General features: G+C 43.7%; 11 protein-coding genes and 1 long non-coding RNA gene across 17 annotated transcripts; 7 read left to right on the forward strand and 5 right to left on the reverse strand.

Annotated features, from left to right (window-relative positions):
* The first annotated feature begins 152,727 nt into the window (after positions 1-152,727).
* TMEFF1 (transmembrane protein with EGF like and two follistatin like domains 1) lies at positions 152,728-360,136 on the forward strand. The gene is made up of 10 exons (XM_054018571.1): positions 152,728-153,254; positions 278,178-278,287; positions 282,973-283,102; positions 298,657-298,683; positions 317,500-317,596; positions 342,702-342,850; positions 343,794-343,859; positions 347,160-347,283; positions 356,518-356,676; positions 358,948-360,136. Exons 1-10 carry the CDS (start codon positions 153,077-153,079, stop codon positions 359,030-359,032), a joined length of 1,125 nt encoding a protein of 374 aa, XP_053874546.1. The 5' UTR covers positions 152,728-153,076; the 3' UTR covers positions 359,033-360,136.
* Positions 360,137-360,541: 405 nt separating this feature from the next.
* Positions 360,542-383,117, forward strand: CAVIN4 (caveolae associated protein 4). Its single transcript, XM_054018568.1, has 2 exons — positions 360,542-361,072; positions 380,480-383,117. Exons 1-2 carry the CDS (start codon positions 360,665-360,667, stop codon positions 381,134-381,136), a joined length of 1,065 nt encoding a protein of 354 aa, XP_053874543.1. The 5' UTR covers positions 360,542-360,664; the 3' UTR covers positions 381,137-383,117.
* A 1,439-nt stretch (positions 383,118-384,556) lies between these two features.
* LOC128831797 (dynein axonemal heavy chain 5-like) lies at positions 384,557-664,170 on the reverse strand. The gene is made up of 77 exons (XM_054018564.1): positions 663,883-664,170; positions 663,307-663,494; positions 655,902-655,999; positions 653,318-653,506; positions 653,142-653,216; positions 652,239-652,328; positions 648,716-648,787; positions 640,072-640,173; positions 636,137-636,323; positions 634,819-634,984; positions 634,622-634,715; positions 630,756-630,854; positions 629,944-630,125; positions 626,759-626,878; positions 625,695-625,896; positions 624,244-624,339; positions 618,318-618,491; positions 618,135-618,224; positions 617,359-617,514; positions 611,102-611,241; positions 604,361-604,512; positions 596,957-597,164; positions 596,026-596,113; positions 595,783-595,906; positions 595,490-595,653; positions 594,154-594,246; positions 584,920-585,123; positions 582,678-582,758; positions 582,194-582,598; positions 581,914-582,032; positions 580,694-580,830; positions 573,043-573,205; positions 567,820-567,931; positions 567,366-567,494; positions 565,625-565,824; positions 565,376-565,529; positions 562,932-563,198; positions 562,581-562,709; positions 561,956-562,171; positions 559,399-559,545; positions 557,814-557,986; positions 557,376-557,554; positions 541,009-541,196; positions 539,941-540,135; positions 526,147-526,281; positions 524,912-525,101; positions 521,629-521,846; positions 518,190-518,501; positions 514,625-514,714; positions 514,291-514,527; positions 513,597-513,764; positions 510,463-510,669; positions 508,347-508,676; positions 505,566-505,772; positions 505,236-505,478; positions 504,018-504,172; positions 501,638-502,302; positions 496,607-496,887; positions 494,152-494,367; positions 487,829-487,996; positions 480,363-480,581; positions 478,410-478,586; positions 471,868-472,062; positions 450,899-451,054; positions 450,458-450,640; positions 445,725-445,895; positions 444,525-444,903; positions 443,514-443,785; positions 438,583-438,747; positions 432,277-432,544; positions 428,613-428,734; positions 427,643-427,990; positions 423,472-423,660; positions 410,021-410,153; positions 400,177-400,385; positions 387,820-388,041; positions 384,557-386,059 (listed from the first exon to the last, which is right to left on the reverse strand). Exons 2-77 carry the CDS (start codon positions 663,470-663,472, stop codon positions 385,841-385,843), a joined length of 13,974 nt encoding a protein of 4,657 aa, XP_053874539.1. The 5' UTR covers positions 663,473-663,494; positions 663,883-664,170; the 3' UTR covers positions 384,557-385,840.
* Positions 664,171-671,657: 7,487 nt separating this feature from the next.
* Positions 671,658-709,326, forward strand: EXOC3 (exocyst complex component 3). 2 transcript variants are annotated; one of them, XM_054018565.1, is made up of 13 exons: positions 671,658-671,739; positions 678,939-679,129; positions 684,172-684,391; positions 685,243-685,924; positions 692,586-692,703; positions 696,787-696,912; positions 699,449-699,549; positions 700,086-700,196; positions 701,848-701,998; positions 703,448-703,570; positions 705,308-705,469; positions 707,975-708,102; positions 708,607-709,326. In XM_054018565.1, the coding sequence occupies exons 2-13, from the start codon at positions 678,986-678,988 to the stop codon at positions 708,776-708,778; spliced, it is 2,238 nt and encodes a 745-aa protein (XP_053874540.1). In that variant the 5' UTR covers positions 671,658-671,739; positions 678,939-678,985; the 3' UTR covers positions 708,779-709,326. The 2 variants fall into 2 exon arrangements, with proteins under 2 accessions (XP_053874540.1, XP_053874541.1); XM_054018566.1 differs by lacking the exon at positions 671,658-671,739 and adding an exon at positions 674,418-674,511.
* Positions 709,327-721,111: 11,785 nt separating this feature from the next.
* On the forward strand, positions 721,112-740,335 carry PDCD6 (programmed cell death 6). 2 transcript variants are annotated; one of them, XM_054018569.1, is made up of 6 exons: positions 721,112-721,283; positions 727,143-727,204; positions 733,192-733,236; positions 735,342-735,500; positions 737,926-738,035; positions 739,788-740,335. In XM_054018569.1, exons 1-6 carry the CDS (start codon positions 721,195-721,197, stop codon positions 739,884-739,886), a joined length of 564 nt encoding a protein of 187 aa, XP_053874544.1. In that variant the 5' UTR covers positions 721,112-721,194; the 3' UTR covers positions 739,887-740,335. The 2 variants fall into 2 exon arrangements, with proteins under 2 accessions (XP_053874544.1, XP_053874545.1); XM_054018570.1 differs by having other exon boundaries at positions 735,342-735,494.
* Positions 740,336-751,455: 11,120 nt separating this feature from the next.
* On the reverse strand, positions 751,456-805,437 carry LOC128831799 (uncharacterized). The gene is made up of 17 exons (XM_054018567.1): positions 805,346-805,437; positions 804,977-805,054; positions 803,426-803,525; positions 801,589-801,657; positions 789,992-790,016; positions 783,216-783,254; positions 780,047-780,124; positions 777,877-778,013; positions 775,529-775,648; positions 774,861-774,891; positions 772,280-772,304; positions 770,314-770,338; positions 766,592-766,630; positions 765,552-765,653; positions 762,551-762,665; positions 755,912-756,751; positions 751,456-755,005 (listed from the first exon to the last, which is right to left on the reverse strand). The coding sequence occupies exons 3-17, from the start codon at positions 803,501-803,503 to the stop codon at positions 754,950-754,952; spliced, it is 1,779 nt and encodes a 592-aa protein (XP_053874542.1). The 5' UTR covers positions 803,504-803,525; positions 804,977-805,054; positions 805,346-805,437; the 3' UTR covers positions 751,456-754,949.
* A 14,379-nt stretch (positions 805,438-819,816) lies between these two features.
* On the reverse strand, positions 819,817-961,877 carry AHRR (aryl hydrocarbon receptor repressor). 3 transcript variants are annotated; one of them, XM_054018575.1, is made up of 11 exons: positions 961,783-961,877; positions 940,279-940,350; positions 927,794-927,975; positions 876,172-876,269; positions 843,560-843,649; positions 842,734-842,863; positions 839,982-840,115; positions 835,051-835,250; positions 831,765-831,874; positions 830,130-830,268; positions 819,817-822,803 (listed from the first exon to the last, which is right to left on the reverse strand). In XM_054018575.1, the coding sequence occupies exons 2-11, from the start codon at positions 940,338-940,340 to the stop codon at positions 821,684-821,686; spliced, it is 2,265 nt and encodes a 754-aa protein (XP_053874550.1). In that variant the 5' UTR covers positions 940,341-940,350; positions 961,783-961,877; the 3' UTR covers positions 819,817-821,683. The 3 variants fall into 3 exon arrangements, with proteins under 3 accessions (XP_053874550.1, XP_053874549.1, XP_053874548.1); XM_054018574.1 differs by having other exon boundaries at positions 927,794-927,972; positions 961,783-961,839; XM_054018573.1 differs by lacking the exon at positions 961,783-961,877 and having other exon boundaries at positions 940,279-940,423.
* Positions 903,273-924,365, forward strand: LOC128831810 (uncharacterized). Its single transcript, XR_008443854.1, has 3 exons — positions 903,273-903,739; positions 920,485-920,651; positions 922,860-924,365. It is a non-coding gene; the product is annotated as an uncharacterized LOC128831810 (long non-coding RNA).
* A 40,626-nt stretch (positions 961,878-1,002,503) lies between the features above and the next one.
* MSANTD3 (Myb/SANT DNA binding domain containing 3) lies at positions 1,002,504-1,035,171 on the reverse strand. Its single transcript, XM_054018577.1, has 3 exons — positions 1,035,073-1,035,171; positions 1,025,528-1,025,980; positions 1,002,504-1,014,036 (listed from the first exon to the last, which is right to left on the reverse strand). Exons 2-3 carry the CDS (start codon positions 1,025,943-1,025,945, stop codon positions 1,013,627-1,013,629), a joined length of 828 nt encoding a protein of 275 aa, XP_053874552.1. The 5' UTR covers positions 1,025,946-1,025,980; positions 1,035,073-1,035,171; the 3' UTR covers positions 1,002,504-1,013,626.
* An 11,818-nt stretch (positions 1,035,172-1,046,989) lies between these two features.
* Positions 1,046,990-1,049,477, reverse strand: LOC128831807 (uncharacterized). Of its 2 annotated transcripts, none has more exons than XR_008443853.1 (3): positions 1,049,416-1,049,477; positions 1,047,725-1,047,869; positions 1,046,990-1,047,450 (listed from the first exon to the last, which is right to left on the reverse strand). XR_008443853.1 is itself a non-coding variant. In XM_054018578.1 (3 exons), exons 1-3 carry the CDS (start codon positions 1,048,569-1,048,571, stop codon positions 1,047,071-1,047,073), a joined length of 813 nt encoding a protein of 270 aa, XP_053874553.1. In that variant the 5' UTR covers positions 1,048,572-1,049,404; the 3' UTR covers positions 1,046,990-1,047,070. The 2 variants fall into 2 exon arrangements, 1 of the variants encoding a protein (XP_053874553.1); XM_054018578.1 differs by lacking the exon at positions 1,049,416-1,049,477 and adding an exon at positions 1,048,284-1,049,404.
* Positions 1,049,478-1,050,140: 663 nt separating this feature from the next.
* On the forward strand, positions 1,050,141-1,118,229 carry LOC128831805 (uncharacterized). Its single transcript, XM_054018576.1, has 17 exons — positions 1,050,141-1,050,206; positions 1,056,373-1,056,472; positions 1,063,384-1,063,452; positions 1,065,757-1,065,787; positions 1,067,261-1,067,320; positions 1,067,751-1,067,831; positions 1,069,710-1,069,846; positions 1,083,365-1,083,487; positions 1,094,333-1,094,375; positions 1,095,690-1,095,815; positions 1,102,599-1,102,728; positions 1,107,064-1,107,109; positions 1,107,802-1,107,873; positions 1,114,034-1,114,141; positions 1,115,357-1,115,453; positions 1,116,629-1,117,066; positions 1,117,940-1,118,229. Exons 2-17 carry the CDS (start codon positions 1,056,410-1,056,412, stop codon positions 1,118,017-1,118,019), a joined length of 1,704 nt encoding a protein of 567 aa, XP_053874551.1. The 5' UTR covers positions 1,050,141-1,050,206; positions 1,056,373-1,056,409; the 3' UTR covers positions 1,118,020-1,118,229.
* Positions 1,069,860-1,073,391, forward strand: LOC128831808 (myb/SANT-like DNA-binding domain-containing protein 2). Its single transcript, XM_054018579.1, has 2 exons — positions 1,069,860-1,071,843; positions 1,072,776-1,073,391. Exons 1-2 carry the CDS (start codon positions 1,071,294-1,071,296, stop codon positions 1,072,952-1,072,954), a joined length of 729 nt encoding a protein of 242 aa, XP_053874554.1. The 5' UTR covers positions 1,069,860-1,071,293; the 3' UTR covers positions 1,072,955-1,073,391.
* Positions 1,118,230-1,153,433: the final 35,204 nt, after the last annotated feature.

Consider the following 1,153,433-nt stretch of genomic DNA (forward strand, 5'->3'; position numbering starts at 1 on the left):
AGGCAGTAGCGGGAACTTCTGCTGCTCCGGCTTTAGAGGATAATAGACTCCTCCAACAGCTCCTTACTCGAGCGGCCCAGAGCCTCTCGATACAGACGGAACAGATCGAGGTGGACACCGATCCTGTAATTGATACCCTGGCCCCGTCGGGCCCATCTAGGGTGGCCGTACCACTCATAAAAACCATTGCGGACACAACCCGCACTTTGTGGCAAACTCCAGCCTCATTGGCCCCTACAGCCAAAAAGACTGAGAGGCGGTATTTTGTCCCAACCAAGGGCTATGAACATCTTTACACGCACCCCCCACCGGACTCCCTGGTGGTGGATGCGGCCAACCAGAGGGAGCGACAAGGTTTTCAGGGATCCACTCCTAAAAACAGGGAGGCTAAAAAGTTGGACCTCTTCGGACATAAGGTCTATTCAACGGGGTGCCTACAGTTGTGTATTGCCAATCAGCAGGCCATAGTGAGCCGGTATGGACACAACACGTGCTTGGCTTTGTCTAGGTTTACGGACCTCCTCCCACAGGATTCACGAACCGAGTTCTCGGCCCTTGGCGAGGAGGGCAGATTAATTACTCAAGCTTCCCTTCAGGCAGCCTTGGACACAGCCGATTCTGCCTCGCGCACATTGGCTACTGGTCTCGTCATGAGGCACGGAGCCTGGCTTCAAGTTTCTGGCCTTCCTCATGAAGTCCAACAGACTATACAGGACTTACCTTTCGAAGGGCCCACGCTTTTCTCAGAAAAGATGGACAAACGGCTCCATAGCCTAAAGGACTCGCGGACCACCCTCCATTCTTTAGGCCTACACACCCCTGTTACTCAGTGTAGGCAGTTTAGGCCGCCACAGGCCCCGCGTCCATATCAAACTCAAAATCAAGGTGATGCCGTGCGCAGGAGACCACGGACTGGCAGGAGGGGGCAACAACAGCAGCCCTTCGGACAGTCTTCTGCCCAACCAAGGCCTCCGCAGGGGCCTAGGCCACCATTTTGAGGGTTCGGTTGAGGACGGCCTACCGGACAGATCTCTGGATCCTCCCAACCTTACCTTTTCATCACGTCTGTCCCCCTTCTATCGTGCGTGGGCCCGGATCATGTCAGACGCTTGGGTGCTTCACACGGTAGAGGAGGGATATTCTATCCAGTTTTCCCCCCTCCCCGTCCCTCTTCAGGGACCCCTCTCACGAGCAACTTTTCCTTCAAGAAGTTCAGTCCCTCCTTACAGCAGGGGCAGTGGAGGAGGTGCCTCCAGAACTACGGGGCAAAGGCTTCTATTCTCGATATTTCCTAATACCGAAAGCGAAAGGGAGCCTCAGACCTATTCTGGACTTGCGGCGTCTCAACAAGTTTGTCAAGAAGCTCAAGTTCCGCATGGTCTCCCTGTCCTCCATCATTCCTTCCCTGGATCCAGGAGACTGGTATGCCGCCCTTGACTTAAAGGATGCATACTTCCATATCGCGATAATCCCTCGCCACAGGCGTTACCTCAGGTTTCTCGTCGGCGACGTTCATCTACAGTTCACAGTCCTACCCTTCGGTCTATCAGCAGCCCCAAGGGTCTTCACGAAGTGCATGGCAGTCGTGGCAGCCTTCCTCCTCAGGCAAGGGATCCAGGTATTCCCTTACCTGGACGATTGGCTCATCAAGGACAGGACCAAGGCACTCGTGGAGGCTCAGGTGGTCTTCATCAGGCACACCTTCCGCTCCCTCAGCCTCTTACTCAACGAGGCCAAGTCCACTCTTTCTCCAACAGAAAGAATCGAATTCATAGGAGCACTTATGGACTCGACACAAGCCAAAGCATATCTCCCAGAGGCCAGATTCCGAACTTTGTCCAACATCATTCTCGGCCTCCAAAGTTACCCTACCACCACAGTAAGAAGCTGCCTCAAATTACTAGGGCGCATGGCAGCATGTACCTGTGTCATCAGACACGCAAGGCTCAGACTGCACCCTCTCCAATCTTGGTTGGCAGGGGTTTATCGGCCAGTCAGGGACTCCCTAGACTCAGTGGTGACGTTACCTCGTCCGGTGTTGGACTCCCTCCAATGGTGGCTCGACCCACGGGTGGTCTGCGCGGGGGTCCCTTTCCTCGAACCAGAGCCCTCCCTGACCCTGGTAACGGACGCGTCGGATCAGGGATAGGGTGCACATCTGGGCCACCTCTGGACCCAAGGTCTTTGGTCAAGGGAGGATCTTTCATCGCACATCAATGTCAGGGAATTGCGAGTGGTACGCCTCGCATGCATGGCATTCAAGTCCCAGCTCGCGGGCAAGTGTATTTCTGTCCTCACAGACAATACTCCAACGATGTTTTATATCAACAAACAGGGTGGTGCTCGCTCCTCTCCCCTTTGCCAGAAGGCCCAAGCATTATGGGACTTTTGCGTACAGAACATAATTCACCTGATAGCATCCTACCTCCCCAGCACGCACAACGCGCTTGCGGACACTCTCAGATGCTCGTTCCAGGGTCACGAATGGTCTATCCGCTGGGATATAGTTCTCTCAATTTTCCAACTCTGGGGTCATCCCTGGGTGGACTTGTTTGCTTCCAATGAGAACAGGAAGTGTCGTCAATTCTGCTCCCTCATGGGACACAGTCAGGGATCCCTATCAGACGCATTCCTCCTCTCTTGGGCAGACGGGCTTCTTTACGCCTTCCCCCCGATTCCCTTGATTCACAGGGTGATCCTCAAGGCCCGCAGAGATCACGCTTGACTCATCCTCATAGCTCCTGCGTGGCCACGCCAGCATTGGTACGCGTCTCTCTTACACATGTCTACGAGGGTTCCGCTCAGGTTGCCCCTACTACTGGACTTGATCACGCAGGATCGCGGTCGCCTCCTTCACCCGAACCTGGAGTCGCTCCACCTCACAGCTTGGATGCTCCATGGCTAAACCCACTGGAGTTACAATGCTCCCATCAGGTCAGACAGGTCCTGTTGGGCAGCAGGAAGCCGTTGACAAGGTCTACGTATTTGGCCAAGTGGAAGCGCTTCTCCCTCTGGGTTACACAGCACGGTCAGGGCCCCTTGCTCGCCCCGATCCCTCTCATCTTGGACTATTTGCTACATCTGAGACACCTGGGACTAACTCTCTTATCGATTCGAGTCCACCTTGCTGCAATCTCCGCATTCCACCCTGGAGAGGGGGGGACCTCAGTGTTTGCAAACCCACTTGTTGGACTGTTCCTTAAGGGTCTTGACAGATTGTTCCCACATATCCGTCAACGTGTCCCTGCTTGGGACCTCAATTTGGTCCTGTCTGTCCTCATGGGGGCCCCGTTCGAGCCGCTGGCTTCATGCTCGCTGTTATACCTCTCATATAAAGGTCGCGTTCTTGGTGGCTATCACATCAGCACGGAGGGTATCGGAACTCAGAGCTCTGACATCTGAGCCTCCATACACCGTCTTCCACAAGGACAAGGTCCAACTCAGGCTGCATCCTGCATTCCTACCTAAGGTGGTTTCCCCGTTTCACATGGGTCAAGACATTTTTCTCCCTGTGTTTTATCCAAAACCGCACTCCTCGGCTAAGGAGCGCAGGCTGCATTCTCTGGATGTTCGCAGGGCTCTCGCGTTTTATATAGAAAGGACGAGACCCTTCAGGAAGTCGACCCAACTTTTCGTAGCTGTGGCTGACAGTAGGAAGGGGCTCCCGGTCATGTCACAGAGGATCTCGGCTTGGATCAGAACCTGCATTCAGGTGTGCTACAGTCGGGCCAATGTACCAGTCCCGCCTATCACAGCCCACTCCACAAGAGCGCAGGCCTCTTCGGCTGCGTTCCCGGCCCACATCCCAACACAGGAAATTTGTAGAGCGGCCACCTGGTCCTCGATCCACACCTTTACGGCTCATTACGCCATTACGCACCACGCTAGGGAGGATGCTGCATTTGGCTGAGCAGTCCTCCAGTCTGCAGTGACCTCCGACCCCACCACCTAGACTTGGGCTTGTGAGTCACCTGCTTGGAATGCACATGAACAATCACTCGAAGAAGAAACGGTTACTCACCTTCTCGTAACTGTTGTTCTTCGAGATGTGTTGTTCATGTCCATTCCAATACCCACCCTCCTACCCCTCTGTCGGAGTATCGGCAAGAAGGAACTGAGGCGGTGGGGGGTCGGCTGGCCCCTATATACAGCGCCATAAAGGCGCCACTCCAGGGGGTGCCAGAGCCAACCCTACGGACGCTGCTATGGGAAAATCTTCCAGCTGGCGTGCACGCGGTGCACACACACCTGCTTGGAATGGACATGAACAACACATCTTGAAGAACAACAGTTACGAGAAGGTGAGTAACCGTTTCTTTCTCATTTTTACCATATCAATATAAAATCAACTGGAATGTAAATATTATACTTACATTTCAGTATATAGCAGGGGTAGGCAACCTATGGCACGTGTGCCGAAGGTGGCATGCGAGCTGATTTTCAGTGGCACTCACATTGCCCGGGTTCTGGCAGCGGTCCGGGGGGCTCTGCATTTTAATTTAACTTTAAATGAAGCTTCTTAAACATTTTTAAAACCTTATTTACTTTACATACAACAATAGTTTCATTATATATTACAGATTTATTGAAAGAGACCCTCTAAAAACATTAAACTGTATTACTGGCATGCAAAACCTTAAATCAGAGTGAATAAATGAAGACTCAGCACACCACTTCTGAAAGGTTGCCGACCCCTGGTATATAGTATATAGAACAGTATGAACAAGTCATTGTATGAAATTTTAGTTTGTACTGACTTTGCTAGTGTTTTTTATATAACCTGTTGTGAAACGAGGCATGTATCTAGATGAGTTGATGTACCCCCTGAAAGAACTCTGTGTACCCTGCTTGAGAACCACTGGTCTAGGTGGTAGTACTGTTGAAAAGGATCTAGGGGTTATAATGGACCACAAAGTGAATATGAGTCGCCAATGTGATGCAGCTGAAAAAAAAGGCTCATACAATTCTGGGTGTATTAACAGGAGTATTGTATGTAAGACACAAGAGATAATTGTCCTGCTCTACTCGGCACTGGTGAGGCCCCAGCTGGAGTACTTGTGTCCAATTCCTGGGCACCACAATTTAGACAAGTTGTGGACAAACGAAAGAGTCCAGAGGAGAGCGGCAAAAATGATAAAAGGTTTAGAAAAACCTGACCTCTGAGGAAAGGTTGAAAAAATTGGGCATGTTTAGTCTTGAGAAAAGAAAACTGAGGGGCAACCTGATAACAGTCTTCCAATATGTTAAGAGCTGTTATAAAGAGGATGGTGATCAATTGTTTTCCATAAAAAGAACAGGAGTACTTGTGGCACCTTAGAGACTAACAAATTTATTAGAGCATAAGCTTTTGTGGACTACAGCCCACTTCTTCGGATGCATATTATAACAATAGCAAGCCTTGTCATCTTCCTTGGGTGTTAACACAGGCTGATGGGGCAAACGGGGAGGGTTCCTGACTGCCTGGAGCATTTGCTAGAGCTGCTGCTTGCTAATTTGCATCCGAAGAAGTGGGCTGTAGTCCACGAAAGCTTATGCTCTAATAAATTTGTTAGTCTCTAAGGTGCCACAAGGACTCCTGTTCTTTTTGCGGATACAGACTAACACGGCTGCTACTCTGAAATTGTTTTCCATGTGCACTGAAGGTAGGACAAGAAGTAATGGGCTTAATCTGTAACAAGGGAGATTTACATCAGATCTTAGTAAAAACTTTCTAACTATAAGGGTAGTTAAGCTATGGAGTAAGGCTTCCAAGGGTGGTTGTGGATTCCTCGTCATTGGAAACTTCTAAAAATAAGCTGAACACCTGTAAAGGATGGTCTAGGTTTACTTTGTCCTGCCACAGCACAGGGGGCTGGATTTGACGACATCTCAAGGTCCCTTCTAGACCTACATTTCTGTGATTCTTTGATTCCAAGATCTCTTTCTTGAATGGTATCAGCTAATTTAGAACCCATCATTTTATATGTGTAGTTGGGATTATTTTGTGTTGCATTTATCAGTGTTGAATTTCATCTGCCATTTTGTTGCCCAAACACCCTGTTTTGTGAGATACCTCTGTAAGTCACAGTCAGCTTTGCAATTAACTATCTTGAATAATTTTGTATCATCTGCAAATTTTACCACTTCATTGTTTACTCTCTTTTCCAGATCATCAATGAATATGTTGTACAGTACAGGTAAAAGTACAGATCTTTGGGAGACCCCACTGTTTACCTTTCTCCATTATGAAAACTAACCACTTATTCCTACCCTATCTTTGTTAACCTGTTACTGGTCCATGAGAAGACCTTTCCTCTTATCCCATGACCACTTAGTTTCCTTAAGAGCCTTTGGTAAGGGATGTTGTCAAAGGTTTACACTATATCCTTATCCCTGTGGTTGTTAACATGATCAAAGAATTCTCATAGACTGGTGAGGCATGACTTCCCTTTACAAAAGCCATGTTGATTCTTTCCCAACAAAGCATAATAATCTATGTGTCTGATAATTCTGCTCTATACTATTGTTTCTATCAGTTTTCCTGGTACTGACAGCAGGCTTACCATGCCCATAATTGCAGGATCGCCTTTGGAGCTCTTTTTTAAAAATTGGCATTATATTAGCTACCTCCCAGTCATCTGGTACAGATGCTTGTTTCAGCGATAGGTTACATACATACTACAGTTAGTAGTTCTTCAATTTCATATTTGAATTCCTTCAGAACTCTTGGGTGAATACCATGTGGTTCTGGGGAGTTTGTTCCATTCTACGGACACATCAGTGTGGGACAGTACTGTTAGCCTTGAGGATAGACAGAAAGCAAAGTGGGGGGTTCTTTCTCTCCACCCACCCATGGTAATACAATTAATATAGCCTCTGTTTCATTCCCTTGGAAGACACTTCCACAGCTGCTGGGCCAAGTCTGCTGCCTGGGACTGCAGGGGCAACAAGTGGCCAGCAGTGGGCCAGAAGGAGGAGGACCATGCAGGAGCTTTAGGAGATAGGGGCAAGGCGGAGCAAAAAGCACCTTGCTTTCAAAATTGCCAAGGAGAGGGACACAGTCCATGAGGAGAGACTGATGAAGAGAGGAGGAGCAGGACCGATTGCTCAGGGAAAGAATGCTGGGTATATTGGCCAGCAGGGTGGTTCATGCAGCTCACGTCACAGCAGCATGACCAGTGCATGTGCCAGCTGCAATGTCTGCAGGTGTGCAGGTACATGATAGTGGAATGGTGTTTCCTGGTCCTGGTTCACAACGGTTGAAGGATGGAATTTGTGGCAGGGCCAGTGAGTAAAATTACAGATGGGGTTTCTGTTCCAAACTATTGACAGTTGTGTGTCTGAGAGAATGATCCTATAACCCCTGTCCAAGAGACGTAGCCCTGTCTCCATGAGCAGTGAGGTGGCAGAGCACATACTGGTTTATGTCAGATACTGCACCTTTTCTGGTCAGCCCTGAACTCTCCAATTCCCTGATGAATGTTCTTTTGACACTTCATAGCTTTTACATTTTCACTGTAGCGATTATTCAGATGCTCAGCCAGATCGGCCAGGTCCTGCTCCCACATAGTTCTTCACTTTCCCCCTCTCTGACGTGAGGAGAATCCTGACGCATATTCAGAAAGTGTTTAATCCTCTGTTCTTGCTTTCCAAGTCCCTGCCCTCCTTGCCCAACCCCAGCCTCTGCCCTATTCCCCAAACATCCACACCCATGTTAGTGCCTGTTTCACCCCCCAACCTGCAAGGGCTCATACACAGTCTCCTGCCAGCAAATGGAAGCTGCCCCTGAATCTGCAATCATATATCCTGAGCACTGTCTTGCACCATGTTCACCATGTGCAAGTAGATCATCAACTTCCATCTCTGTCCCAGATGCAGGACGGCCTCTGGTCCCTGCTCCCTCAGGCAGCTGGAGCTGCTGAAATGGGGGTGGGGTTGGCAGAGCATGAGAATAGCCCATGAGGTTAAGAAATGGCAGGGAGAGCCTTTTCCCTCCAGGGGAGATTATGTTGTCCCTCCGTGCGCAGTCCTTTCTTTTCTCCTGCTGTGCTTTGATTCCTGGACTCCGCCTAGAAGCCCAGCTCCCATCCCTTGCAGCTTGGCTGTTCCATACCCTGCTGTGTACCTAAACTGCCCTGTCTTTCTCTCCTAGGGCCTTGTCCTAAGTGCTCAGCCTGACCCCTTCCTGGTTTGTTCCTGACTTTTAAGGACTATCCAAGCCCCACCCAGGCCTGCTCCCCTTGGGGTCTCTCTCCTGGCTCAGCACAGGCTGCCCTTATATCTCCCAGCAGGCCTGGTTCCTAGTCACATGCTGCTCCTTGTCATGTGACCCCTACACTTATTTCCTTCACCTGGCGACTTGCAAAACCTGGGCTAGGTGCAATTGAGCTCCGATCCCTTTCCTGGCCATCTCACCCTGGGACAGGCTGAAACTGGAAACCTGTGGGCTAACAGTGACTGTTTTCTATGAAAGGTGCTGAAAATACAATGGAAGAGGAAATCCTTTGGACTGGATTTAAATTATTCCAATGGAAAGTGAATGAGGGAAAATAGGCCCAGAGTTATTTTCCTAGCAGCAGAAAAGGACCATTCTGTCCATCTAGTCAGCCCTTCTGTATAACACAGACCCTAGAATGTCACCAAGTGGTTCCTCCAGCAAACCCATGACATGTGACAGAGGCAGAGCACGTCTTTTGAAAAGACATCCACATGCATTAGAGCCAACTGGTTGACAGAAAATCTTCTGCAGTGACGTGAAGTTAAAGGACATGGAGAAGAAAAAAACCTCTACTCGGGCTGTGACTGAAGTTGGAGCAAAGAGACCAGGATAACCAGGGCTAGGGCCCAGGATTGGCTATCAGCAGACCTACCGTTTTCTATTCCTGGCTTTTTGACCATAAGTGAATCTCTTTGCCTCTGCGTGCCTCAGTTTCCCCAACCATAAAATAGAGCTAATCAAGGTTTCGTTTAATATACCCATTTTACAGGGCGGGAGACTGAGACACAGTTGGGGCCTGTCTACACTCTATAGGTCTGTAGCCCATTTGTAAGCTGCTGACTCCCACATGTTGTTCAGAGCCTATGGACAAAACAATTCCTAAGCATGTGTTTTTTCTGTGCTTAGCCCTTATGGAACAGCTAGCCTGGACGGCCTTTTCCTGCTGTGCTGTGGGGAGCAGGTACTGGACACTAGGGATCTGAAGAGGCTCTCAAGGACTAATTCTTGAAAATAATTATCAATGAACTGGAAGCCAATATAAAATCATTGCTGATAACATTGGTGGGTGACAAAATACTGGCAGATTGGTAATTAATGATGAGGACAAGGCAGTGATACAGGCGATCCAGACCCATTCAAACAAAACAGGTTTGAACCGAGCCAAATGCAAGGTCCTATACCTAGCAGCAAGGCACACCTACAGAATGGGGAAGTGTATCCAGGAACGCAGTGACTCTGAAGGGGATTTTGGGGCCATTTTGGGCAAGCCATTCAACAGGAGCTCCCAATGTGATGCTGTGGTGAACAGGGCTAAAGCCATCATTAGACGTATGAGCAGAGCCGTGAGTAGGATAGGGAGGTGACACAGTATCAGTGAGACTGATATTGGAATACTGCATCCAGTTTGAAAAAGATTTTGAGAAATTGAAAACAGGGCAGCAAAGAACCACAAAATGCTGGAGGGCTGGAGAAAAATGCTTTCCAGTGAGCTATGGAAAGAGCTCAACTTGTTTAGCTTAGAAAAGATCAAGAGGTGACTTCACTGAAGTGTTGAAGTGCCTTAATGGAGAGAAAATACCGAGTATTAAAGGGCTCATTAATCTATCAAGGAAAGGCACAACAAGACCCAGTGGCTGGAAACTGAAAAAAGACCAATTCATATTAGAAATAAGGCACAAATATTCAACAGCCAGCATGATTCACCACAGGAACAAACTACCAAGGGAAATGGTGGATTCTCCATCTCTTGAGGTCTTTTAATGAGGACTAGATGCCTTTTTGGAATATGTTTGGTCAAAAACTAGCTATTGTGGTATATAGGAGGCCTGTGATATGTAGGGGGTCAGATTAGATGCTCTAATGGTCTCTTCTGGCCATAAAGTCTACTAACTGATGAAAAATTGAGTGTAGCATATGGAGCAGCCTCTGATGTTTTACTGTCTAGCCAGCTTGCTTCCTACAAGGAACACTCATTGAGTGGGGTGATCCACAGGGAGCAGCTCAAACATCCAAAGGGGCTGGCTAGGGGCAGGACATTACCCCTGCAGGGGAGGGGTGGGTGTGGCAGTGACATCACAAGAGCCTTTGGCAGGACTCAGCCTATTGGTCAAAGGTGGTGGGGAGGTGGTGACCTCACAGAGAGATGCTGACATCAGCAAGGCAGAACAGGGGTGCAGGGCTGGGACAACCATGGAGACCCCTGTGGCTTTGCTGCAGCAAGTCACCTTCTCAAGGTCTCTCCTTGAGGACTGAGAGAGAATTCTGGTTCACATACGTGAGCGTGAGGAAGAACCTCTTCAGAGTTTTCTCCATTCCTTTTACTAATTTTACTAGAAAACAGATGCCCCTGTTTAGAAGGTAAGAGTCTCCAAGAGGTTTGGAACCTGTTCAGTCTGATCCACCTGGTGCCGGCTGAATTCTAAGCAGAAAGAACACTAGGTTAAGGTGGCAGAATTTTATTCCCCACCTAGGACTTTGTCCCTTAGAATCACTGAGGGCATTAGGGTTTCTCCTTTTTGGTTTCTCTTTTCCTTTGTCTCTCCCGCCTTTCTCTTCTTTTCTTGCTTCTTTTGTCCTTTTCCCTGCACCTGTCCCACCACCAGGAGCTGGGGGCTTGGGGAATTTCACTACAGCTCTCATTCTGGGAGGCCCAGCCAAAAAGGTGAGTCTGGAATATTTACATCTCCAGTGAACCCCTTCAGTGGAGACCTGGGCCATCCTTTGGGCTCTTTGGTGAGAACGCTCAGCTTCCCACTCCTCAGTCTCTACCCTGATTGGAGGAGCAGGGGGCTAATGACAGGGAGGAGACTCAGGTCCTTGTTGTTCTCTTTTAAGACCAAACAAATAAGTCAGAACCAATGATAAATTGGTTTGACTAAATTTGCTGCTTCTCTGCATTAATTGTCTCTGAGAAGTTCATGATTCTCTCTAACATTCCAGTTCTTCTAAAATATTTGCTGAATAATTACTGTGAACTATTGTTGGTATATAGCTCATTTGAGAACACTTTATTCAGGTCATTCAGTGTACGAAATTCAAGATGTGATGGTTAGTTTGAAAGTCAGGACTCCTGTGTCCTATTCCCAACTCTGCCACTGACTGGCTGTGTGACCTAATGTAAGGGGACTGTTGTCCCCTTACTAAGACTCTGTGGGGATGTTTTGGTTGGGTCGCTCCCAGTACCAAAAGAAAGGGGAAGAGTCGATGGGAAATCAGGACCCTGAGACTGACAGTCCCCAGGAACAATAGGGAGAGGCAAGTGCTGCAGGTCAGCCTGGCTGACATGGCGAGCAGGCTAATCAGGGAGTCAGGAGGCCGGGGTGGGTCCCATCCTCCGTGTGAGCTGGAATTGCCTGGGTCAGACAGAGTGGGGCTGAGCTAAGGAGAAAGCAGGGGCTCAAGCTGAGCTAGGGAGCAGAGCTGCAGCCACAGAGACACAGCCCAGAGAGAGCAGACAGACCTGTGCTGGGAGCAGAGCTGCAGCCATAGAGCCAGAGAAGCAGCCCAGGGGGCTGGAGGCAGAGCAGCAGCATCAGTGCTGAGGCAGAGTGGAGCTGGGGCTGGAGCTGGAGCCAGGTGTGGTGAGCAACTGGGGCCAGACAAGGGGGGCCCTGGGCAAAAGGCCCAGCGCAGAAAGACACCCCCAGCCAAGGGTCCTTGCAGGCCAGGCTGGGAGGGGGATCTTAACCTGATGGGGGGCTGGCGCAGGGCTGCCCGGGGGCGGGGGGGCAAGTGGGGCAATTTGCCCCAGGACCCACAGGGGCCCCCACAAGAATATAGTATTCTATATTATTGCAACTTTTTTTAATGGAAGGGGCCACTGAAATTGCTTTGCCCCAGGCCCCTTGAATCCTCTGGGTGGCCCTGGGCTGGCGCTGGGAAGAAGGGTCCTACCACCCAAAGCCCGGAGGTGTGTGGCCACCACCAGATCAAGTGTCCAACCCGCAGCATCCCTGCAGCACAGCCAGGGCCTGAGAAGGAGGCCTGGGACCCACAAGGAACAGACTGTGAATTGCCCTGACATTCCAGAGACACTGTTTGTGATGTTCCCTGCCACAGAGCGGGGTGATGTGTTTTCCTTTAACCTTTCTCATTTTTCCTTATTCTTTTTTTAATTAATTGTTGATTAAATAACTTGCATTTGCTTTAAATTGTAGGTAATGATCAATGGGTCAGGGAAGTGCCCAGTGCAGAGAGAGTACCCCGGAGTGGGGACACCCTAGCCCCTGTCCTACGTGACCGCAGCAGGGTTGGGGGTCGAGCCCCCCAGGAATCTGGGGCCCAGCCTTGTTGGGGTTACGAGGACTCTGCCAGACAGGAGAGTGCAAGGGGAGTCCTCAAGGGCAGGGAGGCCTCTGGGTAAAGGAAGTGGAAGCGAGGACTCAGATCCTTTCACTAGCCCACCTCACCGGGGTAGTGCAGAAGCCAGGAAAGTTCCCCACAATAGCGGGACCATTCCCCTGCTTACAATCTGCTCCTACCTACCTCATGGTGGGTGGAGAATGGGGATCCATTGGAGAGTGTCACTAGGAGCAGTGCAGAATATAAGGTGTCATATCCAGGGCCAGCGCTTCCACTAGGCGACCCTAGGCGGTCACCTAGGGCGGCAGGATTTGGGGGGCGGCATTTTGCCATCCTCAGTGGCAATTCGGCAGCGGGGGTCCTTCCGCTCCGCGTCTTTGGGGTGCTTCGGCGGCGGGCCCTTCACTTGCTCTGGGACCTGCCGCCGAAGCGCCCCGAAGACGCGGAGCAGAAGGACCCCCGCTGCCGAATGCTCTGAGGAGTAACTCTGCCGCCTAGGGCGGCAAAAACCCTTGTGCCGCTCCTGGTCATATCACGTTGAGTTGTATCAGATTATGACATAATATTGCTGAAAGATTCTATTTTATTATTTTGAAATTGTTAAGAGCAGCAACTACTTAGCTCAGACTGAAGCATCTCATCTAATTGTCTAGATCACAGTGTCTCCTCTTTGTGTGCGACGAGACAATTTAACACACTGTGACGAACAGGAGATGCTTTTGTTTTGCAAACAAATATTTTTGCGAAGAATTTTCATCCAACTTGTTATGATTTCAAGAAACAAACTGGTTTAGTCTGAATGGGATTTTCTGACAGAAAATGGTTTCCATGAAAATTTTCCCACCATCTGGATTCCTGGGCTCTATCCCTGCCTCTGGGGGGTTTCTTGTCTGTTAGTTAGAACAGGAGTCAGGACTGGTGGCTTCTCTTTCTGGCTCTGCCAGAGCCTTGGGTAGGTCGCTTCCCTTCTCTGTACCTCAGGATGCCCATCTGTTCCATGGCAATAGGGACCATTCTCTAACTCCGGGCAGCAGTGAGCCTGGGTGAGATAAGGGGCGTTAAAGCCCTCTGCGAGGGAGAAAGGGGTGTTTCCAGGTGTTGAGCACCAAGGAATTTCTAAACTGCTAAAATGTCTAGTCTGTGGAAAGAAGAAATGGTCAGGGACAAATTTTAACCATTGTCTTTTTTTAAAGCCCATTCAGGGATGTGAGTCCCACTATTTTAGTCACCTGGGACTCTTTGCCAGGAGGCGAGAAGAGGTTCTTGCCTCAATTTTTGTGGTCTTAATAAACCAGGTGCCGTGCACCAGTTCTCTTCTGAGATCCCAGAAAAAGAACATCTTCCCATCCATTAACAAGACAGGACCTATCTTTAAAAGGGGAACAAACAGAACCCCGGGACTTACAGAGTAGCCAGCCTCACTTCTATGCCTGGAAGGATCATGGAACAAATGATTAAACAATCAGTTTGTAAGCACCTACAGGATAATTGGGTGATCCGGAATAGTGAGCATGGATTTATCAAGAACAAATTGTTCCAAACCAATCCTATTTCCTTCTTGGACAGGATTATGGGCCTAGTGGAGGTGGGTAAACAATGGCCATGATCCATCTTGGTGTTAATAAGGCTTTAGACACAGTCCCATAGGATATTCTCACAAGCAAACTAGGGAAATGTGGTCTAGATGCAGTTAGTATAATGTGAGTGCACAACGGGTTGGAAGCCCATACTCCAAGAGTCCTTCTCCATGTCTGGCTGTCCAACTGAGACCTAGTGGGTCCGGAAGGGATCAATCTGGGGTCCGGTATTGTTCAATATTCTCATTAATGATTTAAAAAATGGAGTGGAGCGTATGCTTATAAAATTTGCAGATGACACCAAGCACTTTGGAGTACAGGATTGGAATTCAAAACACCCTTAACAAATTGGAGAATTGGTCTCCTTGAGCCAAACTCCAGGCTGGGCCCGTCTCTATAGACTGGGCTGAAGTGAAACACTCCTACTCCTGGGCAATATGCTCTGACCTTTAATGGTCAGATGCTGCTTAGCACTGACAGAGCAGCTTTTCCTGGGGGATTCTCCCAGCACTTTACACTAGTGGGAAAGTATTAAATCCCCTTTTGACTGCTGGGGACAGAGCCATAGAGAGGGGGAGCAACTTGCTCAAAGTCTCACAGGTCAATAGGAAAACCAGCAATGGAACCCAGGAGTCCTGCCTCCTAATGCCCTGGTCCAGTCACTACAGCAGAGCACACTCCCTCTCAAAGGCAGCGGGACCGGACATGAGGGCCTGGTTGTAATGGCCAGCTGTGGGAGGGAGTGTGCAGCAGTGGTTAGTGAAGGGGCCTGGAAATAAGGACTGCTGGGTCCCATCCATGGCTCTGACACATGGGGTGACCCTGAGCCAGTAGCTTCCTCTCCCCAGGCCTGTTTCTCATCAGTAGGGTTGGGGGTCCAGTCCCTACAGCCCAGGGGGGTTGGGAGGCTCCAGGAAGGTGTGTGAAGTGCCGGGATGTCAGGAGCTGGAAGGCGCTGTCACCCCCACACTAGGGCAGTGTTCTGCACCCCCTGCTGCTGGTCGAGTTTCTCTGTCCCTTGGCAATAAGACAGACTCTTGTTTTCACAGCCAGTCGATCACCCAGTGTCATCACCCTGCCTGCTGGCTGGGCAGGGTAACTCCTCAGGTCACCACCCTCTCCAGCCTGCCTTATGCTTGGGAAGTGAGGAGGAGGGGGAGGGACGGCTGGTGACCCTGAACATCCTCCATCCATCGCTCCATCACCTAGAGCAAGTGAGTGGCATTAGGGTTCCTCTGTGGCGTCCCCTGTCTGTCTGGAGAGAGGCAGAAAGAGGGGGAGAGAATCTCTCCCAAAGGAGATTTAATTTGCAAACTGCCCCCAGGAACCCCTCGCTCTCAGACCAGGGAAGGGCTTCTCCAGAGCCATCTCCAGTGTGTTTGGAAACGTCCCAGCAATGGGACTCCCAGCCCTTCCTTTGTGGGAGACTGTTCCCCAGGCTGAGAGTCTCTGAGCTGGGCCAGACCGTGTGAACTGCTGAGCATGGAAGACAATGGGAAATGAGGGGGCCCTGGGCTTCCTGTGCCAAGGGACTTTGTGACTTTGATGTGGCGAATGGTTTCCCGGCAGAAGTCCGGACTCCTGGGTTCTGTTCCTTCTCTAGCCTGGGTGGGAGTGTGGCCTGGGATGGCATGAGGGAGCTCCTTGTCCAAAGTAGCCAATGGTCTTTGAGATTGACCACACTGCTCTAAAAGGAGGAGACTCCCCGGGTATTGCAGCACATGAGGAGCAGATCATGCAGTGAACTCCTGCCAGTGTGTGTAGCTTGCACTCCCTGCATCCCTGTAGGGGGAGGAGGAGCTGCTCTGGCTGGGGCAGGGATGGGGAGAGACCAAAAAGGCCCATTAGTGAGAGGCTGCCTTGACCCCAGACTCACGCCTGCTCCCCGCTTGGTTCCAGGATGGCCAGGCTCCTGAGGATGTTCAGGAAGAAGGCTCTGCAGGTGGCCCCAGAGCCTGAGGGAAGCACCTGCCATCTTCCCAAGGAGCAGAGCAGCCCCTCCGTCCCCGCTGGCGGGGAAGCAGCTCTTGGCCAGGCCAGGAGGTGGAAGTGCCCAGCCTTCTGTCGGAGGAAACCCACTCCCGGGGCAGGCACTGAGGCGGGAGAGGCAACGGCCAGGCCCCAATAGAGCTGGCCCAGGATGCAGCTGGGCAGGCAGGACCCAGCCCAGGAGGGGAGCTGGGCAGGGTGGCTCTGGGGCTTGTTGTGTGGGCAGCACCAGCCCCAGGAGCCCAGCCGCGATTCCCAGCAGGAGGCATCACCCTGCCCGGTCACTGAGGACCTTCCAGCCTCCCCAGGGCAGGAGGTGGAGGATCCCTGTCCCAGCATCAGCAGCTCAGCCCGCTCCCCATGAGACAGCAGCAGCCCCTGGGACTTTGGCAGCAGCGAGGCCGACGGGCGCCGCTGCTTTGTTCCAGGTGAGGAGCTAGGCTGGGCTCAGGGAGGGGTGAGGACGGGGCTGTGAAAACCCTGGGCCCAGGCGCTGTATCAGTGCTATGGGGGGGAGTCCCCAGCTCAGGTGTCTGGCCTGAGCCACGCGAACCCCAGTGATACCAGCAGCAGTCACACAGCTGTCCCTGCAGCAAGAGGAATTGGGGGGGTGGGGGCAGGGGAGCTGCTGCCACTTTGGTTCCTGATGCTCTGGGGGGCAGGTACCTCCCAGGGAATCCAGGACAGTGTTGGGGGGGGGGCTGTCTGCTAGGGGCTCCTGAAGCTGTTGGGGGCTGAAGGCGCAGCCATGAGAGGGGGAAGTGTGGGGCCCGATCTGCCCTGGGCACCTGAGGTGGGAAGGGGGGAATATTAACCTTGCTGTCCCCACTATGTCCCTTTCCTTCCCCCAAGTGGCAGTAGGAGTCACCCTGTCCCCTTCTATCCCCAGGGACTCGGAGGACGAGGAGGAGGAAGAATGGATGGACTTGGCCACAGAGGCGGCTGCTCTCAAAAACATCTGAGAGCAGCTCCCAGGCAGAGAATAGGTACAAACGTTTCCCAGCTGGGCTGGAACCGATTTTGTCCTGTCCCTTCCCACATCCTTACCCCCTGCAGAGAGTCTTGTCTCTGATGATCCACCACCCTTAATGGGAACCTTTCTCCTCCATGATCTGGGACCCCCAAGATGAGGGTGTTTGTCACACACCAGCTGGGGTCTCCTCCCCCCACAGGCACTGTCCCAGTTCCTGACCCTGCTTGTGTAGGAATTGTGGGTGATTTGGACAATGGTTGGGTTCCCACTATCCCCCATTCAGGCCCGAGTCCTGCAGCTGGTGTGGGTGGGGCAGGGAGGTTCCTGGCTAACTGGCTTTCTTTCTCCTAACCCCACTCCTGGTGGGTGCAGGATGAGGCCCAGCAGCTCATCTTCCTGAATGCTATCCATCCTGTAAAAAGAACAGGAGTACTTGTGGCACCTTAGAGACTAACAAATTTATTAAAGCATAAGCTTTCGTGGGCTACAGCCCACTTCTTCGGATGCATACAGAGTGGAATAAATATTGAGGAGATATATATACACACATACAGAGAGCATAAACAGGTGGGAGTTGTCTTACCAACTCTGAGAGGCCAATTAAGTAAGAGAAAAAAAACTTTTGAAGTGATAATCAAGATAGCCCAGTACAGACAGTTTGATAAGAAGTGTGAGAATACTTACAAAGGGAGATAGATTCAATGTTTGTAATGGCTCAGCCATTCCCAGTCCTTATTCAATCCTGAGTTGATTGTGTCTAGTTTGCATATCAATTCCAGCTCAGCAGTCTCTCGTTGGAGTCTGTTTTTGAAGTTTTTCTGTTGTAATTCATTAATTCTTTTGTGGAGAGACTGTCCGGTTTGGCCAATGTACATGGCAGAGGGGCATTGCTGGCACATGATGGCATATATCACATTGGTAGATGTGCAGGTGAACGAGCCCCTGATGGTATGGCTGATGTGATTAGGTCCTATGATGATGTCACTTGAATAGATATGTGGACAGAGTTGGCATCGGGGTTTGTTACAAGGATAGGTTCCTGGGTCAGTGGTTTTGTTCAGTGATGTGTGGTTGCTGGTGAGTATTTGCTTTAGGTTGGGGGGTTGTCTGCCACTGGCCAAACCGGACAGTCTCTCCGCAAAAGAATTAATGGACACAAATCTGACATCAGGAATCATAATACTCAAAAACCAGTGGGAGAACACTTTAACCTGTCTGGTCATTCTACGACAGACCTGCGGATGGAAGTACAGAAAAACTTCAAAAACAGACTCCAACGAGAGACTGCTGAGCTGGAATTGATATGCAAACTAGACACAATCAACTCCGGTTTGAATAAGGACTGGGAATGGCTGAGCCATTACAAACATTGAATCTATCTCCCCTTGTAAGTATTCTCACACTTCTTATCAAACTGTCTGTACTGGGCTAGCTTGATTATCACTTCAAAAGTTTTTTTTCTCTTACTTAATTGGCCTCTCAGACTTGGTAAGACAACTCCCACCTGTTTATGCTCTCTGTATGTGTGTATATATATCTCCTCAATATTTATTCCACTCTGTATGCATCCGAAGAAGTGGACTGTAGCCCACGAAAGCTTATGCTCTAATAAATTTGTTAGTCTCTAAGGTGCCACAAGTACTCCTGTTCTTTTTGCGGATACAGACTAACACGGCTGCTTCTCTGAAACCTATCCATCCTGTGTGTCCCACTGCACAGCAGAGAGGGCAGGATACATTGGAGCCACCCTGCTGCAAGGCGGCTGTGGTGCAGAGGATTGTGGTGAGTGAGACACAGCGCCGGGCAGCTGGAGGGAGGAGAAAGACATGGGATGAGCAGGGATCTCCCCGGGCCAAATGGATGGGGGATGGCTGGTGCTGGAGGGGGCAGCAGAGGGCAGGGATTGCTGGGGCTGAGGACTGAGAAGAAGAGATAGGAGAAATTCTGAGATTGGTCACTAGTGGGCAGTGCGGGAATTGTGGGCCTGGAGGGGCAGCTGAGGCTGGGGGACAAGGGATCAGATGGTTCCAACTTGGTAGTCTTGATGGTGTTGGATGGGGGCAGTTTTGACAGGCAGGAGGGAAGAGGGGGAATGAGACCAAGCTGGGCAGGAATCCTGCGAGGGGGCCAAGTTTGATGGGCAGGAAGGAATCGGAGGAACGGGAGGCAGGTGTGGGGGATCCTGCTGGCTTTGTGGGGCGCTGGCTGTGTAATCTCCTCACGGGGAAGTGTCAATGGGGCCCGAATCTCACATGCTCCTTTGTCTCCTTTGGGTCTCACAGGAGCTTATTGAGGAGCTTCCTGATGACTCGCCACCCGGCGCTGTCCTGGCCAACTCCTTGATTGCTGTGGGCAACCTCAGGTACCAAGACCCCCCCGCCCGGCTCCCCTATCCCCGGTGCTGCTCAGGCCCAGGACTGGGAGTCACTGCCCCTCCCACTCCCAGGTCACCTCCCAAGGGTGGCTCCTCTGGCAGAGGTGATGGGAAGGTTCCCTCTCTCCTGGCTGGGCTGTTCTTTTCACTCTAGTAACATTGCAATGGCTCTGGGGAGAGGCTCACTCCCAGGATCAGATACAGAAGGGGCAGCAGGGTCCAGGGAACAGGCGCTATTCCTGCCGTGCCACTGTCTGTCTGTGAGGCCTTGGCCTTTTCATTCCCTGGCTCGGTGCCTCAGTTTCCATTCTCGCCAACCTCTGCCTATTTCTCTGCAGTTTCACATCTGTGTTGGTGCCAATCCCACTCCCCGCACTGCACAGTCTAATAGCGGTTCATCTCTCTTGCCAGCACCATGAAATCTGCCCTGGAGCCAGAGCTGGCTGCCTGCGAGCTGCCCTGCACGCCATCTTCACCCTGGGCACGGAGAAGGACACCATCCAAGTCCAGGTACATCGTCCTACTCCTCCCTGGCAAGAGCAGCCTCTGGTCCTGCTCCCTTGATTCGCTGGCGCTCCAGAGATAGGGGTGGGGTGAGCAGAGATGGAACAAGCTGCAGGGTTGGATCCTTCCTTCCAGGGGGGATGACATTACACCTCCCTGAGGGATTCCTTCCTTCCACATGCCGTGTTTTGCCCAGAAGCCCAGCTTCCATCCATAGCAGCTTAGCTGTCCCATACTCTGCTGCCTCCGCAGAGACCTGCTAAGGTCGTGGATTGAAGAGCCTGTTGTCACCCTGCCATGAATCCTGGCTAATTGCCTGCAGTAGGATGTGAATGAGAGAGGCTACAATATGTGCTTGGGGGGTCTCACTGGTGCTTCCCAGAGACCCCTCTTCTCATCCTGTGGCAGGTGTAGCCCCAGTTTCCCTATCTCTGACTCATGGCTCTCCCTTGCTTTGCAGGCTCTGCACAAGGTGTTGCCAGAGCTCCTGGATGCCATGCTGGGGAACCTGCTGGCAGAGTCCCCAGCCACAGCCAGGCTCCACTACATCTTGCAGGTGAGCCCCATCAGGAGGGGCAGGGGGCAATTTTATCTTAACTCTTAGGAGGACTGATAAGGAGAGACTGGAAGATCCATTTTCAAGTCTGTCCTCCTAGCTGAGCCCCCACTGGGCCATCCTTGATCAGGGCAGTCAGTGCAATGCAGTGTCAGGCCCTTCCTCCTTGAAGGACAGAGGAAGGAGCTGGGACTTCAAGCCAGAGCTCTGCCTGGTTCTGTTGAGCACTAACCACAGGGCCCCTTGCTTGTGTGGGGAGTGAGAGTCTGAACCACACCCCTGCCCCATGAGCTCCAGGAGATGGTCCTCAGAGAAGAGGCACAGGCTCCTTCCTAGAGAAACAGGACAGCCCAGGGAATCAGCCCTACTCTCTGACGGGCCCTGAGATTCCTGAGGGGATTGTGTTCACACTCAGTCCCTTCACCCAACCAAGGACTTGAGAGCCAGGGAAGGGGGAGGGGCCTGTCTCCTTCCTGGTGAGCTGTTCAGGAATCAGGAGTTCAGGGAGGGTGGGACCCCGACACCAAACATTGTCCCAATCTAGAGAGACAGTGACAAGTTGTGACCTGCAGGATACAAGCATCATCCTGGGGGTAACAATCCCCTTCTAAAGCTCTGTGATCAATGACTCAGATATTCTACCCCGCACACAATGTCTCAGCCCCCTGGGGGTGGGGAGGGGCTCATTTGCACAGCACGTGCACCTGCCCATTGATCCTGACCTGCCTCCTTCCCCTACAGCATGTCAACTTCTGGATTGTGTCCAGGGTGTCCCAGGAGAGAGCCAGGGCCATTAGGAGCAGCACGGCCCTGCTCAGGTTCACCATGACCCTCCCTGAGTTTGACGTGAGTGATCTCTGACCCCAGCTTCCTGACTCCAGGTGTAGGTGGGCTGGCTTCGATGGACCAGGGCCTATGGGTTAGGAATGTTCCCCTTGGGGAAGCCGTGTCAGAGCAGGGAATGAGCTTGGCTTGAGTCAAGTTCTTCTTTTCCTGGTTACATGGTGACCCTGGGCCTTTGAGGGGCCCATGCTCCAGCCCCTGCTCCAGCCAGGTTTGTACCTGACCTTGGAACCCTTTTTGGCATCCTGAAGCAGCTCTAGTCTCCCTTGGGGGCAGAGAAAATGAAGAGTCTAGTTCTAGCTTCTCTCCCCCAGCATCTCCTGCAGAGGGACTGAGGAAAAGGAGACTCCTGGCCCAGGGGGGACTGGGAGCTGACAGGAAAATGCTGATGGAGTCCCCTCTCCTCTCCCTTCCATTAGATCTCAGCAGAGTTCACTGACATGGGTGACCATGTGGCAGAGCTGGCTCTGTTCATCAGTGACCCAGCCAAGGACATCAGCCGTCAGACCAGGGAGGGTATTTACCAGCTCTACTAGCTGCTGCTGCACCAGAGGGGTAAGGAACCCAGCTGGGAAATGGGACCCAATAGGAGACTGAGACTAACCACGGCTGGGTAATGGGACCCCAACTGGAGGATGAGTCTCTCTCTGTCTCTTTCTCTGTTCTTCTCCACCCCCTGCAATTCTGTTGGACCAGGGATGCAGCGAAGACTCTGCCCACTGCGCAGCCACCAATGGAATTGGAAGGACACAGAAACTGCAACCAGAATGACAAATGTGTGTTTGTATCTCTCTTTCCCAGAGCTGACCATCCATGATGTGGAAGATCTGTGGTGCTGGGACTGGCACCAGGACAGCAGGCTCCTGGGCTACAGGAACACAGCCAGGGTGGGGGAGGTAAAGACACTCTGCCAGGATATGACACAGCCCTTCAGTGGCTGCCTCCTGGAGACAGGACAAGAGCCCACTCCTTATTTCCAGCTCAAAGTTCCCTAAGCAGCCCAAGTGGGAGAGGCTGGCACTAAAAGACCCATGTTGGAATCTCGCTAGTTGCTGTGGTTTGTGTGTCTGACATGGATCCATCGCTACATGGCATAAGGAGAATCCCTGGGTGGGGGAGTTAATGTAAGATTTAGGCTCTGGGTGTCTCTCCGCTCCTCGTCTTCCTGGCTGTTACCCGAGGGCCTGAGAGGAGAGCACTGGCTCAGTGAGTCACTATTGCCTGTCCAGACCCTTGCTAGATTCCCTGCTCCCTGTAGAAGCAGAAAAAGGAGGTGGGGTTTGCCCAATGCCATCGCCAGTCAGGAAGCAGATCGCCCCAAACTGGAACTGGGTAGGGGACGCACTGAGCTCCAAAACCACTATGGAGCACATGCGCCCACCTCACGTCTCCGGACCCGGCCAGGGAACAGCAGTGTCTGGACCTCAGCCACTGTTCCAAAGAAGCACATTGTTGCTGACCCAAGTTGCGGCTACTTGCTGCACAAGTAGAAAATCAAAGACTCCCCTTCGCACAACTATGGTGAGAACATCCAAACCCTCGAACACCCATACCACAGTGCCCCGGAACTGGAGTCCAGGGTGAAATGGGTGATCTCCACAACCTCACAGAGGAGGCCTTGGACTGGCTCCTGGATCTACAAGTGCATCTACAGAATGCTGCTCTGTAGATGCCACGTGAGAGAGACTGTGAGCTCGTCCCCTCTCCCACAAGCTGAATTGCTGCACCAGAACAAAAGGTTCATGGGAGTGTCTGTGTGGTGGGGACTGGACCTGAGTCTTCTTGTCCTTGTCATGTTGCAGTTTGGATTCCCCTTGGAAGAAACCCAGGAGCTGCAGACCCCAGACCCAGTTGCTAGAGAAATCACTAAGTTGGGGGAATAGACCTTTGGTCTGTCAGCTCCAACCCCTCCTCCTCCCCCACGCCTCTAGCCACTGAGTGCAGGAGAGCTCTCTTCTGGAAGCAATACAGGGTCCTCTGTCATCACTGTGAACTGCACACCCGAGTGCGCCTGCTCCCACGCGCAGAGATCCATTTCCAGACCAGCCTGGCCCCTGCGATAAATTGCCCTCCAGAAAGAGCCACTACAGGCTTTGGATCCCCAAGTGCCTGCCACCTTTTAATAAAGGAGCTTCCCTGAGCCAGGGAACCCTCAAATCCTCCAGGGGAATGAGCTGCCTTGGCTACAGCAGCTCTTATCCTGCCCCTGGGCCACTAGAGGGTGATGCCGTTCTAGCCCCAGGACTTGGAGCCTGGCTCTGGGCAATCTGCTGCAGCCTCGTGTCCTGTTGGTTTTAGGTCTTCGGAAAGTTCTTCTCAGAGCAGTGCTGGCCACCCACGACGTCCTGCTGCGTTTCAGCCAGGCTGGGCTGGTCCTGGCCTATTCCCTCCTGGGGGAAGCCCAGCAGCTGATGGGGGACAAGGTAAGCAGCAGGATTAGATTCAGGAGATTGGGGAGGGGCCCGGGGCCTCATTCCCATCCTATTCTCATAGACTCATAGACTCATAGACATTAAGGTCAGAAGGGACCATTATGATCATCTGGTCTGACCCCCTGCATGCTGCAGGCCGCAAGACCCTTCCCTGGACTCTACCGTTGAAGTCCCCAATCCTGTGTTTTAGTGACTTCAATCGGCTGAGACCCTCCTGCTAGTGATCCCTGCCCCATGCTGCGGAGGAAGGCGAAAAACCTCCAGAGGCTCAGCCAATCTACCCTGGAGGAAAATTCCTTCCCGACCCCAAATATGGCGATCAGTAATACCCCGAGCATATAGGCAAGAGTCTCTAGCCTGACCCTTGTTGGCCATTATGCTGTTCATGTACCATTGCTTGGTTTTCCTTGGCTACTATGTTTTATCATTAAACCATTCCCTCCATAAACTTATCCAACTTAATCTTAAAACCAGACAGGTCCGTCGCCCCCACCGTTTCCCTCGGAAGGCCGTTCCAATATTTCACCCCTCTGATGGTCAGAAACCTTCGTCTAATTTCAAGCCTAAACTTCCCCCCGGCCAGTTTGTATCCATTCGTTCTCGTGTCCACATTAGTACTAAACTGGAATAATTCCTCTCCCTCCCTTGTATTAACCCCTCTGATATATTTAAAGATAGCAATCATATCCCCCCTCAGCCTTCGCTTTGTCAGACTAAACAACCCAAGCTCCTCTAATCTCTTTTCATACGACAGGTTTTCCATTCCTCTGATCATCTTAGTCGCCCTTCTCTGCACCCGTTCCAGTTTGAGTTCATCTTTTTTAAACATTGGAGACCAGAACTGCACACAGTACTCCAAATGAGGTCTCACCAGCGCCTTATACAACGGAAGCAGCACCTCCTTATCCCTACTAGATATACCTCGCCTAATACATCCCAAGACCGCATTGGCTTTTTTCACCGCCACTATTGTGATTTGCTGGCCTGGCAGCAAGGAGCCTGATGGGGAATGAGAGTGAGAGCAGGAGCTACTGGGAAGGGAGATGAATTCACCTCCATGAGCAGGAAGGAGACAGCTTGTCCCCTGAGCAGCTGCAACCCAGCTCTTTAGCAAGGCTAATTAATGACAAGCATTACCTCACCATGGACTTGCGTTCTTAGGACACTGTGCTATTGTGCCAGGAGAGCAGGACAGTCCCCTAAGTGCCGTCTGCGAGCCCTTACTGCTTCCCCACAGGGTCATACCCAGTTCCCAGTGGCCTAGTGGCCATGTTACCCAAGCCACCATCCAGAGTTGCTCCAATCACTGGCAGCCTGGGAGGCCAAGGATTGACTGGTGATGGCAACTGACCAGGCAGGGCTGAGGTCATGGGCGGGAAAAGCTTGTCCTCCTGCTGGCAGGGCTGGGCCTGCTCTAGAGACAACAGGAGGATTCAGTCAGCGGGCGCTGCCAACCTGCTCCATTCACCAGGGCTGCCATCCTGTGGCTTCAGCATTAGTCACTGGGGTGACTTGGGGAAAAGTCTCAACCTTCCCCCACCCCACTTCACTGCTGCCATAATCCCTCCTGCCTCCCCTCCCTGCTAGAGCCCCCTCCCTGCCCTGCCTGGGTTGGGGTGGAGGAGAGGGTTCTGACAACTTGAGCTGTGTCCTGAGGTGGGTTGGAGGTGGAACAGCTGTCAGGGGCACTGAGGGGGAGGTGGCAAGAGCTCACTCTACAAGTAGTGGGGTTTGCACTGGAGGTCACTAGAGAAGGTAACAAGACTCCATCCTGGGGGTCAGGAGCGTGAATCCATCCCTCAAAGGTGGGCAGGTGCTGGGTGGAAATGCTGCTGGTTCTAGGTGCCATTTATCCCCCCTGATTCCTGGGGGGCATCTGAGTCTCTGACAGGTTCTCGTTCCCTTGCAGCAGGAGGATGTCACGGCCAATGTGATGTGCCAGGTCCGCATCATCTGGCACTTGCGCCAGGTGCCCGAGGCGCTGCAGGGGCTGTGCCTCTGAGGATGCCAGCAACTCCCACTCCCTGTGGTAGGTACTGCTCTGGCTCACTGTAAATGGGGAGCTAGTGGAAGGGGAAACGGAGCCCCCTGGCACTCACAGAAACTCTCTCCCATCTGTGGAGCAGGGTCCCTCCCTCTGGGGCATGAGCTCGTCCCCTCACTCCCATTCCTCTCCCACTTTCCTTGGCATCCCATCCCATTCCCCTTGTGCCCAGGCAGAGCTCTCTCTCCCTCTTATGGTGCAGAAGGGCCTTTATGTCAGGGCTATAGCCCTTCTGCCCAACTGAAGCTCAGAAAGTCCCACTTTTGAGGAGGTGAGGATGGGACAGAGATTCGGGGCTAGCTTCACCTCCTGCCCTTTATTCTCCCTTTGGCCCTTTTACGGGGTCTCTGAGTGTGAAATGGATAGAAGCCGCCTCCCCAGCTGTCTTCCAAGCCCTGGGATGTGTTACAGCCTCCCCGACAGGCACAGCCTGCAGCTGAGCCACCTGAGCGAGCAGTGGGGACAGGTCACCTCCCATCAAACCAAGCAGTGCTGGGCCTCAAAGAGGCTGAGAGGGAAGAGCCCGCTCCCTCGTGGAAGTAAGAGCCATTTACTCCTCAGGGCGTGGGGGTCTCTTGGGGAAGAAATGGGATCCCTGATGCATTGCCTGATTGGGAGCTTCCCCCGTCCCTGGATCCCAGCCCTGGCTCAGAAACGTCTCCATCAATGTCCCTCCCTTGTTTTGTTCCTAGGAATGGGGCTCCCCAGAGACGTCCTCGAACCTGGACTCCTGAGAGCGTTTCTGGCAGGAGGCTCCAGCCCCTCACGCATGAAGAGAGCATCATGCAGTCCCGTTCACATGGCATGTCTGCTCCCCAGCTCCACTTCCCGCAGCAGAAGAAGCGAACCCTTCAGCTGCTAGAGTCCCGACTCTTTGAGCTCCTTCCGATCAGCAGTGGGGTTTCTCCAGCCCCCTCACCACATCTGTCAGCCTCTGAATGAGGAAAGGCCTGAATGTCAGAGTCACCAGAACAAGCAAACTCCAGTTCCAGCCAGTGGAGTCTGTGTGTACTCAGCCCCTCTGGAAACCAGCTCTGAAATGGGGAGCAAGGACCCCAGCCCATTAACAGCAGGACTGGATAGAGCAGGTCTGTAACAGGGTGCTTTCCCCTGGGCTGCACAGCCTGAGATTTACCCAAGCTGATTACAGAATGAACCCTAACTGAGAGGGACCATGTACCTCCCCCTAAAGAGCCAGACTTCAGTGGTGCGCAAACCCAGCTGGGCTCTGAACTGGACTAGAAAAGCCTAGAGAGGAACTTGAGAAGAGAGGGAGGAAGTGCCCAGGGAAAACTACAGCAAAGAGAAAGGAGCAAACCTAGCTGTTGGGTACAGGGCCCTGGGCTGCTACCAGTGTCAGGGTGGGGCTGGGTTCCCCTACTGGCCCCAAAGAAGGGGGCGTACACAAACCTGGAGAGGGTTCCAAGCACAGCAAGGGGGCTGTAGACTGAGCAGGAGCCCCAGCGATGGCAGAAAGACTTCTTTCTGTGGGAAGACATCTTGGACTTTTAGTGAGACAAGCTGGGCTGTGGAAGGGTGGACTAAAGGTGGTGACCGGGCCGGAGGCTGAGTTACCAGGCAGCAAAACTGCCATGGTGCTGGAGTGACCATCGATGGGGGATGATAGCCCAGCGAGAGAGCTGTGATTCCAAGCCTGGCCACCAGGGAGCATGTAACAATGAGTAGATTTGTTTATGACTGGCATAGTCCGGAGGATTGAATTCCCCTGTCATCTGTGAGGGCTGATGGAAGTCTTGGTTGCTGAAGGAAGGTCTGTCCCCCCAAGCGGGTGTATTGAGGGACCAAAGCTGGTCACTGGATTTCCCACTTCAGTTCCAGGGACTGGTTTAGCAGCCAAAGCAGGTCTAGGGATTTCTCCAGCAGCTCCTAGAAAACCAACAGAAGTAGTAGGAAGTGCAGGCAGAGTTACAGACGCAGCTGGCAAACTTCATGGAGCAGCAGCAATACCCCTGTCAGAGATCCTGCAAAGAGAAATCAACCCAGGGTCTGCTGTGCCCATGAACAAAAAGAGCAGACACAGAGAGCATGCCTGGGCTGTGCTGAGAAGGTTAGCCCAGGAGAGCAGGGCATTAGACAGTATACAAGCGTGGCCTAATGCCAAGATAGGGACAAGAGTGCTTTGTTTTGGGTGCAGAGAAGCAGGCCATATCAAAAGACATGGCCTGATTAGGAAATTGCTGAGTGGCAAAAGGAGGGGCTAGAACCCCAAGAAGGTAGAAAGAAAGGAGAAGGTGTCCTCTGGCACAAACCCACATGAGGCAGGCAAAGTGGAGGTGGCAGGGATGGCTGTGGACCTTGCAGACCCTCCACCAACACACCCTGTCGGGTGCTGCAGGGAGGTGAAGGCCCAGCTTGTGGGTGGGAACCTGCTGGCTGTGTCTAGAGCAATGTGTAGATGCTTCTGTGGGAAGTGCCCATGGGTCAGTGGGGCCTGAATCTCATGTTCCTTTGTTTCCTTTGGGTATCACAGGAGTTGTCTGAGGAGCTGCCTCTGGACTCTGTGCCCAGCGCTAGCCTCTATAACTCATGGTGGCCACATGCACCCTCAGGTTCCAGGACCCTCCCCCATGGATCCCCTAACCCCAGTGCTGCTCAGGCCAGAGGCAGGAGTCACTGTCCCTCCCACTCCCAGGTCACCTCCCACCAGTGGCTGTTCCCCTCCTTTGGCAGAGTGGGTGGGAAAAGTCCCTCTCTCCTGGCTGGGGGGTTGATTTGACTCCAGCAGTGTCAGGATGGCTATGGGAGGGGATGGCAGGAGGGGTCATACAGCAGGGTCCAGTGATGAGAGCAGAGAACGAGCCCTGCCACTGAGTGGTAGCATGACCGTGGCCAGGTCACTCTCCCACCTGGTGCCTCAATTTCTCCATCTTTGAAATGGGGATAATCCTGACCCACATTTAGAAAGTGTTCGATCCTCTGCTCTTGCTTCCCAAATTCCTGTCCTCTTTTTCCCATACAGGCCTCTGCTCTATTCCTCAAACTTCCATGCCCATGTTAGTGCCTGTGTCGCTCTCCAGCTACAAGGTCTCATGTACAGTCTCCTGCCAGCAAACTGAAGCCGCCCCTAGATCCGGAACAGGAATCGCAGTTCCTGTGCGTTGCCCTGAATGGAGTATAGACCATGGACATGGGGAAGGCCAACACCCACATCCAGATAGATCATCAACCTACTCCTCTGTCCCAGGAGCAGGAAGGCCTCTGGTCCTTGCTCTCTTCCGTAGCTGGAGCTGCTGAGGTGGGGATGGGGTGGGCAGAGATGGGAACAGGCCACAGGATTAATAAGTGTCAGGGGGAGACTCCCCCTCTGGGGAAGATTGTTACCCCTTTGTGAGGAATCCGTTCCTTGCAGATCCTGTGCTTTAGTTTCTGGACCAGGGGTTGGCAACCTCTGGCATGCGGCTCGCCAGGGTAAGCCACCTGGCGGGCTGAGCCAGTTTGTTTACCTGCTGCGTCGGCAGGTTAGGCCGATCGCGGCTCCCACTGGCCGTGGTTCGCCGTCCCAGGCCAATGGGGGCGGCGGGAAGCGGCGCGGGCGAGGGATGTGCTGGCTGCGGCTTCCCGCTGCCCCCATTGGCCTGGAGCAGCGAACCGCGGCCAGTGGGAGCCGCGATCGGCCGAACTTGCCAACGCGGCAGGTAAACAAACTGGCTCGGCCCGCCAGGGTGCTTACCCTGGCGAGCCGTGTGCCAGAGGTTGCCGACCCCTGTTCTGGACTGTGCCTGGAAGCCCAGCTCCCATCCCTAGCAGCTTGGCTGTTCCATACCCTGCGGTGCAGCAGACCCTCTGCAGAGCTGGAGAGCAGGAAAGGGCATTGGAGAAATTGTACAAAAGTTAGTGTCACGGCCAGGTCAGAGGCAGCTAGACCTAGTGGTCAGAGCGAGAGTTCACACTCACAAGACAGGAGTCGAGAGTCAGCTGGGTCAGGATACTGGAAGGTCCAAAGTAAAAGATAAAATTGCAATCAGAACCACAAATCGGATGCCAGGAGTCACACTGAGTCTGGATGCCAAGAAATCAAGCCGGGGGAGCGGGAGCAGGAACAGGTAGCACACGGTCCAGAAGAGGGAGGAGCTCGGGTGTTCAGACAGCTTCCTGTTCCTGCTGCTGGCTTAAGGAGGGCCTAGGGACCAATTAGCTGCTCTGGGACTCCACCAATAGGCCTCAGGGGTGAAGCCTCAAAGTGGGGCTGGATTTCATGGGCCCTAGGTAAGCAGTAGTCAGCAGGCTTCCAGGTCGAGGGCTGGATTGTGGCTACTCCCATGAACCCTGCAGACCCGGGTTGAAGACCCCTGGGTCATGACAGTGAGTGATCTCTCCCTGCTCAAACCACCTGCAGGAAACACTCTCCAGGATCCTAGACACATCCTCTGAGAATAAAAGAAGGATGTCATGATGAGAACTAGGTCTCTGTACCGGGGCTAGGATCCATGGAAAGGGAAACTCCCTCCCTCTTTGTAGCAAAAGCCCCAAGTGCCCAGAAGAGTGAACGGTTCTTACCTCCAGGAGATGCATGGGAACTTCCATCTAAGCCTCAATGAGAAACACATTGCTTGGTTTGACCGGGTGAAATCATTGTCCCCACTGCTCCCTGAGTGGGCTAATTGCAGGATACATCTGTGTGAGAGGCTGGGACAGAGGCTGGAAGACAGACGTGACAATCAGGGTCCAGGCACCCCAGGGGGAGAACAGAGGGTCTGAAACCAAAAGACTAAGCAATTAAATCAACTCATTCAATAGAGAATTATTGTACCATCCAGGGACATCAAGTAAGGTCTGTTAGGAACGCTGAGAACACGCTGGTCAAGACTATCCTTGTGTGATGTAGGTCCGGGTGGGGTATAATGAGTTGTGTATGTGTGCTGGAAACCGCTTCTTAAAGTATGATTTGGGATCAGACTTGATAAACAAGTTTGGCTTAGAGACAGGAATGTGGATTCATCTGTCTGGGTCAAGCTTTGTAAGCCATAAGCAATGAAAGTACATCGATATCAAAGGTAAACAAAACAACCAAGCTAACAAGTGACAGCTTGGGGAGCTGCAGTCCTTGCCCAGAGCAGTTCTCTGCAGAGGGTCTGCTGCACCGCAGGGTATGGAACAGCCAAGCTGCTAGGGATGGGAGCTGGGCTTCCAGGCACAGTCCAGAACAGGGGTCGGCAACCTCTGGCACGCGGCTCACCAGGGTAAGCAACCTGGTGAGCTGAGCCAGTTTGTTTACATGCTGCGTTGGCAACTGCAGAGCCAGCTGTTGCCTTGGTAGCTCCAGGTTCCATAACCCTGACCCATGGTCTCCCTCCGCTGGCAGGCTCTGAACAAGGCCTGCGCATAGAACATGGATGCCAGGCTGAAGAGCTCACTGACAGCAACCCCCAGCACAAATTCCAGCACATCTTGGAGATGAGCATAATGGGGAGGGGCAGCAAGAATTTTACCTTAGCCCTGGGGAGGCCTGGAAATGAGAGACTGGATGATCCACGTTTCCATTGTGTCCTGCTACCTGAGAGCCCATTGGGGCACCCATGGTCAGGGCAGTCAGTGCAGTGTTGGGGCCCTTCCTTCTTCGGGGACACAGGGAAGGTGCTGATGCTTTAAGACAGGCTCTGCCTGGTTCTGTTGAGCACTAACTTTAAGGTCCCAGGCCAGCTTGGAGAGTGACAGGTTTCAGAATAGCAGCCGTGTTAATCTGTATCTGCAAAAAGAACAGGAGTAGTTGTGGCACCTTAGAGACTAACAAATTTATTTCAGCATAAACTTTCGTGGGCTACAGCCCACTTCATCGGATGCATAGAATGGAACATATAGTCTTTTGCTCCCCTTCTATTACCCAAAGTCCATTGTTGGTGCTTCCAGAGCCAGAAAAGTTGTCTGGGGTGCAGACTCGGTCGCCTGGTGTGCTCCCCAAGCTGTCACTTGTTAGCTTGGTTGTTTTGTTTACCTTTGATATCGATGTACTTTCATTGCTTATGGCTTACAAGGCTTGACCCAGACAGATAAAGCCACATTCCTGTCTCTAAGCCAAACTTGTTTATCAAGTCTGATCCCAAATCATATTTTAAGAAGCGGTTTCCAGCACACACACACACAACTCATTATACCCCACCCAGACCTACATCACACAAGGATAGTCTTGACCAGCGTGTTCTCAGCATTCCTAACAGACCTTACTTGATGTCCCTGGATGGTACAATAATTCTCTATTGAATGAGTTGATTTAATTGCTTAGTCTTTTGGTTTCAGACCCTCTGTTCTCCCTTGGGGTGCCTGGACCCTGATTGTCACGTCTGTCTTCCAGCCTCTGTCCCAGCCTCTCACACAGATGTATCCTGCAACTAGCCCACTCAGGGAGCAGTGGGGACAATGATTTCATCCGGTCAAACCAAGCAATGCGTTTCTCATTGAGGCTTAGATGGAAGTTCCCATGCATCTCCTGGAGGTATGCATCACCCTTCTGGGCACTTGGGGCTTTTGCGACAAAGAGGGAGGGAGCTTTCCCTATCCCTGGATCCTAGCCCTGGTACAGAGACGTAGTTCTCATCATGACATCCTTATTTTATTCTCAGAGGATGTGTCTGGGATCCTGGAGAGTGTTTTCTGCAGGTGGTTTAAGCAGGGAGAGATCACTCACTGTCATGACCCATGGGTCTTCAACCCGGGTCTGCAGGGTTCATGGGAGTAGCCACAATCCAGCCCTCCACCTGGAAACCTGCTGACAACTGCTTACCTAGGGCCCATGAAATCCAGCCCCACTTTGAGGCTTCACCCCTGAGGCTTATTGGTGGAGTCCCAGAGCAGCTAATTGGTCCCTAGGCCCTCCTTAAGCCAGCAGCAGGAACAGGAAGCTGTCTGAACACCCGAGCTCCTCCCTCTTCTGGACCGTGTGCTACCTGTTCCTGCTCCCGCTCCCCCGGCTTGATTTCTTGGCATCCAGACTCAGTGTGACTCCTGGCATCCGATTTGTGGTTCTGATTGCAATTTTATCTTTTACTTTGGACCTTCCAGTATCCTGACCCAGCTGACTCTCGACTCCTGTCTTGTGAGTGTGAACTCTCACTCTGACCGCTAGGTCTGGCTGCCTCTGACCTGGCCGTGACACTAACTTTTGTACAATTTCTCCAATGCCCTTTTCTGCTCTCCAGCTCTGCAGAGGGTCTGCTGCACCGCAGAGTATGGAACAGCCAAGCTGCTAGGGATGGGAGCTGGGCTTCCAGGCACAGTCCAGAACAGGGGTCGGCAACCTCTGGCACGCGGCTCGCCAGGGTAAGCACCCTGGCAGGCCGAGCCAGTTTGTTTATCTGCCGCATTGGCAGGTTCAGCCGATCGCAGCTCCCACTGGCCACGGTTCGCTGCTCCAGGCCAATGGGGGCAGCGGGAAGCCGCAGCCAGCACATCCCTCGCCCGCGCCGCTTCCCGCCGCCCCCATTGGCCTGGGACGGCGAACCACGGCCAGTGGGAGCCGCGATCGGCCTAACCTGCCGACGCAGCAGGTAAACAAACTGGCCCGGCCCGCCAGGTGGCTTACCCTGGCGAGCCGCGTGCCACAGGTTTCCAACCCCTGGTCCAGAAACTAAAGCACAGGATCTGCAAGGAACGGATTCCTCACAGAGGGGTAACAATCTTCCCCAGAGGGGGAGTCTCCCCCTGACACTTATTAATCCTGTGGCCTGTTCCCATCTCTGCCCACCCCATCCCCACCTCAGCAGCTCCAGCTACGGAAGAGAGCAAGGACCAGAGGCCTTCCTGCTCCTGGGACAGAGGAGTAGGTTGATGATTTATCTGGATGTGGGTGTTGGCCTTCCCCATGTCCATGGTCTATACTCCATTCAGGGCAACGCACAGGAACTGCGATTCCTGTTCCGGATCTAGGGGCGGCTTCAGTTTGCTGGCAGGAGACTGTACATGAGACCTTGCAGTTGGGGGGCGACACAGGCACTAACATGTGCATGGAAGTTTGAGGAATGGGGCAGAAGAGAAGCCTGTATGGGAAAAAGAGGGCAGGAATTTGGGAAGCAAGAGCAGAGGATCGAACACTTTCTAAATGTGGGTCAGGATTATCCCCATTTCAAAGATGGAGAAATTGAGGCACCAGGTGGGAGAGTGACCTGGCCACGGTCATGCTACCACTCAGTGGCAGGGCTCGTTCTCTGCTCTCATCACTGGACCCTGCTGTATGACCCCTTCTGCCATCCCCTCCCATAGCCATCCTGACACTGCTGGAGTCAAATCAACCCCCCAGCCAGGAGAGAGGGACTTTTCCCACCCGCTTTGCCAAAGGAGGGGAACAGCCACTGGTGGGAGGTGACCTGGGAGTGGGAGGGACAGTGACTCCTGCCTCTGGCCTGAGCAGCACTGGGGTTAGGGGATCCATGCGGGAGGGTCCCGGAACCTGAGGGTGCATGTGGCCACCCATAAGTTATAGAGGCTGGCGCTGGGCACAGAGTCCAGAGGCAGCTCCTCAGACAACTCCTGTGATACCCAAAGGAAACAAAGGAGCATGAGATTCGGGCCCCACTGACCCATGTGCACTTCCCACAGAAGCATCTACACATTGCTCTAGACACAGCCAGCAGGTTCCCACCCACAAGCTGGGCCTTCACCTCCCTGCAGCACCCGACAGGGTGTGTTGGTGGAGGGTCTGCAAGGTCCACAGCCATCCCTGCCACCTCCGCTTTGCCTGCCTCATGTGGGTTTGTGCCAGAGGACACCTTCTCCTTTCTTTCTACCTTCTTGGGGTTCTGACCCCTCCTTTTGCCACTCAGCAATTTCCTAAGCAGGCCGTGTCTTTTGATATGGCCTGCTTCTCTGCACCCAAAACAAAGCACTCTTGTCCCTGTCTTGGCATTAGGCCACGCTTGTATACTGTCTAATGCCCTGCTCTCCTGGGCTAACCTTCTCAGCACAGCCCAGGCATGCTCTCTGTGTCTGCTCTTTTTGTTCATGGGCACAGCAGACCCTGGGTTGATTTCTCTTTGCAGGATCTCTGACAGGGGTATTGCTGCTGCTCCATGAAGTTTGCCAGCTGCGTCTGTAACTCTGCCTGCACTTCCTACTGCTTCTGTTGGTTTTCTAGGAGTTGCTGGAGAAATCCCTAGACCTGCTTTGGCTGCTAAACCAGTCCCTGGAACTGAAGTGGGAAATCCAGTGACCAGCTTGGTCCCTCAATACACCCGCTTGGGGGGACAGACCTTCCTTCAGCAACCAAGACTTCCATCAGCCCTCACAGATGACAGGGGGAATTCAATCCTCCGGACTATGCCAGTCATAAACAAATCTACTCATCGTTACATTCTCCCTGGTGGCCAGGCATGGAATCACAGCTCTCTCGCTGGGCTATCATCCCCCATCGATGGTCACTCCAGCACCATGGCAGTTTTGCTGCCTGGTAACTCAGCCTCCGGCCCGGTCACCACCTTTAGTCCACCTTTCCACAGCCCAGCTTGTCTCACTAAAAGTCCAAGATGTCTTCCCACAGAAAGAAGTCTTTCTGCCATCGCTGGGGCTCCTGCTCAGTCTACAGCCCCCTTGCTGAGCTTGGAACCCTCTCCAGGTGTGTGTACGTCCCCTTCTTTGGGGCCAGTAGGGGAACCCAGCCCCACCCTGACACTGGTAGCAGCCCAGGGCCCTGTACCCAACAGCTAGGTTTGCTCCTTTCTCTTTGCTGTAGTTTTCCCTGGGCACTTCCTACCTCCCTTCTCAAGTTCCTCTCTAGGCTTTTCTAGTCCAGTTCAGAACGCAGCTGGGTTTTAGCACCACTGAAGTCTGGCTCTTTAGGGGGAGGTACATGGTCCCTCTCAGTTAGGGTTCATTCTGTAATCAGCTTGGGTAAATTTCAGGCTGTGCAGCCCAGGGGAAAGCACCCTGTTACAGACCTGCTCTATCCAGTCCTGCTGTTAATGGGCTGGGGTCCTTGCTCCCCATTTCAGAGCTGGTTTCCAGAGGGGCTGAGTACACACAGACTCCACTGGCTGGAACTGGAGTTTGCTTCTTCTGGTGACTCTGACATTCAGGCCTTTCCTCATTCAGAGGCTGACAGGTGTGGTGAGGGGGCTGGAGAAACCCCACTGCTGATCGGAAGGAGCTCAAAGAGTCGGGACTCTAGCAGCTGAAGGGTTCACTTCTTCTGCTGCGGGAAGTGGCGCTGGGGAGCGGACATGCCATGTGAACGGGACTGCATGATGCTCTCTTCATGCGTGAGGGGCTGGAGCCTCCTGCCAGAAACGCTCTCAGGAGTCCAGGTTCGAGGACGTCTCTGGGGAGCCCCATTCCTAGGAACAAAACAAGGGAGGGACATTGATGTAGACGTTTCTGAGCCAGGGCTGGGATCCAGGGACGGGGGAAGCTCCCAACCAGGCTATGCATCAGGGATCCCATTTCTTCCCCAAGAGACCCCCACGCCCTGAGGAGTAAATGGCTCTTACTTCCACGAGGTAGCGGGGTCTTACATCTCAGCCTCTTTGAGACCCAGCACTGCTTGGTTTGATGGGAGGTGACCTGTCCCCACTGCTCGCTCAGGTGGCTCAGCTGCAGGCTGTGCCTGTCGGGGAGGCTGTAACACATCCCAGGGCTTGGAAGACAGCTGGGGAGGCGGCTTCTATCCATTTCACACTCAGAGACCCCGTAAAAGGACCAAAGGGAGAATAAAGGGGAGGAGGTGAAGCTAGCCCCAAATCTCTGTCCCATCCTCACCTCCTCAAAAGTGGGACTTTCTGAGCTTCAGTTGGGCAGAAGGGCTATAGCCCTGACATAAAGGCCCTTCTGCACCATAAGAGGGAGAGAGAGCTTTGCCTGGGCACAGGGGGAATGGGATGGGATGCCAAGGAAAGTGGGAGAGGCATGGGAGTGAGGGGACGAGCTCATGCCCCAGAGGGAAGGACCCTGCTCCACAGAGGGGAGAGAGTTTCTGTGAGTGCCAGGGGGCTCCATTTCCCCTTCCACTAGCTCCCCATTTACAGTGAGCCAGAGCAGTACCTACCACAGGGAGTGGGAGTTGCTGGCATCCTCAGAGGCACAGCCCCTGCAGCGCCTCGGGCACCTGGCGCAAGTGCCAGATGATGCGGACCTGGCACATCACATTGGCCGTGACATCCTCCTGCTGCAAGGGAACGAGAACCTGTCAGAGACTCAGATGCCCCCCCAGGAATCAGGGGGGATAAATGGCACCTAGAACCAGCAGCATTTCCACCCAGCACCTGCCCACCTTTGAGGGATGGATTCACCCTCCTGACCCCCAGGATGGAGTCTTGTTACACTCTCTAGTGACCTCCAGTGCAAACCCCACTACTTGTAGGGTGAGCTCAATGTGACTCAGTGTCCCTGGGCCCTCCTTAAGCCAGCAGCAGGAACAGGAAGCTGTCTGAACACCCGAGCTCCTCCCTCTTCTGGACCGTGTGCTACCTGTTCCTGCTCCCGCTCCCCCGGCTTGATTTCTTGGCATCCAGACTCAGTGTGACTCCTGGCATCCGATTTGTGGTTCTGATTGCAATTTTATCTTTTACTTTGGACCTTCCAGTATCCTGACCCAGCTGACTCTCGACTCCTGTCTTGTGAGTGTGAACTCTCGCTCTGACCACTAGGTCTAGCTGCCTCTGACCTGGCTGTGACACTGACTTTTGTACAATTTCTCCAATGCCCTTTTCTTTACCTGGGATCAGGGACCACTTTTGAAGCCCTTGGCATGTGGGTGGAGGTGGGGGCAGAGGCTGAAGCTCCAGCACTTCTCACCAGAGGACACCATCCTGTCTTTCTATGGTCTGACTAGGGCTCACCATCCATCCTGGAGCTGAACACCAGATGGGAGCTGATAGATTGTCCTTAGTGGGCCATGACCTTGTGTGTGGTGGAGCTGTGTGCCAGAGAGGGCCAGGAGCAGATGCACCACGAATCGCCAGGAATGGGTTAAACAGCCTGTAATGCTAGGTGAGTACAACCATGGTCACATACAGAGACCCTGGGCATCTATGGGGACTGAATCTGGCCCTTCGCTACCAAGAGCACAACTCACTCCAACTTGAGCCATGACAGTGGTGACCCCTGCCAGCCCCTCTGAGGTGGGTCAGTATTATCCCTGTTTGCTGAGGCACAGGGATGGAAAGCGACTGGCTGCAAGGTCACCCACGACGTCACTGACAAAGGCAGGACTGAAGCACGTTCCTGATACCAGTCCAGCTCCAACCACTAGACCACACCCACTTCCAAAGCCAGAGAACCCGGGAGCCCTGACTCTGACAGCCAGTCCTTAAATGACAAGACCAAACTCCCTCCCATTCAGGAAGCCATAGAAGGGACTGTGTGCTGAGCCCCCCTCTGCAATGCCACTGTCAGAGACCATTGCTAGTGGGTGCCAAGTGACTGAGCAGAGAGCTCCTGGAGAGACTCCTAGGGGCTGCCCAGTCGTGTTTCCCTGTGACCCTCTGGGAGCCATGTAAAGAGTGCAGCATTGAAGAGACTTTCCTGCTCTAACAAAGGGTTTCTGTTCTCCTAGACCAGACATGGGCAAACTACGGCCCACGGGCCACATCCGGCTCGCGGAACCGTCCTGCCTGGCCCCTGAGCTCCTGGCCCAGGAGGCTAGCCCCTGGCCCCTTCCCTGCTGTTCCCCCTCCCCTGCAGCCTCAGCTCACTTGCTCGCTCCGCCGCTGGCACAATGCTCTGGGCGGCGGGGCTGTGAGCTCCTGAGGCAGTGCAGCTGCAGAGCTGGCCTGACCCGGTCTCTGTGCTGCATGGTGGTGGCAGCGGCAGCATGGCCCGGCTCCAGCCGGGCGGTGCGGCTGTAGCGTTGCCAGCCACCGGTGCTCCAGGTAGCGCGGTAAGGGGGCAGGGAGCAGGAGGGGTTGGATAGAGGGCAGGGGAGTTCAGGGTGGTGGTCAGGGGCGGGGGTGTGGATGGTGGTCAGGAGGGAAATGGGGTTGAATGGGGGCAGGAGTCCTGGGGGGCAGTCAGGAAGGAGGGGGGGTTGAATGGGGTGGCAGAGGGCAGTCAGGGGCAGGGGTCCGGGGGCAGTCAGGGGACAGGGAGCGGGGGTGTGTGGATGCAGCAGGGGTCCCAGAGGGACTGTCAGGGAACAGGGGGTTGGATGGGGCAGGAGTCCCGGGGGTGGGGGCAGATAGGAGGTGGGAGCCTGGCCACGACCCCCTCCCCTAACTGACTCTCCATACAATTTACGAAACCCGATGCAGCCCTCAGGCCAAACAGTTTGCCCGCCCCTGTCCTAGCTAGTCAGCCAGTGAGGCCAGTTTACAGAATGTGGAAGAGGCGTTTGGCGATGGGTTGGAGGATTCACCATGTAGGTGGCAGCAGCTGCAGTGCCTGGAGTCCTCATGGGCCAAGCCTCCACTCCTGACAGTCCTGGCTAACCTCCCACTGCTCACAGTGGGGTTTTGGCTTTAGCTGCTGGGCCTGTGTGACTAGACAGAGGACTCGGGTATTTCCATCAGGCTGCTGAATGGCAAATGAATCCATCCAAAGAAGTGAAGAACAGAAGTGAAAAAGCAAAGCTGGACCATCCGCTGAGTTGCTGCAATCAAGTGAGCACAGCCGGGGAGAGAAGAGGGAGAACTTGAAGGTGGCTGGCGGCTGTAGGGAGGAAAAGCAGTTTGGGAGCCACGAGAGTAGAAATAAATAGTTAATGATGAATACTGCTGGCTTTGTCTTGTGTGGTGAAGGGTTTACAATGGGTCTCTTTACAGTGACTTAACTCTGTAGGGTTGGCCTTGTACTGGGCCTTAGTGGATGGACTGGGCAATCCCACTGGCCACATATGGAACACCTCTTCTCCCCACCTGTCCCAGGGTTTCTCAGTGGTGGGTTCCCTCACTTCTGGATATGGGTTTCGGCTTGGTCCTGATCCCTGTCCTCTGATCCCACTTCATCCCTATTAGATTTTCTGTCAAACCCAGGGCAACACCCACAGACTGATCTGCCTATTTCCCAGTTACAGTTACATCTCTAAGATTTCTATCAACCATGATTTCAGATGGGGTGGCAGAGTTTATAGAATAGTTTTATACCCATTAATTCGTAGGCCTCATCGACCGTGGTAACCCCCCAAACAGTTCCCCATTTCCTTACATAACCCCTAATTTGAGCTAAAACCTCAGCATAGGTCATGACCCCTTTTTCTGCAATCCCCAAAAGCACCTCCTATCAGGGACCAGTATAAACTTGTTTACATCTCTCTTTCTGTCCATAAGGGTGAAAATGTCCAAAACCTTTGTCCCTGACAGTAGTGGAATCAAGTACCATACCATGTTTTCCTTCCCTACCCTATTTCAAAAGCATTTAGAAACACATCCATGTTAACCCCCCCTCAAAGGGAGGAAATAATTTGGAATCTATGCCACCCACTCGGATGGGTACCATTGGGTCTGGCTTCACCTACCGGACTATGGTTCTGCTGGCACAGTTTCTCCAACTTGAGCTGATGGCGATACTCCTCTTCTCTCTTGTGCTGGTGCACCTTCTTCTCTTTCTCATGCTGGCAAGCTGCTGGATTTCCAGATGCAGTTGGTTCCCGCTCCAGCTGTATCCTCTGTTGGTTCACCTGTGGAGCTTTCCTAGCTTCAGTGATGCATTTGGCTGGATTGTTGCTACTTCTGTCAGCCTCTTGCCTGCTTCTCTCCAGGGAGTTGGATCAAAACTTTTCCCCACCTGCTGGACATTCTGCCAATGGGCTGGATGTTCCCTGTGAATCTGGACCATCATTCCTTTTCATGTCCCCTGAGTATATAGCAAGTCTACTAGCTGTGTCTTTGTCAGTGTTGAGGTGCCTTCTCTGCATAGTTCAACTAGCAGACCTTTCTTCAGTTATTCATAATTCAGTTTTCCTGTCTCTCTTTTTGCTGTTCTGTTCCCAAAAGGACTATTGAGAGTTTTGTCTGTGCTTTTCCTTTCTAAGGTACTTCCTTTCGCTGCTGTTGGCACTTATGCAACGGACACTGTTATAGCTCCACAGATGCTACCTCCTTCTGTGTCACAGTTCAGGGCAATTGGATCTGTATTCCCCCTCTGTGGTCCAGCAAGGACACCCACTCTAGGCTCCCAGCTCTTCAGCCATCAAATCTGGTGGTTGGAGATGCATGTCCCTCTCCTTCCTGACTGGGGTATTTCCAGGCTGCACAGCTCTCTGCCTGCACTGTGAATTCCCCAACAAGTCAGACTGCTATAAGCTTTGGTTTTCTTCTCAGATGCTATAAACAGCATGATTGCCCATAGTCATAAGTTACCACACAGCCTTTTCTATGCAAGCACATTTATTCTGAAGGTGCAAGCATTATTGAGAAAATAATCAAAATAATAAAAGAATCTACAGCCTAATATGGAGGATTTTTGGCTGCTCTATTTTGTTTCCTAAGCATAGCACTAAAAAACACAGCCTTGCCACCATTAACTGTACCTAAGGAAAAAATTAAAATAAAGTTGGTTAAATTGGTAAGAAATAGGGGTGGCTCCAGTAGATCATAACATTAAGGTGTTTAAGTTAATAAACAAATATATATTAGAGAAATAAGATTGTGGTTTTTAGTTTAGAAAGTTTTAAGGTATAAGAATTAAAAGTACAATCAAATTGGCACACGGCTAACAATAATGGAAAAAAGGGTCACGGGGCAGTTTTGAGCCAGGTGATCAATAACAATGTGGTGTTAGGCAAAGCCTGAACTGAGGTTAGGTAAAGGTCACGTTAGGCAAGAGGAGGGGTACTCTTAGCCCAGAAAGGGAGAGTTAGACAGATGGACTTAGCTCAAATCCATGTGAGGTTTAGCAGTTATGATTGGGTCATACTTGTAGACCAATCAGAAAGATCAAATAGGATCCTGTAGATGATTGGAAGATAAAGTAGGATTGAAAAAATAGACCAATCAGAGCAGGCCAAAAACTGTATATAAGGCAGAGAGCTGGCAGGCAAAGATCAGGCAGGTCAGGAGCAGAAGGAGAAGATCAGAAAAACCTAAAAGAGCAACAAGGAAGAACACCTGAAGGAAGTAGCAGGAGTGGGCTGTTGGGATACAGGAGAGGGAAGGTAGATTCTGTAGAGTAAGTATGTCAGCTATAGTATAGGATATAGAACAGAAGTAGGGTTAATGAATGTGTATGCTTGGGATAATAAAGTTGGATGTCTGTATGTGAATGTTTGTTACTATAAAGTTTAGTTTATTAAGATTGCTCTCCGTGTCCTGCATGTGACTGATCACTATATGCAGAACATAATCACTTAAGCCATTCCAACTGTATGGTATTGCAGTTTTGGGTACTCTAGCTTGTATACCTGTGCTAAAGAATTCATATTTATGCTTTCAACTTAAGTTTAGATTAACTATATTAGGGAAAGATTAGTTAAATAAACAAAACACTTTGGTTTTGAAAGAATACTACCTGAGTGTCAATACTTTTGAGAGGAGGGCTGTATCCGTGTCCTCCCAAGGGGGAACAAACCTAGTTTGTTCTAAAGGGTATAGGGGAATCCCCGGTAACCCTGGGTGGGCCACCTCTGGTTACCTCATTAGACTTTAGTAAATGGGTCAAACTAAAGGGGACCTCTAGTAAGACTGAGGAGGGTCAATAGGTAAGCTATTAGGGGTAGTAGGAACAGGTAATTAGAATGATCCTTTCCTTAGGGCATAGCTTCAGAAGTCTGGGTTTTTAACCTAACTGGCAGACGGCATTTGCATTAACCTTCCATGACTGAATGTACCCCGGTGTCCACACCCTATGCACTATTGTAATAATTATTGTATAAAGTATGTCTTGTGAGATATCATTAAAAAGTCATTATTTGCTGATCAATAATATAATGGCAAAATGCATGTAGCAGTGTTATATGTGAGGTTATAAACATAAGCTGAGATCATGACTAAACCTATGTTTTCCAGAGAAGTCTGATGAGTGGCCAGACCAGTTTCTCAGAGACAAAGGGCAAGCTGATACCTCAGTCAGGTATAAACAAGGCTGATGGGCCATTACTTTCTAAGTGGCCATCCTTTGGCAGAAAAGGAGGCCGGGGCAAAAAATCTACAGTGTAGCAAACAGCATGGAGTTCCATTCCAAAGAGATTGCGTCGCCTTGCTCCTAGCTGGAAATGCTTCTCAAAGAAGTATAAAAAGAAGAGGCAGATGCTCCAAGGTGTGTGTATGTGTCTGTCTCTCTCTCTCTCTGCCCATTGATGCACTGAATCATTCAGAAGTGACAAAGGAAGCAGCCATTAAACAGAAGACAGGGTCCTGGCCTAAGAAGTTTGGCCAGTAAGACTTTGGGAGCAAGTGGTGAGAAAAACTTTGCTTTGAATTTAACGCAGCTTGTTAAGTTAGACACCAGTTACCAGTTGCATTTTATCTTTATTTTTCTTGTAACCACTTCTGACTTTTATGCATCATCACTTATATTCGCTTAAAATCCATCACCTTGTAGTTAATAGACGTGTTTTATCTAATCCAGTGTGTTTGAATTGAAGTGTTTGGGAAACTCCATTTGGGGTAACAAGATTTGTGCATATCATTTCTATTAATAAAGTGACAGACTTTCATAGAATATCAGGGTTGGAAGGGACTTCAGAAGGTCATCTAGTCCAAGGGTCTCAAATTCAGATGACCCCAAGGGCCGCATGAGGACTAGTGCATTGGCCCGAGGGCTGCATCACTGACAGCCCCGCCCCCACTCCATCCCCTCCAATTAGGCCCTGCCCCTGCCCCATTCCAAACCCTTCCCTGAAGTCCCCACCCCAATGCTGCTCCCAGGGGGTGCAGAAAGGGTGGAGGGTGCAGCGGAGGCTGAGGGCTGGGAGTTGGGATGTGGCAGGGGGCTCAGGGCAGGGAGTTGGGGGTGAAGGAGGGGTTCAGGGTGTGAGCTCCAGCCTGGTGCCGCTTACCTAGACTGGCTCCGGGGTGGCCGCGGCGCTCACTGGGGCCAGGGCAGGCTCCCTGCCTGCCTTGGCCCCCGGCTCCGTGCTGCTCCGTTCTAGGAAGCAGCTGGAACCGTGTCCCTGCAGCCCCTATGGGAGGGGCTCAGGGTTCCCTGCTTGTGCTGCTCTTGCTGCTCCTCCAGGTACCTCCCATGAAGCTCCCATTGGCCATGGTTCCCTGTTCTCAGCCAATGGGAGCTGCGGGGGGGCGGTGCCTGGAAGAAGGCAATACCGGAGCCCTCTGCCTCCTTCCCCCCCCCCCGCGCCCCCGCCTGAAGGGTCGTGCTGCTAGCTGCTTCAGAGAGCAGCGTGAGGAGGCAATCCCACGGGTAGGCAGAGGGGCGGGGCGCGGGGAGCTTGGTGAGCCACACACAAGAGCCCCATGGGCCGCATGCGGCCCGCGTGTTTGAGACCCCTGATCTAGTCCAACCCTCTGCTCAAAGCAGGACCAACAGATTTTTGCCCCAGATCCCTAAATGGCCCCCTTAAGGATTGAACTCACAACCCTGGGTTTAGCAGGCCAATGCTGAAACCACTGAGCTATCCAGGAGAGAGCTAGGCACTATAGGGCATATATATCACTGTGAAAATCTAGGATGGGGGGTATGTTATGGTCACCCTGCAATATAATCAAGGCTGGTGAGAACCAGAATGTAATCCAAGTGTGATTGGCAGGCTGCAGTTGCACACAGACACTCACGCTGTGGCTTGCGTGCTGGAAGGGTGTATGTGAGTGGCGCAGGTGGGAACTCCTTCAGCAAGGCATTGTAAGGCATCCATGGTTACAGGGCAGGAGTGACACAGCTACTCATCCGTCTGGATTGTACCCTAGGTATGTCACACCTCCCCCTATATATTTCCTAGGAACTCCGCACGCATGGTCCAAAAGGCCATTTTTGTCTGCCACATTGTTCAATATCGTCCCTTGATCATCCAGACCCACAATAATACACCATATTTGCATTTAATACAATGGTGTCCAAAAATATTTAAATGTGAAAAACATTATTGAATTAAGAATACAGGAAATTGTCATATCTGTCACAAATATAAAGAGACCTTCTGATTAGGGCAGAGTAAGAGACAGGGAAATGTGGCAGGACAGAAATCTGGGAAGGGAGTGGAGTAGGGGCAGAGGACTTTAACAGTCATAAACTAGGCCGTACATGGAGGGGTGGCATGAAGTTGTTCTTTGTGGTCTCAGAATAGGACGGTTTTGTGGGAGGGAAGAGGAATTGGGTTGGACACTCATGAAGTATGGAGGTAGGGTCAAAAGGATGTGGCATAGGACCCCAGGAGCACAGAGGAGGGAGGTATATAAGGATATCTGGGGAGGCATAGAGGGGAACAAAGAAAGGCAGAGTGGTTGGTATAAATCAGCTGGAACAATCATGAGTGAAGGATATGTCAATGGGGAACAGGATGGCTCCCTCAACTGTCATTTGTAGACCCTAATATTTAGGGGGGTTAAAAGGCATAGAATTTTTGCACAGAGTATTTGTGGTTTGAGTGTTAGAATATTGTGGGGAAAAAGTAAGTGTGGTACTGCAGCTCCTTTTTTTTTTTTAATACAGGCAATCTGTAGATTTACTAATGCTTGGTAAAATCATGGAACAAATATTAAGGGAAAACATTTTGCAGACAGCTAGAAGATAGCATAACTAGTAACAACCAACATAATGAGTTTAAAAGTAAACCATTTTTTTCCCAAAATATCACTTTTTATCAAATTATATTTGTGGGAAAAGAAAATGCCCTTAATGTAACAGCATATCTAGATTTTAGTACATTTTTTGAAGCAGCATCTCATACAAGCTTACTTGAAAAATGTATTCAAATTGGTCTGGATATGAGCACTGTCATATGGATTAGAAACTGGGTGAATGACTGTAAACAAAGGGCCGTGGTAAATGGAAAACAATTTAGTTTTTGGAAGGCATCCACCATGGTGCTACAATGATCACTGTTAGGCCTGGATTTATCATCATAATTAATGATCTGGCAGAAGTAGAAAACCACACATTAACTGACTTCACAGATGACTGAAAACAAAAACAATACCAAAGGACCTAGAGAGTTTAGACAGAGGACTTAAATCAGGCTGGTATGCCATACAAGCACTTTCCTCCAATAAGATGTACTGACTCTACTCAAGTGCTGCTCCCTGTCATCTTAGGAGCCCCACAGTGTCCACTAGCAAAGGGCTCATGATCATGTAACAGCAACTCCTGTGAGGCCTGACAAATTCACTACATATAACACATTGCTGTCATGGTATTTACCCATAAGAAATGTGGTGTAAGGTATCACATGAATATATAATAATGGTCACTGTAATCACTGTGTAGTGTATTTATGGGTAACAATTAAAAAGTTGTATGAATATATTAAGAGTATGCTCAAACCATGAAACCAGGCAGGGTTGTCCCAGACAAAGGAATTTTGAGTGGCTTGTCTGCCTGGGTCTGGAATGTAAATGGAGCAGAGTGAACCACAGACAGTGAGAATTATATTTACATATTTAGGTAACAAGAAAAGCAAATTAACAGAAGAATGAGAGGAGCACAGCATAGACAGCATGACATCTGCACCCCAAAGAACAAATCGGGGGTGGGGGAGGACAGGAATTTTGCCTGGGGTGAGAATACACTTCTAAGAGTACATTTCAAAGGTTTTACTGGACTATAAGAAGAGGGGGGGGGGGAGACATTGAGGTTATCCATCACTGATTCATCAAAAAGAAGAACAGGAGTACTTGTGGCACCTCAGAGACTAACAAATTTATTAGAGCATAAGCTTTCGTGGACTACAGCCCACTTCTTCGGATGCATATAGAATGGAACATATAAGAGATCTTTGCATTCCTGAGCACTGGGTCCTGGCCCAGCAGGGCTTCTGATGCTGAGTGGAGGCTTTGGGTGAGAAAATTGCTTTATACAAGGAGTGTAGTATGTTACAGTTTAGTTACTAGAAAGTATATAATACTTCTATTTGTAACAAGTTTCTGTTTCTATTATCTTTGTTTAGTATCACCTGACTCTGGTCTTTATTAATGAACTTATTCTTGGTTTTGCTGTCTCAGTTCAATATATTACAGTAAAGTGTGCATCTTCAGCTGAGCTAATAAGCTGGTGTGTATACTGTCTCTTTGGAGATAGTAGAGTTTGTAATTTCTGTGAGTGCCCAGTGATAGGGGCTGGGTACTGCAAAGGAATGCTTTTCCAGGGAGTTCAGGAACTGAAGTGCAACAAGTGTTACCTGCAAAGCAAAGTGGGGACTGGCAGAGTTCTAAAGATTGCAGGGACCTGTCACGCAGTTTAGCAACAGCTAGGGTGACCAGATGTCCCGATTTTATAGGGATAGTCCCAATTTTTGGAGCTTTTTCTTACATAGGCACCTATTACCCCCAACCCCCGTTCTGATTTTTCACACTTGCTATCTGGTCACCCTAGCACCAGCAAAAGTCTCTCTTGCTGAGGCAGAGGGGTAACAAGGTGACTTACAGTTCTGGCCACCCACCATCAGACTCCCCTATACCACCTTCCTCCCAGTTGGTGACCTGGACCCCCACTGCCTATAAGCTTTGCAAGTGCATGTCCTGAGTTCTGTTACTGTATTTCCTGCTCCCTCCTTCCAGAACTCCTCTCTCTGGCCCCCCATGACAATTAGCATTGCTTAGAGATTGGCTTCAATGCAGCTTGCACATCCCAGCAGCCTGGGGTGGGGGTGAGGGTGGGGCCTCCTCTAGTGTGATTGATTGGCAAGCTTATAAAGCTTGCTGAAGCATGAAAACAGCATTGTAGCCAGCCCTAGAATATCTGGTGTCTCCTGAATGTCTTGCCAGCAATCTAAATTTAACATGGCCAAATTGAATTCCCAATCTATTCCAAATCCTCCTTCTCCCGCCACTGTCTGTCACTATTGACAACACCATTGTAGCCTTTGTGTCATCTTAAAGTCCTTTCTTGCTCATGTCCCACACATCCAGTCTGTACCCAACTCTTGCTTCTTTCTTCAGAACTGGAGCTAGTTGGAGAATGGAAAATTCTGAAAACAAAGACAAATATGGGAGGGTCTATGGATTTTTCCATGTTTCAACAAAAATGCTAAATGAAGTTTCACTAGTTTTTGAAATGTTTTGGGGAAAAAAATACAAAGGGAAAAAATCATGCTTATACTTTTTCAATCCCTCACCCAGTCTGTACCCATTTTTTCCACTGGAAAAAAATAAAACGTTAATTTCTTTTAATTGAAAAAACTAAAAACATTCAACCAAAATTAAATTTTCACAAATTGTTGTTTTGGTTAAAAATATATATATATAAGAAGTTGACCAGCTGTATTCATAACATTTCCAAAAATCCAACACTTTCTCTCTGTCTGGACTGCTAAAATTCTAGCTCAGACCCTTTTGACTACTGCACCTGCCTTTTCTTTGGTCTCTGACACACACAACTCCCCTTAGCATATTCACAATGTAACTTTTAGGATCAGCCTCTTGGTCCATCATTCTAGCCTATCAGATCCCTCTATTGGCTTCCCTTGTTTCAATGCACCAAGTCTGAGCTCCTTCCTCACTTTCAGTAGTTGTATCTATGGATTTAGTTGCTGGGCTTTGCATAATTAGTCTCCCACTATCAGCCACCACTAGCAACCTTTTCTGCCTGTTTGTCATCTTCTCCCACAATCATCTCCATGATACTTTCCACCCTGCCCTATATGCAAGGTGGTTTAGATTTTCAAAAATAGAAGCCTAAAGATAGGCTCCTAATTCTGTCAGGTGCCTAAATAAGTGGTCTCTTGCTGTGGCTCTGATGTAAATTAAGAGGCTCAGGAGTGAGGTAGTTTGAGTGGCTGGATTAGATGTGAGAAGATGGGGGGGACAACTGATTTCCTGTCTTGATTAGTGTAACCTCTTTTTCCTACCCCCTCTCTTGCTTCTCTCTTCTCTGTACAAAATACAGCCACTCTCTATGATCATCTTCTTTGTCCATTACTTGAACTATACCTCTTACCCCTTTGAATCTCTCTGACTACTGAATGATGTTCTAGCTTCTTGTTACTGCCTTCAGAGCCCTGCATAATAGGTATACTTAATGATGCCTCACTGCAATGGGGTGGGGTGGGGGGATGGGAAGAGGGGAAATGGACTAGATAACTCTTGAGGTGATCTTCCAGCACTACATTTCTAGGCTTCTGTAATCTGACATTCACTGTTTATCTGCCCTTGTCTCATTTTATTTTGTGGTCATCCATTTTGGTCTGCTAATGATGCCAGCTTTGTGTGCCCATTTGTCAGTTTCTCTCACAAATGTCTTGATGTCTTTTCCCATCCATCTATCGAATGGGAAGCCCATCTTGAGCTCATCTGCAAGGTACTACCCTCTCCATGTTCAAGTTCCTCATAAACACCCACTTCTGTAATAATACCTACAGGAGACTGGCTTAATAAAGGCAAGTTGAGGAGTAATTGGGAATAGTAAATGGGACATGTCTCCATGCCTCCTTCCTTCTGTTGAGGTAATTATGATAGGGTTCTTTTGTAAAGGCCTGAGCTATCACATGTAATCTTGGGTAACATGTTCATAATGGGGAGTACTGGCTCTTTAACACTAGTATGGGAAGTTACTCTGGGGCTGGCACTGCTGCATTCACCAGAAATACACCAGTGGCATGGTAACTGCAATTGCCTGAGGAGCTGGGGTAGGGTTATAAAGCTAGGAAGTGAGAGCAGGAAAGGGCTGGCTGACAGTGGCTGGGCAGCTGCTGGCCAGGCTGCAGGCTGGCTGTGTAGGCTGGGAGAGGCTGAAAGGTGGAGCTTACAACTCAGGGGTGGCTTGGACTGGCGGTTGGCTGGCTGAACAGAGCTGGAAATACAGGCTGAAAGGAAAAGGCTGGAAGTTATGTTGAAAATGAGGGGGAAGAAGCAAGGGATGAGAATTGGCTTCAGATTAGGAAGAAGGAAAAAAGAATAGAAGTATCAGTATCTGAAGAAGAGGGTGCAGGCCGGGATGGAAAAAGGAGTAAGGAAAAGGATCGGCATCTCATAATTATTACCTCACTAGCTGAAGATGAAAAGAGAGGAGGAGATGTTAATCCCCTGAAAACAGCCGTATGGATTCGGCAAAATATTGGAGTTATATTAAGGGCTAAAAGAACGCAGGGTGCATCTGTATTAGAAAGTACACCTAAGGAACAGGCTGAGAAAGTTCTTAAAATTTTAAGGGAAAATAAAAATAATTTGCCAGCTACCTGAATTGATGACAAAAGCAAGAGGGGTAATGTAAGGGGTTCCACTAGGCATGACTGAGGATGAAATTAAAAGGGGTATAGGTGAGGACCAAGTGCTATTTGTTAAGTGACTGACTAGCAGCAGAGGCGGAGAATGCAAAGCATCCACCCTCCAAGTTACATTTAAAAGTGCAACTCTACCCAATAGGGTTAATATAAGGTATCAATTCTTCTGGGTTAAACCATATATTTTGGCCTGTCATGGCATGCACCTTGTTCTTTGAAGCCTTCTGCTGGAGGCCCCATGGTCCTACTACACCCCACCCCAGGAAAGGAGCAGTGAAGATAGAGCCTCCAGACCTGCCAAAAGAGGCTACATAGAAGCAGCCCATCAGAGGCCAGCAAGCTCAAAAGGAGCTTCAGGGCCTGAGCAGTCATTTCCTTGCTAGGACCAGAGAAGCAAGGAAGGGTGGTTGTTGCTGTTCACAGGAGCCCAAGGGAGAACCAGGAGATGGGTTCTGGTGGTACTTGCATTCAATGAGGAGGAAGAGGATCTGAGAACTTCAGCCCTGAGGGAAGGGTTAAGAGAAAGGGGTTACATGGGTAAAGGCCCAGGGAACCGCAGCAGTGAATTAGAAGCAGCAGCATGTAGCTGCTCTTTATAGGGTCCCTGGTTTGGGACTTGGAGCAGTGGGTGGGCCTGGCTTCCCCCACCAGCCTCTAGCAAAATAGCTTAAGCCCTGAGAGGGGGATACATTTTCATTAGAAGCTCAAGCAGAGGGCTGAATTTAAAGGAGCCCAGGAGAGGCTGAAGAGAGAAGGTCCCTCAGGAAGGATGGGCAGAGTCCAGCTTGAACCAGGGATTGGAAGGTTTTGTTTGTTTGTTTTTGGCCTTGAATACTCTGGAAGGGCTTCATCCATTTAGGGTGACCAGATAGCAAGTGTGAAAAATCGGGACAGGAAGTTGGGGGTAATAGGCACCTATATAAGAAAAAGCCCCAAATATCAGGACTGTCCCTATAAAATCGGGACATCTGGTCACACTACATCCATTTGACTGTGTGACTTGGCTGCAGGGTTGAGCCACTGAAAATCTGCCTAGCAAGGTCAGCAACCTACAGAGGGCACCAGGAGCAGGGGGAAAAAAGACTGTAGCATCACACCCAGCTACTCAGAAGCACTCAGGCTGTGTGAGATGCTATAAATGTCAAAGGTTTGGACATGTGACAGCTGTCTGTAAGGGGAAACCGAAGTGTGGTAAATATGGAGGAGAACACTTGTATGTGGACTGTCTGAAAGGAACAGAACTAAAAAGCAGGGCCACCCAGAGGATTCAGGGGCCTGGGGCAAAGCGGAGGAGCTGTGGCGCTTGTAGTCACCCGGCGGCGGTCTGGGTCTTCAGCGGCATTTCGGCGGCTGGGGGGCCTTCAATTGCTCCGCGTCTTCGGCAGCACTGAAGGGCTCCCCGCCGCCGAAGTGCTGCCGAAGACTCGGAACAACTGAAGGGCCCCCTGCCGCCGAAATGCCGCTGAAGACCCGGACCACCCCCCCCGCCGGGCCAGGGCTCGTGGGGCATTTCAGCAGCGGGAGGCCCTTCAGTCACTCCGGGTCTTTGGCGGCATTTCGGCGGCAGGGGGGCCTTCAGTGCTGCCGAAGATGTGGAGCGACTGAAGGCCCCCCAGCCGCCAAAATGCCGCCGAAGACCTGGACTGCCGCTGGGCCAGGGCTCGCGTGGCCCCTGCGGGGCCCGGGGCCTAGGGCAAATTGCCCCACTTGCCCTCCCCCCCCCCCCCCCCCCGGGCAGCCCTGCTAAAAAGCAGCAATTGTGGGGATAAGCCCAGTGCAACATACAAAGGGGGTGTGGCAACTGAATGCACTAGAGAGATACAGAAAATTAAAACTATCCCTAAAATATTATATGTAGAAGCTACCAAAAGATATTCACAGAGGAATATGCAGAAGGAAGAAAATGCCAGTGAGGGAAAAGAACTACTGGTACAACAACACACAGTTAGGGTAGGAAAGAGAACATAAAGGGAAAAGATGATGTACTACTTGTAGGTGAAGATAATTTTATAGCATTTAAGATATAAGTGATTAATTGCACTTTACAGAGAGGGGCAAAGACTGAAAGAATAAAAATTATAACAAAAGCAGCAGAAAAGTATTTGCATATAGGCAAACTCTCTACAGACCCCATTCATGCAATTTTAAATAAAGGTAATAATGTAGTTTTAACAACATGGTCCTAATGTGGTGGGGTTTTTTGTTTTGTTTTGTTTTGTCTTGTCTTGTTTTTTCCTGGAACACCCATAGTCTAATAACACTTGCTCACAAATTAAAAATTTGTTTTTAAAATGGAAAACAAATCTGATGTTATCTGTGTACAAGAAACATAGTGAGTGAGAAAATGTATGTTTAGACTTCCAGGATATAATGTAATCAGACATGACAGAGAAATAACAAGTGGAGGAGGAGTCTGTATATTTACAAAGGAAGGTCTTAGTTACATTGACATAGATGTTCAGAATTTAAGTTTTGAGCATAATGCTGTTTATATTCCTCTGCAGAATAATAGTACCTTTATATGAATCTATCATGTTTACAACCCATATAAAAAAACTTAGACAATCAAGAATTGGAAGAGTTACTTAAGGGTGTCAAAGGCCTGTATATTATTTGTGGAGACCTTAATAGCCATAATAAGTTATAGTGAAGCAGGAAAACTGATTATAATGGCAAATGCCAGGAACAATTCATTGACATGCACAACTTGGTATTGTTCAGTACTGGAATGCCTACTAGGTTTAATTTAGTAGATGGAACCTTTTCATGTTTAGATCTGGAAATTGCAACAAGCAATACTTCAAGTAAATGCAATTGGGAAATCTATAAAGAAGATGGAATGCGAAGTAATCACTTCCCTATGCTAACTACATATCGAGGCCAAGGTAATGTTGAAAACACTGAAGGAATTCCTACCCAGAGCCTTAGCAAAGCAAATTGGAAACTCTTTAAGAGTAAGCATGCTTAGTATCTAAGTGTCAATTCTATAAGTGATAAACTAGAGGAATTTCATGATAATATAATAAAGGGAGTTGTAGCAGCAATTCAAGACACTGAATTGCCACAAACTCAGAAATCCCATTCCTTGGTGGAATGAAAATTGTAAAGCAGCAGTTAGAGAAAGGCAATAAGGCATACAAACAAGCAAAAAGTATAATGAATAGCAAGGACTTAATGACCTATAAAAGATATAAAGCAGTGGCACAAAGAATTATTAAAAAGACAGAGACAGTATTATGGGAAAAGGAATAAAGATTACAAGGATTCAGATATATAAACAAGTTAAGAGAATGAATGGGATACAGAGTAAAAATAAATTTGTACCTGGCCTTATATTAAATGATTAAGTTGAAAGTTCTAACGTAGGAAAAGTGAACATTTTAGCAAAAGAGTTCCAAAAAGCTAGTAGTGATATAATTCAAAGTAAAGAGTTTTACGAACAAACAAATATTTGCTGAAGACAATGTTGAGCTCTTGCATGTCTGGGTAGAATATAAAGATGATGTACTGGATGAAAACTTCAGCATACATGAACTCAAAGCTAAAGACAAAAATAAAAATACTGCCTGAGGTAAAGATAGTATATGTAATCCAATGCTTAAGTGCCTACTGGAAGGGAGTGTGAGTTTTATTGGAATAATATATGGGGAAAAGTAATACTACTGGCAAAATGGAAGCAAGCAGTGGTTATATCTGTAGGAGAAGCTGGCACATTATGCACAAGACCTGATGCATATAGACTTATTGTCCTCACATTGTGCATGGGCAAAATTCTGGAAAGAATGACAAATGAGATTGTGAGGCTGGCTGACCAGGTCATGCAAGAGTGTATTCAATTCAATTCGCTTGTGTATTAGATCAAAGCGATTGTAAATGTATAAGTGTTTTGGGTGTTTAAACTTCATAAAACTAATCAGATGTTACGTGTGTTTTCACTTATCTGTTCCTGTCATAATGTAATAGCAAACATTTACATGGTAAATACCCTTGTAACCAAATAACTCATCAGACATCAAAGAAATCTTGTGAAATGCTAATGAAGGATGTAGGATTTTCTGTTAAAGCCCTTAATTTCAAAGCAATTGGCCATTAGGTGATGGTTGGAGGTTAAAAGGCTAAGTGCATTTCTCATGCATGGTCTTCAAAGGAAAAGCCCATGTGGGTAGAGACATGTCAAGTTGCTTTCTGTGTGAAGATACTATAAATATGGATTCAAAGAAAGATCCTGTACCTCTGGGCTGTTTGGATTCTAGCAGGGCAGAACAACTGAACAAGAAGATGGAAATCCCCAGAGTTATTCTGGGTAGATCTGAAAGAATTTTGGGAAACTGGCAGTTTATTATCTCACTGCCACCATTTGGAATTATAAAATGTGATTCACCTGTTATTATATTTCACCTGCTTTAACCTCTCAATAACTCTCATTCCTTTTTCTTAGCTAATAAACCTTTAGTTAGTTTACTACAGAACTGGCTGCCAGTGTTATATTTGGTGTAAGATCCAGAGTACCAATTGATCTGGGGTAAGGGACTTGTCCTTCGGGACTGGGAGAAATCTGATGTTGTGTGATTTTAAGTTTAAATAACTCTTTATCACAAAGTTCAGTTTGTCTGGGGGGTAAGATAGAGTGGAGAGGCTAAGGGGACCGTCTCTGACTCCAGGGTAAGACTGGTATAGTGATCTAGGAGTTCACATTTGTTACAGGCCTGGTGAAATATAATTATAGAACAAGGCACTAGTTTGGGGTGTCTGCCCTTGTTTTCTGACAGTTTTCCCTGAGGTAGGCACTCACAGTTGTGAGCTACTCCAGATAGCGTGACAGAGATTAATAGCATACTTGGAAAAAATAAAATTATAAACTGTACACAGTGATTTCAGGAAAGGAAGATGCACAGTTGATCATATTGTAAGATTAGAAACAAATACAAAAAACCATGAGGAACAGAGTTTGATAGCTGTCTTTTGGACATTTAAAAAAGCATATGCCATGCTATGGAGGGAAGGCTTGCTGTATAAACTAGCCACAATTGGAATAAGTGGATGTGACATCCCCCAGGGTACAATCTGGACAGTTGAACAGCTGTGGCCCCTCAATTCTCAAACTGGGGTGCCTTTTACACTGTTTTGCTGTGAGAGTAGCCACTCCTGACCTGTTCACACACAGCCTCTAGCATGCAAAATCACTCCCAGTTGAATGATATGAATGCTTATAGCCAGCCACTCCTAAATTTTATTACAGTGATACCAGCAAATTCCTAGTCCCAGACTTGTCCCTATAAATGTGCATCTTGTACTGCCCAGCCCTTTCCTTCTGTGCAGTACAAGCTCATAGAAATTCCATTGTTTCATTAATAAAAAATTATATGCACAAACCTTGTTATCTCAAATGGAGGTTCCAGACACTTCAATTCAAACGCACACTGGTTTAGATAAAACAAATTTATTAAATACAGAAAGGTAGATTTTTTTAAAGTGATTACAAGCAATGGGGCATAAAAGTCAGAATTCGTTACAAAGAAATACAAGGTAAAATGCAAATTAAGACCTAACTTAACAAGCTAAATGAATCCAAAACAAAAGTTTTTCTCACCATATGCTTCTACTGGCTGAACTCCTTCAATCAGGACCACTCCCCAAGTTCACTGATGCTTCCTTTGTCTTTCAAATGTTGTTGATGTCATGACTAGAGATGCGGGGAGAGGTGATTTGTGTCCTCTGTTCCTCATTTTTTGTATCTGTTCCTTTTCTTTGAGAATTATCTCCAGCTGGGATTCAGGCAACAGTCAGTCTCCTTACACAGAACCCCTCCCCTCAGCTGTTCCATTGCCAAAATGTAAATTTCTCCCCCTCAATCTTCTTCCTGCTAAAGAATGGCTGCTCAACCCGGTAATAGTCCACTTGATTATGTTGACACCTGGCTGAGGTGCTGGCTAATCTTTGGCTCTGAGGAGCTGGTCTGGGCTGCTTTTCTAAACTTGGAGCATGTCTAAGAAATATCATACAGTAAAATCTTATAATTTTACAAACAATGTTCCTACACACATTTTACCAGGACAATAATGTTCATTAGATTATATGTTTTCAAGTGATACCCCACCTGGCATACTTTGTACAAAGTTTATCAGAGTCTTGTAAAAGTGATGAACATAAGGGCACAAGTCTGTCACAGTGGATGACTGTGCTATATGGGCCAAACGTAGACGTTATTCTCCCCTGGGAGAATAACATGAGGGGGAAAGGAGTCCAGGAGAGCTGGCTGTATTTTAAAAAATCCTTATTGAGGTTGCAGGAACAAACCATCCCGATGTGTAGAAAGAATAGTAAATACGGCAGGCAACCAGCTTGGCTTAACAGTGAAATCCTTGCTGATCTTAAACACAAAAAAGAAACTTACAAGAAGTGGAAGATTGGACAAATGACCAGGAAGGAGTATAAAAATATTGCTCAGGCATGCAGGAGTGAAATCAGGAAGGCCAAATCACACTTAGAGTTGCAGCTAGCAAGAGATGTTAAGAGTAACAAGAAGGGTTTCTTCGAGTATGTTAGCAACAAGAAGAAAGTCAAGGAAAGTGTGGGCCCCTTACTGAATGAGGGAGGCAACTTATTGACAGAGGATGTTGAAAAAGCTAATGTACTCAATCCTTTTTTTGCCTCTGTCTTCATGAACAAGGTCAGCTCCCAGACTACTGCACTGGGCAGCACAGCATGGGGAGGAGGTGACCAGCCCTCTGTGGAGAAAGAAGTGGTTCAGGACTATTTAGAAAAGTTGGACGAACACAAGTCCATGAGGCTGGATGTGCTGCATCCGAGGGTGTCATAACTATAAAGGGAAGGGTAACAGCTGTCCTGTGTACAGTACTATAAAATCCCTCCTGGCCAGAGACTCCAAAATCCTTTTCCCTGTAAAGGGTTAAGAAGCTCAGGTAACCTGGCTGGCATCTGACCTAAAGGACCAATAAGGGGACAAGATACTTTCGAATCTTGGGGGGGGGGAGGCTTTTGTGTGTGTTCTTTGTTTGGGAGTGTGTTCGTTCTCGGGACTGAGAGGGACCAGACATCAATCCAGGTTCTCCACATCTTTCTAAACAAGTCTCTCCTATTTCAAACTTGTAAGTAAATAGCCAGGCAAGGCGTGTTAGTTTTCCTTTGTTTTTCTCAACTTGTAAATGTACCTTTTACTAGAGTGTTTATCTTTGTTTGCTGTACTTTGAACCTGAGACTAGAGGGGAGTCCTCTGAGCTCTTTAAGTTTGATTACCCTGTAAGGTTAATTTCCATACTGATTTTACAGAGATGATTTTTACTTTTTTTCTTTAATTAAAAGCCTTCTTTTTAAGAACCTGATTGATTTTTCCTTGTTTTTAAGATCCAAGGGGTTTGGATCTTGATTCACCAGGAGTTGGTGGGAGGAAGGAGGGGGGATGGTTAATTTCTCCTTGTTTTAAGATCCAACGGGTTTGTATCTGTACTCACCAAGGAGTTGGTGAAAGGTTTCTCAGGCTTCCCAGGGAGGGAAATGGTGGCAGCGGAACCAGAGCTACGCTGGTAGTTAAGCTTAGAAGTTTTCATGCAGGCCCCTACATTTGTACCCTAAAGTTCAAAGTGGGGATCCAGCCTTGACAGAGGGTGCTAAAGGAGTTGGCAGATGTGATTGCAGAGCCATTGACCATTATCTTTGAAAACTCATGGCGATTGGTGGAGGTCCTGGATTACTGGAAAAAGGCTAATGTAGTGCCCAGCTTCAAAAAAGGGAAGAAGGAGGATCCGGGGAATTACAGGCCAGTCAGCCTCACCTCAGTCCCTGGAAAAATCATGGAGCAGGTCCTCAAGGAAGCAATTCTGAAGCACTTAGAGGAGAGGAAAGTGATCAGGAACATCATGGATTCACCAAGGGCAAGTCATGCCTGACTAACCTAACTGCCTTCTATGACGAGATAACTGGCTCTGTGGATGAGGAGAAAGCAGTGGACGTGTTATTCCTTGACTTTAGCAAAGCTTTTGATACGGTCTCCCACAGTATTCTTGCCGGCAAGTTAAAGAAGTATGGGCTGGATGAATGGACTATAAGATGGATAGAAACCTGACTAGATTGTCGGGCTCACCGGGTAGTGATCAATGGCTCCATGTCTAGTTGGCAGCCGGTATCAATTGGAGTACCCCAAGGTTCGGTCTTGGGGCCGATTTTGTTCAATATCTTCATCAATGATCTGGAGGATGGCATGGACTGCACCCTCAGCAAGTTTGCAGATGACTAAAAGCTGGGAGGAGTGGTAAATATGCTGGAGGGTAGGGATAGGATACAGAGAGACCTAGACAAATTAGAGGATTGGGCCAAAAGAAATCTGATGAGGTTCAACAAGGACAAATGCAGAGTCCTGCACTTAGGACGGAAGAATCCCATGCATTGCCACAGACTAGGGACCGAATGGCTAGGCAGCAGTTCTGTGGAAAAGGACCTAGGGGTTACAGTGGATGAGAAGCTGGATATGAGTCAACAGTGTGCCCTTGTTGCGAAGAAGGCTAATGGCATTTTGGGCTGTATAAGTAGAGGCATTGCCAGCAGATCGAGGGACGTGATCATTCCCCTCTATTTGGCATTGGTGAGGCCTCATCTGGAGTACTGTGTTCAGTTTTGGGCCCCACACTACGAGAAGGATGTGGAAAAAGTGGAAAGAATCCAGTGGGGGGCAACAAAAATGATTAGGGGGCTGGAGCACATGAGTTATAAGGAGAGGCTGAGGGAACTGGGATTGTTTAGTCTGCAGAAGAGAAGAATGAGGGGGGATTTGATAGCTGCTTTCAACTACCTGAAAGGGGGTTCCAAAGAAGATGGATGTAGACTGTTCTCAGTGGTAGCAGATGACAGAACAAGGAGTAATCGTCTCAAGTTGCAGTTGGGGAGGTTTAGGTTGGATTGGGAACAACTTTTTCACTAGGAGGGTGGTGAAGCACTGGAATGGGTTACCTAGGGAGGTGGTGGAATCTCCTTCCTTAGAGGTTTTTAAGGTCAGGCTTGACAAAGCCCTGGCTGGGATGATTTAGTTGGGGATTGGTCCTGCTTTGAGCAGGGGGTTGGACTAGATGACCTCCTGAGGTCCCTTCCAACCCTGATATTCTATGATTCTATGAAGACTTAAGATAGCTGTGTAGAGAACCAATGAGACACTCAGGGAGATTTCAGAATGGGTAGATACTTGGGGATTTAAGGTTTTTCTTGTAAAACAAAGGGAATGAACTTTACAAAAAGGAAGGTTGGTGAAAATGGAACCCATATTTCTATACAGAAAAAATACAGGTAGTTCAAAATTTTACATCCTTTGTTCAATAACTAACTTGGAAGGGTCATATAGATAATATCAAAACTAAATGGAAAGATAGGATGAATCTGCTTAAACATATTGCTGGGAATAATTGGGGTGCAAATAAGAGCATATTGATGCTATATAGGGCATTAATAGGATGAGTTATAGATCGTGGATCCTAAGCCTTTTATTCAGCTTCTAAATCATCACTAAAAAAAGTAGAGCCAATCCAAGTCCAAGCTCTGTGAATCGCACATGGTGCAAGTATTATGACTTCATTGTGTATGCTGCAGGTAGCAATTAGAGAAATGTCTATAAATTTAAGGATGAAATTATTAGATTTAACCTTTTGGGCAACAGTTAATGGAAATAGTAAAGATAAGCGTAAGAAATGAATATATGAGGGCAGTTGGGAATTAAATAGACAAGAAGTAATAGCATCACAGACTCCCACATGCTAACGGGATCAAAAGTTGTGTAAAAGTCTTGGGTGAAAAGGAAGGTCCGGAAGAAATTAAAATCTGTAGTCATGGGAAATCAGACAATAGCTGGTCCTAGATTGCTTGTTGCTCTGCCCCACCCAGGGGAGTCAGAGCCCTGAAAGTGCTAATTCCTCCTTATTTTTGTTGGGCAGCCACACAGTAATGAGGGGACATAGCCCCCCACAGAGAGTGACAGGGGGGGACAACCATGGACCCTTACACCATAATAACAGCCACATGGGTAGGTATCCTGTTGGCACTGACCGGATAAGGGATTGTAGAGAGGCGGTCTGGCTCCCCACCGCCCTGGAGGGGGACGAAGCCTCCCTGGACACCAAAGTGGGCAGAGCCAACAAACCCTGCACCCGCCCCTCAGAGGTCAAGGCACAGGACAGGAAGTATAAAAGTCCAGAGCTCACTTGGAACTCAGCCACCGGAGAGACCAGACGCCTGTGGTATAGCTCCCAGTAGGGAGACAACAGCGATCAGCAGCCGAACCGAGGGCTGGCCAGACCAGCCAATGCCTGATGCTAGCCTGAGCCCAGAGACCCTACCAAGCCTACCGCTCGCCCAGTACCCTGAGGAACTGTCAGGCCTACCATTTGCCAGTTACCCCGAGGAGCTGCCAAACCTACCGCTCGCCAGCTACCCCGAGGAGCCCATGGTGTGTGACCCCGTGGAGGATGCCGTCTGGACCCAGGTACCTCTAGAGGGGGAGGTAGGAAGTAGCCCAGGGGCAGCCGACCCGAGTCTGGCTGCAACGCTGTCAGAGCCAATGTCAGTGTGTTGCAGTCAGGATCCCCACTGACACCACAGCGGGTCTTCTGCCACTGCTAGAGCACCGGGCTGGGACGCAGTGGAGTGAGTGAGCCTGCGTCCCCCCTACCACCCACCTCACGGGTGGCAGTCTCCCTCTCTCCCCGGCTGCTCAGAGCCAGGAGCCTGGGGTTTACTGTTCTACCGTTTACTCAGCCCCTGCCTGAGGGCCTGAGCTACTAACTGTTTGTTGCCCTGGCCTGTTCTAGGGCCGGGGCTTGTTACTATTGAACTGTTTGCTCAGTCCCTGCTAGAGGGCCGGAGCTGCTGACTGTTTGCCGCACAGTCAAGCTAATTCCCCGACACAGCTGACCCAAGTAGTGAGGTGGTCTGGCTCCCCGCCACCCTGGAGGGGGACAAGCTCGACCGAATCTCCCTACAGGGATGTATGCCCAACTATGACTATTATCCTTTCTGACTGTTTATCACATATAATGGCAATTAGAAAGGGAGCCTCAGAAAGCAGGAATTACTTATTCAATAAAATACTGTTATTAACTACAGATATAGTACAAGAGGGAATGCATATAGTCATAGTGTAAATTCCGGTGCATGTCAGGATACTGGGCAATGAAATTGCAGATAAAGCAGTGAAAAATGCCTTGAAATGAGGAGGTTGATATAATGGATTTCTAAAGTTTGGTTAAGAGAGAACTTATGAAGGAATGGCAAGAAATATGGACCAAAGAGCAAAAAAGACAAAGGTTCTATGACAGGGGTGGGCAAACTTTTTGGGCTGAGGGCCACATCTGGGTGGGGAAATTGTATGCAGGGCTGGGGCAGGAGGTTGGGGTGCGGGGGGTGTGTGGTGTGCAGGAAGAGGCTCAGGGCAAGGGATTGGGGCAGAGGAGGGGTGTGGGGTGTATGAGGTGGCTCAGGGCAGGGGGTTGGAGTGCACAGGGGTGCAGGGTATGGCAAAGAGCTCAGGGCAGGGGATTGGGGTGCAGGAGGGGTGCAGTGTGTACGAGGGGGCTCAGGGCTGGGGGTTGGGGTGCAGGAGGGGTGCAAGATGCAGGCAGTGGGCTTAGGGCAGGGAGTTGGGGGGCAGGGTACAGGAGGGGTTTGGGCTCCTGCCTGGCACCGCTTACCTCAAGCGGCTCTAGGGTGGCAGCGGCGTGCACCAGGGCCAGGGCAAGCTCCCTGCATGCCTGCCCTGTCCTCGGCCCCGCTCCACTCCCAGAAGTGCTGCGGCCCCTGTGGGAGGGGGTGGAGGGCTCTGCGTGCTCTGCCCTTGCCGCGCCTCCAGGTACTTCCTCCGAAGCTCCCATTGGCCGCGGTTCCCCATTCCTGGCCAATGGCAGCTGCGGGGGGCAATGCCTGGAGGCAAGGGCAACACATGGAATCCTCTGCCCCCCCACCTGAGGGCCGCAGGGACGTGGTGCCAGCGGCACCGCAGGCCGGATCCAAAGCCCTGAGGGGCCGGATCCGGCCAGTGGGCCGTAGTTTGCCCACCCCTGTTCTATGAACTATGTTCTGTACTTGAGGATAACTGTATACTTAATAGCTAAGATAGAAGAAGTGACGTAACTGTATTTAGAGTGCTAATGGTACACTGTGACCTGAATGGTAACTTATGTTTACCAAACAAGCACAAAGATGGGTTGTGTGACACATGCAAAGTCCAAGAAACAGTTGAGCATCTGTCCCTGCATTGCCACAGCAATTACACAGAAAGAGTCTTTCTGAAGAACTGAGATGCCTCTAGGTGAAAGGATATAGCCTGAAAGGATTGGCAAGAATACTGGGAAAGACTAAAAAAAGCTTAAGGATACAGGACTGGGTGAGAGGATATAGGTGTGGGGGGTTTATTTATTTTATTTATTTATTTGCTTATGTGATAACTGCAGTAGGTGGAGGCCATAGCCTCACATTGCCTTGAGGATGCTGTGCCATAAAATGACAGAGTGAAAACTGCAGTTGCTGAAGATGAGGAATTGATCTTGGGAGGGCAGCCAGGAGCTTACAAAGAAACCCCAGATACTGTTTCTGTTCACAGCCCAAGACTGTAGCTCCAAGTTGGGGAAGGGTATAGACTACAACTACTCTCTCCTCAGGGCTGAGGCCCTACTAGGATTTTTACTTTTCAAGGCTGCTGGGAACTGTAGGTTACAGACTGAAAAAGATGCTGGGGATAGGGCACTTAATGAGTTCCCTTGTTCAGAATGGCGAGAAACTTGCAGGGGGATGGAAGGGGTGTGAACTTCTCTCTCTGAAGAGAGGGGCAAATCATGTATATGTAAGCGGGGGAATGGTCCCGCTATTGTGGGGAACTTTCCTGGCTTCTGCACTACCCCGGTGAAGAGGGCTAGCGAAAGGATCCGAGTCCTCGCTCCCACTTCCTTTACCCAGAGGCCTCCCTGCCCTTGAGGACTCCCCTTGCACTCTCCTGTCTGGCAGAGTCCTCATAAACCCCAACAAGGCTGGGCCCAGGATTCCTGGGGGTCTCAACCCCCAACCCTGCGGTGGTCACTCAGGACAGGGGCTAGGGTGTCCCCACTCCGGGGTACTCTCTCTGCACTGGGCACCTCCCTGACCCACTGATCATTTCATACAATTTAAAGCAAATACAAGTTGTTTAATTAACAATTAATTTTAAAAAAGGATAAGGAAAAATGGGAAAGGTTAAAGGAAAACACATCACCCTGCTCTGTGGCAGGGAACATCACAACCAGTGTCTCTGGAACGTCAGGGCAGTTCAGTCTGTTCCTTGTAGGTCCCAGGCCTGCTTCTCAGGCCCTGGCCGTGCTGCAGAGACGCTGTGGATTGGACACTTGCTCTGGCGGTGGCCACACGCTCTCAGGCTCTAGGTGGCAGGACCCTTTTTCCCAGCGTCGCCCCCGCCCAGTCGGGGTTATGATCCCCCTGCAAGTCTGGCCTGCAGAGCCTCTTGGCTGAGGCGTCTCCCTGTGCTGGGCCCACTGCCCAGGGTCCCCCTCACTCTCTCCAGCTGCTCACCGCACTCGGACTGCACACGGCTCCGGACTGCCCCAGCCCCAGCTCCGGACTGCTCCAGCCTCAGCTCCAGCTCTGGACTGCTCCAGCCCCAGCTCCACTCTGCCTCAGCACGGCTGCTGCTGCTGCTCTGCCTTCAGCTACCTGGGCTGCTTCTCTGGCCTCTCTGGCTCTGGTTGCTGCAGCTCTGCCCCCAGCACAGCTCTGCTCTGCAGGCTGCTTCTGTGACTGCTCCCAGCTCTGACCTGCTCCCTGGCTGCTTGTCTGGCCCCTCTGGCTCTGGTTGCTACAGCTCTGTTCCCAGGGCAGGTCTGCTCTCTCTGGGCTGTGCTCTGGCTTTGGGGCTGCAGCTCTGCTTCCAGCAGCTTAGCTCGGGCCCCTGCTCTCTCCTTAGCTCGGCCCCACTCTGTCTGACTCAGGCCATTCCAGTTCACAGGGAGGACGGGACCCACCCTGGCCTCCTGACTCTCTGATTAGCCTGCCCGCCCTGTCAATCAGGCTGATCTGGAGCATTGGCCTCTCCCCATTGCCCCTGGGGACTGTCAGTCTCAGGCTCCTGATTTGCCATCGACCCTTCCCCTTTTAGTGCTGGGAGCTAGCAACCAAACACCCCCACTGAATGTTAGTAAGGGGGCAACAGTCCCCTTACATATAGTTCAAATGTATTGATTTATATTGTGGGATTTTGAACTGGAAAAAGTCCAAAACAGATCCTTTGGGGAGGGGGTGTGAAAAGTGAAAACCCTCTGGGCAATAGTGTGACCTGGTGTCCAGTTTTTGACCGGAACAGCTGGTCGAAAAGGGTTCCTGGCAACTCCTGTCAGCACCGCTGACCAGGCCATTGACTGTCCGGTTGGGAACCAATAGGAGCTGTGGGGGGTGGCGCTTGCGGACAGGGCAGAGCGCAGAGCCACCTGGCTGCGCCTCTGCGTAGGAGCCGGAAGGGGCACATGCCACTGCTTCTGGGACCCGCTTGAGGTAAGCACCACATGGAGCCTCACCCCTGACCCCCTCCTGGGCCACAACCCCCTGCCCCAGCCCTGATCCCCTCCCGCCCTCTGAACCCCTCAGTCCCAGCCCGGAGCACCCTCCTACAACCCAGCCTCACCCCAGAATCTGCACCCCCAGGCCAGAGTCCTCATGCTCCCACACCCCTATCCCCTGTTCCAGCCTGGAGCCCCCTCCCACACCCTGAAGCCTCATTTCTGGCCCCACCCAGGAACCCGAACTCCAAGCCCAGAGCCCATACTCCCTGCCTCAGCCTGGAGCCCCCTCCATACTCCAAACCGCTCAGCTCCACACCCCAAGCCCCTCATCCCTGCCCCACCCCAGATCCTGTACCCCCAACCAGAGCCCTTACCCCCTCTCACATCTCAACCTACTACCTCAGCCTGGAGCCCCCTCTCACACTCTGAACTCCTAATTTCTGGACCCACCCTGGAGCCTGCACCCCCAGCCGGAGCCCTCACCCTCTCCTGCACCCCAGCCCCCTGAGCCAGCCCGGTGAAAATGAATGAATGAGTGAGTGAGGGTAGGGAGAGCGAGTGACAGAGGAAGGGGGGATGGAGTGAGCGGGGATGGGCCTCTGAGAAGGGGTGGGGCATGGGCAGTGCCTTGGAGGAGGGGCAGGGCAGGGGTGGGGCAAGGGTGTTCGATTTTGTGCAAGTAGAAAGTTGGCAACCCTACTGGACAAGGGAAGTTAAGGATTATTTTCAAAGAACTTGGCAGGTGTAGGTTCCAGGAAGTGGGTTCTAGTTCCTGGATCACTAAGCAGCCTGTACTTAGGTGCCTATCTCTGAAAGAGGGATCGGTTTTAGCATACACCCCTCTCATTGGCTACATAGGCTACTTCCTGCCTCGCATGGTGGCTTTTGTGGATTGCATCCTAAAGCACCTCTCTCTCTCCATTCATTTTATAGGGAGCCTAGGTGCCTAACTCTGTTTTGTGGACTGCAGTGTTCCTGTGATATTTTTTTTCTAAGCACCTAAAAGTTAGGTACAACATTACAACACCTAATTTTCTTCATGGATCCCACTCATAATCCCCACCCTTTATAGCTCTGTTAAGAGCTCTCCTAATACATTGAATTCAGTTTTGGGCAAGTCAGCTCAGTACCAGAAAGATGCCAAAAATTGGAGAGGATTTAGAGAATGTTATTGGCAGGAGGATTGACTTGCTGAATTAATAGCTCTTATTTTCCATCTCCAATGTTTATGACATAAAAACCACCCCCTCCCGTTCCCCCTCCCAGGAAGCTATATGCTATGCACTATTCATTAAGTGATACATTTGCACAAAAGAGAATATTTAATCAACAATAAAGTAGGCTAAAGCTGTAATGTGTGTGGGATAATGATATGCTCATCTAAAAGAGAGAGTAGAGCCTGTAGGGAAAAATGTATAGAATCAGTGGAAAACTTCATATTTTTATGAATTCCACTTTCATTTAAAGGTGATACTCCCGCTATCTCTACCCCCATAAGCTTCTTGACGCTTTTAAATAGCTACTGTGAATGCTACTAGCGGCAGGTATGACAAGACCCTCAAATTACATATCTCAAAACACAAAAAAAGTGCCATGAAATCTGGAGCTATGTCCTTGTCAATAGTTCAAAATTTCCAAGACCGAAATCATCCAGTCTCATCACTGCAATTTATTGGAATTGATTGGGTACAAAGACATCATGGTTGGAACAATGGACTCAACATTTCCAAGAACTTTCCTGGATATTAATGCTGAACATATTGGGCAAAATTCTGCTCTAATTTTCACTGGTATAAACCTGAACTAACTCCATTGATTGCAATAAAATTACAATGTCTTTATCTGTATAGCTGATGAAGGCTATGGTTGGTAACTCAGAAAAACGTGAGCAATTGGATAGGCTATGGAAGGGTCCAGTCTTGTGAACCCTCTAGATCTGGAACAGTTGTCCCTAAGAGAAAGCTCTGTACATAAAGGGTTTTGTAGGTCTGGGTCCAAGTCTTATTCACACTGAAAAAGATGTAATTGATGTGTATAAGTATTTGATGTTAGTCACATCTTAAACTCCAAGGGTGGGGTTCAGAAAAAATTACCAATGGCTTTGCTCTGAGTTACCAGAATTTCTGCACCTGAACACCTCCATTACTGGCAGTACCCATAGGTTTTCAAAATAGTTCGTCTCATATCCAGAAAATAATTATCAGTAATATTGTTGTCCCATTTGGTGAGCAGTAGCAGATTTCTGGGACCTTGTAGGTCAAATTCCTGTTTGCAGCAGAAATAGGTGGCTGTGATGGGGAATACAAACCCCACATTGGCCAGGAAAACTGCTGTCGGCTCACCCCAATACGCCTGCAAGAGTTGTCAGACTTGGAGGGGGTATTAAAAAGGAGAGAGCCAGCTCAGACAAGGGGAGGCTCTGAGGAGAACAAATTTCTCATGTTAGTTTCCTGAAACAAGGCCTGGCTGGGGATAGTCACCCAACCCAACAGTCATCCCATCCACAGTTTCTGACCTTGGTCAGTGCAGCCCCAGAGTTCAGAAGTTTCTCTGTAGAGTTTATCTCCCAGCCTGGGTGGAAGTGGGGGAGAGGTATGGAGGGGGCATCTCACATGCTCTGCTGCTTGGGTTGATGGCCGATTGCCACGCCTCTCCGTGGGGTTCTGACGTAGTCTTCACCACCAGCTGCATCTCTCTGCTAGCCACCCTGCTATCTGCTCCGCACGCCACACCACTCTGTTCACCACGCCTCTCCGCTAGCCACTCACCAACTTGTCTTCAGTCTTTCCCTTCCTAAACACAGCTCTCAGCGATCTCAGCTCTTTAGTGACTTCAGCTCTCCATGATTTTAGCTGGTAGTAGGGGAGCCTGAGTGCCAGCGCACCACCAGTCCAAAGTAGGGCTGATGCTTAGACCCAGGTATCAGTGATTTCAGCTCTATAGTACATACCAAGACTCCTAATGGAGTCAAAATTAGCTCTGTTATTACACACTGGAGAGAGGAGTAAAAGTGGTATTTCAGGCTCCCAGAAGGGGCCCACACTACCAAGCACAAATACCTGCCCCCAGCCTCTCTCAAGTCACTGGGGGTTTGGAACCCATGTCCCTTGTCTAGTGAGTGCTACTTAGGTGAGAGCAAGTCCCTCTGTCATAAAATGCCAAGTACAGTTCTACTGTCCTTGATTCACCTAACCAGAATAACAACACTTTATTACTCCTGCCCCAATAACAAAGAGACTGGGGAATCCCACAGCAGCCAAAGTGACCATTTGGGCAAGCAGTTCATCATGCTAGGCAGGGTGGGTGTGCCCATGCAAACGAAATCAGCCCCTGAAGTCCTTTTCCACAGCTCACCACCAGATGTCAGGGGAGAGCTCATTCTGACTCTGCTTATACCCTTAACAGCCCTCTGGATTCAGCCACTGTAGAAGCATCTTAACTCTTTGTTCCCAATGTACCTAGAACAACTGGTCCCGCATCCTGATTGGGCCATCTGGGTATGATTGCAAAAAAACCTGTTAAACTTTTTAATGTAATAACTGAGAAAATCCAAATACCAAAGCATTTGTTGTATAGCTACAGTCAGAGAGGAGGGGGGAAAAGGAGTGAGACAGAGGGAAATAACTGTAAATAAAAACAGTAAAAGTTTGTCTGGCTGTCCTCTTGTATACAACCTACCCCAAAGCCTGTATATTATTTATTTATATTGTAGTGGTGTTTAGAAGCCCCAACGCTGGAGGGGTTTGCCATATGGTTTTGAGAAAGAAAACGAGAGCAAAATCCAGAAACACTGATGATGAACAATATTAAAGAGCAATACAAGGAAACAGAAGATACAGAAATGAACATGTGAAAGAGAGAGACTTCCACACAGGATGTTAGTAGTGGCTAGAATAGAGAGGCTGGAGCAATGCCCTAGGAATGTTTGTTTGTTATTGCTCGATTTTGGATGTGAGCGACTAGTTGAATTTTTGGGCCCTGAGGAAGTTCCAGCTGGAAGTAGAAATGGATGGAGTCGGATGTTTTCTTTGATGCAAACGTACAAAATCCTGCCTCTCCAAATGCAGGAGGAAGTAAGAACAAATGGAGCAGTTAGCCTACAGCCTCAAGTCTTTTTAGCCATAGAATCAAAAGCATCCTGCCTAGTTTTTCCCAGGGTCATACACTGCTCACAAACTACTGCTTGGATTTTTTTGCTTTTTTGCTTCTCCTTTCTGTTCTTGTCTGTTCCCAGTTTGTGTGTCTTCTCTCACACCCACACCACCCAATGGAACCTCCTGCACACATGGTGCTAGTTTCTGGGCAGACTCTAATAGGTCTTGTTTTAGGTGTAGGCGTAGGCCCCCCAACTTTGGCAACTATCTTAAATGAAGTTTGAACAAGGTTTTAACTCAACCATAACAAAGTTTCACCCAGCTCACTTCCCACCTCAGCTTTGCTTATTGTCCAGATGAGGCCTAAAATGGTGATACCAACTAATCCATCCCAAACAGAAAGAAAAATAATGTAACAAATTACTAATGATACACACTTACATAAGAATGGGCAGACTGGGTCAGACAAATGTGCCATCGAGCCAAGTATCCTGTCTTCTGACAGTAGGCAGATGCTTCAGTGAGAATGAACAGAACATGACAATTTCAAGTGACCCATCCAGTCCCAGCTTCTTGCAGTTCAAGGTTTAAACTATAGGGACACCTGGAGCATGGAATTGCATCCCTGATCATCTTAGGTCAATCAACAGTGGTTACCCATCCTCCATGAACTTCTCTAGTTCTTTTTTGAACCCAGTTATAGTCTTGACCTTCAAAACATCCCCTGGCAATGAGCTCCACAGGTTGGCTGTGCCTTGTTGGAAGAAGTACTTCCTTTTGTTTGTTTTAAACCTCCTGTCTATTAATTTCATGGGTGACCCCTAGTTCTTGTATTAGGAAAAGGAGTAAATAACACTTCCTTATTCACTTTCTCCACACCATTCGTGATTTTTATAGACTTCTATCATATCCCCCCTTAGTCATCTCTTTTCTAGGCTGAACAATCCCAGTCTTCTTACTCTCTCCTTATATGGAAGTTGTTCCATACTCCTTATCACTTTTGTTTCCCTTCTCTGTATCTCTTCCAATTCTAATATATTTTCTGAGATGGCAGGGGACCAGTATTGCACATAGTATTCCAAGTGTGGGTGTACCATGGATTTGTAGAATAGCAATATATTTTCTGTCTTATTTATCCATCCCTTTCCTAATGATTCCTAATACTGTTAGCTTTTTTGACTGCTGCTGCAGATTGAGCAGATGGTTTCAGAGAACTATCCACAATGACACCAAGATCATTCTTGAGTGGAAACAGCTAAGTTAGAATTCTTCATTTTGTACATATAGTTGGGATTATTTTTTTCAATGTGCATTACTTTGCATTAATCAACACTGAATTTCATTTACCATTTTGTCATCTAGTGACCCAGTTTAGTGAGATCCCTTTGTAACTTTTCACAGTCAGCTTTGGACTTAACTATCTTGAGTAGTTTTATATCATTGGCAAACTTTGCCATATCAGCGTTCATCACCTTATAGCTCCCAGTACAGCCTTGGAGAGACCCTGCTATTTAACTCTTTCCACTGTGAAAACTTAACATTTATTCCTACCCTTTGTTTCCCATTTTTTAACTACTTACTGATCCACAAGAGGATCTTCTCTCTTATTCCATGATTGCTTTAGTTTGCTTAAGAGCTTTTGGTGAGAGCCTTTGAGAGGATCCTTCTGAAAGTCCAAGTATACTATATTGACTGGATCATCCTTGTCCACATGCTCGTTGAGCGCCTCAAAGAATTCTAATAGATTGGTGAGGCAGGGTTTCCCTTTACAAAAGCCATCTTGACTCTTCCCCCAACATCTCATGTCAGTTTCTATATTTATAGCAAGGAATAGAATTACTAGTTTCAACCAATTTGCCTGGGTACTGCAGTTAGGCTAACCACACGTACATCCAGTCTTTGTCAGGATAGTTTCACATCACCAACATAAACTAATTTTATTCCCACCTAAATCTCTTTTGGGCTTTTCTTACCATGGATTTCATTTCAATCACCAGAGAAGAATCCATTGCAATCAGCCTCTGGGAACATCGATTGTTTCCGTAAAATTTGCTGGTTGAGGCAGACTGTACCCATTCTGTTTGAATGGGGGATTCACCTTTGTAATGACTTTCCCCATCTCAACTTCCACAGCTACATTCTCAGATGTGGGGGTTGGGGTGAGACAGCCAAGCTGAAATTCTGTCTCCCCCACAACTGTAAGCACTAGCATCTGTGTCCAACATGAAAGGGGTTTTGAAACACAGATAGTCCAAGACAGCAGTCCCACAAGCCTTTTTTCAACTCTGAAAATTCTAAATCACACCCTGCTCACCACTGAAATGGTTTGTTTGCAGTGTTGGTCTCAGAATATTAACAAGACATAGTGGGTGAGGTAATATCTTTTATTGGACCAAATTCTCTTGGTGAAAGGGACAAGCTTTGAAGTTACACAGAGATCTTCTTCAGGTCTGGAGAAGGTATTCTGATTGTCACAGCTAAATACAAGTTGGAACAGATTGTTTAGCATACGTAGTTAACACATGTTGTAAAAGACCATTCAAAGTGGCCTGCTAACACCTCTGCAATCATAGGACAAAAAACGGGTGTTAGAGGGTTACAGATTGCTGGATTGCAATAAATTCAGTGTCTCTATCAAGACCATGATTTTTAGTGTCTAGTAAAGTTATGAATTTAAGCCTCTGGGCTCGTCTTTTGAAGATGTTGCATAGAATTCCTTTGAGAATGAGGACTGAGGGTATGTCTACACTGTAATGTAAGCCCAGGGTTTGAACTCAGCCTAACTCCCCCTTCCAACTTCACACATTGCAGTAACCCAGGGTTTGGACCCAGAGTCCCAGGATTCCATGGGGGTGAGGGGTCTGAGCCTGAATCAAGCTGGGACTCAGGGTTTAAGCCCTATTTCTGTGCAGTGTAGTTGCAACCCCACCGGACTTGTGCTTTGGGAGTTCACCAAAAGAATCCTACAGGCTGACTTTCCTTGTCTTCTGGACAATCAAGTTTGGTGGACAGACAAGTATTCCCAAACTGCATCATGACCAAAGTGCTACAGTGGCTACATTTTGGAAGGGTGCTAGGAAGTGTGATTGGACTGGTAGATATGCTGGAGGGTAGGGATAAGATACAGAGGGACCTAGACAAATTAGAGGATTGGGCCAAAAGAAATCTGATGAGGTTCAACAAGGACAAGTGCAGAATCCTGCACTTAGGAAGGAAGAATCCCATGCACTGCTGCTGACTAGGGACCGAGTGGCTAGGCAGCAGTTCTGCAGAAAAGGACCTAGGAGTTACGGTGGACGAGAAGCTGGATAGGAGTCAAAAGTGTACCCTTGTTGCCAAGAAGGCTAATGGCATTTTGGACTGTATAAGTAGGAACATTGCCAGCAGATCGAGGGACGTGATCATTCCCCTCTATTCAGCATTGGGGAGGCCTCATCTGGAGTACTGTGTCCAGTTTTGGGCCCCACACTACAAGAAGAATGTGGAAAAATTGGAGGAAGTCTAGTGGAGGGCAACAAAAATGATTAGGGGGCTGGAGCACATGACTTATGAGGAGAGGCTGAGGGAACTGGGATTATTTAGTCTGCAGAAGAGAAGAATGAGGGGGGGATTTGATAGCTGCTTTCAACTACCTGAAAGAGGGTTCCAAAGAGGATGAATCTACTTCTCAGTAGTACCAGATGATAGAACAAGGAGTAACGGTCTCAAGTTGCAGTGGGGAAGGTTTAGGTTGGATATTAGGAACAACTTTTTCACTAGGAGGGTGGTGAAGCACTGGAATGGGTTACCTAGGGAGGTGCTGGAATCTCCTTCTTTAGAGGTTTTTAAGGTCAGGCTTGATAAAGCCCTGGCTGGGATGATTTAGTTGGGGATAAGGTCCTGCTTTGAGCAGGGGGTTGGACTAGATGACCTCCTGAGGTCCCTTCCAACCCTGATATTCTATGATTCTATGACTTGGGCCCACATAATACAGTGTAGCCACCACAGCCCCAGCATTGGGCCCAACAATTTCTAATCAGTACAAAGGAGTGTAGACACTCAAATCCAGAATCTGCTAACTCAAGTTCTGCTAACCCTGGGCTTACAGTGTAGACATACCCTGAGGGGTCAATATGGAGTGATTGCCTCTGAGCGAGATGGTGTTTTATTATTTTTTCTGTGTGAGTTCATTCGGGAGCATAGTGATTGTTTGGTTTCATCCACATAGTTGTTGGTGGGATATCTAGTGCACTGAATGAGATGTACCACATGTTGTGAAAGGCATGTATAGGATCCAGGGATCTTGAAAGGTGTGTTTTGGGGAGGTATTGATCATCATAGCAGGGGAACTATGTCTGCAGATTTTGCATCTGTTATTCTGGGTCTGGTGCTGCTTTCAAGGCTCCTGGTCTGTGAGGAACTTGCTTCTGATGATGACGTTGGGGTAGGATTGTTTGAAGGCCAGGAGGGAGAATTTGGGAAAGATTTCTTTCAGGGTGTGGTCTCCATCAAGTATGGGTTGCAATTGTTTGAAACCTTGTATGGGTTCCAGTGTGACACCTAAGGTTACGTGGCCAGAGGGAAGGAAGGTTTCTGTACTTAAGCAGGTTCTGTTGGGATATTTGGGTGACTGGTTCCACGATGTGATCTACTTCCCTGGTGGAGTGTCCTTGTTTGGTGAAGGCAGTTTTAAGTGTGTACCCAGACTTTTTCTTCACAGCATATTCTTTGGTATCTGTAGATAACAGATTTCTTGGTGTGGTTGGGTGTTTACTGGATCTGTGAAGTAAGTGTGGTGATCTATGGGTTTTTTGTACATAGTTGGCTGTAGGGTTCCATTGCTGAAGTTGATCATGATGAAGTTGAGGCTGGTGTGGGAGTGTTCTAGAGAGAGTTTGATGGATGAGTGGTGGTTGTTGAAGTTGTGGGGGAAATCCTATGAGGGAGTTTAAATCGTCTGTCCAGAGAATGAAAATATCATCTATGTATCTCAGATACATCATTGGTTTCATGGTGCTTTTGTCCAGACATTGTTCCTTAAGGTGGCCCTTGAAGAGGTTGGCATATTAGGGAGCTATCTTAGTACCCATGGCTATTCCCATCGTTTGGAGAAAGTGTTGTTGAATGTATAACTATTACAGGTGAGGATGAAATGGATGAGTTTGATGATGTGTTTAGGGTGAATATCTGAGAGTTATCCATTGTCTGGCAGATATTTGAGGTAGGGAGTGATGCTGTCATTGTGAGGGATGTTGGTGTATAGGGAGGTGACATCCAGGGTGGCAAGGATGGTGTTCTGAGGGAGGTTGGTAATGTTGCAGAGTTTCTGGAGGAAGTACGTTGTGTCCTGGAGGAAACAGGCCCTTTGTGTGCTGAGTGGTTTTGAGCATGGATTCTATGAGTTCTGATATTCCTTCAGTAAGAGTGCCATGGCCAGGCATGATGAGTCTGCCTCATTTGTGTATCTTGGTAAGCACACAGAAGATCATTGAGGGGTTTTTGAGGGATGAGTTTGTAGAGTTTCTCCTGGAGTTGTCTGAGGAAGGATTTTATCATATCCTTAAACTCTGTCTTGAATTTAGGTGTGAGGTCTTCTTTGAGTTCTTTAGAATAGATGGTGTCAGAGTTGTTGGTTGGCCTCATTAATGTAGTCATCACAGTCAAGGGCTATGATGGCATCTCCTTTGTCTGCTTGTTTGATCTCTATCTGGTGGTTGGATTTCAGGGACTATGTAACTGTTCTCTCAGCAGTGGATTGATTGTGGTGGATGTGATGTTTGTTGAGGGTTTCAGTCCATTTTTTCCCTTAAGCAATCAATGTAAACCACATACTTGATCATTACTTGCAGGGCCGGCACCAGGCACCAGCTTACCAAGCAGGTGCTTGGGGCGGCCACTTTGGAGAGGGGCGGCACATCCAGCTGTTCGGCGGCAATTCGGCGGACAGTCCCTCACCCCTGCTCGGAGCGAAGGACCTCCCGCCGAATTGCCTCTGCAGATTGCGATCGCAGCTTTTTTGTTTGTTTGTTTGTTTTTGTTTGGCTGCTTGGCATGGCCAAAACCCTGGAGCCGGCCCTGATTACCTGATATACCACTACACTGCAGTTGCAGGCTGCCTGCCAAATAAGGAAAACAAGGTTACATCGGGTCACGTTCAGAAGATTCTCCAACCATAAGAGCTAAAAACAGTGGTCAAAACTTTACAGATACAAGTGCCTTTGAAATCAATGGGGCCAGTGGATGCCCAGCACTTCTGAAAGTCAGGCCTAAATATGGGTCTGGGTTCCTATCAATTGGGGCCCCTGTTTAAAAACATTATTCTTAATATATTAAAATGAAAGCTTATATTCTGCAGAATCTTCGTTTGTCATAGAGGTTAGGTTTACACATGAAGCAAACTGGATCTGGCCGGTGGGCCAGATGTTTGATCTGTGTAATCACTGGATCTTTTAAAAGATAAATAAAGGGGGATTATGATGACTGAACGAGTCATTCCTACAGTTACAAAGGAGTGTAGGCAATGTGTCAGCCTCCAGACTGACAGCAGTTCAACATACTTTAAGTCATCGTGCTTGTTAAAGTTGGAGCTGTTTTCATACCAGTAATGCAACAATAATGATATGACACTTCACAGGTGCCACAATAATATGTAACGTTACGGTCATTGTAGTCTCCCACTCTTACCCTACATTAAATTTGGATGGTATAATATCTCTTGTGAAATAGAACACCACTGGATTGCTTGAAAATTGGGTGCTGCAATTTTTTCCTCTATCAGGCTAATTTCTTTTAAATCTGTTTGCACTTGAAGCAGCATCTATCAGATGCTGTCAGCAGAACAATAAGGTACCCACTGTAGATACTCTGTGGAATACCAATGAGCGCCTCATTTTACCACACTGTATAGTCACAAAACCTATTGTTTTCAGATGATGGCAGAAGGTCATTAAAACAAATGATCCTATTTCAAAACAATGACAACAAAAACACAGCTCAATACAAAGTGGTGTATCTGTTATTGAGTAAAAACAGCATGCTAAATATTGTGCTGTACTAACTTCATCTGGTTCTTTACAGGTGGACTGATAGCAGCGTTGAAGTACTAAAGCTAAACATGCTGTTCTGATTTCTAAGGTTAAGTTGCAACCATGTTTGTCAGACACAAGAAACACAGGAACTTCTAATATCAAACATGTCAAGTGCTGTAGCTCTTGCTTAGCTTGCCGACATTGCGGGTTAGTCCCTAGCTAGCACTTCTTAACTTCATCCAAATAAACAGCTAATTGATCCACAGAAAATTCTAACTATTGGCCCTTAGTCCTGTGAGAGTCAATCTCTGTAAATGAGGAGATTTTACATTATGTTCATAATAGTAAATCAGATCTGCCAAGCCTGTGGCTTTTCCCTTTAGGCTTTTGCTTTTTGGCTTGGTCCACTGGGAAACCTGACCAGTCTATTGCTTTTCCTGGTTCTGGTCACGAGGATGTCATATGAACTCAGAATAATGTGTATCAGGAAATGGCCCTATTTCATGCTGCTCCGCTGCATCCATCCCTTATTTCTAAGGCCCTACTTGAAATGTGGGATGATTGTCAAAAAATTGCAGCTGAGTTGTGGACAAGCCATGGAAAATTGCGGAAAAGTAACAACGGACCTTATTATTTTGAGGTAATAAAGTCCATTATTACTTTTCCATGATTTTTCACTGTCGGCTGCCCGGGGCTGAGAGCGGGGGCTCCCACTGTCAGCCTTGTGCACGGCAAGGCTCCCACTATTAAAATTGCAGTAGAAGCCTAATATTGTGGAATCTGCAATTTCCACAATATCACAAGTTAATTAGGGCCTTACTTATTTCAGAATTTAGATGATATATCCAGGTTCCTCAGTCTCTCACATAACATAATTATAAGCAAATATTTTTTCTTTATTTTCTATATAATTTCTAATGTCAACACCTATCAGATTCCCCATTTCATCCCATTCAAGACTGAAATTTCTTCTTGCAGGTTATAATTACTGAGATTCCTCCCTTGGGTCAGAGAGCAAACTGCTTGGCACAAACACATGGGAATGCAATTTTCTGTGCACAACCTGAAAAAGTCATCACCAAGCTCTAAGCTAACCTGTACAAAATTGTTAGCAATACCTTGATATGTCTACATCTTAAAAAACTGTCTTTAATTAATACAATTATAGATAATGCTAACAGGCACTAATTCCCATGCCTCTCCCCCACCCCACTCCCCCGCCCCCGAGGACTGGTGCACATGAAAAAGAGAATAGGATCAATATTGGAAATTTGGCATGGAAATAACTGTATGGTGTTGACATAGTATCTCCCCACATTGTGGTTTTGTTACAACAGTTTGTCCTTTTTGTGCTATCTTGCTTTTGCTGTTCTGTGTTGAAATCAGTGGAACCAGAGGATTGCTCCAAAACATGGGTGGGAATTTGGAGTAAGAAGGTGCATTTACACAGCAAAAAAATCCTGTGGCAGTGAGTCTCAGAACCTGGGTCTAGTGTCTTGGCTATAAGAACATAAGAACGGCCATACTAGGTCAGACCAAAGGTTCATCCAGCCCAGTATCTTGTCTACTGACAGTGGCCAATGCCAGGTGCCCCAGAGGGAGTGAACCTAACAGGTAATGATCAAGTGATCTCTCTCCTGCCATCCTTCTCCGTCTGACAAACAGAGGCTAGGGACACCATTCCTTACCCATCCTGGCTAATAGCCATTAATGGACTTAACCTCCATGAATTTATCAAGTTCTCTTTTAAACCCTGTTATAGTCCTAGCCTTCACAACCTCCTCAAGCAACATAGCCTCTCTAATTTCCCTTAGCATTTCATCATCACTATCACTGTCCTGGTCAGATGGTTGATAATAGATCCCTATTTATTCTTATCCCTACCCTATTCTTATTAGAGCATGGAATTACTATCCATAGAGATTCTATGGAACATGTAGATTCTTTTAAGATTTTTAGTTCATTTGATTCTACATTTTCTTTCACAGATAGTGCCACTCCCCCCCGGCATGACCTGTTCTGTCCTTCCGATATATTTTGTACCCCGGAATGATTGTGTTCCATTGATTGTCCCCCTCCACCAGGTTTCTGTGATGCCTATTATAGCAATATCCTCCTTTAACATGAGGCTCTCTAGTTCACCCATCTTATTATTTAGACTTCTAGCATTTGTGTACAAGCACTTTAAAAACTTGTCACTGTTTATTTGTCTGCCCTTTTCTGATGTGTCAGATTCTTTTTTATGTGAATGTTTCTCGTCTGATCTGGCCCATACTTTATCCTCTTCCATCCTCTCCTCCTGACTAAAACCTAGAGAATCTCTATCAATAGACTCTCCTCCAAGAGAAGTCTCTGTCCAATCCACGTGCTCCGCTGCAGCAATTGGTTTTCCCCCATCTCTTAACATTAAAAAGGTTGCAGAGCAATTTTTAAACTAAGTGCCAGCAGTCTGGATCCACTTTGGTTTAGGTGGAGCCCATCCTTCCTGTATAGGCTCCTCCCATCCCAAAAGTTTCCCCAGTTCCTAATAAATCTAAACCCCTCCTCTCTACACCATCATCTCATCCACGCATTGAGACTCTGAAGCTCTGCCTGCCTACCTGGCCCTGTGCATGGAACTGGAAGCATTTCTGAGGATGCTACCATAGAGGTCCTGGATTTCAGTCTCTTTCCTAGCAGCCTAAATTTGGCCTCCAGGACGTCGCCCTACCCTTCCCTGTCATTGGTACCTACATGTACCACAACCACCGGCTCCACCCCAGCACTACACATAAGTCTATCTAGATGCCTTGAGAAATCCACAACCTTTGCACCAGGCAGGCAAGTCACCATACGGTTCTCCCGGTCATCACAAACCCAACTATCTATGTTTCTAATGATCAAATCTCCCATTACTAACATCTGCCTTTTCCTAATAACTAGAGTTCCCTCCCCAGAGAGGTAACCTCAGTGCGAGAGGATACCCCAACATCATCTGGAAAGAGGGTCCCAACTATGGGAAGGTTTCCCTCTGCTCCCGTTGACTGCTCTCCTTCCCTGAACCTTTCATCCTCCTTAACGGCTGTCTGACCGGAGGTGGGACAAATCTACAGTGTCCAGAAAGCCTCTTCAACATATCTCTCTGCCTCCCTTAGCTCCTCCAGTTCCACCACCCTGACCTCCAAAGCCCGTACTTGGTCTCTGAGGGCCAGGAGCTCCTTGCACCGAATGCACGCATACGCCACCCGCCCACAGGGCAGGTAATCATACATCTTGCACTCGGCGCAATAAACTGGATAGCCCCCAATCTGCTGCTGGGCTTCTGTCTGCATTCTCTCCTACAGCTACCTAGGTTAATGATAGGGTTTTGTTTAAATCAAGAAGATCTGATTATAATTTAGTGTAAAGGTTTTAAAGAATGGCAAATGTTCCCCCCCCCCCCATCCCACTCCCCTCCCAAACTCCCTCTCGAAACTCCCTGTTAGCGGCCCCTGTTCGCAGGAGCTTGGGCTCTGAAGCCTGGGGACTGGGATGGGCTTCCAAGTCTGAGCTCCAGCCCAAGTCACAATGTCGACATTGCTCTTTTTGGCACTACAGCGCAAGCCTGAAGACCCAGACTCTGAAACTCACTACCATGTGGATTTTAATTTAATTTATTTATTTGTGCTGTGTAGACATACTCAGAGAGACTGTACTCCCAGCAATCAGAAAGGCTGTCTTTTCACACACACACACACACACACACACACACACTTAAAAGAACATTAAGGTTGCAAAGTCAAGCACTCCAAATTAGGAAACTAGTCCCCTCTAACCTATCCCAATCTTATCTCTTCCCCACCTGAGGCTCCTCATCCCATTCTTCTTGCTTACCCAGTCCCAGTGTCCACTCCTCATCCCAGTCTCAGTTTCCTTGCCCAGCCAGTCATGATCTCTGCTTCCTAGCTCCCTGTTTGATTCCTAGTCTCCTCCTCTCAGTCTTCTTGCCCAGCCAGTCCCAATACCTCATGCCTTGCTCCTCATCCAATCTGTCTCTCCACCCCTTTCCCACACTACACTGGTTCCTACTACTACTCTCCCTAACTTACCTCCCCATCCCAACACCACCCCTGGGTCCAGCTTTTGTTCTCTCTTCATTCAAGTTAGGCAACTATTTCCTCCATGCTGCCTGGGCATCAGTTGGGAATCATTGAGAGCACAGGAAAGACAGGCTCCTTGTGCTCAGTTCTGGCACCAGCCCAGAGCAGATGGAAGACACAGTTACAGGGAAAGTCCTGCTGAGCATCCATAGCCTTGAGATGGAGCATGCTTAGTCACTCTAGGAGGTCGCACATGCACCGTGTGGTCAACACTAGGAGATGTGAAGGGCTCACGCATGCTCAGTGAGGGTAGAATTGTCAGATTTTAGCTGCTAAATTCTAAAATTTCTAATGAGCATGTACAAACTGAGATTTTTCAAGGACTTTTAACTTGGCCAAGTTTGGCCAGATTTTCACAGGAACAACAAAGGCACATCCCTGCCCCAACTGCCACTCCCTGAAAATTTTCATGCCCCTGCTTCAGAGCATAGGGTCAATATAACTTCCAAAAAAGGTTGCCAGATTGCCAGAATTTTTTAACATGGGCATCCCCCTTGTTTTCCCCTATGCTTGTTCTCTGAAATAGCTAAATCATTTTGGTTGAAACTTTCACAAGCCATTTAGCCTGAGGCAGACATCTGGCGTGTAAAATTTCAGTCTGAACAGTTGAAGTTCGGCAAAGTTCTGGCATGTAAAATTTCAGTCTGAACAGTTGAAGTCTGGCAAAGTTATAAGCAACTGAAAACAAGACTTTTATAAGAGAAAGTGTCAGGCAATCTTAGCAATAGACACTACCTTTTCCACCTACAAGAAGTTCCTGAAAAGTGGTTAAAGCACAGAAATAGGGTTAATATATCTACTTTCAGGGTCTGAAGATGGGGTGGAGATTAAAGATTATCTAGGCATGGCCCAACACCTAAACAAATACTTTGCTTCAATTTTTAATGAGGCTAATGAAGAATTTAGGGATAGTGGCAGGGTGGCTAATGGCAACAAGGATATGGAGGTAGAAATTACCCATCTGAGGTGCAAGTCAAACTGAAACAGCTTAATGGGACTAAATCAGGGGGCCCAGATAATCTCCAATCAAGGATATTAAAGGAGCTGGTGCATGAAATTGCAAGATCAATAGCAAGGATTTTTAATTAATCTGTATACTCAGAGGAGGTACCCAATGACTGGAGAATTGCTAATATAGTTCCTATTTTTAAGAAAGGGGGAGGGGGGAAGTGGCCCAAGCCTCTTAGTTTTACCTCAGTTGTATGCAAGATCTTGGAACAAATTTGAAAGAGAAAGTAAAGGACATAGAGGTGACTGGTAACGTAATGGGGCACAGACTCACCACATCAGCACTTCCTACTGGTTGGTTAGGGAATTCGCTCTTTCAGTGGTGCACCTTCACTAGTGGTGTCTCACCCACTGTTACTTTCTCAGTCTCCACCTTCCTCACAGTCAGACCCACGTCACCCTCAGATCATGGCATCTGCTTCTGAACACTGCCCCACTTCCAGGGGACCAGTAGCTTCTGGTTCTATCACTTACCTCAGTGGCTCACTGCAGTCCTCAGTCTAGTCCCTTCCTCCAAGGGCAAACTGCAGTCTGGCTTAGCCACTCTCATCACTGGCAAGTGAGGGCATAGGCCACACAGACACAGAGGCCCTCTAGGAGCAGCCACTTACTGCCCTCTTCCAACTCTCCTCTACTGCCTGCTTCCCTGGTCCACTTCCCCATAGCCCCAACACCTTCTTTGCCCCTTTGCGTCAGGGCCCCAATCTGGCAGTCATCAGCCTAGAGCACTCCCAGCCTCTGCTGACCCTGACCAGCGCTGCTCTGTCTTAAGTGCTTCTCTAGGAGCCAGTTCTTCTCCCTTTGCCCTCCAGGGAAAGATTGAGCTCCTCTCTGCCCTGCAGCCTTCTTATAGGGCCCAGCCTGGCCCTGATTGCCTGTTTTCAAGCCTCCACTTGATTGGCTCCCAATAAGCCCTTCCAGGATTGGCTGGGACTCTGCGCAGCCTCTCTGATTTGCTCCAACTCCTTCCACACCAGGGTGGGGCAGCTGCCCCACTACAGGTAATCAGGATAAAATACAACATGGTTTTATAAAAGGTAGATGATGCCAAATCAACCTGATCTTCTTTGAGAAGATAACTGATCTTTTTTAGACAAAGTAAATGCAGTAGAGCTAATCTATCTAGATTTCAGTAAGGCATTTGATACAGTTCCACATGGGAAATTATTAGTTGAACTGGAGAAGATGGGGATTAATATGAGAATTGAAAGGTGGATAAGGAACTGGTTAAAGGGGAGATTACAACATGTCAGATTGAAAGGTGAACTGTCAGGGTGGAGGTAGGTTACTAGTGGAGTTCCTCAGGAATCGGTCAAGTCCTAGTCCTGCTCCCTTCAGACGAGGTCATCCACTGGATAGGCCCCATCAATTATGGGGTTCGCCAGCCAGACTGAAAAAGAAAATACCAGATTTATAACCTGAATCTGATAAAACCCTGGCATGAGCAGGACGAATTATTTGTCACTCCCTACCCCACCCCCCGAACCAGAACTGGGGCCGCAAGCGCCCATTGGAACTGAGCCTGAACCCCCCCTGCTGGGCGATACCATCTCGGCCAAACAGTTGAAGCAAGTAAGATGCCTACTTTAGGCCTTCCCTCAAACATTCACCACCATGCCTAGGTAGACCACCCAAGTCTACCACTCCATCACCATCCATCCCGGAAAGGTTGTATAAGGCACCATCCAACCACTCCCCCACCACATGTGAGAGGCCATGGAACAGGAGGTCCAGTCAATGCTAGAACTTGGGGTAACTGAGAAATCCTTGAGTGAGTGTCGGAGCCCGATTGTCCTTGTCTCCAAGCCAGACGGGACTCGGTGCTTTTGCATTAACTTTAGGAGGGTCAATGCAATATCTCACTTCGACGCCTACTCAGTGCCCCGGGTGGACAAACTATTCAAACAGTTTGGGGAGGCCCAGTATATCACTACCCTGGATTTAACCAAGGAGTATTGGCAGATCCCATTGGCGCTGGAATCCAAAGAGAAAACTGTCTTTGCCACCCCCAGCTGACTCTATCAATTTACCAGAATGCCCTTCGGCCTCCATGGCGCCCCAGCGACATTCTAGAGGTTAATGGACTGGCTCCTCCTTCCTCACCTTGAATACGCTGCTGCTTACCTAGATGATGTAGTAATTTACAGCCGTCACTGGGGCAACCACCTAAACCAGGTGGCGGCAATTTTGAGAACCCTTCAGGAGGCTGGTCTCAACACGAACCCAAAAAAAGGCCTTGGAAGCCCTATGGTACTACCTCCTCTCAAGCCCCTTTGTGGTGGTGACAGATCATGCCCCCCCTGAAATGGTTGCAGCAGATGAACATGTGCTGGTACTTGGCTCTCCAATCCTTCACCTTCATGGTTCAACACTGCACAAGTAAGGAGCATGCCAATGAGTACACCATGTCACGGTTGTGGGAAGGGGACCAACCCAGCCCCGGAGATCGGGAGCTGGACTTAAGGGGCGGGGAGTGTAGCGAGGAGGTGTGGCCCCTCTCAGATGCAGACATGGAGGGAATACCGCAAGCCGCCTGGTGGGAGGAGCGAGGAGGGCCATGCCCCACATGCTGGAAGCAGAGGGGTAGGACAAGAAGGGGAAATATAAAAGGCCAGTACAGCTGCTCATTTGGGAAGAAGCTGCTGGAGGAGATAGATGCTTCCTCCCTGCTGCTTGAGGTGAGCATCAAGGAGAACTGCTGTTGCCCCAGGCACCAGCGTGAGCTTCCAGGCAGCCCCGATGCTCTTGACACAGAGGAGCTGCTACCGCTCCCCTTGGTAGTGTACCCAGAGGAGATTGAGGATGACCCCTGGATCCAGGTACGCTCGAGGGGGAGAGAAGGAAGCAACCCAGGGGAACCAGGAAGTAGTCTGGTGTAGAGCAAGCCTGAAACCCGGTCAGCATGTTGTGGGCAGATCCCTGCTGACCTAGTGGTGGAGTGCTCCACCACTAATAGGGCCTTGGGTTGGGACACAGTGGAGTTGGGCAGGCCTGTGTCTACCCTGCTACCCAACCCCTGGGGTGGCAGTACACCCCCTCTGTAGGCCAGGAGGCTTGTGCTCCTCAGCTAACCCCTGTACCTGAGCCCCAGAGACTGTGTGTGGCGCTCACCCCCGTACCTGAGCTCCTACACTGGGCTGGTCCGACAGCTCTGCCTGTTCGCAGGCCAGAGCCTTAACTGTTAGCTGCCCTGTGCTGCCCTGTTTAAAGGCCGGGGGAATAGATTACTGCAGCCCGCCCTGGTCACCAGCCAGAGCCCAGACTGTGTACAGCCCGCCCCACTTGAAGGACGGGCCCCCTTGGGAATCGCTAATCCCCCCACTCTTGTTCTGCTTAGAGAAGGCTTTTAGCAGACCCAAATTGTGAGGAGGCGTGTCCCCCCTCAGATGCAGATGTGGAGGGACGGCCCCTCCAGCCTACGCCCCACCTTCACTCTGCCTCTTCCCATCCCCGTGCAGCCTCTTCCCCTGAGGCCCTGCCTGCCTCTCACTCCTTTCTGCCCCCTCCCTCCCGTCAGTTGCCCATAAGGCAGGAAAATGCAGGAAGGTGTAACCCTCCCACTTTAAAAAGTGATGGCCTCATGGGAAGAGGTGGAGCGGGGGTGGGAAGAGGCAAAGCAAGGGCGGGGCCTCGGGGGAGAAGGCAGAGCGCAGGTGGGGTCTCGGGGCAGAGCAGGGGCAGGGCCATGGGGGGAGGGGCAGAGCACAGGCGGGGCCTTAGGGGAAAGGGGCAGAGCGGGGAAGCGGGGCCATGGTCTGGGTGCTGGTGGTCCCCCCCACTTCTAGGGAGTTTCCAGTGCTTCTGTTCCCAGGGTGAAAAGGCGGTGGGCCAGTACGCCTCCAAAGGGAGGTGACCCGCATCCAGCTTTTGCTCCCTGCATGTCCGGCTTTTTTTATTTTGGGGAGGCTTAGCCTCCACAAGCCTCTTATATGTACCGCCCATGAACAAATGCTCAGGGAAAAGTTGGTTTCATTCTCATTAAATTCTGCATTACAAGTTTCTTTAGAAGTTATTCTAAAAACCTATGAAATTTCATAGAGAATGTCGTTTCCTTTTTCTGTTTTTTTTTAAATTAATAGAAAATTGAATTCATTTAATATATTTGTATGATCCCACCAATAGAAAGGATTTCTTATTAAGCTCTATATTTTTTTATATCCAGAAATTATTTGTTATGAATGAGTAAAGTAGTTTCAGAGGCTTGGTCAACACTTAAAACTTAGGTCGACATAACTACATTGCTCAAGATAAAAAAGAGTGAAAAATTCACACCCTGAGCACAGCACCTATGCAGACCTAACCCCCAGTTACAGTTGGATGCTTCCATCAACCTAGCTACCACTGCTCAGGGAGGTTGAGTTCCTACAGCTATGGAAAACCCCCTTCTGTTGCTGTAGTCTGCATCTACCATGCATGCAGGGTTACAGCAGTAATGCTATGGTGCCATAGCTATGCTGCTATAGCACTGGTAGTATAAACGTGGCCAGAGTTTCTAATCCCTTCCCCCCACCCACCCCGGCACTAATTCAGAGGCAGAGTTAAAGTTCTATCACTATCCTTGTTTTCAAATGTCTGTGGGACTTTTTTATGAATATTATGGTTAACCTATGTGATGTTTTGTTTTAAAAACAACAAAACTCCTGGAGAGTGCCTGTGATTTTAACTCTGGATTCCTTAGTTTTTACTTTTTATTTTTTCTCCTCAGCATTATCGGCATAGCCTTAATTCTCAAGCCACTAATATGTATTTTCAACTATAACTCTGGTGTGAAGTTATTTGTCAAGGAATATATTCTATTCTGTATATTCTAAATTCGGGGTTGGGTCTGACAGCAGGGAGCCCTGACCGCGCCCAGGGCTGACAGGATTTCTAAGTAAAAATAAGCCTCACTTTAGAACTCCCAAATGTCAGCATTTTTTTTTTTCAGCTGAGTCTGAAAAAAAAAGTTCTGACATTTGAGAGTTCTATGGTGAGATCATGAGTGAGGCTTAATTTTACTCAGAAGTAGCATCTCTCATGATCAGTTTGTGAGAGTTGGCATGTCTGTAATTGCCAGCCTAAAGCTGGCAGATGCAGTGTAGCTGCTGCCTATGCCATCTACTTCTCTCCACCCCTTCCTGGCCTAAAAAGGGCAAGAGAGCATGTTGGGGCAGGCAGGGAGCCTGGGGATGTGTGGTGGAGCCAGGCTATGCTTGAACCTCACTGGCATGAACTCACTGTACTTTAAGCTCTTATTTTTGAAAATCTTGGGCCAAGGACATAGCACTGGTACTGTGGCTGTCTACTAGGGTTACCATATGTCCGGATTTTCCCGGACATGTCCAGCTTTTTGGTCCTCAAATGCCCATCTGGGGGGAATTGCCAATAAGCCGGACATGTCCGGGAAAATAGGGAGGGGTCGTGGGGCTTGGGTCTGGGCTGGAGCTGCTGGGGCTGGAGCTGGAGCCGCTGGGGCCGGTGGTGCTCAGCCACCAGCCAGAGCTGCTTGGCCGGGGCCAGTGCCCCAGTGCCCGAGCCGAGCTGGAGTCGCTAGGGCCGGGGGTGCTCAGCCGGGGCTGGTGGGCTCGGCCGGAACAAGGGCCAGCGCCCCAGGGCCCGAGCCGGGCTGGGCCGGAGACACCGGGGCCAGAGCCTCTTGGCCGGGCCGGCCGGCCACCAGAGAGAGCCGCTCAGCCAGGGGGGCCGGACTGGGCCATGCCTCCTCGCGCCCCCCTCTGCCACCACCCCAGCCCCAGCCCCAGCTTACCTGCTACCTCCCTGTTTCAGGCTTCCTGCGAACATTTGATTCACGGGAAGCTGGGGAGGGGGAGGAGCAGGGGGCGGAGCGTTCAGGGGAGGGGGCGGAGTTGGGGCGGGGACTTTGGGGAAGGGGCGGATTTGGGGCGGAGCCAGGGCCCTGTGGAGTGTCCTCCTTTTTTTTTTATTAAAATATGGTAACCCTACTGTCTACCCTTTCTGCTATGTCCCCGCACTGTCTTAGAAACAAAACATATGTGCAGTCACCAAAGGACTATTCTCAAGGGATAACTTCTAGATAGAAATCAAAATAAAATAACCCCAAAAAAAAAAAAAGTGGCGGGGGAGGGGAGAAATTCCTCCTCAGCCTGGGGTTCACCCCAGTCCTTTAACCCTAGGTGTGGGGCCACATAAGCATTCTCCTATTTCAATCTCCCAAGCAGTTACAGCTCAATTTGTCATTGTGCCAGCTAGGCTGGTGCATATATATGGCTACAGGACAAATGTAAGGGCTCCTAAGAGAATACTACTGGCACAAGGGCACCTACACTAGATGTAGTGCTAGCACTTATATGCTCAGGTGTTATCAACTCTCACCAGTGTATCATGAGTTTCAAGGTGTTCTTGAAGCCTCAGCTCCTGGAATCCTGGACTGTGAAAATTTCAGCTTTCATTTCTTAAAAAAAATAAAAGGAAAAGAAAAAGTGTGTAGCCTAAGGTTGCAGAGAAAAGCTTGAAAGTGTGATCCAAATGAACCCTGAAGGCAAAGAAAAAGGCCCGGTATTGCCAATCCCAAGTATTCAAAAGGCATAAGTCAGGTGCCAAAATGATAAATGTTGAGTCCTCTTGATTTGCCTTCTGGCATTGAGCATTTAAAATTCACATTTTCAAGCTTTTCCCTGCAAGCATGGGGGCAAGAACTTACTTATTTTGTGAGACTGAAAGCCCAGTCATTTCCCCAACAATTAGTTCTGCCCCTGTGGCCTTCCATAAACTCTGTCTCCCCCCTGTTCTTCCCTCATCTCCCCACAGCTTCATCTCAGTGCCTCATGTAGCTCCTGGGGTTCTTCAGGGCAGGTGTTGCAGGGAGAGCGGGAGGAGCAGGAGAGGAGGAGGGGCAGAGTCAGCTTGAGCTGCTGGGCTCTTTCTGCTCACTCCTCTCCTCCTGTGAGAATGGTGTCAGCTCCTGAGGCGATGGTGCTGAGCTTTGCCTGCTTTCTGCCGCAGCCCTGACTGACTGATCTTCCCAAGGAGGCAGGCAAGTGGGGAAAGCAGCTAATCGAAGGGGTTTTCCCCCAGGCAGGGTTAAAATATTGCACCTGTCACCGACTTGATTCACTTCTTAGAAATTTCATTTCCCAGGTCTGTAACCTCTGGTCAGGGCCGGCTCCAGGGTTTTAGCCGCCCCAAGCAGCGGGGAAAAAAAAAAAAAGCCACGATCGCGATCGGCGGCACTTCGGCGGCAGCTCCACCTCGCTGCTTTCTTCTCCAGTGGCAATTCGGTGGCAGGTCCTTCCCTCCGAGAGGGACTGAGGGACCCGCCGCCGAATTGCCGCCGAAGAGCCGAACGTGCCGCCCCTTCCCCTTGGCCTCCCGAAGCACCTGCTTGCTGAGCTGGTGCCTGGAGCTGGCCCTGATTATGGGGGACTGACAGACATGTGGGTCTCACAGCTGGAGGCCCCCGGCCCTAAGCTGACAGCTGGAGATGAAATGTGAAATAATAGCTCAGGCTGTCAGCCCTGGGGCAAGGAAAGGATGGAGGGGGAGGGGTCCAGCTGTGAGCCCCATGTGGAGCTGACAGCCAACAGGAGATGTAAGTAATGCAATGACTACACAGACACTGTGTCACCTTAACCAGGGCTGGCTCCAGGTTTTTTGCAGCCCCAAGCAAAAAAAAATGAATGCTGGTGCCTAGAGCCAGCCCTGCTTCTGCTGCACACTAAGGCTCCACTCACTCCTCTTGCAGAATCTGAACAGGGGAGGCCCAGACTGTGTCCACTTGATCCCCGTGTAAGCTGCAGGCGTTATATCGGGTCAGAGTATTTATTTCTACTGAAAGAAACTGAGAACAGTGGTGAGCAGAAGGAAGGGACGTTCCTGAATTAGCTGTGTTTCGGCTCACACAAAAGAAGCAGAGCTGGGGACTCAGCTGGAAATGCCCAGAAGCATCCAGAACAAGAGTGTGGTAGTTACTGATTGTGCCCAGTAGATTGCTTGAAGCCATATGGAAATCCTCCATTGTGGACAAGCTGTCCTCACATCCATCCTCCCCCTGTGAGCTGAACTAATCAGAGCTTGAGGGGAGGGGAGAATGTTAAGAATATACGAGCCACTGGGAGCCCTAGAGGGCTGAAGAAGATAACACAAGGTCAGGAGGCATGCTGTCTGTCAGGGCTGGGTTTTAACACCTGTGTCACCTTGGCTACAGGCAGGATCATCCTATATGACACCCAAGCTGGGGAGTGTCAGCCATCTATTGAGGACTAAGAGCAGATAGGTAAGAGGGGGGTAAATATTTGTTTACTAAGTACTCTCTGAAGGTGAACAGTTGTTCATACCTAAGTTAAAGTGTGTTAATACAATAAGCCCTGGGGCTTGAATTGTGTGCAGTGCTTTCTGGAAAGAATGGACTCTAGCCTGTGTTTTAGCAAAGCGCTGAGCTGAGGGAATGTAAAAAAAGGGAATGTAATAATAGCTGTACATAACTTGCTCACATCTCATTTAGCACTTGCAGTGGCACAGAGGCCAATGGGGATGAGTCTCCTTAGCAAGGAGAAGTAGGAGGCAGAACTGAGAGTAACTTTTTGTGTTCACTAAAACTACCTCAATTGTGGCTATGATATTTATTCAATTATCTGAATTCCTTTTTGATTCTCATTCCTGAATTCCTTTTTGACACCCAACACACACAACAGCAGGATGTAGCCATGCAGCCCTGCATTCAAAAATAAGCTTAAAGCAATGTACAACAGTATCTTGGAGGAGGTGGGGAGACCCACTGATGTTAATAGAATCATGAATGGAAGAGCCAATGTTAATTTTTGCCAGAAGACATTCTTCTGACAGCAAATCTGCATGTTAAGGTGTGTTGCTACTTTCAAATTAAGGTTAGTTTCTAATGTTTATAGTAGATTATCATAGAATCGCAGGACTGGAAGGGACCTTGAGAGGTCATCTAGTCCAGTCCCCTGCACTCAAGGCAGGTGGATTAACTATAAGAAATGGATTTCTCAGAAGCTAGCAAGTTAATTTTGACTTCTATATTGTACATTGACATTTTTGTTGGAAGATTCTTATTCTGCAGCTAAAATTGAAATGGGATGTTACTCATTTTGAAAAGAGGCACAAACTAGGGACAACTTCTCAAGTTATTCTTTATATACCATACTATTCATTCTAATACCTAGCAGCTGAGAATGCAGCTGCAATATTGTTATAAAGCATATTGTTATTATTTAATACAGACAAGGCCTCTTGAATCTTTAGAATATTATAATTTAAATTGTCCCCATATCTACAAATGTTTCTAAACACCATTAGAGACTGTGGACATGGTATTTATATCTTTTTTTCTTGGTTGGGCGGAACCTCACTAGTAGGCAAGAGCTGAAAATTAGTAAACTAAAAGTGAAGTTTAATCAAATCTCCCATCTTTTTTTTGGGAGGGGGGCGGGTTGGGGGGGGAAGAAGCAGCAAATATATGTGGTAAATTTTAAGAAGTGAGAGGGTAGAGCATCAATGAATTCCCGAGCCCTTACATTTTTGTTTAATTTGGGGGGGGGGGCATTTTTTAAAGAAAATGATGTGTACTACACATAGTACTACCTAGGCAAACAGGAATGAAGAAAGCAAAATGCTGCTTTACTTATTTTTTCTGATATTGTGTTCTTGTAGAATTTTTACTAGCCCTCTGTTGTAAATTTGTGCATTATTGTTATTCATTGCTTCTTACAAATGTGTGAAAAACAATTTACCTGCAGTTTCTTTAAACACATTTACAACCATCATTTCAGCTGAATGTTTTTCTCCACAGTTACAGAAATAAGATCTGAAATAATTCTCTCTCCTAAAGACATTTCCTTTGCTACTCCTACAAGTGGATAATTTAAAATATTACTGTCATAGGAGGTCTGATATGGTTTTTTTAATGCTGTGAACTTCATACACTATTTGAGACAAATGAGTGTTCTTTTGCTTTCAACTTACAATATACTCTCTGAAGAAATAATTTGCCATGGTGTGTTGTCCTTTAGCCCACATCTACATTCTCAGTTCTGCTGTTATTTCACCATAATTGATATGTTTTTATTCAAGGCTACAACAGAATTTAGAGTCTTATAAATGTCACTATTTACTCTTCTGTTCCAATTATAGCCTATCTTTCTCAAGCTCTTCTTTTAAAACTAACATCCAGTGATTTAAATAAGCTAGGATGAGAAAGGTATACAGGAGTGTGTGTGTGTCACTTCTCCCCGTGTGTGTGTGGGGGGGGGGAGAGGGTAGGGGGAGTAGGGGTGTGTGTGTCACCCCTTTCTGTGTGAACCCTAAAGCCTTAAAGATAAGAAGGCAAATAAAGACTCCAACTATGCAGTATTTCTTTTTAACAGGGCTCAGTCAACTTGATGTTAATTTGAACATTTGTACTGCATAGTTCTGATTGCCGTTTAACTCGCTTGAATACGAGTAATTTCCCCGGGTATCCCGTATTCAGCATAGGGAAATATGGTCACCCTAAAATAAGCAATCCCTCATGATGACCATGGTCCTCAGAAATATTACATGAAGAAAAATTTGCTTAGAGGCAGCACTGAAACAGATGTCTTGATAGTAGGAACAGTCCCACATTGTAAAATTCAGAGCTGGACCCAGGGACTTCTTCTGACACATTAGAGATGGAAGTTTCAGTTAAGCCAGTATCAAGATCTAGATCCAAAGTTTGGGAGTCTTCGGTGTCTTACCAAACTAAGTATAAACACTTAATTTCAAATATTTAATGGCAGTATCCAGTCTTCAATGTGGGCTGAATTTTTAGGATAAAATATGCTAAAATTGCACATTTCCATTTAGAAACAGTTACTGACTATAATTACTTCATGGCTATCTGTCATGGTGAAAGCAACAGCAATATTAAGGTTGCCTAATACCTTCCATAATAAAAATTGGTATGACTGTTTGATTTGCATCAGGGTTTGGAAGGGGCATAATCCTTGAAGCCAGTAAAATGTAGCCCACAAAAATCTATTCAGACTTGGCTGAGTTATAAACTGTCCAGAATAACTATTTCTTCTCTCTGCTTTATTTAGTACATTTTGGTTTTTGGCTTGCTGTCAAAACCCTCAGCATTCTATAGCAACAGCATGTGCACCAGCAAGGTGTCTCACTTCAGCATTTCATACAAAACTCAAACTCCAGATGGGTCACAGACAAAATGGATCCTCCTTCTTCTAAAATACACTTTTGACCTAAAGGAATGGGAATCAGGAAATGAATTCTAGATTCACTTCTAATCTTCTCTAACAATCCTGCACCTGTCACAACCCTTCTTATTAAGCAAGTTCTCATACCCCACTGAGGTTATGTCTACACCAGAAGCTAGGGGTGTGATTTCCCCCCTGCTCCTACATACATACTTGCACTAGCTTTTATTGGGATAGGGTGAGTATAAAGAGCAATGTTGCCACGGTTGTGGCAGTGGAGGCACAGCTAAGCTGTGCTGAGTACAAACCTGCCTGAAACCAGTGGGTTTTCACTTGGCACAGCTCAGCTGAGCCTCCATCACCACAACCAGTGCTACCATGGCTACACTGCTATTTATACTCACCCTAATTAAAAAAAAACTACTGCAGGTATGTTCTGTATATAGAAGCAAGGGGGAAAATCACACCCTGAGCTTGTAGAGTAGGCAAAGCCTGAGAAGATACATAAACTGGGAATAGAACCCAAATCGGGGGCTGACACAAATCCCATCTACTTAGCCACACGGACTCGTAGAAAGCACTTGCCATATTTTACTCATTGTCTATGCTATCTGTAAAATTGGACTGATCATGCACAGGTGAGCCATACATAAATCAAAATGAGATTAATAGGGAATGAGGGGTAGACAGCCTCTATGGTTCTTGTAATACTATAATACAGTTACTGCCTTTGTGAATTAAATATCTAATTATTATAAAGTTCTAGCAGAATTGATATAATATTAATTGCTAGCTTTAAAAAATGTGAACTTTGTGAATCAGACTCCTGCAAATTTCCTAACATTTATTCACTATTATGAAGATGATGAATTTACTGATAAGATACTTTATTAAATAGGTAATAGAGACAGTGGCTACCTATTATGAATCAGACACTTAGACAAATCTGTTCATAGTGTGTCCATCACTAGGAAAACTTTTCAAATTATCTATTGATGCCATAAAACTATTGTGGAAAAAAGTGAATAACAATGTTTTAAATAAACTGAAACATGTAAGAGTGAGATGCATTCATCACAAGTGTCTTGAAATTGCCAAGAGAAAGTGAGGTCACTCCTTTGGCCTCTACCAAGCAGTGGGATTACAACTGGATGCAAGGTGACATATAATATAATACATACACCAGTGATTCATACAGAATCTTGTTCCCAATGAATGAAACTGACCATGGCTGGGAAATCCCCCAAAACACCATAACTAAGGTGGAATAAAGCAGTCTCCTGGCTGATCTAAGTTATGACAGCCTTGCATGGCTGCCTGTGGGATTCTTCACAGCCTGAATGAATAGCCAAATCATGCTTCCTTTCCCATCTCCAGTAGTCCTGCAGCCATGCCCCTGCAGTAAGGGCTGTGCAGGATGGTGGTACAGCATTGCCCAAAGAAACCCTCCTGCACTTGGGGAATTCCCGAGGGCCCACTATGTCCTTTTATGCCACAGCACAAAACAGAATTGGAGCCGTTGTTTTGCTGAGGTATTTTTGGTCTTGTGCTATCTTGTTTATATTTAGTTTTTAAAATTTTGCTGTATATAAAAACCAACAGTGCTTATGAAGAATCTTATAATATCTGGAGAAAAGTGCAGTATCAAGGCATTCAGCTGTCCAGCTACTGGCTACCATTCCAGTGGTTTTTAATCATAACAGTATAGAAACCAAGAAAATAATTTGAGTCTTCCAGTTCTGGGAGGTGGCAGCACTGATAAAATGTATAACATATCTTGAAACATAAGATTTCAATTCTCAGTTGTAGCAAGTACTGTAGGATTCTTAGGAGAAAGACATAAAATGAATAAAAACTGCTTCAAATTTCACACCACCAAATAATTTCACACCCCTGTGTGAGACTTAAGTGTTACTGAAATAAGTGGTAGTGTAGACATGGCCTAAGTAAAACTGCAGAATACCTTTTATAGCTAACAAACAAATGAAAAGTATGTCTACACTGCAAATAACCTGCAGCCTGTCCATGCCAACCTGCCTTGGGCACCTGGAGCTTGGGCTGTCTAATTGCAATGTAGATATTCAGCCTGGAACTCAAGCTCTGGGATCTTGGGGAGTAACAAAAGCTTAAGCTAATGTTAAAAAAAAGTCTCTCAACCACTCTGGCCTTCTTCTTAGCTACATCAGAGTCTTCCAACTCCAACCATGAGCATTAGCCCCTGGCATCTCTCGGAGGTGTCTGTTCTGCTACAGACTTTGGCTTGGTTCCCTTCACAAGATCCTTATACTCCTCGGCTTCCTCCCCTCCCACTGAACTCTCCTTTCCTTTTATGAGGCCAAGTTGTCCTATTACATTATCACCTGATGCCTCTTTGGCCCACCTCTCTAGGTGAGAAGCAATTTTAATTAATTACTGCACAGGTGCAACAGATGTAATTAAGCGGCTCTTCACCCCTTTCCATCCCCTGGTTGGTTTCACCCCATCATCGGCACTTTCAATTTGAACTTTTTTTTTAAAAATGGCTTTTACAAAATATTTTTCTAATTTTATAACATTCTTAAAGTAGGGAATATAGGTCATAGAGAAGAATGAGGAAATGGTATAAATCATAGAAAATGAATCTTGGCATCCTGTCAGCGAAGGCATTGTTCTCTACAGTCTATCTTTCAGTGCTTATCTAGTCCAGTTTTAAATGACAGAACCAATGAGACTTTATCCTTGCCCATGAGAAAGTACACTATGCTTTAGGACATGTTTCCTGATATTCAACATTCAGCTTCATTTGCTTAACTTTCTCACTCCTCAAATTCAAAACTCAATTAATTTTATCCCTTATGTGTTAGTTGAATTCAGATTCCAAAACTTGCAGGATCCTTTCAGTTTTACTCCTTTATTGGAAAAGCTTAACAAAGCTTTGATTAACCCTCTGACTGGGGAAAAAAAAAAATTGAAGCCCAGGGGATCCGAGTTTTGGAGTCTGAACTTTGCAGCTAGTGGGCGAAAATTGAAGATGTGGCATTTCTCTTTGAAGTGTAAGCATTAGTTGTTACTTCTACAAGCAGCTTTCAAGTGTTAGTTTCTGATATATCACACAGAGCATTAAACTGCTCCCAATTTCGACATTGTCAAAAAACTAAACCCTGAAAGGTGTCCAGCTGCCTCTGTGTTGCTGGTAAACAGAGATACTGTGCGGAAAATACTGAAATAAAAATACTGTTTGGCTTTGTTGGATGATGTGGGGGGCAGGGGTCTCCTCAAGTCCCCTCCAGATTCCACTTCAGATCCTTGTATAATCTTTCTCTCCCCCACCCCTGAGGAGACACCCAAGAGGTTCTTGGAGTAAACAAACAAAAAAGAAAAGTCCTCTCCCCTCTCCCATAAGTGAGGAAAGTCTGTAGGAAACTGAAAAGAAGCAACTCAGGCAGTCTTCCTGAGTCAGCCTTTTGGGCTTACTTCACCCAGGGTCCATTTCCAGCCCTGCTTCATGGGGTATGCTACTCTGAGGCTGAGTCATGCAGCTTCAGGAGTGGTGTCTGTCTCCCTCTCGATGAGCCTGTCTCAACTGTCTGAGGCAGGGCAGTCTTCCCTCTGTTTACTGTCCCTTCCTGGGGCAGGTTTTCCCTTTTTAAGCTCCCCACCACCACCACCAAGAAGAACAAGCCTTGCAGGCATAGGCACTGACTGTTCTTTTTCCTGCCCAAAGGCCACGCCCCCACTCTGCCCCTTCCCCCAAGGCCCCACCTTTGCTCTGCCTCTGCCTTCCCACACTCCACCTCCTCCTCTGAGGCCCTGCCCGCCCACCCACCCGCCTCTGGCTTCTCTCCACCCTCTCCTGAGCACCTTCTGCCAGCTGCCGAACAGCTGATTGGCAGCCAGCCCCAGGACCCTGCCGAACAGGTATGGCTGGTGGGTACTGAGCACCCCCTTTTTTTTTATATAGGTGCTTGAGCTCCGGAGCACTCATGGAGTCGGCACCTATGGTTGCAGGTGTGCATCACTGCTGCTGAACAGGCCCAGAGGAACACATTTAGTCACCTCTCTGTCGGATTCACAGATGCACTTATGCAAACCCCTGTAGTCAGGACAGCTTTTAAGTTTTGCTGGGCAACTTGAAAAGTAACAAGAAAATCCAGTGTATATAAAAGTTATTGTATAGAAATTTCCCCTATTAGGATACCTAAATGTGGCCCAGCTACAGTTAGACAGAAGTGGAAAGGGGAGTTAAAAGAGATTAAGGTAGCAACTAGCCGTTTATATGGCAGCGGGGGCAAAGCAATGCCAACAAAAATGCCATAAGAAAAAAGTTTGAGTAACTTATCCCTGTGATGATAGGGGCTGGGAGGCAGAGTTGTTAGGTGAGTGCAAACAGAACAGGACCCTGTGAGACTGCACAGATCACATAAGCCGAAGGCTCTCATTGCCTATGATATTTACAGTATTCAAATTAGAACAATGGAATAATTATTCTCCCCCACTATTTCTCCCCACTTATTTAATTAACAAAGGATTCATGGGTTCCTATTACGTAAATGAGGTCATCTAGTGATGAGACCTGTTTTTCTCAAGAAATTTAAGCACTGAAGTGACATTCCCAACTAACAAATTGGACTCTAGATTAGAGTAAACAGGGTTAAATTTTAAAAAAGGAGAGACTAATATATGAAAATCAGGTGCTAGGTGTGCAACTGCAATGGAAACACTGAGAAGGTGGTGTTCTGAGCAGTCCAATTGCAATTAATGTGGATTCCGTTGTCCTTTTCTTTCTTACAGGTTTTGAATGTGATCTAGTCACTTTCCAGATTGCTCATCTGGTATCACTATTGCCATTGATAAATTGTCTGATTAGCAATTTACTTCATCTACTATTTTTGCTGTATTTTGTTCTGCAAAGATGTTTACAACAGTTGGAGAGATCAGCCTACCACATGTGCTGTTCACAAAGGAATAGATGTCACTGATTTTGCTACCACTGTTTAATTAAAAATGAAACCCTACTGATTTTTTCTCTTCTAATTTTTGTCTTGTTTTTAGGCATACAGTAGTTTAAATTTTCAGGTTTTCACACCTTTGTTCTCGCCTAATGCCTTTGATACTCTGGAATTTCAAACATAAAAACAAAAGTCTTAAATCAGATTCATAGTGTTGAGCATCATTAGTTCCATTTTGTGCCAGTCTTTACCACTACCATCATATAACTGGTTTACGTATTCACAGTTTGGTGTAGAAAAGAGTCTCATAATTATTGAAGTGCCCCTTGACTGTTTGGTTGGCTCCATCTTCGTCATTTATTCACAGATGTGTGCAGATCAGCAGTGTTAAGTATCAGAATTTTTATCTTTCTCATGACTGACAATAATTTAATTCCTCCAGTGAACCATCTCATTGGTATCCATAGTGTATAGTTCCTAATGTAATCAAACTACAGATCAGCTGCTTTAGATTCTATTTTTGTTGGACCACTGGAACTTTAACTATCCACCCTAATTATTTAGGGACCCACTATGGATAAGTGTGACCTTGTATATTAGAGACACAACCAGAATAATAAGTATAGAACAATGATTTACAAAATGTAAATCAGAAACAAAGCAAAAACATATCAATCAAAATTTCAGAGATGGAAAAAACCTTGTCCATGCTCCTGCAGGACTGATCCGTACAACATATACTACCCTGTGTTTTGTCCAATTTAGTTTTAAATGTGCCAAGCAAAGGTGCTTTCACCATTTCTTTAGGGAGACCATTTCATGGCCTAACAGATTTCACTACATTCAGCCTAAATTTGCCATTCCATAATTTAACCCCATTACACCTAGGATAGTGTAGCCAAGTACTTCACTTTGTCATTTATTTATTGTGTGTTGTGTGATGTTAGGATAAGATTGATCAGTAGTTAGAAGTGATAATTATGTATTAGGTATTTATGTAAGGAGGGCCAAAATGTAAGGCCTATAGGCTAAGGCCTGTAAAATGTCAGCTTAGCCATACTAGGCCATAGGCTTAAGAAATGCTTGACATAAGTAAGTGACCAAAGAATGACCTGGTGCTACAAGTTTATGAGAAAAGATGTGCCAATTGGTGGTATTGCAAAAACTAATAGAGTCATTTTTGTTTACAAGATACCCAGTAGTCACATTTTTCTAACACATGCCCTAACCGCCGGGTGCACTTTGTGTGTAAATGTTAATGAGGTGTAGTCAGAATCACATTATAAAAAGAGGGTGCCCAGATTGGGAAAAATGAGTTCTTCTTCGAGTGCTTGTTCATGTCAATTCCAATCAGGTGTGTGCGCACATGCGTGCACCCCAGCCGGAAGATTTTCCCCCTAGCAGTATCAGTTGGGTCGGTCTGGGTGCCCTCTGGAGTGGCACCTTCATGGTGCTCAATATAGGGCCCAACCTGCCACCCCCTCAGTTCCTTCTTGCCGGCTACTCCGACAGAGGGGTAGGAGGGTGGGTATTGGAATGGATATGAACAACACATCTTGAAGAACAACAGTTACGAGAAGGCGAGTAACCACTTTTTCTTCTTCAAGTGCTTGTTCATGTCAATTCCAATCAGGTGACTCCCAAGCCTAAGTTTTGGAAGTGGGGTCAGAGTTCAGATGTCCACTGACTGGAGTGGTTCTCTACCAAGGGCCGCATCATCTCTGGACTGCTGGGTGATAGCATAATGCACTGTGAAAGTATGTATTGAGGACCATGTCACCGCTCTGCATATTTTCTGGGTGGGAACATGCACCAGGAAGGCTGTTGAAGAAGCCTGCACCCTGGTGGAGTGTGCTGTGAGTGGTGGAGCCGCAGTTGTCGACACCGCAGTCGGTGCTGGAATTGTCGATGTTGGTATCAAGGTCGGCTGGGCAACCATTGACATCCCTGGTGCCGAAGGTGTGTGCAGTGGCCCAAAGGATGCTGAGACCACCGATGCCTGTCTAGACCCATGGCTCTGCCCCTGGGTTTGATGATAGGCCCAGGGTGTCCAGAAGAGCCATTGAGGGGCTTGCCACTGACCCAGCCATGGTGCCGGCAGGGAGGGTGGTCACAGTGAGAGCGGGACCTCCTGCTTCTACCAGAGCGTGATGACTCTGCTTCCGACTCCAAGGTGTCCTACTGGGACAACCACAGAAGAGCAGAGCCCCTCGGTGCTGATGATGAACCCAGTTATAGTTTTGGCCTTCACAACATCCCCTGGCAGTGAGTTCCACAGGTTGACTATGGGTTGTGTAAAGAACTACTTCCTTTTGTTTGTTCTTAAACCTGCTGTTTATTAATTTAATTTGGTGACTCCTGGTTCCTGTGTTACATGAGGGAGTAAATAACACTTCTTTATACACTTTCTCCATTTTTTAGACCTCTATCATATCCCCTCTTAGTCATCTCTTTTCCAATCTCTCTTCATGTTCCATACCCCTAATCAGTTTTATGGCCCCTCTCTGTACCTTTTCAAATTCTATATTTTTTAAGATGGGGTGACCAGAAGTTCACACAGTATTAAAGGTGTGGGCACACCGTGGATTTATATAGAGGCAATATGATAGTTTCTGTCTTATTATCTATCCGCTTCCTAATGGTTCCTAATCCTGTTAGCTTTTTTGACTGATGTTGCACATTGAGTGGACATTTTCAGAGAACTATCCAGTATGACTCCAAGATCTCTTTCTTGAGTGGTAACAGCTAATTTAGATCCCATCATTTTGTATGTAGAGTTGGGATTAAGTTTTCCATTGTGCATTACTTTGCATTTATCAACATTGAATTTCATCTGCCATTTTGTTGCCCAGTCACCCAGTTTTGTAAGAACCCTTTGTAACTCTTTGCAATCTGCTTTGGACTTAACTATCTTGAGTAATTGTGTATCCTCTACAAATTTCGCCACCTCACTGTTTACCCCTATTTCCAGATCATTTATGAACATGTTGAACAGAACCGCTCCCAGTACAACCCCTGGGAGACACCACTATATACCTCTCTCCTTTCTGAAAACTGACCATTTATTCTTAGCCTTTATTTCCTCTCTTTTAACCAACTACCGATCCATGAGAGGACCTTCCCTCTTATCCCATGACAGCTTACTTTGTTTAAGAGCCTTTGATGAGGGACCTTGTCAGAGGCTTTCTGAAAATCTAAGTACACTATATCCACTCTATCACCTTTCTCCACGATTGTTGACCCCTTCAAAGAATTCTAATAGATTGGCAAGGCATGATTTCCCTTTACAAAAGCCATGTTGACTCTTCCCCAACAAATCATGTTCATCTATGTGTCTGATAATTCTGTTCTTTACTAGAGTTTCAACCAATTTGCCTGGTACTGAAGTTAGGCTTACTGGCCTGTAATTGCCAAGATCGCATCTGGAGCCTTCTTTGAAAATTAGTGTCACATTATCCTTTGGTCATCTGGTACAGAAGCTGATTTAAATGATAGGTTACATACCACAGTTAGCAGTTCTGCAATTTCATATTTGAACTCCTTCAGAACTCTTGGGAAACACCATATGGAGACTTATTACGGTTTAATTTACCAGTTTGTCCCAAAACCTCCTCTATTGACACCTCAAGCTGGGACAGTTCCTCAGATTTGTCATCTAAAAAGAATGGCTCAGGTGTGGGAATCTCACTCAAATCCTCTGCAGTGAAGACTGATGCAAAGAATTTATTTAGCTTCTCTGCAATGGCCTTATCTTCCTTGAGTGCTCCTTTAGCACTTCAGTCATTCAGTGGTCCCACTGATTGTTTGGCAGGCTTCCTACTTCTGATGTACTTTTTCTTTTTTTTTTTTGGCCTGCCTAATTATACTTGACCTGCCATAGTTTATGCTCCTCTCCATTTTCCTCAATAGGATTTAACTTCCAATATTTAAAGAATACCCTTTTGCCTCTAACCACTTCTTTTACTTTTGTTTAGCCATGGTGGACTAAGCCACAAAGAAGAAAGTGCTGCAGCTCCAGCAACATGAGAGAGGCCACAGAGTGAGTGAGTGAGACAATGGGCTGAGCAACTGCAGGAAGGGGTGTCAATGTGGTGTACGTATCCCCAGATGGGCCACTAGGCGGTACCAGAGCAGTAAGAGAGCATGCCCTATCCTATATGGTTATAGAGAAATAACCATGCAGTGATTAAGCAAATGGTTGCAACCTGATGAATAATGGCTCTCAGCCAGTCAGTCAGAGTACAGGGATTTGGATACTTGATGGTTCTTTAGGAACTGTATGACCATTATGCAGATCAGACACTCACAACCAGAGATCAGGGAATTGCACAGATAAGACAAAAAATACACTTTTTATGTATCAAGCTGAACAGCACCCCTTTATTCTGATGATTCCATTTCAGTGTAGTACATTATTTATTCATATATTTTCCCTCATTGTTATATAGCTCACTACATTTTAAGTAATTATCTTTATTATCCAAATATATTCTATATGTAGCTAAATATTTTAGCTTGTTAAAGAAACAAAACCATGTACAGTTTTAACCCTCAGAGAGCTGGTCCTATACCAGTGGTAGACAAAGAGATGGTTTCAGTCTTCAGATTTGTAAATCTTGTACCTTTTACTGTGACTTAAATTCATTTTTTGAAGAGCATCCTGTCAGGGAATGGAAAGGGAAGAAGTATGATACAATGATAGAGCACAGGACTGAGTGGGGAACTAACATATTATGTGGCTCCGCTACTGACTTCCCATATGACCGTGGGCCTGTCACTTAACTTTCTGTTTGTTTTCACATCTGTAAAATACTGGAAAGGATACTTATCTACTGCACTAGGACTAGTGGTTCTCCAGTGCAAACCTAAATTATATATTCTTTAAGAGCCTGATCTCAAAGGCCAGTGATTTCAAAGAAAAGACTGAAATTAGACATAACTAATTCAACGTGTTCAAAGTCTTGACAGAAATGTGTACAATGAGCTAGTCTTAACTAATGACCAAGGCAGTATTAAAACAATTCAAAATAGTACTTTTTGGGTAGAGGGATTCAGAGGGCATTAAATTTTATTATATTTAGAAAGAAAAAGCTAACGGCAACAATAATAATAATTTTATACTTTTAGTTTAACCAGCTATGACATAACTGGAGAACACAAGAAGTAGGCTAGACTAAAGTATTAACATGAGTTATTGTAAGAGAATGGACAGCAATAATGACAATGAGAGCTCATCCTTGTTTGCTTATTCGAGACTAATGATTAGCAATGTTTGTATTTGCTATATATGGAGAGCAAACCCAAAATAAAAATTCTCTGAGAAATCCTAAAACAGTTACAAATTATAGGCCACTATATCCAAATGAACAAGCCCCATGTGTCCACACTACAAGCTACTGCTGTGGCTTACAAGCAACCATCTAGCCCTTCAGGTTTTTTTTGTGACGTGCTAAGTAATGCCATAGCTAAGAACCTACAATACAGTAACTCCTCACTTAACCTTGTAGTTATGTTCCTGAAAAATGCGACTCCCCCCTCCCTCCTGCCCGGGGCAATCAGCTGGCTTGCCGCGTTTGGGAGGCAGGGGAGGGAGGGGGAGCCTGCGCACTGAGTCCTCGCTCCTCCCTCCTGCCTCCAAAACACTGCAAGCCAGCTGATTGCTGCCGGCAGGAGGCAGGGGAAGGAGCTAATCCGTGGGGTCTGCCGGTGGGCGGGAGGCACCGGGGGGGTGGGGGCGTAGGGAGGCTGCCAGCTGAGGAGAAAGCAGGCAGCCAAACAACATAAGAGTGGAGCATTGCACAACTTTAAATGAGTATGTTCCCTAATTGATCAGCAACTTAACAACAAAACAAAATTAAGTGGGACGACTTTAAGTGAGGAGTTACTGTACCATGCTGACCTTAATTTTAATTACTGTCTAGCAACTGCTATCGCCAGCCTATTAATTATTCCTGTATAAATGCATCTCTGTCTCTGTTCCCTGTAAGCTGCGCGGTTGGGTGGCTGCACAGGAGAGATACAACTGCCGTGCAGCTGATTAGCAGAGCGCTCACATCTGGCAGCGTGTGTTCAGGTGCCTCTCCCCACACTGCTTTGCAGCCACGTTGCTCCTGCATCTGCTTCCAGGACCCTCCTGCTGGCTGTGGAGAGCGTGGGGGTGGGTGCTGATGTCAGGGTTTCACCTCCCCCTACCCCTGTACCCCATCTCCATAGAGCAGGGCAGAGGGGACAGCCTGGCTCAGTACTCAGAGCTGCTTAGTCTGAGGTCTGTGAGTGAATGCCTTTGTTAAAGAGACAGTGCACTGTCTCTGAGACTTCCCCAGCAGCCAGCTCACACAGTCTCTTTCTCTCTTTCTCACACACACACACACACACTCTGTGACACACACACACACACACACTCTGTGACACACACACACACACACACAGTCTCTGTGACACACACACAGACAGTCTGTCTCTTTCACACTCACATCCCAACACATATTTGTATTATTGTTGTTGTTACTTCTTGGTACTTCCTACAATGTACATATATTGTCTGTAATTTTATTCTCTCAAAGTGTGTTATTTTAGTGTTTTGACTGGTCTATGCATTTCACAATTTTTATTTCTCTTACCCTTCAATTTAATTCTTTGAGCAGTGAGTTCTAAGATGCCTAACCTGTCCTGGCTGGAGTAATTATCCCTATGGTAACTTTAAAAAAATATATATTATGTCTAGGTTTCGTGTTTCTACTGGTGGCGTACATCCACATATACCTTAGTGCACATACAATTTTTTCTGCACATGGGTGGAAAAAATTAGAGGGAACATGGACCTCTCTCTCATCGATTGACTGCTGCCATGTATAGATGCCCACTTCGTTTACACTAATATTATCTATTGGTTATGTTACTCCTGACTACTGTAAATTGACTTGTAACTCTTTTTCATTTAGTTTATTCTCTCAAGAAATCCATTGTCTTTATTTCGAAACAGGAAAGTGATGCACTGATGAGGAATAGCTGATTTCACCTCAGCCTGCTGTAATGGATTATCCTAGATATAGAATGTCAGATTGAGGGAAGGTAACAAAACCCACAGATATTACCTTTTTCTGATCACTCCCTGAAAACTGCTTTATAATTCAAATAGCTGAACAGAAATTGAGCAGCTTTAATGTCTACTCATGCAGAAAAGGAAATTTATTTTTAGAAGTGTATCCATGCAGACTCCCATAGGCAGCTTTGTGAAAACCAACCAGAGGTTAAATGAAGTGACTATTATTATCTTAAGCCAAAATAGTTTGAAAGAGAATGTTTGCTATTATATTTTTAATAATGGAAATATATTCAATGGAATATGGAGAGTACAACCTATATCCCCCCAAACATGCCAAAATAATAGGGGAACTGTAAAGGAAAACCTCTAAATAAAGACAGTTTGAGGATCTGTTTGAATTATAGTTCCTATCTCTGTTCTATAAAAGCTAAAGATCAGAAAGGAAGTTTAGAATATGGCAGGATAAAGAGATCAAGAGGTTGGTAAAGTCACTGAGGCTTAACATTTTTAGCATGGAAGAGAGATAAAACATGCCTACTGATTTTGACCATGTACTGGGTCAGAGAGAACTTCCTAAATAATAGCAAGATTAATGAAGCAGACTTTTTAAGTAAGGGAGGAGGAATATATCAACAAAACCAGACATGATTTATCACAGATTGTTAAAGTTAACTAGGGGCAGATATTTGTTCTACTTGCAAACATGTAGGGGTACTTCCTTGCTGCGTAATATGGGATGTGTGGGTGTATGTAGGTAGGGAATGAGTGGGGGATTTGAGAGTGAATTTTGACTGGATGCAAACAAATGTCCTACCGCTAGTCAAGAACTGAGATTACACTAAGTCACAAAATGTGTACATGTCCATCTAGATAAACAAATATATTAGCTGACCCAAATCTTCATTAATACAGTGTTAATACTGTCCAGTGATTCCTTGTGCCCTTCCAGAACATCAAATTCAGCAAACCTCTTGAAAACCAGGAAACAGAGTTAAGGTACATGCCACCTCCACATTAGAATCTTAACTCTGCTCCCTTGGGGTTGGCTCTAGTGAATGGGAATGATTCAGTAAGGGTGGTACCATAATAACTAAACACAAGGAAGGACTATGAGAAGGTGCCATTGTTTGTGTTGCACAGATTTGAATTTCAGCATTTATCTGCATGCACTCCAGCTGTTGTTCACTGTGTTCGGTGTAGCAGAATTGAATGGTGGAGAGATTATTTGGAGCAGGTTGAAAGAGTTATCACTGTGATGGGAAAAGAGGAGCATGTGCACTTTAAGGGATCAAATATTACTCATTTCAGCACTGTGTTCTGTAGATAAGTCAGTAATTGGTGCTCAGGGTTTTTCTCGCCATAGGGATTGTCAGCATTCTGGTGGCAGACATGACAGTGGTCTCCAGGGTTTAGTGAGAGTGTGACAGCGACACTGGCAGACCAGGTGTCAGCTCATGCTAAGGCCCCTAGGCCTCAACTGAACACTGACAAATGCATAGCTGGAAACCAGTCTGTGTTGGTATTGGTAAAATAGTTATTAGATTTATAAAAATCTGTTTAGTGTTTAGATTTTACGAAATGCTTGTAAGTTGCTGCATGCATTAATCTCATGTATAATATCTGTAACCCATGTTATAAGGTAATATTTAAGTGTTTGCTCTGAAACTCTAAACTCCCACAGTCGGGAGAGAAGTATAACTAGGTGTGAAATACTAGCTTACTGCAAGAAGTGTTATCTCCTACTGAGCAAAAGAAGCCCCATAGACACCAGGCAAACAGTGTGGAACATCAGAGGGCAAAAGACTTTGCTGCTTATCCCCCAACACCCATCAAGATGAGACTTGTAGGAGAACTGGTTCCATCAGTCTGAATTCTGGGGGAAGGGAATAAAAACTGCTGACAGGAAGAAATTGGATATCTTTGCTGCCTGAAATTTGGGAGGGCAAGATTTCTATGCATAAGCATGGGATCCCAAACTGCTTAGCCTAGGTTAGCCTTAGAGGACATATAGAGCTTGCATATTACAGCAGCTTCTATCACGTTTTGGAACCTAAGATTGTATCTCTCTCTCTCTCTCTCTCTCTCTCTCTCTCTCTGTGCATGTGTATGTTTACCTGCTTTAACCTTGTAAATAACTCTCATTTATTTTCTTAGTTAATAAAGCTTTAGATAATTTATTATAGGATTGTCTACAAGCATTGTCTTTGGTGTGTGATCTAAGGTGCAGTTGACCAGTCCTTTTGGGACTGGGAATAACCTGAATATTGATAGGAGTACTCGTGGCACCTTAGAGACTAACAAATTTATTAGAGCATAAGCTTTCGTGGACTACAGCCCACTTCTTCGGATGCATATAGAATGGAACATATATTGAGGAGAGATATATACACACATACAGAGAGCATAAACAGGTGGGAGTTGTCTTACCAACTCTGAGAGGTCAATTAATTAAGAGAAAAAAACTTTTGAAGTGATAATCAAGCTAGCCCAGTACAGACAGTTAAGGAGTGTGAGAATACTTACAAGGAGAGATAGATTCAATGTTTGTAATGGCTCAGCCATTCCCAGTCCTTATTCAAACCGGAGTTGATTGTGTCTAGTTTGCATATCAATTCTAGCTCAGCAGTCTCTCGTTGGAATCTGTTTTTGAAGTTTTTCTGTTGTAATATAGCCACCCGCAGGTCTGTCACTGAATGACCAGACAGGTTAAAGTGTTCTCCCACTGGTTTTTGAGTATTACGATTCCTGATGTCAGATTTGTGTCCATTAATTCTTTTGCGTAGAGACTGTCCGGTTTGGCCAATGTACATGGCAGAGGGGCATTGCTGGCACATGATGGCATATATCACATTGGTAGATGTGCAGGTGAACGAGCCCCTGATGGTATGGCTGATGTGATTAGGTCCTATGATGATGTCACTTGAATAGATATGTGGACAGAGTTGGCATCGGGGTTTGTTACAAGGATAGGTTCCTGGGTTAGTGGTTTTGTTCAGTGATGTGTGGTTGCTGGTGAGTATTTGCTTTAGGTTGGGGGGTTGTCTGTAAGCGAGGACAGGTCTGATGATCCTTTACTCTCACAGATCTTGGGAGACAGACCTGTCCTCGCTTACAGACAATCCCCCAACCTAAAGCAAATACTCACCAGCAACCACACATCACTGAACAAAACCACTAACCCAGGAACCTATCCTTGTAACAAACCCCGATGCCAACTCTGTCCACATATCTATTCACAACCAATTTGTGGTTTGTGCCCTGCTTAATAGTTTGCCCTGAGGCTGGTACTCACTCTCCAGAGCCACTCCGGACAACTTGACTAGGGGTAAGTGAAGACAATGTCTCTAAAGGAATTCTCAGGGCAAGGGTGAAGGGGTGGTAACATTGACCAAGCCTGGGGTAGTTTGTGTGGAGCAGCCTCAGGGTTTGTGTAAGCCAGGTGTAGGTAGATCCTGTTTGCTACACCTGACTTAAACCCAAGTTTTGCCTAAGGAAAGAGGATATTAGACTGTGTCTATAGTCCCTGAGATTCTGTAGACTCTATAAGGCATGTGTGTATGTTAGAATGCTGGTATGCATCTTATTGGTGTGTTGGGGTATTGCTCAAAAAGGGCACAATTAAAGTTGCAATATGGAGACGGTGTACACCTAAACTCCCTATTTTGTTTGTTCTTTGATTCCTAGGTTTTAGATATTTGAATATAGCTGAACTTGAGTTCTGGAAGGGCACAAGGTACCGCTGAACCATCTTAACTCGGTGTTAATGAACTTTTGGGGCAGTCAATGTCCTTGTTTTTTTTTTTAAATCATTTTTCAGCACCCCCACATTCTACATCCCAGGTCTCTCCTTCCACTGCCTCTGGCTCATTGGCAATAATTACCCCAGTCACAGAAGGCACTGGGTCCAAATTTATCTCTTCATTGCCTTTGCCATCTACTTGTCTTCCATCTCTCTGCCTGTCCAGCACAGCCTGGTCCCCCCCTACCTAGTACTCCTCCCTGCAGATTGTACAATTGTATTAATTGTACAATCAGTCTCTGCTGGAAATACCTCACCTGATACATCCTAGGATCACATTTGCCTTTTTTCATGGCTGCCTCATCTTAGCGGCTCATAGTCATCCCGTGATCAACTAATATGCCAGGTCTTTCTAAGCCCCCAGTTTTTACAGAAAGTTTTATTAGTTCCTAAGTGCATGACCTTGCACTTTGTACTATTAAATTTCATCCTATTTCTATTACTCCTGTCCTCAAGGTCATCCAGTTCTTCCCTTATAATATTCCTATGCTCCTCTGTATTGATAATACCTCCCTACATTGTCATCAACAAATTTCATTGGCACACTCCTACTTTTTGTGCCAAGGTCATTCATGAAGATATTAAATAATATCAGTTCCAAGACTGATCCTTAAGGAACTACACTGTTAACCTACCTCCATCCCGGTAGTTGTCCTTTCAACGCAATCCACTATCACCTCCCCTTTAGCTATTCCTTACCCACCTTACAGTTCTTGTACTAATCCCCATATTCTCCATCTTAGCTAGTAATTTCACAGTGTATGGTATCAAATGCTTTATAGAAGGGCTGATAAACGAGCTCTCCTACATTTCCCTTGCCTAGATAAGTCAGTTGTCTTATCAAAGAAAGGTATCAGGTTAGTCTGGCAGAGAACAATTAATATGCACAACACAGATTCTTTAAAAGCTGCCAAGGGTAGGGCTCAGACTCTGGTTATTGAACCATTTTACTGAGTGTATCTCTTGAGATACCAAGCTACTGCTAAACTGGCTTTTCTTTGTGAATTATTTTTTAAATACCAATTCAGATAATACCAAAAACAAACACCTCCTCCCCAAACAAATCCAAGTTTCCTCATAGCAGTTCAGACTCATTCAAAAAGATATGGCAAAGATGTTGCCGAATGATATTTGAATGATACCATAATCATTAATGGAAATTGGCTTTTCCTTTCAATGGTCACAATAAGTACAATAGACTAGTTGGAAAAATAATTGAGAATATATTTGCCTTGTGCTGAAGAAGATGTCTGATCTTTTTTCCTAATATGTTGAAGACATTATTCTTAAAGCTGCATGCTGCTGTTGTCAGTGTAACATGGGCCAAAGTCTTCCATCCTTCCAGCAAAACTTCCAGCGTTTGCAGTTTGAAGTTTCCTGGCCTGCTTTAATTTATCCACCTAGTTTTTCTGAAGTTTCAAAATTGATGGAGAAAATACATATCCTGTTCTTGTTTGCCCACACTGACTTTATTCTATTGTTGTTCCATGCCCACAGATCCTAATGAAGTTAATGAATAATGTAAAAATAGTGGGAATAGGTGACTCAGCAATATTTTTAGAATTTTTTCACAACTACGTGGACGTACCCCTTCCCATCACCTCTATGAAAGAAATACCATTATTATGTGATGCAATGATATGCAATATTTAGCACTTTGTAGATTATAATATGGAAAATCCTCAAGCTGTAAATGAAAGGAGAATAAGGTCAGAAGAGTATTATGTTCAGTTTTGGCCATCCTTTTAATGACAAGAGAATGCTCAAGGAAGTACTGTAGAGAAGTGTAATTAAGGAAGCGTTAGGAGTATGGGGAAGAATATTCTACTTTATCTTAACTGACATCTTAAATGAAAGGTTCTCATTTTACTATACCAAGTTACAAACACATTTAATGTCAGATCTGAGGTTTCATCAAATCAGGCAGTGGAGTTAAATGAAAGTTAAGGCAAAGAAAATAAATAAGGAGGATGTTACCTTTACTCAGAAAGCAATGAATCTTTGGAATTGCCTACCCGATAAAGTTAAAGGAGTGAAGCCACTAAAGGAGCAACTAGGACTTGTTCTTGGAGAATATGCTTTAACAAGGATAAACTTCATTGAGCTGAATGGCCTATTCCTTTTCTGAATCGTTCACTTTAGAGGAAAGCAAATATTATTTATTTTTCTAGCAATTTGCTAATGTCAGTAGAGATTAGCAAAGCTCTAATTTGCATATGCCATAAAACCATGCTGTGAGTTTTAATAAAGTCATTATAAGTGATTACTCAATGCTCCCAAATGTATCATTTAATTGGTTTTCATTCACAAAGATAATTGTGGCTGTTTAATAGGAGCAGTTCTCTCTTTAAAATGTAATACAACTTGTCCAGAAAACTATAATATTTTTGTTTCAACCATTTTTCATGTAATACCATTTATAGAATTTTAGGAGAGAGAAATTACAATTTTTATATTTTTTTCATGATATCCGTACTCTATTTCCCATTTTAATAGATAGTTTTCCTTAAATAAGAACTTCTTACCTCCAATTTAATACATCATTTTCCCTTTTTAATAATTTCTTGGTATAATTTCTCTGATATTATGAAAGCCACTGAAAATAGAGAAACTAAGCACCTCCCACAAAAACTGTGAATATACAACTACCCACAGCTTTGTGGAAAAATATGTCTTAAGTATTTCATGTTATCCAGCATCCATTCAAAATGGGATAAGGGGTATGCTTTGGATTTTGGAACAACCTTAGTTGCTACTTTTTGCATTAGCAAGTAAAAGGCAAAATCTGAGAGTTTAGCGTTTTGGAGATTGGATTCATAGCCTATAGAATGTAGTGAAAGCCACAAAATCTTCCTGTTATAAAGAAAGATTCTGAACTTCCAGGAAGAAGTAGGTTCAAGAACGTGTTTCAAGGAAGAACATAGGATGAGAAATTAGTAGAAACTAGAGCAGGGATAGGCAACCTATGGCACGTATGCCAAAAGCGGCACGCGAGCTGATTTTCAGTAGCACTCACACTGCCCGGGTCCTGGCCACCAGTCCGGGGGGGAGGGGGGGTCTGTATTTTAATTTTATTTTAAATGAAGCTTCTTAAACATTTTTAAAACCTTCTTTACTTTACATACAACAATAGTTTAGTTATATATTATAAACTTATAGAAAGAGACCTTCTAAAAACGTTAAAATGTATTACTGGCATGCGAAACCTTAAAGTAGAATGAATAAATGAAGACTCGGCACACCACTTCTGAAAGGTTGCCGACCCCTGAACTAGAGGGAGAAGAAGGATTTGACAGATATTGCAACCACATGCAGTATCTTTGGGGACAATTGTATTAACTTTATTAATGTTATATGTACATATTATATGTATTGTTGTGGGCTAGGGATAGCATTCTACTCCATGGGGAGGGTTATTGCAGCTTCTGTAGGAACTAAAAATCTTGGTCAAAATTTTACTGCCTGGCCATTGTTGTTCAACATGCTATATACACACCCTCCACTAAAGAACAGACCGCATTTTTGGGCAGTTATATATTGTTATTTATTTATTTATTTATTTATTTTATCCTAATTGTATTCTCGTAGTCCCTAAGAGCCCCAGTAATAGTCCACGACTCCATTGTGCTGAGTGCTTTACAAACACAGAACAAAAAGACAATCTCTGCCCCAAACTGCTTCCAATCTAGTTTATAAAACACTGGGATCCTTTGGAACATAAGATAAATAAATAAATAAAAGTAATTATATATATGGACTATCTCTGGAGGTAATTTCCTCTGCACTTTCAATAGTTACCTAGTTTTATATTAAACAGATGCTCAATGATGCACAGTACTTTCAACTGATTTAAGGTAGTATAATAAGATAAATTTGTTCAGGTTACCTTACACTTAAGTATAATTATATTCTTATTTTTGCATTATCAATTAATTCAAATAAGTCTGCCTTTACAATGACTCAAATCCAGAGGGTTCTCAGAATTCAAAGAGAAAATTCAAAACGATATGTTATTCACAGGGGAAGAAAATATATCTTGCTCCTGCACAGAACATGCAGAAATCGCAGTGACATTTAGCATCATAGAGAACAAAGCCTCAAGTTGAATATGGCTAATAGCTTAACCCCACTGACAAGAATAATATATGCATGGCCTAACACAGAACCACCACCCGGGCAGGCCACCAGCTGGCCTGAGCAATGTACCCAGTGAACCATAATTTGAGTTTTAACAACATGGACTATGGCAGTAACATTTCACCCCCTTAATTTTCAGATTTCCCAAATGCTAACAAAAATTACTTGTCACCAAACAGATACAAAAGCTTTTGTGAAAGTTGTCTTACAATGAAAGCCCCAGTTCAAACTACTAACCAAGTTAAACCAACCACTGCTATTGTATTCTGACACTGTTCCAACAAGGGGAATGTAACATTGTCTCAGAAAGTTCTACAGGACTTACTTGCTCAACATAGCCATGTAAATAAGCTCCTGGACCACTGTTGAAGAGGTATATGAAATAGTCATTAGTATTCTGTTATTGTTGGATATAACTCTAATTTAGCATCCATTAATATTAGAAACCTTTTTGCATCCTCTGCTGACCGTGGGTTAGATTCTGACACCCATAGGTGCCGACTCCATGGGTGCTCCAGAGCTAGAGCAGGTGCTTAGCACTCAGCAGCAGTCAGCTCCCCGCCACCCTCCTGCCCACCAGCAGCCCTGCCAATCAACTTCCCCCTCCCTCCCAGCGCCTGCCACAATCAACTATTTGGCGGCACACAGAAGGAGCCGGGGGGGAGGGGGAGAAAGGGGGAGGAATGGGGATGGGGTGCACTCAGGGGAGGGGGCCGGACTGAGTGGGAAGAGGCAGGGCGGAGGCGGAGCAGGGGTGGGAAGAGGCAGGGCCGGGGGGGACTTGGGGGAAGGGGTGGAGTGGGGGTGGGGGCATCAAAATCTCTCCCAGTTAGGGTGACCAGACGTCCCGATTTTATCGGGACCGTCCCGATATTTCCTTGTTTGTCCCGCGTCCCGACCGACGTGCGGTCGGGACACTGGACAAACAAGGAAATGCCCCGGAGCCTAGAGCCCGGAAGTGCCCGCACCCCCCCCCGCCCCGACTCCGCCCCCTTCTCCCCCGATTGGCTCCCTCCCCGAATCCCCGCCTCTTCCCCGGGCTCACCATTCCTCCCCCCTCCGCAAGCACTGGAGGGAGGCCCGGAGATGCAGGGGAAGCGCGGGGCCGGGGTGAGTAACAGTCCGGCCTGGTCCCGAGCAGGCAGGACTCAGTCGGGCGGTAGGGAGAGGAGCGGGGCGGCCCGCGGGGCCAGGCGGCGGCTGTTGTTGTCCCCCCCCGGGCAGCGGGACTCGGGAGCAGCCGCTGCTGCAGCTCCCACTGCCGCGGGGGAGGAAGCGGCCATGGCGCTCCGCGGCTGCGGCGCCTCCGAACCCCCCGAGCCCGGGCCTGCTGCGGGGACCCAGCAGCGCGTACGCTGGGCCCAGCCCCTGGCCGGTCGCGTCTGGGCTGCTGCCCAGCTGGTGCTATCCCGCGGCGGCCCCGGGGCGGAGGCATCGGCCGCCCAGCCCCGTTCGTTCCCCTGCGGGACCTGAGCGGGACGGGGGGGGCTGGGGCCTGCTGCCCCCACTCCGGGGCTGCCGCGGGATTGCACCAGCTGGGCAGCAGCCCAGACGCGACTGGCCAGGGGCTGGGCGCAGCGTGCGCGCTGCTGGGTCCCCGCAGCAGGCCCCGGCTCGAGGGGTTCGGGGGCGCCAGAGCCGCAGCCGCGGAGCGCCATGGCTGCTTCCTGCCCCCACGGCAGTGGGAGCTGCAGCAGCGGCTGCTCCCGAGTCCCGCTGGCCGGGGGTGAGAACAGCCGCCGCCTGGCCCCGCGGGCCGCCCCCCTCCTCTCCCTACCGCCCGACTGAGTCCTGCCTGCTCGGGGCCACGCCGGACTCTTACTCACCCCGGCCCCGCGCTTCCCCTGAGTCTCCCGGGCCTCCCTCCAGCGCTTGCGGAGGAAGGGTTTTTTTTTTTTTTGGCCCCGCCCCCCGCCACGCCCCCCCTCCCCCCCCACGTCCCGATATTTGTCTTGGGTGATCTGGTCACCCTACTCCCAGTATAAGTGTAGATTATGGAATACATGACTGTTATGTCTTTCAGTTCACAAAGAGCAGTCATATATTTTCTGAATGAAGGACTTATTTTAGATTAAGTAGAATGGCAAAAAAGAAAAGAGAGTAAAAAGACTCCATGAGAGAGCATAATGTGTGTGTGTGTGCTGTGTCGGTCAATATTGAACTGATTATGACTGCTTATCTATACAGAAAGCAATGATGGTAGAGATTCAAAGGTGCTATATGCAGAAAACCAAAAGGCATAGCAACTATGTAGCCAAAATACACACTGCTATCTGCTTCTGAAACCCTCAGATGGAAATAGCTAAAGGAAATTGCAGCTCATCTTATCCGCAACACTCTATGACCTTGATAGATTATATGTAGACACTGGTTATTCAAGTTTATCTCTCCTGGTTATTCAAATTTATTATAATTTTTCAAGTCCTATAAAACTGCAGGCACAAATCCAGATTTTTTTTTTTTTTTTGCTTTATTTGATCTGGAATGACAAAAACCAGTGAGGAGTTATTTTCCGACAGTGCACTTCTCAAAATTCAGCGGTTAGGTTTCAAGATTGTCCAGCCATTATAAAATCTAAATTTTCAGCATTATGCGTGTACATTTGCATGCATAATTACCATAGTTGTAAGTGAAAATTAGGCATCCAAATAAACATTTTGCACCTGCAGTAATAAAAATCTGGGCCTGTATCTTCAACGCACTAAAAGAATGGAAATGGCCAGTCTAGATTTCCTTGTCTTCCAGTTGATTAATTCCACAGAAATATTTTTAACCTTTTCCCCCCTAGGTTTAGGATTTTCGAGAGTGCATATGTGTGCTTTGTTATTAAAAGCAAATGCTCATAGCAAGTGCTACACCTTAAACTTTAAATGAAAAAGTAGAAAATATAGATGTTTTGCCTTGGAATATACCAAGTCTTGTGCAGCTGGCAAACTCCTCTTGGTTAACATACAGTATCCATATTTCCAGCTGGAGATTCAAGACAGGAAAAGCTCTTAGTTTCTAGAAGCCAAACCTGGGCACAAGACAGCCCATGAGTTAATTCCCAGCTTCTTAAAAGTTTCCTCAGTACCTCTTATAGTCTCAGTCTGTAACCAGACTTTTTTATTCCCCGAATCCTGCTGCTCCTCTCACTGTTAAATCCTGGACACTTTACACCCACTGGGTGCAAATAAAGGGACACTTAGAGTCCTTTCAAAACTTCTTTCATGTTGTATTTTTAATTTTCAAACTACAGATTGAATGTTCTCTAGCTTTACCTGGAGAGCAGAGCAGTTTATCTGCAATTTGAGGATGAAAAAACTATACAAAGTTGATAATTAAAATTTAAGCTACTTAGGGTTAGCCATATAAAGCTGTTATATCACCGTAGTAAAATTTTGAGGTGCACAGTAAAGCATCAAGAGTTTTCACAGAAACAGAATAGGAAAGTGTTAATTTCTGTCATAATCGGAACCACCTTTGAAAAGACATTGAGCACACTGGAAGAAAACAGTATCATATTGTATGTGCAACAGAGCTTTGCTAACATACAGAAGTTTCAGTATAAACTTAGTAAAGACTGAAGACAGATTTTATGGCTGCAGGTCAATGGACCAACCAGGGCTGGATTAAGGCATAAGGTAACTAAGCTACAGTTTAGGGCCTCGCAATATGAGGAGCCTCTAAAAAAGAAAAAATTGAATCCATTTCAAATTTTATCAAAATAGGTTGACAAATAAAGGAAATATGAGAAAAAGAAGATTCTCTCTAAATACAGACATTTTTGTTCAAATATGACAAAAATATACACATCTGGCTATACAAATAGCCTTACCCTACCCTTATCCTTCACTAATTGTTCATTATTGACAGGTGGGAGGCCAGGGCTGAGAAAAAAATGATAATTGCACTTGTAAAATTAGTATTTCTATAAGTACGTCTGCTATTAGTCTCCTAAGGCAGTGTTTTGTTGGCAGCTGCTACTGGTAAAATTCTGACCATGCCTCATAACTTAATTAAATAAACAAATAATCTCACTGTCAATAAAATCGGGGAAAATGTGAGGTCGGAGACGGCAGTGTCGTGAAGCAATCCTGCCAAGCTCATACTCGTATGGGACTTGTCCTGCAGTGACATCATGAATAGCATCCCTCTTGGCTGATAATAGTCGGATGTCCTCCATCTTTTGTTTATGGTCTAGCACGCTCAGTCGTATAGTGCCTTTGCTCCTGTTTTTCTTCATTTTCTTAAGTGGTAGTGTGTTCTTTCTTCTTTTGATCTGTACATAAGTACAACTGTGTATTAGTATGCCTGCCGCTTTCTGCTTCATGAGCTGTCCATGCTTCACATGATTGAGTTTGCAGGTGATCGTCTTATGGACTTGGGTCAAATGGATCTTGAGGAGTAAAGGAAAATATACATATATATCAAAATATTCTGAGTACTTGGTGAGCAAATTATTTCAAACTATGTGCATATATGATTTATAGGCTATTAAAGCCTATAATATTCATTATATTTCCTTGAATATAGGCTAGTTTTTCTCACTTTCTCAATGTCTGTCTAGAGATTACCATTTTTTTTTCTGGTAAATTCTTTCTTTCTCTTTCACGCATATAGCTTGTTGTCATTCCGTGTGTCTGAGGTGCTTATTCAAGATTAATTAATGGTCCTGGGGGTGACAGAGGATAGAGAAGCAAATGAAGAGAGAGATGTCTGCCTAGAAAATGCTGCAAGAAAAGATATCTGCCCTAAGCAGTCTCTGCATCGAAAGTGACAAACTCTGTAGCTTATCATTTGAGGACATCATCAATAACTTTGTTCTCCAAAAATCACAAAAGAAAATGTGAAAAGAAAGAAATCACAAAAGAAATTTCAGTGTTAAAATTAATATGATATGCAAACAGACATACTGCAGGTTGTACTGCTTCCATTAAGTAAGCTGGTCTGTGTAACTGTAACTGCTTTTGCATTGCTGTATATATAAAATTTTCATATCTACTAATTAAAAAAATCATAGACGAAAATATGTTAATTTGAAACTATTTTATAATGCAAACAGGCATATTGCAAGACGTGTTTTAGTTAGATTATTATTCTATTTTTACAACGTCGCCTTTGTATATATGCAAATATAAAGCTTTTTGTTTATATATTCAATGTCCTTTCTGTGAGAATAATTTTTTTTATGGTATGGGGCCTATTACACTTGACATAGCTTAGAGCCTCAGAATGTCATATTCTGGCCCTGGAAGCAACTGCAGAATGTAGCAGATAACCAAAGAACAAGACTGAGTCAGGTATGGTATTGCTCTAACGAAAGCTGATTTGTGGACATAAACTCTGAGAGCTGCTGGGAATGTTATGTGAAAACCCTGAAGGATAGAACAGCTACCAAGTGCATGAAAAAGAGAACCAGAAGAGCTTCTGGAGCCTGAGCCAACCACAGGGTCATTGGTTTTTGAAAGTGCTGCTTGAAATTTTCAATGTTCTCATTCGAGAGCTTAGCTATAAGTGTGTGCCTCCACCCCCACTTGCATGTGCTTTGTAAGAGAGTGAAGAGAAAATCATTTCTGGATCTGAGCCAACCTACCACTTAAGCTCTGTAACTGAACAAAGAAAACTGAGAAAGTTAAAAGGCAGAGAAAATAAAAGTTTAAGAAAAAATTCTCTCGGCAAGCCGAAAGAAATGAATAGTGTAGCGGATGATAGCCCAGACAGATGGGAAAGTAAATGTAGCTGTGGAATACGTTGCTGCCATTTTTGTGTCATGCATGAGTGGCAGAGCTTAGGTTGTGAGTAAATCTTTGGAGAATATACCTATGCAGTGTTGTACCTGTGGTAGTCCCAGGATATTAGAGAGAAAAGGTGGGTGAGGTAATATCTTTTACTCTCTTGGTGAGAGAGACAAGCTTTTGAGCCTTGTAAGCTTGTCTCCTCAACAGAAGTTGTTTTAATAAATGAGAATATATCTACTTTTTTTTTCCAATCTGACCTCTTGTGGACACAAAATAAAACCCTGCACAGCCTCTTCCACGTTTAGCAGCTCACTACACAGTCAAGGAGACCACAAGAACAGTTGTGCTGAACTGCACAACTTTGTACTGCAGACAAATGGGAACTGCCATTTCAAACATATTTCTGGGCACGCTTCATAAATGCTAGAGCATCAAAAATAGTGTCTGTTTCAGTAAAGGATCAGAGCTATATTATTTGTGTCCCACAGTCCAGGTTTAAGGTCTCTCAGTTTAGTTCTGATGCAAAGAATGGCATTGCTAAAACTGCCACACCGCTCACATTTACATCAATATGAGTTTTGCATTAATTTTAATTAGGTCTTGCAAGATATTTACGTGCCAGATGTGCTAAAGATTCATATATATCCCTTCATGCTTCAACCACCATTCCAGAGGACATGCATCCATACTGATGATGGGTTCTGCTCAATAACGATCCAAAGCAGAGCAGACCTATGCATGTTCATTTTCATCATCTAAGTCAGATGCCACCAGCAGAAGGTTGATTTTCTCTTTTGGTGGTTCGGGTTCTGTAGTTTCTGAATCGGAGTGTTGCTCTTTTAAGACATCTGAAAGCATTCTCCACACCTCGTCCCTCTCAGATTTTGGAAGGAACTTCAGATTCTTAAACCTTGGGTCGAGGGCTGTATCTATCCTGAGAAATCTCACATTGGTACCTTCTTTGCATTTTGTCAAATCTACAGTGAAAGTGTTCTTAAAACGAACATGTGCTGGGTCATCATCTGAGACTGCTATAACATGAAATACATGGCAGATTAATGTGGGTAAAACAGAACAGGAGGCATACAATTCTCCCCCAAGGAATTCAGTCAGAAATGTAATTAACACATTATTTTTTTAACAAGCATCATCAGCATGGAAGCATGTCCTTTGAAATGGTGGCCGAAGCATGAAGGGGCATATGAATGTTTAGCATATCTGGCACGTAAATACCTTGCAATGTCAGCTACGAAAGTGCCATGCAAATGCCTGTTCTCACTTTCAAGTGACGTTGTAAATAAGAAGCAGTCAGTATCTCCCGTAAATGTAAAGAAACTTGTTTGTCTCAGCAATTGGCTGAACAAGAAGTAGGACTAAGTGGACTTGTAGGCTCTAAAGTTTTACATTGTTTTGTTTTTGAGTGCAGTTATGTAACAAAAAAAAATCTACATTTGTAAGTTACACTTTCATGACAAAGAGATTGCACTACAATACTTGTATGAGGTGAATTGAAAAATAGTATTTCTTTTGTTTATCATTTTTACAGTGCAAATATTTGTAATAAAAAATAAATATAGAGTGAGCACTGTACACTTTGTATTCTATGTTGTAATAGAAATCAATATATTTGAAAATGTAGAAAAACATCCAAAATATTTAATAAATTTCAATTGGTATCTATTGTTTAACAGTGCGATTAATCACGATTAATTTTTTGAGTTAATTACATGAGTTAACTGCGATTAATCAACAGCCCTAATTTTAATTGAACTAGGAGGATCAGGCTCTACATAGCAACTCTTTAAAAGATAAATCAATAGAGCGGCACTAGAAGGTGGTGCTTTGTAAAGTAATCCGTAAAGCTGCAGACCTTAGTGGTGCTGTGTAAGATGATAGCACAACACACAGCATACTGGACATTTTGTATTAAATTCTTCCTTAAAAGCAGAATGCAAAGTTTAGAAGACACTTTATGTCATTTGTGCTATTAGTAGATTCATACATTAGATCATATGTGTTAAACAGGCATTAGTAAGTAAAGCAAGTATTACTCTTACTTCAAAATGTAATGTTGGCTTGCAAGTATTGGCCAGCTAGTCTTTCCTCCCCCTCGCTCCCTCCCCCACGCTGTCCCTTTCCATCTCACCTCCCATCAGCACTGGTATCCAGCAGAGGAATAGCAGCAGTACACCAAGCCCACAATACTCTTCCCACAGCAGCAGGATTTTCATCATGTTCCGTTTGGTGGCAGCCAATAAAGCACATAGGGCCCTGGAGAGGAGAGGACTCTATTCAGAAACAGAAGTATGGCATCGTACCTTCCCTGTGCCTGCAGTGACCTGCCTTCATCAGAGCAAATATTCCTAGAACTTTTATTTCTCTGTTATCTGATATGGATTTAGGAGTAGGTGGGGGGAGGAGGAGGCCAAAGAATTTGGACAAATCTCTTATCTATGTTCTAGGGCAGGGGAGGGCGCACTGCGGCCCATGGGCTGGATCTGGCCCGTCAGGGCTTTCGATCCGATCCCAGAATTGCCAGTCCCATGGCGCAGCGAAGCTAAGGCAGGCTCCCTGCCTGCCCTGGCCTCACGCCGCTCCCGGAAGCGGCCGGCACCACGTCCCTGCGGCCCCTGGGGAGAGAGGGTGCAGAGGGCTCCATGCACTGCCCTCGCCTGCAGGCACCACCCCCTGCAGCTCCCATTGGCTGGGAATGGGGAACTGCGTCCAATGGGAGCTTCAGGGGTGGTACCCGCAGGCGAGGGCAGTGCACGGCGGAGCTGCCTGCCCCACCCAACACCCAGGAGCCACTGCCGGACATGCTGGCCACTTCTGGGAGTGGCATGCGGCCAGGGCAGGCAGGGAACCTGCCTGAGCCCTGCTGCGCACAGTTGCCACCCCGGAGCCACTCAAGGTAAGTGGCACTGGGCTGGAGCCCGCATCCCAAACCCTTCCTACACCCTGCACCCCAAACCCCTGCCCTGAGCCCCCTGCCACACCCCTCCTGCACCGCAACCCCCTGCCCTGAGCCCCCTCCTGCACCCCACACCCCCTCCCACACCCCGCACTCCCTCCCGCATGAATAGACAAGGCTGGAAGAAAACAAACAGAAAAAGCCCTTCATTCTTGTCTCCCCAAAGAAAAGAAAATAGGAATGGAAGAAAAAAATCTAGTGTTGCACCTCTTTCCTCTTCTCCTTTTTGTTTGTATTTTGTCTACTTAAACTGCAAATTCTTTGATACAGGGACCTATCTTTCATATATGTTTGTTAAATACCTAGCCTACTCTTGGTCATTATACAAATAATTATATATATAATATAATAACATATATAAAGTATGTTAAGATTACAAAGTCAAGCACTAAAACGTCAGTAAATGCCAGAGTTAAGGTTGTCCATGCAACCTTAATTCAGCCTCCTTGTGCATGTGCATTATGAAACAGCCTTTAGTTGCATGATGACCACAGACTATTTTCCCACATTTTTCCTTCTTCATCTCCCCCTTTCCCACTCCAAGATGGGATTCCCCTGATTAGGGTCCCCTCCACCTTGGGAAGTGGAGAGGATGACCAGGTCTTTTACTGAATAGAAACCAAAAACATAAATTGAATTACAGGTCTCAGAGGAGTGGTTCTCTGTCCTTCTCCTCGCTCTTTGCACTACCATGGCAGTAGAAAGAGAGTATAGGATGGCCTTTAGTCCCCTGGCATATGAGCAGCCACAGAGCTGTCAGAGCCAGTCTCTGTGCCTCCCTCTCTGCAGCACTCAGTGCTAGGGGTGGGGTGTAGTCAGCCTGGGCAGGAATGGCAATCCCCAGCTGGCAAAAAAATCCTTCATATTTGTGGCTGAGCAGAGGATGAGGGAACCATAATCGGTTCCTTGATAGTCCCCCTGACTCTCCTGAGCATCTGGGCACAGCAGAATTTGGGCCATAACTGGTGTCTAGCCAATGTATTTAGCATCCTACAAATCTACAAGGAAGTGAATTTGTCACACCCATAATTTATTTCAATTTGAGGTTGAAAAGCGTGATGCTGAACTTTAAAGAACATTGTAGTCATAGTGATGATGAACAATGCAGATGCCCATGAACATTTTTTAAATTAGAAAACTAGAATTATATATTTGTTATTTACTGACTGATTTCTACAGGCAACAAATACTCTGATGGTAAAGCAATCACCACTAGTCTTATTTACAGTATTGTAAATAAAAATCCTTTCATTTTCAGAGTTTGTATTCTTTATGATCTGTGACATGCATTAACTGTCTGTATACCCAACTCTTATGCTGGTTGATATTCAGTACAGAAAAGAGTTTTTCAGAAAGATGATACCACTACCCACTCAAAAAATCCCCAATTCCCTCAGTGTTTAGATACAAAATTGAAAGGCATCTTACAAATAGCTATGATAGATGAATTCTTCTAGTTGTTCTAGCTAATTGCACCAAACACACTAAGGCTTTTAAGAAGGAAACTATAGTGTTGATCTTATTCCATTTTTATGTAGAACTATTGTGAGAGAAATAATAAAAAAAACCTGTTAATTTATGAGGTCTGGAGAGAATGTTATGAGAGCTGTCATGATGAAAAAGCATAAGAACTGAGATAAATAATTAAATAAAATGGGATGACTTTTTTGGTTCAAAAAGTTCTTATTTTTATGATAAGACAAATGTAACTAAATTATTAATATAGAAGAGGCATATTTCCACAATGAGAGAAAATAAAAAAATAAATACAATAATACAATGGCATAACACAACTATTTCAATGCCCTAATTAAGAGTGTGAGTTATATGACCAGAGAGATATTAAGAATGACATCAGGGGATACATAATCATTTTTACATTGTGGAAATGTAACAGGAAAATTAAATTTGATGTAAGTAAAATACAATATGAGACTATACAAATATGTAAATGTCATTTACATGCTCCAGGAAATATTTATTGATTTGTCAAATTGTGAGATATGAATGGCCATTCTTCCTCAAAGAAAGAAATCTGCTCCATTTGTTATCAGCTGTTTTTTCCCAATACATGACAATAACAGCCACAATGACTAATAACTATTACATCTTTCCAATTAGTAATAATCACTTTTAATGCCAGAAAACTATAATAGGTTATCTTTCTAAAAGCATGACTCATTTCTGCAGAAAGAACTAACTTTTCAGGACTATTTGCAGATCTCAAACTGATTATCAGATTGCAACTTCTTTATTGAAATTCCAAATTGGTAACCCGAATCTGAAACTCAAATGTCAATGAAAAGTGCTAGTTATTTACATTGACAGGAGACTCTCGTCTCTCTTTGTCTTTTTCTATACATTGATAGCACCAGGGATTTCTGAAGCATGAAGACTATATAAGTGGAGGATATAATTTTTGATTTTGAGGCTCTTGTAAAATGTTACTAAACATAATTCTGGTCTGAGAACTTAAGATACACAAAGCTCTTTGCCAAATTTTCTGTCATGGCCTGCTATGAGCTGTTGGTCCAAGGCTGAGGCCAGGGTGCCAGTGGGTCTGCTTGATGAGCAGTGGTCAGGGAGCAGTGGTATCACCAAGAGATTGGTGAAACCCACTGTTGTTCGAAGAGTGAACTAGGTTACACAGTCCAAAGTGCAGACAGGTTCAGCATCTGGGTGTCATTCCGGGTGGCGGGGGAAGGCAATGGATGAGCAAGCAAGGGGACAGGCTTGGCAGGATGGGGTTCAGATAGGTCAGAAGATTGGCTTGGAGGAGCAGTGGCACCCCCACAAGCTTGTGTTTGAGATTTGCTGTACCTGAGCCAAGCTTCAAAAGTGCTCAGCATACTCAACCGGGGTCAGATTACCTTTAGGACTCTTTGGAAAATCTGGCCAGTTATTTTGATGTCTAAATGGGAGCTGTTGGATGCTGAGCTGTTTCAAAAATCTGGTGGTATCTGCTTCATCCATCAACCATTTATTGTAACAGTCATGACAATTACTGTTATAGCTGATGGCAAAATGCAGCTTCTGTCATAGCACCTTCTCACCTAATTTCAGTTGTTCATAACTTTGGCAAATTAATTTCTTCTTGGCTGTAATGTTCCAAGCATACTCACAGCCCAGTAGCATTTTGTTTTGGAATGATTCAGCAAATTCTTTTATACTATTTTGAGCTCTGCATTGTAGAAGAAGCAGCAGTGAACCCTATATTTAGGTTGCTTAACACTTTCCATTATACAAATTCTTGCAACATTTTTAAAGAACTTCAATTCCTCCAGGGTTTGCTACAGGACCTTGACATTTGGCATGGGGCTGTCCTAAGATCAGGGAGGTGCCTTATGTTGGCCTCATGAAAATTCATTCAGATGTTGGTGTGATGGGTTGGGTCACAGAAACCCCCTTTGGGACTGCCACCTGATGTGTTGAGACTACCTCTGAACCTGTTTTCCCTGCCAGCTTGGGACTTCAGTATCCTGCCTGGTTTGAACCAGACACGCTAGCCTGCTACAAAGACAGACCCAGGTCCGAACTACGTCCCCCAAAAGCTGCAGGCTTAACTGAAAACAGCTTAAGAAGTGCTCCTGTCTCCATCATTCAGTTACTGAACTCCCAATGGAGTCCAAACTCCAAATAAATCCGTTTTACCCCGTATAAAGCTTATACAGGGTAAACTCTATAACATTGATAGAGAGATATGCACAGCTGTTTCCCCTCCCCCCCAGGTATTAATACATACTCTGGGTTAATTAATAAGTAAGAAGCGATTTTATTAAATACAAAAAGTAGGATTTAAGTGGTTCCAAGTAATAACAGACAGAACAAAGTGAATTACCAAGCAAAATAAAATAAAACATGTAAGTCTATGTCTAATACAGTAAGAGAGTGATTACAGATGAAATCTCACCCTCAGAGATGTTTCAATAAGCTTCTCTCACAAACTGGACGCCTTCCTAGTCTGGGCACAATCCTTTCCTCTGGTACAGTTCTTGTTCCAGCTCAGGTGGTAGCCAGGGGATTTCTCATGACTGCAGTCCCTTTTGTTCTGTTCCAACCCCTTAAATATCTTTCGCACAAGGCGGGAATTCTTTGTCCCTCTCTGGATTCCCACCCCTCCTTCTAAATGGAGAAGCACCAGGTTAAAGATGGATTCCAGTTCAGGTGAGATGATCAATGTCACCGTAAACCTTCATTACCCACTTGTCAGCACACGTATACAGGAAGACTTACAAGTAAATAGAGCCATCTACAGTCAATTGTCTTAGTTGATGGGAGCCATCAACATTCCAAACCACCATTGATGGCCCACAATTTGCATAATTACAATAGGACCTCAGAGTTATATTTCTTATTTCTAGTTTCAGATACAAGAGTGATACATTTATACAAATAGGATGACCACATTCAGTAGATTATAAGCTTTGTACTGATACCTTACAAGAGACCTTTTGCATGAAGCATATTCCAGTTACATTATATTCACACTCATTAGTATATTTTCATAAAATCATATAGAGTGCAACATCACAGTTGGCAAGTTATCAGCTTTCAGAAACTGCCATTTCCTATTTATGGTTTATGTGGTACAGATTGGTTTTGCCAGCATGTTAGAGACCCTTAACATTCCATAGCACTACACATGCAAAGCTCCAACATTTCACAATGAGTTCAAACTCCAGATGGGACACAGACAAAATGGACTATTGTCTTCCTCCTTCTCCTGCTTTCTGGGATGAAAATGCATGTTGGCCTATCAGGAATGTGCACTGCCTTGGAAACCAGGAGATGAGATTTAGACTCACTTCTTCTACTGACTGGTACTAATAATTCTGTACCTCTCACAACCCTTATTATTAAACAAGTCTCATGCCCCACAGAGAAGTTACACAAGAAGGGAAGAGAACCCACCTATGACAGACCCAAAGTTCATCTACTTAGCCATGTTGCCTCTCAGAAAGAAGCTGCCATGTATTCATCTATACCAGGGGTCAGCAACCTTTCAGAAGTGGTGTGCCAAGTCTTCACTTACTCACTTTAACTTAAGGTTTCGCGTGCCGGTAATACATTTTAACGTTTTTTAGAAGGTCTCTCTATAAGTCTATATTATATAAACTATTGTTGTATGTGAAGTAAACAAGGTTTTCAAAATGTTTAAGCAGCTTAATTTAAAATTAAATAAAAATGCTGATCTTATGCCGCCAGCCCACTCAGCCCGCTGCCGGCCTGGGGTTCCATTCACCTAGTTTGGCAGCGGGATCCCAGCTGGCAAGGGGCCAGCAGCCGGGACCCCAGACTGGGGGTGCGGGTGGGAATGTGGGGTGTGTGTGCAGGAGCTCCTGTTTGGTGCTCAGGGTGGGAGTGGGGATGTGGGAGGGCACAAGAGTCAGGGCATGAGGTGTGGGGGGGCTGGGTATGTGTGGGGGGTGCAGGAGTCAGAACGGGGGTTGGAGGTGTGTGAGGGGGTGCAGGAGTCAGGGTATGGGATGGCTGGGTATGTGTGGGCGGTGCAGAAGTCAGGGCTGGGGTTGTGGGAGGTGCAGGGGTCAGAGCAGAGGGCTGGGTGTGTGTGAGGGGGTTCAGGGGTCAGGGCAGAGGGCTGGGGTGCTCAGCTCGTGGGAATGCTCCCAGCCCCCTGCCATGAGCGGCTCACAGCAGGGGGCTGGAGGGGATATGCCCCGATTCCCCCCTTTTCCCCAGGGCCCCATCCATCCCTATCTCTTCTCTGCCTCCTCCCCGGCTCTGCTCCCCCTTCCCCTCGCAAGGGCCATTAGCTGATCGGCGCAGGGAAGGAGAAGTGGATGGACAGGAAGGCACCACGCTGGGGGAAGAGCGGGGAAGCTTGGCTGCCAGCAGGCAGGACCAAGTTTCTGCCTCCTGCCCCCGCAGGAGAGAGCGATGGACGGGGGGGCTGAGTGGGGCCAGGGCCCCAGCAGGCAGCAGTGTGCTATAAAAAATCGGCTTGCATGCTGTCTTTGGCATGGTTACCAACCCCGATCTATACTCTCTGTAAGATGAGGCTATTCATGCAGAGAAAGCCCTAGTTTCACTGTATTATGTGTCTTTCCCTATTGGCTGGTTCACATAGGATAACAACCTTATCTTGCTGCTAGCTAAGGTTCTTCATCCTTTAGTTTAAGTAGCAGAAGTCCATACGGCAGTGCTGAAATACTGTGAGGTCTAGAGGGTTTATAACCCAGGCCTACAGAGCTGCTAAGCAGCAGACAGCTCCATACTGTCACCCAGCAGCAGCTATAAGTAGTTTGTGCCCCACTACCCAGAAACTCCTGTGGACACAGACCATGGGCCATCCCACCACAAGGGGTCTGACAGGAAGCAGCCTCATGGCTCCTGATTGGCTCCCTGCCCTATGTAAACCCAAAGGGTGGTCCAGGAAGTGTCCAGACAACAGTGTGGGTCTCTTGTAGCTGCCATGACCATTCCTGCTCTTGAATGCCTTGTTTTGAACTCAGCTTGATTTGGATTTTGCCTCCTGACTTGGACTCTGATGCTTGGTATCAAACCTGGCCTGGAACCTGACTACAAACTCATCTGCTACTCCCAGCCTCAAGTTTGACCCTGCTCTGACCCTTGGTTCAGATTGCCTCTTGTCAGGATCTGGATAAATATAGGGTGATTGGGGTGATGGCATACATTGAAGTTTGGGTATTCCTTTAAATATAAAACTTAGGCAGGTGCCTGCAAAAAAAACACATTATAGAGTATTGAGAGCATTAAGGTAGCAAAATCGAGCATTTGGAAGTTAGGAAATGCCAGCTTTAAGGTTGCCCAGGCAACATTCTAGCCCTTTGTTTGTAAGCAGTATGATACAGTCTCTAATTTCAACACACTATTTTGAATGCAGGACTCCAGCTACATTCAAAGCACATACTGGGTTGTGTTTAGCAAAGGAAACAAGATTCTTCAGTGAATGAAGTGGGTGTCTGTAGGACCCCTGCCACATTCATTCTAGAAGTTGAAAACATGTACAGAATGAGGACAGAAACTGCCAGAAGAGTAAGGATGGCCCTATGGTTAAGACAGTTGAATGCTACCTAAAATAACTGAGTTTTATTCCTACTTCTGTCCCACTCAGAGTTCCTGTGTGACACTGGGCAAACCATTTAGCCCCAAATTTCCATAGGTGTGTACTACGGGTTTGTCTAGATTAGGTAAAAAAGTCAAAGATAGGTTGGGGTTAGTGAGAATGTGTTAGCTGACCTCAAACTTATCCGTAAAACGGATATAAGTTAATACATTTTATCTCAATTTATCTGGTTATGTTTGACTGTGGCTCCCCACAGTGTCCTAATAATGGTTTAATCCTGAGGGAATTCTGTGCCAAAAAAATAAAAATTCTGCATACAATATTTTAAAATTCTGCAAATTTTATTTGTCAAATAAATGTGGAGGCTCTAGCATGGCATTGGGGAGCTCAGGCCATTGACTACACAGAGATGGGAGATCACTGTGCAGCTCTGCCCCCCACCCCCAGGACACAGACTCAGCGGTGAGGCTGCACCCAACCCTGACATAGTGCAAGGACCGGGCCTGCCCCAGAAACACACTAGGGCCCTGCCCCTCCATGCTAGGTGCACCAGGTGTGGGCAGGCAGGCTCAGCAAGGGAAGATCCATGTGTGAAGGGTCTTAGTGTGGGGGGGATCCAGGTGTGGGTTGAGAGGGTTCTGTGTGAAGCAGTCTGGGTGCGAGCGGCTCAGTGGAGGATCCGGATGTGGGGGTGATCTGGATACACAGAGGCTTGTTGAGGGATTCTGGGTACAATGGTAATGGGACTCTGCGGGGGGGGAGCAGATGAAGGTGGTTGGGGCTCAGTGTGGGCGGGGGTCTGGATGTGGCAGGATCAATGGACTGGGGTCCAGATGCTGGGATAGTGGGCTCAGTGGGGTGGGGATCCACCCATGTGAAGCTGGTTGGGGCCCGGTAGGATGGGGATCTGGGTGCGGGTAGCTCGTCAGGGTGGTCCTGGTGCAGGGGGAGTGAGGCTCATCAGGGAGGGTTCTGGATGCAGGGGGGTGAAACTCAGTGGAAGGGTCTGGATCTGAGGGGGCCTGGATGCACAGGGGTTGGGTGGATGGGGGAGCAGCTCTCTGTACTGTGACCCCTCCCCCTGCAGCTGAGCGGTGATGGGTGCAGGAAGTGCAGGGGGTGAGGGAGTTTACCGAGCTTCCTACAGCTGGGGGAGAAATCTGGGGGTGGGTCTGACACGGCCCCGGATGCCATGGGGGAAGAGGAAGTCCTGTCCTCCCCAGCCCAGCCAAGACTAGCAGCTGAGCCCAGCGCAGGGTAGGAGCCACCATCTGGGTCTTCCCCAGTCCCTTCCCCAGCCCCACAGTGATTTATCTTTCTGCCAGCTGCCCTGGGCACCCAAAACATACTGCTCGGGAGGATTGCATGACCACTCTTGTGGCTTCTCTTTGTTTCCCCGTTAGAAAGTAATTTTTCTTCAGGGAAACAAATAATCTGTGGGGGACATAAATTCTGCATATGCACAGTGGCGCAGAATTCGCCTAGGAGTAATGGTTAGGCTGGTGCTGGTGCAGGATGCAGAAGCTCTTTATAACCTTCTCAGCAGTTCATGTGAATTGATTCCTTTAAAAATTGGAACTTAAATCCTATTGAGGAAAACAGAAAGCAGCATAAACTCTGGCAACTCAAGTATAATTAGGCAGGCCAAAAAATTTGAATAGCAACTAGCAAAAGACTCAGAAACTAACAGCAAAATTTATTTTAAGTACATCAGAAGCAGGAATCCTGCTAAACAATCAGTGGGGCCACTGACCAGTCAAGATGCTAATGGAGCACTCAAGCAAGGTAAGACCATTGCAGAAAAACTAAATGAATTCTTTTGCATCAGCCTTCACTGCAGAGGATGTGAGGGAGATTCCCACACCTGAGCCATTCTTTTTAGCTGACAAATCTGAGGAACTCTCCCAGATTGAGGTACAGTGACTCCTCATTTAATGTTGTAGTTATGTTCCTGAAAAATGTGACTTTAAGCGAAACAGTGTTAACCGGGATGACTTTAAGTGAGGAGTTACTGTATAAATAGAGGAGGTCATGGAACAAATTGATAAATTAAACAGTACTAAGTCACCTGGACCAGATGGTCTTCACCCAAGAGTTATGAAGGTATTCAAATGTGAAATTGCAGAACTGGTAACTGTGGTATGTAACCTATCATTTAAATCAGCTTCTGTACCAGATGATCAAAAGATAGCTAATGCAACGCCAATTTTTAAAAAAAGACTCCAGAGGCGATCCTGGCAATTACAGGCCAGTAAGCCTGACTTCAGTACCAGGCAAATTGGTTGAAACTATAGTAAAGAACAGAATTATCAGACACATAAATGAACATGATTTGTTGATGAAGAGTCAACATGGCTTTTGTAAAGGAAAATCATGCCTCCCCAATCTATTAGAATTCTTTGACGGGGTCAACAAACATGTGGACAAGGGTGATCCAGTGGATCTAGTATACCTGGACTTACTGAAAGCCTTTAACAAGGTCCCTCACCAAAGGCTCGTAAGCAATGTAAGCAGCAGTGGGATAAGATGGAAGGTCCTCTCATGCATCAGTAACTGGTTAAAAGACCTGAAAAAAGGGTAATAATAAATGGTCAGTTTTCAGAAAGGAGAGAGGTAAATAGTGGTATCCCCCAGGGTTCTGTATTGGGACTGGTGCTGTTCAACATGTTCATTAGTGATCTGGAAAAAGGGGTAAACAGTGAGGTGGCAAAATTTGCAGATGATACAAAATTACTCAAGATAGTTAAATCCCAGGCAGACTGCGAATGGTTACAAAGGGATCTCACTAAATTAGGTGACTGAGCAACAAAATGGCGAATGAAATTCAATGTTGATAAATGCAAAGTAATGCACACTGGAAAGCATAATCCCAACTATACATACAAAATGAGGGGTCTAAATTAGCTGTTACCACTCAAGAAAGAGATCTTGGAGTCATTGTGGATAGTTCTCTGAAAATGTCCGCTCAATGTGCAGCAGCAGTCAAAAAAGCTAACACTGCATGCAGATCTGGTTGCCACATCTCAAAAAAGATATATTAGAACTGGAAAAGGTACAGAAAAGGCCAAAAATAAAAATGATTAGGGGTATGGAACAGCTTCTGTATCAGGAGAGATTAATAAGATTGGGGGCTTGTCAATTAAGTTGACTGAAGTTAGGTCAACCTATGGGCACCCCAGCAATTAAATCGGCTGTTAGTGTCCACACTACCCTCCTTCTGCCAGTGGTGCGAATCCTCATGAGGACTGCTTACACAAACTGAAATGCAATATTGTGGGCAGGGCCGGCTCCAGGATTTTAGCCGCCCCAAGCAGCGGGGGAAAAAAATAAAAGCCACAATCGCGATCGGCGGCACTTCGGCAGCAGCTCCACCTCGCTGCTTTCTTCTCCGGTGGCAATTTGGTGGCAGGTCCTTCCCTCCGAGATGGACCGAGGGACCCGCCGCCGAATTGCTGCCGAAGAGCCGAACGTGCCGCCCCTTCTCCTTGGCCGCCCGAAGCACCTGCTTGCTGAGCTGCTGCCTGGAGCTGGCCCTGATTATGGGGGACTGACAGCCATGTGGGTCTCACAGCTGGAGGTTTTTTGCCGCCCCAAGCAAAAAAAAAAAAAAAAAAAAAAAAGCCAGAGTGCTGCCCCTTGAAAAGAGCTCCCCCAAGCACATGCTTGGAATGCTGGTGCCTAGAGCCGGCCCTGGCCCTAATTTCATTGACCTAAGCACTACGCCTCTTACAGATGTGGACTTATGAAGTCGATGTGGGCAACTTACATCGGCAGGTGCACCATTTTAGTGTGGACACTTACAGAGTTAGGTCTATATCCTTACATCGACTTAACTCTGTAGTATAGACCAGGCTTGGGACTTTTCAGCTTGGAAAAGAGATGACTAAGAGGAGATATGATAGAGGTCTATAAAATCTTGACTGGTGTGGAGAAAGTGCATAAGGAAGTTTTATTTACTCCTTCACATAACACAAAAACTAGGGGTCATCCAAAGAAATTAATAGGCAGCAGGTTTAAAACAAACAAAAGGAAGTACTTCTTCAGACAATGCAGTCAACCTGTGGAACTCTTTGCCAGGGGATGTCATGAAGGCCAAAACAATAACAGTTTTAAAAAAAGAACTAGATAAGTTCATGGAGGATAGATCCATCTATGACTATTAGCCAGTATGGTCAGGGATGCAACACCATGCTCTGATTGTCCCTAGCCTCTATTTGCTAGAAGCTGGGAGTGGACAACAGTGGATGGATCACTCAATGATTGTCTAGTCTGTTCATTCCCTCTGAAGCACCTGGCATTGGCCGCTGTTGGAAGATAGTATCAGAGGGGTAGCCGTGTTAGTCTGGATCTGTAAAAAGCAACAGAGAGTCCTGTGGCACCTTTAAGACTAACAGATGTATTGTTGCTTAAGCTTTCGTGGGTGAATGCCCACTTTGTTGGATGCATTGAAGTGGGCATTCACCCACGAAAGCTTATGCTCCAATACATCTGTTAGTCTTAAAGGTGCCACAGGACTCTTTGTTGCTTGTTGGAAGATAGGTTACTGGGCTAGATGGACCATTGGACTGACCCGGTATGGCTGTTCTTATGTTCTTATCATTTGGGCATAGTGCTCTGGATAAGGGGTAGTGGGTGGTGAAAATGATGGTGTTCAAGGGGAAGCAAAGATTTAAAAAGTTGCAGTAGATTATCAACTTATGACATCATGCTCCTCAGCTGGTGCTGGCTGGCTGATCTTCTAGGGATACGGAGTCTTCAGTATATACTATATCAAAAGTATACACTGCAGCATACTAAATGTATTTCAAATGTCCTGTACAAAAGTACTGTAGATGTTACCTTTAAAACACTTTAAGCAGCAAAGATAAAAATAGAATTTAAAAGCCTCTGTATTGCACCGACTTGCTACATTTAATTCAGTTTATTGAATAAACATTGAATGTGAGATATTTCAATGTATGGTGCTATAAAACAGATTGCATCTTATCATCAGTACAAATTCATTTTAAAACATATTTTTTAGAAAGAGAAAATAATATTGTACCTGAAGTATTACAGATTTTGAACTTCACATGTGTTAGCATAAAATCAGTGGTAACTGTACCGGTATGGTACTACCACAGAAACACTGAGGAATATTATAAAATGCTTCATATGATGCTAGAGCTGTGCAAAGCTGAAAAGGAACTTTATGCCTGCCTAGCAATAGCAGTTTCACTTTCCTGTGTCCCTCTATATCCTCCCCAGAAACTTCATTGTTTGCAGATTGAAATGCAGATCACAGTTCAGAATCAGTTCTCTCTCCTTTAGTAGCAATCCTATTGTTAGTCTCCACATAGTAGTCAAAATCCTGTCATGCCATTCCAGGAGGAACATGAACGTCTAAATCAGTGTCAACAACAGTCCACTGCATATTGTACAACCAAGCAGAGAAAGTGCTTTGGTAAAACCTGCCCTTTTATAGCAATTTGTAATGGTTGTGGCTGTGATGCAGTTCAAATTCTTTTGTAAATGGCAGGAGTCTAGCAAGTAGCAGCTCTTTCATCATTGCATGCACCAATAGTGTGCATTACCTGATAAAGAACAAGTGATCTGATAAAGAACAATATGATTCTTGAAGTTAGCTATGTCCACTGTCAGTATCAGGTCTGGTGGAGGTGGGGGAATTGGTAAATTTAAAATCTGCATCTGTAGGCGCTATGCAATAGTCATACAATACAAGCATTTTTCTCTATATAAGGTATGCCTAAGCTTGACAGAATTCAATTTTATATATATAATTTTGATGGATTATATTGATGTTTACTTTTAAGCATTTTTTTTATTTTTAATCTATTTAAATTTTCACTATTGTTCAAAATTATGGGAAAGTTTCCAACAGCAATTATTTAATGCCAGCAGACTTTGAGATACAAAAAATTAAAGCTATAGAACCATTATATATAAACTCTCTCTCTCTCTCTCTTAAAGTTATATAACCAAGTTGTCAACATCACATCAAAATATTCAAAGTGAATATCCTTAAATTAACGCTAAGTTCTCAAGCAGCATTTTTTTACTTTGCCTATCTGTAAAGTTTGATTATCAATAGAAATTTTTGTTATCTGTTTTTTGTTTGGTGAAATTGATGTTTACTGACATTTGCCTATAAAAATATTACCGTTCCAAGCCTGGGTATACTGTATCTTAGCTAACTGTTTTAGCTAGTTCTTCTATATCTTCCTAGTCATCTATGCATTTTTGTCAGTATCATATGGCCCAGACAATGGTTCTACAGTTTTAAATTATATTTAATTTATATTATACCCCAAGAAAACAGATGCTCCATTTTGTCACTGCAATCCATATTTTCTACCAACAGCAACATTACTCTGTTTTTGTTCCAGAAACATCTTGACACTCAAGAGTGACTATCCCTTCCAGAACTGTATGAGACAGTACTGAAGATGACTTTTGGTCCATGGTCTCCCTTAAGATCAGAGAAATCTTCCATTATTACCCACTATTCAACCACTAATTCATCTGTGACTTGTTTTTCATCATGTTGTCACTTGAATTGTGTTGCATATTGATTGTTCCATCATTCTAGTCATCTATTTGATGCATTAAAATATAAAAGTCCGCATTCACATTCCAGTTTGTTTTCTCTCTTGATCAACTGAGATCCTGCTGGAAGGCATTCATAGATTCTAAGGTCAGAAGGGATTACTGTGATCATCTCCAGGGGTCGGCAACCTTTCAGAAGTGGTGTGCCGAATCTTAATTTATTCACGCTAATTTAAGGTTTTTAAAAATACATTTTAACGTTTTTAGAAAGTCTCTTTCTATAAGTCTATAATATATAACTAAACTATTGTTGTATGTAAAGTAAATAAGTTTTTAAAAATGTTTAAGAAGCTTCATTTAAAGTTAAATTAAAATGCAGAGCCCCCCGGACTGGTGGCCAGGACCCGGGCAGTGTGAGTGCCACTGAAATTCAGCTCGTGTGCCGCCTTCGGCACACGTGCCATAGGTTGCCTACCCCTAGCCTGATCTCCTGTAGAACACCAGCCATAGAACATCCCCAAAGTAATTCCTAGAATATATTGTATAGAAAAACATTCAATCTTGATTTAAAAATTGTCAGTGACAGAGAATCACAATGCTAGGTAAATTGCTCCAATGGTTAATTATTCTCATTGTTAAAAATTTATGCCTTATATCCAATCTGAATTTGTCTAGCTTCAGTATCCAGCCATTGGATCATGTTATACCTTTCTCGGCTAGATTGAGGAACCTATTATTAAATATTTGTTCCCCATATAGGTACTTATACATGATGATCAAATCACCCCTTAATCTTCTCTTTGTTGAACTTCTTGAGTGTAACACTATGAGGCATGTTTTCTAATCCTTTAATCATTCTCATGGCTCTTCTCTGAACCCTCTCCAATTTATAAATATCCTTGAATTATGGATACCAGAACTGGACATAGTATTCCAGCAGCAGTCACAGAGTGCCAAATAAAAAGGTAAAATAACCTCTCTAATCCTATTCCAGATTCCCCAGTTTATGCAGCCAAGGACTGCATTAGTTCTTTTGGCTACAAAGTTCATGTTCAGCTGATTACCTACCATGACATTCAAATCCTTTTCAGAGTCACTGCTTCCCAGGATAGTCCTCCGTCCTACAAGTATGGTCTACATTCTTTATTCCTAGATGTATACATTTACGGTATTCACCCACAAAAGCTTATGCTCCAATACATCTGTTAGGTGCCACAGGACTGTCTGTTGCCTTTTACATTTACATTGGCCATATTAAAATGCATATTGTTTTCTTGTGCCCAGCTTACCAAGCAACCTAAATCATTCTGAATCAGTGTCCTGTCCTCTTTGCTCTTTAATACTTTCGCAATTTTTGTGTCATCTGCAAACTTTATCCATGATGACTTTATGTTTTCTTCCAGGTCATTAATAAAAATTTTAAATGCACACCTTATTTCCAATAACCTTACAGAAGTCTCATCAACCAAACTTGTAATCTCATAAAAAAAAGATATCAAGTTAGTTTGACAGGATCTATTTTTCATAAACGAATGTTGATGGGCATTAATTATTTTATTAATTAACTATGACAGGTTTCAGAGTAGCAGCCGTGTTAGTCTGTATCTGCAAAAAGAACAGGAGTACTTGTGGCACCTTAGAGACTAACAAATTTATTAGAGCATAAGCTTTCGTGGACTACAGCCCACTTCTTCGGATGCATCCACGAAAGCTTATGCTCTAATAAATTTGTTAGTCTCTAAGGTGCCACAAGTACTCCTGTTCTTTTAATTAACTATATTACCTTCCTAAAATTTCTAGACACTATTAATGACTGCTTATTCAAACCCAAAAGGGAAGAGCCAATTCTTGATTTAGTCCTAAGTGGCACACAGGATCTGGTCCAAGAGGTGAATATTGCTGAACCCCTCCATAATAGTGACCATAATGTAATTAAATTTAACATCTTTGGTAGGGGGAAATACCAAAGAAACCCATCACACTAGCATTTAACCTCAAAAAGGTGAACTACACAAAAATTAGAAAGTTCGTCAACTGGAAATTGAAAGGAAGGTTGAAATGCCTACAAGCTGCACAGAAACTTTTTAAAAACACTATAATAGAGGCTCAGACTAAATATCTACTCCAAATAAGGGAAAGAAAAAAAAAAGCAGTAAGAGGACCCAAAATTGCCACTATGGCTAAACAATCCAGTAAAAGAGGCAGTTAGAGATAAAAAGGCATCCTTTAAAATTTGAAGGTCAAATCCTACCGAGGAAAATAGAAAGGAGCATAAACTCTGACAAGTCAAGTATAATTAGGCAGGCCAAAAAAGAATTTGAAGAGCAGCTAGCAAAAGAGTCAAACTAATAACAAAAAATTTGCTAAGTACATCAGGAGCAGGAAACCTGCCAAACAATCAGTGGGGCCACTGGATGATTGAGGTCCTAAACAAGCACTTAAGGAAGAGATTGTAGTAATGCTAAGTGAATTTTTGCACTGGTCTTCACTGCAGAGGTTTTGAGGGAGTTTTCCACACCTGAGCCATTCTTTTTAGGTGACAAATCCGAGGAGCTATTCCAGATAGAGGTGTCAGTAGAGGAGGTTTTGGAAGAAATTGATAAATTAAACAGTAATATATCATCACGTTGAAATAATCTGCTCAATGTGCAACAGCAGTCAAAAAAGCTAACAGAATGTTAGGAATCATTAGGAAAGGGGTAGATAATATGTCAGAAAATATCATCATGCCACTGTTTAAATCCATGGTGTGCCCACACCTTGATTACTGTGTGCAAATCTGATCCTCCCAGATCAAAATAGATATATTAGAATTAGGGCTGTCAAGCTATTTAAAAAAATTAATTGCTTGATTAATTGCACTGTTAAACGGCAATAGAATACCATTTATTTAAATATTTATGGGTGTTTTCTACATTTTCAAATATATTGATTTCAATTACAACACAGAATACAAAGTGTACAGTGCTCACTTTATATTTATTTTTGATTACAAGTATTTGCATTGTAAAAAAACACACAACAGAAATAGTATTTTCCAATTCACCTAGTACAAGTACTGTAGTGCAATATTTTTATCAAGAAAGTTGAACTTACAAATGTAGAATTATGTACAAAAAAACTGCATTCAAAAATAAAACAATGTTAAATTTTAGAGCCTGCAAGTCCATTCAGTCCTACTTCTTGTTAAGCCAATTGCTCAAACAAGTTTGTTCACATTTGTAGGAGATAATGCTGCCCGCTTCTTATTTACAGTGTCACCTGAAAGTGAGAACAGGCATTTGCATGGCACACTTGTAGCCGGAATCGCAAGATATCTACGTGCCAGATGCACTAAAGTTTCATAGGTCCCTTCATGCTTCAACCACCATTCCAGGGGATTGCATCCATGTTGATGATGGGTTCTGCTTGATAAGAATCCAAAGCAATGAGGACCGACACGTGTTCATTTTCATTATCTGTGTCAGATGCCATCAGCACAAGGTTGATATTCTTTTTTGGTGGTTCGGGTTCTGTAGTTTCCACATTGGAGTGTTGCTTTTTTAAGACATCTGAAAGCATGCTCTACACCTCGTCCCTCTCAGATTTTGGAAGGCACTTCAGATTCTTAAACTTTGGATTAAGTGCTGTAGCTATCTTTAGAAATCTCACATTGGTACCTTCTTTGCGTTTTGTGAAATCTGCAATGAAAGTGTTCTTAAAATGAACATGTGCTGGGTCATCATCTGAAACTGCTATAGCATGAAATATATGGCAGAATGTGGGCAAAACAGAGCAGGGGACATACAATTCTCCCCTAAGGAGTTCAGTCACAAATTTAATTAACGCGTTATTTTTTTAACGAGTGTCTTCAGCATGGAAGCATGTCCTCTGGAATGGTGGCCGAAGCATGAAGGGGCATACGAATGTTTAGTATATCTGACATGTAAATACCTTGCAATACTGGCTACAAAAGTGCCATGCAAATGCCTGTTCTCAATTTCTGGTGACATTGTAAATAAGAAGAGGGCAGATTATCTCCTGTAAATGTAAACAAACTTGTTTGTTTTAGCGATTGGCTGAACAAGAAGTAGAACTGAGTGGACTTGTAGGCTCTGAAGTTTTACATTGTTTTGTTTTTGAGTGCAGTTATGTAACAAAAAAAAAATCTACATTTGTAAATTGCACTTTCACGACAAAGATTGCACTATAGTACTTGTATGAGGTGAATTGAAGAATACTATTTCTTTTGTTTATCATTTTTACAGTGCAAATATTTGTAATAAAAAAATTATACACTTTGATTTCACTTACAACACAGAATACAATATATATGAAAATGTGGAAAAACATTCAAAATATTTAATAAATTTCAATTGATATTCTATTGTTTAACAGTGCAATTAAAACTGCGATTAATTGCAATTAATTTTTTTAATCGTGATTACTTTTTTTGAGTTAATCATGTGAGTTAACTGCAATTAATCGACAGCCCTAATTAGAATTGGAAAAGGTACAGAGAAGGGCAAGAAAAATGATTAGGGGTATGGAACAGCTTCTGTCTGAGGAGAGAGTAAAAACACTGGGACTATTCAGCTTGGAAAATAAATGAGTAAGGGGGCATATGATAGAGGACTATAAAATCATGAATAATGTGGATAAAGTGAATACAGAAGTGTTATCTACCCCTTCACATAACACAAGAACCAGGAGTCACCCAATGAAATTAATAGATAGCAATTTTAAGACAAACATAAGGAAGTACTTCTCCACGCAAAGCATGGTCAACCAGTGGAACACATTGCCAGGGGATGTTGTGAAAGCCAAAAGTATAAGTGGGTTCAAAGAAGTATTAGATAAGTTCATGGAGAATAGGTCCATCAGCAGTTATTAGCCAAGTTGGTCAGGTATATAATTGCATGCTCTGGGTGTTACTAAGCCTCTGATTACCAGAAGCTGGGATTGGGCAACAAGGGATGGATCACACAGTATGAGCTCTCAAAACTGGAGACTCTCATACAAAACCAACCTTCCACACAAACTTCCACATGGCTGGACTTTACAAAAATGAGACAAGCCATTTACAATGCACACTTCACTTCTCTACAGAGGAAAAAGGACAGTAAACTATCTAAACTCCTACATGCCACACACTTAGCCCAGCAGAAGAGTCTGTCCTATCTTGGGGACTCTCTTTCTGCCCCACCATCCCCACGAACATGATACAGTTCTGTGGTGATCTGGAAGCCTACTTTCGTCGTCTCTGACTCAAGGAATATTTTCAACACACCTCTCAACAGTGCACTGACCCACAGGAACCCTCCTACCAACACTACAAGAAGAAGAATGCTGCGTGGACTTCTCCTGACAGTCAAAATGACAGACTGGACCTCTACATAGAGTGCTTCTGCAGACGTGCACAGGCTGAAATTGTGAACAAACAGCATCACTTGTCCCATAACCTCAGCCATACAGAACACAATGCCATCCACAGCCTCAGAAACAACTCTGACATTATAATAAAAGGGGCTGACAAAGAAGGTGCTGTAGTCATAATGAATAGGTTGGATTATGAACAGGAGGCTGCCAGGCAACTCTCCAACACCACATTCTACAGGCCACTATCCTCTGATCCCACTGAGGAATACCAAAAGAAACTACACCATCTGCTCAAGAAACTCCCAGCTACAGCATGGGAACAAATCTACATGGACACACCCCCAGAGCCCCGACCAGGGGTATTTTATCTGCTACCCAAGATCCATAAACCTGGAAACCCTGGACGCCCCATCATCTCAGGCATCGGCACACTTACAGCAGGATAATCTGGCTATTTGGACTCTCTCCTCAGACCCTACACTACCAGCACGCCCAGCTATCTTCGAGACACCACTAACTTCCTGAGGAAACTACAATGCATTGATGTTCTTCCTGAAAACACCATTGTGGCCACCATGGATGTAGAAGCGCTTTACACCAATATTCCACATGAGGATGGATTACAAGCTGTCAGGAACAGTATCCTTGATGAGGCCACAGCAAGCCAGGTGGCGGAGCTTTGTGACTTTGTCCTCAACCACAACCATTTCAGATTTGGGGACAACTTATACCTTCAAGTAAGTGGCAGTGCTATGGGTACCCGCATGGCCCCACAGTATGCCAACGTTTTTATGGCTGACTTAGAACAACGCTTCCTCAGCTCTCGTCCCCTAGCGCCCCTCCTCTACTTGCACTACATTGATGACATCTTCATCATATGGATCCACGGAAAGGAGGCCCTTGAAGAATTCCACCTGGATTTCAACAATTTCCACCCCACCATCAACCTCAGCCTGGACCAGTCCACACAAGAGATCCACTTCCTGGACACTACAGTGCAAATAAGTAATGGTCACATAAACACCACCCTATACCAGAAACCTACTGACTGCTATACTTACCTACATGCCTCCAGCTTCCATCCAGGACACATCATACGATCCATTGTCTACAGCCAAGCCCTAAGATACAAACGAATTTGCTCCAATCCCTCAGACAGAGACAAACACCTACAAGATCTTTATCAAGCATTCTTAAAACTACAGTACCCACCTGAGGAAGTGAGGAAACAGATTGGGAACAGATTGACAGAGCAAGACAGGTACCCAGAAGTCACCTACTACAGGACAGCCCAACAAGAAAAATAACAGAACACCACTGGCCATCACGTACACCCCCCAGCTAAAACCTCTCCAACGCATTATCAACAATCTACAACCTATCCTGGAAAATGATCCCTCACTCTCACAGACCTTGGGAGACAGGCCAGTCCTCGCTTACAGACAACCCCCCAACCTGAAGCAAATACTCACCAGCAACCACACACCACACCACAGAAACACTAACCCAGGAACCAATTCCTGTAGCAAACCTCATTGCCTACTCTGTCCCCATATCTACTCTAGTGACACCATCAGAGGACCCAACCACATCAGCCACACCATCAAGGGCTCATTCACCTGCATGTCTACTAATGTGATATATGCCATCATGTGCCAGCAATGCCCCTCTGCCATGTACATTGGCCAAACCGGACAGTCCCTATGTAAAAGAATAAATGGACATAAATCAGACATCAGGAATGGTAACATACAAAAGCCAGTAGGTGAACACTTCAATCTCCCTGGACATTCTATAACAGATTTAAAAGTAATTATTCTTGAACAAAAAAACTTCAGAAACAGACTTCAAAGATAAACAGCAGAACTAAAATTCATTTGCAAATTTAACACCATTAATTTGGGCTTGAATAGGGACTGGGAGTGGCTGGCTCATTACAAAAGCAGCTTTTCCTCTCCTGGAATTGACACCTCCTTATCTATTATTGGGAATAGACTACATCCACCCTTATCGAATTGGCCCTGTCAGCACAGTTTCTCCACTTGTGAGGTAACTCCCTTCTCTTCATGTCAGTATATAATGCCTGCATCTGTAATTTTCACTCCATGCATCTGAAGAAGTGAGGTTTTTTACCCACGAAAGCCCAAATAAATCTGTTAGTCTTTAAGGTGCCACCGGACTTCTTTTTGTTTTTACAGTAATTACCCTCTTCTGGTCATTCCCTGTGAAACATCTGGCACCAGCCACTGTGGGGGCTTGGTGGACCATTGGTCTGACACACCATCGCCATTCTTATGTTCTTAATTAATTGAGCCCTGTATCAGTTGCTCCATTATCTTGCCCAGAATCAATGTCTGTAAAGATCCATGGGACTAGAGCCCAGGGCTACAGTGCCTGGGTTAGCTGATAGTTCCACATGCAAAATTGGGAGGGCATACAGCACCCTCTCCAGGTGGAGCACTGTGGAGATTAGGTCTTGCAGGAAGCACCACACAAAGGATTCAGAGAGACAGAGAGACAGTAGTCTGTGGCATTCTGATGGCCAAGTGCATTATTTAACCCTGGGTGGTGGCTGAGGAAGTTATCTGGGCAGCCATACACACTTCTGGTCTGTTGTGACTCCAGACCAGGAGAGAGATCACTTGATCATTGCCTGTTAGGTTCACTCCCTCTGGGGCACCTGGCATTGGCCACTGTCGATAGACAGGATACTGGGCTAGATGGACCTTTGGTCTGACCCAGTAGGGCCATTCTTATGTTCTTATGTTCAGAACAAATGTTGCTTTCTGATCTTCAGTCTTGAGCCGGAGCCTGGCCTCCTGATTCCAGTCTGGTACTACCTCTGATCTCTGGTCTCTGACCCCAGCTAGATTCTGAACCTGACTCTTGCTTATTGATTCTGGCTCTAGCGAGTCCTCTGATCTCTACTCACTGACTACTATCTTGCGGCCATCCTTGATCTGTGGACACCAGCTCAACTGTGACCACTAGGCCAGACTGCCTAGACCATAGTCTCTTACAATGTCAGACTGACAGGCCTGTAATTGCCTAGGTCATCCTATTTACCATTTTAAAATATTGGTACAACATTGAAAATCAACATTAATGGTCCAATGAGCTCCTAAACTAGCTCTTTTAAAACACCAGGATGCAAGTTATCCAGACCTACTGATTTTAAAATGTCTGACTTTAGTAGCAGCTGTTTAATATCATCCTGAGATATGAATGGAATGGAAAGAGTATCATGTAATATGATTACATATCTGTTTTTTCCATAATAGAGAACAGAAGTATTTATAGAACACTTCTGCATTATTATTGATAATTCTACTATTTCCATCTAGTAATGGACCAGTACCATTGTTAGAATTCTCTTTGTTCTTAATGTATTTAAAAATTTCCTTCTTATTGTCCTTATTTCTGTGGACCATAGAGTGTTCCTTGTACCCCTTTGCTTCCCTTATCAATTTTCTATGATTTCTAGTTTTTGTTTTACAATAGAACCTCAGAGTTAAATATACCTCGGGAATGGAGGTTGTTTGTAACTCTGAAATCTTTTTAACTCTGAACAAAATGTTATGATTGTTCTTTCAAAAGTTTACAACTTAATACAGCTTTGAAACTTTACTAGGCAGAAGAAAAATGCTGCTTTTGACCATCTTAATTTAAATGAAACAAGCAGAGAAAAGTTTCTTCACCTTGTCAAATCTTTTTTAAAACTTTCCCTTTATTTTTTTAGTAGTTTATGTTTAAGACAATATTGTACTGTATTTTTTTAAATCTCTGTTGCAGCCTGATTGCGTACTTCTAGTTCCTAATGAGGTGTGAGGTTGACTGCTCAATTCATAACTCTGGTGTTTGTAATGCTGAGGTTCTACTGTATGTTAATTACTATTGACTCCCCTTTCTTCCATTGTATCCCTTCACTTCCCCTCCAACTCTTTTTTTTTTAAACCAAGACAGCCTTCTTCCTCACTTGTGGTGTTGTGGATTTTGGGGCATTTAGTAAAGTATTCTTAAATAATTTCCAATGATAATTTGCATTTTTCTGATTACATTCTTCCTCCCAGCTGATCAGACTCATAATTGTTTTCACCTTTGTGAAATTAGCCCCTTTTAAAGCACAAGCATATAGATTATTAGTTTGGACTTTCTGTTTGCACATTGTAAGTCTTGATAACTTGTACCTAAGTTACCACTAATTTTTAGTTTTGTGATCAGTTCCTCTTTATCTGTCAAGATGTGGTCTACTATAGAATTCCCCTGTGTTGGATGCCACACTTTCTGAGTTAGGAAATTGTCATCTAGAATATTTAGAAATTTCAAGGCTGTTTTTGTAATGGCAGCATGAGACATTCAGCATATGTCACTCAAATGGAAGTCTCCCCATAATCATGCAGCTTTTTCCCCTACACCTTATAAATATGTGCATAAAGAGCCAGTCATCCTGTACCTTACTGTGATTTGGTGGTCTGTAGCAGATACCAAGTAATAGCCCATCCTGTGCTTTATCTGTTCGGACACTGATCCATAAGCATTCCTGATTGTTGTCTTTCAAATTTTCAGTGACTCAGAAAGAGGTAATGCCATTTTTGACAATAGAGTGCCACTTCCCCTCCCCACCCAATCCTTCCTAAATTGGTTATTTTGGGGGGTCTTTTCCTTCACCCCCTCCACTTGTTCTTGTCATGCAGACAGAAAGCAGGAGACCAGAAATCTGAAGTGCAGGCAATGTGATGTTTATTGGGGTTAGTTCCAAGCAAACATATCCATAGCTCTACACACCAGCAGAGTCTGTTCCCCAGTGTTCCGTTCCAGCTCTGATGCCACAGAACGTTTACCCCGTGTCCCGCTTCCCAGCTCTGATGCTGTAGAACCTTGCCTGTGTCCCCATTCCCTATTCCCACCTCTTCCTTCTTAGCAGGCCCAAACATACCTGTGGTGCACACTTCTAGTCCCACCCCTTACAACTTATGGTCATGTTCCTTTTTGGAGGGTCGTGAGTCTGGGGTCTTCATCCCACCTCCTTTGTATCCCATGGGAGGGGTAAGGAGTCAGGTTGTCTTCTGCCCAAGGCTAGGATTTTCTTTGGTTTTTAGTGTTTCTTATGCCTCCCTTCATCTCCCTTGCCCCTCCTGGTTGCTTGACTTTGACGTGAGAGAAGAGCCAGGCAGCCTTCCAGTGTATGCTAATATATTACACTCCCACCATACCCTGTAACACTTTAGTTCCATCTCTTATCTCTTTTCACCCCATCTGCTTGTGGACAGATGTAACACACAGTGTCTTGGCTCACACATAGTAGTAAGGATATAAGAGTATCAAAAAGTCAAACCCAAAATTCTATCCCAGGCTAACAAACAGGCCTTTATACTAACAGTTATAATAATTGATTTTAACATTGCAGCCATAGGAATCATCCCAGCAGGTTTCAGTAATACCAACTAGATCGAATTTATGCTCATAAATGAGCAACCCCAATTCCTCTTGTTACCCAGTCTCCTAGCATTGGTGTATAGACAATTACAGAATTTCTTCCCTTCATGTATTTTGGTTTCTTGATTAATTTTGTTCTGAACAGCTCAATTTTGTGCTGAGTGCTCATAGCTTCCCTTTATTTACCCTCTCCAGCATTTGCTGGCTTTGGGCACACAAGTTGTGGAGCAAGGCTTCTTCTAGATTTTCGGTATTGCTGAAATAGCACATTTTTATGACAATGACTGTGGTTATTCTGCTGCTCTGTGAAAATCTTTATTTTTTTAAATTCTTGAGATGTGACTTTAGTTTCTGTGAACAACCTCAGTAATTGTACCAGAGTTTCTTTATTGTGCAATGTTATAGCATATCCATTTTATTCATCTGAGCATTTGCAAGTCCTTTTTTCTCATTGTGCTGATATTTTCTTTTCACATTCTGATGATATTCGGAGTCTTTGTGTCTTACCTATGTATATACCTGTGCATACTTCTAAACCTTATTTACACTAGGATTTTTTCCTAAAATGTCTCCTTGTTGAAACTCCTGCTGCAGCTCCAGCAGACATTGGCACTTTAAGCACAGTGTCATGTGGACCTGTTCTGACACAGTGAGATGGTGCTTAAAATGTTGGTGGCCACCAAGGGAGCCCTGACTTCACTGGGACTCCCACTGTTACTACCACTGGTGGAGCTGCAGCAGTGTTGAGCAACAATGGAAATTTTTAAAGAAAAAGTCCATCTGGATATGGCCTCTAATGAAGTCATTAACATGCAAAAAATAGGTGTTTTAAACTTATAAAGTCCCATGGGGAAAAATTTGGACAAGCTGATTCTGACTTTCATAAATGGATTATGTAATTACAGTAAATCAGATGGCCTGCGTTACCGTTGGAAAATTATTTATCTCCTGTTTTTTCCAGCTAGAAAAAACATATCCATCATAAATCAATTCTTATTAAATCACTTAACTGAAAGAATGAAAGATTGATTTAGACCAGGGGTTGTCAATTATTTTTTGTTAAGGACCAAATTTCTTGGTCAAGGTATAGTCCAGGTCCAGACTACACAGAAAATAATTTAAAAATAATAACAATAATGATAAGTTAATAAAAAGATTTTGGTGTCTGTTTAAAAGCATCTGGCAGTCCAGATTTGGCCTGCGGTCCACTTATTGCCCATCCCTGATTTAGATCGTCAATATAATGATAATTAATGTTTTGTCCATCCAGCAACATTTCTAAATGAGCAAGTCATTGTAAATGTCTTATAAATGGCTACACCATTCCTATCAGACACTGGCCAAAAATACCATATTTAATGGTGAGACCTCACCGACATGCACCAGATGTTAAATACAGATAACACACTGATTCACAAGATGTGTCTTGTCATTTTGAGAACCTTTGGAAGGCAGTAGAAAACATTAAGCCAGGTGGCTGATACACCAATCAGTTTATTTCCCTAATATTTTTATACACATGGACATAAGTGAACTCACACCAGACAAGTGCTTATGGAAATTCATCAATTTACCTTTATTATCCACCAAAAGAGACATCACAAGATTTGGAAATCTAATAAACATCCTGCTTATAAATCCTGGCTTCCAAATATTTACAAGCTTGCTCCACTGGAAAAAGTGCATTACTATGTTAATGGACAGGCATATGGTTTCCACAAGATTGGGGATTTCTTTCTGGATCTTTGTGAAGGAACACGATAAGAATAAATTATCATTTTGAAATGTTGTTATTCGCAGCTCCTAATCTCTCATTAACCTGAACATGCATTAAGTTCTGAGGTTGGTGTTTAGCCTTATATTTCTGCTTTATATGCTACAAACCTTGTACATAGCCTAAATATTATGCAACCCAATAATATTAGTCCTCTCTTTTATTGAGTGTTTTATTGTTTTTTTCTAAGTAGATAATTATGAATTAACATGATATTTTAGTTGCTTTTGTACTTATAAGCATTATACATGCACATCAAACATAATGTGATTTGCCATTTTTAATGTCAAATTTCATTTGTTTCAAAATATTTATTTCTAAATTCTTCAAACTTCACTTTCATAATGAAGATCCTGTAAATACAGCTTTTGATAAAAAGAAGCACGCAGGAATACTTGGAAAAGTTGAACATATATTGATGGCCATCATCTGAGAATGTTAATGGAATTGATTAATAAACTTTGAAAAGTTATGGAAAGCTAGAGAGGTAAAGTAGCAGGAGGCTGGAGAAAATTAGATATGGAGTTGCATTAGCTTTTTTTCAACTTACATATTGCATTGCAATTTTGGATTATAGTCACAGAGCAGGGAAGTAATAGTCCTTTTCTATATGTTTATATGGTCTGATAACCAGAATGCTACATTCACTTGTATGCATCTTAAAAATAAGGTAGAGAGCCCCTTGACAAAAATGTCTCAGAATATTCTACAAACGACTAAAACTGGTTATGAGGGGCAATTAAATTCATATTAAAACATATCATTCTTTAATCTGTTGTTACATTTTGATTAAGAATTGCAGATAAAAACATAAAAGATCTTTTCAAAGAGAGGGGCATAACTGGAAAAATCCTTAGTTCCCTTATCTCAAGATTATTCTCATAACAAGCTAAATAACCATCTGGTTCAGAATGCAGAAAACTGTTGGAGCAAGACAGCTCAAGTTTAACCAAATACACTTGAGTTATATCTTTGAGGACCTTAAAAGTTAAAAAGTAGAGTTATAAAATCCATACAATATTTAACAAGGGAGCCAGTGTAAGAAATGTAAATTCAGAATAATATATTGTCTCTTATGTCTCTATTAGAATACATGCAACTTAGTTGTAACTTGTGAATGGGTTGCACTCTAGACATAATATGGGATGAGGCAAAGAATTGGAAACAATGAATTGCAATAGTCACATTTATGCAGACAAAAACATTTGTCAACAATTGGAAATCATTTTCACTGACCACTGGGCACACCTGGCGATACTTCATAGAATCATATAGTAACTCCTCACTTAACGTTGTAGTTACCTTCCTTCATCCAGCCCATACTTCTTTAACTTGCTGGCAAGAATAATGTAGGAGACAGTATCCAAAGCTCTGCTAAAGTCAAGGTATATCACGTCCACTGCTTTCCCCATATCACAGTTCTCATCATAGAAGGCAATCAGGTTGGTCAGGCATGACTTGCCCGTGGTGAATCTATGTTGACTGTTCCCGATCACCTTCCTCTCCTCCAAGTGCTTCAAAATGGATTCCTTGAGGACCTGCTCCATAATTTTTCTGGGGATAGAGGTGAGGCTGACTGGTCTGTAGTCCCCCAGATTCTCTTTCTTCCCTTTTTAAAAGATGGGCACTATATTTGCCTTTTTCCAATCGTCCGGGACCTCCCCCGATCGACATGAGTTTTCAAAGATAATGACCAATGGCTCTGCAATCACATCAGCCAATTCCCTCAGCACTCTTGGATGCATTAGATCTGGCCCCATGGACTTGTGCATGTCCAGCTTTTCTAAATAGTCCTTAACCTGTTCTTTCACCACTGAGGACTGCTCACCTTCTCCCCATACTGTGTTGCCCAGGACAAGCTGACCTTGTCTGTGAAGACCGAGGGAAAAAAAGCATTGAGTGCTTCAGCTTTTTCTACATCATCTATCACTAGGTTGCCTCCCCCATTCATTAAGGGTCCCACACTTTCCCTGACCTTTTTCTTGTTGCTAACATACCTGTAGAAACCCTTCTTGTTACCCTTCACATCCCTTGCTAGCTGCAACTCCAGTTGTGTTTTGGCCTTCCTGATTACACCCCTGCATTCTCGAGCAATATTTTTATACTCCTCCTTAGTCATTTGGCCAAGTTTCCACTTCTTGAAAGCTTCCTTTTTCTGTTTAAACTCACCGAAGATTTCACTGTTAAGCCAAGCTGGTCGCCTGTCATATTTGCTATTCTTTCTGCACATTGGGATGGTTTGTTCCTGCGCCCTCAATAAGGCTTCTTTAAAATACAGCCAGTTTTCCTGGACTCCTTTCCCCCGCATATTAGCCTCCCAGGGGATCCTGCTCATCAGTTCCCTTAGGGGTCAAAGTCTGCTTTTCTGAAGTCTAGGGTCCGTATTCTGCTGCTTTCCTTTCTTCGTTTTGTCAGGATCCTGAACTCGACATCTCATGGTCACTGCTGCCCAGGTTGCCACCCTTTTCTACTTCCCCTACCAATTCTTCCCTGTTTGTGACCAGCACGTCAAGGGGAGCATGGCCCCTAGTTGGTTCCTCTGGAACTTGCACCAGGAAGTTGTCCCCAACACTCTCCAAAAACTTCCTTGTCTGTGCACTGCTGTATTGTTCTCACAGCAGATGTCAGGGTGTTTGAAGACCCCATGAGAACCAGGGCCTGTGATTTGGAAACTTCTGTTAGTTGTCTGAATAAAGCCTCGTCAACCTCATCCTCCTGGTCTGGTGGTCTATAGCAGATGCCCACCACAACACCACCCTTGTTGCTCTTGCCTCTAAACTTAACCCAAAGACTCTCAAAAGGCTTTTCTCCAGTTTCATACTGGAGCTCTGAGCAATCATACTGCTCTTTTACATACAGTGCAACTCCTCCACCTTTTCTCCCGTGCCTGTCCTTCCTGAACAGTTTATACCCATCCATGACAGTGCTCTAGTCATGTGTTACCCCACCAAGTTTCTGTTATTCCAGTCACATCATAGTTCCTTGACTGTGCAAGGACTTCCAATTTTTCCTGCTTGTTTCCCAGGCTTCTTGCTTTAGAAACAGAAAGATGCTGATAATTTAGAGGAAATTCAGAGAAAAGCAACAAAAATGATTAATGGTCTGGAGGGACTGATTTATGAGGAAAGATCAAAAGAGCTAAATTATAGCAAGTTTTACTAAATGACTCTTAAGAGTTTTTTATGTAAACTAAGAAAAGAGAATTGTATAGAGTGGCCCAGAAGGGACCTAGGATATAGAAAGGATGGTCATGTAATTGAAGCACCAGATGGGGATTCAGAAGATAGGGATTCTGTACTCATCTTTGCTACTTCCTAGATTGACCTTTGGCAAATCATTTAATCTTTATTGCCTCAGTTTCCCCACATATAAAATGGCAATAATCTTACTTCCCTACTTCACAAGGGTGTTGTGAACATAAACTTGTTAATAGTTGTGAGGTATTCAATGTGGTAATGAGTGCCACAGAAAGGTCTGATAGTGATAGGATGAAATTTAGAAAAAAATCAGTAAACGAATTGTAATGTGAACTCTATTAGACTAAGAAATAATCCTCCTGGAAAATGATAAAAGCACATTACTTAAGACATTTTAAAATGGACTAACAAAAAAACATGTTGCAAAGAACTTGAGAGCAATTCTGCACTGATGGGGGACAAAGGGGAGGGGTGAGGTGACAAAGGGGAGGGGCGAGGTGAGGCACTATATCGTGTGCTGTGATGTGTTGAAATGTTGGGAGAAAATTGACAAATTGAAGACACAGTAAGAAAGGGGCATAGGATCTGATCAATAGGAATCATTCCATTGACATGAATGGGCTTTGGATCTAGTCCATAAAGAGGAGCAGATATTATGGTAAAGGACAGACAAGCTAGTAGAAAGGGAAGATGTACAAATGAGAAGCCTTCTTAGGGAAGGACAACAGTTGAGAAAAGGAAAAAAAACAGGTAAGCAGAGAAACAATAGAAAAAAAATAGGGTGGTGGGGGGGAACAGGGGAAAGAAAAATAGGAGAGGAGTCAAAGCTGAAATACCAGGTAGAGAGACATAGGAAAATAGGGAAGAGACACTTTAGCCTGACAGAAACAGGTCCTCTTGCCAGAGTTGCTGCTAGTGTAAGCTGGGGGAATGGTCCTGCTATTGTCCAACATTTTAGCTGGTCCCTCTGTACTACTCTCTCAGAACCTCCTCTTTCAGGCTGGATAGCGTAAACTGGCAGTTCAGGATTGTTGTGGGTGACCACAGTGTGGGGATTTGACTCCCATTTGTCCTGTATTTTATTACACCTCCAGCATCTATTGTGACGAACTGGTGCACAGTCACTAGGTCGGATGAGAGCCCCACTTGCGATCATAAGTCCTTTTCCTACTTTGGGCTGTGTCTTTAGTTGTACTGAAAGCAACTTCGCTGGCTGTCTTTGGCCTGTCACGGACACCTTTGACCCAGTGATTGAAATTGGTCACCTCATCCTTAGAAAAGACTTCTTGATGCTTCTCTGGCAATGCCCTTAAGTTAGCCACCTGCACAGGAATCAGCCCTTTGAGAGCCGTTTGAACTGGAACTGGCAATCTCCCACCACATCTTTCTCGAGAAAAGGTAACTGTTTTGCTCCTTTCAGGATATCACTGGCAGGGATGCTGTAGAGATGGGGTAGGAGCCAAGGAGGATTTATGTGCATTTCAAGATGGAAATAAGACTCATGGTTTTTATTTTGGTTTGCTCCTGAAAGGAGCAAAAAAGTTATGAATACCATGTTCCATTTGCCAATAGGAAATTGCTGTTTCTGTCTTGGTGGCATTGATCCTATCTTTTCAGCAGCAGCCGGCCCTTCTTTAAGTTTTATGGGTTTTATGTTTTTTTTTTTTTTTTTTTTTTTTTAGGCTAGAGCTGTAATCCTGGAGGCTAAACCCACGTTAAGGCCCCAATCCTGCCATGGGACCTCTGCATGGCAGACCTCTGTGCTCACACAGAGCTTGTTGCAGGGGTAGGGCCTTAGTCCTGCCTGAAGGTATTTAATCTGTTGTTTCACCGGGGGGAGCACCCTAAGCATACTGGAGCAGGTAGAAGAATCTGCTTGCCCTGCAACATGAATAGTGCATGTGGAAGGTTAGAGATAGGCTGCTTTTTCTAAGGACTAGCATATGTCATGGTTTAGACTTGAATGTGGGTTTCCCTTTTTGTGTTATTCCTACATGCATCCTGTTGCAAATGTACATTGTCCTTCAGGGCCATCTAGTAAGAACTGTACAGTGTATCCTGTCATAAACTGCTTGCAATCTATAACCCTACATCCTGCAAACACGTGCTCAGCTTTGCGTAGGTGAGTAGTCCCTTTCATTTCAAGGAACAGTTTTGTCCCACCCACTCCAAGTGCCTCCAGGAGAAGCTGCTTTTGAGAGAAGTGACCAGAAGCGCCTTGCAAGTAGTAACCTCATTTTCCCCAACTGTACTGATTGGGATTTGGAAATTGCTCCTGTCTCACGAGCCGGGGTGAGGTGCGGTAACAATTACAAACAAAGCGTCCAGTTAATCAGCAACAATCCCAATGGGCTGTGGGCTTCCTTCCAGTCTTGCAGAGGGTACCAAAGCGTCCGGGGGGGGGGGGGACGGGGGGGACAGTGGGATTCGCCCTGGGGATTGAGCACAGAGAGCGCTGCGCACAGTTCACCCCACACCATTGTCACTTTGCGCGCTGCGAGGGCCCCTCTCCTCCGCCCCGGTGTGTACGCGCTGCCCAGCGCCCTGCGGGGGAGGGGGGTGCTGTTCCCCGTCAGCTTGTGGCCTCACTGCTGAAGGGTGCTGCTGCAGCCGCCCCTCACCGTGGCTTCACTGGGGGAGGGGGAGGAGGCTGCTGCTCATCACCCTAGCGGGGCGGCTGCTGCCCTTTGCCCAGCGTGGGGCGGGAGCGGTGACTGTGGGCGGGGGTAGGCGAGGTGCCACCGCGCCCACTAGGGTTCCTGGGGCAAGCCCCAGCTCCTCAGGACGAAGCCCCCTCGCCTCCCCTGTGGGTGGGGGGGGGCTGCCATCACGTGTGCGTCCCTCCTCTCCTCCCTCCGCAGCAGCAGCCGCCTCAGCCCCGCTCCCTTTGTTGTAGCCGGAGCGGTGGCAGCGGCGCTGGTGGGCGCCGCGCACAAAGGAGCGAGCGGCCGGCGAGGGAGCGCAGCCGCTGCCCAGGGCGCAGGGACGCTCCGGGGGAGCCGGAGGCGCGCGGGGGCGGCGAGGGCCGGCGGCGCCGGGTCTCTCTGGCGGTCCCGGCGGGGATGCTGAGGGTTGGCTCCGGCCCGGCGGAGAAGGGACGGTCCCTGCAGGGCAGCGCTGCCGCCGGCTCCGATTGATGCTCTGGGCCTGCCGCTCCCAGCCGCCGCCGCCACCATCCAGCTGCCGCTCCGCGTCCGCCCCCCAGCCATGGTGGCGGAGAGCCCGGCCGCCGCCCGGCCGCTGCCGGGACCCCCCCGGGCTTGGTGCTACACCTCGGTGATCCTGGCGTTCGCCCTCGCCGCCCTGCCCGCCGCCCGCGCGTCCAACCTGCTGCCCGGCGGCGAGTGCCAGGGCGGCGGCAAGGGGAAAGGCATCAACTGCTCAGGTAATGCCCAGGCAGCGGCCGGCTCCCCCGTGGCGCGGCGCGGCCCCTGGGCACACGCACGTGCGGGGCTGGGGGCTGGGAGCCTGTGCCCAATGCGGGCCTCCCTGTGCCCATCGTGTTTACACGACAGCGTGGAACCGGGGTGGTAACGGGGCTGCACGCTGCCACTTCCTCGCTCCTGCCCTACGTGCTGCTGGAAACAAAGAGCCCGGGCTCCGGTTCAGGCTGTCCGGGGCTTGGTTCCAGATGCGATTTGCTGATAACCTGAAAAGGAGGAGAAATGTTCTCCTCTATCGGACAAAATAGGCTTCCTTAGAGAAAGAAAGGAGTTTGCTGATGTGTGGACCTTTTGATTTCTTTCTCTCTCTTGGTTGTGGGTATCGGCAGGTGCATGTCAATCGCACTGGATAATTAAACCGCACCCCATCCCCATCTTAACCTCTAATCTTTTATTCCACTTCCTCGGTCCTGTTTAAGAAAGGGGGAGGAAGGGGATAAAGCCCAGAGGCGCCCACGTGACTGTAACCTATTAAAACAGTCACACCGAATATTCTTATATCTGCTTCTCTGTATTTATAAATACAGTCCAAATACAGAGCCCCTATCCCCTTCAGCTGGTTGCTATGTACATTCATTGTTGCTCCGATGATTGTTGTGGATGCTCCACTGTATCTACAGAAAGCATTTCCAGGTTGTTCTTTATTTGAGCCATGGTAGATGAATACTTTTTGACATCTGCCCATGCTAAGCATATATGTGCACTATCATTTTAAAGTATAACATAAATCGTTTTTTTAATTTAGGTGGATTTATGAGTATAATGGATTGCTATTTTCATAATTCTTTAGGGACATTGAACAATGGAACATTCTTTAAAGTAGAAGAAAGTAGCAATATCAGTGTTATAATTGGTTATGAATACTTTAAAATGTTTGTCTTCCTCAATAATATTTTGATAAAATAATTTTAGTTTTTCCTTATTAAAATTAGCTGTGTGTATTGAACTTCTTTTAAAATCTCAGATTAATTACACTAGAATGATCACTAGTAGAAGTGTTGCAAAGTGGTTGTCCAAGGTGATGAACATTTCCTGTGAGATGCTAAGTGCCCTCTATTCCCTAGCAAACCATGTCAAAATATTTGTGCAATATATTAAATCTCATCACTGCTTGTTGGTTCTTAATTTTAGCTTGTCTTGACATCTAATATGTTGTTGTGTTGTACCAGAGTACTACTTTTCTATTCCTGCTTGACTTTTTAAATTCTATTTGCATGAATGTGATGGTTATTTTTAAAGAAAGGTTAATAGGTTACTGTGTCACTGGCATTAGTGGCTTACCCAACAGAGACATGTGGGTCATTAGACCACATCATATGCATAAATCAACGAGATTAACTATGAATGCTCAGTGAAGTATTTGAGGAAGTTGCTAAGGCAAAGTGGGAAACATGTATATTATTATTCTATATAAACGATCCTCCAAGTAGCATTTTTAAAATCAGAAACTGACAGAAAACTATGTGCTGTCTCAAAGCTATTCAGAATGATACAATTCTAGTTAAAACAGGCAGAGTTAGTTCTAATACTATATAAGTATACATGGCATGCATTGATTTTTAGCATAACTTTAAAAGATGAAAGAATTGTTTTTGTTTAAAAAATCTGTTAATTCAGTTTTGCTGTGTTAACCATACTGTGAGGGACTGTGGGAGAATATTAACAGAAACTCACTGGGACAAATTTTCCTCTTATGTAAATCTTCATAACTCTCTTAACTTTTAGTGGATAAGCTTCTCCTAGCATAAAATAAGCTTACTGAAAATTTACATATAATGGTCCAGATCCCCAGCTGGCATAAATTGATATAGCTCCATTCATAGTGGAGGTTCATTATATTTACTATCTGGTACCACTTTATTAACCAAAAATTAAGGTAAAACATTGAGAACTCTTCTTCAAATCTATAGAACTTTATAGATTGCTTTTGTATCTATCTATATTTGGAAGAAACAGAATGGATGACTCTTGTATTATTATTTCTCTCAGCCTCATGCTGACATCAGACCATATCCGCAGCTCTGGAGCAGTTTCTTAAACTTTTTGACCAGATGCTGCTATTCAGCATCTTATCACCTGCAGATAAAGCATCTTCCTGTGAAATCTTTGCTAGTCCTACTGTATATCTGGAATTAACTATTGTGAAGTGCTTTTTTTTGAACTCCCCTTCCTCACCCCTTGAGTATTCTGTTCATGAAATTGTCCATAATACACACATACCATGCAAAAGCTCATTAAAAGAATGCAGGGTTGCAAAGTGAAGCACACAAAAGTTAGGAAATGTCAAAATTAAGGTAGTTTGTGAAATCTTCTTTCCTCTTAATTCTAAATTCTTAATTCTTTCCTTTCTTCATATGCATTATAGCAGTGGTTCTCATCCAAGGGTATGCAGAAGTCTTCCAGGGGGTACATCAACTCATCTAGATATTTGTCTAGTTTTACAACAGGCTACATAAAAAAGCACTATCAAAGTCAGTACAAACTAAAATTTCATACACACAAAATGAGAAAGTAAGCAATTTTTCTGTAATAGTGTCAAGTATCAGAGGGGTAGCTATGTTAGTCTGGATCTGTAAAAAGCAACAGAGTCCTGTGGCACCTTATAGACTATACGTCTGTTAGTCTATAAGGTGCCACAGGACTCTTTGTTGCTTTTTTCAGTAATAGTGTACTGTGACACTTTTATATTTTTATGTCTGATTTTGTAAGCAAGTAGTTTTTAAGTGAGGTGAAACTTGGGATACACAGGACAAATCAGGGTCCTGAAAGGGGTACAGTAGTCTGGAAAGATTGAGAACCACTGCATTACAATAAGGTCTTTAGTTATGTGATAACATAGTCACATCATCACTGGCTCTGAGAGGGATATATAGTCCCTGAGAATAATATTTTTTTGTTTTTAAATGATGACTTGCTTTTACAGAGTTTTCAATCATCTGTGAATCTCAGTGCTTTGTTAAGATAGGAATGCAAAAGTAGCCTCATTTTGCAGCCGGCATAGCCATACACAGACATTTGGCATATTCTTTTGGAGAGTCAGTGTGGGTAAGAGAATGGTATTTGGGACTGCTATATTAGAGACTTGATTTTATTCCTGACTCTGCCTGTAGTGACCTTGTGCAACATCTTTGGTCTCCTATCTGTAAAATGGGGAAAATGATACTTGCCTCTTTCCTCAGTTTGTTATACAGTCTGAGATCTTATCTATAGTAGTGGTTGGAAAGTACAGAGAGTTATTAAGCCCAGTCAGTGGAAGAAATATGTCTAGAATCAAGAGCTTACTGGCTCCCAGTTTATTAGTGCTTCCTGTAGGTCAAAGGCTGTTTTGATGTCCAAAGCAGCATCAGTATTATAATCAAAATGATTCAAGAGGCTCACTGGCACCTAGGAGTATCTGCAGCAGGGAAGTTCACATTCGGAAGTGGAATGATTAACTGTTGTACAAACTGCCACACATGTGCAAAGGGTGATTTTCCATGGTTTGTGACTCAGTCAAATCTTTGGTAAATTTTCAAATGGACAGTGAGAGACCTCTCTCTGCCTACCCTGCCAACGTTCAACTTCCTAACCTAATTTCCAGGGGCACTAGTGCTGCTTCTAAAAAAAAGTTGCAAAACTTTTGACAAAATAACCTTTTACTGATTAATTAAAGTATTGGGAACAACTTTTTTAGATAAAAATCAACCTAAGGCAGGCATGGACAATTTTAGCCCAAAGGTTACAGTTTGACAAAATGATAAGTAACTGAGAGCAGATAAGTTTAATGCAAAGTGTTAGACAAGCTTAACAATAGATATTGCTACATGCACTGCCTACAATAGCTAGCTCCCATTAAGCCAGCAAATGGGAATTTAATCAAAAGTGACATGTTTCTGCAAGTAAGTAGTTCACTTTGTTGCTCTTTTACAGTAATATTTACTGGACTTATATATATGAGGTCTTATTCTGGCTTTATGCAACCATGCATACCGGTTTTTGATTATACCAAATATCTCCTATGTGGCTCAGAGGGCACATACTCTGCCCAGGGTTTTGACTTTCTGATATTTAAAATATGAGTGGTATTATACCTTCATGTAGGTTGTTGATGACTGACTGAGGCCAAGGTAAAAATAAGGACAGTTTCCCTTTTACAGGATTCCCTTTCTGTTAAATGTAGGAGAGCATGAATATTTACATAATAATAACTTCACTGGATCGAAGGGTTCTAGAAGTGTAAAGTAACTATGAACCACGGATGGTGGTAGGGGATCAATTAAGTGATGATGAAAAGTTTGAACCTTATCTGGAAAGAGATATGGAGCCAGTGAGGAGACTTGAGTGTGGATGACATGGTCAGAGCGGTAAGAGCAGAGAATTACTTTAGTTTTTGAATACTGGATAAATGGAGTGAAGTGAGAGTAAAAGTGGTTGCTGTCACTAATACTTGTGTTCTGTGCTGGTATCGGTGATGAAGGACAGTCTTCATGAGACACACTATTAAGATGTCAAGTATCAGGGGGTAGCCGTGTTAGTCTGTATCTACAAAAACAACAAAGAGTCTGGTGGCACCTTAAAGACTAACAGATTTATTTGGGCATAAGCTTTCGTGAGTAAAAACCTCACTTCTTCGGATGCATAGAGTGCTCTATGCATCCGAAGAAGTGAGGTTTTTACTCACGAAAGCTTATGCCCAAATAAATCTGTTAGTCTTTAAGGTGCCACCAGACTCTTTACTATTAAGATGAAATCCACTCCACACTATGAAGAGTTGACTCAAATTTTTTCATAATGTGGATCCCATCTTAACAGAGTGAGTATCCCATGAACCCTTCACCTCTTACTCAAGATCACACAACATCCATTTGTTAGTATATTCAGTACATATAACATGTCTGATTATATTTACACATTAAATAGCTTTATATAATGTATATGAATGTGGTCTTTAGTTTGACATTAACCTTCTTTCCCACCCGTTGTATGTTGACTATCTTCGGGATATGTGAAAAAATCCTGGACCATTGTGATTGAATGCTGTATCCACCTCCCTTACCTGTCACCTTTCATCTTCTTGGACTGTAAGCTCCTTGAGACATGGACTATCTTTTACTATGAGTTTGCACTGCACCTAGCACCATGGCCCCAGACCTTGGTTGGAGCCTTTGGGCACTATTATTATAAATAATAAATAATATTAATCACTATAGCAATTGCTTACTGGAAAATAGTAGGAAAGTGCTTTTGATGTATTTTTAACTTATGTTTTGTCTTTTTGAAAAAGCTAAGCACACTTTCTGCTTTTGCTCTTTCCCCTTCCATCTGTTTTGTCTTTCTCTCGCCCCTTCTTCTCTGCCACCAGGACCTTCTCTCTTGTGCTCCTCTGCACATTCTTTGCCTGATTCTCTTCTTCACTGATTTTCTCTTTCCAGGGATGGCTCTAGTCTTATTTGCAGCTTATGGTTCCTTTTCCCTTTAGCAGCTCCTGCTAGTTGACCCGTCCCCCACCCCATTTCCTATACTCCTCTTCTTATGTAGCAGCAGCCCATAGTGGAGGCAACCAGGCTGGCTCCTCATTGCCACACCCAGGCTCTTCTCCATCCACTATAGCTATAACCAAGACTATGGCTTGCCAGGTCTCTGTGGACCATCAGCAAATGGCTCATGGTTTGAGAACGTGTGATGCAGGGAATTTCAGGAATGAGGCTGAATCAAAATTGGCAGCAGGATTCTTTAAATCCACAGCCTTGATGAGAGCTTAAACTTCGGGGCATAACTCAACCTCAAACTCTTGGGGATGAGGAAAAAACTTTCCTAGGGGGTGGTTTATCCCATAACTGCCACTTGCAGGATTTCTTACTCTGCGCTTCTGGGGGTATATCTGCATTAGGCATAAAGGTGTGCTTTATGAAATATGATTGTAGTTTTAGGATTCAACTGAACCAAAAGGTACAAAATGCCTTGTCCACACTAAGATCTTAATCATGTTACCGATCACACATTAGCTATCAGTTTAAAAACACCCTTTGCCCAGCGTGGCAGAACCTAGTACTCATCTCTTTGTGTCTGTTGATATGGTCAAAAAGATGGTGTATTTTTAAAACCGAGTTTAAGTTGATTGAGTTAACTCTCTTGAAGAACACTTTTTTGCCTATGTAGACAAACTTTCTCAGAGACGGTAGACTGGACTAGGTGTACCAGTGGTCTGATCCAGGAGAGCATTACCTATGTTCCTGGGAATCAACATTTAACACACAATCTCTCTAATAAATGGGATTAAAGGGAAGGAGTAGACTAACTTCTAAAATAAATGCTGTATCCTCAGTCATTTAGGTTATTTGGCTATTATAGTGATGAATGCTATACAATAAAACAAATACAGATAAAAGGTAAATAAGATTACGGAAATGACATAAAAAAATCACAGTAACAGATATAAATATTGTTTTTGTTTAATATGATTTTTAGCACCAAAGTGTCCCCTTAAGACAAATTTTTGTGTCCTTTAAAAATAATTAGGGGATGATTAAAGTGGAGTGGAAGATGTTTCAGAACAGCTAAATAAAGATTTTGAATCAGGTCTGTAGTAGGTCCTAGCCGGGGCTCGACCCTTCCGGGCAGGAGGGGAGCCACACCGACTCACTACTGAGGGAACAAGCAGTCAGTTAGTCCCGAAACTCCGGCTCTTTGGTGCAGAGTCGGAGCAACCACAGTTAAAGCTCAGGCCCTTGACTGCAGGGGCTGAGCGAGCAAGCAGTTCAGAACCCAGGCCCTGGATCAGGGCGGGGCAACCACAGTTAGCTCAGGCCCTTGGTTGCAGGGGCTGAGCAAGCAGACAGTTCAGAGCCCAGGCCCTGGATCAGGGCGGGGCAACCACAGTTAGCTCAGGCCCTTGGTTGCAGGGGCTGAGCAAGCAGACAGTTCAGAGCCCAGGCCCTGGGTCAGGGCGGGGCAAACACAGTTAGCTCAGGCCCTTGGTTGCAGGGGCTGAGCAAGCAGACAGTTCAGAGCCCAGGCCCTGGGTCAGGGCGGGGCAAACACAGTTAGCTCAGGCCCTTGGTTGCAGGGGCTGAGCAAGCAGACAGTTCAGAGCCCAGGCCCTGGATCAGGGCGGGGCAAACACAGTTAGCTCAGGCCCTTGTTTGCAGGGAGCTGAGTCAGCAAGCAAATAGTTCAAAGCCCAGGCCCTGGATCAGGGCGGGGCAAACACAGTTAGGCTCAGGCCCTTGTTTGCAGGGAGCTGAGCAAGCAAATAGTTCAAAGCCCAGGCAAGGCACGCCTAGGCTTTCTGTAGCCGAGTGTTGGGTGAGGGGGATGCCTGCCACCCGTGAGTGGGGGTGGCAGGGGGGAACGCAGGCCCACCCACTCCACTGCGTTCCAGCCCGGGGCCCTAACAGCGGTTGCTGCCGCTGCTGGTCAGTGGGGTATCCAGACCGCAACACACTGACATAGGCTCACACTCAGTTGCAGCCGGACCGGGGTCGGCTACCCCCGGGCTGCTTCCATGATCCCCCTCAAAGCCTACCTCGTTCGATGCGCCGGGATCGGGCCAGTCCATCTGCATGGGCTCCTCTCTGCCCGGGCTTGGCGGCAAGTCCGGTAGCTCTGCCGGGAAGTCCGGCCAATGGTCCTCAGGCGGCTCCTCTGGATAGCAGCAGGGGCGAAGGGGTTCGGGTCCAGTCTCACCCTCAGGGTTAGTGGGGTCCGGTTCCCAGGGATTCTCCCAATGGCGGACGTGGACGGGCTCCGGCGGCTCCTCCTCGTAGCGGGCCCGGGGTAGCTCAGGCCAGCTAGGGTCCAGGCCTCGGTCTTCGACGGTCTCCTGGCCGGGAGCTCCCGGCCGCACGTCTGGTCCCTGTGGTGGCTGGCCACCGACTGGGCTCTGGCGGCCGGCCTTTATACTTCCTGTCCCGCCCCTTGACTTCCGGGGGGCGGGGACAGGCGGTGGTGGTCCCACCCACTCTGGTGCCTGCATGTGGGCTCCCTCTTCTGGGCAGGAGGGGAGCCATACCGACTCACTACACACACCCCCCCCTTAAGACTGGCTCCCGCATGTCGGGGCCAGGTCCTTCCATCTCCCCCATGCGGGATAGGAAGTCCGCATTCGTATGGTCCTTACCAGCTCGATGCTGGACCGTAAATGCATAGGGTTGTAAGGCGAGGTACCACCGCATAATGCGGGCATTATTATCTTTCATCCGCATTAGCCACCGGAGGGGGGCGTGGTCTGTGACGAGGGTGAACGGGGCCCCGAGGAGGTAGAAGCGCAGGGCATCGCAGGCCCACTTCACCGCGAGGGCCTCTTTTTCCACCACTGCGTAATTCCTCTCACGGGGGAACAGCTTCCGGCTGAGATATAATACGGGGTGGTCCTTTCCCTCCACTTCTTGGGACAAGACTGCCCCTAACCCTACGCCGGAGGCGTCGGTCTGCAGGATGAATGGGCGTTTAAAGTCCGGGCTATAGAGAACCGGCTCCTGGCAGAGGCACTTCTGCAGTGTCCGGAAGGCCGCCTCACATTCGGGGGACCATCGTACCTGCCGGGGGCTGTCCTTCGTCAGAAGCCCAGTTAAGGGTGCTGCGATGGTCGCGAACTGGGGGATGAACCGTCTGTAATACCCAACGAGGCCCAGGAACTGCCGAACGTGCCGTTTGGTCGACGGGGTGGGACAGTCCAGGAGGGCCTGGACTTTCCCGACGAGGGCCTTGACCCGCCCACCCCCGACGGTATAGCCGAGGTAGTTGGTCTCTTGCCAGGCAATACGGCACTTTTTGGGGTTGGCGGTCAGGCCCGCCTGTCGTAGGGACCTTAGGACCGCCGCAACCCGGGGCAGATGGTCCTCCCAGCCGCGGCTATAGATGACCACGTCGTCTAGGTACGCTGCCGCATAGTCCTGATGGGGCTGTAGAAGTTGGTCCATCAGCCGCTGGAAGGTGGCTGGGGCTCCATGGAGACCGAATGGCATCCGCGTGAATTGGTACAGCCCCGTTGGAGTGGCAAAGGCGGTTTTCTCTTTTGAGGTCTCCTCGAGGGGGATCTGCCAGTAGCCTTTGCTGAGATCCAAGGTGGTGATATACTGGGCCTCCCCCAGGCGGCCCAGTAACTCGTCCACACGGGGCATCGGGTAGGCATCGAAGTGCGAGATAGCGTTTACCCTCCGAAAGTCGATGCAGAAGCGGCGGGTACCGTCCGGCTTGGGCACTAGGACCACCGGACTACGCCACTCGCTCTGGGACGGCTCAATGACGCCCAGAGCCAGCATGGCTCTTACTTCCTCCTGGACCGCATCCCGCATCCGATAGGGCAGGGGCCGGGTCGTCTCTTGAACCACTTTCCCCGGCTCGGTCTGGATGGAGTGTTTGACCAGGGACGTGTAGCCCGGTACGGCCGTGAAGGTTCGTTTGAAGGCCTGCAGCAGGCAGTTAGTCTGTTTACATTGCTCTTCCGTGAGCGATTGTCCTAATTGGGGTGCCGGGGGGTCATCCGTCGAGGGTACGTGGGGTCCCAATTCCAGCTCGGGCGGGCATGGGTTAATTAAGAGGCCCTCCTGGTCCTGCCACCGTTTCAGCAGGTTTACGTGATACCGCTGGGTTCCCTTCCGCTTGTCCGGTTGCCGCACCTCGTAGGTGACGGGACCGACCTTACGCACGACGTCGTAAGGTCCCTGCCACCGGGCTAACAATTTTGACTCACTGGACGGGAGGAGGAGTAGGACACGGTCTCCTGGTTGGAACTCCCGGACTTGGGCTCCCTGATCGTAGGTTCGTTTCTGCCGCTCCTGCGCCGTCTTCAAATTTTCGCGGGCCAGGGCTCCGGCCTGGGCAAGGTACTCCTGTAACTGGATGACATATTTCAGGAGGCCCTGGGCTGGGGACGCTGACTGTTCCCAGGTCTCTCTCATCAGGTCTAAGAGGCCCCGTGGTCTGCGTCCATACAGCAGCTCGAAAGGGGAAAATTTCGTTGAGGTCTGCGGGACTTCTCGGATGGCTAGCAGCAAGGGTGGAAGGAATTGGTCCCAGTGGCGGAGGTCCTCTGCGGGGAATTTCCGCAACATGCTTTTCAAAGTGCGGTTAAACCGCTCCACCAACCCGTCCGTCTGCGGGTGGTACACAGACGTCCGGAGTTGTTTGATGCCTAAGAGGGCACAGACCTGTCGCAACAATTGGGACGTGAAGTTCGTTCCCTGGTCGGTCAGGATCTCTCTAGGCAGTCCTACTCGGGCGAAGATTTTCAGCAATTCCCCCGTGATAGTTAGTCCCGAAACTCCGGCTCTTTGGTGCAGAGTCAGAGCAACCACAGTTAAAGCTCAGGCCCTTGACTGCAGGGGCTGAGCAAGCAGGCAGTTCAGAACCCAGGCCCTGGATCAGGGCGGGGCAACCACAGTTAGCTCAGGCCCTTGGTTGCAGGGGCTGAGCAAGCAGACAGTTCAGAGCCCAGGCCCTGGGTCAGGGCGGGGCAAACACAGTTAGCTCAGGCCCTTGGTTGCAGGGGCTGAGCAAGCAGACAGTTCAGAGCCCAGGCCCTGGATCAGGGCGGGGCAAACACAGTTAGCTCAGGCCCTTGTTTGCAGGGGCTGAGCGGGCAGATAGTTCAGAGCCCAGGCCCTGGATCAGGGCGGGGCAAACACAGTTAGCTCAGGCCCTTGTTTGCAGGGAGCTGAGTCAGCAAGCAAATAGTTCAAAGCCCAGGCCCTGGATCAGGGCGGGGCAAACACAGTTAGGCTCAGGCCCTTGTTTGCAGGGAGCTGAGCAAGCAAATAGTTCAAAGCCCAGGCAAGGCACGCCTAGGCTTTCTGTAGCCGAGTGTTGGGTGAGGGGGATGCCTGCCACCCGTGAGTGGGGGTGGCAGGGGGGAACGCAGGCCCACCCACTCCACTGCGTTCCAGCCCGGGGCCCTAACAGCGGTTGCTGCCGCTGCTGGTCAGTGGGGTATCCAGACCGCAACACACTGACATAGGCTCACACTCAGTTGCAGCCGGACCGGGGTCGGCTACCCCCGGGCTGCTTCCATGATCCCCCTCAAAGCCTACCTCGTTCGATGCGCCGGGATCGGGCCAGTCCATCTGCATGGGCTCCTCTCTGCCCGGGCTCGGCGGCAAGTCCGGTAGCTCTGCCGGGAAGTCCGGCCAATGGTCCTCAGGCGGCTCCTCTGGATAGCAGCAGGGGCGAAGGGGTTCGGGTCCAGTCTCACCCTCAGGGTTAGTGGGGTCCGGTTCCCAGGGATTCTCCCAATGGCGGATGTGGACGGGCTCCGGCGGCTCCTCCTCGTAGCGGGCCCGGGGTAGCTCAGGCCAGCTAGGGTCCAGGCCTCGGTCTTCGACGGTCTCCTGGCCGGGAGCTCCCGGCCGCACGTCTGGTCCCTGTGGTGGCTGGCCACCGACTGGGCTCTGGCGGCCGGCCTTTATACTTCCTGTCCCGCCCCTTGACTTCTGGGGGGCGGGGACAGGCGGTGGTGGTCCCACCCACTCTGGTGCCTGCACGTGGGCTCCCTCTTCTGGGCAGGAGGGGAGCCACACCGACTCACTACAAGGTCTCAGTACTGAGAATGATGGGGAAATTCCTATTATGAGACCATTTATCAAAGGCTATCAAAATGTAGCACTGACAGAGAGAGTTTTAAAGGAATAGATGATGGAAAAAACTGAGAAACTCGAGTGTAATATGTTTCTAGCATCAGATAACATTCATCTGAGTTCAGAGGGAGCTAAAAATATATAGTTGTGCTACTAACAAAGATATTTCCTTAAAAACAGCAACTAGTTTTAGGGATTGGATGGAGGCCAGGTTGGTTACCATCTTGAGAATAAAAAGGAGCAAAATTTTTTCATGGAAATTATAGCCAAGGGAATATTACTTCTGTATCAGAGAATACTATAGTTATAATTCCCATTAAGGAGAGAATAATAAATGTCTTTATTATTGAACAATGTAACATTTTTATTGTTGTTGATGTAAGGGTAAATAAATTGTGCCTGTAATCTGTTAGCTTTCTTTCAGAGTTGACAGAATAGTGGATAAAGGGAAGAGTGAATATAGTTTATTTGGACTTTTAAAAAGCTTTTTACAAGTCCCTCAGATAATAATATTGATGATTATTCAAATTTTTAATACAAAATAAATATAATTAAATAAGCAGGAATCACACAGTACTGATAGGAAGGTAGATTTGCCTTTTCTCCAGAAGCAGATTATCTAGCTCCATCACTGATCAGTCAGCAAGTAGTGTTGCTGATATTGCCACCCCTATGATGAGATCCTGGAGAAGTTCCATAGGTCAGAGCAGTGGTGCCCATGGTACCAATGATTGCAAAATGGTTACTGTATCAATCTCCTGTTCTCAGTTTGGAGTAACTTTCTGTAACTTTTATCTTCTGAGCTGACATTTTCTAGGCATGCCTCTGTCTTTGCGGAAAGTTTGTACAAACACAGTCAAACTGTTTTTGAAACAAGGAAAGTTGAAAAGAATTATTTCCCCTATTACAAGGCTTATTATGATTGTGCTGAAGCCATTTGGCCAGTCCCTGCAGCTCTCGTGAGGTGAGAAAGGGTTGGGGAGGACTGTTCTGCACTTTGCAGGTGTGACTACTCCTTTATGGAAAAATTCACTAAGGTTCTCTATAAATTACTCTAAATAAATGCATTAAATGATGTAAATAGTGCTATATAAGGTAAAAAAAATTATGGCTGCTACTGAAAACAATCAATAATCCTGTACAATTAAATATTCCTACTATAAAAATCTGTACATTGGTTTAAAAATTCTAATAGGGAATAAATTATAAATGTGTAACTTCTATTAACTCTATTGAACATTTCTGTAAGGGCTGCTCTGATGCCCCAAAGTGTTCTGCAACACGAATCTTGAGAGAGAGCCTCTGTCTTGGGGAACTTCTTCAAGTATGTGAGACAGGACATTTTGGTGGTGTTTGTAAATTTGTTCAGACCATGGCATTTATATATGCTGTTTTTTGCAAGTCAATAGAGTTTGGAATTTGTGAATAACACAGCTCTTTTATAAAAGTATTTTCTTCCTTTGCCACCTTGTTTCTTTCAGAAAAATATAAGAAATTCCACACAAAAAAACAGGCTAAGAGAATTTTTCTGCTGAAATGGGGAATAGCATATCAGGGACATCCTTTGAGCAGCTGGTCTAGTAACAGGACGTTCTTGCAGTCTGAGCTATATCCCAGACTGAGCTATATCCCATCCTAGCACCAGCAGTAGTACTGGAGGTTGCTGAAATGTTTGCCCAGGTATTGTTGTGGTGGTTTTTACTCCCTTTAAGATACCAAATTAATGGGGCATTGATAGCACCACTCTGTTCTGTAAAGTTTCTGTGAAGATGTGTCATGTTCTAATGTGATGTTGTGAGGAGTCAGTGTTCTGCTAATGTTTACAGGGTTTATTGTAAAATAATTTAAATATGTTTTTTATTTTTTGAGTTAACTGATAAGTACAGAAAAGTCATGCTCTTCTATTAGTAACCTCTGTAGCCTGTTAGTTTGAACAACAGTCCTATAGTTCTTAAAGTTGCTAGTTTAATGCAATAGGAAACTGGTTTACGCACAGAGTATCAGGGCTGGCTTTAAGCCGATTCACCCGATTCCCCAGAATTGGGCCCCGCGCCTAAGAGGGCCCCGCGCCCGTGCTTAAGAGGGCCCCGCTCCGGGGATCTTCGGAGGCATTTCGGCAGCGGGGGGTCAGCTCCGGGGGTCTTTGGCAACATTTCGGTGGCGGGGGGTCCTTCGGTGCTGCGGAAGACCCGGAGTGGGGCCCCTGCCGCGAAGTGCCGCTGAAGCCCCGGACTGCCACCGGGTATTGGAATCGGGCCCCATGGGTCATAAAGCCGGCCCTGCAGAGTATGTGTACACTGTAATGTAAGCCCAGGGTTAGTGGTACTTGAGTCAGCTAACCCATGTTAGGGAACCCAGGACTTGTGCGTCTACATTGTTTTTTAACTCTACCTAAAGACTTTTCTAACCTGTGCTTGAACCTGGGGCTCTGGTGTCCATACTGCAGTGGGCAGACGCAAGTCAAACTAACCATATCCCAGAGTCCCTAGAGCCAACCCAAAATGTGGCCACACTAGCCCTAGGACCATGATGCACTGTGGGAAAACTTTACTGCCTGCCCTGCACATTACAGGAAGTTTGAACAGCCCGCCAACACAGCCTGAAGCTAGAGATGAGCCATTTCCCCCTGAATGGACCTATGACAGCGAGGGGATGCTGGATCAGTACCCTCAGCCAGAAAGTGCAGCTACCGCTGCAGGAGCTGGTTGCACCTGGGTAGCAAAAGTCAGGGATGCTTTGTGTTCTCACATTATGGACTTGCATGGCCCAATGGAAGAGGAGGACTAGTACCTGTTTAAATGTGCTTGTGGGGGAAAATGGCTCATTCATTTTTTTGGTGGGGAGGGCACTGCTTGGGAGGGGTGTGGGCTTGATTGCAGTGTAAGTGTGAATGACATAATGGATGTGAATGGGAGGGGGCAGCCTGGATTTACAGATGGAATTTATTGAAATGTGAATTGCTATACCTAGCTAAATAGAGGAATACTGTTTGCTTACTAATATTTAATTGCTCCTGACCATGCTTTTAATTTTATTATCTCAAATCATGATTGTCTGATGTGATGCAGTGATAGCAATAAACTTTCTTGTAAATGTAACACATTTTATTTGCAAGCATGTCTTAAAATAGTACAGCACTCACAGTGTTGGGCGGGCTAGCTCCCATTTCAAAACCACCCAAAGAAAAAAAGAGTGGGAAATAGTGAATACCTGATAAAATCCCCTTGCTGCTCCATGTCCCAACATTCGCCTTTCCCTGCTTTCCACATTTCACCGTCACTTGGGGGCAGGGGAGAGGGATGGAGGTTTCCAGTGGAGAGGGTTTGAAGAGGGAAGGGTGCATGGGGTTTTGTTGCCATGCCCAGCTGCTCATGAGTTCTGAATGCATGTGTCAGTTGTCCAAGCTACTGTTGGAGTGAAGGTATGTTGCATGGTGATCATGCCATGGTATGGGGGATGCAGCAGGAGACGGTGCAGCCATTATGGACAGGCATCACTGAAGCAGGTCTCTCTGTTGACCTCTATCCGCCTTCCTTAGCCACAGTTCCTTTTCCAGGAACTGCTTTGCAAGTGCCTGCTCCCTCGCTGAAACCCTGTCCTCCACCTGGCGGCAAGCCTCAGCCTTTCCTCCCACCTGTCAGCATGCCATTGTTCCAGTCTTTTGTCCCTTTGCTTCTGGAACTGGGCCTGCTGGTCTGCCCTCTCAGGAACATTGACCATAACTTCATCACAGAAATGCTTCTTTTTGGAACCATCCATGATGGTTCATTGGGCCAGGGTTTGAGTTCCTGCAGAACAGCAGGCAGTATCAATTGGAGATCCTGAGATCGGATGAGAAACAGAGGGTTATTCTCTAAAGCTGTTCAGTGGGGGAGCACAGAATTAATTATTGTGGAATCTCAAGGACAAAAAATGTAACATTTCCAAAGTGAATCAACACATATTGTAAGGACAGTGCTTAATTTGTGCCAGGGCTGAGCCCCAGCACCTCTAGGCTTGGCAGTTCATAGCCCCAGCACCTCTGAGCTTGGCATGTCAGTTATGAAAGTGAAAAAATGGCTTGACACAGCCTTGTTAATTGCAGTTACAGAAGTGCAGAGGCAATGGTAAGTTTAAAATAACTTTTTTTCTGTTCCATAAAAATTTCATAACTAATTGCTATATGGGGAGGGGGGGAGGAGGGCGGGAAGGTGCATATAGTTCCCTTGCTGCAAAAGGCTTTTTCTGTCATTTCAGACCTTTCACATTTTGGAAGACATAACTATTCTCGTGGTTCTCTATTGGCAGGGGGAGATGTTATTCCAAGTTGCGGGTGGGAAACCTGCAGTGTATGCACAGTTCACATCATGCAGCACCCAAACCTTTTCCTGATGAAGTTCATACAGCTTTCTACTATGCAGTATTGAAGAAGAGAACAGAGGTATCATGGCTAAGGCTACATTTTAGTCATGGGTATTTTTAGTAAAAGTCATGGACAGGTCACGGGCAGTAAACAAAAATTCATGGCCTGTGACCTGTCCATGACTTTTACTATACACCCCAACCAAAACTTGGGCTGGGGACCCACGGGTGCTGGGGTGTGTGTGGCCCACCCCTGCTGGCGCTGGTGGGGGTGAGTGTGCGGGCGGTAGCGCATGGCCCGGGACCCCTGCTGGTGCTGGGGTGGGGAAGGGTTGGTGGGGCTGGCAGGCTCTCTACCTGGCTCCGACCAGCTTGTTCCTGCAGCTCCTAGGGGAGGGGTGGCCCGGGGGCTCTGTGCGCTACTCCCGCCACAAGTGTCAGCTCTGCAGCTCCCATTGGCTGGGAACCGCAGCCAATGGGAGCTGCGGGGGCAGTGCCTGCTGGCACAGACAGCGTGCAGAGCCCCCTGGCCCCTCTTCTAGGAGCTGCAGGGACATGCTGGTGGGAGCTGGGAACCCCCCGGTAAGCGTCACCCCGCACCCAAACCCCTTGCCCCAGGCCTGAGCCTCCTTCTACACACCCAAACTGCTGCTGCTGGCCCAGGGGCTGCCCGGCTCGGAGGTCATGGAAAATCACAGATTCCCCACCACAAAATGTGTGTTTCTGCAGTGTGCAGTGATAAGGTCCCAAGTAGAGGAGTTTGTTTGGCATTAATGTAGCTTCCTCTGCACTGCTGCTCCAGATGCTTAGAGAGTGTCACCAATGTCATGAGTGATTCCCTGTGTGAGTGGAAAATTAGAGATAGGTCAGTTGCAGGAGGTACTGAACTGATTGTTATTTAAAAAACAATACATAGCACTCAGCGCACACAACATAAAGTAGAGATTTAGGCTAACTGGAGTTGTGAGCACTTAGCAAGTCAGATCCAACATGACTCAAGTTGAGTCCCAAAAACTGGGACATCCAAAATTAGGGGAGGCTCTTGAAAATTTGGGCCTGATGGAATGTTTAGGATTATGCTAATTATCCAATCAGGACCTAGGCTATCTCCTTCCCCAATCCCATGGGAGAGGCAGGGATGGTTGTGCTACATAGATTACTATTTCTAGGACATGGGTTAGCAACAGTGAATCCTTAGAAAGGTTAACACTAAGAGAGGACTCCATGTGTAGATGCACTGACAGAGAAGCATAGTGCCTCCATAGAGAGGGGTCAGTCCTCCTGCAGATGCTCTGTTGCAAAGTATTCTGAAAACTCTGCAAGGCAAATCTTATGGAGTTTCCACTTTCTTATTGAACATTTTCCAAGCAGGAGCCTTTTGGGGGTTATAGTTTAAGGAGTAAAATCAAAATAGCAGGTTAAGTTTATGGAAGACTTTTTCCTACTGTTTGCACATGAAACACCAATCTTCTTGTGAAAATAGTTTCTTTAATTGCGTTAATTCTGTGTTTGAAATGCAGTTCTGTCCTGGGTATGTTAATCCATTTAAAAATGATTTCTGAGCTGAAATGATGACACTTTTTCACCTCAGAAATTAATTGTTATGGTACTTATGGAGCAGGAAGGATGAAAGGTTCTGACTAGAAAACTGTTTTCAAAGCAAGACAAAGTGTAGCTGTAGTACATCTTTTGTCAAAGTAAGAAGAGTGTAATAGGGCATCACTGGGCCCCCTCAGTTCTGCTGCTGCAGTGCCCACAAACCAGCAAGAGACCTCTACGCTCATGCAATCACCTGTGCTCTTTATTTACAATATCCTTTCCCACCACCTTCTAGCTACAAACAACTTCAGTATTACAGCCTTAGGGACTGCTAGCTCCTTCAGCCAGCAGAGAAGAGGTCGCTCTGCTCTGCTCTGCTCTGCTCTGCTCCTGCTTCTTTCCTGCCAGGCTTTATGTAGCCCCTGGCTAACAAGGCTGGCAGCTGTTCCCTGTTTGCCAATCAGGCATGGGCTTACTCAGCCAATTTCAATTCCCTTTTCTTGATTGGTGCTAGCATGACAGAGGCCTGGCTCAGATTTCCTTAGCCAGCACCCTGTCACAAAGAGATTCTGAATGTAGTACCTCAAGGTTCAGTGTTAAGACCTCTGTTCATAATATAGAAAAGTGATTTAGATGAGAACATTGAAAACACAACCTCCAAAGTTTGCAGGTGATATTGATAATGCAGGCTGAGCAAATAAAGAGGAACACTGCACCCAGATCCAGAGTTTGTGTTTTAGTGGATTTATCTAGCAGTTGGCAAATGCAGTTGAAAAAATCAGTGTGGGAGCAAGGACTCAATCCTCTAGTACACTGATCAAGAAAGGGATTTGAGTGTTACCGTAGAAAAATTAATGAAGTTGGCAATCCACTGCATGGTGGCATTAAAAAACAAAACAGGATACTATGTTATAGTAGAAGAGTCCTTAAACACAAAATAAAAGAGGTAATATTGTTGCTATGTTAGCTACTTTTTAAACCCCATCTGGAACAGTGCATTACATGCAAAAAACTAGAGTTAATTCAACATGAAGGTAAAGAGTTGAGGCATCCAGGAGTCTGGAAATGAAGATTTAATGTTAAAAGCTGAAACTTAACTCCGCTCTCCTGTTTTTCTGCCTGAATACAGGGTCTCTGTATCATCATAAATTGTCAGTTAATAAAATATATAATATAAACTGAAATTTCCTATAAAGTTACGGTACATAAATACAAGCTTCTTTTTTGGCATGGTTTTCAAGGCCCCAGTCCTTCAAGGAATTCTGTGTGGGCTCAGAGGTTTGCCTGTGCAGAGCTCATTGCATGATTGGGGGCCCAAGTTTCAAGATCTTCAATGCAAGACAGTTTTGAAGAAAATCAGCTCAGCAGTTTTAAAGTCATGAATGTTTCAAGTGAAACTTTTTCATAAGTTTGTTTAGATGAACTGAACTCTAGAGCTGTTTAAAATATGATGGTGCTTTGAATTGGACACTTTTGAAAATGTAGGCCTGAATCACTTTCGCAAAGCTACTTAGCAAGTCAGTGAGGGTTAGAATCTAGGGGGACTTGGTATCCAGATTTCTGACTTAAGCCACACTATTTATCTAACCATTTCTAAAATTTTGTGTCAGTGGTACTCACTTGTGGATTTCAAGATGGGATTGAGCCAGAGAGTTGCTTTCACAGGATCTAGGGTAATTTTATTTGAAAAATCTTTGCTGCTTTTGTCAAAACATTTTGACTGTAGGTGTTTAACAGGTTTTTTTCACATTTGTTTTGCAGAATAGATATCATAGCTCCAGTGAAGAGAGGTGATGAGAGATGGATCTTAGCTCAGTGCAATAGTTATTTCTTTCCATAGATTGTCATTGAAAATTAGACTGTCTGGAAGGGACCTGGGACAAACAATACCTCCCCTACCAAAGAGCCACAGTTGTTGTACTTAAAGTACTGCACAGGATCTTTTCAGGGGGAATAAGGCAAAACACCACATTTATTAGTAATACATGTATTCATTAACCCTGTATCATATGCATATAATATATTACACTTACACTCACACACACACACACACACACAAACACACTCCGTCTTGTTGTTACCAATTAGTTGCTCCCCTTAACTTCACTGGCCAGGTGAGTTAGATGGGGGAGGGGGTGGAGCCGGGCTTCTGCCGATCCGGATCGATGCTCCCATGTTGACAAGACGAGACCCGGGGTCCTCTGCAAGACACCTCACTTTTATAGCAGCTTTCCTCTCATGCAAATCTATACCAGATTCAAACTCTGTGTCTGTGTTCATTGGTCCTTTGTGCTGCTTTCTTTTGAGTGTTGTCCCAATGCTGCAAAGAGGGTGTTTCCAAAAGAAGGTGCTTGCTTCTAACCCCCGAGGCCGTTGGTATGTCTGCTTGTTTTTAATGAGCCCACTTGACACGTTTTATTGTCCTTGGGTCTGGCTCCCAGCCCCTCTCCAACAGTTGAAGCTGTCTGGAGGTGCTGCCTTTCATGCCTTGCTCATCCACACCTCATTCATTCAACAGGGCAATTGATTAAGAGTGGGGTGGGGGGAGAGCTCTTGTTCTACTGCTAGCAAAAAAGAAATTTTTCTTCTATTTTATTCTATCCTTAGGGGCTATAATATTATACCAAGGGCAATGCAAAGTTTCTAAATGAGGCTTTGATACAAAGTCCCATGAAAACAGAGGTCACACGTGGGTAGACCCACCACAAGGTTATATGAAGAGGCACAATGTAAAGTCATATGAAAATTATCAGAGATTTATCTACACAGTCACCTGAGAGTTGGGAGGTAATTAGGGTTGCCAGCCCTCCAGGATTGTCCTGGAATCTCCAGGAATTAAAGCTCGATCTTTAATTAAAGATTATGTCATATGATGAAACCTCCAGAAATACGTCCCACTGAAATTGGCAACTCTAGAGGGGAGCAATGACTGGTTTCACCTCTCCTACCTGTATCTGTAGCCCTTTGATTTCTTGCTGAGTGAGGAATAGGAAAAGGGGACTTTTGTGGTGAGTTCCTTCTGCCTGTATGGGAGTAGCCTAATCCCTCACTCTAAGGCATAAGTGGGAGGGGGTGAGGGATAATGACATGCTAGATCCAAGGGCTCTCTGGCAGTGAAGGAGGAGACTGGCAGTGGTCCTCCCTGCAGCTAAGTGATCAAAGGCTAATTCCACAGCTGGTGAAACCAGACTTGGCTCTTACTTCTCCTTCCCAAACCCTCAGGCAGCTGTTCCTCTTTGGAGATTTTAAGAGATGTCCAGGATAGCCAGATGAGAAAACATCAAGGGATTAGCCCTATCTCAGAGATCTATCTGTTTCTGGAGGGGGCACTAGAGGTAACTGCAAGGAATAAATTGGAGAACATCTTTTTTCTAACACCAGGGAGCTTCAGGAGCTCCCTGTCAGATGTCATCAGCAGAAGATCTTATTCTTGAAAGCAGGCAGGGAGGTGAGAACCTTAAGGCCTCTTCACTGCCATCTGGTTAAAAAAAAAAGTCTGATTGTTGACTCTTTCCTTCACTCTTTTTTTTTAACTAACTGAGGGTTACTCAGGGATACAATAGGACTTTAAAGGGACACTGTCAACTTGAGTCCCCTTAAAAATGAATTAAAAGTAGTTTAAGGAACCACACTTACCCCAAGTTCCTCAGCCAATTTTTGTGGGTTTTAGAGTCACATTTTCCTATTTTTTAAAAAAATGACTGCTCTCTTCTGTTGCGGAGTGATTCACAAACACAAGGGAAACTGACTGACTACATGAACAGAAGACTGAAACTGACTCTGCAAGAAAGGGGCCTGATTTTCAGCAAAACCTCAGTTTGATACCAGTGGGAGCTGTAGGTACACACTGCCTCTGAAAATCTGGCCCAAAATGCTGTCAAACGTGCACAGTAGACAAAATGGAAAAAAATAATTGTAGGCATTCCTTGTAACAACAGTATCTACCTGTCCAGGTATGTATGGCCTGCCTCATTGTAGTATCTGAGCACCTCACAATGCTCCCCTGAACTAGGGAAGGATCCATATTTTACAGATAGGGAATCTGAGGTATGGAGAGATTTAGTGGCTTGCCCACAGTTATATGGGGGGCAGGGATAGCTCAGTGGTTTGAGCCTTGGCCTGCTAAACCTAGGGTTGTGAGTTCAATCTTTGAGGGGGCCTATTTGGGGATTGGTCCTGCCTTCAGCAGGGGGTTGGGCTAGATGACTTCCTAAGGTCACTTCCAACCCTGATATTCTATGATTCTATTAAGGCCTTTAGTAGAGGGGGCTATCAAAGCCAGGTTTCCTGAGTGCTAGTAGTGTCCTAGCCACAACACCTCTCTTGCCCTTAGGTTTGCTATCAGAAGTATGATTCTAATGCCTAAATTCTGCCTTGAATTATACATGTGTGTGTTATACCCATTGTACCAAATCCAAGTAGTGTAAATTGGTGAAACTCCTCTGCAGTCAATGGATGAATGCAGATTTGTTTATATCAGGACTGAATTTCACCTATTTCTTTGGAATTGCAAAGGCATAACCAAGGGCAAAATTTGGCCATATATATATTGCAGTATTACTTTCAACTTTTCAGTGTTTGATACTGAAAACGCACAATTCTGTTAAAAGATGTCCAGTCTAATCTGTGCCTAATCTAATTTGTGGCTTTAAATTTTGGTCCTCTCGGGCAACTGTGTTTAAGTAGAAAATGTTTACTTAATTGTGAATTGCAAATGTATTCCCTGAGCTATGCTGTGTGATTTTTTTAAATCTGAAGTTGTTCTATCAGCCCTGTCACAACTGCCTCCCACTGCTTCCCCTGCAACCGCAGGAGTCACGATATTAGCCAGATGTTCTCTGAACAGCTGCTGTCCCTTCTAGTTGTTTTTGCTGATACAGACTAACAGGGCTACCACTCTGAAACCTGTCCCTTTTCTGCTGCATCTGCTCAACAGCTCCCACAGTGGCCACTTTCTACATCGCATAGGACGAAGGAGAGCTCTGCTTTTCTCCTTTTTACTTGCTTACTTGTCTGGCTGTTAGGTAGCACGTTGGGGGCGCCTTTCTCCAAAGCAGCCCCCAAGGGTTGCCCAGGAAATGATAAAATGAGGAAAAGATGAGAACTAACAACTAGTCACAAGTTTCCTGATTCTTTGCCCCCAGCCTGGTCACAGCAGCTTACTTATGCCAGCTGGCAAACGTCCCTCTAAGGCAGCTTGGGATTGCTGGAGTGTAATATGCGCCAACCACTTCTTCATCCCTTGCTGCCCTCTGCAGCAGGAGTGCAGGAAGGGATGCACAGGAGATGTCTGCATTGGCCCTACCCTTGCTAGGGACTCTCCCATGCTGAGGAAATCCCCAGCAGGGGTATGGTGGGTGATTTCTGCTCCCTTTGTGCTGCCTGAGTGGCACAAAGGGAACAAACCAGTGCAGCAAATGTACCTGAAATAATTGCATCCACTTGACCTTTTTGAAATAATGCTGGTCCCTCAGGCTGAGAAGCTGGAGCACTGGTGTAGTCTGTCTGTCTATTTTAGCTAGTCAGTGAGTGAATTACAAAAAAATTACAGAGATGCCATTAGCTCTGAGTAAATTGGAGTCAGTCAGTTCTCCCTATTTGCAACACTGGCAGCCTGCCCACCAACTGTGAGAATTAGAAATTAGCTAATTGTATTTGTGCTATATTACCTGTGACTGTAATAGGCAGTGAGGCAGGTGCACATTTCTTATTATGTGCTGGAGCACAACTGTAAATTCATAACTCCTAAAAATCTTTTTGAGAATTTCAGTAGAGATTAATCGAAGCTTTGAAAACAAATATTTCTCCTTATATTTTAGCGAGGATAAGCATTCTGTCTGAATGCGATTATTAGCGCTAGAGTCTAGATTATTAGTTAACAAGATTCTGCATGGGATGGAGATATATTTCAATGGACTAGATTTATCAGTAATGTTGGTTTTGTGTTTGAAAAGGGTAATATCTTAAACTTTTCTAGAAATACCTTCGTCATGCATCTGACAAAGTGGGTATTCACCCACGAAAGCTTAAGCAACAATACATCTGTTAGTCTTAAAGGTGCCACAGGACTCTCTGGCTAGGTCTACACTACGGGGTGGGGGTGGGGAGTCGACCTAAGATACGCAACTTCAGCTACACAAATAGCGTAGCTGAAGTTGCGTATCTTAGGTCGATTTACCTGGCCGTGAGGACGGCAGCGAGTCGACCGCTGCCGCTCCCCTGTCGACTCCGCTTCCGCCTCTCGCTGTGGTGGAGTTCCGGAGTTGACGGCAGAGCGATCAGGGATCGATTTTATCGCGTCTACACTAGATGCGATAAATCGATCCCTGATAGAACACTACCTGCTGGTCCGGTGGGTAGTGAAGACATGCCCTCTGTTGCTTTTTACAGATTCAGACTAACACTGCTACCCCTCTGATACTAGAAATACCTTGTAAGTCTCTTCTTTCTGTTCTGTAATTTATTGGAGTCATTAGAATTCATTAAATAACTTGGGCTGTCTCTTATTTTTCTCTTGTTTTTCCCACCTCTGACATTTATGTCACTGCTTATTTTGTTACTTTTCCAGTCTCTATTGACTATTTAATTATGGTTTTCAAAAACTGCCCTTAAGAGTTGACCAGGCTTAAAGTGTATTAATATATGTAGGAGAGACTTTGCACAAATCTAATCCATCTCCACCACTTTCTTTACTGTCCATGTTTCAATAATATTAGCTCTAACATTATTTATTTCCTTCTTCTGTATTTGGAAAAGGATTTCAGTCATAAAGCATTTTCATGCAGGCATATTTGTATATGTATTATAAGAATAAACAATGATACATTGCTAAATTATAGGTCAGTTGAGGGATTCTAATGACATTGTAAACGGTATGAGTGACATCTGAGTTGTTTGTAATAATAACAACGCCTCCAGATTTAACTCTTGCAAGTTGCTATCATTAACACCATGAACTATTTTTCTTACTAAGAATTAGTTTAAGTATGATTTTTGGAAAAAATTGAAGAGAGTTTCATCCTTTATGTGAAATAAGTAAGTATTTAAGATATTTTATATGATAAATCCTTTATTTTGAAGTAGGCTAGCTAGGTTCTTGGGAACCTAGAGATTTGGTTCCCTCGAGTGAAGGCATCAAGTGTGTGCTTAGTGTTTGTTTCTCTAACCAGGATTGTAATCTTTAAATGTTCAAAACTGTAATTAAAATGTGGATGAGTACTGACAATATTTGTAAAATCTGTAAAGTAAGTGATATGTTGTTGTTTATGTCTAACGTACTGGTGTGTCTCAAGTGAGGTATAGTTGGTACCTTCGGTGCCCTTTATATAAAAAGGTAAATAAAATATTAAAGAGAAAAGAGCTTCAGATATACTATTTTCTTATCAGTTTGTTGCCATCCATTTTTTTTTTAATTTTAAAGAGGTCTGATATTTTTGAAATGCTTGGTGTGAGAGACTATAGCAACAACAACATTAAGGCCTGTGTTATGGGGAACAACGTCTACTGAAATATTATGGAGCAACAGCTTATTTTTCTGCAGTTAAGGTTGCTGAATCATTAAGCCTCCTTATAATCCAGATTGGTTTGAAAATTGCTTTATCATTTCAAGATCTTGGGTATAGTTTTTGAGTGCACATTTAGGGGTCTTTTTTGTCAAGGTGTTCCAGAGATACAGATCTCCCTCCTTCCGCTCCATGATTATTTTCAAAAAGTTAGAACACCAGAAAATGTATAGTTAGTGTTTCTCAAAGAATCCCGAAAAGAATGTTAGTGTTACAAGAATAAATAAATCTACAAAATTTACAAAAAACAAGAAATCCAGTTAAGGTACTTGTTCACACACAATACAATCCTACAAATTTGACTCTTACCCTATAATGATTCAGTACCTTGTTGTATTGTTCTAGAAACAGGAAATATTTGCCTAATCTTGTGCATTGCTAGCCTCTTTAATTGTGGAACTGGAATCAAGGAGAGGTAGCTTAGAGTGTCCAAAGTGACCTCAATCAGCAGTTACTCCTCATATCAACGTAGCTATATCAGTGATGTTACCCTAGTTGGAGAGACAAGATTCATAGATTATCAGGGTTGGAAGGGACCTCAGGAGGTCATCTAGTCCAAACCCCTGCTTAAAGCAGGACCAATACCCAGACAGATTTCTGCCCCAGATTCCTAAATGGCCACCACAAGGATTGAACTCACAACCCTGGATTTAGCAGGCCAATGCTCAAACCATATCCCTCCCTACAAGGAGGGTGAGGGATAATATTTTTTACTGGACCACTTCTGTTGGTGATTGAGACAAGCTTTCGAGCTTATGCAGAGTTTTTCTTCAGGTCAGCTCTGTGTAAGCTCAAGAGCTTGTCTCTCTCACCAACAGAAGTTGGTCCAGTAAAAGATATTACCTCACCCACTTTGTCTATCTAATATTCTGGGACCAACATGGCTACATAAACACTGCATACACTAGTAGAGTCCTGATTGGGAATTATGGTGGGTGCAACTGAATGGCATTTTTGTTAGTATCTTCCCTTTCCCCTAATCAGAAAAAAAAAAGCCATTTGTTCTGGCAATTCTTGTTACCATACAGCCTTAATTAATTTCTCTTGTGCATACACATTAGGATACAAATTAAAACCCAGTCCAAAGCATGTTTCAAGTTATGCATGATCCTATATAAAAATGTGTTGCAATTCTAATCAGAGACAGCTGGAATGTTATAAATTTAAACTTTAGTTAAAAAGCTGAATGGAAAGCTGTTTCAAGGCTCTAAATTCTTTTTCTTTAATGAGAACAAAGGTTTAAAAAAGCTAAGCTTAATGCTGGGGTATGACTCAGTTGCACACCACAGAGTATGTTTTTCCCTTTTCCCTTAAAGAAACTAACTAGCAAACACCAGCCCTTGATCACTACAAGGGAAAAAAAACTATGTTAAAATAAAATTATTTATGTTGCAAAGTTAAATACTTGAAAGTTAGGATATGCCAAATGTATGTTTGCTTGTGCAACCTTAATCCTGGAGCCTTGTGCATATGTCTTATGATAATAGTCTTTAATTACATAATCACATGCTATTTTTTCCACAGGATGGATTGTGCTCACTGAGTGGATAGCTGTTGAATATTTATTGAATATTTAGGCCTTATTTACTGCACATAGTTCAAACCATGTATTGAATATAGAATTATTAATCATTTCCCACATAGACTTTTCTGTGATGCTCATCAACAGAGTATCTTAGTGGGTCACAGACATTAATGAATTTATTTTTACAACACTACTGTCAGGTAAGGTTGTCTTATTATCACCATTTTACAGCTAGGGAATTAAAGCACAGAGATCAAGGTCAAAATTGTCAAGAGTGTCCACTAATTTTGGGTGCCCAATTTGAGATGCCCTGTGGCCTGATTTCAGTGCAGTTTGCATTTTTATAACATTTCATATGTTCAAAACACAGCTCCCATTGTCTTCAACTGCAGTTGTGTGCGCTAAGCACTTCTGCATCAGACCCTAGTTATTGTTTTTTTACAAAAAAGATGTTCAGAAAATGAGGAACACACCATTAGTGGCCATGTGTGGAAAGTTTGGTTTAAGTGGCTTGTCTAACATCACATAGGACCTCTGTAGCAAAGACAGAGATAGACTCTAATTACTTGGTGTGATACCTGATTGCTTTAACCATACTCCCCTGCCTCATTTCACTGCACACCTTCCAGCCAGGCAGCGATCCTACAGGCAACAGCTTTATTCGCTACATATCCCCAATTCATTCCCTGAACACTATCTGTCCTGTGAACCAAATGAGGCAGGGGCCCTGTGAAAATAATAGTATACAATGCTGTCGTTCAAAACTGTATCTTACGGCATATGCATAAGGGGGTTAGATTTAAATTCATATGGGCAACCTTAATTCTGGCATTTCATAACCTTTGGGTGCTTGATTTTGCACTGTTAATGTTCTTTTAATATAGTTTTGTTTTAATGTAATTTTATACATTAAAAATAAAATTGGAAAACTGAAAATCCATCATGTGTACCATATTGACCCCCCTATGGATCATCACCAAGTTTGAAACTTTTAGAGCCATAGCACAAATCTCTCACATGGACTAATGGATTTACTGTAGGAGCTGAAAATAGTTATCATCCGGGGATCAGCCACTAGAGAAGAAAGAAACACCCAGTTTCTTGGTTGGTTTCATAGCTGTTTACTCTGGAATCAGAGGAATATTGGCCAAATTTGGTGGATTTTCACAGGTACCTGACCCCCATGCACCCACCCTCCCAAATTTCAGGCCAAATGCCTTGAGACATTAGAACTTCTTAATTTAACAGTTGCATGAATATTTTTTAACATTGGCAAAACAACATATTTTCTCCCTAAACTCATGCTTCGCAATAGCTAAACTTTTTGCTGAAACGTTCTTAAAAACCATCAGCCTGAGATAGACACCTGCCAGGAAAAATATCAGCTCAAGCAGTTCAAGTTCAGCTAACTTATAAGCAACTGAAAACAAATCTTATGATAGGATGTGTTAGGCAACTTTAACTGTAAGCACTGTTGCCAGCTCTGGCCATAATTCCATTGAATAAAAAACCTATTATAAAGAAACTTTAAAGTAACTCAATTAAACAGTCAAAAGTAAGAAAATGTCAACATTTTGCTTGTCTCCAAAAAATCACTGTTAATTCAAGTAGATGGTGGAGAAGCTATTTTTAATATTTAATACAAATTCAGCCTTGTTCAGGTGAGGTGAGGGATACTACACTTGCCATAAGATGAAACACCTGGTCCAATGAATTAGCAGTATCCACTCTCATTTCCCTGGAAAGGATCCTGAAAGGTCTCCTTACAGATAATCCTCCAAAAAACAAGTAATAATAACACACAACTTTTTCCCTTTCTATGTTAGGCTCAGTAAGGCTGGGTATTTTCTCTCATTGCTGCTGATGGTAAGGAGATAAACAAAAATACCAAGCTCACTTGCTATCCAGTAGAAAAATTAGTCAAAAATGTTACATAATACCATATATTAAATCACTTTTTATAAAGTGACTTTTTACTGACAAACAGTAGGCAGGACTTACACTTATAAGTGATTCTGTAGTGACAGCCAATATCAATTTTCTATCCTACTGTCCTAATTAAGCCCAGGAGATTTACTAGATAAAAAAAATCAAGCTCTCTATGAGAAAAATTATTACCTCTTTGCTTGCCAAGAAAGGGCATCTATTTATTCCATAAGTGCAGCAGTTTTTAAATGGTTTCTGTGAACCATTTCCATGAACAAATGTCAAAGATTCCGACTCATGTCTTCCTTAATTCTAGGACCACTTGAAATCAGTACAGTGGTAAATCAGAGCTATCTCTGGATTTCAGCCCTCTTCACTGAAAATATCAGTTTCAGAACCTTTTCTGTAAAATGGACAGAAATCTTGAAGACTGTCATGATTTTTCTCACCAAATTATCCAGCAATGCATCCGTGTCTTTTCAGTGAACTAGCCAAAGTAATCTCCCTGCAAATTTTATACCTTTTCTGCAGAAAATGGGATTAAATTTCCAGCTAATGCAGTAAAGTTTCCTACAGATTTCCAATATTCCTACTGACTACCTGCCTATCAGGTAGAGATGTCCAATCATCGTTTTCAGATTGTTCATGTCTATCATTAGAGGAATCCTGCCTGGTCTCTCACTGCTTCAGTCTCTGTGTGTAGGAGCAGGCAGATACCAAAGCTTTGTTGTGGAGATATTTTGCCACATGGAAAGCTACATGTACAAATAAGGTAAATCATTTATTTCTTCAGTAAAAAGTAACACTCAGAAAAAGGCTAACAAAAGAAGGAAATGCGCCATATACCGTGTCTCTGTACTGGCTGGAGTGGGGATGCAAGTACTAGCTTTCCTTAAATGTAAAAGCAGTTGTGTTTTATGGTATGGAGGAGTTAGAACCTGTAAAATAACATGGTAATATAATGAGCAGCAGTTCCTAATGAGGTTTCTTGGGCAGTTATTACTAGCAAAAAGTAGTCGGGTCTATGACAAACAGAAAGTACTGCAAGTACTGTGTAGTGAAATATTGGTGGTATTGCAGTTACTTATAGCATTATACACTGACTTGGTGGAGCTGTTCTATTTAGCATGTATTTTATGAAGAGCAAAAGAACAAAAGGAAATAATTCTCTGCAAAAAGTACGGGGGTTAAACCAAGGAAGTGTGAGCTCACAAAAGAGAATGATCAGATTCTCAGTCAGTCAGAGAGTCTAAAAATAAAAATCTTCTATCTCAGAGGAATTTTCTTCCTCAGAATAAGACTCAGAATTTCTGTAAACATGCTTGATGGAAGATTTTAATCACCTCATCAAACAAGTAATAGAAACATTAACAATTTCTAACCTGTTCAAACTGCAGCATCGCTTGGGGGACAATTCAGCATCTGAACAGGTAAGATCTACATCTGTCAGCTTGGCTCATGAGCACAAAACAAAAGAAAAATTAGTTCTGTCTGAGAAAGTCATCCCAACCATTCTCCACTTAAGAAAGAAGGTGACTTTAAAGATGCATTATAAAGTATGGAAGGTATTCTTATCAAAGTTTATAGAAAAAGGAATTAATCTAGGGAAAAAATTATTCTGTTGCTGACACTTCAGTATTTTTCATAAGAATGGGTGGACAGAGAGCTAGCTGTAAGTGTTTTTCATTATTGTTCAGAGAGCCCATGTCCCTGCCCTGAGGAGGAGCTTACATTCTAATTCAGAAAAATGAAATATATGAGACAACGGTGCAAATACAAGGAGGTGTAGAGACGTGGTCTGGGAGAAAATCAGCATTGAGAAGCTTCACAAAAGAAATGGATTTTAAAGAGGGATTTGTGTGAAGAGAGGGAGGGCACTTGGCACAGAGGAAGAAAAAAGCTGCTTCAATCTGAGGGGAGGCATGGAAGAAATACAAAGTTTGATTATGTTTAGGAGGATACAAAGAGGGGAGAGAATACAAATATGGATAGGGGTTTAGGATGAAATGAGAGCAAATATGGTGGGGTGGAACTGAGCAGAACCTTGAAGGCAAGGAGCTTGAATTTGACATCAAAGGGTAGAGGAAGCCAATGAAAGGATTCAAGGAGGTGAGTAAAATGGGAGGATTGGCAAAAGACAAAGAATATCTTAGCTGTGTATTGGTCAGGGTGGAAAGAGGGAAAGGAGATGTTAGAATGCTGGAGAATGGGAGGTTACAGCACCAGGGATATGGCCCAGGAATTTGGTAATAGGCATGAAAAACCAAAGATGTATTTTAGAGAGAATAAGGGGGAAAATGACTGGATTTAGCAAGAACTTGGATGTGGGGCAAGAAGGAGAAGAGTCAAACATGATAACAGGAGTGGGTGACAGAGCATGGTGCTCCTGCTGTACACAGTAATAAAGAAGAGGAAAAAAGAAATGAGGTGGGAGGGAAAAATAAGATATTTTTATACATGTTGAGATATGTGTGAGGGTGAGACATTCAAGAGGGTTTATCTCTGGGTCAGGTGCAGATTTGTGATTGGAAAGGTGGTGAAAGTGAGGCATGGAGAAGTAGATTTGGGATCCAGCAGCATAGAGGTAGTAGCTAAACCTTCAGGATCAAATGAAATTGCCCAGAGAGAGAGTGAAGAGGGAGAAGAGGATGGATCCAAAACAGAATGTGTGTGTGTGTGTGTCTGTCTGTGTGTCTGTCGAGATAGGTCAGGGACTTTAAAAGTGAGGAATGGAGAAGTCCTGATTTTTTTTTAAAAAGGTAAAAATGAAGGATTAGTCAGAATGTAAGAGGAGAATTGGGAGAGGGCAGAGCCATGTAAAGCAAGGTTCAAATATTGTGGAGAAGGAGTGACTGACTTTATTGAATGAAACAGTTTAAGGAGAATGAAGCCAGTGAGAGAAGAGGCTGTTGCATTATTATTTGCCCAGGAAGCGGACATTAACTTTCAAAACTGGTTCAATGGAATGAAGATGGAGAATAGAGAAGGGACAAGAAGACAGAAAGTTCAGGGTATGGTGCAAATCCACCTGTATAAGGAACTGAGCAGGAAAAGGTAGGATCGAGACAGGGTGGTAGATGTAGTTGGGGGTCAAGAGAGGACTTTTTGGGGATAGAAGAAAGAAGGTCATGTTGAAAACAGAAGGAAAGGGGCTGTGGAAAGAAAAGTTAAAGATATGGGAAAGAGAAAGAACCAAAGGGCAAATCATGTAGGAGGAGGAGAGGAGAAAAATTACCTTAGCACTGCCATTAGGAGTAAGAGAGGAGAAAAGGCAGTGGAGGGGATAGAGTTTCTTTTGGATATTGCTGATTCAGTCTGATGAAACCAGCAGTATCTTTGGTGGAGATGGTAGGAGTGTAGGAGAGAGACAAGGCAGAAGGCTTGAGTTGCCAGTGGGTAGCAGTGCAGGAGATGAGGAGGAGTAGAAACAGAATTGTTCAGATAGAGCTGAGGGAAGAAAGTACACATCTGTCGTGGTGAGAGTCAGTGGGATTTTTCTGAGGACTTTTATGAGATGCTCCATGGGTTAAATATAGAGGTGGAGGTAGCAGATATGGGAGACAGCCATGGTTGGGAGTTAGAGATGGACAGGGTAGCAGGAAAGAAGAACAAAGGTTAGGGTTTTTTTCAGGAGAGAGGAGCGTTTTACAGATGCTATGGAATCCACTGTGGATAGGTGCAGCAGAGAAGTCAGAAAGGCTAACTTGCAGTATGCCAAAAAAGGTGTGACAAAATAGGAGAGTGAGCAATGTTCAATAAGAAATGCCAGTGATTAGAGCAAAGAAATATGGAGATTAAAAAGTTAGAAAGAGCAGTTTATTAATAAGACCAGGTCGGGTGAGTGACACTGTCAGGCCAAAACAGATGAGAAGGGAGAAGAGTTGAGAGGTTCAGCAGTAGGTAAAAATAATTACAGTAAAGGTTGAAATTACTTAAGAACAGGGTAGGGAACTGAGGAGACAGGAAGAGGGCAAATCAGCCATCAGAATGGGAGACAAAGGAAGAAAGAACAATAGACTGAGCAATAGATGACAGCAATTTGATAGGAGGAATCAATGAACAGTTCTAATGGACTTAGAGGAGGAAGGAACAGAATGTTTGAAGTGATGACAAAATAAGAGGACTGGCCCCTCACAGCTTTCCAAGAGGGTAACATTTGAAATTCTCCAAAAGAGAAGGTGGCCTCAGACAGAGGGAGATGAACTGCAGTGAGAAGCACACAAGAGAAGAGAGCCTGGCAGGAAGCTATCAGAGACAACAATGCCATTGCTGAAAAGGGAGCAGGAGAAATGGCAATGTCAAGTTGGAGGGAATAGTGATAAATTGCAAAAACGTTAGTAGCATTAGAGTTGGATAGGATAGACAGGGTAAAGACATTGAGAGAAGAGGAGAATGGGCTAAATGTTCCAGAGTGCAACTATCCGCACTATAAGACCTGAGTGGAAAAATTAATTAAAGGGACTCTGTCAACTGAAAATCTAGTCTAGTTGAAAATAGATTTAGCTACTGTACCTACTCCCAAGTCCCCTTGCTAATGTTGTGGTTTTACAGTGACTGTTTCTAATTAAAAAAAAAAATATTTTTCTCTCCCTTCTTGTTTTGAAAGAGCTTCACAAATAGGGGAAACTGATTGACTAGGGCTCTAATCCTGCAAACACATATGTGCTTAATGTTAAGCAATTGAATAGTCTTATTAAAATCAGGCACTTGCATGTGTAACTCACACACCTCCTGAGTGTGTTCTGTTCCCACTAGTAACCCCAAGACCACTTAGAGATTAATGAGTCTGCTACAGCCTTATCTAAGAACTATGTGACTTTTAGCTCATGCAGTAGATGCTCATGCATTTAGCTCCAGAGTTCCCTAGTTTGATCCCACCTGTCGACAACTGGGGTCTGTTGACATTACAAGTGGGGGCTTGCCCCAGATATCAATAGGGTTGCCAACTTTCTAATTACACAAAACTTTACCAGCCCCCTGCCCCCAATCCAGCCCCCCTCCCTCAGTCTCTCACTCTCACTCACTTTCACTGGGCTGGGGCAGGGAGTTTGAGTGAGGGCTCCGGGGGGGGGGGGGCAGAAATGAGGGGTTCAGGATGTGGGAGGGGGCTCTGGGTTGGGGCAGCGGGTTGGAGTGAAGGAGGGGGTGAGGACTCCATCTGGGGGTGTTGGCTCTGGAATGGGGTGTGGATTGAGGGGTTTGGGGTACAGGAGGGGGCTGCTGGGGCTGAGGGGTTTGGAGTGTGGGAGGAGGGCTGGGGCAGGGGGTTGGGGAGTATGAGGAGGTTTGGGGTGCGGGCTCCAGAGGAAGTTTGGGTGCCGGAGGGAGTGTGGGTTTGGGGTGGGGGTTCAGGGTATTGGAGGGAGTTAGGGTGCAGGAGGGGGTTCTGACCTGGGGCCTGGGTTTGGGGTACAGGAGGGGCTTTGGGATGCGGGCTCCAGCTGGGCAGCGCTTACCTCAGATGGCTCCCCGTTGGCGGCACAGCAGGTTTAAGGCAGGCTCCCTGCCTGCCCTGGCTCCGCGCTGCTCCCAGAAGTGACCAACAAGTCTGTCCCCTAGGTGGTGTGGCCGGGAATCTCTGTGTGCTGCCTGCCCCTGCAGAAGCCGCCTGCACAGCTCCCATTGGCCACGGTTCCTGGCCAATGGGAGCTGCGGAGCAGGTGCTGGGGTGGGGGCAGTGCATGGAACTTTCGAGATCGCCCCTGCACCTAGGGGCCACAGGGACATGCCAGCCACTTCTGGGTGTTGTGTGGAGCCAGAACTTTTAGCGGCCCAGTCAACGGTGCTGACCGGAGCTGCCAGGGTCCCTTTTTGACCAGGATAACCCTAGATATCAACTGGGAAATCTCTGAAGCTTGGCACATGCTTCCTCAGCTAGGGGAAGTACATAATCCACACACCTCCCACGTGTGGTGTTCTGTCCCCTCTAGTGGCACCAAGACCACTTAGAGATTATTGAGTCTGCTACAGCCTTAGCTAACAGCCATGTGACTTTTAGCTCATGCAGTAGAGGCTCATGCACAAAGCTCCAGCAGTCCCAGGTTTGATCCTGCCAACCGAGGTCTGTCAGTGTTACACATGCTTACCTACATTGCTGGGTCATAGCCAGAGTGCTCAGCACCTTGTAAGATTGAGTCCAAAGTGCTGCCAAATGCACTAAGTAATCTTTCAGTTAGAGGAACCTTAGGTGTTATATCAGTAGTATGTTAAATAAAATTTCACATGTGTGATTTCTAAGTTGACGGCATCCCTCTAAAATAGGAATATAGTAAATTCTATTGGTAAGTCATTAGGGGAAAGAATTTCAAAAGTACAAAGAACACTTAGGCACTCAATTACCATTTGTCCCTTTGAAAATCTCCCCCATAGTTTTTTAGGGCGACAAATGAGATCAAATTAAACCAAGAACTACATGGTGCTAGATATAATCAACACTGAATAGACTGGTGGTCATTTAAGATAAAAAATGAATTTTAAAATGCCTGCTAACTATTTCTCTGTCATGGAGTCATCACCAATTTGCAATACACATAGTTTGGATTTTATCTTTGTCATCAGTGGGTAATTCATTTGAAGCATGGATTAATAACTGTTTAATCTTATGGTCAGGTTGCGTTGTTGGGGTTTTTTTGCATGGACTTTTAATTATGTTGCCTTTAAAGAAAGAAGAAATAATAAAGAAGAAAGTCAAAAAGGATGAAAACATACTATCAGGGTTTTATGAGCATACTTTGATTTTATTCTTGAACTGCAATTCCATGTTAAAATATATGAAGTGGATAATACAGATATTTGTAAGTTCATTTAGGAAGCATTGAATTAAAAAAACTTTAATTTTTGCATTCTTATAAAATTAAACTGGTGACAATAAAATGACTAATGTAAAAAAAAAGTTGATAAATGTATGCATATGTGTAATTACGCATACAACATTTTTTGTCGTGTGGTGTGGATGGGGGAGAGATGGATCAGTGCTGTTATCATTTTATTTCTGTGACTTAGAAAAAGAAATGTTAACAGTGTCTCTTATTATGTGGTTATTACTCAGAATAAATGTTCTGTATTACACTGTGCAAAAATACTAATCTTCAGTGACTTATATCTTGGCAACCACAAGAATTTTGGGGCTAAAATTTAGTATGCTAATCTAGGTTCTCAATTCCCAGTAAAAATTAGATTTAGCCATTTTGTTTGCATTTTGAGGATCATAATATAGAGTTCAATTCTGTGGCATTTACCCATTGAAAGAGGTAGGATAATTGTTTTTGAAAGGCCTTGGCTACACTCGGGACTTCACAGCGCTGCTGCAGCAGCACTGTGAAGCGCGAGTGTAGTCGCGCTGCCAGCGCTGCAAGAGAGCTCTCGCAGTGCTGTATGTACGCCACCTCTCCGAGGGGAATAGCGCGCAGCGCTGCAGGCTCTGATTACACTGGTGCTGTACAGCGCTGCACTCGCTGCGCTCGGGGGGGTGTTTTTTCACACAAGTTGCAGCGCTGTACACCGCCAGTGTAGCCAAGGCCACAGATACAAAAAAATTCACAAAGAATTACAGTTTTAAACGTATTCTAGGAGTTCTCAGAAAATCAAAGTCATTTCCTATAAATGTTTAAAATATATGGTTTAAAGTGAAACACAGTAACTGTCAGACTGAAGAGTGCATGTTACTGAAAAAAATTGCAAAAATGAATGTTTATATGTGTAACAATGGCGTTTTTGGGAAGACCCTGTATGTTTACATTTAAAAGTTCTTTCAAATGTGAGTTTGCCATGAATCCGCAGTGAAGGACATGTTGTTGTGCTGTCCTAGGAGTAGCTCAGAAGAGAGATTGTTACTTATGGAGTCACAGTCTCTTCCCAGTTTCCCCACTGCTCCAGGAAGGGAGTAAATTGCACCGGATCTATACTCATCGCTGCATAAGTTCTGCCTATTCCCATCTCCACATGACCACCTGCATGAAGACAGGGCCTGTAGCAGCTCTGAGGCTCCTGCTTCCCCATCCCATGCTGCTCCCTCTGATGCAAATTGGAAGCACAATATTATAGAGGCGTGTCTTGCTCCCATTCACACTGCTGTGCCAGCTTGGCCACAATTTGGCCCTGTAATATTTGCTCAATAACGTGATCTAAGACAAAACAAATGTTCCTGTTGGCAGTTATGTTGTATTAACAATTTCCATAGAACAACATGAATACAATGTTCTGAGATCTGAGAAGTGTGTTGTATTGAATGAATTGACTAGTTGATGAAGATAGAGGTCATTAAACACTGAAAAAAGTGATTTCTTGGTAAAATAATACTCAGTAATTCAGAGAAGAGAAAGTGATTGGACTGTTTCCTCTACAGCTACCCTAACAAAATATTTGGTGATCGCTTTTTAGCATGTAACAGTGTATTAGCTATATTATTACATCAATTTATGTGCTGTACTTACTAATGCAAAATGAGGTGAGTCAGTTAGACATGTTGGAAAACATTTTAGGGCCAAATTATAGAAACCTTCATTTACTTGTGCTGGAGAGTACTTACTCATGTGAGAAATCCCGTGGAACTATTTAATTAAGTAGGAGCTCACCAGAGAGAGGAAGGGTTCTAGAATGGAGCCTGTAATAATATATTGCACATGTAAATTTTCATAGTATGTTCATGTAATTGTGAAAATAAACTAAGTGAATGTTAAAGAAGGACTTTTGTAGATATGTAACCACTTACGGTCTCAATTGCCCAATTTTGGAGCAAGGTGATCGCAGAGTGCTGCTCCTGCAGTAATATTGTGTGCTCTTGAGCAAGAGCATGTCTGACAATCCTTCAGAGAGTGAGTCCCCTCCTCTGCAGTCTTTTGGAAATAGTTCAGTGCTGAATCCAGCTGGTGTCCCCTAACAGCCCACCCACTGGAAGTCTGCTAGAATTTCCTGCCTCTCACAGTAGTAACAGCTCAGAGTTTGGAGAATTTCCACTGAGCTCTTCAGTCTTGCGTCTGATGAAGTGGGCATTCACCCACGAAAGCTTATGCTCCAATACTTTTGTTAGTCTTAAAGGTGCCACAAGATCCTCTGTTGCTTTGCACTGAGCTCTGTCATTTTCTAAAGCTCATGGCTTGTGTTCAGTTAAAATCTGTTTTATTCTTCTTTCTTGTCTTGCCTTCTCCCTCTTCCCAGTCAGTCCATTGTAGGGTTACCATCTCTCAGGTTCCCAAAAAGAGGATGCTGCAGACAGAGCCGACGAGAGGGGGGGAAGCCGGTACAAATTACCGGGGCCCGGCGGTCTGGAAGGGGTCTGGGGCCCGACTTCCCCGGCTTCCCCCCCTCTCATTGCCTTACCGGGGCCTGGCGGTCTGGAAGGGAGCCCGGGGCCCGGCTTCCCCGGCTTCCCCCTCCTCTCGTCGGCCCTGTTTAGCCGGTCCGCCCTTGCTGGGGGGCCCGAAAAATTGTTTTCACCAGGGCCCGAACCCGCTCTCGGCAGCCCTGGCTGCAGAGGGGGTGGGTGGTAGAACTGGAGGGAGTATATGGGGGTGCTAGAGGGGTATATAGGGGTGCTAGTGTGTGTACTGTGAAGGGTATTTTGGAGGTGTTGGAGGGGGTATTTGAGGGCTGCTGGAGCAGTGTGTGTACTGGGGGGGTATTTGGGGTGCTGGGGGGCTATTTGGGGAGTGATAAAGATGTGTGTGCTGGGAGGAGTACCTGGGGGTGTTGGAGGGAGTACCTGCAGCCTCACTCCTGAGGTGGGGGGCAGTGTCTCTCCCCGTTATGGTGGCAGGGCAGCTGGCGCAGGCCCGGGATGAAGCACCAGCCATCTGTCAGTGCCTCCCTGCCTCTCCTCCTCTCCAGGGCTGGGAGATGGGGGCTTTGAGAGCGGGATCCGGCAACTGCCGCTGCAGCAGAGGGACCCCACTTTTTCCAACAATTGTTCTACTTTTTGTTCTCCCCTATTGTTCCATGCTTTGTTTTTTGTTGATTGTAAACTCCTTGTGGCAGGGAATATGTCTTCAGTGTTCATGATGTATGATATGAAAAAATGTGCTATAGAAGTTATTTTTATCAGTAACTATAATGGGCCCAATGGTCTAGTGGCAGAGCATCAGAATTTGGAAAAGACTGTTTTTCACTAGGTTTGGAGCACTCAAGAGGCAACACACTCATTCCCTAGGTAATGGTAAAACTTTTGTCATTCTTTAGTAACTGCTCCACCTCCGGCTGATTGAAACAACAAACTTTTCATTCGTTCTACACTAGTAGTTGCATCCATTGTTGCCTATCAATGAGAATGGTTGCCTAGGTGTATACTTTGAAGCTAGGGAAAGTGAACAAGAAAATACGGGAAAATCAGAACACTTTCAGGAGAAAAAAAGGAGGTGGGGTATATTGAACAAGGGTATTAGTGAGATATGTGGAGACAAGAAGAAATAGGATGTATATCTGAAAAGAAAAATGCATTATATCTGGCGGGGGAGGGAGGGAGACAGAAAGGGAAGAGAAACTGGCATGTTACCCTTAAAGATCTGAAAGATGTAAAAGAAACACATGGATTCCTGTTACGTATCGCTGTACATAGATATTGGAAAGTCTTTCATATGTAGGTTATTAAAGGTTATTGGCAAGGCTCCATGTAGTCTGCAGAAAGATGGACCTAAATTATGCAGCAAGGCCATTGGTTTTTACAGCACTCTTGTGTGGCAGACTGGAAATTCTTTAGCAGCTTTATTTACATTAAAAATAAGTTTTGTTGTTCAATAAATATGAAAATGAATAATACAATCAGTACAGTAGCTCATGTGCTATTTATTGTGATATTAACTTCAGTTTGTAGATCACCACTTTAGTATCTCTCCACTCTGCTTGCTGCATATTTTTGTAATGACAACCCATCACCGAATGATTGGCAGTTGTAAAGGGGCAGTTGGGGCTTCTGGCACTCAGGGAGGTGTGTGAGGCCATTTGGGATTGTGGGGTAAGCACATTGGCTGGATACTTTGTGGTAAAACGATAAGCAGTTAACAAAGATGACATTCAAATTGTCATCATTGGGTTTCATGGTTAAGTTATTTATATGAATTAGGGCAGTTCAAACCATTCAGAGCTACTGTGAATGACGCAGACAGATGACACTGCATTGGTTTACACTCTTTAAATGGTTGGAAGATCTTCCTTGTGAGTAAAATGACTAGAAACTTAATTTTAAAAAAACACAATGAAAGCTTAGATTCTGGAGGAGAACTTGACTATCATACAAGAACATCTGGACAACCTTGTAAACTGAAGTAATAGAAATGGGATGAAATTTAATCGTGCAAAGTCCAAGGTCATACTTTTAGGGACTAACAATGAGAATTTTTGCTATAAGCTAGGGAGGTATCAGTTGGAAGTGACAGAGGAGGAGAAAGACCTAGATGTATTGGTTGATCACAGGATGACTATGAGCCGTCAATGTGACGTGGCCGTGAAAAAGGCTAATGCAACCCTAGGATGCATTAGGCGAGGTATTTCCAGTAGAGACAGGTAAGTGTTAGTATCATTATACAAGGCACTGGTGAGACCTCATCTGGAATACTGTGTGCAGTTCTGGTCTCCCATGTTTAAGAAAGATGAACTCAAATAGGAACAGATGCAGAGAAGGGCTAGAAGGATGATTCAAGGAACGGAAAACCTACCTTATGTGAGGAGACTCAAAGAGCTTGGCTTATTTAGCCTAACCAAATGAAGGCTGATGAGAGATATGATTGCTCTCTCTAAATACATCAGAGGGATAAATACCAGGGAGGGAGAGGAGTTTTTAAGTTAAGTGCCAATGTGGACACAAGAACAAATGACTGGCAACAGGTTTAGACTTGAAATTAGATGAAAGTTTCTCACCATCGGAGTAAAGTTCTGGAACAGCCTTCCAAGGGGAGCAGTGGGGGCGGGGAACCTAACTGGCTTCAAGACTGAGCTTGATACATTTATGGAGGGGATGGTATAATGAGACTGCCTACAATGGCATTTAGCTAATCAGTGACTCCTAGCTGCAAATATCCCCAGTGGCTGGCAATGGGACACTAGGTGGCGAGGGCTCTGAGTTACTACAGAGAATTCTTTCTCACGTATCTGCCTGGTGGGTCTTGCCCACATGCAGTGTGTTTCCTGCTCCACCACTGAATTTATGCCACCAACCAGGCCTGGGTGGGACTATGATAAGCTTGAGAGCCGGAGAAGCAGGACAGCCCAGGAATGCCTTCCTGCGAACATTTTCTGCAATTTTTGATTAACCTTATTGTGCTTGCACGGTGAAAGCCGCACTATGAAGGCTCAAGCAAGGGGGTGAGCCAACTGCCTTGTACACTGCCCAATTCCAGAGACTCACAGCTGAGGTTGAGTGGAACGATGCAACCAAACTGTATCAATTTTGGTGTGTACTTAGTGAGGAAGTAAAGGAAGAGCTAGCCTGTGTTGAGACCCTGACCAGCTTGGATGCTTTTGTTGATCTCTCTCTCCTCATCAACAGCCAGCTGCATGAGTGAAATGAGAAGAGGGGAACTGTCCTGCCACCTCACCCACACACCATGCTGAAAAATCCAGGGTCCAACCCTGAACCAGTCTAGGTTGATTAGGCCTGCCAATGCTTGACCCCAGAAGAGAAGGGGCAATAACTTATGCTTTTATTGTGGTGCACCAGGACATGGGGTCGAGGTTCATGATGGGCAAGAGGTGAGGGCGAAGAATTAGAAAACAAGCAAACCCAGACTGTGGGGAGGGGGACAGCCTAGGCACCACCAGACACTATGTTCTGGAATTACATCCTAACCCTAGAGGGAAACTGTTAGTATATATATATTCTTACTAGGACTGTCGATTAATCGCAGTTAACTCCCGCGATTAACTCAAAAAAATTAATTGTGATTAATCACAGTTTTAATCGTACTGTTAAACAATAGAATACCAATTGACATTTATTAAATATTTTGGATGTTTTTCTACATTTTCATAAATATTGATTTCAATTACAACACAGAATACAAAGTGTATTTATTTTTTATTACAAATATTTGCACTGTAAAAATGATAAACAAAGGAAAAGATTTTTTAAATTCACCTCAAACAGATACTATAGTACAATCTCCTTGTTGTGAAAGTGCAACTTACAAATGTAGATTTTTTTTGTTACATAACTGCATTCAGAAACAAAACAATGTAAAACTTTTGAGCCTACAAGTCCACTCAGTCCTATTTCTTGTTCAGCCAATTGCTAAGACAAACAAGTTTGTTTACATTTACGGAAGATAATGCTGCCCTCTTCTTATTTACAATGTCACCAGAAAGTGAGAACAGGCATTTGCATGGCACTTTTGTAGCCAGAATTGCAAGGTATTTATGTGCCAGATATGCTAAACATTAGTATGCCCCTTCATGCTTCGGCCACCATTCCAGAGACATGCTTCCACGCTGATGACACTTGTTAAAAAAATAATGCGTTAATTAAATTTGTGACTGAACTCCTTGGGGGAGAATTGTATGTCCCCTGCTCTGTTTTACCTGGCTTCTGCCATATATTTAATGTTATAGCAGTTTTGAATGATTACCCAGCACATGTTGTTCATTTTAAGAACACTTTCACAGCAGATTTGACAAAACACAAAGGTACCAATGTGAGATTTCTAAAGATAGCTACAGCACTCGACCCAAGGTTTAAGAATCTGAAGTGCCTTCCAAAATCTGAGAGGGATGAGGTGTGGCGCATGCTTTGAAAAGTCTTAAAAGAGCAACACTTCAATGCGGAGACTCAGATGATGAAAATGAACATGCGTTGGTCTGCACTGCTTCGGATCATTATCGAGCAGAACCCATCATCAGCATGGACGCATGTCCCCTGGAATGGTGGTTGAAGCATTAAGGGACATATAAATCTTTACTGCATTTGGCACGTAAATGTCTTGCGACGCCGAGTACAACAGTGCCATGAGAACACCTGTTCTCACTTTAAGGTGACACTGTAAACAGAAGCGGGCACCATTATCTCCTACAAATGTAAATAAACTTGTTTGTCTGAGCGATTGGCTGAACAAGAAGTAGGACTGAGTGGACTTGCAGACTCTAAAATTTTACATTGTTTTATTTTTGAATGCAGTTTTTTGTACATAATTCTACATTTGTAAGAGTTCATGATAAAGAGATTGCACTACAGTACTTGTATTAGGTGAATTGAAAAATACAATTTCTTTTGTTTTTTTACAGTGCAAATATTTGTAATAAAAAATAAATATGAAGTGAGCACTGTACACTTTGTATTCTGTGTTATAATTTTCTGGCACTCAGGGAGGTGTGTGAGGCCATTTGGGATTGTGGGATAAGCACATTGGCTGAAATCAATATAATTGAAATCAATATATTTGAAAATGTAGAAAACATCCAAAATATTTAAATAAATGGTATTCTATTATTGCTTAACAGTGCAATTAATTGCACGATTAATCATGATTAATTTTTTTATTTGCTTGACACACTAATCCTTACTAATATGTGTGAAGAACAATGAACAAAGACACTGTTTGTCCCACTCTGGCACTTCGAGTGCAGAAGGTGGGGGCCCACAAGGATTCTAAAAATTAATACTGGCCACTCCAGGCTGGTATTAAACTCCCAAGGTCACAGTTTCTCTCTGACCTTGGAGGGGTAGATGCTGCCACACCCCAAGTGCAAAAAGCCCCCTTGGGACTCAGGAAGGCTCATTTGGGAACTCCTTCCTGTGGGGTTCCCTCAAGCCCTTTCACCCCCTCCCCCTGTCACGGGAACAGTTCAGAAAGAAAACACAGGAAATTAGCTGTTGCCCCCAGCTAATTAAACAGCATATGCACAAACCTCTTAGGACACCAAAAATCCAATCCTGTTCTTAAAAAATGGTAAATTTTATTAAGAACAAGAAGAAAGAAAATACATCTGGAACTTAGGCTTTTGCTAGATTTAAAAAGCCCACTTACAAAATTTAAGCATCAAGATAGCTCTCTTGAGGTTCAGCTTAAAGATTACAAGCAAACAAAAGCATCTAGGGTTAGCACAGAAGAGTCCACAAGCCAATAAGAAATAAAAGACATAACCCTAATCGCGTCTTCCTAGACATTCCCTGATTACTTACATATTTGGGGTTTCAGATAAGTAGGGTTGAGGTATGATTTGATGCTTTTTCATACCTGGTTTTCCAGCTTTTTACAGCCTTGCTCCAGCCCTGTCCTGCTCTTTCCCTGAGAACCACAACACACAGACAAAGGGAAGTTTTTTCCCAATTTTAAAAAGTTCTAGCCCTCCCATTGGCTTTTTTGGTCAGGTGCCTACTCCTTTCCTTTTACCTGTGGGCTTGTTAACCCTTTACTGGTAAAGCAAGTAGCGAACAGCTCCTAACAGGGGTTTTACAGCTAACTGGCTGGCTGGGGGTCCATAAAAGGGAGCTACTCCACCCCCCTTCATTTATCACAGTGTTGCATTTCCCACAACCAGATAGGGCTTTTAGTACAATGAGAAAAGATAAGGGATAGAGCTAAAAGTGTTACAGGATATGGTGGGGTGTAATACATGAGCATACACTGGAAGGCTGCCTGGCTCCTCTCTCAAGCCCAGGTCAAGCAACCAGTTAGGAGGGGCAAGGGGGAATAGGGACACAGGCAAGGTTCTGCGGTGTCAGAGCAGGGAAGGGAGGCAACGGGTAAACACTCTGCAGCGTCAGAGCTGGGAACGGAACACTGGGGAACAGACTCTGCCAACGTGTAGAGCTATGGATATGTTTGCTTGGAACTAACCCCAATACACATCGCATTGCCTGCACTTTGGACTTCTGGTCTCCTGCTTTCTGGGTGTGTGACAGGAACCAGGGGAGAGGGTGAAGGGAAAGCCCCCTAACAGAAATCCCATCTAGGACATGCGGGTCCTGTTCACACTTCCATGTGCGGATACAGTTATGTACTACGGATGGGGCCAAGCTGATTCCCACTCAGTGGGCCCTAATTGATTCTGGGGCTGCTGATAATTTTATAGATGCTGAAGCCACCCAAGCCCTACAATTCTGCCTCCAGTTAAAGCCGACGTCAGTTCTTGTAGAGGCAATAGATGGGTCACTCCTGCCCACAGGGCCAGTGATACAGGAAACTGTCCCCTACAGGCCATACTCCAGGGACATTGGGAGGTGCTACAATTGAGTGTGACTCATTCTCCACATTCTCAGCCTTTGAAAAAAGGCTTGACGGGGACCAACATCTGGTGCAAGTATGTTCTGAACATAAGAATTTCGAATATCTGTGTAAGGCTCGAGCCTTGAATCAAAGACAGCTCAGGTGGATATTACTTTTCTCTCGGTTTGATTTTGTCATCACCTATCGATAAGGAACCAGGAATGAGAAAGCCAATGCCTTATTCTGAAAAGGGGAAGGGCGAGGAACCTCACCAAGCATCACCCTGTCACCTAAAGCGTTGCAACTTCCTTGTCTTGCAGTACACCAAGACCTGCTTGATCAAATCTGATCTGCTTTGCCGGGTTGACCCGTTAGCCCAGGAGGTGACGGAACAGCCTGAGCAAATGAAAGCCAAAAACAAAATACGGTATTCTACACGGGATGGGGTCACATTACTCATTGGGTACATAAACATTCAACTGGGGTGCCTCCGGTTAGAACTGCTTCACCTCTGCCATGAAACTCTGTTGGTGGGCCATTTTGGCCACTTTAAGACATTCTGCACAGCTTTCCATTTCTTCTGGTGGTTCTGTATGTGAGCTGAAGTCCAGGACTATGTTGACTCTTGTGACCTGTGTGCACGCACCAAGATGCCTGTGCTTCTGATTGGCCCATGCTCACTGTTTAACGTCAAGGCTGGATCCCCACTTTGAACTTTAGGGTACAAATGTAGGGGCCTGCATGAAAACTTCTAAGCTTAACTACCAGCTTAGCTCTGGTTCCGCTGCCACCATTTCAATTTTTCCCTCCCTGGGAAGCCTTGAAAAATCTTCACCTGGTGAATACAGATCCAAACCCCTTGGACCTTAAAACAAGGAGAAATTAACCATTCCCCTCCTTCCTCCCACCAACTCCTGGTGAATACAGTTCCAACCTCCCTGGGATCTAAAACAAGGAGAAATTAACCATCCCCCCTCCTTCCTCCCACCAACTCCTGGTGAATACAGATCCAACCCCCTTGGATCTAAAACAAGGAGAAATTAACCATTCCCCTCCTTCCTCTCACCAACTCCTGGTGAATCAAGATCCAAACCCCTTGGATCTTAAAACAGGGAAAAATCAATCAGGTTCTTAAAAAGAAGGCTTTTAATTAAAGAAAAAAAGTAAAAATCATCTCTGTAAAATCAGTATGGAAATTAACCTTACAGGGTAATCAAACTTAAAGAGCTCAGAGGACTCCCCTCTAGTCTCAGGTTCAAAGTACAGCAAACAAAGATAAACACTCTAGTAAAAGGTACATTTACAAGTTGAGAAAACAAAGGAAAACTAACACGCCTTGCCTGGCTATTTACTTACAAGTTTGAAATAGGAGAGACTTGTTTAGAAAGATGTGGAGAACCTGGATTGATGTCTGGTCCCTCTCAGTCCCGAGAACGAACACACTCCCAAACAAAGAACACAAACAAAAGCCTTCCCCCCCCAAGATTTGAAAGTATCTTGTCCCCTTATTGGTCCTTTAGGTCAGATGCCAGCCAGGTTACCTGAGCTTCTTAACCCTTTACAGGGAAAAGGATTTTGGAGTCTCTGGCCAGGAGGGATTTTATAGTACTGTACACAGGACAGCTGTTACCCTTCCCTTTATAGTTATGACAGCCTGTGCTTCTGATTGGCCCATGCTCACTGTTTAACTCTGGCGGGTGCCCCAGGAAGTTGTCTGGGTAACCACCTAAACTACTGGTCTGCTGTGACTCCAGATGGCATCTTGTTGTCTAATCTCCAGTTTCTGACTTAAGATGGACTCTGTCCCTGGCTCTTGCTTATTGATCCTGGCTGTAGTGATTACTCTGATCCCTTCTCACTGACTACCACCCTGTGACCATCCTTGATTTGGTAACATCAGCCCAGCTGTGACTGCTAGACCAGACCACCTATGCCTTGGTCCTTTATACATGGAATCACAGATTACTCTTGGCCCAGACTATTGGATATTGCTCTGTTGTCTTAAAAATACTTTAATATTAAATAATATTAATATTTAATATTAAAGTATTATGCATGCAAAATGATATGTAATCCTCTAGTCAGTGTGTGTGTTACTTGTTCCCCTATGTGCCTGTTCCACTGAAGCTGTGAGTCTGTTACAGCTCCCACGTGGAGGACGTGGTCCTATAGCTCAAGCTATATAGAATCAGGCTTTAAGCAAAGGTTCCACTGTTGGCCAAGTTGGTAGTTGTTACTAATACACATAACAGCAGGGAAAGGCCCATATCAACAGGAGAACATACTTAATTTTCTTCAAATAAAGGAATGTATTAATTTAGCAGCTTTATTCTATTTGTTTCCATTTATAACCAAAGAACATCCTTACACAGGCTCTGAGCACTCTGCCAATTGTTTAAAAGTGCAAAATCAAAATACACATCCGTCAGCATCTCTCCTTAGACTATGCCACAAATCGTAATCCGAACACCCCCTAATATTGCAATAGTTGTAGTGGCTTCTCCATCACTGGCAATTTTTAAACTGAGATTTGATATTTTTCTAAAAGCTATGCTCTAGGAATTATTTGGGGGAAGTTTTATGGTCTGCGCTATACAGAAGGTCAGACTAGATGATCACAATGGAACTTTCTGGCCTTGGAATCTGTGAATCTATAAAACAGTATCTCAGTCTTCTCTAACCATCCTGAAAGGCCTGGCAAAACATATTGGCCGTATAGCATGCTCTGACACTTGATACGTTTGGCTCTTTTGTACCCAGGCAATAGCCTTTATGGATATTACAGCTGTCCTCTCTCAACTCTTTACAAATTAAAATCCAGTCAGGGCTTGCTGAAATGGCCATATTTTGTTCTACACAGGGCAGGGTACCAAAAATTAAATAAATAAATGAATAAAGGCGGGGAGGAGGAAAAAGGGGGAAGGGAATAGTTTGGGGTACAATAATACACTTTCATCTTCATGATCAAAGTTTTATATGCATAATTCCCTTAGGTGTTAGTGAGAGTGCCATACTTGCTTCCTCAAATACACATACTTACATACAGATGAATATGTGTATGAAGACATTCTGTAGTTTATGGACTAAATTCTATTGTGGCAAATATCCACAGAGAATGCATGATACAAATGCTATTGGCTGTGTGACAAACTGCTATGATACTCATAAAATTTACTTACAAAAGATGTTTTTCTATATTTTTAAAAAACAAAATAACTGGTTATCCTGAAGAAATAGTTTGCAAACTATCTCTTTTCTATACCGCCTATACAGTATGCTCCTAAATGGTCCACATGCCCATTAGTGACTAATTTTGGTCAATAGTGGTTTTTCTGATGGCTACATTGCAGAGTTGTTCTGTGGGCTTTTAACTATTGGATAATTAACATACGAGCCAACCATATATAGGGCACTATATATGATGTATAATTATTAGGCTCACTTGCCAACCAAATATATTGACAGGTACTACTTAGTGTATAGCAGTTTACATTTCACATTTCCTTTACAAAATAAAAGGAAAATAATGTGAAAATACTTTATAGCACTGCAGTGTTGACTAAAGACTTCCTCATCAAATGACCCAGTAAACAAATGGCTAGGAGGAAAAAAAAAGAAATGTCGTCTTTGTTTTTTAAAAGACATCTTTAAAATCAGTGGCTATTGTAATACTTCTATTTTCTATCTATTTTAAAAAGACACATTCAGAGAGCAAGGGGGATTTGAAAGGTTTTATGTATTTCTTCATCCTTGGCCTCATATCTAGCACAATATTTTAAAGGATTTTTAAAAATAGTCTTGTAAAAATTGCCACTGAAAAACTATGCAGAGCATAACACAGCATTCCTCCAGAGTAGCAATATTTTGCTCTGACAATAGCATTTCAAGATTTGAATATTAAACAGCTTCCCGTGTAGTATAATTTCAGATTAATGCTGGATAATAAATCATAACCTGCAGCCAAATGCATTTGCATCATATATATTATATTAGTTTTCTTCTAACCAGAGGGGAATTATTTTTAAGACCGCAAAAAGCACTTTTAAAATAGAAAAAATTCACATGAAACTGAATTTAGAAATTGCACAGATTTTAAGGCCAGAATGGACCATTATGTCTGTGTAGTCTGACCTCCTGCATAACATAGGCCATAGACCTTCACCCAGTAATTCTCTCATTAAGCCCATAATTTCAGGTTGAGCTAGAGCATATGTTTTAAACAAAAAATCCAATCTTGGTTTAAAGATTTCTGCTGACAGAGAAGCCACATCCTCATGTAAGTCATTCCAATGGTTAATATCCTTCACTTTAAAATATGCACTTTATTTCTAGTCTGAATTTGTCTAGCTTCAGTTTCTAGCCATTGAATCTTGATAAGCCTTTGTCTTCTAGATTAAAGAGTCCTCTACTATCAGAAATCTTTTCCCCATGTAGGTACTTACAGACCATGATCAAGTTCCTTTTTAACCTTCTCTTTGATAAACTGACTAGATTGACCTTCCTAAGCCTAGAAAGCAGGTTTTCCATACTTGGAATCATTCTTGTAGCCCTTTCCAAATTTTTAACATCCTTTTTGAAGCGTGGACACCAGAAATGAACACAATATCCCGGTAATGGTCTTACCAATGCTCTATATACAGAGGTCATATGACCTCCTTACTCCTACTCGATATTCCCCTGTTTAAATACTGAAGAATCACATTAGCCTTCTTAGCTATAGCAATGCAGTAGGAGCTAAATTTCAGCTGATTATGCACAATGACCTCTAAGCCCTTTTCTGAGTCACTGCTTTCCATGATACAGTCCCTTATCCTGTAAGTATGACATACAATCTTTATTCCTAGATGTATGACCTTGCATATGGCTGTATTAAAAGCTCAGTTTACCATCCATCCAGATTGCTCTGTCTAACTGATCTATGCTTATCATTATTTACCATTCCATCAAATTTTGTGTAATCTGCAAATTTTGTCAGCAATAAATCTTTTCTCTCAGATCATTGACAAAGATATTGAATAATATTGGGCCAAGAACACATCACTGGGATACCTCACTGGAAACACCTGTACATGGTGACAGTTCCCCATTTACCATCACCTCTTGAGATTTATGTGTTAACCAGTTTTTAATCTATTTAAAATGAGCTATATTAATTTTGTATAGTGATGATTTTTAAAATTAGAATATCATATGGTACTAAGTCAAATGTGCTGTAGAATTCTAAGTATATTATATCAACAAAGTTACCTTTTCAACCAAACTGGTAATCTTATTAAAAAGCAATATGAAGTTTGTTTGATCAGCCCTATTTTCCATAAAAATATGTTGATTGCCATTAATTATGCTGCCATCCTTTAATTTTTGTACTGATTGAAGTCCATATCAGCTTTTCCATGACTTTTCCCATGATCAGTGTCAAGCTGACTGTCATCAAAACCACTGATGCCTAGCTTTGCATGCTGAGTTTAGAAACCCATCCAAATCTTGCAGTCACATTTCTTGTCTTTTCCCCAGGAAGACAGAACACTATCCTGCTGTCCATTTGTAAACTGCAGTACGTTGTGTGAACTCTTCCTAATATTAAATACTTGATGAGGATGGTCTGTCTCCTTAATACAATTGGAGATTTTCTCTTGGGCATCCTCGCTTATCCTTGAGTATTAAGCAGAGCAGCCATCCTAAGAAATGTCTTATGCAGTTCTCCCTTGAGTCTGTCCAGTTGAATCTTCAGAGGCCTTCTCTATATTTGCCATGCTGTGTCCCTGATAGAAATTGGATACTTTTAGTTGCATAGAATTCCTCCTGGTTCTTGTTCCTCTGATGGTCACAAACTGCATATCCTCTTCTACTGATAGCTGTGTAGGACACCTCCGAGTTCTCTTTCCTTATGGTGCTGTCAGGGCCAGCTCTAACTTGTTTGCTGCCCCAGGCAAAAAAGAAGAGCGCCGCGCCGCCAAAACAACCCCCGCGCTGCCCGGCCGAAACAAAAAAAATCCCTCGAGTGCCACCCTGCCAAACAAAACAAAAACAAAAACACCGTGAGCGCCCCCCGCCACCCCAACATTGGCCGCCCCTTCTAAGGTGCCGCCCCAAGCACGTGCTTGGTCGGCTGGTGCCTGGAGCCGGCCCTGGTGGCTGTGAACGGCCAATCCTCTTTTTTAGTGCCTACTTTTTCCTGTTACATCATTGCCAGTTCTTTCTCTTGTTGTCTCTGTCATGGTGCTGCCCAAATCTGGTTATCCAAGAATTCTTTAGCCTCTCTGATGCTATACAGGATCGATAACTCTTCTTCAGGATCACAAATCTTTTCTTCCAGTATGGCCATAAACTTGTAATTCATACAAAGGAAGTTTGTTCTGTCTTCAGGCAGGAAACAGAATGTTGCACATGCCTGGCAGGTCACAATGGCCTCCCCCTTGTAGACAGGAAAGGCTCAAATTCTGAGGCTTCAAAAACCTGACCTGATCAAAGCGTGGGGAGGAGCTTATCTGCATATGTCATTTAATCCTGGATTTCCAATTCCTGCCAATATCTGGATCAAGTATAGGTGGAGGTCTGAGAATTGCATCCCATGATTCTAGGTAACTAGAATTTTGCTTTCTAAGCCACCATAGGGATTTTGTATTTGTAGCAGTTTTCCTACAGTCTTGATGGTAAATAAACGAGCTCCTTGGCTGCTTCTTAAAGCAATCCTAAAATTTTGGTAGCAGAAGGTATCTCAGAAGTGAATAAGACTGTGAAATAAGTATTCTCTATTGTATGTCTGCTTCCACTTAACTGGTAATTATGATTCTTTAAAAAAAATTACCACTGAAATGATGAACCAGATAACTCTTCTCTGTTCCAAACAGTACAGTGTGATTGCTAGGCTTGTTTAAACCCTCTTCCCCAAACCTTCTGCATCAATTTACATCAGTATAATGTACAATACAGAGAAATTAGTCTTAAGTGAATATTTAGATAGTATAGATGAATAAACCTGCCAGGAGAGTAAGTTAATTATACATGCCTTCCTTGTATACAAAAGTTATAATTTAGGTTTTTTTGTATAATTGGAATAACATTAAAAAGAAGCATATTGTGTTTGAATTAGCATTTTAATATCCTCTTTAAAGATTGAACACTATTGTTCAAAAGGTATTGTTCTCTTTCCTTCCCTCTAACTATTCATTCTGACTTTAAAACAACTTAAAAGAAAAGAACCTTCTGTCTTACGTAACTAAACTAACAGCTACTTTTATGGGACTTGTGGTAAAGAGGACTAAAACTATTAATTGTATAGGCAGACTGCTCTGGTGAATTCTGGTAGAGAAGAAGAATAAACAGCTAGCATGGCATCTTAGAGTATACAGAGTGGTCAGGGCCTCAAGACTCTTGTGTTCTATTCTTGGTTTTGCCACTAATAACTTGTATGATCTTGTGCAAATGATTTAGTCTTTCTGGTCTTGTCTAAACTGGAGTTTTCAGTCAAGTTATAACATAAGTTAGTTCTTTTTCAATTAATAGATGTCAATTAACACAAATCAGTTAATGTAGACAATTTACAAATGTTTGTTCCATGTTGCAGATATTTGTTCTTGGTCATGGTTAACCTTAGGCAATGAATTAACATGTGTAACAACATGACTGAAACGTCTAGTCTAGACAAGGTCTCCATGACTCATTTAAGCCATGTTTAAATAGGTCTAATAATAAAATCTACCTGTGAGGGGAGTTGTATGTTTGTAAAGGGTTTTGAGACTTTCAGATAAAAGATGACGCTATCTCCAAGAACAGGAGTGTTAGGAAAGGATTGGCAATTTCAATGGCCATTTTAATCAGGACACAGTTGCTGCTTTTCTGGTTTGGCCAGTTGACAATATCCAGGAAGAAAGAAGAACCTGTAAAATTCAGGCTCCTGTGGAAAATTGAAGGGACTGCTGACCTCAGTTAGGCTGTACCCTCAATTCCTCTGACATCGCCATTGTGTTGGGCTTTCCCTTGTGACTCCAGCATTTTCAAACCTGAAACTTTGTTGTTATATTTCTGTCTGATGGTGGCTGGATGAATTAGACTTTATTTTTTTCTTTCTTTTTCCCCCCTGACTAGTAGCTTGGAAATGTAGAAGAGGGCAAGATATTGATATATGAAGTGACAAATCAACCTCTCCCTCCCCTGTCCAGAGGAACATATTCAGATGAAAAGTTAAGTCTGATTTCAATTCAGTTTAGTTATTATCTGCAGTTTGGTTAATTACATGTCTATATGGCAGAGCTTGAAAACATAACAGAGATGGCTCAGACAAAACTGAGTAACTATGAGAAAATGGCAACAGTATTCGCCAGTCAGTCAGGATGTAGTTAAGCAGTTAACAGTATGTTGACCAAGGAGAATGAAGTCTTACATAGGAAAAAAGAACATATTAGTAAAACCCTCTTGCAAAATCATAATTTAAGGCTCCTGTCTCTCCTGGTGTTAAAAGCAAAACTTCAAAAATTAAATCTGAAATTAAAAAAATGTGAAACTGAACAGAGAGACAGATACTGAATGTACTGTTAATTCTGCGCTCAGAAAAATTGAGCAAAAGATAAGAGGATTTATTTCTGGAACAAATGGAATAATTCCCTCCTCCTTCCCCTCCCCCACTCCCACACACACACTTAGCTTGTCCTTAATAAAATTAAAAATAAAAACTGGCAAGAGATCTGAATTTTGCCGGTTAAACATTGCAGCCTCTGTTTATTCATTAAACTGGGGTGATTTATCAAGGGATAAATTTCTGCTTCTAAGCTGTGGTTTTGAAAAGCACCATGAAGGTGCTTCTTCTTGGAGGCTAGTATCTTGGAATCCACATAAATTTATGAGAATAGGTTAAGGGGAAAATACAGATTTTGATCATGTTAATGTTTTTCCAACTATTTCATTGAAAAGTACAAGAGCCTTCATGGCTTGGGGCAGGAACTTGAAATTTGACAGGAATGTGGTCCTGGGATTGGGGGGATGTCTTTTTCTGTCTCCACAGAAATCAATCCAGATTTGGCCAAATAAGTCTCTAAAATTTGTAATTTCCATTTACTCAGCTTGTTAATGGCTTGCTGCTAACATACATGCCCTCTGCACTGAGCAGGCCCTCTCCCCACAAGGTTCCTAGCTGCCAACTGCACTGATCATTCTGCCAGGCTTCTTACATTGTCAGCACTGAGCTAGAACTCCAGATAAGGCAGCAGCCACCACATCCCTTTCTTTTGCCTAGCGAAGGGGCACTTGGTTGGGAGCCAGGATGAAGCTATCAGTTCTAGTCTCAGTGACTGGTATCCACTGGTATTTCACTGACTGGTATCAATTCTGTGCACTTCAGAGCTCTTATTACTGAGTAATGCCTCATATCTGTACCTTGGGAGATAAGTAAGCATCATTCACTCATTTTACAAATAAGGTAACTGAGAGTTTGTACAAGATCACAGCTGAGACTAGAATCCAGGTCTCTAATATGACAGATGCAAGCCTCATGAGCCAAACTGCTTTTCAGGACAAATGTACCATATCTGTGTGCTTGTCTGTGCTTTCTGTAACCAACCGACAATACTCCATTCCAAAGCCAGGAATAGAACTCAGGATTTATAATTCGCTATATTTCCCTAGTGTCTAGAAAATAGGCAATGTGAGGGTTGTGTTCACCTTTAGTAGCTGGTATACACCGAAGATAATGGTGTACTTAGATTGTAAGCTTCTTTGGGGCATGGGCCATATTTTTGTTCTGTATTTGTATAGCAGCTAAGACAATAGGGTCCTGGTCCATAACCCAGGCTCCTAGATATTAAGGTAATACAAATAAATAACAATAATACTACTGCTATCGGTTATTCTTTTAGGTAGAGGTCTGTGCTTTGGATCTAAAGGTCCTGGGTTTCAACCTGCCTATGACACATGCAAAGGATCAGTACGATACCACATAATGGAATTTCTGTTTTTTGTTTTGTATTTGTATAGCAGCTAAGACAATAGGGTCCTGGTCCATAACCCAGGCTCCTAGATATTAAGGTAATACAAATAAATAACAATAATACTACTGCTATCGGTTATTCTTTTAGGTAGAGGTCTGTGCTTTGGATCTAAAGGTCCTGGGTTTCAACCTGCCTATGACACATGCAAAGGATCAGTACGATACCACATAATGGAATTTCTGTTTTTTGTTTGCTTCTGTGATGGGGTGTACAAATCCCACACTGGAGAACAAGGAGTTAAGGAGCAGCTCTGGGCCCAGGTGGCCCCACCCAGCGACACCTGCAAAGACTGCACAAACTGGAGGTGGAGCTTAAAAGAGGAAGCAGAGCAGCTGAGAAGGAGGCAAGCAGTGGGAGGGAACAGATCTCTGCTCTGAGGTCTGGGAAAATAACAGCCCAGGAGTTCTTGTTGCCTGAGATCTGACCACGCCTGCAAAGGAATGATTGATGACTCTCTGGAAAGGTCAGAAACTTTATCTTCAGTTTGATTCTTTTATTTACCCTCAGGGGAAAAAAAGGGCAACTCAGGTAGGAATTGATCCAAGGAGGCATCTATTTAGCACTCCCAGGTGCAGAACTTCCCATCATTGGGCCCTGGATCAGAGCCCAGTGGAGAGGGTTGGCCCAGGCTCCCTACCCAACCCCTGAAAGTGGGGCAACAATTTGAGGAAGTGGTGAGGCAAGGAATTCAGTTGAGGAAGACCCAGAGTACACAAGGGTCCAGACCCCAAGTCCTGGAGATAAGGAGAAAGCCCTGAAGCCCTTGTGGGCACTAAAAGACTTCTCCATTATTGGACTTTTCTTTCTGTATACCCTGAAAGAGGTGGACTAGAACATGTGAGCCAGTAGGAGGGCTGAGTGTCTAAAGATGGGATTGACCCCACAGGATAGAGTTGCAGAAGAAACGGGAAGTGTCTGGGAAGAGGCCACTGGCCACATCACTGCCTGACCACTAGGCAGCACTTCCGGTGAGGATCATCTTTCACAATTTCTTTAAAAAAAACACAAACTTCAGAAAGTTACATACAAAACTGCATTGAAAGGACATTACGTTGAAAAATTAAGCATTTAAAAGAGGGAATGTATGTGGTTAAGAATAATTTGGTTCAGAATACAGCTGCGGAAACTTCACTTAATCCTGATGTCATCCTTCCTCTATTTTTTCTTCCTTAACCTCATTTAGAGGGGAGGGGTCAGAGGCAGAGACCATGGTTAGCCGTAATTATGTCTTGCTTAACATTAGTAAGACTTTTGACACAATCCTACATGACATTCTCATGAGCAAACTAGGGAAATGCAGTCTAGGTCAGGGGTGGGCAAACTACGGCCTGTGGGATTGCCACCCCCGTGGCGCCACGGGGCTAAGGCAGGCTCTGGCTTGGCGCCACTTGCCTTGAGCATCTCTGGGGTGGCAGCGGTGCGTAGCGGGGCTAAGGTAGGCTCCCTGCCTGTCCTGTCCCCGTGCTGCTCCTGGAAGTGGCCGGCACCATGTCCCTGCGGCCCCTGGGTGAGGTGGGGGGCAGAGGGTTCCATGCACGGCCCTCGCCTGCAGGCACCGCCCCCCACAGCTCCCATTGGCCAGGAATGGGGAACAGCGGTCAATGGGAGCTTTGGGGGAGGTACCCGCAGGCAAGGGCAGCGCGCGGAGTACTCTGCTCCCCCCTCCCCCAGGGGCCACAGGGACGTGGTACCAGCCACTTCTGGGAGTGGCGTGGGGCCAGGGCAGGCAAGGAACCTGCCTTAGCCCCGCTACACACCGCTGGCACCCCAGAGCAGCTCAAGATAAGTGGCGCCAGGCCAGAGCCCGCACCCCAACCCCCTACCCTGAGCCCCCTGCTGCACGCCGCACTTGCTCCCGCACCCTAACCCCCTGCCCAACAATCATGGCCCTGCATGCAATTTTGCCACCCAGATGTGGTCCTCTGGCCAAAAAGTTTGCCCACCCCTGGTCTAGGTGAAATTAATATAAGGAAGGTGCACAACTGGTTGAAAGACCATACTCAAAGAGTAGTACGAATGGGGAGGGCATATTTAATGGGGTCCAACAAGGGGTCAGTCCTGGGTACATCATTAGTCAGTGTTTTCATTAATGACTTGGATAATGGAGTGGAGGGCATGCTTATAAAGTTCGTGAATAACACCAAGCTGGAAGCAATTGCAAGAACTTCGGAAGGCTGAATTAGAATTCAAAATGACCTTGACAGATTGGAGAATTGGTCTGAAATCAAGATGAAATTCAATAAAGACAAGTGCAAAATAGTTCACTTAGGAAAGAAAAAAAATCAAATGTACAACTACAAAATGAGGAATAACTGGCTAGGTGGTAGCAGTGCTGAAAATGATCTGTGGATTACTGTGCCTCACAAATCAAATGAATCAACAATGTGATGCAGTTTCACAAAAAGTTAATATAATTCTAGGGTGTATGAACAGAAGTGCTGTATGTAAGACTTGGGAGGTAACTGTCTCGCTCTACTCGGCACTGGAGAGGCCTCATCTGGAGTACTGTGTCCAATTCTGGGTGCTTGCTTTAAGAAAGATGTGGAAAAATTGGAGAGAGTCCAGAAGAGAGCAAAAAATATGATAAAAGGTATAGAAAGCCTGAGCTATGAGGAAAAGTTAAAAATAAACTGAACATCATTAGCCTTGAGAAAAGAAGACTAAGGAGGGACCTGATAAGTCTTCAGATATGTTAAGGGAGGTTACAAAGCGGACTGTGATCAGTTCTCCAGGTCCACTAAAAGGTAGGACAAGAAGTAATGGGCTTAATCTGCAGCAAGAGAAATATAGGTTAAATATTAAAATCAACTTTCTAACTGTAAGGGTAGTTAAACTCTGGAATAGGTTTGCAAGGGAGGTTGTGGAATCCCCATCACTAAAGGTTTCTAAGAACAGGTTGGACAAACACCTGTCAAGGATGATCTAGGTTTACTTGGTTCTGTCTTACTGCAGGGGGCTGGACTTCATGACCTTATGAGGTCCTTTCCAGCTCCATATTTCTATGATTCTATTTTTTTATTGTTCAAATGGCTAATCAATTTCAAACACAGCTATTTTTTAGATATCCCTTTTTATATTGATTTGTTCTATTTTATAAAACGTTTATAAAATTGGTATCTTGCTACAGATATGTTTATAATTGATTTTATTAGGTTTATAAAAGTGGTAAGAATAAAGTTAATCTACAATATCAGTGATCTAAAAAGATTAACATATTGTGACAAAGTTCCTCCTCTATCTTGGTGGGTCCTGTGCTTATTGGCGGATTTTCTTGCCTCAGAGATTCACCATGTGGGTTGGGGAACAGCCCAGAGACCTTCCCCTCTGGAAGAACCCACAGTCCAGGTCAATTGGGAGGTTTGGGAGGAACTCGGGCCCACCCCCTACTCCGGGTTCCAGCCCAGGGCCCTGTGGACTGCAGCTGTCTATAGTGCCTCCTGTAACAGCTGCATGACAGCTACAACTCCCTGGGCTACTTCCCCATGGCCTCCTCCAAACACCTTCCTTATTCTCACCACAGGACCTTCCTCCTGGTGTCTGATAACGCTTGTGCTCCTCAGTCCTCCAGCAGCACACCCACACCCTCACCCTCTGAGCTCCTTGCGCCTCTTGCTCCCAGCTCCTCACACTCACACCACAAATTGAAGTGAGCTCCTTTTTAAAACCCAGGTGCCCTGATTAGCCTGCCTTAATTGATTCTAGCAGCTTCTTCTTAATTGGCTCCAGGTGTCCTAATTAGCCTGCCTGCCTTAACTGGTTCTAGCAGGTTCCTGATTACTCTAGTGCAGCCCCTGCTCTGGTCACTCAGGGACCAGAAAACTACTCATCCAGTGACGAGTATATTTGCCCTCTACCAGACTTCTGTACCCCACTGGTCTGGGTCTGTTACATATCCCTCCCCCCTGCTCAACACCAAGGGGTTGGGCAGCTTGGTCCGCCAGACAGTGCACACGTGACAAGCTATCGGCATTGCCATGATGGCTCCCTGCTCTGTGTTGTACACAGAACTGGAAAGGTTGGAGGGATAAGAACCATCTGGTCACCCTTGTGTTCTTCTCCTTGTTCTGCTGCATCCATTGAAGAGGGGCATGGTCGGTCACAAGGACAAATCTGTGCCCGAGCAGGTAGTAGCGCAATGTTTCCATGGCCCATTTTACAGCGAGGCATTCTCTCTCCACCACTGCATATTTTTGTTCCCTTGGAAGGAGTTTCCGACTGAGGTATAGAATTGGGTGTTCCTCCTCCCTGACCATCTGTGATAGAACGGCCCCCAACCCTACTTCCAATGCATCCGTCTGCAGGATAAAATCCTTGGTGAAATCAGAGGCTATCAGTATGGGGTTACTGCAGAGGGCAGTCCGTAGGTCTGTGAATGCTTCCTCTGCTGCATCAGACCATCTCACCAGATCAGGTCCACAGGCTTTCACTAGGTCTGTCAGGGGGTTTGCCCTTGTGACAAAGTGGGGGATAAATCCTCGGTAATACCCCACCACACCTAGGAACGCCCGGACTTGTTTCTTGCGACTTGGTGAGGGCCAATTTTGGATGGCCTCTAACTTGTTCACTTGGGGTTTTACCAGACCTTTTTCCACAATGTAGCCAAGATATTTGGCCTCTGTAAACCCTACAGCGCACTTGGCAGGGTTTGCTGTAATGCCAGCTCGCCTGAAGGTATTGAGGACTGTCTCCACCTTCTCCAGGTGGGTTTCCCTGTCTGGGGTATGAATGACCACATCGTCCAAGTAGGCAGCAGCATAACTGTTATGCGGCTGTAATAGCTTGTCCATGAGGCGCTGGAAGGTAGCTGGGGCCCCATGTATCCAAAAGGGAGGACAGTATATTGAATAAGACCCTCTGGTGTAGAGAACGCAGTCTTTTCCTTTTCATCTTCCGCAAGGGGAATCTGCCAGTACCCCTTTGTCAAGTCTAGGGTATTCAAGTACTGGGCATTACCCAGACAGTCCATTAGCTAATCTATGCGAGGTATGGGGTACGCGTCGAACTGGGATACTTCGTTTAGTCGCCGGAAGTAGTTGCAAAATCTTGTGGTGCCATCAGGTTTGAGCACCAGTACGATTGGGCTGGACCACTGACTGTGGGATTCTTCTATGATCCCCAACTCCAGCATTTTTTTTACTTCTGCTTTTATTTCCTCCCTTTTTGCCGCTGGCACTCGATAGGGCCTCATTGTTACTTTGGCCCCAGGGTTCGTGACGATGTGGTGATATGTCTCGGTTGTTCGACCCGGTTTTGTCGAGAACACATCTTGGTTCTGGAAGATCATCTCAGACACCTCATTCTTCTGGTCTGGTGTTAAATCGGGAGACACTCTTACCTATTTGGAAGGCTTGTTTTCCTGGGTTAGGTCTTTTTGGACCGTTGTGCATGCCTCTTGTGCATGCCAGGATTTCAGAAGGTTAACGTGATAAATCTGTTCTTGTTTTCTGTGTCCTGGCTGCCGCACCTTGTAGATTACTTCCCCCACGGGTTCAACCACCTCATAGGGCCCCTGCCATTGGGCCAGAAGCTTGCCTTCTGCCGTGGGTACCAACACCATAACCCGATCCCCTGGTTGGAACTGTTGCACTTTTGCCTGGCGATTGTAATAGGTTCGCTGGGCCTCCTGGGCCTTCTCCAAATGTTCCCATACAATAGGGGTAACCCGGGCTATCCGGTCTCGCATCTGCATTACATGCTCTATTATATTTGTCCCCTCATTGTGTTCCTCTTCCCAGATCTCTTTGACGATATCTAGTATGCCACGGGGGTGAAGCCCATATAATAACTCGAAGGGGGAAAACCCAGTTGAGGCCTGTGGTACCTCCTGGATAACGAACATAAGGTAGGGTAGTAGGGTGTCCCAATCCTTCCCGTCCCGACTTACCACCTTCCTTATCATAGCCTTGAGGGTTCGGTTAAACCTTTCTACCAACCCATCAGTCTGCGGATGGTAGACCGAAGTTCTCAGGGTATGTATATGGAACAGCGTACAGAGGTCCTTCATTAGCTTCGACATAAATGGGGTTCCTTGGTCGGTTAATATCTCCTTCGGTAACCCCATTCGGGCAAAGATCCCCACCAGCTCTTTGGCTATAGTTTTAGAGGCCGTGTTCCGCAGGGGGACGGCTTCTGGGTAGCGAGTAGCATAGTCCAAAACAACAAGTATATATTGGTGGCCCCGAGCCGTCTTCTCCAGGGGTCCCACTAGGTCCATGGCTATTCGCTCAAAGGGGACCTCTATGATGGGAAGGGGTACTAAAGGTGCCCTCAAGTGGGGATGGGGACTATGCAGCTGACACTCCGGGCAGGAGGCACAGTATCTCCGCACTTCTTCATGTACTCCGGGCCAGAAGAACCGTCGTAGGACTCATGCCAGGGTCTTCTCTACCCCCAAATGCCCCCCAAAAAGATGACTATGAGCAAGACTTAATACAGCGTTCTGGTGTTTTTGAGGTACTAGGATCTGCTGTACCTTCTGCCCCTGTACTGGTGCAACCTGGTATTAAGAGATCCTTCTTCATTATGAAGTAGGATCCTGGTCCCTGGGTTTTCCCTTCCACGGGGACCCCATCTATTTCAGTCACCTCCTTCCTAATGTTGTTATACCTTTGGGTCTTCTGCCTGGTCCCGTCCAAAATTTCCTCTCCCGGGGCTAATCTTCCCAAGATCTAGGGGCCCTGTCTCAGTTGCCTCTACTGGTTCAGAAGCATTAGGGTGGGGGTCAGACTCAGGTGCTTCTCCCTCCTGCGTGGCCTCCTTTTCAGCTGCGTGGGTCCGCCTACCTATAAGAGCGACCCTCCGGCTTTGGGTCAGTATTCGGGTTCCCAAGGCCTTAGCTGCCCTTCTTTCCCTTTTTGTCTTTCTGCCCTGTCTGGGAGTGGAGAACAAATCTGGGGATATTTCAGAGAAGATTGGAGGTTGACAGTCTGCTATGGATACTTCACCAATTTTAGGGTCCCCATCATTCTCCAATCCCCCTACTGGGAGTAAGTTTCCAAATCCTGGGAAGTCCCTCCCTTTGACCACCGGGTATGGGAGTTTAGGGACTACACCTGCTGCTACCTCAGTAGTGTTCCCATGGAACTCGATTTTTACTGGGATGGTGGGGTAGTAACTAACTGTCCCATGGACACATGTTATCTCCATACATTTAGCCTGCAGCAGCTGACTACACTTCACGAGCTTCCCTGAGATAAGCGTGATAGCACTCCCCGAATCAACCAGTGCCGTGGTCCCTACCCCATTTAGTTTCACTGGTCTGGTATACATATGTGGGGTTAGTGAGACCCCCACAAGGTGGATTAGGGAGCATGGATCTGCCCAGTTCCCCAGGTTACACTGCATAGGCTCCTCAGCATTGGGACACTGTGCAGCTATGTGTCCCCACTCCCCGCAGGCATAACATCTGTATGGAATCCTAGGCGTTCCCCGGTCTCTTGGTTTGGGTAGTCTAACATCACGATCCTCTTCTCCCTCAGTGCTCTGACTCTTTGTGGCCTCTGATGGGCCTTCAGCCCCTCTCTTTTTCCACCTGGGCCCTCCTGGTGGCCCAGTCACCCGAACTTTAGGGCTTGGTGCTGCTAGTTTAACCTGGGTGCCTCTTCCTTAACTGGTCGGGTCAGCTCCCTTGCTGTCCTTCGCCTCTCTACCAGGGCAACAACCTCGTCATAGGTGGAGGGTTCGTTCTGGCTTACCCAGGCACGAAGGTCTGGTGGTAATCCCCCTCATGTATCGGTCGATGACCAGAACCGCTAGTATCTCTTGCAGACTCCGGGACTCTGTTGGCAACCATTTTCGTGCGAGATGGATGAGGTCATACAAATGGGACCGTGGGGTTTTGTCTTCCTGGTACCTCCAACCGTGATACTGCTGGGCCCTCACTGCTGTCATTACCCCAGATCTGGCCAGGATCTCTGCTTTCAGCTGGGGGTAGTCTGCCGCAGCCTCTTTAGGCAGATCATGGTAGGTCTTCTGGGCCTCCCCACATAGGAATGGGGCAAGGATGCCAGACCACTGATCTCGAGGCCAGGCCTCCCGTAGGGCTGTCTTCTCAAAGGCCAGAAGGTATGCCTCTACATCATCCTCCCGTGTCATTTTCTGCAGCCAATGGCTGGCCCGTATGAGCCGCGTCCCATGATGGCCACGATTCAGCTCTGTAAGGGACTTTACCTGGTTTACCAGTTCCCGCAACATAGTTCGGTCTTGAGCAGCCTGGTCCATCAGCAGGCGATTAGTCTCTTGCTGCAGCCGCTCTGCCTCCTGTTGGGCGGCTGCCTGGACATGGGTAGCCTCCTGCTGGGCCACCGTAGCTTGTATCAGTGCCCGCACTACATCATCCATTGTGGTGAAAAAGAATAAACCCTCTCTTTTTTGGTGTTGTTGTTGTTTTTAAATCCCCCTCCTTCTTCCGCCGCGATGTGCACCCCAAGATCCCACCCCTGATACCAGTGTGACAAAGTTCCTCCTCTATCTTGGTGGGTCCTGCACTTATTGGCGGATTTTCTTGCCTCAGAGATTCACCATGTGGGTTGGGGAACAGCCCAGAGACCTTCCCCTCTGGAAGAACCCACGGTCCAGGTCAATTGGGAGGTTTGGGGGGAACCCAGGCCCACCCTCTACTCCGGGTTCCAGCCCAGGGCCCTGTGGACTGCAGCTGTCTATAGTGCCTCCTGTAACAGCTGCATGACAGCTTCAACTCCCTGGGCTACTTCCCCATGGCCTCCTCCAAACACCTTCCTTATTCTCACCACAGGACCTTCCTCCTGGTGTCTGATAATGCTTGTGCCCCTCAGTCCTCCAGCAGCACACCCTCTCACTCTCAGCTCTTTGGGCCTCTTGCTCCCAGCTCCTCACACTCGCACCACAAACTGAATTGAGCTCCTTTTTAAAACCCAGGTGCTCTGATTAGCCTGCCTTAATTGATTCTAGCAGCTTCTTCTTATTTGGCTCCAGGTGTCCTAATTAGCCTGCCTGCCTTAACTGGTTCTAGCAGGTTCCTGATTACTCTAGTGCAGCCCCTGCTCTGGTCATTCAGGGAACACAAAACTACTCATCCAGTGACCAGTTTATTTGCCCTCTACCAGACTCCTGTACCCCACTGGTCTGGGTCTGCCACAATATCTATCAATTTCAACACAAAATTATGCATAGAAATATGATGCAAAAATGTATCCACTAAGCCACACAGCCATTGGTTGCCATTCATCTGAATGCACAGCTACCAAACTGCGGGGAAGGTCAGATGTTGTTGTTTAAATGAAATAGAAATATGGTAAGAATTTAAAGGTGCAGTAATAATAAACATTAGATACAAAGGCTTGGTAGTTCAAAATTGCATTTCCTGGTTCATATCAAAATTTGCAAACATTCAAAATGTTATGCCAATGTTACCTAAGTTTTATGCTGAATCATAAAATGATTAATTTTTTTGTTTTAATTTTTTCATTATAAAGAAAATAAATTAAGCATTGCAAATAGAGAGATCCATTGGAGACAGAGAAAATACAGATGGAAGAATTTCTCATAAAACTACAACCCTCACAGCATTTTAGTTGCTTCTGCTATTAAGTATACTATCCATTGACACCAGGTCATGAAATACCGAACAACTGACAAGTTTATATCTATCCATTCTACCCCCACAGAATGGAAGACTGTCTTCCTCTGACCTTTCAATAACTGAATTCCCTCTCTCAGACCACTACCTTATTTCTTTCAACACTGCTCATTCTCTCCCTGCCCCCACTCCTCCACCTGGCCCTTCTGTGACCTCCAATCCATCAACATCCCTGACACCTAAGCACCTCCCAACACCATCTTCCCCTCTCTCTTCTCTCAGCTCCATCAATTCACTTCTTGTCTCTTCCTTCCATTCTCTCTTTGACCCTTGACTATTTTCCCCCTATCTCTTACTGCACTATCCGTCCCAAACACCCAACCCCGGTTCACACCCAGTACTTGTTTTTACTGAGTGCCTCTGGAGAAAATACTGAGACCATACAGAATTCCACCACTGAAAATGTTTCCTCTCCTTGCCCATCTTCCTTGCCTAACAACTCTTCTTCTCCACTCTCATCAAGTCTCATGCTTACAACCCCTATCACCTATTCAGCACTGCAACCAGGGCCGGCTCCAGGGTTTTGGCCGCCCCAAGCAGCCAAAACAACAACAACAAAAAGCTGCGATCGTGATCTAAAAAAAGCCGCGATCGCGATCTGCGGCGGCAATTCAGCGGGAGGTCCTTCACTCCCAGGTGGAGTGAGGGATCGTCCACCGAATTGCCGCCGAATACCTGGACCTGCCGCCCCTCTCTGGAGCGGCCGCCCCAAGCACCTGCTTGAGAAGCTGGTGCCTGGAGCCGACCCTGACTGCAACTCCCTCCCAAAACCTGCCTGCTCCCCTTTTTTGCAGGATTGTGTTTACTTCTTCAAAGAGATTTAAAAAAACCCCATCTCTGTTTTTCTCCCTCAGCCTCCCCTCTCTTTCCCTACTCCTCATAAGCTTGCTCCCTTTCCCCCTATCTCTGGACTGATGTCTATCACTAGCTATACCTTTAATACTTCTGGATCCCTATATCCCCTTCACTGCTGACCTCTTTTTCGCATTCTTACACCATCCTTCTCCTTTTCCTCTCACGCTCCTCTGGCTCCTTTCTCACAAAATACTAGCACACTGTCTGGCTGCTTCTTTCATTCTCAAAAACACAGGACACCTCCCACCCCCGAAAGAACCCACCCTTGACCCCTGATGCTGATGCCTTTACAGCCACTTCTCCATCTGCCTTCTTTCCTTCACCTTTAAACTCATCTGGCTTTTGTCCTCTCCCCATCACTGTAGTGCTGTCACCAAGCGGTCTAATGACCACTTAGCTGACCATATCTCTTGGCCTGTACTCCATCTTCATCTTACTGGATTTCCCCATTGCTTTTGGCACAAATGCTCATACCTTTCTTCTCAGTCTCTCATCCTTCTTGGTGTGCTGATTTTCACAGTACTGTCCTCTCCTGTTTGTCATTCCACCTCTTTGCCTTTTTCTTCTGCATTTTTTGGTGGGTCCCCCTACCTAACTCTCCATCTTAATTTAGCTGTACTGCAGGTCTACACCTTGCTTTACTCAACCTCAGATCGTCAATCACACATCATGCTTCCCTTCTCTGACTTTCTTTTTCTTTCTTATTAGGGTTGCCAACTTTGGTTGGATGAATTCCTGGAGATTTCATCACATGTGGTAATCTTTAATTAAAACTTAATCTTTAATTCCTGGAGACTCCATGACAATCCTGAAGGGTTGCCAACCCTATTTCTCATACAGAGTTCTACATCTGCTTCTTTCTGACTCTAACTTCTTTTTCTTTCCTGAAATTACCAAATCTCTTTCTTTTTGAACAAGAATAGACAACACATACAAATATAGGAATATGCAGCATTGTCCATAAGGCCCTCTCTGTGTATTCTCGGGAAGCATTAGTGAATGGTCTTGTTGTATCTAGGAGTATTCAGCTCAGTTGACTCCTTGTAGGAATAGTCTGCCCTTATCCTCTACTAAAGTCTTGGAAGAAACTAATTTCAGCAAACACAACCACACTCCCTTTTACTTCTCCAGTACTAAGGATATGATTCCACATTGTCACTCAGGTCTATAACATAAGCACCATCTTTAACTCTTGTCTAGCCAGGCTGTGTTAAAGTCCTGCTGTTTCTTCCTACAAAACATTTCTAAACTCTGACCTTTTCTTTCTGTTCAGACAGAAAACACTTTGATCCATGCCCTTGCTTCTCGTCTTACTTATTGCAGCCTCCTCTGACTCCTACACCACACACTCCAAGCCATATAAAAGGGAGAGGCCAAAATCATCTGTCTTGCCTGTCATTCTGACCATGCTGTCCCCTCTCTCTGAATCCCGCCACTGGCTCCCCCTTCTCCACTGCATCTAGTTTAAACTTCTTGTCCTTGTCTTCAAGGCCCTACACATAACTCTCTCTCTCTCTCTCTCTCTCTCTCTCTGCATTTATGTCCAACTTAGTCTTTTATTGGTCTGGAAGCCTCATTTATCTGCTTCTCCCACAATCATCTTTGTGCATTTATTGGTGCCAACCCCCACCTATGGAATTCACTCCTTATTCTGGGAGACCAGGCCAGTTACCCTTTGTCACTTAAATTCTTCCTTAAAGCCCACTTCTTCCATGACAACCACAGGAAGTGAGCCATTATTTATTTTTGTATGGACTGATTTTTTTAAAAAAATTCCATCCATGATGTGCACCTACCCTAACTAATAACTCTGTGCTGTTATTGCTGTCACCCCTGTCCTTCTTTCATCTACCATCTCCTTCTGGTTGGTTGTACTGTTCATTGTGCTCTATCTGAAATTGGATTTTAAGTTTTTTGGGGCGGGAAGCCTACATCACTAGGTGATGTAAAATAAATTATAATTCAACAATTTAAGAGTGTATATATGAGGAGGTAATTATGCCTTGAGGATCTTCCCCCATTTCCAGAGCTGAGGTTAGCTCTCCACCATCTGAGTTTCACCGTTGTAGTCTGTTTATGTATGTTTTAGTTCATAATAACCAAATGGCTCACTGTTGTCTTTAAAATTAAAAAGAGTTGATTTAATCACATTGTACATTTTATAAATAAAAGTATTTTTAAATAAGAGTTTAGTCAGTAATGAATAATATACCTAGTTGAAACAATTTTTCCTTTGGACATTCTTCTGTTTCATATATTGTTTTCTGGCTGTCTTGCCTTCTTCTGCACCTACAGAATTTGATTAGCCATTTTAAATATTATCTCTTATTAGTGGTCTATGAATCATAATCCTCTCTCTTTTAAAAAAAAGAAAAAAGAAGGGGGAAATATCAGAGCCTGCTCCCTGAGCTTCTGATTTTATTTAAAAATTTTCTATTATTCCACCCCCCTAAAAGTCTATAGCTGTTACCTCTAATTTACATATGTTGACTTTAATTATCCAGGAAGTGTTTTGTGATCTCTCTGTTTAGATACATCGTATAAGAATATATTGCAATGTATTTTATGGTTCCTATTTGTAAATTTTACATAGTGTGACTTCTACCTGAGCAAGCTTAGCAAAGCTACAATTAGGTCAACATGGGGAGGCTGCCTTTTAGCACGTCTGATGGAGCTGCTGTCTATAATCCCAACAGGAGTGTTTACTGCAGTTACAAATAGCATGTCTAGCCACTGGATGGGGGAATCCACTAATTGTTTATCTGCTCTGGTGTCTGGCTACCAGGTGGCAGACACAATACCTGCTCAAATCTTAGATTTTAGATTTGACTATGTTTTAAATAAGAGGGGGAGACTTTGTCTCAGTTAGTTAGGATAACCACAGTACCAAAGAAATTGCACATGGGAAAACACCTAATATTAAATCGTCTTGTCCATTCTCCAGTCAGTTCAGGGTAATTCGCATAGTACAATACATATTTGCCCAATCCAGTTTTTAAGAACTTAAATTATAGGGTTCCTTGGGGAGACCATTTCAATGTCCAATAGAACTCACTTGCTATTTAGCCTAAATTTTCACTTTCCCAATTTCATTGCATTGCTCATAGTTGTATTCTTCTGAGTCACCACAAATAATTAGTCCTTCAACTTTAGTCCCATGAGATTCTGCAGATGATTATTCTATCCTTCCTGAATTGACAGTTAGCTAGGATAGTTTAATCTTTCCTCCTAGAAAGGCATGGAAAAAATCTCATAAAATGAAAGATTAAAAAAATTAGGATTATTAGTTAGGAAAGGAAAAAAATTAGATATAGACATGATAGAATTGTGGTATATTAACTATAGGTGATAAGTATAAAGTAGTCAATGGTCAATAGAAAAAATCAGTTGAGCACTTCTAATTACCCATCTCATAATCAAAGAAAGTTGGTACACAATAAAATTAAGACATTAAGCTAAAAAAGAGTGAGTAGCATTCTTGCAAAACACATAGTTAACATGTGGAACTCACTGCCACACGATATTCAAGCAAAGAGTTTAGTAGAATTAATAAGACTATCATGCACAGTCACACTACTTGGGATAAAAAATTAAAAGAGATATCAAGCCTCTTGATGTAGGACATAAGACCATTTCTAGGTGCCTGGTATTGGCCATTGTTAACAACAAAATACTAAACTAGATGGTCCTAGGAAATGCAATGCCAGTTTCAGACCAATATTCCTGTGATTACCCTTTTTTGTGATCCTACAGGCAGTTGAAAGCATAAGCAACAATAATTATAATTTACAAGTAAAATTGTGTGAGGCAGTGTATCGTGTGCGATAGTTCAGGCTGGTGGCAGCTGGTGGTTCAGCCTAGTAGTGATAGTTCAATTGGAGGCAGCTCCTCCTAGTGACAGTAGTTCAGTATGGCGGCAATCCTGCATAGTGGCAATAGCAATAGCTCAGTTGGCAGTAATCCCGCTGAATAGTGATGGTTTCTGTGGCAGTAATCCCACCTAGTGGTCACCACTTGAGCAGGAGTAGGAGAACCCGGGCCCACCCTACTCCACTGAGTTCTGATGCAGGGCCCTGGTGGGCTGACTTGGCTGCTCACCTGGCTCCACAGGGAGTTCAGTTTCCCATCAATTTCCCTGGGCCACTTCCTACTCCAGTCTGTGTCCCATCTAACTGCCGCCCAGCTCTGGGGAACATCGCCTTCCGGGCTCCCCGCCATCATCCTTGCCGTCAGGTGCTGAGTCTCTCTGCTCTCCAGCCCAAGGCAGGCTCTGCTCCACTCCTCCCTGGGAGCTCCCAGGGTACATCCTCCTCCCTGGCTGGTCAGGCCCAGACTGAGCTGCCTTGCTGGCTTTTAAACCACACCTCCAGTCCAAGCATGCTTGGCAAGAGCCAAGGGACAGAGTCTCCTTAGCCCATAGCTGGGTCTCTCTTGGCCAGTGAAGGGTCCGTACATCCCGTCACACTACTTCATTCTTCTACTCACAAAATGTTATAATGGGACAAATTTTTCTTTGCGAGTCCATACTACCTATGGTGGTTGATCTCCTTCTCCTCTAGGCTTAGATTTTTTTCATATTAGTTTAATTATTTAAGAAAGAATTCAAACTAAACCTAGCTTTTATAATCATTACTTGATTACTTTTTCCAGAGCTTTAACACCTTTTTAATTCTCTATACTTGAAGAAAAATAATTATCACTCTTTTTCAATCCGTGAAACCAGGTGGATGAAGTAATATCTTTTATTGGACCAGCTTCTGTGGTCAAAAGAGACAATCTTCTTCTTTAGGTAGTGTCCGCATGAGTACTCCACTTTAGGTGCGCATGCACCTCTCAAGCCTTCATAGGAGATTTTCTGTTAGTAGTGTCCATTTGGCACATGCATACGCTTTATACAACCTTGTGCCACATACTGAGGATATATCGGAATGTATGGGTGAACCACCATCAATTTCTTCTCCACTATCTTGGCTTGAGATAGAGCTTTAGCATGTCTACCTTTTGTGTGCCTCAATGCGTTTTGCAGTTGTTCTGTAGTTAATTTAGTATTTTCTCATTTCAAAGAAGGAAGGAGGGTGCAGACTGATTTAGATTTTAGATGACTGAACAAATTTGTGAAGTCTCAAAAGTTCAGGATAGTGACTCTGGCAGCTGTAATCCCTTCTCTAGAGGCCCTTGACCTACAGGATGCCTCTTTCCATATAATGATACATCCTGCACACAGAAAATATCTGTTTCATCATGGGCCAGGATCACTTTCAATACTGAATACTTCTCTTTGGCTGCTCTTCAGCCCCAAAGGTGTTCTTAAATGTTCTAGCAGTAATAGCTGCTTGTTTTCCATGAGAAGCAATGTTAGTCTTCCCGTATGTTGACAACTGGCTACTCAAGAGACAGTACTAACTACCAGCCAGACAGCTCTCTCCCTCTCTTCCAGGAATTGGATCTCCAGCTAAACATAAAAAATCCACAGTAGCCTCTGTACAGAGAATACAATTCATAGGGGCACATTTGGATTCATTGGCAGCCAGGACCTTCCTTCCCACCGACAGATTCATAACTTTGGTGGATCCGCTTGGGATAATTCAAGGAAGCCCCCGTACTACAGTTCGGAACTGTTTACAGCTCTGGGTCATGTAGCAGCTTGAACCTTCGTGACCCTGCAAAACTACATGCTTTCTGGGCATGTTCAGAAAGATCTATTCCTCAACCAGTCACAGCTTGGACAAACAGGTTCCTCTCCAGGTGAAGAACTCCCTAGACTGGTGGAAAAAATCAACTCAGTATCTGTATGGGTTTCCCTTTCAGCTGCCCAGCTCTAACAATATCTGTGACAATGGATACATCGCTGTTAGGGTGGGGGAGCACACTTCAGTAACCTCACAATGCAGGACAGATGGTCACCTCATGAAGCCAGTGTCCATATCAACCTTTTGGAACTCAAGGGAATCAGGAACACCTGCCTTTAGTTTCTACCCCTTATTGGAGCAAATCAGTCAGGTTCATAATGGACAATGTGGCTTGCATGTTTTATATCCGCAAACAGGGAGGAGCAAGTTTCCCCTTCCTATGCGCCAATGTTATGAAGTTGTGGAACTGGTATAAAGCCCATCAGATTCAGATCTCGGCCATGAAACTTCTGATAGTCCAGAATGTCACAGCTGATGTGCTCAGCAGGTGCTTCTCCCAAGACTACAAACAGGAGTCTGACTCTCATATTCTTCATGAGATATTCCAAAGATGGGGACTTCCAGAGGTGGAACTACTTGCCACATTGAACAACAAGAAGTGCCCTTCATTCTGCTCAAGAGGAGGCATAGGTCACCATTCTTTGGGAGACACCTTTCTCCTTCCCTGGATGAAGGGCCTGTTCTACACTTTCTCTCCAACACCACTAATGCTAAGAGTGATGAGCAAGATCAGACAGGACGAGGCCAGAGTTATAGTACCAACCTGACTGAGGCAAGCTTGGTATCCTTATCTGCCTCATCTGGGTCCAACTGGCCTTCAAGCTTCCAACCATCCCTCATCTTCTCTCTCAGGATATAGGGCATGAGCTTTACCCCAACCTAGGGTTCCTCCACTCCAGAACATGGCTCCTAGATGTTTTACAGGTTTAGAATTCACCTGCTTGACAGGAGTACAACAGGTATTACTAAACAGTATAATAGATTCAACTTGAAAAACTCACCATCAGAAATGGAAATGTTCAACCACTGGTGTCACCATCACCACCTTGTGCTTGAATCTTCTATGCTATCAGCCATCTTGGATTTCCTGCTGGACTTGAAAAAATTAAGGTTATCAAGCAGCTCTATTAAGGTTCATTGGCCACAATAACAGCTTTTCATTTCCCACTACCATGGGTGTTCTATGTTTGCTCACCCTATGCCCTCTAGATTTACGAAGGGTTTGGGGAGCTTTACCCGCAAGTTAAGGATTGTACTCTGACTTGAGATTTCAACCTGGTACTTAGATACCTCATGGGACCTCCGTTTGAAGCTATGGCAACCTGCTCCTTGCTTCACTTATCTATGAAGATGGCCTTTTAGTAGCTATCACATCAGCCCACAGGGTTGGGGAGATTGAGGCCTTGATGACAAATTCCTCCCCACCCCTCCCCTCCCAATTTACAGTATTTTTCAAAGACATGGTCTCTTTACGACCACATCCAAAATTCTTATATAAGGTGCTGTTGGATTTTCATCATAACCAATCTATTCATCTACTGGTATTTTTCCCTAAACCACGTAAATCTCAATGTGAGACTTCCTTTCATATGTTAGATGTGAGACAGGCATTGGTCTTTTATCTGGATAGGATTAAGCAAGGAAATCACCAAGACTGTCTTCATTGCAGAAAGATCTAAGGAATCCTCATATACTTTTGAGGTGGATCTCTGGGTGTATTATTGTTTGTTATGATATGGCTGGTACTTTACCTCCCTAAAGGATAATAGCATACTCTACCCTCTCACAGGCAACTTCCACAGCTTTACTCAAAAACATTCAAGGGTCCGAGGTACACGGCGCTCCGACATGGACCTCTTCTAAACACTATGCTTTGGTCCACACTGTCAGATCTAATGTGGCACTTGTTTCTGCAGTACTGTCTTCAGTCTTGGATTTGATTCCAAAGATCCCTCCTTCCAGTGGAGATACTGCTCAGGAGTCACCTGAAGTGGAGCACCCACAGAGACACTATTTGAAGAAGAAGAGGTTACTCACCTTGTGCAGAAATTGTGGCTCTTTGAGATGTGTCCCCCTGTGGGTGCTCCACTACTTGGTGAGTAATCTCTTCTTCCTTTATCAATGAGTTTATTAGCCAATTCATAGTAAATCTTTATCCTAAATATTCTACAAACCAGATGATTAGTACAAACTATGTTTTTTTCAAATGTTTTCTATATTATATTCTCAGCTATATTTACAAAAACTTCATTACTTCCTAACTGTTCATACCTCTTTCCTTTATTTTTCCTATTGTCTGATTTTTAAAAAAAGCATTGTGTGCTCAGTGATTTTAGAATCATCTCATACTTTTATCCTTCCATATTTATTATTGGTCATAGTTTCTCTAACTTCTCTCCGCCTCTCTCCTCCCCCGGTATATTTATAAGAGCCCTTTTGTTCTCTTTAATCACTTTAGCTAGCTTTAAATCATTCTCCTTTTCTGCTGCCCTTATCTTTTTTCTGCCAGGCTTAACTGCCTGTATAGTCTTCTTTCACTTCCACCTCCTTTGTCCTTTGCTCTCAGATCTTTGAGCATTTCCTCCTAAAGCCACATTAGTTACTTCCTGTTCCTTTTCCTATGGATTTGTAGTCTCTGGCTCCTTTAGTTATGGTTTCCCTTTAAAATGTTCAGCCTTCTTCCATGCTCATGGATTTTAATACCTTTTGCATCATACTGACTAATAATAATATCTATTACTTGACTATTGCTTTTCTTTGCTTGCTTGAAATCTAATCTGTGAGCCTGTTCTTTGCTATTAAGAATTCAAGTAGTCCATGAAAACTAGCACCAGTCCTTCCTTTTACTGTATTTTTACTGTTGATAAGTAAGAGACCCAGTATACAACTAAAACTTCTTACACGTGGGTGGACTGCTACATACAAGATTGTTCAGCCTTATTTTGGAGAGTGTCTGTCTTACGAAATGTGTCTCAAAATGGCTTATGGAGCTAGAAATAACAACAAATTACAAAACGATAGCAGAGGAAGAGTGAAATTAAGTAATAAAAATATATAGAAATAGATGTATGCTGTTCATGCACTTCTACAGTGGATATGGTGAGTTTGAAGTAAATATCTTTTTGAATTATCTCTGTTAAAATGTCTCTAAGAAATTAAAGAAAATGATTTTGAGGGCATTAGTGAAATGTGCACATGTAAATCCTGATGAGTATGAAAGCCTTGCATTGGGAGAGGTTGAGCTAATAATGTTCATAACTGCATATTTCCTTTGATTAGTTAATATAGATCTGAACAGCTAAGAACACCAATAAAATGACAGAATTTTCTGAACAAATTAATACTTCGTCTGTTTTGCGCTTCATGATTTGCCCTACACAGAGAGTAAACAGCAGGAGGATTTTCTCTTGTATCTCCTTCCAGAATTCTCTTTAACATAGACATTTTGAAGAGAAAACCCTAAAATAACATTAATCTAACTGAGAACTAAATCAGAGCAGCAGAATTAAAAAATACTGTGCTCCTCAGGTGGCAAGGCAGTGCAGCCCACTGATTGATAGTGTGTCTCTGTGTCCTCCTTGCTCACCAAAGGTTCACAAACGTACTTAGGAATAGAATTTGACCCACAGAATTGCTGTTATTAGTTTGGCTTCCAGAACAGAGTAAGTTTACAGGTAGAGGCTGGAAAATAGAGTTTCCATCTCATGGGAAGCTTCAAAATGTTTGTTTTTTGTCCTGAATCTGGACAAAAATATCCAACTCAAAATTTTTCATGGAACAAAATATTCTGAACTTATTTTGATTCACAAGTATCAAAAGACCTTATTGAAATGAGACCCTTTTGAAAACGTTCATTCTGGAATAGTGAACATTTTGAATTCAATTTGCCGTGCATTAGTGACACTCAGGGTGAGAGGAAGTCACTGACACACACATACAATATAAATAAATAAAATGAAGGATGGGAGGTCAGGTAAAAAGGTCGGAGTGAGTGGCGGTGGGGTTTGGAAGAGGGAGTAGGTACCCCCTCACCAGGCTACAAGAAGGAGGCACACCAATATTTGGGACCATTTTGCAGTGGTGGCAGGGCAGCCACACTGTGAGGGTGGGGGGCTCCCAGGTACCCAGGAGAAGGGGGTCTGGGACCGGGACCAGTACCAGGCGGTGCTACATCTGCAGGAAGCACCCACAGTGCTGGGGGATGCAACGAGAGTCCCATCCCAGAGCCAGTAGCCAAGTACTGCCCACCACCCACTGTAACACTGGGCTGGCTTACCAGGCCCTGCTTCTCCCAGATGCAGCCCCGCAGCACCTCACCCAGATCCTCTCCTGGTGGAGTGGTACCAGCCGTGGCTGAGTCTGTAACCTGGTAGGAAGCAGGCTACAGAGCTGGTATCATCTGTGGGGATGGAGGGAGAGGAGATGTAGGCATTTATATATTGGGGGAAGAGGAATGTTTGGTGCCTTTGGAGCTCTGTAACATCTACCCTGCTATATCATGTAATCCTGTCAGCATTTTGCAGTTACTATGTTGAAAGTTGCTGAGAGGCATAGTGGTGTGAGCATGGAAATACTGCCTGTATTCATAACCTTATGGCTATCTTTTAATGCTACCAGGGCTGTCTCCATGCTATGTGCTGGTTGGAAGCTCCGTAGCAAGACATCCAGGATATTGGCTGTAGTCGCATTTTGGTTGAAGCTTGGTTGTCACTACTTTCTCAATTATTTTGCCCTGAAATTTGAAATTGGGGATGGAGATGGAGAAGTCTTCGGCACACTGTGGGCTTTTTGAAGATTGGGTGATCTTTTGTATCTTTTAAGTAGAATAGCAGGTACACTTGTCAGAACTAGGCATTTCCATTAATAATGGGCATAGCTGTTCTTCACTGGCTTTCACTCGCCATGTGGTGGCTATAATATTTTAAGGGCTTCTTGAGTTTCAGCAGATGTGCTAGGGCCAAACTCTGTTAATATGGTGGTGGGATGGGTAATGCAGTTTGGTCTGTATTAGTTTTCTTCCTTGGTTAGTACCATTTAATCTTTTCAGTAAAAGTATAAGAAGAACTCCTTGCTGCTGCCATTTTAAATATGGAGATATACCTATTTCATGAAACTGGAAGGGACCCTAGAGGGTCACTGAGTCTAGCCCCCTGCTTTCACTAACAGGACCAAGTACTGATTTTGCCCCAGGTCCTTAAGTGGACCCCTCAAGGATTGAACTCACAACTCTGGGTTTAGGAGGCCAATGCTCAAACCACTTAGCTATCCCTCCTCCCAGAAAGTAGTTTTTTACCCCAGATGGGACTTGAACCCACAATCTCTGACTTAAAAAGCCATTGCCTTATCCATTAGGCCACTAAATGGAATACTGGGTGTGGTCTTTAAAGTTTGGTAGAGATGGGGTGCTGCCTTAGATTTGCATCAGAAAATTCTGCAGTTTCCTTAGTATGCATGCTTTTTTTTATGTGATATAGATTGAAATTGCATGTGATGGTCAGACACATAACACTTGCAATTAAATAATGCATGTATTAGGGTTAATTTTGATTTTTACAAAGCAAGATCAAAAGTCTTTATTTACCAAAAAAGAAAATGATTGCTCTTGGCAGCTTTATTTATTTATTTATTTGTTTATTTTCTTTTTAAGAATAAAGGAATATATTCACAGCTATGTCTGTGTTTCGCTGACCCAAAGAATGTGTAAGAACACACACATAATCAGAGCCCCTGGATCTCCACAATTGCACAGCCACAAATATAGTCCTACTTCATGATAGCAAATTGCTCACTTGATGTAGAAAATACACACTAAGCACTAGTAAAAACTTCCTAAATGCTATCTACTGCCAGGAGTTGGTTCTCTTCTCTCCATGTTTCTCCCTATATATCTTTGTGATAGCCAGTTCTGTCATCTACCTAGTGTTGTCGTTTTTACTGTAGCTTCCAGAATGAAATATAAGCCAGCCAGTGCGAATATACTGCTTAGTTAATGCTCCTGCTGCTTTACATGTGGGAGGCAGAACAAAACAACTAATAAGGCACAGTTTCAGAGTATGAGAAGGACGAGAAATAATAAGAGTAAAGTAAAGTAGAAGTGTGATCATAGGAAAGTCACAAAGTGGTATGAAAGACAAAGAGGAGGGAAGAAGCAGACAATGAAGAAAGGCAAGGCAAGGATTTTGGAAGGAAAAACATGTAGATCCTTTATAATATTGAATATACCGATTTAGGTTTTCTGAACAGTGGTTAAGTGCCTTTTCATTTGTAAGTGAATTCAGTGCCGGTACAAAGTGCTAGTTTTACATTGCTAGAGACTAACTGTTCACAGACCCAGGATAACATAAGCAAGTGGCAGTGAAGGTTTCGTCTCACTTGGTCTTTCCAATATACCTCAATTGTAACTTACTATTTAATTTCAAAGCTTACTTGTGTTTTATTTCAAAGATCAGCTGTGGACTTCAAAATAAAATATTCCAAACAAACTTAAAGGAAACACTAAGTGAATGCTATCGTCACACACATTCACCTGAATTTCCTTTAGTGAGTGATGATGGGTCACTAAAAACATTCTTCATGGCGAGGATGATACATCTCTGAAAGAAAATGTGAAATCATCGTCCACCGTACTGATAAAACTAAACACCACCTGTCTTTTCACTACCCATGTAAAATATACAATAGAACTGTGATTAGGAATAAAAAAAATAAACTAATTGAAATATTTTAAAGCCCCCACCTGCAAAAAACCCTCCTTAATAATTTCCTTTTTTTAAAAAATAATTTTAAATGTAATCCCCTGACCTTACGAATTTAAATGATGTCTTCACTAATTTCAGTGGTGAAGAGCTCAGTTCTGCAAAATGTTGAGCACTCTGGTCCCAATCCTGCAAAGTAGTTAAGCATGTGTAAGTCAGGCTTTTGATACTGCCTCACATGACCTTCTCGTAAACAAACTAGAGAAATATACCCTACATGAACCTACTATAAAGTGGTTGCACAACTGACTGGAAAATCATACTCAGAGAGTAGTTATCAATGGTTCACAATTGAGTTGGAAGGACATATCAAGTGGAGTCCCGCAGAGATCTGTCCTGGGTCTGGTTTTATTCACTATCTTCATAAATGATTTAAATAATGGCATAGAGAGTACAATTATAAAGTTTGCAGATGACACCAAGCTGTGAGGGGTTGCAAGAGCTTTGGAGGACAGGATTAGAATTCAAAATGATCTTGACAAACTGGAGAAATGGTCAGAATTAAATGAAAGGAAATTCAATAAGGACAAAAGTACAAAGTATTACACATAGGAAAGAATAATCAATTGCACATATACAAACTGGGAAATGACTGCCTAGGAAGGAGTACTGCAGAAAAGGATCTGGGGGGCGATAGTAGATCACAAACTAAATGAGTCAACAATGTAATACTGTTGCAAAAAACCCAAACATCATTCTGGGGAATGTATTAGCAGGACTGGAGAAGAGAAGACTGAGCAGGGACTTGATAACAGTCTTCATAAAGAGGAGGGATGATAAATTGTTCTCCTTAACTATTGAGGACAGGACAAGAAGTAATGGGCTTAAATTGCAGCAAGGAAGATTTAGGTTAGACATTAGGAAAAGCTTCCTAATTGTAAAGGTACTTAAGCACTGGAACAAATTACCTAGGGAGGTTGTGGAAACTCGGTCATTGGAGGTTTTAAAGATCAGGTTAGACAAACACTTGTCAGGGATGGTCTAGATCAGTGTTTCCCAAACTTGGGACGCCACTTGTGTAGGGAAAGCCCCTGCCGGGCTGCGCCGGTTTGTTTACCTGCCTCATCTGCAGGTCCGGCCGATCGCAGCTCCCACTGCCCACAGATCACCGCTCCAGGCCAAAGGGGGCTGCTGGAAGCGGCAACCAGTACATTCCTTGGCCTGTGCTGCTTCCAGCAGCCCCCATTGGCTTGGAGCAGCGAACAGCGGCCAGTGGGAGCCGCGATCGGCCGAACCTGCAAATGGGGCAGGTAAACAAACCGGCCCGGCCCGCCAGGGGCTTTCCCTACACAAGAGGCGTCCCAAGTTTGGGGAACACTGGTCTAGATAATATTCAGTCCTGCCACAGTGCAGGGGACTGGACTAGATTACCTATTGAGGTCCCTTCCACTCCTACATTTCTATGATTCTGTGTGCTTAATGTTAAGAATGTGAGTATTTGCATTGAAGTCAATAGACTTACCTGCTTAAAGTTAAGCATCTGCTGAAGTCATTTGCTGGATTGGGGGACAGAATGCTTATCTTGCAGGATTGAGCCCCAAATGACTCAAAAATTAATGGTATCTTAGGTACAAGTGATCATGACTTGATCATGTTTATAATATGCAAACAGAATAAAATCCAAACCAGGAATATATAGACTTGATGTTTTAAAAGAGCCAATTTAGCAAAACCGAAAACAACTATGAGGCAAGTCATCTGGGAAGAAGAATTTAATCAGAATAATGTGATTGATCATTGAGAATTTAAGAACACTTTACTAGATGCCCCAAAAGTCACATTCAAAGAAGATCATTATACTGGTTAGAAAACCAACTAGTGTAGAGGGGAAGTGAAGGCAGCTATAAAAATTCTATAAAACATATGGAAGCTAGGGGAGTCAATAGTAATAATATAAACAAAAATTAGGAATTGTAGAAAATTGATAAGGGAAGGAAATGGGCGCAAGGAGAAATCTACGACCAGCAGAGTTAAGAACAGTAAGAGTTTTAAAAGTATATTAGGAACAAAAAGAATTCTTATGATTATATTGATCCATTACTAGATGGCAATGGTGGAATGATCAATAATGCAGAAAATGTAGAAGTATTCAATAAATATTTTTGTTCTGTATTTTGGAAAAAAACAGATGATGTAGTTATATTGTAAGTATACTTTCCATTCCACTAGTGTCTCAGGAGCATGTTAAACAGCAGCTATTAACTTGAGACATTTTTAAATCAGCAGGTCCAGATAATTTGTATCCAAGAGTTTTAAAAGAGCTGGCTGAGAAGCTTTATGGACCATTAATGTTGGTTGGTTTATTTTTTCAATATATCTTGGAACACCGGAGAACTTCCAGAAGACTGGAAGAAATTTAATGTTGTGCCAGTATTTAAAAGGGTAAATGGGATGACCTGGGTAATTACAGGCCTGTCAGTCAGACACCTATCCCAGACAAGATAATGGAGCAGCTGATAAAGGATTGATAAATAAAGGAGGGTAATATAATTATTCCCAAATCAACATGTGTTTATGGAAAATAGATCCTATTAAACTAACTTGATACTTTTTTGATGAGATTACCATTTTGGTTGATGAAGGCCATAGTGTTGATGTAATATACTTAGACTTATGTAAGGCATTTGACTTGGTACTGCATGATATTTTTATTAAAAAACTAGAAAGATATAAAATCAACATTAAGTAGATTAAAAGCTGGTTAACTGATAAGTCATAAAATGTAATTGTAAGCAGGGAACCGTCATTGAGCAGGTCTGTTTCTAGTGCGATCCTGCAGGGATCGGTTCTTGGCCCTACCCTATATAGCATTTTTATTAATGACCTGGAAGAAAACATAAAATAATTACTGATAAAGTTTGCTGATTATATAAAAATTGGGGGAGTGATAAATAATGAAGAGGACAGGTTACTGATACAGAGCAATCTGGATCGCTTGGTAAGCTAGGCACAAGCAAACAATATATGTATTACTATGGCTACATGTAAATGTATACACGTACAGGCCACACTTACACAATGGGGGAGTCTATCGTGGAAAATAGTTACTTTGAAAGATTTGGGGGTCATGGTAGTTAGTCAGCTGAATGGGAGCTCCCAGTCAACTCTTTGGTCAAAAGGGTTAATGTGATTCTTGCATCCATAAACAGGGTAATCTTGAGTAGGAGTAGAGGGGTTATTTTACCACTGGATCTGGCAGTGATATGACCACTAGTGAAATACTATGTGCAGTTTTGGTGACTACAGTTCAAGAAAGATGTTGATAAATTGGAGAGGGTTCAGAGAAGAGGATATGAGAGACATGATCAGATAATATCTTTTATGAACCAGCTTCAGGTCTGGAGAAGGTAGCCAGAGTGTCTAAGCTAAATACAAGATGGGACAGATTGTTAAGTATAAGGGGTTTGCACATGCTGTAGAAAACTACTTAAAATAAAGTGGGCAATTAAGGGTTAGTAGACAGTAGGGTGGATTATAAATTGTGGTAATGTTCCTTGTCTGTGATTGTTAGTGTTCAGCAGAGTTATGGATTTAAGTTCCAAGGCTCCTCTTTTGAAAGTGATTTTCTCTGTTATTATTTTTCTGTATAAGTTCATTGAAGAGCACAGTGATTTTCTGATTTCACCTACAGTTTTGTTGGGACATTTGATGAACTGGAAGAGGTATGCCACATGTTACTATAATAGGCATCATGTAGGACCCATGGATCTTGAAAGGTGTGTTGTGGGGGGTATTATCATCACAGCAGTGAAGATATGTCTGCAGGTTTTGCATCTATTCTGGCAGGGTCTGGTGTCTCCTGGCCTCTGAGGAGCTTGCTTCTGATGTGGAGGTTATAGAAATATGTACTGCTAGTAGTCAAAACATTTTTTCAGCCTGGCAGTACTATTCCAGAAACTGATATCTTCTATATTACTTTACTAAGATTAGTCTTATAAGCAAATTGAGATTTGTGAATGAAACTTCAAATTAGCAGAAAAGATGGATATTGGAAAATATATCACTTTTCTAGCATGGGTATAGCAATTTAACAATGATCAGAGGAAAGCATTTATTTTACTATTCTACAATTTCAGTAGGGAATTTTTACAGGATAAAGACTGAGTTTTCTATCCTATGATTGCAGCAAAAGCATTGTGTGGGGTTTTTTTTAATAAAATGATGAGGGCTAATAAGAAAGTAAGAATGAAATTTTATCTGATTAAGAGAACCAAAACCACACAGTATGATACTCCAAGACAAGTTATACTTTTGTATAAGAAAATATTACTGACTTTGAGTCATATTCTATCCTCACATAGATGCACACATTTCTGATAGACTTCAGTGGGTGTTCTATGCACATAATTGAGAGTACAGTTTGACTTTTTATATTGCATTTTTCAAAGGAACAGCAAACCAAAATCAAGCCAGCATATTAGCTTTCTATAATAGTGAAGGAACAGAAATTGTTATTCACAGACAAAGCTAGCAGATGAGCCAGTTTAATGTGAATGAAAAGCCCCAATTTAAAAGCACATTGTGAATTACACTTTCCGATACAGGGAAGAGCCAGTGCTTTTGACAAGGCAATTTTTATGAAGATAGATTTTCCATGGTTTCAGTTACTGTGTCACAAAAGCAACAAAGAGGCAGTGGGTGTTTTCTTTGTCAGTTCAGTAGTTTCCAGTATCTCTGTGTGGCACAGTGCTATGAACAGCACTCAAATATTTCATAAACTAGGCACTGTGGGGTGAAGCTCACATGAAGAGTCCCCTTTCCAAATGCAATGAAATCACACAATCATCTGAATAAGAAGTGCTTTATTGGTAAAAGTATTTTTAAAAAATTAAGATTGATTGAAAGGGTAGTCCTCAGTAAAAGCTGTGTGTTCCTGTGAAAATTTTTAAATTGTCATCTATAAAGTTTGGTGTTGTATAATATAGTACACATTTTGCTTTCTATTTCTAGCTTACAAATATTACCCTGTGCAGTGTTGTTGTAGCCGTATTGGTCCCAGGTTATTAGAGAGACAAGATGGGTGAGGTAATATTTTTCCAATAAAAGATACAATCTCAAACATTACCCTGAAATTTCCCAGTGTTTTACAAAACAGCCTTTTATATGTAATGTGTATGTATATATACTAGGCAGTTACAAGAAGGAAGAGACTGTTCCCTTTCTTCTTAGCCCTTCTCTTTGTGTAGCCCAAGTAATTTCAACTGTTTTCTTTCACAATGCTCCTTGCACCCCCCAAAAGTGTATCTTTCAACCTTAATGATGGATTTAGTTCTAATACCTTTGAGAGTTCTGGGCCTGATCTTATTCCCATTGGGCAAAATTCCCACTGATATGAATGTGGGGCAGGATCAGATCCCATGTGTATAATTGCATCAGTTGACAAATGGGTCTCTTTGTTTAATTTACACAAAAAGGAATCTTCTATTCTCTCTTTTTTCATTATCACAGTAAATTTTGCACAATTAGGCAAAAATAAGAAAAATATTTTATTAGCATGACATCACAGTGAATAAAACCAAGCCTTGTCCTTCAAATTATAGGGATTTTTTTTCCTTCATATTTTATTTACAATATTTTTGGCTGGCCTACATTTTATACTCATTGGAAAATTCCCCAGTCCATGCGTTATAATCCTCTGCTGATACACGAACTGGCAATTTTCCTCACTACAAAATGTAACCAACAAACTGGTGGTATTCCAAAACTAAGTTTCTCTTATAAAGAAACAATGAGAATAAGATACTATGTTTTTTCTGACAACTCCTTAATTAGAGGAAGGTAATACAGGTATTACCTGTGCTGTCTTACAACTTTGAGAGGGAGCCTGAAAATAGCCTATAAGGCATTAATTTGATCAGTTTTTCTCTTTTCCTCCTCACACTGCAAACATGCCATAACTTTTGGCTGCCTGATATTTTTGTGTAAATACTCAACCAATAACATTGCTGTTGGTGTCTTGTTCAGTGGGGCTCCCTTTCCCTCTTTGGATGACCTTAAGGGCTCAGTCCTTGGCACCCTTCTTTTCTCTCTACCTCCTAACTCTGGGTAATCTCATCTGCAAATGTGGCAGGCAAACAGGGGTTTCAGAGAGACTCTACCGGTAGTTCCTTCTGTTTAGGTATAGCTGTGCATAAGGTAGCACATACGGATGATGAGAAAACGATGGCTGTGACTGTCCTTTGATGGGCTATGTTTTCCTTCTGACTGAAAAAGAACTGGTGCATGAAATGCAAGCTATTGGCCAGACTAGAGGACAGGATAGATGAATCTATAAATAGCCTTGACTACCTTTGCCATGCTGATAATTCACAAATCTATCCCTTCCTCTTGACCTGTCTCCGTCTATTCAAACTAAATTCTCACCTTATATTTCCATCATCTCCTTATGAAGGCTTAGCCAAACAAACTTAACATGGCCAAAACCGATCTCTTGATGTGCCCCACCAATTCCTCTCCTCTCCCTCTTTCCTGTACCATGGGAGACAACTTCACCATCCATCCTGTTGCTTAAGCCAATAATCTTGGCTTTATCATTGACTTGGCCCTTTCCTTTGAGCCATTCATCCAGGTCATGACTGAGTCTTACTTCTTTTTCTTGCACAACATCTCCAAGATCCAACTTCCCCACTCTATTCACACTGCCATACTCCTGTCCAGGACCATATTGTTTTGTTCCTTGACTTCTACATTCTCTTCAACTCTGGTCATAATGCTTGCAAGTTTGTTCCCTTCAAATCCATTCCAAATAGGGCTGCTAGATCATCTTCTTGGTTGTTCTAACTACTAGGTCCCCCTCTCTTTCAGTCCCTACATTGGCGTCTCATCCAACACATCAAACACAAGCTACTTCTCCTTATTCACAAGCCTTCCACAGTTTAGCTTGATCCTATTATCTTATGGCAAGGTTGACTCCCACTTTTGCTCTGCTATTGATGTCAATTTCCATTGACCCCTCGCTGCTTCTCTGAGAAGCCCTTCCATGCTTCTCCAATGCCACCCCTCACAAATGGGAAAAACTGTCCAAATCCATAAATCTACAACTTTATCCTCTTTCTAGTCCCTCCTCAGAACTCACTTTAGCTGTAATGAATGCATACAGGATACTGCAGCCTTATCATAGCTAGGTCGATGGAAGGCTGTGATCACTGCTACTGAATGGCTCAGAATTGCACACACCCTATTATTTTTGGTTAACCTGTCTCCCCCTCATCCTCTACCTTTGCCCACTGAGATCAGAATATGTCCTTTCATCTTTGGAAAAGTGATTGGTCAGCGTTTTAAGATCTCGGGGATTAGCCTCCCATCCTGACACAGTTTCAAGGGTTACATGAATATTTTATGGAAAGTCAGATGTGTTGAGAGATCTTATGGCTGTACTTTGCTTGAAAGTGCCATTCTGACTCTTTGATGTGGTATGAGAAAATGGTATAGAATGGGAGTGGGTGGAGATATGAACCCTCAATAGGCACAGTCAATCTATAAACATTTCAGAAAGTCCTTGAAAGGAGGAAGAGGGTTAGATATAGCACTGAGGTCAAAAACTAAAAGGAGCCATTATTTTGACGTATTTAGGTAGATTTGTTTCCTGAATCAAAAGTTAACCACCTTCTCACTCAGGGAGGCAAGGCCCAGTGTTGAAAAAGAGTGATCAATATTGCTGCAATTTTTTTGACAAAATGTCATGGAATTTTATTATAATATCTCTCTAGCAATGCAATAATTATGGTTGAGGAGACATTTTCATTATATATCCTTTGTTTTTCAAGTGCTCAAAAATATTAACCTTTGGGCTGAAATGTGTCTATAGCAGGGGTCTCAACTGTCTTAGTTTAGTACCACATTTTGAGACATTCTCATGGACCACCTTTCCTCCCATTCATGATTCTGTGACCAACCTGTCCTTCAGTTTGAAATCATACAGCATCTACAGCACATGGGAGAAGAACGTTAGGAAATTAGCTTCTGTCTTATTGTTTATTCTCAATCAAAAGGCTAAGGATTATTTTTATTATATTTAAAGTTTTTGATAAAGATTTTAAGTGGCAGTATTTGCACCCACGTAATGTTAAAGTCACCTTTTTAAAAAATAGCTTTCAATTCCACATGTATTTAATCCTCACTCAAGACAAGTGTTTTTGTGTTTTGAAAAAGTTTGATTTAGAACTTTGCATTGATAAGCATTAGAAAGTCTCAATGCACATGTGAAGTCATATAATTTTCTACCTTTTGAATAATTCACCATGTGATGCTGCTGCTATGCTCCAGTTATGCACATATGTGCATTTGGAGCATTACTCACTAAAATACAGTCCAGGCCATCCATGATCTTGAGCCATTGTGGACTAGAGATGGTACTGAACAATAACTTCAGATTTGAATGCCTATGAACTTCAGGACAGCTTGAATCCATATCCAAACTTCTACAGCTTAGTCCTACCTTCCCTTTAGACCCTCTCTGCACCACATCCAGCCAATTGTCCCCCCTGTGATGTATGTATGTTTGTTTTTCTACAGTCATTAGATAGCACATTCAGTGCAGAATGGAACATACAGCCTTGCAGCTTGCATAATGCATGTTGTGTCCCACCACTTGCTTGACATTTAAAATGGCAAACATTGAGGGAACTTGGATTCAGCTGGACTTTCCTCATGCCACTCTTTCTGCGTCCATCTTGAAAGTGGAGGAGGAGAGAGAAATTAGTCTTAACTGCAACTGCCTTCATTGTGATGTTGGAAGGATTCCAGCACTTCTGGTGGTTTCCTGCTAGGACCAACACACTATCAGGTTCATATTTCACACACATGGGAGCATGAGAAGTTTTGTGAATGCACATTTAAATATTTAAATATTTATTTGAATGTGAATGTTATTTTCTCTCATTTACTATAGTGACACTGGTTGTGGCTTCTACTTCATTCTGCCTCCCCGCCATTCAAACTTTCAGTTTCCACAACTGCACCTTCCCTGCCCATAATGCTTCTTGTCATCCTCCTCTTTCCATCAACCTTCTACCTTCCTCCTCTTGAGTTTCCCTTTACTCACTTCCCTCATTTGCTGCAACAGTTGCTCTTGTTTTCCTTGCTCAGTCCCGAGTGCTGCCCCAAAAAATAGTCTCCTCCAAAACTAAGTTTGTGATATAAATAAAATAAATATGTTGGGCATGGAGCTGGACAGGGCCAGCTCTAGGTTTTTTGCCGCCCTAAGCAAAAAAATTTTTGGCTGCCCCCCTCCCCCCCCCGGGCTCTCACCTCCACCTCATCCACACCCCCTGCCGCCCCAGCGCTGGGCTCACCCCACCAGTGCTGACTCTGCCCGCTCCCCCCTCACCTCCAGCCAGTCTGGCACTAGCAGGGTGGGGGGTAAGCAGCGGGGCTTCCGGGCTATGCCTTAGCCCAGGGTCCCTCCAGCCAGGGCTCCCGCCTCCAGGACTGGCCGGGACCCAGGAGGGCAGAGCTGGGGGACCGCCCTGGCAGGGGGCTGAGGAGCCGGTGCAGGGTAGCCCCAGAGAGTGGGACACGGGCCCCGCACGGCAGCGCCCCTCCCTCTATGGCCCCACTGCTGCTTCTGGCCGCCCTGCCACAGTCCCTGACCGGCTCGGGCCACTTCGCCCAGCCCCAGCTGCAGCGCTGGGGGGGGCGGCCGCCCTGCGGCATCTGCAGGCGACTCCGTGTGCCCCGAGGGGCAGCCCCCAGCCCGAGTGTCCCCCGTTAGGCGCTTGCCCCGCCCAGCCACAAGGTGCAGGCGCTGCTCCCCAACGCGAACCGCAGCGGCCTCAGGATGACAGGCTGCTGCTGCCAGGGCCAGCTCTAGGCTTTTGCCACCCGAAGAGGGGAAAAAAAAAAAAAAAGACAGAATGCTGCCCTTGAAAACGTGCTGCCCTAAGCACATGCTTGGTTTGCTGGTGCCTAGAGCCGGCCCTGGAGCTGGAGAGCAGGAGCCAACCTTACTTCTACAGAGGAGATCTCTGTGCCTGCCCCAAATTAGGCTGGCATAGAGATAGCAAGGGCCACAGGCTCTGCATTTACATGGAGCAATGATGAGGGGTTGCAACTACTACTCCAACTACGTGGCTAAAGTAGCAGCTGTACTAGTGATCCGTGCTATATGGTAGTCCTGCTCCTTAGCGCCATTTGAGTGGGATTAAATTCTTCTCCCTGACCAGACTACCGAGTTTCAATATTTGGTCCTTTTGCAGGTGAAGTAGATTTCATCCTAAAACATTGCCTCACTTGAGGTCAGAGGTATAAAGTTAACTCAACAGTTTTAATTTTTATGCTTCTCAAAAGAGTAGTCTTGAAATTTTCCTTGATTCTTGTCTGCATGCTTGTCTTTATTTTAAACAGTGGCGCTTACTTTCAAATAACTCTACTGACAAGGGATTTGTCAATTCTGCCCTTGTAGATCTAATTAAAGAGATTAGTAATGGCTCTTCCAATTCTACTCATAGACTTTACTTATAAAAAAAACCTATTTTATAGGGCTAGTTGAAAATTTTCACAGAAGAGTATTCTTTCTTTGATTTTTTTTTATTAGAAAACCAACATCAACAATTTTTCCAAATGAAAACTTGGGGCAGGGGTTGGCTAAAATCTCTCATTTTCAGCAGTTTTCAGCTAACTTTTCATGTGTCACGTTTTCAGTTTGTCAAAAATGTCCAATGTTAAAACAAAACAAAACCCATTTTCTGACCAGTTTTACTATCTTGCTGAAGGATGCAGAATTTGCAAAACTGAAGTTAGGCCCAGATCAATTCAACTATTTTTAGTCAGATATCAAATAAAAATAGGATGGCTCACAGGTAGCTCTATGATGTGTACAATAATGTGTCTGCCTACGCATGGTTTAGAGTAGACCATACACTGTTACCATCTGACACCATTCAGTAGCATATGGTGGCTTTTGCTGTACAGAGCCACTAGGGGTGGGAGGGAAGGGAACCTGCCTGCTCCCACAATCAAAATTGGCACTCAATTCAGTCTCATGTCTCTGCTAAAACTATCTTCTTATACCCAAAGTTTAGCATTCCAGGTTTGAGGCATGTTGCTGGAACAAGGTAAAGGAGTTTTCACTGTCCCTTACCTACACTGTGCCTGATCTGTGAATAAATAGAAAACTTCAGTTTTCATTGCTGCCAGACACCATGGTACAAACAGTAAATACACAGAAAACTCTCTTCTTCCTCCTCCCCAGCCAACTGCACTAGCTTTTCAGTGTCATCATGCACATAGACATACAACCTCACACACTCATTGGCATCCATTTTAAAGAGTGACCCTTTAAAGCAGACTAAAATAAAGATTAAATGTAACTATTTTGAAAGACGATCAAAGATTTTACATAGGCCTCATAAATTTATTCATTTTGTCATTTAATAGAAAAAATAGGATAATACAACTTACAAAAACCACGAGCAGTTTTTTTCAGTTTAGTTGCAAAGTATATTAACAGCATTTCAGTTCCATTATTAAAATCAATTGTATGTTGTCCAAAAGAAGAAAGAATTAGTTACCACGGGAAGACAGAAGTAGAAAAAGGAGATTGTGGGGTGCAGAGGGGAGAGGGCAGAAAACTTTGAGAAGAGTTTTTTTGGTTTGTAACTTTTTTCTACATTAGAGAATCATCTGTAAGCTAACTGACTTATATTTATACAATTGTTTGTTTTTCAATTATTTCACAAAGTGTATCTAGAGTTCAGAACACCCTTAGGTCTTACTCATGTACTTTTAGTAACTTGTTACATATCCACTATGAAACAAGCTTGTTGCACTCATTCAGCAAATGTGTGTGTTTGTGGGAGAAGGAGAGTGACTTTCTTTCAAATTTATATGGATTAAAAGTATGCCATGAAGACTAAAAGACAGCTAGAACTTGGCTCCCCCTGCTGATTTTTGAAGTCCTGCAGATCTAAAATACACATTTTTCATGTAGCAGGGATTTGAAGTTTGGTTATTTTTTCCTATAAAACACATGATTAAGATAAGAAATGGGTTATCTTTGGACATTTCTGTGAAGTTTGCCTTTTTGTCAACAGTTCTTCTAGTAGTACAAATCTGCACTTTCCCAAGATAGACTTTCTTTTTTAAAATAAATTTAACAGGAGGATAGAAAGCCTCTGTGCTGTGTGATTGTCTGAGCCTCTGTGGAAGAAAAAAGAGAGACTGCATTACTGCTGGTTGAGAAGAGGACAGAGTGATCTGGATTGTTTGGTAAATGGGAAACAAGCAAACAATATGCATTTTAATATAGTCAGATGTATGACATTACATCTAGATCATACTTTCAGGACGAGGGACTCTATCTTGGGGTAGTAGTGACTCTAAAAGGACTTAGGGATTCAGAATCATGGTGGATAATTAAGAGAATGAGTGCCCCGTGCAACACTGTGGCCAAAAAGGCTAATACAATTCATGGATGTATGAACAGGGGACTATTAAGTAGGAACAGAGAAGTTGTATTACCTCTGTATTTGGCGCCGGTGCAATCACTACTGGAATACCATGTGTAGTTATGGCGTCCATATTGCAAGAAGGATATTGAGAAATGAGGGGGTTCAGAGAAGAGCCATGAGAATGATTAAATGATTGAGCTTCTTCAGTTTTCCAGTCTGTTTAGATTAACAAAAAAAGGTTAGGGGGTGACTTGATCACAGTCTGTGAGTACCTACATGGGGAACAGACATTTGGCAATAGAGGGCTCTTCAATCTAGTAGATAAAGGTATATATCCAGTGGCTAGAAGCTGAGGCTAGACAAACTCAGACTAGAAATAAGGCACAGGTGTAGGTAATTAACCATTGGAACAATTTACCAAGTGATGTGGTGGATTCTTCACTGCTGGAAAAATTTTAATCAGGTTAGATCTTTTTCTAAAAGATATGCCCTAATTCAAACAGGAATTAATTCAGGGATGCCCAATGGCCTGTGTAATACAGGAGGTGAGTTTAGATAATGACATGGCTTTATTATCTATGAATAAAATAGGGTCCCAGGCAAACATGTATTTACGAATATCCCCAGAGTGTCCTTCCACAAGAACATTGTATAAGTCTTCCCTCAGGCACACAGGAATGTAAAAATCAAGCTTGTTGTATCTTTTGTGCATCCAACTAAATTGTTGTTGTGTGTAGGAGCTGATCTTAATAGCCACAATCTGTTGGATGTCTACCTACCTATCAAACTCAAAGTAAGCCAAAAATTGTCATGCAGGCACAGACAAGATCTGGAATTTGGTAACAGGAAATGGAGAACTATGAAAAAAATTGTGGCATAGTGTAAAGAAGCTGACAAGAACCAGGTCCAGTTCTCCCCCCTCAAATTTTTGAGATAGCAGATGGCCATACTTATGTTGAGGTGAGAGGAACAAATGGTTAGGCATATGCTTTTCAGTAGATATGGCATTTGCTTTGGGAAATGTTACCTCTCTCCCCCTTTCTGAGTCATTCCCTTTCTTGTGCTAAACTTCAGTCTGGGAAGTGGGGCATGGTGTCTGCTCTCTGATAGATTGAGGAACATGGGCTAGCCTCAGTCACCTCAGTAAGAGAAGTTCAGTTTGGTCCTTAGGGTGGTGCAGAGAGCCAACTGCTGCTAAGTACACCTCTACCCCGATATAACGCTGTCCTTGGGAGCCAAAAAATCTTACCGCATTATAGGTGAAACTGCGTTATATCGAACTTGCTTTGATCTGCTGGAGTGCGCAGCCCCTCCCCCCCAGCACTGCTTTACCACGTTATATCCGAATTAGTGTTATACCGGGTCGCGTTATATCGGGGTAGAGGTGTACTTTACATTTGTCTTTTATTGCTTTGGCAGTCATAGAATTTGAGGCCAGAAGGTACCACTAGATCATCTAGTCCAACCTTGTGTATATCAGAGGCCACCAAAACCACTCAGCACCCGCATACTAAACCCAACAATGGAAATGAGACCAAAGTAAATGAGACCCACAGGAGACTAGACTGTTATGAGCCACAGGCAGAGAATAGGAAGGGCTGAGGTGCACCAGTGCTCAAGGGCTCAAGGCCCCTGCAGTAGCAGGGAAGTGATTAAATGAGAAATGCTCGTATAATCCTGGCAAATGAGCCATACCTACATGCTTCAGAGAAAGACAAAAATAAAACAACCCCAAAGTCACTGCCTATCTAACCTGGGGGAAAGTTTCTTCCCAACACCAGATGGTGATCAGTTAATCCCTAAGTAAGTGAGCAAGAACCAGCCAGCCAAGCAGCTAAGAGAGAATACTTGGAGACACCTGAGAGCACTGACCCACCTTATCCAGTGTCCCATCTCCAGCTGTGCCCATTCCTCATGCTTCAGAGGAAGGAGATAAAGTGTGTGTGGGGGGAGAAGGGAATGATTTCCTGACCCCAGCTGCTGTCTAACGGAGACCCTGAAACATCAGCTTTAGGAACCTAAGGCAGAAACCAGAGTGAGCTCCATGGTTATTGGGTCCCTGGGCTGGAATCCAGTGTAAAGGGAGGGCCTGAGTTCCCCCTAGCCACAGGGAAGGTGGTATAACATCCCCTGACGTAAAGGGATAGGATAATTCAAGGCTTGGAGTGATCCGATGGCTACTGGCCTGAGAGTCAGGGGCAGGAGACCTTACAGAAGATCTAGGAATTATTTATTGGACTTTTGTTTGTTGAACTGTGTTACCCCAAAAAGGGAGGACATAAATATCATGACCTGGACAGAGGGCCAAATATGGGACGAGAGCCCACTGCAGCAACAGAGTGTCTGTCTGTAGGGGATGCCAGCTTAAAAGACAGCAGCTGCACCTAGCCAGACAAGGCCCCTTAGTGGTAAGTGAACCCCCTTCACAATTGTCCTTAGCTTAAACAGCTCGTCACCCTCCCCGATATTTACCCGCCGCCCAATGTATTTCTAGAGAGCAATCATGTTCACTCTCAACTTTCTTTTTGAGAGACTAAACAAGCCAAGCTCTTTCAGACGTCATCCTGACTTAGAGGAGGCCAGTAGAGTTAGAAAGCTATCAACAGTTCTGTCAGGGCCTGAAGGGTAGGGGAAGGTATCTAATTTATACCATAATGGTGGAGGAGGGGTCATTTGGTATTAAGGAATGCTCTAGGGAAAGGAGAACCTTTATTTTGGGGATTGACTTCCCTTAATGATAAGGGAACCAGATTGGTAGAATGAGAAAATAATAGGCTTTGTGTGGATTATTTAACTAGGATGGAGGGAAAAGCCAGCAGGTGCTGAAATGCAGTTTGGTCAGACCACAAACACTTCTTTAGGTGGCTGAGAATGCACTGAGAATCCAAAAGAAAATCATTAAACAGTGTTGAATTTCCTGTGACAAGGACAATTGTGAATGAGTAGGGCAAGAATCAGTCCAAGCCAAAGCCTAGCTGAATGACGCTAATAGTAACAGCTGGTCAAAATAACATCATAAAGAGAGGTTTTTATTCTAACGCTAGAAATTCAAATACTGAACCCATTTTTAAAATATTTTTTAACCCAGAGCCATTGTTCTAAAGTGTTGTGATCGCAGGGACCCTCCTCCCCCTCTCTTTTAAAAAGCATTCACTGCCCTATCTACATCTGGCTAAACAGGAGGCAGCATTATCCAGTGGACATGGGACTGGGAGTCAGGAGACCTGGGCTTTATTCTGAGCTCAACCAATGGCCTTGCTGTGTGGTCTTGGGAGAGTCATTTAGTCCAAAATTTCTAAAGTCCATAGTTTTGGGTGCCCAAATTGAGACACCTACAGGTTGATTCTCAAATGCCTTCCCCCAAGCTCCTGAACATAATAGCAGAGAAAAAAGAACAACAAGAGGGAACATAGAGGGGGATACATATTAGTATCTTAGATGTCTGTATGCTAATGCAAGACGTATGGGCAATAAAAGGAAGAACTAGAAATCCTAGTGAATAAACACAATTATGACATAGTTGGCATCATAGAGATTTGGTGAAATAATACACATGACTGGAATCTTGATATGGAAGGGTATAGGTTGCTCAGGAAGGACAGGCAGGGGGAAGAGGGAGGAGTTGTTGCTTTGTATTTCAAAGATGTATACGCTTGCACTAAGGTTGAGATGGAAGTAGGAGACACACTTGTAAGTCTCTGTATCAAGATAAAATGGGTAAAAAAACCAGGGGGGTGGCATGGTAGGGGTTTTCTACAGACCACCTAATCAGGAAGAAGAGGTGGATGAGGCTTTTTTTTTTTTTTAAACTAACAAAATCATCAAAAGCACAGAATTTATTGGTGATGGGGAACTTCAACTACCCAGACAGCTGTTAGGAAAATAATACAGCAGGGCACAGTATAGGCATTGAAAACAATTTTTTATTTCTGAAGGTGGAGAAAGCAACTAGGGGAGAAGCTGTTCTAGATCCGATTATTGAGAAAAATGGAGGAACTGGTTGAAATTTGAAAGTGGAAAGCAGCTTGGGTGAAAGTGATCATGAAATGATAGAGATTGTGATTCTAAGGAATGGTATGTGGGAAAACAGCACAATAAAGATAATGGATTTTAAGAAGGCAAACTTCAGCAAACTCAGGGAGTTGGTAGGTAAGATCCCATAGGAAGCAAGTATAAGGGGAAAAATGATTCAAGAGAGTTGGCAATTTTTCCAAGAGACATTATTTAAGGCAGAAAAGTAAACCCTCTCTTTCTTACACAGTGAGATAAAGTATGGCAAGAGACCATACTACTAAGATCTCTCTTAACCAGGAGATCTTCAATTATCTGAAACTCAGAGTCCTATAGAAAGTGGAAACTAGTTCAGATTACAATGGATGAATATTAAAAACAACAAGCATGTAGGGACAAAATTAGGCCAAGGCACAAAATGAGATTAAACTAGCTAGAGACATAAAGGGTAACAAGAAAACATTCTACAAATACATTAGAAGCAAGAGGAAAACCAAGAACAGGGTAGGTCCATTACTCAATGGTGGTGGTGAGGGAGACAATAACAGAAAATGTGGAAATGGCAGAAGTGCTAAATGCCTCTCTTGTTTCAGTAATCATCAGAAAGGTTAGTAGTGATCAGATATCTAACATAGTGAACCATAGAATCATAGAATCATAAAATATCAGAGTTGGAAGGGACCTCAAGAGGTCATCTAGTCCAACCCCCTGCTCAAAGCAGGACCAATTCCCAGCTAAATCATCCCAGCCAGGGCTTTGTCAAGCTGGGCCTTAAAAACCTCCAAGGAAGGAGACTCCACCACCTCCCTAGGTAACGCATTCCAGTGTTTCACCACCCTCCTAGTGAAATAGTTTTTCCTGATATCCAACCTGGACCTCCCCCACTGCAACTTGAGACCATTGCTCCTTGTTCTGTCATCTGCCACCACTGAGAGCAGCTGAGCTCCATCCTCTTTGGAACCCCCCTTCAGGTAGTTGAAGACTGCTATCAAATCCCCCCTCATTCTTCTCTTCTGCAGACTAAACAATCCCAGTTCCCTCAGCCTCTCCTCATAAGTCATGTGCTCCAGACCCCTAATCATTTTTGTTGCCCTCCGCTGGACTCTTTCCAATTTTTCCACATCCTTCTTGTAGTGTGGGGACCAAAACTGGACACAGTATTCCAGATGAGGCCTCACCAATGTCGAATAAAGGGGAACGATCACGTTCCTCGATCTGCTGGCAATACCCCTACTTATACAGCCCAAAATGCCGTTAGCCTTCTTGGCAACAAGAGCACACTGTTGACTCATATCCAGCTTCTCGTCCACTGTGACCCCTAGGTCCTTTTCTGCAGAACTGCTACCTAGCCATTCGGTCCCTAGTCTGTAGCAGTGCATGGGATTCTTCCGTCCTAAGTGCAGGACTCTGCACTTGTCCTTGTTGAACCTCATCAGGTTTTTTTCGGCCCAATCCTCTAATTTGTCTAGGTCTCTCTGTATCCGATCCCTACCCTCTAGTGTATCTACCACGCCTCCTAGTTTAGTGTCATCTGCAAACTTGCTGAGAGTGCAGTCCACACCATCCTCCAGATCATTAATAAAGATATTAAACAAAACCGGCCCCAGGACTGGTTCACCATAGTGAACACGAGTGAAAATGAGGTAGGATCTGAGGTTAAAATGGAGAAAGTACATGTTAAAACTTACTTAGACAACTTAGATGTCTTCAAGTTGTCAGGGCCTGATGAAATATGTCCTAGAACACTCAAGTAGCTGACTGAGAAAATATGAGCCATTAGCGATTATCTTCGGAAACTCATGGAAGATGGGAGAGATTCCAGAGGACTGGAAGAGGACAAATATAGTACCCATCTATAAAAAGGGAAATAAGGACAACCCAGGGAATTACAGACCAGTCATCTTAACCTCCGTGCCAGGAAAGATAATGGAGCAAATAATTAAGCAATCATTTTGCAAACACCTAGAAGATAAAAGGGTGATAAGTAACAGTCAAAATGGATTTGTCAAGAACAAATCATGTCAAACCAACCTAATAGTGTTGTTTGTCAGAGTAATAAACCTAGTGGAATGGGGGGAAGCAGTTGATGTGGTATATCTTGACTTTAGTAAGGCTTTTGATACTGTCTTGCATGACCTTCTCATAAATAGTCTAGCGAAATACAGCCTAAATAGAGTTAATTTAAGGTGGGTGCATAATTGGTTGGAAAACTGTTACCAGAGAGTAGTTATCAGTGCTTTGCAGGCAAGCTGGAAGGGCATACCAAGTGGGGTTCTGCAGGGATTGACCCTGGGTCCAGTTCTGTTCAATATCTTTGTCAATGGTTTAGATAATGTCAGAGAGAGTACACTTATAAAGTTTGTGGACAATATCAAGCTGGGAGGGGTTGCAGGTGCTTTGGAGGATGGATTAAAAATCAAAATGATCTAGACAAACTGGAGAAATGATCTGAAGTAAATAGAATTAAATTCAATAAGGACAAATGCCAAGTACTGCACTTAGGAAGGAACGATCAATTGCACACATACAAAATGGGAAATGACTGCCTAGGAAGGGATCTGGAGGTTATAGTGGATTGCAAGCTAAATATGAGTCAACAGTATAACACTATTGCAAAAAAAAAAAAAAAAAAAAAGCGAACATCATTCTGGGGTGTATTAGCAGGAGTGTTGTAAGCAAGACAGAAGAAGTAATTCTTCCACTGTACTCCACGCTGATAAGGCCTCAGCTGGAGTATTGTGTCCAGTTCTGGGTGCCACATTTCAGGAAACATGTAGACAAATTGGAGAAAGTCCAGAGGGGAGCAATAGAAATCATTAAAGGTCTAGAAAACATGACCTATGATGGAAGATTGAAAATCTGGGTTTGTTTAATGTAGAAAAGAAAAGACTGAGGGGGACATAAGTTTTAAAGTACATAAAAGGTTGTTACAAGGAGGAAGGAGAAAAAATGTTCTCCTTAACCTCTGAGGATAGGACAAGAAGCAATGGGCTTAAATTGCAGCAAGGGCAGGTTAGGTTGGACATTAGGAAAACGTTCCTAACTGTCAGGATGGTTAATCACTGGAACAAATTGCCTAAGGAGGGTGTGGAATCTCCATCATTGGAGGTTTTTAAGAACAAGTTAGACAAAGACCTGTCAGAAATGGTCTAGTTGTTACTTAGTCTTCTCTTGAGTGCAGGGAACTGAATTAGATGACCTATTGAGGTTCCTTCCTCTTGTATACTTCTGTGATTCATTGTACAGTTCCCACTGATTTTAAGTGGAACTATGAATATTCAGCACCTCTGGAAGTCAGGACCAAGGTGGCTCAAATTGTATGTCCACAAATTTAGTGTGTGTGTGTGCGTCTATCAGCAGTACACTGTGTATATTATATACATACTAATGTATTTTAGATGCAAGTCTTTGTGCCAGAGGCTGTCATCTGTTATGTTTATACTGTGCCTAGTATAATGGGGGTAAACCTGGTTGAGGCCTTTAGGCATTACCTTTGTATAAATGTTAAATCATGATAGTCTTATTGCCCAATGCCCCAGTCAGATCGAGGGCCTACTGTGCTCGGTGCTGCACAACCCACAGTAAGTGTTCCTGTCCCAAAGGGTTTATAATCTAGATTAACACAAGACATAACAAATGAATGAAGTAGGGAGAATGTGGGTTGTGCTGATAACCCATGGCTATATAGACTAGCAGTATGCCCAGTTTGTGCGTTTCAAGTTTTTTCTTTAAAAAATACAAATAAACAATTGATTTTTTTTTTACTTTTTTCCTTCAGTCCCTCTAAGTTATTTCCTCCTTTTGCATATCTTATGTTACATATCTTATTTCTTACTCACTCTTAAAATCACTTCCTTTTCTTTCTTTACCTGTATATCCCTCTGCTGCCTCCCACTCTATTCCTCCCATGTACTTTTAATCTACCATCACCTCATTCCCCAAACCGCTGCATATTGGCAGTGGGTAAAATGATTCCTCTGTGTGTGTGTACAATTAGCAAAGTGTTTTGGGATTTGGTGGGATTGTTATTTATATAAATGTAAAGTACTATGATATTAGAAAAATTCATTGTTTCATCATTGCCATAAAAATATAACATTAGATTCGAGGTGCAAAAGACTTGAAAACTTCTTGTCGAAGGAATACTGGAAAGTAAACTCAGAGAGTAAGTTTTACTTAAATAATAAAGTAGTGTTCTAGTGCTACACAGATCATTCAAACAGTGGAAATTCTGTTCAAAAGCCATTAAAAGATGGGAACACAATTTATACCTGGTATTTTAAAGAAAATTTGAAATGTCAAACACACAGGAAGCATATATTGTAATGGTGGATAAAATCACATCATTTCTGTAATTCCTAACATCAAAAATCCAAAACAGTTGGAATAATATTAGAGAATACTTATCTGACTATTGAAGTTGAGTGCCCTTATTTTTGAGTATTATAAAGGTTTCTATTTTTAAAGCCCAGTAAAGAATTAGATCAGGGGTAGGCAACCTATGGCATGCGTGCCAAAGGAGGCACGCAAGCTGATTTTCAGTGGCACTCACACTGCCTGGATCCTGGGCACCAGGGGGTCTCTGCATTTTAATTTAATTTTAAATGAAGCTTCTTAAACATTTTAAAAACCTTAGTTACTTTACATACAACAATAGTTTAGTTATATATTATAGACTTATCGAAAGAGACCTTCTAAAAACGTTAAAATGTATTACTGGCACGCGAAACCTTAAATCAGAGTGAATAAATGAAGACTCAGCACACCACTTCTGAAAGGTTGCCGACCCCTGAATTAGATACTACAATATGGGTGGTAGTTGGGGGATTTGTATTTAAATTCTTAGTAATTTATCTAAATTTAAATCACATATAACAGAGCACGTGAAGGACAAAGTGATGAATGAGAATTAATTTATGCCTGTAACTTTCAATACAGTAATTGGGACTATATGCACAGGCAACTCCTGATAATGCCAGCGTAAGTTATATTCGTGCGTGGAGAAGAATATACAACACCCTATTTATAGTTAGTATCTTCAAATATACTTTAACTCACATGTCACTGTTGGTAAACTTAAGGATCATTATAACTATTAAGCAGACTGGTATTAGCATAGTTATATGATATTTGTTTGTTTTTAGTCTTTATTAATATAATTCTTATTTCCTTTGCCACCCTCCTTATTCTCCATCTCCTGTTAGCTGTTTAGAACAAGATTTGGGCTCAGAGTTGATTTAAAACTGTGCTGCAGCTGTGATAAGGGTAATCTGCAGCCAAAGTGCAATACAGTTGCTTCAGACCGAATTTACAGCTTCAGGTAGAATTGACAGCATCAGTAAACCTGAGTTTCAATATTAAGGTTTTTTATTCATTTTTTATAACATCATCATTATTATCTTTAAAATACTGTAGATATAGTTGTTGCTTCACAATACAGAAAGTCTCTATTCCAAAGAGCTTGCATTCTCAGTAGAACTAAACACATGCTTTAAAGTTAGATATGTGCTTGTGTGTGTTGCAAAACAGGGAGCTATGTTAATATAAGAACAAGAAGAGGAAAGGACAAACAGAGGAAGAATAGCAGACAGGGCCGGCTCCAGGCACCAGCCCACCAAGCATGTGCTTGGGGCGGCACCTGGAGGGCGGCGGCGCGGTGCTCCGGCCCGAAAGCGGGGCTGCGACTGGGCTCGCCACCCTCCCTGCGGCACTCCGGCCGCCGGGGAGAGCAGAGAGCCGCCGGGGGCTCTCCGCCCTGCTCCTGGCGCTCTGGCCGCTGGGGGCTCGCCGCCGGGGAGAGCAGAAAGCCCCGGCCGGGCTCTCCGCCCTGCTCCCGGCGCTCTGGTCGCCGGGGAGAGTGGAGAGCCCCGGTCGGGCTCTCCGCCCTCCTCCTGGCGCTCTGGCCGTCGGGGAGAGTGGAGCCGCGGCGGGCTCGCCACCCTCCCCCGGCGCTCCGGCTGGTCGGGGATTGCGGGCCTGCGGCCGGGCTCGGTGCCCTCCCCTGCCGGCCTGGGGGCGGGGGCGGCGGGTGGCTTTTTTGCCTAGGGTGGTAGCAGAGGGGAATAAGGTGGTAGAGAAAGAATGGGTTAAAATGGGATTGACGTCTTTCCATTGACTTCAGTGGAATGCAAATTTGGTCTTCTTGTCTTCATTTGATTTTTTTTTTATTCTCACAGATAAACTAAGCAAATGACATAATTCTAGAGAGAATGACACTTTAAATTTGCAAATTTCTGAACTATATATTTCACATATTTCAGTTGTGAATACTTTTGTCCATTTCTGCAATGTATCTTGATTTTTCTTGAAATTTCAGTGTTAGTTATGCATCTTTCCAATTGTTTTAGTTGCACTAAATCGGCCTTTTGTTGTCCATGAAATTGAGAATTTATCAAGGACACTTCCATTTATGCAAGAAGGGAACAGTGCACACATATCCTTACAAAGGGTTAGGAAACTCACAGATAAGGATGAGTGAACTCTGAACCAAGCCGCCAAGTCTTTCAGCTGCATTCTTAAAAGAACACTTTCCTTCTCTAGAAGAAAGCTGTCCAGCTGAGTAATGTACAGAGACAGAGGCGAAAACTCTATGGTGAGAGAGAAGAATTTGATTCCTTATTCTATTGAATCCCATTTCTTTTGATCTTTTCTGTGCTTCTTGCTTTTCAAGCCAGTTAAAAGTGGCAAAGTTTAGTTCAGTATTCACTTGTCCCTACACACAGAAAGAATGACCACAGTGCAGCTTTAGTTCACGTGATCAGCCTATGATCCACTCATTGTCCTCATTACAAAACCATAACTTAGGCATGTACAGTTAGACCATCTTTTTAGACAAATAGGGTGTTTCCATAAACATATCAATAAGCAGCATAAAATTATGATGGCATTATATAAAATGCATTCCTTTTTCATATTAAACAGTGTACTAACAGCCACTTAAAAATCTGTACATAAGATGGGAAGAAGGGCATGAAGTTACAAACAAACTGTGGCTTACTTGAAATATAAAATGTAAAAGTATGATGGACCAACTAAAGATTGTTTTTACAGGATGAATATTTTATACTATGTATATTTCCACCCGCTAGTTGAAATCCCTCAGAAAGCATACCTTTGTTAGACCTTTTGTTGATAATCCAAATACTGGATTTAAAATAAATAAAAGTACTAAGTTTATATTTATAGTATTTTAAAAAATTGATCCATTCAAATAATCTGCTCTCTGCTGGAATAACTAACCTCTGAAAAAAGTTCTCTTTATTGTATATACTGTTGTCTTTTCCTATTTTCCCTACCCACCAATGTATGTTTTTCTTGTATTTCTGATCTAAATTAGATTTATTCTACACCTGACTCTTGGAGATTCTCTTTATTTACACATAAAGTGTCATGGACACCTTTGTTACAATGTATACATTTATAATTTACTTTTTTAAAATCTTATCAATTCACTATCCCTTGTACAGATTTAACTAATGACTATTCAAAATGTCACTTGAGAAAATTCTCTCTTAACAGCCAATAAACTGGTAATTTTTACCAAAATTCTGCCCCACATCAGTTTTTGTGGGTAAAATGAGGAACACTTAGCGGGAGGTTCATAATATAAGCAAAAGTCACATAATTCAGATATTATTCTAATTGCATGTCACATAAGAGTGATTTATAAAAACACCCCTACTAAAAAAAAACCCCAACATTGGCCAGTTTTTCTTGATATTTCTTAATCTTAAAAGATAAGTATCATGGAAATTTGATGTTCCATATTTAAACAATATGCCACTAACAATTTTAATAAGACTTTAAATATGCTAATAGCACATCAACTAAAAACAATCAGTAAGTGGCAATTCGTATCATAAAATTGAACAATAAGCCTGGAACACTGCAATTTGTTCATGCTGGATAAAAGTCAGCCAGGCCGGGTGCTGAACCATTGCATGGCTTTCCACAGGAAATAAGACTTTCTTTGTAGCCCCTGCACCCTGGAATCTTTCAGTGGGCCATTTGGTGGACAGTGGAATTACTTATTTGATCTGTACTTATGTGGACCCAGTGACCCAAAACCTCTGTAGTGGGAAGGATATGAAATATCACATAGGTAGAAATAGTGACTTTGGAGCAGATGGCTTCCCTAGGGGCTGTGGTAAATCCTTGCACAAAGCCTTGTATGTACACAATTCACTCCCTATAAAGGGACCATGTAACAGTGAAATGGTTAACAGTAGCTCATGAAAAAAAATATGGACAAGTGAAACTGACTTCAGGGCCAAGCAGTACCTTCTTCTCCCTTGCATCTAATATGTATCTGTAAACAAAGGGATCATTTGAATGATGCACATGAAGTTGTGCCTGCACTACATGTGATTAAAATTGAGTGGTAACCCTTACCCCCAAAACTAAAACCCTCCTCTTCTATGCCATTGGTCAAATGGGTTACTGGACTATGTGTCTTACCACAGGGGTTAGCAATCTTCCTTACAATTCCAAGGCATTGAATTGTATAGAGAGATGGACACACATGTCCACTCTAATTTTTTTTTGCCATTATAATAGGTGGCCACTTAGCCGGAATGGTGTTATTTTACTATCACAGTTTTGGGAGAACTGCACCTTTTGACCCACTCTGTGGTCTGGTCAAGGAATGTAGTCTCAGACCTCTACTTGTCACCTCTCTCTGGCACAGGACCCATGCTCATCTTCCAGACCAGGGGTTTAGGTTGCAGCTGCCTGCAGTTGCAGTGTGATTCTCCCAATGCATCTGACTCACTCAGCACCTGCAGTTTCACCTCCCCCGCCCCCATCCCAGGGACAATGAGTGGTTTACCAATTATTACAAGTGACCATCCACCTATTGCAAAGCAGAGTACATTTATTAAGGACAAAAGCATATTGAGCAGGGGCGCTGGAACAATTATGTATAGTGGGGGTGCTGAGAGCCATTGAACCAAACTGTAAACTCTGTATATGACCCAAACCGCTTCAAGCCAGGGGGTGCAGCACCACCCCCAACACCCCTAGTTCCAGCACTTATGATACAGAAAAAACATACAAAACAATAAAAAGCTCTAAATATAGCAGAATTCATATGGGGACTCTGGCAGGTTCAAGTTCTTGTAACTTTTCAGCAGGGATGGGTACCCCCTTGGACCAAAGGTCAGATCCATTTGTGGGGGAAAGTGCCGTGTGTCAGAATAAACTCAGCCTTTTATCTCTAAACTCTTGCTTTGTCTTGCAGCCTCCTAGAAACAGGCAAAACCAGTCACTGCTACTCTCCCTAGGTGGTTGAGCCTCAAGCATGGGTATCTGCATAGCCAGCCTTGGGATTTTGTATTAATCACCCCCTAGTGAATCTAGATTCCACAGGAAATCCACACAGTGAGCCAGGAATAATACAAATACATCTATGATACAAAGGACTTTGCATATTCTGTTGGCTCTTATTGTCAGGCCCATCTCAATATAATGGCCTTTGAAGTTGTCAACCTGTCAAGGCTGGCTCAAACATTCAGTTAACAATCATAATATTAAATGCAATTGTCTTGTGGTTCGCCTGTGTTCAGCAGATTTGTCACACAGAACTTTCATGCAAGAACTATGAATGTACTTTCATTGATGTACTTTCTGTAAGTCTATGTCTACACTGTGAGCTAGTGGTGTGATTCCCAGCTCATGTGGATATACTCCTGCCAGTTCTCATCTGAGTTAGCATGTTAAAAGTAGTAGCGTAGCCATGGTAGCACAGACAGCAGTGGCAGTGTGCTAGCTACCCCAAGCACAAACCTTCCTGTCCCCAAAGTTTTGGCATACTGCCATCTGGCTGTGCATCCACACCTTCCTGAAAGCTCATTCTCTGAAGATTCTTTGCCCAATATCTATTTCCAAACTATTCAAAAAATTTTGGAATAACATTTAAAAAAAACATTGAAGTAAATTTAGTGCTCGAAGTGCTGAATTTACAGCTGTTGCCATTGGAACACAGAATAGTTAAGAGACGGGCAGCAGCAAATGCAGCTTTCCACGTGCTGTCCTGTCACTTTGTGCCTTAAGAGATTCCTAGAGATTCTATAAGGTGACAGAGGGAGTTTTCTTTCCATGTTTTTGAATTCTTTGGCAGTCCTGGTGAAACGGTCTACAAAGTACCACTTCTTGCCAATTATGGTGGCCATTTATGGGAAGTGGACTGAGATCACCAACTAATTTCACACTCATTAAATTTTCCCTCTAGTTCAGTGCCATCAATGTTATCAGCATGGGGAGTCCCAGTGTAGACAGGTCATTGGCACATTGCTGATCTTTGACATGTTGTTAGGCCACCAACTGCCATCAGTGTTTTATCTTCAGTAGAGCTGTTAACAATGGTGGATTTAAACAGGTGTTTGCAACCCTCAGAAATTTTTATTAAGTTTCCCTGGTATAGACAACTCAGCCTTCAGGTGGTAAAGAGTTTCAGTCACTACTGACATGGGTTAGATCTGAAATGCTGACCTGGAGATGGAAAAACTCCATTTCCTATTCCCAATCCCTGAAACACCAAGTCTTGTTTGTTTTCTGAATGTTCCAGAAATAGCTTTGAAACTTTACATTGCGTCCTGATATTTAGTGTTTGTAAGATGTTTGATTGGTTCAGAATAACTTGCTCAGCACAAAGGGAAAAGGTCAACTCCAGATCTAGCAACTCTCCCCCCCACAACCACTCACCGCCCTGGACTTAAGTGATGGTTGAAGGCTTCTGGTGATGGGATGTCTCCTGTGACTTATTCTTGGGCTGGATCACTGCTGCCCAGAATGCTCAAATGATTAAAGATACAGAGAAAGATGAGAGAGACTGCTCTGCAAATATGAAATCCTCCCATTGAACTCCAAACGCAACAACTGACCAGCAATGCAAATACTCACAGAAAAATATTTTTTTCCCTTATCCCCCACCACTCCCTAGACAATGACAGTTTCCTCAGTGAAAAATGGCCTCTGCTTTGGCTGAACCCAGTTTGTGCCTCATCTTATTCATAGATTCATAGATTCTAGGACTGGAAGGGACCTCGAGAGGTCATCAAGTCCAGTCCCCTGCCCTCATGACAGGACCAAATACTGTCTAGACCATCCCTGATAGACATTTATCTAACCTACTCTTAAATATCTCCAGAGATGGAGATTCCACAACCTCCCTAGGCAGTTTATTCCAGTGTTTAACCACCCTGACAGGAACTTTTTCCTAATGTCCAACCTAAACCTCCCTTGCTGCAGTTTAAGCCCATTGCTTCTTGTTCTATCCTTAGAGGCTAAGGTGAACAAGTTTTCTCCCTCCTCCTTATGACACCCTTTTAGATACCTGAAAACTGCTATCATGTCCCCTCTCAGTCTTCTCTTTTCCAAACTAAACAAACCCAATTCTTTTAGCCTTCCTTCATAGGTCATGTTCTCAAGACCTTTAATCATTCTTGTTGCTCTTCTCTGGACCCTCTCCAATTTCTCCACATCTTTCTTGAAATGCGGTGCCCAGAACTGGACCCAATACTTTTCTTGTTTCTTTTCTTCCCTTTCCCTGCAAAGTAATGATTGAAAGTTAAATTAAAGTTCCATCTTCTGGTGAGTAAAGCTTAACAATTGCGTCTCAAGGTCCATTTTTTTACAATATATATTTCTGAATAAACAAGAGGTTATTCCTAATAGAACTATTAAATGCTCCTTTGTGTTTGTATTGTATTATCTTCATTAAGCCCTATCACAGCTGCACAGTTTGAATTCTGAACAGTGATTATCAGCTATTTGAATATGGAATATAAATTGAAAAGGCTGCATTAACACATCAGCATACCTCTTTAGTAGGGTGTTATTAGCATTAGCAAGTTAACATAAATTCTTATCTCTATCTCTCTCAAGTGACAACAGCATATACTGGGAGTCTTTTTTTTTTTCATGCTCCATTTTTTGAATTTTTGCATGGGCATTTTAGACATTTTTTCTATGAAAAAATGTGGGGAAGTAGAGAAAAGATGGCCTTGTGTTTAAGGGACTAGGTTTGAGTCTGGGCTCTGTCTTTCTTTGTGACTTTTGATAAGTCCTTTCATTTCCCTGTGCCTCAATTCCCCATCAATAAGATGGGTATGATAATACTTTGTTTCTCTCACCATTTGTCTGTCTTGTCTATTTATACTGTCTCCACCAATATGTGTATGTATAGTGCCTAGCAGAATTGGGACCCTGACTTCAGCTGGGGCCTCTAGATACCACAGCAATACTTGTTGTTGTTATATCTTTATTAATACAGATGCAAATTGTATGCACTTCTTTTTAAATAAGCCACTTAGAGGCCACACTTCAGATTTCTGCTTTCAATCCCTGTTGTAGTTTCCAACATTTTCCCCTTTGAAATTGAATAATTAAGTCCAGATTTATATTTTGTTTGACAAGTTTGATATGTTTTCTGCTGCACTTAATGGAAGCTTTCAAATATGAAGTTGAAATGGCCTCTCAGAATCTTAAGAAAAAATGTGTAAATGCTATAAACTTCTTTCCAAGAGAGTGAGGCACTAGTCACACTGGTTATTATTTATGCAAAAAGTGGGTCATTAAACAATTTGATTATGGCCCTGATCCTGCAGTGCAAATACAAACACACTTAACCTTAAATCCCATTAAGCTCATTAGCTCTACACATGTGCGTAAGGTTAAGCATGTAAGTGTTTGCAGAATTGGGCCCTAAAATTGTATCCTCTCTCGTGGCTGCATTTCATTTATAATCCAGTTGGTTGATATTCATTCAGGCCCTGTATTTGTTGCTTCTTGTGTCATGTTCAGAAAATGGCAAATTCTGCTCTTTCTGCCATAGGGTAGGAGGGTCTTGCATGGGGAAGCATACCATAAACCTGTACAGGAGGTCTGTATCTCCTTTGCACCAAGAAACTGTTTCCCTCCAGGGACTCTTTTTCTGCCAGGGCAGAAGAAAATTGGGCGAGAGGCAGACAGAAGAAGGAGCAGGGCCCATGGATCTCTGCTTACACAGATCCATTATCCATTCCTTCCCCACCTGCAGAGGGAGATCATACTTGTTATGGAGGTTAGCTCAGCCATAAGGCCACAGACTGCCTTTACTCCGGCTCCAGGAGATGGTCAGGAGGATTGTCCCCCATGTTAAAACCACAAATAATGAGTTGGCACTGGAAGCAGAATTTGTACTAAGCTATTTTGCAACTGAGACTCAACCTGAGCTACTCAGATAACCTGCAGCTTTGGGGGAAAGTGCCCTGTAATGTATGATGAGACTGCTTAGTTTTGTCTCACTGCTGGTTTTGTGTTACAAATTAGCTACTTTGTTTGGGGTTGTTTGCTTTTAGGGGAGGTGCTACTGCAGCATTAATTGGTTATAAGTGTAAACCAGAGATCTGGACTCAGAATTTGTTCAAAAATTTTGTAATTCTGGTATTGGGTGTCTGGAGGCAGCCATCAGATTTACTTTATAAACAGGTTTAAAGAGTTTGTCCTAACTTTTACTTACCTGTAGAAAGATATCTTTGGGGAAAAGATACAGGTGCTTTGTCTTTAGCAGTAGAGGCAATGACTTCCCCAAGGGCAGTATGGCTGCCCACTCTATCTATATATAGGAATTGATTAAAAGAGCTAGAGGGAAGGTTCCAATTTTGTATTACAGCCAGAGTTTACCCCTAATAGGCAGAGCTAGGAAAGGGTCATGGAAGATTTGGAAAGGGTTATGGGTCGTCAAGCACAATTACAGTGAGACTGGAAGACAACAGGAATGCATTATGAAAAGGGAAAAAAGTCAGATTCCCTGCAGTAGAAAGACACTAACTCCATCTCTGGGAATATATCGCGGTTGTTGTTGTTAGTAGTATTACAGTAGTTTCTAGTACAGAGGTGGGCAAACTATGGCTCGCGGGCCACATCTGACCCATGAGACCATCCTGCCCGGCCCCCAAGCTCCTGGCCTGGGACACTCGCCCCTGGCCCCTCCCCTGCTGTCCTCCCTCCCCCGCAGGTTTTTACCCACGAAAGCTTATGTTCAAATAAATCTGTTAGTCTTTAAGGTGCCACCAGACTCCTTGTTATTTTTATTTAGCTTTATGGAATTAGTCGTTTCTTTGAGTCAAAGGGTTTACAGCCTTTGAACACAGGAATCTAAAATATTAAACATAAGCTGCAAAAATCAGTTTGATAAGGAAATGAACAGAGTCAGGACATGGAATCTTGGGTTTGAAATAAATCCCCCCTCTGTGGAGATTGGACACTGCTGTATAGCTTGGAAAGTCTGGTTTTGTTTATTTTTTGAAATGGTGGAAGAACACAAGCAGAAAAAGTACTACCATGGGCCATTCAGCTTCCATTAAAGTTAATGATATAACTCCCATTGACTTCAGAGGAAGGAAGATTAGATTGGACCCTATTGGCCCGATTCCACCAGCACTTATACATGTGAGAAGTCTCATTCAATACTTTCATAAAGTTACTCAATGTGTGTTTGCAGGTTTGAGGCCTAAATATGCAAGTTACAATATGTAAGCAACATGACTGAAAGAAGAAAAATCTCCATCCTGCTATTGCCCATCAGAGCCCAGAGGGCTGTAGAAGTAGCATATAAATATGTTTTTCTTTACTGACTTCTCAGTGTAATTTTAAATTTAAAATATTAAAAATATACTATCTAATTTAATTTAAACATGACATTCACACCAACTTATTTATAACAACCTCCTCCCACAGCAGGAGCAGGAAAACTTTTTGGCCTGAGGGCCACATCCGGTTTCCAAAATTGTATGGCGGGCCGGTTAGGGCAGCCTCCCCAAACAGCGAGGCGTGGCCCAGCCTCCGCCCCCTGACAGCCCCCCCCCCCGGACTCCTACCCCATCCATCCCCACACACTCCCAGTCCCCCCCACTCCCCTGACGGTCCCCCTGGGACTCCTGTGCCATCCAACCCTCCCCCCTTCCCTGTCCCCTGACAGCCCCCGGACCCCCTTGCAACCGCATCCAATCCCCCCTCTCCTTCCTGACTGTCCCCCCGGGACACCGTCCCATCCAACCACCCCTTCTCCCTATCCCCTGACCGCCCCTGGAACCCCTGCCCCTGACTGCCCCCTGCCGCCCCATCCAACCCCCTCTCTCCTTCCTGACTGCCCCCCCTGAACCTCTGCCACCATTCAACTGCCCTGTTCCCTGCCCTCTGACCATCTTGACCCCATCCACACCCCCGGCCCCTGACCACCCCCCAAACTCCCTTGCCCTCTATCCAACCCCCCGCCCCTGCTCCCTGCCCCCTTACCACGCTGCCTGGAGCACTGGGTGGCCGGTGGCGCTACAGCCACGCTGCCCAGAGCAGCAGGACAGGCAGCCGCGCTGCCCGGCTGGAGCAGCCACGGCACTGTGCAGCACAGAGCGCTGTGTCAGGCCGTGGCTCTGCAGCTGCACTGCCCCAGGAGCCCGCAGCCCCACCGCCCAGAGCATTGCGCCAGCGGTGGGGCAAGCTGAGGCTGCGTGGGAGGGGGAACAGCAGGAGAGGGGCCGGGAGTGAGCCTCCCGGGGCAGGAGCTCAGGGGCCGGGCAGCAGAGTCCCACGGGCCGGATGTGGCCCGCAGGCCGTAGTTTGCCCACCTCTGTCCCACAGACTACTTGGTTAATCATTTTTTTCCTACCTAAAGACAAATAGGTGCTGTTTTGTACGCAAGTGTTGAAGACAGTATTTTGTTTAATTCCCAGTAGAAAAGCATGTAAGATGTGGGTTTTGACTACTTGATTACTGTCAATACAGTATGGATTCAAAGAAAAAATGTGTGTGAGAGAAATCACTTTGAAGGTTTCACTGTGCATTTTTAATAGCTCCAACTATTACACAACCATTAGCTACAGTAACTCCTTGCTTATCGTTGTAGTTATGTTAATGAAAAATGTGACTTTAAGCCAAACGATGTTAAGCGAATCCAATTTCCCCATAAAAATTAATGTAAATTGGGGGGGAGGGTTTAGGTTCCAGGGAAATTTTTTTCACCAGACAAAAGACTATATGACTATATTATACACAGTATAAGTTAAAAAAAAAATTTAATACTGTACACAGCAATGATGAATGTGAACCTTGGTTGAGATGGTGAAGTCAGAGGGTGGAAGAGGTTGGGATATTTCCCAGGGAATGCCTTACTGCGAAATGATGAACTAGAACAGCTGAGCCCTCAAGGGTTAACACGTTGTTAATGTAGCCTCACACTCTACAAGGCAGCATAAATGGAGGGAGGGGAGACAGCATGGCAGACAGAGACACACCCTGTGTTTGTGAGAGAGGGAGAGATGTCCATTGCCTCTTTAAGTACGCTGACCGCACTCTAAGTACATTGCCTTTTTAAGTAGATCAGCAAGTTGAGACAGCAGCTGCTACCAGCAAGCTCCCTCAGTCCTGAGCCCTGTTGTGTCCATCCCCCGCCCACCCCCATTATATGGAGATGGGGTAAGCGGGGGGGCAGGAGCAGGGGGGAGGGGCACACCCTGACATTAGTCCCCCTCTCCTACCCCCCCCCCCCCGCACAGCAAGCAGGAGGCTCCCAGGAGCAGCTCCAAGGCACAGGGCAGGAGCAGCACATGTTAGTGGGGGGAGGGACAGCTGAACTGCCGGCAATTGATAGCCTGCTGGGCGGCTGCTGCACAGGGAACTTAGAGGAGCCGGGAGCTGATGGGAGGCTGCCGGTCCACCCTGGTTCCAAGCCCCCACCAGCTAGCTGCAATGGGCTGCTCTTTCTGCAAAAAAGCAGGTGGCTGCCAAACAACATTATAAGGGAGCATTGCACAACTTTCAATGAGCATGTTCTCTAATTGATCAGCAACGTAACAACGAAACAATGTTAACCGGGACGACTTTAAGTGAGGAGTTACTGTACTCCTTCAACTATAGATCTACATTATCTGCTTAAATATTTCTAAAGCTATTAGCGTAAAAAAAGTGCCTGAACCTCTAGAAATTGTATGAGAGAAATGGAAGTGTGCTATGGGTTGAATATGGGCAATATTTTCACAGGCGCTGACTTTGTCCTTTCCCAGGGAATGCTCGACCCCTGCTCTGCCCCAGGCCCCGACCGCACTCTACCCCTTCCCCCGACCCCCTGTCCCGCCCTCCCTCCTCCCAGCACCTCCCGCATACCACTAAACAGCTGATTTGTGAGGAGCTGGGAGGGAGGGGAAGGTGCTGAACAGCAGGGCCATTGGTGGGTGGGAGACACTGGGAGGAGGGGGAGGAGCTGATAGGGGAACTGCCGATGAGAGCTGAACACCCACCATTTTTTTCCTGTGGGTGCTCCAGCCCTGGAGCATCCACAGAGTCAACACCTATGAGTATTTTGACAGAACAGTTGTCCATACACCCATCACAATGACAGGTTCTGTACTTGTTCCTGTAGAGTACTGCACACCTGTGGTGGTAATGTGCGTAATTGCAGTGTGGGAGACTCTCAGATTCCAAAGCAGTCTTGTTACCCCGGCCCCCTTCACTCCCCCGCACTTCTGTGGGCTTTAGACATTAAAAAGTCCCTATGCTTTTCCATTGTATGCAGAAATTAAAATTATTTTAGCAGTGTGTGTGTACATCCTGTTTTACTTTATTTAAATAAACTTTAAATAGGTCTGTTAAAATTTCTTCTAGAAAACAACATTAACATACAATTGTGTAAATGCACTCCAACTTACCCAGCTAATTGTAGTTTTACATTTAAAAAAGAATATGTGAGGAGAATTCACCCAGTTAGCATTTTCAAGAGCCAAGCTACAGCATTTGGATTTGTCTGCTTGATTGAGCTTTAAATATTGCCTCAAGCCACAAGACAAGTTTTATTGGTCCTCTAATACATGGCAAGGATATTTTGGAAGCAAACAAGTGCCTTCAACTGTCCAAAAAGTAGATTAATTTACCCATAAAATATACTCTGGAGTGTCTTAATTCTATCAGACTATAGCTCTCTACCTTTAAGTGAAATTTATTTTAAACAAATGTTTTGGTTTTATTATTTCTTATAACATATCCATCCCCTATGAACTATTTTCGTGTAGTGGAAGCGTGAGAAGAAATAATTGGAAAATGACAGTCACTTTAAATCAGTTTGCAGTTGACTTCTGGGCCATCTTCTCATTTTTCCCCTTCTTTTTCTCTCTTGTTGCCCATCTCTTCTTTGCCACCTGTTTCCCCATCTGTTCTTCTCTCTCTCCTTTCCCTTCTGTCTTTTTTTCATTTCCCATACAGCACACACTAGAAGTGATGTTTCACAGTTAAATTGGGCTTCTTAAGAAGTGCAGGCATTAGTGAATGGACAGCTGCAAAGAGGTCTCCCGTTCAGTTGCAGCTCTTTGCAGGAAGCTGAGCTGCATCACAGTTTAACTTCCGCAAAGCTATCAGTTCAACTACTTAGTTACAGTTAAATTTAAAAGCAGCCCATTTGCCTCAGAAGCACTGCAGTTGAACAAGAGAAAGATCTAAGTGATTGTGGGCAAAATATGGGGGAGAGGGCCAAGGCTGGATTAACCCATAGGCTAATAAGGCTATAGCCTTAGGCCCTCCTATTTTTAGGCCCTAATTTCTAGGCCCTCTTATTTTAGGCCCTACTGTAGGCCCTCCATTCCATATTGAAGTAATAGCTGAGTGACGGTAGCGGCGCCATCAGAATTTTTTTTGTCTCATTAGATATTGCTTTGTACAAATTAATCCATCAAAATTGTGAATTCAATCCAGACTAAAGCAGATGGAGGGAAGAAACAGGCAGTTACACAGAATTTAAATACCATTTACCTATATAGTTTTATCTGTACATACTTCCATAATTACCTATATACTTAATTGCAGCCTTGGTGTGTACTTCCTTGTAAATGACACATTGAAATAGAAATAAACATCCATAGAACAAAAATTAAGAATGGAACATATTAAATTTTTTCCTATTGTCTCTTGTACTTCCCAGATGAACTGTTTCTCCATAGAAGGATGTCAGAACAAGGAAAATCATTTTTTCAATATTTTTTCTTATGAAATAACATTTTATATATTTTACATATTAGAATGACATTAAGATACATAATGGTGCTCTATTGGTCCATTGATGCTGTCATGAATGGTTGCAGGTTCATTCAAGGGTGACATAATTTCACATCCACACACATTACACCGGGGTAGTCAATTAATTTTTTGTCACGGTCCAAATGTCTTGATTAAGGTTATAGTCAAGGTCCAGACTCCAGAGATAATAATACAAAAATAATATCAATAATATTGATAAATAAAAAGATTTTGCTGTCAGTTCAAAAGTGTCTGACAGTCCTGATTTGGCCAGCAGTCCACCTGCCGACTACCATTGCATTACACCATAGCTCTTTCTCTCTCACTTCATCGTGTGGTTGGAACTGGTACTAGGGGACCAGCTAAAAGCAGATGTCAGAGTAGCTCTTCAATATAATTCCCACTAGCATCTCTAGAGGAATGCTGCTTGCCTGAAGACCACAGATGCAGAATGCTTGTGCCACTGTCATTGGCACCTCAATGATCTTTACCATGGCTGTAGCTTATATAGTCACAATAGAGCCTTTACTGATTTTGCACTTGTATGCTATTTTTCAGTTAATTGATTCTAAAAACAAAATCTGAAAAAAGTTAAATGAGGTAAACAAATTGTTTCTCAGCTGAGACCTTGAATACCAAGCAGGTTTGCATAGCTAAGTTATAAACCCTTGACCAACAGGGCTTCTATTGGAAGTTCTAACAGAAGCATAAGTAATTATTCAGATGTGAAGTGACAAAAAAAAGTAACTGGGGGACTTTAGACTTGGCCACTCTGTGTCATGAGACCGACATGTTTATGGTTTTCTTGAAGACAGACGTTTTTGGATAGTAATGCAAAGTATTGCTTATAACTTCAGATAAGTGTTTCATTCATCAATAATTTTGGTGGTTATGATAGATCAGGAAGTTTCTTCACTTTGGTAATATTTATATAACCCAGATTTTCTGATGGTCACATCAGCCCAGCCTGTAGATGTTGTTTGAATGTATCTGGGATTGGAGACTAGTAGGGATTGGAGACTACTTGTGTGACCTGCCTCTTTTGTTAGAGGGGTCTTGATGGGGAAGGCATGAGGCAAGTCACTGACATCCATTTTTGGAGTCTCTCCTGGACTGGAAGGCACTGAGATAGTCTGCGAGAGGAATCTGTATAGAAGAACCAAGCTGTGCCTGTACAATATATGGGCCTCACCCACCCCTCCTTGACTGTTGCTGCCAGGGCCGGCTCCAGGCACCAGCCCACCAAGCACATGCTTGGGGCGGCACCTTGGGGCAGGGCAGCGCTCGGGTTTTCATTTATTTATTTATTTATTTATTGGTTCGTAGGGGCAGCACTGGTGGGTTTTTTTGTTTCTGCGGCGCTGGGGGGGGGGCTTCGGGCAGCAGGGGCTGGCGCGGTGCTCGGATGGGGGGCGGGGGTTGGCGCGGTGCTCGGATGGTGGGGCGGGGGTTGGCGCAGCATGGTGCTTGGAGGGGGGCGGGGGCTTGGCTTGGCGTGGCGTGGCACGGCGCTTGGAGGGGTTGGGGGCTGGCGCGGCACGGTGCTCGGAGGGAGGAGCGGGGGCTGGCGCGGCGCTCGGAGGGGGGGCAGGGGCTTTGGGCAGCGCAGCGCTTGGTGGGGGCGGGGCTTTGGGCGGCACGGCACTGGGGGAGCAGGGGCTTGCGCGGCGCTCGGGGACGGGGCTTCAGGCGCGTGGTGCTGGGGGGCTGGGGATTTCGGCTGTGCGGCGCTGGGGGGGGGGTTCGGCTGTGCGGCGCTCGTTGGGGAGTGGGGTACAGTGGGGCAGCGCTTTTTTGCTGCCCCAGGCAAAAAAGAAAAGTTAGAGCTGGCCCTGGTTGCTGCCACCACACTGCGGCACTTAGGGGGCACTTAGGATCCTGCCTGGGCTCATGTTAAGAGTTTTGAAAGGTTGGTTATTATATTATATATGGTTCAATGTTTTAATCCTAATGGAAAGAATTTTTATCCTCCCCACCATTCCATAATACAGTATTACCAACCTCAAAAGTTCAAAAATCATGGGTCCGACAACCCAAAATCAGGGGATTGGCCCAAAAATCACAAACATTGTACTGTGTGTGGTTGGTCTGTCTGAACTCATGTTGTCCACCTCAAGATGAGCATGTGTGACAGACTACAGTTAGTGCTGCCCACTCTCCAAAATGTGCGGGGGTCAGGTGATTCTGGCCCTGCTGCAGGGTCCTCTCACTGCTGCCTGATGGCGCGGAGCGTCCAGTGGCTCCCCAAACCCCAGCATTCTAATTCATTAATGTCCCCCCAGCCCAGCAACTCATTGTGCTCCCTCACACCGCCACACCTGACCTCTGCTCCAGAGGTACCGCTCCAGGGGTTCTTCACCCCCTCTCTTAGGCCTGGGGGACAGGTGTAGTGGGGTCTTCTCTCTCCTCCCAGAGGTATCTGGGGGCAATTCCAAGGGTATTAACTCCTCCCTTCCCTGGCCTGGTGTTCAGGGATGGCAAGGGGAGAGGGGAGCAGACTGACTCGTTGTTGTTAGGAGGGGAGGCAAGAATCGGGAGCAGAGTCACGCTGAGCTTCTGGGCTCTTTCTGCTCCCCCGAAGCCACCTTCACCCCCCCACCCCCACCCCTTGAGAATGGTGTCGGCTTTTCTTGTCTCATGGGAGGAAGAGCTCTGCCTGCTTCCTGCAACAGCTCTTACTGGCTGCTCTCCCCCATGAGGTGGGGTAGTGGGGAAGGCAGCCAATCGTAAGGGTGGGGGTTGTCCAAGGAGGGCTGAAATTTGAGTCTGGACTGGAGCATCTTGGTACATTGTGAGACTGGCCACAATAGGGGCCAAAATAATGTCACTGGTAATGAGAGTTGACAACACTGCTAATAAATGTGCCATCTCACATGAGAATCTGTCTGCCTTCAGAGTTGCTGGTTCTGCATTTGCCCTAGCTTGTTTAAAATCAAACCCAGGTTTCAGTTACACCAAGCCCACCGTTTTTAATATGTATAATGTAATCCCTTGGGTGTAAGGATTGCTGCCTCTCAGATCGATACATATTGATGGTCTGCAGGACAAATATCAGTATCTGATTATTGTATCTGATTATTTCTTGAGTAAAAGAGGTGCCAGATAAAGACAAGTGCTTTAGTAAATTAAACTTATACACTACTAGTTGTAGCAGAATATGATGTTCTAGGATGTCTGGCTGATTTAGCGGAGCTGCATGGGCAGATCCAAAATATTGAAGTTTTTACTCCATTTTTAGACATTTCTTATTCATACAAACTCTCACTATGTGCATTTTCCTGAGAGGAAAGGGGCGGGGTGGGGGGAAGACAGGACCTTGGATTGGGGCTTTACAGCCAGATTTCTGGAAGTTGATCTCTGCGCCTGTGCAGAACCCCATTTGCTAAAAGGGACAGATACTAACAAATCATTTCTAATACCTCCTTTCAGGTCCTGGGTCACAAATGTTACCATAAATTTGGGAGCTTTATTTAATTGTACTAATTATGTTTTTCTCCTGGAACTTGATGAATTATTATTTACTTTTTCTGAGTAATCAGTTATGTTGATATGTACTGTTATTTACAGCGACTAAAAGCCTTGAAAATGAGTTGTGGTTGTCATTAAATAAACATACAAGAAATCATCCTAAATTGCATGCTACATGTTCTTACTCTTATCCATTCTGGTATATGATGGTAAATGATTCTTTCTTCTGGAAATAATTGCAGAAAATCTTTTTTATCTTTCTTTATCTGCAGGGATTTTGTTCAAGGCTGAGCATATCTTAGACGTGCCAGACATCTTTTCTCCTAGCCTTTAAATTACACCATTAACACAGATTTTCATTTTTGAATAAAATACTGTAGGTGTGAAAATCATTATGGCTAACACACATTCTTATAGTACTTGCGATTCCATCAAGTGTAATTGTATACATGTCAAGGCTCTGATTTTTACTTTTGCTTGACTGCATTTTCAAATGGATGCAGAGATTCGATGACATCTCATCAGAAATGTTAATCTAACTGAAAAATGCCCATCACCATAGTACCTAGGTGCATAATAAAGCATTGGAAAAGGACCATTTGTTCCATTTCCATGAATAGGCAGTATCTGTTAATTTCTTTCTTGATGATAGTCCATCCCACTTATACATTTTATAACCATTGCTTAGAATTGAAACCAAAAGAAACAAATACAATCTGCCCCCTAAAATTAAGCAGTATGCTTCTAATTTTTCATTCTGTCTTCCCCTGGTCTTCAGGGGATACTTTTTTGGGGTGTTGAGAGTGGGTCCTCCAGTTTTACCTTTGTTGTTTTAATTTGGTTCTTATCTCTTTCCCTTCTCCTGGGGCATTCATGCAGAGCTACATTAGTGGCTCTGCAGTAAATCTGGTTGGTAAAAGTGGGTTCAGGCTAAAGCTACTCTTCTCCCCCAGAACCCAGTAAGTTACTGGGGCTAGTTTTGTCCTTTCCTTTGCTCATCCCCTCCTCTCCATCCCACATCTGCATAAAGATCCCTCCCCTCCCCCATGGACAGTGAGATCCTCTGCCTCCAGAGAAATGAGATTCGTCTCTGGAATCCTGCAGCGGGATATCTGTCAGATAAGGATCCACATGGGGAGAAACTACGGGCACCCTCTTGTTTGGGTGTTGGCAGAGTGGGTGTATTCCTCCCTCTGGCTCTGCAGAACATACCCACAAAAGATTGTATCATCTTTTCCACAGAGCTCTCTCCATAGTGAGTCCCCGGCAGCCACTACAATTTCCATACCCAGAGCTTTTCTTCAGATCAGTGTAAGGTAGTCTAAATTACTGCAGGGACGTGTAAGTTACACAATCTGAGACATCCCATCTGAAGGATTCCTTCTAAAGGCTTCTAAATCTCTTTTGAAAATGGGAATTAGGCTGCTACGTCACAGACAGACAGGTGAATCCTGAATCAATCTGGTGAAACTGGTTGGGATTTGTTTGTTTTAAATTTGAATTTTGAGTTATTTTTAGTTTTCATTTACCCAGGAATGGTCAGTGATCACATGGGTGCCAAAGGCTTCAGTGGTGCAGTAAGATTGCCAGAGATGGACATACACAGAACATCCAACCAGACCGTCTGAAGGATGTTGCCAGAGATCAATACTTGATCTGAAAGGAGGCTACATCCCTTTGATGATGATAATAATAAGAACATAAGAACAGCCACAGTGGGTCAGACCAATGGTTCATTTAGCTATTGTCAGAAAAATGGATATTGGGCTAGATGAATCTTTGGCTGATCCATGGGCTCTATTGCTTTCTCTCATAATATAATGCATGAGATAGGGCTCATTGTGAGGAAAACTAAGCCAGATGAGTAGGAAGGAACAAGGTGTGCCCAGAGAGCAAGGACCCAGCCTTGCAGACGGGTGGAATTCTCAGCTTCAGGAGACGTGAAAGTGTGTGGCTTACAGGATTCTTAGACTCATGAAATTGAGGGTTGGGATGCGGGAGGGGGTGAGGGCTTCAACTGGGGGTGCGGGCTTTGGGGTGGTGCTAGAAATGAGTTCAGGGTGCAGGAAGGGGCTCTGGGCTGGGGCACAGGTTTGGGGGGCAGGAGTGAGGGCTCTGGCTAGGGGTGCGGGATCTGGGGTGGAGGTGGGGATGAGGGGTTTGGGCTGCAGGAGCTCCCTTATTCTGGGCTAATTGTTTATTATTAGTGTTACCGTAGCACCTCGGACTTCTAATCGTGGACCAGGATCCCACTGTGCTAAGCACTGTACAAACAAAACAAAGAGCTAGTCCCTTCCCTGAACAGCTTACAATCTAGGTAAAAGACAACAGATGGATACAGACAGGTTGGGGGAGCCAAAAAAAGGATGCAAAGAGAGGGGTGACACGGTCAAAGTGATGGACTAGGAGAATGAACTTTGCACCAGCATTTTGAATTAATCTAAGTGGAGCAAAATGTATTTGTCGGGCCAGAGAAAAGGATGTTGTAGTAATCAAGATGCAAGATGATGAAAACTTGGATGAGAGTTCTGTGTGGGTGGATGGGCAAGGCCATATCTCAGAGATGTGATGCAGAAAGAATCTGCAAGAGTTAGACAGAGCCCGGATGTGAGGATCTAGAGAGAGGTCTGAGTTGAAGATGACACTCAGGTTACGGGCAGGGTGGCATCATTGTCCACAGTGTTGGAGAAAGAAGATAGCAGGAAGGGCTTGGAGTGGAGGAGTATTAAGAGCTTGGTTTTAGCCATATTTAGCTTGCACTGACAGCTAAACAGCCACAAGGAGACATCAGAGAGACAGGTCAAGATGTTAGTTTGGACAGAAGGAAACAAAACTGGGATCTTCTTCTTAGTGTATGTGCAACATGCCTCAGGTGACACATGACCAGGTTTCATCACTGAATTTGGTCCCCTGATTGGATCATTAGCTTCCCCGTCCCAGCTGGCTACTGATGGGGGGGTGGGGCATGAACACTGATCCATGTCCCACAGGTCTGGGATAGAATGATAGATCTGTGAGTTGTCAGCATAAAGATGGTAGTTGAATTTTGTTAAAGGCTTGGAAACTGCCTCTGGGGAATACTCCTCCATTAAGGGGGTTTCCACGTGAGGACTGAGCATCATAGGGGGGCACAGAAAGTAAACATGAGTTAGAGCATCATTGGGACTTCTCTGGCTGATGCCATAGGCCAAGTAGGCCCCTAAATGATCCCAGATTACAGGGAGCCCAACGCAGGAATGGAGGAACTCAGATTTGGGGCCCATATATATTTAGTTTCTCTAACTCCTAAAAATAAGTTGTTATCACTGTAATTTATCCATGTGAGCATTCATTTTGCAAATCATATTATCTGAAATGTATTATCATTAAAAGGTGCAATCTTCTGTTGGGCATGACATCACCATTTCCTCTTAATTAATTTTAATCATTTGTTCATTTTCATGGGATAGATCTTTATGGGGAGAAAGAAATGACCATTTCCTTCAGAAGCAAATTGCAAGCATACTAAACTGAAAAGCTGCAATGTTCTCTCACATTAACTCAGATCCTACAGTGAAGCAATCACATCTGATTAATGTTATTGTGACCAGGTGCTGGGATGGACCATACTGAGAATGCCTCACTCAGGGCAGTCTGTGAGAAATAGGGCAAACAATCCCCAAAACTGGTGGTTTATTCTATAATTAGATTCATCAAACCAGTAACAAAAGAGCTTCTGTAGTACTACACTGGTAAACCAGAAGCCACATATAGACCCCTGTAGGGATTCTAGCCTTTGACTCCCATCCAGACAAACAGGTCTAATATAGTGAGAGGTTACTGAAAACCCAAGTCACCATATGTGAGGTTCTGCTAATCCCAAAGGATCAGATACTTACTCCAGGTCAATATGTCAACCAATCCTTAGTAACTAATTAAAGATATATTAATAAAAGAAAAGAGAGTTATAAATGGTTAATAGATCATATACATACATATGATTGCAAAGTCCTTATATCAGGTTTGTAGCAGTGATGGAATAGGCTGCTGGCTTGTAAAGTGTCTCTGGTAATTTCCAGGAGATTGGAAGTTGCTCAGTCCGTAGTTCAAGATGCTCCTTTTAGTTGTAAATCCACAGTCCAGAGAATTGGAGCAGGAAAGAGGCAAAATTGAGGTGTTTCAGGAGTGTTTTATATCCTTGGCCATGTGCATGAAAATTTACTGTCCTAAACAAAGCCCTCAGTCCATTTGTATGAAAAGTTACTGGCCAAAGATGGAGTCCAGGGTCACATGAGCATATCACATGTTCTTACATGGTTTGCTGAATCACAGGGAGTGGCCACTGGCTTCTCGCTGCCTGAGGCATCCATAGGAAGACCTACCGGGTGGGATGAGTTTCTTCAATGAGCCATTGTGAGACTGGAGTGTCCTTAACGGGCCATCAACACATAGCTGGCTAGCCCTGGTGTAAATCTATGTGTCACCCAGGAACAAAACATATTTAAGATTCAAGTACATAGCGAATATTCATAACTTCCAATATAAAGATAATACATGCATATGAACAAGATAATCATACTTAGCAAACCATAACTTTTCCATTGACATCTTACATGATACACTTTGTAAAAGATTTATGGAAATTGTGTAACAGTGGTAACAACAGTGATATAAATGGTCACCTTTCTTATACACAGCATCACAGTTATCATTTGAGAACACATATGGTGACCTGGCTAGGCTAGGCTATGCTAACTATGAGGCGAGGTAGAGACAAACCAAAACAAAGGTGATAATTTTAAAATTTTAAAACTTTATAAGGGAAAACACCAAAATTGTGTCTGGAGCATAAATAATATAAAATATTACCAAAGACTTACTATTTATAGTAATAAACTATACATTACCATCTCATTAACCTTTGTGAGCTTGTACATGCTGTGTGGTTAGTACCACATACATTGTTATTAACAAGAATAAAAGAGATTACTTTACAATACAGTGTCACTTCAGAAAAGAATCTACTTTTCCTCTCCGTGGCTGTAAGTACAGCTGCACTCTTGCTGTCCTCTTCTTTGCTTTCTCCAGCTTGAAGTGCTTCTTCGATTCAGCATTCCTGTGGCTGTCCCTCTTTTCAACGAGTTTATCCACAAGTGGGGTTTATTCACCTAGTGGCCCTCACTTGTCCATTAGGCGCCTATGAACTGTGTTCAGTCAATACATGTTCACACAATCACTCTCTCTCTCTGTTCATGTCTTTTAGGTCCTTTGTGGGTGGGCTTCTTGTTGATTGCTTCCAGGATCTGTTTACATCTAACACAGCTTTTTCATCAATTCCTTTTTTCACCAATTATATTTCCTTTCAGTTTTTTCCCTGGATACTCTCTCTCTGGTAAGTCTGTAGATTTGATTTCCCTCTTCTTCCCTTCTCTAAGAGCATCTGCTCATGTACGCAGGTCTGTTTTTTTCCTGCTTCTCCTGATCTGAAACCTTTCCTATTTTCCTCCTTCTCACTTCCTAGTCCTCTGCTTTTATTCTCCTGTTCTTCTCTTATTTTATCCCCTCCCCGTACCCAGGCTCCAGTTCATCTGTTAGCTCCACATTTCCATCCTCCTCCTTCTCTCTAACAGCTTTTTCTGACTGCCCCTTCGGGTGGATTCCAAGTCCCCTCCCCAGTTTGAGCTGCGCTCTCCTTGTATGTCTCTCTCCCCAGGACAGCATTCTGTGCTGCTGCATCACAACTGAAGCAGGTGCTAGTGTCAGGGTGCAGGTTACTACACATGCACATCGTTGGTGTGGCAACCAGGATAGTTAACTAGCACATTAAAATCTTCATTTATATCTTCAAGAATGATAGATTATAATCCATATTTATTTTTTCAGTCACTTTTCATGTTTATCTAATTTGGGGGTGCCAATGGTGCTTCATCATTCAGCTAATAATATCAAGGTCTGACACAGCTCTTTTGTCTGTAGATCTCAAAGCACTTTACAGAAGATGATATGTATAATTATCTCCATATTACAGATGGGGAAGCTAGAGGAAAGAGAGGTAGAATGACTTGCCCCAGGTCACCCCGCAGGTCAGTGCTAGTGCAAGGTGTAGAGTATAGATCTCCTTGCTCCAAGCCCAGGGCCCAACCTATTGGCTCATGCTGCCCCCTAGAGTAACATCACTGTAGCGTGCACTAGGTATGTGCACAGTTCCACACCACCTACCTTAGAAAGTCTGGCAATATGTTTTTCATTCTTAAACTGGTATCAAAGGATGATGGAAGCATGTTCTATATATGTTTTCTATTGGATTTCCACTACCAATGTCATCAGTGACGACATCGCCTGTTGTTTTATATATTGTCTGTCTCTGTGGTGCCTGAGTACTGACATTTTAGCAGGAAGATTGCCTGTAAATGATGATCATAACTATTTTGTTTTTAACTTTCATCTACATTTCACAGCTCCTGAATAGTGAGAAGTTCTTCTTTCCTTTAACTTCTGCTTTTATTCAGCCCATCCCCCTGAATAGTTTTCTTCTAATTATCAAAAGTGGTAAAGCAAGTTCTGAAAAACATAGGTGTAAACGGATCTGAGTTTGTGGTTTGTACTATTGTAGAGCTCTGTAGGTCTCTAACACAAACCTAGCCCAAAGCATGAAAGTTCCTTTTCCTTTTAAAGGAATGTTTTCAAGTTAAACTAGTGGTGGGCAACCTGCGACCCATCAGGGTAATCTGATTGTGGGCGTGAGACATTTTGCTGATATTGACTGTCCGCAGGCACAGCCGCCCGCAGCTCCCAGTGGCCGCGGTTCGCCGTTCCTGGCCAATGGGAGCTGTGGGAAGCAGCACGGGCCACAGGGACGTGCTGGCCGCCGTTTCGCGCAGCTCCCATTGTCTGGGAACGGTGAACCGCGGCCACTGGGAGCTGCAGGCGGCCATACTTGCAGACGGTCAATGTCAGCAAACTGTCTCGTGGCCACAATCAGATTATCCTGATGGTCTGCATGCGGCTCACGGGCCACAGGTTGCCCACCACTGCGTTAAACTGTTAGAGTGGGATTTTTAAAAGCACACAGTGCTGGTATCACTCTGCTTCCACTGAAGTCAATGGTATAACTCCCATTGTCTTCAGTGAGAGTTAAGCACTGAGCTCTTTAAGTAATCCCACCCTTACTTTTCATTGTTCTCTCTTCTGCATGCTCATGTTTATGTGTGGGGTTAATAATATTCAAATCCCCTCTTAAAGCTCTTCTTTGATGTGATGCCTACAAAAAACTTGACAACAGTTAGGCAGCTGGTGCGCTGAGACCACTGCCTATGAGGCTGATCAGTATTGTTTCTTTGTGCTCCCCAATTCTGTCTGTCTGTCGCTCAGTCTGTTGTCTCTTGTCTTAGGCTTTGTCTCCACTACCTTGCTTTTAGCGACACAGCTGTGCTGCCACATCCCCCACAAGTGGCAGTGGCTTTGTCGGCAGGAGAGCACTCCTGCCAATAAAGCGCTCTTCACACTGGCGCTTTTTGTCGGTAAAACTTTTGTCATTTGGGGGTGTGGTTTTTTAACACCCCTGAATGACAAAAGTTTTGCCGAGGAAGTTCCAGTGTAGACAAAGGTCTTAGGGTATGCCTACTTTGCAACGTGAAGGTGTGATTGTAGCAGGGGTAGGCCTACCTGTCTTAGCTTTGATCTAGCTAGCATGGGTACTAATAGCAGTGTAGAATGGATGGCCTGGGCTAGCAAGCTGAGTAGGGCTTGAACTCTGATTGCTAGCCCATGCTGAACCCCATGCCACTATGTCTACACTGTGACTCTTGCCCACGCCAGCTAGACTAAAGCTAACATGGCTACTCTTATCCCTGCTACAATCATGCCTTCACTTTGCAGGGTAAACACTTTGTTCTGTTATTGTACAGCACCTAGCACAGCAGGGTCCTGGTCCATGAGGCTCCTAGGTGCTACCATAATACTAATCAATCAATAATAATAATATTGTACATATTTATAATGTTTTCAATCTGAAGGATCACAGTGTGGCTTGCCTCCTGGGCTGGAAGGCAGGAAAGATGTTTTCTGAACAGATTCTAGCCCCCACTAAAATCCACAGCATGGCTCCTCCTTCAGGCTTTGTGACAAGAAAAGCAGAAGGGGCAGAGGGGACATGGTCTATCTATTTGTGTGTGTATATTGACTCCTGATATTATCTGCTGGGGAACGGGCCGTTTGTGTATTGGGGAGAGCACTGCTAGTGAGAATATGGAAGACAATAACTGTTTTGGCAGTGTACGTGTGCCCCTGTTCTGGAGCTGTTTGTGTGGTGAGGCAGAATATAGCTGTACATACAGTGCCAATGGAACAGCCCTACCTCTGGTTGCCAGTTGGCACACAGCATATGGAACAAGAGTATCGACTTTTAAAAAAATATCTGCGTGGGAAAATTACTGGTTTAAAGATGAAGCTGACATTATTATACCAAAAAATAAATCACTACATTATCCATCTTTTTTCCCTTTTACAGAATTAAATGTAAGGGAGTCTGATGTAAGAGTGTGTGATGAATCATCATGTAAATATGGGGGAGTGTGTAAAGAAGATGGAGATGGCTTGAAATGTGCATGTCAGTTTCAGGTAAGGACTTTGCACTTTTGTATCTACTGTGATTTGAAATATTGGGCTATTTATAGGAACACTGAGAAGTGTGTTAATTTTAAAGTTTCAGCTACCTAAACATTTATGTAATCTGATGAGACATGTTCTCTAGATTCTAAATATATGTAATGGGACAGGTTGTGAATCACCCTGACAGAGAGTTAGAGGGACTATGCTTCCAGCCAACTCCCCTGCACAGCTTCATTAGGACATTCTGTAGCGTGGGGCTAAGGGTGGGTAGGAGAGCAGGCGTCGTACATCTGATGTTCACGAGGGAGGGAGAGAATATGTGTATCCTCCCCAAACTTATAGCACTGACTCTGAGGATAGAATGAATTTTGAGATCATACAAATAAATCCATTAGTTATCTTAGGAATTAAATGAATTAAAAAATAGTTCCTTTAAGACATTCATCACCCTGCATCAGACCCTTTTTTGGCCCTAATGATCCTAACAGAATAACACAGACTTGTCAAACTTACCATATAGTTAAAACACATCAAAACCTTCAGCACAGGCTACATCTGAACAATTTTTAAAGCATTATTGTTCATTTTTCCCTGTTATTCTCCATAACTAAAAGTTACTCCCTTAGCAAAGGATAATGTTCGATTCAGAGAATTCTACCAAGAACTGCCCTCTTTCAAAAAGGATACCATCTCCTACTGTTCTGAATGAGGGTAAAGCTACAGGTCGCCCTTATCAAATATGCCCATCAAAACTACCTTTCTTCAAATCAGGTTTCTTAGTAAACTTGTGCCTTGTCTCTATGGCCAGCTTTGTAGCACCGGAATCTAAAATGATTGCAAGATACTCAGGTTTCTTTAGCTTTCTAAATTCTTGGATACAGAGTGCTAAATTATTTTCAAACTGCTAAATCAGGAGCCATCCTATGACTAGTTGGCATTGCTGCCAAATTTCACAATTTTATTGTAAGGCTCATATTTTGGTGTTTTTCTAAAAAAAAAACAGCTCCTGGAGTCATGAGAATCTCAGCTTTCATTTTTTTTAAGTATGCTTCTAGGCATAATAGTCATTGGGGAAAAAACTTTAAAATGTAACCGGAGTATCCTTTGAAGGTTTGAAAACCAGAAAGCAAATGACAAGAACACAACATTTATTACTTTTAAAAATATGATGATTTTAAAGACAATCTCACGATATTTGGGGGTGCCTGATTCATGATTTTTGAATCAATAAATCACCCAGTCACTGGTTATTCTGTCTTATCTTATTTCTGTTTACAATGTTCAGAGTGTTAGAACATTTTGTATTTTTGTTGTTGCACATTTCTACCTCCTCAGCTTAACTTAAAAGTTGCTATTAGCACACAGGAATTTACAAGCAGTAAAATCGGTTTCCACCAGAAGAAGGAAACAGAATGAGGGAATCAACAGAAAATCCCCCTTGCTAAAATATGTGTATTTTTCATATGTAACAAAGAGGTTGAATACTTGTTTTAAGTGCAAAACTCAACTCAACCTTAATTAAGGAGCTTCAACTGAAACTTCCAAAATATCCCAAATTAAAGACTTATTAAAATAACAACCACACAGAACCCGCTTGACGGTGTCCCTTCAGCTGTTCTGCATATAAATTGAAAAGTCGTGCCTGGCAAGAGAAACAGATAATAAAAATTTCAGTGAATATTCCAGGGATGCTGCAGTTTTTCAAAGATCTGTTCTATCTTGGCAGTTTCATAACTAAAGAAACTAGGGTCTGGCTTAGCTAGCTGAAAATGTCCCTATTAGAGAACAGTTCTCAGCTGGTGTAAAGCTGATGGAGGTGGATCCACTTTGTTCACCCCTTGTCCACCCCCTCCGCTCCCCGCATCAGAGATGTTCTGGATGACGAATGGGATACTGTTAAACAGAGCAGCTACAAAGCTGCTTTAAATAATGGCAGTCACAGATCTTCCCTCATGTTCAAGGAGCTGTAACCAAGTCCCAGACACCCCCCCCCCGCTCTCCTTGCTGAGTTGAGCTCCTCCACATGAGAGATTCTTTCCCTGAATGTATAGGAATAACCAGTGACCAACATCCCAGTCTTGTTTCTTCTTAGGTTTTTAAACCTTAAGGAGTTTAAGTACTAATGGATCATCATAACATTTCCTCTTAGAAGCGCTTTTGGAAATGACTTGCTGTCAAATATAAGGATGTCATTGAAATAAACGTAACATCATTGAAGGAAGAGCGCCAGGGGATTTAGTCCATCTATGAACAAATCTTTCTTTCTTTCTTTCTTTCTTTCTTTCTTTCTTTCTTTCTTTCTTTCTTTCTTTCTTTCTGCCACCACATCTATTGAGTTTAGGTGATATTTTGACGTTTAAAACTCCAGAATTACATTTGCAAATGAGGTTGCGTGCAAGTAGCTAGGGGATTCTCCAGTGCTCTCCCTGCAGTGACCTTGCACATTTTAATGATGTCCTGACATTCAGCAGCTGTAAACATTAAAAGGATAGTTTTGGTTTTGTGCTCACTAGGGGAGAATGTGTTCGCTACACTTTTGATAAAGATGTTTCAGTGTTTGATCCTTGCAGAGCAATTTACAGGCTATTTTGCAGGATTTCAATAAAATAAAAATGATTGACATTTATGTCATCCAATGTTCCCAAAGCATTAAAAACACAAACAAACTATAAAGCAGGCATCACTTCACATATCACTGAAATGCAGCGGAAACTGGTAGCTTTTAAATAGCACACAGCAACATCTAGATTGAACGTGGGGAATACATAGTTCTCCAAAAACTTCTCCCATTCCAGCAATGACTCGCCCTGGCCCTGCTTAGCATGAGATCTGACAGGTTCACAGGCCAAGGCTGCTCAATAAATTAAAAGAACCACAGAGATGCTATGAGCACTTTTCAGAGCAGTAATGTGAGTTGCTTCTGTGTGTGGAGTTTATTACATTCTTGGTTACTTTTGATTGGGTGACAGGGAAGGAAGAATAATTTCCTTTAAAATTAACTTTAAAAATGAAATATTTTGATTGCTTGTATGCCAAAAGTGATTTTGATAAACAAGTTATACACATTTGAAAAATAAACAAACAACTGCTGTGTCAAAGAAGTTGATCCAGACATCAGAGCATTTTGGGGGCTTGTCTAAACATAAAATTTATACCAGTACAACCTTGTGTGCAGACACTCTAGCATCAGTTTAGCTAAATCAGTTTAGCATCACACCTGCAGTTAAACAGATGCAATGTCTGTGAGTAGACCAGGCCTTAATCCCTCTTTTTCCTTGTGGTACTATGGATCAGAAAGTGGTGTACTATGAGAGTTGGATCAAACCCTAAATAGTTATTGGGAGTTTTTTCATTGATTTTGGGAGTGGACTGGTATTTCTTTCCCTGGGTATTTGGAAGGTGGAGTGGTTACAGTATGTTTTCTACGTTATTTTTATGTACACTGGGTACAGGAGACATTTACTCCGTCTTTGTTAGGATGGGACAGCTATTACTAAAATACTATGCCAAAGCCTTTCATGGTGGGCATTGATTTATTTAATGCAGTGTTTCCCAATTTTGGGACGCCGCTTGTGTAGGGAAAGCCCTTGGCGGGCTGGGCCGGTTTGTTTACCTGCCGCGTCCACAGGTCCAGCCGATCGCGGCTCCCACTGGAGGGACATACTGGCCGCCACTTCCAGCAACTCCCATTGGCCTGGAGCGGTGAACACCGGCCAGTGAGAGCCGCGATCAGCCGGAACCTGTGGACGCGGCAGGTAACCAAACCTGCCCGGCCCTCCAGGGGCTTTCCCTACACAAGCGGCGTCCCAAGTTTGGGAAACACTGATTTAATGTATTGTCCTTTCTTTTTTTTAAATGGACCTATCACAATATCGTTTGATATTTAACAGGGATCGGCAACCTTTGGCACACTGCCGCAGTTTACCGTTCCAGGCCAATGGAGGCTGCAGGAAGCGGCGTGGGCTGAGGGATGTGCTGGCTGCCGCTTCCCACAGCCCCTATTGGCCTGGAACGGTGAACCATGGCCAGTGGGAGCTGCTATTGGCCGAACCTGTGGACGCTGCAGGTAAACAACTATCCTGGCCCACCAGCGGATTTCCCTGATGGGCCATGTGCCAAAGGTTGCTGATCCCTGATATATAACAACAATATAAAAGTATTATGACAGATGTTGACTAAACTAAAAAATCACATACTAAATAGGAGTATGAATATTCAGGGGATGGGATTTTTGCCATCTTCCTTGAAAGACAATTCCATAGTCTAAATCTTGCAGTCAGGAAATCTTCCCTGATGTTCACCTTAATTTTTTCTTTGCTCAATTTCATTTCATTACTCTTAATTATACATTCTTGTTTTACCTTAAAGGACTTTTCTCCCATCTTGGTGTTTTTACCCTTCAAATACTTGTAGATGATTATTGTATTCCCCTTAGTCATTATACAGCCTCGCTAGACATATTTAATTATTTTAATCTTTCCTGCTAAATTAATCCCTGCAGCCTATACAGAGAGACTATCATTCCCATGGCCCATGAAGTCATTCTTAACCAAACAGAATGATGATTTACTGTTAACAAGCAGTCTGACAGTTTACCTTTCTGCATGACTATTTTCCTATACATTCATGTGTATTGTATTAAAGATTATTCATGTGATTGCATGACTGAATTTATTTGATACTTCCTTTTTTAGTGTCATACAAATTACATTCCTGTTTGTGGATCAAATGGAGACACTTACCAAAATGAATGCTTCCTCAGGAGAGCTGCTTGCAAACATCAGAAAGAGATAACAGTGGTAGCAAGAGGACCTTGTTATTCTGGTATGTAAGATATGATTGTGCAACATTAATAAATAAGGTTGTGTCTTTTTTATTAAAGTGCTTTTCATTTTTTTCATGCTCTTTGTAGAATTAATTTTCAAAAAATGCAGAAATCTCAGATGACCTTTAATTATGAAACATTGTCACCAGCAGATACAGGGTTTCTTCTGTATGTTAGCCAATCCAAACATTTTTTCTTTTTAAATATTTTTAACCTAGGAAACAATTGGTGAATGCTTTTGATGCAAAAGAAAAATCTTGATTATCACCTAATGTTAGTCATTTCTTCATGACTCATGTCTTGGGTGTACAGAGTTAAAACTATGTTCAGCAAAGGGATCCACCCAGCACATCCTACAGCTGCAGAGAGCCACACTGAATGTAATAGAGCTCTTTGGCATGTTCCTAGGCAGGTCCATTTGCAGGATCTTGCCACATATTTACAAACAACCACATGTATTGTGGCAAGGCAGTGGCTAATACAACCTTCTAGCAAATGGAAAGAAACTAAAAGCTTTGTTGTAATCTATTCAGGGGAGAGACCCAACTGTATAGATTTACTATCTAGAGTAAAAGGTGACTCTTCTCTAACCCTTTAGCAGTGCAGAATATGAGAGTATCTTCTTGTTTCCTCTTTCCCTTTACTCCTTTCTGGAACAAAATTTGGATTGGTTCAGTAGTTTTGGACTCTCCCTTTAGAAGCAGAAACCTCTCTGGGAGCAAACAGCTTCTGAGTTCAGGTTCCAGTTCGGTGTCTCCATGAACAGGAGGTGATGGTGGTTTTGGATTAGGCTATATTAGGGAGAAGGTAAATCTATTTATTGTAGATTCATGGGCACCTCTTTTTCCTTTTCCCAAACCTACCCACCCTCTATTTTCATGGCTTTTCTACATCAAACTGATAGCTTTATTTTCTAGCACTATAATATTGTAGTGATTTAAAATCAAAGAAAACCATATGGAAGAATTCTAGCCAAAGGCTTGAACACAAGAAAACTTCATTGTTAGAGCTTTCTTGAACCTATGTGCAGATTTCAGTCTCTAAGGCCAGTTCACTGGGATATAGACAAGTGGCTGGCTTCCTCAAAACTGGCCATCTCAGAAGATTTCAGTGAATGATTAATGCACCAAAATCTAATTTTGGGGGACTCATCTGGCCTATATCTGGTCCACGGGAGGTTTTCACAGACATTCACGTCTAAAGAAATAATTGGACTTCATTATCACTGGCTTGCACATGGCCAAACTGTAAAAGTCCAAGAGCTTTCCAATCTAACACCTCATTAGTCTCTTCAGTTCTGCTATGGATACACCAGTAACCAGAGAAAGCAGGTTTCTTTGGAGGAAACTTATTTGTGGTGTGATCCAGTGCCTTTTTCATATCATTAGGGGAGTAAACCATGCATAAATGTTCAAGTTCTCCAAGTGTGAAGACTTGATATAGAATTGTTATAAAGCTTTGTCTTGACTAGAATATATTGAAATGGAGGAAACCCCACCTTTGGATGGAGCTAAGGAAGTGAAATCTTAAATGGCAGCCAAAGACCAGGCAGAGATACTGGACCCTGAAGCCAAACTACAATGAAACAAGAGAAGATGCTTTTATGGTCCAGTCACTTTCTCTTCCCAACCTCTAGTGTTCCTTATAGGTAACCATCAATGCTGCCTTTATTTCACTCAAGGAAAACTACCTGATTCTCTGAAACAAAAGTAAAATTCTCCCCCACAACCCCATACCGTACTTAGAATCTGCAGCCTTTAAATAGAGAGGTGGAGGAAGAGGACTTAGAACACTGAAGCAAATCCAGTGAAGTGTTTAGGCCCTAAGAGGATCAAGTCATATGGGGTTTGTCCCAGGGCTGTGCCAAGCTAAGAGTACTCTCATCTTCAGATCTCTGGTTGCTAATCACCACTTCACTTAGATATATGTCTCAATGCTCTGGGGAGATTCCTTCTTTCCATTTCCTTTTTCTCAAAGATCTACACAAAAAGAAGGGAATTCAGGACATGAAGCATCACTTTATAACAATCATCATAGTAGCTGAAGACATGTTTTGAGACACAATGGACCAAAATATACAGAATATACACTTGACCCTAAGGGCTTGATTCTGGCTTCACACCAGTTTTACACTAGTATAATTCCATTGACTTCAGTGGAGTTACTCCTGATTTACACCAGTATAACTGAGATCATAGCCAGGCCCTAAGTGTCTGCTTTTTTCCATTAAATCCTGGATCATAACACCATAAATTCCTTCCTCTGGGGCTCATCCTGTTCACCTGGAGTACTTACCCTGTGATCTTAAGTAATTGTATGTGAACGTTTTTGTGCTCTTGATCTGCATGATGCATACAGTCAGAAACAGACTCTTCAAATTACATCAAAATAAATACAACATATGCACATTAATTTTCAACTAGCCCACCAGAATTTGCTGTGATAATTCTTTTTGTTCTGAGATGCCATTAGGAGTTCAGAGCTCTGCCTGGCTGCAGCCAATCAAATGTTCACCAACTTCATGGTGGTCCTAGCTTCAGTCCTTTGAAGGAAAGGCCCATTCATCCACGCACACTTCGACAACTGTTAAAACTACTGTAGGATTGCATTAGATAGGATCCATTAAACTGGGGCCATTGATTCCTGGAAGCACAAATTGTGGGGGGAGGCGGGGGAGAAAGGGAGGTGATGAAGGGAGGTAAACCAACCTTGCTCTAGCTTCTTTTCAGGAGCTGGTTTATTTGGGGACCTATTCAATACTCAGCATCCTGGAGCAGAGGGCGCAGGTGTCTGTTCTGATGCAGGTTTTTATGGCCTGGACGGGTCTCAACGTGTTGGGATCTGTGACAGCTTACATCAATGTGGTTCTCTAGCTGCAGGTTCACATGAATCCTATGGTGTTCCAGCTGCTCAGCCTCAGGTCATCACATTTGTGGCTGTACACATCTGGGGCAATAATATATTTGAGATTCACCTTTCACAAACCCCAGGCCTTATGCTAGCTCTCAGTTAGCGATTACAGTAGGGTTACCATATTTAGTGCCTCCGAAAGGAGGACACTTTAAAGGGGCCCCAGCCCCGCCCCCAGCCCCGCCCCCGCGTCCGCCCCAACCCCGCCCCCTCCCCAAAGTCTCCGCCCCCTCCCCTGCTTCCCGCGAACATTTGAGTCGCGGGAAGCCTGAAGCAGGTAATGGGGGGGTGTGGGGGGGGGGGAGGAGGCGCGGCCCACCCCCAGCACCGCAGGTCCCCAGCCCGTCCCCCGAGCCCCCGGCCCGGCCCGGCACCGCCGGCCGAGCCCCCGACCCGGCACCCGAGTCCCCGGCCGGGCCCGGCACCGGGCCCCCCCGAGCACCGCCGGCCGAGCCCCCGGCCCAGCACCCGGCCCGGCACCCGGCCCCCCCGAGCACCGCCGGCCGAGCCCCCGGCCGAGCCCCCGGCCTGGCACCCGGCCCCCCCGAGCACCGCCGGCCGAGCCCCCGGCCCAGCACCCGGCACCCGAGCCGCCGGCCGAGCCCCCCGGCCCGGCCCCGGGCCCCCCCGAGCACCGCCGGCCGAGCCCCCGGCCCGGCACTGCCGGCCAGGCCCCCCGAGCCCCCAGCCCGGCACCGGGCCCCCCCGAGCACCGCCGGCCGAGCCCCCGTCCCGTCCCGGCACCCGAGCCCCCGGCCCGGCACCCGGCCCCCCCGAGCACCGCCGGCCGAGCCCCCGGCCCAGCACCCGGCCCGGCACCCGGCACCCGAGCCGCCGGCCGAGCCCCCCGGCCCGGCCCCGGGCCCCCCCGAGCACCGCCGGCCGAGCCCCCGGCCCGGCACCCAAGCCCCCGGCCCGGCACCCGGCCCCCCCGAGCACCGCCGGCTGAGCCCCCGAGCCCCCGGCCCGGCACCCGAGCCGCAGACCGCATGTCCGATTTTCCCGGACATGTCCGGCTTTTTGGGATTTCCCCCCGGACGGGGATTTGGAGCCCAAAAAGCCGGACATGTCCGGGAAAATCCGGACGTATGGTAACCCTAGATTACAGGGTGGCAAGATACACTGGTTACTAGGCTGGAATTCTTTCAGTACAGTAACTCCTCACTTAAAGTCGTCCCAGTTAACGTTGTTTTGTTGTTATGTTGCTGATTAATTAGGGAACGTGCTCGTTTAAAGTTGTGCAATGCTCCCTTCTAACATCGATTGGCAGCAGCCTGCTTTGTCCATTGCTTGCAGGAAGAGCAGCCTGTTGCAGCTAGCTGGTGGGGGCTTAGAACCAGGGTGGACCGGCAGCCCCCTATCAGCTCCCCTCTCCCCTAAGTTCCCTGTGCAGCACCTGCCCAGCAGGCTAGCAATTGCCGGCAGTTCAGCTGTCCCTCCTCCCACTGCCATGTGCTGCTCCTGCCCTCTGCCTTGGAGCTGCTCCCCGAGCCTCCTGCTTGCTTTGCGGGGGGAAGGAAAAGGGGTGCTAATGACAGGTGGCCCCCTCCCCTCTGTTCCTACACCTCGCTTACCCCTTCTTCTCCATATAAAGCAGAGTGGGACACGGAAGGAGAAAGACAGAGAAAGCCTGGGGCAGCAGCTGCTGTCTCAACTTCCTGATCCACTTAAAAAGACAATGCATTTAAGAGTGGGTCAGCTTACTTAAAATGGCAGTGTGCATCTCTCTCTCTCTCTCCCACACACAAGGTGTGTGTCTGTCTCTGTCTGCTATGCTATCTCCCCTCCCCTCCATTCCTGCTGCCTTATAGAGGCTGCATTAACAACATTAACACCAACGTGTTAACCCTTGAGGGCTCAGCCGAGTGCTAGTTCATCATTTAGCACAGGGGTTCTTAAACTGGGGGTTGGGACCCCTCAGGGGGTCACGAGATTATTACCTGGGGGGGTCATGAGCTGGCAGCCTCTACCCCAAACCCTGCTTTGCCTCCAGCATTTATAATGGTGTTAAATATATTTAAAAGTATTTTTAATTTATATGGCGGGGGGGTCGCACTCAGAGGCTTTCTGTGTGAAAGGGTTCACCAGTACAAAAGTTTGAGAACCACTGATTTAGCAGCAAGGCATTCCCTGGGAAATATCCCACCCTCTTCCACCCTCTAACTTCACCACCTCAACCAAGCTTCACAATCATCATAGCTGTGAACAGTGTTAAATTGTTTGTTTAAAACGTATACTGTGTGTATATATATAATATATAGTTTTTTGTCTGGTGAAAAAAATTTCCCTGGAACCTAACCCCCCCATTTACATTAATTCTTATGGGGAAATTGGATTCGTTTAACATTGTTTCGCTTAAAGTCGCATTTTTTCAGGAACATAACTACAATGTTAAGTGAGGAGTTACTGTAATTGCGGCCTAGGGACTATTTTATTATTATAGTATGAGATTTTTAAGTCTTTTAATACTCTAAGAACAGGGCAATTCTCATTTGTAGGGGACTATTTCCATCTAAAACTATATCACAGAATTGGAAAAGACTGCATAGCATGTTTGGTCGGGCTATTAATATTTATTTCTTGTTTGGTAACGTTTTAATTAATAGCTCAAGCCAGGTTTGCAAGGTCATCAGTAACTTAGCCATAAATGTATTAGTAATAGACTGGCTTGCTTTGCACAGGATGCATGGTAAATAAACCCTGTAATACATGGTAGGCTTTTTGAATTCAGAGATTCCCAAATACACAGAATTAGAAAATAATAAGTCTGGGGTGGCATTGGTATAACCAAAATGTAGGACTTCAGACTAAAAATTATGTTTTAGGGAATGATAATATTATGTGTAACTGAGGGCTTTGAGTGATTGCAAGTGGAGCAGCATTCCTCAACTCTACTAGCAAATTTTAATATAAAAGGCCAAAAATTTCCAAACATGCAGCTCTACAGAGCTATTTAGCACCCATCGCTCCCACTGTAGTTAATGGGAATTGTGGATGTTCAGCATCTATGAAAAATCAGACCACTTTGTTCAGGTGTCTAAATAGAGGTTTAGGTACCTAAATATAGGCACCCATGTTTGAAAATTTGGGGTAAACTAAAGAAACGAGTTAAGCCCAGGTTAGCACACACTTTACATAATACCTCAGTCTGAAATTTAAATGCTGATTTAACAAATCTGTTTTTATAAACTCTCCTGCTGCTGTGAAATTCCACGGTTGGATTACCACTCCCCAAAATCCATATCTGTTCATGAAGGTGAAATTCACCCAGGTGCACTGACACAAGTCCCTCTATGCCATTTAAACCTACTCCATGCCATTTGGGGATTTCCCTGGGCCAGGAGGATTCCTGATCTGCCTAGTTAAGCCAACTGTGATGCTGGTACCAAGCAGATGGAACGGGGACAGGAATTGCCCTAGGTGCTTACAATGTTGAGAAATAGTCACAAAGCTTTTAGTTTGCTTCCTGTCTCTCTGGTAGGAGGACATAACTCACTTTCTGATTTGCATTTTATGGGTCATGAAGAAATCAAACCAGTAAATAAGAAATGAATGTTCATGATTTATTTTAATTTGTGTGTTCCTATTAATCAGCACTGCATGTGTAGATTGTTGCCAAGATTTTGACGTCTGTCAGATTTGTATTATATGCCCATCAACATTAATCAAGCACAGTGACCTATAACTGATATTTTTATATAATGTACTCTTCAATTCACAGCTCTCAGAGGATAATATTTATTGGAAAAAACAGTCTACTTCTTTTACTGGGACTTCTAAACTGAAAAAATAGCATGCTATTTGCATAATTAAAAGCAAATAATATAGCTCTATTAAATATATATCATATTTTTTCAGTTTGTTTTATCTCTTTATGACACACTGCGCTGCAGTGAAGAATGACTCTCCTAAGACATCTTTTAATTTAAACTGGTGTTCTTCAGTTTGAAGTAATCAAACTCTTATTATGAATCCTGACTTCACCAGTTTTTACAGTTTGTGGGGGTTTTTTCTGTAGGTGATTCACAATGAGTGTAATTAGAAGTACATATATGAAAAGAACTCCTTATGCACCTCTACCCAGATATAACGCGACCCGATACAACACGAATTCGGATATAACGTGGTAAAGCAGTTCTCCGGGGGGCTGGGGCTGCGCGCTCAGGCGGATCAAAGCAAGTTCGATATAATGCGGTTTCACCTATAAGGCGGTAAGATTTTTTGGCTCCCGAGGACAGCGTTATATCGGGGTAGAGGTGTATCTGGTTTTCTCCTTACCAAACCAAAAAAACAGCCTGGAAAATTCAGCCTGCTAGTTAAATTCTTATAAGCATCAAATACTGGAAATAAAATTAAAAAATCCCTTGTAAGAAGGCCAAATTGTTCCATCCAGCCTGTGAGGAAGATTTGCTCCAATGCAATGTCCCATTTTTATCATTAAGAAATAAATGGTTTGAGGGTAAACAATGGATGCTAGCATTTCATCTTCTGACCATCTCTACTACTTTTCACAATCTATAATTAAGCGAAAAAAGCTGCTACAAGACACAAATTTGGATCAAATGATTGCAAAACTTTTCTAGGAATGTGTGCCACAGTGGACATTCATGAGATGTAGACTTGCAAGCCAAAGGTTAAAACCCTATTTTAGGCAGCTGGAGTCCCCACAGCTGCTGGCAATTAGGCTTGTAAGCATTCCTCTCAGAAATCTCCTGCTGGCATATCAAAATTAAGGGTAATTGCCAGCAGGCAGCACTGCTCCTGGAGGGTGGGGACACAGCAGGAAGGGGATTGAGTGTTATTGCTGGGAGTTTGAGAAGACTAAATTGGCATACTTCTTAACAAACTTATTTCGTGTCCTGTTAACTGTGCAAACCTCACTCTGCTGACAGAGTAGCAGGAAGTTGAAGCTTTTTTGTTATTTGTACTAGAGCTGTGAGAATGACCAACCTTTCTGTTCAGTCGCCAAACAAAAAATGTAAAAATTATTTTTGGATCAACCTGAAATTAATTTTTTGGAAATTTTTTGCAAACCAAAAAAATTGTAGGGGAAAAAATCATTTCAGCTCATTTTGTTTGACCCAAAATAAAACATTTCATTTTCTGTTCAAGGTTTTTTTATTTTTTACAAAAATTAATAAAATGGAAGTAAAATTCAAAATTAAAAGTTGTTCTGGATCAAAAAGAGGACACTTTGCATTTTGAAAACATTAAAACAAAACATTTAGACTATTTTTGGGGAAAAAAAATTGGGTGGGGGGAGGTTGAATTAGACACAAATTCACAAAATGTTTCCATCAATCTGAAACTGCATTTTTCAGGAAAAAAAAACAAGTTTTGTCCTAAAAAGTATTGCCCAGCTGTTGTTTGCACTGCGCAAGCCTTCATTTGTGTGGCGGAATGAATTGAATTGTGTAGTTTTCTTTTCCTTTCTAAAACACCAGTCCCTATGCTGATGACTGCTCTGACACTCAAGTATTAGGGAGTAGCCATGTTAGTCTGTATCCACAAAAACAACAAGGAGTCCAGTGGCACCTTAAAGACTAACAAATTTATTTGGGCATAAGCTTTCATGGGTAAAAAACCTCACTTCTTCAGATGCATCTTCAGGTGCTCTGACACTCTTTGTATTATGTGGAACTGTGATGCTTCCAAAGGGTAAAAGGTGGAATTGCAGAGTTGTGACACAGCTAAAGAAAAAGTTAAAGGCCCTTGTTGAGTGCTGTGACAGATGGGCAATTCTAGTTGCTGGTGAGTAAACAGGAGCTCCAGGGATAGAGGATCCTGATGTTTGATGTCAAACTCTCCATAACTGGACCCAAATTCAACCTGGAGACATTTCTCCTGGCCTGGAGTGAGTTGCAGAAGGCGTGCATTGCTCAATGTACACTGGGCTATTCAGTTAGTTCCATGTTGTCTGGAAAAGCCCAGGTGAAATATAGGCAGCCACTGGGAATTGTGGGTGACTTGCAGAAAGCATCCAGTCTTGATCTCTTTCACCTTTGGCCTTATTGAGGGGATCTATCAAAAACATTTCCAGGAACTTAACTGCCATTGAACATAAAACCTGGATGATGCTGACCATTTTATGGCAGGCTACATAGGAAAGGCTGAGTACTGGCCAGCACATGAAGGTAGCAAGCACAAGCTAGTGGAAAAGATTTTAGTTTTGCCTCCAAACAGTTTATGGGAGAAACCAGTGATCTCTACAACTGGGACATACTTTTACTGTCCCTACTCTTTTTGATCATTTGAGAGGTTCCCCTTTTGTCTATGTGGTTCCTCTTATTACAGCTGTTCTGTGGAGACCATGCTGATAAATCCTGACTTGGTTGAAGACATGTGGAAAGAACAGGGCTCCACTGATACTAATCAGGTGCCAACAGCCCCTTCCCCCACATCCCTCTCTGATGGACACAGGTGCTGGTAGATGCACTAAGCTTGCACCTATTCCTCTGTGACTTGGGCATTTGCCACCTTTGCTTATGTGGGTCCAGAAATTCCTGACACAAAACCATTACACGCATGGAGCTGTTCAAATCATTCACATGGCAGATTGTTGGGCAGGGGCTGGGACAGACCAATGGGCCCCAGGGGACTGGGAAACTTAAGGGAATTCAACAATGGTGAAAAACTGGCACAGTCCCCGCCCCCTCCCACAGCGCGAGGCTGCTAACCCCATTAGTGGTGCACATAGAACTGAGATGCGCTAGCCTGCTGAGTTAGCTGCTCCCCTGGTGGCTGCTCAGTGTGGGCCTCCATCCCAGTGGGGTTGTGGTTCCGCAGCCCCTCAGCCTTCACCTGCCCTCAGGACACACACGAGCCTGAGGCCAAAGTGCTCACAACAGGACCAGTCTAGCTGTGTCTGTCACATGCCTTTCCCTCAGGCTCAAGCACACCCACACCCACACCTAGAGCAGCACAGTCCTTCCTCCCTCCACAGAGCCCCTCCTCCACCAACATCTAAAATGGGGCTGCTCCCACTCACTCCATCCACCCCTCCCTCTGTCACTTGCTCCCCCCACCCTCACTCATTTTCACTAGGCTGGGGCAGTAGATTGGAGTGCGGGGGTGGGGGGAGGGCTCCGGCTGGGGGTGCGGGCTCTGATATGGGGCCAGGGATGAAGGATATGGGGTGCAGGAGGGGGCTCCAGGCTGGGGCTGAGAAGTTCGGACTGCGGGAGGGGACTCTGGACTGGGGCAGAAGGTTGGGGTGCAGGGGGGTGAGGGCTCTGGCTGGGGTTGCGGGCTCTGGGATGGTACTGGGGATGAGGGGGTTGGGGTGCAGGAGGGTGCTCCAGGCTGGGATCGCTGGGTTCGGCGGGTGGGAGGGGATCAGGGCTGGGGCAGAGGGTTGGGGCACAGAAGGGGGTCAGGGTGCAGGCTCCGTGCGGCACTTACCTCAGGCAGCTCCCAGAAGCAGTGGCATGTCCCCCAACCAGCTCCTACGCGGAAGCGTAGCCTGCTGGCTCTGCGTGCTACCCCGTCCGCAGGCACTGCCCCCACAGCTTCCATTGGCTGCGGTTCCCAGCCAATGGGAGCTACAGAGCCGGCACTTGGGGTAGGGGCAGCATGCTGAGCCCCCTGGCTGCCCCTATGCCTAGGAGCTGCTGGAGGGGGGACATGCCACTGCTTCTGGGAGCCACGCGGAGCCATGGCAGGCAAGGAGCCTGCCTTAGCCCCGCTGTGCTGCCAACTGGATTTTTAACGGCCCGGACAGCAGCCGCCAGGGTCCCTTTTCGACTGGGCGTTCCAGTCAAAAATGGACACCTGGCAACCCTATCCTGGGTTCCTCACAGCTGTCATGAAAGCGTCTGGCTTCTTGGCCCTCTAGGCCATTGATCCTCCAGGACTTGGCTACTTGCATGTAGGTGCCATCTGCCAGCTAATTACAATATGTTGAGTTTGCAGTAAAGATTGTTCCTTTGCTTAGGAAAACTTGGCCCAGGCTCAGAAACAAGAACACTATCCCTCCATGCTTCAGCATGGTTGTCCTGAGGACAAGTGCTCTAATACAGCTCCCAGATATTTCAGATATTTAAATCTGAAGTGTCATGCCATTGTAACTGTGGCGGTCCTGACCCAATGGGAATCATGAGGGTCGCGGAGTTGCTACCCTTACATGTGCATGGCTGCTGGTGGCAGCGCTGCCTTCAGAGCTGGGCACCCGGCCAGCAGCTGCCGGTCTTTGGCTGCCCAGTTCTGAAGGCAATGCAGGAAGTAAAAGTGGCAATACCGCAACACCCTCTACAATAGCCAGATTTCACGAGAAAGGCCAGATTTCATAGTCCCTGACACATTTTTCACGGCCTTGAATTTGGTAGGGCTCTACTTATGAGCATTAAAAACTGGGTTGACAAACTGATCATGCCTGACCAACCTGATTGCCTTCTATGATGAGATAACTGGCTCTATGGATATGGGGAAAGCGGTGGATGTGATATATCTTGACTTTAGCAAAGCTTTTGATATGGTCTCCTACAGTATTCTTGACAGCAAGTTAAAAAAGTATGGATGAATGGACTATAAGGTGGATAGAAATCTGGCTAGATTGTTGGGCTCAACAGGTAGTGATCAACGGCTCAATGTCTAGTTGATAGCCGGTAGCAGTCGGAGTGCCCCAGGGGTCGGTCCTGGGGCTGGTTTTGTTCAACATCTTTATCAATGATCTGGATGGTGGGATGGATTGCACCCTCAGCAAGTTCGTAGATGACACTAAGCTGAGGGGAGAGGTAGATATGCTGGAAGGTCCAGAGTGACCTAGACAAATAGGAGGATTGGGCCAAAAGAAATCTCATGAGGTTCAACAAGGACAAGTGCAGAGTCCTGCACTTAGGAAGGAAGAATCCCATGAACCGCTACAGGCTGGGGACCGACTGCTAAGCAGCAGTTCTGCAGAAAAGGACCTGGGGATTACAGTGGACGAGAAGCTGGATATGAGTCAGCAGTGTGCCCTCATTGCCAAGAAGGCTAACAGCATATTGGGCTGTATTAGTAGGAGTATTGTCAGCAGATCGAGGGAAGTGATTATTCCCCTCTATTCGGCACTGGTGAGACCACACCTGGAGTATTGCATCCAGTTTTGGTCCCCTCCCCCCACAGAAGGGAGTGGACAAATTGGAGAGAGTCCAGCGCAGAGCAACAAAAATGATTAGGGGCCTGGAGCACATGACTTACGAGGAGAGGCTGAGGGAACTGGGGTTATTTAGTCTGTAGAAGAGAAGAATGAGGGGGCATTTGATAGCAGCCTTCATGACTACATGAAGGGAGGTTCCAAAGAGGATGGAGCTAGGCTGCTCTCAGTGGTGGCAGATGACAGAACAAGGAACAATGGTCTCAAGTTGCATTGGTGAAGTCTAGGTTGGATATTAGGAAACACTATTTCACTAGGAGGGTGGTGAAGCACTGGAATGGGTTACCTAGGGAGGTGGTGGAATCTCCATCCTTAGGGGTTTTTAAGGCCTGGCTTGAGAAAGCCTTGGCTGGGATGATTTAGTTGGTGTTGGTTCTGCTTTGAGCAGGGGGTTGGACTAGATGACCTCCTGAGGTCTCTTCCAACCCTATATTCTATGATTCTATGAAAGGCAGAAACTGATCTACCCTATCATCCTCCCAAAATTCTTGAGGGTAAGAGACAATCTGTTTTGTCTCTGAGCCTCAGGCACATAATCACACTAATTTGGAGTCACTACAGATGGAAGAGGAGTTTTCATCCCCCCAGACTGAGAAGCAGAATCTAATCAGTAGCTTTTAACACAGTCTCCAAGAACCAACCACACTGAGACCAGCTCTAGAGCATGGATACCTTCCAGAAAATGCCAAGGAGCTATTGTTTAATTTATAATATTCCTATTGCATCTCTGTAGGCACACTAATCAAATTCATAATACACATATGAAACAGTTACCTTAAAACCTCCCACTCCACAACCCTCACAAGTTAAAACCCCCACCTTACTCAACTCATCCCCCCTGGAATGGCCTACATACATAAATGAACCTTGCAGTGTAGCCTGAAAAATAAGCAAATTTGGGATTTGTCAGACCAAACAGTAAAGCTGGAATTCCAAAGATGGGAACTTGCCAATGAAAACACTCTGAGACAGATCCTCTGCTGATGTAAATTGATTTCAAAGGATGTACACCAGCTGAGGATCAAAACTTCTCTGCATGCAGCCGGAGTGAAATCCCAAAGAATGGAGTCTTCCTCCCCCTGTCCACAGCATGCTAGCAGAGTTTCTACTGCAGCCTCTAGGCTGGAGTATCCTTCTCAGCAGCACATCCCAGCCTCCATGTAAGGGTGTCCCAGAGGTCTTGTCTGATGTATTCACAAGGTTATGGAACCATTATGTCCCCACATGTCCCCTGCCTCGAAGCGCACCTACATGGTTGTTTAAATGAAGCCCCAGAGAGTACAGGGGGATGTTTGAATACTTTCCAGGGAGTTTCAACGTCCTGTTCACATGCAGCAGACTTCTAGAGTGCTGCTGCCCTGGGGGCTTTCTCTGCCTGGGGCAGGCACTGGGGAATGAGGGTTTGAAATAATTGTATAGATTATGAAAAGTAGCTACTGTAACACTGGAAGAATTGCAACTGGAATAATTCCGATTTCTTCAGTCTTAAACATTTGTTCGTTTGACAGATTTTAGCAGCTTTTATGTCACAGGTACAGAATCAGCTCATCACACAATTTCACAATCTCAAGGACGCCTACGGGTTTAGCTCATGTATGCAGATGATGCCACCTTCAAATTTGTTAATCAAGCAATGCTGCACCATATGTCGCATTGTCTGTTCAATGGTGCAACTGTTAAACATTACACAAGGGCTGTCTGCTTTTCAGGAAATTGGGTCATTATTGATGTCAAGAAAATACCAGACAGACATTTTCCTTATGTTATCTTATTAGTTTATTTAAACAATGAGACTCCAGCATGAGACTTGGCATAATAGTATGGAATTAAGAAGGGAAATTGTAGGTTGAATAGCAGGAAAATCTCCATTCCTGACAACAGCTCCTGTGGTAAGAGGTTATTTTTAATGTGTGGTAGTGACCTAGTCCCATATAATTTCACCCTGTAATTCTTGCACTGGAAGAAACAATTCTTAGAAATATAGCAAATTAGAAAAAGAATTTAACAAGCTGGGAGTCTTGCCCACATGCTCAGAGTTTAGCTGATCACCATTTTTGGGGTCGGGAAGGAATTTTCCTCCAGGGCAGATTGGCAGAGGCCCTGGGGGGTTTTCACCTTTCTCTTCAGGGTGGGGTATGGGTCACTTGCTGGAGGATTCTCTGCACCTTGAAGTCTTTAAACCATGATTTGAGGACTTCAACAGCTCAGACATAGGTTAGGGGTTTATTACAGGAGTGGGTGGTGAGATTCTGTGGCCTGCGTTGTGCAGGAGGTCAGACTAGACGATCATAGTGGTCCCTTCTGACCTTAAAGTCTATGAGTCTATGAGTTTTCTGGCTTGAACTATGAGTTCCTCCCAGGAAGTAAGAACCCCCCTTGGGTCTGGGTGTATAGAATTAAATAGGGCTAACTCACCTGCCTACTTTATCCCCTGAGCAAGTATGCAGGGGGAGGTGGGAAATGAATGGAGTTCTGGCTCTACTCCCCTCCTCACCTTCTGGAGTGGCTGAGCCAGTTGGTTAATTTACTGTGGGTATAGGCCAGCTGTAAATTTCTCTCCTCTTCCCCTTCCCTTTCCCAAAAGGAGTAAGGAAATAGCAGAGGATTGGTGGCTCAGAAGTGCATGTCTGAAGGCAGTGTGTCTTCACGGCAGTGTAAGCTCACGGTATAACTTGAGTGTTGGCCATAATCCAACTCCTGTCCACACACAAAAATCTGTATCTTGAGTTAAGTGGTACTTTAAATTCAACCTGACTGGTCTGTTGAGGGTATGCGTTGAAGCTTGAGTGCTGCTGATGCAGGAGCCAGTAATGAAGTGGGATGCAGCTACAGGGCACAGTTTGAGTTAGCACAACTCATCAGCTGCTCATCCAATCACTTTGTGTTACTAATCAAATCACTGGTCAGCTCCAGTGTTATTTCACAGTGTGGCCACTTCAGTTGGAGGCTAGTTAACACCAAGCTAGAATAGGTAAGTTGAGCGAACTCTGCCATAAAGACATACCGAGTCACAATGACTCCTGAGGCCACTTCTAGAGTCATGCAATTTATGCACCATCCCTAGCCTAGGGCTGTGTTTAAAGTAAAAATGTAGCCGCTGTTAAATAGATTACAAAAATCAAATTGTAAATTATTAGGCAGTTTTTGTTTAACAACTTGGAATCTTTTATAATTTAAAAAGGACTTAAAAGCAATAAGAGAAACAAGCTAGGTGAAATGATGTATTTTATTGAACCAACTTCTGTCAGTGATGCAGCAATGTTTTTCAGCAACACATACAAAAAACACTGCTGCTCTTAGAGCAAATTTACCTTGACAGGTAGGGAAAAGAGTGTATGATAAGACTGGACAAATTCTAATAGTGATGCCTGATATGATGGGAGACATTGTTATTATACTTGGCTCCTGATGTGTAATATTTGTATAATGTTTTTGCAATGACAGTTCTTGAATGAAGAGCTATTCCTGGGACAATGTTGTGATTTTTTCCCCCTTTTATTTCCTTATCAGATAATGGTTCTGGATCAGGAGAAGGAGGTAAGTACACAGTCACAATTGCACTTGTTTTCTGTTGTAGTACATTTTTGTGTGTACTTAAGTCTGTTTTAGTTAAAGGAACACTCTTTCATGTAAATTATGAAAAAAAAGATAATTTTTAAATTCTTTCAGCATGAAAAACCCATTGTGGTGTTAGTAATACATCAAGGCCATTCTATGGCAGTTTGTACCTATCCCACGATGACTTGCACAAACTGTTGCATAATATCTATTTGCACCCAATCACATTTTTGGATCATTCCATTGCCTGCTTTGAACAGTTCTGCCCTGCCTGGGAGAAAGTACGTTTCATGAGGAGCTAGATGAGTCTGCAAAGTTTGTTATAGGCAAGTTATAGAGTTACAATGGTGCTTCTCTAACATAGGCCAGGTCTTAATTACAGCTGACCTAGAGCAGATTTGAACCAATGCTCTTGGGAGAAAAATCCCCTAAAGCAGTGATTCTCAAAGCCAGTCCGCCGCTTGTTCAGGGAAAGCCCCTGGCGGGCTGGGCTGGTTTGTTTACCTGCCGCATCCGAAGGTTCATTGATCGCGGCTCCCACTGGCCGCAGTTCACCGCTCCAGGCCAATGGGGGCTGTGGGAAGCAGCACGGGCTAAGGGATGTGGTGCCCATCCTTCCCGCAGCCCCCATTGTCCTGGAGCCGCTGAACCTGCGGACGCAGCAGGTAAACAAACCAGCCCGGCCCGCCAGGAGCTTTCCCTGAACAAGCAGCGGACCAGCTCTGAGAACCACTGCCCTAAAGCATCCAGCACCCCATGTTGTTTACTATTTCAAAATATCTTTAATTACATTAAAAGTTGCTATTGTGGAAAATGATTATTTACTTTGCTGTGTGACTAAACCCTAAATTTAACTCACAAGGAGTCAGGAGCTAGCTTTTCTTTTCTACATACTGAGAGGGAACTGGGGCAATATTATCCTCTTCACCAACAGGTGACAATCATCACTCCATTGCACCTGTTCCCTTTTCTACTCTGCTTTGTTGGCTAGTTGCCTCAGCACCCGCTTGCATCTCCAATATAGAGGATACAGGTGATGTTAATTCACCCCATAGCTCCTGATTTTAACTTGGCTTCCAGTTTTAGAAGAGATCATATGTTGAGAGGAATTCACTATGATTTCACAGTCATACAAAACAAATCTTCTTAAAATTAAGTTTAATTTTTAAAAGCATTTGGCTGGAAGATACCATATGATGACAGAATAATATAGTCTTGTTTCACTCTAGCTCTAGTTGTAGCTGCTTAACAGGCAGTTGCATTGTAGGAAAAGGAACTACAAACAAAGATTAGGCTGGTCTTCAACGTGTCATGTTATTTCTCCGTGTGTGACAAAGTGATGGAGTCTGTCCTTCCTTGGGTCCTTGGAAAATGTTCTGGACAAGAATTTAAGAAGATTATCAAAAAAATTGATATTAAACTAAAGCTGAGGTTGAGTACATATCAGTAATTTAAGGTAAAGCATTACATGGATGTTGTAATAATCCTGAGAACAAATATTACAAACCCAAGAAATTCAGAGTTAAAGATAAACTTAAAAGAAATCTGAATGTTAATGTTGTCCACAGTTCTGACACCCAAACAGTCTTAATTCTGCCTTGTAGGGACATCATGCAATGACCATAAAAAGGCTCCTTAGGGTTTTTTTTTTTTTAATCTTGGTGTACATTTTATTTCTCCACACACCTCAAGATGTTAAGGGTGTTATGAGGGTAACTTTATTAAAGTTTGTGAAGCATTCATATACTGCAGTGACAGAGGAAAAAGTAGGATAGAAGAGGATGAGAGAATCCCTAGTGGAAAAGAAAGGGAGGAGAGCCCACTTTGTGTTTGTGGGGGCAGGGAGAATAAATTGAAAGTGACAGAAGGAGAGCTGAACAGGGAGCTTAGGTTGGGGAGAAGAAGAGGAAAAAATGGAGATATGCTAATACCAGAGGAGGGAGCAATCCTGGTATTCACCCCAGTCACACCAGAGAGGGTAGCAAGCTACTAGTCTGTCCCCAAGAAGATTTCAACCATTTTGGTTGGCGATCTTAGCCTACCCAGTGTCGGGTGGTTTTATGCAAGACAGATACAAAGCTCAAAGAGAATTTTAGGTGGTTCCAGATAAGGATTCTGTTATGTTCACAGCATACATACAGAGAAATTGGATAAAAAAACATAAAATACTCTTGATGGAAAGTTGCAATGTAACACTATGTAATTATTGGGGTTGCTCAGGGCCGGAGTACACCAAGCCCCCAAGATGCCAGTATTGTGCCAGGTGTATTGTGATTTGGAGGCAAGCACTGTAGGTGTTTCAACAGCTAATCCTTGTAGATACTAACCCTGGTGGGTCCCAGTAACCACTCTGACACATAACGAAGTGAAAGGGTATTTTACTAGGGCTGGCAGGAAAGGGAAAGGTTGCAAATACAGAGGCTTAAACAGTTAAAGTTCAAAGTGAGCAATATCAATAAATAGTTGGGCCCTGGGGCAGTCCAACTGAGAGTCGGGGCTCTTCGGGCCTAGCGCATGTCATGCCCTCTCCAGTCTCTATAGTGCATGTCATGCCCTCTCCAGTCTCTATTCAAGCAAATAGGAGCATGCAGGTTTCCAAGCCAGGGTCACTTAGTAGTGTCTCTCTCATGGGGCCTCTCTGCACTGGCTCCCTGCCCAGCAACTGCTGCTCCCCCATAAACCCCATACAGACCTGCACCCTGCTGTAATGTTCAGCAGTCACAGTCTGTTCTACACCCAGCTCTGCATACAATTCATGGGATTCCTCTCTGCATCCGGCCTTTCTGCAGCTCCTCTAGGGTTGCCAGGTGACCGGTTTTTGACCAGAACGCCCGGTTGAAAAGGGACCCTGGCGACTCCAGTCAACACCATCGACCGGGCCGTTAAAAGTCCAGTCAGAGGTGCTGCAGGGCTAAGGCAGTCTGGTCCCTACCTGTCCTGGCACCACGCTGAACCCCGGAAGCAGCCAACAGGTCCAGTTTCTTGGTGGGGGGGCCACAGGGCTCCATGCACTGCCCCCACCCCAAGCATAGGCTCTGCACTCCCAATGGCTGGGAACCGCAGCCAATGGGAGCTGGGGGCGGGGGGCAGTGCCTGCGGATGGGAGCAGTGTGCAGAGTCTCCTGCCCCACCCCCCACCTTGGAGCTGAACCTGCTGGCCCTTCCAGGGCGCAGCTTGGAGCCAGGAAAGGCAGGGAGCCTGCCTTAGCCCCAGTGCGCTGCTGACCAGGAACCCCCTGAGGTAAACCTGAGCCCGAACCCCCTGCCCCAGCCCTGAACCCCCCCAAACCTGGAGCCCCTTCCTGCACCCCAAACCCCTCATCCTCAGCCCTACCCCAGAGCCTGCACCCCCACCCAGAGCCCATACCCCCGCCCCCCGGCACCCCTCTCCTGCACTCCGAATGCCTCGGCCCCACCCCCCAGCCTGCAGCTCCCTCCTGCACTCCAAACCCCTCATCTCCAGCCCCACCCCAGAGCCTGCAGCCCCAGCCCAGAGCCCTCCTACACCCCACCCCCTGCCTCAACCTGCAGCCCCCTCCCGCACTCTGAATCCCTTGTCCCCACCTCCCAGCCAGGAGCCCCCTCCTGCACTCCAAACCCCTCATCTCTGGCCCCACCTCAAATCCTGCACCCCCAGCCCAGAGCCCACTCCCCAACCCCCTGCCCCAGCCTAAATCCACCTCCTGCACCCCTGATTTCTGAAGTGACTGCGGGTGGGGGAGAGCGAGCTACTGAGGTAGGGGGAATGTAGTGAGCGGGGGGCAGGGCTAGGGTGTTTGGTTTTGTGCAATTAGAAAGTTTGCAACCCTACTCACTAGCCATGCAGCAGCTCCTTCCTAACAGAGTTCATCCGCTTCCTGGTTCAGGACCCTTCCGCATTCCCTTTGTCTGGCTAGAGGAAAGGAAAGTACAGTGGGGAGGGGGCCGATGGGAGTTGTAGTCATCTACATAGCAGATCCATCACAACTGCTTTATTTCTTAGAATTCAGAAGAGCGGAACAATAACACACAAGAACCCAAAATAGAGCAAAACGCTGGGTGCTCCCAAAAACAGAGGCACAGCTCACCCTCCTGTACTTTATGCTGTGTGTCTGCTAAATGACTGCCGACCTTATGTTTCCCTGTGGATACCCCTAGCCTGCAAGCGGGAATGGGAAGCCCCACCACTTTTTCCCTGCAAAGTGATAGCTTGCAAGCTCAATACAGTCCTCAAATCACTACAGGTTCCAATTTTCAGATGCTAATCGTGGTAAATGCCAGTTATGTATCTAACCTTCATGTATGATAGTGTATGCTGTTGTGGTAACTGCAAACACTAGGATATATGTGTAACTGATCATACGCAGCTCAGAAAATGTGGATGTTGCTGTCCAGATCCATGGTAATATTAAGTATCAGAGGGGTAGCCGTGTTAGTCTGAACCTGTAAAAAGCAACAGAGGGTCCTGTGGCACCTTTAAGACTAATAGATGTATACTTCTGTTAGTCTTAAAGGTGCCACAGGACCCTCTGATGGTAATGTTAGTAGATTTTTGCACCTGAGTAGAGTAATAGTAAAAGTCTAAATTCTGCCCTACAATCACCATGAATCTGACTGTTAGGGTTTCCAATGCTAAAAGAGGTCATTGTTCAACAGATTGCTAGCACTAGGTATGATTTAAATTTGTGGTGTTGGTTCATGTGGTTTTGTTTCAGTTGCCAGTTCCTTAGTTATTCTGTAACTTGACTCAACACAGAATACCTCCTACTTGAGAATAGGATAATCTGAAATATAATGATGTTTGTGCCAAAAGAGCAGATTTCCAACAGGAAAAAGACTTGTTCCACAGTAGATTAGCTCAGACAATGTTTCCCTAAATTGTCATGTATCACAAAAAAAAAAAACAAAGATCATGTAACTACTCTGCTGGACTCTCTGCCAAATCATGTTTACTGTCACTAAGATGTTAGAATGAAGCAGTAGGAGTTGTAGCATTTTGCAGTATGCCTGACAGTGAAATGACAGCCATATCATCCACCTATTTTTTCACTTATCTAGGTTGCCCTTTGACATTTTGGATAAGCAATTTTCGATCTCTTGTGCTCTCACAACACATCAGCAGTCACAAAAAAATTACCATTTTGCTCATGACAGAAGTCTGAACTTACAATGCATTATTTTTATTAGCCTGATTGAATTTATGAAATTCAGCTGTAGATCACTTGTGGCTATTAGAGTCCAATGCCAATTAATAAGAGTATGGGATGTTATTTCAGAAGATAAAGCAGTTTTGAAAATCTCATTAATGTGCTATTATGCCCCCACCTACTTACTGAAAGAAACATTAGTTACTGAGGTTCATCCCTGAAAATATTGGAACTCTTTAGAATTCATATAAAGACAAGTACTTTTTTGAAATTTTATACATAGTTACCCCTTTTTGACCAAGCAGTTAGTTAAAGTTTCGGGTCCTGGGGATATTTCAGTAGGGGATATTCCATTTTGGAGGCAAAATTGATGATGGAGTCTGGGTATTTTCTTTGATGCAGTCTTGTTTAATTACAAGGAATGTACAAAGTCCTGATTCTCTGAGTGTAGGAGGAACCATGGGCAAAAGGAGTAGCCCCAAGCTTCTTTTCAGCCAGGCCCCCAACCCAAAATCTTTCTCTAAGTTTCTCTCACGGTCACACTGTTACAGGCTGCTGCTTGTATTTCTTCAGGCTGTCTCTTTCTCTCTCTAGTTGTGTGATCTCCTCCCCCCCTTTCTCTCACATTTTCTCTCATCCAAAACAATAATCAGCAAACCCCCATCTGCCCACACAATCCAAAACTCGTAGGCAGGTTCACAACCCCTTTTGTTTTAGCTGGGGGATTGTGATTAATTTATCTTTACAATTATGTTAATTGAAGGGTGCATTCATAATCCTCAATCTCAACAAAGTTTTTACTCAACCCATAACCATGTGTCACCTAGCTCATATCAATATTATTCAACAATTTTCCTGTACTGCCAAAACACATCGTCTTAATTGTTTTATAGTCTTCTTCCAATAAATATGATTTGTTACTGTTGTTTTCGCTTCAGCAAAAGAGGAGTCAGTTTTAAATTCATGTCCCTATCGATCATCCCATAACATTGGACAACGTATACCTGATTTACAACAAAATGAAATCAGTGGGGTTATATAGGTTGTAAATCTTGGCAGAATTTGATCCAGTAAATTGAGCAGGAAAACAAAATTCTTAGAATAGCCCATGAAGCAGCTCCAGTATTTGTAGCCCATGGTTTTAACCTACCCCAATATCCCCTGCTTATTTGCTAAAGGCACTTTAGGGCCAAGCACTGCATTGGTCCTGCTGCAGGTGAGTCAACTGCAGGAGAACTATAGGGGCCATTGGGCCAAATTCTCCTGGATTTGCAACCTATGCAACCCCACTGGTTCCATTTTGTTGCAAACCAGGGATACTTTTTTCTACTTTTGTATGGCACGTGCAGTGACTAGCAACGTTCAAGTCACCAAGTCCAGATTAGCAAGCCAGTGTGTAGTGTCTGAAGTGGCTTAATGTAGGTCTGAGATGCCACTGGCAAATGATCAAAGTGGGAACTAATTTACAATGTGGTCCATATTCTGTGCCTGGTGTCCACAGTCACATTGTGCATTCTGGCAACTTCTAGCCATGTAAGAGATGATAGCATGTGCCATTCGATGTTCTGAAATGGTTCAATACAGACCCTTGTTTCTGAGGAGGTTAAAGCCTGGAAGTTCATTGGAGGGCTTGCGGGGGGGTCAGCAATCAGATGTTTATTTGGTATATTAGCATTATCCCATAATTCTGCTCAGTGTGCCTCAGGATTGAATGAGGACTCTTTAAGAACTTTATCCCAATCCCCAAAAGATTTGTGGGATTTCAGATGTGTCTTTGGAAGGTTCTGGAGGTCCTCAGAAGTTGGAAAGTTCAGGCTGGGAAGTTCATGATTTGATTGTATTCACGAGGTGTGTATGTGTATTTTGGGTGTGGGTGTATGTGGCAGAGTGGGCAACCATTGAATGGGTGTTGATTTTAATGTTCTAGTTATAATTCTCATTGCAGCATCAGGCTGCACATTGAGAGATATGTTATGTGAACTGCCTGCCCAGATTGGAGTGCAATATTCAGTGGTTGAATATACCAGTGCATCGGCACCCACTTTGGCCCATCACCTAGGATAGATAGTAAGTAGGGATATGAATTTAAGTCTTTAAGGGGAACTTTGGGGGGGGGCGGTGGGTTCAATTTTGTCAAAGTTGTTTATTGTGATGCACAAAGGAGGATTGTAGACAAGTCAGACAAATTAAAGGGTGTTATTCAATCTTGTCTTATTTGGAGGGCTTTCTCAGACTACCATTGGTGGTTGGAGAGTGCAACAGTTCTGAAGTCACCAACTTAGAGGTTCGGTTGGCTCCAGGGGCTCATCTAAATCTGCTGAGATACTTAGTTGGTCCAAAGTGACAGACAATAGCTCATATGAGGGGAGATCCTCTGGGCTTGTTTCCTCTGGGCAGTTCTTACTGTTTCTCCACATACCAGAACTTCTTCTCTTCTGATTCGACAATCCTTAACTTCTCTGCTGAGACTGCCAACGAGGATTCCAATTAGTGCCTGTTTTGGTAGTGTTGCTTTTGTGCTATTGTCAGCTGTTCACTAGGAACAAGTCTGAAACCACCAATCTATGTCAGATAGGCCATCAAATAGTTATCAGACAGTAATGACTTTGTCACTTCAGGCCTGCTCTTCAGATTCAGTTCACTGACCTCAAGGTGAAAGGTTCCATATTCTAGTACCAGTCTCTTAAACCTTCTAGACCCTCAGGGGGCAAGATTTCTAAGTGTCATGCTATGGGCATAGAATTAATTTTTTTCTCTTTCGGAGTAAAAATACATATAGCAGGTGTCTGTTTATCTAAGCAAGTGCATTTTATGTATTAAAATTAATTTTAGACAGATGGCAGCTGATCAATTCAGGCTTTCAAACTGAGGAAATAGCATGCTTGCAATACAGATAGCGAAATTAATTATTACTAAAATCATTTGTTTTGAATTCCCAGTCTCTCTGAAATTTAGGAGCTAAAGTATCTTGTGATGAACGTTTGGCAGATTGCTTTTTATAATTAATAAAATGATAGACAGTATGTGCTTTTTAGTAGACTACCATCTGTTCCTTACCCTCCTTGGGCACAACAGTTACCCATGGTTGTCACACAGTCAGGCTTGTGTAAACATACAGATTTCAAAACCTTTATATTTTATAAATGTCAAAAGCTTGAATTTTTGCAGCTTTCTAAACATGTCAGTTACAGAAGGCGAAGAAGGATAATACGACGTTGCATTTCTATAGCAACTCCAATCTGAGAGTCTCAGAGTGATTTACAAACATTACGGGCCTGATTCTGTCCTAAATAGTGCCTTAAACCCCTATTAGTCCCATTTATTTCTGTAAGTTAGTAAAAGTGGCAACAAAACAAAATCTCACAACACCCTTGTGAGGCAAGGAAAGAAGACAAATATAGAGGGCCTGACTGTGCAGCCTTTAGTACTTAAGCTAGTAATGACTTCTGGGTGAGTGATCTCCTGGGTTAGTGCTTGCTATCCTAAGTAAGGGTATCACAATCAGGACCATAGAGAGGCTAAGAGACACATGTCTGGTCCTTATCTGAGGGGGCAGAGAATGAGGACTTCACTCCCCACTGTGTTATCCTTGAAAGGGCTTGGCATAATTGCATTGCCTGTGTTCATGAAAGTGCAGGGACTGCTCCCTCATTACTCTTCTGGGCGTATGGTGACTTTCCTACCTCCTCACTATTGTATGTTGGTGCATAGTTTGCCAAATGCATATTTTTGAAGTTGTTTAGCTTCCCTTTGGAGCATCAGGAACTGGCTCCTGTGAAAACTAGTCCTCCATGGTGATTCTTATGCAGTCAGAGAAAACGCATCAAATGCTACCAAAAATGTTAACTTTGTCTGACATAACTGATTGTTAATACATAAGAACACTGTTTGTGAGTTAAATCTGCCAGATATGTAATATACCTAACACAGAACTACAAAAGCAAGGAAAAGAAAAATGAAAGCATCTAACATACCCTCTACTCCTCCACCCTGAGTCACACACCTCATCACTAGAACAACTGCCAGACAACACACTCCTACCTTAATTCTGCCTCAGAAGGCATGTCAGTCTTCAAACTCCCCCCCCCCCCCCCCCGTCCCTAAACTCACAACCACGCTAAACAGAGAAAATGTCTCTCCTGCCATTATCTATAGCAGGGGTCGGCAACCTTTCAGAAGTGGTGTGCCGAGTCTTAATTTATTCACTTTAATTTAAGGTTTCGCATGCCAATAATACATTTTGATGTTTTTAGAAGGTCTCTCTCTATAAGTCTATATATTATATAACTAAACTACTGTTGTATTGTAAAATAAACAAGGTTTTCAAAATGTTTAAGAAGCTTAATTTAAAATTAAATTAAAATGTTGATCTTACGCCGCCGGCCCGCTCAGCCCGCTGCTGGTCTGGGGTTCTGTTCACCTAGGCCAGCAGCGGGCTGAGCAGGGCCTGCAGCCGGAACCCCGGCTGGCAAGGGTACGGCAGCCAGAACCCCAGACCAGCAGTGGGCTGTGCGGGGCCGGCGGCCGAGACCCCAGACCAGCAGTGGGCTGAGCGGCTCAGCCAACTGCTGCTCAGGGGTTCCATCCGCCAGCTCCTGCCAGCTGGGATCCCGGCTGCCAGACCCTCTCAGCCTGCTGCCAGTCCGGGGTCCCGGCCCTGCCCACGTACAGTGGTTACCTACCTTCTCCCTGGTTCTGTCCCATTCTCTTCCTCTCTCTGTACTGAGCTGAGGGTGGGAGTATACTGAGCACAGGGCTGGGGGTGAAGGGTCTGGCCAGGAGCTAGAATGAGGGAGGGGGCTCAGGGTTGGGGCAGGAGGTTTGGGTGGGGGGCACTTACCCGGGCAGCTCCCATTTGGTGCGAGGGGTGCAGGTGGGAATGTGTGTGTGTGGGGGGGTGTTCAGGAGCTCCCGTTTGGTGCTCTGGGTTGGGGTGGGGATGTGGGGGGTGCAAGAGTCAGGGCAGAGGGCTGGGGGCATGTGAGGGGGGTGCAGGTGTCAGAGTGGGGGGGCTGAGTATGTGTGGGGGTGCCAGAGTCAGGGCTGGGATTGTGGGGGGGTGAAGGAGTCAAGCAAAGGGCTGGGTGTGTATGGGGGTACAGGACTCAGGGCAGGGGTCTGGGGGTGTGTGGGGCTGCAGGGCTCAGGGCAAAGGGCTGCGTGTGTGTGAGGGGGGATCAGGGCTCAGGGCAGAGGACTGGGTGTGTGTGAGGGGGGTCAGGGCAGGGGGCTGGAGGGGATATGCCCCTATTCCACCACCCCCCTTCCCCAAGGCCCTGCCCCCGCTTCTTCTCTGCCTTTGCTGGGAGCAGTGAGCATGCTGACTCTGCTTCTTCCTGACCCCCTCCCTCACAAGGGCCATCAGCTTATCGGCCGGCAGGGAGGGAGGGACGGAGAGGCGGAGGAGGGACAGGAACCCAGCATGCTACTGGAAGAGGCAGGGGAGCCTGCAGTTCCTAGCTTCTGCCCATAGGTGTGTGCAGCACATTTCATTAGAGTGTGCACCCAGGGAGCCCTGCCCTAGCCCTGCCCCCGCCATGCCCTAGCCCTGCCCCCATCCACTCCCTCCTACTTCCCTCCCACTGTCTGCCCCCCTCAGAACTCCCAACCCCCCTGTTCCTTGTCTCCTGACTACCCCCTCCTGGGACCCCTGCCCCTAACTGCCCCGCAGGATCCCACCCCCTATCTAAGTCTCCCTGCTCCTTGTCCCCTGACTGCCCCCCTAGGACCCTACCCCCTACTTGTCCCCTGACTGCCCTGACCCTTATCCACACCCCTGCCCCCAGACAGACCCCCAGGACTCCCATGCCTATCCAATCACTCCCTGCCCCCTGACAGGACGCCCAGAACTCCCAACTCATACAACCTTTCCTGCCTGCCCCAACCCCTCTCCACACCCCTGCCTCCTGACAGGCCCCCCCCAGCTCCTTGTCCCCTGACCACCACCCTCCAGAGACCCCCCACCCTAACTGCCCCCCCAGGACCCTCCTTGCTCCCTGTCCCCTGACTGCCCTGACCCCATCCACCCTCCACCCCCTGACAGACCCCAGGACTCCCATGCCCCATCCAACCCCCCCTGCTCCCTGACTGCCCCTTCCAGAGGACCCCCCCCGCCCCTAACCACCCCACTTGGGATCCCACCCCTTATCCAACCCACCCTGCTCCCTATCCTCTGACTGCCCCCACCCCTTATCCAACCCCCCGGACCCCTTACCATGAGGCTCCTAGCAGCATGTTTTGCTCTGCGCAGAGCCAGACACGCTGCCCCACGGGAGCAGGAGCCCCGCCCCTCAGAATGCTGCACGTGCGTGCGGCGGCATGGCTCCGGATGAGCGGGGAGCGTGTCTGCCTCCCCGCGGAGCCAAACACTGCCCCACGTGAGCGCGCAGCCCAGGCCCCTAGAGCGCTGCGCACGCGGTGGCATGGCTCCAGGGGAGGGGGAAAGGCGGGGGAGGGGCCGGCAGCTTGCTGCACTTGGCCGGGCGCTCCGGCCCGGGAGCGCGGACCCCACGGTTTGCCACGCCGGGCGAGTGGGGCCATTTGCCCACCCCTGCATTAGTGTGTGCCTGGGCACACCCCGTGCGCACGCCTATGCTCCTGCCCCCTGCCCCTGCACCGGGGGGGAGTGGAGGGAGGAGAAGAGTGGGCCGGGCTGGGCAGGATTTTTAATGGCACACCATTAAAAATCGGCTCGCGTGCCGTCTTTGGCACGCGTGCCATAGGTTGCCGACTCCTGATCTATAGTGATCTCATGGTTGAAGGCAAAGGTGCTGGGAGGCTTGCCCCCTACTGGGGCAGAGCTAAGGTTGCTGTGTGGTATTTTATGGTGAATGATGGATGTTCCATCAGTGAGGTGTGGATCTCTGGGTGGCAGGGCCAGCTTTAGGCCAATTCCCCGGAATCGGGCCCCGCGCCTAAGAGTGCCCTGCACCTTAGGCACCTTTTTAATTTTTTTTACTCACCCAGCTGCGGTTCGCTCCGGGTCTTCGGTGGCATTTCGGCAGTGGGGGGTCCTTCAGTGCCGCGGAAGACCCGGAGCCGAGTGAAGGACCCCATGCTGCCAAAGACCTAGAGCAGACCCTCCGCCGCCAAAGTGCCACTGAAGACCCGGAGCGCCACCGGGTATTCGAATTGGGCCCCATAGTTTCTAAAGCCGGCCGTGCTGGGTGGAAGAGGAGAACTCTGCTCCTAAACTGGGCAAACAGTTTGACAATGAACAGGATCTTCCACATTGGTAACCATTCCTTACATAAAGACTAGAAGCACGTAAGCCAGTGGAAAATTCAACTTTATCGAAAGATATGAACATTCAGAATAAATATGCTGTTTTTCATATAAAACAAAGGGTATGTCTACACTGCGGTCAGGGGTGTGACTGCAGTATGTGTAGACATACCCAAGCTGGCTTTGATCTAGCTAGCTTGAATACCAATAACCGTGAAGCTGCAACAACACGGGCTAGCCGCTCAAGTACATACCCAGGTCACAAGCGGGCTTGTACAGCCCATGCTGCTGCAGTTTTGCTGCTATTGTTATTGGACTTAGCTTGATCAAAGCTACCTCAGGGATGTCTACACATGCTGAAGCCAACTTCTGATTGCAGTGTAGACATCTGTAGACAAAGAGGCTGAAGGCTTGCATTAACTGCAAAACAGAATACAGCCTTAACTATGGCATCATAATAGCATTTCCATAATCTGTCAGTCAGACAAGTCACTAGATCGTAGCCTTTAGCTACAGCCTCTGGTAAGGGGTGTTGTGGAGCTACACTGCCTCAAGGAGGTGCATTGGGAGGCATTTTTGTGCCTAGTTGTGCTAAGAGGAGCACAATAGGCGACACCCCTATTAAGAGGTGCAGCACACAACATGGTCAGCATGCAGGAGTGATAGAGCTCTGGTTCCCCCTACTTCCCAACCCCTTTTTGGTAAGTTGCTCCTAAGAGGGACACCTCTCTAGCAGCCCTTGTATTCAGAACACAGAGGCTTCAGTTCTTAGGAGGGTGTGCAGGTCAGAGAGCAGTCCTTTCTGCATGGTCACATAAAGACTGGCCACAACTCCATAAACCCTAGTCACTCCATTCTGGTACAGTTTATTTATATTTCAGTTTCATAGGACTGGAGTGTGACTTTAGGCACAACCCTGAACAAAGTATGGGTGTGTATGCTGCACTAACCCGGGGTAGCCCTGGGAGACATTCAGACTCAGAGAGTATGTCTACAACAGCAAAGAAAATCCCGCAGCTGGTCCATGCCAGCGGGTTCGGGCTCATGGGGCTGTGTAGCCTTCCAGGCTTGGGCTGGAGCCTGATCTGTGGGACCCTGCTACCTTGCAGCATCCTAGAGCTTGGGCTCCAGCCAGAGCCCAGACATCTGCACAGCAATGAAGCAGCCTGAGCCCCATGAGCCTGAGTCGGCTGGCACAGGCCAGCCTCAGATGTCTAGTTGCTGTGTAGAAATACCAAGAGAGTGAGCCTGGGCTGGTGTATGTGTGTGTGTATGTTAATTTGATGGGCCTGTAACAAAAGTAGGAGTGGGAAAAGAGGGGACAAATGAGCATTCATGGAGAACAAAATCAAGATGCTGAGAACAAAATTAATCAAGACAACACAGGATGTGAACAGAAGAAATTCTTTAATTGCCTATGCTCCAGTGCCAGAAGCCTGGGTAATAAACAAGAGGAATTGAATTGCTCATTTATGAGCATAAATTCAATCTAGTTGGTATTACTGAAATCTAGTGGGATAATTCGCATGATTGGAATGTAGAAATCCATGATTATAACCTATTTAGAAAGGATCGAGTAGGTAAAAAGGGAGGGAGAGTGGCATTCTGTCACAAATGGCATTACCTGTTTCTGAGTCACTGACAGCTTGGAAGAAAATGCTCTTGAATGTTTATGGATCAATGTCCCAACAGATAAAGCACAAAATTGGTACTAATTGGTGTCTTCTACAGACCACAAAATCACACTAGAGAAGAGGATGACCAGCTCTCTAAGCACCTTTCTTTAATGTGTGGTGTGAGGAGGGAAACCTCTGTGATCATGGAGGACTCTAATCTGAGTGACACATGTTTAGGCCTGGAAGGATTAGATTTTTTTCAGTTAATGTTGGTAAACATTGATTTCACTGTACACACACAAATCAATAAAAATATTTCTGTTGATGATAACACCAATTTTAGCACAGTTTGTTTTAAGGCTATTTACTGTGTATATTTTGATATGTGATGTTGACAATTTTTTCTTTAGCAAAAAGAACAGGAGTACTTGTGGCACCTTAGAGACTAACAAATTTGTTAGTCTCTAAGGTGCCACAAGTACTCCTGTTCTTTTTGTGGATACAGACTAACACGGCTGCTACTCTGAAACCTATGCTTTAGCAGTTATAAAGCTTTAACTTTTTGAATCTCCACATCTACTGTCATTACATTATTGTCTGTTCCCCTCATAGTTTCTTGCAACTCTGAAAACTTTTAAATTAAAAATAGAAAATATGCATAAAAATAAGCATCAATATTAGCTGTTGAAATAAAAAAAAATGAATTCTACCAAGTCTACATATGCTAGAGGCCTCATGCTGCCAATGTTAAAACATCCTGAGAATTTCTAAATACTATAGATGAGAATTGCCTAACTGACAAAGTGGTGCATCCAACATAGAGGAATTCTAGCTTAGACCTCATCTTGACAGATAAAGAGGAAATTATCACAGTACTAAAAATTAGTGGTAGCTTAGATACAAGTGCTCGTGACATTATTTTCTTTGAATATAACAAATGAAATAAATTCCAAACAAGTAATATATATATATATATATATATGTCAAGTATCAGGGGGTAGCCGTGTTAGTCTGTATCTACAAAAACAACAAGGAGTCTGGTGGCACCTTAAAGACTAACAGATTTATTTGGGCATAAGCTTTCGTGAGTTAAAACCGCACTTCTTCGGATGCATAGAGTGAAAGTTACAGATGCAGGCATTATATACTGACACATGGAGAGCAGGGAGTTACTTCACAAGTGGAGAACCAGTGTTGACAGGGCCAGTAAGTGCCAGTAAGTGAACACTTCAATCTCCCTGGTCATTCTATTACAGATTTAAAAGTCACTATCATTGAACAAAAAAACTTCAGAAACAGACTTCAAAGAGAAACAGCAGAACTAAAATTCATTTGCAAATTCAACACCATTAATCTGGGCTTGAATAGGGACTGGGAGTGGCTGGCTCACTACAGAAGCAGCTTTTCCTCTCCTGGAATTGACACCTCCTCATCTATTATTGGGAGTGGACTACATCCACCCTGATTGAATTGGCCCTGTCAACACTGGTTCTCCACTTGTGAAGTAACTCCCTGCTCTCCATGTGTCAGTATGTGCATCTGTAACTTTCACTCTATGCATCCGAAGAAGTGAGGTTTTAACTCACGAAAGCTTATGCCCAAATAAATCTGTTAGTCTTTAAGGTGCCACCAGACTCCTTGTTGTGTTTATATATATATATGATGTTTGAAAAGGGCCAATTTCATGAACCTTTGATTTTTCAGTAAGTATTGGAGCATTGGGGAAGTTCCAGAAGACTGCAAGAAAACTAATTTAGCTGTTTAGCTTAGCAAAGAGAAGGTTACAAGGTGACTTGATTACAGTCTATATGTTCCTACATTAGGAATAAATATTTAATAATGGGCTCTTCAGTCTAGCAAAGATATAACATGATCCAAAGGCTGGAAATTGAAGGTACACCAATTCAGACTAGACATAAGGTGTACATTTTTAACAGTGAGGATACTTAACCATTAGAACAGTTTACCAAGGGTCATAGTGGATTCTCCATCATTGACCATTTTAAAATCAAGATGGGATGTTTTTCTAAAAGATCTGCTTTAGGAATTATTTTGGGGAAAGTTCTATGGCCTGGAAGGTCTAGTCTACAGGAGGTCGGACTAGATTGTTGCAGCTGGCCCCTTCTGGCCTTGAAATCTATGATAGAAGGATGTTGATAAATTGGAGAGGGTTCAGAGAAGAGCCACAGGAATAATTAAAAGATTGGAAAACATGCCTTATAGTGCAAGACTATCTATTTAGTTTAACAAAGAAAAGTTTAAGGGGTGACTTGATCACAGTTTATAAATATGTGGGGAATAGAAATTTGATAATAGAGGACTCTTAATCTAGCAGACAAAGGCATAATAAGATTTTATGGCTGGAATTTGAAAATAGACAAATTCAGACTAGAAATGAGATTCGAATTTACAATAATGAGGATGATTAACCAGGGAACAATTGGCCCAGGGTTTGATGGATTCTCCATCTCTGGAAACTTTAAAATCAAGATTGGATGTTTTTCCAAAAGGTGTGCTCTAGTTCAAACAGGAATTGATTCAGGGAAGTCCTATGGTCTGTTGGAGGTCAGATTATGATTATGACAATGGTCCCTTCTGTCTTTATAATCTATGAATCTGAAGTTATACCAGCTATAAATTATTACATCCACCACTCCTCATGCTTTCTCAGCTGTGCTGTCCGCTGAGTAAGAAATGGAGCCAAGACTTTACTCATCTCTTTATCTATCTAATCCCAGTTTACCTGCTCCAGGTGCCTCTACACCCAAGGTCCAAGAAGCCATGTATAGGAACAAGGGGACTTCTTCCTGTTCCATACTCCCAGGCATGCTGTATTTAAGGGATACCAACAACTTAGAATTTACACTTCTAGCTTAATTTGTTTAACTGACTGTTGTTGCCAGTAGCACACAAGACTACTATAAGAGAAGGAGATGAGAGAAAATACTTCTCTCTGTTACTAACTTTATCTTTAACAACATTTTGTATTTTCTATAGTCAATTTTACTGTTTCAGTATAGTCAGTTTTCCCTGTTTGAGTCTTTTAAAAGTCAACAAAACAGAGAAAATCACTTTAAAAGTAGGAAAATGTGGTTGTATAAACCACAAACATTTGGCAGTGTGACTCAGGGACAGGTTAGTATCTGAAATTATTTTAAACAATTTTTTTTTAATTCACTGTATTGCAATGTTGGAGTGTTCCTTTAATGGTATTATTGAGATTGAAAATTTACCTGCAGAACTCCAAATGTAAAAAAAAATAGGACATTAAATTAACCACATTATTTTAAGCTATTTCTCTGCAATATTATTTTTAGTCCAGTATGGAAAAAATTGTGTTCTTAAAAGGATAAAGACAGATTTAATTCTTTAAGATGCACTGAGCATAAATAGAAATGTGTTATAAAATATAACTAGACACAGTTTTGGTTGTGTTTGATAATTTTATATTTATATTGCCCATCTAACATTAAAATATGTTTGATTTTTAATGTGTTTTTGGTTCAAGTAGATTTTATATTTAGCTTTAACTTGGCCACTAATAAAGGCAAGAAAGCTGTGACAATAGTTTAGAAAAAATGTGAGCTTTGAAATATGAAACATGTTTTCATATTATGCTTTCATGGTGAGTTTTTAATTTAGAATCAATTAACAGAAATGTAGGTCATTATGGTGTGTAGGGATCCTGTAGTGTGCAGAGATTCACAGTGATCGGACAAGCAAGGTTTGACATGTGATAATGTCTTTAAAATACACCATGTCCTTCTAACAATGCAGTACTTTTGGCCCAGTGAACTTTTTGTACCTTTGAAGAGCTTAATATTCTTATAGTTACATTGTTCTGCACTTTGAATTTGAAAACTATATTTTTATTGATCAGCTTGATATTTTTTATGAACTCGTGGAGAAAAAAAGATAACACTATTCACTATAATATTCCACCAAATGTGTCATAACAGTTATAAATTAGGCATCTATCAAATTCTAGATTGTCCTGCATCAGAACATTGTGGATCTACATTTTCCTCCCATGTGACTGATGAGCTGTGATGTCAGTGTGAACCACAAGAATAATGCTGTTGCTTGTAGGACCAATGTTTTTGAACCTTGGAGATATGCTCTATCTTCTACAGGAAGTTCCATTTCTACCAGTATCTTATCAGGATAATGCACTGGGTCTTCTGTTTGTCCTAAACCACTGATGAAAAGGAATAAGGCTGAAACTATGAGAAATTAGTATAATCTAGTACAAAATGAAAGAAAATCTATCCTCGCATACACAGAGGAAAAAATCATTATATGTAATAAGTAGTTATATGGAACTATGTCTATAATTACAGAACTTCAATTAAAATATTTTCCCTTCTTTCTGCTTGGCTATGTATATGTTCTTTACCTGAACATTATTAAATTACTAGTCAAATGGCATTAAAAGGTGCATGTTTTATATGGTGTTAGTGGCAAATAAAGTTTCCTTTAAATGAGCTAGTATGTATATTAGTGTCAGATTTAGAGAACTGAGGAAAATCAATAGCAAATCACTCTGTACAATAAAGGAGTAGTAAATAACCAATGAAGCAATGTTTTTTTGTTTGTTTTTTGTTTTTGTGTGCTATCTTGTAATTGTTATCACTCTATCAAACCTTAGTTGTTGCCCAATTTTGGAAGAAGTAATACTAGTGAGGCTAATGACTGTGCTATAAATATATGACAATGCTATGCCTACAAGCTGCTTTCCTGTTGAAAGGCAAACTAATTTGTGTAGACAGAGTCATAGCATAATGTGAAAGAAGTTACATTTTCTGATGACACTGCCTTGTTTTATTTAGAGTATGAAGGATCTGGAACAGAAGTTCACAGAAAACACTCCAAATGTGGGGCTTGCAAATACAGGGCTGAGTGTGATGAAGATGCAGAAAATGTTGGGTAAGTAATAAGTTTCCTTCCAAAAAAACAAAGGAAAAAGAAAAAGATAAAAACATGGTAATATTCCTGACAGTAATCTTCACCTTTCATATGTGAAATCCTGCAGCTATTTGGTAGAATTGCACGTGAATATATGTAAACAAGGAGCTACATGTAAGTATTTATTTTCTGCTTTACTTTAAAGCCTTCACAAATGGTTTTTACTTCATTGGCACAAATATCACATTTCAGCTTGATTTCTGATTAAGGACATTATAAATACATTATTAAAATATGAATAAATAAAGGAGTCTATCAATATCATTACAATAAAATAGCTTTAATGAGTTTTTTTAAGTCAGGTAAGAAGGAATAAGGAATCTTTTAAAAAAAAAGAAATCACAAAAATGTTAGTCCACTTCTCAGTTCAGATTTATTATCTACTGTAGCCCATAAAATAGTATAGGCATTTGCCAAGGCTGTCATTTCTGTCAAAATAAACTTCAGATCAAAATATTGAGCTAAACTTGGGATCTGATTCAGTAATTTTTTTCTAAGTCATTGTGACATTTGACCTCTGAAACACACCCTTGGGAAGCCCCTCTTATGAAAAGAAAAATATCTGTCAGTTGTCAAAATTCAAAGTAAAGGACCATGCAAGGAACAGCTTTTAGAGAATTTTAAAGAAAATCCATAGGGCACAAGCAGATGTGTAAATTAGATTGCATTGAGGCCCTGATTACACTACATCATATTTATATTGCATCTAACAATATATTTAGGCTGTTAGTTTGGTACCTTAGAGGACAGTGCTATATGTTGTCATGCAAGAGACAGCCCTCAGGGTGGCCATATGAGGCTTTAGCCCTTTAGGCTTTGGGAAGAAAGAAGTTAAAAGGTTTTGCATTCCAGATTAGCAAGTAGTCACACATTGGCATTGCAGTGCTGAAGGAGGTTATCTTTAGTGGCTGCTGTATGATGAATACTGGCACTATAGTTGCTGAGGCTCTGAGTAAGGTGTTGTGGGAAATATCATAGGAGAGGTATTTGCATCGGACACAGTTTGGTGTAGTGAAGGAAAGAACATTTTAGAGATGAAAAGTTGTTTAAAAGTCACAAATCTGAGGAGCAACGGTCCCCTTTAGCCCAACTGGAATATATTAGAAGGGAAGCAGCCCTTACTTAAATGACACTCCAATACAAAAATGAAAGACCATTTCCTTTATTGGATGTCATTTTGAACTCTTCTTATGAATCATTTCCTGAGCACCATCCATCTCTTTGCACTGAATGAGGCAGGGATCTTGTGGAAAAAAACAGTATGTGATGATGTAATTAAGGACTGTTTCATGATATTGTGATACTTCCCAGGGTACCCACAGTTGTGATGCACCTTTTTACCACCTGCCCTTAGTGTGAGGATGTCTTGTCTGTGCCTTTTGTGGTTCAGCTCCCTGACTCCACCAGTCTCTGGCAACACAAACACTGTCTTCCAGGCCTCACTCTGGTTGTACAGGTTAGTGATATTTGTGATGTTGTTGTAGCTATGTTGGTCCCAGGATATTAGAAAGACCAGGTGGGTGAGGTAATATCTTTTATTGGACCAACTTCTGTTGATGAGAGAGACAAGCTTTCGAGCTTACACAGAGCTCTTCTCCAGACCTGAAGAAGTTGGTCCAAAAAAGATACTATTTCACCCATCTTGTCTCTCAGGTTAGTGATAGGCACACACAGTCTGCCAACTCCTCTGGGCATTCCTCTGTAGTGTTCAGCCTCTGTTCCACTGAACACTCTCAAAATTCTTAGATTTCCTATTCCCTAAGGAATAGTATACCTCAGCTTACTAGTTTTAAGTCAGGATCACCACTCCACTTAACACCCAGCACTTAGATAGACTTATTTTTGTTTGTAGTATAAATATATTGTCGAAGAACAAAGATTCAAATGATGGAAAGTAAGAATACTGGAAACAAATGGTTACATATAAAACAAAATCATAACATGCTTTCTAGAGCCTAAACTTAACTCACAGGATGTTCCCTTTTTCCTACAGAATAGCCTACCCAAAGTCTCTGCACCCCCAGATAGACAAGACCAAACCTTAGAGCTGCACCTGAAAATAGGGTCCCACCCTTTGTGCTGTTTACTTCTTCCTGTTGATTTTCCTCTGAAGTCTCCACAATCTCTGAAGTAGCTTTTGACTCAGTATGCTAACAGATTGCTATGATAACACACACAATACACAATGGGCTGCCATGGAGATAAGTGTTTCCCAGCTCCAGTCTGGAGAAGCTTGTTTAAGGCATGACCTTTTTTAACTGCAGACCTCAAGAACATGATTTTTAGTATATATATATATATATATATATATATATATATAACGCCTCACTTATTTTCCATACATACATCTTGCAATGATTATGATGACCAGTGTAATGCAAGCTGTCATTAGAAACCTTACATGACATTCTTTTGGTGAACCCAGGTGGTCCCTGTCACCCTGTGTGCTCAGCCAGTTGGCATCAAGAGGTTCTTGGGTCACAGATATGTACACATAAGGGGCAGGATTAAGGTTGCCTGTGCAACCTTAATCCTCGTGCTTCCTAACTTTTGAATACCTGACTTTTCAACATAAATAACTTCATTTGGACACAAAGGGATTTTGTTTATGTAGTTATCAATGCTCTATCTATCTATCTATCTATCTATCTATCTATCTATCTATCTATCTATCGAAATAGATTAAAAACAAATTCTGTTATGTGCAACTGAGTTATGCCCCAAGATTAAGTTTAGCTCTTTTAAACTTTCATTCTCATTAAAGAAACTGAATCGTGATTCTTGAAATAGCTCTTAATTCAGTTTTTTAACTAAAATTAGAGTTTATAACATTCCAGTGGTCTGTGATCAGAACTGAAACACATTTTTATTACGCAAGAACATGCAGAGCTTGAAGAACTCAGGCTTTACATTGGGTTTTGTATTTTTTTCATTTTGTTTGATGCTCCAGAAATGTTATCTAGTTAGAACATAAGTGGTAGGAGTGCATGGTAAATTAAATGCAAAAATATAAACAACTTTATCACTTTTACAGTGTCTCTGCAGAAATTGTTATTGTTGACTTTAATGTTAAGTGGACTGATTAAGAGAAAAGTGACGTCTGAGCAGATGGTTGTCACAAACGACATGCCACAGTTGGAAAATTTAATGTTCAGATGGATGCAAATTAGTATACTGTGTAATATTCCTGTATAATAATGCAGAAAGAAATTATGTTGAGGAAACATCTTAGAAATCTAATTCATCATTGTTTTTCATTTCATATATCAGTGATAATTATAATATATATTTCTAGAAGTAAACAGACTTTTATGTAAAGGCTTTTAAATACTATATAATAAGCATTAACACATGCACAAAAAATCTCAAGTTCGTATGCACAGAATATGGTTACAATACAGCACATTTTTATATAAGAGAGATAATGTGGCTGATGAAATGTCTTTTATGGGACCAACTTTTGTTGGTGGAAGCTTTCAAGCATCACAGAGCTCTTCCTCAGGCCTGGAGAAGATAACCAGGGTGTCTAAGCTAAATACACGGTGGGACACATTGTTAAGCATAAGATGTTCGCACGTTGTAGGAGACCACTTAAAATGAAGTGAGCAATTAACAACTCTGCAATCGTAGGACAATCAAGGGTTAGCTTGCATTAGGGGGTGTTAGAAATTGTTGTAATGGGCCATAAAACCAGTGTCTTGGCAGCATCTCTGGATTCGGGCTAGCATCAGGCATTGGCTGGTCTGGCCAGTCCTCGGGTTGGCCATCGATCGCCATGATCTCCCCACCAGGCATCTGGTCTCTCCAGTGACTGAGCTTCAAGTGAGCTCTGGGTTTTTATACTTCCTGTCCTGCGCCTTGACCTCTGAGGGGCTGGTGCAGGGTTTGCTGGCTCCGCCCACTTTGGTGTCCAGAGAGGCTCGTCCCTCTCCAGGGCAGCGGGGAGCCAGACCACCTCACTACAGGGTGGTCTTAAGTTTCCGCAGACAGAGGCCTGGTTTACACTAAAAAGTTGGGTTGACCCAGCTTCATCACTCCAACGGTTTGAAAAATTCCCATCCCTGCGCAATGTAGTTAAGCTGACTAACTTCTGGTGAAGACAGTGCTAGGTTGATGGAAGAATTCTACCACCTCTCAGGGAGGTGGATTATCTACACTGACAGGAGAATGCCTTCCATCAGTGTAGGTAGCATCTAAACTGAAGCGTTACAGAGGTGCAACTGCAGCTGTGCTGCTGTAGCATTTCAAGAGTAGACAAACCCTCAGTCACCTTCCTGTGTACCCTCATCCTCCATACAAGAGGAGGGTTTAAGGGATCTCAGCACAGGCTGAATCCCCGGTTGAAGGCTACTGGAGTAAGGCTGGATAATCTTACCACACTGGACCCGAATAACTGCCTGGTAGTTAAAAAGTAGGGTGGGAGGGCAGCTTCACTCTAATTCCCATATATGTTTTGGAATTCATTTAACAGAGTTGTGGGCTGCTGCATTAAACCCATTCCTGTTGAATTTGTCCGGTTTCCTGCAGGTTTGGAGTAGTATGAGATTGTTGTATAATGGGCACTAAAAACTATAGATTTAGCAGTAAAAAAGAAATGTATTTTGAGTTGAATTTTGAAATGGTTTGGGAATGAAACCTGGTGAGAAGGGGAGTCAGATATGCCAATATAACATTTGAGGCATTCTTGGAGGTTGGTATGTTCTAAAGCTGTAAAAAAGGCTAAGGCGGATAAATAATGTAGGGCAGCAACTGAAACCTCCATAGTTGGTTTCCCTTAGTTATACCCTAGGAAAACTACATTGTAACTTTTTCCAGCCTATATTGTACTTTTCAGTGATGTTGTGTTTGCTCATGTAATAGTAAGTAACAGACAATCCTACTAATATGCAATATTATATTCAATAGTATTGAAACATTTAAAACACTGTTGCAAATATCTCAAATAAACATACATATGTATGTAGTATAAGTTTTTAATCTGTATAGTATAATGTTTTAATCAACTGCTTTTTCAGTGCAAGGAGCATTTAGGTCTATGTGTTTTTAATATTATTACAAGGAGCAAGAACAGTGAGTCAATTTTTTATAGCTGAAACAAACGTCACCTGATGCAGATTTGATAAAGAATCTAAAGAACAATAAAATACCTTCATTTTGGTCCGAATATTAAAAGTTGTAGCCATTAATGGATATCAGGGATGCCTAATTCATTTTTCCATCTCTACGTTTATCTGCAAACCTCTGAAACCCGATGTAATAGCATGAAACACAGAATCATCCTTTTCACAATATACACCTGCAACTCTGGAAAGTTAACTGGCAACAGAAACATGAGCATATTTGTGAATTCTTTAGGATGTTCTGATGAGAAAGGTGTAGTATCAAGTAGGCATACTTTTTCCTGAGGGTTCAGATCTCTCAATAAGGTACCAAATGGCATCTACTTTTTTAAGCTTTAATTTTGTTGTCTTGCTATTTTCTATGTGTCCCTTTTTGACATACTAAAACTCTTATGAAATTGAAGGCAACATAATAAATATGAATATGTTTTAAATAGGGCTGTCAAGCGATTAAAAAGTTAATTGTGATTAATCTCACATTGGTGCCTTCCTTGTGTTTTGTCAAATCTGCAGTGAAAGTGTTCTTAAAATGGACAACATGTGCTGGGTCATTATCCAAGACTGCTATAACATGAAATATATATCAGAAGATGAGTAAAACAGAGTAGGGGCCATACAATTCTCCCCCAAGGAGTTCAATCACAAATTTAATTAACGCATTATTTTTTAACGAGCGTCATCAGCATGGAAGCATGTCCTCTAGAATGGTGGCTGAAGCATGAAGGGGCATACGAATGTTTAGCATATCTGGCATGTAAATACCTTCCAATGCCAGATACAAAAGTGCCATGCAAATGCCCGTTCTCACTTTCTGGTGACTTTGTAAATAAGAAGAGGGCAGCATTATCTCCAGTAAATGTAAACATACTTGTTTGTCTTAGCGATTGGTGAACAAGTAGGACTGAGTGGACTTCTAGGCTCTGAAGTTTTACATTGTTTCATTTTTGAGTGCAGTTATGTAACAAAAAAACCCTAAATTTGTAAGTTGCACTTTCACGATAAACAGATTGCACTACAGTATTTGTATGAGGTGAGCTGTAAAACACTATTTATTTAGTTTATCATTTTTTACAGTGCAAATATTTGTAATAAAAAATAATATACACTTTGATTTCAATTACAATGCAGAATACAATATATATGAAAATGTAGAAAAACATCCAAAATATTTAATAAATTTCATTTGGTATTCTGTTGTTTAACAGCGCAATGAAAAGTGCAATTAATCATGATTAATTTTTTTAATCGCGATTCATTTTTTTTTAGTTAATCGCGTGAGTTAACTATGATTAATCGACAGCCTAGTTTTAAACTAAATAAAATGAGGATTCAAGGATTGCACAGTTCAGCTGTCCAAGTCAGTTTTGTTTCCCTTTATCTTCCTTGGGCTAGGGACAATGTAATTCAGTACAACCATCTTGTATTTTGTAATATTTTTTCAGATGCAAAGTATCTGCCATCACAGAAATTAGCATATATTAATAGGGAACTAAATGAGCCTCTTCTGCTTTTTACACTCTGTTATGTGGTACATCCCCCTCTTTATCATGCCAAAGCATTGCTTAGGGCTTGTCTGCAGAGCAAGTTACTGTGCTGCAAGCCAGGGTGTGAATCTACAATGCACCAGCTTGCCACACAGTAACATCCCATGTCGACTCGGCTATAGTGCAGTGAAAATCTGAGACTGTAGCTGGTAGGCTATAGATTCACACCTTGGCTTGCAGTTCAGTTACTTGCTGTTTAGAAAAGTCCTTAGATAACTCTAAAAATGACATGTTACACTCTAGTAACTGGCTAATTAAGGGTTAGAAAGAATTTTTATTAAAAACCCTTTTACAAGCCTGTCATAACTTTAACAAAAATATTTCCAGGATGAAACATGGAGTGAAAGAGATTCTCCCTCAACTCCCTTACTCTTTTTTGGCAAAAACTAATTTATCCATTTCTGAGTTAAAAGAATGCAAAAAAAGATCATTTTAAATCGCATGTATTTTTCTTACCTAACTCAAAAACAGATCAATTGTAAAACTTCAAATATTGCATTTCATTAGTCCTGACAGAGGATTATAATTTTACCCATTCCAGTTTTTTTTAATGAATAAGATATGCAAATGAGGTACTGAGCATGCTCACTCTTATTTTATAAAATGTCAAAGCTCTGTTTTGAAACATGATGCAATTGATCCTTAGGAAGAACTTTCTGGATTAATGTCCAACAAGATTCACTTTTTGAAAGGAAACATGTTTTAGTGATATTTAGATCAATGTGAATGATGTTTGACATTAAACATATTTCTACTTTATTCAGCGACCACAAGAGAACCTTTGAGGCCTTTCTAGGTTATGACAAAGTAAAGTTAAATAGCTACTAATAAACATGCTCATCTTATTTTTGGTGAACACAGTTCAGCCGGAATAATCCTCCTTAATTATTCGTCTTTTCTCCTGAACACTTGTTTGTAAAATTGTAAAACTTATAGGAAAACAAATCAAATTAAATAGTGGATCCATGTAAAGAAATTATGTAAAATTGAGGTGCCGCCGTCCAGGAATAAAAGGGATAATATAATAGTCTTTTTATGGCACTGACCATTAAAAAACTTGACTAGTGGAGAAAGCTATTATGATAAGCCCATTACTCAATGAGAGGGGAAAAACAATAACAGAAAGTGTGGAAACGGCAGAAGTGCTAAATGCCTCTTTTTTTTTCAGTAATCATCAGACAGGTTAGTAGCGATTGGACATCTAACATAGTGAATGCCAGTTAAAATGAGGTAGGATCTGAGGCTAAAATAGGAAAGAACAAATTAAAAATTACTTAGACGAGTTAAGTATCAGAGGGGTAGCCGTGTTAGTCTGAATCTGTAAAAAGCAACAGAGGGTCCTGTGGCACCTTTAAGACTAACAGAGGTAGTGGGAGCATAAGCTTTCATGGGTAAGAACCTCACTTCTTCAGATGCAAGACCTTCTTGCATCTGAAGAAGTGAGGTTCTTACCCACGAAAGCTTATGCTCCCAATACTTCTGTTAGTCTTAAAGGTGCCACAGGACCCTCTGTTGCTTCTTTAGACAAGTTAGATGTCTTCAAGTCACCAGGGCCTGATGAAATACATCGTAGAATATTCAAAGAGCTGACTGAGGAGATATCTGAGCCATTAGCGATTATCTTCGAAAAGTCAGGGAAGATGGGAGAGTTTTCAGAGGACTGGGAAAGGGGCAAATATAGTGCCAATTTATAAAAAGGGAAATAAGGTCAACCCGGGGAATTACAGACCAGTCAGCTTAACTTCTGTACCCGGAAAGATAATGGAGCAAATAATTAAGCAATCAGTTTGCAAACACCTAGTAGATAATAAGGTGATAAGTAACAGTCAAAATGAATTTGTCAAGAACAACATAATAGCTTTCTTTGACAGGGTAACAAGCCTTGTGGATGGGGGGAAGCAGTAGATGTATTATATCTTGAGTTTAGTGAGGCTTTTGATACTGTCTTGCATGACCTTCTCATAAACAAACTAGGGAAATACAACCTAGATGGAGCTACTATAAGGTGGGTGCATAACTGATTAAAAACTATTCCCAGAGAGGAGTTATCAGTGCTTCGTAGTGAAGGATGAAGGGAATTTTGAGTGGCATCCCACAGGGATCCGTTCTGGGTCTGGTTCTGTTCATCAATGATTTATATAATGGCATATAGAGTACACTTACAAATTTTGTGGACGATACCAAGCTGGGAGGAGTTGCATGTGCTTTGGAGGATAGGATTAAAATTCAAAATGAAACTGGAGGAATGGTCTGAAGTAAATAGAAAGAAATTCAATACGGACAAACGCAAAGTACTCCACTTAGGCAGGAACAATCAGTTGCACACATACAAAATGGGAAATGACTTCCTAGGAAGGAGTACTATGGACAAAGGATCTGGGGGTCATAGTGGATCACAAGCTAAATGTGAATCAAAAGTGTAACATTGTGGCAGAAAAAAGCAAACATCATTCTGGGATGTATTAGCAGGAGTGTTGTAAGCAAGACACTGGAGGTAATTCTTCCGCTCTACTCTGCGCTGATTAGGCCTCAACTGGAGTATTGTGTCCAGTTCTGGGTGCCACATTTCAGGAAAGATGTAGACAAATTGGAGAAAGTCCAGAGAAGAGCAACAAAAAATATTAAATATCTAGAAAACATGACCTATGAGGGAAGATTGAAAAAATTGATTTTGTTTTGTCTGGAGAAGAGAAGATTGAGAGGGGACACGATAACAGTTTTCAAGTACATAAAAGGTTGTTACAAGGAGGAGGGATTAAAATTGTTCTCCTTAACCTCTGAGGACAAGCAGGAATGGATTTAAATTACAGGAAGGGCAGTTTAGGTTGGGCATTAGGAAAAACTTCCTAATGGTCAGGGTGGTTAAGCACTGGAATAAATTGCCCAGGGAGGGTGTGGGATCTCAGTCATTGGAGATTTTTAAGAGCAAGTTAGACAAAGACCTGTCAGGGGTGGTCTAGGTAATACTTAGTCCTGCCACGAGTGCATGGAACTGGATTAGATGACTTCTTGAGAACCCTTCCAGTTCTATGATTCTGTGATTCCCAGGTGGATAATACAGTCAGAGACTGAGTGTTTTCTAGGGTATTAGAAAAGCTCTTTGGGAAACTTGCATGTGAGGTCATCAAAGGTTTGTGTCATCTGGTAGGAAAGACTCTTTTTATGGGACAAATCCCTACCCACTCTGTTCACTGCCAATAACTCCATTACTGGATCTGAGTAAATATCTGCAGTAGACAGGAAGGACAATGGCATGAAAGCAGAGCAGGGAGGAAGAATGAGAGCGGTAATGAATTGGTCCTATGTATAGGCTGAAAGGTAGTGGTAGATTATGGGGATTTGTGGGTTTCTGCTTTGCTGAGCTGAGGGGTGAGTAAAGAATCAGGTGAGGGGCCTGGGAGGAGAGAGAGATTGGGAGAATACTTTTGGGGACACAAGGAGCATGGTGGAACTGAAAAATAGTTCTCATACTTAGTTCCTGGGTGCCATAAAGGGATTTAAAAAGGAGACCAGAAAAGCTAATGGAAGTTCTGCTGTGCCTGAATGGGTAGAGCAATCACTTTGAAATCCAAATTTTCCTGTTCAAGTTTTACCTGAGAAGAATTGCTTGCAAGGGAAGAAACATCAAATAGGAGTAGTCCTTCATTTGACTTCAGCGCACTTGGTTATCTTCCTGGCTGCAACTGTAACACCTCTACTGTTATAATTCACCTAATTTATTCCTGCCATCATGCACTATCCATCTGCTGCTCTTGTGTATTTTGTTTAATTGTAATATTTCCTTTGTATATTTGTAAACAGGTGTGCCAGTAAATAAATGAATAGCCGAAGAAGATTACTGCTGCTGGAAATGTATAGTGAAGCCCAATCCAGCAAAAATTTAATCAAATTTGTGAGCTGAGCAAGTCTCAGAAGGCCACAGATGCTGGCTCTGCAGCATGCTGACCTATTAAGAGGAAAGGTCAGCCTCTCAGAGAAGCCATCCCCAATCCCCCCAATGTTATATTTTCTTTGTTCTTTCTACTGTTAAAAACTCCAGGGGTACTTAAGAGAGCAAAACTTTCCACACATCATGGACATCTTGAAGTCCAGAAAGAAAAAGGAGGCCTGGAATGCTTTGGGATCTGTAGTGGGTCTAATTTATCTACTGATAATACCAATCTACTCTACACGAGCTAGATGCTGATTGGACATGCTGTATGACTGTACTAAACCTGTTATTTATTGGTTTTGTTGTTATACAGTAAAGCACACTTACAGATGAGTAACATGATGTCATTTTGTATTGATTATAGTCACCTAAAGTTGATATTTAGACCAATTATACCACTCTTTCCTTCCCAGAAAATTAAATGCTTTTGTGTTTAATTAACAATGTTAATGAACACTGTCTGATATTTTAAAACACAATGCAAATACATTTAGAGTTAACATTATCACATATCTAAAGTGCACTTTGACTCTGAAAAGCAAAAATTATACCTTTTTACTTAGCAAATCTGCTCCCTGTGTGTATTTAGTCCTATCTGCTGACTTCAGTGACAAAACGGTTTCTTTCTGTTCTTTATTCCTGTTAACCTTGCAGAGACAGCACAGCTAAGAGAGAGCAAGATGGACTCTATTTGTTCTTTTGCTTCATGAAAAAAAATATTTACAAGGTTCCAGTCAATGAAACATGCAGCAAACTGATCTGCAGCTATGTTCAAGAAATTATCTCTTGATATGGACAATTTAATGTCAACCTGTTTCTAACCTTTTGGTTAAAACTGATGAGAAGATTACAGTGAAGTTGCTTGTCCCAATCTAGCCCACTCTCTCCTGCTCCTACCCCCTTGTGCACAGGTCTGACGCTTGTCTCCTCTGTATTTGAATCAGGCAACTTATTCCTCCTCAAGGCTGCTTGTGCCCAGCACCAGGCAAATAGGCTTCCTGCTCTCATTTCAGGTGCTGGGATGCAGCACAGCCCAGAGCTGCAATTGCATAGAAAGTCCTGCTCAGCCCTTGGCAGGAACATGCTTCGTGATTGTGGGAATTAAACTGTGAAACTCAGGTCTCTATGGAGCATGTGCAAACGGCTATATTTCAAAGGCTTACAATTTTACCAGATTTGGGTGGATTTTTACAGGTGCTGCAAATGACACATTACTCACAGAAGGCACACCTCCACCCCACACCAAATTTCAAGTCCCTGCCCCAGAGCAAGGGGTGCTAGGGCTTTTCAAATAAAAGATCCTTAGAACTTCTTAGTGAGGCCAAAACAATTTATTCCCTAGCCCTTGTGCTCAGAAATGGCTGAAGCATTTGGCTGAAATGTTCAAAAAACAATTCAGCCAGAGGCAGATACCTGGCATGGAAAGTTTCAGCCCAAATAGTTAAAATTTGACACGGTTATAAGTAACCGAAATGGGGTCTTATAATTGGAAGTGTTGGGCAACCTAAATAATAGGTAGTGCTACCAACCTGGCCTAGACAAATATTCTGGAGTTGCCAGTTGTGGTTCCATAGTAAAGCTTCAGCTGAGTTTTCAACCTAAAGGAGGAATTATTTGAAGCACAAAGGTACCGTGTTTAGCCTTTGAGTACAGATTATTTTTCTAAAAATGTACAAGTTAATTTGTTAATTAGTTTATAAATTTATATTAATTTTACATGGGTCCTTTAAAAATTTAGCACTTACTATTAGATCTTTTATTGTCCTGAATTATTATAATAATGAAAAATACAGATTTGTCAAACTTTCCATGTAGTTAAAACCAAATGAAGTCTTAGATACAGGCTACATTTGAAGAATTAAGTTGTAATTAAGTTATTACTGATTTTTATATCTAATTATTATAGAAGGGTCAGCTTAACTGCTTAAGACATTCATAACTGGGGCCATAGTAATACAAGACGTAATTCAATCTATCAACAACCTTCCTCTACAGTGAATTTGCATGTTACATTTCTATTGACTGTAATCACTGTGGTATGAGGACAACTGGTCTCATGTGTCAAGCGCTCTCATTGGTTGGTTACTTGTCCCAAATGTCACTGCTGTGTAAAGGTTTCATGTCTACATGCTGGTTTCAGCATTAGTGCTCGGAAGGCTCCACATGGCACTGCTGGCTCAGCTCCACTATACACCAAAGCAGCAGTGTTGAGGGCTCAAGCAGGAGCACAGAGGAAGCTTTTAAAAAAACCTTCGGACTCAATGACTAGGCACCCCCAGCCCTCACCACATCTCCATTTATGTAGCACCAATCTCCTCATCACAACCCCCTTTCCCAAACATATCCCTTCTGCCCTCAGGCCCCCATGTCTCTGCTTCCCTCTCCCCCCACATCCTGTTTATCCCTACACTCTCCACATATTACCACTGCGACAGATTCCCCCCTGGGTGCCACCTGGAACTGTGGTACCACTGAGCCCCCCGACCCACCAGCCTGGGCTCCCTTTACACTGTACAGCCGTGACAAGCTCTCTCCAGGCTCCAGCCTGCACTGTCACCAGCACCCATACAGGCAGGGACACCCCAACTGCAGTTGCATGCAGACGCTGTGATCAGCTTAGCAAGGGAAGGCTCCAGCTAGGGAACTTTCCAGCTACTGAGGCGCACACCCCTTCTGGAGTGTAAACCTAAAATTATACCATCTTGTGCTGCACAGGGAACTGTACAGCATAAGCTCATGAAATTCACCCCTTCCCTCAACGTGGAGAGGAAATATACAACAGCTTTCTGCCCCAAGTTATGACTCCCATACACTGGTTTTAGACAAAAAAAAAACAAGTTTATTAACTACAAAAGATAGATTTTAAGTGATTATAAGAGATAGCAAACAGATCAAAGCAGATTACCTAGCAAATAAACACAAAAATTCAAACTAAGCTTAATATACTAAAGAGATGGGATCTGAATAGCAGATCCTCACCCTAAGTGATGATACAAGCAGGCTGCAGATTCTGAAGAGGCAAGCTGCACTTGTTTAAAGCTTGGAATCCACAGGTATTCCATTCACAGGCTAAAAATCCCTTTAGCCTGTGTCCAGTCCTTCCCCCCAGTTCCGTCTTTGTTCCTCAGGTGTTTCCAGGAGTCTCTTTGGGTGGAGAGCCATTGAAGAACCACGATGATGTCCCTCCCCTGCCTTATGTAACTTTTGCATATGGCGGGAAACCATTGTTTCAAAGCTCGGTTCCCACGCCAGTCAGTGGAAAAACACTGGTATTCCAAGATGGTGTCCAGCACCAGGTGACCTGGTTACATGTCCGTGTAGTGTCACAGCAGCCATTACTCGGAGGCTGTTTGTAGTGTCCTCAGGAAAGCTCCCCAGGTGGGAGATAAGTTTCTCCTAAGGCCTATTGTTCTCACTAATGGCTCACTAACTTGAATGGGCCCTTCCCAGCCAGCCATCTAGACTGAGAGCCTTTTGCCTAGTGAGTGTTGCCCAGGAATAGCTACATGTGAAATAGATACATAGTCAATATTCATAACTTCAGATACAAAAATGATACATGCAAACAAATAGGATAATCATATTCAGCAAATCATAACCTTTCCAATGACACCTCACATGACTTGTCTTTAAGGCTACGATTTAGTCATGGATATTTTTAGTAAAGTCATGGACAGGTCCCAGGCCCATGAATTTTTGTGTATTGTCTGTGACCTGTCCATGACTTATACTATAAATACCTCTGACTAAATCTTAAGGGGGTCACTGCTGAGGGGAAGCCGGGGGCTGCTGTTGGGGGGGGGCATCCTGGAGGGCTGCTGCTGGGGGGCAGTCACCCCGAGAGGCTGCTGCTGTGGGGAGGCTGGGTGTACCGGCTGCAGCTCAGGCAGCACTCCAGCAGCAGCCAGTGCAGTTGGCTGTGGGGCTGCTAGAGCGGCTGGCTGCAGAGCCGCTCCAGCAGCAGCCGATGTGGCTATCGCCAAGGCCACCTGAGCAGCTGGCCCTGGAACCAGCTGCTTGGGTGGCCCTGGGGGGTCAGCCACACTGGCCCCCGCAGAAGTCACGGAGGTCGTGGAAAGTCATGGAATCCATGACATCCGGACCTCTGTGACAAACACGGAGCCCTACTTATCTTCCATAAAATACATCATAACTATGTCATAATCATATCATAATAATATCACTGTGATGAATATGGGTGCAGTGTCACAGCCACTTCCCTTGGCTTCTAATGGTGCAGCTCTCTGGTATTGGGACAGTGGGAAGGCTGGTCAGGAGTACAGGGGACAGATATTGGGAAGGGGGCTATGTTCAGGAGACCGGTCCTATGTGAATAGGCATCTAGTGGAAGTGACGAATTTTTAGGACTTGCCGTTTTCTCCTGCAGAGGACTCTACTGATGGTGCTGCCTCAGTGCAGGGTGGAGATGAGCTAATAGGGCTATTGGAAGCCTTTCAAATACTGATGCCTTGGAAAAAGGGACTGGTCTTCCCACCTCACACCTCTGCCCAGAGCACAGCCCTGGTCTCCCCAACACAGAACTCCCATGCATATAACTTTCCCTCCACCCTGTCACCAGCCCCATTTACATTCCTACCCTCAACTGCGACTGAATCACACCCTAGTGCTCTCACAGATCCCTTTTCCCACTGTCATCTGCATTCACTCCCCACCCCATGCGTCCCAGGTAGCCCTGCGCTCACCCATCACAAGCCCCCCCCATCTTCCTCCAGGCTTTCATATCAAAATAAAAAGAAGTTAATTGTTCTATCCTTTCAGCTACAGCAGTCAAGGTCCACTGTTTCTCATCCTGGAAATTTGTTTTATTCAAAAATTAATTAAAATGTTTTTAGATTGACCAGGTATCCCAGACATTTACACCAGTAAATAAATTGCAAATTACTTATAATTACCATTACACCCCACCAACTTTGTGCTGCTCTGGCAATGCAAAGCAGCTAAAAACCCATCATAATGGATCAGCATGCAGTGGCTGCTGAGATTATTAGAAATATCATATTGTAGCCTTCCGTTTGGGTTTCTTGTTTAGTATTCCTGTATTTTTGTATTATTAGTAATCATAAAAAGCAAATTTCAAAACATAAACCACATTACAGATTTAAATATGAGAGTATATATCTGTAATTGGAGGGTAAAAAAAACAGCAGGTATATTGTAATCATGTCAAAAACAAACATGACCAACTTTAGGAAATTCAGAGTTAAGGACAACCTTAATAGAAACCAGAACATGCTAATGTATGCAAAAGCATGGTGAAAACTCTCAAACAACTTGAACTCTGAGCTGTAGTGACACCAGGAAGCTGAAAAAATGAATGTGTTGAAAATCAGTTTTGCATAAACTGCAACACAAAGACTGAAATGTGTTAATTATAATTGTATGGTTATTGAATGGCATTACTATAGGCCAGAGTTAAGTTTTTTTGGGTGCCTTATCTATATTCCATCTTGATGCAGGGTATTTTGTCTGGGAACAGAAATTATGTATGTCTGCATGTGCACCTGTATGTATTATACATGATATTCACATCCAGCACTGGTTCCTGTGGGTTAAAAATGGGTGAATGTGATGCAAATATTAGTGACAAGATGGTCAATGCCATACAAACCATAGCTGAAATACACTTAGCAGCAGTGTCAATCTATGGGAACAATAAAACAGCTAATCTGCTAGCCTCTGATTTAGTGAGAGTTATATTAAATCCTTAAGTGTGTGTAAGTCCCTCATCAGATATCATTATGTGGAAACCAATATAAATTAAAACGTAAACGTTTTACCAGTATTAGCATTTATAGCCATCCTGATTTTAGTTGTACATTTAGAAATAATATTCAGAATCTGTTTTTAACATGATAATATTTAATGGTTATAAGAATGTTTTAAGGCAGCCCAAGATACTTAAATGCAGTATCCATGCAATTTTGAAATTACAATCAGAATGGTTGAACTTAAAAAGTTCATTCCAGTTTTAGCGATATTACTAGGGCTGTCAAGCAATTAAAAAAATGAATTGTGATTAATCGCGTGATTAAAAAATTAATCGTGATTAATCATGCAATTAATCACGCTGTTAATAATAGAATGCCATTTATTTAAATATTTTGGGATGTTTTCTACATTTTCAAATATATTAATTTAAATTAGAACACATTCTGTACACTATTAATTTAAATTAGAATGTGTTCTAATTTAAATTAATAGTGTACAGTGCTCATTTTATATTTATTTTTTATTACAACCTAATACAAGTACTGTAGTGCAATCTCTTTATAATGAAAGTTGAACTTACAGATGTAGAATTATGTACAAAAAATAACTACATTCAAAAATAAAACAATGTAAAACTTTAGACCCTACAAGTCCACTCAGTCCTACTTCAGCCAATTGCTCAGACAAACAAGTTTGGTTACAATTTGCAGGAGATAATTCCGCCCACGTCTTGTTTACAATGTCACCTGAAAGTGAGAACAGGCTTTCTCATGGCACTGTTGTAGCCGGCATCGCAAGATATTTACGTGCCAGATGTGCAAAAGGATAGATACATTATAGATACAGATATGTCCCTTCATGCTTCAACCACCATTCCAGAAGACATGTGTCCATGCTGATGACAGGTTCTGCTCAATAACGATCCAAAGCAGAGTGGACCGATACATGTTCATTTTCATCATCTGAGTCAGATGCCACCAGCAGAAGGTTGATTTTCTCTTTTGGTGGTTCGGGTTCTGTAGTTTCTGCATCTGAGTGTTGCTCTTTTAAGACATTTGAAGGGATTCTCCACACCTCATCCCTCTCAGATTTTGAAAGGCACTTCAGATTCTTAAACCTTGAGTTGACTGCTGTATCTATCCTTAGAAATCGCATATTGGTACTGTTAAGGCTGTATCCCCACTTTGAACTTTAGGGTACAAAATGTGGGGGCCTGCATGAAGACTTTTAAGCTTAACTACCAGCTTAGGTCTGGTCCGCTGCCACCATTCCAATGGATTCCCTTCCCTGGGAAGCCTTGAGAAACCTTTCACCAATTCCCTGGTGAATACAGATCCAAACCCCTTGGATCTAAAACAAGGAGAAATTAACCATTCCCCTCCTTCTTCCCACCAACTCCTGGTGAATATAGATCCAACCCCCTTGGATCTAAAACAAGGAGAAATTAACCATTCCCCTCCTTCCTCCCAACAACTTCTGGGGAATACAGATCCAACCTCCTTGGATCTAAAAACAAGGAAAAATCAATTAGGTTCTTAAAAAGAAGGCTTTTAATTAAAGAAAAAGGTAAAAATTATTTCTGTAAAATCAGTACGGAAAATAACTTTACAGGGTAATCAAACTTAAAGAGCTCAGAGGACTTCCCTCTAGTCTTAGGTTCAAAGTCGTCGTCTCCCCCCCCGATTTGAAAGTATTTTGTCCCCTTATTGGTCCTTTGGGTCAGATGCCAGCCAGGTTACCTGAGCTTCTTAACCCTTTACAGGGAAAAGGTTTTTGGAGTCTCTGGCCAGGAGGGATTTTATAGTACTGTACACAGGACAGCTGTTACCCTTCCCTTTATAGTTATGACACACACCCCAAATCACAGATAGTGTTGGACGTTTGGTTCCACACTGGCTGTGATTTTTTCGTGGCGTTTTAGGAGAAAACAGAGTTAATAAGACACATGTACCTTTAGACATACTACTGATTATATAAAAACTAACAATATGTTTTATTGCAAGAACAATTGTTAACCAGTTAACTTTGGGAAACTTTCCCGGGAGAGTGCATCAGCAGACATTTAAGGGTCATGAAGAGGTTCACCTCTTCCACGCCACCATCCTTTTTTCCTTGGTAGTAGACACCTTTAGGCCACTTCGCATCATTTGTTTCCTGGGCTGTAATCTGGCAAACGTTTAATTTTCTGGAATAAAAGGGCTTAAGAGAATTAACATGGTATACCTTAGGCTTTATGTTGGAGGTGGGGAAGGCTATGAGATAGTTAACAGCTTCTAGGCGCTCCTGGACCGTGAATGGTCCTTTCCACTACGCTTCCATTTTATGGGCCGGGAGCGCCTTTAAGACCATGACTTGGTCTCCTACTTTGAAGGACCATTCTCTGGAATGTTTATCATACCAGGCCTTTTGCTCTTTCTGAGCATCCTTTAGGTTTTCTTTAGCAAGGGCTAAAGAGTGTCGGAGGGTGCTTTGTAGGTTGCTTACAAAGTCTAGAATGTTAGTTCCTGGAGAAGGCGTAAACCCCTCCCATTGCTGCTTCACCAACTGTTATGGCCCCTTAACCTCGCGGCCATACACAGGTTCAAATGGTGAAAACCCTAAACTGGGATGTGGTACAGCCCTGTAGGTGAAAAGCAACTGCTGCAACACTAGGTCCCAATTATTGGAGTGTTCATTTACGAATTTACATATTATGGCCCCCAAAGTTCCATTAAACCTCTCCACCAGGCCATTGGTTTTATGGTGGTAAGGGGTGGCAACCAAGTGATTCACCCCATGAGCTTCCCACAGGTTTTCCATGGTCCTTGCCAGGAAATTAGTTCCCGAATCTGTAAGGATGTTAGAGGGCCAACCTACCCTGGCAAAAATGTTTGTTAATGCCTGCACACACTTTTAGTCCTGGTGTTGCTTAAGGGTACTGCTTCCGGCCATCGGGTAGTAAAATTCATGAAAGTCAGTACGTACTGCTTTCCTCTGGGTGTCTTCTTTGGGAAAGGACCCAGAATATCCACAGCTACTTGCTGAAATTGGACCTCAATTATGGGTAGTGGCTGGAGAGGGGCTTTAACCTGGTCTTGGGGTTTTTCCACTCATTGGCACACCTCACAAGACCGGACATAATTAGCAACGTCCTTGCCCATTCCCTCCCAGTGGAAGGACTTCCCCAACCGGTCTTTGGTTCTGTTTACCCCAGAATGGCCACTGGGATGATCATGGGCTAAGCTCAAGAGCTTTACCCGATACTTAGTGGGAACTACCAACTGTTTTTGAGGATGCCAGTCTTCCTGGTGCCCACCAGAAAGAGTTTTCTTGTATAAAAGTCCTAGTTCTATAACAAACCGGGATCGGTTAGAAGAGCTGAGAGGCGGTGGGGTGCTCCGCGCCGCCGCCCAAGCTTTTTGAAGGCTGTCATCTGCTTCCTGCTCGGCCTGGAACTGTTCCCTTGATGCTGGAGACATTAGTTCCTCCTTGGACTGTGGACTGGGGCTTGGTTCCTCTGGAAGCGATGCAGGTGCTGGGGCTGTTTTTACTGACTGTGAACCGCTGTCCGCTGGTGCACTATGTGGTATCTCAGGCTCTGGCTGAGCCTTTTGGGTAGGGTTATCTGCTGCTTCTGCCAGGTCAGGCTCGCTGGTGCTCTCTGGCGTTGAAGTTGTAGACGGGTTTGCAAGCGCTGGACTCAGTGCTGGCAATGGTTCTGGTGCTGGTTGCGTTGCCAGTTCCGGTTTTGGGACTGGCTTTGGCTGGGTCTCTGGGATTTGATCCACTACGGCTGTTGCAGTCGTTGGCAGGGGATCCGGTTCCACCACCTTTGTTTGGGTCTCTGGTAACACAGACGGGGCCCTGGTGGATGGCTCAGGAACAGGGATGGGGGTGAAAGCTTGCTTAGCCTGGCTGCGGGTGACTATTTCCACCCTCTTGGCTAGCTTCACCTGGTTGGCCAAGTCTTCCCCCAGCAGCATGGGAATGGGATAATTGTCATAGACTGCAAAAGTCCACATTCCTGACCAGCCTTTGTACTGGACATGCAACTTGGCTGTAGGCAAGGTTACAGACTGTGACACGAAGGGTTGAATTGTCACTGGAGCCTCCGGGTTGATGAGTTTGGGGTCCACTAGGGATTGGTGGATAGTTGACACTTGTGCCCCAGTGTCCCTCCAAACGATAACCTTCTTTCCGCCCACTCTCAAGGTTTCCCTTCGCTCCGAGGGTATGAGAGAGGCATCTCGGTCTGGGGATCTTTGGTGTGATTGGGGTGTAATGAACTGTAATTGGTTGGGGTTCTTGGGGCAGTGGGCCTTTATATGTTCCAGTTCATTACATTTAAAACATCGCCCTGCTAAGATATCACCGGGGCGATGTTGGTTGATGGAGACTGGTGTGGTGGGGTGAGAAGGCATCTGGGGTTTCCCTTGGGATGTGGGTGGGGCCTTGGGTTGTCCCCGGTGGTAAGGTTTGGTTTCGGGGTGCCCCTTTTGATATTCGCTCCAACTGCTACTAGTTTTTTTCTTTTCTGCCACCTCCACCCATTTGGCTCCAATCTCCCCCGCTTCGGTTACAGTTTTGGGCTTCCTATCTAGGATGTACCTTTCTATTTCCTCAGGAACACCCTCTAAAAACTGCTCCATTTTTACTAGGGAAACCAGATCTTCCAGAGATTTAACATTTGCTCCTGATACCCAGGCATCACAATTTTTGTCAATGTGGTAGGCATGCCGGGTAAATGACACATCGGGTTTCCACCTTAGGGCTCTGAACCACCTACGGGCATGCTCGGGTGTTAGCCCCATTCTGAGTCTGGCCTTGTTTTTAAAAAGTTCATAACTGTTCATGTGTTCCTTAGGCATTTCAGCCGCCACCTCTGCTAAGGGTTCACTGAGCTGCGGCCTCAGCTCTACCATGTACTGGTCTGCAGCAATGCTGTATTCAAGGCAGACCCTCTCAAAATTTTCTAAGAAGGCCTCAGTATCATCGCCTGCCTTGTAGGTGGGGAATTTTCTGGGATGGGAAGTGGTACCTGGAAAGGGGTTGTTAGGATTGGCTGTTGTATTCGGCCTAGCCTTTGCTACTTCCAGTTCATGCTTCCTTTCTTTTTCTCTCTCCTCCATCTCTTTTTTTTTCAGCTCCATTTCTCTTTTGTGGGCCTCCTCTTTGGCTTTTTCTTCTCTTTCTCTCTGCTCTGTCTCGAGTTTTGTTAATTGAAGCAGTCTCTGATGTTTTCTTTCATTTTCTTCTGCTTCTAGTTTGGCCAGTTCTATTTTTTTAGCTACTTCTTTGGTAGTTATTTTCCTGTTTTCTTGTGCTGGGTCACCCCCTCTGCAGTTGACTGAAACTGGGATGTACTTAGCTCTGGCTGCTGCTGAGTTAACAGAGACTTTCTAACTAGCTACACCCGAGGATGTAAAAAGAAAAAAAAAAACAATTCAGCTTGTAAATTCCTTTTATCAGTTTGCTCAATTGAACCCTTCTCTTAACAAAGGATCTTGTTAAAAAAAACTTAACACCTCTGCCTTCAGGCAAGGAGAGATAAGATATGCATCTACCTTCAGCTCTGCTTTCCAAGCAGCTAGAAGGAAAAAAAAATCTTACTGGCTTTTGGGTTTAAAATGAATCCCACCGCTCTGCCACCATGTCAAGGCTGTATCCCCACTTTGAACTTTAGGGTACAAAATGTGGGGGCCTGCATGAAGACTTCTAAGCTTAACTACCAGCTTAGGTCTGGTCCGCTGCCACCATCCCAATGGATTCCCTTCCCTGGGAAGCCTTGAGAAACCTTTCACCAATTCCCTGGTGAATACAGATCCAACCCCCTTGGATCTAAAAACAAGGAAAAATCAATCAGGTTCTTAAAAAGAAGGCTTTTAATTAAAGAAAAAGGTAAAAATTATTTCTGTAAAATCAGTATGGAAAATAACTTTACAGGGTAATCAAACTTAAAGAGCTCAGAGGACTCCCCTCTAGTCTTAGGTTCAAAATACAGCAAACAAAGATAAACACTCTAGTAAAAGGTACATTTACAAGTTGAGAAAACAAAGTAAAACTAAGACGCCTTGCCTGGCTATTTACTTACAAGTTTGAAATAGGAGGGACTTGTTTAGAAAGATGTGGAGAACCTGGATTGATGTCTGGTCCCTCTCAGTCCCAAAAGTGAATGAACAACCCAAACAAAGAGCACAAACAAAAGCCTTTCCCCCCTTTCCCCCCCCCCCCCAGATTTGAAAGTATTTTGTCCCCTTATTGGTCCTTTGGGTCAGATGCCAGCCAGGTTACCTGAGCTTCTTAACCCTTTACAGGGAAAAGGATTTTGGAGTCTCTGGCCAGGAGGGATTTTATAGTACTGTACACAGGACAGCTGTTACCCTTCCCTTTATAGTTATGACACGTGCCTTCTTTGCATTTTGTCAGATCTGCTGTGAAAGTGTTCTTAAAACGAACGTGTGCTGGGTAATCATCCGAGACTGCTATAACATGAAATACATGGCAGAATGCGGGTAAAACATAGCAAGAGACATACAGTTCTCCCCCAAGGAGTTCAGTCACAAATTTAATTAACACATTATTTTTTTTATGAGCATCATCAGCATGGAAGCATGTCCTCTGGAATGGTGGCCGAAGCATAAAGGAGTATATGAATGTTTAGTATACCTGGCACGTAAATACCTTGCAACGCCAGTTACAAAAGTGGCATGCGAACGCCTGTTCTCACTTTTAGGTGACGTAAATAAGAAGCAGTCAGCAGTATCTTAGCAACTGCCTGAACAAGAAGTAGGACTGAGTGGACTTGTAGGCGCTGAAGTTTTACATTGTTTTGTTTTGAGTGCAGTTATACAACAACAACAAAATCTACATTTGTAAGTTACACTTTCACGATAAAGAGATTGCACTACAGTACTTGTATGAGGTGAATTGAAAAATACTATTTCTTTTGTTTATCATTTTTACAGTGCAAATATTTGTAATAAAAATAATAATATAAAGTGAGCACTGTACACTTTGTATTCTGTGTTGTAATAGAAATCAATATATTTGAAAATGTAGAAAAACATCCAAAAATATTTAATAAATTTCAGTTGGTATTCTATTGTTTAACAGTGTAATTAAACATGATTAATTTTTTTAATTGCAGTTAATTTTTTTGAGTTAATTGTGAGTTACCTGCGAATAATTGGCAGCCCTAGATATTACCCAATTTATGTATAGGGAATATCACTGGAACAAATAATATCTTTAAAGCCAAGATGAACTTGTTGGGTGTGCTCACTGTACTTTATTAAAAAACAAAAGTTGTTAATAGAAAGAGAGGAGAATAATAAGAGCTAAGAGTAAAACTAAGTTCAAAGATTGGTTTGTCTTATTCAGAGAACTTCGCTGGCACCAAGCATTTGCACTAGCATTTGATGTACATGCCCAGGGGAAGTAGGAACTCTGAAATCTATAATCCATTTTTTCACAGTGTTCAATTAGAGTTAGGGGAGCGATTATTTAAAGCAGTATGGCTTGCACTCTAACTCAGTTCTCTGACTCAGCCTCATGTCATCGCTCACAGACTGGACTGCATGGTGGGGGAAGGAAAGCAGCTCCCCATAACTAAGGATGTATGGCAACATCAACTCTATTCCAGTAGAATAGAATACACTCATACACCCTCCTGCTATGCAGAAGGAGGCCAACAGAGAGATGTTTAATCCATACCAGATACTGCACAGCTCCCTTTGTTTTGTGGTATGCTATCATCCTGAGGCACAACAGAAGATGCACAGCAGTGAGAAATACGTGGAGCAAATCATTTAAAAACAAGTTGTTAATGAAATTAAAAATTACAGTTTTCGTTTTATTGGATTGAACGAAACAGTGACACAAACTTCAGAATTGTTAAGCTTTTCAAAGGCAGCCTCCCTGATATGAAATGTCAGGATTGAGTATTGATTCACTGCAGAACTCCACAGCAAAACTCTATCATTTAAAGGTAGTGTCCCCTAGACTATACAGTTTTTAGTGTAGAGACAATCCTGCCCTTGTGTGGGGATGGACCTTATGTGTAGTACATCTTTTTCCCCTCTCGTGGCTATGGTTTCTTTGTTACAAATGATAAAAAATGTTCTCTGCCTAAAACTAGAAATGTGTTAATTGGATACATTATGAAATAATCCAGATTGCATAATCCTGTTTTAATTACAGCATAATGAACCACTGTGCGCTTTCAAAGGCATGAATGAACGGCTTGTTAAAGTAACACAGTTGACCAAGTTTATTGCAGCTGCTCAGCCTTTGAAATGAAAAATACTTCGTTTTGATTCATAGAAATGAAAGTTCATCCCCCCTCCCCCCAACCGTCGTTTTTTCTTTGCAAAAAGAACCAAACAAAACATGTAAAATCTTTCTTTGGTTTTACCCACATATGGGAATAGGCAATGCACTAAATTGTTTTATTATCCTAATAAATTTTCCTTGTAATATGTTGCTGTTGTTTTTTCAGAAATTAAAATAATCAGTAAGATTTATATTATATTAAACCCATGAAAACATCAATAAAATATTGAAGGGCAAACGGTAGCCTCTATTCACAACTGTATACATTCTGTCTGAAAACCTGAGACGGCAGCAAATTCTTTGGTTTCTATAAACAACAGATTTTTCTCCCAGGTCATAGAGGTGGTGCTAATGTATGAACAAATGTTTATTCAAGACACAACTTTATTTAATTGTATTTGTTTGATCTCATTGTATGTTTTTATTAACAGGTGTGTATGTAATATAGACTGCAGTGGGTACAGTTTTAATCCTGTATGTGCTTCTGATGGAAGTTCTTATAACAATCCATGTTTTGTTCGAGAAGCATCGTGTTTGAGGCAGGAACAGATTGACATAAGGCACCTTGGACACTGCTTAGGTAGGTCTCGTTTTAGGTTTTGTCTCTTGCGTCATAAAGGGCCCAATCAGGCCCTTTAATTCTTTTTTATTTTTGAATTAAAATTCGCTGATCTTTCCTAATTGCCACCCAAAATATGTATGTATGTATGTATTTATTTATTTGCTTGTGTTGTATGTATATTATGTCTCTATCACTATGCTCTAAGTCGAGAAAAAACACATGTATTTAAAAAAATACATCTGAGCAATAGTCTATATGTCCATGAAATCAGCCACAACAGAAACATATTAAGAGAGCTCCATTCTACTAGAACACCCCAAGTCATCCCCTCACAACAGCAAGAATTAGATAGGCCTTTCAGCATGCCTAGCGGGTCAACACACTTGGGCCCTGACCTGAAAATACTTATCCATTTGCTTTTTATGCATGGGAGTGCTGCCATATGCAAATCGTGAGCATCATTTTTTGCAAGGTTTGGGGCCTTGGACCCTTCCCAGAGGGTATTCTGCCATAAAGAACCTGGAGGAGAGAGATGGATAGGAACAAAAGAGGAGGAGAGACCCAAAAGACAAAAGAGATGGCAGAGGGAAGAGGAGAAAGAGAAAGGGAGTGGGCAAGAGCTCCCTGCCATTAACATCTAAATTCTGTAAACGAGAATCCCAACTAGTCAACTGTCTAGCTGAAGAACAAACGAGAGGCTATCTGTAAAATACACTGGACCACCCCGCAAAGGACTTTTTAGGTCAAAACCGGAAAGAGCACCCAGAATTGAACTGGAAGCTCGTACAATCTCTGTAGGTATTGTTTACCTAACTATACCACAGGAAAAAATATCAACTGTGACTGTATGACTGTCACTAAATTATTTTCTCAAATATCAACTTCTTACATTGTAATAAAACATACTGGCCTGAAAATAAACATTTCTAAACAGATGTATTTTTATTTATTTATCATATAGAAACAGATGACACCAGCTCAGTAGGAAAGAAAGATGATGGAATGCAGTATCGACCAGAGGTGAAAGGTAATGTACTGGTATTTTGTTAATATGTTACATTCTCCCAAAATACCAAAAAATAGCGTGCATGCCCTTTTTCATCTGCTTCGCAACCAGGAGAGAAGTGAACAGCTGCTTTCCTACACCACTATCACCCCATCTCTGGTGAGCAGGAGATATGACTATTCCAAGTCTGCCTGGCATGTTTCCCTAGGATGCTGAACTCCCTTCTGTAGTTAGTAGACTCATAAGACATGAAGACATGCCCTCCATTGCCCTGATCATGGTACCAGCCCTTCTCTGCACCTGTTCCAGGTTGAATTCACCTTTCTTAAACATGGATGACTAGAATTGCACACAGATTCCAGATGAGGGCTCCCTAGTCCCTTCTACAATGGCATTAATATTTCTCTATCTCTGCTAGAAATATCTCAACTGATACTTCCTAGGATCACATTTTCCTCTTTCACAGCCACATCACAATGGTGTTTCATAGTCATGTTGTGATCAACTAATTCACCTGGCTCTTTCTCCTGCTCGGTCACTTACAACTGCTGAGCCCCTCAGCTCATAGCAGAAAGTTTTGTTATCTGGCCCTAAGTGCATGATTTTGCACTTTTTACTATTACATTTCATCCCATTTCTATTGCTCTAGTCAAGATCATCTGATTCTTCCTCTATGATATTCCAGTCCCTCTCTGTTTTGATAATGCCCCCCCAACTTGGTGTCATCAGCTAATTTCATTAGTATGCTCCTGCTTCTTGTGCCAAGGTCACTAATGAAAATATTTAATATAGGTCCCAAAGCAGGTCCCTGAGGAATTCCACTAGTAACCTCACTCCAGCCTGATAGTTAACCTTTCAGCACAACCTGTTATCTCCCTTTTACCCAGTTCCTTATCCACCTTACAGTTCTTATACTAATCCCCATATCCTCCAGTTTAGCTAATAATTTCCTATGTGGCACTGTATCAAATGCTTATAGAAGTCCAGACAGATTAGATCTTCTGTTAGACTACTCAGATTTTCTCAGGCTCCTTGAAAAAAAGCTATGTTTCTGTGAAGATGGTGATACCTTGAGGCAACTGGCTTGTGCCCAAGTAGATGTCACTTGAGGGCTAGCTATCTTGAGGTTTTGGGGAGGTCACTGTGATGCACTTATGCTGAGGCGGAGGGATGGTGAGAGCCTGCTGAGAGGTAAGGCCAAGCCAAGAGTCCTGCCTGCCCTGAGTCCAATTGACCTCACCTCATATCTTCTGGGAACAACTTTATAACCTCCACCCCCACACTCTTGCTATTAGCTGCTTCCCAGCACTGCCAGGCCCAGCCCCAGCATCAGCTGGGGCTGGTCTATTCCAGGGCTGGAGTTCAGAATGATTTTGCTGAAGAGTGAGCTGGCTACTCAGAGGTTCTGGTCATTCTAGAGTGCGGCTGTTTCAACAACTGCTGTGATAGGGGAGGGATAGAGAGAGGGAGGAGAAATCATTCTGAAGAAGGAGGTGGAGGAGACTTCTTTGCAGGAAAGTAGGCAGGCCACATTGGGTGGGCGTGGGAAGGGCTCAGGAGGAGCCTTTGCATCCTAAGAGCCTCAGTACAGTTTACTATAGTAGCCCTTGGAGTACTAACAGTTAACCCTGTGGATCAAAGAGCTGCCGCCAGGAGGTGATGCTAGACATGGGGAGACTTTTATAATTTTGCATTTATTCAAATGTTTTCCTCTGTCTTTGCTTTCAGGCCCTTATCTCTGCTTTCATACCTCTGCTCTCAGAAGCTCCAGCAATTTGTCCTTTGTGCCATAGGTCTCTTTCTTTTATTGCTCCAGAGCTCTAAGCTTTCTTCTGCCAGCTCTTCAACCTATTCTAAAGTCTTAGTAAGTGCTCCCTGTATAACACCGACAGACCCCGGTCATCGTTGTCGGGATTGAACTGGGAACCTCTGAAGCTCAGTGCATGAGCCTCTACCACATGAGCTAAAAGCCAGCTGGCTATTAGCTAAGGCAGACTCATTTAATTCTCTCTCTATAAGTGGTCTCGGTGCAACTAGAGAGAACAGAACACCACACCCAGGAGGTGTGGGGGTTACATACTTCCCCTAGCTGAAGAAGCGCATCCCAAGCTTCAGAGACTTCCCAGTTGAAATCCCATACGAGCCCCCACTTGTAACACCGACAGACCCCGGTCATCGGGATTGAACTGGGGACCTCTGGAGCTTAGTGCATGAGCCTCTACTGCCTGAGCTAAAAGCCAACGGCCTGTTAGCTAAGGCTGTAGAGCAGACGTCTTTAGTTCTCTCTAAGTGGTCTCGGTGCCTCTAGGTGGGACAAAACTTCACACCCCGGAGGTGTGTGGGTTACACCTGCATCTGCACCTGAGTCATTTCTCCACCTTCACTCCCTGGCGTTGTCTATGTTGCCCACTCCTTTTCTCTTTCTCCTCTTCCCTCTGCCCTCTCTTTTGTCTTTTGGGTCTCTCCTCCTCTTTTGTTCCTATCTATCTCTCTCCTCCAGGTTCTTTATCACCCTATTTTCTCCTTCTTGGCCCTCTCTTCTTTCTATTATCACTTGTTAACTTGGGTCCTTTAGTTTTCTCTTGTAACCCTATCTTGCTTTTCTCCAGAGCTCTGTTAAGCCTTGTCTTCACTGCCACTTACAGCACTGAAACTTTCTTTGCTCAGGGGTGTGAAAGACACAGCTTTCCCCAAGCCAAGTGCTAAATGTGGCTGTCTACCAACTGTTTGCCTAGATCCCACTGGCAGAACTTCAGCCCATCTCCTTTACAATATGTTGATTCTTTGGGTATGTCTACATACCCGCTGGATCAGCGGGCAGCGATCGATCCAGCGGGGGTTGATTTATCGTGTCTAGTCTAGACATGATAAATCGACCCCCGAGCACTCTCCCGTCGACTCCTGTACTCCACCACCACGAGAGGCGCAGACAGAGTCCATGGGGGAGCGGCAGCAGTCGACTCACCGCAGTGAAGACACCACGGTGAGTAGATCTAAGTACGTCAACTTCAGCTATGTTATTCATGTAGCTGAAGTTGCATAACTTAGATCGATCACCCCTGCAGTGTAGACCAGGCCTAAGTCAGGAAGGTTTTCTCCAGTTTAGGAAGCCCACAATAGCAGCAGATTTAGTTATCACTAAGGGGTAATTTTTCAGTGTTGAGTGAGTGTGCTGCTAAATTCCACAGGCTTCTGTGAAACTTGAGCTCTAAGCCACTGCTTTATTAATTCTTTGTCCTGTCACCACAGAAGTTTTTGGAAGGATGCTATATTTGTGTTTGTTTTGTATATTTACTAAATCTATTTGTGTATGTTTTCAAGATGCCAGTGATCAAAGAGAAGACATTTATATTGGAAACCACATACCTTGTTCAGAAAGCTTCAATGGTTACTGTATACATGGAAAATGCGAATTCATTTATTCCACTCAGAAGGCTTCCTGCCGGTAAGTCAGTGAATGAATAAGCAGCACAGATCCTATATGCATCTGAAAGTCATGCTGAAGTACTGTGTAAAGCTTAAACACAATGCATTTTATACACAGAATATTGAAAACATTGGTTTGTGATAATGTGCTGTAGGCTAGACTGTGGCATTGAAGCCACATCCATGCGTAGGGGGCAGTGCAGAGCTGCCCTACCCCAGTAGGAGCATGAGGGAGGTGGGGCTTGGGGGCAGGCACAGTCTCTTCTGGAGCTCATCAGTGCACACCTTAAGAAGGAATATATTGCTTCTCCCAGGGGACCAGCCCTGTTCTGCAGACTAGTGAACATAGCTGCCAAGCCTTCTGTCACTCTGTGTCACATTTTATAGAAATGAGCCCATTTTCAGTCCTTCATAGAAGAGGGCAAGTTAGTAGCAAAGAATTTCCTTCAAGCTGTAGTGGACAAAGCAGACATGCATCCAGAGGCTTGGCGACTGGCATAGTGATGAGGCGTGAGTCTTAGCTTCACTCCTCGGGACTCCCCAGGAAGATCCAGAACACCATACACCTGCCTTTTTACGAGTCGAATTTCAGCAAGAAATCAGATGAGTCCGTGCACTTGTTGAGAGACTCCAGGTCAACTCTATGGTCTCTAGGAATTTTCACCTTGGCCCAAGGAAAAAACATCAGAGGCAGGTGTATAAGCCAAGCCCTGCTTCCCCTCCCCCCACCCCCGAGTTTTTGCTATCAACATCCAGCCAAGTCCCTAAGTAAACAATAGAGAATTCAGCTGTCTCATTTTTTCAGCCCCCCGCTACCACAACTTCTACCCATTCCCAGCTACCCACTAAAGGCTACTTTTAATGCCTTCGTCAAGATCTGCCCACCACTGTTGATACCAGCCACCTCTACCTTCCCCATTATCTTTGGGGGCTGCCTCTCCCTTTGCACTTACAGACAGTTGGGTTTTAGAAATTATCCATCAAGTGTACTCTGTAGAGTTTCCCTTCCTTCTCACAAACTCTCATTCTGGTCTCCCTCAAAGAGAACACTCATGAGGTGATCCTCCAACAGAAGGTGGACTCCCTCCTCCTACAAGAGGCAATAGAACAAGTGCCACCTCAGTATCAAGGGAGGGGTTCTATACCCTTTATTGCTTAGTCCCACAAAAATCTGAATGGTGGAGACCCATTCTGGACCTTCGACAACTTAACTTCATTATTCAAAAGTCAAAATTCAGGATGGTTACACTAGCATCAATAATCCCTTCCCTACAGGAAGGGATGTAGTTCACGGCTTGCAACATGGACACATATTTCCATGTAGATATTAACCCATCCCAGAGAAAGTTTGTTTGGTTTCTAGCGGGTCAGGAACATTTCCAGTTCAGAGTCCTTCCCTTTGGACTAGCAACAGCACCCAGAGTATTCACGGAGGTCTTCTCTGTGTTTGCAGCCCAATGTCTTGACGATTGGCTCCTAGTATATTGCTCCAGCAAAGATGTCAGGTCAGCGACTATGTTCCTGCTGCATCTTCTAGCAGCACTCAGTGTCTGCATAAACAAAGAAAAGTCTGTTTTAACACCTACACAGATGATGAACTTTATTGGAGTGACACTGCACTCCATTGTAACAAGAGCTTTCCTCCCCATGGAAAGATTTCAGTTAATGAGCAATCTTGCAGCTGATTACTCACAGACGAAGAACTATGGTCAGGATGTGCCTTTTTTTTCCAGGCCACATGGCCTCATGCACTTATGTGGCACCATTGCCAGGCTTCACCTACGCTGCCCGCAGGCCTGGCTCTGGTTGGTCTACTCACCAGACCAGGATCACATCAACACCAGAGTGACTGTTCCCACCGGGGTCAGCACCTCTCTTACACGGAGGTTGAACCTGGATAGAGTGAGAGTTGGTGTCCCCTTTGTCACTCCCATTCTCAGAATCATCATAACACACACATCCCTTATGAGGGGGTGCTCGCCTGAACAGCCACACTGTACAAGGTGCCTGGACCCCCTGGGAGGCCAGATTGCACATCCATCTACTGAAACTGAGAGCAGTCCACCTGGCATGCAGGGTTTTTCTCCCGCTCATTCATTCTCTTCATGTCCAAGTAATGTCAGACAACATCACCATGGTCTTTTACTTAAACAGGGTAGAGCAAGATGTCTTCTCCTTTTCCTAGAAGCAGTCAAGCCTGGAACTGGTGCATCACAAACCACATCACTGTCCCAGCCACATACTTTCCAGGTGCCCCAAACGCTCTAGAAGATAGCCTGAGCAGACACTTCTCTGCAGACCATGCGTGGGAGATACTCAGCTCTAGCCTGAGCTAGTTATTCATTCAGTGGGGAACAGCTCAGTGGGATCTCTTCACATCCCAAATAAACAGGCAGCTTCCCTTGTACTCAGGGGTGCTGGAACAATTTTTATAGAGGGGCTGCTGAGAGCCATTGAATCAAACTGTAAACCCTGTATATAATGGAAACCACTTCAAGCCAGAGGGCACGGCAGCACCCCCAGCAGCCCTAGTTCCAGCACCTATGCTTGTACTTCTCCAGAGGAGCTATAGGTCACAGTCCCAGGGCAATGCTTTCCTGTTGTCATGGACAGACAATCTCAGATATGCCTTTCCTCCCATTCCCCTGTTACCACAGGTCTTGAGAAACATCTGTCAGGACAGAGCCAGAGTCATTCTCCTTGCTCCCAACTGGCCCAGACTGTTTTGGTTCCCGGAGCTCCTGAGAATGTCAGTTCATCCCCTTGTTAGAATCTGCCCCTTCTCAGATCTCCTTACTCAGGAAGGGGGCAGAGTCAGACACCCCGATCCAGACCCTGTCCCCCTCATGGCTTGGTGTTTGTATGGGCATCAGAACTAGAACACTCTTGCTTGGCACTTGTCCAAGCAATTCTTACTCAAAGTAGGAAGGACTCAACTAGAACCTGCTACCTAGCTAAACAGAAACACTTCTCTGCCTAGACTCAGCATAAACAGCCTCCGCCAACTTCTGCAAATATCCCAGTCATTTTAGATTATTTCTAGGGCTGTCAAGTGATTAAAAAAATTAATCGTAATTAATCGCACTGTTAAACAACAATAGAATACCATTTATAAATATTTTTGGATGTTTTCTACATTTTCAAATATATTTATTTCAATTACAACACTGAATACAAAGTGCTCACTCTATATTTATTTTTATTACAAGTATTTGCACTGTAAAAAAACAAAAGAAATAGTATTTTTCAATTCACCTAATACAAGTACTGTAGTGCAATCTCTTTATCATGAAAGTTGAACTTACAAACACAGAATTATGTACAAAAAATGAATTAAAAAATAAAACAATGTAAAATTTTAGAGCCTTGAAATCCACTCAGTCCTACTTCTTGTTCAGCCAGTCGCTCAGACAAACAAGTTTGTTTACATTTACACGAGATAATGCTGCCCGCTTTTGTTTACAATGTCACCTGAAAGCGAGAACAGGCATTTGCATGGCACTGTTATAGCCAGTGTCGCAAGATATTTACATGTCAGATGCGCTAAAGATTCATATGTCTCTTCATGCTTCAACCACCATTCCAGGGGACATTCATCCATGCCGATGACGGATTCTGATCGATAAGAATCTAAAGCAGTGCGAACTAATGCATGTTCATTTTCATTATCTGAGTCAGATACCTCCAACAGAAGGTTGATTTTCTTTTTCGTTGGTTTGGGTTCTATAGTTTCCGCATTGGAGTGTTGCTCTTTTAAGACTTCTGAAAGCATGTGCCACACCCCGTCCCTCTCAGATTTTGGGAGGTACTTCAGATTCTTAAACCTTGAGTCAAGTGCTGTAGTTATCTTTAGAAATCTCACGTTGGTACCTTCTTTGCATTTTGTCAAATCTGCAGTGAAAGGGTTCTTAAAATGAATAACAGTGCTGGGTCATCATCCGAGACTGCTGTAACATGAAATATATGGCAGAATGCAGGTAAAACAGAGCAGGGGACATACAATTCTCTCCCAAGTTGTTCAGTCACAAATTTAATTAATGCATTATTTTTTAAACGAGCATCATCTACATGGAAGCATGTCCTCTGGAATGGTGGCCGGAGCATGAAGAGGCATGCAATAGTGGACATATGCAGAGTGGCTTCCCGGAGTTCCATTCACAAAACATTACCCACTAGAATCATAGACTGTTAGGGTTGGAAGGAACCTCAGGAGGTCATCTAGTCCAACCCTCTGCTCAAAGCAGGGTCAATCCCCAGATAGACTTTTGCCCTAGATGCCCCCCTCAAGGATTAAACTCACAACCCTGGATTTAGCAGGCCAATGCTCAAACCACTGAACTATCCAGGCCTCTACTAAAGATGCAACAGCAGGAAGTACAGGACTTCAAGCATCTTTCCTGCCAGCATCCTCACATCCACCTCCAGTCTGAATACTACTTGTCAATCACCCACATGTGGAATATACTTAGAGACCAGCACTCAAAGAAGAAATGGAGGTTACTTATCTGTAACTGAAAGTTGTTCAAGATGTGTGGTCCCTATCACAGGTGCCGGCTTTTTCCTTTGCCCGGAGGTGCTCAATACCCACTCAACCCCAGGCCCTGCCCCCACTTCACCCCTTCTCCCAAGCCTCCACCCCCACCCCGCCTCTTCCTGCTCCCTCTCTGCCCCTGTCCTGCCGCTTCCTGCCCTGTTCCATCCCCACTCCTCCCTCACCCTCCAAGCATCTCCTGCACACCGCAGAACAGTTGATCGCGGTGGGCGGGAGGCACTGGGAGGGCGGGGGAGGAGTTGATTGGTGGGGCCACTGGTGGACGGGAGGTGCTGCAGGAGATTGGGGGAAGCTAGCTGCCAGTGGGTACTAAGCACCCACTAATGCGCCTACGATCCCTATCTTTATTTCACTACCTGCCCTCTGTCCCCTCTGCTTCGGATCCTACTGGATTTGCAGTAAGAACTGGAGGGGCATCAGCCCACACTGCCTCTTATGTCCTCGGTCTGGAGCAGAAGGAGAATTACTGTGCATGTGTGAGGCACCGCTTGTTAGAAGTTCTCTCTCGGGCACATGGCATGTATACACACCCATATGTGGCATACAGATAGGGACCAGACATCTTGAAGAAACGTCCAGTTACAGGTAACTAATCTCCATTTATACTCCATTTATATATTGATCTCTTTTAATTTTTTCTTATAAATCAATCCCTCATATGACCTGGTCATTATCTGTTACTCTTGTCAAAACTCGCTCTAGTTTGTCAATATTTTACTTTTCACCATTTGTTTTTTTATTTTATGTGCTAGTAAATATTATTTTATAAAAAAAGTAAACTGTATCCATTGTCTGCTCAGTATACTATGGCAACTCAGTATACTACTGAAACTTGAAATTACACATTTCCAAAAATCTGTGAACTTTCCACTTTATTTCTTTAGTTTCCAAGTAAAATTAATCCTATTTCTTCTAAAGTAAGAAGTCATTGAGGAGTGTATTTAAAGAAAAATGGCCACCTTTCTTTTGTGGATGGTGATGGTCTAGTTGTCATGAGCAAACATCATTAAAGAATTTTTATCCTGAGTCTATGGGCCCTGGTGGTATTTTCAGACTAGTGATATATGGTTCTGTAGCTTTCTGTAGCTCGTTGCTTTACTTTTCTTCCAAAAGATCACTTGTAGAGCTGCTAGAGTTCAACATATTTCCTACCTTGATCCTTGAAAGTGCTATAGTAGCCCAGGAGGGAGTGGAGGGCCCCCTCACGAGCCAGCATGGCTGGGAACACAGCCTTTTACAAATCATTATTTTCCTTTTCATCTGACCTTTTTCCTCATTACTGGGACACAATAACCTTTTCATTTTATGTTCATCCTCTTTAGCGAGTGTGTCAGACTCTCTCTTCCTTTAGCAGGGATTAAGCTGCCATTTGCAGCAGCAGAGCTCTCACAACATACCCCGTCTCATTTATGGCAAATTTGTTATGCCCCCGTCTTATTTTTCTGGTAATGAAGTGTCCAGATTTGAGTGAAATATTGGGCTGGATTGGAGCCTGGATTAGCATGCTCTCCATCCTCCTCGTCAGAGAATCTCAAATTCTACCTCACACAAGTGGGTGTGTAGTGATTGCAAATGGTCTCCTGGCGCATTGGACAGCCTACACAGCGGCTAGGCATGATTGCAGAGTCTAAAGCCCTGCAGGTGCCTGGTACCCGAGTGGGTGTGGACGGAGAGAGGACTATGACGTCATGCCCTACTCACCAGCCAGTGGAGCTGTCCGATCACATGAGGGGTATTCAGTTGCACCCCATCAAGTGATTTACCGGTGGTCATGCTGTCTCTGCACAGCTAGTGGCTCTAGGTTGCCTCCAGGTGCTTGCCCTGGGACCATGCAGCTTTGCATCACCCCCAGTGTAGGGCTGTGCCAACAACACGCAGCTGAGCCTTTTGCTTGTTGTCTGAATAAAGAAATACATTAATTTAATTTGGCATCATTTTATTTTGATAAACCCATGTTGCCTACTATTTATCATCTTATTTTCCAGTAAGTGCTTATAAAATGGACTGCTTTACTAGTTTACAGGTAATTAGAGGTCTGGTCTATAATACTTCATCCCCTCACCTGCCAATTCCATTCTTGACATCAGTATTTTCTTTGCCTTATTCCAGGCCTCCAGGATCTCTCTTGCCCTGCAGGAGTTCTCAAAAATAATTTCCAACCATTTCAGAAGTTCTGAGAATGTCTTTAGCATTCCAGGGTGACAGTCATTGAACTGTAATGATTTGAATATTTTCAGATTATCTGGATATTCTTTAAACTCTTCTTTCTTGATTGTGCTTTATAGAATGGTTCTTACATTAAGCCTACTATGGCTACTATCTTCTTTAAAGAAGACAAAAGCAAAGTAGGGAATAACGAATTAGCGTTCTATCTGTCACCTGTTCTTTTCCTTTCTTCCTACTAGGTAATGCACAAACAGGTTCCTTTGTCATTTCCTTCCTTCTTATAAATGTACATAAATTTATCTTGGTTCCTTTCCCATCCACTGTTAATGATATCTAGCGTAATGTTGTGCCTTTTTCTTAATGATGCTGCTTTTATTGGTACTTATCCAATCTGTGAGCCAATGTCTCCTGCAGAAAGCCCGTAGATGAGGAATGTGTATTCACAAGAATACATGGGTTTCATAGCACTGAAAATCCAGGGCATTTTCCCTGCATGCCTGTGGAAAAAGTTTTTTGCTTCCCCAAATGTAACTAATTCCTGTCCTCCATCGTCACCTCACCAAGCACAGGGATGGATTTTGGGGTGAGTTGGAGTGATTCTTTGTGATACACCCAAGCATAACTGACTTTGTTTATATCAGGGGTGTTGTGTGTGTGTTTGTGTGCGTGTGCATGTGCGTGCATGTATCTTTAATTCCTCTCCAGCCTGCTGCTACAGAAGTGGAGGCCAATTGCTTGTTGAATTCAACACTACTGATATGTTTAACATCAGTTCATTTTCAAGACTAACTTCACAAGGAAAACGAGCAACACGTTTATATTTTAATGTTAAAGCTGAGATTTTTTCTGTTTGTAGTCACTCCCTCCACCTCCTCCCCCACCACAAGTCAGGAGTGAGGCTGCTGGTCTAGCTCTGGCTGCATGGAGAGATATGGGGTAGGGCCTGTTAACTATGTAGAATCCACGGGAGATGTTGGCTCCATTAATTCTGGGTATTCAGTGTGATGCTTTCCGCTGTGTGCTCTTCAGCCTCTCTCCCCTCAGCAGCATGGCTCAGTCAGGAATGTGCTCTCATTGTCTTCTTCTCTAGGGCTGTGCCCTGCATGGATTGAAAATTTGTGTTGCTCTGAGAGCACAAACATCCACTGAATTTGCCTTTGAGAAATCGGCTGGTTTGCTTGGGGAGGATGCTGTTTAGAGAAAAGTGCTCCTGCTCTGCCTCCTACCAGCCTGTTCACACCCCTCCCAAATTTCCAGGGACTCCCTCAGGAGCACTGCTCACTTGTTTGAGGGGAAGTGGGGCAGCATGCTGTGTAGGCCAAGTCTGTACTGCTTCCCACCTTCCAGTCAGGTTCTGATGGGATGCTCTGTCCTGCCTGGACATTGACTGGTGCTTGTTACCGCACTAATCTTCCTGCATGGCTTTTGGGGGGGGTGCCTGATGCGGTCCTAGAATCATCTGACTTGTGAGCCAGGACCTCAGCCTTCCTGACCTTTCTGTACAGTCTTCTGGGGAACTAGCCTGGCCTTTGTCTAGCATCTGCAGCCTGGAGTTCTGGCCTACTGGGCATTTGGTGAGTGCAGGCTAAGAGCTGGCTGTGGGGAGAGCAATGGGACAGGTTTGGGCTGGAACCCAACCATCCCGATAAAACAGGTGGTGTTGGTGCCAGTCCTTCCACAAAGCCCTTGCAGAGTTCTGTTCCTGTAACTGACACAAACCAAATTCTACACAGTTTGCTCAGCTCTGATAGGCATATTATATTTGTGTGTATATATACACACACACACTTCTTTCATAGTAACATCATCAATTTTTCTCCATTGTTCCTCCTCATTGTCTTTTGATTTGTGTCATATATTCCTGTTTTGTTCCATGCACCCTGGTCCCTGACTGAGTTTGGAGATCCTCTGGAGATCAATTTCTGGAGATCCTCTGCCCACTTGTTTTATCACATCTGTTTGTTGTTCCCTAACTTAGGCCCCAGTTCAACAAGGTACTTAAGCATGTGCTTAACTTTAAGCACATGAGCTGTCCCACTGAAATCACATTCTTAAAATCTATGCTTACTTCCTTTGTTGAACTGAGACCACAGGGCCCAGGGAGCCCTGGCAAAATTAGTCAAAATTAGTTGTACTCGATGAAAGTGGAGGACATCCACTCTGTGCCTCCCTCTCTCCACAAAAGGAAGACCCGTGCTGTAAAACCTTGCACTCTCCTCAGCCTCCCCTCGGCCTGGGTGACAGCTTGCTTCATTCATTTTCAGAACTGGCTGAATCTCAGAGGAAATCCCTTGTGCTGTTCTTGCCTTCAAACCTTATCTGAGGTCATGGAAGTAGCAGCGCAGACAGTGACAAGTGGGTTTTTCTCCTGCTGTCTCTATACTATCCTCCATCCTTTACATTATGTCCCAATTTTTGAAGTTTTCATCGATTACTAGGCTTTTTGCCTGTCCCTCAGATTACTATTTTATCTGCAGAATGATTTGCATATTGATAAGACTCAATATTCCATGAAATATTCCTTGTGTCTTTCAGATGTGAATCAGGATATACTGGACAGCACTGTGAAAAGACAGACTTTAGTATTCTTTATGTTGTACCAAGCAGACAAAAGCTTACACATGTCCTTATTGCAGCAATAATTGGAGCTGTACAGATTGCCATTATAGTTGCAATTGTCATGTGCATAACAAGGTAGGTAATTATAAAAGCAATATAACACCACACATTTTTATGTATGTGTGATTATTTATTATAAATGTATTTAGGAACTTGACTGTCCCAAAGCTCTATGTGCATAACACACGTTCTAAAAAATACAGTGATCAAATATAGAATGATTAATGTGTCCAGACTGGTTACATGATGCCTCTGTATTTATCACAACATCTAAATCAGTCAGGACAATAAACTGCCCCTTCACACACAAATCACCGCTAGCCGCTCCATTCCCCTCCACCAATCCAGTGCCAAAAGCTGAGGAGAAAATATGAGCTTTACAGTAGATTCCAAACATTAGCAAATTGGTTAGACCAGTGGTTCTCAAACTGTGGGTCGGGACCCCAAAGTGGGTTGCGACCCCATTTTAATGGGGTAACCAGGGCTGGCATTAGACTTGCTGGGGCCCGGGGCCAAAGCCTGAGCCTCACCATGCAGAGCCGAAGCCCAAGGGCTTCAGTCCTGGGCAACGGGCTCAGGTTACATGCCCCCTGCCTGGGCATAGGCACCAACTCAATGGGTGCTCCGAGGCTGGAGCACCCACTGGGAAAAACTGGTGGGTGCTCTGCACCCTCCGGCAGCTCCCTGCCCCATCCCCCCACCCCAGCTCACCTCCGCCTCCGCTCCACCTCAGCCCCCTCCCCTGAGCGCACTGTGTCCCTGCTTGTCCCCCCTTGCTCCCAGCACTTGCTGCCGCGAAACAGCTGTTTTGCACGGCAAGCGCTGGGAGGGAGGAGGGAGGAGAGGGAACGCGGTGCGCTCGGGGGAAGAGGCGGGGCCGGGATTTGGGGAAGGGGTTGGAATGGGGGCAGGGCAGGGCTGAGGGCGAGCACCCACCAGCGCCCGGAAAAGTTGGCGCCTATGTGCCTGGGGCTGAAGCCCTTGGGCTTTGCCCCCCCCTTCCCTGGCCGGGCTGGTGGGCCTCGGGCTTTGGCTTTGCACCCCACCCTCTCCTAGAACAATAGTGCTCGGGAGGGCTCAGGCTTCAGTCCCCCTTCCTGGAGTCGTGTAGTAATTTTTGTTGTCAGAAGGGGCTCGTGGTGCAGTGAAGTTTGAGAACCCCTGGGTTAGACCAAAGTGGGAGATACTTCCAGAGTAGAAGCTACCTCATGAAAAACACCGTGGCCCCTTCTCCCCACCAGAGGATGTGTGGGTTCAGGCCCCTCCAGTGATATAAATGCGGTGCTGTCATGTGGAGAAAGGTGCATCCCTCAGGTACTCAGCTGCTTAACCATTTAGGACTTTATTGGTTAAAGCCAACACCTTAAACCCCACCTAGAAATTAATATGCAGCTAGTGCTCTAGTCTGTAGAGCGCCCGTGCAATGTGCTGTCCCTGTTAAGCTCCTCTTAGGAAATGAGCAGCTGAATTTTGCACTCTGTTAAGTTTCCAAGATATCTTAAGAGAGAGCCCTGTGGGAACGTGAGTTGACAAAGGCACAGATAACTGTAGTGAAGTCCAGATCCTCTTCTTGTCAAGGGCCTAACCTCATAAGGCACTGAGCACTTTGGCCCCGATCTAACAAAGCTCTCAAGCATGTACTCACCTTTAAATACGTGAGGAGTTCCAGTGAAGTCGGTGGGATTAATCACATGCTTAAATATTGTGTGGGATCAAGGCCAGAGTGCTTTCAACTCTAAATTCACATGAAAGGCATCTCTCCTGGCAACAGCTGCTACCACAGTAGCCTGGGATGTCATAGACCCTCCAAAGTGCCAACCCATAGATGCCAACTTTTCCGGGTACCGGTCGGTGCTTGGCCCCTCCCCCACCCCGACTCCACCCCTGCCCCACCCCCATTCCAACCCTTTCCCCAAATCCTGGCCCCGCCTCTTCCCCCGAGCATGCCGCTTTCCCTCTCCTTCCCCCTTCCTCCCAGCACTTGCCACACGAAACAGCTGTTTCGCGGCGGCAAGCACTGGGAGCAAGGGGGGACAAGCAGGGGAGGAGGTGGAGGCGAAGCAGAGGCAGAGGTGAGCTGGGGGCGAGGGGGCAGGGAGCTGCCAGTGGGTGCAGAGCACCCACCAATTTTTCCCCGTGGGTGCTACAGCCCCAGAGCACCCACAGAGTTGGCACCTATGTGCCAAACTACCAAAGCACTGGTGCACTTCCCCAGTCAGTGATGCTGATAGACACTATGCTGTTATTGAGATTTTTGGTTAAAAGAAGAAAGTAAAATCATGAATGCTGTTTTAAATATGTAGAATAAGATTAAAATACATTTTCTTCCTCTTTAAAAAAATACAGAAAATGCCCTAAAAACAACAGAGGACGTCGACAGAAGCAAAACCTAGGCCATTTTACTTCAGATACATCATCCAGGATGGTTTAACGTGATGATTTTTATACCTACATTGACCATGTGATGTACATTTTTATTATATCTTTTTTTAAAGAATGGAACTATTTATTTCAGAGGCCTTATTTTTGGACATTTTTAGTGTAGCACTGTTGGTCTGTTGTATTCTGAAAGCATCAGCTCTAACAACTAAGGACTGTTTTAGTAATTTTCCTTTTATGTTTTTGAATACCGTAGTTCATTTTCTGTATCTGTATCACATGGTTATATAGTAGATTTGTGCTTTATTCATGGAATGTAATATTTTTGAGAACACAGACTTATTTCACCAATGGTTGTAGATAAAAAACAAAAATACCCACCATTACCTAGCAAACAAGGCATGAACTAAAGGTAAAGATGTTTACAGCTTACTTTTCTTATGAAAAAACTAGGAGACACTGTGTTTAAATACCGTAGATATTTAAATGTTTTTGAAAGTTAGTAACTGATTTTTTAGACACTGCCTATCGCATGAACTGTGAAGCTGTGTACTGTGTGTAGTTGTAACATATTTATAAAATGTATTGGCTGGGTCTAAGCACTACCGTCTTCATAAATAATTCTGACACTTTATTTTTAAAAAGTAAAAATATAAATTTCATAATCCAGTAGAGCAAATGGCATAGTTCCAAAAGAAGTAGGTCTTGGTAGATTTTGTTATTGTAAAAATCTGTGTTTGAATAATCAAACTCACATGATTGGAATAAAGCCTACTTTATCGCTGTTAAAACTGCTTTAATACTTATTAAACTTTTTTTAAGACAATAGATGTTTTAACACCAACAAGACAGATTGTATAGTGTTTGTGATTTAAAAAAATAAAGTTAATTAATGACTACTGCTCTTGTATAGAATATTTTCAAGAGCTAAATAAAATCCATCCAAATTAGTCTGCTGGTTATAGTTATATTAATAGACTGTTAGTTGTTGTTTAAAAGATCCAGAGATAAAATGTGAGTAGGATGTGTTCAGCTGTTTAACATGTAGTTTAGGCTTTCAGAATTCTGCATGTAGGATTTAATAATTTGTTCAATAAAAAAATGCTTTCAACATTTGAACTGGAAAAGCATGTCACAATACAATGTTTTCACTATATTGCCTCTGCTTTAGTGTGTTTATTTGTTACTTGATTTCGTAGCCAGAGTGATTTGAAAACTGCTCCTTTTGGCTTAAATACACTCATGTTTACTTTTGAAAACTGTCTGAATTCCCCCAAAGGAAATCATTTCATTGAAATGAGAGCAACAGCAGATCTTAAATAAATATGCCAGTTGGCTCTCCTGCTTAATTAGTAAGTTGCTTAACTTTCCCAGATTAACACTAATAACGTCACTAGTACAGAAGTGTGACCCTTTAAATGTATGTTCCATTCCAGACATTCCCTCCTAATTTTAGAGGTTTCATATTGCAAAAAGTATCCAAATAATCATGGAGGGATAGTCTGTAGTTATAAATATTTGACCATTCTCCTGGGGTGGAGTTTCACACCCTGCTCTGAACATCTCTGAGGCCAGCTGTCAAGTTTCTTGCACAGGTGCCAGAATTGTTTCCCTGCGATTTGAACAGTCATCGTGGGGAGCATTTATACTTCAGTTCCTGTAAACTTGACTGAACACAGACAAAATGGATCACCATGAAGTTACCTTGGAGGCTGACAAAATCCATCAAAATCGTCTCTCAAATGTCACAGAAGATGAAGAGCAAGATGCTGCATATACAATTGTGACAGTCCTAGATAAAGTGGCCAACATTGTACACAGTGTACAGGAGAGCCAGAAAAGAATAGAGGAGCGACACAGAGAAATGGAGAACGCTATCAAGACCATACAGATTGATATTTTAAAGCTTGCCCAGACTCATGGCAATACAGGCTACACTGTTAACAAGTTGCTTGAGAAAACCTGCAAAGTTAGTTCCCACGTTAAAGAAGTGAGGGCACGTGTGGAAAAGCAGAGTGCTAATGTGCAAAAGGTTGAAGCAAAACAAGAGGAGATGCTGAGAAAAAACAAATTTCGGGTTGTAATATACCAGGTATGAATGCACTTTAATTTATTTTACCTTTGAAGTTTTGCCACATCCTTGATAGTTCCTGGGAAACACTAGTTGTTTAACAAATCAAAAGACAGGTAACTCAGTCTTCCCAGTGTAGGAGTTGTGTTATAGGTTCTTTAAAATTGATTTCTGCCTTTCAGTGTCTTTCAACATGAACCCACTGATGGCAATTCACAGTCTATTATTAGTATCGGTTGGCTTTTCAGGCAGGAGTGTAAGATTAACCGCAGATCAGCAAGGACTATTTGTTGCCTATGTGAAAGGTAATATGAGGCAGGCACTGTAAATCTTGTCATGCTAGTCATGCCTGACAATCATCTGTTATTTTTTCACCATATTAGGTAGAAGTCCAAACAGTAAAACTATTTATGGAGGCTCCAGAATTTAGTCATTCCTTTAATGTTAATTTTCAAGTATAGTGTATTTTATTTGCAGTTATCAAGGTTTTTTGTAGCTGTGAAAAGTTTTTTCATGGTCTCAATTCATAGGAACGAATATTCAAAACTAAGTTCAGACCTGCACCCCCTTATCACACAAACCATCCTTTTGCGTGTAGTCTCATTGACTGCTTTGGAAATACATGACTAAGGAATACTAAGGGCTGGTCCACACTAAGCCCCCAGTTCGAACTAAGATATGCAACTTCAGCTACGTGAATAACGTAGCTGAAGTCAAAGTATCTTAGTTCGAACTTAAAGGTACTTACCATGGGTCCACACGCGCAGGCAGGCTCCCCCGTTGACTCCGCCTACTCCTCTTGCGGAGCAGGATTACCGGCGTCGATGGCGAGCACTTCCGGGATCGATTTATTGTGTCTAGACAAGACGCGATAAATCGATCCCAGAAGATCGATTGCTTGCCACCGAACCAGCGGGTAAGTATAGACGTACCCTAACATGAGCAAGGTTTTGCAGGATCAAAAACAAATCATATATTTTTCTTACATTATGATTATTTTATAATGCTACTTGTTCTTGTAAATGAATAAATAGCAATTGTTCTTATTGTCTGAAAGCAAGTTGCTTGAAAATAAGTTTCTTGTCCATGGATCATACAAATACAAAAAAGTTAACCATGCTAGGGGGCGTTACAAGGCTAGGCCACTTACTGGAAAATGCTGCAACACTACGTGTTAAGGACTTGATCCTGTGAAGTTCTAAGCATGCTCTGTCAAGCTGTCCTGCAGTGACACAGGAGCATGAGTACCAACCTCAGGGCAGACTGCTAGGAATTGGAGCACAAACCCCAAATTCTGTACTTAGATTTCACCAACCAATTATCCAGTGTAAACTCCTCAGGCTCTCTAACAGCCATAACATAGAGTCACAGACCATTCCTTTGGGAACTCCAGTCTGTCTTGTCACCCAGATGGGCCGACGTGTGATAGATGGTCCCTGACACCAAGGATCACAGCAATATTCAGGTTATTCCCTGTCCCAAAGAACCAGCCATTTACCCCAGGTCACGACAATGCTTGCAGCCAATCCTATAATAACCTCTCTACAGATTTATTATATAGGAAAAGGAAATAAGAGTTCCAATCTTAAATTTCAAAAAAGTAATAAAAGCCAACTCACGCGAAGCACTGGGGATCTTTTGCTTATGCCTAGTGAGCCTTGTACCCTAGCGTCCAAGCAGCATAAAGATACAGTTCCTCTTTGTTAGAGTTTTTTTATTCCCTTCCCCCCCTGTGCTTTGAGATGCAAACTCAGCTGATGGGAAGGATTCACTTGCAAGACTCATCTCCATAGAGGGGAGAGTAAGCAACTATGTCTTTTGTCCTATTAAATGTTTCACTCTAGTCCATCTGGTGTCAATGGGCCTTCCTTGTCAAGCAGGACATAACTCCTGTTGGAGACCAGCATTTCACACTAGTTAATGGCTGTCTCTTGCCTGGTGATTTACAGTTACAGAGGTTTACAATGCAAACACGCAGCTATTACCTTGTAATGTGGGATACAGACATTATAAGGGAGATTAATGCCTGCAGCAACTCACAAGCATTCCATAAAGTCTAAACATATTCTTATCATTCTAATACCGATGTGAACAATATGAACACCCAGGTGAGCCAGACTGATTCCAGCTAGGTATTTGTCAGTGTTCAGTTGAGGCATGGGGATCTGAGCCTGAGCTGGCACCTGGTCTGCTAGCATCACATGCTCGACTCCTCTAGAATTCAGTGGGAACGGAGGATGCTCAGCCCCTTACTAGGACCTTAAAAGTTTTGTTCGTGTACATCATTTATCATGACGTATTCTTTAAAGTATCAGTGAACACACACAAATAACTTTTTTCATGTCCATGATTGGGAGTGTTCATCTGAGAAAAGTTACTCATGTGCATAAGTGTTTGTAGGCCGATTTAGCTTTTAAATTATTTGATTTCTAGTAAGAGGAGGTACTAGCCAAACCCCTGGTTAGCAATGAAAACAGTGCCGGTGGAAACTGATGATAGCATAAAATCTTATCAAATACAGACAGTGGGTCGAATTCTTCTCTCATGCCTATGTGACCCAGTGACCCTGATGAGGCTGCACAGTTGAAAGTGAGGGCAAAATCTGGCCTATTGTTTTTAATTTTTGCAGGCTGCGTTAATAGCGCTCACTCCGCACCATTATGGTAGATATGAATGTAGATATTCTTTGTTTTTCCTTGCAAGTAATCATATTGCTGGAGGAAATGAACATCTTTGAATCCTTTGTCCGTTGGTGGGGTGCTGCTCCATTGCTTCCACTCTTCCATAGTTGTTGTATGAGATATTTCAACATAGTCAATGTTCCGAAAATATTAGGGGGGGGAATGGCTAATTCAATACAAAAAACACGATGTTTATTTTTTCCGCACAGACATGCTTGTTGTCATTTATTTTCACATAGTTCATGAAAAAGCCTGTGGAAGTGTCCTACCAGAGATTTACACAGAACCAGAAAAGACAACTGCTGCTACTTTTATTGTCTCTTCTTAGGAGACAAAGCAGACTTTGCCGAGAGCCTCCTTGCATCTGATTTTCTTGAACAGAATCAGCATCTTGAATTAGCCTCTTCACTCTTCATATTCCCATCCCCGTTTAGATCAGCTACAGCAAGAGTGGATTCCTCTTAGCATGTATCTATGCTAAAAATGCTACAGTGACACAGCTGCAGGGCTGCAGCACTTCAGTGTAGACGCTACTTATGCCAACAGGAGGGATTCTCCCATTGATGTAGGTAATCCACTTCCCTGAGAGACGGTAGGTAGGTCAATGGAAGAATTTCTGTCTACATAGGAACTTAAATTGGTTTAATTGCACCGCTCAGGGTGTGGATTTTTCACACCCCTGACCAATGTAATTAAATCAATCTTTTCTAGTTGAGACCAGGCCACAGTCCCGTCCCTCCACCCCCTCCCACACACACACTCATTAGCTAGTGGAAACTTCTTTTATCCCCTATCTGCTAATCCTCTTGGGATACAACATTTATCACCTTGCTGGTGGGTGGTAATTGTCCCCATTCCAGGAGCATTAGAGCAGAGTAACCTGCTAGGAGTGTAGTGAAATTTTACACACTGTGCTGGTGCAAGTCACTTTGTACAGCAGTGCAGTGCTGCTACACCAGGGGCTTGGTCCAGTGCAACCACACTGATTTAGTGCAAACCCTCCCCCTCCCCCCCGCCCCGCAAACCACCGCCAAGGCATTAATGGAGTGAAATATCACTATAAGAGGAGCGACAATCCATTGACATGCACTAAAGCAATTTGGGACTTCCTCGCTACTGCACTGTATGCTAAATTGCATCATAACTGAGTTAATTATTGAGTTGGATGTTGGAAGGGAAGCCTTCATCTACAGTGGAATTTTGCCTGAGAGGTATTAGGGATATTGTGAAGGACTCTGTGTAATGAGGGGAACGTGACTTACCTGTTTCGATCAATGAGTTTGTATTTCTGTAATGGCCTCTGTCAATCAGCACAGCAGGGTTCGTTCATAAAATCAACACAGAGAAAATTGTCCCAGTTAATTTTTCTTAATTAATAGTTTTGATACAACAATTAATAGAGGCAGAAGCCAATTAGAGGATGCAGGCCTAGAAATGATTGTCCAAGAGCCCTTCATCCCTCACAAAAAAGTATTGGACGAGCCCTTATGCTAAATGGAGTCTTAATGAGAATCTTTGACCATGCGAGTTAGGGAAATGAGAACAAGGGGTGGTTTACTAGACTTTGTTAGACCTGAGGCTGAGAAGATAGTTGGGGGTTCAGTCTGCAATAGGGTTAGCAAACTGCAGAGTGTAATTTGGCTCAGGTCAGTTGGAAGCAAAGCAGGTTCTCTTGCTGGCTTGACCTCAACCATCCAATAAGAATTGAAACCTTCCAAACTCAACACAAGTGGGTTTGAGGCTCAATGTGAATATTTTTCACTGTTCTAGAGATGATTAATTTTTAAGAAGGTCAGGTAATGGAGAGAGAGGCAGCCAGGTACCCCTGCCACCCAGACAGTTGTCATGGTTAAAGTCACAGTTTTAGTTCAAATTGGGGTACTATGTGTCCTGTTGGTACTGCAGTAGTATAGTTTGGAGGGACACAACTGTATAGGTAAGCAGTAGTCTCAGATAGGTTTGAGGAACAGCCCAGTGAAACTGATGTTTGTCTGCAGTAAAGTAGTCTTTGGCTATTTTAGTCATTCTGGGTAAATAATTAAAAGATGGAATTAAAGTGTGTGCGTGTGTGTGCATGCTTTGTTTTTTTTTTTTCATTTTGAAGAAATCTGTTCCTTTTTTTTTTTTGGTCCTCTCTTGGAACTCTCTGGTCAAGCTGGGAGTTACCTCAGATGAATTTTTTTTTAATTTAGAAGTTATATGCTTAAAAGAACCTAGGAACCACTTAGACAAGGTGCCTGAGGTAATGTCTTTTATTTCAGGAACTAGTTACAAAGTCCCGTAAAAAAGATGTCCTATGAAAGGAATTCTGGATCTCACTCATGGCTACTGACTTTCACATTTAAAAATGCTTTGACAATCAAAGTGGGCATTCCTAACATGAGTTGACTTTCATGTTTTGGGGTTGGCCTGCCAAACAACTTTGCAGCCTTGTACCACACCATAATTGACTCCTCTCCACCATGATCACATCACTACACACAGTGCAAGGGCCTGGAATTGTGAAGATGGTTGGTGAGTTGATTCGTTGGGATACACTCCGAACCTACCTGACTCATTTACATGTATAGAAATAAAAATACAAATGTGACAGAATCATTAGGTCACCATCAAACTCCTGTTGCAGCTCGGTTGGTTGTGCACGGTTGGTTGGACACAGGTCTGGCACCCAGATGACATGATGCTGCTGCTTTTGAGGTGCTCCAAGTAAATTCCTTGAAAAATTAAGGTTTTTTAGCGACAATTGTCTAACTAAGCTGATGAATGTGGTGCCAGCTTGGTCCCCAGTCACTGCAGGATTTGGTGTGCATTCTAGCGAATTTTAGTACTTACATTGTGCTTTACAAACTTTAACTATTTACTCTTCATATTACTCATGTGGCATAGGTGACTATATAATCCCATTTTACAGATGGGGAACCTAAGAAAGAAAAGTTAATTGCCTTAGCTAAAACCATAGAGAGACTCTGTGTCAGAGCAGGGCTGTAGCAAAGAAATTGCCTTCAGGGCCATGCTTCGTCCACTAAATCAGGTGGTTGGTCACACTTCTGAGTGGACTGCACCTGTTGTGACCAACAGCCAAGTTGGCGCTTCAGTAGCAGAGCCAGCTCAGTCATGTATGAGTGAGCCCTAGAGCCATCTGTGGTATCTCCGGCTACTGCCCCCCACAACTGTGAATTGGCCTGTGGCCTTCCTAAAACACTGGAGGCAGAGAGGGAGACCACAAATAGCCTGTGCTCCTTAGGAAAAAGTAGTTACAACCTGTCAATGCTGGAGTGACAAAATTTACCCTTTCGGGGATTTATTTACAAGGAAAGAAGTTTGAAATTCAAGGGGGGGTGGGAAAGGTGAGATTAGTCTGATCATTTATATCCCTAAAAGGCAGCTCATGGCTATGAACTTCATGGGCTCTGTTCAGATGGGATTATAAACCTGACTCCATGTGTTTTCTGAACCAGTGTAATCAGACTTATCCAGACTTACTCTTCGCCTGTGATGATATGAACTAGGGCCAGTTAATAATCCTCCTAGAGCCAACATAGACTTTCCCAATCTGGGAAAATGAAGTGGTGAAAACAGCGGATCTTACTTTGCATTTGTGTGGGACCTGTTTTCAAAGTTTTGCTTGGGTTTGGCCTGGAAGGCACCAGAATAATATAGTTAGATGATCACTCTCCATTTCCCATGTCACTTGCCCAAATCATTAGACAGCCTAGATAGTGATTTATCCATAGGAAGTGTGGCTGATCATTATAGAAGTCTCCATGGTGCTTATCCTTTTGGCTGATTCTACACTGGGGAATGGAGTTCTACTTTCCCGTGACTGAACTTGCCTTTCAGGATGAGTAGCTTCTGATTAAACTCTATATGCCAGTGAAGACTCCTGAAGTCATTTTCTTCCATGGGTGTTACAGGACTGAAGTTGCTCAAAACAGCACATTTGCAGAACTGGGAAAATCTGAGCTCATCAACAGCATGTTACAGATTTTTAGTGGTTAGCAGCAGCACCCTGGTGTACAGTAACTCCTCACTTAAAGTCATCCTGGTTAACGTTGTTTCATTGTTACATTGCTGATCAATTAGGGAACATGCTCGTTGAAAGTTGTGCAATGCTCCCTTATAACGTTGTTTGGAAGCCGCCTGCTTTGTCCACTGCTTGCAGGAAGAGCAGCCCGTTGCAGCTAGCTGGTGGGGGCTTGGAACCAGGGTGGACCAGCAGCCCCCCTATCAGCTCCCATCTCCTGCTGCAGCCACCCAGCAGGCTATCAATCAGCAGTTCAGCTGTCCCTCCCCCCACTGCCATGTGCTGCTCCTGCCCTCTGCCTTGGAACTGCTCCCAGAGACTCCTGCTTGCTGTGCAGGGAGGGAAGGGGGGGCTAATGTCAGGGTGTCCCCCTCCCCCCTGCTCCTGCACCCCGCTTACCCCTTCTCCATATAGAGCACGGAGGGGACAAGGACGGAGAGAGACAGAGAGAGCTTGAGGCAGCTGCTGCTGTCTCAACTTCCTAATCCACTTAAAATGACAATGCACTTAAGAGTGGCTCAGCTTACTTAAAGGGGCAGTGTGTCTCTGTCTGCTATGCTGTCTCCTCTCCCTCCTGTTTGTGCTGCCTTGATGAGAGGCTACATTAACAACTATGTGTTAACCCCTGAGTGCTCAGCCAAGTACTAGTTCATCATTTAGCAGCAAGGCATTCCCTGGGAAATATCCCTCCCTCTTCCACCCTCTAACTTCACTACCTCAACCAAGCTTCACAATCATCATAGCTGTGGACAGTATTAAATAGTTTGTTTAAAACGTATACTGAGTGTATATCTATATAATATATAGTTTTTTGTCTAGTGAAAAAAATTTCCCTGGAACCTAACCCGCCCATTTACATTAATTTTTATGGGGAAATTGGATTTGCTTAACATTGTTTCGCTTAAAGTCGCATTTTTCAGGAACATAACTACAACGTTAATTGAGGAGTTACTGTATTTAATAGAGCTGCATCTCTTCCAACTGTATCTAGTCTGCAAGAACCGTACCTTTTGTCGTTGTGGGCCAGGACTGAAAGCAGGTTATTAGCAAATGTCCCCTTTTATCATATCACCTCCTGTCTGTCCCTGTCTCTGCCCCTTCTCACACATGCAGATATTCTTTGTATCTACATTTAAAAGAGGCTGTCTAGGAAATTGCATATTTTGAACTGATAATGACAAATTCACAGGGCTGCCTACGCTGACACCACTCAACATGGAACCTCCTAAGGGGTACTTACTGGACTGTCAGGGACTCCTTCAGAGGTACTGATTCACTGGGTTTACTTGTTTAGCAAACTTTAAATGTGCGTATTTCTCTCACACAGCTTTCTTTCTGGGGCTGCAACTGCCCTTTGCATCATTCAGAAGCTGTCCCAGGGAGTGGATGAGATGGGAGTTGCTCAGAATGACATTGTACAGTTCTCTAACTTCTTGCTCACTGAGTTCTCATTGGATCACTCTAGTCAGTTAATGAGAATGGATTCTTGATGAGATGAGGTGGGTGAGGTAATATCTTTCATTGGCCCAACTTCTGTTGGTGAGAGAGAGCAGCTTTTGAGGTACACAGAGCCCTTCTTCAGTCTGGGAAAGATACTCAGTATCTTGCATCTGAAGAAGTGAGCTGTAGCCCACAAAAGCTTATGCTGAAATAAATTTGTTAGTCTCTAAAGTGCCACAAGTACTCCTGTTCTTTTTGCGGATACAGACTAACACGGCTGCTATTTTGTAAAGTGTCTTGGCTAAATAATAGGTCAAACAGCTAATTTAGCATAAGTAGTTAGCACATGTTCGAAGGGACCATTCAAGGTGAAGTGGCCCATTAACACCTCTGGACTCATAGGACAAAAAGGGGGGTTACTAGGTTACAGATTCTTGTAATAAGCCATAAATCCAGTGAGTTGGAGCCCCCCCGTCCTCCTTCCTCAGCATGCTCGGGGATAGCCCCCACCCGCCAGCAGCCAAGCCCGGGTAGGTAGTGGGCTGCCGCTGCCACCCAGCCAGGCTCTCTCAGGCAGAAGCAACTCCATCCCACTCCTCGCCTGGCTGCCAGGGCGAGCAGCTGAATGTGCTGGGGGAGGGGCAGCACTGGGAAAGAAGGACAGAGCCCCTCTTGCTCTTCCCCCCAGCAGGCCAATCTGGGGGGGGCACTTGACCCCACATGTCCCCCCTCATATGTCCCATCTGAATGCTCCAATAACAAGTATGTGGGTGAAACCAGACCTCATTGCTACCCTCTTGAATGAACTTACACAGGAAAATTATAAAAGACAAAAACACCCTATCACATGTGTGTGACCACTTTTTATAACAGGGGTGTTAACCGGCCTCTTCACCTTGAATGGCCCCTTGCAACATGTGCTAACTACCTATGCTAAATGTTCCACCTGGTATTTAGCTGTGACATTTTCCCAGACCTGAAGAAGAGCTCTGTGTAAGGGGGAAAGCTCATCTCTCTCACCAACAGCAGTTGGGCCAATAAAAGATATTAACTACAACAACACTGAGGGATTCATGTGGTTTGGGTTAAATTGGTGAACCCCTGTCAGACTTTAAGGAACAGGGATTGTAGTTGAAGCTTTATGAAAGTAAAATGAGAGATTTACTGTGCTGGACACACTAAGCACTTTTCATTATGTAAGAACAATTCTACATGCCAGCTGTAGCATTTGGCCCCAGAATAGCATATTTTTGGTCTTATGTGCAGAAGAGTTTATTCAGCACGTACTTAATAGGGTGAACTCCCATAGGTGCCCTTAAGAAATAATCCTGTTTTGCTCCTATTTGAACAGACTTGGCCTCATGGCAGAGATTTTAATAACACATCTGCAAAACTACAGCAGGATCACATGAGATTTAGTCCCATGCTTGCAGTGAAAGAGTGACACTTTTACAAAATGATGGGATGCTTTGTAATTGGGTATTCACCAGAGGCTAAGGACTGACTAAAGGGTTAATTGCAAGGGAGCTTTACCAGTAACATAAATTGTGTGATGCTAAGGACACTTTTTGGTGAATGGACGGGTTGTTATGGTAATTTCTGTTAACCAGCTGGCTACATGGTTAATATGTGTATTAATAGGCATGAGGGTGATTTGGTGTTTTAGAGATTTACTGTGGGTGTTGCACTGAATAATGTACGGTCAATTTAAAATGTAAATTCCTAGGCTGTGATATTGTTTTGATTTAGTTTCTTGCCTATAAGCTGCAGATTGTTTGCAGGTCTTCCCAGTGAGGGTATTTTTGTTTTTCTTTATCATGTATCAAACATTTCTAGGTTGTTTCTTTTACAAATCAGTTGTCAGTCACCACTCCGTCAACAAGCTGGGCACTGGACTGCCTATTACCTGATTTGTGCTTCAGCTTCAGGAGTGTGAGGGGTTTATTAATCCCATTAGTGTTTGTTAAATATTTTGCAAAATGTTTTGAGTATTCCCCGCAACATGTAGGCTCAGGGTAACAGGTCACGGGCCTGTTACTTTGCTCGGAGCAGCACAATAAAATGACATAATTCTGTATTTTTGTCTGCTTTGCCTGTAGTTTTGGAATAAGGATGTTCTGACTTTGAGAAGGTTGAGAGTATTTTGGCTTGTAATGGTTATTATATTTTTCAAAATAGATTCTGTAGTTGCGGGGATGTCATACTATTTATTATTTTGTTTTTTCTTTGTTTTTATTTTTATTTTCTGTACTTTTTTATCATTATTTTCCTAACTTTTTACTTGGGGTTGGGAAATGAGTGGGAGGGTTGTGTGTATTGATCACTTTAGTTTTAAAGTGCAGCCTGAAAAGTGACTGTAAATGTCTCAATTATTTCTGGATCAGATGTTTACACAGAAAGAGATGGTCTTTTTTAACTGCCAGCCCAGCAAACTCAGTCTGGGCACTGAGAGACAAACCTAGTGCACCTACTTAGAATGTTTTAATTCATTTAAGTCATTTCCATTTCTCCCAGTAAAAATTGACCAATTTTTCATTATTTTTGTGTTATTTACATTACATTCTTTTATCAAATCATCACTGAAATGATTGTGTTTTTCATTTACTAAACATCCATTCTTCAGTAAACAAACATTTTCAGTAACTGTTTTGACAACATATTTTTGATAAAAATTTGTATTAAAAAGGGGCAAAAAAGCTACAAAAATGAAAATTGTTGAAAAAGTCAATAGTTTTGAACAAAACATTTTGCTTTTTAAAAAATGTTATTTTTCTATGGGGAAAAAAAACCCATAGAATTCATACATTCAAAAAAATTTGACCAGCTCTACAAGCCAGGTACTTTTCACCTCATGGAGAAGATTCTGGAATTGAACCACTGGCTAGGTAAATGGTGTCCGGTAGAGGGTTTTGGTTTTGTGGAACATTGGTCCAGCTTTTATGGGGAGAGGGGGGTTATCTAGTTTGGATGGCCTCCACCTCAGTAGAAGGGGGACCAATCTCCTTGGGGACAGGCTGGCCAGAGTAGTCAGGAGGGAGTTAAACTAATAGCAAAGGGGAGGGTAAAAAGAGGCAAACTATGAGCATTCAGTTAGCACAAAATCAAGATGCTGAAAACAAAATTAATCAAAGACCAAAAGGGCAGGAAGAGAAGAAATTCTTGAATTGCCTAGACACCAATTTTTAGAAGCCTAGTAATAAACAAGAGGAATTGGAATTGCTCATGGATGGCATAAATTCAATATAGTTTGTATTACTAAAATGTTGTAGGATGATTCGCACTCCTGGAATGTTAAAATCAATTGTTATAACCTATTTAGGAAGGAATGAGTATGGAGAAGGGGGAGAGGGAATGGCACGCAATAGATATTTCTACTTTTACAGCATACAGACACAGCATGCCCAGCTAGCACAGGTATAACTACCACTATAAACAGTGAGGCACTATTTAGGTGCGTAGGGTAGAGACAAGCCAGTATCACAGGCTGTGGACCCCACACAGCTCTCTACATGCCCAAACAGGGTCTCCCATGTCTACCCTGGTAGTCTACTGCCTCCCCACTGCCGGAGCCTTTTCCCACTACAGTGAAAGACTCCAGCAGCGGGGAAAAGCTCCAGCCACGGGGAGCTGCCAGAGCCTTTCCTGCCACCTATAGCTACAGGTACCTGACACACCGCTACGAGTAAAGATAAAGCCATTTTTGACATAGGCCTTATCTGTTTCCTAGTTACTGACAACTCATTGGGTGAACTACTGGTCCCATTGAAGTCAATTGAAATTTTGCCATTGACTTCAATGCGGGCCAGGTTTTTATTCTTTGTGTATTATGGTGTGTCAAGTAATCTCAAGTTTGAATTTAGGCTCAAGCCTAACCCTCCTTCCATTGACACAGAAATTGCACTAATCCAGGGCTTGCCCCTAGGGTCCCAGGACCCCATGGGTGTGCAGGGTCTGAGCACACGGGTCAAGCAGGGACCCAGGATTCAAGCTCTGTTGCTTTGCAGTGTAGACAGCCCCTCTGGACTCATGCTTTGAGTGTTCACCAAATGTATCCCACGGGCCAACTTTCCTTGTCCTCAAGTTTGACGGAGAGACAAGTTTTCCCACACTGCACTGTCAACAAAAGGCTAGAGCAACCACATTTTGGGAGAGTGCTAGGAAGTTTGGGAAATGGGTGTTTGGACTCAGGCCCACATAATGCAGTGTAGACACTGAAGCTCCAGGGTTTAACAATTCCTAAATCAGAGTTACAAATGAATGTAGACGCTCAAGTCCCAGGGTCTGCTAACTCAAGTTCTACTAACCATGGGCTTACACTGCACTGTAGCCAGACCTTTAGTTTCCTCATATGTAAACTGTGACATATTTATTCTCATTTCTCATTCTCATTTCTCTTGGGTTTTTTTGTATAGACTTGAACACCTTATGTCCATGTGAAACAATATCTTAATGTGTTTATAAGCCAATTGTTACATTATAACCCCCTTTTATCTGATGCTTGCAAGTTTGTGCAACAGTCACCATTTGGATGGAAGTTTTCCATGTCTGGTCTCTGCTCACGTGTGTGTTTTTGTCTGGCAAGTTTGAACAAAATGGTTCAGTTGCTTGTGAAAACAAGGATAGGGGAGAAAAATCAGATTTTCTCCCTATTCAAAAAAATAAGGAAAAAGAAGCTTTTAAAAAAACAAACAAACAAACAAACAAAAAAAACCCAAAACACTGCAGCCAGAATAGTTGCAGCTTTTGAATCTCAACTGCACATGGAAAGGCTCAACTAAGGAGCACTGTCCAGCCTTGTTTTGGGGGATATTTGTTGTTGTCCTGGGTCTGACCCTTCCTATGTCACTATTGGAAAGTCTCTCAACCTCTCTGCCCTGTAATGAGGTTACTCTTGCATACTCACCTCTCAAACGTGCTTTGAGATAAATAGTGTTTTTTCATTACTCTAAAACTCTGCTTTATCAGTGGAATAACCAGCTTACTCGACAGGGGGGGTATTAGAGCCTCAGTGGACTATGTACTGGGGCTGGCACAAAGACACTTTCGTTCCAGTCCTGAAGCTGACACTTCTTTGTTGTGTAAACTTATCCTCCAGATTTCCCCTTGTGTAAAAAGAAAATATTGAGACCTGCCTCACAGGGGCACTGGCCAGGCAGTGGGGAAAGGCTCCAGATGAATTAAGATGTATTTGTACATTTTGAAAGGGGTCGATAGCGCTTTATTCCATATAAAAACAAATGCGACCCCCCTTCCTTTAAAAGAGCTTTGTTTGCAAAAATTAAGCATTCAGAATTTAAGAGTTGACTGAGCAGCTCTCAAGACCATCGATGCTGGTATTTAATGAAACTTGGAACACTGGAGAAGTTCCAGAGGACTGGAAGAAAGCTAAAGTCATGCCAATATTTCAAAAATAAAGGGGATGACTCAGGTAATTACAAGCCTTTTAGCATGACATTGATCCCAGGTAAAATAATGGAACAGCTGATATAGGATTCAGTCAATAAAGAAATAAGGTATTGTAGAATAATGAATTTAAATCAATATGTTTTTTATAAGAAATAGGTTTTTGTCAAACTTTATATCCTCAGATGGGACTACCCATTTAGTTGATAATGAGATGTCTGCATGTGAACTAGTACTGCCTGACACTGATTAAAAAAATACTTAGCACTATACAAAATCACTGTAGCATACATTGCATTGACTAGAAAATGTCTAACTGCTAATCTGAACATGTAATTGTTAAGGGGAAAGGATCATCAAGTAGGGGATGTTGTGAGTGGGGTCCTGCAGGAATCTTGGTCAAATGCTATTTAGTATTTTCCTCGATCATCTAGAGGAAAATATAAAATAATTGATAAAGTTTTCAGATTTCCCAAAGGTTGGTGGAGTGGTAAATAACAAGGACAAGTCATTATACAGAATGATCTTGAGCATTTGGTAAGCTGGGTGCAAACACACGTATTTTAATTCAGCCAAATGCAAAGTCATATATTTAAAAGCAAAGAGGGCAGTAGAAGGGACTATATCTCAGAAAGCAATGACTCTGAAAAGGATTTAGCGATCATGGTGGATAACCAGCTGAACATGAACGCCCACTGCAAAGCTGTGGCCAAAGACAATAGGTGATCCTTAGATCTATAAACAGAGGAATATCAAGGAGCAGTAATGAGGCAGTATTACCTCAACATACAGCCTTGGGAGACCATTACTGCAATGCTGTGTCACAATCTGGTGGCCACACTACAAAAGCTGTTGAAAAATTGGAGAGGGTTTCGACAAGTGACACAAGAATGATCGGAGGTCTGGAAAACCTGCCTTACAATGAGGCACTTAAGGGGCTCAGTCTATTTAGGTTATTGAAGACAAAGTTAAGAATCGACTTATAGAAGTCTGGAATTTCCCACGTTAAAAAATAAAGGGGAAAACAAAGACATTCCACTACTTGTTAGGCAGCACGAGAATGCTCTGTAAGCCCCACTATGTACAATCAGTGAGGTAGGAGTCCTTGCCTCATTCCATGCATCCCTTTCTATAGCATATGGAAGAAGATAGGACTCATTAGGACCCCTGCCTCTTTCCCTGTGCACCTTCACTAAGAGAAAGAGGCAGCACTGGCTAGAAGTTTCCTAAGTTGCATACACAGGCACAGACCCAAGAGTACACTGGCAGCCCATTAACAGATTTCATTACAAAGTCCATGGTGCGTGCACACAAAGTACAGCGTTTCTAACTTTGATTTAAATTGAAAATAAGAGCGAAGAGATCCACAGTGGCAATGGAGCGTTCAGGTTCTGCCGGAGGCAATGGCTTTGTGTTATAAACATCAGGTTTGAAATATTTTACTCGCTGTGGAGACATCTATTCGAATGTAAGCAGTAATGGCGCAGACCTTTATCCTCAAAGTAGCTACAGTGAGTTTCATATTGTTTACTTTGTGCTGTTCAGACCAGAGCTTAAAACCAGAAGCTCTGTTTTACGTGGCTTTTAGTGAGCTGGGGCTGCACGCTGTCAGAATGAAGTACTCAAAGGCAAGACAAACCCAAGTTGAGTTTTATGCACACAGTCTTAATGGTACTGGTGTGCACAGGCATTTCTAGACATATTCAATGATGTGATCAGACACTATTTCACAAGTAGTGCAAATATTAATAGCATAAATACAATTTACAAAAAACCCCAATCTGTGTAGCATCTCTTACTATGGTGCAAGACTCTGTCACTACGCAGAGACGATAAACGCTATTTATGCAAGACTTGAGCTGGCAAGGTGCTGAGCACTCTGGCTCCTTTCCAGTCAAACTCTTAAGCACAGGCTTAACTTTAAGCCTACGGGTAGTTCCCATTGACTTGCACCAGCATTCTATAACTCAAATAGCTCCTATCTCAGTGGCTAGCCAGCTGGCTAGGCCAGGTAAGATGACGTGAGTACAATAATTTACATTTGGGTGGGAAGGACCCACCTTGCCTTTTCCCTTTTTAATTTGATCTGGCTATCTTGCAAGCCATCGCCTTGTGCCCCTGCTGCTGGAAGAAGGGGGAAAGCAGGCAGGCATCTTACTCCTTTTCCCCCTCAGAGGGCTACTGCCACATCCTACTGTTTCCATCAGCGAACAGTTTATTTTCTTGGTAGGACGATGTGGAGAGGTACTTACCCAGTTTAGGGCTTGAGCCTGCACCAATGAAGTCAATGGAATGTTGCCTTTGACTTCAGGGGGAACAGGATCAAGCTCTTAGCCATCTTTCCCCACATCAGCGTCCCCCTAGTGCTAAGACTGACTTTCCTCAGATGTGCTAACTCTGGGAGACAGAAGCTTTTATTCTCCCTCTTCCCTAGTAAACAATAATGACTTTTGAAAGTGTAATGCTAAAACCTGTTGGTGGTTCAGAGTGGGCAGTTCCCTACTGGGATGAAACATAGCACTGATTTTTATTTTGAAAAACCTTCACAATGTTGACCAATTCCAGTAAGACAGTCCATTTCTGTAGCACCTCCCATTTAAGGATTGCAGCATGATGTACAAACCTGAATGAATTTAGCCTTTTATACCTGGTTTCTCCAGAGAAGAGGCAGAAACTGAAGAACAGAGAAATTAAATTATTTGGCAAAAGTCACACAAGGAGTCAGTTGAAAAATATTGCTCAGAACTCCTGGGTACCAGTCCCGTGCCCTAGACACAAAAACATTCATCTGATAATTTACAGTTCTTAGTTCTTAATTTTAATATGTGTGTGTGAACATTACAGCCAGCCCTTTAAACCAGTGAACTGTAAATCTAAATACAACTGAAGCGATGGCATTCAGTAGGGAACACAAGCCTGCTGGAGTCTTCTGTGCACTAGGGGATGTCAGTTAGCCCAAATGTTGTCTTAAAAAAGAACCTAAGCTCTCGTTTTCTTCTTATAGGAGAGACTCTTAAATCTCACCCTTCTATACTCATCCCTGTATGGATCCAAGTTTCAGAATAGTTAGTAAGGAAATATTGTTGTCAATGTTTCAGCTAAAGTAGTGGTCTATAATTTACAGATTTTAATAATAATAATGATAATTTAATAATTAAGAGTTTAATTACAGAAAAGCTGCTCTATGTTAACACTATCCCTCATTTTATGAAAAGAAGCTATAACACAGCTAGGTAATAAAGTTAATTTTCACACATTAATGAAGATTATTAACAAAGAATTCTAGTTCTTGCTCATTCTGGTTTTGATATATGGAGTTAAATAAAATTCTGCTGATCTCACAGCAAAATAATTTCCCCTTAATTTTGATAAGCATTAACAGCCATTTTATGTTTTAAAGAAGCCAGAATAAGATGACCAAACTATAAACAGCCTTTATTTGCCAAATGGCTTAATATACTTTATTATATATTACTGATAGTTAATACTTTGTAAAGTAAAATTAAACATGCATTTGCATTTTGAAAATTACAGCTGTTTTTCTGGCCAGAAATCGGTTCAGTTTGCAGTGCACCATACAGGAATTCATCAGCACAAGATACATTTGAGAAACTGACTGGCACTTGGTGGACGCTCTCATTCAAACTTCTTTGGTAGTTAGAAAATATTATTAAACTATGGCCCAAATTCTAACAAGCTCCAGGAATCAGGTCTGATAAGCCCACGAATGGGAAATGATACATTATGCAAAAAGAATATTAATATGCCATGTAGTCTGTCTGAGGCTGTGTGAGGAGCTGCTCCTCTTGGGAGTATGAACAAACGTTGTGCAGCGTTGTTTGTGTGCCCAAGGAGGAGAGTGCTGGGGTAAGCAAGGGGTGCCAGTTTCCATCTCACAGCTGCTACTGGTTCTGCGTTTTCTGCTATACGTCTGCTAGTACCAGCCAGAAATTGACTCTATCAGGGAGATCCAGAATCTCCATGGGAATCATTACACTGAGCTAAATGGTTCTTGGCTCAGCTCCTATGTGACGATGATTTACAGGTTGGGTCTACTCTTTTCAGACGTATTCTTTTACGGAATATTCACCCGAAACTTTTTGCACATCATTTACCATTAAAATGATGCTCAGTAACTTACTGCCCAAAAAGAGCTTTCAGAAAATTCTGGTATAACTTGCACTGTTCTGGCAGTTAAAATCTCTCTTTCTCTAGGTATCTACAGCACCCCTAGCACCACGATAGCTGAGATGCTCATCTCCTCCACAACCGCCCAATTGCATTGCTTCCCTTTAGATCACTTCTTTTCAAAATGCAGCTACCGGTCCTCACCAGCACCCTGTGAACGAGGGTTGGGTGCAATTGAAGCTGAACTCACTGAGAGGGATTAGTGGATAGAGGGCAGCCAAACAAAGCCAAAGGTGTAATGTAAATGTATTTTATCATATGGTTTCACTGCTTAGTACATGGCTAGCATGGCACTTATCTAGAATATGTATTTAATATTCAGTACAAATTAGCAATACTTGCGACATGGCAGGCAGTGGATACCAAGGTGATTAATGCACCATTCAATAACCTCCCATTGAAGACCCACTACAGAGACCCACAAATATTTGCTGATTGTTCAGTTAATGCATTAACATGGGATAATATACTTTTACTGTTGAAAATGCCTGTATGCCTGTAATACTAAACAATGCCATTCATGTATTTCTAAGAGTTGCCCACCTCTACTACTGCCACCTGGAGCTTTGCTTTTGTTGCTGTATTGATAGGGGAGGAGTAAAATGTGGTGCTGAAAAGTGACTATGTAAAAATGGCTTCTCATTCAGCAGATCAACTCCTGGTGTGTATTGAGCCTTACCAGCTCGCATCAGTGACATTTTACTCCCGTGAACCGAACACGGCTAAGGATGTGTTGTCGCTGCAGAGTTCACCCTGGCTCTTCCATGGGTTTTAGCACAACCCCTGTCACTGTCCACACACACAAACCTTTGACCTGGGTTTGGAGGTGCTTTAAACCTGGTCTAGCATCCCTACTTGGATACAGATTAAAGTCCAGACTTCACTTTAACTTGGGCTGGAACCTGCCCCCTTTGCAGTGAGGACACAGGCTATGCTCCCAGCCACACGTGCATAAGCAGAGGACACAATAACACCAGTAGGGCTTTGTAGTGAGGCCACCTGCAGTCAGGCTAGGCTGACCTAGGTGCTCAGACCTGGGGGCCTGGCCTCGCTGCAGCGAAGACATACTCTAGAAGGGTCTGAGCTGGATTCTGTTCTTCCGTGTGCATCAACACATTTCTCTACTAAGTTCCAGTTAATTACAACTGTGCAAATCTAATGAAAGTAAGGAGGGGGTTACAGGTAATACTGAGAAGTTCATATGGAGTCAGTGAGGCTGCATGTTGGTAAAGGCCAACTTGCCCTGCATGGTGCTCATGACTGGTGATGTATGAGAAGGAAAGAACCCAGCTTGACTCTCCAACCTCAGAATAGCAGGGCTGGTAGATAGAAAAACATCTTTTCTAATTGCAAACTAAGCACATTTGAGCTGCAGTCCATTGAGGCTCACTAAATGTGGGACTCAATGATGCGAGTTTTACATTGTTCAACCCTTTTCAGAGTAGCACCAGCCTTTAAAGCAATCTCCCTAACAGGCATGGGACTGAACAGAGGCTGCAAAATCAGTTTTTCCAGGCCCCTTTATCCTCAGGAGATCATGCAGGTTCTCAGGCGAGGCCCCACCTCCCTGTGCCACATGATTATAGCTCAGTTATTGATACTTACAAATAAGAAGCCAAAAAAGCTATATGCTTAAATGCTCTGCTCCCTTAAAACACTAGCGGAACAATGTCTTTATGTTTTCATTCACAGGAGAAAACAGAATGCCCGTCTTCGCTGTCTGTTATCAAAGACAGGACAAGAGGTGAAAACCTGGAGGAGCAATTCTTCCCACCTGATGACCTCTCGTCTGATGAAGAATATTATACAGATGAAAGCAGAGCATCCCGATTTAAAAAATCAGGCATGAGACGCATAGATAATATCAAAAAGGCATTTTCAAGGGAAAATATGCAGAAGACCAGACAAAATTTTGGCAAAAAGGTGAACAGGCTTCAAACTAGAATAGTGACACCCGAGAGGCGAGAGAGAATGAGGCAGTCAGGAGAGAGGCTGAAACAATCTGGGATAAGGCTCAAGAAAACTATTTCAAAAGCAGCTCCGACAAAGGAGACATTCAAGCGCAATAAGAAAGATAAAGAGCGAACAGTAGCTGAAGGGCAAGAAGGAATCCAGGAAGCTGGTGTGCATGCAGTTTCAGCGAGTGGGGCAGAAGAACCAGTTACAGAAGAGATTTCCTACACAGAAGTGATCACTAAAGTAAAGAAAGACAAAGGCAGTGGAACAAAAGGCACGTCCCAGCCAGCAGAGAAAGTTGTGCTCACCCCTGAAAAAATCGTTCTTAAACAGGAGGCAACAGAAGGAGGAGGTGATAATGTTCTTCTGTTGGACCTCAAGCACCCAGCATAAGTGATCAAGTAGTATATACTGTGTTATTGTACAAGAGAAAACATAGTTAGTATCTGTTCACTTGGGCAGATTGAGAGGTGTGTGTAACTTTTTATTGTTATAGCAGAAAAATATATCGGTGCTGTTCTAGTGTTTATATGTATAGCAGACAATGTGTTTGTTGCCTTTTTATTACTACACAAAAGTCACATAAACGGAATGAAGGGTCTCATCTCTCTTGACGTGTACATATAACTTCAATTAATGTGAATGGGAGTTACAATTGCACATCGCAAGGAGATGGAAACTTCTTGTATATTTAAAACAAAAATATAAGGCACTTAATAGCCTTGTTGCTATCTTTAGTTTTATGCACAGAGGCATCCAAAGAACATCTCCATTTATCTCATGCCAACATCAAAAAGCAAACAAGCAACTGAGATAGATGCATTACTTCATATTGGCGGAAGGGAAGACTACAAGAATTGCTATAAGATTCTTTTTGGACTCAAATAGCAGGAGGAGGAAATTATTGCTTTGGAGACAATAAAAAGCAGCAGAGACAATCGATTTTTGAGAACTGTTATCTGAAGTGACTAACAGGGATTTCTAGCATTTTGAAAGGGGGGATTGATGAAGTTGAGAGATCCACTTTCTGAAGCAGCAGCAGGTTAAAAACTATAGGACAAATTAAACACTGGAAAAATCTGGAGGCAAAGGAGAACTCTGATAGAATATCTGTATTATGCAAAGGTCAGTGTAAGTGTCAATTGGTACTGAGGAAGGCAATGGTTAAATTAGTAGTAAGGGAATCAAGATTAATATATGGGGACTGAGGAATAGAGAGTTAAAAACAAGAATGTGGGACTAAAGTGAACTTTGAGAAGGGCAGGCCCATTTGCCTTTTCTGTGCAAGAACTGATGAATAGTTGTTCCTCTACTCCAGTCATACAAAACTGAAAACAGTTTCAGAATTCATTGCCATTGACAGAGCAGAGGAAAAACAGATTGTTGTTTGTTTTTTTCTTAAGGTAGCTGCTGAGATAAAAGGACCGCTGTGTTTTCTGCTCTCGGCATTTTGCTGGGGTTCTAAACAATTAAAATCAATTCCATAAAAAGCTATTGACATGCAGGCCAATCCATATCCAGTTCTTTGTTTCCTTTTCATCATCACTATCGACCAGTCACAGCCACAGAGCGTGCAAGCCAGACACAGTCTTTAAGAGTATGAAATGCAGTGTTTGTAGCACTAAGGAGGGAGGAATCCATGCCCTGAAATGAGGTATGTTAGTAAACATAGCCATTGTACTGGCAGAATAAGCAGGGTTTAATGGGCCTCTTCTGTTTAAGTTTACTTGATGTCTCTTTAGTACTTACATAAAATTAGATCTCAGAGTGAGGCATTGATATTTGTACAAGATTGACAACAGCTATGAGTTTATTTACTGTCAAAGATTCTATTTTGACAAACATTGTCCCAGGACCCATGGCTAACTGGTCAAGCTGTCATTCAAACCCAATTAGGTTTGATTTCCGATACTTTGCCTGCCAGTCCTGTGATTCAGTCCCTGGTACCTAGAATCTGAATTTTATGAATTGGGAATTAGCTATGGCAACTATGGAACACTTTAATGATATACTATATAAATGGCACGTCAAAGCTTTCAAATTGGATTCGTAGTGCTGGCTTGGGATGAATGAAGTCATGAGGCACTGTAAGCGAGACCGATGTTTGCATAACATCTATTGTAAATATATTCACTACTGTAATAAATAACTGTTAAAAAGAAAAAAACCCCAAAGATTCTTCAGTGCATATGGAAGGAGCTTTTGAAAGTTTAGCTGGCAAGCTATAACTGTGTAACATTTTTCTTGTTCTTTATATCACTGTAGCCATCTTCCCTTGCACAGATGGTAATGGTGACTGTTTATGATGTTACATAGTCCATGTTCTATTTTGTGTGAGTTGATGTTATCCTACAATAAAGAGCCCTAATAGAGACTCAGTCTGTTTCTTAAATACATATTTAAAGCTATCAAATAAAGCTGTTTTACTGCAATGTACAAATTGTTAAACTCGCAGTAGTTTGCAGGATACTATGTGCTAACGAATGGGTCTCTATTTAAAAAAAAGCTATTTCATTTTCTAGTTTTACTGTAACTTGATAAAGCAAAGGGGTGATAGAATTAGGATGAAAAGCTTTATTTGGCCCATTACATGGAAATTCTGTCAAATGATCACATTTATTAGATTTGCTTTTATAGCAAGAAGTGAGCTCTGGAGTTGTGCAGAGCATTTCAAAGTGCCCTCTTCATTCTAACAGTGTATTCTCAATATTATTTTGTTGGCTGCTGCAGCTTATTAGGGCATCAAAGTTAATTTCCTCCCCATGTACAGAAAACAGTAATTGATTGGAGCCTCTAGTTCCACAGAGTGGAGCAGCCTTGTCCTGGTTAACATCCTCTCTGATCTTTTCCATCGTTCCCCAAAGTGTCTCAGCAATGTTCTTGAAGCCCGATCCTATATCCCTTTCACAACCCGAACTCTCACTGAAGTCAATGGATGCAAGCAGCTGCACTCCAAGTGGGAGGAGCGGTGAGCCTTTTGACAGTGTGGGCTCATTTAGGTCTATCGTCTCCCGGGAATTGTGTGCAGAGAGTTCTGTGCACAGATCAAGGATAGAATGTGACCCTTAAGGTACAGCTTGTTCTCTGTTTTCCAGGAACAAGTGTGACACTCTGTGCTAGTCGTGGAAGTGAATTTTACTCCTCCTAACAGTAAGAGTCCTGCAACTACTAAACATAAAATAAAACTGTGTGAAAAGTTGAACCCTGTTTGTGGACCAGTTGGCTGGATCACCATTTAAATGGACAGAAAAATCAAAGGTATCTGCACGAAAAGCAAAAAACAGAGCGAGAGATTGGCAGAGCATTCCCTGTAGGCTGTTCTTTCTCTGGCCCCAACAGTAATGCCTATTACTTTGAAAGTGTCCTGGCCTGGCAAAAAAAGCCATACAGCTTTTCTGCCAGTAGTAGCCTTGTTTCTGTTTTCAAACCAAGCCTGTCTACACCCATCCTTGCTTTACATTGGAAGCTGCATAAACTGCTAATAAAAATAATAAACTCTGCAGCCATTTCTGGATAGAGCTTCTACCATGCCAGCTGCTGTTTCTTTCAGTTTCATCACAAATAGTGATGCAAAATACAGGCGTGGGAAATAAGGCCAAGGAACCAGCAGCAACGAAGAGGCTACAAAACTAAGATGTTCCTAAGTGAAAAGTCCTCAAGTGAGGTAAGCTTGCATTTCTGTGTGAGCGCTATGCCTGCATGCACAAAGGGGATAACTGTCAGGCACAATTACCCACTTTACAAATGAAATCAAAAGTAACAGCATGCCAATTAGACAGGCCTTTTTGTGTGCAGACATTTAAACTTGTGGTACATCATCAACTTTTTCTTTTATTTTAGTATTATAAAAATAAGGGGAGAACAGTAAAAAAACCACAAAGAAAAAGAAAGGAAGTGGGTGGGGCAGAGAAGGGAAAGGAGAGTGACACCTTGCACCTCAGTTTCCAGTCACTAAGAATTAATCAAAGGTTTCTAAAAGTTACACCAAATCTTTTCACATTCCTCCAAAACATTAGCTGCCAACTTAGCCAAGTGTCTATCCCTGGAGGCAGTCTACACTTCCGTCTAAGCAATCTGAGTCATTTAAAGCAGTGCTTATAGCCAGAGAACCATTTGGATATAGCACCATCTTTCTTCAGTAATGCTGCAGCTGATGTACTTGGAACTGAAACATGGCTGCATAATTACAAATCTGTACCCTTGCTCCTTTTTGGCTCCAGAGGCCAGTCAAAGTTCAGGCCCCTGGGGCTGTTCTACTTGGGCGCAGAAATTAATGAGGGAGCTGATATTTTCTTTGATGCAGGCTTGTTTATTTACAAGGCATGCAGGAGGAATTAAAAAAAAACAGGATCATGTCTTTGATTACAGCCTCTTTAGCCAGCACCAAACCCAGAATCTTCCTCTAGGTTTCTCCCGGCTCACTCTGTGCTTACAAGCAACTGCTTGGCTTTCTTCCGACCTCTGAGGCTTGCTTGTTCTGCGTGCACACACACTGAAAATCCCTTTGCCCACATGGTCTTTAACTCCTGGGCGGCTTCACATCCCCTTTTGTCTTAGGTGGGGAGGGGGGCTTGTGATTAACTTGTCCTGACACTTACGTTAATTGAAGGATGTATTTGTACCCAATTCCAGAGGCTTGTGTTCTTTGCAATTACCAATACCTATCAGCATAACAGTATTATAAAGAGGAGATAAGATCAATAAAGAATCACTGTAAAATCTAGTTAGAACAGTAGTTTCAAGCAAGAGGCATTTTTAATGGGGATATATTTTGAATGTGGAATAGAGTATTTAGTAGAATGAGCTAATTTATGCAGCAAATGGGGATAGATTCAGTGCAACTAGACTTTATACCTATAATTGTTTTCCATGTCACAGATTTGAATGTTCCCTGGTTGAAGTTCCCAAGTTAAACATGTTTAATGATTCCTGCTGTGAAAAGATCATACAAATCACCATGCAGATACAGCTGTCTCTACAGATATGATTTGCTAATGCCCATATATCTATGAATAGAAATATACCACTGCTTTGTAATAAAACTAAAGCCTGAATGCCCTTTGCCCAGTATTCCAACTGGATCTTATTACCATAGTGCTATTTGGAATCACAGAGTAACGCAACACCCCTTAGAGTCCAGTGGTCAGGATTTTGCACAGTTTTCAAATATAAAGAGAAAATATAGGTCAGATCCGTTCGTCGAGGTTTTTTGTACACAGGACAGGAGTACAAGCTCCCAGGCTGTTTCTTTGGATCTGGTGGTGCTGTGGTGCTGATAGCGTACACATGGACTACAGGAAGACTTGTGAACAGCACCTAAGGGGAACATTAACAAAAAACAAACCACTCAGAGAGCCATTCCAGGGACACTGAATCCCACTAGTGACTTACCAGACAAAAGCACACTAGGTAGCACAAGTGGCACAGCACTTCAGGGGACATCAAGGGGCGTGGGCCACCCCCCGACTTTTTCTGCGGCTTCTTTGCTTACAGCCGTGCTGCTGGGAAGCTGCTCTGCCTGGCTCTTAGCAGATGCAGCAGAGAGTGGAAGCCCCAAGCTGCCGCTTAGCCCTGCACTATCGCAAAAATATCGTCAAGCCAGTGAAAGCCCCAGGGTGACTTGGGTTGGGGGGACCTGGAAGGTAAAGGCAGTGGGCAGGGGGACCGTAAAAGAACCAAGGAGTAGAGGAGAGTGGGGAGACTAGGGGAGAGTGGTGGGGGGAGCCATCTTCCTTCTCTTTCCCTATCTCTTCATTAGCTTTCCTCATTCTTTCCCCAGCCTCTTCCTCTTTGCTAATTGGGAGTAGTGGAGCTTCAAAGGAGAAGTTGCTACTAGCAGTCCCACTTGCCTGAGCTGTTTTGCTAGCAGTGGTGCTTCAAAGAACAGACAGGTGCCCATTGGGTGTTTATCCAAGCCAAATCTAACTATCTGAGATTTACCCATCACTACACATTACGCTTGTGTGCAGCTAAATATGTGACACCAAGAGTCAGCTTAATCACAGTTATACATAGGATTTGCTGCCTAGAAACTGTATATTATGCATTGCTTGATTACAAGAAGTTTATAAATATTTGCTTCAGTCAGTCAGGAAAGGCACATGTGTGGGAAACATCTTAGCACCAACACAGTGTTACAGTTGGCTGTCACAATGGTAAAGATCTCAAAGACACAGTTCTCATCCAGTGAGAGGCGTAAGTGTTTTACCAACCACAGACAGGAATTCCCTGACTCACAACTGCAATGTAGTTATCTCTGGGGCAAAGCCTGTCAACGTTTTCCAGAATACAGGAACCCTACAGAACAGTCTGGAGTGGGAATGTCAGCTGACATCACAGAAGGAATTGTTTTTAGATAAACTTAACCAAACTGAAGTTTAAGTAAGACCTCAGAGTTAACACATCTATTTGTGTAAAAAAATGCCAAGGATTTCAGTGATCCCACTGGTCTGGTCTTCAGTGGCTTCTATCATACCCTATCCTACTTTGCTTACAAGTTTTGATGGGAGCACAGCTTAAAGTGATATGGATGTGGGCATTACTATTACGTAGCTATGTACCTGTGGCTCCCTGAAGCAGAAGAGTATGACTTTGACCTGCTACAGTTAAACCCATCCCAGATGAGATCCTAACATTCCTCTTCACAATGGAGCTTCATTGTTCTAACCCACCCCCCATATTTATCCTTTCCTCCTTAGACAGCCTTGGACACAGCTTTCACCCCCTGGCTAAGAGGGTGGCCAGCCATACACATGCCAAAACAACTCTTCTGGATGTGCAGATGAGAGGTACTTGTGTGATCACCTTTGTCTTTGTGTTATGTGTCTGAGTGTTAACATTCTGGGGAGCAAAAAGCTCTGGGGCTGCCTGGAAGCCCGGCTTTTCCACATTCCAGGGCACAGAGCTGCTATCAATCTATTCATGTCCCCCAGGTAGTATTTTATCCCAACTACAATATATTGTGCAATTACTGTCCTAGTCACACTGAATGTTTCCTTAAAGCACCCTACCGACCAGGCTTTATTTAATATGCTGTAACTGTGACACACTCTCTTTGCTGACAACCTGACACTAACCTTTGGTGCAGACTCCGTTAGCTTGGTGTTCCTACGGTCCCAACCTGCTCCGTCCAGGAAAAGGCCATATATGTAAACCCCACCAATGTCAGCAGGAGGAGGGCTGCTAATATCTTCTTTCATCATCCTGGTTACATCATTGTGTAAAATAACACTGTCGAGCGCCCAGCCTTTTGCTAAATTCATGCGTGTCGTTTCCTGCCGCATGGCAGTTAGGAATCCCTGTAGTAAAACAATGTTAAGCAGAGAGAGAAAAGAAAAGTCTGAGGTTTAGCCATGTCCCACTACTATTCCTTACTTGGTTATAACAGTGACTTAAAAGCATAAAGTGCTACACTACATAATGTCATCTGCTTATCAAATCAAGTGCAATAGTGAAAACCAAATGCTTTCATATATAATCACTGCGATATGCCCCATTATGTATTTGCTTTTTGGGCGTGGGTGCCAAAAAGCCTCCAGCAGTTAGACTTAATTTAACATATCAAACGTTACATGCATAAAGGAGCCCACTTAGCAGACATACTTTACAGCTACAGATACTTTGGACAGATGGAGAGAGATCTGAAAAATATGCCAGATTAATTTAATGTGGTTTGTGTCATTCCTGAACACAGGCAATTGCTTGGCCACAAATAATTTTAGTATTTCACTATATGCTCTACAGCTCTGCTTTTCCAAGAATAATATCATTAGTCATTTACACTGCAAAAGTACTTCTCATCCCACATGGATGCCAAAGCAGTTTACAAACTTAAATTGAAGTACAAAGGAAGTATGCACAGGAATCAAATCATCTCCCACTGAAATGCAGCCATCACTGGGGTGAAATGCAGTCACTGCTTAATGGCTCGTTGCAAAGCTATACTCAATTATTTTATTATATTTTATTCATTTGATGCTCATTTATACAGCACAGTAAACGGCACAGCATTTAGAAACACTATGAGATCCATTTCTGCCCCAAAGAGCTACAATCTAAGACAGACAAGAAGACTAAAACAAAGGTTCAGGGAAGTGAGAGATGGAGCCCGGGAAGAAGTAGGTTTTAAGGACAGATTTCAAGGAATAGAGAGAGTGAGGGTTTGGTGGACAGATGTGGGAGACATGCGGGGCGGTGAGTTATAAGTATGAAACAAAGGGTGAGGAATGCAAAGGGGGCAGTAAGGTTAGAGGGCTGGTGGTGTCAGTCAGGGAGAAGGAAATGAGACCATCATGGAATTGGAAGCAATGAAAGACCTTCACTCTGAGTACTGGAGACTGCTGTGTGAACAGGCCCATTACTATTATTCACTACTAGTAGCAGTAAGCCCAGGCTGTTGCACAGGTGTAATTTGTAAAGTTGTGTGCACAAAAAAGCCAAAAATGGCTGAGAAGCTAAAACCTGGATTGTAATAGATTGCAAATCCCGGTGATGACTGAACTTGGTGCTAGTCTGAAAAAATAAAAAGAATCCTCCACCATGCTTGGAGCTGTATCTGTGACAGGTTGGATCACAGAAACCCCCTCGGGAGCTGCCACCTGATGTGCCAAGACTACTTCTATCCCTGTTTTCCTTGCCAGCTCAGGACTCCAGCACCCTGTCTTGCTGAGCCAGACACTCCCGTCTGCTCCAACACAGACCCAGGGTCTGAATTACTTGCCCCAAAGCTGCAGGTTTACCTGAAAACAGCTCACAGAAGGGTGCTTGTCTTTAGCACTCAGATGCCCAACTCCCAATGGGGTCTAAACCCAAATAAATCCATTTTACCCTGTATACAGCTTATGCAGGGTAAACTCATAAATTGTTCACCCTCTATAACACAGATAGAGAGATATGCACAACTGTTTGCTCCCCCAGGTATTAACACATACTCTGAGTTAATTAATAAGTAAAAAGTGATTTTATTAAAAACAGAAAGTAGGATTTAAGTGGTTCCAAGTAGTAACAGACAGAACAAAGTAAGTCACCAAGCAAAATAAAATAAAATGCGCAAATCTATGTCTAATCGAACACTGAATACAGACAAGATCCTCACCAGTTCCAGAATGCTCCCCTTTACAGACTAATCTCCTTTTAGCCTGGGTCCAGCAATCACTCACACGCCTTTGTTCCAGTTTCTTCCAAGTATCCTGGGGGGGTGGAGAGGCTCTCTCTTTAGCCAGCTGAAGACCAAATGGAGGGGTCTCCCATGGGTTTAAATAGACTTTTTTTTGTGAGTAGGGACCCCCCCCCACTCCTATGCAAAGTCCAGCTCCAAGATGGAGTTCTGGAGTCACCTGGGCAAGTCACATGTCCATGCACGACTCATAGTCTTTACAGGCAGAAGCCATTGTCCACATGGTATCATGTATGTCTCCAGGAAGACTTTTATGTGGATTGGAGCATTCCAAGATGCATTGTTCCCCAAATGCTTCCTGATCGAGTACTTAATCTTATGAATTCCTTCCTAAAGAAGCTGACCAAATGCCTCACAAAGCTTACTTAGAAATCAAGCAAGCAAACATAACTTTGAACACACAAATGGTGCCTGCATACAACTAGGATGAACATAACCAGTAGATCATAACTTTTACATAGATATATTACATGGCATATGTAGCAAAACCCTATTCCAGTTATATCATACATACATTTATAAGCACCCCCCCCATAAAGCCTTATGGGATACACTGTCACATTATCTATCACTTCACACTCACTCAACAGACACTTTAGGCTTCAGAGTGATGTTTGGGGCAATTGTGTATACTGGCTGTGTTGTGTGGGAGGTATGTTGTGCTAGGAGAGTTCTGTGGATTTGTGCAAGTGGTAAATGGGGGTGCGTGTTGCGGTGATGGGCTACGCGTGTTGGGGGTTATTGTGTGTGCTGGCTGTGTTGTGTGCATGGTTGTGTTGATTTGTGGTTAGGGACTGTTATACTGGGAGATTTGTGTTGATTTGTGTGGGTGGTGAATTAGGTGTGTGTGCTGTGGTAAGGTGCTATGTGTGTTTGGGGTTATTGTGTGTGTGGGTTATGTTGTACTGTGAGAATTGTAGTGAATTGTATGTGTGGTGAATGAAGGGTATGTGCTGCTGTGAGGGGCTATGTGTGTTTGAGTAATTGTGTATGCTGGTTGTGCTGGTGTGTGGGTGATTGTGGTGATTTGTGTCTATAGGTGTTGTGCTGTGAGATTTGTGTTGTTTTGTGCGGGTGGCTCTTGGGCATATGGGGGGGGGCAGTTCTTGGGACAAGTAATCCATCATCTGTGCAGTCTCCCTCACACAACCAATGAAACTACTGCATGCAAATTAGCTGGAGAGTTAAGCGGGTGATTGGTTGAGTTACTGCTGATATCACAGTGATCTAGGATTCTTAGCAGGGCATAGATACATGCCTAAATGTAGCTGTACACTACACACATGTAATTTGTAAAGTCAGAATAGCTGAGAACTTAAAAACTGGACAGATCTAGACTGCAAAACCCAGTGATGATTGAACCTGGTGATATTCTGAACAAAAAGAGCTCTCAAGCACACTTGTAGTGCTTCCATCACTTCACACTGACTCACCAATATTTTAAGCTTCAGAATGACACACAGAGTGACAATCCCGAAATCTTACTATTTAGATTTGTATTGCAGTAGACCATGTTGAGCCCTTGGTTCAGAACTGCTTCCAAGGAAAAAAAGGCACCTGCTGAGTCATCAGCATCTTGGTTTAAACAGGTACAGAGCCCACCCAGCTCTGCTACTTTTGTGAGAACTGGTGGGATTAGAGCACACAGGATATGGCTGCCGGTGTTGTTTGTCACACGACTGGATTCCTTGTTCCTAGTGCCAGTCCCAAGTCCCAATAAAGTGGGAAGGTTGGGTGATGGCCTGACAAGCCATCCCCATAAAACATCTCTAGCTTCAGCATGTGGAAGAAATGGACATAAAACTTTGGCTACTTCACCAGCTTTGGCAGTTCCATCTGCTACTCATAACAGAACCAAGCTTCAGGATTCATCTAAATCAACTATGTGCAGAGGAGTCAGACCGAATGATGATGGTCCTTCAGTGAACCAAACATGGGGTGGAAGAGCCTGATAATAAAAAATGTATATCCACTTCTGCAGCAATGTCAGTGCCTGAGGATGGGATTATGGAATAAATGGTCATTAAGAGCTGTTGGAAAAACGACTCTCCTGACTGAAGAACTGGAAAGGCTGACTGTTGATATATGCAGTGTGCAGGAGTCATGGTGGGATTTGAGCACCAAGAGCACAACTGTGACTCAGAGTTCAGACCTTTTAATTGTTACATGCATGATGAGCATGCTGGTGTTGCTCTGGCTTTGTGCCTGAGGGTGCAACTGGCAATATGGACTTGGCACACTTCATCTCCATGCCTGATAGCCACCATTTTCAGTTTGAAGGTAGGATGTGTGGTAGTTATTACTGCATATGCTCCACATAATACTGAAAAATATGCCTTTTTTTTTTAACCATGTTAGACGACATTGAATCCGGTACATCACCCTGACTTCATACTGTCACCTTGAGAGATATGAACATGAGAACTGGCCATGACCGAACTGGATTTGAACAGGTACTGGGACCACACATCTTACCAGAAGGGAGATCAGATAATGATGTGCATCTATAAGAATGTGCTTCCACACACAGACTATTTTTAATGGCTACCTGGTTTCAGCAAAACAAGTGCCATAACTACACATTTTGATATCCATCAGGCAACAATGCAACTTTGAATCACAGTTTGAAATCCTTGACTAAAATCATCTGTGGATCTATGTGTATTTAGGATTGCTGATCTTGCTCCGGAATCTGAGCATCGACTCCTAATAGTTCCGTTTAAAAAAGTTCTTGAGATAACATCTATGGCATGGAAATACTTCAATGTTCATAAGCTTCACGAAGAAATGATCACTAATAGTTACCCAGTAGTGATTTCCAACAAATATTCTATATTAGATGATCAATTGTCTTCCACAGAGAAAGAATGGACTTTATTTTGGGATTCTATCACAGGAAAACAACTGGGACTAAGGAGAATGAACAAGCAATGTTGGATTAAGGATGACTATATCAAATTATGGGAGAGAAAAAGAGGTGTGATGCAAAAGGGATGCACTAGCAAGTCAGAGGTGATTCAGCGAAGAGATGAGGAAATGGATAATAGAGGAAAAGAAATGTCTTGAATGAGCAATCAAGAGGGCCTTCTGGAATGATCATAATCAATGATGAAATAATATGGCACAGTACATTGAGGAAGCCTCTGAAAGACATGACCAGAAATGTGTATTTGTCCTAAATGGAAGGCCATTCTTGTGGCTTCTGATAGTTAAGGAAAAAAATGGAGACTACTGCCAGGATGTTGATGCACAACTTAAGCACTCGCATGATCATTTTTGTGAATTAATGAACAGATCCTCACCAAGCTGTAAACTACAGCTTAATCCAAAAATGAATCCAGCAGAAAACAGATTGGTGACATTAGAGGAAGTGATACTTGTGGTTAAACGGTTATGACATGATAAAGCATCTGGTCTTGACAATATTTTACCATAACTGCTAAAGAGTGGAGGCCTGGATTTTGTTCACTGGCTTCACAAAGTTGTCTTAAAAGTTTAAGAAATGAGTCATATTCCATAAGATTGGGAAAAGGATTGCATCATCCCTTTTTTCAAACAAAGAAGAGTAATCAGCTTGCTCAAATTATAGGGGAATATTGCTCCTGCCAGTCAGGAAGGTGTTGACGATCATATTACTGAACCAACTGAAATACTGTCTCAACCCAAAAATGAGACAAAACCAGTGTGGTTTCCACTCCATTGATCGGCAATCCATGGTAGATATGCTCTTTTGAAAATTATTGAAAAACAACGAAAGGAAGCTAACATCACATTTATAGACTTTGCAGCTCCTTTGTACTCAGTGCATCAATAAGTACTGCAGATACTGCTACACCAGTATGGGATGCCTGAGGATTTAGTGTGCTAGTGCAGGAACTGTATCTGGGTACATTTAGCTGTGGGAGGGTCAAGGTTGCATTACAGACTGGTTTTCGGTAGAATCAGGAATATGTAGAATTGCGTTCTCTCATGTAGGTTATTTAATGTTCTAATAGACTATCTGATGACAAAACTGACTGAGGCCAAAGTAGGAGGTGTGAAATTTAAAGATTCATCTTTAGAAGATCTCAAATATGTGGCTAATATTGCTTTACCTGAAGAGACTACTGACCAACCATAGCTAATGCTAGAAGAGCTGCAAAAAACTGTAGAATCTATAGGATTTAAGATCAATGGCGATAAAACCAAATGCACACCTCTTATAAACAAACAAAAAAACGATCTGCTAACACTGCATGTTGATGGCAGTGACACTGACTGGGTGAATAGTTTCTCTGCCTGGGTAGCTGTTTGACCACAGGAGGAACTATATCCAGAGAAGTCACACACATTGGATCAGTCTTCCATCATGGCATTTCAGCATCATCAAAGGCCTCTGGCTGTGTGACAACTAAGATACAAGTGTTTGACATGGTAGTCATGACAACTCTGTTATATGGAGCAGAAACATGGCCATTAAAAACAGCTGAGGAGAGGAAGCTAAACAGTTTTCAGTGTCAATAGTTATGGTGTATTCTTAATATTCATTGGTTTGATATTGTCACAACAAGGAGATACTTAGATGAGCCTGGCAAGTCACAATCGTGCATTAGTGGAGAACAAGATGACTGCAATGGTGGGTTTATGTCTGCAGTGCACAAGAAGTTATGCTTTTATCGAAGGTTTATAGAACTGAGATCAAAGGAAGTAGAACACAAGGCTGGACATGAACAAGGTTGGAAGATACAATTTTGAGGGATTCAAGAAATCTAAATCCTCCCATACAGACTCTTGCTGAAGGAAGAAGACTTGCAAGGAACTAGTCAAGGTGGAAGTCCATCTTACATGCTACCATGACCACATCATAGCCATATGAATCTGCTGCTGGTGCGTTTCGTAAGTGCGTATTACACCTCAAGTTAAGAGAGCTTAGATACATAAAATAATGCAAACACACTGTCTCAGTTATCTACATTGCTACCTTCCTACTATCATTCTAGAAAGCCCAGCACAGGAGCATTTTAAAGAGGTTTTGTATTAACAAATATCATTAAAATTGAGTTTGAAGTAGTTGGGATCCCTATTATATAGCTAAGGGAGTTAGTGAGTAATGGCCAAATTGTGTCATCAGATACGCCCATTAGCTCAAAGCAGAACCTATGTGACGAGAATCTGTTTTCCCTCTCAGTCTGTAGAAATGATATCAGTACCAATATTTCAAAGTAGAAACATGTAAAACTAAAAGCCAAGTATCCTTATTCGGAAGGCTGAAGAGAGGTACCAGATCCCAGATAAACTAAGAAAAGAAAGCACAGAGAAGAGTTTAAAGTACAGAGGGCAGGGTGAGGAAAGTGGTTCAAATGCTTGGCCAAACAAGGAAATAGTGATAATAATAAATAAAACACTACTAATAACAACAGCATGGGGAGGAGGTGACCAGACCTCTGTGGAGAAAGAAGTGGTTCGGGACTATTTAGAAAAGCTGGATGAGCACAAATCCATGGGGCCGGATGTGCTGCATCTAAGGGTACTCAAGGAGTTGGCGGATGTGATTGCAGAGCCATTAGCCATTATCTTTGAAAACTCATGGCGATCGGGGGAGATCCCGGATGACTGGAAAAAGGCTAATTGTAGTGCCCATCGTTAAAAAAGGGAAGGAGGAAGATCTGGGGAACTACAGACCAGTCAGCCTCACCTAAGTCCCTGGAAAAATCATGGAGCAAGTCCTCAAGGAATCAATTCTGAAGCACTTACAGGAGAGGAAAGTGATCAGGAACAGTCAGCATGGATTCACCAAGGGCAAGTCATGCCTGACTAACTTAATTGCCTTTTATGAGGAGATAACTGGCTCTGTGGATGAGGGGAAAGCAGTGGATGCGTTATTCCTTGACTTTAGCAAAGCTTTTGATACAGTCTCCCACAGTATTCTTGCCAGCAAGTTAAAAAAGTATGGTCTGGATGAATGGACTATAAGGTGGATAGAAAGCTGGCTAGATCGTCGGGCTCAATGGGTAGTGATCAATGGCTCCATGTCTAGTTGGCAACCGGTATCAAGCAGAGTGCCCCAAGGGTCAGTCCTGGGGCCGGTTTTGTTCAATATCTTCATTAATGATCTGGAGGATGGCATGGACTGCACTCTCAGCAACTTTGCAGATGACACTAAACTGGGAGTAGTGGTAGATATGCTGGAGGGTAGGGATAGGATACAGAGGGACCTAGACAAATTGGAGGATTGGGCCAAAAGAAACCTGATGAGGTTGAACAAGGACAAGTGCAGAGTCCTGCACTTAGGACGGAAAAATCCCATGCACTGCTACAGATTAGGGACTGAATGGCTAAGCAGCAGTTCTGCAGAAAAGGACCTAGGGGATACAGTGGACAAGAAGCTGGATATGAATCGACAGTGTGCCCTTGTTGCCAAGAAGGCTAACAGCATTTTGGGCTGTATAAGTTGGGTCATTGCCAGCAGATCGAGGGATGTGATCATTCCCCTCTATTTGACATTGGTGAGGCCTCATCTGGAGTAGTGTGTCCAGTTTTGGACCTCACACTACAAGAAGGATGTGGAAAAATTGGAAAGAGTCCAGCGGAGAGCAACAAAAATGATTAGGGGGCTGGAACACATGATTTATGAGCAGAAGAGAAGAATGAGGAGGGATTTGATAGCTGCTTTCAACTACCTGAAAGGGGGTTCTAAAGAGGATGGATCTAGACTGTTCTCAGTGGTAGCAGATGACAGAACAAGGAGCAATGGTCTCAAGTTGCAGTGGGGGAGGTTTAGGTTGGATATTAGGAAAAACTTTTTCATTAGGAGGGTGGTGAAGCACTGGAATGGGTTACCTAGGGAGGTGGTGGAATCTCCTTCCTTAGAGATTTGTAAGGTCAGGTTTGACAAAGCCCTGGCTGGGATGATTTAGTTGGGGGTTGGTCCTGCTTTGAGCAGGGGGTTGGACTAGATGACCTCCTGATGTCCCTTCCAACCCTGATAATCTATGATTCTATGATAAGAAGGGAAGGATAGCTGTCCATTAGGAGCAAGCCTGAGACAGAAGGCAGAGATCAGCTATTATCACAAAGATGGCAGGACCCATTCATTGTGTATAGTGGGATTCATAACACTCATCAGCACACTGGAAAGAATCCTAGTCAATGCAAGAGATGGGCTGATACTGAAAGGGCTGGCTGCCCAACGATTCTACCATTACTGAGGGTGAATCAAGAATGAACAGGACGTAAATCAGTGTAATAGGAGTATGGGTTCAGTTCTCCTACCATTTCTCTCTCCCTTGTGACAACTGACTATCGCGTGGTGTTTTGTTTCAGTTTCTAATGGTCTATGCCATTTTCATTCAGATTTTGAAGTAGGGCAAGATATTTAATCCCACTCACCAGCATGCCCTTCAGCATATTCACTAGAGGCTACTGACATGAACAGGAGCTTTATTTTCTTTCCCTTCGAAGAACTAATACAATCTAACTTTGACTCTTTGGATGTGGAGGACCAAGACAACTGGGTGATGTGCTGTGGTAGACTGAAGTCAATTATGCTTATTGTTAAAATAAACATGTTTTCCTCTTCACCTCACCCAGCTAATGTTGGAGGCCTCCCTTTATGGTTTATTTCATATTTCTCAGCTATGCTTGCAAAACAGACCCATAATTGTGTTACAGTGGAAATAAGTGTGCATTGGAGAATGGGGCACTGTGCCTTACAGAAGAACCCTTTCCTACCTTGCCTGGAACACTACACCCCTGCTGCAGCAGAAAGCAGTGCTTGCGGTTTGGATTTTTTTTTTTTTTATCACTCACATTAAAACTTCTTTTTTGAAACAAAAACAAAAATGAAGCCACCATACTAGCTTGTAGTGAAAGTGCAGTAGAGCAAGGGTATCATTTGCTGGCTGTAGCCTGGAGGTGCAAAGATGCATGAAAGATGCTAACATTTTTTAAACCACATATTAATCACATTTTGTCTCACTTCTAAAAAAGATTTAGTGCTAGATTAATTCTTGGGGTGGGTGATAGTCCAGGTCAGGTCTCATTTTACTCAAACTGGTTTGCTTGGCCAAGTATAGACAGACATGAAAGGAACAGGGTTTCTTTCACATATGGGCCTGTTCCTCCTCTCACACCAGTATAAATCAGGAGAATTTCCCATGAAGTTACTGAAGTTGCCCTAGTTTAGAATCAGCGTAAGTCAGAACAGAATCGGGCTCTCTATTTTTAATGCAAGAGCAGATTTATCTTCTTTTCTTGTGTTAACCATTACCATCATCAATAGACTGATGCAAAGAGAAGACAGCAATCTATACAGAGGGGGATAAGACAGACTTCTGAGATATACAAGTGAGAGGCGTTCTTGACTATTTATAAGTTAGTATTAATAAGTCAGTTTTGCAAGTAAAATTAATTCTTTATCCCTCTGAGCCCATTTTTGTACATGGGAATTCATTTTCTAAATCTCTGATCCATGTAATAGTGATTTTAAAAAAATCATAACTATATTATCAATTATAATCATTTTAAATAAAATATAACACAATATCTCACCAAATGGGAACTCAACCGCAGTCTGGGCAATACAAAAATAACATTCTGACTCTTACGTTCGTAACTGCTAACACAAATGAACATTAAAGTCATGTAAACATACAATATTCAGGGATTCTTCTGTACACTTTACAGGTTTAGAGAGTTTTACAAATGTGTGTTATGTAGTGTTAAATTTGCACATTTCTGTCAGCTCTTCCTGAGTTGTTGTGGTCTATTAAGCCTCAGGTTGTTTGGAGACATTTTATTCTGATTACTTGGCTTCTTTTTGAGGTGTCCAGATGTCCAGAGCCAACAAGTAGGATGCCCATTTTAGCCTGGCAGAATTGCAAACCTGTCACTAGGCCAAGGCATGAACAAAGCCAACTAACATGGCCAGAGTAAAAACTATGTCTGTTCTGGGGTATCTTAAGTGCAAAATCTAGCAGCACTAAGTGAAGAAAATGTCAGGAAACAGTATGAATATTGAGATGTCTAACCATACTCCAGATAAGTACTAGCCCTTACACAGCACTTCACATTACTAAAATAGTGTATCAACACTAACTTACTGATCCTCACAGCACCCCTGGTGAGGCAGGTAAGACAGCAACTGATCTGACAGCATAATAGCAATTCAGGGATATTTTAAAGTGCCTGTAATGGAGTCTGAGTCTTGTGGACAAAATCAAATGTTAAACTATAATAGCTTCTTTGAATCCAACAGATGCTGTCATAGTTTACCATGGGTCTCCTATATCCTTGGATTCTGATGTCTGTAGGACAGGACACTGGAGCTATAAAATTGTGAAGGTGGACTATTTACTCTCCAAAATAGCCAGTCCAGATAGGCACCTGAATATCCTCCACCCTCAGCCCAGGAGAATATTTGCCACACCCATCTCCATCAATAATTTTTCTCTCTGGGCAACTTCATCAGCTAACATTTACATTGCTAACATCCATTGGAATTAATAAAAATACATCTTTAAAATAACTCTCGGTTCCACAAAATTGGCCATGCACTCACCTGAGACATCTCAGAATCCATCATTTCCAGATGTCAACAGTTCCCAGAAATATCTGCTGCATCATGAAACTTTCATCTGTGTGCACAGCCATACAAAGCAGCCACATGATGAAGCTGTGAAGTCTTCATTCCTTTCTTCCACCATCAGCCCTTCTCTTGGTTGCCTTTCTTTTTGTTATGCCTGACCTATTTTAGACTATGCAGTGTGGGGACTGTGTTCTGTATCTCTCTGCAAATTGCCTAGCACAATTTTAGGTGCTGTATACAGAATAACTCCACATTATAGAACTGGCCCACAAGGGCTCAGAGGCAAGTCCCATTTTACCCATAAATGGCATTTTTTCAAACTTTCTTTTTTAAATGTAATTATTTCATACTCTAGGGAGCTTTAAATAAATGAATGACAAACAAATGACTCTTATTACAGGGCAAGGGAAGGGAAGAAAAAAAGAAAAAGGGAGTAAGGAATTGAAATGTGCAGAAACTCATTGAGCCTATTTATATACATTCTATTATTATTATAATAACTCGATGGTGCTGCTTCCTGTTATTTCAGTAACAATATTTTGGTCTAATAAACATCTCATCCTTAAGGTTTGGAGCTTATTTAACTCAGGACACAATTATGACTGAGTTAGCTGGAAGTTTCCTCAAGTTATCATTTAGTTATTATAGCATAGGATTTAAAATACCACATTTAGGCTAACTTGGTAACCTTACCTGCGGATTAAAGAATCCTGTCATCCAGAATTGATTTGGTCGGCCATCCAGCAGCCAGCTGCTAAATTGTTGGTTTCTTTCAAGCAGCTCAGTAAACCAAAACCCTAAAGTAGCAGATTCCCAGGAAATCTTGAACCAAAGCTTTGGAATTCTAGCATCATACATGTTATCCAAAGCATCTCGCAAGTCTTCCGACATAATAATGGTTCCTGAATTATAAGTAAAACATGTACAGAATGAACTTCTCCCCAGCTTCCAAAGGCAATTAAAACTTCTACACAATATTCTAAATGCAAAAGGATCTCTCTTGTTCAGCCTTAATTATACAACTGTTCAAACGAAGTCTTATCAGTTTGCAATTAATTGCAACAAACGTATAAGTCTCAGTCCATGGCTAATAATGAATAAAGGACATTTCTTATCATATTATGTGGAGAAATAAAGAGATTTTTTTCAAACAACTTTTTTTTCCAATTTATATTTATTGTATTGACACAGTGCTTGTAAATGTGATGAATTGTTTCAATATAAGAATATTTTAATGGTCTCCCTTCACACTATCAGAGAGAGATGTATACTGTATATGCCATCTATATTCTAATCATGTATTGATAGAGAATATATTCATTGCAATTATTTTGTTAGAGATGATGAGTCCATACATTTTCATTACTAAGAGCTCCCAATAGTGAAATAGTAAAGTAATGACAGAGATACAGTCAAATGTTTTCTTTTTGGCAGTGGTGGTCCACACACATATGCTACATATAGTACAGTGGTTTCCATTAAAAAAGGTTGGCATTTACTGCTTGTAAAATAATTAGCCTCACTGTGACATCCACAGTATTCTGTAAACCAGAGGTTCTCGGCCTCTGGTCTGTGGAGCACTTGCTGCTGGTCTACAGCGAGCTGGCTGTAGTCCATATTTTGAGCTCATAAATTGTATTAAAAGATACCTATAATAAATTAAATATAGCAACAAGCCCAATGTATCCCAGTTCCGATTAGAACCCCTAGGTATTACCGCAATAAAAGTAACAATTATATTTTGATATAAACAACTGCTGTAGTTGCCACAGGGATTGAATGTTATTGCAGATAGAATGAGGTGGCTCATGGAATTGTACATGGGAGGGAAAGGGAGGTGATCTGTGTGACTATGAATGGGAGGGTGGGTGATCCAGCAGACTACCTCTGTGTTCTGGTGAGGTCCACACTATGGACACCTCTTTCCTACACTATTCTCTGGTTCACTGGGATAAAATTTGACAAACCTGGGGTGAGAGAAAGGAGTGATGTGTCAAGGAACCAAACTTCAGTCCATAGTTTAGGTGGACTCCTGATTCCTTGCTGACAGCTCTCACATAGCAGCATCCATGAGTAAGGCTATGTTTATGTCACGGAGGCCATGGAAGTCATGGAATCTGTGACTTCCAGGGACCTCTGTGACATTCTCTGCTTCAGCCCCAGGAGTTGCAGTACTCTGGAGCTGGCAACCAGTGGGGCCCTGGCAGGGTTCCAGTGACAGCAGCAACAGGGGCTCCAGCGACAGGTGACAGACTCCTGAGGGGGCCCTCCTCAGGGTTCCAGTGATGGGTGACAGCCTTGCACGGGGGGAGATGGATGCTTCGGGCAAGGGGCTGGGAGTGTCCCATTTTCTCTTTGGGAAATATGGTCACCCTGCAGCTTCCAGCTCCCACGGGCAGAGGGGGAACCCCACAGATCCCAGCCACCACGATGGTGGGGGGAAATCATGGAGCCGCAGCAGCAAAAGTCACAGACAGGTCACGCTAAGAGTAAAGCTTGTCTGTGCAGGAGACAGAGGCAAGTCCAAGACTGTAGAACGAACTCCTCCAGGAACCACCCCAAGAATATCATAAACGTCACCACCTTCTGCTCCACATTCAAGGGGCATTTCTTCAACTTGGCCTTCTCTAACATAAACACAGCAAAAACAACAAGGAGTCCTTGTGGCACCTTAGGGCTAGTCTACACTGGCAATGCTAAAGTGCTGCCGCGGCAGCGCTTTAATGTGCCTTGTGTGGTCACCTCCACAAGGGGCGTAACTATCAGCTGGGGCACTGTCTACACTGGTGCTTTACAGCACTGAAACTTGCTGCGTTCAGGGGGGAGTTTTTTCACACCCCTGAGTGAGAAAGTTGCAGTGCTGTAAATTGCCAGTGTAGATGAGCCCTGAGTTTCTCTCCCTCGTTCACACACAGGCACAAGCTCAGCCCCTCTCCCTTAACGTCCCTCCACGGATGCAGGCATGCACACCCACCCTCCCTCGTGCCCCCGCAGTGATCTGCTCTCTGCTGCTGGGTGCTCCCAGCAGACATGCCCAGACTGCCGTGGAAGGGGCGTGTGTTCCCCACAGATTTTTTGCTCCCCTATTTTTCTGCGAGGAAGCCAAGAAATCTGCGGAATGTACGACTTCTGCACCCCCCGAGGGCGCAGAATTCCTCCAGGAGCAGAGGGCAGTATAGGAGCCAGCTATGCCATCTCTATACCCATCAGGGACTTCCCTATGCTGCAGCCTCATAATTAGGGGGACACAACCGGACTCTGCTCCCTGTGCACCATCTGAGAGACACCAGGGAGTCTCCCACTACAACTGGGAACACTGTTCCACATTTCCCTCTGTGATGACTCATGATTGTTGCTGAAAATAATAAACCTGATTTTTGTTACGAACTTGAAGCAAACTTAACAAAAGAGCTGTAGAGGCTGAGAAGACGTGCTCAGTGCCCTGGTCTTGGCTACATCTCTGCATTACTATGCTGAGTGAGTGGGTGTGAGCTTTGGCAGCAGGGATATGGTGCTTGAGTTGCAGCACCAGGGCAGACTGAATGCCATCTGTGGGCGTTGCTATGCATTCCTGCAGCTCAGATGCTTTGATAAAAATAAAATAGTGGGGAGAAATTGGATTAATTACCAACTGAGAGAGAGAGAGAGATACATCTATTCCAGAAAACAGGAACACTCAAATAACAAGGACTGGAAAGCAGACACAGGGTATGTTGAGTGAATAATGCAGCACCATACATTTCTACTATTTCACTAATGGAAAACAGGAGGCAGCCCGCTGTAAAGGGGCTGACTGAACATTTCATGAACTTAACATGACTGGCTGTAATGTTCTATGAACTTCACTTGCCCGCTGTTTACAACAGTTATTTTTGGATTTTATGTGGTCGGGTCCCCTTTCATGGGTACAATGAAGCCCATTTTAAGATGACAGATTAAATGTCAGATCATTTAAAGGCTCTGAAGTGTCTTTTTTGATATTTCTAAAATAATTTGTACTGTAATCATACTGCACGTAGATTAGAGCTTTTAAAACAGGTTTCTACCTGAGTTGCCCTGCCTCTGGCTATGCCTGCACAATTAAGTAGGGGTGTGATTTTCCTGCTGGCATATACATACTTGTGCTAGCTCTTATCGAGCTAGGGCAAGTAGAAATAGCTGTGTGGCTGTGGTCACACTAGCAACAGCAGCAGAGGCATAGCTGAGCTATGCCAAGCACATATACACACAGCACCCCTAGCTCATAGTGTAGATGTAGCCTCTTTTGGCCTGGCCAAATTCTTCCAACTACTGTACAGAGAAAGAGGCAAAGTAAAACTCCTGTAGGTGTTCAATTCAATACGGAACGAGACTTCCGTTTTTGTGGCTAATTAAAGTAATTACGTCAAGGGGCTGCACAGCTACATCCTAGCACATTTATCCTATTCTGTGGCTCTGTTTTTAGTGACTCACCATGTAACAGAATGAAAGCTTTGTTCGGTTTATATTATCTGAGGGCTTGGCAGAGTTCAATTTTTTCCCCATATTTTGATGGATAATGTATGTTTATTTTTTCCTAATTTTATTAATTTAAATCTTTACAGTTGCATGAAATTATGGGATTTAAGCATTTCTTTAGTTTTTAATCTATTTAAATTTTCACAATTATGAGAAATGATGGGACAGTCAGCCAATAATTATTTAACAATGGTAGACAATGAGATTCAGAAAGTTAAAGCTTTATAACTGTTAAAATACCAATTCTCAATATCATGTCAAAATTTATAAAATAAATGTCCTTAAATCAAACTCTAATAAGTTAAGAAGCATTTTTCTTGCTTTGCCTAGCTGTAAATTTGGATTATTATAGATGGAAATAGTTTTTAATTGGTTTGTGTGTGTCCAGTGAAATTGATGTTCATTTACAGATAAAAAATTTATCCTTCCAAGCCTAATTATGTGTATACAGTAGCCCCTTGTTACTACTTGGGCTCACACCTATCTCTATAATGAGCTGGATCTGAACATCCTGAAATATGGGAAGGTTCGGATTTGAACCACAGTTTTGAACTTCTTCATTTGGAAGAATATGCCTCCCGCTAGAGAGGTGAAGATCCAGATGTGCAGCTTGAATTAGCAGTTGGGTTCTTAAGCTTTGGTTTCAGCAAGAACTTGAGTTTCTGAGCCTGATTCTCTTTTCATGTGCATAAGTGTAAATCAGGAATAAGTCAACTGAAACAAGGGAGTTAGACAAGGATAAAACCCATGTGAATGAAAGGAGAATCAAGCTTCTAGTTCCTATATTCTGATATTGCTCATAAATAGTTGGCATGGTTACAGGGCAAGCTGTGCTTTAAGAGTCCCTTTAGTCTCTCTGACATGCACCCCTCAAGCAGCAGATTTTGCTACCTTCACCCCATCTGGGTGGAACCACACATTCCTACCATTCTTAGTCTACACTGGGGGGGGGGGGGGTCGATTTAAGATACGCAAATTCAACTACGCGAATAGCGTAGCTGAATTCAACGTGTCCTATTCGACTTACCCCGCTGTGAGGACAGCGGCAAATCGACCACCGCGGCTCCCCCGTCAACGGCGCTTACTCCTCCTCACGAGATGGGAGTACGCGCGTCGATTTGGGGATCGATTTATCCGTCTAGATGAGATGCAATAAATCGATCCCCGAGAGATCAATTTCTACCCGCCGATCCAGGTGGGTAGTGTAGACTAGCCCTTCAACTGTGTCTCTGAGCTGCAGCCCCTCTGTTTACCACTATATTAACCCAACAGGCCCCAATGAGTTCTACTCCGGTAAGACCTTTGCTCCAGGAGCCTGTGACAGTGGCTGGTTAGAGGGACTGACAAACAGCTGCTTCAAAAAAAAGCTTTATTTATTCATTCACCCAAAGGTACATAGGATGCAGAGCAAAGAATAAAAACAATAAAGGCCTATACTCATATTTACCTTTACCTAACTCTTAATCTTTCCTTGCAAGCTTGTAAGTTCTATTCAGCCCACTTATCTCCATTTCTAGGCTGGAAGAAGCAGACTTCCCTCCTGTAGCATGTTCTCCATGTCTTTTTGCATCCCTGTCAGTGTTCACTCACACTCCCTGGGTGGCTCCTGGCAACACACCCAACTCTCTTCCTTTTCTAGGCCTGAGGTCCTTTAATGGTTTAGGACCCACTTTGATCCTGAGCTTGCGCATGGGAAGAATAAACCTTACCAGACAGGTTGGAGCCAGGGAGGGGCACTCCCCAGTTCATAGCTTCCCCCTAGTTCCCTCAAGGACTGTTGATATTCTCACAGACTGTACCTTTTCTTTGCCATTGTTTTGTTTCCTGTTTGTTTCCCCCCTGATAGCCTCCTTTGAATTAAGACCTTGCAGTCAGGCAGGCTACCACCAACCAGGTAAACCGAGATGCATATATTTGTAAAAAATAGCAGACCTAACTCCCTCATTCTCCACAATAGCTATTTACTATATTCAATAAGACTGCTGTCATTTTTTAAAAATAATCGCACATGATTTAGCCTTGCAATTTGTCTTGAAAATTTATCAGCACAGGCACCAAATCTACATGTCCACACATTATCATGATGTTAGATGATATAAAATTAATATTTTATTTGTGCGCACATGCATACGCGCGCGCGCGCACACACACACACACACAGCCTTGTCCCACACCAGGTCAGTAGAACATTACAAAACTGCTCTGCAGCATATTTTAAAGTCTTCGCTGTTTCCTGTAGTTTATCCTAAATCTACACAATTTGCTTCTGAACACTCTTAGATATTCAGCATCAAGCCAAGTGTGTATATAAGATTTAGTAATATGTCCAAAAGTATCTTTTATCTTTTAAAAAGATAATCAGAGGAACCAGCCTTCCTCAGGGTGAGAAAAATAATAGAAATTGGGAATTATTGGGCCAAAATGTTTTTGAGTTATGAGGTGGCAAAACACATTAGCTCTTTTTTTCTAGAAATCTCAAAACATGAATTTTCCGATTGCCACATTTTATGAATGCTTTATTGAATGTCCCCAAACATCCCCAAATAAAATTCTCCTCTGGAAGAGGAATACCCTGATGACTCCTTATGTGGCTCCCATACAGCCATTGTGGGAATCAATGGGGAGAGAACAAAGGACTCTTCAGTCCAAATGCACAAGCCCCATCATATGAGCTAAACAAAAATGTCATTATCTTTAGCAGCACTAGAGTTCTTTTCATCTTTGCAGGCAGCCATCAGAAGCCAATAGGATCCTAGCCCGCAGGACTAGAACATAAGAACGGCCATACTGGCTCAGACCAAAGGTCCATCTAGCCAGTATCCTGTCTATCGACAGTGGCCAATGCCAGGTGCCCCAGAGGGAGTGGACCAACAGGCAATGATCAAGTGATCTCTCTCCTGCCATCCATCTCCATCCTCTGACACACAGAGGCTAGGGACACCATTCCTTACCCATCCTGGCTAATAGCCATTAATGGACTTAACCACCATGAATGTATCCAGTTCTCTTTTAAATGCTGTTATAGTCCTAGCCTTCACAACCTCCTCAGGTAAGGAGTTCCACAAGTTGACTGTGCACTGTGTGAAGAACTTCCTTGTATTTGTTTTAAACCTGCTGCCTATTAATTTCATTTGGTGACCCCTAGTTCTTGTATTATGGGAATAAGTAAATAACTTTTCCTTATCCACTTTCTCCACATCACTCATGATTTTATATATCTCTATCATATCCCCCCTTAGTCTCCTCTTTTCCAAACTGAAGAGTCCTAGCCTCTTTAATCTCTCCTCATATGGGACCCGTTCCAAACCCTTAATCATTTTAGTTGCCCTTTTCTGAACCTTTTCTAGTGCCAGTATATCTTTTTTGAAATGAGGAGACCACATCTGTACGCAGTATTCGAGATGTGGGCGTACCATCGATTTATATAAGGGCAATAATATATTCTCAGTCTTATTCTCTATCCCCTTTTTAATGATCCCTAACATCCTGTTTGCTTTTTTGACCACCTCTGCACACTGCGCGGACATCTTCAGAGAACTATCCACGATGACTCCAAGATCTTTTTCCTGACTTCTTGTAGCTAAATTAGCCCCCATCATATTGTATGTATAGTTGGGGTTATTTTTTCCAATGTGCATTATTTTACATTTATCCACATTAAATTTCATTTGCCATTTTGTTGCCCAATCACTTAGTTTTGTGAGATCTTTTCGAAGTTCATCACAGTCTGCTTTGGTCTTAACTATCTCGAGCAGTTTAGTATCATCTGCAAACTTTGCCACCTCACTGTTTACCCCTTTCTCCAGATCATTTATAAATAAGTTGAATAGGATTGGTCCAAGCACTGACCCTTGGGGAACACCACTAGTTACCTCTCTCCATTCTGAGAATTTACCATTAATTCCTACCCTTTGTTCCCAGTCTTTTAACCAGTTCTCAATCCATGAAGGGACCTTCCCTTTTATCCCCTGACAACTTAATTTACGTAAGAGCCTTTGGTGAGGGACCTTTCAATCTGGTTGCTAACACAGCAAGATCAACTCACTGAGCCTCAACTTCTCCCTTTGTAAAATGGAGGTAAAATTATACATCTAGTTTACCAGGGTCTTTTGAGGTCTAATTAAACTATGTTTATACGGTGCCATGTATAATGTGTGTAAAGCATTATGACTCACTGGAATCATAGATCTGAATAGAATTCAAAGCCTCCTGTCCTAACTGTCTCCCTCCACCTCCAACTATCATTCCTCCTGGCTACCAGACCTACTAACTGAAAAATGATGATCCTTCATCTTTCCAAAAAATAAGATGAATGTCAGCTTGTACAACTACAAACCTTAGGAACTCTGCAAGGTATTATCCTCCACATAAAACTCATATTATTTTTCCACAGGGGTCATGAGTACTTCAGCATTGTGGCTGTCCAGCATAGGAAACATGTATGACACTGATGTGGTATTTAAGAAGCACCTAAAGCTAGCATTCTAGCCAGCATGCACTACATAGATCAATGCAGAGCTCAAAACATATGATGAAAAGGCTTTTAATAACATATCAAATCTGCAACCAAAACCTATAAAGACTAGTGAAAGGCACCAGTACTCAGCTAGGGCAACATATTAATCTCATATTTGGGATTTCCAGACCAAGCCTTTTCTGAGTTACATTGGTCTGAAAAAGTCAGGAATGTGTCATTTTTTGGACTCCCTCAGCTCTAACTCTCAGAAATTTTGTCTAAATTTTCTCAAGCTTTATACCCTGGCATAAATTTATGCCTGAAAAAATTCCAGGAGCAGTGGTATTAATTTTGTAAAATTAGGGTTGTTATAACTTTAGTTATAACGGAAGGCTTGTTTGACCTTTAAGAACGGTAGAGTTTCTTCAGAATGAACATGACAGTAACTTCTGAAGTCAAAGCTTATGTTAATTCTCCTTCTCTTGCTTTCCATTTAGCCATGAACACAGTAACTCCTAGATACTGACACCAATCTATAAAGTTTGCTTCCAGATCCAGACAGGAAATTCACCAAAGTTTGGGGCATTTGGATCTGGGGGTTTGATTCAGGGCCATTTCTAGTTACTCCCAAAATGAAAAGGATATACAGCCACAAAAACATGATCCCCTCTGAAATGACCACTCTGTGTCAAACTCACACTTATTTAAGTCACTTGAGAGGACAACATTCATTTATGTGGAGTATTATATCATTCCAACTGTGAAATAAACTCTGGGCAATCAATAAGTAATTAAAACAGCACTAACGGGTGGAACCTAATAGTGAGTACAAAGTGCGGCTACAATTATAACAATTATAATTTGACCTCAAAAATATAATCTGGATAAAAAACTGGTTGAAAAACCCTACTCAGAGTAGTTATCAATGGTTCACTGTCAAACTGGGGACTTAACTAGTGGGGTCCCACAGGGGTCAATCCTGGGTACAGCACTACTCAATATTTTCATGAATGACTCGGATAATGAAGTGGAGAGTATTCTTATAAAATCTGCAGATGACACCAAGCTTTTAGGCTTTTCTTTTGGGAGCCTGGTTTTATATTCTCCTTCCAGCTAGCCATTTCAATGATACCAGATGGGCAAAATGGGATGAGAGAAGGAGGAAACAGAAAGCAACACAAGCCATCTATTCCATTATCTTCACTCCACTACTGCTCATCTCTTACCTTAAGCTAAACTTTCTCAGCTCCAACGTGTGCAGAATGCCACTTCCCCCCTGCTAATTAGGATGTAATTTTGTAACTATGCTGCTTCTTAGTTCTATACAATTAAGTCTCCGTTTGACTCTGAATCATTTTGCCATACAGTTTATGGTCCCAATCCTGCAATTCATAGCACACAGGTGCAGCAGTGCAGCTCTGCAAAGACGGATTGGCTTCAATAGGGTTCATGTGGGTACAGCAGTGCCGCAGGGCACAGTGAATTGCAAGACCAAGGCACCATAAATCAAGGTAAGATGTGGGAACATTGTTAGTGTCACAATACTGTTATAATCCTTAGAAATTAATGCTATATGATACTTGCCATCTATGGCCAGTTTGAGATCAGTCAGTGTAGTTCGAACTCTTGATATAACACGCTGCATACGGTCAATTTCCTGACGTAGAAATATATTTAAGGGTTGAATTGCTCCCATCTTTTGAAGCTGGGCTTTCACCTAAACAGAGTTTAGGGGAAAAAAACATATCTATTATTATGTATATATACAAATCTAACACTTTCAAAAGCACAAAGGTACTTTTTAAAATGTTACCCATAAACCCTAAAAAACAAACTACACAGTAACGGATAGCCAATGCTCATCCTGCACCAGCTTTATGATCTAGTATGTTCTGACTCATAAGGCCTAGCAAAAAGGAGCTTTGTCCCAATGGAGGGGAGATTGTAAGCTTTTGGAAGGGACACGGCATTTACTTCTACAGTAGAACCTCAGAGTTACGAACACCAGAGTTACGAACTGACCGTTCAACCTCACACCCCATTTGGAACCAAAAGTACGCATTCAGGAAGCAGCATAGAAAGAAAGAAAGAAAGAAAGAAAGAAAGAAAGAAAGAAAGAAAGAAAGAAAGAAAGAAAGAAAGAAAGAAAGAAGTAAATACAGTACAGTACTGTGTTAAATGTAAACTACTAAAAATATAAAGGGAAAGTTAAAAAACAAAGATTTGACAAGATTTGACATCATCTTTCCAATAGAAGATAGAGTTAGAATTCTAATAAAATCAAACGTCAGCCTAATACAGCAGGTGCTATTTTACCAAGGCCAAAAGTCGAAGGGTTACTTGAAATACACAGGGAAGTTAATGCAGAGTAAGCTAGGGTGTAAATTTAAAGCACACTAGTTTTACCACACTAAGGGCTTGTCTACACTTAAAATGCTGCAGGTGCGCCACTGTAGTACTTCAGTGAAAACACTACCTATGCTGATGGGAGGGTTCTCCAGTTGGTGTCGGTAATCTATCCTCCACCACCACCCCCCAAGAGGAGGTAGTTAGTCTATGGAAAAATTCTCCCATCGACCTAGCGCTGTCTACACTGGGCCTTAGGTTGGCTTAACTGCGTCATTCATGGGTATGGATTTTTCACACCCTGAACAACATAGTTAGATCAACATAATTTCCTACTGTAGACCAGGACTAACTCCACAAGTGGACATTCAAATGCCCTCAGGCTGCTTAGCTTAGTACACTGAAAAGGGTAAGACGTTAAAGAGCACACTTAGTGCACAGTATCCATGTACACACGGAGTTAATGAGGAGCAGTGTTGTGATAATTGAGCCTATAAATTTACCCTAATTGTAAGCTTAATTGTGAAAAGTATATGAAAGCTCATAAAATGTTACAATAACCTAAAATAACAAATGTTAATAGAAAGTAATTGAAGTTGCTTTCAATAATGTATGTTATAAACAGGTGCAAAAGACCCAGACAGACTAAACGAGTCCAAACAAAAAGGCCACATTAATATAATTCAAGGACAATGTTAAAAGCATTTTTGGTTAAAAAAAATTGGAAGTTAATAAACCAAACGTGGTATGTTGGCAATTAAGCCTAATTGGTGAACAAAATAATAAGGGGATGGACTATTCCACCCGCCACTCCCTTTTTGGGTCCTTAAAGAGAAAGACTTTGGAGGAAAGGAAAAAAATAGTAAAGAACTGATGGAGGCTACTGCAGCGAGCATCATCACCATGGCTGCCACCCCCATCAGTTCCTGGGACCCTGGGCCTTTTTTATCCTAATCCTGAGGGATGCCCAGACCAGACTCGGCCAGAGAGAAAGTTCCAGATGACAATGCCACCCCTTCTAGCTCCAGCTGAATCCCAAACATCAAAATTCAATGGGATCAGACTTTAACTATTGCAGCAACAACAACTCCAGCTCATCTCAGCTAACTTCTTCTCTTTTTACCCAAAAGGACAGTTATTACCAACTTTAATATCATCTAAAAGATTGTCATACACAGAGGTTTTTCCTTCTAAAACTCTCTCCAGCTACAGTGAAAGGGAAGGAGCTATGTTGTTAAAATAAAAGTCTTACTTTATGTTCATCTTACTTTATATTTCAAATGCTTTAACTGTTTTTCCTTCTTTTCTGCATTTTTAATAAAAGGTTGAAAGGAAATGTAATGCTGTGTTTGCCATGGTACTAAGCAGGCTGAGGTCTCAGTATACCAAACCTTGTTTAACATTGTTCAATGTTGGACAATGAGACTGGGTTATGTTAACATCTTTGGCTCATTTATTCCATTTACATTAATATAACAGTAGCTAATTCACACCCTAGGTTTCCCCACACTAATTTCTCCATGTAGACAAGTCCTAAGGGTGAATGCTATTGTATTGACATAATGTTATATCTAGCAGCATTCCTCTTTAAAAAGGAAGAAAAGTGTAGTACTTGAAAGGTGATACTCGATAGGACAAGAGAGTAAATGCTTTGACAGCCTCCATTTCTCAGGTTTCATTTTCAGGCCTTTGAAAATACACTTTTAAACTTTACATGGTTTCCTCCTTGGGGGACAACTACCAGTGAGGTTATTCATTATATTTTAATCATATGCATATATGATTTTACAGAAAGGCTGTCCAAGGAGTAGGTGCCAACAGATTACACGAATACTTTCAAGTCTGACAGCTTATTCTACAGAATGAGTCAGTGCTTTTCTTTCTTTCTTTCTTTCTTTCTTTCTTTCTTTCTTTCTTTCTTTCTTTCTAAATCATTAAAAGCAACTAGTACTAGAGCATTTAAGATTAGAGCTGGGAGAATAGTTTCCTGTGGACAATTTATTTTGTGAATACCGCCCTCTTTTTTGTTCAGAAATGATTTGCAAACAACCTTTGATTTTTAAGAATTTCACAGGAAATTCACTCCTTTTGCCCAAACGGCCAAAAGAACAACTATCAGAGGGGTAGCCATGTTAATCTGTATCCACAAAAACAATGAGGAGTCCAGTGGCACCTTAAAGACTAATAGATTTATTTGGGAATAAGCTTTCGTGGGTAAAAAACCGCACTTCTTCAGATGCAAGTGTGAAGTGTGCTTTCAGAGCAGCGATGCTGTAAGAAGCTTTGGGCCAGGTATGAAAAATCATCTGTATTATACCTAAAAGCTATTCATTTGAAACCCCAGATATGTAAGTAGACCGGGTGCTTTTGTTTTGCTTGTAACCTTTAAGCAGGATCTTAAGAAAGCTATTCGTGAAGCTTAATTCTTGTATTTGTTCTTTTTAAATTTAGCAATAGTCTGAGTTTTCAGATGTATTTTCTTTCTTTCTTTCTTTTTCTTTTTTTTTTTTTAATAAAATGTACCTTTTTTAAGAACAGGACTGGAGTTCTGTGTCTTAAGAGGTTTGTGCACACTTTTTTTTTTAATTAGCTGGTGGCAACAGCTGATTTCCTTTGTTTTTTCTTTCTCAGCTCCTCCCCGGAGGGGGGTGAAAGGGCTTGAGGGGACCCCACAGGAAGGAATTCCCAACTGAGCCTTCCTGGGTTCTCAAAGGTGTTTTGCACTTGGGTGGTGGCAGCATCTACCCATCCAAGGTCAGAGAAAAGCTGTAACCTTGGGAGTTTAATACAAGCCTGCAGTGGCCAGTATTAATTTTTAGAATCCTTACGGGCCCCCACCTTCTGCACTTAAGTGCCAGAGTGGGAATTTAGCCTTGACAATCCCAAAGAAAAAGTGTGATACATGCTAGATATAAGAAGAGCACTTCACATAGGAGAAGCACCATGGAGAATCTGACCCATTAATTTTCACCTTTAAAAACAAAAGAAAAAAGGTTTTTTTTAGTTTGCAAAACACCTTTTCCACATTCTTAGATAACTTAAATGTGTCATTTTAGCAAACTGCACCAAAACATTTTCTTCCAGGATGAAAACAAGTCTAGGTAATTTCACTCCAAAGGGTAATTTTCCAAAAAGTTAAAGTATGTGAATGTAAAATGAGAGACTTAAAACAAGAGTGTCTCCTCAACTATAATTATAGTGATGCTGCCACAACACTATAATACAGAGCAACTCCCAAGGCTTGGAAATTCTTCTAAGAAACAGACGTTTAAAAAAAATGCAAGCCTCTGTAATATTCCATAATAGCAATAAAATGTATTCAATGCAAAAACTATACTGTATTAATTCATCCCTAGCTGCATTCACAGCACTCAGCCTTGAGCATCAAGTACAACACCACATAAGGCTTTGAAGGAATGACATAATTCACAACCTGTCATGTCTTTGTTATCGTTGAGATGAGACTCAAATCGTGAGCTCCTGTGAGTTTTGCTAATTACAGTCCTGCTCTTGGAAATTTTATTGTTAATTAAATGATGAAGCGCATACATTTTGAGCCATGATTGATTGTTTACATTAGATTCTGTATCACCCAACAAGCTCTCTCATTTCCTGATCCCTATTCTAGAATTACATTAAGAAACCAACCTGACTGGCAGAAAGGAAACCTGAAGACAGAACCCATTAGTCAAAAGAGCCCTCTCTGAGATGAAACACACTAATTACAAAAAGCCCAGATAAAAATATTTCCTCAGTATTTGTATATATTTTATCTAGTCACAGTTGGAGTGTGAAGTGGATGTAAACAGACGTCAGTGAACATGAAATACGACAATTTAAGAAAGGAGGCAATGAAAAAAACAGTCATACTAATTCTTGCTGTTTGTATAATGTCTTGGTCCTAGCATGCATGCTCCATACCTAGTTGTGCATAGGTAAAACAGTACTTTGAGTTCCAGTGGAAGGGCTGTTACCATGAACCAAGATTAATGACCAAGTGTGACCGTAAGCATTCCTGATATTTGTACAAAATATGCCTTGTGAGATATCACTTGAAAACCAGTAATACACTGGTGAATAGTATGATGGTGGAATATATGTAACGATACTGCATGTGGAGTTATGAATGTTCTTTGATACTATGTTTTAAAGTGAATTTGAACAAAACAGGTCTGCTCAGGTCAAATACAAATGAAGCAGGGTGACCAGTGACAATGGAGTTGCAATTTACACATGCTGTAAACAGAACCATCAAAGCTCAGAAGTTGGTTTGGGACTCAGCATGTCTGGATCATAAAGAACTGTGTATTTGCTTATCTAACCAGGCTGGTCATCAGGCAGAGACAATGAAAGTACACTTAGTGGGGATATGTTGGGGTCACTTGGCTAATAGCAACCAAGGCTGGTGGAGACCAGAGTGTGGCTGTGGTGTAAGAAGCAGGCAGCTGTAGTCAGAGTTGCTGAACTAGGGCTGCTTATCACACCGAAACTCAATGCAGGCTTCTATGCTGGCTGGGCCCATCCAGATAAGGGAGCTACAGCAGCAGAGCATTTTAAGGCAACCAGGGTTATAGGTCAAGCAGTGACACAACTTTTCACTGGTCTGGGTTGCACCCCAAAATGTGACACCAAGTAAGTTACTATAGCAGCTTGGGAGTTTCAATCTGCTTCTACTTCAAAACTGCAAATTAAGATAATGCTTTAGAATCATTTTCATTAGTCTCCCCACACCCAGCAGAGAGGAATTTAATGCGGAAATGTATTTAGAGCAAATCTTATATGGGGAAAAAACATTGTCACTTGGGTTACGCAGCTGACCTCCAATCAGCAATAATGCCTTTAGAATTCCACCATGTTCCCTAGCGATCAGTTTTTCAACCTGTAAGGCAAATGTTTTTTTCATTATAAACCTAACTCCATGATGCGCTGACATTTATATTTGCATCTATCCGCACACATCTGGAGAGACTGGACCCTATCATTTTACTACAGATGAGAAGATTACTCACCCTGTGCAGTAATTGAGGTGCTTCAAGATTGTTGTCCCTGTGGGTGCTTCATTTTAGGTATCTTGGTGCCCTGCGTTTGTAATCGCAGATTTGTAGTAGCAGTGCCACAGTTAGCCACGCATGCGCGGCAGCCGTCTCGCACCGCTCCGAGTGGCTACCTAGCATGCGCAGCCAACCGGCCCCCAGTCCCTTTTCTACCCAGAGGATCTGCATGGAACTCTGAAGTAGAGGGGAGGAGGAAGGTAGTGGAACACCCACAGGGACAACCATCTCGAAGAACCTCAGTTACTGCACAGGGTGAGTAACCTTCTCTTCTTTGAGGAGTGTCCCTGTGGGTGCTCCACTTTAGGTGACTATGGAACAGTACCCCTCAGTGGAGGGGGGGCTTCGGAGTTGGTTTACTGACGGTGGCTAGCACCGATAGTCCAAACTGTGCGTCTGCAGCTGATTGTTGCTCGAGAGCGCAGTGTTTAGTAAAAGTGTGGGCAGAGGCGCAGGTAGCTGCTTTGCAAATGTCCAAGATAGGTATGTCATTAAAAAATGCTACTGATGTTGATAACGCTCTGGTGGAGTGTGTGTGGACTCCTGGTGTAGCAGGGAGGTTTTTCTTCTGGTAACACAAATGGATACAGCCTGATATCCATTTAGACAGTCTCTGTTTAGAGATGGTTTGACCCTTCAATTATTCTGTTCTAGAGAGAGAGACAAGATGATTTTCTAAATGTTTTTGTTCTTTCTAGGTAAAAGGCTAGTGCTCTTCGGATGTTGAGTGTGTGAAGAGAAGCCTCCCTGTTGTTGACATGTGGTTTTGGGAAAAACACAGGTAAGTATATTAGTTGATTTAGATCAGTGATCACCAACCGGTTGATCATGATTGACTGGTCGGTCCTCGAGACTCTCCCAGTTGATCGCGATCTCTGGTTGCTAAAAGTCTAGTGGTGCAGCAGGGCTGCTACTAAGGCAGGCTCCCTGCCTGGCCCAGCCCCACGCCACTCCCAGAAACAGCTAGCACCCCCTTCTGGCCCCAGGGTGGGGGGGCAGGAGTCTCCACATGCTGCTCCTGCCTGCAAGCACCATCCCCTGCAGCTCCCATTGGCCGGGAATTGGGAACTGTGGCCAATGGGAGCTGCGGGGGTGGTGCTTGCAGAGAGGGGCGTTGGCCCCTTCCAGGAGCAGCATGGGGCCGGGGCAGGCAGGGAGCCCTGCTTAGCCCCTCTGTGCCGTCGACTGGGAGCTGCCCAAGGTAAGTGCCGCCCGGCGGGAGCCCGCACCCCAACCCCCCTCCCAGAGCCAGCACCCCATACCCCCTCCTGTACCCGAGCCCCCTGCCCCAGCCCTGAGCCCCCTCTCAGAGCCAGCACCCTGTACCCCCTCCTGTCCATGACTGTAGTAATCAGAGTGCTTAAGTTGAGGAAGCGCTGATGGGGTGAATTGCCGTTGCTGTGAAGCAGTCGAGATAGGGCCCTATAAATTCCAGTTGTTGGACTGCGACCAAAGTGGACTTCTGAAGATTTATTTGAAGTCCAAGGTTCGTAAAGAGGGCTATTGTGGTCTGTGTGGCTTCTAGTGCTGCCCGCCGTGTTGGTGCTCTTAACAGGCAGTCGTCCAGGTATGGAAAAATCATGACCCCTAGTCTGTGAAGTTGAGCTGCAGTGATGGCGAGGACCTTGGAAAAGACCCTTGGGATGGTTGACAGTCTGAAGGGTAGCACTTTATGTTGGTAATGTTGATGTCCCAGGGTGAAGCACAAGAATCTTCTGTGCGCTGGGTGACATGAAAGTACGCGTCTTGCAGGTCAAGGGACAAGAGCCAATCTCCTTTCTCTAATGCTGGAATCATCATCCATAGGGTCAACATTTTGAATCGTTGTGTTCTCACAAACTTATTGAGTTTGCATAAATCCAGAATGGGTCTCCATCCGCCATTCTTTTTCGGAGTGAGGAAATAATGGGAATAAAATCCTCGTCCCCTTTGTTGAGCTGGTATAGGTTCCACAGCCCCTAATTGCAGGAGGTGGTTTATTTCCTGATGTAATGGGGCTCGTGAGAGGGGTTCCTGAAGAGGGATGGGGAAAGGGGTTGGGTAGATGGGATAGAAATAAATGGGATAGAGTAACCTTGCTGGATAATTTCCAGGACCCAGCTGTCTGTGGTGATATTGTTCTAGACTGGGTAATATGGTGACAGGCAGTCCCCGAAAGATGTTAAAGTGGGGTTGAGATCCGGAATTAGAGCATGTAGAGGTTTTGGGCCCTCAACTAGACCTTCAAAATGATGGCCTAGAAGTGGAAGGCTGGGACGTGGAAGGCTGGTTTTGATTCTGCCTTTGTCCCATCTGCCTCTGTTTGCGGCATTGGGTATAGTGTCTTTGAGGCTAGGAGCATGGTGCAGCCCAGAATTTTTGGTTATAAAACCTGCCCTGCTTTTTCTTGTTTCCAGGGACATAGATGCTGAGCGTCTTTAAGGTGGCCCGGGAGTCCTTTAAAGTATCCAAGGACACATCGGTGGATTCGGCAAACAGTTTCTGACCCTCAAAGGGGAGGTCCTCAACCACAACCTGCACCTCTCTTGGGAATCCTGATAGGTGGTGCCAAGATGCCCGACGCATGACCATGGAGGTTGCGATGGAGCGTGCTGCTGTGTCCTCAGAATCGAGAGAGGCTTGGAGGGTTGTCCTTGCGATGACAGAACTTTCGGAAATGTTGGACTTATATGCTTCTGTCTTGTCCTCTGGAAGATTTACAATAATAGATGACATTGTAGAAACCAGGTTGTGTGTGTATTTTGCAATCAGTACAGAGTAATTAGCGATTCGGAACTGCAAGGTGGCGGAAGAATAGGCTTTGCACCCAAAGAGTTATAGCCTCTTCCAGTCCTTGTCGTAAGGGGCAGATCTAGACTGTTGCTGTTTGCCCCTCTGATTTACTGCCTCCACGACCAGTGAATTAGGAGTGGGGTGGGTAAAGAGAAATTCAGACCCTTTTGCCAGCACGTACTATTTTTTGTCGGACCTTTTGCAGGAAGGAGGGGCTGTGGCCAGATGGTTTTCACGGGGTCCATTATGGCAGTGTTAATTGGCAGTGTGATTTTTGCCGATGGGGACGCCTGGAGAATGTCTGCTACCCTCTTGAAAAGGTCTGAAAGGACTTGAAGTCATCCCCCGATGTGGGGGTGGTGGCATGATTGTTTCATCTAGATGAAATATGTGTAGGTGGCCCGGTGTCTCCTTCAGGTGTATCCTCCTGCTCTTCTGGGCCTCCTCATGCTGAATCCATTGGTGAGGGAGAGCGGGATGTTCTGGAGACTGGTGGGTTATGCGGTCTAATGTTCTGGGCCCTAGAAGTGGCCCCTGGGTCCCAGTATGGCAAGTTCGGTAGGAGGGCCATAAGGAGGTGGCAGCCAGGATTGGGGCTGCCAGGCTCGCGTGTCTACCAGTGGCTGGTGATGTGAGGGTCCAGCTTTAGGAGCGGAATGGCGAGGAATGTACAGTCCTGAGTCGTCATCCTCCTCATCATCACTGGAGAGAGGTGTCGCTGAAGCCCCTGGGGTGATGTGGCTTGGTTCGCATCTCATGGGGGTATCGTCGGTACAGAATAAGGGGGTCCCTGGCGTAGAAGAAACTGCCAGGTTCGCCTGTCTGGTGAAAAGTTGCGGTACCAAGAAGCTCGGTGCTGGGGATGGCAGCGCAGTCTGAGAGGAGAGGGTCAGAACTATCGTGCCGAGATCTTGCTGAGCTGTATCTGTGCAGCAGGTGGTGCCATTACACTGGTCAGTGCTGGGACGTTCTTCAGCACGGCTAGTGCTGAGCTAGGCTTTAGATCATGTACCTGACTGAGAGCCTGCCCGTACCAGTCCTTGGCTCCTCAGGAAGTCTCGATACCGGACGTTCCCGGTGCCTCTCGGTCCGAGGCTCTCGGTGCCATCAGTACTGGGGCAGATTTTTCACCAGGAAACCGTTTCTTTTTAGGTGGATCTCACTGTGGCGATGAATGAGACTGGTGTTTGGTCGCCTTTTTAGGGACAATGTCCTCAGAAGCAGTCTTGGTAGTGGAGCCCTGTCTGAGGCTGCTGCTGGCAGCTGTTGGTCAAGAGGCGCCCTGGACTCTAGATCGGAGGCTGGCCTGAGAGATTTCTCCATCATGAGTAATTTAAGTTGGAGGTCTCTGGCCTTCAGTATCCTGGCAGTCAGTTTTTTACAATGAGGACACGTTTGGGGAATATGAGTCTCTCAGAGACGGCGAACGCACTGAGCATGGCTGTCTGAAATAGGTATTGATAGCCTGCAGGTCAGGCAGCATTTAAATCCAGGCGAACCAGACATGAATGAGGAAGGTCCAGCTCTGGAGAAAAACGGGGTAGCCCATTTTAAAGCAGTCGTCGTTGGCGGAGGCCCACCGAGTGGCGGGAGGGGGGGAAAAGCTACACTAATTTTTTTTTTTTTAATATGGAAGAAATTAAAAGTAATGTTAACCGAAGTCAACTAGAATTGAGAGGATAAAAGAAAAAAGGAAGGAATATGATCTATCTATGGAGTTGAAGGGGCGCTGCTGTCGCCCTAACTCAAGCCAAGGGCGGTAGAAAAGGAACTGGGAGTCGGTTGGCTGTGCATGCTAGATAGCTGCTCGGAGCAGCGTGAGATGGCTGCTGCACATGCGTGGCTAACCGGGGCACTGCTGCTACAAATCTCTGATTACAAGCGCAAGGCACCAAGACACCTATACTGGAGCACCCACAGGGACACTCCTCGAAGAACTCTTTGTTATTTGTTACGTAAGCCCCTGAGCAAGGAGGATTGGAAGGAATAGATCTCTCCGGCTTCTTCTGTATGTGAAGTGGGAAAACTGAAGGGGATCTTATGATTTGCAAGACGGTTTCAATTGTTTATTTGTCACTTGTTTTGATGTAATCTCATAATGTGTTTAAAGTTGTATTTGTGATAGATTGTCACACTTGGGGTGCAATCTGGGAGCTGTGGGGACTGTGGCACCCCTCTAAGACACACAACTGGGTTGGGGAACCAGCCAGCCTCACCCAGGCCCTGTTATCCCCCAACACAACAGCAGGTGCTGCCACTCACCCAAACTGTGCTGCCCGAGTGGGATCTGAGTTACTACAGAGAATTCTTTCCTGGGTGCTGGCTGGTGAGTCTTGCCCACATGCTCAGGCTTTAACTGATCGCCATATTTGGGGTTGGGAAGGAATTTTCCTCGAGGGCAGATTGGCAGAGGCCCTGGAGGTTTTTCGCCTTCCTCTGCAGCATGGGGCATGGCAGGGCCGCCCGGGAGTGAAGGTGTGGGGGGGGGCAAGTGGGGCAATTTGCCCCAGGCCCCTGGCCCCAGAGGGGCCCCCATGAGAATATAGTATTCTATAGTATTGCAACTTTTTTTATGGAAGGGGCCCCCAAAATTGCTTTGCCCCAGGCCCCTGAATCCTCTGGGTGGCCCTGGGGCACGAGGCACTTGCTGGAGGATTCTCTGCACCTTGAGGTCTTTAAACCACGATTTGAGGACTTCAGTAACTCAGGCATAGGTTAGGGGTTTGTTACAGGAGTGGATGGGTGAGATTCTGTGGCCTGCGTTGTGCAGGAGGTCAGACTAAATGATCATAATGGTCCTTCTGACCTTAAAGTCTATGAGTCTATGAGCAGACACGGGCCAGTTTTCCAGCCCCCCAGGCACGCACCCCCCTTTGGAGTATAAACCCAAAATTATACCATCTTGCACTGCACAGGGATCTGTACAGTGTAACTCATTAATATGTACAGTGTAAGCTCATTAATATGTCTGCCCCCCCCTTGTTTTATGTTTAAACAAAACCGCAAACTAAGCCTAAAATACTAGAAAGATTGGATATGACTTAGCAATTTCTCATCCTGACTGATGATACAAGCAGGCTTGCAGATTCTCAAGGCACAAGCTGCACTTGCTTTGCAGCTTGGGCTCCTCACCCCCATTCCAAGTCCTTTTCCTTACGAGCTTCTCTTAGGTGTTGAGTTGTGGGGGCGTGAAGGACCACAGATGAGGTCACTCTCTGCCTTATATAGCTTTAACATATGGCAGGAACCCTTTGTTCTAAAAACAGTTCCCAGCCAGTTTGTGGAAAAATATAGGTACCCAAAATGGAGATTAGTGTCATGTGGTCCAGTCACATGCCCTTGCATGCCCTGCTGATTCATAGCAGCCATTACTTACAGGCTGTCTGGAGCGTTCTCAGGAAGGCTCACCAGGTAGGGGATAAGCTTCTCCTAAGGCCTATTGTTTCTTCCTACTGGCCCATTACCCTGAATAGGCCCTTCTCCACCTACTATCTAGACTGGAAGCATCTTGCCCAGTGGGCATTGCCCAGGTGTAACTACATTTGAAATATAGATACATAGTAAATATTCATAATTTTAGATACAAAAATGATATATGCATACAAATAGGATAATCATATTCAGCAAATCATAACTTTTCCTATCACACCTTACATGATGCATCTTATACAAAATGCATCATAAGTATGCCATAATCATATCATAATAATATTACTAGGATGAATATGGGGTGTTGTGTCACAGTATTATTTGAAGATACTTTAAATTCTGTTTCTATGAGTGATGTTCTACTTATCTGAAAGGCTATGGGAGAACATCAATATATGAAGAGGCATACACCATGGGGAAAATGGGTCAGTTTGTTCTGATAGTCAGTGAGCTCAGATCAGGTAGCTGACCCAGATGGATAAAGAAGAAGGCAGGGGCTCTATCAGAGGCTCTTGCTTTGTTCTGGGCTTTCAGATTAGTGCAAGAGACTAGAAGCTATCATAGCTCATGTACAGTTTGTGGTTCTACTTTCATTTTATTACTCAATTAGATGTTTGTCTTTTTCTCTACTAAAAAGTGGGAGTCTTTGGGAACCTGGTAACACAACCAAGTATCCAGTGAGTGGGAAGAAATACCATTATATTCAGCTGTTGCTAAACTATGTTGCTGCTTCATTCACAGCATATCTAGAATCTGTCCCTTCCTGTCTATTCCCCATGCCAGAGTTCTTGGCCATGCCTTACCAACACAATCTTCTCTCGGATCTTCCTGAAACACATTTCCCCTTCTTTACAGACTATCCAAACTGTTATCTCCAAGCTCTTCTTCCTTGCTTGCTGCTCCAGCTCTTTTCATGTTCCTCCACTCATACCACATCCACTTCCTCAATAATTTAAAACTCATCTAGATTATTAAAGCTCTGCAGAGCTCTACCCTATGTTTATCTCACCATTAGTCACCTGCCACTGTGGCAAGCATATTTAGTATGAGATCCTGCTTTTGCTTGCTACATAAGGAGCCATGCGCACCTATGACACTACATACAAATGTTAATGTAATAAAATAAAATAATAACAATAATATCCACTTTCTTTTATTCAAACACAAATGGAAGACTCACCACCAAGTCCAGACAGCATATCATGTTAGTGTTTTAACTAACCAATATTTCTTCATATGTAACTTTTTGATGTATATACACTTTAGATAATAAACCAGAACACTTATACTTCTAATAAAGTGAGTTATTTCATTAATTACTTAAAATACATGTGAGTTAAACAAAAAAGTTGCACAGAAAAGTGTTTCCACATGAATGGCATATATAAATAATTCATATATATCTATGCAGCAGTGTCTTGCTGTATATATTTGTACCTCATGAGGGATGTAGTCTGGTGGCAACTTCTCCAGCATCTCATCAGCAAGACGCTGTACCATTGCTTCTCTGGTTTCCCCTCCTCCACTGCCGCTGTCTTTAGGCTGAATGCTAACTATTGTGCTTAATGTCTCATTAGCCATATTAGTCTGATAAGTTATGTCTGCATTAGGGTGAAGTCCAAATACCTTAAAATAAAAAAGTATACAATAAGAAAAAAAATGAAGAATTATGTCTAAAAAAAATAGAGTGCTCTTGTTAATACACTATATTGATTTTTTAAAATATATCAGTTAATAGTCTACACAAAGGAAAAAGACAAGGAAGCAGATCCTTAGATGATGTAAATCAGCATAACCTCATTAAGGTCAATGGGGTACACTGATCTAAATCAGATAAGCATCTGGATCAAGTTATACAAAAAACTCTTAACATGTAAGCCCTGAATTAATGTGCACCCCCTAAAACCAGCCAAATCACCTTCTCCATTTGTTTCAGAAAATGCTTTCCTTGACCTATTCATTGTAACAGAAAAGTTTCTAGCGACTACAGTACTGACTACTTCAATATCTTAGTCATGTGAAAGATATGCACATGTATGGTATTGTACAAGTCATAAATATTAGTAATTATGATGTTTCCTTTATCATTACTATTCCACCATTTTCCGTTTCTGACCCCCCTAAATTGTCTTCCTTTCAAATTTTCTCTTTTCTCTAATATATTTGTTAGGAGTGGTACTGGTGGATCAGGTTTCTAAAACATGGACAATAAAAAACAAAACCCACACTGTATACCGTATATATTTGAAAGCACCCATACAGATTTTATGAACAGAGATATATTCGGGATGTGTTATGTTTATCTATTTCTGGGTTTAAGTCTTTTTTTTCCCTGGCTTTGAAAACTTAATTATTTTATTTAGTCTGAAAGAGGTATAGCATGAGCAGTGACCTATGCCCGCCGCTGCTTCAGTCCCGACCTAAAAACAGCAACCATAAAAGATAACAACAGTTCAGACTTCATGCTCATTCAATCTTTGTATTCTCTGCTGAGACTATCAGTAAGTCTTTAACTGTCCATTTGGATGGTGATTCTTGTACACCGGGAACTGATCTGTGAACACCAGCTCATTTCATATACAGAAGACACTTCTAATGCTTAGTAATTAATTACTCTAAGAATAAAAGGCATAAAAATGATTAAGTTTAATATTGTTATGCTTGCAACTTTAAAAATTCAGAGACAGATCTTCAGCTGGTGTAAGTGCATCAAAGTCAATGGAGCTGCACCAGTTTAAACCACCTGGGAATCTAGCTCTGAAAGTGTTATTGTTATAGACCAGGGGTGGGCAATCTATGGCACGCATGCCAAAGGTGGCATGTGAGCTGATTTTCAGTGGCACTCACACTGCCCAGGTCCTGGCCACCGGTCCGGGGGGCTCTGCATTTTAATTTAATTTTAAATTAAGCTTCTTAAACATTTTAAAAACCTTATTTACTTTACATACAACAATAGTTTAGTTATATATTATAGCCTTATAGAAAGAGACCTTCTAAAAACGTTAAAATGTATTACTGGCACGCGAAACCTTAAATCAAAGTGAATAAATGAAGACTCAGCACACCACTTCTGAAAGTTTGCTGATCCCCGTTATAGACCCAGTTCTGCTTGGAGACACAGTGTGTGCACACAATTCCCATTCAATTAGGCTCCAAGTAGGATTTAAAACATATTTCACAGATAGGACTTGTACAGTTAATACAACCTACGTATTTAGAACTATTAAGAAATATGTGAAAGAGTCAATGCACAGTATTACATCTGTATGACTATCATGGAATACAATAAACATTTGAAGATTAAAGATGTTCATGATTTTTTGACCTCCTTTGTTGAAGAGAGTGAGACTTTCTCTGGGCAAAGGAATCAGGATATGGCTGGCAGGAACCATATCATCGTTATCATTTTAAAAACAGAAAAGCTTCATTTTTGCTATAGAGAATTAGTAGCAATGCCTTTGTCCTAGTTCAAAACAAGAGAAAATGTCTCCCTTTGTGTATGTAAATTATAGTACTTTACTGAGGACTAAATTCATCCCTGGAGTAACTTCACTGAAGTTAGAGAAGTTACGCCAGGGATGAATTTGGTCTTGTGTGCATCTTCGTGCATGCATGGGAGAATAAAGAAGAAACAGAAAACACAGTAATATTATCCTGGGGCAGTTCAGTGTCCTTAATCCTCCTGGACACTAATCTAGAAACCTAATTTAAAGGGAGTTTTGGGTGCATAAGGAATCCAGAATTGTACCCCTTAGTTTTTCAACTGACTGGAGTTAAAAATCCAGCTGTAAACAGTCCACACCCTCCTGTCTGAAATCTAAGTGCATTTCAAAGGGATTTCTGAATTCAATAGCCCTCTTCAGAAGACAGTGTTTATTCTGATTTACTAATGCAAAGGTTGAATTTCATCAAAGGAGCAATGATACAGCAGTCAGATTTATTCAATCTGTCTTTCTTAACCAAAAATGGAGATAGGATGAAACAAAAATTATACTGTCTTGACTAATACAATATCCTTCTTGGATCAGAGAAGACTGAGCTTAAAAGGTCAGGGGTTTCCAAAAGCTATTCAAAAGGAGTTTGGAGTGACAGAAGGACTTTGTCACTTTCCTCGTGACCTGTGAGAATCTGGGTCAGTCTTTTGAAGGAGAAAGAGATCTTTGCATATTCAGGGTTTGATCCTACACCGCTGAAGTGAAAGGCAAAACTCCCGTATATAAAAAACACAAATCTGGATTGGCAGGCACCAAAACACTGAGAAAATAAGCCCCCAAATTCTGAAGCAGGCTTCAAAACACTGAGGAAAAGCAGGTGCAGGAGCCAGAACTGAGATCTGGGAAAGAGCTGAAGCAGACGGGATGCAGTTCCTGTGGTGACCTGCTTCACTATGATCACAATGGATCCACTGGAATGTTGGGAGAGCAGCATTTACACTCAGCTGGGGAAGGTGCACATCAGCCAGTAAGGAGTTTGGCTTGCACTTACCCTGCTACTGCCGCCTTAAGGATCCAAAACCTTCATAGCTAAGGGAGTTGCATTAAGAAGCTAAGACCCAGAAATGAGAATCCTGGACAGATGATGGGTCAGAATCTCACCCAAAATCAATGGAGCTAGGGGATCTGACCCAGTATCTTTAGAGAGATGTTTTATCCAGAGCTTTTCCACAGTTGCTTCTGTCCCTTCAAGAACTCAGACGATGTCATCTATTTTTGCAGCTCTTTTGCAGAATCCCGATAGTACATGCTGTATGTTTGGAAGTACCTTTGTGGTTTCCTTTCTTGGAATTAGAAGAGGAACCTTCAGTTCTGGATTATATCACTACAAAGTAAAAGTTAGGCTTTGCCTACAATGGGCTTTTTGCACAGGATAAACTGCACTGGTCTGAGCCATTAGTGTAGTTACGCTGCACTGTGCCTACATTAAGTTTACCTCATTTTCAAACCAGAGAGAGCCAAACTGGTGCAAGTCACTTTTTACACTGGTACAGTACAATTACACTAGAGATTTGTGCCAATGCAGCTATCTCAGCACAGCTACATTAGCTTAGAAAAACACCAGTGCAGACAAAGCATTCATGGATCAATCCATCAATGCTAACCTGCATGGAACTTGGAGGGAGGAGCCCAGGTTGCAGAAGGGAAGAGTTTGGAGGAGGCATCAGGAAACCAATCTGTGTGCACATAGCTAGGATGCTTACTGCAGTTGCAGGATCTCTGCAAACAGTTCTCTTAATAAAGAGCCAGTTTAGTTTTACAAGTATGGAGTCCTTTCACGTTATTACTTAGCATGTGGTGGTCGTGCATGAAATAGTCTCAGAAACAAGTCTGTATATTCGGTGCACTTTAATTCCAATAAATGTTATCTTCAGAGGCATTTGTAAACCTCATAGTACATCCATTTTTATTTCAGCTTCAACTAACAACTCCCTGTCCTCAAAATGGAACAGGCCCAGATGATAACAATGGCTTGTTAAGTGAGAACAACTGTTTTCATTTTCATAACGTCTGTTGTCTGAGCTCTGCCCTGTTCCATATACGGATGATTTAAAAAGTCTAGCGCTTTAATTAGTATAATTCTCTTAATGCTTTAAAACTTAAAACATTTTTACCTCAGGTGTATCAACAATTGGCAGCTGCTCTATGTGCTGGAGATAGTCTTCAACTGTCTTGCCTTTTGGAATAATGTAACCTTTGTAGAAGCAAAATTTGTCAGTAAACATACTCTCTCCAAACCACACTCTGGCAAATGTATTTAGCAACATTTTGTCAAGGTCGTCTGTTACACGGCCACCATACTGTACTTCTCCAAGCATATAGCGAACACAGCTCCAGTTCACCCCACGCTTAATGTCAACCTCATCCAAATGATTCTGAATAAACTGCACACTGGCTGCAAAGTCTGCTTGGTTAAATTCATAAGGGATGTTCCAGCCCAACGGACCAAACTTTCGTCTTTCCTAATGGAGGAAGATGTTTAAAAGGGTGAAGTTTAGTAACAGAATTTCTACGTATACAAGCATTTGTGAAATATACTAAAAATGCAATAATCCACCCACCATCAATGGAAATTAAAGGGACACTGAGCTTGATTCTAACTGTGCTTACTCCACTGACTTCAATAAAACTATACTTGATTTACACTAGTGTGAGAACAAAATCAGTCCCAGGATTAATTAGCTGGAATCTTATTTTTTTAATATAATACACAGGGAGAGGCAAAGGAGCACGTATTACAAATGACTGGATAGAAATATTTTCATAATTGTTTTTAAAAAGTTCAATGACAGCCACCTGATTAATTCCTGAAAAAATCTTTCATGCAGGGTGAAGGTGTATATTATCCATTTTCCTCTCCGGTGTCTCCTGATGGAGGGATATGATCAGTGTGGGCAGGTAAGTTCAGTATTGGGGGTATCTTTCAATCTAGGGGATGGGTGAAGTTTTTTGTCTTTTCTCATTTTATATGTCCAATTTTGCCCACCACGTTATTTGTATTTAACACAGCTTTCAAGTTCTTAATTATATTCTCCCTTATAAAATATGGTTTATAGTGTAACTGTAAGACAGTTAATTAATAACCTGAACAGTTGTATGTAGAAATGCCACAGCATATAACAATGGTTTCCACTGTGGCATATTGCTCACTTCCAGCTGTTCCTGAGTAATAGCAGAGTATGTCCGCTTTAAACCAGCCTTTACACCTAAATAAACAAATAAATAAATAAAAATCACATTGTATTAGTAAAAAAATTTATAGTATCCATATCTTGGAGTTTTAAGATTGATTTAGGTCTGTTGTAGCAGATTGCCTTCTATGAGAAATGATTATCCCAACACAGAGTATATGCTTTTCTATATTCTGAACAACCATTTTGAATCACTGAACTATTTATTCATTTTGACACAATACCAGTCAAATTACATTTTAGATATTATGCTTAGAGGGACAGGCTTAAACCAAAACATTCGATCTAAAATGTGAGAGTGTCAAAAATTCAAACACAGCTCCAGAGCAAAAAATTTTTTAAACAGACTGACCCTACATTGCAAACCTTGCAGTGCTGGAAACCAAGATCCTAGTCTAAATTTTGTAGTGGAAGCCCATTTCTAATTATGACACTTAAACATTACCATCCTAAAATATGAATTTGTCCACAAATGAATTTGTCCTCATACAATTTTTTTTTCTCTTTGGAGGAAGAATTGAGAACCTAAACCAGAAACTTGGGTAACTGCCCTTGTGAGTGAAAATATCTGGGCTCACTCCATAAATCAAACCACGCTGTCTTTCAGACAGATCAGAAGCAAAACATTTAGAATTCTTACTAACTCACCAGAAATGTAAATAGTGAAATAAGAGGCTTAAATGACTGAGGGATCAAATTTGACCTTGGATACATATTCTCAAGCTCCGACTGACTTCAATAATTGAAACAAGCTGCAACACCTACATATAAATGAAAGGCAAACTATTGCACAGTGCTATGGTAGTTGAAGAAAAAGGACTAGAGAATTGCAAGACAGCATTGCAATCTAGCACTCAAATAAGCCTAAGTTTGAAAACCGCTTCCTGCCACTGACAGGGTCTGGTCAGCTCCTTTCCCATCTTATCCCAGCAGCAGGCATTAGGCAAGTGGCTTCTTTAAAGGAACACTAAGGGGTAAGCCTCTTGTGCACTCCCCTGAAAGATTCTTTCTTGTGCTAGCAAAATGCCGTTGGGTACCCACACATGGCTGACAAAACTCTGCTCCCCTTCCTGCACGTCTCTCAATAGAGGACTGACTTCATCCCTAAAACACCAAGAGCCAGACTGTAGTTGGCTGTTGCACATGTGCGCGAAGAGGAGAAGGCATAAACAGTCTTTCCTCAACCTTGCCTCCCCGCCTCCAGTCCAGAGATCACCCACGGTTGCCATTCCTGCACTCTCCTGAGCACAGGGACTGCCCCCTGTTAGTGCCCCTGTGATGCAATCCACTCATAGACAAAGCATGACCATGGCTTAAGAGAGGCTCATTCGAGTGATAAACCTCTGCACTGCCTCCACGCATGCCTTGGTCTGAAAGGCAGAGTCTGGCCCTGAGTGAGAAGCTGAGGTTTGAAAAGGGATGTAATGCTGAAAAAATTCACCATAGCAAATAGGCTGCAACAGGCAGCTCTCTCGAGATCTTCACTATGGCTTAATGATATGTTTTCTGTGAATTTAGTAAAAAGCAGGAACTCAATAGCAACAGTAGAAGGGAAAGACCTATAGGATTTCATATACTGTATGCACATCTCTACACTTCACATTCTCTTAGCCACATGTAAATGAACCATGGAAACAAACTGATCTGCAAAACAAAACTAACAATAATCATTGTATGTACACTGGGGAGGAAAACATCCATGTGACATATGATGTGATGATCCTCATTCTCATTCTGATTCTCAATACACACATTCAGGAGACATTCACCTTCCCCAGCAGCTGCACTGTTCCTCTCTGCTCTTTCCCCTTTCTTGGTTAATTTGTGCCAGTGTCTTTTTCAGCACGAAGGAGGTTAGAGATAATGGAATTGCCAAGTACAGCAGTGTGAAAAAATCTACACCAAAGCATAGGTTCTGGAAGTAAGGGTGCCGGAGGTGTGGCAGCACTCCCTGGCTTGAAGTGGTTTCCATTATATATAGGGCAGACAGTTTTGTTCAGTGGCTTTCAACACCCCCACTATGCAAATTGTTCCAGCACCTATGTACCGAAGTAAAATTATATTAAAAGTTGCCAAAATTTATGAGAAGCGAGAGAGTTAGCCTTCAATTTATTTATTAATTTGTGTTTTCTGAAAAAACAAAAGGTGATATTTTTGCGGGCAAAAAAAGATAGATATGTGTGAAAATGGTAACTGTTGCCTTGAGACAAATACAGTAACTCCTCACTTACCGTCCTCCCGCTTAACGTTGTTTCAAAGTTACATCGCTGCTCCATTAGGGAACATACTTGTTTAAAGTTGTGCAATGCTCCCTTACAACGTCGTTTGGCTGACTTTACAAGGGAGCATTGCACAAATTCCTCTTCTCCACCTCCTCCCCCTCCCTCCCTCCCAGTGCTTCCCCTGCCACCAAACAGCGGTTTGGTGGCACTTAGGACTTTCTGGGAGGGAGCGAGCGGGGAAGCTGCCCCCCCCCCCCCCGGCAGGCAGGGCCACCCGGAACGCAGGGGCTTTAGGGGCTGCAGGGCTCTGAGCTAAGGGGGCCACAGGGCCCTGGCCTGCAGCTCTAAAGCCCCTTTTGGAATGCAGCTCTGAGATCACAGGCCGGAGGACTCAGGAGGAACAGGGGCAGCTGCGCAGCTGGAGAGAAGCGTCGTTTTCCTCTTCAAAACCGGCTGGAGAGAAGCAACGTTTTGAAGGGGAAAGTGACGCTTCTCTCCGGCCGCTGGCTGCGCAGCTGCCCCTGCTCCTCCTGAGTCCTCCGGCCCGTGCTTGCAGGGCCGCATTCCGAAAGGGGCTTTAGAGTTGCAGGCCAGGGCCCTGGGGCCCCCTTAGCCCAGGGCCCTGCAGCCCCTAAAGCCTAGGGTTACCATTCGTCCATTCAGCAGGGAGGGGTTCTAACTTACCATAAAGATTTCTATAAACAGGAACATAATATTGTTCTCTAATGAAAACACCATTCTACATCAGGAGGGTAAATTATAATGAATATAAATACCCTGGAAACTTAAATATCCCAGGACTAACTGGTGGTAAATACTTATGATCTGTGTTTCCAGCAAGATACTAATTTTGTAACAAGCCTCAAGTTCCACAGCCATCCATTCATTGGAAAATATTTCATGATGAGAAACAGCATCTGTAGATTACTGAAAATTCTGGCAGTTTTGGATGCCTAAAGTTAGGCACCTGAATTTATTTTTAAGCATCTATGTACATAGCCTGATTCCAAAAGGCTGAGCACCACAGCTCCTGTTGACATTCAAGCCACTTATTTAGGCTCCAAAATCTACACTTAGGCATCAATTTTTAGCACTTAAGCTTGCAGATTTTGCCTAATATTCTTCACAATTTATTATATATTGAAACAACAAGATCACCAATAGTCTGTGTTACAAAATGAACAATGAAAATCTTCACAAAAACAGTTTAATGCTTCGTGCATAATGAAATTGATTCACACAGGGTTGCATTTAATTAACTGAGGAATAGGGAGAACATAGAGCAGCATACAGCAATCAGTAAAAGCAGCAACTGTCAGAATGATTTTTTTTTACCTTGAGGTGGTTCATTAGTAAATTTGATAGATGACTGCAAAAGATTAATAGGAAATTTTGGATGGACCTCTGTAGTAATCCATGTCCTGAAACCCTCGTTCATAGATTCCATTGTTATGATGGTGTCCAATAATTCATCAAGGAAATCCAAGCCCAGGTGGCAGTTCTGCAGAAGGAGCCATCCTCCATCTTGCATACACTGATTTAATAAGCGCCTTGCATGGATCTCCTGGCCCTGACCCATTGAAATGGCACGACAAGGAGTATTCTGTAAGAAAAAGGTAAATATCTTGTAATCTCTTAGAAATGATTATTAATGTTGCTTATTATTTTTACAGCATCACAGGGGCTTATGGAACTTAACAGCCAAAGAAATGAAATGTAAGGGGGCGATCTAGGCTGCTGCACTAAAGCTGACACCTCTGAAGATCTGGGTTCTGAACAGGCCCCTATGCTGTTCTCCCGTCCCCACAAGCTAAGAGGACACTACTTCTATGAACATGGTTGCAGCAGGATCCATGAAACACCCACCTTTGCTGCACTTCCCTTCCCCACAACTCTGTGGAAACCTTTCTGTGGTGCAACGTGGATAGGGAAGGAGGATTGGATGTAACTAGCAGTTTTCTGCTGGATGCCCCCCCACCCCTCCAGTTAAAGTACCACGCATTACTGTGGGTAGGGTGTGTAGTAGCTTACTGTTTTCCCCTTGTGACACTCTGTACTTCAATATAGCACTCTGGAACCCCCATATATACTGATATAATTATATGGTTTGTACAGAGTATGCCTTGTGAGCTCTCATTTAAAAAGTCTTGATGTGTTGAACATTAATATCCTGTTGAATTGTAGGTACTAACGTTGTATGTGAAGTTGTTGAAATATGTGCTAGGTGGGAAACGCCCACAGCCAGCCTTTCAGTGGCAACAAAGGAGCAACTAATACTGACAAGACAGATTTACATCAGGACCAGCCAGACATGTTGTTGGCTCATCAAAAAGAATCCCATTCTCTCATAGAGGGCATGTACACAATGGGGCTACTTCCCCTCCACATCACAGCAAAGATCTTTCTAGCACTTGGAGAGAAAGTATAAATGAGGGTCAAGGAAATCACCTCTTAGCCTTGCTCCTCCCCCATCTCAACACCTGGAAGATCGTTTGGAAGACAAAGACTTTGAACTGGGGAGATTGGTCCCAGGCTGAGAAGGAAATTCAGCCTGTGCATTAAGAATAATAAAGTGCCTGGAACATCCAGTGATCTAAGAAAAGCTGTTTGATTCAAATCTTGCTCAGTCTGTTAAAGTTAGAATTTAGACTGTGATTCTATTTTTATTTCTTATGTAACCAACTTTGACCTCTGTGCCTAACACTTACAATCTCTTAAAATCTATCTTTCTGTAGTTAATAAACTTATTTTAATGTTTTGTTCTTACCAGTGAGTTTGTATAAAGTGATTGGGGAATCTGCTCAGATTACAAAGGCTGGTGCATGCCACTTTCCTGTGGTGAACTAATTAACAAGCTTGCACTGTTCAAGAGAAGGTCTTGAGCAGTGTAAGACAGGACATCACTGGGGTGCAAGATATGGGGGCTGGGATCTCCCTGCGTACAATTCATGAGTGGCTTAGAGAGCATTCATGCAATTCAGCTGGACATGTGCCTCTACATGTTGATGGCTGCTTGATCACAGTGCCTGGAGGGGTTTGCTGTTTGTCACTAGCATAGCATTGTGAGAGACAGCCCAGGCTGTAGAGTTTAAGAGGACTCATCAGTCTTGCAGTCTAGGTTGTACCCTAAAGGTACGTCACACCCCTTTATGCTGTGGAAAATCTTCAGGAGGTCTGATGGATTTGGAGCAGCTCTGTAGTGATTTATGAATACTGTATGTTGACCTGGTTATTGGGATGTTTACTGTCTGACCATATTGATTTAGTTTAATCAGGAGCTATCTGGGGAAAAAATGTAGGAAAGGAAAGTGTGGCTCAAGATAAGAAGCGAAGCTCTGTGCATGGATGTCCTTGCCTCCAGGATTTATGGGGGGGCCAAACCCCCTGCCACAAATGTGGGAGCAACCCTGCTACCCTGAGGCAATTAGAAAGAACCTCTGCAAGTGCAATCTTGTGGAGTTTTACTCCTGGGGGAATTCTGCGCCACTGAGCATGTGCAGAATTCATGTTCCCCGCAGATTTCTCTGCTTCCCTACAGAAAAATGACTTCTGACAGGGAAACAAAGGGAAGTTGCAAGAGCAGTCATGCACCACTCCCTAGCTGTGCAGGTACATCATTTCAGGAACCCGGAGCAGCCAGTGGAGAGGTAGATCACTGCAGGGTTGGGGACTCCCCAGTCTGTGGCTCCTACCCTGAGCTGGGCTCAGCTGCTAGTCCCAACTGGGCTGGAGGCAGAAGCAGATGGGACTTTCTCTTCTCCTGAAAGGAGTGGCTGGGGCTTGGTCAGACCCACCCCAAGAAACCTCCCCCAGCTGCAGGAAGCTCAACATCCTCCCATGCTTCCTGCCCCCATTGCTCCTTAGCTGTGGGGGAGCACTCACTATAGGGGAGCTGCTCCCTTATCCGCCCAAACCCCGTGCAGCTGGACCTCGCATACCCACACACCCTCCCCCCCAAGCCTCACCCCGTACACCCAGAACCCCCCTAGCCCTCCATACCCGAAACACACCTCATTGAACCTCAACCCCTGCATCTGGAGCCCCCAGACCCTCTCTCTCCAGACCCTCACCCCTGCACCCAGACCACCCCCCACTGAGCTCCTTGCACTCAAACCCCCGCTCTGAGACCCACCTCGCTGCACCCCCCTGAACCCTCCACACCCAGATCCCCATACCACTGACTCCCAATTAGCTTCACCCAGACCCCCACCCCACCAAGCCCCACTCCCCCTGCAGAGACTCCCACATCCAGACCCCTCCGCTGAGCCCCACCAGCCTCTGTGCATCCAGATCCCCCCCACAACTAGACCCCCCACTAAGTTGCCTGAATCCAGATTGTCCCACACAGAATCCTCTCACCCCACACCTGGATCCCCCACACTGAGCCCCTCCACACTTGTATCCTGCCTGGTTCAGCCTGCCCGCCCCATATCTGTTGCACCTGGCACAGAGAGGCAGGGCCCCAGGGTGTTTCTGGGGCAGGCCCAGGCCTTGTGCTGTGTCAGGGTCGGGTGCAGCCTCACCACTGAGTCTGTGTCCCCAGGGTTGGAGGTGGGGAAGCTGCAGGATGATCTCTCACCTTTGTGTAGCCAGGAGGGCTAGACTGATTAATCTCTAGTCTTCCTCTATCTAAGTGGCTACAGCAGAGACTGGTCGGCACTACAGACCTATGTCGGTATAACAACATGTGAAAAATCCACACCCCTAAGCGACATAGTTATAACAATCTTAACCCCCTGTGTAGACAGTGCTATGTCAACAGGAGAGCTGCTCAGATGCAGTATTTTAAGTGCAGACCTGCCATTACTGGCAGCAAGGCAGGATGGAATGAGGCTGTCATTGGCAAAACAGTAGGCCATGGAATCACAAGTATCCCAAAGGCAGCCGAGAGAACCTATCCTTATATTGAAAAAAATCAACACCTGCAAGACCCCCCCCACACTTTGTGGCAATCAAGGTCCAGACAGGGGAGAACAGGGGGATTGAACCCCAAAGAATAAGCAGTTGAATCAACTGATTGTATACAATGTGTGCTATAAAAATATGTTGAGCAAGGTCTTTTATGAAAGCTTGTAATGTTCTAAACTTAGTGGTCATTATGAGATATGTAGACAGGCTGTGGTTCTGAATTTATGTATTTGTGTATATGGACAACTGTGCTCACAATCTGTGGTGCAGTTCCACCTCACTCCTCAGGGTGGAGGACAGGCAGGCAGGGAGGGGCTGCCTCCATAACCAGTTGAGACTAGTTCCGCACACCTAGCACTGTACCACCCAGGAAAAGACAAATGATGGGCCATTCGAGTTACTGGAAAGACACAGACATCCAAGCTAGAATTTCCCCAACTGAGAGTCACCAGGCCCGAAGAAAAAAATATTGTGAACCCTTTTAAAATGGAAGGGGTTTCAAATGAAAGGCATCCAGAAACTGAAGGACAGTGACTTGGTAGTTGCTGTCCATGAAACACTGGATCCTCCCTATGCCTAAGGGGTATGCTGGGAAACTGTTTAAAGGCAATAGGTAGAAGAGGGAATGGATTAGAAAAGGGATTTTATCTAATATGGAAATGTAATGCCTGAGGATGCACATTTATGTTTATTTTCTGTGTAACTTGTATAAGTTTGCTCTCCCTTACTATTTCATCTTTGAATCCGTGGCTTTTCTATTACATAAACCGTTTGTTTATTTCTACTCCAAGCAGGTCTCTGGTGTGCAAACTGAGTGGAGCTTATGTCTGGGAGACTGGTTTCACACCTCCAGGGGTTGTGAACCAGAGGGAGAAAGTCTGAGTGTCTTGTAGTTAATAGCATGGGGAGGACAGATTTGGGGAGACTCAGGACTGGAAGGCCTGTTAGTGTCATCCTGCAGGGAGTAACTAGACTGGTGGAGGCCAGGTTGAGACCTTGTGCTTGTGGGCAGGATACTGGTGTCAGGGGTCTGGACCAAAACTGCACAGGATAAAGAAACTGAGCAGGAGGCAGCAGAACCCCTTTCTGGTCTGGGTGATCCCCAAAATGTCATATCCCATCAGATCACAGTAAGGATCTTTATGAGTTCAAGGAAGAGGGTCTTCTTCTGATCCCTGGGACAAGAGTGGTAGCTTGAAGAGCGATAATAAAAGGTCTGGGTTTTATTTTGCTTTTAATTTTGAGATTGTCTCTTTCAAGTTACCCCTTCAAATGCACTGCTTCCAACAAAGATACAGATCCTACTCCCTGTCTCAGGGGTGTGTTCACAACCTCTATTTAAAAATAAAAAATTGGAACTAAAAAGATGGATGCCATATTCCCTGCACACTCCATCTGCCTCCCTTCTCCACCCAGCAATTGTGAGTTGGCTTCCTAGACTGTAAATTCTCTGGGATGGGGATCATGCTCAGAGTAATCCAGCTCGTGTTCCTAAAGCTAGACCCTTAAATCTATATCATATTTAGGCACCTAAGGCTTGGTCTACACTACCCCCCCTAATTCGAACTAAGGTACGCAACTTCAGCTACATGAATAACGTAGCTGAAGTCGAAGTACCTTAGTTCGAACTTACCTTGGTCCACACGCGGCAGGCAGGCTCCCCCGTCGACTCCGCGGTACTCCTCTCGCTGAGCTGGAGTACCGCAGTCGACGGCAAGCACTTCCGGGTTCGACTTATCACGTCCAGACTAGACGCGATAAGTCGAACCCAGAACTTCGATTTCCAGCCGTCGAACTAGCTGGTAAGTGTAGCCAAGGCCTAAGTAACAGTGGCCTGAATTTCAAAGGTGCTAAGCACGCACAGGTTTGAATGAAGCTAATGGGATTTATGGGTGTTCAGCACTTTGAATATCAGGCCACTCTTACTCAATGTTTATAACATTATGCATCTTTATTTGAAAATTTTGGCCAGAGTCTCATATACATCCTCATAGACAGGCAGCATATGGAGATCTGTTATTCAGGTGAAAATTTCTTCTTGGTGAATTCATGTTTATATCTACATTTTGAACCATAAATACAAAGGACCACAACCCTTTCCAATGATGCTGTGCTGTTGGTAAGCAATTTTGCACGTATCTACCACGCAAATGTATTGAATGTTATGGTCTTGTTTCCTTTTGTCTTTCATCATTCACTGCAGTCACTGACACAAAAGAATTGGTAACTGTGGCGTGTGCGTGTGTGTATGTACACTTCTAGTTAAGGAAGGCGGGTCTGGTTCCCCAAAACACCCTCCACATCAGGGCATTGGCCAGGCTTCTGAGGAACATTTTCACAAATCTGTTCACCTGCTGGATTAATTAAACATTGTTCTATTTCCAACTGTAACTGCCATCAGTTCATACAATAAACAAAAGATAACAAGATACATCACCAGCATTGTTTTTTTCATGACATTTCATGGTGATCTCTGGCACAGAAACAGCTGTCTCTTTGTACAAACTGACTGGGAAAAGTAGAAATCTAACATTGCCATTTTTCTCACAGACCCAAAATCCATTTCCCAAGAACACAGGTATGAACAAAAGTGTGCTCATATGAATGCATGTGAAAAGTGACAAAAAGGGGTCAACTCACTGCAAATCAAAATTCAATTTCTAATTCAACAAAATATTCATCAATAATTTTTACCACCATTCACGCAGCTCTACTAAACACGATTTAAGATACCTTTGATTTTGCAAGACGCTCTATATTTTCAGTGGGATCAGATCCCATAGATAAAAAGCAAGTCAAGGGTGTTCGACAGTCACTTTCAGTCCACATTGCTTCCATATCAAGAATAAATCCTTCTGCATATTTCACACTAAGAGATTCTGCAATGTAGTGCCGTGCCTGCAACAAACATTTCCAAATACACATTAAATAACCTTAGTTGCATACCCTTATCCACAGCAATGTGTGTCACATAAACCCAATGTCTACTACCATGGAAACTGAGGAACCAGACACAGATAGCCCTGGTGGACCGGATGGAGGAGCTAGATCAGAGTTCAATTTGACATAAAATATTATAGCTTTAAATGGAAAATTTCTTACCTGATGCTGTCCTTTCTGGGATTGACCTATTCCCAGTCCAAGACATGTGGGCAGCACTTCTCCTGCAAACACTGGAGGCAGCTCTGATTTTATCCATAAGGTGCTGGGCCTTGCCCATGCCCCTTCTGCCCTCATTTTACATGAGTACTTCCAAAGCGAACTTGAAAGAGTAAATTCTTATTGGGATATAAAAAATAACCTTTTGGACAGTAATGCCTCTTCAAGTGCAGTAACTATATATATGAATCCTGAAGAGTCTCATTACAGAAGCACCTGGAAGGACTTATCTTTGGTGTGACTGCGCTGACAGGGAACTAAATTTTTCATTACAGATCATGACCTCTCCCCCAGTCCAAGATATGTGACTTAGTGAGCACATTAGGCAGACTCTGAACCCTTCTAGAATTGGTTTATCCAAAGCTGTATAGACTTCGGTGATGCAATTTATCCAGCTGGCAGTGGGAGATTTAGAAACTTTCAGACCCCAGAATATAGGGAGAAAAGAAGTGAATAGTGGTATTTTTTCTTAACTGTTCAGTTCCACAAAGGTATATTTTAACTGTTCCTCTCACATCTAGCATGTGCCGTGCTCTTTCTTTCAAAGGAAGAATGCGCTTCTATGATACATGGAATAGAGTGTTTGTAACGAATGTTTCTGCAGTATGCAAAAGGACCTTGTCTTCATGGAAGATGCAGTGATGGTCATCCCTTCTAAGACTGTAAATCCTAGAACTTCTTCTTGCTGACTTGATTACAGCCTGGACCTCTCATCCTCCACTCTACCATTAGCCAGGAAATGGAGGGAAATGCTCCTGAGGGTTCCCAGATCCTCCTCATGGAACGAAGGAGATTTGGAAAGAATGCCAGACTCTTTTCCAAGTGATTCAGTTACACACTTGAGAATGCAAGAGGGAACCATGGACCTTTATTTCTGGTGGACTGGGCCAGGGGATTTACCCCCCAAAGAATCCCTGATCTATGAGGATCCACCTGCTAGGTTTCAAATGCTGAAGAGGATGGAAACACATTTGTTGACTTGTCTCTGGAGGAGTCTTGGTGGATGCAAAGGCCCCAATAAGCCATCCAGACTCAGAGTTTCTTCCCCTGGCAGAATGAGGGACCATGGGCTGGGAGCAATTGTGGTATATAGAGCTCCCCTTCTCAGGCTCCTCCTACACACATAGGCCTCTTGGCCTTTGCCTACTCCATGTGATGCGCTATGACATGCAGGGCAAATAGAGATTAAAAAAGGGGCAGGAACTTGGTGGTATTACTTGAGGAATGATCCCTGAAAAAAATGTTGTCCTCTAGATGAAGAAGGGGCGCTACGCCACAATTTATCTGTAAGAGTTGGAATAATAACACTGCTCTACAGCCAAAATACTTCTGAAATAAATGTAGTCAAACTTTACTAATTCTGGGTCACTGAGAACAAAAATGATGCTTAAAATTGTTGATTGGCTCTAGTTTTCAAGATATGCTATTGGTCAGTATATACGACCCTTGACTTGGGAATGGCGGAGGATAAGTGAGTTATAAAGGGAAGGGATCTCAATTTAAACCAGAAATGACTAAAATACATCTTTGACTGGATCTATGAATAAATCTATGACTGGGTTTGGACAGTACTTGCTTTTTAGGCAAAACAATGAATGATGCAATCTGAAGCTGGTATTGCATCATACATGATATGAATTGCATCATGTTATTCCTAGAAGTCATGGATGATGCAATCATAACGAAGCTTACATCACTCTGCTGAACAAATTGCCCTATATCAGCTCTAGAAATCATACGATGTCATGCTCTCTTATTTGTCAGTGTTTGATTTTGCAAAGGGACACATTTCTGTTTAGCCAAAGTGAGCAGAGATGCCTCGTACTTGTGTGAACAGTGCAGATAACTTCTGCTATGTTTGTGGTGAAGTGACTTTTGCATCACAAAAGCGCAGTATAACCACTATGCTTAAGAAAGCCTATCACCTTTATTTTGGCTGCAAAATTGGAGATCAGGACAAGAAGTGGGCCCCCACATATGCTGCAACACTTGTGCAACAAATCTTCACCAGTGGTTGAATAGGAAAAGGAAATCTATGCCTTTTGCAGTGCCAATGATTTGGAGAGAGCCAACAGATCATACCAGCAATTGTTACTTCTGCATGGTGCCTCCAGTTGGGAAAGGTGTGTCAAAGAAGAAAATGTGGACTGTGCATTATCCAAACATTCCATCAGCTATACGCCCAGTACCCCACAGAGAAGGACTGCCAGTTCCTGATGCACCAGAATCATTCTCACGTGAGTCAGATGAGGAAGAGGATGAAACTTCTGGTCCTGAACCATCAATGTCACAGGACCCATATTTTCTCCCATCCTCCTCCTCTGAACCACACCTCATAACACAAGGTGAATTGAATGACCTTGTCAGGGATTTGGAACTACCCAAGAGTAAGGCAGAGCTGTTGGGCTCCAGACTACAGCAGTGGAATCTCCTGGCAGGTGATGTTAGGGTTTCCATGTTCCGTGACCATCAAAAGGATCTTGTCCCATTCTTCTTCATGGAAGGTGATCTTGTAGCCTGCAACAACATCGATGGTGTGATGGCAGCCCTCAACATCGTTCACGATCCAGATGAGTGGAGACTGTTCATTGATTCATCGAAGACGAGTCTTAAAGCTGTTTTACTGCATAATGGCAATGTTTTGCCATCAATTCCAGTTGGTCATGCAGTCCATATGAAGGAAACCTATGACAACATGAAACAACTTTTGAGGTGCATAAACTATGACCAACATCAGTGGCAGCTTTGTGGCGATTTGAAGGTTGTTGCTCTCTTGCTTGGTCTGCACACTGGATACACAAAGTACTGCTGTTTTCTCTGCGAATGGGATAGTCGTGCAAGAGATTCCCACTACATCAAGAAAGATTGCCCACGCCGACAGTCATTGGAGCCTGGGAGGAAAAGTGTTCAGCATCCACTACTTGTTGAATCAAGGAAGATTTTGTTACCACCCTTACACATCAAGCTGGGTCTGATGAAGAACTTTGTCAAGCCCATTGACAAAACACAAGCAGCTTTCAAGTACCTCCGTGGAAAATTTCCAAGGTTAAGTGAAGCTAAGATAAAGGAAGGTGTCTTTGTTGGTCCTCAGATTCGTGAACTTCTTCGAGATGATGCAATTGACCATGCACTGCGTGGCAAGGAAAAGATGGCATGGAAAGCCTTCCAGTTAGTGGCAATAAATTTTCTCGGAAACAACAAGGCAGACAACTACAGGTTGTTGGTGGAAAACCTCCTCAAGGCATACAAAAGCCTTGGTTGCAACATGTCACTAAAGATACATTTTTTGCACTCTCGTCTAGATTTTTTTCCACCGAACTGCGGAGCAGGGAGCGACGAGCACGGCGAGCGATTTCACCAGGACATTGCAACAATGGAGAAACGCTATCAGGGCAAATGAAGCCCATCAATGCTTGCAGACTATTGCTGGACAGTGACAAGAGATGCTCCATTTAATGAATACAAGAGACAAGCCAAGAAGCGCCAAGTAGACACTGAATAGGACTAAACTATGTACATAATAGTTTTTTGCCTTTTGTTTCATAATCAATTTTATTTATATAGCCCCTTTGCTGATTTTTAAAGTGTTATATAAACAGGACAGGTGAAATATTATCATGTAAAGCAACCATAAACACATGAAAAGACCTAGGTTTACAATTTATGATTAAAACTCTACTATCTACACAATATACATAGACATAAAATGTAAAAACTTAAATATCTTAGAAACAGTAGCCAATCAGTTGTTTTAATTGTCATATTTGAATTCAGCACATCAAAATACATAATAAATAGCACATTTTATCTCTGAAGCAGACGACTTCTCAAAAATTGTAGACCAGTGTAATAGATGAGATAGGAGAGGTGAGATGCTGCTCTTTAGTCTGGCTACAGGCATAGAATTTGGAGTGAGAGTGGAAGGGACGTGATTAGAGCTGTACAAATAACAGATGTATCAGTTTGTTTGCAATTAAAAAACAAGAGAATTGTTTCATGTCGCCCTGTTCCATATTTGCTATGTGTCTTTCAGAGATTCAAACTGAACTGTTGTCTTTCCACTGCTTAAGTGAAGAAATTAGACTGTTTTCAGAGTAGCAGCCGTGTTAGTCTGTATCCGCAAAAAGAACAGGAGTACTTGTGGCACCTTAGTTAGTCTCTAAGTACTCCTGTTCTTTTTAAATTAGACTGTGTCTTCTTATGTGAAGAAACACAAAAGCTGTACAAATTTCAGTACCATACTGTATAGCTGTGCCACTGTGGAAGACCGGTAACCCTTCCTAGCACATAAAGCAATATAATAGCTCTAACAAATTAATTAACATATTGCATATTCCTTTTTAATTTGTTATAACCAGCTATGTAAAAAGTATCCATAAAATATTTCCAAACATTTAAAACGGGCAATTGGATTTCTGCCATATATTTTGTGGCAAAACCAAAGAAACTTGTACCAAGAATGCTAGCTTATGGCTTATACCGTACATTAAATTTCTCCTCCTCACCTGAGCAATGGTATGATCAGGGCACCAGCTGCGGATAAGGAGCAGTTTACGGAATGTATCCAATAAACTGTCACATCCATCAGGAAGAGGAGCCTCTTCAGGTGCTTCTTTATCAAACCAGGCTTTCCAGGCCTTTTCATTCCTTGTAACTTGCCCCAGAAGCTGGTTAAAAGGGTACAGATTAGATAACTGTACAAGATTGAGCCATGTCATGTCAAGGATCCACTTCTTTGGCTTTGATTGTACAGAGTTCAGATCCAAACTTGCACCTCCTGCAAGATGAAAAGCATTGTGAAGAAAGCATACATCATTTAAGCCCAAAATTATGAGTCAAAGTACTTAACTCTTAGTGGTAACAATCTTATGGAATTTGCAAACAGAAATCTGGATGCCCAAAACTGCATTGCAAAACTTCATTAATTCAGAAGGATTATGTATAACCCAAAGTCCACAAAATGAAAGGAAGAAAAGGTGGTCTTGTATTAACATGCAGGAGGAGGAGTCAAGACATCTGGGCTCTTAGGGCATGACTCTGAAGTGCATAATGCGTCCTGAAGGATGGAAGTTAAAGGCTCTCAGCAGTCCACAGGGCTAGTACCTTAATTTCTCCATGATTCATTTTCCTCATCTGTAAAGTAGGAATAATTGCCTACCAAATAGGGTGCTGCATGAAAGCCCCCAGAGCAGAAGGAGAAAGCATCAGAGGACAATCTCATCCTCCTTCACCTAGGCCAGAAAACCTGGCTTAGAATGAGGAAGCACATGCTGCATCCTTGTCAAGGGCAACACAATGCTCATGCTCTTCTTGCACACCAGAAGACACAGTACCTGTTTACACCACTACCCCACCAAGGCCGGTAGCTTAAGGATTCGATGGTGGTGGCATTAACTAATGGACACTGAGATCCATGGACACTGGAAGGCACAAAATACTGGTAATATAAATATTGCAAAGTGCTGGTTTGACAACTCATGGATATATTTAAATAGGAACATATTACAAGAAACTACCTTTGATGAGTGTCTGAAACTCATTGTGAGAAATTTTCTTGGCCTGCAAATCAATCTTCAGTGCCATGAGCAATGTGAAGAGGAACTTGTGATTTTCATACAGCCCTCGCACAGTGTACTTGTATACTTCATAGGTGAGATGCTCAATTATGTTGGCTACTCGTTTGGCTGTGATCTGAGATTTCACTGATCTTTCCACCGATAGATCAAAAATGCCAAGGAATTGCCGTAAGGATGTCTGGTACATTACATTTACCAAGCTCATTTCCACAATTAGGAAATAAAGGATGCTGCCACGGCAAGCAACTGGACGATATTCTTCACGTGCAGTGTTGATTTTCACCTCTGTCTCTGCTGCAACATTTAATTTTTCACTCACCTTAAAATAAATTGAAAGACCATGTAGATTATGTTGTGTCTCTTGTGATTTATACAGCAAGTATAGAAAGAAAGGTATTGATTGAGAAGATAACAGTATTTTTATTTAAATTTTACTTTTCATTGTAAGAGCTTCAAGGCAGGCACTGGGTCTTCATATGTATTTACACAACCACAACCACAGTGTGCTTTGATATTGCTTGGACCCACTAGGCATTATTTTATAAAAATGTGCCCTGCCAGAGTTGTATTTTCTATAGAGGATGCAAGACAGGCTTGCAGAGGGCTCCCTGTGCTGCTCTGAGGCTGCTGACACCTGATCCCTGCAGCTGTGAGTGGGAGGCTGTGATCCTAGCTGGGCAGAGCAGAGACCCCCCAGGCAGTATTGCCAGGAAAAAGAGGATGAGGAGGAGCCTCCAGCCACAGGGGAGGCCACCCGAACTGCTGAAGGATACTGCTGTGGGCTCGTGCGTCTCTTCCTCCCCATTGCAGTCCTGGCTGGGGATCTCTGCTCTGCCCCCCTCCGCCCCCACCCAACACACCTTATGCTTCCAGGAATTGTGTGTCAGCAGCCCTGGGAGCTGTGCAGGGAGCCCTCTGCAATTGATGTTTTCCCCCCTGATTTCAGTGTGTCTGCTGAAACTGGTGTTTACTGATCTTTAGGCATTAAAATTGAATCCTGCCAGGCCTAAGTATATTATTTATTTGTTATGCAGTCAGACATTATGTAGTACTATAAATTGTGGAACAACAGCAAAGAGGCAAATCTGGTCAGACAATATTTAAATAACAAAATATATTCCTAATTTATTCAAAAGTCACCTCTTCTGCAGTTGTCTTAGTGATTCTTAGGACTTCTATCAGAGACTCATCTTCAACCAGAGATCCTTCTGTGCTGGTTAGACGGAAGAGAAGACTGTCTTCAAGATCCTGCATTTTCCTCTTGTTAGATGTCACTTCTTCCATCAGCTTGACTCTTTCTGCCTCCAGTTCCTATAGAAGAAAATATCAGAATCTTTAAAGTTTATTCAAAGGAAAGATGACTTATGTCCATGCAGAAAATGCACGATTTCATACATGACAGAAAGAATGGGAATTTTTCTACTGTTTCTCTAAGACACAAAAATGTATGTAAAATGGGATGTATGCACAGACTGTATTAATTTGAGTAATGGAGCATATGGATTAATGAAATTGTAGGCTGAGTATCAGGAAAACTTCCTGACAGTAAGGTCTATGAAGCTGTGGTAAAAGACACATTGTTTTGAATAGTTAAAATTAGACTGGACAAAGGACTAGAAAATGTAGTGCACGGACTAATCTTGCATAGGCGGGGGAACTAGATAGATGACCTTTTCCATTTCTAATTTCTATTATTCTTTGGTTTAGCAAAGTACAAATTTTCTCTCAACTTATAAAGCAAGAGATGCTCTAGTGGCGAACATTTGTACAATGTGACATTCTATAATATTTCTACAAGGAAAACGGACAATGGAGCAGATCTTCAGCCCACTCAATCTGATTTGTGCTGCTCCAGTGGCCTAATACAGACCCAAAGACGGCATAAGTGGCCAGCTCTGGAGTCCCTTTGCATAGACGGAGTGTTGGGGTAAGGCCATGAAGGGCCTGTGGGCCCAGCTGCTGGAAGACCCTCTTGACACATCCTCTGCAGGGAGGGTACTTTGCCTCTCCTGAACGTTCAGTTTATTTAGTCAGCTGACTAAACCTCTTATTGTAAAATTGTTATTTTTTTTTAAATTATTGGTTTATCTATATCCATAACTCCTGACAATCTATTGTCATTTATTTCAATATGTCGTGTTACTGAAACAATGGAGCTGTTGTTCGGAATGTCAAGGGGTAAGGGATTCTCCCCAAATTCTTCCCAAACATTGGAAATCTTTCACTTTGGAAAACTGTCTTCTGTTGCTTTTCATTCATATTTCATTCGTATAGCCATGATACCTTAGAAAGTTACAAATAACTGAATCATAAGTAAAGGGAGTGGCTCAAACATGATTTTCATCTTGGCTTTAAATTCTCCCCATTTTCCCCTCAACTTTTCATACCAATACAGCACAGGACAGGGGTTAGCTCTAAAATGTGAATTATAGAGTAGGGCCCTTGACAGGGCTTGTAACTCTTTGCTCCCTTCTTCCTGCACAAATGGCTCAAACACCTCCGGTTTGTAACCGCCACCGTTGCATATTATATGTGTGTTATATCAAGCATCACCCCCTTATGATCCCATGCAGCAATTCTATTTACAGTATCATATGATCATCATCCCCTTTTGCCAGAGAGAAAAGAGGGAAGGGATCACCCCCTGCACAGGTCTCTCTTTACCTGGGCTGGGCCAGGCCAGGCCTCCCCATCCAGCACTTCCTTCCTGTGCTCTTTTTAAACTACTTGCCTGTTAATGGACTAATTAGCTCATTAACTTCCTAACCCCAGTCTTGCCTAGTAACCAGGCACCCCCTGACCAATTAGGCCTTCTCCAGGGGAACCTAATTACTGCCAATAGTGCCCAGAGTACTGGCTCAAGCTCCATCTCTCAGCACTCTGTCACAGGCCCTAATTCAGCGGAGTATTTGAGCATGTGTTTATCTTTAAACATACCTTTAAATTCAATTTCATACATTATTCATTCCATATTTAATACTTTAATATATATCTTTAAAAAATGGTTAAACAATTTTTCCCCATTTGCCCCTAAATGCTAGGTTTCTGCCTGCAGAGAATTTTTATGGCTGCATTTATAATATCAGAAAATAGCAGTTTAGAATAGAAGTAGTGGCAGCACCTTCACTATTATGGTGCAACAAAGTGCTTCTATAATTATCATCTTTTTTAAGATGAGAAGAATATACCCTCCACTGGTTATTCGTTTTATTGATTCCTGTAGTAGCCCTTAAGAATGTCAGGGCTCTTTCTTTCATTTTTAATCTGTTGCTGAAGGTCAGTAGTTGTGTACTTGCCTTCCTGTTTATAACAGGAGGCCTGCTTTTCAGTTTTGCTGATACAGCCCTGTCTTTTCTTTGAACTAATTTATCATTATCAGAGCTCCCTTGGTTTTGAGTTTCTGTGGCAAAACATTAATCTCTTCTTGAGAGAGGAGGGACAGGTTCCTTAACTATTTTATCTCTGCTAAAAGGGGAGAGGTTTAATAAATGTTTATCATTTCACAACTGCATTCTAAAGCAGTAGGTAGTGCTAATACTAAACAGATATTCTGCAGCCCCAGTTAGCAAGGCATTGACCACTAAACTTTCCAGCAAGCAGTCAATTAAACCATGAAGGGGTAAGGCAGAGATGAATAGAAAAGGTCTAAGAAGGAAAGAAATGAAGTTGCAAAACACACAGGGTTGATGTGAGGGAGTAAGGAGCTTCAAAACACTCGCGATAGGATTTTCAAAAGCACTCAGCCTAACTCTGTTCCCAATTAAATCAACAGGAGTTTCAATGGGCACAGAGTCAGACCACAGATAAGCACTTTTGAAAATCCCATGCTAGATTTCCTCAAACACTAGAGACAGGCCTGGGTTCACAAAATTAATTTAAGTTCAGGAACCCTTTTTCATGTAACAAACTCAATTTTTAAACATTCTGATTTATGAAAATCTTTTTCTAGTTGAACAGGAAGCCTGTGCTACATATCAGAGAACAAGGAACTGTCTCAAAACCAGGCTGGTTCAAGTGGATGATTTCTGTATGGTATATATGGTACTCTACATCATTATTTTTATTAGCATTTTCTTTCTCCTTCTCAGCTCCTCCCCCCCACCCCCATTCTCTCCTATGTGAAAGTAAGCCCAATAAAACTTTCATTCAATATTTTGTACTCACAGTCTTTGAGTTGTTTCGGAGTTATGCAAAACAAGTGTGACACAGAGGCCCATTGATTGTTCACTACTCTGTCAGCAACTCTTGTCAGCTCACTACACCTAACACACAGTTGTCATGATATATAACCAAAAGTTGGCATGTAATATAGCATTAGAAAAAATAGCTTACTGATCATTAATATTCTTGCATGATGTATGTACAAGGCATGTACTAAGTGTTATAGACCTGTGCTAGTATTATGTTCTTAAAATGTGTTTGTCTAGGGCAGACTGGTTTATGCATTGCTTGCCAAAGGAATGAGTATTTCTTTGTCTGGCCAGCCTGGTCGAAAGGCAGACACAATGAAGGCATATTTACATAAAAGGTAAACAAAGCCATCAACCTAGCAAGTCAAGATAGCCTCTTGTCAGGGTCTGAACATCAAATGATAAGTAATTGAATAAACTGATTGTATACATTATTACTGTTTTATACAAGTGCATCAAGTAGGTCCATTAGGAAAGCCATTGACACACTGGTGATTAGTATCATTGTAAAACATATGTATTAACGCTATATGAGAAATTATGAAAACTTACTGATACTATGCTTTAAAGTCTGTGACAAGGAAGGGAGAAACAGGTTTTCTCCCAGATAGGAGGGAAGGCAGCTTTCTACCCGTTTCCAATGAAAGTAAGCCAGGTGTGACCAAAAACAATGGAAGCCCAATTTACATACAAATCAGCAGGGGAATGGGAAGTCTACAGGAAGGAAAGAATAGCATGAGATCATCCAGAGTCCAGGGACAATACAGTGAGTTTGGGAAGATATAAGGGGAGAGAAGCTTCTTGGCATCCATCACTGGACAGACATAAGGGGCCAGAGCTTTTGCAAGCTGAGAAAGATGGGGCTTTCAACCAAGGGGGTTGAAGTTTCTGGGATCTGAATATAAGTGAAAAATCTGCTTAGGCAAAGATCTTTCACCTAGGAAGACAAGGGAAACTAGCACAGTGTATGCGTCTGTGGAAGGTCTTGACTAAGAGAAAGTCAGCCATGTCTGGGAAGAAAAAGATTGTTAAGAAAACTACCTTGAGCAAAGACTGTAGCTTGTAAAGTTAGGTTTTAAACATTAGAAAAAGTATTTTTACTTTTGTTGGTTTGTAGCCCATTGTACCTACAATCCCTTCTACTTGGTATCACTTAACCTATGTCCTTTTGTTAATAAACTTGTTTTACTTTTATTCTAAATCAACCCCGTGTTGTATTTGAATTGAAGTGATTGTTAACCTGTACTTTTGTCCCTTTAAAGGAGCAATGAAACTTATTGTTTCTCTGAGTGTTCCAGGAGGGAGCTGGACACTTCAGGGCAGATGGTTTGGAGAAAATTTGGGACTGGGAGTGTGTTGGGGGTCATGCTGCAAGCAGTAACCAAGGTTGGTGGAGACCACTGCGGAGCTGTTGTGTTGTAGGCAGGCTGCTAGGATCAGAACACTGAACCAGAGCTGCAGACACTAAGGGAACCACGTGGTTGTCTGCTGGCTGTTGGTGTCCAGGCTGTGAGCCACAGTAGCAGAGCATCTAAGGCACCCAGAGTTACAGGGCAGGCAGTGACACAACTTCTCACTGTTCTGGGTTGCACCCTGAATTGTGACAAGTCGACTCAAATTGCAAAAGTAAACCCTCTCTTTTATACAAGTTCAAATGTTGCTAACCCAAAGATCAGCATTTACCTGTTTTTCAGTGAGAATGACACGGCCAAGGAGCTGATCTTCCAAGCCTTTCATGGTAACAGTAAAATCAATCACAGCCGTTTTTGCACTGATTTCTGGAGTGTAGGCAGGATTAGCCAATTTAGTTGTTATATAAAGGGTAAATCCCTTCATTACATCTACCTCCTTGTCACCTACTTTTACCTGAAAATAAAATATAAATATATTTTTTCATTTTTTAACACTTGACTTTCCAACAAACAGTTGTTTCTTCCAATGAAAGATGATTCCCCCTTAAAAAAAAAATCAGAACAATTCGGATAAATTATTTATTTAAATACGTGTTGGCTGTCTGCCTGTCTAAACATTTCAAAGGTGCAATCACTATGGTGTCTAGTCACCAGCTGATATCAGGTATCTATGCCACTGTCCTTTCATTTTCATGTTCAAAATTCATCTTACTTTATGAGTTGAGCCAGATTTTATGAAATTTTTTTCCAAAATGTTATCCAGAGCAGGATCGAGTTCTTCTCCAACATCTTCTATTAACAAAGGTCTTCCTAGGGAAAGGCAGTCTTCTAGGTGACTCCTGAAGTATTTGTGGTTCAGCGATGTAACCTATTGAGATTTGCTTATAATAAAATATAGTTTTGCTCTGTACACTGATCAACATAAAACCAATCATAATTTTTTAAACATTCAATTCACAGTGAGAGACCCACACATATCACCACAATTTTTGGGCCTACTCCTGCTCCCATTTAAATTAAAGGAAGTTTTGCCATTGACTTGAATGGGAGGAGGATCTGGCTCTTTGCTTTTCCGCATTGTTATCTATTTTATTTGCTTGCTTTATCTGACTCCCTCACTGTAGTGCCTGAGTACCTCATAAACATTAATGACTTTATCCTCAAAACACCCATGTGAGGCAGACAAGTGTTTCAGTGGATGATGGGGTTGGAGCAGATATTGTGAGGTACTGAATGCCTCCTGAGAGGTGTTGAGAACCTTCGGTTGCCATTGACTTCAACAGGAGCTCAGCACTTCACAAGATCAAATCCCTTCCCAAATCTTTGAATACCAAATGGTCTGGTCATGATTTATTTATAATTCTTAAATTGTGTGCAAGTCTTTTTCAGTCTTTGGATGAAAATATAATAGTGTTCCTCATCAGCCTGGTAAATTGTGTTCTTTCAGATGACATTAAGATACACACACAATTAAAATGAAGAAAGCCCTTGCCCAGAAGACATAGATTCATAGAAAAGTAGGACAGAAGGGACCTCGATAAGTCATCTAGTCCAGTCCCCTGCACTGAGGCAGGACTAAGTATTATCTACCATCTCTATATATACTTTTTCAATTTAAATGTTTAGAAATATAGTACACAGATATAATTAGATAAATATAAAACATATAATTGAAAAGACTACTACTATAGCTGTTCACACTTTTAGCCTTGTTAAAATTGAAGTATATATAAAACCACCACAATAGCACTATGCCCATAGCATCCATTAGGTTGATGGATGAGAAGAGATTGATTGAGAAATAAGACAAACACAACAACTGCACAGGAAATGAAGATGTTCCAGATGTGATGCTATGACCTAAACCCTCACCCTTCCGAGGATCTGGCCTAACCCTTTTCACCCCTTGACTCCCAGCTTGAAGACCAATCTTACATTGGGAGGTTTGGTGTATGGTCCAGAACCCCTAGACCAACGTCTGTTGAGTAGTCCCACTCCTAGAAATGATAAACACAGCTAAAACCATGAAAAAAATCTAAAATGTAAAAAGAGATAAAGAGAAAAGAAGGAGTTTTAATATACTTTCAAAGAGACCCGGAAAAGAAAAAGGGATGTTTATGAATCTAAATGTTAGCAAAAAGAACCCAGTGTGTTTTTCACATGAAGAACTGGGGAGAAAATGTTTTTGACTTTAAATTCTGATATAACTACTGGTCTGATGTTAGAAAATTGATGAAAAAGTTATTTCAGGGCCAGTATCCCCCATGTTCCCATGGCCATGGTGCTAGGAATATATACTGATGTGTCTGAATTGAAATAAAGACAGACATCTAGCCAAAATGTGTGTGGTTACACCCAATAAATGTACTTTATCACTCTGGTTCCCAAAACATATATGCTACACAGAACCAGCTGGGCCAGGTAGAGCTTCAGAGTCTCAATGCGTGGACGAGACGATGGTTTAGAGAAGAGGGGTTTAGATTCATTAGGAACTGGGGAAACTTTTGGGATGGGGGGAGCCTATACAGGAGAGATGGGCTCCACCTAAACCAAAGTGGAACCAGACTGCTGGCACTAAACATTAAAAAGGTTGTAGAGCAGTTTTTAAACTAGGAGATGGGGGAAAGCCGACTGCTGCAGAGGAGCACGTGGATTGGACAGAGATTTCTCTTAGAGGAGAGTCTATTGATAGAGAGTCTCTAAGTTATAGTCAGGAACAGAGGATGGAAGAGGATAATGTAAGGGCCAGATCAGACGACAAACATTCACATAAAAAAATCGGACACATCAGAAAAGGGCAGACAAATAAACAGTGACCGGTTTTTAAAGTGCTTGTACACAAATGCTAGAAGTCTAAATAATAAGATGGATGAACTAGAGTGCCTCATGATAAAGGAGGATATTAATATAATAGGCATCACAGAAACTTGGTGGACTGAGGACAATCAATGGGACACAATCATCCCGGGGTACAAAATATAATGGAAGGACAGAACAGGTCGTGAAGGGGAGTGGGGGGGGGAGTGATACTATATGTGAAAGAAAATGTAGAACCAAATGAAGTAAAAATTTTAAGTGAATCCACATGTTCCATAGAATCTCTATGAATAGTAATTCCATGCTCTAATAAGAATATAACATTAGGGATCTATTATCAAACACCTGACCAGGATAGTGATAGTGATGATGAAATGCTAAGGGAAATTAGAGAGGGTATCAAAATTAAGAACTCAATAATAGTGGGAGATTTCAATTATCACCATATTGACTGGGAACATGTCACCTCAGGACGAAATGCAAAGACAAAATTTCTCGATACTTTAAATGACTGCTTCTTGGAGCAGCTGGTACGGGAATCCAGAAGGGGAGAGACAACTCTCGATTTAGTCCTGAGTGGAGTGCAGGAGCTGGTCCAAGAGGTAACTATAACAGGACCGCTTGGAAATAGTGACCATAATATACCAACATTTAACATCCCTGTGGTGGGAAGAACATCTCAACAGCCCAATACTGTGGTATTTAATTTCAAAAAGGGGAACTATGCAAAAATGAGGGGGTTAGTTAAACAGAAATTAAAAGGTACAGTGACTAAAGTGAAATCCCTGCAAGCTGTATGGATGCTTATTAAAGACATCATAATAGAGGCCCAACTTAAATGTATACCCCAAATTAAGAAACACAGTAAAAGAACTAAAAAAGAGCCACAGTGGCTTAACAACCATGTAAAAGAAGCAGTGAGAGATAAAAAGTCATCTTTTAAAAAGTGGAAGTCAAATCCTAGTGAGGCAAATAGAAAGGAGCATAAACACTGCCAAATTAAGTGTAAAAATGTAATAAAAAAAGCCAAAGAGGAGTTTGAAGAACGGCTAGCCAAAAACTCAAAAGGTAATAACAAAATGTTTTTTAAATACATCAGAAGCAGGAAGCCTGCTAAACAACCAGTAGGGCCCCTGGATGATCGAGATACAAAAGGAGCACTTAAAGACGATAAAGTCATTGCAGAGAAACTAAACAAATTCTTTGCTTCAGGCTTCACGGCTGAGGATGCTAGGGAGATTCCCAAACCTAAGCCGGCTTTTGTAGGAGACAAATCTGAGGAACTGTCACAGACTAAAGTGTCACTAGAGGAGGTTTTGGAATTAATTGATAAACGTAACATTAACAAGTCACCAGGACCAGATGGCATTCACCCAAGAGTTCTGAAAGAACTCAAATGTGAAGTTGTGGCACTATTAACTAGGGTTTGTAACCTGTCCTTTAAATCGTCTTCTGTACCCAATGACTGGAAGATAGCTAATGTAACGCCAATATTTAAAAAGGGCTCTAGAGGTGATCCCGGCAAATACAGACCAGTAAGTCTAACATCGGTACCGGGCAAATTAGTTGAAACAATAGTAAAGAATAAAATTGTCAGACACCTAGAAGAACAAAAATTGTTGGGCAAAAGTCAACATGGTTTCTGTGAAGGGAAATCGTGTCTTACTAATCTATTAGACTTCTTGGAAGGGGTCAACAAACATGTGGACAAGGGGGATCCAGTGGACATAGTGTACTTAGATTTCCAGAAAGCCTTTGACAAGGTCCCTCACCAAAGGCTCTTATGTAAATTAAGTTGTCATGAGATAAAAGGGAAGGTCCTTTCATGGATTGAGAACTGGTTAAAAGACAGGGAACAAAGGGTAGGAATAAATGGTAAATTCTCAGAATGGAGAGAGGTAACTAGTTGTGTTCCCAAGGGTCTGTCCTAGGACCAATCCTATTCAACTTATTCATAAATGATCTGGAGAAAGGGGTAAAAAGTGAGGTGGCAACCTTTGCAAATGATACTAAACTGCTCAAGATAGTTCGGACCAAAGCAGACTGTGAAGAACTTCAAAAAGATCTCACAAAACTAAGTGATTGGGCAACAAAATGGCAAATGAAATTTAATGTGGATAAATGTAAAGTAATGCACATTGGAAAAAATAACCCCAACTATACATACAATATGATGGGGGCTAATTTAGCGACAAAAAATCAGGAAAAAGATCTTGGAGTCATCGTGGATAGTTCTCTGAAGACGTCCATGCAGTGTGCAGAGGCGGTCAAAAAAGCAAACAGGATGTTAGGAACCATTAAAAAGAGGATAGAGAATAAGATGGAGAATATATTATTGCCCTTATATAAATCGATGGTACGCCCACATCTTGAATACTGCATACAGATGTGGTCTCCTCATCTCAAAAAAAGATATACTGGCATTAGAAAAGGTTCAGAGAAGGGCAACTAAAATGATTAGGGGTTTGGAATGGGTACCATATGAGGAGAGATTAAAGAGCTAGGACTTTTCAGCTTGGAAAAGAGGAGACTAAGGGGGGATATGATAGAGGTATATAAAATCATGAGTGATGTGGAGAAAGTAGATAAGGAAAAGTTATTTACTTATTCCCATAATACAAGAACTAGGGGCCACCAAATGAAATTAATGGGCAGCAGGTTTAAAACAAATAAAAGGAAGTTCTTCTTCACACAGCGCACAGTCAACTTGTGGAACTCCTTGCCTGAGGAGGTTGTGAAGGCTAGGACTATAACAGCATTTAAAAGAGAACTGGATAAATTCATGGAGGTTAAGTCCATTAATGGCTATTAGCCAGGATGGGTAAGGAATGGTGTCCCTAGCCTCTGTCTGTCAGAGGGTAGAGATGGATGGCAGGAGAGAGATCACTTGATCATTACCTGTTAGGTTCACTCCCTCTGGGGCACCTGGCATTGGCCACTGTCAGTAGACAGGATACTGGGCTGGATGAACCTCTGGTCTGACCCAGTACGGCCGTTCTTATGACCTCAGGAGGTCATCTAGTCCAACCCCCTGCTCAAAGCAGGACCAATCCCCAACTAAATCATCCCAGTCAGGGCTTCGTCAAGCCTGACCTTAAAAACCTCTAAGGAAGGAGATTCCACCACCTCCCTAGGTAACCCATTCCAGTGCTTCACCACCCTCCTAGTGAAAAAGTTTTTCCATAATATCCAACCTAAACCTCCCCAACTGCAACTTGAGACCATTACTCCTTGTTCTGTTATCTGGTACCACTGAGAACAGTCTAGATCCATCCTCTTTGGAACCCCCTTTCAGGGAGTTGAAAGCAGCTATTAAAATCCCCCCTCATTCTTCTCTTCTGGAGACTAAACAATCCCAGTTTCCTCAGTCTCTCCTCATAACTCATGTGCTCCAGACCCCTAATCACTTTTTGTTGCCCTCCACTGGACTCTTTCCAATTTTTCCACATCCTTCTTGTAGTGTGGGGCCCAAAACTGAACACAGTACGCCAGATGATGCCTCACCAATGTCGAATAGAGGGGAATGATCATGTCCCTCGATCTGCTGGCAATGACCCTACTTATACAGCCCAAAATGCCGTTAGCCTTCTTGGCAACAAGGGCACACTGTCGACTCATATCCAGCTTCTCATCCACTGTAACCTCTAGATCCTTTTCTGCAGAACTGCTGCCTAGCCATTCAGTCTCTAGTCTGTAGCAGTGCATGGGATTCTTCCATCCTAAGTGCAGGACTCTGCACTTGTCCTTGTTGAACCTCATCAGATTTCTTTTGGCCCAATCCTCCAATTTGTCTAGGTCCCTCTGTATCCTATCCCTATCCTCCAGCATATCTATCACTCCTCCCAGTTTAGTGTCATCTGCAAACTTGCTGAGGGTGCAGTCCACACCATCCTCCAGATCATTAATGAAAATATTGAACAAAACCGGCCCCAGGACTGACCCTTGGGGCACTCCGCTTGATACCGGCTGCCAACTAGACATGGAGCCATTGATCACTACCCATTGAGGCCGACGATCTAGCCAGCTTTCTATCCACCTTAGAGTCCATTCATCCAGCCCATACTTCTTTAACTTGCCGTCAAGAATACTGTGGGAGACCATATCAAAAGCTTTGCTAAAGTCAAGGAATAACATATCCACTGCTTTCCCCTCATCCACAGAGCCCGTTATCTCGTCATACAAGGCAATTAGGTTAGTCAGGCATGACTTGCCCTTGGTGATTCCATGCTGACTGTTCCTGATCACTTTCCTCTCTAAGTGCTTCAGAATTGATTCCTTGAGGACCTGTTCCATGATTTTTCCAGGGACTGAGGTGAGGCTGACTGGCCTGTAGTTCCCCGGATCCTCCTCCTTCCCTTTTTAAAAGATAGCCACTACATTAGCCTTTTTCCAAACATCCAGGACCTCCCCCGATCGCCATGAGTTTTCAAAGATAATGGCCAATAGCTCTGCAATCACATCCGCCAACTCCTTTAGCACCCTCGGACGCAGCGCATCCGGCCCCATGGACTTGTGCTCATCCAGTTTTTCTAAATAGTCCTGAACCACTTCTTTCTCCTCAGAGGGCTGGTCACCTCCTCCCCATGATGTGCTGCCCCGGGTATTAGTCTAGGAGCTGACCTTGTTCGCGAAGACAGAGGCAAAAAGAGCATTGAGTACATTAGCTTTTTCCACATCCTCTGTCACTAGGTTGCCTCCCTCATTCAGTAAGGGGCCCACACTTTCCTTGATCATCTTCTTGTTGCTAACATACCTGAAGAAACCCTTCTTGTTACTCTTAACATCTCTTACTAGCTGCAACTCCAAGTGTGATTTGGCCTTCCTGATTTCACTCCTGCATGCCTGAGCAATATTTTTATACTCCTCTCTGGTTATTTGTCTGATTTTCCACTTCTTGTAAGCTTCTTTTTTGTGTTTAAGATCAGCAAGGATTTCACTGTTAAGCCAAGCTGGTCGACTGCCATATTTACTATTCTTTCTATACAACGGGATGGTTTGTTCCTGCAACTTCAATAAGGATTCTTTAAAATACAGCCAGCTCTCCTGGACTCCTTTTCCCCTCATGTTATTCTCCCAGAGGATCCTGCCCATCAGTTCCCTGAGGGAGTCAAAGTCTGCTTTTCTGAAGTCCAGGGTCCGTATTCTGCTGCTCTCCTTTCTTCCTTCTGTCAGCATCCTGAACTGGACCATCTCATGGTCACTGCCTCCCAGGTTACCATCCACTTTTGCTTCCCCTACTAATCCTTCCCGGTTTGTGAGCAGCAGGTCAAGAAGAGCTCTGCCCCTAGTTGGTTCCTCCAGCACTTGCACCAGGTAATTGTCCCCTACACTTTCCAAAAACTTCCTGGATTGTCTGTGCACCGCTGTATTGCTCTCCCAGCAGATATCAGAGTGACTGAAGTCTGCCATGAGAACCAGGGCCTGCAATCTAGTAACTTCTGTTAGTTGCCGGAAGAAAGCCTCGTCCACCTCATCCCTCTGGTCTGGTGGTCTGTAGCAGATTCCCACCACGATATCACTCTTGTTGCTCACACTTCTAAACTTAATCCAGAGATTCTCAGGTTTTTCTGCAGTTTCATACCAGAGCTCTGAGCAGTCATACTGCTCTCTTACATACAATGCAACTCCCCCACCTTTTCTGCCCTGCCTGTCCTTCCTGAACAGTTTATATCCATCCATGACAGTACTCCAGTCATGTGAGTTATCCCACCAAGTCTGTTATTCCAATCACATCATAATTCCTTGACTGTGCCACGACTTCCAGTGCTCCCTGCTTGTTTCCCAGGCTTCTTGCATTTGTGTATAGACACTTAAGATAACTCGCTGATCAGCCTGTTTTCTCCTCCTGGTATCCCACTTCCCCACTTACCTCAGGGTTTTGGTCTCCTTCCCCCGGTGAACCTAGTTTAAAGCTCCCCTCACTAGGTTAGCCAGCCTAGATGTTGGATGTTGTGTTTTTGGACGAAACAAAAGAAATACAACCTCTTGGGAAGTGTGGAAGGATGAATTCACCTTAGAAAGAAAGAATTCTGGTGTGCTGAGCACAACCTGGCTCTTGTGGAACATGCAATATGGATCCTGTATAGATAAGGCTGCCTGCTCTGACACTTGCCTGGAGGATGTGACAACTAATAAGAAACAAGTCTTAGGGGGTAAATAAAAGGCTGACACCGAAGAAGTCAGATACTAGTCTAAGAGCTCGTCAGGGCCCTCAAAACTAGCAGAAGGTCACCAATGTGGCTTATCAAACTCCTCGAAGGAAAGTGGCTATCTGTGCATTGTCTGCCAGGGAGCCCAAGGATCCTGTGAATAACCTGCAACTAAGAACAGACACCCGACACACAAGGGCACTGGTTTAAAGGCCTCTGTCTATGGCTTCTTGGAGAAGTCCAGTATGGTTAGAATTCCTGGATTTCTGGAATACGCATTGTGCTCTTGGCACCAGTTGTTGAATCTGGACCAGATGGAAGAGTTGATAGTGTCAATACACTCCTAGACAAAAGCAATTTCTTAATGATTCTGGTGGAGTGACCAAGACCTTCTAGTTCTTCCTTTTCAACAGCGAAGCTGTTAGTTGAAGCTGTTTTGGGACCAGATGAAGATGACGACCTTGCAAGAGGATATCCAGTCTCCATGAAAGCTGGAATGGGAACTCTAGTTTCAGCTCCGTCAGGCCTGGGAACCAAGGTCTCCTTGGTCAATGAGGAGTTATCACTATTAATGTAGCCTGTTCTCAATTTCTGGACCATCTTCCCCAGTAGTGGAAAGGGTGGAAACATCGAAAGTAGGCCCTGCGGACAACTGCGCGATAAGGCAACTGTCCCCATGGATCTGGGGTCTGCCTCCTTTGAATCAATCATAGGAATGTAGGACTGGAAGGGACCTCATTAGGTTATCTAGTCGAGTCTCCTGCACTCAAGGCAGGACTAAGCAATAACTAGACCATTGCTGACAATGGTTTGTCTAACCTGTTCTTAAAAGCCTCTGATGACAGAGATTCCACAACATCCCTAGGCAATTTGTTCCAGTGCTTAGCTGGACAGGATCGAAAACCTCCTGATTCAGGTACCACTCAGAGTTTTTGACCATGCATCTTCTAAGCAAGTCTGCCTTTTGGTTCAAGTCCTCTGTGATGTGGATCGCTTTGAGAGAAAGGAGGAACTGTTCTGCCCATCTCATTATTTCCATTGCTTCTGTGGGTAGTGCTGGTCTCCTTGTTCCCCCTTGGTTGTTTAAATATGTGACCATAGTCATATTGTCTGATGAAACCAGGGCATGGTTCAGCCTTTGGGTAGGCTGGAACCATGGCAGAACTAGTTTGACAGCTCTCAATTCTAGGAGTTTTATGCTGTGAGCCTTTTCCTCCTCGCTCCAGACGTCCTGGGCTGTTTTGGGTCTTCAAATGAGCTCCCCAGCCTTCCAGGTTGGATTCAGTTGCCAGGACTAAAGAAAGTGGAAGGTAGATGGGCATGCCTTTGTGGGCACAGTAAGGGCTCACCACCATTGTGAGGAGTTGAACACCTGTGTCAGAACCCATAATTGATCTTTCATGTGTTTCAGGGAGTAGTCCCACACCTTTAGTATGATGGCTTTAAGACTTCTGATGCATGATTGTCCTCATGGAGTGACCCCTCTGCATTACACCAGCAGTCCTAGCACTTGGAGGAATAGTGCTATGGTGGGCCTCCTGAAGCTCTGGATCAAGAAAATACATTCCTGGATGGAAAAAGAAAACTGTTCATAGATCATAAGGGTTGGAAGGGACCTCAGGAGGTCATCTAGTCCAACCCCCTGCTCAAAACAAGACCAATCCCCAACTAAATCCCCAAATGGCCCCCTCAAGGACTGAACTCACAACCCTGGGTTTAGCAGGCCAATGCTCGAACCACTGAGCTCATCTCCTGGATTTGTTGTGCTTTGTCTTTCCCTTTTTAGCCTTTTTAAATGTTTTTAAACCTCTTTTACCTTTTTTGTGTGTTTTGGGAGTGTAGAAGCTCTGCTGCGGCTTTGGTGAAGCCTTTTGCAGTTTGTCTTCCTTCAGACCTGGAGCCCTCTCAAGATGTCTGTCCCAGAATCCTCCCTACTGAGTCCCATTCCCCCTGGGAGGGGAGAACTCATTGTCAGAGCCCTCCTGGTTGGCTTGAGAGGGAGGGGGGCTGATTAGAAGCCCTGCTTGCTTCTTTCCCTAGAGCACTCAGGACAAACTTTAAGACTTGGGAGGAGAGGATGACTTGTGGCCCTACAAGCCTCCCCTCTGTTTGGCAGGGGTCCACTGGGACTTACCCTCTAAGTAGAGTGGTCAGGGTCCTCCCCACTGTTGGTGCCTCTCCCTGCTCTGCACCGGGGTTCCCGGTATATATTCCCCCCCATTGGAATCACGGCTGCCTCAATGGGTAGGGGACCCCACCTGCCTGTCCAACTTTCAGCCCCAGCACCTAACAGAGTAAGGAATGGAAGGCTGAGTGTAGGCTGGGCTCAACTTGTTATCTGCCTAACCTGAGCAAGCTGCCTCCCATATACAACATTGCTTGGATTTGACCTAATGCTTTCTTGGCTACTCTGCTATTCCTATAAGGGGCAGGGAAGCCAGCAGGGAGATGCTGCCATGGAGGCTTTGGGACTCGGGAGGGTTAAACCCCCGAAGGATTGACCGATTCAGGGAGGAGGAGGAGAAATGCTGAGGAGCGAGAACACTGCTCCCTACAGCCCCACAAAAAGGCAAGAAAAGTTGAAATAGAAGGATGAAGGATGAGAGCCAAAGAAGCCACCCTGTCTGCTACTGTGGAGGCAAAGAAGTTAGCAGCAAGCAGGGGTAGAGGGGCCATGGCCACTTGGCCAGACCATGCGGCACCAAAACTCTGATCCCGCCTCCATGAGCAGCTGAGAGAGGAGAGCATCCCTGATGTCCAGAATTGTGGGAGATGCTGGACTACAGAAAAACAACAACAACAGAAGTCTAGTGACTTACTGCCTGTAAGAGATTAACAATGGCCTTATCTGAGGAAAGATGAGACAAATGGGATTAATTGATTTTTTAAAATTCATTTAACAGAAATTTTACAAAATCAATATGAATACCTTCTGGAATGCATAGCCTATAATGTTTCAGTTCTGTTGCATTACCTTACTCTTGGTATTTGCTTCCTCTCTTTTAATACTTACATAAGGATATCAACAATTCTGTTTATCTTTAAATAAAAAGTCTAATATTTGTCCTCTAGTAGCAAATGTGTAATAAATATATACCTTATATCACTGGTTTATAAAGGATCATTATAAATACCTATCTTTTACAATTTTCTCCTCAGTTACTCTCACGGAAGAGCATACTGGGGTGTTTTTGTTAACATTTAGATCTATAAATGTCTCCTTTTCCTTCACAGGACTCTTTGTAAGTTTTTTAAAACACCTCTCTCTCTTTACATTTTAGCTTTTCTCATTAATTTAGCTGCAGTTCTTTATCCTTTCTACATGTGGTGTTACAAATCAGTCACTGGGTTACAGTTCTGAGTAATATGCCAAATATTACTGGCTTCCCTCTCTAGATAAGAAGGGCCTTAGGGAACTGGTAGATTCTTGCTCAGGTCCCCCTCTAGCTAAAACACACTGTGATGATTTAGTTAGCCTGTTAGTAAACAAAACAAAAACAAACCCCTAAAACACTTAGATTCTAACATCCATTTTTTTCTTGGCAGGTCTCTGCAGATATTTTATATCTTTTTTTCTCTTTTCTCATTTTAGTTTTGTCATGCTTTTAGCTGTTTCTTCGCCATATCTAGGGGGGGTGATGTTTATCAATTACTGGTTTATGGGTTCTGGGCCTGATACCAAATCCTATTGATTTCCCTCCCTAGATGATGTGGCCTTCTGTTTGGAGATTGCAGGCACAAGAGAAAGGTAAGGGTTTAGGTCATAATATCACATCTGGGACATCATCATTACCCATGATGTTGTTGTCCTTATCTTATCAGTCTCTTTTCTCACCCATCAACCTCATTTTGACAAGATCTAGAGGCAGTATACTATTCACCACATTAACAGTGATGGGGTATCCATGTGATAAATTGCAATCCTCATGCACCTTCAACTGCCTTGGTGGCACTCTCCCAATAATCCATCTCCACCAGGACCACACTGGCAGACAATGTTATAAAGCTCCCATTTCTACCTCTTCAGGATCGTGAGATATTGGACTTTAAATCCAGCAAAGATGCAGGATTGAACTATTGCCCATTTTGCATCCTCGCAGTGGAGTCTGGAGAAGAGTAAAAATTCCACACTTGTTGAAGAGAATAGAAAACTATCAAGTAAGAAATTTCTCTTCTGTTAGCAGCTTCTCTCTTCATTCACCACTAATGGATTAATGACCCCCAACTATGGAATTCAAAGGTGGTGTTGCTGGAGGCTCCAGGATTATGCTCCACCCTTCGGCTCAGGCCTGCAGCAGAGTTCTTCCACAAATATAGAAACCCTCCAGCAACCAATTATTAGCATTAAGACACTATATGTCTAAATCTCTCACTAGAGAACATTTTCAATTTATATTCTGGTCATTTACCAAACTACCAGGATGGGTTGAATTCAGAGAGAAGGTGCTGACAGAAATAAAATTATCAGGTAAGAAAATTCTCATTCTGTTACACGGCTTCTCTCCTCATTCATTACACCTGGGAAGTAATGAGCAGTGCATACCAGATGTAGGGAGGGAAAGAATAAGCAGAGTTCAATTATTATAGTAGAATAGTAGGCAGGAATAGATGTTTCCTCCATATAAAGCAAGAACTTTACACTAAGGAATTATGTGGAAACCAACCCAGTAGCACCTTCCTACCAAAGGATGCCTCTGCAGAGGAACGGAAACTTACTTTGCAAATATTCCTCAGATGAGGCTCATACACTTTCCCCCCAGTACCCTTAGCAACTTCTGTGAATAGTTTCCCAACTATTCACAGAATAGCATGCCAACTGGTGCAGGATTTTTACATCTTGCCTGCAGCAACTCTGAGGCTCTCGGGCCTTGGCATTATGATAGAATGAGATGAACAGGGTGTAATGGCAAAAGCATTCTGTATGCTTGAAATATATTTTTAGAGCTGTAATGCCCATTTATGCCACAGATCTTCCAAAGGTTAGAATACAACAATGGGAGAACTATTTCCCAGGAATTGTGGAAAGCGTAACTTACCTTGAAGAGAAAGGTTTCTGGAACTATAAGAATAACTTTTTTCCTCATGACAAAGACAGTGTGCTTTGTGTAGGGATATGGGAACTAATTCTAAAACTTACTTTCCAGAAGTAATGGTGACAAGAAAGGCCAGCCAAAGGCTTGTCTAATTTGTCACTGTGATGAAACTTAGCACCTGATACTCAAATGGAAGATATGATGTGCCTGGCTACAAAATGCCACTATGGTTGGTACCCACATTTCTATAGTGCTCAGTTGTAGGACTCCAACCAAACCTCCTGGAGAAACTCTAGTGTAGCTGAGATCACCAGATCTTTGGGATTATTATAATATTCATATCACAACAGCACTGAGAGTCAGGGCACTACTGTGCTGGGCAATACACAGTGAGGCAGTCCCTGTCCCAAAGAGCTTTCTGTTTCCCCACAATCCTGAAATGTAAATTTGACCAGATCAGTAAATGAAATATCCTGGTTGAGTTCTGTCTGGATACAAAACTGTATCATTGCTTAATGTAGATTCCATGGTGAACTACACTTCTCTTCCAATGCCCAAGCTGTTAATGGTAGATGTTCCCAGTCTACACGAAGGAATCCCAGCTTCAAGATGTCTGGTCTTTTCTGAAGATACAATGTGGGGTCCTTGGCTATTTAGCAAGCCCAAAGTACCTTCTGGGCCAGTGAAGAATGAGGAGAAGGATTTCAACTCTTCATTTTCATCTCTTCTGTATCTTTTATGTGAACTCTCTGGAAAGGCAGCAGATCCTTCTCTTCCCAGGACACTATTTCCGTTGCCATGGGGAAGCTTTGGCCTCTGGTTATTCCCTGGTTTTCAGAATGTATATAAACATTCATGCCTCAAAAATAAGCCACCTCTTAACAGGAAGCAGAAGGAGACTTCCTCTGCAAATACCATAAGTGCCTGCTATATAGTACCTTGCACCTTCCACTTAGGCAGCTGGTTCTGGTCAGGCTCATAGAAAGGATACGGTACTCAGTGGTCCCATCCCATATGGCCACGTTTGTGGTTTTTGCTTTTTAAAATAATTTATTTAAAGACACACCCTGATAGAGGTGTTGATATGAACTAAAAAGACACATACAATGAGCATTTGGAAATTTGTCTTCCATGTATGCTTGCTTCCATAGTGAGTATGCAAGGGTCTAGCGTGAACGTTGTGTTGGCTTTCAGCATGTTGTTTATACTTACCTCCCCACAAAGGGGCATTGGATGTTAGCTAAGAATAACGCTTAATTTTGCATTGCATCAAGTACATGGTTTTATGTTTTCAGAAGGAATTTCAGCAGCTGTGCTTTGAGAAACGCATGAGGGATGAAGCTGATGCATGGCACTAGCAATCCTAACCATTGGAAATAACTAACTCACTACTAACAAGGAGTCCTTGTGGCACCTTAGAGACTAATACATTTATTTGGGCATAAGCTTTCATGGGCTATAGCTCACTTCATCAGATGCATGGAGTGAAAAATACAGTAGGCAGATATAAATATACAGCACATGAAAAGATGGGAGTTTCATTACCAAGTTGGGGAGGGGGAGGTTCAGTGCTAACGAGGCCAATTCAATCAGGGTGGATGTGGCCCATTCCCAACAGTTGACAAGAAGGTGTGAGTATCAACAGAGGGAAAATTACTTTTTGTAGTGACCCAGCCACTCCCAGTCTTTATTCAGGCCTAACTTGATGGTGTCAAATTACACTACTACAGGACAGACCCAACAAAGGAAGTAATAGAACGCCACTAGCCATCACCTACAGTCCTCAACTAAAACCTCTCCAGCGCATCATCAAGGATCTACAACCTATCCTGAAGGATGATCCCTCACTCTCACAGATCCTGGGAGACAGGGCAGTCCTTGCTTACAGACAGCCCCACAACCTGAAGCAAATACTCACCAGCAACTACACACCACACAACAGAAACACTAACCCAGGAATCAATCCCTGCAACAAACCCCTTTGCCAACTCTGTCCACGTATCTATTCAAGGGACACTATCATAGGACCTAACCACATCAGCCACAGCATCAGGGGCTCATTCACCTGAACATCTACCAATGTGATATATGCCATCATGTGCCAGCAATGCCCCTCTGTCATGTGCATTGGCCAAACCGGACAGTCTCTACGCAAAAGAATAAATGGACACAAATCAGACATCAAGAATTGTAACATTCAAAAACCAGTAGGAGAGCACTTCAATCTCCCTGGACACTCAATAACAGACTTAAAAGTGGCCATTCTTCAACAAAAAAACTTCAAAAACAGACTTCAACGAGAAACTGCCGAGCTGGAATTAATTTGCAAACTTGACACCATCAAATTAGGCCTGAATAAAGACTGGGAGTGGCTGGATCACTACAAAAAGTAACAAGGACTCGTTGTTTTTGCTGATACAGACTAACATGACTACCTCTCTGATAACTAACTTCTGATGACCTCTCAGGAGATGACTGATACAATCAAGGTTTGGATCTTTGCAAATCTTTACCATTATGGTAAAATTACAGCCAAAGCCATGTCTGTTTTGATCCTTGGGAGAGCAATTCTCTGCACTGGGATCTGCACTCCTCCTGATTTTGAAGAACTGGTGGCTATGAATCCTTTCCAGCAGCTGTACATTTATGAAGGGGTGTGTTTCTCTGGACAGGGTATTGATTGGCATGTTGACTGTGCATGGGTTTTAGTGTGTAACATGCAACCTGTGCCTGGCTGTTACTACCATAGGCAACGACTCCATGGGTGTTCCGGGGCTGGAGCACCCATGGGGAAAAATTGGTGGGTGCTCTGCACCCACTGGCAGTTCCCCGCCCCAGCTCACCTCTGCCTCTGCTCCTCCCGAGCGTGCCACGTGCCCACTTTTTCCCCCTCGCTCCCAGCGCTTGCCACAGTGAAACAGCTGTTTTGCCTGGCAAGCACTGGGGGGGGGAGGAGGAAGGAGCGGGAACACGGCGCGCTCAGGGGAGGAGGCAGGGAAGAGGCGCGGCCGGGGCAGTGATTTGGGGAAGGGGTCCAATAGGGGCAGGGAGGGGGCAGAGTTGGGGTGGGGACTTTGGGGAAGGGGATGGAATGGGGGCAGGGCGGGGGTGGAGTCAGGGCAAGGGGTTGAGCACCCACCGGCACAGGGAAAAGTTGGCGCCTATGGTGACTACAACCAGCCACTTAAGAGTCTTGGTGTAGAGGCTGGATCAGAAGGAAGAGTCTTCTACAGGAATTGTGGGCTCTTGTACACAAATCCTTTTTATCTTTGTCATGCTGAGGATTTTGTCAGTTTGGAGGAAAAATTATCTAGCTGTTTTTGGAAACACCTGCTCCAGATTTTTCTCTCTGCCAGGGTAACAGTCCCTTCATCAATGTTCTTGGTACTGGTAGCAACCAGTGGATTGTTATGCTGGCTTTAACAACGAGAGCCGAGGCCTCTCTGCAATCTCAGCTAGTAATTTTTCTAATGTTCCCCCCAATATCTCCTCACCTGGAAGTCTGCATGTACAAGATATCTGTTTAGGATGAGTGATGGCTATTCATGGGTGTGACATAGCTTCCTTGTAGCCACCAAGTTGGAAACCTTTGCTCATTGCAGATCACAATCAGGGTTTGACCAGGACAGAACCCAAGACGTCTCACTCCAAGCAAGGATCACACTTTTAGACAATGAGCCACTTGTTTGCCACAGAGTAGGCTTTCCTTACTACATATATGAAAAACCTTTGATTTGAAAGGCTATAGCTGAGGCTTTGAAACTGCTGTGAAGTGTCTCATCACCATTATGCTCTATGACATCTTTTGGAGGAAGTCCCCTTCTGAAGTGCTGACTATGTCTTTCACTGGTGCAGCTACTGCTGCACCCACCTTAGGCTCCCAACATTTATGAAATGTCTTTGTTTTATATGAATATTTTAGTTTAACATTTGGTTTAAACCGATGTTCTCATTTGGATCTTATCATGCCCCCAAAGGAGGCATCAACAGCAGGGGTGAAAGTAACTTACAGGACTTACCGGTACTGTCAGAGTCCTGAGGGGGGCATGGCCTCAACCGGAAGAGGCAGGGTCTTTAAATCAACCCGGGGCTCCCAGCTGCAGAGGTGGCTGGGAGCCCCCGGTGCTCAGGGGCAAATTAAAGGGCCTGGGGCTCTGGCCGCCACGGAGCTCTGGGCCCTTTAAATCCCCCCTGCAGCTCCAGCCGGAGCTGCGGGGGGGGGATTTAAAGGGCTCGGGGCTCCCCGCTGTGGCGGGGAGCTCTGAGACATTTAAATCCCTGCCCCAGCCCGAGCACTGAGCTGCGGGCAGGATTTAAAGGGCTCTGGGCTCCCCACAGCGGCAGGGAGCTCCGAGCACTTTAAATCCTGGCCCCAGCCCTGGCGCCGAGCTGCGGGTGGGATTTAAAGGGCTCTGGGCTCCCCACCCTTTAAATCCCCGCCATGGAAGCCGGTGCGGTCCGGCATGGCGTACTGGCTCTTGCTGGTACGCCGTACCCGACCGTACTGGCTTACTTTCACCTCTGATCAACAGGAACACATGTACCTAATAATGTTTGAAAAGGAAGATATTTTATTAATATTAAGAGTTCCTTGCAAGACACTGACTGACACTGTGCCCTGAAAAAGTCCTGTAGGGATGGATTTGTTTGGGTTCTTTTGTGATCCAAATGTGGTACTACTTCTCCTGCTGTTTACTGTGGGGAGGTAGTACACTATTTATCCTGGCCTCGGGACCTGTTCTGATAACTGGGCTCACAAACTGGGCCTAATTGTGAGCTCAACTATAAAAAGTATGTGAACGTTCATAAGATGTCACAATAACCTATAATGTTGATGGGAAAACATACAAAGAGGAGGCAGAAAGACTAAATTAGTCCAAACAAAAAGGCCTCCTGATATAACTCACAGAATGTGGTAAGATCATGCTTGGTAAATACGAAAAGTGGAAACAGAAATCAGTGAGCCAAAATTGGTGTGTCAGAAACTAGGCCTAATTGGTGGATAAAATAATGAGGGGATGGTCTGTTCCACCTCCCAGTTCCTTTTGGGGTCTGTGATAGGGTGTTACCAGCCCTGCCCTGGACAAGAAGGGGTTAACCCCATATTGTGGGTGGAGGACGCCACGCCTCCTCACCACTGCTGGGCATGCTCCAACTGGAGGCTCAGTATAAAAGAGAGCAGCCCAGCTCAGTCAGGGCTGACCACCGAAGAGAGGGGACACACATTACAGGCTCCCTCCCAGCAGCTGCTGGAGCTCCAGATCGCCGAGGCAAAGTGCATCGAGAGCCAGGCAGGTACTCGGCTGCCCGTGGAAGCTCAAGAGAGGACGGAGTTGTTGGGAGCTTCACAAGCTGATGACCCCAGATGCCCAGGAGATCTGTGGACAGCAACATTGGAAAAGAGGGTAGGAAGTAACCCAGGGGAACTAGACATTGATCCAGTTGTGGAACAGGGACAAAGGCAGTGTGTTTCAGATGGACCCCCACTGACCTCGTGGCGAATCCACTTGATGCTGACAGGGCCCTGGGTTGGGACCCAGTGGACTATGGAGGGCCCGGTCCCCACCCTGGCTGCCAGCTCTGGGTGGCAGCCCACTTTCTCCCTGGCTGCTAGGCCACACAGCCCTGACAAGTGGGCAGCCATATTGACTCTGGTCTCTAGGGCACACTGCCCCATTTAAGAGGGCAGGCTCACTGACACTGGCCCTTGGGTCATACTGCCCGGGGGCTAAGGGTAGCCATTTGGACTCAGCCATGGGGCTATAACACCCTACCCCGAACCCAAAGGGTGACAGGGTGTACCAGACCCACGACAGCATCCTTAAAGCAAGATTTAAAGAAAAATAGCTACTGGAGTGAGTTTCACCATCATGGGTGCCATCCGCACTGTCTACTGGGACCTGGACTTGCATTATCCTAATCCTGAGACATGTTCTGATCAGACTGGGCCAGAGAGAGGCACCCAAATGACACTGCCATCTCTACTGGCTCCAGCTGATTCCCAAACATACCTGGGATGAAACGGGATTGGACTTTGTCAGCAGCAGCAACAACAGCTACAGCCAATCTCAGATAACTTTTCTTTTCCCCAAAAGGACAATTATTACCATCTTTGTTACCATCTACGAGTCTGTCAAACAAGGTTTTTTTTTTTTCCTTTTAAAAGCTCTCTCCAGCTAAAAAGAACAAGCGATGTTGTTAAAATGAAAGCCTTATTGAGTACTTTACATTTCAAACTGTTTTTCCTTCTTTTCTTTATCTTTAATAAAAGGTTAAAAGGATTTTAATGGTGTGTTTGCCATGGTATTAAGCAGTCTTCATATATCAAACCCCAGACCTCGTTTAACACTGTTTAATGTTGGACAGTGAGTGGGTATGTTAACACTTCTAGCCCATATATTCTATCTAAATTAATACTGCAGACCATACAACAGAGGAAGGGTACTGGTTGTTGAAGAATCTTGTTAACTGACTTGGGGAGTCTGAAAGGCCTGCTCCCCCAGGCTAGCTAACACCCAGTTAAATACTATATGTGCAACCTAGTACCACTTATGGCTTTCCTCAGTCAGTCAGGATCATTCTGATCATGGGAAGGGATTTCTCATCCCTTACCTCCCTGGAGGGGGAGCTAGGTAAGAGCCCTGCTACTTTCCCAAAGGAGCAGAAGAGGGCCCCTTTCAGGACCCAGCCCAGCTCGGTTGTGGGACTTACCTGCTGAGCTGGCCAGATAGCTTCCTCCTTGTCTTTAGGCTCTCTCCCTGAAAGCTCAGAAACCCCCAGTGAGCTTTTCTGCTTTGAAGCCATGACTCCACAGGACAGAGCAGGGACCTGACATGCCACTCTGGCTCCAAGCTCCATGCCCTGGGAAGTGGCAGGACATAATTCCCTCTCTAGAGAGCCTGTAAGTGCTGCCTTGTGTAGGGAGCACTGCTTACATTTAAGCCAGTTGTTTTCAGGACAGCTCAGCCATGCCCAAGTGGGGACAGAAGAGTCTGGCAGTGGCACATCCAAGTGGTTGAAACCACCACACTGCTATTTACCTGAGACAGGGGAGGAGGAGGAGGAAGAGGAAGATTATAACTTGCAACTGCACAAAAATGAATAAAAACAAAGATGATAAAACAAAATAGTTGGGAGAAAGTAAAAGGCCAATTTGTCATACTTCTGGAGACAGAAAATCTGGTGGCTTGAGTTGAAGGGCAGAGCTTAGACTTGGAGCCACCAGCAACACCACTGGACCGCTCCCGAAGGGGCATTAGCCCATGAAAAATGAATGAGGAGAGAAGGTATGCAACAGAAAGGGAACATTAATGTGGAAAATGGACTGAACAAAACATCTATTTGAAGATCTCAGAGGTCTGGAATGTGACAGTAAGTCCCAAATCCCAAAGAGGATCGACTGGTGACTAGAGTGTGGGTGAGATGGTCAAAGGTGTAGGATAAATACAAGTTATCACATGGATATCGTCCTTTTACATAAAGGCATAACATATATGTAATCTTTACAACATTTTTTTACATTTTTTCACCACGGACAGAATATAAAATGAAGACTTGATTCCAGTTACCATAGTGCACAGCCAAAATATGGTAGTGTATAATTAACTTGTACTGGTTATTATGCTATTAGCAATGATCTAACATGACACAAAGATGAAAAATGCTTTAAACAGAGAATGTACCTGGAGTTCATTATTTTTTTCCTTATTCTTAATCCAGCTCTTTCCTTGACCTTGTGGGTCAATCAGCAAAGGATATCGAGATGCCTTTGTGACAATGATGCCATTCTGAATTGAAAGGTCATCATTTGGAAGACCCTGGAGGCTCCATTCTCCAATTGTAGCATTGTCAACAAGCATACTGATGAGGTTAAGATCCTAATATAAAAGATTAAATTATAATCTGTTAGCATGCTATTATTAAAAATGCTTAGTTGGAAGCTAAAGTTTCTGAAAAAGCAAACATACTTGACCTCGCTGGGTTTTAGAGCTTGGGCTTCAGCTTGAATGGGAATGCCTACACTGCTATTTTTAGCCCCATAGCATGAGCCCCGCAAGAACTGACCGGGACTCTGAGACTCGCTGCCATGTTTTTGTTTATTTTGAAAAGTAAATGCACCCGAAGACAACATGGCTAAGTGACCTGACTGCTTTCACAGAGGGAGTCAGTGTCAGAGCCAGGATTAAACTGCAGGAGCACCTTGCTCCCAGTTCTGTTCTCAGTCCACAAGTTCACGAGCTACTCTCCTTTTTGCCAGCTCAGCTACAAGCAGCCACTTTATAGCCACATCTGCTGCAGGCAGCCTTTGTCTTCAGCTTCATCCTGCGAAGCACTGCCCAGTCCAGCTGTAAATTCATATCATGCCCTCCAATGGATCCGAAAGGGGGGGAGTGAATATCCCACAAACTCCAAATCATAGCAATTAATTTACATTTTCAAAGAAAAGGATTAGAAACTTATTGTTAAAATGTCAAGGCTTTCCCCAGCTTTCATTCTCTTTTAAGGCATGATTCTGCAAAGATTTACTCCCATGCTTAACTTTATGTACTGTAAGTAGTCTGATTGGCTTCGACGACCTACGTCTCCCCAATTTAGAGGGGGTCAGAGCTAGGCTTGCTATTGCCAACCCCAAGAGCTCAAAAATTATGAGTCAGGCCTCCAAAAATCCAGAAATTTTAAAAATAATATAGTTTGAGTTCTTTTATTTGCCTTCTGTTTTGGAGGCTTTTCACATTTTCATTCATATTTTCAAGCTTTCTAGGGTTAGAAATATGTTTCTTTCTTAAATGTAAGCTGAGAGTCTTACAAAAGCAGATGACTCTAGAGGATGGAGCTTTAAGAAAAACACCAAAAATTGCAAGACTTGTCATAAAATCATGAGAGTTTTAGCAACACTGGTGGCTGCAAGACCTAATGGCTAGTTCTATTTGCATTCCTTTGACACCTTCAGACTGACCATGTCAAAACTTTAATAATTTCACTTCAAGCTGGGAAAAGTGAGGCACAAAGAAGTTAATAGTAGGGCTGTCTAGCAATTAAAAAAATTAATCATGATTAATTGCGCAATTAAAAAATTATTTGCGATTAATTGCACTGTTAAACAATAGAATAACATTTACTTGAATATTTTTAGATGTTTTCTACATTTTCAAATATATTGATTTCAATTACAACACAGAATACAGCGCTCACTTCATATTTATTTTTTATTTCAAATATTTGCACTGTAAAAAACAAAAGAAATAATATATTTCAATTCACCTAATAGAAGTACAGTAGTGCAATCTCTTTATTATGAAATTTAAACTTACAAATGTAGAATTATGTACAAAAAATAACTGCATGCAAAAATAGAACAATGTAAAACTTTAGAGACTACAAGTCCACTCAGTCCTACTTCAGCCAATTGCTCAGACAAACAAGCTTGGTTACAATTTGCAGGAGATAATGCTGCCCAGGTCTTATTTACAATGTCACCTGAAAGTGAGAACAGGTGTTCACATGACACTGTTGTAGCCAGCATCGCAAGATATTTACGTGCCAGATGCACTAAAGATTCATATGTCCCTTCATGCTTCAACCACCATTCCAGAGGACATGCGTCCATGCTGATGACGGGTTCTGCTTGATAACGATCCAAAGCAGTGCGGACCGACGCATGTTCATTTTCATCACCTGAGTCAAATGCCACCAGCAGAAGGTTGATTTTCTTTTTTGGTTCAGGTTCTGTAGTTTCTGCATCGGAGTGTTGCTCTTTTAAGACATCTGAAAGCATTCTCCACACCTCGTCCCTCTCAGATTTTGGAAGGCACTTCAGATTCTTAAACCTTGGGTTGAGGGCTGTATCTATCCTTAGAAACCTCACAGTGGTACCTTCTTTGCGTTTTGTCAAATCTGCTGTGAAAGTGTTCTTAAAACGAACATGTGCTGGGTCATTATCTGAGACTGCTAGAACATGAAATATATGGCAGAATGTGGGCAAAACAGAACAGGAGACGTACAATTCTCCCTCAAGGAGTTCAGTCATAAATTTAATAACACATTATTTTTTTAAAGAACATCATCAGCATGTTCTCTGGAATGGTGGCCGAAGCATGAAGGGGCATATAAATGTTTAACATATCTGGCACATAAATACCTTGCAACGCCAGCTACAAAAGTGCCATGTGAACACCTGTTCTCACTGTCAGGTGACATTGTAAATAAGAAGCACTCAGAAGTATCTCCCATAAATGTAAACAAACTTGTCTGTCTTAGCAATTGGCTGAACAAGAAGTAGGGCTGAGTAGACTTGTAGGCTCTAAAGTTTTACATTGTTTTGTTTTTGAGTTCAGTTATGTAACAAAAAAAATCTACATTTGTAAGTTGCACTTTCACGATAAAAAGATTGCACTACAGTACTTATGAGGTGAATTGAAAAATACTATTTCTTTTGTTTATCATTTTTTACAGTTTAAATATATGTAATAAAAAATAATAATATAAAGTGAGCACTATACACTTCGTATTCTGTGTTGTAATAGAAATCAATATATTTGAAAATGTAGAAAAACATCCAAAAATATTTAATAAATTTAATTGGTATTCTATTGTTTAACAGTGCAATTAATCGCGATTAATTTTTTTAATCACAGTTAATTTTTTTCAGTTAATCGCATGATTTAACTGGGATTAATCGACAGCTCCAGTTAATAGTTACATTTGCAAAGGTGGATACTTAAAATTACACACCTAAATCTATATTTAGACTTTTCGATTACCTGACATTTAGAGGTTCCAAGCATCTGCAGCTCTTAGACTTCAGTAGGAAGTTTGGAGTGCTCAGCAATTTGAAACTCAGACCACTTGCCTAGCTATGGGGTCAGCTGTATAAGTTTACACATCCCAATTTGAAAATGGGTGCCTAAGTGACTTGGGCACCCTCGCACTGTTAGCCTGTGGCAGAGCAAGGCAGAGAAGTGAGATCTTCTGATGCTGAGCCCTGTGCTTTAACTATAAAGCGGTGTTCTTCCTGGTTGGGAAAGTCCAGGGCTCTCCATCTGCAGCCTATCATGAGCACTTAATTCACTGAAAAATTATTTTAAGACTATTGCACACACACTCATTGAAATTTTGTTTGTCTTTGAAGGACAGCTAGCTAAGCAGAATAGTCAAGTACGTCTTGACACCTCATACTAATTGTGACAGTCTATGTCCAGCATGTCTAATGTGAAGAAACAAAATAAGTGATCAGTATAGAAACAATTTAAGAAAGATAATTCCCCAAATTCTGAGGGAAGGTGGCTGAGTAAAAATGTAGTCAGAATAACTCTAGAGAAACAGAATTACAGGTCACTAATTTCTCCTTCTCTAAGGACACTGTACTCCAAGGTTCCCACTCCTGGAGAGTAAGAAGCTTGGGGAATGTTCCAAAGGCAAATATGGCTAAAAGAACCTTTTGACAATGAGTGTTTGGAGAAAGTGCTCTCTGGGATAGGCATGGCTAGAGTGTGGGCAGGATGTGACAGGGGTGGAGAGGAATCATTCTTCCAGGCCATGGAATAGGAGCGAAGCTGCTCCCAGACTATTAGCACAGCCTAAGGACTGGAGCAGGTACTACAAGCCTAGCATGTCCTCATGCGGGTAGCAGGGGAGAAGAGGGGAAGATCCACCTAATAGCTGATCTGTCAGCCCTGGCCCGATCCATACCTCCACAAGACCCACTACAAATGGCCACACTAAGAGCTTCAGGAGCTGGGTTTTTTGGGGTGCAGACCTCTGTATGGACTCATGGATTCCTGCTGCCCAGCCTGCCCTAAACTCTGGAGCCACAGTGGCTCTGTTCCCCATGTCTGCAGGAAAGGGGCTTGTCTAAACACACAGTTGCAGCGATTTAGCAAAAGGTGTGATGTTTAACCAATGCAACCTTCTGTGTGGATAATCTATGTCAGTTTAATCCTATAAACAGAGACAAGCCAAACTGATGTGTGTCCATGAACAGGAAATTGCACTGGTTTAAGTCAGTGGTTTTCAAACTTTTTCTGGCGAACCAGATGAAGAAAATTGTTGATGCCCGCGACTCAACTGAGCTGAGGATGAGAGGTTTGGGGTGTGGGAGGGGCTCAGGGCTGAGGCAGAGGGTTGGCATGCGGGGGTGGGGACTGTGGGGTTGGGCCGGGAATGAGGGATTCAGAGTATGGGAGGGGGCTCTGGGCTGGGGCAGGGGGTTGGGGTGTGGGAGGGGGTCAGGACTCTGGGCTGGGGGTGCAGGCTCTGGACTGAGGCCAGGGATGAGAGGTTTGGGGTGCAGGAGGGGGCTCTGGGTTTGGGGGGCTCAGGGCTGGGACAGGGGATTGGGGTGCAGGAGGGGGTCAGGGCTCTGGGCTGGGGGTGCAGGCTCTGGGGTGGGGCCAAGGATGAGGGATTTGGGGTACAGGAAGAGGCTCTGGGTTTGAGGCAGGGGCTCAGGGCTAGGGCAGGGGATTGGGGCGTGGGGTTGGGGTGCAGGCTTCCCACTGCGCCCTGGAAGTAGCCAGCAGCAGGTCCGGCTCCAAAATGGAGGCGCGCAAGCAGTTCTGCATGGCTCTCACCCGAAGGCACCGCCCCCCCCCCACGCTCATGGCGGGGGCAGCGCGCAGATCCCCGTGTCCCCTCCGCCTAGGAGCCAGACCTGCTGCTGGCCACTTCCAGAACAGGTGTCAGAACAGGTAGGAACTAGCCTACCTTAGCTGGGCAGCACCACCCACAGGACTTTTAACGGCCCGGTCGACGGTGCTGACCAGAGCCGCCGTGACCCATTGCCTTACATTCTGCGACCCAGTACTGGGTCACAACCCACCGTTTGAAAACCACTGGTTTAAGTAAATCAGCTTAACATCACACAATTAGTTAAAATGGTGCAACTATGTGTAGACAAGGCTGAGGGACAGGATTAGGACATGGCTGCACTTACTTTCTAATTTCTAATGTATGTGAGTGTAGAAATAACATTTCCCTATTCTAAAGCTACAGCGTTCTGTACTATAGTTGGTTTTAAGAACATTTTCATGTCACTTTAAAACTTAAAATCAAACAAACTACACGGAAATTAAAAATGAAGCATGAAGCCTGAGAAACGGAAAAGCTGTTTAGTTCCATTTTACGAACATTTTCTAGCAAATCTCGATTATCCTAATGTTATACTTAAGTAACCCTAAATCCTAGTAAACTTTGTTGTGCAAGTGAGGAGTCAATTGCTTTGACAACTTAATCTGTAAGAACAGTGGGTTAAAGTATTCATTACACAATCTGGCAGAAATATGAAACAAATAACAGGAGCTTTCATCTGAATCCATCCTTGATATTCATGGCTTTATACTTCAGAATCATAACAACAAAATAAGTGATTCTAGGTTGACCAGATGTTTAATGCAACAAAGAGTCCTGTGGCACCTTAAAGACTAACAGATGTATTGGAGCGTAAGCTTTCGTGGGTGAATACCCACTTTGTCAGATGTTTAATGTTGGTGGGAGGGATAGTGGATAACAACAGAAAGGGATGGTCTTGGTGGCAACAGGAAGAGGTGCTTGGGAGAGTGAGAGAAGGGAACCTCTGCTCTCCTCAGCCAAACAAGCCTCTTCCCTCTCCTACAGGAGGAGTGCGGGTTAAAGGACAAGTACAGAGGGGTGGGGAAGTTCCTGAAAAGTTCTGGCAAGAGTGTGATAATCCTTTTAGGGGGAAGTCCTTGAAGCACACGTACTCATTGCTTTTAGTGAAACTCACGTGGACACACCTTGAAAATAAGGATATTTTAGTTTTTAGGGGCAGTGACCCTATACATGCTGACAGGGATCTGGTGCCTAAAATTGCCGCCACTGACTTCAATGGGAGCAGGAGCAGGCTCTTTTTTAATATTATCTTACTGTCACTAAATACCGTATATAGCTAAAGTGATTTACAGAAATATTAACATAAGGGGTTCTCAGATTACAGTAACCTGGTTGAATTTGCTAACTCCACCATGTGATTCAGTATGTGCAGGATTTATGATGTACTGAAGTAAAAAGAGAGGATTTTTGAATGAGATTTTTTTATATTAGCATATTTGCCAATTTTTTTATTTTTATTTTTTAAAAAGAAGGAGATGGAACTTCACAGCCTGTAAATCTTTTCAAATTATTTCTCTGTTAAGGATTAAATGTTCTTAACAGTATTTCTCTGTGGGGCACAATAATGTATCTTTTTCTAGAATGCAGGAATACTTACATCACTATATGGAATCCTGTTTCGGTCCATTTCTGTCTTCCACAGCCGGAGCAGCAAGTTCCTATACTCCTGATTGAATGGGCCAGAGTAAGAGAGAAATCCAGTGGCTAGAAGAACATTTCCCACTAATCGAATAATTTGATTTTGAAAATTTTTGCTGCTTTCTGTCCAACGAATCTAAATTTTAAAATGTTGTAAAGAACTTTGTTAAATAGGCACAAAATTCAACTGAAGTTCAAATCAAAGCATCTATTTTTTCTTCCTGGGATATTTTTACTGCTAATTGAACCAAGAGTGTTTTGGGCTTAAAACATTCTATTCTGAAAGCATAAGAAGTTTCCTAAATAATTTTTTTTAATTATTCCCTTACTGTTATGAATTTCTATTCTCATTTGTTTTGTATGCACTATGGGCCTGGTCTTACAATCTTTACTTAAACAAAACTCTCATTAAAGCCAGCAACAGTTTTGTCCAAGTGAAGACGGCACGACCAGGCTCTGTGTATCCCCTTATCGTGCTGTCAGTTGGTCTCTGAAAGTATAGCAGACTCACAGGTCTGGAAAGATCTTACAGGTCAAGACCCATGAAAACTCACCATACTGAATTACAGACACACGTTCAGATTTGCTCTTTCAGTTTATGTATTGGCTTAAAAATATGTAGCCAAAGCTTTCAACACTTTTCATATATATTTAAAACACAATAAAAAACAATGACAGCTTTTTCTCCTCAAACTTCGAGACTTTGTGGATGCAATGGTGGAAGCAAAAAATGTCTTTATAGTTCCTGCACAGCATATACTTGATGATTGAATCAATTAGATCAAGTCTTGCACCACCACTGGTCCAGCTATCCCTGTTTCTGCTTCAGCGGTCACAAGTCCTCCATAAACAGGGTAACTTGTGAAGAACCTAGGGAAGAAGGCACCAAGGAGCCAACCCATCAAACTGAAAGAGACACGGTGAAATCCTGGGCCCACTGGAATCAATTGCAAAACTCTCATTGACTTCACTGAGGCCAGGATTTCACCCAAACAATTATTATAAGGTGCTACCAAATGATCAACAGAGATGAACAGTATCCTCCTTCAGAGTCCTCTGGAAAGGTTCAGGTTCCATTAGCCTCTGAAGCCGGGCCATCAAAGCAGTTCCCTCACCCTGACAAGAAAAGGCAACTTCAAGCTCAAAGCACATGGGGCAATGGTCACTCCACGACATGGTCAAAATTTCCAACCCTAATGTGTTTTTGGGTTCAAAACATATATTCAGTATTTACTGGAAGCACACACAATTTCGTAAAGGCAATGCAACTCATAGTCTATCTTCAGATATGCATTCTGAATGGAAAACAAAGTATTTTAAAGATCTGAAATACTGCCAGGTCTTATTGTTCTACTGGGTGAAAACTATAACAACGTCTGTGACCCGATGCTGTCTTGCCCATGGGATATTGACAAATGAAAATTATTCCCTATTGGTTAACATGTTTGTCAACTCACAGACTTGCAACTGAAAAAGTTTTGCAGGGAGGTAGTCAATACTTTGAACAACTATTCTTGGGTATATATAAAAAAGAACAATTCTTTTCATAATATTTAATTCAAATGTTTAATTAAAGACCTATTTCATGATTCTATTGAAGTTAAAGGGAGTTTTGCCAGTATTGCACGCAGTGCTTGAACCAAACCCTTAGCCCAACACGAATTGCAGAATCATGATCTAAATGTGCATACAAAAGAGCCATATTAACTCAACAGGCTATTATAACTTTGTTATATACACACAGCTCAACCAAGAATTTTACATATATATAAGCAAAACACAACAACATTCACACTACAGTATATAGATGTCACTTTTTCTCTGTCAATTTATTTGGCACTATTGATTGTTGCTATGGATTGTGCTCAAAGCAATTAATTTTTGCCGGATCTCTGCTCAGCTGCATCAATACCTTTTCTCCACCTAATCCTTCAATTAGGTCTGTGGCATTATTCATCTTCCGTCTGCATGCCTCAGCATCATCCAGTAAAGTCTGTTTCTCTTGCATGGCAGCATTATACATGGCTTGTACTTGGTCCAATTCCCTCTGTTTCTCATCAAGCTGGTTCTGTGCATTATTTAATTCTGTTTGGGCAACTGCTAGCCTTGCTTCCTGCAGCGCTAGATTTGCCTACAAATAATTTAGAGTGAAAAATCCCAATTATCTGACAGTTCTAACTCATAGCATTCATTCCATACTACTATAGTGTGGTATGTACTGTACAGTACCGGGGTATTATTTTAATACAGCACTTTGAAACCACAAAATTTGAATATAGTTTCTTTTTTCAATTACAGTTATTGCTGGTAAGAAATCACAACATTAAGTGGCTTGGTGTAATATTAAACTGCTTGGATTAGTTAGTAATTTCAGGCTGATCAGTTAATCATACAATGCATCTTCATTTTCAACAGTTCAAAATTGGCAGTGCACTCGAAGACCATCATGAAACAGCTGTACGCTAGGGACATTAGGCAATCGGTTCAGTATTATACCCAAGACTCAAACTTTTGTAATTTCTTCTCAGGGCAAGAACAAATGACAACTGTGACTTTTGAATTATGAATAGCTAATTATGGAAACTACTGATTTTCCTCCCAATTACTTCTGGGATAAAAGTAAAAGGAAGCACAATATACCACTTGCACTAAGCATGCATTTTTGCTCTTCTGGGAGCTAAAATCCAATCACCATGCTTCACCTAACTGTTTAATTCTTAATTACTAATATTTAATCGCTGAAATCTGAGCTCACGACTGGTGCATTCCTACCAGACAAAACTGATGTTTATTCAATGAATTATGAAAAGTTTATTCCAATATATACATAATTGTAAAAAAATCAGGGAGCAACTAAAGAAAACCCTGCTTAGTAATCACATTTATAAATAAAGATTGTTTCCAGCTGAACTGGTTATTTTGGAATTTAATGAGCATCTGGTTTAATCAGCATGTAACTTAACTCTATACTCCTTTTGTTACAAGAGTTCTGAAGTGGTCATGCATTTTCTGTCAAAAGCTTTATTACCCATATATATCTCATAAAAGGTCTCACTTAGGCAAATATCTCCCACCTTGCCCAAGCCAATAAACAAATAGAACATTGACACCATTAGGATGACTCTGTAAACGGTTTAAACAAGCACTGGTTTGTAACACAAGGCTCTGCTAAGAAAATGTCCTTAATTCTAATTATAAGATGCTTGAAATCCAGTGAATTGTCCTTGCTTTAGTTAGTGAAATCCTTGTGAAAAAGAAAAGCCAAGTGCATGTCTTGAGATTTTATCCCAAGAGCAGGGCTGGATTTAGTGGCAGGTGATCCAGACAACTGCCTGGGGTGCCACGCTTGGGGGGTGCCAAGCTCAGGGTGCTGGCTAGTTTACTCAGAATCAACTGACGTGTTCTGTTTTTGTTGCAAAATATTTGACAAGAATGCCAAATTGTCGCTTGTGTTTTCTGGGTACAATTACTGGCATAACTTAGCTGATGCTCTGAAGCAACATGAAAAGTCACCTGGCCATTTTATGCCCTACTCCAAATGGATGGAGGTCGAATCTAGGCTCAAGCTAAATAAATGCACAGACGCAGAAAACCAACACATTATTACTGTAGAAACCCAACATTTCGAGGAACATGCTCAAGTGTCTGATCTCAATTACTCTCTTCCTTGCAAACATGGGAGGTCGGTGACCCAGCTGCCTGGGGAGGCTAAGGCTTGGCTCCTCCCCTTGCGCCTGAGGCCCTCCTCCTCTCCTTCTATCCCCTCTCCCCCACAGGAGCCCAAAGCACCCCCTGACCCCAGTGCCGGATGGCCAGGGGGCGAGGACCCAGCCCCGTTGCGCTACAGCCTCAGCTCCCACAGCCCTTGGGCGGCGCGGCCACAGCACCCCAGCCCCGGTCCTGTGGGTGGCTGGGCAGTGCAGCTGCCACACCCCCAGCTCCAGGACTCTGGGTGTCTAGGCAGCACGGTCATCATGCCCCCAGCCCTGGGGCTCAGGAGCCAAGCAGCGCAGTTGCCACATCCAGAGCTCATTGGATATATTGTTCACTGAAATAATGGTAATTTCCTTGGTTTGGTAGAGCTCCTTGGGAAATACCATAATGTCATTCATGAGCACCTACACTGAGTGTTCATAAAGAAGCTGTGGACCATTACTGATGGAACTGGCACAGTCAAGTAAAGCCGAGGCCAGAGTCCGACACAAGGTGCAAAGCCTACCAAACCAGATCACTGACTTCAAACATCAGGTCTCAATTGTGCTTTAGCACGATATCCTGTACCAAATAAACATTGTAAGCAAGGCATTACAAACTCAGTTGATGGATATAACGACCACTACTACTTTGATGAGAAGCTGCCTTGATTTCTTTGTGGCCTACAGAGACAACGGATTTGAAGATGCTATCACTGCTGCCAAAGAAATGGCGGAAAATTTAGGAGTTGAGCCTGTCTTCAAGGAAACTCGTATTCATCAGAAGAAGAAACAGTTTGGTTACGAAGGCAGAGATGAAGTGATAGGAAGCTCGGAAGAAAAATTCAAGAGGGAGTTTTTTTGCTCATTCTTTGACACTGCTTGAGTGTCCATAGAAGGAAGGTTTGGACAAATGAAGCAGCATGAAAAGACCTGGGGAGGGGAGGGGTTTGTATTACCTTAGTAAGCTGCCGGCGGACAGGAAAACACTCTTGGACAATTGTACAGACCTTCACTGGACGCTGACACATGGGGAATGTTCAGACATCAATGATAAAGACCTCTATGTCAAATTGGACAACATCTGTCACATTCTGCAACACAGGAAACACTCTCTTCTCCAATTCATTCATGATGCAGAGCTGACAGACACTTTTCCTAATCTGTGGATAACTTTGAGGATTCTGTTTCACGCTGCCGGTCACAGTCGCAAGTGGTAAGTGCAGCTTTTTGAACCTCAGGCTCATTAAAACGTATCTTTGATCGATGATGGCTATTTTATCACTTCAAAATGCCATTGGTCAGTCTTTGGATCTCTGTAACACTCTGACAGTTTGCAAGGGCAAAGGTGAGAAAAGCAACCTTTTGAACTAAAGGACTAGAGTTAACATTCTAAGGCTGTCATCTACTGCAACACTATTTAATACTGGTCCACCAAAGGTTAGTGCTCAGTTCAATTTGTTGACGTTAGTACATTTCAGTTATTCTTAAAATTAAAAGGTTTCTATAAACTTAGAGGAAACCATTTTTATTTGCTTATATATGGCATGAATAAATACAGATTCTAGCATGCAAATTTATCATCTTATAGGGATAAATCATGCATGCAAATTGTGCATCAAAGTCATGAAATGGACTACAAATGCAATAAAAAATAAGGTTTTCAAAAGTTTAATAAATGGGGGGGGGGAAATCGCTGAAGATGCTCCTCGTCTGGAGCACCATATGGTCTAGAGCTGGTCCTGGTCAAGAGTGGTAAAAAATACAGCATGAAGTCTGGTGGGCCCTAAAAGACACTGCTCTGTCAACAGAGAATTAGAAGAAAAAAATCTGATTTATGTCAACAAAGGAAAAGTATATTGTTCCATGAATTCAACCTCAGAGGAACAGCAATGTCAACAAGAACTTCAGTAACTATTGTCACTGCATCTGCTGACATTCAGCAGATCATAGATACCAGGCTGGTGATGGCAGTTATTTTATAGTGGAGAAAAACAAGGAAAAATACACACCGTGACACCTAAAGGCGAGGTGTGTGAGACAGAGAGAAGACTTGAGAGAGAGATGGCCCCCCATAGAATGGGGTATTTGGAGCTGAAAGCTAATCCAACATGAAGAGGCAGGTCTTTGGGAGAAAAGAACTAAATAAATCAACTGGAAGAGGGAGCTTAGGTTTCAGGGCCTGCTGCAGAGTCAGTTTGGAAGTAGGAACTGCAGCTGAATCAATCTCCAGTCAAACTAACCAGTGCAGCTGGCCTGAAGTGGGCTGCCTGATTGGCTATGTCACCTGGCTGGTTAGAAGAGTCAGCAGACTGGCTCTTCAACACAGCAGTTCAGCAGCTGCTCAAAACATTAGCCCATAGCTGGGATAGTTCTTGTGCCTGCTTGTTCTCACTTCTGTTCCTGCCTTGGACCCAGTCTTATCTCACTCCAGGGAAACCAGTCCTGACCCTTGGCTGCAATTCCTTACTTTTAGCTCTGGAATCTGACCTCTGACTCTGATTATGACCCTTAGCTCTGATTTCTGACTTCTGATTTGAACTCCGACCCTTGGCTCTGGTGCCTGGCCTCTGACTCCAGCTCTGACTCTGGTTTGTGACTCCTGGCTACCAACTTCTGCTCTAACCACTGGGCATGACTGTCCATGTCCTGGTCACTGACAGTGTGAGTAGCCAAGCACAAACAATAAGAGAACTAGGACTGATAGGGCAAGCATGGATTCGATAAAGGTCAATATCTCTCTGACAGAGATAGTGGGAGCCCTACAAGACCTTGCAAGCGCAGATTGCTGTCCTGCAGGCACAGAATGCAGCCCTGTAAGCTCAAGCCGTGCCACCTTCAGCTGTGACCCCTGCTCCTCCTGGGCTCAAGGTCCCCCTACCTGACAAGTTCCATGGCAATTCAGTGTCAGGTCATAATTCTTCTCTGCCCACAATCATACCCTACTGACCAAGCCCGAGAAGGATTGATTATCATCCTGCTTCCCAGGGAGGCCCTGGCGTGGGCATTTCCACTCCTAGAATAATCAAGCCTGCTTCTGGGACAATTTGAGGACTTGGTTCAAGCTATGGTGATGATCTTCAATGACCCAAGTCACAAGCGTATGGCCAAAACCACACTTCAAGTGTTGTAGCAGGAACACTGGCCAGTTGCTAAATATGTAGTGGAGTTCTGACGTTTGGTAGAAGAGACCAAGTGGAATGAGGCTGTCCAGTGTTATCATTTCTGGCTCACCTTAATCAACTATATTAAAGACGAACTGGCATGGGTGGAATCTCTGTCCATTCCGGAAGTCTTAGCTGACCTCTGCATCAAGATTGACAATCGCTTGACCAAACACTGTCAAGAAAAAAGATGGTCCTCTTGGCTCCTGCCAGCCCTAACTGGTTCAGCCCTTCTCCCATCACCAATCCCTTCCTTATTGCCCAAACCCATGCAAGTCGAGGAGGCCCGGCCCTGCCTCTCAACATGGAGAAGAATCAATGCTGGGCATCAGCCTATGCCTATACAGCAGGGAACTAGAACACTTTGCATCAAGCAGCCCTGCCAAAGTCCAATCTGCGCCCTGGTCATGAAAACATCAAGCACCAGCCTCGATAGGGGGTCCAGGCTGGGCTGGCATCCTTTCGTCTCCACAGCAGCCCACACCAACTCGTGTCTGCCAGTACCCTGGTGATGGCCAATCAGGATCCAACATATTTCCAACTCCCTCTCAGGCTCTGGCACTCTGTGATGCCTGATACTAACGTAGAGGCATTAGTGGACTTGTTTGCCCTCAGGCAATTTCATAGACCTGGAGCTTGACCAACCACACAACATCCCCACCCAGTGCAAGGACTCCCCCAAGTTAGTGGAGTCCATAAATGGTTCACTCCTTTCATTGGGACTGGTCACCCACCGGATGGTTCCCCTACAGTTAACTGCCATTTGAGGCCACCAAGAAATTTTCCAGTTTGGACTAATTCCTGTACCAGATTCAATTGTTGTCCTTGGCATCCCCTGGTTCATCACCCCCAACATGCACATCTGCTGGTGGTCAGGCACAGTACACTTTAACTCTGTCTTGCCAACAGTCTGTTTCCCAAGAGCTGACTCAGGACCAGCAACCCACTGCAGTGCACTGTGTCCTCCTCCAAAGAATTCAAAAGGAGGATCCAAAGATGCAAAGGAAAGATGCAAAGGCAACTCCCATGACCTCCCCAACAGCTCCTGGGATTCCTGTTAAATATCAACACTGTGCAACATGTTCAACAAAAAGAAAGCCGACAGCATACTGCCTCCTCACAGCCATAACTTTAGGATTATAGGAAGTCCAGATAGTGACCCCTATAGTTAAGGTTACCATCATTTTGTTATACTAACCTGTTTGGCTTATAACTTTGCCAAACTTTCACTGTTCAGGCTGATTATTATTTTATTTTTAATCAAAAACAGTTCAGAAGAGATGAGGGAAACTTTTTTCCCCATTGTAAAAAATTATTTCAAACTTTGTGTTGAGAAGCTCTAGCACGGGGTAGACAACCTATAGCACGCGTGCCAAAGGCGGCACACAAGCTGATTTTCAGTGGCACTCACACTGCCTGGATCCTAGCTACTGGTCCAGGGGGCTCTGCATTTTAATTTAATTTTAAATGAAGCTTCTTAAACATTTTAAAAACCTTATTTCCTTTCATACAACAATAGTTTAGTTATATATTACAGACTTATAGAAAGAGACCTGCTAAAAATGTTACAATGTATTACTGGCACGCGAAACCTTAAATTAGAGGGAATAAATGAAAACTCGGCACACCACTTCTGAAAGGTTGCTGACCCCTGCTCTAGCATCTCCATACTTTGGAGCAGGGACTTGAAATTAGTCACAGAGGCATCCTAGTATCAGGAATGTATCTTTTTCTATCAAAGTGAAAAACCACCCACGTTTGCCCAAGTAAGCCTTAGAAAAATCTCACATACGCTCAGGAGAGATTTGTTAGAGTTTCTAAATTCTAAAATTCTCCAAAGATCCCATTTGCTCCAGCTCCTCACTGCTTCTATATGTGAACTGAACAGAAGATGCTCCATCCCAAGGTTGTGGAGGCTGAGCAGGAATTTCCTTGCAATTGCTCTTCCCAGCAGCAAGCCTCAAACAACCTTTCACTAGGCCCAGGGGAGACTCATAACACAGGCCTCCATCCCAGCCCACACAGACACACTAATTAAAGATATTTTTTGTCACGGTGATGGCTTGTGGCCTTCTGGCTGAGCCCCTCCCTTGGACTGGGCCCTGGTAAAGTGTACCCATTTCTCCTCTGTACTTGGGGCCTGCCCATCAGCAGGGAGCCACTGTTGCATTGTATTTTCAATATTCTTTCATGCTGGAGCCCAGGTAGAGTGAAGGAGAAGGAGAAGCTGGGCTCTGAATGAGGCAAGGTCCTGTCTAAAACAATAGTATGTGATCATGCAGTTAAAGTCTATATTATAACGTATATGCATCAGAGGTTGAATGAAAGTTGCACAAGCAAACTTAAATCTGGCATTTCCCAACTTTTAAATGCTTGACTTTCCAACCTTAATGTTCTTTTAACATAGTTTCTTTCTAAGTAAATAGTTTAGCTATTTCAACTGTGATGAGAAGTTATTTTTAATCCATGTGTTTTAGCATTTAACCCATCTCTCACTAGTGGAAAATAAATATATGAAATACCTTAAGGGGAAGGACTTCTTTATTAATACTGTAGAAGTATGCCATTGCTTGTGTCCATGAACATAGACCTGCTACATTCCCACAAACTTTTTTAGCAGTCTCCAGATTATAATCTTCCATGTCTAAATAAGGCTGTAGCAGTTCCACAATCTCTCCTGTAATTGAATCCTATTTAAAAAAAAAGAAATATATACATTTATATATATACACACACACACGAAACACAATACATCATCTTATCATGCATGTAAAAGTAAAACACATTGTAAAGCCAAAAAACTGTAATTAGAGGATTTTATCTGCAAGAAATCTAAAGATAAAGTTAAATTATAAATTAAATTACGTGATTGTGACCAATTAATTTTCAGGCAAACATACAGTATGAAGACATGATCCTTACCAAAATAATAATCACTTTACAGTGTGCCTAATTATACTTATTTTTACAATATCACTGTAAAATAATATTGTTCTTCAAAAATGTTTTTTCTTAAAAAGTGATTTACCATTATATATTAAATCATTTCACTTCTCAACTCCTTTTCCCATTTACATGGGGCAGGAGGTGCCCACAGTTCTTCACGACTCCTGCCAGTCCATGGCACAGATTCACAGGTCTCGGAGTGCCATTGTATTCTCTTCAAACTTCTCTTGACAGAGTCTTTCCATCGTACTCTCAGTCTTCCATGTCTTTTCTCGCTGCCATCTTCCTCCCATTCGTTCTTTGCTGGTTTCTTCCATTCTTATCACATGTCCAACCCACCTCAAGTGTGCACTCTCCAGCCTCTCTATCACTGAGAGTCCCAAGTTCATCTTCCCCCTAATTTCTTCCAGGCACACACTGTCTACACTCTGCTTGTCTGCCATTCTCTTCAGTTTATTATTTTCAACTATCTGTATCTCCTTTTCTTAGATCTCCATAAGACCCACCATTTCCAAATCACAGAGTAGGCAGGAGCAAATATATGCAGTGTACACTTTTCCTATCAGTTTGTCACTTAATTGCTGGTCCTCTTTTCAATTCTCCAGATCTCTCTCCAAAATTGCACTAAGTGTACTTCCCAAGCACACAAATTCATTCTTATGCTTCTCTCCTGAAACCTACCAGTATATATTAAATATATCTATTAATTATTATTATTAATAATCATTTATATTACTATTTATTTATATTTCACTCAGTATTGGAATATGGTACTCTACACTTTTAAAAAAAAATCTAGGTTGTACTTATATAGGATAAAGTTAGTCAAAGTTTTGCTAGAAAGATGATGGAGAATTTATATCCATATGACTTCAATAATTTAACACCAGTTTTAAAGCAATCCATTTATGGTCTTAATTTTCTTTTTGAACTTTTCCCTGTATTCAGTGCTCAGAGTGTGTTGAAAAAAATTAGCAATCTACCAGATTTTGCAGAGCAGTCTGAATTTGAAAGCAGAACACAAACAATTAAAGCAAATAGACCAAGTCACTCCTGGTTCAATCTGGATGCACCAGGAGGAGGGAAGAACGCAAGGAGCTTTCCTCATGCTTTGCACCTGTGCAAAGGCCAGCTACAATCTGATTGGGGAGCGAATGCACTCTTCTTGGCTGACGCAAGCCTCCCCAAAGGAGCAGGGAACGATGGGTGAGGACAGGACTATAGCCACAGCCCCTCGTCACCCTTACTAGCAAACCTACCAGTGTTGAGGGAAGTGCAGGCTGCACCCTTTCATCCTTATTATGGGTAGTGGAGTTGCTTCTCCCCACAGTTAGCCAGAATTCCTCCTGAAGCCCCCACTGCAACATGGCCCCATCTGTACCATCAAAGGATTTAATCTCAAAAGCCTTATTTGGCTCTACAAGGATTGCTGATAATACTGATGTTGATCCTAAATTTTAAACGGAATTTGTTTCAACTTTCCATTTAATTATTTTAATCTCAATTTTTCTCACAAATTATAGCGAACATTAAAAGGTAAATCAATAAAGAAATGATGATCATGGTCCTTATATAATTATTTAAATAATGGAAAAAACTGAAACTAGCCCCTTAAACAACATAATATGTACTGGTAAGGCATATATGTGGTAGGGATGACTGTTTAATGGAGGAAGTATTAAATGTATCAAACTTTATTTTATGGACAATTTATTACAATGTTTATTTTAATGAGTCTAAAAATCATCCTCCTATTCATAGCATCAAAGTAATAGATCTCTGTTCTGAAGGTACTTGACAGAAATGTCTGCCTGGCTCCTGACAGATCACTAGCTAATGTAATGGTTACAAAGACAGTCATGAAAATAGATGAAATTAGGTTTAGTTACATTATTACAAGGAAAGTTTGCTGAAATTTGGATGTTTGAAATATATCTAGATTTTATTTCTTCCTATTCAATTTTTGGGTTTAGCAAACTAGCATATGTGGAATAAGAACCAGTCTAAATCTCTATTTAGAGGTTTGAAAAATGCAGTTAATAATTTTGCTTTTTAATAGATGCATGTCTAAAATCCGTCTGGGACCTGAAGTGACATTCCTGGCCCTGAAAAGCCAGGCGATAAGGGAAATCTCTCAAAAAGTACAATTTACATCAAATAGTTCAGATGTAGCATTGTAACCAATTCAAAACTCAACACTTACGAGGTTAGCCCACCACTATATACACTAACACAGAAATTCAGTGTAAGGAAAGAGGAAGGCAAGAAAATCACAATAAAAAATGGAAGACGTTTTCCAGTGTTTTTCATTCCATTTGCCAGTATCATTTACAACAAGAATTTAGACATTCTGATGGAAGTTGTTCTGATACCTTGGAGTAAAGTTAAATGCATTGAGAACTACCACTCGGAACTAGAGTGACCAGATGTCTCAATTTTATAGGGACCGTCCTGATTTTTGGGTCTTTTTCTTATATAGGTTCCTATTACCCCCCACCCCATCCTGATTTTTCACACTTGCTATCTGGTCATCCTATTCGGAACATATACAGTATTAATAAGGGACAAACAGGACAACTCATTAGGAGTTTCACTTGAGAGAGGAGTGCATAATCAGGCCTCATTATCTTTAATCTCATTTTCTTCTTGTTTTTACTTTTAGTGATTATAGGGTTTGGGAAAGATACCAGATGAAGAATTCTAGGAACTGACTGCCTACAGAGGTGTCAGGAATGAGGATATGTAGCTGGGATCAACTGGCTAACTACAGCCGTGATTAACCAGATCACCTGACTGACTGAGTCCCATTGCCAAGATTGCTGTTAAGACCAGCAGTAGCATTTGGACAGCAACTGCTCAATGCACTCACCCACAATTGTGCTCTCTCTTGCATCTGCCTCATTCCGGACTTACTCCCAGCTCTGCTCCTGCCTTGTTTCCAGCCATGCTCCAGTCCTGCCTTCACCCTGTCCCAGCCCTCTGACACTGTCTCTGGCCCTTGACTTGCCTCCTGGTTCTTGACTCTGGCTCTCACCGCCACTGTTCTAACCACTAGGCCTGACCACCTACCTCCTGGTCCATGACAAGATGTGGCTGAACAGGTGCAGTTGAAGTTTCCTCATGCTGCCAATATGCCTCAGGAGGGAATGACCACCACTACTGAGGATGAAAGGAAAGTGGAGACTCCATGCACTACAAAAATTACCCATTATTGACAACAGGCATCCACCAACTGTGCATCTGAACCAGTGCTGAAATTAATTTAACTTGATATGCAGATAAGGATAAAGTGTATTTAGCACCATTTCAGAAACCATGGTTAAAACCTGTTCAGGTCTACAAAGTCTCCAGTTGTGTCAGGATCCTGGTTCCCCTCAAATAGATTCTGTGATCCCCACAGCTCCAGGCCTGGCTCCACAGCATCAGGGTCTTTTTTTACTGTCATCAACTGCTTCTCTGGTTTACACCAAGCTCCAAACATCACTCAGACATCCAGTTAAACACCCGAGTGTTTTTTCTCCCATGCCGCTTCTGGATCTCCTCTTCACACTACAATCAGGACCCATGTGTTGGCCTCTGGCCAGCTGGGAGCATGCATATAAACTGTCTTCTTTGGGACATTAGAATCATAGACTATCAGGGCTGGAAGGGACCTCAAGAGGTCATCCAGTCCAACCCCCTGCTCAAAGCAGGACCAATTCCCAACTAAATCATCCCAGCCAGGGCTTTGTCAAGCCGGGCCTTAAAAACCTCCAAGGAAGGAGACTCCACCACCTCCCTAGGTAACCCATTCCAGTGCTTCACCACCCTCCTAGTGAAATAGTGTTTCCTAATATCCAACCTGGACCTCCCCCACTGCAACTTGAGACCATTGCTCCTTGTTCTGTCATCTGCCACCACTGAGAACAGCCGAGCTCCATCCTCTTTGGAACGCCCCTTCAGGTAGTTGAAGGCTGCTATCAAATCCCCCCTCATTCTTCTCTTCTGGAGACTAAACAATCCCAGTTCCCTCAGCCTCTCCTCATAAGTCATGTGCTCCAGACCCCTAATCATTTTTGTTGCCCTCCGCTGGACTCTTTCCAATTTTTCCACATCCTTCTTGTAGTGTGGGGCCCAAAACTGGACACAGTATTCCAGATGAGGCCTCACCGATGTCGAATAAAGGGGAACGATCACGTACCTCGATCTCTTGGCAATGCCCCTACTTATACAGCCCAAAATGCCGTTAGCCTTCTTGGCAACAAGAGCACACTGTTGACTCATATCCAGCTCCTCGTCCACTGTGACCCCTAGGTCCTTTTCTGCAGAACTGCTACCTAACCATTCGGTCCCTAGTCTGTAGCAGTGCATGGGAGTATTCCGTCCTAAGTGCAGGACTCTGCACTTGTCCTTGTTGAACCTCATCAAGTTTTTTTTGGCCCAATCCTCTAATTTGTCTAGGTCCCTCTGTATCCGATCCCTACCCTCTAGTGTATCTACCATGCCTCCTAATTTAGTGTCATCTGCAAACTTGCTGAGAATGCAGTCCACAGCATCCTCCAGATCATTAATAAAGATATTAAACAAAACCGGCCCCAGGACCGACCCTTGTGGCTCTCCGCTTGAAACCGGCTGCCAATTAGACATGGAGCCATTGATCACTACCCGTTGAGCCCGACGATCTAGCCAGCTTTCTATCCACCTTACAGTCCATTCATCCAGCCCATACTTCTTTAACTTGGCGGCAAGAATACTGTGGGAGACCGTATCAAAAGCTTTGCTAAAGTCAAGGAATAACACATCCACTGCTTTCCCCTCATCCACAGAGCCAGTTATCTCATCATAGAAGGCAATTAGGTTAGTCAGGCACGACTTCCCCTTGGTGAATCCATGCTGACTGTTCCTGATCGCTTTCCTCTCGTCTAAGTGTTTCACATTGTTGTGAGATGAGAAAAAGCTGTTGCAGATCTGTTGCTAGTAGAAGTTGTCTGCTCTTGAAATAGCTCACACAGCAGAGCTCCGTAGTGTGGGCAGAGATATTTCTATGAGTAAGTGGCTTCCAGTCAAGTTGACCTCTGTGCAGTGGAATGCAGAAAATCAAGTGCAGGCATCTGAGCAGTGATTGGTGCGCTGCAGCACAATCATGGAAGGACTATGTGTGAATGATTTGTGCTAGGACGCCAGAAACCTCTATCCACATTGGCACTAAAATAGTTCAAAATTTAACAGTTAAGAGTGAACCAGTTCTTATACTTGCTGAAAGGAAGTATAATCAGAATGGTTCCTGGAATATATGCAGACCATTTGGAACACCTTTGTTGCGAATGTGAAGCATTTCACAAGCTTTTAGGATGACCCAACAGTTCTTAGAATGGTAAATTTCTCTAATGTAGACAAGACCTTACATGCATGTATGCAAACAGGCCTGGTAACATAAGGAGATGAATGGTAGGATGTTGTGGCCTGTTCCAAACATAGTAGTCCAGTTCCAGCTATTCTTACTCAAATTTCAATCCATTCTTTTTTAGACAAAGTCCCATTAAAGAATAGGAGCTTGCCTGAGTAAGAACTGAATCAAACCAGAGTGAGGATTTCAGGATTTGACCCACTGCTTGGGACATTTGTGCCTACCAGCCTCTTGCTAGGCTCCTGAGCCATCCAGTTCTCTTCGGCAGAAAGGACGACAAAAATAAAGATCAATGAAAAAGAAATGAGCTTACTTACATGACTGACTGTAAGTCCTGTACAAATATAAAAAGCACAAAAAAGCTATGAACTATAAAAAGCCCCAAACAGCTTTAATCAGGCCAATGTTTGAACTACAGCTACTATGAATTATACATAATATAAACACAAAGGGCATGCTCATGTGGATCTATAGGGGTTGTTATGAGGGATGATGATGTAATTTATTTGTTACCTTCTGGAACGTAAGCAGCATGCTGAGAAATCCTGAATTATTCATTAGCTTCAGAGCTTCAGTCCATGATGGCTTCACACATGTTCGTTCTGGGTCAGCTGTCACAGAATCAATTTTTCTTTGGAACAGAAGTAGCACACAATCCATGATCCGCATTATCAAGTGAGGAGGCTTACCCAGTTTGCGAACAGTAGCAATGTCAACTGGTTTAATAGTCTGAAAAATTACAAAAGAAAACGATCCTCTTATTTAAGCATCTATCCTTTGCAAACTGAAGTGCATGAGAATTAATGAATGTCTCCATCAAGGACCAATGTCTCTTCAAATCCAATGTAATCTAACTAAAATTCAAAATGTAGTGTATCTTTTTAGCCTTTTACATCTCAACATAAAGGGCAAGATTGTGGGTTGGCCACTACCCAGGATGGATAGTGGAGGTAATGATGAGGTGCTATACACTGGTGGCACCTCCCAGAAGTCCTGTGCCTCAGGTAGACACAATTGACTTGTTTCAAAGTTGTATCTTTAAAATGAACACTGCAGCTGCAGTTTTGCAAGCAGTTCTGGTGTAATGATTCTCCAATAGTATTAACTTCATAAATGCACAAGCATAGGTGCTGAAACAATTTGTATAGTGGGGTTGCTGAGAGTCATTGAACCAAACAATGAACCCTGTATATAATGGAAACCACTTCAAGCCAGTGGGTGCAGCAGCACCCCCAGCACCCTTAGTTCCAGCACCTATGTGCACAAGTGAAGATAAGACAACCTTTGTGCAAGGGGAGGAGCTAAAGGAGTGGGCCTTACAGCTGACATCCCTATTCCCTTCTGTTCATTCTCTTGTCTGCCGCAGTTGCTTGCTGGAGCATTGTAACCCCTGGATTAGTGAATCTTACCACATTTCAGGTCAGTTCGGCACAATGAAATATTCCAATTCAGGTTGAACCAGGTGGAAGATCAAATATTTTTTACAAAATCTAAATTTTCAAAATTTTTGATTTTTGCAGAAACTGCATTTTCCATCAGCAAATCATTCCAGAGGAAAGTTCCCAATTAGCTCTTGTCCTGAGTGACTTTTACATGCTGAGTCTACACAAACACGCTGCTGCTGCCTGTGGGCAACTCTCTGTCATGAGTCATCCCTGAGCCTGAGCTGGTGAGTCATCAGAGGCAACTGCCTGCAGGTCCTATGACAGGGACATGCCAATCAACAAAGGCCCAGCCAATCCACAGGCAGATATACAAGTTCCTAATGGAAGCAGACACTCCAGTCTCCTCAATGTTGCTACCTTGCTGGGAGATTCCCAACTGCCTGGTAGTTCTGACAGACTCCCCCAGCCTCGGCTTGCTCCTGCCCCAGTTTATGCCTGTTCCTGCTCCAGCCTTAGCTATCCCCTCGGCTATCTGACACTCTCCCTAACATTCACACAGGAAAACAGATTGCTATTTCCATGGACTGTATGCCAGGTATCAATCTTATACAAAATGGGAATACAGGATAGGGAATATGAAAAGAGACATGTCTCACTAGGGGACGTCAGCAGAGCGCAGACAAAAAGAATGGCACTGCCAGGTGTTGTTATTGAGCAGGGTCCCTGTCCACCAGCTTTGCACTTGTGATAAGAGCAGACTTGTGGCTGCTCTAGATTACACCCACCACGTATACCTGCTTTAACTAGACACTAGCCAGAGAATCACTGCAGTGTACATTTTTGCACATTATGTCCCTTGGGGGCTCTCTGCCTCCCTTTTTGAATTTATACCTCAGCACACAGAGGCAGCCAACGTAACTGTCACTGCACCTACTTTGTACAGGAGGAGAATCACTTCAGAAGTGTAGAATGGGTATGACTCACTTTACATTGACCCAGCAGCCTACACATAGCGCAACATATTGAAGAATCAGGCCAAAGTGTGCTGAGGGAATGCACACAAAAGCAGCATCTTCTACACTGTGCACTCCCCTCTGGAGCCCAACTCTGCTGCTTGATAGTGGGAGAAGCATTACCCACCTTTACTCCTCTGCTCCCTGCCCGGCCTTTAGGATTTCTGTACAGGGGTTAGCAGTCCAGTGCCAGAGTCCTGTGGACTTTGCCAGTCAGAAGAAAAAATCTGAGATTGCACCTGGCCTCTGTTTAGGAGTGAAAGTTTAGGAAACATCCTTTTAAATCTTCACCCCAGGGCACCTTTGCCTAGCTAGGTTCAATCTAACCCAAAGGGTAGTATGTGATTGTGTTTAGTGAAAGGTGTCCAGCTGATTCAACTGCAGTTTCCAGACCTTGTATCTCACTCACAATTAATACGGCAACTAGAACCTGTCAGTTTATGCATTTTCAGCATTCTGATTTGCCGTGCTGAAGATGGACAAACATAATTAAATGCTCTAGGTTCCACACATAATGATCATTACTCTCATTATCTGTATGCATTGTCATGGGATCAATTCAATTCTGACCTGCAGTGCTGCCTCTGCTTCCTCCAGGGCTGGTCTTGCAGCTTCAAGCTTCTCCTCAGCTGCTGCTTTATCAATGGCAATTTCATCCACAATGGCATGGGCTTTGTCTTTCACCTTTTGGACCTGCATTTTCACCTTTTCAGCAGCTTGGGCTTTCATAGTCACGTCCAGTAAAACGCCATCAGCTCTTTTAGAAGCAACAGCCAAGTCTCTCTCTTTCACTGCCAGTTCTTTGGAGAGCTGGTTTACTGAAATCTCAGCTTCCATGAGTTTTGCAAGACCTGTTTAAATCAAATTATGACAGTATATTTATGCAGCAGGTAAAAGTGAGATGTAAGCCTAAATGTTCAAACTTCGGTGCCTACAATCAGTCATCCAAATCCATATTTAGGAACATGAGTAAGTGGCCTGAAATCTGATCTCACTTATTGTAAACTTGTTTTACACCTGTGTAACTTCATTTATTTCCCTAGAGTTACTTCTGATTTTCGCTGGAGTAAGGGACATCAGAATCATGCTCCAGGGTTACTTACTCAGGTTCCTAAATATGGATTTGGATGACTAATTTTAAATATTTATTTTCTTTTTATGCATGTTTTTAATTCCTTAAAACTACCAGACCACATTACATAATGGTACTAATTCAGGATAACAGCCATTTAATTTAATATTAGCACAGAAATATGAAGCGAGATTTTTAAAAATCGTTAAAATTTAGTATTGTGGTTGTCCCTGCCAGCAGGTAGGGGATCTTGGGGGACAACTACTGCACTGGTGGGGTGCAAAATAAACTTTATTAAGAAAATGCAAAAACAGGGAAAATTCAATAATGAGGGGTATGGGGTTTGTTAAGGTAGACAATTGGGGAGGGGTTTCTTTTAGTAAATAGGATGGGGGTTTCAATAGTGGGGTACAATACAGTGGGGTACAATACAGTGGGGTACAATACAGTTGGTAACCAATTAACACTGAAGTATAAATGTAACAGGTAGCTAACAATTTCTATGTAAAGAGTGTGTCACAGCAGCATATAACCAACTAACAGTATGGGTAAAATGTGCTAAATAACCAACAACTTTAGGTAAAAAATGTGTCACAGTGGTGTAAATGTAAAATGTGAGGTGTGTTAGAGAGAAAAGGGGTAACCAATGGGGTTTTATGCTAGACTTCAGTAATACAATTGAGGTTTGGCAGCAGTGGGAACGGGGTGAGCATGTGGGGGAAGGGATTAAAAGAGAGAGAGAGAGAGAGAAAGAAAGTGGTAGAGAAGTGAGGTTGGAGGATGGGGGAAGAGGAGCCCGTGGTGGAGCAGAGGCCAAAGGCAGAGGGAGATTTAAACTCAGGGAGACACAGAAAGCAGACAGGCTGCAAGTTTAAACAGCAGAGAGAAAGAGAGAGAGAAAGCAGACAGGCTGCAAGTTTAAACAGCAGAGAGACAATTATACAGAACACAGTAAAATCTTATCTATGATTTAACTTAACCAAGACTACACAAATTAGCAAGTAACAAAACACAATGCAACAATTCTTTAAACCTAACTTACAGAGTACAATGCAAGCAATTTCCTAAACCTAACTTAACCACAATTTATCTAGACTAAAAGCTAAATCTAACCTAATGGGTGCACCTTATATTAGGGGTAGTTCCAGAGGGCAGACTGGTATGTGCCCAGGATACAGCTCCAAGGGGGCGAGGGGGAAGGGGGATTAACTAGTGGTGGCTGCAAGCAGTGGGGTGGCTGCAAGCTGGCAGCCCAGGATACACTCCAGGAAGGCACAGGCTTATTTCTAGCAGCAAAGGCGCTGCGGAGCAAGAAACAGATTACAGATACAGACCAAGGAGTTAGATTGGGTCTGCCTGCTGGGGGAAAGAAAGCCAGCAGGTAAAACAAGGGCAGTGTGCAAGAGGTTTTTCCTTACCAATCCCCAAAGCAGCAGCAGGAACAGCAGTTTCAACATCAGAGGACACAGAGAGGACTCGATTCACTTACAATAATCAGGAGATCTCCAGGCACAGATTCATTGTTCGTGGGAGGGGAGTTTAAAAACGGGGGTACGCTCAAAAACAAACGAGAGCGGGGAGAGGGCCCCCCCCCCAAACACCCCTAGCTGATCAGACCAGGTGGCAAAGCAAGGACCTTCTCCGGGGATCTGATCAGAAAATGTCTGTTTTTAAGGGCAAATTCAGGCAGTTTCCCGCCAGTAACTTTGATTGGCTCCTCTTGATACAGGGGAGGAGAGAAGGCAGAGAAAGGTTGCAGGTAAGCATAGGCATACCTGAGCATGTTCTGAGCCACAGGTATGACTCGTAGCTTAGCTATGTGGCCACTTTAGGTCTTGCATACCTGGGCAGAGCATCCTACACCGAGCCAGGTCTTGAACAAAGAAGCCAGACAAAGGAGCAAAAAGCCCCCCCACCCCCACCCCTTGAGCAGAGCAATGGCTCCAGTCAGTCTGCACAAGCCATTTTCATGAACAGGGCCAGGTTGTGACTTTGGTTAGTTCCATAGCCGGGGGGGAGGGGCGGCCACACAGCACAAACAGAACAGCAGGGGGACAGCTGTAACAGACAGTGGTGTGCAGTTTTATAAACTTTATAAGACCTGACAGGCACTTTATAAATCCATTTGAGACCAGAAGAAACAGGAACTCGTTAGATTGCTCCTAAGCTCCATAGAACAGGGCAAAGCAGAGAGGCCTGGAGATGTTGGGAGCTCAGGAGATCAGCAGACCATGTTGAGCTTCTAAGCTCAGCATTACATGGAAATCTGGGGATGTGGGGGGAGCTAGAGACAGACAGTATGCTCCTGAGCTCTGGACTGGCTCCGTATTTTTAACAAACAATGAGAGAAACAGACCAAAAAAATCATGTATAAAAAAACCTCACATAGAAATGGACGTATCTAAACCATTACTTTGCATTCTCTCCAAACAAGGACAATTCTGCATTTGTGTAGCCATCCACCAGCCATCTACAGGGGTATGTTTGTACAGCTCAATTCTGCAAGGTGCTCAGCGTTATTTAAGGTGCTGAATATTCTTGTGACGTTCTGAACACCCTCTTCTCCAGCTGATTACCCTGGCAGCTGAGGGGGCTCAGCACACTGCAGGATCAAGCCCCTAGCCACCCTCCTACTTCAGAAATTGGTGAAATCATTGACTACATAAGAAAATGTGGTACATTCTGCCAATGGGCTGATTCCCTACTCTCCTCTGTGGTAACTAAGTAATGTACTTGATGGATCTAATGAATACACAACTCTGAGGTCTGCAGGCTGCATGGGCTGACTGAAGGTTGTTGTGTGAGTACAAGTCCTGAGCTATTGTAAATCAGCATATCTCCACTGACCTCTATGGAGCTAGGCAGATTTATATCAACTAAAGAGCTGGCCTGTGGTCTTTATCTGAGTGGTGGGAACTCAGTCATGAAAAGATGGTGGATAGGAAAGCTGTAAAGAGATTTCCAGTCTGTACAGAAAGGGTAGATAAAGTAGATTGGGTTTTCTGCCTCATTGTGCAATAATAGTGAACTGAGGAAACGTGGTGTTTCTCATTTTGATCACAGTGGTTTGCTGCATGCACGGGATAGGAAAGTCTCTGGTCTGCATGTGGGTTTCTGGCTAATAATTGGTGAGTAAACTGGAGGATGGTCTGTGGTTGGGTCTGTAAACCTTTGGGTGATTATTTGTGAGAGTTTGTAGCCCATATTAGAAATGACTATGGCGGTAGAATGGATAGGTGCAGATTTTTAGGATGAATGCTGCTGATCAGGAACTTCGGGAAGAGTTGAGCTTGGTTTTGGAAATTTTACTTGGGTATATTTATTTAATTGACTATTAATTGTGAATGTATTTGAATATTTACCTACCTTCCTTTGGTTGTTAATTTCAGTACTTTTAAATGCATAATTTGTTTTTGGGTTTTTTTAGCAGTACCATTTCTTGGAATACATCCACAGTAGCAGTTTTAACTTAAAGTGAACAAAGGTTTTTTTAATCTATTAATTAATATCAATTTACAATTCACTTGTAGTCTACAAAACATACAAAGTTAATGAAGTGAAAATTTCAAGTGTTTTGTAAGCGCACTGTACAACATAACTGAAAACCAATTATGGTAGCTGCCTTGCTGATGGAAATGAGCTCACTTAATTTAAATCTATACAAACAGAGTAATTTTTTGAAATGCTGGGACTCAGATTCTTTGTATAAAAGAGTAACTATTAATGGTATACTACCGTTCCATAAAATGTTAATTTTGCAACATAGGTTTTAATGGTATCAAAACCATTAATTCCTCATCCAGTACAAAAGAGTTTTAGAAATAATAATTGTCTCTGACATGTTCAGCATTTTGAGAGATCTAAAGGATATGTCAAGCTGTGCAAGATCTAAGAGTGGAGTGTTATATACAATTCATTTTGGACCAATTCTGGTCCCACTCCGTTTTTTATCCACAGCAATGAGCAGGATTGGAAACTTACACTGATCTATCCTATAGGGCGAAATCTTGCCCACAACCACAACCACAGACAAACCAAAATGCAGCAGAACCACCAGGAAGCACAAAGGGCAGTAGGAGTGAGCAAAATGGCAGTGCTGGGGGCTTCTCCAGACCCTCTTTCCTAAGCGATTGATCATTCACTGACTCCTCCTCCATCCTTCTGCCTTCCATATCCCCTTTCTCATCACCTCTGCTCTCATATTCTCATGTCCTCTCCAACCACCAAACCTCTCCCTTATACCCCAAAAAACCTTTGCTACTTATTACATTTAAAAAGTAAATATGTCAATTTTAGAGTTGTACATAAAACTAATTCTTGTACCACAAAGGAATTATTACACACACACACACACACACACACACAAAATATAAAATGGAGGCACCAGTTGTGACTCTGGACTCTATAGTTAAGGGTGAGTTGACTTTTGCATTTAGAGAAGGAATGCAACCTCTTTATTCTTATATATATATATATATATATATATATATATATATATATATCTCTTTCTAAAAAAAAGTATATTGTACCTGTTTTCATGCGGTCAGACAAATTTCCCACACCAGCAAATTTCTCTCTGTAGATGGTTTTGTAGCCGCTGATGAATGACAGATAAGACTTTGGAGTCACAAATGTTTGACGCCTGTATCGTTCAAAGTACTCGACGCATTTTTCAGCTACGAGATCTTGAAATGTTCCCATAGTGTTAACAACACTTTGTTTTACTTCATCTGTGCATTCAATTTTGTAGGAAGCTAAAAAATGCTGTGCAACAGCTACTAGAGCATCTTTAGGCCAGCGCTGGAACCAGTCCATAGTACATCCTGAAATTAAACCTGGAAACTTTAGTGCACGAGTTCTGAATTTTTCCCCAACAGGAGAAAAACAAAGAACCACGTGCAAATTGTTGCGAACTCGGGTAAGAAAATAGTCATAGAGATTTTCACTACTGGGAGAACGTCTTGGGTACTCTTTCTTCATCACAGATATCAGGTCTTGTGTTATTTCATCTATTTCATCACGTGCAAAAAGATTGGAAACCTCACCCGAAGCCAAAACATTGTTCATGTACTCAAGAAAAGACTCATCTCTGATTTCATTGTCTGTGAATATAAAGGTAATACCCTGTCCTTTCTGTCCAGCAGTGCGGTACAGAATTTTCAGATCATCCATAAGGTTATTAATGCCATATGTTCTAAAGTAAGAAAGAATTAAAGATGGATAAAACAAAATAAATAGATCATTTCAGGAAACAATTTAATATTTTCTGGCTTACTTTAGTTAGGTAAAAATGTATAAATATGAAATTCATTTACAACATCTCCTTTCACAAACACAATCTATTGCATTATGTTAGGTTTTCTTACACCATTTGGACAAATTGAACACTGGCAGACACTGGGGCAACTTCACTGAAATTAATGCAGTTACATCATTTAATAGGGTGGCAAGACTAAGACCCTGTCAAGGAATGTGGGACTGCATTGATGAGTCACTAAGACTCAGGTGCTAAAGTTCTTCATTAAGATTCAGAGTAATTACTGCTGAGTCATACTGGAGAATGGGTCCAATTACTTCTAACCAAGATATAAAGAATGTGAGATTGTCTTTTAGGGCAACTGAGAGTGAGAACCAAGAGGATCCTTAAAGGAAAGCCCTAGGAACATCCAAGCTTAAAGTGGAAGCTTAGGCTGAGGTTTATGTTGCGTTATTCATTTCGAATTAACAATTATGCCAAACCCCAAAAAGGGGTGAGTCTGGACAGTAACTCAGGGTCTATGTGCTCTGTTGACAACAGAGGAGGGACTCAGCTTGTTCACAAATCAAATATGTAAAAATGTTGTCCATATGAAGCCAATGGTCATTTTGCTGTTTAATTCAGATGGTTCAATATCAGGTCAATAGTTAATAAACTGGTATTTTTATCCAGTGTATCTTTAACCAATGGAAGTTGAAATTAATATTTTCCCCTTTCCTTTATCAGTTCATCTTTGAAATGATCATTTTGTTTCTAATGTGCCTTCTAAAAGTAATAAATAATACTTGTAATATCCACATAACTAATTCTTAAGCACTTCATAACAAACCTCTGATTCAAAGTTAAATCAATTACCCAGAAAACGTTTCTAAGTTCTGCGGCAGTTCCCTAACAATATTAACATTGCCCTATAGCTATTCCCAGTGCTGCCACTGCAGGGCACCTGAAGCAATCCATCAGAGTGACTACGGTTATTACAGTAATTTGTGTTATATTGATCACCACAACATTTATCCATTCCTGAAAGTTTCTGAAATATTTTATTCAGCACATGGATATGAGTGGAATCCCACAGATATAGAACTAAATTCTGTGCTGTCTTGAACCTATTTCTGTGCTTTCTCTCTTTCTTTTAGCCTACCCCATCTCTCTCCTGCTCTCTCTCTTTTTTCTACCTCTCTGAGAGGTTAGAGGGGCTTGACATGTCTTTTTTCCCTTTCCCTTGGGTATATCCCTTTTCAGTTGCAAGATTTTCACTCAAAGTGTTTATTTACAAGTGATACTGCACAGAGAGACCTAATGAAGTATTCAGTCTGGTCATTTTAAAGTGAGAGATTTTTGAAGCAGGATTTAAATAGGATTTTATAGGGGAACACTGTGGGCCAGAATCACCTAAAGGAAGAAGAAAGACTTTGTGCCAAAAGTTTTTACTGTATCTCCGTGTATTATTAAGGCAGCAGAACATCTACCCAGTTCTGCCATCTGCCAAATGTGCACCTCAATGTGCACTTTTGGCTGAAAAATGTAGTTTACAATTAGGGCTGAAATGCTTGAAAGGCTTTGTACTATTTGAAATTAATTGTGAATGGTTAATTTATATAGCAGATTAAGGAACCAATATATCAACATCTATGTATATTGCATTGTGTTACCTTGTTAGAGTAATCTGAAAGCTCTGATATCCAGCAATATATGATGCTAATCTGGTCAAGCTCTGTTTTCCAGATCCACCCACTCCAACCAACAAGGCGTTTCCCTGCGGAGTACGGATAATTCGGGATATTTTAACCAAATGGATCATTGCATCCTGCATAAAGAAAACATTGTTAAAATGATGTAAAGACCAAAAAAAATGGTCTATCATCTTCATGTAGAAACTCATCAGTTAGTGACTGCCTTCATTTGGGGCCAGATCCTCACCCGGTGTCCACTCAGGGCCCAATCCAATGCCCTATGAAATCAATGGAAAGGCTCCCATTTACTTCAATCGGCAGCAGATCTGGCCCTGAAAGAGCAACCCTATTTCATGTTCACACAAGAGCATGCCATACACAGTGCCTGCTCTCAGGGGAGCTAAGAGGACCTGTGACTCTGAGGGTAGAGGAGGGGCAGGAAGGAAGCCTACTGAGGCTCCTAAAGACTGGTCTCTGAGGAGAGATATTTACAACCTCTCTAAACAACAGCTTGTCTAAATAGGAAAAGTAAAAGAGCACTGTATTCATATGCTATTAAGCATGTTATTTATGCCCTGAACAGTGACCACAATAAATAAAACAAGCCTTTCTGTTAATCAGATCACACTTGAATTCAGTTCAAAACCATGCACTCAGCCGCAGGGAACAGGCCCATCCCTTGCAGTGGACATGACAAAGGACAGGATGGTCAGTATGGTGAGCTGATACAATCAAAAACTGGTCTGTAAGTCCACCACACCCAGACAGAAAGAAGTATCTGTGAAGAAAAAGGGATCAAGGGATCTTTTAGGAGGGGATAGCCTCAATGGGTAGGAGGGTGGGGAAAATTAGTGAGGGGATGCTCTCAGCGTATGCAACAAGCTTTTGTTTTGGAGTTTCAAGGCAGGAAGAAGGAAAAGACTGGGAGTTGGAAAGTGACTGAATAACTGGTGTGAACCGTGGCAGCAGCAAAGCCTGGTGGCATAAACAGCATCCTATATGGCTTGTTTGTAAGAGATACAGGAGTTCTTCACAGAACATAGAATTGGCAGGTTTGGTCAAACTTCAATGACAATCTTGGCAGGACCATATAAAATCCATGCATCATTAAATAAAGAGAAATCTACAAAGGAAGGGCTGTATATTGGGGCACTTTCAGTAATAACTATTTTTACTGTCAATCAGAGAAACAAATACCTTGAAAAATACTAAGTCCATATGTGTTCCTCTGATGGTTTCATTGTACTGCTGCATGAACATCTGTAATCTTTCAGCCAAGTTATCAAAGGAAGGAATAGACTCATAAATTTTAGGAGCTTCTAGCTCTACCTCATCAGGTTCATCCCCAGTGGCCTCTGGGGCATCACGCAAAAAATCCACAAAGTATAATTCTTTGTGGTCATTTCCTAGTAAGTCTTGACAATGATCCTCAGACGCAATCTACAAAAAAACATGGTATATTACCATCATCAGTTATGTTTTTCGTAAGCCTCCTTCAAAGTGAATACTGAACATCATTCATCTTACCTTTCTCATCATATCTTCAAACCAGCCTTTGTCATTTTGGTTGATGAACCTATCTGCAATAACACGACTGCATTCATGCTGGAAGAGAGCAGCCAAAACACTGGTGTTCTGGCAGACTTCAGCAGAAACTGTAAGAATTCCTTGCCAAATACGACTGAGATCTCGTAAATTAAAGATGTAATGAAATTTAGCTGGAGTTGGTAACATCTACAAAAGAATGTTAGATCCATGTTCAAGTAACTACTTAAGAAACACTGAAATAGTTCTTTAATAATTATCCCCGTGGTATTAAATGAACACTGAATTTTTAAATCAACTTCAAAATTAATTTTGCACTAAAGACATAAATTCATTCGTGATATTTAGAACACAGTTAACATATGAAAGTAAAACAAGATTAGGATGATGATCAGCTCATAAATTACTTATGTGTGGGATATCAACTTCTCCGGAAATCTTCAAAGCCACAATAACAAGGAATGAAGTGCAGTCAGGATAGCTCAGCCAACCATGGAATGAAAGGCCTCACTAAAAACAGCTGCAATTCTTGGCCCCTCACTCCTCTCCTCCCTCTTCCCCTGATTTTGTCTCCCTCTTTTTGTTCTTTTTGAGAAATTTGTCCTGTTCACAAGCATGAGTACAAGGTAATGAAGGGAAATGGGGGGAAGAAGAGGAAGGAAATGAGGAAGGATAGGAAGGAGGAAAAAGAGAATGGAAGAAGATGAAGGGTGAGAAGAGTTCTTTAAACAAAAAACTTTAAAAGCAAAGTAACCCCTTTCCCTCTTCTTCCAAAGACAACTGAGGTAATGGATATCTTTAGCCTTTCTGTTTTATATTTAGCAAATTTGGAGTTCTAATAGTTCACAAATACACTTATTTTTTTCTCCTGGGGCACTGTTCCCTCTGTGGAGAGTGGGGTAAATAGTGGGGGAAAGTATTTACAGACATTTTATTCCAATTCAGAGACATGCACCCCTTATTTTGTTTGCTTCTCATGAGCATTCATATGAGTGAAATTTTATTCAAATGAATGTTTACAAGAAGAAAATTTCAGGCTATTAACCAATATTATTTGAATTAGAAAATGAAATTAGTTTTGTGAGTCATTAAATTAATTCAGGTGAAAGTGGAGCAGTTGATAACAATTTGGTCAGTCAATCAACGAGCAAAACAAATGTCATATGACTTTGGTGATCAGTCACAGATCTCAAATATCCTGAACATCAAATAATTGACTGACTGCTCACTGCAAACAGATCACCGGTGATCTGTAATTCAAGATGTTGGTAAAATCTATGTGTTGAGCAATTTTGAACAATGAACAAATGTGTAAAAATTACAATTTCTTCTTAGACAATTCACTGACAGAAAAAAGGGCTATATTTGTTGAATAAATTGTTCACTATAAAAAGTTTGACTAGCTGTTCCTCTGTGTCTCTGCTGAGGCCCATATAATATGCACAGTTCCTCATCCCCTTTATACCCCTATTCTCCAGGCCTCAAGTCATGGTCACAAACCTACTGACCAAGGAAGATTATGACAACTGGAATTGTCTGTGAAGATTTGTTCAAATTCAAAAACAATTTGTGAGTCAACTGGGTTTGTGGCCTTTTCATATTCAATATCTATGAACATTTGAGCACTTGAGCTTTATTAGCATAAAAACTTGAGAAAAAAACATTTTAAATTTTAGCATTTGTCAGAAATGAATTTTAAATTTCATTCTATATTGTAAGTCTGCCGTTCCCACTGTGTGTGTTAGTTAAGCTCATCATCCACGCAAGGGACAGAAACACCATCATGTGATGTAAGCAGCTAGCCAACACAGCATGGATATTGCATATTTACAGTGAATCATCTGCAAACAATCTGCAAACCAAGAATTATTTGCTGAAGACATTCAAATAAATTCAAAAGCAATAGAGGGTCCTGTGGCACCTTTGAGACTAACAGAAGTATTGGGAGCATAAGCTTTCGTGGGTAAGAACCTCACTTCTTCAGATGCAAGACTTTCGTGGGTAAGAACCTCACTTCTTCAGATGCAAGACTTGCATCTGAAGAAGTGAGGTTCTTACCCACGAAAGCTTATGCTCCCAATATTTCTGTTAGTCTCAAAGGTGCCACAGGACCCTCTGTTGCTTTTTACAGATTCAGACTAACGCGGCTACCCCTCTGATACTAAATAAATTCAAAAATTTCATAATCTATTTGCAGGCAATTCATGTACAGAAAAGAGGCAAAATTTGTATGATAAGTTATTCTCTGTCAATTACTTGCTCAGGTCTCCTATCATTACCTCAGAAATGCATATAAAAATACAATTTGATTACAGCTAGACAGATGGCAAGTTATGAGTATTGCTTGTGATCAGCTAAGAATTACTAAGACTTTATTATTTTTTGTTACTCTGTTCCCATATTCCGCACTCTGTCTCACTTTTTTATTTCTTCCCCCTGCAATTTTTTGCCATTTAGAATGTAAGCTCCCTGGAGCAGGGACTTATATTTACTAGATGTTTGTGCAGCACCTAGTACAATGGGGGCCCACCTGCGTGGCTTCCAGGAGCTACCACAAATAGCATAAAATAACAAAATAATAATATCATCCTATCAGAATCACTGTCACCATCACATTTTCCAACAGACAATAGATTCTGTGGATACTAATCATCATCAAAGCAGAAATTCCACAGGTACTGTGCTATAGTAAAAAGACAGTTCTCCTACCTTTTCATTTCATGGTGCAAGTATAGGCTTGTTGACAAAGACACATTTTTTTACCTTTACTTTAGTTGCTTGCCAGACTTTTCGAGTTGTAGGTACTAATGCTGATGCCAGTTTACATATTTCTTCTGGGAAGCCTCTCTGCACACAGAAATAGCCTTCAGCTACTGTTCTAAATATTTTGTCAATAGACGAATTGGAAGGTAGGGTGCAGTTATAAACACTAAATTGACGCTTGAGGCGCTGAGGAATGTCATTCCGACCTCCTCCAGGGTGAATCATGGCAGCTACAAACTGGATGTCAACCACATTAGTGAATTCTCCTGGCTTTTCCAAATTGTAGAAACCTTTCTGCTCCATCAGCTGCCTTACAATCTCATTGGTGATCTTACAGAAACATAAAGGGAATAATCAGGTATTATTTCTTGACAGTCCATCTGAATCCTAATCTCCTACACAATAAATGAGCAGGCAAAAGAAAAAGGCACAGTACTTTGCAGTGAATCATGTTGTTTACGGAATATCATTTGGGAAAACAACAAAAGAAAACAAATAAATTATTCCAAATGTTCTGGTCCAGTTTGGCAGATGTAACTGATTACTTGTCCAGGAATTTTCAAAACTATCTAGTAACCTCACTTGTCTTTTAGAACTGTTCTTCTAAGCACCTCAGAAATGTTTATACAGGATGGTAAGTGGGACCAGCAGCTGCAGGTGCCCAGCATTGGCTGCATAGAATTGTATATATTGTAGTCATAGCCAGGTGACAAACTAGGTTGGTCACAATGCAAGAGGGTACTGGGGCCAGGGAGAAGGAAGGTGCCTAGGAAAACTTAAGCACCTCAAGGTTAGGCATGGTGAGGTGCCACCTAGATCATGAAGTGCAGGTGGGTAGGGAATCAGCCTGCAGCCACATACTAGAGGCATCAGCTGGGCCAGGAAGCCCAAGAAGGGAGAGAGAGAGAGAAAGAGACACTCTGGAACAGACACATTGATGAATGAGTGGAAGTAGTTAATTCAGCAGCGGGGATGGTTAGATAGGGGCTTTGGGAAGTGAGAGAGACAGGTTTGGGGGGCTGGATGGAAGGAGAGGAGGAGACATGATAGAACATGGGCTTTGGATGGGAAGGGGAAGGCTAAGGAGTAGTCCATGATGAATAACCTCTACTTCCAAAGGGAAAAGAAGCAGGAAACTGTGAGGATCCTTACTTTCCAAACCAGGTCTACAAGGCTTGCAGGACCTGGCTGGGGTTCACAGAGCTACAGATTCAGAGATACAGGCTCAGCAAGGATGCCTGCTGGCCCAGTGTATGAGTGATTAAATTGAAGACAGACTTCCAGAAAGGGCAGGTATATGAAATATTCATTTATTAATTTTTGAAAACTCACGTAAATACCTAGGCACCTAAATACCTGTCTAAACTATTGTGTTGGAATCCAGCTAGTGATAACTGCACGTTAAAGTCTGGATTGATCAGGAAGGAAAGATGCTTTGATTGCTTCCTGGATTCTCATGCTCCCTTCTCCTATCTAGGTAAGCATAGTTGTTTCAGTAGAAAATAGAAACTATTGCTTTACTTCCCATTCCTTTCAGTACAGCCAGTTCATAAACACCACAAGTACTACAGGTAACTGGGATGAAAGGCCTAAAAGCTACAATGGTTATCAAATAGCTTAATGCTAATTCTGACCACTTTATTCTGACAATTTCTCATCAATTATGAGGAAAAGTAGCATTGAGGTATTTATAATCCAATATATCACAGGTATGTGTCATCCTATGCTATTTTCCCCTCTAGTATTTAGCACTTGTGCTATGCCCGGTTCTCCACAACCATCAGTAGTAATGGTAGGAACGCTGGAATTGACAGTACTCTGGTTGCCGATTGGCATTTAAGCTCTGTGTTGTCTAAACGCTGTTCAGAACAGGTCTACAGATACAGCCTATAAAACACTGTTGGCCCATGGTACCATTGCTACAAATGGTTGGGAATTTTAGGCAAAATGCCCCATTGTTGACATGGCCTAGTATTTATTGCAAACACACCCAGCAAGAAATATGGATTTTCAGTTCTCCTTAAAATATTTGCAAAGTCTTATCAAGTTGGCTTCTCCTTTATGTACACATGAAGCATCTGCATTCACTCATTACTTAATGCTAACATTTTTTCACCTGATCACCCCATTCGTTAATCACAGGCATGTTAATGTCATCAATAAATATGGTCATTTTCTTTCCAGCTGGAGGACCATAGGTCGTGCCCATTCTTTTATCTATGTAGCTTTCTATACTCCTTTGGAACATATTTGGCAGAGTGGCAGAAGAGAAGTTTAAGCGCTTTGTCAGATGAAGTTCAGGATCATATTTGCTGGTATAACCCTATAAAATAAACACATGTTTTATGTAATTCAGAACTGCAGAGCACCCACAATTCTAGGTGAAGTCAATGAGAGACACTGAAGCTCAGCCCATTTGAAAAATCAGACATAAGGTATTTCAAGTTGGGCACCCATGGATAGAAGCAACCAAAATCAATGGCAACTTTTAAGAATCCTGGACTTACTATTTAGTTTAAAATATTTACAGAAGCTTATTTAAAACAAACATTATGAGCCTATAACCTGAAATTCAAAAAAAACCTCTTAATCCATGTATAGTATTAAAATTTACAGGGTTTTAACAGATGTCTTCAATTGCTGCGACTGTTGACATAATGCAAATAAATCTTGAACTCTTTTTTTCTGAAGGTAAAGGGGCACTTGTGTAAATGAGAAACAGGCACATCAAAGGGACTGATATTTCTCTTTTCCTGATAATGCAGAGAATCTTTGTTACGGTCTGAAAGCTTTTTACCTACAAAGACCTGGGTTCACAGACTCATATTATCCCTGCTACTGTTGATGATAACCTTAAGCAGCCAAGTGGGTTCAACTCTCTGCACTGCTTTAGATATTTGTAACATCACCACCTGTACCAAAGGAGAAATCCACAAACCCTGAAATCAAGTGAAGTCAAGGCAGGTACATTAAGGAGGAAACTGTTTTCTGATATTTTATTTAAAAGGATAAGTCTCTACATATGCTGCATTAAAAACCTGGGATTTTCAATTGTGTTTTTAACTGAACAGTTTTAAAAGATTCACTTGGCCTATAAGGATGAAAATACCAAACATAATTTAAATTCTTACATTTATAACAGAGTCAAACGGAAATTCTCCAATTTCAGAACCTCAGAACAAACAATATTTAGAGCTCTGCATTACTGTTAGTCAGATATTATAACTACCTGATCAACAACAGACCTAGTGAGGTACTTCAGAAAGAAAAATCAGCTATATCAGAAAGGAAAATATTTTCCATCCCCAAAAAGGTATTTTGATGAACAACATTAGGATCTTAATTTTGCTGACTGCCCAAAACCAGAATCTCCCTTTCAGAAGTGCTGCCTTTTAGAAGCACTTTTTCTGAGAAAGACACAAAAAGATGATGTTCCTCAAACGTCCATAGTTGGGTATTTGAAGAACACCACAGGCAGCTGGTTAACTGGAGCATTTCACTGCCCATCCCTTTCCTTATGGTATTAATAATAGCCTGTGTAACATTACAAATGCAAGAACAATTCAAAAGAAATCCTGTCTCTTTTTTTTAGTACAAAGTATTCGCATGGTGAGAATAATTATAGCTCAAATAATTAATGCTCATATATATATATGGAATAAATAGTTTTGACTTAAATGGGTCTTCTGAGATCTGTTGCAGAAGTCATGTTGCTAAAAATAATTTCTGACACCTGTAGGACAGGAACTCTCAATGTCAGATTATTAACCGGATTCTGGGCTTCGTTCTCCACTCTATTACACCAGTGCAATAGAACAGTAGAACTCCCAATAGCAACTACTATAATAAAGGTTGTAAACCGGCCTCCATTATAACCGTCACTATGTATTCACACAAAAAACTTTTCCAAATTTTCAGTTTAACTCCTGAAATTTTCCATTTCAAAAAAGGTACTTAAGGATTTTTGTTTTGTTTTTTTTATGAAAGCAGTTGCACATATTTGGCAATTCCTGAACACAAGGAATTCTATTCTATAAGGTGCAGGTAATGAGTAAAGTAAAGGAGGACGACGACGACCACTTGGAGAGGCAGTTTGCTGTAATCCTTAATCTGAAATGAGACTGAATGGATCTTGGTGCTTTTTAAAATTATGCCTCCCTCTGTGAAGGGAAATTCTTTTTCTTTTTAGAATGGATAAGAGGTAAGTCACTCCTTGGAATAAGTTCTCCATATTTTTAGGGAGGGAGTGGCAGCTGATGGCTGGAGATTGTTAGCATCTGGCTGAATTCCAGTATGTAGGACATCAGGACTACTATCCATACCACTCCCCTTCATGCTGCTAAAATAGTTTTCCCAGCTGGTGCCAGGAACAGAAGTTGACATTATATTGACACACATGGTGGCACCAAACAGCTGAACTGAAAAAGTAGCATTAATTGCTACTGGCATCAGTACAAACCACTTTAAGATGGGTCTTAAAATTCACATTCCAGGGGAAGCAGAATAGCTAGAGGGTGCTTAATCTATAATTTAGGAGTAGATCTTTTCTTCTCGACTTTGGGTTTTTATGTAGTAAGTTATTAAATTCTGTACATGGACCATGAGACTAACTAGGGGCATTTTATAAATTAAAAAAAAACCAAAACATTGGGTACTTTAAGAGTAATGCTTGTAGCATCCTCCCCCTCCCCCGGAGAAAAGAACAGTAAGTGGTTTTCTATTAGCCAGTGAAGAGGGTAGATAAGAACCATTAGACTTAGCCTCTGAAAAATCTCCAAGTGAAGAAAGAAGTTTTTCTGTCCTTTTTAGCTTCTGAAAAAAGTCTTTGCAATGTGGACAAATAATGTTGGGGTAAAGGATCAAAAGGATAATTCATGCATATGCCAGAGAGAGAGCATGGATAGAAATATAAGAAATGCTCCAGCCAGAGGCAGTATGTTAGCAAGCTCTCTAATCTAGCTTCTCATGAGAAATCCGGAGACAGCACCTAAAAAAAGGTGACTTCCCTAACAATTATGTCATGGTCTTGTGACCATCACTAGCAAAATGATAAATAGCTATTATGTCCTTTTCTGAACTACAGTTTGTGTGTATTGGGCAAAATGTCTCAATGGGAATTACTGTAATTTAATGTGGTGGGCAGTCATATTTTCTAACTTGCCCATTTCAGTGTAACACGTGATCAGATCAACTATTTTTGTACCAATGCTGTACTATGAAGATGGGAGGATTTTTTTTTGTTCTATGTACCTTAACCATAACTGTTTTTGCTGTTCCCTGCTCTCCAATAAGAAGAACTGCTTTCCCCTGCTTCATGATAGTGTCCATTAGAAAATCTGTTCGGACATTGTCTACATTTGGAACTAGGATGGAAGTATATTCTGGCACTGAATCTTTAGGATAAACATATTCAGGTACCTGAAATAGAAATAATATAAAACAATAGGTTAGACATTTTCTTCAGAACCATAAGGGCACTGCATGTGAACACAAAACCAATACACAATTTGAAAAGCCTTTTTTCTTGAAAGCAGAGTGTTCGCTAGCATTTAGTCAGTAGGCTGCCCTGCTTTCCTGAATGGGGTGCAAGACTGATGGAATATTTTCACTCCCCGCACCCCCATTATCCATTTTATAGACTACTTTGGTCTTTGCTGGGAGAACTTAATTATATTATGGTGACAGGCACTGGAGAAAGTTAAGACAGAATTTTTTTTTTCCTGTTTCACTCCCAAACTATTTCCATTGTCTGTTCCCAATCTCTGACCCAAAATATTTGTGACAGGAGAAAAATTTCTTCAGAAAAGAATATTATGGTAATTTATTAGGCATAATTTTCCAAACTAAATTACAAGTTTTAATGAGTGAAAAAAATGTTTTTCTTGTCAAATATATTTATCACGCTTACTCAAAAGAAAGAACTAGTATATTATGGCATACAAACCCTCTTTGACCAGTGCTCCCACTGACCACAATCACTAATACCAAACTCAAACATGGTTTCTTCTCCATTCACAGCTGGAAGTTCCAGTGTTGCAGAATGATTCTGTAAGAACAGTTCCATTTTCACTCTGTCATCCAATTCCAGAAGAGCTCCTACTGACCACATTATAGCAAAAACAAACAAGCGAGCTAGATGCTCTTGGCTGGGCTGCTTCTCATTTCTGTCTGCCAATAAACCCTGTAAAAAGGACACAATGTGTAACCATTGCCTGCTCTGAACAATATCCAGGCACAAATAACAGAATAAGAGACAGATAACCTGATGTCATATCTACCTGTAGGAGGTCAATAGCTTGTTTGATGTACATGCATTCTAAAACTGGCATTTTTGGTGTCACAGCAGTGAAAACAAAATCAATCAAATCCTGCGAAGAAAAACATTATGTTCATCTGAGTATAAAGAAACCCATTTAAAAAAACTAATAAATCAGTGCCATGATTTATTTTTAATACAGGCGTTCAATCGCTTTATTCTGTGACTTAAATACATTTCACTTCAGTTTCTGTGAGTACGAATATTCAGATTTAAAACAGAAACTCCCCCAGAGGCTTACCTCTTGCAAAAAAGCAACTCTATCAGTTATAGGAGGCTGTATCACTCAGAGAGGAAATGTTCATGTAGAGCTTAGTGTTAGGATTTCAGATGTGGACAGTAAAGTTTAGTATTTTGAAAACACTTCTGAGGGTCACAGTAACCTGACTGAAAAAATTCCTATGGAAAAAAGAGACCTCAAAGTCTTAATTCTATTGAAAATAGTTTTTTGTGAGTTTATTCTTCTCTTTTCTTTTGGTCTTTATATTACATTTTATATAGAAAGCTGAACTTTTGTCATTGTGTATATTTTATAAATGAGTAAATAGATAAATTTTCCCCAAAGTTTCATACTGATACGTAATCTTCTTCACTTCCTGTCCTAAACTGTTGTCCACCATTGTCATTTGCTATTAAATAACTGCTACAATTCCACACCACATGTGTTCGGTAGTGGGTGAAGTGGTTCTTTTATAGCTAAGAGTTTTGGGATTCTTTGATAATGAAAGTACATTTAAAATATTGGTATTATTTTTGGTCTTCTAACAGAATGTTATCATGATAAGAATTATAACAATATTCACCTTGGCAGTCCCATTACATTATGGCTTAGTACAAATTGGCAGGACATCTGTGCCAGACAAAATAATATGGTAACTCTCATTCACAGTTTTTGTTTCTGATTATGAACTCGCCCTGAGATTTCATTCATGCATAATGTTTACCTTGTATACTGATTTTTAATGCTTTATAATCACATAAATGATTGTTCCTTGTAAACCAACTGTAAATACTGCATTTGATCTCTCACCTAATCTGGAGCCAAATTTAGTTCAATTCACATAGATTTAAGTGGTTTTGTATGAGTGGTAACTGAAGACAGATTCTGTCCCTGGTGAGCATATCTACCTTCTGTAGCAGTATCCATACTGTTCTTCTACATGTTACCTATTTATAAGTTATTTATATCTTTGTTTTTATCGATATTGGGTCTAATGTGAGTAATCCTGTATTTGAAGCTTGAATACTGCTGTTAGTGCACTTTATTTTATGAAGTTCTCTTGTATAGTTTACTTATCCAATTTTTTATATACTGAAAAAAGCAATAAGAGAAAAAGGAGTCATCTGTATATGGAATCAGTATTATCCCCATCTGTAAAATCAGTGTTATCGCCCACATTATTTGAGAAGCGAAGATAGCTCATTAAAAGTGAAAGGAGAACTGACAGTTTGACAGCTTTGGTTTACATTTGGATAGTTCCAAATACAGCCTTCAGCAGGGAACAAACTTTATATTTCACTGCTTTTCCATCTCTCAGGCTAATAAAATACACTTTTTTCCTGAAAAATGTCACTATTATGCTTTCAGAACAAGATATAGCATAAAATATAAAAGAAGATCATGGGAAGGAAGCAGTAAATTGACCCAAATATACATTATTTTGGAAGCATATTTTTAAAATTCATTATAAGAATTACCTTTCTTACTGCTGCAGTAAATATTAAGTCTGATCATTACTTTTTGGAGATTACAGCAAAATGAATGTAATGCCAGAAGTGGGTTTCAATGTAAATGGGAAGGAACTAAGATTAAATGTTTCTATGAGAAGTCATTTGTTAACATTTTAGCTATTGTAATAGTATATTAGTCATTGCTTTTGTCATATTTATAAACACATTTTTACAATGACAGTTCAAAAGGCCAGCACAAGAAAAATCTCATTGTAGAATCCAACAAAAATGAAAAAGGTGGGGAAAAAACAACTATGGAATTGAGGGTACGTCTATACTTACTTCCTGGTCCGGATGTAAACGATCGATCTTCTGGGATCGATCCCGGAAGTGCTTGCCGTCGATGCCGGTACTCCAGCTCAGCGAGAGGAGTATGCGGCATCGACAGGGGAGCCTGCCTGCCGCGTCTGGACCCGCGGTAAGTTCGGACTAAGGTACTTCGAATTCAGCTATGTTATTAACGTAGCTGAATTTGCGTACCTTAGTCCGAAGTGGGGGGTTAGTGTGGACCAGGCCTGATAAATGAACAGGGAGAACTGGCAAAAGAGACAGCTAATGAGAAAGGAAAGGAAAGGAAAGGAAAGGAAAGGAAAGGAAAGACCAGTTTCAGTTGTGCTACTACAGGTGCCAATTAAAGAAATGAAAAGAAAATTACAAAGGCAAAAAGACTACAGAGCATTAACTTTCAATAGTAATGTTTTATGAAGAAAAATTAAGTTTCGGTTGCATCAGAGATGGTCTATTACATGTAAGACTATAATACATCCACCATTGTGTAGGTCTGTCCCTGGTGATTAATGAAAACTCTGTCAATTCCCAGCCTTTGCCTCATTCATGAATATCTTGCAGAGGGTTACACAGCGTTTTGTACTTGTAGTATGGAAGGATAAAACATTTTCCTCTGGTCTTTTGGGGTTCAGCATGATTTAGCCTAATTTAATAAAGAGACGCTATGTCAAAAATACAAAGACAACGAGGAGTCTGGTGGCACCTTAAAGACTAACAGATTTATTTGGGCATAAGCTTTCGTGGGTAAAAAACCTCACTTCTTCAGATACAACAGAGTTGCATCTGAAGAAGTGAGGTTTTTTACCCACGAAAGCTTATGCCCAAATAAATCTGTAAGTCTTTAAGGTGCCACCAGACTCCTCGTTGTCTTTGTGGATACAGACTAACATGGCTACCCCCTGATACTTGACACTATGTCAAAAATATCATGCACACAAGTCTTAACTTAAAAGATCATGGTCCTACAGAATATAGACTTCATGGATCAAATACACCCCTGCTGTAACTGAAGTTAACAGAGCTTCAATAAGGATGACTTTGGCCTGATTTTTTTCTTATTTATTTAAATATAACAGAAACAAAAAAGCCCATTTAGAACCTTCAGAGCACTCTAGTGATAATTAAAATATCAAAAACAATATTAGTCACCAAGCAGCATAAATTAATTCTGCCAGCCAGCAGTATAAAATGGAGATAACAATTTACCTCCAAACAGCCAACAGATTAAAAAAATAAAAACAAAGGAAAAGCCCTCCCACCACTCAAATTAGTGGCCATATTAGCCACCTAATATCGTTTAATTTAAATTATGTTAGCTATTGTTATAGGCCCTTTCTTTGTCTGCATTATGCCTTGTGATTATCCTTCATGTTAGTTCTTTATTTTATTAAATAAATGGGATAAACAACTGAAGTAGAATGTAGGAAAAATAATGCTAATTTATCCAGACGTGTTAAATAAGCAGATTGGAATTCATTTTTCTTTGTAGCAAGTATTGGCCTTAATACCTGAAATACACTGTTAAAGCTGTTCCATAGGACATCAGAATGAGTAGCAGGCAAAGTTTGCAGCCAAGCCTTTAAAATGGGCCTCCAATCTAACACTGAGGAACTCATGAAGACCATCCCATTACGAGATACTGTTGCTGGGGAAGCATTGTCAATGTTATGGGGCTCAAAAACAATCTTGCAGTTTGGGGACATTGGAATACGATCTCCATTAGCCAAAGTAAGGGTCTTGTTATCATCTAGAACAGAGTTCAGATTTTCAATCCATATCGCATCCACAGGACCATCCAAAACTATCCATATGTGTTCTCCCTGAAATATACATGTACAAGTGCAAATTCTATGTCAAAAATATAGTTTTTTGAACACATACGAGAATACATTACTTTATATAAACATTGACTTGTAAGTTATCTGATCTGGTGCTGAATGCTTTATTATTAATCATAATACTTCCTTTTTTTCCTTATTTACCCAGTGATTTGAAATCTCACTTCATTACTGTTATACCAAAGATTTTTTTATCAAAGTGACAAAAAGTTAATTTCAGTTGTTATATACAGAGAGATGTTGCTTTCCCCTGTGACAGCCATATGGGCTGATCCTGTTCCCACAGAAGCAGATGAAAACTATTTCCATTAACTTCAGTGAGAACAAGAACAGGCCTACAATCTATTAACAGAGGATACCTAATTCTTTCATAACAAGCTTTCACATTTTCCAAGGCCTAAATAAAACACAATGCAACCTTCATAACATATGTGGCTCTGTGGCAGCACTGTCTGCAGGTCTGAGGAGAGAGAGGAGAAATCAGTATGCAACATTTTTCAACTGAGGCCAATGAAGGTATTAGGGATACTAGCACCGTGACAGAGGGGCATACAGGATGGGGGATTACCGTATCCGAGGTAGAAACAAAACTTGAACACCTTAATGGGGCTAAGTCGGGAGGACCGGACGATCTTCATCCGAGAATATTGAAGGAATTGGCACAGGAAATAGCAGGCCCATTAGCGATAATATTTAATGAATCTGTAAACTCGGGGGTGGTCCTGTTAGACTGGAGAATAGCTAATGTGGTTCCTATTTTCAAGAAAGGGAAAAAAAGTGATCCGGGTAACTACAGGCCTGTTAGTTTAACATCTGTAGTGTGCAAGGTGCTGGAGAAGATTCTGAAAGAGAAACTAGTTGAGGACCTTGAGGTTAATGGCAATTGCGATAAATTACAACATGGTTTTACGAAGGGCAGATCGTGCCAAACGAATCTGATCTCCTTCTTTGAGAAAGTAACGGACTTATTAGATAAGGGAAATGCGGTGGACCTAATATACCTGGATTTCAGTAAAGCGTTTGATACTGTACCCCATGAGGAATTATTGGTTAAACTGGAAAACATGGGGATCGATATGAAAATCCAGAGGTGGATAAGGAATTGGTTAATGGGGAGAATGCAGCGGGTCGTATTAAAGGGTGAACTGTCAGGTTGGAGGGAGGTTACTAGTGGAGTGCCTCAAGGTTCGGTTTTGGGACCCATTTTATTTAATCTATTTATAACTGACCTCGGAACCGATTGCAGGAGTGGGCTGATAAAGTTTGCGGATGATACGAAGATGGGAGGCATTGCAAATTCGGAGGAGGATAGGGATATTCTGCAGGGAGACTTGAATGAGCTTGTGAATTGGAGTACCAGAAATAGGATGAAATTTAATAGTGAAAAGTGTAAGGTGATGCATTTGGGGACGACTAATAACAATTTTAGTTACAAGTTGGGGACGCATTGGTTAGAAGTAACGGAAGAGGAGAAGGACCTAGGGGTCCTTGTAGACCGCAGGATGACTATGAGTCGACAATGTGACGTGGCGGTGAAAAAAGCCAATGCGGTCTTGGAATGCATTAGGCGAGGTATATCTAGTAGGGATAAGGAGGTCCTGCTTCCGTTGTATAAGGCGCTGGTGAGACCTCATTTGGAGTACTGTGTGCAGTTCTGGTCTCCCATGTTTAAAAAAGATGAACTCAAACTGGAACGGGTGCAGAGAAGGGCGACTAGGATGATCAGAGGAATGGAAAACCTGTCGTATGAAAGGAGACTAGAGGAGCTTGGGTTGTTTAATCTGACAAAACGAAGGCTGAGGGGGGATATGATTGCTATCTTTAAATATATCAGAGGGATAAATACAAGGGAGGGAGAGGAGTTATTCCAGCTTAGTACTAATGTGGACACGAGAACGAATGGATATAAATTGGCCGTGGGGAAGTTCAGGCTTGAAATTAGACGAAGGTTTCTGACCGTCAGAGGGGTGAAATATTGGAACGGCCTTCCGAGGGAAACGGTGGGGGCGACGGACCTGTCTGGTTTTAAGATTAAGTTAGATAAGTTTATGGAGGGAATGGTTTAATGGTAAAACATAGTAGCCAAGGAATACCAAGCAATGGTACGTAAATAGTATAATGGCTAACAGGGGTCAGGCTGGAGACTCTTGCCTACATGCTCGGGGTCTTACTGATCGCCATATTTGGGGTCGGGAAGGAATTTTCCTCCAGGGTAGATTGGCTGAGCCTCTGGAGGTTTTTCGCCTTCCTCCGCAGCATGGGGCAGGGATCACTAGCAGGAGGGTCTCTGCCGATTGAAGTCACTAAAGCACAGGATTGGGGACTTCAACAGCAGAGTCCAGGGAAGGGGTAGGGACGGTTTTGTGGCCTGCAGCATGCAGGGGGTCAGACCAGATGATCATAATGGTCCCTTCTGACCTTAAAGTCTATGAGTCTATGAATTACTGATCTGGAGTGGCGTGGACATAAAACGTGGGTGGGAGAGATTCCCCCTTTGTCTCTATATTAAACCACTGAAAGTCTTTGCATTGGGAATTGAAAAGAATGGAAGGACTAAAGGTGTACAGAAGATGAAAGAGGAAATAAAACCCTACAGAGCTCACTGATCCAGCCCCAGAACCTCAAGTCTGTGCTTGAGGAGGTGAGTGATCTCTGGCATGTACTTCAGAGTAACCCTGTATACATTCCTAAATGCTCAGGGCTTGTCTTCACTACCATGGATATCGCAGCGGATGTCGATTTAGTGGGTCTAGTGAAGACCCACTAAATCGATGGCAGAGCACTCTCTGGTCAACTCTAGTACTCCAGCTCCCCGAGAAGATTAAGGTAAATTGACCAGAGAGCATCTCCAATCTACGCAGCGCAGTGAAGACACCAGGGTAAGTCAACCTAAGCTACATTGACTCCAGCTACAAGGTTGACTAGTGAAGACAAGCCCTCAGACACAAACAATAACTAAAATATTACATTTTCAAATTTGATTTGATTTGATCAAAAAAGACCCTTCACATAAATGAAGCATTGAAAGGGATGTGTTGCTTTGTAATAATACCTTACAGAAACAGTATTAAATGCTATTATTGGCTGTCAGAACACAATATCCAGTTACCTTCTTTGCTTTTAAAGTTTTTCTCCATAAAGTAGAGAAAATGCCATCTGTCCAATCATTTGTAGCAACATCGAGAGTACCAAACATCTGGGAAGCTGTAATTGCCTTTGGGTTCATCCTCATCTCTTTATGAGGAGTGCCACAGTCTGTCATTGCTTTCATCAAGATATTAATGCATTTTGTCTTTCCTGCACCAGTCGGACCCAGAGTCATCATACCTTAAAAAGACATAGACTTCTTTTAAAATAAAATGCTGAAATGTAAGACCTCAATTTAATGATGCATTGCATCAGAATCTTGCTTTTTTAAATCAAAACTAAATTTAAAAAAGATGTTTTTCATTCCACTTTCTTGATGTTGACTGAAATGAAATTTTTTAAATGTTTTATTAAAGGCTTTCATAAAGGCCTGGTTTATTCTGCTAGGCAAGCCAATGTGGCTCTCTATCCTCCCTTAGGCAGTTCTGTTCCTTTTTCTAATTGGAAAACACAGCTGCCTTTTGATGTTCATATGTGGTGACACTCAATTGACTGGTGGTAAACAAAAACAATCATTTTTAAATATCTTTTACAAGAAAGAGTTGTTCCAAGTGATATACAAAACCGAGCATTTCTTCGTGGAGTACAAGGAACAAAAAACATACACTTGCATAAACCATGAAGACATTTTTGATATATTTTTCTTAGTAACAGACAAACTTGTTACTTCATCAGTTTATACTCATGTTGCCAACTGAGTTCTTAAACAATACATTAAAATTAGGCTATAGCTGATCCTACTCAGTTACTTTATATTAAATCAACAAAGCTGTGTGCCAAGAAACAATGACATAGTTTGAAAGCAGATGGGACATTCAGGCTGAGATTTTCAAGGCCACTTAGAAATCTGGACGCCCATTTCCCATTAATTGTAATGGAAATTGAGCATCAAAATCCCATAGTATCAGGGCGTAGCCGTGTTAGTCTGTATCCACAAAAACAACAAGGAGTCTGGTGGCACCTTAAAGACTAACAGATTTATTTGGGCATAAGCTTTCATGGGTAAAAAACCTCACTTCTTCAGATGCATGGAGTGAAAGTTACAGATGCAGGCATTATATAATGACAAGAGACGGGAGTACCTCACAAGTGGAGAACCAGTGTTGACAGGGCCAATTCGATCAGGATGGACATAGTCCACTCCCAATAATAAATGAGGAGGTGTCAATTCCAGGACAGACAAAGCTGCTTTTGGAATGAGCCAGCCACTCCCAGTCCCTATTCAAGCCCAAATTAATGGTGTTAAATTTGCAAATGAATTTTAGTTCTGCTGTTTCTCTTTGAAGTCTGCTTCTGAAATTTTTTTGTTCAAGAACAGTTACTTTTAAATCTGTTATAGAATGTCCAGGGAGCTTGAAGTGTTCACCTACTGGCTTTTTACCAAAATCCCATAGGTGACTTTGAAAATCTCAGATGCAAAGTTATGGAGGAATTTAGTAGCATAGAGCTTCTGACCAACATTATGGACCCAAGCATGCATAATGCAGAGTGACTGTGACTCCCTCTAAAAGGAATAGGAGTTATATGTATTCAATATCTCATAGGAGGTGCTCAGAACTGTGCAGGATCCAGCCCTATATTAGGAACATAAGATCTGAGCCAAACCCATTGCAGTTAGAGAGAGACTCTCCACTGACTCCAATGAGCTTTGGACCAGGCCCACAGAGCAGAGCATGCCTCTAGGATCTGCGCACAGAGGGGCTCTAAACATGCACACATCTCCCTCTCTCCCTGTAGAAGAGAGCAATTACCTCTGCAGCACTCTTACCACTTCTCTCTGGGTCCCCTGGAGAGCTCTCATAGATCTGAAGATCTATGAGTGGTGAGGGAATCAGGAGGAGTTGGAGGTAAGGGAATGTGAACTGTCTCCCCTCCACTTCATAAAATTAGCAGTGGAAAGTTAATACAGGTAAAGGTGATGTTAACTTTCCAGTGGTGCCTCTCTGCCTTGGCAACTGCCTAAAAGGATTATTACAAGGCCAAACATCTGCAAGGGAATCTCTGGCAGCAGATCTCACAGCTTCCTTTGGAACTGCACTGCCAGGGAGCTGGGCCAGAGTTTCAGGGGCCCAGACCCAATATGGAGGCACTGAACAGCAGGCCTTCTGCCCTCCATGGATCCTGAGGATCTGTATGGATCTCAGGGGAATTGTGGTGTTTGTGGGTGAATGTCCAGTTTCTTGCAGTTGGACACAAATCCCACACTCCAAGAGTAAGATTCAAAGGAAATTCCACAAGGGGAACCTTGAGGGTTCCCTGGCCCTCACATTGGTATTGCCCCAAGAGGGCCCCAGAATTTCATTCTGCATTAGACCAATGAATTAAGAAGAAACATTATTAGCCATAACATTATTCAGCTCTTTCATTTAATCAGCCATAATATGTGAACTGACTTTGAGACAGTGAAGACCAGAAATTTAAATATGCTTTGTGAAGAAATATCTCCTCTTATTTGTTCTAAATGCACCAGGGTATTAGTTTAAGCTAGTGATCCCTGATTCATGTACTATGGGAAAGCATAAAAAGGATCATCCTTCACAAATCCCTTCATAAATCTTGACAAATTTAATCAAATTCCCTTTATCTCTTTTCCTTTCCGGGCTAATTCTGGTGTTTGCAATCTCCCGTCATTTGTAAATCTGGCTGTACCACTGTCTTTGTTACCCTTCTATGGACTGGGTCAATTCCTATTCTGTCTTTCTTCAATTGAAGTGACCAACATTGAACAGAGAAGTCCTAATGGTGTTTGGAAGTACAACAGGCATGTGATAGTACCCATTACAGTTAAGGATTCAAGACAGTTTCATTTGCAACCTCTTTACTTTAACATGCTCATAACTATGGGAAATATTCACCTTTTGAGCTGAAAAGAGCCATAATTAGAATCTGCCTGAATTTGACTTTTTTCAGAATACTGAGCAAAATCAGCTATTTCTGAGTTTGGTGAGAAGGGGGGAAAATAAAATACATTTTTACTCTGCATTTTAACTTCCTCCTTAGAAACTTCAGTTCCTCTCAGGCCACACACCGATTTCCCATAAAAAGACATACTATAGCTAAATTGTCAATATTATGAGGACAAGGTGGGCTCTTTGTTTATGATAAAAATTATTCTTAACAATTTTCTGATAAAAATATCCATATGAGGCTTTAAAAACTTGAAAAAAATCTACAATTTGTAGAAAAGAAATAGAAAAGCCTTTACTGCTATAATGGAGTATGAAACCCTCATTTGGCATGCTAACCATGTCGGACTCGCTGAGTTTCATACAGTTGAATTAGCTTAAGAATCCACGGAGGATGATGAATAAGCCCAGCTTTCTCCGTCTCTTTCCGAATGGCCGACTCTAGTTCAGGATACCCAACCTTATCAAGAGTAATTCCAGGGAACAGGTCGTTAATCAGACTCATAAATAAAGGTTCATCTTCATCTACCTGTCAATTAAAAAGTAGGAAAAAAACCCAATTATTTATTCTTTGAAATTAATTATTATTGTAATTACAAACAATCTGCAAGAATATGTTAATTAAATGATAATAGTAAAATAGATATCTTTTCTAAAACAAACGTGAAAATTATGAGTGGATGTATGTTATTAAAATGACTTTCAAGCAATTTAGCCATAGATAGGAATTTCTAAATTAAATATGCACTTAAAATTTATGTAAATGTTTAAATTTTAGTACAATTCTTGTAAATCTCCCCATCCATTAGTCATTTAGACAAACAGGCTAGATTTCCCCTTATTTCTTCTCTTGAAGTCTAATTTTTTTCCCCTCTGTAAATCATTATAATCTAGACTGCGGTTTAAAAATGTGCATGAATTAGCTAAATAGACAGTTAATTGTGAATCTGGTGTTTGTGTTCTTTCGCAGAGGTTACACACACTATAATCTTCCAGCTACAGCAAAATGGAAAAACGAAGAATTCTTTGGATAGAAGAGGGTAGTGGTGGAAGAGAATAGAATAGATAAGTATTCTTCAGCTACTTCAAAACAGCCCACACACTATACGTCATTCTGGTTGTTATGATGTTTGAAAAGGCAGATTGCCAAGAATTAGTGTAAATTGAAATTCTGGATTAATAGGGATCTAAAATGACAGATGAAATGTTAATTCAATGTGCTCTTTTTCCCCTCTCTCTTTTGTTTGCTCTCCTTTCCATTCCATATGAACGTAATTTGAAAATCAGGCTAGATTGTCCTCTAAGATCTTATAGGATTTCTTATTATTATTTATTCATTTGAAGTCTCTCATTCGGGGGGGGGGGGAGGGGAGGGGAAGAGTTGTCCTCTCTTCATAAAAAGAAAAAAATGGGTTCAGAGCACCATAACTTTGATATGCCAGACATTAAAAGAGAAGTAGTATCATTGCAAAAGGATGTAGCCAACTGCTGAGAAAATACACTTCAGTTCATACTAACATATAATAAACACATTTTAAAAAAACATTTTGTGACGGTAATCAATGTTACGATACCAGCTTGGAGAGGTTCATATCCCGTAGAACTCTCATCACTACTGTTTTCTCTGGCTCATTGGGATTGGATCTTTTTACTGCTCCAAGAGTTCTTAAGACAGATAAAATATTTCTTAATCCGAAGTCATAGTGAACCTTAAAACAAAGCGTGAACACAATTAGTACTGTAGAAGTTAAGCACTTTAAAATTATGACAAAGGTTGAAAACTAAATGAATTAAAGAAGTAGCCTATCAATAAAGTTTCTCAGTTCTTCATCCTCACAAAAAGAGTAAAGGTTTTGATGGTGTCAGATTCTATAAATAATTTTCATTGTTGTATCTCCAATTATAACAAACACAATTACATTTACTTAACCTTGAAGTTGTAACACAAAGCCACAGCAAATAAAATCAAAGTTCTATTCTTAACACACTGTGTGATGCCCAGGATTTGACACACATATGGCACTGCAAGTAAAATCACCCATGTCCTGCTTAGAGCCTTCTACAATAAGTAAATTCTACCAAACAGACTCAGGAGTGAGTGTCCTGATTTTTTATTGCCTCATTTTGGGACTGACACACACACAAAAGTATTTGCAAGCTTCTCAGCTGTGCAAGTAGCTGAAAGCTGTGGGTCCTGCGTTGCTGTAGAATGAATGTCAAAGGAAAACAATGGCCTACCAATGAAAGCTTCCTCTCTTCCTTAAAAGATTCAGCCCTGCAGCCACAAACTGTTGTGATGCTGAAGGGTTGAGAGCTCATGCAAATCACTCACTTCCTCCTTCACTTCACAATTCTCATGGCATGCCAGATTTCTAGCCAGATTTTTCCAGTCCATTGTTCCTGTAGAACCCAATATGGCTGGAACATTAGACTGGAAGAGTTTGCAACAAAAACAGTATGCAGCATTCTGGGTTTTTGAGTACATAAGCCATGGCCTCTCCACTTTGTCACCATTGGGGATGTCACGCCAGTAATGTGTTGGATGGAAATTTCTATTTTCATTGTCTTTGGGGAACATGAAGTTTTTCACTTGCTGTGGCCCATGCAGTACAAAGAAGTCCCTCAGGCTACTGCTCAAGTGGGTCCACAGTCCTGGATCATCTAGACTTAAGGAACTAAACTCAGCAGCAGCTGTTTCTTGCGCCTACACCGCACTCTTCTCTGATCTACACTTTTCTTCAGGATTATGCAACAACTGCGGAACTACCTGATCAACATCCTATACAGCAAACAGGGAAAGATTAAGAATGAGCTCTCAAAATTGGATACTCTCATAAAAAACCAACCTTCCACACAAACATCCTTGTGGCTGGACTTTACAAAAACTAGACAAGCCATTTACAACACACACTTTGCTTCTCTATAAAGGAAAAAGGACACTAAACTATCTAAACTACTACATGCCACAAGGGGCCACAACAGTGGTTCCCTTAACTCACCCAACAATATTGTTAATCTATCCACCTATACTCTTAGCCCAGCAGAAGAGTCTGTCCTATCTCGGGGCCTCTCCTTCTGCACCTCCACCCCAATGAACATGATACAGTTCTGCGGTGATCTAGAATCCTACTTTCGACGTCTCCGACTCAAGGAATATTTCCAACACACCTCAGCACACTAATCCACAGAAACCTTCCTACCAACACTACAAAAAGAAGGATTCTGTGTGGACTCCTCCTGAAGGTCGAAACAACAGACTGGACTGCTACATAGAGTGCTTCCGCTGACGTGTACGGGCTGAAATTGTGGAAAAGCAGCATCACTTGCCCCATAACCTCAGCAGTGCAGAACACAACGCCATCCACAGCCTCAGAAACAACTCTGACATCATAATCAAAAATGCTGACAAAGGAGGTGCTATCGTCATCATGAATAGGTCAGAATATGAACGAGAGGCTGCTAGGCGGATCTCTAACACCACATTCTACAGACTATTACCCTCTGATTCCACTGAGGGTTACCAAAAGAAACTACACCATTTGCTCAAGAAACTCCCTGAAAAAGCACAGGAACAAATCTGCACAGTCACACCCCTAGAGCCCCAACCAGGGGTATTCTATCTGCTACCCAAGATCCATAAATCTGGAAATCCTGGACGCCCCATCATCTCAGACATTGGCACCCTGACAGCAGGATTGTCTGGCTATGTAGACTCTCTCCTCAGGCCCTACGCTACCAGCACTCCTAGCTATCTTTGAGAAACCACTGACTTCCTGAGGAAACTACAATCCATTGGTGATCTTCCAGAAAACACCATCCTGGCCACTATGGATGTAAAAGCCCTCTACACCAACATTCCACACAAAGATGGACTACAAGCCATCAGGAACAATATCCCCGATAATGTTACGGCAAACCTGGTGGCTGAACTTTGTGACTTTGTCCTCACCCACAACTATTTCACATTTGGGGACAATGTATACCTTCAAGTCAGCGGCACTGCTATGGGTACCCACATGGCCCCACAGTATGCCAACATTTTTATGGCTGACTTAGAACAATGCTTCCTCAGCTCTCGTCCCCTAACGCCCCTACTCTACTTGCGCTACACTGATGACATCTTCATCGTCTGGACCCATGGAAAAAAAACCCTTAAGGAATTCCACCATGATTTCAACAATTTCCATCCCACCATCAACCTCAGCCTGGACCAGTCCATACAAGAGATCCACTTCCTGGACTCTACAGTGCTAATAAACGATTGTCACATAAAGACCACCCTATACGGGAAACCTACTAACCGCTATACTTAACTACATGTCTCCAGCTTTCATCCAAGCCACATCACATGATCCATTGTCTACAGCCAAGCTCTAAGATACAACTGCATTTGCTCCAATCCCTCAGACAGAGACAAAACACCTACAGGATCTCTATCAAGCATTCTTAAAACTACAATACCCACCCACTGAAGTGAAGAAACAGACTGACAAAGCCAGAAGAATACCCAGAAGTCACCTGCTCCAGGACAGGCCCAACAAAGAAAGTAACAGAACGCCACCAACCGTCACCTTTAGCCCCCAACTAAAACCTCTCCAGCGCATCATCAAGGATCTACAACCTATCCTGAAGGATGATCCCTCACTCTCACAGATCTTGGGAGACAGGCCAGTCCTCGCTTACAGACAGCCCCACAACCTGAAGCAAATACTCACCAGCAACTACACACACAACAAAAACACTAACCCAGGGACCTATCCTTGCATCAAAGCCCATTACCAACTCTGTCCACATATCTATTCAAGGGACACCATTATAGGACCTAATCACATCAGCCATACCATCAGAGGCTCGTTCACCTGCACATCTATCAATGTGATATGTGCCAGCATCGCCCCTCTGCCATGTACATTGGCCGAACTGGACAGTCTCTATGCAAAAGAATAAATGGACACAAATCAGACATCAAGAATTATAGCATTCAAAAACCAGTCGGAGAACACTTCAACCTCCCTCGTCACTCAATTACAGACCTCAAAGTCGCAATACTCCAACCAAAAAAAACTTCAAAAACAGACTCCAACGAGAAACTGCAGAATTGGAATTAATTTGCAAACTGGACACCATTAAATTAGGCTTGAATAAAGACTGGGAGTGGATGGGTCATTACACAATGTAAAAACTATTTCCCCATGCTAATTTTTTCCCCTACTGTTACTCACACCTTGTCAACTGTCGGAAATAGGCCATCCTGTTTATCACTACAAACGTTTTTTGTCTCCTGCTGATAATAGCCCACCTTAATTGATTGCTCTCGTCATAATTGGTATGGCAACACCCATTTTTCATGTTCTCTGTGTGTATATATATCTTCCTACTGTATTTTCCACTGCATGCATCTGATGAAGTGGGTTTTAGCCCATGAAGACTTATGCCCAAATAAATTGGTTAGTCTCTAAGGTGCCACAAGTACTCCTCGTTCTTTTTGCTGATACAGACTAGCACAGCTACCACTCTGAAAGAAAAATAATGTTATGCTGAGGTTTGGGCAAAACCTTGTTGACTCTGCCCTTCATTCAGAATAAATGTAGAAAGAAACTGAACTCCTCCATGGTAAAGATAGCTGAAACAACAGGAATCTCCACCCAAAACACAAGCCACATGCAAGACTGGGAAGAGTTCAGCCATGCAGCTCAAGTCGTTTCCAGGGGATCTGGTGATAATGCAAGAGCAGGGGAATGAATGGATTGCAGCTGTGTATCTGTGTGCACATGAGAGAAACACCACAGAAACAAAGAGAAGACAGCAGAAACCCATGGACAGATAGAGAAAAAATGAAAAGTGAGCTTTTGGGTAAAGTGCTGAATGGACAGAGGCATGGATCAGTGAGCAAAGAAACTGACTCCTGCTGTCTGAATCCTGCTTTGTTGAGGGATACAAGACTTTGGACATTCTTTGTAAATAAACAGGATTGCATCAAAGAAATACCTCACTCACCATCATCAATTTCTCTTCCTAAGAATGGCCCTATTGGATCAGACCAAAGGTCCATCTAGCCCAGTATCCTGTCTTCTGACAGTGGCCAGTGCCAGGTGCCCCAGAGGGAATGAACAGAACACATAATCATCAAGTGATCCATCCCCTGTCGCTCATTCCCAGCTTCTGGCAAACAGAGGATAGGGACACCATTCCTGCCTATCCTGGCTAATAGCCATTGATGGACCTATCCTCCATTAATTTATCTAGTTCTTTTTTGAACCCTGTTATGGTCATGGCCTTCACAACATCCTCTGGCAAGGATTTCCACAGGTTCCTAAAGGAAACAACCTGCAAAACCTCAAATTTTGGCTAATCACTCAGGTGTAAAGGGATAAGAATAATTTTCTCCACACCTTTATGCACACTTCTTAAGTAGATGGTCTTCTAAAGGTGTTCATGGTCTCTACTGCCTTTGAGGGAAAGGCTTTTCCTTTCAGTTTCTAGTGCCTCGGTTTGAATTGTCCTGGGCTGGTGGGGAAGCGCACTGATGAACCTTGGCTGATAGGTCCTGTTGCGGCGGCAGATTGTTTGGATGGGTCCCCAATAGAGATGCCATGTTGGAGTTCCACAGTCTTCAAGGGTTTGGGGATTACTGTAATTACTGAATATTATGCCTTAATTTTTAAAAATTATCTTTGTATGTTTTTTTCTGTTAAAGGATGTGGTAGTAAGGCTGCCTTTGGCTATCTGTGAGTCAGAGCTTCTGTTTCACTGGACTTTGGGTCTGCATCTTATGAAGTGTCTGGGGGATTTTGTATTTTTACTCATGGCAAACAGGCTCTCATGTGGATTTTGCAAGAGGCAAAGTTTGTGAATACGTCATTTAATCTCTGCTATCTCCACCAATATTCTGCTGATACAGTCTGCCTTTTAGTTGCTAGTTTCTTTGATGCATGTTGCCGTTATTGAAACTAGGCATTGTTCTGCCCACTATTGTCATTGATGCATGATTTATTCTTCCCCATCGGCTGTGTGGATACCATTGTTGGGTTGTCTGACTGGATAAAAACTTTCTCACGCAGTTTTGACTAAACCGGTAATGGATAGTGTGGTTGTCTTTATGTCAAGGAAATTTATGCTCCTGAGTTTGTTTGGGGGTGATCATTCCCCTGGAGTTGTTAATATGTGGAGCCCACTTCCAACATCTGACAGCTTGGCATCTATTATGGTTTTTACACAGTGTGGAGAGAAGAGAGGAATTCTCAGTGTGTACCTCTATCCACCATCTCAGTGAATCTGAATGTTATTCGGCATGGCTAGGGAATTGTCCCACAGGTAATAGAAGCAGGGTCTGAAGTTGTCTCTTGTGTAATCTTGGCCATGGTGAGATCCCTGGTGCATCATACCATTGTACTTAGTAGCAGTAAGCAGAGCAGGACTGATGTGTTCTGCTTTGGTCTGATCTGAGTTATGAATAGCCGAGGTTTCTGTTTGCTATGCCTTTTGTCTGGAGTCTCCTGTTCAGCTCTGGTCACTTATTTGAACAAGGGATGAAGGGACTCTATTTTAGATTTATACGGTTGGTGTTTCCCTATTATCGGAGTTCCCTTTAATTCCTTTGTTGGGTCCAGAGCAAGGTTAGCAATTATTCTTCTAGAGTGATATGCAGTCAAAGAAATCAGGAGAGAAAATCTCTCTGGAGCATCTTGTTCTAGCTTTACATTATCTGGCTCAGAAAGCTGGCCTTCTTCTGAGGAGAATGAGATGAATAATGGTAGAGGAGGCTGCATATCCCAATGCCTGTACTAGTCTGGATACAGGATACAGATTCCCTATCCTGCTGGGAACTGGTACGACGATGGGCTATTGGCTCAAGAACTGGAATTGCTGATGGCTGTAAGGATCTGTTGTTTGCCAAAGAGGTTCTGAAGAGTTTGTAGGGGAGCTGTGAGGCTGCCATTCTCTTCAGGCTCTGGAGATTCCAGGGGACACATGCATACATTTCAGAGCTGTACTATAGAGATTGAGAAATTATATCTGAGAAGGTGAGAGTGAATGTGTGTGTCTGTCTGTTGTAAGGTATAAAAATAAAACTATAAAAGTATGTTCTGTTGAAACCTGTTAGATATATTACAGTGCAAATTGGGGGGAGAATGTATAAAGAACACCAACAAATTTACTATGTAATAGTTTTTTAAGAATTTATTCAAATGTATTCCAAATACTTTTTGCAAATTTTTCTGGATATATTATTTGTTCTCTAATTAATTGTATTGTTCTCGCTCTCTCTCCGTGAGGCTGACTGGCAGCTGTCATTAACATCTATATTCTAGGGTTTGCATACACAGCTCTGAGGTTTAATTTTGTATAATACTCTTCTGAAAAATCCTGAAAAGACAGAACTTTGGTCTGTACTTTACTGAATTTAGCATTCTTGGCACATTTCCATCATCTGATGCAGGATTAGGACATGTGGCTTTGCCATTTCTGCAGCTATGATCATGTCATCTACTGTAATTTTAACTCCTTGAATACGACCAAAGGGCTCTTCATTTTTCTGCTGAAAGACCTCACTTGCAGACTTGATCCCAAATGGCAGATACCAAGAGTGGTCTCTTCCATGTGGAGTGTTGACGGTGAAGACATGTTTATCCATCAAGGATAGTGTAGACATTTTTGAACACCAAATGGCTCAAAACATGGCCTGTGGTTGCTACAATATGGTACTGTCTGTGTACAGCTTTATTCAGTTCCTGTAGGTCCAAACATACCTGCAAAGTGACATTCTTTTTCTTTATGATTTCAAGGCTATTAATGTAAGTGTGTGACTTTCTCAACCCAGGTTATGATTTCTGCTTTTTCCCTCTGGTGCAAGGTATTCTTAAGTCTGTGGAGTACTGTGAAGGATATATTTCAGCACCTTTGCACAACCAGTAGTTAGAGCCTTGCGTGGATACAAAAATGTGTATCCGTATCCGATCCACAGAAATTGTCCGCTGGCCTGGCCAGGGGCAGGGGTGACCTGTGGAGCTGTCGGGGGATGCTCGGGCCGCCCATCCAGGGCAGGTGGAAAGTCCGCCGCAGCTCCCCACAGCTGCCCGCCTGGCTCCTACCATGGCTGGGCTGCAGTTCTGAGTCATTTATTATGCTGTAAGTGAGGTATCTTTTCAGTACCAGGGTAAAGCTGTAATGGTGGATCTAGTATTCAGTGTCAGTTACTCCTCTTGGCTTTATATAGGTCCCTCCAAAGGAGGGTTGCTTTAGGCAAATTGTTCCATGGTTTTTCCTTGACCTAGGTCACCAGCCATAAGACTAAACTGCCCAGGTACAGGAAGTTTTCCCTGCCCCTTTCTAGGCATTCAGCAGCCCCTTTTGCATACTGTGTCATAGATATTTTACTGCCACACTTGCAACAAACCTTTCTGTATGCAGCACAACTTTGTGGGCTATGCACAGTGCTGCCCTACTTTATCCAAGTCTGGTTTGTCTCTCTCTTTAGGCTTTGTTTTGAATTTCTTTACAGTGAGGGTGGTGGCATTTACCCCTTCATAGTTCTAGGAAGATGAATGACATCTGGTTACTTGTCCAGCCTGCTTGTTGGCCATTTCTCTTTATTGTCTGGCTTCCTAGACAAGTCTCTGCTCTGGAGTAAGGGGAGGACCCATCTTGCCTCAAGGAATCAAACTGCCTTAGTTAGCAAGAGCCAGATCAGATTTTCATAGGTATTTAGACACTCAAAGATGAAGATAGGTGTCTAGTGGGATTCTCAAAAGCACCTAAGCAGTTTAGGTGCCTAACTCACATTGAAAATTTGGCATCAAGAATCCAAACATACAGAACTTACAGGGAGAGAAAAATTAGGGGCACCTAAAATAGCTTTTCTGTACTTCAGAGTTCAGTAAGTTGGGACTTTCAAGGGCCAGAAGCAAGTGATGTGTCCCACTGCACAGCTGGAACTTTCACCTTTTCAGTTGGTATCAAGCTCCCGTTACTATTCTAGATGGGTCATGAGATCATCATCATCATGATGTTCCCATTACGCCTCTGCTGTTTAGGGCAGTGATGAAGCTCCTCCACTCCAGTCTGTTTCTGGCAAGTCTTTCATGGTTCCCCAGCTGTGCTCCAGGTTTTTCAGCTTGGCTTCCACAGCTCTTTGCCATGTTGTTTTTGGGCAGCCTCATTTTCACTTGCCTTCAGGTGTCCATCTTATTGCTACTCTGGTGATGGAATCAGTTTCCAACCGAAGCACATGGGCAATCCATCTCCAACGCCACCTGGCAATGATGGTGCTCAGATCCTCTTGGCTGCACTGTGTCAATAGATCTTGGTTTGAGAGTGTTCTGGGCCGAAAGATACAGAGGATTTTTCTGAGGCAAGTTGTATGGAGTGAAGACAGCTTGGACATGTCATACTTTCTCATTCCCCAGCCTTCTGCACTGTAAAGTAATGTTGAAAGTACACAGCTCTGATAAATCTTGAGTTTGGTTTTGGTGTTGTATTTTGATGATTTCCAGTCTGTATTTAAGCTCTTGAAGGTGTTCCTGGCTTTATTGATTTTGTACTGGATGTCCTGGCTAGTTTCACCATCCTGACTCATGGTGCTGCCCAAGTATGTGAATGTTTCTACATTGGTGACAATATAAACCTCTATCTGTACTGGAGATGGTGAGGCAATATTAAGGGTCATGATATCTGTCTGATTGCAATTGATTTTCAGTCCAATTTGCTGGCTGAATGCGTTGAGTCGAGTTTTTTTTTTTTTTTTTTTTTTTGTATATGGTGTTGGGTATGTGATAGGAGAGTGAGATCATCTGTGAAGTCCAGGTCTTCAAGGGATGAGAATGCACCATAGGCTGGTCCTGTGCATGCTATCAAAAGCCTTCTCAAAGTCTATGAAGTTTATGTAGAGCTACTGTTGCCATTCTAAGCATTGTTCTATTATGTTTCGTAGAGTGAAGTTCTGGTCTGTGCATCCATCCCTTTCCAAAAACCTGCTTGCTCTTCTCTGAGAAAACTATCAACTGTCTCTGATATATGCTGGACTATGATCTTACACAATACTTTGCTTGGCACAGATAAAAGTGTGATACAACGCCAGTTATTACAATCACTGAGAGTTCCTTTCTTTGGTATCTTCACTATAACCCCAATGATCCACTCACATGGCACTTTTTCCCTTTCCCAGACTGATGTAAATAGAGGGGCCAGGATAAATGCTGCTAACTCAGGATTTACCTTGAACAATTTGCATTCCAGTTATCCTTACCAAGAGCTTTCCCATTTTTTAAGGATTTGATGGCTTGAATGATCTCTTCCTTTGTTGGGGTGTCTGTGTTGATATCAAGATTGTCTTCTGCCTCCTGGATGTTTGCTTCCTCTTTAGGTGGCTCTCTGTTCAGCAATTCTTTGAAATGCTTTGTCTGGCGCATTTCTTGTTCTTTTTCTGTTAGTAGGTGGCCTTGGTTGTCCTTGATGAGAGTATTTGTTGGTGTCTGCTGTTTACCACTGATAAGTCGGTAGACGGTTCCTTGTTCAACACAAGCAGCTGCATCCTCTGCTTGTGTTGTCAGATTATCAATATAATGTCATTTGTCCACTCTCACAAGAGCATAAGAACATATTCATGTTCACAAGAACATAAGAATGGACATATTGGGTCCATCTAGCCCAGTACTCTGTCTTCTGACAGTGGCCAGAGCCAAATGCTTCACAAGGAATTAACAGAACATGGCAATTTTGAGTGATCCATCCCTCATTGTCCAGTGCCAGCTTCTGGAAATTGGAAGTTTATGGACACCAGGAGCATGGGGTTACATCCCTGACTATCTTGATAGCCACTGATGGACCTGTGCTCCATGAACTTATCTAATTCTTTTCTGAAGTCAGTTGTACTTTTGGCCTTCACAACACCCCATGGCAACGAGTTCCACACGGTAATTGTGCATTGTCTGAAGAAGTACTTCCTTATGTTTGTGTTAAACCTGCTACCTACTCATTTCATTCGGTGACCCCCTTGTTCTTGTGTTATGTGAAGGGGTAAATAATCTTTCCAATTCACTCTCTCCATACTGTTCATGATTTTATAGACATGTATCATATCGTCCCTTAATCATCTCTTTTCTAAGCTGAAAAGTCCCAGTCTTTTTAATCTCTCCTCGTATAGAAGCTGTTTCATATGCCTAATCACTTTTGTTGCCCTTCTCTGCACTTTTTCCAATTCTAATATACCTTTTTTGAGATAGAACGACCAGAACTGCATGCATTATTCAAGGTGTGGGTGCACCATGCATTTATATAGTGGCATTATTATTATATTTTCCTTTCCTAACATTCTGTTACCTTTTTCACTGATGCTGCACTTTGAGTGGATATTTTCAGAGAACTATCGAAGATGACTCCAAGATCTGTTTCCTGAGTTGTAACAACTAATTTAGACCCCACCATTTTAAATGTATAGTTGGGATTATGTTTTCCAGTGTGCATTACTTTGCACTTATCAACACTGAATTTCATCTGCCATTTTGTCACCAGTCAAGTGAGATCCCTTTGCAACTCTTCACTGTCAGCTTTGGATTTATCTATCTTGGATTATGAGCTATCTAGTCACATAATCATACACAGTCACAGCATGGCCCTAGTCCCATACTGGGATATTCAGGAGTTTGCCAGTCTAAATAACACAGATGCACAGAAGCTCTGGTAAGTAAACCATTTAGACATCTGAGTAAATCCTCTCCACGTCACACTATCCAGTGCTCTCCCAGTGCACATTTGTGCTAGGCTTACTACAGGTAAACTGGATGAGGGGTAGCGAGTAGATAAACCCTGGCTATGGTCATCCAGAGAAGTTGTTATTCCCCTACCTAAAAGGAGCGGTACCATAGGAACTCCAGCAGGTCCCTCAAGTTAATCCATCACCTTATCTGGAGCAAGCATGTTGGTACAGAAGGAGATTGTCATGCACAGGCAGGACAAGCTGGCATACTGTAATGAGCCAGGTTTCAGAGTAGCAGCCGTGTTAGTCTGTATCCGCAAAAAGAACAGCAGATGGTAGCACTTCCAAGCACCAGAAGGAAGGGATAGCTTGGAGCAAACCTCTCCAATAGCCAACGATTCCCTCTGCTAATGGTAGGTACAGAAGGCCTAGCAAGGAGTCATCAGTATACTATGCATACACACACAGTGCACTGTCCCACAGAGACCCCCTTGTAGTGAGGGGAACTGAGGTACCACAAACAGGACACACAGGTAGTGAACAGCCACTAACCAGCCCGGAACTTTCACCTAGGACACCCACCATCAATAGCCGATCAACAGACAGTATCAGACTTCTGACAAGGATACAGAATCAGCACCTGGAGCTGGCAAGGCAACCCTCCCAACATACAAGCGACCCAGCCAAATAACCACCAACACATAGGATGTGGTGGTCGTTTCAAAAAACTCCAGAGGGCACTCACACTGAAAAGCAACAGCCATCCCTTCCAAGGCTGGACAAAATATTAGGGGTGAAATTCCATATTGCTCCACATACAGTCCCAGTTCTAATGTCTGTGAATGTACCTCCCAGTACAGTGAAGAGAACCATGTCCAAAACAGAAACTAACAGAAACAACACAGACAAACCATTCAGACAAGAAGAAAATCCAATACAACATCCCACTGAGACTGACCCTGGGGAAACAGGCCAGACCATGTCCAATACAATATCTCTGCAGATATCTGTGTTGCTGACCCAGGAAATGGTGCGTACACACAGTATTCCTAAACTTCATGACAAATCTGTACCCAGCACAAGGTTTCTCTGCGGCAAGTCATCTCATTCCACAACACCCTCTGACACAGTGAAGCCCTTTCTCCCAAGGTGCTGGAAGATGTCTCTACAGAAAAAACAGTCTGGTTACCTCAAAGGGCCTGCTATAAAGCGAAAAGTGGACAGATGGCTGGACTGATGAAGCAGGATCATAAGCAATATGTAAATTGTTATCAATGTTGCTGGATCAATATATGGGACTGTATGGGAAGTTCACAGATAAGGCAGACCCTCTGGCAATATTACAGGAAAGATAGCAGCTGACATGACCCGTCAGAAAATCAATTTGCAGCCAAGAGCTGCTATATGAGTGAAATTAACCTGAAACAAAAATCATACTAATGTTGTCAAAAATAATGAGGCAAGGCAGTTCACAGAGTCTGGGGGTGGAAGTGGGGGTGGAAGAATTAATACATGGAGAGAGAAAAACATCCCAACCTGTACTTTTCTTTTCTCTGAAATAATGGGTGTGATTCACCCCTGGGTTGCTCAAATTGTATGCCAAGATAACTCCACTGAAGTCAATGGAGATACCATGGGGTAGAACTGGAGTAATGCAGTGGTGAAGCTGGCCCAATATGACTCTTCAATGGGTCCCAAACTGCAGGACACCTAGGCTTTGGCTACACTAGCACTTTTGTCGGCAAAACTTTTGTTGGTCAGGGGCTGTGAACGTCCCCCACTCCCCGACCCGACCAACATAAGTTTCACCAACAAAAGAACCGGTGTGGACAGTGCTGTGTCAGTGGGAGACACTCTCCCGCTGACATAGCTACCACCACTCGTTGGAGGTGGTTTAATTATGCCGGCAGGAGAGCTCTCTCCCACCAGCATAGAGCGGCTACACAGGAGACCTTACAGCGGTGCAGCTGCAGTGATACAGCTGTGTTGCTGTAAGATCCGTAACGTAGACATAGCCCTAGTTTGTGTTTTGCCTCAATGTTCACATCTCCTCTCTCTGGATATCTCCCCTTTGAGAGCCCATAGTGGGCATCCAGGGCAGAAAACTCAGAATTCAGCAATTTCTGTATAGATTCTCACCAAAAACCTGTACCCTTTGTCTGCATTTAAATAACTCTCACTAGATAAAATGGTAACACCCAGCAAGATGTGCCAAACACAGAAATGTGATTGCTGGACATTGTAAAATTAGTTATAATTCATAAAATTCAAACCCCTTTTTGACTATATATACACAGAGAGACACACTTCTGTAGCAAATAACCAAAATCAGAAGGAAGAAAAAAGTTTTTAAGAGCAGTGGGTGAAAAATGTGGCTTCTACCAACATAACTGCAAACTGTCCCTGATATTTCATCCCTTAAAACTTGAGTTTTTAATTAAAAAACAAAACAAACCTCCCACACACACACCAAATCAACAAGCTTCTGTTAGTAGGTAAAGTACTCTGAAAATTAGAATAACACAATTATTTAAGATCCAGTTGCTAGTACATTCTGATCTGTGAACCTAACCAAAAAAGTAGGCTTACTCAACTTCAAAATAGTAATACACACAAAACATGTTAACTATTCGCTTACAGCAGTGGCTTACTCCTAAACAAATGTTTATTTCACCTGTTTAGATAACTGTTCTTCGCAAAGTTTGTAGAGTGTGTAAAATTTTCGACTAAGGATTTGATTGTCTCGGAAACCTGCACTTGCCAGCTTGACTCTCATAATGATACCACGGTCAGGCACCATCATAGCTACTGTACGGAACTGAATCTTTAGATTTTCTGGAAGTTCCTGTCGCCCTGCATAGCCAGGATTCTGAAAGACACAGAGTGCAAAATAATAAATTATCACTTACCCTCAGTGTGGGCAGAGGGTTTATTTTTTTCTGAATATTACTTGATATAAACATGGGAGTGAAGGAATATGACGACCAGAGCATACAGCAGTCACATACCATTGTCCAATTTCATCTAAAATACTGCAGCTCATGCAATATGTAATATCACACCCCCTATTCTAAGACCACAGGAATGTCTAGTAAATGTGTTGCTTTGGCAAATCACAGTAATATTATTAATATTTTTAAAGTAAACAATTTAAAATAAAGATAAGTGCCTCGATCTTCAATTATGATTGAGGAACACTCAGCACAGCTTTATGCTCCCCTGTCCCTGTAACCATTATGCTGGCAGGCTGAAGTTGTGCACTGCTGCCCTGCCCAGGAGGAATCCTCCAGTGGCCAATTAAACTGGAACTTAGGCAGCTTTGTGCCACCCCTAAATACTGGAGGGCTGACACCAGAAATTCTAAATTCTGATGAAGAGGTTGATGAAAGAGCCGACTGTGTGTCCTTTTTTTCGTTCCCGTTTGTAAAAATATTTAGTACTTGGATTTCGTCTCAGCCTGACGAGTTTTCAATATCCAATTTAAAAAAAATACCCTGAAACATGTGGTTTATGATGGAAATATGACTCGTATTCAGTACAACAAGTCCTATGTTCCTATTAGAGATAAGGGCAACAGAGGATGACAATATTATTTATGAGCCCGCACACTATCAGTCAAATCCTGATTGCTTTACTCATATAAGTAGTTCCACTGACTACATACAAATAGTCCCATAAGACTATTTTGTGGGTAAAGGAAACAGGAGTCTGTCCTCTGATGCTATGATTCACACACACATACCATAGTCAGAAATATGCCAAATTCTCTGTCCATGTCAACAACATCACCATCAGTAAAGATGAACTGGAGCTTCTTATTTTTCTTACACTGAAGAACAATATAGATCTGCTGAGCAGCTACTGATAGAACAGGAAGTTCAATGCGATTAAATTCATCAAAGCAACCCCATGCACCCGACTGGGCTAAACCTATGAGAAAATGAGTGGGGAAACCACAAGAATTTTGTTAGATATAGTATATCAGGCCATACATAAAGTACCGTATATTTTGGATATATAATGTAGCATGAGAAAAATGCAGGGAATCCTATGCAGGGAATCCTATGCTTTTACAGCTACCATTATCAAAGCCAGGGACCACTGTAAATATTATATTTGTATACAGCACCTATGGGCAAAAAAAAGGCCCACCATCCTTTGCAGTGCATGGAGAACCAGGAGTTCACAGGGCCAAGAACAGGATCGTATGAAGTTGTGTTTGAGAGGGGTTCACTTGAAGTAGAGCTTGGGACCACATCCATATATCATTGTACTCCTGATAGCACCACAATTGTACTCAGTTTTTTATAGTAACCAATGCACATAGCAAGAACTGAATGGAAAACAGAGTTCTCCTCCTGAAGAACTAACAATCAGAAGTCACACACCATTACAACAAATGCACATAACAGGCCATGGAGTGGAATTGTGGGCTGATGTTATAAACCTCTTGGTACAGGTATACTTTAAGAGGGTCAAATCCCTCCATTTCTGCATCAAGTCCAAGTCACCAGGCTCATAGCAGGGGATTTTACAATTACGGATGAGGGAAGAAATTCTCTCCCAAGTTGTGGTGTGGCAGTGAAGGTGCTGCCGTAGCCCCTTCTGCTATTTCACTCCCACCTCAAGAGAGGCAACAGCCAGTAAATGTGTGCAGGAGCTGATCCACTGTCTCCTCTCCTCAGTGGTGCAAGTAGAAATCATTTCTTGCTGGTACATTGCACTCATGGGAGGGACACAAAGGGGGGGGGGGCACATGACCTCCCCAGGTGACGCCTCCTGCCCCACCCCCAGCCCGTGACCCCACGCTCTTCCCATCCCCTCCCTATGATCCACATCCATCGCACATTACCTGTGGGGGGGGGAGCTCTGTCCTCCTCCCACTGCGCCAGAGACTTCTGCTGTACAGACCCTGGGAAGGAGGACTCAGGAGATGCAGCTGCTTGGAAGGACTGGGAGGGCGGGGTTGAGGATGGTACAGCCACGCCGGAGGAGCTGCTGGCATTCTGCTCCTTTCCCCACTGGGAACCGCAGCAGGGAAAGGAGCAGAATGCCGGCAGTTCCTCCGGCGGCTGTACTGCCCCTAGCCTCGCACCCCCAGCCCTGACCTCCAGCGGGGCTGCTGTACAGACGGAGGAGACACAGCTCCGTGGAAAGGCAGGGGGCAGGGCTGGGCTCCTCCTCTATCTTTCCGGTACACCATACCAGCTATAAATATCTTACTGGTACGGCATACCAGACTGTACCACCATACTTGCACCACTGCCTCTCCTCTCACAGCCCACTACAGCCCCATCTCCAAACCTTGATGCACTTGGATAGAGGGAATCTTAGCGGGTGGTCCCTGTGAAGCGGCCTCTGTGCAGACTCACTAAATCCTGCCTGCTCTTGTGCAGCAGAATATCCCCCATTCTCCCGCAAGAAGGATCTCCATGGACATCTGGATTTAGCCCAGACAGTAGTTTGGAGCAGAAGATGGCTAACTCCTGATAACGACTGATTGGGAGGCCATTCCAAGTATAGAGGGGGGCATGGAGGAAGGTATTACATTGGGAGTGGATAAAGAAACAAGGATCATTGTGCAGTAGAGGGAGTGACCTGGGATGAGATGTGAAGAGAGAAGACTAGAGCTGTAAGCTAGAATGGAGCTGTGGAGTGCTTTAAAGACAAGGACAAGAAACTCAAACTGAACAAAAAAAAAGAGAAGGAGCCAGGACAAAGATTTAAGATGCGGGGAAAGAGGTGAGAAGGAAATGACATTGGTGGCATCCTTTTGGACAGACTGTAGAGGGAAGGGATGAGGTACAGAGAGGCCGGAGGTTCAGACTGTCATGGTACCCAAGGAGGAAGAAATAGAGAATGTGGCTATTCTACCTGAAAGACTATTTACACCAATTTTTAATATAGTACTATTTTATATTCTTTGTATGGAATGCTCTATTTAAAAAAATTCTCTAACGTGCAACCACTATAAGAAGAAAACAGACAGGGCCCTGTATATGCCATGATTCTCCATATTCATATTCTGTATTTTTCCCTCCTCGGGTACCATATGAATGCCATATTATCCAGCCCTTGCCACAGAATTGTCCTACAGAATCTAAGCTTTCATTTAAAAATTTTGTTAGCCCTTATTGTTATGAAAAAAATCTTTACAAACATAAACCAACTCTCAATCAATGTAGGGCTGTCTTCCTGCAGACAGTGTGAAATAATATCGGAGAGTTGTGTGCAGTACTAGTCATCTCAATGGGTGGCTAACAATGAAATCTAAAATGTACAATTCAAAACCTGACTCAGGAGAGCATTTCTATTGAGGAAGGGTACCTAAGCATGTGCTCAATTTTCAGCATGTGCTTAAGTGTTTTGCTTAAAACGGGAGAGGGATTTAAGAGCATACTTAAATACTTTCCTAAATCGAGGCCCAAATGTCAACTCTGTTAACTACTTCACTGCTGATATGTTTAGAAGAAACATCCAACTAATATAAACATCAAGGAGTCTGGTGGCACCTTAAAGACTAACAGATTTATTTGGGCATAAGCTTTCGTGAGTAAAAACCTCACTTCTTCGGATGCATAGAGTGAAAGTTACAGATGCAGGCATTATATACTGACACATGGAGAGCAGGGAGTTACTTCACAAGTGGAGAACCAGTGTTGACAGTGCCAATTCAATCAGGGTGGATGTAGTCCACTCCCAGTAATAGATGAGGAGGTGTCAATTCCAGGAGAGGAAAAGCTGCTTCTGTAGTGAGCCAGCCACTCCCAGTCCCTATTCAAGCCCAGATTAATGGTGTTGAATTTGCAAATGAATTTTAGTTCTGCTGTTTCTCTTTGAAGTCTGTTTCTGAAGTTTTTTTGTTCAATGATAGTGACTTTTAAATCTGTAATAGAATGACCAGGGAGATTGAAGTGTTCACTTACTGGCTTGTGTATGTTACCATTCCTGATATCCGATTTGTGTCCATTTATTCTTTTGCGGAGGGACTGTCCGGTTTGGCCAATGTACATGGCAGAGGGGCATTGCTGGCACATGATGGCATATATGACATTAGTGGATGTGCAGGTGAATGAGCCCCTGATGGTGTGGCTGATGTGGTTGGGTCCTCTGATGCTGTTGCCAGAGTAGATATGGGGACAGAGTAGGCAACGAGGTTTGCTACAGGGATAGGTTCCTGAGTTGGTGTTTCTGTGGTGTGGTGTGTAGTTGAGTATTTGCTTCAGGTTGGGGGGTTGTCTGTAAGCGAGGACTGGCCTGCCTCCCAAGGTCTGTGAGAGTGAGGGATCATTTTCCAGGATAGGTTGTAGAACGTGGATAATGCGCTGGAGAGGTTTTAGCTGGGGGCTGTATGTGATGGCCAGTGGTGTTCTGTTATTGTCCTTGTTGGGCCTGTCCTGTAGTAGGTGATTTCTGGGTACCCGTCTTGCTCTGTCAATCTGTTTCCTCACTTCCCCAGGTGGGTATTGTAGTTTTACGAATGCTTGATAAAGATCTTGTCCCACAATGACAAGCTGCCTCTGAAAACCTCAACTGTCCAAAACCCAAAATACCCCAATCTAGCTGCCAAAAATTCCAGCTTTAGCCCTGAGGATATCTAACGCAGTTACTCACTGTCCATACAGAAACATGCAGTATATTGAAAGCATTAAATGCTGAGACAGTGGAAATGGAAATTGAATTTAATATCAAAATAAAATGCACAGGGGTTTTTATACTGGGTATATTTTTCCTTTTCATATTTAATTTAAAAACTCTTCCTTTTTAATTTAAATAAAGCTGCTACAGAATTTTTCATCTGTTGCACCAAAGTGTTGAGGAATCCAGGGCCCTTATGCAGAATTTAGGTCTAACTTGCCTCAGATTACATGGGGTGTAGAAAACATATGTCTCATACATATATACTAGCCAAACCTATGATGAGATATGTAATACTGGCTTTGGCAGGCCACATTTCACTTTATTAATTAAGAACCTATTTTAATTTCACCACTGGAGCTTTTAAAAAGAACATAACAAAAATAAAACTCAGAGTCTTATAACTGGTTAGGATAAAAAAAAGTTAAACATGTCAGGAAACCTACTCCCTGCTCCTCCCCACCCCAACCAGCAGACCTTTATCAACAAAGCATATGTCCTACCAGAGGCATTAGTGGCTCTGTGATGTTCAACAATAGTATGTTCAGGGTCCTCAGATTTTTCATGCCAATGTTTGCCGCACAGGTGAAATAAATCAAGGGCTGATTTTATAGATTCTGCAGAAGCTATTTTCCCACAAAATTCCAAGAAACTGAAAATACCCAGTTTTTTGTGCATATTCATTTACATACACACACACACACACACACATAATATGTTAATATAAACTGCATGTAAATTGCATTCTTTGGGAAAGAACATCCCTCTGGTGTTAAAAACTGTACCGGGTACTTTCATTGTATCTCGTTTAGCTCGTCCATGTGAATGGCTAACTCTTTTCTAATGTGATGGCTTTTTTAAAGATATGATGGAGCCAATTCCCCACAGTGCTACGCTGGTTTTAAATCAGAGAAATTCCATTAATTGTAATGGTGGTATACTGGTGTAAATTGGATGAGCATAGTGATGAATCCACCTCATACCTTCATTTGGCTGAATTCTTTTTTCTTACTTGGCTTTTGTGAGCACATGAACAGGGTCATTTTACAGTTTTAGTGGTTATTTTATCAATTCTTTGCAAGTAAATACAATAGCACAGACTTTACAGAATAATTGGATTATGTTTAAGAATATATACAGCAGCATAGATTATATCATGCACTATCAATTTCTGGAAGATAAATAATGCTGTCTCTCTCCCGGGGCCTCTACTTTATTAATAATTAATTAACATAAAAAAGCAATGGTGTTAAGTATTTAAATTAAAGGTTCTGTCCATCAACCATTATGCATAGGAGTATGAGGAGGGGAGTTCAGAGTGAATAATGTAATTAATAGGAATGTACTGTGATAATGGAGAACCAGCAGAGTCATGTATCCATGTGAGGTCTCATGTGTTGTCCACAATCCAATTGGGAATATCACTGGTTTTGTTGACAAGCTTGCATTCAAGAGCACAATGAGATTTTGTTTCCTGATCCCTGTTACCTTCATCTTTGGCAGGCTAGTTACAAGTATGTTTGTTAGGAAGTTAAGAGCTTTCTCTTAGAACTTCATCTAGTAAGTCTCTCTGGCCTGGTCTACACTACGACTTTAATTCGGATTTATCAGCTTTAATTCGAATTAACCCTGTAACCGTCCACACAACGACGCCATTTAATTCGATGTAAAGGGCCCTTTAAATCGATTTCTGTACTCCACCCCAACGAGCGGAGTAGCGCCAAAATCGATTTTAGCAATTCGAATTAGGGTTAGTGTGGCCGCAATTTGATGGTATTGGCCTCTGGGAGCTATCCCACAGTGCATCATTGTGACCGCTCTGGACAGCAATCCGAACTCGGATGCACTGGCCAGGTAGACAGGAAAAGCCCCGCGAACATTTGAACTTCATTTCCTGTTTGCCCAGCGTGGAGAGCACAGGTGACCACAGATACCTCATCAGCACAGGTAACCATGCAGGCTGATAATCGAAAAAGAGCACCAGCATGGACCGTGAGGGAGGTACTGGATCTGATCGCTGTATGGGGAGAGGATTCAGTGCTTGCAGAACTTCGTTCTAAAAGACGAAATGCAAAAACTTTTGAAAAAATTTCCAAGGGCATGATGGAGAGAGGCCACAATAGGGACTCTGAGCAGTGCCGCGTGAAGGTCAAGGAGCTCAGACAAGCCTATCAAAAAACAAAGGAGGCAAACGGTCGCTCCGGGTCAGAGCCGCGGACATGCCGCTACTACGCCGAGCTGCATGCAATTCTAGGGGGGGCTGCCACCACTACCCCACCTTTGTTCGTGGATTCTGGGTCGGGGATAGTCTTGACGCCTGAGGATTCTGCCGATGGGGTAGAGGAGGAGGAGGAGGAGGAGGAGGAGCTTGCAGAGAGCACACAGCACTCCATTCTCCCCAACAGCCAGGATCTTTTTATCACCCTGACTGAAGTACCCTCCCAAGCCTCCCAAGCCAGTACCCAAGACTCTGACCCCCATGGAAGGGACCTCAGGTGAGTTTACCTTTTAAAATATAAAACTTGTTTTAAAAGCAAACGGTTTTTAATGATTACTTTGCCTGACTTTGCATTCGCGGTCAGTTCAGCTACTGGAAAAGTCTGTAGCTACTGGAAAAGTCTGTTAACGTGTACGGGGATGGAGCGGAAATCCTCCAGGGACATCTCCATGAAGCTCTCCTGGAGGTACTCCGAAAGCCTTGCCAGAAGGTTTCTGGACAGTGCATCCTTATTCCCTCCTCCATGGTAGGACACTTGACCACGCCATGCTTGCAGCAAGTAATCTGGTATCATTGCCTGACAAAGCCTGGCAGCGTATGGTCCCGGTGTTTGCTGGCATTCAAGCAACATCCGTTCTTTATCTTGTTGTGTAATCCTCAGGAGAGTGATATCACTCCTGGTAACCTGGTTGAAATACGGGAACTTAATTAAGGGGACAGAGGTGGCCGTTCCTACTGGGCTGTTTGCTTGTGGCGGAAAATAAATCCTTCCCTGCAGTTAGCCAAGCGCAGATGGGAAATTGGCCCTGAGTTTTTCGCGTTTGGCTAGCAGGGATCTTCCCTGTTACCAGCCACGCGGTGGGGGGAGGGTACCGTGATCATCCCAGAGAATTCATGGCGAGGGGGGGGGTCGGCGGCGGGGGGGGGGGGGTAGTTTGGTGCCTGCAGGGATCTTCCCTGATACCAGCCACGCGGTGGGGGGAGGGGTACCGTGATCATCCCAGAGAATTCATGGCGGGGGGGGGGGGGGGTTAGTTTGTTTTCTGGTGCTGCTGAATGTTAACAGAAAAACCGCAGCACTCTACTTGCCTGAAGGGGCCCAGACAAGCCCCCCCACACTGCCCCCCCCCAACTGGCTGAGATTGGCCAGGCTTCTGCAGCACTCTACAGGCTATGCTTGGTATGTGGGAAAGGAGAGTGCAGAAGCTGTAAAACAATGGCTTACCATGGCCGCATGCAAGCCGAATTCTGTTGCCCAGACCTGTGATCTCTAGCAGCAAAGCCACAGGCACTCAGCATTAAGAGGCAAAATGCGACCTTGCACAGAAATCACATGTGCTATGTAATGTGAACAGTGTTGGTCACCGTGAAAGAGTATAAGCATTGTTCTGCAAAATGTAGCTTTTAAAACAATTCTCTCTTTTTTCCCCTCCCTACAGCAGCTGCAAATTCCTCAAGCCTCCCTCCTCCATCCCGAAGATTATCACAGATAAGGCGTCGTAAGAAGAAGACGCGGGAGGACATGTTTTCTGAAATTATGCAATCCAGCAGGAGTGACAGAGCTCATCTGAATGAGTGGAAGGAAACAGTTTCAAAGTATAGGAAAGAAGTCAGTGAACGTGAGGAGAGGAGGGACCAACGTGAGGAGAGGAGGGACCAACGTGAGGAGAGGAGAGACGATCGAGATGAGAGATGGCGGCAGGAAGACCAGAGGATGAAGGATGCAACACTGGGGCTGCTCCGGCGTCTGGTGGAGGTTCAGGAACGGCTGCTGGAAAACAGACTGCCGCTTCAGCCCCTGTTCCACCCTCCCCCCTCCCCATGTTCCGTATCCTCCTCACCCAGACGTGTAAGAACGCGGGGGGGGAGGCTCCGTACACCTTCCCATTCCACCCCAGTAGACAGCCCAAGCAAAAGGCTGTCATTTTTTTAACCTTTTCTTTGTGGCTTTTTCCTTCCCAGCAATCCTCCTCCCAAATACCACCCGGGTTCCCTCCCTCTTTTTCTAATCTATTAATAAAGAATAAATGATTTTTAAATGACAGTGACTTTATTTGGTTTGAAAGAAAGATGGGGGAAGGGGCAGGGTGGGTTCCTTACAGAAAATCAGTCAGTAAAGGGGGAGGGTTTTCATGAAGGAGAAACAAACAGATATTTCACACGGTAGCCTGGCCAGCCATGAAACTGGTTTTCAAAGCTTCTCTGATGCACAGCGCTTCATGGTGTGATCTTCTAATCGCCTTGGTGTCTGGCTGCGCGTAATCAGCAGCCAGGCGATTTGCCTCAGCCTCCCACCCCGCCATAAAGGTCTCCCCCTTACTTTCACAGAGATTGTGGAGCACACAGCAAGCAGAAATAACAATGGGGAGATTTCTTTGGCTGAGATCAGAGCGAGTCAATAATGAACGCCAGCGACCTTTTAAACGGCCAAATGCACATTCTACCACCATTCTGCACTTGCTTAGCCTGTAGTTAAACAGCTCCTGACTCCTGTCCAGGCTGCCTGTGTATGGCTTCATAAGCCATGGCATTAAGGGGTAGGCTGGGTCCCCAAGAATAACTATGGGCATTTCAACATCCCCAACGGTTATTTTCTGGACCGGAAAGTAAGTCCCTTGCTGCAGCCCTTTAAACAGAGTAGTGTTCCTGAAGACGCGAGCGTCATGAACCCTTCCCGCCCAGCCCGCGTTGATGTTGGTGAAACGTCCCTTGTGATCCACAAGTGCTTGCAGCACCATTGAAAAGTACCCCTTGCGGTTTATGTACTCGGTGGCTTGGTGCTCCGGTGCCAAGATAGGGATATGGGTTCCGTCTATTGCCACACCACAGTTAGGGAATCCCATTGCAGCAAAACCATCCACTATAGCCTGCACATTTCCCAGAGTCACTAACTTTCGTAGCAGCACCTGAGTGATTGCTTTGGCTACTTGCATCACAGCAGCCCCCACAGTAGAGTTGCCCACTCCAAATTGATTCCCGACTGACCGGTAGCTGTCTGGCATTGCAAGCTTCCACAGGGCTATCGCCACGCGCTTCTCAACTGTGAGGGCTGCTCTCATCTTGGTATTCTGGCGTTTCAGGGCAGGAGACAGCAAGTCACAAAGTTCCATGAAAGTGCCCTTACGCATGGGAAAGTTCCGCAGCCACTGGGAATCGTCCCAGACCTGCAACACTATGCGGTCCCACCAGTCTGTGCTTGTTTCCCTTGCCCAGAATCGGCGTTCCATGGATAGAATCTGCCCCATTAACAACATGATCTCCAAAGCACCGGGGCCTGTGGTTTCACTGAATTCTGTGTCCGTGTCCGTGTCCATGTCCTCATCATGCTTGTCGCTGTGCTGCCGCCGCCGCTGCCTCCTCGCCTCGTTTTTCTGGTCCTGGCTGAGCATAAACTCCACGAGAACGCGCGAGGTGTTTGCAATATTCATGAGTGCTGTCTTGACCTCAGCGGGCTCCATCCTTGCCGTGGTATGGAGTCTGCAGTGTTCACCCACCCAGGAAAAAAGGCGCGAAAATGGTTGTCTGCCGTCCGTTGCTTTCATGCAGGGAGGGAGGGAGGGAGGGAGGAAGTGAGGCTGTACCCAGAACCACCTGCGATGATGTTTTTTGTCCCATCAGGCACTGGGATCTTAACCCACAATCCCAATGGACGCGGGAGACTGCGGGAACTATGGGATAGCTATGGAATTGCTACCCACAGTGCAACGGTGCAGAAATCGACGCTAGCCCCGGTACTTGGACGCACACCACCGAATTACTGTGCTAGTGTGGCCGCACTCATTTCGACTTTATACAACCTGTTTCTCAAATCCGAATTATCTAAATTCGGATTAATCCCGTAGTGTAGACATACCCTTAGAAATGACTTTCTCCATATCCCTCGGGAACAGGAATCTTGAAAAAATATTGTTACCAAGATATCATGATATTTAATACACAGTTCCAAAAAGTAGTTAAACTACTGCATGCACATGCACACAGAAACAATAAACATGCTGCTGGTTTTGTTCTCTCCCACCTCTTGTTTCTCCCTTGTTTCATTTTCGCTTCAGCTAATTCCTTAATTTTCATTATCTCTCTCCTGTTTTGCAATTTCTGTCTTCGCTTTTCTCCCTTTTCTGTTATCTCTGTCACTTTCTTTTCTGTAGTCTCATTCTCCCTTGCCTCTGTCATGTTTCTTTGTGTCTGCTTTATTCTCCGTTTTCCCCAATTCCTCTTAGAGGCCCTCTCATCTCTCTTCTCCTAGCCCTCTTTCTCTCTTTCCCACCTTGGGTTGTGAATACATCAGCTATCACAACCCAACCAATACTTGTCAATTCTTGGAGACTGTAATAACAGCAGAGTAGAAAGAATATGAAAACAATTATCTTCTATTTTAATTCTATATCTCCCCATAAAAATTTACCTATTCAATTTATGTGATATTACAGTGATTAGGGAAAAACAGCAAAGTTCCAGGGTCAAATCCTACTCTTTGCTTTATTGGTGTAATTTTGCAATCTCTCCAACAAAGTCAGTGGAGTTACTCCAGATTTACAGCAATGTAAATGAAGCCAGAATTCCGACTCTCCCAGGTTTGGTACAGTCAGAGCTATATCACAGATTCCACATGAAATGCAATCCTGTATGTACATTAACAGTATTAAGCTTTTTCTAAATTGGCATTGAATAACATTTGTGAATATTACAATTAATCCACTGAATTAAGAGAATTTATGGATATTACACAAGCCATACAAATCTAATTCTTACATTTAAAATTGCCTGGAATATTTTCAGATACCATACTGCCATAATGAAGCAAAGATTTTAATAGATTCTTCCATTTGAGGGACAAAGATACTCAGAGCACTAAAGATCCAATCCTACCCCTTTAAAAGCAGTTCAAAAACTTCCATTTTCTTCAGTGGTGCAGGATTGGATCCCTTTCTGAAGTATTTTTCCTCTATGTAGACAGAGAGGATTTGATGAGTTTTCAAAGATCCAGACCAGTCAACAGAGTTACATTGGGGATGGATTTGGACCTACATGTTTTCTGTTTTAAGTGACATACTTTTATTGTAAGTTATCAGGTTCCAGTCTAAAAACTATTTTTGCAACAATGATCACTTTGGGGAAATAACAGGAAAAAAATAAAACATGCAATTCTTTAACATAAGTGTATGTTGGTGGATAGAATATTGGCATTTTATGCATACCGTGAGCTGTGTATGAAATTATCTTAAAATTACTTTGTCTTTATAATGGTGAAATTCAATTCTGGTCAGATTTTTTTTCCCTTTGGAAGGAAAAAATTATTTGTTTTGTATTGCCACCTGCTGGAAAAGTTGAGAGTGCCTAAGAATTGGGAGGCCTGATTTTCAGAGGAGCTGAGCATTCCACAACTCCCAATGAAATCTGGCCTTTGCAAAATAATTTCACTTGTGCAAAAAAGGATAGTGTGAGGGGATGTCTACCCCACATAAGGCCTGAGTAGGAAAAAGGGGCCAATTAACCCCATGCCAGACCTGGAAGAGAGTCACTGATAAGGCCTAATAGCTGATGAAGCCCAGCCAGGGAAGGAGCTAGGATAGGCATGAAAAGAGAGACCAACCATGGGGCGAGCAACTGAAAGAGAGTGGTCTAGAGCTAATCCCCGAGATGAGCCATAAGGAGGCTCTTCAGCAGTAAGTAGTAAACGCTGTGACAATTTGGTGGCAAATATGTGTATGACGGTTGCCCCTGGTACAAGCGGAGCGTGAGAGACCATAGTAGCAAGTTTAGGAAAAAAGAGACAATGGAGCCACAGGGCATGGAGACCTTTTTTGGAAAAGGCCAGTACCCTTCTGAGCTGTACCCCAGCAATTTCACTCCCATTTAACTGAGGAAGAAAAGCAACCAACGGGGGATCCATGCACTGCTTACACAGGTCCTGCAGAAGCAACAGAAACAGCGGGGGTATTTAATGAAACTGGTGCACCAGCAGCAATATTTATTTAAGATCCTCTGGGAAGTGAGCAGGGGCTGAAGAGGTTGGGAGTGGAAAAGAAGTTCCAGGGCCAGGAGGCCAGTGACCAGGCCAAGAGAGTGCTATGCCTGGGGGCAGAAGGGACACCTGAAAAGGGAATGCCCCTACATATAAGGACAAGAAAGCTAGTCATGAAGTGAAGGATGTCGGAAAGCCTCAAAAAGTCCCACCTGCTGAGGGAGTAGGAAAAGAAGGGACCTGTTTTTCCTGTAGGGAATGGGAACATGTGAGGAGGCATTGTCCCTTCAAGAAAAAAGAAAGTCAGGAAAAGGGCATAGTGTCAGTAAAGGAACAGAAGGAAGAGCCAGAGGCCCATTGTGTGTGCACAGTGGTTGTAGAGAAGGTGTGGGAATTGTGAGGATGGAAGGTGAGGAGAAATTGGAGGGAAGAAAGAGTCCCCAAAAGACAAAGTTAAATGATACCGAGACCAATGCGGAGGGTAACCAGAATACAGTGGGAACTCAAACCCTGATCAAAAGGGTGGTGGGAAAATCTGCGGAACAAAGGCAAAAGCACAAGAGAAGTTAGTAGCTGCAGAGCAAGCTTTGCGAATTGCCTTGCAAGACTTAGAATTTCAGAGGGATAAGTATCAGAACACAATGGAGGAGAAGGGTAGATTGCTTCTCATGGTGGACAAGCTGGAGCAGGAACGAGATGACTGGTGGGCCCAGATCCGACAACTCCAGGGGAGAAGGCACCCGTATTCCTGAAGGTTACAGGGTTACCTCGGAGGGTATGTGATAGGGGTCTACCCCACACAAGACCTGAGTAGGAAAAAAGGGCCAATTAACCGTGGAGGAGAGTCAAGACTGAGAAGGTCCAATAGCTGATGAAGCCCAGCTGGGGGAGGAGCTGGGATAGGCATAGAGGGAGAGAGACCACGGGGTGAACAACTGAAGCAGGGGGGCATCAGACCAATTGAGCGCTAATCCCCAAGAGGAGCCACAAGGAACAAACCCTGTGACAGACAGGCACAGCAAGTGAACTGCCAGCCTCGTAGGACATTAGAGCCATATTAATTACTAGGAAATATTCAGATACATTCACGCAGCATACGACGACAGTGCTTGAATCAAGTGTAGAAGAAGCCATTATTACATGTAGAATAAAAAACAACTGAAAGAAACAAATAAAAAACAAGACTAAACAGAGGCCATTTTCCATTTACACATTCATCCAAGGGGACTTCAATGCAATAGCAGGTGGAAAGAAACGTGAGAATGAAAAGTATGTGGGAAAATTCAGTAAAGGTGTAAGAAATGATCACAGAGCATGTCTGGTTGCCTTCGTAGAGGCAAACCATCTGCACTTAATGAGCACAATATTTCAAAAAGAACAATGTCGGCAGTCGACATGGAAAAGCCCAGATGGAGTCACACTGAATCAGATTAATTATGTATTGACAGATATCAGAAGAATCTTCAATGATGTAGAGATAATAGGAGAATGAATAATTTGCACAGGCTCAGTCCAAGGGGACTTCAATGCAATAGCAGGTGGAAAGGAGGGTGAGAATGAAAAGTATGTGGGAAAATTTGGTAAAGGTTGAAAAGCCCAGATGGAGTCACACTTGAAGCTGTGGAGGTGCAGAAAAGTACAGCAGAGAGAATGAGGATGCAAAAGGAGGAGAGGAGTGAAACAGGAAGTATTCAGGAAAGATGAAGGAAAGAAAGGGGAAGCAGCTGGGAAACAAGGAAAGAGGAACAATCAGATATCAAGAGAGACTTGTGAAAGTGACTACGAGGAGGAGACAGCAGAGAGAATGGCAGGCAGAGAGGACTGGTTAAGGAAAATAAAGAAAATGGGAATAGTGAGGAAGGAAATATAAAAGAACAAGAGGGAGAGAGGACAAGGCATAACTGGTGCTGAAAAGGGAAATGGAGACTGCAGAAAAGGAAGGTAACATCATCAACAACTTAGATATTGGCATAGAAAGTACGCTTATTAAGTTTGCAGATGATACCAAACTGGGAGGGATTGTAACTGCTTTGGAGGACAGGGTCATAATTCAGAATGATCTGGACATATTGGAGAAATGGTCTGAGGTAAACAGGATGAAGTTTAACAGAGACTAATGCAAAGTGCTCCACTTAGGAAGGAACAAATCAGTTTCACACATACAGAATTGGAAGAGACTGTCTAGGAAGGAGTAAGGCAGAAAGGGATCTAGGGGTTATAGTGGACCACAAGCTAAATATGAGTCAACAGTGTGATGCTGTTGCAAAAAAAGCAAACATGATTCTGGGATGCATTAACAGGTGTGTTGTGAGCAAGACACGAGAAGTCATTCTTCCGTTCTACTCTGCACTGGTTAGGCCTCAACTGGAGTATTGTGTCCAGTTCTGGGCACCGCATTTCAAGAAAGATGTGGAGAAATTGGAGAGGGTCCAGAGAAGAGCAACAAGAATGATTAAAGGTCTTGAAAACGTGACCTATGAAGGAAGGCTGAAAGAATTGGGTTTGTTTAATTTGGAAAACAGAAGACTGAGAGGGGACATGATAGCAGTTTTCAGGTATCTAAAAGGGTGTCATAAAGAGGAGGGAGAAAACTTGTTCACCTCTAAGGATAGAACAAGAAGCAATGGGCTTAAACTGCAGCAAGGGAGATTTAGGTTGGACATTAGGAAAAAGTTCCTAACTGTCAGGGTGGTTACACACTGGAATAAACTGCCTAGGGAGGTTGTGGACAGGGCCGGCTCCAGGCACCAGCCGACCAAGCACGTGCTTGGGGTGGCACCTTGCAAGGGGCAGCCAATCTTGGGGTGGCGGGGGGCGCTCGGGGTTTTTTGGTTTTCTGTTTGTTTTGTTTCGGCGGGGCGGCGCTCAGAAGTATTTTTTTTTTCTTTTGGGTTCGGCCAGGCGGCGCTCGAAGTTTTTTTGTTGTTGTTTTTGTTTTGGCCATGCGGCATTCGGGGGGGGGTTGTTTTTGTTTCGGCGGCACAGCACTCGTGGGGGGTTGTTTCAGCGGGGCGGCGTGGCGCTTGGGGGGGGTGTGTTTTGGCGGGCCGGGGCAGCGCGACGCTCGGGGGGGTGTTTCGGCAGCAGGGTGTTTCGGCAGCGCAGCACTCGGGGGCGTGTTTCGGCAGGGCAGCGTGGCGCTGGGGGGGTGTTTCAACAGGGCGGCGCGGTGCCCAGGGGCGGTTGTTACGGCGGGGCGGCACTTGGGGGCGGGGTTGCTACAGTGGGGCGGCGCTCTTTTTTTTTGCTTGGGGCGGCAAAAAAGTTAGAGCCAGCCCTGGTTGTGGAATCTCCATCTCTGGAGATATTTAAGAGTAGGTTAGATAAATGTCTATCCGGGATGGTCTAGACAGTATTTGGTCCTGCCATGAGGGCAGGGGACTGGACTCGATGACCTCTCGAGGTCCCTTCCAGTCCTAGAATCTATGAATCTATGAAACAGGAAAGGATGGAAGGGGATGGAAGATAAAACAGAACACAGTCCCTTCAGAAATGAATTATTTCCGGCACCAGCTGTCATCAAATAGAAAATGGAGAAACAAATACATCATAGCAGATGTGGGAAAACTCACTCATGAACTGTTCTAATTTATAGGAGTCTCTTTGATAGGGCAGTCAAGCATTACTGTTTTGTACTGCCTTGCAAGAGATCCAAATGAGATTGTTCGTGCCAGTCTATCAGCATTGGGGTGTGCAGTGTAGGGGAGTCTGATGGGGAAGGTTAGGGTTCCTGGAGAACACCACCTGAGTGCATAATAAATTTCTATGGCTCAACAGGCACTGAAACAATGCTAAATGTGGAGGCACATGGCCTGATTCTACTCTTACTTATTACGGCAGTGTCACTACATTGACTGGAGTGGAATTACCCTGATTTACACCAGTGTGACTGCAATGAGAATCAGGCTCATAGACCAGATTGCAGACTAGGTGACTTTCAGTGCATCCACCAGTTGCCACTGAGACGCAATTCAAAGTCTGTGGATGGAACTGTTTAAAGCATAGAGCTCTCCAAGCAGTAATAAAAGAAGGGCAGTGAGGAGAGTAGTACGGCTCTCTTACTTGTATCCCCAATTATTTATTTTTTCATCAAGCTAATTTTAAGCAGGCTGCATCTGCACTTCTTCATTCTTCTGCTGGCTGTAAACAAAGCCACAGGTCATTCTATTGTTTCATGACCACTAGCCACAGGTCATTCTATTGTTTCAGTCTCAGTCACAAAAGCATTCCACACAGAAACGCATTTTTCTTTCAATGGCTAAAATGAATAAACAGAACAGTGTCTTACCTTTATAAATACGACCTAGGCCTCTGTAGTCCATTTGGTCTGAACAATTAAAGACAACGACGTATTTTCCCAGACATTTGCCCATGTCTTTAGTTGTCTCTGTTTTCCCAGTACCTGCGGGTCCTGCTGGAGCACCACCCATACTCATTCCCAAAGCCTGAGCCAATGTGATGTAACATCTGGAGAGAGATTGAAAAACAGCATTAATTTTTCTTCACTGTTATCCGCCCGATAGTGTAGTTACTACACTTAGTTATATAAAGCTGCAGTTATATAAAGCTGCGGGTGGGAAAGGAAAGGGATGTTCTTCCTTTGGTAACTCCCATTGGTGTTAATAGTAATTGGTGCCTATTCATGGGACAAATCCTGCTTTTTCTTTATGTTGATGAGAGTAGGATTTTGCCCCCAAAGCGGATACTATACTCCTAGTGTGATTACCTGTCAGTTAAAGGAGTTATAACGAGTCTGTCTGTACAGCCTAAATATTCATTGCAGTAGTTGAACTCCACATCAGTGATTTGAATGATGCATTTGTCCACATCTTCAATAAAGTAAAATCTGGATTGTTTTTGCCATTCAAAGTCAGAGGGAGATTTAATATTCATACGGACCTGTAACAAAAGCACAAAACCATTAGTGTAGACGTGATATACTGTAATAAAAATATGAGAGGAGGAAGTGACATATCTTAAAGTGCCCACTTTCCATTTCCATCAACAGGTCAGAAAAAACACAATAGGATTACCCAATTTCCAAAGGGTTAATATACAGCAGACTTCAGTAATACTTGACATTAAATTAACCAATATGAAATACACATTCAAAAATACTCATAAAAATTAATGAAAAATGATGGGGACAGGAGAAAGCCCCAGGCATCATACAGAACTTGGCAGTTTGACTTCTAGCTACACTTTTCTATCCTTATTTAGAAACTCATTTAGTATTTCTCTCTGCACACTATATAAATCATTTAAACAATACACATCCCCCTGAATTACTGCTCTCAATATGCAGGACGTTTCCTTCAACCATTTTTTTTTTTTTTTTTTTTTTTGCTTCCAGTTTCTTAATCATTGTCTCATGCTTTCATATTATCTACCATAGGGAAGAGTTTGATGCATTTAAAATTTTAAAAATAAATCAGAAAATCAATTTAAGTTATTGTTTACTCCCCTTCTCAAAATACATGAAACCCAGCTTCTTTAATCTTGCAGAAGCCCTTGCCTCAAATCAGGAAGTGGAAGCAGGGGCTGGAAATCACAAAGCTCAATCTAAAGCTAAAAGGGAACATATTTTTTAAAAACTCCAATGATGTAAGGTCTTAAATTTTGAATCACAGGTTAAGGTCAACAGTGCTTTCCCCTTAGCAAAGTTCTCGTATGCTGAAAATCAGTAATAATTTAAAAAAGGAAAAACCACAGTCTATGAGTCTGACCCTGCAAACTGATCCACATGCATGCACCCTTCCACCTGTGTAGAGTCCTGTCGACTTCAATGGAATTCCACAAGGGAGTAAAGATCTGTGTGTGTGGCTCTATTTGCAAGATTGGACTCTAAAGTTGTATGTTGTGAAGCTGTGACCCCACTGAAGTCAATGGCAAAACTATCACTGCAGGGGGTCCAAAAATTCACGCTATGTTTTTAAGGCCCCAGTCCTGCAATTTGTTTCAGGTGGTTGGATTGCTGCCCCTAGAGGAAGCCACAAGTGAGATCAATAGGGAGCCATCAGGATGTTGCAGTCTGCCCATCTGCAAATAGTTGCAGGATCGGAACCTACATTTTTCTTAGTGAATATGTTAATGTTCTCACCCACAAATAATTCAACACTGCAAACAAATAAGATACTTGTAATGTAAATCTTTTAAGATGCAGTTAGAAAGGACAAGCCCAGATAGCATGCAATTGCATGACAGTACTAGCAGCAGAGTTAAACAAAGTGAAGAAATGTGAGATTTCCTTTTACATTTCATATATGTAAAAAACGTTTTTCAATTAGAGAGCTCTTAAAAAAAAACCTCACCAAATCATCAAAGATATCCTTCTGATGTACATGAATAGTGATTAAAGTCTCATATTTTGTGCGCTCCATCCTTGTCAGATTACGTGTTGTCATGTCAATCAAATCATTTAAAAGGTCCAGAAACTTCTGATTTGTTGTGTGCATGACCTTTCCCACACAGCAAGAGAACAGAGTTATATTAATACAAACACCCTTTGCTCTTTCAATCTCTAGAGGATGAACAGTTGCAGACATTTACAAATATATATCTCCTGTTTTAGTTACATTTTGCTCCAGCCTCACTTTGTATTAACTAGGGCTGCAATCCTGAATCAAGATCTACTAGAGCATACTCCCTGAGCCCCTGTGGACTTCCAGTGACTTTAGTGGGATGATACATGGGCTGAGGGGGCAGATTCCATTGCAGGACAGTGGCCTAATATAGTACACCGACCTCACCTTTACCTAGTAGGGTGCTTGTATTGTGTCCTCTTCAAAAGCAATGAAGCCATCAGACTTCAGCCTTTGGGTACTAAACTATACACATCAGTCAACCAATATGTTCACTTTTGGGAAACGTGAAGCTGGGATTCTGACTCTGTCCCTAGAACCACGGTAACTTTCAGAGGAGAAAACTGGTGTAAGGGACAGTTTAAATGTGCCTGAAGTAACACTTTATTTCTGCTACAAGAGACTGTGGAATAAAATCCTGACTTCTTACATCTATAACAGGGGCTCTAATCCTGCAGTTGCGGTGGTAAGCTGGACCCCTGTCAATAACTCCAAATGGGATTCTGTGCAGGCCCAGGGGTGATGGAGTAGTTTGCAGCACTTAGGCCACAGCGAGTGCTTTGAACACATGAAGGGATGATCAGATTGGGTTTTGTGGGTTTTTTGAGGATATTTGCAAACCCAGACCTACTCCATATGCGGAGGAAAACTACAAATAAATGTTTTTTTTTAAGGAGAAAACAGACAAACAAAACCAACAAGAAATTTTGTTTGCCAATGAAGTTTGATTCTAGTTAAATGAGCTCCAATGGAACAAAAACTGGGTCCATGCCCTTTTTGGCTTTGTATGATGTAGAAAAATGGGAGGTTAAAGTATTTTCCCCCTAATCTGGAGTCTTGTCTAGTTTAATTTTAGTCAGTAACATCACAGTGTGGTATGCTGTTTTCTTTAGCATTTGCCTGTGTTTATTTTCATGGTAGGACAGTGTTACTAGCTCTTAGCTTGGTCCTACTGCACATGTTCCTTAAACTGCTGTATTAGCAATCTTGGGCTATGCCTACACTGGCAACTGAACGACAAAACTTTTGCCTTTCAGAGGTGTTAAACACCGCTCCCCGAAAGACAAAAGTTTTGCTACAACAAATGCCAGCTAACCCCACTCATTGGGGGTGGAAGTTTTTGTGGGCAGGAGAACCAACAAACAGCAGCTACACTGCACGACTTTTAATGGCATGGCTGTGGTGACACAGCCATGTCACTAAAAGCTGTGTAGTGTAGACAAAGCCTTGAGCACTCCTCTGAGTTGCCTTCTCACGTGCCTCTATCTAAGTTCCAGAGGAGAGGCACTTATCAAAAACATCTATGGTGCTGGAAGCATCTTTTCTGGGCATAAGGTGGAACCAATCCCCCACCAAACTAGCTCCTATGCTCCCCCTTCCCCCAAAAGAGGGGGAGGACGCTGTCACCGTCCCCTAAAGCAGCTACATGCACAGGAAAGACACTGCTATTCCCCCATACTGGTGGCTCTCACATCCCCCAAACCAGTTTGGGGATTATAGTAGATGATGACACTCCCTTGACCCTAAACTGCCCATTGTTCCCTCCCAAAGCTCGTAGCCACTGACAAGAATGTGGGGGGTGGGACACAACATTAGAAACTGTTTTAAAGTTAGTTTTAAAGCAAGTGAGGATTGACCTTCTATCCCTTCCTGTCATACTCCTTCCTCACTAGTTCACAGCATCAGAGATTCTGACCAGTGCCTCTCCATCAGCGCTAATATGGACAGCGGATGGAAGCAGGTGGTGCACAAACCCCATAAGCTAGACCAGGGGTTCTCAAACTGGGGGTCGGGACCCCTCAGGGGGTCGCGAGGTTATTACCTGGGGGGTTGCGAGCCGTCGGCCACCACCCCAAACCCCGCTTTGCCTCCAGCATTTATAATGGTGTTAAATATATTTAAAAGCGTTTTTAATTGATAAGGGGGAGTCGCACTCAGAGGCTTGCTGTGTCACCAGTACAAAAGTTTGAGAATCACTGAGCTAGACCCTCGGCTTATGTAAACCAGTGTCTTGCCATTAAGATATGCTGATTTACCCCAGCTGGGGATTGGTCTCATGTTGCCAGTTGTCAGGGCAGATAGCGCAGTAGTGCAAAGAGCTCAAACAAAGGGTGCTAACACTGTGGGCTAGTATCACCATCCTACGTATCAATATGGAGGAATTTACAGGTCATTCCAGTTGCTTCGTTTTTATTTAGTCATTTCTACCTTCTTTTTTAAACTTGCGCAGTGTGCACTGATCTAAACAATGCTTTTAATTAATCCCCGAGGATTTGCTAAGTACAACCTTTTTGTCTGTTTTGGCATTGTTTAGCGCATCCTCTGCATCTCTGGTCCAAATCATTTGAATTCCCAGAAGACCTATTTGTGCAGGAAACATTGTCTGAAAGTCATACAGCTTAAATCCTGAATCACTAATGGCTATAGATGCCTGTCTAATGATGGAATGGATTGTTTTCTTAATCCCATTCAGCAGCTGTCCTAGCCAGAATTCCACATTACCCTGGAAGACAAAAAAAGCACTTTTAAAGTAAACTGCTCCGACCCTGCAAAAACTCCACAGAAGACATTTCCTCCCCAGGGCTGATGTTCCCATTTCCCACTTTTCTATTCTCTCATCCTCACAGTTGTGCCTGACCTGTCCTTCCAGATGCAAAGTGATGGATTTAGCAACTTCAGTGGTACAGGGGAGACAACTAGAAGGGTTGCTACAGAATAATACAAAGCCCCTTCCATCCTCCCTCTGGAGCAAAAGCACTTTGCCCCTGTAATGGGCAGCAGAAGGGTCTCTACTTCAGATTCTCAAATGGAAGCATGCTGTGGTACTACTGCATGGAAGTTGGCCAGCCCTTTAGAACACAGATTTGCTTTAAAGTATTGAATGAAAAAAGTATAATATATTCTTCTATTACCTGAGCTAGAACAGGCTCAATAATATTGACTTGTTCGCCTTCTTGAGATTCAAATAATAAAATCTGGTCATAGTTCTTTTCGTGAAATCCCACTCGGTTAACATTGTCAAACAGACTCAGTAAATGTGCCTAGAACAAACAAACACCTGATCAGCCAAATAAGACCCATAAAATGATCTACAATGTTATTTTTAAACTGAATCAAAATCTGCAAGTTTAGAAGGCTAAATGGATCTTTCCACAAATAAATAAACTTAGATCAACTCAGTAACAAAAGGAAATCATTTATCACCCATTCCACTCAGTTATTAATACTGACTATAAAGGAGGTTATTGCTACATAATTTATACCTGAATAGTGTGTGAATCTGATGCCTGGCCAAGGATTTCCAGAAGTGCAGGATCAGATACAAAGAAAAATCTGGGAAATACTAATCGTTTCTTTTCCAAATACCCAGTTAATGATTTCTGACATATTTCCAGTTGTTCCAGCAAATGTGGTAGTAGCTGTGCCAACGTCTCATCTCCAACACAGCACTGTACTATGTTTGATGTCTCATGAGCTCTCTGCATAATCTTCTGCCAAGATTTATCAATGTTCTGAAACCTTTTGGCTTCCTGAAACACATTACAAATGCATTAGCTATTCCTGCTGCTTCCCAAAATGCTGAAAAATAAAAATATCCTGTAAGTGAGTCTGATTCTATTAATCAGTATGTCCTTTGGATGGTCAACATTATGCATATTCTATTGGGGGATATCAAGAACAATTGGCCCATGCTGCCTGCCTCCACTGTCTACTTATTATATTTTCAAACAAGTACCATTGTGCTTTCTCCCATGCTGTCCCTCACACTTGGGAGCACTCCTCGTAAATATCTGTCAAGCTACCTCATTATCTTCCTTCAAATTCCCCCTTAAAACTTTCCTTTGTTGTGATGCCCAGAAAAAACTCTACAGTTAGGCTGCTGGTGCTGAGACCACAGCCTAACAAGCTGACCTGCACTGTCTCATTGTTTCCCTGGACTCCTCATTGGTATCCATCTGTTGGCTCTTGTCTTATTCTAGGATTGTAAGCTTTGTGGGGCAGGAGCCAACTTTTTTGGTCTGTTTGTACAGTGCCTAGCATAACGGGGTCTTTGTCTGTGACTTCTAGGTTCTACAATAATAAATATAATAAATACATAATAATAATCAGACAAGGTAATAGTTTAATATTCACTTTGCGGCTCGTGTCTGTTGAAGAGTATAGTGTGTGAATGTTTTTAGAGTGCCTTCGTAACACTGGTGGATCCACAGAAATGCATCAGGTTGATGGGGAAGCAGTGCCTTTTGTCTTATGTCAGCTGGTATTAGGCAGCGCTAAAGTGGCTATACAATAGGACTTCAATCAATCTCTCAGCAGAAAAGTCAAAGAGCACCCTCCTCTAAAAATGACAAAACATTACTGACACTACGACTCTGTTTCCATTTACATCATTGCTTTTCCACACAGGCCACTCCTGAAAACAATTATTCACTTTCTGTTCCAATGTTAAACAATTATTTGAGTAAGATTCAAGGGATGATCTGGATAATTCTTAGTCCTGCCATGAGTGCAGGGAATGGGACTAGATGACCTCTCGAGGGCCCTTCCAGTCCTACAATTCCATGGCCCATCCACAATGTGTTGTAAGTGAATGAAGCTGAATTTTCAAATCCTCAAAAGGAAAGAAAAGAACTATTTTTCTGAGCTTTATTGTGGGGTTTTTTTTTAATTATTATTCTTATTGCACAATGGGAATAACGTTCCTGCAGTATACTTACAATAAGTGGCTTCTGCAATTATCAAATTCATAAGCATTGCTGTGGTGTTTAGTCATCTGCAAAAACCGCTTATTACCTCCATTATGAAAGTTATCCTATCAATATACTGTAGGACCTAAGAGGCAATTTATTATAATCTTAATTAACAACTAAGAAGGCTTTAGCTAATCACAGAACAAAATGTTCTGGGTTATGGAAAATGGAAACTGTAGATATTTAATTATAATGTCCTGGGCCTGAAATAAATGCAATAGTGTAGAATATTTTTGTTCTTATTAAATTACATATTTCTGACATCTTTAAGCAGCAGGTGATCCTACGTACCACGTGCCAAATTCTGACTGGCTGACACACATGTAAACCTGCCAGCAGCAGCAGGAGCATGCAATGGAAGTCTATTACTCTGATTCTGCCTCACCCAGAAAATCAGAGAAAGAGATCAGTCCTTAGGTTCTCAACAACTGACATCACAGAAAGGCATAACATGGTACGGCCTGGTGAAAAGTGAGCAAGATCCACATACGTATATACATATACGTGGCTGCCCAGGCCTAGCAATGTCCCTATGCACAGCCCCCTGCAAAAGTTATTCCAACTCTTAACAGTATAGAATGCATAAATGAGGTGTATAAGGGCTAGTGTCAGGCAGAATAAGGGATTGCATTATCACAGCATTAGTCAGAATTTCTCTCTCCACCAATATGTGCTATAATACCTGAATAATACAAAGTGAATTGAGGTAAGCATTTCAGCCTTAACTTTAAAGTGTCTTGCTCTTGTAGGTTTGATTCAGGCCCTAAGAGTCCAACCCTGCAGACCTCACTCTGGAAAAGCTCCCTCTGAAGTTATCTGTGGGTAATTTTTCCTGAGTAAAGTATGGTATAATTAGACTTCTTCAGTATAGACTAAATTCTTTTTTTTAAAAGGTACTGTGGTTTGGCTAACCTTTATGGTGTGCCTTCATATATTGCTATTGTAAATCAACAGACCTGAGGCAGCTGTTTTGCAATGTCTCCACCAACAAAAACAGCTTCAAGATAAATCCAGAGGTTTTGTACAGTAATCCAATTTTCAATTATTTCTGTGGTATTGGCCAATTTCTGGACCCACTGTTGGATCGTGGGCTTGAATGGTGCATTGTACCTGTTATATGAACATGAGTAAAAAAAAAAAGATTATGGTATTTTATTGGTACTTATTATATTTATACAAATATATTCTTTTGTTAATTTTTGTACCTGTTGCTCATGAGGGATCCCAAAATCATGAGACTATCCTCCATCAGAGCTATCTTCTCGGAAGTATCTGAGCCTTTCAGAAGCAATTCTCCTCTGGTTTTGAACTGGCCAAATGTAAAGACATGAGTACTCCACTCATTGATGACATGTTTCAATTTTGCTTCAATATCCTTTTCTTTAACAGCACTGATGCAGATATCCTAAGTAATATCAAGTTACTGTGTTTTATTACACTGAGGGTAATGTAATATCTACTTATCAAAACAATTAAAACTCATGGGCCAAATTCAGAGTTCAAAGGGAATTGACCATGCTCAGAATAATAAATTAAAATAGATCAAAATGACTATATTGCAAGACTGAAATATGCTTCACCTGTTCTATGGGCCAAATTTTATTGTCAGTTACACTTAGCTAGTCACATTTCAGTGACTTCATTGGACTTTTAGAAGTGCAACTGAAGGCAGAATTTGTATCTGTACATGAACTATCTCTCCATTCTGTGCTGGGGATGGGGGGGGGGGGGGAATGTGCATTACTGATGTGAAATTAACCAGTAAATCTCAGAAAGAGGGGAGAATCTGCCTCCTCATGAGCCCCTCCGTGTGAAAACTGTGTATCTTGGGCTTGGCAGAAGCTCAAGGACATGGCTCCCTGAAGGAGGGTAGAGCTGTTCTGCTAGATCTTCTAGAAGAAAACCTTGTGACAGCTTACAGCAACATTACCTTCATATCTGCAGCTTCTGTTGCCCCTTGCAGGCATCAGTAGCAGCACAGTCACTAAAATGCCCAGGGTGTCAGAGGGGAGTGGGACAGACACTCAGTGTGGATCACCCAAGATCCACCAAATTGTGCTACCAATCATCACAGATTCCAGGAAGCCCCATGACTGCAGGGTGATGTCCCTGATCCTTCCACAAGGCTAAATAATCCTGCCTCCTGTAGAAAGCATCCGTACAGAGTGTTTGACTTAGTTTTTCACCTTCCAGGTAGAATAAGACAATTTAGTCCACAGTGTTTAAAGGGCTAATCTCTTGGCTGACAAGCTCACAATATAATTTAAGTTACAATGTTTTTTTTCTCCTTTTTGCCATCCTTCTGCTCTTGCAAAAATTATCAGGTCTTGTAAATCTAACATATTTGCTGGGTGACCAGGCCCAATAAACACAGAGGCAATAGATTTGTACTGGGTGCACATCACAAAAGACTACTTGTTTGCCAGCCTCTTCTGGTCCTGTGAAATAGTGGATTTCTTGCTCTTCTTTAATATTCTCCCAAACCACCCTCAATATATTAATCTAAGACCCGATCCTGCAAAGTGCCAAGCACCCTCCACTCTCACAGAGTTCAGTGGGAGTGGAGGTTGCTCAGCACCTCTCAGGATCAGGCCTATAATGACTGATTTCTTTTACTCCTGTATGATGCTAGAGGCAAACAAAATTACAATAAGTAGCATCTAAAACCAGAGTGTAAATTAGCTTTACAAACAATAAGAAAAAAGAATTCTTTCGAAGTGTTAGCTTTATACCATCCAACCACTTTTATACTGCTCCAAGATCAAAGGCAGTGAGCTAACCATTTCAGCTACAACCAGCTGCCAAATTCCATTCTCCAAAGGAATCAAACAAGCAAAGTCAAATTTGTTTGCACTATTAAGCTATATACAAATGGAGGACTCTGAAAGTGCAGAATCCCAGAATAGAAAGCTAGCCTTTAAATGCCAACAGAAGAAGTGTGTGTACCTCAATATCTTCCTTGTATTTTAACAATGAGGCATCCATTATGTTCTTCAGAGAGAAACTTTCAGAGACAACATCAAATTTATGGCCAGTTACTTGTGCAATTCTTTCCCAGTGTCTTGGCATCATTGCCTAGAAAAGTTCACAGGCATTAGAGTACAATAACATTTAAAAAGCAGTATTAGTTTTAGGGGGGAAATTATTATGCAATTTTCCACTGAAACAGTTCAATACTGGGAAATGTCTCAATCTTCATTCCATTAAAAGAATTACCATTCATCTAATCAAGCTGTGAAGTATTTTGTTTTTAGTTGCCTGTAACTAATCCTAATCAGATGTTACCATGCATACAGTTGCTTTGATCTTTTAAAAATGAAAGGTTGAAAGCATCTTATACACATAACATTATTTTGATCATCAAGTTAATCTTATCTTTAAAGTACCATATTGAACTAACTTTGTTTGCCATCATTTCAAGCAAAGGACAACTCTCAGCAAAATCATCAATCTTCTTTTTTAGGTCGTGAAAAGCTTGCCATTCCTTCAGGGCCTTAGGCAATTTACGAATTCTAAAAAGAGAATGGAATATCAGATTTGACATACCCATCATTCATCTTCTTTTATAACTGTTATCATCATCTCACCTTTCAATTTGTGGACAAAAAAATTGTAAATAAAACACCTGACTGCGACAGAGTGAAAACATCCCATAATATACTGAAAAAACCTTATGGAATCAAGATAAGCTTTACTGGTTAAGTTAAACCTCTCTGAATTAGCGTTAACACCTCTGCGGTACATTGTATTCAAAATGAAATTGTGTATGTGCTACTCTGGAACAGCGAGGGGGGATGAACTTCCTTAGTGATCAACCTTTCCAGTCCCTCTAGAGAGGTGCAGATATACTAGTTCAAACTGGATTCTCCAGAGGCCAACAGACAAAGAAAAGACTTCTGGATAAAAAGCTTTTACCTTCTTCCTGATCCCACAAATTGATAAGACCCCTGGTCCGTGGAGGACCCCAATCCTTAGGAGGGGATTGGAAGGACTTGGCTTACTGAAGCTTCATAAGACTGTGGGCTCATTCTGAGATGAAGCTCTGACAAATGTATGATCACAAAGAAACCCTTAGGACAGGGTGATGCCTCGTAAGCTTATTAACATGCGTGTAGGTTCTTTTATTGTTTTTTATGTTTTCTCTGCAATTTTTTTTACCTTAAAAATAAAGTAGCCTTGCTTTGAAAGACCTGTGTGATAACTTATGTGTGTAGCAATTACACTGTTATCCATCTCCAAAGAGAAAGTAAGCAGTTGGGCAGACTGTCTGTGCTGGAAATTACACAGTGAAGACAGGCAACTGTCCAGCCTGGAAATACCCTGATCAGAAGGGAGAGGGATGTATGTCTCCACTCAAGAGAGGCCACAGTTTGGGAGCTGGAGCACTGAGGGGAAATAGAGGTGCAGTTGCCCTGAACTGAGAAATTGACTTAGATATGAAAAAAATTTAAGGGAATGAAAAACTACTTGAAAATTGTTTCTCTTCCTCCCTCCTCAAAATGTAGGTCCCTATCCTGCAAAGATTTTAGCATGTATCTGTAGCTTTATACATTTGAATAGTCCATTGACTTCAAGGAGGTTACTCACACATGTAAAGTATGCAAGTGTTAAAGTCTTCGCAGGATCATGGCCTTAATTATTAATTTGCAAATAGACCTATTTTTGCAAACATACACAAAAGAGATCAGTTTTTCCAAGCAAAATGAGACCTCACGTTAGAGGGCAAGCTGACGGGTTTTTGAGCAGAAAAACAGTCCAGTTTCAGTCCAAATGATTTTGCATCATTATTTTACAGGGTGCCAAACACGGTGATATTTGGACACGCTTTGCATGACTTAAAGCTGGATCACTTAACTTTTCCATATTAAAGGTGTTTGCAGTGTAGCTGTAGGTGTGTTGGGCCCAAGATATTAGAGAGACCAGGTGGGTGAGGTCGTATCTTTTATTGGACCAACTTCTGCTGGTGAAAGAGACATGCTTTTGAGCTTGCACAGAGCTCTTCTTCAGGTCTGGGAAAGGTACTCACATAAAAAAAGCAGATTCATCACTCAACTTCAAAGCAAGTACAGACACAGCCCTGCCCGAATTAGCCAAGTGCCCCAGACGTCATATTCACTGGAAGCCTGAGCAAAGACATGCTTTCCTCAGGTTATGTTTTCAGAGATTTAAGATGAGCGAGAGGGCCAGATTCTAGTCTGAATTGTATCTACTTAAATCCTGAATAACACCAGTGACTTCAGTTAAATTATTCTGGAGTTACACTGATGTAACTGAGATCACAATCCGTCCCAGACTGTTGATAAAGCAGTGAGATATAAGCAGAGGACAGGTGCTGCAGAAGAACAGGCTCTTACACCTACAGTAGTGATCTTGGGCATGATTCTTCTTTGATCAACATAACATAACATAACATACATAAGAATGGCTGTACCAGGTCAGACCAAAGGTCCATGTAGCCCAGTATCCTGTCTACCGACAGTGTCCAATGCCAGGTGCCCCAGAGGGAATGGACCTAACAGGTAATGATCAAGTGATCTCTCTCCTGCCATCCATCTCCACCCTCTGACACACAGAGGCTAGGGACACCATTCCTTACCCATCCTGGCTAATAGCCATTAATGGACTTAACCACCATGAATTTATCCAATTCTCTTTTAAACGCTGTTATAGTCCTAGCCTTCACAACCTCCCCAGGTAAGGAGTTCCACAAGTTGACTGTAAGCTGCATGAAGAAGAACTTCCTTGTATTTGTTTTAAACTTGCTGCCTCCTCAGTGGGAGAAGGATCAGGCCTATTGTGTAAAGAGATTAAGAAAAGACTGGTACAGAGGAGTGGACAAAGACTGAAGGGGACCAGAAAGAGACAAGACTATGATATTTTTTTCCACTAGGTGATTGAGACAAAAGTCCTTCTGTTTTGAGCAACACTTTCATTAGCTTTTCAGATGCCCTGTGTATAATTTGGTTATGCTATACATTTTATAATCCTATGAACAGCAAAACACTATGGGCCTGTGATGGGGCAGCTGCCGCTCATTGGCTGGCAAAGGGTTAATAGCAGCCCTTGGAGCGGCTGCACAGAACCCAGCCAATCAGAGGAAGGCTTGAAAGCAGCCTATCAGGGCCAGGCTGGGCCTTATAAGAAGGCTGCAGGGCAGAGAGGAGCTGAGTCTCTCCCTGGAGGGCAAAGGGAGAAGAACTGGCTCTTAGAGAAGCACCTAAGACAGAGCAGTGCTGGGCAGGGTCAGCAGAGGCTGGGAGAGCTCTAGGCTGACCATTGCCAGACTGGGGCCCTAACACAAAGGGGCAGAAACGGTTCTGGGGCTACAGGGAAGTGGCCCAGAGAAGTAGGCAGTAGAGGAGTGTTGGAGGAGGGCAATAAGTGGCTGCCGCTAGAGGGTCCCTGGGTTGGGGCCCAGAGTAGTGGGCGGGCCTGGGTCCCCCCTTTCCTCCCCACTTGCCAGTGATGAGCGTGCCTAAACTAGACTGCAGTGTGCCCTTGGAGAAAGAGGCTAGACTGAGGACTGCAGTGAGCTACTTAAGCAAGTGATAGAACCAGAAGCTGCTGGTCCCCTGGAAGCAGGGGAGAGCCAGGGAGCGGGGACAGACAGAGGGCAGTGTCCAGAAGTGGACGCCGCAGTCTGGGAGTGACATGGGTCTGACTGTGAGGATGGTGGAAACTGAAAAAATAATGGAGGGCAAGACACCATTAGCGAAGGCGCGCCACTGAAAGAGCTAATTCCCTAACCAAACAGCAGGAGGCGCCGCTGTGGTGAGTCCAATCCCATTACAGGGCCATAATCCCAGCTGTGACAGATGGGAGAACAGAATATCTGAAGCCTGTACATAGGGTCTGCACACTTGCCTGTCCTAGATCTCAGTTCTTTGACAACTCTGCCCATATCACTGTACACCAGGATTTTGAGTTAGGGCAGGAATGGGTCAAAGGAGAAGCAGGATCAAATCCAGTGGATCTGCCAGTAGCTGTATTCACCACCCATTGCTCCACATACTGCAGAGGAGTGGTAGGGGTTATTGCAGACTTACAGATTCAGCTGTGGCCACTCCCTCAATGAAATCTTGGACCTACTGATGTCAATGGCAAAATCTCCATTGACTTCGGTGGGGTCAGGATTTCACTTCATGGCTCTACTGTGTTCCATGGACTGTGGGAAATGTTTCTCCTCTGAGCCCTCACAAAGAATCCCTATGAACCAAGCCTGGCTACTCAAGCTTGACAGAGGGGGAAGGCTTTGGTTCCTATAAAAGAAAATAAGAAAACTGAGGGTATAGAAATTGATAGTCACTTGACAGAATTCTGCCTAAAAAGCTCAAAGATTTAGGTTGAAGGACCCAATTATAGAATGATAGAATCTTAGAACTGGAAGGGGCCTTGAGAGGTCATCTAGTCCAGTCCCTCCTACTCATGGAAGAACTAAGTATTATCTAGACCATCCCTGACAGGTGTTTGTCTAACCTGCTCTTAAAAATCTCAAATGATGGAGATTCCACAACCTCCCTGAGCAATTTATTCCAGTGCTTAACCACCCTGACAATTAGGAAGTTTTTCCTAATGTCCAGCCTAAATCTCCCTTGCTGCAATTTAAGCCCATTGCTTCTTGGCCTATCCTCAAAAGTTAAGGAGAACAATTTACCTCCCTCCTCTTCGTAACAACCTTTTATGTACTTGAAAACTGTTATGTCCCCTCTCAGTCTTAAACAAACACAATTTTTTCAATCTTCCCTCATAGATCATGTTTTCTAGACCTTTAATCATTTTTGTTTTTCTTCTCTGGACGTTCTCCAATTTGTCCACATCTTTCCTGAATTGTGGCGCCCAGTTCCCTTTCCGCACTGCTCCTTCCTAGGCAGTCATTTCCCATTTTGTATGTGTGCAACTGATCGTTCCTTCCCAAGTGGAGTACTTTGCATTTGTCCTTATTGAATTTCATCCTATTTACTTCAGACCATTTCTCCAGTTTGTCCAGATCATTTGAATTTTAATCCTATCCTCCAAAGCACTTGCAACCCCTCCCAGCTGGGTATCATCCACAAACATAAGTGTACTCTCTATGCTATTATCTAAATCATTGGTGAAGATATTGAACAAAACCAAACCCAGAATTGATTCCTGCAGGACCCCACTCAATATGCCCTTCCAACTTAACTATTAACCACAGATAACAGTTTTCCAACCAGTAATGCACCCACCTTATAGTAGCTCCATCTAGGTTGTATTTCCCTAGTTTGTTTATGAAAAAGTCATGCGAGACAGTATCAAAATCAAGATATATCACATCTACCACTTCTCCCCATCCACAAGGCTTGTTACCCTGTCAAAGAAAGCTATCAGGTTGGTTTGACACGATTTGTTCTTGACAAATCCATGCTGATTGTTACTTATCACCTTATTGCGTTCAATGTATTTATATTCATGCAGCAGCTGTGTTGATTTTTTCTACCTCATTCTGTCTGAAATTTCTGTCTCTTGGACATCAGATGAGGCCAACGTTGGAAATATATAAGCATGTTGAAAAAATTCCCTGAAGGATCAGCTCTCATGAATTAATGAAAGATGTCAGAGAAGAATTTTGATGCATTTCAACTTATACTAAATCATTTACCTGTTTTGAAAATCCAGAAGTTCACTGTTAATTTTTTCAATGTCCAAGTCACTCCAAAATATTTCATAGTATCCACTGATATTAGCATTCACCGAATTGTAAAGACCATAAAGTTTCTGAAGCAGTGTAAGCTCCCGTTTTATTTTTTGTAGTTCTGGATATTCTGTTCCAAATTTTAAAAGAAGCAAATTGTGATTATCTATTAGATTCAAACTATTTAAGAAAAATATAATCTATGCCTTTTTAAAATGAAGTTTTAATAAACATAAAGGGTCAGGTTTTGACACCATTATTCACACTGAGTAGTGAATATTCCTCAAATAGTCACAAAAACAGCCCCATTGAGCAAGAGTGTCAGAATCTGGCCCACAGTAATTACTCAGTTTCCAGCCAGTGTATGACCACTTCTTTATATCATAAACCTAACCATATTATGGAGAGACAACTCATGACTTTGTACTTAAATTCGTGTTGAAGAAGGCAGCTAAAGTGGAGACTTAGTCTACCAATTTTATAAAATATTTTCTTCCCAAATTTGCACCAGTTACCAGAGAGGTACAGATTTAATAACAACATTTAAAATGATCCTATAAAATATGTTAAAAGTTAGAAGCATTTAGAAAGGACCCCATTTTTTAAAAATTTCACTCATATTATTGCAGTGATTAGGGAATCCCTAGCTAAATATATTGTTAAAATTTAGAAATGTCAAACTTGCCATTTGCGGACCCATTTCTTTCTTTCTTTCTTTCTTTCAGGCAAAGTTACAATAAAATGTAAGCATACGTCATTGCTACGATTGTTACGGAGATCACAGAAGTCACAGAATTCATGACTTCCACTGATTTTCTGCCCTAGGGCTGGAACTCCCAGCCAGCCCTGCCCACGCAGCTCCCCAGCCATGGCACGGCCAGCGGCGGGATCCCAGAGATCCCACTGCAGTGGGGGCCCAGGAGCCCCAGCAGCAGTGGGTGCTGAACCTGCCTCTCCCTTTTGTCAGGGATATTTTTAGTGCAAGTCAGAGACAGATCACAGGCTTCTGTGAATTTTTGTTAATTGCTTGTGACCTGTCCATGACTTTTACTAAATATATAAGTGATAAACTTAGCATTATTCATTGTACATTATACTCAGAATCAGGTTAATAGTTAAAGAACCTTACTAAAGATTCTGACTTGCTCCCTGGAGAGCCCTTCTCCTCTGAGTTTGCTTAAAAAAAAAAAAAAAAAAAAGTGACCAAATTTCTGAACACCTATGAGGTTGCTCTATCTTGAATTTTAACAACATTTGAGGAGTTGACCCAGGAGCAAGCTGGAACAAATGGTTTAAATTCTAAGATATACACAATTTTTATTGGTTTCAGTGGAAACTACAATCCATCGGTGATCTTCCAGAAAACACCATCCTGGCCACTATGTAGAAGCCCTCTACACCAATATTCCACACAAAGATGGACTACAGTCTATCAGGAACAGTATCCCTGATAATGTCACAGCTAACCTGGTGGCTGAACTTTGTGACTTTGTCCTCACCCACAACTATTTCACATTTGGGGACAATATACACCTTCAAGTCAGCAGCACTGCTATGGGTACCTGCATGGCCCCACAGTATGCCAACATTTTTATGGCTGGCTTAGAACAACGCTTCCTTAGCTCTCGTCCCCTAATGCCCCTACTCTACTTGTGCTACATTGATGACATCTTCATCATCTGGACCCATGGAAAGGAAGCCCTTGACGAATTCTACCATGATTTCAATAATTTCCATCCCACCATTAACCTCAGCCTAGATCAATCCACACAAGCAGTTCATTTCCTGGACACTACTGTGCTAATAAGCGATGGTCACATAAATACCACCCTATACTGGAAACCTACTGACCGCTATACTTACCTACATGCCTCTAGCTTCCATCCAGGACACACCACAAGATCCATTGTCTACAACCAAGCTCTAAGATACAACCGCATTTGCTCCAATCCCTCAGACAGAGACAAGCACCTACAAGATCTCTATCAAGCATTCTTAAAACTACAATACCCACCTGCTGAAGTGAAAAAACAGATTGACAGAGCCAGACGAGTACCCAGAAGTCACCTCCTACAAGACAGGCCCAACAAAGAAAATAACAGAATACCACTAGCCGTCACCTTCAGCCCCCAACTAAAACCTCTCCAGCGCATCATCAAGGATCTACAACCTATCCTGAAAGATGATCCCTCAGTCTCACAGATCTTGGGAGACAGACCTGTCCTCACTTACAGACAACCCCCCAACCTGAAGCAAATACTCACCAGCAACTGAACAAAAACACTGACCCAGGAACCTATCCTTGCAACAAAGCCCGATGCCAACTCTGTGCACATATCTATTCAAGTGACATCATCATAGGACCTAATCACATCAACCATACCATCAGGGGCTCGTTCACCTGCACATCTACCAATGTGATATATGCCATCATGTGCCAGCAATGCCCCTCTGCCATGTACATTGGCCAAACCGAACAGTCTCTACGCAAAAGAATTAATGGACACAAATCTGACATCAGGAATCATAATACTCAAAAACCAGTGGGAGAACACTTTAACCTGTCTGGTCATTCAGTGACAGACCTGCGGGTGGCTATTTTACAACAGAAAAGCTTCAAAAACAGACTCCAACGAGAAACTGCTGAACTCGATTTGATATGCAAATTAGACATAATCAATTTAGGTTTGAATAAAGACTGGGAATGGCTGAGCCATTACAAACATTGAATCCATCTCCCCATGTAAGTACTCTCACACTTCTTATCAACCTGTCTGTACTGGGCTATCTTGATTATCACTTCAAAAGGTTTTTTTTTTTTTCTCTCTCTTGCTTAATTGGCCTCTCAGAGTTGGTAAGACAACTCCCACCTGTTCATGCTCTCTGTATGTGTGTGTATATATATATCTCCTCAATATATGTTCCATTCTATGCATCTGAAGAAGTGGGATGTAGCCATGAAAGCTTATGCTCAAATAAATTTGTTAGTCTCTAAGGTGCCACAAGTACTCCTGTTCTTTTTACAATTTTGATTGAAAACAATGTTGATAATAAACAACCTAGATGAAAAGATGGGTGAGGGATTAGGACAAAGAAATGGGTCTGGATGAGTGTGTCTCTGTATGGGAAAGAGGATAAACATCTTGAATTAGTGTAGCTCATAATGAAAATGTTTGTAAATTACTGTCTAGATGGCATCATGGGAGGCAGGTTTGTATAATTTTTGGTGGTGCCCAAGTGGATCCGTCCCATCCATAGGACGGACCGGGGCAACCACCCCGGGTCCCGTGCTTTGTGGGGGCCCCACGTTTCAGGAGAATGCGGGGTCCAGGGTGCCTGGCGCCGACAGCAGCGAGCAACCCTGCTCCGTCCCGCCTCTTCCCACCCCGCCCCCACTCCACCTCTTCCCCGAAGCCCCTGCCCCTGAGCAATGCCGGGAGCCGGCGAGGTGGAGCGGAGTGGGCTGGGGTCAGGTCACTCACTGCTGCCAGCGCCAGGCCCCCGCTAACTCCCCAGGCCGCCCTGGAACCCGTGACCCCCTGAAGCACAAGGCAGGGGTAGGCACCACCATGTTGTGCGACGAACACTTGACAAAATTACCGGACTTAGTGACAGACATTGGGGGTAGGGGGTATTATGTCATTCAATCATTCAACCCATAACATAGCACACATTTTGCGACACTGAAAAAAAACCCAGTAACCCAGCTAATAATAACAACAATCATAATAATAAATTCAACTCATATAATTAATGAAAAATGTGTGTATACTGCATATGAGATTATATGAGAAATGAAAATGAGCTTGCTTTGGGATTTTACAAGGACTTATATCATTTAAACACATTTGATACCTTAAGTAATGATAACACTTCTTGCAAATCATATAAATAGGGAACCCACAGTCCCCTTCCCTCACCCCATTGCAAAGGCACAGGGGTTACTGCTGACTGCCCTAGGGATGCAGAAAACCCTATGGGCAAAACATATGGAAAGAAGAGGATCAATTTATACAGAGGGCTGAAGGGGACTCCCAATAGTGCATTAATTAACACTTAATAAATACATCAAAATTAAATACGTTACAGAGGTAAGAACCTGTAATGACAGACTTTACTTCATGAGAAGCTCCAGAGAAAGACGACGCAGAGGGAGTAATGGTAGGAGTAATCCTAGGGAGACCAAAGGGGCTGGTAGAGGGAGCAGAGAGAGAACAAGGGTAGAGGCAGAGTCACTGCAGAGTTGACCCAGTCTTCTGCCTCTCCCCTGTGGGTGGAAACACTGATCACTATCACTTTAGGAGGGAACAATAGAATGGAATGCCAAGAAGAATGAATGACTTGAGGACAATTTCCTGAAGGTACCCATATCCTTGCACAGCTTTTCTAGCTCCAACATTTCTGCACAGGGTGGTTTGGCCCACAGAAATAAAAATCTACACATCTTCCATGGACCAATGGAAGAAACCAGGTACAATTCAAGTGACTTTTAAAATTGCCTATGAAACCGAGTGAACAAAATAAATGAGCTCATGAACAACCAGAAAATATGCTTCTCAAGTGAAAAAACTATAAATGGACTTCTTTACAAAGAAATTGTAAGTTTTCTTACAGGAAAAGCCACAAACTGTCTGGAAAGGAAGAGAAGATTGAATTACTTCCTCAGTGAAATTAAATATCCAGAGGATTGCTGTGCCTGTGATGATGATGACTGGGGCTTGCTCACCTGTGGCTCCCCCTCCCCGTGCTGTGGAGGCACAGCTGGGCAGGTCTGCATCCGCAAGCAGGCACCCTGCTTCTGGTGCAGCTCCCATTGGCCATGCTGGTCAATAGGCTGGGAGCCTCCCGGCCAATGGCTGGTGGGAGGGGAGGAAAGCAAAGGGGGAGATTGTAGGAAGCTCTGGAGCAGGGGAGGCAGTGGGGGAGGGGAGTTGTCTGGCACAAAGGGGGAGCTCTCTGGAGAGGGGTGACAGAGGCACAGGGGTTGTTGGGGGTCTCTCGGGGGGGGCAGAGGGTTGTGTGGGTCTCTGTGGGGCTGGGGGAGTGATGGATGGAGCCAGCCACAGCCCAGGTCTGCTCTGCGGGGGGGGGGGGGAGGAGGGAGGAGCTGCTATAGTCCCCTCAGGAAGCCCCCTCTGAACTGTGTATTTTATGCCAGCCCCAGGGTGCCCATCACTGCTCCTTTCCCCCACCCCCAGCTCCATCTGTCTGTCCCCACAACCCCACAGCTGTGTCTGTGTCTCTCTGACAGTGACAGACTCCTGGGGCTCTCTCTGCCTGTGGCTCCCTCCCCCTCCCTGCTGTGGAGGCGTGGCCAGACAGCTCTGGCATCGGACCCTGCAGCTCCCATTGGGCTGGGAGCTGGGTCGGCGCTGGGGCCTCTCTGCAGCACGCAGCGACTCTGGGGACGGGGGGAGCTGCTCCCGAGGTGAGAGTGCCCCGTGTTGCTGACCCATGGCGCAGGGCCTCCCAAAGCACGGGGCCTGGGGCCCAAACATTGGTGGAGCTGGGCCCACCTTCATGAATATTGATGGAGCATGGGCACCACGGGCCCATATAACTCGCTGCCTCTGGATGGTATTGGACTTCAGTTGAGATCCATCACATTTTTGCTACTAGGGAGGCGCTCTGTTGGAAGGTTGCAGGGAAAGGTGGGAGGAAATTATTTAAAAGATTCATCTTATGACAAAATGGCAGCTTCCTAGAGATCCCTCAACCTGCTTACTTAATGCCCCAGTAAAGGATCTACATTTTAAACAAATTAATTTATTATTTATTGTTAGCAGCTAGACTTTGTATTGCACATTATTAGAAAAATATGGCCCCCTCCTCCTATGGAATTGTGGCATAGTAAAATATGGACTGTCCTTGTAATGGAAAAGCTTTCACACCACGAAGCACCAAAAAGAGGATAGGTATGTATACATATTTCTGATGTCTCACAGGGCGAGCACTAAATTTAATATTTATAAAATAAGGTGTTTATTGCATTTTTGTCACAACTTTAATTTAAACCAAAGCATTTGTTGGGGAAGGCACTTTACTCTAGACAAGGAACATATTTTACTACAATGAAGCTGACACTGAAAGCATTTACCAGTATCACTATCAGGATTTACAGGGCCCAGGATAAGGTGTCAACATCCCCTCTTTGGTCCAGAGCCTTGCTGGACCCCATCTCCCAGAGAAGCTATCCATGATGTAATTTTCTGTAGCCCATCCCTTCCTGTCAGAGAGCTCACTGTCCCTTATTTCTAACCCTATCCCCGGTTGTTTTTAATTACCCTGCCCTCATCAACCCTGCCAGCCCGTAGGCCTACACTCACACAGCTTAGTACTCCTATTCAACCATGCCCACTCACACAGGGACCGCAGAGACCTTAGTACCCACACTCAATTCAACTAATTTTTATTTCAATTAATTAATACTGTATTGATAAGACAATCTACTCTAAAAGTGTCACCAAAGCGTTAACAGAGACAGAAGCTCAGGTTTCTGTCAGAGGTAGGCAGACTCCATCCAAGATGCCAATCTTCAATAAGCTGTGCACACTCTCTCCTGGGTGCAGTCACTATGGGTATGTCTACACTGCAATTCAACACCCAGAACTGGCCTGTGTCAGCTGACTCAGGTTCTCGGGGCTTGGGCTAAGGGGTTGTTCAGTTGCTATGTAGATGTCAGGCCAGAGCCCATGCTCTGGGACCACGCAGACATGCCCAATCATCTACACAGCAATTAAACAGCCCAGTAACCTAAGCCCGAGTCAGCTGACACAGGCCAGCTGCATTTGTTTAATTGCAGTGCAGACATACCCTTATATTAACACGAATTTGTCATGTTGCATCTCCTTCGGAGCTCCATTTCTCAAAAAAGCTGTCTTCTTTATGTCAGGTATGGTTAAACTCCATTTCTGCACAGGGTTGTCTAAACCATCTGTGACTGCAAATAAAAGATTCCTTTGAGGATGTTGACCCAGATCTTCAGGTGTATCACAACGCCTCTTTGTGCACCTGAGGAAGGTGGTCAAAGGTAGTTTAAAGTCACCTTTGCCGTCACTCAGGGCCAGATTTGTAAAGGTATTTAGGCACCTAAAGATGCAGATAGGCGCTTAGTGGGATTTCAAAAGCTCCTAGGCACTTTTGAAAACCCTAGTAGATACCTACTTGCATCATTAGGTGCCTAAATACCTTTACATAGGTCACCTCCAGCCTCTGGGCAACAGGGGGCCAGTTTGGTATTGGATACAAACTGCTGCAACTGCTATGGTTTTCTTTTGATTTTAGTTCGTGTTTTTGAAGCAGAAGTACCTGAGGTCTATTTTGTTGTCATATTGAGGTCCTAAGTGGCCACAGATTTGTTAGAAATGCCTATAATAGAGTTAATTAAAATCCATAACCTTTTAATTTCTCCAGATATTTGTTTAGACCTCCAGATTACAAAAGCAAATGTTGAGATGATATTCCAGTGACAATATCTGATTAGCCCTTTGTACAACTAAGACCCAAACCTTAATGGACAAAGCTGCCAGCCAGACAGCAACCACACAAACGCTTGGCTAATATTATTTGCCTGACATTCATTTTGTGATGTTTTGAACTCCAACTGCGGCATCATTACCTGTGACAGAAAGACCAAATAATTCTTCCCCACCAGAAAAAGTGATATACTTCCTCCACAGTTCATCAAACTTGGCTTGGAAGATTTGTAATCTATCACTTGCTTCCCAGGGAGGAATGTCTTCCGCACCAGGGCCTCTGCAAAAATCAACATAGTCAAATTCACATATAAAGTAATACCAATTGTGCAGGTTTTCCAAAGAGCATCATAGAGGTACTGTTTAAAGAAATGGAAAACTCTCCTAGCCCACATACTATGAAATATTTTTTAAACATAAGGGATTTTTTTCTGATAATTGACATTTATCCCAAAAGATCTGAGAAGAGAGACGAAAAATATAATTGTTTTGACATCCGATGTTAGGTCTTTCCTAAGGGTCTTTCCTACATTTCTGGTGACACAACTCGCCCTAACTACCAGCATCTGAAGTTAACAGGAACAAAAAGGTCAACAATTTTTTTATTTTGTTTCGAGGGGTCCAGGGTGCCTGGCGCCAACAGCAGCGAGCAACCCTGCTCCGCCCCGCCTCTTCCCACCCCGCCCCCACTCCACCTCTTCCCCGAAGCCCCCGTCCCTGAGCAATGCCGGGATTTTTGTTTTTAAATATATATTTTAATTAATGTGATTTTCACTTTCACTCTTCATGAAACAAGGGAAAATCACTACACTGATAGCAATCAACCCTCAATGGAGAAGATTACAACAGTTAGTGCCAGAGACAAAATTAAACCATCAAGTAAATACAATGAAGGTATATGATTTTTGTCCCTAACTGTAAACTTGGATGGTTCAGTGCACTGGGTAATGGGCTTCAGCAGGTCTGAATCTCCATTGACTTCAAAGGGACTATTCTCACATTTAAAATTAAACACATACTTAAGTGCTTTGCTGGATCAGGACCTTAGAAGAGTTTGACTTGAGATTTGGGCTGAGGTTCTGGTTGATTCTTATTTTTTCCAATCCTAATTAATTCATCTGACATTTCAAACTTGAATCTTACACTGAAATGAATCTATGGCAATAATAGTATTTACCCAACCCAGACCTTTAAAGGTAAAACACATTGAGGAAAAAATTGTGCTTTTTGAAACTATGTATTTCTTTCAGCTGTAATGTGCCTCTTACAGCCTCTTGTTAGTTTCCTGAAGACACTTTAGATGTACCCTTCTGGAACAATTACCAATGTAACATAATGTTGTACTGCACCATGATTCACTCACTTTTCATTATAGTCTGTGTAAAATTCCACAGCATCAATCTGGAACTTTTTAACACCATTCAGTAAATCTGTTTTCATGGATGGTTGCACTTCAAGCAGCAAGTCCTGAATCTTCAATACCTGTCATAAGTAAATATATGCATAAAAGTGAAAATAATCAGGAGGATTTGAAATAAGTGAATGTTTAAAATAAACTGGTTCTCCTCCAGTCATGTGGCACAAAAAATTCTGACAAGAATGACTGTACTTTGCCTACTCTAGAAGTGATAAAACTACAGTACCTGTGTGTTTAGATTCTTCCAAGCATATGCCAACCCATCAACTCTTTCTGCATTTCCATCTTTGAACAGTAGATCATACTTATGTAGCAGAGCATAAGATTCCTCTATAGGTCCAATTGTCATGTCAATTTTAATCTCAGCCTCTCGTATTTCCTTTAATGCTTCCATTGCTCCTCGCACATCATCAAGATCATTGATTGGCCTGTTTAATCGCTTGCTGAGGTTGTCAATGAATGTGTAAATTGCATCCATGTCCATGGCAGCTTTTTTATTTAAAGCTAATCCAAATGATCTCTGCCTCAAATGACATTCCTGAATTAAGGCCATTTTCAAAGACTCAGTTGCAAAATCCACTGATTCCAATATGCAATGACTTGGCAGTTCTCTAATTTGGATTTCTAATTGCTAAGAATAAAACAAATTATCAACTTTACTGCACTATAACTTTTCTCTGAACAGCAGAAGAATTTTAGGCAATACTTACAGAAAAGTAATTAATCTGTGTTCGGAATTCAGACATCACTGGGTTAGTCTCTAGAAATTCTTTTACTTTTTCCTCTGGATCCTGCATAATTGGAGAATTGTATATTATCGTTTAACATTTATAGTAGCCTCCTTATCCCCAAACTGGGCTAGGTGCAGTGCAAACATAAATGAAGACATGGTCTCTGTCTCAAAGAGCTTAAAATCTAATTTAAGTTTTATAAATCATTCCAACTGCTTTGTTTTTTCTGTCTTCTCTCCTTTTCCCCATTCCCCTTTTGAATCACATTTTCTGTATCTGTCAGCAGGAAATTGACACAGACCATGATGCCAGTTACCACTCCAAATATTTCTATGGAGTTTGAAATCAAGCTACCAAAACTATGGTGGGAATTTTTAGTCTACCCATCCCCATTCGTTGCAGAACAACTCAGATTCACCAACACCTAGAACATCTTCATGAAGTTGAAAATACACTCCATAGCCACTTAACAGTAGCTGAATGAATCAACAGTCCCTTCTCCCAGAAACTGTATGTTTTTTACCTATACTTTACAGCTACTAATATAAGACTAGGGCATATTCAGTATCAGATCATTTAGCATACAGTGGAGCTTAGTGGGAGGAGATACTAATGATGGCATTGGCATGACGTTCTGCTCCTACGGAGGCTGGCTGTTGGGCTCTGGACAAGTTGGAGTTGCACTTTCACCTCCACCCTCATACCCAGATATATTTTTGGTCTTGTATAGGCTCATTTTGAACTATCTGATCTTCATCCAGCTTCTAATCTGTAGCTGGCATTGGGAGGTCTTTTGTGATTACACTTTTTGCATCTCCTGAGAAGAGAGAAAGCAGAGTATCACCTGTGTGTTGTTAGTTATGGAGACCGTGGCAACACACAATTTCCACAAATGGTCTCACAGAGACACTGAAGAGGAAGAAGGACAGCACTGATTCCTGCAGAACTATATACATAAGTGCTCTTGTAGATGAAGAGCAGCCGCCATTCACAACTCTTGAGATATTCCTGGAGAAACCATTTGTTTGTTTGAAACCATTACAGTGCTATATCATTTAATCTCGCAAGTCTTGTAAGTGCAGCAGCAGCAACAGAGGCCAACTCTGTCAAAGGCTGAGGAAAGGTTAGGTAATCACTGAGGTTCGGCCCCTATTTATGGCCATGAAGTAGCTCCCCATAGGGGCTTTTAGAGTTGTCTCAATGGCAATCCCTGGTCTGAAGTCTGACTGATTGTGAAGGATCCAGAAAGTCAGCAGATGCCATAGACTGTTGGAGCTTGGTTGTCACAGTGTACTCTATGATTTTGCTTAGGAGGGGAGATTGGAAGCAGCCAGTAGTTAGAGAGATGGCATTCATCATGTGCAAGGATCAGACAGACTCTCTCATTCTTTAGCGTGAAGGAGCTGTCCTCACTAAAGGAGGCACTTATAACAGATGTTTCTCTGCACTGGCTTTCACTAATCAGGAGCTTCCTGGATCTATGTCACAAGTTATTACTTGCCAAGCCAGTCCTCAGAGTTCCACAAGTATGTGATGGGGCCAAACTCAGAGCAAAAACCCATCCACCATCCTGGACTCTGTTCTGTTTTAAAATCTTCAGTCCTGGGTTGTTTTTCCTGTATGCAGTTTATCCTTTCTGTGAAGTTGGAGGAAAGCTCCTTGCAGCAGCTGGTGCTTGTGTCTGAGGCCTCAGGGAGGATTAGCCAGTTCACTCTTTGGAACATCTCTGCAGGCTCTGATTTCCCAGAGGCAATGGTGGAGGAGAAGATGGTTCTTTTCGCTTCCTATACAGCTGAGGCACATTCCTGTAGCAAGTCCTTCTGCTGTTGTCAGAAAGATTCAGAGTGGATTTTGTGCTACCAACATTTTTTTTTCTGTCTTCTTCTGACCAGTAAAAAATATTACCTCACCACCTTGTTCTTCTGACATAGTTCATCAGTGAATTGTGGTCATTTATGTGGTCAGTAAGAAAGAAAGGGAAGTATTAGGGCTGAGATATCAACTATTATACTGTAAAATCTTAAGATATAGCAAACATGTACAAAAAATAAACCTATTGCTCCTAGAAAATGTTTGAGGGTGAAAAAACATGAGACAGTCAAAATCATTCACTGTTTACAGGAAACACAATTTATTAATATAACCAAAAGCAGATCATTTTACCCAGTAAAAAGTAGCACGTTTTGCAATAAAGTGAGATATATTAATATAGCTATTTAACCTGATTCCAGATGCTGGAGAATTTAGCAAAGCTCTTCAAAATATCCAGTGCCTCAGTTTTAAGAGATAAAATTATTGTGGTAAGCTGGATCATAGCTTTGTTCACATCCTTGTGTTCACTGATCTGTTTGTCCAAAGGTCTCAATGCTACGATCTTGGTGAGTTTGCTCTCATCACCCAGCTCAATGGCAGCAGTCTGTTCCATCTGCTGAAAATGAAACAGTAAACCTGCATCCAGTAGTTTTACTTAACATTCTACAACAAGAATGAGCAACTTATGACCGCAGATAAAAATAAAAAAAAAACACCCTTCATGAATAACCACTTGCTCTTAGGTGTCAGAGTAGCAGCCGTGTTAGTCTGTATCCGCAAAAAGAACAGGAGTACTTGTGGCACCTTAGAGACTAACAAATTTATTAGAGCATAAGCTTTCGTGGGCTACAGCCCACTTCTTCGGATGCATTTGGTTCATGTCACTGAATTATAATTCTATTCTTAAAGGTGACTTTGTAAAAATGGCTTTGTGGGGTTCCATGTTTGTGTCTCAATGATTTCTATAATAAATGTGCTCCATTTACAAGTAACATTATTGGGGGGGCGGGTCCATCAAACTGCTAGCCCTGCCATTCCTGTCTGGGCTCTGACAGCAAAGCTGAGTTCTTTCCTTCTTGCATATACAAGCTTCTGTAAGCTGCAGAGGGGTAACTGGAACATGGTAAACAATTCTGTTCTGATGATGCATAAGGAGAAATTGAATCCTACTCCTTCTCTCTTAGCTGTTTTCATGATGTAGGGTTTAGAAGAGAAAAAAGCAGTAAATCCTTTATTTTTGTCATTGAAATCAGCAGATATGACTAACTACTGTGACAGACCCAGACCTGTGGGGTACAGGAGGCTGGTAGAGGGCAAATATACTGGTCACTGGATGAGTAGTTTTCTGTTCCCTGAGTGACCAGAGAAGGGGCTGCACTAGAGTAATCAGGAACCTGCTAGAACCAGTTAAGGCAGGCAGGCTAATTAGGACACCAGGAGCCAAATAAGAAGAAGCTGCTAGAATCAATTAAGGCAGGCTAATCAGGGCACCTGGGTTTTAAAAGGAGCTCACTTCAGTTTGTTGTGCGAGAGTGTGAGGAGCTGGGAGCAAGAGGCGCAAGGAGCTGAGAGTGAGAGGGTATGCTGCTGGAGGACTGAAGAGCACAAGTGTTATCAGACACCAGGAGGAAGGTCCTGTGGTGAGAATAAGGAAGGTATTTGGAGGAGGCCATGGGGAAGTAGCCCAGGGAGTTGTAGCTGTCATGCAGCTGTTACAGGAGGCACTATAGACAGCTGCAGTCCACAGGGCCCTGGGCTGGAATCCAGAGTAGAGGGCAGGCCCGGGTTCTCCCCAAACCTCCCAATTGACCTGGACTGTGGTTTCTTCCAGAGGGGAAGGTCTCTGGGCTGTTCCCCAACCCACAAGGTGAATCTGAGGCAAGAAAATCCGCCAATAAGCGCAGGACCCACCAAGACAGAGGAGGAACTTTGTCACATTGGTGGCAGAAGTGGGATCTTGGGGTGCACAGGACAGCGGAAGAAGGAGGGTAATTTAAAAAAACAAAACAAAAAAAACAACAACAAAAAAGGGAGAGGGTTTATTTTTTTTCACCACCATGGATGACATAGTGCGGGCACTGATACAAGCTACGGCGGCCCAGCAGGAGGCTACCCATGTCCAGGCAGCCGCCCAACAGTAGGCAGTGCGGCTGCAGCAAGAGACTAATCGCCTGCTGATGGACCAGGCTGCTCAAGACCGAGCTATGTTGCGGGAACTGGTAAACCAGGTAAAGTCCCTTAGAGAGGTGAATCGCGGCCATGATGGGACGCGGCTCATACGGGCCAGACATTGGCTGTAGAAAATGACACGGTAGGATGATGTAGAGGCATATCTTCTGGCCTTTGAGAGGACAGCACTATGGGAGGCCTGGCCTCGAGATCAGTGGTCTGGCATCCTTGCCCCACTCCTGTGTGGGGAGGCCCAGAAGGCCTACCATGATCTGCCTGAAGAGGCTGCGGCAGACTATCCCCAGCTGAAAGCAGAGATCCTGGCCAAATCTGGGGTAACGACAGCAGTGCCCAGCAGTATCACGGTTGGAGGTACCAGGAAGACAAAACCCCGCGGTCCCAATTGTATGACCTCATCCATCTCGCACGAAAGTGGTTGCAAACAGAGTCCCCGAGTCCAGAAGAGATACTAGCAGAGATACTAGCATGAGGGGACTACCACCAGACCTTCATGCCTGGGTAAGCCAGAACGAACCCGCCACCTATGACGAGGTTGTTGCCCTGGTAGAGAGGCGAAGGGCAGCGAGGGAGCTGACCCGACCAGTTAAGAAAGAGGCACCCCGGGTTAAACTAGCAGCACCAAGCCCTAAAGTTTGGGTGATTGGGCCACCAGGAGGGCCCAGGTGGAAAAAGAGAGAAGCCAAAGGCCCATCAGAGGCCACAAAGAGTCGGAGCACTGAGGGAGAAGAGGATCGTGATGTTAGACTGCCCAAACCAAGAGACCGGGGAACGCAGAGGGCTCCATACAGATGTTATGCCTGCGGGGAGTGGGGACACATAGCTGCACAGTGTCCCAATGCTGAGGAGCCTATGCAGTGTAACGTGGGGAACTGGGCAGATCCATGCTCCCTAATCCACCTTGTGGGGGTCTCACTAACCCCACATATGTATACCAGACCAGTGAAACTAAATGGGGTAGGGACCACGGCACTGGTTGATTTGGGGAGTGCTATATCGCTTATCTCAGGGAAGCTCGTGAAGCATAGTCAGCTGCTACAGGCTAAACGTACGGGGACAACATGTGTCCATGGGACAGTTAGCTACTACCCCACCATCCCAGTAAAAATCGAGATCCAAGGGAACACTGCTGAGGTAGCAGCAGGTGTAGTCCCTAAACTCCCATACCCGGTGCTCGTAGGGAGGGACTTCCCAGGGTTTGGAAACTTACTCCCAGTAGGGAGATTGGAGAAAGATGGGGACCCAAAAATTGGTGAGGCATCCACCACAGATTGTCAACCCCCAATCTTCTCTGAAAGATTTGTTCTCCACTCCCAGACAGGGCAGATTTATTCTCCACTCCCAGACAGGGCAGAAAGACAAAAAGGGAAAGAAGGGCAGCTAAGGCCTTGGGAACCCAAATACTGACCAAAAGCCAGAGGGTCGCTCTTGTAGGTAGGCGGACCTGCGCAGCTGAAAAGGAGGCCACGCAGGAGGGAGACGCACCTGAGTCTGACCCCCCCACCCTAATGCTTCTGAACCAGTAGAGGCAACAGAGACTGGCCCCTAGATCTTGGGCAGATTAGCCCCGGGAGAGGAAATTTTGGACGGGACCAGGCAGAAGACCCAAGGTATGACAACATTAGGAAGGAGGTGACTGAAATAGATGGGGTCCCCGTGGAAGGGAAAATCCAGGGACCAGGACCCTACTTCATAATGAAGAAGGATCTCTTATACCGGGTTGCACCGGTACAGGGGCAGAAGGTACAGCATATCCTAGTACCTCAAAAACACCAGAACGCTGTATTAAGTCTTGCTCATAGTCATCTTTTGGGGGGGCATTTGGGGGTAGAGAAGACCCTGGCACGAGTCCTACGACGGTTCTTCTGGCCCAGAGTACATGAAGAAGTGCGGAGGTACTGTGCCTCCTGCCCAGAGTGTCAGCTGCACAGTCCCCGTCCCCACTTGAGGGCACCTTTAGTACCCCTTCCCATCATAGAGGTCCCCTTCGAGCGAATAGCCAGGGACCTAGTGGGACCCCTGGAGAAGACGGCTCGGGACCACCAATATATACTTGTTGTTTTGGACTATGCTACTCGCTACCCAGAAGCCGTCCCTCTGCGGAACACGGCCTCTAAAACTATAGCCAAAGAGCTGGTGGGGATCTTTGCCCGAATAGGGCTACCGAAGGAGATATTAACTGACCAAGGAACCCCATTTATGTCGAAACTAATGAAGGACCTCTGTACACTGCTCCATATACATACCCTGAGAACTTCGGTCTACCATCCGCAGACTGATGGGTTGGTAGAAAGGTTTAATCGAACCCTCAAGGCTATGATAAGGAAGGTGGTAAGTCGGGACGGGAAGGATTGGGACACCCTACCTTATGTTCGCTATCCGGGAGGTACCTCAGGCCTCAACTGGGTTTTCCCCCTTTGAGTTATTATACGGGCGTCACCCCTGTGGCATACTAGATATCGCCAAAGAGATCTGGGAAGAGGAACCCAATGAGGGGAGAAATATAATAGAGCATGTAATGCAGATGCAAGACCGGATAGCCCGTGTTATTCCTATTGTACGGGAACATTTGGAGAAGGCACAGCGAACCCATTACAATCGCCAGGCAAAAGTGCAAGAGTTCCAACCAGGGGATTGGGTTATGGTGTTGGTACCCATGGCAGAAAGCAAGCTTCTGGCCCAATGGCAGGGGCCCTCTGAGGTGGTTGAACCCGTGGGGGAAGTAACCTATAAGGTGCGGCAGCCAGGATGCAGAAAACAAGAACAGATTTATCACGTTAACCTTCTGAAACCCTGGCATGCACAACGGTCCAAAAAGACCTAACTGAGGAAAACAAGCCTTCCAAAGAGGTGAGAGGGTCTCCCGATTTAACACCAGACCAGAAGAATGAGGTGTCTGAGATGATCTTCCAGAACCAAGATGTGTTCTTGACAAAACCGGGTCGAACAACTGAGACATATCACCACATCATCACGAACCCTGGGGCCAGAGTAACAATGAGGCCTTATCGGGTGCCAGCGGCAAAAAGGGAGGAAATAAAAGCAGAAGTAAAAAAAATGCTGGAGTTGGGGATCATCGAAGAATCCCACAGTCAGTGGTCCAGCCCAATCATGCTGGTGCCCAAACCTGATGGCACCACAAGATTTTGCAACGACTTCCGGCGACTAAATGAAGTATCCCAGTTCGACGCGTACCCCATACCTCGCATAGATGAGCTAGTGGACCGTCTGGGTAATGCCCGGTACTTGACTACCCTAGACTTGACAAAGGGGTACTGGCAGATTCCCCTTGCAGAAGACGCAAAGGAAAAGACTGCGTTCTCTACACCAGAGGGTCTTTTTCAATATACTGTCCTCCCTTTTGGATACATGGGGCCCCAGCTACCTTCCAGCGCCTCATGGACAAGCTATTACGCCCGCATAACAGTTATGCTGCTGCCTACTTGGACGATGTGGTCATTCATACCCCAGACTGGGAAACCCACCTGGAGAAGGTGGAGGCAGTCCTTGATACCTTCAGGCCAGCTGGCCTTACAGCAAACCCTGCCAAGTGCGCTGTAGGGTTTACAGAGGCCAAATATCTTGGCTACATTGTGAGTAAAGGTTTGGTAAAACCCCAAGTGAACAAGTTAGAGGCCATTCAAAATTGGCCCCGACCAAGTCGCAAGAAACAAGTCCGGGCGTTCCTAGGTGTGGTGGGGTATTACCGACAATTTATCCCCCACTTTGCCACAAGGGCAAGCCCCCTGACAGACCTAGTGAAAGCCTGTGGACCTGATCTGGTGAGATGGTCTGACGCAGCAGAGGAAGCATTCACAGACCTACAGACTGCCCTCTGCAGTAACCCCGTACTGATAGCCCCTGATTTCACCAAGGATTTTATCTTGCAGACGGATGCATTGGAAGTAGGGTTGGGGGCCATTCTATCACAGATGGTCAGGGAGGAGGAACGCCCAATTCTATACCTCAGTCAGAAACTCCTTCCAAGGGAACAAAAATATGCAGTGGTGGAGAGAGAATGCCTCGCTGTAAAATCAGCCATGGAAACATTGCGCTACTACCTGCTCGGGCGCAGATTTGTCCTCGTGACCAACCATGCCCCTCTTCAATGGATGCAGCGGAACAAGGAGAAGAACACAAGGGTGACCAGATGGTTCTTATCCCTCCAACCTTTCCAGTTCCGTGTGCAACACAGAGCAGGGAGCTGTCATGCAACGCCGATGGCTTGTCACGTGTGCATTGTCTGGTGTCCCAAGCTGCCCAACCCCTTGGTGTTGAGCAGGGGGAGGGATATGTGACAGACCCAGACCAGTGGGGTACAGGAGTCTGGTAGAGGGCAAATATACTGGTCACTGGATGAGTAGTTTTCTGTTCCCTGAGTGACCAGAGAAGGGGCTGCACTAGAGTAATCAGGAACCTGCTAGAACCAGTTAAGGCAGGCAGGCTAATTAGGACACCTGGAGCCAAATAAGAAGAAGCTGCTAGAATCAATTAAGGCAGGCTAATCAGGGCACCTGGGTTTTAAAAGGAGCTCACTTCAGTTTGTTGTGCGAGAGGCACAAGGAGCTTGGTGCGAGAGGCACAAGGAGCTGAGAGTGAGAGGGTGTGCTGCTGGAGGACTGAGGAGCACAAGCGTTATCAGATACCAGGCGGAAGGTCCTGTGGTGAGAATAAGGAAGGTGTTTGGAGGAGGCCATGGGGAAGTAGCCCAGGGAGTTGTAGCTGTCATGCAGCTGTTACAGGAGGCACTATAGACAGCTGCAGTCCACAGGGCCCTGGGCTGGAACCCGGAGTAAAGGGCGGGCCCGGGTTCCCCCCAAACCTCCCAATTGACCTGGACTGTAGGTTCTTCCAGAGGGGAAGGTCTCTGGGCTGTTTCCCAACCCACATGGTGAATCTCTGAGGCAAGAAAATCCGCCAATAAGCGCAGGACCCACCAAGATAGAGGAGGAACTTTGTCACACTACACACAGGGAACAGATCTGCGGAATAAAAAGGAACCATTTTTACAAAGCCACTTTTCAGAGAACCAGCTTGGAAATGAAGCATTTTCTCTTTCCCTTTCCTGGAATTAGAGCCAGCTCCTTCCCCTCTTTGATGGTCATAGCGATAGAGAATTTATTTGGACAACCCTCAATCAGATACAGTTTTTCCTTTGACTTTCAACCTGAGACAGCTGGGGCACGGCACTGCAGGCCCCACACTCCTAGATATTCCAGTAGTAGCACCAGTATTTAAAAAACAAAAACAAAAAAACACACCCCCTACTGTATGTATTAACTATGGCTAGAAAGGACATGATTTCCACTGTCCAGCGAAGAAATGTCTTCTGTCTGCAGACCTTGCTGGAGCCCTAGGCATAACTAACAGTGTGAACCAAAGGCTGTGAACCAAAGTAGAACTGGTGCTGACACAACAGTAACATGCTAGGTATAAGCTAACATCAAATAAGCACATTCCTGACTGGAGAGGATGGCGCAAAACCACACATCTCTCAAGTAACTATGTTAACACATTCCTAAGAGATGGTACAAGAACACACCGACCCCTCCTAAAGATAAGGAGGGAATGACAGGATAATGGATAAGGATGTTTTGTTCAAACTAGTAGGTACAAGGTATAAGGGTGGTAACTAACAACATCTGGAGTGTAATACGTAACTTGTTTGTACTAACGTATAAAAGAAGTCATAGGAGGGGCATCTTCGTATTGGCCTAGGGGACAGCATCGTGTTATGCTGACTGAGTCTTTACCTTGTCACAGGCATGCATGGGTTAGCGTCCCTGTGACCCATTGGACTCATTGTTCAACTCAAGTGTTCAGACTCATTTCTGACACACATTGGGCATTAGGTTTGAAAGAAGCATGCCTTTGAAAATTGTCCATGTTTCCTGAATCAACTTATCTGAAGCCTGCTTTCCCTGTCCCTGTTATATACAGGGTTGCAAACCAAAAATGTGCCATGGAGTTTCTGTGTCTGATCCAGGTAGGACCAGTCCAGACAGTATGCGCCTCCATCTAACTTTTTAAAACCGCTACATCTGAGGGCTACATAGAAATACAATATTCTTCTTCTTTAAGCCAAAGCTATTGCCACTCCATGGTAATCTGGCAGGCCCGGCTAGTAATTATAACTCTGCCCCTAGAGTGCAGACATGTCACCTGCATGACAAGCCTAGGATCCACCAGCCCAAGGGAGGTTGCTCACAATGATTAATATTTTTATTGGATAAACTGGGTATTCGTATGTCCTTTTGGTTCCCTCATTTCCCTCCTCCCTTCCTCTTTTTTCTGGGAACCCATTGAAGCTCCTTTCGAAGCTTCAAGGGTCCACTTATTTTCCTATTTGCTCTCCACCTCCCTTTAAGAGCCATGTGCTGAACCAACTATTCCTACAGTGAGAGATCTGCACACTTCTCTATGAAGACAAAAACTAGATGGAAAAAAGAAAGTGTCTTTAAAACATCCGTTTAATTTAATCTGGTACTACCATCACTAAAATGCATTAACGATAACTTTATGCTTATTGCATAACATCACTACAAAGCAGAATTTTAAGGTTGTTTGAGTGCCTTAACTGTGCATTTCCATACCCTTACAAGTAGAGCCGGCTCCAGGCACCAGCACAGGAAGCAGGTGCTTGGGGCGGCCAATGGAAAGGGGCGGCACGTTTCAGTCTTCGGCGGCAATTCAGTGGCGGGTCCCTCGGTCCCTCTCAGAGGGAAGGACCGGCCGCCGAATTGCCGCCAAAGAATGAAGCGGCGCGGTAGAGCTGCCGCCGAAGTGCCGCCGATCGCGGCTTTATCTTTTTTTTTTTTAATATTTTTTTTTTTTTTCCGCCGCTTAGGGCGGCAAAAAAGCTGGAGCCGGCCCTGCTTACAAGTGTGGAGTTTGTTTAAGTTTAACCTTGACTATGACTGTCCTGTGTTTGTAGTGCTTGTTTTAGGGCAACTACAACATCCATGTGATGTTTTTTACTCTTACATTACTGATCGTATGTATTCTCCAGCTTAACACCATCTTAATACTGTTTTTCTCTGGGAAGATCAATAGTGTTTTATTATGCATAATTAGCTGCATAATAAAACACAGATGATGTTAGTTTTCTCCTACAGTCTGTAATAGCACTAACACTCTAACATTATTTGTAAAAATCTCTTTGTGTAAGCTAGTGCTCTTTTTAATATGGAAAATATTTTCAATAAACATACTAATAATGAATATGTCTTCTACTTAACTGATGGTTTAATGTAAAGATTTTACATAAATATATATATATGTTTTCAGTAAATTGTACAATCTACCTCACCAGAAAAAATCCAAAACTACAAGTCAAAAAATTAATGTAAACATAACCTTTCCTAGGAAATTTAGAAGTGTAAACCCTAAGTATTTAGTTTCTCTAACCATTCTTTTTTAACATTCTAAGCAAATTAAATTTTAAAAAGTACTCTACCTGCTGCTGTCTATGATGTAAATGAGCAAACTTCCACAGTGGGATATCTCTGGCCATCGATAATATGATATTTACTGCTTTGTTTACCACATTCTGAAAAGAGTAAAACATTCACCTTAAACAAACATAAAGATCAGTCCTCACTTAAAAAAAACCAGCCTGATTAATAGCAAAGCTGAAAAACGCACCTCTCATCTTTACATTCTTCCGCTTAGCAATGCTATATTCTAATAAGTGATATATTATAGCGCCCCCCAAATAATTCATATACTTTGAGAAAGAAAAGGGGTGTTCCATAATGTCCTATCCACAACAGCACAAAGTTAAACCTGTTTAAAAAAAATCATCTAACTTAAACATGGATTAAACCACATACTAATAATCCCTACACTTCTACATGCCCTTCATCCAAGGATTTTAACGAGCTTTACAAACATTAATTATACCTCATAGCACATTGTGGTTTCATTATTATACCCTGTTTAAAGAGGAATAAACAGAGGCAGTTAACGGAATTAATTTAATCTTATTTCACAACCATCATAGAGTCCCTTTATACATTTATTTAGTCTAGTTACATACATTTGTAGCTGTACAAATGATGGCATCATACAACCCTTTCTATCTACAGTATTTAAATTTATTTTTTATTATCTGACTTCTTGTTCCCAGACCACACAGGCTGCAAATTAAATCGGACTGAGAATTCTAAGATTGATTTAGGGAGTGGCAGATCAAAATGTTGCTAGGCTGCCAGTCACGTTATAACCAATTGCTTTTGGAATCAGTGTAAAGTGATTCACGTAGCAGTTGATTTTAAGCATGTGCTTAAGTGTTTTGCTGAAATAAAAGGGGATTGCTCATATGCTTAAACCTAAGAACATTCTTAAGTGCTTCACTAAATCAAAGCCTCATTGTGTAGTAACTGATATATAGCTGTTATTTCACACTTATATAGTCATTGAATATTCTTCAGGAGTTGTAAGTAATGGGCGCAACCTGAGTTTTTACTGATTGCTTTGAATTCAACTTCTTTGGTTTGTACACCCTCTTTGAAAAGTTTTCCTTTTTAAAGTAGAGGATTATAGATGAGAGGTGTTAAGTTTCCAGTAGAATTATTGTTTTTATTGGACAGTATAACATCTTGATTGATGGCTTCAGTTTTCTAGTTTCTCAAGATACCATCTTGTGTACCACTGATTTTTTTTTTTAATTTTGTCCTATTTTTCTTCAGTTCTATTCTTATCTGAGGTTAAATAGACACACCTTATTTAAAAAAACAACATATTTACATAAGTTGTAAATTGTGATGTGCATTTGTTTTTGTTGATGTTACCTGAATATCATCAAGACTTGGCCTCAAGACAACATTTGGAATGGCCAATTGAATTTCAGCTTTGAATAACGGAACTCTTTGATCTTTTATGAACTTGGTCATCTGATATTTAGAGTTGAGAACATGTAAGCGACGCCTTAAAGCATCTAAAGAAATCCTGGTGCCTATATAAATAGAACATTTTAGAAAAATTATAGTTGTGACCACAAGTTCAGAAATTTTTAAAATATTATAAAAATATGTCATATAATTAAAAAAATAAAAGTAAGTATAGTTTAAAATGCAAAACCTACATTTGACTAGAGAGTCCGTATTTTTCTGACAAAGCTGCCCCATCAGGTTATAGTAACTACAGGACAGACATTCCTGGCAGCGTGTTTTCTGTTTCATATCAAGATGTCCACAGGCAAATGAATCCTGAAAAGTCACAGTGAAACAGCAAACAAAATAAAAAGGCTCCAAATAATTCATATTTCATAAATGAAATATAAGCAGCTTAAGAAATGCTTCGTAATTATTTACATTTTAGATCTTACCTGCAGATTGGTTTTGTCTTCCGGTTTCAATCTGTGCTTCAGAATGTCTATCAATTCATACATGGAACGTTCCACTTGCTGGCTTTGTCTACAAAGGAAAGTTATGGATTTCAGGATATAACCACCCACAAAAGAAATGGGGATGCCCAAAAGAGAAGAAAGCCTACTACCACTCTGGTTTTCAGAACACACTATATTAAAGGGTGAATGCGGAAATACTCCTAAACTGTTCAGTTCGCTTCTACTGCCTGGATGTACTATAAAATAACCAATGGATGTTAAAGTATCCTGGGATATTTTCAGCATCCTATTTTGAAGATTGCAGTATATCCAATACAACTAGATCTCCTGGATTCTTTGAAGAGCATCAGGTTTTTTTCCAGCTTTGGTGAGCAATCATAGACATACATTTCACCCAGGTTGGGCTTATCAGGATGATACAGCAAGCTAACCTGATGTACAGACCAAACCATACAAAAATTATAGTAGGCTAGAAGAGAGACAGCCTTTCATCATTCTGACATGCAAAGAACACTTAGATGTGTCTCAGTGGAACACAACTGAACAAGTATTACATGATAATGTAAAAATGCAAAATATTATATGCAGCACCTAGAGAGGGGAAGAGTCTATCTTCTAGTCCTAAATCAGTTAGTTAACATTAAGAATCAACTTTACTTGTCATTGCATAAATAATAGGTTGCTCTGAAGTTCTCTAACCAAAGGAAAGGAGAGTAAATATCAGTCAAGCAAAACAGGAAAGAAATAATATAAATGCTTTATTTTTGTTGCATTTAAGATGCCTATAGATTTTGTTGTTAAAAGTTCAGCTTGGTCCAGCAGTCTTATTTCAATAGGGATTAAAAAGCTAACCATACTATTTTAAATCCTACCATTATGGGCTCTACAAACCACACATGAGTAGACTTACTGAGACAGAGTTTCAGCAGCTGTAGCAGTAAGTTTTTCTGTCCTTTCCAGGAAAGCCAGTACCTCAATGGGATCATCTTCGGGTAGAGTTACAAGAGGAGTGTCTGACATATCCTGCAGAATTCTTTCAATTCTGCATTCCAGAGTGTCAGAAGCTTCTTTGACTATATACCCCACTTCTTCTAGGGAATTATAAACTTTCTTGAGGACTAAGCAAACAGAAAATAAAATGAGAATCTACAAAATATAGCACATGAAATCACTTTTTAAAATATCATATTATATTGGAATACAAAAGGGTTATCTTTCTAAATGTGAATCTTAATTAATGATTACATACTGAATTAAAAGTCTGAAACCAAAGACCTAATGGGTCTCTGTGCATCTGAATCTTTAAATAAAACTGTTTTGCAAGAAAAGGACATAATGAAATACTTAGTATTATAAAAATACTATATTAAAGAGGCAAGTATCTAATGGAAAGGATCAATAACAGTATACCAGAAATAAAAGGAATGTTACTATTGAAAAGTTATTGCATCCTTCACACATACACCTACTTTAGGAAAAAGCAGATCTGTTCCATATTCCATCTAAACTATTCAGTGAAATTCAGTATTTCATCATTCAAATCAGTTTATGGGCAAAATTCCTCAAGGCAAGTTAGTATGTAGATTATGCCACTGAATTTCTTCTTACAAATATAAGATTGAATTTATCTGAGTCCTCTACAAGCATTGTGAGTACTAAATCATGCCAGAGAATGGTCTCAGAGACCAGGGAGTAGAGTTTTCCTCTAACTTTTCAATCTTTTTCAAACATTCATCTTCCCAATCCTCTTATCCACAAACCATTGATTTGCAACCAAGTACTATACATATTTTTGTTTTTTAATAAGTCTTTTGTATTTTTTTATTATGAAGAAGAGGAAAAATAAAATCACATAAAAATACATTCAGTGCAATCACCGCACTATGTCCCTTCAGAACCATACAGTGGTCATCATTAAAATGTCATAGTTTATCCACACAGTGGTATTGGAATTGCCAAAATTATTTCCCGTACTAAGTAAAAAGATCGCTGGGGTATCTGATTTACTAACACGTGATAACAGTGCGCAAACTGATGTTTTTAATGGAAAATTCTGAACAAGAAAACTATCATATTTAACATGAACATCTCTTGTTAACAGACAGTTATTGAGTACACAAGCAAAAGTGAACTATGTTTTTTTGACTGTCAAAAAAAACCCAAACAATTTAACTTATTAATTTTGGAATCCAGAACCAAGATAAGGGTTAACCTTCACTACTGAAAAAATTGGACAAATGAGTCAGTCCATTAACTACACAGCATACATTTAAATTAAGCAATCCTAAATCCCTTTGCCCCTTGTTTCTCAAGCTCTACTTTAGGATGAATCCTATGTAATGATCCACATCTGAACAATTTTGGGATATTCTGGATGTGTTTTAGGAATCCCACTTCTATTTTTAATTGGATCTTATTAAACCGAACGTGGTTCCTTCCCCATCGGTGTGTGGTGGAGGTATGGAATGGTCTTGGAGCCCATGCACTGGAATGATATTCTGGAGATCCGGGTTCAACTCCTACCTCTCTTACAGATTTCAGCAATTTGCCTAACCTCTGCATCTGAGTCCTTCATCTGTAAAATGCATATATTGATTTTTCCCTACCTCACTGGAGTATTATGAGGATAAATTAATTCATGTCTGTAGGGTGCCCAGACACAAGTGATGAGTACCATATAAGTACCTAGAAATATAGATGCTAAGTGTAATCAGGTAGTCCCCTTATAGGTAGTGATGTCTTGGGCTCAGCCCATCCACTCCCATCACCTGGCATGGCCCTTTAAGATTTGGGGACATTTTGATGTATGCAAAGACCTAGGAAATAAGAAGGTTTGATAGAGAGGAAGATGCCCCAGAAATCAGTAGTATTTGGGAGCAAGTCATTTATTGTTTCTTTAAGGATCTAGAATCAGGAACTCTGCAGAGTGGATGGGGCAAGGTTCCCCTCTCACTCAACCAACTGGGGATGAGCTGTAAGGAAGAGGACCAGCATATATGCTGCCTCCTTCCTCAGAGCATGGCAGACACCAAGAGAAGGCTGCTTGCTGAATCTTCTGAGCCTGAGGACTGATTAGGGGTGCTGGAACCATTTGTATGTTGGGGGCACTGAGAGCCATTGAAACTGTAAGCCCTGTATATGATGGAAATCACTTCAAGAAGCAGCAACCCCAGTACCCCTAGTTCCAGCACCTAGGTGACTGAATGCAGAGCAACAAGGGGGCATGCTGAAGGGCAGCACTCGATGACATTGAGCAATTCACAATTGCGCACTTCAAAACCTGAAAGTGACAAGTACTTTTAACGCTCATTTAAATCAACTGGAGTTGACTGCACTCAGCACATCACAAATGAAAATGAGCAGTTGGCAGGATGAGGCCTTTAATCGGCTAGCAGGGGGTACTATTAAAGTGGCATATCCTGCTTGCTGATTTTGAGGTCCAAAATTGTCCTAAGAATAGCTCAGGATGGCAGAATTCTAGTAAAGAGATTCTGTACTCTGAGAAATGGGAAAGAAAGACTTAAAATGATCTAATTAATATTGAAATAAAAGATGCACTTTATAAGAACCAGTGCAAAATGTACTGGATAATTAATGCTTTGAAAAATCCCATTTAACTTCTACCAAACTAGGCACAAAAAGAAAGCATTTCATCCTCACTCAAGAAAAGCATGCGCTTCTAGGAAAGATTCTAATTCCCATCTCTAGTTCCTTAGAGCCACAGGAAGGCCAGCAGCAGCCACCCACATACCCCTGCTACCCGGTATAACTACTAGCTCAACAGACACACCAAAAAGCTGCCACAAAGAAAGCTGACCCAAAGAACCACATGGACCACTTCATCTGAAAGCATGAGTAAAAAACCTATGTTCCCAATATTCAAACTGTAAGGTTTTAAGAGGGCAGTCACTGCATTAACATCCTTCGGGTAGTGAGGTGGGAGTTAATAAAAAATGTTTAATTTTAATTTAAATTATATTTGCAACATCTTTCTTAATAAATGATATGTTACTGTACTGACCAGTACCAAAAAATCCTTTGAGCTGAGATTGTAAAACAAAACATGCTGCTGTTTAGTGTTATCTTGTTGTTTACATTTTAAAAAACAAAAGTAAAGCCATATACCAATCTGTCTCAACTGAAAAATGATCCACAAGCATAGCCTGTTGGCTTATTGTAGAACTGCAACATACTAATTCCTCCTAATGCCTTTACATTTAGGAATTTGGATCACTCATTACTGTATTACAGGGGTCGGCAACGTTCGGCACGCAGCTCGCCAGGGTAAGCACCCTAGCGGGCCGGGCCAATTTATTTACCTGCTAACGCCGCAGGTTTGGCCAATCGCGGCCCCCACTGGCCACGGTTCGCCGTCCCAGGCCAATGGGGGCAGCGGGAAGCCGCAGCCAGCATATCCCTCGGCCCGCGCCTGGAACCACGGCCAATGGAAGCTGCAGTGGCAGCACCTGGGGACGGGGCAGCGCGCGGAGACCCCTGGCTGCCCCTATGTGTAGGAGCCGGAGGGGGGACATGCTGCTGCTTCCAGGAGCTGCTTGAGGTAAGCGCTGCCTGGAGCCTGTACCCCTGACCTCCGCACCCCTCGGTCCCGGCCCGCAGCACCCTCCTGCACCCCAAACCCCTCATCCCCAGCCCCACCCCAGAGCCCGCACCCCCCCCACACCCCAACCCTCAATTTCATAAGCATTCATGACCAGCCATACAATTTCCATACCCAGATGTGGCCCTCAGGCCAAAATGTTTGCCCACCACTGTTTTATTGGATCGACTTCTGTTGGAGAAAGAGACAAGCTTTCGAGCTTACACAGAGCTTTTCTTCAGATCAGTGTAAGGTAGTCTAAATTACTGCAAATGCATGTAAGTTACACAACCTGAAACATCCCACCTGAAGGATTCCTTCTAAAGGCTCCTAAGTCTCTTTTGAAAATGGTAATTAGGCTGCTGCGTCACAGACAGAGGGGTGGATCCTGAATCGATCTGGTGAAACTGGTTGGGATTTGTTTTAAATTTGAATTTTGAGTCATTTTTAGTTTTCATTTACCCAGGAATGGTCAGCGATCACATGGGTGCCAAAGGCTTCAGTGGTGCAGTAAGATTGCCAGAGATGGACATACACAGAACATCCAACCAGACCATCTGAAGGATGTAGCGAGAGTTCAATACTTGATCTGAAAGGAGGCTACGTCCCTTTGAGATTTGCAATGATGATGATAATAATAATAACATAAGAACAGCCACAGTGGGTCAGACCAGTGGTTCATCTAGCCCAGGGGTCGGCAACCTTTCAGAAGTGGTGTGCCGAATCTTCATTTATTCACTGTAATTTAAGGTTTCGCGTGCCAGTAATACATGTTAACGTTTTTAGAAGGTCTCTTTCTATAAGTCTATAATATAGAACTAAACTATTCTTATATGTAAAGTAAATAAGGTTTTAAAAATGTTTAAGCTTCATTTAAAATTAAATTAAAATGCAGAGCCCCCCGGACCAGTGGCCAGGATCCGGGCAGTGTGAGTGCCACTGAAAATTAGCTCGCGTGCCGCCTTTGGCACGTGTGCCATAGGTTGCCTACCCCTGATCTAGCCCAATATCCAGTTTTCTGACAATGGCCATAGCCAGATACTTCAGAGGGAATTCTGAGTGATCCAGCCTGTCATGTAGTCCCAGCTTCTGGCTAGTTGGAGGTTTAGGAACACCTAAAGCATGGGGTTGTGTCTCTAACCATCTTGGATAATAGCCACTGATGGACCTATCCTGCATGAAAGTATCCAATTCTTTTTTTAACCTAGCTGCACTTTGGCCTTCACAACATCCCATGACAAGAAGTTCTACACGTCGACTGTGCATTGTGCGAAGAAGTACTTTTGTTTGCTTTAAACCTGCTGCCTTTTCATTTCACCAGGTGACCCCTAGTTCTTGTGTTATGTGAAGAAGTAAATAACACTTCACTATTCACTTTCTCTACACCAGTCATGATTTATAGAACACTATCATATCCCTCCTTAATCAGATCTCTTCTAAGCTGAACTGTCCCAGTCTTTTTAATCTCTCCTCATATGGAAGCTGTTCCATACTCCTAATAATTTTTGTTATCCTTCTCTGCACCTTTTCCAATTCTACTGTATATTTTTGAGGTGGGCTGACCAGAACTGTTTTCAGTACTGAATGTGTGAATGTTCTATGGATGTATATAGTGATATTATGATATTTTCTGTTTTATTATCTATCCCTTTCCTAATGGTTCCTGACATTCTGCTAGCTTTTTTTAACTGACACCACACGTTGAGCACATATTTTCAGAGCACTATCCACGATGACTCCAAGATCTCTTTCTTGAGTGGTAACAGTTAATTTAGATCCCAGCATTTTGTATATATAGTTGGGATTATGTTTTCCAATGTACACTACTTTGCATTTATCAACACTGAATTTAATCTGCCATTTTGTTGCCCAGTCAGTTTAGTGAAATCCCTTTGTAACTCATCGCACTCAGCTTTGGACTTATCCAATTAATTTTGAATCATCTGCAAATTTTGCCACATTCATTTATGAATATGTTGAACTGCACAGGTTTCAGTACAGGTCAATAAGGGACCCTGCTATTTACCTCTCTCCACTAAAACCTTTTATTCACATTGTAAATTAAAGTTCACACATTGTGCGCGTAATCTGGATAGATGGGGCAGGCACATCCCAGGCCTGACTGATAAGGCTGGACATATAAAATTTCCACCACAACCTACAATTTCCTGTCAGATTGTTACCTACAATGGTGACTGTTTCATAGAAGTGGTTTACGGACAAAATATTCTCCTTCAGCAGCTGTACTTCAAACCCTACAGATTTGTACTCCCCTCCTAAATCATGCAACTGCCATATGTTTAAATAAACATTAAATTAATAAACAAAAAATTCATTGGGAAGCCATTAGGGTTGCTATACTTACAAAACATACATGACACAAACCTACATAAACAAGGAAATGAAAAGTTAAGACACGCAATAATATGTACACTCTTCTCCTTCACCCACAGACACATGCCTTAACAATACCACCACTACCATACATCACAGAACACACACCTCATCCTTAACTTTGCCCCCTAGAGATCCTAAACTCCTATCACACCCTTTAATTGCCCTTCTACACACAACCCTTTACCAAACTACCTTCTCCCAACACAAACTGCTCTCCAAACATCCAGTGATGGGAGGAAAACTATCTGCTAACGGGGTGTGCGGAGAGGGAGAAGGGGGGGTCTGAATGAAGGTGACAGTACCTGCACTCTGGAGCATTGTAGTTGTAGCAATGGTAGGGTGTGTCCTTACTATTATTAATTATTATTATCATATTATCATTATATTACCAAGGATGGATTTTAAAACCTGGATTTATGTTATAATGGGTGGTGCCCAACTGTACTGATTTATTGATATGGATGTTTGGGATCTACATCTTTTTATTTAGTATTCCAATCTACCCAGATTTACTTTGAATGCTGTACAGATAACAATGTATGAATAACAGTAATGTCAGCAAATTAAAATATTTTTTAAAATTTCCTGCTGACTATTTTTGTATAAAACTAGAATTTTCTTCTCAAAATCAAGACTCACATAGTACAAGCAATAATTTTTTCTACAAGCTTGTATCCCTGACTGCTTTATTTTGAACAATAATTCCTCTTTCTATTAATGTAAATAGTATGGCACAGATTGTGACTGGCCTTTCCAGAGATGCATGGCTGTGTTTGAGCAATGAGTTTTCCTCCATCCCGTCTGAGCCCTGTAAAAGGGTCAGGGACAGTTGCAGTTCATCTGTTTAAGGAAGAACAGGGACAGCTCCCTTCAGGCAACATTGGGTATGCACACATCACCTCAGAGAAGGTTGGGAGAAGTCCGGGCAATGGCTCCATCCCTTATCCTCGTTGACCCTGCTTTCCTGGATGCTCAGGAAGGGACAGTACTTCCCTGAGAAACAATCATTGACCGAGTCCCCGCAGAACTATGAGGCAAAGCACCACCCCATTCATGTCCGTGCCTACCTAGTACAATCCATATAAATATAACTAAAATGTCATCACATTTACAATTAAACAAATGTAAAATATTTTAGTTTGTGTACATGAACACCATCCATCACTCACAACATGTAAAAGTAGATTGGAAAAAACTACAGAGTGCACTGCAGAGAACCATGTTCTACTGACAGTGGGACGTACCGAAAGACCTAATAGGTCTTTCCATCTGCAAACACTATGATTCTATGATTTGCATAGAAATAACAAAGATCCATACATGTGTCAATGTTTGGAGAAGTCCATGATAACTGTGTCAGGCCTGGAGTGAGGGATTCCTCAATTTGCTCCATAAATGGTTTCATCAGTGGTTCCAGAATAGCAGGAATTCCATTTACAAACTTCTTGTAATCAGTCAAAAGATCCTGAAGTCTGCAAGATACAATCGTATTTTTTTAAGGCTAGCAATCATTTTTGTATTTCTTTCCATTTACTTAAAATGCACATAAGTCTGGGCACATCTGCAATATTAATTAATAAAAATCCATTTATTTTGAACCAACATCCAAAACTAGAAACTCTCCCTAACTTACTCAAACTAAGACTCTCAATAACAACAACAAAACAAAAATCCTTACAGACACTTTACACATCATCAAGGAGAAGGAAATGGCACATATCTTTTTAAAAAAATCCTATGTAATTTACCTTTATTACTAGTGTGACAGATTGAGGGGGTGGGAGCAGAATGTTTGGGTCAAACTGCGAACTCCATCTTGTTTTGTGAATGGCATTTTGACTGTAACTTTCATTTTGGGGTGTGACCCTCATGGGCGCCGACTCAATGGGTGCTCCAGGGCTTGAGCACCCACAGAAAAAAACTAGTGGGTACTTAGCACCCACTGGCAGCCAGCTCCCCCTCTTCCTTCCCAGTGCCTCCCATCCATTGCCCAGCTCTGCCAATCAACTCTTCCCCCTCCCTCGCAGCACCTCCCACCCACCGTGATCAGCTGTTTCGCAGCGTGCAGGAGATGCTGGGGGGAGGGGAGGAGTGGGGAGAGGGCATGCTTGGCGGAGGCGGCTGAACTGGGTGGGAAGAGGAGGGGCAGGAAGAGGCAGGCTGGGGTGGGGGCTTGGGAGAAGGGGTGGGAGCAGGGCCTGGGGCGGAGCGTCGGTTTGAGCACCCCCGGGGCCCGGAGGAAGCCAGGGCTTGTGGTGACCCTCATGTGGTATTGCAACTCCTTTGTGAAAAAGGCATCCATTGGCAATCTAGGGCCATCAACATGGAATGAGTCTTTCCTAGTACAACTAGGGGTTTTCTATCCATAGGACCTTTGACTTCGACTCTCTACACAGAAACCGACGGAGGTGGGGCTGGAGCCAGGAACTTCTCCAGTGGAAGCACAAAGGTAACCAAGAGGGACAGAGTTTTACAAGGCGGCTGCTTCTCAGAGCAAGAGGCTAGAACTCCATAACACAGAGAGAAAAATAAAAGGCTAAGAGGGGCAGCCTAAGGATGCTGACCAAACCCAGGACTCCCGGCGGGGGTGAGATCAGACTTGGAGAGCTGCATTCAGGATTTTATTGTTTTTCAAAGATGTGTAACTAGGAAAAGTGACTAGTCACTACTCAAATGCAGGGAGCTTAGAAGCACATGGGATACAGCAGTTGGGTCCAGTCATAACAGACAGTATCAGTCCCAAGAGGGAAACTGGGCCAGACTGTGCTAACAAGCAACTGGTATAACATAACCTATGGGCAGGACACTGAATAATATGCATAGGTGGCCATTCAAATGGCTACAAAATAACCCTATTTCTTAAACTGCCACATAATGGTTCTCCAGAATCTAAGCCTTTACGGATGCAAAGAAAACTTTAAAAATGAAAATAATGTTCAGGTTTAGCACTGATACTAAACCTGTATGTTTAGTATCAGTGCTAAACCTGAGTCTGCTGACAGCCTGAAACAATCCTGGCCCAACAAGAGCTTTGTAACTGACTTCAGTGGAGCCAGGTTTTCACCCACCAGACTGCCCCTATATTAATCTCTATGTGTGTTAACTCCATGGACTAATGAGGACAATTTAAATGGGAGCACTGTTACTTATTTAACTACTGATCGCTTCAGCAAAAACATCCAGCTGTGGTGATTATCCATCATTGATGGATGAAGCAGCAGATACTGGGGCAAGATAACTAGCTGCTGTCAAAGAATGGGGAATTCAAATCTCCTTCACACAAATGTAAAGATGCCTCTGTTCCAGCCCAAAAGAGGAAGGGTAAGAACAGATGCATCCCCTCTCCACTGAAAAATTTTCCACAGCCTCTTGAGTGCAAAAAAAAAAAAAAAAAAAAAAAAAAAAAAAGTGTCTGCTATACCTTGTTGGATATCAAAAGGGGAGGTTACTGACCTGTAACTGCAGGTTCTTCAAGCTGTGTGGTCCCTATCTGTATTCCACAGTGGGCTACACATGTGTGCCATGTGCCCGGAGCCGGACAATTTGAAAGTAGTGTCCATTGGTTCGTGCATGTGCCCTGCTTCACCTCAGGCCTCCATCTGATGGGATAAAGGATGGGGCAGACTGACTGCCTCTCCAGTTCCTTCTCTACCATGAGTCAGATAAGATCTGAAGCAGAGGGGAAGGAGGGTGGGTAGTGGAATGAGATAGGGACCACACATCTCGAAGAATCTCCACTTCTTCTTTGAGTGATGGTCCCTATTGTATTCCACTGAAGGTGACTGACAAGCAGTACCTAAGTAGGAGGGGATGTGAGGATATAGATGGTAGAGCTGAGCGGAGTACCACTGTCCCAAAGGACGCATCAGCAGAGGAGTCCTGCACCAGGGCATAAATGTCTCACAAACATGTGACTGGAACCCCACATGGCTGCTTTACAGATGTCAAGGAGGGGCACCTTCTGAAGTGATGCCATAATTGTTGCTTGTGGTATGGTGGAATAACCTCTTACCCCAAGGGCGTTGGGGCGGAGGAAGATTCGATAGCGGATAAAGTGTAATGCAGTCAGAGATCTATCTGGAGATTCTCTGAGTGGAGAAGGCGTGCCCCATAATTCTTTCTGCTATGGCAACAAATAGTCTCAAGGATTTCCTGATAGGCTTTGTTCTTTGCGGGTAAAAGGCCAGGCCTGCCAAACACTGAGTCTTCATTCCTTTGTAGAAGGGTGCGATTTTAGGAAGAACACAAGTAAGTGAATTGATTGGTTAACGTGAAATTCTGAGATTACTTTAGGAGTGAATTTGGGGTATAGATGCACAGAAACCTTATCCTTATCAATATAGTACAAAAAGGATCTGCCATCTCACTGCAAGCTCACCAATCCTTCTATCTGAGGTAGGGTGACCAGACAGCAAGTGTGAAAAATCGGGATGGGAGTGGGGGGGGGGGGGTAATAGGATCCTATATAAGAAAAAGACCCAAAAATCGGGACTGTCCTTTTAAAATTGGGACATCTGGTCACCCTAACCTGAGGTGACAGCTACAAGAAAAGCAACCTTCATGGAAAGGAGAACATGAAGCAAGAAGCTAAAGGTTCTAAAGGGGGCCTACGGGTACTGAGAGAACAAGGTTTATGTCCCACTGGGGAGAAGTCTTCTGAATAGAGGAGAAAGTTCTGATTAGGCCTTTCCAGAATCTATTGGTCAGTGGATGTGCAAAGACCGGGCAGCCATGAGAAGGTGGATGGTATGCACTGATTGCTGCCAAGTGGTCTTTCAAGGAGTTGATGGACAAGCCTGATGTCTTCAAAGATAGGATATAGTCCAAGATGAGGGGAATAGCTGCAGTTTCTGGGAGAATGCCTCTTTGATGTACCCAAGAAGAAAAGCGCTTCCATTTAGCTAGGTAAGATCTTCTAGTAGAGTCCTTTCTACTGTTCGAAAAAACATCTCACACAGCTGTGGAGCATGAATGTTTTAAGAATGATGCCCACCCAAATATCAAGCCGTATGGCATAGAGGACGCAGATCGGGGTGCTTGAGCTTGCTGTTCCACTAGGTCAGGAGCTCAGGAAACGTTGGGCGGAGGACTGGTGTTCAGGACGACATGCATAGGAGGTTGGGAAACAAAAACTGTCTGGGCTAGAGGGGGGCGATCAGGATGAACTGTGCCCTGTCCTGCTGGATTTTGCGTAGAACTCATGGTAGGAGTGGTAGCAGAGGGAAGGCAGAGCTGAACTAGTCCAACCAAGAAAGAAGCAGAGTGGAGGGTAACCCTGGAGTCCTTCAGGGTATGGAGGGACTCATCAGTCTTTTGGTTGAAAAGCTGCGATTCATTGAAGGAGAGGTCCTCAATGACATTCTGGGCCTCTTAGGGAACCCTTACACATGGAGCCATGACTCCCTGTGCATGACGATGGCAGTAGCCATAGTTCTAGAGGAAATATCTGCGGCATCGACTGAGGATTGAAGAACGGTCTTGACTATCAGTTTGCCTTCATCTATCAGAGCTTGGAAACGAGCTCTGTCCTGCTGCAAAAGGCTGTCAGTAAATCCCACAATCTTGGCGTAGTTGAGGAAATCATATTTAGCCAGTAGTGCCTGGTAATTGGCTATCCTGAACTGGAGACTGGATGCTGAGAAGACGTTTCTCCCCAACAGATCCAAACGTTTACCCTCTTTATCAGGAGGAGTAGTCCAGGCTCTTTCAGAAATGGCTTGGACTACCACTGAGTTGGGAACAGGATGAAAAAACAAAAATTCCTTTGGTTGCCACATAGTAATGCTTCTCTGTCCTTTTCAGGGAGAACAGGTGGCAGGGGTGTGCCAAACTGTCCCAGTTGGCTGCAGTATGGCTTCATTAATAGGAAGAGCTATTCTGTTGGGTCCAAATGTATGGAGAATGTCTCTGAGTTTGTGCTGGGAGTCCTAGATTTCTTCAAGACGAATCTGAAGTTCTACAGCAACTCTGCAAAGAAGGTCCTGGAACTATCTGAAGTCACTGGTGGGTGAGGAGAGAGATGTAGGAGTCACTGCTTTGTCTGGAGACGAAGACAACCGTCTGACTGGTTCCAGCAGAACCGCAGTTTCTGGTGTGTAATGTTCCTTCTCCTTTTCTGTCATATTCGGGTGCATAGCTGAGTGTTCCTTTAGAGAGGGGGCAAGTGGTGGTGACTCCCTAGCAAATCGGGTCGACTCTGTAGGGGAGAACTGGTCCCAAGATCCTCAATATGGCCAGTAGGAAAGGTCAACAGGTGGTCGCAGGGGCTCCCATGGCATGGGGTACATCAACAGCTCCGAGTTGGATGAGGCAGAGGTTGGCCCCAAACCACTGCAGATCTTTTGGGTGACAGAGGATACATAGGATACGGGGGGGAAAGGTTCATCGAGTGGTTCAGAATCTCCCAATTAAGAGAAGGTTGATTCTGGTTCCAACGGCAGTACTGTCGGAGCTGTCAGAGGGAAGATATTCCCTGTATGGATGGGGTCAAACTCCTTCCAGCTGTCAACTCCCGCAGTGGTGTTATTATCTCTCTGGACATGGAGGGCCCCTGATGAGGAAGGGAATTCCGGATCCAGGACAGCAAAAATGTCCTGTGGAGCAGTAATGGATTCAGATCTCTCTGGTGTGAGAGGGGTTCTACTTGTTCGAGCCACTGGAGGCGGCAAGGAAGATAGTGCCCGAAGTTGGCAATGATCGGACTTTGTCAGTACTGATCAATACTGGGGTTTTGGAGGTGCCAAGGATAACAGTACCAACTGATCACGGTCCGGTACCAATGTAGCCCAATACTTATAAATTTTCTTGTCATGCCTCTTGGACTTCGGCTGTACTAAGTCCTCATGGGCTGAGCTGATGGGCTTACTTAGAGCCAAATCCAATTTCTTTGGAGTGGATTTAGAGGAAGACTGTCTCATGCTTATAAGCGTGCTTCCTGGATTCCTGACAAGATCCTGCCAGAGGGCTTGGGGGTGGGGGTGGAGGTAGACTGGCAGATTGATTGGCACCTAGTTGCAATGTCGGCTTCCCTGAGGCCGCACAGGCAGCACTGGTGGTCATCACTAGCCGAGAAGGATTGCGGACAGGAAGAGCAGAGTTTGAAGCCCAGAATCCTGAGTGTAGTCCAGGACCCAAACAGAGTCCAAAACACTAAACTGTACAAACTGTTAAAACTATTTATAAAACTAGATCTAATTCTTATTTTGTAGGATGAAGCTGAAGCTACGGACACAGGAGATTCCAACCCAAACCATGCAGCGATAAGAAGGAATTGGAATGGAAGTCAGTCCGTCCCATCGTTTACCCCCTTGAACGGAGGCATGAAGTGAACCAGGGCACATGTAGGGACACTACTTTCAGATTATCCAGCTCTGGGTGCATGGTGCACATGCATAACCCATAGTGGAACACAACAGGGACCATCACTCGAAGAAGGATCCCAATTTCCCCTTCCCAGCTGCCAAATTCTCCAGTTTTTCCCTGACAACTTCTATAGGGCAGTTATCCATTGTCAACAGAAAAATCTTCTACACATTAATAGCTGAAAATCTGGGGACAGAATAAAATAAATTGATTTTTCACCAAAATAAAGAAATAAGTAACACAAGGAATACTATATTGACAGTACTTTGTACTGCACTTGGATTGTAGCAGGGACAATTAGTAGGGAGAGGAATTGGAGTGCAGTGCTCCATAATTCTAGCACCAATGCAGCATAGTTTTGGCCTAATGTGCCACACAAGACATGGAGATTTGCATATGAGAGAATGTCCTTGTCTTTGGAATGATTGCAAGAGTTCAAAGGGACTGTAAGGAAAAGGCATAAGAAAAGAGTATTGATGATTTCTAATGATCAGGTATTTATGGAGATGGAAGCCATGGGACCACTACATTGTGGACAATATTATTAAAAAAGGGTGGGCAAATGTACTTAGATTCCATTGGACTCTACTAACATCTGTCATAAGGAAAAGTTATTATAATAACCAAAAAAGCAGGTAGAAATGAGGCCCAAAAGAAAATTTCCAGATAAAGATGAAATCAAATTAAGTGTTCACTAACTTCATTTGCTGTTCTTTAATCTGTTCTTCTTCTGCACACATACCAAGGGCAACATCTGGAACTTCAAAATTCATTTTTTTCAGGTATTTTGTTTCACACAGTACTTTGAGGACCATGGGATCCAAATTCACAAATAATTCCTTCACACACCAGAACAGGAGGAGGAGAAAAAACAACAGTGAACATAAAGTGACAGTTTGGTGGTCACATAGGCTGTGTGATTTTTCTGAAAAATGTATAAAGTGTAGTACAGATGACTAACCAAGATTTTGAAAATGGGCGCCTACATTTAGACTCCTGAACCCATACTCAGGCACCTCTATACATAACTGGATTTTCCAAGAGCTGAGCAACCAGCAACTCCCACTGACTTCATTGTGCTATGAATCTTTCACTGTATCCTTATCATTTGAATAAAAATATTGGCTAGAACAGTCTTCTTTCTCCATACACTGTGGTCAGAAAACCCAAAACTTGCTAAGCTAGAAAATTATTCCTGCCAATATGAAAATAAAAATGTACATGGTCAGTAGTTTTCTAACTACACAAGAACAATTGCTTATCATCAGAAACTAGCAAAAAAGTCAGTCAAAGCAAAAAGGCAAAAAAAAAAAAAAAAAAGGCAGTTAAAAAAGCAAACAGCATGTTAGGAATCATTAAAAAGGGGATAGAGAATAAGACGGAGAATATATTATTGCCCTTATATAAATCCATGGTACACCCACATCTTGAATACTGCGTACAGAGGTGGTCTCTTCATCTCAAAAAAGATATACTGGCACTAGAAAAGGTTCAGAGAAAGGCAACTAGGGAAACGGTGGGGGCGAAGGACCTCTCTGGTTTCAAGATTAAGTTAGATAAGTTTATGGAGGGAATGGTTTAAATGGAAAAACATGATTTTAGCCAAATGAAAAACCGTGCCTTGGTAGGTAAATAGTATAATGGCCAACGAGGGTCAGGCTGGAGACTCTTGCCTACACGCTCAGGGTTTTACTGATCGCCATATTTGGGGTCGGGAAGGAATTTTCCTCCAGGGCAGATTGGCAGAGGCCCTGGAGGTTTTTCGCCTTCCTCCGCAGCATGGGGCAGGGATCGCTAGCAGGAGGGTTCTCTGCCAATTGAAGTCACTAAGCCACAGGATTTGGGGACTTCAACAGCAGAGTCAAGGGAAAGGGTAGGGACGGCTTTGTGGCCTGCAACATGCAGGGGGTCAGACCAGATGATCATAATGGTCCCTTCTGACCTTAAAGTCTATGAGTCTATGAACTAAAATGATTAGGGGTTTGGAACGGGTCCCATATGGGCAGAGATTAAAGAGGCTAGGACTTTTCAGCTTGGAAAAGAAGAGACTAAGTGGGGATATGATAAAGGAATATAAAATCATGAGTGGTGTGGCGAAAGTGAATAAGGAAAAGTTATTTACTTGTTCCCATAATATAAGAACTAGGGGCCACCAAATTAAATTAATGGGCAGCAGGTTTAAAACAAATAAAAGGAAGTTCTTCTTCTCACAGTATACAGTCAACCTGTGGAACTCCTTGCCTGAGGAGGTTGTGAAGGCAGGACTATAACAGGGTTTAAAAGAGAACTAGATAAATTCATGGATGTTAAGTCCATTAATAGCTATTAGCCAGAATGAGTAAGGAATGGTGTCCCTAGCCTCCTGGATTGCAGGAGAGAGATCACTTGACCATTACCTGTTAGGTTCACTCCCTCTGGGGCACCTGGCATTGGCCACTGTCAGCAGACAGGATACTGGGCTGGCTGGACCTTTGATCTGACCCAGTACGGCCATTCTTATGTTCTTAAAAAAAGTTATATTTTAGCGACAAAGCAGCCTTTCAGCTATCTGGGCACAAAAAACTCAAAATAATTAATTTTTATGTCAATTACTCATGAATAACCACAATAAAGGCCTGATCTTCCATATGGAGGGGGGAGGGTGTTGTTACATTTGGGCATAATAAAATTTGCATGTGGTTTTACCTTTTTTTCCTTTTCTTAAAAACTAGGATATTACATTTTTAAAATTGACATTAACAAAATGTTATTAAGGTTGGAAAATCAGGCACTCAAGTTACAATTAATGTTGCCCATTCTCTCTCCTCCTCTGCCACAGAATTCCTACGTGATGTGGGCAAGTCTCTTAAATTAAATTTTGGCCAGTGGCCATTAATTGTGTGTTCATCTCTGGGTGCCTGTAGAGAGGCCTTACTGGGAATCTGGGAGGTAGGCAAGCACAAGACTGCCCACGTCTAAAGGCCCCTCCCCCAGCCTTGCGGGAAGGACCGCTGGACCAGGGAACCAATGGAATGCGGGGGACAACTAATGAATAACAGGGTCAGGAGTGACGGTCACAGGTTCAAAACTAGGGATCCAGAGGGGACAACGAGCAGAGAACACCGGACAGCGCCCACTGCTCCTCAAAGCTGTCTAGGGAGCCAGCAGATGCTGCCCAAAGGAACTCTGCCCAGATGCGTGAGACCAGGGAGGAGTGGAAATAGGCCCCACAGTCGCAGAGCACCCCCTCATCTAGCATCCTCCTCTTGGTGTTGAAGATGGCCACTTTGGCCAGGGTCAGGAGGAGGCTGACAAGGAGGTCTCGCGACTTTGTGGGGCCATGGACAGGGAGTGAGAGTATAAACAGGTGTGGGGAAAAGTGCAGCCAGAACCTCAGTGCAGCCAGAAGGTTCTGGAGGAGCCGGAATAGGGGCTGTAACCTGGTGCATCAAGATAAGTGTGCGCCAGGTTCTCCCTCACGCCGCAAAAGGGGCAGGCGTCGGGGATGGGGATGAACCACGCCAGGTACATGCCCTTACTCACGGCTCCATGAAGGAGCTGCCAACCAACATCCCCAGCGGGCCGTGGGACTGGAGTGGAATAGAGGCTGGCCCTCTGTGGTTCCTCATCCTCCACAGGTTGTAGATATCAAATGGTGGGACTATCAGGGCGGGACACGAGGGTAAGGAAGTGAAACGTGTGGAGCACGAGCGTGTAGAATTATTTCCTTGGCACAGTTCGGAAGTGAACTGGCTGCGGGGCACGCAGCCAGCTCGGATTGTGGGAAGGGAGGGGGCTGGGAGGGCTCGTGGGACAGGGGCCCAATGAAAAGGTCCGGAGGGCCTGGGGTGAGGGGTGGGCGGGGAGCACCCTCTCGCAGTACCCGCTCAAGGAAAACCCAAGAGGTTGGTGACAAGGCTGCTCCAACCTCCTGGAGAACGCGCAGTGGGGTCAGGAGGGTGGAGAGCCCCATGCGCCGACCGAGCGCTCTGGTATCCACCCAGTCCCCTCTGTCATAGTCCAAGAGGTCTCTGAGTCTGGTGGTTTCTGCCATGACCAGCCTCCGGTGCACCGAGGGGAACTCTGCCACCTGCACACGAAGGTAGGAGTTGTGTAGCAGGGGCTCCGCAAGCAGGTCCACCCCATCAGTGGCCACAATGGACCTGGTGGCCAAGAATAGCTTCCAGGTCTGGAGGAGGTCCTGGCAGGAGACCGGAAGCTCAGAGAGGTCTCGCGGAAGACCCTTGGGTGGAGAAAAAAAGAGCTGCTGGTCGTATCGGAGCCCTCGAAGGCAGCAGAAGGCATGCGCCAGCGTGCTCCACGCCAGACTACCTGTGCCATAAAGGAGTCTCTGCAGGGCCTGGAGGTGGAAGACCATGGAGGTGGCTGTTGGGGCAGACTGGGCCCTGTCCTCCCTCCTCCAGGGGAAGACTCAGAACCCCTGCAGAGACCCAGTGCAGTCCCGGCCAGAAGAACTCCAGAGCTACACTCTGGAGCCGGGCCAGGATCCCCAGGGCCAGGCTCAGGATGTTGAGCCAGTGCCAGAGCCTGGACAGGACTAGTTGGTTCAACACCAGCACCCTCCCCCGCAGGGAGAGGCACCTGAGGATTCCGTTCATCTCTGCAGCCACTCACCCACCCTGGCCTCCAAATCCTGCCAGTTCTCTGACAGAGAAGGATTCATGGCGGAAAGGTAAACACCAAGATAGAGCAGTGGACCTACAATCCACTGGATAGCTTGAAGCATGGGTGGGAGGGAGCTCATCTGCCACCCGTCCCCGACCATCATGCCAGAGCTCTTGACCCAGTTAACCTGGGCGGAGGAGGCCGCCGAGTAGATTGCCTGGCAGGCCTCCACCCGCACCAGGTCACCCAGGTCCTGGACCACGAGAAGCACGTCATCGGAGTACACCAACAAGACCAGCCGCAGCTCCGGCTCCCAAAGCACCAACCCTGTCAACCTCTGTCGGAGGACACAGAGGAAGGTCTTGATCGCCAGAGTGTACAGCTGGCCGGACAGCAGGCATCCCTGACGTACCCCCCGCCCGAAGCTGACCGACTTGGTCAGGGTCCAGCTGAGCCTGACCAAACATTCCGCGGAGGCGTACAGCACCTGGAGGAAGCCCACAAACTGGAGCCGAACACCCACAGAGTGCCCAGGAGGTACCCGTGGTCTATCCTGTCCAACGCCTTCTCCTGGTCCAGGGACAGGAGGGCGAACGACATACCATCCTTACCAGACTTGAGAATGAAAGACCACTACCCTGCCCATGGTGGGCAGAACCAAACCCACCCTGCCCAGCTCATCAGAAGTACTGGGCAGGGCACGAAGTATAAAGGAAGGGCCCTGCAGTTCAGTTGCGGCTGTACCAGGGAAGAAGGCGGACGTCTCTTCTAGGGAGCCGAGCCTTCTTTGGGACCCTGGACCAGCAGCCGAGCAGATCAGCGCCCCACAGACTGAAGCGAGCGAGGACCCCAAGGAATGGCTGAAGTAGCCACCGCCCAATTGCGAGGCAGCCAGACAGAGCTCCAGCTTAATAGAGCAATGCCATCTAAGTGAGGTAGGAAGTAGCCCAGGGAAACCAGACTTTGATCCGGTAGTGCTGCCAGGAAGTGAGGCACCATATTTAGGTTTCCCCGCCAACCCAGTGGCAGAACCACCTGCCACTAATAGGGCCATTGGCTGGGATCCAGTGTAGTAAGGTGGGCCCAGATCCCCCTATCCCCTTTGCCACTACCTCACATCTGTGGATTGGCAGCACACTCATGCTAGGACGGAAGGCCTGTGCCTTGATTGTTGGTTGCCCCAGCCAGGAGGCTGTGGGCTCTAGATCGTTGATTGCCGTATGCCTTAGCCAGGAGGCTCTAGGCTAAAGACTGCATGTTCCTCTGCCCTGCCCCGGGGGCCAGTGCTCCAGACTGTTGACTGTTGTTTACCCCAGCCAGGAGGCTGCGAGCTATAGACTGCTTGTTGCTTGACCCCAGCCAGAGGGGCCCAAGCCCAATTACTGTTGCCTGACGCAGTGAGGCGGAGTTGCCTCCCTCCCCACTCAGAGTGAGGGACCACTTCACTGCCCAACCTGAGTCAAAGAAGGTCTAATATGCAAAAGAGCTAACGACTCACAAATGCAAATGAAGTCAGTAAGAGCTACTTGATACATGAGGCAGTGTGGTCTGGAGGAATGTGCATAGGGATGGGAATCAGGACAACTTGAATTCTAATTCTGAATCTGTCACTGAGTCACTCTGGATTTAGGTAAATCACTCTAATGTCACATCTCCATTTCCCCATCTGGGGATTATACCTACTTCAGAGGAATGATGTTGCAAGGATTAATGTCTGTACAGTGCTTTGAACATGTAAAGTGCTATAAAAATGCTAAGTGCTCTAAAAAGTCAGGTTCTAGGTATCTAAAGTGAGGGCTTTCCAACCACTGAAGCATTCAAAATTGCATATTTTGGACTTAATCTCTCTGTGCTGTAATCCCTATCTATAAAGTAAGGATAATAATACTTTCCTAACTCACCAAGTAGTTGCGACCTCAAATTCATTGATATTTGTGAGGTACTCAGTATAGTGTTGATGAACATAGAAAAGACCATGAGGCAGTTAATAATTACATATTTGCTGCAGGTTTTGGACAATGTATAATAAATATAACATGGAAAGCTTAGGATAAAAAAAATCAACTAGCTATATCATTCTCTGAGTATTGTCCGTTACATGCACTAACATAAGAACGAAATGAGATAGGCATGCTGTGGGAAAAACTAGCATGCGATCAAACAATTAAAGTCTATATTGTAATATATAGACATAAGGGGGTAGAATTAAGGTCACACAGAGTAACCTTAGAGTGCTTTATTTTGCAAGCTTAATGGCATTTTATAAACATAGTTTTGTGTGTGTGATTAAAGTAAAAGTAATAAATTTCATCCTTCACTATCCTTTTATTTTTAACTTTTAACTTCCTTACCTTGGTTTCTGGATGTCTGACAAGCAATGAAGCACGCAGTCCATTCTTAGCTTGCTCAGCAAACCTGCACCAGGCTCTGTGATAAAGAAGTTCGAATTCTAAAAGAACAGCAGCCATTTTGTTGTAGCTCCAAATTACCTTCTTCATTTCCGGAGTCTACAAATCACAAGAAATTTGTTTTTATAATGTTGTGCTCATATAATGGATTAGATTGTGCCTACCAGGCCTTTCCTCACGATGGTCAATGGAACCAAACAGGTGTGGAGTTTGTAGGCCAAGCCATTTTGAAGATCAGATGTGCCAAACAACTTAGAAAGATATTTTAAAATTCAATGAGGAAATTTTTAAAACACCTTCTCATTTTTATCAACCTTACCTACAAAAAATCTACACTGTAATATGAGACGTGGCATGTGCAATTTCACAGAGATTTCTTTTTTTCAATCATTTGTTGAAACAATGGCCTACAGTGCAGGGCAATGTGGCGCAGGGGCAGGCCCAGGTGAGGACAAAAGGAGTGACCTGAGTTACCTACTAGGACCAAGCAGCAGAAGGTGATTGGGAAGCAGCTGTGATGAGCCACAGAGGGAACTGGCATTGCCACCAGAAGTCAGAAGCTAGTGGTCAAGTATGGCAGGAGCTTCTCTAGGATCTGAGGGCCAGGCCTTTAAAGTTGCAGAGGAATGGATATAAGGAAAATGACATGTTATTGGCATATCCTTTTTTTTTTTTTTTTTTTTCCCTCAAATTTAGCATTCCCCCCACTAATTTCCAACCTTCAAAAGTGCAGTCTTCTTTTTAAAAAATTTCATTGGATGGTCTATTTTTCTGAACAACTGCCGAGCCCACATAATCTTCCCAGTTACCTGCAATGGAGCAAGATTTAAGTTTATGTTTTCATTAACATAAAACAGACAAAGAGTAAAGATCTTTTTCTCTCGCCTTAGTTTCATCCTTACAGGAGGTACATTACGAGGCATAGGCGGATTTTCTTTTTGCTTCTGGTAGAGTTTTCGAACCAGATCTAATTCTCGGCTGTATCGCTGAAGGACGATTATATATTTTTCAGTAAGATCAATATGGTCTTTACCAATGTGTTCAAACTTCATCAGAAGTCCCAACATCTGTTCAGTCTAAAAAGAGAGATTGGAGATTTGCAGTTAATGCTCCATCAAGATGGGAATAGCTTAATAAGTTGTCATTGTATGTTTATAACTGGTTAAGTTATTTTATTGTGAACACAGAACAATCATATCTAATAGGTTAATTTATTAAATTCTCACTTAGCTCTAATATCATGTTTTAAATAGTCTAATTTGTCAAAAAGCTACCTACATAGAATAATGGGGCAATATTTAATTTCTTTCTGACTCTTCTCCAAATGATCCGTGTCATTTAGCCACACACAAATCTGGTGTAGAGTATTCCTGGAATTCTATGCCACTCCATGTGGGAAGAATTCATGACCCCTTTGGTCTGGGTAAGGGGGGTATTGGATGCAAGGGGGTTGGACATACAGAAGAGCAGCTCTCTCTACAGTGCCCCACCCCCACGCTGAGGAGTGATGGAGACAGGATACGGAGAGGGGGTGCAGAGTTTTCTGCAGCTGGGGGAGATTTCTGGGGGTGGGGTCTGACCTGGTCCTGGCCCCAGCCACTCCTTGCATGGGAAGAGGAACTCCTTTCGTTGCCCAGCCAGGACCAGCAACTGAGCCTGGCTCAGGGTCGGAGCCACCGGTTGGGGTGTCCTCAGCCCTGCCACCCGCGGTAGTGATTTATCCCTTCGCCAGCTGCTCCGGGCACCTGAAACGACACCCCTGCGCTGCTGGGGGGCGGTGCGTCACTGATTTTGCGGCTTCCCCTTTGCCTTTCCCCTTTCCGTATCCTGCCTCCATCACTCCTCAGCCTGGGGTGGGGCACTGTAGAGAGAGCTGCTCTTCTGTATGTCCAACCCCCTTGCATCCATACCCCCCTTACCCAGACTTCCCCCTCCGCCGAGCCTCACCCCCTGCATCCAGAGCCCCCGGGCACCCAGAACTCCCGCACCTGGAACCCCTGCCGAGCCCTACTCCCCCCACCTCCGGACCCCCACCCCACTGAGCTCCGATCATCTGTACCTAGATCCGCACCCCACTAAACCCCACTCACCCAGTCCTCGGACCCCTCCGTTGAGCCTCTCACACACACACAGACACCCCCACAAGCCCCAACCACCTTCACCTGGACCCCCCTGCAGAGTCCCATTCCCCCTGCACCCAGAACTCCCCAACAAGCCCTGTTTGCCACACACATGGATCGGGGACTAAGGCTGGTTGTGTGTGCAAGATTCTGTCCCTCTCACTTGCTATATTGGTGTGCCTGGTGTGGAGGGGCAGGGCCCCATGGTGTTTCTGGGGTGAACCCGGTCCTTGCACTGTGTCAGGGTTGGGTACAGCCTCACCTCCCAGTCTGTGTCCTGGGAGAGGGGGGGACCTGCAGGATGAGCTCCCACCTCCGTACAGCCAGTGGTCTGTGCTCCCCACTGCCATGCTGGAGCCTCCACATTTATTTATTGACAAATAAATTGGCAGAATTTTGCAGAATTTTAAAATATTGTGCGCAGAATTTTTATTTTTTTTGGTGCAGAATTCCCTCAGGAGAAAGTAGAGTAGTACCTCCACCTTCATCAAGACTTCGATTCTGCAAACAGCACCACATGGGCAGATTCCTGACATCAGTGGGGCTCTGTGCAGGCACTGAGGTCTGCTCACATAGTTTTTTTTTCAAAATTGGGGCCCAAATCTAAAATCAGTCCTGATTTTAAAGACATAGCTCGTGATGTTGATTTCTTTGTTTATTTCAATCTGGAAGGAGGAGCATAAGAAATGCAACTGAGAAAATATTTTGAATGAGCTGCTGGGTAATCTATTTTTTTAACTGAGTACAGCTCTGTTCTGTCTTGTGTTAAGTACTGGATGAACCCTTATTATGGGTTGAGTTAAAACTGATATGTGAATGCACTCTTCACTTAAGATAGTTCTAAGAAAGACTTAAGAGGCCATATCGAAACATGGCAAAATAGAGCCTGCTCAGAAACTAGCACCATGAGGGTGGAGAGTTCCACTGAGGATTGTGACTGTGTGTGTGAGTGAGAGAGAGACAGACAAACAGTCTGACAGAACAGAGACAGGTTGAAAGGCCAAAAACCAACCAGGAAAAAGCAAGCCAAGCAGGAGCCTGTGAGCACAGTGTATGACCTTGGAAAAAGCTAGAGAAAGAACACTTTGCTCTGGTGTTGGCTAAAGAGGCTTGGGGACACAAGCTAATAAACTATTCTTCTGTTTATGGTTCCTCCTAGATCACTGCTCTACAGCCAAAATGCTTCTGAAATAAATGTAGTCAAACTTTACTAATTCTGGGTCACTGAGAACAAAAATGATGCTTAAAATTGTTGATTGGCTCTAGTTTTCAAGATATGCTATTGGGTCAGTATATACGACCCTTGACTTGGGAATGGCAGAGGATAAGTGAGTTATAAAGGGAAGGGATCTCAATTTAAACCAGAAATGACTAAAATACATCTTTGACTGGATCTGTGAATAAATCTATGACTGGGTTTCGACAGTACTTGCTTTTTAGGCAAAACAATGAATGAAGCAATCTGAAACTGGTATTGCGTCATACATGATATGAATTGCATCATGTTATTCCTAGAAGTCATGGATGATGCAATCATAACGAAGCTTACATCACTCTGCTGAACAAATTGCCCTATATCAGCTCTAGAAATCATACAGTGTTATGCTCTCTTATTTGTCAGTGTTTGATTTTGCAAAGGGACACATTTCTGTTTAGCCAAAGTGAGCAGAGATGCCTTGTACTTGTATGAACAGTGCAGATAACTTCTGCTATGTTTGTGGTGAAGTGACTTTTGCATCACAAAAGCACAGTATAACTACTATGGTTAAGAAAGCCTATCACCTTTATTTTGGCTGCAAAACTGGAGATCAGGACAAGAGGTGGGCCCCACACATACGCTGCAACACTTGTACAACAAATCTTCGCCAGTGGTTGAACAGGAAAAGGAAATCTATGCCTTTTGCAGTGCCAATGATTTGGAGAGAGCCAACAGATCATACCAGCAATTGTTACTTCTGCATGGTGCCTCCAGTTGGGAAAGGTGTGTCAAAGAAGGAAAAGTGGACTGTGCATTATCCAAACATTCCATCAGCTATACGCCCAGTACCCCACAGAGAAGGGCTGCCGGTTCCTGATGCACCAGAATCATTCTCACTTGAGTCAGATGAGGAAAAGGAAGAGGATGAAACTTCTGTCCTGAACCATCAATGTCACAGGACCCACATTTTCTCCCATCCTCCTCCTCTGAACCACACCTCATAACACAAGGGGAACTGAATGACTTTGTCAGGGATTTGGAACTACCCAAGAGTAAGGCAGAGCTGTTGGGCTCCAGACTACAGCAGTGGAATCTCCTGGCAGGTGATGTTAGGGTTTCCATGTTCCGTGACCGTCAAAAGGATCTTGTCTCATTCTTCTTCATGGAAGGTGATCTTGTAGCCTGCAACAACATCGATGGTGTGATGGCAGCCCTCAACATCGTTCACAATCCAGATGAGTGGAGACTGTTCATTGATTCATCGAAGACGAGTCTTAAAGCTGTTTTACTGCATAATGGCAATGTTTTGCCATCAATTCCAGTTGGTCATGCAGTCCATATGAAGGAAACCTATGACAACATGAAACAACTTTTGAGGTGCATAAACTATGACCAACATCAGTGGCAGCTTTGTGGCGATTTGAAGGTTGTTGCTCTCTTGCTTGGTCTGCAGACTGGATACACAAAGTACTGCTGTTTTCTCTGCGAATGGGATAGTCGTGCAAGAGATTCCTACTACATCAAGAAAGATTGGCCACTCCGACAGTCATTGGAGCCTGGGAGGAAAAGTGTTCAGCATCCACTACTTGTTGAATCAAGGAAGATTTTGTTACCACCCTTACACATCAAGCTGGGTCTGATGAAGAACTTTGTCAAGCCCATTGACAAAACACAAGCAGCTTTCAAGTACCTCCGTGGAAAATTTCCAAGGTTAAGTGAAGCTAAGATAAAGGAAGGTGTCTTTGTTAGTCCTCAGATTCGTGAACTTCTTCGAGATGATGCAATTGACCATGCACTGCGTGGCAAGGAAAAGACGGCATGGAAAGCCTTCCAGTTAGTGGCAATAAATTTTCTCGGAAACAACAAGGCAGACAACTACAGGTTGTTGGTGGAAAACCTCCTCAAGGCATACAAAAGCCTTGGTTGCAACATGTCACTAAAGATACATTTTTTGCACTCTCATCTAGATTTTTTTCCACCGAACTGCGGAGCAGTGAGCAACGAGCACGGTGAGCGATTTCACCAGGACATTGCAACAATAGAGAAACGCTATCAGGGCAAATGGAGCCCATCAATGCTTGCAGACTATTGCTGGACAGTGACAAGAGATGCTCCATTTAATGAATACAAGAGACAAGCCAAGAAGCGCCAAGTAGACACTGAATAGGACTAAACTATGTACATAATAGTTTTTTGCCTTTTGTTTCGTAATCAATTTTATTTATATAACCCTTTTGCTGATTTTTAAAGTGTTACATAAACAGGACAGGTGAAATATTATCATGTAAAGCAAACATAAACACATGAAAAGACCTAGGTTTACAATTTATGATTAAAACTCTACTATCTACACAATATACATAGGCATAAAATGTAAAAACTTAAATATCTTAGAAACAGTAGCCAATCAGTTGTTTTAATTGTCATATTTGAATTCAGCACATCAAAATACATAATAAATAGCACATTTTATCTCTGAAGCAGACGACTTCTCAAAAATTGTAGACCAGTGTATTTGGAGAATATCAAGAAACAAGATTACATTAAGGAAAATACCAGATCCTTCATCAATTAGTATCTGAACTATCCAAAGGGCTCTGAACTTTGACTAGCAACTTGGGTCAAAAAGGGGCAACACTTGGAATAGTTTAAACTTGATTCTAATTCTTTTAAATTTCCACTCCCCATTTTCCCCCTAATAATTCTTATAATGTAAGCACAATTAGGAATGAAAAAAAAAGTCAGCCAACATTTTGGAAGCAATAGGGGGCCAATCTGTAACACATTTTTTAAATGGGGGAAATATTCATCTTAACAACATCTGTCTGTCAATTTAGGTGTTTATATAACTGTCTCCCTTGCCAGTGTAAAAGGAACAACCAATCGCTTTGCTCTGAGGCATAGAGAGGCGCATAGGTACCATCTTTCTTAGTTCCCCAGGGGTGCTCGAACCCCTGCTACACCACGGGCCCTGTCCCCACTCCACTTCAACGTACCAACGACAAACTGTAGGCTGGAGTAGAAAGCAGAAGGAAAGAAAGCACTGAAAGAAAGCAATAGAAGAAAAGCAAAACTGCCAATAGGTCTGGAGGTGCAGAGAGGAACCAGGGCCTGTGAGGTAAATCGGAGAGCTAACAACAGATGCTCCAAGAGAAGCAATTTACTATTTTGTTGCATCAGTAGGGAAGAAGTAAGAGCTAGGAGCAGAAAAAAGTAAGACGAAACAAAATGGGGAAGATGAGAGGGGCAAAAGATATGAGGAAGACAGAATAGGAAATTGGCACTTGACAATTATCAGCATTTAAATTTCCAACATTTCTGACTGAGTGCACTTGAGCTTAAAGAGTTTGCCAATACTGCTCAAATCCTCTGATATTATCTCACACCGAATAAGCATTGTGGCCTGATTTCCAAAGATGCTGAACACCTGCAGCATGCAGAGATTTCAGTAGGATTTGTGGGTGCCCAGCACTTCTGAAGGTCAGGTTTTTTACTTGTAGAATTACTCACAGTTAAAGATTTCTCAAACCAAGAATCCACTAAGTCTTGCATTGACTGGTGCAGACCTTCAATTTGATTCTTAAATTCAAGGTAATCTTCCTCAAACTGAAAAGGGGGAGAGGATAACAAAACAAAACAAAACCAAAAAAATGGGTTATATGATGCCATTAATTTTCATGTAAAGCCACCCTCTTGGAGTCAATACAGTATTTGCATATTCTGCTCATTAAGTGTATTAAGCACTGTACAGAACAGTCCAGTGACAGAGCTCGTAACCCCCAGGACTTTACATGCTAGATTAGACAAACACGAAACAGTCAGCAGAACTAGTTTCCATGATTTATATTGTAAGTCCAGTGTGAAGAACCCTGTGAGATTCTGAGTGCCTTCATCATCTCACAAGAGGCACTCATCACCCTACAGGGGCAGTCCATACTATACTCTCACCCAATCATTTCATATGTAGAAATGCCAAAAAAAAAAACCATAATAGAAGTTAGAGATCTTGAAACAGCCCAAAACCCCAGCAGGCATCCAAATATGATTTTCAATGGACAACCACACAGCAAATATTACAGACATCAGAGCACAGTCCAGAAGTGCTCAAGGCCTGAAACAAAGAGTAATTTTCAGAATTTCATGAGTCAGGAAGAACAGTAGTACAATAAGTCAAAATATTTTTCACGTGTTGTAATTATCGTCCGGATCTAGCAAAGCACATGGGCCCTGATTCAAGAAACTGGGGCCTTAAATATGGGAGCAGTCACACTAGCTTCCATCGGACTACTCATGTTCTTGGAGCACAAGCATAACTGCTTTGATGGAACTGCTATTAAAACAATCTAGTGTGCACTCTGGGGCCTGATTCTTCAATTCTTCCTCTTCTAATTAATCCTTACTGATGCAAGTAGTCCCACTGACTTCAGCATCACTGCTTGCATGAGTTAGGGTTTTCCAGATGGGATTTAAGGTTCATGGATCTCAAAAAAAAGTTTTGTTTTCTAATTAGCATAAAATATGCTCAAGATTCAAGAAAAAGTATTTGCACCACTGGGCCATTAAGTTGTCACATTCACAACTAGTTCACTTATCTGTGTACAACTACCAGTGGTGGATGTCTAACAACTTAAGAAGAAGAAGTGAGCTGTAGCCCACGAAAGCTTATGCTGAAATAAATTTCTTAGTCTCTAAGGTGCCACAAGTACTCCTGTTCTTTTTGCGGATACAGACTAACACGGCTGCTACTTTGAAACCTAACAACTTAAAATTCTCTTAATAAGATAGGAACATGTTAGAATTATAAACAAATTAATGCATATATTGTTATAAACTTCACAATGGTTCTTTTGTATAGTGTTTTAAAATCCATCATATTTTCAAGGAAATGCATAGTTTAAAGTGACTGATTTAGATTTTCACAAGTGTTTAACATTTCTGATTATTATTTCTGAAATATGTACCTCCTGTTTCCTGTGATCCAGAACATCATAGGTTTTTGATTTGGTGTTTGTAGCAATCATTTGGTAACGAGCATTGAACTTTTCAATACCTTCTATTTTTATATTCTGTAGCTCTAAAAGGCCTTCCATGATATTGCTTATATCTGAAATCTTTTCCAAGCGCTTACAGAATGCATCAAATTTTCCAAATATATAGTTTTCACTGATGATAAAAAAGGCAAAAGAGGGACTATCATAAACATATAGAATAAAACATACTGCAAGAATTTCTAAGACTCAGATATATTCTTCCTGTACTTGCACAATGTTTCGCTTTTTCTAAAATGTACTCTTATTAGTACAGAATCAAGTAAAACACTTTTACGATGAGTATGAAGTATTTAATGCTTAATTCTTACATGTGCCAATTTTGGTCCTAATTGTAATTGTTTTATATAAACAGGGCCGGCTCCAGGCACCAGCTTGCCAAGCAGGTGCTTGGGGCAGCCACTCTGGAGAGGGGCGGCATGTCCAGCTATTCGGCGGACGGTCCCTTACTCCCACTTGGAGCGAAGGACCTTCCGCTGAATTGCAGCTGCAGATCGCGATCACGGCTTTTTTTTTGCCGCTTGGGGTGGCAAAAACCCTGGAGCCGGCTCTGTATATAAAAGTATCTCCACTTATGTCACAGTTTTCAGAATATCACAATTTGGCCTTGTAATGCTAAGATGCAGGCTGAAGGCCTTGTTCTACAGTGCTGATTCAGGCAAAACTCTCATTGGCAATATGATTAAGGACCTGATCCAAAAGCCCACTTATGAACATGCTTAATTCTAAATACATGCATTAGTTCAACTGAAATCCCTTTGGGCCTATATGGGTAACAAATCTTTGACAAACTGGCAAAACTTGTCACTGAAAAAAAAATTCTGAGTAAAATCTGCAGGATCAGGTCTGGAACATGCTACAGTTTATATTTTCACTGAATGTTAAACTCTCCAGTTCATCTGAACATATGTTGATTGTGCAGTTATAAATTATATAAATGGACAAGATTTGATTCAAGGACAGAATGAATGATTTACCTGAAATCGAACTGCCGATCACTTGGATTTTCCTTTAGCTTCTCCCTTACTCTCTGAAAGTATGTTTGATATTGTTCATTGAGATAAATGCATTCTTGTACCCTCTTTAATAATTCTTGCCTAAAAAATAAGTGAACAGAAGACAAACTTAAGAACCATTGAGAGCTGCACAAATGATTACAATAGTAGAACATTTCAGCACATAGACATTTGATCAGCTGGGAGTTCCAGGCCCTTTAAATCACCGCCAGAGCCCTGCCGCCGCTACCCCAGGGCTCCAGCAGCGGGGCTCGGGTGATGATTTAAAGGGCCCCGGAGGGTAGTGGCAGTGGGAGCCCCGAGCCCTTTAAATTGCCACTCAAGCCGCGCTGCCGGAGCCCTGGGGTAGCAGCGGCAACCGGGGGCTCAGGCAGTGATTTAAAGGGCCCGGGGCTCTGGCTGCCACTACCACCCCAGACCCTTCAAATTGTCCCTGGAGCCCCACCGTCGCTGCCCCAGGGCTCCGGCAGGCTCCATGGATGATTTAAAGGGCCTGAGGCAGTAGCGGCTACCAGAATGCTGGACCTTTTAAATCATCCCCAGAGCCCTGCTGCCGGAGCCCTGGTTAGGCAGCGGCGGGTCTCCGGCGGCTATTTTAAGGGCTGGGGCAGTAGCGGCTGCCGCAGCCCCGGATCCTTTAAATAGCCGCCGGAGCCCCGCCGCCGCTACCCCAGGGCTCGGGCATCCCAGGGCTCTAGCTGCTGCTGGGAGTCCCAGGCCCTTTAAATTGCCACCAGGGGAAGCCAATCCGCCCCGGTACAGCGCACCAGCTCTTGCCGGTACGCCGTACCGGGGCGTACCGTCTTACTTTCACCTCTGTCCACCCGTGACTGCAGCCAGGGCTGGAGAGCCCCCCACGTGTGACTGCGGCCAGGGCCACAGCTGTGTGGACCCCCCCCCACACACACACACACCCCTTCGGCCAGGTTTGGACCCAGGGCTGGTCACTGCTGCAGCTGGGGTTGGAGCCAGGGCTATATGCCCCTGTGGCTGCGGGGGCTGTGAACCCTGCCCCTCCCCTCCCCCCCTCGCTGCTTTGGCTGTGGCCAGAGCCAGCGCTGTGTCCTCTTTCATGATGGTGAGGCTCTGGCTGTCAGTCCCCCCAGTTTTCCCCCTCCTACCCCCACCCCGTGTCAGAGCTCCAGCTGTCATACCCGCCACTTCCCTTTTATTTTAGTAAAAGTCACAGACAGATCACAGGCTCCCATGAATTTTTGTTTATTGCCCGTGGCCTGTCCGTGACTTTTACTAAAAATAACCATGACAAAATCTTCTCCTTATTTATAATGTATATATCAATATTCTGTCGTGTGCTGGTTATTCTGTCGTGTGCTGGTTAAACGTAATTATGTTTTTCTACACACAAAGAGCAACTAGAAATTTTCAGCATGAATTACTTTTTTGTCACTCATGCCTGTAATCTAGGTGTCATCTTTGACTTGATCCTCTCTCTAGATCCTCACATTAAGGCTGTGTCTAAATCTTGCTGTTTATTCCTGCACAAGATCTCTAAAATGCAGTCTTTTCTATCCATCCACAAAGAGAAAACTTTCCTCCAGGCTTTCGCCATCTTGTTTTCACTATTGCCACATCCTCTTCTCTGGATCAGTACATGTAGGTGAATGAGGACAGACACAGGGATGGATTTAAGCAGGAGGCCACAACTTTATTAGCCCTGGGGAAGGATTCTATCTGTGCAGTCTGCTCCATCTCTCACATACCAGGGATTTAAGTAGGTCCAGTGCAGTGATAGGTCCCACCATTTAACACGTAACTCTGGGTAGGCTCTCCTCTGCCTACCTGTAGGATTCAGCTCACTCTTCTGAATCCTCTCCCCCCAAAGGGTGACAGAGGGTGCCAAAGAGATCGCTTGGGCTGCGAAGACATCAGGCCTCTCCTTCACCCATAAGCACAAGGTGCAAGTCTCTCTCAATTCTGGAAGATGGCCCTTTGGCCTTTTATCCACACTAGACACCCTGCACAGCTTGCAATGAACTAAACATTCATTCTCATTACTAATATTAATTTCTAACTCCTATTCCTTCTTTGTGCTTTCTCCATGCTGCCCCTCTCTCATGGGAGGAGCTTCCCATAAAGCCATCTCATTGTTCTCCTTCAAATTCCTCCTTAAACTCTCCTTTGCCATGATGCTACACAAAATTTGACAACGATTAGGCAGCTGGTGCTGACACCACAGCCTATCATGCTGATCAACATTGTCTCATTGTTTCCTTGTATTCCCCCATTAGTCTGCCTGTTTCCCTTTTATTATTTATCACTTGTATTGCAGCAGCGCCTAAGAGTCATGGAACAGGAGCCCACTGTGCGAGGTGCTGTACAAACACAGAAAAATGGTCCCTGACCCAAACAGCTTATAATCTAAGAGTATAAGACAAAAGACAACAACAATTAGCCATTATAAATAATAAAAAGGAAATAAGAGAGCAAGGGAGAACAGAACTAAAGTCTCCAAAAAAAAAATCCAAGTGTGCTTTAACTTAACTTGCAAGCCTACTGTGGATCCAGCTTTCCTAGGTCAGAAGCTGCATTGGTACCATTAAATCTGGCAAAGTTAACATTCGCCACACTGAATTCCTGTAGCAATCTGTGCAGAGCAATCGTAGTACAAGCAAGTTCCCACTCTGCTCCTAACAGAGTACACACCCACACTGCATATGGTGCAAACTTACCCCCTTCGTAGTGTTTGCCTTTATGGTTAACTTAAGTACACACAAAGCATAAACCTGAGCTTAAGCTTTCTCAGCTTGCCTGTCCCTAGGGTTTTCTCTCCGAAGAACCTCTTTGTTCCTACTCCTAGTTTCCTCTGTCTGAGTGTGCTTTGCATCAAGAAAGTCATGATGACAAAATAATAGCTTTTTAAATTGTTCTATTTGCATTTTAATGGCAATCTATATAGTATAAACCCTGATCCAGCAGAGACTTACACATGTGCTTAACATTATGCACTCTGAGTATTCCAGCTGAAGTTAATGGAAGCATTCACCTGCTCAAAATTAAAAACTTAGTTACTTGGCTGAATCAGGGCTTACACAATATTACTTTGTAATAATGTTCATATTTAACCTATGACTTTTCTATTAGTCTTAACTGAAGAAGAAGGTAAAACTAGTAAGAGGTCATGTTACCTGTCCAGGTCCCAGATTTTCAAAACACCTTCACTTAGATATAGCTTGCATGTATGAATCATCTGGTTAGTGATTTTGAGAAGAAGAGAAGTCATCTGTTCTGATGTATTATAGTATGGTGATGTACTGTAAATCATACGAATACTGTTCATTAAGCTGGGAATGTGCTCCACTATTGCTGCCTAAGACACAAAAGAGAAAGGAAAAAATGAGCAATTCAGATTTCCTAAAAACTAGTAAATAGGAAAACCTACTGCAAACCTTAAAGAGATGGACGCAAGGAACTAAAGGGACAATCATATTAGACAGGTCTGCACAATTTACTATCAGTGGCAGTTCCTTTCAGCACCAGCAGTGGGTGGGGCTTGGGAGAATACACCTCTACCCCAATATAACGCTGTCCTCGGGAGCCAAAAAATCTTACCGTGTTATAGGTGAAACCGCGTTATATCGAACTTGCTTTGATCCGCTGGAGCGCGCAGCCCCACCCCCCCGGAGCGCTGCTTTACCGCGTTATATCCGAATTCATGTTATATCGGGTAGTGTTATATTGGGGTAGAGGTGTATCACCCTGATTTGTTCCTGCCCTGCATTAGCACCTGCAATGACAGACGTCTGCTACATGAGAAGCAGTATTTTTCCATTTCTGGGAGTTCTTTGAAATCTATACATTCAACTCAACAATTGTACGGGCACTACACTTGAAAATGGAAATGGAGAGTCATTCTCCCACTGGGAATAATAGCTCTTTTTTCTCTTCTAAGTTTCAGACTGTCTAAATGCTTTATTTAAAAAAAAATAAAAATACTTACAGGTGAGGCTTTACCAAGTGGACCAAAGAACTTATCCAGTGTATATAAATATTTTACATTGTCTTTAGCTTCATTGGCAGCATTTGTTACATTACCATCCTGAAAGGGAAAAGGCAACTAAAATTAATAGCATTTAAGTCAGGGGAGGGCAAACTACGGCCCATGGGTTGGATCTGGCTTTCAATCCAGTCCGCGGAATTGCCAGCCCTGTGGTGCAGCTGGGCTAAGGCAGGCTCCCTGCCTGCCCTGGCACCGTGCCACTCCCGGAAGCAGCTAGCACTATGTCCCTGCGGCCCCAGGGGGGGGCAGAGGGCTCCGTGCGCTGCCCTCACTTGCAGACACCTCCCCCTGCTGCTCCCATTGGCTGGGAACAGGGAACCGCAGCCAATGGGAGCTTGGGGCTGGTACCCACAGGCCAGGGCAGCGCACGGCAGAGCCATCTGCCCCACCTCACCCCCAGGAGCCACTGCCGGACAAGCTGGCACTTCCGGGAGCAGCACGGGGCCAGGGCAGGCAGGCAGCCTGCCTTAGCCCCTCTGCACACTGCTGCCACCCCGGACCTGCTCGAGGTAAGTGGCGCTGGGCCAGAGCCCGCACCCCAAGCCCTTCCTGGACCCAACACCCCAAGCCCCTGTCCTTAGCCCCCTAACCCCCTGCCTTGAGCCCCCTGCCGCACCACTCCTACACCCCAACCCCCTGTCCTGAGCCCTCTGCCGCACCCCAACCCCCTGCCCAGAGCCCCCTCCTGCATCACAATCCCTTGTCCTGAGCCCCTTCCTGCACACCACACCCCACACTCCCTCCTGCACACCAACCCCTTGCCCCAGCCCTACATTCATTGCCCTGCATACAATTTCCCCACCCAGATGTGGCTCTCGGGCCAAAAAGTTTGCCCACCCATGATTTAGGCTTATCACACAAATCTCTGTGGGCTCACTACCTTTCCAATGCATGTTACTAAAAGAAGAATGAATACGGGGGCCAATCCTGCAAACCTTTACTAATAAAAGTACTCCCAATGAAATCTATGAGACAATTTGTTGGAGTAAGAATTGGAACGATCTACCCCACTCTAGATTTCATAACTGCTACCTGATGATCAGCAGCTTTTGGACAGGACTACACATCCCAATTTAGGAAAAACTCCTCACTGAAGTTGACAGAGTTTTTCCTGATTAAACTGCAATTCTACTCTGCAAAGTATATGTAAAAATGGCATTCTGGGATCCGATGTTCATTGCCTTTCAGCTGTATATTTTTCAAAGCAGTGTTGGCAACTATCATGAATTTATCACAAGACAGCTCCTGCAGTCATGAGATTTCAACAGAATTTCAGCTGACATATATTAAAGTAAATTTCTAGTCCTCGTGGTTTAAAAAAAAATCTTGAAACCATAATCCCTAAAAGCTCAAAAACTAGGAGGCAAATAAACAGAGCACAATGTTATCACTTTGTAAAATCTCATGATTTTTTAGCCAATATCATGGTTTTGGGGGCCTGACTCATAATGTTTGAATGTTCAGGGCTGGCAATATTGAATGTGCTCAATGTACATAGAGACAGTTTATTTTTCTAACTGCCAGCCCTGCAAAACCAGCTCAGGCTCTAAAATATACTGGGTTTTTCCCTTCTTATACATGTAAGCAGAGTCAGGATGAGCTCTACCCTGACATCTGGTGGTGAATTATGGCGAGTGTGGAAAAGAACTCCAGGGGCTGATCTTGTTTGCATAGGCACACCCACTCGCCTGGCATGAAACCACAGCAACTCAAAGTGGTTACTTTGGCTGGTGTGGGATCCCCAGTTTCTCTGTTATTGGGGCAGGAAGAATAAAGTTTTGTTACCCTGATTCTGTGAATCAAGGCCAGTGGAACTGTTGTATGACAGAAGGACTGAGTGAGTCATTCACCATTACCTAAGTAGCATTTGCTTGTCAAGGGGCATGGGTTACAAAACCCAGTGAATTGAGAGAGGATGGGGACAGGTATTTGTACCTGATGGTATGGCCCCCTTCCTGAGGGGGTTGAAACACCAATTGCACTACCTCCTCTCTCCACTGTTGAAGAGAGCTAACTTTGATTCCCTTAGGAGTCTAGTTACAGACTGCTGAGCTGAGATTCACTTTGGGCCAATAGTGCACCAGCACTGGGGCTCCCCTACTACTAGCTGAAATCACTAAGAGCTGAAATCACAAAAGAGCTAAAGCTATTTAAGAGCTGAGATCACGGAGGCTGTGTTAACTAGTGGGGGAGCCTGAAGCTATTGCTAAGCTAACTTAGCTTAGCGGGGGTGAGCGGAGCGAAGCGGCTCACAGGTCGGTGAGCGGAGCGGCTGGAGGAGCAGCTAGCAGAGCAGAGCCTTGTGGGAGTGGCCCAAGGGACGGCTGGAGCGGAGCGGCTCACAGGTCGGTGAGCGGAGCGGAGAGGAGCAGCTGCCAGAGCAGTTTGTGGGACGGCAGGAGTGGGACTGCGGGTGGAGTGGAGCAGTTCGTGGTGAAGGCTGCGGTGGAACCCCACGGAGAAGCAGCTGGTTGGCCTCGGATCACGTAAGGTGCCCCTTAACACCCTGCTCACCCCCCCCCCTTTTGAACTCTGGGGCTGCACTGATCATGGACAGAGACTTTGGGGGGTTGTTGGACTTTTGGGACTTTTGTGATTCTTGGGTTGCTGGACGCAAGAGACTTTGGGATTGGTGGACTTTTGGGACTTTGGTGATTCTTGGGTCGCTGGTTTCAAGAACCAACGGGAGAGGACACGGCCCAATTTGCTGGGGTGGGTCTTCGCTCATGGTTTGGTCTAAGAACTCTAGTTGTGGCGTTTTTCCAATTTAATGCTGATGTTGTTTACCTCATGTTATTAAACATTTTCTGTTACGCTCAGACTCCGTGCTTGCGAGAGGGGAAGTATCGCCTCTTAGAGGTGCCCAGGGGGTGGTATGTAATTGTCCCAGGTCACTGGGTGGGGGCTCGAGCCGGTTTTGCATGGCGTTATTGAAACGGAACCCCTAGATACAGAACCCGGCCCTTGTTGCTGCCAACTTAGATGGGCAGAAGGGTTACATACACTATCACTTCAATAAAGCAATCCCTCAGTGACACCTGTGTATCCGTTTTGTCTACAACAGCTTATACAGGTCTGACTGATTTGAAGTTGATAAATAATTCTGTTGATTCTCCACAGGAAGAAATGGAATCCAGCTCACTATCTCTTACATATGTTGGCTCTGCAGGGATAATAGATCAAAAACTATTTTTACCACAAAAGTCAGCAGAAATTACTCTGAGTACACACAGCAAGATTAGTTGAGTAAGAAGGTACCATTTTTCCACAGACTATTCTCAAAGTAGATCCACACTTTAAGGAGTAGAAGATCTTGATGGTAGACCTGCTGTTTCTGACCATCATCTCCTCTACTGGTGCATTCAGTGGCTTTTGAATCTCAGGTCACTTGCACATGGCTTGTGAGTCTGTTTTTCTGGATTATCTGCACTTTGCATTGTTAAGTTTGGATCAGGTGTCCATATGTCTGATGTAGTAAGTGCCCTAGGTAAAACTAGTTTGAGCCTGTAGCCAATACCTTCTCTATCGCCTTCCTGGCAATCCCACAGTCCTGTGTAGATATCTGTCTAACTGGCAATGTATGAGATAGAGTTGCCCTTCCCCACTCCCCAATATGTGTGCTTGACTCCAAATCCAGAGAATTGGTATTACATTTTTATATCAAAGAGAGAATAAAGCCCAATACATAAAAACCATCATCCCCAAACTATTATTAGCAATGTGGGTTCATTTCCAAATGTTGCATAAGTGCAGCAGCATGTTTTTAATTGACTTAAAATTACTTCTATTAAAAGCACAGTCATTACCAGTTCTTTCCACTGCTTTAATAGTCTTGATTTTGCTGCCTGAAGAATACTTAGAACTTTATTTACTCTTGGACTCTTGATCTCATCTAAAAGGCTTTGAAAAAAGAATAAATTAAAAAACAAAAATTCAAGTGACAGCTCATGTTTATAAACAAAATGCCCTTTAGCCTGCAGGAGAAATAATGCAATGCTTTAACCTGTTAAATGATGCCATCCTCGATTTCCAGTGTTCCAGTTCAGCAGCTGGGCCAATGTCATCAGCTTCTTTTCTCATTTGTTCACTTTCCACCAATATTTGTCCAATCTGTTTGATCCAAATTATTAGCACTCCCTCAAGTTTCTCAATGACCTCGATGTTACTGCCTTTAAAACCACAAGACAAAAATTGCATTCTACTAATAAGTGCCAAGAAACATACACAGATTTAAACATTCTGTAGAAAAATTCTCACTGCCTGGCTCCAGATTGGATGGAGAGCCGACTTCAGAAGGCTTCTTTAGTCCAAAGTAGCCCACCATTCATCCCACTCCTGGGGCAGAGGACTAGCGAATCCATGCAGCAGATCCTCTATCTTGCCACTGTCCTTCCCTCCCTTGCCACCCACCTATTTACCCTCTATACACTGCCATGCAGGGAGTTCCTACAGTGTATGTTCCCTGCAACCCTAATTTGTTAGGAATAAATCCTAAGTCCTTGTGCGGAGTTTGCTCAGTCCATACCCAGGCAAATTCCCCAAATTCCCAACAAAGTCAAATGAAATAAAACTGAGCAAGGACCTCAGGCTTTAGCCCCATTAGCACATGCATAACTTCAAAATCAGATGTATACTTAAAAGGCAATGGAATACTGCTGCATTTTTCATGTGGGATTTTCATATCCAACAAAAATGTCAAGCCTATTTAACTAACAAACAATTTAAACTAATGTACTGGTACATTAACCATATTTAGTTAATAACTCTACTTGTGACTGAACAAGGGTTCTCTCTTTCCCCGCCATCTCCTTCCATTCATCCTCCAGTGAAGTCAGAGGGCCACATTATCCCAAAGGTGGAAGACAATCCACATAGGGACCAGAAAACTCTGCATGTTTCAAATCAAAAGGTCTTTCAGATTGTTCCATCTGCGGAGACAGTGTAGAGTTTGCCCTCTGCATTATGACCAGGGCTCCTGGCCCTTCAAACGTGCAGCTTACCGGAGATCCAGAGGGAAATCTTTCAGACCTTGTGCCATCCACTGGAGAGCAGGGCACTTGCTCAGTGACTCAGGATCCCTTAGCAGCCCTGCTGCTATAGGATTTTTTTATTTTTTTTTTTACTGGCAGCTGCCCCAAAACATTCCCATTAAGACCAAGCAGAAGAAGAAATATAGCTCTAAGGAAGAGAACGAATAAATCTTTTAAGAGAAATCGTTGCTAACAGCATAGAGAACATGGAACATCTCTCTTCCTATAAATACTCTCATTTCCATGTTTTGTTTTGGATCATGTAATATTTCTCCTTTAGGAATTACTGACCTGCTGTTATGTAGTCAGAAGGGTTATGCAAGTTGTTGAGGTAACTCTCAATATCCACCTTCTGCAGCTGAATTTTATCTTCTAAATTCTGTCTTGCTGATGACAAGGTACCCACAAATTTATCCACAGAATACAGAAAGTCTTGTATCTGGCTGTTCTTCAAGCCTTCTTTCACAGCTCCCCAGTGCTGATTATTTGAAAATGATTAATGCAAGAAAAAATATAAAACAAAGGTATTGTGTTTATTAGAAAAGTTTTGCTTATTCACAGAACCATACAATTTAGATATAAGTCTTTCCTATCAGATCATCTCCTGGCAAGTACAGGACCCCTTACAACATATTATTCAGTGCTTTGGCATGCCCGACTTTAAATGGGCATATTAATTTTGTGTTTGTCCGTGTGATGGGGTGTACAAGCCCTGCAGTGGGGAGGTTAGGATTAAGGAGCAGCTCTGGACCCAGAAAGCCGCATCCAGCCGCCTCTGCTGGGCATACTTCCAGTGAAGGCTGAGCTCAAAAGAGAGCAGCTCAGATCAGTCTAGTCAGACCATAATGGAAAGCAGTTGTGTAGTGCAGGCTCCTGCCGCCCCATGTGGCCAGGCCCAGGCCCCAGTGCTGAGCTGCTGCAGACCCTTCAACCATGAAGGCTGACAATGACAAGCTGTGACTGAGAGAGGAAGACTTTCCAGGGCGCAACCACAGGGACTGCAGAGGGGACTCTGAAACGAACCAGTGGCACCAACAGAGGAACCGAAGCCAAGATAAGAAGTGGCCCAGGCTGCAGACATAGGAGCGTCCAAACCCTATGCCAAATATTTTGAACTACAATTTACTGGGCCCTGTGCTGGAACCCAGTGGAGCAAGAAGGACCCAGGTTCCCCCCCAGCTACAGACTTGTCACTGGGCAACACAGTCCAGAGTATTGCCATTACGTGGTTCTGCCAGGCTTGGACACCAATCCCTGACAGTTGGGTAAAAATTAGGGCTGTCAAGCAATAAAAAAAAATTAATCGTGATTAATTGCACTGTTAAACAATAATAGAATACTATTTATTTAAATATTTTTGGATGTTTTCTACATTTTCAAATGTATTGATTTCAATTACAACACAGAATACAAAGTGTACAGTGCTCACTTTATATTTATTTTTATTACAAATATTAGCACTGTAAAAAAACAAAAAAATAGTATTTTTCAATTCACTTAATACAAGTACTGTAGTGCAATTTCTTTATCATGAAAGTTGAACTTACAAATGTAGAATTATGTACAAAAAATAACTGCATTCAAAAATAGAACAATGTAAAACTTTAGAGACTACAAGTCCACTCAGACCTACTTCTTTTTCACCTAATCGCTAAGACAAACAAGTGTGTTTACATTTGCAGAGAGAATGCTGCCCACTTCTTGTTTACGTCACCTAAAAGTGAGAACAGGCGTTCAACTAGCACTGTTGTAGCCAGCATCGCAAGATATTTACATGCCAGATGCACTGAAGATTCATATGTCCCTTCATACTTTATTCACCATTCCAGAGGACATGCGTCCATGCTGATGATGGGTTCTGCTCGCTAACGATCCAAAGCAGTGTGGACCGACGCATATTTATTTTCATCATTTGAGTCAGATGCCACCAGCAGAAGGTTGATTTTCTTTTTGGTGGTTTGGGTTCTGTAGTTTCAGCCTCGGAGTTTTGCTCTTTTAAGACTTCTGAAAGCATGTGCCACACCTCGTCCCTCTCAGATTTTGGAAGGCACTTCAGGTTCTTAAACCTTGGGTCGAGTGCTGTAGCTATCTTTAGAAATTTCACATTGGTACCTTCTTTGCATTTTGTCAAATCTGCAGTGAAAGTGTTCTTAAAACGAACAACATGCTGGGTCATCATCCAAGACTGCTATATCATGAAATATATGGCAGAATGTGGGTAAAACAGAGCCAGAGACATACAATTCTCCCCCAAGGAATTCAGTCACAATTTTAATTAACACATTTTTTTTAATAAGCATCATCAGCATGGAAACATGTTCTCTGCAATGGTGGCAGAAGCATGAATGGGCATACAGATGTTTAGCAAATCTGTCACGTAAATACCCTGCAATGTTGGCTACAAAAGTGCCATGCGAATGTCTGGTCTCACTTTCAGGTGACATTGCAAATACGAAGAGGGCAGCATTATCTCCCATAAATGTAAACACTTGTTTGTCTTAGCGACTGGCTGAACAAGAAGTAGGACTGTGTGGACTTGTAGGCTCTAAAGATTTACATTGTTTTGGTTTTGAGTGCATTTATGTAACAACAACAAAATCTACATTTGTTAGTTGCACTTTCACGATAAAGAGATTGCACTACAGTACTTGCATGAGGTGAACTGAAAAATACTGTCTTATCATTTTTACAGTGCAAATGTTTGTAATCAAAAATAATATAAAGTGAGCACTGTACACTTTGTATTCTGTGTTGTAACTGAAATAAATATATTTGAAAATGCAGAAAAAATCCAGAAATATTTAATAAAATTTCAATTGGTAGTCTATTGTTTAACAATGCGATTAAAACTGCAATTAATCGCAATTAATTTTAATTAACTGTGATTAATCGACAGCTCTAGTAAAAATCTTATTTTTTACATAATGACAGCTGACATTCTCATGTAATCTCTTGATTCCAACAGCTGAGGTTATAAGAAAAATACCAAATATTGTGAAAGTCACAATAAAATTATGAGAGTTGGCAACACTGCATTTAGCAGCTCTGTGTATTTATAATGGTAGTCAAAATGGAGTTGTCTTGTATCAGAGTCAACCGTCTAACAAAGCATTATGGCAAGGACACAAAGTTATAAGGAAAATGACATCTATGCTTCTGACTGCAACTGCTGTTGTAAGAAACTGGGTTGGCCCACTCTCAGAGCCTTGGCAGGTGAGACAAAAGGCTGCAGAGGAGACAAATGAGCACAAAGACCTCATGGTAATGAAATGTCGCTCTGAGTTCTCTCTCTCAAGGTGACTTGTTGGGCTTTCTTTTCAGCTTGACTTCAGAACAATGGCTCCCTTTGAAGAGAGGAAGTTAGATACTAATCTTTCTCCCTACTTCAGTATGAAAGAAAATCAAAAGAGCAGCATCTGGACCATCTAACACCAAATTACTTTAGAGGGGCTGAAGCTTTGGCAATCCCACCCGACTATGTCCCTGCTGAAGATGGACACAATACTGCATTGTGATAAGAAGGGCACATTGAGCTACAAGGACAAGGGAGGCAAGACAACAGGAGTATACGTGGATGAGGCAAAAGGAAAGCAGCAGCAGAGTGCAGATGTGGAGAGGTGGCCAGAATGTCCACTTAATTGGCTCTAATGAAACCAGGGGCGGGGGGGAAATCTCAGTTTCTACTAGAGACAAGGCCCAAGCTGCAAAATCTGAAGATATTCAGATGTTGGGTTTTAATTTGGTCCCATCTCTAGTTTCAACAGACCAAATCAGAACCCCTGGACAGCCCCACAAAACCAGGAAAATTCCAGTAGGCTGGGGCTTGCAGGGTGTGCTAAAGTGCTGAAGACCCTAACTGTACACATCTCTGGATTAAATCATGGGCCTAACTATGTTGCAACCAAGAGAAATTGACACTTCTTTTTACTCAAGCTTACCCTAGCATCACACTCACTGTTATTCTCTTGCTTTATCATGCTTACCTTATTATGCTATTTTTAAGTCATGGTATATTTAAATATGAACAATGAATATGAAATATGAATTTCTGACTCCCAGATAAAAATGTCAGGACCTGTGCATATCCTAATATAGACTTTTATATCATTCTCTGTTCCCTTTGACGGACACTTTTGTTTTAGTTCATCTGATTTACAACTGAGATAGAAACAGCTATTAGACATAACTCAAAATAGGTTTGTTAAGAAAAGATACTGATTATTTACCTGCTGAGATTTAAGTGCTGGTACCATGACTTGGGCCAAGAAAATTTCCAGGCCCTGAAGGATATTTCCATTAGTACAATCAAACATTCCAAAATTCACCTCCTTCGGGGAGAAAAAATAGTTAGCAGAATGCATTTAAATTAAACTTCTGCAGTTTTGTGACCAACTGAGCGAACTTCAGGCACATTTAAGATGGATGTAAATAGACTACAACCTAAATTTTAGGAATGAGACATTTCTTACCTAGTAATATTCTGTTAGCAGCTTCTCTCATCATTCATCACTAATGTGTTCATGATCTCCACTATGGAATTTGGAGGCAGTTCAATGCTGTTGCTGTACGCTCCAGGATTAAGACACACCCTTCAGCTCAAGTCACCAGAAGAGTTTTTCCAAAGATAGAGACGCTCCAGCAACTAATTGTTAGCATTAAGACAGTAACTTGATATAATGTATTAAATAAACTTGTGATGGGGTGTCTGCCCCACACTGGCAGAGAAGGGGTTAAAAGCAGCCTACCGAGGCTGTGCAGGGAACAGTGATACGGGAGAGTCGAGTCATGAAGAGGATGCAGCAGTACTTGGACTGAGGCAGGTTTGCAGGCGGTGACAATGACGAGCGAGGCACCACCAGGAGAGGGCACGCCGGCTAGCAGTGCTAATCCCCGAGACAGCCAGCAGGAGGTGCCACAGTGGAGAGTGAAACCCATGATAAACCTTAAGAGAATTATGTCTAAATCTTTCTGTACAGAAAAAAGTATTCTTATCACTTACCACACTACTAGGATGAACTGAACTCAGAGAGAAGCTGCTGACAGAAATAAAATGATCAGGTAACAAATTTCTCATTCTGGTGCACAGCTTTTCTCCTCATTCATCACTAATAGGAAGTAGCAGGCAGCGACTCAAAGAAGTAATAGGGGAAAGATAAGCAGTATTTTAATTATTATTATACTAGAATTGCAGGCTAGAATGGACGTTCCTCCGCATATAAAACAAGATCTTTGTACACAAAGGAGTTATGTAGGAACGAACCTCGTAGCACCTTTCTAGGATGCCTCTGCAGAGAAATGGAAACTTATTTTGCAACTCTTTCTCAAATGAAGCTTGTACACTTCTTCTCCAATGCCCAAGGGATTTCTGCAAATACTTTCCCCAATGCCTAGCATGTCAACTGATGCAGGATTATAACATCTTGCATGAAGCAACTTTGAGACCCTAAAACCATGACATTTTGCATGGAATGAGATGAACAGCATACTAGCAATGCTCATTTATGTCACAGCCTATCAAATCAGCATCAAGGGTTAGAACAAAATTATGGGAGAACTATTTTGCAGAAATTGTGCAAAGAACTTACCATGGGCAGAATGCTTTAACAACCACCTTTTGCTCATGACAACAACAACATGGTTCTTGTATAGATACAGGAATTAATTCCAAAATCTGCTTTTGGACGTAATGGGGACTAGAAAGGCTAGTCATAGGCTTGTCGAATCTGTCATTTTGATTAATCATGGCATTTTATTATACTCAAATGAAGAGTCTAATGTGCCTACCTACAGATCACTGCTAGGGCTGATACCCATGTTTCTACGGTGTTTGGTTGTAGGAATCCAACCAACCATTCTGGAGAAACTCTAGTGTAGCTGAGATCACTAGAACTTTGCGACTATTATTGTATGTATAGTACGGCAGCATCTGGAGGCCAAGGCCCCTTTTGCTGAGCACAACACAAACAAAGAGGCAGTCCCTGTTCCAAAGAGCTTTCTGTTTTCCCTCACACCAGAAATGTAAATTTGACCAGATCAGTGAGTGAAATATCCCGGTTCTGTCTGGATACCAAACTGTATCTGAGGTTAATGGAGAATCCATGCTGAACTACACTTCTCTTCTGATGCCCAGGCTGCTAAGTGTAGATGTTCCTGGTCTAGATGAAGAAGTTCCTGATTCAAGAGGTTTGGCCTTTTCTGAAGGTACAGTGTGGAGTCCTTGGCTATTTAACAAGTCCAAAGCGCCTTCTAGGCCAGTAGAGGATGGGAAGAAGAACTAACTCTCCCTTTCCCTTCTTTATTGTGTCCTTCATGTGAACTGTCTTGAAAGGTTGCAGATTCTTCTCTGCTCAGAAAACTATTTCCTTTGCAACAGAGAAGTCTGACCTCTGGTTACACTAAACGTTCATGACTCAGTTATAAGCCAACCTCTATTGGAAAGTAGGTGACTTCTCTTCTCTTGAGGGCATTGTAATTGCCCAATTCATGGTTGCTTGCACCTTCTACTGATGCAGCTGATACAGGCCACTGTCACAGTCAACATATTGGATTCAATGGCCAACTGCTCTGATACCATATGGACACGATGGGAGAGGTGTTGTTGTTCATACATGCCACTGATAGAGATGTCAAAGTGAACCATTTAGTACATTCTCTGAGATTTTGGAAATTTGTCTTCCAAGTATGCTCCCCACCCTGGGAAGCTTGTGTCCATAGTGAGTATGAAAGGGTCTAGAGGAAAAATTTGGTTGCCTTTCAGTGTATTTGTACTTACCTACCCACAAAGGGATATTTGGATGTGATCTGAGAATGACACCTAATTTTGCATTGCATCAAGTGCATAGTTCCAAGTCTTCAGAAGGAATTTCTGCAGGCACATTTTGAAAGATCCACTCAGGAATGAAGCCAACGCAACACATGAGCAATCCTAGCCATTGGAAACAATTGTCTATGAATGACCACAGCCAGGAAATGACTGATGCAATGAAGTTTTGGTTCTTTGCTAATCTCTACCATCGTGGTAAAATTATGGCCAGATCCTTGTCTGTTTTGACTCCTGTGAGCAACTCTCAGCATTGGGATCAAAATCTCTTCTTGATTTTGAAACAGTGGTAGCTACAAAATCCTTTCCAGCAGCTGCCCAGTAATGAATGGGTCTGTTTCTCAGGACAGGCTACAGATTGGTAAATTGTCTATACATGGAGTATAAGTGTGTAAATTGTGACCTGTCCCTTGCTGTGATTACTACCACCTATTTCTCAAGGCTCTAGGTGCAGAGCATGGATAAGAAGGAAGAGTCTTGTACAGGAACTGTGAGCTCTCATACACAAATGCTCTTTGTCTTTGTCATGCTGGCAATTTTTTTGTTTTGGAGGAAAATATATCCAGATTTCTTTGGAAACTTCTGCTCCTGATTTTTCCCTCTGCCCGGGGAAAAGTCCCTTCTTGGATACCATTGATGTTGGTCGGATTGCTGTGCTGGCATTGATAACAAAGACTGAAGTCTCTGTGCACTCTCAGTTACTAATTTCTCTATTGTTTCCCCAAATGGTTCCTCACCTGTAAGTTTGGTGCAAAAGGTATCTGTTTAGGATGACTGATTGCTGTCCTGAGTGTAACATGGCTTCTTTGTACCCATCAAGTTAGAAACCATTGCACATCACAAATCACATCAAGGATTTGACCAGGACAGAACCTAAGATGTCTCACTCCAAGCCAGGATCATTATGCTAGATGATGAGCCACTTGTTTACACCAAGTGGGCTTTCCTTACTGAATATATGAAAAACCTTTGCTCTGCAAAGCTTTCACTGAAGTTTTGAAATTGCTGTGCAGTGTGGCATCAGTTTTATGGTCTATGGGCACTTTTGGAAGGAAGTCCTTTTCTGAGGGTGTGACTGTGTCTTTCACCTACAGAGCTACAGCTTCATCAATGTTAGGCTCCCCAAACTTACCACAATTCTTTGGTTTTATATGACTTTTAGTTTAACATTTGATTTTAATCAGATGGCCTCATTTGGATGTTATGATGGTTCTCAAGGAGGCATCTATGTGAAACTGTGTATTTAATAATGCTTGAAAGGGAAGATGCTTTATTAATATTAATGAGTTCCTTGCAGGACACTGGCATCCTGTCTTGAAAAAGTACAGCCAGTTTTGTGGAGGGGGTTGGTGGTGCATCTGTGGTACTTCCCCTGGCTTTTTACAGGGGAGAGGTAGTATGCTATTCAACATGACCTCGAGACCACCAAACCAAGGAGGGGTAATGGACCAAATACTGCAATTGGGGAAGTAGCTTGCTAGATATCTCTGGGAGCCTGAAAGGCTGCCTACCTGCTCCCTCAGGCTGGCTAGCATGCAAGTAAGTACTGCAGGAAAAACCTAGTACTGCTCAGGGCTTTACTCAGTAAATCAGGATCATTTTGAACATAGGAAGGGATTTCTCATTTACCCCTCTATAATCCCATGATGGTGCACCTCTGTGGGAACAGAGTCCGCATGTGCCTCTGTTCTGGTCTGCTTGTGGAGCCAGTCTGTGGAGCAGATGAGGGGTGGTCAGCAAGATAGAGACCTTTCCCTGCATTTCAGACTCAGCCCTTTTCCTTGGCAGAGCAAGGGTTTATGGCTGATCACAAGGCACAAATCCCATTCCACTGCTGCCTGAACCCGAGCCCTTGTCTGTGACAGAGAGAGGATCCTTGGGTTGAGAGCCAGCCAGGCACAGTTCCAATTACGCTGCAGTCTGAGGCAGAGCTGCACAAGAGGGCCAGGCTTTTCTGCAAACCCAGACATACTGCGGGGGACAAAGGGCGGTGAGCCTGATTCAGCGCACTGTGAGAGCCTGTGTGTAGGAGAAAAGCCCCAGAAAACACTCCTTCTGGAGGGAAGGAAAAGGAAAAGGGGCTTAACCCCTGATCTTCTCCTCACATGTTCATTTAAGAATACAAATTGCTGCCTTGGGAAGGACACAATTGTTTTTCCTTTTTGTGACCCAGAGTCTCTGGGGTTTGCAGCACTTATCCCTGAGTCCCATGAGAATCCCCCGATTCACAGTGGGAGGAAGAGGAGCAGATTAGGAGCCCTGCTTCGTTCCTGAGTGAGTCAAGGACCCACTTCAGTATGTGGGGGGGGAACTTGGGTCCTTTCAGTGACATTTCCCCCCCACCTCCCCAAGACAGGTCTGTTGCAGGACTTACCCAGGGAGCTGCCCAGATAGTGTCCTCCTTGTCCTTATATTCCCTGACCAAAAGCTCAGAGGCTGCCAATCAGGCTTTTTCATGTTGGAGTCCCGGTTCCTCAGGGCAGGATGGGGACCTGACATTCCTGACCGACTCTAAGCTCTGTGTTCTGGCAGTGTGAAGGTCAGCTGGCTGAGAACAGGCAGAGCATAGTAAACCCTCTGTAGAGCTTGTAAAAGCTGCCGCACAGCAGGAATACTGCTTAGATTTAGCCCAGTATTTGCAGGATGTCTCTGCCATGCCCGAGCAGTGGCAGAGGAGTCCAGCAGAGAGGCACTGCAGTGCTGGATCCAAGTGGCTGAGACCATCACACTGGTCTTTACCTCATCCAGGGGAGGAGGCAGAGGAAGGGAGGAAGATTATAAATCACTACTGCACAAAAATGAATAACAATTAAAATAAAAAAATAGTTGGGAGAAACTAAACCACCAACTTGCTCTACTGCCAAAAGCAGAAAATCTGGTAGCCACAGATGAAGGATGGGCATAGTCCTGGAGTCTCCAGAAGCAACACTTGACCATTCCTGAAGTCCATAAGTGGGGGGCATTAACCCATTAGTGATGAATGAGGAAAGAAGCTGTGCAACAGAATTCATCAGCTTTTACAAAAATAAATGTATCAATAGTTCGGAAGAGTATAGACTCAGACTCTCTCTTTTTTTATTTTTGTATGTTAAATTTGGCATGTTTGGATTCCCTTTATAAAGCTATTTCAGTGTTTCCTGAAAATGACAATCCCTCCAAATGTCTTGAAAGATTTTAATTGTATTTTGCTGTATAGGGTAGGGATATGCTTTGGATTATATCTTGCCTTTAGTTTTAGGGAATATCAATTTTAAAATGTTCTTAAAGGTGCATCTATTCAATTTGGTGTTTGCATAATTTGGTTGTGCAGCTGAAAAGGAACTTGCATTGACAGTGAGTAGAGGAAAGCAAGGCTTGGAGCCAATCGTTAGTAACACTTGTGTTTGTGTGTTACCAAGACTTGATCCTGCAAACATTTAAAACAGATGCATAGCTTTACTCACATTAGTAGCGTGACTACTCATGTGACTAAATTTAAACACATGCATAAGTGTTTGCAGGATTGGGGCACAGATGTTTAATGCACCCAGATTCAAGATGAGGGATAAATTAAACAATTTAAAGTAAATAGTCACACCACCTTGTTTTAAAAGCAAAAATAAACCATCAATTAATTTTAAATTGTCACAAAATACAAAAACAATTTAAAATTATTAAAGAAACAAAGCCACAATTTCACCTGTGTGCTAACTTAGGCCCTGGTTAAGGAAAATACTTAAGCATTTAAGCATAAAATTAAGTTCATTCCTATTCAGAAAAACACTTAAAGTTAAGCAAATACTTAAGTTAAACACAAGTTTAATGATTTTATTTGACAGAGGGCCTTAGAGCCAGAAACGTGCTTCTGTTGAAATCGGGGTGGGGGTGGGAGACACAATCCTGAGTTATGCTGAGCATCCTCAACTCCTTTTTCAAATTTCTGCTGAAAATGTCTCTCTCCCTCTTCTCTGTAATGGTGCTGTTATAAATATTTTACTAGATAAGGTGAAGGCAATCTAAGACATTTGCTGGTATTCATGTATATTTCTTGGCTTTTAGAAAGACTAAGTTCACTAGCTTCAGTAGCTGCATCCTGCAGAGCTCTCTTTATTCCTGCATTCTACTGCTTTGTTCCCATTTGAGGTCCTTCTGACTCGTGGATAAAGATTAAATGGGGCCTGGATACACCAAAGCTTCATGTTCTCACATCATGGAACCGCCTTCTCAGACTCTATTGATTCATTTATCCTCGTCTCTGTCAAAACAACTGTTCCTCCCGATCCCAGACAGGTCTATCTCATTGTTTCCTCCAAGTGCATTCCACAGTATTGACCTCCTCACTCACCAATAAACTCAGTGTCTCACTATGTTGAGTCTGCTTAGACCAGGGGCAAACTACGGCCCGCAGGCCATATCTGGCGCGACAGACCTTTTAATCCGGTCCTTGAGCTCCCACTGGGGAGCAGGGTCTGGGGCTTGCCCCCTCCGTTTGTGCCATGGCTTCACATGGCTCTCGGAAGCAGTGGCATGTCCACCCACTGGCTGATACACCTAGGGGCAGCCAGGGGGCTCGCACACTGCCCCCACCCCAAGCGCTGGCTCTGCAGCTCCCATTGGCTGGGAACTGCAGCCAATGGGAGCTGCAGGGGTGGCGCCGCGGACGGGGCTGCACACATGTAGGAGCTGGAGGGGAGACATGCCACTGCTTCCAGAAGCTGCTTGAGGTAAGCGCCACCCAAAGCCTGCACCCGAGCCCCTTCCGCATCCCAACCCCCTGCCCCAGTCCTGATCCCCCTCCTGCCCTCCAAACCCCTCGGTCCCAGTCCAGAGCACCCTCATACATCCCAAACCCCTCATCCCCAGCCCTACCCCAGAGTCTGCACCCCCAGCCAAAACCTTCACCCACTCATCCCCTGTGCCCCAACCCCCTGCCCCAGCCCTGATCCTCCTCCCACCCTCCGAACCCCTCGATCCCAGCCCGGAGCACCCTCCTGCACCCTGAACCGGTGCCGTAACAAGGGCGAGGCGAGTGAGGCACTCGCCTCGGGTGTGCAAAGTGAAGGGACGCAGCTCTACCGCCCAAGCAGCGCGGAGGAAAAAAAAAAGCCGCGATCAGCGGCAGCTCTACTGCCACCGCTTCTTCGGCAGCAATTCGGCGGCAGGTCCCTGAGTCCCTCTCGGAGGGAAGGACCTGCTGCCGAATTGCCGCCCCCGCTTCATTCATTCTTCGGCGGCAATTCGGCGGCGGGTCCTTCTCTCCGATAGGGACTAAGGGACCCGCTGCCAAATTGCCGCCAAACAACGAATGGAGCAGCAGCGGCAATTCAGCGGCAGGTCCTTCCTTCTGAGAATTGCCACCGAAGAGCCTGGAGCCGGTCCTTGCCTCGGGCACAAAAATTCCTTGTTACGGCTCTGCCCTGAACTCCTCATTTTTGGCCCCAGCCCAGAGCCCACACCCCCAGCCGGAGCCCTCACCCCCTCCCACACTCCAACCCCCAATTTCGTGAGCATTCCTGGCCCACCGTACAATTTCTATACCCAGATGTGGCCCTCAGGCCAAAAAGTTTGCTCACACCGGCTTAGATGATGGGGCCTGAATCCCAAGTTTCCTTCCTTAATCCTCTGATTATGATTCTGGACTTAGGCCTCAGCCCACAACCCTTACTCATGTGATCAGCCCCATTTACTTTATTTGGGTTACTTGCATGAGTAAGAATTAGTCATATGTGTAAAGTCTTCAGATTTAAACATTTCTCTATTGAATTTTACATTTTCACTTCGGAAAATAAGGGAATTTTACTCATACAATGGGTTATTATATCTTTTCTGATGCTCATCATAAATCCTGTGAATAGCTACCTGCATAATTATTCACATCAGAACACTGCTAGGCTGTAAATATTTTTCCAGATCATAAAGGAACATCCTAACATATCCAAGTAGCCCTTTTCATGCAAATATTCCCTGCTGCTTTATCTGACTCCATTGAGACTAGATGTGTGAGTAAAGATTTGTAGGATCAAGTCCTAAATTTTAAGCAAGCTGTAAATATTATCTGATTTTTGCCTGACCTGAGAGATATTTGCTGTAGTTATTGCTTTATCTGTAGTCCTTAGAAAAAATGCACAAGTTCCTGTTAAGCCCTGTAAAAAAAAAGACAGATATAATACATACAAGTAAAAATAATATACTCAACAAATTGGAAAGAGACAAAAACTAAATTATAAAGAAAAATCAATTACTTGAAAATATTTAACAAACTATTTACTGAGACTACTGTACATTTATAGGCAAATAACTGATTCTCAAATATCGATCACTCAGCTTTGTTTCTCAGCTGGCATTAATTCATTGAGCATACTTGAGGAAATGTTCAATTTTTAAGCATTTGAAGTACTTTCATAGATTCATTGTATTTTTAGGCCAGAATGAACCATTTTGGAATATTCTTTCCTTCCATTTATTTAATTAAAAAAAATCCCTAAAAGTGTATTTTTTTCAATCCAAATACATTTTTAAATGTCTAATATCAGCTTTTTCCCTTCTGGTGGATTAGAACCATGGGCAAACTGCACTATCAGTTTCTCAGACAACACAGATAAATTACAAGTATCTACAGCTAAATGAGCTTACAAATAAAATGAAAATCTTTAAATCTGAATAAAATTCTGTGCTCCATGTTTCTCTTTTTTATTTATTTATATTACGGTATCACTTAAGAACCGCAATCAATGATGAGATTCCGACTGTGCTAGACACCATACAGATATAGGCAACTAGAGATGGTCAAAACAAAGTGAGCACACTGTCACTATAAGTCCCCCCTCCCAGTTTCCCCACCACCATGTGGAAGCTTCGTTCCTCCTGACCCCAGCCCGGCCAGGCCCTGCCGGAGACCAAGCGGTGCAGGACCGCAGGCAGGGAGGGTCTCAGCTCCACTCTGGGCAGCAAGCGGTGGGCCACGCCACTAGTGACCAGCCCCGGCTGCGCCACTCTGGGCTCCTCGGGGCTGGGACAGAGCTGGAGCCCTCAGCTGGCTGGCTGAGGAGTGAGGGAGGGAGGGCCAGGGGGGTAGGGGTGTGGAGAAGCCCATCGGCCCAGCACGGGGGAGGGACCGGAGAAGAGAGGAGTCCTGCTACAGCCAGTCAGGGGAAGCTCAAGCCCCTTGTGGCGCCCCCCTGGCTACGGCAGCCTGGGCGTGGGCCTTGTTTGCCCAGTCCTAAGGCCTGCCCTGTGGGCATGAAATCACCATCCATTAGGAAACTCCAACTAGTACAGAACACTGCAGGGCATCTCCTCAGCAACGCAGGCCATCACACCTGTCCTTAGCTCTCTATCCTGGCTTCCCATAGAACGTTAAGCCAAGTTCAAGGTCTCTGTTCTTATCCTGAAGGCACTCAATGGCCAGGGCACAGCATATCTAAAAGATCGCTAAAAGTCCGGAACAAGGACCATGACTCGACTCCTTAGGCACAGCACGACTTTCTGCAATAAGGTAAAGCTCATCTGTGCAAGAGACTGAGCTTTCATGGTTTTAGACTATGGAATGAACTTCCCCAGGAACTAAAGATCACCACAAACCTCACCACTGTGTGCTCCAAGTGCAAGACACTCTTTTTTAACATGACTTTTCTGAGGGCTTGTCTACACAAACACTTAGTTTGCAACAAGCCGGGGTGTCAATCTACCCTGCACCAGCCTGCTGTGCACTACCTGATCATGTGGACCCTGCTGACAAAGTCATAGAGTTTACGGTCAGAAAGGACCATTAAATCTTCTAGTCTGACCTCCTGTATATCACAGACCACCAGCATCACCCAGCACCTGCAGACTAAACTCAACAACCGAAATGAGAGGCAAGTATTACAACCCACAAGAGATTAGACAATTATGTGCCACAGACAAAGAATAGGAGGGACCGAGGTGCACCAGTACCCAATGGCAGGGAAATAGTTGAATTAAATATATCCAGATACTTCTGCCAAGTGACTTGCACCCACACATTGCAGACAAATGCAACCCCCGCCCCTCCCCAAAATCACTGCCAATCTGACCTGGGGGAAAATTCCATCCTGACTCACATCTGGTGATGAGTTGGACACTGAGCATATGAGCAAGAATTAGCCAGCCAAGCCCCTGAGAGAGAGCTGTGGCCATCCCTGGTGCAACAGAGGAAAAAGATAAAAAACCTCTCCCAAAATACATTGGGGTGGGGTAGCTCAGTGGTTTGAGCATTGGCCTGCTAAACCCAGGGTTGTGAGTTCAATCCTTGAGGGGGGCCACTTAGGGATCTGGGGCAAAATCAGTACTTGGTCCTGCTAGTGAAGTCAGGGGGCTGGACTCGATGACCTTTCAAGGTCCCTTCCAGTTCTAGGAGATGGGATATCTATTTATTTATTTCCTCACTCCTGCTAGTGGCAGGCTGAAACCCTGAAGCATGAGCTTTAGGAACATAAGTGTGGAAGTTGGGGAAAGAACAGACATCTTAGTCTTCCTGGAAGAGCAAGAGTCAGGCTAACTCTAACAACTAATAACGCGAGACTCCCAAGCAGGGCCAAGGCAAGTGGAAAATAACTGTAAGGGATGCTGCTTTTCAACCTTGTTTTAGATAAGATTAGAATGCAGACTGTAGCAGAAATTGCTGAGAAAAGTAAGATATCAGAAAGGAATATAAACAAAATGCAGTTGTTGATCATTACTGTATGTCACAAAAGGTATACATGCTTGCCTTAATTGTTTATCTAACAGAGACCTGCCTCGGGAGGGGAACCCCTGCCCGTGAGTACTCTCCCCTTGCAAGTGTTAAAGAAAATAAAGCTGCCTCTGGCATGTTGCAACCAACCTTAGATTGAGAACTCGTTTTTCTCCCACATAAGATATAAATTAGAAGTGAGCTCCAGAGCTGTTGAACCTTGCCCCCCACCATCACAAGCAACCTCATCACACAACTGCATTCAAAAATTTGTCCAGCTGTCTATTAAAACTAATTAAGTTGTTTACCCCCCACAACTCCTATTTGGAGGTTGAGCCCAAATGTCACTTAGTGCACTACTAGAAGATGCTCAGGTATAACAGTGATGGGGGAGGTATTCCCCATATAGAATAGAATAGAATAGAATCAAAACTAAAAGTATTTTGTTGGAAGAATACACATAATTTTTATCCTTTAAAATATACATTCTCAAAACATAAGTACATTTTAAAGAACAAAAATTTCTTTTTATTGTGAGCTCTACCTCTAAACTAGAAATGACTGAATAGTGAAAAATATAATTCATGAATTACAAGCACTTGTTTAAAAAAAACTTCCAACACTTACAATACTATTAACAATGAATTATTTGACCAGCTCTCCTCCTGACAATGAGCTCTGAAATCTGTTAAACATCATTGCCTTCAAAGTCAGCTTTCCTGTAGAATTCCCGTCTCAGTTTATAATCTGGTGGGAGAACTTGTAATTATGGAGACACTGGTATGTCTAACAATTATATAAAGCTATTTTAACATTGCACAATATTTAGCACTTTCCAGTATACCATATTTTCCATCATGAAAGCATTCACAAATTTAATCTAAGGAATAAATGGATCATACCTCGGTAGAACCCATGGTAATAAATAACTTCTTCTGCAAAAGTGAACTTGGGGAAGACCCATCTGTCCTCAAAGGAACATTTGACTTTTGCTGCCAAATAAATTATAAATAAGATGTTACTAAAATAAAAATTCCATGGAAGCTATTAATTATTAGGTAATTCATCCTAATTAAATGTATGAACTATAACTATAGTTTATTCTGAATCAGAGATGAATCCATAGCCCTAGACATAATCCTTGGCTCAGTTTTATCAGCGTAACGAGTGCACAATCACAGCCTCCTGCAATTGGTTTAAAAGTTCCCCTCTCACAGAAAACCTCAGAGGAGGAAGGGAAAAAAAGTCAGAAAACTTCGTCTCCAACGTTTCATAGGCAAGCCTCCTTCATGAGAGCAGGTCGTTCAAAGCCGCATGGAAAGAGCGGAGCGCCCGCCCCTGCTCTTGAATCAGTGCTTCCCTGTCACTAGAGCTGGGCATGGTTCAGACTAGAGGGGAAGAATGAAATAGTTGGCCCAATTCTCCTGTTTTCACAATTAGTTTCTCTAGTTTTTGAGTGCCTTATCATAGTGAACAGTTTACCAAAGTGAACAGTCAATCACTTTTTAAAATCTTGATAACTTCCTCTTTTGGCCATTTCTGAGTCTTCTGTTTTCTACTGAGATTAAGAATAGTACCATACCACACCATACCAAGAGGGCCTGCTCCTGTTCCCACTGAAGTCAGTGGGGATTTTGCCAGTGACTTCAGAGGGAGCAGAATTAGACCTATGGTTTGTAAATACAAATGTACATGTAAGAGAATGCTCTTTAAGATTTTCTGAGCTTTCTAATAAATATGCAATTTCCTTTCAAAAATGTTTTAATCTAACTTTGCTATTTGCAACAGTAACACTAGAAACATACCTGCCATGCATCTTGGTAAAAGAAAAGTAACTTTTTAAGTCTGTTCTCTGCAAAGAATTCTCCTACAAGCTGAAACTAAAACAAAATTATAGTGCTAGTTAATTATAAAATATTCTGAGAAAAATCTGATGTATGGCAATTTAGGAAACATTTAATAGATACAAAATAAATATTACCTTTTCATCAGAAATAACGAAGTCCTCTACTTCCTGTTCATTTAAGCCTATCCCATCTGCTAATCTTAATATCAAATACTTGTGTCTGTCGTCTAACTGAGCTCTTCTCTCCTCCTTGGTGACTTTGGCCTGCTTGGCCAATTCTTTCTTAGCTTCACTGGATAGCACTACATTTTTCTTCCCATTTGGCTAGAAGATAAAAATGTTTTAGAAAATATATTATTTTTCAGCACCCTTTTTTTCATTTAAAATTTAAGCAGCATATGCTGTTGCTTTTTAAGACAGTTTCAACAATTATTTAAACAGGGAGATTTGATGGAAGGTACATTACTTGGCTTAGTGAAATGCTTTTTAACACATTTTAAAAAATTTTAAAGTTTTTATTTTACAGTAATGATACAAATAGTTGCATAGATTGATATCTACAATATTGTACAAGAAAATATCATTAAAAAGTTAAATAAAAAAAGAGAGGAACATCAGTTCTAGGGAACTCTCAAAGGCAAAAATATTACACATTATAGGGCCAGTACAATTAAAACTTCACATCTGCACCTCAGAAATAGAGGTGTACTCAGACCTAAATTCACAATAAAAACGTATGTCAAAACTGGACCTAATCCATAGATGCTGAACTCTGGGAATCCAGCTTCTAAACCTCTAAGTGTTTTTTTCTCAGCTTTGCTCCATGCCCATCTCTACTGTCAGCACTGTGAACTACCATTGCAAGAGTGTTACTCAGCAGAAACAAACAAACAGCTCCACAGCAAAATCACCATCAGCCTCACTCTCCTCTCTTACTGGAACATGTTTAACTGGGCTTTCAGATGTAGCTCAGAGAAGGACTGTAATAGAAATGGAAAGAGAAAAGCCCATACAGACAAAGGATTTTTAAACAATCTTCAGATCTGTATAATAAGGAGGAAAACACATGGTGAAGAAGAAATTTTAGAATAAATAGCAAATCTTTACCAATTTTATAAGAAGAAATATACACCTCATAGAAAAATGAAAAGTAAAGATTCATTCCAATGAGCCAGGTCCTCTGGTTTGCAGGGTCCTGCGGCACAAAGCAGTCATACAGCCATCTTAACCACCAACCTGAGCATTCCCTTCATCTGCAGGAAACTGCTTGTGTGGTATGGGGCTGCCTTAGTTGCTCTTACAACTCCCCTCCTCCCAGTGCAGGAGGTATGGCTGGGAAAAATGGGATGCGGCCACAATGTCCTTATACTCCAGCAATCTCCAGCTAATGGAACAGTTCTTGGGGCACGGGACAGTCAGGTACAAATTATAGCAGCTGTTAGCATGCTCTTAATTACCTCAGAGATTGGGTTGACCCTCACTTGGTCACTGAATTGGGGAGCATAAATGTGACTTAAAGCCACCTTTTCCTCTACACTTTAGTCTTGCACCAGAAAATCTATCCTGATGTTTCTAAGCATCCTTTCCTACCTCTAAGAAGCATTTCCCTTACCTCTCTGAGCCCAGGACACAGGAAGAAGAGCTAAATAACTAGTTACTTGGCCGATCTATTCTTATGCCTCTAAGAGCCACATTTTTCTGATCCACACAGAATTCTTCCATTCATGGGCCATCTCTATTATTAATGTAATAGCTCTGACTTCCATGCCAGTAACAGATTTTCTTGTTTTGTATTACAATATGCCCAGGATGAAAGTTCCAATTCCAGTATCCCTCAAGCCAAATGTCATTCAACAAGAGTTGACTTACCACTTGAATGTACAATTATTAGTGATACTGGCTAGATATAACAGGAGAATTTAAGTTTAATTTAGAGCAGTTAGTGGTGTCATTCTTAATTAGTGCTCTAATGTCACTGCAGTAAGAGTTTATTATCTCTTTGATGGATAAAATACTGGAAATTCAGTCCCTCCTTGTCTCTTAATATGGTTATTTAGGTGACTAATCAAGCATCATTTTATATATATCATCTGATGTAGGTTTGTTGTTGTTGGTTTTTGACAATTGCACTGCTGTAGGATATTTTAAATTATTTTCTGAGTGAGGATTGTGACACAGAGAAGCTATACAGCAGATTGACATTTTTATTCAGATCATGAATGGGAGCAGAATGAGGATACACTCCTAGTGTAAGCTTCCTTCACTTTGTTTGTGAAGCACTTCGTCAAGTCTTCCTAGGTTATCTTTAACCTATGAAGACAAAGAAAAGAGGTGAACCACTGTGTGAGGCACAGAAACCAAATATAAAAATATTGTAACCACAGAAAATAACAGGCCTGCTTCTGCACATGTCATGAGGGCTTCCTAGGAACTGCTGTTCATTGCTGTCAACAGAGGTTGAAGGAACTCGGCACCACCCAAAAGGCACTTAGGCCCAGATCCTCAAAGGTATGCAGGTGCCAAACTCCCATTGATTTCAATGAGAATTAAGCACCTAAATATCTTCGAGGATCCAGGCCTTAGCACCTTGCAGGTCTGTACCAAATTTAGCAACTGTATTTTGACAATGAACCCTTAGAGAATGATCTGTAAAGGAAAAGCTTTGATAGTTAAAAGACAAAAGTTAGGCGACAAGAGATTTTAAAATGAAATCACTTGCCGAAACAGCAGCAGTTGAAGATGACACTGTTATAGCTGATCTTGGCTCAGTGCTCTTCTTAAAGGCACCTCTACGCCTGTGGCCCTTTCCTTCACCATCTAGGATAAAGAAATGGCAAGCTATAGTTATTCATATTAACTGGCTGTATATGCAATACAGTGCATCTTTAACACCAGCAATCACAAGTGATGATAGGAAAGTTGCTATAAAGCATCTATCTTTGAAAAGGAACTAAGGAAAATTCTGGGAATTATAGATCAGCGAGCCCTTCCTTGGTGCAAATGAAACTGAGTATCTATTTAACAACAGAATAGAACCACATGCACAATCATTTGGGGGATTTTTTTATTACATGTTAATTGAAAAAAATTGTAACACTGCAAGCATAAATTAAACAAATACATGCATATGTATTTGACAGGAAGAATGCAAATATTTCCCTGAACTAATCCATAGTGCCACTACTCTCTCCTCAAGACCTATCTCTGTCACAGTGTCTCTAAGAAATCAATGTCTTTGGGCTTGATTTTGCTACCCTTACTCAAATTGTACCTTACCCTGTGAGCAGTACTTTTAATTTGGAGTGCAGCACTCCTCAAGGAAAGTAATGTTTGCACGGGGTGGGATAGCTCAGTGGTTTGAGCATTGGCCTGCTAAACCTTGGGTTGTGAGCTCAATCCTTGAGGGGGCTATTTAGGGATTTGAGGCAAAAATCTGTCTGAGGATTAGTCCTGCTTTAAGCAGGGGGTTGGACTAAATGACCTCCTGAGGTCCCTTCCAATCCTGATATTCTATGAACTGGACTAGGGTTACCATTCGTCCGGATTTACCCGGACATGTCCTCCTTTTGTGTGCTAAAAATAGCGTCCGGGGGGAATTTGTAAAGCACTCACAATGTCCGGGATTTCCCCCTCCCCCGGCAGAGCGAGCGGCTGGGAGGGCTGCAGGAAAGTCCCGGGCTGGACTCCGGAGCAGCTTCCTCCTCCCACCCCCCCTCCCTGCATTCTGAGCCGGCCGGCAGCTCCTCCTCCTGCAGCCCGCTCCGGCAACCCTGTGCAGGGCCAGGGACCGGGTTTTGTGTTGTGCAGGGGAGCTCAGCCATGTGTCCGGCTGGCACAGAGCCCAACACCCTGTTCTGAGCAGCAGGGTAAGGGGGGGCAGGAGAAGGGACAGGGAGGTTCTGGAGGGGGCAGTCAAGAAATGGGGGGGGGGCTTTTGGAGGGGAGTGGAGAAAGTTTTGGGCAGTCAGGGTACAGGTAGGGGGTAGGGTCCTGGGGGGCAGTTGGGGGGGGTCTTAGGAGGGGGCAGTTAGGGGACAAGGAACAGGGAGTCTTAGGTAGGGGGTGGGGTTCTGGAGGGCAGTTAGGAGCAGGGGTCCCAGGAGGGGGCAGTCAGGGGACAAGGAGCGGGGGGTAGGGGGCTGGGAGTTCTGGGGGGGAGCTGTCAGGGGGCAGGAGTGGGGAGAGGGATCGGAGCAGTCAGGGGACAGGGAGCAGAGGGGTTTAGATGGGTTGGGAGTTCTGGGGGGGGCTGTCAGGGGGTGGGGAGTGGTTGGATGGGGCGTGGGAGTCCCAGGGGTCTGTCTGGGGGTGAGGGTGTGGATAAGGGTTGGGGCAGTCAGGGGACAAGAGGCAAGGAGGCTTAGATAGGGAGTGGAGTCCCGGGGGGCAGTTAGGGGCAGGGGTCCCAGGAGGGGGCAGTCAGGGGACAAGGAACGGGGGGAGGGTTGGGGGTTCTGGGGGGGCGGGAAGTGGGAGGGGCAGGGGCGGGGCTAGGGCGGGGCTCCTCCCGTCCTCTTTTTTGCTTGTTGAAATATGGTAACCCTAAACTGGACTATTCATAATTATTAGAAGAAGAAAATTGTAAATGTATATATTTAATTGTAATGGTCTCCCACTACCCTTTGTATGTCACTTGTCTTGCAAGCTCATTGAGGGAGGGATTGTGTCTTCATGTATGCTTGTACAGCATCTAGAACAATGAAGCCCTGCTCCTGATTGGGCCTCTGAATGCTATAATACCAATATTAAATAATAATAAAATCCACTTTTCAGTCATATGTACTATTTAGAGTAAGTTAGAATACTGTCTTTTTTCCCATGGAAATTTTTGACGAAAAATTTAAATTTAAAAATTCCAGTCAAAAACTTAAAAAATTCTAGCTGAAAACCTAACATTATCAGCCAAAAGCTTGCAGCTGAAAATAAACATTTTTGATTCAAAACACCTACAGAGTGCCTCATGGGAGTTGCAGTTTAGTTGAAAAACCCAATTTTCTGTTTCAGTTTTGACAGAAAAATTTTGATCAGCCCTAGAGCTAGCTTTAAAAAGCATACATCGATTCTTCATCAATATTCTATATCACTGGTGTGAAAGAATCCTATGCTGTGTGATTCCAGATAAATAACACAGACATAAACTAAAATTGTGCCCCTCTAAAAATTAAAAGCACTCTGTGAACTTGATTTTTTTTTTAAGTTGACTAATTTTTAAAATATTCCAGTTTCTAGATAGAGTATCCTTTATTGTCCTGAATGGTCTTTCTATCTCTTATATTAAAAATATGTTCTTCCTGCTCCCTTGTTGATGTAATATTCCCATACATGAGGTTGCTTAAGTGCATTTCCTCTAAACATAATTATTAAAAATGAAGGGAATCACCCGGTAAACCAGTATCAACATCCATTTACATGCCTTACCACACAAACACACTCATAGACTCCTCAGCCACACAACAAAGTTGCTTTCTTTTCCAAAACACAATTATCCACAATGCAAATCCCTTTCCTCACAGTCACACTAACACACAATGTTAACATGATAAATTAACAATATCCTGGACAAACCTTACTGAATTGAGTTTAATACTTTGGGGGTCCATACTATTCAAAATGTAATTGTTCAAGTGTTATTGTGAGATAATATGAAACTGCTCTAGGATAGTGTCTGCAAAAGTAATTCTTTCAGTTATCAGTCCTTTGAAGCCACCATCCTAGAGAGGTTCACATATATTGTTCAGACTGGATTCTCCCGGGACCAACAGACAAAGAGCGGATTTCTGGATAAGTAATCTGGTTTTAAACAGCCTCAGAGCTTTTGATCTGATCCAGCAAATGGACAAGATCTCCATTCTACAGCAGTGGGAGGAGATTCATAGGGAACGGTTGGAAGGACTGACACTCTGACCAGAACCTTTGGGCAAGGGGTGGAGGGTGATCTCTGGTAAGCTTATTAGCATGGGTATGGGTTCTTTTATTGTTTTAATGTGTTTTCTCTGTAGTGCTTTTACCTTAAGAATAAAATATGCTTGCTTAGGAAAAGTTGTGTGACAACTTATAACTATGGGCAGTCACGCTGTGTACTGTCACTGAGGGGGGAGGCAAACAGGCCTGCTTAGGCAGACTCTTCTTTGCTGGGAATAACACAGTGAAGACAAGGAACTGTTCAACCTAGAGATACTCTGATCAGGAGAAACAGGGACACAGGACTCCACACAAGAAAGCAATGGCTCGGGAGCTGGAAGCCTGAGAGTGGGTGCCTTTGCTGGACCACTGAGGGGAAGTACAGGTGCAGATGCCCTGAGCTTGTGTGACTGTGAAGAACTGGGTGCATGCATGGTAGGTGGCTGTATATTGGAATAGACAGGGAGTCTGTTGTGGAATGGAAGAGTCTGTGACTGTGTCTGGCTATTAGGACATTTGGATGTTGAGGCCCTGATTCAGCTCTATATTGTTATGCTGGATGTTGGGAGGCTCCCAGCAAACATGTCTGATCAATCAGAAACTACAGTGAAGCTGATGGTCATGCTAGTCACCTTCCATTCAGGTGAATGAGGGATCGATTAAATGCCCCTTCATTTAGTGATAGCTAAAACAATGAATGCCATTGCCCAAGGACTAAAGTGAATGCAAACTCAGGGGCCAGGGATTGATATGGTTGCTGCTGTCCATCAGGGCATGGGTAAACAGTGAACCAGAGAGCAGACACAAAGCAAAGAAAAAGCAGGAGAAATTCTGGTAGTGTGGCTTTTTGGGCAGAGGGGAAGCTGGAAAGGCAGGCTTGGAGTTCTCCTAATGGAAACAAGCTGCCATGGGTAGTGTGTGAATCACCAGGTGGGGGAGGCTAGGCCTCAGCCACACCCCTTCCACCCGAGGCCCCGCCCCACCGGAGCCACCAGTCCCCACCCCAGCCTTCCTCCTCCCCTCCCCCGGAGCACCAGGAGGCTGGCAGTGCAGATGCAGTTTCCCCTCCCCGGAGCACTGGGAGGGCAGGCAGCGTGGCTGCAGCCCCCCAGCCCTGGAGCACAAGGAGGGCAGGTGGCGCAGCCTGAGCTGGGGCCACCCCAGATGGAAAATGGACTACAGCCACAAGCGGGAAGCAAGCAGAAAGGAGCCTGAGAGCAGAGCATGGGTGGGGCCACACCTCACTATTTGGGGAGGCAGAGCCTCCCCCAGCCTATGATACCTGCCACCCATGCAAGCTGCAATGTCCAGACTATCTGTTAACTGTTCAGGACAAAGGAGCAACAGTAATAAGGTCAAGTATCAAAGGGGTAGCCGTGTTAGTCTGGATCTGTAAAAAGCAACGAAGAGCCCTCTGGCACCTTATAGACTAACAGATGTATTGGAGCATAAGCTTTCGTGGGTGAATACCCACTTCGTCAAATGCATGTAATGGAAATTTCCAGAGGCAGGTATAAATATGCAGGCAAGAATCAGTCTAGAGATAACGAGGTTAGTTCAATCAGGGAGGGTGAGGCCCTCTTCTAGCAGTTGAGGTGTGAACACCAAGGGAGGAGAAACTGCTTTTGTAGTTGGCTAGCCATTCACAGTCTTTGTTTAATCAGTAATAAGGTCACAGTCCTGCAAAGTGCTCAGAACTCTAGCCCTGATCCAGCAAAACACTCCAGAATGTGCTTACCTTTAAGTGTATGAGGGTCCCAATGAAGACAATGGATTTACTCAGATGCTTAAAGCTAAGCACATGCTTAAGTGCATTGCTGGATCAGGGCTGATGACCTCTGAGTTCAGGACAGGTTGTTATACATATCAATGCTAGTTTGTTGACTTCCTTTGTGGACTATGGACTAAACTCTCCCAGGCAAGGGAGGATGAGACTGAAATGTTCTGACTCTTCCAAACTGTGGAGGAACATTAGGAAAACTGCACCCCAGCTGAAATGCCTGGAGAGAAAAGGACTATTTTGGTGTGAAGGTTTTTGTTTCAAATTTTATTTCAGAGGCTTTGCAGCCAGTCAGGGCAGAGCAAGATGGAAGTAATTAAAAAGGGCTACGCTTCCATAGCAGTATTAATAATATCCATTAAAGACCCAACTAATACCTTCTAAATACATTTTAAAATTAAGCTGGAAACCCGTTAGACCCTGGAATTTCACCACTTTTCATACTTGCTATTGCCTCTAAAACTTCTGTTGTTTCTTCATCTAAATTTTCATTATCAATCTCACATATTTTTGGCAAGCCTCCTACTTCCAGATAGGTTTTAATAACTTCAGCATATGGAATAACCGGAATATGAAAGTTACTATGATTACAATGGAAAACACACATATTTCACTAGGATGTGTAACTTCCTCTTGCTGATCATTTTAACTGGTGAGATTGCTTTTGAACCCCTTCAAGTTCATGAACCAACAACTTGTCACATGTATTTTCTTTCTCATAGAAATTCTGTTATGTATACCTTAGAGGTTTTCAGTAATGTTTATCATCAGCATATTCAATTTCCCCATAGTATTAGTTATCGGTCAACATTTTTTTCTAATCTGTAGTTCTATGAATGTGTTGCTACCTATTTTTGTTGAGCTCTTTCCTCTTTTGCGCTGGTTATTAGATAACTCCTAAATATTGCTTTTCCTGTCTCCTAAAGAAGCCCTCGCCTTATTGTCTTTATCATTTAATTGAAAGTACCGAACAATGTTGTCACAGATCCACAGGATCGGTGCTATGGCCCCAGCTTTGGAACAGTCTCTGGGAGGACCCCTTCAGGGTGCCAGACTCCCTAGGGGTCTCACTCTTTCTCCGGGATAAGCCAAGCAACTTCACTGCCTTGTTAGGCTGGACCTCTGGGCCTTCTGCATCCCTGCTTCACACCGTGAGCTTTGTGATTCTGAGCCTTTGTTAATCTAGGCCCTACCTTCCCTACAAGTGCAGGGGCCTGTTTTAAAATGAAAAATTCTACTGAATAGTGAGTTTCTTTTTTTGTTCCTAGAAAATCATTCCCCAGATAGTGTCATAGAATCATAGAATATCAGAGTTGGAAGGGACCTCAAGAGGTCATCTAGTCCAACCCCCTGCTCAAAGCAGGACCAATTCCCAGCTAAATCATCCCATCCAGGGCTTTGTCAAGCCGGGCCTTAAAAACCTCCAAGGAAGGAGACTCCACCACCTCCCTAGGTAACGCATTCCAGTGTTTCACCACCCTCCTAGTGAAATAGTTTTTCCTGATATCCAACCTGGACCTCCCCCACTGCAACTTGAGACCATTGCTCCTTGTTCTGTCGTCTGCCACCACTGAGAACAGCCGAGCTCCATCCTCTTTGGAACCCCCCTTCAGGTAGTTGAAGGCTGCTATCAAATCCCCCCTCATTCTTCTCTTCTGGAGACTAAACAATCCCAGTTCCCTCAGCCTCTCCTCATAAGTCATGTGCTCCAGACCCCTAATCATTTTTGTTGCCCTCCGCTGGACTCTTTCCAATTTTTCCGCATCCTCCTTGTAGTGTGGGGCCCAAAACTGGACACAGTATTCCAGATGAGGCCTCACCAATGTCGAATAAAGGGGAACGATCACGTCCCTCGATCTGCTGGCAATGCCCCTACTTATACAGCCCAAAATGCCGTTAGCCTTCTTGGCAACAAGAGCACACTGTTGACTCATATCCAGCTTCTCGTCCACTGTGACCCCTAGGTCCTTTTCTGCAGAACTGCTACCTAGCCATTCGGTCCCTAGTCTGTAGCAGTGCATGGGATTCTTCCGTCCTAAGTGCAGGACTCTGCACTTGTCCTTGTTGAACCTCATCAGGTTTTTTTTGGCCCAATCTTCTAATTTGTCTAGGTCCCTCTGTATCCGATCCCTACCCTCTAGTGTATCTACCACGCCTCCTAGTTTAGTGTCATCTGCAAACTTGCTGAGAGTGCAGTTCACACCATCCTCCAGATCATTAATAAAGATATTAAACAAAACCGGCCCCAGGACCGACCCTTGGGGCACTCCGCTTGAAACCGGCTGCCAACTAGACATGGAGCCATTGATCACTACCCGTTGAGCCCGACGATCTAGCCAGCTTTCTATCCACCTTACAGTCCATTCATCCAGCCCATACGTCTTTAACTTGGCGGCAAGAATACTGTGTCAATATAAAGCGTTTCCATTATTTCCTCCCCTACCTTTGTTGATAGTGATGAGAGGCGGACTGAGCTCAGTGTCAGGCTTGGAGACAGCTAAGGCCTCTCTTGGCTCTTGGTCTGTTTCTTGCTGTGCAGGTTCAGGGGTAGCAGGGCTGAGCTCACCTCCGCCCCCTGATTCAGTCACGCATCCCCCTGCCGCCTCCATCTGCAGCAGCACACAAAGTAACCTAAGACAATGAGATAGAAGATGACTGACAGCTGGATAGTGAAGTTCACAAACTGTCCTTGTAACATTAAAAGAAAGGTGCACATTTACTATACCTTCAAGTTTTTTTTTCCATTTATAACATCCAACACTACAGAACAAGGGACTTTTGACTAGCAGTACATCCAATTGCTTCCCATCTCAAGATTTTGCAAATTCAGTTAAAATGGGACTTAGGTTAGATCCAAACTACCCACAGCTTTAGTTTTGCAAAACTACCCCAGCTGGTGGTTTGCAAAACAATAAAAGTCCCTTTCTATTTGTCCTTAATACAACTATCCTGAAAGTTTTTGATTGTCTCTGTCATTATCCCTTACTCAGATTTGCAATTATTGGAGTTAGAAACTCACCCTTTTGGGGAGAGCGTAAGCTCCTACTGTAAGCTCTGTTGCAGGTCCTGCAGAGAAGCCTGGGGCATAAGGAGCTGGGAGACTTGCTTGCTCTCTTAGCAGGTTTTTGAGTTTGCTGTCTTCCTGGGCACTCTGAATTCCTCAGCTGCTACAGCAATTCTTGCAAACCCAGCAAAAACTCCAGAGCCCTGGAGACACCTCATCTCTCCCTAATCCCCACTTTGCCTGCTGAGGTTTTCATTTCATTATTGCCCATCAGTCTTTTTCATGTAATTTAATTTTCTCTGTAAGAGAAGGGAAACCTCCAAACAAACAGCTCCCTTGAGCCTCCCCACTTGCTAATGTGCTGTTGCTATGGAGCATACGTACACACAGTGGAATTGTACACTGACTCATGGGAGGGCATAGTTAGCTGTATCCCAGCAATGAAGTGTTTCGTCTTAACAACAACCTCCCAGAGAGCTGGAAATTCTTTGTATTCTCTTCAGGTTACATTATGCAATTGCCTGTGCTCTGTACTATGTGAAAGTTACTACGCCCATTTCAGAAAAAAGATTTAGCGATTACTTTCAGTTGGCATTTCTTCTCTCTCTCTGCTGGGGCAAGGCTATTTAGAAATCAATATGAAATACACTGTATTGCTTGCTATTTGTGTTGCTGCTGTAACTGACAATATCTGACATTTGTAATTTGTTTTAAATGTATTACCTGTAACCCCTCTATGAGGTGGTGTTTGCAGGACAAGGGATGGGTTCAATATCTTCTAGGGGCTCTCTTAACATAGCAAAACAGAAATGGCTCAAGCCTTCACCCAGTAATGTGGGAAAACTAAATACCACCCCTAGGTGCTTCTAAGAGGCAACACTTCCCCACTCGCAAGCACTGAGTCTGCATATCACAAAAGAAAACTTTTATTAAAAGGGAAAGGGAAACCAGCATTCATTTGGGAAAACACTGCAACAACAATTCAAAAGCATGTAAACCATAAGTAAACACCCGCCCCACAGCACATTGGGCAGTGTCCTCTGCCTCAGTTACCCACCTCTGGTGTGAAAGTCCAATGGACAAATTTCCCTTTAACATGCCACTCCCCTTTCCCTCCATTGCACTCCTCTCACAGTTGGTTGTCTGTGTCACGCTGTCTGGAATGTCTTACAATCAAGAATACCAACCTCAGGGCAGACTGTTAAGATGCAGGGTAGACACCCCAAACCGGTGGTGTGTTCTAAAATTAGATTCACCAAGGCAGTAATAAAAGTGAACTTCTGGATCACTATAACAAGTTTACCACGGAGTGACAGACAGTCCCCTTAGACCAGTGATTTTCAAAGTTTTTTTTCTGGGGACCCAGTTGAAGAAAACTGTTGATGTGCGCGACCCAACGGAGCTGGGGATGAGGGGCTTGGGATGTGGGAGGGGCTCAGGGCTGAGGCAGAGGGTTAGGGTGCAGGAGTGAGGGCTGCAGGGTGGGGGCTCTGGGGCTGGGATGAGAGGCTTGGGGTGCAGGAAGGGGTTCCAGGTTTGGGGAGGGCTCAGGGATGGGGCGGGGGATTGGGGCACAGGGTTGGGGTGCGGACTTACCTCTGGCGGCTACCGGTCAGCAGCACAGCCCGGGTGTGGAGGCAGGCTTTCCGCCTGTCCTGGCACCGTGGACTGCGCTGCACCCTGAAAGTGACCAGCAGCAGGTCTGGCTCCTAGGTGGAGGCACACAAGCAGCTTTGCGCGACTCTCGCCCAGAGGCACCGCACACACACACCCCCCGCAAGTTCCGGCCAATGGGAGTGCGGAGCCAGTGCTCGGGGCGGGCACAGTGCATGGAGCCCCGTGGCCCCCCTGCTGGCCGCTTCCAGAGCACAGCACGGTGTCAAAACAGGTAGGCACTAGCCTGCCTTAGCTGGGCAGCACCGCCAACGGGACTTTTAATGTCCTGGTTGGCGGTGCTGACCAGAGCGACCCAGTGCCTGACATGCTGCAACCCAGTACTGGGTCGTAACCCGAAGTTTGAAAAATGCTGTCCAGTATATCTTGCGACCCAGACAAACCAGACTTAGTGATAAATGGTCACACACACCAAAATTCATACAATATTCAGGTTGCTTCCAGTCCCAAGAGACCAGTCACTTACCCAAAGATCAATTGGTACCCTAGATCTTACACCAAAGACAATGCCCATAGCCAAACCTGTAATAAACTACATAAAGGTTTATTAACTAGAGAAAAGAAATGAGAGTTATTTACAGGTTAAAGCAAGCAGACATATACGCACAAATGAGATATCTAAATTGTAAGAGTGACAGAGTTGTCATGATCTGTCAATTCAAAGCGGACCCAGGGGTAACCCCTGGGGATCTCTGCTTCAGTTTAGAGTCTCTGGCCCTGTCAGAATTTAAACAACGAAGAGAGATGGAAAACTTTTCTGTCACTTTGTTTTATTTCTTTCATTCAGCTTCCAAATCCACAGGACATGCTTCCTTTCACATAGCATTTCCAGGGTGTGATATGGCCATTATCTAATCCTTTATATTGTGATGTTCCTTGATGGCCAATCCGATTTTGATAGTCCTTCTGAATGGGCAGAAGAGACAATTCCCGTGTCTGAGTTCACAAGTTCAGAGCAAACATTTTCAAAGTTATAAAGCAAAATGTACTTATTTTCTTATAGCATGAAATACTGACATTACAAGTGAGATTAACACATGAAGCAATTTACAAGCATTTCATAGCATCTAAACACTTCATACATTCTTATAATATATTAACCTATTTTGAGCAAAACTAACATACAGGTGACCTGGTCTGGTCTCCAGCTACGAGTTTGTTAGTCCTTAGCTAATGCCTGCAGCCTGGGCAAGAGCTAGAACCTGGTTTGTCAGCATCACAGTTTGAGGTCACAGAAATCCCTGAATTCAGTGGTGCATTTACCTGGGTTCACTTCTCACCCCTGAAAACATCAGGGAGGCACTGAACAATGCCTCTACTGCTGCTGCTGCCAGCAGCCACTGCCACTGTTGGCCACTGGCTGCCGGCTCTCCCACTGCTCAGCACTGCTGCTCTCTCTGCTGCCATTTGCCGCTATCTCTGCCACCACGTGCCACTGCTGCCACTGTTATCTCTGCCACTGCTTACTGCCACCTCTGCAATGCCGAGTTCTAAGGTTCTGCCACTTAGCCCAGTTCTCAGTGATTTCAGCTCGATTTCACTGGGTAGTGGGGAATCTCACTGCTACTCCAGCCTCTGCATCGTCTCTCACTGCAATGCTGCCCTGTGTAATTTGAGCCAGGGGTTCTGGACGCATAAACCCTGAAATTTTTTTTTTAAGTTTAAAAAGTTTCTAGGTGGGTTTTTTTGTTTTGTTTTGTTTTGCCCAGAGCTAGAATCATAAAGTCACAGAACTGGAAGGGACCTCAAGAGGTATCTAGTCCAGTCCCCTGCACTCATATTACAAATCATATTATTGATGTGATGCAAGTGAAAATGGTCTACATCTGTTGAGTTTTGCCCAAGGTAGTGCATGGCACACACTAAATCTTTGGGGGACCCAAATTGAGAACAGCATTTAAGAAAATGTACATTTTTACACTGCCCATGCACAAGTACAGAAAAATGGCTAGAATGTTTCCATCCCGGCCATTTTATGCACTTTAAACTCAACTCTTGTAAGTGCTCGAAAATCCAGTTACTCAGATTGCTTTAAATTTGGAAGCATGAGGCAGTCCAAATGTGCCATCATCTGAGCAAGGGGTTCCAGGCCATCCCCAAAAAACTGTTCGCTTCTGCTGCCTTGTACTGTTGAACTGAGATTAATGACTGGATGAATCACAGACCTCTTGATGACTGTGAACTCACCCTTCAATTAACACAACTAAGGATAAGTTCATCATAAGTCCCCACCTAAGACATAAGGAATACTGAACTCAGTGACTGGAGGTTGCTGCAATTTGTGAGTCTTGGGTGGCAATTTCATTTTTGGGGGAACATAATCAAAAGTATTTTCTGGGGAAAAAAGAAGATGTGAATGCTTCCCATGGGAGAAGTATTGGGGATGGAGAAGTGGGGGAAAGGGAGAGAAGGGTTTGGGGCTGCAATGGGGTTTTGGGGATGGATGGTAGGCAAGTGAGAGATTGGGGGCTCAGGTGAAGGTGACATGGGATCCCCAAGCTGTCAGTGCATCCCAACCCCCTAACCCTCCCATTTCTACCAGTGGACCCCATCCTTTCTGCACCCCAACCACCCTGCAACGCCAGCCCTGCCAGTGCACCCCAATCACCCTGCACCCCAGTATTACAAGTGCACTCAATGCCCTGATCCCAACCTTCCTGTACCTCCCAGCTCTACCAGTGAATGCCAATGTCCTTGCACCACCATCTCTGCCAATGCAACACATCCAATCCTGCACCCCACACTCTTCCAGCACATCTCACCCAATCCTGCATCCCATGGGTGGCGCATGAACCCCTCCAGTTCGCGGAGGCTAGCCCCCAGCCCTACCCATTCTGGCCGAGACTCCTTCCCTTCCCTCCCCCGCTGGAGCCCCAAGCCCCCCACCACACCTGGAGGAGCCCCGCCCCAGTCACCCCAAGTCCTGGCCCGCAGGTACTCCCCAAGTCCCAGCCTGCCAGCTGCCCCACCCCAGTCCTGTCTCGAGTGGCCCCAGCCCCGGAACACCGGGCAGCCCAAGCGCCGGGCAGTAGAGTTGCCAACTTTCTAATTGCACAAAACCAAACACCCTTGCCCCGCCCCTTCTCCAAGGTCCCACACCTGCTCACTCCATCCCCCCTCCCTCCGTTGCCCATTCTCCCCCACCCTCAATCACTTTCACCAGGCTGGGGCAGGGGGTTGGGGTATGGAAGGGGGTGAGGGCTCCGTCTGGGGGTGCAAGCTCCAGGGTGGAGGTTGGGGTGAGGGCTCCAGGATGGGGCCAGAAATGAGGGGTTCCGGGTGCAGGAGGGGGCTCCTGACTGGGGATTGGGGTGCAGGGGAGGTGAGGGCTCTGGCTGGGGGTGCGGGCTCTGGGGCGGGACCAAAAATGTGGGGATTGGGATGCAGGAGGGGACTCCAGGCTGGGGCCAAGGGGTTCAGAGTGCAGGACAGGGTGCAGGCTCTGGGAAGGAGTTAGGGTGCAGGGGGGGTCAGGGCTGGGGCAGGGGGTTGGAATGCAGGAGGGGGTTTGGGGTGTGGGCTCTGGCCAGGCAGTTAGGGTGACCAGATGTCCCGATTTTATAGGGACAGTCCCGATTTTGGGGTCTTTTTCTTATATAGGCTCCTATTACCCCCCACCCCCCGTCCCGATTTTTCACACTCACTGTCTGGTCACCCTACAGGCAGTGCTTATCTCAGGCGGCTCCCGGAAACAGCCGGCATGTCTGGCTCCTAGGTGGAGAGGCCTGGGGACGGTGTGTGCTGTCTGCAGCCGCAGGCGTCACCACCGCAGCTCCCACTGGCCGTGGTTCCCAGGCAAGGGAAGCTGCAGAGCTGGTGCTCAGGGCAGGGGCAGTGTGCAGAGTCCCCGTGGCTGCCCCTGCATCTAGGAGCCGGACATGCTGGCTACTTCTCGGAGCTATGCGGAGACTGGGCAGGCAGGGAGCCTGCTTTAGCCCTCCTGCACTGCCGACTGAACTTTTAGCGGCCCGGAGCGAACACAGTCCCTTTTCTACCAGGTGTTCCGGTCGAAAACCAGACACCTGGCAACCTCACTGGGCAACCCCAGCCCCAGAGCACCGGGTGGCCCAGGCCCTGGCAGGCCCACACCATCCGCTTCAGGGAAGCAACTGAGCAAGGGCAGGAAAAGGAGTAGCCTGGGCTGGGGACAAGGAGGAAGAGCAGGATGCATGAGGGTACCTTGGGGTGAAGTGTGGGTAAGGCCTGGCTGTTAGGGGAGGCTTAGTCTCCCCTGGCCTATGATACCCACCACCTATGCTGCACCCCCAGCTCTGCCAGTGCACCTTATCCAATCCTGCATCCCCAGCTCTACTAGTGCACTCACTCATTCCTGAACCCAAGGCTGTCCTTACCCATACGCAAAGTATGCAGCTGCATGGGCACCAGAAAATTTGGGGCACCAAATTTCCCGGTGCTCTGCAGAGCTGCATGCTGCTCCAGCCCCTGCCCCACCTCTTCCCACCCTGCTCCGCCCCAGCCCTGCCCCCACTCCACTCCTTCCCAAAGCCTCCGCCCTCGCCCCACCTCTTCCCACCCCTGCTCTGCCATTGAGGACTGCAGCAGGGCCAGGGCCCCAAGCAAAAATAAATAAATAAATAAATAAAACCTCTGGGAGCGCAACTACCGAAGGGGAAAAAAAAAAGTGGCCGGAATGCGGCCCGAAGCATGTGCTTGGTTTGCTGGTGCCTAGAGCCAGTCCTGGCAGCCATGCCCCCTGTGAGTGCTGGGGGGTGGTTCCCCCCTGCCCCCAAGCCAGCCCCCCCATGGAGGTCTGGGCCCCCCCCTGTGGGGGGCTGCATAGAGCCCCAGAATAGTTAGGGACAGCCCTGCCTGCACCCCCAGCTCTATCAGTGCACCTCACCCAATCCTGCATCCCAAATTCTGCCAATGCACTACAATAACCTTGTGCCCTCCATCTCTGACAGTGCACCCCAACCTTCCTGCATCCAACAGCTCTTCCAGTGAAGGAGACAGGTGTGCATGTGAAACTGTACTGGCACAAAGAGCCGGGGTGGGGAAGAGACAGGTAGTGACAGGGACAAGTTGGATGGTGGGGGGGGAGGTCAAGTTTGGTGGGAACAGGCAGAAGTCCTGTGCCCACTACAGCATACTCCCCGCCACAGCCTGGCATGGAGCCCAAGATCCCTGTGTTTCATCCCTCCTTCTCTTGTCCAAAGACCAGTGAAACCTACTGGCAAATGTGTGTCTCACCCCCTTGGGCTGGCCGCACAGATAATGACAGCCTACTGCTTAGGGTTACCATACGTCCGGATTTTCCCGGACATGTCCGGCTTTTTGGGTTCCAAATCCCCGTCCGGGGGGAAATCCCAAAAAGCCGGACATGTCCGGGAAAATCGGGACATGCGGGGCCGGCGGTGCTGAGCTGGGGGCCAGGCCGGCGGTGCTGAGCTGGGGGCCAGGCCGGCGATACCGAGCCGGGGGCCGGGCCGGCGGTGCCGAGCCGGGGCCCGGGGCCCGGGCGCTGAACCGGGGGCTGGGCCGGGGACCAGCAGTGCTGGGCGGGCCGGGGGTGATTGACCGGGGGCTGGCCCGGGGCCGGCACCCCAGGGCCCAAGCTGACCCAGGCTGTAGATGCCGGGGGGGGAGGGGGCAGACTGGGCCGCGCCTCCTCCCCCTACCCCCCCCTTACCTGCTTCAGGCTTCCCGCGAATCAAATGTTCGCGGGAAGCAGGGGAGGGGGCGGAGTTGGGGCGTGGGCAGGGCGGGGCCGGGGCCCCGTGGAGTGTCCTCCTTTTGGACACTCAAAATATGGTAACCCTACTACTGCTGCTGCAGTCACGCCACTGGCGCGGGTAGCAGAGCTCTAGGCAGTGGAGCCAGGCTGACTGAGGAATTGCTTTCACGCTGCTCTCCACGAGACGCTTTCAAATCCCGCCCCATGAGCACAAGGGGGAAGGGCGCGAAGCGAGCACCAAGCCCCTCTCTAGGACAGACCGAGCCCTGCGCAGACAGCATTGAAAAACTTTCAGCGCAGGCGCAATGGGGAATTGGGAGGGAGGTGAATGGGAAAGGGTTCCGCGCATGTGCAATAGGAGAAGCGGGGTGGGGGGGGAGAATTGGTTCTGCGCTTGCGCAGTGAGTCTGAGGTGCCGGACTATCGCTCTACGATTCCGGCGTCGAGGTTAGCGCCTGCGCACTGAGCGCCTGTCAGTGGCTTCCTGGGAGCTCGCAGCGCAGGTACGGAGTGGCGGCCTTCGGGGCCGGTGTCGGTCCGCCTGGCCTCTGCGGGGAGTCGGCTGCGGACAGGACCGGGCTCTGGGTCAGGGGAGTCCCCCACGCGGGGCCGGGCGCTGCGGGAAGCCGCCCCCGCCACAGCCGGCCCGGGTGCGGGGGAGGTTGGGGGATGGGAGTGGGGCGGGTCAGGCTGGCCCAGGTGGGATTGGTGCCGGGGGAAAGGGGTCAGGCCGGCCCGGGGGGTCAGGCTGGCCCAGGTGGGATTGGTGCCGGGGGAAAGGGGTCAGGCCGGCCCGGGGGGTCAGGCTGGCCCAGGTGGGTTTCGTGCGGGAGGGGGAGGGGGTCAGGCTGGTCGTTTGGTTGTTGTCTCATTGGCATGATGAGCTGTGCAGATATTGTGAGGAACAATAGTTCTCCTTATCCGTGTGTGTGGCGGTATGACCCTAACTCAGGACAGCTTAGGGTCCTGTGCAGGTCACAACCACCATCAGGTCCTTTTTTTTTGTGCCGTTGGGATGCAGGTGCAGTGGGATAGATCAGATAGGCCCTTTCTGTGTGGTATGCTTTCAAGTAGAGTTCAGGTGTCCTTGTGTTATTCTCGGCTCTCTGTGAGCTGAGGGGTGAAAACATTATCTACTTTCTGACCTTGGAGGGTTCTGGTCTGAATTTTAGGATTTGTTATCTTTTATTTGCAGAGGCCAGTGCAGAAGAATAGCCAGGGAATCTTTGAGCAGCCCTCTCCATTGCTCATGGCTTATGGAGTCCAAATATCACATGTGTTCAGTGTGGGAAGCAGTTTTAAATGTTGCCCTGTTACTTCCCTGATATGGTTGCAGTCCTGAAGAGCTTGTGCATTAGGGGCCTTTCCTGAAGCACAGAAGAAAGAGGGCAGGGTGGCTCAAATTAGTCTTTACTCTTCTTTCTCCTCTTAGTTCCTTACCACTCATGACAAAATCCCAAATCTCCCTCATATCTTGCAACACTCTGCTCCCCAACTCCTCTTTTCTCTGTCCCTTGAAAAATGTCACTCATAATTCAGTTTGTACAAACTTGTTTTAAAACAAGTATTGTAACAATTTAGATATCTATATTAGCTCCCTTTGTGAAAGCACCTTGAGCACTTTTCAACATATTTCAATTCACCTAATACAAGTACTGTAGTGCAGTCTCTTTATAGTGAAAGTTGAACTTACAAATGTAGAATTGTGTACAAAAAATAACTGCATACAAAAATAAAACAGTGTAAAACTTTAGAATCTACAAGTCCATTCAGTCTTACTTCAGACAATCGCTCAGACAAACAAGTTGGGTTACAATTTGTAGAAGATAATGTTGCCCATGTCTTGTTTACAATGTCACCTGAAAGTGAGAGCAGGCGTTCACGTGGCACTGTTGTAGCCGGCACCGCAAGGTATTTACGTGCCAGCTGCGCTAAAGATTCATATTTCCCTTCATGCTTCAACCACCATTCCAGAAGACATCCTTCCATGTTGATGATGGGTTCTGCTCGATAACTATCCAAAGCAGAGCAGACTAACGCATGTTCATTTTCATCATCTGAGTCAGATGCCACCAGCAAAAGGTTGATTTTCTTTTTTGGTGGTTTGGGTTCTGTAGTTTCTGCATCAGAGTGTTGCTCTTAAGATATCTGAAAGCATTCTCCACACCTCGTCCCTCTCAGTTTTTGGAAGGCACTTCAGATTCTTAAACCTGGAATCGAGTGCTGTATCTATTCTTAGAAATTTCACATTGCATTTTGTCAAATCTGCTGTGAAAGTGTTCTTAAAACAAACGTGCTGGGTCATCATCCGAGCCCACTATAACTATGGCAGAAATATATGGCAGAATGCAGATAAAACAGAACAGAAGACATACAATTCTCCTCCCAAGGAGTACAGTCACAAATTTAATGAACGCATTATTTTTTTAATGAGCATCATCAGCATGGAAGCATGTTCTCTGAAATGGTGGCCAAAGCACGAAGGGGTAAATGTTTAGCATATCTGCACGTAAATACCTTGCAATGTCAGCTACAAACGTGCCATGCGAACGTCTGTTCTCACTTTTAGTTGACATTGTAAATAAGAAGCAGTCAGCAGTATCATCTCCCATAAATGTTGTTTGTCTTAGCAATTGGCTGAACAAGAAGTAGGACTGAGTGGACTTGTAGGCTCAAAAGTTTTACATTGTTTTGTTTTTGAGTGCAGTTATGTAATAACAAAATCTACATTTGTAAGTTACACTTTCATGATAAAGAGATTGTGCTACAGTACTTGTATGAGGTGAATTGAAAAATACTATTTCTTTTGTTCATAATTTTTACAGTGCAAATATTTGTAATAAAAATAAAGTGAGCACTGTACACTTTGTATTCTGTGTTGTAATAGAAATCAATATGTCTGAAAATGTAGAAAAATATCCAAAAGTTTAAAAATTTTCAGTTGGTATTCTATTGTTTAACAGTGCGATTAATCGTGATTAATTTTTTTAATCATGATTCATTTTTTTTACTTAATCACGTGAGTTAACTGCAATTAATCGACAGCCTTAGTGTACACACACAATTAGTATCACCTCTAATTTCTAACAATACAGTATAGGTTTGCATTTCAAAGTTCTAGCCTATCTACCATGGAATGGCCCTAATGATCATTTATATACTTTTTAACATGTCTCTACAGGTTGGCTCTGGTTCATTTATCCTGCAAGCTGCTTAACCCTTTCTGGCCATGCGTCACACTTTTGTATAAGTTTCATTGCAATTATATAACAGTGGTAAGCAACAATGATTTGCATGATCATATTTTAATTAGATAACATCACAGGGGGCTTCCCAGGATGTGTTATTGAAGGGGGGAGGAGGGATGTGACTGGGTGGAAGTTCCCTACTGTTGTCCGAGTCCAATCGGAGAATAGAGTCTCTAGGAAATTTATTTCAGTGCTTAACTACCCAGACAGTTAAGTTTTTTCTAATGTCCAACCTAAACCTCCCTTGCTGCAATTTAAGCCCATTGTTTCTTGGCCTATAGTCAGAGGTTAAGAAAAACAATTTTTCTTTCTCCTCCTTGTAACAACCTTTTACATACTTGAAAACTGTTATCATGTCCCTTCTCATTCTTCTCTTTTTCAAACTAAACAAACTCAGTTTTTTCAATCTTCCCTCATAGGTCATGTTTTCTAGACCTTTTATAATTTTTGTTGCTCTTCTCTGGGCTCTCTCCAGTTTGTCCACATCTTTCCTGAAATGTGCCCAGAACTGGACACAATACTTCAGTTGAGGCCTAATCAGCATGAAATAGAGCAGAAGAATTGCTTCTCATGGGTTGCTTACAACACTCCTGCTAATACATCCCATAATGATGTTTGCTTTTTTTTTTTTTTTTTTTTTTTGGCAACAGCGTTAAACTGTTGCTCATACTTAGCTTGTGATCCACTATGATCCCCAGATCCCTTTCCGCAGTACTACTTCCTAGGCAGTCATTTCCCATTTTGTATGTGAGCAACTGATTGTTCCTTCCTAAATGGAGTACTTTGCATTTGTCCTTATTGAATTTCATCCTATTTACTTTAGACCATTTCTCCAGTTTGTCCAGATCATTTTTGAATTTTAATCCTGTCCTCCAAAGCGCATGCAACCCCTCCCAGCTTGGTATCATCCACAAACATTATAAGTGTACTTTCTATGCCATTATCTAAATCATTGATGATGATATTGAACAGAACCGGACTCAGAACTGATCCCTGCGGGACCCCACTCATTATGCTCTTCCAGCATGACTGTGAACCACTGATAACTACTCTCTGGGAATGGTTTTCCAACCAGTTTTGCACCCACCTTATAATAGGCCCATCTAGGTTGCATTCCTGTAGTTTGTTTATGAGAAGGTCATGCGAGACAGTATCAAAAGCTTGACTTTAGTAAAGCTATACCACGTCTACTGCTTCCCCCCATTAATAAGGCTTGTTACCCTGTCAAAGAAAGCTATCAGGTTGATTTGACATGATTTCTTTTTGACAAATCCGTGCTGATTGTTACTTATCACCTTATTATCTTCTAGATGTTTGTAAATTGATTGCTTAATTATCTTTCCGGGTACAGAAGTTAAGCTGACTGGTCTGTAATTTCCTGGGTTGTCCTTATTTCCCTTTTTATAGATGGGCACTATATTTATTTACATGTATGAACTTGCCACTGAAATAAGTTGCAAAAACAAATTAAATTATGTATATTGTTATGCAATTTATAAATTAGGTGTTGGTCTTTGGCAGATTTGGGAATTTACTAGGAACCTTAGGGTATCTCTAAACTGCATATGGGAGTGAATTTCCCAGCCCAGGTCCACAGACTCATGGTAGTAGGGGTGGTGCTAGAATACTTAGAATAGCTGTGTAGCCATTGCTTTGATGTTGTAGCTCATGCTGGAACTGGGCGGGGAGGCTCACTCCCAAATGCAATATAGACATTCTTAGTCACAGAGTATGAGAACATACGCTTTTCTGGTTTTGTTTTTCAGGTGCATTTTTGTGTTTAGATAAAAGCCTTCAAATATTCTTGAAATCAATATCAAATGGGGGGGAGGGATAGCTCAGTGGTTTGAGCATTGGCTTGCTAAACCCAGGGTTGTGAGTTCAATCCTTGAGGGGGCCACTTGGGGATCTGGGGCAAAATCAGTACTTGGTCCTGCTAGTGAAGGCAGGGGGCTGGACTCGATGACCTTTCAAGGTCCCTTCCAGTTCTAGGAGATGGGATATCTCCATTATATATTCTTCAAATCAATACTGCATATGTGCTTGTGCTTTGTCTGGAAAAAAATGTTCTGAAATAACAAAGTACTTGAAGTGTCAAAGGAGTATATTGAGTGTTTGTGGTACTTTTCCCTTTAACAGAAGGATATACTGTGTTTTTTTCCTTGAATAGATGTGTGTTTGAATATGGGAAAGGGAGGTGAATAAGAAGGGGGAGGATCTAAAGATACTAATAATACCCAGACGAAAACTGGTAGGATGAAGTTAAGACTGAGAGTACATATCAGTAATTTAGGGTAAAATACATTACAGGGATATTGTAATTATAAAAAAAAATAGAATCCCAGGAAATTCAAAGTTAAGGTTAAACTTAAAAGAAATCCAAAGATGTTAAAGTATGAAAATGCAATTTGGGTTCCCAAACAAGCTTATCTTTGCCCCATCGCAATAGAATAATCGTACAATTATGCTTAAAGTATTTGTGTTGCTGATTAAACTTATTTTTAAAAGACACACTGAATTTTTTCTGCCCCCCCCCCCCCCCCGAGAAATCCTACAAAAATTGCTCTATATCAAAATGGCTTCTATTGTTTCCAGTGGGACAGAAGCTGTCGGCTGTCCTGTACACATCTATTAAATATGTAAATTATGGTTTACATAATTTGTGTACAATCTCCAGATTTCCAGATGTTATTGTCTTAAATTATGTTTCTCTCCTCCCTTGTGACACACTCTAGGGTGATGTCAATGGAGTAAGAGAGAGCCCTGTATGATTGGCATCCCTGGGTGCAAGATCAGAGCAGTCCTTGTAGCCCTTCCAGCACAAGAATAGCTGTTTTATATGGCCCTTGCATGGAGAATTCCTCCTCATATACCTCTCATTCCCCCTTAGCATCCACTCTAGGTGCATAATCTGATTCCTGATTTGCAAAAGGAAAATATTAGGTTTGCAATCAAATTGTTGACAAACTTAATTAGAGCAATTTGTGTAGCAATGTTTTAGGAAGAACTATTAACCAAAGGAAATACTTAAAGTAGAGCAGGGGTCAGCAACCTACGGGACACGTGCCAATTCTGAGTGGCACGCTGCTTGCCGGTGAGAGGAGGAGGATGGGTGGAGGGGTCGGAAAGTGCCACTCTGGGGGAAGAAGCGGGGGAGGAGGGAAACTTGGCTGCCGCAGGACCAAGCTTCTGCCTCCGCCGGGGAGAGCGGTGGGCGGGGGGGCTGAGTGGGGCGGGGGGCCGGTCACCCCCCCACCGCTCTCCCCTGCGGAGGCAGGAGGCAGAAGCTTGGTCCTGCGGCAGCCAAGTTTCCCTCCTCCCCCGCTTCTTCCCACAGTTTGGTGCATTCCGGCCCCTCCACCTCCCCCTCTCTCTCCCTGCCGGCGATGGCCCTTGGGGGAAGAGCGGCAGCGTGCACACAGCTCCGTAGAGCAGGCAGAGAGAGGTAGGGACAGGCCTGGGGGAAGGGGGTGGAACAGGACATATCCCTCCCAGCCCCCTGCCATGAGCCGCAGGGGGCTGGGAGCACCCCCACGAGCTGAGCACCCCAGCCTTCTGCCCTGCACCCCAACACCTCCCCCAGCCCTCTGTCCTGACTTCCCCCAACACCCAGCCTTCTGCCCTGCACCCCAACACCTCCCCCAGCCTTCTGCCCTGGACCCCCCCACCCTGCCCAGCCCTCTGCCCTGACCTCGAGTTGCCTCCAACACCCAGCCTTCTGCCCTGAACCCCCCACCCTGCCCAGCCCTCTGTCCTGACCTCGAGTCACCTCCAACACCCAGCCTTCTGCCCTGCACCTCCACACACCCCCCAGCCCTCTGCCCTGACCTTGAGTTGCCCCTCAACACCCAGCCTTTTGCCCTGCACATCCACACACACCCCAGCCCTCTGTCCTGAACTCCCCCCCCCCCCCCCCCAACACCCAGCCTTCTGCCATGCACCTCTACACGCACGCCAGCCCTCTGCCCTGACCTCGAGTCGCTCCGCTCAGCCCACTGCAGGCCTAGGTGAATAGAACCCCAGGCTGGAAGCGGGCTGAGCAGCGTAAGATCAGCATTTTAATTTAATTTTAAATGAAGCTTCTTAAACATTTTGGAAACCTTGTTTACTTTACATACAATAGTTTAGTTATATAATATAGACTTATAGAGAGACCTTCTAAAAAACGTTAACATGTATTACCGGCACGCAAAACCTTAAATTAAAGAGAATAAATGAAGACTCGGCACACCACTTCTGAAAGGTTGCCTACCCCTGAAGTAGAGTAATACAATAAAATGCTTAATTTTTTTTTAATATTTTGCTGGTGTTTATAATAATGATGCTATTTGTTACACTCTTGTTGCTAAAATTGCTTTCTCTTTAAGTAATGTATTGGAAATGTTTATTCAGAAGTGATAAGTAACTATCAAATTGAAATAGATTTTTCTAAACATTTTATGCTTTTCATCCAGACCTGTTAAATTATGAAGGCTTTTGCATTTTGAGACACTGCTCAACAATGGAGGAAACAGACAGGGAAGCAGTTGCAACAGCTGTACAAAGAGTAGCTGGAATGCTTCAGCGACCTGACCAATTGGATAAAGTGGAGCAGTACCGCAGGAGGGAAGCTCGTAAGAAAGCCTCAGTGGAAGCTCGACTAAAGGTATGAAACTAATAGAGCTGAGCATCAACAACGTGCAAAACAAAGCAGAAATCTTTACTTTCTGTTCAGATTGTTTTAAGTCTTGGAGTTTAGTCTTTGCTCGGTACAATCACTATGCCAAAAACAATTGTACAAATACGTGCTAAATTTTGCATGACTGAAAGCTGTATATTGATTGTAACTTCATAATTCATTGTGCTTCTAGATAATCACTCAAATACCCTGAATGCCCTCAGACCCTACAACTGCTACAGTTCAGCACTAGGCACCCCCTATTCCTTATGCATTTTAATATCTAAGCAAACAAGTCTCCATTATAATCATTGGCAATTAATGTTTCAATAAAACTTGAAGATTGCTTCTTAAAAAAGATCCATTCTAAAAATGTAGCCACTGATTTTACTTCGATTTATAGAGGATACCTGCGGATTCTAAAGAGTGTAGTATGTATGATTCAGGAAGGAAAAGGCACCTGTGTCTTATCTGAAGGCTGGGAAAATCCTTTTCCTGTTTGCCTTTGTTTAAATGTTTAGACGTGTGAATTTGTTGAATTCTTATTAAATTTAAATTATTTTAAGCAACAATAATTTGCAATATGCATCTGAATATCTCCTTTTGCCAACAGGCCCTTAAATGAGGAGTATTATTCTCCCTGTATCTGCAGAAGGCTGGGGTAGAAGGTTTTTTCAAGGAAGTGAGAGTGGAACTTCATAACTTTGTTCCCCTTTCCTGAAGATCCAGTACTCTAATGATCAAAGGAGGGGAACTAACAAGAATTTCTTATCTCAGTTTCAATAATCCAGCTAAGGGAGGGTTCACAGTTATGAAAATGGAAATGAAAGTTAAGTGGCAATTCTACTGATAGATGGGGTAGTAAAAGGCCTGGTATCTATCGGTAGCTGTATTGGGTCTGCAGTGATGATAGAAAACTATGATATTATAATTAGGAACCGCATAGCTGACTTGGAAGAGACAGAGGGAGCAGATATTTAAGAATAACACTTGCAGTTCATTTGTTCTGAGGATCTCAAAATGCCTTAAAAACATCTAATTAATTTATCCTCACAGCACCTGTTTGAGGATACAAAATAATTTATTATTTAAAGGTACCATACAGGGCTCCCACTTGGTTCTAGAGCTTCCATCATGAGATTGCCAATAACTTCTATAACTCTGAAGGCTTTTTGTTGTGTTCAGGGTGCTGGTTTGCATGTCTCATGTTCAACTAAACCACTAATATCTCAGTTCCTCCAGAATACTTCAGGTCAGTTTTTATCTGACTGAGATAAGCAACAGAGCTTCCACTGACCTGCAGTGGCTCTTGACATATCTTTTGAAGTCTCTTCCAGTTTCCAGACCCATTGTTTTCTTTTCTGATTACCCTGTTCCATCTTGGTCATTCTTCATTTTTAAAAATTACTTTATTTCGTGGTCTGACTTCCATCAACCCACTGTATGTACTGGACATGCTTCAATGCATCCCAGCTGATCTTAAATGCTGTCCCACGCTGGGGGCCTAATTGCAGAGTTTTTGCTTGATAGGTCGAACTGACTGTTCTGTCCTGCTCAGGACACCCAGAACTGTGAACCACTGTTACTACCCCCCTGCCTTTACAAAAGTGAGAGCTTTGCTGCTGTGAAGCTGTGTTGGCTTCCTGTCATACCAGCCTATCTGCCATGCCAGCAAACTCTTCCAGACTCTGCCAGTCTAAACCTTGCCTTGCAGGTCAGAGAACCCCAATTCCCAAGTTCTCTGGAGATTGTCCCCCTGCAGTGTCCAGTCCCTCTCACTGGACACTGATAGAAATTATTAGGTTTGCTACCTCAAAAGAGGCAGAGCACACATCAGCCTGTTAGGTTAGCAGAAAACTCACACTTCAGTTTAATACTCAGTACTGAGAGGATTTTGTAATAAAACAAGAATAAGTTTCTTAATAAGAACAGAGACTTAAGTGATTCTAAGCAAGAAAAATAGAGACGGGTTTGGTTACAAGCAAAACAAAATAAAACACGCTTTGTAGTGACTAAACTTAATCTTTGCCTAAGCTGTTTTCTTACTCTCATTGTTATCAGCATTTTCAGCCCCCAGGCCAGGGTACCTAACATTCACAGAATCAAAAGGTGCTGTTCCCTGTATTCAGTAAGTGATGGATAACTAAAATATTATCCCCTTCTATTATCCAAAATCCATTGTCTCTGCCTTAAGAGCCAGGAAGACATCCTGGAGTGCAGACTCTGTCCCCCAAATGTGCTCCGCAAGCTGCCATTTGTTAGCTTAATTGTTTTGTTTACCTTACATGTAAATGTACTGTCATTGTCCTCTGGTTTACAAAGCTTGATCCAGATAGGTACATCCATATTCCTTTGTCTAAGGCAGGCTGGTTTATCAGCGCTCTCCCCAACATATTTTAGGAACCTATTTCCAGCACACATACCTAACTCATTATACACCACCCATATATACTTCATGCAATGATGTTCATAACCAGTGTGTCACTAGTTTTCCTAACAGACCTTATTAGATGCACTTTTATAGTACGATAATACTGTATTCTAGTGGTCTCCAAACTTTTTTGATTGCGCACCCTTATCAGTAAAACAATTTTGAGCATGCACCCCCTGCTGCGCCGGCTCTACCATTTTTGCCGAAGCAAAAAAAAAAAAAGCTGCTCGGACTCCCACCCGAACTGACGAAGCACAAAAAAAAAAAAAGCGCTCCTCCTGCCGCGCATCCCCAAGGATCCTCTTGCGCACCCCCTGGGGTGTGCGCACCCCACTTTGGAGACCACTGCAGTATACAATCCATTGATTCAATTGCTTATTTTGGGGGGTTCAGATCCCGGGTTTTCCCCCTGGGGTATCTGGACCCTGGTTGTCACACTGACTCATTATGTGCTGACTTGTAATGGTTCCTGGCTGTGTGGAAAATTCATCTGATGTAAAGTAACTTCTCTCTTGGCCCTCTGTTGGGTTGTGTCTCCAAGGAGTCCAGCTACTGTCACTGTGCAATGAAGAAATTTGATTTAGTCACTGTGCTTGGTGATGGCTTTGGATTTAGACCCAGTTCTTATAGTGGAGACACATCAGCTCTACTGTTTCCTCACAGTCCTGAGGATGTTGAATGTTAAGTAGCATTGTATTGGAGCTTCTCTTCTGGTTCATGAAGAGTGCTGGGTCCCTGGTTGCTTGACCGCTTTGTTTTCCCAACAAATAAGTACCACATCTCTTCTCCATTTTCATCCATTGATAGGGAGAAAAAGAATTATAACAGCTTTATAGAATACTTCAGTTATAGCTACATTCTTAATAGGCATGGTATAAATAGGTGTCTGGATCCTTATGCTTCTCATAGGTTTGCCATTGCAACACTTTTAGTCTGAACTTGTGAAGAAAGTTTAGAAAACACCTCACTCTGCCACCCCATTATCCCAGTTAACAGAAAGTACATACATTTTACCCGAGGATGCAATTGAATAAACAGTTTCCAAGCATCCCTATGGCTGCTCGATGATTGAAACTGTTATGGCTTGGTCTAAATAAAGATTTTGCTTAGGATTAATTGATATGGAGTAGTGATGGTATTCATATGACTGTCTTAAAATCTTTCATAAATTCATTTTTGATTTTTTTCTCTCTCCTTTGATAAAAACTATCCTATATATTCTGGGAGGGGAAAATGATAATTTGTACTTTTTCAGGGGTTTTATATAGGTATATTCTTCTGTGATCTCTTTTTTTTTTTTTTTTTTTTTTTTTTTTTTTTTTTGTAAAACACATCTGTCTTAGACTAGGGTTACCATACTTAACAAATAAAAAGAGGACCCTCCACGGGGTCCTGGCCCCGCCCCTTCCCCACCCCAACCCCGCCCTAACTCCGCTCCCTCCCACTCCCAGCCACGCGGAAAGGGCTGCCCGAGCGCTACCGGCTTCACGCTTTGCCGGGCAGCCCCCAGACCCTGCGCCCCCGGCCGGTGCTTCCCCAGCGCAGCTGGAGCCCGGGAGGGGAAGCGCCCAGCCGGGGGCGCAGGGTCTGGAGGCTGCCCGGCAAACCATGAAGCCGGTAGCGCTTGGGCTTCGGGCAGCCCCCTTGCCTCCGGACCCTGCGCCCCCGGCCGGCGCTTCCCCAGCGCACCTGGAGCCCGGGAGGGGAAGCGCCCAGCCGGGGGCGCAGGGTCTGGAGGCTGCCCGGCAAACCGTGAAGCCAGTAGCGCTTGGGCTTCGGGCAGCCCCCTTGCCTCCGGACCCTGCGCCCCCAGCCGGGCACTTCCCCTCATGGGCTCCGACGGCGCAGGGTCCGGAGGCATGGGGGCTGCCCAAAGCCCGTAGCGCTCGGCTCTTAAACAGAGCCGAAGAGTCGGGGAGGAGCAGAGCCGCCGCGGCCGGAGGCTCTGCTCCTCCCCTGACTCTTCGGTTCTGTTTAAGAGCCGAGCTGCCCCAGCGCTACCGGCTTCGAGCAGTCCCCGTGCCTCCAGACCCTGCGCCGCCGGAGCCCAGGAGGGGAAGTGCCCGGCTGGCAGCTGGGGTCCGGAGGCAAGGGGGCTGCCTGAAGCCCATAGCGCTTGGGCAGCTCGGCTCTTAAACAGAGCCGAAGAGTCAGGGGAGGAGCAGAGCAGCCGCGGGAGGGGAAGTGCCCGGCCAGCATTTTCCCGGACATGTTCGACTTTTTGGCAATTCCCCCCGGACGGGGGTTTGATTGCCGAAAAGCCGGACATGTCTGGGAAAAACCGGACATATGGTAACCCTATCTTAGACTCTCCAAGAGATCTCAGAGTCATCATGGATAGTTCTCTGAAAACATCTGTTTAAAATAGTGGCAGTCAAAAAAGCTAACAGAACGTTAGGAACCATTAGAGGAGGGACCAGCACCAGTCACTGTTGGAAGACAGGATACTGGGCTAGATGGACCATTGGTCTGACCCAGTATGACCGTTCTTATGTATAACAATAAGATACTGGTGGAATAGTTGAAAACATTAAAAAAAAAACCTTAGTTTTACAATGTTAATATATAGTAAATTAATTTAATAACTCTCTTTTTATAGGCAGCAATCCAGTCACAGTTGGATGGGGTACGAACTGGTTTAAGCCAACTGCATAATGCATTGAATGACGTAAAGGACATACAGCGATCTTTGATAGATGTCAATAAAGACTGGCGACAGAGTATCAACACCATAGAAAACCTCAAGGATGTTAAGGATGCTGTAGTCCAACATAGTCAGCTGGCAGCTGCTGTAGAAAATCTCAAAAATATCTTCTCGGGTAATTCAACACAAATCTTTGATGTATGATTTGATAAGTATATTCAAATGGCATTAAAGACCATCTTACTGTAAAGGGAAGATGTTGAACTTAGCTTTCCTTTCTTAATTAATCATTACACTTAACCAGGCCGAATTTGCCTTGGTTGTATACTTGCAGCTTCAATAACTTCAGTGGGGTTGCATCGTTTGTTAGGGGAAGTTTACTGGAGGGAGTTTACTTCGCATGAGGTGCAAGAAGATCCCAACTACTGATATTGTAGGGAATAGTGAGTACACGGCACTATTCATACAGCTTTATGGGTATTTTAAACAAAAATAAATGATGCTTTCTGTTGGCTATATGATTCTATAAATCTGCAATATTGTAGTCTATAATCAAAATAAAGATTATGATTAAAGATGTAGCACAGTCATTAAAAACATCAAGAATTGCAGCAAATAATTTTTAACATATCTGTAAGCCATTACTTAGGGCAGGGGTTCTCAAATTGGGAGTTGGGACCCGTCAGGGGTCGCGAGGTTATTACATGGGGGGGAGGGGTCGCGAGCTGTCAGCCTCCACCTCAAATCCTGCTTTGCCTCCAGCATTTATAATGGTGTTTAAAAATATGTTTTTATATATTTATTGATAATGGGGGGTCGCACTCAGAGGTTTGCTATGTGAAAGGGGTCATCAGTACAAAAGTTTGAGAACCACGGACTTAGGGGGAACCAGACTAGCAAATAGAACTCATAAATTTTCTACACTTGTTTTACAGTCTCTTGATACATTTATGGTTTTGTAACATTTCTTTTTGTATCCTAATAGTGTCATGTAACTAGTTTTTCCTTTTTGTCTTTATTTTTCAGTGCCAGAGATCGTTAGGGAGACTCAGGATTTAACTGAGCAAGGAGAACTTCTGCAAGCCCATCGAAAGCTGATGGACTTAGAGTGTTCTCGTGATGATCTGATGTATGAGCAGTATCGTATGGATAGCAAGAACACCCATGACATGAATCTCATCCATGTGTACTTTGGGGATATGCAAAAACTCTCTGAGGAGCTTGCCAAACAACTCTGGATGGTGGTTCAAAGATCTCTAGTTACTGTTCGTCGAGACCCAACCTTGCTTGTCTCTGTTGTCAGGATAATTGAGAGGGAAGAGAAAATAGACAGGCGCATGCTAGACCGGAAAAAACAAACTGGGTTCATTCCTCCTGGCAGGCCAAAGAAGTGGAAAGAAAAAATGTTCAATATTTTGGACAGAACTGTAACTACCAGGATTGAAGGCACTCAAGCAGATACTAGAGAATCTGACAAAATGTGGCTTGTGCGCCATCTGGAAATCATACGCAAATATTTCCTTGATGATCTGCTGGTGGCCAAAAATCTAATGGTTCAATGTTTTCCCCCACATTATGACATTTTCAAAAAATTATTGAGCATGTATCACCAGGCTTTGTCCACACGCATGCAGGATCTCGCTTCAGAAGATCTGGAAGCAAATGAGATTGTAAGCCTTTTAACTTGGGTTTTAAATACATATAAAAGGTAAAGGCAACTTATTTATTTTAAAGTGTTTTATTAGGGATAGTTTCAAATAAATATATATGTAAAATATTTTTTAATTGGATTGTATATACCGATAAGGGTGCAGATATGTGGTGAAATATTATTATACGCGGATAGACCCATATGTACTTTTTGTAGAGCTTGTATCCTGTTTTGTGCAGAATTGTTATACGTAGCTAGGCATCTAGATTTTGGGGATGCATGTTTTTGTGTGTGTGTATACATAATTAAGACATAGAGAAAGGGACATCTTTCTAAACAGAAAGCAGTGTAATCTTAATTCAAGGTTACTGTTGCATTTCTTTGCACATTAGAAGTAGCTCTCTGGCTAAACCCTAATGCTTCTTAAAATGGCTTTGGTTGTGATCTGTTTGCTATCTCATTTCTTGTAAGTTTAGCATGTTGATGCATTTGCTTGCACCTGTTAATCTGAAAAAATCTTTGCAGATTTAGTTGAGTATTTTCCAGAGTTCAGTGGACTGTGTTCACATCCAAATTTACTTTTAATTTTCTGTAAACTTCTACATGTATTTGTGACCAAAATTTTGGGTATGGGTGACAGTCCCAGGAAATGTTTTAGGTTACCTACTTTCTACATTCACATTCAGCAAGGGTACTGGCTGTTCGAGTTTCAGTTAGTGATTACTTCAGTGTAGAAAAAAATATGATTACTTTCCACTGAAACTTTTTTCATGATGGAGAGAATGTGGTGGCTTGAATTTCTGCCCAGGAGTTTTCTCCTATGGTACTGTGAAATTCTTTTTCTGGTTTTCTTTTATGTGGTGTGATTAATGTTAGGACAGCATCAAACACATATTTGTGATTTTTTTTATTTTTTTTAAGTCTTATTCATACAAAGTAATTGGGAACAATAGCTTGAAAGGCAAAACTGTCTTGCTAATGTAGGATTGGGGTTATTGATTCCTTGCTCATTTAGTTTATAAAAAAAAGCCTTCAGGCAGTCGTTAGGTTTATACGTGTTTTGTGGTTCCTGCCTCATGGCGCATAAATACCATTCTTGTTTACTTAACTCTTCTCAATGGCTGGCATTGACTTGAATTGTACACACTTTTCTTTTTAGCTGGTTGCTTGGTTTTGCTATAATTTTCTTTGATTAGTTGAGTCTGGTATAAACCTGTTAGGTACTGAGTAATATTTGACAATGAATAGGCATAAACATAATCACACTGCAGAATTTTTTGTGAACAGCTCCAGGATGCATCTTGAGTCTGGAAATCTGTACTTTCAGTCTGCCTTATAAACAAACAAACAATAAGCAACAAAAAACAAAGGAAATAAACCAACAAGGATGAGCAGGAGATATTCATACTCTTCCTAACTAGAAAAAGTTTCTAAATTAATGCCCTGCTTCCTGTCTACTCTAGTGGTTTATTTGAATGTAAAGAAATGCTAAAGAGGGCGCCCGTGCATGCTCTAAGCAACTTGGTCATAACTTAAAAATAAATGCAACCAATTTCAACACTAGCTGCCAGTGATCATGGTTAGAAATGGGAAATTTTTCTCCACTGAAGATGCATTTACAGATCTCAGAAAGGTCATGTATGGTGCTCATGAAATTTGGAAAAAAAGGAATTCTAAAATAGTCAAGTTGTATTTTGCTTTCCCAAAACTTGGCTCAGAAGCTGTTTTTGAGTTGAATCTATGTCTAATAGCTGAGTAGAGGAGAAATTAAGTGAGGTTTGGAGTGAATTAAAAGGCTTAAATCGCTTCCTCTCAAATAAATATTTAATTCTGACAGATTGGCTGTCTTTTACAACTGTCTTTTAAGGAGTTGAGATCCTTGGAGTCCTGATGCTATTTCTTTATACAGCTAAACACACTGCTATATAGAAAGTGCCCTAGAGATACTTTACATGACTGCATTAGAGTCATGGCCTAAATCCAAATTTGTGTTTTAGCACATACTTACTAATAAGCTGTTGACGTTAAAAATGGAGGGAAGGGAGTCAGCAGTGAGATCTAGGGGCAATGCCAGGCTCAGAAGCCCGGCCACCTTCCAACACAACTGTTGGTAAAATCAGATTCCGAACTGGGTGATATCCATCGCCCCTATATCTTTGCCCATGTTACAGTAGAGGTACCTGGTGATGGCATAAATGGATGGGATTGACTCTTGCCCACCTCAGAGCCTTGTGACTGGTGAGGGTGGGGAAGTATTAACACAGCACCCTCCTTCTAATCTCCTGCGTGCTGCAAGGGGAAAGAGAGGAGTCTTGTGAAGAGGAAGAATGATCTTTTGGTTAAGGACTAGGACATAGAAGGTGTGGGCTCTATTATTAGCTCTGCCATAGGTTTGCTTTGTTTGACCTTTGGTGAGTCACTTAATTTCTCTGTTCCTCAGTTCCTCATCTGTAAAATAAAGATGATGTGGGTTCCCTGAGGCTAGAAGTATTCAGGAACTACTGTGATAGTGCCACAGAATAACCTAAATAAACAAACACCCCTCTACCAGTCTGTTTTTGGATCATCTTCTCCCATGAATAACACCCAATGAACTGCAGCAAACAGAATTGAATTCAGGATTCCAAATTGCAGCTGTGAAACTGACAAGTCTTGTGAGTTTTACTCCACTGCTGGGAGTATTTGGGAAACTGTCACTGTGCCTCAGTGGGTCACAGCTGAGAATACCAGATTCAGGACAAACTGCTGAGAAATGGGGCAGACCCACCCCAAAACTGGTAGTTATTCTTCCATAAGCTATACCAAGCCGGTAACAAAAGTAAACCTCTGTCTCGCCACGCAGGTTAACAAGAAATCAGAAATGCAGTCTCCTTAGGTATCCCAGCCCTTGTTTCACCATGCATCCACTAGACTTTATGGTGAGTGGTTTTTTAAAACCAATTTCATCCAAAAAAGGGTTTTTCTAATCCCAAGAAATAGCCACATAGGCAGATCAATAAATAACTCAGATCTTACCCAATAATCATGCTGTTGCCAATCCTTTAAGTATCTAATATCTATAGGTTTATTTATAAGAGGAAAGAAAGAGGAGAGAGTTCAAATGGTCGAGGAAAACAAATACAATAACTTTGCAATGAATAAAAAGAACAGGAGTACTTGTGGCACCTTAGAGACTAAGAAATTTATTTCAGCATAAGCTTTCGTGGGCTACAGCTCACTTCTTGAGATGCATCTGAAGAAGTGAGCTGTAGCCCACGAAAGCTTATGCTGAAATAAATTTGTTAGTCTCTAAGGTGCCACAAGTACTCCTGTTCTTTTTGCGGATACAGACTAACACGGCTGCTACTTTGAAACTTTGCAATGAGTGTATGTATCAGACTTGAAGCAGTGATGGAATAAACTGCTGGCTTGTAAAGTCTCTGGTAACTTCCAAAAGATTGGAAGGTTCTCAGTCCATTGATTGGAATGCTCCTTTTATTGTAAGTTCACAGATCAAAGCATGAAAGAGGCAAAATGGAGATGCTTCCAGGATCTTTTATATCTTCACCCATGTGGAGGGGATGCTCTCAGTCTTAGTTTGTGGAAAATTACAGGCACAAGATGGAGTCCAGGGTCAAATGAGTTAGTCACATGCCCTTGCATAAATTGATGACTCATAGGAGCAGCCATTACCTGTACTCTGGCTAAAGTGTCCACAGGAAGGCTCACTGGGCAGGGACAAGCTTCTTCTATGGCCTATTGTGTTCTTTAATTGGTCCATCAACTTGAATAGCTCATTCAGAATGTGCTGGCCAGACTGGCTGTAAATTACCTTGTGGGTGTTACCCCAGGAGCAAATACATTTGAAATACCAGTACATAAATCAATATTCATAACTTTAGATACAGAGATGATACTTGCATACAAACAGGATAATCATATTTGATTGTGACTTTTCCATTGGTACCTTACATGACATAATTTGTAAAGTATTTGTTGCAGTTGTCTAACATTGGCAATATTAATGAGCTAAACGGTCATGTTTCAATCATATAGTGTCACAGAAACCTCCGGGCAGCAGCAGAGGCACTGGATTAGTGCTTCGATACCAAGATGTTAAGCTTCTTAAAAATATCTTAGGCAAACTGCCTACGTGCTCAGGAAGATGTCACTGGATAGTTTACTTTTGGAATGTTATTTTTGCAACTGTAAAGGCTAGGAACATTTTTAAATGTATTATAGTAGCACCCAAAGATCTCAGTTGGGACTGGATAATGCACACAAGCAGAAAAGAGACAATTCCTGCCCTGAAGGGATGCTTTTCTGCAGAAATTGATGGCCTAAGCACTTGGCATGGAAAATTTCCAATTTATCATTGGTGAGTAGGTTTTTAGCTGTACTGTTAAGATGTGTCTACACTAAGGATGTAAATAATGTTTTTAAAAAGTAAACGTTTAAACTATTAAAATGTTACTGGTTAAACGTTTAACTGTTAGGCTTCGCTGCTGCCCCTGCGCGCCCAGGGTCCCAGCTGCCGGCCTCTGGGACCTAAGACGGGAGGTGCCAGGGGCCAGGACCCATGGTGAGGGGGCTGGGATCCTGGGAGCGGGGTGGGAGCTGAGTCCCGCAGCACAGTTTAAATGTTAACCAGAATACCTTACCAATAAGACTGATGCTTATCGGTTAACATTTTTCATCCCTAGTCTACACTACAAGCACTACAGTGGCACAGCTGCAGTGCCTCAGCTACACTGCTGTAGTGTAGACACTTAAGCGTGGTCTACACTGGGGGGGTGGGGTCGATCTAAGTTACGCAACTTCAGCTACGTGACTAACATATCTGAAGTCGATGTACTTAGACCTACTCACCGCGGTGTCTTCACTGCGGTGAGTCAACTGCTGCCGCTCCCCCGTCGACTCTGCCCGCCTCTCATGGCGGTGGAGTACAGGGTGAACGGGAGAGCACTCGGGGTCAATTTATCGTGTCTGTGAATTTTGCACACCTCCAAGTGACATGGCTTGGCTGGTCTAAGTTTTAGGTGTAAACCAGACCTAAGACATATCTAGGAGCTAATGGAAGTGATAGTGGTGATTTGGTAGTTGGCACTCTTCCCTCTGAGTTAATATTGAGCCAATTCCTTAGAATGGTGCTATGAAGCATTCTGTTTCTTGAAGTGCCATGTTTTTGGATGAAACCTAAAATTAAAGTCCTGGTCACTAGTGTGTTTAAGAGCAGGGATAGAATGTATGTATCCTGGCCAATCTCCCTCTTTAGTAGTAATTATACTTTGCCCATGTAAATTAGTCCCTACAGTTTCAATTGCATAAAAAAGTTTTTCACTTCCATTCTCTGAGCTGTTGCAGAGTGCTGTTGGAGCGGAAGTGTTTCACCTCAGAGATGGCTGCATTTCAGTAGCAAGCAAAGTGATCTCTAGTGTTTCGGTATATCACTTCAAATTTGTAAATGATCTTGGTGATGTCATGCTCTGTAAAATGGACATTGTTAATGAAGAAAGACTCCTCCTGGCTCAGTGTTGGATATATGTGAACTAGAAGACCCGTGAGGTGGAACTGGAAAGAGGGGGATTGGTGGCTATCTTCAGAAAAGTGAAGTAGAAATAATAAAAAATAGATTTTAAGATTATATTAAAATATATATATATTACTCTCATTTATGTTTGCATTTTAGGAATTTTTATTTCCTTAATTTTGATTAAATAATTTTTTTCATTTACAATTTACAAAACACTGTAAAAAGTTTTTCCAAATATTGGAACCATTTCATAATTGTAATAGAACAATTATGAAGGTGTGCTTTGCTTGGATAACTCCATTTTGGGGTTTGGAAGATGAAGGGCTGTTGCTACTATCTTATGCTTTGGTAGGGTTGTGGCTTTAGTCATGTGTGCACACACAGTTTTGTCTTCTTGCTTTAATATCTTTAAACTCATCTGAATTTAAAATATTACTATAATTTTTGTTTTTGCCCTTGCTAAATTGCATAAACATTAGGGTTGCCCTACTTTCTTCCTCCTACAAAAAAGGTGACCTCTTCATCATGACTACAGCATATAGTACCACTATTGTACTGAACATTTGAGCTATATTTCTAGTTCCGTAACAATGTGTGTGTATATATACTGTCTCCTCTTTTATATTTATTCTATACTTTTAAAGAACTATGGTGTTATTGTATGGCTGCTTAAAAGAAACTATGGGATGATTGGTATTGTTGACTGTGGATACGTTGATCATTATTGACTCCCCTTTCTGATGATAGGCTTCTGTACTTAAAGCTCTGATTATGTTTAATTGTTTACACTAATACCTCCCCCCAATTTTAGAATGTATATGTTCTGTGTCTACAGTGTCTGTCAGAAGTCCATAGTCAGCACAATTTGTTTTTTATATATAAAGTAAAGTTATTAATGAGCAATCATTCAAAGTTCTAGATAAAAAATAATTTAGAAATGGATATAGGGATAACATTTCTATATTAAAAATATATGTATGTAAATGAATTAGTACTTTAAGTATTTTTGGTTAGCCAAATAGTAGTTCTAGTTTTGAGGTTTCTTTGTACTTTCAATTAATTTATTTCCTGGATTGTTTAAGAATTTTCAGAGACTTGTAAATAATGAAAAATCATCTGTTGAAGTTGTATCTGAAAGGTTGCAAATTTCTATAACTTCTTTTCTTCATTTGCAATTTATGGTTTTGTTTTATTTTTTCATTTCAGTACAGAGATGATGGGAAATTCCGAACTGGCCCCAGAAGTGGATGTAAATTCTCTAAATCCTTTAATTTCACAAAATGTGATAGACCAGCTTCTTAGCAAGTACATGTCGACACTTACTGTAAGTAACAGTAAACTTCTGGATTCCTTCAAATAAAAATAAGACACCTTGTGTTTGTACCTAAATTCTTAAAATGCTGTTTCATCAGAGGAAAAACTTGTGACTTTTTCTTAAACTTTAATTGGGTGTAATTAACTTCATATACATGAGAATTTGGCTTTGAACAGTTAATCAAATGATTTCATAGCTACATTTCAATAAAACACAAAGGATTATTTATGCTTTATAGAAGTTATTAGTCATGAGAAGTGGCCACTGTGGTGTTTTGTAATTTAGCGACTCCTAAATTCACATAAATGGTTAGATTACATATAGAGGGCTGTCAGTTAATTGCAGTTAATACATGCAATTAACACAAAACAAATTACCATATATACTCATTCATAAGCCAAATTTTTTTAGTAAAAAAAGGGAAGCACCAGAGACGGGGGTCGGCTTATGAACGGGTATAGAGAGGGAGAGGTGGAACCCAGCCCCTCCCCCCAACAGAGGGAGCAAGGAGAGGCAGCACAGCCAGAAGGGAAGAGGCGGGACCAGAGTCTCTCTGCTTCTGGCCACATTGCTCTCCCCCCAGCCTCTGAAGCAGCTGCAGCCTGCGTGCTGCTTGGCCCCGCCCCCCAGAGCAGGCTGTGGCCGTGCCACCCGAGCACCGGAGCACGCTGCGGCCGTGCCGACCAGCCCAGCCCGCTGGAACATGCTGCGGCTGAGCCGTAGGAGCAGGCTGCAGCCACACTGCCCAGCCTGCCGGAGCAACTCCAGCCACGTCAGAGACGTCCTCCCCTGGCCCTCCCTAGGTGGGAAGGGATGGGATGGGGAGAGTGTGGAGGGGTGGTTACAGGGGTTACTCCCCTGACTCCCAGTTGCTGTCCCGGCCTGTCAGGGTAAGCAGCTGGCGCGCCGGGACATTTTATGTACTTAGGTTCACCTCTGTGCCTGCGGACGCTCGAGGTAAACAAACCATCTCAGCCCACCAGTGGCTTATCCTGATGGCCCGGGAGCCAAAGTTTGCTGACCCCTGAATTATAGGGTCGGCTTATGAACGGGTTATAAAAATTTTCCATTTTTACTTATGCATCTTGGGGGGGGAGGGGTCAGCTTATAAACGAACCGGCTTCTGATCGAGTATATTTGGGTAACTAGATTTTAAAAAATAGCTGCAGTTAGTCGCCATTTTAATCACACTGTTAAACAATAATAGAATACCAACTTAAATTGGTATTCTAAATATTTTTGGATGTTTTTCTTCATTTTCAAATACATTGATTTCAATTACAAGACAGAATACAAAGTGTAAAGTGCTCACTTTATTATTTTTTTATTACAAATATTTGCATTGTAGAAAAAGATGAACAAAAGAAATAGTTTTCAGAATAGCAGCTGTGTTAGTCTGTATCTGCAAAAAGAACAGGAGTACTTGTGGCACCTTAGAGACTAACAAATTTATTTCAGCATAAGCTTTCGTGGGCTACAGCCCACTTCTTCGGATGCATAGAATGGAACATATATGGAGGAGGTGTGTATATATATACACATACAGAGCATGAAAAGGTGGGAGTTGTCTACCAACTCTGAGAGGCCAATTAAGTAAGAGGAAAAAAAAAAACTCCCACCTTTTCATGCTCTCTGTATGTGTATATATATATATATCTCTCCTCAATATATGTTCCATTCTATGCATCCGAAGAAGTGGACTGTGGCCCACGAAAGCTTATGTGCGATTAAAACAGCAATTAATCATGACTATTTTTAATCTATCAATTAATTGTGATTATTTTTTTAATAGTTTGACAGCCCTAATTATATACACTTATAGACCACTAAATTCTGGTACTGTAACTATATCAAAACTTGGCACACAGTCTTTTCAGCCATGGGCTCTTTCTTCACAAACACCCTGATCTTCTTGCATGTCTGTCAGCTTGACTCTTGTATGTAGTGTAGTTGTAGCCATGTTGCTCCCAGGATATTAGAAAGACAAGGTGGGTGAGGTAATCTTTTATTGGGCCAGGAAATTGGGCCAGGAAAAGATATACCTCATCCACTTTGTGTCTCAGCATGACTCTTGAGCAGACATGATAGAAAAAGGCTTTTAATGAGCAGATGGTTTCCATGATACCTCAGGACTATCTAAGGTCTACCTATTTTACTGATCCACCTTCCCAATCTGGGAATTTTTGGAGTGTGGCACGAAGCTAGGAAACGTTTTGCCTTCTTTCAGGATGGGCATGTTAACAGCCAAAATATCTGCCTTGGGTCCAAGTGGCTGCCACTTGAAAAATATTTAGGTGTAGAACAGGTTAAAAAAATAGTTTGTGGGGAATTTTGAAAGTTTTTCATAGGATTAAAAATGGGCCAATTTTCCATTTTTGATGAAAGTTTGAGATTTTTATTGAAATTGTGTTTGAATTAGTAATTGAAGGCTTTTCTTTACAAAAACATATACCTTCAGTAAATGAAAATGTCCTGTAATTGTTTTGAACATGATTTTGACAAATTTCAATTTTAAAAAGTTTCAATTTTTTTTGTGAAAAACTTCAAAGAAGTTGACTGATCTTTGCAAAAGTTTCATTTTGGGGAAAAAAGGCCATTTTTGTCAAAATAAATTTTGGGGTGTGAAATTTTGATCACCCCTATTTAGGTGATAGTCATTTCATCTGAGTACATTCAGTGTATGAGTGCATTGAGTCAGCCTGCTCTTCTACACAGGGAAAAGTTCAGAGCTTTATGATTTCCTATCTGCTGCTAGGAGTTATAACTACTGACCTGGAGAAACTTAATTACTTGCATCCTGAATGCCCTCTCTGTCCTTTAGCACCCCATAGTTCATGTTTACTATGAAGTGGCTGCAGGTCATGCTAATACATTTTTGTTTAATGCTTTGCATTGATAGGAACCCCAGGCCTAGTTCTATGGGGTTGATTTTTTTTCTTAGTTCAACATGCATCAAAATAATTTGGGACAGGACAAAACAATTTAGAGCGGAAAGTAAAAGACATTATCATTTGCCCTTTGAAAAACATAAGCAATATTTAGGTAGACCGCAAAGACAGTCCTTGCTAAATGCTAATTTTGAACACCGTCTCCTCTTCCAGTAATGTCCATGGGATCTTTAATGGCCACAAGCAATCAGAACCGTGGTTTTACATCTCATCCAAAAGCCAGCTGTTCTTAACATCATTCTTTGGAATTCATTCCGTATTTACTCAAATGGAAGAGTGACATTGATTGTTTTCTGCAGCATTTGAGTTTTCTTTAGAACTTAGGAATTGCTATATTGGGTCAGACCGATGGTCCATCTAGTTCAATATCTTGTTTTTGACAGTGGCCAGTGCCAGATGCTCCAGAGGAACATGAAAGTAGTCTTAGGCAGATGTGGGATAGTCTGTCTCCACATTAAGTCTCTTCCTACCCTGTTTCCCCGAAAATAAGACATCCTCCGAAAATAAGGCCTACTTACAGTTTTGCCTCTCGTTGTAATATAAGGCATCCCCCCGATAATAAGACCTCCCCGATAATAAGGCATCCACCGATAATAAGGCATTTTTCATTTCTGAAAAATAAGACATCCCCTGAAAATAAGACCTAGCGCATCTTTGGGAGCAAAAATTAATATAAGACACTGTCTTATTTTCGGGGAAACAGGGTAATCCTTCAGCTAGAAATTGGTTTAAGAGCTGAAGCATGAGGTTTAATGTTTCTTCCAAAACTTGTTAAGTGTTAGCTCTTACATATAATGTTCTATTTCTTATTGAATTTTGGAGATCTCCCATCCAAATACTGGCCAAACTTGATTTAGTTTAGTTGGAATCTTGTGAGATTGTAGTCTGAAGTGATATTGACCTTTTTTGTACATAATCAGTGTGAAACTCAATTTTGTATATGGCACCTCAATACTGCAGTGATGGTTGTAACAGTAGCCATGAGAGTGAGTGAAAACTGATTTTCCTTATTGGTTAAAATACCTTTAATTATAAAAAGGGATATTTGTCTGAAGGCCATAGTGGGGTTTTTCCTATTTTGATTCCAAGTAATTTTGTCTTTGCTTTTTCCTGTTTCTTTTTAATCTAATTTTTTTAATTGCAGTCCAACATCATTGGTTGGCTACGAAAAGCACTGGAGACAGATAAAAAAGACTGGATAAAAGAAACTGAGCCAGAAGCAGATCAAGATGGGTACTATCAGACTACACTCGCAGCTATTGTATTTCAGGTATGAGTTAATTTTAAAAAAAATTCTGAAAAAAAAAATAGAAAAATGGGACAGGTGGAAAAACAAGAAAACTGGGAAGCTCTTGAAATGCAGATTCTTTGTATCAATATAGATTGAATTGGTTTCATTTTCTCGTTATGAAATGCTTACCTAGAAGAGTGGCAGCCTCTTGAGCTGGAAGAGTAACGTTAAGAATATTTGTAACACTTTCATGGTTCTCTCATAAAATATGTAAGAATATCCAGAAACATCAGTGAATCGTTCATGATTTTCTTTTTTTCTGCCGTACTGATAGTATTTTGCATACTACCTACCTCCTTTTCTGTACAACATCATTATAGGAAGGGAAGGAATGTTTAAAAACTGACTGAAGCTTCGTTTCTTACCCATAGACAATACTGAGTAGGAACATCCATCTTTCCTACTTTTACCTTGAATTTTTGTTAAATTGGAATCTATGAAACACCTAAGGAATGTTATGTAAGGGTAAGAATGAAATGGAATGTTGAAGAGATTGTGCCCGGGTTCACCCAGGCACATTCTTGCATTCTACAAGCTTAAAGGTGACCTAAAAAGGGGTAAATAGGTTTGTGGCTTTTCTGTACGTGTGTGTGTGTGTGTGTGTGTGTATTCCTTTTTTTAAAGGTCAGGACATGTCTTCCTCTTCTCCCCTTTGCCCCTCCAAAAAAAAAAAAGTTTTGTTTTGTTTTTTTTCCACTGCTTGTTTGTTTTTTTTTTGGTTGTTGTTTTTTTTACGTTAGAAAGTCAGATTTTGTCAATTGTGGAAGAGTATGACTGACTGGCAATCTAGTAGGTTCATGACATCAGTGATATGAAGGATGTGAAACCTGAATGAAAAGGGAAATTATTCTTATTCAGACAGTTTAAAACTGTTCATTTGGGCATTTTTTTGTTGACATTTTTATGCTAACACCTGTTTAACTAAGAGCCTGTTTATATTAGAGAAATTTGCACTGAAGTAACTACTCATATATCTACTTCTGTTTAAACTCCTAATGTGGATTCTCTACACTGATGCAAAACCAGGGCCGGCTCCAGGCACCAGTTTAACAAGCAGGTGCTGGGGCGGCCAAGGGAGAAGGGCGGCACCGGCGGCAATTCGGGGGCGGCAGGTCCCTCACTCCCTCTAGGAGCGAAGGACTTGCCGCTGAACTGCCACCACCGATCGCAGCTTTTTTTTTTTTTCCCAATTGCCGCCGCTGATCGCGATCACGGCTATTTTTTTTTTTTTTTTTTTTTTTTGCTTGGGGCGACAGAAATGCTGGAGCCAGCCCTGTGCAAAACTACCCATGTAACTTACTTCAGGAAGCTACTGAAGTAATCATTCTGGTACAGTGCATCAGTATTAGAGGTTTACATTAGGATAGATAGCTACACTAATGCAAATTTCCTAATTTAGATCAGCCCTAAAACACTTGGGAGAAAAGCTCTCTCTGTGAAGGATCCAAAAACTTCACCATTTAAATGCTACTTCAGTTAAGAGCTCCCACCCATCCACATGTGAATCATGAAAGAAGTCCTTCAGCAAAAATAGGGAAGACAGGTCTTGACATTCCTGATACTTCTAAGATTAAAAAAGTAGAACAACCTCCCTTTTTTGTGTGTGGGGGAGCCTTTCAAACATTCTTTATAAATCATAAAAAGTAAAGTCACAAAACCATTTTTTTAATTTTGCAGGTTACCTTTAAAAGTAGTTGGCAAATATCTTAAGTGAACAGATGAGTTTCTTTTCCCAGTCTCTCACATGTTCCCCACCTTGTCTCCATGACCTCATCCACACTAAGCTTTTCATCAAATTCATCCACACTTGTACTAGCACCAGTTCTGGTTATGGGTTCTGAACAAGGCTAGATGACAAATAGTTAAAATGCTGGTGTCTGATCTACACTAGCACAACAATCATTGACCACATCCGTGGAGTAGCTTCACTACTAATGCAACAATGAAAGACTTTCAGAAACTTGCCAGCATAAAGGTAGCTTGCATATCCTCTCAAGTTCTCATTTATTTCCCTTCTTTTTTTCATCTGTATGTCTTCTCCCATTCCCTTCCCATTCATCCCCCACAATTTTTAGAGCACCTTCATCTTGTGCCCAATTGTGAGCATTCTTCTGATGCCAAGTTATCTCTTGCATATGTAGGAATAGGTAGAAATGCTGCAGGAGCTGACTTAAAGACGTTGGTCCACCATGAAGAGCAAATCAGCATTGATTTGGAGATGGGGGGGAATCCAGAGTGATGCTTCCTTACATGAAAAATATCTGACTGCCTCTCAGTACCATTTTAAAAATATCGGACATTTGTGGATGCCTAGCAAGAAGTTACCTATTAAATTCGTGGCAGTTGCTATTCTGTGGATTAGCAGGAGAGAGTGTATGGATTTAATTTTAAAAAATGCAGGGGATCTCGCACCAGTTTAAATCTCCAAATAGCATTTTGTAGGGAATCCTGCCATGTTTGAGTCGCTATTCCAGCTATTGGTCTATCTTTATAACTAAGCTATTTCTCATTTTAGATGTTTGAGCAGAATCTTCAGGTAGCTGCTCAGATAAGTGAAGATTTGAAAACGAAGGTACTGCTTCTCTGTCTTCAACAAATGAATTCATTCCTGACAAGGTAAAAAAAAGGGGGGTGGGGGATACTCTGAAGTCTCTTAGTCCTCCCTGTCTCGCTGTCCCATACTCCTACCTTTGCTTCCTTGTACATGCTTCCCTATTGCCTGATCCCTGTCCTCTCCCAGATATGCCACCTGGTCCTTTTTCCACTGAACATGGTACCTTGCTGCCTTTTTTCCTTCTCTGCTCCCCCTGGAAATTTTGTTCTGTTGGTGACTGGCAGCTCCAGTCCCACTGGTGGTCAAGTTCTTGAGATCAGCTCCTGACTCTCTATCTTCCGCAGTAAAGCAATAGTTCCAAATAGAGGCAGCTAGGCAGGCACATCCTTCTTGCACTCAGCTGATTTTTAAAGTCTTGAAATGGAAATACTAGAGACCTGTAGAATCAGGTGGAAACAAAGAGGAGATTGAATACTATGTGACCAATCAGCTTTCCACAAAACACATTTTTGTAAATGTTCTTCAGGCTGTCAGTGGGCATTTGGCTTAGAATTGTGTAGCTTTTCATCTATTTAATAGCTCTTTGGGTTTGCTACAGGTACAAAGAAGAAGCCCAATTATATAAAGAGGAGCACCTAAAAAATCGTCAGCATCCTCAGTGCTATGTTCAATATATGATTGCCGTAATCAACAACTGTCAGACCTTTAAGTAAGTTTGCACGTTTATACAGTATTGTAAAAAAAAAATCAATATTTATTTATTTATTTATCTCAATTTATAATGCATATAAGAAACCTAAACTGAGGGCTCCTCTTGGCGAATGTCCTTCCAGCTGTTCCTTCTTTTTTATACCAAGGGGACTTCAGCTCAAGTGTCTCAACTGACTGCTGAGGGAACAAGGCAGGTCCCAAGCCATTTAAGGTGACACTGAAATTGGCCACTGAGCAAAAGCAGCTCAGGCTAATCAAGCTGTCACCACTTAAAATAAAACCACCAGTTAAGACTTTGCAGAGCTTTGGAAGAAAAATAACTTTTTTTTTTTTTTTTTTGCCTCTCTGAGTCATGGCATGAGAATTTAAAGAAATCTTTATCCATTTGCTTTAGCCCACGGCTTCTGCCTTACACTTGATATGTCATAACTCATCTGTAAACCACTGTGGCCTGTGTAGGCAAAGCTGGAGAAATGGGTGTGTAGAGACCACTGTAACGACTGAGGATACTTTTTTTATTATAAAATCTTACCAAATGCTTAATAGGTTGATCTGGAAGAGGACCAATATAATCCCTCATGATTTTTTGGTAATACTGTGGATTCATTACATTTTGAAGACAATCAAATCATATCCCTTGTTCTGACAGGATAGGGGTGCCCCAGTCTCAAAATGTAGAAGATAATGGTCATGAGGAGGGCCTAATTTCCAACTTTCTAACCTCCAGTTTTGGCCCAAATATTATATCAAAAGTGTGATCAACTATGTGAATGGAGCCCGTAACCATCTGTAATGGGCCTATGGTGGTCAGTGCCATGAAAACCTGAGATGATTCTAAGAATTCTTCATGGATTTTTTCAGTCCCTGCTTCTTCCAAATTGCTATAGTGAAGAATTGTATTAGATCTCACAGGGATTTTGAAGTACAAGAGGGAAGTTACAACTTAACTCCAGCCTGGGACTTGCATCAACGATTAAAGTTGAATACCCTTTATTCAGTTCAGTTTTGGGGTAGGAGACCTTCAACTTTTCAGAGTGGATGCAAAAAGAATTATGTTCCCTCCCTATCAATCCCCCTTTTGTTCATGCTGTACTAAATACCAGCCCAGTACCAACTGTTCCCAAATGAGTCCAGCTATAATGAGATTTCAGTAATATACACAGAAGAGGAGCCCTCCTCCTTAATTAAATCATGAAGAGTTGACATTTTAACCACCAATCTTGCATTTAACAGCATACATCTAAGACTGGAATCTCTTCTGACATCCCAGCTTCTTGAGACCTGACTGTAGGCCAAAATAATGCAAAAGAGATTGAATATCTAAACATTGGTGCCAATACCATGTTTTTTCTTCCCTGGTATCTCACCTGCCCATTACTTCAGAGATTGAGGGACTCAAACCCTCAAAAGTAGTCACACATGCTTAGCAGCACCCTAAGGTAGTAATTAAAGCGACGTAGCCGGGTGCTGGAATAAAGACCTACAGGGCAGGCTACAAAGGCCATTCATCCTCCCAAACCAGCACCACCCAATGTGTCATTCATGCATACACATGCCCTCACAAACACAATTTAATAACAATTAATAACAGTGCATACTAGTACATACATGTCAGACTGGATGCTGAAAAATGTTCTTGTTTATCGCAGAGAATCTATAATCAGTTTGAAAAGGAAATATTTGAAAAATGAAATGGAAGAGGGAATGTCAAGCAGCCATGCAAACATGGATGTAATTTTAGACACCATTGCCAAGGAAGGATGCTCTAGCCTGCTAGATGAAGTCTTCATGGATTTAGAGGTTGGAACTTATTTTTCCTCCAAAAAGAGCCTTTTTTATTATGAAATTCAGGAATAAGGACATTAAGTAAGAAGCTATCTTGGCTGCTAGTTAGGTGGGTTTTGTATTGCATAATAGCAATATGTCAACAAACTTGCTAATGCAGGGTAATATATGTAGTATGTTGTGTAAAAATAGACTTGTGTACACTTCACACAAATGATTTGAGGAGGCAGTGTGTGTCTAGCATATATAAGTATATTGTGCTGACGTAACATTTGAGTATCCAAAGTTGTAGGGAAAACAAAGGCTAATATATTGCATTATTTGGGAAATAACTTAAGATCACGTAATGAGAGTGTATCGAGCACGTGTTGAAGGGGGAAGAGTTAAGGTTGTGCCTACAACCTTAACTGTGGCATTTCCTAACTTTTTGGTTCTGAAACATGCAACTTTAACATGGTTTCTTGTATGGCATTTCCCTTGGAATGTGGGTTTGTTTGTTTTTTAAAGAAAAAGGTGGGGAAGAATAAAAAGGAGTCGACTCCTCTAGGGCTTAGTAGCTCTGTTGCTTTGCAACAAACTAGCAGTAGCACTTTTGAATTCCATATTCTGTAAATGACTACAAGCCGTATCCATGCACCATGGAAAGTTCACAGAAAACTTTTTTTTTATGAATCTTAGGAGCTGCTCAGCTCCAGTTACTTATTTATCATGAAGTATATGGGAATTAGGAACAAAATCTTCCCACTCTAGTGATTTTCCTTAGAATTCCCCAGATATGCCCCTTGCCTCGACTTTTTAACTCCCTGTGTGAACACTCACATTGTTCATATAAGATATAAAATACAATATTTTATAAAGAATTATTCTTAGAGAGGGAAATGAGGAATTAAGACTTAAGAGGCAAATAAAGTAAGTGGGTAGAGGTAGTGGGGAGAGAATCAGACATTTAGGCCACCAGTTTTGGTGTGGACTTGTGGAGTTCTGAGGGCAGTAGCCAATCAGAGGAGGAATTTATAGTAGCCAATCATAGCTCATTCGGGAGAGGACAGATAATATTTCAGTATAAGAACAATTACAACTGTTACATAAGTACCTTTTATCTTGGGCTAATAAACATTTTGGTCTTTTCACTTCTGAGTTTATTTAGTCAGGATATAATTGTTACCTTATCCATAGTAAACACCCTTAAACTGTCAATGAATTAACACAAAGCAAATACTAGAGTCAATAGTTGGCTGCTTACTTTAGTTTTTGTATGCTAATATTGCAATACTATCCTTTTTTACTACCAGTCTGACCTATTTGCATATGTAGTTACTTATTTCATATGAAAGACTTACAAACGGTCTACATTTGTGGAATCAACTTTACTTGTTGTTCTGAACTTCATTTTAAGATCTGTTGGAAATGAGGGGATAGGCACCCTTCAGAAATTTTTCTGATTAATTTTCGTTGTTTTTTCAGCCACATCTCAATGAGCTGATGACAAAGAAGTGGCTGACTGGATCGAATGCTGTGGACACAATCTGTGTCACTGTAGAGGATTATTTTAATGATTTTGCAAAAATAAAAAAACCCTATAAAAAGGTATTTTACCTAACATAATTCTCAGGTAATATGCTCTGAGTATCAAGTCGGATTAATTCGTTGAACATTTTATTAATTTATGTAATTCAGAAAAAATAAATTGTCCATTAGTAAAAACAAACCTATCACAAAAAAATCCTAATTTTTTCACGTCTCCTTTGTTCACTCAGATTCCTATTACCTCTTCCTAAGGAAGATTGGGACTAATGGATTGAGCCCATAAAGTTCACAGGAGTTTAGTATAGCACTATTTCCTCACGACTGTTTATGTAGAGATTTTGGTTTCGACACTAACGCTGTACTTCTGCAATACATTCTTGGAATTGCATGTTCTGTAAATTCCAGAACCAATATAAAGCAATCAGCCTACTTGAGGCCATAAACCTCATGCTAAAAGTAGAATTGTTAGAGGCATAATGTCCCAACTCAGTTCCTTTGTTTTCTGTCTGCCAATGGATCTTTGAACTGTCGCTGTACAGTAGATCAAACCTACTTTTTATCTTTTACTTTTTAATATATTGTGCTTGAGCATTTCCCTTTAATCAGTTTAATTTTAATTCAGTTTTGTGTAGTTAAAATAATTTTTACAAGGTTTTCCTCCCTGCTTTCTAAATTATCAACATAAAATGGCTGAAGCTGACATGGACATCAGGGTTTAGGAAAATTCGCTGAACATAAAATCTGATGCATTCTCTAATGAATGATTGGAATAAGGACCCTCTCCCAAATTACATGTAGCCTATGCCTCCCTTACTTTTCAGGCTCAAGACACCAGTAGAGACTGGTCAGATTCCTTCTGATAAAGGACTTTTAGCCCTAGTTAAGACAATTTTGGCATCTTCACCTTCCATATTTACAGGTTTGGAGGTCTAACACTTAGTCATAGTACCACTTCTTAAATTTAAAAAAAAATTCAAAAGAAAAAGACCAGTCATTCCTGGAATTAGTCCGAACCCATGGATCAGCTTGCCTTACAAGGATACTTCTGTCACCCTGAAGCAAAAATGTCTTGCACAGAGAAGAGCTCTGTCTACTTCAGAGCTTGGCACTGGCTTTTCAACACACAGTCTATACCACCATCTCATTTTAAGGGATTTGGTCCAACACAGCTTTTGGCAACCAGCAGACCCTTACTTTCATCTGCTCCCTCAGCATCACCATCTGCAGTGTAGTCTACCTCCTTGTCACCAATAGCCTGGAGGACACTGAGTTTATCCGTGTGTTGGAACTTTTCGTAAACATTTAGGAGTCTGTATCAAGCTCCCCTTAAGTCTTCCACAGACATCATTTATCTATACCATTTCTTGGGAGTTTCTGAGCTCCTAAACAGTCCAGATCCATCACCAGAAACAATCTTATCTCTACTGCCTCAACCTTACCAGTATCTGTCCCTTCCTTCAGCATAGAGGATCTGATTCTTATCTCTGCTACTCCGGTGTAAATTTAGAGTAACTCTGTGCAACTCAGTAGCATTACTTTGGATTTACCTCTGTGTGTCTGAAACCAGATTTTGACCCAAAGACTCTGCAGCTGTTCATAAGGTTCCCCACCAGCAAAAGCAGCTTTTTGAAACTTATAAGAACCTTTCACTGCTGCTGCAGGCACTTGTCAGGGAAAGCTACCTTTGGGCCAGTTGTGAGTGCAAAAGTGCATTTTTAAAGCCTGATTATAACTCTCCAGAAGTGACAAGTAATTTTTTTAATTAACTGGTACAACTCTAATATTTCTCTTCCTCAGAAAATGACTGTTGAGGCCCATCGTAGAGTGGTTGTGGAGTACATCAAGGCTATCATGTTAAAACGTATATCTTTCAAGAATGGAGAAGAAAGAAAAGAAGGTGCAGAAAGAATGATCAAAGAAGCAGACCAGTTCAGGTTTCTGTTTAAAAAATTAGCAGCTGTAAGTATTTATACCCTCCAATTGTGCCATTAACCTGACAGTTAATAAAGGATCAGATATGTAAATTTGACTGTTCCTAAAGATGTATAGACATTTAATTCTGGGGTAAAACATCATATGCAAGGTGTTCAAACTTGTTGATTGGTCTGAAGAGACTTTTCTATTTTCTGTTTAAAGTTTTCTGGGGCATTATTGCATCCTTTCTGGAATTCTGAGTATGAATTTAGGCTGTAATGTTGGACTCCTGAATTCAGTTGTGCAGAAGTTTAATATACAAGATGGCTGCAGTATTATGTGGTGTTAGACCAATTTCTATTGGTGAAAAATAAAACCTTTCAAGCTTACACAGAGCTCTTCTTCTGGTCCGGGAAAGGTACTCAGTGTCACAGCTAAATACAAGGTGGGACAGGTGAGTTAACACATGATGCAAGAGATCATTCAAGGTGAAGTAGGCAGTTAATACCTGTACAGTCATAGGACAAAGAAGGGTTAGTGGGTTACAGGTTATTGTAATGATCCATAAATTAGTGTCTTTATTAAGTCCCTAATTTTTGGTATCCAGCAGTTATGAATTTCAGATCCCAAACTCATCTTTTGAAGGTTTTTGTGCAGGATTCCTTTGAGGACAAGGACTGAGAGGTCAGATATGGAGTGATTGTTTTGTGAAAAGTGTTCACCAATGGGTGATAGGATGTTTGTCATTAATCACTTTTCTGTATGAGTACATTTGAGAGCCTTGTGATTATCTGGTTTCACTCACGTAGTTGTAATTAGGGCACTTAGTGGATTTATGGCTCATTACAACAACGTGTAGCCCACTAACCCGACTTTGTCCTGTGATGGGCAGTTAACATGTTGCAAGAGACCATTCAAGGTGTTAACTCCTTATCTGTTCCACATTGTATTTAGCTGTGACTCTCTGAGGCCAGGTCTACACTACAAACCTATATCAATATAACAACGTCCCTCGGCAGTGTGAAAAATCCACATCCTGAGTGATGTAGTTATACCGACCTAACCACCTGAGGAAGACAGCGCTATGTTGACAGGAGAGTGGATTAATTACACTGACAGGAGAAGCTCTCCCATTGGCATAGTGGCATCTTCACTAAAGTGCTGTGGCTGCGCTGCTGTAGCACTGTACATAAAGCCAAACCCTGAATATCTTTCCCAGACCCAAAGAAGGGCTCTGTGTAAGCTCAAAAGCTTGTCTTTCACCAATAGAAGTTGGTCCAATAAAAGATATTCTCTGACCCACCTTGTCTCTCTAATATCCTGGGACCGACACGGCTTCAACAACACTGCAAACAGAAGCTTGATACACAATTTCAGACACTTTGCATGTCAGTGCTGCAAGATGTATTCAACTATGGAATAATCTTTGAATGCAAGTGGTAAAAGACTTAGGACATTTTAAAACAATACTGGACCAAATATTAGAAAGTGTACTGTAGGAAACAATCCTGCATCAACATAGAGGTGAACTAGATGACCTCTAATAGGCTCTAACTTCTGTAATACACATGGGAGTGACCCTGAACAATTATTTTGAGAAGTATCCTGCTGACGACTGAGCTTTGGAAGATGAGAATCCAAGATGCCTAAATAGCAAACAGAGTAAAAATTAGCTAATTAAAAAAAATGCGGTTCTTGTCAGAGATGAGCCTAGAGGAAGGGGATGTTCTATCCAACAGAATTGTATTACATTAGAACTTCAGAGTTACAAACACCTCAGGATTGGATGTTGTTCGTAACTGAAATGTTCACAACTCTGAACAAAACGTTATGGTTGGTCTTTCAAAAGTTTACAACTAAACATTGACGTAATACAGCTTTGAAACTTTACTATGCAAAAGAAAAATGCAGCTTTCCCTTTTTTTTTTAGTAGTTTGCGTATAACTGCATTATATTTGCTTTTTTTTTTTTTTTTTTTTTTTTGGTCTCCGCTGCTCTGCCTGATTGCATAATTCCAGTCCAAATGAGGGGTGTGGTTGACAGGTCAATTTGTAACTGTGGTGTTCATAAGTCTGAGGTTCTACTGTACTTGAAACTGGAGGCCATTCTCTTCAGAGCCATGAATCACTAATATGTGGTGGTGGTCCGACCTAAAGCAGACAAAAAAGTGTTAATTCCTGAATATAAGGGGAAAAGAAAAGAGAACATTGGTGTATGAAAGAGTATCCAGCTGAAACTAAATAAATGTTTAGACACTCGGATAACCACGTGCTGGACATGGTACAGATTAGATTAGGCAAATAATATTGATCAAGAAAAACTAAAGTAGCTTGGTCCAGATATGTTGGGCAAATTGGAGACCGAGAATGAGGAAGATATCATCTGTGGTAATTTAAGTGGCCTTTTTTTCCTTCCAATTTTACTAACAATTTGTCTTAAATTTCAGCTGAAGTTTTGAAAATAAACAATGCAGTTCGGGTCTGTAACAAAATACTGAGAGTAAAGGTTAAAGAATTTTGTTGCTTATGTTTTTTGTTATTCAATTTATAGGGATCTGGAGAGCACACTGAAGGGCTTTGTGACATCATTGTAGCCATTGCAGAAGTTATTAAGCTGACTGATCCTTCATTGCTTTATCTGGAAGTCTCAACTTTAGTTAGTAAATACCCAGACATCAGGTAATACCATTCTTACTGTGTCTTAGCTTTGAGTTTTAACAGTACTGATTCTTTTAAGGTTAGTTCTAGGCTAGAGTAGTACTGTGTAGGCTATGTATATCCTTTTATTGTTTTTTTTCTATTGTATGGTTTAATCACCTTCTTGTGAGATCCATACAATAAAATGTAATATTTTAACACACGTATGTTAGAGTGGTGTGGGTGGATATGTACTCTGGCATATCAAGGGAAATATTTTGGGAATATAGAACCAATTTATATTACACAGCACTCATCTCATAGTTTCAAAGTGGGAGGAGAGAATTCTTTACAAAGAGACTGAAAAGTTGACCTGTGAGCACAATTTTTGAATGTCTGGAAGCCTGGCTAAGCTGCAAAGGTACTGTGGCACTAAGTCAAAAGATGGTGGCTAGAAAATTTGTGATCTAACACATTTTGTCAAGTGCTTAATTACTTGTACAAATGTTTGTACTGACATTGCGGGTTTGTACCTTTGTTTGGCAGGGATGACCACATTACAGCTTTGCTGACAGTAAGAGGAGATGCCAGCAGGGACATGAAACAGACCATCATTGAAACTCTGGACCAAGGTTCAAGCCAACCAAATCCTAACTATGTGCCAATTTTTAAAGAAATTACAGTTCCTACACTAAGTGTGCCAAAACTTCTTAAATAACTGATAAACTTGAGTTCATGTGTCATTTTTGGTATGGGATCAACATATTTGAATGTTCAAAGGCAAATTTGGCAATGCCACTTTAAAGGACACTTAATATGATGCTATTACTTATTGGGTATGAGTTTTTTAAAAACTTTTGGTGCGAACAGTTGCAATGAAGATCCTGGAAACAACCAGCTGTAGAAGTCACTAGCATGGCTGCTTGAAGAATGAAACTTTCTGATGGCCACAGTGCTGTGTACTGACCACTTACACATTACAGCCATAGGCACCATCAGCAAATATATTTTCTCACAATTACTTAACCTCCTACTTTATGTATGTATTTACTCTGATGTAAAATTGTGTCAGAAAAGAGTTATGAAATTCACAAATGTTTAATAAAATGACTGAAATTTCTAGTATATAATTTGGTTCTAGGGTGAATAAATGAAAGAATTTGATACTTAAGGTACAATAATAATTTTTCATCCATTTGATTTTAACTGTGTGTATTAAGCACTGCCAAATGCCAATTAAATAAAAATGTTACAGCTTAAACACTGTATTCTTTGCACCTGTATAGATTCACTTTCTAATAACTGTCTCATAACTGTGAAGGTTTAAGTAGAGCAATTTACATCATTGTTTTGTTTTATTATAATCTAGTAGAGAATCACCCTTGGTAGCTTCTGTAGGTCAAATTTATTGCACACACCAGGAACTCATTGCATATTTCCCCTCACCCCCCACAATGATCTGTGTACCATTCTCCAATTCCCTGTATTTCAGGAATTCCCTCAACTTCCCCCACCCCCTTTCTGGATTCCTATTTCCCCCATGGCTGGGACTCTATGTGCGCCTCCATTTCTCCCTCCACCACATGCCAGGGTCCTCCAATCTCTCCCCCCCCCCCCCCCTTGCTTCTGGGATTGTGTGCCCCCTGTTCTTTCTTCCTCTCATACCTCTGTTGCCTATTCTCTCCTTCCCCTCCTCCCCCCACCATTCTTTGTCTGGGAGAAGAATAATTCAAGGTGTCAATATGTTAAACTTTATAGGGAACTTGAGCACAGATGGTGTATTGTTGTACTGAAAGATGGCAATTGGTGCCATCAACCAGTTGTCTGATCTTTTGATAGTTGCACAGGTGCTATAATTTTCCACAAAACTTGAATTGTTCTGACCAGTGATGTCCTGAAATTTTGGAATTAATTGGATACAGTATTCAGAGTGAATCATGTTACATACAGGTATTGCAAAGCCAGCACAAGCTCCACCAATTACCATCTTAATATAGTATGTAAGTTAATATTTACTCCTGGGGGAAATCTGCGCTACTGTGCACATGCATAATTAACGTGCCCTGCAGATTTCTAATTTTTTGTGCAGAAAAAAGCTTCTGCTGAAATGTTGTTGCAGCTCATGGCCAGTGAGGGGAGAGAGCTGCCTTCTTTGCAGAGCTTGTCAGGCCAGGTCAGGAGACGGGGGATAGGGGGAGATGGGCAGCAAGGGGCTGCTGGGGGATCAGATGGGTTCATAAGGGCTAGTGGGGGAGGAACGACTGGGGCAGGGAGAGGCTGAATGGGAGTGGAGGCACAGGGCCACAGGGAAGGGTGGGGACAGGAGTGGCTGGGAGGGGGCACAGAGACACATGGGGACGGGCGTGGCTGTGTGAGGGTACAGACACATGGGGATGGGCAGGTGTGCCTGACTGAATGGGAGAGGCTGGGGTCAGCCACGGTCTGCATGGGGGAAGCTCCCTAACAATCCCTTCCCCCCCCCCCCAAAAAAAAAACCTCTTCCATATTTTTCCCACCCCTACCCAACAACCCTCCACTTACACCCAGGCTCCTTCCCAGCAATTTACTTCCCTCTCCCTCAGCTCCTCCATTACCCCTGACTCCCCCAAGCCTTTGCACTGCTTCTGAGGGGTGTGGGAAATACGGTTCTGTATTGTAGTTTAAATGAATTACTACTCCGAGTTCTGTATTAATAATAATAGTTAGGACTCTATTTGTCAAAAAACATTTCCTGAATCTTTTTTGTTGTCTGTATTGTAACAGACATACCTGTTGACAGGTATTTTGAAATAAATTACCAAAAATGATTGAAACTGGTGTGATTATATTGTGTTATTTGACAAATAAAATATGCAGATTTTTAAAATATTTTGCACATAATTTTTAATTTTTTGGCACAGAATTCCACCAGGAGTCAATAATTGTCAGTAATTTTCTTGATGTTTTTCTTACTTCCATAAGACTACCATTAAAGGAACACTTCAATGTAATACACAGTAAAATAACTACAACACATCACTAGGAAATTGTCAACTGCACAAATGTTAATGCACCACTAGGAATACAAATGTAAAAGGTTCTCGGGGTAATAATAGCCTGACTACACTGCAAATACTCAGGTAAATTCTGAAAGAGCTGAGGCCTGGAATCACTTAGAATTTGTACCTACATCATGAATTGTTGGTGTGAAGGTGGATACTTTATATCAATTATTTTTCACCCACAAACAATACACAGATTTGTGCCTGCTGTTGACCTGCGGTCTCAGCTTACGACTGCAGCTAAGGTGGGGTGCAAATTTTGAGGATGCAAACAACATCTGAAAAAAAGGTTATTCCTTTGAAATGTTGACCCAATGTATATTACATGATTAAACAAGTAAAAGGGAGAGGTAGTGTTGGTGAATTTATTACTTCTGTGAGAACCTTACCTTTTGCTGTTCCCAGCTATGACTTGAAGGGCCTGATCTTGCAAAAACATTTAATACCAAGCATAGTGCTTGCTACTGAGATGTCGTTTCCCACTGAAATCAACTGGCCTTCTCATGGAAACAATTGCTATATTTGGGAATAAGCACTTCCTGAGCACCTGGCACTTCCCATTTACTTCAGTGGGATTTGCAGGTACACCTCTATCCCGATATAACACGGTCCTTGGGAGCCAAAAAATCTTACCCTGTTATAGGTGAAACCACGTTATATCAAACTTGCTTTGGCCTCGAGCATTTCCGTTATTAATAGTCAGCAAACATGCCTGCCTCCCCCATCCGACCCCCACCTACTTTGCACCCCCGACTGACCCCTCAGAACCCCCAACCCATCCAGCCCCCCGCTCCTTGTCCCCTGACTATCCCCTCCAGAGGCCCCCCACCCCCAACCACCCCTCCCAAGACCCCACCCCCTTTCTAAGCCCCTCTACACCTTGTCCCCTGACCACCCCCTCCAGAACCCCCCCCGTCCCTAATCACCCCCAGGACTCCCACACCCTATCCAATGTCCCCGTTCCCTGACTGCCCCGCCCCCAGAACCTCTGAACCATCCAACCCCCCCCTGCTCCCTGAGACCCTCTGCCCCTTATTCAACGCCCTGGCCCGGCACCCTTAACACACTGCTCAGAGCAGTGTGCCGGAGTCAGACAAGCTGACACGGTGATCTGCCGGAGCATGCAGCCCCGCCCCCCCAGAGCGCTGCTTTATCGCGTTATATCAGAATTTGTGTTATATTGGGGTAGAGGTGTATGTCCATTTCTAAAAATCAGGCCATTTATATTTAGGCACTTAAATATGGATTATGCACATTAACTTTAGGTACACATCTGAAAATCTTGACCACAGGCTAGTTCTTGATTTTGGGAGCAACTTGCTCAAGTATTTCAATCAGACATTTATAATCTCTCTCATGCAAATTGTCCCAGCAGCAGCACCTACTGCAGCTGTGTCCTGGTGTGCATTTCTCCCTGCATTCTGTGTGATGTTAAAGTCAGAGCTTCATGAGGAATTACTACACTTGTAGCAAGCTCAAAATGATTATTAGAACATTTAACTTTATTTTAAAACATCTTCCCTAAAAATATAGCTAGGAGATGGTTGTAGTTAGGACAAGTTAAACGCCAAGTTTGGAAAATATTTTTGTTTAGTTGTGTGTGTATGCTCTTCCTCCCGCCACTCCTCAATACTGATGGGCAAATGTAATTTTTTTAGATGAAAAAAGTCTTCTCCCATCACCATTCTGTAACTAAAAGTGGAAGAATTATCCTCAAATTAAAAATAATTATACCTAGGCTTAAAAACAGATGTGAGTCTAAAAGACAATTTTTCAAACAGCTATGAGCTTTTGAAAATAGAAAGTTACAGTAGCGTGAACATGATCTTAACAATAGCGTTTGCTACTCCCAACACTAGAACGGGGGGAATAATTAATGATCAAACAGGAAGCAATGAAGGACTAGAAATGTAATTTACCATTTGAATGTGAACTCACCCGCAGGCAAGTTCTATTTTTATTTTGTAAAATTAACTAGAAAAGTAGAACTTATTTTGCAACAACTTTTGAAAGTCTCCTTCTTATAGACCCAAATAGTGAGTTACAGTTCCTGCATATTAACCTGCATCAGACAGATCTTCAAACTATGCTCATTCTATCCACACTTGCAGTTGGACTGTTTTCATCCGTGGTTGCACCTGATTCCAACACCAGTTGTCAGCAGCAGACATTTCCTAGGGTAAACAAGACTACTGAGACAACAGCATTATTTGTAAGTGTAAAAAATCTTAAACAGTGACTCATACTACTTTAAAATATTTTTATTTGGTAAATATTTACTATAAGATACTATAAATCATTGAATTTTCCTTTGATGGAATAACTTTTTTACTGGTATATTTAAATTATGTAGTTGTAACTTGTTCAGGGATCCAGCTTGCATCTAAAATATGATGTCACTTTAAAACTAAAATAACTGGGAAAATTACTTATCACTGAGAGTGAGGTATTACATTAATTTTACAGAAAAAATATCTGCTCAAGTGGCTTTTAAATAGGGCTTTTGTTTGGCATCAAACAGAACTATGCCAAAAAGGGGATATAGAAAACAGGATAACAAATTCAAAGTGTTTATATAAATAAAGTAACATTTATTTCTTCCATAGTTATCTCTTTTGCAAACAATAGTAATCGATTTGTCTGTGTGGTCTCTTCCTTATGACTCCAGCTGCCAAGTAACAGAACAAAAAATGAGTCCAATACCCTTAAAATGCTGCTCAATTTCCCTTCTCATCAGTCCATAGGATCTTTGCTTTCTTCTTCAACTGAAGTTTTTCTGCCCTTTTCTGGCATGACAGAAACTAGAGAAAGACCATCTTTTCCCTGAGCCTCAACCAGGGAAAGAAATTTTGCACAGATTTATAACCCCCTTAAATCTGGGCCTCTCTTGATAAAGGATTTCACTTTTCACCCTCCTTTCCATTCAAGCAGTTCCAAGTCCCATTACTGCAAATCAATTGGACTGGATGGCTGGACAGCAGCACATAGTCCAGTCCTAGGGAACTGCTGAAGGTGTGGTGCCCGTGAGTCTATGAACTCGACCCTCATAACTCTGTAAGCATCTAAAAGATGATACTCAAAGTATCCATTTCAAGCTAGGGCTTTCTCCTTCTTCCAAGTATCAACCAATTATGCCAGATAGGGTAGAACCAAATGGTTTCAACTAGGGTTGCCACCCCTACAGAACTGTCCTGGAGTCTCCAGGAATTAAAGATGACTCTTTAATTAAAGAGTATGTCGTGTGGTGAAACCTCCAGAAATATATCCAACCAAAACTGGCAACCCTAGTTTCAACTTGTGCAAAGAACTAGTGGTCCAAACCTTTTCTTCATATTTTTTTCTTCTTACTACACCAAACATACACAAATAGTTTTCTATACTCAGCAAGGAGCCCTTCCTGCTCTTTCCTCCACTTATATTTTCCACTTTTCCCTTCCCCTCTTCCTCAAAGGAATAGCACACCCTGCTGTAGTGCTATGTGCAGGTGCTTACAAAATTTTCCTCCCCTAAATTCTTAGGTCTGGTTAGTACCACACTAGACACAAAGCCACTCCATCAGGTCTATTCATGAGAAGGAAGACCACTTTCAGTTACTGCTGCCTGAAGGAGCTTCTCTGAGACTGGCTTTTACTAGCCTCCCCTAAGATTATCTGCAACTGAAAGAGGAAAAGATCTTTTAAAATGCTGTTACTGTGCTAAATTTGCCAATAAAATTAAAAACCTGGGCACTAGCCCATTCCACCAAGCCTCAGTTTTCATTGGATATGCTGCTTCCCAAGTGTAAATACCCTGTCTCCAGCCTGGGCAGTGGGTAGACAACCTTCTCCTAGCAGCAGCTGGCAGGGGAGGGAAGTAAACCATCACCCTGCTGAGGGAACTGGCTGGCTCATCCTGCTCAGCTGGTTCCTGCCTCAGAGGGCTAGCAATAGCCCTGTGGCTGGCTGAACACACCTGCTGGTCACCTTTATTTTTGCAGTTGTCGCCAACGCTTTCTTTTTCCCTAGAAAAACGGCAAGAGCAAACTGGACAAATGCCCAGTTTTGTCAAAAATAACCAAAACTGGGGAGAGGGGCGGAGCGCCAGCAGAGATGCCAGCCCTGCGTGAGGAGCGGGGGGCAGTGTTCCAGCATGGAGGGGTGGCGGGGGGCAAGCAGGGTTCCAGCGAGCAACAACGGGGGTGAGGGGGAGTAAAGAACCTCAAGTCAGCAGCGGGGGCAGCCCTGCCAGGGGAGGGGAGGAGAAGGGGTGCTGCTTGGGGCAAGCTCAGGCGAGTGACTGTGGGTGTCCCGCTTTCTCTTTTGGAAAACATGGTCACCCTAGGCAGCCCTTGCCCCAAGCTGACTCCTGAGCTGCTTATGGAAACCCTGCCTGGGGGCACCAGCGGCCTGGCACCGAGGCCACGGCAGTCCTGCAGGCTGGGGAGAGCCCCTGCTGTGTTGGGTATGGACTGTTGTATTGATCTCTGGTTCATTACACACCGTTTATTAAATGATGTGTGAATATCAGACCCAATGATCAATGATTTTAAGAACACTGTGACAATCCAAGATGGAGTCTGAAAACTGTCATCTTGTCATTCTATCTTGTGACTTTCTATACCCTGTCAGCCTGGTCTGGATAAAACTGGACTGAATGGGTTTTTCCCGCCACTGGGCGATCACCAAGATTCCATCATCTCAGACTGTTTCCTGTCTTTCTATGGATCGTACCATGTTTTCCCACCATAAACTCTATAAAAGAACCGTGATCACAGGCTGATGGGGCAGTCCATCATAGCAACTGTGTGTGCGGAGTGAAAAGAAGAAGACACATTACCATCTTACCTGTCCTCAGTGATGAGCTGCCAAAATCTTAACAACCAGTTCCCTCTTCACCCCACGAGGCGGTCGTGGCTCACCCCTGCCCCCCGGGACTCCTGCCCCATCCACCCCCCTTCCCTGTCCCCTGACTGCCCCCCGCCACCCTATCCAACCCCTCCTCTCATTCCTGATGGCCCCCCGGGATCCCTGCCCCATCCAACCATCCCTTCTCCCTGTCCCCTGACTGTCCCTGGATCCCCTGCCCCTGACTGTCTCCCACCACCCCATCCAACCCTGCTCCTTCCTGACTGTCCCCCAGGACCCTTGCCCCCATTCAACCCCCCTGTTCCCTGCCCTCTGACAGCCCCGACCCCTATCCACCCCACCACCACCACCCCGACTCCCCTGCCCTCTATCCAACACCCCCTCCCTGCTCCCTGCCCCCTTACCGTGCTGCCTGGAGGTGGCTGGTGGCGCTACAGCTGCGCCGCTCAGCTGGAGCTGGGCCACGCCGCCACCACGCACCTCCTGGAGGACCGTGTCAGGCTGAGCTTGCAGCCCGCCGTCCAGACCATGTGCCGGCGGCGGGGCAAGCTGAAGCTGCGGGGGAAGGGGAACAGCTGGGGACTACCCTCCCCAGCTGGGAGCTCAGGGGCCGGGCAGGAGGGTCTCGTGGGCCACCATAGTGGGTGCCTACCCCACCCCGCCCCTAAGAGCCAGAGGGACCTGCCGGGGGGCGAGGTGGGGAGTCCCGATGGTGCTTACCTGGGGCGGCTCCCAGGAAGCATCCAGCAGGTCCCTCTGGCTCCTAGGGGCGGGGTAGCATAGCTGGGGGGGAGCAGGGGGTTACCTGGGTTACCTGCCGCGGCGCGGGCAGCCCTCCTCACGCCCCCCAGCCCCAGCTCACCTCCGCTCCATCTCCACCTCCCTGGGCCTCAGCGCAAAGCCGCTGCTTACTTCTCAGCCCTCCCAGGCTTCCCGGGCGAACAGCTGATTCGCGGGGAGCGGGGCGGAGCATTCAGGGGAGGAGGCAGAGATGAGCTGGGGGCGGGGAAGGGAGCTGCCAGAGCACCTGCGGCGTGCCACATTTTGGATAATGTGCTCAGGGGGAGTGGCCGCTTCCCCTGCTCCTCCCCTAGCTTTACCGGTTGTTAAATTTAGAAGCCCTTTTAGAACCGGGAACAACTGGTTCCAAAAGGGCTTCTGAATTTAATAACCAGTTCCCGCGAACCAGCTTCAGCTCACCACTGCCTGTCCTGCACCTGGAGAACGTCACCATCCAGAGAGTTCCTGGTCTGCTTCTTCTGTCCTGACATCCATCAAGGGACTCTCCAGTGTTCCTCCTCCAAGGGTTTCAATTACCTACAGAGTAGAGGTCCTGGACTTCGCCGCCGCTACTGAAGTGCTGGGACTTGAGTGAGAAAACAATTAGGATTTCAAAGTTGAGGGTCATATTTCTTGAATGCCAGGGTGGGCTTAATTTCATTCTTGGTCCTGAGCTTCACGCTCACAGGGAAGAGCTGCTTGTCACTGGGTTTGTTTGTTATATAGCTATTAGTCATTTACATTTACCCCTTCCCTATCTCTGTAATTCTATCCCCTAATACATTTACCTGTTTGTTTTGAACCTTATCTCTTGTCAGTTATATTTATTGTGCACCACACAAGGGGCGAGGGGAGGAGATCTGCACCAGTCCACTGGTGACAGATACGGCAAAGGGCGAATCTGCTCTTTTGAGAAAAAGTCGCTTGTTTCTATTCCGATACCTAAATCACTTGACATGTTCAGAGTGATCTTGTCTCCCCTTTGAGATAACATTTCTGGCGACCACAGCAGGACTCTCTGGGGACTGGATTAGCCATCTCCTTAGGGTCCTGTTAGGCTATTTCATTTCTATTTTGTGAACAACAGCAGTTTCAGTCCTTGAGACTCGGGTGTGGGGGAGTTCTTACTGGGATATTACTGTATTAGCCGAAGGGCAAGTGAACCAGTCGGCTCCTTTCCCCCCTCCTTTGGCAAAGGGTGGGATTTTATCCTAACCCCATTTAAATCCTGTTATATTGTGGACCATGGGTCGTGGGAACACCCCCCCCCCAACTTCGGGAACAGGTAGCGGTTACTGGTTGCCCCGTCCAGTGCTCTTAGTGCCTTTGCCTCTAAAGGGTAGGTATGGAGTGGGTCTGGGCCCCAAAAGGGAGGCCAATTTTTCTTTGGCAGAAGGCAGCATATTAGGCTAGCCTAGCCCGGGCCAAAGTGCCACATATAAAGGTGCGGTTTCTTACTGGAGTCCTTCTATCTTCACGTAAGTTAACCGTTTCAGTTCCGGAGTTGGGTAAGCAACTCCCTACAACACGATGGACTGAATTTTCAGTCTGCAAGGATGGACTCCCTGGTCTAATCCAAATTCTTTGGATCATGCTATCCATTCTTTCGGGAAGTGAGAAATCCTTGGCAGCAGGAATCACTAGCAGGGAGTGACTCCCTGGGCAAATTTTCCATTTTGTGGGCTCGCTACCACACTAGCAAGCCTAAGCTGAGTAGAGAGGAGCAAAATTGAGCTCTGATTTATGGCCTGGCCATGGTCGGCTGTGAGCTCAATTCTCAAGTGGAGCATGCAGACCAGGGACTTGAGAAGTGCCAGCAGCAAATCTAGCAGGCTGAACAGCAAGCCACTGAGCTGCAAGCAGCTAAGGCCACTGTGACCACTCTAATGTTACAGGTGGCTCAACCTGAACAACAGCTAAGAAACCTTAGCGCTAAAGCTGCAGCCGCTGAAAGAAAAGCAGAGGTTAAAACACAAGAACTGTTGGAATCTCATACAGTTTGCTAATTAAGGAGGCTGCTGACAATCGGGAAAGGCCTGCCTCCTATGTGGAGTGTCAACGCCATATCAAACAACTGCAAGACCAGCTGCGTTAGCACAGGGGTTAATGAAGGCAGCTGATAAGAACAGACTTACAAATTTTATTAAGATGTTTAAAAAAAGTGGACGGTACAGAGTTTAAGCATAGAAGTTTCTAGTTATCAGGGAATTACGTACAGATTATCAAGGGGTGCGAAGCTCAGTTTAAGATCGGATGGCGTAAGGCAATGTTTCCCAAACTTGGGACGCCGCTTGCGTAGGGAAAGCGGGCTGAGGGACGTACTGGCTGCCGCTTCCAGAAGCTCCCATTGGCCTGGAGCAGCAAACCGCGGCCAGTGGGAGCCGCAATTGGCCGGACCAACGGACGCAGCAGGTAAACAAACTGGCCCGGCCCACCAGGGGCTTTCCCTACACAAGCAGTTTCCCAAGTTTGGGAAACACTAGCATAAGGAATACATATTCTACAATATCCCCGATTGGGGGTCAAAGTACAGACATTGAGATATGAGGGTATGTGGTTCATATAATGGCTATGTTCAGGTGTGGAATATAATGAGTGGATATGATGATGAGGATGGATTGACCCTCACTTGGTGAGATTTAACATTCAGTGAGTTTATGGTTCTAGTTCATATGGTCCAACAGACAAAGTCTCTCGGTCCCTTTCTCATAGTCGATGCACAATGTCTCTTCAGCTCACACCTCCTGGTACTGTCGGTGGCCGGTGATGTGTTCGTTGTAGATGTCCCTGGACCATTGGATGGTGTCTGAGACCATGAGGCGCCGCATGAGCTGTGCGTAGCATCGACTGATCCTGCAGCTTCACAGCGCACACTCGTTGCCCCCTGGCTGCCTTAACAATGGATTGGTGTGAGGAACATCCACCAGAAAATTGGTGTGGGAAAAAGCAGCTACCCTCTGCACCACCCAGTTGGGAGGAGGTTGAAGCTGCACAGAAAGGATGCCTGTTGGCTCCTGCGGTGACCACAGTTACCCAATTTGAAAACACTGGGCAACCCCCTTGGTAAAACATGGAAGTAAAGCTCTTACACCAGAGCAGGCTAGAGCCATGGGAAAGCACATGGGCCCTTGTAACCGAGATACAGTGCTTAACTGGCTAGCCAAATTATCTGTTACACCACATTTGACTCAAGATGATGTAATATGTATACTAAGGGAATGTCTGTCTAAAGATGATTTCGCAGCTCTTCCTTATAATGTACTAATTGATGCAAATAATGAACCATCTACTATTTATTCCTGTGTATTTCCATTGTTTTACCAACATGATAATGTAATGGGCACGGCATATTCAGAAAAGCAGAGTGTTGATGAAAGGCCAGAAAAATATTTTCTGAGGAAAAAATTGTCTTTCCGGTTGGCTAGACTAGGGGTGAACCCATAGGCGCCGACTCCGCGGGTGCTCCAGGGCTGGAGCAGGGCTGGTGCTGAGCACCCACCGGCAGCTCCCCGTGGCCCCGCCCCTCTGCTCCAGCTCGCCTCCGCTTCCGCCTCCTCTGCGAGCCCCGCTTCGCCCCCTCCCAGCTTGCGCCGCGAGACAGCTGTTTCGTGGGGCAGGAGGGAGGGGGAGCCCGGCGCGCTGGGGGAAGCAGTGGGGCTGGGGTGGGGATTTGGGGAAGGGATCCAATAGGGGCAGGGAGGGGGCGGAGTTGGGGCGGGGACTTTGGGGAAGGGGTTGGAGTGGGGGCAGGGCCAGGGGTGGGGAAGGGGATGGAGTCAGGGCGGGGCCAGGGGGCGCGAGCCGCCTCCGGCGCCAGAGAAAGTTGGCCCCTATGGGTGAAGCAAAACGGGGCCCTCCCGTAGGATACACCCGAGGGACGAGAACGCTATGGGCCGGGTTTAGCGCCTTGCCTACAGCGGGGCCCAGCCGCACCCACGCTGGCGCTAAGCCCCTGGGGCCTGTTTCCAACCGCCAGTGACCGGCCCGGCCCCTCAGCACCTCCCCCATCCCCCCTTGCCGCGCGCTCCGGTGGCTGCTATTCCCCCGCCCCGTTCGGACCGTTACGGGGGGGGCGGCGGCACCAGACCCCCAGCACTGCGCGAGCGGGCTGGAGTCGGAGAAGGGGGGAGGGGTGACAGCGCGCGTACACCACACTGCGGTGGGGGGTGGGTCCCCGCGTAACAGCTGCGTCAGAAGAGCCGTTCCGCCTCCAAGATTCGCCAGGGGCAAGAGGGGGCGGGGTTTCTCCTAGAATCCCCACAGGGGGCGATGGGATACGTTCCCCTCCGCGCTGTGGAATCCCGGGGGCGGAGCCAGGCCGCTCGCAATGCCGGTTAGTCATGTGATCCCCGCAGGAACGCTGTGCTATAGGGCAGGAAGCGGAAGTGAAGTAAGAGCTTGCGGTCCCGTGACCGTTGTCGAGCTTGGTAGCTGCTGCGAGCGAGGAGGGCTGTGCGGCGTGCGGGGCGATGGCAGCAGGGTATCAGTATCGGCCCGGCCCGGCGGGCGGTGGCCCGGGTATGCAGGAGCCCAACTTCCTGTGGAGCGTGTTCCAGAGGTGAGAGCCCCGGTGACGCGGCTGCCGTTACCCCGGTGTCCCCGCCAGCAGCAAACGCCCCGGGGCGCCGAGTTACCCCCCGCCGAGACCCGGCTGCCACCGCGGGTCCCCACCCAGCTGAGTCTCGCCGCCCCTCCCTCCGCAAAGGCCGCGTCCGGCCCGGTGCAGCACCGCGATCGCTGGGTCAGTTCCTCCAGCCCAGCCCCGGGGCGGAGGCGGCTCCACCTGTGGCAGTGCGGGAATAGCTACCGCTAGGACTGAGCCCGGCCCAACCTGTCCGCGCCGGGGCCTTCCGGTCTAGCCGCACTGGCCTGGTTGAGGGGGACGTGCAGCGGCTGTGTGCGGACAGGCCCTGAAGTGCAGCCCCTCCCATGTCAGCGGTGAGGGTGGGAGGTGTGTGAAGTGCCACCTGAGCCGCTAGCTCTGAGGGCGGCTGAGCACGTACAGGGCGTAGCGCTACTTGATCAGGAACAGTCAGCATGGATTCACGAAGGGGAAGTTGTGCCTGACTAACCTAATTGCCTTCTATGATGAGATAACTGGCTCTGTGGATGAGGGGAAAGCAATGGATGTGTTATTTCTTGACTTTAGCAAAGCTTTTGATACTGTCTCCCACAGTATTCTTGCCACCAAGTTAAAGAAGTATGGGCTGGATGAATGGAGTGTAAGGTGGATAGAAAGCTGGCTAGATCGTCGGGCTCAACGGGTAGTGATCAATGGCTCTATGTCTAGTTGGCAGCCGGTTTCAAGTGGAGTGCCCCAAGGGTCGGTCCTGGGGCCGGTTTTGTTTAATATCTTTATTAATGATCTGGAGGATGGTGTGGACTGCACTCTCAGCAAGTTTGCAGATGACACTAAACTAGGAGGCGTGGTAGATACACTAGATGGTAGGGATCGGATACAGAGGGACCTAGACAAATTAGAGGATTGGGCAGAAAAAAACCTCATGAGGTTCAACAAGGACAAGTGCAGAGTCCTGCACTTAGGACGGAAGAATCCCATGCACTGCTACAGACTAGGGACCGAATGGCTAGGTAGCAGTTCTGCTGAAAAGGACCTAGGGGTCACAGTGGACGAGAAGCTGGATATGAGTCAACAGTGTGCTCTTGTTGCCAAGAAGGCTAACGGCATTTTGGGCTGTATAAGTAGGGGCATTGCCAGCAGATCGAGGAACGTGATCGTTCCCCTTTATTCGACATTGGTGAGGCCTCATCTGGAATACTGTGTCCAGTTTTGGTCCCCACACTACAAGAAGGATGTGGAAAAATTGGAAAGAGTCCAGCGGAGGGCAACAAAAATGATTAGGGGTCTGGAGCACATGACTTATGAGGAGAGGCTGAGAGAATTGGGATTGTTTAGTCTCCAGAAGAGAAGAATGAGGGGGGATTTGATAGCAGCCTTCAACTACCTGAAGGGGGGTTCCAAAGAGGATGGAGCTCGGCTGTTCTCAGTGGTGGCAGATGACAGAACAAGGAGCAATGGTCTCAAGTTGCGGTGGGGGAGGTCCAGGTTGGATATCAGGAAAAACTATTTCACTAGGAGGGTGGTGAAACACTGGAATGCGTTACCTAGGGAGGTGGTGGAGTCTCCTTCCTTGGAGGTTTTTAAGGCCCGGCTTGACAAAGCCCTGGATGGGATGATTTAGCTGGGAATTGGTCCTGCTTTGAGCAGGGGGTTGGACTAGATGACCTCTTGAGGTCCCTTCCAACTCTGATATTCTATTGCGGGATCCTGAGGGACAAAGAATAAACGTGGGGCCTAATCCTCATTTTGGGGGTAGGAAAAGCAACCGTGAAACAGACTGTAGGTTCCCCCACTGTATTTCACTCTTGCTGGAGCGCTTGATGAGCATCATACATTGTGCTCTTCTAAGGGTACATCTACACTACAGGGGGGAGTCGATTTAAGATACGCAATTTCAGCTACGTGAATAGCGTAGCTGAATTCGACATATCGCAGCCGACTTACCCTGCTGTGAGGACGGCGGAAAAAATCGACTTCTGCGGCTTTCTGTCGACGGCGCTTACTCCCACCTCCGCTGGTGGAGTAAGAGCGTCGATTCAGGGATCGATTGTCGCGTCCCAACGGGACGCAATAAATCAATCCCCGCGAGGTCGATTTCTACCCGCCGATTTAGGCAGGTAGTGTAGACCTAGCCTAAGACTTCTCCCATATAGGCATTAATAGCTCATCCTTAAAGTGTTTTATGCCCAAACCTATGATTAGGGGATTATAACATATTGATTATTTTTCCTCCAAAGGTCACTCTCAGTACTTGCAGTGCTCCACCTGCTTGGTTTTAATAATATGGGTTTCTTTCATCTAGCTATTTCCTGGCTTTTCTTTTACATTAGTTCAGTGTTCATTGCGCAGGTTTTCACACTCCTTTTAAATATCGTTGAGTTGATTGTCTTCTGTGGCATATACCCAAACTACGTTTGCTTTTTGCAGTGGCTTACCAGTGTCTTTGACTATTCATTCGTAAATGTACCTATATTCATTTCTATTCATTATTATTCTTCCTATTCCTGTGACCCTTGATACTTTTTATCACCAGTTAAAAGCTTTATATTTGTGATACCTATAAAATATTTACATAATAAGCAGCTTTGTAATGAATAGGAGTACTTGTGGCACCTTAGAGACCAACAAATTTATTAGCGCATAAGCTTTCGTGGGCTACAGCCCACTTCTTCGGATGCATATATAGAAGTGGGCAGTAGCCCACGAAAGCTTATGCTCTAATAAATTTGTTGGTCTCTAAGGTGCCACAAGTACTCCTGTTCTTTTTGCGGATACAGACTAACACGGCTGCTACTCTGAAATTTGTAATGAATGGCTTTATAGAAGACAAGATTTCTTATTTTATCAGGCAGGATAAGAAAACAACTTTTAGGCCCCAATTCTACAAATACTTAAAAATGTTTAATTTTATGACTGCAAGTAGCCCCTCTGACTTCAGTGGGACTGTTCATACCAGTCAAGTTAAGCACATGCGTAAGGCCTTGTCTACACTTCAGAGTTTTGTTGAGCAAGTTATGCTGATCAAAGAGCGGTATAATTACATTGTTTGTGCATGTTCACATGACACTCCTTCAGTCGGTGGAGTGTATCCACAGTTATGCTCTATCATCAACAGTGAGTGTAGTGCACTGTGGGTATTTATCCCACGGTGATATTATGGGAGATGGCTCAGTTTATGATGACTGGGAGAACTGTATGGTGACTTGCCTGCCTGCCTGGTGCGATGGTTGCAGATCTCTCAAGACATCTAGATAGACTTATGTGTAGTGCTGGGGAGGAGCCGGTGGTTGTGGTACATGTAGTTACCAATGACATAGGGAAGGGTAGGAGAAATGTCCTGGAGGCCAAATTTAGGCTGCTAGGAAAGAGACTGAAATCCAGGCTCTCTATGGTGGCATTCTCAGAAATGCTTCTGGTTCCATGCACAGGGCCAGGTAGGCAGGCAGAGCTTCAGAGTCTCAATGGGTGCATGAGAGGATGGTGTAGAGAGGAGGGGTTTAGATTTATTAGGAACTGGGGAAACTTATGGGATAGGAGGAACCTATACAGGAAGGATGGGCTCCACCTAAACCAAAGTGGATCCAGACTGCTGGCACTTAACATTAAAAAGGTTGCAGAGCTGTTTTTAAACTAAGATGGGGGGAAGCTGATTGCTGCAGAGGAGCACGTGGATCGCACAGAGACTTCTCTTAGAGGAGAGTCTGTTGATAGAGATTCTCTAGGTTTTAGGGAGGAGGAGAGGATGGAAGAGGATAAAGTATGGGCCAGATCAGATGAAAAACATTTACATAAAAAAGAATCTGACTCATCAGAAAAGGGCAGACAAATAAACAGTGATAAGTTTTTAAAGTGCTTGTACACAAATGCTAGAAGTCTAAATAATAAGATGGGTGAACTAGAGTGCCTTGTGTTAAAGGAGGATATTGATATAATAGGCATCAAAGAAACCTGGCGAAGTGGGGACAATCAATGGGACACAATCATTCCGGGGTACAAAATATATCAGAAGGACAGAACAGGGGGCATGGGGGTTAGGGTTTTTGCTTATCGTCATCTGAGGATTGGAGCACCTCCTGAAACATGTCCTCCTTGCTCTTCCTTGGTCATTTCCTTATTTGGTGGAGGCATTTCACCAGTGTGTGTGTGGGGGGGTTTTCTCCTGAAGGCCACACCCGCAGAAGCACAAGAAACAATAAACAGAAGCATGATTGTTAGTGCACTCACGGCATTGAATCATGCTAGTAAAATACACCTCTTTTTACATATGAATCAGTTTCTCACTGTCTCTTGGCAAGCACAGGGCTCAGCAAATGCCTTAAACATGATTAGTTCAGCCCGGGGGGGGGGGGGGGAGGGGCTCAAGATAGGGCAAAGGGTTTAGGTGTTTTTTTAAGGGGTTCACTGTAGGTGATTAGAGACAAAATTGTAAATTCTGCCACCACTTTCAACAGGCGGGGGTCATTGTAACCGATATCTCACTCCTGAGGGTAAGCAAGGATGAAAGGGTGCATATCCTGGATGCATGCAGCTCTAGACTGCTCACTTGTGTGCCGCCTTGGTCCCTGCACAAGTGATTACCGATTGGTGCAGGAAAGTTTCCTACAATGGGGGAAGGAACAAAGCGGCTCTGCCAAGGAACCTTGAGCAAAGGATTGGCGAGTACTTCCAGGAAAGTTTCCTAGAGATCTCTATGGAGGATTCCTATGTGAAATCTCATTGTGCATCAACACACTATTCTGCAGCACTGCTTAGCTGCACAGGGGAATGTGAAGTACACGCAAAAACTGCTAGTTGTGTACATTTCTATCCCTTCACCCACTTCTAGAATATAACAAAGCAAAGGACAGCTCTACCTCATATAACTGAGCAGCATCAACTCAAAAAGATCACTTACCAGATCTCCCTTCTCCTTATCATGCGCTCTAGAGACAGAGTGCTGGGACTGGCTCGAATCCCCTGGGGTCAAGATGAGGTTCTGGACAACCTTGTCCCATCTCGTCCACTACTTCGTCCTCAGGGTTGATTCCACTCTCCACTGTCTCCAGCCCCGCTGAATTATCCACGGGGTTCATGGAGATTGGGTTGCAGGTAAGGATGGGGTCCAGCTCCTTATAGAAGCGGCAGGTCTTCGGCGCAGCACCAGAGTGACTCCTTGCCTCCTGGCACGCCTGCTTCAGCCCATTGATGTTTGCTGGAGTGGAGCTGGGACTGCACAGTCTCGCCTCCGCATATACTCAGCAGATCCAACAGCTCCGGTGTGCTTCAAACGGGAGAACGTTTGGTTCATGGAGCTGCCATGGTCAGATGGGAAGATGCGATATGAGCTCTCTACGCCGAGCAAACAGAAAGCAGAATTTCAAAAATTCCTGCGCTTAGGGAGAGGGGTGGATGCCTGTGTACCTGATTACAGGGCAGCGGAGTTTGAACTGCTGACCAGAGCAATCAGGATGGGCATTTTGGGAACATCCTGGAGGTCATTTATAGTGATATAACCAACCACACTGACACTTTGTCGATATAACTTCACTCTAAAAAGCTCTACATTTCTAGTCAAGGTGGTTTTATTTCACTAGCAAAGCAGGAGAGTTTTGTTGGTGGAAGGAGCATTGAAGTGTGTACACTTCCACTGTTTTGTCAACAAAACTTGACTTCTGTCAACAAAACTCTAGTGTAGACAAGGTCTAAGTTTTTGCTGGACCTGGGCTGAAAGTAGTATCAATTTTTTCTGATTAAAAGAACAGTTTTCAAACTATTACTGAAATTCTCTCATTTTAAAATGTGTAACTTAAGAAAATTGTTTTAAGTGAAATCTTTAAAATTTGTATTTGTTTGCAGGGTTGATAAAGACAGGAGTGGAGTAATATCTGACAGTGAACTTCAGCAGGCATTATCCAATGGTAAGTGTGACTTAGCAAAAATAAAAAAGCTTCTTATACATTTAGCATATGCATTTCTTATCCCACCTTTTGGTTACATGAGAGATATCTCTTCTAAGTAGTACAAAGGAAACTGAAAATCTGAACATGTAGTAGGGAGCAATTCTGCAGTGGATGATCGACTGAGAAGTGAATAAAAAAGGGAGCAAAACAAAAATCGGAGACAGATAAGATGTATAATTCATAGCCCCAGGAGGTTTCCTTTTTTCAGACCTTAAAGAGGAACTGGATTTTTTTTTTTTAAATGTTCTCTATTAGGTTTTTTGATGTGTTTTAATAGCACAAGCTCAGCTCCTGTTGTCAGTTTCTCTGCATTGGGATCTTTTTTCTAGAGAGAAAAAGCATAAGTATAGCATCCTCCAGCTGTCCTTGTGTTCACAGGAATTAAGGTGTAATCATGATCCATATTACTCACTCATCGCTTCTGAATGTGCCCTTCATTTTTTTTAACTAGGACCAGTGTATAGTCCAGGAAAATTTTACAGGAGCACTTCGAACCTGTCTTGCTGCACATGTAATCTTTGTTGCATACCTTGGTGCAGGAAATTAGGATGGTAAGAGGTCTAATGGTCAGTGATGGTTTTAATAGAGAGAAATAACTGGATGTTACAGAAGGGAGGAGGAGGTGGTGGTAAAGTGTTCTCATTAGTGCTTCACAAAGCCATTTATTTAGTCTGTCAGTAGGGCTTCCTGAGATAAGGTGGGGGAGGCAATATCTTTTATTGGACCAACTTCTGCTGGTGAGAGAGACAAGCTTTCAAGCCGCACTGAGCTCTTCCAGTCCTACTGTAGTATTTCAAGTGTAGACAAGCCTTGGTTACATTTGGCTGAGGTGCTGCTCATATATCTTTGATGTCTAACTACAGTGGGCAGAGTTTTTTCTGGTAATTTCATGCCTTTTTCTGGAACATCTAAGAGGCTCACGTTGGGTAGCTGTTTGTTGTATCCCCATTTCCTGTCATGTGGGAAAGTTCCAAAGTTTAATTCTGTCACCCTTCCTGCACAAGGGGTCTGTGGTGAAGGTGAGGCCAAGTGACATTTGGGTTGCAGTGCTAGCAGGAACAAAATATAATTTTTATTACTAATCATCTGACTTGAAATATACTTAGGAAACAAAACTTACTGTGGAGTACAAAATGCCATTATTTTATAAGTCTTCTGACTAATAGCAAAAATAAATTAGTTGTTTACCTGGTATAATAGGATCTACTCACTGTATCACCTATTCTTTTCCCCATAACTAGAATAGCCTGCTTGAAAGGGTGAAACTTTAAAATTGTGGCAAAAATAGAGACACCGAAGAAATTTGGGTCACTGTTTTTGTTCATAATTTGTTTACAATGGTTTTAGAAACCTGTCTTTGCCAGCTCTTTTACTTTAAATTCCTCAAATTAACCTTTTTTCCCAGTGACCCACTTCAGTGTTGTTACACAACTGCCAAAATTTCTATATGCCTTTCTTCCTTGCCTGTTTACAGTGTTGGTTAGCAGTTCGAACATTGGATATAGTTATATGAGAAATCACCACTTAGGAATTCAGCACTGGAAAGACTGAAACAGATAAGCTAGGCAGTTTATATAAATGCATTAACAGATACCTTGCCCACATTCCACAAGTTTCTGTATTCTAACAAACCAAGTATCCCTAACCAGTCTCAATTCCACCAACTCCCTTCTCCCAGGATATAATGGCAGTTGATTTTAAGTCTCCAGTGGTGATCCTGGCAATTACAGGCCAGTAAGTCTAACTTCAGTACCAGGCAAATTTGTTGAAACTATAGTAAAGAACAAAGTTGTCAGACACCTAGACGAACATGATATATTGGGAAAGAGTCAACACAGCTTTTGTAAAGGGAAATCATACCTCTCCAATCTATTAGATTTCTTTGATGGGGTCAGTAACCTTGTGGGCAATGGTGGTCCAGTGGATATAGTGTATTTGGACTTTCAGAAAGCCTTTTACAGGGTCCCTCACCAAAGGCCTTAAGTATAGTAAGCGGTCATGGGCTAAGAGGGAAGGTCCTCTTATGGATCAATAATTCGTTAAAAGGAGGGAAACAAAGGATAGTAATAAATGGTCAGTTTTCAGAATGGAGAGAGGTAAATAGTGGTGTTCCCCTTGGAATCTGTACTGGGACAGTGCTGTTCAGTATATTCATCAGTGATCTGGAAAAGGGGGTAAAAGCGAAGTGGCAAAATTTGCGGATGATATAAGATTACTCAAGATAGTTGACTCCAAAGCAGACTGCAAAGAGATCTCACAAAACTGGGCAACAAAATGGCAGATGAAATTCAGTGTTGATAAATGCAAAGTAATGCATATTGGAAAACATAATCCCAACTATCCATACAAAATGATGGGAGCTAAATTAGCTGTTACCGCTCAAGAAAGAGATCTTGGAGTCATGTGTAGATCTCTGAAAACATCTGCTCAATGTGTAACTGCAATCAAAAAAGCTAACAATGTTAGGAAAGGGATAGATAAATAAGATGGAAAGTATCATAATGTGACTTTATATATCCCTGGTATGCCCACAAGTACTGCATGCAGTTTTGGTCATCCCATCTCAAAAAAGATATGTTAGAATTGGGACAGTTACAGAGAAGGGCAACAAAAGGATTATGGGTATAGAACAGCTTCCAGGTGAGGAGAGCTTAAAAAGACTGGGACTGTTCAGCTTGGAAAAGAGATGAGTAAGAGGGGATATGATAGAGGTCTGTAAAAGCGTGACTGGTGTGGAGAAAGTGAAATTAATAGGCAGCAGGTTTAAAACCAACATAAGGAGGTACTTGTTCACACAACGCATAGTCAACCTGTGGAACTTGTTGCTAGGGGATGTTGTGAAGGCTAAAAATATAACTAGGTTCAAAAAGGAATTAGATAAATTCATGGAGGATAGATCTATCAATGGTTATTAGCTAAGATGGTCCCTGGCTCTGTGTTCCTTAACCTCTGACTGCTGGGAGTTGATGACAGGGGATGTATCACTTGATAAATTGCCCTGTTCTGCTCATGTCCTCTGAGGCATCTGGCACCAACTACTGTCAGAAGCTAGGCTATGGGGCTAGATGGGCCATTGGTCTGACCCCATATGGCCATTCTTATGTTCTTATGAATGGCTGTTGGGTTTATGTAAATCACAGTGATGAGTTCAAGAAAAAGAACCAGACAAAAAAACTACTGGGTTATTTTTCTTGGGGGGAGTTGTTTTCACCACCCTGCTTCTTTTGAGCAGCAGTAACAACCATTGGTGCTGTCAGCATGGCATTGGTTCATGTTTGGAAGGTCATCCTCATTACTGAGCATATCACTGGCAATGAATGAAAACAGGCCACAAAGCATATTGAAAACCTAAATTCTACAAAAATAATGGCTTAGGCCTCTGCTCTCCATGGAAGTCTCTTACAGAATCATAGAATCTCAGGGTTGGAAGGGACCTCAGGAGGTCATCTAGTCCAACTCTTATTTGCTGGCAGTACATAGGCTTTTCACTGTTGTCACAGAGTCACCAGGGCGATGCTCTGGAACTATTCCATATGAAGCCAGCCAGGACTCTGGTGTAACATGCCTCCTCTCTCTGAGCATACTGTTGCCAGGGCAAGAAGCTTACACAGCTTGGACCTTACTGGGCCTGACCTTGGAGCATTCAGCATCCCCTTCCACACCATGCGCTTCCTGCAGCAAGTCCACCCGGGCAGGGCTCCTGGGGAAGTCAGAGAGCCCTGCACCCCAGCTCCGCAGTCAGCTGTGACTCTCAGCTAGCATGTATAACAGAAATTAGTGACTTTCAGCCAAGTCCATCTTGGAATCTCAGGTCAGACATCCTGGACTCCCCTCTCCAGTCCCCCCAAGCAGACTGTCCAGCTTCCAGGGACCTGACCTCGGACGACACCCTCTCTCTCCCCCCTCCCCCCCCTCCCCCCCATTGCTCCTCATCTTGGTCTTTGTCTCACTTCCCAGGCAAAGAGTCGCCAGGTCGTCACCTGTTTGCATCCCCCTCCTGGGTCTCAGATTATGAAGGGCACCGGCCATAGCATACATGCAGGCAGCTGGAGCAGCCTCACCTGCCCCAGGGGTCTAAGCCAAAGTGTCTCACCCTTATTCCCACCACTGAGACATTGGTGCAACGCACAGGGAAACTGAGGCACATGCAGTATTCATGCAAAACAGTAAAACTCACACAGGCTCAAAAGTAAGACTCACATAGGCTCACATACAACATAACAAGGGAAAATACCCACTTTGTCACAACTGTCCAAGAAACTACAAATACACCCTCTTCTCTTTTAGTGTAAATTTCTTATTATAGAACTATTGCCCTGCCAATTACAGTGGCCACTGTTAAGTTGCAAGACTTACCACCTCCCATGTCTCTTTTGCACAAAGTTTCTCTCAGGATGAAACATGTGGCCTGCTTGAATTCTTTCCTGTACTGTAAGTAGAAACATCTTGGCAAATTGATGGAAACTGTTTAGTGTGTACTAACACACACAGGCCAACTGATACAGTCAATAGGGATTTATCAATGGTGTGGACAGGTCTCCCTGAATGGCTAGGAATATTCGTTGTCCTCTATAAGAAACCAGGGCTTTGGAGCGGAGCTGGAGCACGGAGCAGCTCCGGAACAGTGGAGCTGCAGGTTTTTGTCTAGAGCTGGAACACCGCTCCAAAGCCCTGTAAGAAACATGTCTCGAAAATGTGCCACAAGTCTTCTCCACTCCTAGATCTAATTTCCCATTAAGTTTCATAGTTGAAAATTTTCTAAAATGTTCCACTTGTGATATTACTATAATTACTTATTGATTTTATGGCCCAGGCACTGGAATGGGGAAGAACAGTAATATGTTGAGTTCTTTCTAAAGGGGAATAAGCTTCCTTCCTGATTCTTGCAGTAGTGTCTCAACAACCTGCAGAATGAGTTACTTTCCTATTAGTATGCAAAAGTTATAAAATGTTGTTCAGAAAAAAAAATCCATAGATTGCCTGAAACTAAGGCCACTAAGTGTACACTAGAGACCTACAGTAACTCCTCACTTAACGTTGTAGTTATGTTCCTGAAAAATGCGACTTTAAGCACAACAATGTTAAGCAAATCCAATTTCTCCATAAGAATTAATGTAAATTAGGGTGGTTAAGTTCCAGGGAAATTTTTTTCACCAGACAAAAGACCACACACTCCGTCCTGAGCCCCGGCATGTCCCGTCCCCTCTCCGCTCTATGGAGCTGGGGTAAGCGGGGAGCAGGAGCGGGGGGGGGTGACACCCTGACATTAGCCCCCTTCTTCCCCCCCTTGCACAGCAAGCAGGAGAGCAGCTCTAAGGCAGAGGGCAAGAGCAGCACATGGCAGTGGGGGGAGTGACAGCTGAACTGCTGGCAATTGATAGCCTGCTGGGCGGCTGCCACACAGGGAACTTAGGGGAACAGGGAACTGATGGGGGCGGCCAGTCCACCCTGGTTTCCAAGCCCCCACCAGCTATCTGCAATGGGCTGCTCTTCCTGCAAGCAGTGGACAAAGCAGGCGGCTGCCAAACGATGTTATAAGGGAGCATTGCACAACTTTAAACGAGCATGTTCTCTAATTGATCAGCAACGAAACAACGTTAACTGGGACGACTTTAAGTGAGGAGTTACTGTATATTGGTATAACTACATCACTCAGGAGTGTGAGCGATGTCGTTATACCGACCTAACCCTCCCATGTAGTGATGTCAATGGGAGAGCTCTGCTATCAGCATAGTAGCATCTTCTCTAAAGCGGCACAGCTGCGCCGTACGTGAAGACAAGCCCTTAGATATCACATCCTTATTATTTTGTTTATTGCCCCTCAGAGATCTAGCTCTGAACTTTCTAGCTAGGTTGTCATCTGGGTGTTTTGTGTTTTTTTTAATTATGGTTATTTTTCCTATTCATCTTAAAGCTTCACCATGCTGCTTTTCTGTCTGTTTCAGGAACATGGACTCCATTTAATCCAGCAACTGTCAGGTCAATCCTATGTAAGTACAACTGTACAATGAGACATATCCTGAGTATGTAATTTTAAATAACATTTTTATTATCTTCTATAGCTGATGGCTAAGTTTTTCACATGCTGCAGCACTTAGTTACATCCATTTTAGATCAACAGTAAACTGAAAGTACATGGTACAATGTATAATGTATTCTTTATAGCTGATCTTTGCAGCTGCTTTGTTTGTAATACTATGAACATCATTAATACAAACTTCAGTTCTCCCTTCCAGTAACCCCATTCCAAAAAAGCTATTCATTAGGAAGAAATAAAGTCTAAGACCTAGTGACACCTCATCTGTTTTGAAAACCTATGGAAAATATACTAATGACTAGGGATATACAACCCCACACACACTTGCCCGAGCAACTTTTAGGGAAGATTAAAAGACAGCTGAGAAAATGGCAAGTGTCAGAAATGTAGGGAAAAAGTCACAGATTTTTGACAGTAGCACTGTCTTCATGTTTAATACCAGTAAGTCACTGGGAACAATTTTAAAGCTTTTATTCTAAGTACAAATATGGACACTCCCCGACTTACGCAAGCGTTCCATTCCGGAACACCTTGTGTAACTTGAATTTTGCGTAAGTCAGGAACATATACCCCACGATTACGTGCGCAAAAAAAAACCACTTTCTAAGCTTACGGGACTTTTTCCGTGAGTGCGGATTTGCATAAGTCAGGATTGCGTAACCCGGGGAGTGTCTGTATTGAGCAGAAAAACTGATCCTATGTTATACCTCAAAAAAAGACCAAAATGGGGGAGGAGAAGCAGAAAGCTTCTGATAACTATTGGAATAATTCTCAGCAATGCAAAAGAAGCTGGTAGCAAGTTAGTGGTATAGCAAGAGACAAACAAATGGAACTTTAAAAATGTCTATGTTCCTCCCTCACACAGTTTATACACAATGTATTTATAATTATTTACTCAAATCCGTTCAAGTATATAGTTGAAATTAAATCTCCAGTCTGGTGCTATTTTATATTTAGGGCCCTACCAAATTCACAGCCATGAAAAACACTTCGTGGACCATAAAATCTGGTGTCCCCCCATGAAATCTGGTCTTTTGTGTGTTTTTACCCTATACTGTACAGATTTCACAGGGTAGATCAGTGTTTCTCAAACTGGGGGATCCTGACCCAAAAGGGAGTTACAGGAGGATCACAACATTATTTTAGGGGGTCATAGTATTTTAGGGTCACAGTATTGCCACTTCTGTGCTGCCTCCAGAGCTCGGTAGCCGGAGAGGGTGGCTGTTGGCCAGGTACTCCGCTCTGAAGGCAGCACCCTGCCAGCAGCAGCACAGAAGTAAGTGTGGCAATACCATGCCATGCCATCCTTCCTTCTCTGCTGCTGCCAGCCAGCTGCCCCCGCTCTCCAGCTGCCCAGCTCTGAAGGCAGAGCCGCTGCCAGCAGCAGTGTAGAAGTAAGGGTAGCAGTACTGCAACCCCCACCCCAAAAGCCTTGCAACCCACCCCAACTCCTTTTTGGATCAGAATCCCTATAATTACAACACTGTGGAATTTCAGATTTAAATGGCGATTTACGATTTTTAAAATCCTATGACTGTGAAATTGACCAAAATGGACTGTGAATTTGGTAGGACCCTACGTATATTGTTTAATAAACCTTTTTTTTTAATAGTCCAAACAAGCCATAGAAATTTCCACTGCAGACTGTTTGAATGCAAAAGAATCCTTCGGGGGGGGGGGGGGGGGGGGATTTTCTATCCACTTTTGCTTTGCAATTCCTTGCAGAAGAGCAAAACCTTCATGCTAATCTGTCACCGATTTGATCCCTAGGAGACTTCACTGTCACACAATTGCTCTTTCATGTTGCCTTCTTCAGTTACTTCCTGTGTTTTTCCCTATCTTCCCTTCTTTGCCATTTCACCACTTCCTCTCCTGTCTGCTTTCATGCACTCTTCTACTTTTTCTTCAGGTCAGCACTATTTTCACAAATTCTCCTCCGCTTCATTTGTTTACCACCTCCTCAGCCAGTCCAACCCATCTCTTATTGAAGATCGCAAAATCTTACTAAAGACTTCAGTATAGTTTTACGTATTAATGCTTCAGTTATGTTTATTTCAGCCATGTTTGACAGAGAAAACAAAGGTGGCGTGAACTTCAATGAATTCACTGGAGTCTGGAAGTATATCTCAGATTGGCAGAATGTTTTTCGAACGTATGATAGAGACAATTCTGGAATGATTGACAAAAATGAACTAAAGCAAGCACTAACAGGTTTTGGTAATTTTTTTATAATTATAGTTTGCTATATAACGGCTGGTTTTGTCCAGTGTTAGATTACAATACCTTTAAGGCTGTGCCACTTCGCAGTTGTGACAAAATGGAATAATCAATTGTAAGAAATAATTGAGTTGTAATGTAGCTATTATTTCTCATTTGGATGTATATGGCACTTCACAAAAGACTGACATCTGTGCCGTGAGCAGCTTACAGATCATCTGAACTCTTCTGCTGAATAAAATTGAAAAATAATTAATGGGAAGCAATGTGTGCAAACTTAGTGTAACTCTTTAAATTCATACTTTATTAAACACCCTAAAAGTCTTACCAGCATTTCAGTTATAAATGTTTTAATCAGTGGCTCACTGTGCCATTGGTCATAAAGCATTTACGGGCTTTAAAATTTGGCAAGTATTTTAAGGAATAAATTTAATTACAAGGAAAAACAGTTGTTGGAGAAATGGATAAACCTGTTTCCCTTCTCAGGGATACTTGAGGCACCTATATATTTCCAGAGATAGTTGTCAATATTCAATTATATTAAGTAACTTTTGAATTGTATTCCACAAATCTTGCTTTGATTATAAGTTCTTAACCTTTATATGTAAAGTTAAATAATGCTTTCACCCCTCAGCTCATAGAGAGCCGAGAAGCGATGAAACCTGTATGTAACCTGTTGAAAACATAAAAATTAAGACTTTCATTCTGCTATGGAGAAGTCATGCTGTTTTGCAATTTGAATTCCTTTTAAAATGTGAATCAAATCTATTTAGAACCATTGCTCTAAAACATTTAGTTCTTCAAATTGCCACATCATTATGTATACCCCAGAACTGCTAAGAGTTAGGCTAGTGTGTAAAGCAGCTTGTAAGCTAGCTAAGGCGAGTGGGGGTAAAGGAGGAAGGGGAAGAGTTCTCTTCTTCTCTCTTCCTCTCTCTCCTCCCTCCTTCCCCTCCCCCCCCCCCCCCCCGGTGGAAAGAGTGAAATCTTCTGAAATAGAACAACCTTAAGATTATTATAATGGTCTTCTAGTACACCTCCCCTTAGGATGTGGGCCTTGTCTAGAGCCCACTGAAGTCAATGGGAAGTCTCCCGTGGGCTTTAGATCAGGCCCTACAAGTGCTGAGATTAGGAAGCTTTTATTTTTATCTATTTTCAGATATAAAAACTGTAGAGGCTCTGAACCCTCCTTTTGATAATTCCTCCTGATTGGCTGTTTTACCTGCTATATTTACAGTTAACAAAAGTGTCTGAATTGCTAATGCTTTCTTCACTGCCTCTTTCAAAGGAGAATGAATGATCCTTGTGAATTTTAAAGATAAGCCAGTTCTAACCATCCCTCTTCACGCAGCTGTGCAGAAACTATCAAATGGGCTACCCCTATATCGTCTGAAAACCTACAGTAGGCACAGCTGTGACAGGTTCTAGTAAACTCACATTTCCACATGATCAAAGGGATCTATGAGAGTCTTACGGCACACAACTGACTGTATCCCTTCTTTCATTGTACTCTGGTAGGCTGCTAGTAGAACATGTTCCAGAGCTTTTCTCTGTGCGTGACAGAGCTTCTGCTAGAAGTGCCCCAGAGGGTCTCTTCTTTACTTGACATAAGACCTCAGAATATTTAAGTAATTCCTCTCAAACCCACTTAACATTATCCCCACTTCCTCATCTGTAAAATGAGATAATTTGACCACTTTTCTAAAAACACTTTTCAGACCTTGTGATAAGTGTTTCTATAAACATGAAGTATTAACATTCTCACATGCTAAGCTTACTCTTAAGTGAGCTTTGTTAAAAGATCAGGTGTTTCAAACAAGAAAATATTGGTTGAAAATAATTCACTGTGTAATTAGCAAAACTCCTGGTCTTCCTGGCTGCTCCGTCATGGCATTTGTATCACCTAGCAGTAATTGGAAGTTGTGACTACAACAGAAAATGGCATTTGGAAACAACAGCTTGTGCCATCCTATTACAGCACAGTTACATTCTCACTTGATGCAGAGGATAACAATTTGTTCAATTGACTTCAATGAAAAAGGATATTAAAATGTTTAAATACAAAATACGTTGAGCACAGCCCTAAAGACTTGTTTTAATTTTCCTTCTAACAGCATAATCATTTAAAATTGGTTGTAGTATTTCATTTCATTGAGATTGCAATTCATTCTTTTGTCATGTTCTTAATCATTACATGTTTTTTATATTGCTTCTATTTTGTTGGAGCATTTTCTTCAGTAGATGAATGTATTCTAATATCCATTTAAGTTTGATTACTGTTCTACAACTTTTACATTTACTTAATGACTCTTGTCTATTTGTGGCAACATAACTTATGCACATTTGCTTTTGTGTGTTATAATGCTCTTATATAAACTACCCAGCTTTGGTCATGTAAATCTTGTAATCTTTTTTTTCTTCCAAGGATATCGACTATCTGATCAATTCTATGATATCCTTGTTCGGAAATTTGACAGACAAGGAAGAGGACAAATTGCTTTTGATGACTTCATTCAGTGCTGTGTTGTGTTGCAGGTAATAGAAGAAATACATCTACTGTCAAAATGGGAAGCCATGATTTGTACAGGAGTTGAAGCATGTGCTGGATCAGGAATCTAATTTGACATGACTAATGTAGTACCTTCTAGGAATGCTGTGCTGTGCGCTTATACATCCTTATGTTGATCAACCTTGAAAAATCTTAAAGCTCGATCTTGAGCCCTGAAATGCTTTGAGGCCTCTTGGCATTACTATAATACAAATAAGTGCAAAATGACAGACCTCAATGTCTTAAGTGCTTCTTGTCTGAAAAGTGACTTAGTGTTTGCCTTCTAGAGAAAAACTTGCCTTTTTTATTTTTTTTTAACTTTCTGCTGGCCTTGCAAAACTCATCCTGGCCCTTGAAAGCCAAGCTGCATTCTTATCTTGTGGCTCGTGGCAATGAAGGCTGTCCAGTCCAGGTTCGGCCTCAGCTTACATTCATGCAACCCCATTGTTGTCTTTTGGGGTGCACAGGTGTAACTAAAATAGAATTTGTCCTGCTGACTAGAATCTAATTAATTCTTATTATTTCAGTTGTTCTTGCATAGTTGTATTGGCTCTGCAAGCTCAATAGAAGTAAAACGTAGCAAAATCTTTATCTGTAAAGTAAGCTGATATAACTGACTCTGCACATAAATTGTGTGTAAGAAGCCATCATATTTTTGTAGCCACTCCTCAATATAGAATTGTATTTTAAAGCTTAATTCAGAGCTGAATTTCAATCATTCAGTCAGCGTTAGATTTTTCATTTAGCCCACGCTGCAGGACTAAATGATCTCTCACTGAAAAGCTCTCAGCATTCCTCTGTTACTGTGGTATTCAGAAAACAATCTGGAGGATTCAGTGAGACAAGGTGGTGCTAAAACACCAAACTGTCTAAAGTTTTGCAGCCTTCTGAGTGATGTTTCTTCCTTACTGTCAGTGTTTATTCCACAAGGTGTGGACGAATGTGCAGCATGCAGAAAAAGGAGTGAGTGACAAGTAGTATTTTCATTTTGTTCTTTGTGGGTCATCTCCTTAGCTCTATAGTATTGGTGGTTCTGTCTTCCTGCTGCAGAACCATCAGTAGTTTTCTAAAAACATTTGCAATGTTAGTCAGTATTCACCGCCTTATGCATTGTAATTCCAAACTCTGGTTTAATATAGTAGAGATGTTTAATGATTGACAGGCATAGTTGCTGGTTATAGTGAAATTATTAAAGTGATAACTTGTTTCCATAGTATTTTTATACTAGGCCTCTTTATTTTTATGCGACACCATAACTACGCATGGTTATTTACATGCAAGTATGATATAGCACATGACCCATCAAGCTTATAAGAGAGAACAAGATTTGCTTTTCAAATGTACAAAGGTGCTTGTTGAACCAGCCTGAGAATCTCTCCAATGGAGAAGTAATTTTGCCCCCTGAATTTCTTGGCAGTCCTGTATTAACAAACATTGAGCTGGATGCTAAAGAAAATGTATACAATTCAAAGGCTACATATTATTATACATAACAAAATGTAATTCAAGACATGGTATGTCACAGGGAGGTCTGAGGGGGGAGCTTATTCATCCACCAGCCCACCAGGTAAGAGCAAAGAGAACCACCTTTTATCTTAGTCATTGAATCTAAATTCCCAAACAATCACCCTAAGGAATGCTCTTAATCTGTTCTTGCTGGAAATGCATCCCAGAAACCTCAGTTTACATTCATCTGAACACTTTCCCTATATTCAGTAATGTTTTCTGTTTCTTTCCAGAGGCTGACTGATGTATTCAGGCGCTATGATACTGATCAGGATGGCTGGATTCAAGTGTCTTATGAACAATATCTTTCCATGGTCTTTGGCATCGTATGACACTGACCAGTGCGAATGAGGTTGAACGTTAGTGATACAAAGACTGGAGTTGCCAAATCTTGTCACTTACTGAATATGACTAAAATGGATATAACTTGTTTCATTCTCTTAAATTGTGTATGTCACCAGCTTCAGAATCTGTTTGTACTCAAGCTGCTCAGCTTTTATGTTGTATTACTGTAGCAACAATGGCCATATCAACACTTAGTGCAAAATTTAGAATTGTTTGTGATGTGGGTGCTAAAAACTTTTTTCCAGATTATCATGCATGGGGAAAAAATATTTTTTTAGAAATGCCAAATTAAAGTAATAATGCTTGTTAATTAAAAGGGATTTAAAGGTCAGACAGAAGTTGCACAACATGGTTTGCATGTGCCTTACTTTTTATAAGAATTTAATGTATTAATTTTTAATACAGAATTTAAAACAGTAAAGACATTAGACAGTCACACTGTCCTGTCCAGTTTTTGTGCATAAGGATATTTCTCCAAAGGCAGCTCTGATAGATCCCTGCTCTTGTGCCTCATGGCTGAACTTAAGCCTCAGGTGTGCTGAGTCATTGAATCTCCTCATCAGCAGGAGAGCAAGCTTGCCTTCCTGCCAGGCTCAATAGCCAGCAATTGTCCAGACCCTTAGTTCTTTACTCCTCATGGATGGGTTTGGGTTGGAGCCTCCTTTTAACGTCTGCTGTCTGCTCCCTGCTATGCCTGACCAATTTAGTTCCAGCTCAGTTTTCTATTGTTTGGTTCTTAGCTAAGTGCAGCTTCTTCTTTGAGTGATGTCCCTGTGGATGCTCCACTTGAGGTGATTCTGCGTCCCTGTGGGAGAATTCAAACAGCAGTGCCTGGTTTGGCCACATATGCACCCTCCCTGTCTCGCGCTGCCACTAGCAGTTAACTAGCGTTGTGCGACCAAACCTCCCCCACCCTGCCTCAGCTTTTTCTCAACCACCCTTGGTCTGAGTCAGAGCTACCAGCAGTGCCCCTGTATGACTGACCTTTAGGTATAATATAAGCAGTATAGTTAGGTAAATATCTAACTCTTTTCTTTTTCTTCTCCCCATTAGAAATAGAAATTTTTGTTTCATTAGCCCCTCTGACAGAAAACTTCGCCTAGGGGTCTCTACCTTTTTTAGCTAAGTACAGCCTCCTAGCGTTTTACTCTATTTACTTTGAGGGATCTTTGCCTAAAGCAGCACCTGCTCAAACAAGCCATGGGCCCTGCTTCAGCACTGAGGCTACATTGGATTGGAGGTTGCCCTCAGGTTCAGAGAGTGCTGCCATTTTGCTGCTGGCACCTCTCTGAAGAGATGGAGAAGTTGCGCTGTGTGGAGTTCGGAGGAGAAGGTAATAGAACACCAATCGTTGCTCCTGTAGGTTGCTTGCCTCCTGCAGGAGGAGCATAGACCAGCATGCTGTGAATGCTGATGCATGGGATGGAGCTTGTCTGTCAATCACTCCCTGGTATCATGCATGGCAGTTAGAGATCTGGCCCTGGAGCATCCGTTGAGTTCAGTACCAAGGAAGGCAATGCCAGCACCAGCTGTTCCTGTGCTGGTGGCATATCAGGCAGCAACAGACCTCCTCTGCCTTTCTGTCCAATCCTCTCCCTTCATCTAGGAGAGGCGTCTCAAACACACGGCCCGGGGTCTGCATGCAGCCCACAGGGTTATTTTCTGCTGCCCGCAAGCTCCTTGTGGCCCCTCCGCCTTCTCCCACCAAATGGGGAACTGCGGCCAATGGGAGCTACTGGGGGCGGTGCCTGAAGCAACAGCCACACACACCCTGTGCCCCTCCTTCCTCAGGTTCTGTCCGCTTCCCGGAGCGGCATGGGGGCAGGGCAGGCAGGCAGGGAACTGCCCTGCCCCTGGTATGTGTTGGGCCAGAGCCCACCCCCCCCAACCCTTCCTGCAGCTGAGCCCCCGCTGCACCCTTCCTGCACCCCAACCCCCTGCTGCACCCCAATACAGTGCCCTGTGCACCCTGACCCCCTGCCACACACCCCCCCTCCTGCACCCCACACCCCAACTCCCTGCCCTGAGCCGCTGCCACACCCCTGGGGGCAGGAAGGGGGCAGAGTTGGGGTGGGGATTTCAGGGAAGGGGTTGGAATGGGGGCAGGGAAAGGGTAGGAGGAGGCAGGGCCTCATGGAAGGGGTGGAGAGGGGCAGGGCTGAGGGCGGTGGGGGGAGGTGTCAGTAAATGCAGCCCTTGGGACAATGTACTAGTCCTCATGTGGCCCTCGTGGTCATGTGAGTTTGAGACCCCGATCTAGGACTTTGCAGGGCTGCATCTTTTATAACCCTATTGGCTGGCCAGGTTGCTGAACCTGTGGGTCTGTCAGCACTAAACAGTGCTGTTTCCCTTGCACAGTTAGTGGAAATGGGGCTCATGCTGGGCTCAGCCCAAGTCACCTCTTCAGCATCCCTGCTGATGTTATCAGGGAGATACTCACCACCCTGCACAATTGGCATGGTTAGTCACTGCGGTACTGCTGCTGACTTTGGAGTCAACACCACTTCCAGCACCAGAAATAACAGAGGTGGATTTGGTGCTACAGATGAGACAGACCAGTTGCTTACACTTTTAGGGCTGGCTCTAACTTTATCTCCTGGAGTCCAGGACTCCTCTGCATCCATGTGGGGATCTTCCACCTGACCCACATCAGGTGGATCATTGTAGGCACCAGGATTAGCACTCACCTCACAGTTGGGACAGATTTAAATCCATTCCCAAAGATAAGGACTTTAAATGGATGGCCCTAATGGGGAGGAAGATTTACATCTCTTGATTACAGACACGCATTGCTAACTAGTTGGCCTTGCTGTCCAAATAGCCATCCAATTTACAAAGTTGTACATCTACATTTGAAGACCAGCTGCCCAAAGCCTCAAGGAAGGAATTTTGAGCCCTTATTACTTCATTGCAGTCCATGCTGGACATTGCAAATATTTTCAGCCAGACTTATGGCCTTGGCATGAGAAGGGCATCCCTATGATGACAGAGACCTTTTTGGGTGGGCAAGATGGATGACATTCTGCACTTTTTCAAGGACGTCAGGCTTACCCTAGGGTCTGGGGGGGCAAAGAGTGTATATGCTGGCAGGACAGAGGCACCACTACGGTGGTCAACAGCAGCAGTATCCTCCACAGTGCACATTTGGGCAGCCTTTCCCTACCCCAAGATAGCAGGACTACACCAGAAAGGGGCATAGGTTCCAGAAGAGGTAGTAGTCAAGTCCAGGGCTCAACCACTCAACATGCCTTCCCCTGGCATGCCCCAAAGCCCATTTTGACTCCTTGCTCCAGAGCAGTGATCCAGTTATTGCTCCCTTCTCCCCATCCCCTCCAGTTAGGGACAGGCTGGCTTGCTGTATTGACTATCCTCCTGTGTTGTCTCAGAATGATTGCCACCTCACAAACCAAAGTTTGCAGATCAGATGATACTAAACTGCTCAAGATAGTTAAGACCAAAGCAGACTGTGACAAACTTCGAAAAGATCTCACAAAACTAAGTGATTGGGCAACAAAATGGCAAATGAAATTTAATGTGGATAAATGTAAAGAAATGCACACTGGAAAAAATAACCCCAACTATACATACAATATGATGGGGGCTAATTTAGCTACAAGAAGTCAGGAAAAAGATCTTGGAGTCATTGTGGATAGTTCTCTGAAGATGTCCATGCAGTGTGCAGAGGCAGTCAAAAAAGCAAACAGGATATTAGGAACATTAAAAAGGGGCTAGAGAATAAGACAGAATATATTATTGCCCTTATATAAATCGCTGGTACACCCACATCTCAAATACTGCGTACAGATGTGGTCTCATCTCAAAAAAGATATACTGGCACTAGAAAAGGTTCAGAGAAGGGCAACTAAAATGATTAGGGGTTTGGAACGGGTCCCACATGAGGCGAGATTAAAGAGGCTAGGACTCTTCAGCTTGGAAAAGAGACTAAGGGGGGATATGATAGAGGTATATAAAATCATGAGTGATGTGGAGAAAGTGGATAAGGAAAAGTTATTTACTTATTCCCATAATACGAGAAAGTTCTTCTTTATGCAGCACACAGTCAACTTGTGGAACTCCTTACCTGAGGAGGTTGTGAAGGCTATGACTATAACAGTGTTTAAAAGAGAACTGGATACATTCATGGTGGTTAAGTCCATTAATGGCTATTAGCCAGGATGGGTAAGGAATGGTGTCCCTAGCCTCTGTTTGTCAGAGGGTGGAGATGGATGGCAGGAGAGATATCACTTGATCATAGCCTGTTAGGTCCACTCCCTCTGGGGCACCTGGCATTGGCCACTGTCGGTAGACAGGATACTGGGCTAGATGGACCTTTGGTCTGACCCGGTACGGCTGTTCCTATGTTCTATGTTGCTCTGGACCTTCAGGACACCTACTTCTATATGGTGGTTTTGCTAAGCCACAGAAAATTCCTGCAGTTTGTTGTAGCAGAGCCCCACTTTCAGTATATGCTGCTTCCCTTTCTTCTATCCCTTCTAACCCATTTTATCAAATGGATGATTGTCATGACAGCATACCTCAGGAAGAAATAAATCCCCCATCTTCCCATCCCTGGACTAGTGGTTAATGAGGGGCAAGTCCAGAGAGGAAATCCTTTCCTATGTTGACCCTACACTGTGCGTGCTCGACTATCTGGGTCTCATCCTAAACAATGGAAAGTCCACTTTGTTTCCCACTCAGAAAACAGTTCGGTGGGGCCCTAATACACTTTAGGACTTTAAGAGAGTTTTTGCTGATCATTGTCAGGAGATTTGTCACCTTTCCCCCAGCCTGGACGGGGGAGCAAGCTGGGGTTGCTGAAAGTTCAAGGGCTGTGTCAGAACAGAAGTCCTCCCTGCATATCAATGTGTTGGAGTTGGGCCATCTACAATACGTCACACTTTCCTGGGCCCTATATCAAGGCCTCAGTAGTTCACCTACTTACCGACAGTATCACTCCAATGTAGTATGTGAACAGGCAACCGGGCGCATGCTCTACAGTGCTCTGCCAAGAGGCAATCAGGTTGTGGCAGTTATTCACAGAGGAGATAGCCAACCACTTGCCTGGTGTTGGAACTCATTTCGTGGACCATCTCAGCAGGAATTTTTCCCTAAACCACAAGTGGTCTCTGAACACAAGTGTCCTCTAACAAGAAACATCATCTGCTCTGCTCTCAAGGGGGGCTCAGTCCAGGCTCCCTGTCTGACACTTTCCATTTCAGCTGACAGTTGGCTCTCCTTTACATGTTTCCCCCGATCATCCCATGGGTCAGCCTCAAGCTGAAAACAGATCGGGCCAAGCTCATTCTCATTGCCCTGGCTCTCTGACCTTCTCAAGCTGTCCATTCAGCCTCCCATACCCTTTCCTCTTGATGCTGAGCTACTCACACAGAACAGCAGTCATACCTTACATCCCCCGCTCAGCTCCCTGTCTCTCACAGCACAACTGCTTCGTGGCTAAATGAGGAGGAAGAGCAGTATTCAATGGTTGTTCAACAGGTCCTACTTAACAGTAGAAACCCCTTAGCCAGAATGGCCTATTCAGTGAAATGGAAGCCATTGTCAGTGTGTCAAGTATCAGGGGGTAGCTCTGTTAGTCTGTATCTACAAAAACAACAAGGAGGCTGGTAGCACCTTAAAGACTAACAGATTTATTTGGACATAAGCTTTCGTGGGTAAAAACCTCACTGCAGCCGAAGAAGTGAGGTTTTTACCCACAAAAGCTTATGCCCAAATAAATCTGTTAGTCTTTAAGGTGCCACCGGACTCCTTGTTGTTATTGTCAGTGTGGTCATTGGCCCACAGAATCCAGCAGATACTAGGTTCTATGGAGTACATGCTGCACCATCAGTTGTTGGGACTTGTGCTTAGCTTGTTGAGAGTGCATCTATGAGTGATATCAGTGTTTCATCCCCCCATTCAGAGGTCAGTCTTCTTTAATACCATGGTAGCAAGATTTTTAAAAAGTTTGTCTCCATCCTCCAGTCCGTGAGCTGGTTCTGCTGCGGGATCTTAAGATGGTTCTAGCAGCTTTAATGGGACCTCTGTTTGAACCCTTGGCACCTTGTCCCTTTCCACTTTTGTGTCAAAACTGCCTTCCTGATAGCAGTAACATCTGCAGGGACTGAGAGAGAGTTGCAGGCAAGGACAGACCCTCCTTTTACACAGTTCTGCAAAGACAAAGACAAAGTGACCACACCTCACATTTTTGTCTGAAGTTGTTTCTCAGTTTCATTTGAACCAGGCAGTATATTTACCTGTATTCTTTCCTAAGCTGCGTTCATCTCCGAAGAAGCAGCATCTCCATACGCAGATATTAAGCAATGTCTGTCCTTTCATTTGGACAGGACTAAATCATTTTATGCTTCGCCTCACTGTGTGGCATATGCAGAGCATATCAATGGGCAGCGGTCTCTTCACAGACAATCTCTAAATGGATAACACCCTGTAGCAAGACTGCATATGAAATGGTTTCAGTTATGCCTCCTTAGCAGCTGCAAGCTTTCTATATGAGAGTACAAGCGAAGTCAATAGCATCCCTCAAAGCTGTCTTAATAGTGATGTTTGCAGGGCTGCTACATGGTCATCTATACATACATTTACAAACCACTGTGCCAGTACCTCATCTTCTAGGATGGAGGCAAGTTTTGGAAGCGTGGTCCTGTAATCCTTGCTCAGGTAGACTCTGTCCTGCGTCCCGGGGTGGGTACAGCTTGTGAATGATCTAAGTGGAATACATGGCTGCATCTGCTCGAAGAAGAAACTAACTTATTGTAACTGTGTTTCTTTGATGCAGATATGTATTCCACGACTCATCCTCCATTCCCTCTGCATCAGTCTAGGCTCTGGGTGTTTAGTGTAAAGGAATGGGTAGGGTAGGCAATGGGGGGGTGGGGAGGGGTGCCATATCTAGCCCAGGGCAGGGCTAGAGCCAGGTGCCACATGGAGCCCAGGGAAGGGCTATGGCCACAAATCATGAGCACTGCTCCTCTATGGGTACTGCTAGGCAAAATTCTCCAGCTGCAGTGCACTGGGACATACACACACTTAACTGGAATACATGTCTGCATCACATCTTGAAGACGCACAGGACTCACCACAGTAGCATTGGCCATTTGCCACATGTGGTGTTAGAGGTGGGATTACTGTGCTGTGGACTTAATCCAGGGTGAGCCAAACACTCCTCCTCCCCAAAATGAATGATGTGGTCAAGGTGCTGGTGCAAGGCACAGTGACCCAACAGCAGGCTACCTGGGTCCAAGCAGCAGCCCAACAGGAGGCAGTGCGGCTGCAGCAGGAGACTAAGTGCCTGATGAGCCAGGCCACCCAGGACCGCGTTGTGCTGCAGGAAGTGCTGAACCAGGTGAAGGCCCTCATGGAGCTGACCTGCAGCTACGATGCAACATAGACCATACGGGCCAGCTACTGCCTGCAGAAAATGACATGGGAGAATGATGTGGAGGTGTACCTCCTGGTCCACGAGAGGATAGCCCTGTGGGCAGCCTAGCCCCAAGATCAGTGGTCTGGTATCCTCACCCCATGCGTGTGTGGAGTGGCCATGAAGGCCTACTACGCTATGGCTATGGCGGCTGCGGCAGACTACCCCAGCTGAAAGCAGAGATCCTGGCCAGTTCCGGGGTAACGACAGCACTGAGAGGTTCAATGAGTGATGGTATAGTGAGGACAAGGCCCCAAGGTCACAACTGTTTAACCTAATCCACCTGACCCGGAAGTGGCTACAGCCTTCAGCTCCAAGAAAATGGAGCTCCTGGTCCTGGACTGGTATATGAGGGGGCTACCCTTAGGCCTCCGAGCCTGGGTTGGCCAGAATGATTCTTCCACCTATGAGGAGTTGGTCACCCTCATAGAGAGACAGCTGGCAGCCCATGAACTGTTCCAGATCCCAAGAGAGGAGACATGGCAGCCCAGGAAGTTGGTCCCGACCCTGAGGCCCCAGAACCGTGAGTGGAAGGAAGGGTGCCCAGGAAAGCCCTGAGGCCCTGAAAGGTCCTGAGGGGGAAGAGGGCTGGGGCAGGCTGAGTAGCCCAAAGCAAAGGGCGACAACTGGAGTAAGGTATGAGTGTGGGAAACTGGAGCACATAGCAGCCAAGTGCCCCAAAAGGGAGGAGTCCATGCAGTGCACTCTAGGGGATCATAGGGAGCCATGTAGCTTAATTGGCCTGGTGGGGGTTGCAACGACCCCACATGCGTATACCAGGCTGGTAAAAATGAATGGCATTGTATCACACAGCTTTGGTGGATACTGGGAGTGCTGTCACACTGATCTCGGGGAAGTTAGTAGGGCAAGACCAACTGACCTGGGCCAAAAATTACAGAGTAACGTGTGTCCATTGAACCACAAATTTCTACCCCCCCAGTCCCAGTATGGATTGAGATCCAGGGGAATACTCTCAGAGTCATTGCAGGGGTGGTCCCCAGCCTCCCCTACCCAGTCTTAATTGATAGGGACTTCCCAGGGTTCAAGAACCTACTCCCACCCCCATAGAACTTGGGGAGGGTAGCAACCCTCAAACTGAAATTGAGGCACCCCTAGATAGCCCTGACCAATTTTCACTGGACTTGTCCCAGAATTATTTTCACCCCCCACCAAGCCCTGGAAATCTAGGTGGGAAAGGAGGGCAGATAAAAGGTTAGGAACCAGGATTTTGGCAGGGAACCAGAAAGTCACCTTGGTTGGTAGGCAAGCCTGTCTGGGAGGCCAGGAGACAGCTTGGACCACTGAGGACCTGGAGGCAGTCCCCAGCACCAGGGGCAGAGTTGAAACTGACCCCACAAAATTAGGCCAGATCAACCCCACCTGTGAGAATTTCAGGCAGGATCAAGCCTCTGATTCACTGTATGCAAACATGAGGGAGGAGGTAGTGGAGGTAAACAGCATGCCTGTACAAAGGAAAACCAAAGGCCCAGAGCCATACTGTATGGGCAGAGGTGATCTATTGTTCCAAGTAGTGCAAATACAAGGGGAGAAAGTAGAAGGGGTACTCGACGCCCTTCGATAGGCCAGCCTCATCGCCAACCCTCCCAAGTGTATGATAGGGCTAGCTGAGGCCAGATACCTCAGGTACGTAGTAGGAAGGGGCTCAGTGAAACCCCACTGGAACAAAGTAGAGGCAATTCAGAGATGGCCCCAACTGCTCTGCAAAAACCAAGTCTGAGCATTTTTAGGGATAGTGGGGTAGCATTACAGACTTAAGGACAGCCCTTTGCAGTAATCCAGTGCTCAGTGTAGGAATTCAGCCTACAGATGGATGCCTTGGAGGTAGGGCTAGGGGCCATTCTCTTGCAGATGGTGGGGGAGGAGGAACACTCAATCTTGTACCTTAGCCAGAAACTCCTCCCCAGGGAGCAACAGTATGCTGTCATTGAAAAGGAATGTCTGGCGGTTAAATGGGCCATGGAGACTCTCCGATACTAGATACTGGGGCGGCAGTTCACCCTTGTGACAGACCACACACTGCTCCAGTGGATGCACAGAAACAAGGAGAAGAATGCAAGAGTGCCTAGATGGTTCCTATCCCTACAACCCTTCCACTTCCAGGTACAGCATAGGGCCAGTAGCCAACACAGCAACACTGACTGCCTCTTGTCCTAACTAGCCCAACCCCATGGTGTTCAGCGGGGGGGGGGGGGGAGGGGGGGAATATGTGATACAGCAGGGTCAGAGGGCAGCAGGAGAGTGATAGATGGGAGGTATATAAGCCCCAGGATGATCAGAACAAAAGATGCAGCAGCGGCAGACTAGATTAATAGAAAGGATAATTTGGAAATATAGGAAAGATCACCACCACGGGCAAGCAGAAGGGTGGGACTTGTGGGCAAGGAATAAGAAAGTACTTTCAGTCCATGAAGTTAAAAAAAAACAACTTGCAAGTGTAAAGATGAAATTGGGAAGAAAGTTAGGGCTTGTTTTAGCTATGTGTTAGAGTAGCTGAGTGAGTCAGTTTAATTTTTAATGCAGTAGGTGGCAAATGGCCAATGCTATTGTGGTGAGTCCCATACTTTTCCTTGGTGTGTGTGGGGTCTATAGCCCCCTATTCTTGGGCTCCTCAAGTGCCCTGGAGGAGGAGAGAAGGGGAGCGGGGAGGTTGCCTCCTCCAATACTTTTCACCCCAGCAGGAGACAAAAGACAAAGCAACAGCTGTAGTTCTTCTAGTGTTTGCAGTGCTTGTGGAGCCACCTGAGAGCAGCTTCATCACCAGAATGAAAGGCCTTAAGCCACACTGAAGTCTGGGTAATTGGCACTCATTGACAACAACATGTGCCATTGACAAAGTGGGTCATTGCACAGACCTCGTGTAGAGAAGGGCTGCACGTATTCCTTGGCCAGTGTTCAGCAGGGGCCACAGCTGACATGGCAGGTCAAATCCCGATGGTCGAACGGTTGGATCAGCAACAAGGAAACCATTCCAAATGTCTTTAGTGGACCAATCATTGTGCCATAGGACTGCTGCTAACAGATTCCAATCTGGCATTAGAGCCCACACTGGATGTCTCAATGTAAATCGTGGAGTAGGGTGACTACAGATGTCCATGTACAGTAGAACTGGATTAGCATGTAGCTTTTCCACCAGTCCAGCTGTAAACTCTGCAACGAAGGTTTGGAGGAGCTAGTTGCTCAGAACTGGTAGCCATGGAATAGGAGCGGCTACAGGGTGCCTGTGCCGATGCGCATGGTCGAGTCCAATTCAACATCGACCAATTTAGTGAGAGGTGAATGACTCCACCCAGGGGCACAGTATTTCACTGAGGAATAGCACAGTTCCAGAGCTATGCTCCAAGTTGAACTGGCTAATTTGCTGATTAAATTATTCCTAGTCCTGATTTTGGCACCAGTCTTTTTTAGATGGTCACAGTAAATCAGAGCAGTCCAGTGTAACACCAAGGCAGACCAGTTTGCTGTTTTCTGTTAAGGTTGCTTGTGTTGTGTAACTCGCCTAACACTGTCTTGGTCATATTTGGTTGGAGATGCCAACTGCTACAGTAGTCTGCTATCTTGGCCAGGTAAGTGTTCATTATGTTCTCCAATTCAGTGAAAGCTGCAGTATGTCATCCCTACTCTTCCCTACACAGCTATGGCTCCCACTTAAATACTAGTTCAAAGATACAAGCTCCTCAGTACAGCCCTAAAAAAGCTGCAGTAACATTACTTTGGTGATAGTCTACCCTTTTTACTATGCTTTCTGCACTCATCTAGGACAACAGCGACCACTTCTACGCTTTTTCAAAAAGGAAACCTTGATACTCACTGAAGACACAGTTAAAAGGATAAGCCTCCTTATTTCCTCTCCAGGAGTTCATTTTGTCTATAACTTGTCCATACAGGTATCTAGCAATAACCATACAGCCTGAATTATTAAAACTACTTGGACTCTTTCAATTATTACAACTAGAGGGAGGTGGGGGGAGGAAAAACTGGCTCTCCGATGCCAACCAGCTGACCCACAAGCAAACTATTTAAACTTCCGAGAGGAGAGCTTGAGGGTAAAGTTTAAAGGAACTATAATCAGTTCATTTGTAGCATGCAAGAAATGCATCGGACAAAACTGTACAATATTCTATAATTGAGTATAAAAGATATTAGTGGGAAGCAATATGACATCTCATGCAAACCTAGGATGAAGCTAGCGATGGTTTTGCAGCACCACTGGGATTTAATGCAGAAAGTGAAATGCATCACAAAAGTGGGTGAGGAGTAAAGAAAATTTACATTGTCTGCATTACAACACAGAATACAATTTCCTCAAAGGCACTGAACAGAACGTATCTTTATAATTAGCTGTCCTAGTCCCTTTTTAATTCTGTATCTAAGATCTTTAATCTCATGTTAGACTTGATAAAACTTTGCTCATAATTTATAATTAGACACCTAGAGCCTGGCTTTAAAAAAAAAAAAAAAAAAGGTACTGTGCATTCATAACTCTTAATGAAGTTGGATTTCGGCACCGCAGGAGGGGAGGGAGAGAAATCAGAACCTCAATGTAATTATGAATTGAAAAGCGTTCACTTAAAAATTAAGTTTGTGATTTTTTTTTATATTTGAACTTTACCCCAATACTTATATTGGATTTCACACAGGTTCCAATATTTCCTAGTTTGTTTTTGATAATGAAACGAAGGAAGAATTTCTATTCTGGTGTGAATCACCAATTGTCTTGACTAACACGGCTGCTACTCTGAAGCCTGTCTTAACATGGCTGGTGCTGACTTAAGTAAGTTGTTCTAGGCCTCATGATGATTTGTAATTGTCTCATTCTTGCTGTTCTGTGTTTTCAGTTTTTACCGATTTTCACCATTACCATTTTTTTTTAAATTAAAGAGTAGTTCAGTTTTTACTGATTTACACCCATTTATCAATCCACTCTATTTTTGGGGGGTACTTACTTTGTTAAACACTAACACTACACGATTGTTGTGTCCTGCAGCGCTGAGATTAAAGCAATTCCGAAGTGTAAAACAGAACACGCACACGGTAGAGATCGGAAAAACTGACAACGTTAATAACACATTATTATTGGCTCACAAGGAGACACTGCCCACCTATTTCTTTGCATCTGTTTAGTGTGGCGCTGAATTTAAACAATCAATCCTTCACAGATAAAGATAAAGTAAAAAGGGAAACATGGGGTGAAAACGCAAATCTATGCCTGAAAACCAGTAGGAAAAATCAATGCTTAGAAATTTTCAAGAAAAGTAAAGAGGGGAGTGAAGAGGATGCATTACGCTGCGAGTACTGCAGCACTGAGGTTAGTGTTCACGCTGACAGAATAAAGGAGTATGTCGAAAGCAAGCAACACAAGAAGCTTGAAGAAGGTGGTGAGCTTTGGGATAAACAGTCAGTATCAGGAGCTTTCACTAGCGCATTAATGAAAGAGAACGAAGTACGATTGTGTCAATGAGTGTGTGTGTGCTCTTTGTTTTGCTGGACAATTAGTTAATTGCAGAAGGGCCTATTGGTGACCGTGTCACCCATTTTGTCGACGCAGCAATAACTGACATGTTTGATACGTACCAACTAACTTGGGAAAACTTGCCACAACTAACACAGATTCTGCTTCCTAGATGGTTACGTTTGCATGGGAGATTAAACTCACTCAAAAACCGGAGCTGCGACATATTACCTGTCCTGTTCATCTGATTAATGTTGCGCTGTAAGCAGCCACTGCTACAGAAGAAATGAAAGAGTTGAAATCTTCCATCACTGGATTCGGGGCCATTTTCAAGCATGCAGACAAGCTGAAGGTTTTGTTTTACACAGTGCAAGATGAGTGCAGAGCTGACTGCTGATTATCTACCCCGTTGTGCCACAATGGTGGAAGAGCTTGTACTTCACTGCCGGTCATATAAATAATGCGTGGATTGTGCTAATGCATCTCTAGATCATCCCGAGTTTAATGGTTCTAAAGCAGAAACTCTGAAGAGACTGGCAAATAACCAGAATGACTACCAGATTCTGCTCACCAAGATAATGTTCACTGTTGAAAACTTGGAATCATTGTGTGATAATTCCAGTGTTTTCCTTGTTTCTCAGACTACTGCCAATACAGAGGTTTACTGGATCCAGACAACCAAAATCTCAGCTAAACCGAACACAAAAGGTGCAGGAGAAACATATGATGAGAAAACTCAGCCATTTCTGGAAATCCTTCGGACCCCAGAACACAAGAAAACCAAAAAGCATTCAAAACCGTCAACACAATACTCAGTGAGAGATGGGAGACGCCCATGACCCATAATCTGAACCCCAAAGTGTTTGGTGCCGAAGATTCTTTTTGGAATGTCATCCAGGTGTTGCACCCCTTCCTCAAGGTGAATTTTGCAGCAAACTATGACCATTATGCCAGAGCCTTTGAACCATTTGCCACTAAAGATAAGATTTCAAATCTGAAAGGGGAATTTACTGCTTACATGAACTTGCCTAATCCTGACAATGCAAAACTGAATGTATGGGCTTTTTGGAACAGTCATCAAGACATACTTCCCAACTTCAGCAAAGTAGCACTGCGAGCTTTGAGTGTACCCCCTGGATTTATTGATGCAGAGTGCACATTTTCAAAGTTGGATTACCTCCAAGACAGCAAGAGGCTCAATATGAGTGAGCATACTTAGGAGAAAATGATGCGAGCATATGCAAACCAGGATACCTGGAAAAACTACTAGCTCTGAGACACACAAAATATCCCTTTGTACATTAAAAAAAAGTTTATACTGTAGTAAAATGTGTATATTACAAAAGGGTTTTTTGCTCCCCCCCAATTTTTCTATTTTTTAAATTTTAACCCAATTTCATTCTGGTTTTAATGTTTGGAAAATAAACACTGCAAAATGCCCTGATTATTATTTTTACAAATAAAAACTGAAAATGCAGAATGCTATTCTACACAATAGAATTCTGGTTGTATTTCCATATTTGTGTGCATTTTTACAATTTAAAAATAAAATTGGTTAAGTTTTTCCACTAACAAGTGTTTGCATTTTATTATTTAAGAGCACATTTTAAGTCCACAGGAGGAGAAACATTTTGTTTAGGGCCCCTCATTTTAATGTGTTCCAAAAAGAAATTCAGTATAGTCACTTCTAAGAAGTATCCTAACTCATTAAAAAGTCTAAAAGTAGAAGAACTGGCCATTGGTTTATATGTGAAGTAATGCATTTCTGTATTTTTCATGCAATGGAACTCTATTTTCAGTGAATATTCTTCCTAAATGGATTGTAACATACAAAAACTTTTTGGAAAAGGGTGATTAATATTAACCAGCCCCTCAAAAACCAAGAGTTTCCAGTGCAATCTACTAAAAATATTTAACAAATGCATAAAAATACCTGAACAGTATATTCATCTCCATGACAATAATTTGTGCTCCAACTACATTTTTACTGTACTAAAAACATAAACCCTATCCCCCTTCCACAAAAAACAAACAAAACCAAAAAAACACATCCAAAACTAAATTGTTGAGTTTGTTTCCTAAAAACTTGAAGTGAAGATTCTTCAGTGTTCTGTTCATCAGTTCCAATTCAGCTGTTTTATCTTCTTAATTTATTTCTCTAGTTTTAATTAATGCTTTGACTAATGTTTCAATGTTGATTTCTGGTGAAGGAAAAAAAGAAAAAAAATCTTTAAATTTGTTCATTTTTATGCAACTTTGCATAAATGCATATAGCAGATACCATGTTAAAAATTAAGCTTTCCTAATTCCCTTAACTAACTTTCCTAATTCTAATATAGTAGAATAATTTGCATTATCTGTCTGGCAAATTCACCAACATAATGATGGCCCAGTTATATAATAATTCAGTTCTGCCTTAAATGTTCTAGAAATACATTTCTTAAAATGGAATATTTTTCTACTATTTAAAACAAACTGCAGTTCATAATGCTTATTTGTGTAGATATCAATGCAAAATAACTGACAAATTACCATCTCATAACAGCAGTCAGAATCAATGTCAAACTGGCAGTTTAAATATTTTACTATTAAAAAAATTATCCCCAAGTGTGTTTGACACACGTTTTGCATGTCTCTCTACTATTATCTCCAATGCTAGATTTCCCCCAACCCAGTTATTTGTACTCAGTCTCTCTTTAGCAGCCACCCTTGTGGTACTATTTGCTGGAGTCTGAAGCACACTGGCTGCTTCATGAAATTTGGAACCTGGACAGCCAGACGGCCCAGACCAAAGCTCTCCCTCCTCCCGCCCCAATTAGGTAGGATTCTCTCCCATTTCATAACATCACTTTCCCACAACCACATCACCAAAACAATTCTATCAGTCCTCATTAGCGTTAAGCTGAGCTCCCTTCAGAGCAAAATTAATGCCAATCTTGAGCTGCAAATGTGCTGTTGAGGGTAGTCAACCCAAAAGCGACCCTCACAACTGAACAAGCCACCTCAGCCCTTGCATAGTTTGAACCTTTGACTACTGCTTCATAGCACTTCACACTACAAACTAGGCCAACAAGGCTTTACTAAGGTTAAAATCTTCACAATCTTACTTTGAAGTGCTGGATAATATGGAGTCAGCTGCTTGAGCATTCTGGTCATTGTAGGTACATCCTTTCCTTGAAGTCTATGCAGAATGTTGGGAGTAAGACCACTGGCATCTTCATCAAACATCTTATCTGACTCTCTGTTTTGTTGTTGGTAATCTTTGTATGAATTGTGGACAGAAGAGGAGGAACGAAATGAGGCCGAATCAGTCTTGAAATTTGATTTCTGATATCTTGATTCTTCTGACCAACTAGAACCACCTCTTGATGAAGAAGTGGAATTTGAAGACCCACCTCTGTAGTAAGATGAACAGCCTTGTAAAGGGTAGTTTGTCGAATATCCTCCAGATGAAGGATATGTAGCAGAGGAAGCAGAATAGGATGATCTCTGGTCAGGTAAATTCCTTGTATTTGGAAATGCTCTTTGACTCTTCCAATTTGTACCTCCAACACCATAAGCCATTCTGTTATCAGGTGCCGTAGTTTTGTTTCCTTGGGCACTATTAGACTTGTATTCTGTTGAATACCCACTCCCTGAATATGTGAAGTAGGGAGAGGTGCCTCCAACTGAAGTGGACTGGGAGGATACAGAAGCAGATTGGTTGAATTGCTTCAGCCATTCATTGATCCCAGTAGCAAAGCCTCCCGTCTGAAGGGCAAATGAATTACTGAGTGCAGCCATTGTTGCAGAATCATTAGGTTTTAGTCCATATGAGGATGATCCATCACCTGTTTGGTAACTATATGAACTGGCAGTGGTGAATGAAGTGTTTGCATCCAATTGTGATGTAAATTGTTCCTGTTCAGGTCTTTGAGATGAAAAATCTTGATTCCAATTAGTATTTCCTGAAAAGACACATGCAAGTAAACCTAAATAAAATGACAGGCCATCAGCAGAAGAAGTTGGTCAAACTTTAACTAACCCCATGGAGCCTGAATCCCTCCTGCACCCTGCCCCCCCAACTCCCTGCCCTAAGTCCCCTGCCTGCACCTCGCACCCCTCCTGTACCCCAACTCCCTGCCCTGAGCCCCCTTGTACAACCTGCACCCCTCCTGCACCCCAACCCCCTGCCCTGAGCTCCCTGCTGCACCCTGCACCTCTGTGCACCCCAACCCCCTTCCCTGAGCCCCCTCCTGCACCCCAACCCCCTTCCAAACTCCCTCCCGCAGTCCACACCCCTCCTGCACCCCTGCCCTGAGCCCCTTCCTGCACCCCAACCCCCTTTCCTGAGCCTCCTCATTAGGGCCGGCTTTAGGCCGATTCAGCCGATTCGGCTGAATTGGGCCCCGCGCCAAGAGGGCCCCGCGCTGCAGCTGTCCACCCAGCCCCCAGCTCACTTCCCTCTCCTCCCCTCCCCTGAACGCTCCGCCCCCTCCCCTGCTTCCCGCGAATCTGAAAAGAAGCAGGGGCGGCCGGCAGCACAAGGTAAGCTGGGGTGGTGGGGGCGCGAGAAGGGCTCCTGGGGGGCGCGGCTGGTTCCTGCAGGCCCCAGCGGCTCTGGCCCGGCTTGGCTCCAGCCCGGCCCCCGCGGCTAGGGGTCGGCTCCAGCCCGTCCCGGCCCCCGCGTCACGGCTCGGGTCTCCCCCCGTGGCGCGGGTCTCCCCCCCCCCCGCAGCACGGCTTGATTCCTGGGGGCGGGGCTTGCAGCAAGCCCCGTCCCCAGGAATCAGGCCACGCTCTTGCTAAAGCCGGCCCTGCTCCTCATACACCCCGCACCCCTCTGCTCCAATCCCTTATCCTGAGCCCCTTCCTGCACACCGCACCCCCTCCCACTCCGCTGCCCTGGCCCTGCATACAATTTCCCCACCCAGATGTGGCCCTCGGCCCAAAAAGTTTGCCCACTCCTGAACTAGTCCAAAAAACAAACAAACAAACAAAAGATGCTAATCCATGAAAATAAGCTATGACTGTGTGCCTCACCAATTAACAGTAGTGGGCTCAAATGAAGGATAACACAAATGTTAAACTGCCTGAAAAACAGTTCTAATCTGAAGAAACTGCCGGTAAAAAAACAAAAACTGTTTTTTTTTTTTTTTTTTTTTTTTTAAAGTCTGCCTCTCAGCCACCGCGTTTAGAATGTATGTCCAAGACTGACCTAAGTAGGGAGTAGGTGAAATTAACAGCACTATGTAAGGTTTACTTTTCTCATGTCACTTAAGGCCAGTTTAGAAACTTGAATGCCAAAAATATTTAAAGCAATTATGATGGAGATTTTCAGTGCTCAGCCTTTCTATTGTTTGCAGAATCTGCTTCCTCAGTGAGGTATTTACAGAGGCCTACATATTTGGGGACTGGATTGCCAAAAGTGCTCAGGGCTGGCCTAACTGCTCCCACTGAAGTCAGTGGTAAAACTCCAAGAGTTGTTAAAATCTGTTTTAAACTCAAATCACTAACATTCTGATAAAAAGGAGGGCTCTGTCTTAGAAATATCAGGAATGTCACTGTTCTTTTGAAGGGGAGGCTGTTGCATTTAAAGTGAAAAAAAAGAAGAAATTTTACAAAATTAAAACCTTTACAACATAATGAATAAAATATTGATACAAGCCTGATTTAAAAGATTTTTTGCAGCTCATCTTTGAGAATTTTTTTCTTGGCTTTAGGCAATATCCTGTTTTCACAGAGCTTTTGAGAATCTGCTAAAATTCTAACTTTTCTCCAATTTCTATTAACCATCTCACTTTGCCTATTTAACCAAAATGCTTCAAGTTCCAAATTTACTTTTTCTAGCTAATTAAATGCATCAGACATTAAAGCAGCAAAATTTCATTCACTTGATTTATAGAATCACAGGACTGGACGGGACTTTAAGAGGTCTGCTAGTCCAGTCCCCTGTGTGACACTTTAGGATATTATGAATACCAATATTATAAAATTGCAGTGATTTATGCCAGATATGCCGTGTAAGGTATCTACAAAAATGTTATAATTTGCCAGGTTATGATAATCTAGTTTATGTGTTTATATCACCTTTGTATTGTAAATTATATGTATGGTATGTCTGTAGTTCCAAACTTGTGCTGTGCATCTGAGTGACACACCCAGACAGATTGGCATTAGCACTGCCTAGCTTGTTTGACAGCCCACTAAGGGACATCAGCTATGCAACTGATAGAAGGCAAGGGATACACCTTATGACTCAGCAAGGCATGCAGGGGCATGCCTGTGGAAAGAACTCTAAGGCCTTTCAAAGTCATGTGCTATCTGCTATGAGTGTGTTTGAAACAAAGGAAGTACCAGACACATGGCAAAAACACTATATAAGGCAGCTGCATCTTCTCCATTTTGTCTTCAGTCCTGCTTCATGTCTTCAATCCTGCTTCTTATCTCTGGAGTAACCTTCCTACAAACTCCTGAAGATCTGAACAAAGGACTGAATGACCCATCCAAGTTGTGGATGTGTCCAGAGGGACTTTCAAGCCAGCAAACTCACCAATACTGCTAGGGACCGGATGGACTTTGAAGTAATTGTATGTGATTGTTTTTAACAACATCTCTCATTCTTTTTTCTTTATAATAAACTTTTAGCTTTAGTCACTAAAGGATTGGCTGGCAGCATGGTATTTTGGGTAAAATCCAAATCTACACTGACCTGGTAATGTGGCTGACCCTTTGAGGTCAGAAGAACATTTTGTATATGTGAGCAGAGTTTTTAAATAACTTCTCATTGTACTGGACCTAGGTCCTGATTGGGAGCCAGAAAACTGGAATGCAATAAAGGGGGCTGTGTGATTCTTTTTCTGATTCTTGATAACCAGTGTGGGGGATCAGAAGCACAGTTTGTGACTGGTTGGGGAGTTTAACTTCAATGTTACCCACTGGTCTTGGGAGTACCTGTTCTCCCTATTGCAGCCTGCCCTGACCTTGGCATGTTCAGTGAGGGCTGCCCCAGGCACACCAGGTCAGACCCTGCACTCAAGGCAGGACTAAGTATTATCTAGACCATCCCTGACATGTTTGTCTAACCTGCTTAAAATCTCCTCTGATGGAGATTCCACAACATCTCTAGGAAATTTATTTCAGTGCTTAACTACCCAGACAGTTAAGAAGTTTTTTCTAATGTCCAATCTAAACCGCCCTTGCTGAAAGTTAAGCCCATTGCTTCTTGTCCTATCCTCAGAGGTTAACGAGAACAATTTTTCTTCCTCCCCCAAATTTTTCAATCTTCCCTCACAGGTCATGTTTTCTAGACCTTTAATGATTTCTGTTGGTCTTCTCTGGACTTTCTCCAATTTGTCCACATCCTTCCTGAAATGTGGTGCCCAGAACTGGACACAATATTCCAGTTAAGGCCTAAAGAGCGCGGAGTAGAGCGGAAGAATTATTTCTTGTATATTGCCTACAACACTCCTGCTAATGCAGCCCAGAATGATGTATGCTTTATTTGCAACAACGTTACACTGTTGACTCATATTTAGACTGTGATCCACTATGACCCCCAGATCTTTTTTCCATAGTACTCCTTCGTAGACAGTCATTTTGTATGTGTGCAACTGACTGGTCCTGCCTAAGTGGAGTACTTTGCATTTGTCCTTACTGAATTTCATCCGATTTACAGCAGACCATTTCTCCAGATCATTTTGAATTTTAATCCTATCCTCCAAAGCACTTGCAACCCCTCCCAGCTTGGTATCGTCCACAAAATTTATAAGTGTACTCTCTATGCCATTATCTAAATCATTGATGAAGATATTGAACAGAACTGGACCCAAATCCAATCCCTGTGGGACCCCATTTGATGCACCCTTCCAGCTTGATTGTGAACCACTGATAACTACTCTCTGGGAACAGTTTTTCAACCAGTATGCACCCACCTTATAGTAGCTCCATCTAAATTTTATTTCCCTAGTTTGTTTATGAGAAAGTCATGCGAGACAGTATCAAAAAACCTTACTAAAGTCAAGATATACCACATCTACAACTTTCCCCCATCCACAAGGCTTGTTAGCATGTCAAAGAATGCTATTAGGTTGGTTTGACATGATTTGTTCTTGACAAATCCATGCTGACTGTTACTTATCATTTTATTATCTTTTAGGTGTCTGCAAACAGATTGCTTAATTATTTACTCCATTGTCTTTCTGGGTACTGAAGTTAAGATGACTGATCTGTAATTTCCTGGGTTGTCTTTAGTCCCCCTTTTATTGATTTGGACTATAATTTGCACCTTTTCCAGTCCTCTGGAATCTCTCCCATCTTCTATGACTTTTCAAAGATAATTGCTAATGGCTCAGATGTCTCCTAATTCAGCTCCTTGAGTAGTCTAAGATGTATTTCATCAGGCCCTGGTGACTTAAAAACATTAACTTGTCTAAGTACACCTCTACCCCGATATAACACGAATTCGGCTATAACACGAATTCGGCTATAACACGAATTCGGCTATAACACGGTAACGCAGTGCTCCGGGGGAGGGGGGGGGGGGAGGAAGAGGGTCTGCGCACTCCGGTGGATCAAAGCAAGTTCGATACAACGTGGTTTCACCTATAACACGGTAAGATTTTTTGGCTCCCGAGGACAGAGTTATACCGAGGTAGAGGTGTAATTTCTAACTTGTTCTCTCCCTATTTTAGCCTCTGATCCTACCTCATTTTCACTGGCATTCACTAAGTTAGATATCGAAATGTTTTTAGTGAAACTTTTTAGTGAAAACAAACAAAAAAATCATTTGGCGCTTCTGCCATTTCCACATTTTCTGTTATCTGCCCCCCACTCTCCCCCATTGAGTAATGGGCCTACCCTGTCTGGTCTTTCTCTTGCTTCTAATGTATTTGTAGAATGTTTTCTTGTTACCCTTTATGTCTCTAGCTTGTTTAATCTCATTTTGTGCCCTTTCCTTTCTAATTCTGTCCCTAAAAATTTGTGTTATTGGTTTCTTTTCATCCTTTGTAATTTGATCTAGTTTCCACTTTTTATAGGATTCTTTTTTGAGTTTTAGATCATTGAAGATCTCCTGGTTAAGCCACAGTGGTCTCTTGGCATGCTTCCTATCTTTCCAGTGGGATAGTTTGCTCTTATGCCGTGAAATCAGCTGTATCTTTCTTCAGTCCCAGAATTCCCTTTAACAAATCAGACTGTTCTTCAGGTGGACAGACAAGGGATGGTTGTGACATTGTCTTTACACGTAGGTTGGTACAGCACCACTCGTATTTGTTTCATGTAGTGGCTGACCCATATGTAACATTTCCCCCTCCCCCCCCCCCCCCCAAAATAGTTTAGTAATACTTTAGAGCAGAATGGAATACATCTTACCCTGTGCCCTTTAGTGGTTCCAGCAGATTTATTTCTGCTCACTGGACAATATGGCAGACTGACCCCTCACTGAAGAAACCCTCCCATCAAAGCCAGAAGATGACAGCTCTAGCACCGCCTGTTAATCTCAGCTACTTTGGTACCACCCAATGAAATGGGCAGGTCCTCAGGTGGTTAGTACCAGAATCAGGAAGGACTGAATCAGGAAGGATAAAACCCCAAACTCCTTGAACTGCACCAGACAACAAATGGAAATCACAGAGCACTTCTAAAGCACAGCATTCTAGTGGCAGAGTAGCATGACTGGGCAGAAGTTTAAGTCCTCATATAGCATGTTCTGTGAATTCAAAACCACTTTATTAAGAATATTTTGACAAAGACACCCTGCAAAGTACCTGAATTGCCTTTGTAATTTTCATAAGGCTTGTATGGTTTTGGGATGTTTTTTCCTGCTGAAAGCTCATCTTGAGATATTGACATCAATGGCCTCAGGCTGCTGGCATAATTGACCTAGGGGAGATAAAGCCCATCTCAGTGTATTTGTTCCAAACATTTACATTTCATTTTCAACATTTCAAAAACAGCAACTTTTCCTATAGAATGCCAAGACATTTTCTTTGGTAATGCTATTTTTAAGCAATGAATCCTATGTTTTGCTGTGCTGCTCAAGTTTGCCCCCTATTTTGCTCACAACTATCAATGTGAATAACAACTTCCTCCCATTTGATTTGAGTTTTGAATTAGCCATTAATCTCAAATATACAAGTTAGGCCTTTGAGCTCTCTCTCTCTCACACATACACACCCACACCTTATGATACCTGTTTATCATAATGTGCCTAGTGCTAGCAAAATGAAAGCCAACCAAACATACTAACCATTTAGCCAGTATTAATACATTCTAGTTTTGACCGTGCTAATGTTTTTTTCCTTGAAAGACTTCAGGGATTATTTTCCTTATTCCCCTCCTCCTTCTCCAGTTACTGTACAGGTTTTCAAAACTTTGTTATATTTTAAAATAATATTCATGGCAATGTCATGGGTGAATGTTTGAATTTCATGGGATATGCATGGCTGCTGAGTCCCCCCAGAACCAAACTGATTCGATTCTTCCAGCAATGAGGAGGCGGTTTGTGGGGAGCAGGTCAGTCCCAACCCTGTGGGGGAAAGCAGAGATGGTGGGCAGGTCCTATTCCAAGGAATTGAGGGATGGCAGGCAGGCAGCAGGTCTCACCACAAGGTGCTGACTGATCTGACCCAGCCCAGCATGGGGCAAGGATCAGAACCTGGCTCACTCTGCACTCCGCTCCAGGCCAGGCTACTGCTTAGTGATTAGGAGCCTCGGCGTGGACCCTGCAAGTCCTGGGAAGAAACTGAAGCACCAGCTGGTGAGAAACGAGGATCCATCCACTCTATCCTCCTGCCAGGGCAGGGCCCCTCACATACCTGCTCCTGTTCCAAGCAGTGGCAGCATGGGCTATGATATTGGCTACGGTGGAGGAATGGATCCTGGTCTCAGCTCCTGCAGTGTCTACCTCGGGCCTGCAGGAGCCACTGTATACAGGCTGGCCAGGTTCCCAACCACTGCGTTGCCAGAGCCAGCCCTCCTCCCCCCCCACCTCCTATCAGCCAGACAGGAAGCAGCAACCTGGATGGGAGCCAAACAGCATAAGCCAGGCCCTGATCTCTGACCCTGGCTGGGCCAGACCATCTAGAGCCATATACAGGAACTCCTCACTTAAAGTCACCCTGGTTAATGCTGTTTCGATGTTAAGTTGCTGATCAATTAGGGAACCAGGGTGGACCAGCAGCCCCCTATCAGCTCCCCACTCCCCTAAGTTCCCTGTGCAGCAGCTGTCCCTCCCCCCCTCTGCCTTGGAGCTGCTCTGAGACTCCTGCTTGCTGTATGGGATAGGAGGGGGGGGGAGAGAAGAAGGGAGCTAATGTCAGGGTGTCTCCCGCTCCCCCTTGCTCCTGCACCCTGCTTACCCCATCTTCCATAGAGCAGGGGGAGACACACGATGGAGGGGATGGAGGGACGGAGCTTCTAGACAGTAGCTGCTGTCTCAGGTCTCAGCAAGCTGATTTAATTAACAAGGCAGTGTACTTAAGCCTGGGGTCGGCTATTTAAAGGGGAAATGTGCATTTTTTCTCTCACACACAGGGTGTGTGTCTCAGTCTGCCCTCCCTCCTTTCCTGTTGCCTTGTAGAGTGTTGTGAGAGTTAACCCTTCATGGCTCAGTCAACTGCTAGTTCATTTAGCAGTAAGGCATTCCCTGGGAAATATCCCATCCTCTGACCCCTCCACCTCAACCAAGCTTCACAATCATCATCACTGTGTACCAGTATTAAATTGTTTGTTTAAAACAGAGAGAGAGAGAGAGAGAGAGAGAGAGAGAGAGAGAGTGTGTGTGTGTGTGAGAGTGAGAGAGAGTTAGTATTTTGTCTGCTGAAAAAATTTCCCTGGAACCTAACCCCCTCATTTACATTAATTCTTATGGGGAAATTGGATTTGCTTAACATCGTTTCGCTTAAAGTCGCATTTTTCAGGAACATAACTACAGCCTTAAGTGAGGAGTTCCTGTAATGAGACACATCCCTATCCCAGCCGCCAATCCCCTCCCTCCCAGAATAGGACCAACCCACCATCTTTTTGACCCACTCCAGAATGGGACCAGTCTGCTAACCCCCCACAAGCAGCCGTGGCCTCAACAGGGAGAAAGTAGGGATGTCTGCTTCCGCCTTTCTGCTGTTGAAAGTCGCAATACTAGGCTAACTTATCACTGTTTCATGGAACCATGATTTTCACTGGTCGCTATATACAAGCGGATAAAAACAGAGGAGCAACCAGACTAGTTGTCTCTACTACAGTCTGCTGCTATATGAGAAGAAACAGGAGCTGTTCTCATGGCTCAAAGCCTCAAGCAGGAACAGAGCTGCATGCCACCAATGAGAACTGTCCACATGTCCAGGGAGAAAAGAATGAAGCAGCCAAGTAGTGTCACTTGGGGGAAAACACCAAATGATTGAGTTAGTTCCCTTATATCTTGGATATACAAGTGGCAGGAAAGCAGTGTGGTGGGAGAACAACTAGGCAACATGTAAGCATGTGCAGAAGAAGGTAAAGGAGGCCAACTGAAGAGAGACACATGCAGAGGGGAGAAAAATAGGACAAATGGGACGTGGAAAAGAAATTAAAAAGAAAAAACTGCAATTAACTTCTCAAAACTAAGCTACTTATACTTAAATTTATTTCCTAATTTCTGTGCCAAATGCCGTAGTTGTTTCAGGGACGTTACATGATTATGAATGGGAGGAGTGGGTAAACCAATGGGAAAACCCTTGCAACAGACCACCACAATATGGAACTAGTCATTGAGGTAGACCAATTACTTACAGCTGCTTTCTTTTTACAAAAGGTCTTCAAAGCTTCGGTCAGCTCTTGTGTAATACTAACTACCAGAGTTGCTTCTGTGTCTGAGGTGACCCGAAAAGATTCCTGTCAAATTAAAAATAATCACACATTCAAAAAGGTTAAGTTTCAAACAATAACTAAGGACACTTATCTCAAATACTCAACCCGACTTCCCATAGGAGATCATGAGTTTTGGGAAACAGATGCAAAATAAATGGATTCAAATGAAGTTCTATGACCAACTCAAGCAAAAAATTAAGGAAATGAGATTTAAAAAGCAAAAAAAGGGCTGAGAATTTACAAACTGGATGCTAACAGACATCAAATCCTAGTGATGACTGAACCAGATGATAATCTAAATAAAGAGGGCTTTTCATCCACACTGGTAGCTGTTTCCACTGCTTCACACTGCCTCAGACATTTTAGGATTCAGAATGACATTTCTGGAATCTTGTTATATAGATGGGGCAAAATGGCATAAAAGAGTGGAAGAACAACCAGAGAGCACCACAGTAAAAACCAAAAAGGCAGGATGAAGCAGGTGTCCGAGCCTCTCTTCAAATTATTTTTAAAGAAAATAGTTAAGTAACCTTTTCTTCTCAGAACTTCTAAATACAGATGAGACACTTCCCTAAACAAATTACAGGCCATAATTAATCATGAACATTCTCCTAGCAAAACATTTTAGACATTAAACATTATTAAAAATTACTTTAGCAGCTAATGTTAAAATCTCTACAAAAAGCAGAGATATCAAGTTCTATTTCTTTGAACTCTGAAGCAGTTCAAATTCATGTTCTAATGTATGATGTTACAGGCAACAGCAAGCAGCAAAGGATTTATTTATACTGTAGCTGCCCTATCTTTAAGATTTGGTGAAATATGACTTGAAAAGTAGGAATTACTGATCAAGTTCATTCATAAACTTTCAAGTGATTTATGCAAGATTCGTTCTTTCTGCAGTGGTGCAAATCCAGTGTTAAAACGTAGCAAATCCTGGCAAAAGTACTTTTTGTACATACCAAGTATTCTAGGGCTTTCTGCTTTCGAACTGGATCATTCTGTAGGGGGGGAAAACCACCACAAGGACTGATTACAGTGCTTTTATATATATATATATATATACACACACACACACACTTCTGCAAAACATCATAATATATAACAACCAAATGCTCGAGGGAAGAAAATATTTTACAGCAGTCAATTATAATCTTAGGCCCTTATTGCTGGTATATACAGTAACAACTGCAATATTTCCATTTTGGGCTACGTAAGTTTCAAAATTAAGACAGACTTTAGCTCCCAAGATATAGGGTTCCTGAAAAAACTCTTCACTTTCAGCAATTACCTTTCTGTTCTCATGTTGACCATAAGAGAACAGGTCTTTTACTGTTAAATAGTTAACATTTTATTTCAAATGTTACAGCTTATTTCAATGATAAGCTGATATTCTTCTTAAGGTGAAATGCTAATAGAATTTACTTTGCCATTAACATATTTCATACGAGGATAATCAAAGCACCTTACAAAAAAATAAAATAAAAATCAACACCTGTGAGGGGATAGAAGTAATTATGCCAATTTTATATGCAGAAAATGAGGTTGAAAGGCTCGTGCACGGTCAGTGGATGAATTAGGACTCCTGGGCTCTACTCCGAACATCCAATTGCACAAGTTTAAGTAAAGGTACATATACCAAAGCAAGATAAAGTTATGTAAGACTGTTTTAAAACAATATAAATGTTTCCACATAAGAATTTAGGGTTGCCAACTTTCTGATTGCAGGAAACAAAACACCCTTGCCCCATCCTCTTCCCTGAGGCCCCATCCCCCTACCACACCCCCTCTCTAAGGCCCCTCCCCCACTCACACCATTCCCCCACCCCCTCCATTGCTCGTTCTCACCCACCCTCGCTCACTTGCTCATTTTCACCGGGATGGGGCAGAGGGTTGGGGTGTGGGTGCTGGGGGTGAGCCAGAGATTCATAGACTCATAGACTTTAAGGTCAGAAGGGATCATTATGATCATCTAGTCTGACCTCCTGCACAATGCAGGCCACAGAATCTCACCCACCCACTCCTGTAACAAAGCCCTAACCTATGCCTGAGTTACTGAAGTCCTCAAATCGTGGTTTAAAGACCTCAAGGTGCAGAGAATCCTCCAGCAAGTGACCCGTGCCCCACGCTGCAGAGGAAGGCAAAAAACCTTCAGTGCCTCTGCCAATCTGCCCTGGAGGAAAATTCCTTCCCGACCCCAAATATGGCGATCAGTTAAACCCTGAGCATGTGGGCAAGATTCACCAGCCAGCACCCAGGAAGGAATTCTCTGTAGTAACTCAGATCCCACCCCATCTAACAACCCATCACAGGCCATTGGGCATATTTACCTGCTAATAATCAAAGATGAATTAATTGCCAAAATTAGGCTATCCCATCATACCATCCCCTCCATAAAAACTTATCAAGCTTAGTCTTGAAGCCAGATACGTCTTTTGCTCCCACTACTCCCCTTGGAAGGCTGTTCCAGAACTTCACTCCTCTAATGGTAGAAACCTTCCTCTAATTTCAAGTCTAAACTTCCTAATGTCCAGTTTATATCCATTTATTCTTGTGTCCACATTGGTACTAAGCGTGAATAATGAAAGGTTTGGGGGTGAGGGCTCCGGCTGGGGGTACAGGCTCTGGGGTGGGGCCAAGGATGAGGGGTTCAGAGTGTGGAGGGCGGCTCTGGGCTGGGGCTTGGGATGGCATGCGGGCTCCGGGGTGGGGCCAGGAGGTTGGGGTATGGGGGGTGGGATAAGGACTCCGGCTGAGGGTGCAGGCTCCGGGGCAGGACGGGGGATGAAGGGTTTGGAGTGCAGGAGGGGGCTCAGGGCTAGGGCAGGCAATTGGTGTGCAGGAGGGTGTGGGCTCCGTGAGGGAGTTGGGGGTATGGGAGGGGGCTCAGGGCTGGTGGAGGAGGTTCGGGGTGTGGTGCAGGGTCTGGACAGCGCTTACCTGAGACGGTTCCCAGAAGCGGTGACATGTCCTCTGGCTCCTAGGCACAGAGGCGCCCACGGAGGCTCCGTGCGCTGCCTTAGCCCGCAGGCACTGCCCCACAGTTCCCATTAGCCGTGGTGTAGGCCAATGGGAGCTGTGGAGCCGGTGCTCGGGGTGGGGACAGCGTGCAGAGCCTCCATGGCTACTCCTGTGCATAGGGGACACAGGGATATGCCAGCCGCTTGCAGGAGCTATACTGAGCCTGGGAATCTTTTAGGAATGAAGGGTGTGTGTGGGTGTGGGTGTGTGTGTTGCGTATCTCATTACTGGAATTATTTCTCAGTTTAGGCAAACTGATTTCTGCCTTTAACTAGATGATTAAATACTCCAAAGGAAAAAAAAAATAATCCAGCCAAGTACTATCAGCACTTAGTAGATTTACCATTTTAAAGTGAACCTGCCTTAGCCCTGCTGCACCACCAACTGGATTTTTAATGGCCCGGTCAGTGGTGCTGACAGCAACCACCAGGGTCCCTTTTTGACCAGGCTCCTGGCAACTCTAGTTTGCATAGGTTTAACTAGATCAGTTTTTTAAATGTACAAGAAAGCTGCAACTGAAGAGAAGTCTAGTGGTGAATCCAAAGCTTAACAACTGATGACAAGCCATTATGAAGAGGGAAGATGTCATATTCAAGTGTGGAATTTCTTATAGAATGTGAATATCTTCCTCCGGGAGCCAATTTCTTCCCTGATGAGACACTGTGCTTTGATAGCTCTCATGGCACCAGCAGATCTCCATGCCAATGAAATAGGCCACAACTAAGAGCCAAAAGTATCAAGACAACTGGTTGGCCTGAGACCACACACAGTGCCAAATTCCAGAAGAATCATAGTTCTTACAGCAATGGTTCTCAAATAGATGCACACATACCCATGGGTGTAGGCAGAGGTCTTCCAGGGAATACATCAACTCATCTAGATATTTGCCTAGTTTTACAACAGGCTACATAAAAAGCCTAGCAAAGTCACTACAAACTAAAATTTCATACACACAAAATCAGAGAGTAAGCAAATTCTCAGTGTGTTGTGACACTTTTGTATTTTTATATCTGATTTTGTAAGCAAGCAGTTTTTAAGTGAGCTGAAACTTGGAGTACTCAAGCCAACTTAGACTCGTGAAAGGGGTACAGTAGTCTGGAAAGGTTGAGAACCACTGATTTATACCATATGGTGTGTGTCAAAGTTTTGATATTAAGATCAAGATAAGGCTGACAAAGCTGTTGGTGCCTAGTGCTTTTCAGGGCAGCTACTAAAGGCATCATCAATATAAATTAATTATTTGTATTACTGTAGCAACTAGGAGCCACGGTCATGAACCAAGACAACATTGTGCTAGGGTACATCTTTGAGAAAAATCTGTGGATTTTTTTATTGTCCTTTTGCTAACCCAAGATTTAACAAGTTATTGAGTATAGAAGATCTTTGATTTAAAGAAGGAGGGAATAGTGAGGAAGCAGACTGACTGACTTTCTACTTGGGGTACAGAGACAAAGCTTCCTCCACAAAATTGATTAACCAAAGAGTGGTAAGCATCTCTTACCAACATGAAGATTTGTTATGGGAGGTTATTTCACTTTATTGTATAAAGTGGAATACAATATCAAGAAAATAGGAAATTGAGTCAAAACAGGTAGACATTCAGAAAACAAGAACAATGAAACATAACTATCATACAACACATTTCAAAATTACTAACTCTTACCTCAGGCTTGTAATCATCTTCCCACCTAGAATAAAAAGAAGAAAGTTCAGTTGTTAAAGCAACATCATAAAGGCTATTTTAAAAAGGATTTAGAATTTTATATAAGCCATCCTGCGCACAGATTTCAACTTCCCAAGTGACCTCAATTATTAATCAAGACCTCCCACCATATGGCACATCTGTAGAACCACATTCAATGCTGGGATATAGGACCACAATAAGGCCACCAGAAGAGTCCAAGAACACTTTCTACTAGGGCTGTGAAGAGATTAAAAAAAATTAATCGTGATTAATCGCGCTGTTAAATAGAATACTATTTATATAACTACTGTTGGATGTTCTCCACATTTTCAAATATATTGATTTCAGTTACAAAACAGAATACAAAGTGTACAGTGCTTACTTTATATTCATTTATTATAAATATTTGCACTGTAAAAATAAAAAATGGTATTTCTCAATTCACTTAATACAAGTACTGTAGTGCAATCTCTATCAAGAAAGTTAAACTTACAAATGTAGAATTATGTACAAAAAACTAACTGCGTTCAAAAATAAAACAATGTAAAACTTTGGAGTCTACATGTCAACTCAGTCCTACTTCTTGTTCAGCCAATTAAGATTAAGTTAGATAAGTTTATGGAGGGAATGGTTTAATGGTAAAACATAGTAGTCAAGGAAAACCAAGAAATGGTAGGTAAATAGTATAATGGCTAACAGGGGTCAGGCTGGAGACTCTTGTCTATATGCTCGGGGTCTTACTGATCGCCATATTTGGGGTCGGGAAGGAATTTTCCTCCAGGGCAGATTGGCTGAGCCTCTGGAGGTTTTTCGCCTTGCTACGCAGCATGGGGCAGGGATCTCTAGCAGGAGGGTCTCTGCCGATTGAAGTCACTAAAAACAGGATTGGGGACTTCAACAGCAGAGTCCAGGGAAGGGGTAGGGACGGTTTTATGGCCTGCAGCATGCAGGGGGTCAGACCAGATGATCATAATGGTCCCTTCTGACCTCAAAGTCTATGAGTCTATGAGTCAATTGGTCAGACAAACAAGCTTGTTTACATTTGCAGGAGATAATGGTGCATGCTTCTTGTTTACAAAATGTCACCTGAAAGTGAGAGTAGGCAAGATATTTATGTGCCAGATGCGCTAAAGATTCGTATGTTCGGACATGTAGGCTCTAAAGTTTTACATATCTCCACTCAAACACAAAACAATGTAACAAAAAAAAAAAAAATCTACATTTGTAAATTGCATTTTCACGATAGAGATTGCAATATGATACTTGTATGAGGTGAACTGAAAAATACTATTTCTTATTTTTCCAGTGCAAATATTTGTAATAAAAATAATATAAAGTGAGTACTGTACACTTTGTATTCTGTGTTGTAATTTAAATCAATATATTTGAAAATGTAGAAAAACATGTAAAATATTTAATACATTTCAATTAGTATTCTATTGTTTTAACAGTGTGATTATATGCTATTATTTTTCTACTATACAGACATAAATAGTAACAAAGCTCCTTCACAGAACATCAGCTCCTTGATAAGAAAAATGCCTTAATTATCTTGGTCATCTCCTTTGACTGTGTGCCACCTCTGCAACATTCTCAACCAATGCCAGCCCTGGGCATGATGGACCATTTTGGGATATGATCTGAAGTTTCTCTATATATAAATACATCATGCTGCCATTAAATGACTCAGCAAGTGCAATACATCAGAAAGTCATAGTTATACATACAAGATTAAAATAATCTATAACTCACTGATAATCAACAAAGTTTTGTACAAGAGGAAAAACTGAACAAAGACAACAAATAAAATGTAGGATTTTTTTCTAAAGACAAGTTGCAATGGTCTGAGATAAACAAAATAAGTAGCCACTTAATCATTTCAAATGTATGGTGATGTAATGGTAATAAATCTATTCATGTGGGAGTTTACTGGAAGTTTCCTCACCTTGATTTTTTCTTTGATGATGAGGCTAGAAAAAAAAAATTGGATGCGGTCAGCAAGAGCACATGTGCATTATAGTATCATTGAAAACGGATTATAATATAAATTAAATATTTATTTACACTCCGAGCTCAGTTAAGTACAGAACTCTTCAGCAATGGCCCTGTTCATTATGCCAATGGATCTGATTAAATTTTGTCACCATCAGCCAAATTCACCTTCCCTCTTATCTTATTATTAGACCAGGGGTAGGCAAACTTTTTGGGCCGAGGGCCACATCTGGGTGGGGAAATTGTATGCAGGGCCGGGGCAGAGGGTTGGGGTGCGTGAGGGAGTGTGAGGTGTGGGAGGGGGTGCAGTGTGCAGGCAGGGGCTCAGGGCAAGGGACTGGGCCAGAGGAGGGGTGCAGGGTGTATGAGGGGGCTCAGGGCAGGGGGTTGGGGTGCAGGAGGGGTGTGAGGAGCAGGTAGGGGGCTCAGGGCAGGGGGTTGGGGTGCAGGAGGGGTGTGAGGAGCAGGTAGGGGGCTTAGGGTAGGGAGTTGGGGGGCAGGGTTCGGGCTCCGGCCTGGCGCCACTTACCTAAAGCGGCTCCAGGGTGGCAGCGGTGCGCACGGGGGGGGAGGGCCCGTTCCCGGCTAATGGGAGCTGCAGGAGGCGGTACCTGGAGGCAAGGGCAACACACAGACCCCTCTGTCCCCCTCCCTGCCCGGGGGCTGCAGGGAAGTGGTGCTGGCCGCTTCTGAGATTGGCGTGGGGCCTGCAGCGCCACGGGGGGCAATCCTGTGGGCTGACTGTAGTTTGCCCACCCCTGTATTAGACTATTAAAGTGTACCAGGTACTGTCTGCCCCCAATTGGCATCATTCAGATTGTGTCACACCAAGATGTCCCAGATTATATAAATGTATTTGGATCAAATATTTATATCTGACCTTTTTCATTACTAAGCTAATTTTAAAGATATAGTATTTGCAGTATTCAGCTACACTGACATTTTAATGGGTCAGAGGACTGTTAGCATACTAAAGCCAGTTCAGAGGTTCTATAAAGAACCCATAGTTTTTCTAGTGGAGGGCACTCAGCTTCTTTCAACAGACTGTAGAGTACATAACCAGGTAGGCCCCCTTGCCTTGGTATAAATAGCAGTGTAAATAGTGAGGCAAGTAAAGACATGCCTGAAGGACACCGGTATGAATCCAAGTATGTGCCCCACATGGCAGTCTACTTGCCCAAGCTGTGCCTCCCTGTCTAAACTGCTATTTTTAACAGCGTAGTCACATTGCCTCCCCATTGCTAGAGCCTCCCCCTGCTTCAGGGAAAGACTCCAGCAGTGGGAAAAGGCTCAGTCTTTTCCCACTGCCTCCACCCTGCCAGGGCCTCTCACTTACAGGTACAGCTATACACTGCAAGCTGGCGTTTCGCTGCAACATATAGCTACACATCCTACACACCACCGCCAGCAGTGTGTGGTGTAGACATAGCCATAGTTCAATCAGGAAGGAGAAATGTTTATCAACTTATTCCAAACCAATGACATATAATACAGCATTTTTCATTGAAATACATTTGTCAGTTGAGTTAATGAGTACAATAACTATTAATTATGATCTTAAATAGTAGAGACAAGATGGGTGAGGTAATATTTTTTATTGAACCGAGTTCTGTTGATAAAAGAGACAAGCTTTCCACTTTACATAGAGCTCTTCCGGTCTGGGAAATGTACTCAGTGTCACAACTAAATACAAGATGAAACAGATTGTTTAGCATAAGTAGCTAACACATAGATACGTGTTAGCTACTTATGCTAAACCAGGGGTCGGCAACCTTTCAGAAGTGGTGTGCCGAGTTTTCATTTATTCCCTCTAATTTAAGGTTTCGCATGCCAGTAATACATTTTAACATTTTTAGAAGGTCTCTTTGTATAAGTCTATAATATATAACTAAACTATTGTTGTATGTAAAGTAAATAAAGTTTTAAAAATGTTTAAGAAGCTTCATTTAAAATTAAATTAAAATGCAGAGCTCCCCGGACTGGTGGCCAGGATCTGGGCAGCGTGAGTGCCACTGAAAATTAGCTCGCATGCCGCCTTTGGCGCGCATGCCATAGGTTGTCTACACCTGTGCTAAACAATCTGTTCCACCTTGTATTTAGCTGTGACACACTGACTACATTTCCCAGACCTGAAGAAGAGCTCCATGTAACTAAAAAGCTTGTGTCTCTTTCACCAGCAGAAGTTGATTCAATAAAAAAATATTACCTCACCCACCTTGTCTAATATTCTGGGACCAACACACATACAGCAACACTGGGTATCTTCAATACTGCCAGATGCATTTTCACTATTTTGAAATGTTTCAGAAATGTGAAAACTGTAACAAGATCATTTTTTGCACATCTAGTTAAAACAGGATTTAAAAATAGAAAGTTATATGCATATCAAAGCTATTGCTCTAAAATTTTACATGTTTTAGGTAATCACTAATTTTTGTGGCTATCGGTAATCTCAAGTTAGGTTCAAATATTCATTTATTGAAGTTTTATTTTAAATATATTAAAATTATATTCACGTAATTTCACAAACTTACAAGATATACTGGGTCTTGTATAACCTTCAGTCTAGGAAACAAAAACAGGCTTGTTTAGATAAGACTTCTTCGCTTACATATCACTTAATATTGGTTGTTTCCCCACAGTCCAACTCCTCTGCCGTGCCCAGCAGAAACTTGGGCCCCCAGAGAACCCGTCTCACTATACCTTTATTTACCACTACCTATTGCACCACATAATTTTAAATTTAACAAATGCTAAACATTACCAGGCAACCCTTACAAATTAGCACTTGTTTTCTGAAAGAATCAAGTTTGAGATGCAAGAATTTCCTAAGGTCCTACGGTTCTAAAACATAAGCAATTTCAACCCTTTGCCACTATGAATCTTAATGTAATTTACCTAACATTTATCACTGAAACAGGACTGGCTGGACAATTTCTGATTCTAAAAGTTCTAAATTTCTGTGAAAACAGCAAAAAGGTTTTGGTGAAATTTTAAGGAATCCTCCTGATTTTTTGACCATCATTAAGTGAAATATTGACTCAGGAAGATGTATGCTTTCTGAAAGCACTCTGTAAAATTAAACAGAGTTTATTACTTTTTAAAATTAATAATTTAATAGGGCCTAGTGTCTAGTTTGCCAGAACCTAGATATAGAACCAAAGAACAAATTTAGTTGCTAGTTTAAACTTATCCAATTTACCTTATACATTTTCAAACCTTCAGCCTTTTCTATCTCTCTCGCTATCCGTCTGAGAAATGAGACTTTGTCCTCTTTCACACCTGGTGTGTTTTTCTTCATTTTATCTGGAAATTCTTTAGACTGTCAATGAAAAAAGACCATTGAGACCATTTCAATACTAAATCTGACGAGTCATGCTTTTTGGAAAATTTTACAATACCTGTGGAGAAAACTAAACAGCAAAATTTTAGACATTATGGTCCTACATTTCCTCTAGCAGAATATAACTAATTGTGATTTAATATGATAAATTTTTATTAGTTTTCATCACTACAGAATTTTAACACTATACAGAACTCAGGTAAGACACTTGACAAAAGAAACATGCTTTGTACAATGTCCTAATTGGCCACCAGACTTGGGGTCTGATGGAGTTGTTGTGACATGCTTCAGGAGTTTTAGTAGAGAGACCTCAGACTGCTTAGTCCCATGGCAAACACTACTAAAAATTCTTGAACCTTTATCGAAGATATGGAAAAGAAAAGTTTAAAATGTAGCTTATTAAGGCTTTCATTTTAACAGTATCCCTTACTCCTCTTCACTGTAACCATAGAAAGTTTTTCTATGAACCACCCTGGATATTAAAGATGGGGGAAGAGGTGCAGGGAGAAGAAAAAGCAGTTGAGATGGGTTGGAGCTGCTGTTGTTCTTAAAGTCTGATGCCATTTCCTTGAAGACAAAATAAGACAAGCACACATAAAAGAGGAAAGAAAATAATACAAAAGGTAGAAAATGCAGCTTCTGTCTTTGGTGTTGATTCTTACTTGCAAATCTCACTACTAGAGAAACAGGGCCAACACAGTCTTATCAGCCATTCTGAAACTTGTGCCAGCACCGGGTTGTTTAGGGTTTTGCTTATAGCTGTCTCTCCTGGTCCCAGGCTCATAACAGTACTGCAAAAGGAGGAGTTGGCTTAGCCAGCTAAGCCAGACTCTTTTTAGACAAAACACAAAAAGTAATAGATGGGGGGGAATAGATAGGGGGAAAAAAGGAAAATGACACACATGGGAATGGGTGACAGCAGGAACCCAAGCCTCACACACCAGGAAGGCGGTGCTGGGGATTTAGCTGTTGGAGGTGACAATGTCATCTAGATCCCCCCCTGTGACAGTCCAATGGTATCACAGTGGACCTGGGCAACCCAGGAGATACTGGAGGTAACAATCACAATCACATAGATTGATCCGTTCAGGCCATCGGTTCTCCAGCCATCTAATGTTAATCTGATCCTCCCCTAAGAATCTTTTGTTTTGTTTTTTTAAAAAGGACCTCAAAAGGACGTGATGGACAGATTAACCCATCCCCTCATTAGACTATCTATTGAATATAGTTTCCGATACGCCAATTTTGGTCCATTAATTTCCAGTCCCACACTTCTCTTGTTTACCAGACATGATCTACAATCTGTGTGTTATATCAGCAGACTTTTTAAGACTAATCCAATTTTTGGTCTCCTTTACCCACTAAATTTGTTATAAATTATTGGATTATTTTATGAATGTTTATCCACGTTCCTTACAGCTGAGCTCACAATTGGGTAGTCCTGTCAGCCCCAAATCACTACAATAGAGTCATTGGTGTATAAGACTTACACTAGGGACTAAGAGCAAGACTATATTCAAGCAATAGAGAAGAGGTTGTTTTAAAAACCAACAACTGAGCGCTATATCACTTAAGGCTTTAAAAATCATAAATTAACACACTTACACCCAGAAGCCAGTTTAGTACACAGATTTACTGATTACTCTTGGCAATCTGACCTGCTAAAATGACAAGTCTATTGGATTAAGAGAAGTCAAGAGATCTAACTGAATCAGGAACAACAAATGGGCTTCATCACCATTCGCCAATCATCTGAATACAACCTGTGCCATAACATATTCAATCACAACTGATGGGGTGCAGAAAACCACAAGCCCGGATATACGAGGAGTTGCCCAAGATTCTCAGTGACCATACTGTAACTAGTTACTGAGCAGATGACCGGCTGTTCACTTCAGTCACCTTTAAATGGCAATGACTTTTCATCATTAGTGTAGCTGGACATAAAATGCTCCCTATCTCATTAGCAACCTCCTGAGCAAACGCTAATCACCACCTATCTAAATAACAAAAGTAAAAATGTTGCTATATCTTCTCAATTCATCTATGTTTTGGATTCCTTAGTATTCATCATATATTATTATTAGTTCATAATGAGGCCCCTAGGAGCTAATCACAATATAAACAACTATTTATACAAAAGAAAATTAATAAATGGTGTAATAGAGTATTTAAGCACTGACTCAAATGCATAAAATTTTACTTACAATATATGCTCTTCTGTGTTTATAGCCACTGAGATGTTCTATCATAGGTGCCATCTCCGTGTTAAATTCACACAGTTTGCATTCATAATGTGGCTCTCTCCTCCCTTCAAATCTGATTTCGACCACATGTTCTAAACCTATAAAATCAAAAGTTACAAGTACTTACATTTCTTTATACAGGCAATTATGAATAAATAGATTCTTATTTCAGCTGTGTAGGGACAACCCATGATGAATCAATGATAAAAGATACTGATCCATTTTAGGTATTTCCTACCTTTCCTCACAATCGCCCATTAAGGATTAGATTTCTTACTGGTAATATCTGTTAGTTCAAGTTTCTCTCTTCACCAGTACAGACTTTTCTCTGAGTAAAAGTTCTGTTCTTGGTAGACTGCCTGTCAAAGCAGGATCACACTACTTCATAACCTAGAATCTTAAGAATATCCAACCAGAAGGAAAAAAACCAGAGGGTGCACACAAGCACATACCATAAAAGAATAAAAAGGTCAAGCACTGAAAAATTAGGAAACGCAAGAATTAAGATTGCACAGGAAACCTTAATTCAGCCCCTTTATGCATCTCTATGCAGTCTTTAATTACATGACCTCCCATGCTATTTTTCCCCACAGGATCCATATCTCATTCAATATATAGGATGGACCACGGTTCTGGGGATGTATCAGCATTGTGTAGACCCGAAGACTCTTGTCTGTAGGATCCTGGGAGGTGTGTACTAAACGAGGCAGGAAATCGCAGGAAGGGAAAGATCTCATGGTAAAGGAATTGGAACACCATCCTGGAGAATTGGATTCTATCCCTGCCTCTGCCACAAATTCCTATGTGATGCTCAGCAGGTCACTTAAACCAAACTGCCCTCACGTGGTCAGTTATTTCTCTACCTCATTTTGAAACCCTGGGTTCTGATTTGCAGAAGAGCTGAGCACTCACAGTTGCAACTGAAGTGAATGGGAACTGTGCTTAGAACCTGTACAGTGATATATAATGCTAAGTACTCAGAGAAAAAAAAACAACAACAACAACCACCCTAAGTGTCTCAAATTGGGCACCCAAAATTAGTGGACACTTTGGACCTTAATTGCTCTGTGTTTTAGCTCCACATCTATAAAATGGGGATGATAATAATACATCCTACACAGTGAAAATAAATGGTTTGTGAAGCACTCAGATGAGTGCTATAGAAAAGATTTGAGGAAATAATTCTGTTTTCACAGCACGGATTGAAATAGTGAATGTGCAGTAAATAATGGTCTAGGCCCCATATTGAACAAGAGGATAAAGCAAAATACCAAGAAGCTGCTCACTTAACGAGCACCATCCACCCCATGCAGATAATGAGGCAGTGGTCATAAGTAAAAAAATAGCATATCATCATAGTTCAAGACTACGATAATGCATACGTGCAAGTGGGACGAATTAAGGTTGCACAGGTAACCTGAATTCTTGCATTCCCTGAAACTGTCCCCAGAGTAGCTGGGTTTAGAGGTAGGCGAGACAGGAAATGATCTCAATCCCACTGTTTACAACAGTAGCTCAATTTAACCCCAACGCTGAACATTTATTCGATACCCATACTATATAAGGCAGCAGTAAGCCACCAGGGATAGTGGTAGTTTTTGCAGGACTGACAATGGGAGTAACACACATTTTGCACAGCTCAAGAATTCTATTAAATCAGTTAAGAGCAGACTTTCTGTGGAGAAATAATGATCCAAATAGAGGAAACCTACTGCTTACAACAGAGCCCCTATTACTCAATTCAATGTACTCCTCAAAGATGCTAGCACTTGCTAGGATCATGGAGGACATTGGCTAGAAGGAAATGATAAACTGATGAAGCTAAGCTCTGCCTAGGAAAAACCATCAAGTAGAGAAAAACTTTAGTATATACCAGTAGATTTAATATTCTCAGGAACATCATGAGGGTAAACAATCATACAGAAAATCCTGGGCTATCAGAAAGAAACATATATCTGGCTTTTTTCCTGCAGGACCACAGAAAGAACAATGGCACGTGGAGTTCAATGTGTCCCTCTAGAGATGGAGTACTACAGGGATGCGATGCCAAATAATCTACCAGCCTCCCAGAGTAGGTCCCATCCTCAGAGTGAAAGTAAAGGGAAGTTGTCTGACTACAAACACAACATACCAACTAGAGGTTCCTCTCTTTTGGGATCTTTCATAAAATCTTTCAGACAGGTTATGTCCTTTGTAAGCTTCCGCTTAACTAGTGTAAACAAAATAGAAATACATATTAGACAGACAAATTACAATTACCATAAGATACTGGACATTTTGCACATAGTTTCATATGACTGAACTGACAAAATGAGTTGCTAGCCATGGTTTTTGAATGGTCAGAGTGAATTTTAGTTATGAAATATTGAAAAATATTAGTTTACAATGGAAACTGATTTCCCTTATTAGCAGTATTCAAATACACAGCATTAAGTCTATAAAAAAATCAAAATAGTTTGTATTAATCATCCAGACTTATCCTGGTATCCCATTTTGTGCCTGAAAAACTGGGAGTTCAATATAGGTAACTGACATCCAATAATGACAAGTTTCAGAGTAGCAGCAGTGTTAGTCTGTATCCGCAAAAAGAACTCCTGTTCTTTTGACACATCCAAGTTAATGATTTGCAGGCAAAGTTAACAGACATGTTGGCATTTACAAGTGCTTTGACTTGGCTGAAGAATTTTGTGAAGGGCTTTTAAGAAGTTTAGATTTAGATTTCATCAAGCTAAGATGTTCAGGATAGAATCCCAATTCCTAGCAAAGGAAGACCTTAGTATTTTTCAAGATTTTTCACACTAATTTCATTTTGGATTGATAAAACTGCTCAGGGAAGGATCAAAATAATCCAACAGTTACTCTGTCCTGGATACGTTGGTCTGAGAAAATATCCTCAAGCAGTGTTTACATATGCAACCATTTTAGGAAGATGTCTGTATTAAACATCCTTAAAAAACATATAGGATAATACTTGAACAAAAAAGAATGCTCCAGTAGTACATTCAGATTCTGCTGGACAGATTAAGATCAGGATTCAAACTGATCCTCCTAAAATCAACACAATGTGCTATCACTAGACTAAGGTTTTGTTTGCTTATTTTACAGATTTACATCTGAGTAACTGCATGATGCAAGTACATGCCACAATGAAAAAATATTAAAAAGCAAAAGGTGCCAAAGCCACATTTAAAATATTTTCTCTTCTTTGCTGACATTATGCACCTTTTTAAAAGAGGCAATTTCCATAGTTAGATTTATTCAGCATTACTACAAAATCCAGTTTTTGTTAATTTTATGGGGTTACAGTGAGACAATTGGTGAATCAGGCATCCACAGAGTGGATTTATTTATATCAACAATTTTAATCATGATTTAAATCAGCAATTTCAATCATGTTTTTCATTTGTACTTTTTAGTTTGATTGGTAACCATTAAAACATGTTGATTTGCAACTAAATATAGCTTTTATGTTAAATTTGGTGCTTCTTTTTGCTAGCCAGGAGAATACAGTATATTTATAAACCTTTATTTACATAGATTAATTTACATTTATTCAGATTCAATTTTTACATTTTTTATTATGTTAGAAAATAGGGAATGATGCATTTCTTTTTTAATAGATTAACTTTTTACTTGTGATTTGCGTCAAGCTCTATTTGGAAGGAAATTCAAATTCAGTTAAAAATGCAAAAATTAATTTTATTAAATATAACTACCTTTGAAAGTGCTGGATATATGAGAAAAAAAAGTTCATCAAAAGACATATTGCCTTTAAAACTGATTTATTACACAAAAGGAAGTATTACTGGTAATTGGTGAATTGAACTGAGTGTTTCTAATCACTATGTCCTTCGAGATTTTAGAACTAGTAGATCTCACACCTAGTTTTTATTCATAGAATGGAAGAGGAAAACAAGCTTTCCTGCTTTTTCAGCATGCAATTGTTTTTTTTTGTAACTGAACTAGCTGAATAAACTGATGTCAAGAAAATATTCTGACCTGCAGAAGCGGCTACTGATGTCAAAATTTGGTTTAGCATTCAAACTCTGGTTCACATTATTTCAACTGTGATTTCCACTAGTTCAGTGGTTTGACTTTCTTTAAAGCTTGTCAGCAAATGTGTATTAAATATTTTTTGTATTTAATTATTTTAATAATTTAGGCCTTAACATAGGCTGTCAATTTCAAATTTAATTTTACATGTTTATATTAAAAAATAAACTTGTATTTAGTTTAAATAAAAAAAATCAAATTTAATTAAAAAAACCCCAACTTTTTTTTTTAAATAAAACCACAGGTTTTTTTAAGATCTACCCTGGGCACTTGGACTAAATTTATCATAAAGAAAGTTACTTCTTTCAAATCTCAGGAAAGTAAAACAGTATTACAATAATGGTAGTTTAGTAAATGCTATTTCCCCCACCCCACCCCAAAGATGCCAGAGTACAGTCATGATTAAGCTAAGTAAACAGAAAATGGGATAAAAAAAATAACCTTCTTAACTCCATTACAAGGATGAATTAACTGTGCCAACAGAAACAAAATCCAGGCTCAGGTAAGAGAAAGTTTTACCAAACTTGCACACATCTGCTGGAGGATTCAAACAATAGCTTGAGCTACAAGTCATGCTCTGTATCACAGGTTGCAAGAACGTCCCAGATTTGACAAGGTTTCCTTCAATCAGAAGTCTCATATTTTGCTATGTTTTTCAGAGATTCTTAAACTGAAGAAGTTAGCCATTGCATGAAGCACTGATGGTCGAAATGTTTGATAGTGCACAAGTGGAGTTATTTCTTCCTAAAACTTAAGACTATCTTCATGAACTTTGGACTCTGATCATCGAAACAAAAATTTTGTTTTCTAGAAGTGTAACTCAATGGTTCTCTACCGGTGTCCATCCAGGACCTCCTGGGGGGCTGCAGGCAGGTTTCAGGGGGTCCACCAAGCAAGGCCAGCATTTGACTTGCTGGGGCCCAGTGCAGAAAGACAAAAAACAACCATATGGGGCTGAAGCCCAGGGCCCTGAGCCCTGCCACCCAGGGCTGAAGCTGAAGTCTGAGCAACTTAGCTTTGTGGGATCCCCTGTGGCATGGAGCCTCGGATAATTACCCTGCTTGCTACCCCCCCCCCCCCACACACACACGTTGGCCCTGGTTTTTATATGCAGAAAACCACTTGTTATGGCACCGGTGGGCTGTGCAGTTTTTATAGCACGTTGGGAGGACCTCAGAAAGAAAAAGGTTGAGAACCCCCTGGTGTAACGCATGTTGAATTTATTCGTTTATATTCAATTTTCTTACCTGGTCTCTGTGTTTCATATATCACTGGAGCGGGAGCACCTAAGATAACATTATTTTGACAGTTATTTGTCTTTCTCCACATAGCAGAACAGACACAAAAAATATAATAGATTTAAAGCGATGTCTCCCTTTATTCTATGTACCTAATGTTTTCAATTTAGCCTCACTAACAATATTGTTCCATCTTGGTATTTGATCTTTTGCTTTTGTATCTTTTCAATTCCTATTTTCATTAACAATTTTTTTTTTAAAAGTGTTCACCTAAAAATTTCATTACTTCCCCTGCCAGACAAAATATCAAGTATGGATCACGGAAATATTAACTAAAAAATTTCTTTGAAAGTTTAACTACAAAAATTCATTAATCTGTGTTACTCCTATTCCAGTTATTTTCATTATTTAATATTTGTTATGGTAGCTTTGAAAAGCCACAACTAGGATCAAAGCCCAGAAGCAGTTAGGTCCTGAAATTGCATCCATGATGGGGGAGACCCCTTGTACTCATGGGAAACCCTATGAGTACCAAGTCTATCCCATAGATCTGATTGCACAATCAGGCCTTACAGGGCCTTTTCAGATATTTTCAGGCTTGGCAGTGTTACTTTTGCAGAGTTACTTTCCCCCTTCCTGTGCCCCTCCCCAGTCCTCCACATGCTCAGTTGTCCCCTTATAAATACCCAGTATAAAGCTAATTTATGGCACACATTTAAAAAAAAAAGCCCTAAGAAGAGTATCTGGTAAAGTTCAATATACGGTATTAAAATACCCCTTTACTGAAAATACTAAAAGTTCAACCTAGACTATAAAGCTCCTGGGTCAAGTGTCTGCCTTAAAACTGATGTAAAATTCCATATTAATTTTTTTGTTACCATAGGCTTATAGCACACTAATGAAATTAAGGGAACCCTGTGCTGTGAGCAGTACTGGTTTGCTCTGGTATCTGTACCAGGTAAGTAGTTCAAGAATAGATTATAGTGGATTTCAATATCAAACTTGTGTAAATTTGTTGTCCATTTCAAGACACTGTGCTAGTGTTTAAATTTAACAAAAGGAAAAAATGTTTTAACCAGATTTCTTCTTAGAATAATCATGTCTCCCATTTGGCTGAGTCCACCGCACCCCTAAACCATCTCTCAGTGAAATGGGAATTAGACTTGGTAATCATGGTTTCTGGGCTAAATCATAAAACATACAGTACCAAGTCCCAAAAATATTTCTAAGATGCTAAGTTATAACAAAACTAAAAAAAGATTTAGAAAGGGAACATACTGTATTTCAAGTTGTCCTTTCATCCAGTATCACTCATCACCTGAGATCCAACTTAGGTTTCTTTAAAGAAAACCTTCAATATTTTATGGTCATATTAGTCAACTCAGTTAGCTTGACAAACTAGTCAAGAACAATCTTTCCTTTTGAGCGCAATTATCTCCACTACGCCTCAGGAGAGAAAGCTTACCAGCTATGTGCAACAAGTGAGATTAAAAAACTATTAAAGATAACCCAACACCACACTACTGAATTACCTTATATACCATATATAACTGTTCATTAGCCTGTTCATTTACAAGCCGATCCCCACAAATGGATAGGTAAAAATAGCAAAAACTGTTTGAGCCTTTCGTAAGCTGACCCTATATTTCAGGGGTTGGAAAACTTTGGCTCCTGGCTGATGGGTCAGGACGTTTTGTTTACTTGGAGCATCTGCAGGCATGGAGCCCCTCAGCTTCCTGTGGCCAGGGTTCGCCTTTCCCAGCCAATGGGAACTGCAGGAAGTGGCGCAACCTATTCGATCAGGGATTGGGAACTGTTAAACACCCTGGCGGGCCTGGCCAGTTTGTTTACCTGCTGCAACCGCAGGTTCGGCCGATCATGGCTCCCATTGGCTGCGGTTCACCACTCCAGGCCAATGGGGGCGGCGGGAAACAGCGAACCGTAGCCAGTGGGAGCCATGATCGGCCGAACCTGTGGAAGCGGCAGTAAACAAACCGTCCAGGCCCACCAGGGTGCTTATCCTGGCGGGCTGCCTGCCAAAGGTTGCAGATCCCTGTATTAGATATTCAATTCAATGATTCCATAGAGTTTAAAATCATCAAATTTTGGTGTAGACCTGTTTATAAGCCGACCCCCGCTCTTTGATGCGTCACTTTTTTACCAAAAATATTCGGCTTATGAACGAGTAAATATGGTATTTCTTTTAAAGGACAAAGGAGGACAATTTGTCCTGGGAAACTGAGACAACCCTGCTCTAGGATCTAGCTCTTTATCTTGATGTTACCTTAATGATGTGCACTACGGAAGCCTTTGGTGTTTCCCCCCTCCTTTTTTGTTTTTTGTTTGCTGTATGATAATGAATAAACGCTCTGATCCTTGGCTCACCTAAGACTTCGATTGAATCTTACATCCCACTCATTTCAAGCCTTTTCCATACAAACTGGTCTAACCTGAGTTTACTTTAGGATTGAAGACTGGAGCCTTTGAAGGCATCTCATATTTGTGAAAACAGCACAAATGTTTTGATCATACTTCAAGGATGATGGATGTAGCATAAAGAACAGACAGACAGGTTCAAAGTCTCTCCTGCAGAGCTGACGTCCAAAAGTAAGCCTTATTTTATATAACCAGGAAGTAGGAAGGATACTGAATTGAGAATGCCGATAGCTAGGATTTATAGTCCAGGTCTGACATTTATATGCTGATATGGACTGACAAGTGATGCTTCTGTAAGAAATATATGTGCATATAATGTAGGGAAACCTGGTTTATTCTTTTCTACTTATTGGAAGCAAGCCAGATCCTGGAGTAAATTCAGTTTGTAGATTTCATTTCTTAAACTTCACCAACTTTCAACTGCTTGAAAAGCAGCCTCTCAATTAGCGATTTTGTCTCATTACCCAGACTGAGGTCTGAGGGCAAGCCTGAACAACTGTTCAGCAAATCCCTTCGACTGAAGGTTCAGACACTGAAAACTAGTGTCTTCTTGACCACTATGGAAAAATAATCAATGTTGATCATACTTTATTTATTGTATCATTCTCTAGGACAGGTAAAATCAGGAAGACATAGCCAACACTTTCATAGCACCACTGCCACAGCAGTGAGGTAGAACGTATCTTGGAATTCTTCTGACTAATACAGATACCAGGAGGACACCAAACTTATCTGAAGACTTAGATATGAGAATAAATCATCCACTCAATCTAGTCATTGCTGACTAGCTCAAGCTCACCACTCAAAGTTGCGTGCCTTTTACTGAACGTTGCACATCAGTAAGACTCTTCTCTACAGAACAAGGAGGATGGATTCTTTGTGAAGACTGGTGCTTCTCATCTTTTCTTGTCTGTTGACATAAGTCAGGATTATAGCCAGGAAACTCATGTGAACATGTGTCTATGTAGAAGGTCTACACTGAACACATACATTCTTAGGAGCTTGCGTCTTCATGGATACTGAGTGCCGAATATGTAGGCTACTAACAGAATCTTTTTGTACCTTTTGTTCAAAAATGCACTCTTCTCTGCCACAATCCTCTCTACCGACCACTCTCTACTCTAATACTATATAATACGTGTAGTGTTTTTAAAGTTGCCATTGTTAATTTCCAGTTTTATATAACAATTACTAAAAATTGAAATTTTGAAAAACGCACATGATATACATCAGGAGACATCACTAAATCAGGAGAGTTTCAGATACTTGTGCTATCCCAGAATGATGTTATGTTTTGTACTGTCTCAAGCAAACAGTAGTCGTCAAGAGTTTTTTTTAAAAAAACCCTCACCTTTTTCCTATGGTAAATGCTCCTTCACAGGCAGAGGTTTCCTTTAAAATGACTTGGATTTTTTATCTTCTCTAGAGTCACTTAAATTAAAATCGCAAGTATGTCACACTTCAGTACTGCAAGTTTAGACACAGAGGTCTTTAAATCACAATCAAAAGACTCAAAAAAGCAGAAGGAAACAACGTTTTCTTAATGGAAGAGCTACACAGTGTATAACTTGGGATAACTGCAAGAATGGACTGTAATAGAATTACAGCAGAAACTCATTCATTTCCAATCAAAACTGGGAGACCTTCCACAGTTTACAAAATCTGTGAATTAAGCAAACAAATTAAAAATATTCTAGGATGCTCTAAGATTTATTTTATTCCTTTATTTAAAAAAGCATCATTATAGTATTTAAGATATTAGACCGTATACTAATACATGTGACAAAAGTAATGGTGTGTCTGCTACTAAGACTTAAAATCTGGCGTTTTGCCCCACTTCAAAATTTGCAAATTCCTTTGTGATTAGCAAGTCACTAGCTATACAAGTCTGACATTCCTGTTAACTTGTAGGTACACAAAGTTATGCATTTCTTCCACGTTCACATGTACTTTGTGCAGAAGAGGGAGAAGAGGACCACAAAAACTGTTTAGGAGTAGGATATATGCAGAGAGTCAGACCTAGTCTACACTACTGGGTTAGGTCGAAGTTAGCCGCGTTAGGTCAATTTAAAAAATGAATGCGGCCACACAACCAACCCATTCCGTCGACCTAAAGAGCTCTTAAAATCGACTGCTGTACTCCTCCCTGGCGAGGGGAGTAGCACTAAGATTGACTTTGCTGGGTCAAATTTGGTGTAGTGTGGATACAAATCGACAGTATTGGCCTCCAGGAGCTATCCCAGAGTGCTCCATTGTGACCGTTCTGGACAGCGCTTTGAACTCTGATGCAGTAGCCAGGTACACAGGAAAAGCCCCGGGAACTTTTGAATTTCATTTCCTGTTTGGTTAGTGTGACGAACTCAGCAGCACAGGTGACCATGCAGTCCCCCCAGAATTGTAGAGTGTAGAATGTTTCTACGCTCCCCCTATCATCTCTGTTCCTGGGGTTATCACAGATTAGAAGGCGGAAAAAAAAAAACGCACTTGCGATGACATGTTTTCCGAGCTCGTGCAGTCCTCCCGCACTTATAGGGCACGGAAGCATTCAGTGGCAGAGCCACGAAAGAATTAAGTGAGCGCGAAGAGGGGGCAGGACGCAATGCTGAGGCTAATGGGGGAGCAAACGGACATGATGAAGCGTCTGTTGGAGCTGCAGGAAAGCCAACAAGAGCACAGACGCCCGCTGCATCCACTGTATAACCACCTACCCTCCTCTCCATGTTCCATAGCCTCCTCACCCAGATGCCCAAGACCACAGCGGGAGGCGGCTCCAGACACCCAGCCACTCCACTCCAGAGGATGGCCCAAGCAACAGAAGGTTGTCATTCAAACAGTTTTATTTTTAGTGTGGCTACAATAAGCAATATGGCCTTGTCCTTCCCTCCTCCCACAACCCTCCCGAGCTACCTTGTCCGTTATCTCAATTTTTTTTTTTAATTAATAAAGAAAGAATGCATGGTTTCAAAACAATAGTTACTTTATTTCGAAGGAGGGAGGGTGATTGGCTTACAGGGAATTAAAATCAACAAAGGGAGCGGGTTTGCATCAAGGAGAAACACACACAACTGTCACACTGAAGCCTGGCCAGTCATAAAACTGGTTTTCAAAGCCTCTCTGATGTGCAGTGCGCCTTGCTGCGCTCTTCTAATCGCCCTGGTGTCTGGCGCGAAATGACTGTCTGCCGTTGCTTTCACGGAGGGAGGGGCGACTGATGACATGTACCCAAAACCACCCGCGACAATGTTTTTGCCCCATCAGGCATTGGGAACTTAACCCAGAATTCCAATGGGTGGCAGAGACTGCAGGAACTGTGGGATAGTTACCCACAGTGCACCGCTCCGTAAGTCAATGCTAGGTAGTGAGGACACACTCCACTGACTTAATGCGCTTAGTGTGGACATATGCAATTGACTGTATAAAATCAATTTCTAAAAACGACTTCTATAAAAATCGACCAAATTTCATAGTGTAGACATACCCTCAGAAGCTCTCAAGCTTTGATCCACAGAACAGTGTGATCAGACAGACTGCTATATAAGTCTAACTTGTCCCCAGCTGCTAAACCACTTAAAAAAAGAAGCTAAAAATACATTACTTTCTTACTATTACTTTCCATACAAGAAATGACAGTAGTGGCTATAGGCTTGCTAAATAATCATGAATGGGAAGCAAGATGGTGTATGTGTAATTGTGAGTGGAATAGGAGTTATTCACAAGACACTATTAAAGAGTGGTACACACAATGACAAAGAAGTTAGATTTTCCTTTGAACGTAAGTAGATACTCTTGTGATAGTTCCGAACAATTGAAGACTATAGATATCCTTTGACCCAGATGCCTCCTCACCAAGCGTGAAAAGGTCCTCAGGTGAAATTTACATATGGAAATGCTTAATTACAGTTTCAAGGCAGGTAAGAATTAAACTGTTCCAGAACTGAAATATGGCTTTTATTAGGATACCAAAACCCATGTAAGCTCACAGCATATCACTGAAAAAAGTAGCATAAATTCATCTGAAGACAGATATGGCTACTTCAGTTTTTACTGCATCAACACAAATTAAAAACAATATAAAACTGTTTCCTATACCCATTTTCATCAGTGTCATTATCTGGTGGTCCTTACTTTCATGGTGTTAGAGATGCAAGCTGATTCACAAAGCATGATTTTTTTCTGTCATAATGCTAAACTGTATTGAACAGATTTGCACAATAAGCAAAACCACCACAAAATGCAGCAAGTGCTAACAATAGCTGAAATATTGAAAAAGCAATTTAATCATTTAAAAATTACAATTTGATAGCACCTATGGAAGCTTTGAAGGGGAAGAAGAAAAATGTCATACTTACGATAAGCATTCATGGCTCTCTCTTTCTTTAAATATGAAGATGTAAGTCATCCCAAAATAAAATAAGAAAAAAATCATTAATGTGCTAGACCATTTAAAAGAAAAAAAAATGTACTTTCTTAATGCAGCTTTTGCAGATAAATTACAATGAAGGCCAACTTTTCCATTTTTACATAGTAAAAAGTATACAGCCTTTATGATTTTCTGCAAAAGCTGGAAGTGCTGACAAAGAAGTGCTGATAACAATTAATACCAGAAGGTTAACGTAAAGACAACCCTGGTATTACTTGAAGGAAAGGGATCAATTCTTAAAGATGATTAAGTCTTGACAGACTGGTCTCAGGGATGCCACACAAAACCTTGATTTTTGCATGTTAGCAGCTCCTAGAATTTTAAGAGCTGTAGTTCCAAAAATCAACATTTTGGGCTAATTTGGCAAAATCCTCTGGCTAGCCAAAATTTCCTAAAGTTCTGATCATAACATGAAGAACAGGCAAAGCAGTTTTCATCAACTGAATCCATCACAAGTGGTTTTTTGGTAGCAGATGGAAGAAGAGAAATTGAAATTTCCACTTCAAGACATGGATAAGACTAAATATTGACCTGTTGCTAGGTCTTTCCAGGTAATAAACACACAAAGAAACAAGTTATTATTGATATGCTAACTCACCAATTTGAGAAATGAAACAATTCAACATATCTTTATGTCAACAGTGCAGTTGTTTGTTGAGAGCACTCCAAAAAGAGGAAGAGTTTGAATGGCACATCTGAAATATTCAGTGCCACAGACCAGATGCTGCAAGTCATTTCGACAATTCAATAAGAGATTTTCTAATTGACACAAATAGAGTATTTGGTAAAGAAACCAAAATACTGCCACAAAAGAAAACAAATGTGAGAGGCAGTACCACTGCAGACAATGCAGCGTAAGCTCAACAGCATTTTAAAAACTTAGAATCTGGGCTTTAAGAATAAGTCTCCCATCTAGCTATAGAGACACAGGAATTGTTACAGATAAGATCATATAGCATTCTAGTGTGGTGTCTTGCGCCTGACAGTTGCTAGTACCTGAAGTTTCAGAGGAAGGTGGAAAATGCACGTTGCCAATTGTATACTGCTGTACCTGGGGGGAATTTCTTCTGGGTCATTTCTGGGCAGTCAGCTTATGCCCTTGATTGCGTTTTGATTATTGTTTTCATTAACATCAGGGAAGTGACTCCATAGTTGAGGTTTAGAGATCCATTCTATTTCTGACCCCTTTTAAAAACCTGCATTGGGACTGAAAATTCTCATGCTAAAATCTCAGGCCACAGGTGAAATTTCTTACAGGATGCTGGAAATAAATTGCTCCAGCTGTTTTTGAGTTATAGGGCTCTGAGAAGTTAGTGCTTGATTTTTAACAAAGTATCTAACTTTGAGAAGCCATAACTCAAAAACTGCTGCTTTTTAGGGTTCAAACTTCCCATGCACTTTGTCCACCACAGTGCATAGGCTAGTTTTTACATTTAACAAATTCACTTACAAAACATTTTGTTTCATGCACATAAGTAGACAACTCATCTCTTTATTTAAATCTTACTAAATATGCCCACTTTAAATGACCTCACAGCAAGATATCAGAAATCAATATGTGGAAATTCTTCAAATTCCAATTATTTAAGGTCTCCTTCATAATAACCTTGAGGTTTTCCATGAAAGTGAATCTTCCTTTAACAGAAATTTCTAAGCACCTTCAGAACATAAGAGTGTTGCTTGGAATAAAATGCAACAATAGCACCAGAATAGAAGTGTAAATTTCCCCAAGTTCATTTCAATGGGGGTAGTAAACTGAAGTCTAACAACTCTGGTATTTAAGTTACCAACTGTTTCATCACCATCAGTGTCACTGACAACATCTGATTAATATGCTTATCCAGTGTGCTTGGTTTCATTTGGAAGGCCATCCCAAACGAAATGAAGTTGTGATTGCAAATATAAAATACGCAAACATGTTCTGAAGTTTGATAATTCTGCTCTTCACCAACAAGATTTCCTCCTCCTCCTTGCTCTCTCTCTTCCACCACTGTGAGAACTGTCCTGACAGAGACAAGGAAGTTCTGGTTTGGTAGTGGCAGCAGAGTCTTGAACCCTAGAGGTTCTCTCTCTTTAGAAAGAGGGGAGACATTTGCATTTGGCTCCCCATTCTCTGGGCCAACTGGGGGAGATGGAAGAAAGGAATTCCACAATCCCACTGAGACTCCTGGATGTATCAAGGTAGCTCGACATGTGCAATTTGTAACATGTACACAGAGGGGAGGAAACCACCTCTAGGGATGGAGTGAGAGTGGCCTCTTCATCTGTACTCCAGAGAAGGGTCCTAGAGCAGGGGGACACTATTTCTCTCACATAGTGCCACACCTAACACCGACTACCCCTAGAGCAGGTGAAGAAATGGCAGACTACACTCTAGGACTCCATCCCCGGGGAAGCAGATAGGCAATAAAAGAGAACTGGTCCTTGCTCAGACATGATGCACTACATCTTATGAACATATACATACTGCAGGTGAAGACCACCACTGCCTCCCCTTTCTATCTGGAGAAGACTCCCTCAAGGTCCTGACCCCTCTCCTTCAGCTGTCAGATGCTGCCATCAAGTACCCCCCTGTTTTCTAGGCTTATTACAAAGGAAAGTGTTAGTAAACAGGTATAAATCATAGTATATTTTTGAACCAGATTAGTATAATGGCCAAGATCACAATAATTCAATTATTCTTGAAAGCGTAAGACTTAAATATAACCTCGCATAAAGGTGGCTATAATCAAACCTCCTTTCTGAAAGTGTCACGTGACATAAAATCCATGTTTATACATTTACCTGTTTAGTCATTGCTTTTTCATTAATCCACACAACAGAAAGAAAACCAATAGTATGTATCTGTATGACGATTGTGAATTTATTCATTTTGGAAAACTTGCACAACTACCCTTGGCTTTTGGCCATCCCAATCACACACACAACAACATTTACACCAACATATGCCAGGCGAACCTGATCTCATGAACCACTAAAGCTAGATAAAGTTACTTTGTCACCTTAGAAAGCCTGGAATCCCAGAGAACCTTGTTTTTAGCTCTGGCTATTAAGAAGATATCTTTCTTATCTTTTACCTCGTCTTAGTTCAGTGCCATTTAAAGGGTAAACTTCAAATATGGTTCTATTGAACCACTTGTTTGCAGGTTTCTGTACTGGACTTCTAAAATTTTGAAAAAATAAAGTAATTTGAATGCTGTACCTGACTTAGAATGTTACAAGTAATAATGCAGAGATGAACTCTGCTTGATTATCCAAGACTGGTTCAAAACTGCAGGTCATGGACGTGATACAAAATAAAGGTACTTTTCACATGAAACCAAGTATTTCCTAATTTATTTATAATTGTCAATAAATATGAAAAACTAAGGCTTTTTAGTTTTTTAGAACTTGGCAACTTTTATGTTCAAACGTATGTACATACCAAGATACTAGAAAGTTAATTTTGTTTCAATAATCCAAGAACTGATTGCATCGAACATGATATTAACAGTTACTTCAAAACATGATTAACTAAACTCCTTCAATAAAAATAGAATATATGACTATTATATAATGAAGACAAAGGCAAGGTGGAGTATGTTTTGTTGAACGCTTTGTTGGAGTTTATATTCAAATGCATCTCTGCTTCTAAAATGTGCAATTTACCTGCTAATCTGTTTTTTTCCAAGTTCCACAATATGCCAGTCCAGACAGAAGATAAGAAAGGCTCCAAACAGCGGAGAGAGCCAGAAAATAAAATTAGAATCCTTAGAACTTCACTCACTTATAAATGTGTAGGCCTAGTTGAACGTGCCAAGTTGTAAGCTTCCCAAACAATAGTGAAGTAGTTTCATGCAGCGGAGAGTCTGAATTTATTCTTAGTTCTGGATTTAACAAAAAAATTTTATGGGGGATTGAGGGGTGATATAAAATTCCTGACTAACCTCACAAATAGTGTGCCTCAACTCCGACCTGGAGCAATCAACTAACGGAGCTAAAAAAACAGTTTGGCCTACATGCAATTCTTGGCTTTTCAGGCTGCCAAATGCAGAGAGTTTTGAATGAGATCATCCATCTCTTCAGAACTGGAATGAGGTCAAAAAGGAAAGAAGAGTGACCCTGCCTATAAAGTGGTACCATCTCATAAGTCAAATTCCAAATCTTAAAAAAAAAAAAAAAAAAGGGGGGGGGGGGAGGAGGGATGACCCAAAAACTGAACAAAAAACAACTGAGTTATAAACAGCATGCCTCTGATTTTTTAATAAAATTATAAAGTTAGTGGATGAAAGGTAAAGTACATATAAATATTTGGATTTTAGTAAGACACTTGATACAGAATCAACACACCACTTTCAAAATGTATTAAAATTTGCATGGATATGGACACTCACATAAATAAAAGAGTACTAAAGTTCAGAGTGGAGAAGGAGAGGATGAGGAAGTACCCATAGAAATCTAAATTAGATATGGTTGTATTTTACATCTTCATTACTGGAAACAGTTACCACCACCATAATAAAATCTGCAGGTCTGACCACCAATGGAGTACAAAGGAAACAACTACTTAGAGAGTAGAAATGACCAGGAAAAAAGAAAAAAAAAGAGAAAAAAGATTAATTTGGAGAAAATGCAAATTAGTGTTCAGGGTTGGGTGGGGTGGAATTGGGAACAGATATTTAATGGGAGAGAAATCTGAAGAACAGCTGAGCAGTGGACAGCAAATTAGACAAGTTTTATGCTACAAAGGCAGAGGTGTCACATAGCAGTGAAGCAACTGTCCTCTACATAGTTTTTATGCAACTACACCCAGAATACTGAACTCAGTTTAGAACGCTTCACTACCGATACATTCAAGAAAGTTCAGAGAACTGTAACCAAAATAATCTAGGATCTTTAAAGAGGTTTAAGAAAAGGCTAGCACCTTATACATTTCCAGATAAATCTGAACCATGGATTCAACTATATAATCTGGTGGACTATAACTCCTTTGCCAAACCTTCAGTAGCATGAATAGTAGCCTGGGACCATGTCACATGAAAAAAAAAAAAACAAAACATTAGTTTACACTTTACATGAGTTCCTTAGACTACCCAGACTTTTATTGCTAGCCTTAAAGAATAATTTTGCAGTTCTGTTAGCTATTAAGATGCAAATAACCTATAAAGAGAGTACACACAGACGTTTCATCAGCAGAGCGTTCAAAGGTTTTCTTCGGAACTCCATCAATCTTGTGCACTGGGTTAGTGGTTGAAGAACTTTCTACATTTGGAGAGGATTGGTTAAGGTCCAATGCATCGCTTGGTATGAACCATAATTAATGTATTTCTTCAGCTATCTATGCAATCTATACAATCCAGAAAAAAAGTGTGTCTGGATTTTCACTGAGAGATGAAGCTAGAAATTCTACTGCAGAATAAACTGCTGAGTTTGACGAGGATTATTTCCAGGTCCTCTCTATTTCCAGAAGGAAAAACTTGAGAAGCCTGGTCAGCTTTCCTAAGCAGATTCAGTTTTAAGTTTTCTTGCACCTTCTCACTTTGTCATGAGCATTCATCACTAAGGGCTTGTTTACACTTGAAACTCTACAGCAGCACAGCTGAAGTAGCACTTCAGTGTAGACACTACCTATGCCAACTGAAAGGGTTCTCCCGTTGACATAAGTAATCCACCTCTTCCATTAACCTAGTGCTGTCTATGATGGGAATTAGATCGGCTTACATTATCAGCCAGGGCTATGAATTTTTCACACCCCGGAAGGACGTAGCTGTGTCAACCTAACTTCTTGGTGTAGACTGGGCCTAAGACCAAGAGAGGTGCTCTGTCCTCCACATTTGAAGTAATACAAGTCTCATTCCAAACTGGCTCCAAAGTTCACTTCCCCTATGTTTCTTCCAATATTCAGGATGTTTTAGCAGTAGATTTTGGTGCTGAGGACTTGAACATTCAAGAAAATGCTAATGTACAAACGATAAGTCAGGAACTATAGTGGAAACAAACTATGGCTAACAGGACATCTTACCATATGATGGAATGTTGACTTACTTTAACCCAGAACCTAGCTACTATCAGGCATGAACAACTGCACCAAATACCTGCCACAGAGTTGCCCACTTGAAGATTAGACTTCTGCCTCAGCAACTGGACAAAAAATCTTGGTGACACATTTAAGTGTGTCCTATCCATCAAGAATAAGTGGCCGATACATATAATAATTTTATTGTACTACTAATATTTCCTATTTATAAAAGCTACAATGAAAGCCACTGTTTATGCACTATTTATAGCTTTAAGACATGAATCTAAATTGGGAGCATTTTCTTTCTTGCTTATGGTTTGTTTGGTTTTTTTTTTTTTTTTAAACTGCCATCTCAATTTTTCCCCCTTAACAGATGCTTCAGGGAGGGTCCAAAGGAAGTGGGGTAGAGACATGGTACTCTTCTTCTGGTATCTAGAACTGACAACTGATGGAAACATTGAGGATGTCTCCTGGAGAAACTGTAATTCTTCAGTTTTCCTTTGTGTATTTTATATGTCATGGTCTGCACTTTCAGTCTGCCAGTTGAGCGCTGAATAACCGTTTTCAGAACAGAACCCTGTCCAGCCTTAGAATGCTGATTCTCAGAAGCCAAAAGCCAGTAACTGAATGGAAGCATTTCCAGTTCCATTGCGACAGGATATTTAAAAAAGAAAACACTTTACAAAGCACCTTTCAAAGAATTTTTCCTCAATTAGTTCATTCACAAAGAGAAATAAAAATGACTATGACTGGTCATCAGCTCAGGGTAAGAACTCTCCCGTGACTTGGCCAGGCCTTTTTAGCAGTGCTAAACACCAAAACTAAACAATATATCAGAAGTTTCTGTATTAATTCTATCCTTGGATGGGAAGATTTATTAGAAGAAAAATAACTTGCAACTGTACAGGTTACGACAGATACTTCGTTGAAAACAGCTAGATTCCTTTTCCTATAACACCCATCCTAGACTGTTGCAGCATGCTAATGGCATTATAATTAAGAGAGAAAACACTTTTATTCCAAATCTCCATTCTGAATAGTTAGTATCAGAAGAGTTGACAGTTTTTCAAAGAGACATCAAGGGCCCAAGAGCAAACTATCCCTCTGAGTAGGAAAGACAGAAAGTATGACAAGAGACCACATGGGCATAACCAGGAGATCTTCAATGATCTGAAACTCTAAAAAGAATCCTACAAAAAGTGGAAACTAGGTCAAATTACAGAGTATGAAAAACAAACACCACAAGTATGTAGGGACAAAATTAGAAAGGCCAAGACACAAAATGAGATTAAATAAGCTAGAAACAAAGGGTAACAAGAAAATATTCTACAAACACACTAGAAGCAAGAGGAAGATCAAGGACAGGGTTGGCCTGTCACTCAATGAGGGGGGAAAAACAATAACAGAAAATGTGTAATGGCAGAAGTGCCAAATGATTTTTTTGTTTTAGTTTTCACAAAAAGTTTAGTAGCAATTGGACATCTAACATTGAATGCCAGTTAAATTAGGTCAGATCAGAGGCTAAAACAGGGAAAGAACAAGTTAAAAACTAGACAAGTTAGATGTCTTCAAGTCATCAGGCCCAGATGAAATACATTCTAGAATACTCAAGGAGTTGACTGAGGAGGTATCTGCGGCATTAGCGATTATCTTAAAAAAGTCATGGAAGATGGGAGAGATTCCAGAGGACTGGAAAAGGGGCAAATATAGTGCCAATCTTAACTTCAGTACCCAGAAAGATAATGGAGCAAATAATTAAGCAATCAATTTGCAGTCACCTAGAAGATAAAAGGACAGGGTGGATAAAAATATATGATTAAAAAAAAAAATCGATTTAAAAATAATTTTATCAAAAAAATTGATTTGAGGAAAAAACCTATCAAAAGATAGTTTTAAGTAAGATACATTATAGCTCAAAAGATCTCTCATCATGGAATAGGGATGATAAATTCTAATTCTATATACACCTCTACCTCGATAGAACGCTGTCCTCGGGAGCCAAAAAATCTTACCGCGTTATAGGTGAAACCGTGTTATAATCGAACTTGCTTTGGCCTCGAGCATTTCTGTTATTAATAATCAGCAAACATGCCTGGCCCTGCCTCCTATCCAACACCCATCTACTTCCCGTCCCAACTGACCCCCGACTCATCCAACCCCCTCCGCTCCTTGTCCTCTATCTCCTCCAGAGATCCTGTACCTAACCACCCCTCCCAAGACCCCACCCGCTATCTAAGCCCCACTGCTCCTTGTCCCCTGACCGTCCCCTCCAGAGACCCCCCCGTCCCTAATCACCCCCAGGACTCTTATGCCCTATCCAACGCCTCCATTCCCTGTCCCCTGACCACCCCACCCCCAGAACCTCCAAACCATCCAACCCCCCCTGCTCCCTGACCGCCCCCGGAGGCCCTCCTGCCCCTTATCCAACCCCTCTGCCCCGGCCCGGCACCCATAACATGCCGCGCAGAGCAGCGTGTCAGAGCCAGATACGCTGATGCACTGATCCACCAGAGCGCACAGCCCTGCCCCCCAGAGCACTGCTTTACCATGTTATATCCCAATTCATGTTATATCGGGTCGCGTTATATCGGGATAGAGGTGCAGTATGAAACAATATATTCATGTAATGTTTAAGAAAAGTTTTGTAAATGAGTTTCAATAGTTCATGGATTAGGGACCCAATTTTATGGGGTTCCACAGGCTTCTGTATAGATTATTTAGGTTAATCTTTCTATCTACCCAATGGGAGTCAGTGTTCAGTCTAGAAGATACCATCAGAGATGCTTAGTCTTGCAGTTCTCAGGGTGTGGATTTGTCTCCCCTGAGGTAACATGCTTGTTAACAGCAAAAATGGTTTAAAATAAATAAATAATATATAGAGGTGAGAAATAACAGACCTCAACTCTACTGTCCCTCTGCAAATTTGCATACACACAGTCAATCCCTTACCTCTCTCTAAAAGTGCAAAGTTTCAAAAAGTTCAATGAACAGAAGATTGTTGGGGGCGGAATAGATCTGGACAAGGAGAAGAAGCCTCGAGAAGAAGCCTGGAGATAAATGTGAGAAGCAAGGGACATATGCTGTTGAAGAAAAAAATCCAGAATACTTAACGTTGTTGTTTTAAATAAAACAATTTAAATGTCTGTCTAGTGATGTCCTCCTCCTAATACAGCAGGGCAAGAAAATCCTCCAAATATTAATGATTAACCTGTTGAATTGGAGATAGTTCACCTCCCAATGACTTCATAAATAGCTGCTTCAATACCTTTGGTAAATGAAATAACCAAACAATCATTCATTTTCTGATATAGCTGTAAAACTAGTCTGAAAAGTTCTCAAAATAAATCGCTGTTTAAAAACGTATAGTGTGTACTTTCTAAAAATGAAACGTACATCTATCTCGGAGTTGTGAAGAATATGTATTAAGGTTATAACAATCAACAGGAATGCACTTTTATATAAAAAAAAAACATGATTAAATCGAGTCTGACTAGTGATTTAAATCAAATAGATTCAAATCAAATCCACCCCGTAAAAGGATAAGTAACAGTCAGCATGTATTTGTCAAGAACAAATTGTGTCAAACCAATCTAATAGCTTTCTTTGACAGGGTAACAAGCCTTGTGGATGGGAGGAAAGTGATAGATGAAGTATATCTTGACTTAAGCAAGGATTCTGATACTGTCTCGTATGACCTTCTCATAAACAAACTAGGGAAAATACAACCTAGATGGAGCTACTATAAGGTGGGTGCATAACAGGTTGGAAAACCATTCTCAGAGAGCTGTTATCAGTAATTCACAGTCAAGCTGGAAGGGCATATCAAGAGGGGTGCTGCAGGAATCAGTGATGGGTCCAGTTATGTTCAATATCTTCATCAATGATTTAGATAATAGCATGGAGAGTACACTTATAAAGTTTGCAGATGATACCAAGCTGAGAGGGTTTGCAAGTGCTTTGGAGAACAGGATTAAAATCAAAATGATCTAGACAAACTGGAGAAATGGTCTGAAGTACATAGGATGAAATTCAATAAGGACAAATTCCAAGTACTCCACTTAGGAAGGATCAACTGCACCAATACAAAATGGGAAATGACTGCCTAGGAAGGAGTACTGTGGAAAGGGATCTGGGGGTCATAGTGGATCACAAGCTAAATGAGAGTCAACAGTTTAACACAGTTACAAAAAAAGCAAATATCATTATGGGATGTATTAGCAGGAGCGTTGTAAGCAAGACACGAGAAGTAATTCTTCTGTTCTATTCCACGCTGATTAGGCCTCAACTGAAGTATTGTGTCCAGTTCTGGGCACATTTCAGGAAAGATGTGGACAAATTGGAGAAAGTCCAGAGAAAAGCAACACAAATTATTAAAGGTCTAGATAACATCATCTATGAGAGAAGATTTCAAGACTAAACAATGTTTTCAAAGAGAAGAGAGGTCTGAGGGTGGTACACGATAACACTTTTGCAAGTATGTAGAAGACAGTTACAAGGAGGGGGCAAATTGTTTTTGTTAATCTCTGAGAAGAGAACAAGAAGCAATGGGTTTAAATTGCAGCCAGGGAGGTTTAGGTTGGCCATTAGGAATAAGTTCCTGTCAGAATAGTTAAACGCTGGAATAAATTGCCCAGGGAGGTTGTGGAATCTCCACCACTGGAGATTTTAAAGAGTAGGTTAGACAAACACCTGACAGGGACGGTCTAGATAATATTTAGTCCTGCCATGAGTACAGGGAACTGGACGAGATGACCTCTCAAGGTCCCTTCCAGTCCTAGGATATTGTTGGTCTGATCACAGAGAATCCACTTCCACAAGTTAGCTCACTATCCCCAACACTGGGGGAGGGTAAAAAGAGAATTGTGATCTCTCGCAGAGCAGTCAGAATCTGCTATTGTTGCCCATCACAGGTCTGTCAAGGGGAAAAAGAAAAGGGTTTTCAAAGGAAGACATGTTTTGGAGGTAAGAAAGGAAAAAACTGGGTGTTAGAAAGCAAGCAAACTAAATTTCTGGTGGGAGAGAAAGGGAAGAAAGAGGTCTCACATTAGAAGCAAGTAGGGTATGAGGGAAAAAAATGATACATGAGTAAAGCATTAGGAATCACTGAGAGTTACAGTGGGGTCAAGAGAGTAAGCCAGAAGAGGGAATCATTGGTAGCTGATAGGGGTGTAGCTGGGAGCTAAAGTTACACATCTAGAAAACTAGTCAGTTCCACCCTGATGAAATAAAGTTAGTATCAAGTAGGCAACCAGTGGCTCTCACATCCCAAGCATATTTTTTCTTCATTTTGATACCCCAGACCAGTGGTTCCCAAACTTTAACAACCTGTTTCAAAAGGCTCAAAATACCAGCATTGGACAATTTTCTGGGGATTTCATTTTCAGATAAAATGGTGAAACAAAGCAACTGAATTGCAAATTACACAAGCATTCAAAACTTTTTTTTAAAGACAATTACTTACAATAAGTTTACTGAAAATTTAGAAGTGTGAAGTTTATACATTAGACATTAAAATCACACTACATTACCTTTTTATGTTTTGCTCCACGGAAGTGTGACTGAAGGCTTATAGAACTCATACATGGAACTTTACAAACCTAAAGAAATTAATTACAGTCAGTTACGCTACAGCCAACTTTAGTATAAAAATACCGTTGTGCAAGCACAGCAAATAGGTCTGCAGTTATGGACGAAAACCATTCATTATATTTTACTATTTTAAGAAACTGGTGAAGGCCTCTTTGAAGAAGGCTTGTGTGAGAAATTTAAAGTAAGACACCAGTGAGTGACAAAGAGCAGTACATAACTAATCACATTAAGCCTACTTAGACATCAGGAAAGTGAAGATACTAAAAACAGCACCAGATCTGTGTAAACTGTTTATGTTTTTTTTTTTTAAAACTATCAATTAACTAGTTTCTGGAATCCCCTCCCCCCCAGATTTTTGACAGTATCCTTTTAACTCAGTAGTTCCCACACTGTTCTGCAGAGTATTGGTGGGTGGTCTGTGCTGAAATAGATGATCACATGATGCAACGGGCACAGAGAAGGAGCTGTAAACAAGAAGGACTGTAACGCCAACACAAGGGGGGGTTTACAGTGTGGGAGGAGGGCTCTGGGCTGGGCCTTGGACAGCGGGTTGAAGTGCAGGAAGGGGTGAGGGCTGCAAGCTCTGAGAGGGAGTATGGGTGCAGGAGGGGGTCCGGGCTGAGGTAGAGTGTGGAGGTGTGGGGGGCTGGCTCTGAGAGGAGGCTGAGGTTCAGGACGCGGGGGGGTTGTAATGCTGGTTCCGGGACGGGGCTCAGGACTGGGGTGCAGCCTCCCGCCCAGTAGCACTTACCTTGGGCGGCTCCCGGTCGACGGCACAGTGAGGCTAAGGCAGACTCCCTGCCTGCCCCGGCCCCACGCTGCTCCCGGAAGGGACCAGCGCGCTAATGCGGCCCCTGGGGAGAGTGGGGAACACGTGGCTCCGCGCGCTGCCCCTCTCTGCAAGCACTGCCCCCATAGCTCCCATTGGCCACAGCTCCCCATCCCCAATGCGAGCTGCGGGGGAGGTGCTTGCAGGCATGGACACTAATACTATACAAATAATAGATGACCAGGATTCTATTCTGGGTCACTTGAGCCTGAAGCCTTTGGGCCTTTCTAGGTTGGCTTCTTATCTGATTAAACGGAAAGGTTTGAAGGACACATGACAACTTCAGGCACTCTCTAGGATTCAAGTGTTCACAGGAACATTGCTGAGGAAATTTTGCAGTCAAGCCAACTGTGGACTTTTTGAATCGGTCATACTTATCCTTGAAAGACATGGAACAATTTATTCTGAAGCAACTTGGGTACAAGTAAGAAAAAGGATCCCACGTTATAAAGTAGATGACTTAATCCAGAAAGTGGAGAAGCCATCCTAGATCTATTTTCTAATTGGGAGGAAATGAATTGTGCTAACACTGATCACAAACGACTTCAGTTCAGCACCTGAAGGAACAGGTTCATGGTACACAGCAGGAACAGGTTATTAAGAACATACACACACTCTTTAAGAAATTTAATATGGGACCTAACTAGAAGTGCTTAACACTCTGTTTTTTCAACATGGCTGGGGGAGGGGACCAATATTTAATTACTCCTGTTGTCACATATCTAATTTTGTGTTTGCTTTCTGGCTCTCTTGCAGGCTACCAGCATCATCCACATTAGTGAAAAGTTACCTGGTTCCTGCACTTTGACCCCTAGGGTCTAACAAGTGAAGATCATAATACTGCACCGAATGACAGACCTAAGTTCAGGAGTAAAATGTACTCACTAGATCACACAAAACAATGTTATATAATCATACTTTAAAAAACCACCAAGAAATCCACTCACCTCACAATAAAATATCTTTTTCTCAGATTCTTGTTTAACATCTTCTGGTTTAGCATCATCCACATTGGTGGTGCTCATCTTGTAAAAGTGGATCAGAGCACTTTAAAAAACAATGAATTCACATCTTATTTACACATTTATTTTTTCAGATTAAAACGATTAGTGGAAGAACACCTATATGTAAATTATTAGATACTTGAACTGCAGAAAACATCTGAATAGAATCTCTAACACAAAGCAAAAGCATTTTCTACGGTGGTCTTAATTATGCAATATTTTTACCACAAAAACAAGGACGAATATTTAGTTAAAGTCCAATAAGCTACTAAAAGATATTTGATCTTATTTGTTCACTGTATCTATCTTAGACACATACACTTCTTTGTAGTTATCTGTAGTTTTATGGCTTACAATCTTTTACAAATTGAAACGAGGAACACGATTCATTAAATTCATTTTCTTTAAAATACTCAACTGCTCTATCACCACACTTGCTTCAGTTATATTGGGGCTTTTCCGAACACAGAAGATGCATCAATTTTTTAATTAAAGGTGTGACTGTTAAACCTATTTAGTTAAAACTGGGCAACTTTGTGTCTGGACACGCTTATCACACGTGCAAGCTAAACTAATATGTACCCATCATTCAAGTGTTAATTTCAATATGATAAAATTCTAAGTTTGCCCACTAAAAAAAGTATGTTACTTATTGCTATATGAGCTAAAAATGTATTTTGGTACCATATAAATATCCATGGTGCCTATGTTTTTCTATAATATATCTCATATTCAATCTGTTTTCATACAACTGTGTGCCAAGTTATCTGCATTTTATTCTGTTTTACTGACATCAGTAAAAGTATCAGGTATGTGTTACAGTTAAGGTGATCACCTGCGTAACTGGCAATTGCTGATAGCTTTCAAGCCCAAGGCAGAAAAACGGAAAGTTATAATTTCCTGTTTCTTTTCAACACCAGTCCTTTTACACATTCTTCTATATCAGAAGTGAGGTAATGATTTGTAAATACCACTATTACTCAGCATTAATAAATTTAGCCATTATTAATCAAGCTAAATAAGTCCTGTCTTCTCAATGAAGAAATATTAACATGGTCAATTCAGAAGTACACTGACTACATTTGAAATATTTTCACTGCTTGATAGTTACCAGGAAACAAGAATTATCATCCATTCACTGAAACCAAAGCTAACCAATATCCCAGCGGACACCTCCCTGCCATGGCAAGGGAAAACCAGCTAGCTGGGGATGATGATAGTTACCTTTCGCCACCATAGCAAGGTTGGGACCAAGATATCAGACCAGCACATTTGAGTGGTGGCAGAGATCATAGGCATCCCCCCACAGGACTGTGACAGTGGAGAGTGAGTAGCTTCACTAAAGCAAGTGCATTGGGCACCACTATCAGCATGGTTCTCAGGAGGTGTTAAGCAGGTCCGGATTACCAACACAAAGAACAAAGTGCTGGGGAGTGGGAGGATCCTCCTTTCCAACCCCTGAGTTACACAGTAATATAAAAAGGCCATAGTCACCAGCTAGGGGAGAGAAGGAGAGTAGAACTCAGAGCCTCAGGCCAGAGGAGATGGGAGGGCGTCAGAGGAACGTGGATGCTACAAAGAGACAAGAGCCACTGTAAGCTAGGAGACTGACAACAGTACAGTCCCCCGTGCCGTGCCCTGCCCCCCAGGCCTTCTGCCACAGCCCCTCCCCCATCTCCCAGCCCCTTCCCCGTGCCCTGCCCCCCAGGCCCTCTGCCACAGCCCCTCCCCCATCTCCCAGCCCCTTCCCCGTGGCTTGTCTGCCCCCGTGCCCTGCCCCCCGGCCCTTCTCCCCGTGCCCGGCCGAACTCCCTCCCAGCCCATGCAGATGAGACCAGGGCGCCCCCTCCCCGCTCCACTCACCGGCCGGCGCGGGGTCGCTCCCGAAGAAAACGCCAGCAACAGTAACTCAGGGAATGCGCAACTACATCCGGGACCCCAACACGAAACGTCACTTCCGCCGCTAACTACGGAGCCCGCGAGACTGAGCACGGTTATGGTACGTAAGAAGGAGGGGGGAAGGGATTGACGTCGGGACTCCCTCCCAGCCAATGAGAGAAAGAGATTCTTACAACCAGCCAATAGGAGGGGGAGAGAGGAAGCCTCTAACCAATAGGAGGACCGGGATCTCAGGCCGATCCCTGTACCGGCAACAGTTGAAGTGGGTGCGGGTCCAGGGCGCCTTCCCATCTCGGGGACCGGAAGCGGGTCTGTGTGTGGCTACGGTCACCGTGGGGCTCCTCCTTAGAGCGAAGGCTTCCCCTGTCCCCTCCCCCGCAGTATGGGAGGCGGGATAGCTCAGTGGTTTAAGCATTGGCCCGCTAAACCCAGGGGTGTGAGTTCAGCCCTTGAGGGGACCATTGGGGGGGGGCGCATCACACACACAGAGAAATCAGTTCTAGGCGGACCTCTAAACGGTCATTCAAATTGTAACAATGGTGCGTGTGATTGACAGTAAAGAGCGCTGCCAACTCGCATGCTTTTTTCACAAGTCACCTAGTACTGGGGCCCTGTTCTTAAAACCCTGACTCCTGAAGTCCCATTTACGGGACAATCTCAGCTTTAATCTTTTTACATTTCTAGCCTCTATGCTTATGGAGAAAACTTGCCTGCAAATGTGATCCCTAGTGGTTCAAACAACAAATGCAAAGAACTCATAACTTACTATGATTTTTAAGTATCAGAGGGGCAGCCGTGTTAGTCTGGATCTGTAAAAAGCAACAAAGAATCCTGTGGCACCTTATAGAATAACAGATGTATTGGAGCATAAGCTTTGTTGGGTGAATACCGTCTGACGAAGTGGTTATTCCATGTTTGTGCCATGCATTTGATGAAGTGGGTATTCATCCACGAAAGCTTATGCTCCAATACATCTGTTAGTCTATAAGGTGCCACAGGACTCTATGTATGATTTTTAAGCCAATCTTATAAGTTTTTGGGGCCTGGCACTGGTTTCTGCACCAATAATCTATGCCTAGGCTATTGCAGCATTTAGGCCTCAATTCAGTGGGACATGAGCAGGAGAATACTTCCAGACACACTTCAGATTTGAGTTATTATCATGGGCTTTTTTTTTTTTTTTTGCATTTTCAATGTACTTTGGCTGCTGGGAATTTATCAGAAGTCAGTGGCCTTTCCAGTTCATTTCCTGGTCACAAACAAGCCTTATGGAAGTGCTAGTATTGCTTATTATATTCTCAGAGTTTTTAGTTTTCAATATTTGGAGAACAAATTGAGATTTGATATACACACAGGATCCTTACCATCCACAATGTTTATTTTGAACACACATTTCTGCTGCTGCTGCTATCTCCTCAGAAAGTGTTCAACCTTATTACAATACTATTGTGTTGCTTGCGTTTTTACTGGCAAACTGTCCATGTGGATTGCAGTATGTGCTGGTACACAAATATGGTATGGCTCTGTGCCAGGGGATAGAAAGACAACAAAGATGTCTCAGATTCATCTTGTCATTGTGCAGTTTGAATTCACCACTTAGTAAAAGCTGTTGTTTTGCTAATTTGACTGTAGACTTTTTATTCTTTACAGAGAAAAGAGAAATGAAAATGTATTGATTATTTTTCATGTAAAAGTAAATATTTATTATCAAATGCTTAATTTTACATTTCTCAACAGTATTAAATGCAAGCTATAATTTAAGAAATACACATGAAAGCTCTAAAAGCGGTGTGGAAAAGTACAAAATTACATTCTAGTACACGTATTTAAAATGAAGAAAATATAGTAACTTAATTTTAATGAAACATTTCTTTCTGAAGAAAATTCCAAGTTAAAAAACATATACATTTTCTTGCCTGCTTTTAATTAGCTTGCTATTGATATAGTTTTTCAGTCCATTACAATTGCTGTATGCAAAGCAACACAATATATACTATTTTAAGACAACACATCAGAAGATTACGGTTTAATTTTCCCAGACTAAACATTTAAGGCACAATTTCAAAAGTGCATCCTATCCACATTTGCACGTGTAAATAGGTATTTTCCAGAGAAAACGATTAGATGGCATATTTACCTGAATTGTATACGTAAATGCCCATTTTGCACGCAAATGTGTTTCTTGGCATCTACAAATTGTTGCTTTTACAAATAATGCTAGTGCAGTTAAGGATGCTTTTTTCAAAATTGTGTCTCGAAAATCTGAGACCATGTGATATCCTTTTGAAGAAAAAAGTGCTTAGGCTAAAAATGTTGGTAGAGCTCTATGTTCTGTGGATATGATCTTGCTCCACTGGGTCTTTTGAATTCACTGGTTGTGGGATTGGACCTTATTATAGCAGAATAACTTCTACCAAACTGTATCATTCTTTGCTGATCTGGGCGTGAGTGTTTTTTGTTTTGTTTTATATCTGTAAGAATTATGTAGCCAAAAGATAGTCCCTTATGTATGGCTAGATTGAAACACTTTTTCCTAGTTCTTTATGATTTCTGCCAATTGTAAAACATACAATGGCCTTCCTGAAAATACAATATAATGCATTATTTTGTGTAAAAACAACAAGGAGTCTGGTGGCACCTTAAAGACTAACAGATTTATTTGGGCATAAGCTTTCGTGAGTAAAAACCTCACTTCTTCGGATGCATAGAGTGAAAGTCACTCTATGCATCCGAAGAAGTGAGGTTTTTACTCACGAAAGCTTATGCCCAAATAAATCTGTTAGTCTTTAAGGTGCCACCAGACTCCTTGTTGTTTTTGTAGATACAGACTAACACGGCTACCCCCTGATACTTGACACCATGCAAGGCACATTATTTTGTGTAGGTTCTTCCATACATTCGCTCTTAAAAGGCTTTACATAATTAAAATATACAATTGCACAGTAAAAATAAAAAGTAAAAGGAAAGATATTGACAGGTAATAGCAAGAGAAGAAATGTTTTTAGATGTTTGAAAATAAATACTGGGTGAGGCCGATAGATACAATAAGTGTGTTTCAGATGGTAGGTGTTATAGAAAGCTCTTGCATCAACAGTGATAAGATGAGCAAAAACAAAGTGATAAAAATTGTGAAGGTATATAGAGAACATTGGTGTTACGTGAATGGATGGAACAAAGAATGGAGTAGACAAAGAAAAAGTCCATAGGAAGGCTGTAGCAATATCTTGGAGGGAAAGGAAAGCAGCTTTAAAGTGATGCCTGAAAAAAGACAGGAAGCTCTTGGAGTAGTTTGAAGGTGTCAATGAGGTGATGGAGTGTTTGTATGGGTGAAAGGGAAGCTAGCAACATTCTAAACCTGATGAAGTCTGAGGAGAGTCCATAGTTGCAAAGGGTTGTGAGAAGATTACTGGATGGATAAAGATTTCATTAGAGGCAAAAACGGTTTCCGAGATAGTGATATGCAGATTTGCAGACAAACAGTTGAAGTAGGAGAGTTCGGGATTAAGGATGTTGCCAAATTTAAGGACAGTGGAGGTAACAGGAGATCAACGTAAAGAAATGCAATGGTGTTAGGTTTAAAGATGGTTCTCTTGCCCCAGAGAAACACTTCACTCTGATATTTGTCTGAAAGAAGTTAAAATAAAATCCCAGGTTTATTTGATCAAGACAGAGTGTTTGGACAGGGAGGTGCACTTTTTCATCAGAGGTTCACTTTCCATGAACAATGAAATACCAGCAGTGTAAAAGTGGTAGCTAAGGTCTTGCCTACACTTGAAAGGGTTTGCCAGTGTAGATATACCAGTGTAGCGCTATATTGGCAACACCTCCCAGCTTGTGTTGGAAAGATAGTTCTTTAGCCATGATAGTTTAAACCAGTTCCTTGAGTGGAGCATGCTGTACCAGTTTATAGAGTTGGCTTTTGCCAATGTAATTGAGTAGGGTGGGGGGAAAATCATACCCCTGACCAACGTGGCTGTGCCAGCAAAACTTTTTAAGTGTAGATCAGGCCTAAGTTTAAAGTTGGAGATAAGGTTAGAGAGAGAAAGTAGACAGAAAAGGCCAAAGGGCAAGGCCACAGGAGGAGAAATCATCCCAGAAATGAAGGGCCTTTTAATAGACAAGAGCAGAATAATTTGAGGAAGGAATCAAAGTTCCCTGTTAGTTTAGAAGCTGTTCTGCACTCAAGGAGAATGGGGACGAAGAGCCACCTCAGTAGAGGAGGTTGTTGACTATATACAATTGAAATTGCTCTTCCCTGTGACCAATATACAAAATCTAGATTGAATACTGTCAGTGAGATTATTGTTTGAGCACTGACTGGAGAACTGAGAAATTGTTACTTTGTCAAGCACTTGCTAAGAAAAGTCAAATTAAAACTGGAGCAGTAGTTAGAGTGTTGTTGCCTAACTTGTTTCTTAAAAATCTCCTTTAACCAGAGATATTAAGGAATATATCAGAAGTAAAGGAATGCTGACTAAGAAGGGAACAAAGGAACACACTGAAGGCAAAATGCTAGGCCAAAGAAGGAGATTAAGAATTCCCTAAGGAGTAATTTAATAAAGCAGGGGGAAGGAGAGGGAGATCGAACCTAAATTCTGCAGCAACATTTTGGGATTCTGTGGCACTCTGGTGTGGCAGACTGGAGGTTCAGTGGCAGTTTCATTTAAATTTAAAAAATGTAGGGTTTTAATTAAATAAAAAAATGAATAATACAAGATCAATACAATAGCCACATTTTGTTTCTGCGCAAATAATCAGCAGTTAAAATAGTCAGTGTTGACATCTAAATTATTATCCTAAGGTTTCAGAGTTCAGATGAGGTGCACAGGGCCAGTTCATGCCACACACAGCTATTGTTTCAAGCTACAAAATGAGGCAGCCAGCACTGCACTAGTTTACACTAAGACCATGTTTTCAAGGTTTCCTTTGCAACCACAAGGTTTAGAAAGTTAATTTTGTAGAAAATAAAAATAAAAATGTGGATTCTAGTGTACAATTCTCTGGGCAAGGAATGGATTTCATGGTGAATTCTGTGGTCACAGAATACAGGGGAGCCTGGCTGTTGTAAATCAAAGTTTGTCTTAAATCTACTTCGTCTTTCTAAAAATCAGAAGTAATTGAGCCTATACGTTAAAAAAACCCTGATTTTGTATTTTTACCGTTTGATTTCTTTGTGCAAATAATTGTTAATTTGTTCAGAGTTATTAAATGCAACAAAAATTGTAAACTATATGTAAAGAAATTGGAATCAGCCACTGTGCCTAATTGCTGTCATAATTTGTGAAATACTTCTTATTTACAGACATGGATTCTGCATACCACAACATAGTGCTGCTCATCTTACATTTTGCTTATTTCAGATATATGCCCAATTTCCATTCTAGTGTGTGTATTCAAAAAATATTGCTATCAGTTAACGCAAACTGAACACATTTTGTTCATTCCAGAAGCACAAGACTTTAAAAGATAATGCCACATGAACTGGGATATGCTTCTCATTTAATTTATACCAAAAGCTGTCTTCTCTTTTGAAATGTTATGTTGCTCACCTGAATGGGGTAAAGTTTTCTTTTATAAATTCATTAACAATAAAGGAGTAGGTTAGAGTTTCAAGCTCACACTTACCCCAGTGGTGGCATTGTTGTGCTCTATACACAGATTCAAGTATCTTATGTAATTCTCATTGTAATTCATTCTTTGCTTGGACCCAAAGTCCAAGCATCGTTACATATCTACATAATGTTCCTGACCATTACATTTTGCTTGAGGATCTCTTGTTTAGCTGATTGATGTGAAAACACTCATACAGATAGATAACTCTCTAATGCCTGTTCATGTGCACATGCTGAAAAGTACAGGTAATTTAAATTAACTTTGGCCCCAATCCTACAAATATGTCCAGCAGTCTTAACTTAAAGCATGTGAGTAGTTCTTCTAGAGTGAATGGGACTACTCACATGATTAAAGCCTCATTTTAAGGTTTTGCAAGATAGGGTGGCCTTTGGCATCAACTTGTGCACCAAAATATTAATAACAATTCTAAGATATTTATGTGATTTAAGCATTTTAAAAAACTATCAACCACTTTGGAAGAAACTAATACTGTACCCTCTTTTCTGTAGGTTTGTTAATACAAACACAGAAGACTTCAGGATGCCATACTTCTAGTAGACTTTGTGTTTGGTATGGAGAACAACAGCAGCTATGAAATATAGACAGGACATCTGCTGAGATTTGCATGGCATATTTTACAGCAAAATGTGTGCCTTAGTGCTCAGTTCACATAGCTGAAGGCCCAAAACAGAACTTGTTCTCTCCAAAAAGTGCTTCTCTTTCCACTGATTTCTTCTTTTTCCCCTTTTAAAAGATTTTTATGTATGTTTTTAATGTCTTGTAATAACAATGTCAAAATAAATAAGGAAACAATAATAGAAGAATGTAAATCTTAGTCTAACACTGTCAGTTCAGAAGAAATTCCCAGATAATTAAGAAGGAGAGAAATTCAAGGAGTCTGCTGAGCTAGAGGAATATGAAACACGAGGGTATAGAGAGAAAAGCAACTGGCGGGGTTAAGAAGAATAACAAAGATTGTGGCCAGCACATCCCTCAGCCTGCACCGCTTTCTGCAGCCCCCATTGGCCTGGAGCGGCGAACCGCAGCCAGTGGGAGCCACAGTTGGCCGAACCTCCGGATACGGCAGGTAAACAAACCGGCCCGGCCCGCCAAGGGCTTTCCCTGAACAAGCGGCGGACCGGCTTTGAGAACCACTGACTTAGAACATGTAAAACAGAGAGGTGGGCAGGGGTGGAATAGCAAAGAATGGTGGAGAAAATTGGGATGAAGAGAGAGATTGGGAACAGAAATAGGGAAGGTGGACTTGGGTAGAGAGAGAGAGAGAGAGAGAAAGAGACTCAGGAAGAGTGAGGGGAAAGGACAGAAGAAAACTGGAGTGTAGGTCTACAACAAAATGTACGCTAAGTAACATTAGATATGTGTAAAAGAGCCAACTCAAGGTGAAATAGGGGGAGAAAAGCAGAATCATATTTTAAGAAGTCTGGAGAAAAAAGGAGAGAACAAAAATCTGAAAAGTTTAAAAATCCAGAAGATTAGCATGGGATTAGAATGCTGCCCCTGGAAACAGTGGGAACAAGATGGACCAAGAAAAAATGGAGTGAGAAAAAGGAGAGAAGGAAGAACAAAAAAGAAAAGATAGTAAATTTTGTTTATTTTTTATTTTACCAAAGTTTTACGACAATGTTATATGAAGAAGTATTTACAATGATGATGTGTACTCTGTATATAAGCATGCTATATATAAAGATATATTCACAATATAGTGGCACTGATGAGGAATGTGTTGATCTGGTGGGAGCTCTGGGCCTTCAGTCTACTTCAAGTAAATGAAAACTCTGTGCTTCTGGCCTCAGCTTGACCAGTTGCAAAAGTCTCTACCTTTTCCTCCTAAGGTGCAAGTTATTGAAATCTGCTTCCATAGCCACACGTCTAACTTCACACACATCCTTGCAAGGCCTAGAAGAGAAAAAAAAACTCCAGTGTTTCCAATGGGATATTCTCTACAAGCTGTGCCTCAGTCTGTTTTCCTCATAATCAGAAAAGAGAAGTTTTCCATCTCCAATTGGAACTTTAATTTTAAGGAGGGCAAAGGACAAATAGCTCAGTTCTCCATTATTTTTAATTTACATAACACTTTGAGTGAGGTGTAGTTTTCCTCACACCAGGGAATTAATATATTCACAAGCCTTGAAAAGTATTATCTGAAGCTGTTTCAATTTAGTGGTTATCAAATCCATTGTGAGACCTTTTCTTAAGAGATACCTGTGGTGTGTGAAATTTGACCCTGAGCAGAGGGCCAGCACAAGACCTATGTACTGTCCTACTAGAGATCTACTTTGGCTTCAACATATGGATTAAGGAGGGCTTAAATTATGCACAGGGCATATTCCTTACCAGCTGGTTGATGCCTTCACTATAGTAATGTCAGAGCTAGGGATCTGAGGGAAGATCAGACAGGTCCTTTAAACCTCAACATTTCAGGGCTCAGCCCTCCTCAACATTTTATTTGCAGGTGCACAAGTTTCAAACACTTCCCATTTGGTCCAGACTCAACCCTCAGGTTTCAGTTTCTAATATAGTCTAATGATCTGTATTTAGAGTGAAGAGACATGCATTTCATTACCATGTTTAAAACAGGTTCCAAGAAGGCAGTCTTTTCTATAAGAGCTTGGGTCTGATCCTTCCATTTTGCCACTTGAATATTCAAATCCACAAACTGATGATCTATTAAAACTAGTTTTCCAGCAGCACAGTCCTACTTTTGTTCCAAGCTTTCAAAATGAGTTTCTGTTTTGGTGGCCAGGGACTGTAAAGTGAAGGGCCTTTATCTGTGGTCTTGTCTATACTCGGGGTCCGCCTCAATTTCAGCTACTGATGTAACTGCACCAGTGCAAATCCCTGGTGTAGACAGGTAGAGTCACAGTTTGCACTGGTAGAGTTTACCCCTGCTTGAAACCCGGGTAGTTGCATTGGTATAAATAATGGCTTATAGAGGTTTAACCTGTCTACATTAGAGATTTGCACTACTGTACTTACTTTGGTGGCTGGCCACAGATGGCTGAAACAGGCAAATCCCCAGTAAAGACAAGGCCTTAATGGGGAGCTTTAACAATCTTAAGAGACACCCCGGTTGAGGATTAAGAAACATGCCCTCTAAGGGAGGCATCTCCAGAGCCTTCTGGCTCAGTATGTCCTCCAGACTCAGATAACTTAAAAATAAGATTGAGGAGGTAAATCCTTTGCTTTTAGCTCCTCTGGGCAGGTTCTGAGTGATGAAGTTTAGGAGCTATCACTAGACAAAGATAAATACAGAAATTATCAAGTAAACAGTAGGGCAAGGAGAACTCCCTTTATCCTGAACTTAATACTCTGAGTTCATGTCAGCCAAATATTTGTCTAGATATGTCATATATAATAAGCAGCTTTTATGACCGACTTCAAAATAAACACAAAAGGTGCCTTCCCAACACAGAAGTTAGAGCAGTGGCTATGGGAATATCAATTCAATACCAACTCATTAATGAAGAACTCCAAGATCAAAGGTTAAAAACTCTACTAAAAGCAAACACTTCAGCCACCCTAGGGCTCTAAGCCAGTGGTTTTCAACCTTCAGTCCATGGACCTCTGGGCGTCTGCAGACTATGTCTAAGGGGTCTGCCAAAAGGTGACTATGAAAATAAAGTTTCAGATCCCAGAAAAGGCATTCCATTTTTCTGATCAATCAAAAGTATGTGAATACCCCCCACCTACAGGTCAAAACCTGGAAGTGTCATTACCACAGAAGCCCACAGATTAGCACCCAGTGTCAAATGCCAGGCCGAGCACTTGCAATATAAATATTTATAGTTGAATTCTGTTCAGTCAGTTTTCAACCTAACACTTCTATGATAGGGGGTCTGTGGACCACAGGTTGAATTTTGAAAAGGCTCCAGCCCTCCATTAGAAATTTTTTAGGGTTTGCAAATGAAAGGTTGAAAACCACGGCTCTAAGAAACAGCGATGCAACTGCTAGAAATAACATTTCTCCAAAGATGGCTTCTAAAATAGTGAAGTAAACCATGACCAATGGAAGAAAGCTGCACTGTTCAAAAGTGCTGTGTCTAAAAGTGCTGTGTTTAATAATCGGTAAACTGTGAATAATCTGCCATTCACATTGTTTATCAATCAAACTTTCATTGAATCCTTGAAATTTTAATCTTCCACAACATTCCGGTTATAAAAGCAGTGGCCGTCCCATAGTGCAACAATGTCAGAAACCACCCTCTAGGGCAGGGGTCTCAAACTCAATGACCACGAGGGCCACATGAGGACTAGTGCATTGAACCAAGGGCCGCATCACTGACACCCCCGCTCGCTGCCTCTGGCCCCACCCCCACTCCACCCCTTCCATTAGGCCCCTTCCTTGCCCCAATCCAACCCCTTTCCCAAAGTCCCCACCCCAACACTGACCCCAGGGGGTGCAGAAAGGGTGCAGGGTGTGGCGGGAGCTCAGGGCAAGGAGTTGAGGTGCAGGTGGTGTGCAGGGTGCTGCAGGGGGCTCAGGGCAGTGCATTGGTGGGTGGGGTGCAAGAGGGTGAGGGGTGTGGCAGGTGGCTCAGGGCAGGGAGTTGGGGTGCAGGAGGGGTGTGGGATGTGGCAGGAGGCTCAGGGCAGGGGGTTGGGGTGTGGGATGGGGCAGGGGGCTCAGGGCAGGGGGCTGGGGTGCAGGAGGGGTGTGGGATGTGGCACAGGGCTCAGGGCAGGGAGTTGGGGTGTGGGATGTGGCAGGGGGCTCAGGGCTGGGGGTTGGGGTGTGGGATGTGGCGGGGAGCTCAGGGCAGGGAGTTGGGGTGCAGGGTGCGGGCTCCAACCCGGTGCCGCTTACCTAGAGCGGCTCCGGGGTGGCAGCAGTGCGCACCGGGGCCAGGGCAGGCTCCCTGCCTGCCTGCCTGCCCTGGCCCCTGGCCCTGAGCTGCTCCATTCCAGGAAACAGCTGGAACCCTGTCCCTGCAGCCCCTGGGGGAGGGGCTCAGGGTTCTGTGTGTGCGCTGCTCTTGCCACTCCTCTAGGTACCTCCCACGAAGCTCCCATTGGCTGCGGTTCCCTGTTCCTGGCCAATGGGAGCTGCGGGGGGCGGTGCCTGGAAGGAGGCAATGCAGAAGCCCTCTGCCTCCTTTCCCCTCCCCCCCCCAGCCCGAAGGGGCGTGCTGCCAGCTGCTTCAGACAGCGGTGGGGGGCTCGCAACGCCACAGGGGGCAATCCCGTGGGTAGGCAGAGGGGCGAGGGTGGCTTGGTGGGCCACACACAAGAGCCCCGCGGGCCACGTGTTTGAGACCCCTGCTCTAGGGCAGGGGTTCTCAAACTTGGTTGCACCGCGACCCCCTTTTGACAACAAAAATTACTACACGACTCCAGGAGGGGGGAATGAAGCCTGAGCCCACCCGAGCCCTGCAGCCCCAGGCGAAGGGGTCAAAGCCCAAGGGCTTCAGCCCCAGGCGAGGGGCCTATAACCTGAGCCCCACCACACAGGGCTGAAGCCGAAGCCTGAGACCCACTGCCCATGCCTGAAGCCCTTGGGCTTTGGCTTCAACCCTGGGTGTGGGGCTCAGGCTTCAGCTTCAGCCCCAGGTGGTGGAGCTCGGGCTTTGGCTTCTGCCCCAGGCCCCAGCAAGTCCAAAGCCAGCCCTGGTAACCCCATTACAATGGGGTCGCGACCAGTGTTCCTCTACGTTTTTACATCCATGTGTGGAATGAACTTTGTTATGTGCACCAATACGGAGGTGATGTGTGACACATCACCTTCATATTAGTGCACATAACAAAATTCATGTGGTGGGGTGGGGCCGAGGGGTTCGGAGCGTGGGAGGGGGCTCAGGGCTGTGGCAGAGGGTTGGGGTGCGGGGGCAGGGCTCTGGCTGTGGGTGCAGGCTCTGGGGTGGGGCTGGGCATGAGGGGCTCAGGATGCAGGAGGGGGCTCAGGGCTGGGGCAAAGAGTTGGGGTGCGGGAGGATGAGGGCGCTGGCTGAGGGTGTGGGCTCTGGGGTGGGATTGGGAATGAGGTTTGGGGTGCAGAAGGGGGCTGAGGCCTGGGGCAGAGGGTTGGGTGCAGGGGATGAGGGCTCTGGCTAGGGGTAAAAGCTCTAGGGTGGGGCCGGGGATGAGGGGTTTGGGGTGGAGGAGAGGGCTTAGGCTGGGGCAGAGGGTTGGGGTGCGGTGGGTGTGGGCTCTGGGGTGGGGCTGGGGATGAGGGGTTTGAGGGTGCAGGCTGCCCCAGGGCTGTGGTAGGGAGAGAGGAGTCCCCGCAGTCCTCTCTTGCAGCAGCAGCTCTGGGCAGTGGGAGAGGTGCTTCTCCCCGGATGCAGCAGCTCCGGCGGGCCTGGGCCAGGTTGAGGGAGGGGCTCCTCTCCCTCGGCCGTGGAAAGTCCAGGGCAGGTCTGTGTTGGGGCCGGGGGAGAGGCAGAGGCGCCCTGGCCACGGCAGGTCCACGCTGGGGCTGGTGGGGAGGGGCGCCTCTCCCCGCCCCGGCAAGTCCGTGCTGAGAGAGAGGCATCTCTCCCCACTGCAACCCTGAGCCCCTACGTGGGGCTTAATAGGCAGCTGCACAGCCATGCAGCTTGGAGGGAACTTAGGTCATGAACCACTTCGGGATCCCGACCCACAGTTTGAGAACCACTGCTCTTGGGCTATTCTGTGCTTGATGAATGAGAAAACTCCCATCAATTGTGGCAGGAAAGATGTCTGTACATCAAATACACTCCCATAGTGAGGGATTCTTACATTGTTTTTTTATTGTCTCTGTTAACATTTATTATTTGCAAATTGTACTTTACACCAGTGGCTTACAAGAAACGATCTTCGTGTACTAGCTGTAGCATTTACTTCTCCCTGTCCATGGAGAGCATAAAAGGCTCTCCATGGACCCATTTGTTATGATTGTTGTATGTGTGTGAAGATTTACATTAGAAATAATTCCATTGATAAATACCATATTCAGTTTCTGTATATGAGATATCTGATAACAGCTCAGCTGGAAACCAGTGGAGCAAATTCTAACATGATGCAAGTTAATGTAAAGGAGTCTAATTTAGACTCAGACTCCCTCAGATCACAAAGGAGTGTAAACTGGTGTAATTTACACACCTAGGAGCCTGTAGATGTTGGTTTACTTTAACTAACACATTTATATACCCTCCCGTGAGTTGTTTTTCTTGCTACACTCCTGCCTCCTGGCATCTCTTCATGTGAATTATACCATTTTAGATTCCCTTACACTCAGTCTCAGTGGGCTTGATCCTCTACTGCCTCGGACCTTCTGTATGTAGTGTAGTTGTAGCTGTGTTGGTCCCAGGATATTAGAGAGACAAATAAATAAATAAATTAATGGAGATATCCCATCTCCTAGAACTGGAAGGGACCTCAAAAGGTCATCAAGTCCAGCCCCCTGCCTTCACTAGCAGGACCAAGTACTGATTTTGCCCCAGATCCCTAAGTGGCCCCCTCAAGGATTGAACACACAACCCTGGGTTTAGCAGGTCAATGCTCAAACCACTGAGCTATCCCTCCCCCCAAGGTGGGTAAGGTAATATATTTTATTGGACCAATTTCTGTTGGTGAGAGAGACAAGCTTTTGAGCTACAGTAGAACCTCAGAGTTATGAACATCCGAGTTACAAACTGACCAGTCAACCACACACCTCATTTGGAACCGCAATCAAGCAGCAGCAAAGACCAAAAAAAGAAAAGAAAAAAAAAAAAGCAATACTGGATAGTACTGTGTTAAACTACTAAAAAAATAAAGGGGAAAGTTTAAAAAAAGATTTGACTAGGTCAGGAAATTGTTTCTGTGCTTGTTTCATTTAAATTAAGATGGTTAAAAGCAGCATTTTTCTTCTGCATAGTAAAGTTTCAAAGCTGTATTAAGTCAATGTTCAGTTATAAACTTTTGAAAGAACAACCATAATGTTTTGTTCAGTTACGAACAACCTCCATTTCAGAGGTGTTTGAAACTCTGAGGTTCTATGGTACATAAAGAAAAAGAGCTCTGTGTAGTTTGAAAGCTTTTCTCTCTCATCAACAGAAGTTGGTCCCATAGAAGATATTATCTCACCCACCTTGCACCTTCTGTGGTCATTTCCATCTACGCAAAGTAAGTGTAAAATGCTACCATTCTGAGCTGGTAAAATTGACGCCCACTTTGCACAGATTTAAATGACTACCCAAGGTGCAAGGCAGTGGAGAATCACGTCCAGTGGGTCAAATTCAGAATTGATGTGTTAGGCAGGATATGAGTTACCTGTTGGTAAATGGGAGAGCGTCTAAAGGAGTCTAAAAAAGTCTGTAGTCCCAGTTCTGGAACTTGTTCCATAAGGGCAGATCCTAGGGGCCATACAGAACCCCAGTAACTGTGGGGCTCCACATGGATGCAGAGTTTTGTCTGTGCAGAACAAGTTGTGGGATTGGATCCTAAATTTAGGAAATATGAACACAGACCCAGACGGAGGTATGGATTATGCCATCTTTAGACTCAAATCTGAATTAGTCCCAAAATAGTTATTGTAAGAGTAGAGTATGAGGGCAAGATTGTCACTCTCTGTGCCAGTGCAAGGATATAAGGGGGCACAAGGTGCCCCTTACTTCCCTGTGTGGCCTACCTGTATTGCAGATGAGAGAACGGGAGTGGGGCAGAGAGCAGCGTCCAGGAGGCTGAGTCACAATAACATCCCTGCTGTACTTTTGGAGCAATGCAACTACATGCTGCCCCTTACTCACGCCAGATTTTCATCAGTTATCAATCTTGCCATTACTGACTAGCAGTTACTGAAATGAAAACATTCTAACTAGTTGTAACAATTTGAATAAGAAAATGTTTACTCTAAGCTTTATAAAAATCACAAATACATCTAAGCATTTTCTTCATAATATGCCTTTTATATATGGGAAAGTGATTTAAAGTTGAAATAGTGCAATTTAAAAACAGTAGTGCAGGAAGCGAACAATAAAAAACAAAATAGAAGTTGTAGATTGCATTATATTATTTTCAGTACAAGTAAATTAACTCAGCAACCTTCTACACGAAAGAGACCTAGGGCAAAATTTTCACAAGCACTTAAGTGACTTAGGGCATGTCTACACTGCAATAAAAAATCCACGGAACTTAGTCTCAGAGCCTGGGTCAGCAGACTCAGACTCGCAGGACTTGGACTTCAGGGCTAAAAATTGCAATGTAGATGTTTTGTCTTGGGCTAGAGCCTGGGCTCTGAGATCCCCCTCTCTTGCATGGTCTCAGAGCCGAGGCTACAACCTGAGCCTGAACATCTACACTGCAATTTTATAGCCCTGCAGCCCAAGTCCCGTGAGCCCGAGGTCAGCTGATCTGGGCCAATGGGTCTTTTATTGCAGTGCAGATGTATTCCTAGGTGCTTTGGAAAAATCCCATGATCACCTGAAGACTGGCCTGGGAACTAGTCATGAAGTCAGGGGACAGTACAGTGACCAATTAAAGAGACATCATCAAATACAAAAAAATTTTCTTTCCTATTAATGTTACAAGTAATGCAATTTTTGTAAGTGTATGAATTTAGCACTTTGTGTGTCACTATCTCTCCTGCATAATGGATAATTAGTCAAATTTTCCTGTTTTTTATGTGGATCTTTCAAAGAGCAACAGGGGAGAGATTAAGATTTTTAATATAGGAAATGGGATTGGTAAAACATAAAAATTGTCAGGGTAACTAAGGAAGAGGTATAGTAGCTGAAAATAATTGTAGCTCATTTTTGTAAGGTGACTGGATTTTGAGTTAACAGATTTATAGATTCCGAGACCAGACAGGACCATTGTGATCATCTAGTCTGACCTCCTGTATAATACAGGTCATAGAATGTCCCCTAAATAATTCCTAAAGCATTCCTGTTAGAAAAACATCCCAACTTGATTTAAAATTGCCAGTGATGGAAAATCCACCACAACCCTTTGAAAGTTGTTCCAATGGTCAATTACTCTCGCTGTTGAAAAATTTGCGCCTTATTTTCAGTCTGTATTAGTCTACCTTCGACTTCTAGCCATTGGATCATGTTATACCTTTGTCTGTTAGACTGAAGAATCCATTATTAAATATGTGTTCCCTGTGTAGGTACTTATAGACTGTGATCAGATCACCCTTTAACCTTTTATTTGTCAAGCTAAATAGATTGAGGTCCCTGAGTCTATCACTATAATGGTCTTCCTATAAATTAAGCAATTGTGATTTGAGAAGCCCTTGCCTGAAGGTGATTAAATTAATGTGGGGAGAAGGCAATAGCTGATCCTTTTCACTGGAGAAACTAAAAATAAAAATATAGACCTTAGATTCACAGATTGAAAGGCTGGTCTCAGTGAAGTCAATAGGAGTTTTGCCATTGACTTCATATTGAGGCCAAGATTTCACCCACATCATGCCATGAACAATAGAATAAAGGCAAGAGGAAGATATAGTTATACATTAATAATGCAGTCAGATATACAACAGATAAGAGGGGAAGCTTGAAAAAGTTAAACTGGTATACCTATAGGAAGTCTGAATTAGCACTTTGCCATGATATCTGTGGTTTTACTTCACTCCAAAGATTTCCAAAGATCACTAAAAAGAGTAATATTTTTTTAAATCTTTTCTCTTTGGTTTTTAATTGTAGTTACTCATGTAGTCCAACAGGAAGATAATCTACAACTTCTTCTTGTTTTTCAATATCATAAATATTCCAGATGCTACAAAATCTATTGTAAAAATGTACAGTCCATTGTTTTATGAGGCACAGGACCTGGTAATGCATTTTCAGGGAAGATCATCTCTATTCCATCCTGCCCATTATCAGACAATGGTGGAGAATCCAAGGGTTCACGCTTGATTGTGTGAACCAAGCAGGGATTTTTAAACTCACATTGCATCTTAAAAATCTGGTTATTCTGCTCTTTCTCTTCTACTGAATTGGGGTTATAGAACTGATTGTAGAAGTCTGTACGCTGAAAGTCATGGATGCTTTCCAAACATGCAGAGTTCTGGGGGCAAACCTGTGTCATCTCTTTGTTATGTAACCCTTTACATGGTCTGTTTATATTCATATTGTTGGTATGATTTGTTACAATGCATTGCCAATTGTGTGGTGTGTAAGCACAGTGCTTTGGTTTTTGACAAGGAGACAGTTGCTCACTGAGGTCCGACTCTGTTTTAAGGTGCACTGTGTTAGGGTAGCCAATCAGCTGCTTTTTCACTATACCATTCTCATCCAGCCACACTCGACTTTGTGACATCATGTAGCTATCAGCTACATTTTCAGAATCAGAATCATATTCAGTTTTGATGGGCATATCTAGAGGAAATACTGTGTTGCATAGAGTTTCTGGGTACATCAGTGGACGTTGTAATTTCACAGGATCTGTAATGTAGTTCTCCACTGTAAATTGCTGTAAGCCTGAATAAGACTGGCAATTTTCTGTAGTACCCCAGTGGGAAGGACAGTTTGATGCTAAATTTAAAAGACTTTGATCTCTGTTACAGAACGGTCCAACTTTTCTGCTCGGACATGTATTCATGCGTTGATTTTCAGAACAAGAACTTGATGAATTTTTTAAAGTCCAAATGTTGTTTGTGTTGCAGTTGTTTTGGATACCTAAAAGTAATGTGTTAGAATTGAGAGATTCCTCTTGCATGAAACACTTGTCATTTGTATTAGGTTCAAATTTCACTTTTATGCTATCCTGTTCATTTTTTACAGCTGTCCAGTTAAGATGCTTCATCTGTCCCAAAGTTTCAATGGCACAGTTATAGTTAAGTGCTTCCTTGTGTCCTTTCAAACTTGTGATGTTCTTTGGTACCTTCAGGTGCACATCTTCTTCCCTTTCAATAAAGGTAGAAAAAGTCAGTCAGTCACTCAAATGTTTCTAAAATATTTTTCCCGTACTGTGTGTTACCCATGTAGAATACAGAATGGAGTGCTATGATAGAGGTTTCATTCATATTTATTTGGAGTGATTTGGATAATTAATCTTTTATGAGTAATGCAGGAATCTCATACCCATACCAAATAATCTTATAATGTATTCCATATTTATACTATGCACACACACAGTGCAAGGTCCTCTCATTTAAACTACTGTATGCATGTTTAATTCCATTCCACTGTTGGTGTACATTTTACCATTACCTTAAATAAAATAGTAACAAGTTGTACTTTCATTATCTTTTTTATTAAAACAATCACCCTAATGTTCTGGGCAGAAAAATGGTTTCAATATACAGAATGGTTTATTCAACATAGTATACCAGTGTACAGAATGGTTTCTATAGTGTGGAATAAAACAGAGTTCACAGTAGTTTAAATGAAATAGTACTACATAGTTAGGAACTTTTTGATTTAAGTGGTTTGAGTGAGAGCTGCAGAGATGTGTTTTTTCAGAACAGTTTGTTGTAGGAGATGAAAGAAGTGCTCAGAGGAAGTGTCTAGACTAATATTCCCAAGCATTCACTAATTTGGGTATTTCCATTTTCATGTGTCCAGCTTGAGACATCTTGTGCTTGATTTTCTGAGGCGCTGTAATCCCTTAGTTCTTATTAGCTACACCTGAAGCACACAAAATTATGAAAAAATTGGCCTTAGGTTTTGGATAATAGGTATAGTAATCCTTGGGACTTAGATTAATCAGAGAGGAAAGATGTGAGACACTGAATCTAAGTTATTTAAGGTACAGAGCCAAACTGGTTTAGGGAAAAATGGTATCAGAATTAGAAACTCAAAATGGAAGAGAGAGAAAACTGATGGGGATTTCAGAAGTTAGTTACTTAGCTCAATACTTGTATTTTTTTGTTTGAGAGAATGGGTTCAGCATGTAAGTACAAGAATCCCCAGTAGGGGGAGTCCATGCTGTTATAATGTGGGAACCGTAACATTACAACAAACATAGATTAAGGAGGGAGAGAGAAGGTACATACTTATAATATTAATGGGTTTCAACCCCCTGCTAAATATTAAAATTTTAAATTCTTAAAACACAACTAACATGTTACTTTCTTGCAGAAATAACATCTCAGGAAGAAAGACAAGTATGATGCAGCAACAGCAGCTTTTAGAAATCAGTGAAAATTGGGGGGAAAAAACTAACATCCAATGTAGAAAGTAAAGCAGAAGATGGGACTGTTCTGAAATAAAGCATGAAGACAAGCATTATACTAAAGTATTTGTATATAAGTAGGAGGAGAATGGGGAAAAGGATGCCATTTTATGGCAAACAAATTTACATTTCCAGCAAGCTACTGCACACTTTAAAAAGGCTGACTGTGGGGCAAGGATGCAAGTGGTGATGAACAAAATACAAAAACAACAGTGAGTATCTGCTACAGCCCACCTGGTCTAGCTAGGGGACAATAAGAATGGAACTTCAGTGCTCATGGTACTCCATGCCACATGATTACCATGCTCAATAGAGGTATTTAACTATCCACTGGGTAACAAAGGCATCCAAATATGAATCAAAGAGGTTCCTAAATTACACAGAAAACAAACACAAAAATAGAGACTTGAACAAGAAGAGAAGCCATCTTGGGTCTGCTTCTTAATGGTCCAATTCATTCCCTGGACTGGAGTAACAGATGGCAGGAGATTGTGGGAGAGGGATTCCCTGGGGAGAGATAGGGTTTCTCTCTTCATAGGCAAGATTATGGGATCCACCCTCTACAGCTGAAAGATGTCTAGAAATTCTTCTGGGGCATATTCAGGAAGCAAGAGCTATCTGTATAGAGGCCCACTGCCTCCTCTCCTGCTTCCCAGCCCTGGGACAGCCAAAGCGGGGAAAGATACAGCTCATATTGTTATAAGTGGGGTTAAATCTTGTTACGGGTTGTATTAAAACCTCATCGGAATTGATTTGTGAACATACCTTCACTTAAGATAGTTGTGGGACAGTTAAGGGCCACATCCAAAAGAAGGGCTAAAAGAGCCCACCCAGGAGTTTTGGATTGCGTAGGCAGAGTGGCTTTTTGTTGAGTATTGTTTTTTGTGTGTGCACACGCATACGTGTACACATGGGAAGAGAGAACATATAGAAACTAGGGACAGATAAGAACACAGAGAAAGGCAGAGGCAAAAAACAACAAAGCCAACCAATAGCTGAGGAGCACAGTGTGACCCTGGAGAAAGGTAGAGAGTTTTTGAGTCTATTGGCTAAAGAGGTTTGAGGCTCCGAGATAAGAAACTGCTTTGTTCTTGGTTCCTCCTGCATTTGGAGAAGCAGAATTTTGTACATTGTTTGTAAATAAACAAGATTGCATCAAAGAAACTACCAGACTGTATCAAGTTGTGCTTCCAGCTGGAAAATCCCCAGGGCCCTAAACTTTGACGAGCTGCACAGGTTGGAAATGAGTAACACTGATGTGAGGAGTGAGATCCAGTTTCCAAGGAGTGAGACTATGAGCCGGTGTTCCTGCTGAACCAAGATAGAACAAATAATGGAGGTGCTCGTAGAGATCAATAAAGGTCATCAGGAATTATAACAGGACTAAAATGATTTAAAACAAGACCTGAAACAGGAGCTGGAGGCTTCAAAACAGGGATTAAAGCAGCATTTGGAGGTTTACCAGAAAGAGCCCAAAGATGACTTGCAGGCAGAGGTAAAAACTCTGTTGGAGCAACAACTACAAAGCATTTGGACAGATTGGGAATTCCAGGTGCAAAACTTCCAGTCTGGAATGGTAAAATGGATTGGTGAGGTGACAGCAATCTAACTGACATAGACCAGAAGTTTTTCCATAAAACAATGAAGACCAAGCAAGCTATAGCTAATCCTGAATTTGCTAATTGAGATGAGCTGGATCAAGGATTTATGGATTTAAAAAAAAACAGCTCTAGAAGGAAATCAAAGGGTCACTGACCACAGTAGAAAGCAGCCACATGGATGAGGAATTAGGCCAGCCGGAGGAATTGGGTAAGACCAGACATTTTCAACTGTTTTCTACCCTGTTGGTAACCCATAGGGCCCAAAGGGGAGAGGCTAGGGGGTTGTCCCAGCTCAAATAATGCAAAAACTCAGTATATTTGAGGGCAAAATCCATTTGAGTTAACAGAATTTGTGTATCATTTTCTATTAATAAAAGATGTACTTTATGTGAGCTTTCAGAGTAGCAGCCGTGTTAGTCTGTATCCGCAAAAAGAACAGCCACAAGTTCTCCTGTTCTTTTTATGTGAGCTTGTGTTTTCCAGGAGAGGGCTGGGCAGTTCAAGAAACACATTTCCGGGGGAAAATCTGGGACTGGGAATTTGCTGTTGTTGTTCTGCAGTGTAATTCAAGAGTGATTGGCCATAGCATTCCTACTGTATAGCTGGGAGCAATTTACATGCTGGAGGCAGAATGTGAGTAGACCAGGAATGGTTACTCTCACAGTGAAGCAGTGAGAAAGGCACCCTAGGGTGGAGAATTGAGAGGACACAGCTGTTCAACAGTCCAAATTGTATCCTGGGTAATGTCACAGTGCCCCTCAATGCAGGCATTCACTGCTTCCTGTGATGTATGCACCTCTGTCAAGGAACTAAACCATGAACCCTGCAACTTTCTCCAACCTCTGGAAACCCCATACCTGACCCCAATCAGTCATTGCCTTAGTTTTCATCATGGAATTACCAGATTTGGACTGTGGTAGACCACTTCGCCAAGATGGCCCACTTAATTCCTTGCACCGGTCCACCCTTTACAGCGGAAACTGCCCAGCTATGGATAAACCACATAGTCAGTCTCCATGACCTCCCTGATCATGTTACCTCCTATTAAGGGCCACAATTCACTTCCTGGTTCTAGCATGAAACTATGTTACTGAGGATACATACATACCACACCTCCACCTACCATCCCAGTTGAACAGCCAGAGAAGGTGAATTAGATCCCTGAACAGTACCTGCAATGCTATGTCACTTATCACCAGGATGATTGGTCCTCCCTTAGTCTATGTTGAGTTTGCATGTAATAATGCAGACCAGGCATCCACGGACTCAAGCCCCCCACCCTTTTTTTTGCGCTGACTCTGGGTACAACCCTGAATTTCACCGAAGCTACCCTTGACCTCCTCTAACCTGACCACCTCAGATCAGTACAATGGATCCATGAAATCCAGGAGGAAGTGAGGAACACCTCAAAAAAATGAAAGACTACTAATGGCACATAGATCAGCCTCATTAGCAGAGCCCTACCTGTTCAGTGAGACAAAAGTATGGCTCTCAACAGAGAGCCTTCGTATGGACAGACTCTCTAGTAAGTTTGACTACCAATTCCTTGGCCCCTATCAAATCTGGCAACAAATTAACCTGGTTCCCGTCAAGCTCCACCTACCTCAATCCCTTAGAATCCACCTGGTGTTCTATGTATCACTCCTAAAACCATTCTCAGAGAATTCATTTCCCCACAGGACCCCTCCCACCAGTGCATATACAGGGCATGAAGAATACACCATTCACAAAGTCTTAGATGCCAAACTTAAATGAGGTAGGCTCTAGTATCTAATTGATGAGAGGGCTATGGCCTTGATAGGTGGACCTAGAGCCAGCAGAAAATGTTCATGCCCCAATCTAGGTATGAGCCTTCTACAGGAGACACCTTGAGAAATCTGGAACAATGTTGCCCAGTGGATGTGTCTAGGGCATAGGGTGGTGTCACGACCCAGGAGTCTCAAACCTGGGTCTGCAGGGTTCCTGACAGGGGGAACATCATGCCCCAATCTTCCATTTGATGCTTGCTGGCATCAGCTAGAACTGGGACTCCTTGAAGCCCAGTTTAGATAGAAGGCTCCAGCCCTGGGTCCTAACTGGTGGAACACCGGTGCACCAGATTGACTAGCTCCGCCTCCTTAAGCAGGAAGGAGGAAGAGGAAGCTGTCCATACAACTGGGCTCCACCCTGCTTCATAATGCTCACCCAACTGTTGTATCCTGACACTGATCTCCTGGTTTCTTAAATTGCCCTTCATGGTAACTGACACTCAGCTCCTGACCTCCTGGTTTTGAACCCCAGCTGGCATGGGGATCTGGCCCCCTACCCTACTCTAACCACTAGGCCCAACCACCTATATTTCTGCCCTGACAGTCTGACAGAAAGACACCGTTAGTTTATACCATTTGTAATTTTTTAAATTATTTCTTTCTTTTTTTCTGTTTGGGATGGATTATTGGGTGGCACCTTTTAGGCCTCATCCTGATGATGGGGAGAAGCTGAGATTGGGGGTGCTGTTATGAGCTGGGTTAAACCTTGTTATGTCTTTAGTTAAAAACTCATTGAAATTGATGTGTAAATGTGCCCTGCGCTTATGGTAGTTGTGAGACAGCTAAAGGGCTACTTCTAAAACAAGATGTGACAGAGTGCAGAGTGCAAACAGGTGAGCTTGCACTCTGATCACTCAGATATTAATTAGTTCCCCTGGGGAAAACTGATGGGGGGAATTAGTTAATCGGCTGGCCAGCTGAGCCAATTACCCACCAGCCCAAGGCTGATAAGAAGAAGCACAGGAAGGAAGTGTAAAGGGGGGAGAGGGAGGATCAGGGTTAGCTGAGCGTAGCCACACAGAGGTTCAGAGTAGGGAAACTTCTGTTCCCCTCAGGCTCTGATGAGCGGGCCAAAAGCTATGTTAGCAGTGTAAATAGACTGTTGCATAGGGACGGTTGTGAAAAAGGTGGAGGGAACTTTTAAAATAAAAAGATATGGTGAAGGCACAACCACTGGAGTCTGTGCAGTTTCTGCGGGGAGAAGGTGGGAGAGGAGCCACATTCCACAAGGCCTAACAGAGCACCCAGGAGTTTCGGATTATGTGAGCAGAGGAGCTTTTTGCGGAGTATTGTTTTGTGTGTACGTACGCACAGGCAGAAAAGAAGAACACACAGAAACTGAAGACAGGCGAGAACAGAGAGAGGGACAGAGGCAAAAAGCAACAAAGCCAAGGGGCAACAGTCTAAATACAGTTTTGAGCAAGAGGGGGTTCTGTGCGCATCTCCTGGCCCTGCACCCATCCCACCCACTCTCTACCTCCTTCCTCAGCACAGACTACAGAGAGGCCTCTATAAGGTCCATGGGGGGTGTAAGAGACCATGCCAGAAATATGTCTGAGCTTCTTTTGTGGAGAAGAGGGGAGGTCTACATAGAGAGGGTCTATGTACAGTTCTATGGGCACAGGGTGACCAAATAATAGAGAACATGTGAATAGGGAGGCTTATATTGATAGTAGTAAGAAATGGGTTCCTAAGATGGGCACAGATTCTACTCTCAGGGGAGCGTACATCTTTTGCATTGAACACAAGCTTCCCTATTTACATCATCCCAGAAAATGTTTAAAAGGTGAGATCAAGGATACTTTATAATCCATACCTCTGACAACATCATTCAGCTATCAGCCATAAAGAACAAGAAATGACCGTGCTTCCCAAATATTATAAAATAAGAGGACACTGGCAACCAAGGAGTCAACAATGACGGGACAGTGGAGGCCTCCTGCAGTGGAGGCCTCTGTTGGTTGCTGAGAAGAGCCTCTGTCATAGTTTTTCTTGTTCTGAATGTGTTCCCCATACTTTAGAAGGCCAGTACCAACCCAAAATCTGTAGCCACAAAAGAGAATTATTGTAGTCCGGAGCTGGATTGACTCCCAGTTGTTTCTAAGCCATAAATGGGAGGATTGAAGGTCTTAAGAACTGGGAGTTGTAAAGTCAAGTGGTAGAAAGTATATTTGCATGAACTTTCCTCCCCATCAGCTATCTATTAGTCTACTGTAGGGATGATTTGTTTAGGGGTTTATTTTGGCTTCCATAAGAGGCTCTTCTTGCTGTCAAATCATCCAACCTACTATGGAGATACGATCTGTGCACCTCTGGAAACTGCCTCTTTGAAGAATACAAATACTGTGTTGAGTAAGGCCCACTCAAAGGGCTTGTGAAGTCAGCAGTCATCCATCTTAGGGTTTTGCACTAGTGCCTGTTACAATAGTACTTGAGTGCTTCCCACATAAATTATTCTGGCAAAGTGACGTCTCTAATGAAATTAGGCACTCTTGAAAATCCTACCTACGTGATTTAGGAGCACAAGTCTCATTGATTTTCAGTGGGACTTGTGCTCCTAAGACACTTAAGTGCTTTTGAAAGTCCTACTTTTGGTGAATAGTGTCTTTATCTTTCAGAACTACAGGAAAATGTAAATATACTTACTTTAGAGCTTGCTGTGAGGCAATGACGTATTCTGAACAGCCAGTCCTGTACAGAACTTGAGTATTAGCTTGTACCCAGACCCAGTGATCTTCATTTGTTAGTACTTTGAATAGAGAAATGCCATTTTCTCCATTGTTTGCTATAAAAATTAAAAGAAAATATATTCTAGTGCCAACAATTTTTAATATTAGTTTTATATAACCTAATAAACTCCTGGACACTCACAAATATGCTTGGTATCTGTTATACAGAAAAGTGCAAGTCAAAATGTGTTATGGTTAAGATTAACTAGGCGAATTACAGGCAAGAATGCACACTGGGAAAAAAGATTACACATTCAGTTTGCAAACACTTAAACTGTAATCACTGAGATTTTGCAGTATCGTCAGTTCAGTACAGATTTTGCCTGTCTAATACTAAAAGATTCAAGAGAAACTAGACAGTGAAAGTGGCTGTGATAGAGAACTTGTATTAAAGCAAGTATGACTTCAAGGTTTCAAGCCTGTACAAAAAAGAAGTTAATAGAGTTATCTGTAGAGGGAGGAGGGAGGAGGGAAGGCATGAGGAGAAATAACTATCAAAAGTCAGCAAAGAGGATTACTAAATTCTTATGTTATATTAAACACCCTGCCAATTTGTAAAAGACAGCTACAGCAGATCATAGATTCTCACAGTAGTGTAAGTCCCAAGCATTCAGAAATCATGAGTCAGGTTACCAAAAAACAAACAGACAACCAAAAACATAAAAAAACCAATACATTTTCGTTGCTTTTTATTTGCTGTCTGGTTTTGCACCTTTAGGGTACACTCACATCATGTTTTCAAGCTTTTTGCTTCAACCATGAGAAACCCCCCTTTGTTTTTAATGAATGCTAAGACTTTTCACATTGTGGGGGGCAGATCCCAGCCCCACTCAGGAGAGGATTAAAGAGCTCCTCTGGGCACAATCAGCCTCAACCGGGCCACCTGTAAGGAATATCAAGCCTGGAGAGGGGTGGGTCCTTAAAATGGAGACTCCCTGCTCAGTGCAGCCTGTGTGGCACTCTGAAGGAGCAGGACTGCATCCCAGAGCTCTCCAGGCTCTGGAAGAAGGGGTTACTGATAGGGAAACTTCTTGAGAGCCTTGGCCAACCAGCCCCCCTCAGAAAGGAGAAGGGCTGATACCTTTCTCTTCAGCTTCCCAAAGGCCTTTTTGTGACTTTTTGTTTGGACTACTTTAACCTTCCCCACACAAGGGGCGGGGGGGCTGACACCTCAGCTAGCACAGCTGGAGGGCTGTGCCCCAGCAGCTGAGGCAGGAGCAATGCCCACCTTTTCCCCAGGGAGCACTAGAGAGCTATAGCCTACTATACCTGTAATCACATGAATCTGGGGGCTGGAGCTTTAAGAAAACACACTTAATATCACAAGCCTGTGATAAAATTGCGAGAACCGGTAACATATTTCTAGGCAGCTAGAGAATGGCTAGACTATGGTGTCAATACTATCTGATATTTGATTAATCTACATCACAATAGCAGACAATAGAAAAATGGGAAATTGGGACTAAAATATAGAAAACTTAAATGGGGGCGGGGGAGCAGGAAGATTGTCTCCATAAACTCTCAGTAATGCAGAATTATTACAACCTGATACCTTTGATCTGGTTTTCAGCATTTTGTAACACATTAGTGAAAGCTGCACCTTCATGGTAACTGGTTCTTCCTTGTAATTCTGTTTCACATAGACCTGAAATAGCATTTGAACTGCAGAGGACAGACAATGTGAAAATATTTGGTCAGTGAATGACAATACAGCTAAGGGCAAACATACACAACTGTGTAAGACCTGACTTTCAAACTAGCAAACATGTACTAAGTAGTTATGGTTTGAATGTGTGATAATTAAAGTTAAATGTTTGCCGGTAATTGCTGGATCATATGAGTTCCCAATCCAGTGTGGGAATGGAATACTGTACATACTGTAAAGAAAAATTATTAAAATTAAATTATTATTAAATTTATTATTATTCGGATCAGTACTTATTTCCTGGAATAATAACATTTAGATTGGATTGAAATAAATAGTAATGTTTTCATTCAATTCTATTCCATTAGATTCTTATACAACCAAGGCATTTGAATGTTAGCATTAGATATAAATGCTAGCAAATGGGCTTCAACATGTAGCAAGAATCATCACATAGTTTAGATTTATAATCAATCACAGTCTTTATTTTTAAATGCATTTTGGAGCTTGTGAATCATGCGAAACTGACTTCACTGGATTCTAAGGTGATGTCCTCACTGCACAGTTAACTTGGGCTGTTATCTGGGTATTAGCCAACCCCCTCTCCCATCCCTCCCCGCATCCACACAGAAAAACCTTTAACATAGGTTTGGAGATGAGTTAAGCCTAATTTACTTGGCTGGGGGTACAGGTTAGAGCCCAGGTTCTGCTTTACCTTGACAGGAAACCTGCCCACTTTGCAATGAAGACACAGGTAAAAGTCACTTGAGTACTGATAGTCCTCCAGTGCCTTCCCACAATTCCCCCTGAAGGACAGGTGAGTTCTCCCTAAGTTGACACAATTGACTGGGAAAGAATCCTAGACGGGGTTCTCAAACAAATATTTAGGTGGCCTCAGAGTGTGGCCACCAACTCTTGCATGTGGCCGCTCTGACACTTTTTCCTAAAATATTTAATTAACTTTAGGAAAAACATATAAATATGCACATACACATGTCCAAATCATTATTTTTATGTAGAATTTTTTTTGCAGACTCTATAATAAAAATTATGTTCAGTTGTCTCTATTCTTTACTGGATCTAAACAGAATAGAAACACAAATAAGGTGCTTTTAACATTCTTGTCTTTTTTCTTGTTGCTTCTTTTGCGTTTTTGGTTGCTTTAAGACTTGGTAGCTACTAAGTCTGCTGTGAAAAGTGGTATTAACAAACATACAAATATCACTTTTCACAGGAGACTTAGTCAGCCCCAGAAAGCCGAGGGACAAATTAAACCCTAGGTGGGGATGTGGGGATGGAGGCAGTGGGACCCAGGGGCAATAGGACACTGGGCGAGGCAGCAAGGGTCAGGGGTAATGGGGGGTGGTGATCTTGGGGCCAGAGCCTGCAACCACACAGCCAGGGAATAGAGCCTGAAACCCTATGTGCAGGGGACAGGGCCTGGGGACTGAGCCTGAAGCCCCATGGCTGGAACCTGCCACCCACCACCCCAGGGCTGAAGCCTGACCCCACCAACCCCAGGAAGGTGGGGAACTCACACTGGTTGTCTGTTCCTCCAGCTTTTGTGTCTCCAGAGGGGGGTAGGGCCCAACCACTGCTGGCGGCCACAGGGGAGGGGCCGCTGCTTCCCTCCCTCCCCCATCACCACCTAGGAGGCTGTGGCCACAAGAAAAGCTCCACAGTGGCTGCATTTGAGAAACAAATCACAAAGAACCATGGACTCTGTCCCAAACACACAACATGAGTGCAAGAAGAATAAGGACACAGTAATATGCGTAGTGCTTCGCAGTAGGGTTGCTCACACCCAGGCCAGGCTAACCTAGGTCCCAATCTCCCAAGTTAACTGTGCATGAAGACATACCCTACCGTTCTTTTTTTATTAACTAAAAAGGTAGGACATGGACATTGGCTGTGTAAGCACCCTCACATTGCCATGCCAATGTGCCTCAACCCGGGACTGGAGGGACCCTAGAGGTGAAAGGGTAGTTCATTCTGCATACCTATTACATCCTTGCCTTTGCTAAGACTGCCAATAATGCTTGTGCTATAAACAATTCTCTAATGGGAACTGGCCTGAGATCACCAACTCATTTCACAGAGTTCACTGAAAAGCTAGCAAGTGGTAGTGACTTCTCATCACCACTGACCTGAGTTATATTCCAACTATTGACCTAGAGATCAACTATTTCATATACCATTATCACCTTTAACTTTTCAACAATTCCACTGCCTTGTCAAAATGATATCAAGTGGTTAACTTGCCAGAAATATAACATATGGGTATATAGTACACATACAGCACACACAAAAACAATGCTAAGAGCCAGGTTCTGATAGTTGTGTGCATACTGAACAACAGTACCATATTCCACAAGTCGTCTGTCATCAGTGGACCTACTCATGGTATATGGTACTATTCAGAGCAAGTTACAGAGCACAATCTAAACACTTTTGTAAGGTAACTCCCTTCTCTTCATGTGCCAATATATATTTATGCCTGCATCTGTAATTTTCACTCCATGCATCTGAAGAAGTGGGTTTTTTACCCACGAAAGCTTATGCCCAAATAAATCTGTTAGTCTTTAAGGTGCCACTGGACTCCTCATTGTTTTAATCTAAACATTAAATCTGAGGTTTAATCACAAAAGAGGCAGGAAATTTACCAAGGAGCAAACACCAGACATATTGTGTCCCGGGCTACACTGACTGCTGGATCATGTTCCCCCCAGGTCAGCTAGCACAATTGTTGACATATGTGTTCATACGCAAGTATGGCACCATTTTACAGTGTAGATCATGTCTGCCTTTCCCTCACATGCATCCAGATGCACATACAGACACATTTACTGTACAAATGTTCCCCTTTCCTCAGTTTGCTACTGAGGTTTGCCCATGGGGTCATTCTTTAAACTGTAGCCATGCTACACACCGTGGCAAGTTGAGAACTCCCTCCAAACGAATGGATATATTTTTATTTGCCACTTTTACATCTAACACAACTATTTATTATGTTGATATATTTTGAATAATAGCAAGGAAAGAACAAAAATATTGAAAGAAGCTAGACATCGTTATTAAGATTGAGAGCTTTTAAATAGAGGGATATTTAGAATAAGCTGTGCTTTTTACACGTTTAATAAATATATATCCCCAGTAAGTAATGATAAATACTAAAAGGTTCATTTGAAAATACTTTGTATCCATTGTGGATGCATCATCAGCTTTGTGTTTTGCTTTCACAAACAGACTTTTCATCTTCAGCTCTGTCACAGAAGGGAGCAGAAGTGGTGCCACTATGCAGAATAAGGACAGCTGAGGTGGTAATATTGTTCCTGAAGAGGACTTCTTCTTTTGTCCAAAGAGAAACTTCAGTTTACCTTGAAACTGCATTGTCTGTTATGTAAAGAAACAGAATAAAATTATCGTAAGCATTCAATGTATAAAACACTTAAATGGTAATATGATCTATAGACCATAATGTTCAAATAATATTGAACATATTCATGTTCTATCAGTTCTAACACATGCAGATAAACCCTTAGTATGTATTTCATTATCTTTATTATGTTTAATATGTGGCTGTCTAAATCAATTTCTGAAACATGGGAAGGGGAGATAATACTGATTAGAATGGAGACTTTTAAACTAGCCTTTCCCCCTCCTGTTGCTGGAGTAGAAGTTCTGTATCATGTTCCATTAGCCAAGTCTAGCAGCTTATGATGGCAAAAGTAACAGTTTCCTGTATGCCTCAGTCTGGAGCTGGAACTGGGTGTTTTTCCCATGCTCTGATCTCTCCAGGATGAAAATTCCTGAGTTTCCTTCCTCTCTCCCCCATGCCCTTGTGAAAAAATTGTGTGTATTCTCTGAGAGGTACATGGCTGAGGCAAAGTGAAGAGGAACCGTGCAGAGACACAGATGGGAGGGAAGGCGTAGCTGGGAGATAGGCTCAAAATGTCAGGATACTTTGTATGGGGCAGGAAGGGAACCTTCAGACCCTGTCTGAAGACCTTAACCCTCCACTGTACCCAAAATCAGATGTCAGGGATGGGGGGAGGTTGGGAGTTTCAGTCTGAGACTAGCTCCTTCTGCACAGTTCTGTCCTAGAGCAGGATGCTAAGCAAAGATCAACACTGCTGCTGAGACTTGAGAAGAAAGAGTCTTGAGGGACAGACCACTGTATCTCAGGGCTTCTTCACCAGACTGGCACATACTGCAGTTCCACCCCTTTCCCTCAGCTGACATGGTCAGAGAGCAGCGCAAAGGTTCAGGGAGGCATTCACCTCATTGCTCTGCCAGCTACTGCTAATGGCTTGACAGTGCAACCAACACAGCCAGGAGGGATCACATGACATGATTGCCTCCAAGGTGCATGAGAAACTCCTGAGATGGGAACCTGAGCTTTCTTAGCATTATCCCTTTCCTGGTGCATCAACTTTCACCCCCTCACCTCTCCCACTTATCTCTCTTTTTATCTTCTGACTGTAAGAGCTCAGCCAACAGGACAAATCTAACCTTGCAATGCTTAGCCTGCCAAGTTGCTCAAAGCTAACAGCTGTTACAAGCAGCCTGATCTCAGTAGAGGTTTGCCTACCAGAGGAAAATACAAGCACTCCAGCCAAATGTTTTCCAGAGCTACAGGAGTAATGCCTGGACCCAGAAGTAGCTAACTGGGTCATATACAGGAACTTCTCATTTAAAGTTGTAGTTATGTTCCTGAAAAATGCGATTTTAAGCTAAACGATGTTAAGTGAATCCAATTTCCCCATAAGAATTAATGTAAATGAGGGGGTTAGATTCCAGGGAAATTTTTTTCACCAGACAAAAGACTTATATACACATACGCAGTATAAGTTTTAAGCAAACAATTTAATACTGGTAAACAGTGATGATGGTTGTGAAGCTTGGTTGAGGTGGAGGAGTCAGAGAGTGGGATATTTCCCAGGGAATGCCTTACTGCTAAATGAACTAGCAATTGACTGAGCCCTGAAGGGTTAACTCTCACAACATTCTACAAGGCAGCAGGAAAGGAGGGTGGGCAGACAGAGACACATACCCTGTGTGTGAGAGAAAAAATGTGCATTTCCCCTTTAAGTAGCTGACCCCAGGCTTAAGTACACTGCCTTGTTAATTAAATCAGCTTGCTGAGAGACCTGAGAGGGTAGCTACTGCCTAGAAGCTCCCTCCCTCCATCGTGTGTCCCCTCTGCTGTATGAAAGATGGGGTAAGTGGGGTGCAGGAGCAGGGGGGAAGGGGGAGACACCCTAACATTAGCCCCCCTTACCTCCCTTATGCCCTGTACAGCAAGCAGGAGTCTCTGGGAGCAGCTCCAAGGCAGAGGGCAGGAGCAGCACATGGCAGTGGGGGGAGGGACAGCTGCTGCACAGGGAACTTAGGGGAGTGGGGAGCTGATAGGGGGCTGCTGGTCCACTCTGGTTCCAACCACCCACCAGCTAGCTGCAATGGGCTGCTCTTCCTGCAACCAGTGGACAAAATAGACGGCTGCCAAACAACCTTAGAAGGGAGCATTTCACAACTTTAAACAAGCATGTTCCCTAATTGATCAGCAACTTAACATCGAAACAACGTTAACTGGGACGACTTTAAAGTGAGGAGTTCCTGTACTATGCCCATGGCCTTGCAACAAGTGAACCACAAGCATCCAAGACAGAATCTGTATTTTCCTATCTCTTGCTATTTTTCTCTCCCTGTCTTTTTGTGTGTCTTGTTCTACCTTAAGAAGAAACAGGATTGGACTTTAATAACAGACTCTGGAAGTTATCACCTACAACTTACTCTCTTCTCTTCAACAAAGTTATTTGAGACTTTCAAATATGGGTTTTCCCTTTAAAAGGCTCTATACAAAATGAGAGCGGGAGAATATTTATTATTATTGACAGGTTATTATTATTGTTGTTTAACATTTATATTGTGGTACCATCTCAAGGCCACAGCCAGGTTGACCCCATTGTGCCGGGCACTGTACAAATGTATAATAGATGACAGTCTCTGCCCCAAAGACTATACAATCTAAAAGTTGATCCTTTGAATTTTAAATATTATCACTTGTTTTTTCTTTCTTTACCTTGTGTATGTACTTAATAAATGTCCCACCCCCTCCAAAGTTCTTTGTTTAGTGTACAAAAAATGAAACGATGCCTCTGGCAACAGACACATACATCTAAAATAACATCCTGAAAACTCTACCAGTCCTCATAACTGTGTATATTCTGGATTGTGTTTTAGTGCTGAGTTTTTAGAGCTTGGAGTAGGGAGGATTGAACCCATCAAAGGAAGCCTATAGCTTACTTCAGCAGCCACCAGGATAGTTCATAAAGAGAGAAGGTCTCCTTCTCCTTCAATGTCAACACTCAGGCCTTAGACTTTATTCACTTCTTCTCAGCTGACTCTAGATCAGAGACCACGTGGTTCAAGCACTGTGATAAACTGAGTCACATTGCTCTTGCCTAAAAAAGCTGAGTGTTTGATTATCTTATGTAAGGAATCTAAGGAAGAGGTTTCTACAGTGAAGTTGCATTTGGTGGGGAAGGTTAGATGGAAACATTCACCTTATAGTTAGCAAAGAGCCTGTCTATCTAATGAGTTAAAACATACTTTTGTGCATTAGCACTGAGCACCACCGGGTTAAGGACAAACATTTGCTCCCATATTGGGGAGAAGGTGCTGGAAATTACAGGTCTCATAATAAGATGGGGACTCAAACTCTGCTCTGGTTCAGTGTCCTGAGCAGGGAAATCCCTTGTGTTTGGCAGTCCTTCTCTCCAGAGGCAAAGCTGTAGGTGACTTTAGAGAATAGATACAAGTGTGTGTGGCATGAAGGGAGGAGCTGAAGAAGGTGAGTGAAGAGCCTTCTGGGTCAGGAAGGGAGTATCTGGAGGGAACCGCATGCTCTGAGGATGTAGAACAGAAAGCAGAGAAGAGAATGCAGGGCCTGTTTCAAGTAAGCCAGATAGGAATCTCATGAGTCAACACTAGGGAACACAACTGAAGATTCAGACTGCCATGAAAAAATATCATTTGGTGTGAGGGGTGCTGTAACCCAGGAGGAAGACTTAGAGGAGAAGGAGAGTGTTTGCCTGTAAATGGAGGGAATGGTGAGAGCAGGAGAAGAGTTTCACAGACACCCTTTACAAACTGATAGACGAGTGACAGAAAAAGTGTCAGTCAGTGGTAGGAAAATGAAGGTTCTGGTGAGGGTGAGTTTGTTGTAGGGGAAGGAGAAATTGCCGTGGAACCCCCAAATCCCATCAATTTTTGTGATGCCTTTCCTGGGAGGGATTTTCCTGTTATGGTTCAGACCGAGGGGGTAAGGAGGTGCTGCAAATAGGGTTACTCTGCCCACCTTGCCTGAAACTTTGAGCCCAGTGCTCAGGGAAATCTTGGACCACAGCCTTTTCTCTACAGAGTTCTTCTTAGCTGATCATTTAATCCTCATCTTTCATCTTAATTTCCTCTTTGATTGGGAGATGAAAGGGGAAAATGGAGGCTTCTAGGCTGGTGTACAAAAAGACTGAGCAGAATAGTCACTTTTTGCCTCTTTAATTTTTGCTAGGTAGAGACATTGGTCATGATGTTTATGTTTGTGGGATGGAGGAAGAGAAGACATATGAGGTCAGGACTTTTAAACTGAATATAAATATAGAAAAGTATTATTCAAGTAGTAGTATGTATGGAAATATACTATGGGTTTCCTAAAGAATTACAGATCAAGTATATTAAGGATGCCCAATACTTACTTGTGTTATTTTCTTATATAAAGTTCTAGTCAGCTGCATACTGGAACAATGACAAAAATTTCATACTTTCTAACTGAGTGTTTACAGTGTCCTAAAATAGGAGTTGCAACATTAGTACTGATAGATCCTAAACCACAGCAGTGCTACCTGTGCATTTACTAATAAAGACTGTCATTTGGGACAGTTCCAATGATGCAAAATCATAAGTAAAAACATTCAACTAATTAAAAAAAGTCAAAAATAGAAGCCATCCAAAAATTGTATTTCCATATCAGTGCATGCAATTCATACAATCATGTTTAAATATCTTTAAGAGGTCATTTAAATTTGTGCTACTCAGCCACAGCTTGTTTCACACAATTATACTTACAAGGAAACCGGAAGTACTGTCCAACAGGCAGCGGACTCGACAGATGAAACAACGAGTTAAAAAGGAAGAATAATCTGTTGGCATGCTGTCACACTCTTGTGCCTTAAACAACTTACTGAGAATGTATTCTTCTCCTACAAACAATGTGGGTAACATAGGTCAGATTATATGAACTCAGAATGAAAATTCTGTGTACATATTTGAACACATAGTTAAAGAAATTGCTAAAAAGAATATTTCGTAGTGAATATTCAATCATGAATATTAATATCAGCTAGGATATTAAAACAAACAGCACAAAACAACAACTGTGCAATAAGCTTAAGTTAATTTGCCTGGGGGAACATAAACTTTCATATTTTGTGACTTTTTGTGATTTTTCACTCAGCAAAATTAATCTTATATTAACATATTTTGGTTTGCTAGACTTTTCAAAGAAAAAGAGACAAAAAAAGGAAGACCATTAGGAGAACATGCTAATTGGCACTGCTAACAGGCACCAGTCACCCAAAGATCAGCTCTTGCCTCCTGAGTTCTTTCGTAAAGCATGCACTAGTTATGGGCACCAGTGCATAGTTTTTGCAGTATGCATTTCTCAAAAGAAACACGAGTACTTCTCTAGAAGTGTGAACTCTGAGACTTAGTGAAATTCTTTACTGTACATATCTAGAACAAAATTTCAAAGTGTTCATCACTGCTAATTTCCAAACAATGTTGTTCAAATTTAATTCATATCTGCACACTGTTTTTACAGTTTGTTAAATGCCTAGTGCATTTTGTTCCATTCAGTGGTATTTATTTCTTCTATAAAGAAGAGACCACATTTTACAAAGTTCTCCAAAGACTGCAAGAGCTCCTGCGGAAATCATAAGCCTCATGGGGACTGCTTTTGAAATTACAAGTCCTGCATAAATTCTCTGAGTTTAAAAGCCAGCCATGGACTCCTGCTTCATGGTGCTGCTTGCAAGTTTCTTCCTACCCATCTGAAAAAACTATTAATGCTCCATTAGCCTTCTGTGATGTATATACATTTCGCCATAGGTCTGGTATACTTTAAGTTTGTGAAAGGTCTGAAGGACTTCATACATTTTACCCAAATTATGGCAGACTCCAGGAACTTGACAAAATGGGTTATTTCCAGTGAATAACCCTGTGAGGTAGTTACAGTATCACCCACGTTGTTTAGAAAGGAGAACAGAGAAAGCGGGGCCAAAATTTTCAGAAATTATCACTAGTTTTGGGTGCCTCCAATTTTTATGTGCCCAATTTGAGGCACCAGATTTTTCAAAGGAGATGAGCATTCACCATTCCTACTGACTTAAACTGGAGTTCTGGGTATTCAATTCCTCTGAAAGTTTTAGGCCTTGGGGAACAAAGAGCATTTTTTCACTTGTCAAAAACTGTTCTTACTTTTTTAGCTGGACAAACAAAAAAAAATAAAAAAAAAACTTGGCAGACTTCATGTTCATGTGCTAAGAAGTTTCTCTGGTCTGTAGCTGGAAGGTGGGCAGGTGTGGCATGTCTGAGCTAAGGCTAGAGTTGAAACCTTAACTGAACATTTTCTGTTTTCTAGCATTTCTCATTAATCAAATATTATTGTTAAAAGATGTATTTAAAGGGCAATAAAGTTTCAACCTCAACTCTATATTGAAGTTTTACTGGGAATATTATTATTACCACTATTACTACCTTAGACAAGTCACAACCACTACATACCTTAGTTTGTCCATGTACAAAATGGGAATAAAAATAGTTACCCACCTCCCAGGGGTGCCCATCTATAAAGTCCTTTAAAATCCTTTAATGAACGGCTTAATACCGTAGAAGTGCAAATTATTAACAGTAGTAGCAATGGATACTTTTATTCCAAAGAATCCCACAATGTAGTGTTTAAACTTAAACTGATGTTTAGACTATGCTGCGGGATCACTTTACCTCTACAACGCAGACACCTGTGATGTGAAATGTGGTAATTATTCAGCAGCCCTAAACTGCACAGCAACACTACACAGAAATTTTGCATAGGAATGAATAATAATTTATCCAGATAAAATTTCAGGAGAAATTTAGAGTGACAGAATGTAGTCACCAGAGAAGGATCATGGCTCAGTTGCTCGAGTTCACATCCCTCTTGTATTCTTAGAGAAAGGGAACTTTAATGCCTAGAAGTAGACATGATTTCTGTTTTATGCCTCATCTGATAGAGAGCACCTCTAAACAGCAGAGGGTGCTCTAACACCATGCTGGGACAGTATCGAATTAAGGAAAATGGACTGCAGCACCTGCTTGTTCTTTAGAGGTCTTTTATCCAAGTAGCTTTGGGTAAGAAAGCAAATGGGATTACAGCACAAAGTGATACTGCTGTAGTAATAGTGTTCAGAAACCTTCTGCATACTGTATTTTTGTGACTGAGAGAAATATTGATATGTTATTTAAAGACAAGAGCTTAGTAGGATTAACCATTTATATGGATGATGAGAAGCTCTACAGCTACATTAGACAGAAAAAAATAAAAGTAATGTAAACTCTCATGCTTCAAGGCATAAACCATTTTCTAACTGTCAAGAGTTAGGAAGAAACATCCCCCATGGGCTCATCATGTTGTAATTGTCCTCTCTGAGGGTTTCTGCACCTTGCTTTGAGGAATCTGGCGCTAGTCACTATCAGAGTCAGGTTGCGGGACTAGATGGACCACTGATCTGGATTCACTATGACAATTCCTATCTCTCTAAGGAATATTACGCAAACCCACCTGTTTCTGTCTGCAATTGTTGTCCAGACACTAATTGTGGAGGATTCATGGCCCAGTGCAGTTGTCTACAGAAATCTTGGCGATCATCCACATGAATGTAATCGTATATATTTTGGTGCATTACATCAGTCTGAAATAATTACAATAAACAATGGTTAGGCTGTAAGTTCATTGGCTAGGGGCTGTCATTATCTCTATATCCCCATTAGATGGATGGTTGGTGGGGATCGGGTCAGAGCTAAGATTGCTTGAGGAACATTATTTCTGAATTTCCTGACTTTCACATGTTTACTTTTTATTTTAAACTACAGTAATGTAGTGAGGATCTTTTTAGCCTTAATTCTTAATTTCCTGACTTTTGTGCATGTGCAAAATATCCATCAATGTTGCATTAAGGTAATTTTTGCATTTATTACAAAAATGCTTGTTCTGAATGTTAAATTGAAGGGATAAATTACAATGATGAGCATTGGGGATATATTCTATATTTGTAACAGTTCATGTCTTTGTTTACCAATGATTCACAATAACAGAATAGCTCCAAAATGTCTTCTGGGATGTTACATAGAATACACATTCACTTGAATTCTAAAAAAATATAAAAATATAAAAATAGGAAAATTACAGTACAATATCCTAGTCTGGAATTGCATCATAAATATACCTTTATTCCATTTATATTTTATATCTAGTCAACTGTAAAGGCACATGTCAAAACAGTGTACTGTACATGATTTTAGAGAGCGTATCAAAAGAAATGACAGCAAGGAAGCCATTACAGATTGTACAACATTAAGCATTCTAAATACTTTTAATATATATTTACCTGATGAAAGCCTAGATAGTCCACAATAGTTGATGATGCATAAAATATCATTCCATCTGAACTCACCACCAAGGCAAAACCATTCAGTGACTGGGAGAAGGGAGATAAAACAAAGAATATAAAAGTCAACAAAAGACAAAATACAAGAAGTAAAATTGGTATGACGTTTATTAACATATTTTTTAAGATTTTCTTTCCTAGTGCTCAATTATGGAATAACCACATAGCAGAAAGATGGAAACTAAAGTGTTGCTTAGAACAGACATTTATTAATTTAATTTAGCTTTACTAAAATAGAGTCCTATGACTGTGAGGTTAACAGGCAGCATCTGTACCCCATTGATTTGTCTGCTACATCATATGGACTAGTTTCTTCTGTCTTTACAGTGAGTAGTTTCATTGATATCTATAGGACTCTGATGTAAAGTTGCTGCTCAGTGCAAGAGGAGCAGACTATGTGCCTATACAATGATGGGCTAATCAAATATTTATCAAATGCTAAAGAAAAATAACACATGGGTGTATCTTCTCATCTTGATATAGGGGGATCGATTTTCATAACCCAGAATTAAATTCCTGCATATCAACATGAGGCTATAATAGTTTCAAATATAATTAGGCATTTAAATAGCTCAGAAGTTTTGAATATTACATATGTATTGCCAGAAATATGTAACCTCTGGTTAGTAAAGAACGGTTACTTACCTTCTGTAACTGTTGTTCTTCGAGATGTGTTGTTCATGTCCATTACACATTAGGTGTACGCGCGCCGCGTGCACGGACGTCGGAAACTTTTTCCCTTAGCGGCTCCCGTCGGGCCGGCGGGGCCCCCTCCTTCCCGCCAGAGCGGCGCCCCGCTCCAGGGTATATATATCCCTGCCGACCCGACCCCTCCGGTTCCTTCTTGCCGGAGACTCCGACAGAGGGGAAGGAGGGTGGGAAGTGTAATGGACGTGAACAACACATCTCGAAGAACAACAGTTACAGAAGGTAAGTAACCGTTCTTTCTTCTTCGAGTGATTGTTCACATCCATTACACATTAGGTGATTCCCAAGCTTACCATCGGAGGTGGGTAGGAGTCAAGGTACAACTGACTGTAGCACAGCCCGACCGACCATCGCGTCCTCTCTGGTCTGATGATGGATCCCGTAGTGGGCTGTGAACGTATGTACGGACGACCAGGTGGCTGCCTTACAGATCTCCTGGATAGGGACCTGCGCCAAGAAGGCCGTTGAGGACACTTGGGCTCTAGTCGAGTGGGCCCGGATCTCCGGGGCCGGAATATTGGCGAGCTCATAACAAGTGCGTATACAATGCACAATCCATGCCGACAAGCGCTGTGTCGAGATAGGCAAGCCTTTCATACGTTCCGCAATAGCAATGAACAGCTGGGGTGTTCTGCGGAACGGCCTGGTCCGTTCCAGGTAAAATGCCAACGCCCTTTGGACATCCAGGGTGTGTAGGCTGCGGTGGTGAGGGTCCGTATGGGGTTTAGGAAAAAACACCGGTAGGCAAATGTCCTGCCCCATGTGAAACTGTGATACCACCTTTGGGAGGAATTTGGGGTGCGGCCTCAGTTGCACCTTATCCTTATGGAACACTGTATAGGGTGGTTCCGAAGAGAGGGCTCTCAATTCCGATACCCTTCTGGCCGATGTGATGGCCACGAGAAACGCCACCTTCCACGAGAGGTGCGTGAGGGAGCAAGTGGCTAGGGGCTCAAAGGGGGGACTCATGAGTCTTGTTAGGACTAGGTTCAGACTCCACGCCGGGACAGGCGGGCGCGAGTAGGGAAACACCCTTTCCAGCCCCTTGAGGAATCGGGCCACTGTGGGGTTGGAGAACACTGACACTCCCAACTCTCCCGGATGGAAGGCCGAGATAGCGGCTAAGTGAACTCTAATTGAGGCGGGCGCAAGCCCTTGATTCTTGAGGTGCAGTAGGTAGTCCAGGATCGACGGAACTGAGGCTTGTAAAGGCTGTATGCGTTGAGGCTCACACCAGTGGGAGAACCTTTTCCATTTTGCCAGGTAGGTCGCTCTTGTAAAGGGCTTCCTACTATTAAGGAGGATTTGCTGAACTTGGTGAGAGCACCTGTGTTCTGCATCATTCAGCCAGAGAGATACCATGCCATGAGATGTAGCGAAGACAGGTTCGGGTGGAGTAGGCGACCTTTGTCTTGCGTGACTAGGTCGCGATGGAGGGGGAGGGTGATTGGATCGGCTATGGACAGTTCCAGCAGGGACGTGAACCAATGCTGGCGTGGCCAGGCCGGGGCGATAAGTATGATCGTCGCCCTGTCCCTGCGGGTCTTGAGGAGAACCTTGTGTATGAGTGGGAACGGAGGGAAGGCATATCTCAGGCTCCTTCCCCATGGGATCATGAAAGCATCTGCTAATGATCCCCGGCTGAGGTTCTGGAACGAGCAGAACTGAGGGCATTGGCTGTTGTCCCTGGTGGCGAATAGATCCACCCGGGGAAAGCCCCACCTCCGGAAGATCAAATGCAGGACGTCTCGCCTCAACGTCCATTCGTGCATTCGGTAGGATCGGCTGAGGCGGTCTGCTAAGCCGTTTTGAATCCCCGGAAGATACGTCACGATGAGGTGTATCGCATGGGCTATACAGAAGTTCCATAATTGGAGTGCCTCGTGACAGAGGGGAGAAGACCGGGACCCGCCCTGCTTGTTTATATAGAACATGGTGGTAGTGTTGTCCGTCAGGACTGCCACGCTGTGACCTTTTAAGGTGGCGCGGAAGGTCTGACAGGCGAGGCGAACCGCTCTTAGCTCCTTCAGATTGATGTGAAGCAGCTTGTCTTCTCTGGACCACAGCCCTTGGGTCCGCAGTTCCCCCAGGTGCGCCCCCCAACCCAGGTCCGATGCATCTGTTACTAACGTCAGAGTGGGCTGTGGGGCAGCGAAGGGGATCCCTTCGCATACCTGTTGGCAATCGAGCCACCAGCGTAGCGAGCCGAGCACCTGGTTTGGGATCGTGACTACTTGATCCAATGGGTCTCTGTTGGGGCAATGCGTGTGGGCGAACCACAACTGTAAAGGCCGGAGCCTCAGGCGGGCATGTCTTACCACGTGTGTGCAAGCTGCCATATGCCCCAGAAGCTGCATGCAACATCTTGCCGTTGTCGTGGGGAACTTTTGGACCGAGCTTACGGCTCTGTGAATTGACATGAACTGTGCCTCTGGTAGGCTCGCTTGTGCGGTTACCGAGTCCAGGGTTGCACCTATGAAGTCCAGCCTCTGTGTGGGGACTAACGTGGACTTGGGCATGTTGACCCGGAGGCCGAGCTTGTCGAACGTCTGCAAGGCCAGCGTCACGTGAGATCGGACCTCGGCCTCCGACCTGCCCGCGAGTAGCCAATCGTCCAGGTACGGAAACACACGCATCCTTCTCTTTCGAAGGAAGGCTGCTACCACGGACATGCATTTCGTGAACACTCGTGGTGCTGATGCCAGGCCGAAGGACAGGACCGTAAATTGGAAATGGCGCTGGTCGACAACGAAGCGCAGGAATCGCCTGTGAGCTGGATTGATTGCGATGTGAAAATAGGCATCTTTCATATCGAGGGCAGCATACCAATCCCCCGGATCCAGGGATGGGATAATAGTTCCCAGGGAGACCATACGGAAGCGAGCTTTGATCAGAAACTTGTTTAGATCGCGCAGGTCCAAAATAGGACGGAGGCCTCCTTTTGCCTTGGGGATCAGGAAGTATCTGGAGTAGAATCCTTTTCCCCTCAGGTCTGTTGGGACCTCTTCTACTGCTCCAGCAGCGAGAAGGGTCTGAACCTCCTGCGTGAGAAGTTGCTCGTGAGAAGGGTCCCTGAAGAGGGACGGGGAAGGGGGATGGCAGGGAGGGGGTGAGGAAAACTGGAGGGTATAGCCCGCCTTCACTGTGCGCAGGACCCATTGGTCCGATGTTGTGCGCGACCATGCCCGGTAGAAATGGGACAGGCGGTCTTTGAAAAACAGAGGAGGATCCGGTATGGAATATGGTACGCTGTCCTCGGGCGTAGCTTCAAAAGCCTGGTTTATTCCCTGGCTGTGGCTTGCCCTGGCCGTGACTCTGGCCCTGGTTAGGCGTATTGTTACGTCTCCGCCTGTTATCCCTGCCTCGACGGCGGTACGGCTCGTGTTGGGGGCGAGGGTGGTATTGCCTTTGTGGCGGCTGGGGTTTAAAGGGCTTACGCTGCGTTACCGGAGTGTGCATACCCAACGACTTAAGGGTCGCTCGTGAGTCCTTAAGGCTATGTAGCCTGGCGTCCGTCTGGTCGGAAAACAAGCCCGAACCTTCAAACGGGAGGTCCTGCAGCGTGGTCTGCACCTCTGGCGGGAGACCTGAAGCCTGCAACCACGCCGAACGCCTCATCACGACTCCCGACGCAATTGTTCTAGCCGCAGCGTCGGCTGAGTCTAGTGTGGCCTGTAATGAGGTCTTGGCCACTGCCATTCCCTCATCCACCAGGGCCGTGAACTCCTGATGCGCGTCAGGTGGGAGGGAGTCCTTAAACTTGGCAACTGATGCCCAAGAGTTAAAATTGTGCCTGTTTAGAATCGCCTGCTGATTGGCGATCCTCAGTTGAAGACCCCCAGATGAATAGACTTTCCTCCCGAATAAGTCCAACCTCTTAACTTCCTTGCCCTTGGGGGCAGGAGCTTGCTGGCCATGCCGCTCCTTTTCGTTGACCGCCGAGACCACCAGCGAACAGGGGGACGGATGTAGAAAGAGGAAGTCAAACCCTCTAGATGGGGCGAAGTATTTCCTCTCCATGCCTTTTGCAGTTGGCGTACTGGAGGCCGGTGTTTGCCACACCGTCTTATAGTTGGACTGTACTGTCCGTATAATCGGGAGAGCGACTCTGGAGGGGCCCTCTGGGCTCAGGATATCGACCATGGGGTCGTCCTGCTCTACAGTCTCCTCCGCTTGCAAGCCCAGATTGAGGGCTACCCGGCGAAGCAGGTCTTGGTGTGCCCGATGGTCAATCGGGGGAGGGCCGGACACCAGTGTGCCCGCTACCGCCTCGTCTGGCGAGGAGGAAGAGGTCGGGGCCTTCTGCCCATCCTCATTGTCCTGCAATCCGGCATCAGCCAATTGTTCCTCTGCGGCCTGACCCGCAGCGTGGGATTGGGACGGCACCGTACTCGGTGCCGAGTCCACTCCTTCCCGCTCCGGTGGTCTAGAGACCGTTGCCTCCCTATACGATGGCGGACGGTGCCGCAGGGAGCGGGATCGGTACCCGGATGGCCCGGATCTCGAGGCCCTCGATGGGGGCCCTTGCTGGTGGTAGGCCCAGGGTGTCCAGAATGGCCATTGGCTCGGTTGGCCCCATTGGGACCGACCGTAGTCCCTGCTGGCCTGTGACCTATGGGCATACCCGCCGTACCGGTCTGAGTCAGTCCCCGAGACCACGGACGGTGACCTGGAAGGCCACGGTGGAGCCGTAGGATGGTGCCGGTCCGGTTTTGGGGAGTAGCGCCTCCGCGACCAGGACCTGGAATAGCGCCTCGCCGACCTGGACCTGGAACGGTACCGGTGATCGCGGGACCGGGAACGGCTACGGCTGGTCAGCCTTGGGTAACGAACCGCCAACGCTTCGCGGTGTCGACTCGTGCTCGGTTGCTGAGTCGGTGCCGACCGCTTGTTGAAGCCCGACTGCTGCGGTGCTTCCTGCGCCGAGGGCAACCAGGAGTCCACCGAGGCGGAGCTCGACCGGGACCGGTTCCTGGAGCGGTGCCGAGACGGCGACCGTGATGGGCGCACCATCGCCGGCTTGCCTCTGCGCGGCAGCATCGGCGGGGTGCCCTCAGCGCGTGCCAGGGCCTCAACGGACAAAGCAATGAGGTCCTTAGCTGCCTCAAATGCGTCCAGAGTGGAGGGCTGTTCCACGAGCTCCTCCAGCCCTTCATCCTCGCTCGACGCGCCCATCCCGGGGCTCGACGGGCCTTTCGGCGCCGGAGCCACTACCGGGGTCCGTGTTGGGGCCGTATCGGCCTTAGGGGCACTCGAGGTCTTTACCGGTCCCGCCCTCTTGTGCGGGGAGCGTCCTCGGGCCTTAGGTTGGCCCTTCGCTTTCGCCGGCGAAGACGATCAGCGTCGTGTATTTCCCCGCTGGGTCGGTGCCGCGGGCTTCAGGTGACCCGCCGGCGCCGGTTCCCGCACCGATGCCGGGGCGCTCCGCACGGAGGCAGACGGTGCCGTCGAAGTGGAGGGCTGTAACGCCGTCTCCATGAGCAGCTGCTTAAGGCGAAAGTCCCTCTCTTTTTTAGTTCTGGGCTTAAAGGCCTTGCAGATCTTGCAGCGCTCTTTCTGGTGAGCCTCCCCCAGGCAACGGAGACACGAAGCGTGGGGGTCGCTCAATGGCATAGGCCTGCGACACGTGGCACAAGCCTTGAAGCCTTGGGCGTGTGGCATACACCGCCGCCCAGGGCCGGTGCCGGGGCTGAACAAACAACCCCGGCAGGAACTTTAAGTACCCTAATGAGCTGTTAACTACTGGCTCAACACTATTACAAACTAACTGATAACTGCTAGATAACACTAATGACTATTGCTAAGGGACACTCTCAGACGAGAGACAGAGTTGTTCCAACGCCGCCACGGACGGTAAGAAGGAACTGGAGGGGTCGGGTCGGCAGGGATATATATACCCTGGAGCGGGGCGCCGCTCTGGCGGGAAGGAGGGGGCCCCGCCGGCCCGACGGGAGCCGCTAAGGGAAAAAGTTTCCGACGTCCGTGCACGCGGCGCGCGTACACCTAATGTGTAATGGACGTGAACAATCACTCGAAGAAGAATAGTAGGATGTTAATTATTTCAGTCCTAAGCCCTTAATACAAAGTCTGATACTAAATTTGTTTCCCCTGCCTATCACAATGTAAAGATATCATTTTAATTCCCCCTCCCCCATACATTGTGATAGTTACCATAATTTTTCAGCAAGAGCATTCTCCTTCTTAGAATGACATAGTGGATAATGACCTGAAACGTATTCTCTCTCCTTTTTTTAAACTTACCTTTTTTGGTTACACTTAATACAAAGACTAATTAAAATGTAATAACAGTGCAGTTAACCTTTATGATACTTGGGATTACTACTAATTCATATAACTGGAAGGTTAATGACACGAGCAAATTACTTGTCACCCATTTAATTTCAAACTATATTACACTAACTTTTCTGAATATATATTTTTGATACATGTACCTAATACAAAATCCTCTAACCAGAAAAATAACTATTGTGGGTAACACTTTAACTGTAGTACAATTACTATATAACTATATAAATACTATATATATTCTAAAATGTAACCAATTTTTCAAAAACTTTAACAAAATACTATGTTGGCATAATTATATAAATAAAATAAGGAATATTTAAAGTAAGGGGAGTAAGCAATAGAACTTAATGCACTGATATCATAAACCAATACACAGTAAAAGGGGAAGGGATAGCTCAGTGATTTGAGCATTAGCCTGCTAAACCCAGGGTTGTAAGCTCAATCCTTGAGGGGGCCACTTAGGGATCTGGGCAAAATCAGTACTTGGTCCTGCTAGTGAAGGCAGGGGGCTGGACTTGATGACCTTTCAGGGTCCCTTCTAGTTCTATAAGATTGGTATATCTCCATATATTATATTAAAGAAGACAATATATGTAGAGTAATATTATGCCAGGTAACGTAAGCAACAAGTTCATTTATATCCATATAAAAATAAGAACAGATATAAATGAAGTACATTACACAAACTAACTCTGGTCATACCTAATCTAGATTTGTCTAATTTTGACTACCTTTCCCTACCCCAGGACCCCCATGACACTTTGTCACCACAGAGGGACTGTATTTCAGAGCTGGATTAACTAATTCCTGCATATGGTGTATATATCAATTGGTAAAAAGCATTGAGATTGTTTGAGATCAAAGTTGTATATATATAATACTGCTACTTTCCTCTTCCCTCAAACTGTTTTTTTTTATTAAAAACATGAACATTACAGTGGACAGATATATTAATTCTCATGCATTGTGGGGCCACGTTTTCAAGAGCTCAGTTCCCATAAGGGTGAGATTTTTAATAGTGCTCAGCACCCAGCAGTTCCCTTTGTGACATTTATGGCCAGAATTTCAAAAGAGCTCAGCACCAACAGGCTGAGCTCCTCAGAACATTTGTCCCTAATGGTAGGTGCTGAGCACCTTTGAGAAATTTGGACCTGTGTGGCTATTCACCCCAGGGTGAAAATGCCTTAAAGAACCATGATGTGTGAAATGGATGGCTAGCGAGAGGTCCAGCAGAAAGACTTTAGGGTAGAGATCCCAAACTGTGGGTCACACCTCTCTAAAGGGGCATGGAGGAACATTCTGGGGGACGTGGCAGGCCAAGGCCAGCCCTCGGGGGGGGGGGGGCGGGGAGGGAGTGCCACCCAGCCCCAACCTCAGCTCTGCTCTGGCCCCACCCTCAGCCTCGGTGTGGCTCCTGGCCCCCACTGCATCCCAGTTCCAGCTTTGCCCCCAGGCTCGCCCCCAGCCTCAGCCCCTGGCCGCAGCTCTGTTCTCAGCCCCAGACCCACCCCCACCTGAGGCCCCAGCTGAGACGCCCTTACCCCTATCTGCATTCCCACCCACCCACCATGGCCTCTCCTCTCCTCCAGGATGAGGAGACAAGGGTAAGGGGGGGTCGCGACCCTGAAAAGTTTGGGAACCACTGCTTTAGGGCCTTGTCTCTATTAGAAATAGCACTGTTTCAGCAATTGATTTAGCTGAATTGGTGCTGGCCAGGGGTTAGCTGTAAAGCAGACAAGGACAAACTGTGATCAGCATCAGTTTAGCCAACTGGAGTTAATCCCTGCTCAGAACAGGCATTACCTCTGGCTAGCTGAACTGGTGCTGATCACTAGTATCTCCATGGCTATTCTTCCAGCAAAACCAATGGCAGAAATGGTGCTATTTTCTTCTGCAAACAAGGCTCTAGTCTAGATGCCACATGAATCTTACTTCCTCCCATTTGTGCCTTTCACTGTGCTGACAGTATCTCTGTGGATGGTATTCTGTCATATCCATTTACAATATCAGAAGGAGACAAGAAAGGATTTTTGGCATCTTGTCTCTTTGGATTCTTCTTTGCAGCAATGAAACCACCAGTGATATGATGTCAGGAATTTTATTACATTTTAAACATCTGGTAGGCTCTTTAACTAAAACCTCCAGACTAAAAACTTCCACAAAGGTAAATGGAGCATTTATGTGAGCTCCTTTATGCAGGTGACTATACTCATAATGTGCACACGGCAAAGAACTTCCCAGTCATCAACTATTCATTAGCTGAGATAGCTAGAAATGCTGACCTTGCCAACTGCTTCAAGAAAAACAAGGTAATTTGCCAGCCCACATCTGGGAAAGCATATACAAGACCTAGAATCACTCTGAAACATAGGGCCTGATGCTGCAAGGTACCGAGCGCACTTAATTCCCATTTTTGTTGGCTTCCATGTAAGATGGGGATATTCAGCCCTTCTAGGTGGTAGTGGACTTACCTTGTAGGAATTTTGTCAAACACTGTTCTTATGGATCAAGAAATTGCTACTCAAATTATTAAGGGATGTTCTGCACCCAATATATTGCCACATCTAGGCCCTGCACCATATTCCACAAGAGACTGAAGTCTGCTTTTAAAAAGCAGAACTAATTTTCAACTCACACCACAGCTATGAAACATGGAAAAGCTACTGTTAATAATTCAAAGAACTGGAATGAGTCAGTGAATGTATGTATGTGTAGGGAGAGGTTAGAGAAGTGTGGGAGGGAAGAGAGGAGAGAGAGAGAGAGAGAGAGAGAGAATGTGTGTGTGTGTGTGAGAGAGAGAGAGAGACACACACACAGGGGGTTGGAGGATGTGAGAGAAAGCGAGATGGGGGGGTTGGAGGAGGTGTTCATGGGAATGGGGGTTGATGTAGTGGGAGGAGATTCAGGAGTGTGTGTATTTGGGTAGAGATGGAACAGAGCAGGGAAGTGGAGGAGATGTGTGGAGAGTTGCTCCTGGTTTTTCTTTCTTGTAACACCTACTTTCTTTTCTGTGGGGAGACCTTAACTGAGAATCTCCTGCTTTCCCAATGTTTAAGCCTGAGGTTTTGAAGCTCCATGTTCTGGAAGAATAAAGGGAATGGAAGGCACTGTTGTGCAGCAGCAACCCTAATTCCACCTTAGCAAAGTTATTTGTGATTAACTCAAGGCCCATGTTACAAAAAATGTTACATTAGCTGGGAAACCTGCAGCACAATCCACACTAACTAAAAAACCAGCTGAATATGGAGCAAAACTTCAAAACTAAAGTCCAGGATGAGGAGACAAGACTGTTTTTTAAAATGTTATCTTAAAACACTACTCAATGAGAAGACATATTATCCACAGCAGAGAGGGCTCAGTACAGATGTACGGGGCAGTGCATTGTTGTGCTACCCCAGAAACAGACCAGGAATCTGCTTTCATTACCTCCTGGTTCCACAGGGGGTGACTGCGATGTTGCACTCCATATGTTTATGGAAATATGTTTATAAGTGTAAATATGATGTAACTGGAATATGCTTTATGCAAAAGGTCTCTTGTAAGGTATCATTACAAAGCTTATAATCTACCAAGTGTGGTCATCCTATTTGTATAAATGTATCATTCTTGTATCTGAAACTAGAAATATGAAATATAACGCTGAGGTCCTATTGTAATTATGCAAAGTGTGGGCTAGTAATGGTGGTTTGGAATCTTGATGGCTCCCATCAACTAGGACAATTGGTTGTAAATGTCTCTGTTTATTTGCAAGGCTTCCTGTGAGTCAGGCCAGGAAGAATGAAGGCTTGGGGTCTCACAGGACATGTGACTATGTCACCTGGTACTAGAATCCATCTTAAACCTGGTGCTTTTCTATTTAGAAGGAGGGGTGGGAACCCAGAGAGACAAAAGATTCCTGCCTTGTGCCAAAGCTATATAAGGGGGTGGAACAGAACAAAGGAGGTTCCAGTCATGAGAAATCCCCTAGTTACCTTGTCAAGCAGGTGCTTGGGGCGGCCGCTCCAGAGAGAGGCGGCACGTCCAGGTATTCGGTGGCAATTCGGCGGATGGTCCCTTTTTGTTTTGGCTGCTTGGGGCAGCCAAAACCCTGGAGCCAGCCCTGCACCTGAGCTGGAGCTAACAAGAACTGTACCAGGGGCAAGGATAGGGCCCAGACTAGGAAGGAGTCCAGTCTATGAAAGAAGCTTATTGGAACATCTCTGAGGGTGAGATTTTACCTGTAATCAGTTTCTTAATGTATTAGGCTTAGACTTGCGTGTTTTCTTTTATTTTGCTTGGTAACTTACTTTGTTCTGTCTGTTACTACTTGGAACCACTTAAATCCTACTTTTTATACTTAATAAAATCACTTTTGCTTATTACCGTAATTAACCCAGAGTTAGTAATTAATACCTGGGCGAGCAAACGGTTGTACATATCTCTCTATCAGTGTTATAGAGGGTGGACAATTTATGAGTTTACCCTGTATAAGCTTTATACAGAGTAAAACGGATTCATTTGGGGTTTGGATCCCATTGGGAGCTCGGTGTCTGGGTGCTGGAGACAGGAGCACTTCTTAAGCTGTTTTCAGTTAAGTCTGCAGCTTTGGAGCGCATGGTTCAGACCTGGGTCTGTGTTGGAGCAGATTGGCGTGTCTGGCTCAACAAGGCAAGGTTCTGAAGGCCCAAATTGGCAGAGAAAATGGGCTCAAAGGTAGTCTCAGCACATCAGGTGACAGTCCCAAGGATATTTCTGTGATCGAACCCATCACAGTGACATACTCAGCACCAGCCCTATATCTGGTTCAGTGTGTATCCCCATTCCCTGCCCAATCTTGCCCACTCCTACCTGCATGTGTGGGGAAGGGAATATAGCAGCCCTATGGAAACTGCATAGCCCCCGTGCAGCTACCCAAGGTCTAGATAGTTGGCATCAGGGAGTAAGGGGGCACCTTACAGGAGTGTGTGGAAGTATAGGAAGGGCTACAGACTGGGTCTTAGATTTTAGAGACTAGAGAAATGTTAAAATACCTTCATTCTGCAATTCTTTGTCCAGGCTGTGCCTACTACATAGTAATAAATAGTGTTTTATCAATAATAGTTCAATTGCCTGCCAAAACAATTTCCAAACATTGAATATATTTACTTTTTCAAAAGGTTTCATAGTAGAAATTTGAGCAGTGACAACTAAACACAACTTTATTGTCTAAGCTGTAAAAATAAATGATTGTAAAATGCCATTTGGTAAACCATATGGATTCAATGGCAGATGGAATTTCTAATCCAGGCTAAAACTTGAAACATATGAGACAGACTTAACTATGCACTGCAAACACTTGTTTGTTTGTGTTTGGTTTTGTTTGTTTAAGAAACTCATGTTTCTTACATTGTACATGAAAAATGAAATCACTTTTTTCCAAATGGAAAAAAGGGCTTGGCATCAAACTGTGGACTGTGTTCTTTTTAAAAACAAGTACATCCAATTATGTACTCACGAAAAGCTGCACCTGCTACTTAAACAAAAAAACAATTAATATGTCAGTTCAAAGCAAGTTCACTGTTACTTTGGTGCCCATAGTAGCTCTGAGATTAAAGTTATCAACCTCTTCCATTATGAGGTTTTAGAAACATTATTAATAAAAAGGTTCTCCCTGGGAATGAAGACAAATATTTTGAGGAAGATAGGACTTCCTTTGGCAAGATCCTTTATATATCCTGATGTTTTTTCTGGTCCCATAACAGAGAATCAGCCAGCAAATACTTCAAAGATATTTTGGTCAAGGTCACGGCATAGTAAAAATAAGAAAAAAAGATCAGTTCCAAGCCACATTTCTCTTATTATTCTTCTTTGAAATAAAGGAAAATTCACTAGCATTGTGATCTCCAGAGACCACACTGCTATGGTTACTAAAGTACAACAGTCAAGGCCTGGAGCCGTGCCTTGCTCAGAACAGATTTTCAAGTCACGCAACACGGGCACTAAATTTCCAGAGTCAGTTGGCTTTCAGTGTATCTAGAGCTGTTTCATTTAGCAGTCTGTTGATAGTCTTTGCATCACATATGGGGTGGAGTTATTCTTTGATTAGCTGAATAATAAGCTTCTGTAAGTGGTACAATCATCCCTAACTTTCTCCATAATGATGTCTACTTAAGAACACTACTGAGAAGATGCAGTCAGCCTTTTTAATTTGTACCATAATGGATCTGTCTGTTCCCTTCCACTAGTGTTTTTAAAAATTCACAATTACCCTGCACAAAATTCATTTTATAATTCTTAATAAAGATGCTCTTTACAAGCCAAAAAAATCAAATCCTTAGAACTCTGATATCAAGCTGAAACACAAAAAGACTATTCAAAGAGAAACACCACTGTATCTAGTGACATGAAAGCATACCCTTTGCCAGAGTAGTAGGATAAGTCATAGCACTCAAAAGGTTTGTGTTCATGTATTGTATTGACAAAGTTACTTCAAAGGGGCTGCTTGAGCGAGTAAACACTGCCCTGCATCATTAGGGGTTGCAGAATTGTGCCCTTCATAAGAAGTTTCTATCATAGACTTATGTACTAGAAAACAAAAAAAGAGAGAATTAAAAAAAAAAAAAAAAAGCAGACATGCATTTCCATCGTTGTAGCCAATGGAGATAGGAAGTGTTGATAGATAATACTTTTGTCATCGTGTTTTTGTATGTGTGAACCCTTTGCACCTGGGAAGCTTTATGGGTTTTACGGGAAGTGGCGCGGGCTGAGGGATGTGCTGGCCACCGTTTCCTGCAGCCCCATTGGCCTGGAAAGACAAACCACGGCCAGTAGGAGCTGCAGTCGGTCGAACCTGCAGATGCTGCAGGTAAACAAACCATCCCGGCCCGCCAGCAGATTTCCCTGACAGGCTGCTTGCCAAAGGTTGCCGATCCCTGCTCTACTGCCTTGAGAATGTAACCAGGTCAAACCATTTCAACTTTCTTGATTTGTGAACACTGAATTTATTCAAAGGCTGTGTTAGTTATAAATATAGCATGGGCTATTGGCTTATAATTGGGTGTTAGTTATGAGAATAGCACAAAGGATGTTAATTTGTCTTATTTTGCACAGATAAACATTTTTAATATGAAGCGTCTATGTAAAATCTCAAATTCCACTAACAATTAGGAAACGAAATAAAGAAATAAGCACAAAACATCCACTTTAACAACAAGAGATTATATAATAAAAAGAAAATAAAGAACTAGCAACATATATATATAAATAATGTAAGCTAACAGCACTTTACTTAAATAATGATTTTTATCCACTCCAAAATAGGACACTTATTCTGAAACAAGTATTCACATACAGACTTGCATCAAAAGAACAAAAAATGTGAATGAAAACTGATTTAGTTATTTGGGTGCAAGTTTGTAGGTAGACCAGCCCTAGTAAATGTACAGCATCTTTGCTGCTCCTATAGCACTTTGTTCAAATACAGTTACTGAGTGTATCAGATGGAGAGAACAGTTGCTGAGAGATGTAATTCTGAAGTCAGTTGGGGAGACAATGAAGTTGAAACAGGAGAGAATAAGTTTATAGTGGAGGAAGCTACATGGTTTCTGGATTGTTTCCAAAGATGCTCAAGTCGCATGAGAGCAGAAACAGAAAGAGGTTGCGAAAAGTGAGCCAGAATGGGTTTTGGTATGATAGATGCAGAAGAGGAGCATGTGAATAGGAAAGGGGAATTGAAGTAGAGCACAGGTGGTATACAAAAGTTCAAGGATTTCTGTTTACATATATTCAAAGAGTTAAAAAAATACAGAAGGGAAGTTACTGGCTAATACGTAAAAAAGAGGAAGGAAGGAAGGAAAAAGGTTAATCAACAGATCAAATGTTCAAATATATAAGACCCAGGGCTGGTGCAACCATTTAGGTGACCTAGGCGGTCGCCTAGGGCACTAGGATTTGGGGGGCGCCATTTTCTTCGGCAGCGACCGTGGCAGCCGGATCTTCGGCCACCCCGGTCGCCGCCGGCATTTAGGCGGAGGGAGTTGGGGCAGTGGAGCGCAGGGAGGGCCTCCTGCAGCAAGGGGGGGGGCGGCACGCAGGGAAACTCCCCGCCCCAGCTCACCCCTGCCCTGCCTCCTCCCCGAGCACACCGTGGCTGCTTCACTTCTCCTGCCTCCCAGGCTGGCGGCACCAATCAGCTTAGGCACTGCAAGCCTGGGAGGTGGGAGAAGTGAAGCAGCCACGGCGTGCTCGGGGAGGAGGCGGGGCAGGGGTGAGCTGGGGCATGGGGGTGCCTCAGGATGGGGGGTGGGGAGATGCCGCAAGGGAGGCATCTCAGGGTGGAGGGGGGAGCTGCCGCGGAGGGCGGGCGCCTCAGGGTGGGGGCTCAGGTACGGGGGGGGGGGTGGCGCAAGGTTGAACTTTCGCCTAGGGCGCGAAACATCCTTCCACCGGCCCTGATAAGACCAATTAAAAAACAAATAGTCAACTGTGTTGTAATTTCACTACCATACCCGAAGGGAGTCAGTTAAAAGGAAGATAAAAGAACATTACAAGATCTATGTACAGTATAAACAAGTTAAAAGGAAGATAAAAGAACATTACAAGATCTATGTACAGTATAAACAAGTTAAAAGAAACTTTAAACAGAATAGAGGGATTTGGTGTGGCAAATGAAATTAAATCATTGAAATGCACCTTAACTATACTACTGCTCGAATATTTTTTCTTGTTATTGTAACGAGAAACACCAGTGATTGGTCTAACTCAGTGGTTCCTAAACTGGGTTTCATGAACCCCTGGGGGTTCACCAAATGTTACAGGTGGTTCTCAGGAAAAAATTCCCTAATGGCGGACAGAGCTCTCCATAGGGACCCCAGAAAGCCTGGGGCCAGCAGCCCGGAGCCTTGGGAACTTCCAAGAGCTAAGCAGATCAAAGCAAGCATATCTATCACACTGAGGAGATTTAAACTTCACGACTCCCTTATAAGAAATGGAAAGGGAGGTAGATATTTTTTTGCTGTTTTTAAAATTAAATAGGCAGCTAGTATTGTTTTTAAATTATTATGAAGAACAAGTTTAAGCTTTATTGTAATGTGCACTGTTTGCCTGGACTGCTCAAGACCTGAATGCTTGTGTAGGAGGAACTCGTTGAGTTGGCTTCTTAAATACCTTCATGCTGTTTCACATCTGATACTCCTTGATGAAACATAGGACTCAGACGCATCAATACGGGGGGGCGACAAGGGTCATGTGCAGCTCCCGCGTTGGCACACCCCTCTGCAGATACCTCCCCTTTTTTTCCGCGGCGCCCCCGCAGGCCCTCCACTTTTCCGGTGGTGTCCCCCCAGACCCTAGGGTGCGTGGGGGCTTTGCCCCCACACCTTTTTTTTCTACTGGCGCCTCTGATAGGAGCCTTATCTTATAACAGGCTTAATCAAAAGTGATATAAGCTACACAAGTGAGATCTTGTAAGAGTGCCGTTTTCATAATGTAATAAAAATACTGTAATGATAAATAATAATTAATAGTGTGTAATAAGCATGTCATAAAAACAAATTTTATATTTCCAAGATCACTGCTTTTATAATTTATGTTGAGGTAAGGAGAAAATCCCTGGAAATATTCATTTTTAGGAAGGGGTTCATGAGACTTGACAGTTTAGTGAAAGGGGTTTGTGGGTTGTTAAAGTTTGGGAACCACTGGTCTAACTGAAAGAAATGATAGAAAAACAGCTACTATTTCTTTCTTCCTCATGTGTATTTGACGCTTTTTATCTAGCTAATGTAATTATTTCCCTTTTAATAATCGGTTAGCTTATTAGTTTTCCCTTGTTGGTTGCGTGGGTCTATCACACAGCAGCAGGGGAGAGAAATATTTTAAAAAACAATAGGATAATGTGGTTGGAAAATGACAAACTTGCAGCTCTAGTATTTGAAACTCATTGGGTAGCAAGGTGACTGCATAAAGCTGGTGAAATTCTGTTGACTCATTCCAGCAAGTATAGTTTCTTAATTTCATCCTAGACTTAAAGGAGACAGGAGTGACTATCCACAGAGAGGGAAGTAGGACAATGGAGGTGCTGAAGAGAAGTCCTACTGACAGCCCAATTCCCAGAGAAAATGTAGTCTGTTGTATTATTCTTTTGAGATTACTAATAGAGTCAAATTCCAAGAAGGGTGTGTGTTTGGACACTAAGGCCTGGTCTACACTAGGAGTTTATCTCGAATTTAGCAGCGTTAAACTGAATTAACCCTGCACCCGTCCACACAATGAAGCCCTTTACTTCGATATAAAGGGCTCTTAATATCGATATCTGTACTCCTCCCTGACGAGGGGAGTAGTGCTGAAATCGACATTGCCATTTCAGATTAGGGTTAGTGTGGCTGCAATTCGACGGTATTGGCCTCTGGGAGCTATCCCACAGTGCACCATTATGACCTCTCTGGACAGCAATCTGAACTCGGATACACTGGCCAGGTAGACAGGAAAAGCCCTGCGAACTTCTGAATTACATTTCCTGTTTGCCCAGCATGCAGAGCACAGGTGACCACGCAGAGCTCATCAGCACAGGTAACTATGCCGTCCAAGAATCGAAAAAGAGCACCAGCATGGACCGTACGGGAGGTACTGATCTGATTGCTATATGGGGAGAGGATTCAGTGCTAGCAGAACTACGTTACAAAAGACAAAATGCCAAAACATTTGAAAAAAGCTCCAAGGGCATGATGGAGAGAGGCCACAATAGGGACTCACTACAGTGCTGCATGAAAGTTAAGGAGCTCAGACAAGCCTATCAAAAAACAAAGGAGGCAAACGGTCGCTCTGGGTCAGAGCTGCAGACATGCCGCTTCTACGCTGAGCTGCATGCAATTCTAGGGGGGGCCGCCACCACTACCCCACCTCTGACCATGGATTCCGTGGCAGAGGTAATCTCAGCCACACCTGAGGATTTTGCGGACGGGGAAGAGGAGGAGGAAGTGTGGAGGAGGACGAGCTTGCGGAGAGCACACAGCACTCCGTTCTCCCCAACAGCCAGGATCTTTTTCTCAGCCTGAGTGAAGTACCCTCCCAACCTTCCCAAGGCAGTATCCAAGACCATGATCCCATGGAAGGGACTTCAGGTGAGTTTACCTTTTAAAATATAAAACATGGTTTAAAAGCAAGCATTTTTTAACGATTAATTTGCCCTAAAGACTTGGGATGCATTCACGGCCAGTACAGCTACTGGAAAAGTCTGTTAACATGTCTGGGATGGAGCGGAAATCCTCCAAGGACATCTCCATGAAGCTCTCCTGGAGGTACTCCAAAAGCCTTTGCAGAAGGTTTCTGGGCAGTGCAGCCTTATTCAGTCCTCCATGGTAGGACACTTGACCACGCCATGCTAGTAGCAAGTAATCTGGTATCATAGCATGACAAAGCCTGGCAGTGCATGGTCCCGGTGTTTGCTGACATTCAAGCAACATCCGTTCTTTATCTCGCTGTGTTATCCTCAGGAGAGTGATATCGTTCATGGTAACCTGGTTGAAATACGGGAATTTAATTAAGGGGACAGATGTGGCTGTTCCTACTGGGCTGTTTGCCTGTGGCTGAAAAGAAATCCTTCCCTGCAGTTAGCCAAGCGGGGTGGGAGTGTGTGTGTGTGGGGGGGAATCTTCCCTGATACCAGCCACGCGGTGGGGGGAAGGGATAAAGCGATCATCCCAGAGAATTGGATGGGGCAGGGTTAGTTTGGTTTCTGCTGCTGCATGTTAACAGGAAAACCGCAGCACTCAAGGGGCTTTGCTTGGTATGTGGGAAAGGAGGGCGCTGCCTGTAGGAAAGCTGCAGAAGCCGAAAGACAGTGGCTTACCATGGACGCATGCAAGCCGAATTCTGTTGCCCAGACCTGTGTCTGTGCTCTCTAACACCAAAGCCGCAGGCACTCAATATTAAAAGATGCAAAATGCGACCTTGTTCCAAAATCACGTGCTATGTAATGTGAATAGTGTTGTTCACCGTGAAAGGGTATAAGCATTGTTCTGTAAAATGTATCTTTTTAAATACTTCTCTCCCTTTTTTCCCTCCCTCCAGCAGCTGCAAATTTTTCAAGCCTCCTCCTCCGTCCCGAAGGCTATCTCAGATAAGGCATCGAAAAAAGAGGACGCGAGACGAAATGTTCTCGGAAATCATGGAATCTACCTGCAATAAAAGAGCTCATCTGAATGAGTGGAAGGACATGGTATCAAAGTACAGGAAAGATGCCAGTGAACATGAGGCCATGAGGGACGCTCGAGATGAGAGGTGGCAGGCTGCAACGCTGGGGCTGCTGCGTGATCAAACGGACATGCTCCGGTGTCTGGTGGAGCTTCAGGAATGGCAGCAGGAGCACAGAGTGCTGCTGCAGCCGCTGTATAACCTCCCTCCCCCCTCACCATGCTCCATAGCCTCCTCACCCAGACGTGTAAGAACATGGGGGGGGGAGGCTCCGTGCACCCTCCCACTCCACCCCAGTGGACAGCCCAACCAAAAGGCTGTCATTACTTTGAACTTTTTTAGTGGCCTTTTCCTTCCCTCCTATCCTCCTCCCAAACCCCACCCGGGCTACCTTCTCAGTTCTCTCCCTCTTTTTATAATCAATTAATAAAGAATGCATGATTTTTAAATGATAGTGACTTTATTTCCTTTAAAAGCAAGCTGGGATCGAAGGGAGAGGGTGGGTTGCTTACAGAGAACGAGTCAATCAAAGGGGTGGGTTTTCATCAAGGAGAAACAAACAGAACGTTCACACGGTAGCCTGGCCAGTGATGAAACTGGTTTTCAAAGCTTCTCTGATGCGCAGTGCTTCTTGGTGTTCTCTTCTAATTGCCCTGGTGTTTGGCTGCGCGTAATCAGCGGCCAGGCGATTTGCCTAAGCCTCCCACCCCGCCATAAAGGTTTCCCCCTTACTCTCACAGAGATTGTGGAGCATACAGCAAGCAGCAATAACAATGGGAATATTGATTTGGCTGAGGTCTGAGCGAGTCAGTAAAGATCGCCAGTGACCTTTTAAACGTCCAAATGCACCATTCTACCACCATTCTGCACTTGCTCAGCCTGTAGTTGAACAGCTCCTGACTACTGTCCAGGCTGTCTGTGTATGGCTTCATGAGCCATGGCATTTAGGGGTAGGCTGGGTCCCCAAGGATAACAATAGGCATTTCAACATCCCCAAGTGTTATTTTCTGGTCTGGGAAGTAAGTCCCTTGCTGCAGCCATTTAAACAGATTAGTGTTCCTGAAGACGTGAGTGTCATGAACCCTTCCCGGCCATCCCACGTTGATGTTGGTGAAACGTCCCTTGTGATCCACCAGTGCTTGCAGCACCATTGAAAACTACCCCTTGCGGTTTACGTACTGGCTGCCCTGGTGCTCTGGTGCCAAGATAGGGATATGGGTTCCATCTATCGCCCCACCACAGTTAGGGAATCCCATTGCAGCAAAGCCATCCACTATGACCTGCACGTTTCCCAGAGTCACTACCTTTGGTAGCAGCAGCTCAGTGATTGCTTTGGCTACTTGCATCACAGCAGCCCCCGCAGTAGATTTGCCCACTCCAAATTGATTCCCGACTGACCGGTAGCTGTCTGCAAGCTTCCACAGGGCTATTGCCACTCGCTTCTCAACTGTGAGGGCTGCTCTCATCTTGGTATTCTGGCGCTTCAGGGCAGGGGAAAGCAAGTCACAAAGTTCCATGAAAGTGCCCTTACGCATGCGAAAGTTTCGCAGCCACTGGGAATCGTCCCACACCTACAACACTATGCAGTCCCACCAGTCTGTGCTTGTTTCTTGGGCCCAGAATCGGCACTCCACAGCTATAACCTGCCTCATTAACAGCATGATCTCCAAAGCGCCGGGGCTTCCATGGAATTCCATGTCCATGTCCTCATCACTCTCGTCGCCGCGCTGCCATAGCCTACTCCTCGTCACCTGGTTTTGCAGGTTCTGGTTCAGCATAAACTGCACGATAACGCACGAGGTGTTTACAATGTTCATGACTGCTGTCTTGAGCAGAGCGGGCTCCATGCTTGCCGTGGTATGGCGTCTGCACTGTTCACCCAGGAAAAAGGCGCAAAACGGTTGTCTGCCATTGCTTTCCAGGAGGGAGGGGAAGATATATCCAGAACCACCCGCGACAATGTTTTTGGCCCCATCAGGTATTGGGATCTCAACCCAGAATTCCAATGGGCGGAGGAGACTGCAGGAACTATGGGATAGCTATGGGATAGCTACCCACAGTGCAATGCTCCAGAAATCGACACTAGCCCCGGTACATGGATGCACACCGTCGAATTAATGTGCTTAGTGTGGCCGCATACATTCGACTTTATACAATCTGTTTTCAAAAACCAGTTTCTGTAAAATCGGAATAATCCTGTAGTGTAGACATACCCTAAAACACCAACTCTGAGCCCATGTGCAACACTGAGGGCTGGGGAGAGACTAGAGCTGGTTGGAATTTTTTTTTATAAGACATTTTTCTTCAGACAAGGCAGATTTATCAAAACCAAAGCAGGAAAGGGTTGATTTCTATTAGTTTTCTCATTTGAAAAACTGTTGGAAAAAAGTTTCAAAATTGTCAAAATGTCTCTTTTCTACATTTTCAATATGAAAAGTTCTGTTTTTTCCGTTTGAAATGATTTTTTCATTTAGAACTTGACACTAGGTATAATAAAAATTAATTTGAAAAGGTTAAAATTGGAATGAAACATTTTGATTGACCCAAACTGAATTTTTTTTTTTTTTATTGTTGGTTCATGACATTTTTTTGAGATTTTGAATGTTCATACTGGAATGGAACAGGAAAATTTTTCAAAATTAATCGTGGAATGGGAAAACAGTTTCCTGCCAAGCTCTGGTAGAGACTCAATACATTCACATTATATATATATATATATATATATATATATAAATTTACTAGATTTCCAGTGGACTGTGTCCTTTTAAAGATGGACATATTCCTAACATATTCCTACTTACGAAGTGTGACAAAGTTCCTCCTCTATCTTGGTGGGTCCTGCGCTTTTTGGCAGATTTTCTTTCCGCAGAGATTCGCCATGTGGGTTGGGGAACAGCCCAGAGACCTTCCCCTCTGGAAGAACCCACAGTCCAGGTCAATTGGGAGGTTTGGGGGGAACCCGGGCCTGCCCTCTACTCCGGGTTCCAGCCCAGGGCCCTGTGGACTGCAGCTGTCTATAGTGCCTCCTGTAACAGCTGCATGACAGCTACAACTTCCTGGGCTACTTCCCCATGGCCTCCTCCTAACACCTTCCTTATTCTCACCACAGGACCTTCCTCCTGGTGTCTGATAACGCTTGGGCTCCTCAGTCCTCCAGCAGCACATCCTCACTCTCACTCTCACCTCCTTGCGCCTCTTGCTCCCAGCTCCTCACACTCGCACCACAAACAGAAGTGAGCTCCTTTTAAAACCCAGGTGCCCTGATTAGCCTGCCTTAATTGATTCTAGCAGCTTCTTCTTTAATTGGCTCCAGGTGTTCTAACAGAGGCGTAGCGAGTGCCCTCCGTACCCTCCGACCGGAGGGGGCCCCGCAAGGAAGGGGGCCCCTAACAGTGGCAAAAAAAATGTAAGGTATAACTAGGTAAGTGACATTTATTGATGCTATTGCACAATCCATGTCGGTTTTACTGACAAAACTGTGAAGTCATTATGATACATCATAATGCTATTGGCTACATCAGTTGTCTGTTGGTCAGTTTCGAATTTTAGTTGGACCCATTCAAAGAATGTGTATTTGCGTTCATAATGGCGGTCGGCGGATAAATGTTATTAATTTAGTTGTTTAATTTTTTATCGTTTGAAATAATTCGTTTCCAACGCAGAAGTGTGCTTTGTGATGTCTAAGAGAATGTATAAGAGTGGAGCTAGTAAACGAAAGGCAGCAAAAGATGCCGAGAAGGAACTTGAGAAAATTCCAAAGTTGTTAACGTATTTTGCGCTGCAATCCAACGTACAGGTACAGGCACATGAAACGGACAGCGCTAGCAGCGACGAATCGTATCCAGAAGTATCCAGAAGTGCTTCAAGTGAGGTCGAAGGTGAAGCCAGTTGTTCTACCAAACAAACTGTGACAGATATTCCAGCTGCTGCCGGGAAAGAAGTATCTGAATCTAAACCACTGACTGATGATCCAGGAGATTGGCCGTCTATAATATCGGACAGGCAAGTGTGTGACATTGTTGCACGTGGCCCACCGCAGCAGAATGAAAGTTACGAATTTCCATTTAACGAGGAAAGACAGAGGTTCACAAGTACTCATTTCTATCGAACCATGGCAAATGGCGAGAAAATAAGACGTTCATGGTTGATGTACTCAGTTCAGACAGATGCCATTTTTTGTTTTTGTTGTAAATTATTTGGCACTGGCGACATACCGCTACATCGTGGAACATCTGCTTGGAAAGCACTGTCAAAAAGACTTCAGCAGCATGAAACAGGCAAAGGTCATCAAGACTGTATGGTGAAATGGTTTGACCTTCGGTCAGGCATCGTAAACCATACATCTATTGACCAACTCGAATTGCAGGCTTTTCTGAAAGAAAGATTTCTGGAGAAATGTTGTCAAACGCATGGTTGATGTCATTATTTTCTTGTCCGAAAGAAACTTGGCATTTCGAGGAAGTAATGAAAAGCTCGGTGATCCTTCGAATGGCAACTTTTTGGGACTGTTTGAATTGCTTGCAAAGTATGATACTGTCAGCGAACTTTTACAGAGGATTAAGAAGGCAGAGACACATGTTCAGTACCTCAGTCCACAGATCCAAAACGAGCTGATTCAACTTGTTGCCAGTAACATTCAAAAGGCCAACATAGCGCAGCTTAAAAAAGCAAAATATTATTCAGTTATTTTGGACTGTACTCCCGACGTGCCACATGAAGAACAGATGTCTGTGGTGTTACGCTTTGTTGAATGCAACGGTGAAGATGGTGTCAATATTCGTGAAGCGTTTGTTGGTTTTCTTAATGTTCATGATACAACTGGCGAGGGCTTATTGGAAGCATTTCTTGAAAAGTCAAACAACTTAGGAATAGACATTGCTGACATGAGAGGCCAAGCTTATGATAACGGCGCAAATATGAGAGGAAAGAATAAAGGAGTTCAAGCCCGCATGCTAGAAATAAATGACCGTGCCTTGTATGTACCATGTGGAGCTCACACTTGGAATCTTGTAATCTCAGACGCGGCAAAGTCATCGAAATATGCCGTTGACTTTTTCGGTCTGATTAACAGAATATACGTTATCTTTTCTTCTTCACCTTCACGTTGGGATATACTTCAAGAACATATGCCAATATCTGTTAAAGGGTTATCGGACACTTGTTGGGAGTCGAGAATTGATGCTATGAAGCCATTGTATTATCACCTTGAAGAATTGTGCAATGTTTTGTCATCTTTGCGAGAATATGCGCTCGAAAAGAAAGATGGCAATACAGCAACAGAAGCTGGTGCGCTTTTAGACCATGTTACTACGTGGCCTTTTGTTCTGACTGTGTACACGTGGTACGATATACTATTTCACGTCAATAAAACCAGCAAATTAATTCAGTCACCAGATGTGTCAATTGACGTACTGCAGGCAGAAGTCGGTGCTACAAAGAAGTTTTTGGAAGACTATCGAAATACAGGATATATCTCTGTGGTCACAAATGCATGTGAAATAGCAGAGCGTATGGGTATTGAGCAGGTGTTTCCAGAAACCAGGGTGCGACGTAAGAAGAGAATGTTTGATTACGAATGTGCTGATGATTCGAGTCATCTTTCTGCCGAAGAAAAATTCAAATCGCAGTTCTTTCTTGTTCTCACTGATCAGGCCATATCTTCTGTTTCGTCGCAATTTGACCAACTCGTGGAGTGGTATAAGCAGGGCCGGCTCTGGCTTTTTTGCCGCCCTAGGCAAAAAAGCGACCCGCCGCGCCGCCGCACCCCCCCCACGCGGCAGGGGAGGGCACCGAGCCCGGCTGCAGGCCCACAATCCCCGACCAGGCCGAAGCGCCGGGGGGAGGGCGGTGACCCCGCCGCGGCTCCGCTCTCCCCGGCGCCCAGAGCACCGGAGGGAGTGTGGAGAGCCCCCAGCAGCCAGACCGCCGGGAGCAGGGCAGACAGCCCCCGGCGGCCAGAGCGCCTGGCGGAGGGCGGAGAGCCTGGCCGGGGCTCTCAGCTCTCCCTGGCGGCCAGAGCGCCAGGGGGAGGGCGGAGAGCCCCCGGCGGCCAGAGCGTTGGGGGGATGGTGGCGAGCCTGGCCGGGGCTCTCCGCTCTCCCCGGCGGCCAGAGTGCCGGGGGGAGGGCGGAGAGCCCCCGGTGGCCAGAGCGCCGGGGGGAGGGCGGCGAGCCCGCTGCGGCTCCGCTCTCGGCCCGGAGCGCCCCGCCGCGCCGCCCCCCCCTCCAGGTGCCGTCCCAAGCACATGCTTGGTGGGCTGGTGCCTGGAGCCGGCCCTAGGTATAAGTTGTTTGGATTTCTGTACAACGCTAACAGCCTGAAGCAGTGTCACAGAGAATCACAGCAAAAATTTTGAAAGAAAAATGGGAGACATTGATGCCAACGAACTCATAATAGAATTGAATCGTTTTATTTATGTCATCGAGAAAGCGAGAGGACTTGTCACGGCAAACAATTTTTTAATGTACATATACAAGAACAGCCTTTAGGAGATATATCCGAATCTTTGCATTTGCATCAGAATTCTTCTGACCACACCAGTTACAGTCACTGGTGCTGAAAGGAGCTTCAGCAGAATGAAACTGATCAAGAATATCCTGCGCTCAACCATGACAGATGACAGGCTTTCTGCGCTTGCAGTTATCTCAATCGAAAACAAGATTGCCAGATCTCTGGACTATGACGCATTGATTAACCAATTTGCGGAGAACAAGGCTCGAAAGAAGCACTTTGCGTAAATACGGAATACATGTACACTGTAGGCCTATGTATACATAATATGAACCCTGTATATTGTATAAAATAAATGCCGCATTCCAGTTTCTGCATTGTAAGGGGCCCCGCCCAGACATATGTTCGGAGGGGGCCACGTTCTTTGTTGCTACGGCCCTGTGTCCTAATTAGCCTGCCTGCCTTAACTGGTTCTAGCAGGTTCCTGATTACTCTAGTGCAGCCCCTGCTCTGGTCACTCAGGGAACAGAAAACTACTCATCCAGTGACCAGTATATTTGCCTTCTACCAGACTCCTGTACCCCACTGGTCTGGGTCTGTCACAGAAGACAACGGAAGGGAGCAGAAACACTGAAAAGATCTCCTGTATTCTGCCTGCCGCTAACTGGAAATGACAAGCAGTGCTGAACAGGCACAGAAAGTAAATGTATGCGTGTAACAGAAGATAGTGAGTCTCCCCTGACCCCAATCTATAGGTATCCTTTATAGCTATATTCTCCATAAATCATCCCAAATGACTGAAGCCAGCTCAGATTATGTCGTCTGTGGAGGAAGTGTACAGTTCACAATCAAAGGCAACTGAAGACAAACGAATTAATACTGGGAGAATTTTTAAAAGTGGCATTAACTTAAAAACCACAAACATAGTCTATGAAAACTTTATACAAAGACACTATTTTGAAAATGTTCTGATCACCACACCACATTTGAGAACAATACAATACAAAGGTGAAGTAGTGAGCTTAGTGCAGGATTAGTTCTAGTGAGAGTATGCTCTCCTAAGACTGAATTGTCAGGAGATGTCAACATTGGTTGGAGTTGAAAAGTGATTTGTGATCACAACAGATGGTAAACTTATCCGTGAGGGTTCCATCAAACTCTTAAGTGATTTCTGATGTTCCAAATCCCTTCCCCCACCACAACCCTAACCTAAGAATCCTCCATTTGTGTTTAATCCCTAATTCTTCTTTTATTTTAAGTTTGTATTTAAATAAAAAACAGGAAGACAAATTTCTTGCACTCAGACTAAAGTTCAAACTAAACTACTTTTTTCAAGATCAGAGTTTATTAAGTACTGATTACACAAAGTTTGAAAGGAGGAAATGGAATTACACTAACACTTTAAAAAAAATTACAGGAAACTGAGTAGGAAAAAGGTTTCCTGTGTTATTTCCTTATACAAAGTCTAGAACAGCACCAATGGGATGTTTTCTACTATATCATCCCAATTCATCTTGGAATGAAATTTGAACATATGTTAAATTAAGTTCTGATTCAGATTGTATTAGTAGACGCCACCTGGAAATGTCTCCTTGTGCTGTACCACATATTTATTCATCTTTCTTCAAAATAGATTGCAGAAATCCTATTATTCACAAGTTTCAGAGTAACAGCCGTGTTAGTCTGTATCCGCAAAAAGAAGAACAGGAGTACTTGTGGCACCTTAGAGACTAACAAATTTATTAGAGCATAAGCTTTCGTGGACTACAGCCCACTTCTTCGGATGCATATAGAATTGCATCCTATATGCATCCGAAGAAGTGGGCTGTAGTCCACGAAAGCTTATGCTCTAATAAATTTGTTAGTCTCTAAGGTGCCACAAGTACTCCTGTTCTATTATTCACAGTCATTTTTCGAGTAATGCAATGCCTCTAATAATAAATTTCATGTGCCAGGAACCAAATCCTGGAGTCTTTACTCTGCCAAAAGACCCCTTGACTTCAGTCAGAGTGTTGACTAAGGATTTCAGGACTGGGTCCAAAAGGCCTGATCCAACTCCCATTCAAGTTGATGGAAAGACTCATTGACTTCAGTGGGAGTTGGATCAGGCCCAAAGTACTTATTCACAATAGTGTCTAATACTGTGATTTAGAGTTAAAAAACAGATTAAGGGTCTAATTTTTCAAACAGGGCCTCAATTTTTAGGTCTATTTTGGTGCCTATACTTAAATTGTGCCAATATTTTTTGCACTGACAATGACCTACAGGCACAAATGCTGTTATAGCTAAATATCAAACAACCCAAAGGGCCCCACAAATCACCTTCTCAGATCTGAAACAGGCAGCATTTGTACCCCGCCAATGCAATTAAATGCTGGAGTAAAATGTGCTACAAAACATGGAGGCTCAGTTTGAAAATCTGGCTCTAAATAACTATAGATAAATAAGTTTAAAGGACTAAGGTGGGACTAGGCTTATTTACATCAGTTGAAGGTTCTGGAGGGGGTGCCACCTGTACCCCTCTTTGGTCTGAAATAACCTTTATTTGTTGATCTTCAGGACTTTGGGGGAGGGGTCTATTGCTTAAGAAAATGTTGAGGAAGGGGTATGTTATTGTCAGGCTGCATTAGTTATTGCTGTCTATGGTTATTTGTGATTTTAAAATAATTGCTAAAGGTGCCTAGAGACTGATAGTTGCTAATTTTGTTTTATAAATATAAACAAATCAAGGTGGAATATGGTACTAATCAATATGAATGAAAGTGGCAGAATCGAGTCCTTACTATCTAATATGCAAAATTCAATCATTCATAATGGGTCTCTCCATCATTAGTGCAAATTACTGAGGTTCAACTGTATATTGCAAAACAATTTAAGGCTCGCTGAGACACACTAACAAGTTCCAAAGTATCAAGCAGTATGAGATTGCCTCACTCTGAAGTCTGCTATTAGCCATGTGTACTGAAAGCAAATGCCTCCTGGGCTGCTCTCCTCGGGTGGTAGAATAAATGTCTATAGAACTCCACCTGGTGTGGGCAGGGTTATCCCCCACATGCTCCAATAGAACGGAGTGAGTTACAGAACCAATGTGTGCAAACGTGCTAACCCAAAGGGTATTGGAATCATTGGAATGTCAGATATTTTTTAAAGAGATCCTGGATCACTTTAAAATATGCAGGGAAAAACAAGCCAAGGGATTCTGTTTTAATCAGTTGTGCCCATATATTCAGCCTTCTGGAGTATGATTCCAAACTACACCTGGAAGATCACTGCCTTTCTATTCCCTCTAAATGGTATGGACTTTTTTAGTGGGAATAGTAACCAAATCTGCCAGTGATGTCTTATTACTGGGCCCAATGTAATAAGGAAGGAAACTATAACACTGCCCTGGAAACGGCTAACTTCCACCTTCTGAGACAGAAGGGATACAGTGGATGGGGTATGTCACAGCAATGGGCAAACTGACAATGTCATTAAATAATAAATACCAAGACTGTGTGGTGACCGGGCAGTCTTAGAGCAACAATATGAGTTAAAAGGAGTTAAAACTGTTAAACTGCACTGACTTAGAAAACTTTTTGGAAGTTGAAAGTTAAACCTCATTACAGGATGCAAGCCACTTGGGTTGCAAAGCTAAGAGAATAGAGAAGGTCATATGAATGGGCTACACAAGAAAAAAAAACACCAAGCCTTCTTAATAAAATGGACTTTAACTTTAGTCAGAAGGGGTTTGTTTTCTCTTCTCTTCTGGGGAATGTAGAAAGGAGGGGAGACAGGATAATAGGTGGAGCTAAGAGTAAAAACATTGGGAGAAGTGAACAACTCAAATACCCTGCAGAGGGTAAAAAGTAGCATGAGTGAAAAGAAGAGATTATGACAAACACAATTACACTATAAATTCACACTGAAATCCTACACAAGGCTTGATCCTGAGAAATGCTGAGCATCTACAACTCCCTTTTGAATGTAATGGGAATTGTAGCCTCTCAGCACCTCTAAGGATCAGGCTCACAGTATGTATACTTAAGAAGAAAGTGGAAGAATCTCAAACAGTAATTTGTAGAGCTTTGGCCATGTCAGCCTCTGCTAATGAAGGAGCCTTCCCCACATTGTCTAACAAGAGAATTAAAAGCCCATTAGACCCTCTGGGCTAGTTGACCTTCCTCTTTAAAATACACTTCTGTGAGTCATTCCATCATTGATCCATCATTTAACAGAATAGTCTATTTAGAAAGCATGATAAATATCTTTTTAAAATACTACATGAAATGTAGACCTTCATTGTATAATATATCTTTAAACTGTACTGTGTATGTTTGAGTTAGCTCGGAAGCAACTCAAGGCAGCGACCAGACCTTTTTATATGTGTACCACACCAAGTACACAACTGGTACTCAAAATAAAATAATCAGGCTTATATGAATCCAGGAACCAACCATGAGAGTTTGTACAGTGAAAGGTGTTTGCATGACAAGGAAAGTGTAAGGACTTCTTGACATGCCGAGAGGATCTTACAACAGCAGATAAAATGGCCTTATTCACATGACTGTCCATAATACACAGTAGCTTTTCCCACAGAGCACCAATGAAGGAGCCTACTTAGTTAAAACTCCTTTGTCCACTACAGCTAATAATGTGAATTTGGGTCAACAACAAAACCCACAATTCATTGTATCACAACCATATTGAAAGAGCATCTAAGCTAAAATCAGTCTCCAGAGGAATTCCACACATGTTCTCAACAGATCATTATTGCCTTGAGCAAAGTTAGTCTCAGCAGTTGGAGTGTGTCTGAAGTCAGACAGAAATATATTATATACATCAGTACTCTCTAAGTGTTCCTGTAGCGAAATGGTTGCCATTCAAGACCTGTAACAATTATATCTTACATGTATATGGCACTTATCACCTTAAAAATCCCAAACACAAATTAAATACAGTGGGAACCCTTAAAAATTAGACACTTACTGCTTTTGCTATTATTTAAATTGACTGTATTCCTTATACATTTAGAATGGGGAACTATTGCAAATAACATTTACTTATAATCAAATGGCAGGTTTTTTTAAGGGCACTATGTGTATACAGGCATTGCTTCACCTACCTGTGAAATGTAGCCAACTCTGGGGCAGACCTTAGAGGCTATTTAACAATGCATAACAGCGCTACTTTTAAAGAAGATTAGTGGGCTTGATTCTCAGTTAGAGTAAGGCCCCTTTATGCCACTATGGCAACAGAGGATTTTTAAAGAGATGAAAATAGTTCCGGAAGAACAACATGTTCAGAGATCTTCCCTGATAATGCAGAGCTGGTGTAAGGGTGCTGCACCAGCCCTACACCTAGCCTTTGTCAGAGGCAGAGTGGAGGTCTATCCGGCGTGTACTGTGGCTATTCTCTGCTTTCTAGTGCCTACAGTGTCACATGACCAGGAGATGGGCAGTTGTCCCTAGTGGTTGTAACAGGAGTCAGGCCTAATGGTCCAAACAAGCATCAGGCCTAGTGGTTAGAACAGGAGTTGGTAGTCAGGAATTGGAGCCCAGGGATTCAGAGGCCAGGTGCTAAAGCCCAGGGTCAGAGCCGTTGTCAGAGGTCAGGAATTGGAACCAAGGATCAGAATTGGGCTACCTGGAGTGACACAATGCAGGGGCAGGGCTGGGAACAAGGCAGGAGCTATCACAGCCACAGGCACATGCTTTGAGCAGCCAGTGAACTGCTGCTGCTGGCCTTAAGAGTCTGTCTGCTGTCTCTTCCAACCAATCAGACAGCCTATAACAGGCCAGCTGCACTTGTTAGATTGCCTGAAGACTGGCTCTACAGGGCCTGCTCCCAGAGTGACTCTGCTGCAGGCCCTGACTCCTGACACGTGGGAAGCCATGGAAAGCTGTTTAAATTAGAGTAGCTCTTAGGCTGCTCTAACTCACAACAGAGATCAAGCAAGTCCCTGCATAGTCTCTCAGGTGTGCACACAGGTAGCTAAAATCAATCTCCATCACCATCCCATGCCTGTTGTAAGTGAGAATCAGGCCCTCATATTTAATTGAAACTACCAGGAAATAGGGTTACCATATTTTGTGCCTCCAAAAGGAGGACACTCCACGGGGCCCCAGCCCCGCCCCCAGCCCAGCCCCAACTCCGCCCCTTCCCCAAAGTCTCCGCCCCCTCCCCTGCTTCCCGCGAACATTTGATTTGCGGGAAGCCTGAAGCAGGTAAGGAGGGTGTGGGGGGACTGCTGGTCCCCGGCCCCCGGCCAAGCACCCCTGGCCCGGCCCCCGGGCCCCCGGCCGAGCACCCCCGGCCTGCCCAGCACTGCCGGTCCCCGGCCCCCGGCCGAGCACCCCGGGCCCGGCCCCCGGGCCCCCGGCCGAGCACCCCCGGCCCGCCCAGCACCGCCGGTCCCCGGCCTGCCCAGTACTGCCGGCCCCCGGCGGCCCGGCGCACCCCCCGGCCGCCCAGCACCGCTGGCCCCCAGCGGCCCGGCGCACCCCCCGGCCGCCCAGCACCGCCGGCCCCCGCCGGCCCGGCGCACCCCCTGCCGCCCAGCACCGCCGGCCCAGCGGCGCCGGATTTTCCCGCACATGTTCGGCTTTTTGGGATTTCCCCCCGGACGGGGATTTGAGTCCCAAAAAGCCGGACATGTCCGGGAAAATCCAGACGTATGGTAACCCTACAGGAAATTTAGTTGGAATTTGACTAAGACTCCCTAGCTGAAGCAGTTTTTGCAAGAATAAAGGTAACTGGATCTTTCGTGTCCACAAGAGTTCTGGACCTGGGTTTTGCATCTCATTCAAAAGCGGACACTTCAAGTAATATTAAGTCTAACACAATGCAGGGCCATTTGTTCAATACTGGCTCAGGCTAAATAACCTTTAATAAATCACCAATATCACTAAGTTGCATGTGTTATCTTAGAACTAGAAATGATAGCATTTATCACTCACTTCTAGTAGAAGTCCACCTTCTGGTATGGCAGTCTCACTGGATAGATGGTCTTTTATTGTGTGACCAACTTGCTTCCTAAAGTGCTTTTCTTGAATGGCTGTTGAAAAAAGTAATTAACAATATATAAATATTACTGATGAGGGCTTTTAGTTATTGAAAACGTACTGTTGGTCCTAGAGAGAGAAACACATATTTCACAGCTCAGATGTTTTTATATAAAGTTCTTTCCTTGCTTGTCATTATACCTATCATGTTATTTTACTGGTTATGTTTTTTCCATTATTATACTCTACATATAAAAAACAACAACAAAACCATAGGAAAGCAGTAGAGAAGACAATTGACGTGTTGCCATGCTGCTTTGTTTACAAAATAATACATGTTATGAAAATTCTAACTAATGGCAACACTGTTCAGAAGATTGTCAGAGTGGATACAGGACATGAATGAGTTTTCTTATTTTCTATTTTGACCTCTTGTTAGGCATGAAATGATCTTGGCCTCCCACTTCTATAAATTTGAGATTAGTTCTAAGACTCAAGTGTATATTCTTGAAATGCCTTTTTTTCAAATGTGAAGTCAAAGTTTGTTTTTTTAGCATGGAAAGCATGAAAACATTGGATTAAAATTGCAAATTTTTCTCTGGTAATACCAAGAGTCCTGACGGAAACGAAGGCAGATTACTTTGGCTGACTGCTTTTCCTATGTCTGGGCTATAAATATTGGTTCTGAAATATCTTTAGATAATCATATTTAACTCTCTTCCAGAATAAATATGAAGTTGCATCAGCCTGGAGTAACAACCACAGGTTAATAACCCCAAAATAGGGATGAAACAATCTGAAATAATTCATTCCACATAGGAATATATATAAAAAAAGTCTGGAATGTTACTTGCCTCTTTGCTAAATGTAGTGATGACAACTGGATGCAATTTTTGAATAAGAGCCCAGAGTAAAAACTGAATAAAAATGTTCATGGATTTAACAGTATTAGTTGAAAATGACAAAGGGCGTGGTCCAAAGTCTATTGGAGTGATTTCTCCTTATTTCATAGGCTTTAGATCAGGTTCTTATTAACCTGAGATTCTATAAAGGGTCAAGAGACACGTTATCTTTTCAGATCATATGATGGCAACACAGATACCACAGTTCTGGAAGTTACTCAATAAATCTGAATTGGTTTTTAGTTCAGATAGTGAACATTTACTGCTAGTGATACTGTGGACTCATATTTCCTAAATTGTAATATCAAGTATAGATAATAAATTCCTCACCTGAGTTTTGGAAAACACACTAGGATATCCCAAAACTACATTAAACAGGTCTAAGAGTGGGTTTCCATGCAAATTTTTCCAGCCACCATGATTTCATGTTTTCAACCCTGCAAGCCATTCTGCAAAATGGATGTGAAACTTCTGTGGAAAGGTGCACATTTTTAGGGGATGGGTTTTGTAGTCTGTCTTGATTTAAATGTGAGGTTTATTGGGAAAGATCACATGATGTATCTTTTGCATGTCCCTGCTCAACTGAGCTTGCTCCTAGGATTAGTAAGGTCAGTCGTAATGCCATTTGCAGCTGGGTATTACAGAGAGGGTGTAACTGCAATTTCTGAAAGCAAAGCCCCCATCCTATTGCTCCCCTAACCCCCAAAAGTACATTTTTATAATTCTCTACACAGAGGCTCATTATCTTTGTGTAGGTTAAAGGACAGACAGGGAGTGGCAAGAGGAAATTAAGATTTATTTTTATGAGTTCTTTTGGCTTTGTCAAACATTCCAGTGGAGCTAACTCCATCTTTAAGAGGAAAGCATTATTTTATTTTATTTCATCGAGCAGGCTAGGGTTCCCTGCCTGTTTGTTAGCCTTCAGGCTGACACAAACATAGCAGCAGAGGCACAAGAGATGTTTGTTCCACAGTCCATCTAGTACTGATTCCATTTCCAAATAGGAAGTATTATACTGTACTGTCATTTCACCTGCTAGAAGTTCCTGTATGTTCAGCCACACCCCACTGTTTCATAACACATTGTACACATTGCCCCAAAATGTGAACAGACCCATAGCAGAAGGCAAGGCAGCCCTCCTTGTGCCAAGAAGCAGAATGTGTTTCTCAGAAGCAGAAAAATTGTAACCTGTGCGTGGATCAGCATCGCTTCCTCATCACTATATACTCCCCCTGAGGGTTGAAGACACTGCATTAAAATTAAATATCAATATAAAATTTTTAAGTAGAACCAACCCATCAAGGAAGCAGGGATCAGTCACTAATGCACAAAGAGCTCAGAAGAGAGGCTGATGTTGATGAGAGTGTGTCATTGATGAAGGCAGCAAACATGGAGACTCAGTGAGGAAGAGCAGGACATATTACAGAGTGTAGAGGAGAAACTGAAAAATATTACCCCATTGGGGGTAACAGGCGAACACAAGCAACAATTAACCTCTGTTTTAGAGTCCTGCTGATGCCCTATCACTGACTAGAGACAGGCAATTTTTTTGGACAAACTTTTCACCTAAAAATGCATTTTGGGGGGTCTGAAAATATTTACCCAAATTGGGTCAATTTGATGAATACTTTCAGTTGAGAACATTTTTTCAAAAAAGAGTCAAAATATTTTGTTTTGACCATTTTGAAACATTTTGTTTTGACTTTCATTAGAAACAGTATTTCGGTTTCAAATTTGGCCCCAGAGTGAAACAAACAAACAAAAAAACCCCACAAAACAAAGAAGGGTGAAAACACCTGAAACAGCCAAATCAAAATGAAAAAAATGGTTTTATTGACTTGAAACTGATAGGGAAAAAATAATAATTTTGTTTCAGTTCAACTTGAAATGTTCAGGTGGATTCAGTTGAGATTTTTCGAGTTGATTAAAAATTTTCCAAAAAAAATTGTTTCTGTTCATATCAAAGCAGAGGGTATTTATTTTTCAGTTAAGCCTCTGAACCAAAAAAACCCATTACTAACTCAGCTCTCCCAGTGACTGAGTAGTAAGAATTAAACAGGAGTCACTAGAAAGAAAGCAGCAAGTGATCCTGATTGGTGATTTGATTGTGAGGAATCTTGTTCTGAGACACGTGTGGCCAAATTTGAAAATTAAATAGAATGCTGCCTCCATGGGTACAGGACACATGATATAACAAAAAGGATAAAAGAGAGCTTGAAGAATGCCAGGGAAAAATCCTCTAGATGTCATGCATGTGGGAAAAGATGGAGGTATAAGCTGTGTCAGGAGGTAGGGTTTGAATTTATGGAGCCTGGAAAAGCCTTCCATGAAGAGACACAACTGTTTGGATTATACTGTCTCCAATTAAGGGCAGGGGGCTAACCTGCCAGGTTCAAAATTAGCAAAATTGGTTAGGTAGGAAGTGGACAGAGGGGGGAGCTTTTGCTTAACACAAATTATCTGTTACATACTTCCAACATACAAAATAAAACAGAAGATGGAGCTGTTCTGCGAAAGAAGATGAAAAATAAGAAAAGCTATGTTGATATACAAGAGTGACAAACACATGAAGCATGGGCAACAAATGTGAGAGGATCACAAATTCTAGCAAGCCTGGTGAAATCAGAGGAAATATCAAAATCCACAACTCCGTAAAGGCTGGAAACTACTAAAAGACACTGTAATTGAAGAACATAAGAATGGCCTTACTGGATCAGACCAATGGTCCATCTAGCCTAGTATTCTCTCTCTGACAGTGGCCAATGCCAGAGGCTTCAGAGGGAATGAACAGAACAGGGGAGTTATCAAGTGATCCATCCCCTGTTGTCCATTCCCAGCTTCTGACAGTTAAGAGGCTGAGGACACCCAGAGCATGTGGTTGGATCCCTGATCATCTTGACTAATAGCCATTGATAGACCAAGAACTTATCTAGTTCTTTTCTGAACCCAGTTAGAGTTTGGGCCTTCACAACATCCCCTGGCAATGAGTTCCACAGGTTGACTGTGCATTGCATGAAGAAGTACTTTGTTATGTTTGCTTTAAAACTGCAGCCTATTAATTTCATTGGGTGACACGTGGGTTCTTATGTGAAAGGTTAAATAACCCTTCCTGATTCAGTTTCTCAACACCATTCATGATTTTATAGACCTCTATCATATCCCACCTTAGTCATCTCTTTTCCAAGCTGAAAAGTTCATCTTTTTAATCTCTCCTCGTATGGAGTCTGTTCCATGCCCCTAATCATTTTGGTTGCCCTCCTCTGCACCTTTTCCAATTCTAATAAATCTTTTTTGAGATGGTGTGGCCAGAACTGCACATACTATTCAAGGTGTGGGTGTATCGTGGATTGATATAGTGACATTATGATATTTTCTGTCTTAGTATCTATCCCTTTCCTAATGGTTCCTAACATTCCATTACCGTTTTAGACTCCCACTGCACATTGAGCAGATGTTTTCAGAGAACTATTCACAATGACTCCAAGATCTCTTTTTTGAGCTATAATAGCTTATTTATACCCCATCATTTTATATGTATTGTTGGGATTATGTTTTCCAATGTGAATTACTTTGCATTTATCAACATTGAATTTCATCTGCCACTTTGTTGCCCAGTCTCCCAGTTTTGTGAGATCCCTTTGTAACTCTTTGCAGTCTGCTTTGTACTTAACTATCTTGAGTAATTTTTATCATCTACAAACTTTACTACCTCACTGTTTACCCCTTTTTCCAGATCATTGATGAGCAGCACTAGTCCCACTACAGATCCCACAGATCTCTGGGGAACCTGCTATTTACCTCGCTCCATTTTGAAAACTGACCATTAATTCTTATGCTTTATTTCCTGTCTTTTAACCAGTTACTGATCTGTAACTTTGCTTAAGAGCCTTTGGTGAGGGATCATGTCAAAGGCTTTCTGAAAGTCCAAATACACTGAGTCCACTGGATCCCCATTGTCCACATGCTTTTTGACCCCTTCAAAGAATTCTGAGAGATTGGTGAGGCATGATTTCCCTTTACGTAAGCTGCCTTGACTCTTCCCTAACAAATTGTGTTCATCTATGTGTCTGATAACTTTGTTCTTTACTATAGGTTCAACCAATTTAGCTGGTACGGAAGTGAGGCTTACCAGCCTGTAATTGCCAGGATCTCCTCTGGAGCCTTTTTAAAAAATTGGCATCACATTAGCTAACCAGTCATCTGGTACAGAAGTTCATTTAAATGATAGCTGACATACCACTGTTAGTAGTTATGCAATTTCCTATTTGAGTTCCTTCAGAACTCTTGGGTGAATACCATCTGGTCCTGGTGACTTATTACTGTTTAATTTAATCAATTTGTTCCAAAACCTCCTCTACGGACACCTCAATCTGGTCCAGTTCCTCAGATTTGTCACCTAAAAAGAATGGCTCAGGTGTGGGAATCTCCCTCTCATCCTCTGCAGTGAAGACTGATGCAAAGAATTCATTTAGCTTCTCTACAATGACCTTATCTTCCTTGAGTGCTCCTTTAGTACCTCAATTGTCCAGTGGCCCTACTGATTGTTTGGTAGGCTTTTTGCTTCTGATGTACTTCAATAAATCTTTGCTGTTAGTTTTTGTGTTTTTTATTAGTTGCTCTTACATTTCTTTTTTGACTTCCCTAATTATACTTTTACACTTGACTTGCAGAGTTTATGCTCCTTTCTATACGGACTATAATTTCTCTGAAAAAGAAGAAAACAATTAACAAGAAATGTCCAATGTGATTTCATGAAGGACTGTTCAGATAGGAGGATGGAGAACCAGTTCCTGGTCTGGAAATGCAAAAAGGGGTGGAAACCAAAGAAGAATACAAAGTTAAGACTGATAGCTGGAGTAGCTAACTGATGATGAATGCACAAAAATGCAGAGGATGATGGTTTTGGATTAGTTGAATGTTTTATGTAATGAGACACAACGGTTTAGTTTTAATGGTCTCCTCTTTAAGCACAAGTTACCAACCTCTGTCAGGGGAATTAGTGGATTGGAGGGATATGAATAATGAAATTGCTCTAAATCAGTTAGAAAATGTACAGTTAGAGGCAGAGAGAGTAAATTCATCCACCCAATCTTCCTCCTCTACAAAAGTATCACATTCTGGCACTAGCATTGCCTATTTATAGACCTCTAAACCTCTTGATTTGAAAAATCAAATCTAGAAGACCTTGAACATGTTAAAGGGGAGAAAAGCACTCTGACATCTTTAATTCCAAATTCTTGAGACATTTACTAAAAATTGTCCTCATTAATCATTTTCTTTTGTCTCTCACCCCAGAGATCACATATTTGGTGTAAGTTACTCTTTTATTTGCATTTATATAAACCTCAGAGCTCTTGTTAAAATATGATTTTAGACCAATGGGATTACCCTCTCCAAATCAACTCTCCAAATCCTCTCATGGATCAGCCTTAACTCCACCCGCTCAAGTTATAGTAGTGACATAGTTTAATCCATCCCAAGAGTAGTGGGGAGACCATCTCTCTCCTGGACTGCTGCAACAGCCGTGCTGCCCCTTACGCTTGGCAGATCATAATTTCATTTCAAACTCAGTTGATCAAAAATGAAACTGAAAATACCAAGCCTGATTAAACTATACATTCTTTTGCACTCTTGAACATCGTCTCTTTTCTATACATATTAATTTCTCTTTAGAGCCAAGGATAGCTGGTCATGTGTACCCTACTGAATGCATGAAATTGTCTTAAACTGAGCTATAGCTATGAATCTAACGGGACTATTCCTCTCTCTACTGATGTGGAGCACACATTAACACTAAGGACTAGACTCCATAGACTGTACATTAAAAATCATGTTACATACAACATGAAGAAGAGTTATTAAACTACTAAACAATCAGAACAGCATCTTTTCATTCTGAAATGCCACAGCTCACAGTTTGCATGACTGTTTCAGGAAAGAAATCACCAACAAAATCCGTTCTCAGACAGCCTGATGTTTGGAATCCAGTACTGTAGCAGGGCCCACCAGACTGCCAGATGAAATTATGCTAGCAATAATACGAAGCTTTCCTTCCCTACTTAGTGGTTTTCTTAGTCTGCTTCTTCTTAAGAGACTCTTTGAAATGTGTCTACCCTTTGAAGTTTAAGTGCAGCATGGCATTTATTTAAGGTACCAAACTCAGTAAACTGAACTACTTTCTTTTCCTTCAAAATCTCTTCCCCTCTTTCTTTCAGAATTATTTGCCTCATTCTTTCTGAGAGCTTAATGTGTTTCCCATGTACATGAGGTATCAAAGACATGCCATCTTCTGACAGTTACATTCTCCTCTAGCTATTTTACTGTATATTCTTTTCTCACAGCTTTGCATGATTAGAGCTCACAGATATCTTCACGGCATGTGGGCGGGAGTTGGGCACAGAGCCACTTACCAAGTCGAAACTCCACCCTTTGCTCCCCTTCCCTCCCCAGTTGAAGAATTCCTTTTGAGAAAAATACTAGGGGGAGACCAGGCCTTTTGGTAAAAACAGACTGCTGACTAACCAGAGCCTCACTGTCACGCAATCTAACTGGCTGTCAATCTTTCCTTGCATCTGACAGTGGCCTGGCTCTTGTTCAAACCATTGCGTGCAAGCAGACAAGCCACATTACCCTATGAAGTATTTCATAATAACAACAGCTGTTAAATATTGATGACTCCTGGCAAGCTCTGAATGCTTTTCATGAAGGTTAAGCCTTCATGTAATGGAACCTAATTCCTCATTATATATTGTATCAGATATCTGGAAATTGCCTAAAAAAAGAAATGTAGCTTAAAGTAAAGAATCAGAAAATAACTCCCATTCCTTAGGGAGAGGGGGAAAACTGGCAAGTTAAAAGGTGAAGAATATTTCTGTCAAGTAAATTCCTTTTTACAAATAGAAGGGAAAAGGCTACAGGAAAAACTATCAAAACAATTGGTTTAGTTATATTCCACTGGGTGTTTTTTTTTTTTTTTTTTATAAATAAGTTCTGATGAAGAAAGCTTTGTAAAATAGCTGTCTGATTTGTCTTGTATATTTACAAAGAACACTTTATAATGCATGAAACTGTTCATATATTAAACACAAGTGGCAAAGTACCCATTTCTGCACCCCTTCTAGTACCCTCAATCCTGAGGGAACTGGCTAGTGCTGGGTTTCATGGAGAGCAGTGAGGATGCTAATGTGAATGGTCAGAGAGGGCTTCCAGCACTGGGGAGGTAGAAAGGGGCTAGTTTCTTGTCTTGAGCAAATCTTTCATGTTCTTCAGCTTGACCTCCTAAAACAACTCGCTCTGCTAACTAGTCTCATTTGACCTGACTCTTGACCGATCAGAAAGGGAGTCAAGTCAGGCGGAAGAACATGGCAGTTGAACTTGCGCCTTTGGGAGGGAAATGGCATGAAGCTAGAATGGGTAACACTGAGGATTCAGGCTAAAGGCAGAGGTCAGTGTGTGAGGCAAATGAGGGAACCTCACCCAAGGAAGGAAAGCAAGTTGGGGCTCTATTAGGGGAGCATTATGGGAGGAATTTTTGTCTCTCTTTTGTGAGGATGTAAGAATGTGGGAGAGGGTGAAGAGGGGGGAGGATTGCAATTAGAAGAGGTAAGCTAAGAAACTGTACACAACAATATATTTATTTTTAGTTTTATTGCAACTCATTGAAGAGAAGCACTGTGAAGTTTAAGAGAATTTATGGTGAAGATTACTCCACCCACCTCCCTGTCCCTATTGCTCACAATCTGGGACTCATACCAAGCAATGTAGTCTTGCATTAATATATTTAAAACTCAGTGAGCATAACAAAGAACTACTTATTATTTATACTTTATTAAAAGCAATATTTTCTAAAGAAAGTGAACTTCTGTTTGTGAAAATCAAGATACAGCTTTTTTGCTAAATGCACTAGAAATTTTGAACTAAACTGTTTCAACAAATGAAACATAAGCTCAATGTGGTGCAAAAGAAACGTAAATATTGTAGTCATGTTAGATTCACTGTAACTATGGTAGAGGAGGCACTTTAATTTCATATGGAATTTCTTATAGACTTTTGAAAGAGTTACTCTTGAATCTGTCAGTCCAGAGGTGACTTATGTAGTGTTTAGGAAGTGTGTTTAAAATTATGTTTGTCTATTTTTGAGATCTCAGGTTGAAAAATTATGATTTTTACTGAAGTTTTTCAGATGTTTTACTCTATTTCCCTCTCCCCCATCCCAATTTTGTACACTGGAACAAAGTTTAAACCAGTTAGGATGATGCAGGCTTTCACCTGCTAATCCATTTTAACCTTGACTGCCCTGAGTCTTCCTCATCAGCTGGTCAGCCCTCCCACTCCCTGTTTGTCTGAATGTGAGATCATCAGATTACGTATTCATTTTATAGTTGCACATTCAGATTGAGATCTGGAGGCACCTGTGGTTTAGCTGATAGGTAATCAGAGCTGCTGAGCATTTCCCATTCCTCCCGCATGTCCTTGCCATTAAGATGGCACTGGAAGTTACCCAGCAGGGCTGGATGGTTATTCTGCTGGGCTGTTGTGCATCTTTTCACATGCACAGCAGTTTAAAAAATGTATAGAGGAAATAGTCAAACTAATCCTTCTCTATTAACTCTGAATTCTCAGCATTTTCTCTAAAGTCACAGAATTTAGTCCATTCTCCTTCAGTGTGGCTCAAAATATTTCATTGTTCCTAAGCCATATCTTCTTTATTGAGCCCTGACCCCTAACAAGAATACCACAAGCACACAGACCCTTTTACCCAGACAGAGCTCCTCTGAACTCAGTAGGCTCTGCACTGGCACAAGGATCCACATGCACTGTTCTCATTGCAACATCAGGACCTTGTTCACTCAATTTCTGGGGATGACAAGAAAGACAGAGGAACTAGAACAGGGGTCGGCAACCTCTGGCACGCGGCTCGCCAGGGTAAGCACCCTGGCGGGCTGGGCCAGTTTATTTACCTGCTGGCGCGGCAGGTTCGGCCGATCGCGCCCCCCACTGGCCGCGGTTTGCTGCCCCAGGCCAATAGGGGTGGCAGGAAGCCGCAGCCAGCACATCCCTTGCCCACGCCGCTTCCCGCCGTCCCTATTCGCCTGGGACGGCGAACCGCGGCCAATGGGGGCGCGATCGGCCGAACCTGCCGCGTCAGCAGGTAAATAAACTGGCCCGGCCCGCCAGGGTGCTTACCCTGGCGAGCTGCGTGCCAGAGATTGCCGACCCCTGAACTAGAACAACGTCTGTGACATTAACTAAATAAAATATATCTCAGCAGCAACAATAATAGAAATCAGAACCTTATGACCAAGCCTGTGTGTGACTGAATAAGAGTCTGATGAAAGAATAACTTACGTTATTCTAGCGAACAGGAGCAGCTATCAGGAGTTTTGCGAAGGAATTCTCCAGGTGAAGGAGGAGCGAGTACGTGACCTTTGGGGTAAGTTTGTTGTCTGTAGTGTCTGTGTTTGTGTTTGTGGTGTGCTTGCTGCTTGCCTGAAATATACCATGTGGTATGTTTGTTTGGGAACCGTGTGCTGAGCCTAGCAGCCTGCTAGGAAAGGCTGAGAGCTTCTTAATGAGGCTTTGATCCCTAAGCCCTTTAGCACCCATCAACCCTTAACCAGGGGGCAGGGCTACTCAGGAAGACCAGAGCTTTAAAAAGCCCACTCCTAAATGACCTGAGGAGCAAGTGAACTGGAGCAGCTAACAGGGGAGTTTTCCAAGGGAGTTTAGAGGGGGAGTCAGTGGTGGATTTAGAGTTAGTGGGGCCATGTGCGCAGCTTCATTTTTGGGGGCCCCCCTTGGGACCCAGCCAAGAAAAAGAACATTCTCTCTTACCCCCCCCCATTTTTCATTCTTTTTTTCTTCATCCTCCTCCTATATTATAAGTAATGGGAAGTAAATGAAAATAAAGTGAGGTGCCTTGATTGGGGCAGAGGGTTGGGATGCGGGAGGGGGTGAGGGCTCTGGAAGGAAGTTTGGGTGTGGGGTGCGGGCTCTGGGCTAGGGCAAGGGGTTGGGATGTGGGAGGGGGTGGGGGCATGGGAGAGGGTGGGGGTGAGGGCTCTGGGAGAAAGTTTGGTTGCAGGCTCTGGGCTAGGGCAGGTGGTTGGGGTACGGGAGGGGGTGAGGGCTTTGGAAGGAAGTTTGGGTGTGGGGTACGGGTTCTGGTTTGGGGCAGGAGGTTGGGGTGTGGGAGGGGGTGAGGGGTGCAGGCTCTGGGAGGAAGTTTGGGTACAGGATGCAGGCTCTGGGCTGGGGCTGGTGGTTGGAGTGTGGGAGGGGGTCAGGGGGTGGCGCTTACCTCGGGCGGTGCAGCTCCCAAAGCGACTGGCACAGCCCTCTGGCAGAGGCTCCTAGGCGGGTGCAGGGGGGTCCTCCAGACGCTGCTGCCTGCAGGCACCACCCCCCGCAGCTCCCCTTGGCCACAGTTCCCATTGGCCGCAGTTCCCGGCCAATGGGAGCTGTGGAGTCGGTGCTCGGGGCAGGGGCAGTTCGCAGAGACACCCCCCAGGGGCTGCAGGGACATGCTGGCCGCTTCCAGGAGCGAAGCAGCACAGAGGGAGGGAGGCAGAGCAGGCAGGGAGCTGCCTTAGCCCTGCTACTGGCACGTCTCTGCGTGCCCCTTGGTGGGAGGGAGGCAACAGGTCTCCGGGCGCTGCCCGGGGTGGGGGCAGCACATGGAGCCACCTTTCCCCTGCCAGGGGCACTCAGAGATGTGCCAGCAGCTGGCTGCTTCTGGAAGTGGTGTGGGGCCACCGGCCACGGCATGCAGGCAGCTTGCCTGCCTGAATCCTGCTGCGCCACCGGCTGGGACTCAGGGGCAGGTTGCCAGATATTTGTCCTGCATTTTGGGGGCCCCCCTGTGGCTGGCGGGCCCCGTGCCACTGCACGGTTTCATGGTAAATCCGCTCCTGGGGGGAGTGTGTGGGGGGGGGGGGGAGGGGGGGGCTAGATACACTTACCATTCTGTAAGCTTAAAACCAAAACCACCCCATGATAAAAACAAAACAATAAAGGAATGAGCTGCAGGAGTAAAAAGATAATGCAGGCAGAAGTCTAGCAACAGAGTGGGGGCCATCCAGTTTATTGCACCCAATGCAGCAGGTATGATTACCTACCCTTTGGGCAGGTAGCGTATGTGTGCATTCGTTGCAAGGAGCTCCTGGCCCTCAGAGACCGCGTACGGGTTTTGGAGACCAGAAAGGCTGAACTGGAGGAGCTAAGGGAGATAGGGAGGTATATAGATGAGACTTTTCGGGACATAGTAGAACGGTCCCAGCCCCAGTCTGACAGACTCTTTCATCCTCCTCAATAGCACAGTCTCAGCGAAAGAGAACATCCAACTGGAGCAAAGGGAAACAAGCCCATAGTTGGGACCTTCCTTCCAGATGATGTTGTAATATCCTCTTGCACTGACGATACCTCTCTGGAGGAGGGAACTCCAGTTATTGGGAAGAGACAGGTAATAGTTATGGGGGATTCGATCATTAGAAACATAGATAGCTGAGTTTGCAATGACCGGGAGAGCCGTATAGTGACTTGTTTGCCTGGTGCGAAGGTTGTTGAGCAGATACCTGTGACATAGGGAAGGATAGGAGAGGGATCCTGGAGGCCAAATTTAGGCTGGTAGGTAAGAGATTGAAGTCCAGGACCTCCATGGTAGCATTCTCTGAAATGCTTCAGTTCCACTCGTGAGGCCAGTTAGACAGGCAGAACTGCAGGGTTTCAATGCATGGATGATGCAAGGGTGCAGGGAGGAGGGGTTTAGATTTATTAGGCACTAAGGAAACTTTTGGGAAAAGGGGAGCCTGTACAGGAAAGATGGGCTCCACCTAAACCAAAATGGAACCAGATTGCTGGCACTTAAAATTAAAAAGGTAGTAGAGCAATATTTAAAGCTGAAACATGTGGAGGAGCATGTGGTTCGGACAGAGACATCCCTTAGCGGAGGATCTATTAATGGAGATTCTCTATGTCCTAGTAAGGAGGAGAGGATGAAAGATGATAAAATACAGGTAGGATCCGATGAGAAACAGTCAAATGAAAAACAGACCCATTCAGTTACATCACATACAAGTTTTTAAACTGCTTATATACAAATGCTAGAAGTCTAAATAAAAAGATGAGTGAACTAGAGTGCCTCATATTAAATGAGGATATTGAGATAATAGGCATTACAGAAACTTGGTGGAATGAGGATAATCAATGGGACACAGTAATCATAGAATCATAGAATATCAGGGTTGGAAGGGACCTCAGGAGGTCATCTAGTCCAACCCCCTGCTCAAAGCAGGACCAATCCCCAGACAGATTTTTGCCCCAGATCCCTAAATGGTCCTCTCAAGGATTGAACTCACAACCCTGGGTTTAGCAGGCTGTACAAAATATATCGGAAGGACAGAACAGGTCATGCTGGTGGGGGGTGACACTATATGTGAAAGAAAGCGTAGAATCAAATGAAGTAAAAATCTTAAATGAACCAAACTGTACCATAGAATCTCTATGAATAGTAATTCCATGCTCTAATAATAAGAGTATTGCAGTAGGGATATATTACCGACCACCTGACCATGATGGTGACAGTGACTGTGAAATGCTTAGGGAGATTATAGAGGCTATAAAAATAAAAAACTCAATAATAATGGGGGTGTAGAGGGGTGGTCACCCGCTCCTGCTCTGAGGGATTTAAAAACAGCCCTTGGAAAGGACGGGGGTGGGTGAGAGAGAACACCCTGGGCTGATTGGGGGAAGTAGCTGCAGCTGGGCCATGCCCCAATCAGAGCCCAGCTGGCCCTATAAAGGCCAGGGTGGCCAGAAGCTCAGCAGTCTCCCCCTGAGTGCAGAGTGGGAAGGGGCCTGGCTGCAGGGAACTAGAGCAGAGTACCTGGGTGGAGCAGAGCTGGGGAGCTCCAGCCTGGAAAGCCCCAGACTGTGGCCTAGTGTTAGGCCAGGAGGTACTGAGGGTTGCAGAGGGCAGCCTGGAGATAGGCCAAGGCAGCAGGCCCAAACCCAACCTTGCCTGTGATGAGTAGGCTGATACTGCAGTCTGCCCAGGGAGTGGGGCTAGATGGTGACTGGCAGTAGCCTGACACTGAGGCAAGGTGGGGTTAGTGGGTGGGGGTTCCCCTGGGAGGGGAGACCTAGTGTGTGGGTACTGCTGGGGGCAGTGCCCAGAGCAAGGGGCACTGGGGTCCTGGGAGGGACACGGGGCCCAGAAGTAGAGAGCAAAGCAGATCACTGGCCTGCAGAGGGTGCTCCAGAGGCTGGGTTGAGCTAATTCCCTGAGAGACCAACAGGAGGTGCCGCTGGGGTGAGCCTGCTTGTGTTACAGGGGGATTTCAACTCTCCCCATATTGACTGGGTACATGTCACCTCAGGATGGGATGCAGAGAAAGTTTCTTGATACCTTAAATGACTGTTTCTTGGAGCAGCTAGTCCTGGAACCTACAAGAGGAGAGGTAATTCTTGATTTAGTCCTATGTGGAGCACTGGATCTGTTCCTGTGACTGTTTTTTGTTACTAATCTGCCTGGGGCGTCAAGTAATCAGGCTGAGGCTGCAGGATTGTTAGGGGAGGAGATGAAGGAGCACACCGAGTGACTAATTTTACAGCTTTATTAATTAAATAAAAGCAATGAGTGCTGGTTTTTTCCCATGTTATCTAAAGGAAGGAAGAAAGCATTAGTGCCCAAGCCCTCACCCGCTTTCATACTCACACATGCACAACCCAACACTGGCCAAGCCCGGGTGTAATGTAAGAAGAACGGGGGGAAGGGTGGATGAGAGTTCTGTTTTGTGCACAGGGTTCACTGTTGATCTTCAACTTGCTTTAGCTTTCAGGAGGCTTTTAAATCCTGGGTTTTTGGGGGGCCATTTTGTTCAGGGACCTCTGGCCCCCGGGCTCTTTGTACCAGTCCCAACCAGCTTTTTAAACTTTTTTAAAACACTCTGGCTTTAGGGAGGCAAAACTGTTGTTTAACTTGCTAACCTTTGCAGTTTTACCAGCTTGCAGCCCCTGCAGTTTTGTTCAGCTCAATTTTTTTTGTTTAATTTTTTTATGGCTGGCTGGGGTTAAAATACAAGCTTTTGGCTTTTTGGCATTAAAAAGTGTTTGTGTGCATTGGCCTTGGGTGGCTAAAGTTAGCTTTTTATTTTTAAACCTAGCTAAAGCGTTAAGTTAACCCATTCCTTTCTCCCTTCCTCCTTCTATGGCCTCTCGAAACCTGCAAAAAAACCTTTCACTCCACACTCACACCTTTAACCCTTCCCACAATACACTCCACTACATATACAAGTGCTAGCAACATGCAATGCTAAACTGCTTACTCCAAAAAACTCATAAGGGGCAATTTTACTGTAACAGTCCGCTTGGTATAGTGACCATAATATAATTTAATTATAACATCCATGTGGTGGGGGAAAACACCCCAGCAGCCCAACACTGTAGCATTTAATTTCAGAAAGAGGGACTACACAAAAATGAAGCTAGTGAAACAGAAATTAAAAGGTACAGTGCCAGAAGTGGAAAAACCTGCAAGGTGAATGGAAACTTTTTAAAGACACCATAATAGAGGCTCAACTTAAATGTATACCCCAAATTAAAAAACATAGTAAGAGAACCAAAAAAGTGCCACCCTAGCTAAATAACAAAGTAAAAGAAGTGAGGAAAAAGACATCCTTTAAAAAGTGGAAGTTAAATCCTAGTGAGGAAAAAAGAAAGGAGAATAAATTCTGTCAAATTAAGTCTAAAAATATAATTAGGAAGGCCAAAAAAATAATTTTAAAAACTAGGCAAAGACTCAAAGTAATAGCAATTTTTTTTTCAGAAGCAGGAAGTCTGCTAAACAGTGGGGCCACTGAATGATCGAGATGCTAAAGGAGCACTCAAGAACAATAAGGCCATTGCGGAGAAACGAAATGAATTCTTTGCATCGGTCTTCATGGCTGAGGATGTAAAGGAGATTCCCAAACTTGAGCCATTCTTTTTAGGTGACAAATATGAGGAACTGTCCCAGATTGAAGTCTCATTAGAGGAGGTTTTGGAACAAATATATAAACTAAACAGTAGTAAGTCACCAGGACCAGATGGTATTCACCCAAAAGTTCTGAAGGAACTCAAATGTGAAATTGCAGAACTACTAACTGTAGTTTGTAACCTAACATTTAAAGCAGCTTCTGTACAAAATGACTGGAGGATAGCTAACGTGAGGGTATGGTAGAGGTCTATAAAATCATGACTGATGCGTAGAAAGTAAATAAGGAAGTGTTATTTACTCCTTCTCATAACACAAGAACTAGAGGTCACTAAATGAAAATAATAGGCAGCAAATTTAAAACAAACAAAAGGAAGTATTTTTTTTCACACAACACACAGAATTAAAAGGTGTCCATAACACATTTTTCCTCATGACAAAAAGAAGTCTGATGTGTTGAGTAACAAGTGTTTTAGTAATTGATTGGATCATATAGTTCCATACAGCACTGACCACAGGGAATTCTCACTTTTGCATACCCTGATAGGAAAAATAAGGGGATACTGACAAAGATCTAGCTTGAAAGATATCTGATCATTTTCAGCCCTAACATAACTGAGCTCAGCTCCACTTACTTCAATGGAGGTGCACTGGCTTACTCCATGACTCAGTTTGGCTCAAAAAGTTAGGGAATGCAATAAATAAATTCCTAATAGAATTTGATCTACTCAAATCAAATATGGAAATCCATGCAATTCAGAAAGTGTATAAAGAATGTACTTAAACCCCCCACTGTGATCCACTTTCCCCTCATCTTTCCTAATAATGCATTAGTTGGCCTGCTGAAGTCAAAGCAATCTTACAGTGATTTACTGATGTGTCATTTATCTCTCTTTGAGATTTGGTCCCCTATCTGACCAGTGTCACCAGCAGATTATCTTTCTACTGCTTTCAGAACATTCCTGCCACATATCACTCTTATTTGCTCCCTTTTGTATGAAAAGATGCAGGGCTAAATTCATACCTGGTAACTTCATTGAAGGAGGAATTTTATCCATTTTCTTTTAAAGAAAGGACTTTCAACCACATATGTCATTAGACCAGTGGATCACCCAAGAGACTGTTTTGGTTATTTTTAAACACAGGCACTGGAGAGGATAAAGAAATCCTTTAACATGAAATAAACATGTTAATTTAAAATATTCCAGCTGAGCACAAGATGTACACAGGTTATACAGAAAACTCTTTATATCTGGCTTTATCCAATTTAGAGGTAGAAATATCATAGGAACAATTCCTTATAATATTGTATTCTAGCACCCAAAATATACTAGGAACTGTAAAGACAAAGATGCAGACACATTGCCTCCCTGTATACTTTTATAGAAAGCAACCCCCACCCTACAATGGAATAGGGTGACCAGATATCCCGATTTTATAGGGACAGTCCTGATTTTTTGGGTCTTTTTCTTATATAGGCTCCTATTACCCTCCACCCCCTGTCCCGATTTTTCACACTTGCTGTCTGGTCACCCTACAATGGCAAGAAAGAAGAAAAAAATCCAAAATCTTGCTCTTCAATCAGATGGATGCCATGCCACACTGTTGTACAGAAATTGATGAAATCACATTACAGTATGGGGCATTTTGTTTCCAGAGCACAGGAGAGAAGATCTGTTTTGATCTTTCTTGTTCACTGTTATCTAGTGAGACTGTCACATTGTAACTTGTGTAAGGAGCTCAGTGGAGGAAGGAAGTGAAACCCACTAGTCGGGGGGAAATCCGTCTGAGAGCAGTTCCTCAAAAAAAGTCTTTTCCGGTTAAGAAAGAAAAAGGAGGTGATGTGACAAGATATTAATGAATAGAATTCTCTTTATATAACACCTTACACAACGTTTTTGAATCTTTTGACAATAGTTTTCAGGGTTTTTTTTAAATCACTCACTGACATCTCAGAAGTAGTAAACAATAAAATGAAGAATCTTACATTAAAGTTGTGAGTTTAAATGCTCAGATCAGGAAATTAAAATGGAAAAGCTACTATAAGAACATTAATTTAGTTACGTTGTACTTCCTGAATATTTCCTGGTGTAAATTTAACGGAGCCATGAATATATCAAGGTTCACATTTAAAGTCTAATTCTGCAAAGTGATCTGCACAGATGGACCTTCTCCCCACTTGGAGTCTCATGGAAGTGCATGAATAATAGTCTGCCCAGGCATATATTGCTTTGCAGGACTGGGGGTCTTAAACAGAAATAGAAAATATACAGAGTGTGTGTGTGTACGCACGAGATGCTCAACTTAACATTACTATGAGAAACTTAACTTTTCACTTCCTCACTTTCTCATAGCCTCTTCACATAGTATAGTGTGTATGCTGGGAAAAGGGAGCATATTAAGTAAGCTGGGAGAAGGGGTGCAGAGTGTCTCTCCTCTAAGACTTTAGAAATTAAGTAAAAAGGTGGCAGGCCCATGAGCAAATGGCAGGACTAAGACCATCAATATTTCTAAACCATAAGAATTATTTTCCTTCAAAATGTGTAAAAAATATAATCTTTGAAGGTGCAAATACAGTGCACCCAAACTGTAGCTCTGCTTTTAATTTGTTTCCAGTTTCCAAAAATTGCAAATATAGTGACATACAGAAATAAAATTACCATGGCCCAGATCCTCAAAAGTAGGAGTTAAACACCTAAATATCTTTGAGGATCTGGGCCCATACCATTATTACTTGGCTTAGGGCACATGTACAAAGAGAACTGCCAAGTAATATTCTGTATTAATATAATAAAGTATTAGGGCCCAGTCTCGTAACCTTTTTCTCATGTGAAAAGATCCAACTCTGAGCAGTCCCATTGAATTGAATCTGACTTCTTGGACGAGAATGACTCCTCACTTGTGGCCAAATTCTGTCTGCTTGACCCATGAGGACTATTTTAGGAGTAAGGTGTGAGTAAAGTTGGTAATATCGTGTAAGATATTGCAGGATGTGGCCTTTACTTTATGGAAATTACATGTAATTATATCTTTCATTACGATCTGATTTCCAGTTTTTAAAGGATGTCTTTTTGCCACTGGCTTCCTCTTTTACTCTGTTTAGCCATGGTGGTGGGTTTTTGGTCCTCTTGCTGTTTTTCTTTGGAGTATACATTTAGCTTGAGCCTTTATTATTGTGTTTTTAAAGTTTCCGTGCAGCTTGCAGGCATTTTACTCTTGTGACTGATCCTTTTAATTTCTGTTTAACTAGCCTCCTCATTTTTGTGTAGATCCCCTTTTGGAAGTTCAATGCTAGTGTGGTGGGTTTCTTTGGTATTTCCCTCCCTAAAAGGATGTTAAATTTAATTATATTATTGGTCACTAATACCAAGCAGTTCAGCTATATTCACATCTTGGGGCAGATTCTGTTTTGTCACTTAGTACTAAATCAAGAATTGCCTCTCCCCTTAGTGGTACCAGGACTAGCTACTCCAAGAAGCAGTCATTTATGGTGCTTAAAAAATTCTCTCTCCATCCCATCCTGAGGTGACATGTACCCAGTCAATATGGGATAGTTGATATCACCTAGTATTATTGGGTTTTCTGTTTTTTTAGCTTCTCTAATCTCCCTGAACATTTCACAATCCCCGTCACCAACGTGGTCAGTAATATATTCCTATTGTTACACTCTTATTATTTAAGCATGGAATTTGTATCCATTGAGATTCTATGGTATAGTTAGATTCATTTAAGATTTTTATTATATTTTACACTGTTCTTCCATTCACATATAGTGCCACTCCCTCACCAGCAAGACCTATTCTGTCATTCCTATATATTTTCAGTCTTGGTATTACCATGTCCCATTGATTATCATCATTCCACTAATTTTCCTAAGTACTTCTGGTCTCACATTGTTTTTGCACTAGTGTAATACTATTGACTTCAATGGATTTATTCCTGACTTGTACTGATGTACATGAGATTAGAATCTGGCTCGTAATCCTTGGGTCTTGACATTGTAGTTGCTTGCTATTGAAATGATTATATTGAAGAAATATTTCAGATGGAAAATAAACAACTGAAGCTTATAACAGAAGCAAAGATCATGCTTTCAAGCAAATGATTTTAAAGAATGGTGGGAAAGAAGTATAGAAAATACACACAATAGAAGTAGAATTATTTCTGAGGAATGTTTTGGAAAAAAAATTAAATATGTATCTTATGATTGCAACAGTCTAAAGAAAAGTTGTGAATATAGAGCAAAGACATTTTCTCTTAGTGGGGCAGAGCTGCAGAGAGGAGGCTCATTTATGCATTGCTGGTCTACCATGCAGCAGAGCTCTATTCCACTGATCAAGAGATCACTTTCATAACCACTTTTCTGAGGTCACAACTGAGTCTGCTACAGTCACGCAAGCCCCGGCTACTGGAGTTTACTATAACAATACATGTTCACAAAAACCTCTTGAAGAGGCAGTACAACCTCTCTACTGAAACAGACGACACATGTAAGCATAATGGGCCACTTGAAGGATGTGTCATGGGCTGTTAGGTTTGGTTTAAACATTTAGCAGAAGTGGAATATGGTACTTTGGAGTTTTGTCCAGATATAACAATGTACCGATGATAGGGAAAAGTAAACCTTTGTCAAGATTAATAGTTCAAGAATGCTCTTAAGAAATGCATGCTGAAGCCTTTTTCAAATATTTATTCAAATAGTTTATGGGTTTAAAAAACAGTCCATGTCCATCAAGTACATGCTACTGTAAGTTATGTTAGTTAAGTTATTTTAAAAAGTCAAGCCAAATAGTGAAATAAACATTATTCACAATAAATTATACCTAAGATTGTCCTGAAGCTCCAAAAAATCAACATTTGTTACTACTAGTCTATTATAAACAGCAGTATTGCAGAAATGTAAGGTAACTAAATGATACTACTGTCAAAAGTTTATTCAGAAAGAAATAAAATAGTAATTATGAATTATAGTTCATAATGCATAAAGACTTAGTCTTTTTAATTGATAGAATACCTCCCAAATTACTACACAATCTTTTGAATGGAACAGCATGTTAAGTAATGACTGGGAGAGATGGTAACAGTGGAGAGAGACAAATTTAAAGAAAAAAAATTCCATAAATTGAATTCTAATAAGTGTAAAGGTTTAATTTGGTCTAATTCCATTGATTATATTATAGTAGCTCTATGAAGACAATTTCTGTTTCACTGGATTATCATCCTTGGCAACTATCACTTGGGGTAACATTTTTAAAAGGTCCTAAGTGACTTAGGAGCCTATATCCTATTTTTAAAAGTGACCTTAGGAACGTTGGAGCACATCTTCCATTAACTCTTAATGTGACTTAGGCTCCTAAGTGCCTACGGGTATGTCTACACTGCAGTTAGTCACCTGAGGCTGGGCCGTGTCAGCTGATTCAGGCTTGTGGGGCTTGGGCTAAGGGACTGTTTAACTGAGGTGTAGAGATCTGGGCTCTGGCTGGAGCCTGAGCCCTGGGACACCTGCAAGGCAGGAGGGTCCTAGAGCCCAGGCTCCAGCCCAAGTGTCTACACCACAGTTACACAGCACCTTAACCCAAACCCCAGTCAGCTCACATGGGGCAGCTGCCGGTTTTTATTTGCAGTGTAGATGTACCCACTGTCACTAAGTCACTGAAGAGCTTTTGAAAATTTTACCCTGTCTCCTGTAATTATTTTTCACTACTCTGTAAAAAATTACTAATTTCTACTACAAATTTCCATGGAAATGGCATTAACAGACTAACATCAACTCCTCTGTAAATAAACACACTTGTTTTTGTCTGCTCTTTTTAAAGTCAGGGTAAACTTCAAAAGCTGCATCCAAAGTTAGTGAGCCTGAACTGCTAATACACATGCTTAATTAAGTTGACCATTTCATTTATTCAGTTATGCTGGAAACAGATATATCGGAGCAGTACTGTGTTACTCAACCTTTTAAAAAAATTACACATAAATGTGTGTATGCCAGCAGGCTCTGCTGCTCCCTTCTGTGTATCAATTTCACAAGGTCTTTTGCTTTCCCTACCCGTTTCCACTGTAGCCAACCCCATCCCATGCAGATCCTCTAAGAACTGCAGAAGACACATTGCAAGCACTCTGCTTGTGACAGCTGGACAATGAAATTACATCTCAGAACATTGTTTTCACCTGAATTGAAAAATTAAAAACACTAGCAGGGATGAAAAAAGCATGGACTCCTATTCCATACTCTAACAGGATCTCAACTAATTACACATATACAAAAAAAACCTTAAGTTTTACTGTAACTTCAGTGATTATATTTGCATTTGACCATGAGACTAAATACAGATTATGTTGTTGCCTGTTCCTGATCAGGCAGGAATCAATGTAGGAGAGCAATAGTCTCTGAAATATAATCACTTACATTCAGTGTGATCAGCATGACAGCCAGCCACAGGCAGAGCCAGCTGATGAAAGAATTGATGCTGACAGTGGGCAGAGAGCCTGTACGGGTAGTGTCAGCTGCCTCTGGTGCACCCCCTCATGGTCAGGGATGGTGCTGCAGAGCCCTGCCTCAGTTTCCCCTCTCAGACAACCCAAGGACTCTACACCTGGCTCTCTTGCTTAAGTATGCCTCCTGGGGGTCAGTTTATTATTAAACCAAATGCAAATAATCTGTAGCAAAAGTCCCAAAACAGCAGTAACCCTCCCAGCATCTCTCCCGGGAGATAATCCTCACTGGGGAGCATCCCTCACTCCCCCCTGGTCCTCTCACTTTTCCCCTGGAGCCAACTCTCCAGCACAAAGACGTGTGGTGGGTAAGCCCCTCCACTGCTCCCCTGCCTTCAGATCTCTCCAGCTCTTGGCTTTAGCTCTCTGGCTTAGAGTCAGTAGACATTTACCACTCTCTGGCCTTCAGCCCTGGCTCTCTGGTTTGGGGAGGTCAGCTGGTCAAACCACTCTTACTTTCTTGCCTTCAGCCTTCCCCCAGGAACCTATCTTCTAAGTTTGGCATCTCTCATCTCCTGCCAACCTCCTCCTCCTCTGTAGCTCTGACCTACTGGTCCCTCTTTAGGGGTCAGGTGCCCTTTTTTCAGCCCAATTTGTGTGAGCAGATGATGCACAGGTGCATTAGCTCTGCTCTCTCTTAAAGGGACAATGTCACCATGTGACAGGCAGATTAAAGGAACCAGCACATTTAGCAGCATTACCTTCATCCTAGCACTGCTCCAGGTGGGAGCCCTTTAGTCTGTTCTCCTCCACAAGAATTATCATTGTAGGGAAATAGCCTTGGAGCCTCCCTCTTCCTCAAAGGCCACAGTTTAAATTGAGAGATATTTAAAAGGTGAAATCTCCTTTTCAAAGGAGCATTACATTTTAGTATTAACTTCTTTCATGTATTGCAAAGCATTGTGGGATTGGAAGATTATAAATCCCTTCCTCAATGCAAACATCATCCATTGAGGTAGATGGAACTGGTCGTGTTTTGAAAAGGTTTCTTGGAGTTGGGCTGCTATTAAGGTTTTGGTTATTTTTTGCCTTGCACTTATAAATAAATGCTGGAATTGCATCCTTCCTACCCCATTAGGTTCAAGATTTAACAAACATAGCATTTAACTTTGTTAGATAACAGCAAATGTCTATGCAAAGAATGAAACATTTTAAATTGGAACTTTAATAGTTGTAACAGATGATGATAAGAATAAACTAGAGCAGCTGTGAAATTCCAGTTTAGATTTGTAATCCCTTTATTTTAGAATATACCACATTTTATAAGGTACAGTGTAATCAACATCCCTTGCTTAAAAGGTGTCCATAGTAAGACTTCTGTCTGACACACATACACTTCTACCACTTATCTTTCAATTCTAGGAAAAGAATTGGCTACTAATGCAATGTAGTGAAATCAGGATGCAGCACAATCTGTTATTCCAGTCCCCAAATTATTACAAATTTCCTCAATTTTCCTTTACAGACAAGTTGATGAATACAGTGATTAGCTGTTAGTCCCCTTAAGAACATAAGAATGGCCATACTGGGTCAGACCAAAGATCCATCTAGCCCAGTATCCTGTCTTCTGACAGTGGCCAATGCCTGGTGCTTCAGAGGGAATAAACAGAACAGGTAATCTTCAAGTGATCCATCCCCTGTAGCCTACTCTCAACTTCTGGCAAACAGAGGCTAGGGACACCAGAATCTGAAGACACCCCTTCAGAGTCTCTTTCTAGTTCTTTTGTGGAATTTCCGTTTATCTGCAAGTTCCACAGAGAAGTGCTATCTGATTCACTTATACTCCAGATAATAACCCAAAACCAAGCCATTTGAGGTTAATATAACTATAAAGTGTAATCTAATAAATACAATAACTTTAAACAACTACTAAAGGTTACACTTTCACTAAAATGATTTCCAACTGCCACAGAGAGCAATAAGAATCAACCTTTAACGATTTTACAATTACAAAAATCATGTCAAGCATCATTGTTTTCCAATAAAAAACCTGTACCCTACCACACTCACCACATACTGTAAAGATGAACTTAGAGCTCAGTTGCCTTTGTGCCAGGTCCCAGTGCTTTCTACTTGAATTTTGTATGCAGTGAAGTTAGAAGTGTTCCATTTTCCAGCAGCCAAAATAGAACAAGTTCTAGGTTAGATACTACTTCAGTACATAGACCTCACTGAAATAAATAAGTGGCAGGGAGTTTCAACAGGGCAGCAAACAGAAAAATAAAATCAGTTATAGAAAATAGTTTAAAAATAGGTTGGGGCTTCACTACAAGTGAGTCTCCCAGCTGTGGCTGGGGATAGAACAATATTTAGGGCCTGATGCATTGTCCATTTGGCTATCTGCTGGCATAAAGGAGCTCTGAAGGTATCTAAGTGCCCTGCTGGGGGGGTATTTCACAGACAGAGGGTTTCCCCAGTAGACACTGAGATAATGCTGGGGGGGAGCATGGGCATGTTGGGGGGGAAAAGGGGGTATTCCTATGCCCAATTTATTCCCTATTCCAGGATGATCCATAGGGGATATTGGCAGCCAACGATAGATTAGGAGAGCTCCTCAAGGTCTTCTAAACTGTGCCAAGGGCCAAAATGACCGTTGGCTAATATAGCATAGGTGAGACACAAAAGTGGTATGAAGAGACCAGTGTCTATCTCTTCTCCTTCCACCCAGTCCCTCTGTCAAGCTTTGCTGTGGTGCAGGATTAATTTGGCTCACTAGCCCAATAAGATAAAATACTCTATGGCAGCAAGGTACAGTTAGTTGCTGTGGAAACAGAAATCTGTAATTTCCTGACTTGTTCAAAGTTTAAATTTGCTACCGATTTCATATTCCCCTGCTAGCAGATGATGATGAAAGTAGGTAGTTTCAAAATTACCTGCACCAGAGTGCATGTGAAGGGAAGAGCAGGGATCACAAACTCATTATCTCTTTACAATCCTGCTTTTTCTTGCAACATTTAAATTTATAACTTAAAAAAAAATGCTTCCATGTTTTTCCATAGTGAAGACAACCATCACAAAACAGCCGTGTGGAAGCCAGCCCCATTGCTGCAGAGAGGAGCAGGAAGAGCATTGGTCAGGACAGGACAGCTGACTCATGAATTGACTGGCCCATAGTGTCAGCCACAAAGGACTGAGAATGCTGGTGGTGGCACGAAGCCTATGGGTGAGAGAGAGGAATCAGTAGTAAACTGGCAGCCTAATGAGACAGGGAGTGCTGACAACAATTCATTATTTATTCCCTGCCCCTGCTGCAATGATTCTCATTGCCTTGAAGCTAAGATAGGAATATATGTAGGGGAGGGAAGGAAAGGTGCATTCCCTCCCTATGGCCCATGCAATGAAAGCATGAGAAGGATAACTACTTTCATCATCTCAGATCATACTGGTGAGGAACATAAAGGCTCATAGAGAGCAGAAGGGAAAAGAGGTCTCCCTGACTTCTCTCATATCCAATATGGTCCCCTAACACCCCATTAATACAGGGAAATAAATGGAGAAAAAGGTCTGGGATGGAAGGAAGAGTTGGAGAAGAAGTTGAAAGGGAACATTGGGGAAGAAGGGAGATGATATAGGGAAAGAAGCCTTGGAAATGGCGGAAGTGAGAAAACAAAACAGGGAACATGAGCAAAGGAGGGAAAGAGGAAAAATAGATGGAGAAAACAAAGTCCAAAGCAAGACTGAATCAGAAATGAAAAATGTTCTCAAGAAAAGTGGAGGTGGATTGTAAGAAGAATGGTTAAGGAAAAACAAATGGAAAATTCCTCAAAGTCTGAAGAAAACAGATTAAGGAACCATAGACACCAAAACACAGAAGGAAAATCACCAAGGTAAACAGTAGGAGGAAAAGGGGAGGAGGAAGGAAAACAATAAAAGATGGCAGTTAATTAAAAGTTTAACACAAAAGTTCATTGATAAGCATAGGTGCTGGAACTAAGGGTGCTGGGCATGTGGCAGCACCCCTTGGCTTGAAGTGGTTTCCATTATACACAGGTTTTACAGCTTGGTTCAATGGCTCTCAGCACCCCCACTATACAAATTGTTCTTGTACCTCTGCTAATAAGATACTCAAAAGTCATCAAATGCATGACATTATCTCATGGCTGTGTTTTATAGGTCAGTCTGAGTCCACACCTCTGAGCTCTCCCAGCAGTCCTTATAGCCTTCTACTTTTGCTGCTCTGGTTAGAGCATAGCTCATCTGAAGAGGGCTTCAGCCAGCTACAGCAGCAGTGAAGGTGTGAACTGACCCCTCCTACACCATATTCATTTAAATGGCATTTTAATGTCAATATCTAGAAACATGGGACCAAATTCTGAATACCTTATTTGGATAAAACTCCCAATGACATCAAAGCTGAGTAAAACTGAACAAGGAATTGAAGCTTTGCTTCATTGTCTTTATGTTCCCTCCATACCCAAACCTTTTTTTTTTTTTTTTTTTACCAGAATGGGCTTTTTGCCCAAATTCTCTCTAGAGCAGGTCTTTCCTGGCAAACTGCCTCAGTTGGAAGGGGACTGGGTTTCTCTCTGCCCTCTTCATCCTTGGAATTTACATTTCCCAGTCTCCTCTTCAGCAGCTGCAATCAAGATGAACATATGGCTTTAACCCCCCCGCCCCTCCGACACACACACACACACTGTTGCTGCAAGCTGCTGTATACATTGTTTGGCAAAGGGTTACTGGGTTGTCACAGTAAGACTTGTACTTTGCCGCTGGGACTTGTCTCTAGGAAGAGAAATGGACAAAGTAATGCCAGTTTGCTGTTCTTTCCTGAAGTAAGGCTAGGGACAACTGGAAGTTAGGTTCAGTGACTTTGTAGAAAATACACCATTTACTGAAAATGGAATATACAATATATCATACTGGTCATTGCCTGGGTGTTGTGACTCCTTCCTAATGTGTACAGGGAAAGAAGTTAAAGAAACAATGTAACTACAATGACCTCTTGGAGTTTAGTGTCATTGCAGCTTTACTGCTAAAGACAAAGCCCAACTTCTGTGCAGAAAATGAACTCTGAAGAGCTCAGCTTTGTGCCCATGGGTAATGCCTGACTCACACTGCTGATTTTAACGGCATTATAAATTGCCCTGACGCTCCCTATAAAGAATGCAGAATGTGACAGGAGGTTTTCACTACTGGGACATATCAAGCATGACTGGTGAGCAAATCCTCAGCCTGATATTATCTCTGCTTTATTAGCTACTAATGTCAGTGACAAAATGGTGAGCATGCTCCCCAATTAATACGGGTAGCTGTTTATGTGTTTAACTGTTTCTGAAGTGCTTATCACTGTGGTACCAGTGGGGACTTTTAATGCTACTGGGTGGGAATAGAGATAGACAATGGGAGGGGCTCATCTGTGGTATAACATCTCTGAATTCAAGTGAGTTACATCAAGTATGAATTTGGCTCACTAGAGCTTGGGGCAGTGAGAGTGCTGAAGAAAAAATTCAAATCTAAAATGGATACATAGAAAAGTGGCTCACTCCCATATTAATAGGGCCTTGCAAAGTGCAGAGCACTCTTATGGGGTGTTGAACACACTCAACCCCCACTGAATTCTGTGGGAGTTGAGGGCACCCAACACCTTATAGGATTGAACCTTTAATAACAGTGAAGGTAAAACTCGTGTTTTTAATTTAAAACATCTCTGTTTTTCTCATGTGGATAATTCCTTGTTCTGGGGCATGAAGATTTTTTCCCTTATGCACTAATGCGCATGAAACAAACAAACAAAAAAAATAAAGTAATTCAATCCCTGCTTTTCTGTATTTAAAATCTCAGCCATAATGTCATATTAGCATATTTTCCATTTAATTATTGTATTAATCAGTACATGATTCATTATCTAAGAGAGACTATTTGTTCACTTAAGAAATGTTTCCATAACAATATGTGTATTTTAACAGGCCATTCTCCCCTATAAAGTATATGAAGCTTAACTGATCTAGGATTATTCTTTGAATAAAATATTTGGAGAAAAATATCCAATTTCAGTGATAAGAGTTATAAAGCAACATTGTGAAATATAATAACACAACTGAGGATAGTGTGTTCTATACCAGATGTTGAAATACTCTGAGTATTTAAGATGTATGTAAGGTGATATGTACGGCTTACAAACATAGAGTTGATAAGAGAGCTATGAATTTGTAAGTTGATTAGAAAAAAAAAATAATAAAAAATCTAGAAACTTCCATGCTGCCTCTTATACTTGGATCTAATCCCTCTCCTCTCTCAAATCCATCCCCTCAAGACCCTTCCCTACCACAATTCCTATAAGAAATCAGCCAGTTAATCATGGTAGATTGAGGGCCAGATGGGGTTAGTTGGCACTTTATTTATAATTATATGAATTGCACATATAGATAATATATATTTGATTGCATTCTCCTCCCTCCATCTTTGGTAGGTCACTTGCCTCCATATGCCTTAGTAGCTCAATGAGCTCCATGCATGCAGGCCCCTACCATCCATATGGCTCTCTATTCAGTAGGGCTCCATGAGGAGGCAAGGGTCTTCGTGCATCTTAATGCAGGACCAGGGACTTAGGTTGTAAGATTTTTCAGGGCAGGAACTACATCTTTGTATGTATTTGTACAATACTTACCACCATTAACTCCATTTCCAGTTGGGACCTCTGGTCATAAAGATAATATAAATATTAAATAAGAATTAACTACTTAAAAAAAAACCCTAAAATAGACAAAATTAGCTAGCAAAAATTTAAATATAATATAGAAGTTAGCTGAGACATTTTTCAGCAATGGAAACATTCTAAAATTAGAACATGTGTGGACAGAGACAGGAAGGAAATTATAAATTTGGCTAATAAATAAATAGCCTGGGGATTACATTTTTAAGTAGAAGAAAAAAATTTGGTAACGAATATGGTCTAAAACTCCTAAAAATATACCTATACTGCCCCAAAAGAAGATGAAACAATTTAACAATCTAAATTGTCTAATTTAGCACTAATATCAAGAGAAGATTTGGGGATATTAAAAAAATATACACATGCTTAACTTTTACACATAAGTAGTCCCAAGACTCGTATGCATAAATCTTTGCAGGATTGGAGACATGTAGTTAACACCAGCTACAGGCAAAATACCACTGTGAATGGGTAAGGGTGCAGAATATGTGCTTCCTATTTTGGATAATTACTGTATTTTTAATTGAATTTTGTAAACAATACATAAATAATACAGTGATGGACACCATATAAAAACCTGCAATATGATGTATTCCATACAGATATAAAAAGGGAGGGGTGAGATTAGAAGCAGAAATGGGATTACAGTAGAATTTTAGAAAATAGAGCAAATAATTCCATATTTGGCAAGAATATTGTATATCAGTGAACTTTCACAAAAGATAATAGCACCTTCCTATGAAGGAGATTTTAAGTGCTTTAAAGGAACCTTAATAAGGATCTAATTTAGTGTAATGCTGTTTTAAACTGCATTTTCACTTGTACCACTATGATGTCTAGATTTTAGAAAATATATCAGCTGGTGGATAAACAGGAATGCACCAAAAATTGTAATCGTATAAAGATTGTGCTATAAAAGGGAAATCAATTAAACATAATCCGAGAAATTATTTAACTTGATAGAGTTAAACTCTAAGTGCACTGACTCATCTGTTATTGCCACATTAGTAAAATTCCAGTTTTCCTCTGTGTCTAAACTGGAATTTTCTTTTCAAGACACTTCAGAAAAGGAAACTAGGCCAAACATAATAAAATGGAAATACATACTTTACACTAAACCGAATGAGCAAAGAATAGAACAAATTAGATATCTATACAATGTAAGTTTTGCAAATTGTTTGCAGTGTTGTTGCTGTGTTGGTCCTAGGATATTAGGGACACAACGTGGGTGAGGTAATGTTTGTTTGTTTGTTTTTTGTTTTTAAGACCATCTTCTGTTGGTGAAAGAGTCAAGCTTTCAAGCTAGCCAGAGCTCTTCTTCAGGCTGTGAAAAGTATTCAGAGGGTGTGTCTACTCTTCAATTAAAAACCAGCAACAGGCCCTTGACAAATGACTTAGGCTCACAGGGCTCAGATTAAGGAGACGTTTAATTGCAGTGTAGATGTTTGGGCTTTGGCTGGAGCTCAGGCTCTAGGACCCTGTGAGGTGGGAGGGTCCCAGAGCTCAAGCTGCAGCCCAAGCCCGAATGTCTATCCTGCAACTGAACAGCCTCCCAGTCTGAGCCCCACCACGAGCCTGAGTCAGTTGGCACAGGCTAGTCGCAGGTGCTGTCACAGGATTTTTTTCTGTATTAAAGCAGGTTCTCTCAGGGTGGAGTATCTTTGTTTGGTGAAGGCAATTTTAAGTGTATTAAGGTGCATATCCTGGACTTTCTCCTCACAGCATATTCTGTGGTATCTGAGTGCCTGGCAGTAGATAACAGATTTCTTGGTGTGTTAGGTTTGGTCACTGGATCTATGAAGGCAGGTGCAGTGATCCAGGTCCACTGTTGAAGTTGATTGTGGTGTCCAGGAAGTTGATGCTGGTGTGGGAGTATTCTAGAGAGAATACAAAGGATGGATGGTGGTTGTTGAAATTGTGGTGGAAATCTATGAAGGAGTATAGGTTGTCTGTCCAGAGGATGAAAATATATGATCAATTTAGCTCAGGTAGATAATTGATTTCATGGTGTATTTGTCCAGAAATTCTTCCTCCAGGTGGCCTATGAAGAGGTTAGCATACTGGGCAGCCATCCTAGTACCCATGGGTGTTCTCATTGTTTGGACAAAGTGTTTGTTGTTGAATGTGAAATGAGTATGGGTGAGGATGAAATGAATGAGTCTGGCAATGTGTTTGGGGTGGATATCTGAGGGTTGTCCATTGTCTTGTGGATATTTGAGACAGGCAGCAATGCTGTCATTGTGAAGGATCTTGGTGTATAGGGAGGCCACACAAATACCTCAAAAGAACCTCCTTGGAGGGGGGGGAACTCTTCCAGGAAAAAACCCCACAAACTTCTGACTGCACACCCCTGCCAGTCACCTGCCACCCCAGACTGGAACCCATATGGGGTATCATTAAGCAATTACAACCTATTCTCAATGAGGACCACATCCTGAAATAAACCTGCCCCAAACTCCCTCTTCTGGCTTTCAAACAAACCCCCAACCTCTCCACGCTCATCATCTGAAGCAAGTTCCCCACAGACCAGGACCCTGCCATAATAGCAAATGCAAAACTTGCAGACATATGTCACTGCTACAATGATCGATACCCCCACCCAACACCCCTTTCAAGATCTATAGGTACTACACAAACCTATCACACCATGTGGTGTATCTTATCCTGTGCACTAAATGCCACAATTACAACTATGTGAGTGAAACCAGACAATCACTACACACTCTTGCATGAACTCACACTGAAAAATGATAAAGACAAAAACACCATATAACCGGTGGACAAACACTCTTCAGAAATTGATCATTCCATATCTGACGACTCAGTCCTCAGCCTCACAGGAAATCTGCACGACATCTTAAAATAAGAACCTGGGAGCTTAAATTCATAATTTTGCTAGACACTAAAAATCATGGTCTTGACAATTGCATTTCCCCGTCACAAAATGTTTCTACCACTATAAATGCAAACAGTACATTCTGAAGCAGTGATCTTACCTCTACAGCAAGCAGTATTTTATACTTTGCACTTGTACAGTGGGATCTTAAAACACTTCAAATGTTACCATGTTTGTCCCCCCAAAATTCCTCTTAGAAAGTAATATTTTCAGGTGGGGAAACTGTAAAATGGAGAGAGGAGGGAGGGATAAATGCCTTGACCAAGGTCACAAAGTGTCTCAGCAGCAGAGCCAGAAACAGGATCCAGATAACCTATCTCCCAGTCCTGAGCTACAGCCACAACACTACGCTTCTTCACAACCTTATGAATTATATTCTGCTTATCTAAATTCGCACTATAGTTTCTGTTGGATAGGAGATACTGTATTTCCTTAATACACATCTTGAGAGTGAAGAAACACCTTCCCTTCCAATAAGGTGATTGCTCATTAAACTGAAAACAGGTGTAAAGCAAATCAGAGAACATGCCTCAGGCAATGCTTTCCTAATCCTGTCTCCTTTCCATCGTAGCAGTTGTTAGGGCAACATTATTGCCAGTGGCCTTCTTGAACTTTTGCAATTAAACAAATTTTTTTGGACGGCCCAAAACCACCCCACCCCACTGTTTTCAAATCCATCTGAGCTGAGATATCGTCAGCCAGCTATTTAGCTCTTCATCACACACTGACATCCACCATCTTCTTTAGACAGGAAAATGAGAGTTAAATCAGTATGTTAGTGGAGTTACTCCAGGTTTACCACCAGTGTAAATGAGAACTGAATTTGATCGATAGACTGCTAACAAGTGGCCTCACAGCCAGACTGTGACTGGAGCCATTGGCTGCAATGGAGGAGGTGAAAACGTACATTGCCCCAGCAGGAACTCATCTGAGAGCACAAGGGAGAGGGTGACCCTCTTTCACCACTGACACTGGACTCAATGGGCCAGATTCTCTTTTGCCCTGCCGCTTGACAGTGTTTTACACCAGTGCAGACTGAGTGCAAAGTTCATGTCAATTGTTACCAAATTGGAAATATAATAAATGGTTACACAAGGAGAAGAACAATGGAAAAATCAGGCCTACTGGCTACATCTAAAATTGAGTATTTTATTGATTTCTCCCAGCACTGGTCTAGCACTGATGCAGCTCCATGGTGGGAACATTTGGGTAGACCAACCATCATTGTTTCTACCACCATGTCATATAGACCTGACAGTACTCCTGCCATTCCTAGCAACAGGGCTAAACCAACCCTGGGAGACCTCCCCAGTAGCCAAAGACCCCCTCCCCCACTTACCATTTCCTGCTTTATGGACTTATAAATAGCCAATGCAAGCAATGTCACAACACTGAGACCTATTGAGCCACTCATCACAAAGTCACCTAACAATGACAAGGTGGCAGGAGAAATGCAACCAGCTCTTCAAGAGATGGAATAGCAATTGCAGTATGGTGCACAAAGGCTACACATGTTCCACAGAGTCCTCTCCTCAGCACTCTACCAAGTACTGACCAGGCCTAACATCACTTGGCTTATGAGGCTTGACATCGTAACAGTCTATAGATGCATGGCTGCAGGCAAAATTATGTTTTTGTTGTGTGTTTGATAGTTTTTGGTAAGTAAGAGAATAGGTAGGAACAAAGTAACAGTCTCCTGCAGAGTGCTAACACAGTATAAGACATCAAACACAAATAGAGCATGAAGCCATTAATTCCACAGAGAAGTCTAGAGTGGAAGGCATTCTCGAGTGCCCAAACCATCTTAGTTTGTAAGTACTGATGACATCAGGAATATTCAGATTGATATAAACCCCTTTCCCCCCCAAATATCAGCTACTTCTTCTTCTGCAAGTATACCTTACTGTGACTCCCATAACGTTAATCTCCTTTATCATTGTTGCAGCTTACTATACAATTAACTTTAAAGCATTTGTAAAACTGCTATGTAGGTCACAAACTGAAAAAGGAGCTACAGTAAAACTGTACTCAGCCTGCTTAAAGGCTCAGAATAATTAAATACACTTTACTGAAGTCCAAAAGCAAACTTAGTAGTACCATACAAAACTGACATTTATTTATAATTAAGGCCCCTTCTCTGCCATTATAGAAATAGCCATGGTAATTTGGAGACAGCTTCAGAATTTGCCACTGGCATGGAGCCTTGCTCTAAAAGATTCCCTTGCTATTTGCAGATGAGGGGCATTTGTGCAGATCATGAGTCCTCTTAACTTCCTTTGAATGAGTCTGAGCCCAGGAAGGGTAAGTCCTGCTCAGACAAGTTACTCTACTACAAAACACAGAGATGTGGAGGCTAACATGATGATTTCGGAACCTGTCTATACAACTTATACATTCTGGTTGATACTGTAAAGTTATTATTATGAAATTGCTGTATCACAGGAAGCCTCTCTATGTGAATCCACCATTGCTGGCAAAGCTGTGTCACCTCCCTGCCAGACTGGGGACAATTGAGGGTCATTAGAACTCAAAGCCTGCCTGTTCAAGTGGAAACACCTGAATGACAATTGGTTGGCTGGAGCTGGGAAAAGATACTTCCCCCAACTTATCTGCAGGGAGGAAGGAAGGGGAGAGAGTGGAAAATTCCCAAACCAGGAGGTTAAAAAGGACTCCCAGGCGAAAGACTCAGAGAGCCATACAGGAAGTTTTGGGCAGGAAAGAGGAAGGGGACAGTTCAGCAAGGTCAGAGAAGATGAGCTCAGGAGAGAAGGCTCCATGTTTCAGAACACAAGCCATGCACTGCAGCCCCAGATGACTTTGGGTGCTCTGGAGTAGTGAGGAAACAGAGGCAGGGAAATGTGTGAAGGTTCATTATTTTTGTATAAATCCTGTGTGTTTCTTATGTGATTAAATAAAGAGTAATGGTTTTAGAATCCTGTGCAAAGCATCAGTGCATTCCATGCATTACACCGATCACATGCCCCTTGAAGAAGAGAACTGTGAACCCAGAACACTGCACAGTTGGATTCTGGAAGAGGATGTGTTTAAGCTGCAGAGGAAGCCTGAGGGGGCAGCACTATTTCTACGGTCTGGGCCCTGGGCTGCATGGTCAAAGCTCTTGGAGGCGGGTGCTAGACAAAGGGTCTGCATCCCAAGAGTGCTAGGGACAGCAAGACAGGGTCAATGCCTAGACTCCATTCAGACTCTGGAGGCTTAACACACCCAGGGATTCAGCAACTGGATCACATCACTGCAGTCTGGTCAGTGGCCAAGAAGAGGTACTCAACTAGAATTCAAGTTTCAGAGTAACAGCCGTGTTAGTCTGTATCCGCAAAAAGAAGAACAGGAGTACTTGTGGCATCTTAGATTTTGTTAGTAAATTTGTTAGTCTCTAAGGTGCCACAAGTACTCCTGTTCTTCTTTCAACTAGAATTGTGACAACTACCCAGCCCTGTTTCCTGTCAGAGCACACTTACTGCTGGAGGAAGGAAATCTCCACCTTCCAGCAGACAAGAGGAGGAAGTAGAGCCTTCAACTTTCTTGCAACAGCTAGGGCACAGGCAGAGCTTCCAACCCACTCCCAGGAGTCCGGAGAAGGGGAAGAGAGAATCCCTCACTCTGTCCCATCAACCTGCCAGTTGAACCAAATGATTTCCCCAAACAGCTGTAGGGAGGAAAAAAGTGGAACTTTGATATAAGCAGCTAGGGTGCAATAAAACGGTTCCTCTACATACAATGAGGAAAACAAAGTCAGAGTAATCCACTCTTTGGAAAGGAATGTGTGAGGGGAAAGGGGTATGCAGCCACTTCTTCAGGAACAAATCCACCAGGCTTTCAGGAATGAGTGTGCAGAGCCAGCCTTCTTGACACTTCTGATAAATTCCACTGATGTCATGTTATAGTCGTTGATTAGATAATGACTTACAGACTGAAGAGTTTTCGTCAAAGATTTACTTATGCATCATTTACTCAGTAGAACATTATTTCCTCTTTTGTTTTATTGTAGTGTTATGAAAATGAATAAAACTATATATCTAGAAAAGAGTTTGCATTTGTGAATGGCGCCTTTTTGGCTGACAAGTTCTTGATACTTTGCTACTCTGAATATTGTGGTAGTATACTGCCATTGGGTTTGCCTTGGTTGTCAGCTACCCCAAGTACAGCAGTTGTATTTTTGGTGTCTTTGGTGTTAGTTGTTGTCTTCTCAGGATACTATGTAATAGATTTATAGCTTCTCAGGCCAGAAGGGCCCACTGTGATTATCTAGTCTGATCGGCATAACATAGGCCATAGGATTTCCCTGAAATAATTCCTGTTTGAACTACAGCATATAGAAAAATATCTAACTTTGATTTAAAAAATTCAGTGATGGAGAATCCACCACAACCCTTGGTAATTTGTTCCAATAATTAATTATCCCCACTGTTAAAAATGTATGCCTTATTTCCAGTCTGAATTTGTTTAGCTTCAACTTCCAGCCATTGAGATCATGCAAGACTGAAGATCCCCTTATCAAATATTTGTTCTCTGTACAGGTATTGTAGACTGTCATCAAGTCACCACTTAAACTTCTCTTTGTTACAATAAACAGATTGTTCTCCTTTAGTCTATCACTATAAGGCAGGGATTTTCAAACTGGGGTACGAGTACCATTGGGGTACTAGAGCTCTCATCATGGGTACATGAGAAAAATCCTGTAATAGAAGATATGCATTTTATTTAGAAAGATGTGGCAATCTAACCATACGTATATTATGACCCTATCCCAGAGGGGGTATGTGGTAGACTACATTATTTGGAAAGGAGTATGCAGCCTAAAAAGTTTGAAAACCACTGCTATAAGGCATGTTTTCCAATCCTTTAATCATTCTCACAGCTCTTCTCTGAACCCTCTCCAATCTACAAATATTCTTCTTGAGTTGTGGTCATTATTTAATATATTTTTAATGCATTGGCATACTTTAATAGTCAACATAATAAACTATTACTGTGGACTAATACAATATGTACTCAAGTTTTGGGTTGGGTTTTTATTTTGTTTTTTTAAGTAACAGGTTTCTCTTTATTGGGTGAATTTACACATGTACTCCGTTAGCTAAAAGAAACATTTATTTTAAACAAATATTCAAATCTACCTGCCAGGTTCTTTTTTTCAGATTAACAGCTTTAACCCCAGCAATGCAGGCTTCCAACCTAAACATACATGCTGGGGCTGAAATTGAAAGTACAGGTTTCAGCTTAAACCAATGATTACTATTTATAAAATTAAAATGAATTACAATGAATACAAAAACAATATTAAATAGGAAAAAAAAGTCTTATTTTGTTTCTTTGAGTGTATAGCTCCAGATAGCAGATCTTACTGATCTGTGCCATATGATCTCCCATACCAACAGCAGCATATTTACACAGAATGCAAAGAATCTGGCACTCCTAGGGAAGGCTTTAGGTGAAAATTTACCAATGATAAAATCCATGGAAAAACAAGAATCTTGTACTTAGACCTCCTAGGAAAGCCTGAGAACCGAAGGAATCCTTCTAGGAAACCTTGATCATATGATAGTAGAGAGGAACCCCCTAGCTTAATAAGCAGCCCTCCTGAGAATTGAGGTGGTATTGCAAAGATCAGCCGTGTCCAAATTGCTAGGACCACAAAGCACAACTCCCTAAACAGCCCCCCCAAACTCTCATCAGGAGAGTCTAATCTAAAGAACTTTCACCCAAATAAAATAAGTAGAGAAAACTCATATCTTTTCTCTGGAAGATCCACAAGGCATAGAAATATGATGAGTAGATGAAAGTGGGAACAAACTAAGTAACTGAAGAACTGGGAATGCCAAATGGGGAAAAATTGGGAGAGGGCCCAATCCAACTTCTATTAAAGTCAGTGAGAATTGGATTAGACCCAAAAGACAAGAAACTGCAGAAAAGGTGTTACACCCTAACATAACAGTAGTGGCAAATCAGAAAGAACAATGGAAGTCATACAGTGTGCTAATTCTGTCAACATGAAAAAAGCTGAATCAAAGGAACCGAATATGAGACGTTTCAGAAGTGAGAAGATGTGTCTAAAAGGACTTTAAATGCATCCTGTAGAAACTAATGCCCACTTTGTTAGGGGAAAGAGATGGTCTACTATGGTTAGTAACTGTCACAGTTTAGAACAACTGCACTTACATTTCCCCCTCATTGTCCTCCAAGAGCACTCACTTGTAGGCTCCCAGCTCCTCAGCAAGCACCTCTGTTGAGAGAAGACCCGTGTCTTTCTCCCTCCTGACCACAGATTTTTCCAGCCTGCACAGTTCCCTGCCTACACTCTGAGTTCTCCAGCAAGTCAGACACCCTAAATTAGGGGTGGGCAAACTTTTTGGGCCAAGGGCCACATCTGGGTGGGGAAATTGTATGCAGGGCCAGGGCAGGGGGTTGGTGTGCGTGACGGAGTGTGGGGTGTGGGAGGGGGTGCAGTGTGCAGGAAGGGGCTCAGGGCAAGGGATTGGGGCAGAGGATGGGTGCGGGGTGTATGAGGGGGCTCAGGGCAGGGGGTTAGGGTGCAGGAGTGTGGGGTGTAGCAGGGGGCTGGGGTGCATGGGGTGCAGGGTGTATGAGGGGGCTCAGGGCAGGGGGTTAGGGTGCAGGAGTGTGGGGTGTAGCAGGGGGCTGGGGTGCATGGGGTGCAGGGTGCAGCAGGAGGCTCAGGGCAGGAGTGCAGGAGGGGTGCAGGGTGTACGAGGATACTCAGGGCAGGGGGTTGGGTGCAGGAGAGGTGCGAGGTACAGGAAGGGGGCTTAGAGCAGGGAGTTGGGGTGTGAGGGCAGGCAGGGGGCTTAGAGCAGGGAGTTGGGGGGTGGGGTACAGGAGGGGTTCGGGCTCTGGCCCGGCGCTGCTTACCTCAAGCGGCTCTGGGGTGGCAGCGGCGTGCACTGGGGCCAGGGCAGGCTCCCTGCATGCCTACCCTGTCCCCGGCCCTGGGCCACTCCAGGAAGCACAGTGGCCTCTGGGGGGGGCGGGGGGGCGGAGGGCTCCGTGTGCGCTGCCCTTGCCATGCTTCCAGGTACCTCCCCCGAAATTTCCATTGGCCATGGTTCCCCATTCCCGGCCAATGGGAGCTGCGGGGGGCAGTGCCTGGAGGCAACGCACAGAGCCCTCTGCCCCCCCATCCGGGGGCCACAGGGACGTGATGCTGGCAGCCCCGAGGGGCCGGATCCAGCCCACGGGCCATAGTTTGCCGACCCCTGCCCTAAATCATCAGTGTCTGCATGTTGTTTCCTCATCAAGGCTCTAAACAATGTAACTGCTCACAGCTATAAGGTACCACACACCTCTATCTAAGCAAGTACATTTAGTCTTAAGGTGAAAATATATTAAAATAATAAAAGAACTTACATGCCTGCTAATAAGCTTGCCCGAGATCACCCCCACTCCAATAAGGGGCTCCAGTAAACACAGGGTCAGCCTTAGGGGTGGGCCATGGGGCGACCGCCTAAGGGCACCATGGCCAAGGGGGGACCGTGCAGCAGCGCAGAGGTACATGCTGCCAGTGTAGAGTTAGAAACTGCTCCCAGCTGGCAGGGGAGCGCTGTGGGGGGCAGTGTTCCCTCTAGTTTTTCCCACACGTGCGGAATTAATTTTGTTGTATGACACATCACCTCCATATTGGTGCACATAACAAAATTCATGTCTGTCTCTTTAACCCCACCTGTGTCTTTGATTTCCCCTCCCCTTCACAGGGACTGATTCATTTCTGGGGAAACCTGTCAAGCAATCCCAGAAGGGGGTTGCACTCACAAGAGCATCAAAGCAAATGGCTCTTGCAACATTGCCTCTCAAGTGTTTGCTGAGAAGTGTATATTTCAGGGGTGGGCAAACTACGGTTGGGGGCCACATCTGGTCCTCCAGATGTTTTAATCTGGCCCTTGAGCTCCCGCCGGGAAGTGGGGTCCAGGGCTTGCCCTGCTCCGGTTCTCCAGCTGGGGAGTAGGGTCGAGGTCTTGCCCCACTCTATATGGATCCCGGAAGCAGCGGCAATTCCCCCCTCGGGCTCCTATGCGTAGTGGCAACCAGGGGGCTCCACACGCTGCCTCCGCCCCAAGCACTACCCCTGCAGCTCTCATTGGTTGGGAACCGCAGCCAATGGGAGCTGCAGGGGTGGTGCCTGTGGACAGGGCAGTGCACAGAGCTGCCTGGCTGCACCTCTGCATAGGAGCTGGAGGGGGGACATGCCACTGTTTCTGGGAGATGCTTGAGGTAAGCGCTACCTGGAGCCTGACCCCCTGACCCCCTCCCATGCCCCAACCCCCTGCCCCAGCCCTGATCCCCCTCCCACCCTCCAAACCTCCCAGTCCCAGCCTGGAGCACCCACCTGCATCCCCAACCCCTCATTCCCAGCTTCGCCCCAGAGCCCGCACCACCAGCTGGAGCCCTCTCGCACCCCAACCCCCAATTTCGTGAGCATTCATGGCCCGCCATACAATTTCCATACCCAGATGTGGCCCTTGGGCCAAAAGGTTTGCCCACCCCGGTATATTTGGATCTTCCTCCCACTTCCTGACAATCCTACCATCTACATATATTGAGTTAATATATGGATACAGTAAACATCACAATAACTAGATCAGGATACAGTGTTCAGAAATTATTACAGGCAACTCCAAATCCATCACAGCACCACCACACTGAAGTAGTTAATTGATGCTGTGCCCACATCCAAATATTCCCAGACTCTGGAGACATTCAGCTCTGAAGTCCATTGTGATGAGCCTTTATAATGGTTCAAACAAATAATCCTCACTCTAAACAACTACAAACTTTGGGAAAGTTGGAGAATGACCCAATTCAAACTTTGCAAACAATTTTTATACATTTATTCCCATAGCTAATTCACCATCCTCTATGTTCTGTATGTATTCACATGCTGGTGTACCAAATTTTCAGCCTTCTGGTGAGAGGATAAATGTGATTATGTAATATGTGCCCCCCCCCAGGGTGTGAGGGGGGAGCAAGGAGCAACAGCAAGTGCACACTGCATCCAGGTCACTTTCTGTTCCTCCTCCTCCCCCTCCCTCCCACCTCTTGCCGCACAAAACAGCTGTTTCGCGGCACAAGCGCTGGGAGGGAAGGGGGAGAAGCAGGACTCGGCGGTGTGCTCAGGGGAGGAGGCAGAGGCGGAGCGGAGGCGAGCTGGGGCAGGGGGGCGGGTCAGGGAGCAAGGTAATATGGCAAGGATGGCTTTTAAATATGTAACCATTCATTGTTATGTAGATCATTTTATTATTCAGAATATTAGATAGGGAGGCAACAGAATACTAGTTGAAATGCAGTACATCTGCAAAAAGGATCAAAGTATTAAAAGATATCCCTGTTCCTTCAATATTGTAAAAGAAAAATGATCCATATTAAAACCTTTACGTTTCTCAGCTAAAGCTTCATATTTAGCAACACTCATTACCAATTAGTAAGAGTTTCTGTGTTCAGGAATATGTATGCCAAAGAACTGAAAGTGATAGAACACACTCATTTCCCAAACAATTGCTAGAGCAGGTTCTGGTGGTTAGAGCAGAGAACTGAGAATTAGTTGTGGGTTCTATTCTTGAATCAACCACTGGTTCACTGTGTCACTTGATCTCTCTTCTGTAAAATGGGAATTATAGTACCTTCCTCAGAAGTATTGGCAGGCTAAAATTAGTGTTTGTAGAAAGCCTTAAGAGACCCAGATGAAAGGTGCTATATAAGGGCAAAATACAGTTATTATATACAGAGTAGTATGATTTCTTTACAGAATTACAAACTATACATAAAGGGAATCATTTAACCTACCAACAAAATGTAGCCAGTTCTGAAATGGAACACAATATCATTATACTGGCAACAGCAAAACTACAATATGCTTTTGGTACAGGTTGTCAAGAATACCTGATCTAAATGAAGGGACAGAGAAATTTGGAGAGGCAAAATACAATTAACCAAGTTGTGATATGGCCAGGAATTGGTGTTGCAACTCATATGAAAAGTATTTTAGTGCTCATAAGTCATCAGGGCCAGGGCTGTAAATATCATCTGAAAGATGATACCAACAGCAGAAGCACAGAGCCATCTAACACCAAACTGAGGCACTGGTTTGATACTGATCCAGAAGTGAGGGGTAAGGTGCTGAATCACCAGAACAACTTCCTGTAGAACCTGGTGTCTTCCAGCCTAGCACTGAGACAGCCTCATGTTGCTCTGTATGAGAGATCTGGTGAAACTGCAGTGATATGTCTGCAAACCACACAGGAATGTTTATGAGGAATTAGTGAAATTACTAACTATGTATAGCTTGGGGGGAAAACTATTAATAGGAAAGTTGACAACTGTTTACAGATATTTGAAGAGTGTAAACATCACGGATATGGAGGAATTATTTTGTAGTCCAAGGAAATATGAACAGGAATGGTGTGGCGAGTTCAACAAAGAAAAAGTTAAATTGAACACCAGGAAAATCTATCATGACAGTGATATCTACAGTTTGGAATAGCAACTACAGCTTTTGCTTGTATAATATAACGTAAAGCGGAAGTGTTAGTTACTCCAAGTTACTTACCTTTATATGCTGTAGGTAACTAACTTAGAGTAGTCATTGGTGAAGGACTAGATGGGTATTTTCAATCTCTTAATTTCTAATTATCTGTGAAATTATTTTCTTTCTTGAAATCAATATGGTGAACTTGCTCCATGTACTCTAATTGGCTACTGAACTTTATAAACAGAACACGGCCCCATGTTATATTAGGCGCAGTTACTGAAAGGACACCTAGTGGTGACTAAACATGTCTGAGTACCAGCTTCTGTAGCTGTTGAAGGTATGTCATGAAGAGGCTAGCAAATTGTTACAGCTTGAGCCTTCAGTGCCATATATAAATTGTTATGATATTACTGGCAAAAAGTATATTTTGGGGGACTCTGGCTACGGTATATAAATTTAAATGTACAAATCATTTCTTTTTAAACTAAAAGGCAGCTCAATTCCAGAAGACAGGGTATGTGCATGTAGTACACTTCAATCTCCCTGGTCATTCTATTACAGATTTAAAAGTCACTATCATTGAACAAAAAAACTTCAGAAACAGACTTCAAAGAGAAACAGCAGAACTAAAATTCATTTGCAAACACCATTAATCTGGGCTTGAATAGGGACTGGGAGTGGCTGGCTCATTACAGAAGCAGCTTTTCCTCTCCTGGAATTGACACCTCCTCATCTATTATTGGGAGTGGACTACATCCACCCTGATTGAACTGGCCCTGTCAACACTGGTTCTCCACTTGCGAAGTAACTCCCTGCTCTCCATGTGTCAGTATATAATGCCTGCATCTGTAACTTTCACTCTATGCATCCAAAGAAGTGAGGTTTTTACCCACGAAAGCTTATGCCCAAATAAATCTGTTAGTCTTTAAGGTGCCACCAGACTCCTTGTTGTTTTAGTACATTACAGTGCTTTCTCCAGTCTAGTTTTAACATTGCAGGTCTACCCTATTGCAATTGTAAGAATATCGCTCAGTCTAACAGAACTCACAATGGGATATTCAGCTGATATTCAACCTAAATTTTATTTCGTTTACCTTCATCCCATATCTCCTCAATTGTGTCCCATTGAAGTATCCTAAACAATGCCTCCTCTTCTTTACAATACATCCTTCCTTTAAATACAAGCACATGATTGTTGTATCCAAGCTATACAAATTTAATTACTATACTCTTTCTTCCTCCCACCTGTCCTATAGTCATTTATGTGCGTTTACTCCAATTCCCTCCAGATGTACTAACGTATTTCCGATATGGAGGTGTCCATAACTGAATGCCGTATTCCAGATGTAGTCACACTGATTTTACAGAGAGAGGGACTATCACCTCCCTCTTCTGTGATATGATCCCGCTCAGTATGCAGGCCAAAAACTGCATTTGGCTTTTTTGTTCATTCCTACTTTCCAGGTTCTTCCCCCCAAATGAACATCATTGTTTTGGATTAAGTTTTCCCACATGAATTAGCTTGCACTTCTAGGTTGATTTTCCAGGTTCATTTTTATTAGGCTATATTTCTAGCATCACTGTGTCCTTCTGCATTGTGTCTCAGTCCATTTTAATTACCTGTGTCCTCAATGGTGTTTGAAATACCTCCCAATTTAGTATCAGCCTTTAATTTAAAGAACTACAAAATAGAACAAGTATTAAGTTTCTGCCCTTTGGGGTTCCTTTCTTATGTCAACTGAGGGTCTAAATGTTGTGAATTTTTGCTATTGTTTTGTTTATTTGGGGGTGGGAGGTGGGGTTTTGTAACTAAATTTTGTACTTAAAAAATCAAATTCTGACTTATTTCTACAGAAATCAACAAACTAGGAAGAACTGGAACCTAATACAATGCTAGACCTGAGCGGCAGCTACTGTTCTCACCCAAAGATCAATATCTCAGGCCTTCATCAACCATACTGCAATTGGTCACTCCTTCCTCCACTCCGGTCTTCTGAGTCTCTCTGTCTCCTCCCAAACAGGTAATTGAGAATACCTCTTTACCTGCCAGACTCAAATATAGGTCACAAAGTGTGTCAAAGACCTCATATGAGGGGCACAAATACTATTCATGCAGGAAGTTTAAAGTAATGGCAATTTCTTCCTTTTGGATAAAGAACTATTTCTGTTACCACAATTGCATTATACTTTATTTCTGGTGTAAATGAGTATTAATAATAAAAGTGAGGGGATACCGAATGTCTGTGGAATGCAGGTAACTTTGGATGTCCCTTGAATGTGAGATGTCCCTTGAGACAAGGAACGTTTTAGAGGCATGTAATGGAGACCACCTTTGCTTTTAGCCACCCATGATCCTGGGGAGAAAGAGATGCCACACACAGGTGGTGTTCACAGTTCCCCTTATGGTTTCAGGCAGAAGGGTGGCTGAGACAGCAGAAAAGTCCACTGGGGTTCAAGTGGTAGGAAGGTAAAGCCAGTAGGTAGGTAGAAAGGGGACAGAAGTTCTCCAGCGTGGGTTCAGAAAGAGAAAGAGAAAGAGAAAGAAAGAGGCACTCTGGAAACTGAAAGGGGTGATGGGTGACCAGCTGCCTAGGGTTACCATATGTCCTCTTTTTCCCGGACATGTCCGGCTTTTCGGCACTCAAACCCCCGTCCGGGGGGAATTGCCAAAAAGCCGAACATGTCCGGGAAAATGGAGGCTCTGCTCCTCCCCTGACTCTTCGGCTCTGTTTAAGAGCCGAGCTGCCCGAGCGCTATGGGCTTCAGGCAGCCCCCTTGCCTCCGGACCCCAGCCGCCGGGCGGGCACTTCTCCTCCCGGGCTCCGGCGGCTGGGGTCCGGAGGCAAGGGGGCTGCCGGTAGCGCTGGGGCAGCTCGGCTCTTAAACAGAGCCGAAGAGTCAGGGGAGGAGCAGAGCCTCCGGCCGCGGCGGCTCTGCTCCTCCCCGACTCTACGGCTCTGTTTAAGAGCCGGGCATGGGGGCTGCCCGAAGCCGGTAGCGCTCGGGCAGCCCGGATCTTAAACAGAGCCGGGCTGCCCGAGCGCTACCGGCTTCGGGCAGCCCCCATGCCTCCGGACCCTGCGCCGCCGGAGCCCGGGAGGGGAAGTGCCCGGCTGGGGGCGCAGGGTCCGGAGGCAAGGGGGCTGCCCAAAGCCCAAGCGCTACCGGCTTCACGGTTTGCCGGGCAGCCTCCAGACCCTGCGCCCCCGGCTGGGCGCTTCCCCTCCCGGGCTCCAGCTGCGCTGGGCAAGCGCCAGCCGGGGACGCAGGGTCTGGGGGCTGCCCGGCAAACCGTGAAGCCGGTAGCGCTCGGGCAGCCCTTTCCCCGTGGCTGGGAGTGGGAGCGAGGAGGGGGCGGAGTTGGGGCGGGGCAGGGGGTGGGGAAATGGGCAGGGCCAGGGCCTGTGGAGGGTCCTCTTTTTTTATTTAATAGATATGGTAACCCTACAGCTGCCAAATAACTGAAGGAGAAGGAGAAGGAGATTGTTCTTTGGAATAACAGCAGCAACTACACCTCTGGATTCAATCTGGAACATGATATGAGATTCCATGTCCCTGAAGTTTGGCACAGCCCTTCCAGAGCCTGACATTTCTTATTTATTAAAAATAAATAAATAAACAAACACACACACACACACACACTTTTCTTTTAGGAAAAAATTATTAGGTCTTCATCACATATAATAAAGGGATGAGAATGGGCAGAAAAAAGTACGTGTGTTTGTCTTTGCAGTTCACCTTTAAAGAATGGTTAATTTTTTTAAATCTAGAAAGTTCTGGAGTTTGTTTTTATAACTGTCTCTTTAATGTTTCAATTACAGATTGTATTTCTTCTTTTCCAGCCCTTCCACCATTTCCTGAATGAATGCAGGGGCTCCAGGGAGCTCTGTGCTGACATGTGGAGTGGAACAGAGCCAAGCGATTAGAATTGACAGGTGGCCTGCAAGTTGGAGCGGGGTGGGGGATGATGGTGGAAACAGAGGATGGAAGGGTCCCCCAATGCCCCACTGTTCTCAATGGAGTGGTGCAGATTTGGGAAAACCTTTCATCCTGTGGACAGCCATAACGGGAGCTGCTGCTTGCTGTAGCTCTCACCCACTTCCCTCCTACAGCCACATGTGTTTCTGTGCTTTCACTTCATGCACTACTGGGGTCTGGTGTTTGAGTTGAGAGAGGAGGTTGAAGAAATAGGGCTGTCATGGATTGACCACTGTCTTCTTCACTTTCAGGATGGAGGATTCCTAGCCTTATGGAGCAAAGGGCCTGTTTTGACAGCCATTCCTCTGAGACTGATGAAACCAATGAACCTACCAGGCAGCCTTGAGGGCAAATGTTCATCCAACTGACCCCTCTATCAATAGGTTGACAGGACTGTATAGTAATCATTTGCCCTTCACTAGCTACATAGTGGCCTCTAGATGTTCTCTCCATCAGCTTTGCCTGTACAGCTCACCATGGTTCACAGACTAAATGAGAATGGAGATAACAAGAGCCCTGGTCGCATCAGTTTTGTGCCAAGTTTGACCAACTGCAACATAGAGATGCCATGACTCTACAAGAGGCAAAGAGGTTTCTTCACTTCCACCACAGCACCTGCAAGGTCTTGCACAGGTAGAACTATTCTGAGTAGTGGAAAGCTTCATGAATCCAAGCTGCCTCCACTCAGCTAGAGTCAAGTTTTTCTCTGTATGATGAATTTGCATGTTATTGAAAGCAAAAACTCTCCCCTGACAGCTAGCTGGGAGGGGGAGAGACTTCAGGAGCAAACTGTAATTACATGAACATACCTACTTTGCTTAGATACCCACCAGATAGAGCAGTGCTCCTTAAAGTGATCAAATTTGGCTGGTGTTGGGTTACAAATAATTTTAGTACTGAATACAGAGGTAGTGAAATGCTGTTATCAATGTTGTCTTTATTGTACGAATGAAGGGGAGCAGAATTGTACTTACTCTGTCCCAAATGAGGGGGTCACCCTCAGATGAAAGGACCTCATTAAGCCAGGGGCCCGAATGCCAGACCCCTGTGAAAGTAAGAGGGGTGGGGACAGGTGTTTCAGCCAGGAGGTATGGACTCTCTCTAAGGGTCCCTGGCATGGTTTAGCCTGTTCCTCCCCACTGTTCAAAGATAGAGCTAAATAGGCTTCATTAGGAACCTTTTTGTTATGTTAAGTACTCACTGAGAGCTGAAATCACTTGTGGTGTGGCAAGTGTTTCTGCCCAGCCTGCTGAGAGCTAAAATCATTAAGACACTGACCTACAGAGATCACAGAAAAGAGGCAGGTGACTGACAGGTGGCCAGCATGAGCGACTGGTGAAAGTGGCAAACAGTCAGCTGGTGGGAGGCAGCGAGGAACAGCAGACAGCAGGGCAGCCAGGCAGTGAGGAACAGAGGCCGGCAGAGCAGCCAGTCAAAACAAGTGCTCAGATGATGGAGCAAGCCAGGTGTCTTCTTCCCCAGGTGGGAGGTGAACTCCCACAGATACACTTCTGAAACCTGGGTCCTCTCTGATCAAGGACAACCACAGTGAGTAGGACATGGTGAGGAAGCAGAGTGGGGTACAGTAAAGGAACTTTTGGTTGTAGAACTCAAGAACATGAGGCAGAAGACTCTGCCCCACGCACTCTGGGGGGATGTCCTGCTCACAGTTTTATGTTTATGAATCCTGCTTGCGGCATTTTCCCTAATTAATGTTGGGTGACTTCTCTCCTTTCATTAAAAGTTTCTTTTCTACACACAGATTCTATGCTTGCGAGAGGGGAAGTTTTGCCTCTCAGAGGTGCCCAAGGATGGTGTGTAATTTTCCCAGTTACTGGGTGGGGGCTCAAGCCAGTTCTGTGTTGTATTGTTGAAAAGGAACCCTTAGATATTGAACCTGGCCCTGATTGCTGCCGGCTCCACCTGGCAGAAAGGTTGCATTATTTTGCAGAGAAAACCACTCCAATGTGGACTGAGCTGTCTACTGCCATGAAACAGAGCAGTGTCTCAATGGGACAATCAATGAGACTGTTCTGCTTGATTTTCCATCAGTATTGTCCACTGAGATTATGCAGATGCTGTAGCAGCTTCAAGCTCCAACTTGTGAGATGGATCCTTATCCTTCCTGGCTGCTGAAGGCACCAAGAGAAGTACTGGATCCAGTGTTAGTGAAGACAGTCAGTATTTTCCACATGGGGGAAGGAGGACAAGGTGTTAGTAGTTCTCAGCTATTGAGTCCACTGAGTAGGAAAACCAAACAGCTCTTCAAACTGCCAGTCTGGCTAAGTATAGTCTCATTTTTGGGAAAGTTTTAGTTCTCAAATTTCCTTGACCCCAGACAATCAGGTTATATGCTAGGGAATGGGATAGAAAATTATTGTTATTTTTGTTGTTTGTATTGTGATTTTGCATTGAGGCCCTCATCAGGATTATAGCCTATTGTGCCAGGTGCAGTACAAATATGTAATAAAAAGGCAGTCCCTGCTCCGTTAGGATTAGCTGTTCTAGCAGTGGGCAAAGATAAAGTGACATTCATGATTCTTTTAGATCTGTCACCAGCCTTTGGTACAGTTAATCATGAGGGTTTGTCAACCCACCTGCAATCCCTAAAAGGGGTCAGTGGAACTGCTGGAATGGGTCCATTCTGATCTTTCTGAAGGAACCTAGAGAATATTTGTGGTCAATTTTTCCTCTGCCCCATGGGCTGCCATGTATGCAATTTGCAGGTGACACCCAGGTCTATCATGTCTAACCCAACTAGAAAAAAAAAGAACAAATAGCATAGTGTCTATATTGAACTTGGGGCAGGGAAGAGGACTGCAACTTAATTTGCATAATACCATGATAATATTGGTGGGTTGAGGTAAGCATCTGGTGGAACTGGCACAGATTTTATCAGTGCCCCACATGGAGGGAGTTCAGCCACCATTTATAACAGATGAGCACAGCCTACAAATTTTATTAGATCCTGGATACCCCATTGTCACCATGGCCAAGGGCACTTTCCTTCAGCTGTGCAAGGTGAGATGGGTGTGATCATCTCTCCAATGAGGACCTCACCACAGTTAGCTGAACCTTTGTCACCTCATGACTAGTCTGCTGTAATGTATTCTGCACGGGATACCAAGTTGAGACCACCCAGAAACTGATGTTTTGTAGCATGTTACAGCCTAATTATTAAGCAGAGTTTCGTGCATGGAACATATTAGACCAGAGCCTTGGGATCTGCACTGGATTCCTACATGTTTGGAAATGGAATTCAAGGTGTTAGTGCTAATCCATGAAGTCCTAATTGGTTAGGGATCCGGTTGCCTGAAAGACTGCTTCTCTCCCCTTCACTCGATGTGTGCCTAAGTTTTCTTAGGTAATAGGCATTTGCAGTTGAAGACAGGACCTGAAAAAGTAGTCTCTCTATTGAATTTAATAAATTTCCCTTTATACCAGCCAAAGATTCCCAAAAGAGTGTTGTCAACATCTGCTTATGCATAGAATACTTAATATAGAGTCTCAAAGGAGATCTCTGGTGAAAAATAGTGGTGCTATCGATATTAACTCCCAGATCTGGGAAATCCTGACTTTGAAGATCTGGCAACAAGCAGACACAAAGCAATTAAACCTTGTTAAGGAGTGCTATTTCCCTTCCTGCTTTCCAAAACTGCTTTTATCTAAATGATTTCTCCTGGTTTTCCAACCACCAGGGACAAAATAATGGCCCAGATCATCCCCTTGTGCTGAAAACCTGCCAGAAGGGGTTGTGGGAGAGCAAATCTGCACAAGGATTCCCTCCTGGAGATCTCTCCGCATCATACCATTGAAGGTGTGGGGTTTGCCTTGCCCTCAAACCTGGCAGAGCCATGCAGAGGTCCCGTATGGCTGGATTGGCTCTGGATCCTCTACCTTCTGTCCTGGAACACCTGTGGAGGAGGCTCTGTGGAAAACGTAAGATGGCCTGGTGCCATAATATCTTCTGAGGTTTCTCTGCAGGGAGGGAGGGGGAAAAGGTGTGCATCCACTTATCCCTACACCTAGTCCACTTGCTCCTTTTCCTGGCCCACCCAGTCTCCACCATGTCTCCATGATCCCACAGAGGAGACTCTGCTAAGAGAAGATGCCAAAGACTTGCCTTTCACATGTCACGGTTGGAGTGGGGGGATTCATGTGCAAACTCTAGGAGTGATGATCTGGGCCATTATATCTTTCATGACCATAAGCTGCCTGACACAATCAGCCATGATTTCAATAGAAGAAGTATTAACTTGGTATTTCTCAGGCACCTTAGATTCCCAGAAAAAGATCTGCCAGGATATAAAATTAAAAACAGCTAGGAATAGAAAGAAATGAGGGTGAAATTGTCTATTGGCATGTAGTGGGGAACTCAAAGATTCAGTTAAAAATGATTATTCCAGTACTCACTGATGTTCACTTTTTAATTTCTGCATTATTGACTTACTATAAGCAGTAGAAGATAATTTGATGAATAGCAGGCAACAGAGGCACATGCTTTATTTCCCTGGGTTTTAAGAGTAACATTTCTTGGCAGGCCAACATTGTTATATTCCAACTTCTGTATGTAATATTTTCTGATGGTGAAATACCCAAACACTTCATGAACAGAAGAAACTAGAACTGTCTGCAAATTCGGAAGAATTCTTATTATGGACATCCACATGTACACATTTGGCTTTGATTATACGGTGTGACAGACAACTATAAAAATAAAGTGCAGCCCATTATGGCTTTAGTCAACACTTGAGATTTCAGATTTCACTTCTCCTGAAAGAAAGTGATCTCTTTGGCCCCTCATCCAGGTCTATTTCCTGATAGGCATGCAGTAAATGCAGATAATGTCACCATATAGCTGTTGCTTAACTTGTACAACATACTTAAAAGGATACTATCACCCTGACATCTAGTCAATTTCAAAAAATGAGTTGAAAGTAGTTTCAGATATTGCATGTGCCCCTGAGTCTCCCTGCAAATTTTTTGTGATTTTATAATTGCATTTTCCTATTTTCTAAAATACATTTTTATCCCATCATTGTTTGAAAAACCTGTAACAGAGGAAACTGATTATACTCAAAGTGGTGTCCTTCCTATGCACAAAGCAAACAAGTGGAAAAATATGTTTAAGTTAACAGTATCACTTTAACCTCACTGAAGTGTTTGATATATTTAAGAGACTTACCCTGAAAGAAGCTTTTGACTCGGAGATAGCTGACACTAAGGCGCAAGACAGAAAGTTTGTCCAACTTAGATATTATGTCAGGTGGGAAAGGCAGGAGGCTGGCCAGATGATCTAATTCAGCATTCAAACGGTCCCTATGTCTCTTAGAAGGATTAGACTTTTCATTCCCAATGGCAGGCCTTCTGTGGTGGGAAAAAGTATTGTTAATCATTCATTATACCTGCATACAGGGAAATTGATACACTATTTGCTATTAGTTAATCATAGAAACATGTACATTATCTTTAGGTAAATGAATCCATAAAGTTATTTAAAATTTAACCATTCTTCATTTTCCTTCTTCATTATACAAAGCATGTTTACTGTAATAGAGAAGAAAGGTTTTTAGTTTAATAAAATTATTCAGTCATCAATGGGGAATGAAGCAACAGATAAGAATGTAAGACTTCCTTCTCTAATGATCTCAGCCGACAAAGGGATTGTAATATGTACTCCTACAGTATAAAACATAGAATTGATCAATTATCTTTGCAATTACAAAGCACATAAAAAGTAATTAAATTCTCAGTTAAGATTCTGATACCATTCTTGACATTTCCTAATGCACTCACATTCATTTTCCTAACAAAAACTAAAGATTTCCTACCCCTTAATGCTTTCCTTATTTGAGATACAGACCCCAAGAACACACATATACTCTGCACATAAGGGCTGTAAACATGCACAACCCACTTTGTTACAAACATAACTCTTCTCACTTCTGCAAAGATATTACAATTAATATGTTATCATTAAAAGATAATACAACCTCTGCACACCCTGACTTGCCAGATTGAAAGGCCAGGTATCAAGAAGGTGAACGGGGGGCATTTGAGGACCAAATTCAGAGGCAAGTCTAAGCAAACCCAAGAAGTCTGGACTGAGTCCAGTCCCCTCACTGTGTATGTTATGCCAACTTAGATTAATCACAGGGCCAAATTTAGAGGTGATGTGTAAGTTACATTCCCCTTAAACACATGTAGTGCTTCCGATACAATTCTGCCAATGTGTAAGGCAGTCTCAGTAACTAAACAAAGTGCTGCAATTTTTACACATTAATTTGTTTTGAATAAGTGGACCTGAATAAGTGGACCAAAATCTGCTCTTGGACATATACAGGCAGATTCTATTGAACTTCCACATACGAGTGCAGAATTTGGGCCACTATCTGTTTCTTGTTTGTTTTTAAAACTGAACTATCTCCAGTGACAAGCCATGATCCCACCAATTGTAAAATGCCTTCCCAGGATTGAGTGGCTTGCCAATGGTGTGTTTCAGGGGTCTGTCAAACAGAGGGCAGCTGGGGTTTGTAGGGGTAGGGTTTGGCAGTGGGAAGGGGGAAAGCATTGGTGATGCACACATCTTGTTTATGTGTTGCTGTCCCTGAGCAAGATTGGGTCCTCCTTACTCCTTGTTCTAAAGCATTTTTTTCCTGAATCAAGAGGTGAAAAGGCGGCCTCCCCATCACCCTCCCAAGAATGGGGAACAGGTGAAGAGGCAAGGTCTTCCACCCATGATCCTGTCTCAGGAGTGGTGGGAAAAAGATGTGCTATCCCCACTTTCCAGTGCATGTCAGAAAATACTTTGTCATCCATGTAGTGCGCAGTGGGGTGGGGGGTGGGGTCGGGGAGATGCAGAGGGAAACTCTGTTTCATCTAGTGGGTGTACCCAGGAACATTTCAAAGCATGGAAGTACTAGAACATCTAGGGATCCTGAGGACAAAGGATGGTTAAGGAAAGGATCTCTGTACTGGCAAGCACAGGAGGGCCAGGGAATAACATGAGGAGTCATTCTGTTGCCAAGAGCAAGAACTCTTCAGATACCTACAAATGACATTCACTCGCACCTTTGCAATCTGCGTCAGCGGTGGCAGGGGTTACAATCAGGCTTCTCTCTTCAGAACATAAATTCTCCTTTCTTTGGACATTGCAATATCCATAGGATAGTTTCATGGAAATTTTAATCTCTGTAATATTTAATAAAGCATGACAGAATGGAAGGACCACCTGCACCTATGCCAGGGCTCATATCTGGCCAGAGAACACTGCAGGGCATCTTGCAGCAGTACACAGTGCCTCCCCGGAGGAACTCTCTAGCCTTTTACAGCCTCCATACACTGCTGCAGATGCACACAGGCTCTCTAGCAGGGCCCACAATATGCTTTTTACACAAGGCACTTTACAATTATTAAAATGTTCAAACAAAAATTAAAACCCAAATATATAAAAAACTGCCCAGTCAAAACCATGCCAACAAAAATAATACTTTTCTCAAAAGAATAAATAATTGCACACAAACAACTATGTTAAAAGAAGATTATTTAGGTTTCATAGTCAAGAGTTCTTAATTCTGCCCCCTTGTAAATCCATCCTATAGAGTGAAAAAGTCAGAGGTTCCATGGGAAAAAACAGTATGGGACCAAGTAATTAAAGATTATCATAATGAACACACAAAGGGGCTGAATTAAGGTTGCATGGGCAGCTGTAAATCTGATATTCCCTAATTTTTGGAATGGTTGATTTTGTATCTTTAATAATGTTCTTTTAACACAGTTTTTGTTATGTGTGTTGGGGTGTGTGTGTTAAAAAGGAAATGGTAAAAATAAATGCAACTGAAACAGGTAATGGAGTTGCTTTCAAGCACCTGCAGTAGTACAGCTGTGACTGGTGCTTAGTAAATATCTACATTTAAAGAGAGAGAGACAATATCAAACAAATTAGGCAATTAATGAAGAGGGAGGAACATTCTGTCTCATGTCCCAGAGTTAGATGTTTTTTCAGCAGCTGATGTAGATACCGGGCAATATTAACTTATGAGCTAGTCATACTCACCCTGACACCAAGGAATGAGAAACAGTGAAAAAATTACAAAATGTTACATCTAATATTCCTATATCACAGACCAAAGACCACAATGTAGACACTTACCCTATCTTGATCTCTGAAGTAAGGCAGCAATGGAGTGAGGAAGAAATAAAATGAGTCCCAGTAAAAGGGTGCTTGATTTGACTGGAGCGCAGTGGATAAAAAAATGGTCAAGAATAGCACATTGGAAATAGAAATTATGTGATCTTATTCTAAAACCATAGTTGCTCTGTTAGACTGGAGTGACAGAGAGGTATGGACTGAGGTAATTGTAGTGCTTAATTTGCGCCAGGGCTTGCCAGGGCTGAGCCCCGGCACCTCTAGGCTTTGTAGTTCATAACCCCAATGCCTCTGGGCTTGCTGCATCAGTTATGAGAGTTAAAAAATTGCTTGAGCCCGGGCCAGAGGCAGATTAAGGTTTCCTGGGCCCCTGGGCCAGAGCAAGTGGGGGGCCCCTCTCCATCCCTTCCACCTGTGGTCCCTCCCCCATTCCCCCCCTTCTGCCTGCGGCCCTGCTCACAGCTCCACCCCTTTCTGCCCCTTCCCTGAGGCACCCCACTTCTATCAGAGTCCCCACATTTTGCGCCCCACTGCGACTCTGCAACCCATTTGCTACTTTCTGCCCAGCACACACACACTGTGACTACACTGCGGCCTTGGCCCTGGACTGCAGCAGGGAGTGAGAGCTCCTCCAGTCCCAGGGCCACAGCAGGGGTTCAGGTGTTGGGGCTTCCCCCGCCACCCCCTGCTCTTCTGCGGGGGACCAGGGTTGGGGCACTGGGGCTTCTCCTGCCCCACCCGGTGCTTTTGCCAGAGAGTGAAGTCAGGCACTGGGGGCTTCCCCTGCCGCCCTGTAGCTTCTGCCAGGGACAGGGTTGCGGGGGGTGCTGGGGCTTCCCCCACCGGCGGCTTCTGCCAGGGTTGGGGTCGGGTGACATGAGTTCAGGGGGCTTCCCCCATTCTGTGGGTTCAGACAGGGATGGGGACAGAGTAGGGGCCACTGGGAGGGGCTTCCCCCATCCCACGGCTTCTGCCGGTGAGTGGGGTTGGGGGCACTGGGAGGGGCTTCCCTCGCCCTGCCCATCTGCCTGGCGTTGCTGCTGCAGAATGGGATTGGGGTGTGGGGACTTCCCCTGCTCCGCCTGCCAGGTGGACGGGGCTCCGGGCTTCCACTGCCTGGTGGTGGATTTTTTCTGGGCCCCTTCAGGTCCCCCCCAGTTGGCTGGGGCCCCTGGGCATGGGCCCCGTCGGCCCAGTGGCTAATCCACCACTGGCCCCAGCACCTCTGTCATTAGAAATTAAGCACTGGGTCGGGGTTGGCAACCTTTCAGAAGTGGAGTGCCGAGTCTTCATTTATTCACTCTGATTTAAGGTTTCGCGTGCCAGTAATACATTTTAACTTTTTAGAAGGGCTCTTTCTATAAGTCTATAATATATAACTAAACTATTGTTGTATGTAAGTAAATAAGGTTTTTAAAATGTTTAAGAAGCTTCATTTAAAATTAAATTAAAATGCAGAGCCCCCCGGACCGGTGGCCAGGACCCGGGCAATGAGTGCCGCTGAAAATCAGCTTGCGTGCTGCCTTCAGCACACGTGCCATAGGTTGCCTACCCCTGCACTGGGTGATTGTGTTTTTGGATTGTGATGAGTGTGATAAGTAAAACTACGTGAGGGAAGAAGCCAAGTGATTTCTCGATGTTTCAGTGAAAAGGTACAAAATGAAAGCAAGAGAGAGCCCCACATGGCCTCTTGCTGAGAATCAAAAGAAGTGAGGCAGCAAGGGAGTGAATCCAAATGAATGGGAGTTTTATCTAAGTGGAGATTAGGTTCTGAGTGCTATGAACAATATAGCTTATCTATCCATAAACAGAAGACAGCAAACAGATAGGTTCTGGATTCTATGGTATAGATTCTATACCATATTTTGAGCAGCAAGTGGATGACAAGGTGCTAGTTACTGCACATTTTAAGGGTTGGTCTGGACTAGAACGAGATTCGCAAACTCCTCCATTGCATGGACCACATCACAATTGTGAGATTGCCTCAGAGATCACCAAATTTCCCATTCACTATCCTACCTCTTTACTCTCTACTTCTTATGTAGTAGTAGCTTCTAATAAAGGCGGCTATGCTGACACCGCCTTCTTTCTGGCTGCTTATAAAAGCCTCCAGGTTCTTCTTTGCAATAGAAATCCTGGACACCTGTAGATGCTGATGGAGGGAAAAAAGAGGACCCAACACTATGTAAAGAGCCAGTTTTCTGTGGACCCCAATTTTGGGAACTGGTGCACTAAAAGTCTGCACTTATTTCAGAGTTAAGTAGTAAGCAAATAATGGAGCCATTTGTTCCTCAAATGGTTCAGTGCATCTATGCTACCCATTGTAATTAGTGTAATCCATTGCAGCAGTGGCGGATTTAGAGTTAGTGGGGCCCTGTGCGCAGCTTCAGTTTTGCCCCCACCTCCAGAAGCCAGTCAAGAAAAAGAACATTCTCTCTTATCTTCCCATGTTTTTTCATTCTTTTTTTCTTCATCCTCCTCCTATATTATAAGTAATGGGAAGTAAATGAAAATAAAATGAGGTACCTTGATTGGGGCAGGGGATTGGGGTGCAGGGGAGGGTACGGGGGGTGGGCTCTGGAAGGAAGTTTGGGTGCAGGCTCTGGGTTGGGGCAGGGGGTTGGGGTGCGGGAGGGGCCCAGGGGGACAGAACTTAGTTCGGGCAGTGCGGCTCTCAAAGTGACCGGCACACACACCCCTCTGGCAGTGGCTCCTAGATGGGGGGAGGGAGGGGAGCAGGGTGTCTCCACGTGCTGCTGCCTGCAGGCACTGCCCCTGCAGCTCCTATTGGCTGCAGTTCCTGGCCAATGGGAGCTGGGGAGTCGGTGCTTAGGGAGGGGGCAGCACGCAGAGACACCCCAGCCCTCCCTCCCCGGGGCCGCAGGGACATGCCAGCTACTTCTGGGAGCTGCCTTAGCCCTGCTGCTGGCACGTCTCTGCGGAGCCACCTCCCCTGCCTGCCAGGGGTGCGCAGAGACATGCCAGCAGCCAGCCACTTCCGGAAGCAGTGTGGAGCCACTGGCCACGGCATGCAGGCAGCCTGCCTGCCTGAGCCCTGCTGCGCTGCCGGCCGGGACTCGGGGGCAGGTTGGCAGATATTTGTCCTGCATATTGGGGCCCCCCGTCATTGGGGGCCCTGTGCCTCGGCACAGTTTGTTTCATGGTAAATCCTCTCCTGCACTGCAGTGTATCTACACAAGTCAGTTCCTCCAACTGTTGCTATGCCTGTGGAGTGCGATATCTATCCCACAATTCCAGGCACAACTCCCTTCCCTCTGTAGTCTGTTTTTCATTAAGTGGAGATGAGTTGATATTTTAAAAAGTTTGTGAATACATTTTAAAAAATGTGCTAGGCTATAAAAAGAGTTAAAGAGCTAAATAAAACACTCTAATCTTTTAATATGGTGTACTGTCTTTAAAAAATGGGGAAGACGAGATACAACAATCTGAGGAATATAGCACAGAGTAATAGTTATTAGACAATTATGGTTAGCATACTAAACAGCACTTGCAGCTGCCTAGCCATGACTAGGCATTACTTAGGTATCATGGCATCATGGCATCGGTGAATTTCAAAGAGGATGATACAGTGGCTTTGCAGATTTTTAGTAGCAACCCTTCCCAAATGTAAGGGGTGGCATAGCACAAAGCTCAAAGGTGTTTGAGGGAAAATGGATTAAGGGCCAAAATGGCATCAGTGGCAGAGCAGAGGTGAGGGTCAGCTACTTGATATCATATAAGAAATTATGCTAAGAAGGGCAGGGCTAAGCCACAAAGGGCCTTATAAATGAAAACTAACAAACCCAGAGCAGCTGCCCCTTTTGAGGTTTATGTGTATATTAGCACTGAAATGATTCTGACTGAACTGATGTGGGCTGGAGCAGCTGTAAGTTTTGTGCCAAGCTAGGACAATTGTGATGTTACTTTAAATGACGGTAAAATGTTATAAGAACTTTTGAGTTGGGACACAAAGTGTTTTACAAGTGTTCAAGGCTGGGGTGCCAGGCCCATAGAGGAGAACAGGTGTATGAGGCATTTGAACAACTCCCATGAAGCATCACAGTGGCATTTCCAAATAAAAGTTTTTGCATTTTGGCCCAAAGCTTTTGGGCTTGGGGCTGAAAATTTTTTGATTTTTCAATGAAAAGTTAGAATTTCGCACAGAAAGCAAGCACTGTGCAACAAAAATTCCTTTATTTCAAAATCCAGTTTTCTGGCTAAAAAAAACATTTTGATGGGAAACTTTTGACCAGACCTGGTTCCTGGTGCTTGAACTGGCGCTGTAAATGCCAAACTTCTTTAGTGTAGACCACCCTTAACAGGGTTTGTATGGAACAGGAGAGCAGCTGGGGTTTGTGACTGATTTGCACATATGCAGGGAGAACTGAACCAGATATAGAAGAGCTGGGGCCCAGCAAAAGTAGGGACAGATGGTCTCCATTACCTCAGTGGGAGAAGGGGACTGAAACATAGCAGACCCCAGATTGTGCAGGTCTTCAGCATGTTCCTCCAGCACCTCATGACCCTTCCAAACCTCCCCATGAGGGTTGTCTACACCTGCTGCTGATTGCCCCCCAACCAAACCCATGATAAGTTTCTGCTTAATTTAATGTAATAGGAGGCCACATTAACCTATTAACCATTCTGTGGTACCCCGATTTAAGAGGTAGTTCTAGGATCATCAGCTGACAGGAGGCAGAGAGACAAGGCTTCCATACAGCCAGCTTCTATAGATCCCCTGGGATCCACTGGTTTCTTTTGTGGGGGGACCAAAAATCCTACTCATTCTGTAAGGGGGCAACCCCTATCCCTATCTGTCTCCTCTTGCCTTCCCAGAGAATGATGCTGTGAAACCTCTCAAAGATTCCAGACTCCTATCCAGCCTAGCAGAGTGGGATGTTCTTACCCCCAATGAAAAATCAGGTGAATCCCTGAGGGAAATCAATTCAGGAGAGAGAATACACAGAACAGGGGCAGGTCAACATTTTTCATCCGTTTTTTGTCCTCAAATGGAAAATTGGGGTTTCCACTAAACAAACATTTTCATAGACAGCATCTGTTTTCCTTGAATATTTTCCATTTTTCATCAGAAAACTGAAACCCCCCCAAACCAAATACATTTTTGGTTTTCAGCAACTGAAAATTTCTTCCATTTTCAACAAAATGTCAAAAAATTCTGTAGAAAGTATTGACAAAAAATGAAACAAAACTGTTTCCTCTGATATTTTCCATTGAAACACCCACCCTTCTCTTCCCCATTTTCTGACCAGCTCTACCTCAAACCGTTTTAGCACGGAGGCCTGCATTGGCAAGTTGCTGCAAGCCCAACTGCCATACCTAATTTGAAATATGATGGGGGAACAAGTGGAAGGGAGAGAGAAAAAAACATACTGAAAACAACACAGGTCAAGATCATGTTCTATTATAAAAATGAAACAAAAGAAACCATGAGGTGAGGCCAGAGAGGAAAGAAAGTCTAATAAACAATATTCAAAATATATTACATGGAAAGAGGGTTAACAACATTGCAGTTAAATATAATGCACTGTAAGCAGTACACAATTGCTTTATCCCTTTAAATACCTGGGAGAGTGGGTTTGGTATGGTGTGGTAGTACAGATACTTTTTGCCCTAACTAATAGGCTTATTCCTCAGGCTAATATGCGAGAGGTAAATTTTTCAAACACTGGCTTAAAAAACCCCACAGAAAGCCAGATCTGGCCTCTGCTACAGCCCCTTTCTGCCAATTCAGCAGCATTCAGAGGCTGTAAGTGGTGCAGAATAGTAGCTGGAGGAATTTTCCCAGTGCACATGGCTCTGTACTGATTCCCTTGCAGCTCCTGGTTTAGGGGCATGCCGGTGATTAAAGGAGGTTAGTGGGGGTGAGGGAATGACTGGAACATGCTGGGCAAAGCAACTCAGCTTTTAACTCAAGTTAGCAGGTCAAATTCCACCCCAGGCTTGCTATGGGCTTTAATTTGAGCTGATAACCCTAGTTAAAAGATGAGATGCCATGTCTTCACTGCTGTTTTAATCCAAGTTAGCTAATGCAAGGAAGGTAACCCGAATTAAGAACACAGCTTTTTTTGGCAGTTACAATGTATCCTCTGTGGTCTGGCAATCCTGAGCTACTGAGCTGTGTATCACTTTGTGGCAGAAGCGAGCACCTCAGTCAGACCTTTCAGCCTCAAAGCAGCAGCTACCACTATCATCATCTTGGTGAATGTGAGCCATATTGATGGGGTTGTGCAGATATGTATCCAGGAGAACTCCATACTCCCCTCCTCACCCCCGGGAGGGATCCTGGGCACAAGAAGGAAGGAAGAAACCAACTTGTTTGAGGTCCAGTGTAGGCCAACAACTGCAAGAAGTCTTAGAAATTAATATATATAATGAGTACCTTTTCCATCGTGTCTCTCTAGCAGGAACTAAGTTATTGTTCTGCTCTCCCCACGTGACACTGAATTTCCTAGATTACCTAGAGTTTGAGCAGGTCTTTGGAAATGAGTAAAAGAAGAAATAAACCTTGCCTGGGCATTTTAAAACTCAGCTGAGTAACTAAGGAAAATTCTCACCAAGACCCCATAATCCTACATTGTGTGGTCCCATATCTCTCTCTCTTTTTTGTTGTTGTTGTTGTTAATTTATTTATTTGGAAGGACTTTTAGCTTCCTGTTGTAGGCCCATGCCACTTCAGATGGAGTAAACCCTATCACCAGAGCCTCCTCTAGCCCCATAGCCATGACTTCTTCCACCCCAGAGAGCAGTGTCATGTGACTGGGATGTGGGTGGTCATGCCTAGTGTCAGGGCAGGAGCAATCTCTAGTGGGTAGAACAGGAGTCGGTAGCAAAGAATTAGAGCCATGGATCACTGCTGCAGTCAGAGCCCACGTTCAGAACCAGAGTCTAAAGCCAGAGCCAAGGGTCAGAGGTCAGGAACCAGAGCTGAGTGTCAGAACTGGGTTACCTGCAGTGAGGCAAGGCTGGAGCTATCACAGTCAAGCACAAATGCTTTGAGCAGCCACTAAACAACAAGCTACTGCTGGGCTTACAAGCTGGTCTGCTGACTCTTCCAACCAGTATGGGGCTGCAACCAATCAGACAACCTATTACAGGCCAGCCATGCTTATTAGGTTGCCTGAAGATTGGCTCTGCTGCAGACCCTGATTCCTCGCACAGAGGACCAAGGGAATGTGAAAAACCTATGGCAGAACAAGGACTGCCTGTTCTCCTACCTCAGAGTCCTGGAGTGCCAATGCATTCTGTCTGTGTGAAAGAAATGAAAGACGCAGATCCTGAAAGAGGCTCTGGGCACCAGAAGTACCAGTACAGCATTTTCATTCAAGGTCTTTAAGATCAGAGTATGTTCCTGAATAGCAGAGAACACATGAAGAGCTTCACACACCAGCGACCAGGTCCACAGACAGACAAGCTTTGAGGAAGAGACAGACACTGCCATAGACTGAAAAATGATCCTGATTAAATCATAAATAACATCACACTGGAAAGTGAGGGCTGCCTACAATAGGGCAGGTCTACACTTTTTTTTTTTTTAAATATGGAGATATACCTATCTCATAGAGCTGGAAGGGACCCTGAAAGGTCATTGAATCCAGCCCCCGGCCTTCACTAGCAGGACCAAGTACTGATTTTTTGCCCCAGATCCCTAAGTGGCTCCCTCAAGGATTGAGCTCACAATGCTAGGTTTAGCTGGCCAATGTGCAAACCACTGAGCTATCCCTCCCCCCACCATATTTTATCCAGAGTCAAGTTTCTGAATCCGTCTTACTGCTGCCCTGGCTGCCTAAAATGCATGCACAGGTATCTGGAATGAAATCCTATAGCAAATGTATTTTCAAGGCAGAATCACTTTCCACCCTGCAAGGGGGAAAATTCTGTCCCCATTGAAGTCAATGGGAGATTTGCCACTGATACTTGGAGCCAGGATTTCACCCAAGATTCCTGAGAACATCTACTCCCTCTGTTAGCAGAGTGCTATTCTTAGCTATCTTGCTTATCTGAACATCCTCTTCTAGAGAAACCAAGTAAGTCATACAGCTGTACCTTTGGATAGCACATAAATCTCTAGGGAAGCCATGGAACCACAAAATTCAAAGTTACAAGTTTCCACAGCAACTGTAATTCTGCCTCCTTGAACACTAAGGCCCAGACCATGCAAACAATCATGCACATACTTAACTTCATGTATGTAAGTGGACACATTGAGTTCATGTTTATAGGATGAGGGCCAAACTTAAAGCTTACATACACAGTAGAACAAAATATTATATGTCTGAGAGCCAAGTTACAGTGATTGTAGGATCCATAACTTCTTAGTCCATTATTTTTGTGCATTTTCTTATCCACCACAATGTATTTGCATTTGCGAGATTTTTCTAAGTGGAAACAAGTTGTTCACCTAACTCCAAAACAGCTCAATAGATGTTGCTCAAACCTTCAAAAATACTCCCCTTTAGACCAAACATAAAATGTTAGCCCAAATGGTCTAGCTTTAAGATGTTATGAGCAACTGGAAAGAGGGAGCTTCATTTTAATGATCCTTAATTGTAGTACCATGCCCATCAATGCTAGTTTGTATTTATAACTCTGAAAAATACCAAAAATATAGTTGGTTTTACAATTACATGGTACAACACAAAAGATGCAGGGATCATTATAATAAAAACATTTATTTCACTGAGTGGTTTGGGGCATCTGGAAACCATTTCATATTTGAATGATAATGACCTTTCCTTCCTTGCATTTCAAGCCATCCTGTTACTTCACAGTGCTTTTGTTCCTGCACTCCTTGCACAAAACTTAGATTCAAGTCTCCTTATAATTAAAATGATCTAATAAAATAATTATCTGAAAAATTATTTATTCTTTATTCAAAAAGTGCCACTCACCAATTAATTGTTTCATTTAGTTAAATTAACCCATAATATGTTCAATTTTCAAACTCATATAATTTTCAATTTCAATTATAAATTTCAATTTTCAAACCAATTATATTATATAATTCAATTTAATAATTATATTAAAATTATAAATTTTCAATTTTCAAACCAAATACATTTTTGGTTCAGTTATGCTGCATACAAGGCTGAGCCATGTTAGGGAAAGGATAGGAAGGCCATTGCCAGGGCATTGGTGTCAGGAGACACTGAGTCCTTTGAAAGGCATAACGCCTCCTTAGCACTGGGGAGAACGTGGTAGAGAGCAGTTCTTGTTACAGCTTTAAAACGTGCAACAGCATTCCCCCCACACAGCCAGCCTAGGTGGAGTTTAAGGGGAAGGGTCAGGGCCTCCCCCATGCTCTGCCCAGAAACACTCTTTCTGGGGCCAGACAGCACTAACAGATAAACTAGCCATCCTGCCAAGCTTGTACTTCCCACTGTGGGGAGACAGATTAAGCCTCTCCTGTGTGGGTGCACTGTGGAAGGAAGGGACTCCCTGCAGCTTGTCTCCCTTGTACCATATCCACGCAGAGGGAGGCATAGTTGAATATGATACTTAACTGTTTCTGAACGGGTTTCCTCCTTTTCCTCCCAGCATACAGACATTCCCCTGGTGGAATCATTGTCCTGGTACTGAAACAGAAAAGCAATAGGTGGTTCATTTTCAGAGTTTTCAGTGTTTCATATCACTTCACAAAATGACAAAACCCAGGAAATTCAATTAAAGCCAGTGCTCGTTCCTTAAACCATGGCATTATGTAAAGCTAAAAGGCACCGTGACATTAGTTAAGAAAGAAGTGTCAGGCTTCATCCTGTTTCTTAGTTTAATATTATTAGAATATTGATGTTTATATTTAATTTTCATGTTTCATTAAACCATCAAAAATGGTATAAAATGGGTATAAAATACATCTTGCTTATTAGAGAGCCTGAAATAGACTTCTTTCTTCCTTTAAAAAAAAATCTCTTGGCCAATATATATTCTAATTTCCTGGCCAATATATATTTAGGGTTAATAATAATAAATAATATTATATATCACCTTCCATGAGGAAGGATCCCACAACTCTTGAAATATACAGGAATAATTTCTTCCTTTACTGAAATTGTGCTAAGTAGGATGCAATTACTTAAACTGGAATTTGTCCGGGTCCTCACATTTAACATCTTCTACACTCTTAGAAAGGTCATTGGGTCCAGTGCCTAGAGCATTTGCCAGAGACAGATTCAATCCCCACCTTTGTGATTGTAGGCAAGTTACTTTGATGCTTGTTCTGTCTTTTCTATTTAGACTGCAAGCTCTTTGGAGCAGGAGTTATGTCTCAGTGTTTGTACAGTGATTAGCATAATGGGGCCCTGATCTGAGTTCAGGCCTGGTGGGCTTGCTACTATTACAACTACTGTAGTCCCTCCAGCAGCACAGAACCCCTCCTAGCAATATGATGGGTTGTGGATTCAAGTGACAGCTGAAACAGAAGAGTGCCACATATTGAATCACAAACACTACTTCATGCAGTACCAAGAGTTTTTTGTTTTGGAAGCCACCCATCCAAATATTGACCCAGCTTGCCTTTTCTTACCTGGGGAAGAGCACAGGCCCAGCTGGTAGGAGCACACATTATGCATGTAATAATTTCAAATATTTAATATTTTAAATGCCTATTTGAGTACCCTTTTTCTAAAAAAACAACAAGGAGTCTGGTGGCACCTTAAAGACTAACAGATTTATTTGGGCATAAGCTGTTAGTCTTTAAGGTGCCACCAGACTCCTTGTTGTTTTTGTAGATACAGACTAACACGGCTACCCCCTGATACCTTTTTCTAAAGCACATCCAGTTTACAGTCTGGAGACTGACTGAATAGTTCAATGACAAAAAACCCCTAACAAATAAAACAGTATTAAAGCCCAAGGATGCAAAACCTTCCACACTTATCTTCATGTGTGAGTAAAGTTATATGAGGAAGTATACAGTATTGGACCCACAGTCAGCAAGTTCTCTTCCCCAAGACTTATTCCTGAGGGTTACCTAGGTCTGTCTACCCTGCAATTGAATGTGTGATTGTAGTGCTGGTAGGTATACTTGTGGTAGCTTTAATCTATCTAATGCAGGTACCAATTGTAGTGAAGATGTGGTGGCAAGGGCTTCACCATGGGCTAGCTGCCACAGTACAAGTCCACCAGGGACCCTGGGAAAATATTCTGGTGGTTGACGCACAGCGGAATCCATGACACCACATCTCCACTACTATTTTTACTCATCTGAGCTAGATTAAAGCTAGTGTGAGTATGCCTACCCATGCTACAATTGCACCTTCATTCGTGCTGTAGACATACCCTAAATAACACACCCTAAATTGCAGTGTAGATGTACCTGTGACAAAATGACAATATCCTGAACAATCCTTATGGAATTAAGATAACATTTATTGAATTAAGTTAAATGTTATTGAATTAGGGTTAATACCTTTGGGATATAATACATTAAAATGCAGTTATGGATGTGTTATTGTGGCATTGTATGTATCTTCTCTAGTGGAAGAAAGATGCTAATATACTTCCATCCTTATCAACCCTTTGAAGCCACCTCCCTGGAGAGGATTCTCCAAAGACCCACAGACAAAGGAAGTGTTTTTTAAATAAATAGCCTGGTTTTACCAGGCTCAGGGCCTTCTTCTTGATCCAGCAAATGGACAGACACCCTGGTACAGGAAGAGCCCCAATACTTTGGAAAGGGTTGGAGGACTGGGCTTACTGACACCCCATAAGACTGAGTGCTTGTTCTGAGTTGAAGCTGTAATGATCCACGAGGACTCCCATTGGGTGGGGATTTGAAGGACTGCTCCTGCCAGAATCCATGTTAAAGCTGGCGGGATCTCCAGTAAGCTTATTAGCATGCATGTAGATTTTTTTTTATTGTTTTTAGTATGTTTTCTCTGTAGTGCTTTTTACCTTAAGAATAAAATAGGCTTGCATAGAAAGAACTGTGTGGTACTTAGAACTGTAGTAATTACATCTACTATCCGTCTCTGACAAGAAAGCAAGCAGGTGTCCTTGAGCAACCTGTCTGTGTTTGGAATAACATGGTGAAGGCAGGGAACTGTGCAGCCTAGAGATATCATGGTTAAGGCTGCGTATCTGTCACAGAGGTCACGGAAGAACACTTGGGCAGCCCCTAGGCCAGCAGCAATTTGGGTGTAGGTGGGGGCTCAGGGGTGGGGCAGAGGCTTGGAGTCTGGGGGGGGCAGGGGAAGGCTCCTCAGAAGCAGCTGGCATGACCCTGCAACTCCTGACCTAGGTGGAGGGGCCAGGGGGCTCTGCGCACTGTCCCTTTGCAGACACTGCCCCTGCAGCTCCCATTGGCTGCGGTTCTTGGTCAATGGGACCTACAGAACCAGAGCTTGGGGGTGGGGACAGCGCAAGGAGTAATCCGTCCCCCCCGTGGCTTTCTCTCCCCCTAGGAGCTGCTGGGACACATGGAGCTGGGTAGGGAGCCTACCAGACACACCAACCGCCCCTCTGCCAGCACCAGCAGGGGTCCCGGGCCGCACGCTGCTGCCCACCCCCTCACCCCAGTGCCAGCTGGGGTCCTGGGCCACACACACCCCCACGGCGCCCCCAGACCACCCCCTTCCAGAACACCTGGGGGCCCCAGCACAAGTTTTAGTTACAGGTAAATAGTACAAGTCATGGACAGGTCATGGGCCATGAATGTTTGTTTACTGCCCATGACCTGTCCATGACTTTTACTAAAAATACCCGTGACTAAAACGTAGCCTTAATCATGGTCAGAAGGGAGAGAGATGTGTGTCTCCACCCAAGAGAGGTGATAGCCAGGGAAGCCAGAAGCCTGAGAGTTTGTCCCTTTGGTGGACCACTGAGGGGAAACAGAGGTGCAATTGCCCTGGAATGGGACAGTATCCTTAGAGGGCTGTGTTTACACAACAATTAAAAAAAAAGTTCAGCCTAAACCAAAACTAAACAGAAAAATGACACAGTGTGGGATTCAAACCTACGCCACTTGAGGGGTGTTGAGCCTGAAAGTAGAAGTCCTTCTCCACTGGCTTTCAACTAGACACCCTTATACAACTTCCCTTATGCAAAGACAGGGGGAAGCCGAGGAGCTGCACTTAATCTGTTTCACAAAGATCAGACAGTGTACTTCTTGCACTGTCACACAGCCCCTTTCTGCTTTTTCTCTATTTAGGTGTTTGACTAAACTGGGTACTAAAGTGAACTTTAATCAAGCTGGAAAAGGCATAACAAGAATCATTGGCTAGAAGCTGATGCCAGGCAAATTCATATTGGAAATTAGGCACAACCTTTTTAACAGTGAAAGTGATACCCTTTGCAACAAATTACCAAGGGAAGAAGTAGATTCTCCATTTCTTGATGTCTTGAAATCAACACTGGATGCCTTTCTGCAAGATATGCTTTAGCCAAACGCAAGTTATTGGGGTAAATAAGGAGATGACTGGGTGAAATGTAATGACTTGAGTTACACCTGAGGTCCGACTACGTGATCTAATAGGCCCTTTGGGCCTTCAAATCAATTAATCATTTTTTGTCTGTGCTCTTGTCAGCCACATAGAAGTATAATTTAAACAGCACTGTTTAGAGGAAGAAGTTTGTGAGTCATAAATTCGAGTTCGAATCCTGTCCCTTCTACTAATTGGCCGTATAAACTCAGGAACAAAGAATGTAGGTCAAACTTAAAGAATGGGGGACTTTATTTTAGGGAGCAGTGACTTTGAAAAAGATTTGAGGGTCATGGTGGATAATCAGCTGAACATGAGCTCCGAATGAGATACTATTACAAAAAGGGCTAATGCAATCCTTGAATGTATAAACAGGGGAATATTGTGTAGGAACAGGGAGGTTTTATTACCTCCATATTTGGCACTGGTGCAACCATTAGTGGAACACTGTGTCCAGTTTTGGTATCCACACTTCAAGAAAGATGTTGAAAACTTGGAGAGGGCTCAGAGAAACGCCATGAGAACGATTAAAGGATTGAAAAGGAGTCTTGTAGTGACAGAATCAAGGAGCTCAATGTATTTAGCTTATCAAAGAGAAGGTTAGGGGATGATTTGACCACAGTGTATAGAAGTACATACTTTCAGGAACAGAAATCTGATAATACAGGGCTCGTCCAATATTTAAGCTCATCCAAAACATCCCATTATAAGACCCAAGTTTTGGTTGTTTATAACTTTGTCCAACTTTAACCAGTTGGACTGAGATTTCCCATGCCAGGGATCTGCCTCAGTCTGAACTTTTTAGAAAACTTCACCAAAAATGGTTCAGCCATTTCCAAGAATGAGGTTAGAGTAAAATACGTTGTTTTGTTCATGTTAGAAAGTTAGTAAAACCATTTCATTGAGAAGCTCTAGCACCTCCATGCATGGCAGCAGGGACTTAAAATTTGGCAGGGGTGTCAGGGATGTACCTTTAGCCATCCTCATGAAAATGTGTCCAAATTTGGCCCTGTTACGAGCCTCTAAAAAATAAGTTTGCACATGCTCAAGTGACTTATTTAGATAGCAGCTAAATTCTCTGAATATTCTGCATCCAATCAGATGCTTCATTGCCTCACAACTCCTATAAGCGATTCCACTGTGCATATGCCAGCCCCACACAGCCATTAAGAATGCTCCATCCTAGAGCAGCAGGGGATGAACAAGTCTTTCCCTGCAGGACTCCTCCCACACACCAAGGGCTGCTCTGGTATCAGGCATTGAATTGAGAGCAGGAAGACTCTCTAATGTGTTCTCAATGCTCTCCTTGTAGGTGCCTAGGCAGCAAGGAGAAGGTGGAATGCAGAGGAGTGAGGAGCTAGATCTGGGGGGAATTATAAGGGGGTAGACTGAGATGAAGAGGAACGTGGAGGAGAGGACTGGGATTAGAAACAGATAGGGGGTGGCGGTAGGGGAAAGTGAAACAAACACAAGCTGGAGAGACCAGGGATAGAAGGAGTCAAGCTTGTGGGGCCTGGGGCAGAATGGTGCGTGACCTCTATGAGAATTCTCCCCTCAGAACCTGAACTATGATTCAGGATTCCTAAGTCTCAACATTCATCTGCTGTTGGGTAGTAGCTGTGAAACTCACTGGAAAATATCTTTGTGAGGCAAACCAGAAGCCAGGTCCGGTCTGCTCACTCCACTACAGGGATTCTCTGGGGGATATTAGTTGGTGACTCCTTCATGGAGCTGCGAGCACAGGTTCTGACACGGTTCACCGCCACCCCTGACACTTTCCCCTTCTGCAGCATGAGGGAGATCCCGGCACACATTTACATCAAGTGCACGAAGTTGCAGCTCCTTTTCTGGCTACTCCAGAACCTTCTCCTCAGGTTTTGGCTGCACTTCTCCCCCACACATCCTGATCTTTGCACATCCCATCCATGGCCCCACGAAGTTGTGAGACCTTCTCATCAACCTCCTCATGGCATTGGCCCACGTGGCCGTCTACCATACCAGAAGGAGGATGCTGAACAGGGAGGTGCTCTGCGATTGTGGGACCTATTTCTGCTCCTCCCTCAGATCACATCTCTGGGCAGAGTATCTCTGGGCCATGTCCACTTGTTCCCTGGATGCCTTCAAGGAGCAGTGGGGGCTGTCTGGGGTTCTCTGCTCGGTATCCCCCTCTCAATCCCTGCTTTTGACCCTGTGGCCCTCACTCCCATCACTATTTTCTCATTTGTTGTCCTGCATTTACTTGAGCCCTGGGTTCAGTAGTTCTTCCCGTTGGCTGGGGGAGGGGCCTTTAGCTGTGGGTGGGCTTGTGCCCACCTGTCCCCAGGAACATAATAGGAACAGGGGTTCTCTGGGGGATATTACTTGGCAGTTCCTTCACTGAGCCATGAGCACGGGCGTGTACCTGGCTTATTTCACCACCTCCCCCAACACCTGCCCCTTCTGCGGCGAGAGGGAGACCCTGGCGCACATTTACATCAAGTGCACCAGGTTGCAGCCCCTTTTGGGGCTCATCCAGAACCTTCTCTTCAGGTTCCGGCTGCACTTTTCCTGACATAGTGGTAGCTCCTCCCCTTAGGCTGGGGGAGGGCTTTAGCTGTGAGTGGGCTTTCACCGGCCCAACCCCAGAGCCTCAACAGGTACAATGACACCCCTCCAGCAGAGTCTGCACTGTCTCATCCCTCAGGCATGCTGCAGCAACTCAGCTACATTGACTCATCCCCCAAGCAGAGCCTGAAGGCCTGCTGCAGCAGCTTATTCCAGGGCAGGCCCTGGGTCAGATGACCCTCCAGGCACAGGTATTTCACTCTCACTGCCAGAACCACAAAGTTAGTCTGTGCAACAACACCACTTGGTTAGGAACCTCCTGCTGCCTCACAGTATTACTGAGTCCCTAGGCTTCCAGTCTGCCCTCGATCCTCTCCCGGTTCCTGCCCCAACCTTGCCCATGCCTTGTTCCAGCCTGCTTCAGCCTTGTCCATGCCCTATTCCGACCTTGCTCCAGCCCTGCCCCCAAACCCTTGGACTGACTCCAACCCGGCTTCGACATTCAGCCTGCATCCAGGCACTGACTCTGATCCTGATTTGGTTTGCCCCATGGACTCTGACCCCAGTTCTGACCCACGGCCTGTCCCCAGGCCCCAGTTTCAGCAGTGCCCTTAGCCCTGTTCTGACTCTACATCCGGCTTTGGCCCTTGTCACCTGTTCTCAGCCACAGCTCCAACCACTAGGCTTGACTGCCCAGAACCCAGAGCCTGGCAGTGTTCCTCATCCCTCTAATGGCAGGACCCCTACCTCATTCAGTGCACAGAATAAAATAGAATAGATGGTACTCAGGGAATGAATCAGGGAGGCACAGGGAATAAAGCTGTTGTCTGTATGATCCGTATCTCATTTGCTCTGAAAGATGTGCGGATAGTGAGGTAGAGGATTGCAGGAAGAAAAGGGTGGTCTTGTGGTTAAGGCAGTTGACTACAACACTGTAAAATGATTTTATCCCTGCCAATGCCACAGAGTTCCTATGTGATGCTGGACAAGTCACTTAAACCAAACTTTTCACAGGTGTCCACTGTTCCTCATCTTCTGGACTTGGGATCCTGGGGTCTCATTTGCAGAAAGCCTGAGCACTCCCAGCTGCAACTGAAGTCAATGAGAACTGCTGTGAACAAATAAAGTGGAATAAAATATTATGTTCTCCATGGGCTTGTCTACACTTAAAACACTATAGCAGCACATCTGCACCTCTGCTGCTCCACCACTGTAGTGCTTCAGTGTAGACACTACCTATGCCATCGGGAAGGTTCTCCCATCAGTGTAGGCAATCCACCTCCCTGAGAAGTAGTCACTAGGTCGACAGAAGAATTTTTCACACCCCTGACCGACGTAGTTAAGCTGATCTAATTTTCTACTGTACACCAGGCCTATGTCTTCACTGCAGATTTAACCTGAGTTATGGACACTCAATTTACTCCTTTAAGTTAGCGTAGCTTGAGTGAGATGTGATCTACACTGGGCACTTAATTGGTTTAGCTACATCTCTAAGGGATGTGAAAAATCCACCCCCATGAGAGACACAGCTATACCGACAAACTCCCAGTGCAGACAGTGCTAGGTCAATGAAAGAATTCTTGCATTGTCTTAGCTACTGCCTCTCGGGAAGGTGGATTACCTACACTAATGAGAGAACCGCTCCCGTTGGTGTAGGTAGTATCTACACTGAAACAGGGAAGCTGCACCTCTGTAGCATTTTAAGTGTAGACATACCCTGAGAGTGGCCATATTGCAAATTACCACCTGAGCCACACAAAGTGATGGTATTATCAGCACAGTGTGCTTATTATAGCAGCTGACCAATTGTGCTCTCTCGGGCTGTTATCTATACCCCCTGATGGGCCAACCAACACAAACTGAAAGCACCACCACATTTGAGTTACAGGGTTTTACCTGTGTGTGGGAGTCAAATTAGGGGTAACCCTTGAGATATAACATCTGGAAACTGTAGGGAAGAAAAGCCCTTAGTGTCCAAACTCACCTCCTTCTTGGGGTTTGGCTTTATTGATAAGTCAAAAACATGAATGTAACAAACCTTGGCTGACACTTCCTCCTAGGATTTCCTTCCAGAACCTCATGACCTGAGCACAAAGAGACTCTCTCACATCCCTTACATTCCCATAGGAGCTAGCGGAAGTCACATGTCAACATGAGACAGCAGTAATTACCAAGAATATTAAGAAATAGTTTTGGCTGCAGAACCTAGGTAACTCAGCAGAAGAGCCCCCAGCATTCTACAGGGTCTCAGGCTAAGACTTCACAAGAGATATTGACCAAAAAAACTGCTCTTCGTTCTCACATCAGCTCAACTGTCCTAGTGCTAAGACTGGTGGAAGCCATAGAGTAAACAATCACCAGCACCTGAACTGTTTTTACTATGTTTCAGTCAAGTCTAACCGAAATGCTGTCAAAATAATTTCTGGCTAATGAAGCCTTGTCTGTACTAGAGCTTCCACTGCACCAATTCAGCTGGACCAGTGTTAGAATGGATTAGGAGGGAGGGGATTGGTACATTTTCACACTGTAGACAAGGCCTTAGAATTTGCCAGTCAAGCAAAAAATGTCATCAATATACATTTGAGGCTGAGAACATATCCTCCCCATCCACAAAAAGGTATTACCCCTGAGACACTCTGAGTAAGTTTCCCAGACCTGGAGAAGAGCTCTCTGTAAGCTCAAAAGTTTGTCTCTCTCACCAACAGAAGTTGGTCCAACAAACTATATTACCTCACCCACCTTGTCTCTCTACTATCCTGGTATGGACATGGCTACAACACTGCATACAACAATGGAAGATATTTAATTTTGCTGTCTGAAATGGAAACTCCACAACATGAAGAAAAAGGAAGCAAAATTTAACAGTGACATCTATTTCCTGAGCAAATGCAAGAAGAGGAAGCTAGTCACCTTGTGCAGCAATGATGGTTCTTTGAGATGTGTCCCCCTATGGGTGCTCCACAATAGGTGTATCTGCACCCCTGCACCTCTAATAAGAGATTTTAGGTAGCTATGTGCATTCAGCCCACACATGCATGCTCCCTCCCTCACTGTCTGCCTCTAGCACTGTGTGGGTGAATCCCCCTCAGTTCCTTCTCTACTGCAGAGCCCCTTATGGAGAACTCCAAAGTAGAGGGGAGGAGAGCGGGTTGTAGAGCACCCATAGGGGGACACATCTTGAAAAACCATCGTTACTGCACAGGGTAACTTCTTCTTCTTTGAGTAGTGTCTCTGTGGGTGCGTCACTGTAGGTAACTTCACAGAAGTATGCCCAATGTAGGACTGGGGCTTTGGAGTGAAGTTTGTTACTACAGAGAGTTCCGTGGAGCTGAAGATGGCATTGGAGGCCAAATCTCCAATGATCGCATAATGTTCTGGGGAACTGTGAGCAGAGGCCCAAGTTGCTGCTCTGAAGATTTCTGAGATAGGGACATCTTTAAGGAATATGACAGAGGTAGAAATTGACCTCATGGAGTGCGTACAGATTCCGGATGGAGGCAACAGGTTGCATCCTTGATAACAGTGATTACTGCAACCTATTTGGCTAGTCTTTCAGCTGATATCGCAGAGCCTTTGGATCTTTCTGCAAATGAAAGGAAGAGTTTAGGGGAATTCCTGAAGTCCTTAGTCCTGTCGAAGTAGAATGCTAGTATTCATCTAACATCTAGCATATGCAGAATCGCCTCCCCGTTGTCACTTTGTCATTGCACTCCATAGGTTTTATGGAAATATGCTTATGAGTGTGAATATGATATAACTGGAATATACTTTATGCAAAAGGTCTCTTGTAAGGTATCATAACAAAGGTTATAACCTAATGAATATATTCCTCATATTTGTATGCATGTATCATTCTTGTACATGAAGCTAGAAATATGAAGTATAACTCTGAGGTCCTATTGTAATTATGCAAAGTGTGGGCCATTAATGGTGGTTTAGAATCTTGATGGCTCCTATTGACTAGGACAATTGGTTGTAAATGGTTTATTTACTTGCAAATCCTCCTGTGTATGTGTGGGCCAACCCAGGAAGAATGGAGACTAGGGGTCTTACAGTGACATGTGACCATGTCACGATACTGGAATCCATCTTAATCCTTGTACTTTTCCATTGATGAGGCAGGGGTGGGGACAAGCACAAACAAAAGATTCCCACCTTGTGCCAAAGCTATAAAAGGGGGCGGAGCAGGACAAAGGAGAATGCCAGTCATGAGAAAACCCCTGCTTACCACCTGAGATGCTGCTGGAGCTAACAAGGACTGTACCGGGGAAAGGATTGGGCCCAGACTAGGAAGGAGCCTAGTCTGTGAAAGAACCTTACTGGAACATTTTTGAGGGTGAGATATTACCTGTAATCAGTTTCTTAATGTATTAGGCTTAGACTTGCGTGTTTTATTTTACTTTGCTTTGTAACTTACTTTATTCTGAATGTTATTACTTGAAACCACTTAAATCCTACTTTTTAAACTTAATAAAATCACTTTTGTTTATTAATAAACCCAGAGTAAGTGATTAATACCTAGGGGAGCAAACAGCTGTGCATATCCCTCTATCAGTGATATAGAGGGTGAACAATTTACGAATTTACCCTGTATAAGCTTTATACAGAGTAAAACAGATTTATTTGGGGTTTGGGAGGTAGGTGTCTGGGTGTCCACTGGGAGCTGGGTGTCTGGATGCTGGAGACAGGTAACCTGCTGAGCTGTTTTTAGTTAAACTTTGTAGCTTTGGCAGCATGGCCCAGACCCTGGTCTGTGTTGCAGCAGGCTAGCATGTCTGGCTCAACAAGGCAGAGTTCTGGAGTCCCACGCTGGCAGGGAAAATGGACACAGAGGTAATTTCAGCACATCAGGAGACAGTCCCAAGGGAATCTCTGTGACCGAACTCATCACAGTTACAATGTGTTTTTTGGGAAAAAACAGGGAGATGGATCTGTTGATTCATATGGAAAGTGGACACAACTTTAGGGAGAAACTTGGGATGTGGCCTCAGAATTATTTTGTCTTTAAAAAAGACCATGTATGGTGGGTGTGTCATTAGGGTCTCTATTTATCCTATGCGTCTAGCTGAGTTGATGCTAATTAGAAATGCTGTCTTCATGGACCGGTGTAAGAGAGAGCAAGTTGCCCTGGGCTCAAAGGGAGCTCTAGTCAAAGCTCTGAGAACTAGGTTAAGATCCCAGGTCGGAGCGGGTGGTATCACATGTGGGAAGAGATTCCCAATGCCCTTAAGGAATCTATGCATCAGCGGGTGAGCGAACACAGAGTATCCATCTACCTGACGGTGGAAAGCCATTGTGGCTGCAAAATATACCCTAAGGGAGCTGAGTGAGAGTTTTGACATCTTGAGGTTTAAAATGTAAAATGTAAAACCAGAGGGAGGGAAGATGAAGTTGGGCCAGTGTGCTTACAATGACACCAAACTTGGACTCGTTTCCATTTTTGTAGGTAAGTATGTTGAGTGGTCGACTTTCAGCTGTGCAGCAACACGTCTTTCACCTCGTCAGAGAATTCTGCCTCTAAGCCTTGGAACCAGGACTGGAGACGGAGGACCCGCAGGTTGGGGTGAAGGATCAGCCCATCACTTTGAGAGGGCAGGTGGGGAATGGGCCAAAGAGGAACCAGAGGACATATTGCCATCTGTGGCATGTAAGGGAACCAGACTTGTCTTTGCTAGGAGGGGACAATCAGAATAACTCTCACTTCGTCTTGTCGAATTTTCAACAGGACTGTGGATAGAAGAGGAAACGTGGGGAAGGGAATACAAGACGTCCAGGCCCCATGGGAGGATGAGGGTGATTTATGTAAAACATACAGATCATATTGTCCATCATGACCTTTGACTGGGTGTTCTTGATGAAAGGCAGAAAGTGTGCACAGGAGTTACTGACACCCCTTAGCTCCGAAAGATTGATATGGAGGGTCACTTCTGTGGAAGACCATTTGCCTTGACCCTTGCGGTCATATAGGTGAGCTCTCCAGCCTGTTAGGGAGGCATCCGTCATTAGTGTCAGCATTAGTTGTGGTTGCATGAATGAAATGCCTGACCAGACTTTGGATGGGTCTTTCCTCCAGTCCTTGGAGTGCTTTACTGTGGAGGGCAGTGATAGCAGTTTGATTAGTCTGTGCTTGTTCAGGGAATAGACAGAAGTAAGCCAAATCTGAAGACATGTCATGAACATCCGGGCATTGGGGTGACAAAGGTACATGCTGCCATATCACCTAGCAGCTGCAAGCAGTTCCTGGCTGATGTCTGAATACTGGCCTGGACTGTCTCTATGAGACTCGTAAGGATGGTAAGTTTGTATAGTGGGAGGAATGCTCCAGCTTATACTGCATCGAGGTCAGCGCCGATAAACTCCAGTCGCTGTACCAGGATCAGTATCAATTCCTGTAAGTTGAACTGTAGACCCAGCTGCAAAAACGTGACCGTGGTCGTCTGGGTGGCTCATATAGCATCCTGAAATGAGGGAGCCCTGAGGACGCAGTAGTCTAGCTATGGGTAGATCACAAGGCCAAATGTACGCAGGTGAACCAGAGAGAAGCTTGGGAGAATACGCTGGATGTGGACGAGAGGCTGAATGGGAGCACCCAGTACTTATAACAGTGATGCCCAAAGGTAAACTGCAGGAATCTCCTGTGAAATGGTCTTATTGAGATGTGGAAGTAGGCATCTTGTAGGTCGAGAGCCAAAAAACAATCTCCTTGCTCTAGAGCTGGAATAATGGCTGCTAGTGTGACCATCTTGAACTTCAGCACCTTCAGGTATTTGTTTAATGCCCTTAGATCTACAAGGGCCTCCAATCTCCCTTCACCTTGGGGATCAGACAATAATGGGAATAAACCCCCTTACCCACCCCGGGGTGTGCACAAGGGGGAGCAAGCAGGGGCACGGGCCCCCCAATAATCATTGGGGGCACAGACCTTCTCTGGCCCCAGGGCCACAGAGGCAGGGAAGAGCGAGCTCCTGCCAGAGCTGGAGCAGGGAGGGATGAGTGAGCTCCTGCTGGGGCGGGGGAAAGAGCGAGCTCCTTCCAGGGCTGGGGCAGTGAGGGGCAGTGAGCTCCTCCCAAGGCCAGGTGGGGTGGAGGGAGAGCAAGCTCCTGGGGGGGGCACAGAATGTGCCCCTCCAAAACAGGTCAAATTTAAATTCCTGTGCACGCCCCTGTTTGCCCCTGAGTTGCACCAGGACTGATTCTATGGCCCCCAGGCACAACAGATGACCTATTTCCTGACAAAGTAGGTTTTTGTGAGAAGGGTTCCTGAAGAGGGAACCAGAAGGAGAGTGGGAGTGGGGAAGGGACATGAATTGAATGGTGGAACCCTTCAAAATAATCTCCAGGACCCATCTGTTGGAGATGATATTCTCCCAACTGCTGTGAAAGACGCCCAGGCGACTTCTGAAGAGGTTTGATAGGTGGGTAGATGGCAGCTGACGTTGTAAGGTATAATTGTTCGGGCCCTCAACCAAGCCATCAAAAGTGCTTAAAAGAGGTGGTCTGAGAGGCTGTAGATTGGGGTGCTGACTGCTTCCACTTTTGAACCCTGGGCCTCTTATACTACAGCTTGTAATAGCATTGAGATGGTAGGTATTGAGGAGGTTGTGACCTATGCTGTGGCTGAGAGCAGCTATATCTTCTCTTCTGTCCTGCAGTGTAGATTCCCAAGGAGCATAATGTGGCCTGGGAATCCTTCAAGGTGTGGAGAGAAGAATCTGTCTTCTCTGCAAAGAGTTTGTCCTTTCAAACGGAAGATCTTCCAATGCCGCCTGCAACTCTTTGGGCAACCCAGAAAGGTGTAGCCAAGAAGCCCGCCTCATTGCCACTGCCGTGGAGACCGAGCGGCCCACTGTATTGCCTGCATCCAGTGCTGTCTGTAGCGCTGTTCTGGCTACTAACTGATCCTCTCTGGCATTGGCCTGAAACTGCTCCTTTTGTGTCTCTGGTAAATATTCCAGAAAACAAACTGATTTTTCCAGAATTAATAAAATCATAATTGGCCATGACAGCTTGGTAGTTGACAACTCTAAACTGCAATGTCGCCAATGAATATGCCTTTCTCTCAAAGAGACCTAACCTTTTCAAATCCCGATCATATGGGGTCAATTTGGTGTGATGTTGTTTGCCTGAGGCATTAACCACATCCACTACGATGGAGTTGGGTTGAAACAGGAAGTCTGCCTCTTTGGGAGGGATGTAGTACTTTTTTGTCAGCTCTCTTGCCAGTTGATGCGATGGAGGCTGTTGTCTGCCAGATTAGTTTGGCAGGATCTAGAATCGCCTCATTAATTAGGAGGGCGATTCTGGATGAGGAGGAGATGTGCAGAATATCCACCAGCTTGTGATGTGTATCTGCCATCTCCATAGGGGAATCTGCAGCTTATCTGCCACCCTCTTAGTAAGGTCTTAGAAGTTCCTGAAATCATCAGCTACAGATGGGGAGGAGAACATTACAGCCTCATCTGGTAAAGATGAGGAGAAGTTTGCTGGAGGGGTAGCTTCCCTTTCGAGCCTTTCCGCCTGTTTCTCAAAAGTTTCTTCCTCCTCCGGTTCAGAGGCTCTGGACAGTGACGTTGTACGAGACCGTCTGGCAGACTATCTCTGAGAGACACAAGACACCTGCAAAATGTGGGATATGTACATCGCTCAAGGATCCTAATATGGCCATTTGAGGGGGAAAAGGGCACGAGTGGAGGGGTGCCCAAGGGGATCAGCTCAATGGAATTGAGGAGGATCCTTGTATTGTGACAGCAGGCCATGATGAGTGGCCAAGGAAATGACATCCTCCTGGTCACTGTCAGACTTGTCACTGGGTAAGGGTGGCCCAATGCTAAGGGCTATTCTGAGCATTGGGATATGCTTGGCACCAGCACCCCAGTACCGAGTAATGGGGATTGCAGTTCTTCCCCAACCGTCAGGTCTCTAGGGTATCGGAACTCTTGCAGTACCGTTGGCTCACTTGGTACCACAGAGGAGTGTCTGTGGTATGTTGTCGGTACCAATGGTTGTGAAGGTGCAGAGCGCTCCTTAGACAGAAGCTTCGTCACACCCACTACCAAAGGTTTTCTTGGTGCCGCTCCTTTGAGGTGGTACCATATTTGTCTTTGTCCTTAGGGGGTAGTACCGCTGCCTCAGAACCTGAGCCCCTGGCGTCTCTAGGCAGTGTGGCCGAGCTCATGGTGGAGGCACCATGATGCTTCTGGGTACCGCGCTTCAGAGCCACCAGTGCCACGGGTACCGAGGTGGCTGCACGGGGGAACCCCTCTGGCTGGCCAATGACTCAGTTTTGGGGCTTGGAGCCCTTTTTCTCGAGCCTGTATGGGGGGGGCGGGATCTGCTGGTCTTTTCCGCAACTCTACCCCCTTTGAAGTTGAAGGCTCTGGGGAGGATCTGGAATCAGCACCAGAGTCCCCTGAAGGCAGAGACGATGCGTAGGGGGCGTGCGGGTGCTGGAGCCGGTGGTATGGCTGCCCTGGACCAGGGAAGTGGGGCTGGAAGGTTCTTCCCAGAAGTGACAAGTGGGGTGGTCACATGCCCCCACCCCTTTACATTGTGCCCCCCAGTATCAGCAGGCATGAGTTGTCTCTGCTTGGAGGCTTAAGTGCCTTATCCATGTGGAGGAATTTTAACTTCAGCTCCTAGTTCTTGCAAGACCTCGGCTTTAGCTGGATGCAGAGGGAGCACTTCTGAGGGATATGGAGCTTTCCCAGGCACCAGACACCGTGAAAGTGTATGTCCGCTGGAATCAACTCTTGCAGGAGAGGCACCTCTGGGAGCCAGACATGTCTCTGGAAGGGGTCTATCACCATCTGGCAGTGAGGAATGCAGAAGAAATTTCTTCTTTCCTCTTCTTATTTTCTGTTGTTTTTTTTTTTAACTGAAATAATTTAGAGAGTCTTGTAAACGTCCCTATACTCTCTAAGGGACTGAACGTCTGCCCCTGCATAGAACCTAATACCATACTAACATGTGAAGAACTAAAAGAATTCTTCTGCTGTCTCCACCTCAAAGAACTCTATCACAACATTAACAACACAACTCACTTACCATGTCCCCATTGACAACCATAAGAAAAGAGAATTGATTGCTTCAGTAAAAAAATTGACTACAAACTCCTTAAAAAATATCACATCCACCATAATCTCTCCACTGCCGAGAGAACAGCCATACAGTCCCTGAGATCTAACCACAAGAAAGTGATTGAATCAGCGGACAAAGGGAGTGCCATCATAGTCCTCAATCGGGACGACTACGTTAACGAGGCTAACTGACAATTCTCCAACACCACCTACTATAAAGAACTCAAAGAAGACCCTACACCATAGTTTATCCAGGAAGTTAAGGATATCAACAAATCATTCCCCAAACAATTCCAAGAGAAACTCTACAAACTCATCCCAATAAATCCACCCCAGGGACCTTCTACATGCTTCCCAAAATACACAAACAAGGGAACCCAGGCAGACCCATCATATTTGGCCACGGCACTCTTACTGAAGGAATATCAGGACTCACAGAAATCATCCTCAAACCACTCAGCACACAAAGGACCAGCTTCCTCCACGACACAACATACTTCCTCCACAGACTTCACAACATTAACAACCTCCCACAGAACACCATCCTTGCCAGCATGGATGGCACCTCCCTATACACCAACATCCCTCACAATGAGAGCATCGCTGCCTGTCTCAAATATTTACAAGACAATGGACAACCCTCAGATATCCACCCCAAACAAATCACCAAACTCATCTATTTCATCCTCACCCCTAACAATTTTACATTCAAAAACAAACACATTGTCCAAACCACCTGGGAACATCAAGGGCAGGGCCGGCTCTAGGCACCAGCAAACCAAGCACATGCTTGGGCCGGCATATTTTCAAGGGCAGCATTCTGGCCGTCTTTTTTTTTTTTTTTTTCTTCTGGCGGCAAAAGCCTAGAGCCGGCCCTGGCATCAGCAGTGTGTCGTGCATGTGGGGCGCCCTGGGGCTGCTGCGGTTCGCACCGCGGGGGAGCAACACCGCACCTTGTGGCTGGGCCGGGGACACTCAGGCTGGGGGCCGCTCCATGGGGCACATGGAGCCGCCCCCCAGCGCCGCAGCCAGGGCTGGGCGAAGCGGCCCGAGCTGCCCAGGGACTGTGGCAGGGCGGCCAGAAGCAGCAGCAGCAGCGGGGTCATAGAGGGCGGGACGCTGCCGTGCGGGGCCCGCATCCCGCTCTCCAGGGCTCCGCTCCCTCTGGGGCTACCCTGCCCTGGCTCCTCAGCCCCCTGCCGGGGCGATCCCCCAGCTCTGCCCTCCCGGGTCCGGCCGGTCCTGGAGGCTGGAGCCCTAGCTGGAGGTACCCTGGGCTGAGGCGCGGCCCGGGAGCCCCGCTGCTTACCCCGACCCTGCCAGCGCCGGACCAGCTGGAGGCGAGGGGGGAGCGGGTGGAGTCAGCACTGGTGGGGGGGAGCCCAGGGCTGGGGCGGCAGGGGGTGCAGGTGGGGTGGGGTGGAGAGCCCAGCGCTGGGGCGGCAGGGGATGCGGGACGGGGGGGAGAGAGAACCCAGGACTGGGGCGGCAGGGGGTGCGGGTGAGGGGGGGGAGATCCCAGGGCTGGGGTGGGGGGGAGGGTGAGAGCCCAGGGCTGGGGCGGGCAGCCAAAATTTTTTTTGCTTGGGGCAGCAAAAAGCCTAGAGCCGGCCCTGATCAGGGGTACTAGGATGGCCCCCCAGTATGCTAACCTCTTCATGGGCCTCCTGGAAGAAGAATTTCTGGACAAATGCACCATGAAACCAATGATAAACCTGAGATACATTGATGATATTTTCATCCTCTGGACAGATGACTTAAACTCCCTCAAAGATTTCTACCACAACATTAACAACTATGACCCATCCATTAAACTCGCTCTGGAACTTTCCCACACCAGCCTCAATTTCCTGGACACCACAATCCGCTTCAGCAATGGAACCCTACAGACAACTATATACAAGAAACCCCTAGATCACCACACCTGTCTTCATAGTTCCAGTGACCACACCTAACACGCCAAGAAATTGGTTATCTACTGCCAAGCACTCAGATACCCAGAATATGCTCCGAGGAGAAAGTCCAGGATGTACACCTTCACACACTCAAAACCACCTTCACCAGACAAGGATACTCCACCAGAGAAGTAGATCTCATCATGCAACATGACACCCAAATACCCCAAGCTTCAATACAGAAATAAAACCCCTTCTGACCACACACCTCCAGTTGTCACCTACCACCCCATACTGGAACCCAAACGGGGTATCATCAAACTATTACAACCCATCATTGACGGGGACTCCATCTTGAAAGAAATCTTTCCTGAACCCCGTCTTCTGGCCTTCAAACAACCCCCCAACCTCAGCAGCAGCAGCAAGCTTCCCACAGATCAGGATACACCAACTCAAAGCAGCGCCACACCCTGCAACAACAGATGCAAAACCTGCAGACATATCTCCACTGCTACAATGATCAACATCTCCCACAATACCCCTTTCAAGATCCAGGGGTCTTAAACATGCCTTTCACAACATGAAGTGTACCCCATCCAGTGCACTAAATGCCCCAATAGAAACTATGTGGGCGAAACCAGACAATTACTACACACTCAAATGAACTCACACAGGAAAATGAAAAAAGACAAAAACACCTCATTACCTGTGGGCGAATACTTTTCACAAAGCAATTGCTCTATATCTGACCTATCAGTCTGCATCCTCAAAGGAAACCTGCACAACACTTTCAAAAGACAAGCCTGGGAGCTTAACTTATAACTTTGCTAGACAAAAAAAAATCATGGACTGAATAGAAACACCAGATTTATGGTTTATTATTACAACAATCTATAACCCACTAACAACCCTTCCCAACAGCTTCGCTGCTCTTCCTTTCCTCCCGTATGCCTGGAGGGGTGTTAATGGCCACTTTATCTTGAATGGTTTCTTGAAATATGTGTTTGTTTAGCATAAGTAGCTATATCATAGCATTTCTCAAACTGGGGGTCACAACCCAAAAGGGAATCGCAAGACTACTATGGGGGGGTCACGAGAGTAGAGGGTGCTGGCTGGGCACCCAGTTCGGAAGGCAGCACTGCTACCAGCAGCAGGGCAGAAATAAGAATGGCATGGTCTAGAGCCTGAAATATTTTCCAAGGTGATCCCCACAAAAAAAGTTTGAGAGCCCCTCTATTTAACTGTGACACTATTTCCCACACCTGAAGGAGAGCTCTGTGTAAGCTCAAAAGCTTGTCTCTCTCACCAATGGAAGATATTACCTCACCCACCTTGTCTCTCTAATATCCTGGGACTGTAACAGCTACAACAACACTGCATATTATCCATGGGTCATTTTGAATGCAGATATTAGAAATTCATACCATTCTCAATTAAAGTTCAGCTACCAAATTTAACTTTGTGCCCTGAACCTTTACCAATTCTCCACATAAAAATCTCTCTCTATTCCTGTCCGCCTTCTGCAGGAGGGCTAAAGCCATCCACACCCCAGTGTACCATCTATCTATACAGACCAGAGACTCCTGTATTTTCAATTCATTCTCTACATGCAGGCTGGAGATGTCAAGTACTCACCCACTATCCCAATACAGATTCCAGATACCCATCTCTCTCTTTGGGCTTGAACATTGACTATACATGGGTTATATGATCAATTAATGAAAAACTGTATTGTAGCATATATACATAATGAGGCAGAGATAGATTGATGTGGCAATGAAAGAAGAGGTCTCAGCCTGTCTTTAGAAAATGGGCAATAGTAGGGGTGGCCCCATAAAGATTGCTGTTGGAACCTTAACTGACCATTTCCTGACTTCTTTAGTATTTACATTCTTGGGTACTGCATTATTCTGTAGAGATTTTTTTAAAACCTCAATCCTGATTGTGAGTTAACCGGTGTTTTTTGCTGGTTGATTTTTGACTATGTCAATCTTTAGGCCTCTTTTGTTTAACTGCACACAAAATTAGTGCATTTACTGCTTACAAAAGTGCTTAACTGACAGCACTAAATAGTGAAGTCCTCTACCCAGCAAACCATTATGTACGGACAGTGGCATTGTTATCTTCTCCACAGCGTCTCACAAAGATGCCTCAATATTCTTCTGGGTAGACTACTTCTGGGTCCAATTGGATAATTCAAGTTTTTATTTCAATCCAATTGTGAGTCTCTCTGTTGAGACCTTCAACTACCAATTATTGCCAAGCATGCTAGTAAATCAGCTGCTGGAAACTAATTTTTAATAATATAAAAGCATAACATCTTGGTGTCTATACTCAGAAAAATGGGTTTCTAAATTAAATAACCTGGCCTTTAAATTGTGTTTTTCCTTAATATCCAAAGTTGCATATCCAGACGAAGGGCTGAAAATTCCAGTTTACAAAGCAAACTGAGACAAACTTCAGAAGTGTTGGAATCTCCCCCTATCCTCTTTCCCTTACACCAAACTGAAACTCAGGGAGAATTTTTAGATCTAAATTATATATAGGGCTTTCTAGAGGAAATGCTGACTGACCCAGAACTATAACCGCCTACTTGATTTTAATTTTTTAAATTTTGAATATAGTCACTCCATGAAACTATTTCATTAACTTTTCATTTGAAGGTCTCCTAAGGCATCAGTGACAGAAGACGGGGTAAAGCCAAATCTGGGCGCCCAGGGGCCCAGTGCAAAATCCTTTCGCTTCTTATATTTTAGTTTTCACCAAACAGGAAAATGTTGCCAGCCTCACGGGTCCCGGGACCTCTGTCCTCCTCGATGCGGACGCCCAGCACGGGAGTTTCACAGAATGCAACTCGCCTCCTGCGCTAGGCTCGGCAGGCTCAGGAGCCGCCCCGAGCGCGCCTAGCCCTGCCGGGCAATGGCACCTCAAGGCACCGGCGAGCGGGGACACTGGGGCAGGGACGGGCAGGCTGGGGGTTGATAGCGAAGCCCTAGGTCTGCCCCGGCATCCTTGCCTACCCCACGCCTGACACTTGCCTTTATAATAAGAGACCATCGGAGGCAACAACTCACCCACAGCCACAGTCCGGGGTGCAAAGTCCCGCGCAGCGGCAGCGAAGCACTGATGCCGCCGGCCAGGCGGGTGTGAGCGCGGAGTGGCGGGAGATGCGCGGCCGCCGCTCCCCGGGTGACTCAGGTGGCGGGCGGGGGAGTGACAAGCGGAGCCTCCCGGCTCGCACGCGATGCTCAGCCCGGCCCGCGGGCAGCAGAGGGCGCTGCGGCGCCGGGAAGGGAGCTGGGGAGGTGGGCCCTGCCGCCAGTGCGCGCACATGGGGACCGGCCGCCCAGCCGTGCCACCAGCCAACCCCCAGCCCGGCTGCCCTGACCGGGCGGGACCGTCTCCCCCGAGCGGCGCAGGAGCCGGGCCGGGGGCCGGCGCGTATCTCTGTCCGGGCGTCCCCGCGAGCGGGCCTAGCTGCAGGCGGCGCCGGCCTGCCCGCACAGAGATACCCCGTCAGTCAGGGAGCGCGGCGTGACAGGCGGCGGAGAGAACCGAGCCTGGGTCCCCCCGGCCAGTCCCAGCCCGGCAGGCACCTGAGCCAAGTGCTGTAACTGCTCTGTTCGGCCCCTTTCAGGTGCTCTGCCCCCCACTGCCCCTGGGGTGACATTGTGCTGGTACTGACGGGCCCGGCGTTTCAAAGGGCCCCCTCGCCTGAGCACAGCTCGCCAGAGCCAGTCCCAGTCCCAGCCGGGCTATGTGCCTGCCTGCTGCTGCCCAAAGTCAGGATTTTTTGAGTAGGCTGTGTCGGGGGAGCTCTGTCGGACCCAGGATATTAGAGAGACAAGGTGGGTGAAGTCATATCTTAACTTAAGCTTTCGCCCTTACACAGAGCTCTTCTTCAGGAAGAAGAAGGAGAGCTCCAGAGCTTGTCTCTTTCACCAGCAGAAATTGGTCCAATAAAAGATATTATCTCACTAACCTCTAGCTCTCTATTTGTTGAGCCACATTTTATTAGGTTGGAAGGGTTAGATTTTTATCAGTAAATGTCAGGAAGTGCCAATTTTCACCATACACACACCAACCAAAACAAATATGTCCATCAATAATATTGAAATGTACAGCTAGGCAAAGTCAGAAAAATGCTGTTTGGAACATATTACAGTTTGATTTAAGGATAGATATGTATATTTTGATGTAATGTTGACAACTTGTGTTTTAGTAGGATATACAACTTTAACTTCTTGCGTCCCAACATTTACTGTCATTAAATAGTTATTGTCTGACTCCCACACCGTTATTTCCTGCAGTTGTGAAAATTTGAATGGATAAAAATTTTAAAAGTGCTTAAAATAAACATCTATATTATCCATCAAAATTAGGAGAAAGGAAAAATTGAATTCTGCCAAGCCTTCATATAGATTATATTGCAATGTCATATCTAACTTGCCTAGCATTAGTGCTTCCCATTTGTGTTTCTTATTCAGTAGTTGTGTTTTGGATGCCCTGTCCCAGATCAATTAACTTGCATTGTCTGTAGGGTATATCATTTGATTATTTCCTGCCCCTATTTCTAACATCTCTACTTTGTATTAGTTTTCTGTCCTCTCTAGTGTTTGGAATACCTACCAATTTCTGTTCAACCTCCTCCCCCAAACCCTCCCCCATTTGTTGAGTACCACCTCCCCCGGTTCATTTATAAAGATCCTAAATAAGATGCAACCTAACATTGATACATTGATCTGGATAAGTTCACCCAATTTGATACGCTCTTGTCTGTCAGACTACTTTGCTGAATGTCATACAATTTTCTGTTCATGTGACAGTGCTCATAGATAAACAAATAGAGATACTGTAAAAATGATATACCAAAATCCAGACTATATTATCATAGTTAAGGTCCAGGGCCCCGCTAGACACTGTATAAATACCTATTAAAGGGACAGTGCCTGCCCTGAAGGGCTTACAAATTAAATATGAGACAACAGGTGGGTACAAACAAACAGAAGGGAAAGCACAACGTTATAATGGAGTCATTATTAAGGCTATGTCAAAGTTAGACTCAGGACTCATAGTTTGTCAGACCACTCTGTTTTATTAGCACAGCGCTCTGCTAATACATTCAGATAATGTGAGTCCCCATGCAAGATTCAAACAGTCTTATTTATAAAGATAAAAGGGTGCGAACTAAACAAAGGGACAGAGAGAGCAAATTGAAGAATTTGCCTAGGGCACAATATGCATATCCTACTTCCTTATTAGCTCTTATTATCTAAGGCTAATGCTTCACCAATCGCCCTTAAGTGGAGCAATTGATTAACAGTTTCCTGACACCTGGATTGCAGCATTTCATACAGCATTCTTTAATTCATTCTATTTCTTTAATATAATTCATTTCACTTTCACAGCTACGATTTTGTCACAGAGGTCGCGACTTCCAGAGACCTCTGTGACTTCAGCCTGCGGTAACTGGGAGCTACAGATGCTCCCTACTGTCCGCAGGAGTTGCGGGGTCTCTCCCACCACCTGAGGCGGTGGGGGCCCCCCAAAGCTGTGAGCCACTGCAGGTGGTGGGGGTACCTTGCAGCTCCCAGTTGCCGTGGGCGGCGGGGAGCTCCTTGCTGAGCAGCTCCTGGCCACAGTGGATGGTGGGGGCCCCTAGAGCTCTGAGCTGTTGTGGCCAATGCGGGGACCCTGCAGCTCCCGGCCACTGCGGATGGCGAGGGCTCCCGGAACTCCCAGCTGCTGCAGGCAGCGGGGGACCACAGAGCTCTGCCCCACCACAGGCGGCGGGGGGCCTCCTGTATCGCCCAGCCACCGCGCGTGGCAGGAGGCTCCAAGCTGAGCAGCTCCTGGCCACCGCAGGCAGCAGGGGCCCCCACAGCTCCCAGGTGGCAGGGGACCCTGCAGCTCTGAGCCACCATGGGCAGCGGGGGACCCTGGAGCTTCAAGGCCCCACAGGCCCCCACCACAGCTGCCCAGTCTTACCCAGTAACCTTTTATTTTTCAAATGTAACTGTAAGTGGATCATTAAGTTCCATCACCACTTTTGGAGGCATGAGCTGCAGACTGTTGAGCCATCTGGTTCTGATCCAGCAAAGCATGAAAGCATGTACTTGCTATTTAAAATTAAGCATGTGCCTAAGTGCTTTGCTGGATTGGGACCAAGGCTCAGGATTAAGACCCAGTTCATCAAGATCTGTTTTATATGGGAATACTTGTAAAGTCTGAAAATTATATGTATCTATATAATTTTCAGACTTTACAAGTATTCTTATACCTGTATTTTTAAACCTATCAATCAGTTTTCATTATTTCTTACCCATCCCACCTTCACTTCTCTTGTGAAAGATAGTGAATGCCACGGTTTTAATCTGTTTTAGCATAATCATTATTTGTATGTCCCTACTTACATAATATCATTTTATCTCTAGTATTTTCCCTGATATAGTTGCAAAAGTCCTTTTTATGCTCCTTTACTCATTCTGTTAGTATTAAGTTAATTCTGTCTATTGTTTTTAAGGCACAGGGATTTACTGCCCATATTTCCCCTGATACTTTAACTGACATCGTATATATTCTTCCACTAGACTTTCTTCGCATCCTCATGTTTTTGAGCATTCTCTCATGAAGCCATATTGATTGCTTCTTCCTTCTCCCCCTCCCACCTAGCCAGCTGGTAGAATTACTGTTAATTAACATTTGACTTGCAGTACATCTTTTGAGTGGGTAAGGCTATTGATGCTGCTATCTAAACCTATAGGTGCCTAAGGCCTGGTCTACACTAGGCGTTTATGTCGAAGTTAGCGCCGTTACATCGAATTAACCCTGCACCCGTCCACACCGCGAAGGTATTTAGTTCGACATAGAGGTCTCTTTAATTCGACTTCTGTACTCCTCCCCGACGAGGGGAGTAGCGCTAAATTCGACATGGCCATGTCGAATTAGGCTAGGTGTGGATGGAAATCGACGCTAATAGCTCCGGGAGCTATCCCACAGTGCACCACTCTGTTGACGCTCTGGACAGCAGTACGAGCTCGGATGCTCTGAACTGCCACACAGGAAAAGCCCCGGGAAAATTTGAATTTGAATTCCTTTTCCTGTCTGGCCAGTTTGAATCTCATTTCCTGTCTGGACATCGTGGCGAGCTCAGCAGCACTGGCAACGATGCAGAGCTCTCCAGCAGTGATGGCCGTGCAATCTCAGAATAGAAAGAGGGCCCCAGCATGGACTGATCGGGAAGTCTTGGATCTCATCGCTGTGTGGGGCGATGAGTCCGTGCTTTCCGAGCTGCGATCCAAAAGACGGAATGCAAAGATCTACGAGAAGATCTCTAAAGACATGGCAGAGAGAGGATACAGCCGGGATGTAACGCAGTGCCGCGTGAAAATCAAGGAGCTGAGACAAGGCTACCAGAAGACCAAAGAGGCAAACGGACGCTCCGGATCCCATCCCCAGACATCCCGTTTCTACGAGGCACTGCATTCCATCCTCGGTGCGGCCGCCACCACTACCCCACCAGTGACCGTGGACTCTGAGGATGGGATAGTGTCCACGGCTGGATCCTCGGACATGTTAGCGGACGGGGAAGATGAGGAAGGAGATGAGGAGGACGAGGCAGTCGACAGCGCTCACAACGCTGATTTCCCCGACAGCCAGGATCTCTTCATCACCCTTACAGAGATCCCCTACCAACCCTCCCCAGCCGTTACCCCGGACACAGAATCTGGGGAAGGATCAGCCAGTAAGTGTTGTAAAAATCTAAACATTTATTTGTAACAGAACAGGAATATTAACAATTTAAAAAATGGGTTTCTCATGATTAGTTTGATTAGCTTAACGGTTCAGTCATGGGCAGTGCAACTATTGAAAAAAAATCTAGCAATGTCCGGTTTTGCATGATTGTCCTGCCCAAGCCGCTCTACTGGTTAGTCACTGCTACAGCAGCTACAGTAAAATGCGGTCTATATGTCCGGGGATGGAGCAGAAATCCTCCTGTGACATCTCGAGGAAGCTCTCCTGGAGGTAATTGGAAATCCGCTGCATTAGGTTCTTGGGGAGAGCGGCCTTATTGGGTCCTCCGTAGTAGGACACGTTGCCACGCCACGAGACAAGCAAGTACTCTGGAATCATTGCTCTGCACAGCATGGCGGCATACGGCCCTGGTCTTTGCAGGCTTTCCCGGAGCATTCGCTCTTTCTCGCTGTCAGAGATCCTCATGAGGGTGATGTCGCTCATGATGACCTGCTTTGAATGAGGTAGGGGAATGTTAGTGTTGGGACTGCTTTGCCGTTCCTTTACAGAACTGTAACCGCTGGTTTGCAGCCACGCGGTGGAGGCGGGAGAGGGGCAGCCGAAAGGGATCGTTCCCGGGGACAGCCGCGAGGGTGTGGGACAGGAGCAGACTTCCTGCTTGCCGAATTGCTGGCAGCAGGGACCGACATTGATTTCAATGTGAAATGAGGCCATTGCTAATATTAAAGTTTTAAGCTGCCACAAGTCTACGGCTTACCATGTCTGCCTGCAACAGAAATTCCGTTCTCCTGAGAGGCTTCTCAAATGTGCTGTAGAAGACCCCAGGCACTGAATGCGAAGGCCGAGAATTCGACCTTGTGCTGAGTGCGCATGTGATAGGTGCTGTGCATGGTCTTGTTCACAGAGAAAGACTATGTTCTTTGTTCACAACTACATTTATCTTTCTGAGGAATTCACTCCCTTTTTCCCATTCCCACAGCCCCATCTGCGACTGTCTCACAACCTAGCCTGTCATCACACTCCCAGAGGCTAGCGCGGATTAGGCATAAGAAGAAGAGGACACGGGAGGACATGTTCTCGGAGCTTATAGCCTGCTCCAGAGCCCAGGCAGCACAGCAGACCCAGTGGCGGGAGAACTTGACCCGAATGCACCAAGCCAACATGGATCGGGAGGAGAGGTGGCGTCAGGAAGACCAGCAGGCGACTCAAACCCTGCTTGGACTAATGAGGGAGCAAACGGACACGCTCCGGCGCCTTGTGGATGTTCTGCAGGAACGGAGGCAGGAGGACAGAGCCCCGCTGCAGTCCATCTCTAACCGCCCTCCCCCGCCACCAAGTCCCATACTCCCCTCACCCAAAGTGCACAGAAGGAGAGGCGGCAGAGTCCCTGCTAACTCTCACTCCACCCCTGCAGAGAGCTCGAGCAGCAGAAGGCTCTCATTCCCCAAAATTTGACAAGTTCTTTCCTTCCCGCCTGACACAAGCCCCCGTCCAAGTTTCACTTTCCCAGTTCCATGTTTGGTTGATAATAAAAAATACGTTTCTGTTAACTACTGTTTCCATCATGTTCTTTTGGAGGAGGGGGGGATAGGGGGTTGGTAATTCGACAGGACAGTCACCTTTGGCAGGGTATATAGTCGGGGGCAGGCACAGCAGCAGGGCACATACATAGTGCAGTGATGCTGTGACTAGTTACCCTGGTTAGTCTGGGAGGTTGTTTTCATGTTATGTGGTGGGGGGTGGGTTGCTCTGTGACTTTGTGGCAGGGGAGGGCAGTTACAGATCTTAAGCGGCGGTCCTTAGGCAGGATCACAGAGCCACACAGCAGGGGATCTGTAACCGTCCTCCCCCTGCCACAAAGTCACATAGACCCCCCCATACACACAGTCCCTATCAGGAGGGGTGACAGGCTCCGTTGAAACAACCATCCCACCGCAGCGGAGCCTGTCAATCCTTGAGTTTAGAAGCTGCATTCGCGCCACTACAGTACACCCGCTCCGCACCACAGTCTGCGTCCCAGTTTTAAAAAATTCCCGCGAATACAGTATTAAAGAAAACGGTGTGCTTTAACAAAGTAGAACTATTTTTATTTTGAAACGTGTGTTGGAAGTGGGATGAAGGGGGTATGTAACTGGATAGGATAGTCAACATTAACTGGGTAAAGAAACGGGGGCAGGTTTAGCTTCTCAATACACAAACTTTAAAGTCACAGGTTACCCTGCTCACTCAGGAACTTTGCTTTCAAAGCCTTCCGGATGCACAGCGCTTCCCGCTGGTCTCTTCTAATCGCCCGGCTGTCTGGCTGTGAGTAATCAGCAGCCAGGCTATTTTCCTCAACCTCCCACCCCGCCATAAAGGTCTCCCCCTTGCTCTCACAGAGATTGTGGAGCACACAGCAAGCTGCAATAACAATGGGGATATTGGTTTCGCTGAGATCACAGCGAGTCAGTAAGCTTCTCCATCTCCCCTTGAGACGTCCAAAAGCACACTCCACCACCATTCTGCACTTGCTCAGCCGGTAGTTGAAGAGTTCTTTTTCAGTGTCCAGGGCGCCAGTATAGGGCTTCATGAGCCAGGGCATTAGCGGGTAGGCTGGGTCCCCGAGGATGACTATAGGCATCTCCACATCCCCAAGAGTTATTTTGTGGTCCGGGAAGTAAATACCTTGCTGCAGCCGTCTAAACAGACCAGAGTTCCTGAAAACACGAGTGTCATGAACCTTGCCCGGCCATCCCACGTAGATGTTGGTAAAACGTCCCCTGTGGTCCACCAGTGCTTGCAGCACCATGGAAAAGTAGCCCTTTCTGTTAATGTACTGGCTGGCCTGGTGTTCCGGTGCCAGGATAGGGATGTGAGTTCCATCTATGGCCCCACCGCAGTTTGGGAATCCCATCGCTGCGAAGCCATCTATGATCGCCTCCACGTTTCCCAGGGTCACTACCTTTGGCAGCAGTACATCAACGATTGCCTTGGCTACTTGCATCACAACAACCCCCACGGTAGATTTGCCCACCCCAAACTGGTTCGCGACTGACCAGTAGCTGTCTGGCGTTGCAAGCTTCCACAGGGCTATGGCCACTCGCTTCTGGACAGTCAGGGCTGCTCGCATCCGGGTGTCATTGCGCTTCAGGGCAGGGGACAGCAACTCACAAAGTTCCAGGAAAGTTCCCTTCCGCATGCGAAAGTTTCGCAGCCACTGGGATTCATCCCAGACCTGCAGCACTATGCGGTCCCACCACTCAGTGCTTGTTTCCCGTGCCCAGAATCTCCTTTCCACGGCATCAACATGACCCATTGCCACCGTGATGTTCTCGGCGCTGGGTCCCCTGCTTTCTGAGAGGTCTGTGCTACTCTCAGACTTCAGGACATCACCGCGTTGACGTAGCCTCCTCGCCTGACTTTTCTGCATCTGCCTCAGGGAAAGGTGTATGATAAGTTGCGAGGCGTTGAGAGCGGCCACAACTGCAGTGATGGTTGCAGCAGGCTCCATGCTCGCAGTGCTGTGGCGTCCGCGCTGTCACTGACTAGAAAAGTGCGCGAACTGATTTCCCGCCGGCGCTTTCAGGGAGGGAGGGCGGGAGTGATGGACGGATGACGACAGTTACCCAAAAGCACCCTGGACACATTTTTTTTACCCAGAAGGCATTTGCGGCTCCACCCAGAATTCCAATGGGCAGCGGGGACTCCGGGAACTGTGGGATAGCTGACCACAGTGCACCACTTCCAATGTCGACGCTTTCCCCGTTAGTGTGGACTCACAAAGTCGAATTACTGTCCTTAGTGTGGACACACACGTTCGACTTTGCAATATCGATTCCAAAAATTCGATTTAAGTAAAATCGAACTACTCTCGTAGTGTAGACAAGGCCTAAGTTTCCACTGGTAAAGTCCCCTAAATTTTCCCGACTGCATCCTGACACCACCAAGCTGCTTGGCTCACAAACTATGCTCACTGATCTTACCTATGGGAGCATGCTCAGAGGCTGCCTTAGAGCACTTCGGTTGGATCAGACCCCACACAGAACAGCTGATGAGGTGGTGGTGCCATAAAATACTTGAATAGTCATTGGTTGGGGCCCCCCACCTGAGAAGTGAGGACACATTGGTTCTGGGTCCTGCTCCAATTAATACAAAGTGGAACAACTTCAACAGGACAGATTGAGAGAGAACTCTCCCAGAATACCTTATATCCTGGTGGTTAGGACAATCCTGGTGGAGGCTTGGGTTCAAGTCCCTGCTCCAGAGTGGGGGAGGCACTTTCTCCTCTTCAGTTTTATGAATCTCATCCTTCATTTCCTTTGCTTTTATTTACAAAACGTTTAAAGTGTCTAAAATTGAAACACAATGTTTTGTGCAACCCAAACTGAAAATTTTTCAACTTTTTTAATGTGTTGAAAATTCTGAAAAAAATTGATTTTGGTTCAAACCAATTATTCCCCCCCCCATCCCCACTTTTTCAGAACTACTGGAGAGCTAAAAAAATCTGTTATTCTCACAGCTCAGGTTCAGAGCCTCAGGAGGCCTGGGGAGCATGGTGATTGCAAATGCAATGTTCAGAGATTTTACCAGCAAGCTTCTAACGAGCTGTACTGTGCATGTTCAAATGGTGCTTTTCTGTGGCTTAGAGCAGATTCACTGGTAGCGAGGTTTCTGTGGCAGCCTTGCGACCAGTGTTCCAGAATGTTTTTATCACCTTTCTCTGTGTTTTAAAATTAATTTAAAAGAGGTATCTGCGTTACAATGGAGAGCTGCACCCTGATGATCACTGAGTCAGCCACCCTGAAGATACACCTCCCAACTGCTGTACCCTTACACATCCCAGCTGTAGACATATCCTTAGTGATTTTTATCTACCCTTTTAAGAATTTAAGAATTTCAACTGTCCCAAACTCATAAGAAATACTGAAATTTAAAACTTTCACCTTTTTAAGAATTTAAAAAAATTAAATTTTCCTGCTTTTGCTTGGTTTTAATTTTAATGATTTAAATTGTAAATATATTACAAGTGTTTTTTCCATTCATTATTGTTATAAGGGGTTATTATTGGCTTTGAAATTAGGTATAACTATTGGTCTGACATTAGAAAATGGATGCAAGGATTATTCCAGGGCCCACATCATTCCAAATTCCTATGGGCACAGTTTTAGGAACACACCCCTAATGTCTCTAAAGTTAAAGACAGACATCTATTTAAAATTTTTGTTGTTGCACCCAATAAATGTATTTTATCAGTTTGGTTGCAAAAACATATATCCTCTATGGAACCAAAATAAAACAATCAAGAGAGATGGGGTGAATTATGGCCTATGCTAGATTAAAAATTGATCTAGTTGAGGAAAGAGGGATCAAATGGGATGAATTAACTTTTAAAAATTAAATGACAGAAATTTTACAAAAACATAACCTATAATGTTTCAGCTCTGCTGTATTCCCTTACCTTTGGTATTTGCTTCCTCGCTCTTGATACTTATATAGGGTATCAACAATTTTGTGTGGGTCAGATTTGTAAAGATCTTTACATGCCTAAAGATGCAGATAGGTGCCAAGAGGGGTTTTCTAAAGCACCTCAGCAAGTTAAGCACCTAATTCCCATTGATTTCAGAGGGGGTTAAGCACATAGGGGCTTTAAAAACTCCCACCAGATGCCTACCTGCATCTCTAGATGTCTAAATACCTTTTCAAATTTGCTCCTTTATCTTTAAATTTAAAAATTCATATATGCTTTCTACCAAGAAATGTGTTATAAAAATATATAATTTATATCTCAGGTTATATATATATATATGATTTTCACCTTTATATATATATAACCTGAGATATAAATTATATATATATATGATTTTCTGTTCAATTATTCTTGTGGAAAACACATTTAGGTGTTTTTGCTAACAGATTTATAAACATCTCTTTTTGATAAACAGGTCTGTTTGCAAGTATTTAAAAACACCTCTCCCTCAAAACTTTTACATTTTAGCTTTTCTCATTATTATAACGCAGTTCTTCATCCTTTCTACAGATAGTGTTACATATCAGTCATTGGGTTATAGTTATGGGCCATATACCAAATCCTATTCCCTTCCTTTTATCTCTAGCTAAGGAGAATCTTGGGGGAGTTGTAGCATCTTGGTCAGGTCCTCCTCAAATTAATACACTCAGAGTACATCTACATAGCAAATTGAAGTCTGATTGTAGCACACCTACACTAACTTTAATGTAACTAACACAGGTAACAACAGCAGTGCCTGGCATGCCACGTAGGCTAGCTGCCCCAGTGCCAGCCCACTGGGGACTCTGGGTACATACTTGCGTGGCTGGCCCATGCCAGGGTCCATGCCACAATAGCTATACAACTTTTGTTACCAGTGTTAGCTAGCTGAAAGCTAGTGTAGCCTGTGCTACAGTCATACGTTCATTTGTGGTGTAGACGTACCCATATAGGTGACTTGGTTAACACCTAGATTCTAACAGGCTTTTTCTTTTTAAACAAATAGCTATTTTTCCTTAAGAGGCGTCTTTGCACATATTTTATAACAATTTTATCTCTCTTTTTACATTTTAGCCTTTTTCATGCTTTTAGCCATGTTTCTTTATCATGTCTAGGGGCGGCACTACTAATCAGTCATTGTTTTAGTGGTTCTGGAGCTGACACCAAATCCTAGTTATTTCCCACCGTAGGTAAGTAGATCATTTGAGTGGTCATATAGGTTTGAGACAAGTGTCTCCAATTATTCATGGAGGAAAGCACATTGGGTGTTTTAGTTAACACCTACATGCTAACAGGGCTTTTTAAAAAAATATTTTATTTTTACAAATATCCATTTCTTCCCTTTAATGGTCACTTTGCATATATTTTTCAACACATCTCTCTTTTTCGCTTTTTCATAGCTTTTAGCTGATGTGTTTCTTTATCATTTCTAGGAGAGGTGCTACTTATCAGTCACTGGTTTGGGGTTTCTTGGTCTGGCACCAAATCCTTCCCTAGGTGGCCTTTCCATTTGGGATTAGGGGATGGAAAGGATTAAGTCAGACCCTAGAAGGGAAAGGATTAGACTATAAAATTGTCATCCCTGTGATATCATCATTCTTATGTTATCAATATCTTATCTCATCAGTCTCTTTTTGACAGAAACTTTTGAGAGTAATGTGCCCCAGCACATTGATAGCTTCTTGAACAATGTCAGTAAATTACTGATATTATTAAAGATGCTGTCCTCTGCTTTATTTGTAGCCATAATAAGGAGTGGGTCAGATGCAGGATCCTGCAGCTTTCTGTGCTCCTCGGATTCCTCTCTTCAGTCCCACACCTTGGGCTAGTCGTGAAGTAGTGCGGGGTTGCTTCCTACCTTGGAAAGTACTAGGGGAACAGAGTTTCTGCCAGACACAGGTTGCCAAGTGGCCTTGTTGTGCACTGAAAATTCCTTTTTCAACAGATGTTTTTGGACAGCTCAAATGTAACCCATTTTTTACAGACTGTTAAAATATTCAGAAATTGTTATCAGCTGTGTTGAAATCCCTGAGCACGAGTTTCTTTAGCAGTCACAGATGGTAGAAAGAGCAGTTTTCTGTTTACTCCTTCATTCTATTTCCTTCTTTTGTTAGAATGTGAAGGAATTTTATTTTGCCAAAACGACTAAGATGTAAGTATAACAAATCCTGACTTAGTGTTGAAGAGGTGAAAAGGTACAACGATAAACCATAAACAATCTGGATATGTACATGTAAAAATGTGACTTGACATTGTTTTTCTCTACAACTAAATAGATCATTTTTAAGAAAAAGATATTTATGTTTAAGGCACAAATGCAACTTAGATGTCACACTATTCTGTGTAATTACAGATTTTGACCGTTATTAATGCCCATTCACATATGCCTAGGGTACTCCTGAAATTAGCTTCCTAAGCTCTTGGTTCCATGTCTTTCTGAATCTAGAGATAGAAATAAACTGTATTTCAAGGAATTAAAGGGAAAACATAAGACAAATATAGGATAACGCTTATTTATAAGGAAAGGATTGACAGATTGATAGCTCTTTCTCGATTCTGTGGGTGGTGGTGCATGGCCGTTCTTAGTTGGTGGAGCGATTTGTCTGGTTAATTCCGATAACAAACGATGATGTTTTCTGTTGGATACAAAATCAAACATTTCTGTCGTCGTGATTAATCCTTTGCTTGATCATGGCTTGAAAGTGATTTTTTTATCTGAACAATTGCTTCTTAGAATATCCTTATTGAATACAAAGTGGAAGACATTAGACATCAGGTGCTAAATTCTGCAGGGCATTGGTGTACTTGGAAGATGGTGTGAACATCAGATTTGAATAATGTGTAGACTTGGATATTATCTGCATACTGTTGGCACTAGGATTATGGCATTTCACAGTAACTTTATGTAGATGTCAAAATGAATGAGAGAAATTCAAGCCTCCTGGCAGTCCACAGGTAAATATTCTGTGCAGAAAGAGCTGCTTGGAAGAAAGCATGGAGACAGTTGTGCGAGAAATGGGAGTTATAGAAGGGGACAAATGGGCTATTGAGGCTGTCAACATCTGCAGGAATGGAGGGGACCAGGGACAATATGATACAATACAAGGGATGATAATTTGGGAGGAGTAAAGTTATGCAAGGCTTTGAACACAACCATAAGTGGATTAAACTTGATGTGGCAGAGAAGGGGGAGCTATTGCAGGATTCAAAGAGGGGAGTGATGTAGTGAGAATGATGGGCAAGGAAGATGATCTTAAAAGATACATTTTGTATGGACTGGAGAGGGGTGATGTAGGTGTCGATGAGGCCAGTGAGGAGAAAGTTACAAGAGATGCAACTTGAAGTCCCATGGGGTGAGCGGGGAACCTCCCTCATAACTTTTAGCCTAGTGGTTAAGGCACTCACCTGTGATCTGGGTGACCCCTAGCTCAAGTCTTCCCTCTACCTAAGTGGGAGAAGGGAGGTGGACTGGGATCTGCCATTCTGGTGAGGGCCCTAACTACTTGGGTATGGAATATTCTGAGGTTGGGCTTCCTCAGTCTCTTTTTGAAGCTGTTTCCCTGAGGATTAAATAATTAAAATATTCATTGGACCTAAGAGAAAGTGAGTAAGTGTGAGAATGATTCTGTAGCCTGGTGGTTAAAGCAGAGAGGTGGGAGATCCATGTCCCCATTTTTTATTTATTTATCCAAAATGGAACAGCTTCAACAGCAGAGAGTGAGGAAGCCCCACAGCAGAATGTACCATAATTCAGTGGTTAGAGCACTCACCTCAAAAGTGACCCCTTCTCCTACCTCAGGCAGAGGGAAGACTTGAACCAGGGATCACCCATATCCCAAGTAGGTACCCTAAACGCGCTGCTAAAAGTTATGATAGAGGGCTGCCCTCCCCCTGTTTTTTGCTAAAACAGCATAGGCACCTAATCCCAAGAAGAGGGAGATGCTTCCCTGCAGCCTGGATTTAGGCATCTGTCTCCAAGAGAGAGGCAGGGTTTAGCACACATCCCTTGGCTTGGCACCACCAAGTATCTATTTTCAGCAAGAAGCCATGTAGCATGCTGACTTTTGTGAATTGCAGTGTAAGGAGCCTGTATCCCCCCATTCATTGTATAGGAGCCTACATGCCTAACTCAGGCTTTGTAGTTCCTGTGATTTCTAGGCACCTAAAAGTTAGGCGTAGCAACACCCAGGGTACATCTACACTACAGAGGGGAGTCGATTTAAGATACGCAAATTCAGCTACGTGAATAGCGTAGCTGAATTCGACGTATCGCAGCCGACTTACCCCGTTGTGAGGACGGCGGCAAAATCGACTTCTGCGGCTTTCCGTCGGCGGCGCTTACTACCACCTCCACTGGTGGAGTAAGAGCGCCGATTCGGGGATCGATTGTCGCATCCCGACAGGACGCGATAAATCGATCCCCGAGAGGTCGATTTCTACCCGCCGATTCAGGCGGGTAGTGTAGACCTAGCCTCAGTGTCACAAGTACCTTTGTGAATCTAGCCTTAGGAGACTATTTCTTTCAAGACAACCTCTTAGTAGTATTTCCCTGAGAGGACAATCTCACAGGAAAACATTCCAGACTGAAATAGGGAGAAATTCTCCAATTCCTTCTAATAGGATGACAACCACACAGCTTGCAAAAACATCTGATAATTCTGATCCTGTCTCATCACTTAAATAAGATCTTCCATACACGAACTAAAGATAAAATCCTGGCCCCAGAGAAGTCAATGGAAAAACTCCCACTGACTTCAATAATGCCAGGATTTCACCCTATATGTGTAATGTTTTTTCCTCTCTGTAAAAAAGATTTCCAAAGAATTCCCAGAGTCAAGTGTGAAAAGTAGGCTAAGGATTTGTCCATGGGAAAGTTCCCCTGGTTTAACTTAACTTGTTTTTAAAACCAACATAGCTAAAGTAATGCAAAAAGATGTGTTGAAACTCTGCTTGCAGTATAAGAGTGACTTATTTCAGTTTAGCATACACTGATTCCACATTGACTTAAACTAAACCAAAATAAACCTGATTTAAAACAAAATAACTAACCAAAATAACTAATAAATAAACAAATCCGTTTAAATCACACCTTTATCTAAACCAGGGCAACTTTCTTCTTCTCCTTTATTTGTATTATCGTAGGGCCTAGGAGCTTTAGTCATGGTAAATAAATAAAACTAAGGTTTTAGGAGCCAAACTTTAGGCTCCTGATTTTGAAAAATGTGATCAGAATTTTCAGCTAGTGCAGAATGTTGCTGCCCAACTTTAATTTGGCAGGCTGACTTGAACAGATAACATGTGTGCTCTATAAAGTCTCCCAATCTGATCTGGGGTGGAATTAAAAGTGTTAGTTATCATCTATAAAACTTTCAGTGGCCTGGCACCTGCTTATCTTGGAGACCACCTTTTTCTTTTATGCCCTAGAGTGGCAGTTGTGTTCCTCTGGAAAACTTTTGCTGTCGGTCCCTAAGGTTCAACCCTGGCAGAGGGTGCCAGTGTATTCTTCCTGAAGAACACTTGGTCTAGAATTTGCTCCCTGAATTTGGCAATTTTTAGGGCACAGTGCAAGATACATTTGTATTCTGTTTTTTCTTAAATCGAGCCTGTAACCAGAGAGAATTAATCCCAAAATGAGGATGGTGGTGTTGGTTTGCGTCAAGCCAGATTGGTAACAGTTGTTAATTTTAATTTCAGTGGTGTGTGCTCAGATGGACAGATGTATTTTAATTACATAAATAAACATTAGAATTTGCTTTCATTTCAGTTGCAAATAAGAAAGATATTTTCCTTGTCAGGCCCATAAGTACAAGCTTGTTGGAGGCAGCTCTTTGCTACCACTTGCTGGCCAGAACAGGACAGAGCATCAGAAAACAGCTTTGAAGAACATTTTTATAATCATGTCATTTCGTCTATCAGCCTGCCCTATCTCAGGGGATAAGAGAGAAATACAGGACATTTTATTTTCTTACTAAGGATGAAATTGACCCCTGTCCAGATGGTCAGTTTTCAGCCATTGCATGATTTATGTCCCACTTTGAGGGTTTAATTGGAATTTAAGTGGTGCATAGATCTAGTACTGGTCCTCAGATCAGTTATTAATTTCACTCTAGATATCTTTGCCATCTTCATTGTATTTATCACCCTGGACCAGGAAGTTATTCCCATCCACTTCATGTAACACTGATCTACAATTTTTGAGAAATCATCTGGTTCAGAGATAAAATGTGCTATTTATTATGTATTTTGATGTGCTGAATTCAAATATGACAATTAAAACAACTGATTGGCTACTGTTTCTAAGATATTTAAGTTTTTACATTTTATGTCTATGTATATTGTGTAGATAGTAGAGTTTTAATCTTAAATTGTAAACCTAGGTCTTTTCATGTGTTTATGGTTGCTTTACATGATAATATTTCACCTGTCCTGTTTATGTAACACTTTAAAAATCAGCAAAAGGGTTATATAAATAAAATTGATTATGAAACAAAAGGCAAAAAACTATTATGTACATAGTTTAGTCCTATTCAGTGTCTACTCGGCGCTTCTTGGCTTGTCTCTTGTATTCATTAAATGGAGCATCTCTTGTCACTGTCCAGCAATAGTCTGCAAGGATTGATGGGCTCCATTTGCCCTGATAGTGTTTCTCCATTGTTGCAATGTCCTGGTGAAATCGCTCGCCGTGCTCGTCGCTCACTGCTCCGCAGTTTGGTGGGAAAAAATCTAGATGAGAGTGCAAAAAATGTATCTTTAGTGACATGTTGCAACCAAGGTTTTTGTATGCCTTGAGGAGGTTTTCCACCAACAACCTGTAGTTGTCTGCCTTGTTGTTTCTGAGAAAATTTATTGCCACTAACTGGAAGGCTTTCCATGCCGTCTTTTCCTTGCCACGCAGTGCATGGTCAAATGCATCATCTCAAAGAAGTTCACGAATCTGAGGACTAACAAAGACACCTTCCTTTATCTTAGCTTTACTTAACCTTGGAAATTTTCCACGGAGGTACTTGAAAGCTGCTTGTGTTTTGTCAATGGGCTTGACAAAGTTCTTCATCAGACCCAGCTTGATGTGTAAGGGTGGTAACAAAATCTTCCTTGATTCAACAAGTGGTGGATGCTGAACACTTTTCCTCCCAGGCTCCAATGACTGTCGGAGTGGCCAATCTTTCTTGATGTAGTGGGAATCTCTTGCACGACTATCCCATTCGCAGAGAAAACAGCAGTACTTTGTGTATCCAGTCTGCAGACCAAGCAAGAGAGCAACAACCTTCAAATCACCACAAAGCTGCCACTGATGTCGGTCATAGTTTATGCACCTCAAAAGTTGTTTCATGTTGTCATAGGTTTCCTTCATATGGACTGCATGACCAACTGGAATTGATGGCAAAACATTGCCATTATGCAGTAAAATAGCTTTAAGACTCGTCTTCGATGAATCAATGAACAGTCTCCATTCATCTGGATCGTGAACGATGTTGAGGGCTGCCATCACACCATCGATGTTGTTGCAGGCTACAAGATCACCTTCCATGAAGAAGAATGGGACAAGATCCTTTTGACGGTCACAGAACATGGAAACCCTAACATCACCTGCCAGGAGATTCCACTGCTGTAGTCTGGAGCCCAACAGCTCTGCCTTACTCTTGGGTAGTTCCAAATCCCTGATAAGGTCATTCAGTTCACCTTGTGTTATGAGGTGTGGTTCAGAGGAGGAGGATGGGAGAAAATGTGGGTCCTGTGACATTGATGGTTTTTGGCTGTGCTCCGTGGGGGGGGATGGTGTTCGGCAGCGCTCCGCGGGGGGGGGTGTGTGTGTTCGGCTGCGTGGCGCTCCACGGGGAGCTGGGGGGGGTCACCGGGGGGGTTCAGCGGCGCTCCGCGGTGGGGGGGTGGCGGCGCGGTGCTGAGGGTGTGTGTTATGGCGGCACTATGGAGGGCAGCACTCTTTTTTTTTGCTTGGGGCAGAAAAAAGTTAGAGCCGGCCCTGATACTGGCTCAGCGTGTCTCTGCCCTACACTGATAGGTGCAGGTAACCTGTTGAATCCCATTCATGATGGGTATCGGGGATTGCAGATTTATTCCCTATGTACGAGGAATTCCCAGTAAGTGTGGGTCATAAGCTCACATTTGTTAAGTCTCTGCCCTTTGTATACACCACCTGTTGCTACTACCAATTGGATGGTTTAGTGAGGTCCTTGGATTGGCCCACCTGGGCTCAGTCATGGCCCTGGCAGAGCACCGAGAAGATAGTCAAATTTGACTATCTAGAGGAAGTAAATGTCATAGCAAGGTTTCTGCAGGTGAACCTGCCGAAAACTCATTAATGGGGTTGCATGTGCTTTCTCGGGCTTAGACCAGGGTGAAAAATCCCCCTCCACCTCATCGATGGCCACACAGCTATGGTTGAGTCAAACTGACAGCCTTGGACACCTCTCTGTGTTCTGGATGGCACCCTGACAGCAGGGGCCCAGGTGCAGAGAGGGATGGGCAGCCCCCTTCATTCTTGCTCTGTCCCTGTCACGTGACGAGGGGGAAAGAGGGTGAGGCTGGTGGAAGGGGTTTCTTCCATCAGTGCTGGTCTGTTGCCTGTCCACCATGGTGCCTTCCTCTGTGCATGTACCCAAGCTGTCATCCCCCAGGTAGCCGTCTGTCTGTCCCTGTCTCTGAGACTGTTCTCCCTGACTCCATGCGGCTCCAGGGATCAGACCCAGAGAACAGAGCCGGAGTCCAAAGCAGGGGACAAGAGTGAGTCTGTTGTAGCAGCAGGCCAGGCACTGCTGGGTTGCACAGACTGCCATGCACTTTGTGTATAAGATACATTGCAGGGCTGCTACTAGCAGGTCAAGCTTCTGTTCCAGATATGGACTGGCCATACAGCTTCCTTCGCCCAGAGAGATATACTCATGGGACAGCAGGCCTAGGGGTCAGATTGCAGCTGAACAGTCTCTCTGAACCTTGGGATGGCTCTTCTGGATAGTTGGCCAATTCACAGTTTGTTGCCGCCCTCCTCCTGCAGTTCTCCAGGATCTCTCAGGTGTCCAGGGGAAGAGGGAAGGGTAGAGGGACCCGGGCCTCCCTCTCCACTGGGTCCCAGCTCAGAGCCCAAGAGAAGAGCGGTGAGGGGTGACTCAGTCCCTTCTGGCTGCTACTCCAGATCAGCCTCCCTTGGGCTGCTTCCTACCTTCCCTATTTTCCCTTCAGTTCAGGGCATGGCCCAAGCCTTCTCTTTGCACAGCCTCAGTAGTTCAGAGCCTCTGCTGGGTGGGGGCTTCCCAGCTCACTCTCAGAGTCCACCTCATTAGGGAGTTGTTCCTAGTTGTTCCACCTAGTTAGGGAGAAGGGGGCAAACAGGGTGGGATCAGGCCCCTCGCCTCCTGGCTGAGTCTTATTTGCAGTCATTGTCCTTCTCCTGTAGAGCACTCTGCCTCAGCAGCTACAGCCTGTCTGCCTTCTTGCAACCAGTCTCTCTTTCACTCTCCTGAAGCCTGACTGCTAGAGTTCCTTTTAAGCAGGTCTCCATAGGAAGTCCATGTTCTTGTGGTCACATCCTGCTTGATGTAGAACCTCAAACTTGTATGGCTGCTGTGGGAAGTATCAGTGCATAATCCATGAGTTATGATCTTTCATGGCATTCAGCCACCGAAGGGGAGATGGCATGGCTGTTCGCATAAGTAATAGTTGAGTGTTTCAATGGCCCATTTTACTGCCAAGGCCTCCTTCTCTATTACTGAGTACGACACTTTCTGGGGAAACAATTTTTGGCTGAGGTAAAGGATTGGGTGTTCTTGCCCTTCCACGTCTTGGGGCAACACAGCCTCCAGGCGAACATCAGAGGCATCCATCTAAAGGATAAAAGATTTAGAAAAATCAGGATGGAACAGGACAGGTTCCCAAGTCAGTTAATCTTTCAGTTTCTTGAAGGCTCAGAGATGACCTTCATCTTTCACCAGGTCCATCACTCAGGCCGCAATCATGGCAAAATCCAGAATAAACCACCTATAATACGCCGTCAATCCCAGGAAGTGTTTTGCCTGCCTCTTCATAGTGGGTTCAAAGCATTCTTTAGAGCTTGGATCTTTCCCACCAATGGGTGTTGGCAGCCCCTCCCCAGTGTATACCGCAGGTACATCACCTCTTGATTCGCTAGAAGGCACTTGAGGGTGTTATCTTTAAGGCCTGCAAGACCGCTGCAACATGTTTTAAATACTCATTCCATGACTTGCTATAGATGATGATGTCATCAGTGTACACAGCTGCATACTCGTCATGAGGACAGAGCACCTGATGTATCAGACTTTGGAAAGGGGCTGCTGCACCATATAGACCAAACGGCCTAGTTTTAAAGTGGTACAAGCCAAATGACATAGTGAAGGCTGTTTTTTCTTGGGATTCCAGGGGCAAGGGGATCCCTAGTTAGGTTGAGGGTGGTGATATACCTGATTGTCCGTAATCTCTCTAACAATTCATCAACGCTTTGCATCAGGTAAGTGTGGAATTCGAACACCACATTGATCTTCCAGAAGTTTATGCAGAATTTGATTGACCCATCCCATTAGGCACCAAACCGATAGGACTTTGCCACTCAGTATATGATTTCTCTACCACTCTGAGGTTTACCATACCTTGCAGTTTCTTCTGTACCATTTCCTACATGTGGCTTGTGGCTCTGTCATCTCCCCATCTCCAGCATCGCTGTTGGTCCCTCCCAGGTGCTGCCCATTCTCGAGCCTCATCAGGTCTCTAAAAAATTTCCAATCTCACCTGATTATCACCAGATACGCGAGGTTCGGAGCAACCCACACACACGTTTTGCACCTTCAGAGTCACCTTCCTCATGGGGTAAGGGCATACACCCCCATGGGTGCATTGCAAATAGACGATGCCTGTGGGAACCATTTCAGGCCCTGCCAGATTTGTCCTCGCCAGCATCTGGCAGTACCCCAAGTCTATTAGTCCTTGCACCTCCATACCATTGATCTGTATGGGCACTAATAATTTCATTGGTTCCCTCTTACGGGCCCTGGATTGAGCTACCCATACTTGGCCATAGAGGCAGTCCATGTTTGAGCAGTTGTGGCAGAAGTGTCCTAGTTCCCTGCATGCGAAGCAAGCCCCTGTCCCGGGGTGGAGGGGAGAAGCAGAGGAGCCCATCTGGTCTCCTGCAGCTCCCACCAGCTTCAGGGAAGGGCTGACCCCCCAGTTCCCCGCACTTCTTAAACTCTGATCTTGGCAGAGGTGCTTGCTCACCTACCACTCTTATTTGCTCTATCCTTACTGGGCCCAGATAGCCCTGGCCTTATAGACTCATAGACTTTAAGGTCAGAAGGGACCATTATGATCTTCTAGTCCGACCTCCTGCACAATGCAGGCCACAGAATCTTACCCACCCACTCCTGTAACAAACCCCTGACCTATGTCTGAGCTATTGAAGTCCTCAACTTGTGGTTTAAAGACTTCAAGGTGCAGAGAATCCTCAAGCAAGTGACCTGTGCCCCATGCTGCAGAGGAAGGCAAAAAAACCCCAGGGCCTCTGCCAATCTGCGCTGGAGGAAAATTCCTTCCCGACCCCAAATATGGCAATCAGCTAAACCCTGAGCATGTGGGCAAGGCTCACCAGCCAGCACCCGAGAAAGAATTCTCTGTAGTAACTCAGATCCCACCCTCTCTAGTATCCCATCACAGGCCATGGGGCATATTTACCGCTAATAGTCAAAGATCAATTAATTGCCCCAATTAGGCTATCCCATCATACCGTCCCTTCCATAAACTTATCAAGCTTAGTCTTGAAGCCAGATATGTCTTTTGCCTCCACTGCTCCCCTTGGAAGGCTATTCCAGAACTTCACTTCTCTGATGGTTAGAAACCTTCGTCTAATTTCAAGTCTAAACTTCCTGATGGCCAGTTTATATCCATTTGTTCTTGTGTCCACATTGGTACTGAGCTTAAATAATTCCTCTCCCTCCCCGGTATTTATCCCTCTGATATATTTATAGAGAGCAATCATATCTCCCCTCAGCCTTCTTTTGGTTAGGCTAAACAAGCCAAGCTCTTTGAGTCTCCTTTCATAAGACAGGTTTTCCATTCCTCGGATCATCCTAGTAGCCCTTCTCTGTACCTGTTCCAGTTTGAATTCATCCTTCTTAAACATGGGAGACCAGAACTGCACACAATATTCCAGATGAGGTCTCACCAATGCCTTGTATAACGGTACTAACACCTCCTTATCTCTACTGGAAATACCTCGCCTGATGCATCCCAAGACCGCATTCGCTTTTTTCACAGCCATAGCATATTGGCGGCTCATAGTCATCCTGTGATCAACCAATACACCGAGGTCCTCCTCCTCCTCTGTTACTTCCAAGTGATGCATCCCCAGTTTATAACAAAAATTCTTGTTATTAATCCCTAAATGCATGACCTTGCACTTTTCACTATTAAATTTCATCCTATTACTATTACTCCAGTTTACAAGGTCATCCAGATCTTCCTGTAGGATATCCTGGTCCCTCTCTGTATTGGCAATACCTCCCAGCTTCGTGTCATCCGCAAACTTATTAGTACATTCCCACTTTTTGTGCCAAGGTCAATAATAAAAAGATTTAATAAGATTGGTCCCAAAACTGATCCCTGAGGAATTCCACTAGTAACCTCCTTCCAGCCTGACAGTTCACCTTTCAGTATAACCCGTTGTAGTCTCCCCTTTAACCAGTTCCTTATCCACCTTTAATTTTCATATTGATCCCCATCCTTTCCAATTTAGCTAATAATTCTCCATGTGGAACCATATCAAATTCCTTACTGAAATCGAAGTAAATTAGATCCACTGCATTTCCTTTGTCTAAAAAATCTGTTACCTTCTCAAAGAAGTAGATCAGGTTAGTTTGGCATGACTTACCTTTTGTAAAACCATGTTTATTTTGTTCCAATTACCATTGACCTCAATGTCCTTAACTACTTTCTTCTTCAAAAATTTTTCAAGACCTTGCATACTACAGATGTCAAACTTACAGGTCTGTAGTTACCCGGATCACTTTTTTCCCCCCTTTCTTAAAAATGGGAACTATGTTAGCAATTCTCCAGTCATACAGTACAACCCCTGAGTTTACAGATTCATTAAAAATTCTTGCTAATGGGCTTGCAATTTCATGTGCCAGTTCCTTTAATATTCTTGGATGAAGATTATCTGGGCCCCCCGATTTAATCCCATTAAACTGTTCGAGTTTGGCTTCTACCTCGGATGTGGTAATATCTACCTCCATATCCTCATTTCCATTTGTCATCCTACCATTATCCCTAAGCTCCTCATTAGCCTCATTAAAGTCTGAGGCAAAGTATTTGTTTAGATATTGGGCCATGCCTAAATTATCCTTAACCTCCACTCCATCCTCAGTGTTTAGCAGTCCCACTTCTTCTTTCCTTGTTTTCTTCTTATTTATATGGCTATAGAACCTTTTACTATTGGTTTTAATTCCCTTTGCAAGGTCCAACTCTACATGGCTTTTGGCCTTTCTCACTTTATCCGTACATGTTCTGACCTCAATAAGGTAGCTTTCCTTGCTGATCCCTCTCATCTTCCACTCCTTGTAGGCTTTCTGCTTTTTCTTAATCACCTCTCTGAGATGCTTGCTCATCCAGCTTGGTCTACAACTCCTGCCTATGAGTTTTTTCCCCTTTCTTGAGATGCAGGCTTCTGATAGTTTCTGCAACCTTGACTTGAAGTAATTCCAGGCCTCCTCCACCTTTAGATCCACAAGTTCTTCAGTCCAATTCACTTCCCTAACTAATTTCCTTAATTTTTTGAAGTTAGCCCTTTTGACATCAAAAAACCTAGTCACAGATCTATTTTTGTTTATCCTTCCATTTACTTTGAACTGAATTAGCTCACGATCACTCGAACCAAGGTTGTCCCCTACAACCATTTCTTCTATGAGGTCCTAACTACTCACCAAAACCCAAATATAAAATGGCATTCCCTCTTGTTGGTTCAGCAACTACTTGGTGAAGGAATCCATCAGCTATCGCATCCAGGAAAATCTGAGCCCTATTATTACTACTAGCACTTGTCCTCCAGTCTGTATCTGGGAAGTTAAAGTCTCCCATGATCACACAATTCCCATTAGTATTTACTTCATTAAAAACATTAAAAAGGTCTCTATCCATATCCAAATCAGATCCCAGTGGTCTATAGCACACCCTAAGCACTATTCCAGGGGAGGATCTAGTAGCTTTCTTCCCCAACGTGATTTTTGCCCAGATAGACTCTGTCTTTCCATTTCATCACTTCTTATTTCTTTACAGTCTACCTCATCGTTGATATACAATGCTACTCCACCACCTTTGCCTTTATTTCTATCTTTCCTAAACAGCACATACCCTTCAATACCTGTACTCCAGTCATGACTACTATTCCACCATGTTTCTGTTATCCCTATAATATCTGGTTTCACTTCCTGCACCAATAGCTCTAGTTCCTCCATTTTGTTTCCTAGGCGCCTCACATTAGTGTACAAACATCTTAATTTTTGCTGTTTGGCTTCTCTCACATTCTTTACCCGATTAGGCACAGACATTCTACTGTCAGTATCACCTATTAGACTGGTATCTACACTACCCTTCCTCTTTATGTCCATTCTCCTACCGATGGCTGTATCCTTTCTTACTTCGTTTTCTTCTCGCTCAATGTTAAAATCTGGCGTGGAGATTACTTGGACATCTCCCAACCATCTCCCCCAAATTCCTAGTTTAAAGCTCTCTTAATTAGTTGTGCCAGCCTCCATCCTAGATGTCTCTTTCCCTCCCTACTCAGGTGAAGTCCATCCCGAGAGAACAGTCCTCAGCCCATGAATGCTTCCCAGTGGCCATATATCCCAAAGCCCTCCTTATAGCACCACTGCCTGAGCCATCTGTTGATCATCATAATCTTGTCACGCCTTTGTTGCCCTTCTCTAGGAACAGGCAGAATCCCACTGAAGATCACCTGAGCCTCAATTTCCTTAAGCATCTTCCCCAGTCTGGCATAGTCTCCCTTGATACATTCCAGCGAGAATCTAGCCGTATCATTTGTTCCCACATGAAGGACAATCAGTGGATTCTTTCCCGCTCCCGTTACGATCCTCTTCAGCCTCAGGTGCACATCCTGTATCTTAGCACCCGGCAGACAGCACGTCCTTCTGTTCTCTGGATCAGCTCTAGTTACAGGCCTGTCTATTCTTCTCAGTAAGGAGTCCCCAATCATGTAGACCTGCCTTTTCCTGTTGATGGTGCAATTCCCCGGTCTATCCTCTGTTCCCTCTGGCTGCAAGTCCTCTCGATTCCTATTGTCCCTTGCAATCCTCCGCAACCCATCCCATATCCTCCTGGGGCTCATATTTGGTGGTATTATCTCCATTGACTCTTCCCCTTTTCCTATAGGACTAGCTGCTCTTCTTCCTTGCCCTCTCACGTTCAGTGACCACCTGCTGTGCCCCTTCTTCATTTTCCAACTCCGCAAACCTGTTCCTGAGGTCTGTTTCTCCTTCACTAGCCCGTCTTTTCCTCTGCCTGTTTCTCTTAATCACATGCTTCCACTGTCCACTTTCCTCACCCAGCAGTCTCCCCTCAGAGTTCTTTGGTTCTGCTTCCATCTGCAAGTCTGAGCTTTTCCCTTCAGCCTCCTCATGTCTTTGCTCAATCATCCACTTGAACCCCCTTCTAAACTCAACCAGAGTTTCCACATGCATCTCCAGTCCTCGGATCTTTTCTTCCTTCAGCTCTATCAGGCAGCACTTCATGCAGACGAAACTCTTTTCAGATACCCCCTCCAGGATCATGTACATACCGCAGCTTCCACATTCAGTCATCTTCATTGTGTCTTCCACTGCTTGGGTCACAACCACTGCTGCCTCTGTATCTGTCATAGCCTTTTCACCTAAGTACTGTTAGTCTGGGAAACAGAAGCCAAACCAAAACACCACCACCCACAGCAACACAAACCCCCATCAAGCACCAAAACACTTCCAGACCACCACACACTCCCTTCACTAGCCTGGCTCTCTTAGTCTTCCCCTCAAACTCCCTTTGCAAACTCCCACTCAAACTCCCATTTACAGCTCTGTTTGCTGGCTCCTGTGCCACTGCAGCTGTCTATGCTACTGCTTGACTGGCTGGCTACCTTTCCAGGACCCGAATACCTTCTCCTCCAACAGCATTCCCACTCCAACTCCCCTGCTTACAGCTCTGTTTCCTGGCTCCTGTGCAGCTGCAGCTGTCCTTCGAGCCCTTCCCCCCTTCTCATGCTGCCTTCCATCACCTGGGTCGATTGAAGCAGGACTGGACCAGCCCAAGGTGTCTCTGCCTGGGTGTGACAATGCGGTTCTGGCGGAAACCAACTGAGAGTGCCAACTCAGGACAGATTGCTTAAACAGGGCAGTTGCAGCCCAAGGCTGGGGTATTTTCCACCTCTAAGGCAAACCAAACCAGCCAGACTAAGGGAACTTCGGTCTCACCCCACTGGCTAACCGCAAGTCTCTCAAGCAATCTCCTTAGACACTCCAGTTTCCCAGTATAACCACCAGTGCCACTCATACGGGGACAAATGGTTATGAAAACCAGTACCCAAGTAACAGAAAAAGGTTCTCCTGATCCCAAAGGACCAAGCCCCAGACCCAGGTCAATATACAATTCAGATCTTACCCATAAATCACGCTGTTGCCAATCCTTTAGAATCTAAAATCTAAAGGTTTATTTATAAAAGGAAAAAGATAGAGATGAGAGTTAGAATTGGTTAAATGGAATCAATTACATACAGTAATGGCACAGTTCTTGGTTCAGGCTTGCAGCAGCGATGGAATAAACTGCAGGGTCAAATCAAGTCTCTGGAATACATCCCCCGCTGGGATGGGTCCTCAGTCCTTTGTTCAGAGCTTCAGTTTGTAGCAAAGTTCCTCCAGAGGTAAGAAGCAGGATTGAAGACCAGATGGAGATGAGGCATCAGCCTTATATAGTCTTTCCCAGGTGTAAGAACACCTCTTTGTTCTTACTGTGGAAAATTACAGCAAGATGGAGTCTGGAGTCACATGGGCCAGTCCCTGCATACTTTGCTGAGTTACAAGGCGTATCTGCCTTCTCTCAATGGGTCCATTGTATAGCTGATGGTCCTTAATGGGCCATCAAGCAGGCTAGGCAGAGCTAATCTCAGCTTGTCTGGGATGTCACCCAGAAGCATAGCATAAGTTTGCCATACAGACAGTATAGAGCCAATATTCATAACTTCAACTACAACACTGATACACACATATAGACAGCATAATCATAACCAGTAAACCATAACCTTGTCTTAGACACCCCATTTGACCCCCTTTATACCAGATTTGGGTGCCACTACAGGACCTTGGTTGCAACAATGATCTATACGGTCCCAGTTTATGTCAATAACGTCACACTGGGTCTCATGGGGTACTGGTAATTCTGACACAAGGTTATGCCTCAGAGAGAGTTTTGGGAGGTGGCACATCACCCACTCCAATCCTCCACCTGGGAGAATCTGTGTGAACTGTTTTAGGACAATTCTTTCTACTACTTGGGCTCCTGTCTTTTCATCAGGTAGAAGCCACTGCCAACAATGTTCTCTTACGTGCTGGGCCACCACCCAAGGTTGTGTCCTGGGTGTGAACATTTCCCATTCAAATCGCTGGCAGTACATCTCAGAGGAAATATCAAAGGTGTCTAGGATGGCCACCTTAAGTCCAGGGTAGTCTTGTGCAGCCATCGCATCGGGACCCCAGTATACTCCCTGGACCGCACCTGTAAACTAGGATGCTAGCAGAGAGGCCTAGCTCTTTACAGGCCAGCAAGCCACCGTGGCAGGCCAGCAAGCCACTGTGGCAACCCTTTCAAAGGTTACCAGTGGAGCAGAATGGTAAAAGCTCGCTTAATCTTGATTTTCAGTATGAATACAGACCTTGAAAGCCAGGCCTCATGAACATTCTGACTTTTGGGGTTTTAAGTAGAAGGTGTCAGAAAAGTTACCACAGGGATGATTGGCTTGTGGCAGCCAAGAGTTCATAGAAATGTCGCTTTTTGATTCTTTGATGTTGGCTCTTCCTGTTATTGAGAAGCAGCCTTCACCAAGCATTGGCTTGCTCACCCACTAATAAGGAATGTGCACTAGGTTTAGATCATCATGAGACTGGTTAGTTTTACCCTACTGATGATGTATTGTTGCAGTAGTAATCCTGCTCAGTACAAGAGGAACCACAGACATTTGGTGTATGTAGTTGGCTGAGAAGCCAATAGGGTGAAGCTACCATCTGTGGTATTATACCTGAATGCCCCTAAATCAGAATCCCCCTGAACATAATGCTACAAAATACAGTGGAGACTCGGTTGGCCCCAGATAGCTGGCTGTCCTCTCCAAGGGGGAAGGCCTGGCGTGGAGAGCCATTTGCGTTGGGACTGGAGAATGGACAGAAGGGAGCCACCTCTTACCCATAGTGTACTGCATGTTCTTGGGGAACCTGGCATTAAAGCACCCTGATTCTCAGTCAGGGTTTCATGTGTAGCAGAGCAGCTACCTTGCTGTGATCTTTTGAAAGTCAACCTTTCAGACAAGATGTTGTCTCTTTTCCCAACACCTCCGCTAAGGGGGGCCCTCAAGCAGGATGGGAAAGGTGCCCTCACTATGTGGTGGAGGGTGCTTCCCTCTTTGGGCTCCCCAGGGAAGATGGGCAGGGTGACCCTAGCAGGAGGTGAGTTGGGCCACCCCCTTTCCTCCCCTCTCCAAGGTTCCAGGCTGACCTGATGGCTGACAGAGCCTGGGACCAGAGGAGGCGGACTGTCTTTGTTGGCTGTCTCCCTACTTGAGGGAGAACTGAGTTGACCTGGTGGCTTGGGGACTAGGATGCAGGGTCATCAGGTCATCTCCTTTATACCCAACTGGTTGACCTCATGGCCAAAATTCTTTCCAGACAGGGCATCCTTCAAAAAGTACTCCAGCAGGGATTGTGCTGCCCAGCAGAAGAAGCCACAGAGGAAGGTGTGGCACTTCCCAGGAATTCCTGTGTTTTAAGGCACCTCGCTACCATCTGCCCTTAGTGTGAGGAAGCTTTGTGCATGCCATGGATCAGCGCCCGGACTCCACCAGCCATGGCCAACACCAGCATTCCCCTCTAAGCTTTACAGGCCTCATTGTCACTCTGCAGGTTAGCAATAGGCATGCTCCAACCCGCAAGCCCTCCGAGTGTCTCCCTGGAGCATCCAGCCCCTGGTCTACTGGACACCCTCAGTATTCACCTGTCTGCTGCTGCCAAAGAAACGATACACCTAAGCTTACCAGCTCCCTCTCGGATCACTGCTCCGCTTAACACACACCACTTAGATTTGTTTATAGTGAAATCAAATATAAGTTTAACAAAACATAAAAAGTCAAGTAGTAGCAAGCAGAATGATTAGAAACAAATGGTTACATGTAAAATAAAATCATAACATGCATGCTAGAGCCTAGATTTAATTAACAAGTTACTGTACTCCTCTGTCGAATAAAGTATTGCCCATCATAGATCCTCTCAGCACATTACAGTCAGACAGTCTTTGATGAGATAAGTGCACAATCATTTTGCCTCCTAGGATTCAGTGTGTTGTTTTGCCCTCCAAGATATATTAAGTCAATCCTTTGTCTTTATTTATAAACAGAACACTCTCCTCTGTTTGTTTCTTCCTGTGGATTTGCAATCTTGTAAATTTTGCAATCTTTTGATTGACACCTGGCTCAGTATGTAATGAGGCATAAAATACACAGTACACAAATGGCCTGACAGGGAAATAGGTATCAGTTACTTTGTGCCTAAAAGGGACATTTACAAGGTATGTCACTTCCTGGTGACGCATCTTAACTCCCAGACATTAAGAACATATATACTGAAAACTATGTATAACTCCTTAAATATCACCCGTACATACATTTTATGATTATAATGACCTGTGGACTACTGGCTCTCGACAGAGACCTCGCATGCCATCCTGTGGCGAACTGTTATGCATATATCTAACCCAGGGGATCCCTGTAAAACCCTATGCATCCCTTTGCCCTCCGCCAGTTGGCACCAAGGGAGTCACTGGGACACAGAAGGCGTAATAGTTGAGCTGCAGCAGAACAGGGGAGGCTTAATAGTCAGCACCTGAACATAGGTGAGAGGCTGACTAGACAGCTACCACAGGGTAAGTTGTGGACCCCGAGGCTGGAGATCCCTGGACTTGATTCACTCATCACTCAGAGCCCCACCTCTGGCCGGTGTACCCATGTCAGAGCACTCCTCCACAGGCACTCTGTCAGCTTCATTTATTTGCTTTTCTTCCCATTTTTCACCCTAATTCTTGTGTCAAAGTATCCTTCCTTGGGACATGAACATGCAGGCACAGGAATCTACCAGTTGCCAACCCACATACAGAGCCTATTTAATAAGCACATGCACCATTGTATTAATCCCATTTATCTGCACTGACGTGCTTAGGTTGCTAGAGGTCCTGGTGTCAAATCCTATTACACAGAAGTCAAATTTCTGGCTCTTTTCGGTTTTTTCAAGAACAACCTCTGAGGTAAGGAACCAGCTTCTCTGCACAGGCTGCAGCTTTTTGAATCCCAAAGTGGCACTGCTGCTTTGTTTTGGCTTGGGGTGTGGGAGGTGGTGTGTTCTTTCCTGCCAATACTAGTGTATGTTGTGAGAATAAAAAGGTCTCGTTCAAACTGTGAAATGATGTGTTATATCTGATTTCCAAATGCCTGCTAGCAGTGTCACTGAATCTCATGCCACAGGTATCTGTCTGGTGTAATGAGCGTCTTGTTCAATTGCTTTCTGCAAGTGCTCTGCTGGAGTGAAAACATGCACCTACCTTATAAAACAAAAGGTGTCACATAAAACAGCACATTGAAAGGAAGGAAAATAGCCCCGTTTCCTTGCCGAGACACAGCAGTGTGCTGGCTTGTCTACAGGCACAGTTCTGGCTTGAGGCTATGACAGGTGGGAAGTGCCCATGCTTGCACTGTAATGTGTGGACTGCTGCGCTCTTTTGAAATGATGGTTTCAACCTACTTGGCAAAGGCCTTCTGAAAAGTAAGAAAGCTGAAGCTTTTGGCTTGAGGGTGTGAAAGGCAGGAAGTACCCACACCTCTTGGCTTAATAACTTTATTATTCGGTTTTTCTGTGTGGAAGTATCTGAGCAATGGTGGTTACTGATATGGCATAACTGTATAGTTTTTATACACTATTTTTGTCCCTTTCTAGGAGGACATTCAGTGAAGCATCGCATTGCCTGTTTCTCTGGGTGTATGATCAAATGTACTGGTTTGAGTTGTTCAAACCAAGGTACTGTATTGCAGCTGATACCATAATTATAAAAAGCAACAAAGAGTCCTGTGGCACCTTATAGACTAACAGATGTATTGGAGCATAAGCTTTCATGGGTGAATACCCACTTCGTCAGACGCATGGGTATTCTGATGAAGTGGTTATTCAGCAGTGACCATGAGATGGTAAAGGTCAAGATCCTGACCAAAGGAAGAAAGGAGAGCAGCAGAATATGGACCATGGACTTCAGAAAAGCAGACTCTGACTTCCTCAGGGAACTGATGGGCAGGATCCCTTGGGAGGCTAATATGAGGAGGAAAGGAGTTGAGGAGAGCTGGCTGTATTTTAAAGAAGCCTTATTGAGGGAACAGGAAAAAAACATCCCAATGTTCAGAAAGAATAGCAAATATGGCAGGTGACCAGTGTGGCTTAACAGAGAAATCTTCAGTGAGCTTAAACACAAAAAGGAAGCTTACAAGAAGTGGAAACTTGGACAGATGATTAAGGAGAAGTATAAAAATATTGCTTGAGAATGCAGGGGTGTAACCAGGAAGGCCAAAGCACAATTGGAGTTGCAGCTAGCAAGGGATGTGAAGGGTAACAAGAAGGGTTTCTACAGATACGTTAGCAACAAGAACAAGGTCAGGGAAAGTGTGGGACCTTTACTGAATGGGGGAGGCAACCTAGTGACAAATGATGTGGAAAAAGCTGAAGTACTCAGTGCTTTTTTTGCCTCGGTCTTCACAGACAAGGTCCGCTCCCAAACTGCTGCACTGGGCAGCACAGTATGGGGAGGAGGTGAGCAGCCCTCAGTGGTGAAAGAACAGGTTAAGGACTATTTAGAAAAGCTGGACATGCACAAGTCCATGGGGCTGGATGTAATGCATCCGAGGGTGCTGAGGGAGTTGCAGAGCTATTGGCCATTATCTTTGAGAACTCATGGCGATTGGGGGAGGTCCCGGATGATTGGAAAAAGGCAAATATAGTGCCCATCTTTAAAAAAGGGAAGAAGGAAAATCTGGGGAACTACAGACCGGTCAACTTCACCTCAGTCCCCGGAAAAATCATGGAGCAAAAAAAAGGTCCTCAAGGAATCAATTTTGAAGCACTTGGAGGAGAGGAAGTTGATCAGGAACAGTCAACGTGGATTCGCCAAGGGCAAGTCATGCCCTCTATGATGAGATAACTGGCTCTGTGGATATGGGGAAAGTGTAGACATGATATAGCTTGACTTTAGGAATGCTTCTGATATGGTCTCCCACAGTATTCTTGCCAGCAAGTTAAAGTAGTATGGATTGGATGAATGGACTATAAGGTGGATAGAAAGCTGGCTAGATCGTCGGGCTCAACAGGTAGTGATCAACGGCTCGATGTCTTTAGTTGGCAGCCGGTATCAAGCGGAGTGGCCCAGGGGTTGGTCTTGGGGCCGGTTTTGTTCAACATCTTCATTAATGATCTGGATGATGGGATGGATTGCACCCTCAGCAAGTTCGCGGATGACACTAAGCTGGGGGGAGAGGTAGGTATGCTGGAGGGTATGGATAGGGTAGAGAGTGATCTACTCAAATTGGAGGATTGGGCCAAAATAAATCTGATGAGGTTCAACAAGGACAAGTGCAGAGTCCTCACTTAGGATGGAAGAATCCCATGCACTGCTACAGGCTGAGGACCAACTGGCTAAGCGGCAATTCTGCAGAAAAGGACCTGGGGATTACAGTGGACGAGAAGCTGGATATGAGTCAGCAGTGTGCCCTTGTTGCCAAGAAGGCTAATGGCATATTAGGCTGCATTAGTAGGAGCATTTCCAGCAGATCGAGGGAAGTGATTATTCCCCTCTATTCGGCACTGGTGAGGCCACATCTGGAGTACTGCATCCAGTTTTGGGGCCTCCACAACAGAAAGGATGTGGACAAATTGGAGAGAGTCCAGCGGAGGGCAACAAAAATGATTAGGGCGCTTGGGCACATGACTTACGAGGAGAGGCTGAGGGAACTGGGCTTATTTAGTCTGCAGAAGAGAAGAGTGAGGAGGGATTTGATAGCAGCCTTCAACTACCTAAAGGGGGGTTCCAAAGAGGATGGAGCTAGGCTGTTCTCAGTGGTGGCAGATGACAGAACAAGAAGCAATGGTCTCAAGTTGCAGTGGGGGAGGTCCAGGTTGGATATTAGGAAACACTATTTCAGAAGGAGGGTGGTGAAGCACTGGAATGGGTTACCTAGGAAGGTGGTGGAATCTCCATCCTTAGAGATTCTTAAGGCCCGGCTTGACCAGGGCCGGCTCCAGGCACCAGGCAACCAAGCACATGCTTGGGGCGGCACCTGGTAAGGGGCGGCCAACCAATCTTGGGATGGTGGGGGGCAGCGCGGCGTGGCATTCCGCGGGGGGGGGGGCGCTCCGGCGGCGCGGCATGCGGTGGGGGGGCAACGCGGGGCATGGCGCTGGAAGGGGGTTCCGGCGGCGTGGCGCTCGGCGGGGGGGCGGGCTCCGGCGGCGCAGTGCTCGGCGGGGGGGCTGCGTGGGGCGCGGCGCTCAGCGGGGGGGGTTCCGGCGGTGCAGCACTCGGCGAGGGTGGGGGGGCTCAGTGGGGCGGCGCTTTTTTTTGCTGCTAGGGGCAGCAAAAAAGTTAGAGCCAGCCCTGGGCTTGACAAAGCCCTGGCTGGGATAATTTAGTTGGGGTTAGTCCTGCTTTGAGCAGGGGGTTGGACTAGATGACCTCCTGAAGTCTCTTCCAACCCTAATCTTCTATGATTGTATACCTCCGTGCTCCCCACCCCCTCTCTGTGGTGGTCAGGCCAGTCTGACCTACCGGGCAATGGCTTGGTGACATTTGGAGCGGTGGAATTTGGAGCTCAGCCAAAATTCCATGAGCTCACCCATAACTGCTCTGTTTCCATACCTACCTCTATAAAATGGAGATAAACACAACTTTGTTCTCTATCTCATAGAAGTGCTGTGAGGATTATCTAATGTTGTAAAGATGAGTTAATTGTTGGATGAAGAACCCTTATTGGTTACACAGGAAGGAGCAGGTGCCTTCATCATCTGTTTCAGAGTAGCAGCCGTGTTAGTCTGTATCCGCAAAAAGAACAGGAGTACTTGTGGCACCTTAGAGACTAACAAATTTATTAGAGCATAAGCTTTCGTGGACTACAGCCCACTTCTTCGGATGCATACAGAGTGGAATAAATATTGAGGAGATATATATACACACATACAGAGAGCATAAACAGGTGGGAGTTGTCTTACCAATTCTGAGAGACCAATTAAGTAAGAGAAAAAAAAAAAAACTTTTGAAGTGATAATCAAGATAGCCCAGTACAGACAGTTTGATAAGAAGTGTGAGAATACTTACAAGGGGAGATAGATTCAATGTTTGTAATGGCTCAGCCATTCCCAGTCCTTATTCAATCCTTTGTTGATTGTGTCTAGTTTGCATATCAATTCCAGCTCAGCAGTCTCCGAGAGGCCCCGAGATAGGACAGAATGAGCTCTCAGAACTGGATACTCTCATAAGAAACCAACCTTCTACACAAACTTCCTCATGGATAGACTTTACAAAAACTAGACAAGCTATTTACAAGACAAACTTTGCCTCTCTACAAAGGAAAAAGGACACTAAACTATCTAAAGTGCTACATGCCACAAGCAGCCACAACAGTAGTTCCCTTAACCCACCCAGCAATATTGTTAATCTTTCCAGCTATGCTCTTAGCCCAGCAGAAGAGTCTGTCCTATCTCGGGGCCTCTCTTTTTGTCCCTCCAGACCCATGAATATGATACAGTTCTGCGGTGACCTAGAATCCTACTTTCGACGTCTCCGACTCAAAGAATATTTCCAACATACCTCTGAACAGCATACTAACCCACAGAATCCCCCCTACCAGCACTACAAAAAAAAGGATTCTGCGTGGACTCCTCCGGACGGTTGAAACAACAGACTGGATTTCTACATAGATTGCTTCCGTCAACGTGCAAAGGCTGAAATTGTGGAAAAGCAACATCACTTGCCACATAACCTCAGCAATGCTGAACACAACGCCATCTACAGCCTCAGAAACAACCCTGACATCATAATCAAAAAGGCTGACAAAGGAGGTGCTGTCGTCATCATGAATAAATTGGAATATGACCAAGAGGCTGCTAGACAGCTCTCTAACACCACATTCTACAGGCCATTATCCTCTGATCCCACTGAGGATTACCTAAAGAAACTACACCATCTGCTAAAAAAACTCCCTGACAAAGCACAGGAACAAATCTGTGCAAACACATGCCTAGAACCCCGATCAGGAGTATTCTATTTGCTACCTAAGATCCATAAACCTGGAAATCCTGGACGCCCCATCATCTCAGGCATTGGCACCCTAACATCAGGCTTGTCTGGTTATGTGGACTCTCTCCTCAGACCCTACGCTACCAGCACTCCCAGCTATCTTCGAGACACCACTGACTTCCTGAGGAAACTACAATCCATTGGTGATCTTCCAGAAAACACCATCCTGGACACTATGGAGGTAGAAGCCCTCTACACCAATATTCCACACAAAGATGGACTACAAGCTATCAGGAACAGTATCCCCAATAATGTCACAGCTAACCTGGTGGTTGAACTTTGTGATTTTGTCCTCACCCACAACTATTTCACATTTGGGGACAATATATACCTTCAAGTCAGCAGCACTGCTATGGGTACCCGCATGGCCCCACAATATGCCAACATTTTTATGGCTGACTTAGAACAACGCTTCCTCAGCTCTTGTCCCCTAACGCCCCTACTCTACTTGCGCTACATTGATGACATCTTCATCATCTGGACTCATGGAAAAGAAGCCCTTGAGGAATTTCACCATGATTTCAATAATTTCCATCCCACCATCAATCTCAGCCTAGATCAATCCACACAAGCGGTCCATTTCCTGGACACTACTGTGCTAATAAGCGATGGTCACATAAATACCACCCTATACCGGAAACCTACTGACCGCTACACTTACCTACATGCCTCCAGCTTCCATCTAGGACACACCACACGATCCATTGTCTACAGCCAAGCTCTAAGATATAACCGCATTTGCTCCAATCCCTCAGATAGAGACAAGCACCTACAAGATCTCTATCAAGCATTCTTAAAACTACAATACCCACCTGCTGAAGTGAAAAAACAGATTGACAGAGCCAGACGAGTACCCAGAAGTCACCTCCTACAAGACAGGCCCAACAAAGAAAATAACAGAACACCACTAGCTGTCACCTTCAGCCCCCAACTAAAACCTCTCCAGCGCATCATCAGAGATCTACAACCTATCCTGAAAGATGATCCTTTACTCTCACAGATCTTGGGAGACAGACCTGTCCTCACTTACAGACAACCCCCCACCAGCAACCACACATCACTGAACAAAACCACTGACCCAGGAACCTATCCTTGTAACAAAGCCCGATGCCAATTCTGTCCACATATCTATTCAAGTGACATCATCATAGGACCTAATCACATCAGCCATACCATCAGGGGCTCGTTCACCTGCACATCTACCAATGTGATATATGCCATCATGTGCCAGCAATGCCCCTCTGCCATGTACATTGGCCAAACCGGACAGTCTCTACGCAAAAGAATTAATGGACACAAATCTGACATCAGGAATCATAATACTCAAAAACCAGTGGGAGAACACTTTAACCTGTCTGGTCATTCAATGACAGACCTGCGGGTGGCTATATTACAACAGAAAAACTTTAAAAACAGACTCCAACGAGAGACTGCTGAGCTGGAATTGATATGCAAACTAGACACAATCAACAAAGGATTGAATAAGGACTGGGAATGGCTGAGCCATTACAAACATTGAATCTATCTCCCCTTGTAAGTATTCTCACACTTCTTATCAAACTGTCTGTACTGGGCTATCTTGATTATCACTTCAAAAGTTTTTTTGTTTGTTTGTTTGTTTTTTTCTCTTACTTAATTGGTCTCTCAGAATTGGTAAGACAACTCCCACCTGTTTATGCTCTCTGTATGTGTGTATATATATCTCCTCAATATTTATTCCACTCTGTATGCATCCAAAGAAGGAACATTGATTTGACAGCAAGCTGCAGTGTGAATCTACCATACGTTAGCCTGCCAAAGAGACTAACTGTCCATGTTGACCCTACTGATGCACGCTACCAGTTCACTAGGGCACTTTGAATCTAGTCCCGTTTCAAAATAGGGTAGATCAAGGCGCACTAACAAACTGTTGGTGTGTGTCAGCTGGGTCCATATGGACAGACAGTACATGGCAAGCTAGTGCAGGGTAGATTTCCACCAAAGCTTACCGTGAATTAAATATTAGTATAGACAAGCCCTTAATCACACCTTGTTTCAGACCATGGAAGATGGTGCTGAACCCTCACCATCCTAGACCCTACACAATCAGGTTTCACATCATAGAGATGTCACAAGTGATAGATAATCTCCTTAGAACCACGGACAGGATACAAACATCTGTGGGTACAGTTGGTTAGGTATAGCCTTTGGTACTTTGACTTACAAGGTAGCACAGGTGTGCAAAGACAACATAGCACAAGTGAACTGTATAGAACTACGCTGTTTTCACTTATTCTTCATGAACACATCACAATGAGTTATCACGAAGGATAACTGTCATATACAAGAACCCTCACATGTAGAATTGTGCAAACTTCAATCTCTCCTTTAACATATGTGGGACCACTGGGCAAGGTGGTGAGAGGACACAGGTGCCAGTGCCACCAGTAAGTGATGGCACCCTGCATTAGGTTTCCATGTCAAAAGGTGGAAACAGCATGTCACAGAGTTGCCATCATGGTGTGCCCCTTATGGCTGGACATGGTGAGGAGTTTCCCCACAATGATCTTCAGCCAACTTCCACAATAGAGGTGACTTGGCCCCCCGCCAACCCATTTTAAAGCATTCTACCCTTCCCAGGGTAACAGTCACTTCAGGCAAGTCTACACTTAAAATGCTGCATCAGTGCAGCTGCACCAATGCAGCTGCTCCGCTGTACCACTTTAATGAAGATGCTCTATGCTGATGGGAGAGAGCTCTCCCATTGGCATAGCTAATCCACCTCCCCGAGAGCCAGTAGCTATGTTGGCGGGAAAAGCTCTCCCACTGATGTAGAGCTGTCTACCCAGGGACTTAAGTCAGTATAACTATGTAGCTCAAGGGTGTGGATTTTTCACATCCCTGGTAGTGTAGACCAGAGCTTAATTCAAATCCAATAAATGTACTGCACGAAAGAACCCTCAGTCAGGCCAGGCTCAGTCTTTAGCTCCCTTCTGTGCAGGCAACCCCCACCAGCAACAGCCTGTCTACTTAGGGACCAGTTCTACGGTTATTCTCTAATCAACCAAACCAGGCCAGGTTTACCCTCCTGTCAAGGGTTCCAACAGGCCATAGTCCTTCTACAATTTATGATGTGAACCAGGATCCTTGTCCCACATCAAGAACAACCTGTCTCTTTCTGCTTCCCAGACAGCCCTCAGCTGCTGGGCTTGCCTCCTCTTAAATCCAACACTCAGCACAGGGGTAGCAGGGCAGGGCTAACTGAGCCCAGGGCTGCTCTGTAACTCCTCCCTAGTTGGTGTGGGGTTTGCCTACTCTGTCATATGGTGCCACTAGCAAATGTGAGTCACCTTCCCCACTATTGACTGGACCACAGAAAAAAAAATAACTGCTATTCTGGTAGCTCACATGACAGTGGTCTGCAGATTTGAGGGTCCAGCAGTCAAATCCTCCTGACAGGATGAGCGGGGTTCTTGTGGTTGCATATGATGGCAGTTGTTCTAGGTTTTCTTGGTATGGTTATGTAATTCACATAGCAGGAAAACTTGACATGCAATGAAATGTATGTTCCACATTTTAATAATCTGACACACATTAGAAATGTAGCCTGGACTATGTGAATGCAAGTCATTGGGCCCAATCCTGCTCTCTGCCGCAGGGGTGTTAAAGTACTCCCATGTCGCTCAGTGGATTTATGCTTCTGTAAACTACTCTGTGAGGAGAAGACCTCACTAGAGCTGGAAGAAGGGAGGAAGAAAAGGAGTTCCTGATAAGGTGAGGGGGAAAGTTTTTCTTTTATGTATATAAAAACAATTGGGGCAGGTGCCAGTGCCTGCTTCAGGTGCAAATCTGATCCACTCTCTGGAATGGACAAGTTGGCCCAATATCTGGAAATAAATTATGGTTGCATTAAAATTTGGGTAAACTATTGTGATACCAACCTTTTTCCCCCAGAAAGAGATCAGAATATGGAAATGCAATTTAGAAATAGTCTCTGGTGCATATCAAGTGCAGCTATGGAGTAATTTAGAAGGGTGGTGGGTGCGGAGATTTGTGTTCAAGGTAAATTCAGGCCTATGGGGCTCAAGGATCTCACACTCTGGTCCTAATAGAAAGGCCTACTAATGGGAAAAGCAGACAAAAATAGCAAGGTGATGTATATGGTGAGCCCTGTGAAAGTGCTTTTGCTGAGGTAATGGAAATGTCCCAGAATTCTTGAAAAATAGGAGGGCATGGAGCTCATGTCAGAGAGACCTGTTTCAAAGCATCTGAGTACAGCTGAGGAGGACTGGTGGAATGTACTTAATGATATTTAGAAAAACACCCAGCCATTAGTTGTAATACGTTTTTTCTGTAATAAAAAATACAGAAACCAAGTTAGTGTGTGTGAAACAGGAATGTTGTAACAGTCTCACTGCAATGTAATTCCATAGGTACACATTAAAATCAACCTCAGTAGGGAGAAGCCACTACTGACTTTTGTCTGACAAAGACTGAAGGCAAGTCACAATCTTCTTAAGACTAACTACGGTCAGTATTTTTCTAATTTTAAGCTGACTCCAAGTTTGTATGTTTCAAATCTTGAATGGGTAAGCATACATGCACATTAATTTAATGTTCATTATAAATCTGCATTGCATTTGAATTAATCTCTCCACCCTGGAGGTGGCCCCTCTAGATCAAGGTTGAGGCACATGGTGAGGCTGGGGGTAGGAGGAATGGAGCATTGGGAAAGTTTTCATTACTTCTGCCTGTGCACCACGTTCTGTGGACTTTAGCTGACTGGAATGTCAGTGTGTCACCTTTCTCAAGCACTAAACTCATTTAAAATGAAAAACAAGAAGAACAACAGTTATGCACCAAAAAAAATTACATTATTTGAAAACAAATATGAAAGAAAGTGGTCTAAAATGAGCCTAATTAATACTTAATAATTGATGATTTATTAAGACCTTCCTGTCAATATACTTTTCCCATTAACAATAAGTAGGTACATTTTGTCAGAAATTTAGTTATTTCTGTTTAGTAATTTATGATTACACATTGTACAAGAAAAAAGGCACTAAAATGTACAGCTAGTCACCCTTATTATAAAGTCTGTGAGTTTCAGACATACAGTATATGTATCTTCTCAGCTGATGACAGTTTTTGAATAGCTTCCTCATGTTACTTCTTATACATTTCTTACATCCTGAACCATTACAAAGTATACATTTTAGAGACCTACTGAAAAATAAGCTTCTGTCCCCTTTAATAATTTTTTCTATGGGAAAAACAATGAATTTTGCCATGAAAACTAGCTACACAATAAAGATGATAAAAAATTCCCAGTTTCTCACATTTTCAAAAAAGTTAAGTACAAGTTCTCCGGTTATGGCAATAAAAAATGTGGGCATAACAAGTTTAAAAGAAATTGCTTTCATAAATTTCCTTACGTACAATTCCAGAAACTAATTCTGTGAGGGGAAGAAATAGCTTTGGTGGTGTCTGAGGTACTAAAATACTAACCCAATACTTTACAAATAGGTAAGACAACTGAGGCAGCTATATTAATAAAAACAGACTGGCCCAATGAAAAACTTTAGGCCAAAAAGGGTTTTGGTCCAATGAATAATATATAGGTTTCAATGTAATTTTTAAAACTCACTGCATCTTCAATAAAAGACAAAGACCACAAGAGATATCATCTAATACTCTGTTAAAATACATAGTATCAGAAATAATTTACACATTTTCAGATATTTTTGTAACAAACAGGCCAGTACTTAAAAGCTCATTTTGTATTAGATGCTCACCAACTATAGAAGCACAAACACTGTACAATGTAATTTGTACATTGTTAAAATACAACGGACTCTAATATTACATAATAAATACAACCCAGTGTAAATTAAGAGTGGCTGCCTGATGGTTTGACCAGTTGCACAAGAAGCACTAAAAAGTGAGGCACCTAGATTCAGGTTTTCTCTTGGGATTCTCAGGCTCTTGGGCTGGCAGTATTTTGCAGGTCATATTTTCAGTCTCTGCATTATTCAGTAGCACCCTGAGCACACAGTGAAAGTGCGCCATTTGGTTTTAAAAGATGATAACAGTCCCCATGACCAAAGAAATTCCACAGCTGGTGAAACGTAGGTGCAAAAGAAGGTAAGTCTCTGCAGGATAAAACAAAATGAAAGCGGAGAGAACCTCTCACTATAACCTTCAACACCACCCTGAGTCGTTGCCATGGGAAAGGAAAAGCTGATGTTTTTGGGGTAAGGTAAGCCTTCTTAAAAAGGGGCCACCCTACTGTAGCTCTACAGGGCTGGCAGTAAGGGTACTGATAGCAACAGCACCTTTTAGAGACAAAAAATTTTCACCCCAAGCATTCTTGCTTTTCTTCATGTGCATACTTGGTATTGTAAAAACAGTCCCATAAAAACTCATGGCACCTAACAGTCAAATGTATATTAAGTGATTCTCATTGGTTTGTCAGAGAATGCCTCAAAGATCACAGAAAGAAGTTAAAGAAAAACTACACACAAAAATCATTTTCCACAAGAGGGATTATTTTTGGTCCTTGTTGGGTGGAATTTTCAAAAGGTGCCTAAGAGAGTTAGGGCCCCAACTTGCACTGAAACTCAATGCGATCTGAGGGCATAAATCTCTCACATTACTTCTGAAAATCCCAATCATAGTTTTGAAATGGTGGCTTTTCAAAAGCATTGAGCATACACAACTCCAACTGAAGTCTATGGGAGCTCAGCACTTATATCCCTGCCAGTAATGTTGGATGCCACTCAGTCACAAAACAACCCACTGACATTATTATTGGAAGGGCAAAAAAGAAAACATAAAAAAGAAGAGAGTTAATTAGGCTGATATATTCTAGTTCTGCAGGAACTGAAACAAACCTGAATATCTTGATATTTGCATTTATGGTTTGGCTATTTTTCAGTAGGGATCTAAAACAATATGACATCTGGACAGCCAGGAACTGAAATATTAAGAAAAGACCAGATCTCTCCTCATTTCCACCTGAGACACTTAAAAATCAACAAGACAGACAATATAAAAATAAACACAAATATACACAGATGATAGAAACCCATAAAGGTTCGAAGTGGTAAGTAGAAAAGGCTTTTTAATATTATGCTGTTCATTTTGTTAAATTGCTTTAATATATATTATATACAGGGTGGGGGCTGCTAACGTCATTTGCCATTTGTTAGAGTGTGTCTACTTCAATGGCAGTTGCCAAGATAATAATGGGAATGAAAGCCTGGTGTATATTAGGCATTGCGTAAGTGGTATGATTAATGTAAGTGACCTAAAACTGTACTTCTTACTCTGATGGAATCTTTATTAATTGCTATTCTTAGTTGAGTGCAGTTTGTATACTTTGCATTGTAATCGGTCTAGAGGTTTGGAAGAGTTTCATCCAAACTGCTTTATAATAAATAATAAAAACCGTAATTGTTTAGTGCCCAGAAGCCTCTGGACAACTTAGTATAAAATAATTAACAGCAAATTCAACTCTCAGCTATTTCCATACAAAGTAATTGGCTTCATTAGGATTACATAGGTGTAACTGAGAGCAGGCAATATTCAGTTGTCTTGCACTCAGTCTGAAAGTAAAAAAGCAGATACAGTACTAAGAAGGAATGAGACAGTAATAGAGACAGTAGTAGAGAGATAGCTATTAGCAGCTTATTGATAACACCTCAAACCATGCCACCTTATCAGTGAGACGCATAGACTCATGTACATATTTAATGACAATAAAACTGACCGCTGTAGGATAATGGGCCTCCATGCTTATAAAGGATTATCCACCACTGATTTGGTAGCTGAAAGGAATCCCATCTCCTCCACATAGTGCATGGAGTCATGATCAAGAGTGTCAAAAACAAATAGCAGAGTAAGAGCAGTATGGAAAGTTGTCTCAAAACCATCAGTCAAAATAATAATAATAATAATAATAATAATAATAAACCTTAGACTCCTTTCCAAGTAAGGCTAGAAGGTCTAAAAAACAAAACAAACTTCTCAAATACGTCTGGCCTGGAAAACTGAAATTGGGCAATAACTGGATTGGACATTCTAGTTTCTTGAGCAGAGGCTGACTCACAGCATATTTTAGCTGGGTCAACACTACTCTCCATAAGGGAAGCACCAATGATGACTTCCATCACAGGGGAAATTCAGTTTGGAGTAAAACACCAACTCTATCAAATAACCCACTTGATGTATACTTTCTGTAACATAATGGGTAGAGTTTATGGATTTGACAGTATCCAAAAGTTCTTTAGAAAACAGATAGGATTTCTTACTGATGTAATAGTACAAACTCCCCAGGATCAACAGTTTTGGGTATTCAAAAATTAACAGAGGAGCTCATAGACTTCAGGAATAATTTCTTTGGGATACTTAGATGGTTAGTTCAACAGTTTTTAACCCAAGACCTCACTGAGAGTAACAGGTTAAGTATCCAAAGTCCTGGACTGAACTGCTGAAGAATGCATCTGACCTTACAAAACATTGATCCTATTCCCCTATATTTGACTTCTGCCAAGGGAACATGGAGTACCAGGCCATGACTGGGCCAAATGAATCTCCCAGTCAGATTCCTGTGATGCAGTCTATATTCTGGAGTAAGTCTGGTAAAAAAAAAAATAAACCCACCTTACACAGCTTGGTGGTTTTATATTCCATCACTGTACCTACCACCTGGTTGGTGCTGTACAATAAATAATTATAACTTGGCATGTAACACCAACTTCTGACACAGGAGCATTCAAGAATGGCCCTAGATCTCTGAGAAGGGTTCAAAGATGGGAATGATATGGCACAAATTATATGCAATGTGACCCCACATCTGTCTTCCCCTCATGACAACAAACATGGCTAAATAGGGATTTTAACCTCCAGAGCCAGGAACTGAGCAATATAGCCCATAGTGTGCTTATAAAGCATAAAGAAAACAAACACACTTACAATTCCGAGGTACATAAAAACAAACTAAGAAATTAAATAATAATTAAATAATAAGCACTATCTAAAATCTAGCTTACTTTTTTTTAAGGGAAAGAATTCTCTAGTTTCCATCCAGCCTGCACTTAGCAGGGAAAGGAAGGGGAAAAGAAGATTTCTAGCTATTCTAAATATTGGGAAATTTCTTCAAGATCAGTCAGAAGACTGGACAAAGATACTGTTTGGTTCTTATCAGTTTGATTATGCACTGTGACCCCATCTGCACTCCCCCATCAACACAGCTGATTATCTCCCATAACTGTCCAATAGGCCCTCCTCCTCATTCTATTTCCTTGATTGTTGTGCCCAGCACATTTGGCAGCCTGCCTGCTAGACTCCAACTATAGAGAAATAACTCTCAAATACCTTTTGCACACAGCATGCATTCTGGGGCATACAGCCATCAAACATACACAATTTCCATTCAGTATAATTTGGGGGCAAGTAGAAAAGTCTAGCACTTTTGGCAGCCTATTATTGTTACTGCCAGAAAGGATAGGTATCTAGATCCCCAAAGAAAAGTTGACTAGAGGCTGGGTATGACGGATATGTAGTCCATCTTCTCAAAGGGAAGCTCTTTAGAGGAGGGTGGAGAAAGGGGAGCCTTCAACATCTGAGAATGTCTTAGGACCATGTGTGTAGGTGCAGAGCAACTCAACTGACTCACACTGATAGCCAGATTAGGCGGGTATCTTTATAATCAGCTCAGAAATCAACACTCAGCAGCTCTCTGAGATAGGAGAGCTAGAGGGAGATACAGGAAGTGCCCTGCGAGGAGAAACCACAGAATTAAGTTAGTTTGAGAAGAAGCTAGGAAAATTGTCTGTGGTGAACTCTTTGCATTCCTGACCCAAGCTTTGTTTGGTATGGTTAGTGCCTAAAACAAAATACAAACAAAGGCAAACCTTGGGAATGTTTTTTAGGAAAGACCATACTGAGAGGACATATTGTGCAGTGGATCTGGCCCATTCACAAACTCCCTTGAAAGATAAACTGCTGGCACTAGAGGAAAGAGCTTTGGTATCCCATGGAGAATATCAAGCACAGTGCAACCAGCGGGAGAAGACTCAAGGTACTGAAGGGAGGAAGCAAGGGACTGTGAGAATGTTGTAGGGAGGGAGGCATCAACAAATGTGTCTAAGTATCTGAAATTTTGTAGGCATATCCAATGTGTTAATGTGCTATTTTATTATGCCATAAAGTCTATCTACATTCCCCTGTGTACTTGCTTTACATCTAAGTGAACTAACTTGTTCTATGTAATTCCATGTTTAAAAAATATATAAAAATGCAAAATCCCCCAGAATTCAAAAGCACCAAAATAATTCTATGAGTTTGGAAAAGCAAAGAGCACTGTGTATATTTCTACTGGCACAAAATTGGTAGTTCTTTTATTTTTACAGTTGGCAACAAGTTCTTTTCATTCTTCAAAATTATTGACCATCTGCCTTGTATAAAATTTCTTAAATCGTGTTAACATTTCTGTCATATTATTCTACCATCTTTTTATTGTGTTTGTTTTACTAATCTAAATATATTAATTTTAGTAACGCATTAATACTCACATTACAAAGATATTGTGATTACCTCTCAATATCTGACAGGAGACAGAAAGAGAGGAAAAGGTGGATAGTGTCTGAAGTATTTACAGAAAGGCATGTACAGTGAGATAGTTTGATAATGAGACAGACAGCAGGAACTCCATTGAGTAAGGAAACAGAGCATGAAAAACACAAGGTGAAACTGCTATCTGTGCCTGACACATACAAAACATCTTTGAATAAGCTACCCACATGTATGAAACCACAGGACTGAACTGATGGTGGACTTTATGAGTTTGGCACAAAAATAAAACATGCATCAGAAGAATTATAAAAAAAATCTGTCTTTAGGAGGAACTGTTTAAATTTGAGACTAAAAAACAAAAAACAAGTAAGGAGGAATGGAAATGAAACAAGAATTTGGCTCTGAATCTTCCTTTCAGTTCCCCTAGTCCTAGGGCAGCCAGGGGCTGCTTTGACCCTAGCATCATTTAGAGCAGCCTAAGTGCTGATCTAAATTATGTCAGCTGCAGAAGTCCCTCTAGGGACCACTCCAGGGACCAGTGATTGGTCAGAGTACAGTGTACATTAGCCTCGCTCCAACACACACCCTACACAGTGGGAAGGAAGAGCAGGTGCTGATAGAGCTGGCTATGCCAGCTTTATGTCACCCAGGGGATTCCCTTATAGCAGGGAAATACCTGGCTCCCTCTTTAGGGCAGCACACAATCACTGAAATTTGGTCTGAGGATGTGGCCTGGGAGAGACAGTTGAGGGTTGAAGGAAAAAATAAAGATGAATGAGTTAAGTCTAGCCAAACTGGTTCAGCAAGTAAGAACTCTAAAGAATACCTGGGAAAAAGAAATACTAGACATACAATGTGCCCATTTAAACAAGAAAAAGGGTTAACTCTAAAAGTGTATCTAATGTGGCTGAACTCAGCATTCTTTAAACAGAAAATTGAAACAGTCATCAATCAAAGGTTGTGCCAGTACAGCAGGTGAGGAAAAACTGGCTGTAAGCACCAGGAAAGTGAGAGAAACAATACAACAGGTCCTAGAGATATTAAAAAAAAAAAAAGAGAGAGAGATTACTCCCCTTGCATGGTAAGGCCTATGGGTAGGGCTCTAGATGAAGAACTTTCCATGTGAATCCTTTCATGGAGATTCTCACACACTACAAGAAGGATGTGGAAAAATTGGAAAGAATCCAGCGGAGGGCAACAAAAATGATTAGGGGGCTGGAGCACATGATTTATGAGGAGAGGCTGAGGGAACTGGGATTGTTTAGTCTGCAGAAGAGAAGAATGAGGTGGGATTTGATAGCTCCTTTCAACTACCTGAAAGGGAGTTCCAAAGAGGATGGATCTAGACTGTTCTCAGTGGTAGCAGATGACAGAACAAGGAGCAATGGTCTCAAGTTGCAGTGGGGGAGGTTTAGGTTGGATATTAGGAAAAACTTTTTCACTAGGAGGGTGGTGAAGCACTGGAATGGGTTACCTAGGGAGGTGGTGGAATCTCCTTAGGTTTTTAAGGTCAGGCTTTACAAAGCCCTGACTGGGATGATTTAGTTGGGGATTGGTCTTGCTTTGAGCAGGGGGTTGGACTAGATGACCTCCTGATGTCCCTTCCAGCCCTGATATTCTATGATCATCCTATGGGCAGGGAGTGTTGGAAAAGGCCACTGAGCCCACCCCAAACATCCCCGAGGAACAATGGAAGGCCAGGGCCGCCTATGCAGACACTGCTGCTGAACCAGTTCTGGTCCTGAGGGAGGACTCAGCTGAAGAGATAACATACAGCCTGGGGCCATAGTCTTTCCTGTCTGAGCTCTTTAGAGCTGGACAGGAAACAACATTTCCCTCTACCCCCTTCTTTCTCCTAGCTTGCCCAGTCTTCCCCACTTCCTTCGCCAAGTCCCCAAAGGGCTCCTCATGGGGTCAGCAGAACGGGTATGTGACTGTGCATGCAGTAAGTGGAGCCCACTTTCCATGCAGGAAGGAGATCTATGCAAGAAGGGTCCACTCTGTGCACAGATCTTGGGTTAAGTATGATCAAAGCCAAAGGCAGAAAACAGCAAAATGAGATTCTACCTGGAAATATGCAAGCTTGTATTACTGGGGAATAATAAATGAAACAGATCTTGAGAGACAGAAATTTTGAAACAAGTAATGCAGAAAAAGACTTACTTGTGACAGTGGATAGCAAATTAGATGAGCTCCAATTTGATATGGCAGTAAAAAAAAGTCAATGTGATATTGGACAATATAAGCAGATGCATCATGTCATGGCCAGGGAGATGACAGTTTCTCTCTGTATGAACAAACAGACCACAACTGGAATGCTGGGTCAAATGCCGCACTGGTATAATTTATCATCCATGGAGTTAAACCAGGGATAATTTTGGCCCATCATGTTCAGTTCTGGGTACCTTAATACTAGAAAGATGTAAACAATTTGGAGGAAATTCAGAGAAGAGAAATGAATAGTTTAGGGCAGCTGGGATTTACTTATGAGAAAAGATTTAGAAAAAAAACTAAGAATCTTGGCCAAACAGCTAATGGAGGATATAAAGATGTAAGCCAGAAAGAAGAGAGAGGAAAAACTTTAAGTGTTATCCAAGAGGATATATATTAGGACAATACAGGGAATAATCATTCTGTAAGTCTAGCTGGATCAGTAAGACTTCCTTATATATTGTTCCAATGTCTCCAGACATCTTGTGGTACTCAACACCATGTCCCTAGGCATAATACTCACACTAGATATCCTTTCCTTAAACTTTTTATCTTGTTCTTTCCAATTCCAATCCTTCTGCTATACTTCTTTACAACAGTGACTGAATTCAAAGGCCCTCTTGTCCACTCCAAATGCTGTACATTTTGGTTTCATAATTAATACTCTGTGTGAATAAGGCTCTAAGGGTGTATATCCAATCTGAGACATCACCCACTTGGTAATCTGAAAATATGCGTAATTTAAATGAATTTCTTTGGACTATAAAAATAAAAACGTATCTCATAAAGCAGTGCTATCACCATAAAGAGTCAAAAATGAGGTGATATCACAATCTCCTTGGAGCATGCTGTATTATCTTCTAGGCCCATCCCATTCAAATCCACATTCTCTCTTCACTCCTGCTCCCTCCCCAACTCTCAAGATGTTTCTTTTCCTCACCTTCTGATACCTTACCTATTTTTTTACGCTGGGTAGTTCTGAGTGGTTTTCAGCCAGTAGCAGTATGGGGAGGGCCTTGTCAGTCTCAGTGTGACACTAATATATAGTCTCCATCCCACCTTTTTTTTTTTTTTTTTTTAATAGGTGCATGGGCCATCACCATCTCCACTCAAAGCATTCTCACCCCCTAAACCACAGTTCAAGACCTTAGATCAAAGAATTGCCCTCCCCAACCCTAATTCTCCTCTTTAATTCCCCCTACCCTGAATCATAGATTATCGTCCCACACTCCAACATTGTGTTCCTTTCAGGCCAACAGAATTAGTACCCTCACGCCCTACTGTCTTCTCCTTCTTACAGCCAATTGCCAGAAGAGGGAGTCCATCCACACTGAGAATGGGATTTTGCTACCCAATAGAATTGCCCTTTAGATTTCATACCAGCCTCATGTTTGTGCCTGCTGCATCTCTGCCAGAACTGATTTTGTCAATCATTCAGGAGAAGCAGCACTGAAACAGCACCACTCTCTTCACTTTCACCACTATGGTGCAGGCAGCATATTATGACTGACCGGAGCAAAGCCTACAAGTATGTATCAGCAGCAGGGAAAAGTGACCAAGAGAAAAATAAATATGAAAGCTCGCAGCAGGAAGGAAATCCAGAGAAGAGGCAGGAGGTGGAACACAACAGAGGGAAGATGACACCTTTTAAAATTTGTTTTCATTTGAAAAATATTGCTAATGTATGGTTTTCTTCCTATTAACCATTATCTGTGGGGGAAAATACATTTAAAATAATGGAACTCTCAATTTTATAACTGAATAAAAAATAAGGGTTTTTCTGCTCATTTAAAATGCCTCTCCCTCCAAAACACCTTTTCGGATAGAGGAAGATCCTTTAGAGTAAACCTCTAAATTTGTTCTAAAATGTGCACTTTAATACTTTACCCTTGGTTTCGTATTGCCCATTTCCCAGCCCTTGTCTTCTTTAGCCTAGATCTTCAGGGTGGGGGCAATCTTTTATTGTGTCTGTGTAGCACCTAGCACAAGAGGGCACCAGTTTCTGTTGAGGCCCCTAGGTGCTATTCTGATACATATAAGTAAATAAAGACAACAGGAATCCCTGGTTGATAGCAGAGGCAGGGTGGCTCTGGGCTGACATGTGGGACACAGCCAAGCAGACAGAATTCACAGGTATAGAGCACCGCACCAAGTGAAAATCTGCCTTTACCTCTAGAAGTATGTTGAGTTGGTGAGAAAAGAGCAGGATCCACAACAGACCTCACTTCTAATAAGGAGCAAGATCTAAATCCATTAGCTGGCTGCTGGGAAGAACTGCTTGTTGGCAAGATAGCCAGCCAGCTGCTTCTTAAGAGCTACATGAAGCAGCAGAAAAGCTTTTATCCACAGAATGATGTCAGGTGTACAGTGCAGTTAAGGGGCGGTCTTCTTTCTCTAGCAACTGCAGTAGCATCTTCCCTCACCTACTTCTAGTTCCTGCATATATATCTGGGTGATAGGATAGGACTGAGAGAGGGCAGGCAAAAGTAGCTGCTTCTGGGAAAATATCCTCTTCTTTCCCTCTTTCCAACAGTTATGGCCCTAGCAGCGAGCAGGCCAATGCCCAACCATCGTCTCAATCAGCCAGCTGGTTGGAGGTTTTGATTTCCTTTCCCTGCAAATTACCTACTAGAATGGTCCTCTTGTCTCCTCACTGGCTCCTTCATTTTCACTTACCTGCTGCAGAGAAGGAATAATAAAATAGTAATAAAAAAAGAAAGATGGGGAGGGGATTTCCTCTATGTCCCTGTATAGCAGTTAGGTTACTGCCTGTCAAATATCTGCTGTGATCAGTGTGAGAACAAAGAATGACTCCAACCCCTGCCTTCAACCAGGAAATGGAGGAAAGGGCTAGAAAACAGGCAATATAATTTAAAGTGTAAAGTTGTAAAGCCGAAGTTTTAAACCATACTCAAATTTCAGGGGTGTCTACTCTATAGGAACTTCCTAGATTAAAAAAGGGCAGTTGGAACTTGATAGAGGAACAAACGTTATGCTCACAATTCACAAGTACTACTGTGCATATCTGAAACTCAAAGAAGAGACAATTTACTTTCAGAGCTCACCCACAAATGAACTATAGAACTTTTCCTTATTAGACTCATCCAATCTGTATTCCTAGATGGTATTAAGGAGTCCAAACATGTTCACTATTGACTGAACATCCACTCTGTCACACTACATTAATTTTAATAGACCCTCTTGCCAATACACCTTAGTAACAATGTGCTCAATCAGATTTTCTCTGCCCACCATAAATTCTAGGGTGAATTAGGAAAGGGTCTGTTAAAGGATGATACAGGCCATTCTTTTGTGATGGTTTGCAGTTTTCTCTCCCAATACATTTTCTTTTTATTTAGCACTTCCATTTTTATCCGGTGTTCCTCTTCAGCCATCTCACACTCCCTTTCTATCTGTTGTATTTTTGCCACATGCACTTCATTCATTTGTATCAGTTGCAGTTGTAAAATTGACATTTGCTGGTGATGCTCTTCCTCGTGCATCTTTTTCAAAGCTCCCTCCTGAGTGGCTTTACTTCGGTAGTTTTTATTCGCTGTTATTCTGACAGCTGAACATGAGGGCTCAGGTTGGGAGGTGCCTTCACATATTGGGAAATGTACTATCTCTTTCTCTTCATCACACAGTTCTCTGTTTGAGACAGCAAATGACTCTGCAAAAAACAGCAAAAAAACCTTTAAGATACACAATCACGCTGATTGAAAAAAAGAGGGTAAGGAATAACACAGTCATCGGTTAACACATCACATGCACACCTTGTATTTCTGTAATGGAATGTAGGAGTCACCAGGTGACACAGTCTAAATATTTAGCATTCCCTTTATATTTTGACAGAGCATGTGATAAGATTTTCAATCTCTCTCCGAGAATTGTATCTGAGGTAAGGAAGCACTGGCTCCTACACTAAACTAGAGATTTAGTATGCTTTTTCCCCCTTAAGCACCACTCCTGTACACCCCAGAAGTATGCATTTTTACATCAATTTATGTAGGACCAAATTACATCAACCTTATTTTGAGATATGCCTTATTAGTGCAATTGAAATGAATAGGACTATTTGTTCAACAAAACACTACTGAGACTAAAGGTGTTAGGAAATAGGAGTACTGTTACAGATCACCACCATCATGTGTGTACCATAAATAGAATATTAACAATTACAAAAACAAACAGATCACTTTGTTTAGAGAAATATTAGGTAACAATGCAGTCAACTTTTTCTTTTTAGGGGGGGATACCAAGTTACAGGATGATCCTTCTTACACAACCCAAGACACATCGCCTCACCTTATTTGTGCAAAGAACTGTATTTATACAACAACAAACCAATGCAAATCCATTATACTTATTTCATTTGTTTGTTTTTTTAAATAGTAATATTTCTTTAGCAGGTGAGTGCATTCTCTCTTAGTAGTGAATAAATGATAAGCAAATGCTATGGTAATACAAATAAGTAATAATCACTAAGTATCTCCCCTTTCTCTAATTTTACTGTGTATGTACTTGATATACTTTTTATAACACTTTTTTAGTCATTTATTTAATTTGGTCAATTTTTTCATTTCCAGTGACAAGCAACCAATAGTCTAGTGGGTTACTAACCAATGAGAGATTGATTCTTTATTTCTTTGAATAAGACCATCTCTACTCGTGGCTCTTTTGGTTTTCAAATGTATCTCAATGCTTTCATAAATTGGTGCTATGCATTATTGCGTAAAAATAGACCCAGTGGCCCCTTCAAAGCTCCCTTCTGTGCCACCCTAATCAGAGCCAGTGAAGGAACTAATTCCCTATTATGCAAGGGATATAGTAGATGCCCTCCTGCAGGGTCACTCCACCTGTACTCTCAATGAATAAGGGCCGACCTCGATACCTCTCATCTTCTCTCACAAATGTCTCAAGTATTCTTCCATGCTGCTTCTTTCAAAATATATCTTTCAGCCTTCCATCTCATTCAAATCCTTCCTGAAAACCCTTTCAGTACATCATTTACCAAAAACGTGTTTTAACACCTCTCTTGACCTATCAGGACATATGTAGTCAAACCTGAAGCGATGTTTAATCATGTCTTTAGCCTATGCCCTTTCTTGCCCCTTTTCTTCCAGGTTGTAACTTCACTTGTTTCTTAAGACTATAATCTAAACAGAAGCTTTTTGGAGCATGGACTTGTCTTATGTTTCCTGTGAAGTATATACCACACTTGTGTACACTACAAAATAAAATAATAAATACTAGTAATCTTGTAGGAATGCTGGAAATCAGTGATTTTCATCTGGAAAGCAACTGACAGGTTATGTGGAGTTAAATCTAAGTAGTAATGAAAAAGGATTATTTTTGTACATTATGTAAGTGGTTTCAAGCCATCTGTGCACTTTCAATAGAATATATTTTATTCATTTCCTCTCTAGAACCACAGGTAATAGATTTTATCTTGGCAGTGGAACTGCGTGCATGGGTGGTGAGAAATGCTGGGGCTATTTGTCTTCTCATGGCCCTGGAATAGGAAATATCTCAGTATGCAATTTTTTTAAAATATTTGGATCATGCCCAAGTCTCTTAAAAAAAAAGTTAACCACTGATGCTCAGAAAACTGTCTGAATTTCAAGAAGTCTCAGTATGCCAAATCAATGTCCCCAATCTGTTGTCCTTTTGATAAGCTAAAATGAGACAGTGCTAGAGTCTGTTTATCCTATTCTAATAGAACTGGAGTTTTGGTGCCTGGAGATCAATATTATTTCCATTTGCATTCAATAAAATGGCACTTTCTGTGACAAATGGTGCAACAGAAAAGGAGCTACAGAATGGGAAACTGTTTAGCTGCTATGGATGAATGATAACCATTAAGATGGTAGTCTGGCTCATTCACTATTTCAAGATGTAGGAAATCTTTCAGGGTGAGTAGCACCTCTATCTTACAGGATGTAACATCTAGTTTTTATCCCACACTCTTTCTGTAAGAGATTGAATACCACAGCTGAGATATTTACCTGAGTGGAGAAGAGGAATAAATAAGGAGTCAATATTTTCAAATCTCAGAGACAAAAAGGGTTGGCAGTGTCAAAGTTTAAAGTGCACTAGCGTGCTACACTATTACATCAAGTCTTCATGGTGCCACAGGATGGAGAAGGAGATGACATTTTTACGGTGAGCTATTTACAAGAGATAGTAGTGAATGATCCCTCAGAGGTAGTGCCAGGGTCAACATAGTAACCTTTGGTTCAAGTTGCATTAAATTTTTATATTGAAAGAGTTTACTTAAGAACATAAGAATGACCATACTGGGTCAGACCAAAGGTCCATCTAGCCCAGTGGCCAATGCCAGGTGCCTCAGAGGGAATGAACAGGTAATTATCAAGTGACCCACCCCCCGTCGCCCATTCCCAGCTTCTGGCAAACAGAGGCTAGGGACACCATCCCTGCCCATCCTGGCTAATAGCCATTGATGGACCTATCCTCCATGAACTTATCTAGTTATTTTTTGAACCCTGTTATAATCTTGGCCTTCACAACATCCTCTGACAAAGAGTTCCACAACGGACTGTGGGTGGTGTGAAAAATTACTTCCTTTTGTTATTTTTAAACCTGCTGCCTATTAATTTCATTTGGTGTCCCCTAGTTCTGGTGTTATGAGAAGGAGTAAATAACACTTCCTTATTTACTTTCTCCACACCAGTCATGATTGTATAGACCTCAATCATATCACCCCTTAGTAGTCCGTTTTCCAAGCTGAAAAGTCCCAGTTTTATTAAGCTCTCCTCATACGGAAGCCGTTCCATACACCTAATCATTTTTGTTGCTCTTTTCTGAACCTTTTCCAATTCCAATATTTTAAATTAAATTAATGGAAATATCCCATCTCCTAGAATTGGAAGGGACCTTGAAAGGTCATTGAGTCCAGCCCCCTGCCTTCACTAGCAGGACCAAGTACTGATTTGCCCCAGATCCCTAAGTGGCCCCCTCAAGGATTAAATTCACAGCCCTTGGTTTAGCAGGCCAATGCTCACGCCACTGAGCTATCCCTCCCCCCTATATTTTTTTGAGACCGGGCAACCACATCTGCACACAGTATTCAAGCTGTGGATGTACCATGGATTTATATAGAGGCAACATGATATTTTGTCTTATTATCTATCCCTTTCTTAATGATTCCCAACATTCTGTTCACTTTTTTGACTGCCGCTGCACATTGAGTGGATGTTTCAGAGAACTCTCCACCATGACTCCAAGATCTCTTTCTTGAGTGGTAACAGCTAATTTAGACCCCATCATTTTATATGTATAGTTGGGATTATGTTTTCCAATGTGCATTACTTTGCATTTATCAACACTGAATTTCATCTACCTTTTTGTTACCCAGATACCCAGTTCTGTGAGATTCTTTTGTAGCTCTTCGCAGTCTGCCTGGGACAACGATCTTGAGTAGTTTTGGATCATCTGCAAATTTTGCCAACTCACTGTTTACCCCTTTTTCCAGATCATTTATGAATATGTTGACTAGGACTGGTCCCAGTACAGACCCCTGGGGACACCACTATTTACCTCTCTCCGTTCTGAAAACTGATCATTTATTCCGACCCTTTGTTTCCTATCTTTTAACCAGTTACCAATTCATGAGAAGACCTCCCCTCTTATCCCATGACAGCTTACTTTGCTTAAGAGCCTTTGGTGAGGGACCTTGTCAAAGGCTTTCTGAAAATCTAAGTACACTATATCAACTGGATTCCCCTTGTCCACATGTAGTAGATTGGTGAGGCATGATTTCCCTTTCCAAAAAACATGTTGACTCTTCCTCAACAAGCTATGTTCATCTATGTGTCTGACAATTTTGTTCTTTATTATAGTTTCAACTAGGAGAGAGATCACTTGATCATTACCTGTTAGGTTCACTCCCTCTGGGGCACCTGGCATTGGCCACTGTCAGTAGACAGGATACTAGGCTAGATGGACCTTTGGTCTGACCCAGTATGGCCATTCTTATGTTCTTAGTTTGCCCAGTACTGAAGTCAGGCTTACTGGCCTGTAATTGCCAGGATCACAGGCTATGGAGCCCTTTAAAAAAAATCGGCGTCACATTAGCTATCCTCCAGTCATTTGGTACAGAAGGTGATTTAAATGATAGGTTACAAACTACAGTTAGTAGTTCTGCAATTTCGCATTTGAGTAGGGTTACCATTCGTCCAGATTTACCCGGACATGTCCTCCTTTTTGTGCTAAAAATAGCGTCCGGGGGGAATTTGTAAAGCACTCACAATGTCCGGGATTTCCCCCCTCCCCCGGAGCGGCTGGGAGGGCTGCAGGAAAGTACCGGGCTGGACTCCGGAGCAGCTGGAGAGGAGCTCCGCCCTGCATTCTGAGCAAGTGTCTCAGCACAAAGTGCAGCCCTCCCCTTTTGCAACTGGGAGCAGTTACTGCCATGCAGCTAGCAAAACGGGAGCGAGAGCACTTTGTGCTGATACAAGGGCAGCTCTCCCCTGCAACCCGGTCCGGGCCAGGGACCGGGTTTTGTTGTGCAGGGCCAGGGACCGGGTTTTGTTGTGCTGGGGAGCTTAGCCACGTGTCCGGCTCGCACAGAGCCCAACACCCTGTTCTGAGCAGCAGGGTAAGGGGGGCAGGAGAAGGGGCAGGGAGGTTCTGGAGGGGGCAGTCAAGAAACGGGGGGGGGCTTTTTGGGGGGAGTGGAGAAAGTTTTGGGCAGTCAGGGTACAGGTAGGGGGTAGGGTCCTGGTGGGCAGTTGGGGGGGGGGTCTTAGGAGGGGGCAGTTAGGGGACAAGGAACAGGGAGTCTTAGGTAGGGGGTGGGGTTCTGGAGGGAAGTTAGGAGCAGGGGTCCCAGGAGGGGGCAGTCAGGGGACAAGGAGTGGGGGGGTAGGGGGCTGGGAGTTCTGGGGGGGAGCTGTCAGGGGGCAGGAGTGGGGAGAGGGATCGGAGCAGTCAGGGGACAGGGAGCAGAGGGGTTTAGATGGGTTGGGAGTTCTGGGGGGGGGGCTGTCAGGGGGCAGGAGTGCGGAGAGGGATCGGAGCAGTCAGGGGACAGGGAGCAGAGGGGTTTATATGGGTTGGGAGTTCTGGGGGGGGGCTGTCAGGGGGCAGGAGTGGGGAGAGGGATCGGAGCAGTCAGGGGACAGGGAGCAGAGGGGTTTAGATGGGTTGGGAGTTCTGGGGGGGAGCTGTCAGGGGGCAGGAGTGGGGAGAGGGATCGGAGCAGTCGGGACAGGGAGCAGAGGGGTTTAGATGGGTTGGGAGTTCTGGGGGGGGCTGTCAGGGGGTGGGGAGTGGTTGGATGGGGCGTGGGAGTCCCAGGGGTCTGTCTGGGGGTGGGGGTGTGGATAAAGGTTGGGGCAGTCAGGGGACAAGAGGCAGGGAGGCTTAGATAGTCCTGGGGGGCAGTTAGGGGCAGGGGTCCCAGGAGGGGGTAGTCAGGGGACAAGGAACGGGGGGAGGGTTGGGAGGTCAGGGGGGGCGGGAAGTGGGAGGGGCGGGGCTAGGGCGGGGCTTCTCCCGTCCTCTTTTTTACTCGCTGAAATATGGTAACCCTACATTTGAGTTCCTTCAGAACTCTTGGGTGAATACCATCTGGTCCTGGTGACTGATCGCTGTTTAGTTTATCTATTTGTTCCAAAACCTCCTCTAATGACACCTCATAAGACAGTTCTTCAGATTTGTCACCTAAAAAGAATGGCTCAGGTTTGGGAATCTCCCTCACATCCTCAGCAGTGAAGACCGATGCAAAGAATTCATTTAGTTTTTCCACAATGGCCTTATTGTCCCTGAGTGCTCCTTTATGCTCTTGATCGTCCAGTGGCCCCACTGGTTGTTTAGCAGGCTTCCTGCTTCTGATGTACTTAAAAAAAAAAAACTGCTATTACTTTTGAGTCTTTAGCTAGCTGTTCTTCACTTTTTTGGCCTTCCTAATTATATTTTTACACCTCACTTGCCAGAGTTTATGCTCCTTTCTATTTTCCTCACTAGGATTTAACTTCCACTTTTTAAAGGATGCCTTTTTGCCTCTTACTGCTTCTTTTCCTTTGTTTGTTTAGCCACAGAGGCACTTTTTTGGTTCTCTTAATCTGTTTTTTAATTTGGGGTATAAATTTAAATTGAACCTCTATTATGGTCTCTTTAAAAAGTAGTCATGCAGCTTGCAGGGATTTCACTTTTGGCACTGTACCTTTTAATTTCTGTTTAACTAACTTCCTAACTTTTGTGTAGTCCCCCTTTCTGAAATTAAATGCTACAGTGTTGGGCTGCTGTGGTATTTTCCCCACCACAGGAGTGCTAAATTTAATTATATTATGGTCGTTATTATCAAGCGGTAGCTGAGAACTACTATGCAGGGGTTGTAAATTTACACTATAAAATTTAAAGATCATTCTTAGAGAACCCATGATATACCCTAAGACAGTGCAGTGCAAAACTTACTGAATAATACCCCATACACCTAGCCAGCCAGAAAAGCTTTGATTTATTTTGCTGTGAAAAATACCAACAGATATTTTGTACGTGAGTGAGACAGAAGAGATCCTTCTCCTCTAATTCATAAAAGGAAAAAAAAAATAAAAAAACCCCAAGCTGTAAGGTTCTGAGATAAGATCAATTTTTTTATTTTGGGGCACTGTTTACCATCTGAACTGAGTAGACCTCTGCATTTTTGAATCAAAATAAGAACAATTATCAGAAAACAAACCTGGCCACAATTTCAACAATATTGGGCTCCATGGGTCATAGCAATCTCTAAAAAAAGGTAAATATCAAAATACCAGCAAAAGCTATCTTTGGTTGGGGCCACTCTCCTTTCTGGTCCTGGATTACTCCTACCTGGTATAGGTTAGCAAACAAGGGAGAAGAGAAAAATACTTCTCTCAGGATGACCTTTAAAGGGCCATCCATTTGCTTTAGTCCAAACAACAAAGTGCATCTTAAGTCCTCTACATCAACTACCTTCAAAATAAGCAAGGGGGTAACTGTGGGGGGTGGGCGGGAGAGGAGGCACATATATGCAACCACTGCAGGGGATGAGGGGAGCATGTCCCTTTTTATGCAACTCACGCAAAACCTTAGTTCCCACCTCATTAACTTCAATGGGATTATTCATGTGATTAAAATTACGCACATGCTTAAGTACATTGCTGAAGTGGGGTCTTTAAACCCTAAATAAAACGATGTAAAGTATTACTATGGAAGAGGACAAGAAAAGGAACATCATGTAGAATCTGACCCCCTCTTTCAACTGTTCTGTGTGACAGTGAGAAATCTGGAGATCAAGAGAGCAGTAACTGAACTGGAGTGAAATCATATTGGATATAGGCCACTACATGATCTCTCAGTGGTTCCCTTAAGAGGGCTCACTCCACACATATTACTGCACAAATGCTACCAGAGCCTTCCTCTCACTAAGTTACATAGAGGAGCTCAGACCTCTCATTGCTTTGTTGGAGAGGCTGAAGAATTTACTCTCATACACTCGATAGCATTGTCCTTAACAAAAAACCAAAACATTTAATATGTAGTAAAAAAGGCAGACATATACAAAAACGGGATAGGTTATTTTTATTGCTTCTGCTCATATTTACTATACTACACAAATTTCATTCTCATTAGCTGGGAGGTATAAGGCGGCTACATACTGGAAAGAGATTAGCCTCCTCCCCTGCCACATCAGAAGTAGAGTGGTTTGTTATGGTCTAGATATTTATCGCAATATGGACACTTACTATAGGCTTGGCACCCCCTTTTGGAATAAAAGGGGCTCAATAATTACCAAGAAACCTAGGGCATTGCACTGATTTGGGGTTTAGCATATTTAAGTTGCACATTAAACCCATACTGTAATTGTTACATTAATATGTTATGGGCAAAATTCCTCAAAGAACAAATATTTTGGAAGAGGATTCTATGATGGCTATTAAAATTGATTCAGAAAAAGCTAGTTCTACATTATTTGATCTGCATGCTGGCATGCTGCCACCTTATATCCTGTGTTAAATATGTAGGAGGTTTTTTTTTTTAAATATGGTTAGAATAGATTTATTCTACTGCAATGACAGCCCATGAAAAAAAAATGTGGAAAGTTGGCTCAAACTATATGTATACTCCCAAATAAACAAAATCAAAACCAAAAAACAGGAGGACCAAAACAATGCCACCATGGCTAACCAAAGTAAAAAAGAGGTGGTTAAAGACAAAAAGACATCTTTTAAAAATTTGATGTCAGATTCTCCTGAGGAAAACAGAAAGTAACAAACTCTGGCAAGTCTAGTGTAAAAGTATAATTAGGCAGGCCAAAAAATAATGTGAAGAACAACTAGCAAAAAAGACAAAAAAACTAAACCTCACATTTTTTTAAGTACATCAGAAGCAGGAAGCCTGCCAAACAATTAGTGAGGCCATTGATTTGACTGAGGTGCAAAAGGAGCATTCAGGGAAGACAAGGCCGTTGTCAGGAAGCTAAACGTGTTCTTTGCATTGATCTTCACTAAGGAGAATGAGAGGGAGACTCCCATACCAGAATCATTCTTTTTAGGTGAAAAAAATCTGAGGAACTGACCTAAACTGAAGTGTCGATAGAGGAGGTTTTGAAACAAATTGGTAAATTAAATAATATGAAGGACCAGATGGTATTCACTCAAGAGTTCTGAAGGAACTCAAATACGAAAGTGCAAAACTACTAACTGTGGTATGTAACCTATTGCTTAAATCAGCCTCTGTACCAGATGACTGGATGATAGCTAACATAATGGTGATTTTTTTTTTTAAAGGCTCAAGAGGTGATCCTGGAAATTACAAACCAGTAAGCCTAATTTCAGTACTGGGCAAATTATAGTAAATAACAGAATTATCAGACACATAGATGAACACAATATTTTGAAGAAGAGTCAACATGGCTTTTGTAAAAGGAAATCATGCCTCACCAATCTTGATATGCCAACAAACATGCAGACAAGGGTGATCTAGTTGATATGTAGTGCATTTGGATTTTCAGAAAGCCTTTGACAAAGTCCCTCACCAAAAGCTCTTAAGCAAAAACCAGTCCTTTTTGGGACTGTCTGCTCATGGACCAGAAATTGGTTAAAAGACAGGAAACAAAGGTAGGAAGAAATGGTCAGTTTTCCAGTTTTCACAGTGGAGAGAAATAAACAGCAGAGTCCCCAAGGATCTGTACTGATAACAGTGCTGTTCAACATATTCACAAATAATCTGGAAAAAAAGGTAAACAGTAAGGTGGCAAAGTTTGCCAACGATAAAAAATTACTCAAGATAATTAAGTCCAAAATTAACTGTGAAATGTCATAAAGGGACCTAACAAAACTGGGTGACTTCTGGACAACAAAATGGCAGGTGAAATTCAATGTTGATAAATGCAAAGTAATGTACTTTGGAAAACAATCTCAACTATACATATAAAATGACGGGGTCTAAATTAGTTGTTACTACTCACGAAAGATCTTGGAGTCATCATGGATAGTTCTCTAAAAACATCTGCTCAATGTGCAGCAGTAGTCAAAAAAGCTAACTATGTTAAAAACCATTAGGAAAGGGATAAATAAGACAGAAAATATCATAATGCCACTATATAAATCCATGGTACACCCACACCTTAAATACTATGTACAGTTCTGGTCACCCGATCTCAAAAAATATATATATTAGAATTGGAAAAAGTACAGAGAAGGGCAACAAAAATGATTAAGGGTATGGAACAGCTTCCATATGAGGAGAAATTAAAAAGCCTGGTACTGTTCAGCTTGAAAAAGAGACGACTAAGGGGGGATATGATAGAGGTATATAAAATCATGAATGGTGTGGAGAAACTGAATCAGGAAGGGTTATTTACCCTTTCGCATAAGAACCAGGTGTCACCAGGGCCAGCTCCAGGCACCAGCTTACCAAGCAGGTGCTTGGGGCAGTCACTTCGGAGAGGGGCGGCATGTCCAGCTGTTTGGCGGCAATTCGGCGGACGGTCCCTCACTCCTGCTCGGCGCGAAGGACCTCCCGCCGAATTGCCGCCGCAGATCGCGATCACGGCTTTTGTTTTTTTTTTTGTTTGGCTGCTTGGGGCGGCCAAAACCCTGGAGCCGGCCCTGGGTGTCACCCAATGAAATTAATAGGCAGCAGGTATAAAGCAAACATAATGAAGTATTTCTTCACACAATGCACAGTCAGCCTGTGCAACTCATTGCCAGGGGAAGTTGTGAAGACCAAAAGTATAAGTGGGTCAAAAAGAATTAGATAAGGTCATGAAGGATAGTCCATCAATGGTTATTACCCAAGATGGTCAGGGATGCAACATCATGCTTTGGGTGTCCCTAATCCTCTGACTGCCAGAAGCAGGGACAGGATGAAACATGATGGAGCACTTGATAAACTGCCCTTTTTCTGTTCATTTTCTCTGAAGCATCTGGCACCAGCCACTGTCGGAAGACAGGATACTGGGCTAGATGGACCATTGGTCTGACACAGTATGGCCGTTCTTATGTTTAGAAAGTTGGTTTTACAGTATTATATCTGCATGCTGTCATGCTACTATATTACGTCCTGTGTGAGATACGTAGGTTTTTTTTAAAATTGTTAGAATAGATTTATTCCACTGCAGTGACAGTCCAGAAAAAAAGATGTGGAAAGTTTTGTGGTTTTTTTATGTTTTATTAAGAGTTCATTAAAAAAAAATGAAAGGCTGGAGGGGAGCATAGGGAATTTCTTGCCTCAGAGGATAACATCTAAACTTGCTGCTTGTGAGGAAAAAAATAGCTGGTGATCAAACAAGCAAAGCAATGCTTTTTAAACGATCAGAAGTGCCCTTTGGGACTTTCCTCTTCCTCTTCTGTGTGATGGCTATCAGGAAATAGAGGATCTATCCACTACTGGAAAGGTCAGCTGTTTAAATGATAACCAGTAACTTAAAAATGTACATAGTTTTCTTCACACTTGTAAAAGAATCAGATTTTACTACTGTGTATCTTGTGAAATATACAGAAGCCCTCAGTATTTTTGCTGTGAAATGACTTTTTAATAGCCAGCAATAAAATTTTAAATAGAGAGATTTACACTGCTAAATTGACCCCTCTAAAAATAGAATAAATAATGAAAATGCATACACACCCTTAACTAGAACAGTGTTACTTGGATCACTATAGTAGCATTTATACCTTGGTTAGAAGCATCAGGTTGATATTCAGAATCTTCTTCTGGTGGACTCTGTATAAAGTACATTTGCTCAGGCATCATGCTGGCAATCTTCTCTTTCCCTATGATGTGAGTATTTATAAGTGGACTAATACTTCTTTTTACTTTCTCCCGTCTTTCATGTGCCATTATCTTTTTTGTCCGTGCCTTGATATTTTCCCAGCATTTCTTTAACTGCTTGAAATCTCGCAGTGATACACTAGGTTGAGAATTATATTCATGGGCAAGCGCTTGCCAAGTACGTTGTTTCAATGCAATAGTTCTTGCATCGCTTTTTTTACACTCAAGTACATATTTGTATTTTTCAACTAATGCAAGCAGCACACTCTTTTCCACTTCTGAGAAGTATTTAGCAGGCTTTATTATTTCGTTGTTTTGCATTTTCTACTGTTTCTCCAGGAAGCCAAAAAAAAACCCTATAAAAACAAAATGTAAAAACAAATAAGGATTGGTTGTTCATTTTGGCATCAAATAATTATATATCAGCAAAGGATTCCAAAATTATGCCTTCAGTTAATAATTTCTAAAGCTGTAATTCTACAAGGCCTTCTTTTTTATATGATAGCTAAATAAAATTTTGGGATAACTAGACAAAATATTTAGGTTATCTATAGTATAAATATCAGCTCTTATATAACAACACCTAACTAAATTGTTATGTAACAAGCACATGATACAGGATAAGCTTCCCATCTTAATTATGATTGGCAGGCCAGTGACGCCACACCTTGTATCATAGCATTAAATAACTATGTGTAGCTATAAAAGCGTTTAATTTACAGAAATAATTTGATTTAAAAGGGATATCTAGAAGGTCATCTACGCTACCCCTGTCATTCCAGCAAGTGAGATTTTAGAATCGTTACTGCATAACTACTGGCTTAACATCTAAATCTAGCCTTGAATAGCTCCAGGGGAAAGGATTCCACAACCTTTTTCGCAGCTGGTTTCATTGTTTATCTAATGGTTATAAAGTTTTGCCTAAAACTGAACATACATTTTCCCTGCAGCATTTTAAGACAATTATTTTTGTTCCACCCTTGCTAACTGAGAATAACCAGCCTCTATCCTCTTCCCAACAAACCTTTCCGATGTTAAAATTCATTGTTCTACAAGAATAGCGCGAATTATAATATCCCAATTATAAAATGCAGTGTTTTGGGCTTGCTATAAATTTTTATAAAAGTTGTCATAAGGTTTTTGAGACATGATCAAATATCTTGAAATGTATTTGTTTATTGTAATTTTCTTGTAGTCAATATGTTTTCCCCCCCAAGTGTTCCAAGTCACTCAAGTCTTATTTCATTCTACAATATTATAGGACAGATAATTCTGCCTTTCTACAGAAAGCCCTATTGGAGGACTAAAGATACTTCGAAAAATATCATGAGGTTGGGAAGAGACAGGGTTTGAAGCAGTAGACTTGAGCGCATTTATGGAGCGGGACAGCTCTCTGGGTAGGTCTACACTGCAATGTAAGCCTGGGTTCAGATTCAGATTTGAGTTTAAAGCCTCCTTCCAGTCACACACAAATCTGTCTGACTCAGGACAGTAAGCCATGTGGACCTAAGAGCCGGTGGGGGTGGGCCCGAGCTAGAGTCCAAACTATCATTTGCAGATGGATGCAGCTTGGGCCTGGTTTCCCAGACACATGTCCTGAAAGTCCACCAACAGTATATTCCATGTCCTATGGACCAGTGTTCCTTGGCCTTTCTATCCCATGACTAGCCAGGTGCTCATCGTTTAACAGGTGCTCATCGTTTAACCTTTCCATTTTATTCTGATCTCTGAACTGGAAACCGAGTGAACCATCTCACGTGTTAGCTATGGCGACTGACAAGAAGTCCTTTGCTGAGCGCGCTGCTACCTGGTCACAGGACCACAGTCAGATTCTGGCAAATCTCTGGTATGATGAGAGCAAGATGTTCAGCTTCAATAAGAGTGCCAGAAATAACCATGTGTACCAAGAAATGTTGGAGAACCTGGTAGCACAGGAATGCATTCTCTATTATGAGTCCAGGCAGTCCCAGTGGTAGATATATAATCCATATGTGCAGTATTAAGAGTCCATATTGTTGGTGGGAGGGGTGCATGGAGTCCATAGACAGCTATAGTCCAAGCAGGCTATATTGTGAGCTATAGCTGCACCAAGGTAACTGCATGAATGCAGACAGCTTTCAGCAGCTCACAGGAGGCAGTAATACACGTAGAAGCTAGCGCAGCATCTTGTTGTTTTCATGTATTTTCATCCAACCCCAGGTGCTGATAGTTGCAAACTTTTCCTACATTAGACACTACAGATTGGAGTCACATTTTGGGAAAAGGCATACTTGCTGGGCCCGCCTCTGTAAGTCACCAGCCCATTCCCCTTGTAGATGTGTTGTCAGTCACCATAAGCTTCAAAAACCTCAATAGCATACAAGGCAGCTTGCCCCTGGTAGCTTGAGGCAGAATATCCCTTTGCCATTCAGGAACCTCCAGAATCGTTATGTCCTCTAGAATGTTGAATGCTTGAAAGGATTTTGAAACCACATGTAGAAAACCATGGCAAGGGGCATCACCCTCCCGCCTCCCCAAGGCTGAAATTGTATTCAATATTTTAAAAAAAGATATATCAGTTGTAAATTTCACCTCACCATTCTGTGTGAAGGCTTTAAACTCTGCTTAATTCTCATGTGCGTCCATGGAGCCTCTGGGAAAACCTTACTCTCTGAATATACTGAAGCACTTTTTTACAAAGTATCATTTTTTGGCCTTGAGATTTCAAGGACACTTTTGGTGATGATGTAGTGAACCTTTTCTGAAGCATTGACACAATAATGTCCTGTATCATTTCTGTTTTCAGGCCCTTCTGTCTCTGCAGGACAGCCCCAGTCCAGCAGAAGCCAGGGATGTCACAATGCGATCAAAGAGGAAATGTGTCCACAACAGCTTTATGGTGCACATCCTGGACAGGGCCAGCCAGCAGTTTCAGTACCAGAGGGAGAAGGATTCACAACAAATTGAAAGGCAATGTCTGATGAGAGACTTTCAGTGAAGTTCCTTCAGCAGGGACGTCACTGGAGGGAAAAAGACAGAGCACAGCAGAAAGGCCTGTTTGAAAGGCTGCTTCTGCTAATGACTGGGAGAGTGCAGGCTTCCACTCCACCTACACTTCCTGCGCCAGCACCATGGGTGGTGTCCCCTCCATGCTACATGTCCTGCAGATCAGGAACCCATTGGATAATTTTGTGGTTGGGTGGCTCATGCAACCAGAACTGAATGCTAGTTGGACTTGGCAAATGTATCCCCTGTAATCCTCCACACCTGTGCAGTCCTCCACCCCTCTGCAACAGCACCAAGTGCATGCAAAATGCACTAGAAGGGCAAAGAACATGGGGCTGGGGACACTCTGAAGTAGGGACATTTTTTTTTTTTTGTGGCACTGGTTTCACAGGTTTGGACAGCTCACTGTTTGAGATATGCACTTTTTTATTTTGTTTTGGTCGTTTCATGGCAGCTGGCCTTATACATTTTTTAAATAGTAATTTTTAATACATTCATGTTAACATATAAAGGCTTTGAATTCATTCACAGTTTATTACCATCACTACAGATGAACTACATAACACATTCAGTTCAAAGAACAAAGATAAAACCATGATGGGGCATAACTGGGAAGTCATATGCAACAAAACATCTCAATATAACATTTCAAATCCACAAGTAAAAACCTGAGTTCAATTCCTCCATAAGAAAATGCATAAGAGCCACCAGCCCCTCCACGATAGTATAAGCAGTCATTCCATCCATAATTAAAAATTCATAACCAATAGTACTTCATGTATTGTTGGTATTGCTGTACAGATACATTGATAAACATACTACTTTCGCTCATCCATTGGTCCATGGAAGGCCATAACGTGGTCACACAAAGCATCCCTAATTTCTGTTGCACTTTCTGGCTGAGTGTACCGGTCTAGCAATCCATTACTGTCAAGAGTCTACTCTGAATGAGGTGACTCACCTTTGGCTGCACAAAGATTGGGAAGAGCACAGTGATGCAGACAGCATTGATAACACTGGAACCTAAACAGTTCTGTGAACAGCACCAGCAGGATTTCCATCTGTCAAATGCACTTTCAACCACCATTCTGCACCTACTGAGAGTGTGATTAAACCTTCTTTTGCCCAGCCTCTGAGATCAGGGTACGGTTTCATAACCCAAGCCAAAAGGGGGTCTTCTGCAGCAGATAGAGTTACTCCATTTATGACAATGTCATTTGGCGGGCACAGTGTCTCAGCCTGTCCATGATGGTAACTCCAGACTGGGGAAAACCCTGTCATCATGCACTTTGCCAGTGCAGCCTATGTTGGCATCCATGAATCAGCTTCTTTGGTCGACAAGGGCCTGCATAACAACGGAGTCCCTTTGCAGTTTATGTACTCATGTGCTCCTTGAGGATGGCAAACTATGGACACATGAATCCTATCAATGGCCCTTGCACAGTTTGGAAACCTCACAGCCAACTTGCCAACACCAAACTGGTTAGCAATGGACCTGTAGGATTAGAAGTAGCCAGCTTCCAGACAGTTATAGCAACCCACTTCTGGACCACCATTGCTTTCCTCATTCTTGTGGTGGGGCTAGCTGTTCACAAAGCTACAAAAATATTGCTTTCTTCATGCAGAAGTTCTGGACACACTGCTGGTCATCCAAGGGATGGATGATGATGTAATCCCACCAGTCTATGCTTGTGACTCTGCTCCACAAGCGCCGGTCTACACAGGGGGCATTAGCTGCTCACGACTCCCGGTATAGTTGCATCAGCCAGTTGAAGTCTTTCATGTCTGTATCATCCTCCTCCACTGAGAGGTACCTTTGGAAGGTCAGAAAATGCTGCAAAAATGTCCACCAGCCTCTGATGGATGATCTGACCGTTTCCTAAACAGGAGCAAAAGCGTGCCTCATTCACATTACTGGCTCTGGTTGACAGGAGCATGCAGACCCAAAAGATAGCTCGGTGTTGGCAGGCTGAGACAACTTCCAGTAAAGTGCCATGGGATGGACAGTCAAGTTTTCCCCACAGTGCACCATGAAAGAAAAGCTAGAGTAGCCACACCAGGGGAGGGTGCCAGAAAGCCTGGGATAAGCTGGTTTGACTCTGGTCTGCATAGTGAAGTCTGGATGCAAGAGCATGGGTGTGAAAATTCTAAACCCAAGGTCACGAATCAATGTGGACAGTCAAACGTGGGCTTAGAAACCTGTGCCTGCAGACTCGGGTCTCACAGACCCAGGCTTACATTGCAGTATAGATATACCCTCTACGGATCTTTGAGGTCCATGATCCTCTGGCAAAACTGCTCAGACCTGGACTTCACTTCCACCAAAGGAAAAGGCGCATGGATATCAAGGAATGGGATTCCATAGGCATTAGTTACGGAGTATTTTCCTGTGTGTTTGACAGAAGATTTTGCTGCAAAAAGTATCTTTTCTCTTGCCATGTTCCCTCCCTGCTTAGCCATTTCCCCTAAAAACATGTAGCCCCAAAGACCTGTGAGGTTTGCACAGAGGAGGTTTTGTGTAGTCAGAAGAGACCTATTAAGACATTTAGTTCATCTCCCTGCCAATGCAGTATTCTTCCCTACAACACACACACTAGTATTTTGTCCAGTGCAGTGAGGCGTCTCTTATTCCCCTTAGGAGATCATTCCAAAATGGAACAGATTTCACTGTAAAAATATGTTTTCTGGTATTCAGTCTAAATTTTTCCTTTCTACATTTCATCCCACTAAGTCCTAGTTATTCCTCCTTGTACCATCCTAAATAAATAAATACTTTCCCTCAAACACATTTACAGTCAGCTATTCTTATCTCCTTTCTCAGTAGACGACTGATTAATTAATATTTTCAGAATGAGTGACAGAAGAAATGAGCAAAGGTCAAAAGAAGGAAACAAAAGACAAAGGAAATACAAAAAATCCAACAATCCTGAAAACAGAAGAACAGAAAACCCAGAAAGAGGACTGTATCCTAGGGGATAAAAAAGAACAAACTATGGGGTAGGAATTGCAGCAAGGTGGACAGGAAATAAAATAAGGAGTTCAGCCTCAAGGAATAAAAATGCATTTGAGAGGCTGGTATTGAGAGAAAATAGTAATGACAGATGGAGAAAATACTGCTTTCTCCTATTCAGCCATTTACTGTATTGCATCTTGATTTTTCATTTTGTGAGGAGAAAAAAAAGTGGAAAAAGAGAGGGAGTTGGGTGGCTTGCAGAGGAGGGAGGACCCTCTGCTGTAACACTTCCTGCATCACATCATGGCAGATGTCCCCTTTTTCTTTGTAAAAATCTGGTCTCCCCACCTGATGACAGAGGAGTTCCTCTGTATCTGTAATCCCAGCAGTGCACTTACTATATGTGCAAAGAAACCCTGAAAGCATAGCAATCCAGGTATTCTAATTGCCTGCATTGAATACAAAGAAAAGTATACCAGCTTTAAAAGTTTCTTAAATATAATGAAAAAACAATTTAACAACAAGAGAAGAAACTGCCATCTGTGATGATGCAAACTAGGAATGAGTAGATACTAATTTCTAATGCTAATAGGAAAGTTTAAGTTTCAAAATTGCTGTTAAGTAAACATCAATGCACTCTGCCCACTCATCCATGTTACTCAAGTCATTCTAACATACCAAACTGCTCAGCAGCTTCAAACAGCCTCCAAAACCAAAACTAAAACTTGGCAACAAAGCATGGCATTTCTTCCCCCCAAAAATGTTATTGAGGTCCATGATGGACAATATTCATTCGTATATCAGTGGCAAGTTTGAAGTCCAATACCTTGTGACTAGGACTAGGGAAAGGGGGAGATTTTCTGCTTTCCAGTGGGCCATGTTGTACTTGCTTCTAGCTCTGGAAAAGTCAGAGATATCCGACTGTAAAATCATTACATTTTTATGTCTAGAAAAGACATTTAATTTGCAAAGCCAACCATGTTAGAGAAGTGTATTTAAAAGAAATTAAACATTGTAGTTTTAACTTTTCTTTCCCACAGATACCTGAAAATTTGGACTCACTGTAACTCAGGCACTTGGCTTTGCAGGTTTCTAAAATAGTACAAATTGGCATATGAAAAGTGAGTGATGTTGTGGTTCAAAGGTTCAATGACTCATGAATAATGCAGCCATCTGAAACTTACAGGTAAACCTTTTATATCACACCTTCATGTATTACTAATATTTATTATTTACATTGTGGTAGCACCTAGGAGCCCTCATCATGGAACAGAAACTAGGCACTATGTAAATACAGAACAAAGACTGTCCCTGCCCCAAAGAGCTTACCATCTAAATATTCATTCTCTCTCTCTCACACACACTATTATAATCAGATCTTCACATATTCATACAGTCTGCATATGCTCCCATGGAGCTGGCAGGGTCATGGCCTGACTCCATTAGAAGACTTAAGAGACTGCCAAAAGTTGTTTGAGATACCTAATGACTAAATGAATCAAGAATGTGCTTTGAAGCACCTTCTCTTAGATACTTCATCTGCTTGCTTCAATATGTTGAGGCACATTTCCAGCCATTAGATACTTAATAAGTGCCTTGAGATATCTCAAAACATCAGAGAAGGTGCAGTGAGATACATCAATACATTTGTCCCTTACATGTGCTGAACAACTTCTGTCAGCCCTTTGGCTATTCCATGGAATACGAGGAAGAACTCTCTTAGCCCACATCTCATAGAACAAATAATTTCCATGAGATATGGGCCATGGACTATATATGTGCCCAGTAAGTAACCTAGCAAGCAGAAATCTTTGTGGAAATGGAAGTAATTTTCTGTGCATGTCCCATAGCAGCAAGCAGGATCAATCTGGGAACAAGTTAGATACATGAAAAACTGTTACATGATAAATCCTGAGAAACAAAGGACTGAGTATTCTCACACCCTTACCTGTTCCCATACAAATTCCTCTTGCAGTCACAAGCATGTGCAGTAGATAATTTCAGTATGCCCAACATTCTATGCTGGCATAGGGCATAAACAATTCAAACTTTGCATTAAAAAGAATAGTGGATTACAAGTTACATACCGTGCAAACTGAAACCTTTATTACTTTCAAATACTAAACTATTTTCATTCCACCTTATCTTGGAAAGCATACTTCCATGAGGCTGTTTTTTAGTTATTTATTGGCAAAAGTAGGTTGGGAGAATTATTATATTTTAAAAAGCTACACACAGAGAAAGAACAAAGCAGGTGTGTATTATTTTATACATATATAATACTCTAACTCCAACATCTGCAACAATTTCATGTGCATCTTTAAAAAAAATTACTTTCAAGCTGAGCCCAAGGATGGACAATTTCAACTTCAAAAGACAGGTTTCTCAGAATTATGGAAATCCCTACCCAACCCTCTCTTTAGTTTTCATTACCCACAAACATTATGCTATATGGATATCATCTGCTATTTAACTGCAGCCATCTTGGGGGGGGGTGAAGGGGAGGCAAAGTTGAATTCATTTAACAACACACAGCAGCATTACAGACAGTAATAGTTATGCAGAAAAATGATGAATAATTTATCCAATTTAAGTTAAAGGAAAAAATCAGAGTCGATAATATAATTATCAGAATTAGAAGTTGGTCATGACACCATGGCTAAAACCCTTGTTTTTAGGGGGCAGGGCAAAATGGCATGGGATTTGTAATGACCCAAAGAAGTCAGGACATTAGGTTTACAGCTCATTCAAATGATGGAACTTCCAACAGCCCAGTGTCCCACTTTCCTACAGCATCTAGGCTTTCCTCAGTGGTCTCCCATCCATGTATCACCTAGGGCTGACCCTGTCTAGCTTGAGATGTAATAAGATCAGAGTGCGGCTGCAAGCATGGTTTCTCTAAAAGCAGATTTTCCATTATGTGAATTCACAGTTGTCTTTAAATACTTGGTAATTAAATATACATTACTAATCATAATGAGAGGTATACATAAACTATAATATTAATATTAAAAATAGTTTTTTTTTAAATATTTTCGAATCCTGTTTTAATACAAAGTGTTAATAGTTACAGTGGGTTGCTAGATAAAAAGACAGGCAATTAATTAGTTACAGTCCATAAAACTGTTTGTATTCCAGTACTAGCAAAATAAAATTTTAAAGCAACCCAACCTACTAGTTATGGAGGACATCAAAAGCAGTTTGTGTAAGGCAAGAGGTAACAGATGCAGGCTATTATTTCTAATGTTTTCCTGGAATCTCTTTTCAAAATAGACAGAAATATGAATCCTACCAGGCTTTCATGCATCAGGACATCTCAAGCATAAATAGCTTGTTCTTATTTCCTTGCGGTTTCCTTCTTTCCTCTTCTAGTTAAATGAAACAGAGAACAGATTCTAGCCTGACAAAGAAGAATGCACCACCCAATGCATACATACAGGCTGCAGCTGATACACAAATAACAGCAACATAAACCATGGCAGAAATAATGAAAAATGTACATGTTATTACCCCAAGTCCCAGGAAGGCCTCGCTCTGTTGTATATGTAAAAATAACCCCACCCTTAGATACCAAAGCACAGCCCAAATGATTTCTCTGTACTCTTAACAAAGCACCACGATTACCAATCTAAACCCCTCCCCCTACTCCGTTACGGTGTCGGGGCTGGGCCTTTTTCCTTCTTTAACTCCCTACCGGCAGGTCAGACACCACTCCTTCAGCTCCTACCAAACTCCGATCTGGATTTTCCTGCCCTTCCGAGTGATATAAAATGAAAGGAATTCATTTCATGCATGTTACAGTCGAGGAAGATCCAAAGTGGATGAGTGGGACGTGGGTGGATGTTATTTTCAATTATTTATTTTAGGGGATTTGACCACCTGTATCCCACATGCCAACTTTTAGACTTGATCAAGAGGGAGAATTTGGTTTGATGTAGAAAAATAAAAATAAAGCTTCAGGTTCCCCTACGAATTTATAAAATAACAGGTGCAATATCCTGCATTTTAGAAGATTCTCAAAGATAACCTGCAAAGAATGAAAAACCAGGCTTGTGACATTTTTAGTAGATGATGAAGACCTGAAAGATTTCCCTTTCCTGGCTTTTACCACTGCCTTCCTCTTCTCTCCCTCCCCGAAATTCTGGGCTGCTGAGCCTGGAAGACTGAAGAACTAGCAAAATCACAAGAAGAGTGAAAGCTAAGGAAGAAGTGTTTTTAGTCAACCTGTTTAGAATGATTTGTTTTTGTTAACTGTCTCAGTTTCAGCCTTGACTGCTCCACCCCGACCATCTTTCTGGTCTTCCTTGAAGGTACCCTCTTAAGTTTTCTAGCTCCCAGGCATTACCCCTCTTGGGAGGAGGACACCCGTGTCGCTCTCCCTACAGAGGGAGAATTTAGGCCTATAGTCCCTATGCACTTCACTGTGGTTTCCCCAGCATCCAGCACCAGTGGTTAACCTTTCACCAGGAGCTATTACAGTTACCAACCAGCCTTCACAAAGCAAACTGCTCTTATTCATAGAATAAAAGCATTACAGAGAAGACATAGAGAAGACAATAAAAACCTATCCTCATTCTAATAGCATTGTGACATTATTGACATAATCTGTAACTGTATAATGACAGGTTTCAGAGTAGCAGCCGTGTTAGTCTGTATCCGCAAAAAGAAGAACAGGAGTACTTGTGGCACCTTAGAGACTAACAAATTTATTAGAGCATAAGCTTTCGTGGATGCATCCGAAGAAGTGGGCTGTAGTCCACGAAAGTTTATGCTCTAATAAATTTGTTAGTCTCTAAGGTGCCACAAGTACTCCTGTTCTTCTTCTTGTAACTGTATAGATCACTGTTGCGACCACTGTTATATATTTGCAGCAAATATTGTATAAAGGTTGCATAGGCGTGCGCAGCACATTTCATTAGAGTGTGAACGCAGGGAATTTTATTTTTTTATTTTTTTAAAGGCGAACATCATAAAGGTTGGGGTGTGGAAGCGGGTGCGGTGTGCAGGAAGGGGCTCAGGGCAAGGGATTGGGGCAGAGGACGGGTGCTGTGTGTATGAGGGGGCTCAGGGAAGGGGATTAGGGTGCAGGACGGGTGTGGAGTGCAGGAGAGGGCTCAGGGCAGGGGGTTGGGGTGCAGGAGGAATGCTGAGTGCAGGAGGGGCTCAGGGCAGAGGGTTGGGGTGCAGGAGGGATGCCAAGTGCAGGAGGGGGCTCAGGGCAGGGGGTTGGGGTCCAGGAGGGGTGCGGCAGGGGGCTCAGGAGAAGGAGTTGGGGTGCGACAGGAGGCTCAGGACAGGGAGTTGGGGTGCAGGAGGGGTACAGGGTGCAGGTAGGGGGCTCAGGGCAGGGGGTTAAGGTGCAGGAGGGGTGCGAGGTGGAGGCAGGGGGCTCAGGGAAGGGAGTTGGGGGGCGGGGTGCAGGAGGGGTTCGGGCTCCGGCCCGGTGCCGCTTACCTGCAGTGGCACGCTCCCTGCCTGCTTTCCCTGTGTAACGAAGCAGTTCTGGCGGGACCCAACTGAGGCCTGGTCTACACTACGGGTTTAGGTCGACTTTAGCAGCGTTAAACCGAATTAAGCCTGGACACGTCCACACAACGAGGCCCTTTCTTTCGAATTAAAGGGCCCTTTAAACCGGTTTCTTTACACCACCTCCGACGAGGGGATTAGCGATAAAACCGGCCTTTGCGGGTCGGAATTGGGGTAGTGTGGACGGAATTCGATGTTATTGGCCTCCGGGAGCTATCCCACAGTGCTTCATTGTGACCGCTCTGGACAGCGCTCTCAACTCAGATGCACTGACCAGGTAGACAGGAAAAGACCCGCGAAGGTTTGAATTTCATTTCCTGTTTGCCCAGCGTGGAGAGCACAGGTGACCACGCAGAGCTCATCAGCACAGGTAACCGTCATGGAGTCCTCCCAGGATCGCAAAAGAGCTCCAGCATGGACCGAACGGGAGGTACGAGATCTGCTCGCCATATGGGGAGATGAAGCAGTGATAGCTGAACTCCGTAGCAGTAAAAGAAATGGAAAAGTATTAGAAAAGATCTCCAAGGCCATGAAGGACCGAGGCCATAACAGGGACACACAGCAGTGCCGCGTGAAAATTAAGGAGCTAAGGCAAGCCTACCACAAAGCCAGAGAAGCAAACGGAAGGTCCGGGGCAGAGCCGCAAACTTGCCGCTACTACGCGGAGCTGCATGCGATCCTAGGGGGTGCAGCCACCACTACCCCAACCGTGTGCTATGACTCTCTCACTGGAGAAACACACAGGGAAGACGGTTCGGGGAACGAGGAAGATGACGATGGAGGTACTGTAGGTAGCTCACAGCAGCAAGGAAGCGGAGAAACCGGTTTCCCCAACAGCCAGGATATGTTTGTGACCCTGGACCTGGAACCAGTAACCCCCGAACTCACCCAAGACCCTCAGGGCACACAGGAGACCTCTGGTGAGTGTAACTTTGTAAATATTTGTAAACATTACAAAAAAAAAGCAAGCAAGTCTGTTAACGTGTATGGGGATGGGGCGGAAATCCTCCAGGGACATCTCCAGAAAGCTCTCCTGGTTGAAATGGGGTGATTTTATTAAGGGGGACATTCAGAGGCGCCCGTTCCTGCTCTTCTGACCAGAAATGTTCCCCGCTGTTAACCACGCGGTGGGGGGGAGGGGTGAAGTGATCATCCCAGAGAATCGTGTGTGTGTGTGTGTGGGGGGGTGGTTTACTTGTGTTTGTGCCGCATGTTAACCGGGAAACCGCAGCCCCCTCCTTTTACATTGAAACCCCATTTTAAATGGACAACCCAATTCATCCTTGATATGGGAAATGCGCTGCTGTTTGCAACCTTTCCCGCATGTTAAGAAGGTTAAAAAAGCCAAAACACTGTGGCCTACGATGGCTGCCTGCAAGCCGAAATATGCGACCTTGTAATGAAAGAGTGTACCCATTGTTCCCTAAAATGTGTCCTTTTTAACCACCTCTCCCTTCTCCTCCACCAGCTGCAAATGTTTCTCCTTCGCAGAGGCTCGTGAACATTAGAAAGAGAAAACGTAAGACGAGGGACGAGATGTTCACGGAGCTGCAGATGTCCGGCCAGGCTGATAGAGCACAGCAGAATGCGTGGAGGCAGTCAATGTCGGAGATGAGAAAAGCCCAACATGAACGAGAGGAGAGGTGGCGGGCTGAAGACGATAGGTGGCGTCAGCTTGCAGACAGACGGCAAGAGGCAATGCTCCGTCTGCTGGAGCATCAAAGTGATATGCTCGAGCGTATGGTTGAGTTGCAGGAAAGGCAGCAGGAGCAGAGACCGCCGCTACAGCCCCTGTGTAACCAACAGCCCTCCTCCCCAAGTTCCATAGCCTCTTCACCCAGACGCCCAAGAACACGGTGGGGGGGCCTCCGTCCACCCAGTCACTCCACCCCAGATGATCGCCCAAGCATCAGAAGGCTGGGCTTCAATAAGAGTTAAAGTTTTAAAATGCAGTGTGTCCTTTTCCATCCCTCCTCCCCCACCCATCCCAGGCTACCTTGGCAATTATCCCCCTACCTCTGTAAGGAACTAATAAAGAATGCATGAATGTGAAAAAACAATGACTTTATTGCCTCTGCAAGGGGGAGGGGAGGGTGGGGTGGGGTGGTTGGTTTACAGGGAAGTAGAGTGAACCGGGTCGGGGGGGGGAGTTGGAGGGTTCATCAAGGAGAAACAAACAGAAGTTTCACACAGTAGCCTGGCCAGTCACAAAACTCGTTTTCAAAGCTTCTCTGATGCGCACCGCGCCCTGCTGTGCTCCTCTAACCGCCCTGGTGTCTGGCTGCGTGTAATCAGCGGCCAGGCGAGTTGCCTCAACCTCCCACCCCGCCATAAAGGTCTCCCCCTTACTCTCACAGATATTGTGGAGCGCACAGCAAGCAGCAATAACAATAGGGATATTCTTTTCGCTGAGGTCTGAGCGAGTCAGTAAGCTGCGCCACCGCGCTTTTAAACGTCCAAATGCACATTCCACCACCATTCGGCACTTGCTCAGCCTGTAGTTGAACAGGTCCTGACTCCTGTCCAGGCTGCCTGTGTACGGCTTCATGAGCCATGGCATTAAGGGGTAGGCTGGGTCCCCAAGGATCACGATAGGCATTTCAACATCCCCAATGGTCACTTTCTGGTCCGGGAAGAAAGTCCCTTCCTCCAGCTTTCGAAACAGAGCAGAGTTCCTGAAGACGCGAGCATCATGTACCTTTCCCGGCCATCCCACGTTGATGTTGGTGAAACGTCCCTTGTGATCCACCAGGGCTTGCAGCAGCATTGAAAAGTACCCCTTGCGGTTTACGTAGTCGGTGGCTTGGTGCTCCGGTGACAAGATAGGGATATGGGTTCCGTCTATGGCCCCGCCACAGTTTGGGAATCCCATTTCAGCAAAACCATCCACTATTGACTGCACGTTGCCCAGAGTCACTACCCTTGCTATCACCAGGTCTTTCATTGCCCTGGCAAATTGGATCACAGCAGCCCCCACCGTAGATTTGCCCACTCCAAATTGATTCCCGACTGACCGGTAGCTGTCTGGCGTTGCAAGCTTCCACAGGGCTATCGCCACGCGCTTCTCAACTGTGAGGGCTGCTCTCATCTTGGTATTCTGGCGCTTCAGGGCAGGGGAAAGCAAGTCACAAAGTTCCATGAAAGTGGCCTTACGCATGCGAAAGTTTCGCAGCCACTGGGAATCGTCCCATACCTGCAGCACGATGCGATCCCACCAGTCTGTGCTTGTTTCCCGGGCCCAGAATCGGCGTTCCACGGTATCAACCTGCCCCAGTGACACCATGATTTCCACATTGCTGGGGCCTGTGCCTTGTGAGAGGTCTATGGCCATGTCAATTTCCTCATCACTCTCGTCGCCGTGCTGCAATCGCCTCCTCGCCTGGTCCGGGTTTCGCCTTGGCATGTTCTGGCTCTGCATATACTCCAGGACAATGCGCGTGGTGTTCATAGTGCTCATAATTGCCGCGGTGATCTGAGCGGGCTCCATGATCCCAGTGCTAGCTATGGCGCCTGGTCAGAAAAAAGGCGCGAAAGTAGTATCTGATGGACCAGGAGAAGGAGGGCGGGAGGGAGGGAGGGAGGGAGGGAGGGCCAAGTGACGACATGGCGTACAGGTACAGGAACAGGGAGAAACACAAACAACTGTCACACAGAATGGTCCCCCCAAAGATTAAACTGGAAACCCTGGGCTTAGCAGGCCGTTGATTTCACGGAGGAAGGGGAAGCAAATGAACACAGAATAAATCTATTTTTTACATCTTAAGGTGGCAGCCGACGCTGCAGCATGAGTGACAGCCATACCAGTATGGTGATGATGGGTACCAATCATAATATACCATCATCTGCCAAAAGGCAAGGGGCTGCTGCTGTGTAGCAATGCAGCCCCATGTCTGCCAGCCCCACGTCCGCCAGCACCCAGCATCGCCCTCGGCCTCTTCTGGGTGCTTAGCAGACAATATTGGGCAATTGGCAGAAAATAGTACATTATGACTGGTAACCGTCATCATCGAGACAGTAGCATGTCTGCCCAGGTGGCCATGATTGACAGCCACTCCAGTACGACGACGACGGGTACCAGTCATAATATACCATCGCCTGGAAGGGGCTGGTGCAATGCAGCCCTACGGCTGCCAGCCCCACGACTATCACTCATGCTACACCGTCTACTGCCAAAAGGCAGTTAGCAGCTGCTGCTGTGTAGCAATGCAGTCCCACGTCTGCCGGCACCCAGAGGACATATGGTGACGGTGAGCTCAGCTGTGCTGAGCGGGCTCCATGTTGTCTGCACAGGTAACCCAGGTAACCCAGGTAAAAAGGCGCGAATCTATTGTCTGCCGTTGCTGTGACGGGGGAGGGAGGGGCCTGACGACATGTACCCAGAACCGCCCGCGACACTGTTTTGCATCATCCGGGCATTGGGATCTCAACCCAGAATTCAAAGAAAAGGCGTGAACCGCTTCGCGGCTCGAGCTGTGGCGCAAACGTAGTATCTGACGGCCTAGGGGAAGGAGGGAGGGGGGCCGAGTGACGACATGGCATACAGGCACAGGGAATTAAAATAAAGAACGGTGGCTGTGCATCAGGGAGAGACACAAACAACTGTCACAGACTGGTCCCCCCCAAAGATTAAACTGAAAACCCTGGGTTTAGCAGGCCGTTGATTTGACGGAGGGAGGGGGAAGCAAATGAATACAGAGAAAATCTATTTTTTACATCTTAAGACGACGGTGCAGCGTGACTGATAGCCCTCGGCATCTTTCTGGGTGCTTGGCAGCAAATACGGGGTGGTGTATGACGATGGTCTTCAGGCCTATTGCACGAGCTGCTGCTCAGGGAAGACTCTGCTAATGTGCGATGACCCGACTTGTAATAGGCCGGCTAACAGTCGTAATACACCATTTACTGCCAAAAGGCAAGCCCCACGGCTGCCAGCACCCAGATCGCCGATGAAGGCTACCAGTCTACTGCACCGTCTACCGCCAAAAGGCAGTTAGCAGCTGCTGCTGTGTAGCAATGCAGTCCCACGTCTGCCGGCACCAAGAGGATATATGGTGACGGTGAGCTCAGCTGTGCTGAGCGGGCTCCATGTTGTCTGCACAGGTAACCCAGGTAACTAACCCAGATAAAAAGGCGCGAATCTATTGTCTGCCGTTGCTGTGACGGGGGAGGGAGGGGCCTGACGACATGTACCCAGAACCGCCCGCGACACTGTTTTGCATCATCCGGGCATTGGGATCTCAACCCAGAATTCCAAGGGGCGGCGGAGACTGCGGGAACTGTGGGATAGCTGTGGGATAGCTACCCATAGTGCAATGCTCCGGAAGTCGACGCTAGCCTCGTACTGTGGACGCGGTCTGCCGACTAGAGCACCTAGAGCATTTTATTGTGTGGACATACACAATCGGCTGTATACAACCGATTTCAATAAAACCGGCTTCTATAAATTCGAACTAATTTCGTAGTGTAGACATACCCTCAGAGTGCCAATTCAGGACAAATCGCTTAAAACAGAGTACTTACAGCCCTAGGCTGGGGTTTTTCCACCTCTAAGGCAAACCAAACCAGCTTGAAGTTGTCAGTGTGGACAGATGGCAGTGCTTTCCCCACTGCACTCTACGAAGGCTGGTTTAACTCAAAGCGCTCTACATCTGCAAGTGTAGCCATGCCCTAATTTTGCTAAATTGGTGCAATTTTGTGTGTGGATACTCTTAAAGTGATTTAAATCTGGTTTATAGCAGTTTAGCATATTCGTACACAGGGTTTGCTTTGGTCTAAAATGGTGCCAATTTATGTCTAGACAAACCCTCAAAGTTTGGAGAAAGAAAACCTTTGTTAAAGATTCCCCACTTTCAATTAAGGTCTAAGAGCTAAACATCTACATCATCTGAGACTCACAAAGAGATTCTCCAGCAAACTCATGGAAGATCAGACTGAGGCCATGTCTACACTTCAGAGTTAAGTTGACTTAAGTTACGTCAATGATAAAAAAAAAGTTGTAATTACATCACTTGTGCATATTAACACAACACTCTTTGTGGCAGCAGAGTGCATCCGTTGTTGGTACTCTAGCACCGACAGAGAAAGCAGTGCACTGTGGGTAGCTATCCCACTGTGCAAATCACCACCTTCTCCAGATAGGAGTTCTGGGAATGGATCGCAGTGAATCATGGGGCAAGGATCATCACCCCCATGATGCAGTTTTCTCCATCCCATAACTCCAAGGGCTTCTAACTGTGTTTCACGCCATTTTTCAACTGCTCCTGAAAACTGTGTACCCGCCATCTCTGCCTGAAAGCATGGATCTTGCATTGCTTGCCAGTCTTGTGATAAACATTATGAACACAACCTAGCTGATCCTGCAGTATTTCATGAGCTGTGAATCTGAACAGGAATCAGTGCTGCCTGCGCCCTGCTGTGTGCCATGGAAAGAAACAATTCAAGATTGAAGTTGACATTCACAAAACAGGTGCACATGGTGGACCGTCACTATTGGGCTCAGGAAACAAGCACTGAGTGATGGATCAGCTTATGATGCCGGTACGGGATGACAAGCAGTGGCTGCAGAACTTTCTTATGCACAAAGCCACCTTCCTTGTGTAAGGGGACTGTTGGCCCCTTACTAAAACTCAGTGGGGTTTTTTTGGTTGGGTCGCTCCCAGTACCAAAAGAAAGGGGAAGGGTCAATGGGAAATCAGGATCCTGAGACTGACAGTCCCCCAAGGGCAATGGGGAGAGGCCAATGCTCCAGGTCAGCCTGACTGACAGAGCGGGCAGGTTATGAGGGAGTCAGGAGGCCAGGGGGTTCCCATCCTCCGTGTGAGCTGGAGAGCTGCCTGGAACAGAGTGCGGCCGAGCTAAGGAGAGAGAAAGAGCCTATGCTGAGCTAGGGAGCAGAGCGACAGCAGCAGCCCAGAGAGCAGACCTGTGCTGGGAGGAAAACAGCAGCAACCAGAGCCAGAGAGGCCAGAAAAGCAGCCCAGGGAGCTGGAGGCAAAGCAGCAGCAGCAGTGCTAAGGCAGGCTGGAGCTGGGGCAGAGTGGTGGGGCTGGAGCAGTCTGGAGCCAGGTGTGGTGAGCAGCCGGAGAGAGTGAGGGGGACCCTGGGCAGTGGGCCCAGCACAGGGAGACACCCCCAGCCAAGAGGAGGGGCGGAGGGGCCGGAAAGCGCCACGCTGGGGGAAGAAGCAGGGGAGGGGGAAGCTTGGCTGCTGCAGGACCAAGCTTCTGCCTCCTGCCTCCGCAGGGGAGAGCAGTGGGGGGGGGTTCCTGGCCCCCTGCCCCACTCAGCCCCCCCACCCACCGCTCTCCCCTGTGGGGGCAGGAGGCAGAAGCTTGGTCCTGTGGCAGCCAAGCTTCCCCCTCCCCTGCTTCTTCCCCCAGCGTGGCGCTTTCAGGCCCCTCTGCCCCTCCTCCTCCTCCTCTCACTGGGCAGGCAGCGTGCCACTCAAAATCGGCTCGCGTGCTGTGTTTGGCATGCGTACCGTAGGTTGCCGACCCCTGCGGTAGATCAACAGGTCCTGCACTCAAACCCTGGGTAAAGGGAGTGGGAGCAAGATTCTTTCACTAGCCCATTTCACCGGGGTAGTGTATAAGCCAGGAAAGTTCCCCACAATAGCAGGACTATTCCCCTGCTTACACTTGAACTGTGTGCAGAGTTCACCCTCGCCCTGCGGCGCAAGTACACCAGAATGAGACAGCCCTAATGGTGCAAAAGTGAGTGGCAATCACTTTGTGGAAGCTGGCAACTCCCAGACTGCTACTGGTGGGGGTTACGGTGATGCAAGTGTGCCAAGCCATTAATCACCTCCTGCTATAAAGGAATGTGATTCTAAGAAACGTGCGAGAAATAGTGGATAGTTTTGCAGCCATAAGATTTCAAGAACATAAGAATGGCCATACTGGGTCAGACCAAAGGTCCATCCAGCCCAGTATCCTGACTACCGACAAAAAGAAAAGGAGTACTTGTGGCACCTTAGAGACTAACAAATTTATTTGAGCATAAGCTTTCGTGGGCTACAGCCCACTTCATCAGATGCATGTAGTGGAAAATACAGTAGGAAGATATATAGATATATAGATATACACACACACACACACACACAGAGAACATGAAAGCTTATGCTTAAATAAATTTGTTAGTCTCTAAGGTACCACAAGTACTCCTGTTCTTTTTGCGGATACAAACTAACATGGCTGCTTCTCTGAAACCTGTCTACTGACAGTGGCCAATGCCAGATGCGTCAGAAGGAGTGAACCTAACCGGTAGTGATCAATTGATCTCTCTCCTGCCATCCATCTTCACCCTCTGACAAACAGAGGCTAGGGACACCATTCCTTACCCATCCTGGCTAATAGCTATTAATGGACTTAACCTCCATGAATTTATCTAGTTCTCTCTTAAACCCTGATATAGTCCTAGCCTTCACAACCTCCTCAGGCAAGGAGTTCCACAGGTTGACTGTGCGCTGTGTGAAGAAGAACTGCCTTTTATTTGTTTTAAACCTGATGCCCATTTATTTCATTTGGTGGCCCCTAGTTCTTATATTATAGGAACGAGTAAATAACTTTTCTTTATTCGCTGCACACTGCGTGGAAGTCTTCAGAGAACTATCCACGATGACTCCAAGATCTCTTTCCTGATTAGTAATAGCTAAATTAGCCCCCATCATATTGTATGTATAGTTGGGGACATTTTTTCCAATGTGCATTACTTTACATTTATCCACATTAAATTTCATTTGCCATTTTGTTGCCTAATCACTTAGTTTTATGAGATCTTTTTGAAGTTCTTCACAGTATGCTTTGGTCTTAACTATCTTGAGCAGTTTAGTATCATCTGCAAACTTTGCCACCTCACTGTTTACCCCTTTCTCCAGATCATTTATGAATAAGTTGAAAAGGATTGGTCCTAGATCTGACCCTTGGGAAACACCACTAGTTACCCCTCTCCATTCTGAAAATTTACCATTTATTCCTACCCTTTGTTCCCTGTCTTTTAACCAGTTCTCAATCCATGAAAGGATCTTCCCTCTTATCCCATGACAACTTAATTTACGTAAGAGCCTTTGGTGAGGGTGGGACGATGAATGTCACGCATATCCCAATTTTGGGCCTAGACCATCTTGTGACGGAGTACATCAACAGAAAAGGCTATTTCTCTATGACATCACAGGTGCTGGTGGATCACCAGGGTCGTTTCACTGACATCAATATGGTGGTCAGGGAAGGTGCATGACACATGCATCTTCAGGAACACTGGCTTGTCTCGAAAGCTGCATGCAGGGACTTTCTTTCCAGACCAGAAGTGGAAATGCCCATAGTGATCCTGGGAGACCCACCTACCCCTTACTCCCGTGGCTCATGCCGCCATACACCAGAAACCTTGACAGCAACAAGGAGCACTTCAACAACAGGCTCAGCAGGTGCAGAATGACCACAGAATGTGCATTTGGAAGATTAAAGGGTCACTGGCACTGCCTTTTTGGCAGATTAGACCTTAGTGAGGAAAATATTCCCTTGGTCATAGCAGCCTGTTGTGCTCTGCATAATATTTGTGAGTAAACGAGGAAAAGTTTCCCCAGGGGTGGATCATTTAGGTGGATAGCCTGGTAGCTAATTTTGAGCAGCCAGACACCAGGGCTTTTAGAAGGGCTGAACGGGGTGCTATATGAAGCAGCATTTTGATAATGAGCCCCAGTAATTAGTCTTTCTGTAATGAACTGAGCCAAGCATTGTTTACTTGCCACCTTGGATAGCCCCTGTAATAATTCCTGCCTGAGTGTTAACTGTAGCCTGCAAATATGCCGATTGCCACTGTGTATGAATTTCTGTTTCATCCACTTCTGTAGGTTATACATAAAGAATCACTGTCTTTGTAAGACAAAATATTTATTAAACAGCAATACACAGATGAACATTTCTTATAAGGGACACAAGGATCTCACAGCTGCATGTCAGTCCAGCTGTCATTATGGAAAATGTCCCTAGGGATGGAGTGCAAGGAGTATTGTGAAGGGCTGGGAACATGAGAGGAATGGGGGAGAGGGGCAAGGAAGCAGTTCTGTATGGGCTGTAGGAGGAGTTGAGCACACATGTGTTCTGCCTGCAGCACAATCAGGGACCACAGCATCTCTGTTTGGTCCTGCATGAGCTTTATTAACCTGCTCCTGAGTCTGGCTCCTCTCCTGGCTATCCATTTCTAGTTTCTCGTTTATGGTCTCTCTCCATGCTCTGTGATCGCTCTTGGCCTGATCTGAAGATTGCAGCAATTCACGAAACATGTCCTCCTTACTCCTCCTCAATCGTCTCCTTATCTGATGGAGACACTCCACCAGCATGTAGGAGCTGGCCCTCAAGGGCACATCTGCAGAAGCAAAAGAAACAATATACAGAATCAGAATTGTGTGTGCATTCAGTCTTGAATCATAAAAGTTATGCACCTCTTTCTCACTTTCCCTTGGCAAGCATGCAGCATGGCCGGAGCACTAAACACAATTAGTTTGGCTTGGGGGGACTGGGAGTGGGGATTGCAAAACTGGACCAAGGGTCTGGGTGGTTTGAGAAGGGGATCAATACAAGTGCCTGGGGACATTATTCTGAATACTAGCACCATTTTCCACAGGTGGTGGTGATCAAACCTGAAGTCACACTACTGAGGGTAACCGAAGATCCAAGGACGCATCTCCTGCATGTGTGTGGCTTCAGATCAGGTCCGTATGCTGCTCGCTCATGTGCTGCTTTGGTTCCTCCAGAAGTAATTGCCGATTGGCATGGCAAAGTTTCCTAAAATGGGGAAGAAAGAAAGCAGCTCTGCGAAGGAACCTTTGGCAGAGGATTGCAGACTATTTGCAAGAAAGTTTCCTAGAGATTTCTATGGAAAATTCCTGGGAGATCTTGGTGTGCATTAACAAACTTTTCCGCTAGGCCCCCACTGCGTAGCTGCACAGAGGAATGTGAAGCAGATGCAAACACTACCTAATGTTGTTAATGTAGATCCCGTGTCTCACGTGCACCATGTAACAAAATAAAGGATACCTCTACTTCATGTAACCATGCAGTATCAAAGCAAAATGAGTACTTAATGGAGCTCCCCTCTCCTGCTTCTGGCATGCCAGAGATGGACTGTTGGGACTGGCTAGACCTCTCCAGAGTCAAAAAGAGATCCTGGCTTGCCATGCCATCAGATGAGCCTGTTACCTGTCCCACATCCTCCTCTAACTCGACCTCATTGTCCACCACTTCGTCCTTGAGATTGACTCTGCTGGCTGTTGCCTTCAGTCCCCCTGAAGTATCCATGGGGATTTTGGTAGTGGAGGTGGGGTCATAGCTGAAAATGGCATGCAGCTCCTTGTAGAAGCGGCATGTTTTTGGCATTGCACCAGAGTAATGGTTGGCTTCCCTTGCCTTCTGGTACACCTGCCTCAGCTCTGTGATCTTAGCACGGCACTGCTGCATCCCTTTCATGTCCCTTCTCATCCATGCCATGAGCAATCAGCTTGTAGGTGTCAAAGTTCCTACAGTTGGATAGGCACTGTGTCATAAACATACAGCTAAGGGTAGCATAAAATCCCTCCTTTACCTGTAAAGGGTTAAGAAGCTCAGATAACCTGGTTGGCACCTGACCAAAAGGACCAATAAGGGGAGAAGATTGGCATGGCAAAGGCTTTAAGGGGGTAGGAGTGCCTATCTGTGTATCTGGATGCAGGGCAGCAGAGTAGAAACTGCTTAACAGAGTGGTCATGATGGGCATTGTGGGACACCTCCTGGAGGCGACATAAGCAAACACAGTGTCTACACTGGCACTGTGTCGCTAACTTCGTTGCAAAAAGCTCTATGCCGCTTGCCAAAGGGGTTTTATTTTGTTGGTGTAGCAAAAGAATTACATCAGTGGGAGGACCATTGTTGTGTGTACACCTCCACTGTTGTGTCGACAAAACTTGACTTTTGTTGACAAAACTGTATAGTGTAGACAAGGCCTTATCTTAAAGATATGATATTGCTAAGGTAAAAAACAAGCAGGAAAATAATAACATCTGCAGCAACGATAATTACAATAATGACAAACACCCAAACATTTTATACATCATAACAAAGAAAAACTGGCACCAAAAATCATTTAAAAATAAAAGATTTTGCGCCAAAAATCTTATTTATATAGAATTCAGAACCAACGGCAAACTGTAATCTAATAAAAGCCCAATGAATGCCAACAAAACTAACAGTTTCCAAACCACATTCATATATTTTTGATCAGATGCAGACATAGCAAACGTAAAACCAGCACCAGGACTGAAACAATAGATTAGCACTAGAGTGCACTGTAACCAACCACTATAGTTCAGGTTGCTGGAGTGTGCCCGTTCCAATCCCTTTCCAGTTACTCATAACCAGTATTGCCAACCCCAAGCACGAACCTGACATCCCAAAATTATGAGACCTGCTAAAAAATCATATTTTAAACATCCATGCTCCATGCGGGGTTCTTTTCATCTGCCGCCTGGTTTGTGAGCATTTGGGGTTCGCATCTTCAAAGTTTTCTCTGCAGCCACTGGGGCTAGAGCAGTCCGGGCTGCCAACAGGCAAGGGGAGGTTCTCCTCCCCACGAGCAGGACTTTAACTAAAGCACCAGAAACACGCCGGATAAGTGTGTTGAATCCCACCCGCGGGCGCGCAGCTCGCGGCGAGGCGGGCTTGGCGACGCTGCGCTGGCTGGTTTCCCCGCAGCGCCAGGCTCCGCGGGCACCGCTGCCCCCAGCGAGGTGTTGCGGGCGGGGGCAGCTGTCAGCGGCCCCAGGAAATGCCCTTGACTCTCGGTCACCGCAAACAGCCGCACGGCTCCCCGGGGCCGGGCGCCGCGCACCGGCCACGCCGCTTGGCCAGCCGGCCCGCCCCGCGTCCCAGCCGAGCGGCGAGGCGGGCACCCGCCCAGCCCCGCAACCGGCGCAGCGCGGGGAGAGGATCCGGTTCCCCCCGCGGGAGACTCCGGTCCGGAGTTTCCATCTCACATCCCCAGACCCGACCCCCTCACGCAGCACGCAGGGGCCAAGGCGCATGCGCCCTGGCGTTCTCTCGCGGCGGTGGCGGCGGCCCGAAGAGCCAGAGCCGGAGCAGGGGCGCGGGGTGAGTGGGGGGCAGGGGCGCGGCGGCGGCAGACACGGCGCTTGGGGCCGGCTGAGGACAGCGCCTGGGCGGGATGGGGACTGCGCCCCGCCCCGCCCCGCCCGCGCTCCGAACAGGGGAAGCCGCCCCGGCCGGTCCGAGGGGCCGCGGGGAGAGCGGGGCGCGGGGCGGGCTCGCCTCCTGCCGCGCGCGGAGCTCGGAGTCGGGAGCGCGGCAGCGATTAGGCAGCGGAGGCGGCTGCCCTGGGACCCCCGCGGACCCTGTAGCTAAGGCGGGAAGAGACGATGAGCCCCGGGGGGGGGGGAAGGCGCTGTCTCGCGCTCCCCTCTCACTTGAAAACGCCTCTAGTCAGCGATGTCGGGGGGAGGGGGCTTTGAGGGGGCGACCAGCCTCACTCAGCGTGGCTATTTCGGATGACCGATGACAGTTTAAACGTTGCTGCTGCTGGTGGAAATGTGTCATAGGAAGTTCTGCACAGTCTGCAGTGAGTGACAGCTTATATTGGTGCCTCTTTGATGGCGTTTATGAAAATATCACCGCTTCTTCTCTTGATCAAAGCGGGGTGGGGATGGCAATCCATATTCCTCATAGTGTGGCCTTGCAGTAGCGGAAAAATGGGGGACCACTCCTCATCTCCTGTGTTTGCATTGTCTCCTAGTGTGACTGGTCCTCGGGGTACAATCTTGGATTGGGACTGCTATGCCCCCTTAACTCTCCAGACTGGGCTGTCTCTCATAATACTTGACTTGTGACAGTAGCAAATCTCTCCAGGTGCTGTTAACACTTAGCCACTAGCATGCAAGATACACCCAGATAAGTTAAATGAATGCTGTGCAAGCCACTCATGAGCTATACAGAGGGAAACACCAGCAAATGCCCTACCATCCTGCACCCCAGAAATGTACCATCTTACATGGCTCAGGATCTTCTCAGTAATTCATCACTTAATCAAAGGATAATGGATATGTACCAGCTAATGTAATCTCAACCACTTTAGACAAACTCACTGGTAAGGGTAAAACACTAAAATAAGTTTATCAACTACAGAAAGATAGATTTTAAGTGTTTATAAGTGGTAGGCATATAGGACAAAGATGGTTCCGAAAGAAATAAAAGCAAAATTGCAGTCTAAATTCTAAACTTTATCAGACTAAGCAAGATTTGAATCAAACAGCTTTTCTCACCCCATTGGATGTTGTTGTCATATTACAGTTCTTAATACACAGGCTGAATTTCCTTCTCAGCCTGGGACCAGTTTTCTTAGTTCAAAGACTTTCTTTCCAGCATTCTTGTTACTGGTCAGTAGCTCATGATGGTTGCTTAATGCCTGTTTGGGTATGGCTCACCTCCTTAGTTGTCATTGGCAAGCTAGCAGTGGGCATCTCCCAAACTCACAACATATTTCAATAACAATATAGCAAAATCTCATAACTTCATACACAATAACGATATACACAGCAGGGTCGATTTTATTTAAATCATTAGTCAGGAAGACTAGATTTAATCATGGATTTCTACATAAAAGTGCATTCTTGTAGGTTGTTATAACCTTAATACATATTCCTCACAACTCAGAGATAGATATAGGTTTTATTTTTAGAAGGTACACACTATATATTTGAAAAGTGATTTATTTTGAAAACTTTTCAGATTAGTTTTACAGCTATATCTGAAAATGAATGGTTATTTCATTTACCAAAAGTAACTGAAACAGATAGTTCACCTCCCAATGACTTCATAAATATCTCCAATTCCACAGGTTAATCATTAATATTTGGAGGATTTTCTTGCCTTGCTGTATTAGAAGGAGAACATCACCAGACAGACATTTAAATTGTTTTATTTAATTAAAACAACAACATTATGTAGTCTGGATTTTTTTTCTTCAACAGCAAACATAATATTTTAACAAAACAAGCTTATGCATTTTTTAATTTAGTTAAACATTCAAATTTTTTAAAATCAGGTTTGTTTTTGTTAAAATTGTTTTTAACTAAAATAGTTAAATGAAATATTTAAAAAAAAAAACAACAAAAATTAAATAGACTATGTCAGCCAGGTCAACATGAGAAACTTAAAATATTGGCTTCTGCAGCTAAAGTTGTCTTCACCTTCATTTTCCTGTTTGTTCATAGTCTGGAAAAGAAAAACAAGCTTTCCTACTTTTTCAGGTCCCAAACAATTTCTCAATTTGGAATGAATTAGTCTGAAAGATGAAAATATTCTTTTTACACCAGCAGAAGAAGCTACTGCTGTTAAAAGTGAGATTATCACTTCAACAGTCTCTGAATCCAAGTGCTTAAGTGACTTCCACCAGTTCACTGGTGTGACTTTCTTTAAAACATCATCAGCAAACATATATTTCTTGAATGGTTCACCCTTAGCTCTGAAGTTTATTATAGTTTGCATTACGGAGGGATGATTGCTGGATGTCCATGTCATAGCCAACTCCTCTTCTTCAGCAGTTAAGGTTTGACCCTGGTACTATGTATTGAGAATATTTGCAAGAAAATGAGCTGGAGATAGTGCTTGTCCCATTTGTTTTTTTAATGCTTGTAATTTAACTCTGTCATTGCATATTTCTTGTTTTAAGATCTCAGTCGGTTCCTTCCAAATTTCAACAGCATCAGCAATAAAACAGCTATTTCCCTGCATTTTGTTCAAGGCTATAGAAATAGGCTTCAGGGTACTCAGCATGTGTTCAACATTTCTCTAAAGCCCAATGTTGAGAACTTTGACTGTGACAGTACCATCTATTTTTTTATGATTTTGTTCACAAACTGTCATCAGATTAGGCCAGTTCTTGATATAGTGCTCAAAACAGTCCACTACTGAGTTCCATTGCACGTCTTGTGGGAGAGTTAGCTTGGTTCCTCCCACTTTTTTCAGAGCAGCTGCTGCAAAGTGGTTGTTACGGAAGTATTTTGCAATTTCAACAACATTAGCCTTTATTTCTGGAAAGAGGTGTATTAAATGAGCACTGCAACCTTATGTTATTAGCTTGGGACTGTCTTCTAAATAATTTCTTCTCATCTTGGATACATTTGCAGCATTGTCTGTGACCAAGCTGCATACTAGACATTTGAACTTTTTTTCACAGTTTGTTATAGCTTTTACTGCTACTTCTTGTAAGTATTCTGCTGTGTGCATTTCCTGATGTATCAATTGTTTCTGTAAGGAAGCCTTCCCTTTTTCTGTTGTCTCACAAGCACATACAACAGGATCATTGTAGACATTGCTCCACCCATCAAGACTCAGGTTAACAATTTTACCCTCTATACCTTCTGCACACTGCTCAATTTCTCTCTCATACACTTTATCCAGTAATTTGCCTGCGACATCTGCTCTGTTGGATGGACTGTATCCTGATGTTAATGACTGAATCCTGTTAATGAAATGTGGGTTCTCAATCATACAGAAAGGAGAGTTTGTAGCATAAACAAAACAGGCAATTTTTTCATCAGTCCTCTTTTTGTAATCTGCTGGTTCTTATCACAAACTTATTTATGGTTGTTTCTAGATGATGGAGATTTTTTTTTCTTTTTGCTACAGGTGATATACTGTGGCTATGTGACATACATGATGTGACTGAAACACTATCATTGGCAGATAACACTGACCCTCTAGAAAATGATGGAGATCTTGAAGGTGAATAGTCTTCAGAATCCTGTATGTTGAGGATGGATTCTCCTAAACAAAATAAGTCAATGCAGTTATTTAATTATTATTACCATACTGCTCATTTAGTATTACTCATTGCATTCACTGACACTCAGTACTACTTTAAAGGTGAAATTGTAAAAGGAAGATCTGCCTAGTTCAGCTATTTATTTTTTATCATAACTGTATCTAAAATGATAGTACCATAGAGTAACAACTATATTTTTTTCTCATACATGAGAATTCAGGAATAGTCCAGAAGTAAGACAGGCAGTCCTTAAGACAGAAGTATGAAATAGAAGAGTTTACCATCTGAAGATCCTGCATGTTCAGACATGTTCCTTTCATCATCTTCAACATAGCTTCCTCCTGAGAAGGAACACTTCTCATGATGTTGTTTCATTCAAGCAACCAGGCCTTGCATTGCTTTGTTGCACTGTTTGCATTTTGTATGCATGCCTGTCTTCCCCACAGGTAGAGGAACTTCATTAAAATATTCCCAAACTGGGTCTCTTTTACGGCCCGCTGCCATTATAGGTTTTCCCTTCTAGTGAGAGAATGATATGGTAGATCTCAAATCAATGAAAGCTACGCTGAGAGAGACCTCAAGACTTCTGGAATATGCTGCTCAAACAGTTTCATTTTTGTTTCTACTGCCTGTCCCTTCTCACATTTATCTCCAGACTTCTTCTCCTTGTCCAGATCTGTTCCGCCACCAACAATCTTCTATTCATTGAACTTTTTGAAATTTTGCACTTTTAGAGAGAGGTAAGGGATTGACTCTGTGTACAAAAATTTGCAGAGGGACAATAGGGTTGAGGTCTGTTATTTCTCACCTCTATGTATTATTTATTTATTTATTTAAAAACAGTTTTGCTGTTAACAAGCATGTTATCGAGAACTGCAAAACTAAGCATCTCTGATGGTATCTTCTAGACTGAGCACTGAGTCCCATCGGATAGATAGAAAGATTAACCAAAATAATCTATACAAAAGCCCCTGGAACCCCATAAAATTGGGTCCCTAATCCATGAACTATTGGAACTCATTTACAAAACTTTTCTTAAACATTACATGAATATATTGTCTCATATTATAGAATTAGAATTTATAATCCCTATTCCATGATGAGATATCTTTGAGCTATAATGTATCTTAATTAAAACTATCTTTAGATAGGTTTTTCCCTCAAAAAGCATTTAATCAAAAAATCCGCTTTAAATTAAAAAAAATGTTAAAAAAAAAAATCATTGATTTGTATCCACCCTGATATATAGTTTGACAGAACAATGACCAGGCATGCTTTATATGAAATATAGCCATATACAAATGATGAATATTGGGATTAGAATGTGCTATCTTGAGGCACAGTGCATCACACCTAGCTTCTTGGAGAAGGTAGCTGAGGTGGCTCAGGCCCTTCTTGTCTTCCCAGGTGTCCCTAGTGGTAGGGACAGCAGTGGTTGGGATAGTAACTGACAATAATATGACCTGGTGTGCTCTGATAGTCAGGGCTTTGGAGCTGTGCTCTGGCTCCGCTCCAGCTCCAGGCAAAAACCTGCAGCTCCACTGCTCTGGAGCTGCTCCGCGCTCCAGCTCCGGACTCCGCTCCAAAGCCCTGCTGATAGTGGATGTGGGTATGTGTGCAGTATTTTGGAGCAAGCCTCCCAGCCCAGGATGATACATTAAGGCTAGCGGGATTCGTGGTTGTGCTCTAAAAATAGTTGTATAGACAACATTGTGAAGTTGTGGCTCAGGCTGGAACTCTGGCTCTGAAGACCATCCTCTGCCCTAGGCTTCAGAGCCATAACCACGAATTCACAGTGCTGTCTATACAGCTATTTTTGGAATAATAGTGTTAGCCCCGCTAGCTTAAGTCTGTTGACCCAAGCTGGGAGATTTGCTCCAAAATACTCTGTAGACATATGGAGGCCAGGTAGCTTCCTTACTGGCTGTTGCTCTGCTCTCTGCTGGAGACTGTTTGCACAGTCTGGTAAATAGTCTGCATTGGTTAAATATGTTTCAGATTTTCAGGCTTTTCTTCACAACTGTAAGAACCAGAAATGTTTTTTAAAATGTAATCTTAGATTCTGATATCATGTGTCTCTGGAAGCTGGGCTCCTAAACACATGGCTGTTATATCTGTGCCTTAATCTGGCTTTGTCCATACATGTATCTGAAAAGATAAAACCTGAGAACAGTGGCAGAGCATGTGATTATAGTTTAGATGTGTATTTTTATGCCTGGTGGGTAGGGCTTGGGAGAGTGCCACTCCGCCCCCCTTCCCCATTTGGGGCCTGCTCTTAATGAAACGCTAATGTTCTCAAAACACAATAATTAGCCTGGAAATTCAAAGCTAAACTTCCAGGTTACTGAAAAGAAACCACACAAAACCCAAACATTTAAAATATGCATACACCTAGCTACTATAACAAGTTAACAGATTAAACCAGAAATCTTGTGTCTTGCATTCAACTAAAGTAATACTTCATAAATATTTTTGTAGCTTTCCTAGTGCTTTTCATCTCTTTTCAACCTCAAACATGGACACCGAACCTGAGGTAAAGAAAGAGAAGAAGCAGCATCAGCATCCTTTCTACTGCAATGTGAGTACTTCATATTATTAAGGGCCTTTGACAAAGTATAATTTTATCCATTGTTGAAACGTTTGAGAGTAGGAACAAAATCAAAGAGTTTGGGGAAACCATTGAAAACTAGTTTCAGAGTGGTAGCCGTGTTAGTCTGTATCAGCAAAAACAACGAGGAGTACTTGTGGCAACGTAGAGACTAACATTTATTTGGGCATAAGCTTTCGTGGGTTAAAACCTACTTCATCAGATGCATAGAGTGGAAAATACAGTAGGAAGATATATATATACAGAGAACATGAAAAGATGGGGGTTGCCTTACCAATTCAATTAAAGTGGGCTATTATCAGCAGGAGGAAAAATCACTTTTGTAGTGGTAATCAGGGTGGCCCATTTCAAACAGTTGACAAGAAGGTGTGAGTAATAGTAGGGGGAAAAATTAGCATGGGGAAATAGTTTTTAGTTTGTGTAATGACCCATCCACTCCCAGTCTTTATTCAGGCCTAATCTGATGGTGTCCAGTTTGCAAATTAATTCCAGTTCTGCAGTTTCTCGTTGGAGTCTGTTTTTGAAGTTTTTTTGTTGAAGAATTGCCACTTTTAAGTCTGTAATTGAGTGTCCAGGGAGGTTGAAGTGTTCTCCGACTGATTTTTGAATGTTATAATTCCTGATGTCAGATTTGCGTCCATTTATTCTTTTGCATAGAGACTGTCCTGTTTGGTCAATGTACATGGCAGAGGGGCATTGCTGGCACGTGATGGCTTATATCACATTGATAGATGTGCAGGTGAATGAGCCCCTGATGGTGTGGCTGATGTGATTAGGTCCTATGATGGTGTCCCTTGAATAGATATGTGGACAGAGTTGGCAACAAGGTTTGTTGCAAGGATAGGTTCCTGGGTTAGTGTTTTTGTTGTGTGGTGTGTAGTTTCTGGTGAGTATTTGCTTCAGGTTGGGGGGATGTCTGTAAGCGAGGACTGGCCTGTCTCCCAAGGTCTGTGAGAGTGAGGGATCGTCCTTCAGAATAGGTTGTAGATCCTTGATGATGCGCTGGAGAGGTTTTAGTTGGGGGCTGAAGGTGACGGCTAGTGGTGTTCTGTTACTTTCTTTGTTGGGCCTGTCCTGGAGTAGGTGACTTCTGGGTACTCTTCTGGCTCTGTCAATCTGTTTCTTCACTTCAGCAGGTGGGTATTGTAGTTTTAAGAATGCTTGATAGAGATCCTATAGGTGTTTGTCTCTGTCTGAGGGATTGGAGCAAATGCAGTTGTATCTTAGAGCTTGGCTGTAGACAGTGGATCACGTGATGAGGTCTGGATGAAAGCTGGAGGCATGTAGGTAAGTATAGCGGTCAGTAGGTTTCTGGTATAGGCTGGTGTTTATGTGACCATTGCTTATTTGCACTGTAGTGTCCAGGAAGTGGATCTCTTGTGTGGACTGGTCAATAAGAACTCAATAATAGTGGGGGATTTCAATTATCCCCATATTGACTGGGAACATTTCACTACAGAACGAAATGCAGAGATAAAATTTCTCGATACTTTAAATGACTGCTTCATGGAGCAGCTGGTACGGGAACCCAGAAGGGGAGAGGCAACTCTAGATTTAGTCCTGAGTGGAACGCAGGAGCTGGTCCAAGAGGTAACTATAGCAGGACCGCTTGGAAATAGTGACCATAATACAATAGCGTTCAACATCCCTGTGGTGGGAAGACCATCTCAACAGCCCAACACTGTGGCATTTAATTTCAAAAGGGGGAACTATGCAAAAATGAGGGGTTTAGTTAAACGGTACAGTGACTAAAGTGAAATCCCTGCAAGCTGCATGGGCGCTTTTTAAAGACACCATAATAGAGGCCCAACTTCAATGTATACCCCAAATTAAGAAACACAGTAAAAGAACTAAAGAGCCACCGTGGCTTAACAACCATGTAAAAGAAGCAGTGAGAGATAAAAAGACTTCCTTTAAAAAGTGGAAGTCAAATCCTAGTGAGGCAAATAGAAAGGAGCATAAACGCTGCCAAATTAAGTGCAAGAATGTAATAAGAAAAGCCAAAGAGGAGTTTGAAGAACGGCTAGCCAAAAACTCCAAAGGTAATAAAATGTTTTTTAAGTACATCAGAAGTAGGAAGCCTGCTAAATAACCAGTGGGGCCCCTTGATGATCGAGATACAAAAGGAGCGCTTAAAGACGATAAAGTCTTCACGGCTGAGGATGTTAGGGAGATTCCCAAACCTGAGCTGGCTTTTGTAGGTGACAAATCTGAGGAACTGTCACGGATTGAAGTGTCACGAGAGGAGATTTTGGAATTAATTGATAAACGTAACATTAACAAGTCACCAGGACCAGATGGCATTCACCCAAGAGTTCTGAAAGAACTCAAATGTGAAGTTGCGGAACTGTTAACTAAGGTTTGTAACTTGTCCTTTAAATCAGCTTCTGTACCCAATGACTGGAAGTTAGCTAATGTAACGCCAATATTTAAAAAGGGCTCTAGAGGTGATCCCGGCAATTACAGACCGGTAAGTCTAACGTCGGTACCGGGCAAATTAGTCGAAACAATAGTTAAGAATAAAATTGTCCGACACATAGAAAAACATAAACTGTTGAGCAATAGTCAACATGGTTTCTGTAAAGGGAAATCGTGTCTTACTAATCTATTAGAATTCTTTGAAGGGGTCAACAAACATGTGGACAAGGGGGATCCAGTGGGCATAGTGTACTTAGATTTCCAGAAAGCCTGCTTCGTTGAAGGTTGGTGGACATGCATCAGTCTTTGTAATCTGAGCAGATTCCCCAAGCACTTTAGACAAATTCACTGGTAAGGATAAAATATTAAAATAAGTTTCTTAACTACAGAAAGAAGATAAATTTTAAATGATTATAAGTGGTAGTTACCTAAGAAAATAACAAGTAAACATGCATTCTAAATCCTAGATTTTCAGACTGAGCAAGATTTGAATCAAACAGCTTTTCTCACCCTATTGCATGTTGAATGCAGGTTACAGTTCTTAATACACAGCTGAATTGCCTTCTCAGCCTGGTACCAGTCTCCTCAGTTCAAAGTTTTTATCTTCCCAGCATTCTCGTTGTCTTCAGCATAGGTGGGGAAAGAGAGAGGTGGTCTCATGATGCCACTGTCCCTTATTTTATACTCTCAATTCATGTCCCAGGGAAGATACTGGCCCAGACATGTCCTGGTGGGCCTTGCTGAGTTATAGTCAATCCCCATTTTGTGGTGCCTGCGCAACTGTTTTGTATAGAATTGTACATTTCTTGTTTACAATTCCCCTGCTGGTCAATGGCTTGTGATGGTCGCTTAACACGCAGCTGTGTATGGGTCACCTCCTTTGTTGCCTCTGGAGAGTTAGCTCTGGGCGACTCCCAGACACACAACATATTTCAATGTCAATCATATAGCAGAATATTATAATTTCATATACAATGAATATACACATAATTTTACAGAACAATGAATTTCGGCATATACCTTTCATGCAAGGCATGCTTTGTATGAAATATCACAACCATATTCAAATGATGAATATGGGAGTTACAGGGTACTACTTTGAGGTACAGTGCATCGTACAAATTCTTAATTGGACAGTCAGGATAGAGAAGACCATCCATGTGTCTGTCCATTTTAGGATTTTGAAGGTGCCTCTGGCAGTGTTCTCCAAGTGCTGATGTAATTAACGTGCCACCAACATACAGATGTCAGGAAATGTAGAGCTAGTGTATATCTATGTGCATAAACTTCCTAGTCCTAGACCATTCTCCATTTTTAAGAATTCTGGTTACATATACTGCAGACTGTTTAAAGTCCTTAAAACAGTATTAAATGCTTAGTGCCCTCCCCTTCCCCCCCCAGAAAATATAGTTTGAAATGGATATAAACCCTCATGCATCAGGGTCTATGTCAGCCTCTAACTGATGGAAGTTAGAAAGGAATTTTCTTTATGAATAGGTTATTCCATAATACCCGTTGTAGTGTTTCTTGAAAGGTGTGTTGCGTAGGACAGTAGACTGGGAGTTAGGAGACCTGAGTAGTATTCTCAGTTCTGTCACTGAACTAGTGCCACCTGATTTCCACTTCCATCTTTTATCTGTCCTGTCTGTTTTAGATTGTAAGCTCTTTATAAGATAGTCTGCAATCTTCTTAAAGCCTGTATTTATAAAAAGAGCAGAAAGGCATGATGGTGATGAGGCTATAGAATTTTGGGGGGCTAGGAGGAGCCTGGGGCTATTGAGGCACAATAGAGGGGACTGGGTATGTATGGGGAATATAAGAGAGAAATGATTGGGGGGGTGTGACATGAAGGGATGGAAGTCATAAGGTACATGAGGAAAGGCGGCAGCAAGAATCTGTTGTGTTCATGTGGAGTGGGAGTGAAAAAGGGGAGATGGAAGCTGGGCACACAAAAGTGACCCAGGGCTTGCGGAAGAGGATGAGGCAGAATGTGTGGTGGCCGGTGGATTTGTGGATGGGGGTAGAAGGGAGGTGCAGCAGAAATGAATGATAAAGCAGCTGAAGTGCTTTGGATGACAGAAGGTAGTGAAGGAATTGTGGCGGAGTGTGAAAAATAGTGCTTGTGTGGCAGAGGCTGTGATGGACACCAGGTGAGTGAGTGGGAGGGAAAAGAGACTGCTTTTGGGCAAAGGGATTAGGCAAGTAGGGGGCAGTGGAGGTGAGGGGAAGTAGGAACAGAGAGAGAGGGAGACTTAATAAACAGAAGTCAGTATCAGTGTTGAGAGGCAGCAGGATATTGTGAGTATGAAGCACATTTAGTGAGGGCAGCAGAAGTATTCAGGGCATTAGGCAGATGGTGGGGGTGTTAGGCAGAGCATCAGAGAGAAACTCTTTTGTCTGTGCATTGTGAGGACTCTCCAGTAGAGGGAAGTACTAACTCTGGGGGGAGTAGAGGATCATTGGTGCTACCTATAAAAGGCAGCACCATAGCCCAGCTTCCCACTCTGGCTGCAGGTACGGGCTTTGCTGGGTGGGGAAAAGGCTCTTCCTTTGAAGGTCCTCGCTCCCAGAAGGATTTCACAGAACAGCAAATCCTCCTTGGCAGGCCCCTGGAGAAAAGAGATGGGTGATGTGCCAAACAAGCCAACTATCCTCCAGAAGACTATACAGAGAAGTGGGGGGAAATGGTCACCATACCCCACCCCCAGAGTATTTAGATTGGAATGCTGGGATGTTGGGCATGGAGTGGGGGAACTGGGTGTTGTGTGAGTTTGGAGGGGAGAGTTCCTTGGTTAGGAAGGGACATGGGTAAAACAGGAGGTAGTTGTGCAGAGAATATGCACTCTACACTCCCCCCGAAGCAAAGCCCCTGCTAAGTGGAGATCTTGTTTCTTTAAATTTAATCTCTTCAAATTTGAACACAGATGAGGCCTTTGCATAGTGGGGGCTATTTTGCTTAGAAGGGAAGCAGGGTTAAGTCAGGGAATATGGGGAAACAGATATGTTGGAGGGAAACATCTATGCTCTATGTATCTCTCCTGAGGAACCTCATTTAGTAGGCTCATTGGTGCCTGACAAATGTACCTTGGCTTTTGAACCTGACTACCTTACTGAGGTTTGTGTGTATGTTGGGAGGAACTGGGATGTTTAGGGGAGTTGTGAGGGAGGAGTGGAGGCTCCTGGATACCTTTATTCACACATGTACACCACCTCTGATTAATCTCATTTGGCTCATCTTTCCACAAATGAGCCTACATAAATTTGTCAGAGTCTGATGCGTCTACTAAAGTTTGTTGGGTGTAAGGGAGAGAACTGGTGTGTTTAATTGTTGTTACTGAGGAGAGCATGGATGTTGGATGCGGGGGGGGGGGGGGGGGAGGAAGCTGGCTGTTTGCGGGCACAAAGAGGAGCTGAGTTGCTGAGGGAACTTGGGTGGAACCAGGTTGTTTGGGGAGGCATAGAGGGAGTGGTTGGGATGCAGGGGGTGTGAAGCGTTTCTCCCTTCCTGTAAATGTGGTTACCTGTCAAAACTCATTAGGCTTGCTAGTCTCTAACAAGTGTATGCAAGCTCATTGGGGACTGAGGGGAGCCTATGGAGACTTGTGGGGTATGAGGGAGGATGCAGGCACTGGGAGTACAGGGAGTCATAGGGGATATGGAAAGTCTGGCAGTGTGAGGTTGGAGGTACAGGGTGCTAGGGCACATGGAAGGGATGAGAAAGGCACTGATAGAGCATGAAATGTATGTATAGTGAATGCCTTAAGCAGATGGTGACCTCAGCTTTTAAGTACCCTGCTCATTCCCTGCCCAATGTGAGTATACAAACCTTAGGAGGTCTACATTTGCTTAAAGGACTCACTCATCCTGGGTACCTTTCAAGGGGTGTATGGAGGAAAACATTTCTTTCAGCCCATTTCATTTTATATCTATTGCTTTCTCTTCAGTTTTGTAGTCCCTTCAATGAAGTGTTGATGTGAATCACACTTCTTGCACAACAGGAGACAAGAGAGAGAACACTTCCTGGTCAAAGTTTTCAAATTTCTTTAGAGCTTGGGTTTTATATCCAAAAATCTTTTTGAAGATCACCTTTCCATACCTCTTTTAATGAGATTGAGAGATGGCCTCCCCTCTGGTACAATGCAGTTGAATGTATTTGAAGGGTTTGGGCGAACCTGAAACCATTTTATGCTATGGAGAGGGACTTTTAAATGAAAGACAGTACTTTGATCATCCTCTTTGGAACCCAGTGAATAGAGTGTTGGCTGCTGTTCAGTCTGGCTTTAGAGGACTTGTGTTTCATCAGAAATCAATCTGTACAACCTCAGGGTGTATAACTGGAGTTTATTAAATAGGGAGATTTGGATTAGTTTGAAATATCAATGATATTTTTCAGAATTATAGTATTTTTTCTGTTTGCTTGCATAATACTGTAGAAATAATTATGAATCTTCTTTTTAACCTAGATTTGCAAAATCTCATGTGCTTCTGCATTAAACTTGCAGACTCATTTCCTTGGATTCAAACACAAGACGGTAAGATTAGTATGTGTGTGTGTGTGTGTGTGTGTGTGTGTCAGATTTTGTAGATAGTTACATTAAACAGTGATGATGTGTAGGATTGTAATCACTATTTTCTCTTTTTAAAGTATTAAATGTTCTAAAATGTGTAAAATTAGCAAAGCATCTAACTTTTTGTTTAGAATTTTCTTGCTTTACTATTTCTGTCATGTACAGTAAAGCAGAACTTTTCTGTATAACAATGATGTTTAAAAAGGTTCATGTTGATCTAGCTGTGTATTGCTGTCTCGGTTAGTAAGAGCAACGGGGGATTTAAACATTGCAACTCTCCTAGGTACCCAACCAGTGGAATTCACAGCCTCAAGTTAGGTGCTTAACACTCCCTATACAAAGCATGGGAGCTTTGGCATCTAAGAATGGGATTCTCAGAAATCAGAAAGTTGAGCAGGGTGCCATCTAAGCTAGCCAGGAGTGAAATGCAGATGGAAAAAGGGCAGGACTTAGGGCCCAGATTCACAGTGGTACTTAAGCACCTAACTCCCATTGATCTGGGCCTTAGGTGTCTATCTCCATTTGGGATTCTCAGCTGTGAACTCTTCCCTGAAGTTAGTCACCTAAGCCAGGTCAGTCCTTTCTTGTGTGTGTGGCGGGGGGGGGGGGGGGGGGGGGGAAAGGAGGAGGAGGAGGGAGAGAGGGAGGAAAGAGAGAGAGAGAGAGACCGACCCACCCATTATAGCCTGTTGGTTAGGGCACTCGTATTATCAGGTCCTGTAGGGGGGAGCACCTAGTTTGGGAATCCTGCCAGGGCTTAGGTATGAGCAAGGGCTCTGGGATGGCATCTGGACTTAAACGGCTTTGTGCATACCCATTAGCAGAAATTTAGGTATTTAAGGGGGTTAGGCACATGCAGCGTTAGGCAGCAGCTGAGCTATGGTTTTGTGAATGCCGTTATTACCTAAATATTGGATTTAGGTGCCCAAGTTCCCTTTATAAATCTATCCCAAAATATGTTTCAGAGCTTTATGCTCTAGTCAATAAGGGGCATAAGGCAAGATCAAATACAGATGCAGATATTTATTAATCTAAATAATGAGTCTAATATAATAGGAAACAGTGGATTGATTTAAATCAGAACAATGTAAATAATTGACTTTTACTCATGATTTAAATCAGCAAGCAGGAACCATTGATTTAAAAATCAATTTTAATTGTGTTTTGCATTTGTACTTTTTAGCTATTTTCCTAAAGCAACTTGATTCTAATTAATTGCTAACCACTGAAATGTTGATTTGCAACTAAATACAGCCTTTACCCTAAACTTAGTGCTTCTCTTTGCTAACCAAGAGGATACACTATCTAAATAAAAATATGTATATAGAGTCTTTAATTTTTACATTTTTATTATGTTCAAAAATGGTGAATTATGCATTTTTGATTTACTAGATGATTAATTTATACTTGTAATTGGTGTCAAGCTCTATTTGGGTTGAAGTGCAAGTTTAATTAAAAAGGCACAAAACCAGCATTTTAAAAAATTTAATTATCTTAAATGTGCTGGATACATAAGAAAAATGATTAAAAAGTTTATCAAAACATGTTTTGCATTTTAAACTAATTGTTTTAGTAAACAAAAAGAGGTATTATCTGTACTTAGTGATTTGAACTGATCATTTCTGGTCTGTGTCTCGTTCAGAATTTTGGAACTTGTACATCTCATCCTCTCGCACCTAGTTTTTATTCATAGATTGGGAGTGGAAAAGCTCCCCTTCTTTTTCAATTCCCAAATGGTTTCTTAACTTTGAATGAGCTAGTCATTTGCCTGAGCTAATTGAATAAACAGAAACGAAGAAAATATTCTCTAACTGCAGAAGAGGCTCCTACTCTTAAAAGCTGTCGTAGCATTGCAACAGACTCTGGTTCGCGCTGCTCAGCTAGTGACTTCCAGTAGTTCAGTGCTCTGGATTTCTTTAGAACTTGGTAGCAAATACGTATTGCTTAATATTATTTTTGTATTTAATTTCAGTGATTGTAATAGATTTAAGTCTAGGCATTAACCTAGGTTGTCAATTTTAAATAGGTTTATTTTTTAAACCTGTATTTAATTTAAAAAAATACAATGTTTATGATTTTGAAAAAAATGATTTTTATTCACCCTGATATCCATCCATCGGAGAAAAATTGCCTTGTACATTTTGAATAATCATCTTTTGTGTAACCCTTAATCTAATTAGTTTATTATATAAATAGTGACTGTCCATCTCTTTGACAATGTAAAGTTTCTAAGAAAACATTAAATCGGTTTTTCTCTCATTAATTTAGGTTGAAGAAGCTCTAAAAGCCCATGGCATTGGTAAGTACTAAAGTTTAACGTTTTGCTTTGGTTAAATGTTTTTTATAAACATCCGTACAAAACTGTAAGTGACCTTTTTTAAGAATTTTAATTTTAGGTCCAATCCTGCAGAAGACAGTGTAACTAATTGTGCTAGTAAGAGATGTACAGGATTGGGCACTAGGATTGTAACTAGTAACATTTTGGGATTAATCATAAGAGGACTCTGAGACCTGGTCTGCACTAGAGAAATAGCTAGAAGAGGTTTGAATTCGTTACTTGTGGAGGGTTAACTTTTAAACCAAATGATAGCTATTTAATTGTCAACTTCAATTATTCCACTGCTAATTATTTTAACAGAAAAATAGCATGGTTGTATTTCATAAAGTTCAGAGGTGGAAAAGACTTAAGTCATTTTACACACCCTTGGCCCTAAAGTTGTACAGTTCGATACAGTGTATTTTCCAGTCTAAATTTAAATGTCCAATTAAATTTTTTATGTTCCAAGATATTGGGCTTTTCTTGTATTGTTTGGAGAAAGTTCCACAGCACAATAGACACCTCACCGCTGGACAGTCTTCCCCCCCCCCCCCCCCCTTTTTTTTTTTAAATACATTGATATTCTTTTTTCTTACTTTTATCCCATTTATTCCGTGTTAGACCAGAATTCAAATTCAGATGCAAGCATCACAAGGCCTGTTTGGTGCTCTTTCATGCATGGAAAAGTAAAGTCTTTCTAAATATTAAATTTTGAATAGAAATAACTTCTGCAATGTATGATTACAGTGAAGGAGGGATCTGATATACTTTCTTTACTTTTCTTGCAGAGTGGGTGAAGCCAACTGGGTTTCCTCTTTGTCCTGCAATCTTGCCTGGTTTTTCAGGGCTTGTCTACATTAGCGGTTCTCATCAATTCCCCTGTGTAGATAAGCAGTCCCTTGTGAATGCAAGGATCACCAGGAGCACTGTGCTCTGCCCTTATGCCATAGAAGAGTTCTTTATATGAAATTAACTAGCTCTTTCCAAATCCCCTCTCTGTATCATGTAATGTTTCCAAGAAGGTGTGAAGTGCTGGATTTAAAGCTTAATGTAGCAGACTCTGATTCCAGGCTGGGTACCATAGGAGATTTTCACTATTAGTGGGTTCTGCTGTAATTTAATACTTTGGCATGAGTTTAATTAATTGTAAAATTGGCAACTTGGTTGCTATTGTAATTTCTTGTCCTCTTTATTAAATTGTCTAGCACTAAGTTGGTTTATTGTAATTCTTTGATGCAAATGTTTGTGCTTCAACTATTACTAGCAAAATTTAACTCTTGGTACACAAAGATTAAAGTAATAGAATTTGTTCCTTTACACATCAACAAGAAGCTCTCGTTGTTTCCTTTAAACATGGTGCATGTCCAGTCTTTCTGACTGGGTTCTTCTCAAGGTCTCATTCCAGTCTTCGTTCATAAATTTTTACTCTTTTTTTATTTATTTTTATCTTTTTAGTTAAAACTGTGGGTGGAATAGGGGACCAAGCGAAAGCACCTATAAAACTTCCTGATTATGGTAAGTTAATTTCCTTATTCAATATAGTGCACAAACACACAGCTGTGCCATGATTTAATGTCCTCCAAGAGCCAGTGATGCTAGAAGTTAGCAGGTCATTGGGGAATTTGCTTTATATTGTGTTTTCCCCTTTTAATACCTCTACAACATCTTCCTTGCAAGAGAAGACAGTGTGAGTGGGTGGGACTTCAGGGATAATGCTTCACCACATCAAATGGCTCGTTGCTGTGCCTCCTGAAGGGCATTGCAGAGCAGGGATTGGTTTGGATTTGTTGGCAAACTTAAGTCCGTGACTGGAGTGGGGGACACCACTTCCTTCTCCTAGATTTCTCACTGCTCTAGAGAGTATCTAACTGTACCCAATGCGTGGTTATTATTGCTTTGGTATAGGCAACTAACCACATTTTAATAAAGTGCTTTTATTTTATAGTTCAAACTGAGCCAGAGAAGTTTCAAGGACAAACCTTGGAAGAACAGCTTAATACATGTAAAGATTCAGAACCTGCACTTGGTGAGCATTTTTTTAAATGCTGTAATTAAATGCCAGCAATTTTACATTTCCAGATGGTGTCAAGTATCAGGGGGTAGCCGTGTTAGTCTCTATCTACAAAAACAACAAGGAGTTTGGTGGCACCTTAGTCTTTAAGGTGCCACCAGACTCCTTGTTGTTTTTACATTTCCAGAGGGATTGAGTGAATTTGTTATACTATACAAAGCACATGGGATCTTTATAGAGAAGAAGGCAAAAACACTGCATTTATTGAAAATACAACAGTTAGCATATGCTTTTTAGTCACATACACACACACTCTCTCTCCCTCCCTCCCTCCCTCCCTCCTCTGTCACTTGATGTTTATACTTATCAGTCAATCTAATGGCCAGTTAAATTGAGCAGGAGCTGGGCTCTTATCGGTCATGATCCGATGCTCCGAGGCTTTGCAGGACTAAACCCAGAGTTCCATGGTAAAATACCCCAGCTTTATAGTTGTAAATTCCCATTTGAGTCCATGCATTTTGCAATGTTATCCTGTAATCATTAGACCTTAAATGGTGTTAATCTTGGGGTTTTCTGCTGTTATCATTTGATGGTTATTGTCGGGCTTCCCATTGTTATCTCCTATTTGTTGTCTCGCCTTCGGGGGTGCCTGCCTCACCTCTGAGGTTGTCAATTCTGCTAACGTGTTTAGCATCGGATACAATGGATGTTTTCTGATTGTCTCCTGGTCTTTCCAAGTCTCTCACTTTTTCTTGACGATCTGGACATTTGTGATGGCTTTCACACCTTATCTTTTCCTGATGTATGCATTCCTCATTCACACACAAACAGGTATATCTCTGTATACCTTCAAAGGTATACAGACAGCAGTATACATTGTAAATCAAGCCTTGCTAAATCTTATAACTAAAACAATTCACATTGGGGCTTCAGGCCCTCAACATTCCTCTAATCTCCTTAAGATAGATACAACACAAGATCCTGTCTCTTACTTACTAAAACCTTAAAACAAAGAAATGTATATTTAACTAGCGTGCCTAATTTGCAATACATATAGGAAACCATAGTAGACATTATAACTTAATCTAAAACAAAAGGGTGACCATAATCAGTCATAAGGATTGTTCTGGTCTGTCATTTCTTTCTGCTATTCAAAAAGGGTGACTGACAGGATAAAATCAAATCATACATTAATTTTCATAGTACAATTATAAAATCCTGGTCCTACAAATTTATACCTTCATAAGTATGAAATTAGGTAAACCTTATACAATTTACATTAGGTGTTCTGCTGCTACAGTGTGTAAGTGGATCTTACTGACGAGAGTTCTTGGAATTCTCATTGCATATTTATTCTTGATTAGGTTGAACATGTATCTGTTGAGAGTGTGGGTTACAAATAATGTAAGGGTATTTATACTAGAAGCTACTCTTGACTAAACGATTCGGTGATTACTCTTATTATAATATCATATTTGATGCATTTGAATATAAAAATGCAGTTTCTCTTTGTTGGAGAGGAGACAGTCTATTTCTAAGGAACATAGAAAGAGACGGTAAGCAAAGGATTGTCCTACATTTTCCAAAAGTGACTAGTGTCTTTTGAATACCTCAATTTTTGATGCCCAGCTTGAGGGAACTTAAAGAGAGCACTTTTTCACAGGTGGGTAGTTAGGAAGATGTCTTTAGCTTAGCACCCAAAAATCGAGGTACTCAAAATAGCTAGTTATTAAAATCTTGGCCAATTTGTTTAGTACCTAATAAGTCACTAACGCTTGCTTTAGTTTCTTTTTCTGGTATGAACTGTTGATTATCTGTGTACTGGGTAATAATATGTAGTGCAGATTGTTTTAGTAAACACTAAATTGTAAAATATCCCTTTCTTCTATACAGGACTTGAATATATAATCGAATACCGATCAAAAGAGAATCTCCTTGTTCTCTACGAGTGTCAGCTGTGCCACTGTCAAACGGGATTGAGTAATATGTTCATGCATGTTTATGGCTCTAAACATAGACTGGCATATCTGGTAAGTGGTTTTTTTAAAAAAATGCTTTATTTATTTATTTTTTGAGTAAGTGTTCTTTAGACTATTAGGTGGGTGGCAAATTCTCTACTTGCACCTTTCATTTTAAATATATTTGCATTAGGATGTTAAACTAATAAAAATAAAATGGTTTTATATACACATTCTCTAAGGCAGGGGTCTCAAACTCAAATGACCATGAGGGCCACATGAGGACTAGTGCATTGACCCGAGGGCTGCATCACTGACACTCCCCCCTCTCTGCCCCCAGTCCTGCCCCCACTCCACTCCTTTCATGAGGCCCCGCCCCTACCCCGTCTCTTGTCCACCTCCTCCCCTGAACGCGCGGCTCCCCGCTCCTCCCCACTCCCTCCTGTAAAGTGCTAAGCGCCACCAACAGCTGTTTGGCGGCTTGGCGGTGGGGAAGCGCCTGGAGGTAGGCAGAAAATAAATGAAGAGTAATATAGTAGTATAGTATTAAAATATACTATGCTATTAAAAGTCAATTTATTAACTTGTTTATTAACTTCTTTAACTGTAATATGAAAAGTCAGTGCTAATTTTGACAGTCATTTCATTTTTGGCCACTTAGCTGGCAGTGTTTTGCATCAACCAGAGCATCAATATTAGGTTTGATATCCTGAGACAAAACCAATCTCAGTGTTACTTTCAAATGTTCACCAGTGAGCCTTAACCTTAACACAGATTTGTTAATCTTCATGGAAGAGAAAAACTGTTCACATATATATGTACTTCCAAACATTGCCATTATCCTTGCGGAAGCAGAGAATAACATGGGAAATCTTTCTTGTGAAAGAAACCTATAGAATTCTGGAATTCCAACATCTGTATACTTCTGGTTCAAATGGTGTCATACTGAAGCTCCACTAACTCCATCTGCATTTCTTCTGCAACATAGTCAATTTCATCAGCAACTGGTGTGGAAAAAAGTTGAAAATGTGGTTCAAGTGCCTTGAAATCTTTAAACCGCACATCAAACTGTTTATGTAAGTTAGAAATGATCTCTGCATATTCTTTCAAGGATTTGGGTTCAACTTTTCCTAAGGGCCTGGTCTACACTACGAGTTTAGGTCGACTTTAGCAGCGTTAAATCGAATTAAGCCTGGACACGTTCACACGACGAAGCCCTTTCTTTCGACTTAAGGAGCCCTTTAAACCGGTTTCTTTACTCCACCTCCGACGAGGGGATTAGCGATAAAATCGGCCTCAGCGGGTCGGAATTGGGGTAGTGTGGACGGAATTCGACGTTATTGGCCTCCGGGAGCTATCCCACAGCGCTTCATTGTGACCGCTCTGGACAGCACTCTCAACTCAGATGCACTGACCAGTAGACAGGAAAAGCCCCGCGAACGTTTGAATTTCATTTCCTGTTTGCCCAGCGTGGAGAGCACAGGTGACCCCACAGAGCTCATCAGCACAGGTAACCGTGATGGAGTCCCAGGATCGCAAAAGAGCTCCAGCATGGACCGAACGGGCGGTACAGGATCTGCTCGCCATATGGGGAGATGAATCAGTGCTAGCTGAACTCCGTAGCAGTAAAAGAAATGGCAAAATATTAGAAAAGGTCTCCAAGGCCATGAAGGACAGAGGCCATAACAGGGACGCACAGCAGTGTCGCGTGAAAATTAAGGAGCTAAGGCAAGCCTACCACAAAGCCAGAGAGGCAAACGGAAGGTCCGGGGCACAGCCGCAAACATGCCGCTTTTACGCGGAGCTGCATGCCATGCTAGGGGGTGCAGCCTCCACTACCCCAACCGTGTGCTCTGACTCCTTCACTGGAGAAACACACAGGGAAGAGGGTTCGGGGTACGAGGAAGAGGAGGATGAAGATAATGTGGATAGCTCACAGCAGCAAGGAAGCGGAGAAACCGGTTTCCCCAACAGCCAGGATATGTTTATCACCCTGAACCTGGAGCCAGTAACCCCCGAACTCACCCAAGGCGTGCTCCCAGACCCTGAGGGCACACAGGGGACCTCTGGTGAGTGTACCTTTGTAAATATTACACATGGTTTAAAAGCAAGCGTGTTTAATGATTAATGATTAATTTGCCCTGGCAATCGCGGCCAGTACAGCTACTGGAAAAGTCTGTTAACGTGTATGGGGATGGAGCAGAAATCCTCCAGGGACATCTCCAGAAAGCTCTCCTTCATGTACTCCCAAAGCCTTTGCAAAAGGTTTCTGGGGAGGGCTGCCTTATCCCGTCCGCCATGGTAGGACACTTTACCACGCCAGGCCAGTAGCACGTAGTCTGGAATCATTACATAACAAAGCATGGCAGCGTATGGTCCCGGTGTTTGCTGGCATGCAGACAACATCCATTCCTTATCGCTCTTTGTTATCCTCAGGAGAGTGATATCATTCACGGTCACCTGGTTGAAATGGGGTGATTTTATTAAGGGGACATTCAGAGGTGCCCGTTCCTGCTCTGCTGAACAGAAATGTTCCCCGCTGTTAGCCACGCGGTGGGGGGGAGGGGTAAAGTGATCATCCCAGAGAATTGGGTGTGGGGGAGAAGGGGGGTTAGTTGGGTTTGTGCTGCATGTTAGCCCGGGAACTGAAGCCCCTCCTTTTACATTGCAAACCCATTTTAAATGGCCAACCCAACGGGTGCTTGGTATGGGAAATGAGGGCGCTACTGTTTGAAACCATTCCCACATGTTAAGAAGGTGAAAAAAGCCAAAAGACTGTGGCTTACCGTGGCTGCCTGCAAGCCGAAATTTGTTGCCTGGCACTGCGTGAGTGATCTCTCACACCAAACCGGCAGGCCCTCAATATAAGAGGAAAAATGTGACCTTGTAACGAAAGCACATGTGCTGTGTAATGTGAACAGCAAAATTTAACGTGAAAGAGTGTACCCATTGTTCTCTAAAATGTGTCTTTTTTAACCACCTCTCCCTTCTCCACCACCAGCTGCAAATGTTTCTCCTTCACAGAGGCTAGTGAAGATTAGAAGGAGAAAACGGCGGACTCGGGATGACATGTTCACGGAGCTCCAGATGTCCTCCCACGCTGAAAGAGCACAGCAGAATGCGTGGAGGCAGTCAATGTCAGACTACAGAAAAGCACAGTATGAACGAGAGGAGAGGTGACGGGCTGAATCGCGGGATGAACAGAGCAAGTGGCGGGCTGAAGATGATAGGTGGTGTCAGCTTGCAGACAGAAGGCAAGAGTCGATGCTCCGGCTGCTGGAGCATCAAACTGATATGCTCCAGCGTATGGTTGAGCTGCAGGAAAGGCAGCAGGAGCAGAGACCGCCGCTACAGCCCCTGTGTAACCAACAGCCCTCCTCCCCAAGTTCCATAGCCTCCTCACCCAGATGCCCAAGAACACAGTGGGGGGGCCTCCGGCCACCCAGTCACTCCACCCCAGATGATTGCCCAAGCATCAGAAGGCTGGCCTTCAATAAGAGTTAAAGTTTTAAACTGCAGTGTGTCCTTGTCCTTCCCTCCTCCCCCACCCATCCCGGGCTACCTTGGCAATTATCCCCCTAGTTGTGTGATGAATTAATAAAGAATGCATGAATGTGAAGTAACAATGACTTTATTGCCTCTGCAAGCGGTGCTCGAAGGGGGAGGGGAGGGTGGGGTTTTTGGTTTACAGGGAAGTAGAGTGAACCGGGTGGGGGGGGTGGGGCGGAGGGTTCATCAAGGGGGAACAAACCGAAGTTTCACACCATAGCCTGGCCAGTCACAAAACTCGTTTTCAAAGCTTCTCTGATGCGCACTGCGCCTTGCTGTGCTCTTCTAACCGCCATGGTGTCTGGCTGCGCGTAATCAGCGGCCAGGCGATGTGCCTCAACCTCCCACCCTGCCATAAATGTCTCCCCCTTACTCTCACAGATATTGTGGAGTGCACAGCAAGCAGCAATAACAATGGAGATATTCTTTTCGCTGAGGTCTGAGTGAGTCAGTAAGCTGCGCCACCGCGCTTTTAAATGTCCAAATGCACATTCCACCACCATTCGGCACTTGCTCAGCCTGTAGTTGAACAGGTCCTGACTACTGTCCAGGCTGCCTGTGTACGGCTTCATGAGCCATGGCATTAAGGGGTAGGCTGGGTCCCCAAGGATAACTATAAGCATTTCAACGTCCCCAACGGTTATTTTCTGGTCCGGGAAGAAAGTCCCTTCCTCCAGCTTTCGAAACAGACCAGAATGCCTGAAGATGCGAGTATCATGTACCTTTCCCGGCCATCCCACGTTGATGTTGGTGAAACGTCCCCTGTGATCCACCAGGGCTTGCAGCAGCATTGAAAAGTACCCCTTGCGGTTTATGTACTCGGTGGCTTGGTGCTCCGGTGCCAAGATAGGGATATGGGTTCCGTCTATCGCCCCACCACAGTTTGGGAATCCCATTGCAGCAAAGCCATCCACTATGGCCTGCACGTTGCCCAGAGTCACTACTCTTGATATCACCAGGTCTTTCATTGCCCTGGCAACTTGGATCACAGCAGCCCCCACAGTAGATTTGCCCACTCCAAATTGATTCCCGACTGACCGGTAGCTGTCTGGCGTTGCAAGCTTCCACAGGGCTATCGCCACTCACTTCTCAACTGTGATGGCTGCTCTCATCCTGGTATTCTGGTGCTTCAGGGCAGGGGAAAGCAAGTCAGAAAGTTCCATGAAAGTGCCCTTACGCATGCGAAAGTTTCGCAGCCACTGGGAATCGTCCCACACCTGCAGCACGATGCGGTCCCACCAGTCTGTGCTTGTTTCCCGGGCCCAGAATCGGCGTTCCACGGCATGAATCTGCCCCAGTAACACCATGATTTGCACATTGCTGGGGCCTGTACTTTGTGAGAGGTCTATGTCCATATCAGTTTCCTCATCACTCTCGTCGCCGTGCTGCAATCGCCTCCTCAGCTGGTCCTGGTTTTGCTTTGGCATGTCCTGGCTCTGCATATACTCCAGGACAATGCGCGTGGTGTTCATAGTGCTCATAATTGCCATGGTGATCTGAGCGGGCTCCATGATCCCAGCGCTATGGCGTCTGGTCTGAAAAAAGGCGCAAAACTAGTATCTGAGGGAGGGAGGGGCGAGTGACAACATGGCGTACAAGTACAGGGAATTAAAATCAACAAAGGTGGCTGTGCATCAGGGAGAAACACAAACAACTGTCACACAGAATGCTCTCCCCCCCCCCAAAGATTAAACTCAAAACCCTGGGTTTAGCAGGCTGTTGATTTCACGGAGGGAGGGGGAAGCAAATGAATACAGAACAAATCTATTTTTTACATCTTAAGCTGGCAGACGACGGTGCAGCATGACTGGGTGCTTGGCAGAAAATACTGGGCACTTGGCAGAAAATAGCATACTACAACTGATAGCCATCATCGTCGAGACTGCCCAGGTGCCCATGTTTGACAGCCACTGCAGTACGATGACGATGGATACCAGTCGTAATATACCATCTTCTACCAAAAGGCAAGGGGCTGCTGTTGTGTGCAATGCAGCCCCACGTCTGCCAGCCCCACATCTGCCAGCACCCAGATCGCCGATGAAGGCTACCAGTCATACTGCACCGTCTACTGCCAAAAGGCAATTAGCTGCTGCTGTGTAGCAATGCAGTACTACGTCTGCCGGTACCCAGAGGATATATGGTGACGGTGAACTGAGCTGAGCGGGCTCCATGCTTGGCGTGGTATGTTGTCTGCACAGGTAACCCAGGTAAAAAGGCGCGAATCGATTGTCTGCTGTTGCTCTGACGGATGACATGTACCCAGAACCCCCCGCGACACTGTTTTGCATCATTCAGGCATTGGGATCTCAACCCAGAATTCCAATGGGCGGTGGAGGCTGCGGGAACTGTGCGATAGCTACCCATAGTGCAACGCTCCGGAAGTCTACGCTAGCCTTGGTACTGTGGACGCAGTCCGCCGACTTCATGCACTTAGAGCATTTTATGTGGGGACACACACAATCGGCTGTATACAACCAATTTCTATAAAACCGGCTTCTATAAATTCGACCTAATTTCATAGTGTAGACATACCCAAGGAATTCAGAGTCAAGAAATGGACCAAATTGCCAGCAGTCAGCTGTTTCCCCCACAATGTAAACTTGACTTTAAATGACTTAACACTGTCATACGTCTATGTTATCACCTATTTTCTACCCTGAAGTTTAAAGTTCAGTGCATTCAGGTGATCAGTTACATCTATTAGAAAAGCAATGTTGCACATGAAAGTGGAATCAGCAAGCTGTGGAACCTCCTTGTTTTTCATTTTCATGAAGGAATCAATCTCCTCTCTAAGTGCAAAAAAACATTTCCACGACTCAGCCATCTAACTTGAGTGTGATACAGAAGTTCCCCATATTCACAGTCCATACTTGCTAGAAAAGAAGTGAACTGTGTGTGATTCAGCCCTTGTGCATGTATAAAATTAACAGTTTTAACAACTACATCCATAACTTCCTTCATTTGTAGACTTTTACTACACAGGGCTTCTTGGTGCAAAATACAATTTATACTGGTGAGGCGAATTCCTGATATATTGAGGCTGTTCAGTTTGGTCTTCAATAATCCAATCACACCAACGTTTTCAGAGCACATTGATGGCGCACCGTCCGTAGCCAAAGATACGAGTTCATTCCACGGCAGCGCAGCTTTTTCAATGCACTCTTCCAGTCCCTGAAATATGTCCCATCTCATTGAGGTACCCTTCAGTGGCATTAAGTCTAGCAATTCTTCAGTTATATTCAAATTGCAATCCACACCTCTAATGAACACTGCACTGTGCAGTATCTGATACATCTGTACTGTCATCAAGAGCAATTGAAAATGCTTCAAAGTCTTTTGCCATTTGAATCAATTGTTTTTGCACATTATCAGCTAAATCCGTTATCCTGCAGGCAACTGTATTGGCAGACAAGCTTATGCCTTCAAAAAGTTTCTTCCTATTAGGACATAAAATTTGACTGGCCTTCATAAGACATTCTTTTATGAATAAGCCTTCTGTAAAAGGTCGTGATGATTTAGCTATCATTTCGCTTATCACAAAACTTGCCCTTACTGAATCTTCGCTAGACCTGTCAATCCCCGAAAATAAATTTCTTTGCTTGTCAAATGCTGCTTTAAGTTGCTGAACATTTTCCTCTCAGATTTTTCCAGTGAATGCATCATATTTTTCACGGTGCATCGTGTCGTAGTGCCAACGCACGTTATACTCCTTGGGAATAGCAATCGTTTGCTGACAAGTAAGGCATTGAATTGTATCTTTTACCTCTGTGAAAAAATATAAATTCTCCCATTTGTCTTGGAAAACTCTTTTCTTCCCTGAGTGTTCTTTTTTTCGACGAAGTCATTTCCAAGCGGTTTTAAATATATACACTCAGTAATGCACCGCACTCAAAGGACAAAACACGCACTTAGTTGGCTATACTTCTGTTAAAGCCCCCTCCTCCCCCCCACACTGGGCTGCACCACCTCTCCACCCCGCTTCGCCTCTTCCAGGGATGGCAGGTTTGTAGAAATTTTGGTGGTGTCCAGAACCTGCCCCCCCCCAAACTCCACCCCAACCTGCCTAAGGCTCTGGGAGGAAGTTTGGGTGGGGGAGGGGGTCTGGGGTGCAGGCTCTGGGATGGAGTTTGGGTCCTGGGTGCAGGCTCCGGGCTGGGGCAGGGGGTGGGGGTGCAGGAGGGGGTGAGGGGTGCAGGCTCTGGGACAGAGTTTGGGGATAGGAGGGGGTGCAGGGGTGAGGGCTGTGGGGCTGGGGATGAGGGGTTTGGGGCATTGGAGAGGCTTGGGGTATTGGAGAGGCTCAGGACTAGGGCAGAAGGGTAGGGGAAGGGGGCACTAGGACCCTGCGGCAGCAGGTGATGCCGGAAGCCAGCAGAGCGGAGCAGAGTCAGCATGAGCTGCAGGCTCCGGGGTGGTGAGGGGGCAGCAAGTGGGGGCCAGGAGACACTCGGGGGAGGCGTGTGGGGGCAGCAGGTGGGGCTGGGGGAGAGACCCGGCCCCAAACATTTGGGAGCAGCGTGCGGGGAGCTTAGCTGCCACAGAAAATAACTCGGGGGGGGGGGGGGGGAGTTTGGTGGCGACAGGAAGTAACTGGGGGGGGGGGGGGTGCGGGGAGCTTGGCGGGCCGCAGGGAAGAGCTCCACGGGCCGCATGCGTGTTTGAGATCCCTGCTCTAAGGCAAGCTCAGTTGTAATAGAGCCACACACCTGGGTTTATGCTCTGGACTGTTACTAGGTGTAAAATTCTGAGCTGTTCCTTTGCCTAACAGTAGCAAACATGTGCCTACCTGCTGCTGACTCCCTAAATTGTCAGTTCCTTTTCTTTGGTTGATTGAAGAAGTTATCTTGATAGCCACAATAAAATCCTCAGCTTTTCTGTAATATAAACACATAGGAATAAGTATATTTATAAAAAAAAAAATTAAAAACACACACTAGCAAAACAAGACACTGCACTGCACATGCTTCTCTGTCTGGGGAGAGAATGAGAGAACAAACAACATTTGACAGATATGTAGTCATGTTGCTTAATTGCACTACTGGCAGGCATTCAGATACTACAGTAAGGTGTAATATAAAAACCAGAATAGAATAATTCCTTAATGGAAGTTTTTTTCAAAAGTTACATTTTTATCTTTTATAATTTTTTGATTTCTAAAATAAAAGAACCAAAACAGTGAAATTTTTTTGTCTGTTCCAGGGTACCTCTAAGCATATGTTCATTTTAGGTCTACAGGAACATTGTATGATAAGAGTACATGATTGGGAATCAGGAGTTCTGAGTTGTGTTCTTGGCATTGCCACTAGCACAGCATGTGACTGGGCAAGCTGTACCTCAGTTTTCCAGTCTGAATATTTGTGAAGCACTTTGAAATCCTTGGATGGGAAGGTGCTTTTAGAATGATCAAGTATTTGTCCTTTTTGAGTTCTCTTTTTCTTAATATGTTCAGAAAAATGACATTGCCCCATCTTTGAACACTGACTTGAATTTACTCTGTATCAGGCCAGGATGGACACTTCAGAGCATTGCCTTTTGTGCTTTGAAGGAGTATCATGATGTTCTCAGATATGGGATCTGCTCAGAGATGGCTGTTTAAATTCTCAGATCCTATGAAGAACTCTTGGCATCCCTTAAGTTAGTCATTGGAGGCTACAGGGTCAAATAATGGTTCATTGTTGATAGAGATTCTGCTGAATCTGTCAACTTTTATTCAGAACTCAATTATACTTGTATCACAGCAGCATTTCAGAGCGGTCCATCTGCTTCAACTTATCGGTGCCAAATAGATCTGTTGAGACAGCCACACAAGTTACAGATTTTTTTGATGCATGTTCCTTCTGGTGCTATATTCAAACTTAGCGGTGAAGGTTAAGCCTCTAACAAAATGCAGAGTGAGATCTGCATTGCTGATTGAGATCTTCACAGTCCTTTGACACCTTATTTGCTCTTGACTCCTATTTATATATTTCTGAGTTCTTTCCTACTAGCTCTATTTTTGTTAGTCCAGATTGGACAAACATCATTAGGGTCTTGAAGTCAGCTTGGATTTGATGTAGGGTCCATGGCATTTTTCAACCATGTACCTTCAGTTAATTTGATACTACAGTTGCCATATGCAATGAGCATTCAGGGCATATTCTGTGTGCCAAGCCAGTTCTTAGTGATAATATGGTTGTATGCAGCCAATCTCTGGGGTGAAAGCTGTGCCCAACCTTTGGTTCCTTCAAAACATTTAACTACTGTACTATTGTATGGAACTTCTTCTTTGGTACAAGGGGACCTTGTAGCAAGTGATATTGTCGCAAACATTGGCAAAAAATCAACATACCCAAATTTCCATATGGCACTCAGCATCTTGAGACTTTGAATGGAGGATGGAAAGGAATGCAGTTCTCAAGTCCTTTAGTGCTGGCTAAAGGAGTGGTCCCTTAGTAATCAATATGCAGCTCACAAGGGCCGAGGAAGAAAACTTTTTCTCAGAGAATTTGAGCTTTAACTTCATGAGAAGGATAAAAATTCCTAGAAGGACGTAATGCGGTTCCTGGAGCTGTAGGCCCTACAAGATTCTGTAGTGAAAGGAGAGCAGCTAGCTCTCTCTTATTGCAGTTGAATCAAGAGATGAAGCATAATTCTGCATAATAAGGGGGACACTATCAAATATTGTTTACATCTTCCTTGCATGAGTTTAGTGGAGGCAGTAATGGCCAAAATGAGAACTGATACTACAACAGGATACATGGTTCAGTTTCCCTGAGTCATGAAGAGATGTATTGATTAAAGTATTTCTAGTAGGAAATAAGCACTGTCATTTCAGATATTGCTATTTGAATTGGTATCAGCTCTTTGCATATTTTTATGAAGAGCATGGATGTTGTAGTGGTGTTTTTCCACAAATGCGAAATTGTGCTCCTCTAGCTGGCTGAGGACAGCTCTTTAAAAAGATCCAAGAATCTATCCGGATCACTATCCTGTTGCTGAAATTTGAAATTGAAATTAATTTTAATAAAATTTTTAAAAAATCACAGCTTGTTTCTTAAAATAATTTAGAATACATAGCCCATTCTACATGTAACTTTGAAAAGTTGTCTTTACATCTTCAAGAGTATAACTCAAGTAGACTTGGATCAAGATAAAAGAGGCAGCAGAGAAATGGTGTGCTTAACAGTTATCTCTCCTATGAAGCTACATTAGTGACCTCTGGCAGTTTTTCCATTTTCCAGTGGGGTTGCTGGCTGTCAGATAGCTGTCTGACATTAAAGGATGATCTGTGAAGTTGGGCTGCTCAGATTCCTGCTTGGGGATGTGAGATACATTAAGAGCCATTCTTCTTGTTGGCAAGTCAATCTTAGAAGGGTTATTTTGGCTTCCTATGGATTCATGACATGCTCCCAATGGGTGGCATGACATTCTCAGAACTATCTTTCTGGCTATTTCCTTAACATAAAATATTTAAGGAATACTGGCTTATTATTCAAGCTACCATGAATCCTACCCACCATTTAGGGTTAACCTTGGGGCAGATAACTTAGACAATTGTTCCTAGTAAAACCATAATAAAAGACTTAAAGATTGATTACTGTGGTCCTTTATGGATGGGAGAACACAACTGCTGAATGACCGAATGGAAAGTTTGATGTACAAAATACAGGGTAGTTAAGCAGAAGAAGATAGTTCCAAAGCCAGGCTGGATTGATTTTAAATAAATTTTAACAGTTATTTAAGTCAGTAAACAGGAAATCTTGATTTAAATAATTGATTTAAATTATTATTTGCATTTATACTTTTTATTCCCCCCCCCACCCAAAGCAAGATTGATTCCTATTGGTTGGTAACCATTAAAGCATGTTGATTTGTAACCAATCACCTTCACACTAAACTTTTTCTAATCAGGAGGATACACTATATATATTTAAGTAATTACATAGCTTGATTTATGTTTATTCAGATTAAATTATTCAAATAGTTTTTACATTTTACTATGTTAGAAAATGGTGAATATTACATTTCTGATTTACTAGATGATGATTAATTTATGCGTAATTGGTGTCAAGCTCTGTTTGGATGGAAATTCAAGTTTAATTAAAATGCACAAAACAAGCATTTACATTTTTTTCTTAAAAACTACTTTTAATATGCTGGATAAATAAGAGAAAAAAGTTTATTAATATATGCTTTGCATTTCAAACTAACATTTATTAAAGTATTATCTGTAGTAGTTAGTGAATTGAACTGATTTTCTGGTCACCATGTCCCTCTAGATTTTAGAACTAGTAGACATCATTCTCACATGCAGTTTTTTTCATTACTGCTTTTTCAGCTCCCAAATGGTTTCTTAACTTTGAACTGAACGAGTTGAATAAACTGGAATGAAGAAAATATTCCCTCTGTAATTGCAGAAAAGGCTCCTGCTCTTAAAAGCTGGTTTAGCACTTCAACAAACTCTGGTTCTAGGTGTTTAGCCAGTGACTTCCACCAGTTCACTGGTATGACTTTCTTTAAAACTTGGAAGCAAGCATGTATTGCTTAATATTATTTTTGTATTTAATTTAAATGATTGTAATAGATTATAGTAAATGTAGGCCTTAACATAGGTTGTCAATTTTAAATTTAATTTTAAATAAGTTTGTTTTTTTAAACCTTATTTATTTTAAATGCAAAAATGTATTTTTTTTTAATTATTTTTTAATCCACCATGCCCAAACCCTTATTCTAGTCTGATGGGTAATGCTGCCCTTAGACGCTTGGGATGCTAGAAGAAATTAGTCTTTATTCCAGACTTTTTCAATGGGAGAAATCATGAGAATTCCACACTCTTATTAGAATTGATCTTGGAGAATTTTTGCTATCTTTGCAGGTGATTCAGAAGGAGAAACCAATTGTGTAACATAGATTCCCCTTCTTCTTTCCCTCTCCTCCCCCCCCCCCCCCGCTTTTTTTATATTGATAAATTGTTCAGAGATTTGGCAAAGATCTGTAAATTTCAGCACCCAAGAGATATTTGGAATACACTTGATAGGTGCAGTTATAATAAAGGTAATTTTGCTGCTATGGACATGCCTAGGGGGCAGTAGCACAATTAAAATCTGTCATAGTTTATGGGTTTGTTTGATGTTTTTGCACTTCACAGGCCCTGCAGAATTTTCTTTCCACTGGTTAAAGCATAGTTTCTCAGTAAATCATCAATTTCTCATGGTATAAAAAATCTGCTTTTATCATCGAGGTATGTTAGAAAATAGAATCCAACTTTGTTTTTTTAAAATGTGTTGAAACATTCTGTAGTCCATGTGCAAATGTCAATTTTTGCCTGATTTATAATTTACCCAAAGATTTTCCCAGGGAAAAGGGCAGCTGTAACTTCAGGACTTTTCCACTTTCAAATCTCTGAATTGCTACAGCTATTTTTTAAAAAGATGGTCTTTTTTTAAGATTGGCAAAACTCTATTTCTCACTGAACTCATTTTCGAAAGCATTTGCGTTGTATTTGCTCAAACTAAAAAATAATCTGAGGCAGAGACTAAGTGTGGAATATTTAGCCTTAAAGGGTTATTTTTTTATTTAGATTTAAATAATAGATAGTTGTCAATTATAAACAGTTGAAAAAGGAGGGTTGGGCATGGCAACTGTAACTATATAAAGTACTCATTGCTGTAGTATTCGAGCACCTCACAATCCTTCATATATTTATCTTCACAATGCTCTTGTAAGGTAGGGAAATACTATTATCCCCATTTTACAGATGAGGAACAGGCACAGAGATCAAGAGATTTGCTCAAGGTCAGTGAGAAGTCTGTGGTAGAGTAGGGAATTGAACTTGGGTATCCTGACTCCCAGACTAGCACTCTAACTACTGACCTCGCTTTCCTTCATTGGTAGTCATTGCTTCTGATTTTTGCTTATAATTAAATCCAAATAGGAAAAATTAGATACTGTATTGTACATAACTGCTTGTATTGCCAAAGTGGAAACAAAAGGAAATTGGACACTGTATTTTATCATTAAGAAAGTCTGGATTAATAGAGTGGGTGGCATTTTTATTTCTAGACACAACATTATCCTGAGATAGTGGAATCTGATGAAATTAGAGGTCGAGGTTCAGAACTGAACAGAAGGCTTAAACAAGTAGCTGCAGTTATTGAAAAGAAGGAGGGAAGAAAACAAATAAAGGTAATTAAAAAGAAGAACTTCAATGTCTATGTATATTCCTTTCCAAATGCCTGTGTTTATAAAAAATACTGATGTCATCTTTTATTTATGGGGTGGTGGACCCAACCCTCTTATTAACTTTGTAAATTACTGCCTTTGTTATAAATGCTCTGTTCATTCTTAACATGTTATTTTGGGTCTAGTTTTCTGTTATTTACTGTTGAGCATGCATAATCAGTTTTTTTATATAAGTATATGCCCCTTCAAAAGTTCACAGAAGTTATATTAATCACCTTGTAGTACACTATAACAAAAATGTATATTGGTCAGTCCTCCTTTAGCTAGTAAAACGGAGAATGGGCAGTTTCCCTGTTTCAGCAACAGTGAGAAACATGCTGTCATGAACAATATACATTTTACAGGAAAAAGAATCCCATGGTAAATTTCTGCATCTTACTCGCTATCGCAACTAGGTAGCATAACTTTCACATGCTACTGTTCAAACAAAAGTATATTTTACATATGGCAAAATTGACTTATTCTTATTGAGGTGCTTTGATTGCTTGCCATAAATCTTCATAACTGTTTTAAAGAATCCCATGCACATGAGCAAATAGAATACAACATGCTAATCAATACTTATATTAATGGCTATATTGTCATAATATTGTAACATGCTACACTGTGGTTGAGTTTAGGCCAGTGACTGTCATTGAGGTACTGAAGGTGTTGGGAAGATTTTCTCCCATAATCTGTTAATTGTACCAGTGTCCTCTTTGGGGAAATAGTGGCTCCATTACTGGTGGAGATTCACTGCCTCCGTTAGGGAGGCCAAGTGCTGACTTCTCTTAAGAAAACTGTTGCAGGTTTTTACCCAGGAAACCAACTATTTTTGGTTAATTATAGGCCAGTATTACATCTTCCATTTCTGGGTATAATTATAGAGAAGGTAGTGGCAAGACAATACTAAGTACCTAGATACCTTGTATCTTGCCACAGACCTGGGTATGGGACATAATCAGCACTGGTAGCATTAGTAGATGATCTCCTCTTGGTGCTGAATTAAGACCAACTATGCATGCTGATATTGTTAGGTATACCAGCAGCCTTTGGTACAGTTCTTTCCTTGCAGAGTGTTCCTAGAGACTGGTGCAAGGCAATTGTTCCTACATCCTAAGAGCACTGTTGTATGGAGTTCCATAGGATTCCATCTTGTTTCCTCTTCTGTTCAACAGGTATATGGGGCTGCTAGGAAGATTAATGAAGAAGCCTGTCCTATTATGTATTCAGTATGCTGATAACACTGAGCTTCTTACATCCATTCCACTTGATCAAGCCAGTGCTAAAAAATGTCTAGCTTGGTTTTTCAGAGAAATTGGGTAATGGATGAGAGCAAGGTGGCTGAAATTCAGTCCAGACAGTTCAGACTGAGGTGATGCTGGTAGATATGGGGAAGCAACAAAGATGTCACAAAGGTGATATCTCAATCTGGGGGTGATATTGGATTCCCTTTTCCTGTTAGAGGATCACATTGCAGCAATGTACAAGAATGTTTTTTGCCATCTGTCTGGCCAGGTGATTGCAGCTGTTTGTCTTGGAGGTGTACCTTGCTACCATACTACATGCCTTTGTTTCCTTGAAACTTGATTATTGCAGTGTACTCTATGTGGGGCTACACCTTAAATCTATCTTAAACTAACTTAAACTGGTGCAGAATGCCACAGAATGCTTGTTAAGCAGTACTTCTTGATGGCAGCATCTGTTAACAGTTCTCCAAGATTTGCATTGGTAGTCTGTTGGTTTTCAGATGGAGTTTTAAGGTGTGGGTTGATATAAAGTGCGTTGGACCTGCCTCATTGAGAGAGACGACCTTTCTCCCTGTGCAGTACTGTCACAGTTGTGATCAGCACAGGAGCTTGATCCCCTTTTTTTTAATAAAAGGCGAAGGGATGCTGGCTCCTTTCCTTTGAAATGTTCTGCTCCCCAGGTTCTGAAAAAGTGTGACTTTGTTGGCCTGGTGGGCATGCTGCAAAGCCCATCTATTTGAACAACCTTTGGTGAAGGCAGTTGAGCGTGGAATTTGTCTATGGAAGTGTGGCACGTGTCTTAAGCTGCATTGGTCACATGACTTGTGACTAAATGAGGTGTGGTATGGTGGAAGGATGAAGTACTGCTTTAGTTGATTTTTACTTTATATCTCCTACAGTCTAGAGTTTTTAAATATATATCAAGGGCACACAGAACTTTGTATCAGAGTCCTCTGGTGTGGAGTCCAAAATCTAAAGAAATAATGCAGGAACTGCTTTCAGTAAGGTTAGAGGTGAACAAAAATTGGATATGTTTGCATATGTGATATTAAAATGTTTGCATGCAAATCTCTGATTTGCCACATGTGTCTGTCTAGTGACATGTATGCACAAATCAGATTTACACATACCCATTCAGCAAATGCGTGCTACGAACTTACTGAAAATTAGTCCGCGCTGTTAGTGGTATCCATGAAGAGCTGATTTGGTCTGGAAAGTAAAATTATTGCGTCAATTTACCTTATTTCGACAAACAAAAAGGGAACGAGGAATTATTCATTGAATCCTCAATTTGAGTCGCTCTTGTTTTTAATTGTTGACTTTCTCTTGTAAAATGTCTGACTTAAACTGTAACATAGAAAATGTTTTTATGTATGGAATTTTGCTGGAAAGAGCACAACTGCCAAGTTGTTTCCATGCAGGCATACTTAATCCAGTTCATTCAGAGACTCTAGATTGTATATTTTACTTGTAATTCTTGTTGTCCTTCAAGTGGTGTCTACATTTTCCCACTCACAGGATGCACCGGCTGCCTGCAGCTCAGATGTGGAACTTAACTAGTTAACTTAACTAGTGTCCGTTGGAGTGCTCATGTGCCCGCCCATTCCTTGCCCCAGCCATGTTCCTGAATAGTCTAGGGGTGAGGTTATAAAAGGATGTGTGATATTTTAACCACCAGCTGAGAGAGATCAAGAACCGCTTCGGACTTTGTGCCTCGATCCTACGATTAGATAGTGCTTAGTTACTTACTAGTTGTTAATTTTAGATAGAAGTTATGTTTTAGAGTTACAAAGAATAAGTTTTTACAGTATCAGTAAGTAAGTTAGTATATAGTATAGTAGTGTTGAGGCGTTGGCTTTGGCCTGTGATTATGGCAGATCCAAAGGTCAAGAAACATGGTTTAAACAGTGTGCTTCCTGCTCTTCAGTTTTCTGAGCATTGGATGTGCATACATGGCGCCATGCTGCCTCAGAGAAGGACATTTGACCTCCATATGTGCTATCTGCAGCACTTTTACCTTGAGATCTAAGAAAGACCGATAAAATAGGCTGCAAGCAGTACTCCTTCAAGAAGTGCTTGCAAGTGAAGCTTACTTGATCAGATAATATGGTTGACACCAAAAACTGGCATAGACCAGCCTTGTCATGAGATGTATTGAGGGACAAGGCTAAACATCATATTAGATGTCTTCATTGACATCCCGTGCCTCCACCTCCCATCATCAGCTCAGACTTATAAGAAGTTCCTTAGACAAGAAATCTAGGAAAAGAGAGATTTCAGTGGGAAAGGACTTTATGAGAAAAGCCAATCTACAAATTAGAACCTCCTCTGAATCTGTTATGTTGAAACTGAATAGCGCACCATTGTGTAAAGACTAGAAATATAGCTGAGAGTCCACACAGCGTCACTGGATCCAGATATAATCCCAGTTTCCAGGGACTTGGATCCGATGATGAAATCAAAAGATCCAAAGGACCTAGTTATCAAGACAGAAGGAGGCATGGAAGGTGATCTTGGATTCATGTAACGGTTCCAATCCTCTTATGCAACTATCTATCATGGTACAAGTGTAAATTCATCACTCAGATCTGATACCGCCTCCCTGATCAGATCCAGAAAATGAAGAACTTTGGAAGAGAAGGAACTCTCCTAAACAGACTGTAGCGAAGAAAAGGAGGGTAGAGGAACGGTATACGACGCCTCCCCTTCCGTTTCCCAAAATGCCGTCAGGTTCCCCTAGCAAACTTCTCTCTCTGATATTGGGTCTGTTGTTCTCTTCTCTGTTCCTAATCAGATTGGCATTGGATCAAAGATCTGATGACAGATCAGAGCAACGGGTGTTATCCTCAGTCTGCTTACCAATTAGTAGAAAGTATTTGGGGTCTCAGCCATTTCCAGCAGACTTTTATGGTGGACCATACTATGGTCTGGACCATAACATAGATTTACAGACATTATTGGAGAATGATCCCGGGGACTAGATGGTTGTATTGGACAGTTCCATGTTGCTAACAGGATTTGCAGCACAAGATACAGTGAGCAACTCTTTTTACCTCTACCGATAAGAGGATGCTGGCTCCAATAACATTAAGCAAGGAAGGAGCAATCTCTGCTGTGTTGCATGATTCTTTGTCAGAGGAAGAACAAGTCTCTCTCCAAGATTTTCATGAACTGAATCCTGAGACAGACATTCAGATATCTCCAGGTGAGAATGTAGGGGGTCTTCTCAGTGGCTTTTCCACTGGAGGATGTAATAATATTTCAGGAGTTGGTTCAGAGAATGGCATCTACACTTAAACTGCCAACCATTTTGGTGGAAGAAACTGCAACCCAGTCTCTGATATCTGGGTTCTCACTCTTCTGTTAAACATCATTACCAATTCTAGCTGGACTTCTTCAACCTATTAAATTAATTTAGGCAAATCCTTCATCAGTTCAACCAATGTCCAAGAAGGCAGGCAAATTATATTTTACCCCAGGAGGGTTTTTTATTTTCATACTCACCTGTCTCCAAATTCCTTGAAATTAGAGGTGGCTGCTCAAAGTTCTAAAGGTGGCTTAGATCAGTCTGCTCCCTGAGGGGGACTGGAAGAAAATGGATGTCCTAGGAAGGAAGATTTTTCTCCTCTTCTACACTGAGCCTAAGAGTTGCAAATTATCAGGCTATTATAGCTTGTTAGTAATAGTTTCTCTGGGAGATGATGTTGGCTTTTACTTTAGTGTTACTAGTGGAACAAAAGAAACTTGCTGATGCCATTGTCACAGAGGACAGCAAGTATCAAAGCATGCTGTGAGAGCGTCTGATTCCTTAAACTCTGCAGACAGGGCTGTAGCAGCTTTGACTTCTCCCCAAAGATATGCATGGCTCAAATCATCAGGTTTACCCCCAGAAACTAAAGCCAAAGTGAAGGTCCTTCCCCTTGAGGAAGAAAGTCTGTTTAGTACCAGGACAGGTAAGATTCTGGAGAAGAGCAAAGAAACAAGGTGTTCAGCAATATCTTTGGGCGTTTATCAGCCACCCAAGAGAAGACCAGGAGTATTTAGGTACCAAAGACAACACCCTTTCTTATCTGCTTTTCCAACACAGAGAAGACATTATTACTAGCTGCAATATTTTCAACAATCTCAACAAAGGAAGATTAATTTCAAACCCAGGTTTAAAGGCAAACCAAATATATTTGGCAACTACAACACGAAACCTTAGGCCACATGTTTGACACATTGTGCCACAGTCCTCAAGCAGTCTTACTCCCCCTCCCCTTGAAGACTGTGACTGACATTATTTCCATTGTTGGGCTTCCATAACCACAGACAGATCTTAAAAATTATTGCCAATGGGTATTCAAAAATCTTCCCCCTTTCAACCCACCCTCCCAGTTCCTGTTTAGGAACCCCTTCAACAATAAATTGTTAAGATCAGAGGTTCTGGCTCTAATCAAAATAAAAAAAAAAACCAGGAGTTGTAGAACAGGTTTTCGATGGCTATAGAGGCAGGGGTTTCTTAACCTTTGCTTCTATTATTCCTTCCCTTTCTCCAAAAGATTGGTTTGCAGCCCTTAATTTGAAAAATGTCTATTTTCACATCACCATAAGAAACACGTAGCACAAATCTCTTCAGTTCGTAGTGGAGGAGGCCCATTTCCGTGAGCACCCTTTAAAGCTTTTTTTTTTTTTTAAAAGCAGATTGCGCAACTGGTAGCCAATCATGCTCTCTGACGGGAAATTTAAAAAAACAAGCAAAAAAAGCAGATGCCACCTCCCCCCCCCCCCCGGAAAAGCCCCCAAACAAGCAACATGCTACTTAAAGAAATGAATAGGCCGGGGGTAGGCAACCTTTCAGAAGTGGTGTGCCGAGTCTTCATTTATTCACTCTAATTTAAGGTTTCGCGTGCCGGTAATACATTTTAACGTTTTTAGAAGGTCTCTTTCTATAAGTCTATATTATATAACTAAACTATTGTATGTAAACCAGGTTTTCAAAATGCTTAAGAAGCGTCATTTAAAATTAAATTAAAATGCTGATCTTATGCCGCCAGCCTGGGGTTCTGTTCACCTAGGCCGGCAGCGGGCTGAGTAGGGCCTGCAGGCGGGACCCCAGACCTGGGGGTGGGTGTTTCAGGGGTCAGGGCAGAGGCCTGGGGAAGGGGGTGCAGGGCAGAAGACTGGGGTGTGTGTGTGTGGGGGGGTGTTTCAGGGATCAGGGCAGAGGGCTGGGGTGTGTGGGGGGTGTAGAGCAGACGACTGGGTGTGTGTTGGGGTGTGGAGGGTTCGGGGCAGAGGGATGGGGCTGTGGGGGTGCAGGACAGAAGGCTGGGTGTGTGTTGGGGTGGGGGGGTTCAGGGCAGAGGGCTGGGGGTGTGGGGGTGCAGGGAGAAGGCTGGGTGTGTGGGGGGTGCAGGGCAGAAGGCTGGGTGTGTGGGGGGTGCAGGGCAGAAGGCTGAGTGTGTGTGGGGGGGTCAGGGCAGAGGGCTGGGGTGTTTGGTACTCTTATCTCAAATTTATGGGAATGTTAGCTTCTACAACATATATCACCCTATTTGCTTGTTTCAAATTAAGAATAATACAGCACTGGTTATCGGCCAATTACAGACAAGGCACAGACAGTATGAACTGAAAACTTCTCATTCCCAGACGCATGGTATTGTTCCTAGATTGGTGAATCCATTCAACCCTCCTCTTCTTTCTGCAACAGTGACTATAGATGTATCCAATATAGTTTGGCACACTCATTGCGGCAAGCTCATGGCTTGAGGACGTAGGAATTCCCTGAAGAAAAGGTTGCATTTAAACTAACTGGAATGCAGAGCAATCCAATGTGTGGAAGGTGCGGCATGAATGCTTTCAGTGCCCAAAGTAGTTCAGGTGACCACAGACAACACCGCTGGAATGTTTTCCTTGAAGAAGCAAGGAGGTGAACACTCTTCTCAACTATGCCAAGAGATGATGAGGTTGTGGGAATGATGCATTCTCCATAAGATACATCCCGTAGTGATATACTTACCTCAGAAGAACAACAATCTGGCAGACCAATTAAGCAGAGCTCAAGTGGACAACCATGTGATACAGGAAATATTCACATGCTGGGGCCAGCACAGTTAGACCTCATTGCATCTGTTGATAATTGAAGACAGTTGCTTGACTGAACTTTGGTTTATTTTGAAATATACTCAAGAGATCAAATAACCAGTGCAAGTCAGGTTTATTAATATGATACAGGAAAGATTTGATACCAATCTCTGAAAAGCAGTCCAGGGCAGTCAGTGATGTTACATTCGCCTTGTGCAGGAGGTGTGCTCCCAAAGTTGCACCTCTAAAGCCATCTTTTTATACTTTATTCCTTTGCCAGTAAAAGGTACCATATTTGTCATTTGAAACTAGATTCAACCAATTAGTTTTTATCTTATTATTCTGGTACCATGGTGTGTACCCCTTATCTTTGTTCTGAAACGAACATGCATTCCAGATCATGATGCACCTATATCTTTGTTCTGGATACATGCATTGCAGGTACTAAGGGGTGTGAAGACACCTGCTAGGCCTGTACCAAGATAAATAGGTGTACGAGGATAACTCCCTTTCTGTTGCTATGGGGAAACAATTATGTCTTGGTGCTGATAGTTTTCTATCTACTTAAGCCAAAGCTTACCTCAGCTAATACAAGATGTCATGGTATACTTGACATAAGTGAACAGGATTATAACAAAGGTACAGGTTAATTTGGGCTATATAACTGTTTATATTAATACTTAATGTGTGTACTTAATGCTTAATATACATGTATGCTAGCCAACGCATATTAGTCAATACAACTAAGCGCAACAGAAAAGGTCAAATGTTTTATTCCAGGGCAGGAAGAGACCACTTGATTTCCAATGTATTCCTTGTATCATACAGCCAGGGTAGGTCTTTTCCTCTAATATTATTGTTAGAGTTATATGGAAAATAAAACAGGATAAAACCAATCTATTGATCATACCTGCTTTGCCCAGGCAACAATGGTTTACAGATCTATTATACCTTCAGAAGGATTGTACAAGAGACTTCTAATTGTTCCTGATCTACCAACTCAACAGCATAGCAGAGTATATCACCTGAGCATGGTGCATTTCATAGCATAGGCAGAAGCTTTCTACTGGGCTTAGAACTATCTTTTTTGGCAACTGTTCAGAATGTTCTAGAGAATTCTAGAAAACTTTATATTTTAACACGGAAAAGATCCATTATTTGGGCAAATGACAGTAACATAGCCCCTGCATATGTCTCAATTCAGTTTGTACTTGCTCCAGCATAAGATATCGGGACTGTCTTTCTTTGATTAAGAGTCACCTTTCAGCCATATCAACCTTTCACTCTAAGGTTAATAATAAATCAGGTTTTGCTTGAGTTAGTCAAAACATTTTCTATAGGAAACCTTCCTGTGAAAGCTTCAACTCCCATTTTGCAAATCAATGTAGATTTAATGAAATTAATGAAACAACTATTCAGACCCTTGAAAGAACTTTCTTTATACTATTTATCTATTCAAACAGCTTTTGTATTTCCAATTACATATGCAAGGTGAATAACTGAATTACATACATTTGACAGACCCTCCATTTGTAGTCTTTCATGGAATACCTCACCCCAAATTACTTTCTAAAGCGGTCACAGACTTCCATGTTAACCAATCTGTTAATTTACCTGAGAAGCTAAATTACATACTTTAGATGTTAAGAGAGCCTGGCCTACTGTTTAGAATAGGACTAAGGAATTTTAGATGTTCACCAAAACTATACCTTTCTTAAGCTGATAACAAAAAGGGTCAGGCACTGTATTTCCTATCTTTATTGAAATGGATTAAATCCTGCATCTCAGAAGCATATAGAAAGGGTCTTATCAAAGTTACGGCCATGAAAAACACATCATGGACCGTGAAATCTGGTCTTTTGTGTCCCTTTACCCTATACTATACAGAATTCACAGGGGAGACCAGCATTTCTCAAATTGGGGGTCCTGACCCAAAAGGGAGTTGTAGGCGGATGCAAGGTTATTTTAGGGGGTTGCGGTATTGCCACCCTTACTTCTGTGCTGCCTTCAGCACTGGGTGGCTGGAGAATGGCGGCAGTTGGCCAGATGCTCAGCTCTGAAGGCAGTGCCCTGCCAGCAGCAGCACAGAAGTAAGTGTGGCAGAACCGCAACCTCCACTACAATAACCTTGTGACTCCCCCTCCCCCAACTCCTTTTTGGGTCAGGGTCCCCACAGTTACAACACCGTGAAATTTCAAATGTAAATAGCTGAAATCATGAAATTTACAATTTTTAAAATCCTATGACCATGAAATTGACCAAAATGGACCACGAATTTATTAGGGCCCTACATATAGGTCATTGCCATTCCTCTCCCTGAAGTGGTAAGATCATACTCTACTAGAGCTAAGGCAGCTTCAGCAGCACACCTCAGATACATTTCAATCCTAGAGATTTGCAGAGTTGCTAGCTAGACCTAAATGTGTGTATGGAACTCCAATGAGTAATGTTTAGTAGAGTCTAGATCAGATGCTCAATTCAACACAGCAGTTCTCCAATCAATTTTCAATTAATTCTCCTTGTCCGACCTGCTTTTATACTTGCCAGTATATCTTGTGAATGGAACTATGCAGAGGCAACTTGAAGGAGAAATGAAGGTTATTTACTTATAATCAGATTGAGATGGACTCAGAATACTTACACACTCCACCCACCTTCTGCTCTTCCTCAGAGTCGTAAGTATAACATAGAATTGAGCAAGTTATGGGTAGGAGCTGAGGTCCTTTGAACATTCAGGAATGGATAGGTGGTGGGAGAAGGGGTACGTGAATGCTCTAATGGACACAGTTAATTAGAGACACAAGGTGAGAGAAATAATAACTTTTACTGGACCAACTTCTGTTGGTCAGAGAGATTAGCTTTCGAACTTACACAAAGCTCTTATTTAGAAGAGCTCTGTGTAAGTTTGGAAGCTTGTCTCTCTGACCAACAGAAGTTGGCTTAATAAAAGATATTACTTCACCCACCTTGTCTGTCTAATATCCTGGGACCAACTTGGCTACAACACTGCATACTGCTAATTAGATTCCTCCATCTGAGCTGCATATGACTGGTGCATCCCATGAAAAGGAATATGTGGAGTCCATCTCTAAGAACTCTGGTTACAAGTAGGTAGCCTTCTTTTGTTTGAGCATAACAGTAAGTAATTCTTTGTTTTGTGGGAGATATCTCTGTCTCTTTTAAGATTCTCTGCTGTTCCTGCACCTTGTTTTTGTAAGGAATAAGTTTAAAAAGCAAGGCAGGTGCACAAATCACTTAAATCCACTGGTTTGTTTACTTTGAGTCTAATATCTGCATCTGCTTTACCTAGTTTTCCTACTTCCAGCATGTATGTATTGCAATAGGAAATACATAAATGGTATCCTGACAGCTGGACTTCAGTTTGGATCTGCTGTCAGAGATGGTAAATGCACTGACAAGGATGGTTAGTTAGATGTTTAACCAAATGTGTCTATAAAAAGGTTGTGCTAACATAAATGGGCTTTATGTTTAGGTTGTAACGGATCCTCCTGTTATGAAGAGAAAATGGCAAGAATGTAAGTGTTCTCTGTATGTTTATATAAGATTAAATTCTGCAATCTTGATTTGGATGCAAGGTCTATTGACTTCAAAGGGAGTTTTGCCTGAGCATGCACTGCTAGAGTTGTTTGCTAGTTTAGAGTGTGTTACTGTTGTTTGCTACATGTCTCGACTTGCGAGATGCTGAGTGAAAAAACGACATAAGAAAAATTGAAATAGGACACTGTTATTCCAAAATAAGTGTTCACACACAGACTTGTACAGAAATAACAAAAGGTATGAATTAAAGCCAATTTAGTTATTTTGATGCAAGTTTGTGTGGAGACCAGACCTTAGAGTAGTTGAGCAAGAAGAGTAGTTGAATATAGGGGACCTAATAGTCACTTTCAGCCTATTGAGGAAAAAGTTATCCATTGGAAATCCAGATAAATATGGATTAATCTGTCAGTCTAGATCAAGGATTCTCAAGATTTTTCATAGTGTGAACTACGACTTAACATGGATTACCTCTTGTCCGATAATGATAGCATGGACTGCCTTCCTTCTTAGTGCATTTACAAAAAAATCCTTGGAGCAACTTCAGCAATTGCTTAGATGGCAAAATAATATTGTATCTGTTTTTTACTGCAATTTAACAAGTGGAGACTATGAGGAGAGCCAGCACCATGTGGCCTGTCAGCTCTTTATATTACCAGTAAATATAATAGGCAGTAGACAACAGTTTGGGAACCACTGTATTGGGAACCACTGTTTTAGATTTCTAGTCTCTTGAGGTCTGTGAGTTTTTGGTTAGTGTGTTTGTCAATTTTGTCTAGTTGATTCAGCAGAAACCAAAACGTTATCAGGCTAGATTCCAACCAAAGATTACATATAGGGTTGCTTGATAAGGTTTTCTTTTTTTTTTTAAACTGAATTTCCAGTTTACACAAACTATACAGTAGTGTAAATAAGAATGTTCAGCAATTTATTAATATTAAATATTTAAAAATAAGTTGTATAACAAAGGAAGAAATGTACACCTCTACCCCGATCTATCGCTATCCTCGGGAGCCAAAAAATCTTACCATGTTATAGGTGAAACCACGTTATATAGAACTTGCTTTGATCCGCCAGAGTGCGCAGCCCCGCCCCCCTGGAGCGCTGCTTTACCACGTTATATCCGAATTCGTGTTATATCGGGTCATATTATATCGGGGTAGAGGTGTATTTAGCTAAAACACTTTAAATGTAGCTTTAGATACTTACAAATGAGCAACTTTGAATCTTCCCTAATAAACAGAAAATGTTAATCTAAGTGCATTTCAGGCATGTTTTTCTTGACTACCTTACAGATGGCTACCATTCAAAAGCTAAGGTTCAGCGTGTTTATGCTTCAACTAGCAATGAAGGAAAGGCAGAAGGTGATGCTGATAAGGATAAACAGATCACAGATTCTACTCAAAGTTTACCTTCTCAAGGTCAGAGATTTAAACATGTTTTAAAAAATAACTTTATAATGCAATGTTAACCTTTGCAAATTCGTACCACCTATGGTATGTATAGCTTGGCTTGGAAGGATTAGATTTTTGATAAATGTCAGTGAATGTCGATTTCACCACATACACAAACTGATGAAAAATATTTCCATTATAACAATTGAAATTTACAGATAGACAAAGTAAGAAAAATGTTGCTTGAAAACTTGTTTGATTTAAGGATTTTTATTTCGTATTCTTCGACATGTGATATTTGCCGATTTGTGTTTTAATGGTTATAAAACTCTAACTATATGAATCTCAGCATCTACTGTCAGTAAATATTTTCTGACCTCCCATAATTGCCACAATTATGAAAACTTAATAAAAATGCTTAAAAATAAATATTGATAGCTGTCAATTATTTTTTTTTTTAAAATTGAATTCTACCAAGCCTATATATAGCTTCTTTAGGTACTTTCAGCATATTTGTGAGTTTGGTGGGTTTGTTGTGTGGAAAACTAAATAGATTGGAAAATATCTCAGCAATTTAAGGAGTGGGGAAGTGAAGGGGCGCAGCATAAATTGTCTGGAGCTCAGTACAGTACAGAATGCCTTCAGGGAATGAGCCGATCAGCACATGACAAGAACATCTTGGTGATGGTGGACAGTATTTCAATTGCTGCCTGTGTTAACAAGGAGGAAGATTGTGTAGCCAGCCTCCGACTCTCTGGGACAGAAAACAAGCGGTCATTGCTAGGTCCTTTCCAGTTACAAGGAAAGTAGACCATCAAAGCAGTTAGTCAATAGCAGGAAGGACTTTCTTGCCATGGCTCCAATTCTATGCTAAAGTTGTCAAAATATATTTTAGAGAGCCAAGTACTGTTGCAGTGACAATAATATGATGCCATGGCAACTATGATGGGTGGAAAAGGTCTATGCTTCTGTCACAGAGTGCACCGGTCACTGCTAGTCTGGTGCCTTCTCTTGGTCACTCTGGGAATTAGCTCTTGAGGTTGATGCCCCCTTCCATGGCTTGCACACCGTCGTTCTGTCTCTCTCACAGGTCTGTAGCTTCTCTCGTCCCAAGAACTGCAGTGTCCTCTTCGTGACTCAGCCCTCTGGTTGGATCACACAGTGTTCTCCCTTTCTGGGGTGGCAAGGTCTTTTCTCCCTAGCAGTATTGAGGAGTCTTCCCTCTCACTGTCCCATGGTGCCACTCCCTCAGTGGCTAATAAGGGAGCCTGGTCTGCCCGGTACTCCAAGTTCCAGTCCAGGGACCCTCAACTCAGCAATTCTGGGCCTTCCTCTCTCAGCTGTCACTGCTCCTTCCCTGGACTGCTTCCTACCACACCTCGTTCCCCTTCTCCCTCTGGGTGTACCAGCTCCAAAACTCTCCTTCCTCTTCCCAGGGAGTGACTGCTTCCTGCCTTCCTGCAGCCTTTCCCAGGAGCCCCTGTCTGTTGCCAGCTACCTGGCTTTATACAGGCCCCACCTGTTCCTGCATAGCTGAGCCTGCTCTCAGTTAGTTAGTTCCTTGGCTTCCCCTCCAGGTGCAGCCTGTGGAGTTAATTGGCCTGTATGGCCATCTTAACCCCATCACAGCTTCATATGAAGAAATACATAGAACAACCATGTGTTATTCTCTCCATACTTCTACCCACTTTTACAAGCTAGACTTTTAAGAATTATTTGATTCAAGGAGTTATGACTGAGTAAATGGATGAAATTAAGAAAAAGAAACTTAAGGCAAGTCTACACTACAAAGTTAAATTGATAGGGTTACCATACGTCCGGATTTTCCCGGACATGTCCGGCTTTTGGGGGTTCAAATCCCCGTCCGGGGGGAAATCCCCAAAAGCCGGGCATGTCCGGGAAAATCGGGAGGGAGGGCTGGCTCGGCCGGGGCCTCTTTGGCCGGGGCCGGGCCGGGGTCGCGGGGCCGGGGGCATGGTGCCGGGCCGGGCGGGGAGCCGGGCCGGGGTAGCGGGGGGGTGCGCGGGGCCGCGGGCCGGTCCGGGGTAGCGGGGGGGGGGGTGCGCGGGGCCGCGGGCCGGTCCGGGGTAGCGGGGGGGTGTGCGCGGGGCCGCGGGCCGGTCCGGGGTAGCGGGGGGGGTGCGCGGGGCCGCGGGCCGGTCCGGGGTAGCGGGGGGGTGCGCCGGGCCGCGTGGTCGCGGAGCTGGGAGCCGGTCAGGGATAGCTGGGGGGTGCGCTGGGCCGCCGGGGGCCGGCAGTGCTGGGCGGGCCGGGGGTGGTCGGCCGGGGCTAGCACCCCAGGGCCCGAGCCGCGACAGGCTGGAGCCGCCGGGGGCCAGCCTGGGCCGCGCCTCCTCCCCCCCCACTCCCCCTTACCTGCTTCAGGCTTCCCGCGAATTAAATGTTCGCGGGAAGCAGGGGAGGGGGCGGAGATTTTGGGGAGGGGGCGGAGTTGGGGTGGGGCGTGGGCGGGGCTGGGGCGGGGTTGGGGCGGGGGCGGGGGCCCGTGGAGTGTCCTCCATTTGGAGGCACAAAATATGGTAACCCTAAAATTTACCTAAATTATGTTGACTTACCACCGTCACAGTAATTAAATTGCTTTTGCATGTGCATGCTACGCTCCTTTTGTCAGTGGTGCACGTCCTCACTAGCAGTGTTTGCATTGAGGCATAGAGCAGTGCACCATGGGTAGCTGATCCACTGTGCAACTTGCCACCATCTAGTGCGGGGTGTTTTGGGCAGGGTTTTCAAATGAGTCACTCAGGGGTGACTGGGAACATGAATTCAATGCCCCATGATGCAAGTTTCTCCATTCCGTAATTTTATCTGCATTCCATAATGTTTCACACCTTTTTTCCAAAAGACCTGTAAACCCATGTGTCTGCTATCTCTATGTGAAACATGGATCCTGCACAGCTCTTCACTGTTGTGATGAGTATTGCAAGCACAATGCACCTGATCCTGCAGTATTTGCAGAGCTGCCACAGGAGCCAGGCAGAACAAGATAATTCCTTGGAGGTTGCCTTGCTGTTGGACATAGAAAGAAACAATTCACAGTTATTGTTGGCATTCCTGGAGCAGCTGCAGATGGTGGAGCGCCAGTTCTGGGCCTGAGAAACAAACATTGACTAGTCAGATAGAGTCGTTATGCAGGAATGGGATGACGAGCAGTGGCTGCAGAACTTACAGACGTGCAAGGCCACATTCCAGGAAGTATTAAGACCTGTTAAGAAAGCTGCAAACACAGACTTTCTTTTCAGACCACAGGGTCACCATTGGGGATATTGAAATGCCAATAATGATCCTGGGAAACCCAGCCTACCCCTTACTTCCATGGTTCATGAGGAGGTATTCTGGCCAACTCGACAGCAGCTAGGAGCTCTTCAACTGCAGGCTGAGCCGGTGCAGAATGACAGTTGAATGTGCCTCTGGACATTTGAAAAGCCGCTAGCGCTGTCTACTCACGAGAGTAGACTTCATTGAAAAAAATAGCCAAGTGGTTATAGCTGCCTGGTATGTGCGTCATAATATCTGTGAAGCAAAGGTGAAAAAGTTTCTGCAGTATGCTCTCTGCTGATTTAGATCAGCCAGATACCAGGGCTATAAGAAAAGTTCAGTGAGGAACTATATGTCTCAGGGAGGCTTTGAAGGACCATATTAATAGTGAGCCACAGTAATGTGTGTTGTTGAAGTGTGTTCTGCCTGGCATTGCTTTTTTTGCAGCCCAGTATGAATCTTGTAATGAGTGCTGTGTTTGTAGTAATAGAACATTGTAAATGCAAATATTGCTATTATCTCTGAATGATGTCAGACCCAGCCAGCATATGTTGTGAACTTATAAAAGATGAATTAAGTTTCCATAGACTTTTATTCCAAACCCATGCAAACAGACATTTATAACTGAATGAAACTTTATAAATACAGGGAAAAGAACCTTTGATGGGGAAAGAACAGTCATTTCCATTTCACAAACACATACACCGATTGTGTCTCTCATAGATCAGTGTATGTATGGCTGTGATGGTCTGTACTTTCCTCTGGGGTGTAGGGGTACTTCTAGGTAGTGCAGCAGCCCTGTATGCCATGTGGAGTGTGTGTGTGTGTGTGTGGGTGGGGGGGGAAAGATGTAGGGAGATCCTAGAATGCAGTTCTCTATGGGAACTGATACCAGCTGTCAACTAGACATCGAGACGATCACTACCCGTTGAGCCCAACAATCTAGGCAGATTTCTGTCCATCTTATAGTCCATCCAATCCATACTTTTTTAACTTGCTGGCAAGAATACTGTGGGAGACTCTATCAAAAGCTGTTCCCTAGAGCGACTGTTAGCCTCCCTTGCCTTCTTGTACGCCTGCGGTGCTGCTCTATGTCCCTCCTGTAGCCCTCGCCCCCATGCCCTGAATTATCTGCTCATAGATATCAACGTTTCTGTGGCTGGATCAGAGCTGTGCCTGCACAACCTCTTCTTGCCACAGACCTAGAAGATCCACCACCTCCTATATAATCCAGGCAGGAGCGTGTCTGCAGCATGGAGCAGGCATGGTCAGCTGTGCAGTTGCTAGTTGAGCTCTCCATGCCAAGCAAACAGGAAATGGAATTTCAAAAATTCACGGGGTTTTGTCACGGGGTTACTCACCACACTGGCTCCTCCTGCTTGGCGTTTCTGGAATAAGCTTAGTCACAGTGGGTGTGCCCTCGGGTGCTGGTGGCTTTCCCGTCCTCACCTCTGCCTGTAGACCCGTTATGGCTGTGTCACGATCCGGTTCCCCCACCCCTTCCGCTGGACTCCTCCAACAAGAGTACAGCCATTCCTCACAGCAGATTGGCAGTCCACAGCTGGGCTGCTCCTTCAGTGGCTGGGGGTGGGGGGCGCCCACTACCCTGGGCCCCGGCCCAGGGACCCTAAAAACAGCATCTTCCTGCTGCATCTTCCTTCCAGCTCATTGTCTCTATTCCCTGGGCCACTTCCCCGCAGCCTCAGTTCCTTCTGCTCCTGCCTCTGGCTCCAGCTCCTTGCCCTCTTCCCACGGCCTCGAGCCGGTAAGTCTTGGCAGCCCATCAGGAGCTCTCTCTAGCTCTCCCAGTCCCTGCTAGCACCTGCCCTTCCCCAGGTGCTGTTCTCTCTGTAGCCTTCTAGGAAGCTAGTCTTCTCCCTAGGGCTCCCTACAACAGACTAACTCGTTCTGGTCTGCAGCTTCCTTTTATATGGGCCAGCTGGGCCTTGATTGACTGGTCCAGCCACTGCCCTAATTGGCTGTTTCCCCTGCAGCCAATCCTTTGGCTGCCTGCTGCTCAGCCTCCCTAGGCTGGTTTTAACACTCTCAGAGCCAGTGCGGGGCAGGCGCCCTGTCACAGGCTTTAAAAGGGAAGGGGCATGTACCTGGCCTCCAGGCAGCGAAGTTCAAAACAGTGACCAGAGCAATCACAGTGGGGTATTATGGAGGCCACTAAAGTCAATGTAAGTAATGCAGTGTCTACACCGGGGTGGACAAACTTTTTGGCCTGAGGGCCACATCTGGGTATGGAAATTGTATGGCGGGCCATGAATGCCCATTGGGGAAGGGGGACTCTATGGGGTGTAACATAAAGGATGTTACTGAGGTGAGGGGAGAGAGGACTCATGGGGTGTGACATGGGGAGAGGGGAGGACTCTAAAGGGGCATACTGGGGACACCTAGCGCCCCTGCCAGCAATGACACCAAGGCGGCTGTACCAGGCACTGTCACTAGCTGGGATGGGTGCGGCCCCTGGGTGGTTTCGAGGCTCTCGAGGGTGGTGCTGTAGGGGGGATTGGGTGTGATACAAACGTCTGACAGGTCGGAAGCGGGCCGTAGTTTGCCTACCCCTGGTCTTCATTGACACTGTGTCACCCTAACTACGTCGACCTAAGTGCTATGCCTCTCGTGGAGGTAGAGTTATGTTGGCGTAGCTGGCAAGTTACATCAGCAGGAGAGACATTTTGGTGTAGTACCCACAGAGTTAATCAAGGCAGCTTACGTTGACCTAACTCTGTAGTGTAGACCAGGCCTTAGACTGAATATCAGGAACTCTTCCTAATAGCGACATCTGCTACTCTGTAGAAGAGTGTTCAAAGGGAAGTGGTAGAAGCCTTATTCCTTGTACTTGAAAACTAGATGGCACAAAGCACTGGTGAATATACTGTAGCAAACAATCCTTCATTGACAAGGGACTGTATACCTCAAGAAGTTTTTTCTATCTCTAATTTCAGTGGTTCAAGGAGTTGTATATTCAGTGGCCTGCTTAGGGCAGTGTCGGCAAGACAGAAAATACGAAGAGATGATTTTGGATCTTTATAAATAACTGAATAGGCTTGATAAAGACACATCAAAAATGCTTTAGCAATGCTTTTGTCCTTTAAAAACATTAGAAATTAAATGTAAAAATGAATATTAATGCATTACTAGGTAGACATAAAGCATGCAAATGAGAAAATTCCATAAGATATCATTTCTACTGCAATCCTTATTCTAGCATGATGCAGATGTATAATATTTTCCATTTCTTCGTTCCTTGGTAAAAGATAAACCTTAATGTATTAGTGTGTGTTTACTATATACGATAAAATATAAGTTGTGCAACATGGCTTAGTTATTGTTGAAGTAAAAACAATAATTTTTGGACTTCCGCACTTTTGAATGCTTTATTTTTAAGCTTAATGGTGAACTAATGTTTGAGTTTTATTTTATTTATTTATTAATGTTAGGACATTCTAATCAAATGCTACTTTAAAAACATAAGATTATGAAAAACTGTTAGCAAATATACCCCATTGTTTTAATTTTTTTCAGATGGAAAGGATACTCAAGATGAACAGGAAAAAAGCCAAAAAGAACAACTGAAACCAGCTGAAAAGCTAAACGCTAACAATGCTGATGAAAGCAACAAAGCTGATGAAAACAGCAAAGGCAACAAGATTGAGTAAATTTAAGTTATTTTTAAAAACTTTACTTTTCCAAGAAAATTACAAGACCAGCATCTAAATCAAATTTGTCTTTGACAGAATTATTTCTGCAAGTCCACCCTCATGAGGTCAGGAACTATTTAAAAGCATTTAATTGTTAAAGGACATGTGTGTCAACCCATAGGCCCAATCATGTTGCAGCTGAGAATAAGATAGACCCATGTCTTTAATTCCTCTCATTCCCCTGGCAACATACACTTCTAATGGTTAAGAGCCAATACACCTCCATTGCTTCTTACCACTCTGTGGTTAAAAGAGCATCAGCTTTTCCCCCCACCATTCTGTAAAACTTTGTCTTACAGAGTTGCTGTATCTATACTTGACAATTCGTAAATCAAACTGATGGGATTTGAACATGTTATCTACTATGGTCAGGAATCCTCTATTTGATCGCTCAATGTTAACTACCTTGTCATTCTCCAAAAATCACTTTTCTTGTTGCAGTCATTTCAGCCAGAAGGGTGATCTAAATTGAGGCCCTGATTGCTGATCTTCCCTTTATGTATTTTCACAAAGATAACTCAGAGCTTAATCCTCAACTCAAATTCTTATCCAGAGTGGCATTCAAATTCCTTCTGAACCAGCTCTCTACCGTTCTGTCTTTCCTCCTGAATCTTATGGGCTGCCTGATAAAACTAAGTTGCATGTTAAAAGGGCCAATAATTATTACGCAGGACCAAACCCTTCTGGAAATCATTCCAGTTGTTCACCTCTTTTTAAGAAAAGCTCAGTGGAAATTATCTCAGTTCAGCAATTGTATAAATAGAGCCAGGACAGCTATGAAAAGGCTCCAGTGTCAGAAGGATTCAAAAGTTATTCTGTTAACATAGTAGCTGTCACCACAACTTGACTCTACTGTTCCTTTCAGTTCACATCTTTATTCACTACTGTTCTCCTAAAACTTGAGCAAAATCAGATGCTCATTTGTGGAGGGCAGTCCTTCAGTCCCTTTTCAGTTAAAGATTCTTATAATATCTACCTGGGGATTTCTAATCTCCTACAGTGAGATTGCTCATCTCCTACTGTGGCTCTGCAGGGACAATCCTGTGAAAGAGCAAGTATATTAGGCACTATGCAAACACCGTACATAACACAATGGGGTCCTGGTCCATGACAGGGATTCCTAAGTGCTATGTTTATTATCTGGAGTTCACTGTGTGTGTTGCCTCAGGCCATCCTTTTCTGATACACCTTCCTTTCATGCTTCTTTGGATTCTTGGGAGTCTACCCAGGGAGGAGAGGAACTGATTAAGGTCATGGATCTCTTATATTTGTGGCTTGAACACTTATATCTGAGGCTGATGCCTGCATGTCCCATCACAATAGCTTTGATGGTTCCAGGACTAGCAAAAGGTGGCTTTCACCTACAAAAGTGTGAGTTTGCAGAAACAGTACACGTACTAAATAACCTTACCCATATAAATCTACATTTATATACTCAGCATCTCTGTAGTTACATATTATGTTTATTTTGTATCAATTTATAACCATAAATTTTATGTAAAGAAAACTTGTCTTAATGCATAAAGCTCTTACATAAATCAAATTATACTGTACTTAAAAGGCCTCAATATTACACAGTAATATGTTTAGAAAACTTACGGTTTTACTACTGCACTGAGAAAGCTTTTGCTTGATATTATTTAAGAATATTGACCTGTGAGTTTAAAATTGAAGATTTCAGCTTTTATTTTATAAATTACACTTAATTATTGTACAAAAAGATTCACTAATCAGTTTCATAACGAGGGCAGGACATTTCTACTCCAGATCTTTTCTCCCACTAGCAAATACGTAAGTAATGTCAGATTGTATTCCAGTAACACGATTCATCAAATTATAAATTTGTGCCCAAACATTAACTATTGTTAGAGAAAATATGCTTGTGAGGGAAACGGGCCTTTGGTTCCTGCAACAGATAGAGTTGATAATGGACAGTCTCAGTGAGCTGAAATTTTTGCCACGTCGAATTACTCATATTCAAGTCATCTGTCTAATTCCCGACCTGGGATCATGTTGGCAGGATTCTGAGTTGTGTATCTGTCTTAATTTTGCAATTCCTAGCATATCATAACTTTAATAGCAAGTTAGGAAATATGAAGTTCAGATAGATATTAGACTTGTATCATTAGGGAAGGGAAAGACACAAATGAGTCCCAAATGTCATTTTGAATTTCCTTTTATTTTTCTCAGTTTGTGTCATGTTCTTAGCATTCTTGCTGTACAAGACACAAAGATTAAAACAATGTCTGCCCAATCTAAAAGAAGCCAGAATGCACTGTCTTTTTCTATTATTATTTATTATTTTATTTATTAATTGTATTATGAATTTACAAACTGTGGGTACCACACAAAGAGGTGTTTGAATGAGGAGAGCGGTAGATTTGTGAATTGTAATTAGGAGAACATTCCATATCTATGGGACAAACAGTGTTAGATTGAAAGCAGGCTTTTGTATTCACTGTCTTCACAAAAAGTACAGGAGTACTTGTGGCACCTTAGAGACTAACAAATTTATTAGAGCATAAGCTTTCGTGGACTACATACAGCCCACTTCTTCGGATGCATATAGAGTGAAACATATATTGAGGAGATATATATATACACACATACAGAGAGCATGAACAGGTGGGAGTTGTCTTACCAACTCTGAGAGGCCAATTAAGTAAGAGGAAAAAAAAAAAACTTTTGAAGTGATAATCAAGCTAGCCCAGTACAGACAGTTAGATAAGAAGTGTGAGAATACTTACAAGGGGAGATAGATTCAATGTTTGTAATGGCTCAACCATTCCCAGTCCTTATTCAATCCTGAGTTGATTGTATCTAGTTTGCATATCAATTCCAGCTCAGCAGTCTCTCCTTGGAGTCTGTTTTTGAAGTTTTTCTGTTGTAAAATAGCCACCCGCAGGTCTGTCATAGAATGACCAGACAGGTTAAAGTGTTCTCCCACTGGTTTTTGAGTATTATGATTCCTGATGTCAGATTTGTGTCCATTAATTCTTTTGCGGAGAGACTGTCCGGTTTGGCCAATGTACATGGCAGAGGGGCATTGCTGGCACATGATGGCGTATAGCACATTGGTAGATGTGCAGGTGAACGAGCCCCTGATGGTATGGCTGATGTGATTATGTCCTATGATGATGTCACTTGAATAGATATGTGCACAGAGTTGGCATCGGCTTTGTTACAAGGATAGGTTCCTGAGTCAGTGTTTTTGTTCAGTGATGTGTGGTGGCTGGTGAGTATTTGCTTTAGGTTGGGGGGTTGTCTGTAAGCGAGGACGGGTCTGTCTCCCAAGATCTGTGAGAGTAAAGGATCATCTTTGAGGCTAGGTTGTAGATCTCTGATGATGCGCTGGAGAGGTTTTAGTTGGGGGCTGAAGGTGACAGCTAGTGGTGTTCTGTTATTTTCTTTGTTGGGCCTGTCTTGTAGGAGATGACTTCTAGGTACTCGTCTGGCTCTGTCAATCTGTTTTTTCACTTCAGCAGGTGGGTGGCTAATCACATCAGCCATACCATCAGGGGCTCGTTCACCTGCACATCTACCAATGTGATATATGCCATCATGTGCCAGCAATGCCCCTCTGCCATGTACATTGGCCAAACCGGACAGTCTCTCTGCAAAAGAATTAATGGACACAAATCTGACATCAGGAATCATAATACTCAAAAACCAGTGGGAGAACATTTTAACCTGTCTGGTCATTCTATGACAGACCTGCGGGTGGCTATTTTACAACAGAAAAACTTCAAAAACAGACTCCAAGGAGAGACTGCTGAGCTGGAATTGATATGCAAACTAGATACAATCAACTCAGGATTGAATAAGGACTGGGAATGGTTGAGCCATTACAAACATTGAATCTATCTCCCCTTGTAAGTATTCTCACACTTCTTATCAAACTGTCGGTACTGGGCTATCTTGATTATCACTTCAAAAGTTTTTTTTTTTTTTTTTCCTCTTACTTAATTGGCCTCTCAGAGTTGGTAAGACAACTCCCACCTGTTCATGCTCTCTGTATGTGTGTATATATATCTCCTCAATATATGTTTCACTCTATATGCATCCGAAGAAGTGGGCTGTAGTCCACGAAAGCTTATGCTCTAATAAATTTGTTAGTCTCTAAGGTGCCACAAGTACTCCTGTTCTTTTTGCGGATACAGACTAACACGGCTGCTACTCTGAAAACTGTCTTCACAGTAATTTGATTGATTGATTGATTGTTTACACGTCTTCTGTAAATCAGTTAGTTGAACATTATATATATATGTGTATACTCTATATTTCAAAAGGTGTGATGACAGCAAACAATCAAAAGGTGAAGACAAGGAAGTCCAGGTGAGTATTTGATCTATCAGAAGATTGTTCCAGTTAAAAATAATCCTTTATTTTCTTTTAATTTTTTTCTTTGACTATGATGGAAAAGAATGTTTCAGACCTGTATTCTGGCATATGCAATAGCAGCAAGTAACTCTTATGGAAAAATATTTTATTTTTATATTTTGTAGTAGGGCTTACTATTTCCCCTATAATACGTATAAATTTCTGTCGCAAACATCTGGAATAGTAAAAATGCTCCAGTATGAATGTACACTATAACTAGAGTTAACAGAATGGTTTCATTTTAGTTACCTAAATCGGGGTGCCCAACCTACGGCCTGTGGGCCGTACGTAGCCCACCTGAGCATTTCATAAGGCCCGTGGCCTGCTTCAACACAATATACTAACTGCCGATTCATTAGCATTTTGTTGTCATGTTTGCATCATTTTAGTTTACACAAGTGTGTAAATAGACATTACTGTACATAGGTTGTTTGTATCTAAATACATACGAAACAAGCTGAACTTAAAATCTAAATCAGTACAGGTGAATTTAAATCTTATTAAAATATGTAGAATCTGTTTGGCCCACACAAGGTTGTGCTTAGGTTTATGTGGCCCTCCTGCGTAATAGGGTTGGGCACCACTGACCTGAATCATACAAACAAGAAATCCTCAGGGTGTTTTTACATCTTTTTTTTTTTTTACAGGATAAAGAGAAAGATGATGATGAAATAAAGTCTGAAGAATTCACTAGCCATGAAGAACTACTAGGATATTTGGTAGGTGTTAAATTTATGTTGAGCCAAGTTTGATGAAAAATTTAATGAAATATTTAATGTAGCTTATAGTTGATTAAGACTGTGGTAAAAAAGCAGAAGATATATTGAATGTAAAACATAGGTAGTCTGTTAATTAAAAAATACTTCTTTTATGTATGATGGTTCCACCTGGAACAAAAATTTGGAGTGGGATTCTAATGGGAAGAAAATCTAAGGGAAAATGTACTTCAGGAGTGTTGGCAGTTTCTGGGAGACCATATCAAAGGCACAACAGCAAACTATCCCAAGGTGAAGGAAAGATAGGAAGACTAGTTAGAGGCCACTATGGCTGCATGAGGCACTCTTTAATAGCATGAAAATAAAAAAAGAATCCTATAAAAAGTGAAAATGTGGACAGATTGCTAAAAATAAGTACAAAAGAATAGTACAAGCATATAGGGAGAAAATCAAGAAGGCTAAGGAACAAAATGAGTTATATCTAGCAAGGGACATGAAAGGAAATAAGAAAAGGGTCCATAAATACATTAGGAGGAAGAGAGATGAAGGAAAGAATAGGTCCACTGCTTAGTGGGGAAGGAGAACGAATAATGGACAACATCAAGAAGAACGAGGTGTTTAATGCCTGCTATTTTGCTTCAGTCTTCACTGAAAAGGTTAATTGTGACTTGATGATTAACACAATTAATATTAACAAGAGGGAAGGAACATAAGCCAGAATATGGAAAGAACCGGTTAAAAAAAAATTGAGATAAATTAGATGTATTCAAGACAGCAGGGCTGTTGTATTAATTTAAATGGAATAAATGGGCCAAAAGAGTCAAAGGTTAACATGACCCTGTCACTATCCAACAATAAACAGTGTTAAACGCAGTTTGGGGTTTGGTATACAGAGAACTCAGCTTGCTTAATACCATGGCAAACACACCAGAATGGCAGATGAAATTCAATGTTGATAAATGCAAAATAATGCACAATGGAAAACATAATCCCAACTATACATATAAAATTATGGGGTCTAAATTAGCTGTTACAATTCAAGAAAAAGATCTTGGAATCATTGAGTGATTGAGTCATTGTGGATCGTTCTCTGAAAAATCCGCTCAATGTGCAGCGGCAGTCAAAAAAGCAAACAGAATGTTGGGAATCATTAAGAAAGGGATAGATAATAAGACAGAAAATATCATATTGCCTGTATATAAATCCATGGTACGCCCCATCTTGAATACTGCGTGCAGATGTGGTCGCCCCATCTCAAAAAAGATATATTGGAATTGGAAAAGGTTCAGAAAAGGGCAACAAAAATGATTAGGCATATGGAACAGCTTCCATATGAGGAGAGATTAATAAGACTGGGATTTTTTAGCTTGGAAAAGAGATGACTAAAGACGGGGGGATATGATATAGGTCTATAAAATCATGACTAGTGTGGAGAAAGTAAATAAGGAAGAGTTGTTTACTACTTATCATAATACAAATGGGTCACAAATGAAATTAATAGGCAGCAAGTTTAAAACAAAAGGAAGTATTTCTTCACACAACGCACAGTCAACCTGTGGAACTCTTTGCTGGAGGATTTTGTGAAGGCCAAGGGTTAAAAAAAATAGTTAAATTCATGGAGAATAGGTCTATCAATGGCTATTAGCCAGGATTGGCAGGGATGGTGTCCCTAGCCTCTTTTTGCCAGAAGTTGGGAATGGGAGACAGGGGATGGATCACTTGATGGTTACTTGTTCTGTTCATTCCCTCTGGGGCACCTGAAATTTGCCACTGTGAGAAGACAGGATACTGGGCTAGATGGACCTTTGGTCTGCTCCAGTATGGTCGTTCTTATTTTTTTAACAGTGTATTAAAGATGAAGAAAAAACCATTAAAGCATTTGAAATGTAAAATATTAAATAAAGATTTTGTTTTAAAACAATCCCTTATTCCCTTTCCCTTTAGCTGAAAAGAGTTTTTAGAAAGAAAACCTCTTTGTTTGACAGTTTTTTACATGGTATTAAAGATGGCAATAGCTATTGAGATGGCTTGGAGCCGCTGTTGCTGAGGTCTGATCCCTTTTCCTAGAAGACAAAACAAGACAAACGCATACCTGAGGGGATAGAAGTGAACCGCAAAGATAGGAAATGCAGCTTCTGTCTTTGATGTTGACTCACACTTGTAACCTTACTGCTGGAAAAACACAGACATGGCACATGGTCTTATTAGCCACTCCAAAATCTGTAAAAGTGTACCAGCATCGAGCTGTAAAGAGGGAGCTAAAAGTCATGCCCTCGGGTCACAGGCTCACAACAGTGTTGTAAAATATGCAGTCCTGGCCGGCTGAGCCAGATTCTTTTATTAGACAGAAGATGAAAAGAGAAGGATAGGAAAGAGAATTAATAAGGTGGTGAAGAAGAGGGTCATGCTGGGAGGGCGGGGGTGTGTAACAAAGTCACATCCCAGATGTTTTGGATTTAGCTAGAACCAGTGGAAGGGACAATGTCATCTGGGTCACTCTCTTGGCTTGGTCTGATCAGGATATTTCTCTGGATTAGGATAGCGATGGTACAGTGGTGTCATGCTGGATCTCAAGGTTCCAGGAGATGGTGGGGCCTGACAGTCATGATGAAGTCACTCCTTCCCCCACTTTCACTCAGTCAGTGTCTCAGTAGCCAGCTTTTCCATCAGTGTCTCTTCTTGAGGACCCCAAAAGGGAGTGATGGTCAGGATAACCACATCCCTTCATTATTTTGTTTACCACTTTCGCCTAGTTTTTGACACACCAGTTTTGGGTCACCAATTTTTCAGTCCCACTCTTTTCTTGTTCACCCGGCATGATCTTAACACAATCCTTGAGTTATATCAGTAGGGCTTTTTTTTTTTTGGGGTGGGGGCAGGAACTAATTCAGTCTCTGTCTTGCTTTTGTGTCTTTTCCCATCAACATTTGTTGGTAAAGGTTATTGTGACATTTTATTAATGTTACTTTTTATAGTGGAGCTCACAGTTAGGATAAATTTGTAGGCCCAATTATCACAATCGACCTGATGAAATTAACTCTAGGGTACTTACGAATCTAGCTAAAGCAATCACAGAACTATTAGCAATTATCTTTGAAAACTTATGGAGGACGGGTGAGATCCCAGAGGACTGGAGAAGGGCAAATGTAGTACCTATCTTTAAAAAGGGGCTCAGAGAACCTGGGGAATTATAGAGCAGCCAGCCTAACTTTGATACCTGGAAAGATATTGGAATAAATTATTAAACAATTAATATGTAAGCACCTAGAGGATAATAGGACGATAAATTATAGTCAATACGGATTTGTCAAAAATGGCTCATACCAAACTAACCTAATTTCCTTCTTGGACAGGTTTACTGCCCTAATGGATAGGGGAAGCATTAAATGTGAGATCTTGATTTTTAGTAAAGCTTTTGACACAGTCCCACATGACATTCTCACATGCAAACTAGGAAAGTGTGGTCTAGATGAAATTACTATAAAGTGGGTGCACAACTGGTTGAAAAGCTGTGCTCAGAATAGTTATCAATGATTCATTGTCAAGATGGGATGATATATCAAGTGGGGGTTCCTGCAGGAATCTGTCACGGATTTGGTGCTATTCAGTATTTTCATTAATTATTTGGATAATGTACTGAGAGTACACTTATAAAATATGCAGATGACACCGAGATGAGAGGGATTGCAAGCACTTCAGCAGACAGGAGTAGAATTCAAAACGACTTTGATAAATTGTAGAATTAGTCTGAAATCAACAAGATGAAATTCAATAAAGACAAGTACAAAGTATTTCACTTAAGAAGGAAAAATCAAATGCACAAATACAAAATGGGGAACAACTGGCTAGAGAACAGTACTTCTGAAAAGATCTTGAGATTATAGGGGATCACAAACTGAATGAGTCCGGAATGTGATGCAGGTGAGAAAAAGGCAAATATAGTTCTGGGGTGTATTAACAGGAATATAATGGTACGTAAGATGCAGGAGGTAAATGTTCTACTCCATTTGGCACTGGTGAGGTTTCGGCTGGACTACTGTGTCCAGTTTTGGGCATCACAGTTTAGGAAAGATGTGGAGAGAGTCCAAATTGGAGAAAGTCCAGAGGCAAGCTATTAAACTAGGTATATTTAATCTTGAGAAAAGAAGACTGAGGAAGGGCCTAATAACAGTTCCCAAATATGTTAAGGGCTTAGCAGATATATGTGGTGGCTGCTTTCCAACAAAGCCTGTCCACTTCCTGGTTCGGGATCCTTCCCCTTAACTAGTCAGAAGAAGGGAAATAGAGTCAGAAAGGGGCTGATGTCAGTTGTAGTCTTTTTCTTAGCAGATCCATCGTACATGAGATCAGTCCTGGAATTTGCTTCCTGCACAAGATTATGCAGAAAACTTTCTTTTCTCTGCCCAGTAGCAAGAGAGCAATGGAAAGTAGGCTGTTTAGTGTTCTTCTAGGGGAGCATTGATCTCAATACCTTATTGTGCTGATCCATTCTTTTATCTGGCATCTGTATCTTATAGTTGGTTTGAATTACATGTTTTGGAATTGCTCTTGATGCCCACTGACCATCTTTACTGGAATACTCTGGTGTTTAAATATGAGGCTCTAAATGTTTAGCTTCTTTCATTATAGAATTTCTGTTTTTCTCTGATTCACCCACTGCTGTCTCTCCTTGCTTCCTTGTTGAACTTTAGCTTTCAGTTGTGATTTGTTCGGTTTCCTGTTCGTTAGCATCTGGGCTGAAGATGCACCCATCTCCATGGTTGAGTTTTAACACTTCAGTATGATTGAGTTCCTGTCCCTCTTTACTTGCTTTAGTTAAAATAAGTATGTTTATTGTTCAGGTAATCTATTTGGGGAAAATATGGATTGCATAAATTTTGTATGATATTCTAGTTCAGCGGTTCTCAAACTGTGGGTAGGGATCCCAAAGTGGGTTGCAACCCCATTTTAATGGGGTCGCTGGGACTAGCTTAGACTTGCTGAGGTCTGGGGCTGAAGCTTGAGCCCCGCCGCCCGGGGCTGAAACCCGAGGGCTTCAGCCTGGGATGGCGGGGCTCAGGTTACAGGCCCCCTGCCTGGAGCTGAAGCCCTTGGGCTTCTGCTTTGTTCCCCCTGCCCAGGGCAGTGGGACTTGGGCTTTGTCCCCCCCGACCCAGGGTGGCGGAGCTCGGGCAGGCTCAGGCTTCTGTCTCCCCTCCTGGAGTCGTTTAGTAATTTTTGTTGTCAGAAAGGGGTTGTGGTGCAATGAAGTTTGAGACCCCCGGCTCTAGTTTTTTTTAGAAGCAATGAAGAATATAGTGGCTTTCTGTTTTAGAAGAGTTTATCCCATCTTACCTGCCTAGCAAATAATATTTTAATGTGATTTATGATGACCTTAGTCATCACTGCCATAATTTCATTAGCTCAAAAAAAAAAAAATCCACTGCTTTTAGTAATCTGTTATCAGGTAGCTTCCCTTTACTAAATATTTATTTTGCATGTTTGTTATTAGCTGCTGTTTTGTTTATAGGATCCTGTTTGAAAAATAGTGATGCAAACTCAAATGGAACTAATACTATTTGTTTTAAAAGTAATCCCAATAGTCCATTGATAAATTATTTGGTGTATTGGTTACTTTGTGATTACATAGATAGTGAGATACTGGCTTTGACATGTAAAACCTCGAGTGTCTTGGTACCTGCCTCTCTCTGCATGCAATACTGCCTCAGTTGTGATCAATAAAGGTGCTCAAGCTGGAATCTTCTCAGCTTCGGAGAAGAAGATACTGACAGGGCAGTTTCTGTGGGGCCCCTATCTTTGGAATTCATGCCTCCCTCAGCCTGAATTTGTTAACCTTTGGGGCTTGCTTCAAGGCTCTTTTGTACACTCAGGCTTCTAAGGAAAGCATTTGAGGCTTAAGTTCACTTTGGGTTCTTTTTTTTTTTTTTGCTATTTGGGTAAAGCTGTTGAATTTGTTGATTCTTGTATGAATATTGCTATCAGAAAATTACATAAGTGTGTAACTCCAATAGGTACTCTTAAAGGTGTTTCTGTATAAACTGAAATAAAATTTGATGTTACAAGCAAAACAATGAGTAATAGCTCATCTATGCCATAGATGAAAAGTTAGATTGTCTCCTTCATCTTTTAAAACATGTTTTGATTTTTTACCTTTTTTTTCCAGCAAAGCTTTGAGATACTGACTGAAGATGATGCATCCTTTATCCTAAAGGTTACACAAACTCTTACGAATGCATTGGTGGAATATCGGCAACAGGGTGCACCAACAAATGTAATTTTCTATATTTTAGTAAATGATTGAATCTGTCTTGACTTCTGTGGCCTATAAAGAGTACAGATCAAGTATTCATACTGGAACAGAATGGACATGGGTGCAACCTCCAAGTTTTGTTCATTGAGATTTTGAAAGATATATAGTGAAGATAGTATGAGAAAATCATAGCTTTTCCTGTACAGTTGTAACATTTTTGCTCCCATTCTGTTGCTGACTAGAGGTGCATGAAATAGTCTAATAAAAGTTATGACAATTTGCCTGATTTGGGGGCCATTTTAAAAAAAGTATTTGAAATTTTGTGCTATATTTTCTTCACTATATCTTATTGAAAGTTCAAAATCCATTTTGGCTTAAAAGTTCATACCTTTGAGTGATACCGTTTGTGGTGCTTAAAAGCCACATGGGCTGGAGAATTAAGCATAGAGATTGAAGCCAGAACATCCTAAATCCTGCTTCTGTCTTTTCCAGTGATTGGCCTTATTAGTGTGTTCTCATATAGTACTTTATACACACTATTAAGGCCCAGTCCTGCAAACATTTAATTATGTGCACAACATTACTCATGTGAGTAATTCCACTGATTTCTGTGGGACTATTTGCATGAGTAAAGTTACACATGTAATTAAGTATTTGCAGGATTGGGTGTAGGTTGGTAAATATATAATTATCCTCATTTTCTTGTCTGTGTCAAAAGCAGGAATAAGAACAGGAGTACCTTAGAGACTAACAAATTTATTTCAGCATAAGTTTTCGTGGGCTACAGCTCACTTCTTCAGATGCAATAAAACTCTGATCTTTTGGGCCTCCATCCTGTGTCTAATACATTTGAAAAATTGGGAAACCTAAATTTCCAATAGTATATAAAGCTTTTGCTTTGCAGACTGGTGGTTTATGGAGATATAGGCTCTTTAGTGTGTTTTTTTGGACTAGCACATAGTGCCTTTTTGTCACTGGACTGGGACTTAATTAGAGCAAATGTTCTGTCCCTAAAAATTTTACTTGCTACTTACTAACTCTAGCATAACAAGTTTTTTAGATGTATGTTTTTGGAAACTGTTATTTATTTAATCCGTCAGTGTGGAATTTGTTTTTTTTGGTGAAGATACTGTTCCTATTTCTTCTCTCCGGAAGTGTTCTACAGACCTAATTTTAAGAGTTGATTGTTTAAAAAACTTGAAAGAAGTTATGCATGCAATTTTTTAAAATTTTTAGGACTCTTTAGATTCTGAACCAAATCAAGAAAAAACAATTGAACATTCGACAGAACAATCTGATGCGACTTCGGTGGATATTAGTGACGCTAAGACTGGTAAAGTTTTAAGAATTTAAGACTCCATTTCTTTAAATATATTTTAACCCTAATATTGAGTTGTGTGAAAACGTGTAGTATTTTTTTCTGCTTCACTGAAGCAGAGTTTCGAAATGATCAAGTTCAAGTAATTTAGATTAATGGGCTTCTTTCTCTACAGATATAGGAAGGCATATCGACCAATCAGAAAATAAAGGCTATTCACCCAATACATTTAAATGTAGAAATTTATAGGACTATTAAAATTCATGGCTCATTAGATTGTTCCACTGGAAATGAATGGGAGATTTCTGTGTTTCCTGCAAGCACATGCTAGTCTTTAAATGGACATCAATGTATGCAGTCTGAACATTTGCAACTTAAAATGTTCTAGCTCTTGTTGAATTGATAGAGGCTAATTATTTTAAAAAATTAATGTGCTCAGAAAAGTCTTTATTCCCAAAGAAAGAATGAAAGTTCTGAAGTCTTAAAACTTGAATCGAATTAGGAGAAAAGTATGTTTTAAAAAGAAGATGATCTCCAGCATCTAAATGTGCCAGTTTGGAGAGAGGGAAGTATGATTGCACTTCCAGGAGGACTGATGAGGCTGGGTCATTGCATGCAAGCAAACAAGTCCATGATTTTTGGTGCCTTATTCCTGATTTAAGAGGGTTTCATAGTCAGTCTTTTTTTCCCTTCCTCCTCCTCTCCCCCTTGAAGAGGAACAGACTAGACTCAGATCCAGTCTACTCCCAGAAATTGCAGAGTTAACTAAATTGATTTCTTAGCCAGATAAGTTAAATGAGTGCAACCCCCCCTTTATCCAGCAGCTGAACACTTTGCAGCTTCTTAGCCTCTGTGGTTCTGCTCCTGATGTATCAGAACAAGAAACTTACGTCTCTCTAGGGAAGGAGTTCATTCTTGGGACTAACAGGTTCTGTTTTTGTCATACCATCTGGTTTTATGGGGAACACACTCCCCTACCAGTAAGTAAAAATATCCAGAAATTCCAGTGCACCTCCTTTGTCTGTAACTTTTTGATAAGGTGACAATATTTTCTAAGAAGCACAGCATCTTAAAATTTCACTTAATATGCCATTAGTGAAACTTGGAATTACCTGCAGTATATGAAGTTTTGGAACTATGGTCTTTTTTTTTTTGTATACATAGTGGAAGTAACTTTTTTTTCCTTGCAGGGTTTTCAGCAAATTATATGTCAGACAGGAGGCAGCATCCTGCCCAACAACCATATGACAGCACAGCAGCAAAGTCTAATGTTAGTGGAACATTCATGAAAAAGGATTCACCATCAGTGAACTTTTCAAAAAACAATGCTACAAATTGGAAACGTGGGACTTTTCAATCCACATTTAGAGTATTAAGTAATGAAGAGTCCTTAGAGTCTGCTTCTGCTACTGAAGAGCAGTGTCCCTCCTCTTCTCAAAACATGTCTAATAAAAAGTTTTTATCTGCTACTGAGAGAGATGCACCCCAAAACTCTTTACCTGACTCTTTGAGAGCATCATATGAAAACGATGTCACTACTGAATTTTTCAATAGTGTAAGAAATATGGATGCTGCTGAGGTTACGGCTACTCTACAGAAAATAGCAGCCACAAATCCAGCCTTCAGAGGTAATCTGCTTGCATATGTATACCTTAATTTTGTTTGTAGTAAATTTTTTTTTAAATGATGTTGTTGAAGGGGAGCAGAGCTCTACAGATAAAGTGTATTTTGTGGATTTATAAGGACAGAAGTTGATGAGACAATAGTCTTCTCTTAGTTCTTAATATTTTCAACTTGCCACTTCATCAGGACCCACACTCTTTCTTAGGGATGAAGGTCTAAATGCTTGTTCTCCTCTGAAGATGTCATATGTATCTTAATTTTTATTGCCTTTCGGTATTTTCCTGTTAGCTCTTAGTAATGTTTACAAGTTTTTCCTATCATGAAGATTCAATTGACTAAAATCAAGCATGCCTTCTTGAAAGAAGAGGGTGAATCTAGGACCTGTATGGTGGTTAGTATGATGTTGTTTTTAGGGTTTGAGATTTATGGCATGTAAGAAGCCTTTGCTTGTACAATTCTTAGGAACATGTATACTCATACTCAGTAATGTTCTCAGTAAACAGCTCTTAATCAGGAGACAAGTAATTTCATATCTTACTATAAGCTCCTGATAAGAGTCCCAGCTTCTGAACTCTCCCATATCTCTATATCCAACTCTTCTGCTATCCTCCCCCTGACAAGCAGCTTATCCTCATTTCTAAGCCTCAAACACACAATTTCTGTGTGCACCTGGAAATTTGGTACCATTCTGATCATTAAGACTCCTGAGATAATTCTAATAATATATATAAATTTGTTTAATTTAGTATGAAATCCTCCAAAACTCATGAAAATGTCCAGATGTTTCATTAGTACATTTTTGTTTGTTTTAAAATAATGATTATTAGAAAAACCTTATCAGCAAATCACTCATTTTCTCTTCTCCCTTTTTATTAAAGGTATTGACATTCCAAATGTGATAAGGATCTTGACTGAAAGTGGGACTCTTAGAGCACCAAACAGCAACAGTGTGCAGTGATAAGGGAAAACAAGAAGTGAAATTAATATTGTAATGTGTAAACTGAAAATTTGTCACTTGTATGCAATTAATTTCAGTGTGTTCAAACTCTGTACAGTGTTACTTGTTATATCTCCAGAGTAATAGTTTGAATTTGCAGATTTGTGTGTTATATTTATTTCTCCCAGTAGCTGGAATTTCTGTATTTGTGGAAAGAGACTGTAATGTTGATTTAAAAAAAAATATTTTTTCTTTGTTAAAGATAATCACTTTTGAAAATTACCCCTAAAAATGGTTTAGCTATATCTTGGCTAGAAAGCTTTTGGGTTTTACATAGTGGAGGGCTGATCTTTTTTTCCTAATTCTTCAAAAAAATAACTGAAGAAAGGAATTGCATGGGTAGAGTAGAATATACAGGCTTGAACCTTCTAGGTCATTAGTTCAAATTTGACTCAAAATTATCTATACCCGAAAGATGCTTCCTTTTGCAGCTAATCTTTGGCCACTGGACCTGATCCAAAGCCCCCTTTTAGCTAAGAGAGAGACTCCCATTGACTTATGTGGGCTTTGGATCAGGCCCTATCATGTGTGAAATAAGATTATAGTGTCAGTCTGGTTCCTGGTTGAGGTGTCCAAATTGCATGAAACCCATCAGTATTGGAAACTTAATTGGAAGACTCAACAAACAGGCCAGAGATTGAAGTGTGTCTCCAAGGGATTTAGTCAGATCATGGTTGAGATACAATGCAGTGATTTTTATTTGCTCAGTGAGAAACGTATCCCAATGGTTATCGCTGCCTGCTGTGTCCTGCATAATATCTATGAAGCAAAGGGGGAGGATAGTTGCTGCTGGGATGGAGGGCGGAGATGGAGCGGTGGTCTACCGAGTTTGAAGTGCTGTTAGAAGAGCTCTACACAGATCCATACAGCTCAGGGAGGCTTTGAAAAGAGCACTTTAACCAGGGCTTTGGAGCGGAGTCCGGAGCTGGAGCGCGGAGCAGTGGACCTGCATGTTTTTGCCTGGAGCTGGAGCGGAGCTGGAGCACCGCTCCAAAGCCCTGATATCAGTGAGCCACAGTAATGTGTTGTGGTGTACTGAGCTGTAGCTGGCTCTGCAGTTTGGGGGCTTGTTAGGAATTTTGTGGTGCTTGCTATACATTTATGATTATTACACTGTTTGCCACTGATACTTATGAGTTGTGTCGCAATAGTTATTGTATAAGTGCTTTCACTAGCACTAGGCATTCTGCAACACAGGTTGGGAACTAATAAAGATGAATTATTTTCCAAACAATTAGTTTAATTGACTAACGAAAACACTTCAAAAAATTTGTGTGCAAGCTAAAAGCAAATCCATACATTTAAGCTTTTAATATTAACAGAGCTTAAAGAAGGGGAAGGAACATTCGTGTCTATTTTAGCTACACATACATCAACCATGGCTTTCATGGGTTTGTGTATGAGAAGCTGTGATTGTCCTTAATGTCCCCAAGGGTGGAGAGGTAGGGTTAGGGATGTGGACCCTGATGCCAAGTGGAGTATTGGCTTGGAAAGTGTAGGGAGGTGCTATACTGGAATTCTCCATGGACTGCAAAGGGGGTGAGCTGGGATTGTTGAACATGTAGGTCTGCAAGAGTCTGCAGCATCTGTTTTTGCTGCCAGAGAAGCCCCATTATGTCCTGGTGCATCTCCCTCTCCTATTCCTGCTAAGACTCCTGGCCCTTGCTCCTGTCCTCTCTTTCCTTCTCCATACAATCTGCAATATTCATCCTCCGGGCCCTCTGTGCAAGGTCTGATGCAACACTGGCTTACAAGATCTTGATCAACATGTCATTCTGAGTCCACATCTTTCAGGCATTCCCTGGCTGCAATGGCAGCAGCTTCAGATAAAACACACAGAGAGACCATTATTAAGGTTAAGATTTTGTTATGGTTATTTTTGGTAAAAGTCACAGAGAAGTCTCAGGCAATAAACAAAAAATCACGGGAGCCATGACCTGTCCGTAACTTTTACTAAAAACAGGGGCAAGAGGGTTGGGGGGGGGGGGGGGGAGGAATGACAGCTAGAGCCCCATATGAGGGGACTGAGAGCCCGAGCCCCACTGTGGGGAGTGGGGGAACACAGCCAGGTTCCTGCTGCAGCTCTGGCCGCAGCCTTGAGGGGCACACAGCTCTGGCTGAAGCCACAGGGTGGGGGCGCACAGCCCTGGCTCCAGCTGCAAGGGAGATGCGCTTAGTTTTCACAGACAACACTGTGGTAATATTTTACCTCCAACAGGCAAGGTGGAGCCCAATCTCTCCCACTCTTCTAAGAGGTGACTTGTCTTTCGGAATTCTGTACTGCCAATTTGGTGGATCTTGAAGCATCTAACCTTCTGGGGGTGCAGAATGGTTTTGCAGACCCCCGCGGCAGATCATTACCAGTCACCACAAATGGTCGCTTCACCTAGATGTGACCAGACGCATCTTCCAATGGTGGGTGTCTCCCCAAGTAGACCTATTTGCAACAAGAACCAGCAGAAAATGTCAGTGATTCTGTTCCCTGCAAGGTCGCAGCCAGGGTTTGCTGACAGATGTGTTCTTGTTTCCCTGGTCAGACAGGCTCCTCTGTACTTTCCTGCCAATTCCACTCATTCACAAAGTCTTGCTGAAGATCAGACAGGACCACATCAGAGTCCTATTCATAACTCTAGTGTGGGCCCACCAACACTGGTTCTCCACACTCATGAATCTGTCAATGAAACCTCCAGTTTTGCTTCCAGTGGTCTTGGACTTAATTTCACAAGGCCACGATTTGGCTGCTTCACCTGAACCTCCAAGAGCTTCATTTAACCACATGGATGCTCCATGGTTAGATGGTAGAGAGCAGTCTTGTTCAAAAGAGGTGTAGGATGTCCTGCTAAATTGTAGAAAGCCATCCATGAGAGCTACTTGCCTTTCTAAGCGGAGACATTTTTCCATCTGGTCATGTCATTCAGGGATTTTGCTGACCTACTTCTTGATCCCACACATACTAGAATATCTACTATACTGAAAGGTCAAGCGTTGGCCATTTGTTCTGCCAGAGTACACCTAGCAGCTGTTTCTGCATTCCAGCCTAAGGTGGATAATCAATCTGAGTTTTCTAATGACAGATCAATAAGATTTCTGAAAGGCCTAGACAAATTATATCCTCAAGTGCACAATCCAGTTCCCCAGTGGACCTCAACTTAGTGTTATCAAGACCAATGGCTCCACCATTTGAGTCTTTGTCTACTTGATTGCTGTTACATCTATCAATTAAGGTGATGTTGTTGATAGCCATCACTTCTGCTAAAAGGGTAGGAGAGCTTTGTGTGCTAATGCCTTGGCCTTCCTATACAATCTTCTTTAAGGACTGGGTCTACCTACACCCTCATCTGAGGTTTGTCCCAAAGGTGGTGTCTATGTTTCATGGTAGCCTGCCAGTATACTTACCTACTTTATTCCTGAAACCATAGGCAGGTCCATCAGATCCATTTGCAGCTCAGACAGTGGTGTCTGATAACTTTGTCTGAATAAGAGGATGAGAAGTTAGCTCATCTTTTTGAGCAGGGTCAAGTGGATGGAGAATTTGAACTTGATTTCTTATCTGATGAACATGTGAGAATTGCTACTACGTCATCTGCTTCTGAGGATGCTTTGCAGTTCCATGAATTAGTGGATCACGTGGCATCCACTCTGAACTGACCTTCAGTTGCTGAGGAAGAGGCATCACAACCTGTGTTTAACATTCTTGGTGCTCCTTCCAGGAATACGGTATCTTTACTTATGCTTAGGGCCCTACCAAATTCACAGCCATTAAAAACGCATCATGGACTGTGAAATCTGGTCTCTCCCCGTGAAATCTGGTCTTTTGAGTTCTTTTACCCTATACTATAGAGATTTCATGGTGGGGAGACCAGCGTTTCTCAAATTGGGGGGTCCTGACCCAAAAGGGAGTTTCGGGGGGGGGGGTCACAAGGTTATTTTAGGAGGGGTGGCAGTATTGCCACCTTCTGCGCTGCCTTCAGAGCTGGGGAGCTGGAGAGCGGCGGCTATTGGCCGGGCGCTCATTGGCCGGGCGCCCAGCTCTGAAGGCAGCATCCTGCCAGCTGTAGCACAGAAGTAAGGGTTGCAATACCATATTATGCCACCGTTACTTCTGCGCTGCTGCTGGCGACGGCTCTGCCTTCAGAGCTGGGCTCCCAGCCAGCAGCCACCACTCTCTAGCTGTGCTGCTCTGAAGGCAGCGCCGCCAGCAGCAGCAGCTCAGAAGTAAGGGTAGCAGTACTGCAATCCCCCCTCCAATAATCTTTCAACCCTCCCCACAACTCCTTTTTGGGGCAGGACCCCTACAATTACAGCACTGAAAATTTGGATTTAAATAGCTGAAATCATGAAATTTACGATTTTTAAAAGCCTATGACCGTGAAATTTGATAGAGCCCTACCTAGGCAGAATGTTTTTTTGTAACTTGCTAAAACTGTTAGATTGACAAGAAGCCGGAATAATCCAATTTCTAAGGAAGCAGACAAACGTTATCATATACCTAATGAGGGTTTTTTGTATTGTCATACTCACCCCAAGCCAAATTCTCCATTGGTTGCTGAAGCCAGTAATAGGTTCAGGTCTGGTCAAGTCCATTTGACTCCTGTGGACAGAGAAGGGAAGAAATTTGATGTTCTTCTCTTCCTCTAGTGATTAGAGTGGCTAATTACAAGCCAGTGATGGCCCATTACCAATTCCATCTGTGGGAGAAGATGGCTTTGTTGGTGCAAGAGCTACCAGATGATCAAAGGAGATTGTCAATGTGACTTTTTTAAGTGAGGGTCAAAATGTGGAAAAGCATGCTCTCGGAACTTCTTTTGATATCACTGCTCTACAGCCAAAATGCTTCTGAAATAAATGTAGTCAAACTTTACTAATTCTGGGTCACTGAGAACGAAAATGATACTTAAAATTGTTGGTTGGCTCTAGTTTTCAAGATATGCTATTGGGTCAGTGTATACGACCCTTGACTTGGGAATGGCGGAGGATAAGTGAGTTATAAAGGGAAGGGAGCTCAATTTAAACCAGAAATGACTAAAATACATCTTTGACTGGATCTATGAATAAATCTATGACTGGGTTTGGACAGTACTTGCTTTTTAGGCAAAACAATGAATGATGCAATCTGAAGCTGGTATTGCATCATACATTATATGAATTGCATCATGTTATTCCTAGAAGTCATGGATGATGCAATCATAACAAAGCTTACATCACTCTGCTGAAAAAATTGCCCTATATCAGCTCTAGAAATCATACAGTGTCGTGCTCTCTTATTTGTCAGTGTTTGATTTTGCAAAGGGACATTTCTGTTTAGCCAAAGTGAGTAGAGATGCCTCGTACTTGTGTGAACAGTGCAGATAAAAAACGGTTACTCACCTTTGTAACTGTTGTTCTTCGAGATGTGTTGCTCATATCCATTCCAATTAGGTGTGCGCGCGCCACGTGCACGATTGTCGGAGAAATTTTCTACCCTAGCAACACCCGGTGGGTCGGCTGTGGAGCCCCCTGGAGTGGTGCCTTCATGGCGCTGGATATATACCCCAGCCGACCCAGCACCTCCTCAGTTCCTTCTTGCCGGCTATTCCGACAGTGGGGACAGGGGGCGGGTTTGGAATGGATATGAGCAACACATCTCGAAGAACAACAGTTACAAAGGTGAGTAACCATTTTTTCTTCTTCGAGTGCTTGCTCATATCGATTCCAATTAGGTGACTACCAAGCCTTACCTAGGCGGTGGGGTCAGAGTGAGACATCGCTGCGTGCAAAACCAGTGATCCGAATGCAGCATCGTCTCTGGACTGCTGTACCAGCGCATAGTGAGTGGCGAAGGTGTGGACCGATGACCAAACCGCAGCTCTACAAATGTCCTGGATCGGGACTCGAGCCAGGAAGGCAGTCGAGGAGGCTTGAGCCCTTGTGGAGTGGGCAGTGAGGCACGGCGTCGGGACACCGGCCAGGTTCTAGCAAGCACAAATGCAGGACGTGGTTCAGGAGGAGAGACGTTGTGAGGAGACCGGTAAGCCTTTCATCTGGTCGGCCACTGCAACGAAGAGTTGTGTCGTCTTCCTAAACGGCTTTGTATGCTCAAGATAGAAAGCCAGGGCCCTGCGTACGTTCAAGGAATGCATACGCTGGTCTTGACGGGTGGCGTGCGGCTTAGGATGGAAGACTGGGAGAAATATATCCTGGTTCACATGAAAAGGTGAAACTACCTTGGGAAGAAAGGCAGGGTGGGAGTGAAGCTGCACCTTGTCTTTATGGAAAACTGTGTATGGAGGCTCAGACGTAAGCGCCCTGATTTCAGAAACGCCTTGCTGAAGTGATGGCTACCAGGAAGGCTGTCTTCCAAGATAGGTACAGGAGTGAGCAGGTAGCCAATGGCTCGAACGGGGGCCCTGTGAGCTTGGAGAGAACCAGGTTAAGATCCCACGCCGGAACGGGTTGGCATTGCTGTGGGTACGTCCGGTCTAAGCCCTTGAGGAATCTAACGACCACTGGGTTAGAGAAGACCGAGGAAGCGAGTTCTCCTGGGTGGAACGCCGATATAGCGGCCAGGTGAACCCTGATAGAAGATATCGCCAAGCCCTGCTGTTTCAGGGATAGGAGATATTCGAGTATAAAGGGAATTGTCGCCTGCAAGGGGGGCGTAGCCCGCTGCGCGCACCAACAGGAGAACCGTTTCCACTTGGCTAAGTAAGTGGTCCATGTAGAGGGCTTTCTACTTCCCAGCAGAATCTGCTGCATGGGATGTGAGCATTGTAGCTCTGTCCGATTTAGCCATGGAGCATCCACGCTGTGAGGTGGAGAGATTGCAGGTCGGGGTGACAGAGTCGGCCATGGTCCTGAGAGATCAGGTCTGGGCACAAGGGAAGCGTGATCGGAGTTTGAACCGATAGCTCCAGAAGCGTGGTGTACCAGTGCTGTCTTGGCCAAGCTGGAGCGACTAGAATGAGACGTGCCTCGTCTCTGCGTAGCTTGAGCAGTACCCTGTGGACCAGTGGGAATGGAGGAAAAGCGTAGAACAGCTGGTCTTTCCACGTCAGAAGGAAAGCTTCCGACAGGGAGCCCGGAGATCGCCCTTGTAGGGAGCAGAACACGTGGCACTTCCTGTTGGCTCGAGATGCGAACAGGTCGACCTGGGGAAGTCCCCACCTCTGGAAGATGGAATAGATGATGTCTGGGCGAATCGACCACTCGTGCATCTGGAAGGATCTGCTGAGATGGTCCACTAGAGTGTTCTGGACTCCAGGGAGGAACGATGCCATGAGATGTATTGAGTGGGCAATGCAGAATTCCCACAGGCGAATGGCCTCTTGGCATAGGAGAGACGACCGGGCTCCACCTTGCTTGTTGATGTAGAACATGGCCGTGGTATTGTCTGTGAGGACTGACACGCAACGGCCGTGCAGGAGACCGAGAAATGCCTGACAAGCTAGACGTACGGCCATCAGCTCTCGAACATTGATGTGCAGAGCTAGTTGGGGTGTGGTTCACAGGCCCTGGGTGTGGTGCTCTCCGAGGTGAGCGCCCCAACCGAAAGATGACGCGTCCATGACCAGGTGCATGGAGGGTTGTGGGGCGTGAAACGGCATTCCCGCGGCAACCGCCTTGTGATCCAGCCACCAGGTGAGAGAGGCCAGGACCGAGTTCGGTACCGTGACCACCATGTTCAGGTTGTCCCGATAAGGACGGTACACCGACGCTACCCAGGCCTGAAGTGGGCGAAGCCGAAGTCTGGCATGCCTGGTTACGTAAGTGTAAGAGGCCATGTGTCCCAACAGGCCGAGGCACGTCCTTATTGTTGTAATTGGGAAGGCCTGGAGCCCTCGGATGATGCCTGTGATGGTTTGAAACCGATTGTCTGGTAGAAGAGCTCGGGCGAGTCTGGAGTCTAAGACTGCCCCGATAAACTCTATTCTCTGGGTTGGCTCCAGAGTGGACTTGTCTTTGTTGTCTCGGACGAGGCGGGGGAGGGTAGAACCTTTGCGGCTGGGGCCTAAAGAGTCTGCGCTGGGGCCCTGGGACATGCATCCCCAGGGAGCGCATGATGGTTCTTGAATCCTTGAGGCTCTGCAATCAAGAGTCCGTCTTGTCCGAGAATAACCCCTGGCCCTTGAACAGTAGGTCCTGCAGGGTCTGCTGCAGTTCTGGCGGTAAGCCCGAAACCTGGAGCCAGGAGACGCGTCGCATGGCTATGCCAGATGCTAGTGTCCTGGCGGCCGAGTCAGCTATGCCCAGGGAGGCTTGTAAGGAGGTCCTAGCCACCTTCTTACCTTCCTCCACTAAGGCCCCGAACTCCTCCTTTGAGTCCTGGGGAACCAACTCTTTGAATTTACCCATGGAGTTCCATGAGTTGTAGCTCTGGCAGCTCAAGAGCGCCTGTTGGTTCGCGGCTCTGAGCTGCAGACCCCCCGCCGAGTACACCTTACGCCCGAACAAATCAAAGCGTTTAGCGTCCTTCGATTTGGGTGCTGCTGCCTGCTGGCCATGACGCTCTCTTGTGTTCACCGAGGACACAACTAGTGAACATGGTGGAGGGTGCGTGTATAAGTATTCATGGTTCTTGGAGGGGACGAAGTACTTTCTCTCGACCCCTCTGGCAGTGGGTGGAATGGAGGCAAGAGTTTGCCATATGGTAGTGGCATTAGCCTGAATTGTACAAATCAGTGGTAATGTCACCCGGGATGGGGCATCAGCGGACAGAATGCTCACCACCGGGTCCTGCACCTCTACTATCTCATCCGCCTGGAGGTCCATGTTACGTGCCACCCTACGTAACAGGTCTTGGTGGGCACAAAGATCTATTGGGGGCGGGCCTGAGGCTGTTGTGTCCGCCACCGCCTCATCCGGGGAAGATGAGGAGGATGCCTCCGGGGGAAAGGGGTCCAAATAAGGGTCCGGTTCTAAGGGCCCCTGAAGCGGAGGATCTCCTGCACCGGGGTCTAGGGCCTGAGGTGGTGTAGGCACGGGAGCCTCCATGCCCCCTGGGGGAGGACGGGAGATGGTGGCCTCCGGAACTCTGGGCTCGGATTGTGCCGAGCGAGAGGCCGATGGTGGAGCCCCTTGCGCCTGATGATACGCCCACGGGGTCCAGAAAGACCAATGCATAGGGTCCTGCGCGGGGTCCTCTGTCCCCTCCTGCCAGTGACCCAAGTCAGCGGCAGCCTGACCCTGGGGAAGGTATGCTGATCGTGAAGCCCCGTCAGATGAGCGAGACGCTGATCTCGAGGGCCAGGGCGGTGTCGAACGTAGCTGCATCAGCTCGGTGCGGTACGGTGCCGATCGGTGTCGGTCCATAGGCGAGTGGTCCCTGCGCGGTGCCGGTGAGCGGTACCGTGATCGAGATCGGTGCCGCTGGCCATGTCGGTGCCGAGATCCGGATCTGGACCGAGATGAAGACTACTGCCTGTAGACATGGTGCTGGAAGCGGCCCCTCGAACTGGAGCGGCGCTCGTACCGGTGTCGAGAACTACATCTAGATACCAACCGGTACCGATGGTCCTGACGGTGCCGAGACATCGATCGGTGCCGTGAAGAGGACGTAGGCTGCGAGTACGACCGGTGCTGGGGTGAAAGTCGATGCCGGGACTGCGAGCGGCGTCGGGACCTGCTCGGAGACCTGGAGCGATGCTGCGAGTCCACGCTCTGAGACGGCGGGCGTACCAGGGCAGGCTTGCCCCTGGATTGCACGGTCCGAAGAGCGGGCGGTGCCGCGGGTTGAGACGGCGCCGGCTCCGTGAGAGCGATGAGGTCTTTTGCCGTCGCAAAGGTCTCCGGAGTAGACGGAAGACAGGGCTCCACCACAGACCGAGGCGGTGAGCCAGTCCGCACCGGACTCAACGGCCCTACCCCCAGTGCCGGAGTCAACGGTGTAGAAGATATTTGCATCTTCTGGCGCTCTAGAGGCGGATGCGGCTCTACCACCGGTACCGGGGGAGCCGGTGCCTGTAGGACAGCGGCCTCCTGTGTCTTGCGGGGTCTCTTATGTCCCGGAGACAGGGAACGGCACCGAGGCGCTTGTGGCGGACGCGGTGCCGAGGGAGGACGGTGCTGTGAGGCCTTATCCGCGTCTGCTCGCAGTGTAGTATCAGTAGGTGCCTTCGGGGCGCTGTGCACCGAGGTGCTCGGTGCTGGAACTTGGCGTGCCGATGGGGGATCTGGGCTAAGTGTCGCCTCCATGAGGAGCTGCTTGAGTCTAAAGTCCCGCTCCTTTTTAGTCCTGGGCCTGAAAGCCTTACAGATTTTGCATTTATCTGTCTGGTGGGACTCTCCTAAACACTTCAGACACGAGTCGTGTGGATCTCCTGTTGGCATAGGCTTAACGGAGGACGCGCACAGCTTAAAGCCAGGAGCCTTGGGCATGAGCCCGGCTATGCGCCGGGGGAAAAGGGGGGAGAAATATCCCCCCTTAACCCCCGCTAACTATTTACAACTATTTAAATAATGAACTATTACCAACAATCTAAGAATATATTACAACTATAACTACAACTATCTATAAGAATTACAGGATAAGCTAGGGAGAGTGGAGAACAGCTATGCCGCGCTCCACAGTTCCAATGACCGTCAGGGGCGGTAAGAAGGAACTGAGAGGGCGCTGGGTCGGCTGGGGTATATATCCAGTGCCATGAAGGCGCCACTCCAGGGGGCTCCACAGCCGACCCACTGTGGAGTCGGGTAGAACTCCGGGTAGAATTCTAGAATTTTTCGGGTAGAAAATTTCTCCGACGATCGTGCACGCGGTGCGCGCACACCTAATTGGAATCGATATGAGCAAGCACTCAAAGAAGAACTTCTGCTATGTTTGTGGTGAAGTGACTTTTGCATCACAAAAGCACAGTATAACCACTATGGTTAAGAAAGCTTATCACCTTTATTTTGGCTGCAAAATTGGAGATCAGGACAAGAGGTGGGCCCCACACATATGCTGCAACATTTGTGCAACAAATGTTCGCCAGTGGTTGAACAGGAAAAGGAAATCTATGCCTTTTGCAGTGCCAATGATTTGGAGAGAGCCAACAGATCATACCAGCAATTGTTACTTCTGCATGGTGCCTCCAGTTGGGAAAGGTGTGTCAAAGAAGAAAAAGTGGACTGTGCATTATCCAAACATTCCATCAGCTATACGCCCAGTACCCCACGGAGAAGAACTGCCGGTTCCTGATGCACCAGAATCATTCTCACTTGAGTCAGACGAGGAAGAGGATGAAGCTTCTGGTCCTGAACTATCAATGTCACAGGACCCACATTTTCTCCCATCCTCCTCCTCTGAACCACACCTCATAACACAAGGTGAACTGAATGACCTCGTTAGGGATTTGGAACTACCCAAGAGTAAGGCAGAGCTGTTGGGCTCCAGACTACAGCAGTGGAATCTCCTGGCAGGTGATGTTAGGGTTTCCATGTTCCGTGACCGTCAAAAGGATCTTGTCCCATTCTTCTTCATGGAAGGTGATCTTGTAGCCTGCAACAACATCGATGGTGTGATGGCAGCCCTCAACATAGTTCATGATCCAGATGAGTGGAGACTGTTCATTGATTCATTGAAGACGAGTCTTAAAGCTGTTTTACTGCATAATGGCAATGTTTTGCCATCAATTCCAGTTGGTCATGCAGTTCATATGAAGGAAACCTATGACAACATGAAACAACTTTTGAGGTGCATAAACTATGACCGACATCAGTGGCACCTTTGTGGCGATTTGAAGGTTGTTGCTCTCTTGCTTGGTCTGCACACTGGATACAGAAAGTACTGCTGTTTTCTCTGCGAATGGGATAGTCGTGCAAGAGATTCCCACCACATCAAGAAAGATCGGCCATTCCGATGGTCATTGGAGCCTGGGTGGAAAAGTGTTCAGCATCCACCACTTGTTGAATCAAGGAAGATTTTGTTACCACTCTTACACATCAAGCTGGGTCTGATGAAGAACTTTGTCAAGCCCATTGACAAAACACAAGCAGCTTTCAAGAACCTCTGTGGAAAATTTCCAAGGTTAAGTGAAGCTAAGATAAAGGAAGGTGTCTTTGTTGGTCCTCAGATTCGTGAACTTCTTCGAGATGATGCATTTGACCATGCACTGCGTGGCAAGGAAAAGACGGCATGGAAAGCCTTCCAGTTAGTGGCAATAAATTTTCTCGGAAACAACAAGGCAGACAACTACAGGTTGTTGGTGGAAAACCTCCTCAAGGCATACAAAAGCCTTGGTTGCAACACGTCACTAAAGATACATTTTTTGCACTCTCATCTAGATTTTTTTCCACCAAACTGCGGAGCAGTGAGCGACGAGCATGGCGAAAGATTTCACCAGGACATTGCAACAATGGAGAAACACTATCAGGGCAAATGGAGCCCATCAATGCTTGCAGACTATTGCTGGACAGTGACAAGAGATGCTCCATTTAATGAATACAAGAGACAAGCCAAGAAGTGCCAAGTAGATACTGAATAGGACTAAACTATGTACATAATAGTTTTTTGCCTTTTTTTTCATAATCAGTTGTATTTATATAACCCTTTTGCTGATTTTTAAAGTGTTACATAAACAGGACAGGTGAAATATTATCATTTAAAGCAACCATAAACACATGAAAAGACCTAGGTTTACAATTTAAGATTAAAACTCTACTATCTACACAATATACATAGACATAAAATGTAAAAACTTAAATATCTTAGAAACAGTAGCCAATCAGTTGTTTTAATTGTCATATTTGAATTCAGCACATCAAAATACATAATAAATAGCACATTTTATCTCTGAAGCAGATGACTTCTCAAAAATTGTAGACTAGTGTATTCTTTGGCCTGAGTGTTAGCACTTGCTGTTTTTTGAGGAGTCTTACATGGCTGTGTTCATCTTCACTGACTGTGCATATTAGATTTAAAATGGAGGATGTCCCTTTTGAAGTTGATGGACTTTTTACTAATAAAATGGATGAACTATTAGAAAAATAAGTTGAAAAAGAGATCTATGGCTTGTTCACTGGGTTTTTGCCTTACTGCTAGAAGGAGATCTCCTACTTCTTTTTCATTACAAGAGGCAGTTCTAGCCTAAGTCTTCAGCATGTTCTTCTTCTCGGAGACATCAGCAACATCATCAGTGGACTATGTCTTTGTCTTAATCTCAAAATGAAAAGAAATAATTCAAATTATGTCAAATAATCTGCTCCTTCCTCTTTGTCTTTGTGGAATACTTGGCCTCAGATTTAATGTGAGGATCAAGAATTGTGAACCAATTGGTGAGGATCCTTCCCTCCCTGTTTGGAGACAGGCTAGCCCAGTTTATCAACAATTGGAAGCTTATATTGGACAAATGGGGCCTAGAAATAATAGGAAAAGGCTATTCAGAATCATTAAAAAAACTACCTCCTTTCAATTTTCCCCACCATTTCCTTTTCCTGGAACCTTCTCTCAAGGTTATTTTCCTGTCAGAAATTCAAAAATTGCTTCTGATAGCTGCTGTGGAAGGGGTACCTAAAAAACCTGTGTGATCAAGGGTTTTATACAAGATATTTCCTGAGGCAGAAAAAAGTAGGGGGATTCCATCCAATTTTAGACTTAAGAAAATTAAAAAAATTAATCCAGAAGTTCCAGTTTCTAATGCTAACCCCAGCCTCCATAATATCCTTACTTTCAATTACAGGTAGGTTCACATCTCTCAATTTAAAGGATGTGTATTTCCATATTTCTAGTCTACCAAAGCACTGGAAATATCTCCATTTTGTGGTAGCACAAAAGCATTTTCAGTACAAGGTCATGCCATTTGGCCATTTCCACAGTGCCCAAAGTCTTTACAAAGTGCTTTCTGTAGTAGTAGCGCATCCCAGAAAACTCTGTATCTTTGTTTACCCATATTTAGGTGAATGGCTCCTGAAGTCTCCTTTATGTGAAAATCTGCTTGTTCACATCAAGTTTACAACTTCTCTTCTCATGGATTGGGGACTGCTTCTAAATATCAGAAAGTCAAATAGTACAATCTATTTTAGAGATTTGTCACTGCTGAATCCAGAAGGTGATTTTTGGAGAGGGGGTCTGGTGGGCCTTGTGGCAGCAACTAATTGTTCTGTTTTTATGCCTCAAAATGAGGTCAATACAACACTGGCTGGCTTGGATTTACCAACCAAATCTGGACAGTCTTCACCGTGCCTTGCGACATTTTAAATTAGTTGATGCAGTGGACAGACAGAACCTTTAGTGGGGTCTACAAAAACAACAAGGAGTCTGGTGGCACCTTAAAGACTAACAGATTTATTTGGGCATAAGCTTTCGTGAGTAAAAACCTCACTTCTTCGGATGCATAGAGTGAAAGTTACAGATGCAGGCATTATATACAGACACATGGAGAGCAGGGAGTTACTTCACAAGTGGAGAACCAGTGTTGACAGGGCCAATTCAATCAGGGTGGATGTAGTCCACTCCCAATAATAGATGAGGAGGTGTCAATTCCAGGAGAGGAAAAGCTGCTTCTGTAGTGAGCCAGCCACTCCCAGTCCCTATTCAAGCCCAGATTAATGGTGTTGAATTTGCAAATGAATTTTAGTTCTGCTGTTTCTCTTTGAAGTCTGTTTCTGAAGTTTTTTTGTTCAATGATAGTGACTTTTAAATCTGTAATAGAATGACCAGGGAGATTGAAGTGTTCACTTACTGGCTTATGTATGTTACCATTCCTGATGTCCGATTTGTGTCCATTTATTCTTTTGCGGAGGGACTGTCCCGTTTGGCCAATGTACATGGCAGAGGGGCATTGCTGGCACATGATGGCATATATGACATTAGAGGATGTGCAGGTGAATGAGCCCCTGATGGTGTGGCTGATGTGGTTGGGTCCTCTGATGCTGTTGCCAGAGTAGATATGGGGACAGAGTAGGCAACGAGGTTTGCTACAGGGATAGGTTCCTGGGTTGGTGTTTCTGTGGTGTGGTGTGTAGTTGCTGGTGAGTATTTGCTTCAGGTTGGGGGGTTGTCTGTAAGCGAGGACCGGCCTGCCTCCCAAGGTCTGTGAGAGTGAGGGATCATTTTCCAGGATAGGTTGTAGATCGTGGATAATGCGCTGGAGAGGTTTTAGCTGGGGGCTGTATGTGATGGCCAGTGGTGTTCTGTTATTGTCCTTGTTGGGCCTGTCCTGCAGTAAGTGATTTCTGGGTACCCGTCTTGCTCTGTCAATCTGTTTCCTCACTTCCCCAGGTGGGTATTGTAGTTTTACGAATGCATGATAAAGATCTTGTAGGTGTTTGTCTCTGTCTGAGGGGTTGGAGCAAATTCGGTTGTATCTTAGGGCTTGGCTGTAGACAATGGATCGTGTGATGTGTCTTGGATGGAAGCTGGAGGCATGTAGGTACGTATAGCGGTCAGTAGGTTTCCGGTATAGGGTGGTGTTTATGTGACCATCAATTATTTGTACTGTAGTGTCCAGGAAGTGGATCTCTTGTGTGGACTGGTCCAGGCTGAAGTTGATGGTGGGGTGGAAATTGTTGAAGTCCAGGTGGAATTCTTCAAGGGCCTCCTTTCCGTGGGTCCATATGATGAAGATGTCATCAATATAGCGCAAGTAGAGGAGGGGCATTAGGGGACGAGAGCTGAGGAAGCGTTGTTCTAAGTCAGCCATAAAAATGTTGGCATACTGTGGGGCCATGCGAGTACCCATAGCAGTGCCACTGACTTGAAGGTATAAGTTGTCCCCAAATCTGAAGTGGTTGTGGGTGAGGACAAAGTCACAAAGTTCAGCCACCAGGCTTGCTGTGGCCTCATCAGGGATACTGTTCCTGACAGCTTGTAGTCCATCCTCATGTGGAATATTGGTATAAAGTGCTTCTACATCCATGGTGGCCAGGATGGTGTTTTCAGGAAGAACATCAATGCATTGTAGTTTCCTTAGGAAGTCGGTGGTGTCTCGAAGATAGCTGGGAGTGCTGGTAGCATAGGGTCTGAGGAGAGAGTCCAAATAGCCAGATAATCCTGCTGTCAGAGTGCCAATGCCTGAGATGATGGGGCGTCCAGGGTTTCCGGGTTTATGGATCTTGGGTAGCAGATAGAATACCCCTGGTCGGGGTTCTGCGGGTGTGTCCATGTAGATTTGTTCCCATACTGTAGCTGGGAGTTTCTTGAGCAGATGGTGTAGTTTCTTTTGGTATTCCTCAGTGGGATCAGAGGATAGTGGCCTGTAGAATGTGGTCTTGGAGAGTTGCCTGGCAGCCTCCTGTTCATAATCTGACCTGTTCATTATGACTACAGCACCTCCTTTGTCAGCCCCTTTGATGATAATGTCAGAGTTGTTTCTGAGGCTGTGGATGGCATTGCGTTCTGTACGGCTGAGGTTATGGGACAAGTGATGTTGTTTGTCCACAATTTCAGCCTGTGCACGTCTGCGGAAACACTCTATGTAGAGGTCCAGTCTGTCATTTCGACCGTCAGGAGGAGTCCACGCAGAGTTCTTCTTCTTGTAGTGTTGGTAGGAGGGTTCCTGTGGGTCAGTGCACTGTTCAGTGGTGCGTTGAAAATATTCCTTGAGTCGGAGACGACGAAAGTAGGCTTCCAGATCACCGCAGAACTGTATCATGTTCGTGGGGATGGTGGGACAGAAAGAGAGTCCCCGAGATAGGACAGACTCTTCTGCTGGGCTAAGTGTGTGGTTGGAAAGATTGACAATGTTGTTAGATGAGTTGAGAGTACCATTGTTATAGCCCCCAGTGGCAGGTATTAGTTTAGATAGCTTACAGTCCTTTTTCCTCTGTAGAGAAGTGAAGTGTGCATTGTAAATGGCTTGTCTCATTTTTGTAAAGTCCAGCCACGTGGAAGTTTGTGTAGAAGGCTGGTATTGTCTCCAGTTCTGAGAGCTCATTCTTGATCTTCTCCTGTCTGCTGTACAGGATGCTGATCAGGTGGTTCCTCAGTTTCTTTGAGAGTGTGTGGCACAGTCTCTCACCATACTCAGTGTAGTATGTTGATTGCAATGGATTTTTTACCTTCAGTCCTTTTGGTATGATGTCCATCTGTTTGCATTTGGAGAGGAAGATGATGTCTGTCTGTATCTGTGCAAGTTTTTTGTTGAGGTTGATGGACAAAACCCCCCTTTGCCATCCATCACAATAACCTATGATGTTTTGAACAATGGATGGGGAGCTCATCTGGACTCTTTCACAGTTCAAGCTCACTGGGCATCTCAGGAAAGGAATTTGCATGTAAACATTTTAGAATTAAGGGCCATTTTCATGGCTCTCAGACCTTTTCTTCCTCATATAAAGGGGAAAGTTGTTCAGATAGCAATGGACAATACAACAGTCCTATATTATGTGAACAAACAGGGAGGAGCCCATTCTTTTCTGCTGTGTGCCGAGACAGTCAAATTTATGGGATTGGTGCATTCTTCACGATGTCTATCTGGTGGCCCTGCATTTAGCAGGGGAGAACAATGAGTCAACAGATCAGATCAGCAGAGACTGTTTGCAGATGCACAAGTGATCACTGAAGTACCAGGTGATACAAGAGATTTTCTCTAATTGGGGTTGGCCTGATGTGGACCTGTTTACAACCAGATTCAACAAAAGGTGAAGTCTCTTCTGTTCAAGGGCAGGAAAGGACAGTCACTGTATCTTGGGTGCTTTCCTGTTGCATTGGGGAAAGGGCCTTCTGTATGCTTTTCCCTTTCCATTAACTGAAAAGGTGGTGAGCAAGATGTGACAGGACAGGGGAAGGGTGATCCTGATTGCCCCAGCCTGGCTTGACATAGCAATGGTACATGGACATACTTCAGCTGTTGGAAGGGCGCTGCCAATGTTTTCCTTTGTTTTCTTGAATTAAGCAACACATTCTGAATTAATGAGGAACCAGATTGGGGAGAATGAGGATCTGGATCAAGGATCTTGCATTTCTGTTGCAACAACAGATTTGGAGACAATCTATGAGGAAATGTTACTACTTTAAATGGTCTAGATTTGTTTCTTCTAAACAAAGTAAATGTTCTTCACCAGTTACAACTTCTATCTCTTGTTTATTGGAGAGTCTGTATTTAAAATTCAAGAGGCTGTCTAATTTCTTTTTAAGTGTTCATTTGGTGGCTCAGCTTACTATGTTTTAATCAAGTGTCGATTGTTATTTTTACAGCATACAATTAAAAGGTTTATGAAAGGATTCTGACTTGTATTCCCCCTTGAGAGACCCAGTTCCACCATGGGATCTTAATTTGGTTTTATCTATGATTATGAAACTGTCTTTTGAAGCCTTGGCACAGTGGTCTTACTATTTTACTTACTATTAAAACTGTTTATTGTTGCTGTAACATCAGCCAGAAGGATCAGAGAATTGCATGCTTTGATGGCAGACCTGCCACTTACTGTTTTTCATAAAGACAAGGTGGATCTTAGACCTGATCCCAGGTTTTTACCAAAAATAGTTTCCAAGTTTCACATCAGTCAGATAGTTAATTTACCTGTGTTTTTTCCAAACCTGCATGCTAATAAAGGGAAATCTGATTTGCATACTTTAGATGCTTGAAGGGTATTAACATATTATTTAAATAGACCTAAATGTTTTAGGAAGTCTTCTAAGTTATTCTTTTCCTATTCTAAGAATCATATGAGTCATGATGTATTTGCTCAGACCATTTCTAGATGGGTTAAACAATGTGTCATTTGCTTGTCTTAAACATGTTCCTATTGGGGAAATCTGACAATTTATAATGAAAGCAAAACAATTTTATTAACAAAAAAATCATGGATAAAATGATACCAAATAAAAGGAATAAAGGTAGAAATGATAAGAAAATTAAAGTGAAAACTCGCATCTAAAAGACTAAAACTTATCTGGAACGAAGACTGCATCTTGTTAGATTGTTTTCTCTCACCCACACTCTCCTTTCCAGCTTTTGCTGTCTAGGACCCATCACAGAGGTCAAATAACTTGATTCCTTTGTCTCCGAAGGTGAAGGATAAAGATGGGGCTCTCATCCTGATTCTTATATCCCCAAAAGGATTGACTTTGTCTTACAAGTCAGGAAGGCCTCCAGAGAATTCAGCTTCCTGTGTCTCTCTGAGGTGCAGGAGCCCAGTTAAATCTCTGTCTCTTGAGTTCAGGATCACAATAACCCCTGCTGGTTTAGCTTGATAGCTTTGTTTTCTGCTAATATGTAAATTGAGATAAATCTACATTCCTTTGTCTTAGACAGATGTGTTTATTACCTTTACCTAGGCCAGGCTAGTTCTAGTAACATCATACAGAGGGAATTCAGAACTTCACATATAATTGGTTATTAATATAACATTAACACATACATTTTACAGTCTATTAGCTTTCAGTGATACTCACAAGACATAGTTTGTGCAAATAGTACTGCAGTAGTGTGTGAATATAAGGTGCCTAGGGTCACAGTAACCTTCATTTATCTTCCAATGGACTTACCAGAGAGCACAAGAGCTGGGTTTGGTTTCTATTCACACAGCTGTGGTAAACACTTAAACGGCCAAAATGAGTGCATTTCTTGTCCAGGTAACATTTCCCAAACTTGTGAAAAAGGAGCCTACCTCAAGAAGAATGAAACCATTCACCTCCTCTTTCAGCCCTACCATGTGGTATTAAAGGCCTATGTAGATTAATTTATACGTCTTCCACAAACTCCTTTGCCAGCTACTCCTTTATACTCTGCACCACCACTCCTTTTGGTAAACACTGGTGTGAAGATCTTTATAATGTGGTACTTCCTCTCCTTACCTTCATGCTGTGATGAGCAGTGAAATACTTTCAATGTCAACATTGTTAATTATCATTGACCTCCGAGTTAGCCCCCAATGAATGAATGAGTCAGTTTGAGGCTCTCTGTAGACTAAGGCCTGGTCTACACTACGATTTTAGGTCGAATTTAGCAGCGTTACCTCGATTTAACCCTGCACCCGTCCACATGACGAAGCCCTTTTTTTCTACATAAAGGGCTCTTAAAATCGATTTCTTTACTCCACCCCCGATAAGGGGATTAGTGCTGAAATTGGCCTTGCCAGGTCGAATTTGGGGTAGTGTGGACGCAATTCGACGGTATTGGCCTCTGGGAGCTATCCCAGAGTGCTCCATTGTGACTGCTCTGGACAGCGCTCTCAACTCAGACAGGAAAAGTCCCGCGAACTTTTGAATTTAATTTCCTGTTTGGTCAGCGTGGCGAGCTGATCAGCAGAGGTGACCATGCTGAGCTCATCAGCAGAGGTGACCATGGAGTCCCAGAGTTGCAAAAGAGCTCCAGCATGGACCGAACGGGAGGTATGGGATCTGAGCGCTGTATGGGGAGACAAATCCGTGCTAGCTGAACTCTGTTCCAGTACACAAAAAGCCAAAACATTTGAAAAAAATCTCCAAGGGCATGAAGGACAGAGGCTATAACAGGGACTCGCAGCAGTGCCGTGTTAAAATTAAGGAGCTCAGGCAAGTCTACCAAAAAAACAGAGAGGCAAATGGCTGCTTGGGGTCACAGCCCCAAACATGCCGTTTTTATGATGAGTTGCATGCCATTGTAGGGGGTGCAGCCACCAGTACCCCAACCCTGTGCTTTGACTACATCAATGGTAGGACGCAACATGTAAGCGGGTTTTGGAGACGAGGAAGATAGCTCACAGCAAGGAAGCGGAGAAACCGGTTTCCCCAACAGCCAGGGTCTGTTTCTCACCCTGGACCTTGAGCCAGTAACCCCCGAACCCACCCAAGGTGAGCTCCCGGACTCTGAAGGCGGAGAAAGGACCTCTGGTGAGTGTACCTTTGTAAATATTAAACATGGTTTAAAAGCAAGCGCATTTACTGATTAATTTGCCCTGTCATTCGCGGCCAGTACAGCTACTGGAAAAGTCTGTTAACGTGTCTGGGGATGGAGCGGAAATCCTCCAGGGACATCTCCATAAAGCTCTCCTGGATGTACTCCTAAAGCCTTTGCAAAAGGTTTCTGGGGAGGGCAGCCTTATTCCGTCCTCCTTGGTAGGACACTTTACCACGCCAGGCCAGTAGCACGTAGTCGGGAATCATTGCAGAACAAAGCATTGCAGCGTATGGTCCCGGTGTTTGCTGGCATTCAAACAATATCCATTCCTTATCTCTCTTTGTTATCCTCAGGAGAGTGATATCATTCATGTTGAAATAGGGTGGTTTTATTAAGCGGACATTCAGAGGTGCCCTTTCCTGCTGGGCTGTTTGCCTGTGGCTGAACAGAAATGTTCCCCACTGTTACCCATGCGGTGGGGGGAGGGGTGAAGCCATCATCCCAGTGAATTGGATGTGTGTGGGGGGGTTAGTTGCGTTTGTGCTGCACGTTAACCTGGAAACCGCAGGCCCTCCTTTTAAATTGCCAACCCATGTTAAATGGCCAACCCAACGGCTGCTTGGTATGGGAAATGAGGGCGCTGCTGTTTGAAACCATTCCCACATGTTATGAAGCTTAAAGAAGCCAAAAGACGGTGGCTTACCATGGCTGCCTGCAAGCCGAATTCAGGTGTGTAGATGGGCATAGCTTTTTTTATCCAATTAAGCTTTTGTTATGAAGCTGGCTGACACTGAAAATGAAATATTGTAAAATAAATAAATATCTGCCTGAGGTAATATGTTTTACAAGTAAGCCCAAGGAATAGGAGTTGGGGGCAAGGGGAGATCAGAAATTACAGATGCCCTCACAGTCCCAGTAGTTCCTTTCATTTCTCCTCTTTCCCTTCTCCCTCAAATTGGGCAAATAACCTTTAAGATATGCACTCACCACTGCCCAGTTTCTCTGCAAGGTCTTTTGTGAAATAAAAGATTTCCTTAAGGGGCCATTTCATGGATCAATGATAAGTAAAAACAAGATACTACTGAATTAATTAGTTATAAAAAACTAGGGAAGTAGAGACTGTGGATATTGAATGGGAGAGGATACCGTGTAAAGAGTGGGGGAACAAAAAGAGACTGGAGAAAGCTGGAGGGGAGGGCAGGGAAGAGGAGGGAATGTGGGAGCAAAGGGTGGAAGAGCAAGGAGAAGGATGTGAGGAGTAGGGGGAGAGATATCTACAGATCTAAAGTAGAACAGAAAAGTTTGCTGACACAGAAATAGAAGGGAAAGAGACAGGTAAGACCAGACTGAGTGAGTGAAACTCAAGTGAAGAGAGAATGAAAATCAAGGGAGCGTGATTTTTCTTGCCTTAATATTTTTTAACCAAACTTTCTAAAAAAATGAAGATAAAGACAAGTAGAAAAATATTTGATTTACAAATCTGGGGATATGACCATGCATACTCCTGGGAGAATTCTGCATCAATGAGTGTGCACAGATTTATTTTTCCTCTGCAGAAAATACATTCTTCTGGAGAGGCACTGCAATTATACCTTTTGCCCACCGGGGCCTGCTGTGGCACCAGAACAAAGGGCAGCTGTCTCAGCCAACTGCGAAGAGGGAGGGGGAGAGGCTGCATTCCTCACAGCATCTTGCCCATAGGGCCAGGTGAGGAGGCACAGGATATGGGGGGGACAGACATGGGGGAACAGGGGGTCGCTTGGGGGGGGTCAGAAATGTTAAGGGGGGGGACAGACTGGGGTGCGGGTTGAATAGGAGTGGAGATGCAGGGCCACATGGGGCCAGGGGGGAGGGAGCTACGGGGGGACGGAGGAGGAGGGGTTCAGGGACACATGGGGATAGGGGCAGATGTGCCTGACTGAATGAGAGAGGCCAGGGGCCAACCAGGGTCTTTACGGGGGGGTTCCCTAACAATCGCTCTCCCCCTACCAAAGTCCCCCTTCCCATTCTATACTTCTCCCATACACACTCAACAGCCCTCCAGGTTCACAGCAATTACTTCCCTTTCCCTCAGCTCCTCTGTTACCCCTGACTCCCCCAAGCCTTTGCACTGCTTCTGAGGGGTCTGGGAAATAGGTTTCTGTATTGTAGTTTTCATTTATTCATTGCAGTGGCACCAAGCCTCGTGGCTGGCTCAGTGGTACCAGTGAGCACAATGACCTCCGACACAGCCCCCGGTGGAAGCTTGCTTGGTGGCCGGAGCTTCAGAGGCTCCATCGGCCTCCATCTCCAGACCCCCAATGAAGGAATCGGTGGGACGCACGTCCTCAGCACAGTGCCTGGACTCCGACCGGGTGGTGTATCCTCCAGTGCCGGCTGACACCCAGAGCACTGCGCCGGCCTCTTCGCCCTGCCCAGAAGAGGCGATTGCGGCCCTGCCCCTCTCAATCCTGCAGGAGGACTTCAGGGCCCACCAAGATCTCTTAAAGAGGGTGGCAGCAAGCCTCCACCTCCAAGCAGAGGAGATGGAAGAGCCTGCAGACTCCCTGTTTAACGTGCTGTCCCCATCAGCACCGGGTAGGGTGGCCTTGCTGCTCCATGAAGGGGTGGCTATGATTTCGAATGCCCTGTGGCAAACACCAGCCTCGTTGGCCCCTATATCAAAAAAGGCTGAGCAAAAGTACTTTGTACCTGCTAAGGGGCATGAGTATCTATATATCCACCCGGTGCCCAACTCCCCGGTGGTCGAGTTGGTCAACTACAGGGAAGGACAAGGTCAGCCAGCCCCGACCCCAAAGAACAAAGACTTTCGGAGATTGGACTCTTTCGGAAGAAAAATTTATTCATCTTCGAGCTTCCACTTACGAGTGGTGAACTGGCTCTCCTGGGCCGGTGCAAATTCAATCTGTTGGGCTCCCTACCCAAATTTGAGGACTTCCTCCAGGAGCACGATAAGGACAAGTTCAGGGTGCTCATGGAGGAAGGGGCAACAGCAGCTCAAGCTTCCCTTCCGGCTGCCTCAGATGCTGTGGACACAGCCACACGATTGATGGCCTCAGAGGTGTCCATGAGATGGGGGTCATGGCTTTTGCTCTCTGGGCTGCCAAGCAAGACGCAGTCTTCCATGCAGGACCTCCCATTTGATGGGAAAGCCCTGTTTGCAGAGGAAACAGATACAAGGCTCCAATCAGTTGTGTGCTTTCCTCACAGAATGGTCGCGGATCACCTCGGACCAATGGGTCTTCAACACCATCTCCCGGGGTTACACCCTCCAGTTTTCCTCCTCCCCATCCAACCAAGGTGGTCTCCACATACCACATGGGTCAGGACATTTTTTTTACTGGTCCTCTGCCCCAAGCCTCACGCATCCAGTGAGGAGTGCTGCCTCCACACACTCAGTGTGCAGCGGGCTTTGGCTTTCTACCTCAATCGGACTAAGCCATTCAGGAAGTCCTTGCAACTGTTTGTCGCCTTGGCTGAGCATGGGAGGGGCCAGCTGATCTCCACCCAGATGCTTTCCAACTGGATCACTTTGTGCATCCGGTCCTGTTATGAGCTGGCAGGCGTTCCCCCGCCACCCATTGTGAGGGCACACTTGACCCGGGTGCAGGCCTCGTCGACTACCTTCCTGGCCCACGTCCCCATCCAGGACATTTGTAGGGCTGCCATATGATCCCCAGTTCACAAGTTCACCTCGCATTATGCGATCGTGCCGCAGGCCAGGGATGACGCCAGGTTCTGCAAGGCTGTCCTCCATCCTGGGAACTTGAGAACTCCTACCCACCTCCAACAGATATAGCTTGGGAATCACCTACTGTGGAATACACATGAGCAGTCACTCAAAGAAGAAAAGACCGTTACCTTTTCCGTAACTGGTGTTCTTCGAGATGTGTTGCTCATGTCTATTCCACATCCCGCCCTCCTTCCCCTCTGTCAAGAGTTGTCTGCCAAGAAGGAACTGGGGGGGGGGAGGAAGGAGTGCACAGCTCCCTTTATACCATGCCAGGCAGGCGCCACTCCAGGGGTCACGGGGGGCGCTCCCCTCCTACAGGTATTGCTAGGGGAAAAACTTCTGGCACCGGTGCACGTGGTGAGCATGCACATCTACTATGGAATAGACATGAGCAACACATCTCGAAGAACACCAGTTACAGAAAAGGTAACTTGTTTTTTGGCACCGAATTTTTAATTGTTTTGGTGCACTATTCCGTCAGGAATATATGCAGTAGGAGGGACTTGGGAAACCTGGCTGCTGATGGGAAATAGGTGTGGAAGTCTGGGGTTGCAGTGGATGGGGAGGAGATAGCTGGCTTTAGTTCTATGTCAGGTGATTTTTTTATTTTTAACAGTGTTATGCTCTGGCAGTTGGAATAGTTTTTTAATGATTGTGTGTGCTGTTAAAATACCAACAATATGCAAACTAAACACTTTCCACTGGTATGTTTTCCAGGTAAATATGTAGATTTATTATTTTTTGCATAAAAGCTTTGTTATGGGCTATCTTCTATATTTCAGGACATTACACCTGGCATTTTAAGACGTTCCAGATGATCTTTCCAAGCTAATTATTTGCCCCTCCCCGTATTTGTTTAACTGGCTGCAGAATTAATCAGGCACAGTGACCCACCTCTTCTCTGCCATCCTGAAAAAACCCAAGGGAAAAAAAACCCTACTGTTAATAATACTAAAAAAAAAGCTGCTGTAGGTCAGCAGTTTTTTTTTTTTTGTCCTACTATATAAATGAAACCCCTCCTGCTACATAAATGAGTCAACAAGGTCATTCCCCCCCCCCCCTTTTCAGGCACATGCTCAACTGACTTTTCTGTTGCAATTAACTCTTTAAAAGGATAATATTTTTTGTTATAAACCATCTAGGTTAACTTTAGATTTTCATGCTTCTAACACATTACGCTTGGTCTCCACTCCAATGTTTCTTAATACAGAACCATGAAATATCGCCCCACAATGGAAACCTCTTCAATTTTTAAACACACGAAACACAACAACAACGAAAAGCAAGAGGAATATTTAACTGTACATTCTACTTTCCTTTTTGTATTTGTACAGTTTAATACATTTTCTGTACCAGACGTTGATTCTGAATCTTAATTTTATGTTTACCCTAATTAGTTAATTCTAAGGAGGTATTCAAGCTGTCTTTGAAAAACTATATGGCTTAGAAGTAAGTAATTCCATATCACTAGTTTGCTGGCAATAATGGGAATGAGGCTGAAGAATTAATTAATTTGAAATCAAATTCATAAAGGAATAGATTGTACATCATAATCTTTGTGCTGTACAATTACTGCAATTTTGAACTGTTAGTGTCTTACACAATGAGGAGCCTTAATTGGTTATTTCTTTCTTATTTACAGGGCCAGATTCTGCCCTTTGATACATTCACGTGGTTTCTACTAAGCTCGGTGGGAGCTGTACCAGCTCTTACAAGGGTGGAAATTGACTCAGTACTTGAAAACTTTGAAGGTGCTGGCCCAAAGTTTTGCCTTCATTCTTCTTTGTACAACCTTATTTAGGTCAATGGAGTTACCTGTAGGTAACAGAGGGCAGAATTTGGACCAACATTCCCAGTATGTTTTTTAAAAAAAATACTAACACCGAAAATCAAACATACAATAAATTTTATCAAGTTCACATACTGAAAGAGAAAACATACTTGTTATCATTGTGGTTTTTTTTTTTTTTTTTTTTGGTATTACACAAAATTTAGGAGCCTCAAGTGAGACCAAGACCACAGTGAGCTAGGTGGTGTCATGCATTTGCACAGTGTTTCCCATGTCCACTTATGTTTCCTGGCCTATATAAGGGGATAAGAGCCTATTACTGCAACCAGCTAACAGAGTTACTCTGTTAGTTTAAGTGATAGAGATCGTGATTTCCCTGTTCACGGTCCCAGGTTCAAACCCCAGGGATGACCTAGGCAGTGTATCATTTCAAAAAGGGCAGCCTCGTGCAGCTCTTGAACTCTGCTGTGCAAAAGAGGAGCCGCTTCTAACAAGACAAGCGCAGAGCATACTGACCCAGAGTATGTCATGTCCCTCTCTAGTGGCCAGTCCACCTAAGAGACTACAAGTCTACAATTTCTACCAGCTCCTGACATTGGCACCAGTCATAGGGGAACATGCTTTTAGTGCTGAAGATCCCCAGTTCAAGCTCTGCCAATTAATCAAAAGGTCATGACACTTGTGCTCATGTACAGGGCTTGTGTTGGAGCTCGATAGCCTTGAGCCCTCTGCTCTATGCCATACAAGTATGTATCAAGAATACTAAGTGGCTTGATATTGTAGAGAGGAGAAAAGGAAAAAGGACACTGTGTTCTACTCGGCTTCCTGTATTAGATCCTCTGGAGGGAAGACCTTGGCAGATTGGAAAGAATTATACCAACACTTTCACACATTACTGATTTTCATGGTATCTGTCTCTGCAAGGACTCATAGCAGGATTGGAAAAAGGCAAATATAGTGCCCATATTTAAAAAAGGGAAGAAAGCGAACCCGGGGAACTACAGACTCACTTCAGTCCCTGGCAAAATCATGGAGCAGGTCCTCAAGGAAACCATTTTGAAGTACTTGGAGGAGAGGAAGGTGATCAGGAACAGCCAACATGGATTCACCAAGGGCAAGTCATGCCTGACCAACCTGATTGCCTTCTGATGAGATAACTGGCTCTGTGGATATGGGGAAAGTGGTGGATGTGATATATCTTGACTTTAGCAAAGCTTTTGTTATGGTCTCCCACAGTATTCTTGCCAGCAAGTTAAAAAAGTATGGATTGCATGAATGGACTATAAGGTGGATAGAAAGCTGGCTAGATTGTTGGGCCCAACAGGTAGTGATCAACGGCTCAATGTCTAGTTGGCAGCCGGTATCAAGCGGAATGCTCCACAGGTCAGTCCTGGGGCTGGTTTTGTTCAACATCTTTATCAATGATCTGGATGATGGGATTAATTGCACCCTCAGCAAGTTCGCAGATGACACTAAACTTGGGGGGTGAGGTAGATACGCTGGAGGGTAGGGATAGGGTCCAACGTGATGTAGACAAATTGGAGGATTGGGCCAAAAGAAATCTGATGTGGTTCAACAAGGACAAGTGAAGAGTCTTGCACTTAGGAAGGAAGAATCCAATGCACCGCTACAGGCTGGGGACCGACTGGCTAAGCAGCAGTTCTGCAGAAAAGGACCTGGGGATTACAGTGGACGAGAAGGTGGATATGAGTCAGCAGTGTGCCCTTATTGCCAAGAAGGTCAACGGCATATTGGGCTGTATTAGTAGGAGTATTGCCAGCAGATCGCGGGAAGTGATTATTTCTCTCTATTTGGCACTGGTGAGGCCACACCTGGAGTATTGTATCCAGTTTTGGTTCCCCCACTACAGAAGGGATGTGGACAAATTGGAGAGAGTCCAGCGGAGGGCAACAAAAATGATTAGGGGACTGGGGCACATGACTTACAAGGAGACGCTGAGGGAACTGGGGTTATTTAGTCTGCAGAAGAGAAGAATGAGGGGGAATTTGATAGCAGCCTTCAATTACCCGAAGGGGGAAGAGGATGGAGCTTGCCTGTTCTCAGTGGTGGCAGATGACAGAACAAGAAGCAATGGTCTCAAGTTGCAGTGGGGGAGGTCGAGGTTGGATATTAGGAAACACTATTTCACTAGGAGGGTGGTGAAGCACTGGAATGGTTTACCTAGGGAGGGGTGGAGTCTCCATCCTTAGTGGTTTTGAAGGCCTGGCTTGATAAAGCCCTGGCTGGGATGATTTAGTTGGTGTTGGTCCTGCTTTGAGCAGGGGATCGGATTGATGACCTTCTGAGGTCTCTTCCCACATTAATATTCTATGATTCTATAGTCTGCATGCCACTGGTGCGCTAAAGAGGGGCATGTTTCCTACCTGTGTTCCTGCCCCCCAGATCCCTCCCTCCACCCAGGGCAGATGGAGGGATCCAGGATCCCCACAACTTAGCTCCGGTTGCAGGGGGTCCTCAGAGCTGCAGCCTGGTCATGATTAGGGTTGCCAGTCCTCCAGGATTGGCCTGGAGTCTCCAGGAATTAAAATTAATCTTTAATTAAAGATTATGTCCTGATGGAAACGCCAGAATATTTATAACTTCAACTACAAAATTGATACATACATATAGACAGCATAATCATAACTAGTAAACCATAACCTTGTCTTAGACACCTCATTTAACCCCCTTTATACAAGATTTGGTGCCACTACAGGACTTTGGTTGCAACCATGTTCTATATGGTCCCAGAATATATCAATAACGTCACACTACTTCAGTCTGCTTCATCTCGGTGCCAACCATTTCATCCTTCACCTCCCTGCAGCACCCGACAGGGTGTGTTGGTGGAGGGTCTGCAAGGTCCACGGCCATCCCTGTCACCTCCACTTTGCCTGCCTCATGTGTTTGTGTCAGAGGACACCTTCTCCTTTCTTTCTACCTTCTTGGGGCCCTGGCCCCTCGTTTTGCCACTCAGCAATTTCCTAGGCAGGCCGTGTCTTTTGATATGGCCTGCTTCTCTGCACCCAAAACAAAGAACATTTGTCCCCATATTGGCATGAGGCTACGCTTGTAAACTCTCTCATGCCCTGCTCTCCTGGGCTAACCTTCTCAGTACAGCCCAGGCACGCTCTCCATGTCTGTTCTCCAGCACCATGGTAGTTTCTCTGCTTGGAAACTCAGCCTCTGGCCAGGTCACCACCTTTAGTCCCCCTTCTTTGGGGCCAGTAGGAGAATCCAGCCCCACCCTGACACTGGTAGCAGCCCAGAGCTCTGTACCCAACAGCTAGGTCCGCTCCTTTCTCTTTGCTGCAGGTTTCCCTGGGCACTTTCTATCTCTCTTCTCAAGTTTCCCTCTAGGCTTTCCTTGCTGCTCTGAACTTCTTACCTCATTCTCGTTCCTCTTCATACCCCAGCTGGGCTGTATCAACACTGAAGTCTGGCTCTTTAGGGGGAGGCACATGATGCCTCTCAGGTAGGGCTCATTCTGTAATCAGTTTGGCTAAGCCGCAGGCTCTGCAGCCCAGGGGAAAGCACCCTGGTACAGGCCTGCTCTGCCCACTCCTACTGCTACTGGGCTGGGGTCCTTGCTCCCCATTTCAGACCTGGTTTCCAGAGAGGCTGAGTACACACACGTCCCACTGCCTGGAACTGGAGTTTTCTTGTTATGATGACTCAACATTCAGACCCTTCATCATTCAGAGGCTGACCAGTGTGGGAGGGGGCTGGAGAAACCCCACTACTGATCGAAAGGAGCTCAAAGAATCGGGACTCTGGGAGCTGAAGGGTTCACTTCTCCTGCTGCGGGGAGTGGAGCTGGAGACCAGAGATGCCATTTGAATGAGATTGCATGATGCTCTCTTCATGGCTGAGGGGCTAGAGCCTCCTGCCAGAAATGCTCTCAGGAGTCCAGGTTTGAGGACATCTCTGGGGAGCCTCTTGCTAGGAACAAAACAAGGGTGGCACATTGATGGAGACATCTCTGTCCCAGGGCTGGGATCCAGGGACAGGCGAAGCTCCCAGCTAGGCTATGCATCGGGGATCCCATTTCTCCCCCAAGAGACCCACACGCCCCAAGGAGTAAATGGCTCTTACCTCCATGAGGAAGCAGGGTCTTTGCTCTCAGCCTCTTTGAGGCCCAGCACTGCTTGGTTTGATGGGAGGTGACCTGTCCCCACTGCTCCCTGACGCGGCTCAGCTGCAGGATGGGCCCATGTGTGAGACTGTAACACATCCCAGGGCCTGGAAAACAGCTGGGAAGGAGGCTCCTATTCATTTCACACCCAGAGACGGGCCAAGGGGAGAATAGAGGGCAGGGGCTGAAGCTAGCCGTGAGCCTCTGTCCAACCCACACCTCCTGAAAAGTGGAGCTTTCTGAGCTTCAGTTGGGCTAGGGGCTGTGGCCCTGACAAAACGGCCCTTCTGCACCATATGGGGCAGGGAGAGCTCTGCCTGGGAGCAGGGAGAATGGGATAGGGGTCAGGCCAAGGAAAGGGGGAGGGGAATGCGAGTGAGGGGAAGAGCTCCTGTCCCAGATGAAGGAATTTAGGGGGGAGAGGGAAGGACCCTGCTCCACAGATTGGGGAGAGAGTTTCTGTGAGTGCCAGGGGCCTCCATTTCCCCTTCCACTAGCTCCCCATTTACAGGGAGCCAGAGCAGTACCTGCAGCAGGGAGCAGGAGTTGCTGGAGTCCTCAGAGAAACCGCCTCTGGAGCGCCTCAGGCACCCAGCGCAAGTGCCGGATGATGCAGAGCTGGCGCATCAAGTTGGGGGTGACATCCTCCTGCTGCAAGAGAACGAGAACCTGTCAGACACTCAGATGCCTCCGAGGAATCAGGAGGGATTAACGTCACCTGGAACCAGCAGCATTTCCACCCAGCACCTGCCCATGTCTGAGGGATGGATTCACCCTCCTGACCCCCACAATGGAGTTTTGTTATCCTCTCTAGTGACCTCCTCTCCTTGTAGGGTGATCTCCTGCCACCTCCCCTGAGTTTCCTTGACAGCTGTTCTGCCTCCAATCACCTGGGGGGACTGCTCAAGTTTTCACAACCCTATTCTCCACCCCCACCCAGGCAGGGCAGGGAGGGGGCTCTAGCAGGGGGGGGAGAGGGATTCTGGCAGCGGTGAGGTAGGATGTGGGGAGGTTGACACCTTTCCCAAAGTCACCTGAGTGACTAATGCTGAAGCCGCAGGATGGCAGCCCTGGTGAATGGGGCAGGTTGGCAGCCCCCGCTGGCTGAATCCTCCCATTTTCTCTAGAACGGGCCCAGCCCTGCCAGCAGCTGGACAAGCTTAACCCCCCCCCCCCATATGCCTCAGCTCCTGCCTGGTCAATCACCATCACCTGTCAGTCCTTGGCCTCCCAGGCTGCCAGTGATGGGAGCAACTCTGGGTTGTGGCTCAGGTGACAGAGACACTAGGCCACGGGGAACTGGGTGCAGCCCATTGGGGTAGGCAGGAAAAGCTGGCAGAGGGCACTTAGGGGATTCTCCTGCCCTTCCAAGGAGTGATAGCACCGTGTCCTAAGAACGTAAGTCCATGATGAGGTAAGGCTTGTTATTAATTAGCCTTACTAAAGAGCTGGGTTGGAGCTGCTCAGGGGACAAGCTGGCTCCCTCCTGTTCATGGAGGTGAATCCATCTCCCTTCCCAGTAGCACCTGCTCTGACTCTCATTCCCCACAGGCTCCTTGCTGCCAGGCCAACGAATGGCCACAGGATGGGAATGAGGCCCCGGGCCCCTCCCCAATCTCCTGAGTCTAATGCAGCTGCTTACCTTGTCCCCCATCAGCTGCTGGGCTTCCCCCAGGAGGGAATAGGCCAGGACCAGCCCAGCTTGGATGACACGCAGAAGCGGGTCGTGGATGGCCAGCACTGCCGTCCGGAGGAAGATTCTTCTCTGCCCCTCCGAAAAGAACTTTCCGAAGACCTAAAACCAACAGGACACAAGGCTTCAGGAGATTGCCCAGAACCAGGCTCCAAGTCCAGGGGCTAGAACGGCATCACCCTCTAGTGGCCCAGGGGCAGGGTAAGAGCTGCTGTAGCCAAGGCAGCTCATTCCTTGGAGGCTTTCAGAGTCCTCTGGCTCAGGGAAGCCCCTTTGTTAAAAGGTGGCAGACACTTGGGGATCCAAAGCCTGTAGTGGCTCTTTCTGGAGGGCAATTTATCGCAGGGGCCAGGCTGGTCTGGAAATGGATCTCTGTGCGTCGGAGCAGGTGCACTCGGTGTGCAGTGATGACAGAGGACCCTGTATTGCTTCCAGAAGAGAGATCTCCTGCACTCAGTGGCTAGAGGCGTGGTGTGTGTGTGGGGAGCTGACAGACCAAAGGTCTATTCCCCCAACTTAGTGATTTCTCTAGCAACTGGGTCTGGGGTCTGCATCTCCTGGGTTTCTTCCAAGGGGAATCCAAACTGCAACATGACAAGGACAAGGAGACTCAGGGCCAGTCCCCACCACACAGACGCTCCCATGAACCTTTTGTTCTGGTGCAGCAATTCAGCTTGTGGGAGAGGGGACGAGCTCACAGTCTCTCTCACGTGGCATCTACAGAGCAGCATTCTGTAGATGCACTTGTAGATCCAGGAGCCAGTCCAAGGCCTCCTCTGTGACGTTGTGGAGATCACCCATTTCACCCTGGACTCCAGTTCCAGGGCACTGTGCTATGGGTGTTCGAGGGTTTGGATGTTCTCACCGTAGTCGTGCGAAGGGGAGTCTTTGATTTTCTACTTGTGCAGCAAGTAGCCGCAACTTGGGTCAGCAACAATGTGCTTCTTTGGAACAGTGGTTCAGGTCCAGACATTCTGCTGTTCCCTGGCCGGGTCCGGAGACGTGAGGTGGGCGCATGTGCTCCATAGTGGTTTTGGAGATCTCTGTGTCCCCTACCCAGTTCCAGGTTAGGGTGATCTGCTTCCTGACTGTCGATGGCATTGGGCAAACCCCGCCTCCTTTCTCTGCTTCTACAGGGAGCAGGGAATCTAGCAAGGGTCTGGCCAGGCAATAGTGACTCACTGATCCGGTGCTCTCCTCTCAGGCCCTCGGGTATCAGCCTGGGGGCGAGAAGCGGAGACGGACCCACAGCCTAAATCCTACATTCACTCATCCACCCGGGGATTCTCCTTATGCCACGTAGCAATGGATCCATGTCAGACACAAAAATCACAGCAACTAGCGAGGTTCCAACGTGTGAACTTTAGTACCAGCCTCTCCCAGTGTGGGCTGGATAGAGATGGAAATAAAGAGAGAATTCTTGTCCTGTCTCCAGAAGGCAGCCACTGCAGGGAAGCCAGCCAGCCCCACTCCCTGAGCTGTGTCATGCCTTGGCAGAGTGTCATTACCTCCCCCACCCTGGCTGTGTTCTTGTAGCCCAGGAGGCTGCTGTCCTGGTGCCAGTACCAGAACCACAGATCTTCCGCCTCATGGATGGTCAGCCCTGGGAGAGAGACACACATGCACATTTGTCATTCTGGTTGCAGTTTCTGTGTCCTTCCAATCCCATTGGTGGCTGCACAGTGGGCAGAGGCCTCGCTGCATGCCTGGCCCAACAGAATGCAGGGTTTGGTGTAGAACACAGAAAGAGAGAGAGAGAGACCCATCCTCCAGCCGGGGTCAGTCTGAGAGAAATTGGCTGGGGTCCCAGTCTCACTCTTCTATCTGGTGCCATTTCCCAGCTGGGTTCCTTACCCCTCTGGTGCAGCAGCAGCTGGTAGAGCTGGTAAATCCCATCCCTGGTCTGCCTGCTGATGTCCTTGGCTGGGTCACCGATGAACAGAGCCAGCTATGCCACATAGTCACTCATGCTAGGGAACTCTGCTGAGTTCTAATGGAAGGGAGAGGAGAGGAGACTCCATCAGCATTTTTCTGTCAGCTCCCAGTCCCCCACAGCCAGGACTCTCCTTCCCCTCTGCAGGAGATGCTGGGGGAGAGAAGCTAGAGCTAGACCCTTCATTTTCTCTGCCCCCAAGGGAGACTAGAGCTGCTTCAGGATGCTAAGAAGGGACCCAAGGCCAGGCATGAACCTGGTTGGAGCAGGGGCTGGAGCATGGTCCCCTTAACGGCCCAGAGTCACCACATAACCAGGAAAAGAAGAACTTGACTCAAGCCAAGCTCATTCCCTGCTCTGACTCTGCCTCCCCAAGAGGAACACTCCTAACCCACAGGCCCTCCAGCAGCAGATCCTACAGCCTGCCTACGCCTGGAGCCAGGAAGCTGGGGCCAGAGGTCACTCACGTTAAACTGAGGGAGGGTGATGGTGGATCTGAGCAGGGCTGTGCTGCTCCTAATGGCCCTGTCTCTCTCCTGGGACACTCTGGACATGATCCAGAAGTTGACATGCTGGGGGGGAAGGAGGGAGGTCAGGATCAATGGGCAGGTACATGTGAGGTTCAAATGAGCCCCTCCCCAACCCCAGGGGGCTGAGACATTGTGCACAGGGTGGAATATCTGATTCATTGATCACAGACCTTTAGAAGAGGATTGTTACACCCAGGAGAATGCTTGTATCCCCTTACCCCTCCCCAGTTCTCAAGTCCTTGGCTGGATGAAGGGAGTGACAGTGAGCACAATCCCCCCAGGAATCTCAGGGCCCATCGGAGAGTAGGGCTGATTCCCTGGGGTTCTCCTGTTTCTCTAGGAAGGAGCCTGTGCCTTTTCTCTGAGGACTATCTCCTGGATTTCACGGGCGGAGGAGGGATTCAGACTTTCACTTTCCAAGCCAGCCAAGGGCCCTGTGGTTAGTACTCAAAAGAACCAGGCAGAGCTCTGGCTTGAAGTCCCAGATCCTTCTTCTGTCCTTCAAGGAGAAAGGGCCTCACACTGCATTGCACTGACTGCCCCAACCAAGGAAGGCCCCTTAGCAGTCCCCTTAAGAGTTAAGGTAAAATTGCCCCCCGTGCCTCTCATGGGGGTCACCTGCAAGATGTAGTGGAGCATGTCAGTGTCTGGGAACACTGCCAGCAGATTCCCCAGCATGGCATCCAGGAGTTCTGGCAAGACCTTCTGCAGAGCCTGCGAAGCAAGGGAGAGCCATGAGTCACATTTAGAGAAACTGGCTACACCTGCCAGAGGATGGGAAGAGGGGTCTCCGGGAAGAACTGGTGAGATCCCCAAACACATATCATGGCCTCTCTCATTCACAT

This window comes from Malaclemys terrapin, chromosome 2 (assembly GCF_027887155.1).
Source record: "Malaclemys terrapin pileata isolate rMalTer1 chromosome 2, rMalTer1.hap1, whole genome shotgun sequence".
Taxonomy (NCBI): Eukaryota; Metazoa; Chordata; order Testudines; family Emydidae; genus Malaclemys; species Malaclemys terrapin.

Bases quoted from the DNA above. Each gene is read 5' to 3' on its own strand.
- EXOC3 (XM_054018565.1), top strand. From the start codon at position 678,986: ATGGAGGAAACAGACAGGGAAGCAGTTGCAACAGCTGTACAAAGAGTA. The intron at 700,197-701,847 runs GTAAGTTTGCAC...TGTTTATCGCAG, and splicing joins AACAACTGTCAGACCTTTAA to AGAATCTATAATCAGTTTGA. The intron at 708,103-708,606 runs GTAATACCATTC...TTTGTTTGGCAG, and splicing joins AGTAAATACCCAGACATCAG to GGATGACCACATTACAGCTT.
- LOC128831807 (XM_054018578.1), bottom strand. From the start codon at position 1,048,571: ATGGCATGGATGAGAAGGGACATGAAAGGGATGCAGCAGTGCCGTGCT. The intron at 1,047,870-1,048,283 runs GTAACAGGCTCA...TCCCCATTTTAG, and splicing joins TAGAGGAGGATGTGGGACAG to GAAACTTTGCCATGCCAATC. The intron at 1,047,451-1,047,724 runs GTTTGATCACCA...TTGCTTCTGCAG, and splicing joins CCTCAGTAGTGTGACTTCAG to ATGTGCCCTTGAGGGCCAGC.
- LOC128831799 (XM_054018567.1), bottom strand. From the start codon at position 803,503: ATGAGCACCACCAATGTGGATGATGCTAAACCAGAAGATGTTAAACAA. The intron at 774,892-775,528 runs GTAAATTGGATA...TTTGTTTCCTAG, and splicing joins AAGGTTTGAAAATGTATAAG to ACTGAAGGTTATACAAGACC. The intron at 770,339-772,279 runs GTGAGGAAACTT...TTTTTATTCTAG, and splicing joins TCATCAAAGAAAAAATCAAG to GTGGGAAGATGATTACAAGC.
- LOC128831808 (XM_054018579.1), top strand. From the start codon at position 1,071,294: ATGGAGTCCCAGGATCGCAAAAGAGCTCCAGCATGGACCGAACGGGCG. The intron at 1,071,844-1,072,775 runs GTGAGTGTACCT...CTCCACCACCAG, and splicing joins GGGCACACAGGGGACCTCTG to CTGCAAATGTTTCTCCTTCA.
- PDCD6 (XM_054018569.1), top strand. From the start codon at position 721,195: ATGGCAGCAGGGTATCAGTATCGGCCCGGCCCGGCGGGCGGTGGCCCG. The intron at 721,284-727,142 runs GTGAGAGCCCCG...ATTTGTTTGCAG, and splicing joins CTGTGGAGCGTGTTCCAGAG to GGTTGATAAAGACAGGAGTG. The intron at 733,237-735,341 runs GTAAGTACAACT...TGTTTATTTCAG, and splicing joins AACTGTCAGGTCAATCCTAT to CCATGTTTGACAGAGAAAAC.
- LOC128831805 (XM_054018576.1), top strand. From the start codon at position 1,056,410: ATGGACACCGAACCTGAGGTAAAGAAAGAGAAGAAGCAGCATCAGCAT. The intron at 1,094,376-1,095,689 runs GTAAGTGTTCTC...ACTACCTTACAG, and splicing joins GAAGAGAAAATGGCAAGAAT to ATGGCTACCATTCAAAAGCT. The intron at 1,102,729-1,107,063 runs GTAAATTTAAGT...ATATTTCAAAAG, and splicing joins AGCAAAGGCAACAAGATTGA to GTGTGATGACAGCAAACAAT.
- MSANTD3 (XM_054018577.1), bottom strand. From the start codon at position 1,025,945: ATGCAAAACAACGAAATAATAAAGCCTGCTAAATACTTCTCAGAAGTG. The intron at 1,014,037-1,025,527 runs GTATAAATGCTA...TGTTTTTTGCAG, and splicing joins ACCTGATGCTTCTAACCAAG to AGTCATTTGCTGTCTCAAAC.
- LOC128831797 (XM_054018564.1), bottom strand. From the start codon at position 663,472: ATGGAGGCGGCAGGGGGATGCGTGACTGAATCAGGGGGCGGAGGTGAG. The intron at 604,513-611,101 runs GTTAGTGAACAC...TGTATCTTGCAG, and splicing joins ATTAAAGAACAGCAAATGAA to ACTTCAGGATCTTTTGACTG. The intron at 562,172-562,580 runs GTAATAGAAGAA...TTTGTCTTCCAG, and splicing joins TTGAGCCTGTTCTAGCTCAG to GGTAATGTGGAATTCTGGCT.
- AHRR (XM_054018573.1), bottom strand. From the start codon at position 940,379: ATGAACCACCTATTGCTTTTCTGTTTCAGTACCAGGACAATGATTCCA. The intron at 876,270-927,793 runs GTAAGTCTCTTA...TTTTTTCAACAG, and splicing joins AGTCAAAAGCTTCTTTCAGG to CCATTCAAGAAAAGCACTTT. The intron at 843,650-876,171 runs GTGAGTGATAAA...CCCTTCTCCCAG, and splicing joins AAGGTGGACTTCTACTAGAA to TCACTGAATGGTTTTGCCTT.
- CAVIN4 (XM_054018568.1), top strand. From the start codon at position 360,665: ATGGATCACCATGAAGTTACCTTGGAGGCTGACAAAATCCATCAAAAT. The intron at 361,073-380,479 runs GTATGAATGCAC...TTTCATTCACAG, and splicing joins TTCGGGTTGTAATATACCAG to GAGAAAACAGAATGCCCGTC.
- TMEFF1 (XM_054018571.1), top strand. From the start codon at position 153,077: ATGGTGGCGGAGAGCCCGGCCGCCGCCCGGCCGCTGCCGGGACCCCCC. The intron at 298,684-317,499 runs GTAAGTACACAG...TGTTTTATTTAG, and splicing joins TTCTGGATCAGGAGAAGGAG to AGTATGAAGGATCTGGAACA. The intron at 342,851-343,793 runs GTAGGTCTCGTT...TTTATCATATAG, and splicing joins GCACCTTGGACACTGCTTAG to AAACAGATGACACCAGCTCA.